This window comes from Cyprinodon tularosa, unplaced genomic scaffold (assembly GCF_016077235.1).
Source record: "Cyprinodon tularosa strain WSP-4 unplaced genomic scaffold, ASM1607723v1 ctg88, whole genome shotgun sequence".
Lineage (NCBI taxonomy): Eukaryota > Metazoa > Chordata > Actinopteri > Cyprinodontiformes > Cyprinodontidae > Cyprinodon > Cyprinodon tularosa.
Window position 1 is genome coordinate 214,593 of NW_024039651.1, and position 1,153,433 is coordinate 1,368,025.

General features: G+C 39.0%; 15 protein-coding genes, 2 long non-coding RNA genes and 1 other non-coding gene across 42 annotated transcripts in view; 8 read left to right on the forward strand and 10 right to left on the reverse strand.

Moving 5' to 3' along the window:
• The first annotated feature begins 6,670 nt into the window (after positions 1–6,670).
• On the forward strand, positions 6,671–24,752 carry LOC119775596. The gene is made up of 3 exons (XR_005279674.1): positions 6,671–6,782; positions 23,892–23,970; positions 24,548–24,752. It is a non-coding gene; the product is annotated as an uncharacterized LOC119775596 (long non-coding RNA).
• Positions 24,753–66,342: 41,590 nt separating this feature from the next.
• On the reverse strand, positions 66,343–130,307 carry LOC119775578. Its single transcript, XR_005279671.1, has 3 exons — positions 129,880–130,307; positions 105,516–105,674; positions 66,343–69,583 (listed from the first exon to the last, which is right to left on the reverse strand). It is a non-coding gene; the product is annotated as an uncharacterized LOC119775578 (long non-coding RNA).
• Positions 130,308–135,903: 5,596 nt separating this feature from the next.
• On the forward strand, positions 135,904–148,775 carry tbx1 (T-box transcription factor 1). 2 transcript variants are annotated; one of them, XM_038273603.1, is made up of 9 exons: positions 135,904–135,970; positions 136,076–136,204; positions 141,552–141,897; positions 143,533–143,634; positions 144,245–144,416; positions 145,061–145,216; positions 146,267–146,334; positions 146,923–147,023; positions 147,723–148,775. In XM_038273603.1, exons 1-9 carry the CDS (start codon positions 135,919–135,921, stop codon positions 148,100–148,102), a joined length of 1,506 nt encoding a protein of 501 aa, XP_038129531.1. In that variant the 5' UTR covers positions 135,904–135,918; the 3' UTR covers positions 148,103–148,775. The 2 variants fall into 2 exon arrangements, with proteins under 2 accessions (XP_038129531.1, XP_038129532.1); XM_038273604.1 differs by lacking the exons at positions 135,904–135,970; positions 136,076–136,204 and adding an exon at positions 139,887–140,473.
• A 12,637-nt stretch (positions 148,776–161,412) lies between these two features.
• gnb1l (guanine nucleotide binding protein (G protein), beta polypeptide 1-like) lies at positions 161,413–197,787 on the reverse strand. The gene is made up of 7 exons (XM_038273632.1): positions 197,697–197,787; positions 187,959–188,130; positions 187,533–187,658; positions 185,779–185,941; positions 181,344–181,436; positions 172,170–172,385; positions 161,413–162,688 (listed from the first exon to the last, which is right to left on the reverse strand). The coding sequence occupies exons 2-7, from the start codon at positions 188,066–188,068 to the stop codon at positions 162,392–162,394; spliced, it is 1,005 nt and encodes a 334-aa protein (XP_038129560.1). The 5' UTR covers positions 188,069–188,130; positions 197,697–197,787; the 3' UTR covers positions 161,413–162,391.
• A 20,608-nt stretch (positions 197,788–218,395) lies between these two features.
• txnrd2.2 (thioredoxin reductase 2, tandem duplicate 2) lies at positions 218,396–253,223 on the reverse strand. Its single transcript, XM_038273606.1, has 17 exons — positions 253,111–253,223; positions 252,026–252,091; positions 251,892–251,948; positions 251,659–251,803; positions 251,101–251,175; positions 249,820–249,898; positions 247,478–247,540; positions 247,295–247,365; positions 240,941–240,960; positions 238,994–239,085; positions 238,735–238,909; positions 228,907–229,043; positions 224,936–225,031; positions 224,449–224,541; positions 221,087–221,158; positions 220,381–220,478; positions 218,396–218,792 (listed from the first exon to the last, which is right to left on the reverse strand). The coding sequence occupies exons 1-17, from the start codon at positions 253,184–253,186 to the stop codon at positions 218,669–218,671; spliced, it is 1,539 nt and encodes a 512-aa protein (XP_038129534.1). The 5' UTR covers positions 253,187–253,223; the 3' UTR covers positions 218,396–218,668.
• A 3,725-nt stretch (positions 253,224–256,948) lies between these two features.
• On the reverse strand, positions 256,949–643,587 carry arvcfb (ARVCF delta catenin family member b). 8 transcript variants are annotated; one of them, XM_038273620.1, is made up of 21 exons: positions 643,275–643,587; positions 565,006–565,066; positions 485,753–485,830; positions 477,662–477,708; positions 475,836–476,056; positions 392,788–392,946; positions 379,752–380,392; positions 365,338–365,843; positions 344,996–345,179; positions 330,875–330,992; positions 330,598–330,769; positions 319,407–319,424; positions 317,977–318,048; positions 276,196–276,323; positions 274,406–274,556; positions 274,114–274,306; positions 272,051–272,162; positions 270,436–270,523; positions 264,232–264,323; positions 261,853–261,965; positions 256,949–257,445 (listed from the first exon to the last, which is right to left on the reverse strand). In XM_038273620.1, the coding sequence occupies exons 5-20, from the start codon at positions 476,025–476,027 to the stop codon at positions 261,864–261,866; spliced, it is 2,928 nt and encodes a 975-aa protein (XP_038129548.1). In that variant the 5' UTR covers positions 476,028–476,056; positions 477,662–477,708; positions 485,753–485,830; positions 565,006–565,066; positions 643,275–643,587; the 3' UTR covers positions 256,949–257,445; positions 261,853–261,863. The 8 variants fall into 8 exon arrangements, with proteins under 8 accessions (XP_038129548.1, XP_038129549.1, XP_038129551.1 ...); XM_038273621.1 differs by lacking the exon at positions 319,407–319,424 and having other exon boundaries at positions 643,275–643,586; XM_038273623.1 differs by lacking the exon at positions 261,853–261,965 and having other exon boundaries at positions 643,275–643,586.
• Positions 643,588–646,298: 2,711 nt separating this feature from the next.
• tango2 (transport and golgi organization 2 homolog (Drosophila)) lies at positions 646,299–674,239 on the forward strand. Of its 2 annotated transcripts, none has more exons than XM_038273629.1 (9): positions 646,299–646,475; positions 647,256–647,378; positions 657,680–657,768; positions 661,001–661,120; positions 662,240–662,357; positions 668,154–668,221; positions 668,446–668,599; positions 670,315–670,419; positions 673,754–674,239. In XM_038273629.1, exons 2-9 carry the CDS (start codon positions 647,323–647,325, stop codon positions 673,872–673,874), a joined length of 831 nt encoding a protein of 276 aa, XP_038129557.1. In that variant the 5' UTR covers positions 646,299–646,475; positions 647,256–647,322; the 3' UTR covers positions 673,875–674,239. The 2 variants fall into 2 exon arrangements, with proteins under 2 accessions (XP_038129557.1, XP_038129558.1); XM_038273630.1 differs by having other exon boundaries at positions 646,300–646,475; positions 668,449–668,599.
• A 2,322-nt stretch (positions 674,240–676,561) lies between these two features.
• Positions 676,562–692,378, forward strand: dgcr8 (DGCR8 microprocessor complex subunit). The gene is made up of 14 exons (XM_038273592.1): positions 676,562–676,683; positions 677,504–678,447; positions 680,309–680,480; positions 683,358–683,500; positions 684,523–684,817; positions 684,900–685,097; positions 685,185–685,286; positions 686,604–686,702; positions 688,840–688,922; positions 689,053–689,153; positions 689,312–689,418; positions 689,507–689,634; positions 689,776–689,889; positions 692,036–692,378. The coding sequence occupies exons 2-14, from the start codon at positions 677,752–677,754 to the stop codon at positions 692,117–692,119; spliced, it is 2,322 nt and encodes a 773-aa protein (XP_038129520.1). The 5' UTR covers positions 676,562–676,683; positions 677,504–677,751; the 3' UTR covers positions 692,120–692,378.
• A 1,144-nt stretch (positions 692,379–693,522) lies between these two features.
• trmt2a (tRNA methyltransferase 2 homolog A) lies at positions 693,523–704,334 on the reverse strand. Its single transcript, XM_038273593.1, has 12 exons — positions 704,221–704,334; positions 703,210–703,816; positions 702,963–703,071; positions 701,202–701,383; positions 701,002–701,116; positions 700,810–700,925; positions 700,614–700,725; positions 695,263–695,385; positions 695,035–695,110; positions 694,836–694,952; positions 694,668–694,764; positions 693,523–693,833 (listed from the first exon to the last, which is right to left on the reverse strand). The coding sequence occupies exons 2-12, from the start codon at positions 703,800–703,802 to the stop codon at positions 693,686–693,688; spliced, it is 1,788 nt and encodes a 595-aa protein (XP_038129521.1). The 5' UTR covers positions 703,803–703,816; positions 704,221–704,334; the 3' UTR covers positions 693,523–693,685.
• Positions 704,335–706,865: 2,531 nt separating this feature from the next.
• On the forward strand, positions 706,866–712,780 carry ranbp1 (RAN binding protein 1). Its single transcript, XM_038273608.1, has 6 exons — positions 706,866–707,019; positions 708,867–709,000; positions 709,260–709,417; positions 710,884–711,012; positions 711,108–711,176; positions 711,578–712,780. Exons 1-6 carry the CDS (start codon positions 707,005–707,007, stop codon positions 711,727–711,729), a joined length of 657 nt encoding a protein of 218 aa, XP_038129536.1. The 5' UTR covers positions 706,866–707,004; the 3' UTR covers positions 711,730–712,780.
• Positions 711,313–711,442, forward strand: LOC119775597. The gene has a single exon (XR_005279675.1). It is a non-coding gene; the product is annotated as a small nucleolar RNA SNORA77 (small nucleolar RNA).
• Positions 712,781–717,509: 4,729 nt separating the features above from the next.
• zdhhc8b (zinc finger DHHC-type palmitoyltransferase 8b) lies at positions 717,510–807,489 on the reverse strand. 4 transcript variants are annotated; one of them, XM_038273601.1, is made up of 11 exons: positions 807,173–807,489; positions 734,507–734,628; positions 730,938–731,095; positions 727,180–727,352; positions 726,996–727,098; positions 726,705–726,796; positions 725,866–725,956; positions 722,346–722,466; positions 720,628–720,734; positions 719,481–720,547; positions 717,510–718,439 (listed from the first exon to the last, which is right to left on the reverse strand). In XM_038273601.1, the coding sequence occupies exons 1-11, from the start codon at positions 807,274–807,276 to the stop codon at positions 718,328–718,330; spliced, it is 2,250 nt and encodes a 749-aa protein (XP_038129529.1). In that variant the 5' UTR covers positions 807,277–807,489; the 3' UTR covers positions 717,510–718,327. The 4 variants fall into 4 exon arrangements, with proteins under 4 accessions (XP_038129529.1, XP_038129530.1, XP_038129527.1 ...); XM_038273602.1 differs by having other exon boundaries at positions 722,361–722,466; positions 807,173–807,488; XM_038273599.1 differs by having other exon boundaries at positions 725,824–725,956; positions 807,173–807,488.
• A 2,509-nt stretch (positions 807,490–809,998) lies between these two features.
• On the forward strand, positions 809,999–817,357 carry pgam5 (PGAM family member 5, serine/threonine protein phosphatase, mitochondrial). 2 transcript variants are annotated; one of them, XM_038273633.1, is made up of 6 exons: positions 809,999–810,494; positions 813,066–813,241; positions 813,326–813,451; positions 813,530–813,618; positions 815,599–815,732; positions 816,868–817,357. In XM_038273633.1, exons 1-6 carry the CDS (start codon positions 810,265–810,267, stop codon positions 817,016–817,018), a joined length of 906 nt encoding a protein of 301 aa, XP_038129561.1. In that variant the 5' UTR covers positions 809,999–810,264; the 3' UTR covers positions 817,019–817,357. The 2 variants fall into 2 exon arrangements, with proteins under 2 accessions (XP_038129561.1, XP_038129562.1); XM_038273634.1 differs by having other exon boundaries at positions 810,000–810,494; positions 815,602–815,732.
• A 3,281-nt stretch (positions 817,358–820,638) lies between these two features.
• ankle2 (ankyrin repeat and LEM domain containing 2) lies at positions 820,639–843,794 on the reverse strand. 3 transcript variants are annotated; one of them, XM_038273597.1, is made up of 13 exons: positions 843,702–843,794; positions 834,764–835,234; positions 832,814–833,008; positions 832,457–832,644; positions 828,958–829,146; positions 828,750–828,872; positions 828,415–828,478; positions 826,576–826,751; positions 826,386–826,492; positions 824,403–824,593; positions 823,068–823,878; positions 822,713–822,844; positions 820,639–820,891 (listed from the first exon to the last, which is right to left on the reverse strand). In XM_038273597.1, exons 2-13 carry the CDS (start codon positions 835,221–835,223, stop codon positions 820,684–820,686), a joined length of 2,844 nt encoding a protein of 947 aa, XP_038129525.1. In that variant the 5' UTR covers positions 835,224–835,234; positions 843,702–843,794; the 3' UTR covers positions 820,639–820,683. The 3 variants fall into 3 exon arrangements, with proteins under 3 accessions (XP_038129525.1, XP_038129526.1, XP_038129524.1); XM_038273598.1 differs by lacking the exon at positions 843,702–843,794 and adding an exon at positions 837,197–837,348 and having other exon boundaries at positions 832,457–832,641; XM_038273596.1 differs by lacking the exon at positions 843,702–843,794 and adding an exon at positions 837,197–837,348.
• Positions 843,795–843,870: 76 nt separating this feature from the next.
• golga3 (golgin A3) lies at positions 843,871–870,902 on the reverse strand. The gene is made up of 23 exons (XM_038273605.1): positions 870,612–870,902; positions 865,944–866,210; positions 863,355–863,467; positions 861,623–862,344; positions 861,410–861,518; positions 857,554–857,860; positions 857,272–857,474; positions 857,064–857,201; positions 856,815–856,976; positions 856,364–856,732; positions 856,211–856,288; positions 854,970–855,233; positions 854,782–854,876; positions 854,315–854,531; positions 853,952–854,095; positions 851,970–852,167; positions 851,768–851,884; positions 849,076–849,215; positions 848,855–848,987; positions 848,507–848,629; positions 848,155–848,319; positions 847,913–848,079; positions 843,871–845,519 (listed from the first exon to the last, which is right to left on the reverse strand). The coding sequence occupies exons 1-23, from the start codon at positions 870,730–870,732 to the stop codon at positions 845,330–845,332; spliced, it is 4,542 nt and encodes a 1,513-aa protein (XP_038129533.1). The 5' UTR covers positions 870,733–870,902; the 3' UTR covers positions 843,871–845,329.
• A 13,805-nt stretch (positions 870,903–884,707) lies between these two features.
• On the forward strand, positions 884,708–944,850 carry si:dkey-112e17.1. 2 transcript variants are annotated; one of them, XM_038273635.1, is made up of 7 exons: positions 884,708–884,897; positions 912,666–913,627; positions 926,694–926,745; positions 931,380–931,497; positions 933,008–933,150; positions 943,760–943,993; positions 944,078–944,850. In XM_038273635.1, exons 1-7 carry the CDS (start codon positions 884,826–884,828, stop codon positions 944,702–944,704), a joined length of 2,208 nt encoding a protein of 735 aa, XP_038129563.1. In that variant the 5' UTR covers positions 884,708–884,825; the 3' UTR covers positions 944,705–944,850. The 2 variants fall into 2 exon arrangements, with proteins under 2 accessions (XP_038129563.1, XP_038129564.1); XM_038273636.1 differs by having other exon boundaries at positions 943,763–943,993.
• Positions 944,851–948,081: 3,231 nt separating this feature from the next.
• Positions 948,082–965,736, reverse strand: chfr (checkpoint with forkhead and ring finger domains, E3 ubiquitin protein ligase). Its single transcript, XM_038273585.1, has 18 exons — positions 965,606–965,736; positions 964,793–964,913; positions 961,161–961,260; positions 960,487–960,596; positions 960,340–960,399; positions 960,070–960,252; positions 958,686–958,760; positions 958,393–958,552; positions 958,133–958,287; positions 957,853–958,015; positions 956,241–956,446; positions 955,004–955,123; positions 954,759–954,842; positions 950,742–950,812; positions 950,470–950,557; positions 948,720–948,827; positions 948,571–948,643; positions 948,082–948,363 (listed from the first exon to the last, which is right to left on the reverse strand). The coding sequence occupies exons 2-18, from the start codon at positions 964,896–964,898 to the stop codon at positions 948,321–948,323; spliced, it is 1,905 nt and encodes a 634-aa protein (XP_038129513.1). The 5' UTR covers positions 964,899–964,913; positions 965,606–965,736; the 3' UTR covers positions 948,082–948,320.
• A 32,723-nt stretch (positions 965,737–998,459) lies between these two features.
• The window catches only part of fbrsl1 (fibrosin-like 1), a 458,506-nt gene continuing 303,532 nt past the window's right edge, over positions 998,460–1,153,433 (reverse strand). The window contains exons 5-20 of one of the 9 annotated variants that reach the window (XM_038273612.1): positions 1,150,132–1,150,161; positions 1,129,370–1,129,399; positions 1,052,799–1,052,847; positions 1,024,498–1,024,909; positions 1,020,894–1,021,153; positions 1,017,206–1,017,435; positions 1,014,472–1,014,522; positions 1,014,181–1,014,276; positions 1,010,729–1,010,800; positions 1,010,191–1,010,220; positions 1,009,825–1,009,896; positions 1,008,173–1,008,305; positions 1,005,231–1,005,314; positions 1,004,298–1,004,381; positions 1,003,245–1,003,497; positions 998,460–1,000,936 (exon numbers count right to left, since the gene is read on the reverse strand). In XM_038273612.1, the coding sequence (XP_038129540.1) occupies positions 999,640–1,000,936; positions 1,003,245–1,003,497; positions 1,004,298–1,004,381; positions 1,005,231–1,005,314; positions 1,008,173–1,008,305; positions 1,009,825–1,009,896; positions 1,010,191–1,010,220; positions 1,010,729–1,010,800; positions 1,014,181–1,014,276; positions 1,014,472–1,014,522; positions 1,017,206–1,017,435; positions 1,020,894–1,021,153; positions 1,024,498–1,024,909; positions 1,052,799–1,052,847; positions 1,129,370–1,129,399; positions 1,150,132–1,150,161 (3,183 nt within the window). In that variant the 3' untranslated portion in view covers positions 998,460–999,639. Of the gene's footprint in view, positions 1,000,937–1,003,244; positions 1,003,498–1,004,297; positions 1,004,382–1,005,230; positions 1,005,315–1,008,172; positions 1,008,306–1,009,824; positions 1,009,897–1,010,190; positions 1,010,221–1,010,728; positions 1,010,801–1,014,180; positions 1,014,277–1,014,471; positions 1,014,523–1,017,184; positions 1,017,436–1,017,612; positions 1,017,774–1,020,893; positions 1,021,154–1,024,497; positions 1,024,910–1,052,798; positions 1,052,848–1,129,369; positions 1,129,400–1,150,131; positions 1,150,162–1,153,433 lie in introns of all 9 variants that reach the window. The other 8 variants (XM_038273611.1, XM_038273610.1, XM_038273617.1 and 5 more) reach the window with 8 other exon arrangements.

Genomic DNA, 1,153,433 nt, shown 5'->3' on the forward strand with positions numbered 1-1,153,433 from the left:
TTTTGTATGTCCACTTCTATCTCCTTGACCCTCAGTCTAGAAGTTCCTTTCTATTAAAAGGGGCTTTTTTCCTCTCCACTGTCACTGTATGCATGCTCGGTGTGAGGAATTGCTGCAAAGCAGAGGTCTCCAACCCTGGTCAAGACCCACTGTCTACCAGCATGTGTTAGGTGCTCCCCTACCTACACACACGTGACTTAAAACAAGTGAGTGATTAAGAGACCTCTTCAGCCTTTGGAGGATGCTGACAAGTTAATGTGATCATTTGGTGCCAGAGGCACATCTAGAACTTGCAGGACAGTGGGCTCTGAGGACCAGGGCTGAAGGCCTCTGTCAGTCTCAATGAGTTGTGATGTGATAAATATGTCATTAAACGAATTCAAAAATTTTAAAGGTTTAAAAATTTTACTGACACAGTGAAAATAGATGTATTTGATATTTCCTCCTCAGTTCATCTCTACCGGACAGATGTAGATTAGATTTATCTGCTGCTGTAAAGATCAAGCAAGGCTTACAGATGCAGCAGACACATCATTGATCTGTTTAGTTTAACAATGTTTGGTGGAAATCACAGAGATATGAAACAAGTAAGGTTTTACTGCACATACAGTTGTGCTTGAAAATGTACATACCCCCCATGAAAGAAAATAATACATTTACACTAGAAATTCAAATAACCTAAAACTGGAAAAAGTAATAATAAAGATAAAAATTTGCTAAACTAAAAACATTGCAAATGAGCATCTAATATTTTCCAGTCATATAGAAGTGGGACACAGTTTTTGTAGTTCTTACAATGGTAGACTCGTTTCTATAGAGAAGGTGCAAAGCATGATTTGAAAACAGCTTTTAATTTTTTTCTCATGTTGTGTGATTTTTAAATTAGCTTGTTGATAATTCCGGACATTTAAATACCAAGTAAGGCCAAAAAGGGGAAGGAAATTCTTCATAGCCCAGTAGAATGAATGCAGCTTGTGCATAAAATACTAAAACCATTTTATTTGATTCTGTCATATGTAAAAGTTATTAGATATATTTATTTTTCTAAACAAGCTTTCATAAATGAATATGCTCTTTAAAATTGTGTATTATTTTTGTAATTTTATTTTAATCTATTTTTAAGGCAGACTGCATGTGAGACTCTGAATATTATCAGATTGAGATACAAAAAAAAAAAAAAAAAAGACATCCCACCTTCCCAATTACCTGTCCGTCCTCACCTTTGGCATCTCTGGGCATGGAAATAGGGCTGTTTTTTTGACCATGAATCAGACCTTCAGAGCCTCTCCATCTAAATGACTTCCTCAGGTCAGAGGTCAATGTCCCATCACTCACTAAGCCGTGCCTGATTAGCTGGTTGGGTCAAAGTCCCAGGATGGTTATTTACTTAGAGGAATCTTCACGCACGATTTTCTTCAAGCAAGATTTCCTGTTTTCCATATTGAACTTGGTGAACATGTTATTCTACATGACAATAGATTTGTTAGTTTCTGCATTGTTAATTGTTAATCATTTTGTTGCTTCAAGTTTATTAGTAAAACTAACAAAAAAAAAAGCTTTATTTCTTTTGTTTAATTTTCTGTGTTGTTAAAAAGACCTTTGCGTTTTATTTAAAGCTGGCCCGATAATTATTCTAACCTTGGTTTTATTTCTCCAACATGACACACCATCCTGTTTTCGCAACCCCACCCTTTCCTAGCAATCTCTGACTATTATTCTCCCTTGAATCGCTGCTGACTCGAGCCGCGGCCTGCTGCTCAGGCTGCGGCTGAGTTTGACTGCGATCTAAAAGACTGTCGATGACACATTTGTGTCAGGAAGCAGCTTTGGTCACCGAATACTCTTTAGAAACACAAAAGAATTGCAGAAGGCAATATTTACATCAACAGCAACGTTTAGGGCAACAACAATGCAGCCCCCACGCTGGAGTGGGTGTCAACAAAGCAACGCCTCACCAAGTCTAATTTTCAAATTAATTTGCCCCCACAGACTCGGCCTATAGAGCTCAATGGGGAGGAAGAAAGAACGAGTAATTGTGTTTTGTTTTATACTTTTATCAGCTTCACAAACATGGTGGCACAAACAAAGTATCCTTTCTGTGCCGTTTCCTTCCACTCTGATTGGACTAATTTGGACCTGTTGACAGCGAATCCCATCCGTGCAGGAACAAGCCAATCAAATCTCAGCGTCTGTCATCCCTGGCACAAGGAGCTTCCAGCCCCCCTCCTTCATAAAGGCCTTTGTCTCTGTGACCTAACTGACCTGGAGCATTTTTTAATATGGAAAGTCTGATTAAGTCTCTCAAAACAGGACGCGAGGCATTCTGCTCTAGAGCTTTTGGTTCAAAGGATGAAAGCTGTTCTTTATGACATTACAAGCTTTCTAAATGCAGTCATCAGCAAGCAAGCACGCAGTATAAAGATACTATGAGCAAAAAAAATAAAACAAAAAAGAACCAGGGTTTTCCAGAATATATCATTAAAAAAGTCACCAAAATTATATTTTTCTTTTGTTGCTTTAATTCGGTTGAAAAGTTAAAGACTGATAAGGCATCTGCATATAGACATCTTGTGCATTTTTTCAAAAGTTGTAAGAATTGTTCAAATAGGTTAACAAAGCCGTTGCACAAACAAAGTTATTAAGATATTTATCCAAGGTAATAAAGGAAGTCAGCATTTGTGATCAGCCTTTGATAGAGAATGAAAAGGTTCACATCCTGTTGCTTATTTAAACTATTATTTGAAAGAAGACACCTTTAGTTTGAACTGCTTTTGGGTACAAACAGGAAACAGCCACAGTGTGACAGAAAAGATTAGATGAATTATTTGAACTGTGAGGATTTTATGATTTGTAAACAAGAACTGGCTTCTTCTTTCCTACTCAAAATGCCAAAATTGTCTATCCTGTCTTGTGAGCTGGAACTCATATGAATTCTCCATGTGTTATGTTTGATGTGCGAACATTAAAGAAACAGACTTATCTCAAGATGATATTTTCACAGTTTGACCTTTTTAGAATTGATTTTAGTTACAAAATTGGAAAAAGAGAAGAAACATTGTATTAAAATAAACAGATTGAAGTAAACAAAACCATTCAACATGTTCTGATCTAAAAGAAAATAAGTGTCTCAAATCAGTACAGCAAACTATAAGATATAAAGTTCATTGATCTACTGGCCACATTATTGTGATCAACGGCACTTAGTTCAGCCAACCATTTATAAAGTTTTATGTCAAACTTTTTCAAATCAGTCTTTCTTACAGACATTTCTTATTGTTTTTTATTTGCTTTCATTTTGCTCTACTAAAAAAACATGAGAACATACTGAGTTCTGTAGTGCATCAAGTCAATTAAGAGAAAAACAAACCAGTGGACATAAAGTCATGGACTGTTGACATATTTGAATAGACCAGTTTCAACAGGAGTAATTAAATGCCCATTCATGGAGCATTGGCAGTAAGTAGGGATACATTTTTGAAGTATTTTTAAAATTGAGGTCTAGTCCGGTGGTCAGCTATAGTTACTTGGCTCTTATATATGGAGATAACATGTCCTTGGGTTTATGGAAAAGTAGTGTAATTCTCTAATTGGTGGAAACTAATCACCAAGTAGGATGTTTGATTTTTTTTTTTTTTTAGTTAACTAATATTAACTAACATGTGGAGTTAATGTGGTTGAGCCTGCTCCCAGTATCACTCCACTGAATCAGATGAATATCATCAGTCTCCTATTACTTACTTCATTGAGGATAGTATTCTACGCTGTCCAGTTTTCATAGTTTTAAAATGATCCCAGTGGGTAAAATATCATTGGAAATAATGTGGCCAATTGGTACCATGCAGAGATGAAGTCTTGCTGGTGCTATGAAGAAACAAAAAAATAATAATAATAATTATTGGCTCATAGGTTATTCTCACACCCTGCATTTATTATAAAAGATTAGATTTTTTCGGATGCAGACCACTATAACATGTATAACATCTGACTTACGCTTTAGTATTTTAGATTTAGAGGCTTTAGATTCCCTTTTTTAATTATTCAAGAATTAAATACACATTAAATTAAATATTCAGGACTGACTAATTTGAATTGAAAATGCACAGATAATCTTTATCTTCAGAATATTTAATTTTTATTCATATTTTCAATATATTTTTATTGCAGTATTTTCACCTTTTCTATCAATTATTTAGAAAATTAGCAATTAATGTCCTATCACTATTTTTATACATCCTTTACAGCTCTGGATAGAATAGCCTTTAGTGGCAATTTTACAATGAAACTTACCTTTTATAAGTTAGTCTTAGTCTTTTTTAGCTAATCTGTAACTCATGCCGGTGACACACCTACAGAGATGTTTGTTAAAAGAAATGTAATGAGACCAAGCTAATTAGCTAGCTGGACAGTATGCATGACTTTCATACAGGAGTCTGGGGATCAAATTTGGCTTGGGCCCTCTATTGACTACCATGCCACAATATGTATATATAAAAAATATATATATCATTTATTTTTTGTCTTGATAATAAGGGCTGATAATACATATACTGTACATAGAACCTCGAAAATTACTTTATAAAGCCATGAAAACTGAGCAGAGCACCATTCATACTTTCACACCTGATATCCTGTATGTCTGACTAGTTTCTAGCATTTCCACATCTTTACAGAGCAATACTAAATAAAAAATGAAATCATTTAAACCCTCAATGTTTCAATTTCAATTAAATTAAATTCAGTTTATTTATATAGCGCCAATGACAACACATCATCTCAAGGCACTTTACAGTTCACCAGATCACACAGTCAAATTGATTTAAAGTTGTGATTGCATCGACTTGTTGACTCCAATGCAATCCCTCACACTGAGCATGCTTGTAGCGACGGTGGAGAGGAAAAACTCCCTTTTAACAGGAAGAAACCTCCAGCAGAACCAAGCTCAGTGTGAGCGGCCATATGCCGAGGCCGACTGGGGTTCAAGGAGACAGAAGCAGAGATGCAAAAAGCAACTTAAAAAGGCGGCCCCGTCCAGGAAACACACAGCCAGACAGACGAGCTCTGAGCCAATGTCAGAGGATGAACAGAGTACATACAGCCAGTCACTGTTAGAGAAACAGGACTACACTGGAAAAACAGGCCGAATCTACAACTTCTCCAACACAGGGACTGCCAATATTCTTGATGGTAAAATAATTTTTTATTATGGTTTCTATTGTCTTAAAACCAACTTATTTATCACTTTTCTGAAACTACAACCAAACAACAGTTTGTTCCTTTCCAGTAGATGTTTTTTTTTTCTTTTTAAAATGTTGAAGGGGGCTCTGTTGTTTATAAATTTTTTTTTTTTTTTTGCATGATTTAGGTTACAACTCAGGCTTTGACCTTATGCAATCACAAATTTATAACTTAAGAACTTTGAACATTTTAGCACCAGCCTTCTAATCCAACTTCAGTGCAAGCAGCTTGTTTATATCTATAAACTAGAATTTTCACACAATAAACAAGGTCATAAAAACACTTTTTGGAAAATAAAATAATAAAAAAAAATGTAAAGGAAAATGAGATGGCCATAGAAAACACCCAAAAGTTTGTTAGCAATTGTCTAAGCAGGGAAGCCTACAGTGTAAAGTTTCCTGTGGAGGTAAACTGGACTTTGCTAAAGTAGATGTGAACAGGTAGAGAGATGCATCCTAATTACTTTCCAGTTTTCTTTCCTCTGCTTTAAAGATTTTTTTCGTGTCAAGAGACAACGGCACCTTTGCTCTGGCAGTAAGCCGAGACAAATGACCAGTAAAAGACTGAGACCACAGCAGCTGGCAGAAAGACTCTTGACTCCATTCAGAGTCTCCCAGAGCAACTCATCCTTCAGCACCATTATGACCCACTAATATATAGGCCAGCACCTGTCTTTGGTGGGCCAGGACTCCCCTCTTCCCATCACCTTCGTCTTCTGGAGGGGTGGAGAAGCCTGGTGATCCCCATCCATCCTAAATGCTAAGCAGACCGACGAGAAAAGGCAGTTGTGATGAGAGAGAACGAGAAGAGTATGCACCCGTAACCTCTTTGTGCTTTTAACCACCGCCTTTCTTGTATTCCACGGTCATGTCCACACAATAGAGTCCTAACAGCAGCTGTCAGCAGACAACACTACGGTAACGCTACGGGGGCTGGATCATGTTAGCTCTGTGTTTGTGCAACACTGAAAGCCTGCTAGCTACGGTTAAAGAGTGTTTTGTGTTGTTTTCTAAAGAGGTGTGTGGCACCTTTCAGCTTCATGTTTACAGACACCAAACGCCACTGAAAGAGAGAGCATCTGATAACTGGAGGAACGGGAAGGCTAAACATGCTTTTTATTTTCTTTAAAATGGTATATAAGATGTCCGGTAGAGGGCTCCACTTTGCTTGATCGATATAGTGAGGTGTTGACATGTCATTTTGCTCTGGCAGAACAGAGATAGCGAGGCTGAGAATGGAGACGCTGAGAGACGGCAGCAGGTGAATTGTCCTGACAGCAGATACAGTGTATCAACGTGCTGCTTTTAAGTGTGCGGTTTGGATTCAGTGTGTCCCTACATGTAGAGCTCTGTTTGGCAACAGCCTGTGAAAGCGATACTTGTCGCCATCCGCATTGTGTATTTGCCTATGTGTTTATGAGTTATAACCATGTACACAGAGCCACGAGCCAGCTGCAGACTTTATTTGTTTGATACATGTAATTAATTCACAAAGGACCATAAGAGCTTTAGACTCAGAGTACAAAGGAGTTGGGCTGCTGTAACAAGGTTAGGTTGAATCGGCTGATGATTTTGTTTGTTGGGAACCAATATTTAGGCAGGTGTCTCAGCTGAAAGGGATCAACAATGCATACACACATGAGGGCAAAGCATCCTCAGCCAAGGGCTTAGGACTTCATTTATTATGGCTCACTTAAGCATTCAGACCTTTTCAAGTTTTTTTCTTAAGTTAGAATCACGATCCTTAAAAATTGTTTGTCTTTTCCATGTGATAGACACAAAATAGTGCATAATTTTGTATATGCAATAATCTTTTTAAAGAAAATAAAATTTGGCACACAGTTGTATTTTGTCTCTTTTCCTCTGACTCCTATGTATAAAATCTACTGTTATAATTATTTTCAGAGGCCATCTTAGTACATTTCTGGTGCATTCTTTAAGAACATTAGCAAACAAACAACATAAGAACAGAACAGCAGATAAGGGGGAAAGTTAAGGAGAAGTTTTTGACACGGTTAGGTTAAAAATATGTCAACCTTCAAACAAATTTCCTGCACTAATATATCCTTACCATGAAAATGGAAGTGGTATTGAACAGTGTAATCCACTATTGCTCACCTAAACTGACATGCTTGGTGTAAAGAAGTTTAGTCAGAAAAGCAGACAAGAGGTCGATGGGAACTTAGGAGGCACTACAGAGGTCTACAATTCAGATGTAATAATCTGTCAACATTAAAACTATTAGTACTGTTAAGCAAAAACACAGGCTTTGTGGAAGAGTGACAAGATAAGGGTAATTTTTAAGGCAAGGTCAGAAAAACATCTGGTTGCTGTTGTGACCACAAGCCATGTAGAGAAAACAACATACAAAAATGAAGTTGTAAAAGTTATCTCTGCAGAGCACTTTTTGACCTACTTTTAGACCCTATGTGGCAAATCTTACAGATGGAGGGAAATCAACAGTACCCATTATACTAACACGTTTTTTCTTTTTTTTTCTTTTCATATGGACTGTGATGCTAAAGTCAGCCTTATCCCATTACAGGCTGTAGAAGACTGACTGAGAGAGTGCTCATTTTTCAAAAGGATGATGACCCAAACATACATGGGAGCTAGTGTTTCAAACTGATGTATTGCATATTCGTATGCTAGACTGACTCAAAGTCCAGACCTAAAGATACCGCAAAAGAAAAACACTTATTTTATGGCAAAGCTTAAAAAATTATGTTTAATCCATAAAGATGTGCATGTGCTGATCAATAAAAACCACAAGAAACTGTTCAGATTTTACTTTTCAGAAAATATCACATTACATTATTTTTTGTTTATATACATAACATATTATTTCTATACATCCTTGGTTATAAAACTCTATAGCAGACTAATAAAAAGGGGCTTGAAATGCAGATAATGTTTTGTAGCTCACTGACCATTAGATGACAGTAATGCATAGCTGAGCTGTTGCATCCACTTTCATGGCCACTGATTTTCTTCCTTCTCAAAAATGACAAACTTTTTTGGATAAAAACTTGTTTTAAAAAGCAAAAAAGGGTCTGTATAATCTAGCTGGGTTCCCAGATGGTAAGCTGGTCAGAGTCTGACTTGCTGTAAAGCAGAACATAAGGAAATATGCTTGAGAAGAGTTTTTTTCTGGCCCTAATAAGATATTAAGAAGCGTTTGAGTGCATCAGTCCAAACAAGCAACCCAAGGATTGATAGTAGTTATCTCTAAAAAATAATCTCTATGTTTGTATGCCCAGTTTCTGCAAATATTTGTATTTTCTGGGAGATGCATTGCTTGAAAAAGGACCTTTAGAAAACCAGAGGTTTTTCCACTTTGTCTATAGATTGGCTGTCAGCAGCGGATCACATGTCAAATTCCAAAATGGGGCAACCCACAGACAAACAAACAAGTGAGTGAGCAGTGACACATCTTACAGAGTGAATAACTGAGGTAGCTGACTGCTGGAGCTTTAATGTGGTCTAGCTTTTATCTGTGAGACAACACAGGACAACTTTAGAGGACCTCGGGTTAGGAGAGCACACACTACATCAAACTAGTCTTATCTACAGGCTTCACCCACTATACATTTGTTTTACCTCAGCCTCACGAGATCCTCCCTCCAGTGAAATAAGAATTCCTTCTCACTTTTATTGAGACTGCTGATAGTGTAGAGGTAAAACTGATGCATATTTAATTTAAGTAGCTTAACTTTTTCCTTTGAACTTTTTAAGACAAGTTCTTTGAAATTAAAATCCACAAAAGGGGGGCACACAATTTTGTCAACCAAAGACTGACCCAGGGAAAAAAACTTTGGCAACTACTGTGTAAGAATAACAAAGACAGAACACTCTAAGAATGTAAAACAAGAAAAAAAAAAATTTTTACTGGTTAAGCCAATTTTGGTTAGATTAACCAGGATACTTCTCATAAACTGACCAAGCCAAGAACAATTCCAATGATGTGTATATAAAGCATGCAAATCTTGTAAGTAATATCAAATTCCAAGAAGTTTATGTGGTAACAGATGCGTCAGATGCAGTAGATTGCCCTGCAATCATAGGAATGGTGGTTCAAACCCTGTTTTTTGGTTTTCAATGTTGCTACACTAATTAACTGATAATTTGACCAAAGTTACCAATTTGTGTTGGTTTGCCCTTTTACCAATATAGTCTAAAAACACTATTAAATTAGATTGGTTGGCCATAGCCCTGCGATGGACTGGCAACCTGTCCAGGGTGTACTCCGCCTCTCGCCCATTGACAGCTGGAGATAGGCACCAGCACCCTTCATGACCCCACTTGGGATTAAGCATGTAAAAAAATTGATGGATGGATGGATGGTTGGTCATATGACTGCCAACCAGATTGATAAAATTCACCCAATTTTATGACTATATTGATCAATCTGTTTTAGCGAGTTTAAAGTGACTTTTAAACACTCCTGGTGTTCAGGCGTTCAGAAGTTCCATTAGTCAGGAGGTGAAATCTATACCTGAAAGCAACTTTGAATCATATGTTTGTAACTCTATCCAAACTTTAAAAACAAAGTGAGGAACATAGTCAAAGAATATCCTGAGAAAATTTCTATTGAGTCTGAAAATACGTATAATAGGGAGATGGTTTATTTCATAAGATGAAGGAAGTTTCTTTAGGAGTACAAAAGGACAAGCCTTTAAATAATTGTTAGTATACTGTTGTTACTGGACTTACTTCGAGTCAGACATGGCAGGCTTGAACCTAGTAACATCTTTGTTGAAAGTGGGCCATCAAACTAAAAGACCAACCAAAAGCCTACCCTTTGGTGTGCTAGAATACTTGTGCCATGTGGGCTTAACTTATAAGTCATGAGCAAACATAGATGTTTATGAAACTATGGTTCAGTGGACCCGTACCAGGGTCTATTTCAGACCATTGGACAAATTGAACCAGGGGCTTCATTTTAAAAGGTAAAGTACACAAAATATGGGCCTAATACTGATATACCTCATGTTCAATGTAAAAGTTGTGACCTAAAAAAAAAATTTGACTGGAAAATGTGAGGTTCTCTGATCCATGCATATGATTGTTTTGGACACAGGAAATTATAACAACACACAGGGTGAAATGGGGAACTGGAGACACACATCTCCTTGGTTCCTGCAACACATTTAATTTCATTCCACAGAAAACTTGAATCAAAGATCAAATATATCGCAAGCATTTAAAACTGCAGTGTTATTTATGCTACTGGTGCTACTGAGCTGTATGTTAACACAAGGACCTTCCAATAAATAAATAAGGCATATATGCTAATTTTTTTAGTTTTTTTTTAAAATGACATATTCAAAATTTTCTGATGATTACCGGGGTATATGCGCCACCGATTAACACAGATGTTATGATAAGGTGTGACGCATTCACATTAATTGCTGTAAATGGTTTAAATATGTTGCAATATACTTGTGTCTAAGACTTTGCAATGAATGCTTTAGCATTGCTGGCAATGCCTGGCAAATGGCGGAATTTTAAGGGATCAAAATGATTTTGTGGCTCATATTGAAACTTACCAATGTTAAGACTTCCAAGAGCATTTATATTGGATCTGTTTGCTGAACTGGGTCCAGTATTGGAGAGACAGCTTTACCAGAAACAGATCAGCCCTATACGGCTGAACAGTTGAAAACCACCCTGGATTCCCTAACAACCAGTTTTTGTTTTTTTTATCAGCACAAATACCACTAGTGTTAATATGAGCAGTCCATATATTAAAAAGGTAAAAATTTGCAGCTCACAGCAATTCATTGTATTTGTCATGTCAGTACTTTGGCTGTCTAACAACATTTTTTCAACTCCCTACGTCACTCTTCAACGCATCAAGTTCTGCCTCAATACAATTGCTTTTCTTTGTTCTTTTCTCAGAGGCTGCTGTTGCTAACATTAAATAATATTGGTCATCAGGCTAATTCAAATACACATTAACATTCATTAAAGATATTGTGGAGGATTTTCTCAAAATTTTTAAAAGACATCTTCACTAAAAAAAAAGAGCCTGCACAGAAATATCCTTGGTCTGAAAGAGCCCTTTTCTCCTCGTGCACAGTCTGTTTAAAAGTTGCTGTTCTCATTGCTCATACAAACTTACTGTGCAGAAACGTCCTCCCTAACCCCTAAATCCCTCACTCACTATATAGAGCTGGGACTTTATAGTGAACTCAGTTAACTTACCGTTTGGGCAGATGATCACATCCCTGTTGGTCCGCTGTGCAGTGCCTGCGCCATCTTTGTTATTAGTAGCTGCTGTTGGGTAGTGGCAACCTATGGCGACAGCGGGGTCCGCTGTGACAGCAAACCCCATTATGCTTTGATCGGGGAGTTCTCTGCGCAAAGCATTCTGGGATATATCTGCCTCTTCTGAGTCCTTCCTTTTCTTCTCATACACTTCGTAGATACTTTTTCTCTGATGACCTTCGGCTGATCCGTCTCCGAAGCGAGCCATTCAGCTTCGAACTACTCCACCATGAAGCCCAATCAGCGTCCTGCTCTCTCTTTATATCCCAGCCGCTATCCTGCAATCGCAATGTCGGATTTCGATTCAGACGACAATTAACCCACCTCCATCCCCTTCCCCGCCATCGCAGCTGAATCGTCCTCCATGAAATGACTTCACCTCAACCTCATCAGAGAGTATTAATCCCAGTTGTCACCATCCCCTGTCTCACCGTATTGGTCCGGCAGAAGACCACCATGTTCAGCCCGGTTCTGCCAGAGGTTTCTTCCCAAGGGGGAGTTTTTCCTCTCCACTGTCGCTTCATGCTTGCTCATCATGGACAGTTCCCGAGTCTCTGAGTGAAGCCTGGCGTCAGCTCCCTCAGTCTTCTAGTCCCACAATTCTGCTCAGCAGATCACCTTGTCAACCAGCTCCGATTAAACCACCACCAGTTTCAGGCCGGGGGGAACATCCCTATTCTCACTCATCTACTCATGCATGTTAAAGCATAATTCAGCACGAATGTTCCTGCCGAGGTCTGAGCGCCAAAGACTATACTTTCTATCAATAAATTCTTCTAATTATCTTTTCTCTCTGTGTGAGTTTTTCAGATTGAACTAAGGTGAGATCTATACCCCTTGAGAGATAAGAGGGATGGAGATTTGAAATAGTTGAGCTACAGTGAACTCCTATCAGTGGAGTTAGTTACAGACCCCATGAATTTCTGACATTTTAGGCTTTACTAAAGAAATCTGAATTTCTTTAGTCAAATGACAATGGCCACCCCAGAGGCATACTGAGAGAACGTATGAAAGCGTACAACAAACTAGATGACCTGCAATTGCTTTACCCTGCAACTATCTGATCATCAGGTGCAATAACTTAGACCGCTGTGTGATCTCCATCAATTAAGCCACGCCCCTCAACTGAGATGAAATGGTTGCCAAGCGATTTGATTTATGCAGGAAAAACCCCTTCGCACACTGTTTAAAAAAAATGCATCTCCCCACAGACGCACAGATATACACAAACACATAGTACATCAACTGTTTGCATTACAAGCATATTTTTTTTTACCCAAATCCTAATCTAAAGGGGATTTATAAAATACCTCTAAACCGACTCCCTGGCATTAAAAATGGGGGTCAAACAAATTAGGCCACAAGGCCTTTTAGTCCTCAGAAGGTTAGTAAAGATACCAAAAACGGTCCTAAGTAGGTAACATAAACAAGCAAACACACACACGCTGCACGCCCATTCTCGTCTTGCTCTATTGCAGTGAGGACAATATTTGACTCCTATTCATTTATTTTGATTTTTAGCATTCTAAACCAAACTGTTAAAAAAATAACTAGTAAGGATTCGAAAAAATGTCTTTACTTTACAAAAACTGTCCTCAATGGAATGGAGAAATTGTAAAAATGATCCTCACTCTGATGCTGACACAGGGGCACCCTTAGTCCCCATTTAAACTGCTAGCTAATTTTTTCACTTTGCAGTTACATCCAAACTTATTTGATCAAGAACTCATTTAAATAGAACTTGTGTACCTGCTTGAAGTAGGTGAAAATACCACAAAAAGGGACAGATTATGTCTTTTTATAGTAACTTTAAGAAAAGGTGAGAAACAAAGACATTTACGTTGATCTTTCTTCCAAAGGCTGCAGAAACAGGAACCCCAGTGATCTAAAGCAGAAGCAATTTTTACAAAACAATGAATAAATTATACATTGCCAAATTTTCCAAGGAGTGGCTATTTTATAAACATTCTAACAAAACGCTGATCCTGGATAACAAATGAACCCTGAAAACATTAAGAAATCATTAAATATGCTGTTTCACGGGAATGATAATGAAGAAAAAGGCTGGACTCTGGTTACTAACATTTGGCACATTTAGAAAAATATAATTTGCAGCTTATTTGCAGCTGGGTCATACAAATAAGCACTTAAAAAATCATACATTGTGATTTCTGGGATTGTTTTCTTTAGATTATGTCTCTCACAGTGGACATGCACCTACGATGACAACTTCGGACCCCTCCATGATTTCTAGGTGGGAGAACTTGTAAAATAGCAGGGTCTTCAAAATATCATTTTCCTCACTCTGTGCACTGAGGTTATATACTGGGACACTGTTATAAAGCACACCGACAGGTCCTGCTCTGAATGACACAAAAGTAAAATAAAGCTTTGAGATGGCCTAGTCAAAGACTAGACCTTATTCTAGCCAACTATGTGACTATATTGATACAATTCCTCAGGGAGGTGCATTTAATTGCCTTCATTTGGAAAGACTATTGTTTTAAAGTCATAATTACAAAACTACCTTTTCTTTACACAGGTAAGCTTTTTGCTAGTAAAACAGCAGTGTAGGATGCCGACGTTCGTCATACACCAGATGATGATGCTCCAGCTCTGTCTGTCTTTGTGTCCTTGAGGAAAATACACTTTACAAAAACTGCCTACTGATCATGATCAGAGACAAGTGGTACCCGCATAAGGCAGAGTTGCTTCTATCAGCATCCCTCATGGCAGCTGTGGGCCCAATTAGCCTCCCATGATCAGCCATTCATAAATATGGTGTAAAGTGCCTTGGAGTCCCTTAACTTGATAAAGTGTTTACCATATAACTCAGTTTGTTGTAACATTTAAACATAAATCTTTTAAAAATTTTGCAAAGTTTTAACAGTTGGAGGTAAAGAGCTTTTCTGTTCTCCGTGTTTCTGTACAGAAAACAGCAGTAGTAATTAAAATTCAAAAAGATTGTTTTGAGGGGTCTCTGGAAATTTTATAAGCAATGCTCAAACAGCAGCTCTGATACAGATCGAAGTTAGGGACACTTCAGCAATTCCTCTCTGTTTCCTTCAATTGTTTCTACAGGACCCTCTTGTCTGCCATATTGTACCTGACCAGTTCAACAGCTCAGGTCTAAATTGGTAATGCAATTTCCTGTTTAAAAGTTCAAACTTCTCCAGAATCACATTTTAACATCTTTTAATTCAATTCAGGCCTCCTTTTGATAAAAAAAAAAAAACTGCCTCCATGTTAGCAATGCTAGACTGAACTAAATGTTTTATTTTTCATGTTTATGATGATAAAACAGCAGATCTGGCCCATAATCAGAAAAAAAAAAAAAACACTACTACTTTTGTCAGAAGATGCAACTTGGAGGAGAGGTTAAAAGCCAGATGGCGGTCAGGAACTGGAGGGAAGTAAACCGAGTCAACTCCTGATCAGCTGTTAAATTCCTGAACACCAGTTATTTACTTTTGTTTTTCTTGTTTTGTATTCACACACACAAATCTAGACCTGGAAAATACTAAAAACTATTTTAACACCATATTCTTTTAGTGAATTCTGATTTTTATAATTTTCTAGAAACTGAAGATTCAATAACATCTTCAAATGAAACATGATTCTCTTTCTAAACTATGTTGCTTTAAATCTGGAATCACTAAGATCAAATTGGCGGGTGAAAATCCCTGCACAGCCTCTAGATGTCAGTATAGGCTCCTTCCCTCCTCACCACAAACAACCCAACCACACTAATCCCTGTAGGTAATGTTAGCAGTAAACCAGAAAAATATTTTGAGTTTCCTCTCTCCTGAACTTATTTATATTTTTTGCCAATGCACAATGTGTATCCCATTAGGAGAAAAGTATCACAAAATAAACTGAATCATTAACAGAGGTTTATGTTTCTGATAAGTATTCTATGTAAAAATAATATCTGTCATCAATATAGGTCTGCCGTACTGTGCAGCCAGTTGTGACGATCCTAATGTGTGAGTTGGAATGGCTATTTTGCTGTTCTTTAATAAAGTACTGAACTGTAGGCTATTTCATATCTGTATTCAATACTTAAATTTTTTTTTATCTCCTGCTGATGAGCAATACAAGAGGACCACGAACAATCATTTTAATTCTATCTAAATTGGATCCACATAAATTAAAATCAGGCTAAACTTAATGTTATGGATGTGTTGATATAAAAAATTATTATTCTTTATTCCTGTTTCCTAACCTCCAGTGTTTTTTTCTATATTTACTTTACTACTCTACTTCCTGCCTGACAGAATACCCTGGCGTCCCTTAGATATAAGTTGTTCGCTGTCTTCACTTATATCTAATCTCAAAGCTCATTTCTTAATATTCTATCTTTTCTTCCTCACTAACCTTGGGTGATTTGAAAGGCACCTTTAGATATATTATACTGTCATTATTTTTAGTGTTGCACCGATACCAGTATCGGACAGGGCCCTGATCCAGCGCTAAAACAGTGGTATTGTTATCAGCGAGTACCTACAAATAGGGCACTGATTTAAGAGCCAGAAGTTTATTCAACTTTTGTCACCCATTCCAGGAAGCAGGAAAAAGTTCTACTGAATTCACTTTGTATTCGTCTTTTTCCTGCTTCACAAAGGTAGTCAGCAGCTTGAAAAAGCCATGATGGCAATTATTTTACATCCAAGTAGTATGCAGTTCTTCATATAAACACACACACATCAATTTCAAACAGATGGTATCAGTATGGTACTGGTATCGGCCAATACTGCACAGCCAGGTATCGGGTATCAGTATCGGGGCCAAAAAATGGCATCGGCCGGCACTAATTATTTTATTCATTCTTACCGTATAAAAGTTAGTATGAATTTTATTTTATTTTTTCATGTTCTAAGTAGGAGTCCCTTACCAACAGGATATTTCTGTGCAGGGTGAAGGCTACCGTTCTTATTATGGTTACTGTCCTATGATGGAATTTATATTATGTTATCTAACAATAAATGTATATAAAGTTTATGCTTGATAAATAATACTGTCCAAATGTTGTTATATAATATATTCAGCTTTTTTCACTAAAACACTTGCTTAATTTTCTTTCTCAATTTTTGCCTGAATGCTTGAAGCTTTTTATCCTATGTTAGCAGAAAAAAAAGGAAAAAAGTCCAGATCTGAGTAATTTAAACGTGGACATAGTCCAAAAAAACTTCATAATAGCAAAGTAAAAAGGTTCAGAACATCAGGAGCTTATTACTGCAGTAAAATAACAAAATATATAATCAATAAAAGCCACATTTTACATGCTACATTATTAAAGTGCTTGCAGTGTAAAGTGCTGTCATTAGTCTGTCTGACCAGAAAAACACCATATAAAATTAGTCTTTTTTTTTTACATTTATTTCCCATTTATTTTATTCCTAAAGGAATGTCTGTTGTCCAGGTTTCTGTTTCTAATGATATATCTGCCCAAAGGATCCCAATGAAAATCCTATATCTCACTACTACCGAGGGGTTTTAATGGGCAGTTTGCTGAAGTGCCATGCTAAAATTCCCATATTGACTCAATGGTTCGATACGACCTGTGTTCTGTTTTGTCACCAGAGTTGAATCAGTAGGCCAAAGAAAACCCCCCAAAAATGCAGACTCTGAAGCTTGTTTTATACTCAGGAATAGGAAGGATGACAAACTTAATTCTTGTTCTCAAGGTAGCAAGAACAAATTATTTCCAGGTATTTATACTTCATGAGAAGCTCAGTAGCCAAACCTAATAAAAAATATCTTCCACTTTAGCTTTTGATATCCCTGCAAATGAAGACATTACGGTAACATGAAGGCAACAGAGCCGTTTTTCATATGTTAAGGAGGAGCAGCAGAGTTCAGTGCTTTCCGTCTAGATTTTGTGTCAAAAACAAATAGCAAGAAGTTTCTAGACAGGGCTGCAAGAACAAAATTATATCATTTTTTTCTTGTGAATGTGAGAAAAACTCTTTTCTTGTGGAGGATGTAACATGCTTTAGAGAAAAGCCAAAGTGACAAACATCCTGTATTTATCGAAGGCACTCCACTTTAACATAAAGAGATGCCCCACTTCCCTTTTTGCAGGCTTATGTTAGCCAAAGAGCAGTTTTCTTTGGCATGGTCATGATTCTTGCCCAAAACCTTAAGTTAAGTGCACAAACAGTATTAAGGCCCATGTCAAAACAGCTCACAGCCTCACAGTTCACACTACACCCTACAAGGCTGTTCACCGGGTTATTCAAAGTGGCAGCACTCAGAGCCTCTCTCTCTCACTTTGACAGCCGTGAATGGTGGCGTGTGGAGGGCTGGTGCTTGGTTAATGTTAGGAAACATGGTTCAGTTTGTTGTTAACATTGGCAGCTGGGGCCTAGTCCTTGAGGGCAGTGTTCCTTTGAGAGAGCAACTTTGCACATGTTGCTGCCAACCCGTTATTGAGTTAGCCCAGTGTACTGGCCAGGAGGAGCAATGGCTTTTGGTTTTACAGTATCTGGTTAAACTGTTTACTCAGACAGTTCATGGTTAAGTCTCCCAGTGAGAATGACAAAACAGTTACTTCCCACATCCTTAAGTGAGGCACAGATGCCAATGGCTAACAAAAGAAAAATATAATCAACATTGTTTTTGGTGCCCTAGGTTGTTGAATGCCAGTCTCGTGTGTTTACACCAAACTACAGTGTGTTTGCTGAGAAAAAATACCCCTCCAGACAGAACCTAGGAGCCAGTGAAAGAAAGAGTTGAGTGTTGTTTGTGTGTGTGTGTGTGTTTGTTTTTTTTAACTAGTAACCTTACACTTTATGGGCATAATAGGAAATTTAGCACGGTTATAAGTTATTGGGAAGAATCTGATCTGTCAACAGCAAAACAGTTAAGCAAATGAGATCATGCAGGTACAAATGAGACAAAAAAAGTAAAAAAAAAAAAAATAGTCTGTACAGCAATGGAAAAACCAAACTTACAAAACCCAAGGTGCAGCCAGTATACTCAAATTCACTAAAGATGTTCAAGAGGAAAAGAAAATAGGAGTTCTTTTAAATAATAGATACAAAAAGTGTATTGTAACTGAATGGATAAAAAAAAAAACGTATTGAATAGGTACAGACTGATGCTGATGAAGATAGCCTGTCTGTCTCCATAGCAATTAGATAAGAGGTATTTTCTGAAGTGCTTGTGCAGTAGGTGAGTGTGTGCAGTTGAATCCCTGTAAACAAACTTCAAAGGATCTGGCAGTAAGGACGAAATAATCAGAAGCTGAAAAGTCTAACTGAAACCCTGATTATCATGGCTAAGATGAAAATAATTAAACCAAATATTCCAATATGTCCAAAACATTCATCCATCTTTTTTCACCCAGAACATGTCAGCAGTCCATCTGTTAACAAACTACCGCGCACTAGAGTACAGTGTCGCCATCACTGGCAGCTCCTGGTAAAGATTACTTCAAGGAAACCAGAGAAGAACAGTGACTTTACAATACTATCCTAGCAAATCTTATTGTTAAATTCAAACATATAATCTGGATGTAGTATTATATGTAGTATATGATGGAGGATGTAGTATATGCAGAATTGTAATTGTTTTTAACAGCATCTTCAGTAGAAAATCTACTGTTAATTGAATAACCCCCTTTAGTCAACAATACAGCACTTAGTCTATTCCCACTATGTTAAATAAAGGCTGGAGCATCAAGAGAAGCGTATTTTCAGCTCTCCATACTGGTTTTCAGTAGGTATTACGGAACAGCGAGCCAAGAAACAAGGTTTATTTAAAGATAATGTTCAAATACTTTTGTTTTAAAGTGATTTCTAGGGGTGCCAAAAGAAAGGGCTTTTACCAAAACTATTAATTTAACTAAAAATAACCATTTCTTGGTGAAACTCAAACCCAAAGTCATTACATTATTTCAAGATATTTAACAGATCTTTATAGGCGTTAAATACTTTTCCTGTTTTTATTAATTTAGGGGCTTGCACAGTTTGCATAATACATAAATGACACACCTAAAAGGCCTTCATTATGTTACACACATTAATGAAAGCATGACGAAAGATAATTTAAATGCATTTATGACAGTTTAATTGAAATTATATACTTTCTATATTGCAACTTGTGTTTTGAGACAAAACTCATTAAAAAGTATGACTATTTAATTTGCTGTAATTCAACAAGAATCAGGCCAATACTGTGAGATCTGTGTGGCTCAGGAATATCCAGAGGTTTTATCTGTGAGGATCCTGTGTGTTTGACATTTGACCTGCTTGGCTGCTTGTAATGTTGCTAAACAAGGTGTTGACACCTCACCCACGAGTGGATCGACTTTGCTGAATGACTTAACGCGGAAACAAAGGTTAACACGACAAATAAGTTTCAGCCTGACAGTAGCAAAAGTAAAGCAAAAAAAAAAAAAACAGAACTAATAACACTCTGCTGAGAAAGAGACAAATTGTCTTCACAAGCTAAATAAACAGAAGATTAATCTGTGTTCTTATGAAAGCTGAAAAAGTCAGTCATGGATGAAATCAAGGCTTTTGAGAGGTAGTTGCTCAAGATGAGGGACTGATATGGAGAACTGGAGAAGCTGCCTGAAATATGAAGCTTCTGTTGGAGAGAAAACAATAAAGATTTGGGGATTATGTTTGTAGTTACTTTGTGAGCTCTTGTCCACAGGTCGAGTGGATTGAAGGTTAAAAAAACAGCATTTATTGTCAGCTGAATTCAGATGTAAGGTTTCTAATTATTTTTTATCCTGTGTAAGAGTTACAGCAGGTGTTGGGGAGTCGGGCGGCTCCGGTTCAGCAGCAGGCTTGTCTTATCAAACAAAGCGTGATGTTGTGCAGCAAGTGTTGAGTCTGCCTCCAAACACTGAGATGGTCCAGACACCTATAAACTGAAAAAAGGGACAAACTGTTAGCTGTCTGTACGCCTCGGTGTTAGAAACCAGCCTCCTGTGAAGCAGCCGTCTCAGTTACTGAATGTTACTTTTCAGAGACGCAACACGGCTATACATGACGTGTGGTTATGCAGAGAGTTTAAAAAAGCATTCCTATTACATATGCCTTTTTTTTTTTGTCCCTTTACTACCACAAAACTAAAATACACTTTGGTTATATGATCAATGAAAAAAAGTGTGTTGTGATGTGAAAAGGAAGTCAAATTAAACATGATTTTCAAAATGTTTTGTTGTTCAAAATAAAGGTTTGGCAATAATTAATGTTATAACCAAAGCAGTTAGTTCACAAAAAAAAAAAAAAAAACTGGGTGTGAGGTGAGGCATAGAGGGAACTAAACAATCTTTGTGTTGCTTGGCAGATGTGACTAATAGTAAAAAAAAAACAATTACTGTGATAGATAAGTGCTTTTACTTTCCATCATTAGCATTATTCTAACTATTATAAATATCATTATAGACCCTTAACTCAGTTCATATTTGAATTCCAATTTATGCTAATTTTTATATAGGTATTTATGTTATTATGCTAAAAAGCTCTACATTTACAGATTAAAATATATGGAGGAGTTAAAATGCTAATTATTATCTTTAAAGATAGGGATATTAAGAGTTGCATGTTTAATTGTTGGTGAAGATTCTCAGTCATCCAGGTCATTGTCATTCCAAAAAAAGTTAAAAAACAATCCACTTTATCCAAGTTTGAAGATGTTTCACTTCGCATCCAGGAAGCTTTTTCAATTAAAAATGTCAGAAATAACGTTGAGTTTGAGGCTTTATAGAGTTGTTTATACAGTGCTTTAATTGCTTATTAAAGCATAAGAGGATTGATTGGGTGTGATTTTCATGGTAGTATATCAGGTATTTGGAGTGGAGCCACCCACAGAGTTTTTAGACCTCGCTGGATGATTGGGAGAATGAGGAGAAAGTTAAACTTAAGGCTTCATTAATTAGGAACCTACCATCTTGTATTTTGTGTTTTGTATGTGCAATTTGACCAGAAAAAGGAAATTAAGCTGAAAATAAGCCAACATCTCAAAATACCCACAAATCATTCACACTGACTTAAAAAAATATTATTTGTAAGTGTCTTCCAGATTATGATCAGATATGCTGCTATTGGGTGTTATTTCATGTCTCTTATTTTTTTTATTTTCTCCACTCCAGATTGTAACTTATCTTTAATTAAATATGAAATAAAATCAGTTAAACTAAACCAATGGTTTAAATAGCTGAAGATGCAGGCCTACATATATATATATATATATATATATATATATATATATATATATATATATATATATATATATATATATATATATATATATATATATATATATATATATATATATATATATATATATATATATATATATTTTTTCAAATGTGGCCATAGCTCAAAAAAAACTTTCAAGGTCCATCAGAAAGGCTATTTCTAAAGGGTATATTTAAATTTAAAGAAAATGCAAAACAAATTTATTTTACAATGATTTACAACTTACTTAAAAAGATAAACTAACAACTCAGAAGTAAATAAATTCTAAAATAATACAGTGGTTTAAACAGCTGGTCAGACACACGTATTGTGGAGGGACCGGTGAATAATCAGTGGGAAAAACAAAGACTGAGTCCTAAAGGAGGACGGATGTAAATGTCAATAAAGTTCCCAGCTATAGTTGGTAAATGTGCACATCTAAGCAAACAGACAGAGCTTAAACAGACTGGTGCTTGTTGAGCAACTCACAGCAAACATTTGTTCTCTGTCTTGTTCTCCAAGACTATCATTTAGAAGCTTAGCGGAAGCAAGAAGCTCATTAAAATCTGGATTCCTCCAGAGAGGAGGAGCTCAAATATCCCTCAGTACACTGCGCCCTGCTGAACACTCTGTACTTCCCATCTGGTGTGTGTAATTTCTGTAATAAGCATTTGAATGGCGCTGTGAGGGAAGGATTTTTCAGGTGTAGATCTGATGGAGGCCCGGGTTAAAGCAGATGGCAGGAGGAGCAGCAGCAGCCATGGACATGCGTCTTCATTGTCAGAGAGCTGTACAGTTTCTATTACAGCTCATTCTGGGAACATTTGATGTGATGGAATACATGACAGCTGAGACAAACCAGTGAGCAGAGTACTTGTTTCTTGTTTCGGTATCAGGTTACATATTCCTTTGTCGTACTGAATGTAGTATTGGTTCACTGTCCTGTGAAAACCCACTAGAGAAAACTTCAATAGGTCACGACATTTTATGAACCAGTTTTTCCTGAGTGTTCATGACTTTCCATGTACGCCTCATCTCCTACATATAACCCCCTCACTTTTTTTTCTTCTTTTTCTCTAACCACGTGGTAATAATTTACTTCAAAGTTCTGCTACCATAAAAAGGGCATAATTCATTCTAATGTGTTGATTTTCTCTCTATGCCTGTTTTAGGAATTTACAAGGATGTTTGGTCAATACCCTCTCCATTTTGTCCAAGACATGACAAGCATCACAGTTGATTGATCCCCTTGTACAGATGGAGACAAAAGCCAGATGTGTGTGTACGTGGCTTTTCTACTCTTTATAAAAAGTGTTGTAGTGTGTTTCTAAATTGACCATGAAAGAGAGAAATCTGATGACAGCAAAATTAAACTAAACTTCATGGAGTTAAGGATTGCACTTGAACTGGAAATATTGAATAAACTCAAAGCTATGGAGGTCGGCAATGATGGGTTTTCTGATATTTCTTTGTTGTGGTCTGTTGAAGAATTGAATTAGAATACCACAGTCGGGTAAGTAATTGGTCAAATGGGATCAATACTATCCGGGGGGGTTAGACATTTACCAAAATATATAGTATAGACTAGTAGAGTTGGGAATGACGGCATTGCATAATTACAGCTTTAGTGATTGCATTATTTTATTTCATTGAAAAAGAAATCTAAGCAATTACTTCTCACATATTGGTAACAATGTTATGGTATTTGAAATCTGATCCTGTGTGTTATTACAACTCAATAAATTTTAGTTACCTTTCATTAGAACACTCTAGCTGCTGAGGGAGAGATTTTTTATTGCAGGAGTGAGCAGGGAGCTGAGATAGAGGCATTTGTAGGGATGAGGAGCTGCTATGTGGATGGTTCTTCAGCATGCTTTGAATACAGACTGAGGAGAGACGATGGCACAAATCTGCTGATTCAATTATGGTGTCTCTAAAGAGAGGAGCTCCCTAAAGTCAAAGGCTTAAATTTTCTGTAATTTTCTCATTATGTCTGGGAGCGAGGACTTTAAATAAGTTGGTTAGAAACATCTCTAATCTAAAGAAGATCCTCATGTCACCTCAAAACTTCATATTGTTATAGACTTCCTGTCATGATTAGTGGACTCATTTTTTTCTTGATGCTTAAACTTTGAAAACTTTAAAAAATTTGAATATAAAAGCAAGGATTTTTTTGTTTCCTTGGCAGAAAACTGAGGGATGAGAAGTAAGAAAAGACTGAAATTAGAGGAAGGGAGAATGACAGACTAAGAGGCTCACAGAAAAAGGTCAGTAAACGTGTAACAGCTCAATAAATGGTGAAGATTATAAAAATGATATTAGCACAAGTGATGAAGATTGGAAGATTTCAGAGTCAGAAAGACAATGAGTAGAGGTTATGCAGCGGAGACAGACAGAATTAGGTAATCCAGCCATTCCAACAGGAGGAGCTTGGGCTGCATGAAGCTGAAGCCCCCATGTGAAAACATTTGGATAATTGACTAAATGGTTATTGCTTCTTTAGGGCAGGTTTATACAGTGATGTATGGTAATTTGTGCTACTTTTTTTGTATAAATATTAAAGATAATTTTTTAGTTCATCCTGCGGTCATCCAGAACCAGTGTCAGGAAGGGGCAGCAGCTGGCCCCTGTCTGCGCTGGAGGTAAGAAAGGATGATGAACAGTCCTTCTAGGGTTAAATCAAAGCTTTTGTTTTAAAGCCACCTGAAAACCTTTTAAGAGCATTATTCATTTCATCCTTTATCAGTGTTATTTCTTCTATAACCAATTTTGAATGAAAAAAAAATCTTTGACAAAGATCTTCTCATACTCATACTTGTCATCTGCCGCTTCATCTGGGACCAGATCGCAGGGGCAACAGTCTCAGCAGAGACTTCTCCTCCAGCTCCTTTTGGAGAAGCCCGAGGCGCTCCAGGCCAGCAGAGGGACCCTCCAACTTGTTCATGGTCTATAAAGACCTTGATGATCGAAAAGTGAAATAGCTTGTAAAGCAACAACAAGATCCTCATTCGACCTACATAAGTTTACAGAATCATTAGTGGTACATTTCCCAGGTAAGGATGGTCAAAAAGTGCACAGTATTTTCAGTCATTGCACAGCTACAGCTTAAACTATACAATAAAACCACTGGCTTTAAAAGTTCACAGCTCACAATGCACATTCTTACACTGTACAGCCCGACGATTTGACGCGATCTACTTGTTCACACTGCAGTCCCAAAAACCACACATCAGACTGGTTTAAGAAGACCAGTCTGGGTCTGTGGACAGTCTCCACTCAAAATTCAACCCAGTCCAGCTTGCCTACTGATGGAACCGTTCCACTTAGGATGCCATCTCCTCTGCTCTTCACCTGAGCCTAGCATACACCTATGTTCGGATGCTGTTGCTGGACTTCAGTTCAGCTTTGAACGCCATCATCCCACAGCACCTGATAGGCAAACTGAAACAGCTGGGCTTAAATTCACCCCTCTGTAATTGAATGCTAGACTTCCTCACAAACAGAGCTCAGTCATTCCGGGTCAGACAGAACACATCTGATGCCATCACCCTAAGCACAGGCTCCCCTCAGGGCTGCGTCCTGAGCCCTCTGGTGTTCACTCAGATGACCCAGGACTGCGTCCTCTGGTGTTCACTCAGATGACCCAGGACTGCGTCCCCAGGTTCACCACCAATCACATCGTGAAGTTTGCAGAAGACACCATGGTGGTGGGCCTCATCAGAGACGACAACGACCAGGACTACAGAAAGGAGGTGGAGGAGCTGGTGGGCTGGTGCAGTGATAACAGCCTCATTCTAACATGGAGAGGATGAAGGAGATGTATGTCAACTGAACGAAGAACCGGCCTAACAATGCTCCACTGCTCATCAACATCTGAGCTGTAGAGGTGGTCAGCAGCACCAAATTCCTGGGGGTGCACATCACAGACACCCTCACCTGGACTGTTAACACCACCTCACTGGTCAAAAGGGCACAGTAGTGCTTGTACTTCCTGAGCAGGATGAGGACAGCCCACCTGCCCCCACCCATCCTCAAGACTTTCTACAGATACACCATAGAGAGCATTCTGACCAGCTGTATCACTGTGTGGTGTGGAGGCTGCCGTGCATGACTGGGAGAAGGTGAGAAGAGTGGGGAGATCAGTAAAGAAGATCATCGGGGCTCCTCTTCCCTCTATTAAAGACATTTCATCACAGCTTCTTCCCCATTGCCATGCAAACTAAATCATGCCACAGATTCTGCATCATACTGATTACTGATAACACCAAACCAAAATGTTGCACATTTGCACCATATATATTAATGCTCTGAACATCCATATCAATGGGTTTTTGCACCATGTTTTTTTCTCCCAAACTGTTTGACATGTTTGGTTTTCTCCAAACCTTACGGTTCCTGATCGGGAGGTGGTCGTGAGCTGAACAGCCCTCGTTACTCTCAATAACTACCTGAAGGGTTTTTTTGAGGAGGCAAAAACTTGGCCCGATCAAAAAATTCTCGCACAACTGGAGAATTGGCCCCTCTAAAGGGCAAAAATTATAGAGTGTATGCCCGGCTTAAATCATTTTGAATGAACTCTTATATCCTTTCAAATTTGAAGTTGTTTGAAGATATTTTTATCAGTTGGTCCCTCAAGCTGTTAGCTTTAGCATTCAGTCAACAAATGTTCTAAATAAAGATGCTTAAAGTGTTATCGATGCAGGTAAACACTCAGCCATGCACCCATGGTCCAAGTAGTCACTGTGCCTGGGTCAGTACCCCTGCAATGTCTCTCTTCACCCGGACAAACCAGGACAGGTGGTGAACTCTCCAACACGAAAATGAAACCACTTTTTAGGAAAGTCAAGTCATGCCTCATCATCATACATAATTCATTCTTATTGTTGCATGAAGCCCCGTTGCCTGACAACCAAATATTAGACGTTTGATTTTATTATTTTTTGAGTCCTCTGCACCTCATTCTCTCCACTCACACATTTACATAGATAATGGTAGACTTATTCACTGTGAGACATGGGATGTGTCCTGTTGATCATTACGACTTTGAAAAGTAATTCTAATCTTTTTATTGGACAAATTATTCTCTCTACTCCTTTAAAGTTCCTGTGCTTCTGTCTTCAAAATCATTTACTTGCTCTCCTTCTCTCGCTCCAATGATCACAAAGGGTGGCCCAGCCGACCTCACTGGCTGACTGACATCTCTGAGAGATGTGGCTAACCAACAGAAGTGATGGACTGCAGCCAGCGGGTAATAGATGCAGAATCTGGTCTCTTTGCATCTCGGCAAGAGAGGGATGAGCTGAAAGGGGGATATGACAAGATGAGAGGAAATGAGCTTGATGAAAAAGTTTCTTGGTCTATAAATAGTGGGAAGCCGCCCCTCTGTCAACGCTTCAAAAACAGCAAGCCTGTCTTAGTGACAGAGACAAATATCGGAGGTAGACCTTAGTATCCCAGATTCTATCCATCAGGACTCAGAATGAAGCTGAGATGGGGGCGGGTCTGCTGATGGCTCGGCAAAATCAAAGGCAGTAAAGCTGAAACTCTATTCTGTGGAGAAGACCGCAAGCCGCCTTCCACTTGTGACAACAGCTCCTGTTTACTCAGCGGCACACACAGGTGGAGAGCTACATGAGAAGAGCTCCTCTTCTTTTGCTCAGCCTCTCTTTCTCCGCCAATCAGTGCAGCGCACTCAGAATGAATGCTCACATATAAACACACAGACACAAACATAAAGCTGCACTGAATGTGGAAATGCTCCCACTTATTCACTGCTGAGGTAACAAATGAACTGAAGTGAGATCACAAAGGAAGAGGGTAAGCCTGTGAGTGTTGCATGGTTTTTAAGAAGGAGTTAAAACTGGAAAAAAGTTGAATAGAGCCGGGGCAAACAGGAGAAAAAAAACTGTTGTTGGTAGTTAATTTTACCATTTTAGTTGTTAAGCAGAACAAATCTTTGCAAATAAGACGGATAAATGATTCCTCCTATATAAAGAAACAGATTTGCATGCTGATGACATGACATAATGACCCTCTAACTGACCCTGCCTCTGGATGTAAAGGATTTCCAAAGAAGCACCATCATAGGAGGAGCCTTTGATTCATCACAGCAAGGATCCCTATGGCAAGGTACAGATGATCAGGTAGAGATATCAGATGATCTCATCTGGAAAAGAAGGCTACAGTGGTTGAGAAACATTTTCAGATTCACACCCTTAACATAAGCTTTTTTTGAACATCTGCCACCTGAACCCTCTTCATGAGTATTATTGTTAATAAGGAATAAGGATAGTCTTCCTTAAACCATAAACATGGAAAAATCTACTCCCCTTAAGCTGTAAAAAGCTGTTTTTATAGTAGCATGCCATGACATGCTTTGACATGTAGTCCTTTAGGAAAATGGTTTTATTCCATCTGATGATAATTGAGTAAAGTTTTGTTCCTTATAATAATTTCATATATTTATAATATATTGTATATATATTTATATATATATTTATAATATATACTTATAATATATTTGTTCCTTATAATAATTTCTTCTTAATCATCTTGGGTTAGAGACATCCTCCTCCAATCAATAAATATATATATATACACTATATTGCCAAAAGTATTTGCTCACCTGCCTTGACTCACATATGAGCTTAAGTGACATCCCGTTCCTAATCCATAGGGTTCAATATGACGTCGGTCCACCCTTTGCAGCTAGAACAGCTTCAACTCTTCTGGGAAGGCTGTCCACAAGGTTTAGGAGTGTGTTTATGGGAATTTTTGACCATTCTTCCAGAAGCGCATTTGTGAGGTCGCACACTGATGTTGGACGAGAAGGCCTGGCTCTCAGTCTCCGCTCTAATTCATCCCAAAGGTGTTCTATCGGGTTGAGGTCAGGACTCTGTGCAGGCCAGTCAAGTTCATCCACACCAGACTCTGTCATCCATGTCTTTATGGACCTTGCTTTGTGCACTGGTGCACAGTCATGTTGGAAGAGGAAGGGGCCAGCTCCAAACTGTTCCCACAAAGTTGGGAGCATGGAATTGTCCAAAATGTCTTGGTATGCTGAAGCATTCAGAGTTCCTTTCACTGGAACTAAGGGGCCAAGCCCAGCTCCTGAAAAACAACCCCACACCATAATCCCCCCTCCACCAAACTTTACACTTGGCACAATGCAGTCAGACAAGTACCGTTCTCCTGGCAACCGCCAAACCCAGACCCGTCCATCAGATTGCCAGATGGAGAAGCGCGATTCGTCACTCCAGAGAACGCGTCTCCACTGCTCTAGAGTCCAGTGGCGGCGTGCTTTACACCACCGCATCCGACGCTTTGCATTGCACTTGGTGATGTATGGCTTGGATGCAGCTGCTCGACCATGGAAACCCATTCCATGAAGCTCTCTGCGCACTGTTCTTGAGCTAATCTGAAGGCCACATGAAGTTTGGAGGTCTGTAGTGATTGACTCTGCAGAAAGTTGGCGACCTCTTCGCACTATGCGCGTCAGCATCCGCTGACCCCGCTCCGTCAGTTTACGTGGCCTACCACTTCGTGGCTGAGTTGCTGTCGTTCCCAAACACTTCCATTTTCTTATAATACAGCTGACAGTTGACTGTGGAATATTTAGGAGCGAGGAAATTTCACGACTGGATTTGTTGCACAGGTGGCATCCTATCACAGTTCCACGCTGGAATTCACTGAGCTCCTGAGAGCGACCCATTCTTTCACAAATGTTTGTAAAAACAGTCTGCATGCCTAGGTGCTTGAATTTATACACCTGTGGCCATGGAAGTGATTGGAACACCTGATTCCAATAATTTGGATGGGTGAGCAAATACTTTTGGCAATATAGTGTATATATATATATATATATATATATATATATATATATATATATATATATATATATATATATATATTTAGTCAAAAAACAACATGTCCCTTCATGTCTTTAAATTCCGAGTATAACAATCATAAAAGTTTCTCCAGAACAAAGTAATTGGATAACATAGACAGCCAGACTTTTAAATGGGATCTGGCAAAAATGTTTAGCTACTCTGCATTGTGCCTTTGAAGGGTAACAGATTATACTTTACTGCTTTATTAGCATTCAGGGAAGAATATTCCAAAGATCAATATATTTATTTTTATGACACGGATGTAGTCCACCATCTGTAATATGTGGAGTAACATTCAAAAGGTCATGCTAAGCACTGTCCATATCTAAATGTTCCAAAAGCAGATGTTGGGGACATTGGAAAAATGTTTTTCATTAATGCTCAAGTGACATATGTTGTAATTAACCTTTGAAAAAGTTTCAATTTGGTATTACTGGATGTGTCTGGACATCTAGGCTGTCGTTCCTCTACAGATACTGTATGTTACATTTCAAATCTTGCCAGTTTTTGTTTACAGAGAAAACTTTAGTGTCATCACTGATATTACTGTGAAACATAGAAAGTCTTGTTTATCACTATATGCTCTTATGCAGGGGTCCCACAAAAACAACCTTGCCACAGATTGGAGACCCCATGAAAATAAATATAATGATTTCAATCTAAATATATATTTCAATATAGTTTTTAACAGAAAGTTGAATTGTTTATTGATAATTGTGTAATTTAATTATATATTTACTGCAAGATTTCAATCAATATTGCTAAAATTTACATTAAAATTTTACTTTCTTACTGGCCACTATCAGCATTCCAAGTATTAACGTAACCTTTTTATCCAAATCTGGTATATTTCCTCGAAAAATATTTTATATGAAATGTAATTACATATGTAAAAAATAGTGGTGGGCCGTTATCGGTGTTAATGCGTTGCTTTAACACCAGACTCTATGTCGCCATTAATCAATTCTCACAGTGGGGTTGGGAGCTGGGTCTATACTAATGATGACTTTCACCTTGATATTTTAGCATGGATGTATAAATATCTGGGAGCAAGAATGAACCAGTCTTCCAACCTGTGTAGGCGTACGGTGCATTTACCACATCGAAGGTGATGTGCTGACATGGATGCAGCTATAATCACAGCTCTATCAGCCAAGCTAAAACCAATGTCCTCTCTCAGCGTTGCTGATGGGCTGGAGCTGATTCTCTAGGCAGCCACAAGTGACCCATCTTACAAACTACCTGCCAGGCAAACTATCATCAGGAGAATCCATGACCAGCACGCCGTGTGGAAGTTGATAGGACACAATATTTTTTTGCAGCAAAAAAACAGTTACAATTTAGCAAAAAAAAGTATATATAACTTTGTCGAAATCTTAAGTAAGAAGATGAAATTACATGTGATTTTGTAAACATAAAAAAGTTAATATTTTCTTTTTTTCTGGAGGTAGCAAACGCATATCATGAATGCCTTTGGCAGAATTCAAATGAGTGATTTTAATCTAGAGTAATCTACATTAATTCCAAGATTTCGGTGAGATTAATCTAGATAAAAAACAAAATAATCTATGCCCACCACTATTTAAAAGATACTGCAGTGTTATATGAATGTCTTTCCAAAACTGTTTGATTATTGAACAGCCCCACATACTATGTTTTTTCAGAATGCAGATGGCTGGTTTAGTGTATTAAAAAAATATATAAACAGGTCAAATGTTTTAAAGAAGCTGGAGAGATAGCTTTAAAGTATACAGGTTTAAATCTTTGTCCATTATTCTTTGAGAAAAACATTTAGTAAAATTAAGAGCAGCTCTGACCATCAGGTCAACAGTGAACCTTCCATGTGTGTCACCCCATTCCTTTTAAAGCTGATCTTTTTTGTTGTTGTTTACTGAGCAAAAGTATATCCACAGTATAATATTGCCACATTTACTCAGAATTGTATTGATTAATGTTTTCCAACAGAAGACAATGGTGGATGTTAGATCAAAATTTTAAGAGAAATGTTACAGGAAGAAAAAAACCTTCTCCAACCAGAGCTGTGGATCTCATACTTGGCCCGTTTAAAAATGGACAGACCTGAGGTCTAGTTCTACGCGTTATTAATCTGGGACTCGTCCGACCGAATCTGTCCAGACTTTCCAAACTGATTGAGCAATGTGTCTGCCAATATGGACTGTTTGTTCCTTTATAGCAAAGAACAAAAAAATATTTTTGTAAGAATTTTTTTGTAACATAAAATAAAATACTTTTTGGACGTTTTCTCTCAAAAAAAAAACACATCAGTGCAGAAAAAAAAAGCGGATCCGCGGACGGACGTAAAACTGGGAAAAACAGTGCATCATCACTTGTTCATGTCTCTAACTATGTTGTTTGCTGTTTTATATCTTAGGGTTAGGGTCAGGGTTAGGGCTAATTGTAATTTATATTCAAGATTCGTAAATGGTGCGTCAGATGCGCATACGACAAAAAAACCGTCCAAAACGTACGAAATTACGGTGCATAACTTTTCGTACGATTTCATATGAACTCATAATGAGAATAGGTTGAATAGCCCTCTTATTATATAGTTAGAAACAAAACTGTGTTAAACTGAAACGTAAAACCTTGTTTTTCTAGTTAAAAAAATGTGAAAAAGGTTTTTATGAAGCAACTGTTATTTCATGTCTTTATCTAGTAACAGAAACATACTGCATTCAAACAGGATTTCAGATGAAGGCAACAGAATAAACATGCTGTAATTTGAGGCCTCATTTCCTTTGCCGGCTTTAGGTGGCCTGCTTACTGCTGCAAACATGATAATGGAGGTCTGTTCTGAATGGAGGAGTATTTGGATGCATTGATGGAGGGATGTTGTTGCTGAAGGAAGATGAAGTCAGAGGGAAGTAGATCCATCTATTAGTGGGTATAATGAGAGGGAGCAGCTGCATGCCACTGCGTCAGACAGCACGCAGATGTGAAGGAATCAAGAGTTGAAGAGGATTATCTGAGTCTCTCTGACCTGACATACTTCCCATGTTTTTGGGCTCCCTGTAGCTTAACTCTCAGTGCCGCCAGGGTAAGAGATGGAGACCATACTATCAGCTCACCTGAGAAAATGTCTGTATATCTAGTACATGTCAGAACCACATTTGGCTTGGATAAACTATGGTTGACCTGGAAGGGCACAGCATGCCAAACTCTGATCTCAGCACCAAACCCACTGCCAAAGGCCTGCAGGATCAGCAGTTTCATGAGCTGTGTAATTTTTTTGGATTCAGGGTTTTTTTAGGGGGTGTAAGGCAGATTATATTATTTCTTCCATTCTAGAAAGCTAACAGAAACACAATGAGCACCACTCTGCCATATTTGAACTAGTTCAACAAACAAGATTCCAGAACAGAATATAGAAATATAAATCCTTAAAAAAATATATTTTAAAAGTTTTCTGTTTCAACATAAACATCTTATTCAGGCAGTTGAAACATGAAACAATAACATTGCTAGTTTAGAGTATAGAAAAATAACAAAACTAACAATAAAGAGTATATGAATGATATGAGTCTTAGTACAATTGTAGAGTATGATATTTAACATCTCTTTTTGTCTTTTTTAAGCATTTTTCCTCCATCGACATGGCTAGACCTTAGTCCACATCTCCCCTACTTCAAAATCCTTCTCCACCCATTATTTCATCAATCACCCTTTTATTTAACTGGCAAGTCATACCACAGAAAAAACCTAAGAATGCTGCAGTCCTCAGATCACCATCCCAGCTGTGACGAACAGGGATTATGGCACCATGGCATACTGTGCTGCTTAAAAAATCTTTTTGCAGTTTTTATGAAGAATCCTGAAGCAAGAGCTTCATTAATAGAGGAGAGTAACAATAACCCTAGATATCTTTTTAACATAGCTGCCAAATTCCCCCAGAGCCATGGCTCTGTTGAACCGTCCATCCCCCTGCTATTAGCAGAAAGGATTTTATGAGATTCTTTAGAAATAAGATTGCTTCTATCAAAAATAAGATAATTAGCATCCCTCTAACTATGATTGATCTATCTCTGAAAGGTGAGAGATGAGTGCCCACTTCCACACAAACTCCACTTTACATGGTCATAAGGCCATGCCTGTGTTTCATTCACCAGTACTGGAAAATTAAAAAACATCTTATAATGTAAGATACTATAACAGCTTAGTTGGTTTCTTACTTCTCAAGTTAAAAATGAAAATGGTTAGAATCATTCAGGCCTAGAGCTAGGAATCCCCAGGCCAATGACACTACTGACAGATTCTTAGTAAAACACTACATAGCCATGCAGTATTGTACAGGTTCAATGAATTTGCTCTGGTGATAAAGGCTTCTGCCATCATCAACTATAATTATAGATAGAGTTGAGCCTGCTTTTCAGTGCTTAGTCCTGTTTTTCTCCTATACATAGCTATGGGTTCAGCTTTTACGGTGACTGACTGTATGTGCTCTCATCATCTACTTTGACATGAAATATGGCTCAGAGCTACAGTAATTTGCTTCATTGTTACTTTTTTAGAAAGAGCCACCAATGGAGCTAGTTCAACATTACCTTTTCTAAAGGAGAAAGTATTTATAGATCAGTGCTTCTATTTTCCTTTTGTATGTCTGCTTCTGTCTCCTTGAAACCCTTTTAAGCCTTGGAAAAAGGCCACTTACATTAACCCTGGTTCTGCAGGAGATTTCTTCCTGATAATTCAATTCAATTTATTTATATAGTGCCAATTCACGACATATGTCATCTCAAGACACTTTACAGACACAATGCAGTCAGACTAGTTTTAAGTTTCTGTAAAGGAAAACCAGCTGATTGTATTGAATCATGGATTTGTAAGACATGCTCCTCCTGGGTGAGCTTGCGGCAATGATTTTCACTTGCATTTTGTTGTTGACTCTTCAGTAATCCATCACACCAAGTATGCATGACCCAGTATTAGAGCAGAAAAAAATCATTCTAACAGGAAGAAACCTCGAGTAGAACCAGGCTCAGTGTTAGCGGCCATCTGCCAATCCAGACTGGGGTTCACAGAGACAGAAGCAGTCATACAGAGGGAAGCACATGACTGTCATCTAGCTCCGCAGGTGGCCCTGTCCATGAAAGACACAACTGCTTCAAGCCAGCTCCCTTATCAGAAGATGAAAAAGAGCACATACAGTTGGTCAGAGAAACAGGGCTACACTGAAAAAACAGGCTAAGCTCCAACATCTATAAACAAGGGTGTTAATGGCAGAAGCACAGCTGATTTTTCAGTCTAGGACGGTGTCAAAGCCAAACATGAACAGACCAGATGAAGCTACTTTGACAAGAAAAAGCAGAGAAAGAATACAGTTTCAGGTGAATTTTTTTAATTATGAAAAAGAGGTTTTTCTTTTCTACTGTCGCTGCATACATCATCCAGCAGGAGCAAACCCTTCAAAGACAATGACTTGATGCAGTGCCTTGATGATGTGTTGTGAATTGGCAAAGTATAAACTAAATCGAACTGGAACAAATTGGATTTAATTGAGGAAGAGCACTATGTCAGATCATGTTAATATATGACTATTCACAATAAAATGTAAATATTTTTTTAAGATAAGAAATGGCTTTAGGCAAGATGGTTGTCACAAAGCTCTGAACTTTGAACAACAGACTCCAACTCCACATTCCAACAAACTATGTGGGAGATGCTTGGAAAGATACCAAAAAGGTGTCACACAGTAAACTTAGTCTAAAATGCCATGTTTCCAAATAATATTATAAGATAAAATATTAGACAACAAAAAACCATATCACTTTTCATACTGTTTTTGTAGATCCCTTTTTACCCGGTCCAAATCTGATGGAGGTATTGTTTTTGAGACACAGGAGGGAAAATGGGTAAATATTAAAAGCATTTATTCCAGACATGTTTAACAAATCATTAATACAAGCAGAAATTGCAGAGGGAAATCTCACCTTCTACTAGGGCATTACGTCTTTGGCCATTTCATGGGGAGAACCCCACTGAAAAAGGCGGTGAGCTTCTGTACACTTTCCCTTTTTATTTTAAAGTCAGCCTCTCAAAGCCCCCAGTCAGCATCTAAGCCTTCTCACGCAGCCTACAGCACATCCATTTAAGATGATGCTGGAGCCACTCTGGCTTATGTCAGCATAAGAATGTCCATTTTAGCTGACCCAAACAGAAGAGTTGACAGATATAGAAATGGACAAATGTAACAGTTATTTACAACAGAAAATAAGATAAAAATAAATTAATCTTCAACAATACACTATATATAAATAACAGCTTTCACCTGATGATGACATTATTTTTAATTGGTTTTAATGTACTATCTCTTCTTAGATGACTTATGAGCATTGGGGCAAAAACCATCCTGATCACTACCTCTTTAAATGTCAGCATCACAGATTTGCAAATAACTAAAACCTAAAATAATCCCTTTTCAGCTCACCCAACTGTTGCTTTGTGATTTTAAGATTACGCTAATAAAACTGCACAGAACTTAGATTGTGATGATTATACTAGAGCAAATCACTGTTCCAACAATGAAGTAGCTCAGAAAATGATATGTAAACACACTTCTGCAAGACCTGATTTATGCTCCTCAGGTAGAATCCTTTTACAGGTTATGGTGACGACACACATTTCTCACACATAGTGAAGGCAGCTAGAGTCTTTCTGGAGGTGTTGACACATGCAGGCATTTCAGTTGATTGTTTGGCTGACAGTCGTTGGGAAGTTGAGCCTTGTTCCTTGTGTTATTACAGGCCCTTGCAGGGTTTCTTTCCTTTAGACGATGACATCGAGCTTAGTCACTCAAGTGCTTCTGCTTTGTAATTCTTATTCTCTTGTTGCTCTCCAACAGATCTATACGTTTTTCATAGAGATGAAACTCTTATAGTCATCAAGAAAAAACCCTGATACAGACAAGACAGTTCTGTTTTTTTATTGTCTACATTAGATTCTTTCTTCTACCTATATTTGGGATTAACAGTCCACATAAGATCTTCAAAGAGCATTAAGGTTTTTTTCCTTTTTCTTTATTCCCATAGAATTTTTTTTAAAGTTTAGGCTTTGAGGTATATATTCAAAACCACTCATGAATGAGAAAGCATCTGATCCGCTTGCTTTTTTTGTCAAGAAAATTACTCAGGTGCACTGTTGCTGCAAGTGTGAGCTATACAGTTGCATGGCAACATTACAATGCACAACGACACAAGCCAGAAACACAAGCTGATGTTGGAGAAATCCACAGAGTTCTATTTGGGTCACTGAATACTTCTGTGTTTACCCTCAGCCTACGGAGGGATTGACGCGTCGATCCCCACCCCCTTTCTGGGAGTTTTTTCCACTGTGACATGTGCGAAGGGGGGAAACTTAAGTCTCGACACATCTTCCAAACAGGAATTTTCACTTCTCTTCCTTTTAATCCCGTAACCCCCATCATCTTAAAAAACACATCTTCGTGTGTGAGAACGTGTGTGAGTGTGTGTGACAGGTCTAATACCTCTCCAAACAGAAAATCAGTACAGCCTACTGCTGAGTTTAGGCAGCCAACAATGAAGAACAGGCAGCCAGCCAACCAGCACGAGGCTCAGCGATGACTCGACAGGCTTATTTGTGACCTCTGAGGTGAATCACACAAAGACTACTGAATGTTTGCAGAGTGGAAACAGGAATGCATTTCCATTGCTGCTTTGGCCCATAACAAATGTTAAAGCTTCTTAAAAGACTATTTTACAATCAATCAAACTCACTTCAATAGTCTGTCACCTAGAACATCATGGTTACCTTTTCTTGAGGATAGTTTGACTCCCAAGATAGGATTCCTAGATTCTGGTGACATCACACAAGCCATAAGGCAATTCAAGGCAGCTTATTTATATAGCATAAAATCACAAAAAAATTCATCTCAAGGTACCCCTACAGAAACAACTCAATCAAATCATGCAGTCGGATTGGTTAAAAGTTTTCTTTAAAAGAAAACCCAGCTTATTGCCTCAAATCACTGATTTTGCAGGATTTGCTCCTCCTGGATGAGTGACAGTGGATATTTGCATGCATTTTTTAGTGACTCTTTAGTATCCCTCACACTGAGCATGCAAAGGAACATAAAGTTACAGGTTAAACTAACACTGTAGAAAAAGAGAATAGAGATGAAAATACAGAAATAATAAAGGAGAGTGATTAAAAAAGTGTTCGCTATGTCCTCCAGGAGCCTAACCGTAAAGCAACATGCAGCAATAGCTCAGAATAAACTACACCAATCTAACTATAAGCTTTATCAAATTGAAAAGTTTTGTGCCTATTCTTAAAAATAGACAGGTTGTTTGCCTCATGGAGTTAGAGAGAAGATTGCAGAAGCATTCTTTTTCAGCACATGTAAATTTGAAAAAAAAGCCTTCTGTAATAGAACTGGATGGATCACAGGGAACTTGTTGGACATGTTGGCAGTATATATGGAGGCCATGCGTGCCACAGAAGGATTGCACAAGTCCATGGTGTATCCCACAAATTCTGCCCCGGTAGGACAGGACGGATCCCCTTTTCCCTGTTTTCCAGTAGAGAAAATTGGATCAATTGCATTGAGAGACCAGCTGACCAGATCCATTGTTTGAATTCAGGTGATATGAAGAGAGGGCTCAGAAAAGACAAAACACAGCAAAGCAGGGACAGAGCAGAGAGTTGCAGGAGCAGCAGGAAATGTTACCGCCTCCTTCAAGAGTCAGAACAGAATAGAGGCAGACGTAGAGAAATTTTAATGTTTAGGCACATGCAAATGACTTGATTGCTGTATTCAGTGATTCACTCAACAGATATCTAATTGCTGAACCATTCTAGTATAGAGGCTGCTAATAAAAATCTTTTTCTTACCAAGAGAATTGTTAGACTAATCACTGACACTGAAAACTGTTGTAAACAACCTTCATAAGGTGTATGCATTGTAATTATTATCCAGGTTATTTGTAAAGTGTATTTATAGAAAATGTGGACTGATACTGCAATGAATATCAAAGTAATACAAGTAGGACTTTCTGCAGATAGCATTGCAAAAGTAGCAGCAATCATGGCATCAGACCGTGCAAGTTTACAGGTTGGAAGAGCATACAGAATAAGTACACTTCACAGCCACTCTTAAAAGACTATGCAAGGTGGCAGAGAGGAACTGATTTCTTACATCCCACAAACTGTCAAAAGTTCCCTCATAAAAATAAGTACTGTACTGTACGTTAGGAATGAGAGCAACACCAAAGAGGGGTCATCGATGGCCGCTTTTTAGCAGCAAAGGCCTTTGAATTAAATCACCATGTGGGACTTTAAAAACATGTTACCCACCTGTTGCAGGAAGTGGAAATTACAGAGCATTTTGAAGAACAGCTTAACGGTTGTGCAAAATGAATGGCTAGTGACAGAAAGACACCCTGTACACTCAAATATGCAGTCAAACATTATTTCAAACTGCACAGTCATCTGAAACACACTTACAAGCTATTGAGGAATTTATTAACAAAAATTGTTCAATTTGACCTCAAAGCTGGAAGGTTTGGATTTATCCAACCATAAAAATGGTCTAACCTCTAGTTTTAAAGGCTTACATCATTTTTTTACTCAGAATAAAAGGCTCATTGTTAATTCCCTTTTTTAATTACTCTATGGGCAACTATCACAGTAAAAATAAACATAACTTAATAATCTATCCGCCAAAAATACAAAAAAGGAAAAGAGAGCAACGAAGATAGGCTTTTATTTTATTTTTTTTGTATAATCTTTATGAAAGGAGCTCGTCTGCCTGGCTGTGTGTTTCCTGGACGGGGCCGCCTTTTACAGCTGCTTTTTGTATCTCTGCTTCTGTCTCCTTGAACCCCAGTCGGCCTCGGCAGATGGCCGCTCACACTGAGCCTGGTTCTGCTGGAGGTTTCTTCCTGTTAAAAGGGAGTTTTTCCTCTCCACTGTCGCTACAAGCATGCTTAGTGTGGGGGATTGTATTTGAGTCAATGAGTCAATGCAATCAACTGGTTTTCCTTAGATAGAAAACTTTGTATCAATTTGACTGTATGATCTGGTTGAACTGTAAAGTGCCTTGAGATGACATGTGTTGTGAATTTGGCGCTATATAAATAAACTGAATTGAATTGAATTGAATTGAAAGTTGAAAAAATAACAAATTTCCAGAGGAACTGAACAAAATGTTTTAGCATGTTAAATTTACTTTTCAGACCTTCCATTTAAATGTTTAAATCTGTCACTCTACCTCTGACTCCAGTGAGACTGACAATGTTCCAACATATCTGGTGTTGGCATAAAAATAGCGCCGCTATATAAGCACAATAAGCAGTCATGTTCCCACAAAAAAAGATTAAACATCAAGACAAAAAAATGCAGATCTTTTAGCTGTTTGGACCTTTCTACAAGGATCAACCAATTAAAATGTTAGGAAACAACTTAACAGCTTTCACATCAGAAACAACATCGCCCACAGTGCCTCAGAGGCACTAGCTGCAGAGAGAAATCCCAACCTGCCATTACAAAGGAGATTACATGAAGCCTCTGATTCTTTAAAGCAGGGTGGAGAGGCTTTCATGCAAGGCTTCTTAAAAAATCAAGCTATGCTGTCAGATGGGCTTAGGAGTTAGTTTATACACCTACAAGAACATGCCTGCATTTGTACCCAAGTCTATTTGGAAGGCCAGAGCCTAAACCAACGGTGCAAAGACACGGGTTTTCACTCAGACTTTGGTGTCAACATGACTCCAAATGAACTCCTGTTGTCTTTGGGGATAACAGCACTCTCATGCTGAGGGATCAGTCGGTAAAGACTTTTTGATCATCCAAGTGTTAAACACTATTTATGCAAACAAGTCAAATGGCAAAGGAAACTGTACAGCTCAAATCCAGGTGCATTTATCAGCAGGAGGAAAACTGCCAACCGTGCCATACAAACAGAGGAAGAGAGCATGTAAAGACAGAACTGTGGTGAGCATGAAAACACGGTAAACTGCAGTGTCTCAGCTAAAACGTCTCTCTCTCTCTCTCTCTCTCTCTCTCTCTCTCTCTCTCTCTCTCTCTCTCTCTCTCTCTCTCTCTCTCTCTCCTTCTCTTTTGAATAATTGCTATTTTGTCTTCACTATGACTGCTGTTGTGTGTTTGTAGAGTATTTCAAACAATTTCCCCTAGGGTAAATATGTTCTTGGCTAAGGGGAGGATTGTTGAAGCCTACTGTAAGAAAAAAACACTTAACAGAAAAGCAGCAAAAATCTAACTTTTTTTTTTTAACCACTAAAAAAAGTTTGAATTTCCATTAAAATGTCATCAAGTCATTTTAATTTCTGTGTTGTACATTGGAATAAATATATACATATTCTGGAAATGTAAAGACATCTACCTTTTTAAAAAAGTAACGTAATGGACACAACAAATGTGGGACCAATGATTTTGGTCAGATTAAATCTAAATGTAATTTCTTTGCCTACATTCCTTCACAAAGATCACTGAGACAGTCTGGTTAATGCTAGCGTCCTAAAATACATATAGTTATATCACATAGTTTCCTCTACTGTAAAATATGTTGTTTTTTTTATTCTTTGACATTTATAATGTCAAACAATTAAATTACATTTATTTATTATTATCAAATGTAATTTTAATTATTTATTTCCATTAAATTCAGTTTATTTATATGTGCTAATTCACATGTAATTTCAAGGCACTTTACAGAGACAATTCAACCACATCATACAGTCAGATGGGTGCAAAGTTTTCCATCTAAGGAAAACCAGCTGATTGACTCGAAGGCAATCCCTGACACAAAAGCCCCATTTACACTACCCTTGAAAAACCGATCCAGGCCGAGACCGGTCCGAGCTTGGATCGGTAACCAGGCCAAGCTCAGTTTTGACGACCGTTCACACGTCACACTTATCTCGGTTATCTCGACTCCTTGACTCCTCGCCTCCTAGTGACGATGTGAGGTATTACTGCTAGGATTGAAGGAGGGACTCAAGCAGCTGGTGGCGGTAATGCACCAAACGCTGTTTGTCAACCGCCGTAAAACCCAAGAAGAAGAAGACAAAGGAGGAGGGAATCAAGCAAATCAAAATGGCGGCGCCCGTCACATTCAGAAAGTTATGCTTGATTATTATTGCTGTACTTCCGTGTTTGCGGTGGGTCAGGCGAAGACGGCAACCTTGCGTGGATGTACTTGAGAAAGTCGGCTTTTGGGAAGCCGACTTTCTGGAATGGAGTGTGAATCGGCATGTTCAGCCAGTCGGCGATGACGCGTTCTGCTCATGCGCTCTTGTTATCAGAGAACCGAGCCAGGAAAAAACCGAGCCGAACCCACCTCGGGAACTGGTCTGCAGTTAGCGCGGTCCGGTTATGTCTATCTCGGTTCAGTTCAGGTTGTTTCCGTTCACACACGACAAGTTATCTCAGTTACTGAGCTCGGACCGGTCTCGGCTCAGTTTTTTAAGGGTAGTGTAAACGGGGTATAAGCATGCTTGTAGCGACAGTGAAGAGCAAAACTCCCTGTTAACAGGAAGAAACCTCCAGCAGAACCAGGCTCAGTGTGAGTGACCATCTGCAGAGGTCGACTGGGGTTCAAGGAGACAGAAGCAGACATACAGAAAGAAGCAGGGATACAAAAGGCAACTGTCAATGAGCTCCAAAGGCAGCCCGGTCCAGGAAACACACGGCAAGGCAGATGACTTCAGAGCCAGTTCCCATGTCAAAGGATGAAAGGGAGCACATACAGTTAGACACAATAAGAGAAACAGTTCCAACGAAGGTGTTGATGGCATCAGCACAGCTGATATTTCTCTCCAGGATGGTGTCACAGCCAAACAGGAATAGACCAGATGAAGCTATGATAATGAAAAAAAGCATAGTCTAAAGTTAAAGGCTGAATAAACAAACACATGGGAGAATAGATATAGAAAGAAGCAGAATGTTGAAAAGGAGTCCCTAAGTCCTCCAGCAGTCTAAGCCTATAGCAGCATAACTATAGAGATAGCTCAGGATAACCTGAGCCACTCTAACTATGAGCTTTATCGAAAAGGAGGACCAGCGGACCCTGTGACCTCACCGCTGTCACTCTGCCTCAGGCATCTGCGCTTAGAATGTAGCTCACCACCATGAATGACTAACTGTAGTGAGAACCTTTTACTACACGCTAGTGTTAGATGAATTCAACCTTTTTAAGTGTCGAATCACAACTATTAGTGTTTTTTTTTTTTTTACTCTTTCACAGAGTCAATTGTTTAATTCTCTTAAAGGTTATTTTATTGTGCGGCCAATTTCTCGAGGACACTAATGACAGAGAGAAAGAGCTAGGGTTTGAACTAGCTACCAGCTACCATCTGGTTGCAGGGCAAACTCCTGCATCCTACACCACTGTTGGTTCACAGGTTTGATTTCCTGTTAAGGATGAGGAGCATTTGGAAGAAATATATGCCAGAGCTCAAGTAGTTTGTGTTAATGATATACTAAATTCATAATAAATAATTAAAAACTTGATGTTCACACTCGTCTATTAATTTGACTGAGCTTGAGCTAATTTATAAAGGAAAGTCGGTGAATATCTAAGTGATGATAAACTGGTAACATGGATTTAACTTTTTTGATCTGTTTCATACTTATTTCAATAAGAAACAACAGAGGAAACAGGAAATATGCAGGGGAGGCAAGAATTGTAGAGTTCAAAGAGAAGAGGAGGGGTTTTGGATTAGATCTTTCATCAACTAAAGAACCCAAACATGTACTTTAACTGACTGTTGATATGACAGTTGTAAACAACACTAAGAACCAGTTGTGCAAAGTGAAATATGACATAAAGCTAAAGCATTTTAGAGCACAGGATCGTGTAATGTCATACATTTAACAAGAACAGGAAAAGTCAACTTCCACACAATGTCACATTACCCTCCAATCCTCCGAACCAAAGTATGACCTAGCTGATGAATGAGATCAGTAATGGAGAATGTGCTGGAAGCTCTCCTATGTTTAAGTCCCTGTGGCCCAGGTATCGACGTTAGCTCCTACAAAGTGAGTGTACCAATGGGTTATGTCTATTAGAGACTCTATTAGGCTGATACAGGGTTACACAGGAAAAGAGGTGTCTCTGATATGAGGGGCAGCAGTTTGTGACAAGCATTTCTTGAGGTGAATTCCTGGGGCGGACTGTGCATGAAGAGGAACAGGACATGCAGATGGAAGGAATATTGCAAATCAACTAACAGCGGTTTCCACCCGGGAAACATTTTGCTGTAAAATATTACACTAATGTGGGAGGATGGCACATTTTTACAATACTAAGGAATGTGTCTATACAGACATGCGAGTAGTAAAATACTCCTGACTGCCTGCCAGTGTAGTGTAGGAAGACATTTGTGAGGACATACATCAAAAAGGAAAGCCTCAGTTGGATTAATTTCAAATTCTGATTGATTTAAAGGGGTCACAAAGGATCCCTGTACAATGTCTGGTAAAGGGATTTTTTTTATTCACTTAAGAAATTGAAACATAATTATAACCAGAATCAGAAACAAGTACAAACAAGAAATTTAAATTTTTCATGGTTTCATTGCTTCCATCCTAATAAACAGCTCAAACAACAACCAGTGTATATAGAAAGAACACTTAGAGGGTGAACATAAAAATATATATTTTTTTATTTTGTCTTTTCATGATGAATATTGAAAATAAGGATGATCGTAGAATTGTGCTAAGGGATCACATATCTTCTTAATAAACAAAAGAAGGCAGGTAGGTTACAATTTTGCAAAAGTCTTGCTCGTTTTTAACGGATTAACTTTTTGCTCATTGTTCATTTTCTCTCTAAGCAGCCTCGCTTTATTAAACAGTCTCTCCATCTTCTGTATTGTTCCAGAAATCACTCTTCAGTTTTTATTCCCTTCGAGTTCAAACTGACTCAGGTCTGTTATTTTTTATTTGAATGTTACACTTTGGGTTTCCTGGTTCTGCCACCTTTCCTTCCACTTCTGCTTCTTGTCTGCCTGCACTTGCTTTCTCCTATGCTACACAGCTGGCACTCTTTGTGTCCAATGTAATTGTACATATGCTTAAAACTTAGGAAGATGTTGGGTTGCTAATAGTCTGCCTATTCTTAGACTACATCTCATCCATAAGAGTTCTGTGACTATACTATTGTTGTCTGATTTTGTAATTTTTCTAAACTTTTATTAGCTAATATGCAGACAGTAGTTCTCGGTACTTTATCAAACACCATAATTGTAATTTGAAGTATTCTGTTCAAACAGCAAGCATTGGAAAAATACAAAACAAAGCTAAAAACTATTTACTGAATTGTGTCTCTGTTATTATGGTATCTTAGCCTGATAAACCAGACTAAATGTGAGATTAAATGTGTAATTTAGTCTGGCCCCGATGAATGAGACATTGGGAGATTGTTGAACAACCTGTTGTCTTTCAAACCATGTTTGTGCCTATTGGTCAACGCTCTGACCACTGAGCGCAACTGACTGTGACGTAGTAAGAGCGACAGAAAGCTGGTGGGGTAGTGTAAACACGGCAAATACAGCGAATACTGTACGTCCTTAAAAATGAATGAGCGTTGAGCCACTTCCTGCTCAGGTTTCAATGAAAACACCAAGTCTAAGTTATAGTGGGTTTCGTATAAACATTGGAATTTATTTCAGTTAATATGAATTCCCTGAAACCCTTAGCGTATTTAATTATTTAACATAATAACAGTAGGCTTACTCCTAATCGGTAAACACTGACGGTTTTAATGCCACTTTTTATTTGCAGGGAAACCAGAAATGTCAAGAGAATCTTTTGCCATCTGAAAGGTATGTGGAAGAACAAGAACAAGACAAAGACACAATCCAGACTTACAGAGGCAGGTTTTTTTTAACCCACTTATGACTTAATTCTGCTATGCAAACCAACTCAACTCCTGTCTAAATAATTTGATATTAGTAATAATGCTGATTGGACAGTCTGAAGTAAGTCGGTACTCATTAAGACTTTGAATTACACAAATGCCATTTACTGTTATTGCCATTGATAATAAACTTGTAAAAAGCATCAACAGTAAATGAGCCATTATTGCAGTGATCTGTTTATACAATGAACAACTTCAATCAAACCTGTCATTAAATGTGTTGTTTGCTTTAAATACACATGGCTAAAAAATATTTTCTTTATTGGACATTTTTTAGCACTGTGTAGTCCTACAATTTTAGCTCATAACTAAATGTTAAAAAGTTGAAAACATTTAACCTTTCCTGTTGAGAGTTGGTCTCATGTTTTTTTCATTGTTATTTTGAAAGAGCCATAAATTACCTATTTCCATTAATATTTTGCTGTTATTTAAAATCTTCTTATATTATAAAGAGACTGTGATGTCAGTCACTGTCAATAGGTCTAAAAGTTTTTTAAAACAGGCATAAATATCACAAAACCTTTGCTATACTGACAGTGGAATGATTTTTTTTCAGGTATTTGTTCAAATGTCAATGAGATAAACATTAAGAAGTTCCTCCTTTCCTTTATAATGATTTAACATATTTTTGTATAATCATTAGCGTTAAAAAATACATCTTAAAAAATATACTCAAGGTAATCTGAAACTGTTTTAATAAATTGGCTGCATTAATAAGTGATTCAACCAACGATTTCAATGGACTAACTGATGGAATCTTATTTGATAATGTAAAGCCTTTAGTGATGACATAGCTTCCATTTCATTAAACACCCTGAACTGGTAGCTGAGAGTTATTGAGTTATTGAGGTTAGATCTTAATTTCAGGTGTAAAACTTAAAGCTTAAAGGGTGTAAGGGTCAGGTCTAAACACAGACAGTCGTTATCGGAACATATTAAATCAACACCATATTTTACTTAAACTGGCAAAACCAATAACACATTACGTCTAACTAAAATTTTACATTTTAAGAAAAGATAATCCTCAAATGTTGTACATGATGGTTCAAACTATTGTTTTATGAGTGTTTTGTACAAATACAGCATTACATGTTGAACTGCATTAATCAAGCAAAAAATCTTGCAAACATTGTTTTAAGAAGAAACCTGATCCAAGTTTAACTTCATCATTCAGTTTGATTGTTTATTATTCATCAAGTAAATCATAATTCACTGAACAATATTTATTAGTAAATTGCACCGCTGAGTTGACCTTGTTGAATTGTTCTGCGTAATTTATCATTTTCACAGCTGCCCTGGGTAATGGTTTCAATTTAGTAATTAGCTCTAACATTTTGTCACGCCTCTGTTGAATCATAAGTCTCAGCGGAGCCATTTTTCAATTAGGTGATTAGTTACAGCAAACTAAGAAACTATTACCTCCTGTGAAGAAGATCCTCTAATAATTGGGAATATTTATTTAAAATTATTATTAAATTATTTCAAAATTAAGGCTGTCTTAATGAAAACATCCCTCTGGTTATTTTTCCATCCGTCGGGCAGAACAGAAACATACGGCTCCCTCTGCTCTGTTTCTAAATATGGATCATATGTCTGATGTTTGATGGCACCGGTTGAGTGCTGGGTTTGAGATAAAGCACCTGGGCCAAAGATTCAGAAAACGTTTTCAGCAATGTGCAACTGTTTTTTTCAATTTCTAGACTTCCACATACAGCACTGCCAAGATACCAAATAGGGAATAACATAACTCATATGTAGCAATTAAGTTGAGAGCTTCCACATGACCTCAGGGTTCAACCTGGAGTTAATTAGCTTGTACTATTTGAAGGAGAGCTATAAATTTGAATTAAAATAACTGACACAAGGTTATGGTAAAATCAAAATCAATCAAAATCAAGGCACTGAGAAATGCACCATAGTAACAGAGGAAATTAGTTTTATATGATAGAAGTTTAAATCATTTTGAACAAACCTATAGATTCTGATAACCACCAAAACAAAGGGACTATTAAATCCAGAATTAAATGTTTCACACAAGGCTAAAAAAAATAAATATGTAAGGCATAACTTCAAAAAAAAGCTCAGAATTCCTGTTTTTACACCCTCAAGCCAAACTACCTCTGAGTTGTTAAAAGTCTGAAAAAGCCATATCTCTAGATCTTTTATGAGTGTAATTTATTTCCATCACACCTTAGACTAAAGCTGAAAAAAAAAATTTTTTCTTAAGTCATGTCGGGAGCATGATACTTCATCAACCAGACAAGTGAAAACACAGAAGAGTGTGTGTTTCTTCACAATGCCTGGAGCTTTCGGTCTGACCTTGTCCCCTCTCCGTCTCCCTCTCACCTTCTGCCTCCAACTCCTTTGCCCCAGGGCACCAATGGGTGGGCCTTTAGGAAAGATGAGCGAAAGGGGCCCTTGGCATCACCCATACCAGAGGTAGAAAAAACAGCAAACCTAAATAGTGATGGCGGGTCGTAACATTGTTGAGACAGTGCTCGGGTGAGGAGGAATGAGGTAAATATCAATGGCGGTGGTCTCATATAGCCCATTAGTCAACGTCTAGCGCTCCCTGCCTGAGCATCAGCGCAGAGCTGCCCCAGGGTTTGCACCACCAGCACCACTGTCTTCCTCCTGGATTGTACCAATGTGAAAATAAAGCAACTCGAGCTGGGCATAAATCATAAGGAACATTTGTTACCTCGGGTAATTGTGCTTCATCCATCTTAGGGCCCTTTTTTTCCATTTGTCATCCCCTGGAGGCTGCTGGTGTCAGCTTTGCAGGTCTACAAGTAGGTTAAGCTAGATGTGCCTCCCTGGAACCAAACAGCAAACTTCAAGACAGGATCTCCGACTGATAATACAAAGGGATTATATTCTCACACAATAGATATTACAGGTAGCAGTCAGAGTACAGAAACAGGGTTTTCTGCTGATAAACTTGTTACTGACTGATTTAAATCATATCTTAGGCCTATTTTTTAGGAACCAAACACATCTCAAAGCACATATTTGCTTAAAGGTATAGAGGTTGATCTTTCATTTCCTGGTGGATCATCTGAATAAGTGGTCCTCATAAGTGTCAGTCAGTCTGGTGATATGTTTACTTAAGACCGTCCTGCATGCTTTTCCCATTAAGCCGGCCATGCACGATATTTTGCCCTTTTTGGGCCAATTCATCAGCCATGAAAGAATTTTTTGATCGGGCCGACTTTCAGCCTGATTTTGCGTAGTGTAATATACAGGGGGTAACGAGGGGCAATCTGCCTCTCACGACCATCTCCCAGTCAGTATTTTTAAGGTCAGGAGAAAATCAAACGCGTTTGAAATTCGGACACACACTGTGAGAATATTAATTTGAGCTGTGGACTTTTAAACCCTGCGGTTTTTTCATACAGTTTGAGCTGTAGCTGCGTGCAATGATAGAAAACATCACACAGTGTATGCTTTAGCTGTCTTTTTCTGCACATGCGCTCTTTCCGGCGTATACTTGTGGTGAGCTACGGTTTCAGACAGTCATTGAAGCTCACTTTTCTCCCGGCAGTTCTTGAAAATGTCCAAGGGTCGTAAGAGAAAAAGTGTCTACGAAGTGTATGAGAAGAAATGAGAGGCCTCAGAAGAGGCAGATATATCCCAGAATGCGCCGAGAGCTCTCCTGGCAAAGTAAGATGGGATATGTTGTCAGAGCGGGCCGCATCAACATAGATGGTGCAGACACCACGCAGTGGACCAATGGGGAGGTGATCATCTGTCCGAACAGTAAGTTGACTGAGTTCACTATAAAGTCCCCGCTCTATATAGTGATTGAGGGATTTGGGGGTTAGTTCGGAGACATAAAGCTGGTATGAGCGATGAACTTTTAAAAAGAGTGTGCTCAAGGAGAAAGGTGCTCGTTCATACTCTCGCACTCAGATTTTTGTGGAGAGGGCAGGTCTTTTAAAAAATTTGAGAGATCTTCCATAATACCTTTAATATTTCAGACTTAGACTGAGAGAAAAAAACAACTATTACAGTATGACCAAAAACAGCTCACGAGGCTTTGATATCCTTTTGGGATTAATTAATTAAGTATTTTTGAACTGAATAAAATAACTATTTTATTCCATTTATTAGGGTTATTCATGCATCAGATGGGTTTAGTTAAAACATTTTTAAAAACCCCTGATATTTTATGCAATTTCTTTGAAAAAATACTTTTATAGAAGTGTGAAGAGTACATGAATATTAGTTACAACACAGTTCCTTCCACTAAATACAGAACAAAAAATAAATATGGGAAAAGACATTTTCATATTATTTCATATTATTATAGGCAAGATAACATTTAATTTCTAATACTGACAAAACATTGTCAGTTCAGTTCTGCATAACACATTGCCTTTAGGAGCTTAACAAAAATAAGAAACTAACACAGATGATACTTTTTCAAATAATACATGTTCTTCGTCCTAGCTCCTTCCTAACTGCTAGCACTATTTAATTTTGGCGCTTATTATGGTGACCGCAGACACACTACTGCCACAACTTAGAGGTCCCCACTGATTTGAGATATTTGGTTCCAGCCATAGCTTTTAAGCTTGAATACCCCCAGTGGACCAACACTTTTACTCTGATGTGGCTTGTACATCACATTTACATCTGTACAAGAAACAGGGGGTAAAAAGATTCCTGATTGGGACTTGGTCTAGTAACAGCCGAAACTCTAAAGTCCAACTTGCAAGCATACTGATCCTCTTTAGGGTTTGGAATTGATAAGATTTTCACGATTCCCTTATCGATTCTGCGAAAGAATTCGATTCCTTATCGATTCTCTTATCGATTCTGTGAAACAATGAACTTTGTAAGTGCACGGTGACATTTGTCTACTTTTGCCTGGGATATTCTATTTCTGCCTGCGTCGGTGAAAACAGAAGGCAGTGAACGGGAGCTGCCAGACTCTAAACTAGCCATGCTACCCGTCTTGTCAGAGTCATCTAAATCCAATGGAGAAGGCATCCATTTAATTAATGAAATACTGTACAATTTCAGGAAATAACCTCATCTCCCCTTGATTTAAATAAACAAGCGCCACCTTTCTCTCAATTCCTGAACTGCGGAACAACTTCGTAGCATGTTTAATAACCCCAAAGAGAGGTGGGAAATTGGTTTATTTCCAGAAATGCCATATGATATACTAGGAACCACATTAAGCACAGCCAGTGATATAAAACTAGCTACTTACCACCTTCCATGCTGGTCATAACTTTAACATGGCATTTGTTAAAATGTATGCCATGTTCTGTTCTGTCCAGAGGTGTTTCTGCATGTTGGATGTATTTCCTCCCGTATTTTTTTGTTTTGGTTTTCTAGACTTACGCCTGGTCACGTCGTACTTTCTTACTGAATGCTGTGTGCGTAACTTGCGTAAAAAACGTGACGTAAACCATGCTGCCAGGCACTGAGCTCTGGTACTACCTGAAAGCGTTAAGAGTATCGTTTGGTGAGCTGCCAAACAGTGCCATGGAATTGGAACACACGGAACTGGTTCTGAACAGGAACCAGTTTTTGATTCCCATCCCTAATCCTCTTCAACTTAATGCTATGGATTTTTTCGTGTGTGTGTGTGACACATTACCTTCACTAAGAGGAAAGGCTATGTGTCTTTTCTTAGTAATTTCTTTTGCATTTTTTTGTGTAATTTTTATAGTTATGCTGCTATAGGTTTAGACTTTTGGAGGACATAGGGACCCCCATTTCATCATTCTGCTTCATTCTCTCTTTATTCTCCTATTCTGCAGAATCTGTTAGTTCAATCTCTAACGTTATGCTCTCTCTGTTTTTCCTCAAAGTAGCTTTGCCTCGTCTGTTCCTGTTTGGCTGTGACACCATCCTGGAGAGAAACATCAGCTGTGCTGCTTCCATCAACACCCTTGTTTATAGATGCTGGAGATCGGCCTGTTTTCCAGATTGGTCCTGTTTCTCTGACCTTGACTGGCTGGATGTGTTCTCTTCGTCCTCTGGCATGGGAGCTTGCTCGGAGCTCGTCTGCGTGGCTTTGTGTCTCTGCTTCTGTCTCCTTGAACCCCAGTCGGGCTCAGCAGATGGCCGCTCACACTGAGCCTGGTTCTGCTGGAGGTTTCTTCCTGTTAAAAGGGAGTTTTTCCTCTCCACTGTCGCTACAAGCATGCTTAGTGTGAGGGATTGTATTTGAGGCAATGAGTCAATGCAATCAACTGGTTTTCCTTAGATAGAAAACTTTGACTCAATTTGACTGTATGATCTGGTCGAACTGTAAATTGCCTTGAGATGACATGTGTTTGAATTTGGTGCTATATAAATAAACTGAATTGAACTGAATTAAAGAAAGTATATTTAAAGTCATAGGGAAACGGCTGTTCCAACCGTTGCATTTCCAAATCCTCCTGAGTGATTCATGACTTTACACAAGTGAATAAAGGGAATGTGATTGGTCGTTTATCTGGAGGGCGGGATTGTTGTGGCAGAAGTTTCGCAAGTAAGTTTGGTTGTAGCCGTTTTGCCAGATGCATCTTGCTAACCAGTTAGCAACTCAGTGCTTGTAGGTTCCCAATGGGAAATTACATTGGGACCAAATAGCACTAAATTGGTGACTTAGAAATTACATTGTCAAGGAACACTGTGGACAGCGGAAACATGCAAGAGGAGGAGAGTTTTGTGATGGAGGTCGTCAATGTGTCTCCTTTGTCATACATTTTTTATTTAGAGAAGGAAAGCAGGGACCAAGATGGAAGAGGATGCCAGGGCAGCAGAAGCATCGATAGGTGTACAAGCTGACGTATAACTAACTGGCCAGAATGATTTGACCTTTAAATATGACTTCCCTACGACTTTAAGATAATAATGTGGGTCTCTGTGTTGGGTGCTTGTCTCTAACTTTCTCTTACACTTCGTTGCAATCAGGAGGCAGTATTTAGAGGAGCAGATTTCCCAGGACGGATGCCAGTCGGGTAAGTTCCACTCCGAGGTAACTTACCCGCTAGCCCCTCTTAACCTGAAATCTTTGTTGTGTCTTTACCTTCCTTGTCTTCCTCTTTTCCAGTTGTGCTGGAGCTGCTGCAGCTCACCTGCCTGTCCACCCACCCAAGAAAGAGAAGTGAGTCACTGAATCCCGGTTGGCTTCCCACTCACACCGAACGACTCAGTCTACCTCTCTCTGACCTATCACCGCATGAGAAAACTGTAAAAGCCAAACAACCTTTCTTCATACAAAGATTCTTCCTGAAGCCAAATTATTCATTGAGTCTCTTTCCCTAAAACGATCCAGTCAGAGCATCCCTGGTGCGCCCCTTTCTACAATTACCAAACTCTGTGATTCCTCTGAAAATAAAACTCTGAAAAGACTTACCTTTGTCTGACTGTGATTGTGTCTGCTCTAGAGTCAATCCCAGGATCATGTCAAATAATGTATCAGCCGACCTGTCTAGTGAGACAGAGAGACTACCTGATTGCTTGATATCAGATTTTCAGAGTTTTTTTTCCGAAGTCATGTTAAACTTGTAACGTGCAAAGTTATTTTAAGGGAAAACACAACACTGTGGGAGTAAGTATAGGTGTATTGCCAACAATGTTTTCATCAAAGGTTTTGAGGAACCAATTTCATTAATTGCTGTGTAGTTAACTACCCTGGGAAAGAGGTGTTTTATTGTGTGTTGAGGGAGATAGCCAAGCGTTTTTTTTTTCATGCAACTCTGATGGTCATGGCTCAAATATAAAAAAAATGTGTGTGCTATTTAATATGGTTTGAAACTCATTGTTTGTCACCTTAATGTGCTAATTAACTGTTCTGCATGAGTAGGTTACATAATCATGAAGTAGAATGTTGAATGGACAGGTGTGAAGAGAACAGGCAGACACTCCTCAACAAGCCACAGGTAAGGCAACCACCTTTTCCAACACTGTCCTGTATGGGAAGCGCCACTTAAAAATTATAAATAAATAACACATCTTCAATGATAATAATCCTAACAATTAAATTTTTATGAAATCTCTAGATAAGTTACATTTTTGCTTGAAATGTTTGTGCTTTGCCTTCCTGATATTATCTAGTTTTCCTGCCTATAGCTTAGATGCAGCTACACGCTCTTACTAAAGCAACAAAACTAAAAAACAAAATGATGTCTCTGTCTTGAGGGTTCTCATCGCTTGTTCTCGACACAAAACCGTTTTCTTGTAAGGAGCCCAAGGAAATTTGTGCGACTGGTCAGGAATTGGTTGGATGTTGTTAAGTGTATATGATTTTCCTTTTTTGTTTTAGGGACAGGAATTCCTACCTCTCTGAACTGTTAAAAATCGGTTTTAAGGTTTGGCTGGATTTGGAGGTGAGAAAGTACTGCATGTATATTTGTATGATGTCTCCTTTATATAATTCAAAGCATTTTTCTATCCTCTCAATCAATGATTTGGACAGAGATTTGTATTACAGTTTGGTAGCTTAACTTCTTCTAAATTGTGAATATTTTCAGGCAAAACACATTTCTTGGTTCTTACAGAGTATATACCAAGCTTTATTCAGTGAAACCCTGGTTACCAAACAAATTCACCTAAACTTAATTTGATACCTTATTTGATCTAAAAGCAAGTATGATCAGCTCTTTAAGAACTCCTCTCTTCACACATTTGTAACTTGAAATAGTCGCAGAACCATGAAACCTGTTTCAAGCTGTTAGCACCCCGCCCCCTCCATTCAGCCCTGTGACACAAGTCTTTAGATCGCCATTGTTTTAAACACACTCACACATCCACAATGACACCAACTTATATAGCAAACAACACTCCAATAAAAGGCTATCTTGGAGCTGATGATGTCTTGTTGGCGGTTTTTCTTTCTTAATGCTTGAGCGGGTCTGGGCCTAACAGAAAACAGCAGAAAAAGAGGAGAGTAGAAATTAAGAGAGAAAGAGACATGGGATGTAAGGCTAACTGTATCAAAAGTAAATAGCTCAACATGTTTTCATTTTGAATAAACACACAGATGTTAACGAAAGAAATAATTAGCTCACATAAAATAAGAGACACAAAACTATGAAAATGATCACGGACTGGAAAAAGCTTCAAAGTCAACATCCCGACTCCCAGAAGTTCTCCTTTTCTCCTTTGCAATGAAGCCAAATGAGACAGAGCATCACAGTTCAACCTATGAACAACTTACTACTAACATAAACACAACACATATCTTTGGATCCACAGACTTTTTAAAAATCTGTAAAACTTCATAAATATAAAGAATATGAAAACATCAAGGCCTCGTGTGGAATCCAAGTAGTTTATTCGTTTAAATGTGCATAAGCCTCCTTTGATGATGACGTGATAAACTTTGATCACTCTGACTCCAAAATCTTTGCTTTACATCTAAGAGGTAATCTCCTCCCACATTGTCTCATCATAACGTCTTTCTGGGTGACCCGACAGCTGACGTTAAGGTATGTACCCTCTTCTACCCGTGGAGCTCCTTATCAGCCTTTATCTGCACAAGTGAGCTCAGGTATTTAACTCTCACCTCTTCCCATGAGTCTCTCTCAGATATTGTCTTCTCTCTTTGGTTTCAGATGTTTTGGTTTTCATCTATGTGTTAGTGGCCCTGTTTTTGTGTTTTAAACTCTCCTCTACTGACAGTAGAGACAGTATTTGTAAGTCCCTGCCTCTTCCCGTCTTGGTTAGGTTTCGATTTGTTGCTCTTGTCTCCACTGATCTCTTTGTCCTCCCAAGTATCTGGGCTGAATCTGGAAAACACAGAAAACGAGTAAATCATTTATCAATATCATAACCATATTTGTTGGGCCTCCTTCAGCCTCTCCCTCATCAAAACATACTTTTCTTCAAAGCCTCCTTCCAAGACTTGTTTATTGTCATCAGCTTCACATTTCAAATATATTGCATAGTGCATCGCCCCCAATTTAACCAGATATACAAGATCATTTGCAAATGGGTATTATGCATTTGAAATAAGTTAATGCAGTTGCTTTCTTATTTTAAATATAAATCATCTTATTATGAATTTTCATATTTACCTGCTCTAATCAAGGGAAAATATGGAAAAATGCATTTCAATAAAAACAGACCCAGTTATCTTTTCAGTTTTTGCAGTGCAATCATGTTTTTAAACAGAAATTGAGAAAAAAGGAAACTGATTTTGTAAATTGAAATTGAACAACTGCAATCCAGAACTTAAACATTGAAAAAGTTATAAATGAATAAATGTTATTAGAGTATTTCAGATTTTATTTTTTATTAAAAATAATAATATTTTATTTGTACTTTTATTTTCTAACAAATTTCCATTTTTCATTTTTATACAATTTCATATGTTCTTTTTGTATTGGATTATATATACATTTTACATAACAATGTTCCAGTGATAGTCATCTGGGTCAATTCTGTTTAGAGAGAACAGGCTGCACTTCTGTCAATTGAACTATTATACTTTGTGTAATTTCAACTGCATGAATTATTGTGCGATATATCTTTGAGTGAAACAAGAGTAACGTAATTATCCAGGCATCGTGACTTAATGTGATTAGTTCATACTTTTTCATTTATTGATGAAAATAAATATTCTCCTCCTGGTGTAAATGTAAACTGATATGCAAAGAGTTAGCAAATAGAAGCAATAAATGTTTTAATCTAATTCTGCAATGTTTATTTAATTATGTTAATGAAAATGATATGCTATGCATGGGAAATTATAAGATGATTTTTTTTGTTTTTCTTCCATAGAACTGGTAATACTGAAAAGCCATCTGAACGAGCAACCTATCATGGAGCTGCCTGGAGTTTTTAGAGGTTTGGTCTGCTCCTTTGAAGAATGAGATTACTCTAATGCAGGGATGTCAAACTGGTTCCAGAAAGGGCCGTGTGGCTGCAGGTTTTCTTTCCAACCAAGCAATGGCTCACCAGACTCCAGTCATCTCATCAAGTGAGTCCAATCTGAACATGATGGTTTGACATCCCTGCCCTAATGACACACACACAGACACACGCACAAACACACCATGTGTTGACTCCCTTTTACTTCCATTGATTTTCAGTCATTTTCAATCCTTAATATGCCCTAACCCTAAACCTAACCATTGCCACTGCATACATCACCCTAACCCCAACACAACTGACACCTTAGTCCTTAACCTAACCATTAGGAAAATAGCACGAGGACCGGCAAAATGTCCTCACTTTGCAACAACTGGTCCTCAATCCAATGGTGAAATTGGAAAAATGGTCCTCACTCTGAGGGCTAGACAGGTACACCCCCCCACAAACATACTGTACCAGGCCAGTCCAGCTAATACCATAGATGTCTTTATATCTTCAGTTTGTCACTGAAGTTCAATACTTCCCCACCTGCTTGTTTACTTGTTTGACTGCAGGAGTCCTCTTTGGACCCAAAAGGGCATTTGTTGTTTTAATAATGTCAAGATTTTATTAGATTTTATTAGATTTAAAAATTTTACTTTGGTTATGCTTCAAGTTCTATTTCATTGATGATGCTATTTGCAACCTTAATAGTGTATTAAGCTAGTCATGCATTGTCTGGACTGTTCATGCAGGACAAGTTAAGTTTATATTTCATACCAATAAAATGGACAAAGAAGATGGTCACCAATTTTATTTGCTGAGGAATGGTTTGTTGTATTTTGGGCTGCTCAGTGGCGCAGTGGCCTTGCAGCAAGAAGGTTCTGGGTTTGCTTCCCAACCCAGGATCTTTGTGCATGGAGTTTGCATGTTCTCCATGAGCATGCGTGGGTTCTCTCCAGGTACTCTGACTTCCTCCCACAGTCCAAAAACATGACTGTTAGGTTAATTGGCTTCTCTAAATTCTCCTTAGGTGTGAGTGTGTGGGTGAATGGTTGATTGTCCTGTTTGTCTCTCTGTTGCCCTGCGATGGACTGGCGACCAGTACAGGGTGTACCCCGCCTCTCGCCCATTGACAGCTGGAGAAAATTGTTTAAGGAATAAATATTTTAGATTCCCTTTTTATAATCTAAGGTAAACATTTATTCTTACTTTTGTAACTGCATGTGAGTACAATGCAGAATTCAGTACTTTCTTACTTTCACTTAAATAGTGAAATGTGTACTTTTACTTAAGTAAAAAAATTTGTTAATTACTCCACCTACAATTATAAAGCTTGAATATTTTAATTAACAAAAAACAGACAAGGAAAGATTTCCATAGAAAATTTCCTGACAATTTGCATGAAGGAGGAAGATCAGAAGCTAAAAATAGCACAAGACACGTTCAGAGAATATTTTGAACTCTTTCAAGTCACTAACTACTGGGTGGCTGTTGACAAGAGAGGATGCCATTTATCAACAGGTGTGAGGAAGCAAATGAAGATATGAGGACAGATAGCACAGCTTAGCAGCACACCCTTACCAGGGAGAGAAGTGCAGGAACAAGGGAAAGAGGGTGAAAACCCGCAGACAAGGTGTGGGCAAAACCATAGCCTCATTCTTAGGCTGCAAACACCCTTTCACCACTTGAGGTCCATTCCTCCCCCACCCACATGCTTATCTTCCTTGAATCCGAAGGGGGCGGATGCCCTGTGAAACTACACATTGTCAGCTTGAGCATAATTGGGATAAAACATCCAGCTGGTCATGGGTAAGGCTCGGTGGCACACATTGGGTTCTGAAATTAACCGGAACATACAAAGAAAAACACTTTAAACCTCTGTCTGTACCGAATGCAGTTACAGAGCTATATTAGATTAAAAAAGTGGATAAACCATGTGCTAAATGCAAGCACACAAGTTTCCTATTTTTCTAACACTAAAATAAAGGATGATGCAGCGCTACATCTGCGCTGTTAATATTTATCTGTTCATCTGTTTTGTTTTTTGCAATTGAAAAAGGGTGGAGTTCTCTCAGCCATGGAGCAAACATCCTTTTATAATGCATGAGAGACATCAACACAACTTATCATGCATTGGAGATGATTCATGAGGGTTTTTGTTGTGTTAAAAAAACATGATAGTTTCTCTGATGGTTAAAGACAAACATAGGCAACCTAGCATGAAGAACGTTGTATTACAAAGTTGGGATGAATAGGTCTGGTTGGAGAGAAAAGCTTCCTGTTCAGCCTGCCAGATGGGTACATTTGCCTTTGTGAGAGGAGCAAGCTGGGTTCATTACAAACAAGAGGAGCGACAGCCTTATCTGTCCCTAGGGAAACAAGACTATCTCTAATGTTCAGGTAGTGGGGGGGTGGCGTGGGCTCTAGGGTCAGCATCCTGCCTCTAAACCTGGAAGAGGAAACTAATCCTAGGTCTAAAAGGGCCACTGTGTTGAGTGAGACTTCACATCGGGATAGGAAACTCAGTTTGCTCCCCTCTCTGTAATTCCACCATCCTTATTAAGGCCCTGCACCTGGGCTGATCCTTGGGGAACCCCCTCATGGCCACCGCCAACCAGGCCCCTAAATCTGTCCCCAGGTCTTTACGCATTCTCCACTTAACCCTCCTTCCTTCCTTATTTTGGTGCCACTTTGGGTCATGCTCAGGGCCACGGCATTTGGTAAACGTGCTTAGGAAGAGGGCAAAATAGAAATTAGGAGATAAGAGAGAGGCAAAGAAAAGCAACAATATTTTCCTTGTAACTCAAACAATAATTGGTTGTAACCTGAAATGTTGTGGATGACACAGACTTTAGGATCAGTTACCACAAAAACAAAAGCTTCTGGTGGTAATGAAATGCTGCTTCACCTATTTTGTTTTATTTTGTGACAAACAGCCTTTAATTATTACTAATTCCTACTTTCAATACAAAGTATAAATTGTTTTTGCAAAATATTAGAGTTTTTAGTCATATTTTCTACTAGTTACAATTCTGGATCTTTTCAGGGACAGAGGTCTTTGAATATTTGTCTCTCTAATGTTTTTAGAGCATTAAGGTCAGATGACCCAAAAGGCCATTGAGCAGATTTATTTTATTACTGAGGGACCTAGATTTTAAATTAAAGGCTTCTTGTATTTAAAGGTACATATTAACATTATATGCCAATACCATCAACACCAAAATCTAGCGGATTTTGATAAAATAATTCAACTGTGCTAAAATGCCTCTCAGAAAACCAAAAGCAGGATAGGGCTTAAAAGCACTAGCACTATTAGCAAGCACATTTACTCACGTATCTATAAAATTTGCAGCGAAATCCAGTTTTAATTTACTCCAACGGTATTACTGTTTTTCCTAGTGCAACCCGACTTTTATCCCTCTTGGAGTTAAGATCTTCCGGTGCCTTTTTTTACACTTGATCTTAGACTTTTCTCTTTTATTGCAACTATCATGGGAGTTCCAAACGCGGTCCCTCGCCTTCAGCGCTTCAGCTTGTTGACCAACTGTTTCCATGTGCAGTGACTCAATCCTGGTCACATGATATTGTTATGGTAAACATACATAGAAAGGCTATATTTATTAACAAATTGAGCATAATCTTAAAAAAATTAAAGTAAGAATTACTAGGCCAGCAGGACAACGTATTCTCATTATCAGTTCGTATGAAATCGTACGAAAAGTTATGCACAGTATTTCATACGTTTTTGACGTTTTTCCTCGAAAAACATATCAGTGAGCATGCACAGCCAGACAGACGAAAAAAGCAGATCCGCGGACGGATGTAAAACTAGGACGGACAGTGCAATAACTACTTCATGATGTCTCTCACTAGGTTGCTTGCTGTTTTGTATGTTAGGGTTAGGGTTAGGGTCAGAGTTAGGGTTAATTGTATGTTAAATTTTATGTTATTGAATGGTGCGTAAGATGCACATGCACACGGATATCTTGTCTCGAGGCAAGACGTAAAAATACGACGAAAAAAACGTCAAAAACGTACGAAATACTGTGCATAACGTTTCGTACAATTTCATACGAACTAATAATGAGAATACACTGAGCAGGACTACATAATGTGTCATAAAAACATTGTATGAAGCCAGTTTCTGGCGAATACATTAAAAAAATGTTAAATAATGTGAATATGTAGCTGAAAGAGGTTTACTGCATCACATATATCATACCAGAGTTAATGGCTGAGTTGGTTTTTCACATATTTTTTCTTTGTCTTACTTACTTAAACAAACCTTAAACTTTTTTCTCTTTTGTCCAAAGCACTTAAAAGCTCAGCTTTGTAACTTTCAAATGTTTGCATTTATCTATTGTATAAAAAAGTGTCTATAGGAATAGGCTAAAACATCTTGTACTGCGTCAACTAGTGAGTGTATTAGTGAGGTTTTTTTTTAACACATCTTTACCAGATGTTCTAAAAATGTATCTGTTTCTGCATATGAAGATTTTTTTTATGCCTATTTTTCACTCTAAAAGTTAAAACAACTTTTCTCAGAACTGGAGAAGAATCTTCTCAGCAACTTTACTTTCCGACAGTTTTTTTTTTTTTTTTTTCATGATTTGTATCAAATAAACTTCACCATCACAGTGACATCATTTCTGAGCCCTTATATTAATCATTCAGCAGTCAGTACAGACGTGTGCCTCGCTGGAAGTCAAATGGAAACATTCCTACATCTGAGGAACCAAAATTATTGTTGTGGCTTACATGAAAGTGTTGGCTCCACCTGGCCTCTCTGCGGTGGGTTCACACAAGTATTTGTTGAAAGTGTCGTCTTTGAGCCAGCTCCTGTTATTAATTGCTGTTGAGTTTGCACTGATATCTGATACTCATACAACCGCATTTAATGTCTGGATAAAAGCGTCTCCCACGTCTGAGAATCAAATACTTCTGTCGTCCATTGTTATTGTGAGTGTTATAACTCAGAGTTATTTGTGCTATGATCTGAATGTTATTTAAATGACAATTTACCAGGTTTCTTTCTGTAGGCCAATGCCATGTGTCCCTCTAAGAGTCTGTTTACATGGACAACTGTGCCATGCAAGTAACTCTCAGCAGTCAGCCAGACCAGAGGTGGCGTCACAGGGCTCCTCCAGCCACAGCCTCAACTGAATCTGTGTTATTGTTACTAGTAGCATTACCATGCTTAAGCACGACAACATAATTTGTAACAATAAGAGCAAATTAGCAAAGGGCGAAGTGTGTATAACATGTACTTAAACCTTTGGGGCTCTAAGCAGCACCCAAAACACATGTGAGCACACAGTCTCTCTACAGTTTGTCTCCTAAACATGAGCAGGCTCAGATTTCAGCCTTTGTGGTCTCCTAAATATATATCGAAAAACACATCAGGCTGCATGTCAGTTCTGTTTACAGGAAAGTGATTTATGGGTCTTTTGGAAGTAGAGAAGGAACACTGGTATGGTGTGAATAACTTTCAGAAAAAGACAGAGCAGGGGTCACGCTACTGTGACTATTCAATAATCAACAGAACATTAATTAATGAGATTTAATTTGAATACACTAAAGGAAGGGAGCTTCAGCTAAATTATCACATAAAATAACGTATATGTTTTACAGAATTAGCAGCAACATTTAGGATTTTAGTTGTATGCTTGGGCTTTGTATGTGGGACCTCTGCATAGTCCTTGTGCAAATAAATGTCAGCCATAACTGCATGGTAGTAGAGTAAACATAGTTTGCGTGTTGTCAAATAAAGCAGCTATACATTCCTCCACGCTGTCTTCATATGACAGACGCTTTGTGTCAGACTTCATAGGGTGTAACTAGTCCAACTGGTGTTGTAGGGCTCACATTGTTTAGGTGTGTGCATCTGTGCGTGTGTGCATTAGAACGCTAACTGCAGCCTTCCACGTACAATACCATGTGCAGGCAGCCAACCTTCTCACGTCTGTAGTAGTGTGTTCCCAAAACACTGACGTCTTAGAAAAATATTCTGAGATGGAGGCATGGTGGTGCACTGTCACCAGCATGAGGTAGATAAAAAAAAGAGAAAATCTTGCTGCAACTTAACAGATTTACAAGCATGCCTTTTTTTCGAGTTTCCAGAAACAACAACAAAAATCAGCCATGTAGTGGCCATTAAACCTGGTATTTTATTTTTTTTTAACAAGAAAACAAAAAGGTTAGCATTAAAGAAATTAATAAAAAATGATGTACAGTCAAAAATTGAATTGGTTAAAATAAAAATAAAAAATGGCTAGTAGACCCACATGGCCTGATACCTTCAAATACAATCCATTCCAATCACCATGTAATAGTCACTTACTGTACGATATTGTCTGTGCAATTTCTCAATCATCCAGCACATGGCGACAGCAGAATAGGCTGAAAACAATTTTGTGCCATCTGCCAGAACCAAAAGAGACTCCTGGATAGGTGTCACAACGTTTTCAGAAAAACTGAGCAGAATTCTGGATGCCTCCATTTAAGCCTGTGTTGTGATCACCTGCAATATCAGTGAATTCAGTGAGTCTACCTGTATGTATTTTATTTTTAGAATAACCCTTAACTGGTTTGTGAAGACCTCTGAGGTTTGCAAAGAAACATCAGTGGATATACAGCATTATGAACACCAAGAAACACAACAAACAGGTCAGGGAGAAGATCACTGAGAAATTTACCTTATAATAGGCTGAAGTTATAAAACTATATTCCAAGTTCTGAGCATCTCACGGATGACCATTAAATGTATTATTTAAAAATGGTATGAGCATGACACAACAGTAAAACATTGGTTGAGTGTAAATCTGGTGAAAACAGTGTTTTGATCTAGTCTTCAAGAAAAACTGGCAATGACAGAGGCACTGGGATAAGAAATGCAATTAAAAGTTGGCAATGTAGGGGCAAAACAAATATTAAGAATGTATGCTCAAGAGAAACAAAATCTATTCGAAAAAGTAAAAAAAAATCCACTGGACTTTGTTTCCTAGTCCAGGTTTTGACATTTTGCTTCCCATCCAGAAAGCTTTCAATTCCAAATATCCTGACATTTTGAATTGAAAAAACTTCCTGGATGGAAAGCAAAATGTCTTCAAACTTGGAAACAAAGTCCAGTGGATTTTTTTTTTTTTTTTTTTTTTTTGGAATGACTATGACCTGGATGACTGAGAATCTTCACCAGCATATGACACAAAAGCTAAATCCATGGTCTACAAGAAAAGTCAACCATATATTGCCAAAAAAAATGAAGGATGGTCTCTACGACAAGAAAGGTTGGAGGCAGCAAATTACCTTAAACTGGGGATTGCTTTCTACCTTCCATCAAGGCAATGATACAAAAGTATGCATCCAGAACTGCAGTGGAGCTTAGATCAATATTCATACCAGAGTTGGTAAATTTCTCCACTGTGAGATCAATAAAGTCAATCAATCAATCAATAGTCTAGGTGGAGATCTAGTTAAATAGTTGTGGTAAGATTGAAAATGTTCAAAGATGCTTTCCGTCTGATCTGACTTGGTTTAAACTATTTCACAAAGAAGAAAACATAAAGCAATATAGTAGTGCACCAATTTGAAAAACTGGTGAAGATATAAAAATAAATACTTTCTGCGGTCTGTTTGTTTTACTTTTTAAGTATGAACCTTGGAGATCTAAAAAAAATGCACTGACGATGTTTCATAGTTCGATTTAAGAACAAAGAATTTAAAAAACTGTTAAAAATGTATGATTTCCATCTCATTTCATAATCCACTATTTTGTGTTTTTTCTGTCACATAAAGTCCCTGCAAACTTAACTTTTAGCAGAGCTGGAAATAGTGTCATTGTTTTCTGTGGTTTTCACAACGATAAACCAAACTGCTGAAGCCAAAACATCCGTTGCGTGTTTCTTTTCTTCCTTTTCTTATACTTTTGCAAGCTGTAATCAATAAGAGGAGAATTTCGTTTGATCTTTTACAAAAGTAAAAGATCAAAGTTGTATATGTAGATGATCTATTGATCATTTGACGTGGAAAGTAACACACACACAACCCATGAGAAAAGCAGCCCAGGAAAACGTCTGTGATCACTGTAAAAAAAAAAAAACTGAGGAGACCAATCAACTTTGGTTATTTTTGAAAACCTGACTAAAGCTGACACCAGGGAAGCACAAACTTAGCCTGGTAGGATATTCTTCTATCCTGTGGAGCCCAAAATGAAGAAATCGATGCTGCTCTTTCAGATTCATTCATTGCTGGATGTGAAACCTAGAAAGCTACATAAATCATATTCATCTCTTTCTGAGGGACTTTTCTGTGTATTTTTGATTAAACAAACACTGTGAGTCAGTATGTTTCTAGGTAACAGTGATGTCATTGCTGCCATGGGACAAATTTGCATCCATCCATTCTGCTTGGACTGCAGCAAGTTTGATTCCGATAATGAGCTGGACTGGGGTCAAACGGCGAGCAGTACATTATATAAGCCACATGTGCATCCCTGCAGTTACAACCACATGAAACAAAAGGCGTGGGGGGGTTAGAGGAGGAACAGGAACACGAATCCTGTCCAGACACAAGCAGATTCAAACATCCAGAGGAAGGTGGCCCGGTTCAAACACCAAAAACGACCCCCCAAACTTTCCACATAGATGGATGACCCACAGACGCTCAGTGGCATCACACACAAAATAAGACTATACACTGTGCAACGAAAAATAAACCACTCTTATTCCATCTAAGCTTATTGGGTTAGGATTAATGATGCTCATTGCTGTGTATGCATGGAATTTAAACAAAGGAATAGAACTGAAGAGGGGAAAAAGTTCAGTCATGATGCAGTGTGTGTTTTGGCTGAGCAAGAATCTTTTAACATGGAAGGTATAAAGTTGGGACTGTTGTGTTTATTTGTTTCTGCCAAGCCAGTTAGAGAAGCGAACAGAAGTAAGGTGAAACCCGATCAACTGGCACCATGTCGGGCCCATAGCGCTACGGAGCAGCTGGGTTATAGTTGAAAAAACTGACAGACATCCAAAAACATAATGACCCAGGTTACCAAAATATCACAAATAATGGCATGTAAAGTTTAAATATATATTGAGATGTATATTTTTATTCAAACATATATACATTAGCCCGAATATCATCCATAGTGAGTTTGAATGCAGATCCTCAATGAGGGGAGATTAAGTAATTCTAACCAATTGATCCCCTCCTGTTTTGTCCTTCTACACACCCCTAAAACCCTCACCAAAACACATGCATACACACATTTACTCTGGACCAGCAGGGAAATCCCTCTGTGGCCAGACGGTTCTTTTTAACTTGATATGCTTGTGAATCACCCCTAGTGCTGCTATGCTGCTTCACAAATGAACATAGGGCCCACAGCAAGCGCAGCCCATGCCCCGCTATGCTCTCCGATCACACTGGAAAACAGGATCCAGCTGCCTGGGCACCCTGTCATTACAGACAGACCCATACCATCAGTTGACATGACCACAGCTCATACTCAGCCATCAAACCTCCTGCTGGGAACTCAAATCCAGACGTAACCCCATAACCTGCCTCCATTTTCCATCCTATACCAGCTGTAGCAATGTTCACCTCACACCAAAGCAGAGTTCTGAGAATTAATCAATAATAGTTCCCTCAAGTAGTGGACAGATGGGATATGAGATAAGTTAGCTTATATATATATATATATATATATATATATATATATATATATATATATATATATATATATATATATATATATATATATATTTAATTTATACATATAATGTGTTATATTATATATTCTTTATTCTTTTAGTATTGTTTGTTCTATGTTCTTACCTTTCCGGTCTGACCCCATAGATTTGCCAATGGAGGGTGAGTGATTTCAAATTTACTTAGCTTTGTGTACTCACAGTGAATTACTGTATCACTATATACATGACGAAAATAGCCGATATCTTTAGTCTTTTTCCACAACACTGGAGAAAAGAGTAGACACAAAACAAACTTTCAGATGTCTATTTATTTTACTTTCTTGTAAGTGTTTTTATTGCCGAAACACCAGTGACACATGCAGAATTTAACTTTTGGCCAGTGGGAGTCGCAATTGAAACAAGTGAATAGTACCGGTAGACCTGGATAGTAGCCATTTATATTTTCTTCTGAGGTGGCAGTGGTGTCAGATGCAGGAGTTTTCCCTTCAGCGGCGGAGTTGTCGGTTCAAGGCCCGGCTTTCAGTGTTGTGTTGTCTTTGGGCAAGACACTTTACCCAAATTACCTACAGATGGTGGCCAGAGGAGGCGCCTGCCTCGTTCTGTCAGTGAGCCCTTGGCAGCTGTGGCTACAATGTAGCTCGCCACCATCAGTGTGCGAGCAAATGACCAAATGTAGTGTAAAGCGCTTTGTTCAAGCTTCTAAATTTGAAAAACCTCTTTGCAAATAGAGGCCATTTCTCATTTATTACCCGAGTAGCTTTTTTAATTTGAATTTAATTTAATTTACCTTTAAGAGTACAGTAGTTTTAGAGCACTGTATTTTTTTACTTTTACTTGAGCAGTATTATTATATGAGATTAATAGCCTTGAGTAAATTTTCATGCTGCTCTATCAACTGAGTTACTTTACTGAATGAAGAAGAACCTCCTTTTAAACCAAAAATGCACAAAAAACAGAAATAAGTTTTTGTTAAAAGTGATATTCTAGTTTTGACGAAAGCTTTGGGGTTCGGTTCTTTCTTTTTATTTGAGGAAATTGCTTTATATTAAGAAATTGCTTTCGAGAAGTACTTCTTTGTATTTGTTGGGGTGGGAGTGCAGTTATGTCATATATATTTGTTTCTTGAATTTGAATAGAACGTTATGACACTTTTCTGCCTGATGATATATTTTTTAAATTGAGTCAAATCAATCAGTCTTTATACCTGGTATTTTTGTTTTGTTTTACTTGAGTAATTCCTTCGATGGCTACTTATTACTTTTACTTGAGTAAATATATCAAAATTGTGTAACCTCTGGCCAATAGCAATCTCTAGGAGAGAAACAGAACAAACAATGACCAAAGTCAGATCCTTCAGCACATAAGACCTGTAATCTAGCTGACTGTGGCCTAGTTACCGTAAAGTGGCATTTGTGAGAAACTAGTTTAAAGAGCATAAAAATGAAGCCCATGTGGACTTTGTGAGGAAACCACCAAACACTGAAGCCTGACAGGTAAAATAATGTTTTATTCTATGACAAGAAAAATGTTTAATCTGGATAGCCTTTTATTATAACTGGTATGAAAGGGGGATCCAACAATTTTTTTCATTTTTTTTCCCACTGCTATGACAAAAGCTTCAGTTCAGGTTCTATCTGCACAGCGATTTGTCAGACTGTGGTTAGCTATGTGGATATGTAGCATGGAGCATCTGTTTAGACTGAATTTCTTACTTTTTTTTCTTACTTTGAGGAACAACACTTCAAAATATCCATACATATTTAATATACCTTTTCTATCAATAAACATGGATTAAAAAAAACATGGATTGATTTGATCATGAAAATATGTTCTGCTTCTAACATATAGGGCCTGACTCTCACACATAACACATCTCATGACGGTTTGCAAACTTAACTGCAGTCGTAAAGGTGCCAAACATATAATTAAAATCTAGGACTGTTTTGTCTTTGTTTAGATATGATGAATTATGAGGAAGGGAGTGGACTCAAAGTACTGGCAAACTCTGATCTGATAAACTGAACATGGTTTGTTTCTTGGCAAAAGGTTGGCTCTTATGCACGTACAAGTGGTACCTTTAGCAATTGTGCTCGTCCAGATGCAGACAAAGGCAAAACTTACTTGCACAAAGCTGATACCAGCATCAGGGTAGAGTGAAGCCATGTATAATATGCTGAGTGAAAAGAAAACACAGCACATTGGCATCAGGGCTTCCCACTTTCTGAGAAACTGTGACATGAAAACAAAGCAGTAGAAAGCAGGAGCTAAGGGAAGAAATGAGGATAAAGACTGTCTGACCTGTAAAACACAGAATCCACCACACTGAGTTTTCTACGTATCTGTCACTGAGTTATTGTTGTTTTCTCTCAGCTTTTTCTGAGAAGTATTTATACAGTATAGCTCAAATGAAAGCACCAAGAATGACGGTGTTGTTTCAAAGGTAAACAATGTTTGGATGTGTTTCTTCCTTCTTATCATGCTAATCAGAGTTCTGAGTATAGACCCCCGGGCAGCCAACACTTGTTGGATGCAGGTCAGTTTGGCTCTTTCTCTTCATTTCCATCCAAAGTGTTTGTAATTGTTAAATGAACCAAATGGAGATTTGTCTACAGATATCCCCACAGTTCAACTTATTAATATGTCAAGTGTAAACACCTCCATGTCCTGCCTTTTTGACAATGAGCCTATGTGTGTCTGGCTTATTGGATTTTAAAGACCCGCCACTAGCTGTGTTGTAGACACAATAAAGGAATCATCAAACAGACATTGCAGAAGTGGAGCTGCCCCTCCTCCGTCTTCAAAAGCCATTCTACCCATATCAGGTGTTTACAAAAACTGATGTTTAATTAAGTAACTGTGTTTCTGCCTTTCCCCTAACTGTTACCGACATATTGCTAACCTTAAACGGCTCCATAATTAGTTGTAAAAGTAGACTCTAGTAGAGAAATACACACATATATTTTCCATGTAAATACAGTACTGCACTCAAACCTTAGTATCAACAAATGTAAATAATATACACTATTATTACTCACATTAAAAATGGGGGCCCGAACTTAAGGGTCAGACTTTGGTTTCAATAAGGTTTGTCTACACAGGTACAATAAACAAGTGCTTACACACCCTGAAACAGAAATCCGCTATATGGCTTCAAAATCTCACAAATCATGTTAACAAATGTCCCTTTTTGCTATTAGGACTACAAAGAAAGGAGAGCTTTTATTGTGGCTAGAAAGACCCAAGGTGATCCAAGAACATGTGAAAAATATTTGCAGCCATAAAGAAAGGCCAATTGGTATTAATGATGCGGTGGGCAGTAGAGGCCACAGGAAGTGTGCGTTTGTGTGTGTGTGTGAGTGTAAGTTTGAAGTGTGTTTGGTCTGGGTCAGTCAGACACACTTGTTTCCCACTAGGATGGATCTGACCAAGGCCACAGGGCAGGGAGCCCACAGATTCATCAGACTCGTCATCTCCGGGGTGTCCGATATCCCAGGGTGCAGCTGCCAGGCCAGCAGTGGCAACTTTGATGCACTCCAGGTGGGCAAGCAGTCAGCTTCAGATTCTACAAGTTAAAAGGAGAAGGAGAATGGTAAAAATACCCATTAATAACATATATGATCTAAATGTTTGTATGCTTATGGTAAACTTGAAAATGCAATGAAGAAAGTTGTTGAAATTACTCAATGTGTTTACATTAATTCTTTGCAAAAATAAGCATACTGAGCAGTTGTTGAGTTAGGCTTTACTTAAAGAAATGAATTGTGACTTGAACTTTCCCATTAATGAACTGGAGTTGAACCCATTACTTGATTTAATCCAAAATATATAATTTTTGGGGAAAAATTTTTATTTAAAAAGTGAGCATCCTTAATTCATTTAACTTTTTCTGTGTTGTCAAATACAGACCGTCACTCTGTCTCTCTACACTCTACACATATGTGTGTGAGCTCTAGCATGGCACGTCAAATTAACCAGTTTGAAAAATCGTACAAAAATGTTCCTAAGACTGATGCCTTTTGATACATTGTATTAAATTACTCAAAACGATATGAAATGCGACATGCAAAATATGTGAGAAGACAATCACAGCCAGAGTTGGGACTGATTTCAACTTTGTATGACATTTTAAATTGCATAAATAAAAGTACTGTAGGTGAAAGCATTCTTTTGCTATGAAAAAACTGATCTTGGCTCCCTTTTCAGTAAATGTAGAACTGAACTGGTTTAATCCCATGCAAAGATGAATACGGATTTAAAAAAGAAGATATGGTAAATTATTTGAATTAAGCATATAATTCAACTTTGTTGACTTGAAAAGACTTGAAATTTTAATTTTAACAGTAAGGACGTGACTTCAGACTTTTCCTTACTTCATACTTAATTCCAACTTAATCATCTTTACTTGAGACTTGGTTCAGGACTTGAGGATAAAAACTTAAAACTTGCATATATGAAAACATTTTGCTTTAAATGTAATAAGCTAAAACTGAGGCTCATCTGGCCAAATGTTAGCGCTGTACCTTCACAGATTTACTGATTATTCCTAATACAGAGACGTGACATCCCTCTGCCAAGTGTGAGCTACAAATTGCACGGTATCTTCAACGAGTCTTAGCTATTTAATTATGCAAAGCAAAAAAATAACTTGTTTGTTTTATTTTATTGAATTTAAACTAAATTAATTGCTTACAAAAAAAACTGTATTAAAATAAATATAATCCTGCAGTCTAAAGAAATTAATTCAAACACATATGAAACATAATATGAAGTATCAACTTTACCTGGCCAATACTGCTAAAGCATTGGTATTGCATTCAGATTAACATTAGCATAGTAGCTAGTTACTTTTTCTCAGGTACAATTAAGGAACCTTTGCAAAATTTTTACTTTTAGGAACAGTTTTGCTGCCACATATGCTTTGCTTTTAGTTGAGTAATATATTTATCAAATATTGGTTCTTTCACTTGATGAAAATTTGTGGGGGAAATGTATTGTTATTATAGACTACAAGTATTTATGTTATAAGGTTTATGTTGAAAAATATTTGGAATAGTTCTCTTTTTCTGTGTTTCGTCTAGTTTTGCATTACTGAACACATACGTATTTCATAAGTATACAGGTGGGAATATTACAAGACAAGGGATTGATAGTATTTATAATTCAGCTAAGGAAAGTCCAACAATCCAATTCCACCCATGAAATTGGAAGAATAGAAAGATAAACAATTATTTAATACGCACAAGGAAACATGGATGAATCTTACTGTATTTGTGTTTCCTTCAAAAACCCTTGATGTTTTTAAGTGTCGTCAATAGACAAAGCTCTGGTTCTATGAGAATTTAAATGCTGAAAATATTGGTTAAGTTGGAACAAAAATCAAAAGAGACATATGGTTGTTCTGTTTGATTTATGTATTTTTTGTCATTTGCATTTATTATTTTTAATGGGTTTTATTTTTCTGACATAAAAATATATTATATTACTACTACTCGGGAGTGGCAACCATGTATGCAATGAATTGTGTTCCATTATTGTTGCCAGAAAATGAATAGAAATGAAAATAAATGCAATCCAGAGAAGAAGTACTAAAAATATTCTTAATTTAATGTTTTAGTTTTTCAGATTATATTTGTATTGGTCAGAAGTGAATGTTAGGGTTGGGCTTGAAGTGAAGACAATATCATCTGTAATAGAAGAGTGTATTTCGAAAAGAATGTAATTCATAAAACAGTATATATGAAAGAGAGAATTTAGAAAAAGTCTATGAAACTATGAAATTCAGTTATATTTTTTGGTAAAACGTTATTAATTAAAAATAAAGCAGTTTTTTTTTATTATTAATTGAAAGTAATCATTGTATCATGACTTTTTGTAACCAATAAAAATATGTCGTTTTTCTGAAATATATATATCAGAATTTGGTTTTAAGAAGTCTTACAAACATCCATGTTTGCTCCAAGTTTTTCATTTTAAATACATTTTCATATTTCATTAGGTTTTACAGTTTTTTTTTATCTTTACTTTATTTTTATAAAAGCTTAGAGGAAAACATACCTGCTGCTTGTTAGTATGTGGGTAGCAATCTTTCTGAGATTCTTATCATAGATGTGAAAAATAACCCCTTGCAGTGGTTGCTCATAATACATATTTGTCTCTTTAAGAACCAGATGCCTCGTTAAATCCGGAAACATGTGACAAGTTTGATTTAGGGCTGTTTGTAATGAAATAGCAGAAGTTCTTCTTAGCAATCCATCAACACAACCTGAAAGCAGATATTTTTCTAACCTGTTGTGCGTTGTGCAGGTATGAAGTTTAACCTATAAATAAACCACTGCACACACCTTCAAGGCAGCTTACACACTGAAAAGCTTTTCTTTTTTTACTTAATTCTTAAAAAAGATAACTAACATTGGGGTGTCTTTTATACAGATTGATAAAGTATTTACAAAAATAGGAAAAATGCTCAAAAGGTGAAAATAAGGGAACACCTACTAATTTTTATTATATTGTTATAATATGTTGAACGTGCAAACATCTCTTAGCATTGTGCATAGCTAAAAATTGAATGTTATTGTCTTTGGGTAAAAAAAGAACTCAAAAAAGTAAAGCAATTAAAATAACATCATAGATCCAAATAATGGAAAATCCAGTTTAAAAAAAAATCTGTATTCATGAGATAGGGGAATATGTTGAGGACCATATTATATGGCAAAGATCTATATGAGTTATAATAACTATCTTACAGGTCTCTCAGGTTTGGATTTAGAGTCATACACAAATAAAATGGAAAGTCACATTAGAGCGTGATCCTACAGTATATCACTGGAAATCATGTAACACAAGTCAACATGAGGTTTAGTAGAGTAGGTGGCCTCCATGTGCCTGTAGGACCTCCATACAATGCCTGAGTATGCTGCTGGTGGAGGATGTTCTCCAAAGCATCAGTCAACTCAATGTGTTGTACAATGTGTCGTCGGTGGAAGGAACGAGACATCATGTCCTAGTCTATAGCTTTGAAGGCTTTCATAATGCAGGAACTGTTGATTCCCTTTAGCCACATGTGGAGTAGTGTTCTCACAGAGAGGAAGCAAACCAGGGCCAGCTGCAGCAACATATGGTTTCACCAACGAGTTTGAGGAGCTCATCCTAGTACTGGATTGAGGTCAGGGTACATCTGGCTAGTACGCGGAGGGCTCTGTAGTCTTTAATGACCAGGTCTGTCACAAGGGCTTAGTCTCAACCTGCGCTCATCCTTCATAGAGGTTGTCTTTCCCTCCGCCTCTCATTTCCACATGTGTCTTTCCCTTTTGTACCAGTGTAGGTTAAATGGATTCACTATCAGTGTTTCTTGCTAACTGGACAGGTTAATTTCACAGAACTAGGACGGAGTTGGAGTTCCATTGTGTTGTTAAGGTGTTCTTTGTTTTTTGAGCAGTTTATATTTTTATTCGCTTTTATGTAATGGTATTTGTAGAAGTACCTTTCTTCCGTTAAGTTGTTAAAATAGAAAGTCTCTGGTGCTTCCTGTGATGCATCAACTGAAGTGTTTAAGTGAGTCTCTCCTTTACTTGGTCAAATATGGATACTGCTCACACTGAGCCATTGATTTTACTTGAAATTTTGGGTGGGTTTTTTTAGCAAAAATTCCCACTAAAATACTTGATTCAACCTCACCTTTCATCCAAACGCCCTTTTAAGAGCCGTTAATGAAAGCCCATCATTCCTGTGAACACCTCCGCCAGGGCCAATCATCATCTAGGACTGCAGAAGCGGCAGCCCTACTCAATCCAATCTCCACAATCAACCTCGGCTCTATTCCTTTTTTGGCCTCCATTTCATCACCAATACCAAGCCCCAGGAGGGAAACCTATTGTAATTCATCTACTCAATGATAACATCATAATTCTCAATTCTTACATCTTTCATTGGGAGCTTAGCATCAAAGGCAGTTGATTGTTAGCTCATACTTTGTTGCTGGATTAACTTGACCATATTTTTATTAGATAGGGCCAATAGTCTATGGCCAATTCTCCTTATATGTTCTATATATGTTCAATTCATTTTGATTCAGTTTATCTATATAGGGCCAATTCACAGCACATGTCATCTCAAGGCTCTTTACAATTCAACTAGATAATACAGTAAAATTGATTTAAAGTTTTCTGTCTAAGCAAACTAAGCATGCTTGTAGCGACAGTAGAGTGGAAACATTCCCTTTTAACAGGACTCCTCCTGTACAGAGAAATTAGCCGCATGCACTGCTCAGGTGTGATTTTGGCCCATTCTTCCACACAAACATTCTTCAAATCTTGAAGGTTTTGTGGGTCTCTTCCATAAACTCTGATCTTTAGTTCTTTCCGTAGGTTCTCTATTGGATACAAGTAAGGTGACTGGCTGGGCCAATCTAGCAGCTTTATTTTGATTCTCTGAATCAAAGTGAGTTTCCTTAGAATAGAATAGAATAGAATAGAATAGAATAGAATAGAATAGAATAGAATAGAATAGAATAGAATAGAATAGAATAGAATAGAATAGAATAGAAAATCCCTTTATTGTCCCTACAATGAGGAAATTCTACTGTGTACAGCAGCAAAATGATTATAGAAAAAATCGTCTCACAAATATGGCCTTAGAAAAATGTATGACTAACATAATAGTGACTAATTAAGATAAACAATAAAACAATGAAAATACTGTACTGTGAAGTGTTTTAACAATATAAAAACTGTGCACCTGGAGAATAAATAACTAAAATAAAACGATGGACATTTTTATAGTAATGGATATTTAAAAATAGCAGCAACATCAGAGATGTGCAAAATGACAGAAGTATATTATTTAACTGACTAAGATAGAAACTGTCAAATCTGCATGAATGTAACAACTTATTGACGTTGTTTGAAACAGCGGTGGTTATACTGTAGAGTCTTACAGCTACTGGGAGGAAGGATCTGTGATAACGATCCCTGGTCCATTTAGGGTGCAGCAGTCTGTCACTGAAGTCTGTCTTGGCTTTGTTTTTGGGGTCATTGTCTTTGCTGAAATGTCCACCCATGTTTCAACTTCATTGTGGTAGATGGCACGATGAAGTTGTACATTTTTCCATTTATCCTTCCTTCAATTATTTGAAGTTTGCTAGTACCATATGCTGAAAAAACAGCCCCACTCCATGATGTTCCCACCTCCAGACTTCACTGTTGGTACAGTATGGTGTTTTTGTGGTGATGTGCAGTGCCATTTGACCTCCAAACATCGTGTTTTATGGCATCCAAATAGTTCAATTTTGGTCTAATCAGAACAGACAATATTCTCCCAGTATTTCACAGGTTTGTTTAAATATTGTGCAGCAAACTTTAAACAAGCTTCAACACGCTTTTTCTTCAGTAATTGAGTCTTGCATGGTGAGCGGGCATACAGGCCATGACAGTTTGATGCATTACTTATTGTTTGCTTTGAAATAATTGTACCTGCTGATTCCAGGTATTTCTGAAGCTCTCCACAAGTGGTCTTTTGCTCTTGCACAACTCTTCTGATAATTCTTTTCACTCCTCTGTCAGAAATCTTGTGAGGAGAACCTGTTCATGGTCGGTAAAATTGTTCTTCCTAGTGCTCTATGGAACATTCAGAAGTGTGTAAATGCTTCTGTAACCAATGCCATCACTGTAAACAATAAGGTTGCAAAGGTCTTGAGAAAGCTCTTTACTGTTTCACATCATGAGATTTTTCCTGTGTGATACCAGATACACTTTTTTATAGGCCATCATTTGGGACTGAATCAGCTGACATTAATTTGCACTGACAAGGGGCAGGATTGCTTTCTAATTACTGAGATATTTCAGCCTGTGTCTTGGCTTTCCATGACTTTTTGCACCTCCCTTCCTTCATGTGTTCATTACTTTTTCCCTGTGCCAGTCAACATTATTACACATAACTTTCTGGACATCTATGGTTTGACTTTTTGTATGTGTGGATGGCATGGATTGTTACTGATATCTGGTGAGAATATTACGTCAATAGCACCTCTAGAAATATATTCACTGAGAAAAATGGTGATGTGTTCAATACTTATTTTAACTGCTGTCTGTGACACCAAAACAAGTGGTTTATTTCTCATTTGCCTCAACTTTTTCTCTGAAGCTATAAGATGTAATTAAGATGTACTAAAGTGTCCTCTCAAGTTTCAGATATATCAATAAGCTCAAATATAGAGTCTGAGAGTTTCTCAACTTTTGAGAGAGAGAAATAATCTCTTTCTCTATGAACTGAGTCTTCTCTTATCCCAGTTTAAGTTCATGCTCCGACATGGCAAAGGAAGAGCTCTCCACAAGCACTCCCTTCCAATTGTAAAAAAGATTGCATCAAGATCTAATATCATTCTCTGAGATTTTCAGCTACTGTGTTTCTTTGAGATCTGACACAGAAAAATCAAGAGAGCTTTCTCTAAGACCTCTGTCTACTCTACTCACAGTTTCAATATCCGTTTTTGGAAAGCATTAAACACAGCATTGCTAGTTTGACTTCACATTCAAAACGTTATGTTAGTCTGAAATACAGATAGAAGAATTAGATGCTGCTGTAAAACATATATCAGTAGGAAAATCATCTGGTCAAGAAGGTTTGACCTCCAACTTTCATAAGTTTTTCTGGGAAGAATTATTATCAAAAGAATAAATTAAAAGAATGTATTACAATGTTAGTCAATGCCAACTGTAAAACAAGCAGTCATTGCAATATTACCCAAAAGAAAAAAACAAAAGATACTTGTCAATAATCAGAGGCCAATAACTTTATTGAGCGTTGTTTACAAATGATTCACCTTTGTTTTCCCCAGTGAATAGAAAACTGATAAGTGACAGGTTATACAATAATATAACAATAATATTAGGTTGGTTCTTGACTTAATAGACTTTAATCTGTCTATTATGGAATAGAATTCAACTATTATTGTCATTACATTGTCACTAGAACAAAGGAGTGGAATTCACTCCCAGCGGTGGGCTGACACTGTGCGGTGCCCAGGGAGCAGTGTGGGGTTAAGGGTCTTGCTCAGGGACCCAGAGTGGAAGTCCGTGGGAGTGGGGCTTGAACTCAGAACCTCTGGGATCTAAGCACAGTGTCCTAACCACTTAGTCACCAGTCCCCAAAGTGTGGTGTCACTTGAAAGGACATTGAATGAAGACGCTGACATCTTGGACGCTAAGCAAGCACTTTACCATTTGAGCTAAATCCCCCAGTGAGCTAACTTCCCCAAATAAAGGATAAAGATAAATGCTTTGTTTTATATTTATATATAGAGCATCCTTTTATAATTAAATCCTTAGTGTATTTTGCCCTTGGTGAAAGTTTTATAAAAGTGATTATACTGGTCCCCCTGAGGAAAGGTTCTGTTCTTGGGGAGAGGGTTAGGTAAAGACTAAGTTGTGAATAGAGTTCAGGTTAGGTTGAGGGTTAGGTTTGTCTGGGTAATGGTTAGGTTTAAGGGCCTGGGTAGGCCATATCAGTGGGAAATGAATGGAAGTCAGTGGAAAGTCCCAACAAGGATAGTATGACATAACATGTGTATGTGTGTGTGAATGGGTGTGAATTTGTAAATTCCACATTTGCAAGGTTTGATTATACCCTAAATCTCAACTGTGAGTCCTGTGTTGTAATGTTAAAATATCACCTAATTTCTCCTAGGGAATTTTAGGGGAGTCACACAAGAAACATCTGGGACAAAATATAAACTAAAAGAAAGTCATAATATGTCTCATGAGCTATAGAAAAGCAAGCTTTGAGCTGTAATGTTCAACATATTCATTAGTTAAATTTAGAAGAGAAAACAATAGATTTCCATCCATCCATCTTGATTGATGGGAAGAGATCAACTACTCTATCATTTTGAATTAGAAATAAATTAGATCATATTTCTTCCATCCCCACAGGAATAAAAATCAAATTAAAGAGATCTGTGTTGATAATCAAAACTAAAAAAATAACACATTTTAATGTTTATGCATGTGCACATGGCTGCCACTTGAGATCTTGACAAACATTTACCTGCATACCGGTCAGATTGTGAATCTGCATAAACCCCAGCGTTAGATTACAGTTTGATTCCAATCCTGCAGAATCTAGTCAGAATATTCGACTGGCATATTTGCATGACACATTTTTAGTCTGATTGACCATTTATTTTAGTTACTAATGTCCATGTAAACAGTTCTTTAAGCACTGTGTTTCTTTTGGTAAACAAGTGCTGTTGATACCAATTCAGTCAGGCAAATCTGGAGGTAGCCACACTTTTTCCAAAGTACATTTAATAGGCAAATCAACTGAAATATATATATATATATATATATATATATATATATATATAAAACTGTAACTGGAGCGTGTAACAAAAGCAATTTCCCTCTGGGATTATTAAAGTATTTCTGATTCTGATCTGATTCTGAGATGGTAGGGGGCCTATATCCTACAAATGTAACTTTATTTATTAGCTTTTATCTGTCATAATGTTAATCTTTAATCAAACTTCCCTCCAGGAATACCCATCTTAACTAAGTGTCCCTGCACTGTAAACAAAGGTCCAATATGTCAGATCAAAGTGGAATCATGGCAGCGATATGACGCAGAAATATGACTGCAATAGTTTACACTCACAGTTGCCAAAAAAAGTGTCTCTCTTAGTAGTTAATCTACACAGTGACACCATCTGTTCTTTTCCATTTATATAGCGTATTTAGGTCATATATGTATATATATATATATATGTATATATATATATATATGTGTATATATATGTATATATATATATATATATATATATATATATATATATATATATATATATATATATATATATATATATATATATATATATATATATATATATATATATATATATATATATATATATATATATATATATATATATATATATATATATATATATATATATAAGACAACTGTTTTCTTACCCCTGGTGGGGTGGTATGTGTCATCCTTAAGCTCGGGAGTTTAGGTCAGTAGGTTTAGGTCACACTAGGTCAGTGTGACACTAGGTCAGAATATTGGAAACTAATATTATATATATATATATATATATATATATATATATAGTTTCCTTTCTATATGTAAATATAGCATGATATGTTGTAGTAATACAATAGAATATTAAATACTATATTGAATGAAATACTAAATATAAATAAAATATAATATATTATGTAAAAATGATAAAATAAAAATGATAGTAACCGTTGACGTTTTCAAAACATGATGTAAGATCTTTAAACAGCGATAAAAACTGTTGTACCTCTTGAAATTTGGGCAAATTATTTCACAGGACTTAATGCAGAAAGAAAATAATCATATTAAATAAATGTAAAGTATTTAAAATCTTTTAAATACAGTACCAAGGAAAACCAATAAATTGTGAAAAATTGCACGTCTTAATAACAAAATTATGGATGTGTCATTTGATACGGTCCCCTTTCGGATCACATGAAAACAATTGTTATCCCTTTATTACATAAATAACTTATCTAAAAAAGTCAAGCAACTGACAGAGCAAACTAAATATAATGAAAAAGGCATAATCCAGCAGGTACAATTTGTAATCAGTGACCCATTAAGGTAATCCTCAGTGACTTTTTGCACTGTGACAAATATCTTCAGATCCCAGTTGAGCCTTCTGGTAGCTAAAAACAACAGAAGCTAACACTTTTACTGAATGGAGGAAACAAGCTCTGACAAGTCATCATGAAGCAAACACCACTGTGGTGCTAATTCATCAACAGGTCTATTTTGTCTTGCTGCATGGATTTGACACATTGAGTTGTGTGTGGGAGGAAATCCCGAAAATGGGTGTGTGGGGATGGGGGCCTTGTTCGTGTGAAAGGGAGTGGTAGAGACGGGGGAAGAGGTGACGTGGGATCCCGATCTCTCCGGAGTTTAAACAATCCCAACTGTAATGTAAAACCTATGGGACAATGAGGGACTTGATGGTGCTGAGCCTCAGCAGGCCCTAGAAGTCAACCTCACATGATGTCAAACAAACCACAAGGAATTTATTACTAATGTTGGTCAGCTGTAGCAGGGGAAGAAGGGTCAGTTGTTTTCCACCACATAACAAGAGAAATCATTAATTATCTGCCCATCCTAGACAGTTCCCTGCATTCCAACTGAGCTTGTCTCTGAAGCATTCACTTCCATCCTAACTGAATCTTTTCATCTAGTATTTATAAATCCAGTGGTTTGGCAGCTAGGCCATCTCTGACCTGTTCACTGTCAGGCAGCAGTGTAAAGGATTAGAGGTAGAGTGGTTAGAGCAAAGTAGGCACGACAGCAGCATATATGCCATAGTTGGAAATTTTGTCTGAATATTGCATAGCCAAATATTAAGCTGTTAAAAAGATAAACATGCAGTGAGGAAAATAATTATATAACAACCCTGCTATTTTGAAAGTTCTCCCACTTAGTTCTCCCACTTGTCTGAAATTGTCATCATAGGTGCATGTCCACTGTGAGAGACATAATCTAAAAAAAAATATCTATTTGTATGATCCACCTGCAAATAAGTATTTGGACAACTGTCTGTCAGCTAGAATTCTGATTTATTATCCATAGTCCATTTATTATCCTAAATTAGATGCACCTGTTTGAGGTCGTTAGCTGCAGATAGACACCTGTTCACCCCATACAATCAGTAAGAAGCCAACTACAGTACTAACATTACTAACTAATGTTACTACTAACCTAGCCAAACCAAAGAGCTGTCCAAAGACACTAGAGACGAAATTGTACAACTCCACAAGGGCTACAGGGAAATTGCCAAGCAGCTTAGTGAAAAGGGTCCACTGTTGGAGCAATCATTAGAAAAAGGAAGAAGCTAAACATGATTGTCAATCTGCCTGGGGCTCTAGCAAGATCTCACTTCGTGGGGTCTCAATGATCCTAGGAGAGGTGAGAAACTACTACTACTACTACCCAAACTACAGGGGAGGAGCTGGTCAGTGACCTGAAAAGAGCTGCCACCACCATTTGCAAGGTAACTATTGGTAACACACCTAAATGGAAGGTTCCTCTGCTTAAACCAGCACATGTCAAGGCCCGTCTTAAGTTTGCCATTGACCATTTGGATGATCCAGAGCAGTCATGGGAGAGAATCATGTGGTCAGATGAGACTAAGATAGAACATTTTGGTCATAATACCACTAACCGTGTTTGGAGGAAGAAGAATGAAAGGGACCATCGCAGGAACACCATCCCTACTGTGAAGCACAGGGGTGGTAGCATCATGCTTTGGGGGTGTTTTTCTGTACATTGGACAGGGCGATGGCACTGTATTAAACGGCCCTGTATTGCAAGATTTTGGGGAAAAACCTCCTTCCCTCAGTTAGAGCATTTAAGATACAACATGACGATGACCCGAAGCACACAGCCAGGATAACCAAGAAGTGGCTCAGTTAGAAGCATATCAAGGGTCTGCTGTGACCTATCCAGTCTTCAGACCTGAACCCAATAGAGAATCTTTGGATGAAGCTCAAACTCAGTGTTCCTCAGCGACAGCCCAGAAACCTGACTGATCTAGAGAAGATCTGTGAGGAGGAGTGGGCCTAAATCCCTACTGCTGTGTGGGCAAACCTGGTGAAAAACAAAACGAAATGTTTGACCTCTGTAATTGCAAACAAAGGCTATTGTACCAAATATTATTATTGATTTTCTCGGGTGTTTATTTCCAGCTGTATAATTTAAAAAAGTAAAAAAAAGTAAAAAAAAAAATCATACATTGTGATTTCTGTAATTTATTTATTTTATTTATTTTTTTATTATGTCTCTCACTGTCTGGACATGCACCTATAATAAGTTCAGACCCCTCCGTGATCTCTAAGTGGGAGAACTTGAAAAATAGCAGGGTGTTCAAAAATTATTTCCTTCACTTTAGATATCAAAACACAAATAATAAAAGACTCATGCAAGATATAATAAAACAACATAAAATAAGCTCTCTAATGCAAGGTTAAGGGACAGTGTTGAAAGACAAATTTCAGAATAGATTAAAGGTGCATGGTCAGTTAAATTTATATAGGAAAAACGTACTTTGGCTCGTATAGATGCATTTCAGAAGCCTGACTTCATGACCATTGAGTACCGAACGCTTAGTTTAGCCCTGTGGCACTTCTCCTCTGACCAGAATTGATTGTGCTCATTTAAATCCCTGTGAGGTACTACGATACACAGATAACATCAATGTTATTAGATGCAGTCCATATGAAGTCACGGCAAACTTTCACTTTTTTTTTCAACTTGACTGGCTTCTAGATTTTTCCTTTCATGACTTAAACAAATATCTTGTACACAACCTCGCATATACCGGAGAAAGTCTGATGCTTATAAAGTGCAGATGGCGATCGGTATTTCACAGCTGGCTGGGTTATTGACCCAAAAATATTGCATCTGAAAAACAAGAACGTATTTGTATGTAATATGAAGGTAAGTGCTCTGCTGATCTTTATGCATGCCTTATGTAAACAGCTAAAAAATACTATAATTTCTGTAGCAAAATCTTCAGATCTCAAAATCAAATTCAGTTCTTTCATAAGGTGTCTAATTAGTGTAATCTTATTACTCAATTTTCTGGAAAGGTTGTACAACACATTAAATCCAGTGGGCAACAGCCTAAGCAAGCTCTCCTGACTTGTTGTAAGACTCAACTGATATGACATGTACACTGAACAAATGGCTGCTTGCAGTCAGTGTCCAGTCAACCCTTCTGATCACTGACGGTCATCTCTGACGGAGATTATTTTCTTGGGAAAGAGGTAAAAATTTGTGTCAATTTTAAATGCCAAACCTGACTGCACAACATAGGAAGAGCATCTTTTACACAGAGGACCAGAGCAGGTACTCAATATGCCTGCTGCTAGATTCAAACGTTTGTGACATCAGTTACAAGGCATCAATGAAAACTTTTTTAATGGAAGATCATCACATCCTGTTACTATATTATTTTTTGATATTGTGTTGTTTTTTTTTGTTGCTTTACTTTACTGTAGATTCCAATGCTGCAATACTATACAAAATCTCTGAAGTCTAAGTACAAACATCTTTATGGGGGGATGGACAGACGGACGGACGGATGGACTGAGATGGATGGATTGAGTGATTGAGAAATGTATTGCTTGATTGTACTTAACATTGATTCTGTGTCCCTGTTTGAGAACAGGTGAGAACAGAGGTTACTTTCAAAGAAGCAACTAGCGACAACTTACTTTTTCTTCTCTTGTTGGAGACTTTGGTGACAACACATAGGGCACCGGTTGTTTTCAGTGTACGGTATTCAGTGAGCAGTTAGTGTGCAAGCTCCTTCCTTCTCTAAAACACAGGGACTCAGATGCAGCAGCTGCAGCCTGTTTCTACAATCACAGAGAGGAGGGACTCTCCTCTTTTCCCCCACCGAACATGATTTATACATGAAAAAGCTTCCAGTGACCCCCCATAAAACCCCCCCATAAAAACACAGAATGTAAATGTTATATTTATTGTATTGTTTTCTTTAAAACTGTTGCAATGAACTAGAAGAGCACATGGACACGGTTTTAGCGGCCCTTGCAGACATGCACCAAAGGGCTCATGGCAGAGAAAATATATGTTTTTTCATAACTTTTTTTAGTTATTATGTGTATGTATTATATTAGGTATACACTGTGCGATTTTTTTTAGTCATTACACACAGCCACTGCTCACACTGTACGACTAAACTGCAGGGTTTAGTCATACAGTGTGAGTTCACAGTTCACGATGTATGTGCAGCACGATGTCTGATGTGATCTACCTGCTCACACTGTACGACTAAAAAGCTTGTCGGACTCAGCTCCACAGTGAGATGGAGCTGCTCTGACTCGTCTATCCGGAAGCCAAACAAATAGAAGAGGAATATGGAGCTCACTAGAGTTAACTGGCTGCCTTGGCAATTTGTGCAAATTTGTGCTGAAAGCCCTAAAAATAAAAGGAAACAATATATTTGTGAAAAAGACATGGCTGAGCAAACGTGGCTGCTATGGTCTGTCAATTTTACAGGAAGAACTGCATTTCACTCATTGCATCCCTGCCATGCTGCTGTGTTTACAGAAGAATCCTTGTTTATGCATGCGCACTAAGCGATTTGCCCACGACGATCGGGACGATCGGGAAGATCGACCACGATTCTTGATCTCTATATTTTAAAGGAATATAAAGTGATTTATTGTAGACATAAAACGTCTGTCATTCCCCAAACCTATCCACCATCCATTGAGGATACATCCTGTTTGTAAAGCATAGTTGCTATAGCCTACCCAAACAGATATTGATTTTGGTGGTCCTAATCCACTGCCAAGTTAACATAAACATTATCATTCACTACTCAGACACATAGTGAATGTAAACTCATAGTTTACCGGTACTTGTAAAATCAGCTGTACTAATGTGCAACTATCCGGTGTGCCTTTAAGAGAAAACAGAACCACCTGAAGAAATACCGATGCAGTAACAGGCAGACCACACACAAAATGAGGTTCAAACTCAGCTATTTTGCTATGAAATCACATAACCCCAATTTCCCACCCTAATACTATTAAACAGAAAATCCTTGAACTTATATAAAACGATGATCAGATTTTTTTAAGGGTTTGATCATTTCCATCAAAACAGAAGAGAGAAGAGAGCAGGTAGTGCATTTGGCTCCTGTCCAAAAACACTGAGTCACAGATCACAGACAACAGATGGTATGATACTGTAGATCACTTCTTTGTTAACTTTGGCAAAGAACCACAGCGTGCTTCAGTGGAACCCAACCCTCCACACCAAACAACGCCTGCAAGAGTCTGTCATAAACCTGTCAGAAGGCAGAGGAAGGCTAAATAAATTTTATTCGTAAACAAGATACTGTAAGTGTAACTATGTGAAGCTATTTTTTCATCTTCTTGTCTGTGTGGGTGTGGCTGTGGGTGTTTGTGTGGGATATGCACTGTATGTTTGCCGAAGGATAATTTTTTATTCTGCTCCATTATAATATAATAAAAGTTAATCTCTATACCATCAAAAAAAATCTTTGACAAATGAGTCTGGAGAGCTTAGCCAAGTTCTCTGCACAGATGAATTACTCTCACCCCTATGATAAGTTTTACATCATGGAAACACAGAGGCCAACAGCAGCATTTTAGTTGGAGCTTCTTTCTTTACTTGACAGAGGTTTAGAGACAAGATACCTAAACCAAAAAAATAACTACAGCGCTTAAGGTGGACACATTCCACTCCAGACGACAAATAGCCATTACCAGCTAAGTTATCCATCAAACTGATACAGTACACTGTCACTGGCCCTTTCATCCGCTCCAAATGACAGTCATAACTTTGACCTGACAAACCCCGTCAGCTTGAGCAACTTCCCCCATCAATCACAGCCGTCAGAGGCTCAGCACAGCTTTGTCCTGATTAATTACACCTTTGCTGCAAGAAGCTGTCAGTCATCCAGAACGGGCGATGCAGCCGTACTATCAAGTTTGTTGTGAATGAATGCAGGCGTCATGAGTCAAACACCAAATATTTCAATGGGCGTTTTAAGAAAAAGAAAAAAAGTGAGACTACAAAAAACAAAGAAACCATTTGGCCGCCTTAAGGCAAATTACTGAAGGGTCTTCACTGTCCAGGAAGGTAGAAAAAGTGCAGCTACTGTCAAATGATCAGAGGCATGGAATTAGAGTGATGAGTGAATGCAATTTACCCTGAGAGATTAAATCATAATGATGTCAGCGTCTTTTTGTACACATAATACATTTAACTAAACCTGCAAGGGGACCTCACGGGAACTCTGAGCATGCAACCGACTAACAATGTGTTTAAACTGGCAAAGCACACAGTCAACCATGAGCTGCCCTGAAAAAAAAATTCAAAGCTCATAAACTAAACATCCCTGTACCCACAGTACGGTTCTTCTTACTGCGTTCCAAACTCGACGCTTAAATACCGGGGATCTATTTTCTGTCTGTGTACACATATAAAGCTGAAAAGAATGTCCAGACTTTCAGATGTAACTACTGTAATATGACTCGCAGTCCATGTAGTGAAAACTCAAGCATGTACTTATGTACATATTATTATGTTAGCATATTTCTGTGGCAGTATATGAGTAAGTGCATTTTGAGAAAGTTAACACATAATTTGCAGCAGTGTGAACATCATTCTCTAAAGTTAAAACTCCAGACTGTTTGTTTAAAAATTGTTTTGTGTTTCTAGTTATGTGCTAGGGGATAAATAAAACATAAAATCTAAAAATTCTATCAATACCCAAACATCGGCTGATATGAATTATGAGGTATTTTGTGGGTGAAGCTCAATACAAAGAGCACCTTTTCAAAACCCACTTTTTACAAATGTCCAGTAAATACAAAAATTTACTGCAAAGACAAAGAATTAGGCTTGTTAACAAACAAAGTTCTACAAAAAACGAGGCAAAAAATGTGAAGGAGAAACTCTGCAACAGAGAAATACTGCAATAGGAAAACAGAGAGCAGTAAAGCCTCAGCTCACACTGAGCCTGGTTCTGCTGGAGATTTCTTCCTGTTAAAAGGGAGTTTTTCCTCTCCACTGTCACTACAAGCATACTTAGCAGGATTGCCTTTGAGTCAATGCAATCAACTGCTTTAGATAGAAAACTGAATCAATTTGATTGTATAATCTGGTGAATTGCAAAGTACCTTGAGATGACATGTGTTTTGAACTGGCGCTATAGAAATAAACTGAATTGATTTGAATTAAAGTGCAAACGCACTGCAAATAAAAAAAAATGAATAATACAGAAAAAAAATCTAAACACATTCTAAGGAAAATGCTGCAAGTAGGAAGAAGTAAGCAGTATGCTTTCTTGCACCACTGCAGTTAGCATAGGGACCCCCTGATGTACCTCACCACCACTTGGAGCTATACCGTTGCCTAGAATTGTTTCACAGAGTTTAACAATCATAGATCATTTGTTTACTCTGTGAGGCATAATTTGTTAACATGGAACTTTTTTTTTTTTTTTTTTGGTTGCTCTTTTCCAAAAAGCTGTAGTCCCAATTGTACGCGTGTCAATCATGTTTGTCTGCTGAATATTGAGGTCCTCAGACTGGGACTCCTTTCCTTCACTGGATAGAGTTCTTACTGTGGACCCAGTGAAAGGTTAAGGGAAAGGAACTAGGTTTTCATATCGAATATATATCTGAATTGTGCAACAGCAATGATGCGGTGGATCTGGGTAAGGCATTTCATACGTGGGTCTTTGTAGATGGAACTTGCTTAACCCTTTTCATGCAAGCCTTCATAAATAGAGCCTATTAAAGAGTCACAAAGTGGTCACTCCACCTCTGTTTAACCTTGTTTGTCAAATACAAGACCGTAAACTGAACTAAAGTAAAACCTGTAATCGATTTCTGCAGTTATTTAAATCAAGTAGAACTTCACACTGCACTGATGTTTCAACATGAACCATATGCTGATTCTAAATCATCTGTTTAATTTCTCGGAGCCACCGGCAATATTCCACAATGGAAACCACAAAAACCTCCATGGATAGATTGTGTTGGTCCAAGAGCATTGCATCTTATTTTGGCTTTAACATGTAAGCAGACCATAGTGCAGAGAGTTTTCACTAATACAGCAGGTCTTAGGACAAACAGAGGCATTTTGGTGTATGCTCACATACGTTCAAGGGCCATCAGCTCATCAGCATTTGCTAACGTGGAAAAGCTCACAGCACCATCACACCTACTGATCCTTATCTGAGAAAAAGTGATGCAGTCCTATTCTAAGGAGCTTTACTGTGCTCCGCTCCACATGCAAAACCTTTTTAGGGATTGAGTCCTTTGTAATGGGGGAAAGCTCTGCAGCTCATAGAAGCAGCCCTGTCTGGTGTTTTATTACATTGTGTCTCTTCAGTGGCCCAGCATTTCGACAATAGCTTTCCAGCTGAACAGTCCCAGTATTAACAATTCGTCCTTTTTTGATGAGCTCCATGTGCTAAAAAACAAAACCGAGGGGGAAAAAATGGGAGCTTTTGATCAGGGAAATAAAATAATATGTGTATTCTGTCACGCCTCACAGGCTGCGGAGCAGAGCAAAATGTGGTATGCTTGAAGAAAAACAAATAATATGTCCTGGTGCATAGCTGTGTTTGTTTCTGTTGCTGTCATTGGAATCGTTAGGCATGAACAAATGTGCAAATATGAGCTCAGAATATGAATGTGCAGCTAAAAACTGTTGGTAGATGATTTATTTCTTTAATGAAGGTTTGCAGGGAACACTTTGTCTTATCAGGAAGTCGTCCAGCCTGCTGCAGGGACATGTCGTGAGCCAGGATAGGTTTAACTCACAACCCATTTTGTTGCCTGCAGCAATATTCTCAAACTTGGGTGGTCACCAAACTTTTTCATTTCTCTATTTCCACTCGCCTTGTTTCAAACACAACCCAATGACAGACATTAGATTTTCCATCTTGACCTTTTTAAATCAGTATCTGGTTCAAAGAACAACCCCTAACCAAGCCATAGATTTGCTTCTCATACACCTAAAAAGAAGACTGTTAGAGCAGGAGATACCTGCAAGATAAAATACCTCCCATTGCCCCACCCCACCCATATTTTCACAGTTGAGTCAAGTTCTGGGTCGGTGAAGCTGACAGGAGATGACTTCCGTCTTGTCGTCAGACAAACACAGCAACTGAAAAACTTGAAAAACAAGCCAGCCATGTATGGGGCATATGGGTTCATTTTGGATATTTTAAAAACATTCGCGGGCCTGGTTTCATCAGAACACAAAGACTCAGATAAGCCCATATAAGGTTTACCCAAAAGATTTTTTAATGATCTAACTAGTTTTTCCCACTATTCTCCTCAGCCTAAATTCTGTCTTGGGTTATATTGCACTTTTCTTTATCAACCACTATTCAGTCCATTAGAGGAGATAAAGTCATCGTGGTTGCACTGCGTGCATCACCAAAGTTGGTCTCAGTGTAAGAACATCAAATAAGAAAAAGTAAGCTCCCTCCAGCAAACTCCCTTCTCTGTTGTTGTGTATCACATGCCAGTAAGAAAGAAACAGAGGATAGAGTCACCAGCAATGAGAGACAACCCTGGGTTCATGGCATAACGCCCCCCACTGCTTGCCCCTTTCATCTGTAGCCCATTTGTTGGTTTAACTCTGGACCTTCTCAGCAGGTCTGGGGGGGTTAATAGCCAAAGACAATTATGCTTAGAGGAGAAGGGAAAGCTGCCTATCCTTAACAACAGACTTTCCAGCATCAAGCACCACCTACTTCCAATCATGCGTTAGCCCTAAATCCTCCCTGTGCCTCAGAAACAGACAGAGTTAGAACATAGCAGGCAAGAGGTCTAGTCTAGATTTATCTTAGCGCAATAAAAACAATGAATCTCTTAGTAATGTTTCAAAGGAATAAATCCTTTATTTTACTTTAAATAAGTTATTGCAGTATTTACCTTAAAATAGCCAAAGAGATAATAACACACTTGGAGAAAAATACACAGTGCACTGCGTGGGTGGTCCAGTCAGGTTGGATGGATGGAGGAGAGTCCCACCGACAATTAACGTGTTAGCCAGACTTAGTGTGTGATTTATTCATTAGGACATCACTCAATTATGCCACAAGCATATTGATGCAACAGTGTGGGTATGCCCTTAAATTAAGAAAAAAATATGTTTTTTTTTTGGGTGTATTTGATGTATGGGAAGACAAGTGAGGTCGCAAATCAAACTTCTGGTGGGGACAGTAGCAGCTTGTAAGCCGAAGCTTCTCCGCCCCCAACTGAGTTATTAGCACTGGGTACACATAGCAGAAAGCTAAGAACAAATTATGGGAATATTCAACATTTTTAGCCTAAGATTTTATCAAAACTGGATAATTAGAAGAAAACACACAAAATTTCAGTCTTTCATATTTTTAAAGTGTGCCTGTGTTTAGTTGAAAAATATTTATAGTGAACTATCCAGTTTGAATTTACAGTACATTTCGAATGTCATTCAAAAAAAGTAAAAAAAAAAAAACAAAACAAAAAACAATCCAATCAATTCGCAATGTCTTTTTTTTATTATTGAAAAATCTTCCTGGAAGAGAAGCAAAACATCTTCAAACTTCGAAACAAAGTCAGGTATTGTTTTTTTTTTAACATTTTTTTAATCGCTATGACCTGGATGACAGAAAATCTTCACCAGCATACATTTCCAATGATTAAAGTAGCAGAACCCCTGTTCCCTTTGCACCGTGTCTTGCCTTATAATTTCTGGTTGAGCCCAATTTCCTCTTTTGTCCTCAGCAGGACAAAATATGGAGAAATCGCTATGAGGGGACGTTACCAGTCCATCCCAGAAAAAGATGAAATCCTTGGGACAATGGTTTACAAGTCTCACTTTGGTACCATTTTGGTACATCTCATATGGAGGAAAGCAATTAAATATATTCTTTTTTCTAGAACAGTGATATAAGAAAGTTGTGACAATAACCACAATTTATCAGTTTCCTCTAGCATTTAGAATATATCTGTTCAGAGATGACCAGAGGCTTATTTTGATCTGGTCAGTAAATTCGTTATAAGAAATTTGCATGAGCTCTAATTGGTTCTTGCAGACTCATACATTATTTACGAAGTATTGAACTTTGCCAAATGTTCTTTAGAGTCCCTCTATCCAATCTACATACGGTATGCACAACAAGCTGCATCATAGAAAAACAGTTGAGGTTTCATAAAATGCACCTTTTTAATGATCTGTTCTTTGTGAATCACAAAAAATAAATTACAGAAATTGTTAGCATTTATAGAACAATATGTAATAAACACCTACCTACCAAAGACCCAAACTAAAACTGACTTTTGGACTCTCTTAGGCCAAAACCACACCACAGGTCTTATTGCTCAGTTATGATTTTTTATTTTTTTTGTTTTTGGCTGAAATCTGATTTGTTTTTTGGGGGGTAGATTTTGCATGGATATTTTCACTAATATTCATAAGCAACTGCTACCTCCTCTCTTTTAAAGCACTTAAGCAATGGGAGCTAACAGCATCATGACATCATCATTATGATAAGAGAAAACAGAAGAACTACCAACCATGGCCATTTGAAAAGCAGTCAGTGATGCTGATGCTGTCACTATGGATTGTGTTGTGGAAGCACATGTCAATATTTAAAATTCTGATAAAATGTGGCATCACAATTCAGGCTGCTGATACCTGGAAAACTATTAGAGTCACCCAAGTTAGTACCACATATGGAAATTGCTCAAATCTGATTTTTTTGGGTGGTGAAAAGATCATAATTGAACCACATAGACTGGGTGATATGAGTTACATATAGGCAAAAATATTGCATTTGGGTTGAATTTACCTGTATTGTGACCAGTACCTTATTAATTGGCACTAACATGCATGCTTTGGGAGTTAGGAACTAAGCCAAAGTTTCAAGTGGGGAAAAAACACTTTAAAGTGGATGTTCTCATGAGGCTCCTGTTGTTTTCATTTACAAGTCTGGGAGATTTACTATGTTCATATGTTCATTCTGCTTGTAGAGGCCAAGCCAATGCTTTAATCCCCTGAGGGGCTGCACAGCTACCTTGATTGATGAATTAAAGTCTCACTCAACATTGCCAGTTAAATAGGCAATTCATCTGTTTATTACTCGGGTTTCTTCAAAAGTCTATCTAGAAAGCAACATCATTTCAACACAGAGCATTGCGACGTTGTTGCTTCAGCCGTCGAAAACGATTTCCCTCTTAGAAAATCCAACCCAACAAAGGATGTTTTTTACCATAAATAGTGAATGCCACTGATGTGAATATAAGATCATTTTCGTTCCTGCACTGCTAATATCAGATTTTTTATGTTGACTTGATATAAGCTTTACACAAACTCTGAGTAAATGTGGTGCCATGATATGACAGCTAAAACACATCAGCTTTATAAACTAGAACTTATTTTGATCACCTAAAGGAATAGTTAAGAAATGTTTAAGCACACCAAAAGATTGTTTAAAGATTCACAAAATAATTCTCATAAACTGGACCAAATTTTTCAAGTTACGAGAATCCAGCTCTGGATTTCATGCGTAATCAGGCAGACAATATGGATCTATTATTTGTTCACAAACTGTTTAAAATGTGTTATTTCATCTCTAATGTAATGCCAGGTTAAACAGAATAAATGAGGTCATTTTGCCTGACATTTTCTGAACATTTTCTTCATTCAGGTTTTAGCAGCTGCACAGTTTCCACAGTACAACTAAAACAAATATTATTCACAAATGGATCCCCTGTTGCTTTCTTGAAACAGAGACTGAAAAGAAAACCAAACAGCAGTGCAAAAAAGGTCTAGATTTCTGGCTGCAGCATGGGTCAAATGAATGCATAAATCCTGCTTGTGTGTGTGGCCGTAGCACTGGGAGATACCACATCATTCATCATCTTGTTTAAAAAGCTTACAGGGGAGAGGAAAATGGATGGTTGAAGAGATTTTCTACAGACATCATTGGAGGAGAGTGCCAAGTGGGTGGGACTCCTTTAGCTCGCACTGTCCTTTATTGGCGGGGCGTGTAGTCTGCTGTTAAAGGCAGCTGATCTCATGGATTGTACACGGTCAGGTGCAGCAGTCACTCAAAGCTGGGCAAGCTGGCAATCTGCCTCAGAACCCTCACCCGAAGCCACAACAGATACCTGCAATTTGTCATCCCTATAAAGTAACATTCTCTGTCTAAACTGTCATTAGGGGGGGAGTAGTGTTCCGACACTTAACTCCAAATCCGTGTTTCTTACAAAGCATTTTATTATGACCAAACTCCTCCCCCATCCACCCCCATCTCTCCCAATTCATAGCCGGGTGTTTTTTGTTGCAGTTGGCAGCTTTACAAGAAGGTTTTAAAGAAGACATGTAATCTTTCCTGGCAGTGAGGCTTTCATTCTAGTCAAAGTCAACGATGGGCAGGAAAAGCCCAGAGGGGAGTGCATCAATTCTTTGTTCAATGACAGTGTTGGCGGATTTCCAAAGCGGTGCATGCCACAGCAGACCTTAGGCTTAGGAGACAGAGAGACGTGGAAACACTGACTAATAAATCAAGGTCTTAAAATCTACCTCTTTCCATTTATTCATTCTGTCAATCTTTAAGTCTATAATGACTTCAGATGCAAAATCTAAACCAACTAGTTCTATTAATTCTTTTTGTATTCATGCTGTTTCAAAGCAGGTTTTTACGCATCCTTGATTTTCAGCAGAATATACTACCTCGATCATTGAGGGGAAAAAATGAATTAGGAAAATCAATGTTGTTTACTTCTTACAATATGTCATGTCAAGGAAAACCAGCTGATTGCGACTCAGGGACTTTGCAGGATTCCCTCCTTCTTAATAAGGGTCTAGCCACAGTGAGCAGTTCTTTGCATTGTGCTGTCGCCTTCATAGCTATGCCTTGCATTGAGCATGTATGCAGTGTCACAGGAGAGAGAAAAAAATTTTATCTATGAAAAAACCTCCAGCATAACCAAGCTTGCAACCCAGCAATCAAACCCCCTTTAGAGTGTTCCAGATTCCAGTCAGAAGAAAACAGTTGGTTAAATTAAAGATTATTTTACATGTTAATCATCCAGGGATAGGGATAAATCTGGACATAATTTACCTCCAAATTATTCTTAGGTTTGCCAAAAGTTTTAAAGGTGTCAGGCATGCGTCAGCAGTATGGGTGGATGTTGCCACAGACAGCCTGAGGGGGAAAAAAAAAAGAAAAAAGACGCATCAGTCAGTCACCACCTTCTCTGCTTAAAGGAAGCTAAACTGTGTCACACAGGATTGTAGGAGTTTATGATTGTTTGTTATTCTGTTTAAGCAGGCGTTCAGAACAATATCACACTTTGTAAAGGTGTTGAAATAAATTGAAAGTGTTAGCAGAAGGCTTTCTCAAATGAATTATATAGACAATTAAATTCTAATAAGTACGAGCGGCTGACAAACCTGCCATGACTGGGCACATTAAATGAGAATTTTAAAGCTCCAATGATCTGAACATGATCCAGAGTTTCATATTAACATGGGACTAGATTTGGACTAGATTTCCCTATCTGAGGTCACAGGTGAAGTATGTCAAGGTGTATTACTTTTTAATTTTTCAGCTCATGTTTTAAAAAGTGATGCTTTTGACATAATGTTGTCCCTATTAAAGTGGGATACTGTAAATTGATTCTGCTGCTAGAGTTCATAAGGTTCACTTATACTTATGTAACCACAATGAGGGTTCTTGGGGCCTAATGTTCAGCAGGAGGCCCTTTAGACCAGGGGTGCTCATGCCCAGTCCTCAAGAGCTACTATCCTAAAACCTTTTGATGCACCTACTTTTTACACACCTGAATCAAATAAGTGGCTCATTGTTGCCATGCCTCTGCTGGGTTAAATGAAGGGATTGAGCTTTTCAATTCAGTTGTGTTAGAGAAGAGATGCATCTAAAAGTTAGAGGATGGTAGCTCTTGAGGACTGGACTTGAGCACCCCTGCTTTAGATTGTCTCTGTCTCATTTCTAAAACCGCCCTGTATACATTCAGAGAACGTCTGTTAAACATTGAAAGTTCACACTTTTCTAACAAAACAAAAAAAAGAGATATGATGAAAAAAATCAATTTTTTACAACCACAAAGATTTAAATGATCTTACGAATGATTAAATAAAATTGCTGCAAAAACCTTTTTTTTTATGTTGAGTTCAGGCAGCGAGGTCTAAATATAATTCCTGAACATTAAATGTTCGACTCTTAGATGACATTTGGCCAACGCCATCCAGACCTGCCTAAGGAAAACGAAAAAGGAAAAAAAACGAGGACTCTTATCAAGAGGAGAACAGGTGGAAGCAATAAAAAGAGGAGACACAGGTGAATGGGATAAAATCATGAATCAATGCACTGGAAAAACGATCTAGAAATAAGTAAAAATTTCCTAAATTAAGTGTATTTAACCTGGATTTGAATAGGTATAGATAATTTGCCAATGGAATGAGTGTTTTTACTCTTAAAGTAAGATAGTTAGATAATATGCACTTGTAATAAGACAATGGAATTTTATTTTCTTATTTTAAATCTAAATTGTCTTGTTCTATTGGCAAAATGTCTCTTTTATCTCCTCAATTCAAGAACAAATGCACTTATTTTAAGAAAAAATGACTTATCTAGATTTTGATTTTTTCCAGTGTGGATTTCGCTGTAGGAGAAACAATTCACGAGAACATAAGCTAAAACCACCAAGTAACCGAGGGCTTAAGGGAACGGAACCATATGGTGAACCACAAATGGCAAAAATAACTGAATATGGATATAAATATAAAATATAATAAACAATGAAGAAAGTGAAGAAAGACCAAATGAAAAACATAACCTACAGATCTAGACAGTTTGACCAACATTTCTCTCTTTTACGTTCCTTCTCAACACAAGAGACATTTTTGTTCAACATAGTAAACTCAAACCGACGAGGTTGTAAAGTCTAAAGGTGCTGACATTTACAATCGTACTTAAACTAAAGCTCTTCGTGTCAGGGGTGACTGCCTGGGTTTTGTTTGTGAGCAATGATTGCCATATTCCTGGCTAATTGAGATGTTTCTGATGAATGGTGTACGTTTAGCTAAATATTATGAAAGCCCCTCATCCCTATGTGGGTGGGAACTAAGGGGGAGAGGTGGACATTTGTAGAAATATTTTTCTTTATGGAAAAAGTTTATTGCTTTGCCAGGATAACAGACTGATAAAATAACACCTGAGTTTCTTTTACAAAACACTGTAAATTAAAATTGTCTAAAATGGGACATAAAAAAGATAGATTTCTCATTAACATTAGGACAGATTTTTGACTAAGTTGTGTAAATGTTCTGATTCCAACGTTTTAAGCATTTTGTTTGCTTATAGAATTTCAAATATTTTAGAATTTGCCAGATGAGGTTAAAACTCAAGACAAAAGGCAAAAATAAAATCTAATATTTATTTCTTTTAATAATACTTAAGCATTCTATTTCCTAAACCTTTAAAACTGTGTGGCCTTCTGACACATAATAGCCTCTATCCTAACTTCCTCTTGCCGTTTTTCTTTTTTTTTTATGTCTGCAGGAAAAAAACAACTGAAGGAATTTGTGACGTTTTCTACTCCTTTAACGAGATTATAATGCGCCTAAGATTATGAAGCTGGGTACTGTCAAAAAGAAGGTGTGCTCAGTAATTCTGCCTTTGATGAGCAATGTTAATGAAAACACTTTTCAGTCCTCAGATATGATGAATTAAGCAGCTGTGTGCACAGGTGCCATGCAGTTCATTCTTAAGAATTAAAGCATTAGATTGACTTGTTGTTTTAGATGTGGCAGGCTTAAAGAAGTGATGAGTAAATAGAGATTAACGGCTGTTGTTGTAACACCAGGATTAATCCTTTTAAAAAAAAAATCTAAATGAAAATATATCTGGCACATAAATATTTATTACAGCTTCCAGACATTGTACATTTTTACAGTTAGTTTTATGTGATACAAGACAAAGTAATGTGCATTAGCCCTGTCCATCACAGGCTAACACATCGATGAACAATCATGCACCAACAGTCACACCAAAGGGTTAGTTAAGCACTAGTTTACCTAACAGGCATGTTTTTTGGACTTAGGAGGCAGCCAGAGTACCCAGAAAGAGCCCCCTCACGCACAGGGAAAACACAAAAACTTCCAGCAAAATGAGCCCAGGCATTGATTTGAATCCATGACCTTGTTGCTTTAAGGCTGCAGCACTTCTCACAGCTTGTGTTTGTGCCAAAAATGAATGTTCTCAAAAAAAAAACCGAGGAAGGTTGGTGGGGTGTGGTGGTAACAGGTGGTTTGTAAACATCTTAACATGTATAAATGCTTTGAAAAATGATATGCTGTTTACAAAAACATTCACCTGAAAAACATTCCAGGATTAAACAACTAATGTCAAAACAGGATCTAGGAAAAACTCATTCATGTATTTATCTTTGATCAAATTGATTACTGCAAAAATGTCTTCATAGGTTTACCTAAAAGTCCATCAGAAAGCTGCAGCTGATCCAATACACTGCTACCCGTTTTTTCACTAGAACTGAGAAAGTAGAACACATCAGCCCAGTTCTGAACTCCTTACACAGGATCCGTGTAGCTCCGAGAATAGACTATAGACTGTTAATCTATGAATCACTTGCCTTGCCTTGCCTTGCAGTGCCCTGCCTTGCATTGCCTTTCAACCCTAGGTTGTGAGGCAAGGCAAAAAAGGCTATATTTGTCAAGTACCGCACTCTCCAAAAAGTGATCAAAACTCTTCCCTTTATGCTCCAATACATGTCCTACATAATAGGAGGGTCTAAGTTCTATCAGACTGTATATGCAACCTTTTCAAATACAAATAATTTGTTGCTGTTTTAAATGATAAAACAACTTAAGTATTCTCTTAGTGCTCAAAACAAAATCAACAGTGGGTGGATTTATGAATTACAAAGACTGGCCACATGGTGCTACAAACTCCACCACCAGGAACCAAAAATATTTTTCAGATGGCGAATCAATGTTTTCATATTTTTGGAGCTGAGGTATTATTTAGTGATGCAACTGAAATCATACAGAAACATAAAATCCACCCAAACTGAGGCAAAATAAACATCTGAGGCAGAGAATCACATTCCAGCAGAACCCCAAACATTTAACCAGATCTACAATGAATCTGGTTAGACAGAGCTACTATTCTATTCAATTCAGTTTATTTATACAGCACCAATTCACAACACATGTCATCTCAATTCACTTTACAGTTCACCAGATCATCCAGTCAAATTGATTCAAAGTTTTCTATCAAAGGAAAACCAGTTCATTGCATCGACTCATTGACTCAAAGGCAATCCCTCACACTAAGCATGCTTGTAGCGACAGTGGAGAGGAAAAATTCCCTTTTAACAGGGAGAAACCTCCAGCAGAACCAAGCTCAGTGTGAGCGGCCATCTTCAAGGAGACAGAAGCAGAGATACAAAAAGCAGCTGTAAAAGGCCAGGAAACACACAGCCAGGCAGACGAGCTCCGAGCCAGCCTCCATGTCAGAGGTTGAAGAGAGCACATCCAGCCAGTCACTTTCAGAGAAACAGGACTACACTGAAAAACCGATCTCCAACATCTATAAACAAAGGTGTTGATGGCAGCAGCACAGCTGATATTTCTCTCCAAGATGGTGTCCCAGCCAAACAGAAACAGATGAATCGAAGCTACTATGAGAAAAAGCAGGGAGAGCATAATGGGCAGAAATAATTTGATCAGACCACATGTTAAAACAGACCCAGGTAGTAGGTTAAAACTATAGTAAATTTAAGAGGAAAAATGTTTAATTTTATTACAGATATACACTATATTGCCAAAAGTATTTGCTCACCCATCCAAATTATTGGAATCAGGTGTTCCAATCACTTCCATGGCCACAGGTGTATAAATTCAAGCACCTAGGCATGCAGACTGTTTTTACAAACATTTGTGAAAGAATGGGTCGCTCTCAGGAGCTCAGTGAATTCCAGCGTGGAACTGTGATAGGATGCCACCTGTGCAACAAATCCAGTCGTGAAATTTCCTCGCTCCTAAATATTCCACAGTCAACTGTCAGCTGTATTATAAGAAAATGGAAGTGTTTGGGAACGACAGCAACTCAGCCACGAAGTGGTAGGCCACGTAAACTGACGGAGCGGGGTCAGCGGATGCTGACGCGTATAGTGCGAAGAGGTCGCCAACTTTCTGCAGAGTCAATCACTACAGACCTCCAAACTTCATGTGGCCTTCAGATTAGCTCAAGAACAGTGCGCAGAGAGCTTCATGGAATGGGTTTCCATGGTCGAGCAGCTGCATCCAAGCCATACATCACCAAGTGCAATGCAAAGCGTCGGATGCGGTGGTGTAAAGCACGCCGCCACTGGACTCTAGAGCAGTGGAGACGCGTTCTCTGGAGTGACGAATCGCGCTTCTCCATCTGGCAATCTGATGGACGGGTCTGGGTTTGGCGGTTGCCAGGAGAACGGTACTTGTCTGACTGCATTGTGCCAAGTGTAAAGTTTGGTGGAGGGGGGATTATGGTGTGAGGTTGTTTTTCAGGAGCTGGGCTTGGCCCCTTAGTTCCAGTGAAAGGAACTCTGAATGCTTCAGCATACCAAGACATTTTGGACAATTCCATGCTCCCAACTTTGTGGGAACAGTTTGGAGCTGGCCCCTTCCTCTTCCAACATGACTGTGCACCAGTGCACAAAGCAAGGTCCATAAAGACATGGATGACAGAGTCTGGTGTGGATGAACTTGACTGGCCTGCACAGAGTCCTGACCTCAACCCGATAGAACACCTTTGGGATGAATTAGAGCGGAGACTGAGAGCCAGGCCTTCTCGTCCAACATCAGTGTGCGACCTCACAAATGCGCTTCTGGAAGAATGGTCAAAAATTCCCATAAACACACTCCTAAACCTTGTGGACAGCCTTCCCAGAAGAGTTGAAGCTGTTCTAGCTGCAAAGGGTGGACCGACGTCATATTGAACCCTATGGATTAGGAACGGGATGTCACTTAAGCTCATATGTGAGTCAAGGCAGGTGAGCAAATACTTTTGGCAATATAGTGTACCTTCCATTACTCTAACCATTCTGTGAAGCTGAAGCATACCACATTCTTTTAGTTCTGCTTGTGAAATGTTTGCAAAGCAAGTAAATAAAAAAACGCTTTAGCTACTTTTGAATGATCTATCTATCAACAAAATATAAACACACCGATGCTTGTCATCATAACAATTCAAAAGCAAAGGTGGTGTTAATGGTAACAGATGAAAAGACAGGGTGTTGGTTTCTGTTTTTCTGTATCAAATATGACACATTTTTAGTAAGACTTTAATCTTTTTCACATTTGTAGGAGATCTTCAGTCACCCGGCATTGCTGCTTAAATAAAGCTGTAGGTTGTCTGTGGTTTTAAATCTATTCTCGGTCTAACTTCAGAAGGTGCTTGTGGCACTTCTGCAATGGAAAGAGTCATGCAGAGCTGCAAGGGAACAGCAGAGGATGATTGGCAGGGCCCTCTGGCAGGATGGCTGAATAGCTAGGGGCTTTTGGTGTCTGCAGTTGGACAGTAGTGAGACACTGGGGAGAGGTGGAAGCTGTGAGCTAAGTTAAGAGCACGGAGTCCGAAAGAGGGAGAACGAAGCAAAGGGAGTTTGTGGTTCCAGCAATTTGCTCTGGTGCTGCTTCGGGAATCCTGATAAAGACATTCATAAACTTGTTGTTTCCCTCACATACTTCCCAGTTCTTGGCAGGCAGGCCAGCCTCACAGAGGAGGGCTAGAAAAACCCAACAGCTTTTTTAAACAGAAAATCAGTTCAAACTCATTTAAACATGCAGTTGCCAATATTTTGTGCACCCCTCCGCTTTAATCTCTGACCTTTTCCTGGGATCAATTTAGTCATAGTTGATATCACAGCAAGGCTGTAAACCCATAAACACTTTGCATATTCGTCGGTGGAGCAAGCAAAGGTTGGGTGTCGGTAAATTGAGCAAATGTTTGAAAATAAAGTTGAGTCAGAAGTCCTTTAGACAAGAGCAGTGATTCAAACTTCTTTTCTAAGCCTCTAATTTATCATTGTTTGAAGCAGCGCCTTTCTCATCATCAATCTGAGGAAGATTAAACTCCTTAACCGTTACTCTGGTTTTAATCTCAGCATTTCACGTAAACGTTATGTTTAAAGGAAGCATGGCTAAAGATTTGGTTAACCTATAGCTTCCACTGTGGGCTGTCTCTAATTCTATCAAACTACAGCATGCTTTGCTGTGTTAGACCTTTTGTTAACCATGACTTAAATCACATCCACACTGGAAAAAAATCTAAATCTAGATAAGTCCTTTTGTCTTAAAACAAGTGCGTTTTTTGTTGTACTGAGGAGGTAAGTGAGACACTTTGCCAATGGAACAAGACAATTTACATTTAAAATAAGAAAAACACAATTTTATTGTCGTATTTCAAGTATATATTATCTAATTTCCTTATATGAGAGTAAAAATCTTCATTCCATTGGAAAATCTTCTTATTTTTCTGCTCAAACTAAGGGTAAAACCCCTTTATTTAAGACATTTTGACTTAATTCAAGGTTTTTTTTTTTTTTTTTTTTTTTTTTTTTTTTGCAGTGTGGAGTACAGGGCCTTACAAAATAAATAAAACTCCTTTATTTTCATTTTGTCAAATAGCCAACGTTGTTTCAATTCATTAGGATTAAATCTGAAAAACTGTCACCAAGAGGTGCATAATGCTGAAGTGGAAGGGAAATGAAAAAATGACTTTCATTTTTATTTCCTAAAAATAAAATCTGAGAAAATATGCCAAACATCTGTGTTCATCCCTCTCTATACTTTATATATTTTTGTGGTTATTGCTGTAATTCAATGAAAATAAGATTTCTTTAAATGTGACAAACTTTAAATAGACATTTTTCACTTTCTTCTTTGCAAGAGTGCTTAAGCTTAGTTAAGGTCAAGGAAAATCTTATTATAGCTAAGTACTTTATAGCACATTTCCATTAGGTCTAGCAGCACAAAGAGCTTCACATGAACACAAACATTAATGGTTAAAAACCAACCGCTAAAACTAACAAAAACATAACAGCTGTTTAGAATAGTTTCAAAAGGTTTTTAAGCCTCTAACCTTTTTTTTTTTCTTTCAGGATAAACTCTTTATTTAGAGCTATCTTCCCTTTAACGCTGATTAACCCTCATTTTCCTACTAATTGAAACATCCCCACAGCATCATGCTGCCATTATCATGTTTCATGGTGTTTGAATATTTATTACTGTCTCTACTTTAAAAAAAATAATCCTCTATATTTACCGCGTAAACTACATAGAGTATGGGCGATGCAGCTTTGGGTTTTTTTTTTTTATAAAAGGCGTATTTTGGGCTTCCTCTCTGATTACTGCTCTCCTTTTTGGACCTATTATTTAAGTAGACTACCCTGTCTGGTAGAGCAACAATTTTCCTATTCTCTTCCTACTTTTGGTTGAAAAGTGCTCTGTTATTAAAAGCTAGGATAATTGTTTTCTATCCTAATCCTGTTTTCAACTATTTCACAATCCCTCGCTTTTGGCGCTCCTTGGTCTTGGTGATGCTAATGTTCCTTCAAAAATCTCTGAGGTCTTCACAAATAAGAGAAATTGATAAATAACTTACAAGACTAGACTTTCTTCATCTTACAGTATGATTATACATTACTTTGGTCCTTATTAGTTAGCTTCCCAGTAAAATATGCTCACACTTTTACAAGGAACTGTAACCCTGTGAACAACACCAGGGTGATCATTCCTTTCACTGTGTCTCACACCCAGACATTGCAGCTGTCCCCTCTCCCTCTGGGGTCAAAGGGAACATCCCACTGCTTCAGACTAACACCTGTTGGTTCTGTCTTAGTCTGGTCTTCGTAAAGTCAACAAAGAATTCAATAAGTGAGGCTTAGAGCCACGAGGCCCCAGACATAGTAGCAGAAGCACCGGTCAAACCACAGCGGGTTCATAAGATTTTGTGAGGCTGAGAGCTGCGGCGAGGACATGATGCAGAGGGGAAAAATGTAGCAGGAAGTGTGGAAAACAGCTCAGTTTCTTTAGTTTTGGCTCTTTTGGTGTGATGAGTAGCTGCAATCAGTTAAAATAATTGGGAAATAAGGTTCAAAGCGTACAGATTAGATATTTTTCTCAGATTTTCAAAAATCTGGAGCTTAATCTTATAAGGTTTGTACTTTATCAATCAGTTTCCACCCACTTAATTTGCTTGTTTAGTTTTTGCACGAATGTGCATGTCAGCTGTCCATTAGAGGGGAGGAGGTGAACTCCTGCAACACTGAAGCTAAAGGAAAAGTGTCTGAGTTAGATTTAGATTTCGCCCTGTGTCTCCCCCTAGTCAGTGACGGAGCTTTTCTCCCACCAGGGTTCTGCATCACCTCCTTTTTTCTGCCGCTCACTCTCGAACACCCCTCCACTGGCCTTATAATTAACTGCAGTTGTTAATGGGCTCAAGAGGAATTTAGTTTGTAAGCTGATCCTACAATTAGGGCTTGTTGACTTTGCATAAATGTTGGAGGCTGCCCTCCCTGGGGGCGCGGGGCAAAAGAAGAGCGCCTTTGAGGAGCTGCCAGCTTAGACCGGACCTCCTGAGAAGTTGGAGGAGGAAGTAGGGTGTAAAGCACACACAGATGATCTCCTTGCAGCAGCCTTTCCCCTGAACCCTTCGGGTCACTCCGGATATCGGGTCAAACTCAAGAAAGGTAGATAAAGCCTCAATCATCAGCGATTGTCATTAGCAGGGTACGCTTAGTGAAAAGGTGGGAACCTTCTAGGAGCAATTTGCTTACATATTACACCTCTACAGTAGAGTTTTATTTTATTTGTTTTATCTTGAGATTTAAATGACATGCAGGTTTGTGTTTATGTGTGGTTTGTTTTCTTGCTACAGATAAAAAAACAGGATAAGGAGGCAGTGACACCCCCCTCTAAAGTAACTGGTATACATAGTACAACTATGGAAAAAGCTTTGCAGAAAATTTAATTTGTTTCTTTTTGCAGTTCTGTAAACGGTTTTTTTTTTTATTATTCTTTTTTAGTTCCCATTTTCCCCATGGAAATAAACTCGAGCCCTCATCCAGCCATGCTTATTAAGAGCAGTTTAAGTTTTGGATTTGGTCTACATCCAGAAAATTTCAAGGAAAGAATGTGTCTTCTGGTTCACATGTTTATCTTGTTTTTCCATATTTGATGAATCATAAGTCCTTGTACTCTTAAAAATAATGACAATAACACAAATCTAGGTGAGGTATTTTTCTCTTGTATTGAGCAATTTGCCCAAAAAATAGGATGATTTTAATAAAAAATAATTTATTTATTTATATAGCCCCAATTCACAACACATATCATCTCAAGGCTCTTTACAATTTAACCAGATCATACAGTCTAATTGATTCAAAGTTTTCTATCTAAGGAAAACCAGTTGATTGCATCGACTCATTGACTGGAAGGCAATCCCTCACACTAAGCATGCTTGTAGCGACAGTTGAGAGGAAATACTCCCTTTTAACAGGAAGAAACCTCCAGCAGAACCAGACTCAGTGTGAGCGGCCATCTGCTGAGGCCGACTGGGGTTCAAGGAGACAGAAGCAGAGATACAAAAGGCAAGTGTAACCCAGGTCCATGGGCAGACCCGTCCAGGAAACACACAGCCAAGCAGACGGGCTCCGAGCCAGCTCCCATGTCAGAGGATGAGGAGAGCACATCCAGCCAGTCACAGCCAGAGAAACAGGACTACACTGAAAAACAAGCCGATCTCTAACATTTATTAACCAAGGTGTTGATGGCAGCAGCACAGCTGATATTTCTCTCCAGGATGGAGTCACAGCCAAACAGGAACAGACCTGATGAAGGTACTAGACTGCAAAATCTTCCACAAACATTTCTGATTCTGCTTAAAGTGCATCGTAGATCATTTTCAGCCTCGCTGAAACCAAATAGCATCTCTCACATTAAATGACTATTGAGTACCTCTGCTTCTCTCAAAAGAGAAAGTTGAGATTACTCACTAAAAGATGGTAGAACTCCAATGATGTTTCCTGAATAAAGTATGAAATGAAGTGAAAATAAGAACTATTTGATCTCATCAAATCGCTTGCATTAGATCTGTTCTCCCAGTCCAGGATATTTCTTTCAACTGATCATTTTTAGAGTCTCAAAAACACTAATTCCTTTTGCCGTCTATAAAAACAAAATCCTTTTTATGTGCATGGCTTGCATAACCAGAAAATAGGCTGTCCACATTTCTGGGTTTTCAGTTATAATCACACATCAAGCAATTCTTTATAGTGACATTGGTGGTTAAAAAAGAAAGACTGCTTCAGGATCCTGTCCTGCATAATCTGCTCAATTCAAATGGATCAGATATCCTCAGCATCCCAGGAGAGCTGTGTAGAGCATAGCTGAAACACTTAACATTTATAGCACCACTTTATGATGGAGAACAACTGTCAGCTTCAAACTGGGCACAATTTAGTGGAGCCACATGGACTTAAATACGCTAACAAGCAAATCAAGAGTAAAGATGCTAATGTAAGCTCAGTAGTTGTACAGCAAAATGAATTTTAGATAATTATTCAATTCAACTCTGTTTATTTATATCCTGTAGCACCAATTCAAAACACATATCATCTTAAGAAACTTTACAAAGACAATCCAATCAGATCAATTTGACCCTACAGTATTCCTTCATGTGGAGCATGCATGCAGTGACAGTGGAGAGGAAACACTCCCTTTTAAATGGAAGAAATCTCCAGCAGAACAAGGTTCAGCTTTCTGCTGAGGCCTAGAAGCAGATTTACAACTAGTATCTATTTTAAGCCACCTCATCTTGGCTCTATCTGCTTTTCAATCTAGCTGCAACCCACCTCCACATCCTTTATCACCCAAGTCTGCCTTTGACTCCTCTCAGCTCCCTTCCTTCATCTTCCGTTCCACCACATGTGTCCAGGGCCAAGCCATCTCCAAGCATCAGCAGCATATTAAGCTGTCCTGCACACATTCCGGCTGGGACAAAATACTTTATGCTGTGAAAAAAAGGAAAATGTGTCTTGATTGTTATCACCTTTAGTGGAATAGGTTTTACACATTAAAAGTATCTACATAATTTCCACATTTCTTAAAATTACCAAGAACCGTTTAGGAGTAGAAAACCTTGATTGAGGTAGAAATGGTTTCAGTCGTAGTTTCACAGTTATTTCACTGAAATTGTTTGACATGGAGTTGTACTGAATAGTATACATCCTCAAATGAAAGGCTGTATAAGCTTTGTATGCAGCACATAAAAAAGATAGATTTATATTATTTTTTTCAAATGTAACCAAGGCTACAAAACAAGGAAGAGGCTGCTGTAAATTCACCAGCTGAAGATTTATGGTTCCCGGACAGCATTTTCCAATTATATGTTTGTTGTAGCCATTAAGGAAACTTCACAACATATTTGTGGCTTTTCTACGGAAAATAAGCTCTATAACTTCCTGTGTCTTTCTACGGGATGCAACAAGTTACAGCAAGTGGCTAAATGTTTTTCTTCTTCGCCTGTGTTTGTTTCTTCGTAGGGGATTCACCAGGCTGTGCAGCACTTATTGGTTGGTGTTTTATTACTTATGACAATGTCAACTAACCACACATTTACTACTTTTGAAAGATGAAGCAACAAACACTGCAGTGCTCATGCTTGCTTTAGTAGATTCAGAGTCTCATGCTGTGGGCATCAAACAAAAGCAAAAAATAGAGAACACAGACTGTAGTTTAGATTTAAGTAATTGTTAAAACTGGCTGGAATGTATCAGAACAGGAAAACTGAGTTTTACCATAGTTATTTCCTTTTAAAGAAAAAGAAAAAACCTAACAGAGGTTTCTTACTGTTAAAAGGGAGTTTTTCCTCTCCACTGTCGCTACAAGCATGCCTAGTGTGAGGGATTGACTTAGAGTCAATGAGTCGATGCAATCAACTGGTTTTCCTTAGATAGAAAATGTTAAATCAATTTGGCTGTATGATCTGGTTGAATTGAAAAGTGCCTCGAGAGAAAGTGTTGTAATTTGGTGCCATATAAATAAAATTAATTGAATTGAATTAATATGTTTTACGGTTTTATTATTTTTATGTTGTGCAATAATTATACTCAATACCTAATCGGGAGCATTTGTTGTTTGAACCTGGAGAGACTCAGACAGATGGGTGAAAGTTTGTTTGCATGCGTGAGAGAAAAGCTAGGCCAGGAGTTTAATGAAGGGGATTTTGAGGATGATTGGCTTCGGGGAATATGCGGCCCCTGAGATGATTAGCTGGGGCTGAATGAGGGACATCGCAGGTGGTTCAGGTGAAGCTGATAAGAGTCTTCCAGATTGAATTTTCACTCAAGCTTTATTTAAACAAATGATATTCATACTTGTTGTTCTCTGGGCAGGATCAAACTGATAACTCTGCACACACTGAACTCTGCTAATTTGTTTTTGGGTTTTTTTCTATAATCCTCCTGCTGCTGTAAACACCAGAATTTCCCCACTGTGGGACAATAAAATAATTTTCTGTTTTGTTTAAAACTCTTGATTAAACTAGTGGAACTCAACTAAGCTACTACACAAATAAGAAGGAATGGCAAATGTTTTTAAAAAAAAAACATAATCAATACAATGATGCTGTGGACTATGGCTCAACAATATCAAATTATCTGCTTCAATTTCACTTATGATTTTTGTGTTGAGTCTATTTTTGTCAGTGTAGTCCCTTTTTTCTTACTGTGACTAACTGTATGTGATCTCTTTCAGTTCATGGGAACTGTCATGGAGATCGTCTGCCTGGCTGTGTTTCCTGGATGGGGCCGCCTGTGGAGCTGGTTGACAGTTACCTTTTGCACGTTTATTTCCTTCTATATGTCTGCTTCTGCCTCCTTGAACTCCAATCTGCCTTTGCAGACTCACACTCAGCTTCGTTCTGAGTTTCTTTCTGTTAAAAGGGAGCTTTTCCTTTCCACAGTTGCTGTATGCATGCCCAGTTTGAGGGTTTGCTGAAGAGTCAATGAGTACATAAAACTTTGAACCAATCTGACTGTATGATCTGGCAACCTATTCTCATTATGAGTTCGTATGAAATCGTACGAAAAATTATGCACCGTAATTGATACATTTTGGACGTTTTTTTTGTCGTATGCACATGCGCATCTTACGCACCATTCAAGAACATAGAATTTAAAATACAATTAGCCCTAACCCTGACCCTAACCCTTACCCTAAGATATAAAACAGCAAGCAACGTAGTTAGACATGAAGAAGTGATGATTGCACTGTTTTTCCCAGTTTTACGTCCGTCCGCGGATCTGCTTTTTTTGTCTGTCTGCCTGCGCATGCGCACTGATGTGGTTTTTTGAGGAAAAACGTCGAAAATGTACAAAATAGTGTGCATAACTTTTCGTACGATTTCATACGAACTCATGATGAGAATATGTTGGATCTGGTTGAATTGTCTCTGCAAAGTGCCTTGAGATTACATATGTTGTGAATTGGTGCTATATATATGCTGAACTGAATAAAATGAATTGAAATATATATGTCATTTTTAATATATACAAAAAAAGTAGTTTCATTCAGAACTGTAGAAAACTGAGCCCTTTGAAAGCAAACAATGTTTTGCCAAACAGGTCGTGTTTTCATTTGGATAACATTACATTGTTCTTAAGAGGCTCATCAGGTGTTAAGTCTGTTAACAGCAATGATTCACTTTTTCCTCATTTCATAGTCGTAATCACCTCTCCCTGATACTGGTTGTTGTTGCGACTGATTTACGAGCTTGGCTTTGACTGTAAAGGGTTCTTCAGGATTGCTGAGTATCGCAGAACTGTCTTTAAACACTTAAACTGTTCTCAAGACCATAATAAATCAGTCTTTCCTCTTGTTATGTGTGCAACTTTTGGCCTAAACTAAGAAGACACACAGAACAGTTGAGAAGACAAGTTGGTTCTGCCTAAATGTTTAGTTCTTTAAATGTAGTGTTGTTGAATTGTGGCAGCAGCAGGATGCTGGATAAAAGATGATAAATTGTTAGGTTTCATTCTTATTGAATCTCAACATGCACAAATCTCACACTGGTAGTAATTACCTTCTTTTGCCTGTGTTCTTAGTAGATATAGTCAGTAGAGGAAGTACAGACTGCTTTTGTAAATAGAGAAAGACTGTTACTGAGTTTATTTAAAAAGTGTTTTGGTTTATGTGTTTCTCAAATAGGAAATTAACTGAGAAGTCTCCTGTCTTTCAGCCTGATCTTTCAGTTTAGGAGGACCACTTTGTTTACCTTTCTCTGATGATGGTGAAAATCAGTCATAAACATGAGATCACAGGTTTCTAAATTCAAGCCTATCTAAAGGCTCCTAATTTGTATTTTTAAAAACTGAGGGCCTACCCTTCTGAGAACAGACCCATTAAGGATCTTAATGTGTTCTCAAGAAGTAGATAAAATTACAATTTGACTGCAAACATCATACTTTAATACACTTTAAAAAAATTGAAATCTAAGTAAGTCAACTTTTTTTTTAATAGCTGCATTTATCTATTTATTCTTGAATTAAACCGGTAAGTGAGATACCTCACATTGGAATGAGACAATTTACATTTAAAATACTGATTTTTAAGTTTATAATCTATTATCTAATTATCTTATTTTTAGGTTAAAAATACTGATTCAGTTGGCAGATCGTCTTATTTACCTACTCAATTTAAGGATAAACTTAAAGACTTCTTTTAAGAAATGTTAGATTGTTTTTGCATTAAATCATTGTTTCAGATGTTAGAATGGATTATTTTAAATTAAACAATTGTATAATGTTAAGTTTGAGAGACTCTTAACTGGCTTGTTTACAATTTTTCTACACTTAAAAGGGATAGATATTAAATCTAGGGTTTGTTGTGGATTTTAAACTATTTAAATTTTTATACTATTCTACAAAAGGAAAAAAAAACTAAAAAAATTTAGAAAAATACCTGATCCAGGAGCCATACAACACAATTATGGTTACGTTTCCTTTAAGCCTTCTAAATAATTTCCTTTTATTTATGTTTTTTTTACCTTATATAAATCAATAATATCAGCTTGAACATATATGTATTGTGAGCTCAAATAACATTATAAAGATATCTAAACATGCAACATCCCTTAAACAGCTTCCAAAAAAAAAATGAAAATGCAAGAACCTACCGGTATAACATTTCTAAACAAGTCAGACCAGTAGGCTGAAGAATTTAGTCAGCACCTTTACCTTTATTTAATACGACATTCATCTTCCTGATGTTTACATGCACATTGTCACTCTGCTCTGCTGTTTTTTTGCATCTGTAATTTACTTAACATTAACGACGTATGCAAATGCAATAAAGTGAAATTCAACTGAAGGTGCTGATTTCCAGCATATCCCTTCTGACACACAATGAATGACATGTGTGACATTTCAATAGTAACCATTCCCACCAAAAATACACACATTCCCTCCTAACTGCTGTATAATTCTTTACATGTGTAAACATTTACAGTAGTACCCTACACTGAAAGGGTTACATTGTGCTGGAGGAATTTTACATTTCCTAAAATGAGAACCAACAATTTATCTTTGCAGAAACTGTGTATTTTAATGATGTCACATTTACTTCTCTTATTTTATATGACTGATGTTGTGCTGAATGTTGTTCCTCTTAGGAACATCACTAATTGCCTCATATTTCTCTAAGAACATGTCGTCAGGCCTATTTCACTAGTAACACAAACTTATCGCTGAACTAAATGAAAGCCCCTGTCACAGTGATTCCAGCATTTTGGCCACTTCCTTGAATTGCTTTGGGACGTTATGCTCCAACACGTGTTTAGAAGACAGATGAACAGTTAGTCCAGTGGTTATATCATATCTCCCAGAGAGACACATGTTTACAGGACACCAAAGAGCTCTAATGAAGTCATCACCAAGGAAAATGTTGGGATAGGCCCGCAGCAAGTATGTGTATCAGACGCCAAGTGCCTCTGTACAGTGATGAATGGCTGCAGCCACATTTTGCTAATGATCATTTTGGAAAAGCAAATAGATGAATCCAGCATCAATATTTCTTAATTACTTTCGTTTCCTGTGGAATTCTCTGTTGACAAAAATGCTGTGAAACAATCAGTCAGGCAGGCCACAGAAAGAAAGAAACTCTGGGAAGCAGGGAAGTTAACCTCCAAGGATGAATTATATCATTTGCAGTGGATTGTCACTTTTTTTCAGACTGTAAGTGTGTGAGCACACAACTCACAGATGTAAGAAAAGGGTTAAAGCATAAATGTGTGCGGGAGCGAATCTCTTCCAAACACTGCATGCTTGTCATGCTGCCCTTAATGTTCAGAAGAAGAACATTGATAGACTGATGATATTCCTGCATTTTTGTCATGTAAATACTAAGATCTTTAAGGTATTTGACTCAGATTTTATTGGTAGTTATGGACTATCACAAAACAGCTGTGGGTAAGACATATCATGTCACTGCCTGTTTGGCTTATTTGCATGGTGGAATTGCTGCTAAAACAGGTTTTCTCCATTTGATACATTTTCTCTTAACTGGAATGTTGCATCGCAGTACCATCATTGGAAGTCAGTGTTCCGTTGTGTCCAAGGTGATAGGGCTGCGGCCTGCTGCTTGTGGATTCGACTCATTGTTATGACAATACCAAGAAATCTGTTACGTGATATTTTTTGCATGCAAACAGTCGTGAAACATATTTGCTTTTAAACAGATAAATGCAGGAAGTAAAAGTAAAGTAAATAAAAAAGTACTGAGAGAAACAGTCAAAGTAAAAAATATTTTTCAACTTTTGCTGTGAGAAGCAGCCATCGTGAATGTGGAAGTCAGGTTTGGTTATGTTACATTACATACTCCTGACTGTCTGACTCCTAATTATGACTATGTTCAAATTTCCTACTCAGAGCAGCAAATATATTAACATCTGAGTACAAATGTACCACATGATAAGACTTCTCATTTTAATAACACTAATGCGTTTAAACACTTGCTTCATATCATGAATGGGGACCATTTATGTTTGGTTGGGATGAAAGAGATCAGATAAATTCAGTATCTCAATTTCCATTTGTTCCATCCTATTGTTTCTCATTTCCTGGCTCAGATTCCTCCTCTCTCCTCTTTTATGTGGCAGGTGTTTGTATACTCATCTTCCTCCTTTTTCAGTACTGGTACTTACAATAATTGAACTTTTGCAGCCTGTCAGAATTGGAGGTCTGACTCTGTGAAGCCCCTTAGCCAACCTTGAGCCACCAAATGGAGATACCCATAGAACAGCTAAGGCTCAGACTGGTTAGTTGACTATATGTAGCTGACTGTGACACCATCATGGAGAGAAATATTAGCTGTGTTGCTGCCATCAACACCTTTGTTTATAGATGCTGGAGATGTGCCTGTGTTTCCAATGTAGTCCTGTTTCTCTGATTGTGACTGGCTGGATGTGCTTTCTTCATCCTCTGACATGGGAGTTGGGTCGGAGCTCGTCTGCCTGGCTGTGTTTCCTAGATTGGTCCGCCTTTTACAGTTGCTGTTTGTATCTCTGCTTCTGTCTCCTTGAACCCCAGTCGGCCTCAGCAGATGGCCGCTCACACTGAGCCTGGTTCTGCTGGAGGTTTCTTCCTGTTAAAAGGGAGTTTTTCCTCTCCACTGTCGCTACATGCACGTTTAGTGTGAGGGATTGCCTTTGTGTTAATGAGTCAATGCAATTAACTGTTTTTTCTTAGATAGAAAACTTGACTGAAAACAATTTGACTGTATGGTCATGTGAACTGTACCTTGAGATGACTAAATCAATTGAATTGAATTGAATTCGATGTATGAGCCACAGTGCTAGATCCCAGCTTACAGGTCACCACCTAAGTGTTCACATTTGTCACCAGCAAACTCTGGTGTTCTCCACAGTCAGATACGTGGCGTGTAAAACATCAGCCCTCATAGTTCAAATTTTGCCAGGTGTCAGAATGGGCAACATCAAAGCCTATCTAAAACTACAGTTACTGTAGGTTTAGGATGAATAAAGCAAAATTGTCATTCAGGCTGTCACTAAAATTAAAGTTTGCCGAAACTACTGTCTGACTCCATAATTTTCTCCAGTCCCCACCCTAATCTGACCAGTGATGACATGTTTAGCTGCATCCAGTCATTCATCCACTGGTTGCCTAGGTGGGGTCCTAAAAACTATGTGGGGTATAGTGGTTATTGCCAAGCAATTACAAGGACAGCCTGCTCTGTTCAGAGGGACACAGAATCCTTCCCGCTTTTGACTTTTTTTAAAGTAATCACGATCAAATTATTAGTCCTCCACAACAGAACAATAAGGGTCCAGACCAGGAAGCAAAGTTGTTGTTTGACAAATCCTTTCAACTTCTGCTTGGACACTATCCTGACTGTGATGACATATATACACATGTTTAAGCACATTCAAAACCTCATAATTTGATTTATTAGGGGTAAGATCACTGTCCTCAAATACATTGGTGGTTATTGACTTGAACTGTGAAAATTAGATCATTTTGTTTCACAGAAACCTGGCTGCTGCAGAAAGATACTGTGATAATAAATGAGTCAAATTACTTTAAATACGTCAACCACTTTTCTTCAAGAATAACTGAGGATGAGAAGAAAAACCATCTTTTAATCAGATTTTGTGATTGATCCTTAAATCAGGCCACCAATACCAGTGTGCTTTTCCTGTATATTAAACACCTGATTATGTATTTATGTGTTTAACTTTCTCCTAGACTGGGTTAATTAAAGCACATATATCTCTGAAACTCTGTCTTCTATCATCCTACAGATTTTACAGTTGTTTTATAGTTGATCTGGTCAGCTGTGTTTCTCTCACAGAGGAAAAGAGGTAACCACTGTTGTTAACTCCTTACTATTTTACATGAAACTTTTCCATACATATTATTGCTTCCCTTTTTGTGTGTGTATCTTTTCTGTCTTCAAAAAAAAAAACTTTCAGACGACGCAGATGACCGTTCATCCTGAGCCTGGTTGTGCTGAAGATTCCCTCTTTTTAAAGAAGTCCACATCTTCTTGTTGTATCATGTTAAATCAGACTTGATTAAATCCACTGGGTTGGCTTCGATACAAAACTTTTCCACCAATCAAAATAATAAACAAAACTTAACATAATTGTTTTTGATCTCAATGTTATTGACTTTGTATTCTTCTGTATGACTGGATTGATTTCAATATATTTATGGGTATAAATTTTGTGTTTTTTTTAAGAGAAAACATGTTGGGAATTGGCACTTTATCAAATAAATGAACTAAAATTAACTTAAAACTGCTTGTGAGGTAAAATCAGTAGCAGTGTAAATGCACTTGCTCTGTAAAAGGTTAAAAAATTAGAGACCATTGGTAAAAAAAAAAAAAACAACCAGAAACATGAAGTGAACATTGCAGACAGATCAGAGATAAGATTTTGGAAATATGAAAAGGATAAAAGAAAATAACCCAACCTGGACATCATACAGAGAATAAAGTGATTAAACAATTAAAAAAAAAGAGTGTGACATAGCAATAAAAAGCTATTCTCCTAAATTGATGAGACAGGTAGGGTAGCATTAATCAGAAACCCTTTTGAATGCTCAGCTCTTGTTAGATAATCTGTACACAGGAGCATTTTTAGGCAAGTGCTCCACAATTTTAAAAATTTATTAAAGAGTGTCTAGAAGAAAACCATTCTGTTAACAGCAGTGGCGGCTGGTGGAGTTTTCTCCGGAGGGGCCTATAAATTCAAAATAGATGTTTACCAAAAACCAATCAAATATATTCTAAGTTATCACACCAGTATATTTATATAAATGCCAACAACAACAAAAATTATGAAAACACTTCATAAAAACAGAACATAATTTCATGTACAGGTATAATTTTTGTACATAAATCTTGCTCTTCTGAGGCTTTGTAAATGCATAACAGGGTTTTGCATGTTTCAATACGCTGTCACAAGCCTAAAAAAATAATGTACCAGTTTAATAATGGAGAAGCTATTAGTTAGCGTTATATTTTTTTAGTATATAAGAACTATTAATTTTCTGAGAATGTGTTAATTTAAGGGCAATTATGCAAATGAACACACACCTAGAAAAAGTAAAATATATTATATCATTTTCAATGTGAATCCCAGATTGTTCTTCTTGCCTTTTCTAAAAAGTGCTTTAAATCAGTCCTACCTGTCTTTATTCATGCTGGGTTTCAAAAAGGGAGACAGTAGAACAGAAAAAAGCTTTAGCCTCGCTGCATGCAGTTAGCCAAGCCTTGTAGCTGAACCAGGTCCTGGAAAAAGACAGAGTGTACTGTCTCCCTCTGTCTTTAGACTGCTGATTCATTTTGATGTTCAGCTGATCCGGTCCAATCCTCACCTCCAGATTCTCTTGCTAAGTTTGCCTTAAGGGACTTCACTTAATTGAATTTTTCTTGCACCATTTCTCTCTCTGTCACTGTCCAGTCATCTCCAAGTTTGTCAATCATCCGTACTATGATTGTGACAACAGTTCCTGTCAGGTCAGGGTGCTACTCTCCTGTTCCCCAAACTCCCCTATACTTGTGCATTGCAGAGGAGCTACTACACATGTACAACTTTTAATGGCCAAAGATTTTTTTTGCCCCAAGGTGGAAATCCATCACCGATCCAACGATGAACTAAACAGCTTTATTCTTCATTACTCTTTTACTCTTCATTAAAGATTAAATATGTGTCTTGCATATCTAAAAAATATATAAATATATTCAAATTATTTTGAATTTCTAATGTCTTTCTTTTATTTTTATGTCTTAATAAAGGTCATTTGGGTGGGTGGGGTGGCCAGCCACCACAGGCTAACAGTTGGCTATGTGGTCAAAACCTGAGATTCAATAGCAAGACTTTAGGACTATTTGTAAAAACTCTTTTCCATCCAGCTTGGCTTATTTTAATAATTTCTTGAATTAAAATTATGTAAAATCATCTGTTGAGTTGTCTAAAGATGATAAAAAAAACAGACCATTTAAGGTCGTCAGACATTACTGTCTAAACAGGTTGAATCCAAATCTTATACACAATGTTTACGTATTGTTTTTTTTTATCCATAATTATGCATGGTGTTTATTGTTCTATTACATAAATCATTTGATAAAATCTAGAGACAACATGTGAGTTGCAAAGACCTGTCATCTGCTACTTTGAATGTTTAAAGTCACTGTAATAGAAAGGAATCAAATTTCTGTTTCTTTTTTTTTTTGCGTTTTTTTTTTCCCCTTGTGTTTTTCAGAAAGCAAAATCCGATTAGGTTTCTCATTTCTGCTTCTTCCTTCCAAACCCACCCACCACGCTTTCTGTTAACTAGACTCTGCAGAGTGAAAGGCCAGGATTAACCTTGGATTTGAGATACACTCACCAATCCCTCTGTGGGACCCACCCTCATGAGCTCATCTCTATCTAATGAATAGCCCCTGTCACAGGTGAACACACACAGAGACACGCACAACAATAAAGTCCAAAAAGGCACAAACAGAGAAACATCCTCACAATCAAAACATCAGCATGTTAGCTCTTTCTTGCTGTGTGCAAGTTTCTTCAGTCAGATTTGATGGTATTGTTGCTCTGTCAAAGGCAGCTCTTAGAAGCAGGCTGTGGTTTTTAAACCAACAACTTTGACAGGTAGCATGTCTTAACTTACACATACAGAGCATTGCTGGATATTACCGGCATTTTGGCAGCAGATTGTTTTCAATTACTGTAAGGAAAAAGAGTCACAACCACATGGGTGTTTGGAAGGAAAGAACTGAAATTCTGAGTACAAATGTTTGTATGAACGGTGTAGCTCAACCCACAGTTCACCAATCACTTCTAAATCTGTGAAGAGTTAGTCTAAAAATATCTTAAATTAGTCATTTCAAGTCAGATTTAAGTTTTGAGTCAATAAATTTGAAATAAACATTTTTTCATCAAACTCATATGAAACTGAGTCACTCCAGGTCATGATCCAAACTTTTTCCGTTAGTCATTAGGCCTAAATAACTTCAGACATTATTAATAACTTTTTTGCTAAGATGTCTACCTTTAACGACCCCCCAAAAAATAAGCTACGTGATGAATTATATTTTTATTGTTTATTAGTCCAAAAACATGAATGTTAGGTTAATTGGCTTCTCTAGATTCTCCTTAGGTGTGAGTGTGTGTGTGAATGGTTGTATGTCATGTCTGTCTCTGTGTTGCCCTTCGACAGACTGGCGACCTGTCATGGGTGTACCCCGCCTCTCGCCCGTAGACCGCTGGAGATACGCACCAGCACCCCTCGCGACCCCAATTGGGACAAGCGTGTCAGATAATGGATGGATGTTTATTAATAGTTAATTCTTTTTTTAGCAGATATTAAAAAATATATATATGTAGGCCTTGACGTTATAATGAGTATATTGGAGGAATATTAGAAGCTGTTAGTGATGAATTTCTAAATCTGCAGGTTTACTAGTAGTTCCTAGAATTTCTAAAAGTAGAATGGGAAGCAGATGTTTTAGTTATCAGGGTTCTCTCCTGTGGAACCAACTACCAGTTTTAGACCATGAGGCAGGCAGAATTTATTAGATCAATCTCTGACACTCTGTGCTTTTTCTCCTAGCAGCTTCGCCTCGTCTATTCTGTTTTTCTTACTTTGACTAACTGTGTGAGCTTTCTTTCATCCACCGACATGGGAGCTGGCGTGGAGCTCATCTGCCTGGCTGTGTGATTCCTGGACTGTGGAGATGGTTGACAGTTGCCTTTTGTGTCTCTGCTTCTTTCTGTATGTCTGCTTCATCTCCTTGAAGCCCAGTCAGCCTCAGTAGATGGCCGCTCACACTGATCCTGTTTCTGCTGGAGGTTTCTTCCTGTTAAAAGGGAGTTTTTCCTCTCCACTGTCACTACAAGCATACTTAGTGTGAGGGATTGCTGAAGAGTCAATCAGTCGATGCAATCAACTGGTTTTCCTTAGATAGAAAACTTTGAATCAATTTGACTGTATGATCTGGTTGAACTGTGAAGTGTCTTGAAATGAGTGCTATTTAAATAAACAGAATTAAATTAAACTGAATTAATCAAATAAAATGTTTTGGGATTTTTTTTGTATGTTTTTCTTTTTTTTGTCATTGTACTGACTGAGTTATAACCTGCTTATCCCACCTTCATACTCTCCGCTCCTTCATGTATTGGGAAACCACATCCTAAATTTGTTGAACTTCGGAATTAACAGAATAGGAAGTTTTTTTTTTTTTTGTTTTTTGTGATTTCCTCAAACTAATGAGCAGATTATTGTGTGTAAAATAAACTCTAATGTGCATAGTTTGGAAGATAGCACAACAGATGAATTATCATATTTTCTCCGACTATTAGAACAGCATACATAGACGAAATATTGTATCTTAGTGCATGGGGGTAACCCTTATATATTGATTGATATATATGTGAATTGTGAACTACATCATTGGAGGAAGTAACTTTGTATTTGATATCTGATCATTTCCAATCTGTACTCAACAACATCTTTGCTGAATGCAAACATGTTTGCGGTGGTTATAACTCCACCAGCTTTAGTTGACGCCCTGTCGGCTGTTATGGAGGACATATAGAGGAGAGCCATAACTTTATCGTTACTAATGTGGCACCATAAAACTACTGTTAACATTTCTGAGGTGTTTTTGACTGCATCTATCACACACAAAATTTATAGTGGTGTGCCATACTACTTACTTTGGTATACAAGGTAAATAGTAGGGCAAGTATCAACGATATCACAACAAATACTTTTAATATTTTTTGGTAATATGTCATCACACACTACATCCAACAACTACAGGTATTTTCTTGATTTTTCTCAAACTACAAAATTTTTAAATCACCATAAAAATTATGAATAATTCTGTGAAAAGAGACAACCTGTTGCCTTTTTATGAAAGACTGAACCTGAAACTAAACTACTAAAATAAACATGATAGTTTTAATCCAATTTTAATACCAAAAATTGGGTTGTATCGAAATGATCAACATTTTGTATCGATCAGCCCAACACTAACAAAAACTGTAAAATTTATGTGTTTTAGGAAGAATGTGTACATGCTTAATTTGGGATTACCAACATGTTGGTTCCTAGGAGAGTGTAAAAATATATAAACAAAAAAAAAGGAACATTATTTGATTTCTGCTAAAACATATTTTATTTGTGAGGAGAGAAAAAAAAGCCTAAACTAAATTCAAGACTGTGGTGAAATGATGGTATGTTTTTATTAGAATTTTTCAGGGCCACATGAAAAAATACTTTCTTTTTTTTTTCTTTGTAAGCTGTAATTTTATGACATCATGTTCTAGTTTACTCATGTAAATCCAGCCAGATCCCTATTGAAACATTTTTACCAACATGTGTTTTGTGCTAAAACGGATATTTCTCATTTTTTATTCCCTTCCCTCCCAGTCAATGTCTCTCACACACATGCACAGACAAGTGTCTTGTAGAGCTATCTGCTTGAGAGATAGTGCTTATTAGTGTCCTATAAATCTGTTCTAACTCCCAGCGGGGGCCCCACTGCTATAATTTACAACAACACATGCTGAGTTTGCTCAGCCCTCGCTCATTGTGAATGTCTGCTTGTTGGTTACAGCTAATAAAGAATCATCAAGGGACATCACAAATCCAGTTGTGACTAAAGTTTGTGTAGTTAATGCTGACTTAGAGGGTTAAATTCAAGCTGCTCCAGAATTTATGCATACAATTGCCTCCTTGACAGGAGGCAGGAACAAGAGAAAAAAAAAAGGGGAGGTGAAGAGTAACAAGAAGAGGAAATGAGGGGAGATAAGGAGGAGAGAAGGTGGAGAAGAAATAAATCTTGTCTCCTCTGCTCACTGTAGAGCTGCTAAGGTAGAAGCATGACATTTATGTGGAAAGGTATTGGTCGTACCTTTAATGTCGGTCTTTGAGCACAATCCTATTTGTAATATGATAGTTTGAGAGGAATCCTACAGATAAAGAAGAGCAAATTGGTTAGGAAATAAGCCTTTAATCTTGGATGTAAGACTTACTTTCCCTGGTCAAATCCAGCGCTAACAGTGAATGGAGTCTTTGTGGAGGCCGCAGCTATAGAAGCTCATCTGCATTTAGTGATAAACGTTGTTTAAATTGAAAATACAGCTTTTTAAAGTGGTAAGTAAACACAGCAGGAATGATAGATTTACTGCCCCTACCTGGCAGCCAGACAGTTATGTTGCAAGCACACACATACAAATACATATATACACAGCGACCGATTTAACCAACAGGTATGCAAACATACTCCGGGAAAAAAAATCTGACAGGCAAACACGCGTCAGACGGATCATTTCATGCAACATAAATGTAACAAAAACATACATTTCGACTCTCATGCAGCAAACGGGATCACATCACCCTGTGATAAATGTCCTTGCCGTTTCCAGCTGATCTGTCAACATCCTGCTCAAACAATGTTTATTTTTTTCCGTCTAAGTCTGATCAGACCATAGATATGAGGTAGAAGATGAAGAGGGTGTTGGGTAGTGTTGTTTATGCCCACTGCTTCATTTCAGGTTGAGGAATCCTCTCTGTGAACAGACTGGGCAGGCTGTAAGCAACGCCGGGGTGGAGTCCACGCAGACGCTTTTTATGGATCTGAAGGTGATTTGTCACCGTCTGAAGGAGCTGTGAGGTTAGTGGCGTGGCAGTGGAGAGAGGTGGAGCTGGGGGGTGGGGGGCAGGGGCAGCGATTTAAGGCTCTAAATGGGTTTCGGGTCACTGGCATCACACAGTGGACCAGTCACTCAGCTCCAGAACAGGACCAGGTAGGAGGAGTTGGACTATGTGCACTCCGCCTCCTTCACATACTCACAACCAGTCACATGACCTTCTTGTGCTTTGACTAAACTTTCTGAAGCTTAACACCATGCAGGGGGTGTTTGCTTAACGGTGCCTGGTAGCGTTACTGTAGGTTGATAGAAGATGATATTGGAGAGAACACCTTGTATCACTTATATACTAAACCAAATAATGTTCTTTGCTTTCTTCCCTCATCGCTGCTTATATAATGTGGTGTGAATTGATATCTTTAACCCCTTTGCCAGTGCTCCCATGCCCTTGTGTTAAGCGTATTCCCCTGGAGGTGGGAGAAATAACATTGAGCTGCCCTGTTTTCCTCTGAGGCTCGTATCCGAGGGTTGGTTTGGGAAGGAGCCACATATTTTTCTCATGTGGTACCAGCCAGCTGCTGCATTTAGAGCTGATAAATGAGGTGAAGGTAAACACACAGCCTGTGGTTTAAAGGAAAACACAACAAAAACCACGTTTACTTCTGTAAAGAGCATGTTTGTTGGATGGTAAGGTCAGAGTTCAAGTACTATAATCTATAATCATATTGACAGATCAGGTGGTTTAGTTCTGGATATGAAGCATAAGCAGCAGAGGTTTGCTAGAGAATAAACTTTGAAGAAAATTTTGTCTACAGTTATTAATTTAATAACATTATCAAAAAGGAACAATTTTTCTTTCCTCTCAACAATTAAGAAAAAATAAAGAGAATATGGAACTATCCGTTGTTGCAATTTATTTAATAAAATCCTTCAAAAGTGCATCAATTGAATTACAGCAAGACCAGAATTACCGTATTTTCACGACCATAAGGCGCACCGTACTAAAAGGCGCAGTCTCAGTTATGTGTCCCATTCCTGTATTTAACACACACATAAGGCGCACCGGACTATAGGGCTCGTTTTTTATATACCGGTACATGTCCTCTACTACCTTTAAATACCTCTACTGCGTATTTAAAAATACAGCGGGGGCAAAACTGAGTATGATTGTGCTTTATTCATGTATTTATTACAAAGTATTAATCAAACCTGGGAGCTGGCCATGAGACAGACACATCGCAGATGACAGCGCTGTGATCGCTCCTAAATTAACTTAAAATCCTGAAACCTGCCAACAGAATATGTTCGCTTTTATTACCGGTATCCTGGTGCCTGCAGTTTAAATTATTTAGATGAAAAACACCTGCCAGTCACCGCGGTGAACCCGGAGGCTGCCCGGCCTAGAGGCTGCTGATGAAAGGATTTCTACTGTCGGTGCACCGCTGGTATGTGGGGGTCTGAGCGCCTCCGACAGAAATAGTATAGGCACGATGATAATCTGGATGAACTAACTGCAATTATTAAGTTTTCAGGTGGACTTTCTCACTTAAAAACCTATTAAAACTACTTTATTCCCACTGATCACAGCAAATATAGCTGCAAGATTTAGATTATTTAGATGAAAAAACACCTGCCAGCCGCCGCGGTGAAGAGGAGGAGACCGGGCCCAGAGGCTGCTGTTGAATTAAGTTTTCAGGTAGAAAAATAGAGCGGGAGCAAAACTGAGTATGTTTGTGATTTATTCATGTATTTATTACAAAGTATTAATCAAACCCATCAAAGTCATCATCCTCTGTTTCTGAATTAAACAGCTGCGCTAAATCAGACATGCCAATTTCCCCTTCTTCGCTGTCAGAGTCACTTTCCGTGCCGGGCGGCTCCTCAGAAATAATGCCGGCTTTTGCAAAAGCTTGAACAACAGTGCCAGCAGACACGTTAGTCCCAGCTTCAACAATCCATCCGCTAATGGTGGCGTAACTTGCCCGGCGCTGCCTTCCACTTATCGTGAAACTGTGGTCTCCGTCGGTCATCCATCGCGCCCACGCCGCTCGCAGCCTTACTTTGAATGGCCGTTGGCGGCGCGCTCCCGACACGCTGCGCCTGCGGGACCTTTTGCTGCGTCTATACGCTCGTCAACCGTTGACTTTGCATGTACACTCGCTGCTTCTGCTGCACCTGCTGCGTCCGGTTCACAGCGAGCACAGCATTAATTTGTTTCAGCGATGGTGTGGTGATGAGTGGAAAAAAAAACACCTGGTCTCCTTACATTCACCTCCCTCAGCCACTCTTTCATCATCTCTTCAATGAGGTGGTCTCAAAAGTCGCAGTTGCAACACACATAGGGCGCACCGCACCAAAGGGCGCACCGCACATTTTGAGGGAAAAAAAAGACGTTTATGTGCACCTTATAGTCGTGAAAATACGGTAGAAAAGTCTTACAAAGGGACTTTGCAGAACAGATTTTCCATTTATTTAGAAATTCATATATGCACGCCATTCTGAATGAAAAGCAAAAACTACAGTAGTCAGTTAAAATCCAGATTATTCTTTATAGAGATTCATTTAAGAATGCATATCCCTTGATCCATTTCACATTTTAACAAGGCCATTTCATAACCCAACACCTCACTGTTATTGTATCGATATTTTATTTAAAGACAGCAAGTTCAACCTATATTCAGTTTTAGCCAATAGAAATATTTGGAAGTGGTGAAATGCTAGCCTGATAAACCAGACTAAATGTGAGATTAAATGTGTAATTTAGTCTGGCCCCGATGAATGAGACATCGGAAGATTGTTGATGAGAACAACCAGTTGTCATTCAAACCATGTCTGTTCCTATTGGCCAACACTCTGACCAATGAGCGCAACTGACTGTGACAAAGTAAGCCCGACAGGAAGCTGGTGGGGGAGTGTAAACACACAGCCTGTTGGTAAAACGGAAAATACGTCCTTCTTAAAAATGAATGTACGTAGATCCTCTTCCTGCTCACGTTTCAAAGAAAAGTCCAAGGCTAATCCTTCCAAAACTGATTCCAAAGCTGGGTCAAATGAGAACTGTTCAATAGTTGTTGCCATCTTCCTTGTTGTGCTTTCTCCAGCGTTGCACAGCTTTGTCATCACGCCCTCAAAACCCCGCCCACTCTGCATCCAGAAATTCAAAACACATCTCTGCATTGTGATTGGCTCGCCAGTTCTAGGGCCTGGGGCATTGACCACTCGCAGGCAAATAGGATTTTGGCCGCTGGCGGGTGGGGCTAGTTTACTTGGCTAGTGAAATGCTGTTGTTTTCAACCCTGGTCTCTGGGACCCAATTGTCCTTTATGTTTTAGCTATTTGGCAGCTAGAGGACACCTGAATCAAATGACTGCACCACCTGCTTAGGAACCTCAGATTCCTTTTAATCATCCATCGATTTAAAGCAGGTTTGCGGAGGAAAGTTAGCATTTAGCGTTTCCATTAAACATTGAATTGCACAAACTGTCATTAGAAAATAAATTGGATAAATTGAAAAACTTAGCCTTGGTGCCATTCGAACTTACATAGTCCCACCCACAACGTTTGAGGTCAGGAAGTTCGGTCTGGCATTGCTCAGTAGTAGCGCGAGTATGCTCGCACAATATCTGGCGGGCCAATCAAATTGTCAGGGCGGGCTTTATACGATGATGGACAAATGATCAACAGTAACGTAATCAACCACGTCACCAAAGCGCGCTTGGGTGACAACAACAATGGCTGCCGCTGGAGAGTTGAGGTGAGTAGATTCTGCTATTAGGTCTGTTCTAGAAGATATCGACAGCAAATTAATTTTAAGAGAGGAACAGAGAAACGCGATCAAGGCTCATCTTCTTATTCTAGGTGTGCAACTGCAGGCTTTGATTTTTGTTGACAACAACTATGCGTTGCTTAACATACGTCACGCACTCCGTTGCTCTTATTGGTTGTAGGTCTATCCAATTGAGCAAAGAGGCATTTTTTTTCCTGGTTCGTTCGAAACACGCCCCATAATCACAGCTCTATGGAGCAGTATCAGACTCATATTCTGACTAGAATTGAGTAGGACTACGTCAGGCTATGAAAAACTGTGATTTAAAAAAAAATAAAAAATTCCATAAAAAAACTTCATGGTTTTTCGGTGGAATCGAAATTAGTGTATTTCAATCAACTTCTAACTGTTTAATATACAACTTCTACACAACTATATCCCTGACCTGTTAATTTGTTCCTTGTTCTCCGGGACACTGGCTGCCCCCTAATGTTTTCCAACAAACCTCTAACAGCTTTTACTGTGATGAGATTAAATTACAAACCACAAAACTATTTATTTTTTCAAAAAAGAACATATAACTGCACTTTTTGTGTTCCTTGTCATATAGAAGCCCAATTATACAATAAAGTTTGTAGTTGTCACCTGAAGATCATTTGAAAATAGTTTGGTATTTATTTAGAAATTATAATTAGTTTTGCTGGACAGTAGAATCAGCAAGTATCCAGAAAACAGTCAAAAACACTCATTCTCATTATCAATGCAGACAAGTTATGAGAATTGAAATACAAGTTTACAACATAGAGAGAAAAACATGCATGTGCATTTGTCAAGGGAAAACGCATAGTTATGCAGAACCCTTGTTTTAGACGAGTCTGCCAGAGTCCTGATTGGTGTGTGTGTTTCTTTGGGTGGGCTGATTTAAAATGTCCCTAAGGCCTCGTTCAAGGTAGAGAAATGGACGGGGCCCAGAACCCTGTCCTTCTGCTTCCCTCTTGCCCATTCTTTCTGTGGGTCCCAGTGGGTCAACCTTACACTCACATTCAACCGTCAACAACACATCCAGTGTTTCTCACACTGTCCCAAGCTTTTTCTGTCTCTGGTTTGACAGGATCCTACAGTCCCGTCCTCAACAAGCCGCCGCACATTCCAGCACCACTCGGACTTGTTATTGGAGCAAATTTATAGGGCCATTTATTTAACTGGATCTGAATGACATTGGTTCTGGATGAGTTGAGCTGGGGCAAACTACCGGGCCATGTGGGCCAGGGAAAACAGAGCAGGGGATAAATCAGGGAATTAGGGGGAGGTGGGAAACAGACTGAGAGTTGGGGATACAGAGGATGTATCAGGATAGAAGCTGGGGACTAAAATGATCCATGATGAACAGACTGTTGGGCAGAAGACCCTAAATAAATACTAGCAAAATTAAGATTCAAATAGTGAAATCCTGGTGATATAATGTAAAAACCACATGAGCTTCGCTTTCAGTCTGACCATACGCTGTTTTATTAGTGCTTATTGTGGTGTTCAGTTTTCCTGCTCTAGAGATCTGGACAAATGTGGACTAAAACTGCATATTTTCATAATTTACTTCTTATCAAATTTTGGATAAGAAATCAGGTATTCAATCCATCCATCCATCCATCCATCCATCCATCCATCCTCCCTCCCTCCCTCCCTCCCTCCCTCCCTCCCTCCCTCCCTCCCTCCCTCCCTCCCTCCCTCCCTCCCTCCCTCCCTCCCTCCTTCGTTAAAACCTGATCCCTGCAGAAATGTCTGTTTAAAGGGACATTTGATTCCTGCTTGTTAACAGGCAACACTAAACTCTCCTAAAATTATTTTGAAATGCCAAAAAAAAGCATAAATTAAATCAACTGCTGTTTTGTAAACCCTGGGAGGGTCTAGCCTGCCATATAAAACCATTATAATGGCAGACAGTAGCCTTACTGTGGCAGCATGAGGCTACAAATTTGTAGGAACCACATATGTCCGACAGTTAATGACAGTTAATGGGCTTAGGGGCTGTGTTATTTTATTTTTATAGTCTTTACTTTTGCCTCCAAAGGCTTACCATTATTTGTTAAGAGTTTACATGCATCAACCTGTCCTTTCTTTCAGTTTTTTGGCAGCTCCAGAGTATAAACACTGAAAAACCCAACCAGAGGTGGGAATAGGAGCTAGTTTTCAGGTCGATTCGACATGAGCTACTTGGCTCATCTTTAATCATCATATCTCAGAATCAGTAAAAGGATAATTGATCATTTATACATCTTAGAATCCCCTCCAACTGTGTGGAGAAAAACGATAAACTCATGTGGTTGTAAGATGAAACCCCAAAAATGAAGGGTGATTATTGTTTTTGCTTATCAAAACTAGGCATGTTGAGTGTAGGTTATAATATTGAGATTTCATACTACCCAAATCTTCTTTGTACTTTTCTTTAACCAATTTCAATTCAATTCAGCTTATTTATATAGCAGCAATTAATAACACATGTCATCTCAAGGCACTTTACAGCACTTTCATTCAGATCCTTCAGTTGGACTGGTGATCCAATCCAATATGATCTCATCCTATCAATGATTTGCATCTCTCATCCATGTGACATTTTTCCTTATTTTATTTGGAAGTAATAATATAGTAAACACTTCAGAGGAAACTCGAAACCTGTTTATTCAGCCTGCACAAATGCACGCCATCTCACACAGACACACACACACACACACCCCACAGACAGAACACTCAGTGACTGACAGACACGGCTGAGACAAACTACTGTGGGAGTGAGAGGGTGCAAGCAGTGCGCTGCTTAGCTGGGTGAGGGGCAGATCGTTTCTTACCTCATACATAAAAACATGCACAAACACACAAGTTATGCAAAAAACCCACTTTGCATGTTGCTTACTCATTCTCTTGAGACTTTCTGCAAAACTCCTTTTCAGTTATTCCCCAACTGACCTAAAGGGGGTGCTACAATATTTGCTTGTATGTGCATCTTTAAAATCTACAAAATGTTATTGAAATGGGAACGTTTTCCTTTCTTGCAAAATAAAAGCATAAAAACATACAAACAAGAACATATTCTATCTATCTATCTATCTATCTATCTATCTTTCTATCTATCCTAGAGACACAGATAATGTGGAAAGTTGTTGTTACATCTCTGAGAAGCTGCAGGGATTCCTGCTGATTGGCTTCTTCTTCTTCTTCGCTGTATGAGCCACATTCCAGTTTGCTTTTTCTTTTGGCAAAAATCAGGACCCATGAAATGAGGAAATCTTACATATGCTAATAAAACCCATACAACTTCATGATCATTAACCTTTTCCACTCTTTCAACCACCTGAATCAGTGGTTCCCATTGTGGAGGTATAGAGGGCCATAATATTTCACAAAAATATATTTCATAAAATACATAAACATGGAAAATAAACAAGTGTATCATGAAATAAGTAAATGTTATGTGTCTTTAGTTATACTTTTATATTACGAAAATCCATATTACATTAGATGCACACCTAATTAATGAAATGTGCCATTACATAATTAAGAATACATTTAAAAAGATTATGAAATTATTATATGTCATCTAACAATTTGCTTATTTAATTTATTAATTAATTAAGTATTAATTAATAAAATATGCACTTCAATGTATACTGATATTACAGTAGTTATGTGTATTTTTAGATGGTATCTAGTCAGTTGCATTTGTTATGTTAGGCTAAATAGTTTGGGATGCCCGTCTCCAAATTATAGCTGCAGCTGCATCGCAGCTAAAGAAATTTGACTCATTTTGATATATATTGTTTATACTACTTCCACTTCCAAGTTCCACATCTGCACCTACATGACACATAGAGTAAAAGTTTAAGATTTTTTTTATTCATCTAAATGGAATAAAGATAACAATAGTTTTCCTCACCCAATTTAAATATAAAGTTCTTTGAGGATCCATGTTCTTTGATGGATCATTAGGATGTCTAATAAGAAGATATCCTGAGGACCAGGAGGACCTGAGGTCCGTTTGAGGTCTGACCCTGGACCGTCCACCCAGTGAGCCCAACTGAAAGCATTCCTCCACTCTTGGGGGGTTAAGAGAAGAGATGAGAGCAGAATGGATGGAAGAAGAGTTGGATTGCTGTGTTAAAGAGGCAGGACCACCACCCAGAAAGCCTGCCACGCTCTCTGCTCCTCTGAAGACTGCCAGCGTGCTAATTTGTATCAGTAAACAAGCAGCCGACAACTTCAAAGTGTCGACTCTAACGAGGCCTGACTGGGGAATGGATTTGCATGTGTGTTGTTTGCCAGCTTGTATGTCTCTAGAGTTATCTACCAATGTGCATGTTTATTGATTTCTTTATTTCATAAGAATACTTTTGCATGACTTTGAGAATTCAAGAATATTTAGAGCCTTAAGGAAAACAAACCAAAAAAAAAAAAAAAAAAGATAATGATTTATGTGTTCTCTTTCAGGGCAAAAAAATACATATTTTTAGATATGGAAGTAGAAAAATAACTTTGGCCTAAACAACATCCATATCGACTTTCAAAACATAAATCAGCGAAGCTCTTGTGTGTGTATGCTACAAAATCCATCATTGTGAACGTGTGTATACATGTTTCTTTAGATGGGCCACCACCCACGGAGACAAGTCAGGTAAATATTTGGAGGGTGTGGAGGTGAGGGGGTCAGTGAAGTGTCCAGTGTCCAGAGAGAGCTCATGCAATCTTAACATATTCAGCATGGACACCTGATCCCGCTTTGGGCGGCTTCCGAAGCTGAGAAATATCCCAAACAGCGACTGATGACAACATTAAAAAGCCTTCCAACCAAATAGCATAAATGAGGAGGTTTCGCCAGCTTCCATCAGCATATATCTTCACCTAAACACCAGAACTGTTGCATGGATCTGCATGAGGTGCATGTATGAATATTGGGGGAATTGTTGTCATAACTATGTCATGTACAGAGAAAAGCGCGATGATAGAAATTTCTGGGTGTGGTTTTAACAAAATGAACACAGGCTGAGAAGTGAGCACTCAGAACTGAGATGCTTATATTACCGCGAATCACCTGCTTTTAATCAGCTATATCCAACATTCATATGTGGACTTGTTGGTATCTCTGTTCCGCAAAAACAGGATGCAGAGGGCCCTTCCTCATGCTGCAGCGCTCAGATCCTGGGCCCCCACATGCCCACCTTTTGCCCTCCAGTGCCATGTGTTCTTGCAACAGCAAACCACACAGGGGAGCTCCTGCTATATATGAACCCACTCACATTCCCCACAGTTATTGTGCTGCCAGGGATCTACAATAAAACTGAAAGCAGCATTATCATTAAAATTATATGATGCAAACACTATCTCATATCTCATAAAAAATCGTTTTAATAGGTCTAATTATAGTAAAATACACTCTTGCAAAGAGTCGGACTATTTCAAGAAAGTAAAACCCACAAGTAGTGAGCTTATATTTTCTCCTTTTGATTCTGCTACCTACATACAAACTGTAAAGAATATAATTTCTGACTGCAGTTAATTTTCTCAGGTATTTTGTCTGTGGTTAGAAAAAAAACAAGCAAACAAAAAACTGTGATTAAATTACAGTTAGCAAAATACACATTTTGTGAAGTAAAGAAAATAATGAGACCAAAATGATAAAGTGATGCCATGGTTATAAGTAAACATAACTCAGTAAGTAGGAAATGAAGATAGAGTCAGAGATATCCAGCAGGACAGGACATGTTCAAATAAATATCATTACCTCCAAGATAGCTAAATGATGCCAGTCTGCGAGACACACTGTATGACCAGAGGGAGGATTAATGAGCTGAGAAATCAGACCCAAACACCAGGGTGATTTTTTTTCTTCTTCTTCTTCCCATTCGGTGCGCCTCGGCGGTGAGGCCCTCTCTCAGAGCCACATGGGAGGCTGCTTCAACACGTATGATGAGAAAGATTTCTGCCTGTCGGTGCTGCCTCGTTCATCTGTCAGTAGGTCGAACCACATTTTGCGAAGCGGGAGATGATGATAGGAGCCAATGGAATGCCTCTATGCGAGCATTATTATGGCGAACATTTGAAGGGTAAATACACCCCATGAAAGCTAGTAAACAAACGAAACTCATCGATGAAAGTAGAAACTCTCTTGATTTCTGAGGATAAGGTGCTCAAGTTTTATGATTAGTTTGATTTATTCCCAACATATTTTTGCTCTGCTGCTCAGCATCAGGGACTTTATTTCTATGTTTCATCATTTATTCATCCCAATTTCAGACATGGGTAAAATATATTTTCCTACTTGTGTGTTTTTTCTATGCATTTCTCCCAGTGGTGAAATTGTTCCATTTTTTCGAAATTATTTTATTTCTGTTAGCTAGACCATGGTTTAGATAACTGATGCCTCATTATTGACCTGATCAGAGATTTTTCATGTATATAGGTTTCCTTATATTTATGTAGTTGTTGGAAATAAACAATTGATTTCTTGTTTTAGATAAATAAAATGTATTTTGAACAATAAATGAAAATAATTATAATATTTGGAATGTGTTTCATTTTAAAATTCATGTTGAAACAGTTAAAAATACACATTGAAAATAAATTTCATATTTTATAATCAAATAAAATATGTAACATTTTATTTGATTGTTTTCTCATTGTTGTATTCTTATCTAAAATAAAAAATTCTTTCAAATTTTTATTTTCCTTTTTTTAACTGAAAATATAAGGAGCCTTTTTTATTATTTATATTTTTTAGATAATTGGTCAAATTCAAAGACATAAATTACCTTTTAACACAAACCTAAGAATATACATTAAATAACAGATTAATAAAAAAATAAAACATGTTACTAGGATTAAAATTATCAATTGAAGGGAAATTGAACATCAAATTGCTGATTTATGAAAAATAGAATGTGTTAAAAAATGTATTTTAAGTGAGAGAATGTCTTTATTAACCAGAGGTATGTATTCTCTGGACCTTTTTCCTTGCTTCTCAAATGTTCCTCGCCGCCACCAAAGTAGCCTAATGGATGCAGAGGGAGGAAGTGTTTGACATCACGGACACAGCAGTGCTTGTTTTAGAGAAGCTGCCTATGTGGCCTACCCATGGAGGCCACACAGTCCCCTCTTAATGTGACCCAGACCTTTCAGCCCACTCCAGGGGCTTCAGGAACTGTCCGCTCAGCGGGGACGTAGTGTCACTTTAGCCCCCTGGTGAACACAAGTCAACATGCCTTAATCCCCCACCCATCACCTTAAGTTACACTTTTGGGTTCACATTAAGCACACCGCTCAAATCTCCCCCACTCCCTGCCGAGCTTCCAATTTCCAGACTTCAATATGGAGTCCCGTGTTCTTAGGGCTGTGGACCGAGCTGGGACCCGGATGCTGGTTTTTCGTGGCGCAGTGCCGGCCCCTGCCACATGTTCCCTCATCTTTCACTGTCACTGTGCTGCAGAGGAAGAGATCAAAACAAACATGTGGTGGCAGGGAGAGCCTGACATGATGAATCGCTGTAATTAGCATCAGACTGCCGAGTGTTTGCAGCGATTGGCGGAGGCCACTTTTGACACATTCTGTGCGTGACTAGATGACAAGACCCTCAGAGTGAGATGTGTGACCTGACGAACTGAGATACAGCCGATCCCGAGCTGGGCCACAACTGAGTAAAAAATGTGCAGGTCACTTTACACTGAGCTATGCTCAATGTAAACACTTTCTGGAAGGGGAAATTTCTGCGACATGGAAAGAGAGCCAATCATCAGCTGACCTGCAGTCATGCCAAAAGCAAAGAATGATTGGCTCCGTTCAGCATGTTGTTGTCCTGTGTGACTTTGCTGTTCTTCACTGCAGTAAATGACAAGGAAAAGCACAATTTCCCCTTAATGTACAGTACGCCTTTTCAAAAACTGCACTGTAGCTCATCTTTCTATCCTCTCATCTCTGTTTCCAGCCTGGGAGGGGGGGTGCTACTGGCATTCCTGGAGGTCAAATCACAGCACGCCTATGATCCCTTAATTTTACTGTCTAGGGTTGGCGCAGGGGTGACAATGGACGTTATCCACTTCCTGTTCCTGCTGGGAGGTGATCCTGATCCCGCTGCTGTAGAGGAGATTGCAATCAAATCCCTACTAAACGCCTTTAGCTTTTCAAATTTTCAGACAGATGGTGGGACTCATCACCTCACCAGTCCTGGACTTTTCTCTGTCTTGATGCAGGACAAAGGGAGGCTAACTAAAAAACCACTGGAAAGAACAAAGATCAGCATCTCCAAGCTGTGATTTCTGTTAAAGGAAATAAAAACTCAGCTGCATTAAAGAAGGAAAGAAGCAGTCTCTGTGTATGTGTTTTTTTAATGCATGCACTCAAACACCAATGCACTGGTGGATGTGCAGAGTGGACGCATCTGTAATGGTCTTCTGGCAGGAGGCCTTTGGTTCAAGTTCACCAAACCAGCAGAAGCCGGCTGAGGAAGGAAACGGAGAAAGACATGGGATGGGAGATGCTTAGGGAGTGAAGGGCATGACACGGTGGTTGTGGCTGAAGGGAGAGGAGGGGGGGTCACAGCCTATAACCTCCTCTGCCAGAAACAACAAGCAGGCCTTCTCATATTTAAACAAATACCAAGCCTGTAGGGAGCAGCTAAGAAGGAGGCAAGGAGCGAGAGGCAGGCTGGAGGATCTACAGTGAAGCCTATTTAGGACGGGGGGGGGGGGGGTGGCTGAGAAGAGCCAAGCAGGCAGTGACAGATTTATAATGAGCACAGACTCTGCCCTCACATTTAATACCAGGCTCAAGACGTATTAGAGAGACAAAGGCCGCATATCCTTCTCGGAGAGAAGAAAGGCCTTAATTAATTTGGACAGATCACGGAGGCCCCGGGTCCACATCATCAGTTCTTTGTGGCAGGAATGCCAGCTATTTACCAGCACTCCAATAGGGCTGTGGGGGGGAGGAGGGGAGGTGATGACGACCGGGACCGCCGCGCCATAGATAGGAAAAGGATACTTTTCAAAAGCTAAAAGCTTCCCAGTTTTAAAACAAAGACGAGAGGGAAAGAGAAGAAGTGATTTTTGAAAAGGGATCTGAGTCGGAACGCAGACCCCCACCCCACCACCCCCCTATGATGTCCTACGCACATTCCACACTGTTTTCTGCCTTTTTCAGACTCTGCACAACATATCTTCACCGAATCTGACCACAAAGGCTGTATTTATAATTTTCTGGAATATGAACCTATAAATGCGGACGAAAATAATTCTTACATTTATTATTTTCTGAAACCAAACATTAGACTACATTTAATATTATTCTTCAGATAAGATTTCAGGAGTCTCCTCCTGAAAGAATGATGTAGCCATGGAGCATCAGAAAAATATCCCAGGGACTGTGTTGGGAGGCACTGCTGGCAGCTGTCAGGTTTTCACTGATTCTGAGGACGTATGAAGCTCCCAACATAAATAAATAGTAGAACGGACATTTGTAAGAGAGGCACCTTTAAAAGGGGAAGGTCAAAAGTAACACTTTATGTTCCTTTCACCTCAACAATCTTTATAGATTGATTTTTTTTAAATCCAATATGTGGAAATTAAATACATGTTTGCATTTTAACCAACAAAGACACAGTGACCTTGAAAACAAACTGACTAAAGATGAAATATAGCACAGTTTTAAAAATCAAAACAAGAAGATTGGACAAAAAAAAAGACTTATTCTTCGGTTTGTGTGAATAAAATGATCAGCTGACAAGCACTAGATTAATGATGTTGGAAAAAGTTGGACATTTTTCTATATATTGTGGAATATTCAGGGTCCATTTTATTCCCCCCTGCTTCTTTTTACAAAATCCTCTTATTGGCTTTACTGTTGCCACATTCTTCTACCTTCTGTTCACCCAACAAACACCTTTAAGGGGCTGAATTAATTAAGAAAATGCCAAAAAAAAAAAAAAAAAGGAGAAAAGAGCAGCATAGATCCAAAACATCAAACTATTATTTTGAACAAATAAAAGAAAAAAACAATAAAGAAACTATTTCTGGTAATAGATATCCATATCAAGCCCTTTATGGAGTTTCTTTTAAAAAATGCTGACCTGCATTTTGTTTCATGTTACATCTTTTTCCGAATAAAGAATACAACTTTAAAGTTTTCCTTTCTTTCTTTTTTATATGTGGGAATTTTTGTGCCTCTGCATGCGTCTGACACAAGGGAATCATTTTTTTCACCTTTGGACAGCCATTGTGTTCCTGTTCATTGTGTTTTATACTCATGTCCTTTTTTTGATGACCTCCAGAAAGTACAAGAGAACAAGGCTGGACAGGAAAACAACATTTAAATGCCAAGAAGGAAATTAGCTTTTTTTATATACATATATACAAAAAGTAAATACATAAATCTGTCATTTCCAAATTGAAACAAAAAGATTTGTTTTATGTCTAAAGATTAAAAAGGGACTAAAATAATCAGAGGACACAGATGTTTTAGCAGATTATTCTCCATTTTGGTTCAGATAAGTGCACCATCAACTTTTCCAGACTTTGGATTGAGAATCAAGTCGACTTTATGGATCAGTGAAAGGTCACTAGTGATGCAAATCTGCAGACACCTGCAGCACAAGGTGAGCGCAGCATCCCGTCAACCATGACATTAAAATTCATTCAAATGCTCTCTAGATAGCTAGAAAACAAAATAAAAACGAAACTAATAAGATCTTCTATTTTTTTCAACGAAAACAATAATTTTAGAGTAAATTAAGATTATTAAAAGTAAAATATTTATCGATTGGCACTAAAGAAGAACTTATCACTGTAGCATAATATTTTGAGCTGGAAAAACATATTTGTCGTGTCATTTCAGGGAACATGGGGGCTGCTGGTGAGTGTAAAAATGGAGAAGAGAATGAAAGCATTCACAAAATAGGGAGGCCGAGAAAATGAGAGCCGCTGGGCGCCAGGATACCTGCACCTGCTTTTTATCTGATAGGAAACCTTCAAACTGATTCACTATTATAATCATTATTATTATTATTATTATTATTATTGTTATTATTATTATTATTATTATTATTATTATTATTATTATTCGCCAAGAAAAGGAGGTCGGATAAATAATTAGCCGCATGCCCTGAAAATAAAAAAAATAAATGACCATTTTAATTTCAGCTTAAAGTGCAGAGGGGTTTTATTTATCTTGACAACATACATTTTAATTACACATTTATTTACGCACACAAATCAAAGCGCTACCTATTAAGAGTCACATATTTAATCCCTTTTAATGAACTTAAGCATTTTATTATTAACTTATGTATTTAAAGCGTCTTCTAAACTTTTATTTTTATTTTTTTTTTAGAAGATTAACCATTCATCAAGTAGCTTACTGTTTATATATATATATATATTTCTACGTTGTTGTATTTTTTCCGTTCCTTCTATAAATTTCCCAGTGCTGCTTGGTACCTTTTGGAAACTTTCCTCTGCGTAACTGCGCGCGTCTCTCCGCACATTCCCCCAGGCCCCGCAGAGAGACCGGACAGCCCGGGCCCTCTCCTGTCATCGGTCGGCTTCCTCTCCTTCTTGCACCAAGATTTAGACTAATATTTAGACAGGATAGGGTTTTATAAGTGCAGTGCGCCACACAGTCCACGCCACGGGGTAAGAATGTGAAATTGTTGATTTTCTGATTAGCAGGAGAAGCTGTGGCGCGCTAATAATAACTTTACCAGCATCTCTGGAATAGAAAGCGGCTCTTTACAATTAAGCCTGGACACCTGGACATCCTCTGTTAATAACACATCATGGGAGCCGCTGTTTTATTGCAGAGGGAAGAGAGGCGCGCGCTGCGCAAAGGTGACTCAGACCTATCTGTGTTTACCAATAAGAACTAAAAATGGCTGCCAGTGAGCCTTGACGCCAGATCATCTGCGCCAGTTTAATGGATCAGAATTTTTTTAGGTTTGCTTTTGTGCCGTGTTCCTACAACGGGACGCGCAAGACCACACAGGCCTCCCGTTCATGAAGATGCCAGAGATGAACAAAAGACTGCAGGGGAACGAGCAGACCTGCTATCCTGCATGGGGAGACGTAATTATAACCTAAGCGTGTTAGGACCCATGATTTACAGCTACGTTTGTAATAACACTGATTTATCTTGTGGCAAAAGAAGTTATTCGGTGCGTAAAAACTAGAAAATTATTTTTCTCTGTATATATTATTTAAATATCCTTTTTTTCATAGAATAATAATCATTACTATTCCTGTTATTATTATTATAATACAGAATCATTGCCAAACATATGTAAACCTCTATCTAAAAACATTATTTTTGCTTTCTAACTATTGGCTCATTATTGCCTCTCTGCGCAGTTTGATAGAAGAGAAGAAATCTGCAGGAGAAAACTTTAAAAGCTCCTCTATTTTCTAATAAGTAAATCTCCCATAAAGATTCACAGCATCCTTGCTTTTCCTGTAACTCTATTTTTTCTATAACAGTTCACACAGCAAAAAATAGAAACATAAATAGGTCAATGTTTCTTTAAATAAGTGCATTTTGTCTTAAACTGAGGAGGTAAGTGAGACACTTTGCCAATTGAACAAGACAATTGACATTTAAAATAAGAAAAAGTAACAGGATTGTCTTATTACAAGCGCATCTATAATTATCTTATTTTAAGAAAATACTCATCTTATTTACATACTAGAATTAAGGGTAAATAAAGTTGAATGTTTTTAGGCGTATTATTTAAAGCTGGCAGAGCAGCTGTACTGAAAGGTCCCGTATTGAATCCTTCTGTCAGCAAACAGACAAACATTGTATAGTCTGAAGCCTGTCATTGGTGAAAGCTACTCATTTTGTTTTGCTATAAAAGTGGATTTCCTTCAGATATTTTGTATTTTTTGGACGCAATTTACACGTGTTTCTGAAGTTCGGTGTTTAAAATGAAAAACAATCTATGTAAGAATTATAAATGAATCACTGAAAGTGTTTGTTTTTTAGTTTATTCCACAGGAGCCATTAAGCTTCAGGATCATCCATTTGCTTGATGCGCTATTAAAGCTTTTGCATGCGAAAGACTGAAGTTATATTTTCCAGCATATTTAACTATATTAAATGTAAAATCTACTCTTTTTTTTTTTTTTTTTTGCTTACTGTGAGGTTTTTTCTTCTGTGTTGAAAAGAAAAATAACAGCTTATTTTTATGAAACCACAACACATCATTAAAGTGAGAATAAACTTTTGATTTCCTCCTAATTTCCATGTTAACTTACCCTGATGTTCCACTGCCTCAGGAAACCAGCTGGATATATATGCACTCGCTTCAGCATTTATCCAGAACAAGATTTATTTTATTTTTTTAGTGTAAATATTTTCCTCGTCATACAACTGATGGGTTCTCTGTCAGACATCTGAGATGACATTTAACCCAAATATCCAATTTAGTTTCTCTTATCAAAGTAAGAATGCATGTATTATTTTAATTCTAAACTTAGATGTTTGAATAAAATCTGTTCTTATTTGCATTATTTAATACTGTTAAAACATGTTAGTGCATTTATTCTAAAAAAAAAAAAGTTACAATATATTGTACCTTGTTTTTTGTTTGTTTGAGGTGCGTTGTTGCTCTTTTGCTTTTTTTTAGGGACAAAGGAAACATTTACGGAAAGTCAAAACTTTATTTATGGATTTTTCTTTTTTTTCTTTTTTTAATCTGAACTGTGGTTGTTGTTTCCACTTGCGCAGCGCTAAAGGCCATTACCACCCTGATGAGAGACATGAGGGGTGGATTCCTGCATCCCATTTCTGTCCGACTCTGTTTTCTGTCTGTTAGCACCTGGGGGCTTCCGACCCGCCATTGATCTATGATAAACAGACTGCCATCCAATGAGAGAAATACAATCTATCTATCTATCTATCTATCTATCTATCTATCTATCTATCTATCTATCTATCTATCTATCTATCTATCTATCTAGAACTATATATCTATGACTATATATATCTATAACTATCTATCTATCTATATATCTATCTATAACTATATATCTATCTATCTATAACTATATATCTATATATCTATAACTATAGATCTATCTATCTATAAATATATATCTATCTATAACTATCTATCTATATCTATCTAAACTATATAGCCTATCTATCTATATCTATCTATGTAACTATCTATAAATATATATCTATTTATGTATAACTATCTATCTATCTATCTATATAACTATATATCTATCTATAACTATATATCTATCTATCTATAACTATATATCTATATATCTATAACTATAGATCTATCTATCTATAAATATATATCTATCTATATCTATCTATAACTATCTATCTATATCTATCTATCTAAATAGCCTATCTATATCTATCTATGTAACTATCTATAAATATATATCTATTTATGTATATCTATCTATCTATCTATCTATCTATCTAGAACTATATATCTATGACTATATATATCTATAACTATCTATCTATCTATATATCTATCTATAACTATATATCTATCTATCTATAACTATATATCTATATATCTATAACTATAGATCTATCTATCTATAAATATATATCTATCTATAACTATCTATCTATATCTATCTAAACTATATAGCCTATCTATCTATATCTATCTATGTAACTATCTATAAATATATATCTATTTATGTATAACTATCTATCTATCTATCTATATAACTATATATCTATCTATAACTATATATCTATCTATCTATAACTATATATCTATATATCTATAACTATAGATCTATCTATCTATAAATATATATCTATCTATATCTATCTATAACTATCTATCTATATCTATCTATCTAAATAGCCTATCTATATCTATCTATGTAACTATCTATAAATATATATCTATTTATGTATATCTATCTATCTATCTATCTATCTATCTATCTATCTATCTATCTATCTATCTATCTATCTATCTATCTATCTAGATCATGTGTCAGTAGTTTGTTTATGCTCTCTGACTCCCACTGAGCAACATCCTAAACAAACAGTTTTTAAATCCTCCATCCGCTTCATCTCATTATCATTTCTATTCGCTTAGATTGAAGCAACTTCGATCACTTTACTTCATTTTCAGTCACCAACATGTGGCTGAACCCCAATAAGCTGAAGGAAACAGGAGGAGAATCGGCGCATAAGGTCAAGTCCAGCTCAGGCCTGCGGTACTCATGCAGTCTCTCCATCTCCTTCTGTTTAATTGAAGAATATATTGTTCCTTTTTTTTCATGTTAATGTTATTGTTAAAAAAAAGCTTCAATTTAGATATAAGATCAGATTAAACAATCTAAACATTAGACAGTGACGGTTATCATGATAACTGAGATGAGAAAAAAAATTATGTTGTTGAGTTTAAAAAGTTTGCAGTAACTTCCCTAAATATCCAAATTTTGCAAAACCATCAAGAGTTTCTGTTTATATCAATCATCTCAGAACTTTAAAATAATTAAACCTTCGAAATAGAGGAGAGGTGTCATCTGCCATGCGAGGTTTCTTATTTGATTGAAACTCCAACAGCTTCTGACGCTTTTCTGTGCGCAGGTCGACAAAAAATGCGCAAACTACACGAACTAATGTGCGTCAGATCATTTAGTGCAAAAAAATAACTTTTTTTGGGAGCCGGACATTCAGTGACGTTGCAGTTCAATTCAAATGAGTAACATGAACTTTTTGAAATAAAACATTGGTCGCAGAGCGCAGGACGCGTTTTTCCTGCAGTGGTGCAAGGGGAGGCGTGGATCTGTCTCGCTCACTTTTGACATTCTCGTGGCAGTGGTGGAATCTCTTCGTTGCACGACTCAGACAACACCGCCCCATCAAGCAGCCGGAGGAGACGCCAGGACAGATGACTATCTGCGGATGCTCTACATTTTGATCCATTTGGGGAAACAAAAATAAAAAAGAACATTGTATCTGGACTACTCTCGGGGAAGCGCTTCAAGTCCGACTCCCGCACTGCTCAGCGGCCGGTGGCGGAATGTGAGAAACTCCCTTTTAGCGCATGTTCTCCTGCACCGTGCGGAGCCTCCTTCTGCTCTCTGTGGGGCTGGAAAGCAAAGGAAAAAGTGGTGGTTTTTGGTGTTGGAGGAGGAGGAGGGTCGGCTTATAACGACTCGGTCCCTTGCCTATGGACGACTTTGGTCCCCTCTCTCCAAAGGCGAATGCTTTCAGTATTGCCTCTCTGATTTCGGGTGCAGAGCAAGCAGGAAACGCAGCTTTTGACAAACAGGGCACCGGTCTGGACAGCCAGAGTTACTGTAAAATGCACTACAGCACTGTCACCAGGGAAATGGAAGGTAAATGTGTTTGTTCGTGTCCGTATGGGCTGCTGTAGCATGCGCACACCCCAGAAATTGCTTAAACACCTGAAGTGTGCTCATTAGGGCAAACAGAAGCACTTGTTGGCGCGCTGCGTGCATGGACGGAATTATATATAATATTCTTTAAAGAAAGTGTGATCGCTGTTGCATTGATTGCAGCAGAAAAGAAGAGGCAAAAGGTTCCCCAAACTCCTCAGCGTTCAGTCAGCACTAATTCGTAAAAAGAACACGTCGAGAAAGAAGCCAATAGGAGGAGGGTTTCCAGGGGCGCCCCGTGCGTAATGGTAAAAACAGACCATAATAATCCTATCCACCTCAGAGGGGGGTGCAAATCCATCCCACTCGCGTATTTGTCTATAAGCTAGATAGCGACAGCCACCGGCAGCCTGTTTGTTTGTTCATGCAAATCAGTGTTTACCTTGAACACTCTTCTCTGCAGCCCGGATCGTCTTTTGTTTGTTAACGGAGGCAAATGTGGGCGATACCCTTATCCAAAAAGTTCAATAGGTGCCGGAAAGACCATTAAAAGGGGCGCACTTCTCTGTCAATCAGTTTCGTCCCAGTGCGAGGAAAAGGCAGGTTACCTGCAGTTCGCTATCTAAATAGAAATAAGAACCGGTTTTATCGCGAAGGGGAGGCCCTCTGTGCCAGATAAGAGAGGAGACTGCGCTGCGGTGTTTAACACACAGCAGTGGCGCACAGAGCGGTCAGAGCGCAGCGATCTGAAGGAAAACAGCAGCAGCAGCAGCAGCTCAATCCAAGCGCGTATCTGAGAGCATTTCAACTTTTTTCCCCACTTTTTGGGAATCTTTCGTCACTTTTGGGAAGTCTGTTGTTTTTAGATCAGGAAGCCTTTTAGTGAGACTGACCTCTCTTCTCTGGACGCAACTTGGGGACTAATGATCCACTGAGCACCGGGGAAATTATTCCACCCTGCTTCTTGTTTTATTGTTTGTCTTTTATTCGGCTTTTTAAAAAGGCGCTTTTTCTGGGATGATTTCAGCCATATCCAGCCCGTGGCTGACGCAGCTGTCCCATTTTTGCGATGTTGCAGCCTTCACCACGAGCAGCCTGAGCAGCCTCAACACGCCGGGGGGCTACCACCTCTCCCCGTCCCCCGGGGACCCCTACAGCCAACATGAGTCCCACTTCGAGCCCTGTCCGGCCGCCCAGCACAACTACAACTACCCGGGATCCAACCCGGCGCAGAGCCAGGGCCCACAGAGCGACACCGGCACCGCCAACTGCTCCTCGTCGTCCTCCAACTCCACACCGAACAGCAAAAGTATCGTGAAGAAAAACCCTAAGGTGGCCAACATTAGCGTCCAGCTGGAGATGAAGGCTTTATGGGACGAGTTTAATCAGCTGGGGACGGAGATGATCGTTACTAAGGCTGGCAGGTGAGATCTGCGGCAAATCTGGGCCACAAGGAAAAGATCGGACATGTTTTCCTGCAACAAACCAGATCAGGGAGTGAAAAATGTGCAGAGAATGATCTGCAACACAGACAGTAATGCATTATTATTATTATTATTATTAAATGGAAGTAGTAACAATGTAAATATTGCATCACCAAAACATCTTTTTTGTTTGTTTTTTATTTAATTTTTTTTTAAAACAGGACGTGTATTAGCCTACCAGCTCATTTTTACACCATATATATCATATATTTATATATATGTATATATGAATATTCATATATTCATATGAATATATGTTCGTTTTAAATTATTATCTGCCCGATTATGCGTCTTTGATTCGGATTTTTATGACTATCCAAATAGGCATTTTCTTCAAAAGAAAAATTATAATTTCCTTTTCAAAAGTGGTTTTCAGTTTGCTCTATTTTAATTTATTTTTTTTATATAAAGATAGAGTTTTATTTTAAGGAAATTTAAAAAAGGCCCTACAGGTTGATAGAAATGCGTTTTACTCAGCTGCATCCATGAGCTTTAATTTTTTTCACTTGAATTAAAATCTAATTGATAAAGCTATCATCTCTTTATTTTCATTTTCTTCATAAATAGCTGCTTTTAAGTTTTAAATTAAGCCGTCGTTAATATGCTTTTTTATTGTTTTAGTAAATTGGGCATTAAAACTATATGATTAAATAAGCAAAGTAAAGAGGTTTAAAACCTTCTACTGTGAAACCTGTACCGTTTTAAAGGCAGAAAACAGAGGTAATGAGAGGGTGGAAAGCTGCTTCCCTGCAGTCCCCCCTCTCTGCACAGCTTGACAGGAGAAAGGAGATCTGCTGCAGAGCACTTTAAAAGCTCCTTCAGCCTCACCTAGCCACAACACTGATGTTAATTGAGCGTTGATTTTGGGATCCCTTTCACTGACTCCACTGCTGGATTACTCAACTTTCCACTCAGGTTCTTCAGCAATTTTTAGGTCAAAAACAAACCTTAAAGGGTTGAAGGAGACTCAACAAAACCTCCAGCAGGAACACAGCAACTCTTCCAGAAAACCTTATATATTTAAAAAAATATATATAAATATACAAACGCTTCAATTTGATTTTGTTTTAAAATTAAACTGTCCTATTTAGGAGCAAATAAATTAAGATTCAGAATTAACCGAATTAGCGACACTCATCCCTCCAGATTAACTCCCGGATGCGGATCTATTTACATTTGTGCTCAAAACATCTGGGATTCAATAAGAGACACGATAAGAAGTAGAAGAAGATATATTTGAAAAATAATGAGATTCAGAGTCCTACTGTAAAAAAAAAAAATCCCCAATAATCTGCTTTTGGAGAGCCTCCATTACGCACTGAGTGGTTGCAGACTTTTTTTTTTTTTAAATATGGAGCAAAGTCATTCTAGTTTAAATTGGGCCTTTAGCAATATGCCTGCTGGCGCTTATATTTAGGCAAGCTTCATTTTTTATCCCAAGATTTCCCGTAATTTAGTCAACAACAAAATAATCGGATTGTAGGGAAACGGGGCCTTACGTCATATGGTGTGAAGGAAATGCAAACTGAAGCTAAAAATTAAACAGCCATCCTGTGTTTTTTTTTCCCCTCTTAGGAGAATGTTTCCAACATTCCAAGTAAAAATATTTGGGATGGATCCCATGGCAGACTACATGCTCCTGATGGACTTCCTGCCTGTAGATGACAAACGATACAGGTAACCTTTTCTTTTTTATATATATACTATTTCTATTTAAGTGAGCACAACTTTGAAGCATGAAATTGAACCAAACAAGGGGGAAACAATGACAGAAATATGAATGTAAATGTATAAAAAAATATATTTATTGGTTACTTATACTAATAAATACAAATAAAAAATTACCATTATTACTGAGTTCAAATCCAGTGTTTTATAATTGTACACTGCAAAACAAGGAAATCCCAAAAAGTAATTTTTCCTTGAAATAAGTGCGTTTTTTCTTGAATTGAGGAGTTAAGTGAGACACTTTGCCAATGCAATACGACAATTTGCATTTAAAATAAGAAAAAGTAATTGCATTGTCTTATTTAAAGTGCTTGTTATCTAATTTTCTTACTTGAAGAGTAAAAATACCCATTCCATTGGTAGATCATCTGATTTACCTACTCAAATTAAGGCTCAATACACTTAATTTAAGAATTTTTTACTTCTTTCTAGATCGTTTTTGTAGTGTAAAACCTTTTTTCCCTCTTAATAGATATTGTTATTATTTTATATTGGCATGCATAAACCTGCATAATCCATTTTTGCTGATGTTTTTTTTTTTTTTTTATTGCCCTTCCAGGTATGCTTTCCACAGCTCGTCGTGGCTCGTGGCGGGTAAAGCGGATCCTGCCACCCCAGGGAGGGTGCATTACCACCCGGACTCTCCAGCCAAAGGCGCTCAGTGGATGAAGCAGATCGTCTCATTCGATAAACTCAAATTAACAAACAACCTGCTGGATGACAACGGACATGTGAGTACAGCGAAAGGAAAAGCGCTGAAAACGGAGCCGCGCAGAGAAACAAATCGGTGCCATCTGTCCTGCGTCACGGGGCCCGAATAATCAATTCATCTTCACGGTGTTTAAACATAAAGGAAGAGAATTTAGCTCTAACCTATAAAGCATTTTAACTATGATAAACTATTACATCACAAGAGAGAAGTTGAGCCCTCAATAGATGAGACATTTCTGGATAATAAGGACATATTTGTGAACATGGATAAAAATGGAGGATATAACTTCTTTAACTTCCTCTTTTTATTATCTACATTAGTATATATAAAAAAAAGACATTTTAAAAAGAGTGGTGATGAAAACGCAGTAAAATACTCGCATTAATATCAGACTGATGTGGTATCTGGGGTCTATTGCGCAAATGCATTTTCTCATAATTTGGGTGTTAATTTATTTATCAGCTGGCTTTGAAAATATGATTTCTTCTTAAAATAATTTTTTTATGTGTTTTGTTAATCGCGGAGAATTTATTGGCATCCAGGATATTTGTTCCATGCGTTATTTTTGCTCTTTTTTCTATTGATTATTAATTAACGCGATATTACACAATAGCAGGGCTGTATGGAGAATAGAGTGAAATGATTTTTCCCTTTGTCTTGCAGATCATCCTGAACTCCATGCACCGCTACCAGCCCAGGTTCCATGTGGTTTATGTTGATCCCCGCAAAGACAGCGAGAAATACGCGGAGGAAAATTATAAAACGTTTGTTTTTGAGGAGACTCGTTTCACGGCGGTCACAGCCTACCAGAACCACCGGGTAAGGCATGTTTCCGCTGCGCATTGTCTTCACATCTCAGAGCATTAAAGAAAACCTTCATTTAACACGTTTTAAAGTTCAAACAAGCAGCACTAAGCTTGATCATTGGATTTATTAGAGGCGATGGTGTTCGATTATGAATAAATGGATTAAACTAGGTTAAATGTGCGTTTTTAGATCTCGGTTCTTCAGCTCCAAATATTTATTCTGTGTTTTCCCACCTCTGGTTTAGATTCAACCTTTAATCTCTATAGACGCTCATTTCAGCGCGTTTATTCATTTCTCCCAAATATTCTCAGCTAAAAAATAAATAATATTTGAACAGATTATTTTTTTAATAGTTTTTTTTCTTAGTGTAGATAAAACACATCCTTTTAATTCACAGTAAAGTTTAAACAAGTGCTTCCAAGTTTTGTTAATTTATATATTTAGTTAGTTAAATGTTTCTTTGTTTATTTAGAAAAAAGTATGCCAACTTTATGCCGCACTGGAAAAAAATAGAAACCTAAATAAGTAATTGTTTCTTAAAATAAGTGCATTTTGTTTTGAACCGCGGAGGTAAGTGAGACACTTTGCGTATGGAACAAGACAATTGACATTTAAAATAAGAAAAAATAACTCCATTGTCTTATTACAAGCGCATATTATCTAATTATCTTATTTTAAGAGTAAACATACTCATTCTATTAGCAAATCATCTAATTTACATACTAAAATTAAGGGTAAATAAACTTGATTTAAGACATTTTTACTTCTTTCTAGATCATTTTTGCAGTGCAGTTCAGTTTATGGATTTATAGCAGATATCAGTAAAGCTTTGTTTGCAGTTAAGGCTCAAACTTAATACATCATTTCTAATAAAACCTGATGGTACTGATATCACAATGATATTTTATTAATGCAATTATGGAGCTCTTGAAAATAATCAGATAATGATTATATTAATATTAGCCTACCTGTCAAGAATGTTTTTTTTTATGACATTTAAAACCGAGAAGATTGTGTCTTAAGCAATGAGATTAGATTTTTTTGTTTTCTGATACTTTGCAGATCACACAGCTGAAGATAGCCAGTAATCCGTTTGCAAAGGGCTTCAGGGACTGTGACCCAGAGGACTGGTGAGCTTTATTCACACTTAAACATTACAGTCATGTTGACATTATTTTCACATGCTATAAACACTAACGCAGAAAAAAATGGAGTCAAGCAGATCAGAAATAATTTTTTTTACAAATTGGTTTCATTGTTTCGGATAGCATGCAGGGTTGCCACATGGGTGGAGTTCTGTTAGAAGCCCAGTGTTGGACCGTGAATCGCACACTTCAGTGGATATTGTTTAAAAGTCAATCAGCTGTGTTTGTCTGTCACTGACGAACCGCTTGACTCTAAATAGAGGAGTGTTGGAACAAACCCCACCCATGCAGAGTGTGCAGATTCATGAAACATGCACACAGAATTTTTCAAAATGTGTGTTAATAATTTAAATTAAAGGAAATACAACCAAGTATCAGAACTAAAAGCATTTATTTTATGTTAAGCTTCACATTTTACATGATGTTCTATTTTAATTAGTCAAATGTATAATAATTCTCACAAACATGATGAAAGAATAAAAAATTTTTTATTCATCTCCTAAAATGTTACAAATGCTGTGCCTGTGAAAATCATTGTGGGAGTTTGAAGCTGACTCCAGTCTGTTGCTGCAGGCCCAGGAATCACCGGCCAGGCTCTCTGCCAATAATGAGTGCCTTCGCCAGAACCAGAAACCCAATGTCATCTCCCCCTCAGCAGAACGGCACAGAAAAAGGTCTGCAGCTCTTTTTTTTTATTTTTAAATCTTTTGATAGCTATCAAACATCCAGCATAGCCTCAGCGAGCTCTTCTGTGTTTGTAGTTCTGTATTTCTGTCAGCCATTGGTCTTCTTTTCCTTTTCTTCTTTTTTTTTACTTCTTATCCTTGACTGAGGTGCAGTGGTGCGTTTGCTGCATCAGAACATTGTTGGTTTTAAATTAAACATCAGAAATCAGCCAGCCTGTTTCATGCTCTGGCAACACAATAGAAGTGTTTATGCTGCTGCATAACAGGCTTAGAGCACTACAGAAACAGAAAGGAAAATTAGATTTTATTTTGTTGTAATTTGAAGTAATGATGACTGATATAGCTATTAGCTGTCTGGGAACAAACGTAACCTAAGCAGAGCTTTCCATCTTAGCTGTAGAGATGATATTATTAATTTTATTTGCAGGTTTATTTTTAGGTTTTCCTCCATAGATTCAATTTAAGCTGCGAGTCTTCTGTGAAATAAATCAGTGTTTTATTTTTTTAATAGTTCAACATTATTGCACTTTTCCAATTTGTACTATTATATTAGGCTGTTTTATGCTACTGGTAATTGATTAAATATTTGTCTATAGCTTCAGTCCAATCAGTGTTACTGTATCCCTAATTGCTGAGGTGTTCTTCTGTCTAATTTTCTTTAACTCTTCTTTTACCAAACCTTTGCAGAAGATTCCAGACGGGAATATGAAGGAGATCCAAGCGGAACCCCAATTCACGCAGATCCGGCCCACCAGCTGATGTCTCGTGTCCTCAGCCCGGCTCTGCCGGTCCCAGGAGGACTTCACGCCGTCCCGCTAACCAGCGGCCGACCGAGCCCTCCCCACGACCTCCGGCCTGATCCTCACCCCCTGCCCCCGGACACCCTGCACCACCATCCCTACAAATACCCAACTGCTTATGAACACTACTTGGGAGCCAAGACCAGGCCTTCGCCTTACCCTTTACCCAGCATCAGAGGACACACGTACCATCACCACATGAATCCCGCCACAAACATGTACTCAGCAACCAGCGGCCCCTCTAACTATGACTATGGGCCCAGATAATGACTGCTGTCTGTCAAGGATGATGGCGCACGGCACTATGGGAAACCTAGCAGGCAGGGACTCAACGCAGCTCCCTCTGTTAATGGTTTCTGCAACATGTGGGGTTTAATCAGAGGTTAAGACTCCCCTCTGCTGGATAAATCCTGTTATATTTATTTAAAGGAAATGCATCTAAGCGAGGACACCTGTTTGAAAGCCCTCAGATGGCTCCGTTTTGACCTTTGAACTCAAATGGGAACAGCTCCTACTTGAGCGGTGCAGACATTAAGCCATCCGGCTAAAGAAAAAGGAAGAGCCTTTCCTTAACCAGGACAAGACTTTTGATCACAGACTGGAACTGATTTATTTTTTTCTTTATGATGCACTTTTTTGATTTGTGTTGTTTTTATTGCTTTCAAAAAAGCCATACGTTATATATAGTCCCATGAACCTTCTAGGTTAGTAGACGAGATGTTTGCATGTTGAGCTCATCAGAGAGGAGGTCAGAATACATCGAAAATTGTTTTCTGCTTAAGGTAAAAAACAAAAAAAAACAAAAGGAAATTTATGAACATCTTGAGCCGTTCTGAGCTTGCACCATGGCACTGACTTGCAGCAATTCTAAGTAATTAAAAACAAAGCAGAAAGGCTCTTCTGTATCTGTAAAATAAATAATCTCTGTGCAAATCTTCAACTTGTAGTGCTCTCTGCAAAAACGGGGGGTGGGGGGTGCAGATAGCATTGTTCAGTACTGTCTGTCCGGATTTGCCCTCCTGAAAAAGGTGGAGATTTCTGCTGTTGCTACAGTTATTGGCAGTCAAGATTTGAAAGCTGTCTAAACATTACAGAGATTCAAAGGGTGAAATCTGCACCTGGATATAAGGAAGCACACACACACACACATGTTGTGTCACAATATCCTTGTGGGGACCTTCCATTGACTTCCATTCATATCCCACTAATTTATATGGCCTAACCATGACCCTTGCCCTAACCCTAACCATTACCGACACATACCTATCCCTAAACCTAACCTAAACTCAATTCACACATTAGTCCTAAACCTAACCCCCACCCCAAGAAGAGAAACTTTCCTTATGGGGACCAGTTGTTGGTCCCCACAAGTACCTATGAGTCCCCAAAATGTAGCATATTCCTAGGAAATTGTCCCCACCAGGTATTAAAGACATGGCCACACACACACACAAACACACAGAGACTACATTTATTGAAATTAGAGTAGGAAGGAACTAAAATGTTAAAGTAAATCTGGGTTAACCTTTTCCTATTAATATTTTTCAATAAATGCAACAAAAAAACTTTGGAGAAAAAAATCTAAACCTCAAATGCAGAAAAAATAAGTTATTCAAGGGTAAAAGCTATTCTGTAAAGCATTTAGGTAAAATTGATGAAGAAATGAATGAAAATACATTTTGCTTTTTACCTTTATATTACCTGGTAGAAAAAATAAATTCTCTAATAGTGGGCGTTAATTTTTCAACCCCTCCTCCAGAAGATATCATCACTCATCTATAATGCCACACTGGCTGATATTTTGAGAATGTGACCCCTCTGCTTGCCTGTGCAGCCATTTCCAGACATCTCCTATCTGACGTCCTACGAGGAATGCTTTGTTGTCAAGGTTAATCTTACTGGGAGAAAAATTCGACTTTGTGGATTTCTGGCCATCATGATGCACAGGAAAACATTAGACTTCCTAACGATTCATAGCAATATGTAGGCCTTATTTATGTATTATATATTTCTCTTTTCTCTCTGGCTCCCGTGGAGCAGAGAGCATGGGAAGCCGGGGCCTGAGGCCCCTGACCTCTGACTGTTAAATGGCTTGTAAAGGTGTCAGAGGTTAAATAATGTTTCCATTCATTCAAATCACAGCTAATTGGTTTTGTAGTTTTTGTTTGCTTATTTTATTTTAATGACTAAAAATTCAGTGATAAGCATTTTGAAAATATTATTTTTAGATGTTGAAGAAACTTAGATGTAGTGGGTAAATTATTTATTTCAATTTCAAGAATTGTATTTTATTATTATCATTATTATTATTTTATAAATTGTGTAACTTAATTATCCGTTTTAAATTATTATTTAAAATGGCATTTCATTAGAGTCAAAAGTAGCCTTTAAATTTAAATAAGAGGAAATATAAATAAGTTATCGATACTCAGAAGTTGCAGCGTTCCGTTCCTGTGTGTTTCATCTACAATATTTATTTGTTTGGTCGTAAAGCGGCGCCATGGAGACGTGAAGCCGGGCGATAAGCACCGCCAGCCAGCTGCAGGTGTTCAGGATCAGCCTGATTAGATGGAGGCGGGGTGTTAGGTTCAGGGTGAGGAGGACTTCAGGCAGGGGGGGTCAAAAGGCTAAATTCAGGCTAATTACAGGTTTCACGGTACACAGGCCACATCAGCAGGCTGTTTAGTGATAGCCTACTGTTCTAAATAGGGATGAGGAGAACAGTGATCTCACTTTGCTGAAAACTAACCTTCATGAAACTAAGCAGTAATCTTACTGGATTCAACAGGCCTGGGTTCAGCTGCTGTCATACTTTGATTCTTCTCTGAGCTGCTTATGATAAAAAAAAAAAAATAGATGAGAACTATACTTTCATTCAAAAAATCCTTTTTTTGTTTTGTTTTGTTTTTTTTTTGGGAGAGAAAATTAACCATTAATAAAGCTTCAAGGTATGGGGTTAAATGTTTAATCAGTGCCCTATTTATCCCCAAAATATTTGCACTTTTAAAATACTTATAAATGTTCTTCACTTGATATATTCAAAGCTTTAAAGTACATTTATTAGTATGGTGATCCTACAAAAAACATCTCTGCAAAAGTCTGTGTGAGAAGTCTGCAGGCATGTTTGTGTTTTTATGGATGGGGCTTCAAAAAAAAACGGTCCATATATTTTTTTTTTTCCTGTTTTCAGATAGGGACTATACTAATTCATAAAATGAAGCACTACATGACACCAACCATAAACCATGCTGTGAAGGAGAAGTGGGAAAAACAAGGGCTTTTATTTTATAGCCTTTGTTAAAAGCAGCAAAACAACAGATTGGAAGTATTTGAAACATTCTCTAAATGGAAAGACATGATGATCGCTCCTAAAAGATTTCTGGAGAAGTTTGCTATATGAGGATTGCATTTTCTTAACCCACTTACTGCTTAAAAGCAGCTAAAATGTGTCCCACTCACGGCCTGTTGATGCATACAGATGATGATAATGACAGTACTTTGCAAAACTCTAACTCATGGGATTATTCCCGGTAACACTTAACATCCATCATTTATTTCTATTGTACGTGTTTTTTATTCAAATAAACAATCTCCAGCCTCAGCAGAGATCAGGCTTAGATGCTACGCACTAATAGGTCACTGGAGCTTGCTAGTAATAATTAATGTTTAAACATGTTTAATGTTTTTAAACATGTTTAATTTTTTAATTGATAACTGTGTGTATGCTTTTAGAAATTAAAATTGCCCTAAAGCATTAATTTTACAAAAACTTTTTTAAAGACATAAAAACTAGCTTTATAATTTCCAAGTTAGCAATGACTTTAGTTTGTCTCCATCATACAGTTCTAACTCGTCTTAAACATCATTACAGCTGTCTACAACTGATATAGGCCTATATATGGAAGAAATTTGAACAAATCAGCAAGCAGAATGAATCAGGAAATAATTATAGAAATAATTCAGAATTTTTCTACAATTTAACATCAATACCTATATTTCACATTTTCATTTCATACATGCATTTTAAGATATAAACAAATTGGGGTGTAGGAAAACAATTATTTCTGTAAATGTCACAACATTTCATTAGAAAATATTTGAATTGATAAATAAAAATAATATCTTGATATTTCATGAGATGATAATGGTATTAAATCTAAAAAAAACATCAAATGAATCTTAAATGGGAGTGATATTAATAGGCAAACATCCAGTTCATTGGCTTTCTTTTATATAAGACTTTTTATATAACCCCAGCCACTAGTTGGCAGCACAGATCTCCTGAGGTTTTCCAGTTTTACTATTAGAGCCTTTTTATGATAAAAATCACTATATATTGTCTTTAAAGTAAATATTGCAAATATTATAAAAATTGAACTTTGTTCTTTAATATGAAGCAGAGCAGTAATGCTCCAAAGCTCCCTTGTGGAAAGTGTGCCTGCTGGGGAAAATGAAACGAACTGCACACCAACCAAATGTGATCAGTATAGCCCCTCTGGAGTATTTCTGTTATTATATTAGATAACTATTATTATAAAAGCCCAAACATCCATTTAAAATAAATAAAAGCTCATGTTTCCATTTATTTTTAAATAAAAAAGTGCAAAATATTTGGCAGTGAGGTATGGAGGAGGGAGGGAAGATCACTGGACAATCACTTGACACTCCAGGCCTATTGATGGCTTCATGAACTCGCTTTAGCAAAGCATAAAGCTTAGCTGCTGAGGCCTCAGCCATGTTTATGAGTGGTTTTGAAACCAAACCAGCTTCACCAAACTGACTTAACATCAAAAAGACTAATTCAGCAATATGACAACATAAGATATGTCTGTTTCAGATGGGGCCATATTTTCAGCACTAATGTCCTGATAGGGTAGTCTTGTTTTAACATCAAGCATTCAGAGACAGAGATCTAAGATTTTCAAAGCATCATATCATTGATTTGAGCAGAGGCTGCTCGGTGTTGCAGTGGGTAGAACTGCTGCCTTGCATCAAAAAGGTTTCAGACTCAATTCCTGGCCTGGGGTCTTTCTGCATGAAGTTTGCATGTTATCCCTGAGCAAGCGTGGGTTCTCTCTGGGTGCTCCGGGTTCCTCCCACACTCCAAAAATATGACTGTTAAGTTAATTGGCTTCTCTAAAATTCTCCTTAGGTGTGAATGTGTTTTATTGGTTGTTTGTCTCTGTGTTGCCGAGCAATGGACTGGCGACCTGTCCAGGGTGTACCCCGCCTCTTGCCCGTAGACAGCTGGAGATTAGCATCTGCACCCCTTATGACCACGCTTAGGATAAGTGTGACAGAATGGACTAAAGAGCAGGCTTAAGGTGTGTTCATGGCTATTGCAGTACTCTAAAATCTGAAATAAGCAGCATTGATTCTTCCTGTATAATAAAATTTTCTTAAAGACAAAAAAAAATATCTAATTCAACTTGCTCCTGTTTTTAAATATTTTTAATTGAGGTGAACGTTTTCATTTTTTGTATCGTTCCTGCATTTGTAAAGCGTTACTGTTTTTTTTGGTTGTTTTGTTTCTTCAAACAGCTGATCTCTATTGAACATGAGATCCTGCATCTCAATGAGACTATCTGTATTAATAAAGGCGAAATTAAAAATAGATAAAAATATTAAAATTAAAATATGAAACAGACCAAATCCAACAGGGGTGTTTCTTCCCCAAAAAGCTTGGTGTCAAACTACACGTTTACATTTGTGATGGTCTGACAAACAATCCTTTTATTTGCCTCAGATGCCTTCAGAATAACCATTTAGCATGTAATGATGGCATATTTGTTGTTATGAAGACTCTGTAACCCAATATGCCATTAGTTGGTATATGTTGATTTTTAACTCCCGTATGGTCTGGCTCACTGTTTAGTGGTAAAATGACCCATTTAGCCAGAGCCAATAGCAAACGTATATATTTTCTATTTACTCTCCAGGTAAACACAAAGAATCAGTTGCCAGAAATAAAAGCTCTGATCAATCCAAAAAAGGTATTTTTATTACCCATTATGATGCCTTTTGTCATGGGCAGTTCTACAGGGACAACGGGGCCCAGAGCCCCTATAGATCATGTTTTGGCCGATATTATGGCCCCTGTAATGAAGACATAATACTCAAAGAAATTCTAATGATCATATGCGCTGGTAAAGACATGGTTACTGAAAGGTCCTTTGGATCTATTTAATTTTTTTCTTTACAAATCTGGTTCTACTAATTATTTAAAAACAATAAGGTGATAGCTTCAGAGGTTTTGAGATAGGATCCCAGTTTTCATCTGCTAAATGTTTTTTTTATTTTCAAAACAAATTGGTCACATTTTTACAGCTGAATTTATCAGTTTTTCTTGAGTTTTAATTCAGATTGTTTAGAAAACGGTTATTTTAACTTAAATTAAGTCAAAAATTTGTAAAATTCCAGTATTTCTGAATGCATATTGACCTAATAAGACAGAATTTTAATTAAACTTAACTGAGTAGGAGTTTCACTTCATGCAGCTATCTTAATATATTTGAATCTCTTGCCCTGTTTTTTATTTCATACTTTCCTGGCCCCCTGGTACATTGGTCTAGAACCGTCACTGCCTTTTGTTTAAAAAAATAACACAGGTTAGTTCTGTTTTCTTCCAATTCAATTCAATTCAGTTTATTTATATAGTGCCAAATTCACAACACATGTCATCTCAAGGCACTTTACAGTTCAACCAGATCATACAGTCAAATTGATACAAAGTTTTCTATCTAAGGAAAACCAGTTGATTGCATTGACTCATTGACTCAAATACAATCCCCCACACTAAGCATGCTTGTAGCGACAGTGGAGAGGAAAAACTCCCTTTTAACAGGAAGAAACCTCCAGCAGAACCAGGCTCAGTGTGAGCGGCCATCTGCCGAGGCCGACTGGGGTTCAAGGAGACAGAAGCAGAGATACAAAAAGCAGCTGTAAAAGGCGGCCCGTCCAGGAAACACACAGCCAGGCAGACGAGCTCCAAGGCAGCTCCCATGCCAGAGGACGAAGAGAGCACATCCACTCAGTCACGGTCAGAGAAACAGGACCACACTGGAAAACAGGCCGATCTCCAACATCTATTAACAAGGGTGTTGATAGAAGCAGCACAGCTGATGTTTTTTTCCAGGATGACGTCACAGCCAAACAGGAACAGACGAGGCAAAGCTACTCTGAGGAAAAGCAGAGAGAGCAGAAGGTTAGAGATTGAACTAACAGATTCTGCAGAATAGGAGAACAGAGAGAGAATGAAGCAGAATGATGAAATGGGGGTCCCTATGTCCTCCAAAAGTCTAAGCCTATAGCAGCATAACTATAGAGATAGCTCAGGATAACCTGAGCCACCCTAACTATAAGCTTTATCAAAAATGAAAGTTTTAAGCCTTTAAAGTAGACAGGGTGTCTGCCTCACGGACTAAAACTGGTAGTTGGTTCCACAGGAGAGGAGCCTGATAACTAAAAGATCTGCCTCCCATTCTACTTTTAGAAATTCTAGGAACCACTAGTAAACCTGCAGATTGAGAGCGAAGTGCTCTGTTAGGAACATAAGGAACAATCAGATCTCTGATATAAGATGGAGCTTGGCCATTTAAGGCTTTATATGTGAGAAGGAGGATTTTAAATTCTATTCTTGATTTAACAGGAAGCCAATGAAGAGAAGCCAGGATAGGAGAGATATGATCTCTCTTTTTCATTTTCATTAGAACTCTGGCTGCAGCATTTTGGAACAGCTGAAGGCTTTTAACTACAGTTTGTGGACTTCCTGATAGTAAAGAATTACAATAGTCCAGCCTTGAAGTAACAAATGCATGGACTAGTTTCTCAGCATCACCCCTGGACAGGATATTTCTAATTTTTGCAATGTTCCTCAGATGAAAGAAGGAAATTCTAGAAACCTCTTTGATATGGGATTTAAATGACAGGTCCTGATCAAAAATAACACCAAGATTTTTTACTTTATTATCTGAAATCAGTTTAATCCCATCCAAATGAAGTGACTGGCTAATCAGTTTCTTTTTCAGAGACTCTGGTCCAAAGACTATAACTTCTGTTTTGTCTGCATTCAGAAGCAGAAAATTAAGAGTCATCCTTTTTTTTTATGTTTTCCCAAGACATCCCTTTGAAAATCTTTTTAAAGGGGGTTTTTACTTAAATCGGGTTTTATAAAACCAATAAAAGTTTGGGTATAAATCAGCATAACAGGGGGAAATTTAAAATCCCAGGGCGCTAATAATTCTACCAATTGGGAGCAGATAAAGTAAAGAAAATTTGGGCCCCCAAGCACTGATCCCTGTGGTTTTCCCCAAGTAACCCTTTGGGGCGTGTTAAAAGATCTATCTTTAAACTTTAAACAAACTAAAATTTCGATCAGTAGAAAAATTTTAAAACCAGTCAAAGTGCTTTTCCCTTTTAAATTTCCAAAAAATTATATCAAGTCTTTCTAAAAGAATTTTAAAGGGTTTCAACTGTATCAAATGCACCCACAAAGGGATCCAACAGGGGAAAAGAGCACAGTTTAAAAGGGCCCCTTTATCTGAGGCCTTTAGAATATCATTAGGGATTTTCCCCCGGCTTTTTTCAGTGCTAGGGTTGAGTTTCAAAAGGGCCAAAACTAAAACCCCTTCAAAAAGTTCATTAGGGTGGAATGATGGGCAAACTTTTTTTGGGCAACTACTTTTTTCCAAAATTTTTGGGATAAAAAAGGGAAGTTTGGATATGGGGGTTTAAAAAATTGCCCAAAGCCCTCTGGGTCAAAGAGGGGTTTTTTAAACCCAAAGGTTTTAATTACAGCAATTTTTAAAAGCTTTGGGTACATACCCCTTTGAAAACCAAAAGATAGATTAATCACATCCTAAAAGGGAAAGAGGAGATAAAAGGGGAAACCTCCAAAAATAACCGGGGGGTTTGGAAAAACTGGATCTAACATAAAATTTTTGGGGAAGGGGCTTAAAATGAAGACAATAATTTTTGCAATTCAGAGAGTTAAAACGGGAAACAAAGCAACCCAAAACCCCGGGTTTCAGATTCCATGATTTACCTCGGGTCCCAATCGCGGATAAAAGGATGTTTAAATACTTATTTTTAATAAAAATCAATTTTATTTTATAAAGAATCCCATAAAATCATTGCTCCCTAAAGGCGGGGGGGGAATGGCCCGGGTTTAAACCCAGAGCTATGGCTTCGGGGTTATTTTTGGCAACTGAAATTAAAAAAAAAATTTTAAGGATTATTCCTTCTCCCTCTTTTAAAATGAGGAGAAGTTTTGCTGCCTTCCCCTTTAAAAAGGGTCCTCTTATACAGCAAAAACCTTTTTTTCCAGACGGGGAAGGACCCCTCCCCAGGCCTGGGGAGCGATATTTTCTCTTCCATTTTTTCCTACATTTTTGTTTTTCAAAGTACGCAGCTCTGCATTAAACCAAGGAGCAAGCTTTCTATTTTTAACGGTTTTCATTTTCAAAGGAGCTGCGTTGTCTAAGGCAATACGCAGAGAACTAGCAACCCCCTCAACAAAATCATCAACCTGTGAAGGGGAATAAGCTAAGCTTTTGCACTCTGCAGCACTGCTCAGTGACACAGAGCAGAGAGAAAGTGAAGCAGATTCTTTAAAATTTATAACTGCACTATCTGATAAAGATCTACTAAAATTGAACCTTCTTTTGGGGGAGGAGAACTCTGTTAAAGTAATCCTGAAGGTTATTAGAAAGTGGTCAGAGAGGACAGGGTTGTGAGGAAATACTGTTATTTCTTCACATTCTATGCCGTATGTCAGCACAAGATCCAAAGTATGAAGATGAGAATGCGTGGGACTATTCACATTTTGAACAAAGCCAATAGTGTCTAAGATAGCATTAAAGGCTGCTCTAAAGCTATTGCCTTCAATGTCAGCATGGATGTTAAAATCTCCCACTATGATGACCCTGTCAGTATTTAATACCAAATCAGAAAGGAACTCTGAAAACTCATCTAAAAATTCAGAGTAAGGACCTGGTGGACGATACAAAGTTACAAAAAGAAGAGGTTTTCTTGCCTTGAAATTTGGATCAGTGAAATTAAGGGTTAAATGTTCAAAAGAGTTGTAGGAATTAATTGTTTTGGGAGTAATCAGTAAGTCAGACTCGAAGATTGTTGCTACTCCTCCTCCTCGCCCAGAACTTCTGGGGATGTGAAAATTTAAATAGCTTGAAGGAGTTGCCTCATTTATGCTCACATAATCCTCTTGCTGCAGCCAGGTTTCTGTAAGGCAAAACAAGTCAATGTGATTATCACAAAACAAGTCATTAACTAGTAGACTTTTAGAGGAAAGCGATCTTATGTTAAACAGACCGCATTTAATTGTTTTAACTTTTTCCCCAATTGGAGTTATTTTGATTTTAATTAGATTATCATGATTTACTCCTTTGGGAATCTTTGCTAATTTATTAGATTTTGGTCGTGGGCAAGACACTGTCTGGATGGAGTAAAGAGTGGGTAACAGTAGAGAAGCTGCAGAGATGTGTGTTAAACTACAACTCTGCTTCCTGGTCTGCACCCTGGGTGGTCAGGGTTTTGGAGGACTAATAAATGTGGCCAGATTCCTAGAAAGAAGAGCTGCACCATCCAAAGTGGGATGGATGCCGTCTCTCCGAATCAGACCAGGCTTTCCCCAAAAGGATTGCCAATTATTAATGTAGCCCACGTTGTTTTCAGGACACCACCTAGACAACCAGCGATTGAATGACGACATGCGGCTAAACATGTCATCACTGGTCAGATCAGGGAGGGGACCAGAGAAAATTACGGAGTCCGACATTTTTTTGGCAAACTTACACACCGAAGCAACACTAATTTTAGTGACCTCCGATCGGCGTAACCGGGTGTCATTACCACCAGCGTGAATAACAATCTTACTGTATTTAACCTTATCCTTAGCCAGTAGTTTCAGGTAGGATTTGATGTCGCCCGTTCTGGCCCCCGGCAAACATTTGACTATGGTCCCTGGTGTCTCTAATGCCACGTTTCTGACTATGGAGCTGCCAATCACCAGAGTGGGCTTCTCAGTGGGTGTGTCACTGAGTGGGGAAAACCGGTTAGAAACGTGAACGGGTTGGTGGTGACCAGTGGGCAGAGATCCACGACTACGCTTTCTGCGTACAGTTACCCAATCGCCTGGCTGCTCAGGCACTTTTGGAGGACAGCTACGTGGGGGGCCTACTTCAACAGCCTGAAGCCTGGATTCTAACTCTGACACCCTCGCCTCCAAAGCTACAAAAATACTACACTTATTACACATCCCATTATCACTAAAGGAGGCAGAGGAATAACTGAACATCTGACACAGAGAGCAGGAGAGAGGAGAGGAAGAAGGAAGAGTTGAAAAAGAGTCAAGGGAGGGAGAGAGAGAAGCCATAGCAATGCTAAGCTAGCGCTAGCCTAGGCTAGCTACTCCTTGCTATCAGAAATAAAACCGTGTGAAACTGACAAGTGCTCAGTAGAAAAGTGCAGCAGAAGGTGCTATGTTTTAAAGTAGTCAGTTAGAGTTACTTAGATACAGAGATATCACAGAGAAAATAACTTAACTTCAGATGGAGATCCTCTGAACAGCTGCACACTCAGTTGCACACTCAGTTAATCCAAACAGCAGAATGATGACATTCCAGCAATATACTCTATGCAAACTTATAATGTAAACATAACAGGCGGACACCGATCAAGAAATAAGGTTAAGTTATTATTTTTTTATATCACTTGGATTACTATATACCAAAAGCAGTGATTTATGGAATGATGGGACAGAAACACAGGCGCTTACGCAGATAGATCCATGGAACCTACCTGATTATGTCCCATCCCAAAACTAAACTGACCTTTAACCTCAAAGGCCAGAAAAGACACACGTTAGGTGATAAGTGAAGCACAAGCCCCATTGTGCAGAGAGTCCCCCGTCCATTTATTGACTTCCTAAAGGATCCATTATGAGGTGATTTACGAGGTCTACGGCCAGCACCCCAGCAGCAGGCGCTTCTGAGGCCGACGGGTCTCCATTCAGAGCACATCTGCACCATTGGACCAGCATTTGATTTATCAGAGAATGGACGGAAGCTGGCCCACACCATCCCAAGTGTTTGTTCAAAGCCAACATGTATTTAGGAAGCCATCGTGAATGCAAGGTGTCACCACAGGGGTCAGGGACAAAAGGTATAGATGAACTCCTGCTCAGAGCATTGAAACAAGCCACTAAATCTTTGCCCCAAGCCCCCAAAATCTCCAAAAAATCAGGTTTTGTGTTTCAACGATAGTAATTCTGCTGAACAGAATTTTACTAACAACACAACATTTGAAATGTAAAATAAAAAAAAAGAAAAGAAAAAATGCAGCAACTTTGAAATGTGATGTTTTTGTAACAGTAGCAAACCAGCTTATCTGGCAGATGACCTCGTCCTTCCTCTGTTTCCTACTGGTTTCTCACCACTCGGCTCATCTGGTTCTTTGATATCTCAGGCCTTTCCTGTTCAACGCGATGAGCTTCTCCACTCCGGATCATCCCGAGAGACAAAACCATTTATGAAGCAGAACGTCGGCCGTTTGAAGCTCTGGCCTCTGACCTCGTCTCATGGTGGGGTGTTTTAAAATATATGCTCCCATGCTGCTCATTGAATATATTATTTCATGCGGTGCCCTAAATCTGCTCATATTGGACTAGCCTTTATGGAAACCTGACAGATCCCCATTTATTCATCCTGTTTTATTTATTACTAGCAACCAACGTTCATTAGATAACCAGTTTCTAAGTAGATACCATCTATGTTATAACACAACCAAATAATGGGGAAATCCACTAAACCAGCCCTCAGTTATCTTTCTCCTGGTCTTGGTTAACTTAGTCCAGGTCAAGGAGGGATGGGGTGGGTTTGTGGGGGTTGAGCTAAATGCTGCAAGAATAACAACACAGGATTACAAAGCTGCTCAGGTGTGCCATACACCTCAAATTCAGGTCCACTGAAGCAAAGCTTCCGTCTGATAAGTAAACACAATGCCATAGCTGGAGAGCCTGAAGTTAGGCTTTAGCAAACAGGAGGATAAAGAGCTCAACTGCTGCTTAATTAAAACATTTCAGCTGGTCTAACAGCTCGAGACAGCTCAGTGCAGCTTTTAATCAGACCCTTCAGCAGAGAACCCAGAGGTCTGAACAAAGTGGCACTTTGGTCTATTCAAAGCGGAGTACTGATTAAAAAACGAAGGAAAAATGACTGTGGTTGTAGCAGTTCTTTATTCCGTAAAACAAAAATCCAAGAAATGGTGCAGAATATAGTTTTTCCTTTTAAACCCTTAAGGGTTTTAGGGTAAAATATTTGTGTTTTTTATTGATTTTTGTATCTTATATAGAAAATGTAACTCTATCAGCTAATAAAACGTTTTTGACCTTGCAAATCTAAACTATTCTTTGATATGAACCCCAAAAACAAAAATAAATTGGCTTTAGTTCTTTGGCTTTAAAATGAACAACAGAATGTTACACAAATATGTTGAAAAAGGGTTTGCAAAAATAAAAAGGTAAAGTATGAAACAGAAGATGAAAGAGTAACTTAGATTTGGTCATTTACACATGAAATTTTATTTCTTTCAAAAATATGATGAACCTTTTGTTTTGATGCATTAATTTAGATTTTTTTAATGAAATGTTTTAGTCTTTGTTCCGTTTATTACCAAACAGAAAAGAAGAATGATCCAATCCTGATCTCTACATTTCTGACCGGTGCAGCTGCAGCTTTACTAACAGCACTACTCCTTAACATCTGAGTCAGAGAACTGAAATAAGGTTAAAAGAAAATTTCAACAATAACAACAACATGGACAGATATGATTGCAAAAAAGGAAGCCACTCATCATTTTCATTAGGGTGTCAGTAGATCACAGGCCGACCAGCAGCAAATAGCCCAACTAGTTAATCCAGCAAAATAAGAGTATGACGTGACAACATCTTAGAAAACAACCACATTTTATAACTCAAAATATTTAGTAAAGCCATAAAAATGTAAATAATTGTCCAACAATGTAGACATTTTTGTTGCTGAAACATGCCCAAACATGTAAAACTGTTTGAAAAACAAAATAAAGTTTTGTTTTGTAAATTTGAAACCAGTTTCTATAAAATGCAAATCTGATACCTGCCAATAATTACTTGTTTATATACTGCTTTACAATAAGGCTCTTCTTTTAGATGGCTAATAAATAGTTTATAAATATGTTATTAAATAATATGAGAACACTTTACAACTGATAAGTGTTTATTATGCTCTTAACATATAATGCATTCAAAATTTATGTTTTTAAAATGTTTATTTTATTTAGAAGGTGGTAACTTATTTTAAAATGTTAAATATACATAAAACTACATTAAATATATGGCTGAACAGCTTAGGTTCACATTGGTCAGTTTTGTCTGCTCTGCACCCTTAATAAACACTTATGAGTGAGGTATAAAGTATTTAATTAATAACATAAGGGGAGCCTTATTGTAAAGCGGTGAGTCAAACTAGCTCGCTATGAAACAGATGAGATGATGTTTTGATTTCAGTCTGTAGATCCTTGCAGAGCTTTGTCAGCCGTCTCGTTGTAAATGGACCACAGGCTGATGCGCTGGTCCTTGGATCCAGCAGCCAGCAGTCTCTGCCTGGGGTCCTGATGATCAGAGAAGGCCACGCTAAGCACCATGTCTGTGTGGTACTGAAGGACAGCCAGTGGTCGCAGCTTCTTCCAGCCGAATACTCTCACCCGGTGGTCCCAGCCTGCGGATGCCAGCAGCCGGCCATCATCCCTGATGCGGAGCTGAGAAACGCCAGGGTTGACCAGCACCACGCTGTCCTGCAGCTGTAAACCACACAGACAAACGGTTTTTAACAAACTGCTGGTTTATCAGAAGCACTTTCACATATTTTAAGACTAATTCAACAAGTAGTTTCCTTCTGATTTCTGTCTAATAAAATAAAACTAAATAAACCTACGAGTCAAACTGGATGAAATGGCAGAAAGTGTAAAAAAAAAGAACAAAAATAAACAAAGAAAGATAAAAATTAGGTCACTAAATCACTCTCTAGGAAAGTGTGGCCAACAAAAACACGCACAAGGAGATGCTATCAGCTGATACGATGATGGAGGTCCAAGTGTGAGGCTGGATGTCGTAAACTCCCAGGACTCAATCATCGCCAATAAAACATTACGGCACGAGAGCCTCGAGTAAATCTCTGCGAGTCCCATTATTTGCTTAGGAGTTAGCATGGTGGGGGGAGAGTTACCTGTGTAGCAGCAAACAGAAAGGGGGCCTCTAGCTGAAAAACTTGTTTGCAGAGACTCTGCTACTTCGAGCATCTCTGATGAATTACATTCGCACTGAAAGGTCTGGTCAGCAGCTGAAGACTTGATAAATACACCGCTGTAGCGTCTGCCTGCTAAAGATTAGCCATATACCCCCCCTGCAGTGATCTACAATCCCAAGGACTGTATCAATCTCTCTAAAAGGGCAACATTGTGACATATTATAATAAATGGCTCAGATCTCCATCTGAAGGGCTTGCTGCGGCGGGCATTCCTGCAGAGCGAAACGTGCTCTTTCTGCAGCGAGGGGATATCTGCCGGATCACTACATGGGCTGCAAACATCTGGATGTAGGAGAAATCAAACTGGACAGCGTAAAATTGACTTCATGAGTTGTGTCTGGGGAGACTAATGGGCCTTGGATGGGAGGGGATGTTGGGAGAATATATCTGCATGCTTCTGTTCTGGGCAGGAACCATCCGCAAGCTGCATGTGGAAGATATAAGCCAGGTACTCAGAGCCCAGAGTGAATTAAGAGGAATGTTAGTGAGAGAGAGAGAACAGAGAGAGGAATGTCATTGATCAAGAAAATAAAAAAAATAAAAAATAGCTAAGTTCAAAACAGTCAGTGGTTGTGTTTTATTTTTATTTTTAGGTTATAAAGCCATTGCTGATAGTAGTGTTAAACCATGTGACCCCGTTTAGACAGAAAAACCCAGATATCCACAGAAAAGCAGAGAGTTAAAGATTATTTGGTGCTTTGTTGTTACCTAAGGTATGTGGTATGCCTCTACCTCTCCCCATCTGGGGTGCATTAGAGGCCTGATAATGATGGGTTTAAGTGTCTGTTTTTGTTTGTTTTGCTTCCCATAGTTTGTGTCAGGAAAAGGCATTTGTTTCATTTAAGGGTCAACTGCAGGCGGTAAACGGCTAATGATTGCAGTAATGGTCAGTCAGCGAGGCCGGCTCGTTAATTGTTTTTACTTTCTACCCGAGAGAGAGAGAGAGAGCGGAGAGAGAAAAAAACAACGGTACACGGAAGAAAGGTCGTCCTGTGCCATTATTCTAAATGAAAGATGCCCGTGTGCGGCAGCAAACAGCCCTGGGCTGCCGTGTCACTATTCATTGAAGGTTTTCTAGGAGAAACTGTGTTTGAAATAAACGGCTGAGAAAAATCCAAACCTCTGATTCTTCTTTTGTTTTTACAATAAGCAAAGAAACACTTGCTTGATAAAAAAAAGAAGAAAATAATTTAGTGGAAAATCCATGTGGGCTGTTGTTTGCTGATAGTATTAATGTATTAAAAAATGAAATGGTTTATCCAGCATAAGCAAAACTAAGAACAGAAACTCTGAACATTTCTCTATTTTGTTACAGAGAGTAATGTGGAATGAGGTCTAATTAATCCTATGGGCTTTTTCACATTTCATAACAATTAGCTTATATCACAGCTTTTACATTTATCGATACCAAAGGTTAAAGGAATAGTACACCCAAAACATGATTAGCCTTCATTTTCTACTCACCCCCATGCTGAACAACACTCTGGAGTACTTTTTTGATATCTCAAATGCATCTGGAGATCTGGGAGGCTTCTTGCTGTCTGCTGACATTCAAATAATGGAGGTCTATGGTGCCCGAGGCAGAAAGGTCCATAAAAGTCCACAAAAAACGTGTCAATATTCCTCCATACTGCTCGTCCAATGTATTCCAAGTGTCCTGAGTGGGTAGCATCCATAATTTACTTGAAACAAAGTCATTTAGAATGTTTTTAGAGCATAAACAGTAGTGTATAGGATTTCCTAAAAGCGCGTTAACAAGTCTACGGAAACTGCGGCAGACCAAACCAGATGAAAGTGCGCATTCAGCTCGGCAAAGAACTCATGCTCTTCCTCAACACTGAAGTCCTCAGACATTTTTCTTTCGTTGTTTCTTTCTTTGCACAGGTAAACAGCACATTTCTTCTTCTACGCTTGCATTATCGCTAGAGCAGACGCTGAATGCGCACTTTCATCTGGTTTGGTCTGCCGCGGTTTCCGTAGACTCGTGAACGCGCTTTTAGGAAATCCTATACACTACTGTTTATGCTCTAAAAACATTCTAAATGACTTCGTTTCGAGTAAATTATGGACGCTACCCACTCAGGACACTTGGAATACATTGGACGAGCAGTATGGAGGAATATTGACACGTTTTTTGTGGACTTTTATGGACCTTTCTGCCTCGGGCACCATAGACCTCCATTATTTGAATGTCAGCAGACAGCAAGAAGCCTCCCAGATCTCCAGATGCATGTGAGATATCAAAAAAGTACTCCAGAGTGTTGTTCAGCATGGGGGTGAGTAGAAAATGAAGGCTAATCATGTTTTGGGTGTACTATTCCTTAAAGGTGAGATAAATGCCTTAATCTTTTCTGCAGGAGCAGAATCTCAAACTAACAGATGCAAAAAAAATAAAAAATCATCTGAATTGCTTTTCAATAATGACTTCATAATTATTACAATAAATGCAACCAAGGCTTTTTTATTTGATATTTCACACAGCTGATGCAAGCATGTACTGATAGGTCATTTACAGCTTGCTTTCCTGGAGTGGAAATATAACTTCAGTGAAGTTTTTTTTGTTTCTGTTCAAAAAGGGGAAGATGTCCTTTAAGTAAAAGCAGGTGTGTGTTTATCCGCAGAGTAAAGTACTGATTAAATAAACCTTCCAGGAACTCGCCTTAATGTAATAATAACAAATAAAACAATGATTAGAAAGTTTACAACACTTTGACCTGTAGAAAAAGGCTACGTTTAGTAAGAAGGTTATAAAAAACAGCAGAACAATAATTTCTTCTACAAACATAAAAATAATGAGGGGAGATTTAAATCATCTGAATTAAAGTAGTGGTCAAGAAAAGCCTGTATATCTGCTTATCAACAAACCATCTTGGTAATTCCTATGTTTTGGAATCTTTTATTTTTTATTTAATCTCTCGGGAAATCCATTTTAATATAATATTTTATTAGATTTCACAGAGCTTAGTTTTTAGGTAACACAATCAACTGTTTTGTTTTTGAATTAGATCTTCATGTCACCAGATAAAAGCTGCCACTGTGAGTGGTGACAGAATAGAATAGAATAGAATAGATAAGACCTCGCCAAGAGAGCAACCAACAGCTTTTCTAAAAGCTAGACAGACATCAGTCAGAAGTTTTTATTAGTATCTGAATATTCAAATCCAGCTGTTTGTGTCTCTGCTTTTGGTCGTTCCTCTTGGTAACAGTTAAATCTTCGTAGCTCACAGGGTTCTGATTGTTTTATTATCTGTTTATTCACATTAACAAAACCACTGATTGACTCCAGACAGTTTGCTTTTTAGCCAACTATTGATATAAATAAATTTTTTTTTCTATTTTAGCGTCAAAATGTTTTATTTTCTTTGTGATTTGCTACTAGAGCTCAGCACAGCTGATTGACTATTAAAGAAGTTGAGCTGACTTTAAATGCAGCTAATAACCCGATCTAAATCCATCAGAGCGTTTAGTTGTAATGGGGACGTTTTTGTTCTTCCTGCTTGTATCATATCTTACTTTCTCTTTTTTCCTTTTTCTAACACTATAATAACCCATATGATGTGTGTTACAAGATACAGACACGCATGCTGCAGGTCTGTCCAAATGTCAGCTTTCCCCAGATTTCAGGAGGCCAACCACTTTAGCCTAACAGCTGGCTCCACAACACCTTCTATGGGTCTGCGTCTGTTCTGACACCACATCAGGATCCTCTTTTGTCCCATTTCATCTGACTCAGCAAATGTTGAAAGGAAGCCTCCACTCAGGCAGGTTTCAATCAAGGTTCGCTCCACTTTTCTCCCCCGGTCTTGGCACAAGTCTTGTTGTTAACGCTGATCTACTGAAACATCCCGTCATCGCTCACTCACTCGAGCCTAGCGGCCGGGAAGCTTTTTTTCACAGGTATTCCTGACACACCCTATCCCTGAATCCCACACAGCAGAGAGGAGATTACAGCCTTTTGTCACCCTGTCGGTTCTGAGCTCAGCTCTGGCTGACAGGATACAAACGGGTGACCAGAGGAGACGAGAGGAAGCATTGGGAGAGAAGGTCGCTGTTAAGACTCTTTGTTGTGTATGTAACAAAGCAGAAGTAAGGAGGAAGAGATCAGGACAACAATTTCTACTTAGAGAAACTGTCAAGGTGACCTCTGGGTGGGAAGACTTTTACTGTCCCATTAAAAGATGGAGGAGGAGGACTTCCTGTGCAGAACTGTCATCAACTTGAGCTTGCTGTCAGCCATGCTTGATTTACTCTGCAAATCTTGCTGCAGGCAGCAGCTTCTTGCTTTTTCTTTCTCCTGAGCAAACACATCACAGCACTTGTCAATGCAGCCGAGAAATAATGCAAATGCTTTCATAAAAATATATTTTTAGGCTTTTTTTGACTTGTCTAGGGGTTACAAGAGGTCAGAGTCTAACTAGAAGACCTGGTCAAGATGTGTGACAGAGCCTTAAAACAAATGGTGATGGAGGTTTAGTTGCTTTCAATATTTACTGCTGCTCTACACTGATGATTTATTGTAGGTTTTTATTTTTAATTTTAACTAACCTCCTTACTCTAATAGTTTGAGTTTGTTATGCTTTTAAATGATTGCATACAATGTGATAAGTCAGCTTTTTTTTACAGAAACACATGGATCTATAATGAAGAATAAAAAGAAGAGACAGAAATTCCCAATGTCACAGATTTACATAAAGACAAAAACATGAATAAGTCCACATCATACATCTAAATGGCTAGCACTGCTCCATCATGGCATAATTTCACCCTCACATGGAACAGTACGTTTCTGAAGGGTGTCTTTCATGCAATTTTTCCCCTGATGGGCACAGGAGAACAAAAAGCTTCATAAAGCCGATTTATCTTCTGCATTTAGATATGAGCTGGTGGCTATTGGTTGTGGAAAACCAAGACATTAACCTCTCTAGAACGGCATGTTCTTATTCAGTTCAATTCAGTTTATTTATATGGCTCCAATTCACAACATATGTCATCTCAAGGCACTTTACAGTTCAACCAGATCATACAGTCAAATTGATTCAAAGTTTTCTATCTAAAGAAAACCAGCTGATTGCATCGACTCATTGACTCGAAGGCAATCCCTCACACTTAGCATGCTTGTAGCAACAGTGGAGAGGAAAAACTCCCTTTAAACAGGAAGAAACCTCCAGCAGAACCAGCCTCAGTGAGCTTATGGATTTCCCAGTGTTCCTAAGATAGTATTTTACCTCAAATCTTTTGAAATTGCCTTTAAATTAATGTTTAACCACATTCAGGAGAAGAGAAAGCTCATTCAGACCCCTTTTCACACCCATTTTTTTTCACGTGAGGATACACACAAGAATTTGACTTGTCTATATGTGTGTTCATGTGGATGTAGCGTTAGCAACATTAGCAGTTGCCGTGGTTTGTTTAGCATTTTGTCACAGTCTGGTACACTGTGGGGAAAATTGCTAAACAAGCAGCTAAACTTGGTGACTGCCTGCAGGTGAGTGCCTGATAGTTGAATCACTTATTTTGGTTTAGGAAACAGAGATGATGATAGCGAGGTAGGCTAATGTTAGCACCCTTCCAGGCATTACCTAAATCCAAGCAGAGGACCAAAATCGTGCTTTGTGAAGAACAAGCCTGTTCTGGCTTTTCTGGTTTTTACAAAGAGCCTCAAGAGAAAAACCAAACCACTTTCACACCTTAGATTTTTAACAGTTTTAACGTGAAAAAAATCTGATTTGCAGGTGATGAAACCATCAACATTAATGAAATGTGCCTCTGTGTCACATTAAACATTTACAACTGACCCCAAGGAAACAGGACGTTTTATATTCCTAATAAAAGGATTCTTCACATGCTGATAAAATTGAAAGCAAAAGTAAAGCTTAAATAAACACAAAAATATTTTGACCTTTGGCTTTTTTGTTTCTTTCCTCAGAATAAGCCTACAACTGTAAAGAATTAATTGTTCAATTTTTCAATGTGAGTTAAATGGCTTTAACAGTGAGCACCACAAGGATTGTCTGTTTATTAATATACTGCGTATTTTAATCACTCTGACACGTTCCCAACAGCGCATGGTAGAGACGAAACAGGGCTGGAGATGATGCTTCATTACTATGAAACAATCTGAGGCCAGCAGGGTCACACAGCAGATAAAGGCCTCTGGGAGCCATGTGCAACACATTAACCTCCATTCCTCTGCCTATCTGTCTTTATCTGGCCCAGATAAGCTCACTTCATAGACTTTCAGCTTCATTAAATCATAACTGGGCTGTTTTGTGTCAAATTCAGCTTCCCCTGGATTTCACCAACACCATCCATCTGCCCTGCTCGGCGGTTCCACTGTACTCTGAGCCGTAATGTGGGGATAATTTGTGGGAAGTGAGATGCTGTGGCACTTACAGTCTCCTCAGTCTTTATTGCAGCTTCCCACTGTGAACTACTGTTCCCCTTACTGCAGATGTGTTTTTTGTTTGGCTTAGGGGCCTCTAAGGTTTTGATATTTTTATTACCTCTCGCAGGTCGTCCGTCAGAACCTATGGCCCGAACCTGCCACCCGGCAGGACCCCCATCCCGGCCTCCTTAGTCGGGCCACACAAAAATCCTTCTGTGGGAAGCACCGAGGATAGCTGTCTGGACGTCACACTGAGCTGCACTTCGGAGTAATTTAAAAGCCCCAACTGAATCCTTTCCCTCTTCCATGTGCTTTTCCCCTGTCATCCTCATCCTGGATTACACGCTGAATCAATATTTTGTTGCTTCAGCAAAATAAACCCAATAACTGTTCGCCTCCTGTTTATGGTATACTGACTGAAATCCTTCGCGGTGTTTGTGCAGACACATATTCAGGGTGAGAAAACGGAGCTCTGCAAATATTTCTAATTCGAGCGTTCATTTGTAAAAAGCCTCGGAAAGAATAATACGCCTTCGCTGAGCAGGAGTCCACTATATCAGCCTAAGGTTCCTCTTGGCTTTGATTCATGGGGCTTGACTGAAAAATAGAAGCATTCCTATTTGCTCATGAAATCAAGAGAAAATACAGCTTCAAATGAGGCATAAAGTCTCTGAAGCGTGGGCTGTTATGTAAAATGAATTATGGTATGAAAGCTGATGTGATCTCTCTGAGTGTGGCAGGGGCTCTGGAGTATAAACTGGAGCACTGGTAAAATACATGTTTATGAGAGAAACTGTGAGTGCCGCAGCTCAAGTGTTCAAATTGTTTAGTTCCAGCTTTAATACTTTATTATCTCCCAGGAATTATCTAAATCTTCATTTTTATCACTATAAGAAGTATTAAAAATAAATGTTTCATTCCTATAATTACTGTTGTTTTTGGATCTATAAACCAGCTCCATTGTCTTTCAGTGTGTCTGTGGGTGGCTTGACTATGGAGTGACAGACTCAGTCTGGCCCTTGGCCCCTAGCCCTGCCAACACTGTGTAACCAGCAGCTGATTTATGGCCCCTGGAGCCCCGCTGAGCTTCTTCCTCTTTGGCCCCTGATGTTTTCCAAGCAAGTCGGGCGAAAGCCAACACTTTGCTCTCCTCTGGTACCATTTATTCCACTCCATGGGATTCAGACGACCGTTGTGTAACAATCAGTTAGCAGGTAAGGCAGCTCAGCTCTACCCCTTTGAGCCGTCATTGATTATTCATGTTAGGAGCCACAGTGATGTCATATTGTGTGTGTGAGACATTTGCTGTAAAACTTTATCAAACTAATATTTTTAAATATTACTTTACATTTTAACCAGTTAGTGCAGTTAGCACAGGTAGCATTACCACAAAGGCATCCCTAATTCATGACTAAGATTTACAAAAAATAAATACAATAATAACATGTAGAGTCTGGAAGCTCAAAAGAATACAACAACCTTCCTGTTATGTGCTGGAAATGTTGCTCTCTCCAAATCTCTTTCAGCAAAATACAGTTTCATTGCACACATCTCTTATTTCTAAACATTTATTAAAACAAAAACTTGCTAAATTACAATTTTTTTATGAATGCACCGATCCACCACTTATTACTTCTGATCGATACTTGGATTTAGATACCTGCCATTACTTTTCCAATGCCTGAGCTATGTTTGCTTTAATGCTATCATCATTACTGTTGGTTGTTTTAAGGGGCTTTATCAATGTACACATGTATAAAATCCAAAAGGCAACTTGAGTTTAGAATAAAGTCAGAAAAGGAAGTCATAAAAACAGTAAACCGTGTTAACAGGACAAATTCCATCCTTATAAGCAACAAATATCAACTGTAAGGGTTAGAATTAATATTACAATGATATAGTTTCCTCCTGTTTAAGAGACTTTACCAAACTTAAATTCATCATAGAAATAGACTGAATTCATCTCCCCTTATGGATCAGTTCCATATTACCAATACTACATCTAGAATTTTCTTTGATATCTGAACTGATATCAACAACCGATCGGTGCATCTCTAGTTTTCTTCCCAAGGTAACAAAGGACAGAGATCGTCTGTTCTTCCAAACTGGTGGCATTCTGTAAGATATATTCATAGATGTGAAAAAGACTGGATATTTCCTTCAGAATTTTCACATTTGTTGGTCGTTTGTGTTTGCTTCTCTAATTTCGTGACATAATTAGAAACCAGAATAAAAAATTTTGACAACAGGATTCAAATGTCCTAACTTAACTTTTTCACATTTTAAAAGGCAGCAAAGAAATCATTGCAACAGATAACTGAATAGAAGTTATTAATAAATCACTCTTTGGCAAACTGATGCTATTTATTAAAAAAAGTAAATTAAGGTTTTAGGACTAAAAGTTGAAGGTTCAGAAAACTGTGAATGGTCGACAAAATTAAAAATAAGTATCACTGGGAACTGCTTTACTTTAAACAGAAGTGAGAGACAAGGGGACTGGATACTGGAGTGGACATTTTTAGGCTCCCCAGAGTTGTAACCTAAAAACAAACATGTCAGAATCAGCTGGAGAAGCGCTGAGCCCCCTAACCTGTATGTTGTTCTGGCTGTCCACCATCCACGACGAGAGCTTCTTCTCACAGGAGCCTGATACGCCCCTCCGAAGCCTGGGGTCAAAGGTCAGGCACATGACGGGCTCGGGGTGGGCTTTGACACGGCTCAGTTCGGACCTTTGGGTTACGTCCCATAGCAACATTGAACCATCCTCATATCCAGCAAACAGGAGAGGTCCAAGACCTGAATCTGGCTGCAAGGGGGGGGGGGGGTAATAGGAGAGAGGAGGAGGGACAGCAGGGAAGGAAGAATAGCAGCATGAGTTAAGATAGGAGATGAGCACATGGCATTCAGAAATCCACAGAGAGCGCTGCGTGTTGCTGGGAGCTGAGAGGAGCAGAGGTTATCAGGCTGGAAGCTCCAGCTGACACTCCGAGAAGCTGTGGCCTCCATTCATCAGCCTGATGCTCTCTGCGGCGCAACAAGGGTTTTATTCTGCATCAGTATCACCTACTGCTTGCTTTCTTCGTCTATCAATATGCAAATAATTAGCTTTTTTTATTTTTTTTTTTAATATATTAATACATTGAGGTATATTAAGATGAATTTTTGTCTAAAAGTCACAACAACCCCAAAAAGCATTTTAATTCCATATTTACCAGATATGCCTATAATAACTAAGAGATAATAATAACTGAGATAAAAACATCCGAATAATATTTTTTCCCAGTAGATCCATGTCCACTTGTCCAATGTCCTAATTTTTCACTAGGAATTTAGGTCATAAAACAATGTAAACACAGTACATATTAGCAAAAATTATGTTTTCTAAAAATTGATACATCTTTTCATTCATTTTACATACCATTTCTTTCCATTTAATTAATTTAATCAATTCTATAATTGATCTAATATGTCATTATGGAGCTGCTTTATCTATTTCAGGTTTTTTGATTTTAGTATGGGTTTAATGGTATCATATGAGTGTTTTTACTTTGTCGAGTCTTGTTTGCTTTATAAATAAAGCTGGGATGGTATTTATTTCTTTAAACCTCTGAAAAAAAGGTGTCTGCGATTATGTTTCACCAAAAAACAATAACCTGCAAACACAACAACCCCACCATATAACATGACGGTGGCAGCATCATGCTGCGGGGATGCTTTATCTAAAAGTGGATAAGGAATCTGATTGGTTGATGGGAAGGTGGATGGACAGAATACTTAAATACAAAGCAATAAGGACAGGAAAAAAGGATGATTCTGGAGCAGATTTTCACCTTTTAGCTTGAACTATATTTATGCATTAAAATGGTGTCGTCAAAGTTTTTAAGATAAGATTCAGATTCTTATTATAAATAGTTTTCATTTTGCTTCATTCTATGACATAAAATCCCAGTATTGGTCCAGTTATTTGTGGTTCTTGGAACAAGATGTCAACATTTTAAAGGAATATACAAAAATTTAGATACAATATATGCAAAGAAGCAGTATGTAGATAACATGTATTCTTATTGAAAGGGAAATTCTGGTAACATTTCAACATACTAAAGAGTTAGGGCAGACTGGATTGTTTGGGGTTCATAACAGCTGCATTTTCTTCAGATGTCAATTTCTATAAAGAAATATATTAAAAAACATAATGTCTTATTTTCAGTTGAAGGATCACCCCAACAACTACATACCTGGTCGGCAATGGTCTGGACTAAACAAAGATAAGCACTCGATTTAGACTTCAGACCATCTAGGAATAGGCACAGATAATCAGCGTAGTGCCGACTCTACCTTTTGTTTTAAAATAACACCAGACATAAAAAAAAAAAAGCTCAGTGCCATGCAGAAGCCAGGAGGGAAAGAAATTTTTTCCATATGTGCACACAGACCGCGTCAGCCATTTTTCATCCACGTTCAAGTCCTCTCCTCTGTTAACGCTCCATATTTCTCTTCTTCCAGCTTGAAACAAATTATAGACAGAGTCGTGTACTCCTTCCAAACACATCAGCGAGGACGAACACGGAGGGATTATGAAAACAAATAAAAACAAGTGAAAATCAGTGGCCCCCTGCTTGCCGGCAGGGACCAGGCTAAGCGTTCCAGATTGGGGCCCAGCGTTTCACTTAAGCGAAGGACCTCCTTGATTGATGATGTCATGGGTCGGAGGTCGGGGAACCCTGGGTAGACACCTAATTCATTATATCCTCCACAGGCCTTTCTACAAGAGGGCTCTCTGCTGGAGTGGGGCTAGGGCATTGGGTGGAGATTCATCACAGAGGAACAGCTGCAAAGACAGACGACTGGAAACTGCCCAGAGAGAAGGACCAGAGGAGGAAACGCTGCTGTGACCATCAGCCAAGGCTTCATGGTTCATGGCTTCAAACTCCAAAGTTAAACATTCATTTAAACTTTTTTAAAAATGACTAACCTTCTACTGGACTTTTATATAATATCTGTTAACATAAATAACATAACTGCAGAAACTTTTATCTAAATAAGTATTTTTTTCTTAAAATGAGTGAATTTTTTCTTGAATTGAGGAGGCAAGTGAGACACTTTGCCAATGGAACAAAACAATTTACATTTAAAAACAAAAAACAAAAAAACAATTGCATTGTCTTATTTCAAGTGCATATTTTCTAATTATTTTTATTTAAAGAGTAAAATATGCACTCTATTGGCAAATCGTCTTATTTACCTACTTAAATTAAGGTTAAATGCACTTAATTTAAGATTATTTTTTTACTTATTTATATATTGATTTTGCAGTGAATATATGATATGAAAGATATTTTTTATTTGGTAAATCTTCAGTTGCTGATTCAAACGTACTCTGGCGCTTACAAATCTACAAACAACTCATTGTTTTTCTTTCTTTACATTGTTCTAACCAGTCTTTAAATCTATCAGACTATGGGGGCATCTCCTGTCATCCGTTCTCTTCAGGTGACCCCATCAGTCATGTTGACCCTTCTGGTTATGTTATTCTTTTTTCAATACAGTCCTCATCTTAAGCTTTTGAGCAGAGACCTTACGGTTTAGGTTAAAATGTCTTTGTATATGCAACTAATCATTATTTCATCTGTATTTACAGAAACCACCGTGTTTCACTATTGCTATGATGTGAAGCGCTTTGTGGTCCAAATACAACCTTTAAAAATGCGGCCCAGACGTTTAGGTCTGGGTTCTTCAGACCATCATGGATTTTTCCAGAAGATTTCAGGAGACTTTAGCCAGGCTTAGATGTTTTCTTTGAAAGAAAAAGGGTTTCTTTTTTGGAATCCTTAGACCATGGAGAACTCAGGTGAATGATGAGACATATGGAGCACGACCAGCACCTGACTGGAAAACCTGTAGCCTTTTCAGAGTTAGTGTCAGACTCTTGGAAGCCTAACAGTCCAGTTTTCAGTTAGATTTTTGTTTTTACTACTTTAGAAAAACATTTTGCTTCTGTAATTTGTTGGGGCTTTTTGCAATAAGGAGTGAATGCTGTCACGTCATTGTTTATTGATATCTGAAAAAAATTAGAAACACTTTAATCGGATAAAGGTTTTAAGAATAATTAGTTTTCTCAATTATTTTTTCAAAAGAATTTTTTATGTTTAAGTTATTTGATTAGATTTTTTAATGTCATTTTTTCATAAAAATATTGTTTATGTTTATTCTGATTTTTTCTTCAAATTTTATGTACTTTTTTTATTTTAGATTTTGTATTTCCTTTTTTCAAATTAAGAAGAAAATTTTGATAGATTTTATTTTTTTGAATTTTTTTCTTTTTCTTTTGGTTTTTCAGTTGAGCTTTCCGAATTGCATTTTTCTCAAAATTGTGTTTCACAGATCACATACTCTTCAATTCAATTCCAGTACAGATGCAAAAATGTAAAAACTTTTGGTACTAGCAGTTTTTACCACCTACAAAACATTTTATATTCACCTCCAGCTACTTCGAACAGCTGGGGCTGCGATTGGCCGGCTTAGAAGCTGTCTGTCACTACAGAATATTCAAAGGTACGATCATCATGTTGATGAATTGACTGCATGGATGATGTTTTAAAGGTACACTATGCAACCGGTGTTGATTTTCCAGCGAGGCTCCCCCCAGAGGGCGAAAGTAAAAGTGCACTGTCGTAAATATGCTCAGCTGTTTTCCTGGTTTCTCCGTCAAGCCAGGCGCGGTTGTTTTGAGCTTAGCAGACAGGCGAACGCAACGAATCACCATGTCAACTGCGGTAGAGAGCCCTTTTCCTCTTTCTTGCCTGCTCCGACATGGGCTTTCGCTGTTTTCTCGCTGGTTCCGCCATGATAACTGCACAATTATCGCCACTGCGCTAGCAACGAGCATGCCTTTCACTGGGGGTGTGTAGCAGTTCTCGCCGTAAAGCAAGACCGACTCTCGCGATGCACGAGACTTCTGAGCCTGTAGGTGCGGGCCAAGGGCTCCTGCAATTGCAAGTACGGTATTTCCCCTACAGACCACCAGGGCGGCCGAGAAAACCTTTGTTCGACCTGAAATGACTCATTTAATCATCCAAAACGTCATGGAACACATTAATTAACTGAAAAATGTTGCATAGTATGCCTTTAAGATCAACTTTCTCGCTTAAAAATGTCTAAAAACTGCTTTCCCCCCACTAATTATAGACAATAATGCCAAGTCACTCTGGATTGCACCTGCCATTATACATGGAAACCATCTATAGACTCTTTCCTTGATGTGCGTCCAGAGCTTCAGCATCAGATGGTGTGATGTGCCGCGGTAGTGGTGTGGCTAAAGAGAACACACTATACGACCAAAATTGTTCTATCCCTGTTATTTATCATCATGTGTGAGTCTCCTAAGTTTGGACAATTTAAAGATCTTAAAAATCTTTTTCTCTGAGTGAATTGGCCTGGAGAAATAAGCAGTTCTCTCCTTGGAAAGGATTTGCTCCTGGTTCTAACAGGGTCAGACTTGTTATATTAATTACTTTTAAGTCTTTTACAGTCTAAAATTCCCTCTTATTCATCTTAGTTCTGATCACTCGCTTTTTTTTCAGTTCATTAGTAGGGGTGTAAATTGGCAAGAATTTTGCAATTCATATCAAAATATACATTTAACGTTACTATCTATCCAGATATATTCATGTCATGATTTCTATTATTATATAACTCTGGAAAACCTCATAAGATCTTACTGTTGCTCCCATGTGGCTGGTGCAGAGCAGCTAAATAATAGACTCTTGGCCAACTAGTCGCTAGAAGTTTAATAGTTATATAAAAGTAAGACAATGAAATGGATGTTTGCTATAGTTTACTTTTGAGATCAGACATATTTTTGTCCAATATTGTCCACTGAAATATTGCGATACTTGATGGAATCGATTTGTTCTTACACTCGTATTGATTAGATATACAAGCAGTATAATTTGATAAGACTTGTTTAAGTTAAAGGAGTCTTCAAAGTTAAGTCAATAAGTTGCGACTTCACATCTGTCACACTATTGTTTTGCAAACTGAATTAATGCATGATTTCATAATCTGCTTTCCTGAAACACAGAGCTTTACAGCTACATACACTACATTGGGAGTAAATGCTTGAAATGTCTTGTACAGTAAAGGCGATCATCAAACAGTTTATAAATGTATAGGCTTGCCAGTTAATCCTCCCATTTGCTCAGACGCCTAGTGTTGTACCATGTTGTACCGACCTGTCTTCTATGGTGGGTTAGGTGTCGTTTTGTGCTAACCATAATTGAAAAATGTTTCTATAAGATGATCTAAGTAGAGAATAATAGCATTTTTAATTACAAAAAAACTTTCCTGTACTTTTCCTCTCTATATTTTATGCTTCTCAGCTTTTACTTTTAGTTAATGATTAAAGCCACAAACAAAATCAATGTTGAATCTTGATGTTTGAGGTTTAATTACCTAGAAAATAAAAAGCTGGTTGGAGATATATATAAAATGTATAACAAGTTTTATCCTAATAAACATTTTTTTGAAAAGAGGAGGGATCTAAGCAAATTCAAAAACTGAATAGACAAGTTTTTTCATTCCACATCCAATAAGAGTATGTTTACATGAAGGTAATCTCCTTCAGTAGAATGCATGAAGACCAGCAGACTGTTGCTGATGTCCCAGCACAGGCCTCAGGCTTCAACATAAGGAACCAATCGTGTCCTGTGGTCGCCGTCCCATCCTGCCATGATGTGATGGCCATGAGGCAGCTAGGTGATGAGCTCAGAGTGATGGATATGTAAAGGAACATTTCCTTTTTTCCCAGCCAGCCTCTGTGCACACGAGAGGCCTTGCACGTCGTATATCACCAGCGTCCCTGCGGCCAAGCCCAACATCCTCGCACAAGTCAAACCCACATGTGGAGCCACTTTCGATTGTTCTCTTCATCAAAGCCAACTTGATCCTTACTGGTCTGATAATCCACATCAGAGCCGATCAGACAGACATAGAATATTCTAATATTATGGAATTAAATCAATCGAAAACTTTATCTCCTTCCCATTTTGTTGTAATCAAAGACTGACATTTGTTGGGCTTTTATTTAACAGATCAGAACTTAATTAGCTTTAGTGCATAACTCTAAAGTGGACTGGCAATAACGCATGTTTTTTTATCTTTTTAGAACTAAAAAGTCTGAGGCGTAAATATATTTAGCCTCCTGTATTCTGAAACCAGAAAATTTGAGGTAAAATAGTAAAAATTGGAGACCTAAAATGTTTTAGAAATATCAGCTAAAGTGACCCGTTTAATAATCAGGTTTCTGGCCTACATACAAGGCGCTGTGTATAAAATTTAGACATATTGTTTATTTCTTTAGATGTAATATCCTCAGAGTGAAACAAAGTGGTGGCAGTATCATGCTATGGGGATGCTCTTCTACAGTAGATAAATTGTAAAAGGCTTAAGACTGGAGTGGAGGCTCAGAACAACCCTAAGCAAGCAACACACTTTGCTGGAAAGAGGAGACGATTAATAAGCCAATTAGCAAGGAAGTCAGAAATGCAATCATTGAATCAGGCGTGTTGGAGAAGAGACACGTCCTAGTCAAAGTCCAATATAAACTAGGAATCTCTGTATATACTCAGACTCACCTGAAATATTCAGCAGAATAGTAATATATGATAATAGTCTGAGTCATGTGGAAAGCTGTTAAGAAGATCTACTGTGTAAAGAAGCACCTTTCAGGTTTTATATGGCTCACTGAAATCCAAATGTAGTAAGTATTGAATTAGACGGCGAACTTAAAACTCATTATTTTGTAACATTTCTGCTACAGTAACTGAGATTTGTTGAGTCAGTGTTTTTTGTCTACATTTAACCTGGATTATTTGTGTATTAATTAGGCCTAATTTAAAAATACCTGTGTAGATTTGAAAAGTAAGACCCCACAGGCCGACTAGTTAGCAATAGGCTCGGATAGCACTGCAACATCATGAGTGATTTAATTGGGACTGTTTAAATTTTTTGGGTAATAGGTTGTTGAATGTACAATGTTAATGTCGTATGGTTGTGATGAAATAAATTATATGCTAATATTGTATTATTATAATACCCAATGGTGATAAGTGGTGTTTTTAGTATTATACCACTTTAGTTGGTGTGGTTCGGTGCCTAAGAGGACAATCAATACATTTTAGATACGTTTTTTTTTTTTTTTAAGACACCTGAGTGTAGAAAAGATTCACAATTAAATCCTTCTACCCTGTAACCTTTACAAAAAAAAAAAACAGTTAAGTGTACTTAATTTGATGTTTTTATTTTCCTCAAATCAATTAAGTTAAACTTAAAATTTTTTGACACAATAAAATTTTACATTATAAAAAAGAAAAAACAATTATTCGTTTCAGATTCAAAAGTGCTCTATTGATCCCAAAGGGAAATAAAATGCTTTTTTTTAATTGTTATTAGGATTTGGCACCACAAGATAATAATATGTGACAGAAGTCAAGGGGTGTGAAAAATGTCCAGAAAAATGTCCAGCACTAAAATAGGACTTACTCTTTAGGAGACGATGAAGTGAAACAGAACATCTGTATAACTGCACTGCATCACAGAGGTCGTGAAGGCTGACAGTAAATCCTTTGCTCAGTCTGTTGTTTTAGTGGAAAAGAGGACCATCGCTTCTTGCCTATACAGTGGGAACTGAGTGATGATGAGAAGGATGAAGGAGAGAATGGGCGGGGCCTTCCTGGAATGTATGTGAGAGACACAGGTGGCTTCCTCCAGCTTCGTGGGTTGAAGGAAGCAGTGGGCAGCATGTAAACATTTGATGTGGGGAGATTTTTCTTTCTTTTGACTGATAAAATGAGTGAGTTAGGCAGAGAAGGAGGGATTTGTATACAATAATAAATCTATGTTTTGGGCCTTTTCCCGGAGCTCGGACCCTGTGCTTCTCGATAAGCGTAAAGGAGCAGCAGGCCGCTGCTCAGGTGATTTACTATGGCCTGATCCCTTTAAGCTTTGAAGTCACACAGCTGTCTCTGCTGTATTACACTGCTGTTATATAATTTATAAAGCTGTAGTTGATCATTTGGTTTCTTGGCACTCAGCGCGGAGGAAGAATCGGTTCATAAATCAGAAAACAAAAAGTAGGCAGAGTGGTTGAAAGCAAAGCAAAACGAAGAAAGTTTTGGAAACAGACTTGTCTACACGCTCTGGAACAGACTGCCACCTGTTGGGTCTTATTTTAATAGTGGCTGGATTGAAAACGAGCAGGACCGACAGCTTCCCGAGACGTAGTTTCAACATGATGAGCAGGATTTTTATTTCTGTTGTTTGTAAACTTAAAAAGTTCATAAAACGTACACAAAGCAGGCAGTCTCCAACCACAGTCCCAAAACACTGAAACTTTAATTATTAAGCGTGTAAATAATTATAGGGTCATAATAATGAGAGGAAAACAAAACATTTGACAGCATCTACAAAACAGAAAGAGAGCTAACTTTTTGCCCAGATCAGATTGGATATACAGCTGCAGGCTGATATATGGCTGTGAACCCACGGCCTTCCCAAACGCTCTAATTACAGTGTTGGGGCTGGCTGCCAGCTGAGAAACATCGCATGGAAAAATGGCCCGAGACGAGTCGCTGGGCCATAAATCCCCACCATGTCTCCTGTGTGTGCACTTCTGTCGATTTGTCTGTTTCTGCATCTTGTCGTGCGGCGTACAGTAACCGGAAGAAAACAGGAACAGCGTAGCGATGAACGGGTTCAGAAAACTCACCTTCCACAGCTGCAGGCACATGACCATCCCCAGCTTAGTGTCTGGCATCAGTGTGCAGACTGGCTTCTTACTGGGCATCTCAGTGATCTGGATCTGGGGAGACAGATGAGACCTTTCAGTGGGAATTAACCCTAGAATCATTTTGTATTTCTAAAGACGTTAAAATGTACAAAAGACGTCTTTGCCTGATCCAGCCTTATAATCTATAGCCTTTATCTGTACGGGACTTGTTGTCTATTCATATTGCTTAAAGTTGATGTTTTTCACTTTCACTAAGTTAGATCCATAAAATCTGTTGTACTTTATTGGCATAACTGTAAAGTGGAGGGATTATTTGAATTTTCTTTGTGTTGTGAACTTGCGTTTAGCATCCTTGAATAATTTCTACCATCACCTAGAGAAAGACATTCTCTTCATACGTTCTTCATTGCATAATAGCTTTTAGTAGATTGGATAGAGAGCATTAGTAAAGACAGATTTCATACTTTTACTTCAGATCTTTGGTTAGTTTCAGGTCAGGAATTTGACTGGGCCATTCCAAGCTCTCTCTGTAGACCCTGAGTTGTATTCCCTCAGAAGGTTGAACCTTTACACCTGTATTTTTTTCCTCTGGTTTTATTCTGTGTTGCTCTGTATGAATCTCCTCTGATCACATTCAACAACATGATGCTAAAACCACCATGTTGTACCAAGATGGTGTGTCGCTTTCCTACAACTTGTTGCACCTGTTTGGGTTGCCCCTACATGGCTCATGGTGGACTAATTGCGGCTGAACATGAACATTAAAATGCAGTTTTGACTTTACAGTGGTTTCTTTGTTTTGATTTTATTATCAGATTTTTTTTTATATCTTAATTATTCAAATTTCTGTTTTTCAGATTTATAGCTGCATTATTTTCAAATTCTTTTTCACAGATCAGACTCTTCACTTCAAGCCTGATACAAACATTGGTGCTAACATCCATGCAGCCCAATAGAAAGGAAGGGATTTTGTGAAAAGCAGTTAGAAAAAAATGAAATCTGTAAAACTCTAAAAAGGAGATTTAAAAAAAAAAAAAATGAATATACAAAATCTGTAAAAATTTGTTGTAAAAATTAAAACAAAAAAATAAAATAAAATAATTCCTGCAGTATTACATTCTCATTTTCTTTTGATTAGATTTTCTTGTTCTTTTAAATTATCAAAAAACATGTTCTACGCAACAATAATGGAAAATAAATCACTCCATAGCCTATCAAAATGAGAGGGGGTTCGAATTTAAATATATAGCAATTGTTATTTTTACTTGTACATAAAAATAGAATAGAAAAAAGTTTTTGAGTTTTTATGTTAGCTTATTACATAAATCTATTTAAAAAACAAATGGTTATTTAAGTTTGTGGTGTGACAAAATTTGGCAAAGTTTAAGGAGTATTAATACTTTCTTAATGCGCTGTCTTTTTCTTAATTAAGTTCCAATTATTTTTCTATGTTTGTCTTAATGAATCTGTCTTCATGACTGGGTTACGTACTAGGAGGAAGCAGACCTGTGGGTACGATATCTGTTTACAATCTGCCTGCCAAGTCATAACCCGGCTGCCGGCTGTAACCAGAATCATGTCATTAAGTTTTTTTCTTCAGCGGATCAGTCCGCCATCAGCTAGTACAGACTGGCTGCCACGCTGTCTATAATCCATCCCACCAAAGCCAGGCCCTGCGACATGAGCTGTGTTTTCCTGCACACATTGGAACCAACATCTAATAAAACTACAACTAATGGATCCAGTGATGAAGTGCTTGCATTTGTACCCACATTAGGACCAAAACTAACTCTGTTGGCTTCCTCCCGGCTGATGATTGGCATATTCATCCTCATTAGGCTTCACATTAAACAGCCCTTTAAGGGAGTGATCTGTATTTTATCACTAAGCCACATCTGTCCTGTATGTTTACCTCTGCGTGCCTGACAAAGGGAGCTTTTAAGGCTCCTCTGCGCCTCAGGTGATCTCTGTTCCTGTGTGGCATCGAACTGCCCCATAAATAAAACGCCCACGCTATTAATTAATGCTTCTGACACAGCAGTTATCTGCTGGCAGGAATCCTGCTGTGAGCAATAAACAGAAAAACCACCTCAGTAGGAACGTTTTGTCTGTTTTCTTGTCATATATCCAAATACTGACCTGTTTTTTTTGGGCTTTTTTTTTTGGCTAAATCACACCATTGTGCGTGCTCTGTGGCATGAGCCTGTGCATTGTTTCTGAGAAAATTTGTTAATGAGGGTGTTTTACTTGCACATGCATGATAAGCATCTGTCTTGGCCTGTTATGCCTGTGGAATGGGGTGGAGATGCCAAACGACAAAAAAAGGGCCACAGTCCGTTTTGGTCTGCCTTTTATGCCGACATAGGTTTGCCTCTCTGTCTGTGTCTGATGGGACAATGGCATTATTGAGGTGCTGGGAGTCACAGGCGCCCTGGTGCCTGGCTCGCTGGACCGGGGTTAGCGGAGGCACGTTTGACTGGATCAGGTGACCGCTCCGTCCCTTTCAAGTGCGGCTCCTCTGCAAGTGAAGAGCGTAACATGAATCTGGAGGCAATAAAAGATGGCTGAATAGCTGGCTGCCTTCTCCCCAACTAGTCTCACCTCTAAGACACTGGCTCCACACAAAACCATACAAGCTAGTGGGTGTTGTGAATTCACTAGAAAGTGTGATTTCATTCCGAGCGTGGGTAATAGTTCCTTTTCTTCATAGCCAGCAGCCAATGATTTAAAGTATAAACAGCCGCCTAGATTATTTCATCAAGCATCATGGATTTCCTCTTGAAAGGCACAATTCAGCGTACTTCCATCGGCTCACTGAGGCCAATCAGGTGCTTTAGACGTACAGCCTTCAATAAAAGGAAAGCTACCAACCGTGACCCAAACTGACACGTATTTAGTTGATTGGTCCAAATTTAATTCTTCCTCAGCGGTTCAGCAAGGAAAACATTCTGATTATTGTTTGACAGTTTCTGTTCTAAAATATTATGTTTACATTGCCGGCAAGAAGTTGTGGATTTTCTCCAATCCACATATGGTCAAAATGTTATATTTAGGCTGAAATATGTACATGCATTCTCCCCTCCCCCCTAAAAAATACAACTAGACCAAAATCACTTATCAAGCTTCAGAGAAACTACAAACACCTGGTAAAAATCAAAAAGCTTCTTGCATAATTCCATTGATATTTGATTAAACTACTTAAAGGAATTGGTAGAGTTAATTAAAATTGGTTGGTTTCCTGGCAAAGATGAGGCTTTAAATCGTTGTTCAAAGAGTTGATGTCATTAGTGTTATGTAAATCCCTTTATTGTCCTACAATGGGGAAATTCACTCTCTGCATTTTGACCCATCCCCTTGGGGAGCAGTTAGAGGTTAACAGAAAAGAGTTCAGGATGATTACAGCTGCTCCAACACCAGGATTAAGGTGTGCTTGGGAAGAATGTGTCCATAATTCAACAAACAAGCTGTTGATTTGAGGGAACTAAAGAACACTTCCCCTTTTAGTGAAGCAGACCCTAAGCATGATGCTGCCATCACCATGCTTGGTGTAATCATCAATTTTGCTTTAATTCAGGCTTTATTTTTTGTCAATAATAAAAAAAATCTTCAGCATATTATTTTAATGATTTTATTTCCTGATTAAAATCAGGGTCTTGGGAGGAATGGAACAGCATAAAGGTCGGAAACCACTGCAATAGCACATTTAAAACAGAAGGACTAGTCTCGTTTTAAGCGGTGAGATGTAGATGGAGTGACAATTTAGCAAGAAAATGCTCATTTCGGGAAATTATTGCATACATTAATTTTTAATGCAGATGTACAACAGGCCTGGTCTTAATGCTGCATCAATATGGCTTAATAATCAGTAACTGGTAAAAAGACCATTTGGACTGAAAATGTGTCATGTAAATAAGCTAACAGGCATAAAGTGTCCCTCTGATGTTATTCTTCGAGTACAACACTCCTTTCCTATGAATTCAATGGCAATGTGGCTTTTTAAAAAACTGAAAAAAGAAATTCAAATAAAGTTAAAAGATACATTTTCCCCATGGTGCAAAAAATCTAAATACATCCCTAAAATTGTCAGAAGTCATTCCTCTAGGACTTTGTACCTTAAATACATGTACAAATAAAAATATAACTGATTTATGAATAGATAAAACAACAACACCAAATCTTTCTGAAAGTTAATGACTGAACCTACAATAATATGTGCTGTTGGATCATTATTGTGCTAGGCTGTTATTCTAGTTTTCAGGAAATTTCAGTTCATTCACTTATATTTGTGTTGTGATCTGAAGGCTCTATCTTGTTGTAAGTATTAAAAGCTCATCCCAGAATGCCCTGATGGGGAGGCAAGTGAAAAAAAATTGCCTTAAACTTTCAGAAAACCCTTTTTAGGCTGATGTCTTACCTCTTCAGTCTCCTGGCCAGCAAAGGCCAGCAGGTAGTTTGACGGGCTGGTTTCCAGCAGTGAACATTGACAGAATCCAACGCTGCCCGTCCACACAGAGTCCACCGCCTCACTGCGGCCTTCTTTCAGGTCCCACAGGCAGATCTGCATGTCACGTCCCTGACTGCTTAGTCCAACAGAGAGAGGACAAGAAAGAAAGAAGGTTACAACCATGCGGACCCATCCACATATAGTCTGCCTAAATTCTCATCTAAGAGATTCAAGAAGCATGGAATGGTGCCAATAGTAGAGCTTTGCTAAATAAACCCATATCTATCTATCTATCTATCTATCTATCTATCTATCTATCTATCTATCTATCTATCTATCTATCTATCTATCTATAGGAACTAGGTCAGACCCCCTCAAGTACCACAGGAGGTGCCCTCTGGAGGCTTATCAGTGAGCTAGACTGTTGTTCATCACATCTTCTTTTATAGTAGAGATAGACTGATACATCGTCCAGTCGACATTTGCATTTTTTCTTGAAGGCGGCGATATGTGCATAAATAAATGTTTTTTGCTTTGTTTGTTTTTTATTAAGACTGGTGTAACAACTGTTATGGTTTTCTTATATTCATCATGTAAATAATGGATTAAAAAGCAGTATTGGTCAGAAGAATCAGCCTGTCAATAAAATTGCCTTTAGACTGATGTCAAAATAATCGGCTTTAAAAAACATGGATTGATCGATCTTCAATTTATAGACCTGAAAATGACAAATACTAAAAAAAAACTGGAAAACATATTTAGTTCATATGTCAGTATTGGTATCCCCTCTTATGAATCAGTTCCTATAGAGTGTCATAGTGGATATGGAAATTTAGTTAAAAAAAGAAACAGTTAATAAAAGGCTAAAGGTTACCAGTGGGCAACATGTAATTCAGAGACACACTACTGGAAGTATTTAGAGGAAGGAACACAGTTAATTCTGTTTCTAAAAACAAAAATGAGTCTTGGAAAATATAAAAGGAGAACAAAAGCCTGCTGCTGATGACATAAGCGGCTAAACACAACAGTTATTAACGGGAGCTACAGGCTGTTCATCTGTATGAAGCTAACAGACAATTCCTTTTGTTTTTTTGTCATATTAAGATTGTTTGGTTATGATAAGCTTGGAAAAAGCTGAGACTCCTTAATTAATAATGGTTGGTAATGAAATATATTGACGATAACCAGCTGGGAGGGGCTTCAAATATTAATGCACAGCCTGATCATACATGTGATAAAAAAATTTAAAAAAACATTTTTGAATGTGATAAAAGTATTTTCGTTTATGCTCTATATTCCTTCCCACGCTTTTGTAACTGTAAAGGCGTCGGACACATCTTCACCCAGAGCCAAAAGGCCTGTGCCCATTACTATTCCTCCTCGGTTTGTGGAACGGTTGAGTTTTAATGTTGATTTATCTTTTGCTGTCTTAAAACCACTTAACTGACTTGAAGTGGAAAAAAAACGTCTGTTTTCTTTCCCTTAATAGTTGCTGATCAGGCAAAATGCCTCATTAAATGCCACAGGCGGAATTTATCCTTCACTGTGTCAACATTAAAACGATCCTAAGTTTGTCTTTGTTTCCACGTCCTTGTGTTTCTCATAGTTGTTATTACATCAAAAGGCGCCAATAAAACACTATAAAAGGTGAATGCCTGTTTTTGTTGCAGGGCACAGCTGCCCTAATGGTAACGGATCTTTAGAAACCACTAAGAGAGACCCACCTGATGAGAGCATCTCCGGATCGCAGTGTGCTGAGCCACAGGATCGACTGACCACTATGACCCTCTACTACCCGCTCCGCCCTCCTGCTGTTCAGGTTCCAGATGTGAATGGTGCCTTTTGCTGACCTGCAAAAATCATCCAAGAGTCTTTATTTTTGCATTTTTACAAAACCTTGGATGTAAAAGAAACATTAGATCAATTTAATTTCAAAAAGGTTAAACACAATTGATATGTTTCTTTAAGTGAAAAAAAATGACAGCTGTGTTTGATGCAATATTAAATGTATCATTCACCTTCACTGTCATCAGTTTTCTATGGCCTAGAGCAGAAGTCAGCTTTCGCTCAGCAAATGCTGAGATTCCTGAGTTTTACTGAGCTACAGCTACATAGATAACTTATCAGATGTATGTGAAAGAAAGACTCACCCAGAAAACAGCAAGGGGGTTTCCCCTCCAGGACATCTAAAGTGGAGGCTGTTCAGAGGAGCGCTGGCCCCTCTCAGAGTATAAACTGGAGATGGGGCAGGACGGGACATGGGTCAATCAGGAGGTCGGCGTGTGAATGCAAAGAAGCTGAGGACCATCACAGTTATATGAGCTGCAAGATAAAATTACATTTGGTTCCAATAAAAAAATGATACTTTGTGGCTGAAATATGTTTTGTACCAAAAATCTGTATGAGTGTGAAAAAGATATTAAATGATGAGGTTTAGTTTGCTGCCTACTAGGGCCGAACATTTTTGCCAAATATCCAAATTGCGATTATTTTCAACTAATAACTTTCTTGCGATTTTCCTTTGCACTAAGCCATGAGGATGTTCAGTTTTATCACGGCCTTGAAAGTCTGCTTGTCCAGAAACCAGTGCTGCAGGACTTTACTGAAACCTTTGCATGAAAAAAGTAATTACTCCTACTGTAATGATCTATTTGCTAGCTTCAACCCTCTGTTCCCTTCTGTGCAACAGCATACCCACTTTAATTGCATTACTGCCACCTACAGGTCTGGAATGAGAAAATTAGTGCGTTACTCTTCTTAAATGTATTTTGCCTAAAGATCGAAGGCCTCTGCAGTTTGAAAATTGCGTTTATCTAAATTGCGATTATAATGCAGATGCAATTAATTGCACAGCCCTAACGCCCACTAACAGAAGCCCAAATCAACGTTAAATTTAGCTGAATAGTTTCATCAACAAACATCTCTAAAAATCTGGCTGTTGCACAAACTGAACAGAGGCAGTCTGGGTCCCTTTTGCCTTCAAGCTTTTAGTTCAACACAGCGGCGCACTGTCTTCATTTCCTCTTTACTCTGTAGCTACAACCACCAACCCTCCCTGCTCTTTAGTTCCTGTGATAACACCTCTCTTACTCACTGCATAATAAATCAAAACTTGTGACACACTAATTACAGTAAACAGACAGGGATCGGGCTCGCGATCAGCAGCCGTTGTCCCAGAGGCAAAGGTAACATCTCAGACTTTTATGCTGTCCGTCGGCTGAGCAGGTGAGGAAACCAAACCAACCATAGGCATGCAGGGAGGAAACAAGGCCCTTACATGTGACTCCAGCATCTTCACATGCAACAGATTCCTACGGATTCCTGCTTAAATCTAATGTAAAATGAAGGTGTTGCACCAACACCTTCATCTTTACATATTTAACATCTAATTACCCCTCGATAAATTCTGCAACATATCAACAGAGTTAACACAGCTCAGGGAAATTCTGTTGGAGCAAAATTAGAGAGGGATTAATAATCTGAAAATTTCTGCAAGATTCACAAAAACCTTGATCTAGCATTAAGGTGTATACAGCAGCTTAACATCAGGTTATATCCGCTTCCTGGGCTATGGGGGGACTTTTGTTCCATTGTTGTTGAAAAAAAAAAAAAAGAATCCTTTTGTGAATTATTTTTTAAACTTTTAATTGAAAAGGTTAGAGATTGTACACAGATTTATTTTTTTTTTTATATATTTAATCAATTTGTTTTCCCAGACTTTATATTTTTACATATAATATGTTTATTTTTTTATACATATATACATATATATATATATATATATATATATATATATATATATATATATATATATATATATATATATATATATATATATATATATATATATATATATATATGTATAAATCTGTATCTATAATCTGTAAAATTACAGGTTACATTCTGGGGGCGGGCTTTCCTATGGAGGAGTGAAGATGCATTTCTATTGGTCTGCATGAATTTTAGCAACAACATTTTTATTGGTCGAGAACAAACCATTGGGCTTGAAGTAAAGAGACGTTTACTGTCTGTAAAACAGTTTGAAAATAATACATTTTGTAAAACTTTCGCTAAAAAAAATAATTTGAAAATATTACGTTGTAAAAACAACTGTAAAAAACAACAAAGTTTATTTCAAAACCTTTTTTTAATTAAGGTGTTTTTTAAGTTTGATTCCCAGATAGCCATTTTCTTTTAAATTTTAATTTACAAAGTTGAAATTAACATCGTCTTCCACAAAAATGGAACCAAACTCCCTCCATACTGGTCTATCTGTACTCCCCATAACCCCTCACTCCCTGCAATAAGCAGAGACTGAAACTGGAGCCTGAGGCATTCAGAAGCAGCTCATTTCAAGAGGTTAGTGGTTAAATTGTCCATGTAAACCTGAAAAGCAGAGAGACAGAGACCCCTGACCAGCCTGCCTAATTAAGCCTAAAGGATGGCAGTCACAAGGACACAGCCACTTGCTTCAGAAGAACTCCTATAAATAAACAATGCAGACCTTCATTCTTTTTTTTTTATTTTAGAGACCCAAAACAAATATCTGCACAAAAGATATATGATCACATGAGATATTTAAAGTTTCTATTAATTAGGAGAAATTACAACTAACCAAACTAACCAATACAAAAAAAAAACAAAAAAAATGGTATTAATCAGAGGGGGGAAATACTGACCCTCCCCTCAATCTCTTCCTCTTCTCTCTGACTGAAAATATTTACACAATAGTTAGCAGCAGATAATTCTTATTTTATGCTTAATGTTTGATACTTTTAAATCACTGAATTAAAGGTTTCTAGGTGTTTCTGTTTTTTTTAAAGATGGAAATCAGCAGATAAAACTTCAAAGTAAAAGAAAAGAACAGGTTTGAAAAGGTTTGATCTGAGAATACCTTTTATTTATATGTCTATATAAAGAAAACAATAACTGTATAGCTTTGTTTTTTGGTTTTATGAAAGAATAGGTTAAAAAATAAGATGGCGGTTGCTGTAAGCGGTTATTTGTTAAGCCTCTGCTCCTGTGAAAGGTGGAGAAGACTGCATTCCTGGGCATGAGGCTCATCCTGATAACAGGTGGATTAAGCATCCTTCATTGTCCTCCTGCAGAAAGCTCCATGAAGCTCTGAGTCATGGATACAGCAGCCCAAAACTGGCTCCTCTCACCGTCTAAAGACCACAAGCTGCTAAACTTTCCAGCAGCAGTCATATCCAGCTGTCATTCAAAACCAACTTTCCCACAAGTGACGAAGACCAGGTTGACAAAAGCTAAAAGACCAATGGGGTTAAACTGTGTTACGTCTCTTAACTAAGGCTGGGGTGGACATCTCCAATCGTTTTGCAACTTTTAGGTGTTTCAGTACTTAAACAATCTGGAGATAAAAATGAATGAAAATTAGCAGAATGTTAAAATAATTCAGCTTCAGCAGCAGGGAAACAGCTAAAATCTGCTGCAGCTTGTGTGGAAGGAAGCTGCCAACCTCACTGGTCTAAAGAAATGGGAAATGATTAGGTGTGATGCGAATAAGCAGTAAAAAATCTTCAGTTAATAAACAAAAAGTCAATGAGGAAAACTGCAAACTCACAGTGAAACCGGGAGCTCCACTATTTTATTCTTAGGATCATAGCAAATAAGAAAAGAATGTCCTGCAGGTCGATTGACTGGGTAAGAGATTTTAAAAGCATTAGAACATGAATAAATTATGATATTTATGTGTTTATTAAACTCTGTTAACTCAAACTTCTTCTTTGAGGGAATTTTTAGAGAGAAAACAGAAGTTTTTAGTGTTTATGCATTTAAAGAATTAGATTTCTTGTTATTTTTTCTGTATTTCACCTACTGACAACCGATAAAATTCATTAGAAGGAGAGTTGGCACGTTCACATCAGTTGTTTAGTTGATTAGAGAAAAGGTTTATCTTGTGAAAAGAGTTTTAGAAATGCTTAGTTAATTTTCTTTTTCGCTATTATTATGCAGAAATAAATCAGAAAATTAGAAATACAGTTATTTATTCAGAAATAAATAAATATTTTTGATTCTGCATAATAACACCTTAATAAATGAGCCCCTGGGTGCTAAAGCAACTACCTCTCTATGCTTACATGGGTACTTCCTATGTAAGTATGGTGGTAATTAGAAAACCTTGTTTTTCCTGAGGTTCTACTTGTTACATGGAGTTTCAGAACCGCTGCTCTGGAATCAAACCAAAATATAAGTATGTTTGTCACTTTTCCCCCGCAGCAGGCTCCTCCTGGGAGTGCTGCCACTCTGGTCCAGGCGTCAGCCATTTCCAGTCTCTGAAACTGCCCCCAACAATGGCTCCTGTTGTTGTGGCTGCGAGTGAGTCCCCCACAAACCCAAACACAAACATGCAGGCAGCTCAGGAAAAGAGACACAGATACCGTAAACAAACAAACCGCCGCTGAGATGTCACTCAAACCCACTGGTATGGACCCCTAAAGCGTTCCTCACCAACAGACGGAGGCGAGCAAACATCCCAGCCAATGTTTGACAAACTATTTGTAATAAAATCTCAGTGATGTACGTATATGTTCCCCATTCAGCTGTGAAAGACAAGAGTTTTTGTTATGATTTTTTTTTAACAAACGGCCGACCAGATCCTTCCCACATGTACTGCATAGGTCTGCGTCGCCCACTCTGCTTCCTGGACCGGCTCACATGAAAAGTTCTGCGACTCACAGAGAAGATTAATGAAGACGTATAATTAAACAGGAGAGCAGGCTGTAATAAATCAGGCTGACTGGTTAATATAGGGGAGCTGGATACAGGAGCCGGCAAGAAGAAGGCAGTGAGGAGCACCGAGGCTCCAAACAGATAAGACAGCTCGGGGTAATCTGACTCTAAGTCTGTGGATAAAGGCAGTTTGTCTCTTCTTGGGCCGTCTGTCCACACCTAGAAGGTAATTAGGCCTAATTATGAGAGAAAGGTCCGCTTCCCCTTCATGTTATTAAATAAGAGCCAGCCTCATCCGCCAAGGATCTCTCAACACCATCGAGGGGGCTGGCGACCTTCAGATCAAACAGCCACTATCTGTACCCCCTCATGCCCCCAAGACTGCTGCCCCCCCCATCTTCATCCCAGCGTGTGTCAGTAGGCTTGAGAGGTGGATTGGTTATGATATTGTGCATCAAAGTTGTAGAGGTGAGGGAGGGATTCTTGTCCACATTCCTGGCTTCATACAGAGTATCATGTGATCAGTAGCTACCCACCTGAGGTGCATCCTTTGTAAAATTGTGCCATTCATAAATTAGAGCAGAAAAGGGAGGGGTGGGGTGCTCATAGAGTGTAATATAGGAGCTGTATAATACACCTGCTTCATGGGAGCCAAGATGGAGGATCCCAAGAATATGAAGATGAGATGTGAGCAGCAGGATGAAAACCAGATCCAATACATGGATCAGATGCACTAGATTGGCATGGGTTGGTTTGCTAGCTAAAAGCTATGTTAAAACTTGGTGATGCACTGCTTAAAGAAGTTCAACTGAAGCCAGAGAAAGTGCTGGAGTTTCCACTAGGGTGGGCAATAGCAGTTCCTGAGGGCCGCTATCATGCAGGTTTTAGAGGTGTCCTTGGTCCAACACGCCTGAATTATGTAATTAGATAATTAAGAGGACTGCAGAAACTAACTGCACCCTGAGAAGGTAATTAAGCCATTGGATTCAGGTGTGTTTGACCAGGGACAAATCTAAAAGCTTCAGGATAACGGCCCTCAGGAACTAGAATTGCCCACCCCCGCTTCCCACTGGCTGAAAAACCAGTTTATACCCGAAAATAATTTGCTTTTAGTGGCAGTGGGAACAGCTCACTGACGAGCGTCTACCCGGGTCAGTCGACTCAGCAAGCGACCAGCGTTAAAATCACCACAGCTCTTATCGGCATGCTGTGGGAACACCAGGACCGGGCTGACCCGCTAATTTACGTGACACCATTGGCTGATACAACTCTGCTTACATTTAATAAACATAGGGCAGTGCTGGTAAGAGGGATTCAGACAAATAAAAGAGTGATTTTTGATTTATGCCCAATATTGAAGCGTGGTCAGAGCTATGTTATTCCACACCACAAGGCAAGAGGCACAATTAGGAACTAGCTGTGGGTCTAGATAAGGCCGAGGCAGTGAGGAAGTCGGGGCAAGTTTGTGCCACACCAGAGGGACATGAGGGCGAAAAAAACTGGGGATCCAGGTGGAAAAAGGGTCCCAGCGTTCTCGCGCACCTCGCTCTTCTATCTTCACGAGTCATACAAACAAGCTGGTAAGGTACTAAAAAGGAAATACCGATAGTGTAGAACGGGCGTAGATTTGACCAATCATAGTCCTCCTGTCTGTGACACTGTCCTACAATTTAGGAGAGGTGAACCAGAGTGTCTGCGGAAGGGGTGGGGGCACAATTACATTCACTGCAACACACACGCAGAGAAACTGGTTTCTGAATATAAATCAGCCTTTAGACCCGGCTTTTTATGCTAATGGGAGCCAAATGCCAATTTTTAACGTGTCGACCCATGATTGAAAAACACGCGGAAACCCGGTATTTTCAGTGGGAAAGAGGTTTCTGTCTGTGAGGAGCAAAGGATCAGCAATTCCAAATCAATCCATTCCTTCACTCATTTCTCCATATTTTAAAAGCAGCACAGGGTTTGTTTTATCCTAAGATCTTAGATCGTGTTTTACATGTTTATTTTACTACAAAACGCCATAAATCATTACTCTGACCATATACTTTATTCTGACAGTGACAATCAAACCAACTATTCTCTGGTACATATAGGCCAGAATGCCGTCCAAATCACAGCCCAATCTCTGGATCCCATTAGACTTCAAATTTTCATTTATCTATAGTTTATAAATAGGAGCTGCCTTATCTGTAGCTTTCATGCATTTTACTGACTGAACATGATGGCATTTCCCCTTCTGCTGGCTCGTCTGTGGGTGGTGAACTAACCATTAGTCAGCCCTTCTGCCCCGACCCTCCCCCGTCTAATGCAAGTCCTCCTAAGGAGGAAACCGATGTGCAGAGTGGAGAGCAAGCTCCATTATTAAGGTCCAGTTGGAAAAACATCAAGGGAAGTGTCACGCCCTTTATTGTGTCTTGGAGGGGGTATCGAGACTGGACAAACAGCCCGGTGTCAGATAGAGGCTGAAGTCAGACACAAGTGCACCAACACCCACTGTCAGTCACAGATCCAATGAGCGGGAAGAGGTAGCATTGTTCGCATGAATGGCGTGAATGCTAAAGCAGGGGCCACAGCAGATAAGGGCTCAATGCCTTGTGGGTGTCACTGAGGCAGTCGCAGATGGAGAGACGTGTCAGAAAGACCTGATGTAGGAGGTTCTGACTGTGGTCAACAGGTACCAGAAGCCTTATCTGTTTGCATTATCAGCCATTTCCTCCGTGGGGTCATTTACCTGGGCACTCCAGCACAAAAGGACACAAGAGGGTTGACAGCTCAAGTGTCATCGTACATCACCGCACGTTTTGGGTGTGATGGCCTTCTGGATATGTGGGGATTTGGCTGAGAATACAGCAAAGATGTGAAAACAAGGAAATGTTGTTTTTTTTCTGCTGTAATAATGCAAGAAGAGATTAAGAACACAGGTAGATACAGAGAGCGTCAAACATCACACCTCCCACGGCTCCAGCTGTCAGTCATGTTTGGGAGTTATGAGCCAGTTGGTGCACGCTCAACTCAGAACAATGACAAGTTTGTCAAAGTTTAAGTATAAGTACATACTAAATATTTCCCAGCACTCAACCATGACTCTGCTGTCAAATGTGACCACGTGAAAAATGTACAGCACACCCTTCACTATGTCTTGGTATCTTCACTTATAAAATGCTGGATAATAAATGTAGAGAAAACAACACCGAGCCAAAATGTCCTTAGAAAAGCTTAATCTTTTCTTAAAGCATTTTTGAAATACATTCTTTAAGTGGTGAAAAAACAACCACTGTAAGACATTTTTTATATTAAAGTCACCAGTGCCACAATTATTTTAACCCCTTCTATTATTACTTTGTAACAAAAGAATTCAGTTCTGAAATATTTTAACATTCAGAGCAAGAAAGAGGGGGAGTTTTTGACCTTCTCATTAAACTAATGTTGAACTGAATAGACTACCAATTTGGAGAGGTATAACACATAAATGCACCCTAAATGCACCAGGTAGCGTTATCACAAATCCTTCCTCCCAACAGCTCTAAGACTTTATAATCATCACTGTTTATTAACAACCTCAATAAGATGTTCAATTTATGCTGATTTTTGCACAGATCCTGTCTTAGTCAGTTAAATAATATGCTGCTGTCATTGCACCTCTCTGATGCTGCTGCTATTTTTCACATATCCATTACTGTAAAAAAGCTCTTATTGATTTTTTTATTCTCCAGATATAGAGTATTATATTGCAAAAAAGTGTACAGTGTAAGACTCTATATGTTTTATTTTCCCATCTGTTATTTTTATGCACTTTTCAAAGGTGCACATTGTGAGACCAATTCTACTATAACCTTTGCTGTCATAAACACCACAATTTCCCCACTTATATAGAATTTTGGTACACAGTTAGTAAAAAAAAAGCCGTTAAACTTAAAATAATTCCACTTTAAGAGGTTGTTTTGTTATTTAAAAGGGATTAAAGTTTATTTTATTGCATTGTGGTTTACTGCAGTTGACTTTTCTTTTCTTTAGGAGGCTAAATTTGTCTCTATATAAGCATATTTTTACCGATCTGGATATTTTTTTATTTTCAGGTATTAAGAATAATTATCTAATACATTTCTTCAAGGTTTCTGATGCCTTTGAAAGACAACAGGTCAGATGGACTCACCTGAGGCTGTTTATGTTTTGTTTTCCACCATAACCTCCAGGATTGTTTTCTCCCAACAAGCTCAAGTTTATCTAGCTGACTAAAGCACAAGGTTCCAATTAAAGTGCTTTGAGGGAATTGTCTAACAGTCAGCTTTGGATATTTTACCTCTCCTACCATTTCTGTGGCAACATAATTGGGAGTTGTTGTCAAATCTTGTGACCATTGTTTTTAAAAAACAGGCCTTGGTGTCATGTCTTATTTATACCACAGAGAAACAGATGGTCATGCATAACTAACTGAAAGTTTATATCGTGTAAAAAGTAAAGTATTATTATATAAAAACTTAGTTTACATTGGTTTTAAAGGGATTACAATTATTTTGGAAATAAGTATTCTTTTAAGAACAAAAAAACACTAACTTCAAACATTGGAACTTGCTTTTTTTTACTGTGTCTCTAAATAATGGTTGGATTTATCGGAACCTTTCAAGATCAGATGTATTTCAGGTTTTAACAATAATAAATACATTTAAAATCTCCTGGTATCTCGGACACATGTCTCTGATCCATGCAGCCACAAACACAGATGCATCGTGGGTGCAAACAAAGATATCTAAGGACATCCTTTAGGGAACAAAAGTATTTGTTTACTTTAAAAGTATTTGTAAAGATTGTGTTTAAGTTGGCGGAATTCCTACAGATTGAACGTCAGTTTAAATGAGACTCTCTTTATGCTAATTGCTTCTTTCTACGGAGCTAACCCCCCTCAAGGTGTTCAATGACATTTTTCAGTTTGAAGTTCATTTTAGATCTAACCTGCTCAAAAATGTACATCACAATGGTTCTGTGAGAATGATGAGGTTTAAAATCTGAGAAGACCAGACTGAGAGGTTGAACAAAACCTGCTAACATTAGCTAAACACTAGCAACAGTCCACAGCGGCTCTACAAACACCAAGCTGAGAAAAAACACAGCAGGTTTTCTCCACCGGCTTCCACCGTCAGAGCAGAGAGCAAAAACCCACCCCAACCCATCAAATGTTTAGAAAAAGCACTACCAGGTCTCGAGGACTGCGGCCGCTGTCAACAGTTGCCAGGGAAACTCAACTTCAAGGACCCCTCCAGAGGATGAGTTGCCCATGTAAATGCCTGAACAGAATTCCATTCACTACCTCGCTCCCCGTTTCTTTTGTCAGACGAATTCAAAATTAGATATTTGTACGTCTGATTAGAGGTGGGTAAAGTACCCTAAAATTTGCACTTTAGTAAGAGTAGCATTACTTAACCATATTTTAACCCAAGTAAAAGAGAAAATTGGTGATCAAAGGAGCTACTTTAGAAAGGGCAAAACAAAAGTTTACTTTAGTGCTGATTAACATCTGATGTAATCTAAAAAAATATATTATCAAAATATAAAATTTTGTAAGAAAAAAAATCTGTGCTACTAATAAAAAAATATTCAAATAAAATCAATTACAAAATAATAAAACTCAGAATAAACACTGCCATATTTATTAACGTTGATACTTTAGTTACAGTGGGTAATGTATATAGTTTGAAGAGGTAAGGGTGAATACCTACAATTTATTGTGTATCAAAGTTGTTCTCAGTTGCTACAAAAAGAAGAATTATTAAAACTATCTATAGTTTTACATACATTTTATACATAAAACCCAATTTATTAAAGTTTTGTGCCTATTCCTTACACACCAAGGCTTATACTTTGAAAAATTATTCAAAGATGATCTGACAAAACTACAAGTCTGTATATGCTCATCTTAAAAGACATTTCCAAGAAGGCCTGCAGGTTGAACAACAGCAGAAATTGTTGTAAAACTTTTACAGATAATTATCAGTGACATTACTATATCACTAGCTGTTGAGATAGTTGATTATAACATTTAGGGGAGAGAAGTAAATAAGCAAACTGAAACACATTTTATAAAGATATAAAGGCAATGGTGTTTCGATAGACTGTTGAATGCATAAGGATAACAGAAAACTATTTTTTCACAAATTTACAAATACATTTTAGGAATACATATGAGAGTTTTCTTTTAAAAAATCATCTTTGGTAAATGCTGATATGACAACATATCTGATTGTATAGTTTACTAAAAACTTGTTGCAATAAACCCAACAGACTGAAGAGTCATCTATTTCAATCTAATTGTGAAGCAGAGACAGAAAACACTGGGCTCTAATCCACCGAGCACACAGACTTCTTTCATAGGAGGGCTGGGAAAGACCTTTATTTGTCCATTCCGATCATGGAAAAAAGCAACTTTCATGCCCGGCTAGGTCTGAGCTGGAAGATTAGCTGAAACCAGAGTGTTTTAAACCTCTTCTGTGGACTTGGATTAGAGTCAGTCAATCCCCCTGAACCCCACCCCTCCCAAAAAAAAATGAAACAATAAAGAGTGCAGGTGGTTGAACAGGAAAGAGAATAGAAAACAGGGAGTTTGAAAGTGAAAACATCTACAGCAAAGGTCTGAGTAACAGAGAAACATAAAATCAATACACTAATGAGCTGAAAAGGAATAAAAAAAACATGAGCACCCAATGACAAAAGCTGACTTCAAACCAATTAGTGCTAATGCAGTTGCCAGGACAGTAAAACCACTGCAGGAGGTTGAGGAATCATCTGCTGCTCTGCCCAAACAAGACAGCGCCGTTGACATCGTCATCAATTATTCCTGGCATCTCACCTTACCCATAAGTTGGGCCGGTGTGGAGGGATAATGTTGGGGTGCCCTTGAGAGCAGGTGCCTTGGCCTCCCTGTGGGACCAGGAGGGAGCGACAAGGCCGGGCTCTGCGCCGTCTATGGTGTCGTAGGTCCCTGGAATCCCACTCCTGTTCCAGCCGGGGGCAGAAGGGTCACTTTACAGCTCATCACCAAATTAGAAAGGCTGTGGATCGGACTGGGCAGCCGGTGGATCAAGGGGGGATGGAAATAGATGGGAGCTCTAAGGATTCTTCAGTCTGCAGGCATTCTTTCACTAGGATATGGTCTCATGATAGTCTGGGGCTCCTACGTTCAAAAGTAGCAGATGTTGGCAGAATATTTAAAAGCTCACTTAACAAACTCAGTCTGACTCCAGTAACATATGTACTCAAACAGCAGTCAGTGTGAAATTCTGCAGACAGAACAGAAGAAGCAACGTGCAAATATACAGTGAGGGAATAATAGAGTAGTGCTGTTTAAATCTGATGTAATATGTTAAAATGATATAATCACAAAGACAAAATATAGAACTATGTGCAGGTTCTGGTGCTTAGAGTAATAATAAAAAACTTTTAAGGCCTTGGATCTATTTTACAAAAAATGCACATCATATTTTTTGAGGTATTTCTGAACTTGCACATTGCCTACAATATTAATCTAGGAGGAGGATGATTGAGGGAGGGAAAATTTTAGAGTAAATTATTCTGTGCCCGAGTTAAGCTATATTTCCCCTAAAATAAATTCCACCTTCTTTCACTGTAAAGTAGGAAATAAACACATTAAATAGAGACTAAAACTTCAGAGTGACACCTATAGCCAGTGAGGTGTCAGACAGTCAGTAATTGAAGTTATAACCTCTGTGTTCTTAGTGAAAGGAATCAAAGTGGAGAGCAAATGAGCTGGACATTATATGGAGTGAATTTTGTTCCAATATTTCTGCAAGCAAAGAACACATTTAGTAAATGAAAATAATAATAAAAATGAAATCCAGTTATTCCAAATATTTATTTTTTTCCAATTGTAATATTCATATTAAAGAATTCTATTTTATTATTATTTTTTTTACAGATTTTATATTTCAATCCTTTTTTTTTTCAAATGTCTTTTTTTGAACTATGGAAGGAAGCATTTCACAGATCACATTTTTTTCACTTCAAGCCCAATACAAACACTTCTTGATGCACATGTTGTCCAATGCGATGCTGTTGCTAATGTACAGCAGACCAATAGAAATGAGTCTTTCCTCCTTACTCCAGTGGAAAGCCCCGCCCCCAGGAATGCAGAGCCTGTGAGCTATAGAATGTAATTTGAAAAGAATGTAATTCATAAAACTCAATCTAAATTTAAAACAGCAATATTAGTAATCTCTAGTTCCTTATTTGTCTTTAGGATATAAAATTTTAAAACTTTGCTTTGCAAAAGTAGTTATTAACAAAAAATCTTCAGAAACTGACAAAGACTTTATTAGTTTTTGCTGGTTTTTACAATAATTAATACGTCAAATATTTATCGCTGAAGTTTTTCTATTCCATCAATATGCATTGTAACTGATTGGGTATCGAAGTATGGTTGCAATCAATAACTTATTTGTTTACTATGAGGAGTTAAAATCAAGATTTTTTTTTAATCTAAACAATTAATGTTTTTTAATTGTTTCTTAAAACAGTGAAAATATAAAATCTATAATTATTCTATTTTTTCAAAAAATGTTTTTAACAAATTAATCAAAAAGCTAAATCTGAAAAATATGTCAATGTTACACTCAAAATCTTTTTTTATTAAAACGCTAATGAAAGTTTTATTTCTTGTATGCATTTTCTTTTATTCCAATCGACAAAATATGTTCTTTGCAACAATAGAACAAGATTCACTGCATTGATGGATTCAGCATTTTCTTGGCTTTCAGCAGTTGTGCATCTTTCACAGATGCTCTGTTTGTTGTGAATTTCAGGGAAAAGAAACTTGGCCATAAGTTGCACTTTGATTATCTGTGGGCATTTTGCATAGTTTCAGTCTCAGTCATTCAGCTATAAGCTATGAGCTTTTTGAAGACCAGTAGAGCACTATGTTAAGCCTGGTTCTGCCAGAGGTTTCTTCCCAAAGGGGAGTTTTTCTTCTCCACTGTCACTTCATGCTTGCTCATCATGGACTGGTTCTCTCAACCTGTGTTATCCAACTGGACTTCCATCTTCCAGGTCCCTGAGTGAAACTCAGTGTCCAGTATAGTCCAGTGGATCCCCCCATAAAGCTCAGCATTCCATCTCACTAACCAGCAGTCTACAGATTGACCAACTTCATCTATTTCCACTCCACCACCAGTTTCAGGCCTGGGGGAAACAGCCGTATTCTTTGCTCCTGTTCATGCATATGTATCAAAATTAAACGCTATCCTTCCTGCTGAGGTCTGAGCGCCAAAGACAAAGTAATTGTATTAATAAATTTCTTCTAATTGTCTTTTCTCTTACATACATGTAGTAAAATAGGTGAAAGTGCAGCAAACTAGTAAATACATATCTATAACTGCAGCAGAAGAAGATTATGGTGTTTTATTTTGAAAATAGGTATGTTAACTCTGATACCCTAAATAAAAGCAATCTGGTTACACAGAGTCCACCTTTGTGTAATCTTGAAATACTGAAATACAGACGCACAGATCAGGTTGGAGAATCAGGCATTCATTGAAAACAGGTAGAAGAAACTCTCTGCTGAAACAACGTGGTAAGAATTCTGTTTACCACACATGCAGAAGACACAGTTAGCCTAGCTGCAAAGCACAGTGTGTAGAGAAAATTAACCTGAACCCTTCACTAAACCACACTAAACCATGACGGTGGCAGCATCACGCTGTGGGAATACATTCTTTTACAAAAAAAATAAAATAAAAAAAACTTTTTTGCGAAAATTGGTAAATTGATCTCGTCTTTGCTGTGTCCATCAGTCTCTTTTAATATCATAGTTCAGAATGTCTATAAAACAACAGTGATGGAACTATGTCTACTTGAACACAAAACAAACAAAAGAAAAAGAAACTACCACATTCTGAGTTGAGAACATAACTGGAAAACAATAAAAAAAAATCAGAAAAGAGGGGGATGCTGAGCTGTTACACTTTCAGGTGAAACGACTATTAATCCTAGCTCATGTTTTTTCCATTCAATTAGCAGACAAAACCAAACTGTAGGTAAAGGTAGGTGGTGGCAAACCTCCAGGATAGGAGATGAAGGATCTTTACAGTTTTCACTTCCAGAGCAGCCTGTTCATCTCCTGACAGTTCAGAAGTCTGCAGAAAATCCAAGGAGTGCCATGTGCTTCACTGCAGAGATCATTTTCATCTCAACAAACATATGCTTTATTCTTCCTCCTTTAGATAAACCCCCAATACAAAGGCAATAAAAAAGAAAGTTTTGATTTATTGCTGTGGACGAAAATCCAAATACTTTTTAATAAATGCATTTAGCTGTGAGCTGAGTTTCATTCTGCTTTAGGATTTGAAAAGCAGCCTCCTCAATATTGGCAGCTGTTGATAGTTTCATCTCTCCGTCATGGTTAGGTCATTCTTTTAAACTTGTTAATTTTGCTTCTAACCTGATCATTCAGAGTTTTATCGTCTAATTTTTTATGCTACATAATTACCTGTTCCACGAATATTGGGGAAAGACATAACTTTTTGGGTAATAAATAAAAACAGCCGTGGAGGCTTAGAAATTCCCATTGAGATGGCACTGTGCAGTCAAGGAGGGGTGGCTCAGCAGTGGTCTTGGTCCTGTGACTGGCCTCTGTCTCGTGTTCTTGGGCCTTGAAGAATTTGGTTAAGGCTGTTTCAAGATGCTGTATGTTTTTCAAAATATAACATGATTTTCACTACAAAATGAAAAAAATAGAACTAGATAGAACTAAATAGCAACAGAAGTGATAGGAACATAGCTGCATGCTGGCGGGTAAAAAAAACAAAACATATAGTTCTGATGATAGCTAATAATTCCTGCTGCACTTGAATTTAGCCCCAGAATAAATGATGTCATCTGGTCCACCAACAGCTAGCTAGCATAAAAAAACACCTGCAACCAGGCAGAGTAAAAATGTCTGCTGATAAGTCTACTTTTTTTGTGCATCCATCCATCTCCAGCTGTCAATGGACGAGAGGCGGGGTACACATTGAACAGGTCGCCAGTCCATTGCAGGGCACTCTTTTTTCTCTCTTTATTTCTATTATAAATAATAGTAAAAATACATTTTTTGAACTTAAGAAGATAAATTAGTGTCTGTTCTGCATGTGTTAAACAAGTTACCACTTGTCCTGCATGTGTAGTAAAATAAATAAATATAAATAAAATTATTCTAATGATTTTTATGTTTTAAAAAAAAGTGCTTAACAGTAATATTAGTAAGCTCTACTTCCTTATTCTTTAGAAACTGACAAAGACTTTATCACTTTTTGCTGATTTTTAAAAGAATTCATTTGTCAAACCCTTATCGCTGAAGTTTCTCTATTCCATCAATATGCGTTGCATTTAATAGCTTATTTGTTTACTCTGAGGATTCACAACTAAGAACTTGTTCAATTTGAACAATTTATCTTTTTTTTTTTTATTCATTTAGTCATAACTCTAATTTTGTTTTTTATTTTTTTTATTTTCTTTGGGGGGGGGGGGGGTTCTTTGACTCTATCACTGCTCCTAATAACCTAATAAACTTAAATAAAAAGAAACTAAGCTAATAAGCATCCAAAGAGCATTGTAGATTAATATAATCTTAGAAAGCTCACAGTAACATGTACATACACCTTCCATGTTATTCCTCATTTATTGGACCAGAATGCATAAAAGAAAAAAAAGTTAGTATCAGAAAGAGAGAAATGTAGTGTAGATGATGTCCTGTACTTTTATGGAGCGTGGAGGTAGCATCACTGCAGACCCTGCAATCAGTCCGAGTAGAGCTTTAGGTGTAGACGGATGGGTATCCATTAAGGCATGGGGTCTGGGACCATTACTGTGGCTCTACCATACGGAAAATACATTATTTTATTTATTAAGGATCTTTCTGTACGTTTTCATCCAAAATCTCTGTAGAATATCTACAGCACAGAACAACTTTGGCTTTTTAAATGAAATTCATGTTTAGCTTTAACTATGTGCTGTAGGTTTTTAAGGTGGGGTAACTACTGTAAGGTTCTGCATCTTTTATATCACTGTAATGATGGATCACTCAGCCTCCCTTATTCTACAAATGTTTTATCTTGTAAAGGTTAAATGGTTGTATTCTTTTAAATTATGATAGAACAAAACAGCTGTGCGAAATGAAAAGGTTGCAGACCTACCTCTGCATTAGTGTATCTTTGCAGAGGAAGAAGACCAAGTGAGTATGTGCTGGTATCACCAAATGTGATGGTGAGGCTCTGCTGGCTGCTGTTTTTCTTGGGCATCTCTGCAGGTGTTAACAGAGAGAACTCAGGAAGAGCGAGGAGTGACCGGCCTGGCTATCACTTTGAGGAGTTGAGCAAAAAGCCGTTTTAATGCCACTATCAGCAGCACCAAACCCTCCTCCCTTGGAGCAGCGAAGCAGTGAGGAAACCTGTGTCTGACTTAATATTCTTATCAGTACTTTGTGAAACTCCCTTTTAATGATGAGGCTCTATCTCAAGGTCATGTCTCTGAAAACAAGTTGTATGAGCAGAAGTGTTCTGTCTAACATTTATGTTTAGAGAACTGTTGTTTCTGGGTCCAATGCAAATTTTAATTCTCCTTGAACTTTTTAAAATTATTTTTTTGGACCACAAACCTTTATGCTTTATATTTTAGCGGGAATTCATCTGATAAACCAACAAAAATTAGGGCACATTCATATAATTTAGGTGGGAAGGGAAACATTTTTTTTTTTTAAATCTATAAAATTTGGCAAACATTTGTATTTAGCCCCTTACTTTCCGAAATCAGAAAACTGCTTCTGAGATTTAATAATTAAATCTATTCAATAATTTCTTCTCTTAGCAATTATGAAGTGGAGGAGCTTTAAAGACCCACAGTGGGAGGATTTTGAGGAAACATCAGATATCTGGTCGTTATGAAAAAATGTGAAGAAGGAAGTCCTTCTTGAAGGACAGCAACAATAAGTAATTTAGAGACAGAGCAGCCATGCTAAGGACAAGGTTAGCTAATGAAAACTTTTTTATGTCCTATGCCAAAAACCCAGCAAACATCAACCAGAACGTCCAGTTCCCTTAACTCAACCTTTCAAGCTTTATCATGACCTGGATTGATATCGAACACACCAACAGCAAAGCTGCCTTTCGTGGCCAGGAAAGTAAGGTGGTCAGATCTGACAGGAGGAGTTCAGGTATCTTGGGGGTTCTGTTCATTTGGGGGGAAATGGAGCAAGAGATCACTGCACAGATCAGTGCTGCTTTACTGCAGATGCTCCATCTGACCGTTGTGATGAGGAGAGAGCTGAGGGAAAAGGCAAAGCTCTTGATTTACAAGTTGGTCTACCTTCCTACTTTCACCTGTGGTCATGAAATCTGGATCATGTCAGAAGGAACGAGATCCTGGATAAAGGTGCCTGAAAGGATCTTTCTCTCTAGGGTGGTTGGGCCCTTCCTTAGAGAGAGAGTGAGACTCAGAATAGAGTCGCTTTTCCCCCACATTGATTCCAGCTGAGGAGGCTCAGACATCTTTTTCGGATGCCCCCCTGGACGCCTCCCTCGGTTTGAACGAATACTTATAGTACTTATAGTTTCCGATCATCAAAAAACTTTAGTTCTCAGAAGATAGGATTTTTTTAAGTAATTCTGGCTGCTCTTTGGAAGCTTCCCCAATGTTCAATGTTTCCTCAGAGCTAAATCTTTTTGTTGTTGTTTGCATGCTATACTGTACAGGCCATTTACCATTTTACCATATGAACCATTGTTGGTGCAACATCAGTTAAATATTTTTTATGATTTATCCTCTCCTTTATTGCTACTGTTAGTTATTAATCAGCAGTTTAAGACCAATAAATCCTCTTTTTCTTTATGAAAGAGACCAGAACCATGTTTTTTGGCTTAAAAAAATAACTAAGTAACTTTTACATAAACTTATATCTGTTCCTGTAAAGGAGTGATCTGGTCCTCTGGTTGGTCAATTCAGCGGTCTGGTCTCCTGTCCGTCCCCCTTCTGGCTGCCACCCTGGTTCCACCCATTAATGGATAAACTTTCTCAGTGTGGTTTGTTGAAATAAAAACCTCTGAAATAACATTTTAGCCCTTTTCAGGACGATGTGGATTATTTATCATTGTTGATGTGTTTTTTATTTTTTATTTCTCTTGGATAGCTCAATTGATTTAATCTATAGAACACCAATGCAGAATATTTTACAGAGATAATTCAATCAGATCGTCCAGTCAGATTAGTTAAGTTTTCTATCTAAGGAAAGAGATCTACTCAAAGTTTTCTATCTAAAGAAAACCAGTTGATTGCATCGACTCATCTACTCGAATGCAATCCCTCACACTAAGCATACTTGTAGCGACAGTGGAGAGGAAAAACTCCCTTTTAACAGAAAGAAACCTCCAGCAGAACCAGGCTCAGTGTGAGCGGCCATCTGCTGAGGCCGACTGGGGTTCAAGGAGACAGAAGCAGCTCCGAGCCAACTCCCATGTCAGAGGATGGAAACTAACTAACTGTATTGATCTCAGAATGTAGGACCGAGAATTCAAGGCGAGACAGGCAGTGGGAAAGTTCAAAGCGTTTATTAACAAACAGGTGCGCGGGGCTGCTCGTCTGCTGCGTGCGGATCTCTGCAGTGATAGGAGAATACAGGTCAGTGACTGGATATGGAGCTGAATACGACTTGGAGCAAAGTCACTGACCTGATTCAAAGTTGAGACGGTTCGCGGAGCTTTGACCGCAGATGCGGCCGGCGACGCCCCCAGAGTTCCTAGAGAGCGAGCAGCCAACGCCGAGCAGCAACAGAGTCCAGAAGGGAAATCCAAGGCCGAAGTCAGGAGACAGTTCCAGGTTCAGAAGCCGGTAGAATCCAAGAACAGATACGACAAACAGAGCAGACAGGGGCAAGGCAAAAACTCGAGATCCACAGGACAGAAAACTGGTCATAATCAGGAAAACAGACAGACTGAAGATTGCTCGGAAACGTCTCACCAAAACACACGAATAACCTTAATAGTAGAGGAACCAGGTGGAAATAATTGCCGATAATCAGCCGCAGAACCAATTAGACAGGGGAGCATGGAGCAAAGGAAAAAACCAAACCATCAGCGCCAAGATTATGACACTAACAGATTCTGCAGAGTGGGAGAATAGAGACAGAATGAAGCAGAATCAAACACCAGCATCAAGCATCATAAAGTGACTAACGAGAATGATGCAGCAATTTATCACTGATTCGTTTTTTCCATTTCGATCTAAAGTGAGTTGCGTTTTGATCAGCTGATCAGCCTATTTCAGCTTAATAGATATTTTAATATTATCTGTGTGATTCCCTTTTTTTCCAATTGCGTTTAAAATCTCTAAATCTAGATGGAACTAACACTTTTCCTCAAGCTTGAACACAGAGATTAACAGCGGGATTCACAAATCAAATTGTAATCAATGTCTCTCATCAGATATGCACCAAAAACATAAACCCAGTGAGCCGTTTCTACATGCTGCCTCCAGAATAGTGTTTGGTGTTTATGATAGAGGCGGTTCTACTCATAAACCACCCATCGCTTTTATTAGCTAAACAGCAAAGACAGAATCTGTCACACAGCCACCGACAGACGCCACAGCCTGCAGTCCATCTGCATCAAACGCACGTCTGGGTCTCGTCCTGCTGTAAGGATGGTTGTGGACATGACAATCAGCAGGAGTTGTGGTCTGAGCTCAGCTCAGATCCAGATGTGCAGGCTGCAGACCGGGAAGCCGCCATGGCAGTGGAAGGCACTTTGATTTAAGTGATGTGAGTCCAACTGATAACACCAAAGCCCTGAAGCAGACGCAGTCAGAGGGAAACTGTCAGTTTAGTGTTGATGATTTCCCTGCCTTCCTGCTGTCTGGCTAATTCTACCGGAAGCAGAAAGTAGTGTGTTCTTCAGCAGTTTGTTAAACTGATTATCTCCTAAATTGTGCCTCTTCTGACCAGAGTGGACCTTTTCCCCTCTAGACCTCATCTCTGGCTGCTTTATTTTGACTGAGGTTAAATTTGGGAAAAAGTTTAATATTAAAGAATAAAAGAGTATTTAGAATAAATCATAAACAATAAATCTAGTATTCCTAAAGTCAGTAAGAATCAAATGGTGCCTCGCATGAACTGTTTCCACATATTGTCACATCACAAATACTTGCTTGAATGTATTGTTGTCAGGATTTGATACAATAAACCAGCAAAATAGCAAATATCTTTAAACCTCTGAGCTGTAACCAACCCCTCTGCTGTGCTCCTCCGCCACCATGAAGCTGTTTCTGTTCTCCAACAAACCTCTAAACAGTTTGAACTAAAATGTAAATATAAACTTTTTTTTTTACCTTATGTCCTTACATCCAAAGGCAATTGCTTAATGCATTTGATTTAAAATACAAATACAGACCATATTTTTACATTTTTTGTTAATGAAAGCGTAAGAATTATTCATCATATTCCTTCTAGTTCACAGCTGTCATTTTCTGTTCATTTGGAACATAAAGCGTTAATAAAAGGGACATACGTTTGCGGTCTTTAACAGAACTGTCCCAAAGCATGAGCAAAATAAAAGGCTGTTTAGAACAATGAATTTTATCTTTAAAATAGTAACAAAAATACATCATTCATGATAAAACTATGCAGTTTTTATCAGTGATGGAGTCAAGACCGGAACCTCTGAGGCCACGATCAAGACCACGACTAGAGAGTATGAGACCAGAGATACAATTTAAGCATTACACTCATTTTTGGGGACATATTACAGCACAAATAAATTTCAAAAGATCAATGTTCGACTAAAGCTACATCCTACCATAGAAACATCATAATAAACTAATAAGTTATTAAATACAACCACACCTTGATAAGTAATCTCTGAATTTATTGGTTTTCGTCGCATCGTGTTAGAAAAACAAAACCCACAATGATAAGTTTGTTATATGAATTACAAAATACTTTTTAAAAAAAAGTATAACTTAATCCTGTAAGTTTTATTTTCTTATTTAAAATGTACTTTTGTAAAACCAAGTCTGATTTTTTATATAATGGCAACTTATCAGAAGTAGTGATATTAGTGCTGAGAACTAAAATATAACTAATATGCTGACATGCTGCTCTATGTTATCTAGCTCTAACTGCTGGTACTTTAATCAAAGACAGATTACATTATCTATTCTGATGCTACATTCAAGTACAGCAATACTTTTTTTTAAAACATTAGATACCAGCATGAAGCTATGCTGCCATCACTTCTGTTACTTTTTCTTTAAATTCATATTCAGTCTGTTTGCTGGTTTATTTTTTTTTTTTATGAAGTTTGTTTGTGTTCTGTCCTCTTTGGAGAAAAAAGAATAAATTCTGTTGTTTATATAATCCAATTATGTCTGCTTTTGTACAATACATTTTTGTTTTACTTTTTACTAATCAAAGCTACTTTATTAGTTTGTTGTTTTTCTTGCACTGCAGGTTATTTTTTCAAATTGCGGCTACAGTTGGAACCAAGAATATAAACCAGACAACACTTTTGCTATAAATGAATGGCATACTAGTGTATTTTATTACTTTTAATAAATATCAGCTGTGCTGCTGCCTTCAACACCTTTGTTTATAGATGTTAGAGATCGGCATGTTTTTCAGTGTAGTCCTGTTTCTCTGACAGTGACTGGCTGGATGTGCTCTCTTCATCCTCTGACATGGGAGCTGGCCCTGAGCTCGTCTGCCTGGCTGTGTGTTTCCTGGACGGGGCCGCCTTTTACAGCTGCTTTTTGTATCTCTGCTTCTGTCTCCTTGAACCCCAGTCAGCCTCAGCAGATGGCCGCTCACACTGAGCCTGGTTCTGCTGGAGGTTTCGTCCTGGTAAAAGGGAGTTTTTTTCTCTCCACTGTCACCAGAAGCATGTTTAGAGTGAGGAATTGCGTTCGAGTCAATGAGTCGATGCAATCAACTGGTTTTCTTTAGATAGAACACTTTGAATTAATTTGACTGGATGATCTGCTGAACTGTAAAGTGCCTTGAGATGACGTGTTGTGAACTGGTATTATATAAATAAACTGAATTGAATTGAATTCAACATTATTAGCAAGTGTTAATGCTCAAACCAACTTGTCCACCTGTTGCTCATTTCAGGTTCAGTAACAACAACAAATGAATTGAGTAATTTAATCTACATGACGGCTGGTGCAGTGCAGGAAAAGTGTATCGATCCAACAGACAATGACTAAGAGGTTGTTTGAGCCGCACAATTCCTGAGAGTCCAAATAGAGCAAGACCTGACACGTCCTGCTTGGATCCAGACATTAAGAGAATGTGAAAGTGATTTGTTTTTGCATGCAAACAGCTAAGGTTCAAACCGACATGATTTGGCACAAGCAAACATGGCTCCTTTCTTGTTTGCTGTCATCAAACATGAGCTCAGTAAATCTTTGTGCTGCTTCCAGACGTAATAAGTCAGCTTCCTGTGTGGCAGAAGACTTGACTAAATGATTTAGGAGCTGAGATCGTTGATAGGAAGGAATGGTTCTCTACATGGCTTTTACGGGTTTCAACCACAAGCTGTGAGACGATAAAGCAAACATCTTACACACTTACTGATAGCTGTTGGTGTTTTATGTAAGAATAAATGAGCTGGAGCTGTTGTTTGTTGCCATAGAGAGTACAGCTGCATCCCCCTCAGTGAAAATGCTGCACAGCAGCCATGTGTATTGAATTGAGGCCATTCCTGAGGGTATCCTGCTCTTATCAGGGGTCAGATAAGCTCATTTCACAGACCCTCACCTCTACTGGGCTACCAAAAATGACCCCCCCCGCCCCTGACAGAAGCTGGCCTCATTCAGTTTTACTTTGTGGTTTCAGCTACATGTATGGATAGAGGAAGTGGAGTTGATGGGAGTTTCAAAAGGGCAACACTTGTTGCAAAAACAACCATGCTGCTCTGGAAAAGACAACCTTGATATTCCCACCAGGAGAATATAGAAAGCAGATTGTTTTGGGACAACAGATGGGGGGAAAATGCTGTGAGAAAGGAAAAGGCAAGAATCTTAATTTTATGCTCCTGCTTCTCCTGCAAAAACTATCTAAAAATAAGTAGAAATTTCTGACAATAACTGTATTTCCCATTAATCTGAGTGTGTAAATAAAATGATTTGCCAGTAGAATGAGTATTTTTACTCTTAAAATAAGATAATTAGATATAATACACTTGAAATACACTGTCCATGGGTGATATTGAGAAACTAGTCCATGCATTTGTTACTTCAAGGCTGGACTATTGTAATTTGTTACTATCAGGAAGTTCACAAACCGTAGGTAAAAGCCTTCAGCTGATCCAAAATGCTGCAGCCAGAGTTCTGATGAAAATTTAAAAGAGAGATCATATCTCTCCTATCCTGGCTTCTCTTCATTGGCTTCCTGTTAAATCCAGAATAAAATTTTAAATCCTCCTTCTCACGTATAAAGCCTTAAATGGCCAAGCTCCATCTTATATCAGAGATCTGATTGTTCCTTATGTTCCTAACAGAGCACTTCGCTCTCAATCTGCAGGTTTACGAGTGGTTCCTAGAATTTCTAAAAGTAGAATGGGAGGCAGATCTTTTAGTTATCAGGCTCCTCTCCTGTGGAACCAACTACCAGTTTTAGTCCGTGAGGCAGACACCCTGTCTACTTTTAAGGCTAGGCTTAAAACTTTCCTTTTTGATAAAGCTTATAGTTAGGGTGGCTCAAGTTATCCTGAGCTATCCCCATAGTTATGCTGCTATAGGTTTAGACTTCTGGAGGACATATGGCCCCCTATTTCATCATTCTGCTTCATTCTATCTCTTCTCTTACACTCTGCTTAATCAGTTCTGCTTTCTCTGTTTTTTCTCATAGTATCTTCATCTGGTCTGTTCCTGTTTGGCTGTGACACCATCCTGGAGAGAAATATCAGCTGTGCTGCTTCCATCAACACCCTTGTTTATAGATGCTGGAGATCTGCCTGTTTTTCAGTGTAGTCCTGTTTCTCTGAATGTGACTGGATGTGCTCTCTTCATCCTCTGACATGGGAGCTGGCCCGGAGCTCGTCTGCCTGGCTGTGTGTTTCCTGGACGGGGCCGCCTTTTACAGCTGCTTTTTGTATCTCTGCTTCTGTCTCCTTGAACCCCAGTCAGCCTCAGCAGATGGCCGCTCACACTGAGCCTGGTTCTGCTGGAGGTTTCTTTCTGTTAAAAGGGAGTTTTCCTCTCCATTGTCACCACAAGCATGCCTAGTGTGAGGGATTGCATTTGAGACAATGAGTCGATGCAATCAACTGTTTGTTCTTTAGATAGAAAACTTTGAATCAATTTGACTGTATGATCTGGTTGAACTGTAAAGTGCCTTGAGATGACATGTGTTGTGAATTTGGCGCTATAGAAATAAACCAAATTGAATTGTAATAACACACTGCAATTGTTTTTTTCTTATTATAAATTTGAATTGTTTTATTCCTTTGGCAAAGTGCCTCCTCAATTCAAGAGGACTCCACCTAATTTAAGAAAGTGGAGTTAGGTTTCATTTTTTTTTTTTTTTTTACAGTGTCTAGACTGTTGTTAGACTCATTGGTGGTAAAAGAATCAAAACACTTTCATCAAAGAGACCTCTTTGCAAACTACTTGACTGAAATCTGTAGTTAAATCCAACTGACCACTTTTGTTTCCTTTTTTAGACACCAACTTTCCAGATGATCCTTGGTGCTGCTATCACACTCCATCCATGCCCTGCAGGCAGCTCAGGATGACAGGTCCAGGGCCAGAACCAGCCAGAACTGTTCTACTCTCATCTCTCAGTCAGTAATCCTGGCTTTGGTTTTTCCTTTCCTCCATTTTAACACATGTTTACACAAGGTTTGAATCAGTTTCTCCTTTTTCCTGATGCCTTGACTGCGGCGCTGCTCAACCTGCAAGTGTGTTTTAACATGTTAGGAGAGTTCAGCTTTTCCAGCAGGGCTGCTTGAGCTCATGAGCTAAAGTAACAAAGACCCTGTGAATATCTGACTCACAGACAACTGTCAGCGTTCAATGGGCCGGATTAAGACGGAGCATAGAACCGAGCGCACCCTGACATGTTGACATGTTCTACTAAGTGCATTTCAAGCTGGATTTAACCCGTTTGCTCCATTGTGGAGCAACAGAGGAGACACAATTGCCAAATGGGGCCGAGCATTCTTGAGAGAGCGGCTGAACTTTCCTCCCTCTGTCTCCAGCAGGACTGACACCGGCTTCATTCTCAGGGTGAATAAGGCTGCCGTGGATCTCGAGGAGGTTCAGGGGTTTCAGAGAGCTCTCTCCTTAACCAAACAAACACGCTGGAATTTCTGCTATTGTTGGTGCACAGGGCTGAGTGACAGGGCCGCATAGCAGGGCCGCCTGTCAGCAGAGACATCTCGGGGTCAAAGTGTGACCATCTATTTGAGAAGTTGCTATCAAAACTTCTCAGATGAACCGGTGCATCAGCCAAAGTGTAAATGTTCTATGACTATATGTATGATGTCTGCTCCTCAGGATTCAGGTTCCACTCTGTGTAACATAACAAAGCCTGTTTTATTATTTAGTAAATAAACGTATAAGTATATTCTCATTTAAATGTGGCAGAATTCTGCATTTTGGTCATAAAATAGTAGTATTTGAGTAGCTGTTACAAAAAAATCTTACATTTAGTCATCATCTGTGTCAGTTTTCCCCATAACAATTTCCCACCCTTTAGGCACTGAATTATTTATTTATTTATTAATTATTAATTATTTATTTAGACATCATAGATGTATAATTATGTATGTAAGGGCTCCATAAACTTAATTTATATGGAAAATACAGATGTTGTGCTCGTTCATTTTCCTTTTGGTTTGATCCCTAAATATAGTTAAACGTTGAATTGTTTTGACCCTGCTAGCACAGGTGGACATGTCCCCACCAACTTTGGCCTGATTGGGACAGTCCCTACCAATAATTTCAATACATAGGCTTTGGCAATATGTGGGACAAATTTCTAAATTTGATTTTGCTGCTTTTGAAGGAGGATATTCACTAATGTAGCTGAAAGGGAAAACATTCAACACTCAATCCACATTTTTCTTGATGGCTTGATAGATGGATAAATGAAACGGAAATCGAGTAGATACTAGTGAGGCATGATATATTGCTGTTGGCATCGGAATTGGCTGTTACTTCCATTAATGTCTAACGACCTATAAATATCAGTGTATTTTGGTGCTTTTGTGATCTCAACAACAGGAAAGCATTCGATAAATATATGTTTGAGCTCATTTTTTGAAAACACAAACCCTATTAAAAGTGTTTGTGTCGAGTAACTGTAGGTCCATCAGCCCCCACCCTAAGATTGTCCCCACTAACTTTCATCACAAAGTTACACCCTTGCCTGCTAGCATCTGGTCATGGTGTATTTTGGTCCCTGCCTGACCAACCCTAAGAAAATGTTCTATCGCTGCAACTGATCCTGACTCCTTCTAAAGGTGTACTTCCATTTAAATGCACCATTAATATGAGTCTTAGCCACCAGGTAGAGCCCTAGGTGTCATTCCATTAGTCTGTATTTACTGCAGGGACACAGGGGGTCCGATTTATTTATTTTTTAACAAACATGCAGGATCTCTTTTTATCAACAAAAACAAATCATGCATTCTTTTTATTAAAATATATTTTATTTTTAGAGCACTCATGCCACCCATTGATATAATAGCACCCTAGGTAGTGAGCCATTAAAAGCCACCTAAACCCTGCAATTCACTGGCAGAGTTTAAATTGTATTCAGTGGAGTCAATTTAGAGCAAATTTTAAGTGGCTCAGAAAGACTTTTAAGTAGAAATCATAGTCTTAAAATCTTACCCATTCAAACAAATTAGTCTTCCTCAAATGAAAAATGTGTGCAATATTTAACTTTTAACTATATTCTCTTTTTTAACTGTAACTTCCATACACCTTAAAAAAATAAAACAAACATGCAGGACTCTTTTTAATAAACAAATCATACTTTTTTTTTTACATTAAAATACATCTGATTTTAGGAATGAGGAAATAAAGTGGAAGTTCGACATTTACTGTATATTTGACTTCTTGTAATAAAAACCAATAAAAAAAAAGATACAAATTATTTATTGCATGAATAAAACCACATACTCATTAATGTCACCGTATTTTTATTATTGTGTGGAGGTCATGGGTCAAAAACTTACAAAATCACTTTGAATCTTTTTTTTAATTATTATAAGGTGTCTACATTAAAAAGTGCTTGTGTTAATGTATTGTAGTGAAAAAAAAAAGTCAAACAACTCACCTGTTTTAAAAGTGATAAAATAAGTTAGCAATGAGAATTAATTAACAAGTTCACAAGAAAAAAAATAATAATCTAAACTCCTTTTTGAGTGTAGCGGGAAGCAGATTTTTATTTTGGGGAAAGAGAGAAAAAGGTCTGGGATTATAAGCAATTTATTTCAAACCACTCTCTTTCAGATATGTATTTTTGTATTTTTAATACCTTGGCACAGTGAATTTATGCATAAAATATGAATAAACTGACCCTTTTCCATTGCTACAGAATGACAACACAGCTTTACAGTCTGACATTTGTGCAGCTTAAAACTGGTTTGTGCTTAAAAACATCTCATCTTCCCAAAGAAAAATGTCACACAAAAATAAAAAAAGGGAATAATGAAATTGGTAAATACTTGAAGCAGCCGTTAGCCAATGTCAATAAAAATGTCTGTTTAGCATTGAATCTGTGAATGGATAGATTCAAAATTCCTGATTTCTTCTAAAACTTTTTAAAAAGATAAAAACAGTAAGAATAAAAACAACAAAAGTCTTTCTGAAAACAGCTAAAACCCCGACAGCCTGCCCTTTCTGGACTAAGCTAGCTTTAGCGTCAATAGCTTTCAGACATTCGAATGAGATGACTCTCTGCCATTATTGCATTTAAAATATTTCAATGGTTGTTTTACCTTCATTCATTTTAGTTTCTCCACAAATGAACAGTTTACTTGTTGATCAGATCAGTCTTTGAAATAAAAGACAGAGCATTCAATCAATGGCCATAATTTCTTTATTATCAACACAATCACATGTTTTCATTTCACATATAAATAACAAATGAGCAAAAGCTTTATTGTAAAATGACATTGCTCTATTTACATCTCTGACAGTTTGTGGCCAGGTGACATCAGGCGCGCACTCTCCGGTTCTGGTTTTGAGTGCAGGTCATCATTAGCTGGCCAACCTGAAAGTTGAGCCCTGACCCCCACTCGCACACCTCTGCACCGCGGAGCACAACTGAGGCTTAAAGGGCAAATATTTGACCTCCGCATCGATACTAAACAGGAATCCTTCAAGTGAGATATGGCCGTAAACCTAACAGAAATGTCTTTTTGTGCGTGTCAGCAGCCGTACAGAGAGGGAAGAAGCAGAGGGGAAGTGAAGGGGGAAAAAGCAAACAGATATTACAGCTAAACTGATAGTTTCAATGACTTCCCTTACACTGCCTGGGGCCCACCTTGGCGCCCCCTGAAGTGCCTCGTTAAGCACAGGAACATAGACTGAGTAACCCAGGGCACAACTCGGTATTGTGTTGGCTGGTTTGGTTTGCCCCACGGCCCATGCTTCCCCTCCCTCTCTTTTTAACCCCCCCATGGAGGCCCTTGCTGTGCTGTGCTGCAGCACATGAGCCCTCTGTGCTCCAAGTGATAGAGTCAAGCTGTTCCTGCTGAGCGAAGGTCAGGGTCCTTCAGTCAGCACCTCGGCCCTGAACAGAGCACACAGGAATCCCCCTCACTCCCCAGCCGGGGCTGGTACTCAGCTCTCTCTCCTCGGGCCGAGGCCCAAACAAACCTGGTAGCTTTCGTGCTCTCTTTTTTCATCTCTCCATCTCCTGACGGTCTGTCACTCCCCTCATCGGAATCATTAATCAGTCCGGGCAGATTAGACTTCAAATAAAAATAAACTCCAGCCTCCTCACAGGTTCTTCGATTTCTGCTGCTTACCGACAGTCCCCCGCCCCCTCCTTTCCCCATGTCTGCTTAATAAAGCCAAGATGCCTGAAACAGGCAGCAGGTTGAACGGTTGGCAAACTGAGGGGTCCATTAATGCTTTATTGATATAAACAAGTCACCTTATCTTTAAGGGTGATGACTCTTAAGGGCTAACCTGCCATCCATGTAAATATACAGCAGATAACCTTATCAGCCTGGCACCAATAAAGTCAGGCTGCTTTCCAGCTTCTTTTCTGGAGGCACGTATCACTAATAGGGATTAAAGGGATTAAATCTGCAACCTGAATACATTCAGGCTTATATTTTATACAGTGACTACTTCATCCTGTCTCCCATTGTTGGCTGGGAGAGCAGGAGAGAATCGGAGGGCAACAGTGCCGCCTTTGGGTGAGTTGAAGTAGAGCAGCTCTCAGAGGAGCACCATCATTAACAGGAGCTGTCGAACCCCTGGATGTGGAGTTCATACAGCACATATGAGTATATGTTTACCATGCTTATGGATGGAAAAAGGAATATAGGGGGGGAGGAAGGGGTCTGAGCCCCAAAACAAGATGGAGCTCCTGGTCCAGGCCTCTGCAGGCTGACCGATGGGAGCCCTGCTGACTGTGTGTGTCCATGGGAAATGGAGCGGTGTCGCTGCGGCGACGGCCCTGGGGCCATCCATCAGTGTCATGCTGGGGGGGGGGGGGGGGGGGGGGGGGGTGGTATGTGTCACCTCTAAGACTAATGGACAGGAAGTACAGCCAGAGAAACAACAATATTTGCAGAATGTATATTCAGAAGGAAATTTAGACCCATTTCACATTTCTTACTAAATTCTCACCAAAATCCTAAATATGCGTTTTAAACCTGATTGATGAGCTTTTTTAAAATGAAAAAGTTGCTCGTTTGGCTCTTTTCCTACAAAGCACATGTGTTTATACGGGATAAAAACAGTCCTGGTCATTAAATGGTTTTCAGCAAACAAAGATGACCGAAATCAGCCGATTTGAATCGACCCTGAGGGGCAGAAAAAAGTCCCAGTAAATACTGTTAAACTGGGAGATTTAAATGGAGAGATGAAAGCAGAGAGCAGGATGAACCCAGGTCCCCACCTAGAGACCCTGTGTGCTCAGGACGTTCAGAAACCGAGGGGCTTAACCTCAGCAGCCGGTGACTGTTGGGTCCAAACCGGAGCGCTTTGTAATATGGATCCTGACCACCTCCTCAGCACAGGTGGGGTGGATCCCTACCGTCTGCAGCAGGTGGGAATATGTTGCTCCACACCTAAAAAAATCAGACAAAAAACAAGCTGTTATTACTAGTTTTATTGAACAGCAAATTAGATTTATCAAACCTAGAATAAAGTTGACTCCATAAAGGCAAACACTTCCATAAGTATAATCAAAATAATCTGAGACACAAACACATTCGGAAATGTAAAGAAAGGAAGGTTAACGACATTAACGACAGAGCCAAATCCTTTACTGTAAAAAACAAAACAAACACTTGTTTATTTTAAAGATTCACAGCTGATTCACATTATCATTCACTTTTTCTGATTATCACAAATATATCAGGATTAAAATCCCATTCAGGATTAAAATCTTTAAAGTATCACATGAGTAAAAAGAAGCACAAAGAAGAAAACAGAAGATCAACAATGAAATATTCTGTAGAAATCAAACCAAATAACTTAAAACAATCTTCATCTTTCTAAAATAAGATCACGTTTATAATCCCTCAGTATCTTTTAAGTAAATAATAAAACAAACCAAAAGTTTAAACCATCTGTTTCATAGTTATTTTTTCCTTGTTGTCTTTGTAAATACTAAGTATTAAGATTTACATACAACTAATGGCATTCATAAAATTCTGGCTTCCTTATCAGAAAATAAATACATAAAAAAAAAAACGGATTATCTTTTGCATTTGGACTTTTATAACCAACCTCCTTCTGCTAAAAAACAAAGAACAAACTTTCAACACAGTAAATAGTGAAGAAAATTAACCTTTTAAAGCCCGATCCAAGAATAAAGCTAAACAGAAAATTACTTTTTTTTGGTTGGAATTCCTTATTTGGCCTGTTAACAAAATATGTAAAAAGAAAAGAGAAATGCATTTTTGATATTAATAATTTATTACTATGCGATAAGTCAAAATTATTTTTTTTGTAGTATTCTGCCTTCTGTTATCAGGTAAATCTGATTGTGTACAATAGGATTTTGAGCAAAGTTTTTACCATTAAATTATGCAAAAGGTGTCAGACGCAAAACATTTCAGAAACCGTATGTATCAAATATGATACATTTGGCATTACAGGGTTAAAATCTACTTTTTATGATTTCATGTTATTTATTCTTATATTTCCAAATAGATGTAAGATTAATCCAAAAAAACTTTACCTTACAGATAATCTTTCTATTAATACAGATCTTCCTCCAGGTTAATCACATCATGCTAATGTTATTTTAGGCCAGTTTTTCATCAAACCTCTGAAGTCTAACAATGTCTTTAATGTTGTTTCTAAAAAGATCTTATAAATATAAATACATTTCTTATAAATATCTTATAACCCTAAGTTTTTCTCTAAAAAAGCATGTAATCTGCTAATAGAACAATTAAAGATGTTGTTAATAAATAAATGTAACAGTTTAATTCCCAACAGCGATCTCTGTGGGACTTAATACTGAATGCCTCTGAGCTCAGATACATGTCTGATAAACTCTACATTAGTTTTCTGTTTGCTAAGTAACTCCTCAGGCTTTCATTGACAATATCTCTTATCTCATAATCCTGCAACTCCAAAAGTACAGTTAGGATAACTCAGATATTAAATAAAGAAAAAGAGAATCCAGACTTTAGTTCAACTTACTGCAAACTCATAGAGAAACCCTGTATAACCTCCCCGGCATTTGGACCAGTGAAATGTAGACCCAGAATCTTCTGATCACCTCCATTCTCACATATAACCTGAAATAATGAAAAAAAAAAAATCAAAGTATTAAATCAAAGTTATAGATGTTCAGTAGCGATTTTTACTTAAAACAAACGTTTAGCACATATGTCTGCCCCTTGTGTTTTATGTATTTTCCTGACTATTTTTAATATATAGATAGTATAAGTTGAATTTTCCTTTTAACCGGATCTTTACATTGTCATCAGGACAGCCTTTTGCAACACTCAATGACTCAAGATTGTAAAAAGGAAACAAATAAGACATGAAGAAACACTCCTCTGAGGTTTTCTTTATGATTTTGGAGTCGACTGCTGTCATTTTCTGCTCCAGCCCCCCCAAACATCTGTCCCTGAAACATTTGCAGGTGCATCGACGTGCTTTTTGTTTCCAAGAAGCTATGTCTAAAATGTTAAACTAAAAACTTGATGTGGAGGAGGAAGTGACAGCTGACGAATGATGACCAAAATCTGACACCTGATCTGTTTGGACCAAATCCTTTATATATTAATACACAACATTAAATCAGAAGGAAGCAAAATCTGAAAATAGAAACATTTAAAAAAAAATTCATTTTGGAAACAGTCTAAAGATTGTGGATCGTGGTGTCTTCTAATGGGGTTACCTTGATGTAACACTGGCTGGCATCCCGCTCTGCTACTGTGAATTCTAGTGGCTTGTAGAAGGCATGGAAAACCTAGAGACATAAAAAGCACATCGAACAAACAGGAAAAGTAACATTGAAACCATATTCAGTCTGCCAATGATTGCTTCACATTCCCTTCAAAATATGTTGTCGAGCATCAAAGAAAACTGGAGGAGGTTTCTGCAGGAACTTCCACTTGTGCACATTGTGAGCTGTCTTATCACTCTTTGAGGAATTCAATAGAAACTGAAATACTGAAAGTTTAAAACCAAACTGTAACTTTTAAGGGAACCCAAACGGATCAACGTGGAATTAAAGATGGAGAGGATTGTTTTAAGAGTAACCAAGCTGCTAAGCTTCGTTAGCCTCAATTCTTGCCCAAAAACATAAACATCCCAGTACTTCAAACCTCATGGAGATGTTGTGTGTACAGAGTTTTATCCTGCGAGCGAACGTGCCGACACAAGTTGTGAGGGCCGTGCAGCTGTCGGAGCGGGGGTGGGGGTGGGGGGGGTGGGGGGGGCTGCTCCTCCTTCAGATCTCAGCGCGCCTGTCATCGCCCCATACACACCTCAATCAGACCTCCTGCTTTCCTGCCACTCAAAGGCAGGAGTCCCAGCTCGCCAGCTCCATCATTTATCGTCAGCGCTCTGCAGGTGTTGCTAGCATCTGGCACATCGTGCACGCTCACTGGCAGGTAAAATAAAGAGCTACTTGCTGATTCATTGTGCACACTTATGGCGCTGTTTGTATAGCTGTGGTGCACTTAAACAAGCTCGATGAGGATAATAACCTTATGAATAAAACATATGAATAACGTACAAAGAGTCTGCCTGCTTGTAAAGTTAGAAAATATTCTAATAATAGTATAATAATGGTGCTATTTTTTTTTAGGCATTAAAAAAAGAAGTCATCCAGAAACATGTCGATTTATTAAGCGCTGAGCACATGGTTTTATACATAGGTTCATCCTTCACAGGCAGTAAAGTAACTTTGGTTTTTAGGCTTTTTAATCAATTTTTTTTCGCTCAACTTTTCCCAAATTCAACATTTGAATTTGGGAAAAGTTGAGCTCTCTTAAGTGCTTTATTCTTATATTTAAGTGTAAAATAGAACGTTTCCTGGGAATTAATAGCAGATAGTGCCATAGTAGGCAGGGTTAACAAACTAAAATGATTCCAATCCTGGCAGATTTAGGTTTGATCGATGTAAGCTTCGATTTTAAGCTTCGATTTTGGCTGTTTCTAAGGTTTCAGAGTTTCCCAACCAGGTTTAAAGGAGAGCAGAAGAAGAAAGAAGGAATGAAAGGAAAAATACAACAGCTCCTTCTGAATAGGGTAAACCATGAAGGCCTATTAAGCCAAAGAGGAAGCACTCTCTATGATAAATACATATCTGAATAATGTTGACTCCAAAGAAGGAGCTAGAATGTGAAAGCAGGATGCTTCCTAGTTATTATTCAGTTAGCATAGGAACCTTCTGATGTTCCTATCCACCACTAGGAGCTATTGAAACATCCTGACACACCTCACCTCAGAGTTTAACAAACATACTGTTATCATTTTGGGACTTGTAATGTGTGACACGTGCTAATGGAGTCACTTTAATATGTTTTTAGTTTTCAGCTGAGAGCTTCAGCAGTTCGCTAAATTCGTTTCATTTCTGTTTTGTTTTTTTCAGAAGCCTGCAGTCCCAATTTAACCAGCGTATTCATGTGTGTTTTCGTCATATAATGACATCCAAAAAAACTAAAGGCTGTCTGGATTAAGCAGAGCAGCCTGGCGCTCATTTCCTACCATAGATGGTGTTCCTACTGTTGACCCTGAGAAAACTGAAGAGATAGGAGCTAGGAACAGGAAGTAGGAGCCACAATTAGAGGTTTTCATAAGGACCCAAGAAAGAAACAGTAAGAGCAAGGATGGAAGGTAGGGAATAAGGAAGGATTAAACACAAAAATCTGTGTAAAGAACTAAATAAGACATTGGGAAGGAAATGAGAAATTAGACAAGGAAGGTAAGAAGGATAGAAGGTGGGATATAGGTAGGGTCAAAAGGAGAGGAGAAGAAAGGGAGGAAGAACTAAGGGAGTGAGGATGGAAGAAAGGACAAGGAAATAAGGAAGGAATGAAACAAACAGGAAAACCCTGAAAGAAAGGCTGTGTTAAGAAATAAATTCAGTTATAAAAACGCTTAAGAGCAGAAGTTTGGTCAAATGTATGCATACTCCCTCGGATTTACTTGGTTAATGAATTTTTGTCTCTGTAATAAGCTTAATATTTCATTTAATATAAAAAAAATCCAGTGTCCATGTGTTTAATATCACTTCTTGGACACCCAAGTGTTTATGTTTCATTCATCGGACCCAAACTGTCCCTGTTAGCAGCAACGAAGATGGTTAGAACCAATCTAGAAGCTGCTGGGACACTGATGTCAACGTCTACCTGGACTTTTTAAGGAGCAGCCACCTCGGTCATCAGCTGACAACTTTTTAAACACAATGCTGGACATTAAAGGAAACATGCTTAACAGTAGCTGCAAACTGACTGTATGTGTTCAACAATAAACAAAAGCCTCACTATCTTTAACAGTGAAGCTCACATTAGCTTAGCCCATATAAAGTTCCAAATTTAATATTAAATATAAAATACTTAGGAGCATTTTACTGTGGTCTGAACAGATTAATGATTTTTATTAAACTCTTTAAGAAAACAGCGTTTAGGATGGAGATGTTTTGCTGACAATAATAGCAGCAACTGGGAAGAAAACAGCAGAGGAGGGATTTCCTGAAAAGTATCACAGGCGGTTTAGTTTCTTTGACTGGTTCCAACCTCAAAGTGTATAAAGTCGACATGAGCGCAGAGAAACGGGTGCAGAGTAAAATTGTACAAGATGTATATAGTTGAGCCCTCTTCTATTTGGACTTGGGGAGATTTTTAAGCTTAATAAAATATGTTAGAAGCAGATTATTGAATCATTATCAAACCCTGAGAAAAATAACTTTTTAAAATGTCCAAACTGATGCAACATTCATGCCTATGATGAGAATACATCCAAATCATCAAGAGCTTCACTTATCAGTAGTGTAAAATAATTGCCACCATGGCTTTGTTAAGCTGCTGCCTGCCTTTGTAAGGCAGGAAAAAAAAAAAAATACAAAGCGAATCCAGTAGAACTTTTTATTGCCTACCTGGAATGGGTGACAATAGTTGAATAATCGTTTGGCTGGATCGGGGCCCCGCCCGTTACTGGTATCGGTGCAACACTACTTATTAGGTTGTTTTGTCAGAAAGGCCAGTTTAGAGATAAATTTGACCTGAACTGTATCAGAATAAAACATCCTACCTCTATCCCGTCCTTTCCGTGTCGCCTCTCAGCCTCCTCCTCTGATAAACCAACACAGCCGTACTCTAAAGGGGTAAACACGGTCGTAGCCACCTGTCAAACAGACAAGCGCATCTTACAAATTTAGAAAACAGAGAAAATATGATGAATTCATGCGTTTACACATGAAAATCAGCTTTAAGAGAAATTGCTTCTGCACCAACGTCAAAACAAACCTTTAATCTATTTGAGCACAACCACTGGAATAAAACCTTGCTGAAGGATTAGTGTGTATACTATGACTGATGAAGACTGAGCTCACAGACGAAAACGCTGCTACAATATGCTATGAATCATCCTGAGGAGAAGTTAGCTGCTAAATGGAGGGGAGTTTCAGATGAGAGACCAGCTATACATCAGCCTCAGCCATGGGCAGAAACCAGCACACATAAAAAGCCATGAGGTGTAGAGAGATGAAGGCATTTATTACTTTTAGTGTGTTTCTTACTTTGTCATAGTTCATGAGGTCGGTGCTCTGACCGGCCAGCCGGTGGGCAAGGAGCTTTCCCGCCTTAACGGCAGTAGGGGTCAACTCAGGACGACCCTGAAAGAAAAGGAGTTTGAGGTTGAGTTTGCTCCAATATGGCTTTAATATGGGAATTAAAAGTGACAAAAAGTCATAATATAGTCATAAATTTGATGATCGTGATCAAGGTAAACACTTTTATTATCCCAGATCCTGCATTTACACCCAATTTGCATTTGTTTGGTTTGTTGTTACTCATCAGAATTACAGCCACCAGCGTTTTATTCACTCTGCCTTTAACCCATGCAGTGGGCTGCTATGTGCAGTGTAAGGGTTAAGGGTCTTGCTCAGAGACTTAGAGTGAAGGCTGAGGGACTGGGTTTCAAACTCACAACCTCAGGATTCCAATGCCCTAAATTGTAGGCCGCCACTCCCCAAAGCAGGCATTAGCATGAGGGGACGACCCTGAAGGAAAAGGAGGGTCATGACATGTCCTTACGCCTAAGCTCATCCGCCCCAGCTTGGATATGAACCCAGGCTTCCTTTTTGCAGGACGGGTGCCTTATCACTTGAACTAGCCAGCCGGATAGCTGTATGTAACTTTATGAGCTATCGATAAGAACAGAGCATAAGACTGCTGCACCTTTCTAGCCGTGATGTTCTGTTTTCTTGGCCTGGATGCCATTCCGCACTTAGTCAGCCCACAACGTTTGAGGTCGGGAAGTTCGGTCTGGCATTGCTCAATAGTAGCGCGAGTATGCTCGCACAATATCTGGCGGGCCAATCAAATTGTCAGGGCGGGCTTTATACGATGATGGACAGATGATCAACAGTAATGTAATCAACCACGTCACCAAAGCGCGCTTGGGTGACAACAACAATGGCTGCCGCTGGAAAGTTGAGGTGTGTAGATTCTGCTATTATGTCTGTTCTAGAAGATATCAACAGCAAATTAATTTTAAAAGAGGAACAGAGAAACGCGATCAAGGCTCATCTTATTCTAGGCGTGCAACTGCACGCTTTGATTTTTGTTGACAACAACTATGCGTCGTTTAACATACGTCACGCACTCCGTTGCTCTTAGTGGTTGTAGGACTATCCAATTGAGTGCAGAGGCATTTTTTTTCCTGGTCCGTTCGAAACACGCCCCATAATCACAGCTCTATGGAGCAGCATCAGACTCATATTCTGACTAGAATTGAGTAGGACTACGTCAGGCTACTGTTTTCTGTCTTTGCAAGTAAATGTCCACAAAGGCAGTGGAACTGATGATTAGTTTACCTAAGATACTTCGGAGTCTGATCTAAAGGAGGTTTGTGAGTCTTTAAAACAGGTGCAAAAGTGTTTGTTCGTCAGCTTCTTTAAAGACGGCGCAAAGTGATCTGTGTTTGCAATTCAGCAGACAAACTGTGCAAACCTTTTTTTTGTGCAACTGCAGAGCATATTCTAATGAGTAAATTCCTGGGTGGGAGGTTTTCAAATAGAAACATTTACAGCATGCAAAGGGATTTTCCCCAAACTGAAACTCAGCTGCAGCAACAGTTTGTTTGTCTCGTTTAGCACGGTTGAAATTCAGGTGAAAACTTTAACAAATTTGAAGGCATTATTTTAACAAAAGAGAAATTGGTAGAAACCCAGAGGATGGAGAGAGATTCTGTGCACATGTTAACATATTTGACAACAGTGGAATAATAACCATAGAAAACGTTGGAAGACGATCTTGAACCAACATGAAATGATGACTAAAAATGAAATATTAAGGATTGGTCATGAAGTCCTTGGTTTTTTATGACACTCTTTGCTCTCAACTGAGGCCAGAAACCAAACAGTTTGATTTATACTGACATTAATGACACAGAATCAATTAGGTGATTCTGAGGCATTAGACTTATTTATTATTTATTTAGAGTAAATAAAATATTATTGGGTAAATGTAAGCCATATATCCACATCCAAGATGTAAAAATGGATGCAAACACGTCTTCATTTAAAAAAGCTTCGCCTCTGCGTGTTTTTCTCTATTGTTCTGGCTCCTCGCCAGCAGACAAACACATTGCCATGGAGACACACATCCAACTGAGGAGTTGAGGAAACAGTAGGGCTGCAGGCAAGTTTTAAAGACATGACTTCAACTTGTTAAATTACCAACACACATCCTGTTGTAAGCAAACATGGGTCCACGCCTCTGCATGTATGTGGATGTGTGCTCTGGCATTCCAGCGCCTGTTTGCCTGTTTACAAGTCAGACTGAATGCGTCACCATAATACATTTTTTGGTTACCAAAAAAAAAACTTGGCTCCAAAATGATTTGAACAGAATGAAAGTAGACAGACTTTACTTTAAGAGAAAAAAAAAAAAGTCTGTGTTGTGAAAAGCCAAAAGACAGATTGATGAGGAATACTCATCAAAGGGAGCCGTCAATCACATATCCAAGTATGTGTGTGTGCATGCGTGCGTGTGTGTGTGTGTGTGTGTGTGTGTGTGTGTTATGAGACCTGGAAGGCAGGAAGGAAGCTCACAGTTGGTTGTGGTAGAAAAAACAACACTGACATGCAGCAGGTTTAACTTGTAATAACACAGTGCCAGTTCCTGAGATGCACCCTCCTTTTGCAGGATCACATTATTCAGGTTCTGTCGTATCGTCAGCTTCTGCCCGAGTGATGACAAACCCAACTCACCTGGGTTTCAGCTCTTGTTTTTGTTTAATATGGCGCCGGGATGAAGGACAAAGACTTTTCTCTGAGTTTATTTTATCATTTTAAATTGTGTACAATAAAGCTATTTTTCTAAACCAACTTGATTTTGTTCAACAAGGTACTTTAAAGAAGCAGGAAGTTTGCTGCTAGATGGTGGGCTTTTGATTTAAAAGACACCAAAATACAATTGTAGGAAGATTAGCAGGTTTTAAGACAGACTGAACACTAAAATGCATTTAGAACAAATACTGACTGCCTTAAAAATGTTTATTTTTATGCTGTCTCATGTGCAAACTATTGGCAAGTTGCTGCATTTCCTGCTGAAAACAAACCAAAAGCAGAGATTTACCGAGAGGTTTTATGGCTAATGCACATGAAGATTATTTCGAAATTGGCCTGACTGATCCCTGTAAGCTGCAGATTTTTTGAGGCGGGGGCTGATTCTTTAGAAGGATTTTGCTTTCTCTTCCCAATTTACATGGTAAATATGACACTGTAATGACCAAAGCAATGAGTCAAAATAAAAAAATAAAAAGAATCCTTTACAACTTTAACAAATCTTTCTTGTTTTAATATATCAAAGACAATATATTAACAATAGAGAGTAAATAGACGTGGAATCGACCAACACTGATACGTGAAAAAACGGCCAGATTATCGGCCAAACTTTAACCCGAAACATGAAGGTTCAGCCATGCTTGTGGAGGGGGAGAACGTTTATTTTCTCATTTTGTCACAGAAAAGTTATTAATTAGGTCTCATCTGAGCAGATTTAACTTTTCTTCCAGGTTAGCTGTTTCTTCTACATGGCCGGAGGCGCATACCTTTGAATGCTGTTGCCGCTGCTCCATAAAGGGCATGAATAATAGCTGTTATGGCAATAGACTGAGCTGTGGGTTTCTGCAAAGAACACTTATTAGATTTGATCTGTAATATAAAACTACTGAAAATGTTTTTTTTTTAAATGATCAAAGTTTGGTAATAAATACTTGGATACCTCTGTAAATATATAATACAGTATAGGGGAAAAAAACAGTAACTAAAATAAACCTGAAATTATTATTTTGTCTTTAAGAACACAGACATCTGGGCCTCATGTTTAAAGCATGAAAAACCTTCCCAGCTTCCTGGATGGGCGTGGCCATCTGTAGGAACTTGTTGTGTTTTTGTAGTTAAAATTAAAACCAGTAATTATAGAATGATTCTCAGGCGTCGATCGTTATCAGGAGCGTTCCCGCCGTCAGCCCCATACCTACCTCACTGATGTCACCCAAAGCGTAGACGTTTGGCAACGAGGTAGATTCGTCAGGCCCAACCACTATCTTCCCTGTCTGCGTGTTGAGCTCCACGCCCAGCTTGTCGAGGCCAAGGGCTTTGGTTTCAGGTGCTCTTCCTGAGGAGAAACCAATGAAGGGGAACATTTATCAGGAAGGGGAGCAGCAGGAAGCGTGTTAGTGACTCGGAAGCCCCGGTTACATCAGGAACATCTTATCATTAATACAAAGTACATTAAAGATTCAACAAAGATGCTGAATTCTAGGTCAATAAGGATTGTTTATGTGCAACAAGAGAACAACATCTGGCCAGATGAGGAGGGGAGCTGAAGAGGAAGGGGCAGCTGAGGAGCAGCTGTGATGGGAATCCAACAGACCCCATGGGACACCTAGAGGTGCAAATTCTGACACCTTCTGGGCAGATGACTGACTGATGCTGTCGACAGCAGGTCACCATGGCGATGGAGCTTGGACCATATGCTCCACCCTCTAGAACACAGACCCTCACAACCTGCCTGGGCAGCATAATAAACAGCCAGGGCTGAGGAACCCATGTAGATGCTATCGGACAGCAAAAATAACAAACCCCTTAGACCCTTCTTCCTGGCTGGAGCCGAAGAACAACGACACCCCCCCTCCTTCTTAGACCTGGAGGGGGGGCTGCTTCAGGGAACTGTCTAGCTCTCTACAACGTGTGCGGGTGAATGAGACAGAACACACATAGAGAGCAGAGAGGAGAGAGAGGAAGTCCGCCAGTCAGGACCAAATCCCTGAGGCTGAACCTCAAAATATTTTCCTGTCTTGTAAGAACAAAACACAGCAATGAATGGCATCCTTCAACTGCCGAGGTACTATTGAATATGGAGTGACTAAAAGTTATGAAAATGCATTTTTCTGATGCCCTCCATGCTCTGCATGTACGCCTGATGACGACGATGGCTTGAATTAGACCTTTACATTGGCTGGCTAGCTAACAGAGACCTTTTTTTTTAAAATAGTCTTGATTAGGGTTGGACAATTGATTGCATGTGCAATATAATTGCAATAAAAGAATATATACAAACACGAAGACAATTTACAAGTCACAGAGGCACTGTATATTTGGTGATGTTACATTAAACCAGGTGGCAGTAATATGCTGAAATTCAATTTGCCGCCACATAGGAGGGGAGCGAAAGTTGCAGCTAGTGCACAGATCAATTAAATTTTAAATTTCAATTCAGTTTATTTATATAGCGCCAAATTCACAACACATGTCATCTCAAGGCACTTTACAGTTCAACCAGATCATTTCACATCAATGCATGTGAGTAAGAAGTTTGCACTTTTCCAAGCAACAACTAAGTCCTCTGCCAACAGACTTTGGACAAGAGAGCGATCAAGAGCATGAAGATAATGAAACCCAGGAAACAACTGGTATGATTACAGAGAAGAAAAAAAAAAGGAAAAAAAAAATTAGCAAATTTGGTGTTTTGTTTTAGCAAAAATCCACACCCCCCTCCTTCAAAATAAAGCATTTAACATGTGTTCTAACGTCATGTTTCAAATGTCATATTTTAATTTTAAAAATAAGCCCTGAAACAATTTATGGCATTAATCCTAATTGATAAATAATTGAATCTTTCTCACCTAATTTTGCAAACATTTCAATCATTGTCTTGAGACAGAAGATCAGAAGACACATTATATAAAATTTAAAGCTTTAAATCTTGATTTATGGATAAAAAATCCACATATGAACATATACTTTCAACATTTATTGCTATTTGAAATGCATCTAAAATATGCAAGGAAGGCTTGCGTTCTCCTTTCCAAATGTGTGTTGATGTAGAATTTTTATTTACTTAAAATATTTCTGGATTATAGTAATATGTCCACAAAAAAAAGAACAATAGATTAACTTAATCTATAGCTGCATGCCCACCTAAAATATACTAAGATCTTTTCAGTGTTTTCCACTATGGAGGGAAGGCCTCTATCGTTTATTTATATAATGGGCTTAAAGCCCATTATAAGAGGAAGCATCCTTCTCACTGGCACTTTGAATGATTGAATAAATTAACTTTATCTTAAATCCATTAAAATATTACAAATGAAACACATGCAAACATCTACATAAGTATTGACAGATATAATTTACTGCTCATGTCTAAAAAAGGGTGTGAAGAGGTGAAATGTATTCATTCATTCCCTTCACCTTCCATAAGTCCATTATATCAACCAACTTCCAACTTCCATTTAATTTATGAGTAAATACTACTTCTAAATTCCATAGAGTTTTATTTTAACATTGATATACATAAAAAGCTAATTCCTCTTAAAAATATATATTTAAAAGAAACTTTTAATTCTCTGAAAGGACTACTGATTATTTAATCATTATGTGAGGAAAAAATAACTGAAAATGGTAGTAATAACATAATAATAAAGTGATCATATAGCATTTATCAGGCTGTATAGCTGTTGAAAGGATGGTTGTATACATTTTGGTGATTTATTTTGGGTGTGAGATCAAGGCTTTATTAATATTAAGCTGCAACCAAGCTTGAACTTTCACCCCTCCTTTAAAATAGTGATACCACTTGAGCATTACTCATTGAAGTACCAGTAATGCTGCCAGCTCAGCCCTGAGGGACAACAGCAGGCGAGGCGGTTGGCTGGTAACAGACCTGGCATGAGTATTGATGCAGTCACCCAACCGACCAAGTCTGAACAAAGCCTGTTGTGACATTAGGAGGAAGCTAAAGAGCCACAACAAACGTCTACGAGAGCTGGAACCTTATCTGATCGAGCTAACGAACGCCGACAAAAAGGAGAGCAATGTGACGGCAGCTTGTTTTTGTTGGCGTGGAACGGATCGCGCACGCCGCCACAAGTCACCGTGATGCCGTGTTTCATTTCAAGCCAAAAAAGATTTTACCAAGCAAGCTGATAAAGGGCTATGGAGAGAAAAATGTAGCATCTATGGACTTTAATCTGTATCAGGGAAAAGGGAGTAGTCCTTTAATTAAGGAAAAGAAAAGTCTTTGTAGAAAGTTAAGTCGGCTGGAAGAGACGACCTCAGATGGTCCAGTTTTAATGGAGCCAGAACTATTATCACATAAACAAATCAAAACTTTCTTTAGAAATCCCAAATTTCTTGTTCAGCTCTAATAAAAAGGAACAATAATATTTAGTGCAGGAAAAAATAATCACAACATTCTGTAACAGGCTTTTCCCTCCCTCACTAGATAAGAACAAAAATCTATATACTTAAATATTAATTTAAATATCACCAAAAGCATAGAATTAAATCTACTCTAATTATAACCTGGTTTTCAGGGCCTTTTTTATGTTTTTTGTAGTTTCATGTCACAATTATCTTGACTCGGATGCATAGGGGATGGAGTTTTTTTCTATCTTTTTTAAACATAAATGCTGCAATAATGTACGCTTCTCCATCCAAATGTAATCATCCAATTTATGACTGTTCAGTGCATTTTGTGCAAATTGAAACTCATTTTAAACACTTAAAAATAGCTAATGCTGTACCTCCAACTCAACTGTGAGCTCAAACAGATAAGGGATAAAAAAACTGGAGCAGAAATTAATCTCTAAAAAAAGAGAAAAAGAAAATCTGTGGTAAAACAGATGAAATCTGTGATTGGAAAAAATCTGAACATTTGAAAAGTTGAACTCATTTAAATGGAACAAATAATCGTTAAACAATTTTATAAAGATAAAACAAAAATCAGGGGAAGTTGTTTTGACCAACTATATTTAAAGGTAAAGAAAGATCTTGAATGTGGAACCTTAATGTCAAATTGAATAGAAAATATGTAACCTAAAAAATATACATCCGAGTAATCTTAGATAAATCAGAAAATAAATGACTAAATAGGATTTCTTTGGAAGAGAGACAAAGGGTGGTTAAATACCTCCCACTACAGCAATAACAGCAAAGACTGAGAGGTTAAACTCATAAATTGGAAAATATCTACAATACAATAATAATCTAGAAATAAGTGATAAAAACAAACTAGAAAAACAACAACAAAAAAACAAAAAAAACAAATCCAAACACAAAGTTGGTTATCATTCAATAAACCCTTTATACCAAATAGCTTTGACCCAAAATTAAAAATCTGGATAACGAAAAGGTATACATACATTTTTTTTATGTTGTAAGATAATCAAATTGAAAGCTTTAACATATAACAACTTTTTAATAAATAAAGAACATTTCTATAGGTCTCTAAAATAAATACGGTAACTAATATAATCAGGAATTCAACATATATATGATTGAACTAATCATAAGAGCTTATGAATCAAATCTTAACAGAGGAATAACACCTAAAATCTACAAGTTAATTATCAACTTTAATATTAACTTAACATGGTAAGTCAAAGATGACGAGTAGGGACAGATGTGCATATAAACATAGAGGAAAACAAAATCATAGAGTTGAAGATAAATTTTGTTTGAAATTGTTACTTTATAACCCATGTGTCAAAGTAAAACTTTTCATGATACTTGGTCATAGCTGGAGGCCTATGGATCAGAATGTGCATCACTATCATGTATTCTGGGCTTTTCCAATAATAACTGTTTCAGAATGGACTTAGAAGACGGCCAACATTCAATAAAAAAAAATTACATTGACTGATAATTTAGAGAAAATATCTTTTTTAAACATTAGAAAACTGAGAAATGTATGTCAAAAAATATATGCTGGAGGTAAACGATACAATGTACCTGAAAGAAAAGGAATATATAAACAGAAAGGATGCAAACACGGATTCAAAGTCTGTTTTATTCATGTTTTTTAACCCTTCTCCTGGACTCAGACTTTTTTTTATTTGAAAATCCTCTTTTCAAAGGAAAGCTACCATTGTTATTTTTCCACTATGACTGTTCTACATACTAAGAAAGAGACGCAGAATTAAGTGAAAGGAAATTGTACGGCCAAACATGTTAGCGAGATGAAGTAAAGCAGAATTAGTCAGGGATGTTCTAGAAGTGGAGCTTTAGCCCATATCGTTTCATTGTGACTGACTGCATTCTGGACAGAGTCCCAGGAGGCCATTTGAGAAGCTTTAGGAACTTCCACATAAACCTAATCTTTTGAGGAAGTTGCCGCTTGAATGAAAGCAGAGAGGCAAAAACTCTTTAAAAATAAGGAAATGTTTTTAATGACATCCTTTGAAAGAGTAGAGGGCAGCGGGGGAGGAGACTAATAAGTCCACCATCATTACGCAGACAGGAAGCTTAAAATGTTCTGTTTCCTGCCGTGTTTGTGTGGCCACACCTGCACGAGGGAGCGGCCATGAGGTCAGGAAGGAGCAGGGGAAAGGTGGAGGGAGCGCAGCCATTGAGAAGGATGTGGTAGACAGTGCTGATACTGTCCCCTGCTCCCCTCTGGCCTTTAATAACTCCGCAGAGGACCGGGACCCCTGCCTGGCTCCTCCATGGAGGCCACAGCGAAGGGAAGTGGCCTTGTGCTCATAACTCCTGCATGTGCAGATCAAAGGGGCCGCATTGTTGCCGGTTCTCACTGAACCGTATGGGAACCAAACCTCGCCTTTACATACATGTTGCCGTCACAAGGTCTGAGAGTTTCATCGAGACAGAGGAAGCTAGGATGACAAATTCTGTTCAGTCAAAGGGAAGATGTGGAAAGGTAACCTTTACCAGCGTAAATGAAAAATGTTAAATTAACTAAACTTGGTTATCAAACAAGGATATATTCAGCTTAACCGATTGAAAGCAACAATTCTGACTTTTTATAACTAGCTAACCAACTATACCCACCAATGTGCTGCGTTACAGACTGAAGAAGCCTGAATTAACTCGTTCCAGCAACAGTGAGGTGTTTCTAGAACAGATCAGTAGGAACAGAACGGGAAGCTGACCATGTTTGCCAAAATAGTTCAGTTTCTTCCTTCTGATAAAAAGTTAAAGTTGATTGATGATGCTGAATTCAGAAATAATGGAAATATTGAGTTTGGTCACAGTTCTTTTTGTTCTCATTGTGTAAATACCTTAATATTAGTAACTTAGAAGTTTGTCAGATCAAAAGTACCATTTGAATTGACAAACTTTAAAAAGGAATTGATCTTTCTGAATTGAAAAAATTTTTTTTTATTGTCTTCGGATCCTTAATGAGTTTTCATAACCTGCAAATAGAAATCATCAGAATGAACAATGGGCGGTTCTAAACAGTTGCCAAAAGGGGCCAGTGCCCCTGCAGAACAGGCCCTGGCCCATTTATTGAAAACATTTTATGTATTTTCAATTGGTAAGTGAGAGAATTTAGAAATAATATATATGTCACGTAATGCATGATAAAGATAAAACAACAACTCCATTATCATATTTATTAATATAATATTTATTAATATTAAAGGGCATCTTATCTGATTATCCTTTTAGAAGGGCAAAAAATACTCTGCCCTTTATCAAATTATCTAGATCAGTCATTGCAGTTTAATACTAAATCTACTTCTTATGATGACAGTGGCCAACAGAAGAGACCCTGACTGTTTGTCTAATAGAACAATTTAATATTTAGCACTTACAATTTACGCCAACACTGATTTATAATTTACAGTAAGCATTCATTTCTCTGATCACATTTTTTATCTGTTAGATCAAGGTCTGCAACATTGGCTTTGTGGCTCACTAAATATACCAAACAATGAGCTCTTGCCCTGTTTTTGTTTATTCCTGTATGTTTAGTATTATTTTCCTCTGTGCCCCTATGAAAAAAAAAAAAAAAAAAAAAAACACTGACCCCACTGGTAAATTTAGTCTATTCAATTCAGTTTCAATTCAGTTTATTTCTATAGTACCAATTTACAACACATGTCATCTCAAGGCACTTTACAGTCCACCAGATCCTACAGTCAAACTGATTCAAAGTTTTCTATCAAAGGAAAACCAGTTGATTGCATCAACTCATTGACTAATACAATCCCTCACACTAAGCATGCTTGTAGCGACAGTAGAGAGGAAAAACTCCCTTTTAACAGGAAGAACCTCCAGCAGAACCAGACCCAGTGTGAACGGCCATCTGTCGAGGCCGACTGGCAATGAACAGAAATAGGTGTGAAATTAATGTATATAATGTGATTAACTCAGTGAATTTAGTTACAATTCATAAATAAGCATTATTAACTTTTCCAATTTATGATATCAGCTGTGTGAAATAATTGTTGTGAAATAATGATCTACTGCTTATAGTGCAGAGCTGTAACTCGGGATGGGTGGCATAAACGCAACTCATCACTTAAACATGAACTGATCCAGAGAGAAGAGATTGACCGTTCATCTCAACATCAGCCTAACTGATCCCTGATGTGTTCCAAATATTTTTGGCTATATTCTTAGAGTCAATGTTAGTTTTTCTTCCTCTATTTAAGTGATAAAAATGATACAGTGATAACAAATCTTACACAACTCATAATAAAAATTTAAAAAATCAATAATTGAAACAACATATGGACAGTTTATAGCAAATAGAGGGAGCAGCAATACATGTGCTTCACATGTTGTCAATGAGCTGATAATTTGGCTTATGGATGAGCGGAGCGTCCGTTATCAATGTAATTAAAAAAATTCCAATGATGGCCAAAAATGTCAGACAGCCATGTATCGGTCTATCTCTACCGGAGAGCGTGTAATAGTGTTGTGCGAGTCTAAACTCTTCAAGCAGAAACAAATTCAACTGGTAACAGCAGGTCAAAGTTTTACACCATCTATAGACAGAAAGATGTCTAATGACTCCAACAACTGTTGATTTTTTTTTTATATTTCTAGTAGCTGCCACAAAAGAAACATTATTTATGGATCCTGGGAGTATGCGGTTCTGCAGCATTTCACAGAAATCCTTGTGTTTCTCTCTGCTGAAACCCAATGTGGGATGTAGCCACAACCGGGAAGAAGAACCGTCTCAGTAGCCTGTAGAATCGTAGCTCCTTTCACACATACTGAGCAAGGATTCCCATCAACCATCCCTTCCAGCCTGCTATAAAATAAAGCCTTACAGTCAGGTTTTCTCGGAAATGGGTTCAATAAAAAAATAGACCGACTGACAGATGTTCCTTCCATTGTGAATCATTCGGCTGATGGAAAAGAAGAAATAACAGAAAACTAACAGATGAGAGAGGAAGATGGTTGCAGGCACAGCGGGCAATGACAGATGCAAGGCCGGTTTCCGCGGCGCTGGCACGGGCAGGAAGAAGAACAAAGAGGGGAACGCGGTGACCCACGCCTGGGTGCATCCTGCTCCGTCCTGCCCTGCTCCAACCGGGGAGCCGGCAGTAAGTGACCAACACTTCCCCTGCCTATTCCCATCACTCAGGCTTTATTACTTTGTTTTCAGGCTTGATTCAACCAGTACCTGCTAACACAGCAATTTTTTAAAAGGGATGACAAAGAACCTATTGGAAAGGACCACAGAGTCACTCCAATCTTCTATTTCAGAAGTACCTGACAGACTTCTCCACATTTAATGGAGATTTTATTGAACGAAACTGCACAAAGCGAGGTGTATTAATACGGCTGAAGAAAAATGTATGTTTTTCTTATGGTTGTTAGCAGAAATCTGACACCTCTGCATTCGTAATCAGCCCTCTTTAATCCAATACCTATAAATTAAATCTAGATGAACCAACTTTTAATGTTTCTAAAAGCAAACAGACTCACCTTTTTTCCAACTAAGTGGAGAAAAGCTGTTCAGTGAAGGTCTGATTTTCAGAAAAGACCACAATTAATATGAAATGAGAATTTGTGTCTTTATGAAGGAGTCACAGAAAGAAAACTGTCCTGTTTAAAGCTGGTAGAGAAACAGATGAGGCAGCGGGAGCTCAGATCAGGTGATGAAAACCAAATTGTTTGAACTTCAGGGAAACATTTTGTGTGGCCTCAGACTAACAGAATCCCCTAACTGAAACATGGTGGTGGAAGCATCATGCCTTGGGGACGCTTTTCTTCAGCAGGAAGAGCTGAGTGGAAGTGAAGGGCATACGGATGGAGGTGAACAGAGGGAACTCCTGGAAGATGCTAGACTGGGGCAGAACCGCATATTTCTACAGGACAAAAATGCTAAACAGTCAGAGCCACAAAGAAACAGGGGTGAAACAATTAAATGATTATTTATATCATTTGATAATTGAATAATTACAGAGAATAATTGTACATAAACTCTAAAACCTGCCATTTGCAGAAAGAATAACCTTCCTGCAGCAGTAATTAAGAAAAAATATAAACTTTTTCAGTTGAAGATAAAAAATCTTCATGCCTTAATGAGCGTAATGGACTGGATTAATTTAATTAGGAGATATAAAGTTGCGCGTGTCGCCGGCATACATATGCTAAGAGATGATATTGTTTTTAATCTGTGGTCCGAGAATGAACCCCTGAGGAACCCCCCCAATCAATTTGACTCTGCCAAGATGTATAAATTTATTTAAATACGCAATGAAAGTTTTGTTTTTTATATCCCAAATGTTCATTCAGGAAGAATTATTTTACAGAAAGGGTTTCTCTAGATTATTAAAAATAATCTTTATAGATTAATTCATTAGAAAAATAACTGACAGGCGCAGAACTACAAGGATTTGATTAGGAACTTTCCACATACATTATTGGTCTAATCAAAGCCACATCGCAGAGGCCCCCAAAGATCAAATTCTCACGTTAAAAAATTATTATTAACTTTGTCAGTGTTGGGCATAGATTGTCAGGGAACAATTCAGTGTTTTTAATATAAAAACTTAGTTTTCACTTTAAAATAGAAGCCTAACACCAAAAGAAGAAGAACTCACCCACTGCCCATAACACAGAGTCATAGGTGTCTTTGTGCTCCCTGCCGGTCTCTGTGTCCTTCCATGTCACCTGCAGGGCCCCTGAGGAGAGCTTATCCACGCTTTTCGGCAAAGATCTCCAAATAAATTTGGTACCATAAGCCTCCATATAATCTGTTACAAGACCTGCCATTTGCTGTGCAAAAAAAAAACAAAAAACAGTATAAACCAAACAAAAACATCACTTAACATCTTCGGATAGTGTAGACTTGAGACATACCTGATCGAAACCACGAAGGGCGATGCTACGAACCATCACAGTGGCGTCCAGGCCGATGCCTGTTAGGAAGCCGGCACACTCCAGGGCAACATCTGCATTAAGCCAGGCTAAGGATATCAGCAGAGTCTTTGGTTTTGATTTGAAAATAAATGTTTAAAATGATCACATTTAAATATACTGGGAGAAATTAGAACATGTTTGCTTTTGCATAGAAAAGATCAACCAATCAGTTCCAGGAACCCTAATCCCGACCTTAACCTGTTATGTATACAGTTGTAACAAAAGGCACATTTAGGCCTGTTTAAAGTTTGCCAGCAAACATCTAGAACCTCAGAGGGAAGCTCTAAACAAGCGCTGTGGTTAGTTTGGGCCGAGAAGAGGCTCCAGCCAAAAGAGAAGATTCAGAGTTTCTAAACAGAGAGAATCAAAGTCCTAAAAAAAAACCTCTAACTCCACTACAACTATATCAACAGCTGAACAGAGAAAAGTCAACAGCATTAAATTAAATATTGCAATTTAATAAGCTAAGATCAAATTTAAGTTGCTTCAAAGTGCAATTACTTTAAGTTAAGCTGTTTGTTCTACTGTCAGCAATGCTATAAACAAATTAATACAAAAAAACTTAATTTATAAACTAGGGTTGTCACGATACTAAACTTTTCAACTTGATACCGATACTAAGGAAAATATTCAATACTCGATACCATTTTTGATACCACAAGGATAAAAACAAAGACTCCAAAATTCTACAGAAATATTTTCATAAATAAAATACAATAAATAAATACAATAAACAATAAGAACAATATTTTGAGGTTGTATGCTGTGCACAATATTAAGCAAGCTTGATAAAAAACTAGTGTCATTGCTTTGCACACATAGCAATGACACTAGCCAAACTGGTTAAGAAACAAAAATAAAAATAATTCTCAGCAGCTGCACCTCTTACAAAAAAAAAGTCTGAAACTGAAAAGTGCACAGAATTATTCAATCATACAGTGTTCTGAAAGTGCATTTTCCTCTATTCTGCACTTTAGATGAATGACTGCTTAGGTGCCACTGATGGTGGCACTGTATCGATACTTTTAAAAACGAGTATTGTATCCGGATACGTTTCAGTATCGATACTTTTTTGAGTATCGATACTTTTGACAACCCTATTATAAACTCTACCAGCCCAGGAGGCACGTAGGATTCATTCCATTAATGAATCGGCCAACACGCTTGTATCAGCCGATACAATATATACACAAATATACGAAAAAACAAAAACAACCAGCCGACATATTGGGCCATCTCTAGTTTCTATATTACTCATTTTATGTGATTAATATTAGTCTTCATTTAATCTCTACTGCTTATTTTGATCTTCAGTTGGTGAAATAATAATGACACAGAGAACCAAAGTCCTACCATATTTTTTCTCCATGGGGTTGTAACCATGAAACATAGAAATTAATTGAATTTTCTTTGTTCAACTTTTGATATAGCTGTAGTGGGTTCAGAGATTGGCGGGTGCAAAAACATAATCAAAAGAAGGAACCCGCAAAAAAACTCTGGGTGCATTCAGCAGTAATGCATCGTAATCATAAATGTCATGCATTGGTGCTCTACCCATTGGCTATCTATTGTCCATGTTCAATTTGTTACTAAATGTGTTTACCGTATGTTGTCTAAAATTGTTCAGTATTTATCATTTAATCATTTTATCATGTGAATAGAGGCAAAAAAGCACCATTAGCTCTAAGAATCAGCCAAATAACATCAGAAGTATGTATCAGAGCTTAAAAGGATTAATTGGTATCAGCCTTAATAACAATAGATCTATTAGTAGTTAAGATTAATAATTTGTTGTAGTAATCCTTGTATTTATTTTATCTTAATGACACTATGATCAACATTTCTGTTGAAGACTGGCAGCGTTACCCAGGGGCAGAGGAAGGATACAGCTGGCTCCAACCACCAGTCTGAAACACAAAAACAGAGCTATTAGAAAGAACACAAACACAACAAGATACATTTCAGTCCTCCTTGGTGCACTTTAGCCAAATAAAACAACATTAACCCCAACTTGCATCTGTCTTCATCCAAATCCTGGAGTTAGAGAAGTGATGAATTAACAAGGCGTCCTAAACCTAAAGGTGTGAAGGACATGTTAGACAGCCAAACCTACAGGCTGACGTGTGTGGTCTGGGTGAATCACTCCTATAATCCAGCAGAATCATCTGCGGTGCTCAGGAAGCCTAATTTGGAGCATTTTAGCCTGATCCCTGCAGATGACATGTGTCATGTTTAGGGCTTAAATCCTCACATAAGCCTGCTGAGTGAAGTCCGTCACCTGCATGGGTTTTCTCACTTTGCTCTTAAGCACCTAACCAGACTCCCCTTTCCTTTCTGGCCCTGTCCATGTTAACTCCAGCCACTGAAAGCTCTGACCCCGGCTTTCTCCATGTCTGCTTCACTTAGCATGGACTGAGAAGAGGCTCAACAAAAGGACCAGACAAAGAGCTTTGATTTTCTGTCATCGCAGAGAAAAGTCTCACTCAACCAGCTCTTTTTTTAGTTTCTCAGACCAGTACATCTGCAACACTCACCTCTCTGCTAGAATTTATAGTCTATAGAGGGATGTGGAGATATTTATTCAGGAATTCGTTAAAAATCTGTATGTTTGCAGCCAATTAAAGGGAGGCAGTCAGGATAGGATCGTCCAAAAGTGGAGACACTGTAAAACTGTCTGGGTTTGCAGAGTGACTGATTCTCGCTGAAGACGGATGAGTCCCAGCTCTGGTCAACCTTGGGCAGCTTTTCAAACAGCCCCGTCACTGATAAGCTCTGCAATATGAGATTCTAATGTATCCATCAGCAAAGAAGGGCGACATTGTTGCTTTAGCCTGAGGCTAGCCCAAGGTCAAACTGCTTTTTATTCCACTGATGAAACGTTTTTCATTTTTTCCCCTATTTTTGGTGTGAAATTAGCATAGATGGAGTGTAAAACGCAAGGAAACCAAACTAAAACGTGACACAAAGTTTGTTTCCATTTTCTTGTCTTCTTAATCAATGTTTATTGTCAGAAATTATCCATAAAAATATTCGTCCTTGATTGACTGGACAAGGGAAGAAAATAGGATTTAAAAACAAGATATATAAAAATAAATAAACAAAATTATTTTTCTAATTATTGTACGCATTAAACCAACCAATCAAAATATTGTCTAACAGCTGAGTTTAAAATGTAAAATGAGGTCTAGAGAGAAATAGTTTGACACTTTAATGCGGATAAAGCAGGTTTTCAGTTTTGTTCTGGATTTAAAAAGATCTGGAGCAAAAACCTGGTGTGCCTTTTTTTAATGTCCTATTATAGAAAACAACTAGGATCAGTTAATATCTAATTCTGCCATTCAGAATTATTTACTTTAGTTTTTTTCTTTTTCAGAATTTCACATTTTACTTTTTTTCATAGCACTGTGATTTATTTATTTATTTAAAAGGGACAGCAAGTATTAATGAACAGCAGGAGCTGTAAATACACTTGGATTTAGCACAAGGCTAGTTTCCATCCATAGTCCCGTAGGATCGGGGCAGCAGGAAAAACCAGAAACATATGGTACCATATGTAACATTTGTAACAAGAAATATGGCCCAAAGATAAAATGCATGCATGTAACAAGGACAAAAGACACAAAAAAATCAGATATGACACAACAGACAGTGAAAGGGACTGGACTTTGGATATTGAGGTAAAGAATGCTAAATTGCTTTGCTACTAAGGTGTATTGCAGAGGTCATGGATTGGCGGACCGTGGTCCAGATCCGGAGCCAACCTGATTTATAACATTTATAAACCGCATCATGTGCGATGGCAATGTCTAATTTCACTTGTGCCGCTTCTGTTAATATGGTAAAGCCCTCGGAGCAAACCTGTGGAAAGCCAGGTGATGGGAAAGAAGGAGAAGACGAGAAAAAGTGAAGGAAATTGTGGACTGCTGGAAGAAATTAGGTGAACTGGTGACAGAAAAGTGAAATGTTGTGCTTAGAGATGACCCTGCACATTTTGATTATGTTTGACTCAACCTGCTGCTGTGAAGCAGGATTCTCCACCATGAACATAATCAAAAATAAATATTGATCCAGGCTCAAAATCAACACCTTGATATGTGCTTTAGAATGGCTTTGTCTCCAATCAAACCCAGGTTTAAAGCCTTGCAGGGCAGCCTAAACCACACTGCTCTCATTAAGCTATAAAAAAGAAAGGAAAAAAAACACGATCAGTTCAGGTGTTTAATAAAATATGTGGAGCAAGAACTTGTCTATATACCAAACTAAACGATTGTTGTTTTCTACTTAAAAAAAAAAATTCAATTTATAACATGGATGCATAAACACCTCGTTTAATTTCAGTGTTAAATTCTGTTTAAAGTGACAGATTATTATTAAAAATATCTCTGGACCTTTACTGTTATTGATTTTCTTTATTCAGACCCCACTGATTTTTTATTGGTTACCCCTGGTTTATTGTATTAAATGAGGTAGTTACTGCTAAGTGCTTTGTGCCAGATTCTACACTTTAAAGTGTCTAACGTAAACTTTAGTGATTACAAATCTGGTTACCAATTAGCCATTGCTTAAGTTGTTTCTTCAATGAAACAAAGGTGGTGACATAGGTTACCTATGTGAAGTGCCATTCAACACCCCTTGGTTTAAATTTTTGAAGATCCTCTTGTGTTTTTGCTTACATACACGTATCAAAATAAACTTTCAAATAGGATTCATAACTAATAAAGTAAAACAATTGTTGTTTTACTCTGTTTTTATTATAAATAACAGTAATCCCTTCAAAGATGCATAACATTTTTCTTGCTTTTTAAGCCTTTGTTACAATGCTGTTATATTCATCACAATGATAACCGTTTAAATGACCCCATCTACTCTTCTGATGTGCAAAGATGCGTTACATGTAGGCATTTTAAACCAAGCTGGCAGATTCTGAGACATTTGTTGCCTTCTTTAAGAACCGCTAAATATTTTAGGAATAAATATTTTTGAAATATTTATTTTCATCAAACCACATGGTCTACGGTTAGACCACTTCCTCTTGGCACACGCTTTGGGTTTTCTCATGATGATAGAAGCCAATTCTGGACTTCAGCCCCAAGGCTGAATCTGTCACTAAACTGTGAGTGTGTAAGAGCGCTTGAGGGATCATTAGACATCCATCGCTCACCTGTAACCTCCCACACCCACCCTGCCTGCAGAAACAACTCCTTGGACCTCACCTGCGTGGATGATGGTTTGACAGCCCAAAACAGCTTCAGCTTCTCTTCGTGTTTAAGATTCTTTATAGAGGGATGTGCGGCTGAAACCATGCTGAGGCCACCTCTGCCTGCAGGGAGGTAGGGCCCCCCCCCCCCAACCTCCAAACCTTTACATCAAAAGCACTTCCTTTGCTCAAGTGGTATAAAAATGTCTCCCCTCAGGTAAAGCTGGAGGTACAGTGATGCTTAAAGAGTTTTCTATGATTTATAAGTAATACAGTGTCTGTTAAAAGTACCTCTATAGAGTTTTGGCTCATTCTTCTTTACAAAACAACTCAACCTAAGTCAGATAAGATGGAGAGTCTCTGAACAGTGATTTTAATGTCTTCCAATAGTTTCTCAGTAAGATTTAGGAGTGACTTTATCCAGTTACAACCCGTTTGGTTTTAGTTTGCACCTAAATTAGGACATTTCCAAAGAGCATGGTCTATTAAAGCGACATCTTATACCCCACATGGTTTTAAGTTGATGCATTTTAAAAAGTAATGCTCCTATTTTTTTGGTGATAGACATCTCAATACTCAGTTACATAACAAACCATAGCAAGTGATGTTTAAAAAAAGCCTTTCCTTACCAGGAATAATAAATGCTGCTGTCTAGATTCCACTCTTTGGGCTTATATCAGAGCAGCATGTGTGATTTATAACATGTGGTGTTCGTTTTGTGTGAACTGTGAGCTACAGAATAGCCAGATTAACTTTGCAGTTTGTCGTAATATCCAGCTAATATAGAGCTGAAAACAAGCAAGTTTTCTATTTTTAAAGAAAAAAAACTATGTTTTTTATTTCTGACTTCTTGGCTGAATAAAAATGATAGATTACATCCCAACATGGGCATTGCTAGATGGGGACCAACGGGGGCCTTTGTCTCTGTTGAACTAGTCCTTCCCTTCTGCTGAACACAACGTTTAATTATCATTCAGTTTTGTATGATGATTTGCACTGGAACATAAACTTCTTCTTTTTTTTAATCAGTGGATAAAAATTATTTTTTATAGTTTTACTTTATTATAAATTTAGGTCAGCGGCCTGCAAACTGCAGCTCCAGATTTGCAAGTGGCCCACTTATATATTGAATGATTCATTATTGCCCTGTTTAGGTCTTAGTGTGTTTTATTCTTTAGCCCATTAAAAATAATGATAAACTTGGTAAACTTGGTCTAGAACCACCTCTGCACCCCGATGAGGAGATACTCTATGGAAGATACAGTTTGGTGTTATTTTTACAAACAGATTCCTGGAACCAACAACCTTGGAGCATTGTGAAGGCAAATGTTTTCATATATAATTATCATGATAACAGGTGATATCATTTGATTGATATGATATTTTCATTAGGAAAAAAAAAAAAAAAGAAAATACTTCCACAACCCTGGTAGAGGTACGTTTAAATTTAGGGTAACATTAAACATTTAAAAACGTCAATATAGCGTGGTATAGACAGGGTGGATTATTCTATCACATGGAGATGCTCAGATCTGAACCATTTGACAGGTAACCTCGCCTACAAGCTAAATTCTTGCAGTCTGCTTTAATTATACGAGTCAGACTTAAACAGATTGGCCAATCACCTTACGGTTTAAGGCAGGAGGACATGTAGCTGCTAGCGTCACACTTGCAGTACAATCAAGACTTAACAAACAACAACAACAAACAGAGGATAGAGTTGCAGCTAGGATGAAGATCAATGCAAGTGAGTAGGTGATAACTATTCCACACAACAGTGACAAAGGACAAGCTTTCAAGTTCATGAAAAGAAAGAAATCTTGGAGTGAAACTTCTACATGCTTGTGGTTAGAGCATCGAGAGACCTAAATAAAACCACAATCAAATTTTGGGTGGAAAAATAAAAAAAAATCACATCCGTTTTGTCAGAATCCATGATTTCATCTTTAAAAGTAGGACAAAAGTGTAGGATCATAAGTTTCTATTTGCTGTTTTTTCCTTTGTTACCCTCCAAACTGTCGCGTCGATTCGCCCAAATTAGTTCCAAAGGTTCTGCTAAACGTCCCTTCTTCCCTCGAACAGATTCGATGGGATCAGTCCCAGATTAATAACGTGTAGAGCTAAAACTGAGAGCGACACCTCATCAGTCTGACTCATCATCATTTGTCTGCAGCTCAGGCACCATCCAGGCTTGTCCTCCTTTTAGATTAGCGGAATCATCTTTGATGAGCTTTCCAGCCATTGCTCTGGTCAAACATCCCCACAGCATAAGTCTGCCTCCACCGTGTTTAACCAAAGTTGAAATTTTTAATGTGTTGTGCAGCGTTTTGCCTTATGAATATTCTGCATTTAGACCAAATTAATTGTCCTGAAACTCTTCAATAACAACCAGATCTTTATGTCATAAAACAAAACAATGTTATGCTTTTTTTTCCCCTTTATCCTCATGGTTCTTTTAGCTCCATAACAAACCTCTGATTACTTCCTTTAAGTGTTTTTAGGAAAGCCCTTGTCACAGACGGTGCATCGGAATAAATCAATCATTTGCTGCTTCCTTGTCTCCAGGTGCAGACAAATTAGACGTACAAAGAGCATAAATATGAAAATACTCATTTCCTTTTATCTCTCATCACGTTGCAAACAACCTCCGCAGCCCAGGTATACCTCTACCACGAGTCGGCGTGCGTGTGACGTGCCAAGAGGAAACGTCAGGGAAGGCCCAATTAACCGGGTGATGACAGCAGCTAAATGGCTGGATTAAAGGGCTCGTTCTATAAAGGTCAGGATGCACGCTGCTAATCTGAATCATGAGGCGACGACAGGCTGACAGGAAGGCAGAACAACAAACTGCACGTCCCCTGATGAATGATTGTGGCTGTATGATAGTGGGATGTGCAGAGTCAGCGAGCAAAGCGGTGCTGAGGGTAGAAGGTAGGACTCCAAGTCTTAGGGTCGGATGTTCTGTTTTCCACCGTGCTCCAAACGCTCCTTACAGTAAGTCAGAGAGTTTACTGCAACACAAGCATGAAAGAAAGCATGCTCACGTTTTTCCAGGAGAACTCTTGAGCCAGAAAATGTCATCGCTGGTGATGCCGTGCTCCACTGCTCCAGGGATCTGCAGCAATAAATCAGAACAAACCAAACTAATAAACACAACAAAATAAAATATACATATAATATAGAAAAAAATAAAAGAGAGGAGTTTTTTGGTAAAAATCTTTATTTACTTGTGTGGGGTACTTGGGTCGTCCACCTGTGGCGATCACTATGTTCTTGGCGGTCAGGATTGTCTGCAGGAAAGGAGAGGGAAATGTGATGTAATGGCTTTTGTTCATATTCAAAAACAGCAAGGAAATGTGGAATGAAACAGAGTGGTCTCTGCAGAGTTCTCTGTGAAGGTGATGACAGACGCTGTGAAATCAGCCAAACAACGCAGACAAGAGGCAAAGTATCCTAGGAGCTTTGCTTCCAACTTTAAAAGAAATGAAAAATGTCGACCGTTTAGTAAGCTAGACAGGAGCAGTGAGGAATACCGGTCTTTTAGCTCTGCTGTGAAAGATGACAGTTTTTTTAAACGAATATCAGAAATGTAAAATTTACAAAGTATTGGGCCACAGTAATACCTCCTCTCTAATACCGTCCTCATGAAGATGTTTTCTATTTAAACCTTTTAAAAGGAGCCAAGAAAACAGACGACTCTCAGAGCAAAGAATCTGATTCCTCTTAACTTCAGTGCTCAGCTTCAAGGAACAACGAAATGTTAAAAAAAGTCTCCAATAAAAACGGATAACGTTAAATATTGTTTTTTTTTTGTCAATTCAAAAATAAATTGGATTTTAGATTACTGTATCTAGATGCAACTACAGTACAAATCACAGTACAGATCTACAACCTTACATGGTGCTGTTACACTCCTCACCAGTTGGTGACACTGATGCACCTAAAAGTTGTTTGCCAACCACCTTTATCAGTGGAAGAAGATGAAAAAAGAACCATCGAATATCCATCAACAGCTGAGTTTGATTTCAGGGGCTTCATCCTCTAAAGGCCAAATTTGTTGGCCGATTATGTCGTAGCGCAGCGCCGAGGCCTGTAAGGATCGGAAGACTCCTCGTTAGGCGGCCGACAAATGCAGCCTTCTTTTGCCCACTTTAAAGGACAGGTCCGGTGTATCTGACGTAGCCTTGGGTATCCCATGATTCATGCGAGTCCAAGGAGGAAAAAGGGAAATGGTGCCGAACAGATCGTGAATATTGGAAGTGCAGTTTAATATAATACAAGCATATGAATAGTTCCATCTGAAATCAATAAAAATAGTTGTTAAACGGTTATTGAGTCAGATATGTGGCGGGTAATTTGTTTATTGAAATGTTTTTATCTGTCCCTGTGCAAATAATTTTGTCTGACATTCAAGCACAGATTTCAACATATCTGCAGTGTGGGGACAATAATCTGATATTCTTGACAACGATACTGCTACTGAAGCTTCTCAACAATGTTATTAGCACATAAAACATTAGTGAGATGCTTGGCACTCATTCTTTGCCTGCTTTGTGTGTAAAAAAAATCACAGTTGCTAGGCAACAGAGCGTAAAGGAGGTGAAAGCTGGAGAAGGCTGGACCTATTTTCCATTACCAAATCTCTTCCGGCCTCCTTACTTTCACGGATTTCAGAGGTTAAAGCCTTTGAATTTGAACACACCCATTTTATTCCTGCTTTGAAAACATTTCAGCAAAGACATACGTGAAATGTCCTCCTCTTATTATTTAATAGCAGTTGGCAAACAACCTTCAGGAGCATTACTGCCACCACCTGGTAAGGAGTAGAACACCTTCACTGGGATTTGTAAACTTGTTATTTGCACTCATGTTTTTGTAGAACTGTAAATTCTAAACTTGTATTCCCACAGATGAAATATCAAAATAAAAAACACTTCTAAACTTAAAATAAAACTAAACATTAAAAGCTACCAGAAAACAAGAACTAGTCGCTCGATTGGTGTTTCCGTTCCAAAATGGACACAGATTTTAAACAAAAAAAAAATCCTTAGAAGTGAAGCCAGGACTTTAGATGATTTAGTTTAGTATGTGAACGGTGAACTCTATAAAATATTTGCATAGGGTCAAAGTTGGGTTTGTGTTTTACACAAAAAAACAGAGTTGAGTCCAGTGAAAAGTGGTAATATTTATTTAGCATTTGGTATGTGAATACTTAGGATTATTTTTAGGAAATCAGTTTGAGAAAATCTAATAAATCTTCTGTGTTAATAGTTGGCGTCATATGAATCTTTTTTTTTAGATGAATCCAGATCAGGTAATGGCTTACGGAAAATTGCAATTCTTTGTTTTTAGACAAGCTTGATGAATCAAGGTTGTCCAAAACGTTCAAGGAAGGTTTTGATGCAGCATCCAGTGGATTACGTGCTAATAGAAATGATCATGTTCTCAGTGGGAGCTGATGCAGCCTCCAGAATCTGCATTCCTCTGCAGAAATGCTGATCTGTTTAGGTTGGGTCAATACATTTGAACCAAAGTTCTTTTTCAAGACTCTTATTTAAAAACAGCACACCTCCTTTCCTGCTTTGCTTAGACCTCTCACTGTGTGTTCATCCAGCAGGCTGCCTTTGACGTTCAGATATTTCACTTTCCTGCAAAACACAGAACATGTCATAAGTGCTCCATTACACCATGATGGAAAATTCAGACACACAAAAGCCTACCAACAGTGTTTTCCTGAATAATCCCTTTATTTTATCTCATTTTTGTTATGAGAAGAAAAACGATGCACAAGAATCCTCAATCTCATTGGACTGGAGAGGTTATTTCCAGCAGCCACTCTATTAACATGTGGCTTCTGCTGCTGAGCAGTCCTGCAGCTGTGTGTGGAAAGCCTAAAGCAAACCCAAAGAAAACCGAATCACAGTTCCTTGAAAAGCATTGACGCAAATTAACCTGGAGCTCCTAAAGAGTGAAGTGATGTTGGAGGCATGAAAGACATTAGATCCATTGAACAATGCTTGCAAACTGCTGATTCTGAACAATAAAAGCTCCTCTTGACGGTGGATGCTGTGAAGACACCTTAACTCTAACCAGGATTAGTGATGCATTAACAAATAAAATGAAGAAGAATATTGATGAAAGGAGATTTACTAAAGGAAACTGTGTTTTCTACAAGTGAAGGCCGGTCTGTCTTTTCTGGCAAAAACAGGAAGAATGAATACATTTTCATTAGTGTTTTTTTTCTTTTCAGCTCCTGGAATCATCCCCTTGAAACATGTTGAACCGAAGATGTCGACATCCTTATGCAAACCTCAAAAGTCCAGGCCATGAAATAAATTCTCAAAGGAAAACACCTGGAGGCTTCTGTCCCAGCAGTGCCTGTTGGGGAATCACTAATTACCTATATATCATAGAGACAGATATACCTCAATCTGGCAAAATATCCTAGAGCTATATGTTGGATTTCTTTTTGTAAAGCCATTGTCCTTTGGCTTTTTTTAATAATAAAAAAAAAAGATACAAATATAAAATTAAAAAGCTGATCTCATATCTTTCTGAAAAAAAGATCTTCTATCTTACTCTTTTCCTTTCTTGTTTTACAAACATCTTCACCTCTTTCAGGATCTCAGTTGAGATGTTTGATTATTGCAAAGTCAACTCCAGTCCAGTATTAGCAGCAAATTATTATTCTATGGCACTTAAAATGTGTATCCCAATTGAAAATGCAAAAAAAGTAGCCCTTTGAAAAGAAAATTTGATACCTCTAGCAGCTCTAAACAGTTTTGTTCTTAGTTTGGAGGAAATAAACTCCAAAGCTTATATATAAGCCAGAGCCTCTGTGGTCACTTACTTGTCCTGAAGCTGGACCCTGTGGCCCCAGTTTAAAGATCTGACATGGTTCTGAATGGCCTCTGCCATCATCGCCCTGCAAGAAGATCCCAGAGTTATCAACAATAAATGTCACATTTAACAAGTTTCTATGTCAACATCTATTCTAGCCAGTTTCAATTTGTCATGAGGAAAAGAAAATCTTTAGGTAGACTGGCTTTTTTCCTCAACTCACCACTAGATGGTGCTGTTAAATAACAGATAGATAGCTAACAGTTTTACTCTAACACACATGAATAAAATGAATAAACCACCTGATAAAGTGCTCAGAAATATTACAAAACATAACAAAAGTAGTGATTAGTAGGAGAATATGTCTAAAAATGTAGAACAGTGTGTTCTAATGACCCTTTTGGAAAAAAGTCCTATAAAAAAATTAATAATAAAAAAAAAAAAATATATATTTATTTATATATATATATATATATATATATATATATATATATATATATATATATATATATATATATATATATATATATACACAAACACTTTCACTCCATTGATAAACTGTGGTTACCAATCATGGCTGACCGTCTCTGGCATCTGCCAGCCATATTTCTTTGCATCTTTGACTGCTGTACCAAGGAGAGCAGCCTGATGCATGAGTTTTTTGGGAATGCAACCAACATTGACGCACGTTCCACCGAGACCCCACTTGGTTCCTGTTAGAAAGAGCATTAACTGCTTTCAGAGAACATAGATCTATAAAGGCCATATTACAGGGGGGTTATCATCAACACTGTATTTTACCTTTAGCAGACGGTTCCACATAATCTAGAACAGCCACTTTCTGTCCCAGCTGTGCCGCTGTGCAAAATATGAGGGCAGTTAGACAGAAACCTGACAAATAAATAAACAGGAATAAACAGGCAAAGAGAGCTCACCTTCTTTAGAGCAGGCCAGGCCTCCAGAACCACCACCAATGACCACCAAGTCATAGTCATATTTCCCTATAAGATGGATAATTTTACACATTTTCACTATGTCTTTGAAAATGTCTCCAAGCTGCCCCATGTCAGAAAATGAACTAAGGATGGAATATTTTCTAAACTAGCAAATATCGCAATTAATATGAACACTATAGATAAAACGCAAACTTTTGGAATCAAATATATGACAACTAGGGCTGGGTATTTTCGCCAAAGTTGTGAATAGATTCGATTTTGATTCATACAGTCCTAAATCGATTAATTTCGATTCGATCTGTTTTTACAATAATGAAAGTGGTTTCACCGTGGTTCGAAATACTCATGTATTTATTTTTTTCCTGTCACATTAAACACAAAGTGCAATTTTGTAAATCGGACAGTTTAAACTTGAGATGTGAACAAACTGACTTAAAAGTGCAAACTTGTTTGTGAAACGTGAAAAAGTGAAGTCTCACACGAGCAAGCAGACATGACAAAGCAGACATGCATGAGCTGCATTATCTTCAATGTACAAACCATATCTGCAGCGTTGTCTTTAACAACTACAGGGTGTTTGCTTGTCAGCCCCCATATGTTAATATCTTTTAGCGAATACATAATTAAAAATATATACAATTTTGTGTGTAGCACATGAAAAAGGGGGGACATTTCAAACCTTAGATAAGCCTTAGCGATTCTACAGACATTGAGCATGTATAAAAGCTTGGGGAAGAGGGCCTAAATTTCCCATAATAAACACCTAAACATAATTCTGACAACAAAATTATCCCAAACTTCTCGGAGAATAAAGGCAGAGACATAAACTGAATTTCCCAACGTTTCTCCCATTGCAAGGCCAATAAACTCAGGTAATAGAGTTTAAAACGTTTTTATTTTTTCGGAAAGACGAGTTTTTAATAGAATAAAATGATTGCGTAAAGTCAGATGAAGTTACAAAAGCTATCGGAGCCGTTTATCCTGTCTGCCTTTTTAACGTAAACGTTAATTTTGTGTATGAGCTCTACACAGAAACGCTTTAAAACACTAAAAATATCACTAACCTGTAATGTTTCTGGTAAAAACCTGCAAACACTTCAGCCTTCTCCACTTATGTCTCCCTCCGCAGAGGGCCGCCATGATGTTATAGCCAAAGGACCCCTGACCGGAGCAGTCTGTTTACGGAATCGCCTGAGTAAAATTCCTTACTACTAATTCTCCAAACTTTTCTTGAATTTATAGAAGAAAAGTTGCAAATTTTATTGCAATTCCTTTAGACTGTTATTGGTAAAATTAGTTTGATAGTATTATTATAATTTGAATAAACGACATGTAAATGAAAATAATTGTGCTGTTCGTCTTATTCTTTTAAAGTATAACAGGCGTTAAAATGCATTTACCGCCACCTACCAAGCTGGAGTGTGCATATCGATGAAATTCTGGGAAAATTTATGTTTTTACCTCAATACACACATTTACCTAATAAGTACTATTAAAAAACCCTTTGCTTTTAAAGATAACTTATCAAATGACTCCTGATTTTTATGTATTTTCTAATACATTGATTGATTGACTATTGATCACAGTGAAAATAACTAAAAACGAACCTCCTCTTTAGTAAGACCTGTTTTTAAAAAAAATCATATTGTAGTTGCATTCGATTTATTCATACGATATATCTCATATATTTATTAAATATATCTAGCTTTCCAGATGGCTTCCTAATATCTCGAGGTAATGGTTTTATTCTATAAATAATGACCAAAAGTAGAATTCACATGGTTATTTACCAGACTACATTAAAGGAACGCAATCATTAAACGTGTTTTCCTCCAGAAAAGCAGTGCCTCTTTTTTAATTGTTAGTGATAAACAAAAACCAAAAAACTTGCATTCGATTTTTCTTCGAAAATTGAGTACATTTCATTTTTCTGTTTCAAAACAATACTTCCTAAGTTTTGCTTCTAATATGACTGAAGCTGAAAGTGTAACATCTTATTTTATAAAAGGGAAAAGCAGTACAAAAGACAAACTAATTACAGTTTCTATGCCAGCACATTTAGGTGCTATATTTTCAGTACAGGGGCCAAACCAGGGGCCAAGAACAGTACTACAGGGGCCCTGCCCTCTACTGGCCTTTGTATAGAACCGTCCATGACACTAGTGATCAGCTAATGCAGCATTATTTCATACCATTTAATCTATGTAAAGTGGCAAGTTAAAGCATTTTTCTGTCTTAATTTTTTTTACATTTTTGTGATGTTGTAAATGTGACCTTAAATCTTTGATTTCAGGTGATAAACTAACTAGTGCATGTCTGTAAAGCTGCAGGTCTTTAACATGTCTCTACCAGCTTTATACGTCTGGACACAAAATATTTTTATTCTAAGATCAGTTTGAGTGAAGAGCATCTGTGTGAACGTAAATATTTAACTCTTACCACATGTTCTTGTCGCCTTTAGGAATCTAGAATTCAGCAGAGCTACAGGAACACATGAACACCCTTTTTTTTCTATTCTCATTCCCTCCATTTTATACCTTGGTGTTTGTTTATGGTTAAGCCCTTCTTTGTATTTTGTCTCATCTCACCACAGCATCTTCTTCATTCCTGCTGTCACTGTGTCGCCTACATGGCTTCAGACAAACTGCAAACAAGCTTTCTTCTTGTCCCTCTTTAATAAAGGCATGATAAACTTTTCACTCACACAGTTTAACCAATTGCAAAGCTAATCACTTAACCAATGTAGGAAATCACATCTTTATGTTATTTTTTTGTTTATAAACCATAGAGGAAATAAGGGATATGTTCACCCTAGTTAAAAAAAAGACAGATTAGATTGCAGTATAAGCAAATATAAAACGGAGCCAAGCAACCCTTCATTTCCAGGCATGATTTATTGAAAACACACCAAATTTATACTCTACAAACCAGTATTTTTCCAGTATGTTTAACAAGCGTAATATTTGCCTCTGGGTATTAGTAAAATTAACATAATACATTCTGTCACTCCGGCATCGCTTTTGCTCGCTACGAAAGCTCCAACAGCTTTACTTCTAGGAAATCAAATCCATTTGTCATATGCGCTCTAACTCATTAAAAGTTTATAGTACAATGTAATACAAGGCAGCAACCCGCCAACAGTCTAAACTACTTAGGATGGGGGACAGCCAGGGGAGAGGGGCCTGGATGGATGAATGGATGAGCTGGATGGTGGGAGGGGGGGCTGATACAGGGAAGGAAGGGGGAAGATGTGGAATGGATTTATATAAAACACAGTTATCTTTATCTAGCATGGAAAAGATTAAGGCACATGTTAGGTACAAACACATCTGCTACTCAGTTACTGTAGTTTGGCGGTCTGGAATCTGTTGTATCTACACAGGTAGGTCTGTTTGATTCCTGGTGTCTCTGTGGGTCTTACAGCTCTATGTTCTGTAAATGAACAACAGGCCGCACATTCACACAACCCAGAAGCCTTTCATTACTTTAGAAACCACAAGTCCGACTCCCGATCCTTTGGTTGTGGTAGTGCATTCAAGAATGAGACAGTCACCTGGGTCTTCGTCCAATGAGAAGCCCCTGTGTCTGAGGACGCACATAAGGGTCGTTTGGGTTATGAACAGTTGGGAGTTTTTTTTTTTTGTTTGGGTTTTAACATACAGAAACAATTATTTTCATAGTTTGTTTTTTTTACACGTACACCTTTGTAAACACTGTAAAAGATGCAAGCTTTACAAAGTCACATACGTCACAAACAAAAACCAAAATAAAAGCAGACTTGAACGCAGGCACATGCCGTTCGCCTCGACTGACACATGAAATCAGATCGGGTTCGATTCTCCGTAATGGCAACACGATTCTGCATCTCAACCGTAAAAAATATATATATATTTATATATGACCCATCTTTAATTTACACACTGTCCTTTTGTCTCTAGCCTTTAGCAACCCTCTTTCTGCACGAGTGGGTTAAGTAACATCCAAATGACCTCACAAAGAAAAACTGGCACTTGAAAAGAACAGAATAGAGTAGAAAGATCTTCATGCTCACAACTGGATCATCTCCTTGAAGATGCTGCAGACAAGGTGGGGGTGATGGTAATAGAAACACCCAAACGCATGAGGAAGATATATATATGTATAGTTTTCTTCTTCTTTAAATTAAAAGTCTCCTGTTGCTGCCACAAACACGGATCCACCTGCATGATGAAGAACAAAACGGATACATCTTCGTCTCTGTGACCTTTTCCACAAATACAAAATATAAATAGGTGATCGCCGGTTTGGCTCGACGACATTTGACACACGTTTAAATTATGCAAGACGGTTATTTTTCTGGTTTACAAACAACAGTGAGCCTTCATCAGATGAAATGTGCTTTCCAAACAAGGTGATATCGATATACAAGTAAGGAATCAGATTTTTCTTTTTTTTTTTCTTTACTTTGATTTTTTGTGTTTTACTCTAATATATATTTATGGAAAAAAAAATCCAACGTAAATGCTTTTAGACCAACCCCATTTCTTTAACACTTTTTAGAAACACATCATTTATAAACATAATGCCTTAAATCCTCTTTGATACACAACACAGAGGACCAGCGAACAGCCGAAACCTGCACCGCCACACACAACCTGAGAGTTCACACTGAAAGAAAGCCGGCGGCAGTGAGCGAAGCCGACGGCTTCATACGGGCTGAAGCAAACAGAAACTCACTCAGGATTTTGTTCCTCCTGTGATGCTGTGTGAGGATGAAACGTCACTAGCCTCTCCCCAGATTCCTACGTACTGGTTCCATAACCCTGATAACCTGCCGATCACTCCTGAATTAAAAGCAGTGTCGCTTCCTTTTGTGTTCATAAAAAACAGGAACACAGTGAACCCAGATAGATTTTTTTTTTTTTTGCTTTTAAGGATATAACTGTTTACCTCTACAATGCTAGGGCTCTCCTCAGGCTCGGTTCTTTCCTTTCATTTTTCTCCTCCCTCTGTCATTTTCTCTGCTCCTTTTTCATAACAACGTACCAAATTCAAACCCTTCAAACTCCCTTAAGTCCTTTTCCTCATCTCCTTTCCTTTCAGATTCACTTTGCTCTTTCCATTTCTATCAAATATACTCTGAGCAGGAGTCAACACTGTAAAAATTCACATGATATCGAGGAATGTAGATATGAAAGAGTAGGAAGTGTCAGTACTCTAGTTTTTTTTTTTTTTGTCTTTTTTTTCTCCGTTGTAAAACATGACTGCTGCTGGGTTGTTTCTGCTGTGGCCGTATATTTTGTTTTAAATGCTCTTCTCTGTTCAAAGCCCCGCTCCAAAGGTGAGCTCTTGTGAAATGGCAGTGGTGATATGAGGGATCCTCTTGTAGTCGGGGATGTCGCTCTATTGCTGGTTTAAGCCTGAAGCACATGGAGAAAGGAAAACAAATATTAAAAAAAGTTTTAGTGGCTTAAATTAGCATGAAGATTAATATTTTATTCAAAATTTGTAGGTAATTTTAAGGCTGTTTACAAAATAATACATATATACAATGATTAATAATAATGTTTTATGCCAATAACTTTACAATTTTGAGGTGGTGACGTGTTGCACTGGAAAACATCAAAATCTAGATAAATAATTTTTTCTTAAAATAAGTGCATTTGTTCTTGAATTGAGGAGATAAAAGAGACATTTTGTGAATGGAGCAAGAAAATTTAGATTTAAAATAAGAATACACAACTGGATTTTCTTATTTCAAGTGAATATTATCTAATTATCTTATTTTAAGAGTAAAGATACACATTCCACTGGCAAACTATCTCATTTACCTATTCAAATTAAGAGTAAATACACTTAATTTAAGAAATTTGTACTTATTTCTAGATCGTTTTCCCAGTGCATGTATATAAATATAAGAGATTATCTTTTTAAAGGAAATGTGTTAAATGGATACATGGAAACATAATGAATGACATGAGGATCCCTTTTTCCAAAAATATCCTCCACCCAGAATAAAAAGGTGAATTTTGTTAAAGGGTGCTGCCCTGTTAGAATCATTGTTTAATAAACCACTGACTTAAACAGAAGGGGAGAACCAAAACTGACAGATCAGTTTACAGTTTATGCAGCATCTTCAAAAAATTTGCTCTAAGTCAAAAGCCTAACCACTTAATATTATTAAATAAAGTTGTTGTTTTTTTTCTTCAGTGTCTGAGCTAAATAAAAAGACTGAGATTAAAACTACCTACATTCAGCCCCGCAAAAACGATCTAGAAATAAATATTATTACAGGTGTATGAACAAGCAAATAGTAATAGTTAGGGACTGTAAAAATTTGTGTATAAATATACAATTAATATGGAAGCTACAGTACATGCACAGATTATACAGAATATACAGGAATGCTAGGAAAAGGATTATATATGTGTATTAGTGGATTTATAATACAAGATAAATAATGGCAGATAAGATTTACAGATTTAAAGATTATATTCAGATTGTATATAGATTGTGTATGTGTGTGAGGGGTACAGTCCATATGTTATTATTGTATGGGGGGATACAGTCCTTATAGTTGTGTCAGAAGGCGTGTATGTATAAGTGCATTTACCCTTAATTTGAGAAGGTAAATTAGATGATTTCCCAATGGATTGAGTATTTTTACTCTCAAAATAAGATAATTAGATAATATGCACTTGAAATAAGGCTTTTTCCTATTTTAAATGTAAATCTTCTTGTTTCATTGACAAAGTGTCTCACTTACCTCTTCAATTCAAGATAAAATACACTTATTTGAAGAAAAAATTACTTATTTAATTTCACTTGTTTGCAGTGTTTTAATTTGTCAGTATTTTATGGAGTGGATTTTTTTTCATTATTGTTGCAATCAATGAACAAATTTTGTAAATTGAAATTGAAAATAATTAAATAATAACTGTTTTTGAGAGTGACTTAGCCATTTCTCTTAGAATTTTGTTTCATTTTCATAACCTTATAACTTCATAACTTTACATTTCTTTAATAGATTTTATATTTTCAATTAGTTCTACTGCAATTCAAACCCAGTACAAATATGGACTCCTGATCCACACGTTAACTAATAAAAATCTTTCTAACATCAACCCAGACCAATAGAAATGCGTCTTTGCTGCTCACATAATCTATGAAACATAACTAAGAAAGAAGGCCATCCATAAATATCAATTTGAAAAAGAATATTTAGAAGAAAAAAAATGAAAATATAAAAACTGTTAAAAAAAATGATAAAAATAAAATATGAAATCTGTAAAAAAGAAAAAAAGAAAAACAAGATCTGCAGAAAAACTGCAAAGTTACTCCAAAAGCAGTTTTTTATTAAAAAGGTTTTAAAATTTTCATTCCTGGATTGCATTTCTTTTTTTCAACTTCAATTGCAAAATTTAAAAAAAAAGAAAAATCGCTCCATAGAATTTTTACTTCCAATCATCCTGCATCAAATTACCCCAACGTGTGTGAAAACCCAGACAGCAAAAGATGTTTATTCAATGTTGAATGATGGTCAGAAAGGTTGATTTTTGGGTATAGTCGATGATTTATGGTGGGCCAACAATCAAAGGATCATCCAATACCAGCCAATGAAGCAATGTTGAAATAATATTTTGAACTATGTCGCTCTGTGGTCTGGTTCAAACGAATGAAATGCCAAAGTATTGACCAATCATACACTGTCTGCTGCATCATTATTATGTTTGCTGCTGCCTTTTATACAAACAGCTTCAGACTGTCCCCCAGAAACTATTTATTTTTATTATTCCAATCTCTGCTACCGGTATTTGATGGTTAATGGAAACGCAACTAGTGTCTCGGATCAAACGGCAAAAGAAAGATTTCATATTTAACAGAACAAGACAATGTAATCATAGTAATAGTGTATAATTTAGAAAATTAAAAAGGTTAATTTCAGGAATCTTCAAATTAAACTTTTATAAACTATAAGTAAACCTGGAAGTGTATTAAAAGTAAATGAAAGTATACCTGGAGGAATACTTTAAGTATAGCACGGTACAAAGTACACTTCAAGTTGGCCAATTTAGTGACATAAAATATGTTTTAGTAACCATATATTATACTAGCATCAAAGAGCTTGGTGAACGTTGGATATATACTTAGTATGAACTTGAAGTATGTCTAGTTTTGGTGAGAAAGGCTTCAAAGTGGATTGAGTATTTCTGTCAAACTATGTTTAATAAGTCATTTTTTCTTAAAATCAGTGCATTTTTTCTTGAAATAAGGATTGAAGTGAGACATTTTGCCAATGGAACAAGACAATTTACACTTAAAATAAGAAAACATAATTGCATTGTCTTATTTCAAGTGCATATTATCTAATTATCTTATTTTTAGAGTAAAAATACCAATTCCATTGGCAAAGTATCGCATTTACCTACTCAAATTAAGGTTAAATACACTTAATTTAATTTTTTTTTACTTATTTCTAGATTGTTTTTCCAGTGTAGATTCCTGGCCTTCACTGCAAAAACGATCTCAAAATGAGTAAAAATGTCTTAAATTAAATGTATTTACTCTTAATTTGAGCAGGTTAATAAGATGATTTGCCAATGGAATTAGTATTTTTACTCTTAAAATAAGCTATCTAGATATTATGCACTTGAAATAAGACAATGCAATTGTTTTTTTCTTGTTTAAAGTGTAAATTGTCTTGTTCCATTGGCAAAGTGTCTCACTTCAATCCTTATTTCAAGAAAAAATGCACTGATTTTAAGAAAAAATGACTTATTTAGATTTTTTTTTTTTTTGCAGTGTTGTATATTTCCTGTTTGTTTTTCATCAGTCTAGCTGGGAACTTTTCTTCCACATGCCCTTTAAAAGCCGTTACAGTTATTGCTTCAGACGGATGGCAGCTGGAAGCGAAAGATGGCCGAACAGATGCAGGATGGTCCGGATGAAATGAACCTAACTTACCTGCAGTTGTTGTTATTTTTCTAAAGGGTTACTATGTGAGCTACGATGATTAACCCAATGTATGAATATTAGAGAATGTTTTCTCAAAAGATGACTTAGACAAGAGGGCGGGGGTCAGAAAGGCAGGAGCAGAGGACAACAGCAGGGATGAGGAGGAAGAGAGAGAAACATGCTGAGGAGAAAACAATGAGAGAGACAGAGATTAACCCTGATTGGCTGGCGACCTTGAGAAACCCATTCTGCAACACTTTGAATATTTTAGCCGAGAAAAAAATGTGTGAGGAATGCAAATAGGAGGACTTCCTGTGCCGGCCCTTAATGAAAACCGGAGGTTTTCATTAAGGGCCACCTGAGTCCCTGGAGGATCTCTTCAAAAAAAAAAAAAGAATGACTCCCCATTCTATCATTTTGCAAACCCATTCCTTCAAAGGTTGTCGGGCATCAGGGGGGAAGCAGAGAGGAAGGCGTTGGGCGTACATTTGAACGAGGGGGGCGGAGTGGAATTGTAAACAAAGACCAAATTCCTGTCAATGCTCCATGTGTGACACAGAGGAGAAAATCCAACAGCATATTTACAGACTGTATGGTCGCAGGTTTAGAGTTTTACAAAATAACTTCTGCTTTTTAGCTTTTATTTCTTTTATTTTTCTTATTTATTTTATTTTTTTAACCTAATGCATCAAGCAGAAATAGGGTCTGTTTCAGCGGGCCGACCAATCAGGGACAGAAATGTAATGATCTACATGATGCAGTGAGAAGGGGGAGAAAAGGTGATATGATCAACTGGGGAGGATGGAAATGATTCAGGACTCAAAGTTGAGGGTAGCAATTTGGTTTGCTTTTGATTCATTTCAGGAACCTACCATGCATGCACTTAGACCCAGGAGTCAACAGGCTGAGGCTTAACATCACAAGCGTCCACCAGACTGACCGCAGGCCTGTTACTCCTGATATAGTGTTTCCTATTTGTGTCATTCTGTAGCCAAGGGAGGTCGGGTTAGGAACAAACAAAACAAAAAAAGAAAACACAGTAAAACAAAGAGGTCAGTACATTTTACACAAAGGCTTAAAAAACCAGACATGCATTGCATCCATGAATAAAAAAGCAAAAGTTAGATTCCTGGCACAAGGAAGGCTTTGGAAAGAAGTCAGAGATATCAGAAATCAGCAAAACAAAGCATGCAAATCAAAGGAGAGAAGCTGCATTCAAAGCAGGTCACGGATCAGGAGAACATAGAGCTTCACAGTAATCCTCAGAGACCTGCACAGCTGCCCTGGCTTTACGGTAACAGAGTCCTCTTCAGCCAAACCTGAAGGAATTCCTGAGAGGAATCATAAAACTAAAAAAATACCTCCATCATCATAAATAAAAGATTGAATCCCGGCTGGTTATTGTCAATTTGAACAGTAACCTAATTACTGATGAGTCAAGCTAAAGCTCATCTCTGTTCCAACTGTCAAACATGGTGCTGGTCGTATTATGCTACGGGCTGCCGGAGAATTAAGGACAAACAAGGACCAGCTACCTGATAAATGGCTGTTTTCCAGAAGCACAATCGTCCTGTTGACAGAGCAGGTAAAGCTGCTCTAAAAAGCCTGCTTCCTATCATGAAAGCAATCAGCAAAGTTAGTTTTACTAATTCTGATAAAAAAGAGGTTAAAAAAAGGCAGGATTGCCCCAAAAAATCTTTCGTTGTTCTCTGTTGAAAACTTGACAAAGGAAGATTTAATCAGATATTAGATGGACTGTATGAATTCAACATTTTGAATCCTTTCTGTATAATTATAACAGACTGGATTATTAAAAATAAATTCTGATTCTGGCTGCAGTTAAATACCATTCTGAACAGTTCAGATGCATCATTAAAAACCCAAATGAATGATAAAAGCCTCTCTAAATATGCGAAAACCTGGTCTCTGTGCTCTATGTGCTACTAAAAATAGATGAGAGGGATGCCAAATGAAGGACCACTGGGTTCAGATACGCTCTGTTCTCCAAGTTCTGACAGGTTCTTCTCCTTATGTGGACAGGCTGGCCTCACCTTTGGTTCTTTAACAATGATTAGACACCTGAAGTCCAGGTGGGATCCTTGATTATTTACTACAAACTAACTCATCTCTACATTTTTGTTTTTTGCTTTACAACACAAACACATCCGCTCTCCACCCATAGAGACCACACACCACAGATTCACTGACCTTCAAATATCCTAACAAAAACACCATCGCTTCTACAGTAAAATATCCTCCTCACGTGAATACAACACAGCAACTCACAGCAGATATCAGGATTGCTTTTTATTTATGCAGCCATTTTTGTCGGAATAGTTTGTTTTGGTGAAGAAGCTTCCATTTTCTCAGTTTTTACATTAAAGTGAGACGCTGCTGTGCACAATCTGATAAAGAACCCTGATATCATGCAGTGAGGTTTAAACAGATCATGTTTAAAATGAAAACAAGCTGAGAAGGAAGTTAATACTCTCATTCTTTTAGTGCTGCAAGTGTTTTAAGGCTGAACAGAAGATGCTGTGCCATCTTAAGTCTGTTAATCTGAAACATCTCACATTAGTATCAATGAGCAGAAGCCGTCAATAAAGCAATTCATGGCTTTTTTTTTCACCAAACACATTTAACCAACTTCTAATATTACCTTAAAAAGACCTTTAGAAGTAGAAAGATAACCCTCAGTTTATGTAAACACACACTGATGCAGCCAGACTTTTTATTTTCCCACAAGGCCGATCTCATCCATCAACTAGATGAAAACCAAACAGCCAAAAAGTACTTGAAAGTCATCCGACATGTCGGCCATCCTCCGAGGCCATAATCTTCTCACTCTGCTTGACAATAAACAAGCTCTTGCTGCATAATCAGTAGACGACCTCTTGACAGTTCGGCAGCGCGCCCATTTCTGTAACAAGGCTCGTCTCCAGGAAGTGTGTTCGTTGGCGGTTCTTTTAATCAGACACAGATTAATTGCTTTACGCACTCCAAAAGCTTACAGGCAATTAACCGGTGGCTCAAAGATCTGAGGGTGTCCGCAGCGCTGAGCTGTGGGGGCAACATTAACCGAGGACGACAACTTCCAGCCTGTTTAGAGAGTCGATAGAATTAAGAGCTTCTAATGAGGACCACCACAGAAGGAGTGGGGAGGGGAGAGGACAAGGGATGATGTTTCCACATAAAATCAGTTCTGTCTGTGGCCCTTGAACCAGATGAGATCACAGGAGGGTTAGCTTTACCTTCAATGGTTCCCGTTCTGTCAGGTCCGCAGAGCCGTCGTCTGTTTTGTATTTGCAGTCCTTGTCCCTCTGGTCAATGGTGGAGTAACCATCTAATGAGATCAGAGGACTGTGGTCAGCTCATTCCTTTGACTGGGATCAGTGGTTTAAGATTTCCAAGACACAAAGAGAAAGTTTTTCCTTTTACGAGATGGGAATGTTGGGAATGTTTTGGGAACATAAACATGATTACTTAGACTTACAGTTATTAAAGTGTCATTAAATAACTGTCTGGAAACACACAGAATATTAAGGCTTATATATTTTTAACGTTCTATTATTCATGTGAACAATTCAATAAAATATTGTAAAAACAATCCAACTTTTCTAGAGATGCATTGAGAAATCCCCTTTGACTGATTTTCATCCCGATAAATTGTGATCAGTGAACATGTTGTGTTTCTGTGGCACCCTGATCCACTAAAGTTCTTCCAACTGGAGGTTATTAACTAAAGGAAGCTTTAAAAATCTGTTTGTTTTTTTTAATTGGAAGGCATACTTATGAGATCATTTAAAAGAAAGTATAGAAAATTACAAGAACAGTCTGAGAGAGCGGGATCTTCAGTAGATAACAGGAAGGCAGCAAAGCTGCTGTTTTTTCCTCGTTCAATGGAACAAGCAGGATTTGGAAATCTCTGCAACCTTTTTTTAACCCCCAGTTAAGGCAGGGATGCACAATTTCTGAGGAAAACACTCGGAAGCCGTGTTTCACTTTGAACTAACTTGAAAAAATGTTGAAAAAAGAACATTAGGTGCGTTTTTAGTCAACCATGTGATGCAAAGCATCAAATGTTTAGGTTACACTTTGCTCTATTAAACAGGAAGTAGAGTTAGCAAGCCAAGACAGACCACAGCTCAGTTATTGAGCAACGCTTTAATAAATGTTGCCATCCAACAAGTTGTACTTATTTATAGCATTAGTGACGGTATGCACCATTCGGATAGGTAGAAAGAGATTTGATTTTAAAACAGTCATGTACGGTAAATATTCATCTGTCAGAACTATTTCCATCTTATCTTGAACATATTTCCTTCTATTCACAAACCAGCTCATCGGACTGTAAAGAAAAACTTTTTTGTGAAACTTAACAAGTTGATTCAAATGTTGCTGCTTCCATAAAGCTCTTCTAAAAGCTATTCTTCAAAATGGCATTAAAACCGATAATGGAAGCATATTCAGTGACTGATGTTTTGTTTTGCTAGCTGCACTAACTTATTGTTAAAGAACAACTCTTTTCTTTTTTTTTAGAGAAGAAGCTCCAGTTGAGGCTAATTTCTAAACTGTTTTCTTTAATTGACTGAAGTTAGATATCATGAAGACGAGAAAGTCTTACTGCATCCTTTTAGCTCAAAGATGTGTATAGCAGCTGTCTTGAATTTCTTCCAAAATACTTTACTGCATTAATCTGTTGGATTATGACCTACTAGTTCTACTTTGACCAATGTTCTTTGTAGATTAGCAGAAACAAGTAGGAATGTCTTCCCTTTCGCTTCAAGCTACACAGCTAAAAAAAACATTGGTTTAACTATCTGTCCACTGAGATCAGAGTCCTAAACAGGTCAAATTTTCAGGAACCTCAAACTATTTGACCCGATGCAGATCTAATAAAGAGAGATGTCAGATCAAACAATACAGTACTGGAAACTGGAGAGCAATCCGCAGAAAGAAAGCGATTTTTAATATCAGAGGACAACGCAGCTTGGCTTAGGGTTATCTCAGGGTTACTAAAAATTCAAACTTGATATTTTCAAATTTCAATACCATGGGGGGAAAAAAAAGATAAAAATCTTTTCATTAATGTAAAAAACTTACCTTTTATAAGTATAAATAAAATGATTATATGTTAATGTTCCCGAAGGATTATTGTTTTAATGAGTAAATAATCCAGAAATCTAAAATAAACAGTAGCAAAAAAGGCAAACAACATTGAAAAATGTGTGTATCTGGATACACTGTATGAAGGAATAGATTACTTTCAGAGTCAGACTGAGTATGGATATTTTTAATAACTGTGGCTCTTGCTGCACCTGGACTCAGCTGGTCCAGAAGTGTCTCATCATCAGACACTCGTTGCAGGAATTGACACTTTTCAGACACATGCTGCCTGAAAATAAGTTGTGTAATTTTGACTGAAGCTAAAATAGAAAAACCCAGAGCCGCAGAATGGTTTCCAGGGTAATGATGTTTGGGCCCAGATCAGAGAACGGGAAACAGAGCGTGATGAGAGAAACAGCAAACTGCCAACATCCAGGATGGTAATCTGCTGTTGTGCTGTTTAAGTAATTCAGAATTAAAGGATGATTATCTTTCAGTTAGCCTCAAGGATTAGTTACTTACAGTTTCTATTGCTTTTTTGGGGCAGAGCTGTTCTCTAAGACTTTACTGGTTTTCTTTTTGCAGAAAATAAGTTAGCCAACAAAACATGTGAAAATCAAATGATATAATAAAAAAAAAATACTTTTTAAAATACAGATTTCATAAGCGAAGAAGTTCTGATCCAACTCCTTCAATCAAAACATGATCCTGATTGTGGCATATTTTAATATTTTGTGACGCTTATCCCTGGTAGATTAAACGCGTTTAGCGTGACAGAACTTATAGAAAACACGCCAGTTTGAAAGATTCAAAAACATTTGTTTATAGAAATCCAAAGTTTTCCCTAAAAATCAGTGATGTTCAGTATGGCTGTTGCAGAGAGCTTGTTCCAACCGTTACATTTCCGAATTCTCCCGAGTGGTGCCCGACTTCATACGAGTAAATAAAGTGAATGTGATTGGTCGATTATCATGAGGGCGGGATTGTTGTGGCGGAAGTTTGGTTTTGGCCGGTGTCTTGGAAATATCTTGCTAACCAGTTAGCAACTTAGTGCTAGTAGGTTCCCAATGGGAAATTACATTAGGACCAAGCAGCACTAAATTGTTGACCTAGAAACGACACTGTCAAGGAACGCTATGGACAGCAGAAACATGCAAGAGGAGGAGAGTTTTGTGTCAGAGGTTGTGGCAGTGGCGGCTGGTGAAAAATATTTTTGGTGGGGCTGATATAGCCTAGTGTAGGCATCCCCAAACTCGGTCCTGCAGGTTTTAGAGGTTTCCCTGTTTTAGCACAGCTGATTATCATGATTGCAGTAGAGAAGAAGTCAATTAATCAGCTTTCAATTAAAATCAGCTGTGCTGTAGCAAGGAAACCTCTAAAACCTGCAGGACAGCGGCCCTCGAGGACCGAGTTTGGGGATGCTTGGCCTAGTGTATGTCTCCAACTAATCCAGAATAAGAATTCAAATAAACAATTGGAAATGAAATACAATTTAACAGTAATGATTTAATTTACTATATAATAACAGTAACAGTGATGATTTTGGTCATTGTGACGGGGTTCTTTGGCCTCCAAGAATCCAGGCTCAGTCGGGTTACCGGTGTTGGTGATTTATTGTGCTCAAAAACTCAAAACAGGGAGCAAAAGAAACTAAACATATATAAGATACTCTGGGCCTCAGCCTCCCTCCAGTTACCAGCAATGTAACAAAGAAACAGAAAACAGAAATGGCCGCTCTTCCTCCCACAGCCCTCATTAAATAGTTGTAGCCCCTCACCTCAGGCTCTCTTATTTCTGATTTCTTCTCATAAATCAGTTTTGTCCATATATTACCTCCACAAACAATTGATATACAAAAAAAAAAAATGTTTACAACTTAATTCCTTTACACAGATTCATTGACTTATTCAATTACACCAAACTGTTAAACATAAAACAAAAAATAATCTGACAAACATCCGCATTCCAACAACTCTGGCGTTTTAACCGCTTACTGAGCGTTGTCTCGGGTTTGAACCCAGCAAAGACTCCGCCAGACTGAAGATGACAAGTCCCCGTAGCATAAACCCGTACCCCCCCCCCCCCCCCCCCCCCACACACACACACGGCTAACCCCACTGAAATATTAAGTGTGCACCCTCAATACGCCAGCAGGTAACCAGGAACAGCTTGTGTGTTTTAAGTTAAAGAACCGCTACTGGGCTCAGCGCGAGTGTATTGGTCCTCACAAGCACAGTATAACAGGAATGTGTGTGTGGCACGCAACGTTGGTTGTTTTAAGTGACGAGGTGGATTCGTCACAGTCACAATAACCATGACATGAAATTTTCATATCCTACAACATGGATGTTCTTCTGGCAAACTGGTAGATAAATAAGGATCTCACTGAATTTGGTGGAAGCTGCATCTCGCTCGTTACATTCGCCATTGTCCCTCTAATTGTCTGCACCTGCGCATTGGGTGCAGAAGCCTGTTAAAGGGCAGTATTTTCAGAGCCCCAAGACCATAAAATTCTGAGACGCTGATTGGCTTTTAAATTATTAAATTGACCTAGCAATAGTACATGATTGGCAGATTCTATGCACTTGTGGGGCTGTCTGATCACAGCCCCAAGACAGAGACGGTAGATTTTAAAAATAGAAATTTTCTAACTTTTGGGACAATATGGTCTGATAAAGAGTACATTTATATACATGTTTAAGCCAGAATTATTCGAAATTTAAATATGACTTCCCTACGACAATAAATTCTGTTTATCTCGGACTAAACTTTTTATTTATTAGACCACGCATTATAAGCTAGCCTAATTGACTTCCGTAAGCTTTTCTGGTAACTTTGTGTGTTTACCTTCAACTACAACTTTTTGTTTATCATATCACGCATAAATAAAGTAGCCTAGTAGACTTCCTACCACTTATAGCGTCACACATGTGCAAATATGACGTCTTGCGCCTGCGTATTGACTATGGGTATGCTGGTCTGACAGAGTATGCTGACCTGACTTATTTCACTAAGGAGGAAACATATTTTTCTATAGGTTTTTATTTGCTCAAGACGAAACAAAACCTAATGGAAATATGATAAAGTTTTATTAAAGCAGAGAACAAACAGCCTCACAAACTGCTCTGCATTAAACAGCATCAGAGAAGGAGCAATAACTGAGCTTTAGCCCTATGAGTAGAAGATCATGATCAAGCTGTGTGCCTGAACATTGCAGCAGTTAATCGACTCTGATCCACAGAAACTCAATTTGGAACAGCTCACTGCTGAGTGAAGGAGAAAACAACTGATGAAACATAGGGTGTTATTTTACTGACCTACTACATCTGACTCAGTTGTTAACATGTATCAGACTTATAATAAAATGCCCGATGTTAGACTCAGACTGCCTTCTCTGATCATCTGTAGTTTGACTTACAGTAGTAACTTATATCCTATGTTGTTCATTTCCTGTCCATTTAAGATAAATGCACTTTGACTGGTGTAGGTAATAAAATGGTTGACCTTTGTCCAATTTAAGCTAAAAGATCCAATGCTTTATGTTGGAATATTGTGAACACGGATAATATTAAAGCCTCCAACTTTCATAACATCTGGAAGATGTTTTGAAAGCCAATAAAGATGGCGACAGGAAGGACACACCTTTGGAAAGGGTGTGGTTTTGTTTTTGCATTCCTGCCATGTTCATAGTTTTCATAAGTTCATGTTTTTCTGCATATAGCAACACTGAATACTTTCATCATATTTTAAGAAAAAATAACTGAATTTAAGGTAATAAAGAGAAATCAATATTCTAAGTTTAGTTTTACAAGATGATTGAACTTATAAATGTTGTTGAGAATAAACTCACTTTTTTAAAGTGTGTTGGAGATTTTCTATAATTACCAGAAAAGGGGTTCAGTTTTGATATGTAGATTTTTCTTTAGAAGGGGTTATTCCTTGAAGATGTTGAAACCAGCCTGAAACCCAGGAGCACACACATACACACACACACACACACCAACACACACCAACACACACATACACACACCTACGCATCATAGTGAGGACCATGTGTTGACTCCCATTGACTTCCATTGATTTTCTGTCACTTTCAACCCTTTCTATCCTACAACCCTAAAATTAACTCTAAACCTGACCATAACCAATGCATACCTAACTCTAATCCTAACCCTAAACAACTGACACCTTAGCTCTAAACTTAACTATTAGCAAAATAGCATGTGAGGACCAGCAAAATGTCCTCACTTTGCAACAACTGGTCCTCAATTTGATGGTCAAATTGGAAAAAATGGTCCTTACTGTAAGGGCTAGACCGGTACACACACACACACACATTTCTAACTGACCTTGGTTCTTCTCCATCAGCGGCAGGGTGGTGTCGTCATAACCTGGTTTTCCATTCTTGGTGGTTTTAGGGGTGGCCGTCACAGTGGGCTGAGCAAAAAGATAAAGCAAGTAGCATAATATAACCTGGATCTGTTAACTCTGCAGCTCCAATAAAGGGCATTTTATTCAAAGCTGAAAATGCGTTTATACAGATTAAAGCTTCTGGGGACGTAATTCTGATTAGTTTATGAATTCAGGGAAAGTTAACTTTTTTATATATGAATTCAGTCCTATTGAACAACCTCATAGAAACTCACACACAGCCTAATGATCTAGATTACTAAGATCTAGATCAGGTGGTGGCATCAAGGAGAGTTAACACCTTAAATATATTGCTGGCGAACAGCAGTTTGAGACTCAAAGGTCAGAGGCAACCAGAGATGAGAATCTTTCATCAACTCTGATTGGAGATTTTAAGGTATATATTATTTTTGCCCTAAGCTGGATCCTGAAATTAAAGCTCCTAAATAAAAGATTCTTCTGTAATCCACTTCTTTTGTGTTTAATAAAAAATAAAAAAATTCTGATCTTTTAATTCCCTGTTGGACTCACAGCCACATGAATCACAGAACTTCAAGAGAGATCATTTTTTTAGGTCTCACTCTCTTGAACGGAATGAGCCTTGGTGAACCTCAGAATCGGGTCTCAGTACTGAAGCCTGAATAATGCATCACTTGTTTTAAAGCCTGTCACCTAAAATATACCAGCCTACTATGAGTTATTTTTATGATTTTATTCAATCCGGAAAAAAAACAGATCTGAAAGGAGAGAATCATTTTGAAAGTAAAATAAATTTATTGGAGAAACCATATTTTCACACCAACTGATATTATTTAAGAGTGAAAAAAAGTTTTAAGGAAAAAAATAAGAGAAATTGACATTTGGAAAAAGATTTCCTGGGTGGAAAGTTCTCTTAAAAAATGTTTTTACTCTCAAATATTGTTATTTTTATTTTATTTTTTACAATCAGAGTGAAAACATTTTCTTTAAAAAATAGATTTCTCTCTCAACTTTTTTCTTCTCTCTCTCAAAATGTCAAAAAATTCAGGATTTTTCTCTGGATGTGAAAAATGTTTGCCTTTGTTCCTCTTAGCCAGTTTCAACAGAACTGGCAGCTGAGTGGTGATATCGGGTACAAAGGTGGTTACACCTCTGCATGCCCAGACTGCCTCGCTCCACAAGCAGGTGTGTCTTTATAAGCAGCGCCACACCTGGAATGTGAACGAGAGCTTCTGGCTGCAACTGAACCAGAAGGTTGCCATCGGGTTTGTGTTTTGCAACTTATTGCTGTAAAATACACATCAAAACACAAACACAATAGGCTTTTGTTTGTGGTGACAATCTTTACCACAGCTGTCTTCACCATGATTTAACATGTTGGGCAACTTTGTTTGCTTTGCTGTAGCATCATTTGTGGCCTTGTGGTTCCAACCAAAACGATAATAAAACCCACTGAGATTTATAGAGATATTCAAGAGGCTACTGAAGCCCAGCTTAGCCCTGATAAGCTCCATAATGTTTGATTGACCAGATCAAAGCAGGAAGTTTAACTTGTGAAAAAGTAAAGTTTTGTACCTGGAAGTGGCTTTTGTTCCAACCGTCTTTTGCCAAAGCGTTCCTCAGCTCCTTGTAGCTCCAAACCGTCTGCAGTACATGTGATGCCGCCTTTGTTTCACGAGCTGATTGGCTGAGGGGAGAGAAGATGAATGAAAAACGGTGAATAAATGAGGAATTTACAAGAGCAATTAGAGCAAGAAAGCCCAGCTAACCCCCTGACAGTAACAGCTGCTGTGGTGGATCGGCGCGCCGACGATCAATCTCTTTATTCAAAGGCTCTGCCTCCACGCCTGCCTTCAAGCTCCGCTTTTGTTTTTAATTCATAACCAGATGAGTTATGAATTTGCTTTCATTAGTTACCTCTGAGGATCCAGAATTAATTAAGAAGTGGTTTTGTGGGGGGGGGGGGATGATTCCCATCAAAGAAAGCTAACCCATGAGGCTGAGCAGCTATGCAGCCATTTGCTCTGCGGCTGGACGATGTATATTCATGGTAGTTAGCAGCTGTCAGCATAATCAATACACCCCAGCACAATAATAGGTCTTTAAATAAGAGAGCATCATGAGGTGGGTCAGTCCTCCAGTCTTTAAACTTGTAGATTTAGAGCTCCATCAACAGCACTGCCTCAAGCTGGAAAAGCCTTTTAAATAATTTGTGGAGGGCAGAAAAGTCTGCAGGCTCACACTTTTCAGGATTTGAAAGGCAAACTCTTACTAGTAGAGATATATTACACTATTCTCCATGAATACTAATAAAAACCGTATGATGCAACCAGCTCTCAAAGCCTAGCTATAGTAGAATGAAAACAAGGTCTAAAAAAACACACATCTCAGACTGGTGTGTGTGATCTTCTACATCCGACGCAGAGAATTCATGCCTCTTTAATTTTACACATTTGATCACGTTACAGAAAAAGACATTTATGTGAAACTGCTTTATTCTGAAGTGGAAGAAAAATTTATGTTTCTTTCTCCAATCCTCTGTACACCATAGCCTAAAATAAAACCCAATGTAAGCAAACTATCACTCAATCAATCAATCAATCAATCAATCAATCAATCAATCAATCAATCAATCAATCAATCAATCAATCAATCAATCAATCAATCAATCAATCAATAATGTAGATTTAAATATAGTTGAAAACAAACTACAGGATTTTGAACCCAAGATAATAAAGAGTGATTAAATATTTATCTTTAGCTAACAGGGGGAGCTGGAATAAAAGCTTTTAAACTTTTTATTCAATGGTGGATGGTTGGTCCAGAGCTGCATTTGACTGCCTAGAAGGATGAGGGAATTCAGTTTTGGGTTTGTTCATAAAGAAAGGTTTAAGGGCCCATTGGGATTGACGCACGGACATTTTGGGTGGAAAATGAGCTGTACGTCACAGCGTCTGCAGCGTTTAAAGTCTGTGCGGCCTCCTCTAAGAGCTGCTTCCCGAGGAGATACAGTTAAGGAGATAATGTGGCAGTAGCCACCAGGTGGCAGTAGCCAGGAACGTTGTGGAAAAACTTTCTTGGAGTTTTTTCCACAATCATATTATAGTGGTGATATATATTAGCTAAATCACGGGATGTCTCTAAATGTTTACATTTGCGAACCCTTGCTGCTCCTCGCTCGCAATGTTTTCCGCGCGGATCCATCCTCGTGGATTTTCCTAGGTGCAGGAGGAGAGGCGTGGAAGCCCAAAACGATTATTTGGCTGCAGAGAACATGCTGATGTGTCAAGAATAAAACTATTTGTAGCTATGACTTTGATTTGATGTCTTCAAGAAATGCTTGGATGGACTGTATGTCAGAAGAGTTTGGAGACACAGGCAGATAAATTTCTAAATTATCTGCGTAAGGATGGTAAAAAAAAAAACGCTATATAATAATTTATCAAAGAACCAAGTGCAAAGAAAACAAATAGAGGGCTGAGAAAACAACCTTGGGGCACACCGGAGGTTACAGTAAGATACCATTAGAGAACGTTTTATTGGTTAGTTATGACTTTAACCAAACCGAAACACTACTTTGTGTTGATATAACTCCCCAAACTTAGGAAACAGTTGTTCCTTCATCAGATAATCTGCACCTCGTCCTCTTGATGGCGACCAGCTTCTCGATGGCCTGGGCCTGGATGAGGGAGCGAGCGTTTTCCGAGCTGTCCATCACAATCTCGTGAATGGTGTTGAGGATGGCCACCACGGTGTCCTCCTCCAGGTTCTTGGCTGGTCTTTGCTGACCACTTGGCAGGTTGCTGACAAGGTCCCGCATTGCGTAGCTTCCTGTAAGGTGAAGGGTATTTTAGGATACAAAGTCTTTAATTCTTCTATATGATTAAAAATATCTTAAGATATAATGTTCAGTAGTTGAATGCTTCTTACCAATCAGATCCTTGTTGCGTCGATCAATGGAGAGGTTGCGGAGAGCGATGGCCACAGCTCGGACCACCTTGTCAGAGTCGGAACGCAGCAGCTCCACCAGGATGGGGAGACCTTTCTCCTTCCGCACCGTGGCTCGGATGTAGTTGGACCACTGGAAGAAAGCAAACAGACCATGTATGAGAAATTAAATTTTCACTTTCTCTCCCATTTGGTCCTATATGTGAGCACAAACACTCCATCATTCATTCATTAGCGCCTCCTGCTGCTGGGCTCGCTGCACAGCGGGGCTCTGAATGGACATTTGCTTTAATTTGTCTGTATTTTAACATCACTGCATTTTACTTCTTATTTTCTTTCGCATGAAACATCAGCTTTGACATAAAAGGATCTCTCCTCTAAGAGCTGCTTCCCCAGGAGATACAATTAGAGAGAAACTGAGGCGGTCTGAGCCACCAGGTGGCAGTAGTGATCTGTGGAAAACTTGGGAAAAGGAGGGAAATCAGGAAATCTGTGGGGTTAAAAACCTTCTGATATTCTCTTACCGGTCAGCAGGAGATGTTTTGTTCTGCTAATAGATCTAAAAAAAACAGCATCACTGAATCCATAAACAAAAAACAATCATGATCGGAAGCCTCTAAACAAGGGGCTGAAATCAAAGATTAAAAATCCAGAAAAATTTCTGATTAAACAAGATGCTGCTAACGATGAAAGGCAGGTTGCTGCACAGGTGAGAAGAGGCGGCTGTGAGCTGAGTGTACGTAGACCGTCTACTGAGGAACACAGGTGACCGCTGCTGCCTGAGGTGCTTAGAGTAACCTGGCATTGGATGGCCAGCGTTTCCACATAGATAATTTCCTGCAGTCTGGGAGCAGAGCAACCCTCTTAGCAGCTTCACGACTGACTGGAGTGACTGGAGAGTAATGAGTGTGGTGTACAGCTGTTATCTAATTATGTGATTTCAGCAGGGTTAAAGGTTTCACCTTTCCTTCATGTTTTCCCTTTTAACAGACTAATGTTAGAACTAAAAAGGTTTTTATTTCACTATAAGATGTTATGGGTGTTAAGTTGTTTCCACTTTTATTACAAAAACTCCACAAAAATCCAAAGGTGGTTAATTGTCTTTCGTGTTGAAATTTTACTTATTCTGTTTAGATCTTTTTTAGAAATGAACGCACAAAAATCTAAGCAAGTAATTTTTTTTAATGGACAATTGTCCATGGAATGAGATGATTTAAGTTTCAAATAAGAAAAGAAAAAAACTGTTATCCTTTTTTCAGAGCCAAAAGTCAAACTCAATAGGCAGAGGATTTTTATTTCACTGCTCATATTCAAAAAAGATATTTATTTTTTATTTTTGCAATGCATTTCTTTAGTCAGTTACATTAAATCCGAAGCTCACTCAGAAAATATGGAGATATCTTTAAAGTAAAGGAGGAAGAAGGGAAGGAAAGAACCAGACTTTTGCAGACAGTAGGATCCTTGGAGAACGCTTTTTTCTCTGATGAACCAACTTTTGCCTTTCCTTAAAGCCGCTCCACCAGCTGTCCAACAGTCACCTTTACACTAAAAGCACCTTTAGTTTCACACTGAGCTTAACTTTGTTGCTGCTTTCTGAGCCACAGTCTTCCTGCCCTCCGTTAAAGCAGAACAGGATGCCATTTAGTCCTAATTGGTGCTTCCGGCGGTAAAATGCAAGCCACTAAAAGGCCAACGTCAAAGTTTGCAGAAAGTGAGCAATTAAGCAAAAAGTCATTTTCTTCTCTTCATACCCTCCCCAGCCCAGGACTTACAGTCCACTGTCCAGCGCTGAGGTTCTGCAGAGCCCCTGCTGCTGCCTCCAGGGTGTTGTAGTTCTGGCTCTCGGTCAGCAGAGACAGGTAGAGCCTCACCACTTCTGGCTGGTACAGCAACTCGAAGCCTGTAGGGGGACACAGAGAGACGAATCGCTGAGACCTGCTGGCTTGACAGAAGAGGCAGATCTGCTTTGTGGAGGAGCCAGCAAAAGTTTTATGAGAAGTTATCTCAGAGTCCCTCTGCACAACAAGAGGAAAGAAGCTTGGGTTTGCAATGATGCATGACTCTACTGGTAACGATGCAAATGCAACAAATCTGGGAATACATGTTTTGTTTACAATAAAAGTAAAACAAAAACAAATTCAGAACATTTATATGGGGAAAAAAACAACTGAAAACTAAAGATGAGAGCAAGTCTTTTAAAAAGTTGGAGAAAATTTCCACTCAGCAACATAAGAGCATCACCACCAACAACACTCGACTATAACAGAAGAAGACAAGGAGAGATTATCGATCCAACTCAAGGCTGAACCTCGAGTATTGGAGAGGGAGTTTTATCTCACTAACACACAAGACGTGGAGCCACAGCCGATCATTATTCCTCCCTCTGATGGAAACCTAATTACATTTATCAGCTATTAGACAGAGCAGGCTCAGCGAGGGAGGCAGAGGCTTCTAATAAAAACCAAAATCAAATTCATCCATCAAAGGGTTTTTGGTTCTTTAAACAAATAGGCTCATCAGCGTTTCACAAAGATCCAAAGGAACACAGAGCTGTACAATGTTATGTCAGGGACAACTGAACAATGCACGCGTAAACTGTTGAACTCTTTGAAGGAAGCAGAGGCGCAGCGATGAAAGCTTTGCAAAATCCAACCCTCCAAAATCTGTCACACAACTCTGATCTCAGGAATAAAGACCCTCTTTATAAAAGGGGGAATCACACTAAAGAAAGACAAGTTTAAACAGATGTTATTCACTTCAAATGTAATAAAAAAACTTACAGTTTTATAACCCATAAGAGGTAATCAATAAAATACTTTGATCTTACAAAGCTAGTCTGTAAATATGAGGACTGCACTATTATTTTCTCATCATTATTATTAGGATGCACTATTTTCTTTTCATTTATTGATCTACAAAAATCTACAAAGAAATTGTTTAAGTTGCTAAATATACTAGAAATTATATATATATATATATATATATATATATATATATATATATATATATATATATATATATATATATATATATAAAAACGCATGATACCATTTTATATAAATATATATCTAATTCAAATTGAATAGATTCTTATGTTTATATTTTAGTAGAGTTTTGTCTTAAACGGCAAAAATGGTAAGCTTTAGATTGTGTGTTTCGTTACTCAAAGGAACAATTTGATCGCATCTCTAAACTAGATGCTGAAATAATCGATTAATGACAGTTCATCATTTCAGCCCAATTGGAAATAAAAGTGTATCAACTTTCAGTGAAAAAGTCTAGACTCCTAACATCCACCTGATTTTGGGAAATTCTTGCCTATTTTGCAAACCCAAATGGAAATGCAAATAACTTAGGAACTGTAAGCCCATATTACATGTGTTATATCTTGTTTGAAGGCTAACACCTTCTAGTTTCTGAATATATACATGAAAATTTGGTGAGTAAAACACAGCCTAAGCTGCATCAGTTCAAACATGACTCAAAGTTCCTCTTTTTTTTCTCAAAAATAATAGGTCATTTTTGAACAGCAGAAATAAAGACATGCTTGCTTGTTGTGCTTTGTCATGTTTACATTTTGACCTGTTATACCTGTTTAAATTGTGTTAATTGTGCTTTGGTGCTCGCTTTGTCCTTAAAATGAACTAAGTGGTTGAGTTGTGGAGAATCTAAGCTTTCCAACTATGTTAACTCTCTATTGGTGAACATTTTACCGGTGTAATTTTTCATGCATTCTGAGTTATTAGCTGTAAATGCTTTAAAATAGTTTTGGAAGCTAGAACCAGTGATAAAGCAGGTGAAGGGTAAACCATCATCTTCACACCACAGTCACAAAAACATTTCAAACACATTCTAAGATTCATGCTATATCACTACATGTCAATTCCCATGTTTTTTAAGATAATTTAAACACAAATCTAATAGATAAACCTTACAGGATGCATTTTCATTAGTTTAATAAAATACATAAAGTTTATTTTTTGAATTGTATGATTCCTTTCTGCAATTCAAACAATAAACTTTATGTATTTGAAATAAAAACAAATCTAATAAATAAACCTTACAGGATGCATTTTCATTAGTTTAATAAAATACATAAAGTTTATTTTTTGAATTGTATGATTCCTTTCTGCAATTCAAACAATAAACTTTATGTATTTGAAATAAAAACAAATCTAATAAATAAACCTTACAGGATGCATTTTCATTAGTTTAATAAAATACATAAAGTTTATTTTTTGAATTGTATGATTCCTTTCTGCAATTCAAACAATAAACTTTATGTATTTGAAATAAAAACACTCATCAATATCAATTTTGAGTAAATATACTTTATTATTTCTAATTGCATAAACATGACAAGTATGCATTTTGAATAGATACACTTTATCTATATGCAAGATTTATTTAGCATGTTTATGTTAAAGTATGGGGGATTGGTTTTGTAGTAAAATTACATAAATCATAAAATTTGGATGAAATATTTTTGTGAGTTCATGTTGAAGGTTAGCCAAAGTTATAAAACTAGTAGCTTAAGAAATCGTTCAGGTAAATATAGCCGCCTTCTTTTTCTCTAGAATATCTTATTACATATTCATTCTTCCAGCCCTCCAGGCTCAGATGAAATGAAATATCTCTGTGTTCATTCAAGTGTTCAGAGGCCAGATTTTATCTGGAAAACTCCTTTGTTTTTCTGGCCAACATTATATAGTAACCCTGCAGGAGAAATGCACAAACGCTAACCAGGCTTTCAGAACATTTCAGATAATTTCTCTTTATGAACTTTGTTTATAAAAGAAGAGGAGGAGCTTCATGCGAAAAGGAGGAAACGGTAACATAAAGTTAAACCCTTGTCCATCTTGTCCTAAAATCCATCTAAATCTGCACCCATCATTTAGAGACAGTTAAGGCCTGACCTTGCCTCTCATTTTGCCAAATTCATACACACCAACATGGCTGTTAACACTTATGAATTGTGTTTTTCTTCCCTGTGGCGTTTCCCTTCAGGATCTCTCCACCAGAATGTGCGTGTGGGTGGAACTGCCAGATCGGGCGAAACTTACTGAAGGTGCTGTTTAAAAGATGTTGAATTTGCTCTCCAAGAACATCATTAAAAAGCTTTAAGGCAAAAATAAGCACTTTTATTTTAACAGCAGTCATTTTGACCCCAAAAAACTCAAGGTGACACAAACCTTTAGGAGGGAGAAATTCAGCAATAACTCTCGCCAAAGCACAACCTGAAAGATGTCAGAGCCAAGTTTGTACCATGTGCTAAATCACAGGAGAAGGTTTCCCTTAGGGGCAAAGTAAGATAAGAGGGATCCTACAAACCCTCCACTCAGCAACATTCTGCATTTGCCTCATATTTCCAGATGCAAACTCAGCAGACTGGAGCAGTCAGACCTGTTGTAAGACTTCACCTCCTTCACTCTGAAAATAAAATCTACAAAAGCTGCAACTTTTCTCTCAAAACCTTATTTGATCAAAATATTTTTCAAAGTTTATTTCTGGATTGCATTTTATTCATTACCAGTTTCTTTTGTTTGAAATCATAATGGAATAAAATTCCCTCCACATTGTCTGTCAGGTTCTGTCAGGGTCGAAGTTTCACTGCTTCTTCTCCCATTTTCAGCCTATTTTTTGTACATCAGAAAGGCTTTAAAAAAAAAAAGCTTAGAATATCTAGTCTGGTCCAATTGTTTGATTTTAGATCGCACTTATGTGGCATAGCAAACCCCACCGCCAAACAGAGGAATGAAATGAGCAAAGCTGAGCTTTTTCCACTTAATCATCCACCTGTTTCATTTGTTTGGGTCGGAATAAAATGGATAGTGATAGAAAGATTTTAGCATTAGACGAGTATTCCACTCATTAAGCCATACAATATCATTGCCAAAGCTTAAAAAACAAAATCTACATCAGCAGTGAAAGCTTAATGTCAGCAGTCCAGGTCGGTCCTGATTAGCCCTTTGCAGTTTGAATTCATGGCCGCCGCTAACTGTGGTGATGTTGCTGCTGGTTGTCAGTTTGTTGGACAGAATTTCAATCTGGACTCAGAGAGAAGCTGAGAAGCTGTCAGGGAGTCGGGACCTACTGCAGCTCTGAGCCAAACTGACACATAAATAGTTTGCCTCAACATAATCATCATTATCCTTCTATCTGTGTTTATTGGACCAAAAATCTGGTCTGTAATCTGGTCACTAAAATATACCATATATCCAAATATTTGTTTAAAAAGGTAAAAAAAATAATGTTTTTATAATTATCATTAGGAGCCTCACTTATCCTTATTTAGAGGTTCGCTCTATGTGCAACATTTTGTAGTATCTATGTTTAAGACTCTCTTTTTAAGTAAGGAAGTCACTCTTGACTAGTTTTAATGGGACTGACCACTTTTTAGTCTACCTATCAACATTTGGTTAGAAAAGCACCTCTGTTTAATGCTTCTGGAAAACCTGCAGACAACATCGCCACCCACTAACAATGCTAAAGTCAGCATATGCTTTAGATTAGAGATTGACCCCCACAAGTTCTTTAAGGCTGATGTTGAATATTTTGACATCAGTCCAACCGGTCACCGGGATGTGGTCTTGTGGGGTGGATTATTAAAGGCGATATTGCAAATAGAGGGAGCGACAATGCATCATGGCATGGCTGCTGAATAGGCCAATGCATGCAACTATTGCCCAAAAATAGAAGCCTGTTAATTAATAGGTCCTTATGGAGATTTACCAATCCGATACCTGGATCAAACTGACTATTTAGCTGGATCAATATTGTTGTGATATCAGATATCGGAGATCCAATCCAGTGCAGTTTAAACTGAATTATTTCTTTCATTTTACTGCTATTTATTAATAAATAAGCAGCTGTGTTTGTTTGTTACATTTTTATAACACTGTCTATATCAAGATTAAAGCCTTCAATCAAATAGCAAGATATATGGTTCATTCATTCAAGAGTTGAATCGGATATTGGTCGATTCAACGTATTGGTATTGAATTGGATCGGGGGGAAAAACTGTATCGGTGCAGCTCTAATCTCATGATCTTGGCACTGATCGCTGGCTTAATTGGTCATTCCATTCACCTGTCTAACTCTACCCAGTTTCTACTAATAACTGCTCATATGATCCACCTGCTCCTGCCTCTATTTAAGCTGCTTGGTCTCAGCCATCAGGGCCAGATTATTCTTGAGCCTTTGGTGTTAGTTTTCTAGCATTTCTAATAGTGTTCTTATTGTCATATCCTGACCCATTTCTGTGTTCACACCTTTGAGCCCGCCTGCCCCTGTCTGATCTGTTTGCCTGACCTGTCCTTGGATTCTGTTTGCTTCTACTGTGAATTGAACTGTTCTGATCTGATCTCCTGTCAGTTCTGTTTCCTTCAAAGATTCGGTGTCTGGATCTCTCTTGCAACGTCCGCTGCGTCTTGTCAGCCGACCGGCTGATATCATCTTTGTTCTTTGGGCACGGACTGAGCTGTAAAACCAGGTTAGTGACTCACACATTCATAATCATCCTCCATCAGATTATTGTAGTCACTAACATGTGTTTCTTTCCTTTAGAGGTTCCTGCCTAACACACCCTAACCTCTGCCACTAAATAAACACTTTTAAAGTTATCCCACTGTCTGTCTTGCATTGAATACTGGGTCCCTGTGTTCTCAGTCATTACAGAGATACTAAAAAACAAAAACACAATCTTAAAATGAAACAAATATTTCACTTATGGAAGCTTAGGCCTGGACTAAATTATACTGCACTGACTAACTGACTGGTTTCTGAATCGTTTAAACAATAAAACTGCAAAATATAACATTTCTAAGGATTTCAAGAACTGTAGTAAACCTAATGTCCTAATGTAATTAGTTACAGTTTGAAACACATATGGAGGAATCATAATCCGTATGTTGTCATTATACAATTAATAGACTAACAGATCTAAATAAGTATGATGAGGCGGCGGAGGGATGCTGTTTTTACCGAAAGGCTCAGAAAACTGTTTATTCCACACAAAATGACAGGTAACTACCAACCAAAAATAAGCTTTTAGTTGCCATAGAGACTGAAAGTGTGCGATGATGTTGCAGAGTTATAGTGTAAGAGGTAATAACAAGCCTTTTTGCATTTTTGGTGCATGCGGACTGCCTCAAGTCATCTGATTCAACATCTTCAGGGAGCTACAGTATTTCTTAAAATTCTCTCATGTATTCAAATGACTAATCTAAATAAATGTTGTCCCTCTATAGTTTTTATAGTTTGGAGGAACTTGCTCATTTCCATTTGGCCGCGTTAACATCTCACTCCTTTGGCTCTACATCTAACATATGTGCTATGCGGTGATGTTGCACAGGCTGCAGGAGTTTAAATGAAATTTCCCTTATAAAGCAGGAGGTATCCATTTGGATTTGCATGATGTGTCACAGGAGCCACATGGGGACTCAGAGAGCAGAGGAGCAGTTTCACTAAGGCCTGCTGCAACAGCTGTTTCCCTGCATCTCTGCAGGTTTCCTTCTAAACCTGATTGGCTGAAGCTGCTTGTTCTTTGTTTTATGCTGCAAATGACACTGACCACCACCAAACCCCTCCTCCCCCCCAACATGCCCCTAAACCAGTTGGATAAACACCATTACTAGCATGTGAAAAGAATGTAGAAAGAGGATTAGTTGCTTTAGTTTCTGTTATCCAGCTGCTGGGGTCATATATATATATATATATATATATATATATATATATATATATATATATATATATATATATATATATATATATATATATATATATATATATATATATATAGAGTGGGGAAAATAAGTATCTGACCCTTTGCTGATTTTGCAGGTTTGCCCACCTACAAAGAATGCAACAATCTACAAATTTAATCATCTGTACATTCTAACAGTGAGAGACAGAATCCCAAAGAAAATTCCAGAAAACCACATCATATGAATTTATAAAAAATGATAAACTTCTGATGAGAAAAAACAAGTACATGACCCCCTACCAAACAGCAAGTATTCTGGCTCCTACAAGCCAGTTAGTCTTTCTTTAGGACACAGCCCCAATCCCAACCAATTATCTACATCAAATACACCTGCCTCACCTCGTTACCTGTATAAAAGACACCTGTCAGCACCCAAACAACCAGCATCCAACATCACCACCATGGGCAAGACCAAAGAGCTTTCTACAGACTTCAGGGACAAGATTGTTGATCTGCACAAGGCTGGGATGGGCTGCAAGAGAATCGGAAGGCAACTCTGAGAGAAAAGATCAACTGTAGGTGCAGTTATCAGGAAATGGAAGAAGCACCACACCACCGCCAACCTTCCTTGGTCTGGGCCTCCACACAAGATCTGGCCTGGTGGGGTGTCCCTGATCATGCGAATGGCGAGGAATCATCCCAAAACCACAAAGGGGGAACTGATAAATCAACTGAAGGCAGCTGGGACCACAGCTACAAAAGAAACGGTTGGTAACACACTACGCCGTCATGGATTGAAATCCTGCAGTGCACGCAACGTCCCCCTGCTCAAGAAGCGACATGTACAGGCCCGCATGAAGTTTGCCATTCACCACCTGGAAGACTCAGAAGAGGCCTGGAAGAAGGTGATGTGGTCAGATGAGACCAGAATAGAACTTTTTGGCCTCAACTCAACTCGTCGTGTTTGGAGGGCAAAGAACACCGAGTACAACCCAAAGAACACCATCCCCACCGTCAAGCATGGTGGTGGCAACATCATGCTTTGGGGGTGCTTTTCAGCCAAGGGGACGGGGCAACTCCATTGTATTGAGGGGAGGATGGGCGGGGCCATGTATGGTGGAATTCTGCACCAACATCTCCTTCCCTCAGTGAGAGAGTTGAAGATGGGTGGAGGATGGGTGTTTCAGCACCACAACGACCCTAAGCTCACCGCCATGGCAACAAAAGAGTGGCTGAAGAAGGAGCACATCAAGGTTCTGGAGTGGCCTAGCCAGTCTCCACACCTGAATCCAATTGAAAATGTTTGGAGGGAGCTTAAAATTTGAGTTGCCAGGCGACAACCTGGGAACCTGAATGATTTGGAGGCTGTCTGCAGGGAGGAGTGGGCCAATATCCCTGCTGAAATGTGCACAAACCTTGTCACCAACTATAAAAACCGTTTGACATCTGTGCTGGCCAATAATGTTAATAATATATACTTGTTGTTCCTCATCAGATGGTTATCAATTTTTATAAATTCATATGATGTGGTTTTCTGGAATTTTCTTTGGGATTCTCTCTCTTACTGTTAGAATTTACATATGATTAGAATTGTAGATTGTTGCATCCTTTGTAAGTGGGCAAACCTGCAAAATCAGCAAGGGGTCAAATACTTAGGCCCCGTCCACACGAAGTCAAAATGAACACGAAACGCTAATATTTTCCAGAACGTTTGTCGTAAAGACGGAGACATAAAATAAATGTGATCGTCCACACGAATGCATGGAAACGCTGCAAAATGTATGCCAGGCCTGTAAGTGGCGCTTTGGTGCCAAAGCAAAAATAGGCGACGAAATGTGGGGCATGTGCACTAATATTTATACATGGTTGCCCTGCGGGTCAATTTTCGTGGTTCAGTCAAATTCAGGTGCTGAACTATGTCGTCGATATTGCTCTGTTCTTCCTGGAGATATTCCAGAAGAAGAAGATTCTGTTGTAAGCCCGACAGCAGGGTGAGTAGCATGAGCAGCAACCATTCAACACAGTACGGCGCCATTGTTGTTGTGATACTGTGTCGCGCATGCGTGTTTAGAGGCGACGCTATGACGCATGCGTGTAAGAAAAAAAAATGCGGTTAGAGCTTAAAGATGGAAACGCGAAAACAGCGTTTCAAAATCTTCCCACTCTGAAGGCTTAATAAAAAAAAGATCGTTTACAGACCCCCGAAACGCCGACTTCGTATGGATGAGAGGCTGGTTTAGTGAAAAATTTGTGCGTTTAGGCTTCGTGTGGACGGGGCCTTATTTTCCCACTGTAGATCCATTGCCTGTATTTTCCCATTCTAATAGACTGCAGAATATTTCATTACAATTTTGTCAGATAAACAAAATGGAGCTATTAAAACTGGAGAGACTGTATACATGTAAAAAGTATTCCTTCCTGTGTGTACAGCTGCTGATGAGCTCCTCACATTTCTTTAGAAACCATCAGCACACAAATAACATGACAGGAGCGCTTGCAGAAATAAATTAGAAACCCAAGGATGTCCAGAACAAAGCAGAGAGCAGTTAGGGCTAGGGTACCCAGGAACCCCCAGAAATGAGAAACCGGGCAGAGTTATACAGGTGAATGTAATGAGCAATCAAACCATCCCCCAGTTCCAAGATCATCACACTGGGGGATGCTCTTTATGTACATTAAGCAAAAATCCAAACATTTCTTACACATACTGTTTAGCCGTGCCAGATTAAATTTCTGCTACATAAGGGCTATTGCTTTTATTTTTATCTGCATTATCTGCTTTTTCCCAGTAATTTTTGTTTTCAAAAAATGTATAAATGTGCACCTGGAACCAAAAATGATTAAATAATAAAAGCCATTACTGTTTAATAGAAAATGTTAACTGGTCTGTATCTATAAATATTCAATCATAATTAACATTGAAAATCCCAAAACTAACCAAGATATGAGTAGGTGTTAACTTAAGCCTTTATTTCTACAGGCAGGTTTATAACAATAGCAGATTCAGACTTTCAAACTTTCCATCTGTCCAATAATAAGTCAACTCAGCTTAATTAAGTCCGATTGTTGATTTTTTGTTGAAGGCCCTAGTTAGTTCTACTGCCACTTCTACTAATGTTCACAGAAACTAGTCCTTTGATATCTAATATTATATTGTTATCATTATCATCTGTGTTGTATTGTTATGAACACACTACAGTCCTAAAAAAACTGAATTCAGGATCAAATTTATTTCCCTCCATAAACTAATGCATCAGTTAGACTCATTTCAATCAGCGATTCTCTATCGTCTCTTCAAAAGACGACTGTTGTGAATTTAATTACAGACAGATGTTGAGGTCAAGTGTCAGTGATGTAACAGGAGCGACTCCCCTCTGACTCCCCTCAGATCAGATCTGCTCGGGGCCCCGCCCCGTCTTCTGACATCATCATATGGCAACTCCACTCGGACAAACTGTATTGCACCCTTTTCTTAAAGTCATAGCGAAGCAGCCGTTCTAACCGTTGCATTTCTGAATTCTCCCGAGTGGTGCACAACTTTACACGAGTGAATAAAGTTAATGTGATTGGTCGTTTATCAAGGGGGCGGGATTGTTGTGGCGGAAGGTTCGCAAGCTTTTTGGTTGTGGCCGGTTTATCGGATGCATCTTGCTAACCAGTTAGCAACTTAGTGCTAGTAGGTTCCCAATGGGAAATTCCATTGGGACCAAGTAGCACTAAATTGGTGACTTAGAAACGACACTGTCAAGGAACATTATGGACAGCAGAAACATGCAAGAGGAGGAGAGTTTAGTGTCGGAGGTCGTGGATGAGTCTCCTCCATCATCCATTTTTTATTTAGAGAAGGAAAGCGGGGACGAAGATGTTGTGGAAGAGGACGCCAGGGCGGCAGAAGCTTGGTTTGGTGTAGAAGGCTTCCAGCCGTACATGTTTGAGCCCTTGCCTCGCAACGCTGCCAATTCTGTTAGCTCTACGCCTGCCGAAGACACAGACGTCCATCCCCGTGAACACTGGGACGGAACGCAATGGGAAAGGAAAGGATTCTGATTTCAACCGTTGCGTATTTTAGTTGCGACATATGAATCAAGATGCTATGACCGACAGATGACCGTTGATATATGATTGGCTGAATTTAGGTGTTCAGGCTGACGTAGAACTAACTGGCCTGTAGAAGATAACGGAGGAAAAAAACAAACACAGATTTTAGGACAGGATTTTTTTTAAAACAGATATGGCTCAGGTACCAGGAGACAACAAGCCCCAGACCACCATACTGCCACCACCATGCTCTACTGCTGGTCTTTTCTGAACTGCTGCTACTGTTGGTGGACAAACATTCTCTGGGATCATCTAGATGTGCTTCAGAAGGACACAGTCCTGCCTCATGTTCTGTGGTTGTATTTCTAACTGAAAGCCTCCCACATGCAGAACATCTATTACTGACTTTCTATAGATTCTCCAGGTGATGGTGTCTGCTCAGAGATCAGGGCCCAGCATGGAACCATGCAGCAGCTAGAGAAAGGCAGCAGCATCCCCCTGCAGAGCTAGCAGTTAGCAGTTAGCATCAGGAACACGCAGAGATGCTGTGGAGGTTCAGCAACTCGATTAATCTAAAAACCAAAAGCTGCCTTTTTAAACATGATTCTAGACGTAATCTTAAGCTGCAGCAGCTGCAGTCCATCAGCAGTGTTGGGCACGTTACTTTGAAAAAGTAATTAGTTATAGTTACTTCTCCCGAAAAGTAACTGAGTTACTAACTGAGTTACTCCACAATAAAAGTAACTAGTTACTAGTAAAAGTAACTATTGCGTTACTTTTGTGTTTCTCGAGTGGACGACAAAGATTGATTTTATTACAGACTCAAGGTCCAATATACGTTTAAAGAAAAAGATACACTAAGAATATAAAAAGAATAAAAGTACAACAGAGAAGGTGCCTACCCCTTCAGGAGGCAATTATACCAATGTCTCCAAAGCACAGATGAATATTTAACTGCACTATATTTGACATTGGTCATCAGTAAAATAATTCTATTATCAGACTCATTTAGACGACAAATAAATTTATACTAAAGCTTTCTCAAAACAGCCATAAAAGTCCTGACACTAACAGATACAAACAATTCACTGGCACTGGTCCATCTGGGCTTATTTAACAAAAGTCTTAGTGCATCATTATAAGCCACCTTCAACTTATGAAGACTGGCTTTTTTAAAGTTGCACCACAAATGTGCCTTATACAGTGATGTGCAAAAGTTCAGTTTCACTTCGTCAGAACAGAATCCAAAGTTGCGGACAAGGATATTTGCCTGAGCGTATATAATTCGGACCTAACGCCAAATGTCCTCATCATCAGACAGACGGTCTGGCAACACATGACCAAGATATTTGACTTCATTTGAGATGTTCAATAAAATACCAGATAGTTTAAAATTTGGAAATATTATGTTTTTGTCCTCTTTAGTGCGACAGATCATAATGATACATTTTGAAGGATTGAATTTTACATCATGAAGTTCACCATATGCTGAACAGACATTAAGCAGCTTCTGAAGACCAGCTGAACTTGGACTAAAGATTACTAGGTCATCAGCATACATTAAAATTACATCTCCTACCATGCAGCCAGTTCTACACAAGTTTAGCTGCTTAGCGAGGTCAATCATATAGAAATTAAACAGTATAGGGGACAAAATGCTACCTTGTCTGACTCCATTACTAGAGACAAGAACCTGCAGAGAGTTTTGCATTTATTGCAACTCAATGTAAATTACATCAGGGAGGAGCGCTATCTGACGGGCCTATAAACCCCATCAGATAGCGTTCCCCTCTTCTTAACATGGGGGGAACGCTATCTGATGCGGTGTAAATATCAGGCTGCATTACCTCTACTCATGAGTGTGAAGTTTTTTAACAGGGCGTTCAGATCTGGTGAGTGTTATGCTAAAAAGTGCATCCCTGCCGAGATATGCATCCCCAGACGTTTATATATTCCTCTCGTGGGAAAAAAAATTTGGTTATTTTTCAGATTAATTTACAAAAGTACGGGTGTTATGAACAAAGATGTCTGAGGTGCGGCTGATTTAGTTGTTACAGTCTCTTGTTATTGAAGACGGGAGTTTGGAAACTGCAAAGCTTTGTCTTAAGCGGAAAATCAAACGCGCATAACAAAAGCAGAAAAAAAGGCAAAACATGGAGAAAGTTGGGCTTCCTTTGAAGGAAGGAGCATTTAGGAGCAGGAACAGCCAGTTTCCTCTGAGAGGAGATTCTATTTCCAGCCTCTGTCTAAACTGGAGAATTTCACTCATTATTAAATGTTCATTACTTCACCTCTGCTGAGACAGAGCCGTCAAATAAGAGCTATAAACTTTACCCACATATAATATATTGGCTCTAGTTTTATATCGACTTATGCTGTTAAGAATTTCAATCTGAAAAACTTACAGGGAGAGAAAAGACAATCAGAAGAAATTTATTGAGACAATAACTTTAGTCTTTGGCGCTCAGACCTCGGCAGGAAACATAGTGCTGAATTCTGATAGATATGCATGAACAGGAGTAAATAACAGGGCTGTTTCCCCTCCAGGCCTGAAACTGGTGGAGTGGAGATAGATGGAGTTGGTCAGTCTGTAGACTGCTGGTTGGAGAGACGGTCTGCTGAGCTTTATGGGGAGATCCAGTGGACTGCGTGAGCTGATACTAGAGCTTCACTCAGGGACCTGGAAGATGGAAGTCCAGTTGGATAACACAGGATGAGAGAACCTGTCCATGATGAGCAAGCATGAAGCGACGGTGGAGAGGAAAAACTCCCCTTTAGGAAGTTACCTCTGGCAGAACCAGGCTCAACATGGCGGTCTTCTGTTGGACCGGTTAAGATGAGACAGATAATGCAGTGAGAGTCCAGGAGGAATGACGCTCTGACGAAGCTTTAGCTACGATGGTGGAGGAGGGGCTGGAGTGGGGAGAAAACGGGGTCATCTGAATGAAGTCACAGCGCATCCGCCGCCTGCGCACAGGAGCAGACGGCTGTGGATCTGAGGCCTTTTAAGATGAACTTTGTATGCCGATTGGCTCTGGTGGAGGTGTGATTCAAAGCTGATTGGCTGTGTTGAGACGGATGAAAGCGAGTAATCAGTTTATTCAGTTTAACTTTCGCCTAAAATCCATTTGTTGTCTTTTTAACACTGATTGAAATGAGAGAAGTAATGCATTGACAGAGGGAACAAAACTTGGATGTAAATGTATATAACTATTTGATCCTGAATTGGGTTTTTTTTATACTGTAATTTTTTTAATAAAAATAATACAACTAGAATAACGATAATAATAAAATTCTGATAATATATACCAATAGGGGTAGTTTCTGTGAATATTAGTAGTAGTAGTAGCCTACTAACAGGTAGAGCTGGGCATCGATTCAGATTTCTAAATCAGTTAAGGTCAATTTTACTTGATACTGTATAGAAGCCTATATCTACACTGGGATAAATGTCTACAATGTGGAAGGATTATTGATTACTTCCATGCTGGATTAGCAGCATTTTAGTCTTACAGCACATATGTTTCTTTTTAACCCCTTCTTTCCTTTGAATATTTCTATTAAATCTTAATCATAAAACAGCACCATGGTTGTAAGCCTGGGCATTCTGCATACGTCCACATCCCTCCTGCATGCTGAGAGCAAACGATACAAAATATGTGATAGATAAAAAACATTAAACTGTAGCCAGCATCAGTGTTGCTCCTTGCAAGCTCAGCCCCATGAGCCTGTTTCCAACACTTGTATGTTGGTGGGGGAACATCACACACAGCTGTGGCCCTCATTACGCTTCTCCTGCTGAGCTCTGATATACAGCAGCGCACACAAACACAACCAGAACTTAGGCTGTGCCACACAGCCGTAGAGATATGTACGGGTGCAAGCTGGAAAATGTCTCTAAATGATGTGAGGGAGGAGCAGCAGGTTATTTTCAAAGGCTAAAGAATGATGGTAACAATCCTGCAACTGAGGCAACGCTCAATTAGGGCTGTGGTCCAGAAGATGAGGGGCTTGGTTGAGCTCCAGAGCAGGAAAACTGGGTTAGAAACAAAGTTTGCTTGAAGTGATTGAAAGAAGCTTGGTAAGGACCTGCGGAATTAATTGGATTCAGCCGCTCCGCTGTTGGGATTCCAGTGTGACAGACTGGTAAATTACAATGGATGGAGTGATGTGGATTCAGCTATTAATGTATTCATGTAAACACAGGGAGGACTGCTTCTTCACACGTCTTCAGGGGTTTCTGCTTTGCTCGAGTGCATTCAAGCAAAACCAGACACACAACTCTGCAAACATCTCAGTCCACACACAGAAATCCATAAACACAGCCAGCGCTTGGCGAGGCACGTCAAAAAGTGATGTCCGTCGATTCTGTCTGTCTACATCCAGATAGAGCTTTTGTCTTGCATTTACGCCCATACTCCTTTATTTACTGCAGCTGGGAGTTATTCTGGATTTACTGTTTGTTGAATGTTTTTAGCAGAAATTAATTCTGAAACCTGCTGGGCTTAACGGTGTAAATCATCTTCTCCCTCTGACATTGATACCTTTGTCAGCACCTCTCAGCAAGCTTGTAGAATATGGAGTGAATCAGGTTTTATTATTGTTGCATGTTTTGTAAAAGGAAATAAAAAACACAAATCCAGATCCAATCCAGAAATGAAAATTTGAAAAACATCTAAAAGAAACTTTTGATACGTAACTTTTCTCAGAGGTAATTTTATATATTTTGTAATACCTTTTTACAGATGACCTTTTCTTCAAATTGTGTTTTCCAGATAAAATTGTCTTTACATGGGAGGTTTTTCCTCTGGAGTGAGGAGTGAAGATTTTATTGGTCTTCAAGGACCTCAGGAACAATGTTTGTATCGGGCTTGAAGTAAAGAGAAAAGAAGGCAGTACAGTATGTAAACTTCAATTTGAAAATGAGAAATGTTATAAAACAAATTCTTAAACATATTCTGTAACAAGAAATTGGAAGATTAAGTTTGAGGTTTAGTTGATTTTAGTGCCAAAGGCTTTAATAGGGAATGAATTTTGTTCCATTATTTTTGCAAGAAAATGAAAACAAAAATGCAGTCCAGAAGTGAAACTTTGAAAAATGTCGTAACCAAAGTGAGTTTTTTTCTGAGTAGCTTTGCTGTTTATTTAGTGTTTATTCTTTAAAAGACATATTTTTAAAAATCTTTTTTTTTAAATCAGGAGGAAGCTCATAAGAGTTTTTTCTCCACCCAATCTGTCAAAACACATTTTGCGTTGAGAGAGGATAAAAGCCTGAGCGCAGAGGAACCTTCGAGAACGCAGCCATCCATCAGCGAAGGAGATGGATTAAAAACTCCTTCATGATTAGAACAGCATCGCACGCACACGATGAGATCCCAAACTCCCAATGGGCTATATTCTCTCCCGACATTGCAGTTCCTTGTGCTTGTGGGACTTTTTCGTACCATAGTTAATAAACTCATGAGTGAAACTATTTTATTTTTCTTAAAGAAACTAGTTTAATATACTTGCAAATATTTTTGTTTTGCTCTCTGAGGTCACCCCCTACCAGATGATAATTCAATTCAATTTCAATTCAGTTTATTTATATAGCGCCAAATTCACATCACATGTCATCTCAAGTAGGGTTGGGAATTGAAAAGATTTTCACGATTCCGATTCCCTTTTCGATTCTATGAAACGATTCGATTCTTTATCGATTCTTTTTTCGATTCCAATTTGGGGGAAAAAGGAGAACAAACAGTTTGATTATCAGAATCAACTTTGTTTACTTAACTATTGCACAATCTTACAAACTCAACAAGATCAAGATGTCCACAGGAAATGTGAAACTGGAGTAACATCTGTGTTTAAATGAAAAATGAATACAAGAACAAACTTAATAACCAACAATGTCTAATAACAAATGATGGGATAATAACCTATTTTAAATAACAAAAAATACTAATTATAAAACAGTAGTAGGGAAAATTAACAGTTCTTTTGCAGAAAGATGAGCATATCTGCTTTTTCTGGAAGGATACAGGATCTTTCAGGGCTTATGGTGTCTCCAGCCGTGGAGAACACCCTCTCAGATGGGGTGCAGGAAGCCTGCACACAGAGGTAGTTTTCAGCCAGTCCAGATAGCAAGGGCAGCGTATCTTGCTTGTTCCACCACCACAGTGTGGCGCTATCCCTGCAGGGGATGGAGGGCAAGCTTTTATAGAGCTGGATTTCCTGATCTACCCTCTGGGCTAAGGAAAGACTGGGCTTTGATTCAAAAAGTGACCGCAGCTCGCTGTCTTCCTCCTCGAATAGTTATTTCCAAATTGCGTAACTTGCGTAACTTGCGTAACTTACGTAACGTACGTAAAAACGTGACGTAAGTCGTGCTCCCCAGAGCCGGCGCTCTAGGCTCTGGTGCTGCGGGAATCGAAAAAAGAATCGTTCAGCGAGCTGCCAAACGATGCCATGGAATCGGAAAATACGGAACCGGTTCTGAACAGGAACCGGTTTTCGATTCCCATCCCTAATCTCAAGGCACTTTACAGTTCAACCAGATCATACAGTCAAATAACTGTCCCCATGTGGCTGTAATTCACAGCTTTTGGCACAATCAGTTCTCCTCTTTACCAGAGGGGGGCAGCAGAGATACCATCATCTACAACGTCATACTTTGACATTTTAAAGTTAGTATATAAACCACTACACTACAATTAAATATGACTAATACAGAATTCATTCTCTTTCAAATACTTCCTTTATTTTTCTATTTTAAAGCCATAATAGTCTGTCTCTAAAATCATCAAACAGTAACATGTAATTCAAGAAAAACAGATTAACCTATTTGATGTATATATCATATAGAACCATGAATTAAATTAAACAGCACTGATGTGTAAATATGGGCGTAGCTATATTAGGGAGGACCATAACACAATCTGGTCTGTCTTCAGAGGGAAAATATAGATGCTATGCACATTCGTTTTCCTGTTGGTACTTTGTAATCAGTAAAGCTTAACACTCAACCTGCAAATTTTTTTCCCAGCGACCCCTAATTGCACATTGGTTTCTGCCTGGTCATCCCTATGAACATTTTCTGAAACTGCCCCTGGCCCTTAGGGCGGCACTAAAATAATTTTTAGACAAACTTTGCAGAACCACAAAAATAGCACGCAATAATATTAAACAATTATTCCCAGATAACAAGTTTGTAAATTTGCAATAAAAAAAAACATAATTTTAGAATGAGCTCCACTGTAACACATTTTCAGGGAAACCCCAACATGAAAAGCTCATGTTGACCTTTTTGAGAACCTTCTTTCCCAGGTAAAAAAACAAAAACAAAAAATGTGCTTATGGAGGAATGCTGACCACAAGGTCACATTCTCCGCCAGACAAACACCACATAAATAAATGATATCATTCCAAAGAGGAAGCATGAAGTTTCTGGTCTCACGCCACATCTGAAACTCATGCACATTAAACCCCAAAAGCCCTCCTTTATGTTAGAGAACCTTTATGTAGCGCACGCATGCGGCACATGGGACAGTGTTGCAGTGCTAATGAAGACTCTCTGGGCGCAGGAGACACACTGCTGTGATTGGCCAAACATTGGACATCATTAAAAGTACCATGGCTGAGACAAAATAATGCTCTCCACTCTCTTGAGTTTATTTAAAAAAACAAAAAGGTGAGCTGTGAACCTGCATAAACAAAAACAAGTAAATTGGGATGCTTCGCTGTGGCCTTGGTCTTGTCTACTCCGAGTCATTCAGCGTTGGCAAACAATGTTTCTTTGATGTTCTTGTTTACCAGATGGAGGGTGTTAGCAGCCGTGTCCGTTTTGTACTACATAACTCCTTTGAATAATCCAGCGCATGATATATTAGACACAGACTGAATCAGTAAATATGAAACACAGCTGTGGTTTGCTACTGTTACAGGTTTCGGAGAAAATGCAAATGTAACCGCTTCCATATTGGCATACTTTTAAAATAAGGCAGCTATGTCCTTCGAGGAGGGTTCAAAGAGTTTCAGCGAGGGAGGTGACATGAGGTGACACCAGAATATCAGCTGTGGTAATTAGAAACCTGCACAGCACTTGTATGCTAAAGACGCATGTTAATGTCAGCTGTGACTATAATTAGGCCCTGATTAGAGATGCATGTTAATGCCAAGTGTAAAATCTCACTCAAGTACATTTAATTGACTTTCAAATTCCCTTCCATGGCTCCCACTACTGCCATTTCTAGTGGAGAACCACAGTGAAAATTTGCTTTACTGCAACCAAGGGAAAATACTAAGTACTCCCTATCTGGTTCCATAGGATTTTACATTTAAAAGAGCAGCCAGGTGCTGTAAATGTAATGCAATTAATTATTTGTCAATTAGAAACCACGATTACCCCAATAAAAGCAGGAATATTGTCAGTATGCTCATCAGGAGGGAGATACAGTAGATGTTTGGTAACACAATGTTGAGAAGAAAAGGCATCAGCATTGTGTCAAAGGTAAGCTCTGCGTCTACACCTTGAGGCTTTCTCTCTCCGGTTCGTTTTCCTAAAAAGAGATCACTCAAGACAAACGCTTTAAACATATATGTATTAAATAACCATGAGACATGACAACAGATTTTGATAAAAATTGTAATCTTACTCAGATCAGAGAAGCTGCTTAAGGTTACAGAAGGCAGCTGTTTACCAACCGCGCTCACTTCTCAGGAAGTGGCCATGATTAACAGTTAAAGAAGCATTTTATACATCTCCAGGAAGCCACATAATCACATCATTACTGGTGTTGCACCGATACTGATACCAGTATCAGGCGGGGCCCCGATCCAGCACTAAAATGGTGGTATCAGTATCGGCGAGTACCAACAATAGGGCACTGATACCATTTTGAGAGCCAAAAGTTTATCCAACTATTGTCACCCATTCCAGGTAGGCAATAAAAAGTTCTACTGGATTCACTTTGTTTTCGTCTTTTTCCTGCTTCATAAAGGAAGGCAGCAGCTTAACAAAGCCATTATGACAATTGTTTCACATCCAAGTAGTATGTAGTTCTTCATATATAAACTAACATCAATTTCAAACAGATGGTATCGGTCAATACTGCACAGCCAGGTATCGAGTATCGGGGCCAAAAAATGGCATCGGCGCAACACTAATCATCACATCATACACGTTTGCAGATGAGGAGACATCCGTGTCTCCAGCCTTATCAAAATATTACACTTTGTTCTTAGCTGAAGGACACCGCTCTCATTCCATTTCCAAATATTTGCCACGTACAAAATGAAGATTATAACTGTAGGGCTGGGTACCGAACTTCGGTTCTTTTATGGTACCGACCGAAATGCTTCGGTTCTACAGGGTATCGAAACATGCCTCGTCTTTCGGTACCAAGTTTCTGTGATTGGCTGTAACACTTAACGTGATTGCGTCATCCAGGAAAAATACACAGGTGGTCACGCCTACAGCCAGGGTTCATGTGTATCTGTTGTGAACTGGTTGTGAGCGTCGTGGAACCCCTTTAAAATGCCCCTCAGGTCAAAAGTGTGGCTTCACTTTATTAAGACTGATGCCAATAGGGCGCAATGCAATACATCGTGCACGGAAACAATTTAAGAGCAGAAAGTTGCTCGGTGTTTGACTGCAAGAAGACCATAACCATACCCCTCTCAGCAGCCCGTAGGCAGCGCAAAGCCAGAGCGGAGTGAATCATGCTGCTTTCAAACTGGACGCAGCAGGAGCAGCAAAATCACGTCCACTGCTTCCTTTTTTGCTGCTTGTACCAGCTTCTGACGCGCGGCTGAAGCAGCTTTGTTGCTCTGGCCGCGCGGTGCAAAAGTTGTTCTGACGCGCGTTGGGCGGAGCTACTCTATCCTTTATTTGCCTTGCAGCTATATTTGCTGTGATCAGTGGGAATAAAGTAGTTTTATTATGTTTTTAAGTGGGAAAATCCACCTGAAAACTTCATCAGTGCAGTCAGTTCATCCTGCCTTCCAATATTTCTGTGGGAGCCGCTCAGACCCCCACATACCAGCGGTGCGCTTTCAGTAGGATCCCATTCAACAGGCTTGTTTGTCAGACATGGTAATTTTTCTAAAGGAAAACTGCTAAGTAAAAAGGTCCTCACAATGTATCAGTGAATATTAGACACTGAATTTTTTTTTTATGTAAGAGGAAAAATGTAAATGGAAAATCAGAGCTTAAAATAAAACTCAAGATTTGTACTTTTTTATGTTGTGTAATTTTCTTTCTTTTTTCGAATTGATATTATAAAACTGGTATCGAAAAAAGTATCGTTCAGGAACCGGTATCGAAGTAAAGGTATCGGTATTGGTACCGGAACCGAAAATTTTTCAACAATACCCAGCCCTATATAACTTTATATAGCCGGACAGAGGAACTGGCCTAATTAGATAAACTGACACACAACAGACAGCTTATATTAACGTGTAATAAACTCACACATCATCAGTGATAATTATCCCAGCAATTGTTGGGAGATTCATAAAACCAGCAAACCCTGGAAAGGTTTGGAAACCTCTTTTTTTTTTATCATTTTAGTCCATTATTTTACTGTGAGAAAGATTGAGAAAAAAATTATTTAAGGCAGTACCCGATCTAACCAGGTGTATTGGCATCTTAGGAAATTCTCCACAAGAACAGTAAAGGTAAAGACCAGAAATATATATTAACTGCAAACTGAATATGGGAGCATCTGTAGGATGTTATACTGAAAGTATTATGGTATAACATCATATTATAGACAAATTACACCAAAGAACAGAGTCTTGCTATCACAGAGCTAAGCTGAAGAAAAAAACGGTATGTTAGTACAAACTTAGAATGATTACTGTAAAGCAAAGTGGTTGGGGGATGATTTGGGTTTGAGCACCATTTCAGTCATTGGCATGACTCCTCTACAAGTATAAGAATACTACAGTTTGACTGTCAGACAAACACTTCGCTAGGAAAGATTAGGCCCAAAAAGTTAATCATCAACAGAACATTTATCCCAAATTAATTCTACCAAGTCCCTTTCCATCGAAGTCCAGATCTAAAACTAACAGAAATGCTCTGGAGGAACCTTAAGAAATAGGTCACACAAAGAATTGCTATTTGGCACTAAATGTTCCTGTCAAACCAACCCAGCAAATCATTGGATGTTTTTACAGACTCTCTCGTCCTAGACACACATAGGAGCCCTTCTGCACCAGACCTCTGTTATCTCTGCAGCTTCCAAAATCTGCTATAGTGTTTTCAATCATATGCTGCTGGTTGCACTGATTCCTGATTTGATCAAGAATTTACTTGCACAGTTTTTTTAACCCGCTTTGGAAGTGTACATTGCGCAGTTTGTCAATACATTGTGTGTTCCCCATTTTCTCTATTCTTATTACCTGAATGTACATCTTTGTTTATAACTGCACTCTATTTTTTTATATATATTTTTCTCCTAACAAAGGGGTTCTTTTGTCTTATACAGTACAGCTGAACTTTGTTTTTTTCTAATCATTTGTTCTTGTGCCTTTTATATCTACATTTTTTTGCTTCCCTTACACCCAAATCTTTCAACTGTGGGACAATAAAGACATTTCTTATCTTATCTATTTAGTTTTTTAAACGGTTTAATCAACAGTAATGGAAATTTGAATTTTGCTGAGTTTAAATAGGGGACAAGATCAACCAAGGACTATATGAGTATACTGTATGTAAGCATTGGAGAGCTTCTCTAAGGGATATTTTTTTAGGAATAAAGGGGCTGAACAACCTTCAGTCACCCCTTCAGATTCACAGAATTCATTGTATCTCCTAATGGTCAGGAGGCCCTAGACATAGATTGGCATCTCTATGAGCAGCCCCAGCGTAGCATGCATTAGCATACCCACATGGTGGCTGGCATTGCTTCGGATCTCGACAATAAGAGGCAGAAGGTGGCCACTGGCCTCTTTCTTGGACAGCTACCCGTCAGCATTTTGCCAGAAAATGTACTGGCATGACGAGATGACTAAAGGGAAGGGAAAAGATACTCCAAAAGGTACAAAGCGCTGTGCAGCCCCGACCCCTCTGTCACTACCTCCTTCTTTCTCTGCCATTTCGCTGCAGGGGTCTGCTGTTGCCCCACCGTAAGCCTGGAATCCTTACAATTAACATAATGGGACCCTTTAGCAGCAAGCTGTTTTCCGGTAAAAAGGACTTCTTCCTCTTTTCCTGTTCTCCAAAGCCAAAGAAGCCCTGCTGTGGCTTTTTAGTAGAAAGATTCAGGCACCGGTAGCAATGACCTGCTGATGAACTGGCACTGGACTGTCTGAAATATCCAGAAATTTCTTTCACCAAGTCCAAAAAGGGTGCTTTCCTTTTTTCTTTCTTTCTGCATCCTTCTACTTCTGCACACAAATAAATAACCAATGGTTCTGTTACCGCCACACCAAAGTTATGGGTCGTTGTTTTTTAAAATAATTGAAAAATGTGTCATGCAGCTGCCCACCTTCTCAGCAGATCAACAGTAATATTGTTATGGCTGATTCCATTCAGAGTTCCCTCTCCTGATGGGAGTGGGTTGAAGGGCCTGTGGCAGAGGTGCTAGATTAAATTAGAGTGTCTGTTAGGAGGAGAAGTTATAATCCATTTGGATGAAAAGCTTATTTACAACATTTGTCATTCTGTAATATAATAGTAATTCATGACATGTTGACTTGAACAAATCGCTTAAAAATGACACAGATGGGAATTGCTGACATTCAAGGTTCTGATACACAAGTTGCGCTCGGGTTTATAAAACAGCGACTGTTATTTTCAAGAACATACTGTTTCACTGACTGCCCAGTCACAGGAAATGGAGGAGCAGGCGTTTATGCAAACTTTTAAAAGGAAAATAAGATTTGAAAGGACATTTTTGACATTTTCCTAAGCATCAACTCATGTAGAAAAACAGAGTCACTATAATCTACTGAGTTTTTATATTCTAGCCATTTTTACAATTACGGTTAAGCATTTTAAAAAGGTATAAACTAAGGTGACAAATACTAAGGTGGTGACGAAAATTCACCAAAAAAGTAGCAAAGGAATTTAAAGTTTAAGCTTTAAAAACTTATTTCATAACCAATCACACTGCTGCACATTCCTTGGATTTAAACGCTGTGGGAAGACACACCGCCTTAGGTTAATAGCACTCTAGCGTCACGCTGTTGCATACTCTTATGGTGCGTGTCTGTCTGCATGACTGTTGCTACAGCTGAAGAGTCTATCAGCATCTCTTTGAGTGCCTACCTGTCCTTACCCAGGCGAGTCACGTCCTCACCCAGACACAAACCACATTTAAACTCCTGCAGCAACAAGAGGATAGCAAAAAAAAAAATGTAAAGAGAAGAGATAGCAGACAGAGAAGAGAGAGGCAGATCTCACTGAGAAAAACAAAAACAAAAAAAAAACAGTATTGGATGATGTTTCTTTTTTGGCTGCTCACTGGAGAGTAAAGTTTTTAACTTAAACTGTCAAGGAGGAGCCATGGCTTGACAAGACGTTCATAAGAGTTTCAACGTGATATATTTCTCTATATGTATATGGGAAAAAGATACAGGGAGGTGGAAACAGGGAGACAGAGGTTGAGATAGATACAGAAAATGAGAATCAATAAGGAAGAAGGAAAAAAGAATAACAGCAAGCGACTAGAAAGAGGGGGAGAGGGATCTTTTGCTGGCATTAGGAGGAGATGAGGAAAAAAATCTTAGGAATAATGAAAGGAAAGTTGGATAGATAGCAAGAAAAAATTTAGAGGTTGATTTATGAGTCTTGCATGGCTGATGGGCCAGCTGTGTGCTAAATATGCCTAACTCTAAAAGCCCCCCCCCACTCCACTCAGCTAACTTTGTGAGGGTTTCCATCACTTCTTTTTTCCTACCGGGCTGAATAAAAAAAAAAAAAAAACACTTACACTGCAAAAAATGTAAATCTAAATAAGTAATTTTTTCTTAAAATAAGTGCATTTTATCCTGATTTCAGTAGATAAATGAGACACTTTGCCAATGGAACAAGACAATTTACATTTGAAATAAGAAAAAACAATTGCATTGTCTTATTTCAAGTGCAGTTTATCTAGTTATCTTATTTTAAGTGTAAAAATACTCATCCCATTGGCAAACTATCTTATTTACCTGCTCAAATTAAGGGTAAATACACTTGATTTAAGATTTTTTTTACTTGATTTCAGATTGTTTTTGCAGTGTAGGAGGTGGTATCAGTGGAAGTGAGTGGGGCTGATGCGCCATGTGAACAGCAGAGGTGTGAAAAAAATCGATTTGGTGATTTTTGGATGCCCAATATAATATCGATTTTTAAATTCCTAGTATCAACTTATATAAAAATAGATATATAATTTTACCTAAAACAAAAGCGAAAATGTGCTAAACACCAAACGTAATGTAGACATTAGTTTTTAGGCTAAACCTTTTCGGTCAGTTTTCAACAATCTGAAAGTTCTCTTCACTTTTAAAAAAAAATTGTTGTTTGGACGTAAATCATGTAATCTTTGCAACCAATTTTCGCTCGGTGACTACCTCTGCATCACCGCTCTGGTAGATAGCGCTGTGGAACCCTTTTGCTGTGCAGCACAGCACCACATATGTAGGCAGTCGCAGTGGAAGACATGGACTGACTCAAACCCCACAAAACATGGATACCAAAATGAATAAAATGACCAATATCTCCTGACGAACATTTATATACTGCTTTTTTAGTCATACATTTAATTTTTAAAGCTGGGAAAATACCACAATATATAGTGATATTGCAATACCCTGATAATACCGTGGCCCAAGTGTCGCGATATGTATCGTATCACAACACCCATTTAAATACTCACCCCTAGTGACTCACTAGGGGTGAGTTCACCAATTGGCCATAGGGCGCTGAGACAAAGAAACGTTTTTTGATGAGGGCATGCAGAGAAATTAGGTACCTGGTTGTGTGTCTCTGTGTTGTCCTACGATTGACTGGGGACCTGTTGAGCGTCTACCACGCTTCCAACATACAAGAGGATTCTTGAAATGGAACATTAATCTGATGCAAAGATCCTATAAAAATGAACAGGGTGTTTAATTGCTCTAATGTAAGGTAAAAACAACAGATTCTGCTCCATTTGGATAGCTTGAATGCAGGATGCAGGTGACCACCTCTGCCTCTGGGATCAAAGTAGCATTTTGTCCCCCAAATGTAGATCTAACAATTCTTTGTTAGACCTACAGTATTTAATCTCAGTGTTCCCCACCACTAGTTAGAACTAAAGAAGCCTCTTAGATGAGAGGCAAAACATCTTTGAAAAACTTCAAATCCAGTTGCCTAGACTAAACTTTTTCATGCTTGACCATTAACCTGGAGGACTGAGACTCTTCATAGATTTGTATGCAGAACGCCGGATATGAAATATACTTCACTACGGACTAAAGTCGGTTTTGTGTTTTGAGGTCTTTATCATTGTGCTGAAGTCAGAACTTCATCATAAAGCCGTAAATCTGGAGTCTCCAATCATCGGTTCCACTGGATGTGGAAGCATGATGTAAGGTCCGTCTGTGCTGCAGCCTCTTACCTGATTGCAGCAACTCTAGTCGATCAGAGCGGTTCCGCTCAATGTGCTTTTCTGAAGGATCCCCTGCAACAGGCATCTGCCATACCAACTCCGTGCCAATCTGGAGCAGATCGCATTGTTCAGGCAGGAGGTCAGTTCATCATAAGCAAAGTGGATCGGGTCAAGTTTACAAGTAAAAGGATACATGGGCTGACTGTGGATGGAATCACCGTAATTAAAGATTCTATTCACACAGTTAATCCACACCCATAATAGTGATGATGACTGAACTTCATTATTAACATACTGGAGAAATTTACCTCTGCATTTGACCCATCCCTGTAGGGGGCAGTGGGCTGCCATTGTGTGGCACCCGGGGAGCAATGTAGGGTTTTGCACAGGAACCCAGAGTGCAGGCTGTGGGGAACGAACCACGTACTTGCAACCTTCTCAGAGCACAAGCGCACTGCTCTAACCATTAGGTCAACACTCCCCTGGCAAATATAAATAAATATGAGCAGTGAATAAAAAAAAACAACAACTAAAAACTAAATATTTGAACTAACTTACTCACTACAGATCCAAAGGCTGACAAAGATACCACCAGCATGCAAGATGTACTGGATAAAGAAAAAAACTATTGGTTTTTTTATGTATTTAAAGCCTAAAAATACACTACCATGGCATGATGATGCAATCCTGACATGTTCAAAGACCAAGAGTCACTCAACATCTAGTGGAACCTCTGAGTTAAGACCGAAACCTGCGTCTCCCCCCACTTTTTCAGACACACAAACCCTCCTCCTTTAACACAAACCTCAGCTGACAATCAAATAAACCACCAGCCCAGTTCGTAGACTGTTTCAACACAGCTGCACTTAATGTAAATCCTGCATGCTACATGTCTATGTACATCTGTTTTCTTCCAAGTGTGTTTAGAGCTTCTAGAAGAGTTTGTAATTTTTCTTTTGTCGAGGAGGTCGGCTGTAAGAATGCTGACTTTTCATGTGTGTCCGTGAATTATTTGCACACTAAGCCGCCGTCTTTCCAAAAATGTCACTAAGTTTACCCATAGAGAGGAGGCAAAGACAGCTGAGTCGTTATTGTATTTCAGGCTGGTCTTTAATCTAGATATTTATCGCACTGGATCATTTTATACTAAAAATTATAAAAATAAGTTTTAATTATTGATCTTTCTAATGTATTAATGTTAAATTAATTGAGACCAGGAGCTCAGTGCAAACAGAACTGGCCAAATAACTGTGAATAAAAACATATGCTTAGGAGTCTGAATAAGTAAATGTGAGTCAATCAACGTATATAAATTCAAACTTTCTTTAAAGGCTCCAAGTTTACAAAAACAAAATTTACACGTATGAATCTGCAACTTCTCATAGAGACGAGGCAGAGACACCTAAGTCTTTACTGTATTTCAGGCTGTTCTCTTTTGGAAAATGTGGATATTTATCACACTGGATAAAAAATAAACATTGATTGCAATAGATTCATACTTGTATAAATCTACATTTGTGACGTTGTGATTCCTGCTCATATATTCTTTTGATTTGCACTTTAACATTTGGGACTGGTGCTTGTAAATTTGAGAAGCTCCAATGGTCCACTGCAGAGGGGGGGTAGGTCTATATAAAATGTGGCAGACTGCGGCAGACATGCAAGATGGTCAGAAAGTCACTGGCATCTGGGTGATCGATATAAATAAGCTCTAAATAAAATCACACAAGTTAAACATTAATTCCTACACTCAGCAGAAACCTGGAGAAGCTTTTATTTCAAACAAACATGGTTCTGCCAAATATAGATTCAAGGGGAAACAAACACCTAGACTAACTATCATATTTCTTCTAGTTATGATTAACTTTGCTTTGTTTCTAACATACAATACAAATAAAACATGGAATAGTGTTTGTATATAACACAAAACGCTGCCCAAAGTGTAAAACACTTTTTGTAAAGAACAAAAAAAGTAAACCATGCTTTTAGAAATGTAGGAAAGCGTTGGGCATCTCTTATTTCCTTCGTCTTCACGTACACATGGGGATGATGCTCAATTTTCGCTGCATCTCTAAACTCCTGGACAAACAACACCACCTCTATTAGCTACATAATACCACTGTTGTGGTTGATGACACTGAGCTTTGTTTGTGGGTGTGGGAAGGAAAGGCAGCGCCTCGGAAAGTATTTACGTCCGTAAACGAGCTCAATGGCTGTTTGCAAACAGCCACAATATCTCAGATGAATCTGGATTTGTCTGCACTGATAACAGTCCAATAAAAGAGACGGAGGATAAAATGGGTTTGGCCCGCTGACTCAAATGAACCCATCATTGAATCAAATATGTATTAAAAAAAAAACAAAAAAACATTTGCAGTCGCAGCCTGGTAAAATATGCAGGCTTTAAAATTTGGAAAGTAAGAGAATTTTCAGATCTAAATAGATATAAATGAAAATACACAGTTCTTCAAAAACAGAAGAAGACAAACATTGTTAGTCTTTTGTTCTCCCAGTGCAAATTTGTACACATATAGAGCATCATCTTCCTCCTCCGCCGCCATGAATCAGGAGACTAATGGAGCTGTAACGTTTTGAAAATGCTCTGCTTTAGTGCAGAGCCTCTGCACTTTTTTTGTATTTGGAGGCTTAATTCAGATTAGTTATACTTAATGTCCCTATCTTGAGCATTTTGAAACAAAAGATAAATTCCTGGTTTCAGCAAACAGTCATTAAAACACATTTTGAGTTTGAATAAGCCCAGTTTAAGAATTTAGTGATGAAATAAATAGGACTACTATTCCTGCGATGCCATTTTTACTATTGTTGAGTAGGAACAGTTTGCATGTTGTTTGTAGGCAGAAGTGTCAAAAGTATTCATATTGCTTAATTAAAAGGACTGACAGATGTATAAAAACAGACTCTGGTAAAAGTAAAAGTACCGACTGAACTCCTTTACTGAAGTAAAAGTTAAAAAGTACAGGTTCAACATTGCTTAAGAACAATAGTAATTATTTTTTTCTTTGAATGATAAAAAATAACTATTAAAAACTTTATTATTAAAAAACAAGTTTTATGCAAGGAAAATAGGTTCACTATTTACTATATGTCTCTGGTGTGGCATCAGCCATCTTCTATGGAGCAGTGGCTGATCTGTAGCTGAGAGAAAGTGGCTGGATAAGCTGATCAGGAAGGAAGCTCTGTGATTGGATGCCCTCTGACCTCAGTGCAGGAGGTGGGAAACAAAGGGAAAATCAAAACAAAATCAGCTCAATGTCTCCCACCCCATGCATAAAGCTGTTGCTGAACTGGAGAGCTCTTAAAGTGACAGAGTGCTGCATCCTAAATGCACCAGGGGGCGTTATCATAGATTCTTCCTCCCAACAGCTGTAGGACTCTATAACCCCCCACGGTTTCGAACAACCTCAATAAGTTGTTACACTAAAGCTTATTTTGCACACCTGTTGCTGTCATTTTGCCCATCTCTGATGTTGCTGCTATTTTTAAATATCCATTACTGTAAAAATGTCCATAGCTGTATATTGGTTATTTATTCTCCAGCTGCACAGTTTTATATTGTTACAACACTTTACAATACAGTATTTTATTGTTTATCTTTTAACTCTGCACTATTATGTTATTCTTTTACATTTTTCTAAGGTCCACATGTGCTGCTGTAAACACCAGAATTTCCCCATTGTGGGACAATAAAGGGATTTTCTATCCTATATTTAATTTTTCAGTTTGTCAACGCACAGAAGGGAAGAGAAAAGATGGCATGCAGATCCATGAAGAAGATGGAAGCACTTTTGTAAACAACAGTAAAAGTGAGGTTTCATTGGAATAAAATAAAATAAATAAAACTCAGGAGAGAAATGTCTATATGCTAGTGGTTAGTGCAAGGAAACACCAAGGTAAAATCGCAATACTGGTTAAAAAAAACATAGCAATTTTTATAATATTTTAAATTATTTTACCTTAATATAAATATCTTATTTATGATTCTTTATGATCAATAACCTCCTGTACCATTGGTTCCCTTCAGTTATGACATCAAGTATAAAAATACCACACAACACATTAAAGATTTGGCAAACAAAGGTGTAAAGCCAGGATAACTGTGATGACAGTCCACACAGTTACAGTAAGCAGTGGAGGGTGCCAGACAGTCTGCATCCATCTCTACAAATATAGATGCTATGTGTCCGTAGAGCAGAAGAGCCAGGGTGAGAATCATAGTGTGATTGTGTGTCAGCATGTGCCTGTGTAAGCTTATATGCCCATGCAGATGCCTTTTGTCACACTGCTTTGGACCTCTGTGGATCTGGGTCAGGGGATCATGAGGTTTCCATCTTCCTGAGCAGTACCACCTTATTGCAAAATGTGACAGAAACCAACGAAAGAGGAGGTAGAGGACCGAATCAGACTGAAACAACATGGTAAAGCATTCATCTAGGGAAAAAAAGGTAACTTTGCAGGTCAACAGGTTGGCAGCAAGAATGAAGTTAGCAAAGCTGAATGTTGGACTCAGCATTCACTATGTGGGTGTTAGATTCCACAGGAAGGAAAAGTTTGGTGTGACCTGCTCCACTTGGATTTCAGAATCTAAAGTTCTGCTTTTTCTTCAGGAAAAAAACTGAGGCTTGCTGAAGATCCTCAACTCTTGACTATCACTTGAACGATGTTTAACTTTAGTTGGTTTCCATTACAAATGCAGCCAAAACTATATCAATATTCAGCCAATTTTAAAAATGCTAATTTTTGCAATTCTGGTATCTCCATTAAATAAGAAGTACAATTTAAATTGCACCCGAATACGTTTGTTCAAAAGATACCTCTTCAAAAAATTATAGCAGTGGGGGATGTAAGCACATGAGGTACATCCATATTTCAGCAAGACCTCTAGTGTTCATTGCACTCATTGTCGCAAAGTGAATAAAAAAATACTCAGTCTCCTCATCAATCAAAAGATACATCTTCCTCCAATTACTTTATCTTAATCTTCATCTTTTCACAAGGCAGTAGTTCCAGTTGCCTTTCCATTGCAGTTTTGCAAAATATAGGAATTTTGATACGACCGAAAAACCATCCATGGAAGCAAACATCTTTTTACTGGAAAACATTAGTTTATTAAAAACTGTGGTGTTTCCTCACAACTTTATTTTCCTAATTAACATTAGATGTTTTATGGAAATATAGCTACTATCAAATGATTATTTCACCAATCAAACTTCTGGATAACAATCCAACCTAATAAATAGAGGGATGGGCAATCCAGGTTCAGAAAGTAAAAAACCTAAACCTAGGCTGTGTCTGAATGTCCTCCCTAATCAATATATAGGGCACTATATAGTGGTTATGACATTTGAAATGAGTGTCCAAAAGCCTAGTACAACAAAATGTAGCGGACTCGTAATTTCTGACAATGCACCTTGAAAAGTAGTGATCATCTATGGTCACTTGACAGGCAGATATATCCCAGGTTGCTTTGTGAGAGCTCTTCTTGCAAAGTAGTGATCATCTGTGCGAACGGTCAGTTAACTGAGTTCACTATAAAGTCCACTATATGGTTCCCACTCTATATAGTGATTGAGGGATTAGTGCTAACGTTTTTTATTTCAAGCTCCCCAGTGAAGACAGGAATTGTTAAAAACACTGCATGGTTGGAAATGGCTGTTGCCCTGTGACTTTTAGATGGGTCTCTGCTTCAACACACCTGACTCCAATATGAGCTCATTAACTTAGCTCAACAGAGCTTGACTGCATGTCGCTGAAGTGGTTTAGCTGTTTGATTCATGTCTGTATTGCAGACATATCTAAAAGTTGCAGGACACTGGCCGCCTGAGGATATGAGTTTCAGGCCACTGGTTTAAAAATTCTCTGATTAAAAATAAAGCTTCCATCCCTGGCAACACAGTACAGCGAGCCACTATGCTGACATTTAATGAGAGCAACAGCTGCAGAAACGGGGTTTTTAAACACTTTTACCTTTTTATTTGTAGAAAAATAAGTGAGAAACGTGTTGTGAACCCAGTGTCCTTCAGACTCTGTCATCAATACAGACTCCTCCTTGCAGGAAGGCTGAACACATATGCTCCTGCCCAGTCAGCAGACAGAGAGCAACCTTTGGAAGCAGAGGTTGAGTATCATGTTTCACGGGTATTCCCAAATCGTCTGCAAAGCCAAACCGGTCAATGGTCAGAGGGCTTTTCATAGGATAGAAAAAAATGACATAATAAAATGCAGCATCATTGTTGCAGCTGAAGGTGGATCAATGTCTCACTCAGGGAGGACTTTTCCTGTCAGTATATTTGAGAGAAAGCAGAAGTTTTGAGCGCTACAATAATTCAGATAAGTCCACCAGGCAGACAGAACGCAGGTGGGGGAGAGTGGCTACGGCTGGCAACAAGTAGGACAACAGCACACTGTAGAGAAGCCCGCTGGGGAGCAAAGCTAGCAGAGGCTACGGCTGGTCAGAGCTAGCCTCAAGAGGCCAACTATGGGAGATGGAAAGAGAATAGCAGAGGATCAGCTCAGCCTGCCGGGTAGACAGAGCGGCGGAGTGGGAGAGAGTGTCAGCTGGTCAGTGTCTGCACTGGAGGCAGGATGACAAAACAGTCCTTTCTTAAGCTGAATTAAACAGCTTTTGTAACGGCATCTAAAAACCCCAAAGGAGCAATCCCCACTTCATCCCTTTGCAGCAATATCATGTCTCAAAGGAAATGACCTTTCACAATGTATTTAAAACTTTAAAACAAATGCAGCACTAACAAAGTACTTTTTGCTGTACAAACCAGCCGAATTGATCAACAACAATTTTTATTTTTATTTTTTGAAGAAGAAGAAGGTGGGAGGGCGGGTTGACTTTTGATGACCTCTAGAAGTATCTTTAAATTAATTGCTGCACAAACGTAGCACAAAGGTTTGACTTTACTGTTTTTTTTCTTTCCATTTCAAGAAGGCAGAGGTGCCAACTTCCCTCAGGTCTCACCCTGTTTTTCAAGGAGTTTGACAACCAATTAAATTTAGTGGGAATAGCATAATGTTCACCCACAGAGATTCCCATGTTTCCTTAATATAAAATGATCAAACAGAGCAAAGCTGCAGGAGAAGTAAAACCCAATGAGGGTTAAGCTGACATGGATTCTTTTAAAAAAGTTTAGAATTCCTTACATGTTTTTTATGTAAAAGGACCTGTGTGATGCATCCTCTAAAAAACTACATTTCGTTTCTTTGTACTTGTGACAGTGTAATGAAAATAAAGTTGATTCTAAAAGCTCTAGCAGTTAAAAGAGTTCCAGATAAAATTTGCTCTAAAAAGAAAAATACACAACTCACTCTATCATGGATCCTTTGCAATACTTTAGACTGGACAACAGAACAGACCAATGTCTAGTTCAGGCTGCAGGATAACTCAAGCACACAGTCCCCATTGAATTTCAAAGCCCCTTCAGAAAATAGCAGTGTTGATATTTATGTTTGTGAAGGTTGTATATAAAGTGCTGTTCTTTACTCTTGGAGGTTAATGGTTGTTATGGAGATTATGGAGACCCAAAAATGACCCACTCTTGAGTCATTTCTATTTCTCCCCTGGTAAACAGGATGTTATAGTGCCCTCAGAAATTCCTTGACACTTGGAAACTAATGGAAAAAGGGTAAGCATCAGTTTTTCCTCCAGTGAGTATATCTACTAAGATTAATAGCTGGAGGCTCTATTTTTCCCCAGTGCCAGCAGGGGTGTGTCCTGGCTGTAACTAAGAACAACTCCATTTATATAGACTCTTTTTAAACAGCAAACCTTTACAAACATGTTCCACTTTCTTATACCTTTTCCTTCTTTTGTTAAATCCAGTCAACTGTGAATTTTCACTTTTCTTTAGAAACCGACGCTGGAATTCAGATGTAGGAGAAACTGTCAAAGTAAAATTACTCACGGTACAATAGACGCCACCTGCGATTAGGTAATCATAACTTTCCCGAAACAACCTGAGAAAATGACCTGTCAGTATGTACGTCTACGAGGACTCCAGCTTTCCTCCTGTGTTAACGTCAAAGGATTATTATTTTACTTTCACACAGAAGTAAGCACTTGTTTCAAATTCAGTGTGTTTGCTTCGGTTCATTGAGGACCTCCCCCCCAAAACCCCCACCATCCCACACATACACACCCCTGCACACACCGACAAGATGCCAGTGACTTTATATCGTCTGCACCCAGCCATGACAGCACGGTGGTAATATACATGTGTGGAAGAGGCCAGATGAGTGTGGAAAGGTAGAGATGGGTTCTGTGAAGGCAGATGAAGGCTAATTAATCAGAGACATACAGTAGGTAGCGTTCCTTCACTGCAACAGACTAATTTGGTATTCTCTTCACCTCCCTTCAGGCTGGAAGACAACTCAGAGGAATGAAAAATAATCTGTTTAACAGATTTATTTTCCTCCCTGCAAATAAAGGTCCAGTTCTCACACACAAACCTTCACCTTCCTCCATTCGCTCTATGTTTTGGGGAAAAAAAATAAAATTATGTGGTTTTAGTGGAGTGCTAGCACAGTATTTGATAATTTCAGTTACTGCCACAGAAACGGCTCTTTTAACAGCTAATTACTTTGGTTACACTGTTATTCTCATTTTCCCAGACTCTGGTCGAGGCAATGAAAATATCAATCCACTCTCCTCAGACCTCTTTAATTCTTCACTTTATCCGCCTGCAGTCTGTCTCTGCGGAGCAGAAAGTGAGGAAAATTGAAAAATTATTTTTTAATGGTTATTTGAAATGAAAAAGTAAAAACACTGTTTTTTTAAGATTTGTTGAATACTTGAGGTGTTAATATCATTGTGTTATTTAACAACTATTTTAACAAGAGCCTTTTTGCAGTCAAGCTGTTCTAAAAGTACTATTAAAGTACTATTTTTTATATAAAGACTAAATGTTAACAAGTTTTAGTTCATTCACTTATGGATTAATTAAATATCCTGAGGGAATTACTGGCCATTATTGATTACCTTTGTTCTGCAATTGGCCTTTCCAGACTTTATAAATGACTTAAAGTTTCAATCTTCCATACAGGGCTGTTACACATTATTCAAGTTTTTCAGACTTAAAATGTTTTGTGTTTTATTTCAATTTTTGAGGACTTTTCAAACCCTAAACTCAAAACCTCACTTACAGTTGTAATGGATCCACCATTGGTAGACTTTGAGAATTATTTATTTTGAATGTAAATACAATATAGTATAAACGCTGTAGCTGTTCAGTTTGAGTAAATTTAAAGAAAACGTTCCACTGATGTTGCCATGTTATCGATTGGGCAAATGTTTCATGCTAGGTCCTGTAGCACTAGTTCCGTAACGAGTAATGTTAAAAATTTTTATATTCAACTATGTAGGATTTAAATTGATGACATATAAAAATCACCAGGGATAAGGAAGATGAGGAGGACCAAATGGAGGAAGAGGGGAGAGCTGGAAGAAGAAGCTGGTGTTTATGCTGCTAGGTGCTGTTAGATGCTAACCCAGATGGAAAGTGATGCTACAAACACTGCAGCTTCTACCTGAGGTTGTTTACAATTAGGGTTGGGATCAAAACATTTTCTTTGATATAATACAATGATGGCTGTTTCTCAATATGTGTACTTGTGCATTCTCATGTGCTCGTGTACTCGTAAAACATCATCAGCCTCAGCCCTAGTACCCTTCCAATTCACAAGAACAAGAAGACAGAGAACGGACAAAGTCCCCAGATGTTGTTCTCGCCCCTCCCTATTTACAGAGTATGCATCAGAGCAGACCTGTCTGTTCTTGAGATTGAGAGGTATCACAGAATGCACTGCGGTTGCAGCAGCTTTCAGTGGTGCGCTCTCAGAGTATTAAGTTAAAAGTTCTCTTTTCTGTTGCCATTCTGTCCATCACACTTATCCCAAGTGGGGTTGCGAGGGGTGCTGGTGCCTATCTCCAGCTGTCTACGGGCAAGAGGCAGGGTACACCCTAAACAGGTCGCCAGTCCATCGCAGGGCAACACAGAGACAAACAATCATTCACACTCGCACCTAAGGAGAATTTAGAGAAACCAATTAACCGAACAGTCATGTTGTTGGACTGTGGGAGGAAGACGGAGAACCCAGAGAGAACCCACGCCTGCTCGGAGAGAATATGCAAACTTCATGCAAAAAGACCCCGGGCCAGTAATCGTACCTGGTACCTTCCTGGTGCAACTGAACAGCTGCTCTGCTATAAAAGTATGTTTTTAGCCATACATAGCGTCACTATATGGCCTATTTACCAATTTAATACCCAATCTAAAACGAAGTTCAGAGGTTGAGAGGACAGCGGCAACCAGCGGACCCCGGAGGCTAACCATAGCCAGGGCTGCAGCAGCCCTCTCTCTGCATAGCCGTGTGTGAAGTACTGGTGGTTCTGTTGGTGATTTTTTTGTTTTATTTAGCAAAATATTAGTTTAATTTGTGTTTATTTGACTGTGTTAATTATATACTAAATGAAAAAAGTAAGAATTTATTATAGAGACTATTAGTAACAAGAGATAAAATACAGATCCAGATGAGTCGAGCATGTGGTGACGTCACAAGTACGCTTCTGTCCAACTGACCCATATTTATGCTTCGTGCTCTCGTTCTCCCCAAGCCAATACTTTGGTGTTCTTCTCAAGAACATACTTGACAAGGACACAAGTCCATACTCCTATGTAACAAACAACTGAAAGTTGCTTCACTGTCCCTTTAGACAGTCGTTTCATTTTACATTAGCTTCTGCCAATAGTGTTAGCTCTTGCTAACATGCTAAACAATAGTCCACAAGTTGATCACATTTGTTTGGTTCAGCAGATATCTCATGTATAGATATTTTGAGCCAGGGATGCAGAGTAGCATCGTCTAAATTTACAACGGCAAAACAATAAAAAAAGAAACAACCCTGATAATGTGCCTTCCTGTGTTTAAAATGTAAGTCCAGAAAATGAGAATCCAGTAGGCCCTAATCTTGTCATCTTAGACTGAGACAACTTTATCGTCATTTTGTTTACACAGAGTGTATACAAAATGAAATTTTGTATAGAAAAGCTTTCAGACTCTAAATGAACATTTCCATTCCATAAGATGCAGCAGTGATCAAATGTAAGCAGTGTGGGAGAATCTACCCGGCATGCCGGCAACCTCCATGGGTGAAAAATATAACAAAACATTACAATAAATGACGACATATTTAGACAAACATTTTCAAGGTGTCGTGGATCCCTTTAATTGTCCTTCCACAGGATGGACGGATGAAGGAATGGGTGGAATATGTAGATCAGGGCTGCCCAACCAGTCGATCGTGGGCCGAGTTTCAGTCGATCGCGAAAGTTTTACAATGTAGACCTATTTATGTCTATGACAAAAAAAATATATTAAAAAACACTAATCGACACATTGATCACAAGAGGCCAAAGTTTATTTTCATAATAATAAAATCAAAAATAAAAAGTATGCAGGGAACCTTTCTTTATGCGTGCTGATTGATTGATAGGATTGGTAGAAAAACAATTACAAATTTTCTGTACTTATACTATAGTTTTCCTTATTCATCCATCCCTCTAAAATACCTATACCTCACCAGAATGAGCGGGAACAATGTTCTTGATTTAGATAACATGTCAGGAAAGGAGAATGATTAGAAAAGACACCTATGTTAGAAAAGCAGGATGTTTTGATTATCAGTGGTGGTGTCTGTATCTTGTGTTGGTCCTTCCCTTAGCAAACACCTACACATACACCTCCACAAACATCCAGATTAATCACTGCCCACTACCACATCCAGTGTGCTCCATGCACCGACCTCCATCTATCTGACAACAGATCAGGACTGGGATACACATGTAATCTCCCATATCTCCTTCAGCCATCGCCACAAAATAAGAGCTGCTCTCCTATGAAGTCTCCACAGCTGAAGCAGTGATGGCAGAGAAATGAAGAATATACTGTAGGTCCCATGAACCGAACAGAGGCAGGAAAAATGTCAAACAAAACAAACAAGGCTGTGTAGGAAGGTTTCTGCAGTGGTGCAGCGCTGTGCACCTTTGAATAAGCAGCTGAGGGGGGAAAAAAAGAGAAAAATATGCTCTAAAGGTTAATGTGGATTTTGCTGTGGTTATTAAGCCCATGTACTATAGTTGTCGTTATGCATGTTAAGCTAATAAACATCTAACTAAACAGATTTGTTTCTGTCTGCAGGCAAGAAACTGTATGGCTGCTGTCTAATACAAAAGCTGCGTATGACATTTGTGTCATGATCTGGCCTGTTTGCTCTCCCTTAATTAGTAATTCCTTTCACCTGCCCTCTTCCCTCCCTGCCTCATTATAATTAATTCCTCTCACCTGTTTCCTCTGGTTTATATTCAGTTCAGCCTGAGCATTCAGTGCCAGATCATTGCTTGTCTTTCTGTCAGTCTTTCTGTTCAGTTTTTATTTGGTTCATGTCCTGGATCCTGGCAGCCAGTGGAAAGAGGGTTTTAGTGTTTGTCTCGTCTCCTGATCGTCCACTGTTCCTCCCCTGCGGAGTCCTCTGGGTTTTTGGCTCATTATGGGGGGGGGGGTTCAGTTTTTATCTAAGTAAGCCTGGCTCCTGGGTGGAGACCAGTTTAAAGTCTGCTTCAAGTTCCGGTTCCACGTCCTGTCTCGGCTACCCTCTTCCACTGAGCCTGCCTGTCTGCACCTGATCCTGTCTGCTCCTGTTCGTGACCACCTGGTCATGCTTCTGGTCCCAGTCAGACTCTGAACCCTCCTGGAAGCCTGTGGTTGCATGGAAGTCTGGATCCTGCCACCTCTGTCTGTTCCTGTCTGTTCTGGATCCCTGACCAGGATCAGCTTCCACCATCACCTCTGGGACTGCAGCACTGGGACACCTGTGGTCTGGACTGTTAAACCAGGTAAGTGACCAACACAGTTAATCTTCTATTGGTTGATCGTGGTCACTTACCTGTGTTTCCTCCCTAGAGTGTCTGAGATTGGGCGGTGCCCCGCCCCCCCCTGCCTGCAGTGTCCTCGAGCCACAGCTCCGCTTTTGTTTTGTTTTTATTTTAATAAACCTTTTGAACTTTCCTACTGACTGTCTCTCCTGAATACTGGGTCCATCTGTCCTCGGTTCATGACAATTTGGGCCTGAAAAGATAACTGCCTTCACCGTTATCCAAACTCAGGCGGGTGCTGTTTCCATTTTGTCTGACATAAATGTAATGACACTCAACGAGAGCATGTCAGCTTGGCCAATACCCATAAAAACTGTGCCAGTAGACCAAATTGTATTTATTATCCTTAGCGCCCATCTGCTATCCCCCAATATAAGGAGTGATTATAGGGAGAAAATGTGCTTAAATTTTAAAAGCATGACAATTAGAAGTGATGTTGTTTAAAGGAGACCTCTTTGCTGTTTTAATGCAGGTCATTATGAATAAAAAAGATGTGGTTTTGACCTTGGGCTGACGTTAATGCTCCTGATGTTTGAATATCACAGAAGTGTTTCTGAGGAGGAGTTAAACCTCTTGATCTGTAATTTTTCAAATAGAATGGAAAAAAACAACAAAAAATATTTTTTTTAACAGGAATACTGTTTATTTTTGTGTGATCTTAAATATTTTGAGATATAAACTCCCTTGCTGAAAAAATAAAAATAATTTAGCATCTCAAAAGCAAGGGTATGAATTAATTGGGGTGTTTCTGTATCTCCTCACAAAACTTTCAGAGCAGCTTCCGTAGCTTCGCCTCACGTCACTTACAAATAACAGAAAAGCTCACATTTTCCTGCACTGCTGAATGTGCAACAGGCCCAAGCTTTAAAAGTCAGCTGCAGATAATGCTAAATCTGAACAGCATTAAGATAAAATGAACAGAAATCTTAACTTCCCTAGCATGATGGACAGCATTTCTGGAAACCCATAGAGTTGAGAACATTCTCCCATCATTGATGCAGCTCACAATGGAAAACAACACAGTTTTGTTTAGTTTAGTTGAAGTTGATTTTAGTCTTCTAAGAAGCCATCTATTTAGAATACAGGCAAAGTAAGTTGTAGCAACAAAATGTTAAAAACAAACCTAATGATGTTGACTGATCAATCCAGCCTTTAAAATGGACGATTTCAGGGGTTCCTGCTGATTCCGCAGCTTTGTCATCCTGTACTTCTGAGGCTCTTGGTCACTTTACAACAGGCTTGTTTTTGAGTCATACAAATCAGCTACGTACCAAAAATCAAGAGGTTATCGAACAGACAAACAATGACAAGTTTACGGTGGTCAGCATATGAGTGAACTTTAAAACCTAAAAAAAAACAAAAGCAAAAAAACAATCGAGGACTTTGTTTATCAAATCTTTCTGGGCCTTGAACATTTTTTATTGCAGTATTTCAAGGATCCATGTTAACCCTTGACATTTCCTCAAATGAGTGAAGAAACATGTCAGATTTAGCAATCATTACAACTTAAAATATGAATATAATATTATATAGGATATTTATAACGTTTAGAGCGACTGTTACTTCTGTTTTCTTCTTTATATCGTGTTTTAGAGTAGAATTTCTTATCATTTATGAGCTAATTTTTTCTTTTTTCATATCCATTATCTTGTTTCTAGCTCTGAGTGATTTATTTTGGTTATGTTTAATGAAACCTCTGTTGCTCTACCAGTGATTTCACTATCCATGAAGAATATTGCTCCTAATGTCTTTCTTCATCCTCATTAAACAAGTTGCTGACAAAGTAGAGAAACTGGTCTCTTCCAGGAAAGGAAATCTATTAACAAATTAGAAATAACTTAATATTGAAGGCAGAAGTGAGTAGTCATACAATGGAGGGTTGATTTTTTTTATTGTTTTTAGAACCCCACTTGCTTTTGTCTGACAACCGGCCCAGACGCCTGAAAAATTCTGGCTGTGGCTCGGAAACCAGTTGGCCCATAACTCTGCAGGAAAGGCTGAACATGTCAGCCTCATGTGTAAAAAGGTGTTAAAAAATATGAGTAAAAGGTTTGGAAGACTGAATCTGTCGCAGCTAAAAAGCTGCTTAGTTATGTGTGGGTTATCACCAACATATGATCATCAGCCATCCCACTGGGGACACAATACCACAGAGATGACTGAAAAAAATAACAAATAAAAACCTTTCCTCATCCAAAGTTTCCTACACCATTGATCACCTGACCTTCCTCCAGACACTTTATCTGCTCCTTCCTCATCAAATCTCTTCCTCTTTCCTGGGAAAGGACCTACCTTTGGAAGGCTCTGTGCGTTTAGGCAGATCCAATGTGTCGTAGTTTTTGTCATTTTCCCCATTCTTCCTGCCTGCATGAATAAATAAGGAGAGAAGAGGATGTTAGCAGCCTAACCGTGGATTTCTAAATACGCTAACAGACACACAAGTTTTAGAGGCTGGTATCAGTATTATTGAACCATGTGGAGCTGACATGTATTTTGCTAGGATGAATGGACCTTTCAAACACATGAACACATAAACACATGAGAATGAATCGGTAAAGGTCCGAACTAACACCGGGCCAACACTGATGATGACTCACATCCACCTAAATGTTTACATTTATACATGAAGTAGGAAGAGAGGAATGAACTGGATTCTCATGGGGGACAATCCATGACTGTCGAGTTCAGGCTGTAAACATCCAAAATAAACCTAAAGTATGATAACAATCAAGCTATATTATAATCTAATGCTTTTATGTTTTCCTTGTAAACATCGAGAGATCTAGATGGCTTTAGCCATCCCACCTTCTTCTTGAAAACAGAAATCATTTCAGAAAAAAACAAAAAAAAGATGAGATGAGACCTCCTTTTGGGAAATGGTGGACTTAGCAAGGATATATACACTCACCGGCCACTTTATTAGGTACACCTGTCCAACTGCTCGTTAACACTTAATTTCTAAGCAGCCAATCACATGGCGGCAACTCAGTGCATTTAGGCATGTAGACATGGTCAAGACAATCTCCTGCAGTTCAAACCGAGCATCAGTATGAGGAAGAAAGGTGATTTGAGTGACTTTGAACGTGGCATGATTGTTGTTGCCAGAAGGGCTGGTCTCAGGATTTCAGAAACTGCTGATCTACTGGGATTTTCACGCACAACCATCTCTAGGGTTTACAGAGAATGGTCCGAAAAAGAAAAAACATCCAGTGAGCAGCAGTTCTGTGGGCGGAAATGCCTTGTTGATGCCAGAGGTCAGAGGAAAATGGCCAGACTGGTTTGAGCTGATGGAAGGGCAACAGTGACTCTAATAACCACCCGTTACAACCAAGGTGGGCAGAAGGGCATCTCTGAACGCACAGCACGTCGAACTTTGAGGCAGATGGGCTACAGCAGCAGAAGACCACACCGGGTGCCACTCCTTTCAGCTAAGAACAGGAAACTGAGGCTACAATTTGCACAAGCTCATCGAAATTGGACAATAGAAGATTGGAAAAACGTTGCCTGGTCTGATGAGTCTCGATTTCTGCTGCGACATTCGGATGGTAACCTTAGGACGAACACTAAAATGTTCTGCAGACCTTTTCAGGGTTTTCAGGAGAAAGACTATTTCATACTGAACTCACAATGAAGCCGTGGGGGGCAGGAAGAGAAGGAAAGGAGGATGGATGGAGATAAGGTGGAGGAATGAGGAGCTGAAAGAGTGAGGGGAGGGCACTCACCTTGATTAAACCATTCCTCTATAGTTATCCAAGGAAGCAGCAGCAATGCCAAAAAAACACAAAGCAGGGAGAAGAGAGAAACAGGCAGGTGATTAAAAAGATGTGTGTGTGAGTGTAGGAGGTGTGGTGCGACACAAAAATAAGTCTTAATTTCCTGACGTTAAATAAGTGAAGGCTGTAATAAAGCAGGAAAGAAACGGTCCAGAAGTGTGAGGGGTGGGGTCGCAGCAGCAACAGTGAGAATGTTTCTTTATCAAGCAGAGTGGATGGAAAACAGGAAGGAAATCATTTCCCACCTTCAGACCGTGAGGAAGGACAGAACCTCAAGGGTGAAAATAAACAAAAGTGTCATCGAGTGTTAGATTTTAAATGACAGGAAGAGCAGCAATAGGAGTGAATAAATAATCTGTTTAGCTAAAACAGCATGAACTGCTGGATGTGATCTTCACAGATCTGGGTTTTAATCTGGATGGGACACTGGGTCCAGATTTACCCCTGCAAAACTGATCAAAAATAAGACAAATGTTCTTCTTTAAGGGCCGGATCTATCAAAGGTTTGCATGTATAAAAACGTGAGCTATTTCACTGCGCACGCTAAAAAATGTACAAACTGATCTATCAACAGCGTGCTAAAAGGATTTGGTCTTTAAAACGCGCTACAGTCCCCCGGTCTGGCCCGGGGGACTGTTGCCCCCGTCGGGGCGGGGTCTGGGGCGCCGCGGGGGGGTCCTGCGGCGGCCGCGTGCGGTGCTCTTGGGGGGTTCCGTGGTGGCGGACGTGGGCTACTGGCCTGGTGGCTGTGCTGCTGCTGGGTGGGGCTGGGCGCCGGGCATCGGTTCTTTTGTGGTGCTGGCCGGGGTGCTTCTGCTCTGCGGGGCGTCGGGGCGTGCCTCGTCTTCCGGTGCCGGGTTTCGGTGGTTGGCCGTGGTGCTTGCCGTGGTTGCGTCGTCCGGGGGGGGCGTGGGTGGTCGCGCCTGTGGCCGGGGTTCGTGTGTGTCTGTTGTGGGCGGGTTGCGGGCGTCGGGGGTCCCTTTGGAGTGCCCCCGGGTCGGGGTGTGGCTTCGCTCTGTTGGGGCGGGTGCCGGTGACGCGTGGTGCGGTGCATCGTGCGCGGCTTGGGAGTGGAGGGTTGCTCGGTGTTTGGCGGCGGGGGGGGGGACGGGCCGTGGCCGGCGTGGCCGTCCTCCTCTCGGCGGCCTGTGGGCGGTGCGGGGCCGGAGCGGGGTGGGTCGTGCTGCTTTCGCGCCGGGCGCGGCGGGGGGGGGGGGGGTCGCGTCTGCTGCTTTCTTTTTGCTGCTTGTGCCGGCTTCTGGCGGCTGGGGCGGCCTTGCTGCTCTGGCTCTCTGGCGTGCGCCGGGTGGGGCTGCTCTGTCCTTTGCTTTGCCTTGCGGCTGTGTTTGCTGTGGTCGGTGGGGGCGGGGTGGTTTCGTTGTGTTTTTGGGTGGGGGAGTCCGCCTGGGGGCTTGGTTGGTGCCGTCGGTTCGTCCTTGTCGGCCTTCCGGTGTTGTTTCTGTTGGGGCTGCTCGGGCCCCCGCATGCCGGCGGTGCGCTGCCGGGGGGATTCCTGTTCGGCGGGCTTGCCTGTCTCCTGGGAGGGCAGGCATGTTGACTTTTCTGGGGAGGAGCATCTGGGTGGAGGGGTCCTCGTGGTGTGGCGGTGGTTGTTGGGCACTGGCTTGTTTGCGGCCGTTCTTCTCCGGTGAGGGGGAGAATATTATAATTTTTTTGTTTTTGTTTTTGTTTGTTTTTTGTGTGGGAGGGGGTGTGTGGGCGGGGGGATCGGGGCTTGGAGTGGGGCTCGGGATTTGCGCTTAGCTGTGTTGTGTGGCTTTCTTCTTCTTCGGATTGGTGCTGTGGGACCGGTGTTGGGGGGAGTCGTTCGGGGGCCGGGGTCGGGGTGGGGGTGCTGGCGCCGGTGCCGGGGGTTTTTGGGCATTGCCCGGCCCTACTGCGGGGTGGGTCTGGGGTGGCTCCTTGGGCCTGGGATCCCTGGGGCGCATTGCCCTTGGGCGGGGTCCCCGGTGGGGGTTCGGGGGTTCGGGTTCTGTGGGGAGTGCTGCTTGGGTTCTGGGCCGGTGTACGCCTGGCTGTCTGTCCCTGCTGCCACGGCCTCTGGTGTGCCGGGGTGCCTCGGGGCCTGCTGGGCTGGGGGGGGGCATGGACATTAACACCTATGGCAAGTGCTTACCCCCTCACGGGTTTGCACTCTGTAAGTGGGGGAAGGGGAGGGAGGGGGAGTAGGTATGATCTCGGCCTGGATGTCTTCTGTCGCTTGTGTGGTGAGTAGCTTGATTGTTATTGTAGGGGAGGGATTACATCTCCGGAGGGGGGGTGGGGGGTGGTGATAGAGGGAAGGAGATCTTTGAAGGGCTTTGGGTCTGGCTCCCTGTCTTGGTCCTGGTCCGTGCTGCCCCCTGGTGGGGCTTCGTCCGGGGTGGGGGCTCTGCGTGTTGCGCGTTGGCTGGCCGGCTGGGATTGTCCCTTCCCTTATTCATTTATTTATTTATTATTATTATTTTTTTTCTTATCTTCCTTTTATATTTTTTTATTTATTTATTTATTTATTTATTATTTTTTTTTTTTATTATTATTTTTTTTTATTTAATTTATTTATTTATTTATTTTTTTTTAATTTTATTTATTTATCTACTTATTTATTTATTTTTTTTTTTTATTATTATTATTTTTTTGGATGGACAGGACGGGGGGGGGTGGTGGAGTCGGCTCCGTGACCGGCTGGCTGGTGGGTCCTGCTGCCGGTCCCGTGCCCCCGGGCTATGGTGGTGAAACTGGTGGGGCCCCCTTCTCTGGGGGGGCTCTCGGGGAACGGGGGTGCCTATTGGAGTCAGCGGGGGAGCTGGCTCCCTGGGAGTGCAGCAGGCACCCCAGTCCTTTGCTCCCCATCCCCGAAATCCTCCCTCTGCCTGCTCCATCACTCGGCCACACATGTAGGTTTTTGGGGAGGGGGTCGTTACTGGAGGGCCACACCTTCTGATGACGTCCCCCACCCCAATTTTATTTTGCATTTTAGACACTTCCATCTACATCATTTTCACAACACACATCTATGTAGGGCATTTTCGGGGGGGTGGGGGTCAGGGCCACCGGGGGGGGGGCTTATTTTATGGGCCTCACCACGGTCGGCCTCCTCCATCCCCTCTCGCATCTAGACATTGAGGGTTGAGGGTTGTCGAAGGGGGAGGGTGTGCTGGCACCGTCTATCTCCAGGAGGGGGGGTGGAGTGTGCCGGACACCCCCTCTTGGTACTCCCAGTTTTAATTGCATCTGAGAGCAACACGCAACAACACCACATTCGAGCGGGCGCAGTGAGGATCGGGGTCTTCTCACACCCCTGTTCTCCGGCTGCCGCCTGGAGTCTGGGGCCTGGAGGAAGAGCGGGCCACCTGGTCCGTGGTTTTGGCTGGGGCTGGCTGCGGGGCCTAGGTGGCCTGCTGGTGGCGGGGCTGTCACCTCTGCTCTCCCCAAAGAAGGTTGGATGGAGGGGCATGAAGTGCCTGGTTGAAGGTTTTTTTTTTTTTTTTTTTTTTTTTTTTTTTTTTTTTTGTTCTTTTCGGGGGGGGGGGGCGGTTCTGGTTGGGTGGCCGGCGCGGGATGGGTGGGCCCCGGTCCCGGGGGGGGCTCTTGCGGGGGGTGGTCCGGTCCGTGTGCGGGGTGGGGGGCCGGGCTTGAAGCAGGAAAGAGATGGGTTGGTGTGGCGGTGTCGCCGCTCCCCTCCCCTCACATCCGGATTTTAGGTTCACTTATGGGGTCATCCGATAGTCCCGGGACCGACCACCGGTGTCACCGGGTTTTTGGTCCTGGTATTATTGGATGTGAGTGTTATGTGTGAATGTGTGTCTGCGTTGTTATTTTCTTTATTTATTATTATTATTTTATTCAAATTTTTTTTTTTTTTTTTTTTTTTTTTTTTTCTGTGGTACGTGTGGGGGCACTAGGGTGGGAAGGCATGATTGAGATGGTGTGTTTTTTTTTTTTTTTTTTTTTTTTTTTTTTTCTTTCCCAGGTTGGGGTCTCAACCGCACCCTCTCCCAAATACATCTCAAGTCTCCGCTAAGTGCGGAGCCCATTCCCCCCGTCCTGCTCTCCCTCCGCTGGCTGGCGTCGGGGCTCACCGGTGCACTGGTGGAGCTGGGGGTGGATGCCCGGGGGACTGCTGGCTCATTCCTGGCGGCCTCTCCACTGGCCCCGGCCGGCCGGGGCTTTGCTGGGGCTCCTGTCTGGGGGTGGGGTGCCCTTGGGGCCTCGGATCCCTGGGGCCTGGGACTGGATCCGCTTCGGGGTGGGGCTGGGTGTTGTTCGGGGATTTTCGGGGTCGGTGCCGGTGCCTTCGCTACGATGCCGGTTCCTGGGCGGTGTTTCTTTCCTATGCCGGTTCTGTGGTATCGGTTCGGGGAGGGGGGGGAGCTGCGCGGCATGGTGGGGTGCTGGTCTTGGGTCCTGTTTTGGGCTCCGGTTTTTCCGCTCGCACTTCTCCTCTTGCCTATTTATTTTAATTGTAATTATTAATTAATTAATTTATTTACCTATTTATTTGTTATTTTTTTTTTTTTTTTTTTTTTTTTTTTTCTCTTCCTCGGTGGGGGGGAGCGGTTGCGGGCGGGTCGGTGTCTGGTGTCCGCTGTCGCATTGTGGGGGCCCCTTTTTTTTTTTTTTTTTTTTTCTTCTCTTTTTTTCTTTGGGGGGTTTGGCATGTCTGTTTTCTCGGGGGGCAGGCGGGCCTGCTGGGTGGGGGTCCTGCTGGCGGCGCGCCGCTGGTGTGTGGGGGTCCGGGCGGCTCCGGCGGGGGTAGTGTTGGGGGGCCGGTCTGGGCGGGCTGGCTGCGCTGGCTGGGTATTCGGGTGGGTTTTCCCTCCTGGAGGCATGGCGGGGCTGCTCTGTTCCCACTGATCGCGGCGGGTGGGGCTGCGGGGCGGGTGTGGGCCTGGGGTGGCTATGACCGGCGCGTGGTGGGGGGCCGGGGCGGCGGAGCTGCTCTGGCCGCGTGTCGGGGCCTGGTGCGGGCTGCGGGGGGGGGTGGCGGACGTGGCTGGGCTGCTTTGGCATCGTCCGGTGGGGGGGGCGGCGCGGTTCGCTCCGCTCTGGCTTTGTGCTGCCCCTCGGGCTGCTGGGGGGGGTGGTTGCGCCGGCTGCGGTCTGCTCCTCTTGCGGTTTTGCGCCGGGCGGCTTTTCTGCTCTCGGGCTGATTCTGTGCGCGGTGTGTTTCGTTGCGCGCTGTTGGCATCGGTCTTGGTGGGGTGGGGCTGCGCTTTTGGCCGGGGGGGGCGTTTTGGGGGGGGTCCCGCGGCGCTCGTGGCCGGTTCGCGGCGGATGCGCATGGGCCCCGGCCGGGGGCGGGGCCGTCTTAGTGTTTTCCTGGGTGGTGCGGTCGCGGTGGGTGTTGCGGCCGGTCGCCGGGGCTTGGTGCGGGGGGGGCGGGGCGTGTTTCGGTGCTCTGTGGGGCTGGGGCGTTTCGGTCGGCGCCGTGGGGGGGCTGGTGTTCGGCGCCCGGCCCTTACTTCGGGGTGGCCGGCTGCCGGCGGGGCCCGCGGACTCGTCCCCGCGGCTCCCCGGGGCGCCGGCATGGCGGTGGCTGGGGGGCTTCCTCGTGGCTGTCTCTCCTCCTGCCTTGGTGGGGTCTGATTTCCGGGGCTGGCCCCGCCTTGGTGCCTTCGCTTCTGGGGTCCCCTTGGGCGCCTGGGGCTTTGGGTCTCCCGGCGCTGGACTCAGTGCTCTGGGGGGTGTGCCTCTCCGGCTCTCCACAACCACTATTGAGCATTTTTTTCTATGGTTAAAACTTTACATGCACAAGTTCACCCTCACAAACAACTACAGGTGCTAGGCTTCAGGTACTTAGAGATTCACTTCCAAACAGAAACCCCACATTCATATCTTCAGGTAACACAGAGTACATGTCAGACTTAATAATATTACTTTAGTGATAGTTTCAAGGTGTTTGCTTTATTGTATATCTCGTACCATGTTTTTTGGTTGTGCTGTTCTTTTTTCTTTTTTTTTTTTTTTTTCTCCATCTCATTACAGGTGTTGAAGCAGACTGAAAATGTTTTGTCATTGTCTCCTTCCTATCTCCTCTTTCTTTCATCTTTTGTCCTGTTTTTTTCTTTTTCTTTTTCCTTCTTCTTCTTCTGTTTTTCTGCTCTACTTACATTGCAGTGTCCATATGAACTGTAAAACTCCCTGCATAATTATAATAAAGCAATTTATATAAAAAAAAAAAAAAAAAAAAAAAAAAAAAACGCGCTAAATAGCGCCTCTTATCCATTTAGTACTTTTTCTGCAATGAATATGCAATATGGGGCGTTTACACTGCGTCTTGTGGGAGGAGAACATGTAAATATATTAATTTAGCACTCGCAAAGTGATTTATCAAACCTGAAAGCAATTTTGCTAACGGTATCTGACTCTATGTTTAACACGTTTCAAAAGAAGGTGCAAATGGTCTGTATGCGTAATTGCGCACACATGGCAGCGGTTATTGTCGCAAGAATGAGACATCGAAATGAAGCAAGGAGACGCAGAGAACGCATTTTTTCACTCCGTGTGAATATTTTTGGAGTGAACGAGGAAACGATCATCAAAACATATCGTTTATCCTGCATTGCCATTTTGGAGCTGCTGGAGGAACTCCTAATGGATTTGGAGCCAGCCACAAGGAGGACCCACGCAATACCAGATATCACAAAACTCCTTGCAACATTGCACTTTTTTGCATCTGGGTCATTCCAGCATACGGTTGCAGCGAGAGCTGGGATCTCCCAATCTCTTTTAATGCCATGTCGCCCTGACGCCCTACCAGAGAACCCCGACCTCCCCGCTGCGCCTGTGGAGCAACATGGCAATGCTGCTGGGATGCGTACGCGCAGTTATCTCATCCACAGTCACTGCTTGTGAGCCATTTGGTATGTGCATTTTTCTACAGGCCAATACAAAACACCTGTTCTTTTTTTTTTTTTTTTTTTACTGCAGTGAAGTAGAAATTCAGCCACATACCACCTTAGGGAATAAAGGTTGCCAAAGTTTTATATATAGGCTATATATATATATATATATATACATATATATATATATATATATATATATATATATATATATATATATATATATATATATATATATATATATATATATATATATATAAATATATATATATATATATATATTTATTTTTATAGGTTTTTTTCAGAGAACCTGCTGGGAGTTACTAATAGAGGACCGAGACAAGGCAGCTGAAGAATAAGATGATCCCTTGAAAAGCGACAGAGACATTTACATTTATGACTTAATGAGTTTTTAGTCAAACAAATGTGAAAAATGAATCGTCATCATTGAATGTGTATTTGGTCTCCATTACGGAAAACATGTCTCTTTCCACAAAGTCAGCAAACCACCTTAACTGTGAGTTCTCTAAAAGCAGCATATATGTCAATCTAATGTTTAAAAATAACATCTCTGCCTTCTTTTTTTATTCTTTTTAGTGTAAGCTAAAATATCTTACCATCAATCACTGTTTATCAGAGCCTGCTTACATCTGCAGGCTGCAAAAGAATGGTTATACAGAAACTGAAATCAGGCAACGAAACATGTTGCCTTTGAAACACATGCATGCTTTTGAAAATAGGAGAAGCATTTCTTTGGATTTGCTTGCACAGTTTGATTTTTAGATTTCCCACACGATAACGTAAAGGTCTGTGGAGTGAATTTAGTTCCATTATTGTTGCAAAGCAAAGAACATGTTTTGTAAATAAACATTTGGGAGAAATGTAATCTAGAAATGAAACTTTGAAAACGTTTCATACATAAATAAAGATCTTGAGAGAAAAGTTACCAATTTTTTTTTTTTGCACAACTTTAATATTTACATGCTGTTTCAAATTTCTACTTTTGATTGTGTTTCATAAATCTATTTCTTTTTATTTCATTGATCTGAAGAAATGTTGCTGAAAACATCCATGCGGACTGATAATAAAGTTTTGTAAAACACTAAAATTTGGAAAACATAAAATCTGTAAAAACTAAAAAAATTACTAAAATAAGATTCTAAGAAAACAACCGTTTTTTTTGTTTTTTTTCTCAGTTTCAATTCTGGATTGCAGATTTTTCAAATTTTAATTTACATTTTTTTTTTTTCATATTCATTGGTTGCAACCAGCGGCGTAGGAAGCGGGGGGGACGGGGGGGACATGTCCCCCCCAATATAAAAGCCAGGTGGATATGTCCCCCCCAAAAATTGTACCGCAAAATATTAGATTTTGACATTTTTTTAACTAGCGTGCTTTTATTTTGAAGGCGCAGCATAGCGTTACGTCACTGTACTCCCCCTCCCCTCTCTGAACTGCTGAGTGTTTGAGCACTCAGTCAGCAGGGAGGGAAACGGCGACACAGAAATCAGAAACTTGTGAAAGAGGTAAAATAGTCTGTCGGGATGCTGCTATGAATATTGCCCATTTATAACGTTTTGTTTTTAGTTCACTTTCATTTATAGAAACTGAATCTTTTTGGTTTAGTCATCTAAGTCTTGTACGGAAGAGGATTAGGGCCACTGGAAAAAAAAAGTTAACTGATTTTTACATTTTTTTTTTTAGTTTAACATGGGGAAAAAAGTCAGAATTCTGACTTTTCTCAGAATTCTGACTTTTTTCTTCTGACTTTTTTCTCAGAATTCTGACTTTAATCTCAGAATTCTGACTTTTTTCTTCTGACTTTTTTCTCAGAATTCTGACTTTAATCTCAGAATTATGACTTTTTTCTCAGAAATCTGACAGATGATTAATATTTCTAATCAATTTACAGTGTTTTTATTTTTTTTGGGGGGGGTACTTATACAGATACATAAAAACAAGTAGGTCTAACTAAAAAATAACCAGAATATATGTTTAGAGTAAAGATTGACTAGTGTTTACACAAGCACACAATTTCAAATCTGCTGAGCTTGCTGTGCAAGAAAATGTAAAATATACGTATAAAGAAATATAACAGGAAGTACTGCTAAAACATAAACTAAATGTTAAATAATGTAGATATTGGTTTAAAAAATTCTTCAGATTTGGAAATTTGGAAGGAATACATAATTTTGAAATTAATCAACAAATCTGGTAAAAAATAAATAAATAAAAAATAAAAGTTGCACTTTTTTACTTGAGGAATTTGTTGAATAACTTCATAATTATGAGTTTAACTAGTTGGAGGTAATGCTACACTTCTCTGCTTCCTGTCCTGCTCATAAAAGGTAAACATTATAAACCCACCATTCATTTTCTACATTATTTGGAAAACACAACACAAATGTAATATAACAAAAGTATGTTTAAAAACAAACATGTTAGCATCCAGCCATAGCCATGTCTGTTTTAGAGACTAGCTCTCTTGTTTTAATGACCTTCTGCTCCTCCATTAATGAGGGGACCCCTCGGGCACGTAAAAAGTTGCCTAATTCCGTCATTTTCCACCAATGTGTCACTGGCCACCTCAAACAACTCACATCTTTGTCAGTGAAGCTGAGTGCTCCACATCTCTTCCTTCATGGTGACCATCTACATTAAGATCCAAAATTCTGAGATTAAAGTCAGAATTCTGAGAAAAAAAGTCAGAATTCTGACCTTTTTCCCGTATTAAACTGAAATGAAATTTAAAAATCACTTATCACTTTTTTTTTTTTTTTCAGTGGCCCTAATCCTCTTCCGTAGTCTTGGGCTGATCACTCATCCAATATTTAACTGCTAACTTTCTCTAGACATTTGCTACGCTAGCCAAAATGTTTTTGTTTTTTTATATATCTCATTTCAGTACAATGCCACCACCAACTAAAAGGCTGAAACAGCAGTAGGACTTACTCAGATTTTTTTAAAAAGAGAAACGTCAGTGTGAGTAACAGTCACCTAACACAACTTGTGTTGAAATTAGCCCGATCTGGGCGTGCGTTTAACGAGGATTTTTTTATTTTTTGCGTGGTTTTGATTCGCCGAAATTGACAGATGTTATACCTGCCGCGCTCCTGATCGTTAGTTAAAACCACAGGGAGAATTAATTTTAATTCTTAGCAGCGGCGGTCGCATTGGTTGTGCAGCAGTCCACTGCACAACCACTAATTAACCAACTAATTAACTTCTGCACCTTTATTTCCTCAAATAAACTGCTGGCTCCTCTTTTTAGACGATGAACAGATTAACACAACATTGACAACTCTGTAGTTTTCTCTGTTCTGTACTGCAAACTGGAATTAAAGGCGCCATTTCTACCAAAGGTCTTGACAGACTGGCGACCTGTCTAGGGTGTACCCCGCACCAGCACCTCCCGACCCCACTAAGGGACAGGGTGCACAGAAAATGGAAGGATAGATGGATTTCTACCAAAGGTTTAGAATGCGTTTTTGAACCAGATGCTTCAAAGCGCCCTGTCCATAATTCTTCAACACACTGTCAGCTCCCTCTGTCAGTCAACCTATATAAATTCATTTTTGACCATTATTGCAAGTTTGACAAAATAAAACATATCAAACTTTGCACATGTGTGGCTTAGTGAATTGTTTTTAATCAAACTGAAATATTTGATTTTCTAGTGCGTATGCGGACACTAAATATGCTAAGGGTTGAAGCCCTTGAAAGACACCTCCCTTTGCTTAATAAAAGACTCCAGTCATTTTGTTTGGTGATATGCTCACATCTTATGAACAAATGCATTATGTAAATTTTAAATGCATTATTTTTGCAAGACACATTTATAAAGGAATAAAGTAAAAGATTAAATAGCCTTTTTTTTAAGTAGCATACTTAAGATATGTTTCTGTTGAATACGAATCTCAGATTTGCGACATGTGTCCCCCCCAATAGTAAACATATTCCTACGCCCTTGGTTGCAACAATAATGGAGCAAAATTCACTCCATAAAGGGCCTGGTGTGGCTTTAAGTGGACGAGACCTCTGAACTGATGCGACTCCAAGTAGTACTCAGAGTTCAGGGTCAATGTTTGGTTGTTACCTCTCACTTCCTGACCGAGCTAACTTCAATACAGCAACTATTCTTGGACAGCAAGAAGATAGGACTATACCTTAATCATAGCCTGAAGAAAAACGTTTTATCAATAAAAGCAAATGCACGGATTATAGTGGAGAAAAGAAATCAGGAGCAATAACCTGCTCTATATTTCTGTCTTCATTCTTTCCCCCTTGCTTCTCACCTTTGGCCTTCTTCCCTCCAAAGCAGCCAGCGTCATCCTTCTTTTTCCTTTGCGGTCCTGCAGACCCAGGAGCCTGCAGAGCTGAGGGATCCTGGAACCTCTCAGCTCCTGGCACCTCTTTGTGCACGTGATAGGAGAGGTTCCTCATAATGCAAACGCAATTCTCCACAGACTGAGGAGAGAAGAGAGAAACAGCGATGGCATCAGCTGTGACATAAATTCTGGCAAACACCTGCTGCTGTGCTGCACGTGTTACAGAGGCTGGATTATTTTCTACCTTGTTGTCCATGTCTTTCTTCCCTACAGCGGATTGCAGAGCGTGCAGCAGAGCGTCCACCAGTCCATCGCATTCTCTCAGTCTGCGCCGGGCCTCTGCGCCGTCTGAGCTTACGTTTCTGCAGCGAGAAGGTACAAAGAGTCAACATGTGTGCGACAGAGTATTTTAATTGAATTAAATTTCCAGCTCACAACATGTCATCTCAGGGCACACTACAAAAACAGTCTGTTCAATCTAGTCTAGTCCAATACAGAAAGAGTAAAAGTCAACTACATTAATTGCAAACCATCCAGTCACGTTTATGGAGACAATTCTGTTCCATTACTTTGGGAAGCAAAACATCTGGATGTAACTGCTGCATCCTGACCTTGCTGTTTGGCTAGCTCTACAGGTTGATAACTAAAAGAGGAGAACGCCTCAACTCAACTCAAGACAAACTGCACTGCAAAGATGATCTAGAAATAAGTCAACATTTCTTAAATTAAGTGTATTAACCCTTAATTTGAGTAGTTAAATAAGATTACTTCCCAATGCAATTAATATTTTTCATCCTAAAATAAGATAGTTAGATAATATGCATTTGAAATAGGACAATCCAAGTTTTTTTCTTATTTAAAATGTAAATGTCTTATTCCTTTGGCAAAGTATCTCACCTTCTCAAAGAAAAATTGCGCTTATTTTAAGAAATCAACTTTTGCCAGAGTGCACATGAGCGGCGCTGCACTTTGGAACCCTTTAAAGTCATTTATATAGAAATGCTTTGGCTTTTGGACAGTGGCAGCCAGAGAAAGCTAATTACCCAGCGCTATTTGCTAAAATTAAGGTAATGCCTTCTTGAAGTAAACAAGCTACCTTTAGGGTCAGACAGTGAAAGAATTGTACCACAGTGTTACTGAGCTTGACTAAGTAATGTACTGGTCACAACTTATCAGCCAGAGTGTTTCTGAATAGAAGGATTGTGTATTTGATTAGTTGATTAGTGAAATATGAAAGTACCGAAGGCCACTGTACCTGTAGTGGTGCTTTCTGTGTACAGTAGTTCGTACAGTATTTGCACATAATGATTTATAAACTTGACATAAAACACCATATAAAACATAAAAAATGGCGAAAATAATAAATTAAATTCAAGAAATAAGGTGTCTATTGTTGTCTTAGCTATTAAAAAATTGGAAATGCAGTCATCCTGTCACATATATGAATATTGTTCGAAAGTATAGTAAAAATTATAGGTATGAAAGAGCATGGTAAAGGGGAGAAAAACTGTGCAAGGGAGTGAAATATCAGAGTGATCTAAAAATAACTTATGTTAGCTATTAAAGTTGACAAAAGATTGTGAAGCTAATTGGAAATTTTGGTTAAATTCACAAATTTGTTCAAAATGATCTTATAGATCATCAGGGGATCAAGCAGCATCATGTCAACCACATCAAAAGCCGACGACCTGCTGACAATTCAAAAATGTGTTTCTTAATTGGTTCATTTCACAATAACTTTATTTAGTGCTAAAGTCACATATTTTTTAAGGTCTTCATCCTGTCAGAAGTTTATACTTTTCCATGCCAAATGAGGAAAAAAAGCACATTCATGGGTAAAAATGGCCTAATTAAAGGTCAGAAGAAAATTTAATGGAGGACTTGTGGACCAGACAGTCTGTTAAATCTGACAAAAAATTAGCTGTTTTGTAAAGAGCAATATGGAAAATCGATTTAGGGAAGTAAAAAAAGGAATATTATTAATAAAAGTTTGTTTTTTCTGCTAAAAAGTGAAAAGCATCCCTCTTACACATACGATTGGACTGAGTACAGCCGCTTCAGCAGCTGAGCTGGAGCAGTCTCAGTGTGGCTTTCTGAGTGGCTGCGAAAGGCAAGGCTCTAAAGAGGGTTAAAGGATAGACGGGGCTCCTAGTTTCTCACTAGGGACTTCATTTATGATGGCTTTCAACCCACATAATCCCATTAGCTGACCCCAGTTAGTCCTGTGGAAGCAGGCAGCTTTGCAGAGGTAAGCAGAACGTTTCTTCACATTTCTGGTGCTGCGTTTACTGAAGCGTGCATCACATCTAAAACAGCTGCAAATTAGGTGCTGTACGAATTGACACATCTGTTTGCATTTTCTAATGAATTGACAAATGACACCATATGTCTTCAGCACCTCTGTGCAACAATCTTGCAGCCATTTTTTAGACATTCATTCTGCAAAGCAAGGCTGGTCAGTGGAGCCCTGGCAGGCAACACATGGAACTCATCCATCTTCACCATGAAAAACGCTCGCCACCTTCGCTGTAAACGCATCTAAAGGAGCGTCTGATTTATTTGGGGAGTTTGAGGGATGGCACAAACAAGTCTGACTGGCAGCTGTTTGATTTTTAGGAGTTGTTTGGGGGGATGGAGAAATGTGGAAGGTTTGCTGATCTGTTTGTGAAAATAGACAAGTAACCTGGTAAAATTTTGTCCTTTCAGTTTTGACGAGTATATTGATCTTTTCCCATCTATCAAACTTATAATCAAAATACTAAAAATGAGATAAGGCTGCAGCCAGCAAAGTCCAGTCTGAGGCAGACAGAGACTCGCTTTCTGATCACTTTGCATCCATTTCTTTGACATTCAAAAGCTTTTTGATATCACTCCTGAGAATAGTTTTGAGTTACTATGGTAACTGCGGGGGAACCTTTCTACCCATCACAGCTGAATTGAAGATGAAGATTTTAAGTCTATCAGACATTTAGGGGCTTATTTTGTGCACCAACATGAAGAAAATCCTAGTAACATATTTATGTTCACCATTTGCATCATTTTCACAAATGTAAAACACACACACTTTTCTGGGGGTTAAGCTTGTGTAAATTATGACTTTTAAGCTCATATTATACTCTATTTGAACATTGAAATTCATATTCATATATTTTTTTTTTATACAATTAATTATATATTTAATTTCATCATCTTTTTTAGCAACTTTGTGAGTACATAGCAAATATAATGTCACCTTAAGTTGGCCACATTTGTTTATACTGTCTTTGTCCTGAATGGAGAAAAATCATAATTTTTAGTAAACTTTGGCAGGAAGGGGTTAAACAACATATGTTCACTCGCTGGTTAAAATGTTGAATATTGTGAATGACCTCTTAACAAATTTGTCTTGGTGGATTTTTTTTCAACATTTAAAATTTAACATTGAACACTGGTGGAGGAAGATGCAGTTTTGGCTTTGCTCTCCAAACTTAGATACAGACCGCTCTGCAAAACCTTCGCAGAGACAGATCACATGGACATGCAATGCCTCCTGCTCTGCTTGCTCTCTTTGCCATTGAGGCTCTATGCAGGAATAACACATTGGGGAGATATCCACAATGGGAGGCCAAAGATCGGAGTCTTATTACTGCTCAAAGCTAACTGGACCTACAGGCTATTTCAGAACCTGGTTGCTGCAAAACAGACAGTCTGTAACATTCCCTTTGGTTCTATAGATTTGGATCCAGGAGAGCCATGTTTTATTTAATCCCTTGAATTTGCATTGTGAGTTGGTTTGAACACATTTCAATCAAAAGCTTTATTCGTATTCCTTATGTTTGCAGATTTAAATGTTTGACCACGATTTGAGCTTGAATCGCACTTTAATTAGTCTTCCTAGCACAAAGCCAATTAAACTGAGAAAAATCAAAGGTTAGCTGTAAACTCCATAAGATCTAAATAACTTAAAACAACTCTTACAGTTTTGTACAGGTTATTATTTTAGGAGTTTGAGCACAGTTTTGCGAGCAGGCTAATTTGCCCCTGTTAGATAATTATTTCAGTATTTTTTAGTTAGTTTTTTCCTGAATAATGAAGATGTTCTGCTTTTCTATAGTGGATTTTATTCTAACTGTCAAGCCTTAATTAATTAACTGGATATCTCTGTTAAAAAAATGAGCAGGAGCTGAAAAGGATGCCCTTCATTTTAAGATTGGTTGTGATGCTGTGTTTGTTGTTTACTAAAGATAAAATAAAGCTGTGTGAAACATAATGAAAAGCATTTCGTGAAAACTTCTCATTGTAAGTTTGAGCAGTGATGTCATTTGTTCAATTTTGACACACTGAGAGGTTGGCAAACAGAAAACTACATCCTTTTTTTGTTGTTTTCTTTACATGATCTTGATGATACTGTGCTGTGAGATGTAGTGTGGGTGTGAAGGTCACATGGAGCAGCTTGGTCATCAGAGGACAATGGAGCAGCTGGGAGGAACGGATTGCAGCAGGACTGATGGAGATGGATAGAGAAGCGGTTGCCCTCTGCTATCACCCGGCAAGGTTAACAGCAGCAATGCAGGACCATATGTTCACCCTTGGGTTAGGCTTTTACCAAGCGGCTCCCGTTCCGGATTTTACGTATTGATTTTGCTTCTTATCTCGTTATTGCTCAGATAGTGCTCAAGATGGCTGAATGAATAAAGTCCATAACGAGATAAAGTAAAAGTGACATGCATTGTTGTCAGATTTAAAATGCCAGAAGCACAATTTATCAAGAGATCTCAGCATCTAAAGTGTTATTGTGAGCATCTACTCAGAGATTACAGGGGATCGACTGACTGTAATATTTCCATCAGTTCAATTGAAGCAGTTTCTTAACTCTTAGCAGATTTGCTATATGTAAGCTACATTGATTTAATGTGTCCCTTAAACCAACTTCATATTTTTTTTTGTTTTTTAAAGCATGTATTTTCTTATTGATGGTATAAAATAAACATTTTTCGCAATTATGGTTTGTTTCGGACCAAGTCAAACCATTCCTCTGATTTTTATATTGCTGTATGGAAGGAGTCACACAGCACTATCCCTACCCTCACTCACTCCGCCTCTCACTTGGTTACAAAAAATGCAAATTTAGCTGTTAGCAAAATCAATTTGTTTGGAAAAAACAAAACAAAAAACAACAAAAAGATTCATGGTGTAAAAACTATAGGGGTTTCATCATTTCTATAACAGCTGTATTAAACTCACATTTAGAAAATGTACAACCCTCATGTTGGTCCGCACAACAGAGTTTATAGCACTGTTGCCCTGCAACAAGAAAGTTAAGGGATCAAATTCTTTCTGCTTTGAGTTTGAACGTCCTCCCTGTGAATGTTTGGTTTACTTTTTGACTACTCCAAAATTCTCCTACAGCACAAAAACCTGAGCCTTATATTTAATCATCTCCCACTACAAAAATATGCTTCTACAGGTATATGAATGAGGTTACAGACTGTATATATGCAGAAAGTATGACTATTTTTCATGGTTATAATCATGTTTATTGCTCATGTTAATAGTTAATTTAACAGTTCTTACTCTCCATGATTAAATTTTTTCTACTGCTCTCCAAGGTTGTGACCTGGGCTTATTTCTCTTTAATAAAATGCCTGTAAATGTTCTTTATTGAGAGGATTTCATTCTGGCTGTATGAGAAGCTTTGCTCTGTGCCTCCTCTCCCTAACCTCTTTTAGTGCAATACAAATAACCCCTAATCAGCAGTTAGTGGTTAGCTAATCTAAACTTTGCAGCTACCAACACACTGCATAGCCAAAACAAGCTACTTTAACTATTAATGTCTTCTTGCTGTTTGACTCAATAAAGAGTGAAAAAGCAGGTTAATAAAAAAACTTCTACTGTGACCATGATTCTTACTGTAGGTTCTGTGTTTGGATCCTTACCAGTTTCTTTATTTATTTTACTTTTAAGCTGCTTTGCCATTTGGGACCTTCTAAATTAGTCCAATACTTTGTTTTACTTTCAGTTTGTAGTCTTACATTAGTATTTGTTCTTAGCTACCTGTTTTACTCCTACTGTACACACTACACCAATCATTGATCAGTAGAGGAAGGTGTCAGCTAGTTCTGTAAGGAAAAAACAAAAGGTAAAAAACTTTTTTAATTACCAGTTATGCTTAGAATTCCCTGTGATGCTGATGATACTCAGCTATATCTGTCAATAAATCCAGATGAAACTAACCCATTACTGTACATAAATTACAGGCATGTCTTGAAGGCATAAAAACTTGGATGACTCCTAACTTTCTTAACGCATCTGAATGCAGACAAAACAGAAGTTATTGTCTTTGGACCAGAGTCTTTGAGAAAGAAACTGATAAGTCAGTCACTTCAGTTGGCTGGGATTAAACTGATCTGAGATGATAACGTTAAAACAACCTTGGTTTTATTTTTGATCAGGAATTTTCTTTTTAATCCCAAGATAAAAGGTTTCAAGAATTTTTTTTTTCTCTTTTCTTTTCTTCAGAATATTGCAGAAATTAGAAATATCCTGCCCAGGGGTGATGCTGAGAAACTAGTTGACGCATTTGTTACTTCAAGGCTGGAATATTGTAATTCATTACTATTTCTGATAAACCCAGAATATAATTTAAAATCCTCTTTCTCCCTTGTAAAGCCTTAAATAGCCAAACTCTGTGGAGCAATGCGCTCTAAATCTGTAGTTTTACTACTGGTTTCTAGAATTTTTAAAAGTAGAATGAGAGGTAGATCTTTTAGTTATCAAGCTCCTCTCCTGTTTTAGTCCGTGTGGCAGACACCCTGTCTACTACTGTCTACTTTTAAGGCTAGGCTTAAAACTTTCCTTTTTTATAAAGTTTAGTTAGAGTGGTTCAGGTTATGCTGAGCTATCTCTATAGTTATGCTGCTATAGGCTTAGACTGCTGGAGTACATAGGGACCCCTTTTTCCCCTTCTGCTTGATTCTATCTCTAAGCTCTAATTCTGTAGTATTTGTTAGTTCAACCCCTAACGTTGTGTTCTTTCACCTTTCCTAATAGTAGTTTTATCTGGTCCAGTTTAGCTCAGACGCCATTATGGAGGAAAACACCAGCTCGTGTTATAAAAAAAAAATTCATTGCAGTATACTTCTAACTACTGTCCTCCTGGGTCTATGTCCTCTGCTACTTTTCATGTCTAAAGGTATCTTGTTTATGAATGTTTAAATGTTTTCTAACCATCATGCCTCTTTTGAAGAGGCCATTTTTTTTAGTCATCATAAACCAGAACTCTTGACCTTATCCATTTATTTTTATTTTAAAAACAGACTGTTTCAACTCTTTCAAACTGATTTAATGTGGGAATCTGGAGGAATTTTTTTAATAAAAAGGTTGATCTAAAATAAACGTAATACTTTTTCATTAATAGGATATAAAAAAGCTGTTATTTAAAGAGAGCAACTGTCTAAACTAACCTGTGCTCCATCACTCTCCGTATGGGTAAATATATGAATAAATATAATCATTAAATGTCATAGACAACATCTTTCTAGTTGTTATGATCGATATGTTTATAATTTTAGCTGCATTTTATGTTTTCGCTAAAATAAAAAAAGCTAACGTCAAAAATTTCTCTTTTCATTTCTTCTACATGACATTAATACAATGCAATTTGAAAATGGGAAACGTGTCTCGCGACTATGGTTAAGTCGTTGAAGTCATTTTGGGGGAACCAGGTTCTAATCCAGGTTGCCTAAATCAGGACATCTGGTCTAAAGATTTTTCCAGAAATGGTTATCTGGTGTTTTGGGTTTATTCTGAGGGGAGACATTATGCAAACTAAACTGCTGCCTGGAAGAATCCACGGCACTGCAACTAAATTACTCATAATGGGCAGAAAACCTGCTGTCTCACTGGGATCCTTTCCAGAACCACCTTACTACCAATCACTGCACATGCAGACACACTGTTTCCTGTTCTGGTAAGTCCAGACTATAAACACCGTTTATAGGAGCAGATCCTTATCAACGGAGGAGATGATGAAAAAAACTATTCCTGGCTTCACTGAAGAGTAAAGTGGGTCTCTGTTGGCGTCGGTAAACAGATTCTCCCTGGCGTCAGCACTTCTTCCCGGTGCAAAAACCCTGCGTCTAGGCAACAATGACTTAGTTACAGTTGCGATGGAGACACATCCTCGTCAGCAGGGCCAGCTTCTCGGGTCAAAGGAGTGGGGGTGATGGTAAGATTTAGTGATATGTGACAGAAAAGAGCCAATTACAAATCAGATTTGTTAAAATAAATACATTAGAGAGACATTTTAAACATGAAAACACAAAGAAAGGAGATATATGAGATATAGGGAGTAACATCATGAAACACAGCGGCTGGCAGTGCCTCCTTTGAGGGCCTGATGTCAAACAGTGTGACTTCTCACAGCTACATCAGAGAGGTTCCCGTTGCTCCCTTTTGGTTTGCCTCAGTTGATATTCAGAGCTGAAGGTTCAAAGGAACCAAAGATGAAGTTTCCACACTGACTGAAGCAACCAGCCGATGCAACACTTTGTGTATTACTGGTGTTCCTTCTGTGCCTTACTGTCCTGGACATCCAGCATTTAGAGATAGACGAGTTGTGGACTACAGTCTAGACAGGGCTTGGCTGGCCCAGGCAGGGCGGAGGCAGCACAGCCAGCCACACACACACAAACACACACCGTCTTTAACACGTTACTACCGTCTGTTACACTGAGGGGAAGCCAAAAACGCAAATACTGCGAGTGTAGAAGGTAGAAAGAATTAGATACATGGAATGTGGAAGCTATTCTGATGGAGAAACAAGGAACTTTAAAAAGGTGAAAAATAACAAGGAAAAACAGAAAAACATTTTTTTTAATAAACTGATCCAGCTTTTGGTTAAAAGTAAAGGGTGGCATCCTTAGCATAAAATGTAATGTTCTCAGCATAGTTATTTCTAAGAGGAAGCCATGATAAAATGTGTAGCATTATACAGCAAGGGCTCAGGAGCTGGACTCATGTCAAAAGAAGAACAGAAGAATTCAACTTTATTGTCATTACACTGTCACAAGTACAATCAAAGAAATTCACTCTCTGCATTTAACCCTTTCTTTTGGGAAATGGTGGGCTACCATTGTGCGGCACCTAGGGAGCAGTGTGGGGTTAAGGGTCTTGCTCAGGGACCCATAGTGGCAGTCCTTGGTAGTGGGGCTTGAACTCGGAACCTCTGGGATCCAACCACTAGGCCACCACTCCCAAAGAAAATAAATAAATCATTGGGCAAGTTGCAGAAGAACAAAAGCACTGCTCAAGGACCCTCGGTTTTAGATAAAAAGTGGCCCTGCATGTATGCCAGGAAGCATCAGATTTCTTAAAGATGATAAAAAGATCTGTGGCATTAGCAGCACAGCTTAGGGACGCCACATTTACAACACGTAAGCATCGCTACTACAGAAAAAAAAAAAAAAAAACATTTCACTGGACTTTGTTTGCAGAGATGAGGAGGCAGAGATGGGTTCTAGCAGATTTAATCAAAGTCCCAAAGCCAAATATTGAAAACCAAATGTCCAGGAGACCTCATGGAAAACACACATGGGAGCAAAGAAACAATGCAAAAAAGGAACAAGGAACCAGCAATGAGCAACTGCAGAAGTGGTGTATATATGGGGAACAGGACAAAGAATGGGCTAATCAGCAGATATAGAGCATGTGTGGATAGAAGTGACTAGAAGGGAACTTAAAAAATAAATAGAAAACAACTACAATTACACAAATAGAACAAAAAACAGTTACCAAGTAAACAGAATGACATATGTTAAAAATGTAAATTAAAAAAGTCCACAAAGGGCAGGATCATGACAGATGCTAAATAAAAAGGCCCAACCATTAGTCTCCACTCAAATTTATCCAAAGGTGTTGTTTTTGGGCTAAGTTCATTTTTTTTAAATATTTAGATATCATATCATTTCATTTTATTTAAGCTTTTTATTTTCTTTGTGTCACTGTGTGTTTAAATGTGTGTCCCAAAAAGGTTTTGCTACTTTTACCTATTGTGCAAGCAACTTTTATAGATCAGCAAAAACTACCTTTTTTTGGGGTTAAAAATGTAAAACAGGTGGTTGAGTGATAAATGAAATTCAATTTAGTTCATTCCTATAGCACTAATTCACAAATCATGTTATTTCAAGGTACTTTACAGAGAAAAGATGAAGGAAAGCGGAGATACAACATCTTCAGTCTATTTCATCACCTGCAGGGAGAAATGTAAAAAGAACAGCACCACCAATGGATAAAGTATAACAGATACATTAAAGTAGCACCTTGATACCATCACTGAAGTATACTTTGTATAATTTATAATTATACTCCTACAGCAAACCATCCTTAAGACCTTCAGGAACATTAATCTGGAGCAGATGACTTTTTTTAAACACGATACGTGTACTGATAATTTCGATATATATTTCTAACCGCTCCCTCATATGTGCTTCTAAGTTTTGGGGCCGAGTCTATAGACCAAAATTTTTTTCTTCCTCCATTCACATGGTGAAAATGACACAAACACAACAAATAATACACAAGTATTATTTTAAATAAAGAAATTGTTTGTTTTTTTTAACCAATCAAAGGTAACATTAACAATGGATAGCAGATGGAGGGAGTGATCTGAAGGTACGGCTGCTGAATGCACTAATGCTTTACTAAGCAGTCATTGAAAAAACAGAAAGGCAAGCACCTAACTCCGTTAACCTTTAGCCTAATAGCTTTATCTCTCAGCTTTGAGAGAACATCCAGGATAAACGGAGGTTAGAGGTTCGCCACAAGGTTGGTTTTCCTGATGTCACAGACAAAAGGCGCCCAGTGATCCCAGTACAGGCGGCCCAGCATTCGTCACATGCAAACAGTCACATGTCAGGATGGGAGGAACGCTGCATCTGCTGCATCATAAATCAATAAAGCACCTATATAGATCCTACATTTGACCCTGAGTCTGATACACATCACACCTGTCTCACTCTGAAACGTCTTAGTCACAACAAACATTACTAAAGCTCCTCCCCTCCTTGTGGATATAAAACAATCCTCAATTAAATCCAGGACGGTCACTTTAATGTGAGCACATACTGGAAACCGGGAGAAAATTTAACTGGAATAAATCAACCATCTGGCTCCTCAGTTGTGCCGTTGTGCCGTCTGTCTCTCTGCAGCCTTTCTTCTCCTAAAAACTGGTTTTGTCCAGAAGCTTTTAATCTGTCGGAACATTTAAAACATATTACTGGCTTTCGCTCCCTTTCTTTTTTTTTGTAAACAAAGACAATCCCACACTGCATTCTTCTTAGTTATCCTTGAAAAAAAGTCTTGTTTTTAATCTAATTCATTTCTCTTTGCATGAAGAGGGAGACGGTTAGGAAAGGACGATAGCTAATTATTTTCAGTCCTTCAAACAGGAGCCAAATTCTGGTCCAAAAACCAAATATATACAGTAACCAATTAAATACGAACAGAGCTCCACATTTTAATAAGATGCTGCAAACAGCTTGTTCCGTGTTTTTAACTCACTTAATTACTTTTTTTTACTTCGACATGAAGTTTTATGTCTCAAAAAAGGAGAAAAACTTCCTAACAATAAAATTATAACAAAAATTCTTGATCTATAGTGCAGAACAAATGTCTTTATGTTCCTTGATTATGTTAATATGCAGTCACATTGCAAACAAATGCACCTTCAGTCCATTTCATAGGAATGACCAACACAAAGCAAAACAGAACTGTAAACTGTGAGGAAACACAGATGGTTTAAAATGCTCCATGAAGATTCTGCGTTTTGACCCCCATCATCCACTAGAACACAAACTGTTATCAGAACTCTGAGTTAAAGAGCTGACAATATTTACATAAGTTGCAGAGGAGATGGGAAAACAAAACCAACATGTCGGGAAAACACTCGAAGGATGTGGTTTTCCAAACTGGCCTTTGCATGCAGGAAGAATTACTAACACAGAGGAACAAGGAAAAGCAAAAACATTGTTTGAGGAGTTTTTGAGAAACCTAACATAACATTGAATTTCAAACAACAGACTCAGATAAAACCTGGTTCCTCCGGACAGAACACCCAGACCAAAGCTGAGTGGACTTAAATGTTTATCTGCAGTCCAGTAAGGACTGTTTGGACTCCTGAATTGGAAAAATTAAAGAACTACATGAACGCATGGCTCAGCACAGGAAAGCCAGCAGCTCTAGGCAGGAATCTGCTGTATAGTTGGTCTTTAAAAACAAAAGACGCACCTTTGAGGACAAAAATGTCCTAATTTTGGACAGATAGCACAGATGGTTCGAAAGAGGGCTGAAGGAAACCATCTTTGTTAAAAAAGAAGCCCCACCACTGAACATAGGGGGATGATTGTTATTTCAGCTTCCAAGGATCTACAGTTTAGTCATGTGTGTGGAAATACGCATCGTGGTTCAAATCACCAAACATAAAGCCCAGGAGAGCAACAGCTGAGTCTTTGAATTTGCACAGGACTTGAGATGTGCTTAGGAGGACGGAACTCCGTGGTGATTAAAAACATCCAACTACAGGTTGCTCAAGGGAATAACACTCTAAAGCAGTGATTGAAATCCAGTGCAAACCATCCTTCCTAAGAAGTCACAGCAAAACATCTGTCTCATATTTAATCCTATTGTAAATCCAGCTGTTCTGAGGAAGTTTTAAAGGTTTGTTGAAGAATATAAGTGAATACACAAAACAGCAAAGGGATGAGCTCATGAAGAATATTAAAGCTTTATTAAACAAGCATTTCACAAGCAACCTCCCCTAAAGTCATGACAAAACCATCTAAATTGGCTAGGAAGACATCCATCCAGGTAACCATGGAGGATCTCCACAAAACTACAGCTAAGTTAAGAAAATTGGCTGAGATGACAACTATTTCTTTAATTCTGCTCTGCAGTTTATAGAAAAATAGCTAAAGGTTACTGACTTTTAACAATAGAATACCCAGTTAGGAATCTGCTATAGTCCACAACAAACAAGAAAAAGGGTGCTCTGGTTACATTGAGACCAAAACTTAAAGGGGATTGCCATTTTTTTTTTACATTGGGCCCTTGCTTTTTCGTTATTACATCATGTTGTGCTCACCCATATGAGTTTTGTGTCATTTGGAGCCGTTCTGAAGATATTCCGTAACTTCCTCCTATGGGCAACGACTTGAAGGCACAAACTAAACTGTTCATAATTTATCATTTATGGTACGCCAGCATTCATAACATGTAGGCGAATCACTTTCCCCGAGACATCCGCGGGTATGTTTTTTATATTTATATCTTTTAAAAATAAAGCGGCGCGTGAATGACGTCATCCGCGCATGCGGACTGGAGTCGTAACAGGAAGCCCGGGCCACAGGCGGCTACTCTCTACCCCTTCTATTCATTCTAGCTAATCTGAATCGTTCAATTCCATTTCCAGAGCGAGATCATCTGTGGTAGTAGCACTAGACATCTTCCAGGCATGCAATTAAAACTAGCAGCAGTTAAGCGGACAGGATGAATGAATGGTAGCCGGCGGGCATGGATGACGTCATACACGTGCCGCTTTGTTTTTAAAACATATAAATATATAAAATATATAAGCGGATGTCTGGGGGACAGTGATTCACCTACATGTTATGAATGCTGGCGTACTATAAAGAATAAATTATGAACAGTTTAGTTTGTGCCTTCAAGTCGTTGCCCATAGGAAGACGTTACTTGGATATAGCCTAATGGAAAATCTTCAGAACGGCTCCAAATGACACAAAACTCATATGGATGAGTAGAACATGATATAATAACGTAAAATCAAGGGCCCAATGTAAAAAAACGACGTTCCCCTTTAACTTTGTAAATGGCAAGCAAAAGTCTACATGTGGCGGAAAGCTAACCCTAACTGCACAGTGTTCACCGCAATGGGAGGCTGGCAGTGCCATGATGTGGGGAAGTTGTTGACAGTTTAGGGAAGATGGAGGGGATTGAATGAAGGGCTATTCTGGAGGACAACCAGCCCTGACTGAGGCTGAGGTGGTGGCTTACCCTACATCAATAAAAAGATTCAGTCCAGAGCTACAATGGAGATGTTCCTATCAAAACATACAATGTCTAGAAAGATCAAGTTAATGTATAAATCTAAAACTAACTAAGAACCTAATCAACTGTCTGTTACCTCCGGTCAATAAGATGAAATCCCAATTTAGTTCATAGAAGTTTGTAAGTCATTAAACGGTTCAAGGAGTAGGAATAATATGGTTCAGGAATGTTATGAGTAAAATAGCTGGAAACAGGAAGCTGTGAAGTCTGAAACATGCCACAGTGAGCTGATTCTGGGTCCCATGGAGTTTAATGCAAACCTCACCTAAGGCAGCCGGACGTGTTCTTGAAGACGGTAGTCCACTCTGCATCACGTGGCTTCGAGTCCTCGTTGGGTTCATGCTCCCAACCAGAGTGGGGGATGATGACCTCGTTGGTCATGGTCTGCAGCCCATGGTTGATGATCACCATTTTCAGGGGCTCATAGGATGACAGATTCCACAGAGTACCTGAGGGGGAGCCAGAGGGGAACAATAGTAGAGACAAATCAGAGGAGTGCAGGTACTGAACAACAAAGAGCTCTTTTAGAATAAGAATTATCAGAGAGGACACAGATATTCATTCAAAATTTAACAAGATCTGGAAGTAAGGGTGGATGAAGCAACATTTCAAGCATTAAAAGAATAAAAAAGTAGAGAGATGTAAGAAACAAGAAAGATGCTGCAAAAAGACTAGAGAGAAAGGAGGAGTGTGGGAAATTGTATACAGAGAATGAAAATGATGCAACGTAGTGAAAGCTTTCTAACAGAGAAAGACACCCGCTGAGCGGACTCTACAAATAAAATCAAGAACATATTAAAATATGGTTTCGAACCACCAAAAAATAGGGCAGACCATCATAATGTGGAAAACAAAAATCACAAATTTAACCTAAAATTACAATGAGAGACCTTGATGTTAGCTGTTTTTTACTTTCAGAACTCATACATGTTAGCCAGCATTACTACCACAGGAGCTATTGTACCATTTGTTTTGTAGATGCTGTTTCACTAGATTGCTTCCTCACTATGAAAATCAGTCACCTTCCAAACAACCCCTATGGAGCAGCAGAGGCCGCTCAGCTAATCACAGAAAAATAACCTTCAGCTTATTCTGAAAAAACAAAAACAAAACAAAACATCACAAAGGAAGAGAAAGAAACCCACAGAGATTTACAGGAAAGTAGATGGAGTTGGTGTGTGCTGAGCAATCTTTACTAGAGAAGCAGGAAGCTGAGAGAGGGGGGATGATGTGGAAGCAGATTCCTGCAGGTCACAGAAATAAAGCAGCCTTTTTCCCCCCAAAGGGTTCTAACACACACTGAAGCCATGGGACCTCCATTTTGAAATACAATTACAAACAAAGAATAACGTATGGTTCATTTTTTTAAATGGTAAACAAAGCATCTAAGTCAGGGTAACCAGAGTTCTTTGGTGTTGAGGAAAAAAAAATATTTGTAAGGGGATCGGTGGCCTAGTGGTTAGGGCATAGAGCTTGGAATCCTAAGGTTCTGAGTTTGAGCCCCACTCCCACAGACTGCCACTTTGGGCCCTGAGCAAGACCCTTAACCCCCACACTGTTCCCTTTAAATGTAGAGAGTTCATTTTGTTGCTCTGTACTTGTGACAGTGTAGTGACATTAAAAAAAAAGCTGGAAAAAACAAAGGTTTGTAATGTGGAGTGAAGTTTTTATGCTATTTTTAGCATTAGTGAGGTATTTGAAGATCAAGTCAGAACAGAGATGTAAGCATTCTTAACCCTTTAAAGCCCGATCCAAGAATAAAACAAAACAGAAAATTACTTTTTTTTGGTTTAAAGTCCTTAGTTGACCTTTTAACAAAATATGTAAAAAGAAAAAACAGAAATACATTTTTGATATTAATAATTTATTACTATGCGATAAGTCAAGATTATTTTTTGTGTAGTCTTCTGCCCTCTGTTATCAAGTATATCTGATTGTGTACAATAGGATTTTGAGCAAAGTTTTTACCATTTAATTATGCAAAAGGTGTCAGACGCAAAACATTTCAGAAACCGTGTGTATCAAATATGATACATTTGGCATTACAGGGTTAAAAGGAAACAGTATTTTATAACACATACATTTAAATATTGCCAGACAGTGAGAGAGAGCAGGATTTGCAGCTGGTAACAGAAAGGCTCAAGTTCTACAGCCCATTTTATTTATTTGAGCTTTTAACTTATGTTTCATTGACTATCATTATGCCAAACCTTTAGCAAGAAAATGCTGGAAACTGGCCACACAGCTCTATTGTGAACATCTCTATCAATAACTGAATCAAAGTTGTTTCTTCTGCAAACTTTAGACATTTTTTCACCTACAGCAACCTATTATACAAACGGGTTTTAATTAAAGCAGATTTCTTCTTACTGCTAATATTCTTCTACTGTATGTCCTTTGAGTTTAGGTAAGCATTTGGTTTCTACACATTCGGAAACCTATACTGTGTCAGACATTGACTTACAGTAAACCACATTGTTTGCATGAAAAAAACACAGTGCATTCCTGTCTGCTTCTCTCACATCACAGGTTTGCCGCCAGGCCTCTTGCCTCAGAGAAACAACAGCTGGTTTCCTAGTAAAAAGGCTGAACATGGATCCTCATGCATGAACACACGCTGTTATGCTCCATGCATGTAGAAATGCAGCGTTAAAACAGGTAGAGCACATTCACAGACACCCGCAGTGCATGATTCCATTAATCAGCGGGTCATTTGCAGAGCGCTGAAGCTGCCGTACATCCTGGCCACACTCTTTAAAACAGTTCCTGTACATTTTCCAGACGTTCGAGCTCAGACAAGCACACGGAAATAAGAAAGCTGGACCTAAAATAACTTCATTTCTCTCACTTTGGTCATGAAGGACTTCATAATTTATCTAAATAGAACTCTGCATAACAAAAAAAACGCCAATCTAACCTGTACTGTAACTGAGTACCTCTCAATGTACTGAACTTTCATGAACTGATCCACCCTTTTCTAAGGATACTTCTCTATATCTCAGTGCTTGTTGATGAAACGTTGTATTTGTATTAAATAAATAAATAAACAAATATAAAAACGGCATCTATTGCCTGGCAGTCTACATCCAGGGGTAAATATTCCCAAAGCACAACAACCAAAGCTGAAGTAATTTCACCGCTCAAGAACTGTTGGCTTTGTTCACAGTAGATTTCATACCTCTATAATTCAATATTGATCTTTTTTTTTTTTTTACAGCACTTTCCTGGTAGGTTTAATTTTAACATACAGATGTGCTTCCATCAGCGTAATTAAAGCTTCAAATGAAGAAAACACCAGCAATGTGTTCCTTTGTTGGATTTAATGGAACTTGTTCTACATCCTGAATCTATGCATTTGTTTTAATTGTATTTAATAAAAACACAACAAATAAAACGCTTTGTAGAAAATGAAGTTTTATGATAGATCCGGTTATTACTCATATTTTCTGAAGGAGCAACTCTTATTCAATTGTTTCTTGTATTGTTTCTACAAAACAAATACATTTGTTAGTCCCTGAGGTTTTACTTCAGTAATACTTCTACACAGATGCAATCAGAAATACTGTTGCTAGACATTAAGTACCACTGGGCTACTGGGTCCCAATTTCCCAACCTTGATTTTGTTTTTTATTGTTTCATAAAGCCTTTCTGGTGGTATTTAATTGTCAAAGTAATAAGTTTTATAAGCTTCATGTTTTATGTCCTCTTTTCCTGCCAATTGCAAGCGGTTCAAACCAAAGTTTTAAGAAAATATTTTTCCACATAAAGAAATCAAGTCATAAAAAAGTTTGTCATGATTGTATGGATTGTGAGGAATTTGTTTTATTCAGCTCTAAAGACGAGGACCTGAAGTGGATTTAGCAGCACAGCAAACATATGTATGTATCACGGTCGACGCTCCTTCTGAATAGTTCATGATCTTCTTTACATTTAAGAAATCAACTGACAATATGGAAAGAAAATTGAATGTTGTATTTGTCATCCAAGGGGTCAGAGACATGCCAATCTTAACACAACGTGGCTCAAACCATCAGACCTACTTTTAATTTTGGGCATAGTGTCAACATCTGATTAAATCTTCATCAGCGTAGACAGAGAATTTGCATAGAGTCGCATGAGATTGAGAAACTTCAACTTGATGTTTCACAGTAAATCATTTCTAACATATATAATGTTTATTAAATACCATACCAGAGAAACAGGTGGCAAATATATCTATAAAGCAAATCTGTGTGTAAATAACGTTTCTGTTCTCCCAGCAACTTTTGGTCGTGACTGCAGTCCACTACATATTTTAGTTGTCCTTTGTAACACTGCGGTCTGATGTTCTTGATTCCAAATGGTATTGTGCAATATTAAACTCCTGCACCATACCTAGGCACGCTGAACTGCTTACTTTGCAGCAGCATACACGGCTGAGTAAGCAGCAGTCAAGAAAATGCCTTTAAAGCGCCAGACAGTTTCAGTTTAGCTTCTAATTTCAACTTAAACATTCCAGATGGAGGTTTAAAGCTGTGAGACCAAAGCTTTAATACAATAGACTGCTGTGTGTGCATCGCTGCTACTCATCAATGACATAAACACGATCTTGGATGATATTTGAGGCTATACAGATCAGCCAGCTTTCTTTATGAGCTAACTTCAGCTTTTACTTTGAAGTAACCTGCACTATTTTTAAGTTAGTGATGAAAAGCAGAAAAAGAAATCCTCTCTGCCGGCATTAACTCTTAAAGGATTGAAAGCTAAAACAATGCATGAGAGTGTTTAATCAATAATAACTCAGTTGAAGAGATATTATTATCTCCTTATAGTAAAGGAAATCATCGAGGGCAGATCGTTTTCTTTCCTGTACGATGTATCAAAATCCTTCATAAGAGTGTTAAATATTTGGGTATAATCAAAACCTAATGTGAAATGGGGTCATATACTTGCTGTTGTTAAATGTAAACAACTAATCCCCCAACCCAACACACACACACACACACACACACATCTCCCCTGTATATTCAAGGTTTGTAGAGGTTAGGCTAAACATGATGGATTCCTTTACGCAGATGATTTATTGCTTTTTTACTTCCAATCCCCACATTCTCCACTGCTGTATTGTCTGTGCCATTGCTATTTTAAAACGCCTGTTAAATTTTTACAAGGGCACGGCAGGAAAATCCTGGAACATGTAAGGCAGTAAACTGGCTCTAAGACGCCGTAATAGGTCAGTTAATATTGGCATTTTAGATTAAATCAGAGCCATGTATTCTTCCTAACTTTAAGTATTTAATGTGGAATTGGTGGGACTGTAGAGATTTAAGGACTTCTAATGTCTAATACAACATTTATTTATTAGAATGTAATATTTATTAGTATTTATTTAAATATAAATGCTGATTAATAAATGAATATATTTAGGATATTTTTCTGACATGTAATCTTTAGGTTCAAAAACTAACAACTCTGCTTGAGATGACATTAGTTGTGAATTGGTGCTATATAAATAAACTGAATTAAAATTAACCAGGTGATTAGCCCCAATTCAGTGTTCTGGAGATTGAAATACAAATAGTTGGAACTAATTACTGTACAGATTTTTACTTTATTATCTACCTGGATTATCCACCTCTAAAACTGATAATTTTTCTAAAACTTTATAATTATCCTTACCAGCTATTTATCTATTATCTGATTAATTAGGCCTTTAAGAAGAAAACAGGAGGAAATAGTGCAACATAATTCTGCCAGACAAAGTGATAGTAAACAGATCAAACAAGTGAAACAGAATTAATACAATAACCATGAAAAGCAAACAATGCCAAGGGTCTTAAGCTCTTAAAAAAGTTTACAGATTTGAAAAGCAGATTAGTTTTAACAGTGAAATGTGTTCTGAGGAGAACAGATAAAAAAAGGGGAAATATTCAGGTGTCCTGATGCAACTTCGTCATGTCCAATATTGTATCAATACTGGAGCTTTCTAAGTACAGTATATCAGCATAAATCATATATACTTTTACTACTTATTTGTAGGTCTGAATATTAGAAAAGGTTTGATCAATGGTATTTCTCACACAGAGAACAATAATAAACAACAACCAAACTGCAAAAACAATCTAGAAACAAAAAAAAATCTTAAATAAAGTGTATTTACCACTAATTTGAGTAGTTAAATAAGATGGTTTGCCAATGGAACGAGCATTTTTACTTTTATAATATGCACTTGAAATAAGACAATGCAATAGTTTATTTCTTATTTTAAATGAAAATTATCTTTTGGTAAAGTGTCTCAATTACCTCCTCAATAGAATACAAAATGCACTTATTTTAAGAAAAAATTACTTATTTAAATTTACATTTTTTGCCGTTTCTATCAGCAAACTAATATTAATAGAATTTTGGCTCAGTTATAACTTAGTTATAATCAACAATCATGTAACATGGGCTGGTGAGCAGTGGTGCACTGGTCAGAGCAGAACACTGAAGAGGGACATAGGTACCCAGTTTAAACCTCAAATGTTCCTCACAGTTTACCACTGTGAGGAACATCCTTAGCCCAATATTGCCTTGAATATTATTCGAAGATCCAATATGACTCCAATATGAATTCAATAAATTGATCTACAGTAACTCTAGATTCCTGTGAATCCCCTCCAAGAGCCTCCTATCCAAACATTAAGGAAAAAAGAAATTCCTGTTCCTTTCAAACACAGAGACGCAGCATGAAGGTATCAATCAATCAATCAATGAATCTATGATTGTGCTTAGACAGTAGAGAATAAGACTAGCATTTCTTTCACTAGTATCAGTCTTAATAAGAACGTTTACTCCGCAGCCACAGCTGAACGTCTCAGCAGCTTTAGCGAACAACAACGCCATCGTTCATGATGTGTTCACCGCGATGTTCCAGTCTGATTCTCTAGGAACCAACTAGCTCAGCTGCATCATGGCCTTTTTTACCTCTGCACATATGCACAATGACCCACCTCCTTTGTCATGTAAATACACATAAAGGGACTTCATTTACTAACAATAAATAATACAACAGCAGGACACATTCATTTTTCAGATAAACTTTGTGTGCACCCAGAGTGAGTTACTGGTGAATAGAGTGACCATATTTTGATTTCCAAAAGGAGGACGCTTTGGCCAGCCTAGAGACGGATTCAGACAGGCTTCTCAGAGGTTAGTGAACATGCTTTATTATACCTAAATGGTGAATTAAAATACATAAATAAAACCAAATAATGCTCTAAATATCACCTCATCTGTATTAGAAAATACAGCTTCAACAAATTACTTCGTTGCAGCATCCTCTATTTTCCCAGATCTAACAAAGTACTCAGTCAACTTTGCAGAATTCCTCTCACCGCGCACAACTTTTTTATGGTTCTCAGTGTCCATGTGACCTATGAGATCTCCTGCAACTTTATTAGACACTAAAAGATGCGTGCCAGCTTTGCACATGGTGCACACAACTTTTTTTTGCAGTTCATCTGTGAAGCTGCACTTCGTTTCAGCATTTTGTGAGCAATGCTGGTTGCTCTGCTGCCTGGATGTGTGTGTATGGGTGGTCTGCTAGACCCTCCCAGAAGACAGTCCCTCAAGAATTACGTTGGGGAACAAAGTACTGTAGCATTCTGTGCAAAGCACCAGTCAATTTAAGCGTATGATTATAGTCCCAAATAAAACTGTGAAAACCGACTATTTCGTTAATTTATAATCTCCCTCCAGACGCTCCGGACAGAATGTAAAAAGTGGACATGTCCAGGCAAAAGAGGACGTTTGGTCACCCTACTGGTGTATATATTCACCTTTAAGGGACGGCCTCATACAGAAGACAAATTTTGTTCTCATGAAAATACCAATAAAGTTGATTATCCATACCCAAACCCTCTTTCACCTTGAAAATAGCAAGTTAATGGATGTTTTTCAAACAAGGATAGACCCGCTTTTCATTGGTAGAAAAAGCTGAGTCTAACCCCTCCCTGAAAAGCTGCGTAGCATCTGTCCCCTTTGATGATGTCACCAGTGCGACAGAAATAAGGAAAGTGAACAACGGAGAGCAACATGTAAGGGCGCCAATTGTTTTGCACTTTTGTCCCTCTGAATCCCTCTCACAGCACTACGCCACATTTATCGAATGCAAACAGAGTTGTTTTGGCATGTTAGATCAGAGGCGACTAGTGCGGTGTGTTGACGTCCGTACAGTACATTGAGCTCAATGGTGTCATGTGAATTAGAGCAGGCATCCCCAACCTCGGTCCTCGAGGCCCGCTGTCCTGCAGGTTTTAAAGGTTTCCCTGCTTTAGCACAGCTGATTATAATGATTGCAGTAGACCAAAAGCCTGTTAATCAGCTTTCAATGAAAATCAGCTGTGCTGGAGCAAGGAAACCTCTAAAACCTGGCTCTGGTGTTCCCACAGCATGCCGATCAGAGCCGATAGCGATTTTAACGCGGATCGCTTGCCGAGTCATTTAGCCCGCGTAGGCACGCGTCAGCGAGCTCCTCCCACTCCTACCAAAAAAATCTTTTTGGCCAGTGGGAAAGGGGTACAAGTTACCACTAGAAAGCAATGAAGCTGTATGTATCTGCTTCTCTGATAGTATTTTGTATTAGATTTTTTATTTTTAAGAATATTATACTGACATAATTCAGACTAAAACTTTAACAGGCAGCATAAAAACCAAGCTATGAGTGTAATAACACTCAAACATTGATATGAGCAGTGGCACAGTAACAGGCAGCAGAACAATCACACCTGCTGCAGGCCTGACAGCTTGATTATGTGCCTTATTAGCATCGGTTTGTGACAAGCAGCATTCAGAGCTCAGTCAAAACAGAGCTACTGGAATCAACAGGATCTCTACAAGGTCACAAACTGAGTGGAAACTTTCCAGCTCAGATTTTTAGGGGCAGCAATATGATACATATCTTCAACAATAAATCGAGGCTTACCAAGAAAATAATGATCAATTAAGTGCAAGATTGTTTAACAGTATGATGGTTTTCTTGATTATAGACGCAACATGGCTATTTTAGAGAATTTTTATATTTAACTGCTATTTAAAAGCACAGGTCTGGAAACACAATCTATAGAAACAAAATAAGCTGAGCAGTGAAAAGGTACCGGGACCTTTTACTGCCTCAAGATGATGCATATAGTAACACAGCCTTGATGATTCCTTCCACCCTGGTCAGCCCAGAGTCACCTCCAATGTTCCAGCAGCAATACTGCTCCGTCCTCTGGAATCAGTCACCTCTACACTGATCACATAAGCCAAAGGGGAGGGAAAGACTTGTCTTTGCTGTGGCGGCGATCCATCAAGTCTGACAGGCATAGAGCCCGCTGACAGACCGTTATTCAGGATGACAGAACGCAGTGGAAGTGACGATCTCCATCCAACGTGCTGTCGCTGTTTCAGGCCAGTGATTCTGGATGGGGTTTAAGTCAGCTTGCTGTCCTCTGTCAGACTGTGAGAGACGGACGCCGGAGGGGACTGCTGCTTGTCTTCAAGGCAGAGCTGACTTCAGGCAGCATGACTCCCTAAGCACCTGGCATGAGCACACAGCTGTTTAAAGGGACGTTTACATCTCTGCCTAATCCTGAGACTACAATAGATCACAAAATAGGGAAATTAGAATGTTTAGGACCTTGAATTATAATGCAGGTCCGGAATTTATCCCAAATAAAAATAACGGCTGATTACTGGTAAATTTGGATTTATGTACGGAGAACACTTAAAAAAAAAAGGTTGAAAAGAATAAGGGTTAATAATGAGAGGGAAATCTGCATATTTAGAAAGGGAGATTCAGGAATTTGATAAATTTCTGAAAAATACCAAGGATGAAAAAAAAATTTGGGGAATATGTTGCCTATCCAGAAAAAATGGGGAAAGATGGCCTTCCAAAAACAAACTAAAAACCAACATAGTTAACCCTTACATTTCTTTATACGTTAAATTACATAATTTATTTGCATCAATTTTGATACATGAGGCATTTCTCTATAATCTTCTATATATTATTTGTTCACTATATGTGTCTGATTGTGTAAATCAGGGTGTTCAAGGACAAAAATATCCCACGGATGATGCAGAGCTGCCAAAAAACTAATTTATCAAATATATACCTGGCTTTAAAGGGCCAAGAGTCAAAGGGAAAGTACTTCACATCTAATGTTTCAATGTGGAGAGTTATATTTTTTATGCCAATATTTTTAGCATAAAGAAAAAAGAAAAAAAAGAAAAAATTCAATATTTCCCAATTTATTGTTATTCTTCCCCTGATCCTGAAACCTAGCAAGCTGGATTGACAATGTGCAGCTCTCTGCTTTAGTTTTACGCATTATTATTCTGGGACTGTAAATCTGATCAGAAAAAGGAGGGCAGAAACTTTCGACTGATTAGCCGCCTATAAAATTAGTTTTTCAAAATAAAGGTAAAATAAAAAACGGCAGAAGCCATGAGAAACCACAACAACATTGTCCTCTAATCTGTCGCTGTTCCTGTTTCAAATTCAAAATCTAACAAAACAGACGTGATAGCAGCTACATGCACGTCTTCCTGTGCTGCCATGGTTACTTTTGGTCCTGCAGCCTTTGCTTTGCTCATCTAAGCTATATGTCCCGCCTTACATTATAGTACTGCAATGTGATTGGCTGAAACATTTTTGGTTGCTCTTGAACAGAATAAGGTGGATTCTTATGTGTTCATAAAGACACAAATACCTCGAGAATTCAGTTTTTTTTTTTTCATCTATAAAGGACGCACCTTAATGTTTCTGCTGGTTAGCTCATGTTTGTCTGTTTTATTTTTAGTTTGGTTTTAGGATAATCTCACAGTGCAAAAGAGAGAACTAGAACTGCTAATTGGTTAAACTTTTAAAGCTGATACTTGATAGATATGTTTTAAATCTGATGTTGCACAGAAGCAAAAATGCATATTTTAGGAAAATAAAATATAAAAAATGAATCAGTACTGAACTTTTCTAAGTTTGCTTTCTTTATTTTTTTTCCCCACATAAAGTCAGGATCTGTGAAATGGCCCCATTTATAAGACTTCACAAGCAACTTCAATAACTAAGTCAACCCACTTTCAGGGTCTAGAAGTGTCATCCCTTTCTGAATTATTGATTCTGTTTATCTGTTGAGGAACTTTCTGAGGGGTAGAAAGCCAGAACGTTCACACAGTTTTCCTATTAAAACTTAATGAATGAAGCCAAAGTTTGGCTCAAAGCATGAACATGGTTATCTTGTCTGGTTTTCAGTTAAAAGGCCAAAATTCATCACAGAGAGTCTGCCTGTCTTTCACGTACCACCCTGCTTTTTGTCTCTGACTGGAAGCCTGGAAGGACGGTAGTGGACTGGGAACGGGACTAGAGCTGAGGCGGTGGCTAATTAAATTTTCCAGGCACCACTGGCAGACATGTTGCTCTTCAAGCAGAGCTATTAACTTAGTTCTGCCCATTACCGTTCTCCTACTCTCCCTCTGCTGTTCAACCTTTCTGCGATCCATCACAATCGCCACAGCAAAGAAGATGGGGTGAGGGGTTAGACAGAATGCATAAAAAGCCAAACAAGGATGGGGACCTACAGTATACGTGGACTCACTCTATCGATTGTGCACGTAAAAGAGAAAAAAATGAGGATCTATACATGTGTATGGCAGTATGCTGTAAGGAGAGGTGAACTAGTAGAAATAAAGCTTTATAAAATGAAAGGAAGGCTTTAGCAGCGCATATATGCAGAAAGTGAACTCAACAAGATGAAACTTTACCTAAATGGTATCTCTAAAATAATGATCATCTGTTCCCAGTTTGGGGTCTTCATTTAAACCAGTTGGTCTGCTGACTGTGATGTTGACGAAACAAGCAACGCACAATATTCTGTTTAAATGAGCAGAACTCAGTTCCCATCAGAAACCAGGTCGTCTGCGTGTATCGCAGTGAATGCAGATATGCCCCTGCCGCTGCACCTCTCCAAAATTGTAGGTGACCTCAGACAGTGCTGCAGACAGAAGGCTTCTGATTGGTCAAATCTACATCCGCTCTACACTATGCATATTTCCTGTTTGGTACCTTATTGGTTTGTTTTGTTTGTATGACCGCCATTGCTGTCATACAAAGATGGACCAGCTAGAGCGAGGTGCGTGAGAACGCTGGGACAGTTTTTCCATCTGGATCCCTGCTCTTTTTCTCCCTCATGTCCCTCCATTGTCGCACAAACTTACCCCCACTTCCTCACCGCTTCAGCTGTATCTAGACCCACTGCTAGTTTGTGATTGTCCCTCTTGTGTTATAGCGTGTAAGCGCAGACCACGCTTCAAAATTGGGCAAAAACAAAAAAATATCTACGACAAGCTCACTGGGACACTCTGCTGCGGGGAGAATAACCAGCCCTCGAGAAAGTCTTCTTCAAGGAAGCTTTGGCTATTCAATTAATAATTAATTAATGAAAAAAATCTACAGATTTATCAATCTCCAAAATAATCGTTAATTGCAGCCTTAAGCTAAAACTAATTCTTGAGTCAACCATCAAAAACTCTATTGAAGCATTGTTTCTTCATTGGAATTGCTATTAAGGATACGAATGTTTTTTTTTTTTTACTAGTAGCAATGTCTTCAGTAGTATAAGTTGCTAACATAATTTTGACCAGTCAAAACTAGATAGCAGACATCTAAAAAAATCATTCCGATTAGTCAAACCTGCAGCTACAGATATCTGTAACTCAGTTTTGACGAGTAAAATATGAATTTATAGGTAGAATTAGGTTGTATACCACCAATTGATGTCCAGTCTAGCTATTAAATGTTAAAACAGCTTGCCAGCTAGGTTAACTTCATGAAAATCAGTTCATATAACCAAGGTTATTGATTCAGTACAATAAACAAGTACTTTTTTAGGTAAACAAAACATGAAACTGATATTTTTTAAGGCAACTATTTTCAAATATTATTTTAAGTAACGTTTTTCTCTGTCTTTCCCTCCTACAGTGACGTGGAGGACAACAGAGGGACTGCACAGACTGCTGCTTCAGGACGGGGTGTAACAGCTGGAGAAAAAAAGTAAAAGTGGGTCACTGTATTCCTGGCAGTTGTTAGGCAAAAACTCTTTTTCGGTTTACATGTCCCCTTTCATCGTCCAATAGCCCCTCTGTTTCCGTTTTACCTCCTTGTCCTTGTTAGCATAGGTTGGCGGGTTGATTTTATTCTGAAATTTCATCTGGACGTTTTTCTGGCGCCTGGCTTTTTCTGTTCGGTTTGTAAAATTCAGGAGACCAAAATCCTTGTAGAAAGACTTTAAGGTAGATTTCAATGAGTTGGGCTCCTTCACAGCACCTGCACCGCTGTCAGTATAATTTTTGTGTCTTTAATCATGTTTAGTAGCATCTTTATTTGTGTGACTATAATAACCAAAAACAGAGAGTCAGTTCCTTCTCAGCTGTAACTTTAAATGATTTAAATAAGTCCTATGTGATGGCAAATCCAAAACTTTGACCATCTTGTCCTTAAACAAATTGGTTGCCCATTTGTCTTGAAACAAAGTTTTATTTTTTTCCTCAAAAATCCATGTATTTTCAGTGCAACAATCGAATCGCCATGATGGATGTGATTTACACCCCTAGTATCTATCTCTGTGAGTATTTTTCATCTGAGGACATGTTATACTGTGGATAGAGAGACTCTCATTCCAGCTTCAGCCAGCATCTTCACATGGCGCTCTGATATTGTTCTGGGGCTAAATCACAACTTTCACACCAAATCACCTCTGGGTAACGGAGCCCACTAGCTTCCTAAACGCCATGATGACTGCTTGACATTTAAATAAATGATATGAGTGGCGCCTCCAGGCAGTTCCCATGGAGGAACTGGATCTGTGGATAAACACAATTCTCTCTCTGACACTTTCTGCGTCTTAATAACAGAGGCAGGGTAATTAGGGTGTTTGCTTTTAACACGTTTACAGCTGTTTCTACATTTTACTCAAATTTTCTGAATGAAGCAATAAGAAGCTTACAGCAGCTGGACATCGTCCTTAAAGCTTTCCCAGATTCATGCAATGATCCTGGTGTATTTAAAGTTCTCACTAGCTACGTTTACATGTGCAAAATTTCCCCGATCCGATCCAAACCTTGGTTGATCGGAAATTCAAAATCTCCGTTTACATGGACACTAAATGAAATGATCCGATCATGACGTGTGTATACATGTACCAAGCGTTGGATCAGATTAAATCTTTTAAGCATGCGCAGAACTTCCTGCCAAACTTGGCAGTTCTGTCTGCGTCTGGTTTTTGGGAGGCCTGACAAACGATGCGCTCGGAGCGAGCGGAAAGAAAAAAGGAGAGAGGAGGAAAAAAGCGCTTGGCAGCGAAATGTCCGAGAGAAAATGTAGAGAATGAGCGATTGAACCGGCGTGGGAGAGCGAGTGGGCTGTGGAGAGGAAGAAGAGAAAGAGGAGGAGGATACATTCCTGCTTCCTGCAGCTTTAAATGAACTTGAGTGTATAAGTCGGCGTTCCTAGACTCCTCCCGCCATGTTGTTCACAACAAGAGTGAGAGCGACCGGTGGTTTCCTGTTGTTGAGAAGGCGGAAAAACGTCACGCTGACGTCGCACACATGCGCAGTGAAGATTATTTTACTCTTAAGATCCGAATGGGTGTTTACATGGACGCCAATCGGAATGGCGATCGGCAAAAACCACCTCTCTCTTTCGGAATTAAATTTAGATCCGATCGGACCGAATCGGATTAGAATCTTCAGTCTGACATGTTTACATGAAACATTTTTGATCTGATCAGGCCTTCAATCCGATTAGTTGTGTCCATGTAAACGTAGCTACTGTAAGGAAATCAATAACAGACTTCTTTAAAAAGGTGTTTCTCTTGTTATTGCACCAGAACCAGGTCTCATCTAATGAGTATTCCTAAACAATTCATGAATAATTCAATCCACAACAGCGATAGAAACAAAGATGTGAGGACTATGAAAAGTCCATACTCCATATAACTGGACATTTGCTAAGACTTCACCAATAAGGATCAAGTTAGGTAAGATATTTTTTACAAAGTAGACATAAGACCCATATTTTGATGACTGCAAATGTGGTTTACTGTTCATCAAGTCAGTCAGACCAAATTCCTCGGACTCATCGTCTTCTGCTTTACCCGATCGCTGGGGCAGCAGAGACTCCCAAACTACCCTCTGCCGACACACCTCCTCAAGCTCCGCTGGGGAAAGCCCGGTGCTCTCCCAGGCCAGCAAAGAGACATAGTCTCTCCAGTGTGTCCTGGCCTGGGTCGTCCCCTGTAACACCACCTGAGGGAGTCTAACCCACCTCAGCTGACTCGATTCTACTATGTGCCTCTGCTGGATGAATGAGCTCATAACCCTTTCTCTAAGGGAAAGCCCAGTCACGCTGCGGAGAAAGCTCAATTCAGCCGCTTGTATGCAGAAACATTTTCTTTAGTCATGATCCAGATTTCATGACCACAGGTGAAGGAAGGAACATAAACCGGTCTGTAAAATGAGAGCTTTGCCTTTTCACGCTGCTCTTCACTACCACAGATCAGTAGAGCTGTGGCGCATTACAGCAGCAGCTGCAACGATTCGTCTATCCATCAGTGGTGGCTGGCCAATACAGGACACTAGGGCGCTGCCCCATCCGCCCCACTCCACCCACCAAAAAAATATATATGCATATATATATTTTAATTTTACAATTTTAATTTAACATATAAAATATTTTTGAAATATATATCTTTTAGATGAGCAAGATAAATATTTAATTTTTAATGACTAGAAAAGCATCATATTGATTGACAATGATTTTTCTTCGGATTTGTGCCGTATTTCCGGGCTTGGGGGCAAAAATCTTTGCCCATTGATTCACGTTAAAAGTTGTCCATGCGCAGTAGCTCCTCTGCAATACAAAGTGAAATGGCACAAGAACCATCCATTTCCAGGACCTGGTTTAGCAAGGCTTGGCTAACTGCATTAAACAAGGCTTTCCTTGCCTCATTTTTTAAATGTCAGGATCTGACCCAGCATGGATAGAGACAGGCAGGACTGATTTAAAGCAAAAGGCAAAGAAAATTTAACAATCTGGGATTCACATTGAAAATAATATAATATACTGTATTGTACTTTTTCTAGATGTTTGTTAATTTGCATAGTTGCTCTTAAATAAACACATTCTCAGAAAATAAAGTTTATATATATATTAAAAAATATATAAAGCTGACCAATAACTTCTCCATTATTAAACTGGTACATTATTTATTTATTTATTTTTTTAGGTTTGTGACACAATATTGGACCATGCAAAACACAGAAGAAGAACACGCAAGAAACATCCGTTTCCAGGACCTGGTTTAAAGAAGGCTTGGATAACTGCATGTAGTGACGCTAATGCTTTAGTCTGCTTTAGTCTGGACATTCCTTTCAAATGTCAGGATCTGACCCAGCATGGATAAAGACAGGTAGGACTGATTTAAAGCACTTTTTAGAAAAGGCAAAGAAGAATTAACAATCTGGGATTCACATTGAAAATACCATATTATAGTGTACTTTATCTAGATGTTTTTTAATTGACATAGTTGCTCTTAAATAAACACATTCCCAGAAAATAAATATATATTTTTATATATTCAAAAATATAAAGCTGACTAATAATCCATTATTAAACTGGTACATTTTTGTAGGTGTGTGATACAATACTGGACCATGCAAAACACAGATTTGCCTTTGTACAAGAAATTATATTTTTTGTTTTTTTATAACGTTTTTTGTTGTTGGCATTCATATAAATATACTGGTGTGATCAGTTAGTATAAGTTTGATTGTTTTTTGGTATATGTCTGTATATGTACATGTATGCGGCACACATAAAGTCAAGAACAAGGTTTTAAAAAGGTGAAGTTGAATCATTACATATTAAATATGAAAAGCAAACTTTGATTTTTAATTAAGTTGGTTTAAGATCCTTTGACAATAACTATCCTCTGGAAGTACTTTTCTTCCCCACAGGTGACACTGGTCATAAGCAGGAACATTTGGGGAACAGTTTGAGGTAAATACGCCTCAGCTTAAGTGACAGAACAGTGAATGAGTTCGGACATTATCTTAATTTTTTTATCAGCATTTCTCAAATTAACTTTCCTTTTTTGACGTTTCTTTTGAACAATAAAGTCAGCGAGAAAAGCGCCACAAATCTGCCTCATAATCTCGATTTTTACAAAGGAATTTGCCTGAGGCCACAAGCAGCCCGGAGGCTGCTGAAAGAGGAAAATAGAATGACTGTGGAAAGTAAAAGGCTCTAAAAATATAAATGACTTGTCTGCATGTCTGGTGTGTGTGTTGGAAAGTGAAACCACTAGGTTCCTTCCACGTCACCCATTTCCACCAGGAGAAAGCAGAGCTTTGAGTGGTTTAGCATCGGTCTGCGCAGACTTCCACAGCAAACCCCTTAAACACACGGACTAAGAAAAGGAGCCCGTATTTAAAACCCCTGAATTACATTTAATTGTAGAAAAGCCTGGCCAACTCCAGACGAGTGGTTGGGGATGCAAGCTGAGCCTGCATTGTGCGGAGCTCGCTTCCTGCAGGGCTGGAGCACAGGGAATGACCACCTAAAGCAGGAAAAGTAGCAAAGCAGCTACAGAGCGAAAATCACTGTCTGTAGATAATGAATGAAGGGGTGAAAAAAAAAAGAGACTGAGCGTGGGAGGGCTGAATAATGAGCAGGAGGTGGAGGGGAAGAAAAGCCTCCTTCCATCCCGTCCTCCTTGTCTTCTGGTGCAGGGTTATTTTTAGCTTCAACATGGAGCAACACAGCGCTGTAAAGACAATCATTTCTGCAGCTGCGCTGTCATTGCTCACTGCTACATCTCTGTCAAAACAAAAGAGACTCACTTATGCAAACACTTAGGCCCGCAACCGTTCATACAGTGAAGCACTAGGATTGCAAACACTGGCATCAGTGTAAGAAACAGCATGAATGATTTGTTTAAGGTGACAATCACACAGATATTCATATTATAGCATCCAGTTAGTACAGCTGTCAGCTCTGGAAACTTAACGTGAAGACAATGATCCTCCCCCTACACTGTATAGCTAGTGGAAAAAAACCCAAAGCCCTTCTTAGATTGCAGAACGCACACTGGGTTTTCACTTGGCACCTACTTTACAAGGTCTGGGTATCTCACTTTAAAGTGTCTCATTTTTCACACGAGTGCACAGGAAGAAGACAAAAAAAAAAACACTCTTCTCATCTCTTGTGAGATGCCACAGTGTGTGAGTGTGTCATATTAAATCAGCTGGAATAAACTAAACACACACGTATTTCCCAGCTGACTTTTACCACTGCATCACATCTGATTCAAAAGCTTCTCTGGAAGAATTTAAATGATTATAGACTTTTCTGCGGTTATTGATGTGTATGGAGTGAATTTTGTTCCTTTATTGTTTCAAGCAAAGAACATATTTTGTAAATTAAAATTTGAAAAAAGACAACACATAAAAATTTTTGTAGATTGCTATTTGGACTAAAACACATCGAAAAAAGAAACTTTGAAAAAGCTATTAATCAAATAAAGGTTTTGAGAGTAACTTTGCTGTTTTATCTGAATTATTTTTATTTTTTTTTAATTGCTCTTTTTTAAATTGAGTTTTACTCATTACCTTTTTCAAATTCTGTTTTTTAGATCACATAGTTTTCACCTCAGTGGGTGTGCTTTCTTTTGAAGGGAGGAGCAAGGATACATTTCTATTGGTCTGCAATGATGTCAACAATTGTATTTTGCTTAATGTGAAGAGAATATGATCTGTTAAAAGCCATTTGAGAAGAATGCAATTCATAAAACTTAATCTGTAAAAGAAAAAAAGCTGAAAAAATAAGATTTGAAAGAAAATAAAGGACTTAATAATACTACGAAGAACAATATCTAAGAAAAGAGCAAAGTTACTCTTAAAACTATTTTGTGATTATGAAATTTTCTAAATTTATATTTGTGTTGATTATTTTTCAAAGTTTGAAATACAAAATATATTCTCTGGTTGCATAAATAATGGAACAAAATTTACTCCATATATGTCGTCATGTTTTTTTTTTCAAGTGAAAAAAAACACAATCCATCACTCTGCAAACAGTTGAGAAAGATATGGTTTTAGTGATTTAACATGACCTTATTTGTTTCCACGTGTAATCTGAGCTGCAACCCTGTAACATCTTTGTGATCAATAGTGCCTCAGACTCAGTATGTCCTCACAATGGTGAAGCAGGGATCATTTACAGAAAGGTAAGAGCTCCATGATATAAAGACAGACCAATTTGCAGGTTTGCAGGCTAAAAGCATACTTATCTCCTTCAACCAGCTCACTCTGATTCTTACAATTCTAATAAAATCAATCTTGTTTGCTAAATGACCAAAAATTACATGTAGAGGTCCAAACGGACATATATATGTTATAATTGCTGAATATGTAGTTACTTCACAACACATTGTTTCTATAAATAGGAACACATTGCTATAGAGAACATGGAGAATTTTTAAGGTGAAGACTACCCAAGGAAGTAACTATTGCTCAGACATAAGCTTTACAAAGTAAGATAGTGTTAAAGAAGTGAAGAATTAGCCAATTTATTTTGGGTATTCTTTTCTTAAGTCTATATTTAAAGGCATCTTTCAACTATGACCCCTGAGAATTCTTCCAAGGGCTTTTTTTTTTGTGTGTGAATGTTTTCAACTTCTTCAACTAATGAATCTGTCAGTTAACAATGCCTTGGAAATGCCTAAATATAAGATATATGAAAGAGACTTCCCCACCAATGCCTTTGAGCATGACCATTTGTATGGAGGACCAACTCTGCCATATTTAAAAATAAGTGACCATCTAAGACACAACCCCTTCCGTATTTGCATAATGAGGCAGAAATGCAGACACAATTGAAAAAAACGACAGGCAGAAATAAATAGGGTAAAAAAATACAAAGGAAGAATAAAACAGACCAAAATATTATCCATGCACATAAATAAATACATAAAAAAATAAGTAATAAATAAATAAAGTTCAAGATTATAAAGGACAATAATAAATAATAAATAAAGAAGCTAATTAAAAGAGATATATACATTTATGTATCACTGTATAATTTATTTCTACCTACATTTTTTTGTTTATTGTATTTTTGGGGTCTTATTTATTTATTGAGCATTTATTTATTTATTTCTGAGTTGATCCTCCATACAATTCGACAAATGATCACTAGATTTAACGTTACTCATTGCTATTATGGCTGGAAGAAACTAGCGCTACAGGACCTAGCATTGGGGATACAAAACACGGGGATATCACAATATTTTATTCAAATGAATTAAAACTAAACAGTTTACGGTATTTTTTTTTACTGTTTTGTATCTATATTGAAATAAATATTTATCAAGTCTATTGTCACATTGAATGTTGGATCCTCAGGTGGGATTGCTTTTCTTTACCCTTTAACTATAACCTCCTAAAAACACAAAATATGACTCAGAATTAAAGATTTTCTCCCTCTTTTGATACATATGGCTGTAACCAGCTGGCAGTTAAATTTGTTTTATTTGGAAACAGTGATCTTACCGGTGATCAGCTCTCGAACCTCCATGTCATTGGTCTTCCTCAGCAGACGGATAAGGGCTGGAATACCATCACAGTTCTTGATGGCCACTTTGTTCTCATTGTCCTTGCCGTAGGAGATGTTCCGAAGCGCTCCACAGGCTTTGCGGTGAACCTCGGATTTGGGGTGGTCCAAAAGCCCTACCAGAACAGGAATCCCCTTCAGCTGGCGAACATCCTTCTTTATCTTGTCGTTCTCATAGCACAGGTGCTGCAGATAGGCAGCGGCGTTGGACTTCACCGGGTCAATAGGGTGACCCAGCATGGCAATGACCTCGGGGAGATCGGGGTCCCTCCAACGTGGGTCCTTGCGGATGCTGTCGATGGAAGGGGAACGTCTGCCAGCCATTCGGTCCAGACTGGCCATGCTTCCTCTCTCAGGCTGAGCAAGCGGTGCTGAATACATACCATGGATGTAAGGGTGGCGCTCATCAATCAGCTCTTCCTCAATGGGGTCATCTGGGTACCCTCTGCAAGATAAGAGGAGAGAGAAACGGTCAAGACCTATTAGATGAAAGAGGTAAATGGAGGGTGACTTAGATTTTTCTATAAGAAAAGCCAAATGAGGTGAGAATCAGTGACTAATGAGGGGAGAAGGTAGAGGAGAGGACAAGGTGATCTGATGTTCAGATCTGCTGTCATCAAGTTTGTCAGCAGGACTCTGACAGCGGCTCTTTGCAATAAGTGAAATGATTTGCAGCATTCTGCTTCTACTCCCTGTCAGGTAGGAGTAACAAACATGTCAGACTTCAACAAACACAGAGTTAAGGAGAAAGCAACTAGAAGACAGAAGACGATTTCTAACCAACAGAGACACTCAACAAAAAATTATTGTGGTTTGATGTAGAGAGCTGGGAAGTCTTTTTTTTTATCTTTGAAAAAAAGAAATGATATTTCTTCCCGTGAGGGGAATAGAAAAAAGCCAAGCAGTGCCCCTCCCCCAGGGACGACCAAGAGCCCCTACAGTGTCTGCGGGGCTCCCTTTGCTCAAAGCGCCTAACACTACCATGCAGCTGCTGAAATGTTAATGAGCAACACTCTGGGATTTCTCTGCTAGCATTACCCTCATTAGCATTACTGCTATTAGTGTTGGGGACTTAAACACTACTGGCTCTAACAGTTTTTTGTGACCAAATTAAGGAGCAAAGTGGTCCGCCGAGGGAGGGGTTCCCTTCAATGATCTGCCACTTCTAAAGTCTCTTAGAGTCTATTCTCTACGGTTCTTTACTCCAAAGACTCATGAATACTTTATAGGAACATGGGTGAATATGCAGCAACCAGAACACCCCCCCCCCCCCCCCCCCCCCACGACCCAACTTATTTATCCTCATTACGTAATCCAGATGGTCTCCTCCTGCCATATTTTCTGGTGGTTTGTGGCAAGAAATTTCACATGGAGCTCAACATTTAATGAGCTTTAATAATAATGATGTACTTTCACAGCCTCTTCACAACATTTAGAGAAAACTGAGAGGGGATCTCATAATGCCGTCTGCTTTGGCTCTTGTTTATCCTCCCCTTTAATAAAGCCATGCAGTAACATATTGGCTTTTATGGCATTTACTTTACTTTGCGCATCTCGGAGTCACAGAAATCAATACGAGATGAGCTAAAAGATAAACTCCTTCCAGAACAATGTGTCAAAATCCTAAATCCCCTTTGTGCTGGAAGATGAAGAGAGACAGGGTGGCTTATGAAAGTACAGAAGCATAGCCGTTTTTTTTTACTCTGATGTACAATGTTTGAACAGAGTCCAAGTCTCACCAATAACATCCTTTAAAATATTAGCATCCCTGTTTTCTACACTTTTATCACATTGCCTCAAACTACATTGCTATTCTCATTTGACTCAAGCACGTTCTTCAAAAGCTAAATTCTTAACAGCTTGTTGTGCTGTTAATAGATTTTCGCTCAAGAACTTTGTATCCATAAAGCTGACATTATATAGAAACAATACAGATAAGACTATGGGCCTTCAAGTGGCCTGTTTATTGGTGTTTTCTAATTATATTTTGTATTGATTTTTGTTTGCTTTCAATGAATGTTTGAAATATATTAAAAGATAAAAGGACAGAAAAAAATGATCAGAAGGGTTTCTACTGAGACAAAACGTTGAGTTGATGAATATGAACTATTTAAAAAAACAAGTCAGTTAAACAGATAGGATAACACAGTAGGGATGCTCTAAAAAATGTGTGCAAATGCTTAATCTTCTTCCACTTTTGTGGATAAATACATAACTTTGAAGAAAACACCATCAGACATAATCTAAACAGATCAGGGACTCTGAACTCTAATTGTAGGAAGGCTTTATTTCTTGGCTTTGTTGAACAAGATTGCGCCCACAGTGTTGAGGGAGGGACAAATCAAGATTGTGATTACAGATCCTCATCTGGAGAGTTACATGATAGGCTGCATGCAGCGCACTGGAAAATACTGCATGTGTGCGTATGGGCGCTGGTGGTTACTAAATGCATGCATGCATACACAAAGATGTAAACAAGCTCACCACTCAAGCCATCACCCTGATTTCTTTTCCCGCTACAGAATATTGGACATGACAAGGCAAAGGGAGGCAGGAACAACCCGCCGAAGGAAGAGCACGGCTCCCGATTTCAGGATCATTGCCATGTCGCAGACCCGCATATATAAACAGCCACGGCTGTCACTTTAGTATCTCCATTTTTCTCTCATTATGCCCCACACTGGGTTTTTTCTCCCACTTTGACACACAGACACATCCGCACAAAGATAATATGTACAGTTGTGCAGTTCGAGGCTCATTTAGATCTGGGGTCGATGCGGCGGGGCTCTTGGTAAAGCAGGCGTCACGAGGCTGAGTGACGGGAATGTCAGGATTTGCATTTATATTGGCGGCATTGTGTGGACAGGGATGGCTGTATTCAGGCGGATGTGAAAAGGCCCCTCTGCTGCCAAATAAAATACTCAGAGCCTGATTACGGCAGATCACCCTCTCCGTGTTAATCAAGCTGCTTAATGTCCGGCCTATTTGGGCTCATCCAGGCGTTTATTCAGGGATGCATGGCTGCGTTTATTTTTTGTCTATGGATAAGAGTGCATCTATTAAAAGACATTTACACATCCTCGCCTTTCTTTCCTTTCTTGATCTTCTCTCAATGACTTTCATCAGCTGCTGGTTGAAGCCGTATGCTCATCTGCAGACCTATCAAAGGAGATAAACTAAAAAGAACTACACAGTCTGAAGATGTGTGCTCCTCTTACACACACACACCCTCTCTGTTATATATATATATATATATATGACGATACTCTATGGTGAATAAATTCCAAACAGTGAATTATTTTGTGAAGATGAAAAAAAAAACAGTAGAAAGAGTCGTGATATTCCTCAACTCTCCCTCATTTTCATTACTTCAAAGTAAGGTGCCAGGGTTTCATAGAAAATTTAGTGGAAATGTCTGAGAGAAACCTCACATACAGGTGCTGGTCATAAAATTAGAATATCATGAAAAAGTAGATTGATTTCAGTAATTCCATTTAAAAAGTGAAACTTGTATATTATATTCATACATTACATACAAACTCATATATTTCAGATGTTTATTTTGTTTAATTTTGATGATTACAAATGACAACAAATGAAAATCTCAAATTCATCATATCAGAAAATTAGAATATTACTGAAGACCAATAAAAACAAAGGATTTATAGAAATGTTGGCCAACTGAAAAGTATGAACATGAAAAGTATGAGCATGTACAGCACTCAGTATTTAGTTGGGCCTCCTTTGGCCTGTATTACTGCAGCAATGCGGCGTGGCATGGAGTCGATCAGTCTGTGGCACTGCTCAGGTGTTATGATAGCCCAGGTTGCTCTAATAGTGGCTTTTAGCTCTTCTGAATTGTTGGGTCTGGTGTATTGCATCTTCTTCTTCACAATACCCCATAGATTTTCTATGGGGTTAAGGTCAGGAGAGTTTGCTGGCCAATTAAGAACAGGGATACCATGGTCCTTCAACCAGGTACTGGTAGCTTTGGCACTGTGTGCAGGTGCCAAGTCCTGTTGGAAAATGAAATCTGCATCTCCAAAAAGTTGGTCAGCTGCAGGAAGCATGAAGTGCTCTAAAACTTCCTGGTATGTGGCTGCGTTGACCCTGGACCTCAGAAAACACAATGGACCAACACCAGCAGATGACATGGCACCCCAAACCATCACTGACTGTGGAAACTTTACACTGGACTTCAAGCAACGTGGATGAAGTGCCTCTCTTCTTTTCCTCCAGACTCTGGGACCTTGATTTCCAAAGGAAATGCAAAATTTACTTTCATCAGAGAACATGACTTTGGACCACTCACCAGCAGTCCAGTCCTGTTTCTCTTTAGCCCAGGCAAGACGCTTCTGACGCTGTCTGTGGTTCAAGAGTGGCTTGACACAAGGAATGCGACAGCAGAAACCCATGTCTTTCATACGTCTGTGTGTGGTGGTTCTTGAAGCACTCACTCCAGCTGCAGTCCACTCTTTGTGAATCTCCCCCACATTTTTGAATGGGTTTTGTTTCACAATCCTCTCCAGGGTGCGGTTATCTCTCTTGCTTGTACACTTTTTTCGACCACATCTTTTCCTTCCCTTCGCCTCTCTATTAATGTGCTTGGACACTGAGCTCTGTGAACAGCCAGCCTCTTTAGCGATGACCTTTTGTGTCTTGCCCTCCTTGTGCAAGGTGTCGATGGTCGTCTTTTGGACAACTGTCAAGTCAGCAGTCTTCCCCATGATTGTGTAGCCTATAGAACTAGACTGAAAGACCATTTAAAGGCTTTTGCAGGTGGTTTGAGTTAATTAGCTGATTAGAGTGTGGCACCAGGGGCCATCAATTTTGAACCTTTTCACAATATTCTAATTTTCTGATATGATGAATTTGAGATTTTCATTTGTTGTCATTTGTAATCATCAAAATTAAACAAAATAAACATCTGAAATATATGAGTTTGTATGTAATGTATGAATATAATATAAAAGTTTCACTTTTTAAATGGAATTACTGAAATCAATCTACTTTTTCATGATATTCTAATTTTATGACCAGCACCTGTATATCAGACGGGAACTGACTAGAAATATAAAGAAAGCATTATAGAGTGTTCACACCCTTGAAGTAGCAAACTACGGTGTGTTTTGATGGGAGTTTATGCCATAAATCAGCAGTAGAGCATGGTTGTGTTGTGAAGGGGAGCGATGAAGGGCGGTTTTTCAAAATACAAATCTGAAAAGAAAATCAGACATGTCCTCACCTTTTTTCATTTATAGTCAATGAAGACCTCTCCATTCACCAGAGTTTTTGCAGATCCAAAACTAAACAAGGAGAGGCAGCTTTTTACTTTCTATGCTCCTCAACTGAGAAACATTTTCCCTGAAACCTTGAGATGAACAGAAAACATTGGCTCCTTCAAATGGGAACTGAAGATATTTTTGTTTTCTGCAGCATTTCATCAAAGAGTCTCAATAATGAACTGATTGTTCATAAAGTGAATGAAGAATGATATAAACCATAACTAGCCTAGCCTTGATCTGACCCTGCTGGATGGACATCCTGCCTTCATACAGCCTCACATTTATATTTATTTAAGGAATGTAAACAAAATAGACTTACAGTTGATTGTCGATTATTGTTTTTTCCATTCAATTAATTGATAAGATTCGCTTAAAAGAAATTTATTTCATTGTTATAAAGTGACTGCCGTTCACTGGAGCCATTGTTCATTCTTAAGGAGCCTCACTGAACGGAAAGAGGCACGCTAGAGCAGAAAAATGGACCAATCCTGTGTAAGGGTGTAACTCTGTGATGAAAGTTGGTGGACACCCGGTGGGGGCTGATGGACCTACACTAGCTACGTTTACATGCACAAAATTTCCCCGATCCGATCCAAACCTTGGTTGATCGGAAATTCAAAATCTCCGTTTACATGGACACTAAATGAAATGATCCGATCATGACGAGTGTATACATGTACCAAGCGTTGGATCAGATTAAATCTTTTAAGCATGCGCAGAACTTCCTGCCAAACTTGGCAGTTCTGTCTGCGTCTGGTTTTTGAGAGGCCTGACAAACGATGCGCTCGGAGCGAGCGGAAAGAAAAAAGGAGAGAGGAGGAAAAAAGCGCTTGGCAGCGAAATGTACGAGAGAAAATGTAGAGAATGAGCGATTGAACCGGCGTGGGAGAGCGAGTGGGCTGTGGAGAGAGAAAAGAGGAAGAGGAGGAGGATAAATTCCTGCTTCCTGCAGCTTTAAATGAACTTGAGTGTAGAAGTCGGCGTTCCTAGACTCCTCCCGCCATGTTGTTCAAAGCGAGAGCGAGAGCGACCGGTGGTTTCCTGTTGTTGACAAGGCAGAAAAACGTCACGCTGACGTCGCACACATGCGCAGTGAAGATTATTTTACTCTTAAGATCCGAATGGGTGTTTACATGGACGCCAATCGGAATGGCGATCGGCAAAAACCACGTCTCTCATTCGGAATTAAATTTAGATCCGATCGGACCGAATCGGATTAGAATCTTCAGTCTGACATGTTTACATGAAACATTTTTGATCTGATCAGGCCTTCAATCCGATTAGTTGTGTCCATGTAAACGTAGCTAGTTACTAAACCCGAATGCTTTAATTAGGTTTTTGATTTTCTATACTCTAATTATCCCAGAGGGAAATTACTTCTCTGCATTCAACCCATCCCCTTGGGGAGCAGTGAGCTGTCATTGTGAGGCACCCAGGCAGCAGTGTGGGGGTTAAGGGTCTTGTTCAGGGACCCAGAGTGGCAGTCTGTGGAAGTGGGGGATTTAACTCACAACCTCAGTATTCAAAGCCCTATGCCCTAACCAATAGGCCGCCATTTATTTATTGAATGCTTTCCTATTGTTTAGAACACAAGAGAACCACAATACACTGGTATTTATATTTATAGATAGTTTGACAGATGCCTTTAAGTGCATTATTTATACAGGACCCATAAACATTATTTGTATAAAAGAAAATTACAAACAACAGCCAATTCCAATTCTGGCATAGCTATTTCTGAGTCTTGCTGAATTCAAAAGACAAAAATATATATTGCATTTAATTATATCATAGCATATTTTTTTCTTGTAAACTTTCTGGTAAACTTGGAGATATGTTTAATTGCATGTTGCATATCCCAGTAAATCTTTTTCACCTTTAAATGTGCAGCTCTCCTGCTTGAGTCTCGACCGCAAATCAGATATTGTCTCAAAGCAACAGATCCGATGATGTTACCCCAATAGGCGGGACTCGGGTGCAGCGCAAGAGAGGAAAAAAAAACACTGATGGGTGAGGGGAAAGTATTGGAGGAGACAACTATAACATGACAGAAAAAAGCTATGCTAGCATAAGCACCGGATATTGGAAGGACTGTTATGTCTTAACCCACTTCATAGAGTTGAGTTTTAACTTTTTGCTCTGTGAGCAACCACACCCACCTGTTAAAAACACTGCTAACAGCACCGCCTCTCCCACTCTCTACACTAAAAACAGCAATATCACTGGTGGCATCAACTTCCATAAAAAAAGGTGGGTAATAGTCCGACAGTATGTCAGAGCGACATACCCTGTCTGTTAATGATTGTTTTACATCTCTATTCATTGGAAATCAAAAGTGTTTCACATATTTTATTAATCTTTTTTTATTCATTAACCTAATAGGTTCTTTTTTAAATATTTTATAAGTTTAAGTGTAAGAAAACATTTTTCGTTCAGCAAAAAATAATCGGCAATTAATACAGCTGACAAAATAAATAGTTATACAGTAAGATAGTAGAAATGTTTTCATAGCTAGTGTAGTTACAGTGGCTATAATAAGAAAATTTACACTTGTCAATAGTTAGATGAGCTATAAGATCTTAGATTAATTTATTAATTGATGACTTGTTTCCTTAATTATATCCATCAATTTTCACATCATCTCTGAGCAGATTTCCAATCCCTAAAAAAAGCATCCCTACAGAGTAATGCTACCAGCACTGTGTTTCATTGGATTTGTTTCATGGATGATGCTGTGGTTCTTAGAGTTGTAGATCATTAGAGACTCATGTAATGGGAATATATTTGCCAATATTTCTTCTATGCATATATCATGTGACATTTAACATGTTCACAGCCATCTCTGGCCCCGTCCACACGAAGTCAAAACGAACACGAAACGCTAATATTTTCCAGAACGTTTGTCTTAAAGACTGAGACGTAAAATAAATGTAATCGTCCACACGAATGCATGAAAACGCTGCAAAATGTATGCCAGGCCTGTAAGTGGCGCTGTGGTGCCAAAGCAAAAATAGGCGACGAAATGTTGGGCATGCGCACTAATATTTATACATGGTTGCCCTGCGGGTCCATTTCCGTGGTTCAGTCAAATTCAGGTGATGAACTATGTCGTTGATATTGCTCTGTTCTTCTTGGAGATATTCCAGAAGAAGAAGATTCTGTTGTAAGCCCGACAGCAGGGTGAGTAGCATGTAAAAGCGTGTAAAAACAAAAATGCGGTTAGAGCTTAAAGATGGAAACGCGAAAACGGCGTTACAAAATCTTCCCACTCTGAAGGCTTAATAAAAAAAAGATTGTTTACAGACCCCCGAAACGCCGGCTTCGTATGGATGAGAGGCTGGTTTGGTGAAAAATTTGTGTGTTTAGGCCAGGGTTCGGCTTCGTGTGGACGGGGACTCTGTCAGATGTCTTTAATTTGTTTTGTTTTAGTTTACCACTCTCTGCTCTACTCCACTCTGTTAATTAGAGTGAACAGATAACCCTGCCACTCCCCCAATCATCTTTATTCCTCCCAGCTGTTACTGTGCCTATGAATCCCTTCTTCTCTCAGTTATTCCCCACCAGATTGTCTCCTGTTGATGACATTTCAGTGACTGCGTGCTTTGCCTGCCTTCCTGCTTTTCTGTGCCCTCCCTTCAAACTGTGCATCTTTAATGAATGCTTCACTCGGTATTTGCCATATGCTGTGCAGTCATGTTCTTCGGTTTTCAGGTTGTTCTTGTTATTGATGTTTTCTACCAAACCTCTGAGTCCTTTAGGGAAAAAGCTAAATGTCTCCCTTCACAGTAATAAAATTTTTGTTTTTCCAACACACTCCAATAAAGAAAAAAAAAAATAGCTTGTTTCTGTAAGGAGACAAAAAGTGAAAGAGGTCAAGGAGTATGAATGCTTTAGTAAGACATGCAGGTAGACAGGTTCAAGCTAAGCGGATTGTGGAGAAATGAGCCTTTAAAGATGAGCTCCAAGATGGCCCTCAGGTCTGTCACAACTCCAAAGGAGTTATTAATCACACTGGCAGGAAGACACCCACTTTCACAGAGTGGTCCTCATAGACAAAAACTCAGTGTCATAAAGGATGCATCAGGAGTTGGAATGTAAAGGATGCCCTCACATTCCCATATCTATTCACCCAGACATAAGCGGGATAATGATGCTCTTCCACCCCTTTAGCCGGGGAAATGATGCCACTTTTATTCCACACTAAAACAGGCAGTAACAAAAAGGATATTCACCCCTTTAGCTTGACCAGTTTATCAGATTTTAACCAACTTCCTAATGTTTATTATGTTCATGAGGATTGGAAGTGGAAGACCAACACAAAGAGGAACTTTAGGATCTAACAATTGGGGCATGCAATAGCATTCAACCCCTTTACTCTGGTATCCAAAATGAATGTCAATAAAACAAGCCATAATAGTAATTAACAATAAAAAATAAATAACTCAATAACCCTAAAAAGGGTGTGATTTAGCTAAATTTGTTGATCTCTATCTATCTATCTATCTATCTATCTATCTCTCTATCTATCTATCTATCTATCTATCTATATATATATATATATATATATATATATATATACTCGTCGTCGTCGTCGTCTCCCGCTTTATCCGGAACCGGGTCGCGGGGACAGAAGACTAAGCAGAGACTCCCAGACTTCCCTCTCCGCAGACACCTCCTCCAGCTCTGTTGGGGGAAGCCCTAGGCGCTCCCAGGCCAGCCGAGAGACATAGTCTCTCCAGCGTGTCCTGGGCCGTCCCCTGGGCCTCCCCCCGGTGGGACATGCCTGGAACACCTCCCGAGGGAGGCGTCCAGGGGGCATCCGAAGAAGATGTCCGAGCCACCTCAACTCACTCCTCTCGATGTGGAGGAGAACCGGCTCTAAACTGAGCCTCTCCCGAATGACCGAGCTCCTCACCCTATCTCTAAGGGAGAGCCCAGCCACCCGGCGGAGAAAGCTCATTTCAGCCGCTTGTATCCGGGATCTCGTTCTTTCGGTCATGATCCAAATTTCATGACCATAGGTGAGGGTAGGAACGTAGACCGACCGGTAAATTGAGAGCTTTGCCTTTTCGCTCAGCTCTCTCTTCACCAGGACAGACCGGTGCAGCGTCCGCATTATTGCAGCAGCCGCACCGATCCGTCTATCGATCTCCCGCTCCATTCTTCCCTCACTCGTGAACAGGACCCCAAGATACTTGAACTCCTCCACTTGAGGCGGGTTGGAGGGGAGTCCTTGCCTATATATATATATATATATATATATATATATATATATATATATATATATATATATATATATATATATATATATATATATATATACATATACAGTATCTATATATAAACTTCCACTAAAGAGGAATCTAAGAGGAAACTGCTTCTCCGTTTTCATGCAAGGCAAGGCAATTCAGCACAATTCAATACAAAGACAACGCAAAGTGCTTTACATGATTAAAATATAGGAAAGTATAACAGAATCAAAGCAAGTAGGGAAAAAAAGGGCAAGTAAAGTTTAGACTCTTAAAATTAAAGTTATAGAGGATGATCTTCTTTTCCACCTTCTTTTCTTTTATCTAAATAAGTCATCCTCCTAATCCTCAATCATTCTAGTGGTATGTTTACGTAAAGCCGTTCTACATGCTCACCCTGTTAGCTATCTTTTTCTGCGGTTGCGCACTTTCAGTCATATATCTGTGGTGAGCTACGGTTTATGACAGTCATTGAAGCTCATCTTTTTCACCGCAGCTGTTTGAAAGTGGCCAAGGGTTGTGAGAGATAAAGTGTCTACGAAGTGTATGAGATGAAAAGAAAGGCCTCAGAAGAGGCAGATATATCCCATAATGCTTTGCGCAGAGTGCTTTGCTGTCACAGCGGCACGCTGTCGCATTAGGCTTTCGCTTCCCGACCGCGGCGACTAATAAAAAAGATGGTGCAGGCACCGCATGGTGGAAGCAGAGTTACGTGACCAACGGGGAGCAAAAAACAGTGATCATCTGTCCAAACGGTAAGTTAACTGAGTTCACTATAAAGTCCACTATTTAATTCCCGCTCTATATACTGTAGTTATTGAATTATTTAGGGGTTAGGGTGGACGTTTGGACACGGTAAGCTTGTATGAGCTGTGAGAATAACTTTTAAACAGAGTGTGCACGAAGAGAAATGGGCTCGTGCGAGCTCTGAAATACGTTTAACAGGCGTTCCCTCTCCGGAGCGGGTGCAGGGTGGTGCATGTGTTTTTTTTTTTAAAGTGGAGAGGGCAGGTCTTCTAAGAAAATTGCAAAAATCCTGCAGAATATCTTTAAGTACCACTCTTTTTTTCAATTACACAATCAACAAACTTCTGAGTATTGTTGTAACATGAAAAATCATGAAAAAGTTGAGCACTTCGAAATAAAATGTAGATGGCAGTAAAATTATCATAGATAAAAATGAAATGTTTCTATTTGCACGGAAAATTTAGCATTAATGATCTTCAGCTCCTGGGATCACTGAAAACAGCAAAACAAGAGCAGCTCCTGTCAATGAAAGCAGCCATGCCAGCATGTCCCTTACCTTACACAAGAGTTAGGCTCATAAAAACTCTCCACTAAAACATTCCCAGCAGATGTTAAATATAAAAGCAAATGAGGCGAGGAGCATAAATGCTTCATTACAGGCCTGCTGAATGATACACAGATTAGGCCAAAAGATCACTGAGAGGCAACTTTATCCCTGGAGTATAGTGAAATATGAATCCTACTTCAACCCTTTTATGTAGGGAAATTTTGTTTAATGGTTGTTGCACGTTTTGGAAATGGAAAAAAAAAAAAAAACACATTTTCTAAATTGAAATTTGAGGAAAAATGCAAAAAATTTAAAGACTTTTTCATCGACTTTTTTTTCTTTATTTCTGTTTTTTAGATTGAATTACAAAAAACTTATTATTTTTGCCAATTACATTTCACAGATCAAATTATCTCACTTTTACCCTAAAATAAACAATCACTATTGACAAACAACGTCGACACATGAAATGTTGTTGCTAACGTCCATGCAGACGTTGCTCCTCTCTACAAAAGAAAGTCCTTCCAGGGAAGTAAAGATAATGTGATCTGTGAAACACAATTTGAAACGAATATGATTTGCACAACTATCTAAAAAAAAATATTAATAAACATAAATAACATAAAGCTAGCACAAATTTGGAAATGTAAACAACCCTGAAAATAAAATCTGAATTGAGCATTAAGGGCCTGCAGTCTGAATGTAGCCTGTGTAGCACATTTCCATTTAAAGTGCTGCACTCAAAAACAACAGGAAGAGATTGCAGTGGCAGCACAAATAATTAAAGAGAATAAAAATGAATAATTAAAATGATTATATTATTAAAAAAGACTGAATGACAGGAAAAAAAAGGAAAGGAAAACAATATGATAGGAAGCAGTTTAATCCACCTCAGAAACATAAACACACCTAATTTGCAGGAAAAAAATGAATGGATTCTGATTGAACAGATCTATAAAGGATAGAGCAATTATCTCATTAGGACGCCATGCAACATGTGACTGTATTTCACGAAGTAATTGGGGGCGCAGCAGGTCCTAATGCGTTAAAATGCAAAGCTAAAATTAACCATGAAGTCTATGAGTGAAGCCCATCCAGCCATCCTTAACAACAAATCATCACCGCCATCAACATGGCTACTCACAATGGACTCCACTGCGGGGACCAAATGAGCGCATGGCGCCGATGCAGAAAGCCGCTTTAGTACTAAATATCACCATTTTTGTCTGTGCATAATTGAAGGCTTGCATGAAATGATAAGCTGTAATTAGAGCGTGTTAAATCTAAGATTCATTACAGTACTTTGGAGACGCTGGTCCCGTCTTGGAAGAATACTAATCACAGCCTCAGTGTTTAGGCTGATAGTAACGCCTCTGAGGTAGGAAATAAAAAAAACAGCTTATAGAATAGAACTCTAATGATCCGGCTGTGTTTTCAATGCACACTAAATGCAAAGATAAGTTTGGAAATACACTGCTGAAACTAATCATGTGTTTGTGAATGCATGTGAGTGTCTGTCTCCATGTTTCTGAGTGCATATAAATGTATATGTGGCTGTGGTGACACATGTAAGGCAGGCTACAAATTGCCTGTCACAGCAAGCGCCTCTTACCAGGCGGCTGGAGGAGTGACTTGTTTTCTGAAGATGGGATTTTATTGAGTGCGTGTGTAAGCAGAGTCTGAAGTGTGTAATAATAGAGGCTCTGATTAAGGCTTCTGCTCTTTTTAGGCTGATGTTCATCAATGTGGGAGCCTTTAAATCTACTACGTACGCTCAATTAAGAAGCTGGAAACCTTTTCCTACTTTTCCATCTTTGATCAGGATCAAAACAAACACGCATGTTCTCGCCTCGCTCTCTCTCTTCTTTAGAAATGGCATGACGCCAAACATTTTACCCTCAGATTAGTGGAAAAGCGCAGGGTGCTTGAAAACTTCCATCTGCTACAGATCAGTGATCGACACGCCGACTCAGCTTCAATCCCTTGGTTGCAATTTATTTCAGGATGGACGTTTTTCCCCAAAAGCTCTCCTAAGGTTGACAACAAATGGAGTGAAAGCTATTAGCAGAAAAGAGTTGGTTTTTAGGACCTATTGTTGGGGTCTGACAGGCTTTTTCCTCCTGTCCAATATGGTGAGGAGTTGAACTCCTCTCACTAAAGGAAAAAAATAAAGGAGAAGAGTTTGAAGAGTAAATTACAAAAGCCTGGCATCCTCTTCCTCTCCTGTCACGTCTGCAGTCATTCCTGCCTCTTTACCTCTGACACAAACACATGTTTATCGTCCATTTGAAGGAGAAAAAAAGGCATTCCAAGCTGTGTTTGTTTTTTTCCATGCTTCCTTTCCTTGCAAACTGTTCAAGAAGGAGAAACATCTGTTTTCTGTGGTAGTCTTTTTGATGCAAGAGAAATGCATTAAGGCAAGTGATTGACAGGAATTGGCTTTTTATGCAAAAATAATGAAAGCAAATTAGTTTTTTTCAAACAGACTTCGATAAGCTGAGTAGGGAACAGTGGTTTCTTCCTACCTGACCCTGTGCAAGTCACGTAGAGGTTCCCTGTGAGTGCGGCTGCGGTTAGTCCCCGGCAGGGTTCGGCGGCTGGCCGTGGAGTAGTCGGGTTCTAGCTCGTACGGCTCCTCCTCTTCAGGGCCCAAGCTGCGTCGATCATCCTCCAAGCCGTACGGCTCAGGTTGAAATCGCTCTGGTTGGGAGCGGTTTAGATCCACTGTGCTGCTCCCCATAGGCACCTGAGGCTGCGCCACGTGGCCGTAGTCGTCCTTGCGAATAGGCAGAGTGTAGCTGTTCTCCGGACGGTAGCTGTTAGGCATGTAGGGGTAACGCGGCGGCCGGAAGTTGATGCCCCGCGACAGGCTGCCATAGTTGTCTGTCAAATCGGCGCAGCCGTCGTGCAGGCCATAGTGGCGGATGTACTGGCTCTCCGGTGTTTCCCCGTATGAGTCGTTGTAAGAGTTGTTATAGCCACGTGTCAGGGTCGAAGTCGCTTGGGGTGTGATGAAGCGTTCACCTCCATTCTTCATGTATCGTCGGTCGATGGAATCGGTGTAGCTGCTCAAAGGGGATGAGCCTTCAGGTAGGGGTAAGCCATCTGGCCCCAGGGGAACCTGACGCACCGTTCTGGTAGTCACCGTCTTCACCATCTTGGTCACCTGGAGGGTAGGTCAGATACATTTGTCAGATAATCATTCAAATCAAAGGTTTTTGCATCATAAAAAACATTTTTTAGCTTTGGTTGCCTTAAATCAGACAAACTTAAGATGGAATTAAATAAATACATATCTTTTAAAACTAGGTTAGACTTCCTCAGATTGACAACTCATAGAAGATACGAGCTCTAAACAACACTTTTCGTTCAACTATTGTGATACATGTTAAGAGCAGGTGGTACCAGTCTCAGGAGGTAAAAAAATCCTTTGTTTTCTTCATTTTGTTCATATAAAAATCAACATTAAGATGCGTCCCTTCACCCTACACAGCTCAACTACATGCCTTCCAAGTGTTGAGTTCAACTCTGCAGATCAATGCTAATGACCTCATATTGGAGTCAGGAGTGTTGAAACTGAATGACACAGACTATCTTGACTTAGGTTTGATGCCCCTGTTTTACAAAATAGTTTCTGTTTATATTGGAGCTACAAATAAAAATGGTTGGAAGTCATCTCTGGTCAGGCTTTTTACTTTCCGAACCAAGATTATCCAGCCCTGATTAACAATACTTTGAAGATGATTAGTTTTAACAATAATTTATTTGAGAAATATTTATAAAGCTGAAAGCTATAAAAAAACTGAAAGATTATGAAACTGAGACATAAAATCTTTTCTTACTAAGACACATATTTGGTTCATTGAGGCTAAGCAAGAGCAAGACTTCACTGATGAACAGAACACACAGAAGTTGCTCTGTTTTTTTTCCTTTGGAGCTTCAACATCTGTCTGTCACAGAAAAACATTTGTTGTCTAAATCATAAACAAATTTTCAACTAAAATGGTTTATTAGCATTCTAAAGCAAATCAAACTAAGAAACAGCTACTCTGGTAGTGCTAACAACAAGTACTGCATTAACTACTAACTTTTAATTAGAAAGTTCTGGTGTATCCTGTTTTTTTATGAAATGCACAATATGACATAAACTCTGATCCTAATAATAAATGCTCATGACATTATGGTTAAAAAATTACAAATATCTTCTTATCGGGGTTATTATTGCAGGAGCCTTAATCAGAGACCTACAACAAAATTCTGATATTTTCTTTTAAGGCTTCATCTAGTGATGAAATCTATTAATGAATGGTATGAAATGTGCTATGCTGCTAAATAAAACAAGACAATTCAGAGAAAACACCCAGACCTAGAATGTTCTGCTTACGCATTAGGAGCAGGATCACCAGAGTGACTCTCCTGGTGCTTCATGTAACACAGAAATGTTAAAGAGCAAATAGCGCTCCAGCAGACCCTGTTTCCTGTTTGCCCCCTAGAGAGAGGGTCAGCATCATACTGCGTGGCTGGGGGACGGAGACAACCAGACCAGAACACATCCATTTCCAAGTGTGTTTGAGGCTGTGTGAATAGAGAACGACAGGAAGCACACACAAGTCTCGACAATGTAGGCGCTCAGTTTAGTTCTTCTGTGGTCGATTTTTGCCTATTTTAACTGGGGCTATAAATTCATCTTCAGATAATGAGGCTGATAAAATTACATTATAATAAGAAAGTATGCAGGCACGTTGGAGTATATGTTACCCTGGAAAAAGGTGTTTTTAGAGAGGTTAATTTCCCCATGACTGATGCAGACCAACATTGGCTCCAGAAGAGGAAACAAAACCAGCAATAAAATAAAGCTCCCTTCCCATTCCCACTAGAGGTTTAATGTTGATCAACAGCTCAGGGAAATATTAAACTACTTTCTTTCCCGTCGAAAGAGAGATATAATTTCAGTTTTAATCAGCAGGGGGATGAAAAGATATCAGAAAGAGTGAGGAAGAATAAACCTATGCTACACAGGAGGGTGCCAGGAGCAGAAGCACAAACCACAGAGTGGCTGTTTAACACAGTATCCTCATTAACTTCTTGATTACACCCTGACTGAGCCACATAACAAAGCCCATTTCAGGAACATCAAGGTTCATTTCCATGTTCCAAGTAATTACTGTGTAGTTTGTTTGTCGATGCCAGTCTGCCTTGGCTTTGCACGATTAACATTTAGAGCTCATTTGCTGGATTCACCGGTAGCACCTTAAAACAACAATGCTAATTCTGTCTTCATAATTCATCAACCAAAGTTGGCTCTTAAGACATTCACCATGAGCCCTGGTGGTAAATATTGAATATAATTACCCAACAAAACAGAGACTGTTACAAACTTAGTAAAAGCAAGACACATTAAGCATGATAATCAAACAGCAGCGGCTCCATAATGTGTGATTACTTGCAAAACAATGTCATGCCTTGTACAAATGTCTTTAATTTGCTAACATAAATGTGTCTCCTACACATTTACCCACTGTTTTCCAACCATTTCACTTTATTTTTGCACTAAATTCCCATCAAACCTTATGGTCGACTCATGCAGCAGCAGCTCCAGCTGAGTAGACCGATTTATGCCTACTTTATAGTAGATTAGAGTCTTTGTTTATTCAGCAGCGAACCTGACGGATGCAGGGGTAATCTAAGGCAGAGAACAATGTTATACTTTCTTTATTATCTTGATTACCTCACGACTCTCACCTGATGGGACATCCTTTAAAAGCAAAGTATCTGACAGGAAGAATGACAACAGTAGCGCTAAACCAATAAGGGATTGTAAGACGGGAATAATCCATCCCTTTGAGATATGATCGCATACAGTTCAATAACTCAAAATCTATTTATATATATATATATATTTATATATATATATATATATATATATATATATATATATATATATATATATATATATATATATATATAAATCACAATACGACTTATTCAATAGCAGTTTTTATATTAAATATACCTTACAGTCTATAATTACAGGATATGTCACTGACTTGTTCTTTATGTAGTTTTAGGCGTTTTCCTCTTTATAGAAATATTTCTACAATGTTTATTTATTTGGAGTTATTATATTGGAGTTTTATAAACATGGAAAAGTAATTTTTGTATGTTAGTAAAGGATTATGTTTTAGACATTCTTAGCAGTTTTTCTGTAGCGTTTTATTTAATCGACATTGTCCAAAATTAAAGCACCAGTTGTTTCACGGATACAGTCATTCTGAAATAATCTTTAACTTAATCTTAAATAATTTTAAGAAAAAATAAATAAATAATTTGTGCTCATTTAGATCTGTTTTTATAGCCCCTTTTTTCTACATGAGGTTGTCCATGAGAATTTGAATTTGTGATCATGTGGATGTAGTAATAGCAATATTAGCAGTTTGCCATGTTTTTTTTTAACTATAGGCAAAATGCTACAAAACCAGCAACATGTTTGAGATGTATCTCATTTGAAAACTAAGATCTTCTTCTCTCTGAAGATTTCAATTTGAAATTTAAATGCTATGTAACTTCAAACATGACCAATATGTTAAGAAATTCATGCATTTAATGGCATTTGCTTAAGGATGCAACAAAGGTGTCCTAAGTTTTTTTTACAAAGAGTGTAACTTCTCTATTTTGGCTTCATCTTAAAGCGCTTTGTGTTTACATGCACTTTGGGTATATGTTCATCTTTTATCATATTATTATGTCCTGATGCAGGAATACCTTTTAACTACAGGAGAGTGGACTTTCTGTTTTTACACATCTGTCCGGTCCCAAAACAAAAACGCTCCTGAACAGAACCAAAGTAGTAGTAGATGTTAACATTAACCTAAGAAACATATAGTTTGCTGGTTGGCGTCTTTTATTCTATTTTCATTATCACTGACAGAAGCCGGAGGGAGGGGTTTTAAGAAAACTACAGCTTCCCTGCCTCAACATACCCAGCTGGCATGTACTACCACAGCTTTTTAGGCAATCTGCAAAGGCGGCAAGCGGATCCATCACCCATTTTCAAACACCCTTTGATGTGCGCTCAAGTTCACAAGATGTTAAACTGTCACGCAAAGGGAAAGATGAGAGGGGGGGGGGGGGGGGGGGGGGGGGGACGAGGGACCTGGGTTTCAGAGGAGCGGCTGAAATCTGCTGAAGTGGAGTAAACAGAGCTCAAAGAGAATAGCTGAATTGATAGTGAGAGTTATTATCCACACATGTAGCAACTCTACTGATATATATGTGGTTTAAAATGACAGGAAAGGTATATTGGTACCGAATAATGTCTGAAACAATCGCTGGTTTACCAAACTTGTATATATTAATAAATAAATAAATAAATAAATAAAAAGGTGGGGCGGGGGTATGTCTTCTGCTGGGTCTGTGAGGCAGGGCTACCCACTAACAACAACCAGGCACCATAACCAAGTGGTCCCCACTTCCCCCACTTTGGTTACCTGGAGTTGGAGGTTGAATGTGAAACGGTTGCTTTAAGTTTCATCATGCAGCCTGTAGTTTTACCTCCATAACGCCCTCAAACAGTAATGGCGTCTGTGCTCTATTGTGTTGTGATAGGCCCTTAAACTGCTTGTGTTATAGCTTTTGTAACTGCTGACATGATTATGATTATTAAGCATTTTGAGCGGAGCATTTTAACTCACTCCCATTTTACCTGCTCAAGTGTCAGCTACCAAGCCCGATGGGGGCAGTAAAATGATTTTTATTTGTTTAAGTGGTCAACCACAACTCTCATTAGCTCATATCCAGAGGAGAGAGTGAAGGAATGCTGACTTTATTGGCCCAAGTATAAAATGAGTGCTTCATGCAGACTCTCTGCCAGCGGGGAACGGGGGTGGGGGGGGGGGGGGCGCTGGATGGAGGCCAAGGAAAGTATTTCACACTGGAGCAGGAGGATGAAAGTGGATATAATTGACTGTTTACATCCATCCATAGACCCTACTACACATTGTGGGCCAATTGACTCTAAGCTGAATGGGATAAAATGCAAAGAGAATCTGTAGTAAATCTGCTTTAAAAATATATGGCTGAATTTTCACATGAGGAAAACCTGGACATGGAATTGGAAAATTAAAGATCGGTGTAAAACAGCCTAGTGCTCAACGTGGACAACAGGAAAGAGATAATCAATATCAGGTGGTCAGGATCTAAGCACAGAGCTAAGCATCAGCACCCATGCAGCACACACAGGGGAGAGCAATACGCTTCCTGCAGTACAGATCTCTGATCACCTTCCTTGAGAGAAAATAAAACAAAACATAAGCTGGACCATAAAATGGCTCAGCAGGATACATTTTGTAAGGAAACAGACATCAATCCCAACAAGCATCCTCATAATTCTCCACAAAGCTGATGGTCAGTGGGTGTTGATGTGCCGCATCTCATCTTTTTACTCAAGTTGCAATATGGCAGTATGGAAAGGACGACAGAGAAAATATCAAACTTCATGCTCAGAATGATATTGGAGCGTCCCTATCTTATGTCCACGATCTGTTTCAGGGACAGCCTATTGAACAACCCCTGAAACTGCTAATAAACCCTTTCTTAAGGTTTTTTTTTTTTTTTTTTTTTTTTTACCCAAATCCTTCAATAAAACAAATCACCAAAAACAAAAAAGGGTGTTCTTTTTGGTTTGCCATCAGTCAGATTATAAAAATTAATTAGGCTGCATCAGGGGTATTAATTGGCATTAATTTGTTGATTGATTGATTGACTTTATTGATCTCACAGCGGAGAAATTGTCATGATCTTGGCGCTGATGGTTTGGTTTTTTCCTTTGCTCCTTGCTCCCCTGCCTAATTGGTTCTGCGGCTGATTATCGCCGATCATTTTCACCTGGTTCCTCTACTATTTATGTTGTGTGTTTGCCTCCCATCAGCGCCAGGTTATTCGTGTGTTTTTGTGATACGTTCCCTAGCATTCTGCACTCTGCCTGTTTTCCTGATTTTGACCAGTTTTCTGCCCTGAGGATTTCTAGTTTTTGCCTTGCCCCTGTCTGCTCTGTTTGTCCTGTCTGATCTTGGATTCTACCGGCTTCAGAACCTGAAACTGTCTTCTGACTTCGGCCTTGGATTTCCCTTCTGGACTCTGTTGCTGCTCTGCGTCTGCTGCTCGCTCTCTGGGGGCTCTGGGGGCGTGGCCGCCGCAACTGTGGTCAAACCTCCGCGACCGGACTGAACTTTGAATCAGGTCAGTGACTTTGCTCCAAGTCGTATTCAGCTCCACATCCAGTCACTGACCTGTATTCTTCTATCCCTGCAGAGATCTGCCCCGAAGTAGACTAGCAGCCCCGCGCACCTGTTTATTAAATAAACGCTTTGAACTTTCCCACTGCTTGTCTCGCCTTGAATTCTGGGTCCCACTTCCTGAGATCATTACAGAAATGTACTCGTTACATCAGTTCAAATAGTCAAAGGAGAAGAAGAAGGTGTCAAAGAAGGCAAAAGGTGCATGGGATATGTACAGTATATACAGTGCGTCCACATATGACAGCTTTTTTTTATATATAGCAGGATTATTATATAGGGTTATTGCACAGGGTGTTAACATGGGTATTTATATAGATGAATATTTATATGTGTATATATAGTTATTGCACTGGGTTTTAAATATAGAGAAACAGGTTATTGCACAGGGTATCATAATTGCACATTACATTAGCGCTTGATACTATAAATATCACAATAAGTGTGCAACAACAAGATTTATAGCGATATATCATGATACATTAGGGAAAAGCATATATTGTGGCTTTTTTTACAATAAAGCTCTAAAAAACACTCACAAGGTCTTGTGGTTGCTTTACTGTGGCTGCTGCACTGATCTCTATTTATTCAGTGAAATGCTCACAGACCGTTGGTCGTAGTTAGTTGGTAGTACAATCCCTTGTAAGACCAGTTCAGAATGTAAACAATACGTGTGCTATGGCATTGAACAACGACGATGTTCTCATTTTTATGGGGGCTTAAGATTTTAAAACAAAGATAAAGTCATCACTTTGACACACATTTGCTGTTTCATAGCAGCAGTAGATTACTGTAATTTATGTTAAAAAAGAGGCACATCACATTGGATATTTAGTATGAAGTCTATGAGGTCTATAAATCATGAAATATAACATTCATACAAATCCATCGCAACAAAATTAGTGTATTATAATGGAGCATAATAATACTATAGTCGGATATTAAGAATATTACAAACACACACACTTTCTGATGATGTGCCAAAAGTGCTAAATTGATTATGTACATGTAATATACACATATTGGTTACATTGTTATGTAATTACATAACAATACAGGCATTTTTATGGTGCAACTCTGTGAAAGTGGGGAGTACAAAGATGGCAGCAGGTGACTTCAGTTTTTTTGGTCTATCAACAATCCAGTGAATAAATATTTTTGAAGTGTGAGTGTTATAAAATAGTAAGAGAATAAATTACATGTTTGTTTATAAAAATTGTTTACATTTGATTAGATAATTATTGTCTTATGAAATATTGCAATCTTTAACAGAATAGATTTTTTTATGACATCTTTCAGAGGAACAAGAATCTAAACACATCTGAACTGGTCAGCTAAGACTTTTTTTTTGGTTCACATTATTCTAATTAAGAAAAAAGTTAACCACAGCAGCGGCTTTACTAGGCACAAATCAAGATGAAGGGAAAAGCTTTGGCATTTTGTCTTCTGGCAACTAAGTAGGGGAAAATTATCAAGAAAGAGAAGCATGTTACACAAAAGGGTATGGTTTGAGCTTGATCCAAATGATAGAAATGCGCTCAGCTGCGTACAAATAAAAAGGGAGACGAAAACTGAGAGAGGGTAAAAACAACACATGAGAGAGAGACGATTAAATGCAAACAGCCTATTAAAAGTTTATTGTAATTTGTTGGTTTTGGATCCATTTGCCATCAAGTAAATGGTAGCTTCCAGAAGCTCACCCAAGCAAAGTCATTTCAAGAAAACAGCCAACTCTATATTTTAGCATGGTGCCAGGCCCTTTTAAATTGTGTCCTTCCATCCCCTTGGTTCTCACCAAAGCCTTTGATTAGTGTGATTTTGTGCTGCACACACTGGTGTGCATTATTGCTAACAAGTTACTTCCCTCCAGTGCATAAAACATGTGAGTGTGAGAAAGAGTGTGAATGTGGCCAATCCCCCTCACAGTAAACAGACTGGGGGGCAATGGGTCCTCCCTTATGAGGGATTAGAGCTGGCTTTTTAATTACAGCTTCACAGTCCCTGGAGTTAGAGCTCCACGCTGTGCTTTCTACTCATCTGGTGGCACATAGGACTATTTTACTACAACCATGCTGCCATCTGCATTCAGAATGCATAAATGAAAGCCTTCAAAATAAAGAAGTGTGTCTCAAAATGTGGGAAAAGCCTTCTCCTACAACAACGGACTTTGCAGAACGAAGTCAAATCAGAAAATAATCCACATGAAGAAGGAGACCAATAATGTGCAGATGTGCACCTGATGAATGCGTCCAGGGGGCATCCGATGCCACCTCAGCTGACTCCTCTTATTTTAAGGAGAAGCTCTTCTAAAAATAAAGGCCTGAGCTCCTCACTCTATCTTCAAGGATATCATTCTTCCAGTCATGATCCTAATTTCATGACCACAGGTGAGCGTAGGGATATAAATCTGTCACGATCTTGGCACTGATAGCTGGATTTGGCTCTTTTCTCACATCTGCTCAGAACCGCCCAGCACTTATTGTCTCTTATCAGATCCACCAATTCCTGCTTCTATTTAAGCTGCCTGTTCCCAGCCATTGGTGTCAGATTATTCAAGCTTTGTGTGTCATGAGTTTCATAGTCACTAACCTTAGTTTCCACCTCTACAGAGGATCCAGTTAATCTTCCCCAACTGTTGAGCCATAGTGTGCAGAGAAGTTAATAAAAGTTTGTTGTGATTATACTCTGGCCTGTCTGCTTGAATTCTGGGTTTTCTGAGAAAATCGTCCCGTTAATTGAGAGCTTTGGCTTTTGGATCAACTTTCTGTTCACCAAAACAACCTGAAGCAGCGTCCAGCTTATGGCAGCAGCTGCATCGATCCACCAACTTCCTGCTCAATTCTTCTCTGTTTTGCAAACAAGATCCAAAAAAAGTTTAATCTCTTTCACTAAAGACACAAACACTCCTTCAACGTGAACTCAGGCTTGGAGGTGCTCATCCTCTGCAATACATGCTGTAGGTCTTGGCTGGAGAAAGCCAATAGAGCCATGTCTTTTGCATAAAGCAGAGACAAAATCCACTGGTCTCTGAAACCCTTGGCTGCGACTGACATTCCAGACCAGGCATCCCCAAACTCGGTCCTCGAGGCCCCCTGTCCTGCAGGTTTTAGAGGTTTCTCTGCTTCAGCACAGCTGGTTATAATGATTGCAGTAGACCAAAAGCCTGTTAATCAGCTTTCAATTAAAATCAGCTGTGCTGGAGCAAGGAAACCTCTGAAACCTGCAGGAGAGGGGGCCTTGAGGACCGAGTTTGGGGATGCCTGTTCTAGACTATTAAGAATAGAACCAGCAAAGGAAGACAGTACTGCTGACATCCAATATTTACCGTAAACAGGTCCAACTTAAGGCCAACATAGATCGTGGACTCAGGCTTTTATTTTTAAGTAAAAAAGGAAGTGGTTCTTGATGTGTTGCAATTTGTGCTATTCACAAACAGAGTCAACTCATGAACACACTGTGTTGGCAAACAACACTGAAAAACAGAAAATTAGGCTTTTATTTTTTAAAGGCGGCAGCTTTCTGACAGCCGTGACAGAGTGAAAGAAAACATAAACGATATGTGGACACCCTGAGAATAACAGGGGTTTAGTGCATAACTCATTAACAGGGGACTCGACCCTTGATGCAACCATTCTGCGCTCCAGTCCCGACCCCTGTGTCTCTCTTAAGATAATTTTAAGATAATAAAAGTGTTTGCTCTAACACTGAATGCCTACTGTATCACTCTGTAGACAAATCACTCCCCATATGATATTGCTCTGATGAACTGGTGGCCAAGATGAAATTGTTCTAGTTGTTCAGGGTATACCAGTTTACACATGATGTTTGATTTGGGAGGCTGTCATGATCTTGGCACTGATGCCTGGTCTGATAACTCATTTCACATACCTGCTTACTGTAGCTCCGCCCAGTTCTCATTACCCACTTATCTGATCCACCTACATTAGCTTCTAGTTAACCAGCCTTCAGACCAGCCATCAGTGCCAAATTATTTCCATCCTTTTCTGTATTCTGTTGTCAATAAAGCGTTCTGAGAAATCTGTTTTTTCCAGCTCAAATTACTGGATCCTTCTGTTCTGAGCTCTGACATAATAATCTAGCCAAAACATGGATTCATCTGCAGACAAACAGATGCACTCAGGCGTTAATTTACCTGAACCACTCTGGTTTGAGGCTTTATGTTACTGGGTAAAGTATGCATTTTTGTGTTTATGCCAAATGTTTGTTGTAATGCATTGACCAGCAACAGTCCTGACTCCTGCTACATGTTGTACGTACAAACAGGCTGGCAACATGCGTGAGTGAAATCATACGCCAAATGTCAGGAGCTGTCCGGATTCTGTTACTGTTACTGTTCTGTTACTAATATTCAAGTTATTACTAAACTTAAAAGCCAGCTTTTTGAAAAAGTCATTTTCAACTGTTAACTTTATCTGTTAAAGCTACATTCCTTGCATCACTGCAACCTGCTGGTGATATTAGGTTTATGTTTTTCACCATATCTGGGCTAAGAGTGAAAACAGCTGACTAGGTAATTCACTCAGACTCTTCTTTGACTCGGGAATTTGGTCCGAGTAAATTACCAGGACTTATATGTTTCCCAATCAGATATATGGGACCACAGTTTTTTAATCTTTCTAATAAGAACTTGGTGGTGTGCGGAAGGAAGAGTTGGAGATGAATACGGTTTGTGGTCTTAGTTGCGGCTGGAAACTCTGAATTGGGTTGAAAAGAATCCATAAGAGCCACCTAGTGTCCACCACATAAAATTCAGTGAAAACAGCACAGCACGCTTTCAGCTATTAAGTGATCCAGATCCACCTCCTTTTCAATTTAGTTTAAAGGTAACCCATGGTCCTGATGAGTTGAAACCACCCTACAGTCAGCCTTGACCTGCGAACCTCTGGCATTAATGCCTCCTTCCCTGTGTCTTTATGTCAGCAAACAGCCGACTTCATAGCTATTGCTGGTTGTAACATTAGGCCATTTTGTCTTATTATCCTTCCAGTTTAATAACGTAGCAGGATGTGGTATTGATAAACTACCTTCTTTTATGAGCAATAAATAAGAATATGCCCATTTTATAGCCATTGATATCTAATGTAACAAAACTTTGAACTTTTCAACCGGAAATAAGCAACAGACTTAGTTTGGTGGTGGAAGTAAACCGGACATTCATGTAAATGTCTATAGATCTTTGATACTTCTTCTTCATATTCTTGGTTGGTTTTTATAAAGAGAATTTGTCCAAAAAAAAAGTATTTTTCTTGCAGTAATTAATGCAGAAGTTTAAGCACGGACATGACCTTGCCAATAATAATTTTGTTTTCTATTTTTATAAATAGATACATGCTGTATAAACACCTGTTTGTTTGCCACATTTCACAACATATTTTAAAACAGGAACACATTCGGTTAATGAGGGTGTAATTTATTGACACCTCTTGAAGTGGTGTGCAGACTGTTAACACATTAGTCAGCATGTGTTACAGATTATGCGGGACAACTTGAACTTGTTTTCAGTACTTGTGTATTTGACATATCTCTGATGTTTTATTGAAAAAAAAAAAAAAACGATACATTTTAAATTAAATTTAAATCTACTGACCTCAAAATCCTCTATTTAAAGTTATAACCATCGTCAATAAACGATGCTGCATTTCTGACCCAAAGGTTTTTCAAGCTAAGAGGAATAAAACATACAAGAGATAGTATTACTGAGGATGGATTACGTTGGGGGGTGAAAGCAGCAAGCTGTGATTTAAAACATGGTCAATTGTGTTAGCTTTAAAATATGCAGGCTGTGCTGTGTGCGGCTGCTGGGGTGTGTATGGGCAAACATTTGTGGCATGGTTGACAAAAGCCGCGTCGGTATGTGAGACTACACTCACCTTCACATTGGTTGACATATCCTTTCAGAAGAACAACAAAACACAGTAGAGGACAAGTAAATAAAGGAGGTTCTGAGAAGCACACAACTCTGAGAATGACAAAAAAAACTGACTGTTTATAATGAAACATAATCATAAGAAATAAAGCAGGGGGAGGCAGCCCCTTCGGGCGGCAGGATTATGGGATTTAGACTCCCAAATAATGAAAATATGGGATTGCAAGCAGAGTATTTGAGAACTTCCATTCTGACACTTTGAATTAATCTGGCGAAAAGCAACATCAACTGCTGCAAAAGCCTTTTTTTACTTTTTCGAGGCATTTTTTTTGGTTTCCAATTTGAATTTTATTGAACACCATACCACCTCTGAGATGTTACCTTAGTCTCAGTGCGCCGCGTGGTTCCATCATCAGAGGTGACCACCGAGACGTGGGAGGTGGGGGTGCCGGGGTCCTCCTCTATGGTGACCGTTTCCTCCACCACCTCCTGCGGCTCCTGCATCATGGCCAGGGGTGTGGCGTTACTGGGGCTCTGCTCCTGGACACAGAGCGGAAAGAGGAGATACATTTCAGCAATCAGGACTCAACAAGCTGATTTCCCTAATCGCTGTCGCACAGCGTGGGGGAAAAAACAACTTCCAGGTAATTGTCTGTTAGACATACAGTAAAATGACTCTCTAGCTGTGCTGCCAAGCAATAAACGACATTAAAAAGCAGCAGAGAAAAGCAGAGTTTGCAGAAGCACAGTGATAAAAAAGTGTTGTTTTAAAAACAACACTTTTGATAAAAAAGTTTGTGAAAAATAATGAGAAATAAGGTTTTACGGCACTGAAAACATCAGATAAATGACAAGTGTTGTGATAACGAAATAGGAAAAAATGACTGTATGCAAAACAAAAAAAACAGCTGAAATGATAACAACTTTGCCTTTTTGCTGTCAGTAGAAAATGCATTATTATTTAAAATATGTACTTTAACAAGGCAATGATGATTATTTGCAAAGGTGATCTGAGCTGATTGCATGTGTAATCTGCCAAACTGAATATAAAGTTATAAGGATTTTAAAGAAGTTTTTTTTTTCAAACACAAAATTCCAACTAATAAAAAAAAAGCTAAAGGAATTGCAGTTTTAATAAACCAATTTGTTTAAATTCTGAGATGTACTGTGAAACACTGATGGGAAACAAGTGATTTTCAGCACGAATACGTATCCTTCAGAGTCAGTTCTTCAAGTCCAAGAGAGAAGAATTCAAACAACAGCCTACCAGGTCACTACGTTAAACACTGTATGGAGTTTAAGCTGATACTGCGAGAATAAGGAAACATTAGGCGTTGGTGTCAGTGAAATGATTTGAATAAAACCAGAGAAAGAGCAGATTAAAAGAAGCTATTTACTTAGGAGGTATTTTCAGTGATGTTTGAAACACGTGCTGCACTTTAAGACGGCGAGAGAGAGCAGGACTTCCATCAGCAAAGGTTGAAAGGAACAAAGTTGCTGTGCGTTATCCATCTGAGCTTATAACGTCTGAATGTCATAGAACATGCACTGCAAACAATCTAGAAATAAGTAAAAATTTCTTAAATTGAGTGTATTCACTCTTAATTTGAGCAGGTAAATAAGATAGTTTGCCAATGGAATGAGTAATTTTACTCTTAAAATAAGATAATTAGATAATATGCACTTGAAATAAGACAATGCAATTGTGTTTTCTTATTTTAAGTGTAAATTATCTTGTTCCATTGGCAAAATGTCTCTTTTACCTCCTCTATTAAAAAACAAATGCACTTATTTTAAGAAAAAATGACTTATCTAGATTCAGATTTTTTGCAGTGTGAAAGGTTTACTGCATATATATATACACACATATATATATATATATATATAAATATATATATATATATAAAAATTTTTTACAAAATGTGACAAAACAGCAAAGTTGCTCTTATAATCCTTTTTTGATTAAAATCTTTTCCAAATTTTCAGTTGATTAAAAAAAATAAAATTATATAAAAAAATATATTTTGTTTTTATACTTTCAACTTTTTTAAACTTTGCTTTCAGTTTTTTTTTTTTTTTTTTTTTACTACGATTTTGCACAGGCTGCTCGGTAGTGAAGCGGGTACCACTGCTGCCTTGCAGTAAGAAGGTTCCGGGTTCAATTCCCTGCCTAGGGTCTTTCTCCCTGAGCATGTGTGGGTTCTCCCTGCGTACTCCAGCTTCTTCCTACAGTCCAAAAACATGACTGTTAGGTTAATTGGCCTTAGGGGTGATTGTGTATGTGAATGGTTATTTGTCTCTGTGTTGCCCTGTGATGGACTGGTGACCTGTCCAGGGTTGACCTGCCTCTCAACTGACAGCTGGAGATAGGCACCAGCACCCCTCGTGACCCTGCTTGGGATAGGCGTGACGGATGGATGGATATTTTTGCACCAAAAACAGCATCAGAGTATTTGGCCATGAAAAATAAAGAGGCGTTCTTTCTTACCAAAATATAACAATGCTTTTTAATGTAAAAAATCCAAAATTGCACTTTTTTGTTTATGGTGATCATAACCACATATCCAGCTTCAGTTTAATTACTGTAAATGTAACCAGAAAGCTAAAAATGTATCCTTTTTTTCATCTTCTTTGAAAGGAACTAAAATACTCTCCATGTATTTAAACAACTCATTAAATAAACTTAGACAATCAGCCACACAATCTGTGAAAGGTGACTGTTTTAATCTGATTACCTAATAGTAAAATTACTACAATAATGGTTTGTGACTTAAACATATAAAGAAAGGAGAAAACAAAACAGAATTCACCTTAATAGAAACAAAGCAGTTTACAACTTCCAACCCATTCCTAGCTGAAAGCTTTGAAAACTGGAAGTCATATTTGATCCATATTTAACTGGGAGGCCATGGATAAAAAAAAAAAGGAGACATCTCCATGGATAACCAATGAGAGTAAGTAAGTACTGATTTAAAAATTTCCCCTGACTCTATAATAAAAAGAAAATAAATAAAAAATAGAAAATTCCTCATGAAATTTTGGAGGTGCCTGTCACTTGGTTTGTAGTTGACACCAAAGGTTTCATGGGGTTAGTTAGGTTTAGCTCACATCAGGTAAGAGCGTAAAACCTGGTGAAGATTTATTTCGACATACCTGCTGACATCTGCCGTTGCCACACCTGGTGACTTGCTTGACCACCCCTGATGCCGACTGGAATTGTTGGAGCTTTTGGTGACTATCGTCACCAGGTAAACTGAACCGCTAATGCAAGTACTGTCCAAATGTTCTTCAGGCATTTTTGGATAGTTCAGTAGATGTCAGCAGCTTATATATGTATGTTTCCAGTTTAGTGAAGTGTGCTCTGTAGTCCAAAAAATATGTTGCATTATAAATCTGGGTTTTTTCCTTAAACTTTTTGGTGCTTGAACAATAATTTTCGAAAAACCATAGCAGGTATGAATATACCGTCTTATATTTTAAGAAGATGAAGGACTTATCTACATACAGAGCTTTAAACTGTTGTTGTAGGTGCATGTATGACCCTGCAGCAAAGCCTCCAAAATATGGTATATTTATGTCTTTATATCTTCCCCCCACTTTCATTCCTATGATATTCTTGGGGCATGGTTTTAGTGAATTACATTGCTATGGTAACATGAAATGGGAATAAAAGTGATAGCAACCAACCAAGACAAATGTTTTAATACCTATATTGTGTGGGTGTGTCCTACGTTATGGGCTGCATTAATGTTGATTATATAACAATAAATTAAGAGTCCATCTTCTCAGGAGAATAATAATAGCTGCCTCAAAGTGAATGCCATGTTTCCAGCTGCATTTTCAACTGGCAGGAAAAAAAGAACAACAACAATAGCAGTCAGTGTTTGGACATGCAATGCCCCGGCAATGGGCTTCTAGAGTACAAGAGCGGGACAAAATTACAGCTTTCATGATGAAGAAGGGAAGGAAGGCATTTGAGGCAATCGCACATAATCAAAACAGTACAGAGTCAAGAGAGCAGCAGGAAGTCACGAGTAATGGGAAAGGAGGAGAGGATGAAGGTGGAGACAAACTGAGTAGAGTCACTGTGAACTTTTTCTGATGACCAAGGAAAAAGCGAACAGGGAGTTTGTGTTTTTTAGACCATAATGCTGAAACTGACTCAAAGGAATTTGCTTTTAAAGGATGTCTGTCGCACAGATGTTATGCATCCAGCTAACGTTTCCATCCAGAATAAATAAAGCAAAAGTTTACACCAGCATCACCATTGCAAGCAAAATTGTTTAACTTTAAGCCACTAGGGGCACTAGACCTCTAACTTCCAGACTGCATTGACTGTTGCTGAAGCAGATTGAGAATTTATTGAGTTTCAGGCAAAAACAGAGACACATTCACCTCCTAGAATAAACCCTCCATCAGAGATGATCAAATAAATATCAGATCTGTTTTGTTTCCTACAGTATGAACAACTTCTAGCTTGGTTAGCTTAGGGTGCTGGAAAGCGACTTACAGAAATTGAGGGTTTAGGAGATGCACTGCAATATGATCTAAATCTAAGTAAGTCAATTTTTCTTAAAATAAGTGCATTTTTTCTTGAATTTCCTTTTGCAGATAAGAGAATCACTTTGCCAATGGAATAAGACATTTTACATTTAATACAAGAAAAAAATACTGCAGTCTCATACAGTATTTCAAGTGCATAATAATTATCTTATTTTAATAATAAAAATGCTCATTCAATTGGCAGATAATCTAATTTTCCTACTCAAATTAAGGGTAAATACACTTATTTTAAGACATTTTCACTCATTTTCAGAGTTTTTTTGCAGTGGGTGATCTGAAATAGATGGAAGGGACAAAAAATTATATCATGAAATAATTAGAAGTAAATCTTAGTTTAATCTAATACATAATTTAAATATACAAAATATCATTAAATGTTAAAATTCACAATTAAGTGTTTAAATATTCCATTGAATAATTGAAGATACATTTAAAATGATGATTTAAATGGCATTTTTAAAATGTATTTATTTAAAAATGAATATGATTACTCCTTTGGTATATATATATTTTCTGTCGAAAACCTAAAGAATTTCTTGAACATTCACTTTTCTCCCTTTTCATTTAGTCCAAATCACAACGTATCAGTGCTCAAATAAAATCCTCCTTATTTTAAAATTCCCCTCACATGCAATAAGGATAAAAACACTGATCCAATTAGAGGCTTTTTTTCATTCAGCCAGCTACAAAAAGTTGAGCTGATGGAGGGAGATCAAAACGAAACGAGTTTGAGCGTTTTTCCTATCTGTGTTCTGTCCAAACTCTTCAGGTAACAGATTTTTCGAGAAAGAACTGCTTGTTTTCTCTACGTCTTTGAAGACACTAATAAGTGAACAGCTCTCCATTGATTGGGAAGCTTTTTCAGGCATCAAAGCCCTAAAAGTCCTCCTTGATCTCCAGTGTTTCCCTCTGATTAGTCTAAAGTTTGCACTTTTTAAGTTGAGGATCTCTTTGCCTAATTCCAGGGTTCTCTTGCTTCAATCCCCCAGATGGGAAAAAGACCTGGGCTGATGTTTGGGCGTGAATATCGCCCTGTGAAGAGCAAAAAGATGGACACATTGCACCTGCTCCACTAAATCTGGTAACTTAAGAGGCAATTAGATCTCAGTTCACTCGTTAGACCTAAAAAAGGTTCCAATGAGAGTTTTTCCCAGTCATTAGCACCAGTAATGGGACTAATGACAGTATAGGCTATCTTGCTCCACTGAAAGAGGCACGCTTATTTAAATAGTCAATACGAAGCTGAGGAAAAGGTTTTTCTTTTTCTTTTACAGCTGACCTCAGGCTAACCAGAACTGCTCTACAGAGAGAGACCTCCAGAGAGAGAAAAGGTCAGAGCTGATTAGTTCCCTGCAATCAGCATGCCTGTTATGCTCATTCTACATGAGAATTACCCTCCTGATTGTGTGCTGGAACAAAAAAAAACTTATTTAGGGATTTATAAACTGCAAAATGGCGAAAAGAAAGATCATTCAACTTTGTAAATGTTTCTTTAGGCACAGAAATAAACGAATTAAAGAAAGGTCAGGCGGGAAATATACACACAGCTTTTCTGCATCTATTGTAACTTATTGGCATCTCCATGAAAATGTGCACCGACAGTAATCAGGGAGAAACAACGGCTCTAGGATGGACATCAGAGACAAACATCATGTCGATGTAACAGAGAAGCTGTAGTTTAATCCGCAGATTGCTGCTCCATACTAAATATTAACTGCACAGGATTGTTTAAGACATTATTTATGTGGCTTTTTTATCATGTAAATGCAAAAAAAGGAAGATTCTCAGTTTGTTGGCATGTTAATAAAAGGCCAGCATGGAACCAAGTTTAAATCAGGGCCAACTGGTCAAGCATTTAAACAACTGGAAATGAAGGGAATTACAGCTGTTTTCATCCTTTTGAAAAAATGTTCAGAGTCTTCGGGAAATAAAAATAAACTAAGATTTAGAGGACAGCGACTTCTTTAGGTATTTACAATCAAGGGATTAATATAAACACAAGTTATACCACCAAATACAGCCTCTTACAATACACTAGGAGGTTGTACCTCAAAAGAAGTGAACTTCAGAACTTAAGATTAAAGTTAGTGATAATTATTGATTCTGAATGTGTGGAATACAGCAAAGTATAACAAATTCACAATAATGGAAGGCGTTTTGCTGAAAAATTACTCTTTATAATGCCTGAAATTTAAAGCAAACCAATCCCAATGTTGCACCCTTAAAAAGAACTAAAAAAAACACATAGATTTTCCCTTTTGTGCAACTTTATTAAACTAAATCCACAGTTCAAGCATTCAGCATATATAGTTTTTTTTCCCTTTTTTTTAACATACACCCAGATCATGAACTTTCTTCTTCCCATCATGCATCCTGTCCTCTTAAAGGGGTATTTTCATTACAGAAATGTATGAAATACAAATAAAAAATAAAAGAAAGTTGTTTGAGCACATATTTTGTCATAAACCAAATTAAGTTTACTAAATCAATAATAAATCAAATAAACACTTGCCCAATATGATAATTTTAACTAATTTTAACTTTTTTTTTTACGTTCTACACTATTCTATTTCTAGGGCTCTACACCAACACCTCAAGGATGTTGGAGTGAAAGTGTAGAAGTAAACGGCAGTCATTTAAACATCTTCTGAATCTGCACAGAAACAACTGGACATAACAAAAAAAAAAAGATGGTGGAAGTCAGACCCACCGAATCAAGATGATTGAATCAGGACCATGGAAGACATTTCACTAATTGGAAAAACAAAAAGGAAACTCAGATTAAAAAGGCATGAGTTTGATGAATATTTGGGAAATGTACACTTTTCCAAAGTGTCACACTGGAGACTATAAATACAGCTGAATGAATAATAAAGATATGTCTAAATGTATCCATGTAAATTACTGCGGTGCTACCTATCAGTCTTACCGGTAAAAAGACTTAAAGATAAAAAGGCAAGCATGGAACCATAGACAGTGATGTTCCTAATTCATTGAAAATTACCTAAATCAAACTTTGTTTATAAATGTTGTGGGGAATCTTACAGTAGTTTTTCTCAAAATCATTGTGAACCTAAAACTGATCACCCTCTGCTTTCCTCAGCTGAGTGCAAAGTTAGAGCTGTGGTTTTAAAGGATTTATGGTGCTTTAGAGGAAGACACTCTGGGTTTACTCTTCATAATCAATAAGTGTGCCTCTTGTTAATTAATTAGTTACATCCCTATGACTTCTGGGGCCTTTTTATGGGCTAATTGTGCAAACCCAGAGGAGGTGTAATCCACAAAGGTGGATCATACATTGGTTTAAGGTAAATTATTCCAGGAAAAGCCATGAATATGAAGAACTGGAGGTTCCTGACAAACTGCTTTCTTCAGCCAAGCTTAACGAGTGGATTTTGTTGCATTATTGTTGCAAGCAGAGACCCGAAACAATAAAAAAAAAAAAAAAATTCTTAAATTCTAATTTAAAAATAAGGGAATTCAAAAATGATATTTTGAAAATAATTTTAATTAGAACAACTTTTAATAGTAACTTTGCTGTTTGCAAATATTTTTTTTTCACTTTTCTTCATATTCATTTTTAAAATTTTATAAAAAAAAACTTTTTTACTAATATTTAATGTCGTTTACTAATAAAGTAATATATTTGTCCTATGTTTTTAGTTTAATTTTTCAGACTAGGAATTGCATTATTTTCTAATTGTATTTAAAAGATCATGTTCTCTTTATTTTAAGCACTCATATTTGACGCACGCAGCGACCAATAAAAATTCTGTTGCTAATGTCCATGCAGGCTAACAGTAAAGACAAAATCTCGCATCAGAAGAGAAGAGAATGAAATCTGTGAAACGCAATTTGAATACAATGCAATTTGTAAAACTCAGTCTGAAAAACTGAAATTAAAAAAATATATATAAAATCTTCAAATAAATTTGAAAAATAAAAGAAAAAAAATAAAGATTCTTGTTTTTAACTAAACCTGAGAAAACAGTAAAGTTACTTTCAAAATCTTTTTTATTTTACTTGCATTGCATTTCCTTCCAAATTGAATTTACAAAATGTGATTCTTTTTTTTATTTCCATAATAAATGTTCTTTGCTTGCAAAAATAAGGAAATACTTAAAGCTGCATCTCTCGTTCATTTCCCCTCCCCCTTGTCTCCATGGGCACTAGGTGAGAGACTGGAGTCGAACCTGACATTACAGCCCCTAAATAAATGATTAAAAGGCGTCTGGCTGTGGGCTAGTACCGCTTTTTACCAGTCACAGGGGAAAACGGGGCTGATTGTGAGTCAAGGAGACTCAAGAAAGCAGTCAAGGGCAGAGGAGACGGAGCACAGTGAGTTAATGGTGGATTTCTGAGAAAGGAATGATAAAGTGGAATAAAGGGTATAGAGGGAGGCGTTTAATAAAGGAAGGGGAGAAGGTTTCACGCCCATGCAAATTTTTGGGAAAAAAAAAAAAATTCTATGCAAAAGGAAACTTCTAACAAAAATTCCATTTTAAATCAGCTGCATCATGACTCAAACACCATCGATTGGTTACTGAGGAATCATTTTTTTCCCATCTTAAATTAATGGTAAACATAAGGACTGTATTTGGCAACTCAACCTACAGCCTTCTTGGTTCGAAGACTAACATCAATTATGGAGAATTAGAATAACCAGGTAGTAACCTCAGTTATGTTAGTATGGTGCATCTGACGTTTGCTCTGTTGATTTTTTAGACAGATTCATAGTTTATAGATCTTCTTCTGAGGATCTTCAGGAATTTAACTTAAAAAGAATCAGTCAGAGCATAATACCAAAAAGTACAATGCGTGTTATATATGCAGTACCGAAGTACACACAGTTATCATTACATGAACTGGAAATTACTCCCAAACTGGTATCAAGACAAGATGGAAGCTGGTCAGAGAGGTTTCAAAAAGGTCGACATAAAAAAAAAACATCTAGATCTGTCTAAAATAGAGTTAAAGCACTGCTGCATTTTTCAACGGGGATGGCTGGAAAACGATAGTCAGAATATGAGTCTGATACTGCTCCATAGAGCTGTGATTATGGGGCGTGTTTCGAACGAACCAGGGAAAAAAATGCCTCTGCACTCAATTGGATAGACCTACAACCAATAAGAGCAACGGAGTGCTATGTTAAGCGACGCATAGTTGTTGTCAACAAAAATCAAAGCGTGCAGTTGCACCCCTAGAATAAGAAGATGAGCCTTGATCGCGTTTCTCTGTTCCTCTTTTAAAATTAATTTGCTGTCGATATCTTCTAGAACAGACCTAATAGCAGAATCTACACACCTCAACTCTCCAGCGGCAGCCATTGTTGTTGTCACCCAAGCGCGCTTTGGTGACGTGGTTTATTACATTACTGTTGATCATCTGTCCATCATCGTATAAAGCCCGCCCTGACAATTTGATTGGCCCGCCAGATATTGCATACTCGCGCTACTATTGAGCAATGCCAGACCGAACTTCCCGACCTCAAACTGTGTGGGCGGGACTAAGTTCGGAATGGCACCAAGGCTAGGAAAAGGATATATATTAATTAAATATATACCAGATGAATAATGAGCAGAGGAAAAGAAGAAGGCAAAATTCTTAATTTACTCTTTCACTTTAGGAAATAATAAAAACCTTGCTCTGATTTTATGTTTCAGGTAAATGAAAGAGCCTTGAAAATTCTTCCTAAAAGATTATACAGGATAAGAACAGGTGAAAAAAAGAAAAGTGTTAAGCAAAGACGAGATAAAATACATTATTGTACAAAAAGGTAGGAAGAGATTCAATGTTAAAGCATTGTACAATATAAGGGTATGATTTGGAAAATTTGAAATAGACTTAGAGCAATTTCATAAACCATGAAGACTTACAGATTAACATTTATGTGCATGTTTGTCGAAGTCCAAAGAGATCGGACTATATAATCAAAGACAGACTATCCTGAACCATGTGTACGTCCTCATAGTATAAATAACCTCGAGAAAAGATTCCTCCAAAGACGCGACCCTTGACAAGAGACTCAGAGAATTCTCCTAATACAATAGATAATGAACAGGTATTCAGCTTAGCCAAAGTAGCTCATCCTTAGACCCTTTCAGTGCAGAAAAGGGAAAAAATGAGGACAACCAGGAATACAAAGGCAGCAGATTAAGTGATACAGTGGTGTCAATTAGCACCAACCAGCTATCGGGTATCAGTCCACCCCCATTCATCATCTGTGTTCAATAAGCTGCTCAATGTTGTCTGAGAATAGAGACAGAGAGAGAAAAGCGAGCGATAGAAGGCAGATAAGGAGCTTCTCTGAGGAAGAGTCAAAGAAAAACTTCCGTTGGACTTTGGAGAAGGAGCCATAATTGCAGGACGGGTCAGAAAGTACGAACAGTAAGAGGGGGGCAGTTTTAATTACCTGACTTTTTTTTTTTACATTTCTTTTCAAAGACCTTTGCTGTTAGTCTATTGCAGGGGTAACCAATTAAAAAATCAGTGGGGTCCGAATAAAGAAAATCATCAACCAGTAAAGGTCCGGAGACATTTTTAATTATTATCTATTACTTTAAACAGAATGTAACACTGAAACAAAACTTGTTATACATTGAATTTTTTTTTTATAAAAAAAAACTATTTAAAAATCTAGAAATTTTTTCCATTTTAAAATCTAAAGTGTTTTTTTTTTAAGTAAAGAACAACAATCTTTCAGTTTGGTATATAGACAAATTTCTTGATTCACATATTTTATAAAACACCTGAACTGACCATTTCTTTTTTCTGATTTAATGAGAGCAGTGGGCTTTATGCTGCCCTGCAAGGCTTTAAACCTGGGTTTGATTGGACACAAAGCCATTCTCAAGCACATATCAAGGTGCTCATTTTGAGCCTGGATCAATATTTATTTTTGATTCTGTTCATGATGGGGAATCAGAATCAGTAGGTTGAGCCAAACATACTCAAAATGTGCAGGGTCCTCTTTGAGCACAATGTTGCACTTTTTTGTCACCAATTCACCGCAGTTCTTCCAACGTTCCACACTTTCTTTCACTTTTTCTCATCGTCTTCTCCTTCTTTCCCATCGCCCAGCTTGCCACAGGTTTGCCTGCTGTGTCTAAAAGTGGCAGCAGCAGCAACCCAGACTGACAGCAGCTCATTGGCTAATTTGCATCACGTGTAGCCTGGTCCTGGATGCTCAGACGGCTTTACCATGTTAACAGGAGAAGAGGCACAAGAGAAGTTAGACACTGCCGTTGGACAACATGTTATAATTTATAAATGCTTTAAATCAGGTTGGGTCCGGATTAGCCAGCAGGTCCGCTACTTGTCTCTTAAATTACATGGTCCGATAATCCGTGACCTCTGCTCTATTGGCTTGATCTTGATCAATAAGGATCAAGGTTTTAATAATGTAAAGGATATTCATAGGTTTATCAAAAAATAGTCAAGTTTGCAATGAATGGCATTTTAAACAAAAATTTGTCTTTCATGGCAGAATGTGTTCACTGAGCTAGTACATAAAAAACATTGTTTTATCAGTTTAAGAGTTAAAATATAATATCCAATTGTTATGGTTTTCCCCTTTGCGACTTCGAGTTTCATTTATCTAAGTAATTTTTTTTTTTGTTGACCTTTCGTTTATTTTCGATTTTGTGTTATATTTAAGCAGCCTTTATTTACTCTCTGCTGCCCCCATGTGCCTGTCTCCTTTCCTCTAGCTCCCTTCTAGCCACTTCCATCCACGCCCGCTCCATATCAGTTGATTACCGCAGTCTTTGCTCTGTCTCTTATATACACTCCCCCTGTGCAGTTCTAGATCGCTGGTTCTTGTTGTTATTTGGCTCCCCATCTGTGTTTCCTCCAGGCGTCCCCTGGTTTTTTTGGGTTTGATTCCTGTATTTTGTTTCTATTACAGTTTACTTAATTAAAACTACAAGAACTTATCTCTGCCTCCCTCATCTCTGCATTTGGGTCCTCAACCAACCTCCACCGCCACGTTGACACAAATAATTTCCCTGTGAGGGTCACAGAACACTTGTTACCTAGTGTACCAGGGAAGAAAATCTACATGTTAGCTGTGTTTTAATATGAATATACTGCTAAATTTTACAGAAACATTTGATAAGAATCAACTTTTTTTTTTCAAACGCAGTTCTTGGAAGTAATGTAATCACAATAATCATCTACTGAGTGAAAAATGCCAAGAGCTAGAAAAATTCAATTTGTCCAATAAGTTTTAAAAATAGACATTTTATATTCTAATTTCAAGGGCCACAACAAACTCCTGACCCAGGCACAACCCAGGAAAACGACAGCTGGGTCTTTGAGTTGTTTCTGACTTGGACTGTGCTCAGGAGGGTTGACCTCCATGTTGCACTGAACCACTAATAAGGACCAAGTGTTAAATGTAGCTCTACTTTATACTTAACAGCAGTACAATAAACACCTTTGTCAAGTTTTGTCTGCACTCTACTATACCAGCCGCCTTCGCCTCCAGCTACTGCTAGCTATCTGCCAAGCCGCTAATGGCTAAGAAATAAACACTTAGCTGGATGGTGTTGTTTGTCTGCGTTCAGTGTTTAATGGATCATCGTATCTATACGACTACAAGCATTGTATGCAAGAGTATACTATACAGTATACAGGTTTGATTACACTCAGAGAAGCAACAACACAATGATGTATGCATCATTACAGCACAACTTTACAATGAGAGTCTCATCCAGGTATGAAGAGCTCTGAACTTGAAATAGCATAAAGCTAATTAAAAGCTCTCACTGCCTCCTCTCTGCTCATAAAACACAACAATGTGAATGCTGGATCCATTATGTGTTCTGGTGGCAGGCTGTAATTCATCCCTGATAGATATTATTTAACGTAGAGGGCATTCTAAATGTGACTAAATGATGTAAAATATACACAATTACTACCAATATCAATTAAAATGGTTACATTGAGGAAGAAGGTAAGCTGATAACTGAATTTCTATATCACCATTTTTACACATGTATTTGAATGAGACAAAAGGGGTTTGAGACAAGGCGAACTTTATGTCCTAAAAAATGGCTACATATTTCAATTATACTGGAAAGACGAAACCACATTGTCAAAGCTAGTTAGAATAAGGTTGAAATGCCTCAGTGATTTTCTTTAAAATATATTTTCTATGTAGAAAAGTTAGGTTAAATGATGCTAATAGTTAATAGTGAGGGACGGATGGAGCGTGAGATTGATAGATGGATTGGTGCAGCCATGTGGTCGCTGTATAAGACTGTCGTGGTGAAGAGGGAGCTGAGTCGGGGGGTGAAGCTCTCGATTTGCCGATCGATCTACGTTCCCACCCTCACCTATGGTGATGACATCTGGGTAATGACCCAAAGGAAAAGATCGTGAATACAAGCAGCCGAAATTAGTTTTCTTCACAGGGTGGCTAGGCACACCCTAGGAGATCGGGCGAGGAGCTCAGTTATCCAGGAGAAGCTCCAAGTAGAGTCGTTGCTCCTCCACGTCGAAAGTAGCCAGCTGAGGTGGCTCGGGCATCTGTTTCGGATGCCTCCTGGTGGGATTCCTCAGGAGGTGTTCCAGGTATTTCCCATTGGAAGGAGGCCTGGTGGAAGGCCCAGGACACGCTGGAGGGACTTTGTCTCTGCGCTGGCCTGGTGTTGCCTCGGGGTCCCCCCAGAGAAGCTAGAAAGGTGTGCGTGGATCGAGTAGTCTGAGCATCTTTGCTTAGACTCCTGCCTCCACGATCCGGCCCGGGATAAGTGGAAGAAAATGGATGGATGGTAAAAAAAATTGTAATACATTTCTGTTGTTTGTAACAACCACCTCTTAAAAGGGGAGATCTAATGCTTTTAAATTCTTTTTTACAGTTCACTCATTAAATCAAGATCTTTATAAAGTGGAGCTGCAATGCTTTGGTCTGCCCTCCTTAAAGCTTTCCACTGCATCCCGTTTAGTCATCTTTATAGTTTGAGGAAGAGATACGATGATTATTATTATTATAGCAGTGGGAAAACTGAGGAACAGTGGAAGGAATTGTGTGTGTTTATTTACAATTTTACTCAACCATATGCTTGACATTGGACTATAAATAATTTTCTGCCAGAAACAAAAATTGTGGATCTGCAAAATCTGTAGGCTGGAAATCTATGACCTTGTTTATAAAATGCTGTGAGGGAACAGATCGAAAAGTGAAATGGAGAATAGAGGAAAGTGAGAGATAAAAAAATATATATATAAGCCAAACAGAATAAAAGATATTCACCCAGAGTAAACTCGAATGTTCTGCACTCAAAGAGACTCCAAGCACCCAAAAAACATATGTAAAGGATAAAAAAGTTGATTTTATATGTTATGCCACTATTAATCAATCATTTTTGGTTTCATAAAACCAAGTAGAAGATCTGTCATTTTATTAAGACTTGGAGATCTTTCTCTCTGTTTCAGCTTATTTAATATCCAATTACCAATAAAACATTTTAAACTATCTTTTTTCATATCCTCATTTTAAATACAGTATAAACAATTGTGTGATTTGTTAAAGCAACAAAGGGCCCCTGCAGAAAAGATAGAGATTGACTCCTTGTCCTTGAAAAGCCCAGAGGTGTTTTCATGGACCTTTAGTCTGAAGCCGCTTAGTCAGAAAAATTACAGGCAGTGGATATTTGCATTTTCAGCACTTAAAAATGAATGTGAAATGGGATCACAAGGTCGCTTTTAAAATATGCACTATGATGATTACAATCAACCAGAAAAACACTTTCTGCATCACAAATTAAATTTAAGAAAATTAAAGTGAAGTCTAAAAAAATGTCTGCCAAATACTTCAGTTTATGGGATACAACAAAATAAGGTTGGTCAGGGAAAAAAAAAAAAAAAATAAAAGTTTTATTTCTTAAAGCAGAGATACTGAGTTCAGTGCCCAGTCTTCCACAGTATATAGTCCATAGAAACAGGGACCCATGTTTCCAATTGCAAACTACAGCAGACGTTTCCCACTCACTCCCACACGAAAGCAAAAATTAGATCTGTACGTCTCAGTCTGAACACAGCAGGAGGGGGACTCGGGTTCTTCAGTTTCAGACGGTACAATCTGTCAGATCACCACCTGGTCAAACCATTCTGGTGTGATCAGAGTCATCTTCCTGTCCAAATGCGCTCACATACAACGTGCTCAGCCTTAGTCTGACCCCTCTGCAGAAACTAACAGGATTTCTCTCCGGAGCCACGCCAACAATCATTACATGCCTCTTACAAAATGTATTCTTAAGTAAGGATCGCCCTGCAAACATTGGGAGGTGCAATTTCCCAGCAGCCCCTTCTGTTACAACCACCTGCCCTAGCAGCAGTTCTCGGCAGCAGAGAATAACGTGATTAAGCTCCAGCGAGAATGAAAGAGACGAGGCAGAGCGTGAGAATGCAGTGCACCGGGGTGAAAAAGCAAACGTGAACCGTGGCCACATGATCCACAGACTCAACACAGAGCTCATTTGTGGGATGGAGCAGGGGAAGAAAGGACGCCAAGAAAGAGGAAGGGGATGATAATAGATGGCAGGCAGCCAAAACAGTGTGCTCTCCAAGGGTGAAAGAGGAGGAGTGGGCTGCGTGCAGATAAATCCAAGGTCAATGCCAGGTCCAGTCTCAGTTACAACCAGAGCAAAGGTTCCCCATAACAGTTCCAACTATAGCTGGCACAGTGTTTACGTACCAAGTACCAGGTGTCAGTCATTTGCCCCTAAACCATTTCTACCTTTGTAGTCTTAAAATCTGCCAAACAACTATGTTAGTCAGAATTCTGACAAAAGGGCACATGCGTAATAAAGACAAGCAGCTTTATTTAAAACACACGCATGTACATTTTATCCATGGAAATTCTTTACAACGAGGCCTCCAATATATATCACACACGACTGCATGCTCCTCTGCACTGGTGGGCTGCTTTTTATTCATCTGTAGATTTGTTCCTCCTTGCTTTTTGATCCCTTTCTGTAGGTTTATTTCTGATGTTGTCACTTTGAGGGAGGAAACTGCCTGTGATTGACTATGTTTGAGATGATCCTGCCCCTTCAGAGAGTATTTTTTCCTTCCTGGCTGCTAGTAAAGTTAGCAGAGCATCTTTAGGTTAATGTGATGCATTAGTTGCCTCAGAGTATTATATCTGCATGCAGGGCCGGCGATTGCTACAGGCGAGTTAGGCAATTGCCTAGGGCGACAAATGTGTTGGGGGCGCCCTCTAGCGTCGCCCTTAGGCTTACTTCCCATTAATCATAGAATTAGAAAAAAAAAGCGAATTAAACCGGTTATGAAGCGTCCGTCAGTTTGACTTAACATTACGTATATATAAATAGCAAAATATGAACAAATAAATATACCACCGTTTTTTTATTTATTTTTTCACATTTAAGAGAAAAACGGAAAGGATTCTGATCACTTTCCAAGCGCCCTCCAACCCGGAAGTCGTGACGTCAATCACTGCAGCATGTCCACCAATGTTTTGGAATGAAATTGTAAGCAAACGTACTTGCTTAACTTTGCTCGCGGTCGGGCCCGTCTTAATCATCCACTCAGAGTATCACTGGTAAGCGCACACAGACTTTGTAGCTTGTCCGGTCAGTTAAAAATATTAATTGTGAAATCCGTGTTGTAATCGGAAGCATACAAGCTAGTTAGCTTGAAAAGTAAATAAAGTTTCAGACGTGCTGCGTGATGATGTGTTCAGATTGGCTCAGTAAAACGACAATTAGGTTATCATGATGCGTTCAAGTGTAACGTAAAGAAAACGGGAAATTTTGTTTTTGGCGAGAAACATGAGTAATACAGTTGTATATTGCTCTATATATAATTAAACTACTGATGCCAACATTTATTAAAAATTACATTTAATTTAAAATACAATTATTTATTTGTTAAATATTTTCCTACTCACTAAAAACATGATGAAAAGTGACAGTAGACAATACATTAACCAACAATTGTGAAAATATATTCTAGTTAGTTTTATGTCATTTCGAAGTGGCCTATTACATTAGCCATGTTTATTGAAGGCTAGAAACGTTTTTGTTATGCTCACTTGTTAAGCAATAGAAGCAATACCAGTTCTGTAAAAAAAATTGTTGCATCGTCTTTCCACCAAATAACAGAAAAGTATCGATAGTGGTATCGATAAAGACTCGGATCGATAAGGAGTATCGATAAAGGTATCGATATCAATAAATATTAACGATCCCCATCCCTAATCTTGACATCATTTTTTCTCAGTATATATATGCAGCAGAATTATGTGCTATATTATTAGCTTGAGAATGGGTAGAAGATACTAATATAAATAAAATATTTTGTAGTGATTATCTGCATTGAGTATTCAAAAGGGATGTACAAATAATCATCAAAATATATGAAGTTATGGCTGTTCATCATAGAATATGTGAACAACAAAAAAAACAACAACTTCAAACTTTTAATTTTGTAATGGTATTCATAAAAGCACTTTTGTTTGTAGAGGGTTAATCCTTTCTTTAATCACTAATCAATGTCAGAAATCAGGGTAAATATACCTGATATATTTTATTTAGAGGAAAATTTTGTTTATCTCATTTCTATTTATGTTCAAATGATTTAATTGAACTGGAACAGAAAATTTAATTTAATGATTATAAATTACTTTTTTATGTAGTCCTTGGTTGAAGAATTTCTTAAATTTATTATTTTTTATTGTCATTTGGTAATTTCTGAAATTGATTTATTTAATATTTGTTTAATGTGTGTTAAATTTGTTAATTGTCTGAAATAAATTCATTCATTGATTCAATCCAGTTTTTTAGTTATACTTTACCTAAGTGTCCTTACAGATGGTTAAAAGTGTTTTTGCACAGTCCTAACTTTGAGTGTGTAATAAATTATTTAAAATAATAAAAAAGAAAAGGTACTGAAATCTATTCTGGTATTTGTCTATGCATCACTCCATGCTAAGTTACAGTTTTTTTCTGAATGCTTAAACACAACCTTGATTCTTATAGCACAATTTCTAAAACTATTAATACTTATAGCAAATCCACTCACTGAGTTCACAAAACTAAAAGAACAAACACTGCTTTGCACTCAATTTGCAATTGAAACAAACACACTTTGCACAACTGTAGGCACAATTCACCGCACAGCACTCTTTGTGGAACTGTAAACACAACTCAATGAAGCACTAAACAGATGCTGAAAACAGTACTGGTATTTCGCACGGCAAAAGTGAGGGGGGGGGGCGCAAAACTCAATCTCGCCTAGGGCAACCAAAGGGCTAGAACCGGCCCTGTCTGCATGCATAAAATATTTAAAATGCACATGGAGGGTAGTTTACATCCATGTGCATTCAATAAAAGTGCTTATATGAGTATTTAACATTTATTTGCCTTTTAGCAAAATTCTGACTTCATCAACAACTGTTCTTAATGAATGTTTGTCTAATCATACTCAGCAGCGGAAGCTTCATACCCGCTTTAACAGCTGAAAACTTCGAGTCCTGTGTTAGGAAATGTGGCTGTTAGCGCTGGAACTATTGGGTCAATTATTTACTGACATACGAGGGGCGTTCAATAAGTAGTGCCCCTGACACACTTCCAGATATTTGATCCAGCTGAAATTTAGTATGTGACGTTATCTAAATCTCTACAGATTAAGTAGCAAATTACAGCTCTGAACTAATTGTGGTTTCTGACTTACAGGTGTTTGAACTAAGTAAAGTCTGAAATGGAGCCTGTTGAGGGTCGAGCAGTGATCCGGTTTTTCTATTGGAAAAGACTCAAACCGCGGGAGACTTTTGATGGAATTAAAGTAACTTATGGTGATGATGCCCATTATATGACCTTGCAAAATGTTTTACAAGGTTATATTATGGGACATTATCACTATAAAGTACTTTCATTTGATCAAAAGTGTCCTGTTGTGTTCGTCCTTTGAAATGCAAAAACACAGACTCGACTTAGTTTAAACACCAGTAAATCAGAAACCGAAAATTAGTGCAGAGCTGTAATTTGTTATTTAATCTAGAGATTGAAAATATTTCACATGCAAAATTTCAGCTCGATCAAACATCTGGAAGTAGGCCAGGGGCATTACTTATTGAATGCCCCTTGTACTTCTCAGTTTAGGAATTGAACTCAAAAACATGAAATTTGCTAAAAGAACAATTCAAATAAATTATAAATTATAACTATACTGAACTAATTGAATATTATTATATATTATTATTGAATATTGATGAAAAACCCTCTTTGTCTGTAAATATAATCTCTTCAGAAATGTAGAAGTTGCATTACTGACATTCTTTTTTTTCAGGTTTTAGCAATTTACAATGTGTTTAAAATTTGCGGAAAAATAAAGTTTGTCATTTAGGCATGTTAGTAAACTATCGTATGATGTTTGAGATTGATTGATTTCTAAATATAAAATGATAAATGAATCAATAGATATGTTTATTACTAATAGATTTGTAATTGTCTGTAGGATCTGATAGAATTGCCGCTGTCAAGTGTTTTTAGATGATGTGTGCTGTGAAATGCTGCTTTATAAATAAAACTAAATTGAACTGAATTAACTTCTGTACTTTTTTATCAGGGCAAGTAATTCTCAGCTGATAAGTAGTCCCAATTATATTCCATAGGATTCTCAAAAATGTATGGTAAAACTGCATCACATGGGTATGAGTGGGCATGATTCAATTATACAAAAAGCAAAGTGAAAAAGAAATTACAAGAAAGGATGATGTCCTGATGATGCTAGCAGCTTAATCTCTCCTCTGATGACTGATCTGCAGCCAAATCTGCGCTTCCATTCTCATGTCTTTCACGCTTGGTCTCTTGGTTTCAGACCCTTCCATTATTTCCCCTCGCCCTGTGAATGGTTTTTCTACCTCTTTCCCGAAATCCCCCCTCACCCTCCCCACCGTTGCCTATGTGTCACCCTCTGCTGATGTGCCCTTTTGTTCCTTTTTGCACCAGCGCCTAGATACAGGACAAAACTTAGCCATGTCCTGACAGACTCAGACATGATTGCTTCTCGACAGGGCATCGCCAAGTGCATTTTCCCACTCGGAGTGGGCTATCTAGTGTCAAGCTGAATCCCCGTGGAACCCATGGCAACATTCAACACCAACCTTAATCTCTGGAAAGACTGATATTCCCATGCAAATTGGCCAGGAGATGTTTTGAAACCTTGGGTAATTTCTAACATATGCCCCCAATTACTCACCATACACACAAGTCCTCTCGCACACATGGAGCCACATACCACATATGTTTTCCTCGTAATATACGGCCAGGAATCAGTTTGGGAGTCAAAGATCCAGAGATTCACTTTAACCACGGAGTTTAAAGGCAGCAGTCAGCAAATTGGAGCAATGGGTGAAGAAATAAGTTGTGCAGGTTTTTCAGCAAGTGGCCAACGAGACAAAGAAAAGAAGGCGCATAATGAATGAAAACAAAGAGGGAGAAATCACTGGAGCTCGGCGAGCGAACTAAATCAGGGGTCAGCGCCCACAGTCAAGGTTTGATTGTTTGGAAAGCGAGTGCGGCCATAGGGAGCGGGTAAAAGAAGAATTCGGCGGCTAGGACGAAAACCGGGGGCAGCCTGGAGCAGTCGGCGAGTGGTGGGTGGAGTGCGGGTAAAGGGGTGGGCTGGCTGTGATGGTTTAACTCTGGGTTCCCACAGGGTAGCTTGTTTGCGGCGCCCCTCCTCTTAGCCTCTGGATCCCTGTCAGCATGATTTTGTCAGAAGACTGGTGAGTGATGGGGGTGGGGGTGAGACGGGCTCTGCCAGAAGCTAAGTACATGTCAGGTCTGCAGGAGATGTAGAGAGCTGGAAAGAGGACATATGCTTCACTTCCTCTCAGACTACGAATGGAACGTTTATTGTCCCCTTGACACCCTTTTATTCTGCGAATCCAGCCCTCTGGGTCTCTCATTTAGCGAATATTTACCCCCCTTCCATTCCAACATTGCAGACCTAATTTCTGGGTCTGTTGAGTAGAAAGCAGAAAAGCTTGTTGCAGATTTTATTGGCATAACATACTTTTTTTCTCTCCATATAAGCTTTAAGTTTTGGGCTGTGGTGGAGTAATCTGTTGCTTCTTTAGTGCCAGAATATTTGAGTACTAAAACAACCTAACATAAAAACACTGTATTCTAAAACTGTATCACATTGAGTCCTGTACTTTCAGAAGCAACGGGTGCCAGAAAAACCTTCTGGTGAAGTCACTTGAATGCATCTTCATTATTAGGATATTCTGGAGCTAAAGCAACTCACGTTGACGTGAAGACTTGATATTCTGCTGAAGAAGCTCTGAAACCCTACAGCTTTGGAACCTCTACGTATAGATAGTACCCTGTAGAGCTAACGCAGTCCATCACTATAACTGCAACCGCTCTTCAAACATGCCATCGGTCAGATGAGATTAAAGCTTCTGCCGTGATATTTTTACGGCTTCATGCCAACCGGCCGGTAAAAAATAAGGCTCATTTTGCGAGCCACAGCCGCTGCCTGAAAGCTGCAAGAACTTTCCTTTGGAGAAATCCCAGCTGATTTACGGCTAACCTTCGGTGGGTCAGGCGATAAGGTGAGCCTGGATGTATATGTGTCTTATAAAGGAGCCATTGTGTAGCAAGATAAATCTATCTGAGGAGGGGGGGGTCTGAGCTACAGCCCGCTGACTTTTATTTATTATTTATTTTTTGTCAGATAAAGGAAATGTGATATTTCATCAGTTTTCCTCTGCTCTCCTCTAAAGGCTTTACAGAGCACAAAATAGGTAAACATGTTGGTGTGAGATGGTAAATGGTGGAATGGACTGCTTTGGACCCATTGGGAAACACAGTTCTAAAACGGATCGCAAAAAAATGTCTTCTCACACTCAGGGCAATTCATCTCTATATAACAATACATCACTGTAGCATTTGCTTTACTTTTACTTTTACTAGTACTAATAACATTGACTATGTGGAGCTGTACTCCTTCTACAGTAGCAGCCAATCAGAATGGCGTTTCCCAGTCAAAAGCCACCCGAACGGCAGCCCACTTCCCTGCAACTCCCAGCAAAATCCCCTCCAACTTACAAGCTCTGGTCCTTCTCCTGGGCATGCATATCTTTTTACTCTGATTCCACCCTTTCACTGAATTACAGGGTCTGACCAGGAGATGACACTTCTCGTTAGATCTTAATGTCCACAAATCATGACAGAAAGAATACTTTAGTACAAAGATTGATGACTAAAAATGAATCGTAGGGGACCAGCCAAGGCCCCAACAAGGATAGTGGGGAAATCTTTAATGGCTACTACTGTATTTTCCTGTCACTTTGCTGCAAATGCAACAAAGATCCCAGATGAGGAACATACTAAAGACTGTGCTTTCCGCCTATAGTTATCTAGTTTCCTTAATTTGAAAAGTATGATTTTTTTCTAAAATAGCCAAAGTTCAGTAATATTGGATGAAGACCATCTATGAATGTCACTTTCATTGAATTTTCAACTGGATAATAGTCTGGACAATAACTGGGTTGATCAGGTAAATAAACTTTACCAGTCCTCGATTGGTTCTCGTGACACGACATGACAGAAAAATTCAGATTTTTCAACCAGAGCAACTGTCACTGGGCATCGCAGGTGTTACATTGCTGTAATCACCATAATTGCACCTCCCGCATTGCTAGAAGCACATCCTTCGCATTAGTTTGCATAAAATTTATATAAGATGGAGTTTAGATTTTCTTGCTCTGCTCCCTGGGTCCCACTCATTGCAAATATATCATCTGCTTTCTCTCCTGCTAAAGGGGGAACCTCCTTCTCAAGTCTGTTGTATGCTTTAACATGTTTTCTTCCACTTTATTACTTAGCCATTGTCATCTTTTTTCAGGGTGATGTGAAATGTGGCTTCACTGTTATATCTGATGGTTTTAAAACACACACCATCCTCTTCTAATGATCTGAATCTGGGTAGAAGGGGCAGCAGTCTAAGCAGAGACAATCAGATTTCTCTGGACCAGATCCTCTAGGTGTTCCAGGGCCAGCCAGGAGTCAAAGTCCCTCCACCGTGTCTTGGGTCGTCTCCTGGGCCTGTTACTGGTGTGATGTGGCCACAACACCGCCTGAGGAAGGTGTCCAGAACAGATGTTCGAGCCACTTCAGCTGGCTCTTTATGATATTGAGGAGAAGCGGCTCCCTATGCCAGACATGAAATCTCAACAACATCCAAAGACCTGAGGTACTCAGGACGGACCTCAATCCATCGCAAAAGCCTTTATACCGCAAGGTTTTTGGGTAGGAAACTCGAAAGAGGAATTCCCAATGTTTTTTCCCCAACAGCTAACAATCTAAAGCAAATTCTCCCAAATGAGCTTTAGATCTCTTGAAACACTCAGAGATTAAAGTTTCTGGCGTTTGTCCCTTCATATGGACATGTATTTCGGAGTTTCAGATGATGGGTTACACGTCTCTCTGTGAGCGGCACAAAACAGGATATTTTTTAACAACTTATTTTAGCTTTAGACTGCCTGCTGTGTTCTCTGGACTTTGACATTATTGGAGTTCTGGGGGCTACACAGACGAAATACATGAAAGAAATACAGATCCTTTACAAGAGTGGTTTGGAGTCTAACTGCCACAGCATTCTTCATATATGCAGATGACACTATACTGTTACATACCCTAAGTCAGCAGGCTGGATAGATTCTGTGTCACTATCAGTCTGAGGAGTTAAGAGCCAGAGCTAATTATGAAATACACATTAAATCTTACATCCATTGATCAACCAGATTATTTGACAGGATGCACTTCTCATCACTCTGAAACAAAACTAGAGCTCTCTCTCATCACACTTTTTAAAAATCTACTCAAAGAGAATTTTTTTATGATGAGAAAAAAAGCTGATAGAGACAATAGCATGTCCACTACAATAAAAAAATCTACTGTCACCACCATTAAAATGAAAAAGACAAAAAAAGAAAAATAAAGATCGATTAACTAAAGTACAGTAAAATCTATAATATACTGTAAAACATTAAAAAAATTATGTTCTGTTTTCTTTTTTCATCAAAAACTGACAAAATTGGAGAAAGAATCATTAAAAAGCTCCAGAAAAGGCTGCCTGGTGTCGTGCAGGTTTGAAGTTGCATGTCCCCATGTAAGCTTGAGCGAGCACAAGTGTCTTTTAAGCTAACTTTCAAAGTACAAGTCGTTGATGAATATTTAAAACTAGCCAGACATCTGAAATGTTGTTTTAGTAAGTAAGCCTGTTTCTGAATGCTAAATCAGCCTACAGTACATCCTCAGAATTAGGATGTTGTGAAAGGATGTTAGAGGTGGCATCTTTGAAGATGGGGCTAATTCACAACAAGTGTGAATTTTGATGGTGAAGTTTGTTGGATAAACAGAAAAACGCTCCAGAGAACATGAAGTGTGAACGCTTTGTAAGGCTTGATCCAAGCTGAGCAGGAAGCTACACTGTGATGGGTTATTTCAACCTTTTTTCATATGTTTGTGAAGTAACTTTAACCTCTCTAACAGAGTCCCTAAAAAAGACAGCAGAGCTCCCAAAGGTGCTGGGTATGAAGAAAGGTGCCTTTTTTAAACAATAAAGTGTTAGCGCTTCTTGAATTTTCTGTCTGTGTCATGCACTATTCATGCTCGGTGTCTGAGTTGTGACGCTCCGCAGGTGGCTGGGAGGAAAGAGGGGGGGATGCAGATGAAATATGGATTATCTCCTCTCAGTGTCTGGCTAAGCCCCACTTCGCTGGCATGGCTGATTTTTTACTGTGGCTCCCCTCCCACAAAGCCAGCCAGCTGCAGGCCTAGCATCTGGCTGCTCTACCCCCACCCAGCCTTTAATCAACCAAGCACACACACAATAGCATCTCTATATCTTCTCCCCTTGATGAACAACCCGCTCCCCTCACTCATCTGTATTATCTACCATCATTTTGGATATTTTTTCCTCACAACAGGAAATGCTGACTTCTGAAGATTTAAAAATCCAGTAAACAGGATCTTCACCCCAAACAGCTATCAGTAGGAGGGGGGGTGATGACAGGCCACAGGCTTCAAAACGTCCTAATAAGCAGTAGGTCAGGGTGCTTTGGATGGCAGACATAATCCAAAGCTTGACGAAATGGCTCCCAACAGGAAGGAAATTTCAGCCCAACCCTTTAAATTCCTCTGGGACATCAGCGGGAGCTGCTCCTAATTCAAAACAGAAAACTAAACCTCTCTGCTTAATTATCTACTAATTCCCTAAGGTGGGTTTAGTGGGAGAAAAACGATGTGAAATGAAACCTCAGCTGTTAAAAGTATAGTGGAGGATGTTCTTTTTCCAGGTGGATCATCAAAATAAGTGGTCCTCCTAATTGTCGATCATTCTGGTGATATGTTTACATGAGGCCGTCCTACGTGCTCGTTTCCAGGTAGCTATCTTACCTGTGGTGAATCTGACACAGTAGAAAAGCTGCAAATCTTCTTTTGGAAAGTAGGCTTATATGAGTGATGCAAACAGCAACTTTTAAACAGGACGTGCACGAGGAGAAATGGGCTGATGCATGCTTTTATACACGTTTAATCAACGTTCCCTCTCGGCAGCGGATACAGGTTTGTGCATGTGCTTTTTTTTTGTTGTTTTTTTGAGTCTTTTCAAAAATTAGCGAAAATACTCCACTATACCTTTAAGTTAAAATACAAGTATTCATAGATAGCATATATTTACAAAAACAAATAACTGTCTTATGTTTAGCCAATTTTTATTATGACATATACACAGCATATCAGGACTCATGGGGGTCAGCATCATCTGGTTAGAACCAATGGGTTAACTAGGGATAAACAGAGTGACCCGCTTTGTTTTTGTCATTTTGTACTCTGTCAAACATGTCAATTGGTCGAAAAACTCTCCAGTGAATGATTTCTGCTTTTGCCTAAAATATTTGAGGATATAAGGTGTCCTACCTAGAATGTTCTTAATCTTCACATTGGCTCTGTTCTGATCGCAGCTTCAATGGATAGTTCTGACGCTAAGTGACACATCATAAAGTCTCGCCCCCAGCGCTGTGATTGGTCGGAGTCAACAGTGGTTGGGCCAGACTATATTTTTATCTATATTTTTGTCCACTTCCCCCAATGATAACCAGCGGTCACAGTTATATTAAGAGTCAGAGGCAGAAAAAGTGTATGAACCTTTGCATCAAATACTTCTACAGCAATATGGGGATGTTTCGTCAACAAGTGTAAAACTATATTCATGGTTAAATGACAATCAAGGTGCATCTGGATCATGGCTAAGAATGAGAGTTTCACCACATGGCATCCTCTGTTTTTAAAGGAAATTGAAAGGTTTTTATAGTATTAGCACCAACAAAACATCTACTGCAATACTAGACTTGATTTAGATGGCATATCATTCATTCCTGTCTTGAGTCACGTCCCAAACCAGAGCTATTTTAATGTGACTTTGATCCACAAGGTTAGGGATCATATCTATAGAAAGTGGTGAGAACTATTTCAGAAGTTTTTTTTTCTGTCAGTTCAGTCAATGATGATGGTCTGTGTAATTCCCACAGGATATTGGCAAGTTGAGGCCATGACAGCACAGGTCTGTAAAGTTCCTTAACACCAAAGCAGCTCTGTCATCTTTTTCCTGACCTTTCTTATTACATAAGGTACAAATTCGTGTTAAAACACAAAAGGCTATTCACCCTCTGTTCAGATAAAGTTGGAACATCAAATTATCCCAAATTTCTTAACATGCTTAACAGTTAACAGTTCCTTTCGATGGTCCCCAAAAATAGCCCCACACTTCAAAACACTCTGATCCAGACTTTCTAATCTCAGCCCGGAACAGTAAGGTATTTGCAGTTTTTCTGACAACTGCGAATCCCAGAAATCTATAAGATAAATACTATTGTTGCGCCAATGCCATTTTTTGGCCCCGATACCTGGCGGTGCAGTATAGGCCAGTAGCTGAATAAACTTTTGGCTCTCAAAATGGTCTATTGTTACCCATTCCAGGTAGGCAATAAAGAGTTCTACTGGATTCACTTTGCATTGGTCTTTTTCTTACTTCACAAAAGTAGGCAGCAGCTTGACAAAGCCATGATGGCAATTATTTTACATCTAAGTAGTATGCTGTTCTTCATATATACACACACACATAAATTTCAAACAGATGGTATCGGTATGGTATCGATATCGGCCAATATTGCACTGCCAGGTATCGGGTATAAGGGCCAAAAAATGGCATTGGCGCAACACTAATAAATACAAAGAAGAAGAATTTTCTCCTTTGAAAACACATATCTGCTGCTTTTCATTGCTGGGGATGGGTGTTTTAAACCACTGAACTCAATGCTTTGCATTGAACTCGGTGAAGTTAAGCCTGAATAAAGCTAATTGGCAGCTCTCTTTGAAAGTTTTTCAACTGATCTGAAAATCTCATCAAGTTTGCAGATCTCTTACAAGTGATTCTGCAGGAATTTGGTGACCTCTCCCCACTTTTAAGGCATCACATTTTAAGTATCAAGATATAATTCACTGAGCTGAAAGTGACACATTCCTTCACAGAGTGGATGATTTTGAATTGATAAGAATACTTTAATTTAATTACCTGGTGAGGTGTAAACAGTACTGGAAATGAGGGGGGATGACGTCTCCCTTCTTAAAAAAATCTTAAAAATCATCCCCCTTCTTAAATGACCATCCCCCCATAGTATCCCCTGTGACATTTTATTACTGAATGTGTAAAATTTCTACTACATACTGTATTAACAGTAATGGCAATAACATTGCCCTTTCAACGTTCAACGGGCTGTGGGCTTACGAGTAGCCTGAGCATAATAATTAAAATCAAACAAGTGGCCTACCATGAATATAAAGCTGATCCCAATGGGAAATTTGTTGTTTGCATTTGTCAGTTCAGGCACAGACTGCAGTTCTACTGTGAGGTGCCTTGTTCAAGGTCAATGACCGGCGTACCTGACCTGTAACAACCATACTATGCATATTCCTTTAGGTTAATACAGTAAATCCTCTAATATAGGACGGGGCCTTTATTTCACTCAGGTACATCTTGCTCAAGGTCATTAGTGGAAGGAGGCCAGAATTAGAGGCAGGCATCTATTTCTATTTGATCAAAACAGACTACCAGTGGAATTAATAAAAACAAGATTTTGTGTCTCCTTGAACCTATAAAATACTAGATTCATTTATTGAAAAAGTACAGTTACCATAATGGTATACAGAACATTATTCAGATAATTTCACCTAATATTTATGATTTTTGAGCTGTGGGAGGAAGCCAGAGTACCTGGGGAGAACTCACAAATACCTTAGAGAATGTGTTGGCATTACAAGTATTAGCCCTGAAGCCTACCAATCTGCTTTATATGGAAGGGTGGAAAGAAGAAATGCTTTGTTGGAAAATAAAATTAATTTCTGGTTACATGTAAAACATCATAGTACTGGGAACTCAGTGTAACATGGTAGTGGCATCATGCTGTGGGAATAGTTTTACGAGTGAGAAACAAATTTTAAAGGGACATGAATGCTTTTGTTTTGAAGGAACGTAAGCAATTAAGGAATTAATCCAAAGATAAATTAAAGTTAAAATTTCGTTGTTAAATGAGGAGCCGGTCAACACTTTTTTTGAGTAGATCTTTTGATGACTTAGCATTTTCTATCGCATCAGCAGTTATGCTGAATCAGGCAACCTAACAGTGACTCTACAACAGCTAGCTGAATGTTACCTTAATCACTTTTTGTCATTCTCCCAAAGACCCCTACAAGACCCCTAATGATTCATCTAGTTCCCCAACTTTCAATCCATCCTACCCTGTATCTCAATAAAGAGGGGACATGGATTGTCTAAAAGCAATGAAACAAAGAACCACCATCATTAGACATTTGCTTCCTGGAACCCAAGGTTCATATAAACCCTGGAGACGAGCCACAGCGCCTCCATGTCTGTCGCCCAGATTATCAGTAACACTGAGTTTGTGTGTTTCTGTCTCTGTTAGACAGAGGATGCCTGGTGTATGCCAGCCATCTGATTAGCCACAATTTAGATGCTGTGCGCCCAGTCCAAATCAACTTAGTCTCTTCTACCTATCTTAATTGAGTAAAACAAAGGTCTCAGCATCTGTGACAGGGAGACGTTTAGCAAACTTTTAGAAATCTGAAACATGGATATAGTTTGAAAGGTAAGCTATTACATTTGCAATCCTAACAGCACTAGAATTTAAAAAAGCAATGATAATAAATCAACAATCTTTGTCGATTTATGGTAATAAAGGCAAAGTAAGAGCAAACCACACAGAGCACAGACAGGAAGGAAAAAAGGGAGCTTGTCACCTTCCTGCCGTCTGACCACTGAGAAATCCAACCTATTCATACTGTGTTGCTATCATATGATTACATCAGCGTTTACATACTGGATGATTCAAGAAAAACAATGTCTAAAACTGTGACTAGAAAAGTCCATTTCAGATTTAGTCTACTTTAGTCTTGGGTGAATAACCAAAAAAAGAAAGAATTCAAAATGTTATGTTCAGGGAGAAGCCACAGAAAGAACCAGACTTATCTACTTACGAGCCAATTATCTCTTACCCACCATTTAATGCTCTTAAACAGTCAAATGGGTGGAGAGTGTGTACATTTCTCTTGCTTACAAGAAAGGGACATTTGTTTCCAGTTGTTCAGTGGCATTCATTAAGTAGGAAAAGCAGCCCACCTTGATCTGAAATTAACAGATCTTTATTCACATAGAAGTACAGTGTGTCAAACTGACCAACTCTCACCATGAAACTGAAATAAAATATGTTTGTATAATTAGGTTAGTTTTACACAATAATTTCCTTTCTATTTTTGTGTGGATATGTGCTTTTTTCACCCAGTGTGTTGTTTTTGGCTGGGAGCTGTTAACAGAGTCCACTCTCAAGAACATACTTGCTTTTGTTCGGCACGACGTTCTCATGCGATCTACCTACTCACACTGGACGACTAAAAACCACGTCGGACTAGCTCTGTGGTGAGATGGAGCTGCTCTGACTCATCTATCTGGAAGCCAAACAAAAAGAAGGGGAATATCAAGCTCAGTGAAACGTGCTGCCTTGGCAATTTGTACAATTTTGTGCTGAAAGCCCCCCCAAAAAAAGGCAACGACGTATTTGGAAAAAAGACATGGCTGAGCAAACGTGGCTACTACAGTCTGTTTGTGTGAGAAATTTCTCTTAAACCCACCTGATACTGAAGTGACTGACAGGACCGTATTTATACTGCAACAGATGCCAGATTTCAGACAGTGGTACTAACTATGTTAAAAGCTGTGTATAGTTCATTAGACGGTTGGTAAAAAATTGACTCATATAATGTGTTTCAAACCACAATAAAGATCTTAAAAGAACGACGTACTTGAGTATTTTATGTTTTACACTACAACTTTTAATTATGGGTAACCCAGAGCGTAGATTAAAACCGTAATCGGTAAGTACAATGTGTTAGCGACGATAGATACCAAAAAGAGGTACTTAAGCAGATTCCAGAAAAGAAAAATCAAAAAAGAGCTGCTGGAAGAACAGAAAAACATCCCAAAATAAACACGTTCTTTCAAACAACCGAAGACGGAGAGGTAGACGTTGCTGCAACAGTGAGTATATATTGCGACCAGGAGATGAATGGAGAGAGCGTGGTTGAGGAGGGGGGCTGTGAAGCTCAAACTAGCCCGATAGCTTGTTGTACTAACATGTGGTGGTGCACTGTCACCAATGGTTCCATTCAAGGTGCGCAGTCACTTTTTTTCTGTGTGTGATTGGTGATCATATACTACTGAGAATTGCATAATTGTATCTTCTTGGCCGATTTATGGAACTGTCGCTGTATCCTGAACCTTTATCACGTGTTGTACTTTATATGGGGCCCACCCAGATAATGTTGCTATGACCTATTGTTGTGTCGTTACACCCTTGCATCAAATTATTGAACAATGACATTTTCCTGATAGAAAAACTATTACAACTGTGGGCTAATAATAACACGTCAAATGTGAACGTATTTAACTTTTCTGTAATTACAAGTTATGGTATTTTCCTAAGGGTAATCAGTCTGAACCATGTCTAGTGAACATCAGGCTTAAAATAGAGCCTGAACAGTTTGGGGAAGTGACTGTTGTCTACATCCATAACCCAGTGGATTTGCTGTGCCAAACACTTAGCCCTCCTATAAGAGGGCCACGTTTAATAAGCATCCTGAAGAGAGGTTTAACACGACCTCACCGCCTGGGAGGTTACCGCAGCTGCTACCTTTACACCAGCTGGCGGGAGCTGCTCAGGGCACGTGTGTAAATGTCTCGAGCGAGCAGAGGCCAGCCCTACAGCCCACACAGACAGACTGGGGTCCGACTCAAGGGTGTGAGTTAGGAGCTCTGTCTCAAGGCTTAAAATAGAGCAGTGGGCGTGAGGTGAGTCCAGCCAGGCCCAAAGTCGTGGAGAGGTTTCTTGTCAAAAAAAGACAGCTAATGGGCTTGTATGGCGCCAGATTTGCCAGAGTTGATTGCTGTTAAAACAAGCTTTGAAGAAATATATTTAATGCAACTAGGAAACCCACTGCAGGCTTAGGAATTTACAAAATAATCTAATAAAGCCAGAGATATGAAATTTACATTTAAGGATTGTTAGAGGCTCCTTGAAGCAATGCAACACAGCTCCCACTGCAGGTTTTTACAGACGCAGGCTCCTTAGGCTGCCTTGTAAAATCATGACACAGTGGAATAATTAGCAGAGAAAGACACGAGTTTCAACTGTTATTAAAAGAAAACTTTTATAAGCTGTGGTCACAAAGGAGCGTCCATCATATGCGAACGGCTGTTCATTGTTTAATGTAGGCCTAAATAGATTGTCTTTAACATTCATGCTCTGTGACTTAGGATATTTTCCCAGCAGCAGTCAAACAGTGAGGCGGTGGTGTCTTTCCTGGAACATAGTTGGGCATTGAAGCACATCGCAACAGAGGCAAAAACACACACATACACACACAACTATTAAAAAACTTTTAGTTTCCAGTTTAGAAAGAAACATTACTGGACGGGGGACAGCCTCCTCCAATAATCCTCCGTGACAAAGCGTTGTATGAAGAGAGCTTTGGCAGAAAAAAAAAGCAGGCACACAATGGAAAGCAAATCTTTCACTGGGAGAAAATAACCACAAGGCGTTTTTTTTCTATCCTTTTTTGTCAGCTTTTACATTGCCAGAAAAGGGATAGATATGCAGGTTTTTTTTTTTCAGAAGGTCTTCGTCAGCTTTTCACAGCGGATTGCAGAGGTTACAAAAGCACAGTGTAGGAAAGTGAATGGGAGAGCTGGACCAACACCAACAGTATTAACAATAATACTAGCTAATATCCCGTCCTTTTGTGGCGCTAGCATTGTCCTCCTCCTTCCTGCCGCAGCAGGAATGTGGGCCTTCGTACACAGAGGTGGTCCGTCAGTCGCACACCGTGAGGTGTATGCAGACCGGTGTTCACAAGGTGGAGACAACACGTCACGTTAGTGTGGGACGGGCATAGGAGAAAACCTTTTTATCATTACAGTGCTTTGCATAACTATTTACACTCTTTAAACTTGTTTCTCTGGTTTCTTGTGTTTGAGGAATTCAGTGATTTCAAAAGTGCACACATTTGTTACTTAAGTAGAAGTATAGATACTGCAGTTAAAAACACTCTAGTAAAAGTATCAACTTGATCTCTTTACTCAAGTAAAAGGGAAAAAGTATGTTCTCCAAAAACTACTTAAAGTATAAAAGTATAAAGGAACCTTTAAAAACACAGCCAGATGCCACTATATGAAATGAAAGCTCTATCTGAGATAGGGCCAAGTTGGTCTCTTGTTGGTCTCCGTCTCCATCTCCCGATACGCATTATAGCATGGCATAGACAATTCACGTTTGCAGTTTGAAGAACATCTGCTTGCTTCTGTTTATTTCCTTTAGCGTCAGCATAAATTTGATGAATAGCTAACCGAGTGTTTGCGTTATATTCAATTAAATTCAGTTTATTTATATAGTGCCAAATTAACAACACATGTCAACTCAAGGCACTTTACAGTCAACCAGATTATACAGTGAAATTGATCCAAACTTTTCTATCTAAGGAAAACCAATCCCTCACACTGAGCATGCTTGTAGCGACAGTGGAGAGGAAAAACTCCCCTTTAACAGGAAGAAACCTCCAGCAGAACCAGGCTCAGTGTGAGCGGCCATCTGCTGAGGCCGACTGGGGTTCAAGGAGACAGAAGCAGAGACACAAAAAGCAGCTGCAAAAGGCGGCCCCGTCCAGGAAACACACAGCAAGGCAGACGAGCTCTGAGCCAACTCCCATGTCAGAGACTCATCCAATTACACTACTTTTCACTAGATGTGGATGGAGCCAATCATCTGCATTGGATGGCCCACATGACGTGAAATAAATATTTATAAACATTAAACCGAAGCCAAGAGTAACGAGTAACGTTTGTTTTAAAAATGTAAGGAATAGAAAGTACAGATACTTGTTGGAAAATGTAATGAGCAGAAGTCAGAAGTAGGAAGAAAAATTAGTAATGGAGTAAAGTATAGATACCTAAAAAGTTTACTTAAGAACAGTAACAAAATAATTGTACTTCGTTACTTAACACCTCTGGTGGGATTGAATGAAACAGGTCAGCATAAAGTAAAGGAGAAAGGAACAATGTTCTCAGCTCCAATTTAATTTCTTCAGACATCTGGAGCTCAAACTTATTACGAATGACTAGTGGACATCTCTGACAGGGTTACCATTATATGTAATTGATGGTAGCAAAAATAAAAGAGGCCACACCTTCAGAATGAATATGTTAAACATAAATTTAAATTACTTTAAATATCATGAAATGTTGAAATTTACTTTATTTTGAAAGGAGGAAAATTAGAGGACAGACCAGTGTTGCCAGGTTAGCAAATGTGCTGCTATACTTGGTAAATACTCTCCAAAATGATTGTTTTTGACAAGGTCAGTGACCTTATATGAAAGAAGTGATGGTTCTGCAATTACTTTTTAGCAGCAGCCAGAGCTAACGTGGGTCATCCCTGTTTTCCTAAGAGCTGCCAAACAAAGCCAATGCCAATTTAAAAAAAATATTTTTTTTGGCTTGATTCCAAAATTGATTTTTCTTCCTCTATTTACATGATAATAATGACGCACTGATGCCAAATATTACACAAGTTTCAATTTGAAGAATAGAAAGAATCTAAAAGAAAACAAAAACAAATAAAACTTAAAAGGGAAAGCAAATGGATGAAGTTGAAATATATTCGCTTCAGTTTTGTCAACTGAACGCACTGATGAATCAGAGAACGCGTGCACCAATGCAGATGCAAAAAGAAAACGCTACTGTCCGCCAAAAATGTCAGCTTACCGACAGAGCCCCTAGTGTTAGATAGAAAGCATTTTGCATGTCGGTTAAAGAGTTCCCCACCATCTTCCACATGTTGCCCCCTGCAACTTTTATTTAGACGAATGGAATTAGGACCTCTTATGCATTTTTTTTAGCAATTTTTCTTCTTTTAAATTTTCCACAAAGGCCAGATTGGTGGAGCTAACAGCTATTAGCCATTTGTCCCACAAATTTATAACATTTTGAATTATTTAGAATTACAAATATTCTATTTAGACAATTAGTCCAACTAGAAAAAATAACTCAAAATGTGTTTCGGAGCTCTCCAACCAGAGACTAGATGTTTTCCCCATCGGTCATAGCACATTTTTATCTAACCACTACAATGCTGCGATCAACTGCTTGCTGGAATGGCCGTCATGGTGAACATTTTATATGAACTCTATTGTTGTCTGTCCCAGTGGGGCCTCAGCAAATGGTCAGCTGAGGGGGGTCGGGGGGCAGGAATCCACAGACCAAAGCCCATTAGTCCACAGGCCTCAGGGAGGAGCAAGGCAATATCTCAAATGATGAAAACATCTTTCTCTTTTTTTTCTTGGTCTGGAGGTAAATCGGTGAACAAAGTCCAAACACAGAGGATATCTGAGGACGTCGGCTAAACCTGTGGAATGTTTCAAACTGGGAACAGCCTGTTCCAGATTATCACTGAATGAAGGGTGCAGGGAGAAAAATCACGCAACTGGCCTAAAACTATTTCTACAGTCTGCTTGAAAATCCAAGCTTAAAACATATCTGCAGAAAGTATTTCTTCCTCTTCTGATGCCCACACAAATAACAACATCTCCCAGTGAGAGTAACGCCGTGTCACAGAAACTGTGGGTTCTAACTTCTACAACAGAAGATGTGTCTGTTTGTTTGTTGTGAAGCAAAACCTGCTATTTTTCCCCCAAAACAACAAAAACGCAGCGAAAAAACAAACAAAAAACAGCAGATACGATGAACATGTGGAACTTGAAACTGATAATTAATGTGGTTTATTCTCATTTGAATCTCCTTTCACTGACTGGGCATGATGCCATCAGTCAGTCTGGGAAGCAGACGGCTGTGAATCACCAGAAGCCGTTTAGCGAGTCTGTACCGGACCTCCCTGAACAACAGCTCAGCCACTGGGCTGCCTCTGTGATCACAGGAATATAACTATTGGATCTGACACAAAACTGCTTTACTTGACTCGGGACAGTGAGGCAGACAACATGTGGATTTCCAGCAAAGCATGCAAGTTTCAGGAGACACTGATTTTGGACAATGCAACAGATGTCAATTTCACATAGCACAGCGAAGGGAAAGACCAAGTGGAGAGAAGGCTGATATTTTCTCAGGCAAAATAAAACAAAGAACAAGGCCTTAAGTTTTCTAGCATGGTGCAGAGATCAGGCGGCAGTTCTGTGGAATTCCAACGTCCAAAGTGCTCACGTCTCCTTCTGTTACAGGGTTTACCTTCAGACCAGGAGTTTATTCCTGCTGGACTAAAATAACGACTAAAGCACAGAAAAAGTCCAATACTCCTTACACTGTTTGATTTGAGGGATGCACTATTCAAAGCAAGGTGGTCAAACTTTGACCTACTGACACTGATTTTAACAATTCGGATTTCCATTAAAGAACTATTATTAACTGATTTCAAAACACTGTTTCCTGGCATTTGTTCTATATCTGTTTTTCCCATTAATGCTCTCTGTATCAACAATGTACATATCAAGCAAATTTATTTGAAAATGATAATCAGCGATAACGTGTCAACAGCATCATTTATCTAGTTAACAGCCATCTTTTCAGAACCAATGCGTGTAACTTTGCTATGGGTGGCCCTCTATAACATGATTCAATGCACAGTACGATCATGTCCTCCATTTTGGTATATATGCATGTGCTAAGGGTGAACCGATATTTATGATTATTTACTAATTGAAATAATAATAATCATCAGCTAATCGAATTGTTACCTAGAATAACGACCCAAACTCTCAAAGACCCAAATTGCCAAGAATAACTTACCAACAGCAGTCCTTAAGCCAAAACTCTACAACTATTAACATTTATTAAAAAAAATAAAAATTTGCCATCAAAGATTAAATAAATAAATATTTATATCAAATAAATATATATGATGCAACATGTATATGTACAGATATTTTTTACACTTTTTGTTATTTGGAATTCTTTTTAAACTTTGTTTTCTTTAGTTTTAATGTTTGCCTTCTTAGGGTAACATTTTAACAAGTGACATTTTTACCGAACATATGCTCTCTTAAGTCCCTGTGATGGTAATCTAAGAGTTTATGAGTTATTGAGTGGTCTGTCATCTCCCCTTCTAGCCCTGATCGGAAAACCACGCTTTGTGTCCCGTCGACCCACAGCTCTGTTTTCGCTCTCAAAGTAACACAAAAAGCTTAAAGTGCAATTTTCAAAAGGTCCTGAAGGGGTAATGCTACTATTGGTGCTGCTTTAATGTAACAATGTGCTTATTTCTTTTCTCTTAGAATAGAATAGAATTTTAAATCCTCCTTCTCACATATAAAGCCTTAAATAACCAAGCTCCATCTTATACCAGAGATTTGATCCTTCCTTATGTTCCTAACAGAGCACTTCTCTCTCAATCTGCAGGTTTACTAGTGGTTCCTAGAATTTCTAAAAGTAGAATGGGAGGCAGATCTTCTAGTTATCAGGCTCCTCTCCTGTGGAACCAACTACCAGTTTTAGTCCGTGATGCAGACACCTTGCCGGATTTTAAGGGTAAGCTTAAAACTTTTCTTTTAGATAAAGTTTATAGTTACAGTGGCTCAGGTTATCATGAGCTATCTCTATAGTTATGCTGCTATAGGTTTAGACTTCTGCTTCATTATATCTCTATTGTCCCATTCTGCAGTATTTGTTAGTTCACCCTCTATGTTATATCTGCATTCTTGTCACTGTAGCTTCATCTGATCTGTTCCTGTTTGGCTGTGAAACCATCCTAGATAGAGATATCAACACCTTTGATTATAGATAATATAATCTATTTTTCAGTGCTTAGTTTCTCTCTAAGAAATAGCAATGTGCTCAGCCACCTATGGAGCTAGTGTGCCATTACCTTTTCTAACATAGATGGTATTTCTGTATTCTTCTTCTGTATTTCTCTTTCTTGTCGAACCCCAAGTCGGCCTTGGCACACGGCAGCTAGCACTGAGCCTGGTTCTGCTATTTTCTTAAGTTAGTTAAGTTAAGTGTCTTAAGTTAAAAGGGAACTTTTTCTCTACACAGTCGCTGCATGCATGCTCAGTTTGAGGGATTGCTGAAGAGACGGGATTGCGTAGTCTAGGATCAGATGATGTGATTGAAATGTCTGTAAAGTGCCTGGAGTTTACCTGTGCTGTGAATCATCACTATATAAATAAACTAAAATAAATTGACTTGGAAAAACGGAGCAGCAAGGTTTGAGGAAGGTAGAAGAAGACAGACAAAAAGGTGGATCACTGCTGTTTCAGTTGACAAAATCACCTCTGCAGACATGTAGGACAATCAACAATGATTCATCCCTTGGACTATCTCAATGAATGCTGATCTTTCTTGTTTAGTCCACAACAACTCCAGTAAAAAGAAATGACCTCACCTAAGGCAAAGCTCTGAAGCATTACAGGAAAGGCTTCCCCAAGTTTGACATCTCTCCAGGGCCTTTCACCAGAAAGACGTAGAAACATTGGCGGATTAAGGTACTTTGCTGAAGTGAAAACTGCATCCGTAACAGCTTCAACAACAACAAAAATCCAGTTTTCTCAAGAGTATAATTCAAACAGATCCCCTGCTCCTCCAGTCTATTTCGGTTGTCATATTTCATCAAATTTGTTACAATTCAAGCACAAGAGCAGCACAGTGGCACCCACAAACATATTCCCAACAGACATTACCATAAAATCATAATCACTCCTAGTTTCACAGCAGACACTCTGAGAGAGGCTTAAAAGAGAGACGTCATGTCTTCGGGCCACAGCCTCCTGCGCGCCGACAGGCCTCGACTGAACCCTTCTTTTTTGTTGCGTCATCAAGGCAGTTTGGATTGTCGAAGACGAAGATATTAAGAGGGAGAAAATGCAGCACTGACTGATTGGAACTCCAGCAGCTCTATTAGCGAGCCACGTTCCAGAGGCATGAAACAATTAAGGCAGCTCTGTCTGCCAGGGAGGACAGAAAGATCCACGAGCAGCCAAACACTCATCAGTCAGCACCGCCAAGCTGTAACCAGCAGCCAAAAGTGAGAAAGAAAATCGTCAGTTTGAGAAAGATTCTGAAGATTGCTCAACCGGCTTATGGTGGATCCAACCCAAAAATATTGATCTGATTCCACTGAAAGGATGGTTGCGTCTCAGCAAAACAAGACTCCCTTGTGCCAGGAGACAACACTGCGAAAACCTGACATAAAGTATAGATGGATATAGAACTTCCTGCTCAACTCATAAGGGAACCAGTTCTTATTTACACTTCTATCCTACAGCTTTTTGAGCCACTTTATATTCATGTGGGACAAAAATGTGTGCAGTAACAGTCCTAAAAAAGAGAGAAATATCAGCACTACAGAATAGTGGGTGACCCACTTCACTAGCTCGTTGCACAGTGCTGCAGTGCTGCAAAGTTCATCAATGCTGCCAAATATATACATACTATTTTATACATCAGCAGGCACTGTGCACAAACAGGAGATGCTCGGTTGTAAACATCACAAAAACGAAACAGGATTCACTCATCATCCTGCAGATATCAGCTTTTCCCTGGGGAGGTAAGTCAGTCGATGCAGACTCCGCAACCTAAAAGCATTCAGAGCGTGCTCCAGTCTGACTTTTCAATAAACTTCTGAGGGACCGTGTGCAGCGAATTGGGATCCGGATATCTGCAACATGAAGGGGCACACAAGCGGTGAGACTAAAAACCGATTCGAAGCAGAGATGACTCCACTACACGCACAGCTGTGATGGAGGAGAGGAAGAAGAGTTTTGGCCTAGAGGGGGAGTTAATAAGGTTTGTTGGAGAGGAACAAAACAGGAGGCTTGATTGCCACAGAGACCGGAGCGCAGAACAGCAGCTTGTGGCCTTGGTGCTGGAGGCTTGGAGCGCAAAGAGACACGGAGCCAGCCTTGCTGCTGTACGCCTGTGAATAATGTGTGAAGGCCTGTCATTTCAGATCGGCCTCTGTGCACGTTCCCAGTGTGATTACCACACAGCAGCATGGGAGAGGGACACAATACCCTTCCCTCTGAAAGCAGCCCCGGAGATTTATTATCCAACTCACACGACTGATGTAATGACCCTGTTTCAGACAGGAAGGTGTGAATAATTTAAGACTTAGAAGCTATCGTTCTTTTTCAAATAGAGGACCCCTTCTTGTTTGCATCTGGTTCACTATTAAAACTGCAGCAGTTCCAAAAATAGATCAATTGACATACATTGCTTTGGGAAAGGGAGATTTAACACTGTACTCAAGCTTTGTATATTATTGGGTTTATTATGATCAATTCAGGCTTATCCCAAGTTAAAAGTGTCCTCAAATCATTTTACACTAACTAAAACTGATGGGTGTGAGAAAAAGTTGACTTCAAAAACTCCAAACCCCATCTGTCAGTACCTCTAAGTAAAAAAAAACAAAACAAAAAAAACACAGAGGCAACCCTGGAGGAGCTGCAGAGATATGCAGCTCGGTGACAACAGGACCAATACTACTACAGCAATAAAACAGGGTCAATATGGAAGAGTGGCAACAACAAAAAAAACTGTCCTGTTCACAGTTTTGTTTGGTACAATTAGACCCAATTTGGTTGAAAAATAACATAGGAGGGCATCACAAACACATCATTCCTTTGGTGGTGGCAGTATTATACTGCGAGATGGCAGGGAGAGAAAAGCTGAACACCTGTTAAAGGCTGGAAAACACTCCACAATACATCCAAAGCATCAAAGGAATGGTTTAAGCCAGAGCGTTTGTCATATTGGCCCAGTTCCAGTTCAGCCCTACATCCAACTAGTAAAAGGAAGCAACAAGGTTAGAAAATAAACATCTCTTTAACCATTTTGGGTTTAAACAATTCTGTCTCTGAATACCATACCTGAAAAAGGTCGTTCTGCAAAAGGTGGTAGAACAAAGCTACACATGATTTGTAAGCAAAGCATCAAAAAAACATGTTAAAATGTTATCCTAATTAAAATCAGATTTAAAGCATGGGTTGGGGTGTGGTTACCCAAGGTAACCCACAACATTAGTGTAATTCAGGTTTGCATCACTCTCCCCAAACACTGCATCAGGAAAGCTTTTTTACTACATTTGATAATTTAGTTTTCTCGACACATGGCCGCTAAAATTTGGCTTTTGGCTGATTTGACAAACTGGACAACCCTAACATTAAGAGTGCATCACAGCAAACCTTTTTAATTATCGCTTGTCCCACAAACTGCTGAACCACCCTTTTTGGCTACTTCTTTGTGGTTTCTGCAGTCGTTAAATCAGGCAGCAGATAACACATCTCAAACACTAATTTCGGTAAAAGATTCAGACAGACTGCTTAGAAGAACCCAGAATGGGAGGTTTAAAACAAACTATGATCTCTCTGAGACAAGTGCTGTGAGGAATGGAGTCCCCCCAAAGCCTGGGCTTGGGCCATTGCTTTTCTCTCTAAATGCTGTTTGTCCTTCTTTTATATTATTTTAATGGAACCTTCCATCTTTATGCTGATGGCTTGCAGCTTTACATGCCTTTAACCACTGGTAACTAGGTTGTCTTTTGGAGAATGTATCTCCTTATCCATAATTAGGGGCTGATCAGAGAAAGGGCAGCTCTTACAGTAGACATCTCCCCGATGACCTGTGCATCATCTGTAAGTGACAACAGTTAAAATTAGCCACAGCTTTTCGTTATCGTTGAAGAGCTGAGGAGTGGTACATGGAAAACAGCAGAGGTGACTAAAGGCTTTGGAGCTGGATTTTTTTTTTGCTCTTAAGATCCACATCTCACAATGTGAGTCTGGAATGTTGCCGCATGTGACCCTAAAACCACCCCTGAACCACCAGTACAAGCTCCGCCCATGCCGGAAACACCCAGGCTGTAGCTGGCCACTCCTTTACACAGAGTCAGATTTAACGGAGAACAGCCTGAGAGTGGTTTTGATTGGATGGGGCCTTTCTTAACTGTACCAAAATACGATGGAAAGAATTTGGTAACTCGAGGAGGTCTGTGTCAACAGTCCCTATTTGTTTAACTCTAAGACTTTGCCGGGTTTATAGCATGCTTTTCCACATAACTCGAGTTCAGGGAGGTACAAAAGAAAAGAAGAAATGAAAAAAGAAACGTGCTTTATTACAGCTGCACACCAATAATGTTTAACTGAGCTCCCTCCTTTAAATCTCTGAGGATCTAGGAAAGAAGCCTAGTAACCTAAAAATAAGGCAACATGGTATGAAATATCTGTCTTGTTCAGTTAAGAAAACACGGACCATGATGGACCTGGATATGTTTCAGCAACAACACATTTCAACCTTAAATCTCCACAGATGTCTCTTTTTTTCAGTTATCAAAGTCTACAAAGACACGCCAACAGAACTCCAAGGCTAGAGTTTTTTTTTTTTTTTTTTTTTAACTGCTGTCTTTTTTGACACATACACCACATAAAATGATGGGAAACCATGTACTAGAGTGATTCAAAGGCTAACAGAGTCTCACCATCTGGCCATTCTGAAAGTAACCAGTTGAAATCTAATTGAAAAAGTGAATTAATATTAAAGCAACTGCACAACTGGCTCGAATGTTCCTGTTTGACTATGGTGCTATCCTGGAGAGGGGTGACAGTGACCATCAACACCTTTGTTTGTAGATGTTCAAGATAGGCCTGTTTTCCAGTGTAGTCCTGTTTCTCTGACTGTGACTGGCTGGATGTGCTCTCTTCATCCTCTGACATGGGAGCTGACTCGGAGCTTGTCTGCCTGGCTGTGTGTTTCCTGGACTTGGCCGCCTTTTACAGCTGCCTTTTGTATCTCTGTTTCTGTCTCCTTGAACCCCAGTCGGCCTCAGCAGATGGACGCTCACACTGAGCCTGGTTCTGCTGGAGGTTTCTTCCTGTTAAAAGGGAGTTTTTCCTCTCCCTGCGCTTGTAGCGACAGTGGAGAGGAAAAACTGTAAAGTGAACTGTAAAGTGCCTTGAGATAACATGTTTTTATATATATATATATATATATATATATATATATATATATATATATATATATATATATATATATATATATATATATATATATATATATATATATGTATATATATATATACCGTATATATATATTAGGGATGGGACGATTTATGAAAACCGTCAGAATCGTTCGGTTCGACTGTCTCGGTTTGGTTCGCGTGTGTTTCGTTCGGTTCATGCGCTGCTCCTTTTTCTCATAGAGGAAGTGATTACACTCCAGAGCAGAAGGTGGCGGTACTGCGACCAAAGCCAACCTCCAGTAGTAAACAAGAAGAAGAAGAAGCGAAGCAGCTTAGCTGGGTGTAGCAGGGAAAAAAATCAGTTGTTGTGGAGAATTGTGTCGGACTGGCGAGTGGGAAAGAACTGGGGTTGGAAGACGCGCCAGCAGCACTTTATAGGTCTGCTGTATGGGAGCGCTTTGCATTTAGAGTGACCTACGATGACAGCGGAAAGAAAGTTGTGGATAAAAGTGCAACACGTTTTGTTTATGCTAACAGCAACATGTCATGCTAACCCCGAAATGGCTCATACTCCGCCAGCAACCCCCGCTCCGCCCCGCTGCGCTCCAGACCGGCTGCTCAAAGCAAAGCCTACAGCCCCCACTGTGGCTTCGTCTGCTCCCCTCTGAGTTCCTTGGAGATGGTAGAGAGCATGTAACCTGACAACAGCCAGATGCATGTCTCGCTAGGTGGAGCGAGACATGAGCGAGACATGCATCTGGCTGTTGTCAGGTTAGAGTGCATGCGCGAGATGATTAAATTCAAAGCAGCAAAACATACGGAAATGATCCAGGTTTTCCGCGGATCATTTAAAATAATTACAATCCATTATTTTTGGGGGGATTTTTTCATTAATTTCATAATTTTTTATGGAATTTCGGTGTAACAATCAACATGTATCGAATCGAACCGAAAACCGTGACCAGAAACCGTGAATCGAACCGAACCGTGGATTTTGTGAACCATTCCACCCCTAATATATATACATATATATATATATATATATATATATATATATATATATATATATATATATATATATATATATATATATATATATATATATATATATATATATATATACATATAAATAAATGAATTGCACTGAATAACAAAGATCTTTTCTCTTAAATGAAATGTAATCCACTAAAGTATTAAGTGAACACAAAACATTGCCACTGCAGTTGGGGGAATGTAACTGCTTTGATTTGCTGCCTATGTTGAGCCTGCATACCCTGGGGTCTGATTTCCCCAATCAAATGAGGGATTATCATGGCAGAAAGAAAGTGTGTTGTTCCTGTTCCACCTGCACATGAATCCTTCCACAGCCTCTTTAACTTCTCCATCTTTCCACTGCCTCCTCCTCAAAAGAACAAAGAAAAAAAAAAAAGGAAAAACAAACATTATGTTCTATTACTAAACTAAAAGCTTGCTTGGCGGGAGCAACAGGATGCTGGCAGCTCATGAAGTTGTGCCCCAGCCTGAGGTTGTATGGCATCCAATCCAGCGCAGCGAGTGTTAAGCGCGGCACCTTCCACGGACGGCTGGCACCTGTCCCTCCGTATCCGCAGACCAGGTTGGCACAGATCCGCTTTGCAGAGCGCTCCACTTCACAGCCCATTACTCATACCAAACAAATTCAATACGAGGGGTGGGGGTACCATGGTATTTTTGTGAAGCCCCGGCAGCTAGCGCAGACCGTGCATGCAGAAGAGGTTCATTAGACAGCTCAATAAAGGATTGTGGAATGTGCAAGGAAGCAGATCACTCCATCGTTCAGCAGTAGCTCCTCTGAGAGTCGCCTCAGCAAATATCTGGAGATTATGGGGAGATGTGTGACGATGCCTTGCCCATAGTATTGACGGCATACGACAGATTAACGATTATCAGGATGCATAATTTGGAAGAAAAAAATCTACAACAAAAGAGAACTGTTCAAACGTCGAGCATTTATGTTTTGTTTCTGAGTTGTTGTTTTTTTGAGGTTTTGTTTCTGGTTTGGCTGAACTCCCGCTACAGGTCAGCATAATGTTTGTGTGTCAGCAGAGTTTTGGCTGGAGCTGTGGCTGCTACGTGGGGAGGAGGGGGAGTGGTGGTTGCTAAAGCTGTTCAGCTTACAGCGGTTTGGACTTTCCCTCCATCCCTCTCTTCTATTCTCCCTGTGGGCCACAGAAAGTTCCAGCAGGATCCATGAGTTTCAGAGCAGCATTCTAATGAAGTACTGGACCACGTCAGTTGGTCAGTAACAGACGATTCTCACTTCAGACACCCAGCAGGGACTTGGACTGAACTCCGAGGAACCGTGACCAACAGTTAAATGCACCCTGTTGTCTCATATTCTGGTTCTCATGGTATCCTGCTAAATATAGTATGGAAACAATTCAAACTCGGTTCCAAATGTAATTAATTCCCTTTTTTGCTGCATTTTCAGACATTTATTTTATTCTGTAAACTACATGTTTATTTTCTTGAATTTTTTTCTTTCACCTGCAGGGCATTGTCAATGCTGGATGACTGAAGAGTGCATGCATTTTGTTTTTAAAGGATGCTAAGTAAATTCTACAAATGAACCTGAAATGCCAACATGAAAAAAATGATGGGGTATATAATGAGCTTTACAGTAGGGTGAGGGACCACAATACCTAGCATATTCTCCAATTTGAAGTAAGCCATTGAAGCATGATTATAATGAAGCCTTTAATACTTGTCTCTCCAACAAGGAAACAGGTGTTGCTTTTTGCTTGTTAGCCGGTTAATGATGGAGTACTCACTATTCTGTTTAATTAGCTAGAGCAGTAGGTTATCAACAAACCTTACCTACACAAAAGATGATAACAATTTTCAACACGGCAATCTATACAGGGCTCTACACAGGGATGGAGAATGAGTTCCATCTGTGCTACTGAATATCTAATATTCACATAAAATCAAAGAGTACCATGTTTTAGTACCTAAATGCAGCACTCTTACATAAAGGAAAAAGAAATGAATGGTGTGATGACATCAGAACACACTGCTAAAGCCAACTTAGCTATATATCTAATGGAAAGTGCTCGAGAGAAGGGGATCCACTTTTTGAAATGGGATGAAAAATGATGGCTGCAATAGTGGGCACATTGGCCTAGTGCAGAGGTAACCAATAAAAAATCAGCAGGGTCTGAATAAAGAAAATCATCAACCAGTAAAGGTCTGGGGATATTTTTAATTATAATCTGTTACATTAAACAGAATTTAACACTGAAATAAAATGAGAGGTTTATACATCCATGTTGTACATTGATTTTCTAAATAAATATATATATATATATATGAAAAAAGACATTTTTCCATTTTAAAATCTTAAGTAGAGGTTAAACGTTCAGTTTGGTATATAAACTATTTCCTGATTCACATATAAAAAAAACACCTGAACTGACCGTTTGTTTTTTTTCTTTTTAAGGCTTAATAAGGGAAGTGGGCTTTGACCAGCAAGGCTTTAAACCCGGGTTTGAATGAGACATTCTCAAGTACAAATCGAGCTGATTCATGAGCCTGGATCAATATTTATTTTTTATTATGTTCATGGTGAAGAATCTGAATCAGTACGTTTCCAAACATACTCAAAATGTGCAGGGTCATCTTTGAGCACACCATTTCACTTTTCTGTCACCAGTGCACTGCAGTTCTTCCAGCAGTCCACACTTTCTACCACTTTTTCTCGCTTCACTTCTTCTCCTTCTTTCCCTTCTTTCACAGGTTTGCCTGCTGTGTCTAAAAGTAGCTATCAGCAGCAGCCCAGACTGAAACAGCTTATTGGCTAATTTGTATTACGTGTAGCCTGATGCCGGATGCTCCGGAGGGCTTTACCGTACAAACAGGAGAAGCGGCGCAAGTGAAATTAGACACTGCCTTCAGACAACATGCGGTAATTTATAAATGTTTTAAATCAGCAGCTTGGTCTGGATCCGGACCGCAGTCCGCTAATTCGTGACCTCTGGCCTAGTGGGTCAGAGCAGTTCGCTTGTGCTCTGAGAAGGTTGCAAGTACCCGGATCGATCCCCACAGCCTGCACTCTTGGTCTCTGAGCAAGCCCCTTAACCCCACACTGCTCCCCGGGCGCCACACAATGGCAGCCCACTGCTCCACAAGGGGATGGGTTAAATGCAGAGCTAAATTTCTCCAATGTGAGATCAATAAAGTTCTATTATTATTATATTTGTGACGTAAAGTGCAAGGCGAGCGGTGAGAATACTTTTAATCAGAGGAAGCGCAATGGTTTTACTCAATGCGGAAAAGTGCACAATTTACACCAACCTCAGATCCAGGTCAAAAACTCCTGCATTTGAAAGCATTAGCAGCTACTCATCTGCAGCAAGCAGCAGTATCATCATCTTTATCTGCTTCTTTGTCAACAATGTAAGAAAATGTCAAACTTTCTTTTTTAGGTGCAGCCCGCCCAGTTGTTAGGTGCACTCAAATCTAACAATGTGGGTTAAAGATTCACTTTTGCTTTTGAGAATTACATTGACGTACAATGAAGTCAACATAAAGGTCTTTATTCGAAGCAGAAATATTTATGAATATTAGTCTAAAGCAGATATCTGATTTTTCTGAGCTTATTCCCTCTGTCAGCCAAAATGCACTACTTTGCAATTAAAGGAGAAGTTCGGTTTTTTACACTTTAAGCCCATTTTCTGTAGTGTCCAGGATGAAATCGAATGATCGACACCAAAAGTTTGACAATTGCTCCTGTCTCTGCTTTTTGGCTCATGCAGAATCCCCCCCTGGCTGCTTTAGAATGGCTTGCATAGAGCATGTCCGATAATGTCCTTAAAACAACGATAAACGTTCTTTTTTTAAAATATGCTACTCACCGGGTCGTCAGCGCTGTTCAATGACGTTCCAAAAAAAGTTTCGTAAAGAAAAAACGTTCCTGTAGTGTTTTATTTAGCATTTTGTAAATCCCATTGAGTTCTGTAGGAATAGTCAATATTCCGCTGCCACCGGAAACGGAAATGGGGCCTGTTTACACAGTTGTAGTCTTTTCGCTTCACTCTGTGTACTCCGACGTCGAGGTGCTAACGTCTCTGTTAAACACTTTAAAAAACTCTGAAAATGGAATACGAAAGGTGGATTCTTGATTCTCGAGGTCGGAGTACACAGAGTGAAGCGAAAAGACTACAACTGTGTAAACAGGCCCCATTTCCGTTTCCGGTGGCAGGGGAATATTGACTATTCCAACAGAACTCAATGGGATTTACAAAATGCTAAATAAAACACTACAGGAACGTTTTTTTCTTCACGAAACTTTTTTTGGAACGTCATTGAACAGCGCTGACGACCCGGTGAGTAGCATATTTTAAAAAAAGAACGTTTAAGGTTGTTTTAAGGACATTATCGGACATGCTCTATGCAAGCCATTCTAAAGCAGCCAGGGGGTGATTCTAAATGAGCCAAAAAGCAGAGACAGGAGCAATTGTCAAACTTTTGGTGTCGATCATTCGATTTCATCCTGGACATTACAGAAAATGGGCTTAAAGTGTAAAAAACCGAACTTCTCCTTTAAAGGGAAAATTGAAATTGTATTCTTCTATGCCAATGAATAATGGCTTGATTAATAAATATTTAAATAATCATTATTTGCAGCCCTACAATATACAGAGCTGGACCTTCTGTGCGTCTAATTAGCAGTAAGTCAGATGCTGGGATCTGATTTGTAGCTCAAAGCAACTTTTACTTAAAGGTTATTGGCTGTAAGGTGAATTGCAAGTTAGATCTTTATATTGGAAACATCAGGTTTTAATATACAAAATGCTTCTTCTTTTATCCTGCCCATCATCTCATCAGATTGAGTTGTTTGACTTGAAATAATCTATTAAAGGTGGTTTTACTATATGATAAAGGGTGAATTATGCCAGTTTCTTAAACGGACATAGGACAGCTCCTCTGGCTCGGATGGATCCCTACTGAAGAGCTGTTGGAAGGAATCAATAATCCCAAAAGGCAGCATGAGACAGATGGTACAAGGATGCAGGATCAATGGTTTCCCTGCTATCCTGCTTGCCTCCAGACCGACCCAGTAACAGGAAGTGGGTTAATACCACAAAAGAAAGTTCTAGACTAAACATGGAAGAGTTTGAACCACCTCCGGCCTCCCCACACCCCCCCCATCCGACCAATAAAGTGCAGATGTTACAAAATGGGGTCTAAACAGAGAAAGGGAGAAGTATAGAGGCATTTGTTCTTGCATTTCTGTTTAAAGAAAGGTTTATGAATACCCTGACCTTCCCCCTCAGGGCCCCTCGGAAAGGCTCTCAGCTGCAGGACATAATGGGTGGAGCCTTTATGAATGAGCATTAGGACGGCCCCAGAATCCATCAGCTCCCTTATTAAAGATCCTGAATCGCAGCAGCATTCTCAGTGAGAGGCTAAGGATGAAAAGGAAGGGGAGGCTCCACCTTACCATTTAAACTCAAATAACAAATGGTATCCATCATGGTAAATATATAGAAATATAAATAAATAAAATAAATATTAGACTTAGACTTCTTTATTTGTCATTTTGTATGCACAGAGTGCATACAGAACGAAATTGCGAAATATATAGAATAACCTGAATGTTCATTTATTTCAACTAGATGAATGCAACTCAGAATTTTTTTATTGTTTAATTTTGTTTTTCACAGCTCTCATGGCATTTCCATTCCTTAAAGTGCAGCAGTGTTCAAATGTAAACAGTGTGGGAGAAAAAAACATGGTGCAAAAACTATCACCATTGCATCAATTACCACCTCAAAGTGAGCTAAACCCTGATGAGTTCAACCTTGCAAGCTTTCTGCTCCTCCTCTACCACTGTGACAGAGAAAAAGTGTCTTTCTTATCTGTCCAATCGGAAACACGTCTGCCCCTGCTGACTTCCAGTACCAGAGATAGGAAGCTGTTTATTGGACATAGTTGGGGGGACCTGGACTCATGTCCTTCCCTAAACTGTACTGCAGCCTCTGCATCCCACTGACAACAGATGAAATTAGTCAAAGATCACAGTGTTGTTCCTCTGGAGGCTCCAGAATGTGTGTGTGTGTGTGTGTGTGTGTGTGTGTGTGTGTGTGTGTGTGTGTGTGTGTGTGTGTGTGTGTGTATAAGTGTTTTGATATGAGTTTTGTCCAACGTCTTATCTACAGATTCCTGTAAAGGATTTGCTATAATTGCAAACTGTGAGGCATAAAAAAGATGACAACACAGTCAAAAAATGAGCATAAATTATCTACTGTACACATCCCACCAGAAATGTACAATCTACAAGCAAAACTTTAGCAGGCAGCACAAAAGAGAAACTCATCATCTCATTAATGCACCTCTTGACTCTCCCCAGCAATCCCTCCAAATGTTGCCATGTAAAGGCATCCAGCTCCTGCCTTCCAATTTACTGCCATTCACCTATTTTCTAATTCAATCAGCACAATGATGAAAAGCTGAGAGGGCATTACGGTTCTTGCCAGTGCAACGGTCATACTGTCAGCTAGCCAAATGGGCTAGGACAAACAGGATCAGAGCCAAGACAGAGGGCACAATGGAGCTATGTGCTTCCAACAGCTAATAGGTATAACACGGGTCAGAGGCAAATCCCTGAAACCCGAGGGCATGGCCATCTGATACACACCAAGGTATAAAGAGGCGTACTTGGAAGACGGACCGTAATCGGTACATAGAGTTAAGCCTATTAGGTTGAATGATGACTGTGTCATTTGGCATGAGTGTGGTGCATTTTATTTGTGTGTTGGCAGTAGGGAACCCTGGAATTGAGATACAAGAAATAAACTTATCATGCCAGGAAGTCAAAGCTGAAACAGTTTGTGGAAAGACATTTGGAACATGTACAAAAATAAATAGATCAAGAACAGAAATGTATTAACAGATGAACACTTTTCAAGTTGTGGCGTTCACACTACTAAGGACTTCTGATTTCTAGATTTAAAAAAAATCCCATAGCAAGTGAGTCCTGTTAAAAGGGAGTTTTTCCTCTCCACTGTCGCTACAAGCATGCTTAGTGTGGGGGATTGTATTTGAGTCAATGAGTCAATGCAATCAACTGGTTTTCCTTAGATAGAAAACTTTGTATCAATTTGACTGTATGATCTGGTTGAACTGTAAAGTGCCTTGAGATGACATGTGTTGTGAATTTGGCGCTATATAAATAAACTGAATTGAAATTGAATTGAATTGGTATCAAAATGTCAAAAATCTTTCTTGACTAAATCTGTCCTGCTCTAAGCTGGAATGAGCCCCTAATGTAAAGGTGAGTACCTAAGCCTAAAAGCCATATTGTTTGTTATTTTAAAGTAAGAATAGAAAAAGTTCCTAAGTGGGTAAAATGTGTAACGCATTGTCACCGGTGTCCAGTCTCCAGTCGTTAGTCTTCCCCCCTCTCTCTCAACTCCTTGCCCTGATGATTTACTGTTAAATAAAGGCCGATAGTGCCAAAAATATGTTAACGCAAATCCTCTGCATGGTAGAATTGAGTTACTCCATACAAAAAAGTGACTAAGACATAAATAAATAAATGAATTAATAATATAACTAGCATCTGGTCGGTATTATCATATCAGCACTAAATCTAATGGGTTTTCTGACTGTTTTAAAATGGACACATCTAGTCCAAATCAGGTGTAACTAAAACACCAGAGGAATCCTGTAGATTAAGAAAGGCTAATCAAACCTGGACTGAGCTATTTCTCAGTGATTAAAGGGGCGTTGAAACAGTTAGAGAAAACAAACAGATAACAAAATCTTGTAAAATGATCCTCCTGTTAGCCTAATGTAAAAATACTCCAAACTAGACAATCAACCGCATTTGCAATATAATCTCAACTTCTGAAAAAAAAAAAAAAAAAAAAAGGAAATTTCCTAATTGCTGAGGCTATTAAGTTTTGGTCATGGAACATTTACCAGGAGTAAGGGTAAGTGAATGTCCGCCCTAACATCTAACCCCTCAATAACTATATGGAGTAGAGACCATATAGTGGACTTTATATTGAACTTAACTTAACCGACCATTTAGACAGATGATCACTACTTTTCACTTCCCATTGGTCATGTGACTCTGGCTCCCAGCACAGTACCTGCCCCGTCTCTCGCTCCCAAAACAAATCCCATGATGAATTGCGAGGAGAGGTCTTTGCAAAGCATTTTGGGATATATTTACTCATCTAGTGACCATTGTTGCACACTGCATTTCAAGATAAATTGTGAGAAATTTTGAGTCTACTATTTCTTCATCCACTGGATATTCAAACAGTCATATAAAATTGCATAAACCCTATATAGTCCTCTATGTAAGGGTTAGGGCAGATGGTCAGGGACAGCCTAAGACATTATTTTCTCATATCAGCCCTATAGATGGCAGTGGTACGTTTAAAGTGGTTTTGATGCCATGAAGAGCTTCGTTTGCTACCTGGAAATACTCCCTTTGTCAATCGACATGGACTCTGGACCTGATGGTAAAATGTTGGATCCCATCATGTACATCCTTGTTGTTAGCACAGAGTAACATAGAAAGAAAATCGTGGTTTAAACTTTGATCCAAAAAAGATAGCATGATTTCGATTTTTTGGCAAATATAGCCCCCGCCCCTTCTGAAGACACTCTGGTGCACCTCTCCAAATTTGTATGTGAACGCAGACAGACTCTACACAAAGCGTATTTCCTGTTTGGTACCTTGCCAGCTTGTTTTTTTTTTTTTTTGCTTGTTTTCCGCCATTGTGGAAAACGACTCGTGAAGATGGCCCAGCTAGAAGAGCGAGGTGCGCAAGAACGCTGGGACCCTTTTTCCACCTGGATCCCCGCTCTTTTTCACCCTCATGTCCCTCCGTTGTCGCAAAAAATGCCCCTTGCAATTTTCCACATCCTCACTGCCTCGGCCGTATCTAGACCCACAGCTAGTTCATGATTGTCCGTCTTGCGATGTGGCGTGGAATAACATAACTCAGACCAAGATTCAAAATTAGGCATAAATCAAAAATGTCTGCATCATACCCGCGACAAGCTCACTGGGACACACTGCTGCGGGAGTATAACCAGCCCTTTAGAACCAAGAAAGTTGTCATGGCAAATGTTTATGTATACAATTATAGAAATAAAACCATGGAGCTAATGTGGGGGGTTTCGAATGAAAGACTGTTGTTTTGTGAACCTTTGCAGGTGGTGGATGGTCTGCATGGTGGATACAGTTACACGTCAATCCAAGGTATGGGAAACAAGGGAAGCATGAACAGACTGGAAGATGGAGCCACCATCTGGTACCACCGGGTGTCACTGGGCTTCCAGCACCATATGATCAAACGTTCTCCAAACACTCTTCGCTTCAAAGCGTCACAGCGATCAAGACTCCTGCAGACCCCCATTACCCACCCAACCCCCAGTGCATTAGTGGACTCTCTGCAGCTATTGAGCCCTCATATGATTCCGGTCATTGACATCATTCATGTATGACCTTCTGTTCCTAGGACAATGGCAGTCCTCATGCTCTACATGTCTTCAAATATTGATTTGGGCATCATCTTCCTTAGTCACATAAAAGAAGATCGAGGAAAAGACAGGCGGGGACCTTAGAGCTGTCATTAAAAAAAACACCCCCGCAGAAAGACGTGTGACAGCTTTTTAATTTCAATAAGAAATCAAAAAGTGACGGAGAGCAGGGAGGTGGGGGGCTCAGTGGCTGCATCTGAAACCTCTGCTTGCTGTCAGGAATCTGGCAGTACCCCGCCGCCTGTAGACAGGGCCCCCTTTAGTCTTTGGGTGAATCACAGATGAATTATTTTGTTATTCAGACGGCTCCTTTCGAGCTTGCAGAGAGAAAAAAGTAAGTCAGGTTTTTTGCGAGCCTTGGCAAGATGACGACTGCTGGATTATTCATAATGTCCCCCCCCCCCCTTCACGACAGACAAATCTGTTCTTCTATTTTTCATAAACCTGAGAAGCTCCAGCTTCTGCAGCTGAATTCAGAGGATTCAGGCCCTACCCTCAAATAAAGGACACCGCTTTATTTTTAACAGCCTGGTGTTCAGGCTCCCCCTCTTATTGTGGGCTATCCAGTAATCTGCAGCAGACTAAAACTAATTTACTGTAAGCTCCAAAGCAGCATTAGGACAAGGTCAAGGCAGAACGGTATTTGTTTCATTTCCCTAGCTGTCAATATCACTCTGATGATAACGACTGATTTAAAGGCTGGAAATCTTGGGGTGGGGGTGAAGGGAGGGACGACACAGAGCTTCACTGCTATAAACGGACCGCTGGAGGAATTTCAAATGAGCTCAGCTCCATATTCTCCAAGGAGAACGACAACCAAAACAACCACGTGGAAACTGTCTGGGAAGCATTTTGGTGCATTAAAGGGATTTTTAGAAATATTAAAACAACCTGAACTATTTGCCCCTTTGTAAATATAAACATCAATGCGTTTTATAGGAATTTTAGGTGATAGTCCAAAACAAAGCAGTACAACACTGCTTACTATGAGAGAAACCACACATTAGAGAGAAACCACAAATTGTCTCCATAATAAAGGCAAGTTTTGTTTGCATATTTGGCTATTTTTAAATGTATAGATTATTTGAAGATTTAAAGAATAAAATCTCAGATTAACTTAAAACATTGTCATATTTCATAATCTACTTAGCATTTATTTGCATAGATAAATAGCAGCTATGATACTGTTGAGAAAGCATTTTCAATGCTGAGATTGAAAAAGGTGAGTTTTTCATGTACATGTTATTTTTTACAACGATTTTGAGCATCCAACATTTTCCAGGGTTTCGATATAGAGTTTTAAATTGTATTATCATGAGAACCCTACAAATAAATGTCTGCAAACTGTGGGAAGTTGTTTTTATGCTGACGCAGTAAAGAAAATTTGTTGCCAAAAAACTCATCTTAAGAGGTAACCTAATTAATACATAGAGTCCACCTGCATGTGGTTTAACCTCAGTGTAAATGCTGCTGTTCTGTGAAGGACGAAAAGGTTTCATAGACAGAGAAACAAAAAAAAAACAGGATCACGAAGAACAGGAAACACACCAGAATGCTGAATGAGTTGCATCTTTCTGACAAGTTCCAACTTAATTTTCTCTGCTCTTATTAAGAAAATAACTATTTTAAAAGTTGTGATTAAACGTAAAAATACAGCAATATTTTCTATAATCCTGTTTTTTTTGTAAGAGCATGGGGTCAATATCAGCATCAGTCAAATACTGAAATATCAATATTGTATTAAAAATGAAAAAGGAAATACCTACTTTCCCCAATTCCACTTCATTATGGAAAGGGACAAGACAAAAATAAAGAAATTACATGTAGGGAACAGAGGCGGTATGACGTGTTCAGATCACAGCCTTCCCACAATGAAGCATGTTGGTGGCAGCATCATCATGTGGGAAGATCAGGCGACAGATCCACAAGACAACTGGAAACTTTTACCTTTTAGGAGGAAAATTACCTTTAAATTACATTAAAAGCATAAAGCAATGAAGGAATGAGCCTGTGGATAAAAGATCTAAACCCAATCAGGAATTTGGGATTAATTCACTATAAAATCCCAGTTATGCTGCTAAAAACTAACATCATGGTGAGCAGTGTATTCTCATTATGAGTTCGTATGAAATCGTATGAAAAGTTATGCACCGTAATTTTGTACGTTTTGTACGTTTTTTTTCGTCGTATGCGCATGCGCATCTGACGCACCATTCACGAATATAGAATATAAATTACAATTAGCCCTAACCCTGACCCTAACCCTAACCCTAAGATATAAAACAGCAAGCAACGTAGTTAGAGACATGAATAAGTGATGATTACACTGTTTTTCCCAGTTTTACGTCCGTCCGCGGATCTGCTTTTTTTTCTGTCTGCCAGTACATGCGTACTGATGTGGTTTTTTGAGGAAAAACGTCCAAAACGTACGAAATAGTGTGCATAACTTTTCGTACGATTTCATACGAACTGATAATGAGAATATGTTGTGGTGAGGTATGTTGCTTTTGTTTTGATTTTTCCCCATTTTGATTCTATTAGTCAAGATATCAATATTCAATGTTGTAGTTTAGGAGAACAGTAGTACCTACTTTATATATTAGTAGGCTATATATTATATGGTGGAGTACTGGCCTACTGGGTTAGAGCTTGTGCTCTGAGAAGGTTGCAGTTAACCGGTTCGATCCCTACAGCCTGCACTCTTGGTCTCTGAGCAAGACCCTTAACCCCACACTGCTCCCCAGGCGCCAAACAATGGCAGCCCACTGCTCCCCCAGGGGATGGGTTAAAATGCAGAGACCTAATTTCCCCATTGTGGGACAATAAAGGGATTTACATATTAATGGTTAATTTATAGCTGTTACTGTTTAAGGGGTTCTGAATATTTGCAATACCAGAGTAACAATCCCTTAGTCCCCAAAGTAGAATTCAACATCATCTTTTTGGTCATAAATACCACTAAACATGCAGATATAATGCTGTCCATCACTGATTCATGGATGCTGGAGGTAAAATAAGACATTCATACTCTATCTGTATAACATGTGTATTTTTTTTTAACTTGGTCAACTAGATTCTGTTGGTTGATTCAACAAAACTGCACTACAATAACTAGAATTTTGTTCCTTTAATGTTAAAGAAGAGGAAAGGTTAAAGGAGTGTAAATGCTTTTCCAAGCCACCGTCACTGTTACCTGAACACACAGTGACTGGAGCTCTGGTGCAGCTGAAGAATGTACATTGGAGTTAAAAGGTCACGGCACAAAGTTGCCCTGGGCTGAAGCATGAAAACCATTCAAGTCTTTGCAGGGAGGGGGGTGGTCATGGACACAAGAGGACCTGACCTGTCAGACCCAGCCTAAGAGAAAACAGTCTCAGCTTACTGACATGCTGAGTCTGGGTTGTACCAGGCAGCTTTTCCCATACCTGCCCTTCATCTGCCCACACTTACGGCCACATTCAAGTCCAGCCATCAAACTTATCAAAGAACAAAGGTTTCCTCCGGCCCCTTAGGTAACACCTCACCACAGAGGCATCTGTTAAAGAGGCATTATCAGAGCAAAGCTGACAGAATGTTACACAGGAGCTCAAAACTCCACCCCTCTCACCACACATCACAACTTGACCTTATTCAATCACAGTTCCTCTTCCTCCCTGCTTCTTCTATGTTTTATTCCAGAGTCTACTTTGCTTTTTTTTAAGCATCTAAGCCCTGCCAAGCTTGGCGGCAAAAGAAAACAGAAGAGTGAGATGGTGTAGGCAGACTGTGGATGCTCTTCAAACAGAGGAAACATCATGCCCTGGTACCCACACACCCACACGGTAACAAACTCACTGTGGCAAGAGGGGGGGGATGCACATTCCTGTGGTATCTGTGCAAGAGAAAGACAAAAAGAGTGCAGTGCCATGCATCTCACACATTTGGCACAACTGTCCATGGGTAATAAATCCCGAGCTGGGCTTATTCAGAGCCAGATCAGGGAGAAACGACATGCCCCATCATTCTGAAAGTGTCAGTGACACATCTGAACCTTGTGAAGGTGTCAGGACGCCCATAAGTCACTGCACTCTCTCACTCTGCACGTAAACATGTGTTATTGGGATGACTATTTAAAGAGTCCTTCAAGTAAACACAGTTTATTAAACAGACACCAATTCACACTGATGCGTAACAGATGAACGCGCGGCCCCTGGATGTGTGCAAATACTACCCATGCATGCGCTCCTGCAGGGCATGCACCAAATTCATCCTGATCTGTGGTGTGTGAGGGGATGATATATAAATATGCAGAGATATAAAGGTGATAAAACCCTGTTTTAGTTTCAACAATCAGTAGGAGAGAAGGTCTAGTCTGTGAGGCTGGACTGAGAGCGCAGCAGCACTAACCTGTTTCACTTCAGCGGGCATGGTCCAAAATCCCCCCGTTCGCTTTTTTCTTCTTTATTTAAAAAGATGGAAATCTATGTTCAGAAAAGAATAGTAGATCAAATCCTCCCGATGGAGGGTTGTTTATAACAGATACGGTCCTCCTTTCCAAAAAGTTCTCCTCTCCCTCCTCTCTTCTCACGTTTTTCTTGTTTATTTACGCAGAGTTTTCCCTCTGTGAGCGCAGAGGCAGCAGCTCAGACGCAGCCAGCCATCCTCTGTCAGATGCGTCAAGCTCATCACGGTTAGTTACACATGCACAGGAAGTGAGGCCGAGCTTTTTCAAAATAAATGTACTACCCTGGCTGATGAACGAAAAACTGTATGTAGGCGATGAGTAGAAACTGCAAAAACTGATCTAAATATAAAAAAGGTGTCTTAAAATAGTGGATGTGCCTCTAATTTTATTTGGTAGAGAACAGAATCTTCTAATCGAATGAGACTTTTTGCTCCTTAATTAAGATAATTAGATATTATGTACTTGAATAGATAATGCACTACAAACATTTTGGGAAAATGTCCAATAAGAAATGGAAATTTGACAGTTGACTCTTTGTTATTTTTGTTGGAAGTGTTCCCTGACCACCTGCTTACAGCAGAACAATGTTATATATTTCATATACATTGCAAGAAAAAATAAACTACTAATAGAATGAAGACTGACCCTCATACGATCTCTCAGTGGATACAGAAACCAAAACATGTTTACATGATGGAATATATGACTGCCTTCCTTAAAGTACATGTATTTATGAGAAGATGGACCCCAGTTACTGAATATCTTGCTTAGGACAAATACTATAAAAAGGTATAATTATTATCATTACTATCATTGTTATTATTATTATCATTATGGCTTTTTCTACATCTAAAATATCGTCTTCTAGAGTACAGACCCAGATAAGATGTGCTATATCCTTTACAGTAATGCTGGTTTCTGACAGTTTAGACCTAATTATTATTCTTATTTTTTTTTTCTGTTTGTTTGTTTGTTGTTTTTTTTTCTCTGTCTCCCCTGTTACTCTTTGTGATACTATTTGCCTGTGAATCTGGCCTTAAGGCAATAAAATTAAAAAAAGAAATAGATAATGAAATTTTTTTCTTATAACATTAGAAAATTACACTACTTACTTGAGAAATTTACTATAATCTTTGCAGTTTACAATAGTGTAAAGATGTCTATAAATAAATAATCAAAACAACTTTTTAACACCAGCTTCATAAACCTTTTGAAACTACAATAGCAGCAGATCAGGTCTTTGGCTTTATTTTCTGTTGTCTTATGATACAAAAAATAGATAAAATAAAATGTTTATCAATGCCTCTAAAATGAATTCTGTGTATAAAGATTCAGGATATTTTAAAGAATTTGAACATTACTTTATATCATCAATTACAATATGTCCTAAATGGTTATAGCATGCAGGTATTTCAACCAGCATTTTCTTGTTAAAAACATTAGGATGTCTTAGCTAAAAGTTCTTCAATAATGCAAAGATATCCAAAAATGTCTGTAACCTTACTTTTACTTTTTAATTAAACTTGCCCTTATTTATATAGAAAGCTTAACTATATATAAAACTGCTTAATCCAAAGTCCCCGAAAACGTAAAGTTAGGATGTGAAAAAGCTTATTCTATAATATATTTAGCTTAATAGATTATGGTTAATTTTTGTTTTGTTTTTAGTGGTAATTGAATGACAAAACAAGCTCTTATTGTGTAAAAATACATAAAAAAATTATGTTCTGATTGATCATTCTGTATGATAGATAAATAATTGTTTGTAATAAAAATCTGTAGACATTTAAGTAACTTCCTGCTTGTCTTTGCTGTGTCTTTTAGGCAGCATTAATAAATACAAACTGGTACTTTTGCATAAATCTGCAGCTTATAGGATGCAAACCATTCAAATTATTTCTTGAACCTGTGCTTTTATTTTGAAAGAACAATTCCTGTCTCTCCAGTGTAATTGATGCTGAAGCTGCTCTTAAAGAAAGGGGACTTGTCATTTGACAGAAATGTTTTATTCATGTGTGGATTGATTAAAAAAAGGAGGACATAGTCACAAACTGTCCTTTTATAGAAAACAGGAGCTTGAGCAAAGATTAGAGAATTGATCCAAGTTAGTTAGATAGTTAGAGAAGATAAACCTTCAGGGTTGATCAAGCTGGAGGATGATTGGGATTTCCAGACAAGACAAGAGCTGGGAATGTAGCAGCTTTCTCTGATTGGGTAAATGTCTTTCCCTCTATCTCTGGCATCAAGTAGGGTGGGACCAGCTCCCTCTTTGCTTTCCAGTTGCCTCTGTCTGTCAGACCAGCAACCCCTCCCCCTTGTTGGCACAGACAGAGAGAGAGGAGAAAAAAGAAGAGGGGGAAGGACTGAGTCTCGCACACAAAACAAAAGTTGCCCCTATTGAAGTTGAGGCATCCCATGGGCTACTCTGCAGATTTTTACACCCTGCACACACACACAGCTCCCTTTCTCAAACCTCTTTGAGACGCTCTTCTCGCTGCACTTGATACAAGGGAGGGGTTAGATGTACGTGAAAGAATTCACATTCAAATAACTGTGCTTGTGACCGAGACCGGGCAGGAATGTTAATCTAATAATGCCGATGGAAGCTTAACTAAAGACAACTCTGAGGGGACGGTTGAAAAGACAGGAGAGCCAGGCAAAAGGATGACTGGACTAAGTGGAGAACAGAGAAAGGAGGAATGGCAAACGGTTGAGCTTTCTTTCTTCCTTTTTTTGTCCAGCACCATGGCAGTGCTGTTTTAGGTCTCAGGATGTTACTGCTTCATTTCTTCCTAATGAAAGCCCCGGCTCACTATGCACCATTACATTTAGATCTCTTTACTTTCAACAACAGCACCAAGGATTTAAACTAAGGTTACAACAGAAGAGTGGTTTAACAAAGCAGCCCTCATACTCTCCATTAAGGTCCCTTCTTTTATGTGATTTTCAGCATAACATTCCATTTGAGCCACTTAAACACAGAGGGAATTTCATAACGCTGTTTAAAAATCCATTAAGTGCCCTGGGAAATACTCAGGAGGACAGATACGAAAAGCCACATCAGTCTGTGGTTTCACCATAAATGTATACATGTGTTTCATCTGACTGTCTAAATGCTGCCTTAGTTTCAAATCTCTAAAACTGTGCCACATGCACACCTGTGGATTTTTGCCCACTTATTTTCTCTTGTTTCATGCTGGGTACTGGTTTAAAAGATCCTTTACTGGATTGAGGTGTGTGCTTTTCCATTCATCCATCCATCCATCCATCCATCCATCCATCCATCCACCTGTCCTTCAATGCATCAATCCATCCATCCATCCATCCATCCATCCACCTGTCCTTCAATGCATCAATCCATCCATCCATCCATCCATCCACCTGTCCTTCAATGCATCAATCCATCCATCCATCCATCCATCCATCCATCCACCTGTCCTTCAATGCATCAATCCATCCATCCATCCATCCATCCATCCATCAATCTTTCAATGCATCAATCCATCCATCCATCCACCTGTCCTTCAATGCATCAATCCATCCATCCATCCATCCATCCATCAATCTTTCAATGCATCAATCCATCCATCCATCCACCTGTCCTTCAATGCATCCATCCATCCATCCATCCATCCACCTGTCCTTCAATGCATCCCTCCATCCATCCATCCACCTGTCCTTCAATCCATCCATCCATCCATCCACCTGTCCTTCAATGCATCCATCCATCCATCCATCCACCTGTCCTTCAATGCATCCATCCACCCATCCACCTGTCCTTCAATGCATCCATCCATCCATCCACCTGTCCTTCAATGCCTCCATCCATCCACCCATCCATCCATCCATCCACCTGTCCTTCAATGCATCCATCCACCCATCCACCTGTCCTTCAATGCATCCATCCATCCATCCGCCTGTCCTTCAATGCATCCATCCATCCATCCATCCATCCACCTGTCCTTCAATGCATCCAACATCCATCCTGCAATGCATCCATCCATTCATCCATCAATACATTCATGCATCAATGCATCCATCCATTAATTCATTTATTCATTCATTCATTCATTCAACATCCATCCTTCAATGCATTCATGCATCAAAACATCTATCCATTCATCCATCTATCCATCCCTCCATCCACCTTTCCATCCATCCATCCATCCATCCATCTATCCATCCATCCATTCATTCATTCATTCATTCATTCGTTCAACCATCCATCCTTCAATGCATTCATTCATCAAGGCATACAGGCTTGGAGCTTGGAATCATGAGGTTGTGAGTTTGAAACCCACTTCCACAGACTACCCATCTGGCTCTCTGAGCAAGACAATTAACTTCCAATTAGTCCCCAGACAGTAAATTTCCCCAATGTGAGATCAATAAAGTTAAATAATTGTTTTATTATCATTCATACATCCACCCATCCATCCAAAAAAGATCAAACTGTAAAAGATCAAAGTAAAGAAGGTGGCGGGTCCAGATGGCATCAGCTCTAGGCTCCTTAGGTGTTGTGTAGATCAGCTGTGAGGCATTGTGGGACTAATGCTTAACATAAATCTGAAAGGGGATAGGTACCACAGCTGTGGAAGACCCTCCTGTTTCCCTTAGACCACACACCTGAAACACCTCATCAGCTATAGGCGGGGAGCACTAACCTTTCATCTGTCCTCAACCATCTGCAGTCTTTCTACCAGCGTAGAATCAGATTGGATGATGCCGTCACCGAACTCCCAACTCTGCTAGTCTTTACAGAAAGAGTGAGAGCAAACTCTTCCTGCTTAAAGAGGCTGAGAGAATCAAACAAAATCTTTAGCAGCAACCGTAGAACTCCAGAAATAATTTCTTTGGTTCTGTGACGGCATTAGCCATCTTTTATGGGGTGGTATATTGGATTAGCAACTATCAGCAGCTCAGAGGAAGTGGTTGGATAAACCCTTTAGGAAGGCCAGGTTTGTCTTTGGGTATCAGTTGGTGGGATATTGGGAAAATATTACACCAATGTTGGAAAATGTCTCCTATCCCATGTCTCCAGTGAAAGACTCTAGCACCCAAGATGCAAAAAAGTAGCTTCCATGCAGATCCTTCCTTCCTCCCTGCTGCTGTTAAGATTTTATTGTCTTTACTGATCCCGCCAGGTGCATTAGAGGTTTAACCATACAGCACTGACTGCATTAGTTCTTAATTTGACCAAGATTTGTTTGCACTGTTTCTAATCCACCATGTGTTTGGGAAGTGTCCATTAGTTGTGTTGTTTACATGAGATGTGTTTTCAATGTCTCTTTAAGGTAGCTGATACCACCAGGTAATAATTTGTGGCTTAAAATAAAAGATAATGCAGATATTTTTTAGAAGAATGACATTTAATAACAATCTTCCTGCTCCATTAGGTGCATATGAGAACAGACAGCAGGTCAATAACAGCTTGATTCATCATATAGTGACTAAAGTTTCAAGGTTACAGAACATTTACAGTCAGCAGGAGGATGTTTTTGAATCCACAGGGTTTCTAACAAATTAATCCAAACAGCTATAATTATTTATGGAGGACTCTTATGTCTAGGACTAAAAGATTAACATATCACTCCTGTGTTTTAATACCTCATTATTCATTTGATAACCTCTATTCTTTTTGCGAGTGTGGGCTTAAATGAAAGGCTCGGTTGGTCTTGGATGAGATCAAAGCTGTTTCTCCTCCAAGAGGTCTTTGTCAACAGTCTGAGTTCTCTCTCTGAGTGAAGAAGGAAAATAAGACACAGAGAAGCATATATTTAATCTCTGGAGCACTGCTTGAAGTGGGATGAATCCCCAACTCTTTCTACACTAGGTACAACTTTGAGGAACAATATAAAAAATGCATCATGTAGCACAGTGTACCCTAAAATCTGAGTCCCTTTCTTCATATAGGCAGCATGCATATCGACACTTACAGTCACCTTCAAAGTATCTATGAGACAAGAACCTCCTAATAGTCAGTTTGGTTAGATGGAGATCGCAATTAATTTCCACTGGAAAAAAAATATGGAGTACCATTTATTTAGCAAAACGCTAGGTAAGTTTTTCTATAAAGAAATTCTAATAACAATAAATTGTTGAATAAATTGATCTCACTTTAGAGAAATGTAACTCTGCATTTAACCCTTGGGGAGCAGTGGGCTGCCATCGTCGGGCACCCGGGGAGCAATCAGGGTTAAGGGTCTTGCTCAGAGACCCAGAGTGGCAGTCTGTGGGAGTGGGTTTTGAACTCACAACCTCAGAATTCCAAGCTCTACTTACTTACTCCTAATATCCAAGTACATTTTACTTGTATCTGTTAAGTTGAGAACTTATTTCCATTTTTTAATACTATGTAGTAAGATGAACTGAACTCATTCAATGGATGTAAATTTATAAATTTATACTAAGTAACACATTAAATATGAAGTTAAATTTTGAAGTAAAGACATTTACAGTAAATTTTATATAAAAATCGAGGTAATATTTACCTCAGTTGGTAAATCAGGGGCTGGACCATCCAGCAGCAGCTCTGGCTTTGTGACAAGGCTCATTGCTCAACTGTGAAAAACCTGCCCCATGTTCAACTCTATCCATCTTTTCTTTCTTGCCAGTTCGTGTGATATTCCCCAAGCTTCGTCAGATTAGAAGGAGAGAATCAGTGAATGGCCATTTTTTTATGCTTTGCTACAGATTCTAAGCTAGATTGAGGCTCTGTAGAGGAACTGGTTTAATCTAACACAAGATAATGTTTCTAACCAGGCTAGCGGTGTCGAAACGTAAGACATTAACAACCAAGATCCCAAAGTTAAAATGCAGTCTAGGGCCACAATTTTTTTTCTGTAATTAGAAAACAATGATTTCATATTAAAATATTTTATTCTACACATTGGGTTGGAAATTAAACATACAGGTGCTGGTCATAAAATTAGAATATCATGAAAAAGTAGATTGATTTCAGTAATTCCATTTAAAAAGTGAAACTTGTATATTATATTCATACATTACATACAAACTCATATATTTCAGATGTTTATTTTGTTTAATTTTGATGATTACAAATGACAACAAATGATAATCTCAAATTCATCATATCAGAAAATTAGAATATTGTGAAAAGGTTCAAAATTGATGGCCCCTGGTGCCACACTCTAATCAGCTAATTAACTCAAACCACCTGCAAAAGCCTTTAAATGGTCTTTCAGTCTAGTTCTATAGGCTACACAATCATGGGGAAGACTGCTGACTTGACAGTTGTCCAAAAGACGACCATCGACACCTTGCACAAGGAGGGCAAGACACAAAAGGTCATCGCTAAAGAGGCTGGCTGTTCACAGAGCTCAGTGTCCAAGCACATTAATAGAGAGGCGAAGGGAAGGAAAAGATGTGGTCGAAAAAAGTGTACAAGCAAGAGAGATAACCGCACCCTGGAGAGGATTGTGAAACAAAACCCCTTCAAAAATGTGGGGGAGATTCACAAAGAGTGGACTGCAGCTGGAGTGAGTGCTTCAAGAACCACCACACACAGACGTATGAAAGACATGGGTTTCTGCTGTCGCATTCCTTGTGTCAAGCCACTCTTGAACCACAGACAGCGTCAGAAGCGTCTTGCCTGGGCTAAAGAGAAACAGGACTGGACTGCTGGTGAGTGGTCCAAAGTCATGTTCTCTGATGAAAGTAAATTTTGCATTTCCTTTGGAAATCAAGGTCCCAGAGTCTGGAGGAAAAGAAGAGAGGCACTTCATCCACGTTGCTTGAAGTCCAGTGTAAAGTTTCCACAGTCAGTGATGGTTTGGGGTGCCATGTCATCTGCTGGTGTTGGTCCATTGTGTTTTCTGAGGTCCAGGGTCAACGCAGCCACATACCAGGAAGTTTTAGAGCACTTCATGCTTCCTGCAGCTGACCAACTTTTTGGAGATGCAGATTTCATTTTCCAACAGGACTTGGCACCTGCACACAGTGCCAAAGCTACCAGTACCTGGTTGAAGGACCATGGTATCCCTGTTCTTAATTGGCCAGCAAACTCTCCTGACCTTAACCCCATAGAAAATCTATGGGGTATTGTGAAGAAGAAGATGCAATACACCAGACCCAACAATTCAGAAGAGCTAAAAGCCACTATTAGAGCAACCTGGGCTATCATAACACCTGAGCAGTGCCACAGACTGATCGACTCCATGCTACGCCGCATTGCTGCAGTAATACAGGCCAAAGGAGGCCCAACTAAATACTGAGTGCTGTACATGCTCATACTTTTCATGTTCATACTTTTCAGTTGGCCAACATTTCTATAAATCCTTTGTTTTTCTTGGTCTTCAGTAATATTCTAATTTTCTGATATGATGAATTTGAGATTTTCATTTGTTGTCATTTGTAATCATCAAAATTAAACAAAATAAACATCTGAAATATATGAGTTTGTATGTAATGTATGAATATAATATACAAGTTTCACTTTTTAAATGGAATTACTGAAATCAATCTACTTTTTCATGATATTCTAATTTTATGACCAGCACCTGTATGTTGTCATTGTTGCAAAAAGAGAGATATTGGCAGAAAGCCAAAGAATGGAGAGAGATTCTGTGTGTGTTTAAACATATTTGGACAGTCAGAAATAAAAGTATTAGAAATAAAAAAACATCTAGCGCAGCTCAGAGGAGCATTGGTGCTGCCTTGGAGCAAGAAGGTTCTGGGTTCGGTTCTTGGCCCAAGGGCTTTCTGCACGGAGTTTGCATGTTCTGCCTGAGCATGCGTGGGTTCTCTCCGGGTACTCCGGCTTCCTCCCAGAGTCCAAAAAAATGACTGTTAGGTTAATTTGCTTTCTCTAAATTCTCCTATGTGCGTGAATGGTTGTATGTCCTGTTTGTCTCTGTGTTGCCCTGCGATGGACTGGCGACCTGTCCAGGGTGGACCCTGCCTCTCGCCCATTGACAGCTGGAGATAGGCACCTGCACCCCCTGCGACCCCACTTGGGATTAAGCGTGTTAGAATATGGATGGATTGATGGATAAAAAACATCAATACAAATTATTGCAATTATTTTTTTACGACATTTTGCATATTATCTTCCAGTTTTCTACTGATCAGCATATCTTCTGCATATTCATGATGGTAAATAGGCTAAATGGGCGCCACCTGCTACTTAGCTCATGATGGTTAGTAGATCAGCTTTGCAACATGTTTGCACATGTTTTTCTACACACAAACCGTTGCAAGATCAGGCCCTTAAATTTGTTTCTCCTGTTGGAAGATGAACATCCGCTTAGTTTTTAGCTCAATCTTTCCTCCTCCCAACACTGGCCAGCTGTTGCGCCAAGGTTGCTCTCACTGTCAGAATCTGTTTCCTCTGAATCAGGAGCAGGCACTCAGCTGCAGAGATTCCCCTTAAAGCAATGTTGATTATTTAAACAAAAGCATAAATGTGATGAAATAATCACACAGCTTTTATGTTAATGTTACACACTTCTGATGCACAGTTTCTCTTCATTTTTTTTTAATACATGGTACAATATATACCTAGCTTCCTTTAGATGGGTCTTCTGGCTGCTACTCTTCATATTGCTTTATGATGGACTTTATCTACAAGATAGATTACTGTCAAAGACTGATGAATGTAGTGCAAACCTGCATATTTTTACTTGTAAAAAAGGTTCTAAATCATGTCCCTTTTCCCTCTACTTTTCATCACACCTCATTTCATCAGTGGCTTTTTATCTAGTTTCTTTGGTGCAAAAATTAGTTAGCAATGCCCTGTGCTGACTCAGATACTCTGAGTGCGACAAACAACACAGACCTACAATACAGTCTACCAAAAAAGTTCCCCTGAACATGACTTAGGTTTGTGGCTGTGATAGGACATGGATGCCCTTTAATTGGACAGAACTTGCACCTTTCATAATTAACCTGATCTACTCTCCATCAATTAGCAACAAAGTAGAAAGGGGAAAAAAAAAATAAAGTGAACTATTTCAAGTTTTGCCATCTAACATTTAGACGTGGAGAAACAGAAAGGTGTAGGAATGTTCTAGGAGCTGCAATAAAAGCCTCAGCAGTCTACTCCACGCTGTCGAGATGTACGGTTTGAAACAGATGGTAGAAAGGTTAATGTTCAGCAACAAGGCACGAGCTGACAGCCAGACACCTCCAGTGAAGCTACATCTGTTAACATCACGTTTCCAGCTTCCGTTAATGATGGCAGATGTGCAGAGGAGCGGAGAGGAAAGTTTGAAGAAAAAGGAGATGTGCAGTGGAAAAAAATTACTTGATGTTGTAACCACAAAGAAATGCCATAGATAGTCTAATCAGTCATGAGGAAAGTCTATTGCATTTTAATTTTAAAATAATGATCTTTGTCAGGAAGGCTCCTCTTAGGGAAATTATTCTTGCTATTAAAGTTTAGCTATGAGGTGAACAAGTTAACAAAATATCCAAGCAAATACAAAGGAGGTTTTGATAGGAAAAACAAAAAGACAATACTGGCCTTGCTGCTCCGTCTTCTCTGAAACAATCACTGCACTGTGTTCAGGGCAGAAGACAAGAATTATTTACAACTGCAAGAGCCTCCGGAGGAAGATTATCTTCTCTGACAGACTGCTGTTTATTCAAACAACGACACAGTCAGAAAGAAATCGTTCATCTAATGACTTTTACCATCATGTTTTATTTTACACTCGAAGAATTGCTTGTCAGCAATGCAGAGTATTGCGGCCTTATTTATGATGGGCCTTTGTTTTCCAACAAGGCAATTTTAGCCTAATTTAGAGAGATAAAACTCTGTTTAAAAGCCATCACTTCACATCAGAGGGGCTCCATTTTCAGCCTTTATGCTGCAAAAATGTATTTGCACTTTAAGATTTGTCCTATCCCAAGAACTGGATTTGATTCTTCTTTGATTCTCCTTTTGCACAAATACAAAATGAGGAGCTCATCATACATTATGGGATGCATTTATTTATTCTAAACACCTTTCTCAGTAATGGAGTTTCTGTAATCTTGATCACTGATTTCAACTTTTGTCATTTTGAGGGTGAAAACAACCACAGAAATTTAATAATCTGTGACTGGCTACTTTTCAGGAAATCACTCTTCTACTGTTTTCCTCTTGGTTAGTAACTTCAGGAAGCATGTCACTACCCGATCGGTCCAGGAAGCACGATCCGTACCATCAGCTCATTTACGCAACCTGATATACATCCAGGTCGCCCTCAATTTTAATTATTAAAAATGACCTAAATTATGTTTTTCCCTCCCTAAAAATAGTAAGCGTACTAAACTATAGTGAGTTAAAGGTTAATAATGTATCTCCTGAAAAAATAAATGCATATGAATCTTATTTGCTTTATCACTTTTTTTCTTTTGCCAGAAATGAGCTCTTACAGTACTTCCACTTTTTCGCCTTTGGATTTTAACAAAAAGTCTTTTTGAGTTTTATTTTTTCCTTTCGTGTTAACCATATAGTATATATTGCATAACCTAAAGAAAGAGACAACAACAAAAAAGATAAACTTGGTAAACATTATATTCTGCCGGTCTTTTCTAAGCATGTCCGATGATGACATGACAAATTTTTAGAGATGCAGTGTAGTATTATTCATTAATTTAAGGATAGAAATTAGTACTTTTAGTACCATAATTACATTAATTATGGCTTGCACATGCGCAAAAGAGCCAATGGTACGGATAGTGCTTCAGGGATGGATAATGACCATCAGCTCAGTTGCACATGCGTAACCAGAATATAATCCTGCTTGCAACTGATAAAAATAGATGTTTTATGTCTATAACTAGTTATAAAAAGACTACTAAGCCACATTGTGTAAAAGATTAACAAAAACTTTGCTGTGAGAATAAATACGTTTAGATCATTTCTGTAATATTATTCGTCTTTTACAGATTTGTTCTGGAAAATGCTATTCCCATCCCTGCCCTCCATCAGGCAGTGTATTGATTGGCTTCAGATGATCAACTAATCTGAATTTAATTTTACCTGTGTTGTATGTATCTCTTCGTCTAATAAACAACACAACAAAAAAATTGTGATGGCCAGTAACACTGTTAGGAGTAGCCAAAAACATGTCAATTAGAAGCAAAATAATAAAGTTGCTTGAGTGTGTCAGTGCGTTATAAATGCATATATGAAAAGATTTCAGGTCGGAAAAGTTAGAAGAAGTTGAGCAGTATAAGTTTTATTTTGGACAATTTAAATTGATATTTGTGTAAATGGCAGTAATGCTAAATATGGCTAGTAAATAATCTATTAAACACAGATAGTTCCATGGCAAGAATACATAATCCAAGACAAACTAACAGGTCACTTTATCCACTTTAAATTCATAAAAACAAAAAGCAAGATTAAAGATTTAATTAATACTAAAGATTTCTTTACAATTTGACTGCCTCACTGACAACTGCTGCATTAGTCATATTGGTATTATAGAATTTAATGATCATTTATTCCTGAATAGTAATGGACTTTAAATTTTGAATGTAAGTATTAGTTGTGTTTAGAAGGAGCAGTTTGATAAACAATTTAACTGATCTGTTCGTCGCAGCTTCTTTATTCTTCATGGCAATGACTTGGAATGTAGTTTGATATTTGAAAAAAAAAAGCTTTGATGTAGTTAAGTTACTTTTGCCTTTTTGTAGCTTAGCTTGATAAAATTATCTGATGGGTAGCTTCAGTGTATTAAAGCTTCATCTAATGTAAACTAAGTTCTAGCTTAACTCACTAAATGTTCTTAGTAGCAACATAGTGCAATCACCTTAAGTCAGGCAGATCTGAGCATGTTGACATCATACAAGCAACATAAAGGACAGAATTCAATCTTATCCCTTTTCTCAGAAAAGTCATTATTATTATTATCATTATTATTATTATTATTATTATTTGAAACAATGTAGTTTGGGCTGCTCAGTGGCGCAGTGGGTAGCACTGCTGCCTTGCAGTAAGAAGGTTCCGGGTTGGATTCCTGGCCCGTGGTCTTTCTGCGTGGATTCTACATGTTCTCCCTGAGCATGCGTGGGTTCTCTCCAGGTACTCTGGCTTCCTCCCACAGTCCAAAAACATGACTATTAGGTTAGGTGGCTTCTCTAAATTCTCCTTAGGTGTGAGTGTGAATGATTATTTGTCCTGTTTGTCTCTGGGTTTCCCTGCGATGGACTGGCGACCAGTCCAGTGTGTACCCCGCCTCTCGCCATAGGCGGCTGGACATAAGCACCAGCACCCCTCGCAACCCCAGCTTTGATAAAACCATGACAATAAAATTCATGGATGGATGGAGGGAGGGACAATGTAGTTTAGCTGCTTTAATAATCACAGTAATGAAATGAGTACTTTCAGTACCATAATTAAATTATTTAATAGGGACCTGGATGGATTTCTGGATAGACATTTGCAAATGAGGGGATGGTACATATCAGGTAGCGGCACGTTTTTCTCTTCAAGAGTTGAATTCTGACTTCATATCAAAATTTAGCTTTATGCACATATAACATTAAGTCAAGTTGTTTAATCTCTATGATTCAATGGGTTCAAGTTTGAGATTGTAATAAAAAAAAAAAAACTAAAACTTTCAGATAATTAGTATTTCTAAATAAATCCTGCAGGTCTTTGTTTTCCTGAATCATTCCAAGTGAAGTGTCTTATTTCTTTTCTTATTGTTCTTTTAAAATACAAAAATCTGTTCACCTAAATGATCTGGCTATAGCTAAACATATCTCCTCGATAAAACACCAACGGTTACAAATGTCCAGACTCTGCGGTCTCCAGTCTATTTAAGGGCTGTTTAGATGTACGGCCAACATCATCTCAAGAATAAACCATGCCTCATGAGGTCGGACCCCAGGGTGCAAAGCTAAAAGGTGCTTTGGACTCAGTGTCCCTTGTGTGCAGGGAAACAAACTGCAGACCCCTACTACTTCAAAAAACACTTCTGCTGTTAAAAGTACACAAGCTGATAATATCCTTCACACACACAAGTGGAGACGTGATCATTTACACGGACCAGAAAATCCCAAAAGGTTTCTTTCTGTTTCCATTAAATAGAGTCAAGAATCTAAAGGAATTCCACAGAGATGATCGAAGTGAGAGTTAGTTTACTTCTGCTGAATTCATTCAGCTCCTGGATTTGGATGGAGGGTCTACTGGGGGTTTCTGCCCTTTGGTCCTCTGTCGAATGTTCCTTAATGAAGAATCTGGCCACAGGCTTCAAAACAAACATCCACCTGTATTATCTAATTTGAACTTCCCCTGAGATTACACAAGAGTTTGAATTTACCAGGAACTTAGATTTAAGGTAGTATTTGACCTATACTGAATCTGTCTCTTTTTTGTTTCCTCAGTATCTAAAGAAATAGTTTAAGCTGTGAAACATATGATGTCCAGGTTTAGTGATGAAAAACAGCCTAAAACAAGCCACCTCTATGTTTCTCATTTTTTCTGTTTACAAGCATGTTAGTAATGAAGTAAAAATGTCGCAAAGGTATGTCAAACTTATGGGAATTATTAATTAAAGGCTTTGAAGAGCGACTTAACCACAACAATAATTTTGTAAGACTGTTTTCAATTGACATTTTTTCATATAGCTATCCTGCTGGACACTAGGCAGGGTCAGGTCACATTCCTCAGGTGCCACCGGGGTCTTGTGAGGGAGAAGGACTTTATTTTTAACAGATGGGCTGATGTTTAGTCTGCGTTTATAACAGCTAAACCCAGCTATCTGTTTACACTAGCAGGGCCTTCCTCCAAAGCAACAACTCTAGCTTGAGGCGGGCCTTTTTAGATGCTTAGCAGATTTGATCATTTAGTTTTAGGCTAAGTGAGGTTTCAATGATTTCTGTAAACGGTTTGAAGGGGAACCAGGATCGTCACTAGGTCCAGTACCAGACATTAGCAGTCTTCCAGTCAGGACATTACAGAGACAGTGTTCAATGAAATAAGAGTGTTGATCAGTCCATTTTATTTGAGCTCCTGGAACACTGGGTGAGCCTTTTTGGTGCAGAACTGGACTCATTTAAATCCCACTAGAAGGACGGGGGATATTTTTGTGTCAGTAGATGAATTTACATAAGAGACCAAAAAAATTTCTGTTTAGTTTATTTATATAGCGCCAATTCACAACACAAGTAATCTCAAGGCTCTTTGCAGTTCACCAGTTCATCCAGTCAAATTGATTGAAAGTTTTTTATCTAAGGAAAACCAGTTGATTGCATCGACTAATTGACTCAAAGGCAATCCCTCACACTAAGCATGCTTGTAGCGACAGTGGAGAGGAAAAACTCCCTTTTTACAGAAAGAAACCTCCAGCAGAACCAGGCTCAGTGTGAGCAGCCATCTGCCGAGGCCGACTGGGGTTCAAGGAGACAGAAGCAGAGATACAAATGTCAACTTTAAAAGGCGGCCCCGTCCAGGAAACACACAGAAAGGTAAATCAAATGTGACTTGCCCAAAAGTCAATCCTCCTCACTGCTATGGTGACTCAAAAAGCTAGTAAGAGAGCCTCAGTTGATCCTGAATGGTGCTACCCATGTCCTCACTAAAACTAAGAAAGTGGAACACATTAGCCCAATGCTCAGATCGTTACACTGGCTCCTCGTATCTCAGAGAATAGCTTTTTAAATGCTTCTGTTAGTCTATAACTGTATGACTTAGCTCCAAAATACATTACAGAATTGTTGCAAACTTGGTCTTGGTTTTAAGCAGTTGAGCCTAAAACTCAATATGAAATATGTGGATGGTCCTATCCAAATAGTTCTACCTGTGTGGTTTATTTTTCGCCAAACTAATGGGGATAAGATATTTAAAGATTTAGAATCTGAGAATAACTCAATTTAATGAAATGAAAACATACTTTAAAAATTTTGGGACATTATATGCGTTTTAGTGCTGTGTATAAGTATACGGCTCCATATTTTGTTCAGTTTAAAACTCGTTATGTCAGAGGAAACAGGGAGGAATCAACCCTCAGCAATGAAACATTTAAAAGGATCAATCAGATTACTGCAAAACAGTGTTGATTAATACAGTTAATATCTGTAAATTCAATAAAGAAAATACCTTTTTCAAGTAAAAAAAATGTTCATTGCCTTATTGTGGAGCCTTAAAGAACAATTTAATAAAATGAGCTGAGGTCAGAATTGGGTTCACCAACAGACTAATAGATAAACCACATTAAAATAAAGCTCTTTTTTTCATCACTCTTTAAAGACCAGCATGAAACTTAAGATGTTTAAGATATTTTAGTAGATTAAAATAGATCAGATTTCAAACAGTGGTGAGAAGTATTTGGATATAACCAAAGGCATTAAACGGCTTGTTTAACAAGTGTTGATGTAGGAATATTGGAACAAAATAAACGTTTTAAGATGTGTTCTTAACAATGAGATTAGGAGGGTTTACAGCAGGCAAAAAAGTCTGTAATGGTACAGCGATGGAGAAGACAAGGGATGACATATAATGGGAGGGGGTGAACCAAAGCTCATTGTTAGGCAGGTGATTTACGACGTTGCAGGGGCTCCAACACCCTGGCATTGGAAGGATAGATCTGTCACTATAGCACCAGAAGCCTTTTGTATTCATTGTTCCCAAACAGGACTTTAGGGGGAACCGGGCGAGTTGTATAGATGAAAGTGGGTGGAGCGAGGCTGGAGCGATTGCTTGTTCCCATTGCAGGGCCAAGGCTTGTACATCTTCAGCATAGATCAAAGGGCGTACTATTCCCCCTTAGTTGAGCTCAAAACTTCCCCTAATGTTGCACTAAGTGCTTCTATAACTAACCCATTAAATAATCTCAGCCATCACCTACATTTTATGATGCAGCAACAAATTATCCATCGTTTCCTTCTATATGAACCTTTAGATGGTATCTCTGTATGTGTTAGGCAGCAGCCACAGGCAGATAGATAAGGGTTCTAGTAGATGTGGAATGAGGTCACCTAGCTTCAAACAGACAGGGCTTTATGAGTGCTGTCCAAACACAGTCACCACTCAACAACTGACCTTTCAAAGCCTTGATCATAAAGCGCCTTCTGGCTAAAATCAATTAATAGAGGCAGAATCATATTAAAGAAAAAAAAGGGTGCGATCTAAGTGTGTGAGCGATCGCATCATGGAGATGTCCATAGATTTTGTTTCTAAAGCACATTGTTCCATGTCACTGAATCTATTCAAATAGTTCCTTCAGACAAGCTAATGGACTCTCAGACAGCTTTGTCCTGATGATCCTTCCTGAACGCTGAAGAATAAACAGTGATTGTCTTCCTCTGTTTGCATTCATACAGTGTTATGTCAAAGTGAATGAGAACTAGAAACTGGAGCAGGAAACTAATAACACTCTTTGTTAAAGAAAAATCATCCAAAAATGATTAATTCCTTATAAAAGAATGAAAACCCAGACTCAACATCAGACGGCAAGCAATAATCTTCACTTGACATGCTGTGAAAAATAGCCAGCTTTCCTTTTCCACTAAATACAGGACAGGTAGGCCTACTTCTATTTCTAAATATGGAACGAGTCCGTTTTTCAAGGGAAGGTTGGCAACTATAATTGCGGATTACAGTGAGGTGCATTCTATAATCCGGAAAATACGTTAATTGGATTTTCAAACAAATAAATAAATAAAAAAATCTTAAAAAATTTATTTTCCATTAACTCAATACTTTGTAGAAGTTTATTTTACCACAATCACAGCTTCAACTCTTCTGCTATATGTTTCTACCTGCTTTGCCCATTGAGAGATATCTTCAAAAATAGCTAAAGCAAAGTGAGAATGGATGGAGGGCTTTCTGAACATAAACAGTAAAGTTTTTCCACTGATCCTTCACTGAATTCAGGTCTAATCTTAACAAAATGGGAATGTTCTGATCCATACCAATAAACAGAAGCTTTAAATGTATGTTTAAGGTTGTTGTCCACCTGGGAGGGAACATATTTTGGAAAATCTGAAAGGATTTATTTCAGGATTGCCCTGTATTTAGGTAAAAGTTGTCCCCCGCTTTGACACTTGCTAGTAAAATATCTTAATACACTGAAATGATGCTGAATAATTGAACATATACATATATAAAGCTGTATAATGATGTTTTTATACACATTCAACTCCATAATTTGCACATATACTTGCTTTACACAATAAAAACGCAGCATTCTGCATACCCTGATGTATGCGATCCAGCCTTCCAGCAGACACTCAGCACAACCTTTGAAGGCAGGGGTAGAGTGTCCAGGGTCAAAAGACTGGAAAAAAAACCAAATGATGATCAGTTTTTTTCTAGACCCAAAAAGTTCGGGGGAAAAAAGGTTTTGGTATTTTCATGAATTAACCAATGGTACACTGCTTGCTCTAAACACATTTTTTTTTTTTACTTTTTAAAAGCTAGATTTTGCATTTTGTTTAAAACTTCAATTTACAAGTTTTTTTTTCTTCAAATTTCTATTTACAATGCTTCCTCTGTACAGGCAACAATAATGGATCAACATTCATTCCATACATCACTTTCCTTCCTTCTTTCCATCAGTCTGTCACACTAACCCCTCTGAAATATCGCAGCACATTTTTTGCTGTTGCCATGGAGAAATGTAAAAAAACATAGCGCTGGGAATGCTATATACTTTTACTCTCTCTGTAACAGCATGGGTGCATCTCAGGAACATTTCCTTAATCATAAGTAGAGCTGTTTATTGCGCTGCTTTAAAACAAACCAGTGAGAGTAGAGGAAAATAAAAAGGAAGCTGTGCTATTTTCCATCCTGTGTGTAACAATATGTTTAAAGCGGCCATCTACATGAGCTAAAGATAATTGGGCTGCTGTTTATTTGTCGCACGCTCAGCCGCCTGTGTTAATGAGCTGATAATAACGATAAAGGCAGATAAAAGAGTTAGCTGCCCAGCGATGTTTAGGCCTTGTCCTTTTAGAGCTCAGTGCCCTGTAGGGGAGTACTATCTAGATCAGTGCCTTATCATGCTCATTAGTTGTCTACTTTCATCTCATTTTACTAATCAGACTTACTTCGGTCTTTTTCCTCCATGACCCCAGCTTTAAGTAATGTCAGAGCTCATTGAGTCTGGCACTGGGGTTGTGAATCTAAACCCTCCGTTAGCGATCCATGGTCGGCTTTAATCCATCACTCCGCCTCAGGATTGTGAGAGCTGAGCAAGGGGAAGGCAGAGATGAAGAGAAACAACCTGATGCATTTTTCATACATGTGAGTGGAACAGGGTTTCACCTTCCAGCCTTCCTCCTAACTTCCAAATTGGTTTTTGATTTTGTTTCATTTCTGATGACTGCATTTCAGAAGGATGGAAAAATGAGCTTCACTGTGGCTTCGGTTGACGTCTCAATTTGCAGCCTACCAAGGTTTGGAGATTTTTGTCAGCAGACTGGTGTAAGGAGGGAAATGATAAATTAATCGACCACCATGTTTCATTAAGAACTTAATGAGAAGTGGTTCTAAATTTGGTTTACTTTGGTTAATATAAAATATTTGTGTTCATATATGCACATTAGCATTTTGATTATACTAGCATCTAGCATTAGTAGCCTGCCTTAACCGTGCTTTACCTTCTATTCACACTGGGTCCATCCAAATTCATCAAATCACAGTATTTAAAAAGTTTAATAGTGAAAGTAAATCAGCGGCCATCCGGATAGCATCAGTGCTATCCAAATAGTGCAGGCTGTAAGGAAGGACATAGGAAAAGGAAGCAGGATGTTCCTAGCTGGTGACTAGGAACATGTGTAGGTTGGTGTATATTCAGTGGGCATAGCACACCTAACGTTTAATAAAGACATTTTTTTTCTTTTATTTCTGCTGTGTGACACATGCAAATCGTTACTCACTTTGTAACTTAAATTTTTTGTGGCTCTTTATCTGAAAGCTACAGCCCTAAAAATGAGAACCATCATCTATTGATCTCATAATGACGTCCAGTAAGGCTGGATCAAAACTCGATTCAAAGGTGGATTTGACCATTTTTGTTGGAAGCACAGAACATGTTTTCTAAATGGAAATTTAAAATAGAAAACAACACATTTTGTAAACGAAATTTATCACCAAAAGAAAGATTTTGAAATTAACATTATACACTATATTGCCAAAAGTATTTGCTCACCCATCCAAATTATTGGAATCAGGTGTTCCAATCACTTCCATGGCCACAGGTGTATAAATTCAAGCACCTAGGCATGCAGACTGTTTTTACAAACATTTGTGAAAGAATGGGTCGCTCTCAGGAGCTCAGTGAATTCCAGCGTGGAACTGTGATAGGATGCCACCTGTGCAACAAATCCAGTCGTGAAATTTCCTCGCTCCTAAATATTCCACAGTCAACTGTCAGCTGTATTATAAGAAAATGGAAGTGTTTGGGAACGACAGCAACTCAGCCACGAAGTGGTAGGCCACGTAAACTGACGGAGCGGGGTCAGCGGATGCTGACGCGCATAGTGCGAAGAGGTCGCCAACTTTCTGCAGAGTCAATCACTACAGACCTCCAAACTTCATGTGGCCTTCAGATTAGCTCAAGAACAGTGCGCAGAGAGCTTCATGGAATGGGTTTCCATGGTCGAGCAGCTGCATCCAAGCCATACATCACCAAGTGCAATGCAAAGCGTCGGATGCGGTGGTGTAAAGCACGCCGCCACTGGACTCTAGAGCAGTGGAGACGCGTTCTCTGGAGTGACGAATCGCGCTTCTCCATCTGGCAATCTGATGGACGGGTCTGGGTTTGGCGGTTGCCAGGAGAACGGTACTTGTCTGACTGCATTGTGCCAAGTGTAAAGTTTGGTGGAGGGGGGATTATGGTGTGGGGTTGTTTTTCAGGAGCTGGGCTTGGCCCCTTAGTTCCAGTGAAAGGAACTCTGAATGCTTCAGCATACCAAGACATTTTGGACAATTCCATGCTCCCAACTTTGTGGGAACAGTTTGGAGCTGGCCCCTTCCTCTTCCAACATGACTGTGCACCAGTGCACAAAGCAAGGTCCATAAAGACATGGATGACAGAGTCTGGTGTGGATGAACTTGACTGGCCTGCACAGAGTCCTGACCTCAACCCGATAGAACACCTTTGGGATGAATTAGAGCGGAGACTGAGAGCCAGGCCTTCTCGTCCAACATCAGTGTGCGACCTCACAAATGCGCTTCTGGAAGAATGGTCAAAAATTCCCATAAACACACTCCTAAACCTTGTGGACAGCCTTCCCAGAAGAGTTGAAGCTGTTCTAGCTGCAAAGGGTGGACCGACGTCATATTGAACCCTATGGATTAGGAACGGGATGTCACTTAAGCTCATATGTGAGTCAAGGCAGGTGAGCAAATACTTTTGGCAATATAGTGTATATTTCTATTTTTCATGCTATTTTTTCTTTTTTGCATTTTCTTTTAACAATCTTATATTTTAGAATAAAAAAATTATCTCTTTTTTTCAGATTTAGCTTTATGAAATTCATTCTTTTCAAATTGTGTTTCACAAACTGCATTCTCTTCACTTTACTTCAATACAAACGGTTGTACATTTACCTATTAAGATGTTGCTTCCAAGGTCAGTAAAGACAAATAACAATGCACATTCGTACCTTACACTAGAGGAAAGGCTACCCCTTAGAAATAAGAGAATGTGGTTAGCAAAATTTAACTTGAAAAGAATGTGATTAATGAAACTTTATCTGAAATAAAAGAATTGGAAAAATCTAATTTGAAACCTGAAAAATAAAAATAAAAAATTTAAAAAAAGTAAAACTTACGATATAAAGTCTTAAAAAAAAACAGAAAAAGAAATAGAATTGAAAAAAACAAACATTTGAAAAAAATTGTATTTGGAAAATAAAATGAGAAAACTGCTAAGTTACTCTCAAAACCTATTTTTATTAAGAAGTTTTTCAGAGTTTCATTTATGATTTTTTTTTCTAAATTACCACTTAAAAACATGTTGCATGCTTCCACCAATAACTGTGTTCTTAGAGCTGACCCAGCAAAAGGTGAAGGGAAAGTAGGTAAGAGTTTACACTAATCCAGACAGCCTCCACTCTTATTTTGAAATGCACATGATCAACTTTACTTTTCCGGTGTCTGATTTCCTCTCACGCTGCTCTGTTTTTAGAAATGTATGTATAAGTTCCCCTGTGTATTTCCAACAGATGTGGGAATTAATCCATCAACTAGAATGGCTTCTAATTGCAACAGAGATAAACTTATGGATGACAGAATCTGTTTGATTGAAGCTTTACCCTTTTCTATTGTCTTTGCTTATATAAACTACATGATCATGGAGAAATCCTCAAATAGCTGCTTTCTCCCATGTATTGTAATGCTTTATTAGAAGTTATTAAAATGACTTGGACATTTTGGCTGAGATTCTTTACACTATGTTTGCAAGAACCCTTTTATTTTCATATAGTCCAGAGATGTAGCTGTTGGACTAACGAAAACAAAATTATACACAGACACTGAATACTGCAGCCTTACAATCTAAACAATATATTAAAGGGAGCTGCATATAATTTTAGTACTAACAGTATAATCATTACAGGGCTTCTACTTTATCAGAATCTCGATTCAGTTTAAGCACATGAGCTGACAACATCCTAAATCATGTGAACAAAAACTAATATCTGTGCTCTTATGACTACTTAGCTAATAACTAGAAGAGTTAGTTTCCTCTGTTGTATTTCGATTCTGCAAACAATAAAATCAGGATGCAAACAAAACTCAGTAATTAGTTTATTCTTACATTTAAAGCAAAGTTGGAAGGAAATTCAACCATGCTTTAAATGAAGGCAGAGGAAAAGCTGATAGTGAAGATGACAGCTGAACTGCATCTTGGCCGGGTGCAAAAATAAACACCCACACAAACACACACCCTCAGTCCTACACAAAAAAACCAACAGCTAATAGAAAATACCAAAGCATCTATATGTCTCTAAAAGGTAATCAAGCTGATCAAAGTAACTAGTTACAGCCCAGCTTTGCAATAATAATAATTGAACTCTATTTATCCAAATTTTCCTCTGCATTTAATCCATCCCCTTGGGGAGCAGTGGGCTGCCACCGTTGGGCGCCCTGGGAGCAATTGGGGGTTAAGGGTCTTGCTCAAAGACCCAGAGTGGGCATCACAACCTCAGGATTCCAAGCTCTATGCTCTAACCACTGAGCTGCCTCTTGGGATCTGGTAACTGTTTTGTATAATTCTCCTAATAAATGATCGACGACCCATTTTTCAGTTTGGTGGAATCAACTAGATTTATATTTGATATGACCTTGAATTTCAGAGGGTCAATGACACAGTAGGTTGCTAAAGGTTTAGGTTGATGAAACCCCTCGAAAATATAATTAGCTTACTGAAACATAGAAGTTTGGAATCCATTCTTTGCCTGCTTTGTGAGGCAATTGTTATAGTTGCTAGGCGACAGAGGTAAGGCGGTGAAGCCAGAGAAGGCTGGACCTGTTTGAATCAATAGCCAAACTCTTCTGGCTTCCTTCCAAGGACCAAGTCCAGATAGACCAGGTCCTTGGAGGACGCAGCCTCTGTAATGGAACGCACCCCTGGACTCTGGATCCATTAATGTTTCTATTCTTGCATTAAGAACCAACATTGGCGCCCTCTAATATAGGGTTGCAACATAACAACATTGAAACAAGCTATTTCTAAGCAGAGTAATCCATTAATCAGATGGAACAAATTTGAATCTAAGAAGCCATTTTTTAAAAAGCAAACTATATGTTCACATCCCTTGTATTGCTATGTTACTTAATTCTTTTCCTCTTCACACTAGTTAGATTTTTTTATAGACACGGATTTATTTTTAAGCAGATCTCTAATTTATCTTAGTTTAGCTTCTTTCATATCTGGTTTCATTTGTTAGATCTTTTAAGCGGTTTTGCTTTGGTAATCTTATCGGTTTTTTTTTCTTTTTCTGTGTAATCAGTCCAATCGCATTCAGGTGCTGATTTTATTGTTTTATTATGGATACTAATTATCCTAATCAGTTCACCTGTGATGAGCCTTTCTTTTGCTCTTGTTTGTTCTGTTTCTGTTTCCATCTCTAGTTCCTTTTTAAAGCTCATCTCATGCTGTTTTGCTATGGTAAGTCTTAACCATGTAATGCCAAATGTATCATATTTGATGCATACAGTTTCTGAAATGTTTTGCATCTGACACCTTTTGCATAATTTAATGGTAAAAACTTTGCTCAAAATCCTATTGTACACAATCAGATTTACCTGAAAACAGAGGGCAGAAGACTACACAAAAAACAATCTTGACTTATCGCATAGTAATAAATTATTAATATCAAAAATGTGTTTCTGTTTTTTCTTTTTACATATTTTGTTAAATGGCCAAATAAGGACTTTAAACCAAAGAAAAGTAATTTTCTGTTTTGTTTTATTCTTGGATCGGGCTTTAAAGGGTTAAAAACCACATCCTTTTGTTAGCTTTATTACTTTATAAAATTATTTCCTACTCACCATTGAACCTCCTTCTGCCCGTCTGCATATGGGTCTATCCAAGATCAACAGTTTCTGAAGGCTGGGTCCTATATGTCATATTTTCACATCAAAATGATGAACTCTTGTTAAAGTTGGGATTTTTTAAAGTTTTATATGAAAATAAAGCAAAGCAATGGCTACAAATATATTTTAATATCTAAGCTTTAATTAAGCTTACTATGAAGTTGTAAGGAGGAATTGCTTTTAAGCAATTCCTCTTTTGCTAAATGTTTAACATGCAGGTCTGAATATTTTTTTCTTCTCCTGTAAAGCAAAATAAGATAAACAAACCCTGGTTTGAACTATACAGCCTAAACGATTTTCCATGAGCCAGCAGACGACTACATCCACCTACAAGAACCTCCACTCAGCTCCTGCAACCAGCGGGCGAGAGGAGATAAGACGGGATGGCAGAAGGTGGCGCAGATTGGGGAGGTGAAAACAGACAAAATGAGAGGTTGAATCTCATCAGCTCCCTTTTAGAGATGAGTCACCAGAAAGAGGATTAATTTACAACACCCAGGACAGTGGGTTCAGACAATGGGAACAAGTGTCCCAAATCACTGGGAAATTAAACAGAGATTACACAATCCCTGCAATCATGAAAAAGTGATGACCGTGAGCAAACAGGGTGATGAAATGAGCTTGCTCAGATGGAAGAAGGGGGGAGGTGAGGCGCTGCACAGAGGGAGCTGCATGATAGCACGAGATTCCGGTTGTAAAAGTCAACCACAGGGGGGAACGTTGGCCGGCAGACCAGCGTGCTTTACCTGCATCACCACTTGTTGCCATGCTAGGGGTTGGCTGGTGGCGGGGTTGGGTGGCAGATTGGCACGCTCGAGCTGCAGGTTGACGTTGCGGCGCTCCTCCTCCAAGGCTCGGGTAAGCTGCTCGAAACGCTCCTCCTGCTCCTTCACCGAGGCCAGGATGCTGGCAGCAGAGCAAACGTCATAGTCCTCCATGTGCAGAGTCAGCTAAGGCTTGGACAGAGCTTCCATTTTAGGAAAAGAGAGGAGAGAAAGGAGCAGGGAGGGGTATCAGGTCATTATAGACACCCAGGCCCATCAGGCTGGATGAGTGGCATGAAGTGGAAGGTATCAAATATGATATTTACAGGTCAGGAGGAGGCAGTGATGAATCATTTAGCATCATTGACATGACACAAAAAAAGCAAGCAATTCTAAAGTTTGGATCATCAAAGATATTTGGTCAAAATTACAGAATGTTTTATGAACTAAAGTTATTTCTTAAAGTCACAGGGAAGCAGCCGTTCCAACCATTGCAGTTCCGAATTCTCCCGAGTGGTGCACGACTTTACACAATGAATAAAGTGAATGTGATTGGTCGTTTATCAAGGGAGAGGGATATTTGTGGCGGAAGGTTTGCAAGTTTGGTTGTGGCCGGTTTCTCAGAAGCATCTTGCTAACCAGTTAGCAACTTAGTGCTAGTAGGTTCCCAATGTGAAATTCCATTGGGACCAAGTAGCACTAAATTGGTGACTTAGAAACGACACTGTCAAGGAACGCTATGGACAGCGGAAACATGCAAGAAGAGGAGAGTTTTGTGTCGGAGGTCGTGGATGAGTCTCCTCCGTCATACATTTTTCAATTAGAGGGGGAAAGTGGGGACGAAGATGTTGTGAAAGAGGGCGGCAGAAGCTTGATTTGGTGTAGAAGGCTTACAGCCCTACATGTTTCAGCCCTTGCCTCGCAACCCTGCCAGTTCTGCTAGCTCTACGCCTGCTGAAGACACAGACATATGAATCAAGATGCTATGACTGAAAAGATTTGATTGACACATGGCCGTTGATATATGATTGGCCGAATTTAGGTGTACAAGCTGACGCATAACTTACTGGCCTGAATAAGATAACGGAGAAAAATAAAACACAGATTTTAAGACAGGTTTTTTGACATTTAAATATGATTTCCCTACGACTTTAAGTCTTGCTGTAGTTTTAGAGCCAAACCCATGGAGACACACGCTCAGGTTTCCTGCTCAACGGGGGACAATACGCAGCAAAGCCTCTAATACTCAAGGCCAACATGGGAAATAAGGATGCACAGCTGGGTGCTGATTTTGTGCATCAGAAGTTTCATCATTAGTAAGACATTCCAATAAACTCCTGATGAACTCCTACACAGATTTTAGAAAATAGAAGTGCTTCTAATGGAGAAGAACATCTCAAAACAGGACAGAACAGAATGAAATAGCACAATGCAGACTCAGGAAAAACCAATATTCTTGTTTTTGGAATGAAAAACGGGAGGAAAGACATTATGTCAGAGCTCCAATGAACATTCACAGCTAATGTGGAGGAGTAGCGCTGTCATTGGTTACAGTCATGCAAAGAGGCCTTAGGCTTTTTAAAACACAAGAAGCATTACAGGCCAAACATCCAGCACATGCAAGATTCCTGCAGCAATCTGCAACAATCATCCACCCCTATCACACACACACACACACGCTGATATCCATTACTGATGGAGGCATGATATCTAGGGGCTGACAGCACGATAACAAAGGAGGCTGGAAATACAAATCCACAACAGTATGGACTAAGGAGATAAGCGGGTGTTAGGAAACAATCAGTCACCTCAATTCTAATGATCACAGCAATGAAGCAAAGCCAAGAACGGAGAGCTGGTAGAAAAGGAGGGAAAGAAAGAACAGGGGGAGACAAGAGAGAAAAGGGAAGACATTTTAAAAAGATTGAAACAAACCATATCCAACAGCACGTCTCTAACCGTCTTCTATTTGACGATGTTGTAAACCAACAAAAAGGTGATAGCGTACTTTAGCAAAGCAAAGACCTGCATACTTCTTTGATTATAAAGATGAAGGCATATTTGGAGGCAGCTCTAAAAAAAAACATGTAAGAAAGACTTTAAATAAATGAATCCGTTCTGGCAGCAACATCGTCTCACGCTGAAAAAGTTTAGAAAAATCCAACCTTTAGTACAATTTATGGATCCCAGTAGTCTATTTGAAAAAAAAAAAAAAAGAAAGGGGATGGTTGATTTTTTTTTTTTTTTTTTTTCGGAAGCATACATAGCGAAATTAATATACTAATTAACCTAAAGCAAAAATCATGGTATGGTTGTTACATGGCACCTTACAGTAGAACTGCAGTCTGTCGCTGCACTGACATGGCTATCACTGGGCTACATAGTTAGTTACAAATTTCCCACTGGGATCAGCTTCATAGTCATGGTGGGTCGCTTCTTTGATTTTATTTATATTACTCAGGCTTCTTGTAAGACTACAAATGTTGAAAGGGCAATAGTATTGCCATTACTGTTTCCCCTGGGGACAAATATGGAATTACAGTAGCCACTAATGTAGACAGCAACCCCAGATTGTCTCACATCAAACACTGTCTGCAGGGAGATCAGATGGTTGCTTTTGGTTGTTAGTGTTAATATGCATTTCCTTCATAAGTCTTTGACTGACTAGTGGACTTAAACTGAAAGTAGGATGTCTTTTGATTTGACAGCAGTATGATCCAAAGCATATATGGCTATGTCAACATAGGTTAATCAGAAACCAAATCAGCATCCTTTAAAAGCCATCAGAGTCTATTATTCATATCGAATACCTGTTTGGTAAGCTAAGACAAAAGTAATACAATAAGTCTGAATACTCTGGAACAACGAGAGAGGCTCTGTTCTCCCTATGACCTCATTTTGTGCTATAGGAGAGGACTAAGGATTTATTCTGAAGGTTTACTCCTATAACAAAAAGGGCAAACTTGATAGTGCATGTAAAGCCGATCTACTAACAGGTGTTAACATGGTTTTTGTCTCTGAGGTAGCCAGAGAACCGCAGATGTATAAAATATGCTGTGTTTCCCTTCATCAACATATAAAACATATGCAGATCATCCAAATTAGCAAAATTCTGGGAGGAGAATATTCAGATGTAACTACTTACCACAATGCAAATAATTTAACCTGAAAAATAATGTGGGGAACTTTCTTAATCTAAAATAAAGATATTTAAAAAAATCATCTGTTCATGTTGGCCAGAGGGCATCGGTGAAATGAAAAAAATGATAGAGAAAGAAAATATTTAGCCTGTCAGGAAGTAAAATAATAGAGGCAAATACAAATAGCAATGCTATTTTTGATGGAAACTCATTACAGCACTGCTAACTGACAACACATCCATTTCCATGTCCTTTAGACAGGTTTTGTCTTCTGTTCAGTTACATTTTCATTTTTTTATACATTTTTTTATGTATCTAAGTGATATCACTCTCAGGAATAGAAGTTATAACCTGAATGGATTTGTTTTTATGAAATACAAATACCAGAGGCTACTGTACGCTGGTGTGTTTGTGCCTCCAGTACGTTGATAAATTTTACTTCAAGGAGAGAAGGTCCTTTCTCTTCTTCCGTTTTTAAATTAAGCAGGACAATTTTCTGGACAAGCATGGTGAGAGTCATAAGCACAAACAAATTCCTAATTTAAACAGGGCACACTGCACCACTTTTACACCTATTATTAATTGTGTACACTACTTTAGTAGATCACCCACAACAAATCCACTAAATCCATGTATGATTTTATATTTGCACATGCTGTTTAGTGCTTTAGTTTCCCCATAAAGTTTCTATTTTAAAGCCAAAGGGAGACATCCTTATTAGTGAAAGAATGCAATGTAATGTATTTATTGATTTAAAGGTATAGTGGACGATGGGTGGATCATCTAAATAAGTGGTCCTCCTCATTGTCAATCATTCTGGAGATGTTTATGTAAGGCCATCCTTACGTGGTCATCCCGATTTTCACTTACCAGTGGTGAGTCTGACATGGCTGGAGGATATCATTTGAAACTGGAGTAAATTAGACACTCAAATAAGTGCTTTCAGAAGTTGAGGGGCCCATTTTTAAAATAATTTCAGACCCTTTAAAGGTTTGGCCCTTGGATATAGCTCAGCCAAAGTTTCGCATTTGTTACACACTCTGAAGTTTTCATCTAACAGTGATTTTAAAATATATTATAACTGGCATATATATTATAGCTGGCAATGACATGGAAGAGATTATTTTGCACACTGTTCGATTTCTTTTCTTCTTTCTTTCTTTCTTTCTTTCTTTCTTTCTTTCTTTCTTTCTTTCTTTATTTTTGTTCTGTTTTTTCCTGTTATTTAATACATTTCATCTGTGCATGGTGTGATTGATATGTACTGTATCCATCTCATGTCCCTGTAGTGACTATTCAGGACTGCACATTTTAATCTGAAAAACAAAAAGAAATACAATTAGAAGAGTTTTAGTGATACATTTACTTTAGTGTTTGACGCTCAGAACTCAGCAGGAAACATTAGGGTTAAATTATTTTGCTGTGATATGCATGAACAGGAGTAGGAGTAGGGATGTTTCCACCCAGGACTGAAACTGGCGGTGGAGTGGAGATGGATGAGTTGGTCAGATCATGACCGCAGTATGAAGAGATCCAGTGAACTGCATGAGCTGGTACTAGAGCTTTACTCTGGGACCTGGAAGATGAGAATTCAGTTTGGATAACACAGGTTGTATGAACCTGTCCATGATGAGCAAGCATGGAGCGACAGTGGAAAGGAAAAACTGCCCTTTGGGAAGAAACCTCTGGCAGAACCAGGCTCAACATGACAGCCTTCTGCCGGACCGGTTGGGATAAGAGAGGGAAGGCAGCAAGAGTCCGGGAAGAATGGCCCTCTGATGAAGCTTGGCTATGATGGTGGAGAAGGTGATGGAGGTGGGTGAATCGGGTCATCTAAGTCAAAGTCCGACATGGTGCAACCGCTGCTAAAGCTTGGGTAGCAGACTGAGATGTGGATTTGGTGACCTTTTAAGATGAGCGCAGGATGCTGATTGGCTTTCATGGAGGTCTGGTTCAGAACTGATTGGCTGTGGTGGAGGCGGGCATGGGTAAATAATCGTTTATTCAGTTGAACTTCCGCCTAGGCTCCATTTCTTATAATGTGAAAATAATAATAAAAAAATATTTAAAAAGGGTTTTGATTATAAAGCATTAGTACAAAATTATACATGATTTATATTATAAATATGATTTATATTATAAATTATACGAAGTTTCATAAATATCTTTGTATTCCTTGAATCATATCCCTGTTGCCCATGATTGACCTAAAGTAAGGGTTCAAAATACTTTCCTTACCTAAAACCTTAACTTATTGTATTGCAGTTACCTAAATTAAATTAAATTCACTTAAAATAGAAAAACCTAATCCAGCCTCCCCTTTTACCTCCCTTCTTATCACATGAATGGTTTTCTAGTTAGGATTTTAGGAATCAAACAGAGCAAAAACTCTAGAGCCTTTTGTCCTTTTCTTTGATGAATGAATCCTTTTACAAAGAATCCAGCATTAAAAAGATTTAGCAGCAAAGATGACATTATGTGACGCAGCACATCGAATCAAAGCAGGCAAACTGACCGTGTCACTAAGAGAAAGATAGCGAACTGGTAGCTTGGCTCAGCTGGGAGCATCAATGAAGAAGAAACGATATGAATCTTAAACAGGTCAGACTGTTGAAACAGAGTCCACAATATGTCCGTCTAATTCTGTGCGCACATGACAAGTAGTCATTCTTTACTATAGGACCTGCTGAGCACAAAGCCCTTATTCCCTTTGAAGCACACAAGCTCTCTTTGATGTTTGTTGCATGCTTATCATTTATTTATCTTATCTGCCTCTTCCATTCGGAGTGGTGTGTGCCAAGGAGACTGTGCTCCGTAAAAATTCCACATCCATTTGAATGATAGAGGAGGCTGCTTCTTAGGCTCTATACCTTTAAAGTTTCTGTCCATCTACGGAGTGAATTTTCTTCCATTCCTTTTGCAAGCAAAGGACTTGTTTTGGAAATAGAAGTTTGCACAAAAACAAAAACAAATTTTCTAAGCATTGAAATTCAAAATATAAAATTCAAAATCTTTAAAAAACATTTTGATAAAAAAAAAATAAGGTTTTAACAGTACTGTTGCTGTTTCCTCTGATATTTTCTTTTTGTTTTCCAGATGTATTCTTTATTTAAATCTGATTTTTATATTTTCAATCTGCACCTGAAGAGTGAATGTTTGTATTGGCTTAAAGGGAAGAGTCTTGATTTGTAAAATGCAACTTTAAAAGATTGTTATTCACAAAAGACAAACAGAAAAAAAGCAAAAAAGATTATAAATTAATAAAAAAAGATTAAACAATAAAATATGAAAAATAAAGAAGAACAAGAAAAAATAGAATAACATCTGAGAAAAAAAGCAAAGTTATTCAGTTTTTTTCATCTTTAATTGTTTCTCAAAGTTTTATTTCATTGCATTTCCTTTTTTTCAGAATTCTATTTACAAAACATGTTATTTACTTGCAAAAATAATGGAACAAATTCACTCCATATCCATCTGACCAAACCATCCTGGTCCGCTGCATTGGCAGCAAGCAGCTGGCATCACGGCTTCAAAATGGAAACATTGCTTTAAAAGGGAGAGCGTATGAAAATAACACTCTTGCCTTTATTGAAAGTTATCCAGCACTTAAGATAAGTGACATCAGCAGAGTTTCCAAAAGCAATGCTGATTGGACACACTTGAACACAGGCTCTAATGATTCGCACCCCTTGGGGGTTGGAGGGGCAACAGAGCCATTGCTTCCTGAGTCATTGGGGGAATAACATGGCAGGCATGTCAGCTACGCCCCACAGCTTATCATTAAACACCTCCTTCTGGCCTTGCTTAAAATAGCCCAGAATGCAAGAGAAGGAGTATCTGAAGAATTCCCCTCAGCTCAACAGATGTTTGCTATAGCCTCAGTCAAAGGGGATAAAAACAAAACAGAGGTCAGCACGTTTAACCCCGGTCACCTTTATATATCCTGCTGTTACTGCTAATTTTATGAGACAGAAACAAATCATAGCTGAACTCTTAAACCAACTTTGTCATCTTTAAACACCACAAAGTTCATTTGTAAGGAGGAGGGATAATTAAAAGCAAAGAGAAAAAGGCGAAAATTACTTATTAATACCAAAAAAAAACTAATGAGTTGGATTTCAGCACCTTATGGCAAAAACATCTCTAATTAAAATAAAAACTAAAAAAGGTTAACTCATTAATTCATGTGCGGTTGCTGCTTTATTTCTGTTGCAAGACTTTTTTCCTGAGCGGTAAACACATCTCAGCATTAATGCACGGCTCTAAATTTAGGCCAGCAGTAAAAATAAAAACCAACCACATATTGTAAAGTGGAGCAGCAGATACTGGGAAAAAAAAGGGGGCAATAACTCGCTATCCATCAGTTTTATGAAACACGCTGACAACCAAGTACACAAAAATCACACGACTCGGCTGAAAAGTGTGTTTTTGTTTCATGATATGACAAAAAGTTCATGAGAACATTGTGGACAGCAGCAGGCTGATGGATCAAGTTGAACGTTGGACTGTGGAAAAAAGGACCTTAGGAGACTGAGATTTTATCAAACTAAAAGTATTCACACCTCTTGATATTTTAAAGCTTTTGTCACATTATATCCCCAACCTCCTGTGTACTATTTTGGCTAATTTAAATCTGAAGTTTTTCTCGCATTTGTATTCAAACATTTTTATTACATAGCCCAGGGGTCACCAACCTTTTTAAGAGTCATAGGAAGGGCTACCAATACTGACCTATGAACTGGAGGAGTCAGCATTCACCTAAACTTCATAAATAATAAACATATTTCAATAGTTTCTTTTCATTTCTAATTTGCTTTTAGATATTGTCATTTATTAATTCCTAAATGCTTAAATGTTTTAATGATTGATATGATAAAATGCTCTATAAATCATAAAAATAATATGTAAAACTCAACACTGGTGGGTTTTTCTGTTTTCAGAAGATGTTGAGGGCCCCCATGTGGTCCTTGAGGGCCCCATTTTCCCCCAAGTTGGTGACCCCTGATAAATACACACTATACCCTGTGTTGGTTTAGGAAAATAAAACCTTATTAAAATACAAAGTCTGAATCTGTGATGTAACAAAATATGGCAAAATGGCTCACTTTTCAGAAATGTGTTAACAATACAAACAATTATTTGCAATTTGAATTCATTAGATGTAAAAAGAACTAAATACTTTTAGAGACTAAGTGATGAAGGTCTCATACGCCAATGGGGGTAATTTCACCTTATCATCATCCATTTGCTCACACAGGCTAAATTAATATATGTGATCATTATCAGCAACTGAGCTCATATTTGGAAATATCAGATATTAACATTAAACCTAAAGAAGGAGTTCTTCTATTTCATTGCTGTTCATTTTAGTAACAGATTAACTGCTACACTGACTATCTGGACGACTCTTGCTGATTGTCATTAGATGTGTCAGTTGCTATTCCTTCTCATGCACAATAAAATACTCATAATTTTGTTTTGCTTTAATGAATTTCAAATGTGAAGCAATTATCTTGTAGAAAAGGAACATTTCACTTAAAAACACTACTAGTTTAATTCAAATAATAAATCATGGAACTGCCGGGATGTAAAATAGTTTTAAGAATCTTACAACTGCTTTTTTTTTTGTTGAATGATTCCGTCAGATTGCTGTGGTGAAGATGGATCTAGTATAATGATTATCTGGTATTATTAGTAGGATACCATCATTAACACAACACTGGAAAGAAGAAATGCATTTTTTCTGGAATCAAAAATATTTTTTAGGACAAGAGTAGCATGAAATAATTCTTAAAATAAGCAGCAATGCCCAAATGGGTGATTGTGGAGAGATGCCAGAATAAACACAGCTTAGTGAGGTGCATGGCTTTTATAGCGCTTCTTTTTCATAGCTGGAGGTAAAGGAATGCAGCTGCTGTTTAACACCCATATTTCATACAATTCTTTTTGTCTGAACTGCCTTACTGAGTCCAGGATAAAACGAAGGAAAATACACAAAAACACATGAAAATGCAGTGAAAAATACGAATAAATCCAAAATTGTTTCTTTATTTTTAAATGAGAAAATAGTTAAAAACAGACAGGTGGATATTGAGCTAGACTTTTTTTAAATAACGCTATGTTAATCTTGCATTATTAAATTTATGGCTGAATTTCAAGAGACACACATAAATAAAGCCGTAAGGAAATCATACTATGCACGGGAAAAAAAACATCAGTCAGTATTTGAACTACTGCTCATGCCATCTGTCTAACTTCATAATAAAGCCTTCAAAGCAGAGTCGTCCACAAAAGAACAACTGTCTCCACAGCGCAGAATAGATCTGAATTGCAATTAAGTTTCTCAAGTTGTAAGTAACTACAGGTGAAAAACTTCAAACATTCAATTATGCAGGCAGATCTGTGGTTATATATCTTGGACCAGAACAAATGCCCTCTGCCATTCTGCTCTGAAACACACAGCGAACTAAAAATCACTTTTACCCACACCTGATTCAGAAGGGTGAATAATTCAAATTAGAGCACCTTCCCTTGAGGAAATAATACTCTTAATGTAGTGAAAAAAGAAAGAATCCTACTAGGTACTTTAGCAAGAAGGAAAAGCTCTCCTACAGTGAGATAAAGAAAAAAAAGTCTTTGAGAAAAAGAAATAAAAAAGAGGAAAAGGAAGCAAAAAAAGGAAATGTAATTACCTCAGTGATGAAGTGAACAATGTGATTAAAGGAGGCAGGAGGTGTAAAGAAGGAAGAATGGCTTTACCTTTGATGTGAGTCCCCTCAGACCACAACCAGGCTGAGGACAGCTGTAGCTCTGCTGGAGTCAAGATGTTTGCTCAGTCTGCAGATTAGAAAAAAAACATGGAAAACTGCGTCAAACTTTTCAGCCAGACCACTGAAAGGCTATTCTTAATATATATAGAGAAAAATATATGGTAGGACTCCCTCCAAGTTAACACCTTTGTTTTAAACTCGAAACACTGTCAATAATATCTGCTTGATAATTAAATCAACACAGAGTAGCTCCTGACCAAAGTATTATAATAATTTACAGTGGGCCCTTGAATTTACGTTATTACATCATGTTCTACTCACCCATATAAGTTTTGTGTTATTTGGAGCTGTTCTGAAGATATTCTGTTAGGTTATATCCAAGTTACGTCTTCCTATGGGTAAAATACTTGAAGACACAAACTAAAGTGTTCATAATTTATTCTTTATGGTATGCCAGCATTCCTAACACAGGCGAATCACTGTCCCCCATACATACATCCGCGCTTATATTTTTTATATTTATATGTTTTAAAAACAAAGCGGCGCATGTATGACTTCATCGTCAACGGAATATCTTCAGAACGGCTCCAAATGACACAAAACTTATATAGGTGAGTAGAACATGATGTAATAACGTAAAATCAAGGGCCCAATGTAAAATAAAACGAAATTCCCCTTTAAGATATACAGTATAACAAACACAATTCAGGAACAAAATATTGATTCATTAATTGACTTTATTGATCTCAGAGTGGAGAAATGTACTCATTACATCAGCTCAAATGGTCAAAGGAGAAGAAGAAAGAAAAAGGTGCAAATAAATATATAGAGTATATACAGTGCGTCCACATATGATTTTTTTTATAGTAGGATTATACGGCAAATTACAAATTACCCAATGTTGTCTTGACTTATTCATAGCTCCCGTAATAATTGAGTCTAAGCTTTCCAATAATCTCCAACTAGTGAAAATCAAATAAGAACTGAATAAGATATGAGGATTTAAATGTTGGGGCTCTCTATGATGCTTTAGGGGAAATCAGCCCTTGATGAGTCTTTAGAATCACCCTGGAAGCAAGCAGGGTGGTACCAAAGATGTTGATTTAAACACATTTGCATACCCTACAGGCAAAACTTGTCTGCTAAGGCTTCATATTCAAAGGTAATTTACAACAACTAATTACATTATTATCGTCACATCTGCGCATTTCACAAACATCTGTCAGATGTCCGACAAAATTAAAGCAGACTTTAGCAGTGATATACACTTATAAAAAAACTAAATGAAAAACCAAAACTTGACTTTAGAAAACTGGAAATTGTCAAGTTTGTTTTATCTCTGCATGTTCTTTTTTCATTATGACAGCATTTTGGTCTGAAATGAACATGTTGGTTAAATTGTTCAAGGTATGGTAGGTAGGGGAGGATGCTCTTTGTCCATGTGGATAGTCAAAATAAGTGGTTCTCCTAATTGTCAGTCGTTCTTGTGATATGTTTCAGTGCATGCACACTTTCAGGTGTATATGTGTGGTGAGACGGTCATTGAAGCTTACCATTCTCAGTGCGGTTCTTTGAAAATAGCCGCGGGTCATAAGAGAAAAAGTGTCTATGAAGTGTATGAGAAGAAGAGAAAGGCCTCAGAAGAGCGAAACAAGACCAGGATGTTTTAGGGAAATAATTTCACGTGATGGCGAACAATGAAAGCACACGTCGGTCTTCCCACTGATTCCTCGTTTGAGAAGTTTGTACTCGACAAGTAAAGTTGGGCATGCCATTTGGAGAAATCGATTTCACATCTCTGCTAGTAAAACAAGGAGAAATGGGCTCGTGCACACTGTCGCATGCGTTTAATAGGTGTTCCCTCTCGGGAGCGGGTACAGGGTTGTGCATGTGCATTTGGAGAGGGCGGTTCTTTTCAGACATTGATCATTCAAAAAGAGGGATGATATGTTGAAAGACAGCAATTGAAAATGTGTTAATAAAGGCTTTGGTTTTGTTCTAACAGCTTTATTCTAACAGCACTTATAGGAAGAGTCCTGGTTCTGTGTTACACATGTTGCATTGTATTTATCATACTTTAGTTGTTCTCTCATTTAAATCCTTCTTTAAATCTGACGTCTTGGTTACCGTTCCTCCATGATAGGTAAAGTACAGTTTTCTTGTGTGGTAGTATAGGCACAATGACCATCATGTATTATTGTTGTTTTCCAGGTGGGGGAACAACAGAACATTTATCCTCATAGGCCTGCAAATGTCTATCCCAAATCTTAATCTGAAAATATCTCACAGGTGTTTTTGCAGTGAATCAATTTTGAATCAATTTGACTTTATGATTTGGTTGTATTGTGCCTTGAGATGACATGTGTTGTGAATTGGTGGTATATAAATGGACTGCATTGAAGTGAAGTCTCCTCCGGCTGGTGTGAGTACCTTTTTAAAGTCATGTAAACATCACAACTGTGAACCTTTATCTCCTGCACTTTTCCTCAGTCATCCCAAGTTCCACAGTACAGAAAATATTTAATCTCAGAGAATTTTTTATTATTTTTTTTTACCAGTTTTTCACGTTGCAAGTAGGCCAGAAGCTGTAAACTGTGGAGGTCGGTCAAGTGGTGAGGAAGTCCACATACTGGTAGAAAGTGCTGGTATGCTAAGGAGTAAAACTTAGAAGAGATTGTTTCACCCAATCCTTTCTGCCTAAGCAAGTGGCCAAGAGCTCACCCTAAGGCACTGAGGATATTGGCCAAAATAAGCCACTACACCACAGATGCAGAAAGGTTAGATTTTACTCAAGAAAAGGCAAAGATAAACACAACTTTGAAAAAGTTTTTCAAATGTTCAAGTTGCAGATTTTACAATAAAATGAAAATCACTTATTGATCAGAATTTGATGTCTTTTTAACATTGCGGTCTAATTTTTTGTTGTCATGCAAACTGCACACATTGACAGTAGGTGTCAATATTCAGACTATTAGGTGTACATCAGAAAGAGGGAACAGGAATTAAAAAATTGGCAGGAGAAGATAAACCAGAGTTGTTTTTATTGAAACATGAGGAGAGAGCTGCTACCAACATTTCTCACCCAGGTACTACAAGGATGCAAACTACTAAATGCTTGAGTAAACTATATGTTCTTGATTCAAATGTTGGGAACTGAAAATAGTCTAAATATGAACATTGGACATTGGTAAGGCCAAGTTGGAGTACACAATAACTATTTGAAGGTCTTTAAGTGTAACACCCAATGTGAATAAATAGCCATGCTTCTTGGCAGAATTTTGAAAACGAAAAAGTTTTCAGTGCCAAGACACTCTGTGGGGGCAGGGTTAATTGTGAGGATGATAATGGGTGTGGGTTTGATTTTTTATTTTGCTAATAAACTCTTTACTTGGCTGTATACATGTCCAATGCATTGATTTGACAATTTGCCACCCATTCTTTATAGTCCTGCTTTTGGCACCCTGTTCATGCTTAACAATTCTACAGTATCTGATTTTAAAAGGGAGTTTTTCCTCTCCACTGTTGCTACAAGCATGCTTAGTGTGAGGGATTGTATTTGAGTCAATGAGTCGATGCATCAACTGGTTTTCCTTAGATAGAAAACTTTGAATCAATTTGACTGTATGATCTGGTGAACTGTACAGTGTCTTGATATGACTTGTGTTGTGAATTGGCACTATATAAATAAACTGAATTGAATTGAATTAAATCAGTACTGGTTCTGCTCCATCGTTAGAGTATAACTAAAGTTGATTTGGAGTGGGTTACATTTGAAATAGCATGTTCAATGTTGCATTCAATGCTTTGAATGGAACAAATCATAGAACAGACAAAAAAACTAACATCGTTTTTGTTTTAACTGATCTTGCTTATCTCAGTAAACATCTGGCTGAAAGTTGACATCGATGGAAAAGCTTTGAAAACAAAGTACTAAGACTTTTCTGGACTTTTAATATTGTAGAAAGCTACTGTGCTGTGAGCTTTTATACTGATGTCCACTAAGTAATAATATTCATCACTTCCTCAAACTAAACTGACTGCTGAACACTGAAGGTAAAATACATGCTGCTCAAAAATCTGAATCCTCCTTTCTATCGCACTTTATGTATTCCTAGAATAAAGCTGAGTCATTATTGTGTCCTTAGAGTAGAAAGTCTTTTGATTAAAGAATGGCATGAACCTAAAATAAAGGAAACTTTATTACCGCATTCTATGTAAGTCAGGGAAACATCATACCAATGATAATGATGTTAGAACACCTTTTTAATTCAATTATAACCTAAATACTCTCAGTAGCACCTTTCTAGAGACAAGAAGATTATGAGCATTTCGTCACCAAATAGAAGTTTCTCAGGCAGATATCTAGACAAAGCTTAACTGTTGAAACAAAGCTTTTTTTTTTGTTCTGACCTCCAAATTTCCACTAAAAAACTTGAGAAAAACAAACACAAGGAAAGATTAAGGACCAATTATGTTTGATGCCATGGGGTGAATCCCTCTGTCATCCAATCAGACCTGTCCACAGGCTCTACTCTCTTTGATGGCTGATAAAGCACAGGGCCTGTTGGACTGACCGCCCCATGAAGATGAGACTAATGACGGCTTCAAACACTCCCGTTTCAACACTTCCTTGCAGCTTAACATTAATTCATATTTCACTTTTGATGCAACAAACGGACTACTTGAAATTTGCTTCACTTATCTAGAAATGCTTCAAGCTTGAAAACTGAGTTCACCAGCAGTTCACCTCACGCTGATGATGTAAACAGAAATCTTTAGGTTGCTTCTCAGCAGTAATACCACCACCAGCCCTGTTACCAGTGGCACCCTATCAGAACTAAGCTGGACCACCTTACGCCCCCAGAAAACTGCATTGATTCTTTCAGCATTTCTAGGTTGCATTATTCTATTGAATGTAGGTATTAAATGGGTATACTGAGGCACTATGAAAAATGTATATGATCAGCAACAACATTCAGCTGAGCTGTGGCGTTCGTGAAGCTAAATTGAACTAAAATAAAAACCATCTCCCACATCTTTACCAAATCTTTGTCAAATTTGCATTTCTGAAATGTGTAATTTGCGTTCAACAATACAGGAACAACATTTATTCGATATATTTGCAGAAGAAGGTGTTTGAGTAATACCTTCTTTCAGCCTTTTATTCAATGTCCTCTTTTTTTGTATCTACAAAATTCCCCTTAACCTGATATCCTCTGTTATTCAATGTGAGTGAAAATCCCAAAATATTGTCCCTCTAAACACGACAAACATGCCACTTTTAAAGTCTATTACAGCTGGGTTTGTAACTGACATACTGAGCAATGCTTTCCTGCCAAGAGTTACACAGATTTTAAAAACATGAAGGTTTCGCAATCAATCAAATAGTTACTTTAGGAAACAGAAAAGAAAAACATCAAACAGGCAACACTATAATATACACTCACCAGTCACTTTATCAGGTACACCTGTCCAACTGCTCGTTAACACTTAATTTCTAAGCAGCCAAACACATGGCGGCACCTCAGTGCATTTAAGCATGTAGACATGGTCAAGACAATCTCCTGCAGTTCAAACCGAGCATCAGTATGAGGAAGAAAGGTGATTTGAGTGACTTTGAACGTGGCATGATTGTTGGTGCCAGAAGGGCTTTTCTGAGTATTTCAGAAACTGCTGATCTACTGGGATTTTCACGCACAACCATCTCTAGGGTTTTAGAGATGAAAAGAAAAAACATCCAGTGAGCGGCAGTTCTGTGGGCGGAAATGCCCTGTTGATGCCAGAGGTCAGAGGAGAATGGCCAGACTGGTTCGAGCTGATAGAAGGGCAACAGTGACTCAAATAACCACCCGTTAACCAAGGTGGGCAGAAGAGCATCTCTGAACGCACAGTACGTCGAACTTTGAGGCAGATGGGCTACAGCAGCAGAAGACCACACTGGGTGCCACTCCTTTCAGCTAAGAACAGGAAACTGAGCCTACAATTTGCACAAGCTCATCGAAATTGGACAATAGAAGATTGGAAAAACGTTGCCTGGTCTGATGAGTCTCGATTTCTGCTGCGACATTCGGATGGTAGGGTCAGAATTTGGCGTCTACAACATGAAAGCATGGATCCATCCTGCCTTGTATCAACGGTTCAGGCTGGTGGTGGGCCCCTTGGTACCAATTGAGCATCGTTGCAACGCCACAGCCTACCTGAGTATTGTTGCTGACCATGTCCATCCCTTTATGACCACAATGTACCCAACTTCTGATGGCTACTTTCAGCAGGATAATGTGCCATGTCATAAAGCTGGAATCATCTCAGACTGGTTTCTTGAACATGACAATGAGTTCACTGTACTCAAATGGCCTCCAGTCACCAGATCTCAATCCAATAGAGCATTTTTGGGATGTGGTGGAACGGGAGATTCGCATCATGGATGTGCAGCCAACAAATCTGCGGCAACTGTGTGACGCCATCATGTCAATATGGACCAAACTCCCTGAGGAATGCTTCCAGCACTTTGTTGCAGCTTCCAGCTCACTGTTGTACCTGACAAGTTTTTTTTTTTTTTTCTTTTCGTTATTTAGGGTTGCCATATGTGTCTGAGATGAGCTGGATGCAGATCGCCACTGATTATCCACCAAATCCATCTTTCATACAATGCTTGGATTGTTTGCGAGATCGGATCCATTTAACATGGATGCACTTGAAGTGAAGATCAGAGCAGGAACTTCCACCTTGAAGTACATTTAGGAAAATAGGCTACAGGCTTATAAATGCACTGAAATATCGCATGTCTGTCTGCTCATCAAACTATGTTTTAATCATAAAGGCTCACATAAATGGCTGTTTTAAAGATATTTTTCAGCCAAAACTTGGTGTGTCTTTTGAACTTGTACACATCATTAAGTGTCTGAAATTATAGTAGCAGGATTTTATCCTTTACCAAGACGGCAAAAGGTAGTGTTGACTTCAAATTCAGTCTAAAGAACATGGCAGCTTCAGCCGATGAAGCTAGCATTAGCGTGGTTATTGAGCAAGTTTTATCAGAATTACAGAGTATTTCTTCACTGAAAGAAGAGCAAAACACTGCTCTGGAGGCTTTTCTCAGAGGAAAAGATGTTTCTGCTCTTCTCCCGACTGGTTTCGGCAAGAGTTTGATCTATCAATTGGCTTGTGCCTGGCTTGTGGTTGTGTTTTCGTCGTCGCTCTGTTAGTACGTCATATGCTTCGTTGATCTGATTGGTTTATTTGGCCCGTCTATCACCAACATAGGCCAATCAGCTAACCAGTATTTTCGGCCCTTCCCAAAATTACTTCAACGGAAGGTTTCCAGATGGATATGCAGAACAAATCCATCTAGCAGAGTCAGGTTAGTGTTTTGCCACCTGTGCTTTAATAAATGTCTGAGCCGTCCGAGCAGACCAACGCGTTACGCTGCGGAGTATGACTATAACTAGGCCTAAGGCCCCTTCCTGATGTCCAGTTTGATCTTTACCATATCCAGTTGCAGCCCTGTGATTGGTTGATTTGCTTCTTTGTATTACTGATCACCCAGACTGGTATATCATAAACCGGTTGCTCTCTGGGAGAGCAGGTGCTCCATAGCACTCTTCAAATCCTGTCAGTCTTACTTAAAATAAATGAATGAAATATTGTTTTCAGCAGTTTTAATAGCAAAAATTTTTTTTCTTTAAATCTGCAATACTAACTCCTTTACAGAGGTTCCAATAAAGCACACTAACTTTATGAAATCTAAATCTCTAAATAATTTACCTAAAAAAGCTTTAGTGTCCTTAATCTGACCCAATAATGAAAGAAAAAAGGTGAGAGCTTTACCTATGTCTGAGCCGTATCTGTGATTATTTCTTCTTTTCTTCAGGGATCTCTTGCTTTGTCTACTCACACATCGAAGGTGAAGCTAAAACTGGCTCTATTTGTCATCTGCATGTCTCTCTCTCCCTGCGGAGGCCTCACATTGCTCCCTGAATGGAGATTATGTTGACCTACAATCACAGCTCACAATCTTACTCTGATTAGTTCCTGCTTAATTTCTATTTAAAGTGATGCAATGGTTTTGTAATTGTCAGGTCAGCAATACAACAAGCAGGTTTGGGAATGAGAAGATTGATGGGCAGCGATGATAAATGACTAAACGATGCGCCTGCTGGCCTCACTTAATGCTGCTTAACCTCCCACCTGATCCCGAGGAGCGAACCGGAGGTTAATATCGGGGAAATAGTGATTACTTGTGCAGCGGAGGGTTTTGTGCTGCTAAAGAGGTGCTGGAAAAGGCCAATGATGACACACCGCTGATATTGCTTAAGCCCTTTAGGTCAAATGCCACAAAGATCTGTTACAAGATAGTTTTAGGGCTCTGCATTTGGCATAGTATGGGGTCATAAATTTACAGAAAATCTCAGGAGCATATCTTCTTCCTATTACTCCCCTACAATCAGAATTAGTTGGTCTTTGCACCCATGTGACTCTCACCACGGCTGCTAAATCCTTCTCTGCAGTCTGACAGTAATAAGTGCAGAACCCTCATGCAATATTTGTGCTCCATATCAGCACCTGATATCTCACCTGCTGTGTATTATGCAGACAATTGCATATTTTATCCCATTTCGACCCACACTGTTAGAAGAGGACCCCAGTGAAATTTTGTGATTAATAATAAATGTAGAGCAAGGCTTCGCTAGCAAGCAGCGGAACTGACTGAGTGAAGAGCTGAGTGTCTGGGGAACGCGGCGCTGATCAAGGTCTAGTCTCAGCCATCAGCGCCTCTTTGTACTTAGGGAGGAAAGAAATGCCCTTATTTATACAGGTTTCTTATGGGTAGCTGATAGTTAAAAGCAAATTATTAGCATATTTTAAGGTCAGAAAACCCTTGAGAGTTTAAGATCTAAATAAATCACAACATTTTTGAAAACTTAAAAAAAGAGCATTTCCATAAATGGAAGCTGTTTGGAAACCCTGAGGATAACTACTTATCTTGGTAAAAAAAAAAAAAAAGAAAGTTTCAAATGGGAATGAAATGAATGGATGTGATGCCATGTGGTAAGACAAAAAAAGACAGAGTGAGTGCTCTCCATGAAGATCCTCTACACAGGAAAGCTCAGTGAGCTTTTTGAAAGAAAACAGTTAGTGAGGACTGGATCTCCTCACACTCTGAAAGCGACTTCTCTGTTAAAAACACTTTCTGGATGCAAAAGACATAACACATCTAAAGAATCCAAAATCTTTGTTTAAATGGAAATAACAACCCAAAGCTTCGGGGGGAAGACACAACCGGTTCTCCTTACTCAACCTTACATAGTGTAATTAGTTAGCTGGGCCATTAAGGTCTGTCCCTATGAGTTAAAGAACACAAAGTTTATCAGGTTCAAATGGGGACCTTTCGACCAAAGTTTCCCCTGTATGACGAAGTATTAGGGCCAGGCTAGAGATTTTTTATTATTTATTATGAGAATAAAGTCATAATATTACGAGAATAAAGTTGTAACATTACGAGAATAAAGTTGTAACATTACGAGAATAAAGTTGTAACATTACGAGAATAAAGTCATAATATATTCAGAATAAAGTTGTAACATCACGAGAATAAAGATGTAACATTACGAGAATAAAGTTGTAACATTACGAGAATAAATTTGTAACATTACGAGAATAAAGATGTAACATTACGAGAATAAAGTTGTAACATTACGAGATAAAGATGTCACATTACGAGAATAAAGTTGTAACATTACGAGAATAAAGATGTAACATTACGAGAATAAAGTTGTAACATTACGAGAATAAAGATGTAATATTACAAGAAAAATGTTGTAATATTACAAGAATAAAGTTGTGACCTTAATAGAATAAAGTTGTAAAATTACTAGAAAAAGTTGTAATATTACGAGAGTTAAGTCATAATATTGCGAGAATAAAGTCGTAACATTACAAGAATAAAGTTGGAACATTACGAGAATAAAGATGTAACATTACAAGAATAAATTTGTAACATTACGAGAATAAACTTGTAACATTACGAGAATAAAGATGTAATATTACGAGAATAAAGATGTAACATTACGAGAATAAAGTTGTAACATTACGAGAATAAAGATGTAACATTATGAGAACAACATCGTAACATTACGAGAACAAAGTTGTAACATTACGAGAGTAAAGATGTAACATTACGAGAATAAAGTTGTAACATTACGAGAATAAAGATGTAACATTACGAGAATAAAGTTGTAACATTACGAGAATAACGATGTAATATTACAAGAAAAACGTTGTAATATTACAAGAATAAAGTCGTGACCTTACTAGAATAAAGTTGTAAAATTACTAGAAAAAGTTGTAATATTACGAGAACAAAGTCATAATATTGCGAGAATAAAGTCGTAACATTACAAGAATAAAGTTGTAACATTACGAGAATAAAGATGTAAAATTACGAGAATAAAGTTGTAACATTACGAGAATAAAGATGTAATATTACAAGAAAAACGTTGTAATATTACAAGAATAAAGTCGTGACCTTACTAGAATAAAGTTGTAAAATTACTAGAAAAAGTTGTAATATTACGAGAATAAAGTCATAATATTGCGAGAATAAAGTCGTAACATTACAAGAATAAAGTTGTAACATTACGAGAATAAAGATGTAACATTACGAGAATAAATTTGTAACATTACGAGAATAAACTTGTAACATTACGAGAATAAAGATGTAACATTACGAGAATAAAGTTGTAACATTACGAGAATAAAGATGTAACATTATGAGAATAACATCGTAACATTACGAGAACAAAGTTGTAACATTACGAGAGTAAAGATGTAACATTACGAGAATAAAGTTGTAACATTACGAGAATAAAGATGTAACATTACGAGAATAAAGTTGTAACATTACGAGAATAAAGATGTAATATTACGAGAAAAACGTTGTAATATTACGAGAATAAAGGTGTGACCTTACAAGAATAAAGTTGTAAAATTACTAGAAAAAGTTTTAATATTACGAGAATAAAGTCATAATATTGCAAGAATCAAGTCGTAACATTACAAGAATAAAGTCGTAACATTACGAGAATAAAGTCGTAACATTACAAGAAAAAAGTTGTAATATTACAAGAATAAAGTTGTAATATTATCAGACTAAAGTCATAACATTACAAGAATAAAGTTGCAATTTACTAGAATGAAGTCATCATACAACACCCCGTTTCAGAAAGAAAGTTTCGAGCTCTGACCAGCAGAGGACGGCCCGCCAGCTCCACCAATCATCAAACTGAGTCCATTTGGACAAACTGCCCAATTTGATGCTGGTTTGCTAAATGATTTTGTCAAACCAGAGCCAAAGTATAACTTCACATAATGCTCAACATTCCTCATTTTAGGGAAGAAAGTGCTTCTTGTCTGTCATAAAATACAACTTGCTTCTCGAAATTTTATCACAACTTTATTCTCGTAATTTTATTACTTTATTCTCATTATGGTACGACTTTATTCTTGGAATTTTATGACTTTATTCTTGCAATGTTACGACTTTAATCTTGAAATAGAAGAAAACAAAATCTCTAGCTTGGCTCTAATACTCCGTCGTATCCCTGAGATCTGTTACGATCTGTTACGAACATTATAATTTTTCTCTAAACAGTTGTATTCAGAATAATCAGCTACAGCATCAACAAATAGCCCCCCCCCCCGTATATCATCTGTAATGCCTACTTACCAGTAGAAGAAAACTTTCATCACCACAAGCGTGTTCAACAGTAATATAGCGAATGTCATTAATCAAGTGGAAAAAAAACTATTTGGTGAAAAGGCTAGTTGAATATTGAGTAAAGGATCGTCTCATCTTATTTTTTTATTTAAAAGATATTTTATCAAACAAACATAAAATTGTTGAAAAATTCTGATATTTTACTCAAATCTTACTCAACTATATTAATTACTGTATGTTTACTTGATCTCCAATTGGCTCAGCTGATAAAAAAGCATCACTAAAAGATCTGGGTTAATGCAACATTTCTTATTTTAAAAGTACATGTAGGAAAGAATACTTTGGGTTATTTTTAGGTAAAACATTTCAGTTTAAAATAAAAATGGGTAAAGTTTCATATATCAATGTGGTGTTAGATGGGATTCATTTTTGAATCTTTTCATGGAATCTCATTTGGAAACAAGATAAATGATTGTATATAGATAAATATAATAAATCATTCATGATAAGTACATTCTATTTCTATTATTACTGCCTTAAAATTGGTTTGACTGTGTTTCCTTTACTTCATGAAAAAAAAATATTCAAATTGATACAGCATATGTTTTATTAGCTGATAAAAAAATAAGGTTTGCACAGCTAATAATAGCTAAAGTACACTTCTGTCAGGTCCAGAGGGGCACATAATAGCACTTTCATTCATCACTTTGTAAGAAATAAAGATAAAGCTATTTATGATTTGGCCTTCAACAGCAGAAAGAAGCACTTCTCTACACTAAAAGATTCAATTTGAATCCTTGGTGCATACTTGTCTATAATATAAGCCTTTGAATGGAGTTTCTTCCAAATATTGCACTCAAACAATATTTGTAATTTATCTAAAATACACCTGGTGCTTTCCTGCAGCAGATGTGCGACACCTCGTTCTGAGAGAATCCCAAAACAGCTCAGCGTTTTGAGGTAATTGTTCAGCTGAAAGCAGAGACACACTGTGCTACTGATGCTTAGTTTGCAGACTGGGTTCGTTAGGTGCGGCTCCACTAACCTAGAATCCAAAAAAAGCTTTATAACAGATCACAGTTGTTGGTCCAGGTAGAATAGTTCAGTTTTTATCATCATCAACTGGATGCACAGCCTCTCTGAATACTCAAACATCACAGAGAAGAGAAAAGCTGATATCCCTTTTAATTTTTGGAGCAGGAATAAATTGTTCTCCCTAATCGGAACTCTTTGCCCCTGGAGATGTTAATGAAAAGCAAGTGATTGAAAAAAAAAAAGCCCTGGCACGGAGAGAAAGACTCCCTGCCAAGACGAAGTGAGCTCTGTGAGAAGTTTGAAGGGTAAAAGGAGAGAAGGAGGAGAAATTGATTGGCTTGTTTGTATTTTGGGCTGCGCTCACTATAAGGCTTTCTCATAGGCTGTAGGGAGCTACTTCCAAAGGTACATTTGTTACAGATTCATTATGGAGAAACTTAAATTTACCCGCTGCCTTTACCTGACCACATGTCAGCTGTAATAAAATCAAAACGGGGGATCATCCGGCTTAGTGTGCACACGGACTATTATTGGCCTATAATATCCGACCTTGGTATTGCAGTGGATAGCAGATTTACTATAAAACACAGCTGAGCTTCGTGTTCCTGTTCTTTTCACCAAATCAACCCTACACTTCCTAAAAAAGGTTTAATCAGCTCAATAGAAATAAATCAAATTAAATCTGTAAAACTATAACAAGCCCTAAACTTGCTTAGGAAAACATACGTAGAAATAAATAAGATAAATTGATATTAAACTTTGTAGACTTTTAGAGGTCACAGAAAGAAAAAACAGCATTCTTTTGAAGGCTACTGCTATGTCTAATGTCAAAATGTCTAAATGCCCTTCCTGAAAATTTTTTGGCCTAAGTGGAGGAAATAAGAAGCTGTATGCAATTCTGAATGTATAAAAGATTTTTTTTTTTTTTTTTTTCTTTGGCTGATTACATTGATTGATAAACTTCTTATTTATCATTCTATGTAAGTAAGTAAGTGAGTAATGTTTATTTACATAGCACCTTTCACAGACATAGAGGTCACAAAGTGCTTCACAAAATTACAATACAAATAAAAATACATTTACACTGACAAAAGACATGGTCATAAAACAGCCCTCAATCTACTTCGGGAGTCTTCAACATTTTCCAGGCTAAGGACCCCCAAACTGATGTCAAGCTGGAGCAGGGACCCCCTAATTATATGTATTGTATAAAATTATGTTATATCAAACTAGTCCTATAGTCACTCTATTACATATGGAGTAATTTCTCCCTGGGATTATTAAAGTATTTCTGATTCTGATTCCTGGTTGACGGAACAGGTGTTGTGAATGAAATGGTGCCCAGCTTGAAAGAGCTCCTGTGTGTCGCTGAATGTGTGCATTGATGATTGAAAGTCATCTTCTGCCTCCATTTATCTGTTTATTACAGTGTATTGAATTTGTGTTAATGTGGATTTAAAGACATTTCAATTAGTGGAAAAAATTGCAGGGCGGAATATAAAAAAAGTTTAATCAAACAAAACTTTCATGGCCCCCATGCAGTACCTCGGTGGATCCCCTAGGGGTTGCGGACCCCCTTTTGAAGACCTCCGATCAACTTTAATTAAAATGCTTTCTTAAACAAATAGGTTTTCAGTTCGCTCTTTAAAACATCAACAGAATCAAGTAAGTGCAAGGAAAGCGAGAGATTATTCCAAAGCGCCGGAGCGACCACCTAAAAGAAGCGATCTCCCCTGGTTTTGTAACGAGGATGAGGGACCATGAGCAGATTGAGGTACTGAGACCTCAGCCTCATAGAGGGGGTATAAGGTAAGTTTAAGACTAATTTTGTCCTACATTGTAAAAACAAGTCAGCTCCACTAAAAAAAAAAATAATAATAATAATTCTTATGGAAAACATCTTCATTGTTTTTTTTGTCTTGAGTTGAAAAATTACAAAAAATGAACTTTAAATCTGTTATTTGAGGAAAGTTGCTTGAAATTAAAATGTCTGCTCTGTTTGTTCAGATTTCATTTACTTTTTAAAAAGGAATTCTGTATTTTTTTCTAAGACCTGATAAGTTTGTAGCTATGGACCTGTTTTTCCTGAGAACTGATGATGTCCTAAAATGTACACCATAAAGACGTCTGTTCTTTTATTCACTGCTATTATCCATTTAGGAAATAACAAATCTCTTATGATTTTCAAGCAGGTAATTTCCCTCATGAAAATGAAGAATAAGCTGGTATTCACTATTCATGGTTTACATGTAAGAAAAAAGAAACAATCCCATTTCTGTTTACTCATGCATCTATTCACAACTAAAGTCGTCTAAAACGATGTCATTGGAAAATGCAAGGCTGTTAATGAGAAAATGCTGATAAAAAGCTTCAGTTTATAATCATTTGTTAAAGTAGGATGTATATAATACTAAGACAGGTTTGTTAAAGTGATGCATGACCTACTGACTGGTACGCATAAATTAAAGGTCACTGTGATGCCTCTGTCTGTCTGCATTTATTGTATTTCTTTTGCAACAAGCCACAGTTCATTACACAATAATAAATGCTTTGTTTATGCCGATTACTGCGTAATTAAGAAGGACATTTTCTTAGCGCTAGCGAGCGGATAAAAACTCCTGGGGGGTACAGCTGATTAACCATCCACAATGCTAACATCTAATTGCAGCTAAGTGGTGAAAAACAACACCAAGGCACAGCCATTCATACCACATTGAAAGTGAACGAGATACGTCTGTGTGAGGAGTGTTGGCTGGATATTGAAGGTCATTAGAAGCACCATTTCCTACTAAAGATGTAGGTGGCATAGTTAACCTCTGTGCCAAGAGGAAGAAAACACAACAAGCTGAAAATCATAGCATCCTGCCTCAAAGTAGTAAAACAACTAAAACGTTCATCTTTAATAAGCTTATTGCCTGCAGCCTGTGGCTGGAATGCTGGAATATGCAACAAGTTCAAAAGGAGTATGTGCTTTCAAAGTAAAAGTTACTTCCAAATACATGTCTGAAAAGTGCGGCATGTACCATTGTTTTCAACTAATTAGCTTTCAACAGTTGCCTAATTAGTAATTAGAGTCATTCTGATCCATGCGTTTATTTTTAGTCGAATTGATTACTGCAACGGTGTTTTCACAAGTCTGCCTAAAAAGTGGATCAGACAGCTGCAGCTGATCCAGAACGCTGCTGCCCGTGTCCTCACTAAGACTAAGAAAGTAGAGCACATCACCCCAGTTCTAAAGTCCTTACACTGGCTCCCTGTATCTCAGAGAATATACTTTAAAATACTTCTGTTAGTTTATAAATCTCTGAATGGCTTAGCACCTAAATACATCACAGACTTGCTATCAGTGTATCAACCCTCCAGACCACTCAGGTCTTCTGGCTCCAGCCTGCTCTGCATACCTAGAACCAGAACTAAACATGGAGAAGCAGCATTTAGTTCCTATGCTCCACTTATCTGGAACAAACTTCCAGAAAACTGTAAAAGTGCGGAAAGCCTGAGTTCCTTTAAATCAAGACTAAAAACACATTTGTTTTTTTACGATTGCCTTCGACTGTTTTAATTAAACAGTTCAACTAAAACATATTTTCTTTAGTCCAACTGTTTTTAATATTCTTTTTTGTTTCTGAATTTTTTATTTTTTTTCCTACTTGCTTTAATTCTGTTTAATCTTCCTGTATTTTAATCATGTAAAGCACTTTGCATTGTCTTTGTACTGAATTGTTCTATACAAATAAATTTGCCTTCCCTTGCCTTGCCTTCTGTATGTCATTTAACCTTATTATACATCCAGCTGTTCTATGAGGGCATCAGATGTTTGTTGGAGAACAAACAGCATCATGAATACCAGAAACACAGCAAACAGGTTAAGAAGAAAGATGTGAAGAGGTTTAAGCCATGAAGACAAACTGGAAAAGTATCCTTCAGATAAAAATGATGAAGAAATTAAACTGGCTTTTAATGCTTTGGCAGGCAATATGGGAAACAGATGATAAACAGTGGCAGCTGGCTGAAGAACCAACCTGAGGAGCTGAGGGAAAGTGACTAATAAACACCCGAAGAATCATGAGCAGGATTCTCAAGCACATATCAAGGTGCATATGCTGATGAAGATTCTGTCATCTAGGTCATAGTCATTCTGTAAAAGTTAAAAATAAATCCACTGGACTTGGTTTCCAAGATTTGAAGACGTTTCGCCACCTCTCCAGGAAGCTTTCTCAATTCAAATGTCTGGATCCGCAGTGAGTTCGAGTCTATATATAGACAAGGCCTTGTATTGCTTGGAAACATGCAAATTGAGCCGATGAGTGGGTCGTTTGGTTCCATTGTTAGCCTGTAATATCTGAAACCTGTCTATGATTATGAAGGTCGGTTATAAAGGAGGGATTGTCGTTAAAGGGGAGGATTGTCTCCTGTAATACCTGACACCTGTCTGTGATTGTTAAGAGTCGGTCGTTAAGGAGGTTTTTTTTTTCACCCATTTGGAGCAGCGAGGTGCTTTGTTCCTCTTAACCTTCTTTATTTTTTTGAACTTTTACGGAATCAAGGTGCATATTCGTGAGCCTGGATCGATATTTATTTCTGATGATGTTCATGATGGAGAATCCCAGACTGACACAGCTCATTGGCTAACTTGCATCATGTGCAGCCTGGACCTGGACGCGCTGGAGGGCTTTAACATGTAAAAAGGAGAAACGGCGCAAGTAAAATTAGACACATAAATTAACGCACAACATGCAGTAATTTATAAATGTTTTAAATTAGGTTTGGTCCGGATTAGCCAGCAGGAGGGTCCGTGACCTCTGGTTTACAGATTAGTTTTGGAAAGTTGCCAACATCCAATATTTATAATAATTATGAGGAGTGTTGGCCTAGTGGTTAGAGCAGTGTGCAAGTACCTGGTTCAACCTCCACAGATTGCCACTCTGGGTCCTTAAGCAAGACCATTAACCCCACAGTACTCGCCGGGTGCCACACAATGGCAGCCCACTGCTCCAAAAGGGGATGGGTTAAAATAGTACATATTTTTATGTTTTATTTCTTATTTCTATATTTCTTATTTTTATTTTGTTTTTCATTGTGTGCGATACATGTACACTTGCACCTTAATCCTTATTTATTTTGATATACTGTATATACCTGGATATACTGTATATATATATTGTTTATTGTTTATTCTTAATGCACCTTTTTCCTCCTTGTTTGCACCTTCTTTGACTCCTATGCCAATATATGACAAGTGAATTTCTCTGCTGTGAGATCAATAAAGCTCATCTAATCTAATCTAATCTAAATGCAGAGAGTTCATTTCATTGCTTTGTACTTTTGACAATGTAATGATAATAGTGTTGAATTGTATTCTAATATTTTTACTTTGACCAACATATTTGCAAGACTAGTAATGCCAGAGGAGAGGCATGCTAGAGCAGAAAGATGATTCTATCAAGCATCCTTTCAGGATTATTTACAATGTTTAATTGCGACGAGGATCCAGAGTGAATTTTATGCACTTCTGTTTTTGAATATTAACACTGGATAAACTACTTGTTATCACCTTAATAGTCCCATTTGCAGCATAGTAGAGTAGCATCAACTTCTCTAATAGTGAACAGATCATTATGCAAAACTTTTTTTACATGATACAGTAGTACATGATAATTTCTAGCAATAAGGCTAGAGGCCTTCTTTATGCTAATGCACTTCAGAAAGCAAAGTTTTAACTTTTCTCTGAGAGAATCCCGAACCTGATGCTAAAAGCACCAAGTCTCTCCCAGGACCGACTGATGGATTAAACTAAAAACAGAGAACTGTATCACAGTTGGTGTCCACTTTATTGAAACGAAGTATCCTGACAGCTTGCCAGAGCGACATCCCCTGTCTTTTAGAGAGCTTAACTGAAATCAGAAGTGTTTCACATATATTTTTAATATTAAATCAATATCTCACTCAAAAATGTTCCTGTTTTGTTATATCTGGGCGCTAACAACTGTGCCATAGAAGCACACCCCATAAACTATGTTTTTTTTTTTATTCAGTATAAATAAAAATATTTAGCCTTTTATGTTGTCATGTTGTTAGTTGATCGATAAGATCAATCATATTCTGATTAATTAATTTATTGACCATTTATTTGACCAATTGCATACAAACATTGAGAACCCACTCCATTATTATCCGCACTAAAATGGTTTGAAGCAGGCCAAAAAAACTGTATTTTAAGCTTGATAAACTTATTAGGATAAAATAAAATCCTACAATCCCAAAACACTGTATACTTTCTACTAAAATGTACATCTGTTAAACATTTTATCTCAATAAAGCTTCAATCAGGTTGTAGGCAGGTAAAAACAGATCATGTGTCCGTTCTCAATGTTGACGTGCTGGCTGAAGAGCTACAGTCTGGCTGAGGGAGGAGGATGGATGAGGGGAACACACATTGTCTCTGAGAGGGGCAGTTTTAATCCATCATTTACAAGAATTCATCACCGTCCTGCTCTGCTCCTTCACTACTGATAAACAAGTCCCACAAAAAGACCTGTGTCCTTTCAGCTTAATGGTGAATCCTGGAATCAGTTGGATCTAAATGTTGCACATACACAACCTTAAACTACAGCTATAGATCAACACGAGCATGCAGTGCAGAGTTTAACTGACCAGTTCCTGCAGTCGGTGCCAGCTGGGCACCGACAGGCTGCTCAGCGGTGCCAAAAATGTTACAGCTACAATTTAACATCAGATGTCAAGGCTCTGTGCACAGGCTCCAAAAGAGAGACAAATCTGTGTTTACTAAAGTGAATCAAAACAGTTACTGGAAAAGAAGAAATACTTTTGGATGAGGGAGCTAATAATAAGTACAAAAAGTCGTCTGTCCTCAGACTTTGTCATAAAAAAGCTGAATGTATAGACAAAAATTAGCTACGTAATGATTTTTTAATCCATAATTGTTGTGCATTGTGGCTGATCTTCACTAGAACAAGACAAAACACTGGATCTAACACTGTTTGATCAACATCAGGTGACAAACCTGCATTATTAAAGAGAGCTGGGGATCCAGTAGCAAAGAGAAACCAAAAAATGGCAAAACAGAGAGAATCCCCCCTAATTCCATCTGCCAACAACCTGTGACTTTGATGGGAAAGACATGTGACGCCCTGTCGAAAAACTTCAGCAAAAAGTCTTCCTTAATTTAACTATTGACGGGAAATACAAGCTGAGATGACAATAAATGTGCCAGAAAGAGGCAAAATGTCTTTCTGGGAAATTGTCAGGAAGACAGATCAAACATATTCTACTGTACTCTGGCATTATCCTGAGCGCTGTAGTTTATCTGATGGGTGTTTTCGCTGCTGCTGTGAAAATCAATCCAGATTCAAAGAAGTAGCCGAAGCCCCAAAGCACAAGTTCATCTTATTTAGAAAAGCTTCCAAGTATCAGACTTTGTGATTGAATATTATTACAGGTACTGAAGGAAAAAAGCTAAGCTCCTCCATGGAGAGATAAAGGCAGGCAGGGGGAAAAACAAAGACAAAAGTCCATAGGACCGAAGCTCCCGGTGTGGATTTGAGAAGCTGTAAACCATTTTCTCTTCTAATTTCGAAGTAATGTCCTCTTAATCTGAGTAAAGCCTGGAAGAAACCCCCAGCACTGAGTGATTAAACACGGCTTCGACTGCAGGAATTGGCTAGCAGTTGGCTGGATGTTGAGATGCAATTAATATCTCAGAGAGTGGAAGTGCACTATGGCTTCACAGTGAGAAAACACCCACATACATACAAATGATTGAAACCATTTCCCAGTGTTCCCAAAGAGGCAAACCTCTGCACGTAGTGATGGTTCTGAGACAGCGGGAATGTGTGGGGATGCGGCATCCATACCTGTCACGTTTTGGATTTGAAAATGAGGAACATTTTACGGCATCCACATCCAACTACCCCAGTCAGGCTTTATTTTAATATAATTTAAGACATTTGCACAATAAGTTGATCCGATTTGGAATTACAATGATAGCGACAGTTCCATTTGGAGAGGCAGATCTATTCTTTTTATAATTTTATCAGGGGCAGAACTACATACCTTCTGAGGGGTATGTTGTTTTTCTGTCTGTTCTTTACACATCTTGCTAATGTTTTCAATGTAATAAATATTGAAGGATCACCTGGTATAAAATGACTGTTCCTACTCTTCCACCTGGTATTAGACCAACCTGTTGTTTTTCCCTGTTTATCACTCTTCATCCCTCCTTTGTCTCCTCCATCTCTGGAACCTGAACGACATGAACTTTGCTAAATATAGTTGTCTGAATATATTCTGGTCAGTACCAGAATGATGCCATCAAGCAGACTAAACAGATTCAAATATATGTTATGAAATGCAATTTGATCCACCGTGGAAATAACTTCACACATTTCAGACAGGCTTGCATGTTTTAGGTTACATATATAACAGCCGTACTACATAAGGAAACAAATCTAAAGCAGCAAAAAAGATTAAATTCAAATTATAATTTTGATGGATTGGACCCTGCATCTAATTAGACTTATCTGATTCATCACATCAGAATTAGAGTGAGCACATTTTGAATTGTAAAAAAAAAAAAAGAACACTTTGCTCTGACTTCATATACGTTAATCATACTAAAATTGTACCCTACAAGTTTTTGAATATATTTCAAACTTTTAGGGGCTGCTCAGTGGAGCAGTGGTTAGCACTGCTATTGCTGCTGTTAGCACATTCCTGGTGGGGGTCTTTCTCCGCACCAGCACCCCTTGCGACCTCAAGTGGGATTAAGCGTGTCAGAAAATGGTTGGATTTCCAATTTTTATCAGTTTTTTTGCATTTAATGGCTCTATACTTAATATTTCAAGCTATTATTTCAACAATGTATTTTATTGATGATTCAATTATTATAATCATGGCAGGATTGGTCCTTTATAACAGCCACAGGAGTGTATGGCAAGCTAAATAGAAAAGTATTGGGGTTTTTATTCTGAAAGATAAGTGATGGTATTGTGTACCATTGCATATCGGCCCCCTTAAAGCACTCATCTGGACCACTATACATGTTCGGATCAGTGATGAGTCTGAAATAAAGCATCTGTGTTTCTTTAAACTTTCCGTATATTTTTCTGCTGTTTTGTTCCTTTTTTTGTTTTGCTCAAAAATACATTTTTTCAAACAGACGGACAATTAAAAATCTGACTGTGGCTACGTATAAAAGCTAACGACAGACAGGCAAACATGAATGATTACCTGTTGAACCTCGTGGAGCATTTAGCGACTAAGCAGCCAAATATTTCCCCAAGGAATTATTGTAAACCAGAGAAAGAGTCCAAGGAGAGAGAAATCGTTATCTCTATTATTATAATCCATTTCTCAGTTTATCATGGAGGCTAAACTTTGTTGACTGCTGTGGGTAAAGACTGACACATTATGAAAGAAAAGGAGAAGATCGAAGTCTAGCCCAGAACTTAACAGACATTTTGATTTTTATTCAAAGCCTGCACAAAGAGCAGCTGCAGGATTCAGATAGGCCTGCTAGAAGTTTGAACAACACACATTATCGTTCATCACGTAAATGACTTCTGCTCCTCTGAACCTCCTACAGCTCTTGTAAAGGATCATTTAGATCAGCTAATGCCTCCTTTGGTCGATGGATCTCTGTTCTAGTATTATCCCCTCTCTGCATATCTTTGTCCCTCCTCCTTTGGAGTTAGTACAGCTGCACCTCATCTGCTCCTACTGATGGAACAGCTAAAGTTTTTCCAATCCAAACTTTATAAAACACTGTGATCTATGATGTTAATAAAAGAAAATTGCACTTTCTGAAAATAAATGATTGATTCTGATGCTTACATGTTGCCACTTAAGTGTGTTATTTCAGCAAAGGTGTCTTTAGATGTGAAAATAAAATCGATCAGGTATCATAACGAACAGATTTAATGATGCAGCCGCTGTCTTCTTGGTTTAATGCGATCGTTTGTTAAGCGGCCCTGCGACACCAGGAGAATGGTGCTCTGATGAGCTGGCCTGAGCCCTGCTGCAGCCGGCCTGCTTGGCCACTGATAACAGAGCCCAGAGCTGAAAGGAGAGAATCCCATTACAAATAGCGACATTAGGTCTGTCAGGTTGTGCAGCTGAAGCGGTACATCTCCATTGACCCTGCACTGCCACAGCTCCCCCTGTGGGGTCAGAGCGCTGCCCCCTTCTGGGATAAAATGAACCTCAGCACTTCTAAAGGGGAACATAGGCTGGAAGTATTCCAACGAACACAAGCACAAGCAGACATACTAAATACAAATATATTCACTGTGTCACACTGCAAGGTTACATTCCTTAAATTGCACAAATTGATACACGCGCACAATTATGTCCTCAAGGTCATTTTTTGACACAATTAGCAAAGCTCCAATTTTATTAAAGGAATCGTTTAGCAGTAAGACATGATGTTCTGTTACAAGCATACAAGCAGTTTACATTTCGCCTACAGAAGTTAATTGAATATGGCGTTTTTATCTAATATATGAATCCAGATTATCAGGTTTCTAGAGGCTAAAGCTCATGGCTAATCTGAGAGGGAGCAAAACAAAAGTGAACTTTGATCATTTAAAAACATCTTTCCTTCTGAAAAGGTAAAGCATTTTTACATTTTCCATGAGCAGTTATTTATGATAACTAGTTTACACAGAGAAATGTCAAAAAGAGGCAGTAAACAACCTGTTAAACACACTGAGAGTAGAGCTTGCTTTCCCCGTCAGAGTAACTATCCGATATAAAAATGAATTATTGAGGAAAAATAAAAAAATAAAAACTACACTCCTTTTTTGTGGCACCGGTGGCTTTTATTTTTAAAGTGTTCAGACAAGAAGTGGTTTGAAGAAAAAGTGAGAAGAAGTGTCAACCCAGTATGGCTGCTTTGAAGAATTAGTCCTCTATGCATGGGTCGCACTTCCCCTCTCCCCCTCCACCACTGCTGTGGCCCCTTGATGGCATTTCAAAAGTTTCATCTGTCCTTCATTTGTCTATAAGTAAGTTATTCTGACTTAAAATGCTTGACAACATCCATTTAAGCGTGTGCTTTGCAAAGGAAAATAATGGATAGTGCACTGCATTACAGATCTTATTTGTCCTGAAAGTACATTTACTATTTTTTAAGTTATACCAACATAATGAAGCAAGGATTAAAGTCTAGAGCAGCAGCACTTAAATATTAAATAAGATAATATTCTGGAAGTCTGGAAAGAAAGGACAGAAAGTATTTAGATTTGTTATAGAAACTATTCCAGAGTTGGTCTTATTATTGGAACTAGTTTTCAAAATATTGATTGTTAAAATCATGAAGTAGGCTATTCAATTTGATTAAAAAGAGTTACATATTAAATAATATTCAACACTGATTTATCAGACCTCAAATACCATAGCAGCAGACAGAGTTCTAATTAAAATTTAAAACAGAGATCCTATTTCTCCTCTTTTAGCTTATCTTCATTGGCTTTCTGTGAAGTAAAATTTAAAATCCACCTTCTCACATACAAAGCCCTAAATAACCAGACTCCATCTTACATCAGAAATCTTATTGTTCTTTATGTTCCTAACAGAGCACTTAGCTCTCAGTATGCAGGTTTACTAGTGGTTACTAGAATTTCTAACAGTAGAATGGGAGGCAGAGCTTTTAAGACATGGCTAAAAACTTTCCTTTTTAATTAATCTAATATAGCGGCTCAGGTTATCCTGAGCTATCTCTATAGTTATGCTGCTGTAGGATAAGACTGCTGGAGGACATAGGGACCCCTTTTCTTCACTCTACTTCATTCTATCTCCATTCTCCAATTCTGTAGTATTTGTTAGTTCCAACCCTAACTGTATTTTCTTTCTAATTTTTCTCTCCATAGTAGCTTCATCTGACCTGGTGCTCTTCTTGGCTGTAAGAAAAGAGAGAAACATCAGCTGGGCTGCTGCCATCAACATCTTTGATTATAGACGATGGAGTTGGGCTTCTTTATCAGTGCTTTGTCCTTCTAGACATAGCTATGGGCTGGGCTTTTATTTACTAACTGTATGTGCTCTCTTTCATCCTTTTTGACATGGAAACTGTGTCAGAGGTTATCTGTTTAACTGATTTTTTTCCTAGTGAGAGGTACCAATGGAGCTAGTTTACTGGTACCTTTTTTAACATAGAAAGTATTTATAGTTAAGTGCTTCTATGTTTCTTTTGTATGTCTGCTTCTGATTCCTTGATCCTCAGTCAGGCTCAGCAGTGGACTGCTCACACTGGGCCTGGATCTGCTGGAGCTTTTTTTTTCCCATTTAAGGGAGCTTTTTCTCTCGACTGTCGCTGCATGCATGCTTGGTGTGAAGGATTGCTGTAGACGACCGAATGCAAGCGAACATCTACTGTCACTACATGCTCATCCAGAAGGACTGAACCCTGTAAAGTCAATGGCTCGCTGAGGTCAGCTGGTTTTCCTTAGCTGGAAAACTTTTAACCAATCTGACTGTATGAGCCGATTGAATCAACCCTTTAGAACGCCCTGAGATGATGTGTTTTGAATTGGCCTTATACTGAACTGAATTAAAAACACCAACTGAATGAAGAGTAATACTTATGATATTCCAGCTACGTTGACTTTATCCAATCATCTTATATTTTCTTAACTGTAGCCCATATTTTAGACTAAAAAATAAAAAGATGCACAATTACCTACTCCAAGTGATTGGAGTAAAAGCCTGACTTGCTGAGAAGAACATAATTTCTCAAAGGTTCATAAAGACTTTTAATAAACCAAAAGAAAGGAAGATAACAGATGCCTGTTTTTATAGATATCTGATGTCAGACTTGGCTGCATGCATTTTACCTATTCTCTATCATACAGAGTCCATATTTCAGTAATATTACATTAGTAACACAACACAGCTTCTAATAGAACTGACAGGGGGCAGGTATAAGCCAATGCCTCATCTGCCTTCTTTTTCTCTTTACCTTTCAAGCAGTCCTCCAGTCAACTTTAATGATATTTTCATCACCCTTGACAAAAAGTCATTAAAGCTTCCTTGTGTGACAGGGGATCTAAAAAAAAAAAAAAGATACTCAAGTGAAAAAAGAAGCACCATCTGCACATGGTGGGGGCGGTAAACGACTGAGAACTGGTCCAGTAAACTCAGCCAAGACGATGGAGCAAAATGAATGATAAGAGTTTCATTCCAACATGTAGTTATCTCAGCTTACAGTTGTCGTCAAAGTGTGTGCATCTACAAAGAGATATGCTATGAATTATATCTGCACGGGAGTTGGGCCAAAAAAAAGGTCTATGCTTTCCAAAAAGAACTAGGCCTAGGCGGAAGGTCTTCTGAAGAAACTCATTGTTTTTTCATACATCCACCTGCATCACAGCCAATCAGCTTTGAACCACCCCTCCTCGAAAGCCAATCGGTAGCCAAAGCTAAAATCAAAAAAGTCTCCGATCCACACTGTCCGCTCCTGTACACAGGCGGTGTATGCGCTGTGACTTCATTCAGACGACCCCATTTAAACCCACCTCCAGCCCCTCCTCCACCATCGTAGCTAACACTTCATCAGAGTGTCATTTCTCCAAGACTCTTACTGCGTTCCCTGTCTCATCTTAACCGACCCGGCAGAAGAACACCATGTTGAGGCTGGTTCCGCCAGAAGTTTCTTCCCATTTTTCCCAACAGGGAGTTTTTCCTCTCCACTGTCACTTCATACTTGCTCATAATGGACAGGTTCTCTCAGACTGTGTTATCCAACTGGACTTCCATCTTCCAGGTCCCTGAGTGAAGCTCTAGTATCAGCTCACGCAGTCCACTTTATCTCCCCATAAAGCTAAGCAGACCGCCTCACTAACCAGCAGTCTACAGACTGACTAACTTGATCTATCTCCACTCCACCACCAGTTTCAGCCTTATTCCTGTTCATGCATATCTATCACCTATGTTTCCTGCTGAGGTCTGAGCGCCAAAGACAAAGTAATTTTATCAATAAATTTCTCCTAATTACAACAAAACCAAATAATAATAGAAAGAACTCACCGCTACATTATGTTCTGTGGAAAAATAAAATGGTTGTAATTGCTTTAAGAACAACTTTCCTTGTATTTTTCATGCTTGATTTGATGCAATCATAACACCCCATGTGTTAATCTATAGGTGTGCATGAAAGGTATGGCTTCAACAAGATGCTTTTATTTGCTTGCAAAGCCACCGTCTCCTGCACCGGCAATGAGAAAGATGTAACCCTTAGGAACTGCAGGGGGAGGTGGAGTAGAAGGAAATGAGGCATTGATTGAACTGGTGCTTGTCCACCTTACAGTAATTCATAAAAAAGACTAACCTGCCACATGTTTATGGAACACTGGTCTCTCTGACAGTAAGAAATGCTGGAGTACATCCCAGTGATAGCAGTAAAATATACTTAAAATAAAGGCAAAACAAGGAAACCTGCATTAAAATAGAGCTAAAGCTGCTGCTCCCTAACTTTTCATGTAAGGTGAAGAAATAATAGGATTTTCTGGTGCACCAAATCCTGTTTAAACTTTGAAATACAGTATGTGTTTGATTTGCATCTGCTCCAGTCATGATCTTGCTTCGTTATATATTTCATTTCTTTATAATTTCTGTCTTTTATATTCTCTTTGTGTTTCCTCCTTTACATCCCGTTTCCTTTTATTTCTCATGCTGAATCCTCCTAACTGTTCCGCTGCATCAGGATAAAGAACATCACTTTAACTTTGATGACTCTGTGATGTTTATTTATTTATTTATTTAGTTTCCTAATTTTCGACAACAAACAATGACAGTGACATTTCCAGAGTAAGAATTCTTACATTGATTTTTATGCCTGTTAAATACAGTCACAACACTTTTAGCTGCAACTGTGGTGGAAACCTCTCAACTTTAGTTGGCAATAATGATTATGAAGTTATTAAAAACTGTATTTTTTATTTATCTTTTGTAATGGGAAATTGTGGTAGCGTCGACAAATCAAATCAAGTACTATTATTCAAATAAATGGATACTTTGTTACTTTTTACCATGGTTTAAACAAACTAACCTATAAAACACTACTTGTTATTTAAAGCTAAACCTTGACAAAAGCTATTTCACTGCCATCTGTATGAAAATAATACATCTTTTTTTAAGTGTCAGCTCAATGAATCAGAATGAATAACAGAAAATGCAAATAGAAATTTGCAGTCAAAGGAATTCAACATTAACATATGGGGATCTAAAACATTAAACAGAGATTTTTTTTTTTTTTTTTTTTTTTTTTTTTTTTTTTTTTTTTACAGTGTCCTGTCTGGCAAGGTGGCAATACGAATAATTGTCTTGATGCCAAAAGGAGCCCAACAGATTTTACTTTCACAAGTGTAGCGGTATGGCAATTGCCATACTGCTCCACTTGTTTCATGTATATAAATTGCTTTATTATAATTATGCAGGGAGTTTTACAGTTCATATGGACACTGCAATGTAAGTAGAGCAGAAAAACAGAAGAAGAAGAAGGAAAAAGAAAAAGAAAAAAACAGGACAAAAGATGAAACAGGAGATAGGAAGGAGACAATGACAAAACATTTTTAGTCTGCTTCAACACCTGTAATGAGATGGAAAAAAAAAAAAAAAAAAAAGAACAGCACAACCAAAAAACATGGTACGAGATATACAATAAAGCAAACACCTTGAAACTATCGCTAACGTAATATTATTAAGTCTGACATGTACTCTGTGTTACCTGTGATTTTTTTTTCTCCAGACCGGGTTATTTAACCATATTCTAAAACTGCATAATCCTTTCGTAAAAACATAAATAATTTATTCTTTTTTATTCAGGTGCTTTCTTAGGTTTAACCCTTTAAAGCCTGATCCAAGAATAAAACAAAACAGAAAATAACTTTTTTTTGGTTTGAAGTCCTTATTTGCCATTTTAACAAAATATGTAAAAAGAAAAGACAGAAATACATTTTTGATATTAATAATTTATTACTATGCGATAAGTCAAGATTATTTTTTGTGCAGTCTTCTACTGGCTGTTATCAGGTATATCTGATTGTGTACAATAGGATTTTGAGCAAAGTTTTTCCCATTTAATTATGCAAAAGGTGTCAGATGCAAAACATTTCAGAAACCATATGTATCAAATACGATACATTTGGCATTATAGGGTTAAAGAATTGGTCTAACCTTAGTTGTGATGAACAACCTTAGCTAACATTTTAATCACTGGCAGACTTTGTGCATACTATGAGTAACTCTTGCATGTTACTAGATTCATCATCAAGTATTCCTATACCTAATATATCATGATAAGTGAGTTCATTTCCCACACTGCCATGGAATCATCAGACGAATTTACCTTTTAGCTTTACAAAAACATAAAATGTGAACTCTAGCTGAGAGCCTTGCACAGTTTCTTCTCCCACCGCACACCTGTGAGTGAGGTGAAGAAAGCAGGTGAACCACAGCAGGTCATTGCAACCGGCTGCTCTGAAGTGTGCCAGCTATGGAGCCTTGTGAGCCCTGTGAAAACTGTTTTGTTTAATTACTCTTTTAGCGGCGAGAACAGTGGCGGCTGGCCAATAGAGGGTGCTATTGAAATTAAATTATAATATTTATAGTTTATAATTAATATTTATAAAAATATATATATAATTTTGAAATATATTAATATATTTTTTTGGATTTGAAAGATAAATCTTGAACCTTTAAAGTGTCATTTCATGTTCCATTGGATTAGTGATGTATTTCTCCCCTAGGGCACAAAAATATTTGCCCATTGACTCTCATTAAAAGCTCCTCCTCTGCAATACAGAAGTATAGGAGAGCTTTAGGCGTAGGTCTGGTGTGCCTTGAGGTGACAGGAACTGTCGTCGCAGTTGTTGTTGTGCGGGTGATTGACAGGCCAGGGTATGGGAGGGAGGCAAACTTACCAAGAGAAGCTGGAGGTGAAATTGTTTGAACCTGATCAGCCAAACATCAAAATGAATCAGCAGTACAGGACCTGGTTTAGCTACAAGGCTTGGCTACCTGCATGCAGCAAGGCTAGTGCTTTATTCTGCTATTTGACTTCCTGCCTCCTTTTTCAAACATCAGGATCTGACCCAGCATTGATAAAGACAGGTTGGATTGATTTAAAGCCCTTTTTAGAAACAGCAAAGAAGAATGAATAATCTGGGATTCACATGGAAAATACCATAATACAGTGTACTTTTCTAGGTATTTGTTAATTTGCATAGTTTCTCTTAAATAAACACATTCTCAGAAAATAAAAAGTTTTTATATATTAAAAACATACAAACTGACTTATAGCTTCTCCATTATTAAACCTTCACAAAGCCTGAGTAGGGAAAGGTTTAAGTTAAAAAATTAAACCTGTACATGATATTATATTTTGTTTTTTATTAAGTGTTTTTATAATGTTTTTTTGTTGTTGGCATTCATATAAATATACTGGTGTGATAACTTAGTATACTGTACGTTTAATTGGTTTTTGGTATATGCCTAAATTTTATTTATAGCCAGCCCTGAAAAAAAACAGCCATGCAGTGAGATACAACACGTCGTACGGAGTCAAAAAAATTTAGTTTGGCTAAATCTTCTTTTACTGACATCTTTTGCATTCAAGACTACAACAGATACCAACATATTATGGATTTTTTTGGATATGAAAATTCCACAACTCCAAGACGCCACACTGGGAAAAATCTAAATCTATATAACTCATTTTTTTTCTTAAATTAGGTGAAATTGTTCTTGAATTGAACAGACCTCTTGCCAATGGAGCAAGACAATTTACATTTAAATAAGAAAACACATTTGCATTGTCTTATTTTAAGTACATTTTATCTAAATATCTTATTTTAAGAGTAAAAATACTCATTACATTAATAAATCATCTCATTTACCTACTCAAATTAAGGGTTAATACACTTGATTTAAGAATTGTTTACTTTTTTCTAGTTTGCTTTGCAGTGCATGTAGGCTATACAAGTGCTGTCTGTGCAAAGTCAACCTCGAGTCTACATACAGACCATCACTGGCAGATGCCCATGCGTGCTGTGGGGGGGTGTCCAGTTGGAGCATATAAAGCCTACTGTATGGTTAGAATTTAGACTGAAAGCCCATAATTTGAACCCTCTGTTAGACATACTAACTGATTACTTAACGTCACTGCTGTTGCCAATCTTTCCTGCAAATGAAAATGTTATAATGTGCACTGTATTAATTCATGTATTTTTTGGGAGATATGCATTTAAAGCAAATGGGAGAAAAGAAACCAGCAGTTGGGCAGTCATTAAAATAAATGCTTAGTCAGATCTTGTTTATTAATTGTCAATACTTTTTGAAGTCTTTTTATACTTTTTAATAGTCCAATATATCAGCCATAAAGTTACTTTATGGCTGATGAATTCTTCTTATGCATAGTTTACAAAAGGATTCTTTAATGTAACTATTGGGTCTTCCTGTAATAATTTGTGTAATCTACATTGTGTTTAGGAAATGTGACATTTATCCTTACGTGTCCAAAAAGATCCACAATATCAGCTTTGGTGGTGATCAAATTTTATCTGTAGTAGTCTTAAATGCATATGATGGTGATATAAGAGGATCATTTACCCAAGGTAAGGAGCACTTAGTCTGAAACTAAAGAACAGAAACATAAAAACTCCATTAAGCCTGTTTTGTTTCCTTCTCCTGTGTTCTTACACACTGCATAGGTTGATTAGCAAAGATAAGATTATTTATCCTGCAAATGTCAATGAAATGTTGTCACCAGATGGAAGATTGCATGACATTTTACTCATAACAAAAAAGACAGTTTCAATCACAGCAGCTGAATCATATCTATGATGGCAAAGATAGAGTTCAAAAACAGATTTCAAAATGGATATGGACTTTGATCTCTGTATTAGATTCAGACTAATTAGAACAAAGATAGAGCAGATATGCTTCACGCTTTCAAAAACAAGCACGCCACAGGCTTTGAAATACACTATATTGCCAAAAGTATTTGCTCACCCATCCAAATTATTGGAATCAGGTGTTCCAATCACTTCCATGGCCACAGGTGTATAAATTCAAGCACCTAGGCATGCAGACTGTTTTTACAAACATTTGTGAAAGAATGGGTCGCTCTCAGGAGCTCAGTGAATTCCAGCGTGGAACTGTGATAGGATGCCACCTGTGCAACAAATCCAGTCGTGAAATTTCCTCGCTCCTAAATATTCCACAGTCAACTGTCAGCTGTATTATAAGAAAATGGAAGTGTTTGGGAACGACAGCAACTCAGCCACGAAGTGGTAGGCCACGTAAACTGACGGAGCGGGGTCAGCGGATGCTGACGCGCATAGTGCGAAGAGGTCGCCAACTTTCTGCAGAGTCAATCACTACAGACCTCCAAACTTCATGTGGCCTTCAGATTAGCTCAAGAACAGTGCGCAGAGAGCTTCATGGAATGGGTTTCCATGGTCGAGCAGCTGCATCCAAGCCATACATCACCAAGTGCAATGCAAAGCGTCGGATGCGGTGGTGTAAAGCACGCCGCCACTGGACTCTAGAGCAGTGGAGACGCGTTCTCTGGAGTGACGAATCGCGCTTCTCCATCTGGCAATCTGATGGACGGGTCTGGGTTTGGCGGTTGCCAGGAGAACGGTACTTGTCTGACTGCATTGTGCCAAGTGTAAAGTTTGTTGGAGGGGGGATTATGGTGTGGGGTTGTTTTTCAGGAGCTGGGCTTGGCCCCTTAGTTCCAGTGAAAGGAACTCTGAATGCTTCAGCATACCAAGACATTTTGGACAATTCCATGCTCCCAACTTTGTGGGAACAGTTTGGAGCTGGCCCCTTCCTCTTCCAACATGACTGTGCACCAGTGCACAAAGCAAGGTCCATAAAGACATGGATGACAGAGTCTGGTGTGGATGAACTTGACTGGCCTGCACAGAGTCCTGACCTGAACCCGATAGAACACCTTTGGGATGAATTAGAGCGGAGACTGAGAGCCAGGCCTTCTCGTCCAACATCAGTGTGCGACCTCACAAATGCGCTTCTGGAAGAATGGTCAAAAATTCCCATAAACACACTCCTAAACCTTGTGGACAGCCTTCCCAGAAGAGTTGAAGCTGTTCTAGCTGCAAAGGGTGGACCGACGTCATATTGAACCCTATGGATTAGGAACGGGATGTCACTTAAGCTCATATGTGAGTCAAGGCAGGTGAGCAAATACTTTTGGCAATATAGTGTATGTGATTATATTTCCTCGCATCAGTAAAGAGGCAATTTTTATGCAATCAATTGTGCACAGATGCCCAGCAGGGTAGAAGAAGTCAAAGAAGTAGTTTGGGAAGGGCAATTAAATTCAAGGAAAAAAGGCAAACAAGAACATGAACAAATGATCTGTATTGAGTGTTACTATTGAAGCTAAAGCCCACAGCTAGAATGATTGCTACACAGAGGCACTTCAACTGATGTAAAAAGCAGCAGCAGTGAGGTTTCACGGGAATAAGACAGAAATTAGGCTCCTATCTTTACTGGGAAGAAGCTCCATCATGTTTGCTCAGACAGCAGGGCTCATTCACAGCACTTTGATCAAAGGACTGATGGTTAAAACTGTAACAGTCTTGTCAGGCCACATGATTCCCAAATGTGAGTTGATATAAACAAAGAACTTCTAATTAGCGTTAAGATAACAGAGGATATGCAAAGTGACAGAGGTTGAACTTCGTCTTCAACGCCTCGGCATCAGTCATGCAGGGATATATCTGGCATTCAGAAGTCTGAGTTATGCAGGCGCTTGATTTCCACACGGGGATCTTATTTTGGGGCATCCTCCCGGGCACAGTGAGGAGTGCGATGGATGACTACAGCGGATCAGATTACACCTATTGATGTGCAGTCTGGTTTGCATGGGTTTCCTCTCTCTGTGGGAGAAGGGAAGTTAATTCCTGCAGCATAGAATCTCAGAAGATGGTTAAAGTGCAACTCACTCCAATTTAAAAGACAAAGCCCCACCTCTCAGAGAACGTTTGAAAAATGCCACCAAAGTGGTTGGTACAAGACGCCATGAAGAGACTGACCTAAGAGTAAGGATGACGCTTTATACTGAATGGTTTCATTATCAATTAAAAACAATTCTAACCTTCAAATATTGATGCCTAGTCTGCGGACTGGATGAAGAAGACCAACTTCTTCTTCCAGAAGAATCTGCATTTTCTCTTCCTCCTTGCTGGATAAAGAATATGTTTGGTGCTCTTTTCTTAAGAGCGTAAGAATAACAAGTTTGTCCCCTTCTCGCTGCCACAATGAAAAATGGCAACGCAACATGACGTATTTCATTGGGTGCATAACCACCTATATATTTACAAACAATTCCCAACAAGTTGAACTGCTTCAATTAAAGAGGCATTTGAGCAAGACTGTATGTATTTGCACAGATGTGTAAGAAAGAAATGGAGATATGATCGCCAGCATTGTCAGTGTTGCAGCATTTACCGGCACCCAAGGCTGTAACAACTCATTCTTTTTTGATGTGGTTTTTATAAAACGTTGACAGAAATTGTATTTAAAAAAGCAATACTTTTTTTTTGCTAATAAAAAGCCAGATGTGTTAAAAACTGATCCTTTAGTTACATTTGGGATCTTTTTCCGAAACCCGCCAACTAAACAACCGAGTACCAAATCTCCTCGTTCCCTATTTCCAGGTGTAGTTAATGTGTTGTGCTGCTAGTAGCCTAGCACTGAACCACAGTCAGAATCAGGTCAGTAAAATGATTTAAGTCCAAAGTGCTATAAGAACCTGCAGCATTATACACTGGATATTCCTAATTGTTTAGTAATGACATGGGACGTTATGATAATAAAATTTATAGATTGTACATACTGGTTTTAAACACAGCCATGTGAATATTTGTAGTATCACTTATAAAAAAGTTGAATGTTCATCGAATCAAAATTGGTTGAAGTTCAGACTTTTTCATGCAGATAGAACTCTGGTGCGCTAGCTCATTTAAAACTTTTATGACCGTTCATCTTAAAAGAATCAGAACTGAGAATTGAATATAGGCAAGACAAGGCAAGGCAAATTTATTTGTATAGCACAATTCAGTACAAAGACAATGCAAAGTGCTTTACATGATCAAAATACAGGAAGTGAAAACAGAATCAAAGCAAGTAGGGAAAAATAAAAAATAAATAAATAAAATTAAATAAAAAATGCAGAAACAAAAAATAATATTAAAAACAGTTGGACTAAAGAAAATAAAAAATTTGAACTAATGATGTTTTAGTTGAACTGTTTAACTAGAAAAGTCGAAGGCAATCCTATAAACAAAGACTTCCCTGTTGCCACCTCCAGTTTACACCAATAGGTAATAGTAGTGTAAGGTAGGGGAGCAGACAGGACCAAACATAATATGCATTTTTTTAAAACTTGGTCAGGGAGTAGCTGCATAATTTGCAGCACACAAAGTATGCAGCAGGATGTGTTCAGCAAGTGTGTAAATCTTTTATCACACAGGCAGCAGAGCTCACAGTGCTATGTAAGTTTCAACCTTGGCAGCCTCAAATGTAGCTCTGCCTTTGTTTGTAGTCGAGCCTTTGATTGCCTTATGGAGCGTAGGCAGCTGATAAACTGCTTGCATCTTTCCCCCTCTGTCTTGGCCCATCTGGATCCAGGCAATGCCATGGCAGCGGCCCTTCCTCCATGTCCCCTTTGGCTCAGCAAATCACCTCCGGCCAAATACTGACAAATTTTAGAAGAGGCCAGTGAATCCGTCTGCACCAACAGCTCTTTTGGCAGGTCACCAATAACCCACTTAGATTTTTCTTTTGCTAGAACTCTTCTTGTTGGCAAAACACTGACACTTTTTGGTAGATGCTGAAGAGTTTGTGAGTCAGGCTAGCCTTTTTGATTGACCCGTTGTGCACTGATCCTGTTGGGTTGAGTTTGTTTCATAATGTTTTGAGAAATACTGTACATTCTTGTAAGAGCATCATATCAGATTAAATCATAAGAATTTCTTATTTTTAGCCCTGATAAGGAATGACCATTAACTATAGTAAATTGATTCTTAGATCATTTGTCCCTATTATTTCATAACTTGTTATCTATCAGAAAAAACTCCACTCATTGTTACTCTTCTCAATGAACCGAAGCAGCTTTTTTGTGTTGCTGATGCTGCATTAGAACAAATGTATACGTTGAAACAGAAAAAGTGCAGTCCTACAGTAGCTCAATGTTACATAACATAGTTTGGTTTGGGTTTTCACTGGGTCTGCTTTTCTATCAAAGAACCACAAAAAGAGAAAAATGTGTCACTTTATGAGGCTGCACAGTGGTGCAGTGAGTAGCACTGCTGCCTTGCAGGAAGAAGGTTCTCCCTGAGCATGTGAGGGTTCTCTCCAGGTACCCCGACTTCCTCCCAAAAACATGACTGTTAGGTTAATTGGCTTCTCTAAATTCTCCTTAGGTGTGAGCGTGTGTGTGTGTGAATGGTTGTTTGTCCTGCTTGTCTCTTTGTTGCCCTGCAATTGACTGGCAACTTGTCCAGGGTGTACCCCTCCTCTCGCCCATTGACAGCTGGAGATAGGCACCAGCACCCCTTGCGACCCCAGCAGGGATAAGCGTGACAAAAAACGGATGTCACATTATGAATACAAAAGATTAGGATAAAAAATACAAATAACCTGAGTGAATAAACAATCTTTTTTGGGAAGAACTTTTCCAGACAAACGCAAATACTATATATATATTAAAAAAATTTATTGCACGATAGAAAATAGGAAATCACAATTTTTATCCAAGCAGGTATGTTTTTGGGTGACAAGGAGCCATAAACAGTGACAAGACTTTTAGTGGCCAAAAAATTAAAGCTGGAAAACACAACAGTCAATATCTTTCATTGCAAATGTTTTCTATATTGCTTTTATGACCAATTGTTCCATCCATCCATCCATCCATCCATCCATCCATCCATCCATCCATCCATCCATCCATCCAAGTAAAGGTGCCTCCAACTCACAGTAAAATACTATTTAATAGTCCCTCATTGGCTCCTTGGTTTGCATTAAAAATATTTTTTTTTATATGCACATACAGCCATCTTGCTGTTAAATGAGAAAGGAGATTGTGCCATTCAATAAGAGGCTACGAAGGAGTACTGAGTTGTGTCGGATTGTTTAATGGATTTGATTTGGCTGCCATGTGGTAATGGAGGGATTATACAATCATTCAGGAGCTGTGAGAGTAGAGCTAAGGAGAATTCTGATCAGTTTATGGATGTTACATTGAAAGGATGAGTGTAGAAATGGCTGTCAAAAAAAAGCTTAGAGGAATAAATGTACAGAAATGAATCTACACTTTGAATTAATGTTTATTCAGATTCAGTAAGATGAGAGTAGCTCGATCAGCATTCAGGAGTGAATAAAAATGGCAATATTTCATTGCATTAGAAAAAACAACTTCTAGGCAAAATACGTATCACTGCCAGAATTATATGAGTAGCCTTCTTTTGGATGGGGTTCAGTCTTCTCATATTACTCAATGAATAATTGAGAAATGTAAACAACCCAGACAGGACGGCTCCAGAGCTTGGACCCATTGTTACTATTTGTTCTGCCAATAATTTGCTAATCTCCAAACTGATTCATCTATGGTAATGATGCTGTGGCCAAGAGGTGAAACACACTGCAAATGCATACTGTAAGCATGCAACAAACACTAAAAGTACTGCAAACACAAATCAGATCAAGACAAAAAAACTAATGAAAAAGAATCTGAGACAGTTAAGGCATAACTGGAATTTTCAGAGAGATTAGGTCAGGCATCCCCAAAATGGCTCCAGGTTTTAGAGGTTTCTCTGCTTTAGCACAGCTGATTATGGTGATTGCAGTTTAGCAAAAGCCTGTTAATCAACACCGACTTTGGGGAGGCCTGGATTAGGAGTTTAAAAATGGTTCATAGATAGACTTCTCTCTTCTTTCTTTGCTATTTTCTTTGCTAAGGGTCTGGTGCATAGACATTAATCTACACTTATGTATAGAACCTGGACCAATATAAGTTGGTGATTGTTTCATTAATGTATTTGCAGCATGTTTGTATCCCTATGCCACTATTGAATCAAAATACTGCTGGTAGGGTTGTCACGATACTAAACTTTTCAACTCGATACCCAGTGTTGTGCCTGAACGCGTTCATTGAACGAAAGTTCATGAACTCGTTCATATTTTGGGCGAACGTGAACTGAACGTACAGCATTATTGCCTGATGAACGTTATTGTGAACTCGTTCATTCTGGTGTCTGTGAACGGCACGCTCTCTCAGTTCAACTCCGTTCAATAGGTTGCCAGATTTCTATAAAGCCCTCCAGGCGAAACCCCAGCTAAATCACACCGTAAACAAGCCTTAATATGTAGCGGGAAAAACACCCAATCTGGCAACAGCAGCTAACAGCGTCGTAGCCTACAGCCGCGTGCGTCATCAAAACAAAATGCAGCGTGGAAGCCACAGCAGCATGGAGGCGACTTAAAACAGGTTTATGACCAGGTGGTCGGTGAGGATGATGGCAACAACTTTGCCCGCCGGCTTTCAGTAAAAAAATCCGCACTTCAGTAACCTTAAATTCCTACCTCAGCCTGGTCCCTCAGTTTGTGTTAGTAAAATCTTCTTGAGCTGAGGTCTTCAACAGGGGATCCGCGACCCCTAGAGGGTCTACGGAGGTACTGCATGAGGGTCTGCATGGTTAGTTGATATTTTTATATTCCCCCCTGCATTTTTTTCCCCACTAATTGAAATGTCTTTAAATACTCATTAACATGAAATCAACACACTGTAGTAAACAGATAAATGGAGGCAGAAGATGTCTTTCAGTCATCAATGCTCACATTCAGCGACACACAGGAGCTCTTTCAAGCTGGGCACCGTTTCCTTCACAACACCTGTCCCATCAACCAGGAATCAGAATCAGAAAAACTTTAATAATCCCAGGGAGAAATTAATTTCTTTACATTACTCCATCTGTAATAGAGTGACTATAGGACACAATTTCATACAATATATATAGTTAGGGGGTCCCCGCTCCATCTCGCCATCAGTTTGGGGGTCCTTGGTCTGGAAAACATAGAAGACCCCTGTTCTTGATGGTTTTACTATCCATGTAACTTGTTTGTTAAACCTGCCTGGTATAATTTTCCAGGATTCCAGTATTCCTTTTTAGTATGTATTGAAATGGAATTTCAAATGGAAAAAATTATTAAAATAAAAAAAAAACATTTGCACCTTAAAGGCTACTTTCCTATTTTTCTTTTAATAATTACTCATAAAAAAGATCATTCAAGCAGCACATTTTTCCTGATGTTTTTGAGAATATACTGTAGGGGTGAAAGCTGCAGCTGCTACTAGTGTGAAGTGAATGGACAGCAACAAAGCATTAAAGCAACAATGGGGAAATGCTGTCCCCTCAATGCTAATGTAAACCCTGGTTGGATAAGGATTCAAAACTGGATATGAAGATGAAATCTGACGCACAGTTTCAGTGTTACAACTGATAAAATAATTGCTGTCTGTGGTTCTACAGTAGGCTATGGTGTAATTGAGCAATATATGAAAAAAAAAAAAAAAAGAACTATGAACTAGTTCGTTTTTTGGAATTGTGAACTATGAACTGAACTAGTTCATTTTAAAATGTGTGAACTGAACTTTGAACTAGTTCACGTAGAAAGAGAACTTTCCCAACACTGTCGATACCGATACAAAGGAAAATATTCGATACTCTATACCATTTTCGATACAAGAATAAAAACTTCAAATTTTAACAGAAAAATTTTGATTAATAATTAAAATACAATAAATAAATACAATAAACAATAAGAACAATATTTTGAGGTTGTATGCTGTGCACAGTATTAAGCAAGCTTGATAAAAAAAACTTACAAAATTAAAATTAAGTGTTCCTTCCTTGACGATGCTTTGCACACATAACAATGACACTAGCCAAACCAGTTAAGAAACAAAAATAATTCTCAGCAGCTGCACCTGTTACAAAAAAAGTCTGAAACTGAAAAGTGCACAGAATTATTCAGTCACACAGTGTTCAGAAAGTGCAATTTCCTCTATTCTGCACTTTAGATGAATGACTGTTTAGGTGCCACTGGTGGTAGCACTGTATTGATACTTTTGAAAATGAGTATTGTATCCGGATACAAAGTTTCAGTATCGATACTTTTTTGAGTATCAATACTTTTGACAACCCTACTTGCTGGGTTATTCACCGGTAACCACTCTTTAGAAGCAGTTTAGTCTGCCTCTTACATTTAAAAATTGCCTCAATTAATTCTGTCATCAATATAACAAGATGTTGATGTGAATCTCAGCTCCACCACAGGTTATCAGTTAAGTTAATTTGTAAGCCATTGCAGCACAAATATTAGAGGAAGAATTAAATCTCAGCAGAACCTATTCATCAGAGGATGGGTACAATGGGGCCATAAAGGCATGGACACTGGGCCGGATTTATCAAGATCCAATTTTGCGTGCAGTAATTTGCGCTCGCAAACTGGAATTTTGCGCGAGGGGCTGAACCATGGTTTGCGGGTGATTTAACAAGAGCGATTGCGTAACTGGTGGCAGGTGCAAAACTGTTGGAGACGCCCTATTTAAATGATGGTTTTGCACGTTTGGTGGTTTGCGGCATGGCGAGTTTGGACAGCAGAAAGCGCAAAAGGAAATTCGACCCCATGGAAATGGAGGTGTTGGTGGATGAAGCCAACAAACATTTAAGTGAGCTACAGCAAAGAAGTGTGACTGTCACACAGAGGAACGCCATATGTGAACAAATCTGTAATAAAGTAAACGCTGTTGGTGAAACCTTGCGAACAGTGGATGAAGTAAAAAGAAGATACCAGGATATTAGAAGGCGAACCAAAGAAAAACTGGCATATAACAAAACATCTGCGAACAAAACAGGAGGGGGCACAGTAGATGAGATGCCTCTGACCAGCATTGAGGAACAAGTACAGCTGACGCTCTGTGAGGAGCAAATCACTGGAATTGCAGCTCCAAAATGGCAATGCTGGATAAACGATATGTTTTGATGATCGTTTCCTCGTTCATTCCAAAAATATTCACACGGAGTGAAAAAATGCGTTCTCTGCGTCTCCTTGCTTCATTTCGATGTCTCCTTCTTGCGGCAATAACCGCTGCCATGTGTGCGCAATTACACATACAGACCATTTGCACCTTCTTTTGAAACGTGTTAAATATAGAGTCAGATACCGTTAGCAAAATTGCTTTCAGGTTTGATAAATCACTTTGCGAGTGCTAAATTAATATATTTACATGTTCTCCTCCCACAAGACGCACTTTTGCGTGTAAACGCCCCATATTGCATATTCATTGCAGAAAAAGTACTAAATGGATAAGAGGCGCTATTTAGCGCGTTTTAAAGACCAAATCCTTTTAGCACGCTGTTGATAGATCAGTTTGTACATTTTTTAGCGTGCGCAGTGAAATAGCTCACGTTTTTATACACGCAAACCTTTGATAGATCCGGCCCATAGTCAACAAAAACACTTAAATAGTTTAGCATGTTTGAACAACTCTTATGGGGTTCAAAGGGACCCAATCACCACCAACCTCCATTGCCATGAAGGGAAGTATTCCACGTCAGATTCTTACTTTTGCCAAATGTTGCACTGGAGATTGAGAATTACGGGACTGAATGGCACTATTTCAATTCTTGTTGTCCAGGTCTAGTGAGCCTGTGTTAATTGTAACCTCTGCTTTCCATTCATCGCAGATAGGATGTAATCAGTGTGTTGTTCTACTGCTGTAGCCAATTTGCTTCTCAGTTTAATGTGCTGTGGATTCAGATATGGTATTCAGCTTACCTTGGTTTTAATGAGTGGTTATTTATGTCACTATGGTCATTTTATCATCGTAAACCAGCCAGTCTACGCCACATTTAAATTCACTTAATCCCCCTTCTTTTCATTCTGCTGCTCAGTTTGAACTTTTGCAAGACAAAAAAGTCTAAATGCAATGAGGTGATGCTTTGTCATTGGCTGATTTGTTGGTTTTTTTTTTGTTTAAATTGGGCTTCACATGGACCAGGGTGACATATTTTGTTCTAACTTATGTTTTAAAATGTTAAGCGTCAATAAAAACTAAGGCATTCTAGTAGAAAAATCAAAAAGATTTACCTAGAAAAGTCAGCAGAAAGTGTAAATCTTTTTTTTTTCTATTGCAAGACTATCTGTTTTGATCGCATTATTACTAAACAACTTAACTCCTGCTTTAGATTTGCAGATTTTACGCTAAATTGGCAATACTACACAAAGGAGATATAACCTTGCACCTTTAACATTAAATGAGGGTAAAAACAGATTAATTCATTCAGTACACAAATAAAGACACCATCATGTTTTTGGTCTGAATTATAGAAATGTATCTTGATATGCCAATGACACACAGAGGACTTACAGTAGTGCACTATGCTAATGGACAACAGGCTATTTGTTTCAGTTTAACCTGAAAATAGTCTGGTTTAAAGCAATAGTGAACATTTGATTGGACAAAATCCTTAATGGTAACTGCATGTTATCAACCTTCATATTTTAGGCTTCATGTCTTCCCCAGATTGTGTATTCTAGTTCTCACAAACAATTCAATTCATATCCATAATGTGCCGTAGGTTATAATTACAGTGACATTTTTAGTGCTGGACTCAAAAAAAGAAAAAAACAACAGAAATTATTTTCATGCACATTTTCTGCAATAATATAACATGTAACATGGAGTTTTTCTCCATCCTTTTTATAAAACTGAATAAAAAATGAACTTGAATTGCTTCCTTTAGAGAAGCATCTGGGCTAGATTGTATGTATGTGCACAGACGTGTAAGAAAGAAATGGAGATATCATCGCCAGCTTTGTCTGTGTTGCAGCATTTACCGGCACCCAAGGCGGTAAGTGGTCATTTACAGGGAGGGAAGCAGGTTAATGAAAAATTATTGATTTTCCCCCTGCATCCCTAGAGATGAAGGAAAGTAACACTAACACTTCCGAACATTATCTGTCTCTTCTTTTAACAGTCTGACTGTTTGGTCGCATCACTGGGTCCATAGGGATGGCTGAAAAAGAGGCGGATCTGTTTGAGCAGTTATAGTGGTAGTGGTGTTCAAGTTGAGAAGAAAAGGAGGATAATACACACTAGGAGGGACACAGGGAGCAGTCAACCTTGGCCTGACTCTGCTTCCTGCATGCAGAGAAAAGGAAGCTATTGTTTCTGTGTTACAATGTCATACCACTGCACACGGATTATCATTCACAGTATTTCAATACCTGGAATCAGCTGGACTGATTTTTTAAAAACTGCTGGAAAACTCGAAAATACATCCCTTCTCCAAACAGTGAACGCACCTTGCACAAGTCTGACCCAATAATGCCTACAGCGACTGTTATGAATCAGACAAAGAACCCTATAAGTCCGCCAGACACAGTGTTTAAAACGTGTAAGCAGAACACATTTGTGGCAGGCTTGAAAATGCAGATGATAGCTGGATAAGCTGGTGTAAAGTTAAACAGGCTAGTGACAGGTAGAGACAGTCCAAGTGGTGATTGGAATGAAAAGCCAATGAGAAGCCAGTGATGGCACCGGGAACACAGGAAGGCAGGTAATACCCATAGGCACTGAGAAGTAAGATCCTGCAGGCGATGAGACAATCTGGTAGAGACTGACTGTGAGTGGCGAGTATTATTTTTAAGACTAGGGTTGAAATAATCCTTTTTGACAAAGCTTATAGCTAGAGCAGCTCAGATTATCCTGAGCTATCTCCATAGTTATGCTTATATAGGCTTAGACTGCTGAAGGATGTAGGGACCACTTTTAGTCATTCTGCTTCATTTCATCTCTATTATCTCATAATATTCTCTCTGCTTTCCCAATCATAGAAGCTTCATCTGATCTGGTCCTGTGTTTGGTTGTGACATCATCCTGGAGAAATATCAGGTGGGCTGCTGCCATCAACACCTTTTGTATATAGATGTTGGAGTGTCGTCCTGCTTCATTTAGTGTGAATAACTCTAAGTGCTCCCTTTCATCCTTTGGCATAGGAGCTGGCTTGGTGCTCCTCAGCTTGGATGTGTCTTTCTGGACTGGGCCGCCTGTGGAGCTATTTATTTTTTCTATCCCTGCTTCTTTCTATATGTCTGCTTCTATCTCCATGATCCCAATCATCCTCAACAGATGGCCACTCACACTGAGCGTAGATCTGCTAAAGGTTTCTTTTTGCTAAGAGGAAGTTTTCCTCTCCACTGTCACTACAAGGGATTGCTTTTGAGTCAATGAGTTTATGCAATCAGTCGGTTTTCCTTAGATAGAAAACGTTGAACCAACTTGACTGTATGATCTGGTTGAATTGTCTCTGTAAAATGTCTTGATATGACTTATGTTTTAAATTTGCATTATATAAATAAATCTAATTAAATCAAATGATTAATATGTAGGTTAAAAGGTTAACAGAGAGACGAGTGTATCTTCTCTCTCTAATTATCGGAAGCAGAGAAGAGTGAGGCAGGCAGCCAGCCAGCTCAAAAATAATCAAAGTAGAGGCATGTTGCATGATAGCAACAGTTTTCAAGTTACAGAGAGAAAAATGTAACATTATGTAGCATTTTGTGTTTTAGTGAGGTGCCTAAAATTAAGCCAGTTTCAATGAAAGTTAATATGTTGAGACACTTACTCACAGGCTAATTTCTAATTTAGCCTTAAAGATGCTAAATTACCTGTAAATCACAAAGCAAACTCTTGACCACACAAAGTAGTAACATTACCTTTCAACATGTGCAGTCGAATTCTATTATGAGCCAAAGAACATTTAACAAAATAAATAAATATCAAATATGCAATGACTGAGCTTTTAGAAGAGTATGGAAATATAGCCCTAATAACATATTTATGGTGATCCTGCAAAAAGAGTATTTGGATGCCAAACAAATTCATACAGTTATTTACAAAGGAGGAAAAGAGTACCTAAAAAACAATCCAACTGCAAACACAAAAACAGCTGGACCATGTTGCTGCTCAGTGGAGCGATATCCATTTTTGAAAACAGTTGTAAACTGAAAACACAGCAGGTTCAAGCAAAAGGAACTTTAAAAATATAACCTTGGTAAAATATCTAAAAATGTGAACCCTGAAAAATATGGAGCATCAGCATGCACCAATGAAATAACAATACAAAATAGGTTTTCTATCTGAGATGCCTTTAGAATATCAAAGTGAAGAAGGGTGCATAAGATACATGCTTAAGTGGGTTAGAAAGATATACACAATTCAATGAAATATATGGAAATTCAGATGTCACCCAACACATTTATAAAGTCTCAGGTAATTATATGAGGGCAGCTGGATTCCCAATGTTCCTTGGGTTACTGGGTACAGATGGGGTTAATGTTATGGGAAAGGTCCAATATCATTTCATCAGATCACAGTTTCATTAATTATCAAACTCTCAAAGAAGAGTGTTAGACTAATATGTGGAGAATTTTTCAGTTCATTCCATCTTTTTTCTTTTTATTTTTTAACTGTTCTTATGTTTGTCAGGATTCTTTTCAGCCATTGATGTTCTAGTTTACACAAAAGAGTAAACAAATAGCTATAAAAAAAAAAAAGCCCAAAGCAAACAAGCGTAGCAGTACTCCTTCATGCTTCGGCGTAATGGCAGACCGCTAGCCAAACAGCGTATGAGTTATGCTTGGAGCCTACATAAATAACATCATTGCGGCACTTACGCAAAATGTTTGATTGACAAACAAGAAGCCAATCCACTTTCGACAGTAGGCAAATGTAGTAAATTAGCAAATGTTTTGTAGGTGTCACTACCCAAACTGTCCCGGTTGGGGTAGTGACCCATTCAGCACATGCATGAACAGATACTGTATACGTACGGTATATATATATATATATATATATATATATATATATATATATATATATATATATATATATATATATATCCGGGTTTCCATAAATAATGTAATTATGTTTCTAAGATCACTTATTTCTATCCTTAACTCATTAAAGAATGCTGATACACATATTTTAAAAAAAAAAGCTTTCTGACTTTTCTGATACAATTTTGATGGTTTTTACATTTTCTCCGTTAAACTACTTCTCTGATGTCATCATCGTACATGCTCAGAGCAGCCCTGCAATATGATTGAACCACGTTTATCTGCATTTTATTGGTTTCCTTGTTTAGATTACGTACCATTTACCATAATGTTGTTAGGAATCCAGTTTGTGCGGGTTGTGTTTTTGTTTGTTTTCCCTCGTTTTTCCCTTGTTTTACCATTGGAAATCTAAGTGGCAGTCAGCTCCTCCGTCTCTCAAGGAAACACCCCAACCTGGGTAAACCCTGTCCATCCTCCAACAAGCAAGTTAACTACTGGAACAACCCACACCGACTGGATTCAGAGAAAGACACCTTTACAAGAAACGTGAGTCCAGTTGCCTTTATTTCCTTTTGCAAATCAAAGCTCAAATTTCTTACTGAGCCGGAACTAACCACAGGAACTTCCCCTTCACTTTTCAGTCCCGGTTCGCCAGTGTTCAGAGCAGCACTGGACCTACCTATACCAGCTCTCAATAAACCTGTTAAACCTTGCCTTGGTCTCTCTGTTTGGTTTTCTGCATGTGGGTCAGATATTGGATAAACTCATGACAAATGTTAAATCAAAAAGACTAGATTTATGTTGAAATCCAAAGCTGAAAAAGTTAGCTCCCGGAAGTAGCGTAGGATCCCATTTCCAGTGCAGATCAGGCATAGACGATTGGTAAAACAGAAAAGATTTTCTCAGGAAATATATTATTAACCTTTAACATATATTTTAGTATGTTTACTATTTTTGGGGAGGGAAAAACTAATTTCATTTTGACAAAGCAAAAGTAAGGGAGACCCGGATGTATATCTGGATGCGCATGCGGAATTGAGCTGATGGCACACACGCAGAATGGATGTGCTTTCGGGGTGGATCAGGTATTGACAGTAGGCATCACCATGGCCAGAGTTTATGGATTTCTATTTTTTTTTTGGGATGAGGCAACCATAAGTGCAAGAATGCCATCCATCAATTAAGTCATTTTGGATGAATCTTGACAGTTAATGTCTGAGAAAAATCCTCTTTAACACTTACTATTGGTGGAATTGTTTCCCTTTATAGTTAATGCCTCCGTAGCTTTTTATGTACAACTTTCCAAATATTACCATGTCAGCTTTTTTAGAAAAAAGTCAGAGAGACATTTATTTGGCTTCTTAGTATGCATATAGCAGGGCTGACAGAGATAACAGAAATAAATGACTGATACCAAGTCATCCTCCACCTCCCCTCCATATGTGGTCTCTCTTACGGCAGAGGTCCTCCTGTGCGCCCATTCTGGGAATCAGTGAAGGGAGAAATCGTCATCCATTGGCAATCAGATCAAATCATCCCCCTGTCTGAAAACCTGCACTTCTAAGCTTTATTCCCCTACACTGCAGGTTTTGAGAAATAAAACAGACAGTTAGGTGGTAAATGTTTACGTCTGTTAACCATATGCTGCTCATCTGAGAACCTTCACCCACTAACTGAATTATTGCAGCTGCTTTTTAGAAAGCTGTGATTGGTACCAGCAGGTTCCAAGACGCTTAAAGACGCTTAAATAAGCATCAGTGGTAAATCACATTCAGTCTGATGAACGCCTACAGTAAAAACATGCCAAGTTCTACATGGCTGTTATGATGTCATCATTTAAGCTCAAAATCTCCACCACAGAGCAATAATTCTAGAGTCAGTGAATAAGATTACCTTTAAGTTACTGTCTCATTATTAATATTGGGTCTGAACCTATCCTTACAACAAAACCATGGCAGACTTTCAAAATAAGACATAAGATATACTGCAAAATAAAAGCTTTTAATTAATTAAACATTAGGGACGGAAATATACCAGCTGTAGAAAATTTAATACCGTGGTCTTTTCATAACAAAACTATTTGAAATAAAAAAATAAATATGATATATAATATAATATTATTAAAGGCAAAAAAAGAATTCAAAGGCAAAAGAACAATCCATGCAGGATTGGAGTATTTATATTGATGCCTATAAATCCTGATGTTTTAACACTAGTCTGTGGTGTTAACTCTTGATACTCTACACTAGTGTTAGATAAATTCATAAGTGTTGAATTTAAACTATGCTTACCAGATTTCAGTGTACTTTCAATTCTGACAGTGTTAAAGGAGAGGTCATATTCAGAATTCAAACTTCTGAAAGTACTTTTAATTTGAAATTATTACATACTGTAAGTGTTTTCAATTAGGAGTAATTTCATTTGAATGTGCTTTACTGGAGGCATCCATGTTTTTCAAAGAAGACTACTGCCATCTTCTGGTTTGTGACATCACGATGCAGTATCGGCTGTTGAGCAAGTCCCAGTGCTGTATCTGGTGTTTGTCACAACGCGCTATTATCCAAGTCATCTTGAAAACATTCTTCTTCCAAATGTTGGCTACATATTACATGTACTTTCTCTTGCCAGAAGTTTAATGGCAAAACCTCCCTCTTCAAGTTGGCAATCCAACAACAATCCGTCTGTGGAGGATCATGAAGCGGAAAGGTGAAATAACAGATTTTTACTTTACTTTAATACTTTAATTCGATGTATTACAACATCCAACTGCCATGCACGTGGCCATTGTAAGTTTAACTATAGCTCTCAAGAATTCCAATGGAAAGGTCCTCTCAAAATCTTAAGTAATTGTTGTTGTTTGCAGATGTGTCTAGTAGTTCCCATTGATTTTGCTTGTAAAGCGGGGAGAATGGCGCTAGACTTACCGCACCGTGACGTCACTGCCAGAAGATGTCCGGAGAGAGGTGTTACTATTTTTGGGCAAAAATGACCCAGACTCAGTGATTGCGACGAAAATGATTGTTTTTATTTTTTTTACTGATTAACGCTAAATTCATTACATCACTGCAAACTTAACAGTTTTAGGTATAATTAATGACCCATTGATTATTCCTTTCTGACCGAACTTCTCCTTTAACTGTTTGACACTTAAGTGATATTTTAACTCAATCTACTGTGGTCCACTACAAAAACTTTAAACATGTTGAATTTAACTCCCTAGGAATTGAATTCACGATTCCAAATTTGCTGTGCAGCCATCATAATTAATTACACTACCTTTGTACAGCGGGGCAGAGCGAACATGTAAAGTCTAAAATGGATTTGATTCTCGCTGCCATGCATTAATGCTAATAGCTGCCACTCCACGGAGCAGCTTCAATGTTTAAACATTTCTATTATTATTAAATATCTTAAGATTTTCCCTTGGAGGATAGACAGTACAATGAAAAAATGACATGCATGTTTTCTCTCCAATCTGTTAATTCTCAATGTTTAGGCTCCAACTGAAAGACACACTCAGCTACACCACAGGGGGACATATATTTATAATAAATAAGATTTTTATATAAATAAACATTTCTATGTTTTCTTTGACACTGAATTGGACCCGAAATGACTGTTTAACTCAAATATTTTTTTTTTTAATGCAGATGGGTGTGACACTAATTAAGGTTAAAAAGATTGACTGAAAACAAGCTATTTTAAGATGATATCAGGATATGTTAGTGCCATGAAGCAAGATCAGATTTCAGTGAGAGCTCCATGACCACTAACATGGGTGGGTCCAAAGAGATTGAAATTATGATAACTACTCTAAAAAACTTGGAAACCTATGTTTAAATGTAGAGGTTTGAAAAAAAAACAACCTCACATTCTGTATTTAACTAAAATTACAGATACCGATGTTAAAAAAAAGTTTGAGGTGGGAACTTATGCTTGGTGAGAAAAGAAAGAAGTCTTCCAGCTTTAAAGACTCAGATGTAATCAGTAATATTAACAGTCAAAACATCAGTGGAAGCATTATTGATTGATGGATAAGATTTTACATTGATTATTCAATTCTATTCAGTGTATTTATAGCGCCAAATCAACACATATCACGGCACTTTACAGAGACAATTCAACCAGATCACACAGTGAGATTATGGAGAAGGGTAAGAAAAAACCAACCAAATTACACTATATTGCCAAAAGTATTTGCTCACCCATCCAAATTATTGGAATCAGGTGTTCCAATCACTTCCATGGCCACAGGTGTATAAATTCAAGCACCTAGGCATGCAGACTGTTTTTACAAACATTTGTGAAAGAATGGGTCGCTCTCAGGAGCTCAGTGAATTCCAGCGTGGAACTGTGATAGGATGCCACCTGTGCAACAAATCCAGTCGTGAAATTTCCTCGCTCCTAAATATTCCACAGTCAACTGTCAGCTGTATTATAAGAAAATGGAAGTGTTTGGGAACGACAGCAACTCAGCCACGAAGTGGTAGGCCACGTAAACTGACGGAGCGGGGTCAGCGGATGCTGAAGCGCATAGTGCGAAGAGGTCGCCAACTTTCTGCAGAGTCAATCACTACAGACCTCCAAACTTCATGTGGCCTTCAGATTAGCTCAAGAACAGTGCGCAGAGAGCTTCATGGAATGGGTTTCCATGGTCGAGCAGCTGCATCCAAGCCATACATCACCAAGTGCAATGCAAAGCGTCGGATGCGGTGGTGTAAAGCACGCCGCCACTGGACTCTAGAGCAGTGGAGACGCGTTCTCTGGAGTGACGAATCGCGCTTCTCCATCTGGCAATCTGATGGACGGGTCTGGGTTTGGCGGTTGCCAGGAGAACGGTACTTGTCTGACTGCATTGTGCCAAGTGTAAAGTTTGGTGGAGGGGGGATTATGGTGTGGGGTTGTTTTTCAGGAGCTGGGCTTGGCCCCTTAGTTCCAGTGAAAGGAACTCTGAATGCTTCAGCATACCAAGACATTTTGGACAATTCCATGCTCCCAACTTTGTGGGAACAGTTTGGAGCTGGCCCCTTCCTCTTCCAACATGACTGTGCACCAGTGCACAAAGCAAGGTCCATAAAGACATGGATGACAGAGTCTGGTGTGGATGAACTTGACTGGCCTGCACAGAGTCCTGACCTCAACCCGATAGAACACCTTTGGGATGAATTAGAGCGGAGACTGAGAGCCAGGCCTTCTCGTCCAACATCAGTGTGCGACCTCACAAATGCGCTTCTGGAAGAATGGTAAAAAATTCCCATAAACACACTCCTGAACCTTGTGGACAGCCTTCCCAGAAGAGTTGAAGCTGTTCTAGCTGCAAAGGGTGGACCGACGTCATATTGAACCCTATGGATTAGGAACGGGATGTCACTTAAGCTCATATGTGAGTCAAGGCAGGTGAGCAAATACTTTTGGCAATATAGTGTATATTAAAATATAAACAGGTTCATATTTATGCATCTTGCGGTCGGCTTTTGGAGGGACCTTGCTCAGACAGGCCTGGGTATGCTTTTGGTTGTAGACTAAAATTTATACAGTTGATAATAAGACATTTTGAGACCTCTTCATATTGATAGCAGACAAATTAGCTGCTAAGCTATTCCTTAAAAAAAAAACTCAAACAGCTTTTAAATCTGCTCATTCTAACTTCAGGTCTACTATTAAAACTTCCCTCCATGTGTTATGATTTCTTATTCAATCCACAGCTGGCAATTTGGATATTGTTATTTGACAAACAGGATTCTGCTTTTTTATCTGATAAATTTAGTATAAATCTTTTCTTGTCCGTTGTTTGTTATTTGGGTCCAGTATCATGTTTTCTTGTTAATTTTGTCAGCTGAAATACACCTTTGAAATAATATTATATATTTTGATTTTTTTGCTGTCAATCAGATATTAGAGTAAACAGACGTTATTGCAATTTTGCACTTCTGTTAATTTGAGGCATGCAGCTAATTCCAATATGGAGAGACTCACAGAGCGAAAATCTGCAATTAGTAAAGTTTTATTCAATTCAATTTATTTATACAGGTAACACAGATAGACTGATCATAATTTTCTATCTAAGGAAAACCAGCTGATTATATGGCCCTGTGACTCGCTGCATTCCCTTACAACAAGTATGCATGCAGCGACAGTAGAAAGGAAAACTCCCTTTCACGCGAACAAACTTCCAGCAGAACCAGGCTCAGTGTGAGCGGCTGATGGCATTGACATAAATCGGTCTCCGCCAAGTGACGTCAATTGTTTACCTCGGGCGCGGTACACTACGCCTTTTCCACCTAAAACGCCGTCTTAGCAACAAATGTCACGTGACTGGCGGAGACCGATTGACATAAATTGAATGAGTTATTTGGCGCTCAGGCCCTGGCAGGAGACTCTGTTGCTGTGAATAAACATTCGCTTAGGAGTAACCTAGGAAAATAGTTTCAGTAATCTTTCCCCAGATTCCTGTCAACTATATAGTTAATTATTAAATTTAATTCAATTAAATTTACCCTATAAAAGCTAAACGCATTTAGATGGCATTTTCTAAATTTATAATCCAATTATGCACATTACTCATTCTTATCTCATTTCCTTAATTGCCCAGTGAAACTAAAAAGCTTTAAACACAAGATCAGAATAAATATCATGTTTCATGTTTTTGATCAGTTTTTTTTTTCATTCCAAAATATGAGTTAGAAAAGACTTTTAAGAAGCCTGTATTCATTTATTTACTTTTTCGTTTAACCAAACTTTTCAGACAATTTACTTGACTTTATCAGCCAAACTCTAAGAGGTTTTTCAATAAATCCTGGCTCCTACATGGATCATGCTTAGTTCACACTCCCAACAACTAAATAAGATGTTTTATTGCAGCCTGTTTACCAGAGGGATATGTTTAAACCATTTGTGGTATAAATAAACCATCTTGGCTGCATTTAGACTGGAATTTGTATGAAGCTAATTAGCTTCACCTGTACATAAGGGGTCAATAAATATCATTCCAAGCTGATTAAATTAAATACAGGTTGGAACTGGAGGATATGAACGTTTATGCAGAGCTGCCTTGCATAACACAACATTTTTGTATTCTAGACACAAACACACACACGGCAAGGAGCAGGTTAATATTAAATAGGCACTTCATTATAGGTGTTATGTGGGAGGAGATGTTACTTGTCAGAGGTCTGAGAAGAGGTTTTCTGGAGCTGCTGTTTAATCTGCCATCACCTCCTTTAAACAGTGTGCGCCGAGCTTCATGCCAAGGCTGCATCCTTGAATGCTTGACTCTAATAGGATGGAGCGATCAAGAAAAGAAACGCAGAGGGAGAAGACAAGGGACGGGTAGAGAAATTATTCAAATCACTGTTAGATTTGTAGCCCCAAAAAGGATCCTCATTAGCATAACTTCAAAACCTTGGAGCTCCAGTCTTAATAATACACACGCTTTGAGTCTTCCTGTGAATCACCTCCCGCTCTTTACTGTTTCTCTTTTTTTTTTATGAGGCCACTGGGTGTGGAGTTGTGTGGGAGAAAGCCAGGGAGAGACAATCACCAACTTCCTCCCGTCAGTCTCCCCGGCTGAGACAGTGGGACATCCCAATCTTTGGTTTGTTTTGAACACAGCCTTGTGCCTTATCTGAGAGGAAGGCAAGTCATCCCAATTAACATTCCAGTGCTGTGGTTGTACAGAACTGCAGGCTTAACTGCTCACATCCCTCACATTTATAAAGAATGCAGTGACATATTTATAAATACACTGCTGTGAATGTATACTTTAATTACATATATATATATATATGCTATATATGTATATAGGTATGTATGCATTAAGTAAGTACAAGTATGCAGTACTTACATCTTCAGAAATTAGACCAACATGAAGGAAACCATGAAAACAGGATAGAAGTACATTATTTCTGGTTTTAAAAGTACTTTTTGGTAAAAACCTTTTCAGCCACTAAAGACATATCACCACTTTGACATTTACTGCCCATTCTCAGTGTGGCTATATTTTTATTTTTTCATAAACTTCCCAGCCCTCCAACATTGAATTTGTTAGATAACTATACTTTATACTTTTTTGTTTGATAAAGCCTGCAGCAGCCTCTTTCCTCTCTACTTTAAGGAACAGGAGCTGGCTCCTCCTTATGTATCACTTTGCAGTTGAATAAAATTCTGCAGTCTATGGAAGACAGCTGAAAAACGCATCAGTGCTGTAAATAATCCAACACAGCACGCGGCCCGTGCGTAAAGTATAGCTGCAAATAAATGCAAATCTAACATTCTAGTCCATCAGCAGAGGCTCAAATTGCAAAAACAAAATGATTGTGTTTAGTTGATTTCCTCGCTCCATGCTGTGCTGTTCTCTTCAGGATGGTCATTATATATAAAAGTGAATTCTTTACAATGAATATTACGCACATTTGTATCATACATCTGCTGTCATAATATTAAAAATCATTGCTATAATTATTATTATTATTATTATTTTGGTGGGCTTTACGCAGCTCTTTAGCAAGCTGTAAAGTACTTCCTCTGGCTGATATTTGATACCAGCATTCTAATGAAGAGAGGCTCTGTTCAGCACAAGAGTGTACTGCTGCTGGAATGGGACCATGCGTAATTGTGCAGTGGGGGCGTGTCGTTGGTCTGACGGATTTTTGGTATGTCATAATAAGGCTTGGCCCCTAATTATCCATTAATCTGAGCAAAAAGGGTGTTTGAATGTAAGGGAATATAAAATTCCAGTCCACAAATAAGCAAATGCAAAGGAAACAGAAAAAAGAAACTAAGAGTCATGGAACTAATTTGTATTACTTAGATACTCATTCCTTTTAAAGAGCAAAAAAGAAAAAGAAAAAAAACCTTGTTAACAACAACATTTACAGTAATAAAAGAATTAAGTTCAGGAGACAGTTCAGATCATCCAGCCAAAGATTTGAAATTTAAAGCTGGTATGAATGGAGAAATGTTAAAAAGCCATGAAGCAACTTGTTATGCTGTCCAAGCTGGATACAATGAAATATTGATAGTAACCTGTCAAACGGAACTTTTGTATAGAACTTTTTTTTTTTTTTTTTTTACACCCTGGGTTGGATGGTCTCTTGCAGCAGAAGATCTGTGTTGCAGTCAGAGTCCTGACAGAGACATCAGTCAGAATGCATTAGAATACAAAATCTTTTTTCTAAAAAGGTCTTTAAAAGGGACAACTTTTGAAATAAACACTGCAAAAAAAAAATCTAAAAAATACAGAATAATATCTCACCAAAAGTAATATCTAATATAATATCTAATTTATTATGAGTCATACAGGGTGAAGGAAAATGCTAGAAACAAAGACCAAAGCAGCCTTAAAACAAATCTGGTCTAAATATCAAGACTCTTCTAGGCATTTCATCCAAAAAATATTTTGTAAAACTTTAGGTCATTGTCGTGTTTGAGTAAGACTCATTAGCAGTTCCAAAACCTTTAGCCAATAATATGAATTATAGCAACATTTAATTTCCATTTGGCTTTAAGTGTTTTTTTAATTCAATTGAATTTAGTTGTTTTAAATGAAGAGAAGCATAGATATCATCTTAAGAATAATTATTTTCATTGGGAAAAAGGTAAGTAAGGGTGTTCCCTAATGATCTTCCTAATATAAATATAGTGACATGGGATCCTGTTGAAGGGGTCTCATCGTGTACCATAACTTAACGCGGAGGTCTTCAACAGGGGGTCCGCGACCCCTAGGGGGTCCACAGAGGTACTGCATGGGGGTCAAGAAAGTTTTTTTTGATTAGACTTTTTTTTTTATATTCCCCCCTTCAATGAAATTGTTCTGCTAATCAAAATGTCTTAAATCCACATTAAGATGAATTCAACACACTGTAGTAAACAGATAAATGGAGTCAGAGGATGTCTTTCAGTCATCAATGCTCACATTCAGCGACACACAGGAGCTCTTTCAAGCTGGGCACCGTTATAAATCTCTTTCACCACTGCTTCACAATGTTTATCGAATGTAAACCGAGTTGTTTCTGCTTGCTAGATTAGATGCAACTGCGCCAGAGTGTTGACGTCTGTACGTTACTCTCAATCGTAGCACCTAAATTAGCGTGTTGACCCGGGTCTGATGTTCCCACTGTATGCCAATCAAAGCTGAGCTGTTTTAACCCAGGTCACTTGTTTGACACGGGCCAACATGGGTCATTGTATTTCTGCAGGTAGCAGGACTCTGTCTACTGGCAGTCAGACGTCTACAGAGTAAAAATGAATGGTGAAAGCACTGTCCCATGTGGTGCTCCTATGCTGCTGACTACTTGATTAGACAGTTGACCCTTAAATCTAACAAACTTTGGTCTGTTTGTCAGATATTTATTCTTTCATCTTGCCGATTGTTGATGCCTCCACCTAAGTCTTCTGAAGTTTCTAACATAGTAAGTCGGGCTGAATGTTCTAAATGCACTAAAGAAATCAAATAAAATGATCCTCACAGTGCTGTCGGCCTTGTCTAAATGAGCGTTTATTGAGGCAGGTGTATGATAGCTAACCTGACTCCGCCAGATGGATTTGCTCCGCATATCCATCTGGAAACCTTCCGTTGAAGTAATTTTGGGAAGGGGCGAAAATACTGGTTAGCTGATTGGCCTATGTTGGTGATAGACGGGCCAAATAAACCAATCATATGACGCATATGACGTACTAACAGAGCGACGACGAAGAGGAGCCAATTGATAGATTAAACACTTATCGAAACCAGTCGGGAGAAGAGCAAAAACATCTTTTCCTCTGAGAAAAGCCTCCAGAGCAGTGTTTTGCTCTTTTTTCAGTGAAGAAATACTCTGTAATTGCGATAAAACTTGCTCGATAGCCACGCTAACGCTAGTTTCATCAGCTTAAGCCGCCATGTTCTTTAGACTGAACTAACCCTTCTCGTTGCGTCACACCTCAACCCGCCAAAAAGCCAACGCTAATTGGATGATCGTTTGGTGAACTGCTCCAAATTTTCTTTAACGGAGAGTAGCCAGACTGATCTGCGAGTGAAACCTTGAAAGCTTGCGAGATCAGGATGGTCTCATGAGGCTATATGATAGCATCAACTTCAACTCAAAGGTGATAAGCAAACTGCAGGGGTCCCTATAGCTGCTTGCTTGCTTGCTGAACCAACATAAGTCCTTCTAAGACCTTCATGATGTGGGATGTCAGGGCAACAGGCCTAACGTCACTGAGGACTGTTGGATGAGTCTTTTTTGGCACTGGAACAAGGCAGGAGGTCTTCCACATCACTGGAACTGCCTCCTGGGTCAGGCTAAGATTGAGGAGGGGCTATCCCACTGAGCTGCTCTGCACAGGCCTTCAGGACAGCTGAAACCATCCGACCCAGATGACTTGTTACGATTCAGTCTCTCCAGTTGCCTCTTAACTTAACTTCTAGTAACAGACAGGTAGAAGGTGGACATGTGGCACAATCTTCTGATGCGGCTCATAATAAACTCATAAGAACAGGAGAGTCAACGGCAGAGGAGGGCAGGATGTCCATGTGACTGTGGGCAAGAGAGAATGATGCTGAGCATTTTCTTGAACTGAAGATGCTGAAGAATGTATTCAGTTCATTGGTTCTGTCCAGACTTCCATCTTTCTGATCCTCCCCCTGCTTCAAGCCTCTGGTCTTCTTCTCTGATATTGTTCTGCTGGAGGTTGTTTTCCAGCGTCTTCCTGTATGCGTCCTAACTTTCTCTTAGCAAGCAAGAGGCATCTGATATATATATATATATATATATATATATATATATATATATATATATATATATATATATATATATATATATATATATATATATATATATATATATATATATATATATATACATATATATATCATATATATATATATATATATATAGGCTGAACTTGTACATGGAAACGGAAAAGCTCAGTGATTTATCAGTGATTTTCTGATAATAGACTGACTTAAAAAAAAAAACATGTCTAAGCCTTCTATTTGCAGCAAGATCTATTGTTTAAGATAACTATACCTGAAGCCAAAGGATAGAAACTACAGTGGAAGAAAAGGGTGTTTATGTGATGCTGGAAAAGGATAGAAAATGAGTGCAGGGGCAGATTTTAGTCCATTTTGATACTAGGCCTTTTTTGTGATGCAAATTGTTAAAAGTATTGATGTTTATGTACAACTCTAAGAAATGTTTTGTTTGAAAATATAAAATTATAGAACAAAAGAACTGCATACATAAAAAAAATAGCTCAAAGGAGATCAGCCTTATTTTCTTTTTAATACAAATCTCCTGTTTTTGTTATGACAGTTTTCCAGAGACAAAGATTGTTTGTTAATTATGGGGCACACATTACCCTAACACAAACATAGGGCTGCTGATGAGTCCATTCACTACAGACACCAAAGCTGTGAGTGCATGGTAGACGCTATTCAACGTTTGAGGGACTATAGCGCATTAATAGACCTCTTATTTTACTTATGATGAGTGTACGTTAATTTCCCTCAAAAGACAGTAATTTTATATCTCTATTAGGATAATCCTACATTTCTCACATGGCGGGAGCTAAAACTGCAGAAGCTACCAAACTGATGGAGGCATTAGTAAGTACTGCCTAAAGATGGTCATGGCATACATTTGTCTGCTAATCGCTAGAGGTGAAACAAGTCTTTTTTCAGGCTCCAATAGGACTTAGTAAATAGCATCATGACAGCTTCTTATCTTACACTTTTAACATGAACATCTGATTTTGGCCCCTTAAAGCATTTTTGATCAGAGGAATTGCCCATTAAAAAACAGCTGCTTAAACATTTACAGTAGCTCCATTTTTCTTTTGTTTTTATAACACATATACAACATATACTGTGTAAAATGCACAAATTCTGTTCTTAACATGTGGTTAACATAGTAAAAACAACTTGTGAACCTATATCCTCTACCTTTGTTTCCCATTCAATCATCGAGCTGCTTAGTTAGAGCTTCCAAATACAAAAGTGAAAACAGTTTTAGGGTTCATAAACCTGTTTCAAGATGGTAAACCTGACAGCTTCATTCTCAGGTAATGTAAGCAGAGTCTGGATTCACATACAAACTAATACAAACAGGGGAGTTACCTACTCCAGATGAAATGACCCATGACTGAACGACATTGGATGCATTTAATTCCTAACAGCATGGATTAATTTGTAGGCATACATTTGTAGGTAAATAAAAACAAAAAGAGAATTTACTCCGAAGAACATTTTGAATCCATCCAACCATGTTCTGTTAAATCCTTTAGAGTTGGAATGCGGCCGGTGCCTATTAGGCTACGTTCACACTGCAGGCCTTAATGCTCAATTCCGATTTTTTTGTGAAATCTGATTTTTTTGCGTGTCCGTTCACACTTCCAAGTATATGCGACTTGTATGTGATCTACTGTGTGAACTGAAAGCGTTCAACCGAAGTGTCCCGCATGCCCACACGCTTGCTACATGTGACGTCATCGCGTCCTCAGTGTTTGCGGAAGTAAACATGACTCGTAATACCGCAGCGTATATTGCGTTCTTTAAGTTCTTCTCCAACAGGAGCAGGCACATTACGAACGAAATCTTTTTAAGAAGATCAAAAAGAAAGACCCTCCCCCGGTTCCGGTAAGACCCTTCGAGTTTGGTCTGAAGCGAGCGATCTTTCCAAATATGAATTAAGTCAGCAACCTCACTTTCTCTCCATTGACTGCTCTCTGTGTTATCTTCCGCCATGGTTGTTAGTTTTTCCCGCCTCCGCTTAGTAGGACGCAGATTAGTAACGTTTAGTAACATTTGTCAAGTATCAATGACGTGTAGGTCAGATGAATGCGACCTGGCCGTACAGACACAGGTCGCATTTGAAAAGATCAGATACGTATCGGATTCAGGACCACATATCCAAGTGGCCTTGGTCGCATTTGAAAAAATCCGATCTGTGTGGTTCAGACTGTCATAAAAAGATCAGATACAGGTCACATATGGGCAAAAAAATCGGAATTGGGTCACTTCAGGCTGCAGTGTGAACGTAGCCTTAGAGACTGACATTTTTTCGGGAATCCCACGGGAATCAGTATTAGAAATGATCACATGATTGGGACAGTACAGGATTAAACTTTAACAGGAGCAGACGGGAGCGGGAGCAAACCAATAGTAACTAAAAAAAACTAGGATCGATGCCAAAAAATAAAATAAAATAGAAAGGAAAAAAAATCCAGTACTGGCGCCGCCATTTTGTAGTTTTTTTCCTTGAAGCCTACACTATAGTCAAAAAAACTACACGACCCAAAAACCAACAGTGCTTCCGCTCTGAGTTTTTCACCCACGCTCAAACAACAATGGAGGGACCAACAGTTACTACAGTTAGAAACAGGAACTTAACTGACCCTTCATAGAAATTCAGATTCAATGTATTGGCAGAAATCTTATTGAAGACAACAAGAATGGAAGTGGTGCGGGAGCGGGAGTCATTCTGAATGGGAGCGGGATGGGAGTGGGAGTAATTTCACCAGGAGTGGGACGGGACAGGATTTAGATTTCTACTCTGGCCAGGGATCAGGACGGGACACAATTTTTTTCTGTGGGAGTGGGACGGGACAGGAGTGAAAATCCACTCCTGTGTCAGTCTCTAGTGCCTATCTGTTGCAGTCTATGGGTGAAAGACGGGGAGCATCCTGGACAGGTAACCAGTCCATTTGAATGGCAACGCAGAGACAAACCACCATGCACTCTCCCACTTACAGACAATTTAGAGACACAAATTGACCTAAAATATTTTTGGACTGTGGGAGGAAGCTGAAGCATCTGCAGAGAACCCCCACACACATAAGAACATCATGGAAATGCCATGCAGAATGACTGTAGGCCAGGAAACAAACAGGACCCTCTTTCTGCAAGACAACTGTGCTAAAAACTGTGCCATCGCGCAAACAAACAAAACTTGGTAAGTGTGGAATGTGCATGAACAGGCATTACAGCCACATATACATCCCTTTTGGTCTGAAAGCTGCATCACTCAGTTTGGATCCAGGCCTTCTTCTGGTAAATGCCAATAGCAGAGGGTGGATCACAGGAACACAAGTCTCACTGTGATTTTAAAGAAGGCAGCAATCCCTCATCCAATTCATTAGTCTTCTATTGTCAACTTGTACAGAAGAGAAATATAGTGCCTCCAAACAGTTAATGTCACAATGTGGCAAGAAGACTAGGCAAGCAGTAATCAGAGGAAGTGCCTAGAATGGGACTGGTCTCCATTTACTAAACATCACTGAAATTGTTAATCTCCAACAATGTAATCCTTTTAAGAAAAAGGCATTTCACTTCTACAGTGCCAAAAAACACAAGGGTTACTATACATTTCAGGCTTCTTTGTGCAGGGCATGTGTTAGAATATGACAGAAATTAGATAAAAGATCCACTTTTGTCATATAACAGGGTTCTGACAATGATATGTGTCTATTTTTTTTGCTCATTATTTTAGTTCTTGGTTTTCTGTCTTTCTAGTTTAACTGACTCTGAACAATAACTGCTTTAATATTATTCAGCTAGATTGAAGTTTCTGTGACTGTTAATGTCAAAGTAAAACATGGACAAGACAGCCGAGAGGCAATCAGCCAATAGCTTCTCCTTACTGTAGCGGGAAAAGAACAAAGCAATCCCATTAACAAAGAAGCATTTCCAATTTCCCTGCTTTGGAACTTAAACAGACAAGGCTTTGGTCAATGTTCTCATACATCAATTTTGTCATTTTCGTTCAAACGGGAGAAATGAAAACTGGCATATTAAAGCAGAATTAGGGTCTCTGAAGGGCTGCCGCTGTGATGGGGAATTCATTCAAAGTGACGGCTGTGCAGTCAAAAAGGTCAAAGACTAGAATAATAAGTCCAACAGAATGTGGAAAAAGTGACTGACAAAAGTATTCATACCCCTTGAACTTCTCCGAATTTATCCAAGGTAATGTCACTTCAAGGTTACTTATATACATACACATATATATATCTATATAGATAGATAGATAGATGATAGATAGATAGATAGATAGATAGATAGATAGATAGATAGATAGATAGATAGATAGATAGATAGATAGATAGATAGATAGATAGATAGATAGATAGATAGATAGATAGATAGATAGATAGATAGATAGATAGATAGATAGATAGATAGATAGATAGATAGATAGATAGATAGATAGATAGATAGATAGATAGATAGATAGATAGATAGATAGATAGATAGATAGATAGATAGATAGATAGATAGATAGATAGATAGATAGATAGATAGATAGATAGATAGATAGATAGATATATATAGATATCTTTATTTTATTGATATGGACTACGTTTGCCCATGCAAGGACAAAATCTAGCCTTGAACTTTTGGATTATGAGTCTTGTTTGTTTATTTCAGTTCCTTTGTTCTATCTTGATTTTTTATGTATTTTGTGTTTTATGGGATTTCTTTTTCATCAGTGCACAATTATAGTATCCTCCAGTTGTTTCCCGCATCATCTCATGAACTTACCTGTATTGAACCGAGTAATCACAGCTCCCAGAATAAGTATTGCATGATTCAGTTTCTCCATTGTCAGACCCACTATTCTTCTCTGACCATGCCACATTTTCTGTTTTCTTCCTGAGTTCTGTAGGTTTATGGTTTCATTTAAAATAAAAGCACCTTTAAGCTGCATACTTGTTCTAATCTGCACATCGGTTCCTCTTTGCATTCACAAAACATGACAGAAAAATCCAGCCACCGAGGAATAGAAAGGATCAACCTAAATACAAAATAGCAAGTGACTTATTGGACATGTGGCTCCATTGTTTGCAATCTGAAAACTTAATCTCAATCAATGAAAGCAACATTTCAAATTCTCTCTTCAGCAGGGAAAAGACTGTTTTCAGATTTTTACTGCAGGGATGGAGCAGGGGAGCTTAGATAGGGGCATACGTGATGAGGACTGGCTCCAATAAAGGGGATGGGTACTCAACATGTGTTGATTTCTGCTCACAAAGAGACAACAGAGAGGGCTGTAGATAGAGTGATAGCAATACTAAACAGAAAGCTTTTTAGTCCAAGACTTCCTGATATCTTCCTGTGATTTTCTTATTATGTTCAGGAACAAAGACTTTAACTACCATAAGTTACAGGAAGCTCGATGTCAGATTAAACCTCATATAATATTACCATTACCATCAATACCTACTACAGGCTGGCTGCCTGTTTGTTTGTTTTTTTGGGAACATTAAACTTAATAATCTTACTTACTTATGAGTTCCATCTTGCACAACAAAATGGTGTAGATCAGCATACAGTGTTTTCAGATAATCATTTTCATTAAGCTACAATTTAATACAGTAATTATTAAATAGATTCATTAATATTAAACATTTTATATTTTATAATAGAAATTCAAGTTGTATTTAAAATTTAGATAACAGGAAAGTCATCCAAATTTAGATCATATAAGGTTTTTGCATAGTCACTTTGCAAAGTTACTTTGATTGTGTGCTACAAACCGGGTTATTTTTTGGGAAAAGAAACCAGCTATTTTAAGCAATTATGAATAACTATGTTTACATGTGCAAATTTCCTAATTTTGCTTGAAATGTGCTTGGATTGGGATTAACATCCACGTAAGTAAGTCCGATCTGACCCAATCTCAATAACAAGGGGCGACAGTGCCGTTGGATGTAGGAGTTTGCCCTGAAATCGAAGGGTTGACAGTTCAAGCCCCGACTCCGACTTTCATTGTCGTTGTGTCCTTGGGCAAGACACTTCACCTGCATTGTCTACTGATGGTGGTCAGAGGGCCCGGTGGCGCCAGTGTACGGCAGCCTCGCTTCTGTCAGTGAGCCCCAGGGCAGCTGTGGCTACAATGTAGCTTGCCACCATCCGTGTGTGAGTGTGTGCGTGAATGGGTGAATGAATGTAGTGTAAAGCGCTTTGGTCAAGTCTCCTAACTTGAATAAAGGCGCTATATAAGTACATGCAAAAAAAAAAAAAAACATGATCGGAATCATTGTTTGGATTGGCACTGATCAGATTATAGATCGGCATTAACCTTCCCTTTCAGCTGAATCCGATCACTTTATTCTGGTTGGTGTGTTTGCATGACTGATCTTTAATCAAATCAGCTGTTTATTCTGGTTACTTGTGAACATACCTGATGATCCAATCAAACCACCATGATTTTTCTTTCCTATATGTGGCTTTATGGAAATACAAAAACTAAGACTTTATGAGATTCTCTTCATGCAAATACTCTTCAATACTAGTCAGACCTGTGTAGAGTGTAACTTTTAGCTGTTTTGATGCAAATTTTTCCAGCTTGAGCTGTGGATATCTGCAGCTCCTCCACAGTTACCACAGTCCTTTGTCTTCTTCTGTAATTAACGCTTTCCTCACTCATCGTGTCAGGCTGTCAGACAAGATACATTTTATTATTAGGTGACTTAAATAAATATTCACCTCACATTTTAAAGATTACTTTCTTTTCAACAATCTACTACTTTGTGTTAGTCTGCAAAGTGGTACATCTCTGTTTGATTAGAAACTATCCTGCAGGATCTTTTTCTGCTCTCTGTGGTAGAAATGAACTTCAGGGCAAAAAAGACACAAGAAATTTGATGGCAGCACTTGGTTGAGCTTCTTGTTGAACCCAACGAAGTAAACTTGAATGTTTATAGATTGACAATATTCTGCAGTGATCATGTGCCATTATAATGAAAAAAGCAAACTAAAGGAACCAAAGCATGCAGCAGTCTGCAGGATCTGTCAATAAAAAAGCAAAATGGTTTAGCGTTTGGTGGTAATGCACTGAGCAGCAACAAACCCTCCCTGCTGCTCCATCAATGTGTGAGGCCGTTCTTATACAGGCAGGGGTAAGGCGTGAAGGACGTCTAGCCGCACACACCGAGCAGGAGATCCCTGGATTAGTCACGCTCACAGAATCTCTGCCGATGCTACCCCTCTGCTGCAACAACACCATGCATCCAAATACGGTCTCTAAACACCACAGCAAGGGCATAATTGAACTCCCCACAGTGGAAGCAGGCAGGGAGCTCTGTGCTAGCAGCTAATTATTTTTGTGATAAACACAGCAATCAGCGTGTGTGAAGCATATAAGTAATGTTTGAAAGCATGGCAGGGTACAAAAATGTGTTTTTGCTTTTGGGTTTTATTCAACTTTAAAGAGGAATTTTAGATGTTTTAACACAGCAAAAACTTGAATGAAATATTCTTTGTTTGAAATAACTAATTTTTCCACATATAGATGCTTCATTTTTATATTGGATGTCAGCCTGGGGTCAAGACTGGTTGAAAGCCTGCATTGCCGCTTTTGGTTGAAATTGGTTGGATATGGTTGGATTGAACTGTGCGTGTAAGATGTTCAAAGCTTAGGATAAACACCTTAACCCAAAATGATTCATACCCCTGGCAGATTTAAGTTAAAAGTAATGTTATAACTCTATCAACAGGGCCCAGGCAGAGTGCTCGTGTCAATCTGATAGAGAATCTGTAAAGGAATTCACAGATGGGGGTTTCCAACCTCAAACAATTGGAACTCATCACCCAAGATTATTAACCAGAATTACAGGCGAAAACATGTCTAGCTACAATAGAAAGGGTTGGTTGCTATAAAGATATTTTATCTGATAAGTGACATTGGTAAATTATCTAAGACATCCTAACTTCTAATAAAAAATTTTGTTAAGTATCGATTTAACCTGCTAAGACAAAAACTGAAATGCAAACATAGACTTGAAATGACCATCATGGAGATTTGATGATTAAAAGAGAAAACTCAAAAAACAGTTAGATAAAGAACAGATAGTGAGGCAGTCATGGGATTAGGAACAGCTGTGGAATTACACAAATAGACAATCTAAGGGAAATAATTACCACAAACGCAGCAGAATTATGTAGATGCAAAAGAACTACAAGACAAGAGGAATGCCCTTCCCACTGATCTAAAAAAATAAATGCAAATATGTTAATAACATTGTAAGGCAGTAATAAAATTATAAAAAAGACACAAAGGCTATGATTGCAAAAGATTTAAAACGATAATAAAGAAATCCACTGAAGTCCTCAACTTAAATGAAAAACAAAACCAAAACACCGAACCACCATAGTGCTTCTTTAGTTTGGTAAAAAATGAATTTAAAATCTAAATCTGATTTATTCTAGGTTAAAGGTAGAGAGAATGACCTATTATTTGCAGGTGGATCATCTAAATAATTGGTCCTCCTAATTGTCAGTCATTCTGGTGGTATGTTTACGTAAGGCCATCCTACATGCTTACCCCGTTACCTATCTTTTTCTGTGCATGCACACTTTCAGGCGTAAATCTGTGGTGAGCTACGGTGTCATTGAAGCTCACCTTTCTCACTGCTTTGAAAATGGCCGAGGGTCATAAGAGAGAAAGTGTCAACGAAGTAAATGAGAAGAACAGAAAGGCCTCAGAAGAGCCAGATTTATCCCAGAATGCTTTGCGCAGAGAGCTGTCCTCGCAAAGCATTATGGGATTTTACTGTCCAAGCGGTCAGTTAACTGAGTTTGCTATTATTGCCATTATTTGGTCCCTGCTATATGTGGACACAGTAAGCTTGTATGAGCTATGAGAGCAGCACATTTTAAACAGTGTGCACAAGGAGAAACGGGCTTGTGCATGTTCTCACGTGGACATTTTTTTTAAAGTGGGGAGGGTGACTCATTTAAAAAGTCCTCCACAATACCTTTAAGCTTCTTTGTTATAACCCAGTCCTGCTTTAAAATTCTCTACATCCCTTGGTCTTCATGAGGGGGTTTGTACAGAAGAGGACTCTTAAAAAAACCTCTGAGAAATCAAAGATGCCCAAGCAAGATCTAATTGCATTTTGCTGCCAAAGTTTTTCTGTTTCTCACTAAAAGGCATAAAGAAAATTTATTCTGATCACAGTTTAACTTTAATTGGCAATACAGTTGAACAAGCTAAGGTGAGCTTTACACCGACCACAGTTAAGACAGACTTTACAAATATAATATTTTACACTGACCCCTTTTAGATGCTTTCCAACAGACGAAATGTTGAAAAATAGATTCTGTGTGAAACACCATGGTCATAAATATGTTAATGACTCCAGTCTTTCCATTTGTAAATTGAGATATGAAGATTTTGAAAGGGTTTATCATTACAATATTTAATTTCTTAAAATGATATCACATTCGGCTGAGGACTAAAGCTAAAAAAAAAAACACATTTTGTTAATTCTGGTGTCTAATTGGGGTTGGTAGAGTATAAAAAGCTCCTGTCCCTTGGTTTAAATGAACTTGAATGTATGAAATTATAAAAAGTAGCTTCTAGGTTTTTTTGGCATTAAATAAGCAAAAATGAACAGTAAACAGTATTTGTCTAATTTCAGAAGCAAATGAATGATGTAATAAGAAACAATCCCTCAGGCTTAATGAATGGCATGTTATTTGGGCTACAAATTCACTCCTTGAAAGTATTTCCTCTGAAAAGGAAACCAAACAGGCCAAGAAATGTACGTAGTTAATATACATTAGTATGCTTCATGATAAACACTGATCAATACTGTTCTGGCTTCTCCATAAACTAGTAAGGTGATAACACAATCTCTGCACATTCAGAACCACTGGGGGAGCATTCTCTTAGGTTTACATCACAAACATTGATTTTATGAGTCAAAATGCAGTTGTTTAAAAAGACTTTCAAAATAAAGTTTCAGCAGTTTTTAACATTGAACAGATTTGATATCAAAGTTATCCTGATTAAATAATTCTTATTTCGATTATGAAGGAAAAAAAGCTATCCAAACCATCTTTGTGAAAAAGTAATCCTCCCCCGCCAGCTAACAACTGTGTCATCTATAGCATCCAATATCAACCAGCTAACAACTGAATTGAGACTTTTCTGACTTTATAAAAAATATCTGTGCAGTATTGTGTAAAACGTGAATAATTGATCCTACAATTATAGGATTATAGGATTATTGGACAATTATAATTTTATAGGATTTTGAACCCTTCATTTTGTTTATTTTGCACCATTAGGAGACTGATCTGCTGATCTGCTTTGGTTCACTCTAGTGTTGGGTAACAGAAGAGGAAGATTTTCCATCAGGATTTTTTGGTGGAGAGAAGAATTTATATCTCCATCAGTTATAGAAAGTTCTGCAGGTCCTGACGTGGCAAAGCAATCCCCCAAACATCACATCACCTCCACCATATTCTTTTCTTTTCTTTTTTTTATCATAAACCTGCGATAACCCTGCATTAGTTCTAACAAGAAATAACAGCTGTAGTAACAGCCAAAAACTCAAATTTTAACTTTATTACACAAATTTTGTGAAGTCTTGGGATCATAAGAGGGTTTTTAGCCAATGTAAGGTAACGCCTCTTATTTGTTTGGGTCACCAGTGTAATTGTTGAAGCATTATTTCTTAATTGTGCAACTTAGACGTAAACAAGTGTTGTATAAGCAGAGTCTATACAAAAGTATATACTGGGCATTCAATTGTAGGAGAAAAGAAAACCAGTTTAATGTCATGGTGCAAAAGGCATTGATATGAAAGGTTCAATACAGTGCACAATAAATAAATATGGGGTAAAATCTAGTAGAACATTGGGTTCTATTTAAAGGGATTATGAAAAAAATCAGCCGCTAAGGTATGGTAGTCTATTTAGAAAAAGTTATTGCTCCAAGTTTGAAACTTGAGTTTCTGGGAGCTGTTAATGTGTCTCAGGAGTAATTTTGTCTGTGCCTTAAAACTAACTCTTTTATTTCATTTGCTGTTCAGTTATTTTTTGATAGCACCATATGATTGTTTGCTTTCTTTTGTTGTTTTGTTTTTCATCTGTTAGGCTACTTTTTATTGTCTAACAGGCTCTTTTTTTTTTTGTTTTTTGTTTTTTTTTTAACAGTGTCCTGTCTGGCAAGGTGGCAATAAGAATAATTATCTTGATGCCAAAAGGAGCCCAACAGATTTTACTTTCACAAGTGTAGCGGTATCGCAATTGCCATACTGCTCCACTTGTTTCATGTATATAAATTGCTTTATTATAATTATGCAGGGAGTTTTACAGTTCAATGTAAGTAGAGCAGAAAAACAGAAGAAGAAGAAGGAAAAAGAAAAAGAAAAAAACAGGACAAAAGATGAAAGAAAGAGGAGATAGGAAGGAGACAATGACAAAACATTTTCAGTCTGCTTCAACACCTGTAATGAGATGGAGAAAGAAAAAAAAAAAAAAAGAAAAGAAAAAAGAACAGCACAACCAAAAAACATGGTACGAGATATACAATAAAGCAAACACCTTGAAACTATCGCTAAAGTAATATTATTTAGTCTGACATGTACTCTGTGTTACCTGAAGATATGAATGTGGGGTTTCTGTTTGGAAGTGAATCTCTAAGTACCTGAAGCCTAGCACCTGTAGTTGTTTGTGAGGGTGAACTTGTGCATGTAAAGTTTTAACCATAGAAAAAAATGCTCAATAGTGGTTGTGGAGAGCCGGAGAGGCACACCCCCCAGAGCACTGAGTCCAGCGCCGGGAGACCCAAAGCCCCAGGCGCCCAAGGGGACCCCAGAAGCGAAGGCACCAAGGCGGGGCCAGCCCCGGAAACCAGACCCCACCAAGGCAGGAGGAGAGACAGCCACGAAGAAGCCCCCCAGCCACCGCCATGCCGGCGCCCCGGGGAGCCGCGGGGACGAGTCCGCGGGCCCCGCCGGCAGCCGGCCACCCTGAAGTAGGGCCGGGCACCGAACACCAGCCCCCCCACAGCGCCGACCGAAACGCCCCAGCCCCACAGAGCACCGAAACACGCCCCGCCCCCCCCGCACCAAGCCCCGGCGACCGGCCGCAACACCCACCGCGACCGCACCACCCAGGAAAACACTCAGGCGGCCCCGCCCCCGGCCGGGGCCCACGCGCATCCGCCGCGAACCGGCCACGAGCGCCGCGGGACCCCCCCAAAACGCCCCCCCCGGCCAAAAGCGCAGCCCCACCCCACCAAGACCGATGCCAACAGTGCGCAACGAAACACACCGCGCACAGAATCAGCCCGAGAGCAGAAAAGCCGCCCGGCGCAAAACCGCAAGAAGAGCAGACCGCAGCCGGCGCAACCACCCCCTCCAGCAGCCCGAGGGGCAGCACAAAGCCAGAGCGGAGCGAACCGCGCCGCCCCCCCCACCGGACGAAGCCAAAGCAGCCCAGCCACGTCCGCCGCCCACCCCGCAGCCCGCACCAGGCCCTGACACGCCGCCAGAGCAGCTCCGCCGCCCCGGCCCCCCCACCACGCGCCGGCCATAGCCACTCCAGGCCCCCACCCGCCCCGCAGCCCCACCCGCCGCGATCAGCGGGAACAGAGCAGCCCCGCCATGCCTCCAGGAGGGAAAACCCACCCGAATACCCAGCCAGCGCAGCCAGCCCGCCCAGACCGGCCCCCCAACACTACCTCCGCCGGAGCCGCCCGGACCCCCACACACCAGCGGCGCGCCGCCAGCAGGACCCCCACCCAGCAGGCCCGCCCGCCCCCAGAGAAAACAGACATGCCAAACCCCCCAAAGAAAAAAAAAAAAAAAAAAAAAAGGAGCCCCCACAATGCGACAGCGGACACCAGACACCGACCCGCCCGCAACCGCTCCCCCCCACCGAGGAAGAGAAAAAAAAAAAAAAAAAAAAAAAAAAACATAAATAAATAGGTAAATAAATAAATTAATTAATAATTACAATTAAAATAAATAGGCAAGAGGAGAAGTGCGAGCGGAAAAACCGGAGCCCAAAACAGGACCCAAGACCCGCACCCCACCATGCCGCGCAGCTCCCCCCCCCCGAACCGATACCACAGAACCGGAAGGCACCGGCACCGACCCCGAAAATCCCCGAACAACACCCAGCCCCACCCCGAAGCGGATCCAGTCCCAGGCCCCAGGGATCCGAGGCCCCAAGGGCACCCCATCCCCAGACAGGAGCCCCAGCAAAGCCCCGGCCGGCCGGGGCCAGCGGAGAGGCCGCCAGGAATGAGCCAGCAGTCCCCCGGGTATCCACCCCCAGCTCCACCAGTGCACCGGTGAGCCCCGACGCCAGCCAGCGGAGGGAGAGCAGGACGGGGGGAATGGGCTCCGCACTTAGCGGAGACTTGAGATGTATTTGGGAGAGGGTGCGGTTGAGACCCCAACCTGGAAAAAAAAAAAAAAAACACACCATCTCAATCATGCCTTCCCTCCCTAGTGCCCCCACTCGTACCACAGAAAAAAAAAAAAAAAAATTGAATAAAATAATAATAATAATAAATAAAGAAAATAACAACGCGGACACACATTCACACATAACACTCACATCCAATAATACCAGGACCAAAAACCCGGTGACACCGGTGGTCGGTCCCGGGACTATCGGATGACCCCATAAGTGAACCTAAAATCCGGATGTGAGGGGAGGGGAGCGGCGACACCGCCACACCAACCCATCTCTTTCCTGCTTCAAGCCCGGCCCCCCACCCCGCACACGGACCGTACCACCCCCAGCAAGAGCCCCCCCCGGGACCGGGGCCCACCCATCCCGCGCCGGCCACCCAACCAGAACCGCCCCCCCCCCCCCCCCCCCCCCCCGAAAAGAAAGAGAAAAAAAAAAAAAACTTCAACCAGGCACTTCATGCCTCTCCATCCAACCTTCTTTGGGGAGAGCAGAGGTGACAGCCCCGCCACCAGCAGGCCACCTAGGCCCCGCAGCCAGCCCCAGCCAAAACCACGGACCAGGTGGCCCGCTCTTCCTCCAGGCCCCAGACTCCAGGCGGCAGCCGGAGAACAGGGGTGTGAGAAGACCCCGATCCTCACTGCGCCCGCTCGAATGCGGTGTTGTTGCGTGTTGCTCTCAGATGCAATTAAAACTGGGAGTACCAAGAGGGGGTGTCCGGCACACTCCACCCCCCCTCCAGGAGATAGACGGTGCCAGCACACCCCCCCCCCCTTCGACAACCCTCAACCCTCAATGTCTAGATGCGAGAGGGGATGGAGGAGGCCGACCGTGGTGAGGCCCATAAAATAAGCCCCCCCCCCCGGTGGCCCTCACCCCCACCCCCCGAAAATGCCCTACATAGATGTGTGTTGTGAAAATGATGTAGATGGAAGTGTCTAAAATGCAAAATAAAATTGGGGTGGGGGACGTCATCAGAAGGTGTGGCCCTCCAGTAACCCTCCCCAAAAACCTACATGTGTGGCCGAGTGATGGAGCAGGCAGAGGGAGGATTTCGGGGATGGGGAGCAAAGGACTGGGGTGCTTGCTGCACTCCCAGGGAGCCAGCTCCCCCACTGACTCCAATAGGCACCCCCGTTCCCCGAGAGCCCCCCCAGATAAGGGGGCCCCACCAGTTTCACCACCACAGCCCGGGGGCACGGGACCGGCAGCAGGACCCACCAGCCAGCCGGGCACGGAGCCGACACCACCACCCCCCCCCCGTCCTGTCCATCCAAAAAAATAATAATAATAATAAAAAATAAATAAATAAGTAGATAAATAAAAAAAAATAAAATAAAATAAAAAAAATAAATAAATAAATAAATAAATTAAATTAAAAGAAAAAATAATAAAAAAATAAAAAATAAAAAATAAAAAAATAAAAAAAAATAAAAAAATATAAAAGGAAGATAAGAAAAAAATAATAATAATAAATAAATAAATGAATAAGGGGAGGGACAACCCCAGCCGGCCAGCCAACGCGCAACACGCAGAGCCCCCACCCCGGACGAAGCCCCACCAGGGGGCAGCACGGACCAGGACCAAGACAGGGAGCCAGACCCAAAGCCCTTCAAAGATCTTCTTCCCTCTATCACCACCCCCCACCCCCCCTCCGGAGATGTAATCCCTCCCCTACAATAACAATCAAGCTACTCACCACACAAGCGACAGAAGACATCCAGGCCGAGATCATACCTACTCCCCCTCCCTCCCCTTCCCCCACTTACAGAGTGCAAACCCGTGAGGGGGTAAGCACTTGCCATAGGTGTTAATGTCCATGCCCCCCCCCAGCCCAGCAGGCCCCGAGGCACCCCGGCACACCAGAGGCCGTGGCAGCAGGGACAGACAGCCGGGCGTACACCGGCCCAGAAACCAAGCAGCACTCCCCACAGAACCCGAACCCCCGAACCCCCACCGGGGATCCCGCCCAAGGGCAATGCGCCCCAGGGATCCCAGACCCAAGGAGCCACCCCAGACCCACCCCGCAGTAGGGCCGGGCAATGCCCAAAAACCCCCGGCACCGGCGCCAGCACCCCCACCCCGACCCTGGCCCCCGAACGACTCCCCCCCAACACCGGTCCCACAGCACCAATCCGAAGAAGAAGAAAGCCACACAACACAGCTAAGCGCAAATCCCGAGCCCCACTCCAAGCCCCGATCCCCCCCCCCCCACACCCCCACCCACACAAAAAAAAAAAAAAAAAAAAAAAAAAAAAAAATTATAATATAGGCTCTTTTTAAGTGATAAATAAAGTCAGGTTATAGTTGGTGGAACCAGAATCATAGTTTATGACAATTATTCACAGGAGAGCACATTTAACTTTATATATAGAAATTGCTTTTTCACTTAATGGTTGGCTGTTCGTTTTTTAAGTTCAGTTCAGAACATGTGAATTTTTATCCCGGAGCTCAGACCTTGAGAGGTCAGTTTAGTCCTCACACTGTATGTTCACACAGTGACCGTCAGCCATAATTGGCCCCTTGCCAGTTGATTAAAAGGCATTCTCCGACTATTAAAAGGGCTTTCCTAAGAGGGTTTCTGGAGAATTAATTAAACCAATGACATTTTAGAGCTAAGGATTTAAGAACAAGCCGACCTTGATATTAGAGGGAATGGAAAACAGTTCTGTCCCTATATTGATGCACTTGACCCCTGCTGCCCTGCATTTAAAGCTGTATTTCAAATTGAACCTTATGTACATTAAGCAGGAATTCTGAGCAGGAAAAGCCTAATGTAAAAATGTAGAGGCGATTCTCTTAAATGTAAAATGAGACAAAGACAGTTTAAAAAATCTGCTGTTCAAAATCTCATCTGTTTGAAATAAAGACATTATGATCCTGTCGTGAACCGGTCACCAGTGAAACAGATTGTTATGTTTCTGCTTGTATAATTAAGTATAAAACAAGAGAGGTGATGCATAATAGAGATTTGGATGATGTTTTTATATTGAAAACATATCATCACATGCTCAGTTTCTTAAGGACTGTTTTGAATATAAAAAATGCTGCTTATTGCATCCAAAGTGTCATAAATGTCCTCTTTGAATATTAATGTGATATTCAGCTCGCTGGAAAGAGTCTCTGGAGTGAATGTTTACACCTTACACAGATGTGTATATTCCGAGTGGAAATTAGACATGCAGAAAAGACGTCTACAGCTTTTTTATGCCGTGCAGCTTTTTCCCCACCACCTCCAGGGGGTGTGACTAGCAGAGACCCAAGCTTATAACACAACGCTACTCGAGGGAATGAATCTTACGCGTAAATTCAATCTGGGAAACTCTTATCAGCTGCACCTGAACCACTTGCAATGTCCCCTTCTCATCTCCGGCCAATCAACTTGGGGGCCGCACCTCCAACACCAATCATTTTTCAAGATTCCTTTTATTTAGCTCCTGCCCTAGCTTCTCTCTCCTGGATGCAAGTGAAGTTTCACCCACCTCCAGCCCATCTCCTCCCTCATTCTCAGATTATTATTATGTTACTCACCCTCTGGCTTATTCCACCACCAGGGAAGGACCACTCTAAGCCTTTTCTAGCTTAGTCATCCAAGCGAATGGATGAGTTGGGATTCTGCTGAGGCCCCTGCAAGTGGCCCCTCCTACTGAGCCTGGTTCTGCTGAAGGTTTCGTCCTGTTATAAGGGAGTTTTACTTCTCCACTGTCACTACAAGCATGCTTAGTGTGAGGGATTGCCTTCAAGTCAGTGATGCAATCAATGCAATCAACTGGTTTTCCTTAGATAGAAAACTTTGAATCAATGTGACTGTATGGTCTGGCTTGCATCTATAAAGTGCCTTGAGATTACATGTGTTGTGAACGGGTGCTGGGTCTTCCAACATGTCAATGACCCAAAGTACACAGCCAGGATAACCAAGGAATGGCTTAGTAAGAAGCAGATCAAGGTTCTGGCACGGCTTAGCCAGTCTCCAGACCTAAACCCAATAGATAATCTTTTTAGGGAGCTCAAACTCTGTGTTTCTCAGTAACAGCCCAGAAAACTGAACAATCTAGAGAAGATCTCTGTTGAGCAGTGGGCCAAAATCCCTCCTGCTGTGTGTGCAAACCTGGTGAAAAACTACAGGAAACGTTTCACCTCTGTAATTGTAAACAAAGGCTACTGTACCAAAAATTAACATTGCAGTTGTATCATACAAATTAATAGTTAAAAAATCATATATTCTCCTTACTGGATTTTTTTTTACATTATGTTTCTCACAGTGGACATGCACCTACTGTCAGGGTTATGTTGAGGTTTGAGGACCCAAATGCAGAGGCAGGGAGGCAGAGGTGAGTTTCTTGTAGATTTAATGAGTGATCACAGGTATCGGTATCGGCCATTGAGGCCAGAAAAAAGAGTGAATCAAAAATACAAGGCAAAAATCTAGAAATAATTAAACATTTCTTAAATTAAGTGTATTTACCCTTAATTTTAGCAGGTAAATAAGATGATTTGCCAATGGAATAATTATCTCTACTCTTAAAATAAAATAATTTGATAATATGCACTACAAATAAGACAATGCATTGTTTTTTTTTTCTTATTTTAAATGTAAATTGTCTTATTCCATTGGCAAAGTGTCTCACCTACCAACTCAATTCAAGAAATAATGCCCTTATTTCAAGCAGAAATAACTAATTTCGATTTCCTTTTTTTGCAGTGTGCAGATTGTTGCTAGCGTAACTTGGCTGTAAATGTTTTGCTCTAACTGACCAATCAGAGGACAGAAAATGCTGATTTTTGGTTGGGCCCTCTAGCTGGCCAAGGTGGGCAAATGTGAAATCTGATTGTTTGAAGAAAACGTTCCTCACGAATATTGATCAGACAGCACTGCTGATTCTAAAGGGGAAGATTTGACTAACATAGCAATGCACAGAGGTTGAAAGGGACTGATGGGACAAAAAAATAACAACCACATAAATGTAATGGAAGCAGCACAGCCAAGAGAAACGCTACAAAATTAAGAAAATTGATTTTTAATAAATACAGTTGGAAAGAAGAAAATTAGAGTTTAGTTTTTGAATGTAGGTTAGTGCTTCTGATTGATTCTAGGCCAGAGGTGAAGACCTTAAAGGCCCTCACAGCCTACCAATACTTTCACTTACAGACAGTCCCCTCTCTGTGCCTCTGTTCTGATTTGCATATATACTAAGAAGGTTTTTTGTGTATCTTTGCTAGAAGAAGTTAGAATTACCGTAGGACTGATCAGGTATCGTTCAAATGCGGCGCTCTTTTCATTAAGCTCTAGTCCGAATTGAGTATCTAAACATTTAACACAAGAAGAAGCCTCAAAATAGCACAAACTGGACTTTTAGGATGGATGGAAAGTCAGAGGTGCCACAAACTCAATTATATAAATAGGTAATATTCAAATTTGGAAAAATAAAATTTCAATGTCAGATTAGTGAAACTATAACTGTAATAAATGAAGAATATTTTAATCATATACCTGTATTTGGACTATTCGCCACTTTGAATGACATATTTTGCTTTATGGCCATATTATGAAGACATCAGGGTTTTTTCTATTTCTCATTACAAATAAAAGTAATTCTTATTACATGAAGTTCAGTCATAATACTTAAGGTTTGTGATGTGATCCACAACTGACTTATTTTGTGCTTTTAAAAGGAAAGCAAACATTTATTTAAAATACAAATTTTTAGGCACGACTTGAAAAAAAAATTATATTATTTAAATTTTATATTATATGTTAATAAACAACAGAAGAGAAGACTACTTTAGTAAATAGTATAAAATAGAGAACATGAAATTTAAGCTATGGTTGTTTAATACATTGTAGTTTTTATGGAAATGTGGATCTTTAAATTAATTTGAGAAGGACATTTCTCATACTTTATTGTGAGATGAAAAGTGGGGCTCTGAACGGTCTCAATTAAGTCTCGGCCCCTGCAGGACTTGCCTTGTCTTAGTTTGACTTGGTCTCAGGCCAGGAGGTCTTGACTACAGCCCCATTTCAATGTGCACTAAAACCGGCCAAGAGGAGGTTAACTCTGGCTTTACAAAGTTTGCAAATCTTTAAATCTTCCATTTATTTAAGGTTTTAAAGCTTACATCTGATAAGATGTAAATCCTATTGGAGGTGACAGGATGCAGTTCAGCTGATCTACTGCTTTCCAAGGAAATTCCAACACATTAGTTCAGTTCCATTTAACAAAAAGTACGAGCCTAAAACTTGTTTCAAAGTTTGTAAGTACCTTTTCTTGGTGCCAAACCGCGGCAATGATTTGTTTTAACTGCCAGCGAAAAGATTAACCTGAATGGAAAAGGAATAACAGCCCCCTTGTTAGTCAGAACCTGGTTAATCAGTGCCTAAAGAGAAAAGGTGGTTTATTTTGCTGGGCTTTTTTTCTTCCTTCCTTTTCTTTAACATCCATAAATAGGTGCAACCTCAGCCTAAGTCTCCTTGGTAACCAGCATGAGAGTCAGGTAGAAAGACTTTCCTGAACAATACTTTAATCACTCCCAGACCTTCTTAAAGCAAGAACACTGGTACTAAAGACAGTGCCGAAATACAAAAGATGTAAGTATAGGAAGTGTTCAAGGCATGCAAATACAGAAATGCAAAATAATACTTACTTAATATTTATCATATTCATAGTATCATCAGCTGCAATCGAAGAATTAGGTTCCCCTTCCTGTCTGAAAAGGCCATTTAAATGACCTGACACATTTATTAGCAGTCCTTATAAAGATGTGTGAAAAGGTTTAAAATAAGCTGGTTGGCATAGAGACTTGGTGACCCCAAGAGGCCACTGTGCTACAGTTCTACAGCATGAAGACATTTCCAACCCCAGTACCACCCTCCACTGTGCTTCCAGTTGTTTTAAACCTTTTTACTGTTGCCCTGCAAGTAGATATAATCACATTTAGGCCACATTTTCTTTCCATTTTTTGACATATGAAGGGTAATCTGTTGGACCTAAATGTTTCTATAGTTCTATAACGAATGATCAAAAGAGAGTATTTTTATATCATATATATGTGCCTCAAAGAAACTACAAGATAAAGTATATTCATTGTTTTAAAAATGTATTTTTATAGAAGAGATGTACTCAAAATAATGATGGATATTATATATATACTTTTCACACATCTTTAATCGGAATACCAGTAATTATAAACGGTGCTGCAAGGCATAATAAAAAAGAACCAAATTCACCAAAAACCTCTGCTTAAGCTGATCAATAAATAAGGCATGTTTTAATTCAGCATCCAGAATGAAACGTAAGCAGCTTCTTGTTAAAATACACAAAGACACACAGATGATTCAGCATCTATTGTAAGACTAACATCTGACACATTCTGGTCAGAGGCTAAATTAAAGTGTAGAGAGCTAAAAGCAAAAAGGAAGCAAGACACAAACAGTGTTTCTGTTAAACATATTGAACGCCTCACAGCCAGGGAGGTCAGACACTCTGATAGTGTAATTAAGGTCTTTTCCAGTGTACGACCTGTCTTCCCTCTTTTATTTATTTATAGATGGTCTGCACACACACACACACACACACACACACACACACACACACACACACACACACACACACACACACACACACACACACACACACACACTTGTACATACTGCATTCATCCTGTTTTTACACTTTAGTTGCTGTTTTTACTTTTATACTGTGGGTGATGGAAAACTGTACTCCTTGTTTGCGACATAAAAGGATTAACTTGAACTTTTCAGCAAATATCCTTTAAGACTTTTGACACCAGATCAATTTACAAAGAGTTTTTCTATTAACTGCAGTACAAAAGAATATCATCAAGGGAAGTGTTATATCTTTCCCAACTATAATCATATCAACTCTAGTTGTTTTTCCAATTTCAGATTTCTATATAAATGCAGTGCAAAAATCATGGGGTTTTTGTTATTTTTTACTATTCTATATTGTTGTTTGATTCTTTTCTTTTTTTTTTTTTTTACAAATACCTTAGACCATTTTTCAAGAGGTGTACCAACATTTAAAATTTACCTTTTAAACTTGTTTTTCTCTGGAATTCTAGTTAGGCTTTTTTTCTCATTATATTTATTATAACAGCAGGGTCTTTTTTTCAGATCATAGCTATAAAACAGTCAACATTTTCCTCCAGTCTGACCTGACAGAGACCAATGTGAAGCTAAAGGAAGCTAACTAAAAACATTTCTCTCTGATAAATGCCTTCCTTTTTCAGTGTTTTTTTACCAGCTAAACCACATACTGCCACTAACAAGCCTTTTGTCATAGAAAAGCTTAATCAAAACCTCACAGGTTTGACAAAAGAATGTCGCTACCTTTGGTTGATGAGAATGACCCATACAAAGCTCCGAGCGATGTCACAATCAGCTGCTGTTCCTGCAAAAATCAAAAACATCCTCATTAAAATTGACTTTTATTGAGATAAAATAAAAGAAGGAAGAATAACTAAGACTAAATGAACAAGATATGCCCTTTATAATCCACAATAACCTAACAAGAAAACCTGCACACTGCAAAAACAATCCAGAAATAAGTAAAAAATGGCTTAAATTAAGTATATTTAGCCTTAATTTGAGCAGGTAAATAAGATGATTTGCCAATGGAATGAGTATTTTCACTCTTAAAATAAGATAGTTAGATAATATTTACTTGAAATAAGACGATAAAATAGTTTTTTCTTATTTTAAAAGGAAATTGTCTTGTTCCATTGGCAAAGTGTCTTACTTACCTCCTCAAATCAAGAAAAAACACACTTATTTTAAGAAAAAATAACTTATTGAGATTTATATTTTTTGCAGTGCACACATCTGTTTAAACAGTTAGCAGAGCAAGTAGACCAGCGAGAGAAAAGATGAGGATTTTTGCCAGTGGAACATAAACACAAACCGATTTTTCACGACATGTGCACCCAAACTGGTCAAACCCTGCAGTTCCTGAGTGGATTGTGTGTGAAGGATCAGAATTTTATTCAAAACATTTAGGAATATTTAATCTAGCTTTTGAACATCAGTTTTAGTCATTATTATTATTAAGCTTAGCTGCTTGGTTATATCTGCATGTCTACACTGTCAAACAAAACAAACCTACTTTCAAATGTCCCAAGAGGCACATTATTAAAAAATGAATGCAGCATCTAGCAGCCTCCTTTAGCATTAGGCTGGTTAATATTTCATGTTGTTTTAGAGGTTGGGTTCTTGAGATAAAACAGATATGAGAAGCTGGAGTTCAGTAATCCTACGCTGTGTAATCTGGATGGGTTTTGTCTCTTTTGTTGATTAAGGAAAAGTTTGGGAAGCTCAAGATTCCCTAAGCTTTTTAGGAAACAAAGCTGTTAGAATTAGGGGAAGTTTCCAAGGCTGGAGTTGTAATGAGAATCCCTCATCAACACAAAAGCTTTGAGTTAAGTGTAGGAACTGTGACTTTATGACTGAATTTAGGTCTATAAAAACTCTTCTATTAGCTGATCTCTCATACACAGCCTCTAAAGAGACAGAGAAGTGAGAAAACAGCTGCTCAGAGAGGCTTTTAAAGAGACTATGATCAATTAAAAAGCTATTTGCTCCTCCGATCAGCAGCTCAGCGACCTCCCATCCCTCCCCCTACAATGTGAATGGGTATCTGAGGTGTTTTCCAGCCCCACCTGCTCCTCCATACCCAGGAGTCAGACCCACATCCTCACATACATCCTCTACTTCAGGGGTTCCCAAAGTGGCAGACAGCCGGGGTCATTGTGATGCGATCCCTCAAGTGTGGAGGGCAAAATATATAATAAAATGCATAAATGTCAATGCCCAATAAAATGAATAAATGTACTATGATACAGCTATGGTATATGTAACATTTATTTATTTATCTAATACATGATTCAAACATCCAAAGGGTACCATTAAATTGTAAACTGCCCAATTTAATATTTAAATGTTCAATTAATAAATCAAAATTACATTTAACAATGAATTGAATAATTAAATGTGAAAATTATGAAAATTATTCATCATTTTCCCATTACATGCATAAAAATAATCAATTAAATAATATATTGTAAATTTAAGTTAGACAGTTTTTTATTTTAGTTTAAGATTTACAGCATAAATGGCCCATTAAATAATTACACAAACATTACAAAAACGTTTTTAAAAAATGACTGTGAATCTTCACCAGCATACATATACAAAAATAATAAATTAATGGTAATTTAAAAGAATAAATCAATTCAGTTAAAATTGAATGCAGTTTCTTTAGGTGTAGATAACTATAAAGTGAGGCAATTATGTTCTTTATGGGGTCGCCAGTCTGTGATATTGTTATTTTTGGGGTCAGGGGGTGAAGTATTTGCTCTACTCCCTAGCCTCATTCACAGTCCGATGGGCAACTGAAAAGCAGCCAAGCAGAAAGATCCTAGGACGCCCCTCTGATCAAAGAGAAAAGCTACACCTTATTTTAACAAAACCCACAAAGCTAGAGTTAAAGTCAGACCTGCTGGAACAGAAACCTGGCTGGGTGTGGATGTTCATCCGTTTTCCCTGTGAAGGGAACCTTTCTAAACCCTTCCAGCTTAGAAAACAGCTCCCACATTTTGGTTTCCCTGTTTTAACACTGAATAAAATCACATTAGAACATGTGAATTCTTAAATAATCTTGAAACACCTCTACTAAACTTAACAGCAGGTTTGTGGAAAAACAATAAATTCAAAAGTTACATTTTCTTTAAGCTTATAGAAACTACTTGTCAGGAAAATCCTTCTGACTAGTAAGAAAAAAAATCTGAATATAAATCTGCCCTGGATGGGGTTTTACATGAGAAAAGTAGCACAGAGATCCATTCCAAGATTTAAAGCAGATTGTCTTAAAGTTCTAGTATTTTAAAGAATGATCAGGTCTTTTTCTGTATTCTATTCTAATAATGTGGATCTACGCAGTGCACCTGATCTTCTCCCCTGGTTTCAGGTCATCCATTACTGTAACAATGTCCATAAAGGCTAGGTAAAAAAATCGATTTAATCGATTTTTTTGGGGGGATTTTGGATCGATCTCTAGGGAATGAAATTGATCAGTTTTACAGTGACACGCATGACGTTCACATTCAAATGAGCAGGAAAGATGCACTTAAGATTACGTCAAGCCAGACAGCTGCAAATATAGCAAATCGGTTGACTGAAGACATTAAAGGAAAATTCCGGTTTTTAACACTTTTAGCCCATTTTCTGTAGTGTCCAGGGTGAAATCGAATGATCGACACCAAAATTGACCATTGAGTTCTGTTGGAATAGTCAATATCCCTCCGCCACCGGAAACGGAAATGGGGCCTGTTTACGCTTAGTTGTAGTCTTTTCGCAAGGCCCAAGTGTTTCTGCTCCACTCTGTGTACTGCGACGTCGAGGTGCTAACGTCTCTGTTAAACACTTTAAAAAACTCTGAAAATGGAATACGAAAGGTGGATTCTTGAGGAGGACATATTGGACTTTGAGTTTGACGGTAGAGGATACCGTCGCCAACTAGTGGTCTGGAGTGTGCAACGCTTCAGATTGGAACGGGAAGCGGAAGTTTATAAGCGGTTGTGATGTATCGGAAAAAATTGTTCTGGGATTTACAAAATGCTAAATAAAACAAGACAGGAACGGTTTTTCTTCACAAAACTTTTTTTGGAACGTCATTGAACAGCGCTGACGACCAAGTGAGTAGCATATTTTTAAAAAAGAACGTTTAAGGTTGTTTTAAGGACATTATCGGACATGCACTATGGAAGCCATTCTGAAGCAGCCAGGGGGGGATTCTGCATGAGCCAAATAGCAGAGACAGGACCAATCGTCAAAATTTTGGTGTCGATCATTCGATTTCATCCTGGACACTACAGAAAATGGGCTAAAAGTGTTAAAAACTGGAATTTTCCTTTAACAAATGGGGGCTGACCAGCAAACACCCTGTAGTTGTTACAGACAACGCTGCACAAATGGTTTGTGCAGTGAAGATAATGCAGCTCATGCATGTCTCCTGTGTCCCCGCTGTATCACTTCTGCATGCTCGGGTGAGGCTTCACTTTTTCACTTTTTAAAAATAAGTTTGAATTTTTGAGACAGTTTTGTTCACATCTCAACTTTAAACTGTCTCATTTACAAGTTTGCACTTTGTATTTAATATGACAGGAAAAAATTAAATACATAAGTATTTTGAAACACAGTTGAACCACTTTCATTATTGTAAAAACAGATTGAATCGAAATTAATCGATTTAGAACTGTATGAATCAAACTCGAATAGATTCAGGACTTTGGCGAAAATACCCAGCCCTAAGGTCCATAGCTGTTTATTGATTACTTATTCTCCAGATACACAGTATTTATATTGTATCAACACTTTTCTAAGGTCCACATTGTGTGACCACTTTTGCAATAAACTTTTGCTGCTGCTGTAACACCAAAATATACCCACTCGTGGGACACTAAACTGATTTTCTATTTCTATCAAAGACAACCTGAGTTCATATAAATAAAGGTTTGCAAATCATAAGTTTATATAAAATCTGGCAAATAAAAGTAAAAGCCACATCACTGATTTAAAAAACATTTCCCCCTAAAACTTTATTAAAACCTCTATGTCACTTATGTCAAAGTCAAGGCCCACAGGTAGGATCATAGAGCAGCACAGCAATGCATTTTCAGTTTATAATGCATGTGTTTTCATTTATGCATTTATCTTAATAAGTTTATTAATATAATAAAAGTGTATTAATAATATTGATATTAATTTTTTTTAAAACAATGTGTTAGGTCCTGGTTCAATGGGCTATGTTCATTTCAGTATGTTTTAATAAACATTTAACCAGTCTGGCCCTCGGCTTGTAGCAAATTAGCTTTTTTGGCCCTCAGTGTATTTGACTTTGACATCCCTGGTCTAGATATTAACAACTCGTGTCTGAGATAAATAGTGATAATTCAATTCAATTCAATTCAGTTTATTTATATAGCGCCAAATTCACAACACATGTCATCTCAAGGCACTTTACAGTTCCACCAGATCATACAGTCAAATTGATACAAAGTTTTCTATCTAAGGAAAACCAGTTGATTGCATTGACTCATTGACTCAAATACAATCCCCCACACTAAGCATGCTTGTAGCGACAGTGGAGAGGAAAAACTCCCTTTTAACAGGAAGAAACCTCCAGCAGAACCAGGCTCAGTGTGAGCGGCCATCTGCCGAGGCCGACTGGGGTTCAAGGAGACAGAAGCAGAGATACAAAAAGCAGCTGTAAAAGGCGGCCCCGTCCAGGAAACACACAGCAAGGCAGACGAGCTCCAAGGCAGCTCCCATGCCAGAGGACGAAGAGAGCACATCCGCTCAGTCACGGTCAGAGAAACAGGACCACACTGTAAAACAGGCCGATCTCCAACATCTATAAACAAGGGTGTTTATAGAAGCAGCGCAGCTGATGTTTCTTTCCAGGATGACGTCACAGCCAAACAGGAACAGACTGATAAGAGTATTTTAAATCAGTGTGGACCTATTTCGTGTCAAATTTTATCAGTTTGAGGGTTGAACCAGCCTGAGAAAGCAAACTGCCTGTGATCGGCTACTTGGAAAGGATATCCCCCCTCTTAAGATGGCGCTATTTTCTTTCTAGCTGAAACTAATAACATAAGCAAAGCATCTATAGACTAATCGCTGAGGATAGAGTACAATTAATTTTTTTTATAAACTTTAAAGGGTGCAAACTATATAAATATTTATTTTTGGTTACACCAACAGAAAAGAATTAGATTGAGGTTGATGGAGCAGTTGATTAGGTTGATGGTGCTAAAACATGGCTTCTTCTTGACGTTACTCAGAGTCAAGCAAATTTAATATGAGGCATAACGAGGGTGAACATCTGTCAAACTTTTGGTTTTCATGCCGACTTGAAGAAGCAAAGGTGCTCAGAAGTCAGGCAGAGGTTTCCACTTTCCTGCTGGACAAATAAGTTAAATGTTTGCTAATGTTAGCAACCGACTGGCAAAAGGTACAAATGAGGATTGGAACAGGAGCAGGTGAGCTCCAGTCCGCCACATACTGGCTGGGAGTTGTTACACTGTATCTACACCAGGTAGGGAGGACAGAAAATTAGACTTGGAGCTTTTGGATCTTTTTTTTTACCCAGCTGATCCTTTTAAACTTGCATCTACAATCTAAAGTAAATATATTAAAATCATTGCATTTCATGTAGAATTGAGCCATTATCGAAAAGTTTTAGTGAACACTGACCTAACATGGTTTATCAGAGGCATCAATTACGCACTGATGGAGGAGGTCAAGCAAAATTAAGACACCTACAACATAACGCTAAACATTCAATCCTTTAGTAGTACTACAGCAGTTTGTTTAACTTAATTACTAAATAACTCTGCAGATGAGTTTATTTGTTCTTAAAAAAAGCATTTCACTCGATGCATTAATAAAACTACTTCAATTGACTGTCCTTTTTACCTTTTTCTGTAGCAGAAGGATTCTCTGTAGACTTCAGATCCAGTTGTCAAATTATGAAAGCTTTTATATTATTTAACCTTTTGACCTCTGTCTCCAGAGGGATTTTAAGACATGAATTATTAATTTTTTCTTTTATTCTCATCCTAATTACAGTTTGACTGCTGGATTTGTTGAAAAGAAAAGTTATATTCTTCTTACACAAGCTCCTTTTATATTTATATGTTTAGGTTTAAAATGCCGACTGCAAAGGTGAAAAGTTCATAAGGTTCAGTTTCCCCAGTTTCCCCAGCTCCAGAGCCCAGTGGAGGGCCAGTTTCCCCAGCTCCAGAGCCCAGTAGAGGGCCAGTTTCCCCAGCTCCAGAGCCCAATAGAGGGCCAGTTTCCCCAGCTCCAGAGCCCAGTAGAGGGCCAGTTTCCCCAGCTCCAGAGCCCAGTAGAGGGCCAGTTTCCCCAGCTCCAGAGACTCCTGAGCCCATTAGCGGGCCGTTTAGCCTAGCGCCAGAGACTCCTGAGCCCATTAGCGGGCCGTTTAGCCTAGCGCCAGAGACTCCTGAGCCCATTAGCGGGCCGTTTAGCCTAGCGCCAGAGACTCCTGAGCCCATTAGCGGGCCGTTTAGCCTAGCGCCAGAGACTCCTGAGCCCATTAGCGGGCCGTTAAGCCTAGCGCCAGAGACTCCTGAGCCCATTAGCGGGCCGTTTAGCCTAGCGCCAGAGACTCCTGAGCCCATTAGCGGGCCGTTAAGCCTAGCGCCAGAGACTCCTGAGCCCATTAGCGGGCCGTTTAGCCTAGCGCCAGAGACTCCTGAGCCCATTAGCGGGCCGTTTAGCCTAGCGCCTGAGACCCCTGAGCCAGCCCTGAGCCGTCTTGAGTCAGCTCTGTGCCTTTTAGAAACCCCTGAGTCAGCTCTGTACCGTTTAGAGACCCCTGAGTTAGCTCTGTGCCGTCCAAAGACCCCTGAGCAGAACTTAAAGGAGGTGTCTGAATTCGAGGTATGTGGCTTTACGCCTCCTAGGACCTCTCTGCAGGCGCCCCAAGCCGCCCAGAGCCCTCTGCGGGCACTTCAAGCCACTTCAGAGACTGAACCTTTGCGGCCATGGGTGGTTTCCCCCATGCTGGATGTGGAGCCACAGTCGTTGGTCTCCCCTGTTCCTGAGGGTGAGCCGCAATCGGCGGGCTCCCCTGTTCCTGAGGGTGAGCCGCAATCGGCGGGCTCCCCTGTTCCTGAGGGTGAGCCGCAATCGGCGGGCTCCCCTGTTCCTGAGGTGGAGCGGCAATCGGCGGGCTCCCCTGTTCCTGAGGTGGAGCGGCAATCGGCGGGCTCCCCTGTTCCTGAGGTGGAGCGGCAATCGGCGGGCTCCCCTGTTCCTGAGGTGGAGCGGCAATCGGCGGGCTCCCCTGTTCCTGAGGTGGAGCGGCAATCGGCGGGCTCCCCTGCTCCTGACCCGGGGCCGCAGTCGGCGGGCTCCCCTGCTCCTGACCCGGGGCCGCAGTCGGCGGGCCCCTCTGCTCCTGACCCGGGGCCGCAGTCGGCGGGCCCCTCTGCTCCTGACCCGGGGCCGCAGTCGGCGGGCCCCTCTGCTCCTGACCCGGGGCCGCAGTCGGCGGGCCCCTCTGCTCCTGACCCGGGGCCGCAGTCGGCGGGCCCCTCTGCTCCTGACCCGGGGCCGCAGTCGGCGGCCACCTCTGTTCCTGTTCCTGAGCCGCAGTCGGCGGCCACCTCTGTTCCTGTTCCTGAGCCGCAGTCGGCGGCCACCTCTGTTCCTGTTCCTGAGCCGCAGTCGGCAGCCACCTCTGTTCCTGTTCCTGAGCCGCAGTCGGCAGCCACCTCTGTTCCTGTTCCTGAGCCGCAGTCGGCGGCCACCTCTGTTCCTGTTCCTGAGCCGCAGTCGGCAGCCACCTCTGTTCCTGTTCCTGAGCCGCAGTCGGCGGCCACCTCTGTTCCTGTTGCTGAGCCGCAGTCGGCGGCAACCTCTGAGGCTGTTCCTGAGCCGCAGTCGGCGGCCACCTCTGAGGCTGTTCCTGAGCCGCAGTCGGCGATCCCTCCTGCTCCGGTTCCAGAGCCGCAGTCGGCGATCCCTCCTGCTCCGGTTCCAGAGCCGCAGTCGGCGATCCCTCCTGCTCCGGTTCCAGGGCCACAGTCGGCGATCCCTCCTGCTCCGGTTCCAGGGCCGCAGTCGGCGATCCCTCCTGCTCCGGTTCCAGGGCCGCAGTCCACGTTCCCCTCTAAGACTGTTGCTAAGCTACTGAAATGGAGATGTCGTCCTCCAGTGGTCCCCCTTCGTCGCCTGACCCACGGCCGGCCACCTGAACGTCTGCCGTGCCCCCGGTCCCGTGGCCGGTCACCAAGGACTCTGCCTCGCCTCCGGCCCCGCGGCCGCCCTCCAGAGACTCTGCCTCGCCTCCGGCCCCGCGGCCGCCCTCCAGAGACTCTGCCTCGTCTCCGGCCCTGCGGCCGGCCTTTCAGAGACTTTCGATTGTCCTCGCCCACTCTGGATGGGTTGCGTTTTGTTTCTTGGACTGTTTTTGGCTTCTTGCCCTCCTTCCTGGTTCCCCCTCCGCCCACCCTGGGTTGTTTTTTGTTTTTTGGACGTTAAAGGGGCGTCTGGAATCCGCCCTTAAGTGGGGGGCTCTGTAATGATCTTGGTTCTGTTGTTTTTCTTTAAGTTTTCTGTTTCAAGTTTAACCAGGTTTTTCATTGTTTTCTAGCTTTTTTTGGTGTGTCTGGATTCATTTAAGTTGCTTAGGTTTTTCTGTCTGTCCTCTGCTACCTCCTTGTGTTCTTTTCCCTTGGCTTCCTCATCAGCTCTAATCACACCTGCTCCCTATCAGCTCATTAGCTCTACCTTTGTTCAGTCAGCCATAAATACACTCCCTCTGCAGTCCCTCTTTGCTGGTTCCTCGTCTTACCTTTCCTCACCCTGGCTCCTTGTCGGTTTTTACCTGATGTCTCCATGGTTCTGGTTAGTGTTTGATTTTTATGTTGGATTTTTGGATTCCTGTTTTTGTTTAACATCTTTTAAGTTGGATTTTTGGATACCTGTTTTTGTTGCCTGATCTTGTAATAAACCCTCCAAGAATTCACCTCTGCCTCCCAGCTTCTGCGTTTGGGTCCAATCTAAACCTTTTAACCAAATCCTGACACAATTGAAATCAAATATAATATATATATAATAAAACTCTCATAACTTTCTTTTATTAAAAAATGTTTTATAGTTGCATTTCTGGATGCATTTTTTTTTTTTTTTTTCAAATTTCCATTAGCATTTGCTTGCAACAATAATGGAACACAATTTCACTCCATATAACGCCAGCAATATCCGAAATGATAGTTGCAAAACACAGCATTAAACAAAAGGTACAAGGGGCGTTCAATAAATAATGTATAATTAATCTCTGCCCGACACTCATCAGGATCCATTTCAGACTTGACTCAGTTCAAACACCTGTACATCAGAAACCACTATTACTTCAGAGCTGTAATTTGCTACTTAATCTATAGAATTATAAATAATTGCACATGCAAAATTTCAGCTAGATCAAACAACTGGAAGTGGGTCAGGGGCATTACTTATTGAACGCCCCGCTTAGGTGGGGTTGTAGAAACTCGAGGACAGCAATTATATCGTTGAATACTTTTTAACTGCAGCCAAACACATTAAAAACAGCTACAAAGTTTTTCACTGCATCAATTAGTAATTCTAGTGCCGAGCCAGATGTTTTTCTTTTAGGACAAAGAATACAAACTGTATCTGAATACATATATTTAGGAGTTGTCTTTGATTCTAGGTTGTCATTCTAATCAAAAACAAAACAGGTCTGCAATACAGATAAATATAACCTCAGTAATTTTCGACAGATTTTCACTTAGGCTGCAATAATGTAAATGCTACAACTCCATAACATCTGCAGACTCTCGATAAACAAACTTGAAATGCTGGATAAGAAACCAATCATTTGTCATCACTGTCCAGTATGGCAAAAACACAGATTACTGAGCTTTAGATAATATTATGTAATATTCAAATATACCGGTATGTCTTATCTATGAAATAATTAATGGTTTATCTTCCCGCTCCCCTTCACCAGTCTGTCTCAATCCAAACATCCGATCACAGCGGAACCAGAGGAGCAGTGGGGGGAGATTTTATCCTTAGGAAAAAGTTTATCTGAATACACTTTAGGAAAAGTGGATTCAGACAAACTGCCTTTACGGTTCGAGCAGCAGCTGATGGGATTCTCACCCTCACATTCATCCTAAACCTCAACACATACATCACAGCTAAGATTCAGTTAAAGAAATAAGAGCTGTCATCACTAACTGACAACAACAGCCTCTTTTGCTGCCATCTTGCTTTATGTTTGTGTACAAGTTCATGTCTTTTTTCTAATGATTTTTTGATCTTTTGTGTTTTTTTAAATTCTCCTTTCAGCTGAATGAATCTATTGTCATGATGTGATGTGAAAATGTAATTTTACTGCTAGTCTTTTAGGGTGACTTTTAGCCTCTGTCTATAAGCACAGCAGGTGGAGAAAAGCCTTCTGGCTAACTCGGGCATATTGACAGACATGTTTATTAATATGCACTGTCCCTGCGATGAATAAATACATTAAATTACATTAAATATTAATACAACCCTACCCATACTGCTCGTTTGTGGCACTGAAACGGTGCAAAAAACATTTCAACAGTAAATAACACAAAATAATGTCTCTTTCTTCATGTTCATGCATGTATAAAAAACCATGTCCAAGTTCAATAGATTAGGTTTTATCTTGCAGCAGAGGTGTGCTCCGTACAAATATGTGTCAACTATTAAGATCATTTTTTGCTGTTTGTGTAATAAGATCTAATGGTTTAAAATCAAAAGTACCATTCATTAGTACAAACAAAAAAAAATAATTTAATTATAGATTAGTTGATTCCAGAAAAACATTGCTACCCAGATCCATCTGATCTCCTCAAGTTCCACCACATTCTTACTTTATTTAATAAATCTGACCTCAATCATGTAAATAAAAAAGGTGAACTGGTCTTGAAAAGCAGCAGAGTATTTCCTGATCTAAATGATCTAACTGAAACCATTCCATCTAAGGAGGGAATTCCAGCAATGACAGCCATTATTTGATAATAGATAAACAGTCTAATAAAAATGACTACAGTGGGTTATGAGTGGTACCTAGAAAGTTAGAAAGGCTCCCTTCCCATCGCAGGTTCAAATAACTTTTGTGTGAGGTCATGTCACCTTTATCTTACTCCTGTTGATAACCATTTGCCTTCACTGACCTGTGTGAGAAAACAATGATAATGTCATCACACACAGCAGGCTTTGGCCCATAGTTGGGTCTATAGTTTTCAGTGTCCTAAGAAAGCCATTTATTGTGTCAGTGGCAGCTTAAAGGGAAACATACTAATAAAAAGCAACTGAATTTATTCTGGCATTTTACTGAGCTATGGCTGCTAGCTCACCATAGAGGTCTAATTTGTTGCAGACAATCAGCCAAGATTGGAGGGCTAAAGATGTCAACAACTTCAGAAACCAAGTTCATTCAGAACTCAAGGATGTTGAGGATAACTTTGAATGATTTGCCAGCACCAATCCTCTCTATTTCTAAGGCAAGTGGCCCATTGAAAATGCAGAGTGGTCTATTCAGCAACAAAAATCCTTTCTCCAGGATTTCAAACAAACTTCTCTCATCATCCAAAAGGCTCCTATAGCAGCTTTTCAATCTTTCCTAAATAGAGGATCCGCTCCATATATTGATGTGATTAAACATCTTGCTGTCCCTCCACTGAGTGCTGCTGTCTGTCTTCCTATCACTTCCCAGTAACGCTGAGGAAAACTTCTAACTGAGGCTAATGGAAAGTGATGTCAAAGTTGCATCAAATCCTCTAAAGTGGCTCAAATAAAATCTGATTTGAGCATAACGAGGGGAACAGAACCCTGAACGACGTCAGAAGCACTTCTGACTTCAATTACCTCACTTAAGGCAGTTTTTATGATTCAAACAGCGTAAGATAAGCTTGTTTATAAAACACGGTTAAAGTGAATCTATTGAATTACTGAAAGAAGTAAAAAGTATTTCAAGTTTTAAGACAGCTAAATGAAATAGATATCCCCCACACATCATTAATGTAATGTTTCAGTTTGTAGAAACCAAACTTTGGATGTTTTGGAAATTTGCCCGGACCAAGATAGTAAGGAGCCTGGACCAAACTGACAAAGGATGACGTTTTTAAAAGATTTATTTGAAGGTTATTGAGCTGGTGTTGAAGTTTTCCAGCTTAGCTCTGGTGACTCTAGTGGTTCTGGAACACAAAAACAGGGATGTGTGTCCTTACTGGGTGAAAGAAAGGAAGAAAAAATGGTATTGCCAGGACTGATGCTGCCTTCAGATGATATCGTAATTATGGTAAATACCATGAACACCCACTCACGTTCTAATTTCCACTGGAAAGCTGGAACAATCTTATGATACCCGAGTTGCCCATATGATGTAAACTTTGACCTTCAACCTGCAGAGAGCAGAGAAACTACTGCAGATTACTACATTGGTAAAGGTTCTCGCTGGTGTTTTGTATTTTAAACAGCGCTGCAACATACTTTTTTTTTTTTTTACAATATCACCATATAAACTTGTGTTGTTTTTAAAACAACAATTGAAGTTTGATTTTATCTGAATTTATCAGGCACTCCTTGGGATAGCAGCCAGGGATAGCAGGATAGCAGCGAGTAGAGTACTGTTTGAACTAGGGCTGAAATAATGAATCGGATTAATCATAATTAATCGGTTATTTAAATAATCGTCAACTAATTTATCGATTGAATAATTGTTAACTGGAGTATAGAGACTGTAACAAAAATGTAAACATTTTGCATTTAAAAAAAACTTTTTGTCTCTCAATGTGCTCTATCCAGATCTCCTCAAATGGAAAAGTTTGAGTTTCACCTGGTTTCCTTTCATAAAAAGACTTCTTCAAGGAATCTTTGGCTGTCCGATTATTAATCGATTAATTGAAAAAAAATATCGACAGATAATTAGATTTGCAAAATAATCGTCAGTTGCAGCCCTAGTGTGAACTGTGTTCTGATCTAGACAATTCATCTGTAGTGTGCGCCAGTGAGCACATGATTTACCAGAACCAGGACATGACCCAATAACTGTCTTGCACAAGTGTCAGGTCAGGATAATCTGTGGATCAACCATGTTCCTCTTCTCTGCCACAAATAAAGCACTTGAACAAAATGTTAGCTGAATTATTGGTTCCTTAAACCAGACATTTTATTAAAAAGCTGCCTCTGATTGGCAAGCAAAATGTGGAACTTTTTGAAAGAGTGGCTTGAAAATATGTACCCTTACAGCAACAGTCAAACATGGTGATGGTGGTATGATGCTTTGTGTCTGCTTTGGTTCTTCAAAACCTGCTCCCTTCACTCCACTAATTCAAACCTTCTTCAGATTCCCAGAACCAGAGTCAGAACAACGGGAGATAGAGCATATTGTGCTGCTGCCCCACATCTGTGGAATGTCATGACACCTTGAGGGCACCTCAATCTACTGAGTGTTTCAAAAAAGGCAGTAAAAAATGTCTTTTTAGCAAAGCTTTTGGTCCCCTTTAGATGTTTTTCTCTCTTCTAAAAACATTTTTTTCATGCTTTTCCCTTTTTTTCTCTAGTACTTTGAGGAAATGGAAAGTGCAGTATAAATTAAATGTATTATTATTAATAATATTATTATTGTTATTATTATTAGTAGTAGTAGTATTAAAAACCCAACTCACAGAATCATTCATTCTGTTCTCTCCTTGAAAACCATGAAAAGGGATCATAAGCTCAAGCACACTTGCTGAATGAAACCTCTGAAAGATGAAAGGAAAGCTGTTCATCCATCTATGATTCTGTAAAGGGTATGGATGTTTCACAGTGATCAATCATAATTTACAAACAAAATAACTGACAAGAACTAAAAAAAGAACCAGCTCTGCCCTACTTTGCTTCTTCTTCTTGCTTTGTAAACTTCTCAAAGTTACAAAACTGCTTATACAGACCTTTCTGGCATCAGTGCAACCCTGTACACATATACATCTGAGCCTGGAGACCATCCAAGGGTGGTAAACACCCATGCAGAAGCAGCAGCGCCACATATATTTGTATTCAGCTCAGAGGCTTCTATAGCTGAAGCGGCAAGCATTGGCCAAACCCTCATATAAAGGTAAACGAAAACACATTGTACCAAATCATATCAGCTGTGCTGCAGCAGGTATGAAAATTGCCAAAAGTAGCTTCTAAAATGAAATACTATTTTTTAAGTTGCATTTTCCTTGGTCTTTGTGGCAGAGCACCGGGAGGGAGCTGCATAGCACAATAACAAAGAGAAGAGTGACTGTGTGTGTAGTTTAAGGATGTCAAAAAGAAAAAAAGATGAAAACTTCCTCAGGTTACTTAAAGGTGGCTATGAAGGTTTGGGCTGTCAGCAACCTTTGTGGCATTTCTTTAGTGTCAGCCATTAAAGGGCGCAGAAAGCTCTTTTACTATTACACCATTTCCTAAAATATGTGGCTCTTCCATGAATAATGAGGCTCATCATTAAGACCCCCACACTAAGAGCATCTCTCAGACCTACAGGGACTGCTGAAGATGTGGGAATAGCCTTTAAATAATGTCACTGTTTATTGTAAAATGATCATTTGACATAAAAATACATTTATTCCGAATCCTCAAGAAGTAATATTTTTTTATTTTTCTCTAAAAATCTCTAGTAATATTATTTAAAAAACTTTAATAATGTTAGGAATCCATTTTGTGTGGGTTGTTTTTGTGTTTGTCTCTCCCTCCACCACCAGCTGGTGCTCTGTCCTCGTTGGTCCTCCTGCACACCTGCGGCACATTGGTTCATCACTGAGGAGTATTTGAGCAGTTGACTGTCACTTCCTCAACGCCAGAGTGTTTGCCAGTTTTGGGTACTCTGGCCAAGCTGAGATTAGCTAAGTCTAACCTGAGCCTTTGTTTCACTGAGTTTAACGTTGCTTTTTTGTCTTTGCCTTTCGGCAGGAAGCCTTCCTGCAAACTGGATGTTTGGTCTTCTCCCCCTGGAAGGATCGTTTGTGTTCTCACTGAGCAGGGGAAAAACCTCCACACGACCTGTTCAAGTTCCCACGGAAATCCAAGTGGCAGTCCGCTCAAATGCTCCTCAGGGTCCAACCAAAACCAACCTGTCCGCCCTCCAACGAGTTCCCCTTCCTTTGGATAAACCCACTTCTTCTGGATTCAAGGAAAAGAAAGAAACCCCCTCCAACGTGAGTCCCGTTTCCACTGGCCCCTGAACTAATCGCTGTGACTCCCCTTCTCACTTTTAGTTCCAGTTCACCAGCTCTCTAAGTTCCAGATTCCACTCCCTGTGGTTAACCTCAATGAACCTGTTAAACTTTCCCCTGGTTCTCTGAGTGGTTTTCTGCATGTGGGTCAGATCTCTTAAAAGCATCATGACAAATAACCAGCATAAAACAAATGTAATTAAGGCCCTTTATTTAGCCTTTACTTCGGAGCAACTACAGGTTTGTGTGCATAAAAAGAATAAAAAATGAATTGCATAACAGAGGCTGACCTATTAACTTCTTGCTCAGAATTATTTAATCTGTTACAGGGATCCACAATAAGTTGTAACAATTGAAGTAATTTGAAAAATATTTGTTTTTAATGTAAATATGTCCCAGTAGAAATTACTGTAAGCTTTTTAGTTCTAATAAATGTTGATAAAATACTGTCAAGTCTGATTAACCCCTAGAACCCTACGGACCCACCGGTGGGTCCAGCTGCTACGTGACCTCGTAATTTTAACAAACCCCGAGTATTGATGTAAAAAACACATTTGGCACAGTTTGGTGACATTTTTGGATAAATGTGCCAAAATGGCCTCTCCGCCTAAGAAATTTCTCACTAATACCATTCTAAAATAAATATGATTCATCTGATTGATACCAAATTTGGTATATTTTTACACAACATTTAGATTTAAAAGTCTGTACTACTTTTTTGTGCTATAAATAATATTTTGGTAGTGTTTTGCAATGTTTATTTCAAAGAAAATTTTGGCGAGGTTCAAAAAATGCAAAATATTTTGTATTTTGTCCCTAATATTTCAGGCAGGGTCAAAGCTACAATGGTGCTGACACCAGAAAACCATTCTATGACATCTTACCTTTACAGACGTACCAAAAGTTTCTTCTTAAATCTAATAGCTGTGAGGCTATAAGTGATTTACTTTTGTGTGTTTTTGTCAGGCAGAAATTTATTTATACCCCCTTAGGGTGTAAGAGGTTAATGCTACTATGCATTCTGGGTAAGGTGCTGTAGTTCTAGCTCTGTCCACCCAAAACTCCAGAGAGTGATGTTAAACTTTTCCAGAAATCACAAGAGGTGATGATGATGAGGAGGACAAAAATGGAGCAATGGGGTTCCATTTTAAATTAAAAAAGCTTGTCTCATCTGCTCTCCTTCACTATAGCTCACAGCCATATCTAAACCCCTACTGGATTTCATGATGCAAATGTAAACAAAAGTTCAGATTTTTTCAAATTTCTTTGCAGGCGAGGCGGTGATCAAATGTCACCAAACTCGCCAAAATTTGCTACCGTCGCCTCAGTTTGGAGCAAAATTTTCTGCTTGGCGGAGGTCTGCGCTCTCTGAGTGCTTTTCTGGTTTTATCTTTCTTTTGTATTTGGTTGCATTTGTCAACAAACAGAGCATTTCTTTATTTTATTGCCTCAGTATGATAATAATTGACAAAATAAGGCCAAATAATTGTATAAAAATACTTTACCAGCAACAAAATCTAACTAATTCCCTGACTTAAATTCAAGGACAGATTGTGCATATAATATGGTCGCTATATTCTGTAAATTTTCTTGGTAAAAGCAAGATGTTATCCTCAAAAGAAGGTTGTACAAAGAGACAAACTGACAGCTAGCAAAATGGCAAGGAAAAAAATTACCTCCATGAGATGTCTTTACCTACAGAATATAAACCTTAAAATTCTAGGTTACATTTTTCGGGTGGGGGGGTGGGGGGGTGGGGGGGGGGGGGGGGGGGGTTGGAGTGGGACGTATTTCATTGCAAATGACACATCGCTTGCCTTCCCCTTTTTGCTGTGGCTTTCAGCTGCACACACTCAATCTAATTTTAACAGCAACTTGAGGCTGAAATGACAAAATCAAACATTTCTAAAAACAATGCATGAACAGGTAAAGCTGTGACAAGCAATGAACAAAGACTAAAGATGTGATGAGGAATAAAGAGGCAGAGAGTGTTTGAAAATGCTCAGAGGGATTTAGGTAGGAACATTTCCTGGTTTTGCCTCAGGTTTTGGCAGACTGCCACTGAAGCTATCGAACTGCCCCAGGTCAGATGCAGCATGGGACTTTTCTAACACTATACAATGAGTTTGCAAAAATGCAACTAAACACAGTTTAATTTTAATCAATGCTTTGCACATGTTGAATTCCCAAAGCAAATGTAAAGTTTTTATCCTGTGAAAAAGTCTCCATCAAAAGGCGCTATGCTGTATATGCATACTTGCTGATTACCAGAAATCTTTGGTGCATGACAATTGAAAGGCACTGATTGACTGCCTGGATAAAAACGAAATCCCTTTGGAGGATGTCTTGAGATGGCTTTGACTGGTTCCTCCATTGCTTCTTGTTTTAATGCAGACATTCACCACATAATATTAAAGGTGTCCTTTCTGAGCTTATATAGAATAACAGCACTGTGTGCGATTAGCAAAAATAAACAGATGTGGCCCCATCTGCTGGCAGTACTGTGGAACAAACAGGAAGACAGATGGGGACCATGGAGGCAGCTACTTAACAAAGCCCTATACCCTATACTGCCACACTACAATGGCAGTCCTAGACCAATTTTAGCACAGGGGGTTGGGTGGCGCCAATGGTTTGTTTTTTTAAAGTGGAACAGAACAAAATATTTAAACCCCAAAACACGGCAAAAGTTCACCATTTAATATATTGCGTTTTCCAAAGTGCCTCTTGCAGATTTGGAGCTGCAGGTTGCAGACCTCTGATGTAGCTAGATGACAACAGTGATCCTATCTTAAGACTAGACTTTGGACTAAGAGGACCTTGATGTTAAAAGCATTGTTAAAATACTAGTGTAAAAATAAATAAATGTAGTCCCAGGAGCCAATTAATTAACATTTCTTTGCAAGCGTCATAAGAGGAAAATAATTTTGTATAATTTTCCCTTTTTTCAGTTTTCCCTTTGGGGAAACCAAAGTTCCCTTCGGGCATAATAAGGTGTAATTAAATTGAATTGATTTGAACTGAATAACGTCTTCAGCTAAGGGGCAATATTAAGGACCAGGATCAGTTCCACAGTGGAACTGGTCCCTGTTGGCCCCTGTCTACAACCATACATTCCTCACTTTAAAGCAACAGCCTGGGTGCAGTGGGAAAAAAAAACTGTTTTAATTAAGGAGACTGATCCAAAATAAAATCTTGTTCCTAGCAGGCACAGTTACGCACTGTAGAGAAAAAGAACTGCATCAAATAAGGATCCATCAACTCTGCAGCCACACCTCTGCAGCTTTAGCTTCCTCTTCAATAAACACTAATGTTCATACTGTATTTTCAGTCTTAACCCCCTGGATTAAAAAATATTTTCGTGTTTGTTTTTGTTTTGTTTTTAAACTAGATATTTTACTTTTCCTCATTGTTTTCACATAGTTGCTTTGAGGTGCTAACAGTGCTTAGCCAGGGTTAACTAAATCTTTCTATCATAGAATTTAACCAAAACCCAAAACAGCAAATGTTATGGCATGTTTATTAACAAGCAAAACTAAACATTAAGATCCACCAGAGATAATTAAATCAATAAAAGGATAAAGGCAAGGGCATTATACCATGGAGGGATTTCCTGATTATTTTATGATGCCACAGACTGTAGAGTTTATAAAAAGGGACTGATAACATTTGTTTTTCAGGTTTTATAAAAATATACTTTTCCAACTTTGGCTTTCATTATTTTAATATTTACTTGTAAATTTTGTGGCACTTTAAGATTTTTGCATGTGAAGTGCACTATTTATAAAGTAGGTTATAATTACATCAAACAACATGCCTTGAAACATCATCTTTCTTTAACAGTCACTTCAAGACTCTCAAAGAGTCCATAGCACAGGCAAAACACTCATTAAATTAGGGTGGTTCACACCACTTTTGCACCTTTTATTTATTGAAGATGTAATCTTAGTAAATTACACAAAATATATACACTGATTTTATGTGCAAAGTTTAGTTTGTACAGTAATTCTAAAACTCCCTATTTGGAATGTTATATAATTTGCTAAATGTTGATTATTACCTGAAAACGTTATTAAACCAACTGCATCTGGTTTATTGGAGGAAATACATGCCTGAAATATGCCGGACATTCAGCCTTAATTATTGCAATTGGACACCACTTATCTTAGTGATTAGATGCACAGCTGCAGTGGCTTAGTAGCAGGTCCAGACATTTTGAAAGGGCAAACCCTTCAACTGAACAATGAAAGACGCTCATGTTTCAGAACTGGATTACAGTGTTTGAAAGTTCATCTTGAAAGGTAAAAAATTGAAGTGGGAACAAACAAAATTTGTGTGAATCAGGGATTGTGTCCATCCCATGGAGATAATATTGTGTGGAGATGTGAAGAACTGTCTGAATGTATCAGCCCTTTGATGGCCTGACAGAGCGTACTGGATCTATGAATGAATGAGAGGCACAAGGTAAAGATGCCTGGATATGCACATCGTATCAGACACAGCACTATGACAATCATTACAGAACTCTACTAGAAAAAAGAAACCTTGATTGACCGCATTCAGTGTCTACAAACTTCTAACCTTTGTGTTAAACCTCCCATGAAAGAATGTTGCTTTGCAGCACTAATAGTAGTGCTGAGATTCAGAAAGGTCACCGCTGCCACCTGCTCCCCTTCAGTTTGATCTAACCCTCACAGCTATTGTCAAGAAACAAATTTATACAACAGGGAGTTCAGTGGAACCAACATGAGACTCCAAGCTGTGTTTTCTACTCTTCTACAACCAACAGTATTAATGCAAATTACTGTCTGATTAAAAGCATATTTGCTGTAATTAGAAAGTATGTTTGTAAAGACAAGTGTTTTTGTGCCTGTATACTTAAGATCTGTTTATAGCACATTTTGATAAGAGTACAAAAATGATAAAACTCTGGATTGTAAGGAAAAATATAGCCTTTTAACACTACATATTATAAAATAGTGTGGCATGCATTTAAATTTACCACCTTTATGGATCACAATCATGGATCAATACTTGTCAGTTTCACCTCAACATGGTGGACTTTGATTTTATGGAGGGCTGTGCTGGAGTGAAGGTACAGCTATGAACAGTCATTCTAGGCCTAATGAAAACTGCTTTTTTAAAAGCCAACTACAAAACTCTTAAGACCATTCCCTACTTCATAGTTGATATTTTTTCTATCTTCTATTTTGATTAAAAAACCTTGTCTCCACTGCTCTCCTTCATCCTATGTCACAGCCACATATAGTCCATGATTGGTTTCAGAGGATGAAAATATAAATAAAAGCTCAGATTTGTTTTTTAAAGCAGGTGATGGGCCATTGTAATTTTGGAGTAGAAGTAGTGATATAACGTTTATAGAGACTTCTTATATATAGAGACTTCTAAAACATATTAGGCATTTAATGCATTTTTAAGTGTGGCATAAAGACGTCAACATTTGACAGAGAATCATAAACACTTTAATTTGTAGTTGACCTCAAGCCAAACAGGTGTTGTGTATTAATCTGCACTAATCATAAGATAAAATAAAGTTAATGTTTTATAAGTTTAAAGTTGTTTTCCCAAATACTGTTATAAGAGCAATTCAAGGCCAAAAAGGAAAAGAAAAAAACAGAGCAATGAATGGAGCCATTCAAGGCCAGAGAGGAGAAAAGCAGAGCAGTGAGTATGTGTAACTGTTGCACCTGGCCCCAATAGGAGTGAAGTCTGCAGGACAACGCAGGGTTGAGGCCCCTTAGTGATAAGAAAGCACACTCAATAAAAATGAAATATTTGACATCTCAAGGTTGCCCAGCTCAGCAAAATTTGGCCATACAAAAAGAGTTGTTATTTTCAAGGCACACGGAGCGGTAATGGTCCCAGAAAGGGTGATGCTTTGACTAAGACACGAGGGGGGAGCAGTAGGCCAGACTGACATGGCTTGAAGCAAGGGAAAGATGTGTTCTGACATGTTTGTGACTAAACCGTCATAAGTTTCTGATTTGAATACACCAGATGTTTTCATGGCCTGAGAGATTGCTCTCACAAGAATGAGATGTGTCTATGAATGTCACCGTGTTTTGCAGATAAATATCAATGTGACCTTTACCAAAGACTGAAATATGTTCTGAAGGGGGTTTTCCACCGATAAGAAATGTATAAAAGGGAGCTGTGTTCACCATTTGTTCAGCTTCGGCTCACCGGTGACCAGCTCAGTGTGAATGTGTTGTGTTTAGCAATAAACACACTGGACCCGGACTCAGCTGCCCCTGCCTGAATTTTTTGATCTTGGTTTGAGTCTTTTTCTGCTTTTTTAGAACTTTGAATTTTTATAAAATTTAGCTTCAATTTTAAGTCGTCAAGAAGAGAATTATAGACGACACAGGGGACACAAAAAGGGGAGAAAGATCACTGGTTGATTTGACTTTGTAAGGAAAAATGTCTTGCCTGCAAAACTGTACAAAAAATTCTTTGAGGTTTCAATAGAATAGAGACTGCGAATGCGGGTTAACTTTGCAGGTTTTTTGTTTTGCAAATTGTTGAGGGTGGGGTTCTAAGGTATAGAATCTATTATCAGCAAAGATTGTCTTTACTGTAAAAGAAAGGTATCAGATCTCTCTGAGAGGTTGATGAAAAATAAAAATTAGAGCTGAAATGGAGGCTAAACAGATGTTTAAATTTCTTTACATATGAGAAACAAAGAAAATATTCATAAAACAGACCCAACCTAACAGTTTCACATAACTGTTGTTGTTTAATGTGCTGATTTGTTAAGAGCTCCTTTGAAAGTCACAAATGATATCTTCATAGCCTCAGATAATAGACTTGCATCTGTACTTGTCCTGTTAGATCTCAGAGCTGCATTTGATACAGACAATTATAATATTCTTTTGCAAAGGCTTGTGTATTTTGTAGGAATTAAAGGAACAGCACTAGGCTGGTTTAATTCTTGTGTATCTGACAGATTTCAGTTTGTTCATTTTAATGATAAATAGTTTTCATGCTCCAGGGTTACCTGTGGAGTACCACAGGGAACAGAGCTAGGGCCAATTCTCTTTATTATATATATGCTCCAAATTGGTAGAATTACTGGACAGAATTATATTAATCTCCACTGTTATGCTGATGATATTCAGCTTTACCTGTCTATAAATCCAGATGAAGCTAACCCATTATATACAGATTAGATTAGATTAGATTAGATGAGCTTTATTGATCTCACAGTGGAGAAAATCACTGGTCACATATTAGCATAGTAACTAAAGGTGCATTAAGAATAAACAAGCAAGCACTGCATATGCAGGCATGCAAACATAAAAACCTGGATGACTCTTAACTTTCTACTTCTAAATTCAGACAAAACAGAAGTTATGATCTCAGATAATAAATTCAAAACTTATGTTATTTTTCATCAGGACCTGTCATTTAAATCCCATATCAAAGAGGTTTCTAGAATTTGCTTCTTTCATAGACGGAATATAGCAGAAATGACAAATATCTTTTCCAGGGATCATGCAGAGAAACCAGTCCATGCATTGGTTACTTCAAGGCTGGACTATTGTCATTCTTTACTATCATGAAGTCCTATATATATTAATATACACTCACCGGCCACTTTATTAGGTACACCTGTCCAACTGCTCGTTAACACTTAATTTCTAAGCAGCCAATCACATGGCGGCAACTCAGTGCATTTAGGCATGTAGACATGGTCAAGACAATCTCCTGCAGTTCAAACCGAGCATCAGTATGGGGAAGAAAGGTGATTTGAGTGACTTTGAACGTGGCATGATTGTTGGTGCCACAAGGGCTGGTCTGAGTATTTCAGAAACTGCTGATCTACTGGGATATTCACGCACAACCATCTCTAGGGTTTACAGAGAATGGTCCGAAAAAGAAAAAACATCCAGTGAGCGGCAGTTCTTTGGGCGGAAATGCCTTGTTGATGCCAGAGGTCAGAGGAGAATGGCCAGACTGGTTCGAGCTGATAGAAGGGCAACAGTGACTCAAATAATCACCTGTTACAACCAAGGTGGGTAGAAGTGCATCTCTGAACGCACAGTATGTCGAACTTTGAGGCAGATGGGCTACAGCAGCAGAAGACCACACCGGGTGCCACTCCTTTCAGCTAAGAACAGGAAACTGAGGCTACAATTTGCACAAGCTCATCGAAATTGGACAATAGAAGATTGGAAAAGCGTTGCCTGGTCTGATGAGTCTTGATTTCTGCTGCGACATTCGGATGGTAGGGTCAGAATTTGGCGTCTACAACATGAAAGCATGGATCCATCCTGCCTTGTATCAACGGTTCAGGCTGGTGGTGGTGGTGTCATGGTGTGGGGAATATTTTCTTGGCACTCTTTTGGCCCCTTGGTACCAATTGAACATCATTGCAGCGCCACAGCCTACCTGAGTATTGTTGCTGACCATGTCCATCCCTTTATGACCACAATGTACCCAACTTCTGATGGCTACTTTCAGCAGGATAATGCGCCATGTCATAAAGCTGGAATCATCTCAGACTGGTTTCTTGAACATGACAATGAGTTCACTGTACTCAAATAGCCTCCACAGTCCCCAGATCTCAATCCAATAGAGCATCTTTGGGATGTGGTGGAACGGGAGATTCGCATCATGGATGTGCAGCCGACAAATCTGCGGCAACTGTGTGATGCCATCATGTCAATATGGACCAAACTCCCTGAGGAATGCTTCCAGCACCTTGTTGAATCTATGCCACTAAGAATTGAGGCAGTTCTGAAGGCAAAAGGGGGTCCAACCCGTTACTAGCATGGTGTACCTAATAAAGTGGCCGGTGAGTGTATATAAATATAAATATCCATCTATATAAATACCCATGTAAACACCCTGTGCAATAACCATGTATAATAATCCTGCTATTAAAAGCTTTCATATGTGGATGCACTGTATATTCTGTATATATCCCATGCACCTTTTTCTTCCTTCGATACCTTCTTCTTCTCCTTTGACTATATGAGCAGAGGTAGTGAGTAAATTTCTCGACTGTGAGATCAATAAAGTCAATCAATCAATAATCTGTAGTTAAAAGCCTTCAACTGATCCAAAATGCTGCAGCCAGGGTTCTGATGAAAATTAAAAAGAGAGACAATATCTCTCCTATACTAGTTTCTCTTCATTGGCTTCCTGTTAAATCCAGAGCAGAATTAAAAATCCTCCTTCTCACATATAAAGCCTTAAATGGCCAAGCTCCATCTTATGTTCCAAACAGAGCACTTTACTCTCGATCTGCAGGTTTACTAGTGGTTCCTAGAATTTCTAAAAGTAGAATGGGAGGCAGATCTTTTAGTTATCAGGCTCCTCTCCTGTGGAACCAAGTACCAGTTTTAGTCCGTGAGGCAGACACCCTGTCTACTTTCAAGGCTAGGTAAAACTTTCCTTTTTGATAAAGCTTATAGTTAGAGTGGCTCAGGTTATCCCAAACTATCTCTATAGTTATTCTGCTATAGAATTAGACTGCTGGAGGACAGAGGGACACCGTTTTTGTTATTCTGCTTCAATCTATCTCTATTCTCCCATTCTGCCGTATTTGTAGATGTTTAAGTTTGGCCTGTTTTTCAGTGTGGTCCGGTTCCAGGCTGTGTGTTTCCTGGGCGGGGCCACCCCTGGAGCTAATTGCTAGTTACCTTTTGCATACCTGCTTCTTTTTCTATGTCTGCTTCTGTCTCCTCTAACCCATGACAGCCTTGGTAGATGGCCGCCCACACTGAGGCTGGTTCTGCTGGAGCTTTTTTCCTGTTAAAAGGGAGTTTTTCTTCTCCACTGTCGCTACAAGCACGCTTTAAGGGATTGCTTTTGTGTCAATGTGATCAGCTGGTTTTCCTTAGATAGAAAACTGAACAAATCTGACTGTATGATATGGATGAATTGTCTCTGTAAAGTGCCTTGAGATGAAATTTGTTGTGAATTGTTGTTATATATATAAACTAAACTGAATTGAAAATGAACATCTTAATAACTAAAATGACCTTGGTTAAGCTTTTCGGATGTATTAATCAGTGTAACTAACTTTACAAAAAACTTAAAAACAGCCTAATGGTGTTCACTGCTCCAACAAGTTCATTGCAATCACCTTAAGGAAAAGGAAACAGTTACTTCTACCTTAACAAAACATCGTGCATACAGTTCATTGATTGGATTAAAAGCATTTTCAAATTTAAGTCACCATTTTTAGAATCCGTGGTGATTTACTGCAGCTTTTGCTCATTCACAAGAATGAATGGAAACAGCAAACAATGTGGGTTTACAAAATGTTGACTTATGGGCATGATAAAAAATATCAAATCCATATTTTTTTTTTTGTCATATAGAAACTTAAAATTCTCAAATTTCCTTCATTCCAAAATTGCATATATCTTTGTGTAGCTTTTTAAAACCCTTAAACACTTAATAAACTCTTATAAAATATATAGAGATCTGAGTAAATAAATCATGGCAGCGCTTGGCGCCTTGTTTACATTTGATCACTGCTGCACCTTAAGAAATACAAATTTCATGAAAATTTAAAGATTTTACGCTCTATGTATATGTGCATACAAAATGATAATTAAAGTTTTCTAAGTCTAAGTAAGTCTAAGGAAATATGGGAAAGTGAAATACTTCAAAGCATAAACACAACACATAATCTGCTAATATAACAATGGCGCTTTGCTTTTTATCTCTTACAGATTTGCATTTTATTAGTCAATTTTATGCTTTATAACAACAGGCCTGTCAGGCAGAACAGAGAATAGCAGAGATTCAGAGTCTCTATTGGGTTCAGCTGGACGGGGGACAAAATGAAGCTGATTAATTTATAATACAATGTAAATTAGGGGGTTATGGAAAGCTCAATCGTTTTTTTTTTTTGCATGAATTATGAGCCACAGAATTAAATAGTCAGAGGAGAACCTAACAATGGGGAGTCTGGGTCAGGGCCAGGATCCATTAGAGCTGGAACTTCAGTCTTAATGTGATATTGTTTGGTTTATTAAAGTCATGCTAAGAGTCTGATGTTGGCTAGTCTTTCTTACAACATCAAGTATGCAAATCACTGATATGAGATGCTAATGAATTTATAAACTACAATTGTAAAAAAAAATTATAATTTTTGAAAGATAATCGTAAAAAAAAAAACCTGGGTAACAGCAACTGCTTTCTGGTAGCTACAGAGGAACATTTCTGCTCCTTAAGAAGTTTTTTAATTGCTGATGGCAGGACATCGATAGAAACCATTTGTCATATCCTACTGTGAGCAGAATCAGCTTAAAAGAAGATTTAACATCCACAGCTCTGCAAATGCTTTATCGTAAAGTATGAATACTCTTAGTCCCAGGTACTTTGTAGAATGTTGAGTTGAAATGTTTTGTTTTTTGTTTTGTTTTTTTTTTACTTTAAAATGGCCAATTTTCCATCATTCCTATATTTGCTTTGTCAACCATACAATCTAACCAATCCAAACAACATCTTAAGGCAACATGCTAACCAACTGCAGATAGAGAGACAGGTCACGGAGGTGGCGATGGTCACCATAGCTACTGCAACTTTTTTCAAAAGTGCAAATGAAGCCAATGAGAGTCAGCAAGAAGCTGCATGATTATTTCTGATAGAAAACAAATATTTGAAGACAGCTATGGACAGAACATTCATGCTTCAGGGGTTAGCTACAAGGGAGCAGAACCAAGCACTCACCACCCTGAAAAAATGGAATGCCAATCTTTTAATGTGTTCTCTATCATTCCAACATGTTGCTCAGAAACATATCTTCCTATTTAAAATTTGATAGTGGTGAAAAAAAAATGTTATGTCTATTGTTATTAAAAGACACACTGCATAACTTGGTACTAACTGCAATAAGCCTTCCCTAAGTAATGAGAATGAATTGTTTTAGCAATCTAATATAAAAGTGTTGTTTGTCACTATAGCATTGGGGGGGATGGCTGAATAACTTCCACCCTTACAGATGCAGAGATCAGTTAATGGAACAAGGCTCTGACCTGGCGGCTGCCTCTCCAGCCCTGTCAACCGTAGCAAAAGATCAGCAAGGGGCTGCAGAGAAGTCTAGGAGCTGTCAGGTTAGAAAGAGAGAGCATGCACAAGAGTTCACAGGTTTGTTTATCATGTTTTGTCTCTAACAAGTAACACTGCAAACTGGGAGTAAAGCACCATATTACATTATTGCACCAGTTATGGCAACAACTGCTCCACTACACTGGAATGCAGATAATCAGGCTGCCAGAAAACATTAAACACATTGCAGAAATACTCTCAACGGTGCCAAGAGACAACACAACCATAATAATGAATCACCGACTCATTCAAACATTGGCTCATTTGTTCAGTCGCCTACCCACGCAAAGAGATAAGTCACTCGCTTACTCATCAAACTGTTCATTCATAAGCTTGCTCTGTCTTACCATTGCCTAAAGTTTAATTCAACCGATTCAATCCACAGACACACAATGGAAGATGCACAAAATATGTTCAGAATGTGTAGACTCATGGAGGCCTGTTCTACGTGATGTGTAGATTAGCTGCACTTTAGCCTTATTTACAGACTGTATGAATACGCCTGCAATTCAAAATCCTTACAAGCAAAGTTCGCTTTACTTCGAATCTTTGCTTCTTTTGTGATAATTAATAAATACTCTCCAGTGGTGTATTTTTTCCCAGTGAAAATTTTACACTAACGGCAAAACACAGCTGATCAATGAAGGATGAATTTGACAAAAACAGTAAAAAATACCAAATCTACTTCAATCATCAGCAAACACTGTGGCACACGGTGGGTTTCTCACAGATTTTAACATGACTTTGTGCTACAGTTTGTTCCGGATGAGCTTCTACATTCCTCTTGAATGATGGAAATCCTGCACTGCAAGCAGGCCTACATCCAAAGGGGGAAAAAAAAATGTATGTCTCTTTTAATGGGATTTCCACTGCCACTACCACCTGGTTATCTTAACCAGCCTTGCAGCCAGAATGGCCGGTCAGTCAATCACGACAGTCTATATAGATGATGTTTTTGTACCTTCTTGCTTGAAAACATCTTAAAACGTTTTTTTGTTTTAAATAAAGGATGGGCAATGACCAACTGAACGATATTATGGCTGCAGTTAGCTAGAGATTATAAATAATATCACAGACAAGAAACTAGAAACACCAGCCTGAAGAACCAGGGCTCTTCTGCTTTAACACCACTAGACAGAAGAACTTTTGAAATGTACTTCTTGCATAAAAACATCTTAAATGTTATTAAGTAACAAATCAAACATATAAAAAAATTTGCAGACTTAACTTTGGCTACTCCTGCCACTCGGTGAACAAAGCACTGTAGCTGTACAAAGCCCACCCCTCAAAGGGGAGAGCTAGAAAACACTGGGTCTGTCATAGGCTCAAAGTAAAGCCCTGTGAAAGTAAATTTGCACAGCTATATGTGTATAGAAACACCCAGGCTTGTGAATGGCAGTGGAAAAGGGGCAATGATTCCAAACACAACACTTGGGCAACAAAGGAGTGGCTCCGTAAAAATAATTTCAAGGTCCTGGTGCAGCCTATCTAGTTTATAGACCTCAACCCCATTGAAAATGTATAAAGGGAGTGGAAACTCCATGTTGACTAGCAACATTGCCTAGCAACAACCGGAAAAAAAAACATCATTGCTCTAGCCTCTCAAAACTCACCGGGTTGCCGGCGACCCGTTTTAAAGCATTTACATCTAACGACTCAGAATGCATGAAAATTACACTGGCAAAATATTTACCAATATATACATGTTAGACATCGGTGGAAGCTTAGATTCTCCACAATTCATCCAGTTCACTTTATGGATACAGAGAGCACCAAAGCACAATAAACATATAGCAGCATGTCAAAATGTAAACATGACAAAGCAGCCACAACAAGCAAGCATGTCTTTATTACTAATGTTCAAAAAAGATCTATTATTTTCGAGTATAAAAAAACAACTTTGAGTTTGAACTAATGCAGCTTGGGCTGTGTTTTACTCACCCAATGTATACATTCAGAAATTAGAAGGTGTTAGTTTTAAAACAATGTATCACACATGTAATTTGGGCTTACAGCTCCTAAGTTATTTGCTTTTCCATTTGAGTATGCAAAACAGGCGAGAATTTCCCAAAATGAAGTGGATGCTAAGAGGCTAGAGGAGATCTGCATAGAGGAATGGTCCAAAATACCAGCTAGTGTGAGCAAACCTGTTGAGGACTTAAAGGAAATGAGTTTGCTTGCAATTGCCAACAAAGCTTATGCTACAAAGTATTGATTTGAACTTTTGTTATCGACCAAATATTTATTTTTCACCATAATTTACAAACTAATCCTTTAAGAATCCTAAAATGTGATCTTGTGGATTTTTTTCTAATTTTGCTTCTCATATTTGAAGTTAACCTATGATTCAACTTACAGACCTCTTTCATCTTTCTAAGTAGGAGAACTTGCCTGATCAGTGATTAAATGCTCTTTGCCTCACTGTACCTGGTGGATTGAACAGATTGTCTTTCTAGCTGGCTGTATTTTTAATGTAGTTAACAGGAAATATTGCTGGAACTTTCAAAATGATTTATTGGGAAAAACTTGGTCATTTTGAAATGACCAACAGTCACACAGACAAACTTTGACCTTAACTTTGCAATATAAATATTAATTTTATTCAATACCTGAGATTATATCAACTCTTTTAGTCATGTCTATAAATTTTGTCAGTGAAAACCTCATGAGCAAAAAGGACTTTGATGCAAAGCCAATTTCAATCAGCGAGAGCCCCGACAGGTTCTCCTTTCATCGCCTCTTATAATGATACTCAAACGATCGCTGTAATATAAAGTTTCAGAGGTAATTATCTGCTGAGGATCCTCCTTCTAGTTTTTTTATTTTTCCTCAAGGACAGTCGGGAAGAGGGCTGTGACTGTTTTCACATCAGTGTAATATCTAGACTGGAACAATGAAAATAAACAAATTGGACATAAGGGAGCTCTTTCCTTAAACGACAATGTACAAAACAGTCCCAGTATGGCCCACAGAGGAAGATTCAAGAAAAATATAGGAACATTCAAAATAATCATCTTATATTTGTGTCCATTTATCATTATATACTCTATGTGGAATAGTGGTTAAAGGTTTATAAGTTTCATCCTTCCGAATCCAAAGAAGCAGGAAAAAAAAATAAAAAGCTTTTTTGAACAGCTTTGAGTATACATCATTGTTCTGTTATACATCAGAAAGGTATTGCTTAATGTAAGCCTGAACAGTCTCCCAGCCAGAATCCTAAACATGATAGCCACATTCCATTACAGAGCGTACTGGCCTGCCATACATTATTCACATCTGTATCATATTCTTTTTCTCTTACAGCCATGAAAGGGCCTGCTAGAAACTCAATAATGATAATGCATCCTAGCAGGAACCCCGTGCCTTAAGCACATCTAAGACCTTATTAAAAGAGGTCAAACCAGGTAAGCTATGAGAACAAACTCTGTTTTTTTTTTGTTTTTTTTACAATTTTCCATTTTATGTCAATTTGACTCTCATAAAACACAGGAAGTAATTGACATTTTAATCAAACCCCCATCCAGCTGCTTAACTAAAGCGGCTAAGGCATCACATTAAAACCATCCACTGAATAACAGTTCAATCCCATTTTCAACACTTCCATCTTTTTAATGAACTCCAAACTTTGTTATAAAAAATGACATTTTAATCTGGGTTACATTATATCTGTTGCCAGAATCCTACATGCTCAGACATGCTCATGGGGGTCAATTTAAATAATTTCCAATCTGAGCAGTTAACTTGTGCAGCTTTATCAGAATCAGCTAACTTTCATGATTATCAAGAATTCACCTTTTGATTTAGTCTAATTGCTGTTGGCATTAATGATCCATCAGTAAAGATTTACTTAACTATTTGTAATAATTTGACTTAGAGAGCTGATCTAGGAATAGAAATGATCTTTCCAGCGGAGAAAAGAAAACTTGACATCTGGGTCTGAAATTCTGCTTTCTTCCCGCAAAGTGCTTTAAGGTGTGCCTTTTATTTTTTCAATTCATACGTCTTACTGTTACATTTGTAACTGCTTAAAAAGTTAATACGTTTTTTCTGTGCAGATACAAATCACTCAGCCTATCTGGGAAGAGGAGCAGCTTCCTGCCAGAGGACAGTTCAAAACACAAGGGTCCTAGGCAATGAAAGGTGACCTTTTTATGGGAGTTTGACCCCAGTAAGTCTCTCCTTTGCAGCAATCTATTATTTGCAGTAAAACACAATTAATCTTTCAGCCAGCAGCACAGATTATCTAGACCAGGGATGTCAAAGTCAAATACACTGAGGGCCAAAAAAACAAATTTGCTACAAGCCGAGGGCCGGACTGGTTAAATGTTTATTAAAACATATTGAAATTAACATAGCCTATTGAACCAAGAGCTAAACCATTGTTGTTTTTTTAACAAAATATATCAATGTTATTAATAAACTTTTATTATATTATTAAACTTATTAAGATAAATACATAAATTTAAGTGCATGCATTATAAATCGAAAATGCATTACTGTGCCCCCTCTGATCGTACTGATCACTGCTTTCAAATAGTAAAATAAGAAAAAAATCGAATCAGTTGTATTCGCTGGCTCTTATTTGCATTTTTCCCTGAGTCCATTCAGCTGAAAAATATGAATAAATAAAATAAAATACAAAACTCTATGACACAGAGACAAAACAACACTTCCTTCAAAGAGAAATCACGTTTTGTACAAAGAAATGTAAAAATGTTGTGATGAATCACGGCAGCGGACCCAGAATTCAGCCAGAGGTTCTTTAGAAAGGGAATTTATTAAACAAAAGGCACAGCAATACCAAAAAGGAAATAAGAATCAAAAAGACTACAGACTACAGGTGTCAACAGAGGCTGATTGAAGCCAAAATAAAAGGAGCCTGGATGGAGGGAGGAGGAGCTGATCCTGCAGGTAAGAGACAGACATGCTGCTGAGCGAGGGGCAGGTGTGATCGTATCAGAGCTGTATCTGGATGAACCAAAGTGGTCTCTTTTTTTAGAGCTTTTAGGGCTTATCCAAAAAATGATGGTCTCCACAAGTCGATTCAAAGGTTTTTTATAAGGAACATTTTAGCATAACCCCATGATGTTAAGTTTCACCTGTGCTTTTACTGTAAAATGCCTACAGACAGCTTGACCTTCACAGGAAATGACAATGGGTTGCCAGGGGTAACAGCATGTGAAAAGCAGAAAGTCTGGAAGGCTGGTGATTATCTAAATATCTAACAATCATTTAACCACTATATAAGATAAAAATGCCCATTTTTATATTCATTGCAAGCACAGGAATGACATGGAATTTTATGCCATAACTTTATATCAGGAAACGAATGCAGCAATAACGTCTGCTGGGATGGAGACATCATCGGCCATAATTGAAAATGATTCTAAAAACCAAATCTGCACAAACCATAGTTTTACCTGTGCAAATAAAGTAGCACTGAAATAGTTAGGCTGAATAATTTTGATTCAATTAAATCTTAATAGACAGATAGTAGACCTCTGAATGACCTAAAAAAGAATCTTTAATATCCCTGAAACAACAGCAGCTTACTGTATGTTTTTTTTTCTTCAAATAACTATTTTAAATGCACCAACCTACTATAAAGAAGCAATAACCACTTAGTCTATTTGCTGAGTTTTTTTCACATCAATAGGGTGTCAGTTTCACGCAGCTGAAGCTCCTCCTATTTGATGATGCATTCCATGATGTAAACACTACTCATCTGAAATGCAGAGCGATAAACTACCTGCGGAGCTTGTGGAAATCACTGCATTCAATGCCTGCTGTGTGAACGCACAAAAACTGATTTGACAAACCACCTTCAAGAGGCAAATACTTTGAATTAAAGTAACATTCTAGAGAGATGATTGAGCATAACACTGTATTTTGGGACCCACTGTCCCCAAATACTATCACCATCTCCTATTGTGCCTGTTGCCTTTACTTTCTTCCAAAAAGAATTATGTTCTTCATGGGTTTTTTACTGAACCTTTACATGTTTAGGTCCCAAACCGATAACCACTTCTAGATATGTAAGAACCTATGAATGTCAGTTCCTGCTGTATTTCAAAACTGATGACCTCTGCTTCTTACTTAAACCCTCCAGATGGCTGATGTGCCAGAAAAATCTAGAGCATTAATAATGGTCCAATGATTTGCCGCCTGTTAGCCTGGCTGATCTTACATAACTTAGTGTGGGAAACAAACCAAGACAAAGACTTAAAAGGAAGAACTGTGTAAAGTCAAATACACATGACATGCATTAATCATGCACTTGAACCTGTTGAGTTTCCAGATGTCCTTAGTGGGTGCAGCGGGGCTTTTGTTTGTCAGTGTGTGCAGGACCAGGTGGATAAAACAGATCGGAGGGGAAGTAGAGTAAACGTTCAGTCAATATTGTTATGGTTCAATAATGGGTGCGTTAAATCCCTGAGGGTCACTCATTCTGGACCTTGCATTAAACTGTTAAGGCATCTCAATTAAGCAGATAACATGACAGGCAGCTGTGGCATAACTGTTGAGCCTAAATGAAAAGGCAAATCAGGAGCTGCTACTGGTTTTTATTAAACCTTCTCCTTAAGTCAAATGTAGCATATATAGGTAATTGCAGATAAGTAATTAGAAGGTCTAAGGTCAGCTCTGAGAGAATGTTGAATGTATGCTTAATGAGACTCCACACGGTATTTAAGTGCAAGATTGTGTAATATGTTAAAAGGAGAAAATATTTAATTGTACACAATACGGTCAGACAGTCAGTGCTATTCTGTGTGGGTTCCAGTATCCAGTTCATATAGCCCCACAAGGCTGTATAATTGTCCCAAAGGTTTGGTTGTGAAAAATAGTGTTGCGCCGATGCCATTTTTTGGCCCCGATACCGATACCCGATACCTGGCTGTGCAGTATCGGCCGATACCGATACCATAATAATGTAAAATAATTGCCATCATGGTTTTGTCAAGCTGCTGCCTACCTTTGTGAAGCAAGAAAAAATCTAATACAAAGTGAATCCAGTAGAACTTTTTATTGCCTACCAGGAGTCGGTGATAATAGTTGAATAAACTTTTGGATCTCAAAATGGTATCGTGCCCTATTTGTTGGTACTCGCCGATACCGATACCACCATTTTAGGGCAGTATCGGGGCCCCGTTGATACTGGTATCGGTATCGGTGCAACACTAGTGAAAAGTGATCAATGATATTGCAATGTTGGTATATGGAGGAGTGTGGATTGGGGGAAGCAAGCTTAAGCGTCTGCTTCCACACTGATGGAAGTTACAGGTAGCTTCTTTCGAGCTAAGACATGATGCCTACTTCTAGCTCGCCACCCAATGAATGGGAAACTATGAACCTGGTTAGTTCTGTTTTTAGAGCATTTCACAAGGCTCAAACATACATTGACTTTTCAATGGTAGGGGCATCTAAAATCTGCAGAAGCTCCATACAGTCACCAGCTCCACACTAACTACAACACAACAGTGTGCAGCCATACTTATTAACTCTCATTGAAAGTCTCGTGGGAAAACATCGCTGCAAGTTTCGCAATGTTTCAGACTAAGTGCATGTATGGAGAGAAGAAAAAATTGGAGGGAGGGGAGCCTAAAACAGCTTGGTTACACAAACCTTTGCTTTGAAGCCGCACAACATAACATGTAACTATGATTGGAAAAGGAAATACAGTAAAAATACAAATGGCTTATTTCCAACCTTGTGGTATTTTTAATATTTTAGCCATATTCCAGACAGTTTATATGTTCTGCAAGCCTAAAAGCTTTTAAAACCACTGAAAATATCAGAAAATATCAGAACTTTCCTTTATAACAAGCAAAACTGAGGAAGATATATTTATACTATAGCAAATACTTGGTTAACACTTAATAAAAATGCAGTATAATTTAAATAAATAGCCTTAGATCCATGACATGCAGCTTTTAGACGCATCAAAACAAGAAAGCCATTTCATTTAAAGTCATTTATCATAATCTATTCATTATATAAACTAATATCAGTCATGAAAAATGAAAGGAATCATTTCCAAAAGGAAATTGAGTGTAATAGTGAAACTTCACAACAGAAGCATAAAGCAGAGTACAGGCGTCTGGTGATGTTATAAAATATGGGAGCAAATTAGGCAGAGACAGACGAATCATAATCTCACACCCACTCTCCCAGATAATAGAAGAAACTCAACACCCATTTGATTAGAAGATTAATATAATTCCTCCAACATTAATGTGTTTACATCTGAGACAGGGCCTTAAAAGTTACTAAATTTTAAAATGACTACGACGAGTGACAGTTTAGCTCTTACATATTTTGATTTCAACTCTGGACTGGCGACCTGTCCACCCCGCCTCTCGCTCATAGACAGCTGGAGATAGGAGATGGATGGATGGATGGATGGATGGATGGATGGATGGATGGATGGATGGATGGATGGATGGATGGATGGATGGATGGATGGATGGATGGATGGATGGATGGATGGATGGATGGATGGATGGATGGATGGATGGAATTCAACTCTGAAAGAAATGTATCCTTTCCTCACTTACCAATATAAATACCTATGTAAACACCCTGTGCAATAATGATCCTACTATAAAAAACGCACTAGACGCACTGCATATACTGCATATATCCCATGCACCTTTTTCCTCCTTTATTCTTCTTCTTTGACTATTTGAGCTGATGTAACAAGTAAATTTCTCCACTGTGAGATCAATAAAGTCAATCAATCAACAACTGCAAAGTCTTATACTAGTTTTGGTTAGATGGAAGTTTAGAGCAGAAGAAAAAACATAAGAAAGCAAAACAGAAATCTATGTCTATAGCATTGAAGTATGATAAGCTGCGGCTGCTCTGTCCAAGAAGTTGAAACTTTCTAACATTCTTTATCAAAGAATGCAGATAACATTAAAGAGACCAAGTATACACACTAGAGATGAAATCAGCTGATGTCAATCAGGGTCCAATATGTCCATCCATCACCTGTGACCCTGTTAGTTTTTCAGTCTTGGGTTGCTCCACTTCCAGTCACTCTGAGTGGAAATTTCAACACACACACACCTTCTCTGCCAAAGCTTTTAATCCAAATAATCTCTGCCAAGGATTTCCTATCACTCTGCTCTATATTATCTAACCTGCACACAGGAGATACAAGACAAAATATTTTTAAAGATAATCATAAAATACCTAACTTCTGCGAGAAAGCCATGCTCTAAACAAACCCCTGCTTAAAACCTCCAGTGTGAAGGAAATGTATGATGGTGAGTAAAATGTTCAGTAGAAGCATTCCTGGAAATTTGAGGGCAGCAGCGTGAAAGAAAAGGAAGAAATGAAAAGAACCGAGCTTGTCTCTACAGAAAAGGCGAGAAAAACCTTGCACCGTCTTAAGAAGAAAATCCTTGTGAAGCGAGATTTCATCTCCGCACGATAGTGAGCAATTTTAAATGTGATCAGCGGCAGTGTGCTGGAAGCTCCTCTAAGGAATGACAGCAGAGCTGCGGTGACATAGAAAAGTAGAAAGGTGAAGGACAGATAAGGCAGGGAAGAGACAAAAGAAAAAGAAGACCAATAAAAAAAGCGATGCTGGAGGTTCGGACCTCGTCTTTAATCAAATCAATATTTCTAACCAAAAGCATCAGTTGTATCAGTTTAGTGTTGCACATAAAAACTGACTGCAGAGCGAAAATAGAGGAAGGGCTAATTACTGGTATCATTCTATGTGGAAATCACCAGAACTTAAACTAAATTATCACTTCTGCCATTTCAATGATTTGCCACATCCTTTATACTGCTTTTTTCCACATTTTGCAACATCCCAAAAAGTTCAAATAATCTTTGTAGAATCTACAACTTTGAAAATCCGAAAACTTTGTAGCACCAAGTAATGAGGAATAATGAATTCAGGGGCAAGTTTTTAAAGATTTTGAACTAAAAGTCATCCAAGTATTCCATGCATTAGTAATATGCTCTTTTCAGTCAGTATTTTGAAAAAAACACCAATAGCAGCTGCTGCAAGTCTACGGAAAACGACCGGTACACAACTAGATTTTTGCCTTTTTTTTCTGAATCAGCTCAAGCTGAGTCAGAATAAATGTAAAGTAGGAATGCAAGTTATTGATTAATCAATGAATCAAAAGTTGATTGAACTTATATATCAACTCGATAAGCTGGAATTGTCTTAGAAGTTTGAGTTTTCACTTCTATCAAAGGGAACTTTCCATAACATGAAGGGCTTAATATTTTTGTTAGGAGGATTTGTGCATTGTATTTTGACTATTTATTGCGTATTAGATACTAATAGAATGAATGAATGAATTAGAACAAAATGAATGTGTTCTTACACCTTGTTAAACTTACTTATAAGATATAAAAAAAAAACCCAGAAACCTATTAGATTTCTAAACGAAGATAAATATGTGAAACACTCAGGATTTCCAATGTCCAGAGATGTAAAACCATCATGGGTATGTCTCTCTGACATACTGTCAGACTATCTGTTACTTTGTTGCAATGAGACAGTAACTTTGATATAGTTCTGTTTTTAGTGTCATGTTACAAATCTGGGGCGAAGACGCTCTGCTGTCATCAGGGCTTTTGAACAGGAGGTTCTGGTTGCTCTCAGAGGAATGCTAAAAGTCGACTCGATGAAGTCCATTAAAATCACAAAATCCTCCCCAGTCTACCATGCTTGTTGCTGCCATGTCTTTTTCTATTGTGTTGGGATTTTTTTGCATAACATTTCCTTTTTTAGTTTTTAATGTTCTTTTATGTTTCTGCATTTTCTTTCCTACTTGCTTTGATTCTGTTTTATTTTCCTATATTTTAATCATGTAAAGCACTTTGCATTGTCTTTGTACTGAATTGTGCTATACAAATAAATTTGCCTTGCCTTGCCTTGCCTTGCTTTTAAAGCAGACATTATGTTTTTTTTCTTCATTGGAATACATTTTAAGCGAATAAACTTAAAGGCATATCGTGTAATTTCTAGCCACTAAGGGAGCTAGACCTGTAAGTGCCCATATTTTGCTTCTACTAAACATCAAAAATAATAACTTAGATATATGACTTTGTACCAGGAGAAAAGTGTTAACTTACTAGTCTAATAATAAAATTGGGAAAACAGAATCTGTTTTACATCCGGCTTCTTTTTTCAGCCTGTGCGAACGAACAAACTCCTTTCCAAGATTGACACCCGTTTTCTAACATAACATGATCCCTTTCATATTTGCCCTTTTTAGCTCACTCGGAAGGTTTAAACTTTTTCCTTGCCTCAGCCATGACTGTCACAGTCTTGGTTTTGTTATGTTTATTTAGAGTATTCGGTTTTACTTTGCTCCTTGTTTTAGTGTTTAATTATTATTTTGTTGTTTTCTTGTTAGTTCCTGTCTTCCAGGTTTTCCATTTGTTGTCCTCTGCTGCCCTCTGGTGTCCTCTATCCCTAGCTCTGTTTTCTGCTCTGTCCTCACCTGTTTCCAATCCTCTGGTTAGCCCTCTCGTTGTCTCTGTCCCCTTTAAAAGCCCTCCCTCTTCAGTTCCTGTTTGCTGGATCCTCGTCTAACGTCTGTCTGCTTACCTCGTCTCTCCCTGGCTCCTAGAGTTTGGTTTCCCCTGATGTCTCCTTGGTTCTGGTTTGTTTGTTATTTTTGTTGGATTTTTTGATTCCTGCCTCTGTACCTGTGAACCTCATTAAACCCACCTAAATTCACCTCTGCCTACTTGCCTCTGCTTTTGGGTCCTCAATCCAACACCAAATCGTGACAATGACCAGTAGTGGAGCAGAAGGAAAAATAGTAGAGCAGAAGCCTTAGCTCCATGACTATATAAGAGCCTGTGGCCGTAAAGCAATATGTTCTTCCAGGTCACATGACCTGGCCAACGATGGCCCGTCATCTCCCAGCTTACATACGCAGTATTTCAAGAGCTCCGCTCGTGGCATTGATAGTGTCAAGCCTGTATATTGGCCTGAGAAATCATTTAAATTACTCGTATGCATCAACTCTTTAGGTCACAAAGGTCGCGGTGTGCCTTTAACCAAAAGTGATTTATAAGCTAGTTACTTGTTCTAGTCCCTCATATAGAGTATCTTCCCATCAACTCTGAGCAGCTTCTCTCTCCCTGCTTAAGGAAAGTATTCCAGCAGCATGATTCTCACACCACCGTGTTTTAAACTGTTGATGATTCAGTTTTCAGGGTGAAGTAATGCACAGGATTTATACACTTCCTCCTTTTCACTTCAGGCCTGGGTAGGTTTATCGTTCTGCCGAAATCATCTATTGTTAGATGATGAATTATAAAGTGATTGATGAGCTGCTAAAAGCTTTGAACTTTACTTTATAACCTAATCCTGCTCTAAATGTCACATTTTCCTTCCTGATCTTTCTGGGGGTTTATTGATAGAATCACTTCTGACACACTTCATAAAAACTTGAATGTAAACCAACTTAAATAAATAAAAGAACATTTATTTTTACTATGTTACCTCTGAAACCAGCTGGTTAGGTACATATTTCACCTATTAGTACAAAACTCTAATAGTTGTAATAAATGTTCATGGGGTTTGAATACTTTTGCAATAAATGTCTAAGTCATGATTTCTGCTAGATAATACAAACATAGGACAAGACAGTGCTTGGATGATTATACACTGTCTGTAGTTTTAGGTTGAATATAATCCATTGTTGCTTAATGCTTTAGGACGAGAACAGATTTTTAACCTTTTTCAGAGCGATGGGAACTTGTGGGATGATTTTCCTTAACCTCTTACACCCTCAGGGGGTATAAATAAATTTCTGCCTGACAAAAACACACAAAGGTAAATCACTTATAGCCTCACAGCTATTAGATTTAAGAAGAAACTTTTGGTACCTCTGTAAAGGTAAGATGTCATAGAATGGTTTTCTGGTGTCAGCACCATTGTAGCTTTGACCCTGCCTGAAATATTAGGGACAAAATACAAAATATTTTGCATTTTGAACCTCGCCAACATTTTCTTTGAAATAAACATTGCAAAACACTACCAAAATATTATTTATAGCACAAAAAAGTAGTACAGACTTTTAAATCTAAATTTTGTGTAAAAATATACCAAATTTGGACTCAATCAGATGAATCATATTTATTTTAGAATGGTATTAGTGAGAAATTTCTTAGGCGGAGAGGCCATTTTGGCACATTTATCCAAAAATGTCACCAAACTGTGCCAAATGTGTTTTTTACATCAATACTGGGGGTTTGTTAAAATTACGAGGTCACGTAGCAGCTGGACCCACCGGTGGGTCCGTAGGGTTCTAGGGGTTAAGGCCTGCTTGTCAGAGAGTTCCCCTTTTTCCCCTCCAGATACGATGGACCTTTAGGAGTTCAATGACTGTCAAAGCATTCATGTTTTCTTGCTATGCTTCAAGCTGTTTTTATATAGTTGGGTTCCACCATGCATAAGAATCAGCAATGCATTTAAGCTGACAGACTAACTGTGAGCTGTGCCATAAGGAGTTTGAACAGTCTGAGTGGTCTCAGGGGAATGGCCACAGTGGGTCCATATGCAGATCTGAAGACGGCTCAACCTGGCCACTTGCTTTGCACTTTCATGCACTTTTTAGCGATGTCCACTCCAGCAGTGCAGATCGGCCACTTTTTCCCACCAAACTGAGTGCAGCAATTGAAACGAGACATGAGAGAAAATGACACAGTCGCTGAGAGTCGTTATGGTCCTCGCCTCCGGCTGGGAGGAGGGAGGGATTTAGCTGACACCATGCGCTTTCTTCACCTTCCACGGCTGCGGTGTGAACCGCATTTCTACTCTCTGGAATTTCTGATGGGTGCTATACCTTAGAAATCACCGTGGAGGAGCTTACGTGACCTCAATATTTGCAGACAGGCCTCATGGATGGCTACTGGATGAACAGAACAGAAATAAGCTGGTTTTGAGCAACAGGATTGGTCAACAGTGGTCTAAACTTTCCAGATATTGGCACCTTATTTCCATCTTTCACATCAAATTAAAAAGTCTATTGTACATAGTAATAATAATTAATCATTTTCACATTAAGCCTTTCTGGCCTTTGTAAGAAAATAAGAAACAGAGGCAAAAGCTCAGACGTAATTTAAATTTTTTTATTTTTTTGCAACATTTTACAAAAAATATTTTTAGGTAGTGAGTGTAAGAAATCATATAAAATGAGCATCGTCATCACAAGGCTTCTGAGGGATGAGAAAAAGATTTATGACTGGATTCAAAAGGATAACAAACTGGCATATCTGCCAAGTACAAAAGTAACTCATAAATGGAACATAAGCTTTGATGCCTTGAGAGGCAATTTATTAAATACATGCACTGCAAAAATGATCTAAAAATAAGTCAACATTTCCTAAATTAAGTCTATTTAACCTTAATTTGAGTAAGTAAATAACATGATTTGCTAATGGAATGAGTATTTTAACTGTTAAAGTAAGATAATTAGATAATATGCACTTAAAATAAGACAAGGCAACTTATTTCTTATTTTGAATGTATATTTTCTTGTTCCATTGGCAAAGTGTCTCAATTACCTCTGCAACTGAAGAACAAAATCACTTATTTTAAGAACAAAATGACTCATTTAGATTTAGCAGCGTGCATGGGTAGATGTTATCTTATTGCATGGAATGTGTCTGTTCTCCTCTTGCATGCTTTGCATGCTGTACTCTGCTTCCCTGGGCGGTGAAAAGGATATTTAAGTTTAAAATAACGGCCAGTCCAAATGGAGACTATGAATGACAAGGTGTAAAATGTTGACTTTACAGCATTATGGTTCTTTTTTTGGGCTTCAGTTCACCTTTAAGAAAAGAAGCATTGACCGAGGGGAGCTGCAGCACCTTTAAAGGAACAGAAACCGAATTAAGTTCAAATTCATTTTCCAGGCTTGTTTTCAGATGAAACAGATAAAAAAGAGTGATCCCTGATGCCGAGAACTGTTGAGAAGGAACAAGATACCAGATTGGGATGGCTTTTGCACTGATGTCCTCATTTTTATATAAGAAAAAAAATGATAAGAGCAAAATGGTGACAATGCACTTTTTCATCCCCTGTTCCTTAAATTATAAAGCAGGCATAGAATGAGCCTTGCCTTTGAAATATGATTACACTGCAGATGCAATGAGCAAAATTATCTGATTGGAGGAATGAAAAAAAAAGATCTCAGCAAACTGAAAGTCTTTAACTTTTTTAATCTTTAATATCAGTCTATAAAACTCTTTCGACTAATTCCGATACTCCTCCCTTTAAGCTAAATCCAACCCTCTGTGTTTCTGTCTTTAACTATCAGGCTTTACTAAAGTCAGCATTGTGAGTTTAATATATGGACTGTAATCTAATTTTCAGCAAAAGTAAAACCAAGAACATTTTAGTCAAGTCCAGGAATTTATATAAAGTTACCTAGATGAAGCATTGGTCTCTTGTCAGATAAAAGTTGCACACATTCAGTACCACAGCAGTGTTAAACCCTCAATGGGGCTGAAGCACAAAATCATAACTGATTACGGCATCCTCTGTAAAGTGGGAGGAAACACAAAGCTGAAAAGGAGGACTTGGAGCTTTTCATATACTCTGATATTAAAACAGAACTGCTTTCTGATTTTAATAATGTTTCTGTCATAACAGTGGAAATAGGACAAATGGCTGCCCTTTTGTGAATCCCGTCTCACAATATTGCTTCCCTCTGCGTTTGTGTTAATTTGCCTTATCAAGCCCAATTTCAATGTCGCACAGCAGAAGGAAAATCAAAGTAAAAGCCGAGTCTCAGAAAAAGAAAAATGAAAGGATTTACTTGTTGGTCTTTAAAAGAAGAGAGAATTGATCCTTTATTTGCCACTTATGGCTTTTAAACAAAGGATTCTATTCTCTTTCCTTAATACATCCAGAGTGATAGAAAAAAGTTATTTATTTTGAATGTTCCCTTGATTGAGGAGACAGCTGTCATATAAGCATGCAGGGAGGGGCTTAGAGACCATAGGAGGGGAAATTATTATAACTCTGAACTTCTATGCCTTTATTTTAAATAATAATACATTCTAATTAAGACAGTCATTTCCTTAAGCTGATAGCCTTTATGTATCCACTTATGTATGCATTGCAGGAAGTTGAATTATTTCTTTTTCACTACAAGGACAATGTTCAGTTGATTTTATTTGATTACTTAACCTATTTTTTGTATAAACGTCACAGAAATAAAACTGAAAAAACTAACTTGTATGACTAAGATCATTATACCATTTGTTTAAAACTTTCAGAGGGACTGAAAACAGATAAAATACAGGATGAATATGATTATGAATAACACAATGCTTCCACATATATATCTTTAAATGACTGTAACTTTATACTCACACTCCATATTCTGTTGTATATACTCTATTTCTGTAGTCATCATTTTGCAATCATATACATCTATACAACAATTATGCAGGTTTCTGGCCCATCACTAATTACTAATCTTTAAAAACCCTGACATGCTGATTCAGATTTTAACCAATATCAATGTAATTTTTTTTATAACTGACACCTTCAGTTGCTGTAAGGCTATCTTCAATATCTCAATCTAATCTTAGTAGAAAACATTAAACAACCCATTTTAATAAAAATGTGCTTAACAGCCCATTAGGCTCAAACAATGTTTTGTTTTTAATTAAAATGTTTTTCAAACTTTCTTTTTATTGAATGCATTTTTTATTATAATTCCTGCAACAACAATAGAACAAAATTCACGCCAAACTACATACTAGACTTCAGCTTTCTCTCAACTTTCCTCTCTATATTCTCTTGTCTGTTTCTCTGATTAAAGCTTTTTTTGCCAGAGCTTTCTGTTTAGATGAGCAGCCATGTTTTGTTAGGTTTGCAGTTTTGTTATGTACTTCCTGATGTCGGATTCTTCTTTAAAACCTGGATATTGTTTTGTAATCCAGCAGTAGTTTAGTATTACCCAAAACTCTCTCCTAGACTGATCTGGCTGCTGTTATTCTGTCTTCATTATTTGTTCTAATAAACAAGAGTTTATCATACCAGCATTAAAGATTAACAAAGAGAGAATATATTTACTAAAAAGGAATGCTGACTGGATGCATCTAGTTGCTCTGGATTTAATTTAGAAGCATCCAAGTAACAGGGATTACAAAATTTGTTTCATACATTTCTGAGTTTTGAGAGTAAAAAGTTATTATCCATTTCACAATTATCTGCTTCAATCGCGTGCATGTTTTTCTTTTCTTTTCTTTTTTTTTTTTTTAATTAAAGAGGCCTTGAGTTTCTCATTAATAAAAATTTGAAAGAGGCGAGTGTGGCCTGAAGTACTGGAACCGAGCCTGAAAAGACAGAGACAGCAGCAGACGCTTAAAGGAATAGTACACCCAAAACATGATTAGCCTTCATTTTCTACTCACCCCCATGCTGAACAACACTCTGGAGTACTTTTTTAATATCTCAAATGCATCTGGAGATCTGGGAGGCTTCTTGCTGTCTGCTGACATTCAAATAATGGAGGTCTATTGTGCCCGAGACAGAAAGGTCCATAAAAGTCCACAAAAACGTGTCAATATTCCTCCATGCTGCTCGTCCAATGTATTTCAAGTGTCCTGAGTGGGTAGCATCCAGAATTTACTCGAAACGAAGTCATTTAGAATGTTTTTAGAGCATAAACAGTAGTGTATAGTATTTCCTAAAAGCGCGTTCACGAGTCTACGGAAACCGCGGCAGACCAAACCAGCGCATTCAGCTCGGCAAAGAACTCATGCTCTTCCTCAACACTGAAGTCCTCAGACATTTTTCTTTCGTTGTTTCTTTCTTTGCACAGGTAAACAGCACATTTCTTCTTCTACGCTTGCATTATCAGCAGAGCAGACGCTGAATGCGCACTTTCATCTGGTTTGGTCTGCCGGCTTCCGTAGCGTCCTGAACGCGCTGGCGCGCGCTTTCAGGAAATACTATACACTACTGTTTATGCTCTAAAAACATTCTAAATGACTTCGTTTCGAGTAAATTCTGGATGCTACCCACTCAGGACACTTGGAATACATTGGACGAGCAGTATGGAGGAATATTGACACGTTTTTGTGGACTTTCATGGACCTTTCTGTCTCGGGCACCGTAGACCTCCATTATTTGAATGTCAGCAGACAGCAAGAAGCCTCCCAGATCTCCAGATGCATTTGAGATATCAAAAAAGTACTCCAGAGTGTTGTTCAGCATGGGGGTGAGTAGAAAATGAAGGCTAATCATGTTTTGGGTGTACTATTCCTTTAAACTCTTACCTCCAGCGGAAGCATGAGGTAGTGGTGATTACACATGTAAACCCACGCGATAAACTCCACAGCATCACTATCTGGCACATAAACAGAACCGGGCTGCATGGTAAAACGGCTTGCATACAAAGCATCAAAGCCAGCAGGCATTTGAAACATCAATAATGCTTGTAGCAATTCAGACCGTGTTCAGAAAGGCTAGATCTGTAGTCCAAAAATTTGATGCAGTCTGCAGGACTGAGGAGAAAGCAAAGGAAACATTTGAAGTGAGGAACAAAAATCAGACCACGCTGAAAGGAAAGTGCAGCAGTGGAGATATTTTGCGATGAACTGGCCGGCTGCTCAATCGACAAGCAATCTTCCCCTGAAATCACAGTCACTTCGCTCATGTTAAACTTGGAATTAAAAGCCGCAGGAGGCCTATTTCAGGACCCAATTGTAAAAATAAAAATAAAAAAATAATACACACGTGAAAGACCTTCTGTATTAACTTAATGGCTGCACACAGTGAATAATCTAAAAGCCATCCTCCAAATTTCCTCTTACCGTTACCAGGGTTACAGAAGCCCTCAGATTTTTACATGCGCTGCTTTAGTTCCCATTGTGTGCCACCAAAGCATTAAACTCCAACAATGTCTAACAGGAAACGGGTGAACAGTGGTGTAATTTGGTTGAGGATTGAAAAATGCCAGCTTCGTATTCATGTTCATGCCCTACTTTATGCACAGGGAAAATCTGTATTGCCTTCAGCGAAGAACCTGGATGAAAGGGAGACCAAAAATGAGGAGAGGAGACTGGAACTGTTGCTCTCCTGTTAACAGGTCTGCAGGCTTTCCCTGTACTACAAGGTGAAGCTCAGGTCATCTGCACTTATTCATTTAACGGGGCATCACACTATTAATTGCAAATGTGAGATGACAAGAATTCTCCAGGGATTTCAGAGGCTGCAGTGCATCTCAGAGAGAGACCAGATTTCAGTTATTGCATCAGGATTCAGTGGTAACATCTGCCCAGTTACATGTGAAGGCTGAGCTCTGGGTTGGAGAAAAAGTAACAACGAAAACACTTTCCTAAATCATTAAGCTAGAAAAAAAAACAATGTATTCTATGTATTTATACAACTGACAGATTGAGTTCTTTTCATTCAACCAATAAGTTTTGTGATTAAAAATGACAGCAGTAATTCTCAAAAGACAAAAAGACAACATTGAAGGAGGGGACATCATATTTTTGTTTTTATGATGTTTGAAGTTCCAAATATTTGATACTATTTTTAATAATCGATGGGAAAGCCTTTTATATTTTTTTTAAACATCAAGCATCATGCATTTTTACGATGGAGTAGTAGGGCAAGGCTAGATATTTTTTTTCTTCTTCTATTTCAAGAATAAATTCGCAACATTACGAGAATAAAGTCGTAAAATAATGAGAATAAAGTCGCAAAATTAACCGAATAGTCGTAAAATTACAAGAATATTGTCGTAATATTACGAGATAAAGCACAACGAGAATAGTAATAAAATTACAAGAATAAAGTCGTAATTTACGAGATAAAGCACAACGAGAATAGTAATAAAATTACAAAAATAAAGTCATAATATTAGGAGAATAAAGTCCAAAAATTACGAGAAACTCTTACAAGAAGCACTTCCTTCCCTAAAATGAGGAATGTTTAGTATTATTTGAAGTTAAACTTTGGCTCTGATTTGACAAATAAGGAAATCATTTATTACACCAGCATTAAACTGGGCAGTTTGTCAAAGTGGACTCAGGTTGTTGTCTGGTGGTGCTGGTCTGCCATCATATTATCATAGCTCGATTATTTTTTTCATTCCACTGGAATTTTTTTGGAATCAGGTCCTAATCTTTAGCTCCCTCCACAGAGGACTTTGGCTGGGCCACTGCAAAATTACACATTTTATTTGACATATTAAATAATAGCAAACCAGGATACAAAGCTGAAATAAAATATTTCAGACACGTAAAAAATACTTACTCTCAAATGTTATTCATATGTTAACAAAACCCCCAAACAGAGAAAAATCAGATTAGAATTCAAATTTTACTGTTTTGAAATCCAATTTCAAAAATGGCCAAAATTACAAAAGCTACAAATGCAACTTGTAATTCAAGAAAATCTACAGTTTTTTTAATAGATGGTGTAGCTGAGCTGAAGGGGGCTTTAAAGGTACATAGTCTTTTTACATGCCTAATCCAAAAAGACAAAAATCCAGTTTATTTGAATAATAATAATAATATAAATCTATATAATCCAATTGTCTGTCCTGATAGTGTTTTTAAAGACCTTTTTGAGCCTAAATAAAACTCAATCACCAGGAGCTGACATAAAAAGACACAGCACCATCTGCTGGCAGTACTGTGGAACTACCAGAAAGCCGGAAGGTGGCCTCTAACGCAGCTGCTACATACTAACAAAGGCTGATTTATACTTTGAAACCAGGTCCTCTGAGTAGGTGTCGCAGTGAACAAAATGCTGCCCCCTCCGCACACTCTGCTGCACCTCTCCTAAATTGTAAGTGACCCCAGACAGTGCCGCATACAAGAGGCCAACTTGTTTTGTTTTTATGACCGAAATTGCGGAAAACAACTTGTGAAGTTTGACCAGCTAGAAGAGCAAGGTGTCGAGAACGCTGGTACCCTTTTTCCACTTGTATCCCCGCTCTATTTAGCCGTCATGTCACTCCGTTGTCGGCCATATCTAGACACACAGTGTGTAGCACAGACCACGCTTCAAATTTGAGCATAAATCAAAAATGTCTGCGTCAAGCTCACTGCGACACACTGCTGCCGGAGTATAACCAGCCCTTAAGTCATGACTGGGTTGCCAAACGTCGCTTGATTGGAATCGTTCCGTATTTAAAAATAAAAGTACCTGTCCCGTATTCAGTGGAAAAGGAACGCACTGTGTCCTGTATTAATGTGAGAGTAAAAAAATAGTCAGTAAAAAGCCAATGGAAAATGAAAAACAAGGGCACATTAGATACAACACTTCCGGTGTGATTTAAGGACGGCCGGGCCTCGCACACTAAAATTAGGCCCGGCAGATTGCCAGACCGAGCCTGGATCACTTACACGTCTTCGTTAATTTTAACTTCAGCTTCAGATATTTTGTTGAATTAGTTGTTCAGAGGACAAGCTACGCTAATGTCCCCCATTTTACATTTTTGACATAAGAGATGATTAGCTACAAAAATTGTGCCTCTATTCTCTTCATTAATCAGTGCAGAAAACAAAAGAGTTTCACATGAGCCAAAAGGCTCAAAGTAACAAAAATTTGAGTATTTCCTTAAGCTTTCTGAGCTTTAAAGAGGTGGAATGTTGCTTCTGCCATGAACTGAACACTGTTGATTCTAAAGGAGTCTGTACATAGACTGACATGTAAAGGATCCCTCGCAGACAGTGGAATTTAGCTAGCGTGGAACACAGACATGGATCAAAGAGTCTTGTAGTGGAAAGAGGAAGAAGCCTTTGTGCCCTCACCAGCCGTGAGGGAGGGGGAGCTTTAAGGCGCCATAGGCTAGAACCCAAAAGAGCGGATTATGAAGAAACAGGAAGAAAGAGGATATAAGGGGAGGAGAGGGGTGGCTTTCGTTACAGAACTGGACCATGTTGAAGGCCTGGCTGCAGTGATGATTTCATGTCAATCCATCACACATGACATGGGCCATTGCCTTTCGACATGCGTACAGCTGCTCTCTGTGTGCATCTTTTAGCGAATGCCTTCATGACAGAAGGATGCAATGCTGCTCTGAATGTTCATATTATGTCAAAACAGCCGAACGCCGATTGCAGACCCAGCGGGAGCAGCTACACCACGGACCCTCTGAGAAGATGGCAAGGCGTTCGGTAGCAGAGGCGAACTGCACTCCCTGCTGTCAGTCACAAATTATTTCTGTAGTATCATTCTGAATCAGCGCTGCTTACGCTGGGGCCACTCAGAACAGACAAAAAACTAAACATTAACATCCAAGGTTTTCTTCGAATATGAGATTATTTGAGGCAATTACAAGATGGAGCCGTTGTTGCCAAGAAAATTTTCGGGCAGACACAGCCTTAAGCTTTTCTCTGCAGAAAGCAGTTGGCAGCACAGTAATGTGGGGCAGTTAACTTAATCTACAACATCCCGAAAACAAACTTTAATCATAGCAAGGCAATAAAAGACAAACAAATTGTACAGAGAATAAATTTTTTAATGTTCCTGATCCGTATGAGAGAAATCAATCTGAAATTGGCTTTGCTTGAACACTTGTTTTGCCTTCAAAAAACGTTAACATGTGGTTACGAAAAACAAATTTCAAAGTGTTTCTTACTGGATCTCTGCACTTTTAATATTTTAGACTAAGGAACATCAGGAGGGTTCGTTAGAACAGAGCAGAGTAAATGTAGGAGCTTGATTAGCTGAATGTGCTACGACATCTTCAATTAATATAATCCTCCACAGTCCAAAGGTGGTGAGGCTTCACAACCTTTCTCCTCTTTTTAATCTCTTGACTTGGAAGAGATTAGAAAACATAAGAAACATTTGAATAAAGCTGTGGGAAAAAAATCTTACTGGAGAAGCAAGAAAAAGCTTTGGAAAAAAAATATATATATACTGCTATAATATATCTTTAATGTCCTGATACACTTTCAAGGGTGACTTGGAGAGGAAATTAAAACAGAACATTCAATGAGCTATAAAATGAAAAATGGTGGGTTGATCCTTCTAAGGTTGAGAGTCAGGAGATCATATTTCTACAATAAAATAATAACCCCCATTATAAAACAGGTGGAAACTGTTGGATGCATGTGCCTCTGTATCCTTGTCCTGCTGCTGCCATTTACTGACGATAGTTATTAGTATCTCTTCTTAGCACTGATGACCCTGAACATGGAGGCAGTTATCAGGGTGTTTATTGACTGATTTCTACAGATTAACGTCGGAAAAATAAAGAGATGGGCTTCAGAGGGAGTTGAACTAATCTGCAGACTGTTGTCATTTCTGACAAGTTGCAGGCATAATAATTACAGGTTCCTGGTGATAGTAATTGATGATAGGCTGACCTTTGAACTCCATGTGGGCCAGAGGATGTTTTTTTTTCTGTATGTGTTTGCTTTGTTAGTCTGTTCTCACTTTTAACATTGTCTGCTGGTTTGGTGTTTTAACTGTTAGGAGACAGAAATAGATTTTTTTAAATCAAAATATCAATTTTTGTTCAAAATTTGCAAGAATTAATTTATGGAACATATCTCTTTGCATAAGAGTCCAGCTCTATTCTGAAAGGTAAACTTCTTAAAGTCATAAGGAAGTCATATTTAAGTTTTAAGTCATTCTGGTATCCCAAGCTATCTCTATAGTTATGCTGCTATACTGTAGGTTTAGACCTCTGGAGGACATAGGGACCCCAATTTCAATCAGTCTGCTTCATTCTATCTCTATTCTCCTACTCTGCAGAATCTGTTAGTTCAAACTCTAACGTTATGCTCTCTCTGCTTTTTCTCATAGTAGTTTTGCCTCGTCTGTTCCTGTTTGGCTGTGACACCATCCTGGAGAGAAACATCAGCTGTGCTGCTGCAATCAACACCTTTGTGTATAAATCTTGGAGATCTGCCTGTTTTTCCATTGTAGTCCTGTTTCTCTGACCGTGACTGGCTGGATGTGCTCTCTTCATCCTCTGACATGGGAGCTGGGTTGGAGCTTGTCTGCCTGGCTGTGTGTTTCCTGGACAGGGCTGCCTTTTACAGCTGCTTTTTGTATCTCTGCTTCTGTCTCCTTGAACCCCAGTCGGCCTCGACAGATGGCCGCTCACACTGAGCCTGGTTCTGCTGGAGGTTTCTTCCTGTTAAAAGGGAGTTTTTCCTCTCCACTGTCGCTACAAGCATGCTTAGTGTGAGTGATTGTATTTGAGTCAATGAGTCAATGCAATTAACTGGTTTTCCTTAGATATAAAACTTTGAATCAATTTGACTGTATGATCTGGTTGAACTGTAAAGTGCCTTGAGATAACTTGTGTTGTGAATTGGCGCTATATAAATAAACTGAATTGAAGTGAATTGAATTGGTATAAACATGTATATAAATGTACTCTTTATCAGACTATATTGTCCAAAAATGTAGTAAATGTCTTTTCATCATTTTATGCAGGCCAGTTAGTTATACGTCAGCTTGTACACCTAAATTTGGCCAATCATACATCAACGGTCATCTGCCAATCAATTTTTTTCGGTCATAGCATCTTGATTCATATGTCGCAGCTAAAATACGCAACGATTGAAATAAGAATAATTTCCTTTCCCATTCAGTTCAGTCCCAGTGTTCACAGGGATGGACGTCTGTGTCTTCAGCAGGCGTAGAGCTAACAGAACTGGCAGCGTTGCGAGGCAAGGGCTCAAACATGTACGGCTGTAAGCCTTCTACACCAAACCAAGCTTCTGCCGCCCTGGCGTCCTCTTCCACAACATCTTCGGAGGAGACTCATCCAAGACCTCCGACACAAAACTCTCCTCCTCTTGCATTTTTCCGCTGTCCATAGCGTTTCTTGACAGTGTTGTTTCTATGTCACCAATTTAGTGCTATATTGGTTCCAATGTAATTTCCCATTGGGAACCTACTAGAACTAAGTTGCTAAATGGTTAGCAAGATGCTTCCAGGAAACCGGCCACAACCAAACTTGCTTGCAAACCTTCCGCCACAACAATCCCCCTTGATAAACAACCAACCACATTCACTTTATTCACTCATGTAAAGTCGGGCACCACTCGAGAGAATTCAGAAATGCAACGGTTCCCTATGACATTAATAATGAATTCCCTCTGGATGGTGACATGTCTTTCCAGAGTTTAGAACAAGTAGATAAAAAAAGTGTTTTGCTCCGGTAGTTTTAAATTTCCTTAATGATCTCTAATGACTTGATGCACCTGGATATGTCTTTCTGCCTGAGGTATGCCTACATGATATGGGGTCGGGGCTTGTTTTTTTTTTTTTTAACAATTGCTCCTCTGGGATCATAAAAAGAAACTGAGTTGAAGTGAATTATTATATATAGTATTTTCTATTACTATTACCCTTGTTACTATGGAAATAATTTTCTTCAAATTTTTTATTGCAAATTATTGCAAGCAAAGAGCATGTTTTCTTAATAGAAATAAAAAAAAAAACACCTTTTGTCACCAAGCAAGACAATCTCTGGTACAATCCTCTCAGTCTGGATTCCATAAAGGACACCTTTCCCTGGAGAAGTGAGTCTGCAACCTTTTTCTCCAATTCTAAACCTAAGATTCTAATTTCCCACTGAGCTTGAACTAACAGCAGTGTCTTCCCCTCACCTTTCAGTCCCTGTTGAGCAGTGCTCAGAGCAGCACTGGATTCATCACATTTTTCACAAAAAAAAAAAAAAAACAGTTTAAACTTTTCCCTGGTCTCTCTGTTAGGTCTTCTGCATCTTGGGGTCAGACTTTAAATAAAATCATGACAGTTTTCTATTTCTTGCAGATTTGTTATTTTCAAACGTCTTTTTTCAAAAACATTCTTAGCAAATTTTAAATGTAGATTTTGTTTTTTAATCGGATTTCTGTTTTCCAAACTGTATTTTACATACAGCCTCACACTCTTAACATTTGGAGTCAGGCATTCTTCTGGGCCGATGAGCAAAAACGCTTTTCTATTGTTTTGATTAATTTGCACGTGAAGATAAACTGTTGAATAGCATGTCATGTGTTTACTGCTTAGAGTTGCTATTTTGGACACTTATGATAACCCCTATCTTGGCATCTGATGTTCAGGCTGGCTCATTGCTTTCTGCAGGTTTACAAAGCTTCCAAATACCTCCTACAGGTTGTCCAACCCTGACAAACAGCTTCATAATTTGATGAGCATCCAGAAACCTCCCTGCTAAAGACTTTAATAAAATCATCCAAACCCTGTAGTCACACTGGTTCAGTGAAGCTGAAGTGTTTTAACTCTACATAACTAATAAATCAACTTTTCATTCCCTCCAGAGACCTCTACATCACTCTCCATTGTGAATACGTTGGAATGAGCTGGGTCCCTGGGGAAGAAGACATTGTCCTTTGAAAAAGGAAAAACTTAGGAATCACTCTCTGGGATTGGAGTCTGATCCCCTAACTCCCTCTGGGAATCCTTTCTTCCTGTCCCCACAGAGACCTGCCGCAGCCTGCTTCCTCTATGATGTTAGAGCAAGCAGCGACTCAGAGGAAGCACAGGCCAATTTGTCTGCAAATTAAAGATCACTCATTTATTCATAAATCCATGTCATTGACAATATTATCTACTGGTCATGTGTGGAGATACATACAAGGAGGCAAAACCTGGAGAGAGTTACAGCCAAACCCAGGCTTTCAGTTGGAAAGCGGCTTTAATAAAGCTGCTTTTGAAGCCTGGTTTGGAAAACCCATGTTATTCTAAACCTAGTTAACCTGCTAACAATTGACCTTTTTTTCATTTGACCGAAAAGCCAGGCTGGCAAGCTAATTGGCCACTGTCCTCTGTTACTATATGTCTGATGATGACATTAAGCTGGGTGAGCCTTAATGATGTCGACGATGCAACGGAAATCAGGGAAGTAAATAATGGAGAGCAACATGGACAGAAGCCATGTTGGGGGTTTTTAAACAGGTTTTTCGGCCAGTGTGAAAGAGATACAACTATATTCTTAGCACAACCACAGTTCCTTTTTTTTTTCTACTTGCCACCAAAATACGTTCACCTTGGCTGGGACATCGGTTTCCAGATCGGAGTCAAATCGAGTGAGCATTGCTGTTCATGTATCCTCGTACAAATGCCGCACGAGTGCTGATGTCCAAGGGTGTAAATTTGGATTCAGCCTGATGGATGTGTATGGGTAGGTATGTATTTATTTGTTTACATGTATGTATTTAGATGTAGTATAGATAGATAGATAGATAGATAGATAGATAGATAGATAGATAGATAGATAGATAGATAGATAGATAGATAGATAGATAGATAGATAGATAGATAGATAGATAGATAGATAGATAGATAGATAGATAGATAGATAGATAGATAGATAGATAGATAGATAGATAGATAGATAGATAGATAGATAGATAGATAGATAGATAGATAGATAGATAGATAGATAGATAGATAGATAGATAGATAGATAGATAGATATTGGGGAAAAAAAACATTTTAAAAGGAAGGTTACTCTACTTTAAGCTAATTTAAATGAACTTCGAGTCTTTCTTTTGGGTGGAGGGTTCTGTTTCTACTTATGTTCAGGTGAATTTAGTTAGTTTGGAAATTGGTGTTTGGTTTGGTTGATGTTAACTAGACTTTTTGTGTGTATTTGGATTATTCATTTATTGTTGTTTGTCAGATTTTCTCTGAAATTGTCTGAAATAAATTCCTATTCATTCATTCATTCATTCAATCATTCATCCTTAGATCAAAATGGAATGAAATTAATGCTGTTTTTTAATATCACTACATCAGGAGAAATAATAGAGGCCTGTTAATATAAGCCCGTTTATAGGCTTTTCCAATTACCTTGCAGTACATTTTAAAACTGAAAAAAATAGTAATAAGCCATCTAAACTCTAAAATCCGTATAAACACTAAATTTTTGTTTGAAAAATTCCAGTTATCTTCAATTCTAGGATGGATTTTCACACAAGTTGAGACTGTTAATTCTCTTATTATCCTCTTTATCTAATGCAAAGGAAACAGTCTCAAGCAAAGAGATTAAATCTCTCCATGTTTCTCCCTATAGTGCTTCATCCTTCTCTCTCTCCAATGGACAAATGTAAAGCTCAGAGTGGAGCTGCAAAATAATCACCCTTCACCTACTCAGCATTAAGAACAAGCCTACAGCCCCCCCATGGAGAAGAAGAATGGAAGAACAGGCTGCAGGACAGACACTAAAACCGAGCTTGTCATTTTACACAAGCATGGACATGCAAACCTGCATTACATATAAATTCACATCATTTCATCCAATAAAGCTGCTTCCATGGTGATCTTTGGTTGTAAATACAGAAACCTTGGCAGAAGCAACAGGCACCAATGTAGCCCCCACTTCCCAAAGGGACGGGGACAGGGCCATGCTGGAACCAAGGTTCTGAAGTGGGGCAACTACCAGAATAAGAGGATTACAGTGTTTAAGGCATATAAGATGAAGAAGGGGAGTTTGCACTGATACCATAGCAACAACTGAGGAAAGGCATTTGAATTTATTCAGCACAGTTTTTAAAGTAGAGAAGGACAAAGACAGTCACTGCTTCTCTAGAACCAGCAGCAGTTAGATCTATTCTGTTAAGTCTGAATTATTCTGTAAATCATGTGACATTATTACCCAAATCTCTGTTTGCAGCACAAGTTTTTCAGCCCCTAAAGATGCTATATATCCAGAGCAGCTCTGCCCTCTGTGCTGCAAAGAGCTGCAGCAGAGATAATTATTTGGACAAAAATCACTATGCTGGACACAGAACAGACAACGAGCTTCATGTTTCAGGCATTTCTAACAGACCAGCCAAGGACATAAACTTTAATTGTGCATTAAAGACTCAAAACTCAAACGGATTGTCTTCCAGTCAGCAGAGCCTCTCATAATGAAATGGTACACTTCATTATCACGGTCTGGTAATCTCTTGCCAAGAACATTTTGCAGTAGGAGGCAGGAAAAGCAGCATGCATCCACCAATCGCTCTGTCCCAGCTGGGCAAAGCTCCTGGCTTCCACAGTCCACAGAGGACCTCTGCAGCACAAGTCCTGCACATCAAAAACCCTCCCACACATAAAGCCTGGCATTGATGAATAAGCTGGCATCTCCTTCAACACATTCATGTTGTGACAGTGCGCCTCTTTACTCAGTGCCAGCTCTTAAGTAGGGGAGAAAAACATCTTCCTGTCTTTATTTGACAGCCTCTTCATGAGGCCGTCTCACATGACCCCAACATAAAATAGGAGCCATGATGCTGCTTGGCCACAACATGGAAATCAACAGAAATCATGTGAGCTGGATTTTAATATAAATCTGATCAAACTTTACTTTCCTTTCACGGATCTTGTTTTGTTTTCATCTTCAAAGGTCCAGTAACACTTTATTTAGATCAGGAGAGGCTGTCCTAAACACTGAAAAAAGAAATGTGAATATTGTGAAGAAAATTGATCACAGATCCTTCCTCCCAGCAGCTGTAAAACTTTATAACCATCACTGTTCCCAACAACCTTAATAAGTTGTTACAAAGACGTTGTGATTCAATAATATATGGGGAGAGGCGGCCTAGTGGTTAGGGCATAGAGCTTGGAAACCTAAGGTTGTGAGTTCAAAACTCACTCCCACAGACTGCCAATTCTGGGTGTCTGAGCAAAACCCTTAACTCCTGGGGTGCCCCACGATGCCAGTCCACTGCTTTCCTGGACCTAGGGTATGGCTTAAATTTGGAGAGTTTTTTTTTTAATGCTTTGTACTTGGGAGAGTTTAATTACAATAAAAATATTGGTCATTTATTCTCCAGGTGGACAGTTTTTATATTGCTAAAACAATTTACAGTGCATTTTTCTTTTTTTATTATCTTTTTGCTGCTTTAAACACCAGAATTTGCCCATTGTGGGACAATAAAGGGATTTTCTATTCTATTCTATTCTAAGTCCAATATTTCTGAACAACCATTTCAGACGGTAAAGCAGATCTTTATTTCCATAATGTGACAGTATTTTATGTAATTTTGATGATAACTGCTTACAGACAATAAAAAAATAATAAGTTGGGAACTAAGGGTTTCAGTCCCGTATCTTGAGCCTCTGAATGAGCTTCAATGGACCGTAGAGGTCATTACCCACAAACCTATTGTAGGCTACACCTGGGCCCCTTAAGGAGCAAAGACAGCAAGAGAGGCGTCTCAGCTGGGTTAAAAAAGAAAAAATGCTTTCTGGTTAATGTAATATCAGCATTTTCATTTGGTAATCACAGTCCCAAAGTCCAGATGAAGAGTGGGGAGGAATGTATCTGTGTCTCTGGACGTGCATTTTAAAATTTAAAGTAGGGATGATTTGGAAGGTTCCATGTCATCTGCTGGTTCGGATCCGCTCTCTAAAATCTACAGTCAATGCAGGAATTTATGGAGCACTTCATGCAAGCAGAAGGAGGTACCAAAGGTACCAAAATCTGCTTCCAGGGACCGTATGCTGCACTGGATTGGACATAAAATGAACCTACCATGTACCCCGCAAATAATCTAAGGATAAATGTTAAAAGGAATAAGACCGAACAATGCAAATGATTGCTTTACTGTGTTCATTTTTGTAGGCCTTAAATATTAAAATGACAAGAAATAGACATGAAATATTTTACTCTGTAATTGAATCGTTTAATCCATTTAACGTTTTGGTTAAACTTGTTTTGAGATATTTGAATTATTTTAAGCTATAATGCCACATGCATCCGTCCATTTCCTACTTACCTAAATACCACAGGGTTGCAGGAGGGGTGGGACTTTCAACCGAAAGCAAACAGCTGACATCAAAAAGCAAATAATCTGCTGTTAACCTATCAGGAACACTTTGAAAGCTGGAGTACTTGGGAAGATCTCATGCATAAAAACAGGAAACGTTTATTCAGGAAGGCCACTGGTTGGGATTCAAACTCAGAAACAAATGGCTTTAAGTGGTGGTGTTTGAACCCCTTTAGTGGTCTTTAAATGGAAGAAGAGTGAACTGCTTCTGCTTGAAATCACATGTTTAGTTCATCAGTAAGTCAGAGCTTTACACACAATCAGCATCGTCATGTACAGAATATTAATTTAGGGCCTTTAATGGCATATTTATTAAATTTTTACCTAATACAGTAAGAATAGAATTACAATATCTCAAACATGAACATTGTACGTTTCACAAAAAAAGTTACAGGGACAGCACCCTTCTTGCATAATTTAATCCAGATGTTGGACCTTTGTGCCTAACAGAAACTATCTGTCTTTTTTTAAACTGGTTGGTTTTAAGGCGGCGTGATGTGCTGCGTGATGTGCTGCTATGAACTTAAAGCTTAATACACTAAAACTCAGGGCTTTGATTTTCACCCATAATCCCTTTGCTGCATGTCTATGACCCCGTCACTCCGTCCAGTTCCTTTCCTAAAAACAGAGGTGGATAAAGTATTACACAAATTGTACTTCGGTAAAAGTAAAAAGTAGCCATCTTGAAAATTACTCAAATAAGAATAAAGAAAATATTTGATAAAAAAAGAGGCTACTTAAAGAGCTGAGTAATTACTGGATCATAACGTCTGATTTGTGCCGTAAGCACAAAATAAATTTTTGATCCAAAGGAATCTTGTTCTAATGAATTAAATGATTAATCATGTAATCTTTAGGGATGGTTTAGTCATGCAGACGTTTTGCCCACCTTCTGCTATTTTAAAGACTAAAATACATTTTAAAAAGTACAAATAAATAACATTATGATAAAATAACAACTTCCTGCAGAGGAAAGAAAAGAAACGTTTCCAGATCCAAGTGCCAAATCCTTCCAGGGAGAATTGTGCATATAGGACAGGGTAAAAAAACTTCTTCTGACAAGATCTTCTGTTTACTGTATATTTACAGCAACTAGAAAAGCTCAAGTTACAGTGAACAGAGCAAACAAAGGTATTACTCGAGTAGCAATACTTTGCAATAATATTACTCATGTAAAAGGAAAAGTTACTGTTCAGTCAAACTTCTCCTAAAAGGTCATTTTTTCTAAATATAAGTACATGTAAGAGGATAAATTACTGCCCAATAAACGGTATTAATTAAAGGATACTAGCACCAGAAAATACAGGTATCATTGGCTTGGTGTAGCCCTGTTTAATACTTTTTTTAAATATTCGGTTTTAAAGTGTAAATGGGACCAAGGGTCTTTTTTTTTAAACAACTAATTGCACTGGTTTCGTACAAGTGAAATCATCAAAATGAAATCATCCTTCTTTGTTATCCTTCACGCTTTGATTAAATCACCAGTGTCCCCAGCAGTCAAGCAGACCTTCAGCATGACATCCACCAACACCATAAAGGTCTTGGGTTCATCTTGTCTCCTTTAAACATCCTTCATGTCCTTGCAGCCAAAAAGCTTCATCTTTTTTCTCAGATGTTGATAAACTTTACCCCATAAGGGATTTGGATAGTCCATGTAAGGAGCTTCCAATCAGTATCAGACACATTTTATGGCCATATACCATTAAATAAGATAAACTTAGAATTACAGGACCAAAAATAATCATTGTGGTGTATGGTTCTTAAAAAAAAAAAAAAAGAATCAAAAGGTGCACAGATTGAAAAGAAATACATTAGATAAGCGACAGTCTGAAATTTGATTGACAGATGACTGTTGATATATGATTGGCCAGATTTAGGTGTACAAGCTGACGTATAACTGGCCAGCATAAAATAATGGAAAAAAACACAGATTTTAAGACAGGATTTTTTTTTTTTTTTTTTTTTTTTTTATTGTCTAAATTTTGCGACAATGCCGTGTGATAAAGAGTACATTTATATAAATGTTTAAGCCAGAATGATTTTACATTTAAATATGACTTCCCTACGACTTTAAAGGTAATTTCTTGTCTTCTGCCTTCTCAGCCCATAGTGGGATGGAATTACTGCTAAATTATAGCAGAAACCAGTTTGTATTTGGCTTGTTTTTAGTTCGTAGATTATTTTTGAACATCCTTTTTTTCAACAACTGGAAACAGAAGACAGAACTTGGACACAGCTGGATGCTCCAGCCGGACAGCGATTTCAAACAGTTTTTACCAAATATTAGTGGGGCTTTATGGATATAACTCTGTACTGTGACAAGTACTTTCCAAAATTAAGTATTGGTAAACCAAATTCTTTTCTTATAAAAAACATTGTAAAATTAAATGTTTTTTTTTTTATCATTCCACCCTAGAAAGAGTGTTTCAGATGTAATTAGATCTGCCTACATCAGTAAATCTGACATAATCAGGGACATCGGAGGAGAGTTTTCCTAAAACAACCTGAACTGAAGATACGGTTTTGAATGTCATCCAGGTGTATTTTCATAAAGAGGAAAAGAGCCTAATCCCCTCTGAAGAATCAACCTGGGACTCTTCAGGTTTGGTGAAAATAGATCTGCTCTCTTGTGCTCATGTCATCCAGAACGATGAGTAAAAACAGGCATAAACAACGGTTGAATGTGCTGACAAGGAAGCCTGTTTACTTTCTTTATATGAAGACAAAAGCACTATTGCTGCTTCCTATTTTTATCATGTTTTCTATGCAACATTGTACCAAAGGCTTTCCTCTGACACACCTGCATAGAAATATTTTTCACACGCAAGTCTTACACCTCATTAAAAATAAAAAAAACAACAGACGGTTGTAACATTTCAAAATATTCTGTAAAACTGATCTAATTTCAGCCTAATTTCTCAGATGTTTGTGCCATGATTTTTTTCTTGCTAATACCATCTGAAATGACTGAAGCTCTCTGTCACCGTTTCTCCCCTAAATTACACCTGCTGTGAACATTCGGGGGAAATGAACGGCACAGCAGGAGAGCAAACATCAACGAGGTGAAGAGAAAGACCTGAGTCTCTAATGAGGTTCTGAATCTGCACTTATTAAGTCCAACCTGTAAGGATTTATTTGCCATTTATTTCAGTCAATGCTGGCCTGTGTGTATCTTTGTGTTACTGTAAAATACTTAATTTAATTATAAATATTCATTCTTCGTTCGTTCTCAGTCATCCAGGTCATAGTCATTCCGTAAAAATTCAAAAAATATCCACTGGACTTGATCTTGAAAACCAAGTCCAGTGGATATTTTTTGAATTTTTACGGAAAGAGTTATAATATAGTACTTTTAGCCTATTTACTAGACTTCTTTTCATCTCCACTCCTTCAGAAAGCAGATTGTATTATTACCTCAGACTGACTCACTGTTAGTCCTTCATAGAAAAGTGTAAAAAAAAAAAAAAAAAGACAAAAAAATTGTTCTTTTGTGGGAAAGGGGTTTGAATCGGGCGATGGAGACAAACATGTCTAATGAGGAGTGCTGGGCTACTCGGTACCCGGTTTGAACCAAACCTTCAGAAATGTTTGACTGAATTTTAATCATCGGCTCTTCGTGTTCCTCTAGCATCATTTCTGAATGTTATTTCAGGAGTGTTTGTGGATTATTTTTTATTGAAATTTTTATTTATTTTTTCTGTCTTAGCATTTTTAGAGTTGAGGCAAGGGCCTTCCAGAAACTGAATGTTAGCCTTTGTTATCCATTTTTTTAGTCAGTTTTTTTAGTTTATCGTTTCATCATGTTTTAACAACTTTTTATTAATTTCTAATAAGAGTATACAAAAACACGTTGACACGTGCTACACCATTTGCACAATAAAGAGCAGGCAAACCATGTTGCATACACACATACAAAACTAAATAAAATAAGTAATTAATTTAAATTAAATAAAATTAAAATTTCAAGGAGTACATACATAAAACAATAACAATGATTAAAATTACCAAATAATAGTACAGAAATAAAATGAATAAATAAAACTATTACACTCAATAGCCTTGCAAATAAATATAATCTACCGTTGCTAGAGAAAGTCCATTGAGGGTGTCCACACTTCATCAGATACTTGCGCTTTACCTCTGACTACATAGTTTAATTTTCTAATGAGACACATTGGCATTTCTCTGATGCAAGATTTTACAAAGGGTATTTAAGTCTCTCTCCAAGCTACTGCAATCATCCTCCAGGAGGCCAAAGTTAATCTTATGCTACGTTCACACCGGACGCAGCAGGCGCAGCAGAAGCAGCTAGTTTACATGCAAAGTCAATGGTTGACGAGCGTCAAGGCGCAGCAAAAGGCCCGCAGCGCATTTTGAGCAGCAGGCGCAGCCCGTCTGAGCAGCTGAAGCAGCGCGTCGGGAGCGTTTAAGCATCTGACACGTGTGACGCGCTGCAAACGCGCCACTGCTCGAGATGGAAAAATTTTACTTTTGCTGCTCAATGCGCCACATCAACCAATCAGAGAAGCTGATCTGGGAGCTGGCAGAGAGAGAGACACATCGCTGATGATACAGATCCCTATGATCCCTCCTCTGAAACAGTTTATTAACGCCTAAATTAACTTAAAATGCAGAAATCTGCCGGCAGAATATGTTCACTTTTATTATCCTGGTGCCTGCAGATCGGATTATTTAGATGAAAAACACCTACCAGCCACCACGGTGAACCGCGAGGAAGCGACCCGGCCAGAGGCTGCTGTTGAATGGGATTCCTACTGACAGCGCACCGCTGGTATGTGGGGCTCTGAGCGGCTCTGACAGAAATGGTAATCTGGATGAACTGACTGCACTGATTAAGTTTTCAGGTGGATTTTCTCACTTAAAAACATATTAAAACTACTTTATTCCCACTGATCACAGCAAATATAGCTGCAAGGCAGAGAAAAGATTGTGAAGCTCCGCCCAACGCGCGTCAGACCCACTTTTGCACCGCGCAGCCAGAGCAGCAAAGCTTCTTCAGCCGCGCGTCAGAACTAACTGGTACAAGCAGCAAAAATGAAGCAGCAGACGCAATTTTGCTGCTCTTGCTGCGTCCAGTGTGAACATAGCATAACACTTAGAGTTCACATAAAAGCAACCCGGGTACACTCCTAAAATACAGTTTTGCTATGCAAGGTACCTGAGTACCTATGATTATATTCAAAGTGCAGACTACCCTTTTCCAAAAATCCAATAACTCAGGACATTCCCATACACAATGGATGAAGCATTTTACTCACATATCTGGAACCTCAGGTGACCATTTATTCAGTTTCTCAGGGGTTATATATGTCCTCATTAACCACTTGTGTTGCAGCAATTTCATTCGAGTATTAATGGTTTTTGATTGAGTTTTTAAACAAGCCGACATCCGCTCAGCTTCTCCAATTTCTTTCTTATGTTTCATCATGTTTTTGACTTAACTTGATCTTGAACAATTCTGTCTTTAATACTGTATTTGATTGTGAATTTCACCAGCACAACTGCTACTAAAACAGGTCCTACACTGTGTTCTTAGATCTCTAGCCAAAGCTAAAGAGCTCAATCTTTGCCCACGTCTGAAGTACAGTGAAAAAGAATTCAGCTGATCAATTGTGAAACACGATTTTAAGTGTAAAGATGTTCATTTTGGATTGAGCGCTCCTTCCAGGTCACGTAAAAGCAAAGATGCTTCGCTGGGTCTCGCGTCTCTGATATTTTGCTTAAAAGCCAGGCTGTATCAAAACAACTGGTTTAAATTACTTCCACCCATGCTGCCAATGAGAGTAGTAAAATGTCCAGTGGAAAAATGTCCAGCTGGTCCTATTTCTGAAGCATGATCATTCTAAAAATGCAGGTACTGTACTTTCTCTGCAACTTACGGCACCAAAAGTAATAGGTTATATGCATATACTCCTCTAGAGCCTCTGGATATTGTTTCACATAGACTAAATCTTCATAAAGTGAAGAACATCATGGACAACAGAGAGAAACCTCTTCAGAGGACTTTTAAACACAACAGACCGTCTTTATTAAGAGAATTCTCCAGATCTGGTGCAGGACAAACCGATACAGAAGATTCTTCCTGACTACAGCTATTAACACCTACAACTATTGGTTAAAAACATAACTTATGAATTACTACAGAATTTAATTTACCTTTGGGACTAATAAAATATATTTAATTGAATTTAATATATTTCAGTATGCATGTAATATAATAACGCTTATAATTGTGTATATTACTAATCCACAACTAATTAACGACTTTCTAATAGATAAAAAAATATATGAGGATGACATTTATATCTATTATAAGGAACCTCCTATCTTAAATTTAAAGGAATCCACAACTACTGAACATGTTGGCCTAAATATGATTAACCTAAAAACTGGTCATTTGTAATATGTAAAAATTAGCAATTATTTTTGCCATTGTCATTATTATATATTATTATATTATGTTACTTTGTTAAATTATTCACCCATGGAGCCATTCTTTTCACCTGCACAATGTGTGCTGGGTTGATAATACGGTTAGGACCTACTGGACTGGAACCTAGCGAGTGAACACTGCCTTTTATTGGTGTAAATGATGCAAAGTTTTCATGAGGCATTATGCATGAGACATATGTTGTAACAAACAAGAGAAATTGGCTTATGATCCACTTTTTACCATATTAGCTAGAGCTAACACCATTAGCAGAGGCTAAAGTGAAATCCAAATCAAAGTGGAGGATAATAAATGTTTAAAGTGACAGTGAAGCATTGTCACACCTCATTCTAATCTGGGATATATCTGCTTGTCTAGGGACCATGGATGATCACTACTTTTCAAGGTGCATTGTGGGAAATTTCGATTCCCAAAATTGTATCCACTAGAAGTTTGGACACTAAATCTAAAATGGCATAATCACTATATAGTGATTAGAGCACATATTCGGACACAGCCACAGGCTACTTCATTTACCCAGAGTTCATTGCAGTGTAAACAACATGGCAATGTCATTTACAATTTTTATTAAGATTTATCATTATTATTATCTACAGTATTTCTACTATATTGTATTAACATAGAAAATAAATGTCTGTTGTTAGAGCTAATCATTGATCCCTTCAACATGTAAAAATTAAAGAATAAATACATTTCTTGCACCGTACCTGAGAAAAAAACTCTGAGATATGGCATTTCAATTAATGTTATATTGAACATCCATCCATCCATCTTCTGTCACGCTAATCCCAAGTGAGGTCTCAGGGGGTGCTGGTACCTATCTCCAGCTGTCTACGGGCGAGAGGCAGGATACACCCTTGATAGGTCGCCAGTCCATCGCAGGGCAACACAACCATTCACGCACACACTCACACCTAAGGAGAATTTAGAGAAACCAATTAACCTAACATTCATGTTTTTGGACTGTGGGAGGAAGCCGGAGTACCCGGAGAGAACCCATGCATGCTCAGGAACATGCAGAAAGACCCAGAGCCAGGAATAGAACCCAGAATCCTCTTGCTGTGGCAGAGCTGCCCACTGCTCCACTGAGCAGCCTTATATTGAACATATAAAACTTAATAGTTTCATATAAATTTGTAAATGCTATGGAGCCAAATTTAGGACAAAGAGTGATTCAGCTTAACTGCTCTGATCATTAGGGATGTCCTGAGCTGATAATTATATTGGATATTGGTCTGATATAAGCAAGAAAAAAAATATATAGCATTTTACTGGAAGACATCTAAAATCTCAAATATTTTCATGCTGATAGAAAAACTCTGCTTTAGTTACAAAATTCTGTAAATCATTGATTAATATAACATAAGTCAGTTGTTTTCAGACCTGTTGTTGTTGACTTTTGTTACCTGTAATATTACTTGATCAAGTCTTTTCTAACATTCTACAGTATGAGTAATAAAAGCCGTGTTAAAAATCTTATCGAGTCATCATCAGTATTGTGCAGTTCTCAAAGCTGCATATCTCTATTGTATCACAAAGGAAAAAGTTGTATAGGGACACCCCTACTGATCATAAATATCTTTTTTTCTGTGGAGTAGAGATTTCAACGTGTTTTTCCCCTGTCCAAATCCAGCTTTAGGTCTTTAATGACTAAATCCTGAGCCCTGAATGCAAAGTCAGTAGAGGTGGCCTCTTACATAGCTGAAATCCAAAGGACACAGCAAACTTTTGACAGGTTGTGAGTTTGATTCCAACTTCCCCCACCATGTATAATAATGCATACAGTGTGAGCATCTCTAAGTATTGTTGGATGAACGAGAGTCTTAATAGAAGCACTTTATGTGGTCAGACTCGAAAACTGTGACACAAGTTCAGCTCATCTATTTTACCACTTTGGTTTTTACATGTACCATTAAAGATCTCAATATCTTTAAACAGAAGCCACCTGCTCTTCAACCGATAGCAGAGATTTCAAAATCAAAAGCAGATTTAACGACAGTTAAAACCTGTAGAGCGAAAAAAAACTTCAAAATTAAGTAAATAAGTAAAGACCAATCAGCAAAAAAAAAAATACCTAAAATTAAAAATTCTCTTGATGGGATTTGGAGACATGGACCTTAGGAAAACGGAGAGTGGAGCATCTCTGCCTATGCAACTGAGAATTATTAAAAAATAAAGTCTTCCCCAGTAAATTAGCTCTGTTTCTGTTCTTTGAAGCAATTGATGATTAAAGCAGACAAGATGTATGTATCAGCCAGACGCTTTATGCTGCACTCCAGCAGGAAACCATTTGATGATGTGCCAACATCATTTCACACTTTTAAGCTTCAGTGCAGAAATCAAACAGGAACAAAGTAACTATTTATCCAAAAGAAAGAAAGGTAGCAGCCACTTAAAGAAACTGAACAGTTCAGATTTCTAATGAAAATAATCCAAAAGTTAGAAAACCGAAAGACACAAAGAGAGCAGATGCTAGAAAGTGAAAGAAGCCTAAAACTGTTTATGGAAGAGGAAAAGCTTAGTGAAAAATCTGTGATAGACTTGCTCTGGTATTCCTCCATGTGCTATACAGCTGTTATAAAGCTGACCAAAGGAGGACAGAGTGATGGAATAGAATTGGTGCAAAACAGAAAGTCTGCAGGCACTGATGAAAGATAACCTGCACATCTTACGTCTTCTTATTTCTATTCAATGCAAGTTCTTTTGACAAAGCTAAAAATTGGGTGTTAAAAATTCAGAGTCATCCTATTTACTGTAAATAGAGTGTTTACAACTATATTGGGTGTATATCTGCTCAAGTGTTGGAGTTAATAATCAGTGTAAAGTTTGACAGGCGTGCAGTGTCACTCTATTTAATGTTTTACCCGCCAGTCTCTGAGGTCTTCTGGATCTAAGTACATAAAATTAACTAAGAAAAGTTGACACTTGGTATAGAGTTAATTTTACACTAATTTGAATTAGCACCAAATTTTCAATTCAATTCAGTTTATTTATATAGCGCCAATTCACAACACATGTCATCTCAAAGCACTATACAGTTCTCCATATCATCCAGTCAAATTGATTCAAAGTTTTCTACCTAAGGAAAATCAGTTGATTGCATCGACTCATTGACTCGAAGGCAATCCCTCACACTAAGCATGCTTGTAGCGACAGTGGAGAGGAAAAACTCCCTTTTAACAGGAAGAAACCTCCAGCAGAACCAGGCTCAGTGTGAGCGGCCATCTACCGAGGCCGACTGGGGTTCAAGGAGACAGAACCAGAGATACAAAAAGCAGCTGTAAAAGGCGGCCCATCCAGGAAACACACAGCCAGGCAGACGAGCTCCGAGCCAACTCCCATGTCAGAGGTTGAAGAGAGCACAATCAGCCAGTCACGGTCAGAGAAACAGAACTACACCAAATGTTTTCTGAAACAAAGTTCTATTCAATTCTGTAGGTGTTAAAGTAACATTTTGTTTTTTTACTGTGCGTGCAATCTGCACAAATAGTACACAATTAATGTGCCTTTGCTGGAACATTCCCTAAAGCAAAGTGTCTCTGAGTAATAAATCCATCGGAAACATAATCGTCTTTAAAAGGAAGAGTGAAATATTTAGTCATGTGAGAAGGAGTGTTGCTTTTTCCTGTTCTTCATACTGTGCTTCAGCAGGGCACCCTGAACTGAGCCGTGCTCCTGCATTTACAGTGCCCAGGGCAGCTCCAGTGATTACAATTAAGCGGCTCTTATCCCTGGACATAATCAAGGCACACCAGAGCGTAGAGGGAGGGGCTAATCCTTCAGTGACACAGAGACCCAAAGCCTGGGAGCAGAGCTGGGAGGTACTGCATACTACAGCAAATATGGAGAGCTAACGGGACAAGTAGACATACAGACACACAAGTGGATGTTTACAAGCTTCAAAGCTAGCAGCAAGCTGATAAATAACAATTTATCATCCAGTCAAGGACAATATTAAAAATAAAACACATCTCTGCATCTTACTGTGAGTGTGTGTGTGTGCAGAATTAACTGAGATGTAAGCTTTTGTTTTAATCTAGGAAGAGAGAGAGCAGCTAGGAAGGTTGGCAGAGTTTGGAAATATTCAGGACAGGAATTCAATCAGTGGTATCTGTTAATACAGAGCCCTGACACTGCAGAGGTGTGGGGAGTGGATTATCAGCGAGTCAGCATAAAATAAAGCTACAGCTGCTTGTTGCTCTAATAACAACGCAGACGGAGATCCCAACAACCGGGCATTGGAAGGATGCTGAGGAAATCTGATTTAAAACCAATATCTAAACAAGCATCACTGTGTGTGATGGAGGGAGGGTGTCTGCTCTGACCCTGCAATTTAAGGACACAACCACTCAATGAGGAAAAAAAGTAATCCCTCTGAGAATATGACTCACAATAGCAGCAACAGTAGAGCCTAAAAGTGATGCCACTGGTAATAACAAAGATGTGTTGGAATTGAGGCGGAGTTTTTATAGTCCTTGGGGGAATATTTATCATTTATGGTTTGCATCCCAACTTCCAGCGTATGGAAATGTGAAAAAAAATATATATTATTTTGATTCAGAGCGTGACCACATCCTTTCCTTAGTAAATTGTCACCTCTAATATGAGATAAATAAATATTTTCAATTCAGTTTTTTAAAGCATCAGGACCTGCATTGTTAGTTTTTGCAAAGTCGTATTAATATCTTATAATTCTAATTTCTTGTTAACGCCACATTGTGTTACGTTTCATTAAAAGAATGTAAAGAAATTAGGAAAGGAGACAGAATTATAAGAAAAACAGGAGAACATAAGCCAAACAGGTAATGTAAGGAACTGATGAGGGAATGGAAACTAGCTCAAATCTGCTGGGGAGGTGATGAGGAGAGAAAAAGGAGGTAAGAAGTAAAAACATAAAGCAACACACAAAGAAGCACGAGAAATAAGTAAAATAAAAAACTAAAAAAGGAATCCACATCACAGAACCTGATGGATTTAATTTAATTTTAATTGGGGAGTGTTGGCCTACTGGTTAAGCCGGGCATACTGTGCAATCTTTTCAATGATTGCATGCAGCTACAGCTCACATTGTACGGCGAAATCGTAGGGTTTGGTCATACAGTGTGAGTTCACAGCTTATGATGCATCTTCTCACATTGTGCAGCACGACGCTCTGATGCGATCTACCTGCTCACACTGTACGTCTAAAAACCACATCGGAATCAGCTCCGCAGTAAGACTGCTACTCGGACTCATCTATCCGGAAGCCAAACCAGTACAAGAGGAATATGAAGCTCACTAGAGTGAAATGCGCTGCCTTGGCAATTTGTGCAATTTTGTGCCCTGAAAGCCCCAAGAAGAAAAGCCATCAACCTTTTTCGACAAAGACATGGCTCAGCAAACCTGGCTACTACGGTCTGTCAATTTTACAGAAAGAACTTAATTTCACTTGTACCCCTGCCATGCTTCTGTGTTTACATCTGACAGGAAGAAGAAGAAGAAGAATCCTTGTATGTCCACTGAGCAATTTGCCCACGACATTCGGAAGAAAACATGTTTGATTCTCTTCCGATCTCACGATTCCTGATGGAGGTGATCGTGAGAGGCTGATCGCCCCTTGTTACCCCCCGTACACTACACGACGCACAACGCACAATTAGGCTGAAATTCTCGCCTGACTGGAAAGTCGCTCCGAAAAGGGAAAAAAATCGTACAGTGTACAAGTGCAGTGTACTTGTGCTCTGAGAGAGTTTCAAGTACCCGTAGCCTCCACTTTGGGTTCCTGAGCAAAACCCTTAACACCCACACTGCTCTCCAGGAGCCACACAATGGCAGCCCACTGCTCCCCAAGGGGATGGGTTAAATGCAGAGGTACATTTCTCCAATGTGAGATCATTAAAGTTAAATTTAAAAAAAAAAGAAACTCTATTCACCCTTAATTTGAGTAGGTAAATAATATTATTTGCCATTGGAATGGGTATTTTTTTCCTCTTAAAATAAAATAATTATATAATATGCACTTGAAATAAGACAATGCAATTGCTTTTTCTTATTTCAAATGTAAATTATCTTACTCCTTTGGCAAAGTGTTTCTATCACCTCATCAATTTAAGAAGAAAATGTACTTATTTTAATAAAAATTACTTATATTGATTTCAATATTTTGCAGCATGAGGAGCATCTTTTACCACTTAAAAAGCATTTTTGTTTATCTCTCCCTTTCAATCAGTAAAACAAGGTTAGTTTTTAGAGTTACACTTTCGGAAGAACTGAATATTTATAGAACGCAGTTATTTTCATGCCTGTACATCTGCACAGGGAGGCAGAGTCGTTTAAAATGGGTCACATGGGAACTTTTTCACAGATCCAAGAGCCTCACTGTTGTTTTCAGTTTGCACAGAAAAGAAAAGAGGATCGCTGATAAGTTGTGTTATTGCACACAAGGATCTCTGTTATATATTTAAACACAGAAAAGTTCCCTAAAAACCCCAACTGTTGAAACCAGTCATAGCAGGCTTCATCTATGCTCCTTTAGCATTTTAAATGAAAGATAGATCAAAACTGTGACCAGCTGATATTTTGGGGCAATATAAGTGTGTTTTTTCTTGTACCAGTAGAATAGAGCTTTATTGATCTCACAACAGAGAAATTCACTGGTGACATTGGCTCTTATAAACAAAAAGAAGATGCATGAAATATATACAGTGCATCTGGATATATACAGTGGATGGTAACAAATAAAGAAGGAGAGATTTAGGCTGACTTATATATACAGTATTTTATGTACAGTATTCCAAAAAAAGTTAAAAACAACCACTGGATTGAAGACGTTTCACTTCCCATCCAGGAGGCTTTTTCAATTCAAAATGTCAGGAATAACGTTGAATTTGAGGTTTTATACAGTAGCCCATCAAAACTGTGTTCTTGTTTTGAAAACATGCAAATCGGAACAGACGAACCCAAAGTTATCTGAATGCACCAAATGAAACAAAAAAGGACAAAGCTCTCTGTTAATTTATTTCTAGTTTTATTAAGCATCTTTTCTTCAGCAGCTGCTTTATGTGCACCCAAAATAAAAACATACCAACTTCTAATTAAACCAGTAAAACATTAGTTCAACAGCTTGATTTTACAGAGTCAGGAGATAATTTAATGAACATGGTTTTGTGATCACTATCTAGAAAGAAACAGGAGTTATGGGCTTTGTACGATGGCTGATGCCGAGCAGGTGCCAAGTCAACAGAGTAGAATCAGGGTCAGTAGCTGAGGGGCTGCAGAGTGGAAAGAGCGCAGAGTTTGGAGGTGAATGTTAATCACTTCAGGAGCAGAAGGCAGAGCCCTGCAGGTGCTTCCTCCACAAAGAGCCATTGACTCTGGGCTGCGCTGGATTTACCCCAACCGCTCTCTATTACACACTGTTTTAGTCAGCTCACAGCCACCGGAACACACTTCTAATGCACAATCCATCACAGCCAAGGGACTTCTGAAACACAATCACTTCAGCTTCCACATTCTCAAGCCTGCAGACGTTCCTGTCAGACAAAGTTTGATTGTTTTGTTTAATAAATGCTCTACGTGAATCAGATTGCACCTTGTTTCAACACATATTTCCTACACTTTTCAAAGCAACTACATTGCACTGCAGTTGCCCCTTAATTATTATTTACAGTTGGATATAAAGAACAACGCTGACAATACGACTAAACTGATATAATCATAGGCTTATAAAAGAAATGTTGTTTTCAGTTCTTTTTTCAGTAAACTATATTTAGGAGCCACATTGTTGGTCATCCATGTCCAAACCCAAGAGATAACTTCTTATACTCCTGAAGAATCCCTATATAGATATATGGCAGTATAACTCTCTGAATAGAAACTTCAAAAAAGTTCTCCTTTAATTGGTAAGTCAAATACCGAAATCAGGGCTTTCAATTATTTTGAGTTCAATAATTATTTTGATCAAATGTATGATGTTCTGATGCATAACGGGGATGTAAAGTTCCTTCTATTTCTGTCGGATTAAAAAAGGACAACTTCTAGTGATTAACCTCCCTTTTACAAAAAGAAAACACAAGTGTTTAAAATTTGGAAGTCAAGCTACAATGAAACTGAGAATTGGTGTGGGCAACTGAAAGCCTGACAGGTGCGTCTTTATTTGGCAATTCAGAAAAAGAGGAACGAAGGAAAGAAAAAAGTCTGATGTGATGAACAGAATGAACAGGACTTATTCACAGGTTAGTGTCCAGAGCCTCGAGGCGCTACCAGGAAAAGTGAAGGACGCCATAGGAGGGCAACAACCCATTAGGAGGACCTGTCTTTTTGCACCCTGCAAAATGACCTGCAGCAGGCCACAAATGTGCATGCGTCTGCACAAAGGGTTAGAAACTGACTCCATGTGGATAGTATGAGGGCCCGACATCCACAGATGGGGGTTGGGCTCACAGCCCACCACTGTACAGGATGCTTGACATGTGCCAGAGAAAAACAGGACTGGTAAATTAGCGCTGGCGCCCCGTGCTGCTCGCAGATTAAAGCAGGCTCACACTGGGCATATGTGACAGAGTCTGGAGACATCTTGGAGAGCGATCTACTGCCTGCAACATCTTCAGCATGACCAGTTTGGTAGTGGGTCAGTAATGGTCTGGGGTGGCATATCAAGAGCTGCACAGCCCTCCATGTGCTTAAAAGAGGCAGCATGGCTGCCATTATGTACTGAGATGAGATCCTCAGACCAATGGTGAGACCATATGCTGGTGTGGTTGGGCCTGAGTTCCTCCTAATGCAGAACGATGCTAGATCTCATGTGGCAGAACTGTGTCAGCAGTTCCTCCAAGATGAATGCATTGAAGCTATGGACTTGCCCACCAGTTCCACAGACCTGAATCTGTTTGAGCACAACTGGGACATTAGAGCCCTATTTACACGACCCTCTGAAAACAGTACCGAGCTTTGCTCCTTAAGGCTGTGTACACACCACTCTAGCACAGTTCTTCGCCTCCTAGTGATGATCTACGGTTCTACTGCTCTCTAGAGGTAAACAAGCAAATCAACATGGCGGCACCTGAATCGGCACCTGAATCAGGCGAAGAAGGCAGCTTTTGGTGAATTAACTTGACAGAGTCGGTTTATGGGAAGTAGATACAACAAACGATAGTCGAATCAGGGCTTACAGACACAGGAAGCAGCGACAGGAGTTGAGGTTCATCACACTACTAAGAAGAATCATCACTGGAAATCATTGGCACAGTAGGGAATCTAGTGTTTTTATGAATGTCTAAAATTTCATGATTACGGAGGCTGACATAAGGAGATGACGCCGTCTGCTCGTGCGCTCTTTGTTATCAGAGAACTGCACCAGAACTGAACAGCGCCGAGCCCTACTGATGAACTAGTACCATGTTAGCACGGTTTGGTTGTGTTTGGCGCGGCCCGGTTCAGGTCTGCATGCCATTTACACTTAACAGTTATCTCGGTTGCCGTGCTCGGACCAATCACTGCACGATCATGTTGCAAATTGGCTTCTCTAAATTCTCCTATGTGCGTGAATGGTTGTTTGTCCTGTTTGTCTCTGTGTTGCCCTGCGATAGATTGGTGACCTGTCCAGGGTGTACCCCGTCTCTCGCCCATAGACAGCTGGAGATAGGCACCAGCACCACTCGCGACCCCGCTTAGGGTAAGCTTTTAAAAAAATTGATGGACTTTGTATGATTTTGTTTTCAGCTCATTCAACTTTGTACAATTCAAGGGGAATATTTCATTGATTTAGATCTAGGATGTGTTATTTATTTGTTATTTTGTTGAGCTGTGTGTTTCTTCAGCACACAAGATACAAGCACACAAATGCTTGTATCTATTTTAACATCAGTATTCATGTCTACTCCTCCTCTTTACTGGAGCTTTGCTCACTTTTAAACACTCATAGATTCTGGTCATGTCCAGAAACTGCTCTGCAAATATTTTATGCTCTGAATGAGTCGCCCCCTGACTGCAAATGATCCAAAAATGTATCTGATTAAAATGTAAATGTGCCAACGTAGACTTTAATTTCAGTAGACCAATTAACAAATAAGAGATCAATAATTTTTAAGGCATGAGTCTATACATATTGGGTAAAAGCCAGCAGCCAGAGGAAATTAGATATTTGTAGAAAAAAAGAATACTGTTTAAATACAACCAAAGGCCCTGGTTTACAAAACAAATCTTTACCAATAGCCAAAGGAATTAAACATTGGTTGCTGATGGTGTAAAAAATAAGCCATAGGGTCCTGAGTTGTTCTGAATTGTGCTCTTAAAGCTGCAAAGTCTATCACAATAATGATATCACAAATCAGCAGTACAATACTTCTAGGCTATAATGTAACAGGTTTCAAAACTGCATCCTTGATTATTACCGGGTTCCACACCTGACAGCAGATAATGATGCCAAACATCACTGGGTTAAAAACATAAAGATGAATGAAAAAGATAGAAGTTAGGAAATATGGTTCATTGCAACTAATATGGGTATGGAAATTATTACCCAAAATACTGGACAGCATGATTTATGCAGTTTGTTATATCAGAAAGTACAATTTCAGTAATCTGGATGTATTTCCCAGCTTACTGAAATTGTATATATATATATATATATATATATATATATATATATATATATATATATATATATATATATATATATATATATATATATATATATTTATATATTTATATATATATTTATATATAATATATACAATTATTATTGAATAACAAATAAATATTACATTATTCTAATACATTTATGGAAAGATAATTTCAGATAAACAATCTATCTCTCTGTCTCTCTCTCTCTCTCTATATATATATATACATATATATATATATATATATATATATATATATATATATGTATATATGTATATATATACATATATATACATATATATATATACATACGTATATACATATATATATATATATATATATATATATATATATATATATATATATATATATATATATATATATATATATACATATATATGTATACAGGGGCGTTGCTAGGCACAAAGCTTTACTGGGGCACTGGCCCCCTAGTGCATATGCCCCTCCTTCCATACATAAATACAGACAAGCACACTGCCCAACCCTGATACATTCCTACCAAAATTACCAGTTGAGATATTAATGAGTATAAGAGCATATTTGTTTTAACAAACATGAACATTTTCAACATTGCAGCTATAAAAAATAAGACATCAACAACTTTGACAAATAAAAAGTTTCCTTATACACATTCTGACGTAATCATTAATTCCTAGGTTTTAGAGTTTTAGTTCGGGGGAAATTTTAACTCATCCTGAGCTAAGTTTACTTTTATTTTTTGAGCATTAAAGTGTACCTCCTATTTATCATTTTTGCAAAGCGGTCAATCACTTGTGACTCAGCTTAGAAAGTTCTTCCTTTTCAACTGATAAAATAGCAAGATGATGGAGCCTATCTTGTCCCATTGTGCTCCTCAGCCAAGTGTGGATCCTTCTCAACACACTGAATGACCTTTCACACCTCCAGCTGTAGACTGGGATGGTGAGGAGATCTGGATGATCTGCGTTAGTGTGGGGAACATGGTGTTATCGAGCAAGTTGAAAACACACTGCATATCCTTGATGACAAGGCTTTCTTTTTTAACCAGGAAAAGCTTTCAAACCATTTTGAATTAAATGAACGTTTGTTTTACTCCAAATTTGTCCTGGGGATGGTGGGACAACTTCACTTGTGTAGGACCATCATGCTTTCCCCCTAAGTCACTAATGTCCCCTTCTTGTTTGTGGACGCTGGTTGTTGCATCCTCATCTCCTTCATGGTCCTGTCTCTCCTGTCCTTCACCTGCCTCTTGCCTGTCAGTCACGCCTCCTCCTCCCTTTCCTACTCCAGCACCTTCATTCTCATTCTCTACAGCAAACATAAAAAAAAACGCAAATCTATAATTATGTAAATATCTATCATATTGCTTATAACGTCCCTAATGTAACTGCTTAGCTTAAATCACTAATTCATCTCGGGCTCTTACCTCCCTCTCTCATCTTGTTTTACTGCTTCCCTGTCTCTGCTTCGTGTGAGGAATTTCCTGATATCCATCTACAAACCAATGCAGTCATTTCCAGTTAGTAGCCTATAAATAAATCATGTGGTTTCACTGGGAAAATAATAAAACTGACAGGTAAGAAACGTTACCAGAACTAAAAATGCGTCGCGGCCGCACAGTGTCCCATCCAACTCAGCTGAGAGCAGCGTGTTAATTTACCTGCAGTTCATGCAGTGACATGCGCTGACGTGGGGGCGCTAATTCATCCTCAATTTGGAGTTACCAACACACTTGCTGCGCATTTGAGTAGAAATATACGTCTCCTCCCGTTGGAATCATCTAAATTGATGCATTAAAAAAATGTAATACTGTTGCAAATATTCATGAGATTTATACTGGGGCACAGCTCATTTATACTGGGGCACGTGCCCCAGTAAATGGGGTCTGGCGACGCCGATGTATGTATATATATACATATATACATATATGTATATATATATATATATATACATACATACATACATACATACATACATACATACTAGGACTGAATCATACTTTCATATTAAATAACTTGTTTTGTTTTGTGGAAATTAGTTGTTTCTTCTGGAGATTTTCCTGTGTGCATCAGTTGATTAATTGAAGTTATTAGATTAAATCACTTATAGGCTACATTTGTGGGAAGAAATGTCCAAATACGAATGAACGCATCACACCATCAGCAGATACTGAATGTGAACCCAGGTTTCAGAGTAGATGCTACTACATCTTCCTATAGCCTCCATGTAGCTGAGCAGCACAGATCAAACTTCAATGGGAACCTCTTAGCTGCTGCTTGTTTTGAAGCCTTCCCTTCCATCCGCTGTTTACTACGACTTAAAAACGCTAACTCCACCCGTCCAACTGAACCCGCCTTTTCTCCTGATAAGGTAATTACAGGAGGAAAACCGGAAGCCTCTCCATGGTAACTCCGTCACTAAGGGTTGGGGGTAAACAATGGACTAGTAGAGGGATGACTGACAGCTCGCTGCGGCGGCTTCTTCTTCCAACTCACTGCATCTATTAGCGAAATACCTCCAGAAAACTCAAACACACAGCTATATATATATGTGTGTGTGTGTGTGTGCATATATATATATATGTATATTTATATATAAACAGGTTTTCGTGTGTCTATTTTGCGCAGTTATCGTCACCATTTAAGTGTCATTTGAAGTAGAGCATGTAAACAAAGCTCAAAGCCAGCAGCTTCCTGCCACCTCTTCCTAAAACTAATTCCTCCGCAGTTCCTTTCAGGTGTCCTGCCGCTACCTGAGCACCCTGCTACATGCTGGCTATTTATTATCATCAGCATTTGTCACACCACCTCCCAGCAAAGATAAAAGCATTACAAGCAGCAGCAGAGAGAATAGAGGCTGTATTGCAGCTGTACCTCAGCTTCTCCTGCTCATCGTTGTCCTCGAAGGCGAAGTGACTGTGCTCCTGTCTGAGGAGCGGAACAGACCCACACAAATACCCAGATTTTATTCATGCAACTTGGCTGCTGTAGAAAATACTCTCTTCTTCTTTTCTTCTTTTCTCTCACAACATCCAGAATCTCCTTTTTTTTCCTGCCAGCTCTGTGTAGATCTTCAGTCCAGTGCCATATATAAAAAAAAAACTAAAGTAACTCAGCTGGTTAAAAAGTTTATTTTTTTATTATTATTATAATATGTAAATTATTAAAAGCGACGTTGGGTTGAATGAGAAGCAGAGCAGGCTTTATCCTCTCATCAACAGAAGTGCTGGATGCTGTCGGTCAGGGCGCGTGTCTCCGCCCCACAGCCGCTCGTGCGGTATTGGAGGAAATTTCTTACCACAAATGGATGCGTGATATCATCTAATAACTTCAATTACTCAACTGATGCACACAGAAAAACTATACAAAAAGATTTGTTTAAATAAAGCTACTAAATTCCATATAAACAACACATGTTATTTAATATAGGAGTCATTCATTTCTTTGATGTATATGTATGTATGTATATGTATGTCTATATCTATAAGTCTATATCCATCTATCTATCCATCTATCTATCTATCTATCTATCTATCTATCTATCTATCTATCTATCTATCTATCTATCCTATAATATATTTTTATTATTATTATTATTATTATTATTATTATGGAATAAATAGATAAATATTACATTATTATTATAGTAAATTAATGAAAAGACAATATCAGATAAACAATCTTATATATATATATATATAAAAAAAAAAAAAACTGTTTTCCCACCCCTCGTGGGGTGGTATGTGTCATCCTCAAGCTCGGGTCCTCTACCAGAGGCCTGGGAGTTTGAGGGTTCTGCGCAGTATCTTAGCTGTTCCTAGGACTGCGCTCTTCTGGACAGAGACCTCTGATGTTTTACCTGGAATCTGCTGTACCCAGATTTTATATATATATATATATATATATATATATATATATATATATATATATATATATATATATATATATATATATATATATATATATATATATATATATATATATATATATATATATATATATATATATATATATATATATATATATATATATATATATATATACATATATATATATATATATATATATACATATATATATATATATATATATATATATATATATATATATATATATATATATATATATGTATATATATATGTATAGACATATATGTACATAGATATAAAATATATAGATATGTACGTAATCTAAAACAATATGTGGCAGTTCTAGACTAAATTTACCAGGCTATGGAACAAAAATGATAATAAACACAATAGAAAAAAGTATAAGAGTATACTAAAGGTGATAATATGTTACTTTAATTTAAATAAATTGCAGAGGTATATTATGAAACTGTTCAAAGTGATAAATGAATTACACACTGAGAATTTGTCATTTCGACTAGGATCTAAGCAAAAAATGTTTCAGTTATTTTGAACTTCACACACCGAGCAGATTCTGTTAGATTGTTAATCTTTGAGATGATTGGACTCATAATAAAACCAACAATCTGCAAATCCTGTGAGACAATTGCACTTACTTCTTTAAATCATGATATTTATCTTTAAATCAAGGTTTAAAAAAAAACTTGGATTCAAAATGAATAGAAAATGAGATGATCTGCCAAAGGAAGTTGCATTTTTGCCCTTAAAATAAGATCACTACACTATCCATTTCAACCTATTTATGGATTTTTTTTCTATCTTGAAATGTAAATCATCTTATTCCATTGGTAAGTAATGCACCTACCTCCTGAAATCAAGGGCAAAAACACTTCTTTTAGGAAAGATTGACTTAGATTTGTTTGTAGTGTATGCTTTCAGAGCAGGGGCCAGGTGCAGTTCCCCGGAGCCCTGGCCCCTTTAGGCCCCTTTTATAACCACCATAAAATAAAAAGATTAAATTAAACGCTTGGTATATTTTCCTGTAGAGAAAAGTTAAGGGCCTTCCTTCCACCTCTTGCTGCTTTTATTTTTTACACTATCATTTTTTTTAATCATCAGCTGTGTATTAAGATTTTTTTATTAAATAAATAATGAGTTAGCATAATCTTTTTAAATTTTTAATTGATTGTTTTTTTTGTTTCGTTTTTTTGTTTTGCTCACAGTATTTTTCACAGTAAAATTCTTACTTCTGTGTTTTTAGGTAGACAATTTTAAGATCTGTCCAGGGACAAAAATAGCCTTTTGCCTAATTCTGGTGCATTTGCAGGAATGCTTAATAGATAAATAAATAAATATATTAAATAAATAAATAAATAAATAAATAAATAAATAAATAAATAAATAAATAAATAAATAAATAAATAAATAAATAAATAAATCTAAACCTCTGGTTTTGGTTTTAGCGGCTGACCTGACACTCACAATATGGCGGACCTTCTGGCGTACGGTTTTTAATTGGTAAACTGGATCTCTCCCGTAACCACCAGCCGGCGTCTAATTTAGGTTTTGGAGAGGAGATCAAAACTTGCTTTTTCGCCTTTCTCCAGAGTGGACCTTTTAAAATAATTGATTTACTGTTGATCATTAAATAAAAGAAAACAAAAAATAAAACACAGAGATTATAAATTTATTCTGCATGGGATTAATAGTGTTAAGCGAACTAAATGTTTTTAGTTTATACAAGACACAACACACTGAGGTAAATTTCTACTTTTTTTCGAATTCGTATTTTTTGTGTCAATATTAGTCACAGTTGATGCTCGAAAAACATTCTTCACTGAGCATTGCTGTGCTCTGGAGGATAAACCCCTCCCTCACCGGCGTGTAACTTGCGTCGTTGAAGCGTAAATGGTGCAGAGCTCTGAATCATTTCCAATCTCTTAAACATGCGCTCGTTTTTGTTCTCGAGAGAGAACAGAAAGGCGGGGTTAATCCGACAAACACCCCTTGCTAAGGGTTTAACACAGACTCCACCGAAAAAAACAAATCGAGGCGACTGTTTGGAAGCGCCTCCTTTTAGATGTCAACAAGGAATGTGCATGGATCCTGAATGGTAGCTCTTAGCAGCAGTTGGTGCTAAAGACGATCGGAAAACAGCTTGTAGAAGAAATAACCTGGATCTGTCCTTTAGTGCAACGGTGGTCAGGTAGGCAGCTGAACTCCTCTGGGTGTGTCTCCCTTTAGCTTGTTATCAAGCTAACGTTAGCTAGTTATTAAACGGCGACTAAACCTGGTTATATCTAGCAAGTTATGTTGAAAGCAGCCTTTTATTACCGCCTAATGGCGACATTATGCTAGTTAATTCTAAAGGGCAACTCAGGCAAATTAAATCCACTAGAGTAACTCAGTTCGACCTTCTTTATATATCCTGAACAATAAAGTTTATACATAATGAAGCATCAATCCTTTTAGCTTGGCAACTACAGTGCCTTGCTTAATTATTTATTACTTTAACTCACTTTTAGCTTTAAAAAAAACACACAAAGTGTATGTTTTTAGGGCTTGGAAAGTAACAAGTATCTTTAAAAAAAAAAAAAAAAAAGCTAAAAAAGTTTAATTTAATTTGTCCATTAGCCCCTTTTCTCAGATACCCTTAAATAAACTGAGTGGACCTGCCTTAGATCTCTATATCTCAGCATAAGGAGGGTTGTTAAACTACATCAGAGAGCATTTAGCATCCTTAAGACCATCAATCAACACAAACAGGTCAGAGCTAAAGCTATAAAAGCAGATATGAGTATTTAAGGAATATCTAAAGCATTAAATATCCTACAGACCACATTTTGATCCCTCATTTTAAAATGACAAGAATACTCCCAACATGTTTATCTCACCTCTTTAATTCACTTTCCTTTATTGAGAACAACACCCTGTTAACATTGTGCTTTTTTTGACAACTTATTAATCCTCTTCTTTTTTACCCCAGATATACCCTTTAACCCAAGACAGATGTGGATTGATTGATACGTCTGTCGTCAAGTCTCACAATATCCATGTGTATAATCTTCCTGAAGTTTGATCCTCGGCCTGCATCCAAAAATGCCTACAGGTAAGGCAGGAAGTAAAATAAAATCCCCAATGGTTTAATGTAAAAATGGCCAAATAGAAATGTGCTGTTAACCAGAGGAGGCTGGGCCTCCTTCTTAGTTACCCTGGAATGACTAAACCAATTCATTATGTGCCCACAAATCATGTTTAACTATTAATACGCTTTTAAGATGCTTCAAAGTAAGGCTTCATGTCTGATCAATGCAGGATATATCAGCCAGCAAGCTATAGAAGCTGAGTAACTGAAGGGTTTGTTTATATTTGTTATTGTGTAATAATATTCCAATAGTATATCATTTATTTATTGGGAGGAGCTTCTACTGATCCTGGCAGGAAGTTTAGTCCTGTAACTTTTCAAAATAGGAAATCCAACCGGTTACCTTTTTTTCCCCCACATGAAGTCGATTTCAGCTCTAAAATAATTCAGCTCTGAGAATGGCCAGAGTGAAGCAGACAGTAGACGTTATAGATTTCAGGGGAAATCAGCAGAATTACAGTCGAGGGTGATGCGTCAGAAATCATCATTCTCATTTTTTAAGTCGTAGGGAAACCGTATTTAAATGTCAAATCATTCTGGCTTAAACATGTATAGAAAAGTACTCTTTATCAGACGATATTGTCCCAAAATTTAGCAAATTTATATTACAAAAAATAAATTCTGTCTTAGAATCTGTGGGTTTTATGCAGGCCAGTTAGTTCTACGTCAGCCTGAACACCTAAATTCGGCCAATCATATATAAACGGTCATCTTTCAATCAAATGTTTTCTTGATTCATATATTGCAGGTAATATATGCAACAGTTGAAATAAGAATTATTCAGTTTACCATTGAGTTCCGTCACAGTGTTCGCAGGGATGGACGTCTGTGTCTTCGGGAGGCGTAGAGCTAACAGGACTGGCAGCGTTGTGAGGCAAGGGCTCAAGCATGTACAGCTGTAAACCTTCACCAAACCAAGCTTCTGCCGCCCTGGTGTCCTCTTCCACAACAACTCCATTCCCACTTTCCTCCTCTAAATAAAACTGATGACGGAGGAGACTCATCCATGACCTCCAAGAAAAAAACTCTCCTCCTCTTGCATGTTTCCTCTGTCCATAGCGTTCCTTGACAGTGTCGTTTCTAAGTAACCAATTTAGTGCTACTTGGTCCCAATGGAATTTCCCATTGGGAACCTACTAGCACTAAGTTGCTAACTGGTTAGCAAGATGCTTCCGACAATCCGGCCACAACAAAACTTTCTTGCAAACATTCTGCCACAACAATCCCGCCCCCTTGATAAACAACCAATCACATTCAATTTATTAACTTGTGTAAAGTCGTGCACCACTCGGGAGAATTCGAAAATGCAACAGTTGGAACGGCCGCTTCCCTACGACTTTAAAGTTGCAACCTAGATACAACTGAGAAGGAGACATAGATAGACACATTTGTACAGAACAGCAGATGAAGAAACTGCATTCATATTCTGTTTGTTATAACTCTACGGGTTTCTGGACGTAGTCAGAAATGTAAAAAGTTTAGGAAGGACATCTGAATTTGAACACCATTAAGGGATTAGTGTTACTCTCTTTAGATTTATCAGCATCTATCTGCTGTTTTTCTTTAAGCAGAACGTAACACAGAGATCAGACATCGCTGCACAGGCCAGCAGCACAACTCAAGGACAAGAAAGTAGAAAAAGATGGAAAGAATTGAAAGTAATGCCTCAGCTAGCTTGCTCTTGGTTGGAGAAAAGATGTCTGGATGGTGGGCAAAGACAGGAAATATATCTTCCTTAAAAACTGTTTTCTTTTTTAAGATAAGAGATATTTTAATCCCATTTTTTCCTAGCCTCTCTGTTGAGTCTGTCAGAAACACAATAGCTGGAGCACGGCTGCTTAAACAGGAAAAGGTAAATAGAAGCCGACTTGCTCGAGGACGCTGTTCCTTCCAGAAATAATGAGAAAGGAAGTTGCTGCCAGCAGTATATCTGTGCCAGGGGTGAGACTCAACAGAGATGGAGCCAACAGGCATTGTGACACAAAACAAGCAGAAGGTTCCAGAGTGAGAATCAGCACAATCCCTAAAGGCAGGCAAAAAAAAAAAAAAAAAACAGCAAATGACCTGATAGCTTGGTAATCCGAACAGTAACTGGTCGTATACTGTAGTCTGGGCTGATCCAGCAACGACCTAATTCTGAAGTGAAGGCACTTTATTTTATTTAGCAGTTGGTGTTTTTTTTGTCTTTATTCATTCATGATTAAAGGAGGCATTTAAAATACAGCCTGGAAGAGATTTTAGTTGCCTGCATCTCTACATACAATGCCAGAAGCATTGTATGTAGAGATGCAACGTACCGGTAATGAAAATCTGGGCTGATACTGATATTGATATTTCCATTATCAATGGAATTATTGATTCCATTTTGAAGGTGGACTTTCTCACTTCAAAATAGATTCAAACTACTTTTTACCCACTGATCACAGCAAATATAGCTGCCATTGTTATAGGCAAAGAAAGGATAGGTTAGCTCCGCCCAACGCGCATCAGACCCACTTTTCCACCGCGCAGCTGGAGCAGCAAAGATGCCTTAGAACTACACTTGTAAAAGCATGTAAAAGAATTGGAGTGAAACTTTAGATTTTGTAGTCTTTTCGCTTCACTCTGTGTACTCCGACGTCGAGGTGCTAACGTCTCTGTTAAACACTTTAAAAAACTGAAAATGGAATACGAAAGGTGGATTCTTGATTCTCGACGTTGGAGTACACAGAGTGAAGCGAAAAGACTACAACTGTGTAAACAGGCCCCATTTCCGTTTCCGGTGGCAGGGGAATATTGACTATTCCAACAGAACTCAATGGGATTTACAAAATGCTAAATAAAACACTACAGGAACGTTTTTTCTTTACGAAACTTTTTTTGGAACGTCATTGAACAGCGCTGACGACCCGGTGAGTAGCATATTTTAAAAAAAGAACGTTTAAGGTTGTTTTAAGGACATTATCGGACATGCACTATGGAAGCCATTCTGAAGCAGCCAGGGGGGGATTCTAAATGAGCCAAATAGCAGAGACAGGAGCAATTGTCAAAATTTTGGTGTCGATCATTCGATTTCATCCTGGACACTACAGAAAATGGGCTAAAAGTGTTAAAAACCGGAATTCTCCTTTAATACTCCAAAGAAACCATGATTGATGAGGGTTTTACCAAGCAGGTAGTGGATAGAGCTGCTTTAAGTTCTCCCTGCTCCCTTCTGGGAAGAGACCCGGAAGCATCCGATGCAGGTCCTGCAGATTCCAGAACAGTTTCCTCCCCACTCACTGCTGAATGCTGTATGAAATGGGGTTAAAAAAGAAAAAGCGCTGAATTTGGAACCTGTAAATCATATAACAGTCTTATGTTTACATTTGATCACTGCTGCACTTTATAAACGGAAATGTTTTGAGAGCTGTACTGAACTAATTTTCTTTTTTATAGACTCTGTGTTTACATGACAATGAAGTCTGCCTTAGTCTAAAGTCTAAGATGAATTAGAGGTGTAAGCCAGGACTTCCTGTCCAACATCAGTGTCTGACCTCACAAGTCCTTTTTCTTGGAGAAAGTCACAAGAAAGTTCTCTAAACACACAAAACTAGAGGGATTTGCAGCTATTCATAGCTGCACAGATTGGGTCGACCCAAAATGAAACGGTTTGGATTGAGAGAAGAACGAGGAGCAAACTCTTTTAGGAGTACAATGTATATTCTTGGCTTTTATTTGTTTGGGATTTGATCATGTGTTTTCAATTAAAGTTTCAGATGAGATAATTATAAAATTCTAATTATTAAAATATAATATAGCCCAACTAAAGAAAGTAAAATAAGTGGCTCCTTTCAGTAGGAGGGCTACAAGCAGTCAGTGTGGGCTATGGTGCAGTACGGAGACCTTGCTTAGCGTATTACCCTCAGAGGGAGATGGTGAACGCTCTGCCTGGATAAAGTACCCCCCCCCACGTCCCTGCCTGAGGAGAGGACGGCAGAGGTGGGCTGTGACTACTAGCTGGGACCTGGGGAAAGGTGAAATGCATGTCCTCACATATTTAGGTTTAGTCTATATATAGGAGATTATTTGCAGGAAGGACTTTTTGTCTTTGCAGATTGCAGAAAAATAAAGAATAATCAGCATTTTTAAAAACTAATTTGCAGGTTTATTAGGTTCAACTATTAAACCCTCACAGTACAACATGAGTAAAAATGTTTCTGCAGGAGTTAAATGGTTTCATAATCAGCTTAAATGACTCAGTTATTACCCACACGCTGTTATTTCTTTATCTGGAAATCCCATTTCTGCTCTGTATTGTTTTCCCCCTGATTTGGCAAGTTATCTCCACAAAACTTATTCCCCAAACAGCCAAGCAGCTCTCGGAGGTGATCGTGACTTTCTCCCCGACACAGTAGAGTTATGCTGCATGTTCCGAATCCAAGGAAAATATAAGTAAGCGTTAAACCAGCCAGAAAAAAGAAAACAGTAGCTTCCTCTCATACAGCTTTTGTAATAGCCCTGTTTAAACAGCTCTCCTTTCTTTTGAGGCGCATTTTGAACTGATGATATAATTAGGATGGTTTTCAGTTTGGTGGTTTTAGGCACAAATACTTCAATTGTTTCCAGTTTATGGAAATCGGCCTGATGAACGAGCAAACTCTACATCAAATCTTTGTTATTTATTCAACAAAAACTACCCTAAAAGCAAGAAACATTAAATATTCTTTCACTGCCTGCAAGTTAGAAAGAATCAGTCCTACCCTGGTAGATTCAGTAATCTGTGGTCCTTTATTGGGTTGTCTTTTTTCAAATATATTACATAATAGGGTTTCATCATAGTTACTTTCTATGCTTGAACCTTTTCCATCCTTGGCTGCTTTTTAGACAAACTGCATTTAAAAGTACTACAATACTGATAGACAGTCTGATAGGGATGCGAGTCATCGATTAATGACTTAATCTGAAGTTGGTTCATCTTACTTATTTGATCAAATACTCAAATAAGTGGCTGTTTTTTCTAAATAGAAAACATTTTCCCTGGTTTCAAGCTGATCTTTCAATAACACAAAGAGCTAAATGTTTTTTGGTTTTTTTTTCCCAATATACTGAATTAAAAATATATTATGGGGCTGCTTAGTGAGGCAGTGGGTAGCACAAGAAGGTTCTGGGTTCAGTTCCCGGCCCGGGGTTTTTCTGCATGGAGTTTGCATGTTCTCCCTGAGCAGGCGTGGGTTCTCTCTGGGTACTCCGGCTTCCTCCCACAGTCCAAAAACATGACTGTTGGGTTAATTGGCCTCTATAAAGTCCCCTTAGGTGTGAGGGTGTGTGTGAACAGTTGTTTGTCCGGTTTGTCTCTGTGTTGCCCTGCGATGGACTGGCGACCTCTCCAGGGTGTACCCCGCCTCTCACCCGTAGACAGCTGGAGATAGGCACCGGCACCCCTCGCGACCCCACTTGGGATTAGGCGTGTCAGAAAATGGGTGGATGGAAAAATATATTGCATCATTATATTATGAGGATGTATTGCATGATCTGTATTAAATGCTGACTAGATTAACTGAAACATGATTTCTTATACTTTATTAATCATATTTATAAGATATAAAAAACTGAAACCTATTATATTACAGAGTTTAAAAAAAAAGTTGAAACACTTCTGATTTCCAATAAACAGAGACAGGCTGGTGAAGATTCTCAGTCATTCAGGTCATAGTCATTCCAAAAAAAGAAAATTAAAAACAATCCACTGGAATTTTTTCCCAAGATTGAAGACGTTTCTCTTCCCATCCAGGAAGCTTTTTCAATTCAAAATGTCAGGAATAGCGTTGAGGTTTTATACAGTAGCCCATCAAAACCTTGTTTTTGTTTAAAACATGCAAATTGAAACGGACGAAGGGGTCCACCCCTTGGCAATGGGGCTCGTTTGGCTTCTTTTGTTTGCATGAAATGCCCCATAAGTTTCTGAAAGTGGGTCGTTATAGAGAATTGTTGGCCTGGCTGATTAGGCAAGGACTTCTGCCTTTGAGTCAATGGGTTGATGCAATCAACTGGTTTTCCTTAGATAGAAAACTTTGAATCAATCTGACTGTATGATCTGGTGAACTGGAAAGTGCCTTGAGATGACATGTGTTGTGAATTGGCGCTATAGAAATAAACTGAATTGAATTGGATTTTTGAATAAATATCTTCCAAAGATATTTTCGGTAAACAGAAGGCTTTTACTAAACCTTCACCCTACTAGCACCTCCCAGTTCTTCATTTTGAAATGCATCCAGATCTCCAGGGCTATGTTCAGTGTGCTCAGATGACTCATTTGTAATAATGCCTTTCTGAGTTTAAAGTAAAGAAAATAAATTCTGGGCTATCAGGAAAACTCAATGCATCTGCAGTATAAATAAGTTCACCAGACTGGCTCTCCTCTTGTAAAAACTGCGAGGGATGTCTCACAAAACCTCTGTTTGCTGAACAGAAAAGAATAAACGTTAGCTGAATTCCAGCTTTGTTTTGATCCTCCTCTGTTTCCCATCACGCTGCAACCGGATACAGCTGGCTGCCTGACACTGTGAATAGAGATGCTTCCATGGGATCTACCCCTTAGGAACCAGGAGCAGATGCTCTACCCTATGTAGCTTCATTAGTGTTTGCTTTGTTTCCAGTAGCAGTGGTGGCTCACATGGTGTGGTTGCGAGAGGCTGTCATTAGCCTTTGATGAACCCCTATTACCATAGTTTGGTCTTTTTTTTTCAGCTACTATCCTTTAGGATTTATCAGCGGACCTCAGGTTAGCTCAGGCATAACATTCAGCTTGTGTTTAGTTTCTTAAATATGGAGTAAGATGACCGTCTATAAAGATATATGCACAGAATATTTGAATTTTTTAAATGTAAGTCAATAAGTAGCAATGGATTTAAGGTTTGTATTTGATCCTTTTTTTTTTCCAGCTCGTACAAACATAGATATGACATCAGATGTTTCATCTGCGGGAATAAAAGCTTATTAGGTTTGAAAGTTAAAACTTTACAACAATACAAATACCAATTTACATATACAGATCTACAACCCTCAATAAGGCTGTTACACTCCTTACCAGTTGTTGGTGGTTAATAGGGCTGTGTTATCGATATTGATTAAAGATAGATTGAGGTTTTCCCCCGATGTATACCAGCTATGCTGTAATTTAAGCCGATATGCTCAAGTTTCATGACTGTACCGGCCACTAAAATGTTTTTAAAACACGTATCTCCTTTTTTTGCATACAGGCGTGAGAGAAGCGCTTTAAAAAGTGAATCCTGTGCTATTCAGATTTTTTTCATTGACTTGGACTCATCCTGAGTGTTTGCAGGTGAACATGTCAGCAAACAGAGAGCAACCTTTAAATCTATCACTGCTGAGAGTGATAGATTGCCTATTCTTAGCCAATCAAAAATAGACAGAGGTGTCAAGTAACAAAGTACAAATACTTCTTTACCTCATTTATGTAGCAATTCTGTCTATCTATACTTTATTGGAGTCATTTTTTGGGACAACTTTTTACTTCTACTCCTTGGATTTTTTTTTTTCTTTTGCAGCTATCTCTACTTTCTACTCCTGACATTTTCAAAATAAAGTCATTAGTTTTGTTTCATTTAAGCTCATGTTCGTTTTTGCCTGTTGGTTAAGAAAAAAAAAATAAAAAAACCATCAAAATAATTTGTTTTATTCAGACAATTAGGGCCTGAACCGTAAATCCTTCCATTTCAGGGAAAACTCCTACATCCTACACCACTGTCGCACCAAATTGTTTTCACCACATACCAAAATTTATATTTTCCCGATGATGCAAATTTAGATTTAAAACTGTTACCATTAGTTATAAAATTAAGAAAATTAAGTCTTAAGGAAATTATCATCCAGAATTGTAGAAAAATGTTCCTGTCAAAGGCTAGTGCAGTAAAGCATCTTCATTAACATTTTCCTGCATTATTTTTAGTTTTATACTTTAAGTAGTTATAAAAATGGTACTTTTACATGAGTAAAAAAACTGAAGTTAAAACAATAGGATTTCTACTTCTACTTTAGTAATAAAAATTAATATGTTTAACAGCTCTGAAAATAGAAAATCACATCAGTACAGAAAAAAGAAAAAGTAAAAAAAAAAAACAGGTATTCTTTTTTGTGGTAAAGGCTCTTGGATGTTTGCTATTTTAGAAACTCATTGAATAAATACCATGGTGTGGTAACATCTGTTTGTTGCTGGACTCAATGATCCTGCTCCATAGATGCCCTAAAAGGTTTAGCCTCACTGGAAGTGACATAATTTGGAGCGTCATCCAATCAGGGCTCTACTTTCTCCGTGCTTACCTCAACAGACCGAGACTGAAACTTTAACAGACAGATTAATGCTGCTCAATAGCGGAGGGGAAATCGCGTCTGAGAGCGGAATAAACAGCCGATTAATACTCATGAAATCAGGCGCATTTTAGGGCATATTTAATGCAGTTTGATGACTACACTTATGAAGTCTGACAATGCATATTTTACCCAAAAATGTAATTAAAGTTACAGGGGAGGATGTTGTGCTTTTATTCCCCAAGAAAATTAGAAAGTAGATGGGATTACCTGTTAGAATTGACTAAAAGCTCTAACTTAATTGCTTTAGTTACATGTATTTGAAAGAATTCATGAATACATGAAAAAATGTCCACACTGTTTACATTTGATCACTGCTGCACTTTATGGAATTGAAATGTTCATTTACTGTTTACAAAACCATTTTTAGTACAGCTTTTCAGACACTCTGTGTATACAAAACAACAATAAAAGTTGCCTAAGCCTAACTCTCTATGGAAGTCTAAGTCTTAATTGTAAAGCGAATCACTTTATCTGTGATTTTCACTTAAAACAATAATTTCTGAACATGGGATTTATTTATTTCTTTTTATATATTTATTTATTTTCCAACTTTTATTGTCATTACACTGTCACAAGTGCAGAACAACGAAATGAACCCTCTACATTTAACCCATCCCTGTGGGGAGCTGTGGGGTGCCACTGTGCGGCAACCGGGGAGCGGTGTGGCGTTTAAGGGTCTTTTGCTCAGGGACAAAGAGTGGCAGTCTGATTTATTCTGCAATATTCTCATATTTCTCTTAAAAAGCTTTTATGCAGATTTAACAGTAATGCTGGTTAAAGTACATCCACTGTGGGGGGGCATGCTAGTAGTGCGTAAAGGCTGGAGCTGCATATTCAATCGTTTCTGACATAAACATAATGGCCTCATTACTCACTGCGTGTGTCTGAATGATAACAAAGGTCAAAGTTCAGCGCTGTGCTTAACCTGCTTGCACACTCTGCCAATCCCATTCAACAAGATTTATTGCAAACCCGTTCACACGTCCGTTCAGACTGTTCACATCACCATTCATCCATTTATATCTGTGCTGCAGTCATGGTGTGTTTGTAAAGTCCAACAAAAAATAAAAGGACTCTTCAGTAGTGGTTATTTACTCCACAAGATCTTTAAATAATCAATAGAAACATTCATTTTGGCATACATTTTAGATCCCTTTCCTATCTAAATGTGATGTTTCTCTGTTACAATCATATCTCTTTGTCTAATACGTGTTTGACATATAAATTTAGCCCAACAAATTAGAAAACTGAAGTTTAATTGATAATTCCTTTGTCTTAACAATGAATCTTGAAAATTTGTTTATTTCACCTCAAGTTCATTTTTGCAGGCAATCTGGGTGAAAGGAAAACATGTCATGTGATATTTTGCAACCAGTTGCAATCTCATATCTCCCCCTTAGAGACTGAACTTTTCCCTCTAACCCCATTAAACTTTGCGGGGGTCGCCTCAGGCGTGCTCTCTGTGCGACAGTGACCAACACAATCATAATGGCTGACTTGTGACAGATGCTGGTCGAGGAATGGGATGCCTTCCAAAGCCAGTGGTCAGCGTGGTGAGGCGGTGCAAAGCTCATGTGGCGGTTTCTAAACGCTCACTAAAGAGCCCGCTGTTTGTTAAGGCATTAAATTATTTCACTGCTAATGTCTTTGATTAATCCAATCCAGAAAGCTACAGCTAACACAGGTCAACGGCAGAATGAGATACATTTTCTCATACATGTGACAGAATTTTAAAGGAAATCAACAGTTTTTTTTCTTTTTGGTTTTCAACAAAATTAGATGAATTTTCATATGATGATTAAATTTAATTATGTAAATATGGAAAATTTTAGTTTGACTTGATATATAAACTTAATTAAGTTTGACCAAATCTGTTAAAATAACTCCCCTGGCTTCTCTATTCCTCTCCTCAGGCTGATTTTGGCTGCAAACAGAGATGAGTTTTACAACAGACCGTCCAAAGCTGCAGACTTCTGGGGGACCAACAATGAAATCCTCAGCGGTAAGTCGGTGCAGTCCAGTCGGTGCAGTCCAGTCGGTGCAGTCCAGTCGGTGCAGTGCAGTCGGTGCATTACAGTCGGTGCATTACAGTCGCTGCTGTCCAGTCGGTGCATTACAGTCGGTGCATTACAGTCGGTGCATTACAGTTGCTGCATTACAGTCGCTGCAGTCCAGTCGGTGCATTGCAGTCGCTGCTGTCCAGTCGGTGCATTGCAGTCGCTGCTGTCCAGTCGGTGCAGTGCATTCGGTGCCTTACAGTCGGTGCAGTGCAGTCGGTTCAGTGCAGTCGGTGCATTACAGTCGGTGCAGTGCAGTCGGTTCAGTGCAGTCGGTGCATTACAGTCGGTGCATTAAAGTCGGTGCAGTCCAGTCGGTGCAGTGCAGTCGGTGCATTACAGTTGTTGCAGTGCAGTCGGTGCATTACCGTTGGTGCAGTACAATCGGTTCAGTACAGTCGGTGCAGTGCAGTCGCTGCTGTCCAGTTGGTGCAGTGCATTCGGTGCCTTACAGTCGGTGCAGTGCAGTCGGTTCAGTGCAGTCGGTGCATTACAGTCGGTGCAGTGCAGTCGGTTCAGTGCAGTCGCTGCTGTCCAGTCGGTGCAGTGCATTCGGTGCCTTACAGTCGGTGCAGTGCAGTCGGTTCAGTGCAGTCGGTGCATTACAGTCGGTGCAGTGCAGTCGGTTCAGTGCAGTCGGTGCATTACAGTCGGTGCATTAAAGTCGGTGCAGTCCAGTCGGTGCAGTGCAGTCGGTGCATTACAGTCGTTGCAGTGCAGTCGGTACATTACCGTTGGTGCAGTACAATCGGTGCAGTACAGTCGGTGCAGTGCAGTCGGTGCATTACAGTCGGTGCATTAAAGTCGGTGCAGTCCAGTCGGTGCAGTGCAGTCGGTGCATTACAGTTGTTGCAGTGCAGTCGGTGCATTACCGTTGGTGCAGTACAATCGGTGCAGTACAGTCGGTGCAATGCAGTCGGTGCATTACAGTTGTTGCAGTGCAGTCGGTGCATTACCGTTGGTGCAGTACAATCGGTGCAGTGCAGTCGGTGCAGTGCAGTCGGTGCATTACAGGTGCTCCAGTGCAGTCGGTGCAGTGCAGTCGGTGCATTACAGTTGTTCCAGTGCAGTCGGTGCATTACCGTTGGTGCAGTGCAGTCGGTGCATTGCAGTTGCTCCAGTACTGTCGGTGCATTGCAGTTGCTCCAGTGCAGTCGGTGCATTACAGGTGCTCCAGTGCAGTCGGTGCATTACAGTCGCTGCAGTCCAGTCGGTGCAGTGCAGTCGGTGCATTAAAGTTGTTCCAGTGCAGTCGGTGCATTACCGTCGGTGCATTACCGTTGGTGCAGTGCAGTCGGTGCATTACAGTTGCTCCAGTGCAGTCGGTGCATTGCAGTTGCTCCAGTGCAGTAAGTGCATTGCAGTTGCTCCAGTGCAGTCGGTGCATTACAGGTGCGCCAGTGCAGTTGCTCCAGTGCAGTCGGTGCATTACAGGTGCGCCAGTGCAGTTGCTCCAGTGCAGTCGGTGCATTACAGTCGGTGCAGTGCAGTCGGTGCATTACAGTCGGTGCAGTGCAGTCGGTGCATTACAGTCGGTGCAGTGCAGTCGGTGCAGTCCAGTCAGTGCATTAAAGTCGGTGCAGTCCAGTCGGTGCAGTACAGCTGAATCTTGCAGGATTTTGATCGCCATGTTGTAGCCTTTTATCACTGACCAACTTTACATTCCTTACTAATTGGCTTCCAATAATCAAGGCAGAGTTTGTCCTTAACTTTTCTCTGTAGTTTTCTTCCAATTGCCACCCACATTAACTTAAACTGTATTCAATTTACAGGTCTCTGGTGCACTTTTCAGACAAATAGAGAAAATCAATAATTTTCAGATTATTTTTTTTATTATTGTATTTTATTTCTTTTTTCCTCCTGCATAAGAAGGAAACACAGACATAACCTCGTTGTTCATCAATCTCCTCTCGCCGCTTTGATAGAGGGGTCAGGACTCCACCAGCGGCTCCGTAATTGATGCCTGTTTTTATGCGATGTGACAGGAATAAATGGCCCTGCCTTATCTGTAGGGTTGGCGCAAGGGTGGGGGGGACACCCAGGAGGAGACAGACCATGAAGGGAAATAAGTAATAGCTCCCAGGGGGATCTGTGCAGCTATTTACCCCCCAGAGGACTGGGACCATTTAGCTCTCGGTGGAGAGGAGCTGTCTTAATTGATCAACAGGAAGGCTGCAGACAGACTCACCTTTAATAGGACAAAGTGGAGAAGAGGAATCCAGAAAGATAGAAGCTAATTGATTGGTGGGCTGACTGTGTTTCATTCAAGGGGACATATTTCCTCAATATACTTGTGTTATTACTTGTCTACTTTTTATTAATTGGTCTGTACTACACATACAAACATACAGTATTTAAGGCCAAATTAAGATTATTTTCAAACTTTGTTTAAAGCTAAACAAGCTTCACTTGTTTAAAGTTTTTAATTTTATTAAAATGAAACCAAAAATGTATGATTTGGTTTTAATAAAAAAGTGTCTACTAAAGCAGGGATGCACAAATTGCAGGTTTCTGACCAATTACATTACCAACTTTTTTCATAGGTTTATATTCTGGCTGAAACAATTAATTGGATTAATCTTGATTAATCAATTATCGAAATAATTGTAAATGAATTTAGTAATTGATTTATAGTTAACTTGAGTGTAGAGACTCTAAAACGTGTCTTAAGCTGACAGCGTGACCCATTTAGAGCAGCAATTATAACAAAAATGTAAAACAAGATATAAAAACATGTAGCATTTAAGAAAAAATGATTTTTCGTCTGACGATATGCTCTATCCAGAACTTAGACATAAAAAGATTTACGTTTCACCTGGTTTAATTTAGCAAAAAATCTTCTTTAATTAACCTTTTGCTGTCTGAATATTATTCAATTAATCGAGAAAAATATTCAACAGATTAATCTATTTGTAAACCAATCGTTAGTTTATTTAGTCAAAAAAGGGATTAAACTTGGCCACTGGCCACTGGCTGCACCAATGTTTAGACTTAGACAACTTTATTCTTACCCCCCAGAGGACTGGGACCTAATTTTCTGATTTTTTTCTTCCACTTTTAGTTTGTGTTTTTCCGTGTTGATCAGATCTTAATGATGGACAGTATGTGAGATATGATTAATATGAAATCCTCGTTAGGATACTGCAGATTAAATATTCTACTACTCTCTCCCACCAGGTCTGGACCAAGAGTATGGGAAAGAAGGAGGATCGTGGCTGGGAATCAGTAAATGGGGAAAGCTGGCGGCCATCACAAACTACATGGAAGGACATCCGAACCCTAATGCACAAGGAAGAGGTTAGCCTGTCTTAGCAGAGTCACTACATCTACTGAGTTCATATCAGCTGCTGTGCCGCAAAGCTCCTATTAAACAGCATGTGTCATTTAGAGGCTCTACGGACATCATCAGATGTCCCAACAGGAATTCTTTGGGCCCTGAAACCAATCCGATACACTTAAGATTGAACTTTAGCTTATGCCAACTTCCAGTCTAACACTAGAATAAAATACTGATGCATATATGCTAGGAGCTCACTAGCATGTGGCATCAAACAGAACATTTAGTCAGTGGTTATTTTTTATTGTCGAGTAGTTATGTGATGCGCTAAGCAAATGTTAGCATGCTTACTCTAAAAATATTAAATATCAAAACTGTATGACCAGTATTTCAGGTGCTGTTTCTCAGACTGTTGGGGAGTTGCAATTAAAGTACTGTGTTTCAGTTATTTACAGTGAAAGAAATGATAATATATACAATAGAATGTATACATTACCATTCAAAAATTATTTTTTTCAAATTATTATGATTAGAAAGTGAAAAAGCTTTCCTTTACTGCAAAAACAATCTAGAAATAAGTCAACGTTTCTTAAATTAAGTGTATTAACCCTTCATTTGAGTAGGTAAATAAGATGATTTGCCGATGGAATCAGTATTTTTACTTGTGAAATAAGATGATTAGCTAATATGCACTTGGAATCTTATTTTAAATGTAAATTTCTTTATTCCATTGGAAAAGTGTCTACCTTACCTCCTCAATTCCTGAACAAATGCACTTATTATAAGAAAAAAGGACTTATTTCGATTTTCTTCGGTGTTCCTTTCTTCATTTTCACTGCTTTTTCTTTTAAAAACCATCAAAAGCGCCATATTAATCCAAAAAATGTGAAAGCTTTTTATATACATGAAGGAATGACTTTAAATAGTTCAATTCTATTTCAATTTAATTCAGTTTATTTACATGGCGCCAGTTCACAACATACGTCATCTCAAGGCACTTTACAGTCCACCAAATCATACAGTCAAATTGATTTAAATTTTTCTATCTGAGGAAAACAATATATATATATATATATTGCCATTTATTGGCTGTGGTAGTCTGGAATGAAATGATTATTTCCTTTGCTTTTACCTTTCAGGGTTTCTCGTATCTAACTACCTTATGGATAAGGATGTGGACAGCTACTCCTACCTGAAGAAGGTGTCTGCAGAAGGCCACATGTACAACGGCTTCAACCTCATTACAGCTGAGTTCAAGTGAGGGAAACGTTTCCTTCCTCTCCTCTGATACAGGCCAGCAGGCTCTATGTTTAAGGATGTTTATAGCTGCAAAAGGATTAATTATCTTTTTCTATGTATCGTTATTAGAGATCAACCATTACAGATTGTTTTGACATCAGTCTAACCAACCCCAGACATGTGCTGCAGATGTTTTGGGGATGATTCTTGACAAAATGATTAAAAAATGCTAAATAAGTCACAGTTTAGTAAAAAAAAAAAAAAAAAAAAATTAATGATACATTTAATTAAAAATGAACAAAGGTTGGCAAACGCATGTGCTTTGAATTGGATGCAGGTATCATACCATATTGATACCGAAAACAAATCTAGTATCAACCAAAAATATAGGCCTGTTGATGTATTCAGCGCTCTCTAATTGTCATAGGATGGAATATATCTCTATGGTCATAAAAATATTAGGACTGCTTTTTTTTCTTCTATCAATAATGACTGATCCTTTTGGCCCGATTCATTCATGCATTTGATCCATTAGTGCGTTCAGCAGGCAGACCTTGAGATCAGGCAATCTTTTGATTTGTTGATGTGTCTTTTTGTTCAAATTGAGGCTTGAGTTACATTTATTGTTCTCAGTTTTATTATGTAAATTCAAATAATTAAAAGTTTGTTCAGTGAACGCTAAGCTAGCACAGCAGGAAGTCCCTGTGGTCAACTGAGATGGAAAAGAGTATCACTACCTGCCAGGGAAAGGCTGGGCGCTGGGTTCAAATGCACCACAATAGCTTCCTGAAGGGTAAGAAAGGAAAGAGAGGGAGGATTCAGTGAGGAGTTTGGTGTCAGGAGGTGTGCTTCCTGCTAACATGGCCTGTAGCCTGGATATCAACTGATATAGTTGTTTTTTGCAGCTTGTTAATTCATTTCATTTTAATTCTTTTATGAACACATCTCCAGTTCCACCCAGCGGATCTGTGGACGGATGCTAATTTTCCTTACACCTTATGTAATAGAACCTGTGCAGAAATTACTCGTACTGAGAACATTTAGAAAAGAAAAACAAAGAACTGCTGCTTATCCTTAGGTTTAGCTGCTCCCGCTTGTTTTGCTGTCCTTTTATGTAAAAAAAAAAAAAAAAAATCTGTTCTGACCCTGACAGCTGCCTTTCCTGCAGAAAGAGAAGGAAACCTTCATCTTTTAAATAAGCACCAACATTAGCGAATTATGTCTTTCCTGCTGCAGAGCCCTGCAGCGCTGGAGAAATAGGATGTTTATTCCCCTAATCAATAAGGCGTCACATGGAAAGACAATGCCTCTACGTTATATTAGCATTTACAGGATTTCTTAGTATTTTTCTGGATCTGCTTGATTTAAAATGCAGCAACAGTTTGAGTTCTTTTGAAATGGAACTTTCTGGGCATTTTGGTTTAAAGGCTTTCTACCTAATATGGAAAGATGTCGATTTATTGTTTGCATAAAGTTTGAATTTCCTCTTAAAATCACTTAAAATCAGAATTTCTATCCATGTTGGATTATATCCGTGGCAACATTCAAGAAGCTAAAACCATAAATATTCTAATGGCAGTCTTCAATATTTTAATCCTCCATATTGTTCACCATTTTTTCTGACTGATAACTTTCTATTTTTATTTCCATTTTAACTGATAATTGCTGCAGAGTAAAAATTATATCTTCCTCCGCTGTTTAGGTGCTGAGAAATTATTCCCTTTATCTTCTTCCAGGTTGAGAGCGGCTGGTTTAGACTTTTAATGTTAGAGATTAGCTGAACCTTATTGCCTAAAAGCATTTCTTTTACTTGTTGGCAGAAACTTGCTTCAGCTGAAATAGAAACATCTTTGTGCTGCAAATAAAACACATTCCAGAGTATTGGATTGGATGAACTCTATGAATGTTAGAGGAAGCTCTTCGATTATTGTTTTAGGATCCTTTTCTTCTTTTAAAGAGCTTTATAGCATTGAAAATTCCTTTTTGAAAGCACAAAGCACTGCCTCTTCATAGAAACTATTCGTTGATCGCTGCATATTTCTAAATTCTCTTATAGATTTTTTAAATGAAACAAAATTAAAGCTGAAGTCTGTAAGTTTTTAAAAATCACTTTTTTGTCATATTGGCTAAAACTGTCCCTATGCCCAGACAGCAGTACATGTGATATGTAACCTGTGAAAAAAACTGCTTCAATTGGTACCGCCTACTGCCTGTATTTCAATCTGGAAAGAATAATTCGGGACGAGTCAAAACAACCAATCACAGCCAGAGGAGCGTCTGATGGAGTGTCAATCACAGCTCACACACGCTGAATCCCGCCTCCCCCCTTCTGGTCACATGCGGTAGCCGCGCAGATGCTGTGAGAGGGGTGGAGCTTGGAGGTGGGGCATGAGTGAAGCAGAGAGGGTGGGGGAGTGGAGTGAAACCTGTTTTTCTTCAAATTTTCAGTCGAAGCCTGCTCTCTCCTCAATGTTACAGACTGCAGCTTTAACACATTAAATTCACTCTGATTTCAAAGAAGAGAATTTAAAAGATCATATAATAAAAACTTAAAAGTCTTTGAAGTCATTGTTTCATGCAGGAAACTCAATGTTGGGCAATAATCTATCTACTCAACTTTCTCAAAAAGATTTTTTATCCACTGTATGATTCCGTATTCATATTGATGAAGCACCAAATGACACCAGCAGAAGCGATGAAGCTTTGCAGAAATGCGACAGGCAAGCATCACATTTCATAGAGATGTGACCTTGTGATTTTACGGTGCATTAAAAGGTCCTGAGAACAACTTCTGATGGCTTTAGAAACAAAAAATGAGAAGAATCGGTGAATTATAGCAGTGGACCAAGTAAATGTGGAGCTTTGCAGAAGTCTTCTATCTGTTGTTAGCATTTTATGTAATATTCAAACATGGATTAGGCTGTAACTATGAAGTTGAAGTGCATCTTTTTTATTTTTATAGAAAAAAACCTGAAGATTTGCATGCATGGGACTCTTAACTGCAGTACTTGCTGTGAGCCTCTTGGTCAGACGTGTAGAGAGAAAGTCAGATTGGATGGATAGCATCTTTGTTTATATTTTTAAAGTTTAGTCACAAAGTTGTTATTGTTTTTTTCTGGCTGGACTTCAATCGTGTCAGTCTAACTAAGAATAACATTTAATCTAATCTCTGTTGCTCGATGTTCAAGGTCATTGTTCTGTAGCCATCAATTTACTCATCAACCGGGTCTAGATTCCCCGACCCTCGGCATTATAATACCAACACCCCGGCTTTTACAGCTCGTCTGTATTTGTAGATGTAGTCGATGATTCTTCAGAGAGCTTTTTGACCTTGCCTAAAAGCCTGACCATCATTGTCTGTGCCGAGAGCCCGTCCACGCCTCTCCAGGCAACTGCACCACAGCTGGCGATTGGCAAATTGCTCTACAGCCTCAACATAGAGGGCTCTTCATTAGAGCAGCTCCAGGCCAGAATACCGATTACCTCGCTGCCTGAGGTCTCAGAAAAAGGGACTTTTTTTTTCTCACTCGTCCCTCTTCGCTGTCTCTCTGTGCCCAGTAGCCCTGATCCCCTGCTTCTCCCTCATCTCTGCTCAAATCAACCCAAAGCCCTGCTGATAAGGCCCTCGATATTCCAGCCACTTATACATAGCAGAAATGACCTCTCTCTCCATAAATCCTTCAGCTGCTTCCTCCTCTGTCAATTTGACTCACAGCACAGACATGAGGGTCTTTAGTTCAGGTCAAAATACAGAGAACAAAGCTACAATCTCCTCCTTTTTGCATGTTTGCTGTTGATTTTAAGTAGTTTATTTTTTGCCTGGTCGCATCAGTGTGTGCTATCGCTCGTGTCGACCCCCGTCTACCGCTGCTGTGTTCACCGTCACCATAGGAACACGGACAGTGTTGTTTATTTATGATGTTTAGCCGGCTCTGGGTACAAGAAACAATATTAAGGACGGGAGATTGCTGTTGTCAGAAGGATTTTGTAATGTCAGTTGGCGGCTATGAGATTTGCTCTGTCTGTCTGCTGTTTTCTTCTCTGACACATTTCTCTGCCTTTAGAACATGCTCCCCTCAGAAGTGTTCGATTTGCTTTTGTCAGGCTATGCTGCTGTATTTACCTCGGTGCAATGTGCTTTTGCTGATATTGAAGCTCATGGCTGGATGCTGGTCATTTTTTTTCTTTTTCAAATTCTGTTTTTTATAGTTTTGCAGGTTTTCTATCAAACTTTTTTTATGTTAAAAAGTAACAGGAGTTGTTGCACCTGTTATATGTCAAGTTGTACATGAAAACCATTTGTTCCTGTTGATGAATTAAAGTAATCACCTGTAGATTTCTGTGAGGAGACTGTTTCTATGCAGTTTTCTCATTGTTCATCACAGCAACAAATGGCTACTCGTGACCAGAACTGTCATCTGAGCGGCTAAAGCTGCACCACCACTCTGATGAATGCATCTAATGAAATCCAGCAGTTCTGAGCAGATTAATCAATTATTAAAATAATCATTAACTAATTTAGTTATCAATTAATCATTAACTGGAGTAAAGAGACTTTAAAACATGCCGTTAGCTGACAGGTCAACCCGCTCAGAGCAGTAATTATATATAAAAATTGTAAAACAAATAATCAAACATTTTGTATTTAAGAAAAAAAAAAGTTTCCATCCATCAAAATGCTCCATCCAGAACGCCTTAAATGGAAAAAAAAATGTTTTCATCTGGTTTATTCATCACAAATCTTTAAGGAACCTTTGGCTATCTAATAATCATTTCATTGAAATAAATTTTGACAGATTAAGTGTGCAAAATCGATTAATCTAATCAAAACCGTTAGTTGCAGCCCTACATCTAGGGCTAAAACATCCATCCATCCATTTTCCATCACGCTTTATCCCTGCTCAGGTCACAAGGGGTGCTGGTGCCTGTCTCCAGCTGTCAATGGGCGAGAGGCGGGGTACACCCTGGACAGGTCGCTAGTCTGTCGGAAGGCAACACAGAGACAAACAAACACACTCACACATTCGCATCTAAGGAGAATTCAGAGAATATAATTAACCTAACAGTCATGTTTTTAAGCTGTGGGAGGAAGCCGGAGTACCCGGAGAGAACCCACACATGCTCAGAGAGAACATGCAAACTCCATGCAGAAAGAATGGAACCAATAACCTTCTTGCTGCAAGGTAACAGTGCTACCTACTGCTCCACTGAGCAACCCAGGGCTGAAACAATTAATCGGATTATTGTTATTAACAATTATTGATATAACCATCAACTAAAATGGCCTGTGAATCAAATGTACACACACACTCGTGGAACAGTGCTGGCATTAGATGTTGAAGCAGTGTTGCACCGTGTTTCAGACTGACTGACTGATGCCACAGCTACGGCTGCCATGAAACCACATCAAAAAGTTCTCCGGCCTTCTAGTTCAAAGGGATCTGGTCATAAATTATGATTCTCCCTGCTGTACTAAATCTGTGACAGGTGCCCTTGATGTAGGGAAGATTTTTCTAAATGAATTCATTCACTGCGACAAACCAGTCCAAAAGATGCTCCACTGTGGCTAAATGCTGTTGTGCCTCTTTGAAACCTGCCATTAGTTCACCCCCAACATTTATAATCCTACCGTACTCTTATCCTCTACTTCTTCTTTGTCATACAAGCGTATTGATTCCAGTTTTATAACTTGTAGTGCAACATCATGTTGGTTTTATCATCGCCGTCCTTTCAGCAGACACCTACTGCATTACCTCCACCTAGACGTTGATACGTCTACTTGTCTAATTTTCTGTTATACTGTGTCCCATCTAGAGCCAAACAAGACATGGTGTGTTACTATGGCAACAAAGGCAGCTCTGAACCCATCCGTCTGAATCCAGGTCTGTGTTTTTTTGTTGTTTTTTTTATTACGGTTGCTGTAGAAACCATTCATTTCCAGTCCACCTCTGCTCCTGGCCTCTGGCCCGTTCATGTTTGCCTTGACATTTCTGTTGGTGTCGCTCTCACTTTGGGTTATTTGTTGAAGCACATGACAAAAGGACTCCAGAGGACTATTGGTTGACACGGTGTGGATTTTTTTTGTGTCGTGCTTGTTTCTCCTTAGCAGGGATCTATGGCTTAAGTAATTCGCTCTTGGATACCCCGTGGAAGAAGCTGCTGAAAGGCAAGCAGCACTTCACCAGCATCGTCAGCGACCAGTCCCTGTCCTGCGACGGACTCGTCCAAGAGCTGCTCAACGTGCTTAATAATGAGGAGCTGTGGGTGACCAACACACAACAAACGCACAGCATGAAAAACACTGAAAAAAGTTTAAAACGTTGTTTTGTTTTTTTTTTTAAAGGAAAAGTCCAGTCAGCAGGGAATGATCAAAGGATCATTATCTGTACCTAACACTAATATGTTTGCGGTGATTTAATGAATTTAGCGGTGATCGGTAAAAAAATAAAACAAATTTTCATCGGATTCACCGAGTCTGGGAGCGGCCATTTTTGCCCAAATAAAGTAACACCTCACTCCTGACATCTTCTGGCAGTGATGTCACGGTGTGGTAAGCCTAGCGCCATTCTCCCCGCTTCGCAATCAAAATCAATGGGAACTACTAAACACATCTGCAATCAACAACAATTATTTAAGATTTCCAGAGGACTTCACCATTAAAAAGTGCGAAAGACGGTGTTGTCAAAAGTACACATATTTGTTACTTAAGTAGAAGTATAGATACGGCAGTTTAAAAACACTCTGGTAAAAGTTGAAGTATCAACTTGACCTCTTTACTCAAGTAAAAGTGAAAAAGTATGTTCTCCAAAAACTACTTAAAGTATAAAGTAACCTTTAACAAAAACAGCCAGATGCCACTATATGAACTGAAAGCTCAATTTTTCAACTATTTTGAAAAATTCTTTGAGATAGGGCCAATGATGATGGAGGTCTTGTTGGTCTCCGATGATCTTTTTCTGAATCCGACATTCTAGCATGGCATAGACAATTCACATTAGCAGTTTAAAGAACACCTGTTTGCTTCTGATGATTTCCTTTAGCTAACCAATGAGTGTTTGCATTATATGACTCATCCAATTACACTAGTTTTCACTAGATGTGGATGGCGCCAATGATCTGCATTGGATGGCGCACATGACGTGAAATAAATACTTATAAACATTAAACCGAAGCCAAGAGTAACAAGTAAGGTTTGTTTTAAAAATGTAAGGAATAGAAAGTAAAGATACTTGTGTGAAAATATAATGAGTAGAAGTAAGAAGTAGGAAGAAAAATAAGTAATGGAGTTAAGTATAGATACCTAAAAAGTGTACTTAAGTACAGTAACAAAGTATTTGTACTTTGTTTCTTGACACCTCTGGCGAGAGCTATAGTTAAACTGACAATGCCCACGTGCATGGCAGTTGGATGTTGTAATACATCGGGTAAAAGTAAAAAAAAAAATTCTTATTTCATCTTTCCGATTCCTGATGCTCCATGGACGGATTCGTTGTTGGATTGCCAACTTGAAGAGGGAGGATTTGCCATGGAACGCCAGAGAAAACACATGTAATATGTAGCCAACATTTCAAAGAAGAATGTTTTCAAGATGACTTGGATAATAGCGCGTTATGACAAACACCAGATACAGCATCGGGACTTGCTCAACAGCCGATACCGCACTGTGACATCACAAACCGGTAGTTGGCAGTAGTATTCTTTGACAAACATGGATGTCTCCAGTAAAGCACATTCAAATGAAAATTACTCTTAATTAAAAACACTTATCATTCATTGAACAGTATGTAATAAATACTTTCAGAAGTTTGAATTCTGAATATGACCGGACTTTTCCTTTAATTGTCAAACGTTTGAAGCATTACGTTTTTTTGTTTGTCTTTTTTGTAGTATGTAGAACAATTATCAAGTGAAGGTAAAAAAAACAAATAATCCTTCACTTAGAGTTTTTTTTCTGTTTGGTCATTTTGCTTCATAGAAACACACCTGATCCAATTCAAGAGAAGCAGGGTGACGGTTACAGCCAGTCCATGATCCAGGCTCTGTCGGCCGTATGTGTCCGCTCTCCTCATTATGGCACAAGGTCAGTGTCTCCTCCCTTTGACAAATCTCTCTATTTTTCCTCCTACTTTTTTTCCAACCCTGCTATGATGGGACTGACTGCAGGATCTCTTGTTCCCTGCAGTGAGTCTCTGGAGCAGGAGTGTCCAGACTATAACCCATTTATAGGGGATGTTTTGCGGTCCATGCATTCAGTTCAGGAACATTACAAAACTGACTGATCTATAAATTTCTAAGCAGCATTTCTTCCCCATATGCTGTAATTTTCCTTGATGTTGCTTATAACTCTTGATTAAAAACTTCAGAAATCCTGTTACTTTCTTTTAAACAGGCAAAGGTGTATATTTATATTTCAGATCAACAGGTACTAGAGGGTTCTTTCTCACGTTATAATATTCCACGTTATGTTTTTCAGCTTTTTTATTGTCATTACACTGTCACAAGCACAGAACAACGAAATGAACTCTCTGCATCTTAACCCATCCACTTGGGGAGCAGTGGGCTGCCATTCTGTAGCGCCCGGGGAGCAGTGTGGGGTTAAGGGTTTTGCTCCCAGAGTGGCAGTCTTTGGGAGTGGGGCTTGAACTCAAAACTTCTTGATTCCAAGCTCTATGCCCTACCCACTAGGCCACTCTCAGCTGCCGTTACTAATCAACATTAAAAAATGTAAAATTGAAAAAATATATATAATTTAAAAACATTTTAATACAGTTTTTATTTGAAATTTCTTCACACAAAGCAAAAAGGATTGAAAAAGTGGTTTTAGGTCAGAAGCCAGAGTGTTCATACACCTCGGAATTCAGTGACAGAAAAAAAGTGATGTATAAATGTGAGTGGAAGGTAAATTATTCGTTTTTTTAAAGTGTGTTTTTATTATTTTTTTAAAGAACATTGCAACATTCAATTTTCAATTTGCTTCAATTGCAGAAGTTGTTATAAAGACAATATTTCATAAGAACTGGAGCAACTCAGTAAGCACACAGACGGTTCATTGAACCATTGCTTGTTAGGATTATTTTAGTGATGATTTGACATTAAATCTCAAAATCTAAGACAAATAAATAATGCAGTTCCTTGAGTTTGTTAACCCTAAATCAAGCTGTTTTATAAAGGTTTACATGGGGATAAACAATGTAAAAAAGGAACATAGCACCTGTGTCAGGGAGAGTGTTTAGGAAAGGTTTAAAGGAATAGTACACCCAAAACATGATTAGCCTTCATTTTCTACTCACCCCCATGCTGAACAACACTCTGGAGTACTTTTTTGATATCTCAAATGCATCTGGAGATCTGGGAGGCTTCTTGCTGTCTGCTGACATTCAAATGGAGGTCCATAGCGCCCGAGACAGAAAGGTCCATAAAAGTCCACAAAAAACGTGTCAGTTTTCCTCCATACTGCTCGTCCAATGTATTCCAAGTGTCCTGAGTGGGTAGCGTCCAGAATTTACTCGAAACGAAGTCATTTAGAATGTTTTTAGAGCATAAACAGTAGTGTATAGCAGCGGTCCACAACCACCGGGTCATTTGGTACCGGGCCGCACAGAAGAAAAAAAAAAAAAAATTATTTTTTTTATTTTGAAAAATATAATAAATTGCGGTATTCTCTCCCAGTTACATCAGTCGGTGCATCTGTGCCTCTTGACACAGGTTAATTCAGTTCAAGACTCATCCTATCTATAACATCCTATCTTTGTGAAGCAGGATTTTCTCCGGTTACAGCGACCAAAACAAAGCTACGCAGCAGACTGGACATCAGGAGCACACTTTGTGTGTCATTGTCTCCGATTACGCCTAGATGGGACCGGCTTATTGTTTTATTTTTATTTTGTTTGTATTTGATTTTATGCCAGTCGTATCATTTTACTTTATAGTATGTACCCCCCCCGCCCGGCCGGTAAGCGCGCGGGGGGTTGGGGATTGGGTAAATAGGATCAAGTAAAAACAGGTCCGCCGTGCCGCACCCCCCCCACCCCCCACCCCCCGCCGGTCCGTGAAAATATTGTCTGTCATGTAGCGGTCCGTGGTGCAAAAAAGGTTGGGGACCGCTGGTGTATAGGATTTCCTACAAACGCGCGCCTGCGAGTTCATGAGTCTACGGAAACTGCGGCAGACCAAACCAGACGAAAGTGCGCATTCAGCGTCTGCTCTGCCGATAATGCAAGCGTAGAAGAAGAAATGTGCTGTTTACCTGTGCAAAGAAAGAAACAATGAAAGAAAAATGTCTGAGGACTTCATTGTTGAGGAAGAGCATGAGTTCTTTGCCGAGCTGAATGCGCACTTTCGTCTGGTTTGGTCTGCCGCGGTTTCCGTAGCGTCGTGAACTCGGATGCACGCGCTTGTAGGAAATCCTATACACTACTGTTTATGCTCTAAAAACATTCTAAATGACTTCGTTTCAAGTAAATTATGGACGCTACCCACTCAGGACACTTGGAATACATTGGACGAGCAGTATGGAGGAATGTTGACACGTTTTTTGTGGACTTTTATGGACCTTTCTTCCTCGGGCGCCATAGACCTCCATTATTTGAATGTCAGCAGACAGTAAGAAGCCTCCCAGATCTCCAGATGCATTTTACATATCAAAAAAGTACTCCAGAGTGTTGTTCAGCATGGGGGTGAGTAGAAAATGAAGGCTAATCAATTTTTGGGTGTACTATTCCTTTAAAGCAGGGTTGGATCATAAAGCATTATGCTAAACTTTATTGGTCTCTCTTTACTAATCTGACACTCATGGAGTAGCTAGAAAAACAAATCTATAAGAAGTCCTGTTGGCACTTAGAAAATAGTGGAAATCTATCCTGCTTTTTTAACGTTTTACTGTATATAGTCCAATTTTATTTTCTTTACTTTCCCCTCCACTTTGTACGGAAGAGGATTAGGGCCACAAAAAAAAAAGTTAACTGATTTTTAAATTTTATTTCAGTTTAACATGGGGATAAAGTCAGAATTCTGAGAAAACAGTCAGAATTCTAAAATTAAAGTCAGAATTCTGAGGAAAAAAGTCAGAGTTCTGGGAAAAAAGTCAGAATTTGGAGAAAAAAGTTAGAATTCTGACTTTTTTTATTGTTAAAATTCAGTCAGAATTCTGAGAAAAAAGTCAGAATTCTGAGATTAAAGTCAGAATTCTTAATTTTTTCCCCATACTAAACTGAAATAAAATTTAAAAATCAGTTAACTTTTTTTTTTTTCCCAGTGGCCCTAATTCTCTTCCGTAACTTTGTGCTCCTGACATGAAAACATATAGAAATAAATTTAGTTGTGTTTTTATTCCTTTAATAAACAATTTCTGTACGGTGTGATCCCTGCCTGATCATTATTGGGTGACGTAATTTGTCTTTCTTCTTCTTTTCCAGGACCAACACAATAATCCTGATAGATGCAGAGGGGAACGTCACCTTCACAGAGCGCACAATGATCGACTTTGACACAAGCAAATGGAGCACCAATTCCTTTCGGTTCAACCTCCAGGCATGAAGACGAGTTAGAGGAGACCAACTCTGTGCCTTTCTGCAACAGCTTTTCCTCCGTCGGCCAATCGACTGCAGCTGCTCTTCCCAGAAAGACTGGCCTGTAGCTGCAAACATGAACTACCTGTCATCAATTTAATTTAAAATGCTTCTTTAAAAACAGCTGTAATAATCTAGAGAGAAAATGCCAAAGGACAATAACATTTTTATGAATAAAATTGTTTTATCTACATGTCACAGAACACACTTGTTTGGATGCGGGAATGTCTAACCTGCTGTTTTCTGGTTATCATAAAATCTTCATGAAAACATTGAATCTGTTTGGAGTCAGATTTTCTAACCTTAAATAAAACAACAATTCTTTCAGTTTTAGGACTAAATGTTAAAAGTGTTGTTTATTGATGCATTTATTACATTAGATTAGATTACATTAGCGTATTCAAGCCATCTTAGGGAATCCAAAAACAAAAGATTTTGAATGCAAGTTGTTTCAGGTGATAATCGTTTGCCATCCTCTGTTGTTTATGGGTGAATTTCCAACTATTTGACAAGTTAAACGCTTCATCCAAACACTCAAGCTACCGAATGGTTGAAAATTTTTTCATTCAAATTAGTTTCACTAATTGTGGAGTCATTTCTAAATTCCAAATGATAAAATGTGATTTTTAAGAAGTTGGTATCTCGCATCAAAGGACCCACTTTAGTTTATTTCTTCAGCATAAAAAGTGTTTTACAGGCTATCAAAGCAACAGGGATAATTCCACTCAAACCGAACCCATCAGAGTTTATCTCCACTGTTTATGGGAAATCTTTGAAACTAAGTGATTTATTTTCTCCATGCTGATTTGAAATTTAGATAAAGAAGGTGACTCTCACTTTAACTAAAATCTTTTTTATTTTTTTAATTTAAAACAATTTTGGTTCAGGAGCAATGATGATAAAAAAAAACATCTCAGAAGTATGAGAGCAGAAATTAGTGGCAGAAGTTTGAATTTATAGTGAGTTTTCTCTGATTCCCACATAAACTCACATTTTTATAGTAACTGAACTTTATTGATCTCGCACTGGAGAAACTCACCTCTGCATTTAACTCATCCCCTTTGGGAGCAGTGGGCTGCCATTGTGTGGCGCCTGGTGAACAGTGTGGGGTTACGGTTTTTGCTCAGAGACCCAGACTGCAGGCTGTGGGGATTGAACTGGGTAATTGCAACCTTCTCATAGCTGCTCTAACTACAAGGCCAACAATCCTGCATCATTTGACCAGATGTTTTAGTCAGCATTCTGACATGTCTGGCTTACTATCCTGTCATAATCATCTTGGTTTTATCTGGTTGAGTTGTTTTTATCTCACCACAGGCAGGACCTAAGAACACATTTCATAAATTTCCAATATGGCTGACACAATGGGGCTTTGAGGATGTCATTTACTCAACATAATGGTCCCTTAAAACCTGCTTATATGTGATCCATTGGACATTCAACTGTTTTAAGGTTTTTTTTTTTTCTTTACAGTGTCCTATGTGGCAATACGGAAATAAGAATAATTGTCTTGATGCCAAAAAGAGTCCAACAGAGTGGAGCAGCATGGCTATCACCATAGTGTTCCGCTTTATGTATGCATGCAAATAACTTTATTATGATTATGCAGGGAGTATTGCAAATTATAAAGACATTGCAATGTCAGTAGTATATGGAAGGAAAAACAAGAAAAAGGAGAAAAGATGAAGGAAATGCATAGTCTTTTCTACTACCTGTGGTATTGTTGCGTTGCAGCGTTGTCGAAAAGAGTGCTATCTACAAAATTATTGAATGCCTACTTAATTCTAAAGGTTGATTACACAATTGTTCCAATGAGACATTTATTTAATCAATAACTGGTTTAATAGTTGATAGGTTCATATTAAGTAAAAATATATTACTTTTATAGTTGTTTTTTTAATGAAGTTTAGTGTCAGTAAAGCAGTTTAAACCTGTTTAATATACCCTACCATTTCTGACATTAAATGTTGTCAAAGATCCTACCAGATGCATGTTGATAGCTATAAAAAGCATGTGTTCAAAGATGCTAAGGAATCTTTTTCCACATGAAGTCAGGGTTTAACTGTATGCTCCAGCCTTTGTGTGGATTAAGAGAAAGTCCACAGTATATTCAAACTTATGCACCCAATATTTGCTTTTAGAAATAGCTGAAGGTGTGAGATCCATCATCTTTCCTCCCTGGAGACAGAACTTTTTTAATGCATCATTATAAACCCAAAGTAATAAGACAGTTTACTTTATATTTATGTATTGTTTATCTTTTTTTTCTGTTATCCAAGCTCTTTAAGTGAAAAATAACACGTTTCACGTATGCAATATACCTAATTTTAAAACAGCATCCCAACAGCGACATCTGCTGGTCAAATTAACAAACTAATAGTTATTTTTGGCACGATGAAGTACGTTATAGAAATTTTGTTTTGTGTGTGGTGGATTTTCAATAAAAAAATAAATAAAGCTTAAATATTTTTTCGTTTGCTCTGGTGTTTTAAACTGTTCGCATCCGTTTTGGAGGATACTCTATTCAATAGAGTTTATTGAATGGATGAATCTTACGTCACTCAGCATGGGGAACGCAGCCATTGGTCTGTTGACCAATCAATCACCATGGAAAACGCCGGTTCTTGAGGGCGGGATTTGTGAAAGCTCCACCTGTGCCGTGGTTTCCTTTCAAGATGGCGTTGCTGCCGCGGGAGCAGTGTGGCTGCTGCTGGGAAATAAAATCATTTTAAAGGGTGGTGGAATCCTAAGAAGAGAAACGTTTGTCACACTTATTAGTGAGTAGATCACCAGCGTTTTCTCAAGCTTTTTAATCGTTCGCAAAGTGTCTTTTCAAACGTCAGTGTTAGCTTGTTAGCCGCTTAGCAATGACGCTAGCATTACAGTGTAGGCCTAACGAGCAGCTACAGACTGAAAGGATGCTCACTTAATAATTTTAAACTAAAGAGAGTTTTATTTTTAAAAAAATTACAATTATTATCAAACTACGGAAGAGGATTAGGGCCACGGGAAAAAAAGTTAACAGATTTTTAAATATTTCAGTTTAATATGGGAAACAAATCGGAATTCTGACTTTAATCTCAGAATTCTCACTTTAATCTCATTATTCTGACATCAATCTCACAATTCTGACATCAATCTCACAATTCTGACTTAAATCTCTGAATGTTGGATCTTAATTTAGATGAGCACCATGTAGGAAGAGATGTGGGAACTCTCAGCTTCACTGACGAAGATGTGTTTTTTTGGGAGGGCCAGCAACACATTGGAGGAAAATGATGGAATTAGGAGACCTTTTACGTGCCCGAGGGGTCCCTGGTGATGCTATTTCATTAATAGAGGAGCAGAAGGTGATTAAAACAAGAGAGCTAGTTTTGTCTCTAAAACAGAGATGGCTACGGCTTGATGCTAACATGTTTGTTAGCTGTCAGAATTCTGAGATTAAAGTCAGACTTATTTTTTTCAGTGACCCAAATCCTCTTCCGTATCAAACCGACAAATCATGCTTTAGCAGATTACGCATATAATGGAATGAATGTCTAAATGCATTTAAACCTGACATATACTCTGTGGTCATTTTCCCCTTTTATCTCTTAGATGTCCGCATTGGAGCATGGTCAGCGCCGCTGTTCCAAAATAAGCTGAATGCATTGTGATTTCCAATAATTGAGACAGTGATTCTGACAGCTGTCTGCATTAATGAAAAGAGCAATGTAGTCAGCTTAGCATATTCTCATCTGGTACGCGGTCTAAACAGGGAGGATCTTCTGCTTTTTGGGAATCTGCAAAGATTATATGAATTGTCAGTTTTCTATAAGGTTTAGGTATATTTTTTTGCAAGCAACATGGATATAGATGAAGTTCTCCCCCCTCTTCCTCTGGAGCCACCTGATGATTTTGATCTAGACCAGAGCAGAGCACCTCCACCACCTCCCCTGCAAACGTCCAGTGACGCAGAGGTAATGGACGTTAGCTCTGGTGGTGATGGACACACGCACACCCCAGGGGATGGGGAAGCAACACAGGAGCTTATCAGCAAGGGCTCCCTTATTTTCTCTACACACCACACCAATGAAGCTAGTCCCAACCCAACGTGCCCCAGAACAGCCCGCCATGCTCCTCAGGTCACCAAGTTCCTGCCAGACCTGAAGCAGCTTAGAGATGTTAAGATCAGAGTGAGCTTCACTGAGAGCAGCAGCAGCACTAGCAGTAACAGTAGCAAAGAGAGGAAGGTGTTATATACAGGTGAGGGCCAAGAGACAGGAAGTGATGATTGTTTAACTCATCTCAATGGTGAAATGCAAGACATGGAAAGTTTGTTAGAGGTTGCTGAGAGTAGCAGCGGAGCTGGGAACGCAGCAGGCAGCAAGTCGGAGGAGAGTGCTGTAGACCTGGAAAATAAGGTAGAGTTTGCCGTTTTGGATGAGTTGGAGGACTACTACGACATCCTGGTGGGTGATGGGGAGCAGGGCGGCTTTAAATCCGACGCCATAGTTCAGCGGGAGCCGGTGGACGACGAGGCTGCTGTCTACGGGTATGAGGTACGTCTGAGCTCATGTTTTGCATCTTGCCTGCTCATTTTGAGATTGTGTTGTCAGGTTTGTGCAGAGTCCAACCTTCATTCCCGTGTTTCAATTTTACTTTGACCTTTTAAAATGGCTGTATATAATTAAAAAAAAGATAAAAGTTCTTTTCACAATGGCAAACAGAGCCTTACAAAAATGATTGGCTCCTGTACCACCTTTCTAAAATGTTTTATATTGAGATTTAATTTGCTTGAGAGACACAAACTGCAGCAAAAAGGAAGTGGCCAACCCGGGTTCGAATCCGACCTGTGGCTCTCCCCTTCTCTCATACGCCCTTTCCTGTCAGCCTACTATCATAAAAAAGCCACTAGTTAGGGCTGCAACAACAAATCGATAAAAATCGACTTTTAAAAGCGTTAGCAACGAATTTCATCATCGATTAGTTGTGTCGCGCGATTAATGCGTCATCCGCCGCCGTCGTCATCACATCCACTTAACTGAAACGGGGGAAGAAAAAAAATACGGCAGCGCTGCAGATGCAGTGTTGCCAACTCAGCGAGTTTGTCGCTATATTTAGCGACTTTTCAGACCCCTCCAGCGACTATTTTTCAAAAAAGCAACTAGCGACAAATATGGCGACTTTTTACGGTGTCACTGTCGGCTTTTGGAGACTCTTACGTGAAAGCATGTATCGTTCCTCCAGCGGCAGCTGCTGCCGTGGGGCGCCTCCCCCAACCCTGTACAGACTGCAAACGAAGCGCGCATGCGCCGGGATTGACGGCGCAAATTGATCACAATAATTAAAATACCCTGCGCTTTGTAAAGTGAAAAAAAGTCGTAACATGCAACTTTTGTAAAAACAAATGAACATGGCACGGAAGCACCACTGTTATGATGCAGCACCTGAAAAGGAAACACATTGATCAGCTGATCAGCAAGATGAGTAACCATGTTTGTTTGGTTTTAAAGTGGGGAAACGTTACGTTAGTTTCTCAGGTAGCTCATCTGATGCTTTCCTTACCGTGTTAGTAGGTTACAGACAGTGATAAGGTTGGCTACTTATTTTACTTTTAATTTCATTTGAATTAGCTTAAGCAGCGTTTATATTTTCTTTATAAATAAATTAACTTGCAAATTATGAGGGCAAGGCTTTTAAAGTTTAAATCTTCTGGCAGAGATAAAGTAAAGAAGATCCTGCAATTTATGGAAGTAAAGCAGAATAAAATCCAGCAAGATCAGTAATATGTCAATTAATTATATGCTACATTCCCATGTAAATATCTGTCTTTGGAGGATGTGTTTTTTAGCACCCCTAGTTCTCTCATTTTTATTCCAAATACAATTTATAATTTGAATCACATGGCTATTTTTATCTCTATGGTTAAGTATTTTCTCAAGTAGCAACTTTAACTGCTATATTTTCTGTCTTAAAAGGCAGAACTCTTCTAGTCTAAAAAAAACTCATTTGTTGAAATGGGGGGGCCTATTGTTTGAACCCCTTAGGGGCTTTTAAAAACAAAAATGCATGTCTTTTTTTGCGCTTTATGAAACAAAGTACCCTATATTTTGTGGATGTACAGCTACATTTCTCATGTAAGTTTGTGTAGTTTTAACACAAACATTTATTTTTCATATTGCACCAGGACAGTTAATGAGCAACCTGTACTTGTGTGCTTGTTTTGGAGAAACAAAAAATCTCAAAATGGTAGACCATGTGGTGTAAATGCTTCAGTAATGTTTTCTTTATGTTATATTTTCCTTCCTCATTTGGAACGGATGAACATCCCTTTATATCGGCTGGTGGTTTGATCTGTTTGGTTGTGTCTCTGTACGTGAGCTGTTGCTGTTGGCCCAGCCTAACCACTTACTGTTCCAGGAGGGCTTCGACAACGACGTGGATGCTCTTCTGGAGGAGGGCATGCCAGTCCCCAAAAAGATGCGCCTAGCAGACGACAAATACGCTGCCGGCGACAGCGATCACCAGTCCGACGGAGACGGTGAAGGGGGCGTTCAGCCGATGGTGACCAAAATAAAGACTGTCCTGAAGAGTGAGTGGTGGGATGCTAATTGTTTGGTGCCGTCTATTTCTGATTGGTTAACTGTGGCTTATGGATGTGGCTTATCATAGTAAAGATCTGTGAAAAAGGTTGGATTTATGTGAAGGAAGATTGATTTAGTGCTTATATGGTCATCATTTATATTTTGCCTTGATATTATTGGATTACTGATAATTATTCTCTATTGATTTAATCCAAAACAGCTTTTTGTTTACATGGTAGTTTTATTCCATCTTACTAAATCTTTTTAAATCTTCTTTTTGTTGTTGTTGTTTTTTTTTTTACGATGTTGCTGCATTAACATCGGGGTAAATTTTAAGGTATTTTAAGCTTTGCTGATGATGCATATAAATGTGTGTCTGTAGGGATGTCCTGCTAAGTTTTGACCCCTGTATTGCAGTTTTGAGTGTTGACCATTAGTGATATTAATGCGATACATCAGCATGACTCTTTATGAAAAGAGAATGTTTCATATTTTACAGAGCTGGGCTCCTTAACCCTGGTCCTCTATGGTTTAGGCTTTCTCACACCCGACCTAAATAAATAGGTGATTAGCCGCCCCTGAAATTCAATTCCTTTCAGTTTATTTATGTAGCACAAATTCACAACACATGTCATCTCAAGGCACTTTATAGTTCACCAGATCTTACAGTCAAATTGATTCAAAGTTTTCTATCTAAGGAAAACCAGTTCATTGCATCGACTCATTGACGCGAAGGGAATCCCTCACACTAAGCATGCTTGTAAGCTGCTGTATATCCACTGGGCCAGGGTTTCCGCGGGTCTTTAAAAATCATTAAATTATAATTTTTTTAATTAAGGCCTGAATTTCATAACTATGATATTAATATCACAATGTTGTTGTTTTTTTAATCATTGCTAATTACCTTATCAAGGCTGCACTCGAATGAAATATTCTAGATGGGTTGTTTAAAACGAAAGTCTAGCTGGCATTAACATTCATTAAATGAGATTATTTTGGCATTTAAAATGCTTTATTTAGAAAAAAATGTTTATAAAAACTATTAAATGAGAGATATATATATATATATATATATATATATATATATATATATATATATATATATATATATATATATATATATATATATATGCGCTCAAAACTGCTTCCGGTTGATCGTAAAGCCGTATGTTCGGAAAAGAAGCTCGAGGCGGAGAAAAAGCTGTAAAATGGGGAAAATGCTAATTTCAACCAAATTGGCTGGAAATCGAGGAATTGCAGCCTGTCGACGGTAAAGATGAAGAAGGAATTTGCCGTGCATATATGAGAGTCATGGGTACTTGTTGATCACATTAAAATAATTTTTAAGAGCATTAAAAAAGCATTAAAATAGTGTTGCTCATTCCTGTATACACTCTTTAAAAATTCACTGAAATTTGACCAACCAAGGAGATATTTGTATTAAACAAATCAACATTCTGGCTGAAAAACGTATGCAGTTTACTTTTGGTCATAGAAAGTTAAATATTAATTTATAATCAGTTTTATAATCAGTTTTTGCCGCCATCATCTGCTATTGCCGCCTGAGCTTAAATAATCTGCGTTGAACTGCAGTGAATCATGGGAAACAGGGATGTTTGTAGGTAGCAATATAGCTTTGCTAAACTAAAACCTATGTCCCGGTTGGTCAAGATTTCACTGAATTAGGGCTCAAACAACTAATTAGATTAATCAATTATTGTAATCATCGGCAACTAATTTAGTTAAGCATTTTGCATTTAAGATAAAGATCTTTTTCATCTGTCAATATGCTCTATCCAGAACTCCTCAAGTAGAAAAGTTTTAGTTTTACCAGTTTGAGGCCCCGTCCACACGAAGACGAATCCTGGCCTAAACGCACAAATTTTTCACCAAACCAGCCTCTCATCCACACGAAGCCGGCGTTTCGGGGGTCTGTAAACGATCTTTTTTTTATTCAGCCTTCAGAGTGGGAAGATTTAGAAACGCAGTTTTCGCGTTTCCATCTTTACGCTCTAACCGCATATTTTTTTTTACAGGCATGCGTCATAGCGTCGCCTCTAAACACGCATGCGCGACACATCACAACAACAATGGCGCCGTTGCTGCTAATGCTACTCACCCTGCTGTCGGGCTTACAACAGAATCTTCTTCTTCTGGACGACATAGTTCAGCACCTGAATTTGACTTAACCACGAAAATGGACCCGCAGGGCAACCATGTATAAATATTAGTGCGCATGCCCAACATTTCGTCGCTTATTTTTGCTTTGGCACCACAGCGCCACTTACAGGCCTGGCATACATTTTGCAGCTTTTTCATGCATTCGTGTGGACGATCACATTTATTTTACGTCTCCGTCTTTACGGCAAACGTTTTGGAAAATATCAGCGTTTTGTGTTCGTTTTGACTTCGTGTGGACGGGGCCTTAAATTTGTAAAAAGTCTTCTTTAAGGAACCTTTTCATATCCGATTATTAATCCATTAGTCAGAAAAATTATCGACAGATGAATCCTTTTGCGAAACACACTGAATCTAAAAAAAGGCTCCTAGCTTTCCTGAAACCTATGGCCTGAGAATTTCCTAACCTGCACACCGTACTCTGCTGCCCCTGATGACGGCTGAGAATTGAAAGCTATAATTTAATAAAGCAGTGCTCGAGCAGAGGCGCATCTAAAACATGGAGTGCAGTGGATCCTGGGGAACAGGGTTGAACACCCGTTTCTTGCGTTTTTTTCCATGAGCTGCTTTTTAATAAGTGATGTATTATTTTCTATCAGTTTTACTCATTTTAAATGTCTTCAGCACAGGATCTGCTCCTTGCCGCCTGTAATGCAGGAACAGAGATGCTCTAACCGAGATGCCTGCCTTTCCTTTTCCTCTGGCAGGTCGAGGCCGTCCACCAACGGAGCCTCTTCCCGATGGCTGGATCATGACATTCCATAATTCAGGCATTCCAGTCTACCTGCACAGAGAGACCAGAGTGGTCACCTGGTCCAGACCATACTTCCTTGGAACGGGCAGCATCAGGGTGAGAAGCCACGAGGGTCACTTTGGAGACACAGTGATAATTAGAACGGCTTGTATGTATGTATTTATGGACAGTAGGTTCGTGGCGATTAGTGGCTACTACAGCGGGGATTAAAGTATTCCGGTTCATAGATTGCCCGTTGGTAAAAAAAAATAACCCGAAAATAAATGGACTGTAAATAAATTAAAAAGGCAATTGAAATCCCTCTTGCGTTAGTCAGCCAATGGTAGCAAAGGGGCGCTCTGAAACTAACAGTATTGAGCCTGATTTATTCTCAGAAACAAGGTTGTGTACGTTTGTGTCACAGTGAACGCAAACAGGCCCCCGCTCCTTCCGCAGACACTCTAGTGCACCTCTCCAAAATTGTAGGTGACCGCAGACAGGAGGCGTCTGATTGGTCATATCTAGATCCGCTTTACACTATACGCATTTCCTGTTTGGTACCTTACCGGCTTGTTTTGTTTGTATGACCGCCATTGTGGAAAACGACTCGTGAAGATGGACCAGCTAGGACAGCGAGGTGCACGAGAACGCTGGGACCCTTTTCCCACCTGGATCCCCGCTCTTTTTCGCCCTCATGTCCCTCTGTTGTCGGACAAACTTGCCCCCACTTTCTCACCGCCTCGGCTGTATCTAGACCCACAGCTAGTTCATGATTGTCCCTCTTGCGTTGTAGCGTGGAATAACATAGCGCAGACCACACTTCAATATTGGGCATAAATCAAAAATATCTGCGACAAGCTCAATGCAACACACTGCTGCAGAAGTGCGGAAGCCAAAAAGAAGAAGGGGGCGGGTTCTGTTCTTGCGGTCGCGCACACTGCACGTTTGTCGGGAGCTACGGCAACATTTGATGTACCGATGTCAATAACTGACCGTGTATTGTGTGAAAGATAAGCGGTTGTGTTTTCTAGATATAGATACACTTTTCCCATCTCCTGAATGTTCACTTGAAATAGGTAATTTTCCATCCTGGAGACAAAAGGATCTAGGGTACTGAAATCTCTGCGTTTCTCCTGCAGAAACACGACCCGCCTACCAGCAGCATCCCCTGCTTACACTACAAAAAGATGAAGGACCAGGAGGAGAGGGATCTGAATGGAGAGGTAACGTCTAACGTGGAGGAGCCTCCGGTGAAGGCTGCTGACGGGGAGAAAGCAGAGGAGCAGGAGGAACACCCGTCATCCACCGTGGAGGAAGGAGAGAGTGTGGAAGATGGCGTCGTGCAGAATAAAGAGGCGCAGGCGTGCGACACCGCCCAGGGAGCCTTAGGGCAGGTCAAGGCCAAGGTGGAGGTGTGCAAAGATGAGTCCATAGGTGAGGACTTTGAGTCTGCTGATGGCTTTTTTCATTTCGGTATAAATTTGGATTCAATTGATTGAATCTTATTTCCCTGCAGAACTTGAAGAATTCCGTCTTTACCTGGAAAAATGCTTCGACTTTGAACAAGTCACCGTTAAGAAGTTTCGCACCTGGGCCGAGCGCAGACAGTTCAACAGAGACATGAAGAGGAAGCAGGCAGAATCGGAGAGGCCCATCCTTCCTGCCAACCAGAAACTCATCACACTGTCGGTCCAGGACGCTCCCACTAAGAAAGGTGAGACTTATGGAAACGCCACACAGACCCGGAATCATTTCCCCGTCAGAAGGAAGCTGATAGCTCATGATGTTTTTATTTATGCAGAGTTTGTCATCAACCCGAATGGGAAGTCTGAAGTTTGCATCTTGCATGAATATATGCAGCGGGTCCTGAAGGTTCGGCCTGTTTACAACTTCTTTGATTGTGGTAAGTGGCTGTTTAGTTTCTCCATTAGTTAAACGGCCTGATGCTGCAGTAACATGGATGCTTCGTTCTGTAGCTGAAGATAACGTGTAACTCTAATGTGTTTTCCATTCATTTGTACATTTATTTTTACTTTTCTACAGTCACTTGCAGAAGTATTAATACATCAAACTGAGCATATTGTCTCAATACAAATAAAAGCTATTTTATTTTGAGATTATGGGATGGAATAACACAAGGTAGGGAATATATGTGAAAGGAGATGCTTGCTTATTGCTCCCTAAAGCATTTTGCATATGGATGTGAAAAATCACTGAAACGTTTGCGGCAGAGATGAGCTGAATTACTTTGCTGTGTACTGGAGGCTCATCGGGATAAACTACAAAACAGTTCCTGGTCATTTCTCAATTCACAAAAACGCGAGTACGTACTCATGTCCTCGCCAAGTACGTTCTTGAGAAGATTACAGGAAAGTCTGGACTTTGTGAGAACGGGAGCATAAAAATTAGTTAATTGGAACAGAAGCGTACTCGTGACGTCGCCACAGGCTCTGCTCGTCTAGAGCTGCATTTCATCTCCTGTTATTAATAGTCTCTAGATAATGATAAATTATAACTTTTTTCATTTATTGGGGGAATAATAATTAACACAGTCAGATAAATACAATTCAAATAAACATTTTTGCTAAATAAGACAAAAAAAATCGCCATCAGAGCCAGCGGTACTTCACACACGGCTATGCAGAGAGAGGGCTGCTGCAGACGGGCTGCCGTTAGCCTCAGAGGTCCGCTGGTTGCCGCGGTCCTCAACTTTCTTTTATTACATATTAAATCGGTAAAAGGACCATATAGTGACGCTTTAAAGTATAAAATCTTCGCCTCAAATGATCTTAAAATGTACTTTTATTGAACAACAGCAACATTTAACTTAATACTCTGAGCTCTGCGAGCGCTAACCTGGAAGCTGCGGCTGGCGCCGCAGTGCATGCTGGGACAGCTGTCAATCTCAAAAACGTACAAGTCTGCTCTGATGCATGCTGGGTAAATGGGGAGGGGCAAGAACAACATCCCGGGACTTCGTCTGTTGTTGGTCTGCTGTTCTTGTGAATTGGAACGGTACTAGGGCTGAGGCTGACGCACATGAGAACGCACAAGTACGCATATTGCGAGACGGCCTCTGATTTATTTCGAGGCTAAAGCTAAAAGCCGTTCACCTACACACCAGGGAAATAGTCAGCTCTCTTTCTACTTTTGGTTTATTCTATTTAATTTTTTTATCTTTGTAAATCCTCACAGCAGACCGTCTTCTTGTGCTCCACAGAGAACTCAAGCGAACCCTTTGGTGCTTCAGTCATCATAGACGGAGTCACTTACGGCACAGGAACTGCAAGCAGTAAAAAACTGGCCAAAAACAAAGCTGGTAATTTTTCATTCACACTTTCCTGTTCCTTCGGTTATCTTCAGATCAGTGTGTCTGCTTTTAGTTAACAGGATTCCTAATAGGGCTGAAAAATTAAATGCATTAGTTCAAATCGTGCAGATGCTGAGTTTTGCGCTGATTACATTTAAGGAGAGTAGGACACCAAATAGGTTAGGGTTGTAGCTTTGCAGCACACAGCAGGAGATGGAAGGATAGCAGCTGGATCCAGACATGAAGCTGGAGGTGAGAACATGTTCATGCAGGGTTGGAGTCCTTCAATAATTCATGTGCTTTTGGCCGTGCTGCAGAAACTCAAAAAGAAAAAAATCGAAATTAAGTTTTTTGGCAAATCAACACTGTCCTACACAGCTTTGGATTATTATGGAGGTCCAGATAAGGAGGGCAGATGGTGTGGGGAAAATATAAGATTTTCACACCTTTTAACTTTTAAATGTAAAACCTAATAGATGCGAGGATAAATTGATTCATATTAAAATGATACTTATGCTACGTTCAAACCACACATCAAAAAAGCTTCTCCTGCTTTATTTTAATGCATGTTCACATTAAGATCCGACACATCTCAAGTGCATCTTTGATGCTCCTGAAGCTTTTCCAGTAAAGTGTGTCCAGATGCGTCTGATGCTGCTGTGTTCAGTGGTAGAGAGCGCCTTTGCTTTATTTGCTCTTATAATTGGTTAAAAAATAGTTTTAATATATTTTTAAGGTAGAAAGTCCACCTGAAAAAGTAATCTGTGCAGTCGGTTCGTCAAGATTCAGATCCTGCCTTCAAATATTTATTAGCTGTCGGAGCCAGGCAGACCCCTGTGTACCGGGATTGCGCTTTCATTGAGAATCCCCAGCAGCAGCTGCCTCTGGCCAGTCACCAGAATGAGATGTTAGCAGTTCTCCCGTACGTAATCCAAACTGCAGGCACCAGAATAATAAAAGTGGAAATTTTTTGCAAGCAAGTTTTGACGCAAGTTAATTTAGGCGTTAATAAACAGTTTCAGAGGAGTGATCATAAAGATCTGCATCAGCAGCGCTGTGTCTGCCTCCCTGCCAGCTCACAGATCTGTCTCTGATTGGTTGATGTGGAGCGTCGTGCAGCAAAAGTAAAAAATTTTCCAACTTCAGCAGCAGCTGGTTGGGAAGCACGTCAGATGAACAGAAGCTTATGAGGCGCTGCTCAGATGTGTCAAGATGAGCTGCTCCTGCTGCTTGAAACGAGCTGCAGGATCTTCTGATGCTAATTGATGAGTGTCAACCATAGAGTTTGCATGTACACCTTCTGCTTTTGCTGCTTCCATCATGTGTGGTATGAACCTATCATTAATGTTTGACTGGATGCAAACACTTTCCAAATGGGAACAGTTGGCTGCTCTTCTTTAAACAACTTCAAATCAGAGTTAAACTGAGTTTCTAATCCTCAGACTAGATAAACGATGTTTCTTTTTACACAAACCAAGTTTTAGAGATGCTGCTGGTGTGAGTTGATCTATACTAAGGAAAATCAGTTGATTGAATCGACTCATTGACTCAAAGGCAATCCCTCACACTAAGCATGCTTGTAGCGACAGTGGAGAGGAAAAACTCCCTTTTAACAGGAAGAAACCTCCAGCAGAACCAGGCTCAGTGTGAGCGGCCATCTGCCGAGGCCGACTGGGGTTCAAGGAGACAGAAGCAGACATAGAAAAAGCAGCTGTAAAAGGCGGCCCCATCCAGGAAACACACAGCCAGGCAGACGAGCTCCGAGCCAGCTCCCATGTCAGAGGATGAAGAGAGCACATCCAGCCAGTCACAGTCAGAGAAACAGGACTACACTAAAAATTAGGCCAGGCTCCAACATCTAGAAACAAAGGTGTTGATGGAAGCAGCACAGCTGATATTTCTCTCCAGGATGGAGTCACAGCCAAACAGGAACAGACGAGGCGAAGCTGATGCATCTGCTGATGTGGAAAAATTACAAAGAGCTTTGATTTAAAAAGAGAGAAAAAAAAGCAAATGTGATGAAATCCTGTTTAGACCAGGTTTTTCATTTCTTTGATTTCATATTTCCTAGGCATATATGTTGTGGTAAATTGAAGAAGCGAGTTAATGTAGAATGCGCTGACTTATGACCTTCTGTGCACTTCAGCCCGAGCTACACTGGAAATCCTCATCCCTGACTTTGTGAAGCAGACCTCGGAGGAGAAACCCATCGAGGGCGATGAACTAGAGGTACGTTGCTGCACTGATGCCAGAACCTTTAGCCCTTCAATCAGAACTTGTTTCCTAAGAAAACCTTCATCTGAACCTGAATGTCTTTCGAATAGGACTCTAACTGTTGTGCTGTTTTTCTGTCCTGCAGTATTTTAATCATATCAGTATAGAAGACTCCAGAGTGTACGAGTTGACCAACAAGGCTGGTCTACTTTCACCATATCAGATTCTTCATGAGTGCCTTAAAAGGTAAACTAGATGCTAGATCCTTTCATTGCATTTACTCGCTGCAGATTTTATTTAGAATTCTCTTTAGAAATATACAGTATATTGAAAAAGATTATCTTAAATGAGGATTTTACTTTAGCACAACCAGGACTGTGGTCTGAAGGTCTCTTTTGTTTTAGAAACCATGGGATGGGTGACACCAGCATTAAATTTGAGGTGATCCCTGGAAAGAACCAGAAGAGTGAATATGTTATGACATGTGGGAAGCATACAGTGAAAGGCTGGTGTAAGTAGATTCGGTGAGCTCCATCCTAACTTTCTCACCTTGTAGAGGTTTTAAATGAATTATGCTCCCTGGTTTTCTTCACCACCAGGTAAGAACAAGAGGGTCGGCAAACAGCTGGCATCTCAGAAGATCCTACAGATGCTCCACCCCCACGTTAAGAACTGGGGCTCACTGCTGCGCATGTACGGCAGAGAAAGCAACAAGATGGTCAAAAAGGTGAGGCGCCGTCTGGATCGGCTTTAAAAATGTCACGTCTACCTGATGGTGCAGAGCTGCGTTGGTTTAGTTTATTTTTAAAGGAAAACGTGGGTGGAGAGCTGTGTAGCTTCTAGTTCACGTGATAAACATGTTTTTCAGGAGAGTTCAGACAAGAGTGTGATAGAGCTGCAGCAGTTTGCCAAGAAGAACAAACCCAACCTTCACATCCTGAACAAACTGCAGGAGGAAATGAAGAAGCTGGCGGCTCAGAGGGTATGATTCAATGGCTTTATCCACTTCCATTATGGGGCACGTTCTAAAAGATACAGATCTGTATGATTTCCACATTTTAGTGAGGTTTGGAGAGTTACAGTATTTATTCCTAATGTCTGTTTCTGAAAGAAATGCACTAAACCGTTTAAAGACAAAAAGCTCTTGACAAATTAATCAGCATCAAGTTAAAGGTATAGTGGAGTATCATATTTTTCCGGCTGCATCATCAAAATAAGTGGTACTCCTAATTGTCAATCATTCTGTTATGTTTACCTAAGGCCGTCCTACGTGCTCGTCCCCATTTTCACTTCATGGTGGTGCATGGTGTCAAAAGTCCACACTTTTGTTACTTAAGTAGAAGTATAGATACTGCAGTTTAAAAACACAATGGTAAAAGTTGACCTATCAACTTGACTTAAGTAAAATTGAAAAGTATTTGCTCCAAAAACTACTTAAAGTATAAAATTATAAAGTAACCTTTAAAAAAACAGCCAGACGCTACTATATGAATTTAAAACTCACTTTTTCGACTATTTCAAAAAATTCTTTGAGATAGGGCCAAGGATGAGGGATTCTTGTTGGTCTCCGTCTCCTGATACGCTGTGTCCAACCTTTAAGACATTTCAACATCTTTTTCTGAATCCAACATTGTAGCATGGCATGGACAATTCACGTTTGCAGTTTAAAGAACACCTGCTTGCTTCTGATGATTTCCTTTAGCTAACCAATGAGTGTTTGAGTTATTTTAATACATTTTTTAAAAAGCTCAATGGAGCCGCAAGGGGGAGGCTAAAGAGCCGCATGCGGCTCCGGAGCCGTGGGTTGCTGACTTTTGCACTATATGAATTGAGAGCTCAAATTTTCAACTATTTTGAAAAATTCTTTGAGAGAGGGCCAAGGATGAGGGAGGTCTTGTATGTCTCCGATGATCTTTTTCTGAATCCAACATTGTAGCATGGCATAGACAATTCTCGTTTACAGTTTGAAGAACACCTGCTTGCTTCTGATGATTTCCTTTAGCTAACCAATGAGTGTTTGCGTTATATAACTCAACCAATTACACTAGTTTTCACTAGATGTGGATGGAGCCAATGATCTGCATCGGATGGTGCATATGACCTGATTTATAAACATTAAACTGAAGCCAAGTGTAATGAGTAATGTTTGTTTTAAAAATGTAAGGAATAGAAAGTACAGATACTTGTTTGAAAATGTAATGAGTAGAAGTAAGAAGTAGTAAGAAAAATAAGTAATGGAGTAAAGAATAGATACCTAAAAAGTTTACTTAATTACAGTAACGAAGTATTTGTACTTCGTTACTTGACACCTTTGCTGGTGATGAGTCTGACATAGTGGAAAAATTGCAAATCTTCTTTTGGAAAGTAAGGTTGTATGAGCGATGCAAACGGCAACTTTTAAACAGAGCGTGCACGAGGAGAAATGGTGCTGTGCATGCCCTCCCACGCAGTTAATAGGCGTCTTTTCAAAAATCCTCCCCTACACCTTTCATGTTTTTCAGATAAATCTAAAAATAAAGGATCATTTTTAAGGGTTTTCTACTTAGTTTTCAAACCTGTGGTTGTTACAGTGATCCGGCGCAGTTTAGAGGCCCAACTTGGCGCCGACACTTTATTTTAAGCTTGTTTTTATTGTGCAAACAGGAAGAAAATAAGTCAGTTTTCACACTGGGCTTTAAATATTCCACATTTGGTGCCTCGTAGTCCAGTTCTGGTGAGGTTAGGTTTTATAATTAGCAGATTTTCAGGATGTTATCAAAATTAAAAGATCTGAAACATTTCTGTAATACTTTTCTACAAATTTCCTGAAAGCACTTTATTTTCAGTTTGAATGTGAGTTGCAGCAACTTTTGAGAATCAGATTCAATAAATGGTGCATCAAACTAAATCACCTGTATGTGGTTTTTATTGCAATGATAAAAAGTCAGTAGTTTTGACCCTGAATGAACGAGATTTCTAAACTGTAAAAGAGGGGGAAAAAAACTCAAAAACATTTTGAGAAAGAAGGCAGCCTATATCTTACTTTAATTAAATGTATTCTGCTGAGTTTCTCACAGAATTATAAATTCTGTAATTTCCTCAGTTAATCTGTAAGGCTATACTAAATGCAATCCTTATGTTTTTCTCAGGAGGAAACAAGAAACAAACCCAAGATGACCATAATGGAGTCGGCCCAGCCTGGAAGCGAGCCCCTCTGCACTGTCGACGTATAAGTCTGGGGATCGCGGCACCTAAAGCCAGTCACTGCCGAAAACGGTGAATGGCATCATGGTGTCCAAACAAACGCATCACACTGATCAGACCAGTAGAGCTGCTCGCTGCTTCCTTCTGCTACATTTTATAGGTTGAGTGAACAGGTGCCAGAACAGGCCTGAATGCACTTACTGGAGCCTAGAGATTGAAAAAACAGTCTACCTCTCTAGATGCATCCTAAAAAAAAAACAAACAGACTTGATAGAATATGAACCACAATGCATGCTTATTTAACTGTAAAAGGAAACGCAAACATTGGTTTTATTGTCAGTGTTATTTCTGGAAGTCATTTCTTTTTAGTGCTTGAAGTTTTCTGAAGGGACTACTTACTAACGCTTGTATTTATACCATCCGTTTAATCAGAAAGCCAGTCGTTTTCATCATAGTTCAGAAAAATTTGGATGGCAAAGCATTACATTGTACCTTTTTTTTTTTTTTTTTTTTTTTTACTGAAAAGCTGTGGCGTTCGTTTGCATGACGAAGACGTGCGTTAACTGAATATTTGTATGCACTTGTGTGTCTGTGTGGTTCTTTTTCCAGTCATGCTGTCGTTTGGAGAATCAGTGTTTGCAAATCGTTCGGTCGGACGTGATGCATCATGACGACTTTGCGTTTTTTGTTTCTGCCTCCGCCGCTGTAGTAAAACCACTCTGGGGTCGGAGTACTTTTAGGTTAAACATTTCTTGAACTATTTAGCTTTTTGTTTTTCTACACTATATTCATTTTTCCATCTCAGCCCTTAAAAAATACAAAGAGTTCGCGACACGTTGCCTTAGTTAATCCATTTCATGAAGGGCTTAGAATAAAGAGTTTGGACCTAAAAATCCCCCTTCAACAGGAAGTGGAAAGACCAACCCCCGTTTACTTGATGAAGCATTTACTGAGGCAATCGGTACCTTCAAGACCGGCTGAGAATGATTAAAGGAAAGCGCAGAATTTTAGATTTGTCTTAATACTTTATGGGTGTTTTCCATCATTGTTAGAGGAAATCTTTTTAATTCTAAATAATATAAACCCTCTGAAGGCAGCCTTGTAAAAGTTGGAGGAACGTCGTATACCAAAGCTTACATCCAGTCTTATGCATTTTCTAAAAAGGTTCAGCTGTGGCACCGGCTGCAGCAGAAACATACTAACTGCTGTGCTTTTCCACTCTGTTTTAGAAGGCATACGTTAATATTGCTTTGAGAATGTTTCCCTCCATCTCTACATGTCTGTCTCACCGTGGTGTCTGAGAGAAATACTATACTGGTTTTATGTGGAGTTGTATCAATAGATTGTTTAAAAGTTGCTGCCTAGAAACTGTGTTGCAACCTGAACTCTTGACTTCAGTGATATTTGTTATGCAAAATAAAAATGTCTTTACTGTCAATTAGAATTGGTTTTATTCACACAAACAGACAAAACTTAGTACTTCTTTTTACATTTGAAGACTTTGTGAGCATTTAGATACAAGAGGGAAAAATATTATCCTAAAGATAGGAAATGTGGAAATTTAGAAAAAGAAAAGTAAATCAGTCTGGTCGATACTAAGTCTGCTGCTGGGAGTCGTAGTCCACCCGCTCAAAGAGTAGAAGCAGCTCCACGTGCTTCGTCTGTGGAAACAGATCCACTGCCATCGCTCGCACCGGACGGAACGGAGCTCCACGAACTCTGTTAGAGGGAGATCTGCACAGGCTGGGGACGAAAGACGAGACGATTCAAGGAAACATTACTTCTGTTTTTAATCATTCCCTACACACATCGGTCTTAAATAACTAGCAAAAGCTACCCATGGCTTTAATACTTGCTTTGGTTGTATTTTTTTTTAATGGTTAAAATGATTCCCACTGTCCCTAAATTATTATTCAATACATTTGGTGGTTAAATCAATTTAGAATTAAATAAATGTATTTAATAGTGAATCAACATTCACCAGTAATGGACTTTCCAACAGTTAAACTCTAGAGCAGAAGTCTTCAACAGGGGGTCCGCGTAGTTATGGGGGTCACGAAAGTTTTGGTTGATAAGACTTTTTTTTTTATTCCCCCCTGCAATTTTCCACTAATTGAAATGTCTTTAAATCCACATTAAAATGAATTCACTGTAGTAAACAGATAAATGGAGGTAGAAGATGTCTTTCAGTCATCAATGCTCACATTCAGCGACACACAGATTTTTCAAGCTGGGCACCGTTTCATTCACAACACCTGTCCCATCAACCAGGAATCAGAATCAGAAATACTTTAGTAATCTCAGGGAGAAATTACTTTCGTTTTCATGCAATATATATATATATATGAGATTAGGGGGTCCCCACTCCTTCTCTAGAGTATTACTAAATATTTCCATTTAGCCACATTCTTCTTATTAGGGAAGATGCTTTCAGCCAGCTGACTAGAGGTGTACAGCATCAGATGATGGGATTCTATACAGATCATCTTAAAAGTCGTGTAAAGATGTTACCTTTTACTTGTGTGACCTTGCAGTGGTTTAAAGCATCATGTCTAGACATTGGAAATAAAGCCTTACTCGATAAAGTTGGTCATGGCTGCCTTGGCGTTGCAGGCCACATACACCAGCCTCTTCAGATGTTCTGCTCTCCTGATGGCAAGGATGACTTTGGAGTCTGGTTAAGAAAAAGAAAAGCTCTTAGTTTCTCTAGAGGTGGCTGTTAACGGCTTCTGGTTATGTACTCACGGAGGCCGGCTCTGGGTGGATCCACAATAGCTGTAAGGTTGGGCGACACCAGAGCGTTCAGGATGTTGGGGAACACGTCCTCTGCTTTCCCGCAGTGAAACTCAACATTGCTGAGATCTTTAAGGTGTAAAGAAAAAAACTAGTTTGTGTGCGTGTTCATGACACGCCAAGAAAATAGACAGTTTAGTCCGAGTCCTACCATTCAGCTTTGCATTTATTTTGGCGTCTTCCACTGCTTCCTGACAGAGCTCAATCCCAATCACCTTTTTCACTCTCTACAAACAAAACTTCATTAAAAATAACATCTACCATGAAACAAACTTTCACGACAAAACATGTTTGGTCCAGACAGACTTCCGATGATCAAACACTTTTATTCTAAAGATGTGAAAACACCAGATTTGATAACGTAAAAACAGAACGTTACTTTAGCCAGGGAGATCCCGATGGTTCCCGTCCCACAGCAAACATCCAGAACCGTGCTGTCCTGATCCAGCTGGGCCCAGTCCCCCACCGCGGAGTACAGCACCTCTGCAGCTCCTGTGTTCACCTAGGAACAAACGCACAGCACTCAGATGTCTGCATCCGTTCAAGATGGAACAAAGGTCTTCAGAGTGAAACGTATGGTGGAGAGGCTGTGATGCTGAGGGCCTGTTTTATCTTCCAAAGATTATAGGTTGATTGGCTCCTCTATGAGATTTTTTTATTTAAAAAAAAGCAACAGGTCAGTGATTGGTCTCTTAGGAGGATGTTTGCGAAACTAACAGAAATTGTTAGTCATTTGTTTATGATATTCTAATTTTATGACCAGCACCTGTATGAAGCATACTCAGAGTTTGATCGGATCAAAAAAGACGCAAGCACATCCATGGTGGATTTTATTATTGACTTTGAACAGCGTTATTCGCGCATGAAAAAATACAAAATGGAGTTACCCGATGCAGTTCTGGCATTTAAGCTTTTGGATACTTCGTGCTTGGATGTGACAGACAGGCAGTTGGCTTTAACAGCATGCTCAGATGTGACGTTTGCTTCAATGAAATCCGCTTTAAAAAGAATATTTGGTGATAAGAAAAAAAGTGAAACAGCAGAGAGCATCAAGCAGGATTCAGTGTTTGCAACAGAACAACAAAGACAGAAAGGCAGGACTTGGAGGCCCAACTCATGGCAAAAGTCCCCACAACCCGGCACCAACCCATTGGACAGGTATGGAAAACGATCTAAGTGTGCTGTGTGTCAAAGTACCTATCACTGGGCCAAAGATTGTCCACGTAAAGCAGAAAGTATAAAAATCACTGAAGATAACACAGATGTGGAAGAATGCAATATTACTCTGTACACCAAAGAATCACCAACAGATGCTGAAATATTCATGACAGAAAGTTTTGGTTCAGTAATAATAGACACTGCTTGCACTAGAACAGTTTGTGGTAAAGAATGGCTGGATAACTACAGAGCTACACTGCAGCAAAAAGGGGTCAAGACTATGAGAGAAACAGAAATGAAAAGCCACAGGCCATTTAAGTTTGGAGATGGAAAAATAGTGTACTCCATCAAAAAGATAAAGATACCAGCCAAGATTGGCAACACACGATGTAACATCGAAACAGAAGTCGTTCCGGCCAACATCCCACTGCTTTTGAGTAAAACGTCACTAAAGAGAGCAAAAACTGTTCTGGACATGGAAAGAGACAGAGCAATGATGTTTAACCAGCCAGTGCAATTTGACTTCCCCAGCTCTGGACACTACTGTGTGAACATTGTGGATAAAGAAAGTAAAAGTCCTACTCACTCTGATCAATTGTTGGTGGAGGAAGAAATACTGGCTATAACAGATAAAATGAACCCAAGTGAGAAGACCAAAGTTCTGGAGAAACTTCATAAGCAGTTTGGACATGCTTCTGCTGAAAAGCTGAAACGGCTTTTAAACAATTCTGGCAACAAAGACACAGACTGTAACAGCCTCCTGCAAAACATCATAAACCAATGTGAAGTATGTCAGAAATATTGCAAGACCAAACCTAAGCCTGCTGTTGGCCTGCCACTAGCGTCGACATACAATGAGACTGTAGCTGTAGATCTACATGAGCTTGAGCCTGGAGTGTGGTATTTACACATCATTGATCAGTTTACTCGTTTCAGTGCAGGTAGTGTTTTGACCAGCAAAAGGTCTTCTGAGATCGTCAAACATCTTATTCATGACTGGATTAGTGTACATGGACCACCACAAAAGCTATTCAGTGACAATGGTGGTGAGTTTAATAATGAAGAAGTGAGAGACATGGCTGAGAACTTTAACATTGAAGTCAAGACAACACCTGCTTACAGTCCCTGGAGCAATGGGCTGTTGGAACGCCACAATCAAACTCTGACTGAGATTATATTGAAAGTAAAAACAAGTACTGGGTGCGACTGGAGCACCGCCATGGACTGGGCTCTAATGGCAAAGAACTGTATGCAAAGCGTCCATGGATCCAAGCGTCCAGCCCCCATCAACTTGTGTTTGGGCAGAATCCCAACCTACCTTCAGTGTTGATAGATAAAGCCCCAGCTCTGGAAGGGACTACTAAAAGTGAATGGGTGGCCAAGCACATCTCTGCCCTACATGCTGCAAGAAAAGCTTTTACAGAAGCAGAGTATTCAGAGAGAATACGCAGAGCCCTAAAGAAACAGCTGCGACCCACAGATGAACAATATAGACTTGGAGACAAAGTGTTCTACAAACGAGTGGACTGCCCTGAATGGAAAGGACCAGGAGTGGTTATTGGGCAGGATGGTGCAGTGGTGTTTGTTAGACATGGAGGCACCTGTGTCAGAGTGCACCGACTCAGGTTGAGGAAGGTTACTCATGAGAATGAAGAACATCAGATTACTGGTGATGACAACATTCAAGGACAACCTACAATGGACATTAATGAAGAAGAGACAGAAGAAAACCTTGGACATACAAGCACAGAGACACAGCCTGCAGAAATGGACAGAGACGCTGTGGATATGGAAAGACCGCACACGGAAACAGAAAGACAACAGACTGGCAGCATCAACGTAAAGCCTGGTGAGATTGTGACATTCACTAATGCAGAGGGTGTATCACAAACAGCAAAGGTGTTGGGACGAGCTGGTAAAGCAACCGGGAAATACAAGAACTGGTTTAACTTGGAACAACTTGAGCCTACAGAGGGGGCTGGTAACAGTAAATCAGTTGATTTATCACAACTGGAAAACCTTTGTGCTCGGTCTAATGTTGCTAAAATGGATACCCATGACGATATTTTTCTGAGCAAAGATATTTCACTGGATGCAGCAAAAGAGGATGAAATAAAAAGTTGGAAACAAAACCAAGTGTTTGAAGAAGTTGAGGACAAAGGTCAAAAGTGCATTTCCACTCGCTGGGTGTGCACTATGAAAGAAAGTGAAAATGGATTAGAACCAAAGGCAAGGCTTGTTGCACGGGGATTCGAGGAACTACAAGTTTCTGACTTACAAAAGGACTCGCCTACCTGTGCCTCAGAGTCACTGAGACTCCTAGTAGCAGTGATATGTCAGAAACAATGGAAACTTCACTCCATGGACATTAAATCTGCTTTCCTACAAGGAATGGAACTATGCAGAGACATTTTCATCAAACCACCTCCGGAGGCTAATAGCACAGGTGTGCTTTGGAAACTGAGAAAATGTGTGTATGGTCTAGCAGATGCTTCATTGTATTGGTACAACAGAGTAAAGAGCATCATGTTAGAAGCAGGAGGTGTTGTGTCTAAGGTTGATCCTGCAGTTTTCTACTGGCTTGATGAGAGCAAGAATGTTATGGGTGTCCTTGCTTGTCATGTTGATGATTTTATATGGGGAGGATCACAGTTTTTTTCAGAGTCAGTCATACCGAACCTTAGATCACAGTTTAATGTTGGTCATGAAGCTCATGAAACCTTCTCATATGTAGGTGTCAACCTTGTTACTTTGGGTACCAAGGTTAAGATACATCAACAGACATACATCCAAAACCTGCAGCCTATCAACCTCTCACCCTCTAGAGCAGCAGAGTCAGCTTCCCCTCTCACTGAGGAGGAGAGGGAGCAGCTCAGGTCAAAGATAGGCCAACTGTTGTGGGTTGCAAGACAGAGCAGGCCTGATGTCATGTTTGATGCAAGTAATTTGGCATCTAGTCTCAAACAGGCCACAGTACAGACCATATGTGAGGCAAACAGAGTTGTGTGTAAACTCAAAGCCAAGTCAGTTGAACTGAATTTTCAGCATCTTGGCGAAAACAGTAACTTAAAGATAGTTACGTTTACAGATGCATCTTTTGGGAACCTTTCAGATGGAGGTACTCAGGGTGGGCATCTGATTGTCTTGATGGGTGACAATGGTCGATTCTCTCCCATTTCTTGGCAGTCAAAAAGGATTAAGAGGATTGTCAGAAGCACGCTTGCAGGTGAAACACTGGCTATGTCAGAGGGGATTGATAATTCTATTTTTGTCTCCACACTGTTTTCTGAACTGAGTGCTGGTAACACCTCACATTCTTTGCCTATAACATGTGTCACTGATAACTTCTCTCTTGTAGATGCGCTAAAGTCAACCAAGTTTGTTGCTGAGAAAAGGCTACGCCTGGAAATCAGTTCTATTAAAGAACAGATCCAAACTAAGAGAGTTTGTCAGGTTTTGTGGTCAAAAACTAAAGACCAGCTCGCCGACTGCTTGACAAAGAAGGGAGCATCCACAACTTTGTTACTTAAGGCTCTTTATGAAGGCTGTTGGGCCGTATCATAAATGTAGTAAGAAGCTTGTTCAAATTTGTTGTTAAAAAGTGAAGATTGGCTTAGCAGTATTGCTAAATAGCTGTGCTTTGCTATGTGTTGTTTTGATGCATACGTTCTATATTTGATGCATTCAATTCTTTATGTATGTTTTGTTTATTTGTTTTTTTTAAGAAGAGAGTGAGTTTGTTAGTCATTTGTTTATGTTCAATTATCATGCCAGCCCACTAGGGGGCTCTGCAGGATAAGCTATCTCTTCTGGTGTTAGGACGTTGGCTGTATGTTGGTGGTTGAAAGAAAAATAAAGCTCTCCCGAACTCATCCAGAAGTGAAGTTATATTTGGGCTAACAGAAATAACTAAAGCATTTTCTATTCAACCATCTCAAACATGAATGTATCTGATTAACTCCACAGAAAAATCTGGTTCTGATCCTCTGATTTCTCTACCTGCTTCCTGTAAGTTTTGTTTAGCCTCCAGCTAAACTGCAATCCTTTAAATGTAGCGTTAAAGCAGGGGAACTTGGAAACACTGCAGGACAATCCTGCTCCACAGACACATTTCTGTAAAACAATCAAGCACCTCATTCCCACTGCTAAATATGGTGAAGGATCTGTGATGCTGTGGGCCTGTGTCTCTTCCAAGCACTCAATTGAGAGCAAGACATCTACTTATTTGTCAATAATTCTGTCTAATCCAAACTAGGGCTGAAACAATTGATCAGATAAATTGTGATTAATCAATTATTGAAATAATTGTCAACTAATTCAGTAATCGATTAAACTTTAAGTGGATTATACAGATTCTCAAACATGAATTTAGATGACAGAGCAACACTCTTAGAGCAGTAAAACCCAAAAATATGTTTTACATTTAAGATAATTCATTTTCATCTGGTTTTATTCTGTAAAAAAATCTCTTTGCTATCCGATTATCAATTAATGAAAAAAAGTAACAGATTAATCAATTAGCAAAATATGCTGAACTCATATATATTTTTATTCTCCATCGTTCCTGCCTACCTGGAAGAAGGAGTGAGGGGATATCCTGAACTTCAGGCCGAGCAGCTCCTCGTGAATGCAGCTCTCTCCAGCCACGAGCTCACAGGGCAGGTCTTCTAGGTTGGGAGATGTTCTTTAAAAGACAGAAACATTGAGATTAACTCTGCAATCCAGATTAATCTGGAAGCCTGACTTGATGAAAACTGGTTTCATTCACCTCTGACCCTCACGAACAAAGTACAGAGAGGTGATTCCGCTCTCTTTACCGTCCCCTTCAAAGAAATAGGTCTTCATCAAGCTCTTCAAGGTGTTGAGTTGCTCTTCCTCAAGTTTCTATGAGTGAAAACAGAAATCAGGGATTTTAAAACAGCACACCACAGACGATCAATTATAGAAAGCGTTTGATCACCTGTGGGTTGAAGAAGATGATGGCCATAGCTTGTTTGGTCCTGGTGGTGCGGACAGTTAGCTGCTTCCAGTGGCCTTCGTATGTCTCGGGACTGTACACAGAATACGGGGTGGTTCTGTTTCCAAAAGGACAGAAAAATAAACACCAGCTATTTTACATTGCACGGGTTAGAATAAGAGCTAAAGCGAGAGTCAAAGCACCTGATGAACTTCTGAAACTGGTGGACCACCCGCTTCGCCTCGGTGGACACATGGCAGGTCTCCGCTGGTCCCACCACAGCGCAGGAGCCTCCTTTATACTTCCCCAGGCGGAAACCGATGGTCTGATCCTCCCCGTCAGCCCCCACCGAGATGAGGAACTCACACTTGTTTCTGTACTCCGTCTGCCAAGAACCCCACAGTTTTGATTCAATTCAGTTTATTTAAATAGCCCCAATTCACAACACAAGTCACCTCAAGGCACTTCACACTTCTCCAGATCATACAGTCACATTGATTCAAAGTTTTCTATCTAAGGAAAACCAGCTAAGCATGCTTGTAGCTACAACTGCAAGCACTGAGTTCTTTTGAGACCGCCGACTGTTTATTCACTGTACCAACTGTTTACATATACATTTGCAATAACGTACTTTAACTGTAATATAAAATTACCTTCCACTGCACTTTAATCTAGATAGCTTCTGTCCAAACTTTATTTATTCATTTTATAGTAAAACCCATCTGTATATATGCTATTGTACATAATTGTAAAAACCTTTTTCTATAGTAATATCCACCTGTATATAGCAGTTAATGTAGTTCATAACACTAGTTATCTATATATTAAATTCATGATTTATAATGGTATTCATCTCTATACTCATTCAGTAGAAACCCATGCCCTGTATTTATAGAACCATTATTTATCCTTCACTTTCTGCTATTGCACTTCTGGTTAGACCTAAACTGCATTTCGTTGCCTTGTACCTGTACCTGTGTAATGACAAAGTTTAATCTAATCTAATAATGAGCATCAGCTGTACACTCTTTTTGTTTTTTGGACTGGTTACAGTGATTTTAGGTACAATATAGGTATATATATATATATATACACACATGTATTTTTTTGTTTATATATGTATTTAATAATTCAATAAATACATTTCATTATTTATTTAGTATAAAAATATATGTATTTAAAGCATGCATCACAAGTAACATTGGCTTTTTAACATTACATCCTGCCACTTTTTATTTTATTTATTGAATATGTGGCAGTTTGGGCTTTTCATAAGTGCTCCAGTCACCATTGATCCCACTTATAGACATTTGCTTGTGTGACATGTTTAGATTCAAGTATTTTGGTCTAAAACTGCCTGGTCAACCTATAGGATGACTATTTGGTCAACCGAATGGAGGCTGGAGGAACACAAAGCAGTTAAAGCAGTAAGCAGTTGAGGCTGTGCTGTAGGATTGTCTATTTATTCGCCTCCAACGCAGCAACAGCTGCCTGATGCAGCTGTGGACGTGCCCAGTCACGTCAGTCAAATTCAAAATACTTTACAATCCCTCTAAGCGTGCTTGTAGCGACAGTGGAGAGAAAAACGTCCCTTTTAACAGGAAGAAACCTTCACTAGAACCAGGCTCAGTGTGAGCAGCCATCTGCTGAGGCCGACTGGGGTTCAAGGAGACAGAAGCAGAGATCCAGGAAACACAACTGTTTACCAAAATAGGAACGACATATATTACAAGAAACGCCACCAAATCTGGACATTTGATTACTGTGATTAGTCCACCTGCCTCCTGCATATTTAACTCAGAGATTAATAGTGCAGAGACTGAGAATTCATGCAAATCACTCCCTTTGTTTGCTTTTAGCATTGCTATCAGGTTAACAGCCCAAACATCTGCTCTTGTCCCTGCTTTCTAAAAGAATCTATACTTGCAAAGCTTGATTTCTGCTGAACGCAGATAAAAACGTACCTGTGTTGGAGAAGGTCGGATAGTTTCAAGAGGACAACACATTTTGTTTAATTTCGCTTTCTGTGCAAAGATCCATGGCAGTAAGGCCTTGTTGGTGCTGCCAATCTCCCTGAAAACAACAAAAACAAAGTGTTTTGGTTAAACATAAATAAAAGCAAACAGAGTATGAAAGCAGAGGATTGGTGGAACGCCGTCCTTCAGGCAGACACCGAGACTCGGCGTCGCAGCTGTGGATGGGACCACCTACTTGGCCAGTCTTTGCAGAGTTTCCACCACTTCCTGCTCCTTCATCTTCAGCTGCTCCTCATAAGGCACATTCCACAGAGGAGTCACAGCGTTGGCGATCTGCACACTGAGCGGCTCCTCTTCCCTCTCTGGTCTCTTAGACGCCGGTCCTTCTCCCTCCTCTCGACTCCTCTTACCCAGGATGGGGTCCGCTTTGGGTTTGGCCAGCCTGATGCTCAGGACCTGACCCTTCCACTGCATGCCGTGCACCATCTTCATCGCCTTGTCGCGCTCCTCCTCGTTCTTAAAGGTGACGAAGGCAAACCTCTGCTTGCCGAAGAGCTTGATCTTGTGAGGGTTCAAGCAGTGCTTGACCAGGAACTTCTTCAGGTCGTTAAAGCCGATGAACTTGGGCAGATTTCTGATTTCAACTTTGAAGATCTCTGAGGTAAAGAGGTCTTCTTTGATGTAACGGTACTTGTTGGGATCGGAGCTGGCCTCGCTACCTTCAGCTGCAGGATCGGATGTGGGGGCATCAGTGTTGGAGTCTTGGATGAGATCATCAGGGTTTTCCTCCTTGGAGGATGCAGCAGCATCACCTGGAAGATCCGCCATCACCCTGTTGGCTGCTATGATACAAACAAACAAACCACAGTCATTACTTAACATCTTACGTATTTTACTTGTTAAAATATGGTAAACTTTACTGACTTTTTTTTTTGCAAACTAAATATGTTGCTAAGGTTTAGCAGATGGTGGTAATCACACCACCTCCCATGCAATATATAAAAAAACACAAATATTACAGTTTACTTTATCAAAGATTTTAAAAGCTAAGATAAGGATTTATGATCAGAGCTGAAGTGTTTGTAGATATAATTTTATCACCCAGATTATAATGTTAGAGGAAGATAATTACTTTGTTGTTAACAGGAAAGTTTCTGCGAACATTTCAAACTCCACAGCCTCGCTGGAAAATACGTATTTACTCCAAAAATTATTCATTGGATTTATTTTTCCCCACGAGCCTTACCTTTACACGTCTAATAACGCTGATTTTACTTCTGCTTAAACAGTGCAGGGCGTCGCCATGTTGGTCCGACCACGTGCGGCGTCAAGAGGAAGCTTCTTAAAGTGACAGTGTCCCTTTTTTTGCACTCGCGCGCCGTCAAAAAAACATGCGTTCACTTTTCCACACCATGAAAGGACAAATAAAACAAGATGAGTTCAATTAGATTGATTTTTATTTCATTTTATTGTCAGGTACAACTTTATGTACATTTGTTTGGAGATATATATAACAACAAAAATAGCTAGGGTTTGATGTAATTGATAACCTTTCATGTTTTTTTATTTTTATCATAACCATAGGGATAATATACAGTGTCTGGCACAAACGGAGGCAGAGAGGAAAAAAGACATATAAACTTGTTTAATTATTATTTTCAAAATATTTAAGTTTTAATTGTTAGGCCTATTACTTATGATGCTCACATGAACAACAAACTGGACTGGACTCACAACAATGAGGCTTACTAGGCCTACAAGAAGGGTTACAGCAGGGTCCTACTGCTTAGGGGACCTCCTAAAGACCTTCTAGGACTCTGTCAGGGCATCAGCCATCTTCTATGGAGCATAGAAGGTTGCAGGGTGTATATATATATATATATATATATATATATATATATATATATATATATATATATATATATATATATATATATATATATATATATATATATATATATATATATATATATATATATATACATACATATATACTTTGTGTACAGGAACATCTGTGCAGAGTATGGGCTGGGACCCCAAGATCAAAGTTGGAAACACCTCTAAAGATGGTAGAGGAAGACCGAGCCAGGATACTGTGGGACTTCAGATACAGATGGACCGAATGGTAATGGAAAACCAACCGGACATTGTGATGTTGGATAAAAAGCAGAGGAAAGCCGTTGTGGTTTACAAACCAATACCAAGTGACTGCAACATCAGGATAGCTGACTGTATCTACTCAAAGGCAATCCCTCACACTAAGCATACTTGCAGCGGCAGTGGAGAGGAAATACTCCCTTTTAACAGGAAGAAACCTCCAGCAGAACCAGGCTTAGTGTGAGCGGCCATCTGCCAAGGCCGGCTGGGGTTCAAGGAGACAGAAGCAGAGATAAAAAAGGCAACTGTAAATGGCGGCCCCATCCAAAACACACAGCCAGGCAGACAAGCTGTCAGCTCCCATGTCAGAGGATAAAGAGAGAGCATATCAGAGAAACAGGACTACACTGAAAAACAGGCTGACCTCGAACATCTACCCATATATCCTTATACACATTAATATATATATACATATATATATATATATATATATATGTATGTATATATATATGTATGTATATATATATATATGTATATATATATATATATATATATGTATATATATATATATATACAAGTACTATTACAAAAGTTATTGCCGTTGTAGTGTCGCATTGTAGAGTCTGGTGGCGGCAGGGATGAGTTACCTGTGGTAGCGCTCCTTCTTACAAACGGGGTTTAAAGTCTTCCACTAAAGAAGCTGCTCAGCTCCTCTACACTCTGGTGCAGAGGGTGGAAAGTGTTGTCCATTCTGGATGTAAGCTTGGACAGCACCCTCCTCTCAGCCACTTGCTCCACTGAGTCCAGAGTGCAGCCTAGGACAGAAACAGTGTTTCTCACAAGTTTGTTCAGTCTTTTTCTGTCCCGCTCTGCGCTGCCAGGAGCCCAGCAGACAACAGTGAAGAGGAGGGCTGATGCCACCACAGAGTAGAAGGTTTTATGCAGGGGCCTGCTCACTCCTAAGGACCCCAGCCTCATCCGGAGGTGGAGGCGGCTCTGGCACTTCTTATACAGGCCATCAGTGCTATGAGCCCAGTCCAGATTAGTTATAATGTTTAATCTTTTTTAATCTTTTTGCCTTTTCACCCTGGTACTGACACCCTTTTATTTCTCCACTGTGGGACAATAACATTTCTATTCTAATTCTATTTGATTGTATTATTAGCTGATTTTATGAGCCTTTTTGGGGTGGTTTAGCTCAATGCTGTTAACAATGTGTAAGGTGCTCATTACACATTTTTTATATTAATTATTATTATATTAATCTTTATATAAAATATAATTGATATATAAAAAAATTTATATAAAATCAAAAGGTCAGCTGTCTCCTTCCCAAAATAGGGAAACATGACACAGGGACTTGTAATTACTGTAATTAGATGGAAACAGTGGTACGTTTATTATCAGAATTTAATAAATATTCACAGGACCATCAGCACTTAAATTCAACACTAAATAGAGAAAAAAATAAGATTTTCAATTAAAAACCTTTTGGGAAGTAAATCAAAATTCTGCTATAAATCAGTTAGTTAGATTTAAAAAAAAAACACTGGATTATTTAATCGTATTTAAAGTAAGAATATAAGTGTTTGTAAGCATGTGAATATACACACATACTAATTTATATGTATGGATATTGACTAATAGATTGGTATGTATTAATTATTTCCCTCTGACATCATTGATGACCACACTCCAGTCTGGTAGGTGGCGGTAAATGCACCTTAAGTAGGTTGACATCCGCCAATAAAAAATATCAGAAGAAGAAGACGTCTCCTTCCGGATGAAGGTTGACTGAACACGTGAGCATGCGCAGAGAATTCGGCGCGCGAAAGCTGCTCCAGGAAGTGAGAACAACTGAACGCTAACGGCTGCCAGTTTGGGATCTGAAGCTCTCACACAACTTCCACAATCTCTTAACATCTGCTTTATTATGGCAGACCCGAAGGTAAGATCGCACATTCTGGGTTAGTAAATAAATAACCTTTTAATTAAAACCGGAATTTTCTGATTGTAGGTTTATTTTGTGGCTGAAATTTGCCAAAATTAGAAAAAGAAAAGGAAAATCCAACAACAAATCAGTTTTACTCTAATAAATGCGTTAGAGTGGATTTTTACGTCGTGAAACATATCGCGGATTTATTTATATTATTGAAGAATTCTCAAAAAAATCTGTTCGACACATTTTGATTAGTGATTTTCCTCAACACGTCGCTTGGAGTTGAGGTTTACGAGCTCCGACAAGTCCTGTGAAGTGTGCATCAGTTGGCACGTTAGCCTCTTTTAAATATTCTATAGCAAAATATTATTATAGCTACAGTTTACTGCAGTATGAACATCGTTAAATAAATTTCACATTTGCACAAAAACAACGAGCTCAGTAAGGTTATTTATGTTTGTGTGTTATTTATCCTAGTGTGATGCGAGCTGCTGTTATGTTGCTAATGTTAGCTTTAATAGTAGAGCGCTAAAGAGAAACTGTTTTATAGTTGTATTTTTTCATAACTTTATACAGCGGGCACAGTTAGCATACTGTTGGCTTTTTTATATCTTAAATTACCGCATGCCATGCAGTTATTAAGGGTTTAAGCAGCGATAAGTGATGACAGCTAGCTGTTAGCCGCCTGCTAAGATTGAGGCCTTTTCAACAAGCCGGGTAACTTTACGGCAAGTTGACAGAAAATCGCAGTGAAATCGAGGTTTGTTGGCTGGTGTTCAATTAAAATGAGATCTTAGACCAAAAATTCAATAATCACACAATTAGGAACTGTTTATAACGAATTTTTATTCCCTGGGAAAAAAAAAAAAAAAAAAAAAAAAAACATTCTTTGCAAATTTGAGGGGAAAAAAGCAATTGAAACACTGAGAACTCATTCTGTGAAAGTGATAAATAATCAATAGACCGTGTCTTCTATGAACGCAATCAAACCAAAACATTTAGGAATTGCTCAGAAACAAGGATCACATCAAAAATTGCTCTTCATGAATCTATTTCTATAGATATAACTTTTGGAATATTATTGAAAAGCAAAACAATAGAACTCTTTTGTAACCTAATTTTGTGTTTAGCAAAATTCTTTCTTCATAAACAAAGATTGTTGATATCATCCCCAATCTTTAAAGTAAAAAAAAAATAAAAAATCTGAATTCATGTTATATTTGAAATCTCTTAAATGTATCGAATTATACTAATACCTGACTGAAATACTGATGAGTTTGCCCACTGATGTTCATTAATCCTAACAGGAATCCCCTTGTTGCCATTGTAATAATTATTTCATTATTGTCAGCCATTTTCTTTTTTTGTTCCTTATCAATAATGCCTTGTACTTCCATTTTTCAAATCTTCCTCTACTATGCCTTTGACTGTTGTTTTTTGTTTAAATAAAGTTAGTTAAAAAAAAGAGATCTTAATAATCGTCTGCTTCTGATTTCTAAACCCACATAAAAATCCTAATGATTGTTTTAAAACAGCATATTAAACAATTCCTGTTAAATTAACTTTGCATCCTGAGACAAATCATCATTGCTTTCCAGTAAACTATGGGAATGTTTCCCTTAAATTTGGAGCACATACCGTAAAGCAATATTCAGCAGACGGGGGTCAGCAGCAGGCCTGTACAAAAGGCTTTGTTCTCTCTGGCCCAAAACCTATACACATAATCCACTCCATTGAAAACTGGCCTGTTAGTGCCTCACTAAAATCACTGCTTCGGTTTATTCTTTGAAGACCTTGGTTGTTCTAAAGAGTGTCTGTCATTTTCTGGGAAAGCTAATATATATTTTTCTTAAAATGACCAGGAAGAGCATGAAACCACTGGAGAAACTGCAGAGGACTCCAACCATGATCCCCACTTTGAGCCCATCGTCTCTCTTCCTGAGCAGGATGTGAAAACATTAGAAGAGGATGAAGAAGTGCTCTTTAAAATGCAAGTTTTTTTTTTTTTTTTGTCATATTTTAATTGCTTGATGTGGTTTTGCTAGAAAAAGTTACAATTCAGTCTTTTAAGTTTGTGATGGGATATAAAGAATCAATTTTTAATTTAGTATAAGTTGGATAATTGTTTTTAAACGCCCCCAAAAACAGTGAAATGGCCCCTTAAGCCAGGGCAAGCTCAATCACAATATAATTCAACATATATATCAATAAATTGGTATGTTTGTAATAAAGTGCTGTTGTGTATCCAGGCGAGCCAAACTGTATCGTTTTGCATCGGAGAACGATCCTCCAGAATGGAAGGAGAGGGGCACTGGCGACGTGAAGCTCCTGAAACACAAAGAAAAAGGTTCCATCCGCCTCCTGATGAGGAGAGACCGAACTTTGAAGATTTGTGCCAATCATCAGAGTGAGTCGGCTTGGAAAACGTTCTAACTATACTGAGATTTAAAAAAAGCTTTTCTTCCTCCTCCTGTTTTAACAGCTTTAAGTACTTTTCTTGAAAAATACAGGAGTTGCTTCTTTTTTTTAAGCTCTAAGCAGTATAGGTTCATGCTGCTCTGATCCTTCCTTGCAACATTGATGCAAAAACAATTTATTTCATTACTTGCAGTAAAAGAAAAATATAGTTTTAAAGCATTTTCTGATAAATCCCACCAGCAGCCATGCTGCATTTAAAAACATATTACTGGTTACATACAAAGCAATGGAAGATGATGTCATATATGTAAAGGAGTCTGAGATTTTTCTTTAAGGTGTTTCTGATGGAATGTAGCGTACAGCGCTCTCGTATAGTTAAAGGTGGGGTATATGATCCTGGATAAACGGTTCCTGCCAGCTACATTTTTGAAAATACACACCTTCAGCCCACCCCACGAAACCACGCCTCCAAATTACATGAACGCGCCTGCTGTCAGTCGAGAATGTTCGGATGTTCCCGAGAACGAGAACGAAACAGGCCGAGACCTCGCGTATCTTACAAAATGTTTATAAGCATGGATTGGACAGGAATGCAGCGTCAAGGAGGATAATACTTTATAGTGCCATGATAGCAATCAATATTTCAGACGGAGCTAGTAAGCTAGAGAAACATGCTGGGACATTGCATGTAGTCGACATCTTTGACTTTCTCACTAATGTGGTAAATAAGAAGTAACCAAGTATTATCTCAACATATAAGAAAACATAACGTTGTCTTACCTATCGAGTAGAAACAAGGCCACCTTAGCATCCGTCTGTAGTCCCCTGTCTTCTTTCAGTTGACGCCAACGTTGGAAAGCTGTACCGATTACCACTCTCGTCCTGTTTCGTTCTTCTGTTGCTTTTATCCTAGCTGTTGCTTTTTCAAGCACAGTTTTGCCTTTTCTTTTCGAACCCGTTGTTGTCGTCTTTTCTGCCATAGTCAATATTCTCTCTGGCTGTGTGAGATAAAACTGTGGAGTTGGGCTTGATAGCTAGGTAGCTAGCTCTCTAGTAGCATTTGAAGTTCACGGTAGGGTGGAGTTACCTGAAATGACTCCTGCGCCGGCACTTGGGGGGGGGGGGGGGTCACGAGTCTGTGAACGCGCAGGGGGGAGGGGTGGGGAGAGCTCAGAGCTGACGGTTGATGGGCGTGCCAGCAACCAGTAGAAGTAGGGATGATAGTTACTTCTATTGGTTAGCGTTTTCCTCTGACTACGCCCTCTACACTGGACTAAAAGATTTCGTTTTTTTTCCAAACATTCTATCTCAGTTGGCGCAATGGGCTCGTGAGGAGGTTTTCAATCAGTATGGTAAAAACATGCTCCAGAAAACATCACATACCCCACCTTTAAGTGCAGACGTTTTTTGTTAATTTCTTCCTTGCTAACATCTGACCTTCTTTTTAAACGGCAGTCAGTCCCCTGATGGAGCTGAAGCCCAACGCGGGCAGTGACAGAGCATGGGTGTGGAACACACTAGCAGATTACGCCGACGAATGTCCCAAACCAGAACTACTGGCAATACGCTTTCTAAATGCAGAAAGTGAGCATTATTCACACCTATAATCCAATATTACATCAGAAGATGCCCTTTCCTGTTTATTCGACCTAATAACCACTGTTGTTCTTTCTCTACAGATGCTCAGAAGTTTAAGGTGAAGTTTGATGAATGCAAAGAGGAGGTCAAAAAACAAGTAGAGGGATCAGGTACGTTATATATTCTTATTAATGTTTTATTATATTGCCATACTATTTATTAACTTTCTGTACAGAGTAAAGTCAGGGCCCCGGTTTGCTGGATAAGTTTTAGTTTAATTTATTGGATATAATGAGTAATGATGATGCAGACACACTCTGTTCTTTGCTGCTTACTCCAGCCTGGGACTTTTTCTGTCTGCTAAATAAACACGCAGGATGTAACACTGCTAGCTTTCCATAAAGCCAGCGGTGGTCACTTTTTCTGCTACATTTTAGCTTCTTTTAAGTGTATTTGTGCTCAGTTTGGTTTTTAGTGTTTTTCAAGAGGAAGCACATTTGAGATGCTGAACAGGCAGCAGCTCTGATATATAGATGCTCCCGTCTAATGATGGTTTGTCGTTTTGCCACAGGCGACACTGACAGTGCAAACAAGGTGGCAGAGAAGCTGGAGGAGCTCTCGGTAAAAGAGAAGTCATCAGAGGGAAAGAAGGAAGAGGACAAAAAGGAGACCGAGAAGAATGAGGATGAGAAGAAGGAGGTGAAAGCTGCAGAGAAGAATTAAGAATCTATTCTTTGCTGATCTTCAGTTTTTGTTTTTTCAGTTTTTCCTCTTTTTCTACAATAGACTATATTGAACTGAATTTGGACTCTGACATATTAGGTTTTTTTGTTTTAATCTGTTTTGCCTCAAGATCACAAGTCCTTGAAGCCACTGGAGAAAATATCAGACGCAAAGTTTCTAAAAGCCCCTTTCCCACTTTTCTCAGCGGAAGCCCGTAACTTTCCATCCTTACTTGGAAGAGGTCAACATTTCTATTGACTAACTGTGAACGGAGGCTTGTGGTAGCGATCATTCCCACATTGGGGTGTTTTTTGTTGTTGTTTTTTCGTTTTATGATGAAGCAGAGTATTTGGTGGGGGGGGGAGAACATAATGTAGCCTGCTGATCAGCAGCACCAGGTCAGAAACAAGACATCAGGGCGGTGCCTGAGATTCCTGTCCACACTTCCTCTATTTGATCACAAGGTGAAGGCTTCTGTTTGAAGTGATTATCTCTCTGGGTTCCTCCTTTTAGTTTAGCTGTTGGCTGACTTGGAAGAGGAGGAAATCCCTCTGGACAGTTTTGGAGCATCAGAAGAGTCACGATCAGGGTGTCCATTTATGGGTTAATGGCGGATAACATGCACTCAGTTAAGAATCTCATCTTTGCCTTTTATTTAGCGTTTAAAATGAAGTCCAAAGCAAAAACGGTTCATGAATTTGTGCGGCTTGTTTTTCCTCACTCTTGTTTTTGATCAGGAGATTAAAGTTTGTATGTTTTAGTTCATAACATTCCCAGACTTTGAAGCATTTAATGTGTACGTAACAGAGCGCTCCCATCAGGTCTGTGTGCTCACCGCTCTCTTTCCACCCGATAAGTCCCCAACCTGGACTCCAGCGCATCCAAGAGCCAGTGCATCTGTAAATACATGTATATGGATGAAATGCTGCTCTTTGTTTGCACTCGGATCAGAAATGTTTCCTCCAACTTCAAATAAAAGCTGGCAAAGATTACACCTTTGTATCCATGTATAATCTGCATCTCAGTAAATCAAACTGTCTGGAAAATTAAACAATTTCACTGAGTTTGTTTACATTCTTTACATACAAAAAGAGCAATGTTTGAAGCGTCAGTTTTTGATGATCATGACTAGAGGGTATCTGATCAAATGAAATCTTTACATTTTCACTTTCATTGCAGCCTTTTGCTAAAATAATAAATGTTTTATTAATGTTCACTCAGCACCCCATCTTGACAGAAAAAAAAGTAGAAAAACTGAAGTATTCAGACCCTTTGCTCAGTATAAAGTAGAATCCTTTTGAGCTTGTACAGCCTCGAGTCTTCTTGGGAATGAAGTTTCCACCTGGATTCAGGGATCCTCTGCCATTCTTCCTTGCAGATCTTCTCAGTTCCGTCGGGTTGGATGGTGAGCATTGGTGGACGGCCATTTTCACGTCTCTAGAGATCATCAATTGGGTTTAGTTCAGGGCTCTGGCTGGGCCAGTCAAGAAGGGTCACATTTTTGTTCCCAAGACCCTCCTTTATTTTAGCTGTGTGCTTGGGGTCGTTATCTTGCTGGAAGGTGAACCTTCGGCCCAGCCTGATGTCCTGAGCGCACTCTGTACTTGGCTGCATTCAACTTTCCTTCAGTTGCAACCAGTCATCCTGTAGCTATATAACACCCCCATAGCATGATGCTGCCACCACCATGTTTCACTGTTGGGAAGGTGATGAGCAGTGTCTGGATTTCACACATACCACTTAAGTAATACCATTCATCTCCATCGTCTGTTCTGAAGTTTTTTTTTTTTTTAATCGGCCTAAAGTTTCAACTGTTTGACTCAATTGCACTCATCTATGGTCATTATCCAAAATCACCAAAAATAATTTCTAATACCTGGAAAAAGCATTAATTCAATCAGATGCTGTTTTTTTAACCCTTGGGTGGATCCAGTCCATATAAAACTTTTAATGGACAGTAGTCTTATCGTTGCAGCAAAAGGCTGCTAATTTGGACGCACCGCATACATCCTGCAGACGGGTTAAAACAGATAACAGTCATTTTGGACCTGCTGAAATGTTAAATGCCGTCTCCATAACGAGGCGTAGCAGCAGATAAAATGGCTCGCATCTCTCCAGCAACAAGCCGGACTTAAAAACGAAATCTAAAATTTACTTTCATGGTATGACATTTGTCTGGTGGCTTCCTCCATTTAGCCCCCATTTGATTTCCAAACCTTCTTTACAGGCGGATAAGAGTTGATGATGTGATCATTAGAACGAATTCAGTTCAGAGTTGGATGTTTTCTTTCAGGTCCTTCAATATTTTGTCATCAAAGACCAAAAAAAACAGGGACACATATACAGCTATAGTGTATTCTCCATTATACATGCATGTTCAGCATGAGGCTGACTGTCAGCAGTGGGCCCTGCAGTGATATCCATCCTAGGAAAGGAAGATGGGAGTAGTGGCAGTCATTTGAAGGTGAAATGATGGCTGTTTGCATTTGGAGTAAAGTGAAATTAAAAACTATTAAGTTGTATTGGTTCATCTAACCATCAGCTTTGCCTAAAATAGCTCTGTTAACCAAAGCCTAAATACGTTTTTGTTAAGGCAGCTGAGTGAGTAAAGAAACCAGGTTAAACCTCAGTAAACGACCACCACAGCTTCTGGGTTTTATTCTTTGTCATTTATAGAAATTTGAGTTTATCAGACTGAAGGAAAAGGGATCACAAAGTCCAAAGAATAAAAACAAACTCCAGAGTGGCTTTCTTCTCCATCCGGATCACAGATAGCATTTCAGTGGGTTTCTCTGCTAAAAAGGCAACGGTGGCTTTTTTTAGTAACGCAGATAAATCTAACATGTAGCTTGTATCAATTCCTGCCTTTTATTTTATTTTCAATCTATTCTTCACACTTCAACATCATCAAAAAAAAATGTCACCACGCTGTACCAGACAGCCGCTGCTAATACAGGTGCTGGTCATAAAATTAGAATATCATGAAAAAGTAGATTGATTTCAGTAATTCCATTTAAAAAGTGAAACTTGTATATTATATTCATACATTACATACAAACTCATATATTTCAGATGTTTATTTTGTTTAATTTTGATGATTACAAATGACAACAAATGAAAATCTCAAATTCATCATATCAGAAAATTAGAATATTACTGAAGACCAATAAAAACAAAGGATTTATAGAAATGTTGGCCAACTGAAAAGTATGAACATGAAAAGTATGAGCATGTACAGCACTCAGTATTTAGTTGGGCCTCCTTTGGCCTGTATTACTGCAGCAATGCGGCGTGGCATGGAGTCGATCAGTCTGTGGCACTGCTCAGGTGTTATGATAGCCCAGGTTGCTCTAATAGTGGCTTTTAGCTCTTCTGAATTGTTGGGTCTGGTGTATTGCATCTTCTTCTTCACAATACCCCATAGATTTTCTATGGGGTTAAGGTCAGGAGAGTTTGCTGGCCAATTAAGAACAGGGATACCATGGTCCTTCAACCAGGTACTGGTAGCTTTGGCACTGTGTGCAGGTGCCAAGTCCTGTTGGAAAATGAAATCTGCATCTCCAAAAAGTTGGTCAGCTGCAGGAAGCATGAAGTGCTCTAAAACTTCCTGGTATGTGGCTGCGTTGACCCTGGACCTCAGAAAACACAATGGACCAACACCAGCAGATGACATGGCACCCCAAACCATCACTGACTGTGGAAACTTTACACTGGACTTCAAGCAACGTGGATGAAGTGCCTCTCTTGTTTTCCTCCAGACTCTGGGACCTTGATTTCCAAAGGAAATGCAAAATTTACTTTCATCAGAGAACATGACTTTGGACCACTCACCAGCAGTCCAGTCCTGTTTCTCTTTAGCCCAGGCAAGACGCTTCTGACGCTGTCTGTGGTTCAAGAGTGGCTTGACACAAGGAATGCGACAGCAGAAACCCATGTCTTTCATACGTCTGTGTGTGGTGGTTCTTGAAGCACTCACTCCAGCTGCAGTCCACTCTTTGTGAATCTCCCCCACATTTTTTAATGGGTTTTGTTTCACAATCCTCTCCAGGGTGCGGTTATCTCTCTTGCTTGTACACTTTTTTCGACCACATCTTTTCCTTCCCTTCGCCTCTCTATTAATGTGCTTGGACACTGAGCTCTGTGAACAGCCAGCCTCTTTAGCGATGACCTTTTGTGTCTTGCCCTCCTTGTGCAAGGTGTCGATGGTCGTCTTTTGGACAACTGTCAAGTCAGCAGTCTTCCCCATGATTGTGTAGCCTATAGAACTAGACTGAAAGACCATTTAAAGGCTTTTGCAGGTGGTTTGAGTTAATTAGCTGATTAGAGTGTGGCACCAGGGGCCATCAATTTTGAACCTTTTCACAATATTCTAATTTTCTGATATGATGAATTTGAGATTTTCATTTGTTGTCATTTGTAATCATCAAATTTAAACAAAATAAACATCTGAAATATATGAGTTTGTATGTAATGTATGAATATAATATACAAGTTTCACTTTTTAAATGGAATTACTGAAATCAATCTACTTTTTCATGATATTCTAATTTTATGACCAGCACCTGTAGTCTGATTTCCTCCCCTCTCCTTAAACAGAAGTCACATATTTGCTGTTTTTTTTTTTTTTTTGAAGTATGGCCACATTAGTTGAACACAACTCCAGGGAGTGGTAATGAAATGCACATTCTCTGATGTTTGACCATTAGGACCACGCTAGTCATGTGACTTTAACATTATTTTCCACAACACAAATCTAACAGTTAAGAGTTATCATACAATTATTCTTGCACAGCAATGTAAAACAAGCAATATTTAAAATGTAATCATTATCAATGATCTAATCGGATCACTTGGTGAATTCATCAGGATTTTATATTTACAGACATTTAACCGCACCTCTGCAATAGATGTTCAAAAAAAACAAAAGCTTTTGCTGCTGCAAGTCCTTGAGAACACGCTTTCAGCAGAGATAAGTTGTTTTTAACAAAATCACTTGTGATGGAAGCCGTGTATTTTTAATTTTACCCAAAGAGCAAGATTTTAGTCTTCTAAAACATTTTGAGATATAAAACCAGCCAATTTTCTTATAAATCCAATTTGTTTAGCATTGTAGAGCTTCAACAAGCTTCATAGGCCCACAGCATCACATATCCTCCACCATCCTTAAACCCATTCATTAAAATGGTTGTAAGGGATATGTGATTTTGTTAAAAAAAAATATTTTAAATTAAAAAAAAAAAAAGGATCCAGACTGAATTAATGTATTTTATTTAACGACTGAATTAATCAGAAAAAAAAGTATCAGGTTTTGAATTGTCCACTGCTTTTTTTTTAAGGCCTTTTTAAGCATATATAGCAGGGGTAGCTTGATGATTGGGGCTGGCGCTGAACGGTCCAGAATAAACAGCTTTTTTAAGACTACTTTAATCCAGTCCAAAATGTATGCATGTATAAAAATATGTATCAAACATTTTCTTTTTAAATAATTCTGGACCTAAAAAAAATACATTATGAAAAAATAGTGACCGGTTATCTTTGTTAATCTTTCGTTCCTATGATTAGTACAGAAGAGGATTAGGGCCATTGAAAAAGAAAACAAATGTAACTGATTTTTAAATTTTATTTCAGTATAATATGAGAATCAGTAGAATTCTGAGATTAAAGTCAGAATTCTGACTTTTATGTCATATTATACTGAAATAAAAAGTTTTTTCAGTGGCCCCAATCCTCTTCTGTAGATTAAAAGAGACATTTATATACTTTTATTTCCTTTTTTTTGAATGAAACTTGATTCTGGGTTTTTTCTGTCCAAGTCTGGACTCATCTGGAGTCTGAGAGAGACATTGTGATGAGGTATCCTGCACTTATAGAAGACAAACAGAGCAGACCAGCTCTTGCTTTGTAGGTGAGGTGGAAACCACGTCTTTAAACTCCACCCCGGCCTACGGTAAAGGTTAAAAGAAAGGAAGGCGGGAACAAGGTTTAAGCCCTAAATCATCTAGAAAAAAACCCAAAACACATTCATTAGACGTGAATTCATGTCAACTAGCATGTTCAGTTGGTTGCATTCATTCCTGAGAAAAATACTTTTGAACACAGAGTTAGCTTTCCTTGTTTTTAACCTAAAACAACTGAATTTGGAATGCGACAGTCAGACTAGACGAGGATTCCTTCACCTTCTCTTCCCACTCCGGTTGGGTTTTCTACTCCTCCCTCAAAGCCACAGAAAACATTCATCACACCCTGAAAAAACCCCCGCTGCCAACAGTAAAGGAGGACAAAAAGTGAAGCACCATGAGTTCTTTATCCCAGATGTTCACGATGAAGACGTCCCAGCAGCATCACGCCAGTCCAACCGAATCAATGAGTTAGAACTGATGACCAAAGCCTTCACACAGCATTTCTTTTTCTCTTTTTTTTGGTTTTCTCTCCTTCTCTATCAGCACGGATTCATCCTGAATGGTTTTTGGCAGCCTCACGCGATGTTCTCCTCTGACTGGACGATTAAAACACACTAACAACCCCTTGATTGGACAAAAGTGAGGTTTCACCGCAGGAGAGCGGCGTCGGTAAAAGCTGAAGGGTTTGTCCTTGTCGCTCAAACGGATATTTCGTACGTGGTGCCTCCAACTCCTGTCACCTTTTTGACGTTACCGTGTCGACCAGGACTCAGGTGGCAGTCCATCTGCCCGTTAGCTTTCATGGCCTCTCTGAGTGGAAAGAGGAAAAAAAAAAAAAAACTAAACAAAACGAAAAAACAATTCAACACCAAAATCAATTTAAAAAAAGCTCTGGAATACTGAGATATGCAGATGATCTGTTTAGACCTCAGAGAATATGCTGGTGAAGCTTCTCAGTCATCCAAGTCATCCGATGCACTTTTTGTCTTCAAACTGTTTCCAAGTTTGAAGACATTTCGGGTTTTTTTAAGGACCAGAATGTTCCCATTTCTTTCAAAAACCTAAAATGCAGCAATTGAGTTGATCCCTTCCCGCTACCATCGTAACCCCCAACCCAGTACAGGAGAGCAGAAGACCTCGCCTATTCACCCAGACCGACAATTCCCTTTAAAAACACCCCTTTCAGAGACATAGGCAGGTATTGGGCATTACAGGCTAACAAAAGACACCAAACGACCTCCATTCCAAAGGGGTGGACCCTTTAGTCTGTTTCAAGTTCCTTGTTTTCATAAAAGAAACTAGGTTTTGTTGGGCTACTGTATCAAAACCCCAACTCAACGCTTTCCCTGACATTTTGAATTGAAAAAGCTTCCTGGATGGGAAGCGAATTGCTTCAAACTTGGAAACAAAGTCCAGTGGATTGTGCTTTTTTTTTTTACTTTTTTTGGAATGACCTCGGAGAATGAAATCGAACAGCAGCAATGGAGAGTTTATTTCAGCGGGTGTTTGTTAGTGGAGAGAAGAGGAGATGGAGGACAAGTAAGTGAATCGCATGCATGTGAGAAAGACGGGGAGTCATATCTTTTTTATTAAACAGACGGATACCAAACAAAAAAGGTGCTTTCTTTTCCTAGAAGGCAATCATACAACATTAAACAAGAAGACATGTGCAAAGTACAAACCAACAGAACGAATGGATAAATGGAGAGAACAAAACACCATGAACCAGACCTCGGTTAGGTTGAACACAGAGATGAAAAACTGCAGATTGTATGTAGAGTCCAACAGTTCGCATCGAGTCGCTACAAAGCATGCATCCCCAAGGGAGGGGCAGAATGTCAGGAGTCATACCTCTGGCCCCCGAGACGAGGGGAGCCTGTCCTCTCGTGAGCACTGATGTAGGAGAGTTTCTGGTGGGAGTAGGAGGGGGATCGGGGCATTGCTGGGGAGTGGGGGTTATGGGCGGGGGAGCGATAGGAGCCCTCGTGGCCGGGGGCCCTGCCCTGGCTGCTGTTAGAGCTACTGTGATCTGTGTGTAAAGAGGTGGATGAAGTCCTGGGGGCCCGGCCAAGAGTGGAACCAGCGTGGCGCAACACAGGGGTTCTTTGGCCGTAGTTCACCATCCCGACGCCCATCAGGTTCTCCCTGGAGCCTCCGTACGCCGGGGGTGTCGGGCCTCTAGATCCGGGCCCGCGAGGTCCATCGCAGTAGCCGGTGTTTGCAGGCAGGCCATAACCTGCATCGAACACACCAGAGTCCTGGGCATACAAATGGGTCTGGGAGCGTCCACGCAGCATCTGCCGCTTCTCCCTCTCTTCCATCTCTTTCCTCTCCTGGATGGAAGCCATGATGGTCTGGGAGAGGTTATCGTAGCGCACAGGAGACGGCTCTCTGTCCCTCAGGTGGGGGGATTGTCTGCCTATCCCTCTGGGCGGCATCACTGGACTGTAAGTTTGAGCAACCTGTTGTCTGTGGATCTCAGACTCCCGGATGTGGCACATTTTGGTGGGCAGGTAAGGTGAATGGAATCCCACAGACGGCATCCCACGGCGGGCCATGCATTCGCCGGCGCTGGCTGGAGAGATGCTGGGGTTGAGCAAGCTGTCGTAAGACAGACTGCCATTGCGGTTAGAGAGGGTGTGTGGTGAGAAAACGCCCTTGTAAGGCGTGGAAACAACCGTCTGGGGTGGCAGCGCCTGCAGCTGGCCCTTTTCCAGCCGACGGTGACCTTGCTTCAGGCTGAGCGTGCGAGAGTTGACAGGATCCGAGTCTAGCTGGTGAGGCGAGGACTGGAAAGTGCAGTGGAGCGGAGTGTTGGCGTACTCTGGCAGATCGAGGTTCGGCTCAGATCGGTAGTCATGACCTCGTACTCCTTCCTCTAAGATGGCTGAATTCTTTCGGCCATCTGGCATGATGATCTGTAGATTAAAATTGGTGATAAAACCATTAGTAAAGTATTGAGATGGTAGTTTATATAATATTATCCATTTATACTCACCTTGTCTTCAGCGGTGTGGTAGTGGACTTTCGGCATGGTGCCAAAAGATGGCCTGAATCTGTACATAGCTGGAGTAGAAGGGTGGGTCTTTCCAGACAGTGAACTTTCTAAATGAGTAAAACCAAAAAGTCTTTGTGAACTTTTATCCTCTAATGTCGCACAAAAAAAACAAAAACAAAAAAAACCCCGCAAAAGGTAAAAGAAAAAAAGTGTATTCAAATGGTGGACAAATGGTTGATAGTAATACTGGTGTACCTCAGCGTTCTACACTGGGAGCTACCTTGTTTTTCTAAAAATATATCCTGCAAGTTTTTTATTTTATGGTACTTATAGAATATATATTCAGAATGTAGAGCAATGAGGTATAGATTAATGGTCAATCAGAATGCAGATCTGTAGCTCATTCTTGACACTAACTGGTGAAAAATCGGATGTTTGAGCAGCAGGGAAAAGACAACAGCTTACAGGATTATTAATATTCCACTAGATGTACAATTTATTTATAAAACAAATTTAAAATAAGTCACACATGCATGAAGTGTATTTTTTTGTATCTTAAGCACAGAAGGAACCGTACAGCAACAGAGGCCTCAAAAATGATGATCAGTCAAATAGGAGTTATTGTCTGAACAGTTAGACACAAACAGGAATCTGTGCTCCATATTAATACAGAGGTAAGAGAAAAAAGTCAAAAATATACAAGGAAGAATTTTAACTGAAGAAAGGAAAAATGTTTTTTTAAGTTATCTTATTATTAGTATTCTTTGTTTTCTTCCAATTAGCAAAATCCAAACTTGTCCACAGTAGCTGAAGCTAGCAGGATCCCACACAGGAGCACATCCCTGCACACCAACTATTCAAAGGTTTCTACTGATTATTTTGCCCTTCATTGCATTAAACATCTATTCTTTTATCTTGTTTCACACCTTCGAACTGCCAGACTACAAATAGATGTAAAGTCGTAGGGAAGCGGCTGTTCCAAACGCTGCATTTCCGAATTCTCCCGAGTGGTGCACGACTTTACACGCATGAATAAAGTGAATGTGATTGGTCATTTATCAAGGGAGAGGGATTGTTGTGACTGAAAAGATTTGATTGACAGATGACATATATATGATATGACATATATATTGATATATGATTGGCCGAATTTAGGTGTACAAGCTGATGTATAACTTACTGGCCTGCATAAAGTAACGAGAAAAAAAAATTAAATAGAAATTTTCTAACTTTTGGGACAGTATCTTCTGTTAAAGAGTACATTTATATACATGTTTAAGCCAGAATGATTTGACATTTAAATACGACTTCCCTACGACTTTAAATGTGTTAGCAAAGTGAGTTATCTCTTTGGAACAACTGCAGCACCTTAAATCATCACTAGGTGGCAGTGGTGCTCTTTAACCAATCAGAAAGCCTTCCCTCCCTGGCATAATGCAGCATAACTTTGGTTTATCTGGGAGTAAATAAAACTCACCCTGATTTATTCATTGCTGTCACCTCATACTTGGAAGTGAAACTACATTTTTAAAGCAATGATTCTTTCAACTGTCCATGAAAAAAATGCCAAATTATATTTTTTCTTTTTCTTTTTTTTTTCTAAATCTGATGCTGAATCATTGTCCAGAGCTTGTTTCCTCACCACAAATGAAAGCTAAAAAATGAGGGAACTTTTAATCTACAGATGCAAAGTTTTTGGAAAAGAAGATCAGGAGTACCTCTGAGGTTCGTACCTTCGCTGGAGGTCAGCTGGCCTTTCAGCTGGTTGTACCTATCAGCTTTGGGAGGCAGGGGTGGCTGGGTTTCTCTGCCGTCCAGGCCGTCAATGCTGCTTTTTGACTGCAAGGAGGAGAGGGAGCGTTAAAGGCGTCCAGAACATGGAGGAGGGAGGGGAGCTGGTACATTTAACAGAGACCATCTGTTGTCACAAAGGATGCGACTCCCACTGAAAACTGCATGAAACAAGAGCTCAATTGATCGGAATAAATGCATTATTTTCTAATCAGAGGTTCATGAAAGACACAAACGTTTCACGGTTTTGCTGAATCTTACACAAACATTTTACTAACGAATCTTAATGCAAGTGCAAACTGTTAGTCAGGTGTGGGATTCAGTGCTGCTTTGCATCTAGCAGCTAATGGAGGATTAGGCTGTTTGCCAGACAGAGATAAGGAAGCTGTGGAAATCTAGTGTCAGCCTGTTAGTTAGCAGTTTGGCATTTTGGCCGTTTTCACTACCAGTGAACAGGTGTTTAAAATCAGCCCAACTCCCGAGCTAAACAAAAAGGAGTTTCTGCTCTGTACGCTGCCTCGATAAGGTGGCATTCCTTCTTTATTCTATTCATTTTTTTATACTGTGATGTATTTCTTTGGGATTTTATGGGATAGTCCATGTTTTAGGATAGATTTGAAGGTTTTAGTGATAATAATTTGCTGCAAAATAGCTTAAGCTGAGTCAGCCTAGATGCAGAGCATCATACAGTTGCTGAGGAAATACAATTCCAAAGCATGATGCTGCCACTGCCATGCTTCCTGTTAGAGAGGATTTTTTTTTTTTACGTGATATAATCCTCCTCAAATATCCTTTTACAAATATCTGAAAAGTTCTCATTTGGCTTTAGTTCTACTTTTTTTTTTTTTGGCAAACTGAACACAATAGATCAACAAACAATTGATAGTGGACACAATAAAATGTTTTCTTGTCAACAGCTTTTCCATTGAGCGGTAGATTTATGCAGCTCTTCTTTTTTTCAGGTTGTAGATAAGAATTTAAAATACTCAGAAATTTGTGGATGTATCTTTAATTTAAAAAACATTTTGGTGCAAATAATTACTGAAGGGCCTGTAGGTTCAAATAAAACTCAGTTGGAACAAAGAAGCTTCCCCATAAAGAAATAAAGAGGAAAAGCATTCATTTCAAATAGACTTTTTATTTTTTTTCCTTAAAACAAAACTACTTATAATGAAATTATTTATTGGACCATGTTTTCATTTAAAGGGATCCTTTAATTGGTTCTTTATGCATCAGTAAAACAGTAATTTTTAGCCTTTTTTAGTTTAATCAAACGCTGCATCCGGTACAACCTTTCCAGGTATTAAATTCTAAGATTCCTGGTCTTACAATACGGATCCTTTGGTCAATAATTTAATAACATCCTAGCCCTATATATGGCCAGAGGTGTATAAAGTACTCATTAAAAAGAAAAAAGAAAACTAAAAGTAAAAATACCTGAACAGAAAACAGAAAATGACTTTGGTAAAAGCAAAAGTCACAGATGAGAAAAGTACCTCAGGAAATGTCAGAAAATTGTTCACAATGTTTGAAGGAGGAAAAGATAAAAGCGTTTTGTACATAAAAAGTAAAAAACCTTGGAAGGATTTGCTGCTGCAAATCTGGCAGGCTTCTGCTTTGACCATTTTTTTTATCTCTTATCTCTTCTCCTCGGCTTTTTACACTGAAAAGGATGCTGATGTTTGTTGATTTTATTCCAGTCTGTCTCCATTTATTCTCTAATATATTTTCTAAGTAATATATCACTGAATTTAATGGTGTCACTGAATTTAATGGTTTTATATTTGGGTTTTTTGTACATCGCCTTGTTTTCTGTGTTTAAAGTGCTTTATAAATAAAGTTCAACCAAAATGAATTTGAAAAAAAAGCAAGGTAAACTCTTTTCTGTTGGTCTTTTTACTTTGAATTAAAACACTGGAAGTAGAAGTAATTAAAAGCTGCTTTAACTATAAGAAAACATAGAAGTTAGACTGTACAGTTAGAATAACAAAAACATCCTGCAGCATGACATGCATCCATAACAGTGTCTGGGAAAACTAATGCAAGAAGACAATGAAATCCATCCACTCTGTCGTATAGAAAATGAAAGAGTGTTGTGTCAACATTACTTAGAGGCAAAACAAAAGAAGTTTCACTACACTTTACCACCTTTAATGCACAACGGTTTAGCAGTTACTTGGATTTATCCCGAGCTATCTCTATAGTTATGCTGTTATAGGCTTACACTGCTGGAGGACATAGGGACCCCTATTTCATCATTGTGCTTCATTCGATCTCTATTCTCCCACTCTGCAGAATATGTTAGTTCAATCTCTAACATTCTGCTCTCTGCTTCTTCTCATAGTAGCTTGGCCTAGTCTGTTCCTGCCACCATCCTGGAGAGAAATATCAGCTGTGCTGCTGCCATCAACACCTTTGTTTATAGATGTTGGAGATTGGCCTGTTTTTCAGTGTAGTCCTGTTTCTCTGGCTGTGACTGGCTGGATGTGTTCTCTTCATCCTCTGACATGGGGGTTGGTTCGGAGGTCGTCTGCCTGGCTGTGTGTTTCCTGGACGGGGCCGCCATTTACAGTTTCCTTTTGTATCTCTGCTTCTGTCTCCTTGAACCCCAGTCGGCCTCGGCAGATGGCCGCTCACACTGAGCCTGGTTCTGCTGGAGGTTACTTCCTGTTAAAAGGGAGTTTTTCCTCTCCACTGTCACTACAAGCATGCTTAGTGTGAGGGATTGCCTTCGAGCCAATGAGTCGATGCAATCAACAGTTTTTTCTTAGATAGAAAACTTTGGATCAATCTGACTGTATGATCTGGTGAACTGTAAAGTGCCTTGAGATGACATGCGTTGTGAATTGGCGCTATATAGATAAACTGAAATGAATTGAATCAGCTTTTAGGACAATACTTTAAATGAAATATTGCGGTAAAAATAACTTTCTCACCCCTCTGGAGAAATCAAAGACATAAACAGCAGTTTTTAAAGCGGCAAACAATGTGGTGCATCATCGCCGCCAATCAGTGAGGAGTGGTGGAGTGCTTCTCTTGTTCACTTTTCATCCTTTCATGATAAATTCTGTTCATATTTGAATTTGCAGTGAGCAATTATGTTTAGATTTTTAATTTGAAAAGTAAAAGAACGATTTTTATGTCTTTAATTTAGCAAAATAAAAGTCTTGATTTAAAAAAAATAAAAAAGTGCTGAAACAAAGTTAATGTACTTAGTTAGTTAAAAGCTCTGTTTTTGATAGGAAATAAAAGACTTATTGTGTCTGAAAATGGAAAAAACAGCAGGAGCGGAGGAGATGGAAAGCTGTGACTGTGATAACAGAAGGTGTCAATAAATAAATGAAGAGTTATTCATGTGATGGGGTGATGTGAGGGAGACTCTGTGGGTTTTTCCGAGCTGCTCACCTTGGACTTGATAATGGTGCTGTGCATGCCGTTGTCGCTGACCTTGATGGTGATCTGTCTGTCGGAGAGGTCCGGTCTGATGAATGGAGGCTGGATTTTGACGTGGGGTTTCCTCCTGGGGTCCGTCACATACCTGCAGAAAATTGCAACACCACGAAGAACCAGACTCTTCATCATCTTCAGCTTCTCTGAAACGTATTTCTGCATTACATCTTTTTCCTCTCACAAAACAAGTAATTTGATTGCAACAGTAATGGAATAAAATTCCCTCCATATCAGTGTGATTTTTTTGGGGGAGCTTGAATCGATACAGAGGTTAAATTATCTCCTTCCATTATGATAGATTATAAAATCATGATCTGGCAGCCAGATTAAACCCTATCTGAGCTGGCGGTGCATGAAATGCTAACAGTAATGGTTTAGCAGACCATACACATAAGGAGCATATGGCTGTGTTTACCATTTCCAATTCCTCTGTATTTAAATAATATATAATATAAATTCTTATTCAAATAAAGAAAAACCCAATCCAATCCCAGCTGCCTTTGCTTCCATTTAACAGTTTGAGTGAAAGTGTCAGCCATCTGCCTTCCCCCAGGGTGTCGCTGGCGTCTTTTTAAACAGAACTACATGTACAGGATCCCACCACAACCGGCTCAGCCCATGTGCTCATACTGAGTTATCACTGCAGCGATTGGGTGGGGCTGAGTCTGTGCAACAGCATATATACATCATAAGCGTTTAATGAGCCACAGAAGGTGCATGCATCCAGATCTATGTGCAGACACAGGCTGCACACAAGTGTCCGAAATGGAGAGAAAAGTTTGTATTATAAAGACACGCATGCGAATGCACGCACACAGTGTAGTATAGCATGTTACCTGGGTGCCAGGGGACTGCATAAGACATACTCCACGTTGCCACAGCAACCCTTGGTGAATGGATTTACTCCCCCACGAAACTTGCCCGTCACCTGAGGAGCAAAATGCGTCACTTAGCACAGAAACAAGGTCAGTCCACACAGGGATACTTGGACAGGCGATGGAGTAAAGGAGAGGAGAGAAATGCATTATTCTGACTAACCCTTCTTTACAGCTTCTTGTTGGCCATCTTAAAAATATGAACTGTGTGTGGATTATTTTTTATTCCGAATCATTCATCAGCTCCCTCACCTGTTCATTGGTTGTTCGCCCCCGAGCAACAAGCACCATGTGGAAACCAGTGAGACCTAGAACCGGAATGAAGAACAGCCCTGCTATACTCATCACCACCATGCTAGACACACAGGTCAAGGTAAAACATGAAGCACTGCCGGGCATATGCTGGGATTCAGCTTTAGCAGCAGTAAAAGGATACGTGACAGTGGTGTGAAGTCCTCCCAGCTTCTCTCTGTGGTGGAGGACAAAGATGAGCCCAAAGGAGAAAACTCCCACCATGTGAACGCTCAGTGACAGCAAGAAGAGGAAGAAGTAACGGTAGTTCCTCCGACCGATGCAGTTGTTCACCCAGGGGCAGTGATGATCAAAGTCCTGAAGAGGAAAGGGAGACAGCAATGGGTCAGCGTCAATAAAAAATACCACTGTATGAATATAAATGTATGATATAAACAATGGCTGCAGCTTTAGAGGAAAGGACAAAGGTCAAAGTCCAACCAGCAGACCACAGAGCTCCTAACCCACAGAGCGAACAACGGGAAAAAACCAAACACGATGAGAAAGAGTTTGAAAAGCAGTTTTACCAAATAGTGGAATTTATGTAAACATTAATTTAAGACGTTTAAAAAATATTTAATTATTGTGGCTGTAAGTGAAAATAAACTATATTGATGTTTAGGGCTGCATTAAAGTGTGGATTAATTGATTAAATTGGCTTTTCTCACACAGCTGTATGTGAGCGCCCCCTGTTGGAGACATTTTGAATAAAAATGAAATATTGGAACTAGAATTGTATTTAATAAAAATAATATATATATATATATATATATATATATATATATATATATATATATATATATATGCACTACCGTTCAAAAGTTTGGGGTCACATTGAAATGTCCTTATTTTTAAAGTAAAAGCACTGAAGCAATGAAGATAACTTTAAACTACTCTTAACTGTAAAGAAATACACTCTATACATTGCTAATGTGTTAATGGCTATTCTAGCAAACAAGCTACTGCGGGTGCTATTTAATGAAGATGCCAGTTGTGGACCTGTGAGGCGTCTGTTTCTTAAACTAGAGACTCTAATGTACTTATCTTCTTGCTCAGTTGTGCAACGTGGCCTCCCACTTCTTTTTCTACTTTGGTTAGAGCCTGTTCGTGCTGTCCTCTGAAGGGAGTAGTACACACCGTTGTAGGAAATCTTCAATTTCTTAGCAATTTCTCACATGGAATAGCCTTCATTTCTAAGTACAAGAATAGACTGTCGAGTTTCAGATGAAATTTCTCTTTTTCTGGCCATTTTGAGCGTTTAATTGACTCCACAAATGTGATGCTCCAGAATCTCAATCTGCTCAAAGGAAGGTCAGTTTTGTAGCTTCTGTAACGAGCTAAACTGTTTTCAGATGTGTAAACCTGCTTGCACAAGGGTTTTCTAATCATCAATTAGCCTTCTGAGCCAATGAGTAAACACATTGTACCATTAGAACACTGGAGTGATAGTTGCTGGAAATGGGCCTCTATACACCTACGTAGATATTGCACCAAAAACCAGACATTTGCAGCTAGAATAGTCATTTACCACATTAGCAATGTATAGAGTGTATTTCTTTACAGTTAAGACTAGTTTAAAGTTATCTTCATTGAAAAGTACAGTGCTTTTCCTTAAAAAATAAGGACATTTCAATGTGACCCCAAACTTGTACATATATATATATACGGTATATATATATATATATATGGTATATATATATATATATATATGGTATATATATATATATATATATATATATGGTATATATATGGTATATATATATGGTATATATATATATATATATGGTATATATATATGGTATATATATATGGTATATATATGGTATATATATATATATATATGGTATATATATATATATATATGGTATATATATATGGTATATATATATATATATATGGTATATATATATATATATATGGTATATATATATGGTATATATATATATATATATATGGTATATATATATATATATATGGTATATATATATGGTATATATATATATATATGGTATATATATATATATATATATATATATATATATATATGGTATATATATATATATATATATATATATATATATATGGTATATATATATATGGTATATATATATATGGTATATATATATATATATATATATATATATATATATATGGTATATATATATATATATATATATATATATATGGTATATATATATATATATATATATATATATGGTATATATATATATGGTATATATATATATATATATATATATGGTATATATATATATATATATATATATATGGTATATGTATATATATATATATGGTATATGTATATATATATATATGGTATATGTATATATATATATATATATATATATATATATATATACCGTATATTAATATATTTATTTTTTTTTTTATGTATGTGGTGGTCTAATTTGCTATGATTTCCCTTTAGTTTAATCCATTTTGATTAATCTATTTATTCTTTTTATGCTAAGACCTTAGTTTGTTTCTTATCAGCCGTTTCACAAATACACTACATATACAGGCAAAACATATTAAAGTTAACAACTTACTATTTATATTTAGCATCTTTTTATATTTATAATGTTAAAACACTTTACAGTACAACATTTCATTTGTTTATTTTTTTTTTTACTCTTCACTATTATATTATTCTTATACAGTTTTCCCGAGGACCACATTTGTGTGGTCATTTTTTCTATAATCTTTTTGCTGCAGTAAACACCAGATTTTACCCATTGTGGGACAATAAAGGGATTTTTTATTCTGTTTTTTAGTGAATTTGTTTTAAGTGACTACAGACATTATGCTAGTCAGAGCCGAGCAGCGGTGCGTGCCGTTCACAGCAGCGCTCACTGTAAAAACAGACATGTCCTGCTGGGCTTCTGGATGTCAGGTGAGTACCCTGATTTTTTTACAAAAGCTTCTCACTGTTACCTTCTACAGCAATGTTTCTGTCAAAGAAAGGCTCCTACATCTTTTTCCTCCCCCTGATCAGATGTAAACAGAAGCAGACTAGTTGCAGAAGCTGATCTGAAATTGTTTTTCTCTGCTGATCCAGACATTACATTCACAAAATCATGCACACTCATCTAATTAGTTTCCTATAAATTAAAATATTCCAGTTCCTAACCTAATATTTCCCTTCCTTTCTGATCTGATTATTACACTAATTTGCTGCTATTGTGTTACAGTCCTTAATGACTCAGTCTGTCTGTTTTTGTTCATATCACTGTTCAGTGGATATTACTACAATATTCTGTTCACTCAAGTCATTTTCTACAGAAAATTATGATTATTAGTTTAACAACATCATTTTTGGGATTCAAAGTACTGCAATGCACAAGATAATCCATCTAAATAGGTTAAACATGAATATGTGCGGCTGTGGAATTAAAAAGAAACTGATAAAAGCATTCAAACTATAATTAATAAACAGCTTTGTCTTCATAGCAAAATGTTTCTGTAGCAAAATAGGCGGATGTTTTCCATGTTTTTGAGGGGATGCTGGAGAACCACAGGATTAAATGATTAACATCTGCTTTCTCCAGCCGTACGCCGTCACAATGTGAGCAGGTGATCTAGTTTCTGATATAGATGTTAATGTTTGAGGTAGATTAGCATGATCTCAGACCTACTAACTGAATTCTATTGATAGCGTATCGTTGTCATCACTACTGATGACATCACTATGCTGATAAACAGGCCCAGAGCTTCTCTCCACGGCAGTGATTATGCATGTTTGTGCTGTTCTCTGGAGAGGAACCGGTCTCCAAACACAGATCAAATGGAAACCAGAAGATATTTGGATTCCTAGTCCATCCTGGGCCGAGCTCTCAGTATAACCTTGGTACATGTTTAGACGGCATGTGTGCTGAAGTCAGACACCTCCACGCAGTTGTCGCAGACGCTGCAGTGCGAGCATCGAGGCGGCCTGTAGAAGTGGCAGGTGGCACACCACTTCATCCGGACCTGGATGCCTTTGATCTCCACGTTTTTGTAAAGCGGAGCTCGGAAGTCGTCGTCCTTATCCTCGTCTTCGTCAGCTGGGGGACACACACACACACACACAAAGACATTATCAGAGAGCAGAGATTTACATGATGGATCGCGAGGAGAATCATTTTACTTCTTTCATGGCAAATGAAAACACGTAGGGTTTAGATTAATGATTCTCTCTGACAGGGACAACAGGGAAGCGCCTTAAATGAAGCTCGTCCCTGCTGTCAGCTGTCATCAGAGAGAGCAAACACACTGAGAGAAATGAGCATTTCTGTGGATGTGGCCTATTCAGTCTGCTGTGAACATTAAGACACATTAATTGGTATGTTGTGACTCATGTTACAGAACGGATAACTGCTGCGTTTCACTACATGCAAGCTCTGCAGACATTGTTTTCACTGTTTGTCAAATATGAGAATAAAAACATTCCCTTATTTATCCCTTTTATACAAATCTAACCTAACATTGTGACTGGAAGCATTTTTGTTTTCTAGCTGCAGCAGAAAAGAGAGAGTGAGAAAAAAAGTCTTTCATCTGATCAAAGGGTTACATTCAACTGAAGCCTGAACTTGAGAAAATAATTTCACAGAACAATGATAAGTGCTGGGGGAGCTAGGTAGTTAGGGTGGCAGACCAGAGAGAGCGGAACAGAAAAATCAAAAGAAACAAAAGACAGAGCTGAGAAATAAGCAGTTCCATAGAAACTAGAGACTCGCTGAGTTCTATTGGCTCTCCAGTTAAATCAAATAGATTTTAACAGGCGTGATAAACACAGCAGACACTAACAGCACAGGGCATCTTCTACCTCAGCTTCCTTTCTCTACCTTCTGATGGAAATGGATTTTCATTTGATGTACTTTTTAGTTGGTTTTAAAGAATATGCTGTTTGATTTTATTTGATCTTTTATTCAGAACATGTTGATTTGTATTGTCTGATTATTAAATAATTCTTAAACACTATCAAGTTTCATTAGTGGTATGTCTAGATTGGAGGTCTTTAACAGGGGATCCACAGAGGTACTGCATGGGGGTCGCAAAAGTTTTGGTTGATTAGACTTTTTTTTATAATCCCCCCTGCAATGTCTATATATATATATATATATATATATATATATATATATATATATATATATATATATATAAATAAATAAATACACATGAACATGAATTCAACACACTGTAGTAAACAGATAAATGGAGGCAGAAGATGTCTTTCAGTCATCAATGCACACATTCAGTGACACACAGGACCTCTTTCAAGCTGGACAACATTTCATTTACAACACCTGTCCCATCAACCAGGAATCAGAATAAGAAATACTTTAATAATCCCAGCGAGAAATTACTTTCGTTACATTTCTCCATTTGTAATAGAGTGACTATAGGACCAGTTTGATATAACACAATTTCATAAAATGTATAATTAAATATGATAATTAAGGGGTTCCTGCTCCATCCCGCCATCAGTTTGGGGGTCCTTAGCCTGGAAAACGCCTAAGACCCCTGCTCTAGATGAAATGTAGCAAGACATCGCACAAAGACTTAATAATAAAAAAAAGTAAAGAAAAAAGAAACAGGGTAAAAGTTTATCCCTTGATATAATAAGTGAATCATTGATAAAACTGGGAAAAAGTTAAACAATTTCATTTTTAAATCACTGATTAAATAAAACTATAAAAACTAATAATGAAATTGCTCCAATTTATTTATTCATTATAAATGTATATTGTTTTATGCCTTTGGTATAGGGGACATCAAAGGGGCCAAGATCAGTTCTGAAGGAGCATCTGCCCCCGTCGGCCCCCCTGTCTAGAATCACCCATGAGTTTACTGCCAGTTTGGATTTGGTTTATGCTTAAGTGCTGTGAGTGTTTGAGGATTTTAACCAATATCCAGCAATTGATTATCTTTGGAAAAATATTAGTTAACTAATATAACATCAGTTATTCCTACTGCAGCTGAAACAACCAAACAAACTGGGTAACATTTATTTCATTATTAATGCACAAATGTAATCAATGTAATAGCTCAGAATAAACTTATAAACAACATGTGGTTTGGAAGGGGATTTCTGTTGAGCAAAACATGAAATGTTTCTGTGGTATCAGATGTACAAGGAGATATTGGCTAGTTAATCATTTGGGCTGTCTGCTCACATAGTAGACAGCCAGTGTTTTATCTGTAACTGCAGCCTAGACCTAAAAAAAATGTAGAAAAAGATGAATTTATCTGTCAAGAAATCAAAACCTGCAGGGATCAGCAATAGATGGGGGCGTGGAGCCTGGTGCTAAACTTTACCCCACTCAGTCCATGCCAACACTCATTAGTTTGTCCGCTATCTGATTAAGAAGACTAAAACTGCAGGAATAGGAAGAAACATTTAAGTGTTTTTGAAACCAAAAGGTTTTAAACTTTGGTTCCTAACTGGACAATTTAAAGGTACAGTTAAGGATTTCGGTGACTTCTTGAAGAGACCATCGCCACTTAAAAAAAAATGCACATGCACAACCCTGTACCCGCTCCCCAGATGGGTTAAATGTTAAAATGTGCGAGAATATGCACAAGCCCACTTCTGATGCACGCTCTGTTTAAAAGTTGCTGTTTGCATCGCTCATACAAGAGTACTTTCCAAAAAAAGATTTGCAATTTTTTTACTATGTCAGACTCGCAGAGTGAACATGGGGACGAGCACGTAGGATGGCCTTATGTAAACATATCACCAGAATGATTGACAAAGAGAAGGACCACTTACTTACCGGAAAAAGAACCTCCTCCACTATACCTTTAAGGCTTTTAATAAAGGATTATATATAAAAATGCTTTAAAATCATTTAAGATTAAATTTAAATTGTTTTTTTTTTATTAAATTCATCTTCTAACTTCCAAACTAAACACTATTAAATGCAAAAAACAAAAAAAAACAAAAACAAAGCTGTACATCTGATTATTTTGTCCCTTTAAATGAGAAATGTGTGCCTACATTTGAATAATTAATGAGACTTTCTACAAATCCTTTAATTGCAAGTCCTTTTTAAATCAGGGCGAGTTAAAAACATTCTGCTTTCACTCTTTGGTTAAGCTGAACTGTCTTATTTTGTATTAAAAACATATGTGCTAGTGTTTTATTTGGTAAGATTTTATCTATCCTGCCACAGAGATACAACAGGGGCAGAAGAATAACAGCTTCAAGAGAGACACAGATCTTTCACAACCTGCTGATTATTGCCTCTTTGTGAAGAGATAAACCCTCCTCCCCTACATGTTCCTATCATTTCCAAGCACATCCCAGTGAAACATTGTTTCCTATATCGCCCATAGGAGATCCACATTCAACTGAAAGACTGGCAAGAATGAAAAAAGTCATTATTTCTGTCAAAGGCACAGATAATATAGGAGATAATATACATTTGGAAGACAAATTTGGGAGAAAATCCAAGCCGGGTCTGAATACAAACCTCGGGGGTACATCCCAGGGTCCATGAAAGTGGCCATGCTGAAGTTGGCCAAGACGAAGAGGAAAACCAGGCCATTGTAGAGAGGCACAGCGGGGGAGATCACCTTCATCAACCAGGGACACCTGCAACACAAAAAACCCCAAAATGGTTAAACAAGAGGGAGTCTATCACACAGTTTTGGGGCAATCTGATATTCAAACAAAAAAACCTTTAAGCTGTTCCTACCCCAACCTTTATCTGCAGCTACTTCAGCATCTAAATCTGATGAGATATGTATTTTATAAGTCGTCTAATTTACACTCAGCAGAGTAAACTAACCACAAGATTTTGTCAAAAGCACAACTTGTTGCAAAAACTATTAAAACCAACCTGTTAAAAAGGCAAATAATAATTTAGCTTATTCACAGCAAATGGTATTTCAGGGTACGGGGCCCATTTACTATCTAAAGAAATACATGATCCAATCCCATTCTGTTACATACTTTCCATTTAATTCCTAGTTATTATTCTACGATACAGTCAGCTTTGGTTTAATATGTTGAAGATTAAAATCCCTTGAATTACGCTAGATGATACACCGAATTATTGACTTTGCAGCAACTCTCAACCTGAGCAAGAATGACAAATAAATGCATTGAGATTTTAACTTTACAGCAATCTTTATTAACAAACCGACTATTATGCAATTATCTTTTTTTAACATGCCAACTCCAAACCTCAAAGGTACTTGCAAAAAGCTTTACCATAATTTCACTAACTCTTAAAACTGTTACTTTAGCTCCAAGTTTTATCTCAACCCATAACTCCTCTCCTGTTTCCACAGACCTCATAAGCTGTGTTGAATTATTCAATGATGTGGCTGCAGATAGCAGCTAAAGCAGAATACAGAGAGGTGCTACTAAGGAGAGCTGGTCTCTGCACAGTCAGCCAGCTTTGGTCATCAGCTCATTTCTCTGATACCCATTTGTTTTCCATCTCTCAGTGTTTCTGTATTATCCTAGCTGAGTCAGCCCGCAAAGGCAGTTGCAACACATCTGTTAGAAAACTGGTAATAACCTCAAGGAAAGGGAAGCGAATTAAAGGAGCTCCATGTACAGATATGGACCAGTAAAGATGAGGAGCAGTAGTTTGCAGGATAGATTTAAATGGAACAGCAGCACGTTGACCTCATATTATACCAGATTTAATCCACCATTTATCCAATTAAAAGAAAAACTAAATCAAGAGTGACCCACCAAACTGCACATCTGTGAATGACTGTGTGTGTTTCTTAAAGTGAGTATAATTTACCACCAATGCAGTCTAGAGTTTGTCCATCTGCTGGGACATTTTAACTAGAACTTAAGGGGGAAAAACGGACAACTTTCAGGTATATTGCTCATTCCATGCATCTGCTATGCATAAACTAGAACATTTAATTGAATGGTCTTCAGAACTGAATTGGGCAAATGATAGGAGACTTCAGTTGAACTCTGGGAAAAATTAGACTGGATCAGATCTAAAATATCTTGACATAAAAAGAGTTTAGGTTTAGTTTCTTTAAAGTGAAGCCAAAGACAACTATACAAAGCAACATATAATAATAATTACAACACAACCATCCATTTTTACATCAGGACTAAACTGTAATGTAGGTAGGATCGGGAGAAAAAATAAAGAAATAAATGAAAATATTAAAAAAAAATGACCATAAAGATGTTAGATTCAAAACATGAGTCACTTAGAGCAACCTACTCATAAATATGTCCTTAAAGTATATTTCTACAGTGTAATTAATGTGAAGTACATTTCTTTTTATAAAGTTACATTTCGCCTTGAAATAAACTTATCCTTCCACCATTTCAATTATTCCAAAGAACTGACAAAAACTATCTGACTCCATGACTGGCATCCTCTAAAAGTCTGGACACAGATTCCATGGCTCATTTTATGATGGATATCGTATTCACTTTGACAAGAAACAACATTTAACTGGAATCTCTGTGGATCTGCCTTCACTCAGCAGTTCTGGGCGGTAATCACAGCTTTGGCAACAAGCAGGCCTGGTACAAATCCTTTAAAGCATCTTCACAGAAATGCAATAGCAAGCAGTCCCAACTTCTCACAAAAACACCGTATTTACCTTTCAAAGCTTGTGCATTTTTACCCAGAGTGGAAAGCTGCTGAGCCAGATAGGTGGCTGCAAAAAGTGGACTTCATGGAAACACTTCATTCGCCCTGAAGTTAACAATGTGGGAGGAAAAGTCTAATTAAGGACAAACACTCCCTGGTTAATAGTGTGGGAGTAACAAGTAAACACAGAGAGCTTATAAACAATGTTTACTAGTCTGTGTTACTGCCTGATAATTAATCTGGGGCTAGAAAACCAATCAGCTTGTCTGAAAAATGTGGACAAAGTTATTTATTTGGTGCAGCCTGCTGCCAAAAGTGCAGTAATGTAATGAATTACCGTAGAGTGAGTTTTAATTCCTGAGGCGGGCCAAAATGGAAGGTTGGATTCTTTATGATACTAAAAAGGCCTGCACGCAGAAAACGGAAAGCTATGCAAAAAAAGCAACGTTTCTAACCAACACACAGATGATAGACATCAAAGGAAGTCACAATGGAGGTAAGAAGACAGCGACCTACAGCTGAAGGAGGAGCTGGAATTTCCTTTTTATCATCTGAGGGATAAAAAGCAGAAAAACAAATTTACAGACAACGATAAAGAGTTAACCACTGTGCACCCCAATTCAAATACGACCTCATCTGTGCAACCAAATCTGATTTTAATAAATATTTCTACACTTAAAAACATAAGGGTTTATTTTTTAAGAGAGACTGACAGAAATCTTGTTCTCTTGTCGAGAATGGATAAAGTTTTATTTTATTTTTTTCAAACCAGAAAAATTCTGTATTTTCCTAGAGCCACAAGTCCCTTTCCTACTAAAGACCTGATCACTTTGTGTGTTTAATTAAAATTCACATTTAAAAATTTTGTTCTAAAATCATTTTAGCAACTATAGTTTTATCCGCATTATTTTTAGTTTGAAGTAAGGATTGAAATAGATTCTACAAAAAAGAGCAATCAATGAGACTGTTTTATTTTCAGAAAAAGAAAAAAATATCATTAAGCATGCCACTTTACTACATCAGTACGTGCTCTAATCATTTGAACATATGAGTCAAAGATGACCAGTTGTCATGGTTACTGTGGCAGCAATCAGACATTTAGAAAGTAGTCATTTATTGTAAACTTTTATTGTGAGAGAATCTTAAAGTGTTGAACAATGACTTCAATTAAGATGAGGATAAATAAAATATATCCATGTTAGAATCCAACAAAGGCAGGAGGAAGCAATATGGCTTTTTTATCGAGACCAATAAGAAATGGGAAAGTTAGAGAGACTTGATGATATAACCAGCTGATGATAACTAACATTAATCTGATAGTAGCCTCATGATCAATCATTAAAGCTCAATAAATAATCAACAATCCTTCATGTCTTGGTTAAGAGGATCTCAAAAAGCAGTTTTACTTTTCACATGGACCCTGTATGTTTATTTATTTTATTTTATATATTTATCAGTTTGCTCTGATGGAAAAGCCGAGTCAATCCAGAGATCTTTTTCATCCAGATACAGACATACCCCACAACTCATTGACAGATTGAAATAAGAGCAAATATTACACGGTATTAGAAATGTTTGTGCACAGGGTGGGTCAGAACCCTTAAAATGGATGCTGTAGGACTGCTCAGACACTTTCATATTGATTCTTTTTTTTTTTTTCTACTGTAAAAAAAAAAGAAAAAAATGAATTCAAAGAATTTAATTTAGTCTTGTGGAAGCAAACAGAAGACTTACCCTCCTGAAACCTTGTTGCTCAAGGTTGGAAGCATACATTTTCAAACATCCAATCATCATCGTGGCGATCGCCAGCAACCAACTATTGGGACACATCGAGCCTGTGAGCTCCTGGATTCTGAACCATCCTCTGTTTATCAAAATCTAATACAAGAATCTACTGCTGTTCAGCTCAGATGGCTGTGACGGCCAATCAGAATGCTTGCTCAGAGAATGTGTTCACATCAAAGCCACAAACTGAGCAGAGAAAGGACCAACCAAAGCAGAGGGTGTATGGATGAGTGCTTAACTACTATTATTATCATTAACGATAAAAGGATTTTTGGGATTGCGCTGCAGTTAAAGCAGGTTTACAGTGTAAACATCATCAGTCCTTGACAGCAGGTGCACTGCATTTTTCCCTGCCGTAATGCAGATGATTGTTAATTTCAATTCAATTTCAATTCAATTCAGTTTATTTCTAATTCACATTATATGTCATCTCCAGGCACTTTACAGTTCACCAGATCATAAAATCAAATTTATCCAAACTTTTCTATCTAAGGAAAACCAGTTGATTGCATCGACTTATTGACTTGAATGCAATCCCTCACACTAAGCATGCTTGTAGCGACAGTGGAGAGGAAAAACTCCCTTTGAACAGGAAGAAACCTTCAGCAGAACCAGGCTCAGTGAGCGGCCATCTGCTGAGGCCGACTGGGGTTCAAGGAGACAGAAGCAGAGACACAAAAAGCAGCTGTAAAAGGCGGCCCTGTCCAGGAAACACACAGCCAGGCAGGCGAGCTCAGAGCCAGCTCCCAGGTCAGAGGATTATGAGAGCACATCCAGTTAGTCACAGTCAGAGAAACAGGGCACTGGAAAAACAGGCCGATCTCCAACATCTATAAACAAATGTGTTGATGGCAGCAGCACGGCTGATATTTCTCTCCAGGATGGAGTCACAGCCAAACAGGAACAGACGAGGCAAAGCTACTAAAGAAAAAGCAGCGAGATCATAGCGTTAGAGACTGAAGTTACAGATTTTGCAGAGTGGGAGAATAGAGATAGAATGAAGCGGAATGATGAAAAAGGGGTTCCTATGTCCTCCAGCAGTCTAAGCCTATAGCAGCATAACTATAGAGATGGCTCAGGATAACCTCAGCCACTAGAACTATAAGCTTTATCAAAAGCCTACCCTTAAAAGTAAACAGGGTGTCTGCCTCATGGACTAAAACTGGTAGTTGGTTCCACAGGAGAGGAGCCTGATAACTTAAAGATCTGCCTCCCATTCTACTTTTAGAAATTCTAGGAACCACTAGTAAACCTGCAGATTGAGAGCGAAGTGCTCTGTTAGGAACATAAGGAACAATCAGATCTCTGATATAGGATGGAGCTTGGCCATTTAAGGCTTTATACTGTATGTGAGAAGGAGGATTTTAAATTCTATTCTGGATTTAACAGGAAGCCAATGAAGAGAAGCCAGGATAGGAGAGATATGATCTCTCTTTTTAATTTTAATCAGAACTCTAGCTGCAGCAATCCATGGAAAACATCTAAAACACACAGGACAGCCATTCAAAAGTACACATTTCTGGTGCTTTCCTCTATATTCATGTTCTTTTTCTATTAAATGTATTTAATGATCAATACCTGGAGATATTTGAAACAGATTTATTTATTATTTATTTCATTACTCCACTATACACAATAACCCAGTCATGTGCAATAATAGCAACTTAAGACTGAGCAGCATTGTAAATACTGTTGATTGAATTTACTGAGATCCTCATCTTATTTTATTCATACCGGTATATCTTATTTTCAGATTTTATTTTATTTTTTCAGATTTTAAACTGTTTATAGAGGAGGGTTGTCATTTTTCTTATTTAATTCTGTCTTATTATCTTATATGATACACGTTATATGTATCTTATATGCTCTATTACACTTAAAATCTTATTTTTCTCTCTTCTGTAAGCAGGCACACTGCAAGAAAAAAAAATCCTGCAAGGGATTAAAAAAATAATTCTGATTTATCGAACATTTAAGTGATTCCTGGATCAAATTAAAAAGTTTTTACCTTGGGGCGACTCTGATTTAGTAAATAGATTAGTTATTTACCAGGATATGTGCATCGGTGTATGAATGTGGTCACAGTTTTAATCACTTGAAGTGGTCAGTAGGACTCAAAACTTGCTTTATTAATTCAGTCCAATAAAAATACTGACTGGAAAGCAGAATCAGAATATCAGCCATGATGAATCCCAGTCAGAGGCATAAGAATTAGATTTTTATCTCACCCGCCAACTAAATATAACAATACCAGGCAGCCTAATTACAGCCCTCTTCTATCTGGAAGTTGGTTTTCTACCAGAAGACTTTAGCTACTTTTATTATAGGCGAGTTTAAAAACGGTCAAAGAAAATATAGAGGTGTCAAAAGTAATGAAAAAGAAGGTTTTATAGAAACTCGTCTAACATCCAAAAAGTAAAGTTCTGGTAATTTCTCTACTTCTTTTTGCACTTTAGCTGTTTTTGGTCACTTTGTGTCAAAATTTTCCAATAACAAAAAAACTGTAAGCCAGATGCCTTCAACTCAAGATCCCATTTGAGATTTTCTATTGAAATAGCAAATAAGGAAAGCGACATGAAGCTGTCTCTGACACACAGGTTTACCGCTTATATAATAAACTAAAGTAGCTAATTTTAGAAAGTCATCATAATTTTCCAGGTCCGATCAGTGAATCTCTGCAAACAGCTTTCAGAGACAAAATGACTGAAAAAGGGGACTTAATGCAAACAAACAACCACCCGACTCCAGCAGAAACGCTGCTTCTGATCTTTGGAACGAAAGCCCCAACAATACAAAATTTACACGAACCAGAAAAACGAATCATCATCTAAATCACTAAAGCAGACGCTTTAAAATAAAGCCCAAAATCACACCGGTGACATCATTTTATAGACATGACCAAAAGGATTTATGAGTTAAACATATGTTTCAGCAATCTTTTTGCTTTGATTAACTTCTTTACAAAGCCTTCGTTAAGTTTTTTTCCCCTGTTAGCTTCCAGTCTTTTGATGCACTGATATAATATTTAGCAAAAGGAAAAACTATTGATGAGAACAGCCCAAAATGTGCTCAACCAAATGTTCTTAGTAAGCTTTACTGTATTTAATATACTCTTTCTAAAAAATTTTAACAATCTGAAACTTCTACACATAGAAAAACAAAGTTAAATTGTTTCCTTTAGGACCATTAAAGCTGTGAATAGCACCTTGTATAAAGGTTAGAACCGAAGTTTCATCTGATCGGCACCTGTAACACCAAGCAACGCTGCAGGGCCACTGGGAACAATTACAGTAATGTATTCAGCTCATGGTGGGAAAGCCATCCTATTGATTAGCTGATTAAGTCAGAACCAAGCAGGACTCACATTGGAGGCCTGTTCTCACACAGATCGCCTGCTGAGACTCGCTGATCCAGAACCTGTTGCAAGGTCAGATCTGTTTCACCCGTCAGAGAGATTTTAATAATGATGAGGCTCTTTACCATAAGAAGAAATATTTTTCCCATCTATATCAGGATCCTTAATTTAAAAGATTTCCTCCTATGCTGAGCTCTGACGCTTCTTCGCACCTCCTCAAAATCATCCCGATCCTTCAATTAGGATTCAGAAATGTCAGCATTATTTACTTCCAGCTACCTCGGGACGTGCCGCTCTCCTAACGCCCAGGATCCCAGCTCACCAGAATAAGTATTTCTCTTGCAACGTCACAGCAGCACAGACACTGTTGCTGGAGGAGAAAGAGGTGATGTTCTCCGATGGTGTGGAGAAAAAACGGTTTCAGGAAGGTCAGCGGAGAATCAGACCTTCACAGATTGAAAAGACTGGATGAAATTCAGCTCCACAGGCCTGCAGTCATCCATAAAGGATGAGTTTTTCATCTGGCAGAGCAGAATCATCATAGCGAGCTATTAGCATTGAAAATGTAACCAGATAAAATATGATCTTGGATTTATGTTTCTAAATCTGCAATAAAATGGTAGAAAAGGTAAATAATGCCCTTTTAGATACATTGCAAACATCTTATGTAAATAAAGCTAAAATTCAGAGTCAAAGAGGAGATTTACTGACACTCATTACTGTGTTTAAAGGATTTTTTTCTGGTTGGTATGAAGACACAGATACACATTAGACAACTTAAGTGATTTTAAAAAACTAGCGATAGGTGCAAAGCTTTTAGTTAGTTGCTACTTTGTCCTCTTCAGTTCTTTAAGAAAGCTCAAAAAACATTATTTAAAATTATTTAAATGTCTCTCAACAGGTTGCACCTCAATTATGAACCTTTTGGAGCCATAAAAAAAAGCCTTCTGTTCCTCCGGTAAATGACCATTTATATGAAGGTAATTTTGAATCATAAGCATTCATGCATTGTAACTGATTTTAAAGTTGCAGAGAGAAAGGAAATGGAGGTTAATAATTTTAGACAATTTTAGTGAAGCTGTAACTTTGTAAAGCTGAATTTCTGACTCAGCAGCAGATCTGTGGAGTTAGTTTGAATGATTTGTAGTAGTGTTAAAGAAAATAAAGAAAAAGATTGTAATACAAGTGTGTGAAATTGTTTTGTAACATTTGTTTTTAAATCAACTTGAGATAATTTCAGAACGCAGATGATTTTTTTTATATGTGAATCACATATTTGTATATTAGAGCTTAACAATTTAAAGAGTAGTAATTTTTTTTTATGAATTTGAAATAAAGAAAAAGAAATTCGGATAGATTGATTCGTGACTCACAGTTTGTGAACTTTTACTCAACAATTTGATGAGATGTAACTTTTCTTTGGATTTGTAAACTTGAAAAAAAATATTTTTAATGAAAAAACTTCTATTTGATTTATCTCTTCAAACTCAGTTACTTTACACAAACACTTATGATTCAAAACTACCTTCATACATTTGTCTTAGAGGAATTGGTAAACTGTCCTCCAAAACTGAATTTAATCAGAGCTGCCGGGACATGCAACATGTCAGAGTTTCAAAGGTCAGATCCAGCAATTAGCCTTAATGTTGAACTTAGGGCTGCAGCGAGTGATTAATTCAATAATTAACTCAATTAAGGCCTGAACACATTCGACAAAATTTAGTCTCCAACCAGAAATTAGTGTCAGGTTGTGGGACACCGGGACAGAGGGGAAAAGTGCAGCACAGTCCTCCACAAATCAGGATGCCTGTTCAGGGAGTGGGAGCTTCTAAGCTGCAAGTGGGATGGAGAGAATAAAAATACAATGATGTAATCTGACCTTTAATGGAATAATTGGTCAATTCTGCAGATATACTGTTACTTATTTCATAAGTAATGAAATTCAAATAATTCTATTGGTTTTTTGCACATGAAAACCCAAGCTTTTTAAAACAGTTGTAGGTATCCCATAACACAATGATCTCAAATTAAAATCTAAACTTCTTTAGGAAAATATAAAGCAGGCTTTCATTTTTTGTACTTTTTTTTTCTTCTTGAATAGCTCTAAACTCGACCACATTGATAAAGTTTTACATCAAACCAACCATTTTAAACCAGCTCTATCTTTTCTCATAGTAACGGGGCCTCTTATTAAAGAGCTTTTCCCTCTACATCAGTAGGGGCATATATGGGGCTTGCTTCATTTCAGGTCCGGAAATTGGAAAAAAAATCTGCAGTGAATCCAAACCGGTGTATTTTATTCTCGATTTCTAAATTAATTTAAGTTGGATGGCTAAACAGTTAGTGAAAAATGATTAAAATACATTAATAAAAACCTGAAATTATTAAGACAGCATTCCTCATGATGAGTGAAAGTGGCATTTCTGTTTTCTGAATATGAGGGTCTTACTGGACAAAAAAGCAGCCGTTGTGTTTGCTTTGATGAATCTATTGAATTTATTTATAGTATTATTCTTAGGATTGCTAAAATTCTAGCACAGATCGGTTAATTAAAAACAAACATTAGAAACAGAAAAACTTAGACAACTTTTATTGTTTCATTTCAAATTTAATTTTGTATAGTTTTCATGACATTTTCATTTCTTAAATTGGATAAAGAAATCAGTCAATTCTGCAGTTACTCCAGGGAACAAAAAGCGATTCATTCTTGGTTTACTGAGCAGTGGCCTTAGAAGGTTGCTTCTCATGCAATGAAGATGAAACCTGAGAAGCTGCAGGGCGCACTCATCTTCATCTGCATTTCTGCTCAGTGCTCAGCATCATTTGCATTTTAATAATTGCATAAGGAGGCCACATGAAAAGCAATGAAATACTTTGCCCCCAAAGTCAGTCCTCACATATATTTACATATTTATCAACCTACTGCTCAGTCAAGAATAGATATTTCCAGGTTCCACCAAATCAGCTTGGGCACTACCTTTAAAAAACAAAATGCTGTATGACATTTGCTGCAAATTCAATTAGCAGTTTTTTGTTTACCACAGGAAATAAATATGCTAAACTTTATTGGAAAAATAGACAGCCACAATTAGTGTTCTATTAACTCTTATTAAATAACCACCTTCAGAACGACAGGTCACATACTATTGGTGCTTTTTGCCAACATGCTCCGGACCGTTTCGCCTCCCTGAACATTTGAACCAAACCCATCAGTTTGTCGTGTGCTTTCTAATATCGTGATGTTTACTAACGCTGGTTGGATCAGTTCCTTTCGGCAAACCTGAAGGACTGGCTTAGAGGTAAGAGGTAAAATAAGGACAACAATGCCTATTAACTTAATAAATCTCAGTTTTAAAATGTAAAGTTTAATTTGCACACAGGTAACTGCAGCAAATGTCAATTTGACTTTTTTTGCTAAATTAAAGTATATGATAAAGTATAAATATAAACAAGGGCTTGGTTGCTGTGGCACCTAGATGTGAGGAGCTTAAGGAGATCGAACAGCTTGTGTATTTGTGCTACATTTCAAGCCTCCAGTAAGCATCCTAAAGTGACACATTTGACAAGTATTGGAGAAATAAGGAAAGGCAACATAAAATTTAAGTCAGATTTGTTCATATTCTAGTAAAATGTATTCTGATTTTTTACTTATGGATATTAATCCTGCAATGTTATTAAACCATTTACGTTAGTGGAAATGCTAACAAACAAGTAATTAAATATTTTACAGGCATAGAGTTATAGGAATCTCTACTGCAGCACAAGCTTCAACAAACATTTTATTGTGAATGTGTTAATTTGAATAAAAAGTCATGTCTGAAAGGTGTTCGATCTGAATTTCTCATTTCTTCCAGAGCAGGACATATAGCACACCACACACATCATGAAAAACAAGTTGTTTTTCTTGCAGTTTGTGGGCATAATATCTTAAATTAAAAGGACACTAATGAAAATTGCTCCTGTAAGCTCTTACTCTTTTATTAAGGCTTGTAACTTGCAATGATCCTGGGTTTTGTGGCCTCCGCGTGCACATCTGACGTTGCTCACAGCTAATGTAGTTGCACTCTGGGGGCTTGTATGTATTCTCAGGCATACAGTATGAAACATTAGAGGGAATGTTGGTTAGCAATGATGTTTTATTTATCAAACTGTGCATTGTGAGGCAAATGTGATCTGTGAACATATAAAAATGCAACTCGCAAAAATCAAGTTGAAAAAGTGAAGTTTGAAAAAAAAAAAAAAGCTTCGTAAACAAAGAAATCCCCAAAAATTTGAGAAAAAAAAGACGTTAGACGTTTTTCAAAGTCTTATTTCTGGATTGAACTTTTTTCAAATTTCCATTTACAAAACATGTTCTCTGCTAGCCTCAAATAATGAAACAAAATTCACTCCATACAACCACAGCTGCATCTGCTTCTTCAAATTCCTTATTTTAATTCCTGGTGGATTTTAACTGGTTTATTTTGTATCCTGCAACATAAAAGCTGTATGTATATATATATATATATATATATATATATATATATATATATATATATATATATATATATATATATATATATATATATATATATATATATATATATTTTTTTTTTTTTTGTTTCCATAAAGAAAGATCCATCATATGTTACTGTTGTATCATTTTATGTTAGTACAGTATAAAGTAAAATCTGTTAAGAATTTTCAATGATAGTCAGTATTTAAGTGTGGATGTTAGAAGTGGGTTGCTCAGTGGCTCAGCAAGAAGGTTCCGGGTTCGATTCCCGGGGTCTTTCTGCATGGAGTTTGCATGTTCTCCCTGAGCAGGCGTGGGTTCTCTCCGGGTACTCCGGCTTCCTCCCACAGTTCAAAAGCATGACAGATGGGTTAATTGGTTTCTCTAAATCGTCCTCAGGTGTGAGTGTGGGATTGTTTGTCCTGTTTGTCTCTGTGTTGCCCTGCGATGGACCTTTCCAGGGTGTACCCCGCCTCCCGTAGACAGCCCCGTTTGTGATAAGGGTTGACAGAAAATGGATGGATGGATGTTAGAAGTACTATATGCAGGTCAAACAATCATAGATCCGTCTTCTCTGATACCTGAGCAAATAAAACTCAGTAAAGTAATGAAGGGAAATTCAAATGACTGTTTGAGTTAAATGAAAATGTAATGTATTGTCCCACAATGAAGAAATTCACTCTCTGCATTTAACCCATCCCCTTGGGGAGCAGTGGGCTGCCATTGTGTGGCGCCCTGGGAGCAGTGTGGGGTTAAGGGTTTTGCTCAGAAACACAGAGTGGAGGCTGTGGGGATGGAACTAGGTACTTGCAGCCCTCTTAGAGCACAAGCGCACTGCTCTTACCTCTAGGCCAACACTCCCATACACATGATGCTTTATGTTCTATTCAGCATTTGATTAACAATGCCTGGGACCTGTTCTGATGCCGAGTGTATCCTTGCGCCATCTGGGTGTAAAAGTGGAATAAATAAATAAAAAATCTAGATCATTTGGAACAAACAGATGGTTCTAACTGATCAAAGTGTTTATTTTTATGTGAGAAGAAAGACTTGGCAATTTGGCTCTCACATTTCTATTTGTCTTACAAAGGGAATGTGTGTCTAATCTCTCCTTCTCTCATCCTCTTACTAACAGGTTTAAACTCCAGGATTAACAGAAATCCACAGGATTTGTCAATCTTTGCATTTATGTCTCTAATAAGGACTTTACGAGATACGTCTCTGACAGAGGGGCACAACAAATCACCACCGTCTGCTCGCATAATCCAATAAAATAAATGTCAATTACTTTTCCTAATGAAAGACGGAGAGACATTTGTCAGCAAGGAGTCACAGGAAACACCATCAGCCGCCGTGTGTTGTGTAAGGCCGGGTCAGAACTCCCTGAAGGGGGCAGGACATGTGTGCTGGCTTCTCTTCATCCACCCCGTGGGAAAGTGAAAAGTACTACAGTACCATGGGTGAGCTGGAATAAATGAGGCTTACAGAGCTAAAAACAGACTCTGGCTTAACAAGACAAGTGTAGTAAATATCTGTGGGTAAACGGGCTGAAGCAGAGCCAGCACAACTGTTGTCCCAGTGTGTGCATGTGTTAGAATCAAGGTTTGGTAATCTGATATAAATATGTACACAAAGCACTATGTGGACATTGGGTGTAACCACTGAGGTGCGGATAGGGGGTGGATTTGGCCAAGATGACACCCCCAATTCTGCTCAGCTAGTACAGTTGGCTTTCTCTGTCACATTCCTCACTGGTCTTATTCTAGGCTCCGAGCTCCGCATATGCTGCAACTCACAAGGAGGCAACCAAGTGTTTTATTTTGATCTGCAGCCTGGTTTCAGGTAGCAGGGTGCTGGATGCTAGCTACATGCATGAGTTAAATACAGACGAGGCAGCGGGGAACAATGCATGGTGCTAAACTTAAAAACAGCTTGGAAAAGTCACATGGAAAACGGCTGGACTGTGATTCTGCAATTAAACTAGAAATTGGTTGAGAGGAAGTCGTTTTCCTGAAATATGATTGGCCTTGAGCTTTTTTTTTTTTTTTTTTTGATTGGCCTTGAGCTTTTTAAGCTCAAATGACAGAATTTCAGTATCAATTCAGCTAATCTATTTTCATTAAATCATTACAAACGTCCTCCAATACCTCACAAAAAATAAATATTTCACTGTGGCTGCTAAGCTTAAAGAGTTGGGAGTTTTTATGGACCACTATATTTCTCTGCATTTTAAACTTTCATAATATCATAGCAAGGCATGTGAGAAAGATTTAATTAAACAAAGATAAATCACCAGAAATGCAAAGTGCTGTTTTACATTGTATTTCTTTATCATATCAATTCCTAAGTTATTTAAGTAAGGCAGTCATATTGTATTTTCAGGCTGCAGTAAGTTGTACAAAAAACTAACTATTAAACCCTCACCATTGGACAATATTTCGATTAAATCCAGTTTATTTATTGAGCTCTAATTCGTGTCACATTTCATCCTAGGGCTCTTTCCACAGACAATTCAATCTGATCATCCAGTCAGATTGGTTAAAAGTTTCTATCAAAGGAAAAAAAGATGACTGAATCCAGTCATTAACTTTACATTGTGTTGTTGACTGTGAAGCAACCCCTCACACCAAGCATGCATGCAGCGACAGGGGGGAGGAAAAACTAATTTTTAACAGGAAGAAACCTCCAGCAGAACCAGGCTCAGTTCTCAGTTCTCGACCGTCCGTCTGCCGAGGCCGACTGGGGTTCAAGGAGACAGAAGCAGAAATGCAAAAGGAAAACAGAAGTACTGATCTATAGATATTTTCTATGTTAGAAAAGGTCATGTTAAACTCTCTCTGTCTAGAAAAAGTGAAAATGAAGCAGATGAGCTCTGAGCCATTTTTAATGTAAAAGGAATAAAATAGAGCACATACAGTTAGTCACAGTTAAAGCTGATCCCAAGGAGAGAAACAAGAATAAGAGCTAAAATAGGTATCATCTATAAACTAAGGTGTTGATGGCAGCAGCTCAGCGGATATTTCCCTCCAGGATGATGTCACAGACAACGGGACCAATTAACCAGGAGTAATCAATCAAATTAAATAAAATAAAACAAACACAAACAACAAAGTCCAAATCCTGTCAGTAGTAGCACTTGTGTTGTATGCTTAGCACTCAGCTGTTAGAATAACCCTCATCTCAACCTGACACTAGAAATATATAACAACACAATCTGATCAATGCATTTCTACTTACAATCATGCAGCTGGCAACGATGACTTAACTATGAACCATCTTCCAGCTGCAAAAGCAGTTCCAAGAAAAATCAAAGAGCACATAAGTGGAACTGAGCTGAAACCCGAGGAGGTTTTCCAAAATTACAGCAGACGCTACAGAGACACACGGGCTGAGGAATAAATAGAGAACCAAAGACACATGGAGACTGAAGGCAGAGTCAGATCAACCCAACGCACTCAGAGTTTAAAGAACCAAGCGGAGAAGCTGTTGACCTAAATAGTCGTGTGCTGAATGACCTTTCACTTTCTACAACTGACCGCCCCCCCACACCACCATACAGCCACCATATGCAGCAGAACGATGACTATTAAAGCAAGCAATCTGTAAAACCCATCTAAAAGCTGCTCCATCTGCACCACTGAGGTCAGTCCAATTCTGCTTTTACTTGTTGAAGGAAACTGAGATTGAATTTAGAGAGGTGGAGAAAAAAATGAGACAAACAGCCGCTGTAATCTACAGCACATGCAATAGGAATGATTAAAAAAAAAACTAAAACGCCCCAGAACCAGACCAGAACCAGGATTTCATGCTTATGTTGGTCAGAATTTAAACAACAGCTTTCTTTTACTGCATATATCATAAAACAATGCTTGAGATGAAAACTTTGAAGGTTTGGGCCTATCATAAAACCTTTGAGGGATAAATTTGCAGATGCTGATGAGCATAGGAAGACGATTAGTTCCTATGCTCCACTTATCTGGAACAAACTTCCAGAAAACTGTAAAAGTGTGGAAAGCCAGAGTTCCTTTAAATCAAGACTAAAAACACATTTGTTTAGGATTGCCTTCGACTGTTCTAGTTAAAAAGTTCAACTGAAACATCATTAGTTCATTTTTTTTTCTTTAGTCCAACTACTTTTAATGTTCTTTCATGTTTCTGCATCTTTTTTATCAATTATTTTTTATTTTACTTGCTCTGATTGTGTTTTATTTTCCTATATTTTAATCATGTAAAGCACTTTGCATTGTCTTTGTACTGAATTGTGCTATACAAATAAATTTGCCTTGTCTTGTAGCTAAGAAGAGCCGAAGAGGAGAGAAAATGTGTGCAATACGTCGTCAAATTGCTTATTTGCAGAAAGTATTGGCAGCAAAAAAGGCAACTCATGCACATTTTATTAGTGGCCAAAGTTAACGCAGAACTGTCATCAGTCCAGAGAAATTAGAAACTGATTAAACCAGATGCAAAAACACATTTTATCAGTTTATAAAAACAACAACATTGCACCCCTAACCTTTAAGCTATGCAGCACAGCGCTACCAACAGCATGACTCATATTGATGATAATGTAATTCACATTCAGTAAATTGACCAAGCTAAATCGACAACATAGCCGGTGTAAAGCCTCAGCAAAATGAGCCGGGATGTTAATACCGGCTTATTGGCCGACGTTCTTCTGCCCCTGCAGAGCCCATCAGCCTAATAAGCTGTTAATCAGTTTAATGGGCACAAACTCAGGCAAGGCCTGAAACGGAGGATGGCAGAGATGGATGACACCAGACTCAAGGTTGGTAATGGGAAAAAGAGAGGCTAACAAGTACTCTTCCCATGTCATTGCTGATGCTTTCGTTTATAAAAGGAGCACCAGGACATAGAGAAAACTATCCTCAGTGCTGACAAGAATATAAACAGATAATCCTGGCAGCATCCTGCAAAGGAAAGGCAGGAGTCAAACACTCATTGCACTTCTGAAGGTGGTTCCATGTCCCACCCTGACACCCAGAGCATAGGACCGCCTTTCACCTTCGATAAGGTGTTTATTTTAAATTTAATTTATGTGCATGGTAAGGCAGGGACAGCACCATGACGTCACTTCTGGTGCAAGGTCCCACAATCATTGCAGCGAGATTAAACCTAGCTTTATGCTAATCTTCTATTTATGCTTTAAAAGCCAAGTTTCCTATTTTATTTCTGCTAGTCACGCATACTTTACTCCTTCTCTTCAGCGCTGTTGTCGTTCAGTTCAATAAAATTAAGGACCAATTGTTTGCAAAGTCCCACATGAGTCTGCAGTGTTACTATAAAACATCCAGGGATGTGGTCACATATAGAGAGCCTCTCCCACACATTCAAATAATGACATGCAAGTCATGCAAGCCTCACTGGACAACATGTACAAAAAGGAGGTCCCTCCACAGACGAGTCCAGCTTCACACATTTCTACAGCCGCATGTCACAGTCTATTAAACACATAACTCGTTTCCTACACTCTAGGAATATTCTGCCTAGATGTCTTTTATTGGTGTTGGGTTTTTCTCCTGGGTTCAGATGCTTTTGCAAAACTCCCTCCCTGGTGTGTCTGATGAATGCAATGCCTTGAGCAGCATATAAGGCCTCCTCTGCTCCAACTATTTTATCACTTGGCTGCAGAAGCGGGTAGAGAAGTCACTAATCACACTCAAGTAAAAGTAAATTTGCTTCTCAATAATTCAACTAAATTAGCAGTAAAACATCAAAACTTAAGTAAGAGTAAAACGTATTTAAACAACTGTTTAAATCTAATCGTCTACTTTATTTGTTTTGGGGATTTAACAGTTGGATAGATGGTGAAAAAAAATTATTTAGTAAATAATGGAATAAAAAGATGGGAGGAAAATGAAATGTACCCTTTTCCTAAAGTATAAAGCTTTAAAAGAACCAATATCTCTAGCAGTTGCAGTAAACAATATGCATCCAAAAGGTCTCATTCTCAAATGGAAGAAAATGGTGTGGTGAAGTTAAACTTTTTTTTTTTGAAGATGTACAATTTTATTTTTCAAGAAGAGTTTTAAAAAAAAGCAGCTCAAATTTTATCTCATGAAAACATGGATATAAAAAAAAGATGGAGCTCGTAAAAATCAAAACACTCCTCTTTATAAAGAAAACTTTATCAGGCAAGAGCAATATAAGGTTTCTCCTCAGCACAAGGGGCTCTTTGTTCAGTGAGCCCACAGTATTTTCAAAGTGTGTGTTTTTAAAGCCTACAATGGAGCGTATGTGTTCCATATGAAGTGAACCACTCCTTCCATATCTGCAGGGAGGTTTCTGTGGTGTGGTACCGGGCGCCGTAATAGCCCTACATCCACTGCTGCTTACATGCCTGGATGCATTATGACAGAGCAGGCCTGGAGCCAGACCTGCTCTCCAAATAACGGCTGTCCAGATGTGTTTCCCTGTGGATCTTGATCTCATGCCTAATATCAAAACAACAAGGATTTTCTGGGTCTAATTCATTTAGAGAGTATTATTTGTCATATAAGCTTCACAATATTTTTTAAAACTATATATGACTATTAAGTAATTTTTTTTGAAGAACGTTTTTATGTTTATGAGGATAAATCAGACAGTTGTAATAGCGAGGCATAACAATGGAAACAAAAGGTTCAATGCAGGTTAAAATTCAAATAAAAATAAACAGATTTCTACAGTCTTAAAGGAAACTTTTATAGACAGTTAAATAAAAAACAGTTAATCTAACTGATATACTCCAGTTTCTTTATATTTTTGTGAAATTCTTTGTGAATGCTTAAAGAATCAGTAAAGACGAAAATTGTAAGCAAGGGGATGGATGGATGGATGGATGGATGGATGGATGGATGGATGGATGGATGGATGGATGGATGGATGGATGGATGGATGGATGGATGGATGTTTGCAGCAAACCAGCTGAAGTCCTTTAGACAGAGATCTTTTTATTACTTTTATTAAGAGATGCGCAAGTCATCACCTTCAAACAGAGCAGGAGGAAAGTGGGCGGGGCCTACAGTTCAAGCCTAACTGTTCTCCACGCTCATGGTTCAAAACTGCAGAATCAGGTAGATGGATGGATGGATGGATGGATGGATGGATGGATGGATGGATGGATGGATGGATGGATGGAAAAAATAAAAGCATTTCTTTTTCCATAAATGGCATTTTTAAAATGTCTTTTAATCCATTCTATTTAGATGTGAATCTGCACCAACAATTACTTCCTGGCCTCTAAATCAAGCACAGGATAAAGACAAAGGTTCAATCCATTTACCTTGAATTTAAGCTCCTACCTCCTGTTCTAACTCCTACTAATGTACCTTTTGAGGGGGGCAACAGTAAGAACACTATCCAGGGTAGGAAAGGACCTGAATTTGGACGTCTTACAGACATCATTATGCAACAAAATGAATGTGAAAGACACTGGTAAAAATGGAACTACCACCTTCCATAAAAGCTATATAGTGATGTTAAAGCTCTCCATATGCTAGAAAGGCATTTTAAAATGCCTTTCTACTATGCTAGTTGAATTGGCATTGGTGAGCATAGTGCTTTCTCTTTCTAGCTCCTTCCTAGCTTCCAGCACTATTTTAGCAGCCTTTATGTGGACCAATTTGAGGTATTCAGATTGCACCAACATCTGCTATAGACAGGTTGACAGGACTTCTAATAAGATGGGTTTATTAAAATCATGACCGTCTGAATCTGCAGCTTCTTAACCATTGCTGCTGCCCTGTGGTTCTACTGTGGAAAAGCTATGCTTTTTGTTCTGTCTGTGAAAGAAAGCAAGAATGACTCTGGTCCTTCTGACCACTTTGTTCAGCCTTTTCCTGCCTTTCTTAGAGCTTCCACTGCCTCAGCAGAGGAAAACACAAAAGGCTTCTGACCCTTTAATGAAGTCAGAAAAAGGTTCTGTGGCATCATCCTGCTTACACACAAAGAGCCCACACACAAACACACACAATACTCTCACTCTTCCCAACCTATTAGACTTTTACCTCTTTCTTAATTTGCTGTTGATGTAAACATCAAGGAGCAAAATGTTGAAAACTAATTTCTTTAGGGATTCATCATCTCCTTCCTAATGTCCATGTTTGGGCTATTAGGGTAGCAACACTCACAAATACAGGCACCAATTCCCCTCTTCTAGTTTGGTCTGTGGTCAAAGAGAGACTGTGAGCTGGTGTTGGTCAGTGGGCGGGGCTAATAATGGGCTAACGATGATTCTGCTAAGTCCTGTAGCAGCTCCCAACTCACTACAACACAGAAAACTCTCTTCTGAGCTTATTAGATACATTTCAGACTAAATTAGACATAAAGAGGCTGGAGTTGCTCACCTAATGTGCTGTACTTAAACCATGGTGTCTTTTTGAAGTTAATAATAGTGACTATAGAGTACACAACTGGATGTAGTTGTCTCTTGTTTCTGATTGAGAAGAAGCCAATCAGACGTCATGGTTTCAAATGAAGCGTCTCTAGCCCCGCCCACCGAGTTTGATGAGTGAAAAGTTTAAAAGACTTCATGTTTGCCACTCAGACCCGAAGAAATAATGATGTACAGTTTGAAATATGGAAAGGTTACCCTAACTTTTATAAACAAACAAAAAAAAAAAAACTTATTTCATTTCACAATTAAAAGGTATATTTAATTACTTTATGGAACATACAATTACCTTATTTTACATTTTATCATTTAAAGGTAGGATTAATTATGTAATGAAACATTTAATTATATGTGTATTTAGTCCAATTTACATTTAATTATTTTATAGTATATTTATTAAATTTAAAAGTTTATTTATATGGCGCCAATTCACAACACATGTCATCTCAAGGCACTTTACAGTTCACCAGATCATCCAGCCAAATTTATTCAAAGTTTTCTATCAAAGGAAAACCAGTTGATTGCATCGACTCATCGACTCAAATGCAATCTCTCACACTAAGCATGCTTGTAGTGACAGTGGAGAGGAAAAACCCCCTTTGAACAGAAAGAAACCTCCAGCAGAACCAGGCTCAGTGTGAGCGGCCATCTGCTGAGGCCGACTGGGGTTCAAGGAGACAGAAGCAGAGATACAAACGGAAACACACAGCCAGGCAGACGAGCTCCGATCCAGTTCCCATGTCAGAGGATGAAGAGAGCACATCCAGCCACTCACAGTCAGAGAAACAGGACTACACTGAAAAACAGGCCGATCTCCAAGATCTATAAACAAAGGTGTTGATGGCAGCAGCACAGCTGATATTCCTCTCCAGGATAGACATTAATGGTTCATTCAATTATTTAATGTGTAAAATAAATTGTACATTTAGTTATTAATGGGACATTTAATGGTTATTTCATGTTATATTTACATTTATATGTATCTGTTCCATGAAACATTTTTTCACCTTTACACCTTCTTAATTCACATCTGTCCAGAGATTTTATTTTAGCTATAGGACTCACCAACAAGAACCAATTGTTGATATGAACTAGAAATAAAAATGTCTTTCCTGATTTGATGAGAATAATAACAGGAAAGGTGAGCAATCAGAACCCAAACCCAAATGAGAGGCTAGTGATGGCTGAAGATTTTAGGCTTAGCCAGTTTAAAGTCACTTCTCTCCATTGAAATAAAATTACCAAAACAATTTGAGCGGCTCCTTGTTTCTAATAGAGGAAACCCTGTTGTGTAACTCCTCACTACCACACAGGAAACTCTTGTAAAGCCGTGCATACGGCTGTCAGTTGGAGAGGTGCTTAACGGCACGGGCAGCAGATGATTTTCATCTCTGGTTCCTTCCAGCTGAGCCGTGCTGGTTGGATTGCTCTGAAAGCCCAAAGAAAGTTGAAAAACGCAGCCCTCACAGCTCTCAGCAGATGTTGAAGCATTTAGTGCTGCAGGTAGATGACTGCATCCTCCACACTGCTGACTGAATGGTCTGTGAACTGGTGTGAGTCAGTGCTCTGCTTGCCAATGTTCTGGGGTAGCAGCTCGGCATGATCTTCTGTTATCCTCATCAGGTTAAAGGTTAAGGCTATTTATGATGTGTAATCTATTATGTAGAGAACATCATACTTTCCCATTCAGATGATTAAGGTCTTTAAAAACAAGTAGTTTATAGCTATATTAAAAACATTTGAAGCAAATGTGTGATTTTTGCTGCTTTATCATCCTGTTTTGCTCAACTAATGAGCACCAAACACATCCAGATGGCATCCAGTGTGAACTGGCTAGAATGAACTAATACGGTTTATTTATTTTTTTTACTTTGGGGAGATTTAGAAGAATGTAGCCTATTGGTGGTTTATTAATCTCAAATTAAAAGTAGAGAAATAAAAGCATAAAATATGGTTCAAGCGGGCTACTCAGGTTATTAATTTAAGGAGCTATAATGGTCAGAAGGTTCACTAAGCAATGAGCATTAGGTGCTTTAAGAATAAAACTACACTTTAAATGGGCCTGATGTGAGTCAATTTTATAAAATTGAATCCCACGTTTAGCACAGTCCTATGATGTGTTCAGCCTAGAGGGAACATTTTAGAACAAAATGTTCTTTGCTTTGAATTCAAACCGCCTCCCCCTCCCTTCGTCCGCTGCTCGCTTGTTTCTCTTCATCCATCATGAGTCCCGGAGAAGAGGCAGGTGCTTTCACTGAACCTCCCTAAAGATCGCCAATTCCACCCATTCTTCCTCCTCCTTTATTTCTGTCTGTCTGCACACTCCCCACACGCACAGCTCTCTCCAACAGGAGGAACTCATCTGCGCTTGCTTCACATCTGGGGGAATCTTAATTGTGTATTGTCAAACAGGGATTTGTCTTTTTTTCATCCAGCGAGGGAGGGTAGTTAAATCAGCCGGAGGCATGAAAGTACGCACACAGAAAGACACGCAAAATGAGCTAAATGCATGGATATAACAGAATCATGTGCTTTGAACTGTAAACCTTTACTATAGTTCAGCTAAAAAAGAAGGAAAGGTGTGGTTGGAATCCTCTGAGATGAACTATACTAACATTGATATCATAATTCCTGCATTTCTACTGGAAAGCTGCATGGACTGGAATTTGATGTGTAAAAAAAAAAAAAAATGGTGGTTCTTCTGCAGGACATGTGCAGAAAAAAAAGCGGCTTGCTGAGTCTACAATCAGCAACCCGCATCCATGACACGTCTGCAAAGGCCGGCCTTCTTCGTCCTGCATGCTGCGCAGAGAACAAAGAGTCCCATTGATTTAACGGGCAGCAACAAGACAACAATGATTCCTTTTAGTAAGAAGTGGCTGGCAGCACTGGGCCAGAATCCTATCTGTGTTCTCAGAGAAGTTGGAAACAAAGAAAGGAACAGAAAGTGGGTGGGGAGGTTCAGTAACCTCTACTGACCCGCTTTCTGCACAAACTCTGAACGTTATAGAGCAACTCATACATGACTGGGGATATAAAGTGCAGCTTTTTTTAAACTATGTTAGTTCCTTACCCAGGGCATCAACAAGTGCCAGTTTACACACCGCTGCCCATTGAGCTTTGCTAGCTGGCAAACAGCTTGCTATAAAACACCAGTGAATAGAGGCCACTGACATTAAACCCCATCCAGGCCCCTACAACCAAAATAAGCTTCTGCAGACTGGGTAGAGCTTATATATTCACCAGTATGAGGCGACTCAATGAAATAATAGAGAAGGATGGCTGTAACTTGGAAAAATAACAAGCATTTATAGTTATCCGTGCCAATTATCGGTTGGTCAACATAAAGATGTAGTTTAATATAAGAAGATATCTAAACAGCATTGGTAACAATTGTGCTGCAGCCTTTTTACATGCTTCCCTGAACTCAGGTCACCATCAACAGCAACATAAGTTACAGAACCACGCAGATGATGCACAGCTTTTCGGGATTCAATTCAAGTGCTGGATAAATACAAAAAATATATATATATATGTCAAACTGTTTTAAAACTGAGTCACAAAAACACTGAAGCACAGGAGGAGTGCTTAAAAATTAGCACACAGCTTCAGTTAATACTAGTGCAACGATACTGAAACCAGTATCAGGCGGGGCCCCGATCCAGCACTAAAATGTTGGTATCGGTGAGTAGTACCCACGAATAGGGCACTGATAACATTTTGAAAGTCCTCCACTATTGCCTGTGTGCTGTAGCGTAACATTGTTTTTAGACAATAAAATGGGCATTTGAAAAAGTGCAGGGGGCATGTCCCCACATCCTCCTCCAAAATTACGTCTATGTATGTACTAGTGTTGCACCGATACCAGTATTAGGAGGGGCCTTGATCCAGCACTAAAATGTTGGTATCGGTATCGGTGAGTACCAACAAATAGGGCACAGATACCATTTTGAGAGCCAGAAGTTTATTCAACTATTGTCACCCATTCTAGGAAGGCAATAAAAAGTTCTACTGGAATCACTTTGTATTAGTCTTTTTCCTGTTTCACAAAGGTAGGCAGCAGCTTGACAAAGCCATGATGTTAATTATTTTACATCTAAGTAGTATGCAGTCCTTCATATATACACACACACATCAATTTCAAGCAAATGGTATCGGTATGGCTCATTGTGACAGAAACAAAGTCGACCTTCTAGCATCTGAAGGACATCTCCAGGTTTAAAGTACTAATGTCTGAGCAGGACCTTGAAAAAGCTAAGTGGTAGAATCAATTACTGTCTTCACTCGTCTGCATTAAAAGTTCACCTTTTAAGATTTATTGAAATCAAGATAGATAGATTACGAAGTGCAACCATGTTATTATTGCTCTGATTTTAAGTAGGATCTTCTTAAAATATTATTAAAGGAACTAGAGGCAGGGTGAGGAAATGAGACAAGACTGGTGTTCTGTCAGTTTTTATCTAACTTAAATGAATTCTTGCCTAATGAACATATTTAAGGGTTTAGCAGCTCTTTAAATGATTATGTTGTCATCACCAAAGCTCCAGCTTCAATGAGGTAAAACAAGTCAAATCGACAAAAAATAGATTTAAAAAAAATAATTGAGGATGTGTTAGAAATATTTCTCTAGGATTTTGGTCTGTATTGACCATCCAATGCAGGGGTGCTCAAGTTCAGTCCTCAAGAGCTACTATCCTGCAACTATTTGATGTAACCTTTTTTAACACACCTGAATCAAATGAGTGGCTCGTTACCACGCCTCTGCTGAGCTAAAGGAGGGGATTTAGGCTTTAGATTCAGGCGTGCTAGAGAAGAGATTCATCTAAAAGTTACAGGATGGTAGCTCTTGAGGACTGGACTTGAGCACCCCTGATCCAATGTGTTCTATGATTTTAAACGTATGCTGTTCTTACAGAACGCGCTGGCCTACATCGTCGTTCACATTACGCCATCACGCATGGCTGTAGTAAACAGGTAGTAGAGGCTGCAATCCAGCACTGACCACAGATCAGTAATGGAGGAAAGTTTTACTGAATGTGCTGCGATCGCTGATTTATTCACACGTTGCTGTGAAGTCACCAGCCGCCATATTGGTACTCCCTAGTTAGACCTGTCGGAATGTAAACAATACGTCAGCTACGGCATAGAACAACAATTATGTTCTCATTTCTATGGGTGCTTAAGACTTTTAAAACTAAGATAAAGTCATCACTTTGACACACACTTGCTGTTTCATACCATCTGTAGATTACCGTAATTTATGTTAAAAAAAGAGGCCCATCACATTGGATATTCAGTATTAAGTCTAGAAATCATGTAATATAACATTTTATACAAATCTCACATCAAAATTAGTATGTTAATGGGGCATAATAATACTGTAGTAAGATTTTAAGAATATTACAAGCACACACACTTTCTGATGATGTGCCAAACGTGTTCAATTGACGGTGTAATATACAAGTATTGATTACCTTATGTTAATTACATCACAGGCATTTTAATGAAGGTGACTTCAATTTTTTCAGCCTATCAGAAAATCCGGTGAATAAATAGAGATCAGTGGCTGCAAACAGGGAAGTTGCCCTTGTCAGTTAGTATTGGGAATGCTGCTTTCAGCCATGTCTACATACATAATAGGAACATAAGGGGAAGATGACAACAACAGGAACAGCCGATCAGTCATGTGAGTAAAAGTTCACCATGTCAGAGCTGATTCGAAATAAGTGTTTCCATCTATTCCATTAATTCTTAAGAGAAAGTTTGCATTTTTGCCGTTTTCTTCAGGTTTTTCTGATACTTCAACATGCAGATTAGAAAAAGCCGATTAAGATGCACCTAGAATCAACTCTTGCTTAGTGTGTCGATCTAAAAACCAGAAAATAAAGGACTATTTGGACTGATCTCAAATGTTAGATGGACAATTTCAGTGTCAGTTACGTTTTCAGTTGAACTTTCATTTCATTTTCATATCAATCATTTGAATTACTAATTTTTATTCTCTTTAATGATTCATTTACAGCACTTGTTAATGAAATGTTCAATAAAAATAAACTCACCTGCATTCGGTACGTCTGATAGTGTTTAGGAGAACAGATGGTACTAGAAAGTTTTACCATTATTAGGGAAAAGAAATGTTAAACGGATCTTTTATGTGAGCCTTTGCTTGATGAGTGTTAGTTTATAGCGATGTTAGTCTCTATGCAAATATTAAGCTTATAAATTGACTGTTGACCGACACTGGATGCAAACAGAAAGCTGGCCCCTGTGGGACACTGTTATAATTTATAGTGTCTGAGGTCTTTACAGGCTCAGCAGAGGATGTTGTGGGTATTGTATACGAAGAGGCAGCTTTTACTTCCCGTATTACAGGGATTCCTGTGGATGGCTCTCCCTGGGTGCTCCGGTCTCACCATCTGCTCCGCCTGCACTGGAGAGTTTATTACGGTGCTGACAGCCCTGCCATCGTGCCCCCCTAATGAAATTTTGAAGCAATATGTGCGTCCTGATCCGCTTACTGGGGTTGTTGAGATCTTTCTCTGGAGCTGCTCCTCTGGGCTTTTACGGTAAAAACACATTCAGGGGAAAAGTGTGGGATTTAATAACTGCATTGTGATTTCAAAACATTTAGCTCTGCGAGGCCCAGCGAACCTAGCAGGAAATGGCAGTCGTGTAATATTATGCTAAAACAAACACAGCCTGCATCTCTCTGCATCTCTAGCTCGCAGCTTAGATGAGCTGCATGTTTCTCTGGGTGAGGCTGACACTAATGAGGGCAAGTGATAATAGCCGTTTACTATGAGTACAGATTGGGCCATTTAGCTCAACTGGCTCAGTTTTTTGCTTTATGGACTTGGAAAAAAAAGAACTCTGTCTAAAAATACACATGCTGACCTAATTATAGGTGGAGTAGAGTCATCTGTGATTTAGTTTGTTTGAAGTCAGCCAAAAAGAAGAAAAAAGGGAGAAAAAAAACAATCCTAATGAGCTGGCTGGGTGGGACTGGGAGATCTTGGGAAAACAATTAGAGCTGGATTTAAAAAGACACTAGACAACAGAAGTTGTTTTAAAAAGCACGGCGATTTTTAAGCAGAGATTTGCTAAATTTAGCAGAACACCATGATATCTATGTGAAAGCAAAGAGTGTGTCATCACAGAGTCGGAGTGTTTAAAACCAAATGGTTAGATGGCTATGAGTCCACTTTATGTGAATCTACATACTTCCTTTGGACTGATAGCCTGATATGGAGTGTAATTTGCTCCATTATTGTTGCAAGCAAAGAAAATGCTTTGTAAAATGAAATATAAACAAAAAAGAAATTATCCATGAATGAAACATTTTAATAAAAAAAAAAAATGTTTTCTTTGCCGTTTTCTTATGTTTTTTAAATAATGTTTTCTTTTCTTTTTTATTTCAGGGGGATTTTTTGGAACATTTAATATTTTCACATTATATTTTTTTATATATATATATAAATATCTACAAAATTAATAAATAAATAAAAATACATAAACAAAAAGTTTGAAAATTAAAAAGGAGAAAATAGAAAATGAATCTGGGAAAAAAACATAGAAAATAGTAAGGTTACTCTCCAAACCTGCTTTCATTTAAACGTATTTCAAAGTTTTATTTCTGGAGATATATAAAATTCTCCCCGTAGATGTAGTGTCCGGCTGAATGACAGAGTGTTTTTCTAATCACGTTTGAATGCAAAACTTTTAGAGCAGTTTTTAGGGGGAATTCCCAGGTCTAGTGGATCCACTATATCATAATGAGAAGATTCCTCTCAAGCTCACAAATTTACCCCAAATTATTTAAACATTCCTGCTTGTTTCAAACATCCATAGCGTCATGATCGTGTACAACTGAAAGAGGTTAACAATGAGCAGCAATTATAATAGGATTTCTACAGCCCAGAGAAAGAAAATCCTCCCCCAGTATGATTCAGCCACTACCGTGTTTCATTTTGGAAATGTTTTCATATTTTCACAACACACTGTGTTCTGCATACTTCCTACAAAGGTTTTTTTTTTTCACCTTTAAATATGCACATTTTGTAAGTCTATCAGTTATGGGGTATGCATATTTTTTTCATAGCTCTTTAATTTACTCTCCAACACTGGAGGAAAAAGGGACTCTTCCTCCAACCTTTGCAGACATTCACACCAGTAGCAGTCTGGTGGCAAGCCATGATAGCATGATTCAAACCTACCCACAACCTCAAATTAGAGCACCACAGCTCAGCTGCACACCCAGGCACCCGTCGGGTCACAGAGCAGGATTAGGAAACATCCATAGTGAACCAAAATAGAGCTCTGCTTTGTACTAATCCAAAATGAACAGGTGCTTCTATTAAAAGAACCAAATCCTCTCCAATCCACCCAGCGGTGTCTCAGCACTCTGCTTCTCCTATCACTCTTTACGGTCTATTTTTCTACTATACATTCTTTCCTTTTCCCTTTTTTCTTGACTGGGGAGGAAACAGAAAATCAGCCCAGAATGAGCTGTGGAAATGTACATAAGGAAAAGCACTTAAGAATGTAAAGCTTTCGCCACCTTTACTCCTGGGAGGATGTTGAGCACTGAGCATGGCGTTTCCAAACACAATGGTGAAGTGGTGCTGGTCATTCAGCAGATTTCTTCTCTGCTGGCTAAAACAGTAACATCCACACCTAAAAACCACAAAAATGCAGATTTTGACCCCTAAGTTGGTATTTTCTTGCAATGTTCTCCTAACTTTTGCTCGATTCCTCTTCTTTTATTACCATTATACAAAAGCTGAGTATAGATTAAATATTTGACTTGAAATAGCAAAGAATCTAACCCTAAATATACACTAATGCTTGGATAAAACCACATGGGGAAACAGTCCTTCAAATATAATGATATGTAAACAGCCCTAAACAACCACCTGCTGCAATTACACCCTCAAGTCTTTTAGAATATGTTAACCAGCTGTGTCTTCTACAGAGATATGTTATCTTTTCATCTTTAAAGCTTGAAATATTGTTTAAAAATTTGATAATATTTTTTACTTCTCAACAGCTTCTCACCTGAAGTGTGTGCTGCGTTCTTCTGCCGCTATGGAGTGAATTTTGTTCCATTATTGATGCAAGTAAAAAAAAAGGTTTTATAATTGGAACAAAAATGTAATCCATAAATGTAAGTTTGAGAAACGTCTCAATTATTTTTTTATATTCCTTTTCTATTCATTTTTATACATAATTTTTTTTTCCAATCTGAAAGTGAAGTTTATGAAAGTTTATGATCTTGCTCTTCTTCATGGAGACCGGTAGAAAAAACATTTTCGCCCCTTATTCCAGAAGAAAACCTGATTAGAAGTGAAGAGAATTTGAAAAGAAAGCAGTTCATGAAACTCAATCAGGAAAAAAAAATGCATTTTAAAACTAAAAAATTTTAAAAATGAAGAAGAAAAAAGAAAAATCTGCTTAAAAAATTTCTTTCTTTTTTTTTTTTTTGATGGCATATATTTCAAATTTCTTTTTACAAAATATGTTATGCTTCCAACAATAAACAAACAAAATGTACTTAATCTTATCCCTACGATGGTAATTTGTTTCCTCTGATATTCTCCAACAAACCTCTGAGGCTTTAAAAGAACAGCAGGATTAAATTAAGATTAAATTACACAAAGGGAGGTCTTAACCACAAATTAGGGACGCCTGCAGTCATGTTCTTTTATATGACTGCCTTTCATTTCAACTTCAGTTTTGGGTATCAAACTAATAAAACACAACCTACTGTTTTCAAGCCCTGCATGATAATCTTCCCCACACTTAATCATTTACTGCTTCTGTGATCCACTACAAAAGCAAAGGATTAATTAAACTAAAAAAAGAAGATTTAAAGCAGACTTTGTCGTGTAAACTCAGACTCAAACTTTGACACATGATTAGTTTCTGACTGTTGGGGCAGCAAAGATAAGAGTCTGTGTTTTCAGACAGAAGCCAAACTGTTGAAGCAGAGGAAGGGAAGGAGATTGGGAGGGAGGCGAGCGGAGGGTGTGAGGAGGTGTTGCTTCACACTTTCCTGGGTTTCCTCCAACTCTGAGGCTTATTTAATCAGCTGGATGGCCCTGGAGACAAAACAACACTCAGAAAGTGACAGGCCAGCATGGTGAAAATCTGGGTTGGACAGCAGACTGATCGATCACACCCTCCTGGTGCAAAAGTGAACGTGGCACAACTGGAGCATAATTAACCAAACCTCAGGGTTTTGCAGATTAAACTTTCCCCCCAAACTGTCTCAGTTTTAAATCCCACCAAGACTCCTCTATAGAGCCACCAGGACATGTTTGGGGGATGGTGAATTGGGTCCAGTCTTAAAAAAGGGTAGAAATAATAATTTCTTTACAGACGAGGTTTTTGTTGCAGCTGTCTAAGTCTTTTACAATCGAAGAAGTGTAACATGGTCGTCGGGCCCCGGGGCCAGTCTTTGGTACCGGCTATTCACACAAGCACAATCACAACCTTTCTAAATATGAATTCGGTGCAGCCAGAGCAGTCTCTGCTTTTATTGTGAACACAATGTGACATCCACGGGCCGCGTGGGTTCAGTAGCAAACAAAAGGAAGTAAAAGGCCGGGGGTGTCGGCGAGCGGGACAGCGCTCCTTACTTTCTATAAACCGGGTCGGATGAGTTCAGCGTAAGAAAAGAGATCTGTTACATCTGTTACGCTCTTATGTCTCTCCATTAGAAATTATATTTTCTTCTACAATTAAAACAAAACATGTTCACATCAACATTTTCTCCAGGGTTTAATTCAATTTATATCATATATTTTTTCATTTTACAGAAAAAAACCAAAAAAAAAAATTAAAAGTACAATGGTTGCCTAAAATTAAATGCTTAGCAAATGAACATATTTAAGGGTTTAGCAGTTCTTTAAATGATTATGTTGTCATCACCAAAGATCCAGGTTCAATGAGGTAAAACTAGTCAAACCGACTGGTGCAAAAAAATGAATTTAAAAATCCTAATTTGAGGAAGGGTTAGAAATCTTTCTTTAGGATTTTAGTCTGTATTGACATTATAGCATCTAACAGAAGCTGCAGATCTATCAGCTGAAGATCTATCAGCTGAGTCTCCCGTTCCTCTACATCCCAAAGCTGCTCAGTCAGACTGAGAGCTGCTGACCGCTGAGGCCACGGAGTACAGAGAGCTCATTGTCATGTAAAAACAAAAAAAAAAATAACAATTTGGGTAGATTTGGGTTTTGTGACATGGTTCTGCTGGAAGCAGCCAATCAGATGATGGACCCACTGTGGTCATAAAGGCAGAGGTGTCAAGTAACGAAATACAAATACTTTGTTTCTATTCTTAAGTACACTTTTAAGGTATATATACTTTACTCCATTACTTATTTTTCTTCCTACTTCTGACTTCTACTCATTACATTTTCACAAAAGTATCTGTATTTTCTATTCCTTACATTTTTTTTTTTAAAACAAACATTACTCTTGGTTTCGGTTTAATGTTTATAAATATATATTTCACGTCATGAGCGCCATCCAATGCAGATCATTGGCTCCACCCACATCTAGTGAAAACTAGTGTAATTGGATGAGTCATATAACGCAAACACTCATTGGTTAGCTAAAGGAAGTCCTCAGAAGCAAGCAGGTGTTCTTTAAACTGCAAACGTGAATTGTCTATGCCATGCTTCAATGTCGGATTCAGAAAAAATTGAAATGTCTGTAAGGTCGGACACAGGCGAGAGCGTATCAGGAGACGGAGACCAACAAGACCTCCCTCATCCTTGGCCCTATCTCAGAGAATTTTTCCAAATAGTCGAAAAATTTGGCTTTCAATTCATATAGCCGCATCTGGCAGTTTTTTTTAAAGGTTACTTTATACTTTTATACTTTAAGTAGTTTTTGGAGCACATACTTTTTCACTTTGACTTGAGTAAAGAGGTCAAGTTGATACTTCAACGTTTACCAGAGTGTTTTTAAACTACAGTATCTATACTTCTACTGAAGTAACAAATGTGTGAACTTTCATCACTGCATAAAGGGATGGAAATGGACAGCAACAATATTCAGGACAGTGGTGTGGTTCATAGAAACGAAAGTATCTCCCTGTCACAGGCTGGACTCTAGGTAGAGCAGGTCTGATCCATGCTTTCATAACCATACAGTCTTTATTTATTCATTTATTCATTCCTTTCAGCATTTTTAACTTCAGATTTATGGCAGCAAACCGCTGATTAGAAGGAAACTGAAGAGCAGAAGGGTAAAAGTTGGTACATCCTGGGAAATTAGTCAATTGCAGAGGAGAACAGACACCTGGGTGACCACAACGGAAGGCAGATCTTCTCATCAAAGAACCAGTTCAAAAAGAAAATGAAAATAATGAAATGATTCACTGATGCAAAGGGCGTCTTCTCTGGGCTCTTAACTATCTGAAGAGTGTTAATAATGTTTTTTTTTTTTAGATACTAAATTCAGCTTTACGAAGCTCATCTTATTCACAATTTTTAATGAAAAACAAGTTTTCTAATGTAAAAAAAAAAGTATAGCAGCAGACATAAGAGTTTCAGTCGTGTTGAGGGTAAAATTGTTCATAGTTCTATTAAAAAGCAGAAAGAATACCTGTAAAAATGTGTAAAGCTTTAAAGGACCATCTAAGGGGTGTCCAATCCAATGGGTGTCATGACAACCACTACTATGGGTGGCATAAAATGGTGTAACATCTGGACAAAGCCAAGGAATTACCAAGGGAGAACATTGTTCCTCTGTAAACAGTCATTTTTTTAAACAAAATTTAAAATTCAGGGGAAAAGAAATGATGAATAAAGCTTTTACTTTATGTTGATAAAGTTACTGCTGGATGAGTAGATGCTTAATAACTTGAGACGAAATTGATATTCTAGCTGCTATGAGCTCACTGGGTTCAGGTGATACTCTAGTTACCACAGCTGTAAAACTAGACAGATTCAGGGCATTTCTGGATTTTGTCTGCTTTTTGATTCCACTTTTCATGGTTTAAACTATTTTTGTAGAAGAACTATGAAGGAGAGTAAAGGCTAAAGCAGCACTTTAGCCTTTCCTCTCCTAGCCAATGTGTCCGCCCAACATTTGAAATGCCTCCGACGCCACCGGCCTCACCTAAAGACAAAAAACATCCCATGGAGGCTGAAGATTCTCTCTTAGATTGAAAAATCTGCTTCTCATCAGCGGGACTAAGCGGCCTGCTGGAGGAAAACCATTTAACCCACCCTCTGAGTTCCAGTAATGAATCTCAGTCACACTGAGCCCAGAAACCATCCACTGACAGAAAGAAACAAAGCCAAAGCACTGACCTCGCTGGCTTTAAGTTCTAGGTGGGATATGAAAGAATGGAAACTTTGTCTTTTGCTATCAGAGGGTGTGGTGGGATTTTAGCCACCAAAGTAAGGACAGAAAGAGGGGATTCACACAGAGACATACATTTTCGTACTGTTGTTGCACTAAATTAAGTTAGTTAATTACAAAACTGAGCAAATGTTGCACTTTTAGGAGAAGTCAGGGGGTAGAACAGGTTCAAATTAAATCCAGTCCATAGTAGGATCAATATGAATCCTCAAAAGATGCAAGGCAACTTCTCTCTCCTTGATTTATTTAGATTTTTTTCACTTTAAAGTCAAATCATAAGCATAAAATGTTTTTTTTGTTTTTTCACTCGCTATACTATTCTTGACATTTTTTTAAGTTCAGAATTATTTCCCCACTGGTGACTAGAGCTGCAAAGGATGATAATTCTGGTAGAACGGAGGTCAACAACTGGTCCGCGACTCCTAGGGGTCAACGGGCGTAATGCATGCGGGTCACGAAAGTTTTGGTTAATTAGAATTTTTTATATATCCCTCCAGCAATGTCTTCAAATCCACATTAATATGAATTCAACACACTGTAGTAAACAGATAAATGGAGGCAGAAGATGTCTTTCAGTCATCAATGCAAACATTCAGCAACACACAGGAGATCTTTCTAGCTGGGCACCGTTTCATTCACAACACCTGTCCCATCAACCAGGAATCAGAATCAGGAATACTATAATACTACCAGGGAGAAATTACTTTCGTTACATTACTCCATATGTAATAGAGTGACTAAAGCACCAGTTTGATATAACATAATTTCATACAATATACACTATATTGCCAAAAGTATTTGCTCACCTGCCTTGACTCACATATGAGCTTAAGTGACATCCCGTTCCTAATCCATAGGGTTCAATATGACGTCGGTCCACCCTTTGCAGCTAGAACAGCTTCAACTCTTCTGGGAAGGCTGTCCACAAGGTTTAGGAGTGTGTTTATGGGAATTTTTGACCATTCTTCCAGAAGCGCATTTGTGAGGTCGCACACTGATGTTGGACGAGAAGGCCTGGCTCTCAGTCTCCGCTCTAATTCATCCCAAAGGTGTTCTATCGGGTTGAGGTCAGGACTCTGTGCAGGCCAGTCAAGTTCATCCACACCAGACTCTGTCATCCATGTCTTTATGGACCTTGCTTTGTGCACTGGTGCACAGTCATGTTGGAAGAGGAAGGGGCCAGCTCCAAACTGTTCCCACAAAGTTGGGAGCATGGAATTGTCCAAAATGTCTTGGTATGCTGAAGCATTCAGAGTTCCTTTCACTGGAACTAAGGGGCCAAGCCCAGCTCCTGAAAAACAACCCCACACCATAATCCCCCCTCCACCAAACTTTACACTTGGCACAATGCAGTCAGACAAGTACCGTTCTCCTGGCAACCGCCAAACCCAGACCCGTCCATCAGATTGCCAGATGGAGAAGCGCGATTCGTCACTCCAGAGAACGCGTCTCCACTGCTCTAGAGTCCAGTGGCGGCGTGCTTTACACCACCGCATCCGACGCTTTGCATTGCACTTGGTGATGTATGGCTTGGATGCAGCTGCTCGACCATGGAAACCCATTCCATGAAGCTCTCTGCGCACTGTTCTTGAGCTAATCTGAAGGCCACATGAAGTTTGGAGGTCTGTAGTGATTGACTCTGCAGAAAGTTGGCGACCTCTTCGCACTATGCGCTTCAGCATCCGCTGACCCCGCTCCGTCAGTTTACGTGGCCTACCACTTCGTGGCTGAGTTGCTGTCGTTCCCAAACACTTCCATTTTCTTATAATACAGCTGACAGTTGACTGTGGAATATTTAGGAGCGAGGAAATTTCACGACTGGATTTGTTGCACAGGTGGCATCCTATCACAGTTCCACGCTGGAATTCACTGAGCTCCTGAGAGCGACCCATTCTTTCACAAATGTTTGTAAAAACAGTCTGCATGCCTAGGTGCTTGAATTTATACACCTGTGGCCATGGAAGTGATTGGAACACCTGATTCCAATAATTTGGATGGGTGAGCAAATACTTTTGGCAATATAGTGTATATAAAATTAGGGGGTACCCGCTCCACCTCACAATCAGTTCGGGGGTCCTTGGCCTGGAAAACATTGAACCTCTGTGGTAGAACATTAATCTGCCAACATTTCTCCACAGCAATTATAATCCATCAGTTTTCTGTTGCCTCACCTTGTGTTCTCTTGCTTTGCTTTGCCTGCATTTGGCTTTCTAGATTATACTGGGCTTATAACTTCCTGTAGTTCATCACAGCTACAGAAATAATGGAAGAGCAACTTCACCAGCTGCTGGTCATTCTCTGCACGTCCCTTAGAGCCATCACTGTGTGGTTTAGTCAATGCACAAATAGGACAGATCCAGACAACAACAAATAACCAGGTGTGTCGAGGGAATGACAGGGCTGACCTTCCCTCCATTCCAGGACTTCCAGGTATTTCCACATATTTTAACTTGCCTTCAGATTGTTAGATATCTTCTCCTGAATCACAGCTTCAAGTTTCTACTCTCAAAAGATCTAAACACAGAGACCTCAGCTGGGTTTCCTCCATCTTTTTTATCAACATCTGTCAGGTTGCGTTTGATTTCAGCCACCTGGATGAGGTCACAGTGTAATTATTAGAGTAAATTTCATAACGCTTGTGTTAAAATCTTTCTATACATTTCTTTTTCCTTAACACAACTATAAATTATTGGATCCATCTGCATAAATCTGCTGCTGCGAGACACAAATCCATTTTTACCTGTTAGACCTTTGCTTACACTTTAGATAAAAATGTCTAAAATGACAACACTCCCTTTTAATTTCTCTGTGCAATTTCAAATTCAGAGTTATAGGGCATGAATACGTATGCTGCATGGTGCGGTAATTGCACATGTTTCTGTTTACATGCTGCTGTGATCAAGAGAGGCGGGAGATATAGCAAACAATATCATCTTCTTGGTCCTTATAAAAAAGAAAAATCGTATTTCTGTAAGTTTATCTACAAAGAAAAAAACGTGAAAAAAGTGAAGTACACATGGCTCCTCTACACTGAATTTAGTATTTAATGAACAATTCTTTAGTCAAAGGCTTCAGACATCTGAGACTCAGCTGATGAGCATTAATCAACACTCTGACCGGCCCCTTTTGCATCAACATGGACGTAAGTTTGGCCTTTTATAAACTTTCTAACCATATAATGAGCCAGACGCACACAGCTTTGCCCATCAGGCCTCTGACTGAAAAGCCTTTTTGTTGTGATTACAGCATCTAGCCCGACACCATCAGTAAAACTCATGACACACTATTGAGGGGCAAAGTAACCCCAATGAAATGATGAGCACAGCAGCATCCCGTGGTAGACATGAGTGTGGAGGGATTATGCAGTCAGGAAGCTCAGCATTTACTGACACAATCATGATCATCGAGAGAAAAGAGCAGAAGAAAAATTAAATGGATCAAGCTCCACTTCCTGTGGATGTTTTTCATAAACCAGCCTTGATAGATAAAACATGTAGAAAGAAATCCTTTCTAGTAGACAAGGTTTCGAAGTTCAGGCAAAAGGAGACACCAGTGAAGGCGAGTTACACAAAGTGAACAGGAGATAAGACCTTGCTTTCTGAGCAAAGATCTTCTCCACATCGCAGCTTTTACTACATAACTGCACAACTTTCCATCTTCCTGTCACTTTCCAAAAGGATGCCGAGTAGGCCTACTCCTCGTCTTTTTATCTCAGAATGAGAATCAGCTCGTTGCTGGCAGCACAGTTAAAAAATAAAAATAATAAAAATCACACCGACCAAAGGCTGGAAAAGTCCCCCTCCAGACAGAGAGTACAGGAATTTAGTTCATTTTAAACAGAAAAGTGCAGGATAAATCCTGCCTTATGCATGAAGGATATAGGTTTAAAGGAATAGTACACCCAAAACATGATTAGCCTTCATTTTCTACTCACCCCCATGCTGAACAACACTCTGGAGTACTTTTTTGATATCTCAAATGCATCTGGAGATCTGGGAGGCTTCTTGCTGTCTGCTGACATTCAAATAATGGAGGTCTACGGTGCCCGAGACAGAAAGGTCCATAAAAGTCCACAAAAAACGTGTCAATATTCCTCCATACTACTCGTCCAATGTATTCCAAGTGTCCTGAGTGGGTAGCATCCAGAATTTACTCGAAACAAAGTCATTTAGAATGTTTTTAGAGCATAAACAGTAGTGTATAGGATTTCCTAAAAGCACGTGCCTGCACGTTCCTGACGCTACGGAAACCGCGGCAGACCAAACCAGATGAAAGTGCGCATTCAGCTCGGCAAAGAACTCATGCTCTTCCTCAACACTGAAGTCCTCAGACATTTTTCTTTCGTTGTTTCTTTCTTTGCACAGGTAAACAGCACATTTCTTCTTCTACGCTTGCATTATCGGCAGAGCAGACGCTGAATGCGCACTTTCATCTGGTTTGGTCTGCCGGCTTCCGTAGCGTCGTGAACTATTAATCATGTGAGCAGAGGTGAAAAGTGCAGGATAAAACCTGCCTTATGCATGAATGATATCTGTTTAATCTACACAAACAAAATATCCTATTAATTCCTCATAGTATCATCAATGTGGTTGGATGGAAATGTTGGACCTTCATGAAAAAACAGGAAGGTCAACGCTACACAACACTTTATACATAAAACCCCCAGGGTGATACACGGTGGGGAGAGTATTATGGTGTGGGGAAACCTCTTTTTTTCAGCTGTAGCAAATCGTTGATCTGCACTTATACATATTTATGATTATCACTGCATTTAAGTCAGTGTAGAATTAAAGAATAAACAATAAGATGTAACCCACCGCGACCCTGACAAGGACTAAGCGGGAGAAGATGGACGGATGGATTGATAATAAGACGTAACTTTATTTTCAAATTCACAGGCCTATAGTAAACAAATTATCAATTTATTCTTTGTTATTAGAAGAATGTTGTTATTGTTTACATGTCTAGCATCCGTCGGAGCTTAGAAAAAATTGTTTGAAACATATTTAAGATTTTTTTTTTTGTAAATTGATATCAACCTAAATAAAGTGGTAAAAAAGGGGCTTATACGTTTAATTTTATGGATTTGACTTGAATGAATGCAGGGAAGTCATTATACAGTGAATTTTGCATCGTCATCCCCAAACAAAACTGAAGATAACAAGGAATGGTTTTAAAACTGATGATTTAAAGCCTCTAATGGCTACAGGAGTGTAGTCGCAGGTTCAGCTGCCATTAGGAGAGCAGCCAACCAGAGCTGCCATGGAGAGTTTGAGTCAAAGCATATCCAATAGCTGGACAAATCGAAATATGGAACAGAATTTGATTTGAAATCGGTTGCATTTTTTTTCATGAAATATATCCAACATACAAGTCGCGAGAAGCCTAATCTTAATACGTTTTGTTTAACCTATCAACGTGCAAACGTGTTTGTAGGCTCAGAGCAGATCTTCAAAGAAATGCAAAGTGATTTATGTTTACAACTCAGCGGACAGTGCACAAAGCTTTATTACAGTGTATGCCTTAATCACTATTGAGATCACAAGTAGAAATACATTCATATGTGTGGATTTGGATGTTTTCATGTTAAAAGAACATATAATTCATATTTTCACATGTGAAAACGTACAAAATCACGTGATACATGTTTCCCTTGTGCTTCCCTCATATGATACACATATGCATTAAATGGGAATCACATGTGAAAACGTTTGTATCTCGAGTGCTATTCACATAAAACTACACTTACATCCGCTTTCACATGCGACTCGCATTTGTTACACATGTAAACCTCATATTTACCACATCTTAATTTTACACGTGTTCATAAACATGAATTTCACATGAGAAAATCTCACGTGAAAATTCATGTTTTTTTCTCTCTAAAGGTAGCCATACTAAAAGCAACAGACGGGTGTGTCTTTTGCTCCAAACTGATTTCTTTGTACCTTATTTCTTATGATCTTCACATCCTATTTGGGACTCGCATTGCTCTCTCTATGCAGTAGATATGTGTTTCATGAAACGCATATACATCAAACCTACACCTCTACATGCAGATCAAGGTAAAAGCAACCGTTAGTCGGTGCCGCCTCCAGCCTGCTCCCTGGGTCTGGGGAATGAATGAAGGCTCTATTGGGCCCGGATGTTCCGTTGCTTCAGCCCACAGTGGAAAATATGACAGCCAGCGGCAGGTAGGTTGAAAGGGCCTTCTGACACAGCAGAAGGATGTGCTACACATCCAACATTGCAGTGGGGGGTTGTGTGTTTGCTTATTAACTCAAAGCTACGCAATCAGGGTACTTTAAAGCATAGAAGTACAGCTAAACATACTTTATAATTACATTACAAAAAATGAAATTGCAAAGAAAAAGACATGGAGAATAAACTGTTTATTTTTTCTATGAACGTTTAATCAGAGCTACAGTAGTTATGTGGCTGAAAAAAATTGAATAATCATTTTATGATCTATCCTTCTGTGTTAAACACAACGCTCATTTAAAATATCTGAACTAATGCAAAATAATGTCTACGAAATGTTTCCGGAACAGACATTTTTATTGTAAAGAATGATTTTAGTGGAACCCTGTTCTACCAGAAAAACTACACCCTTTATAGAGCTTGAGGGTAGCATAACTTGTTAACTTCCTCCAAAGCAACAAGACTCCTGTAAATGTTTAAAGTTGCTATAAAAATAAAATACTTTCTGCTCAGGTAAAAGATTTTTTTTTTCCACGTTTGGAAGCTCTGGGCAGTTTTTAGACAAGCATGTCTTACTCTCTAATCAATCTTTTTTCTTTTTGAGCCATTGCCTCCGGCTGTCTAATTAATTGAGGCCCAGTATCTATTCTCATTTAGTTTTGTGTTTGATCTCCAACACATACGCCAAGAAATGTTCGCAACAATTCAGCCGCTTACTCTTTTATCTTCTTAAAATACAATGGCTGAAAAAAAAAATTTCTCTCTGGTTCAATTAAAGTTGGAAAAGCCTGAGAAGCATCTCGCAGGCAAACTTGTATTTTACAGCACATCTTCTAAAATACCCAAAAATAAACAGTGTACTGTTTTAAAACTCGCTATACTACTCTTGATGTTTTTTTTTGTTCCGATTTTTCCCCCCCGCTGGTGACTAGAGCTGCAAATGAAGATAATTCTGATAAAACATTAACCTACTAACATTTTTCCACAGCCATTTTAATCCACCTATGTTTTCTGTTGGCTCACCTTGTGTTCTCATGCTTTCCTTTGTCTGCATTCGGCTTTCTAGTTGATACTGAGCTCAAAATTTCCTGTAGTTCATTACAGTTATAGAAATAGTGGAAGAGCTACTTCACCAGCTGCTGGTCATCCTCTGCACATCCCATAGAGCCCTCACTATGTGGTTTAGTCAATGCACAAACAGTTCAGGTCCAGACAACAACAAACAACCAGGTGAGTCGAGGGCAGACATGGGCAATGTGGAGTCAACAAGTCATCTCCATGTCATGTACCGGTATTTGTTCTACCCAGCCAATTAACCAGGTGAGTCCAATCTTCACCGTGAATTAACCTGTGCAGATTGGACTCACCTGGTTAATTGGCTGTGTAGATTAAATACATGACATGGAGATGACTTGTTGACTCCACATTGCCCATGTCTGGTCGAGGGAATGACAGGGCTGACCTTCCCTTCATTCCAAGACTTCCAGGTATTTCTACTGATTTTAACTTGCCTTTAAATGTTTAATATCTTCTCCTGAATCGTAGCGCCATGCTTCTAATCTTAAAAGATCCTGACCACAGAGACCTCAGCTGGCTTTCCTCCATCTTCCTTATCAACATCTGTCAGGTTGCGTTTGATTTCAGGACCCATATAAGGTTAGCCTTGTGAGACCATCCTGATCTCGCAAGCTTTCAAGGTTTCACTCGCAGATCAGTCTGGCTACTCTCCGTTCAAGAAAATTTGGAGCAGCTCACCAAACGAACGTCCAATCAGCGTTGGCGTTGGCGAGAAGCGCGACAGTTCAGTCTAAAAAACATGGCGGCTTCAGCCGATGAAACAATCGTTAGCGTGGCTATCGAGCAAGTTTTATCGGAATTACAGAATATTTCTTCACTGAAAGAAGAGCAAAACACTGCTCTGGAGGCTTTTCTCAGAGGAAAAGATGTTTTTGCTCTTCTCCCGACTGGTTTCGGCAAGAGTTTGATCTATCAATTGGCTTGTGCCTGGCTTGTGGTTGTGTTTTCGTCGTCGCTCTATTAGTACGCCATATGCTTCGTTGATCTGATGGGTTTATTTGGCCCGTCTATCACCAACATAAGCCAATCAGCTAACCAGTATTTTCGCCCCTTCCCAAAATTACTTCAACGGAAGGTTTCCAGATGGATATGCGGAGCAAATCCATCTGGCGGAGTCAGGTTAATATAAGGCAGGGTGACCAAACGTCCTCTTTTGCCAGGACATGTCCAGTTTTTACATTCTGTCCGGCACATCCGGAGGAGGATTATAAATTCATGAAAATGTCAAATTTTCACAGTTTTTTATGGAACCATAATAATAAGATTAAATTCACAGGTGCTTTGCACAGAATACTACAGTACATTGATGCTCGACATATTCTCGAGGGACTGTCTTGTGGGAGGGTCTAGCGAGACCGTGTGCAAAGCCGACACACAATTTTTAATCTCTTATAAAGATAATGGAGATCTCAAAGCTCACATGGACACTGAAAACCATAAAAAGCTGTGAGAGGTGAGAGTTATTCTGCAAAGTTGACTGAGTACTTTGTTAGATGTGGTAAAATAGAGGATGCTGCAATGAAGTAATTTGTTGAAGCTATATTTTCTAATACAGAAGTGGCCATATTTAGAACATTATTTTACTTTTGTAAACTGGAAGAGAGCTATTATTTTGTTACTGGTAGTTACAGATTTAATTTGACTATTTTTGTACCATTTAGGTATAATAAAGCATGCTCATTAATGTCTGAGAAGCCTGTCTGAATCGGTCTTGAGGCTGGGCAAAGTGTCCTCCTTTTTGGAAATCAAAATATGGTCACACTAAGATCGAGGGGGTGGGGTGTGGGAGATTTATCATTAGGCAATACTAGATAGTTACCAAGGGCCCCGAGTTCCTGGGGGCCCCATAAAACTCTGTTTACATGTATAGTTAATAGAACTATTCCTTATTTGTGCACATTATGTTTATTATATGTTTTTGATAAAAATCCTTTCACTAAAATGCCATCAGACCAATTATAATATTAAGTGTGACTCAACCCCCCCCCCCCCCCCCCCCCCCCCCCTTCAGTGTCCACCATATTGGATCAGTCCATTTGCTGCACATGTTCAGAAAGGTCCAAAAAGACAGCAGCAAACCATTTGAAAAAAAGGTGCAAAGAGTAGTGTTACGAACTCAGCTTTTTTGTCGCTATTTTTAGCGACTTTTCAGACCCCTCTAGCTCTTTAAAAAAAGCGCATTGTGCCAAATCTAATGACTTTTTTCCACTACTGGAGACTTTGGCAATAACATATAAAAGCAGCTAAATCTGCTTTCCAGAGCGAGTAGATTGGTAACCATGCCTCCTGCTGTCCTTTATCTTTTCTGCTGTCATGATTCATGCAGCTATTATTTCATCCAAATGAAAAATGGAGAACAGATAAGCAGATCATGGCTTGTCTACAGTGAAAAGAAGGACTGGGTTATTTACTTTTGCCGTCGCCTTTTTGGAAACACAGGAAGGAGCAATCAGCTAAGTGAGCTTAATGCTTGGAAAAGAAATCCTTCATTCCTTTTGAAACAGCATGAAAATTCAGCCGAGTACAAAACATAGAGAGGAAAACAACAAGAAAAGGGACAAGAAGAGAGGGACAAAACATAGAACAATTAATGTATGTCTATTCCTTAAAAATTTCTGTATCTGTATAACGGGTCTGTTTTATGTGTTGTCTTCTCAATTCAGAGGGCCCCCTTCCTGTCTTTGCCTAGGGCCCCAAATTTCCTAAATCTGCCCCTGCTTAAGATGGAGTAACAGTGTAATTAGTACAGTAAATTTCTACGCATCAAACCCCTCTCGCCACCAGAAACTCTCACCACAGAAAATTTTATTACCAAACTAATACATCTGCACAACGTTGTATTTACTGCTTACTTCATGGCGACATCAGATTTGATAGAAGGAGGTGAATCCAGCGGCTTGCAGGCGATTTTCATTAGCTGAGGCTATTCCTCCAAAGCTGTCGAAGATCAGGACAACCTCCAGGGCCTTGACCTCATCAGCGATGCTGCAGCCAATATTAAATCTACTTGACATTTCAGAATAGCTGACACTGTTAATCTAGCTATACGATCAAAGAAATTATCTTTATTACTTAAAAGCCACAGTTTAAAAAAAGTCCCATTCTGCAGGGATATTAATCTGAATGGTGGGGATTTCATGGCAGCAGAAAAAAAACATTTTCTAGTACTAATAAAATAATTACTGCAAATAGCTTGATAAGGACTTCAGAGTGCAGATAGAAGTGGGTTTCTGGAAAATGTTATTGGGAATAATTGCTCTAAAACAGCCAGGCTTTTTGAAAAGCTTGTTTTGTCCTTTTTTTATCCTCAACCTACATTCTGTGGTTCCTCTACCTACACATTCAAGCATTAGGGACAAAGAAACAGTGACAGTTTTACAAAAATGTCCCTCTTCTATCAGTGAAAAAAAAAAGCTTTTAGAGGTAATCTGTAAGAGGTCAAGTACATGTTTTCATAGCACCGTATATAGGCTCAGCACTGCTTTAAAGCCTCCCTCATACCGTCAAAAGGGTCGAGTTGTACATTTATGTTAACCACTCTTTTCTAAAGGAATTATTCCAGCCAGAAATTACTATAACCTTTTCTTTCTTTGCTTTTTGATGGGGAGACATAACTGTAACAACACCATTCTTATCTATTGTGTCAGTTTAAAGCCTGAAACCTTGGAGATTGCTGATTATTGCCACTTTTTGAACCCCATCTTCTACAGATATATCCATTTTTATTCCTTGAGCCATGCCCAAGTCCAGCAAAGCAAACTGCTTTTCAGGAATAATGGAGGAAGCAGCATGGCAGGCTTCAGATCTCATGCCCACCGTCTCCCACTACTAATCCAACATTAAAGTGACCCATCAGACTGATGCTCTGGACAAAGAATAACCAGATAAATCTCCTTGTGCTCCTGGTATGTTTGACAAGATTATAGTCCAGCTGCAGTTGTGTGCAGAGCACAGACAGAGCTCTTTAATATTTGCTGTAAAATATTTACGGGCCCGGTTTACAGTCAAAGGGTAGGGCTTTGTTTGCTCAGACGACTTATTATCTAATATTTGCTGAGGAATGTGTTATTCATAGATATTTAGTTGCTTCATTTCATGGGAAAGATAAAGACCCAATTTGATAAGAAACAATACTGTAAATCTGATAAATTAAACTATTTCAATAAATGTTTTATACCACATAAAAGGAATGACTGCAGACTGTAGAGTTAAAAATGGCAGAAAGCTCTGTTTAATATCCAAAGTTCAATCTTGATGTTTACTGCACAGAACATAATATATCGGGTTGTTACGGGCACACTACACTGAATCTTCATTATCTTATCCTTTGTTTTTTTTTAAACAATAAAACTCGGGTAAATAACCATGACATTTATAAGCATTGGTAGGTATAGAGAACTTAACAACTTGAGCAAAAGCCAGGAAGCAACAGTTTTTTAAAATTCTATTTTTATTTCCAATTATAGTGGAATGAAAGTTAAGTAGCTATTCATATACTATGAACTTGACCTTTATGCTACACAAATGTCAAACTAATAACCTGATTACAATTCATCAAACCTCATGTTGCTATATGCAGACACTCTGTCTGCACTGATGAAGGTTTACAAACCTTGGCATGCTAAATAATAAGAGCTGCTTACACTGCACAGCCTTTAACTATTTCGTGGCAGTCGTGGGTGAGCGGTTAGGGTGTCAGACTTGGATCCCAAAGGTTGGTGGGGGGAGTAATTAACCAGCGCTCTCCCCCATCCTCCTCCATGACTGAGGTACCCTGAGCATGGTACCGTCCCGCCACACTGCTCCCTTGGGGCGCCATTGAGGGCTGCCCCCTTGCACGGGTGAGGCATAAATGCAATTTCATGGTGTGCAGTGTTCACTTGTGTGTGCTGTGTCACAATGACAATGGGAGTGGGAGGAGTTTCCCAAAGGGCTTTCACAATATATTTTTCACAACCAGAGGAACTTGTACAACGAAAAAAAGAGTTTACCATTCAACCCAAAAGGGTTAGGCAATAATTATGCAGAGATGGGGCATCTGAAGTCAACAAGTCATTTGTATGTCATGCATTTGATCCTCCCAGCCACTGAACCAGGTGAATCCAATCTGCACAGGTTAAACCAGATTGGACTCACCTGGTTCAGTGGCTGGCCAGAACAAAGGCTATGTTCACACTGCAGGCATTGATGCTCAATTTTTTGGTGAAATCCTATGTGATCTCCTTCACATAGGAGATCACATAGGAGATCACCCAGCTTGCTCTTTTTTACGGAAGTAAACATGTGTGAACTCCATATTTATTTGTATTTTGCTTAATTTTAACTTAATTTAACTTAATACTTTTTTGCCCTGTAAGCTGCTGGTAACCTTAATTTCCAGAGGGAGTCTTCCCAAGGGATCAATAAAGTACTGTCTAAGTCTAAGTTAGTGCCAGTGAACATCTAGCGGTCTTTTCCAACCATAAAAAACTCATTCTTTTCTATATGTTTAAACATAAATACTGCTCCCTGCATCATCATCAATCATGGTTGTTGTTTTTCTTGCCGCTTCTGCGCAGCAAGACGCATAATAGTGACGTTTGTCGGGTATTAATGACGTTCAGGTCGGATGAATCTGACCTGGCCGTTCAGACACAGGTTGCATTTGAAAAGATCAGATTCGTATCGGATTCAGGACCACATAGTCAAGTGGCCTGGGTCGGATTGGAAAAAATCGGATCTGTTTTGCTCAGACAGCCATGAAAAGATCAGATCCAGGTCGCATATGGGCAAAAAAAATCGGATTTAGGTCACTTCAGGCTGCAGTGTGAACAAAGCCTTATATATGCCTTGGAGATGACTTGATGACACCAGAAACCCATCTCTGTAATTAGGGATATGGGATTACATGAAAAAAATAAACCATCTAGTTCTTTCTGTAAATTTAACACCCTTTTTGCCAGTACATCCAAAACCAAAACCGCGGCAGCTCTTCCATTGACATCTTCTTTTTTGAAGTCTTTGCCGTGTAAGCAGTGGTCGGCAGGGGCAGTAAGGGCAGTTTCTCTTTCGCTGGTGGCATTGCTCCGCCATGACTTCCACGCGCGTCCTCCTGACTGCAGCAGCCTGGCGCAGCGGCAGGTTCAGCGGTGAGAGGGAGGGGGCGGGATTCAGCGTGTGTGAGCTGTGATTGACACTCCATCAGACGCTCCTCTGGCTGTGATTGGTTGTTTTGACTCGTCCCGAAATATTCTTTCCAGATTGCAATACAGGCAGTAGGCGGGACCAATTGAAGCAGTTTTTTTCACAGGTTACATATCACATGTACTGCTGTCTGGGCATAGGGACAGTTTTAGCCAATATGACAAAAAAGTGATTTTTAAAAACTTAGACTTCAGCTTTAACATTTAATCAGTTATTAAATTAGTTGACAATTTTTTCAATATTCAATTAATTACGATTATTCTGATTAATTATTTTAACCCTACTGTGAAATTATTTGCAGTCCCTCAAAAGCTTTATTATGTAATAATTATATAGGTTATGATGTTTGTGATTTGGATAACTGTATTTCTCCGTAAACATCTTAGATGTGCGAGATCCCAAATAAAGTATTTCTCTTTAACCCCTATCTGCTTGACAACAAGGTATAAGTGGAGCTCCATGGAGCCCAAACTTAAAAGCTGACGCTAACTTTAGGCCAGGCTTTATTTTGCACTGCACTCTCCCTATGCTGTCATAGGTAAAGTTTCCATTGCTCCTGGAGCCAGCAACCATGCTACATTTATATTCCATGTAATGAACGCACTTTGGATAAAAGCAGAACATTACAACACCATGGAGTTTACACCCAGCCTATTTACAGTATTAACGGTCATCTCAGCAAATGTGGTTTAGATAAAAACATCCATTTGATTACAGATACATAATATAGAGCAGCAGGGGGGAAAATGAAGGTGTGATTATGTGAAACTAAAAGGAGGGATTATTAGTCAGGGAAAAGCAGGAACTGCCAATGCTGTCACCTTGCCATGAAATCACACCTCCTAATAGCCACAACAGGTCACTCGCTCCAGAACAAAAAGTGAAAAAGGAAAAAAAAAAATCTAAATCTGTGGTTTAGCATGCTGCCATCTTTCCCTGTGTTGTTTGTGCAAAGCCTGTTTAGTCTTTTCATGCTGCCAGGTCCCACTGTGAGAGACATTTACCTCCCCCTTTTGTGTTTAAACATCTATATTGGGAACTCAGCAAAAATTGAACATTGAGTTTTGTTTCTTCTGACTGCTGATTTGCTTTTGAGCTCACCTCTGCCCTAAAGGGTCACTTGGAAAAATATTGCCATACAAAGAGCATGTCACCCCTTCTGGCCTGCTGACCCTTCACTAATGATTGGCTGCAGAAAACCTGGGCCTGCATGAAGCAACAAGCAGGTGTTAGGATCCAGTAACATGTAATGGACTGATAGCCTGCAGATTTAAAGCACAAGCCTCATTAAAATCATATAGCTTCTTAGGGCGCATTAACACTACTATGGCTTCTATAAAACTGTAACAGTGATAATTATTCACACAAGTAGATCAATACAGCTTAAAATCTTAGCTCTCTAATTATTCTAACTTTAACTGATTCATTGCTTCGTCTCACAGGGAAAGTTACGTCCCATTTGCTCCTAATATGAATAATTACGGAAAAACAGTGAGGCTTAAATTCTTTCCGTTTAATCTTTCATCTCTGCCCGATCTGTACCAGAAACGGGATCTTACGCTACTTCCGGGAGCTAACTTATTGGGCTTAGGATTTAAACATAAATCTAATCTTTTGGAGTTTTATGTTTTCCTTTTGTGTTAATATTATGGTATATAGTGCATAATCTAAAGAAAGAAACGACTTAAATGCAGATAAACATGATTTAATTATATTTTGCCGGACTACTCTAAACATGTCTGATGGTGACGTCAGAAAAACAGTTTAATGGAGAAAATGTAAGAAGCATCAAATTGTCTCAAAAAAGTTATAAAACATTTTGTTTAAACATATCTATTAGCATTCATTAGTGCAGGGGTCTTCAACGTTTTCCAGGCCAAAGACCCCCAAACTGATGGCGAAATAGAGCGGGGCCCCCTAATTATATTTGTATATATTGTATATTGTATGAGATTGTGTTATATCAAACTGGTCCTATAGTCACTCTATTACAAATGGAGTCATGTAATGAAAGTAATTTCTCCCTGGGATTATTAAAGTATTTCTGATTCCTCATTGATGGGACAGGTGTTGTGAATGAAACGGTGCCCCCATAAAAAAAACACCCTCCCTGCCCTGGCCCCACTCTGGCTCTCTTGCTACATTTCATCTAGAGCAGGGGTCTTTAACGTTTTCCAGGCTAAGGACCCCGAAAACTGATGGCGGGATGGAGCAGGGACGCCCTAATTATCATATTTAATTATATATTTTATGAAATTGTGTTATATCAAACTGGTCCTATATTCACTCTATTAATGTAACAAAAGAAATTTCTCCCTGGGATTATTAAAGTATTTCTGATTCTGATTTCTGATATCTTCTGCCTCCATTGTTTACTACAGTGTGTTGAATTCATGTTAAAGTGTATTTAAAAACATTTAATTTGTGGAAAAAATTGCAGGGGGAATATAAAAAAAAAAGTCTAAACAACCAAAACTTTCACAATCCCCTAGTAGTACCTTAGTGGACCCCCTAGGGGTCACGGACCCCCTGTTGAAGTCCTCCGCTCTAGTTAGATAAGGATAGAAATAAGTAATTTTACAACCATAATGACATTATTTATGGACACCCGGATGTATATCTGGTTGCACATGAGCAAATGAGCAGATGGAACAGATCGTGCTTCCGGGACGGATCTGGTAGTGACAACAGGTCCACATAGTAGAGAATCTACAGGCACATACAGGTGCTGGTCATAAAATTAGAATATCATGAAAAAGTAGATTGATTTCAGTAATTCCATTTAAAAAGTGAAACTTGTATATTATATTCATACATTACATACAAACTCATATATTTCAGATGTTTATTTTGTTTAATTTTGATGATTACAAATGACAACAAATGAAAATCTCAAATTCATCATATCAGAAAATTAGAATATTGTGAAAAGGTTCAAAATTGATGGCCCCTGGTGCCACACTCTAATCAGCTAATTAACTCAAACCACCTGCAAAAGCCTTTAAATGGTCTTTCAGTCTAGTTCTATAGGCTACACAATCATGGGGAAGACTGCTGACTTGACAGTTGTCCAAAAGACGACCATCGACACCTTGCACAAGGAGGGCAAGACACAAAAGGTCATCGCTAAAGAGGCTGGCTGTTCACAGAGCTCAGTGTCCAAGCACATTAATAGAGAGGCGAAGGGAAGGAAAAGATGTGGTCGAAAAAAGTGTACAAGCAAGAGAGATAACCGCACCCTGGAGAGGATTGTGAAACAAAACCCCTTCAAAAATGTGGGGGAGACAGCGTCAGAAGCGTCTAAAGAGAAACAGGACTGGACTGCTGGTGAGTGGTCCAAAGTCATGTTCTCTGATGAAAGTAAATTTTGCATTTCCTTTGGAAATCAAGGTCCCAGAGTCTGGAGGAAAAGAAGAGAGGCACTTCATCCACGTTGCTTGAAGTCCAGTGTAAAGTTTCCACAGTCAGTGATGGTTTGGGGTGCCATGTCATCTGCTGGTGTTGGTCCATTGTGTTTTCTGAGGTCCAGGGTCAACGCAGCCACATACCAGGAAGTTTTAGAGCACTTCATGCTTCCTGCAGCTGACCAACTTTTTGGAGATGCAGATTTCATTTTCCAACAGGACTTGGCACCTGCACACAGTGCCAAAGCTACCAGTACCTGGTTGAAGGACCATGGTATCCCTGTTCTTAATTGGCCAGCAAACTCTCCTGACCTTAACCCCATAGAAAATCTATGGGGTATTGTGAAGAAGAAGATGCAATACACCAGACCCAACAATTCAGAAGAGCTAAAAGCCACTATTAGAGCAACCTGGGCTATCATAACACCTGAGCAGTGCCACAGACTGATCGACTCCATGCCACGCCGCATTGCTGCAGTAATACAGGCCAAAGGAGGCCCAACTAAATACTGAGTGCTGTACATGCTCATACTTTTCATGTTCATACTTTTCAGTTGGCCAACATTTCTATAAATCCTTGTTTTTATTGGTCTTCAGTAATATTCTAATTTTCTGATATGATGAATTTGAGATTTTCATTTGTTGTCATTTGTAATCATCAAAATTAAACAAAATAAACATCTGAAATATATGAGTTTGTATGTAATGTATGAATATAATATACAAGTTTCACTTTTTAAATGGAATTACTGAAATCAATCTACTTTTTCATGATATTCTAATTTTATGACCAGCACCTGTAAAAGGTGGCCACGAGTGCAGAAAAGGAGCATGGACCCATGTTTGTGATGTATTTAGGGCCTCATGGTGTTGAAGCAGCATGCATTAACCGTTAATAATGCACATGGAGAGCAGTTTACATCCATGTGTTCTAAATAAAAATGCTCGTATGAGTATTTAATACACTTGTGCACTCCTGGCAATTCAAACAAAACATACTTGGCAAGACTCCATTTAGGCTAATCCGAGCTTTAGAATTAAACAAAAGGAGAGGAAATCCGCCAAAAGAAGTTTAAATTTATTTTATTTCAAGATTTAATCTACATTTAGGAAATGGAGAGCTTGCTTAATTTTGTTTTATTAAATACACAATCTGAAAAATGTTGTCAGGGATGAAAACACATCAGGGCTGGTTTGGAGGTGCTGTATTCTACTCATGTAAAGTGGGGGACAAAATGTAACAACAAGCCTCGTTCCACTATTCATAGCTCAGGACCCGTCAGCTGTCCATGTTTTTCCTGACAAAATCAGCTTAAATATGATAATGAGCGTATGTGTGTATAAATGTATGAGGGTGGCACTGGGAAAGGCTTAGGAGCATGCGGCAAAGGATGGCCAAACATGAATGTTTAATTCACAGATGGAGACATGTGCATGGCTTGTTTGGCAGCTTGTTAGCATGTAGGTGGCAATTATGCAAACATATGCCCTTTTCGAACCGCGAAGTGCTGACATCATGGACAGTATTACAGCATGGATGAATTTACTAGGTGCCCAGAGACAGATGCATGTGGGTGTCTGGAACAGAGTGTAATAACCTAGGCGGTAGCCTCTGACGGGGCCCTGATCCCGACCTGTTAGCCAAAGTATGATGATGGGAACATGCAACCAAGTCACTGGCAGAACCTGAAGCTTAAGTGTTAGAGAAAAATGAACAAGACTTGGATATTATTCAAACAGTGATGTCAAAAATGTCTTTGGTAAATGGACATCTGAAAAAAAAAAAAACCAACCCAGAAATGAAACTGTGCAAAACTTCTTAATCAAAAAAGGGGTTTTAAGAGTAGCTGTTTTCTAGGATTTTTTTTTAATTATTCATTCTTCTTTGTTTTCAAATTTGACTTCAAAATGGCACAGTTTGTAGCTCAGCGGCCTTGTAGCAAAAATGTTCTGGTTTCAATTCCCAGTCTTGGGCTTTTCTGCATGGAGTTTACATGTTCTGTGTATAAATGGGTTTATTCCGGGTACTCTTGCTTCCTCAGTCATAAAACATGACCATTAGGTTAATAGGCATCTCTGAATTGTTCTTTAGAGTGAGCTTGAGTATGATTACATGTCTCCATGTTGCCCTACAATGGACTAGCAGCCTGTCCAGGGTGTGCCCTGCCTTTCACCCATACACTGCGTGAGATTGGCCCCCGCCCACAGCAACCCTGACAGATCTATTTAATTACTTTACATAACATATATTTATTAATATTAGTTTTCCATTTTTTAAACAGTTTTAATCTTTAATTTTTCAATTTCTCCTCTTAAGTTTGAGTCTTATGAATTGCAATATTGTCTTTACATTGCATTTTACAAATCACATTCTCTTCACCTAAAACCCAACAAAATCTGTGCCGAACAATAGAAATGTATCTTTACTCCTCCAGAGGAAAGCCTGCCCTCTAAAGTGAGGAGAATATAATCTATAAAACACAGTTTGAAAAGAATGAAATTAGTAAAACTCAATATGAAAAACGGAAATTTGAAAAACTGAAATTGGAAAAAATATTGTTTTTGAATAACATTGGAAAATATTGAATGTAAAAATTACTTGAGAAAATAAAATATGAATAAATATAAAAATAAGAAAGAAACATTTCCCCATAAAACCTTCTTTTGATTAAGAAGTTTTTCAAAGTTTCATTTTTTTGATTACTTTTTTTTTTTTTTCAGATTTCCACTTACAAAACAAATTCATTACTGCAACAATAGTAAGAGAAAAATAATTAACTACATCTAATTTGACGAGCAGCTTCTGCCTCGAGCCAACGCTCATTACTGGTGATTGGTTTCAGTTAATCATGACTCAGCAGAAAACTGTGTTTGAACAATTTGGCAAACTTAGTTGGAAACTGAAAGTGAAGCTTCTCAAAGCATTGCTTGACATTAACTGCAGTTCAGTCCAATCAGAGGTCTCTGTAAATCTCTCCTAAAATCGAAGAAATAACATTTTTAAAAATGTAGAGTTGAGAAAATTGAATGGATGAGGGTTATTTTCACATTTCTCCCAATTTAACCAGCCTTAAAAAAAGTTAAAAACAACTCTTTTTTTTACATTGCCTGTGTCATCAAGGCTTATTATAGATTGTGTCTCTGTTTTGTAGAGCTCCACTGGGCTCAGAACCCATTAAAGGCACATCAGTGAGCCACATTGTCTCTCTAAATGACGTGTTCATTTATTCTCAGTCACTTAGTTTCAGTCAATAAGACCTACACAATCCTAATGCTGCAAAGTTAGCTTTTTGCCATTGAATATGGTCCACGACTAATGCACCGGTGACTCTGTTTGAGCCAAAGATAGCCATAGTTGTTGGTTTGGGCATTTATAAAATAATATTTCGGCAGGAAAATGGATTCATGTTAGTTGTGTTATTTACATTCAGAGATACATTAAAAGATGAACCAACAGAAACCATAAAATTTATAGAAATCTATTTATAGAAAAGCCATGTGATAAGCTATAGCAGAAAGCTTCTCCATCTTTTTACTCCTAATTTTTTAAAACTAAAATCAAATTCCTTATCTGAAAAAATAAAAAAAAGTAAAAAAGGGGGCTGTCTGCCCCAAACGAATTTTCCTTCCATGTCGGGGGGGGGGGGCTAACTTTAGAAGAAAAAAAAATGTTAGTCCCAGGGTTATGGTAAGCATTAAAAATAATTATAAACATTACAATAAAAACACAAAAGGTTGCTTTCTCTGTCCTTTCAACATCTACTGGATCTGTAAATATTGGAATCATTCCACCAGGGAAAGCAGGATTAATAACAGATTAAAGGTTATAGTTTGTAACACATTGTGGTCACCTAAGGGTTTAAAATGTGACCTACAATGTTTTTGATCTGATGAGTAAACCTGCATTGTGTGATGTTATTAATTACTCAAGGCAGAAACACTGGAAAGACATCATTTTAAAGTTACTACTCATCGAGAAATGAGCTAAAATTGGCATTAGCAGGGAAATGATCACCGGTCTCCAACTGGTAGATTTCTAGATCCGTTTGTCGCTTGGATCAAAATGAACCATCTGCAAACACAGAAGCTGACTAAATTAATTTTCCCTTGTTTGGGGCAACAAAATGATCCCAGTCTGATAAACAGAAATTAACTCAACACACCCATCTGCTTGGGTCAGAACTGACCCAGCCCGCAGCAGAAGATCAACGTGTGCGAGCACACATGCAGTAGTGGCTTCACCAGGACCACTTGTGTCGAACAGGTGTCATCTACAGAAGTGCAGGGAGACCTAAGCCTTAGCCCCATCTGTTTCAGTCATGTACCCCCGCTGACACATCACAGCCACAGATTTACGAAGTCAGCTGATGAGCAGGGGGCGATTAAACATCAAGTAATGGGCATTTACTCATTTCTGCTGAGAATACCAACTCCTTGTAGGGTCTAGATTTAGATGATTCGACAAAGAATTATATTGAGATGCTGTTTCTAATAATTTTTCTTATTCTGGTTTCTTTCACACAATTTCTGCATATGTTGTGCCATTTCGATCATTCAACTTTTATAATATTCAGCTCATTGGGTACATTCAGGCTGGATCGCCTTGTACTTATACCTCATACTTTTTAAAGTTTTTTTTTTGTCCTCCTTAAGAAATGAATAACTTATGTTATTTTACACTTTATCTACTTCAGCACACATAGCTATAAAACACCATTTCTTACTACTTCATGTCATTTCGGCCATGTTTCTGTCGATCCTTTCAGCTTGCTTCTGCTACTTTTCAGGAAAGAAGTTTTTGTTTTCTGCCATTTGATGCAACTTTAGCCATTTTTGCTTAAATTTCTTTTTTATCCTGCAAATTTTCAGCATTCAATGAAAAGGCTCCTCAGATTCTGCATTTTGGACAAGGATTGTAGTCTCAAAACTCCAACAAATATTCGTAAATGTATGCAAACACCTAACACCTCGCTGCAGTAACATTTGTATTAACAGACAGCAGCTCCCAAGACTCTTACTGCTAATTTATTATTCATTTCTCAGCCCAAGTAAACGTTTAGAAGAACAAAGCAAGGGCAAGTTAAAATAAGCAATAACCGCTGATGCCGATTGACAACTACCTGCCTGATGGTCTTGTTCCCCATTTCAATGAAAGATTGCTTTGCTCCAGTTACAGGGGGAGTTAAAAATAGGCTTCGCTCAGTCACCACTTAGCCTGGAAACCAGGAGAACAGATTGTAAATGAGCAAACTGAAGTAGTTGAATGGCAGCCATTGTAGCTGGCTCTCATGCTGAATGCCAAGCAGTAGCAGAGCAGAAAACGCTTACTGTGCACTGAGGGTCCGCACGCAGGGCAGATAGGTACAAGGGCTTTCCTGTTGCTCTTTACGACCGTACGCTTGAACCAAAGAGGACTTGTCAGCGTCTATTTTGGTGTTTTAAAGATGAACAGTGATAAAAACCGGCTTTAGGGACAAGCTGAGAGTGAAGAGGTTCTTCTTGGTGACAAATAGCGTGATAAATGGCCTTCAAAGGCAAATGCATGCCGCTTAAACTACTCTGGGCACTAAAATATTCAACTGTGCAAATAGAAATCTATATATGCTTGAAAATATATCTAAATCTAAATAACATAATTTTTTCTTAAAATAAGTGCCTTTCTTCTGGAATTGAGGAGGTAAGGGAACAATGGAACAAGACAATTTGTATTTAGAATAAGAAAAAAAACAATTGCATTGTCTTATTTCAAGTGAATATTATCTAATTATCTTATTTATAGAGTAAAAATGCTCACTCCATTGAAAAATCATCTTATTTACCTGCTCAAATTAATGGTAAGTACACTTAATCAACAAATGTTGACTTATTTCTAGATCATTTTTGCAGTGTAACTGTTACTATTTTACATTTAGTGAATATAAGATATATATAAGGCATATCTTTTTTTTTTTAAACAGTGTAGTCTGTAGAATATACTTAATGGAGGTCCTGCTTTGTGCCGAACGCATTAGAGGGAAGATCAATATGGTTGCTCATTCTGTTTGCGCTTCATTAAGCTGCAGCACTCGGCATCAACTTAACATGGCTCCTATAAGGGTGCTGGAAGGCCCCTAACCCTTCGCTGCAGTCAGAGGTATTGTCAGATGAAGCCACCAGCCTGCTTCGTCGCAGTGCGCTGCCTCTGGGACGAGCCGGCATGAATAAGTGTTGATCCACTGAATAAACACACTGACTATGATATCCTGCCATGTAACTAACTCTAGTGGGTTTTTATTCCAGGTTTTTAAGTCTTTGTCATCTCAAAGTTTATTTATATATTGCATTTACAACAACCCCAGCTGAACAAAGTGCTTTAAACAATCACGTCACAGGTTAATAAAGGATAAAACAATAAATAAGACCAAGTTACAAAAACGTTATTTAAACAATAATCAAATTTGCAAAAGCAAACCAAAAATAAAGACCATACAAATAAAAACCTGAATCAATTAGATAGTTATTGTATCAAAACTAGAAAAGAGTTCTTATCTATAAAAACAATAGGTTTTTTCTCAGGTTTAAATAAAAGTATTTAGTTAATGTGGGCATATTAATACAGCCATACAATAAAAAGGTAGGATCTCAAAAAGTTAAAATCATGATAAGATTTAAAAACCCACAGATGACCTGGTTAATTACACAGCTAACACAGGGTGAAGGTATAGAGACGGTTCATTTACTTCATGAAATGAAAACAGTTGCAGACAACTTTCTTTAATCAGAGGCTTCTTTACATTCTTTGTCATACAGACCTCTACAGAAACCCATTCAGAGACTTGATCCTATAAATTAAACTTAAGAATGCAACACAAACACATATTGATTTAGAGTTTTAAATGCTTTAAATGGTCACGAATCCATTCCTATAACCTGCCGACTTTTAAGGCTAGGCTTAAAACTTTCTTTTTTGATAAAGCTTATAGATAGACTGGCTCAGGCTATCCTGAGCTATTTCCATAGTTATGCTGCTATAGGCTTAAGCCACTGCGATTTTTTTTTCCAGTAGTGCGAGAATTTTCCAATCGGGACGGTTTTCAGACTAATTGTGCGTTATGTGGTGTACAGGGGGTAACAACGGGCGATCAGCCTCTCACGACCATCTCCCATTCAGGAATCGTGAGGTCAGGGTCAGCGATTTGCAAATCGCTCAGTGCGAAAACAAATTCTTCTTTTTCTTCTTCCTTTCAGATATAAACACAGTAGCATGGCGGGATGCAAGTAAAATGGAGTTTTTTCTGTAAAATTGACAGACCGCAGTAGCCACGTTTGCTCAGCCATGTCTTTGTCCAAATACGTCGTCGTCTGTTCTTTCTAGGGCTTTCAGCAAAAAATTGCACAAATTGCCAAGTCAGCGCATTTCACTCTAGTGAGCTTCATATTCTTCTTTATCTCATTTAGCTTCCGGATAGATGAATCAGAGTTGCGCCATCCCACTGCGGAGCTGAATCTGACGTGGTTTTTAGACGTACAGTGTGAGCAGGTAGATCGCATCAGTGCGTCGGGCTGCACATACATCATAAGCTGTGAACTCACACTGGGTTTCGTAGTACAGTGTGAGCTGTAGCTGCGTGCAATGATTGAAAATAAAAAATAAAAAAAATCGTAGTGTATGCCCGGCTTTAGACTGCTGAGGACATAGGTCAGCAGATGGCCGCTCACACTGAACCTGGTTCTGTTGGAGGTTTCTTTCTGTTAAAGGGAGTTTTTTCTCTCCACTGTCGCTACAAGTATGCTTAGTGTGAGGGATTGCCTTCGGGTCAATGATGCAATCAACTGGTTTTCCTTAGATAGAAAACTTGACTCAATTTGATTTTATGATCTAGCGATTTGTGAAGGGCCTTGAGATGACGTGTTGTGAATTGGCGCTATATAAATTAACTGAATTGAATTGACTTAAAACCTAAGTGAAAAAAACTTTGCTCGCAATTTCACATAATAATTAAAAAGACCCTACTTAGTTTAAGACTGGAATCAGAAAATTATTACATACAAGGTGATAGCCTGCTTATACAAATACTTCAATGATAGAGGAATGTTTTACAGCAACTACAGCAGTAGAATCAGACTAATGTACAGAAAATCATAATTCTCCCTAAGATCGTGTTTTCCTCACAGGTTCCTTTCTGCTAATCTCTCTTGTGTTTTTTTTTTTTATCCAGCTGTCACCTCATCTCAACCTTTGACCACAACAAAGCAAAGGCTCCCCAGCCAGCTGTTGTCACGCCTCCAGAGAGAAAGGACCTCTCATTAAGACGCCGCCTCAAGACAAAACAACCAGGACAGCCAGAGATGAGCCGTCTCTTTTCCAGGTTTCAGGAGGAAACTTGGCATCCCAGCTATATAGGTGGGGGGGTTGCACAAAAGTAATGTGGAAAGAAACAAAAGTGTGATGGCATCTGGCAAAGAATGTTCTCAGGTTGTGTTTCACACAGGAAGATAATTGGAGGAACCCCACCTCTCGTATCCACTTCCTATGTTTATAATAATTAGTGTTTTTTGTTAATTACAAAAAATGTGTTATCATGTGTTTTTACAGTTTCTTTCATTGGTTGAGTAGTTACTGGCCTTTAATTGGTTTGATCATTAACGTACATTTTTATTGTCTGTAACTCCTTTTACCCCACTGTTGATTTAATCTCTTATTTCATTGCATAGGTTTATTACATTTTTTTGTTCATGCAATTCTTATTGGTGCAACCTAGATTTCTTCATATGTGCAAATGAACAGCTGAAATGAAACTACCTGCAGTCTACAAGCTGTTCGATTTTTATAGCTTTTCATCAGAATATTTTCTATTTCTTTCTATTTCACCTGCAGCTCTTTAGCTGAATGGGAAAAGCTGTTCTATGCATTATGTGAGAAAGCTCACCAGAGAAGACCTGATATGAGTTAATAACATTCTGCACACACTATCATGTCATATCTGTCTGGCTTATAGAAACTAAACATCAACGCCTGTCAGAAATAAGCTCACATTGTGCATGGTGAGGCTGCGTACCACAGGACGTCCTTTAATCTACTGCTGAAAGAAGACAAAGTTCATTTCCATGCTTTCCAGCATGCTTGGAGGTGTGACACACATGAACGAGCATCGCCAGCCTGAATGCTAATGTTGCACTTGTCACTGAGAAGGCGATGATTTGTAGCGTCCTGGTGCTGCTCTTCGCCATTAAAGTTTTTACGCAGGTCAAGACAGTCAGAGAGGAGATACTGAGGAGGAGCAAATAAAGCTGCACACGCGGGCATCTAACACAGCTCGAGGTGGAGAAAGAGGTGCAAGAACAGAGTGCAAACTTAATTAAAGATTGTAGCAGGTGCAAAGCTCGATAAGACTCCAAGATATCAATGAGACTATTTGATATTCTGCTCGATATTCAGAGATGTTAAAGGTAAGAGCGCTACTGGGGATAATTCAAAGGCCTACATTAGTTCCGCTGCATTATTAAAAATTATGAGAGCAAACTGAAAGTGAGCCCTTTCTGTTCTCAATGAAGATCACTTCACCTTCATAAAAAACTCAACACCTCTACATTGAGGCCCCGATGTCACGTTAATCTATGTGACGTATCTAACATAAAGCAGCAGGTATAGGTCTAGGGTCGGGGCTACAGCCCCAGAGGAAGGATCATATCAGTATTAACAACAGTTAACAAATTAAAGGAGGAGTTAGTGTTTGGATAAAAGCATAATAGCTTCACATCAGTTTACGGTAATATGGATTTTAGTAGCTATTCACACATTTCAGAAAAGCATATGGTGGAACATGAAACATCCGCAGACAACAACACAATCTGCTTTTTGCTAATGTTTTCACCAAAAGGCTTTATGCTTCTGACCATATTAGGTGTAAGAAGGACACTGGTCGGAATAAGGTCTCTGACTGTGAACCTAATTTGGAGTAAAGTGGCTCTCAGCACGGGACCAAATGGTTTGTTTGAGGTTTGAGTTCTCATTTGAGCTGTTGATAGAAAGAATTTGACCAAAAATGTGAAGACAGAGAGCTGTAAGCCTGCTTTAACATGGGCCACTTCAGTAAGGCAGATCCCTGCAAGAAAAGAGGAAATCTGTCATAGAAGATATTCATCCAGAAATAGAATGAATAGAATAGAATAGAATAGAATTAATGCACAGATTCAGCTTTAGCCACCAGTTTAACTAAATGAATCCGGCTACAAAAGATGGTACAATGACAGTTACCTACAGCTGGACAACATTACTACAAATTAGCACTGATGGGAAAAAATAAATAAAACAAAATTTCATCAGTTTTTAGAGGAAGCAGGTCCTTAAAAATGTATGATGATGATAATAAACTCTCCACCGGCTGCTGAAGACCAGCAGTGAGACTGAACAACCACTAAGGACACTGAAGGGCTCCTCCAACTCCAAAGATCATCCAAAGAAAAGGTCAACTCAAATTTTCTAACTATGTACATAACTGAAATCTTTGAGGTTTTTTTGTTTGATTGAGAGATGAATCAAAGGTCTTCAGGGCTTAAATCAATCTTATGTCTGGTGGAGATGGAATGATGCATAATCTTTTCGCTTCACTCTGTGTACTCCGAAGTCGAGAATCAAGAATCCACCTTTCGTATTCCATTTTCAGAGTTTTTTAAAGTGTTTAACAGAGACGTTAGCACCTCGACGTCGGAGTACACAGAGTGAAGCGAAAAGACTACAACTGTGTAAACAGGCCCAATTTCCGTTTCCGGTGGCAGGGGAATATTGACTATTCCAACAGAACTCAATGGGATTTACAAAATGCTAAATAAAACACTACAGGAACGTTTTTTCTTTACAAAACTTTTTTTGGAACGCCATTGAACAGCGCTGACGACCCGGTGAGTAGCATATTTAAAAAAAAGAACGTTTAAGGTTGTTTTAAGGACATTATCGGACATGCACTATGGAAGACATTCTGAAGCAGCCAGGGGTGGATTCTAAATGAGCCAAAAAGCAGAGACAGGACCAATTGTCAAAATTTTGGTGTTGATCATTCGATTTCATCCTGGACACTACAGAAAATCGGCTAAAAGTGTTAAAAACCGGAATTCTCCTTTAAAACCAAACAGAACAGATTTGAATCATGGAGATTTTTCCTTTGTGTTCCAAAATAATCTGATTAAACAACATATCCAGTTGTATTATTGAAAATAAAGCTATTCTTCAAACGCTTAAAGCAACAGACGATGACAGAGTTTCATCGGGTATTATTGAGGATTTATAAATAAATTTTCTTCCACCTCAGCAAAAAATTGGCTTTCCAAATATAAACACATTGACCGACACAGCATAACAGTACATCACTGAACTTATTAGCACTTAAAGTATGTTTGAAGGATGTTTTTTTTTATTAAACACATTAAATGTAAAGGTTTATAGTTGTTAAAATCCATTCCAATTAGATTAAAGGTCCCAGTGGTAAAGTGGGAAGTGCTGTACATATCTATGTAAAAAAAAAAGAAAAAAAAGAAAAATCCCCTTCCGAGTGTCATTAAAAGCAGCTGTTTAACAATCAGCAGCAGTTGTACCATAATTACCAAGCTATGAATTTGACTCCTGGTATTTTTAGCACCTGTCTTCATCATTCCTCAATACGTTTCGATCCTAAACTAATTGTGGGATGTCAAGCAGGTGTCTATTTTAGATCAAATGGATTCATGTTGAACATATGTTTGTTCTGGAGCTGTTTGGAGAGATGTGCTAAAATAGTATTTAACAGAGGCTGAAGGGTAAGGTCATCTCTAAATGGTGAGGTATAGAGGGAACGTGCTATATAAGACTGATGGGTTCAAAGCTTAAATTGATGGGACGTCACTTTATGCACAAAAATGTTTCATGAATATAGCAGAGGTATATCAGCTCATAAAATAGCTATATCCACTATTCGGCTAAAGGTGAAAACAGGCTAAACTACACAGATTTTACTTTCTAATCTGCAAGTAAATCAGTGATAATATATAAATCTTACATTCTATGTTTTACATCAGCTGGAATCAAGTCATTAACAAGTTATGGCATGCAAGGTTATAACAACTGGCTGTTCTGTGCTGCTAGTAGGTGTACAGTGGTTTAGAGATACAGCGTATAGAATGAGCCACAAAAGATTTCAGTCCTCCAGGGATTTCCCACTTGGAGCTTAAATGGATTGGTTAAGAGTTTGCATCATTTTATCTCAAGAACAAATTTAAAGATACGTTTTTTCCCATCTTGAAGCAAACAGCAAATGGGAAAAATAACAGAAAACTTCAAAATACATTTATTTTAACCTCCCCATTGGGGTATTTTTAATCCCGATGATATTAAAAATGGCATGATTATCGAATGCTTTTCTGGTATCTAATATATATTTGCATGCCAATTTTTTTTATTATTATTATTTGCTCTTATATATAGAAATTTCTCATTTCACTTCTATTTTCGACAGATTCACCTTGGAAAATAACTCATCCAAAATAGAGTTTTTAATGTCTTAAAATAGATCCAAAGCAAAGGAGGAGAATGCAAGGCACCGTTTTGTTTTAACTTAACAGCTGTCATGATTGCGTGTGTGGTGGTGTGTGTGTGTGTGTCAGAGTGTAAAAATAACCTTTAAAAAGAGTTATAAGACAGAGCCATGGATTTAGGTCTGCAACACAAACTGGAAAATATATTGTCTGAATTCAGCAATTGAAAAAGACTAAATGCAAAAGGGGACAACAATAGCTGTAAGGCGAATTTCTCCAAGAAAGGAGTTGGTAATATCAAATTTCTTGTAGAAAACTAGAAAAAAATGCTTTGAACCACTCATCCTGCGATATCATGTTTATTTAAGACCCTTATGGCCACTCATTTAAATACACAATAACTGGAGACTGGTCAGAGTTTTTGCTTCCTTTCTTTATTCTCTGGTTTTACTGGAAGCTTATGAAGAATTAACATGGCATGCATCTTTCTTAGTCCTCCTAGTCTCCTTAAAGTGCTGCAGGTGCTTTTGTGGCTCCCTCCCCAAACCAAAGCACTGACAGTTGTTGGAGTCCTCGTGCAGCAATCCCTCCCAGCTGCAGCTGGAAAATACATCTCTACCTAGCCTGAAAGGAGATGTGGTTCTTCTAACAATAAGATGCAATACATCTCCTGTATTATCTTTTTTTTTTTTTTCTGTAAGCATAGAAACAGTTGAGCAGCCTCATTTAAGAGCAGTTTGCACCAACAGAAAAGGGAACAACCACACAGACAAACTAAACCAATGTCCATAACTGACACACGTCAGATATTTAATGACAGATTTCTAACATAAAAGACCAATCAATTATACATTTTCACAGCAGTAAATACAGCAAAATGTAGTGTATTGATAAAATTATATGTTTTTACCAAACATTTTAATACAGTATAGATCTAGAGCCACCTATTTGACTTTTAAAATGAATTTGACATGAATTCGGTCAGCTGAAATCAAATATATACCTTTAAAAATGTGTCTTTAAAACAGATGCATGCACTGAACACCACTCCACAGATGGACCATCTCTGTTTAGGCTGGCATCTCTCCAAACTTTTGTCAAAATGGAACAGAAACAAGGAAAATCCTACGTTTCACAGATGGACACAACTATCCCCTTTGTAAACAAGCAAAGCCTGCATCCCTTCAGCCTGCTTGATTCCTTGGAAAGCCACTCTGGCTGAGTGTGTTCAGACTCATAGCTCGGTTTCTGCACATTGCCAGTCGCAGTTTCCCTCTGGCAGAACAGCATGTGAAACAGGGTGGAGACACCCAAGGAGGGAGAAGCTGGAGGTCTAAATTAATCCCACATGTTCCCCAGGAGGAGACTTCATAGACAGCCAGGGCTCGCCTGGCCAGAGGGAGGGTGGCGGAGCGCAGCAAAACTCTGAGAGCACTTTGCTGCACTTTCCCGCACTTTTCGCCCACACACTGCTGTGCACTCGACCCACATGGATCTATTTAGCTCAACTATGGCATCACAAGGCACTATTTCTTTTTTTGGCAAGCACTGGAGACACGGATATATTAACCACTTTGGGGAACAAAAAAAAATGGACTTTAAGCAAAGGGACAGCCAGAACCTGCGGTGACAAAGAGGATCACTGTAAACGCTCTTTGATCACCTGTACAAAGCCAGCACATGTCCGCCATGCTTTCACAGTCGGTTGAATTTCTCCAAAAAACACAATTTACAGCTTGGTAGAAAGACAAAGTCGTTTGAAAAGTTTGGATCTCCCTTGAATAAACTGGAAAAATCCAGCTAAGCACATAAATTAGATTCTTAATCATCCGCAGCTTTAGATTAAGATGCTTTTGATTTATTTCCCTTTCCCTGCATCACGACAATCACCAAAAAAAAGATCTCACCCTGTTAACGTTTGAAAAATTCCTGTGAAGCTCACTTGAGGAAAATGTTACACATCATGAGCCATGCTTGCTGATGATTAAAACCAATTTTCTTTGGAACAAATCAGGATTACAAGCAAACAGCCTTATAGCGTCCAAAGAATTACGCAACACGTGTGTTTAGCGCAGGGAGCCGACAGAGGGCCTGCGCAGGATCAATCAGCGTTATCTTAAGCTCGTTGTGAAGCGTTGACAGGTAGACTGAGGAGGAATGAGATTAAATGAGCTGCCCTTTTCTACTCTGGGTCTGTTTTCATCATTAATACTGACAGTCACACGATTTTCACTGCCTGGATGTTCTCCTCAGACACACACATAAGCGTGGTGGGGCTCAAAGGTTTGATTTTTTCCTGGTCAACACACACATCCCCACCCACACACACCAAATATTTAAAAGAATGCTGTGGGACGGCATTGGAACCATCAACCAGGACAGATTCTAACTTTATGTTGAGGCAACACAACAACTGGACATGCCTTAACCCAGGGGTTCCCATGGTAGGGGTCGGGACCCCCCCCAGGGGGTCGCGAGACACCTAGAAGGGGGTCAGGAAATGTTTTTACAATCCTGATGTGATCCCTAAGATACACGCACAGCATGATTGTATAAAATATACATTGCATACATAAATGTGAATTTACCATGAAATAAATAAAAGTACAGCAGAACTAGATGTAACATGATGAATCATGAAACATACCATCACAATTAAATAATCAAATGCTCCATTATGCAATTAAATGTGTTTATAATGATGAATCAATTATCGTTAAAACAGATTTGGTTAAAATTAGTATATTTACTGCATATGTGTTTTTAAGGGGTCAAAATTCTGCTGTATTGGTATATCTGTTTGGGGACTCCTGCCTTAGCCTGCCAGACCCGGGTGACCTATAGCAGATCATGGAGGAAAGGACTTCTGGGTAATTAATTTAGATGCTGAATCCAACTTAATTTATTTCCATTCTGTTCAATTATAAAGAGCCAATTTACAACACATGCCATCCTAAAGCCCTTAGAAAGAAACTGAAAATAAAATCAAACCATTTGGGTGATAGAAAATAACCCTTTTCAGTAATATTAATCAAAATTCAATCCTATTTTTATGAAACAGGTTTTGAAAATCATCTTTAAAGACCCGAACTTGATCTTAGGTTTGCTAATCACCAGGGTCACGAATCCTCGCCTTCCTCCAACAGGAAGGGAGTTTTTATGTAAAGCAGGCATCCCCAAACTCGGTCCTCAAGGCCCCCTGTCCTGCAGGTTTTAGAGGTTTCTCTGCTTCAGCACAGCTGGGTATAATAATTGCAGTAGACCAAAGGCCTGTTAATCAGCTTTCAATTAAAATCAGTTTTAATTGAAACCCAAACTTAATGATTTCATTTTTTTTTTTAACATCTCTGATGTCGATGCTATTTTTCACATATCCATTACTGTAAAAATGTCCACAGCTGTTATTGAGCATTTATATTGTAAAAACACTGTACAGTGCAAAACTATTTGTTTCATTTTCCTATCTGTACACTTTTATAAGTGTGACCACGTCTAATTTAACCTTTGGTGATATAAACGCCACAATTTCCCCATTGTGGGACAATAAAGGGAATATTCTATTCTAAACACTTTTAATGACTTTACTGTCCTTTATCTCTGTATCATGAAGGACAGCCAGCCCTGAGGATCCGATTTCAGAACCATTATTAAATGCATCGTTTTTCATGATCACTAAAGAAAAGATTTCGGGTGTATGTAAACTTTTGACCAGCGCTGGAACAACGCAGCCGCAGCAGAAAGTAAAGCTGCAGAAGGAGGAACATCCGTCAACTTGACTAAAATTGCAGGATAGAAATGTGCCTTGTGGTAAACCACAGGCCACAATTAGAATGAAAATGGACAATAACCCACTGCACAGACTGAGGATCTACTATTAAAAGCCATCAGGAGTGTAATATTAAACCTTTAAGGTTGGTTACACTCACTGCCTTGGTGAATTAAGACCTATGTCTTCAGTTATCACGGCCCGGCCCCCAGTGACACAGCTCTGCTGCCAACCTGCAGCCACTCACTCCCTGCTGCTGACGAACGAGGACCTGCAGAGGATATTACAACCTTATCTAATCTGTCAAAGCTACAACCTGCTGCCGCTGGTATTAATAAACTACATCAGGTATCTGAACAAATCTGCAAACTGCACTGCATGGATGTTATGAATGATCCCAAAGGGATATTTGGGCTCCGGTTTCCCATCTGCCTAACATCTTTTGGCCTTGTGATGATTATCTGAATTTTATCATGGGTAAAGGATGAGCAGAGGATAAATCTTTCTCAGTTAAGAGGCTGAGACTTTAAGTACTTGATGACTTAATGATCCTTTGGGGAAAACTTCACAAACATGACCTGTAGGGATAGGATGAAGCTGAAAACTGATCTATTACTTTCATTATTGGATGCTTTGAGGGGATTTCTCTCCTCTCTTGGTCTTAAAATACACCAACCTGTTTTGTTTTTATTTTTCTGTCTGATTCATCAGCTTAAATCATTAAAGGTTTAGTGGACGACCTTCTTTCAGCTTCTAGTTATCTACCGTTTTTTTTTTTCCCCCACATGCTAATCTTTGTGACGTGCTCGCCTAACGCCAAGGTGCGGCAGCGCCAACGCTCTCCCTTTGAAAATCCCTGAAAGCTGCAAGAAGTAGCCTGAGCTGTCTTGTAAGGATAAAGAAGAGGAGGAAGATTTCAGAAGAAGGAAGACGGTAGAAGATCATAAAGTATCTTGCAGGTGAAGTCTGGGACCAGATCTCTGAAGGTCTTTGGAAAAGAAATCTGACCCATTTCTATCATTGCTGGGTCTGAGCATCACATCAGCTTTGGCCCACAGCATAAATCAAATTGCATAAAACATTGATTCCCTCATCATGGGACACCTTTAATCCGCCTAAGGAGCAGGCAGCATCTTTAGTTGCATGTTTATCTAAACAAAATAAACCCAAAGTAGTTTCCGATCATGTGAGCAGTATTCAAAGCAGTCTCGGGTTGTCCAGCTGGACTCAAAACATGATCACTGAGAGCAGCAATTCATTTAACTGCAGACAAAGTCAACGCGTCTTAAAGAAACAATGTCTCAGGGGACGGACTGCAGAGCGGCTATAATTACAGGCTTGTAGCCCCATGGCAAGAAGACGGCAGAGGAGGATTAGGATCAATGAACAAACATGACCAACATTACATTTTCCAATTATTGATACACTCCAGAAACATCTACCCTGTAGTCAGAAGAAACACTTTGAGTAAAGAAAGAAAAAAAAAACTTTATTCCAAACAAATCTTTTCTCCTTTTACAAAGAAAATGCGCCGGAAATACCTTTCAAAACTCTACAAGAACCCCAGATTGGGAGACAAACGCCAAACAACAGGCTGAGATGGATCTGAATGATGTCTGATTTGCTGCCTCCGCAGTGAAAAGAAGGAAACAGCTGTGGAAGCTGAAGATTAGATTCCTGTCAGGCCTGTTCTCATGTGCAGCTCGGCTCTGCTGCAGCCTCCATTGCTCACCTCTGCACAGCAAAAAAAATAAAAAACAAAAACGCACTGAACACCAGGCCTGTCCAGATGATCTACTGATTGTTTCCACACACCCCTTGTGAACCGTATAACGTGTACCGTGAGGCTTGACAGCACCGGCCGAGCTGGCAGTTTGGTTTCCTGGATAATTTATCCATGTGACATATGGTCCAAAGGCAGCGATTAAGCCTTGGTGAAGAATCGCTAAGAGGTTTAGAGAAAAAAAGACTCATTCACTGCAGGAATGATGATATGGAGTGAATTTAAACACACACTGGATCTCTGTACAGGTGCTGATAAAGCTTGTAGTGTTTGTTGTGAGCAGGCTGTGCTAATATGCTCTCATCCTCTGTTTACCATTTGACACCTATTATCCAGCCGGTAAATCTGGGCTTCCATCTACTTGCAGAGCCTCCTAAAAGTATTCATATTAACCTGTAGGGATTTTTTTTTATTTTGTGGAAGATTAAAAAAAAGAGAAAGCAAAACAAAGCATTATATATGGAGTGATTTTTGTTCCATTATTGTTGGAAACAAAGGATCCTTTTCGTAAATGGAATTTTTTATATTAAAAAAAAGTATTTATAAATTTGCTGTTTTCTCAGATACAATTTTTTTCAGATTTTTTTTGTTGTTGAAAGTTTTACATTTAAATTTTTCATACAATTTTATGTTTTTCAGACTGAGCTTTACAAATTCATCTCAAATTACATTTTTACACTTTTTCACTTCTGGGGGGCGGGTTTTTCCTCTCGGGTGAGGAGCCAAGAAGCCATTTAAATATTCTGCAGGGACATTAGCAACATTTTCATTGATCAAGAACATTGGTTTGAAGAAACATGTGACCTGTAAACCGCAATTTGAAAAGAATGTAGTTCATATAACTTAATCTGAGAAAAATACATAAAAAATAAATACAACTGAAAAATAATTGTGTTAAGGTTTTTAAAAGTCTAATTTCTAAATGTATAAAACATCCAAGAAGTTGACGCTTTTCTTTGTTCTTTTATGCAGAAAAATAGAATTCAAAACAAAGACATTTTTGTGTCAACTCAAAACACTGCCCTATGGGTAAAGCATGGTGATGGCAGCCTTATGCTGCGGGATGCCTATTAAATTGACCTAAATTACAAAAGCATCACTGCCAACTAAACTCACCAACCCTACGGTGAATAATAAAAATAGAAATGATCTCTACTGCCCCTCTGTTTGCCATGTGACATGCAGCGCTCCAACTTTTGCACTCGATGTGCGTTATTTTGGTCCAGAGATTTTAGATAAAGACATGCTTCTACTCTCAACCTTGCAGCACTTTCTGATGCTGCTAGAACTGAGCAATAATAGACCTTGTGAGGCTTAATAGAACCTCCTGACTGCCTGTTACCAGAAGCACAGGGCCTTTTACACAGAAATAAGGGAGCAAATTAGTGAAGTTTTAATCCTAAACCTTCAACCATCTGGTCTAGGGTGCATCTTTAAAATAAAGGAACCAAACCAAATAATAATGAGTTTGTGAAAGGCAAATGCTTGCAAATATTCCTTACCAGTGTGACTCTATGGCTGATTAAACCAAAAAGCACTCCTTCTTACTGGAGACCTGTAAAACAAGCCATTTGTGTATGCAAAGCCACAAGCAGCACACCAAGGAGTGCAGGGATTTTTAAAGAGACAATCCTACCTAGAAGTCAAACACAAGTACAACACATTTCCTTCAGTCTCATCCATTAAACTGAGTTGTAACAGAGAAGCACCCTGGGAGCAGCAGAGAATTGCTCCTGCATTACCTGAACATGCTGTACAGCAGCTACCCAGAAACAGAAACAGCAGCTTTATTTCTCTTGCATATAGATCTAAGGTAGACCTTCATTGGAGAACAATTTTCCGCCCCCCCCCCCTGGGGTACACAGCGCATATAAAATAGACCAGGTTTTGGATTTCACTGCAATTCAGACTCTCTGCTGTCAGCTTGGTGCAGCCTTCACATCACTGACCTCCTGGTTGCTCATGTGGAAGAGTTTGCAGCAAAGCTCTAAGTGGGGTCTTTAAATGACCTGTTAGGATAAACTTATTTTTCTTTTTTTTTAAACCAGAAGAACCCTTATTTACAATGTAAAAGATGCTTCGAATAATCAATGGCCGCCCAGAGCTGCCTTCCATCATAAGTGGAAGAGGCCTGAGTTTTTTTTACAACATATCTGCCATTTGGTGCACAATGCATGCACTGTATGAAAAAATGCATCCTGCAGAGTTGAGAAAATTTGAACTATTATGTAGTTGTCAATCAAAGTAGATTTGAATTTAAGTTGCTGCTGAGTAAATTATTACTGCGGCTGCAGAGAACTACAACACCTCTGGTTTAATGATGCACAAACAATAAGAGGTCCTACGGCCCAGAGCCCTGCAGGGGTCTGATTTTCAGAACTGTATCCGCCCGCATCCATAGAGTTCAGAACCAAGACCGGACCTGTTACCAGCAATTATCCCCATTGTAAACCCGGCCGTAAATAATAAAGTGCGACCCGACCCATGATCACATGATCAGGCATATATAATAACAAAGAACATTGCCTCATGCTCACATTCAGTGAGCACATGTAAATAAATACTGTTATCTGGATATTCTTCAATATGAGAAATATAATGAGGAATATAAATAAGTTTCATTCATGCTGTAACTCTACTTATGTTTATTTTTACCCGCACCCGTGAAATAATATGGGTTTTTTCTACCTGTAGATGTACATTTTATACAGGTACCTGAACCTGTGCAGGACTCTACTACAGCACCAACTTTCTCCTACTTTTCACATGAGCAGCATTCAAACGCTCATGTTGAGTCTGTACTCCATTGATTGGTCTAGCTGTGGATGGACATCCTACTTCTGAATCCAGAGATAATAAACTAAGCTGTAGGCAGGCATGGACTGGTAATCTGTGATACCTGGCAAATGCCCGGTGGGCCGGTCCTAATTTCAGCGTGCGAGGGCCGGCCCTCCTTAAACCATACCGGCCCCAACAATTATTCTCCATCTACCTGTGACAGTAAACAACTCAAGGAGCTCAAGAAGTAATACAATGATAACTACCTAGATAATGCATGCAGGATATATAGCCCTTCCTTGTAATGGACATCCCTGTGACGGTTGGCATATGGTGTAACTTTCTATTTCTTCAAACTGTAAAATCCTTGCAACAAACTAAAACGCTCTCTTTAAACCAAACAATGATGTTCCTCTTATATTTGGCTAATTTATGTTTGAATATTTTTCAAAAACATGTTGTGGTGCATGATGGTTAACGGCTAACGTTTCCTGTTTTACATGCATTGTTGACGAGCACATTGACCTAGCCTCACATTGAATGTTTACACACCGCTGAGCTTTCATGGATTCATTCTAGACGACATGTCTGATTTTCTCCCGACCATCGTGGGCAAATTGCTTAGTGCGCAAACAAGGATTCTTCTTCTTCCTCTCAGATGTAAACACAGAAGCATGGCGGGGGTACGAGTGAAATTGAGTTCTTTCTGTTAAATTGAAAGACCATAGTAGCCACGTTTGCTCAGCCATGACTTCGTCACATTTTCTTTTTTGGGCTTTCCATACAAAATTGCACAAATTGCCAAGGCAGTGGGTTTCACTCTAGTGAGCTTCATATTCCTCTTGTATTTGTTTGGCTTCTGGATAGACGAGTCAGAGCAGCTCCATCTCACTGCGGAGCTGATTCCGACGTGGTTTTTTAGTCGTACAGTGTGAGCAGATAGATCGCATGAGAGCGTCGTGCTGCACATACATCGTGAGCTGTGAACTCACACTGTCGAAACCCTGCGGTTTCATCATACAGTGACTACAGAGTGAGCTTTACCTGCATGCACAGTGTATGCCTGGCTTTAGTGGGCCGGTGTAGATGGAAAAATGCAGAAAACCGTTCCCAGTCTGAGCCTGGCTGTAGGGAGCAGAGAGAGGGGGCCCAGGTCGCCCAGGTCAGCTTTAATGAATGGAACGCCTCTACAGGCACATATCATTCTCCTAACTTTGATCCTTAGAAAAACATCTCATCTCATCAAACATCCATCAAGGACACTGCAGCGACCTTAATTATACCAGATGAGCAGAAAGTTTCCCTCTTTGATAAATAATGCACCATAGCTGCAGACCTGCTGTCCACCGGGGGATATTCTCCCACTCCTCCCACAGCAGTGGACCAAACCTGCAGCCACCGCGGCCCCACTCGTGAATGGGCGCACAATCCAGACACGCACAGGTCGAGTACATGAAGCGTTTCAAACTTACGTGAAAACGAAAAATAAAGTGGTGGCTCCCACCAGGAGCGTGGCAGCGGTGGACACCGGGATGTATTTGGTGGCTTTAAATCTCTTTCCAGCGCTGTGGGGCATTCTGTATTCTCCACATTCCTCTGTTATTTATTCCGGTCGGAGGCGCGGATGTAGAAAAGGAGCGTCCTGCGTGGAGTGGGTGGCTATGCGGGCCGTTTTCCTTGGCTCTGAGTGGGGAAAACGCGCTCCTTCTCTGCTGTGGGTGAAGCCGCATCGGTCCACGACGTTCATAGGCAGGAATCCACGGAGAAATCCCACCCTTCCAATCCTGCCAACTGTGAGGTCACAGAACCGCTCGGAAAGGTGGAGCTTCGCTCTAAAAGCATCAGAAAATGATGAGAGAGAAGAACCGTGATTTTCACTGATAATTTGCCTCCCACCGGCAATTAGTATTGCTATTTAATCTACTGGAGGGTTTATAATATGTTCATTCACACCAAACTCCACAAAGATTTTAGGACATTCGTTATTTCTTAGTTATTTTTCAGTTTGCATAAACTTTTAAAGGCCAATCAGCGTTTGCGCTTCCGTCTGTTAAATATCTTATTTATAGTGGGTACGCTCCATTTGTAATCCGGCGAGACGACCGGTACCCCAGGTGGAGCGATCAGCTGGGCAGGAATCAGAATAACTGGGATGTGTTTGATTTCATTGATTTACACTGAACATTGCATAGTTTTTGCTGTGGTGATGCAAAATGAAAATAAATCGTAATAAATAAATGAAATAAAAAATAACATATAAAAAAAATAAAAACAATAAGAAATAATTGCATTTTTTGTTTTATTTATTCTTTTTCTTCAGAACATATTTGAATTTCACTTACAAAACAGGCATTTATAGGATAAATGTATTGATTTGTGTTCGTTTTTTATATCATAAACTAGTAAAGCTCATTGTTCAACACAACCGAGTTAAGATTCTTTATGTATGCCATTAATTTACATAATTTTAAGTTAAGACATTCTTTTTTTTTTTTTTTTTACATACTGTTAACCTTCCTTGTTCCTTTGTTCAGGGATAATTACACACAAGATATGCTTTGGTAAAAATAAAAAAATAAAAATTTGTATTTTCCAAAAATGAGCTCAAACATATCTCTATTGAATGCTTTCCTATTGTTGAGAACACAAGATAACTATATTACACTAATATTTATATTTCTAGATAGTTAGAGAGATGTCTTTTAGTGCATTACATATACGTATAGGGCCCAAAAACATTAATGTATAAAAAAAATAATGAATAGCAGCCAATTCCAATGCAAAAATCTATATATCATGCAACCATAGAAGTACAATTTCAATTCCATCCATCCAGGAAAATATGGATTTGCTTCATTTTAAACATAGCATAGCATATTTTTTTCTTGTAAAGTTGGAGATATATTTTATTTTATGTTGCATATCCCAGTAAATTGTTTTCCCCTTTAAATCTCAGCTCTCCCTACTTCTCCCTGTGCTGTTTTAAAAGATTTACGAACCTTTTTACTAACATAAGGATGCCAGAAAATAAAAATTTCAAAATACGTAGAAGCTCTGGAGTCAGATTTTTTTAACCTGTAACTGGGAGTGCTGGTCCTCTGAGAAGTCAAGCTTTTTTAACTAGTAAAGAAGAACAAATTATGTTTTCTCAATTTTCCTGCATTATAATACTAACTGGTATAAACTTAAATTTATTGCCATTTTTTAGCTGAAAGAGGTCTGTATGTCAAACAAACTCTGGATGTGCTCTCTTCATCCTCTGACATGGGAGTTGGCTCGGAGCTCGTCTGCCGATCACACTGAGCCTGGTTCTGCTGGAGGTTTCTTCCTGTTATAAGGGAGTTTTTCCTCTCCACTGTCGCTACAAGCATGCTTAGTGTGAGGGATTGCCTTCGAGTCAATGAGTCGACACAATCAGCTGGTTTTCCTTAGACAGAAAACTTTGAATCAATTTGACTGTATGATCTGGTGAACTGTAAAGTGCCTTCAGATGACATGTGTTAACTTAATTTTTAAACAACCCATTTCCTAAGTTTTACTAGTAGCTGAACCCAACCCCTGTTACCTTTGGCTAAAGTAAATAGGCAGAAAGAGGGGAAAAAAGTGGAAATTATTGGTGGGGACATGTCCACACCAGTCCTTCACAAAGTTACTCCTGAGAGAGAGTGTTTATTATTTAGTGATTTAATCTGAAAGTCTCAACTGTCGCCTTGGTTCAATTTACAGCCCAAACAGAATCCATTGGTTTTGCACATTTCTATTAGTAACCTAAATTTTGAGCATATTCTACAGCTAGAAAAATGCATTTGCTGATCCCTCACCATACAAAACAAAAGTGCAATAAAAATCCACAAAACAACACAAACTCCCTGAAATTTAACCCATGTTTCCCGGCCATGCAGAAATGTGAAGATTAAAGGTTCTGAACTGAGGTGATAAGAGATAAAAATAAATCATTGACAGTTATTGAACATGTACGTTTCAGACAATAATAATTTCAGATCTTACAGGTTGCCTTTGACCTTTGACCTTGTTTCATAGTTAGAAACACACCTCCTGAGGAAATAACTCCTCCTCCGTTTCCTCACCTCTACCCGGTTTGTCAGCAAACCTTATTTTCATGTGTCGTATCAAGTGATTGTGATGGGATAATAATATTTTTTATTTAGAGGAAACAGTAGAATAAAACTTTAATTGCTGCTTTCATTATTCTCTGTCAAGTTGCTCTAACATCTGATATTTGCATTAGAGCGCCCTCTAGTGGAAAAGCGCAAAGGCTCCAGAAAAATAGCGGAAACAAACCTGAATTGACCCACACCGGCCACCGTACTGTTTGTAGGCGCCTCTCTTTATTAGCTTCTCTTCACATTCAAATACTTTTTCAAATCAGATAACCTTGTGTTTTATATCAGTGAGACAGCGAATGCTTTTATTGACACCGCTGGAGTTTATGCGAACAGCTAAACGCCTCTTAGCTGTAGAAACGCGGAGCATAAATAGCGTCGTGTCCTATTTAGAGCTCAGCTAATTAGCGCATCTCTTTCGGCCTGATCGGCTCCGCAGGATGTCGTACAGGAGAACTTTGAAACTTATTTGCGGCTTCGCCGGGGGATCTGCTGCGCTCGTGTTCGCGGCTGCTGCCGCTGATTCCCGCGGCTACTTCGGGGAGAACCGTGGGAGCGGAGCGAGCCGGTGGTCCGGTTTGGCCGTCCTTTACGCAGCGCAGCCAGGCTGGAGCCCTGGCAGCCACACGCCAACCCCGACCGGACCAGGCTGGGACTCCAACTGGGACAAGTAGGTTCATTTACACATTATCGAACATTTTTCAGCAATGGCGTACATATCCATAAGCAGCTATATGGCAAGCCTTTTTAACATAAATTAGGTTTCGGTTTCGTCTGACATCCATAATTACGTTCCAGATGTCTTAAAATACATTTTGACTAGACAAAACCACATTTTGACTTTCAAGAATCGTAATTTAAGATATCTGTATTTACATTCTGATTAGGAAGAATAATAATTCAAGATATCTTAAATTACATTTTGCCTAGTTAAAATTCCTTTCAAGATAGCTCAAATTACGACACCGGATTTGTCACTGAAAGCATCACACGCTGATTTAACTTTTCCTCCTTTGGATTAAACTGACAGTAAGCAATTTTTTTAGGAATGATCCTCCTGGAAGCCCATTAAAAAGCATTTTGACTAGTCAGAATGTCAATTTAAGATATCTTTAATGGAAAAGCTGAATAGTTCAAGATATCTTTAAATTTGTTTTGTCTAGTCATTATTTGCTTTTAAGATATCTATAATTGAGTTTTCACTAGTCAAAACTGCATATCTCCTTTCCTAAAATACATTTAAGATATCATGAATTATGGTGGCATTTGAGATATCTTTAATTAGAAAAATAACTAGTCAAAACTAAAATCAAGATATCTTGAAATTACTTTATCACTAGTCGTAACTGAATCGTAGATATCTGAAATGTGTATTTCAGTTAGTCTGTAATTCATTGTAGATATCTTAAATTGACGTCTCCATACAAGTTAATGGTAAATCTGCCGTCATTTCGACTAGTCAAAATATAATTAGAGATATCTTAAATCGCTAAAAAGTCTAGTCATAAAACAATTTGAGATATCTTGAACGTAAAGGTGGTACAACCGAATTTATGTTAAAACGGCTTGCCATAGCCAGAAGTTGCTTATCACCGACACCTGGTTGGCCCCGTACACAATTTTAGACCAGGACGTCTCTTTGTAGACGTAAAGGTGTGAAAAAAATCCTTTTAAACCCACCTGATACCGTAATGACTGACTGCAGCGGACTGTATTTATACCCCAACGCATGGCAGATTTCTACATGACGGTGAGCCGGCAATATACAGTGGTACTTTTAATTATTATGTTAATAGTAATTAAATAGTATAGTATAGTTCATTAGACGGTTGGTAAAAAATACACTCTTATAATATGTTTCAAACCGCAATAAAGATCTTAACAGAACAATGTATTTGGGTATTTTATTTTTTATGCTACAGCTTGGAATTATGGGTAATCCAGAGCGTAGATAAGCGTAGATAAGCATCTCCCTGAAGTTATTTTTTGGAACTATTTTTCCGGGTGTGATGTGTGATCAAATACTACTTAGAATTGCATAATTGTATCTTCTAGGCTGATGTATGGAACTTTATGGGGCCCAGCCAGATAATGTTGCTCATGGGCCTGTTGTTGTGTGGTTACGCCACTGTCTTTCAGTATAATGTGTGAAATGTGACTGGATTTCAGCTAAAGTCTAATGGCTGCTCTGGTGATTTGGGAATTTGGCCCCTAAAGAGCCCTCGGAGGACTGAAAATGAAATTGAAACTGATATATAAATCAGTAAACTTTATATACTTCTTTCTCTTTTTATAGTAATACTGGGTAAAGATGACACAGTTTCAATCTAGCAAAGCTTTTACACAAAGATATCAGATTAGGATCACTTAACATGAGCTAATAGGCTTTATTCAAATTTGCATAAAACATTCAAACATTTGAGTATAAATTCCAATTTTACATGTTTGTTAATCTCTTTTTTAATTAAGTAGAATAACCCTGTGATTATAATAGATTGATATTAGATTATCAGTCAGGGTCTTTGTTGGGGTTGCCAGCCAGCATTCAGCTGCTTTACAATAGTTTGTTGTTTAACATAATGAAAATAAATAAAATAAATTTAACTTTATTGATCTCACAATGGAGAACTGCATTTAACCCATCCCCTTGGGGAGCAGTGGGCGGCCATTGTGCAGCGACACGGGGAGCAATCAGGGGCTAAGGGTCTTGCTCAGAGACTCAGAGTGGCAGTCTGTGGGAGTGGGTTTCAAACTCATAACCTCAGGATTCCAAGCTCTATGCCCCAACCATTAGGCAGCAACCCCAGAGTTACTCATAAGACGGCGTTATTGATCCCAAGTAGGGGGATTTTCCTTGTCTCAGCAGAAACGTCTGAAATATCTATCAGGCATTTGGTCAGTCTGACCTTTTCAGTCGATAAATACTGATTTCCTGCTATACGGGATCAGAGACGTTACAACACTGGGTCAGTTTGGACCATACCACTAGAACCTCAACCCTGGTGAAATGATTCAGGAATGAGGTTAGTGTGGCTGTTAATCCTGTGGACGGATTGTCGACGACACATAAGTCAATTTAAAGGCCAGCAGTTTAAGCCGAGTCTAGTCTAGGGATTTGTCGGGTCGCATCAGGAGATTTTCCTTGAAGTGCATTTCAATCGTTCTTAGGTCAACTATGTTGTTTTTTTCTTTTGCCCTTTAAGTTGAGCTTTAACTAATCTTAAAATCATGGTTTTACCAGGAGAGACCCATCTGTGCTGTCCAACGGAAGGAGGAAGAAGGAGAGCGTGACTGAAGACCCCAGCTCAGAGCAGGACAACAGCAAGCCCAAAGCAACGCGCCACATCCTGCTCATCAGGCATTCCCAGTACAACCTGAGCGGAAACGGCGACACGGAGCGGATCCTCACACCTTTAGGTCTGAACCCAACCTGCTGCTTTGATTGAAGACCGCTTTTCCACTCAGATGTTTTCACATGCGTCTCCTCTGTTCGTTCGTCAGGCCGGGAGCAGGCGGAGTTAACGGGTCAGAGGCTAGCGGCGTTGGGTTTGAAATACGACGTTCTGATCCACTCTAGCATGACCAGGGCTACTGAGACCGCACATATCATCAGCAAACACATCCCAGGTAGTTAAGAGGATGAAACCTTGAAATACACACGACTGTGTTTGGGTTTTTTCACCCCAAAGCGTTTCTCCAACGTAGGTGTGGAGCTGGTGAGCTGTGACCTGCTGAGAGAGGGGGCCCCTATAGAACCGGTTCCACCAGTCACCCACTGGAAGCCCGACGCTGTGGTGAGTGAACCAGCTCTGACTCCAGCCATTGATCAGTCTTTTTTTTTGCCTGTTCATCCTTGTTGAGCTCCCTGTTTGTGAGCAGCTATCATGTAGATCAATACATTGGTGCACCGCTGCAGGAATGAGGTAACGTCTAAAAGGTTAATGATGAGGAGTCTGGGTGTTTCAACGCCTCCATGCCTAAAAAAAAAAACTATCTGAACCAGATTTTTCTGTATTAGAGGGAACAAGCTACGCAATCTGCTGGGTAAAAGCATTCCCCCAGCATAATGCTGCCACCACCGTGTTTACCGGTCTCATTTTCCCTGATTAAAGCTCGTTTAGGTGGACCACCGTATCTTGGGGCTCCATCCACAACCTGAGGCTAAGAATATAGTTTAATAATCTGAAGTTGGTTCTTAATCCAGGACCTCAGGGCCCACTGTCCTTCATATTTTAGATGTATCTACTCAAGCATGTCCTCTTTGACGGCCCTCAAATGCTGCAAAAGCCCGTTAATTACTTTTTAATTCAGGTCAGGTGTGTGGAGGGAGGGAAATACCTAAAACATGAAGGACAGCGGGCCCCGAGGTCCAGGATTAAGAAACCCTGGTTTAGACTTCAAAAAGTCTTTGTCACTGGTGTGTATTTTATCATTATTTTCTTTTTTTTTTGGTTCTGCTGCATGTAAATGAAAACTAATTTAAAAATCAATGGACCACAGTTAGCTGCTGGTTAGCGCTGGACTGTTTATTTATATAAAACCAGTGAAATGCATAGGGGGGTGGGCTTCGTTAGCGCAGTGGTTAGCACACATAAGCCATGTACGGAGGCTTTAGTCCTCGATGTGGCCGACGCAGGTTCGAATCCTTTGCCATACGTCTCTCTCCCTCTCTCGTCCCCCCTTCCTTTCAGCCCACTGTCCAAAAAACAGCCACTATTGCCGTAAAAACCTCAAAAAAAGAAATGTATACAGAGGCATACACGGCGAAATATTTTCAATCGTTACATGGAGCTACAGCTCACACTGTACGACCAAACCACAGGGTTCAAAAGCTCACAGCTCACGATGCATATTCTCACAGTGTGCGGCCGAACGTTCTGATGCTGTACACACTGTACGTCTAAAAACCAAATCGGACTAATCTCTGCAGTGAGACGGCGCTACTCGAACTCGTCTATCGGGAAGCCAAACGAGTAGAAGAGGAATATGAAGCTCACTAGAGTGAGCTTGGTAATTTCTGCAATTTTGTGCTGAAAGCCCTAAAAAGAAAAGGCGAAATGGCTGAGCAAACTTAGCTACTACGGAGGAAGAAGAACCCTTGCGTGGCATGCTGTAGGGGTGGGTATAAAGTCACGATTCCATTCGAATGACGATTCACACGCCACGTTGCGATTCTATAACGCTGCATCATGATACTTGAAATATTGCAATGCATCGCGATCCATTGCAATATTTGCACTGAACATCGTTAGAAAGAAATCCAGCCATTACCAGTGGCTGACTGGCTGTGTGTGATCTGGATAGTGTCTTCAATTGATACATAACTGAAAGCAACGATTATTTTTCACACCCTTAGCGTGCCCACTGAGCGATTTTCCCACGATCACCTTACTGCCTTACTTACTTCCAGACTGAATTTCAACCATCTTTGATTCCTGATAGTGATGTGGTCGTGAGATGCTGATCACCCTTCTTTACCCCCTGAGCAATCATTCTGAAAGTCGGTCTGATCGAAAAAAAATTGTTGCGCGACTGGAGAGTCGGCCAGAAAAGGGCAAAAAATTTGAGCGGTCGTCAACATTGTTTAGCTTTCTGGATATTAAAACCTTATTACCATAAAAGCCCAGCTGTAATTGGTTCCTCTTTGAAATGAATCCCTTCATACATTCCTGGCAGCGCACAGCAGCACCATGTATCGATTTAGCCCCGAATGAGGGCTTCAGTCTGCACCTTATGTGTCAAAGGTAGCTCTCAACCTCTCTACCGTCCTCCAGCAGTACCACGAAGACGGAGCTCGCATTGAGGCAGCCTTCCGCCGCTACATCCACCGGGCTGACCCCAAGCAGAAAGAGGACAGCTATGAGATCATCGTGTGTCATGCCAATGTCATCCGTTATTTTGTCTGCAGGTTTGTGGTGGCGGCGGCTCAACTCAAACCACTGTTTGGTTTTGCTGCTTTTTTTTTTGTCAATTTCATACATTTGTCTCATGCTTTCAAAGGTTTAATCATTATAAAAACGAAAAAATCTAATTTGAATCAGATTATTTTAGAATCAAAATAAACGGAGAGCTTTTACCAACCTGTGCTGAGGGAAGAAGACTAATACTCAAAGTTGGATAGTTTAAAGATTGGTCCTTTAGATATTCACCTGAACTTTAAGACCATATAAAGGCAATTTGCCAATTTTCTCAAACTCTTGCGTCTTTTTAATGATTGCACTGAGTTCGCACCAGAACTGAATTTGGGTTCCAATATTCCTGTTTCAGGATTTGTTGCTACAGTGTGGCTGCCTGCAGAGGTCTGCCCCCTGCTGGTCCAGCAGTATAAAAAAGATAATGCTGTAAATATACTTTGTCGCTGTATTAGGGTCTTTTCAGACCCCTCCAGGGACTTAAAAATAAACAAAAAAACAAGCATGTTTTTCCTGTCTTGCTGGAGACTTTCCTCTAAAACACAGGGACTCAGACGCAGCAGCATGTGTCTGCAATTCAGTGAGCGACTCTCCTCTTGTTTCTCCGTTCGACATGAGTCACAGATCCCTCCTGAATTAAAATGTAAATATTATATTTAACACATTTTCCTGTTAAAGCTTTTGCAGTGAAATAGAACAGGGTGGGGCCGTGGTTTCAGCAGCTATATCAGTCATCCCCTCCAGAATTTAGAGCAGAGAAAACCTAATTTTCTATGCTTTAGTTTTTAATCATTCAAATTCAGATGAGTGATTAATAAAACATTTTTGTGTGGTGTGACCAACTCAGAACACATCTACTGTAAAAATCCGAAATTAGATTTTTTACAGATGTTAATGAGAGAATCCTGCATGTTTTCTATCAGTTTACGTCAGGAGAAATCAGCTTTCTGGCATCAATCTGGTTCATATGTTTTTCTTCCATATCCCAGTCGAATGAGACCCGTTGATCAGCCCTCAGACGTTTACTTCAAACAATAATAACACTGATAAATGCTATATTGTGAATTAACGTATCTAAAAGCTGCAGCTGTACATTTCCCTTCTTATTCAGCCGTCTCTCTTCCCAATCAGGGCGCTGCAGTTCCCCCCTGAGGGCTGGCTGCGTATGGGCTTACACAACGGCAGCATCACCTGGCTCACCATCCGGCCCAGTGGCAGGGTGGCCCTCAGGACTCTGGGAGACGCAGGATTTATGCCTCCAGACAAACTAACACGGACCTAAAGGCTCAGAGTAAAGCAGATTTTTTTTTTTTTTTATGAAAATATGGGTTTCAGGGTTAAAACTTTTTTTTTTCCTCAAGTGTCTTGAAAAATCAACTTTTTATGAATTATTTTCTAAATCAAGCATCAAATGCCATCGCCAAGAGTATTAACAGCTGCATTGCAACTTCTGCTGAATGTAATTCATGAATTTTACACAAGTGACTCATTTTTGAACCAAAATAAAGAAAATAAGGTCTATTTATCTGGCTAGCTGCCCATGCATTTCATGTTAGCTTTAGCTATTTTGATAAAGGTGAGACATGTTTAATGTATTGTGGTAAATAAATTATTTCAAGCAGCTCTGTTTTGTCTCGTTTTCCTGGCCAGAAACGAAATATCCATCCATCGCCTTCCACTTTGACTGCCGTGACCCACTATCGGACTCCTATCGGGCCAATAAAGCCCGATAGGAGTGCTTCAGCTTGACAGCTACCCGCACTGCTGTTGTCCACGAGGGTTGCCGCCACGACACGCACCAACTAGCTACTACAACAATAGAGGCATGGATTTCCTTGCCAGAAATGAAATATTCCCCGGAAAACAAAGTCTCATCACACAACAGCGGGAAGGGTGGGAGTGAAGATTTATTGATTAGATAAAAGCAAATTAAGTTTATACATACAGAAAAAAGAAATCACCATGAAAAAAAACTTCAAAAAAGTACAAGAAGCATGTTGAAATCTTTTAGGTGCGTTTTTTGCAAAGTTCCACATTCATTAAGATTCAGAGACAAGAATAAGAGCACGAGAGTGACGATACAATCTTCTCAGTGACGTGGATTGTGCTCTTTGATAACGGCTAGAAAAATACATTCAGAACAGGTTTCTCTCAGCTAGGCTAAGGTGTCAATTCAGAAATTAAAGATATTTTTTTCCTTTCCTCATCCAAATAAACTGACTCAGCTGGTTCTGAAAAACAGTCACACAAGTCCACTGTAAGCAGAAGACTCTTGGAAAACAAATTGGCTAAGTGCACAATATGGCGGCCACTAACTTCCGGTCACAGAATGTGATGCATGGGACTTCCTGTTGGTTCACGGTCCTGCCAGTCAACCTGGAATGTTGTCAGAGAAAGCTATCAAGCAGAGAGAAAATTAATTTGTTCGGTGTATACAAAAAGAGATTGGCCTATCAATGGGTTGGAGGATCATCACTACACTGTTGTGCACCGAAATGTACTTGTTCTTCACAGTACAATTCATGTATCTTATGCTACATTTACACCAAACCGATTTCAGCAGCAGCAAAGATTCTGCTGCTTCATTTTTGATGCTCATGAAGCGCATCCTGTCAAGTTGTACAAATGTGTCATATGCTTGTGCTCCTCCTGTGTTCAATGGCAGAAAGTGGCTTTGCTATATTTGTTGTGATAAGGCGGTAAAAAATAGTTTTAATATATTTTTATGCAAGAAAGTCTACGTCAAATCATTTTTACAGTCAGTTAATCAAGATTATGATCCTGCCTTCAAATATTATTTCGTTGTCGGAGACACTCAGACCGCCGTATATGGGTGGGCCGCCGTCATTGAGAATCCCCAGCAGCGGCTGCCTCAGGCCGGATCGCTTTTTGGGGGGTTTCCGCTTCTGTTCATGGCGGCTGGAAGAAGAAGTTCGCCATTTCATGTACTTGGCACAAACTGCAGTCACCAGAATATTAAAAGCGAACACATTCTGCGGGCAGGTTTCAACATTTTAGGTTAATTTAGCCATTAATAAAGTTTTAGCGAAGGGATCATTGCAATCTGCATCAGCAGCATTGTGTCCGTCTCCCTGCCAGTTCCCAGATCAGCTTCTCTGATTGGTTGATGTGTTGTGCTGAGCAGCAAAAGTTACAATTTTCCAACTTCAGCAGCTGCTGCTTATGAAGTGTGTCACGCGCCTCTGATGCTCAGCTTCAGCTGCATCAAGATGTATTGCTCCTGCTGCAGGACCTTTAGATGTGCCCTGATGTGGGGCAACCCCGACCACGATTGTGTTTCAGAGGCAACTGGGGTAATGGCGAACGAGTTACGAAAAGAAAGTCCATGCAGAGACAACTTGAGTTGGCTAGGAGTCAAATAGAGTGGCTGAAACTCACAATGCGTTTCTGTCTGGAGCGCTCTGCCAGCTCAGATGACCAAATTCGACACTATAACAATAAGTTTGTTTTATATTCTGTATTTAGCTATAATAACATTTGATGTAGAATGCAAGGTTAAGTGAGCGTTTCAACCAAAATAATGCAAAAAAATTATGTACATTTTGTTTTTTTTGCGCTCACAGGTGAGTTGCTGGGTTCTTCGCAGGTGTGCGATTCACTAAAATTCTTGCACATTTTTTATGTGGTGGGATGTTAAAGCCCGAATCAAGCGAAGAATGTCCTTTATAGACATTTTAGGCAGGTCCTGAAGACAACAAGTGTGAAACTGCGCCATTGTTTTCAGACGGCTCAGAACGGCACCGGAAGTGAACAAAATCACACCTAGGAATGAGGAAGTACATTTATGTTGCCTGGTGCAACAAGCCAATTGGTTAAATAAAACTCTTAACAAAAATTCCAAGGAGTCGTGGAGGTGACGTGTTGTGAATTTTGCTATATAAATTGACTGAATTGAAGGAGTCCAAACTGTTTCTGCATCGTTAGAGATAGAAATACTAGGAATCAGCTAATATGTTGCACCTCTCATGTAATAAGGCAGATTCTGCTTATTTGACATGTTGGGGTTACTTCTGGAGTCATGCTGCCTTCTAGTGATTACAAAAAGAACATCATTCTGGTTTAATATGATTTCAGGTTTAAGAACAAGGCAATTCTAATTAAACTTGACTAATGGAGGTTTCTTTACACATGGAAGGAGATGCTTGTGACTTGCAAACAGAATCAGAAAAGAGGCAAAGGAAATGGCACTGTTTAAGGCGGCCCTTAATGGGACAAAGAAGACATCCAGGAACTACGGGAAAAGATGACAAATAAAAGCCGTCATCTGAGTACAGATGGTCATTAGAAATATGGAAGATCTCAGTTTATTTTCCTTTTATCCCAACATACATTTGATGTATGAGCTAAAGTTTGTCTAAACCAACAGAAGGGGGGGGGGGGTCCATCACTTCAGAAAATTAAGGCGATTCCTGAACTGAGGAACAAAACAGGAAATGGCAGTTTTTAAACACCATTAATAAAAACTTTTATTTTTGTGCTACTGACCAACATACAAAAAAATATTTAAAATATTAACAATTTACTTGTTTTAGTATATCCCACATCTTTTCAGTGAGAGAATCCTGCAGAGGATTCAGCTTTATGGTTTTAGTGACCGGCTAAACTTTGGGATGTGTGGCTTGGGTTTGCGAGAATTTCAAATAAAAAAAGTTGACTCCAGGGATGGTCAAGGTGTTTCACAGTCGTCACAAACACTTTTCCATGAATTCAACATAACCCACACCCATACAGTACAATAACAAATGTTTTTTGTGTGTTTTTTTTACAGTCCTATGTGGAGAGATCTGCCGTTTTACACAGAATCAAACAGGAGTAGAAATCTTCCAGACATTTGTGCATATTTCTGTCAGGTTTGGGGTTTTTGAGCTCTGCTTTTGGGGAACTGTGTTTGTGGAGGAGAGGAAGCGATTCACATGAGAGGTCAGTTTAGAATAACGGCTCGCTCAGGTGCTTGAAGCGGAGGCGCTGAATGTAGCTAATGTTGGCGGGGCTGTACCGGCTAGGGCTATAGTCTGGTGAGGCAGCAGGGCGGACAGGACTGAAGCGACCAGTGGGAGACATCAAGCCGCTGTTGGGGGACATGGAGGTCTGAGGCTGCATCCTGAGGCAGGGTTTCACTGCAGGGCTTGGCCAGCTAAAAAAAAAAAAAAAAAAAAACACAACATAGGTTACATGTTTCTGCATTAATCAGCCATTAAAGCTACAGTGTGTAATTTTCAGCGACATCTAACGTTCAGACTGCAGACCGCAGCAACATGAACATCTCCCCCCCACCGCTTCTCCCCCCCCCCAAAAGTACCGCGAGCGTTACGGGACAAAATGTCTTCCACGACATCCGCATCACCTACCTTCTCAAGTGATGAGGTTTGTTTACATAGATAATTTTAATACTGCCATCTATTGTTCAGTACCGTCTCAGTTCATCTCTCTCAACTTGCCGTAGTTACTTTCGAGCGTAATGGGAGATCTCACAATGGCTAGTTTGTTGGCTCTGCGCTGCCGTAGCGCAAAGATGTCTGCCTCCATGGCTGCGAGACCCGCTCCTACGTAATTATAAATAACGAATTCTAAGGCAACGCAAATATTAAGGTGAAGAGGCTGAGCTCGTAGATGATGATAAATAACATAGTTATGTATAATATATTACATTTCTGACTGTATATCCCTGTAAATATTACACACTGTAGCTTTAAAAAGGCAACAATAACCAGACCTTTATTAGACAAATACAGAGCTTGGCAAAGGTATGTTGCAAACACAAAAATCAGCATTTTTGGGAGATTGATGTGACAAACCGAAACCAAAAGTTGTAAAGAGGTGGAAAGAACACTTAACCAAAATGTACTGCATTTTATTATTGTTATAAATCTAAATCTATCAAAATAAGAGAGCTAAATAAAATACAATGCTAAACAAATGCCTTCAATGGAATTAGCAAGCAGAGTCCATAATCCTATAAATGAACGTAAACCGAGCTGAACAGTGGAGGCCTCAGAGCAGGAGTCTGCATCCTGTGGCTCTTTGGCCCCTTTAGTGTGGCCCCAACAAAACTGGGAAAGAAACTATTTCATTTATCAAGACAATAAGAAAGATTCTCTTATAGATTTTCTGTACCGATATGGCATGAAAACAGAACAGCAGCAGGCCTTTAAAAGTAATGTAATGTTTTTTATACATTAAGATGGGGCTAAATATTATAATTTACTCATATTTAAGGTGGCTCACTCTGCCTTCCTCATCCTACAACACAAAAGTTTGTGTTTTTGTAAATGTTAAATTTTCTCTTAAATATTGACATTTTCAAAGGCTTTCAAATATCAAGAAATCTTTATTGTGGCTTTTGAAAAATCGTATTTTGTAGCCATGATGGCAAAGTGTCTGAATTGAAAAGGTTGCAGAACCCTGCCTTAGAGGATCGTCACACAATTTTAGTGAACAAACAGCAGAACACGTTCGTCAAAAGCATCCAAACTTAAACGCTGTATTTGGATACAAAACTAATTTAGCACAATATTCATACTAAATACAAGTGTTTGTATATTTTTGCTTTTGTTCATTTTAGATTTCTAGATTATTTGCAAATTAGAAGACTAATATCACAAACTAAAACATATTGTGTTATACTTGGAGTATTTGTATACTTATTTAACTAAAAAACCTCTCATTCTGAAAAAGGTGAGTTTTCATGCCTTTAATTTTTTGCCGTTTTTATTCCCATGGTAACAAGTATTGAATATCTTCCAGAGTAAAGTTTTAGGATCGTGAGAACTGGTTTAAAGCAGTTTGATATAAACCATCCCCAAAGAGACGTTCAACCCAGAAATGGAGACGAAGGGAACAAATGAAAGGATTATAATCTGGTCTGTAGCCTAACATAATGATCGGAAATCATCAGCGACTAAAAGTTCAAAACGATTCCTCGTGTTAAAACATAAATGCCAGCTGACCCACTGACCTCTGCATGTCCGAAGGAGAGTACGACTTCATTGTGCACTTCCACTTGTGTACACTGGGATACTTCTGTGGATCGATATCGGCGTCCTGCAGCGCAGACAGGACCTCGCTGTCCAGTTTAGTGGGGGAATCCCTGTTGAAACACGCTACCTTAGTATCAAAAACCTCATTCACCGTCGTTTACTATCCGGCCTGGAAGGAAAACTGGATCAGCAACCTTTGGATCACGCTCGACTTAAGACTCAGAAAAAAATATTCTCATCCTTAAAGTATTAATATGGGTTATATAATTTGGACTTTGACCTGTTTCTTTTGATGTCAATGTTTCAAACTGTACAGAAACCAGTGTGACTCACCCCTCTATGAAAAGTCCTCTTCTATAGTGCGGAGGCGTCCTGGGTAAGAACTCTTGGGAGTTATCCAGAGACTTATAAGAGGAGCCAGAGGAGCCAGAGCTGCTCAGGTCCCTGCCTCCATGGTCCCATGACTTGGATCTTGCACAGAAGTTGCGCACCCCTGGCAGTGACCCTCTAGTCCTCCCCATCGAATCCGGACTCTCCTCTGCCGTAACGTATTCGTCTGAGCTGCTGCTCCTCTCCTCTGGATCTCGGCCATCCTGGCGCAGCGACAGGCGGTTCAGCCCTGAGCTGAGGTCTGAGGCCGAGACGGAGCTGCACGATTTCCGGACGTCCTGTCGATTCTTCCCGCTGCTCCTCCTCTCCCGGGAGCCCGTCAGACCGTCTGTGGGCTCGTGGAGCGACATGCGCTCAAACTCCACCATCAGGTTGGAGATGGGCGACAGCGCGCTGCAGGAGGAGGACGGCGAGCTGCGCGGGGAAACCCTGTCTCCGTTGTGAGTCCTTTCCCTCAAGGAGGAGCACACTTTGTTTTTGCAGACGACTCCAGGTGACAGGAGGCCATCGCTGCAGCAGCACAGAAGGTCCTGCTCCGCGGCGTTCTCGATCAGGTCCGCCCCGCGGTGGTGCAGAGCGATGTGCAACTCTCGTCCGCCTACAGCTCCCTTGAGGGCGTCTTTGGATGCGGCAGAGGAGGCGATACTGGACAGTGCTGCGTTCTGACGGTTCTTCATCTCCTCCAGGCTGATGTCGTCTCCTTCATCTAGGAAGGCGCCGACTGAAACTGAGTTGCAGAATTTTTTGGGCTTACCTGGGACCACAAAAAACCAAAAACAGAATAATCAAAGGAGTTTATCCCACATGCTGTGTTAAATACTCAGAACTAGTTACATTTACTCAATTACAGTTGCTTAAGTAGCTTTTTAAAGTACAATTTTTAGACTTCTCTAATGAAAGGATTTTTTTTTAAATGCAGCACAGATGTAAAAAAAACAGTCTTTTTTGTGCTCAAGCTTCATAGTTTTAATTCTATTTTCTTTTTGCTGGTCTTTGTCGTTTTGAACATTCCCTCTGTAAGTAATTATCCTCATTCTAACCTAAATAACACTGCAAACCTGGTTTGTATGTTTTCTAACAAATATCTATAAAATACATTTAATTTATATATAATTACTGTGTTTTATGTTTATTTCCTTTTTTATTAACATTCTCAGAAATACCAGAATTTGCATTTTAACTTTATATATTGTATGGCTTAAGTAGCCTTTTTACTAAACACTGTTTTACTCTTCAGTAATTTCTTGAGTCATCCACGCGCCTCTGTAGAGGATTTACCTGGTGACGGTGTTTTGAACCTATTGCTGGTCCCATTTGGTCCGGCCCCTTCATGAGCTCTGTGACTCAGATCCCTCTTGCTCAGGTGCTCCTCCAGCTTACGGAGCCCCTCAGGGGAGGACAGGTCCACAAAACAGTCCAGGAAGCCCCAGTACTCGGCCCAGGGATGGCCCATCTCATGAGCCAGGTCTCTGAATTAAATAATGCATCTGTTAGACTCAGCCTCCCATCCGTTCATTGCCAGGGTACATGTTGCAAAATAAGAAAATTCAGACTTTTAACAGCTCAATAAATCACCTTCAGTGGTAAATGTTTTTACTTTGGACATTTAACTCTTAAAACAAACCCCCACCACAGCCTGACTGCCAAAAATAAGAGTCCCATGATGATACTATCTGCAGATTCTTCCCTCATCAGGCAAAACCCGATGACCATTAACACACTGCTGTAAGTAGCAGATTATTTCATCAGTTACTGGGTGGGGGATAAAAGGCAGACAGTGAAACTTTTCTCCATTTCCAGTTAGAAATGAGGAAAATGGGTGAGAATGAAGGATTTAAGAGTTTGTGCTGTCTGATCCAAATGAATTAAAAGGGAAAATTCAATTCCAAGAAAAAGCAATAGTTGTTCTAGGTAGAAAAGGTGTCGGAGAAAACACTACGTCCTTGCTGGTCATAATTTTATGCCTAAACAGTGAAGCTCAGGCTTTTAGCTACTAACTTGTACGGGCGTACATTTTACGCCATTGACTGAAAAAAAGTATACACTGTTTTTGGGGGATGTACGACCTTGGTACGCCCTAATCTTCCCCTGAAAACTTTACTGAAATATTACAAATTTCACAAGCGGCAGCAGCTGGAGTTGGAAAAATTGAACTTTTGCTGCTCAACACGCCACATCAACCAATGAGAGAAGCTGATCTGGGAGCCGACAGGGAGAGAGACACTGCACTGCTGATGCAGAGCACTATGATCTCTGCTCTGAAACTAAATGAACTTAAAATGTAACAATCTGCTGGCTTAATATGTTCGTTTTTACAATTCTGCCTGCAGTTCATAACACATACCTGAAAAACGCTAACATCTAGTTTTAGTTTTTTTTTTTTTTTTTTTTTTTTACTTTTATTGTCACAAGTACAGAGCAACGAATTTCACAACAATGACACGTCTGCAAGTTATCACGGTCACGGAGATGGATCTGGAGTTGCTAAACATTGAGGAGGAACAGGTTCAGTTAATGGAGTTGGCAAAAAGACAAAGAAGGACACGTAGGTTGTCCATTGTAGTTGTTCCTCGGTTTTTAAAAATGCCGCGCCCGCCAGCATCGAATCGAGAAGGACGACCACACAGACGGCCGAAAAGGCATACCAAGGACCAATCACAGCTGCTTTTTGTCTGCGCACTTCCGCTTGAGGTCTGTGCGGCATTGCGACCATACAACGTGTAGTCATGATTTTTTTGAGGTGCGGGGCGGCTGTTGAAGAACCTCTGCGTGAGGCGCGTGGTCGCGCACAGAGACAGGCGGTTGTGGGTTGCAGAGGCTATGCGTCAGAAGCATAAATTGGCCTTGATGTGCAAATGCTTTTTAGATGGCGTTCGGTGTGAACATAGCTTTACACTTTCTGATTGTTTAAATTAACCTATGAAATAATGTGCCTAAAAATGATCTCATGTCTTCCTTATGAAATTTCTACCATTAGTTGAGCATATACACTTCCCATAATCACGACAAAAAGTTATCTTCATTCCACCTCAAAATGCAGGAAATGGCGTTTGAGTCTAAATTTCAACATTTTCCAGGGGAGGATACCCAGACCCCCCCCTACACTGCACAAAGCCTAAAGATATGATACACCAAAGTCTTCACCCTATGAAACATTCCAAGCTTAAAAGCCTGGTGAAGCTCTTTAATTAAAAAAAAACTGGTCCAATACTTTTTAGATTTGCAACATTAAAGCCCAAAACAGAAAAGTTCAAGACGTACCTGCCCACCCTCTCAGCCCCTCTATCTGGGTCGGATTTAAAAATGTGGTGAAAAAGTTCTGCTCGGTCTCTCGGTGGCGTTTTCCAGGATCGTCGAAAGTCATCCGCCTGCAGCACATAAATAATATGTTACAGTTAGCAACAGGTTTAACCCTTTATGTCAAAGAAACAAGGCCGAGGGGGATACTTGCTTTAGAAGGGCTAAGTGGGCCAGCAAAGGCCGTGACGGTCATCCACGGATCCGTGGGGCTTCTTGTGTGTCTCTCGATCATCGAAAGGCTGTGTGACGAATCTGGTGACCAGGGAGCGCCAATGATGGGCTGAGAGGTGTTGTCGGCCGCCCGCAGTAAAGGGACAAAGCAGCGGTCTGGGAAACAATACAACCAAGCTTTAGACATTTAAGAGGGAGTCACTTCATATAGGAAAAGCATTAATACAGGATTTTCTATAAGCTTCTAACCCTGTCTGGTTACTCTAACATTTTTTTTAATTCCCTCTAATATTTTTTAAAGCCCTTAGTGACTCTGAGATCAGCTGTTTTTTAGCCTGGTTCCACAGGGGAGAGTGATGCCATGTAGACCAGGGCTTCTAAAACACAGAGATGATTTTCACATTGAGCATCAAGCCTTTTGAAACCGTGCCGAGATTGGTCTGAGCTCGGTAAATGGTACAAACTTAACCAGACGGTGCCAGACAGCACCGAACCGCACTAACATGGTACTAGTTCATCAGTCGGGCTCGGCGTCGTTCAGTTCTGGTGCGAATCTCTGATAACAAAGAGCGCAAAATTCAGGCTGGTTTATACTCAGAAACCAGGTCAACTGCATGTGTGTTACAGTGAACGCAAATGTTCCATAGACACTCTGGTGCACCTCTCCAAAATTGTAGGTGACCGTAGACAGGAGGTAGCTGATTGGTCAAATCTACATCCGCTCTACACTATGCGCATTTCCTGTTTCATACCTTAACGGCTTGTTTTGTTTGTATGACCGCCATTGTGGAAAACGACTCGGGAAGATGGACCAGCTAGAGAAAGCTGGGACTGTTTTTCCACCTGGATCTCCGCTCTTGTTCGCCCTCATGTCCCTCCGTTGTCGGACAAACTTGCCCCCACTTCCTCACCGCCCCGGCCGTATCTAGACCCACAGCTGGTTCGTGATTGTCCCTCTTGCGTTGTGGCATGGAATATAACATAGCGCAGACCACATTTCAATATTGGGCATAAATCAAAAAATATATGCGACAAGCTCACTGCAACACACTGCTGCAGGAGGATAACCAGCCCTTTCCTGAGTGTTACTGGCACCGCCATGTTGGTTTGCTTGTTTACCTCTAGAGAGCAGTAGTACCGTAGATTGTCACAAGGAGGTGAGGAACCATGCTAAACGGTCGAAAGAAACCAAGCTCGGCACGGATCGCTTTTCAGAGGGTAGTGCACTGGAAAAACAATCTAGAAATAAGTAAAAAAATCTTAAATTAAGTGTATTTACCCTTAATTTGAGTAGGTAAATATAAATTTGCCAATGGAATGAGTATTTTTACTCTTAAAAATAGATAATTAGATAATATGCACTTGAAATAAGACAATTCAGTTGTGTTTTCTTATTTCAAAAGGTCTCTTTTATTTCCTCAATTCAAGAACAAATGTAATTATTTTAAGAAAAAATTACTTATTTAGATTTAGATTTTTTTTTCCAGTGTCTAAATGGGGCTTCAGTGAGAAATCATCCCTGAGGCACATTAATGGATGAAATAAAAGCATCATGAGGTACCAATATATCACAATTTAGAAACAAAATTTTATTCATGAGTCAAATATAACAGCAAATCTACAATTAAATTATTATATGTAAAATTAAGTAATAAAAAAGAAATTTTAACTGAATGATTTTAATATAAATACATCCCTATATTTTTCTGTAAATGTAATAATTATCTGTATTTTCAGGGTGTCGCCAGCCCGTGGCACTGTTTTTTTGGACTGATGTAAGTTTATTAGTTGAATATAAACAGCTGTGGATCCTCCTTACCTTCCAGGTAGTCACTTATTCTCTGTTTCACATCTGCGGTTTTATTTTTCCTGCTACAAATTAGCTGCGGAACAAAGAAGAACGACAAATGAATAAAGCCAAGTCCACACATGCCACTGTTGCTCCAAACATTTGCTCGGCTAAATTTAGCTCACATTGTTTAGTCAGTGACTGCTGCCAACAGGTTTTAAAAAAGGTCAAACCCTCTGCAGCTACTCCGAGCACATTTTTCTAGTCGGCTGACAGACGGCTCCCATATAGACGTACCATAACCTCCCAGTAAATGTGAACTGGGGTTTTTAACCAGATGGGGGGTGGGGAGTTTGGTTGCTTACGTCAGACGGCTTCAGGCCTTCCCTGTTCTTGCAGTTCTTATCGGTATCGGGGTGCGAGCACAGGACATTGACCACATCTGGACATCCGAACTTACAGGCAAAGTGGAGCGGCGTTTCGAAGCTCTGCAACCGTTAGGGAAACAGAAACACCATGAGGTCTGCATGTCTGTCTGGAAATAAAACGCTGTTAATGGGTAACAGAACTGACAGCCTTATCGGGAGTGTTGAGGTAAAGATCTACAATATAGCGGATTCGCTTCTGCAGCATGGCTTCCTGGTCATCTGGGTACATGAGGCGCATGAACTCTGGGTTTTCCAAGGTGTCCAGCAATAGCTGAGCGATCCCTGCCTGGTTCTCCTTGGCCGCCACATGCATGACGTTGTACCGGCAGCCCTCCTGAAGACACAAAGCATAAGACACAAAACGATCAATAGTCCCTTTATTTTATTATTTATTCGTATTCAAGCATCAAAAACCAACATTCCCAGATGGAGTTACAGATTACATGCCACAGACACCACCAGTCCAGCTGTTTTTAATGCTGTCCCTGCTGGAGGCTGGCATTGACAATGGAAAAGATGTTTGTGTATAAACACATGACCCGGTTCCAGCTCAGACCGGGTCGCCCTATTAATAGAAGAGACGCTCTAGAGTCGGCGGAACTGTGTCTTTTAAAGAACGATTAAGTTCAGTACCAGGAGTGTCCAAAGCGGTCCATAAGAAAAACCGGAAGCCCTTTTAAATTAATTTTCTTACAATACTGAACATTAAATGTACTCCAAAACATTTCACTGGAAAAACTATTTTGCATTTTTAAGTAAACCTCTACACATGTTCTCTGGTTGTCATGATTCCACTTGTTCACGTCTCCATCCACCAACAGACGCATTTATACAGATAATGTATTACAAATAAGCTCATTTTTTTTTACAGATTTGATGACTTGTAAAAGGTTTCATTTAGGGGTGTCACACTAGATGGCTCACATCCCTGTATGTTGGTCAAATTTAAACCCAAAGTATAGAGACTGTAAAACATGCCTTTAACCGAACAAGCAAACCTCCCAAAGGACCTATTGTACCAGAAGAAGCCACCAAAGGACAGCTCTGTCTATAGTTTGTGTAAAATCTTCTTTAAGGAACCTTTCACCATCAAATGCTTAATCAATTTATCGAAAAACAAATCAACAGATTACTCCATTAGGCAAAAACAGTCGTTAGTTGCAGGCCTAAAACTTAAAATTAAAAACAAAATGTCAGACTGACTTCTAACACTGCCAAACTAAAACTAAAGACCCATTACCAGGCTCCTCTGTGCTTCAGGTGTGTAATAAAGCACAGATTTGTCAACTCAACACACATGTAAGTAAAACAGAGTTGGATTTCCCTGCACCTCTCTGCCAACTACCTGCTTTATTTTTCACGCCTCTAAAAAAAGGCTTCATTCTAGCTTCCTAGGTTATCCCAGGACCTGGTTATCTGCATCACACATCTAGGAAACGTGTAACTATGCTGCCAGTTCTGCGAGGAAAAACATGGCGCCAGCTGCTACTGTTGAGGATTCACCAAAATAAACCTCTAGAGTGGTCGTACGATTATCACTGTAGGTACCAGATCTGCTCTGGTCCTGCGCATGCCAGTGACGATACGCTACATGGTCGGCTGAACGTTGTGGTTGCCCAGACAATTATAAGATCATGCAGTGCCAGTGTGCCGAGTCGGGATCATCTGTAACGTTAGCGCATATAATGTCTGATGAAGTTTTACCTGATCACTAACAAAGCTGAAAAAATCTGTTTATGCTGAACAAAGTAACTGTTAGACCATTGCATAGAGCTGGGTAGCGCTGTAGCTAGCTATGCTCAGTAGCTAACAGGTTCGCCTCTTTTAGCTCAGTCAGTTATCCATATTAAGCTACACTACTTTTGAATTCATATCGACAACAACCGTTAGTTTTCTAGTAGATTAACTGCTTTATTTGTCTAAAATCTCAACGAAAGTCATTTTTTAAAATGTCCCATTTTTCCTCCACTGCCATCAGATCTCAATAAAAAGAATTAAAAAAATGGGACGTTTGTGTCACCTTGGTAAATGGCAGAGCTCTGTCTGTCTTAGAACGCAGTATTTTCCTTCAAGACTGGCAATTATTGTTTTGTAGTTTCAGCTACTTTAGATCGCCAATGAAATGTAAAATAATAGCAAATATAGGTCATATTATGTTAAAACTCCAAAAGAGATTCAATCCCTACGAAACGGGTGAATACAGTATGTCAGAGTGGAGTTGCCATATGTTGACGTCATAAGAAGGGGCGGAGCCCTGAGCAGATGTGGTACTTACGCCATCAACAGAGAGAGAAAAACTCCTGGAAAATAACTACTCTCTCGCTCTTTGACAGAAGAGGTTTATAAACCTTGTGTGGTATTGTAAGCAGACGCTCTGTGCCGCACACCAACCTCCTGAAGAGGGCCAGAATATTAGGTACAGGGGAGAAACGCTGCAAATGCAGAGCACAGGTCTATCAAGCATAACCTAGCATTGTGTGCCGCTCCAAGGAGGGAGAAAGCCTGAACTCCAACTAATCCCCTTCATAAACAATAAAGGCACTTACTTGTGCATGTGCTCAAGAAAAGTATGACAACAAACCTGCAGGATAAGTATTAAAACCAAAGGTTCTGATGAAAGCAGCCTCTAGACCGAGCATTAAGTGACCTCGACCTGTCAGTACGTTACGACAAACCTGTCAGATAAAAGCTACATAAGGATAATGGGACATTTCCACAAGAAGCTCAATTCTGATCTAACTATTAACCACAGCTCTGTTACTCAGATTTAATTAAACCAATGTTGGAAACTTGCAAAAGATGTTCCAATTTCAAGTCATAGGGAAGTCGTATTTAAATGTCAAATCATTCTGGCTTAAACATGTATATAAATCTACTCTTTTTTTTTTTAATCCTGTCTTAAAATCTATGGGGGTTTTTTTCCCGTGTTTTTATGCAGGCCAGTTAATTATGCATCAGCTTGTAAACCTAAATTCGGCCAATCATATATCAACGGTCATCTGTCAATCAAATTTTTTCAGCCATAGAAACTTGATTCATATGTCGCAGCTAATATACGCCATGGTTGAAATATAAAATAAGAATAATTTTCTTTTACAACCCAGTGTTCACGGGGATGGACGTCTGTGTCTTCGGCAGGCGTAGAGCTAACAGAACTGGGAGCGTTGTGAGGCAAGGGCTCAAACATGTACGGCTGTAAGCCTTCTACACCAAACCAAGCTTCTGCCGACCTGGCGTCTTCTTCCACAACATCTTCGTCCCCGCTTTCCTCCTCTGAATAAAAAATGTGTGACGGAGGAAACTCATCAACGACCTCTGACACAAAACTCCCCTCTTCATGTTTACACTGTCCATAGCGTTCCTTGACAGTATAATTTCTAAGTCACCAATTTAGTGCTACTTAGTCCCAATGGAATTTCCATTGGGAACCTACTAGCACTAATTTGCTAACTGGTTAGCAAGATGCTTCCGAGTAACCAGCCAAAATCAAATTGCTTGCCAACCTTCTGCCACAACAACCCCACCCCCTTGATAAATGACCAATCACATTTGAAACCAATGGAACAGCTGTTTCCCTACGACTTTAACTCTGTGTTGCCCAACATGAGTAGCCCATCACCCCAGCAACACATTCATATCCATACCTGGACAACGGTGGGATTATCCCCTGAACCAATAAGGTAGCGCGGGTTGTTCCAGACGAGCTCGCTGAAGGCCTGCTCGTCCCCTTTCTCCACAGCTTTCCGTAGCTTGGCAGTCAGATCCTGACTTCTTGGGCTCTTATAATTGTTGGCCCGCTCCCTGTTAATGGTGTCCACCTCCTGGATTTCTGCTGAGACAAGAAACCAAAACCAGTGTTTGATCAAATGTTTTATTCAATAATGCCTCCATTTCATCACCACTTCACTTATTTATAAACATACAAAACAACGATGCTGTTAAGCTGAAAGACCAGGTTTTAGAGAAAACACACACACTGATCACAATGCGCTCCACCCCACCTTTCCCAGCGAGCAGTCCAGGTTTGATCGGGGAGATGCAGAGAGTGGATTTGCTTGGAGATGGACAATAGTCAAAGAGTCCCTTAGAAAACTTCTCTGCATCTTCTCGGTTGGTAAACGCTTTGAAACGCGCTCCCTTCATCGTCTTAACAGCTTGAAGTGCGTCTTTCTTATCCGTGTAAACATGTGGTCCCTCTGCAACAAACACACAGACACAAAGTTACCCAACTCTGTTCTCTGATAGCTACTTTACTTGCGGTTCAGAAGTCCGTCTGTTTCCAGGTGTTCTCCAGAATCAGTGCCTTGAAAAAGTCACCTTAAAGCCACAGATTTCAATGTGTTTTTATCAGACATCATAAGGCATACGTTTAGTAGAGGGAAATAAAAATGTTGTTTTTAAAACAAATAATCTTAAGTGTTTTAACTTTAGCTTCTGTCCAGAAGCATCAAAAACACAGCCTTTGTTAAAATGTATGCCATGTTGTATGCGCATGTGTTTCTGCATGCTGGATGTATTTCCTCCCATGGACGTAATTGCCACTTTGCAATGATTAAAAGCGCCTTGTTGCCATCTTTTTCTTCCCTAAAACGAAGCCAAACTTTCGATCGTTTTACCCAATGGGGTGCCATTTTTTTGTTTTGCTTTTCTAGACATACGCCTGGTCAAGTCGTACTTGCTTACTGAATGCCGTGTGCGTAACCTGCGTAAAAAACATGATGTAAGTCATGCTGCCCAGCGCTAGGCTCTGGTGCTGCCTGGAACCCTTAAGAGAATCATTAAGCGAGCTGCCATACGGTGCCATGGAATCGGAACACATGGAACGGGTTCTGAACAGGAACAGTTTTTTTATTTCCATCCCTATATGTGAGAACAAGAGGAAGGAGTAAAATCTCCCAAGTGGTGTTTTTAATTGAATCATTTACCAATATTCTCACCAAAGCAAGACTTTCTAATAAGGTGCAGCCATAGACACAGCAAACTGATGGAGGAATGTTTACTTTTCAAATCGGACCAGAAATTAAACCCTTTTGGCTCCATGCTGACAGTAATCTGTGCGGGGGAACTAATGTCACACATCCTGAACTAACATCACTTCACCACCAGGATGAAACAGCATCCAGCTGGGATTGTTCTTTTCACCAGAGGCGGGAAGCTGGTCAGAGTAAATATGAAGATGGATGCAGTGAAATAAAGTTCAATCAGGAGTCTGTGTATTTAACTGATGTTTAGAGATGGAGCCAATCAGTGAGATTGTGTTTCCTGATGTGTGAAACTAAAAGGGATTTTTCATTTACACAATTTCAAAACATACCTGCAGCAAAATTTATAGTAATAAGAATTTACTGAAAGGGGGGTGATTAGATTTATCTTAAATATTAATTTCATCCACTTCACAGTTATGAGCAACTTTGTGTTGGTCTAATAAATGAAATCCAAACAATAAGAGAAATAAACTTGAGATTGCAATGTGACAAAATATGGAAAATATCTGCCAATGAGAGAGTTGCTGGTGGACACAGAAGGCCACAAAGGTTAGCAGAGCCCAATGTCGTAAACAGCTTCACACTTCTGTCCTCGGAACATTTCTGAACCCATCTGTGCTGTGTGATTGGTGCTCCAGGAAGAGCAGCTTTAATAGAGGTCCATCTTGACCAAAAAATAAATAAATCAATATACTCAAAAAACAAACATTCCCTTTAGTTGGGGAAATGTTGACAGCTCAGAGTCTTTGGTAAACAACTAGAATAAACTTTAGTAGGACTTTAGACCCTGGTTAGTAAAAATGTGTTTTCTAAAAGTAGAGCAAACAGTAAAATATCTAATTTGGGATTTTTTTCTTTATATCAAGAAGATATTTTTCCCAAGCGAAAAATGCATCAATTATCGACCAAAGGATAACTATTTAGAAATTTTGAATGACCCGGTGGGATAATTTTTAACAGTCTTACCACTTCGAACCAAGACATCCTCCCACAGGGGACAGACTCCATAAAATGAAGTAGGAGAGACTTGTGCTGGCTTTGAAGGCGTTTCTGTCGTCGAGTCCCCCGAGCTTTTAAAGTTGGACTTTCCTGAGATCTCCTCTTCCTCTGGAGGGTTCAGACCCACGCCGTAGCCAAAGTCTAAATCTTCACCGTTTTTTAGCGAGGAACTGCAGCTGGCTCCAGCGGTCTCAAGCGAAGCAGCCGAGGTGCTTCCTGCCTCCGTGCCGTCTGTGACCTGCGATGAAGAGCTGCTGTCCGTTTCAGAACCAGCTCCCGCCTGTGCAGCCAGAACACGAGCTAACTTCCTTTCATAGGTAGCCCGGGTGGTAGGCGTGATGGGGCCGCACTTCAGGTCCGCTCTCCCAAACTCCTCAGACAGCTCGGCAGGACTCAGACCCCTCAGCCTACTCAGAACCGCCTCCATGCTTCAGCTCCCTGCAACACAACATACAGCTAAGCAGTTAACAGGTTTCTTTAATAAATATTGTAAAAAAAAAAAAAGGGATTTAAAAGGTTAAGAGATGTACCAGTCAGTCATGCCTTACCTGCTGATAACAACTTTAACCAGTCAAATTTGTCTAACAGGTGCAATATTATCCACATGTACAAGCCTTGTGTGATATTTAGATAACAGTTAAATAAAATTGCATTAAAGTTGGTTAATGCGATAATTAACAGAAACATTATACGGTATTGTAATACTTCTTCCTTTTAAGTAGTTTACTTGCGGACTACCAAACACATTAGCGATGCAGAATCTGCCAATTTCACATTCGGATCAAACGATTGACGAAACACCAAGATGCGAAACCATTTTAAATATTCCTTTCTGTTCTAACATATATCTCACATAACAAGCTATATCATAAATTAATTCAATTGTAAGGTCCTATTGTCATTTTGCACATCTCAGATGTTGCTGCTATTTTCAAATATCCGTTACTGTAAAAATGTCCATAGCTGTATATTGGTTATTTATTCTCCAGGTGCACAGTTTTTATTTTGTGAAAACACTTTACAGAAGAGTATTTTATTGTTTATCTCTTAACTTCACCATTATGTTATTTTTATACATTTTTCTAAAGGTCCATATTTGTATTGTTAGGATAATTATCATTGAAGATGTGTGAGTTTATTACACCTTGGCATTGGCTGCCTGTTGCGTGTCAGAACTGATGTTTTCCATAATAGTTAATCTGAATAGGACAGTTCCTCTGTCTGGATACACAGTTATAATCTTCATTCTGTGTGTGGCAAAGATTTGGAAATGAATGAGAGCAATGTCCTTCAGCTAAGAACAAAGTGTAATATTTTGATAAGGCTGGAGCCATGGATGTCTAATCATCTGCTAACGTGTATGACGTAAAATATGAAGCTATGGCAGACTGGAGATGTATAAAATACCTTTTTAACTGTTAATCGGGGCCACTTCCTGAGAGGTGAGCCCGGAGGAGAGCAGCTGCCTTCTGCAAACTCTAAACAATTTCTCTGATTTCTATCAGAATCTGTTGTCATGTCTCATGGTTATTTCATACATATAAGTTATGAAATGTTATTTAAAGAGTTTGTCCCGAGTGATCTCTTTTCTGGGAGAAGAACTGGAGAGATAGAGCTTTAAGGTGCATACACAGATCTTTAACAATGTCAACATTTCTTCTGTAATTTATTGCTGCTGTAAACACCAGAATTTCCCCATTGTGAGACAATTAGGGGGGTTTTCCATTTCTGTTTGATTATGCATAAAGACTTTTCAAATTTGTGCATCTTTAAAGGTGCATCACATTTAGGAAGAAAATGCAAACTAATATATAACAGAGGTGTCTTTATCTCTAGCTTTTATACAGTCTCTATATAGAGTAGAGAGTATATTTTAAAATTTTGTCACATTTCACCACATTGATCAAAAATAAATGCAAGATATACAATACTCAACAGAAAAAAAAAACATTTTCCAATCTTATTATGGACAAAAAAAGAAGTTTTAACAAACTGACATTAAAAATGACCAAAACACGTACAGAAATGATAAACGTTTCACTTCAAGCTTAATTTTAGGGGAAAGGCGACAGTAATGTTGGGCTAGCCTCAGCTGACTAGCCTGCTAAGCAGCAGCAGCATTGAGAAGCCGGGAAGTGAGCATTTAAAAGCTACACACGACTCCCAGCAACCCGGTCTGCGCTGATCAGCGCGACCACTGCTGAATAAAGGGACAGTTTAACCCTCAGAGCGAGCTGGACACATGCAGTCCACACCGCTCTGTTCTTCCGCACGCTGTCACGCCCAAACATGTCATCCGAGATGGGTTTCGGACCGCACCGCCAGATAGGTGGTACTGATGCTGATTAATATCAGGGTTTGAACGGTGGCATCTATCGGGGACAGCGTTGCTTTACTCACCGAGGAGCATCTCGCTCCGCAGACTCAGAGCAGAGAGGGAGCGTTTAGTTTTCCACTGATAAACTTAGACACAAAGCTCAAGACGGTCTGGAATAGTCTCATTGTTTGCAACATGTCCTGCGCATGCGCACTTTGAAAAGGGAGGGCGCGCGATGCATTTATGGCCTGTAGGAAAACTTCCAACGCAAGGCTCAAAGGAGACGTACGGAGCAGGATTAGGGCCACTGAAAAAACAAAAAAAGTTAACAGATTTTTAAAATTTGTTTCAGTAGAATATGAGAAAAAAGTCAGAATTCTAAGATTAAAGTCAGAATTCCGACTTTTTTCCCATATTAAACTGAAATAATATTAAAAAATCAGTTAATATTTTTTTCCCAGTGGCCCCAATCCTCTTCTGTAGCGACAATTAAAAAAACGATTAAAAAAGAAAATAAACACACCTCTTCTTGGACATTCTAACCAGATTAGGCCTGATAGACTGATCAATATTAATCTTTACTGTGTTTCAATTATTCCAATACTTTTGTTGTGCTCTTTTCTAAGACTAAGGGACAAGTTACCATTTTTGATCACATGCATACCCCTTACAAATGGAGTCCCCCCCCCCCCGGGCTGGATATAGATCTAGCACAAGATCTATATCCAGCCATTCATCAAAGATACTGCTACATGGCTGTACATCTTGACCAATTAGATGAGCCCTTGAATAATATATTACGTACTGTAAATTAAATTGGGGGAAAAGGTTAACAAGTCAAGAAAGAAGGTAAAAAGCTACCGTATTTTCACGACTATAAGGCGCACCGTACTAAAAGGCGCAGTCTCAGTTATGTGTGCCATTACTGTATTTAACACACACATAAGGCGCACCGGACTATAGGGCACGTTTTTTTATATACCGGTACATGTCCTCTACTACCTTTAAATACCTCTACTGTGTATTTAAAAATAGAGCGGGAGCAAAACTGTGTATGACTGTGCTTTATTCATGTATTTATTACAAAGTATTAATCAAACCTGGGAGCTGGCCGTGAGACAGACACAATCGCTGATGACAGAGCGCTGTGGTCACTCCTAAATTAACTTAAAATCCTGAAACCTGCGATGGAATATGTTCGCTTTTATTACCGGTATCCTGCTGCCTGCAGTTTAAATTATTTAGATGAAAAACACCTGCCAGCCACCGCGGTGAACCCGGAGGCGACCCAGCCCAGAGGCTGCTGTTGAAGGGATTTCTACTGTCGGTGCACCGCTGGTATGTGGGGGTCTGAGCGCCTCCGACAGAAATAGTATAGGCAGGATGATAATCTGGATGAACTGACTACAATTATGAAGTTTTCAGGTGGACTTTCTCACTTAAAAACATATTAAAACTACTTTGTTCCCACTGATCACATCAAATATAGCTGCAAGATTTAGATTATTTAGATTAAAAACACCTCCCAGCCACCGCGGTGAACCCGGAGGAGACCCGGCCCAGAGGCTGCTGTTGAATTAAGTTTTCAGGTAGAAAAATAGAGCGGGAGCAAAACTGAGTATGATTGTGCTTTATTCATGTATTTATTACAAAGTATTAATCAAACCCATCGAAGTCATCATCCTCTGTTTCTGAATTAAACAGCTGGGCTAAATCAGACATGCCAATTTCCCCTTCTTCGCTGTCAGAGTCACTTTCCGTGCAGCGCGGCTCCTCAGAAATAATGCCGGCTTTTGCGAAAGCTTGAACAACAGAGCAAGCAGACACGTTAGTCCAAGCATCTACAATCCATCCGCAAACGGTGGCGTTAACTGCCCGGCGCTGCCTTCCACTTATCCTGAAACTGTGGTCTCCATCGGTCATCCATCGCTCCCACGCCGCTCGCAGCCTTACTTTGAACGGCCGGTTCACACCGATGTCGAGCGGTTGAAGTTCCTTTGTCAGACCTCCCGGATAACAGCAAACACAGCGTTTATTTTTTTTCACCATGTTTTTCACATCGGCTGTGAGATGGGCACGCATGGAGTCACAGATTAACAGAGATGGCGATGCGTGGAAAAAAACACCTGGTCTCCTCACATACACCTGCCTCAGCCACGCTTTCATCATCTCCTCATCCATCCAGCCCTTTTTATTTGCCTTAATATCATATGTCATCAGAGCGATGTGTCTGTCTCGCTGTCAGCTCCCAGATCAGCTTCTCTGATTGGTTGATGCGGCGCTTCCAGCAGCAAAACTTCAATTTTTCCATCTCGAGCAGCAGCAGCGCGTTGGCTGTGTGTCAGATGCTTAAACGCTCCCGACGCGCTGCGCCTGCTGCTCAAAACGCGCTGCTGGACCTTTTGCTGCGCCTATACGCGCGTCAACCATTGACTTTGCATGTAAACTCGCTGCTTCTGCTGCGCCCGGTTCACACCGATGTTGAGCAGTTGAATAACAGCAAGCACAGTGTTAATTTATTTCACCATGTTTTTCTCATCAGCTGTGAGATGGGCACGCATGGAGTCACAGAATAACAGCAATAGTGATGAGTGGAAAAAACCCACCTGGTCTCATTACATTCACCTCCCTCAGCCACTCTTTCATCATCTCCTCAATGAGGTGGTCTCAAAAGTCCGCAGTTACAACACACATAGGGCGCACCGCACATTTTGAGGGGAAAAAAAGACGTTTATGTGCGCCTTATAGTCGTGAAAATACGGTAATTGAAAAGTTATAAATTTAGTAAGTAAATAATAACCTAGGTAAATGTCAGTGTCAGAATCAGCATTAAAGACTAAGGTTATGTTGTACCAAAGACATTTTTTTTCCTTTCACTGTGAGTGTTTCATAAATTTCTTATAGAAGCACTTTTGTTATTTTTCCTAATTTTAATTTTCTTGTAATTATATTGACATTAATTTTTGCCATCAAAATATTCATAATATTCTATATTTTTTAAATGTTACAAAGGCAACAAGGTATAGTCTTGGATTCCAATAACACTATTGGCTTGAAATTTAGATTTTCAAAGTATTTCACTGAGTTCCCTATAAAGGATTAAATCCTTTTTGATTGCCACTTTTACCTGTTTCTAAAACCACTTTTCCAGCATGTTTACTTCTTGTTGCCCAGTATATCTCACTCACTAGCAGGGGTAAATGTGCTCATAATGTGATGAATAAATAGAGCATGATTGTCTTCTTGGTTTACAAAATGTTACAACAGCTGGGTAATATTTCCATCTTTCTAAGTTAATCAGTAACCTGCTGAATTATAACCTGCTTCTGCCATACTTTCCATGCAGAGGTGTTTTGTGTGTGTGTATATTCAGAACATACGTCCAAATAAAATCTAGATCCAATGTACAATGGTGTTCTTTTTTCTTATTTTTGGTAAATCAAAAAAACAAAAACACTAAACCCACCCTCTCCATGTAGCAACACATGTCCACTGTAGTAGTACTATATTAAGCATTAACCATATATTTGAAAGGTCAGAATTAACCCTTTACAGGGAACGCAGTAAAAAACTTTGAATTTCAAGCCGATAGTGTTATTGGAATCCACGACTATATCTTATTAACTTTGTAACATTCAAAAGATATGGATATTTTGATGGCAAAAATTAATGTCAACGTAATAACAAGAAATGCCAACATGCTCGAATATATTAAGAATAATAAAAAAAGTGCTTCTATTAGAAATTCATGAGAAACAGTTAGAGTTAAAGAAACATTTTTTTTTTTGGGTACAACATAATCTTAAACGCTCCCGACGCACTGCTCCTGCTGCTCAAAATGTGCTGCGGGACCTTTTGCTGTGCCTTGACGAGCGTCAACCATTGATTTTGCACGTAAACTCGCTGCTTCCGCTGTGCCTGCTGCGTCCGGTGTGAATGCAGCATTAGAGGCATTAATGCTGATACTGGCACTTACATTTTTTAGTTTAGAAACCTAAATATAATTTTTAACTAGGCTTATTAACTTTTTACCTTTTTTTCTTTAATTGAACCCCCCCCACTTCATTTACAGAAGGTAATATATCATTCAAGGGCTCATCTAATTGGTCAAGATGTAAAGCCATGTAGCAGTATCTTTGCTGAATGGCTGGATATAGATCTTGTCCTTCTAGATGTCACTGAGGGATGGGAGGGGGATTCCATTTGGGTATGCAAGGGATCAAAAACAGTAACTTTCCCCATAAAAGGTTAAGAACAGTGGAAAATGTTTTTTTCAAATAACAAACTTTGATTATACGAATCAATCTCCAGAAATTAACATGGGAATTGATTTAGAGTTGCAAAAATGTATACTTTTTAACACCTATTTCAGTGCTCTGTGGACTGAAGGCTACCTGCCCATTGATGGTGGAGGGACATCCATTTAGCCTCCCTGTCTGGTCTTCATCTATGCACTTATTTAGGCTTAGATGTCTTCTCTTGTCGCTTCTCGCTGTATTTAATTGTTGTTTAATGTGAATATATCACTATAATCGATGTGCTGCATAATTACACTGTCATGTAATTAATTCTAAACACGTGAGTTAACATTAACACCAGCTATCTAATTTAGGAAAGAACCTATTCTAATTCTGGAGGATCGGAACTTTGAATTAATTAATCAATCAATACCCAGCTCCACAATGGAAGATGGTGGTGTGACCTGATGTGTGAACATTTTGTTTCCAACTTGTGGAGAAAAGTATCCACTATCCAGGGAAGACACAGTGCTCAGAGGCAGTGCAGGACTTTGATCAATCATTTGGTCGTCATTACTGGGCATATGTTGAACGGATTTCTACACACTTAAATGGAGACAGCAATACCTGCTGGATGTGGCCCCCATCAACAGGATAAAATGCCCTGCTACAAAAACTAGGACGGATGATGACTTTAGTTAATCTAGTTTGGCCTTCAAATCTTCAAGATCTCAGTCCAGCATCTGTCGAATGCACAGGAAATTATTGGTAGACACGTCTCCACCAATAATTTCCGCTTTTCCCCCCTTTCCGCTTATTTACTTTAGCCAAAGGTAACAGGTTGGGTGCAGCCATCTGTGTTCAGAGCGTTGAGTCCGTTTATTTTTTTGAGTTTTTATTTTTCCTCTCTCCTGCTGCTCCCGTGTCCCGCCTCTCGGTGTAACATCATCTGATCTGTCGCTTTAGACATCTGATCTGCGTTCGCATTTCACTGCGTACAAAGTAGCTACATAGTTGGAGGAGGAGAGACACACAGCAGCACTCAGTGAATTTAACCAGCAGCTACTTTGATGTTTAAGTAAAAGTAAGGAGACGGGTTGGTTAAAAAAATTTAGAGATCATACCACTGAAAAATCTGTTTGACATGCACAGCTTTTTCAGGTAAAAATGGCAACAGATTGTAAGTTTATACAAGTTAGTATTATAATGCAAGAAGTTTGATAAATCAAAGTTTGTTCTTCTTTACCAGTTAAAAAAAGCTTGGCTTCTCAGAGGACTACGACTCCCAGTCACAGCTTAAAAACATGTTTCCTTATTGTATAGATAAAATCAGACTTCAGAGCTTCTACAGATCTTGAAATGTTTCTGGCATCATTATATTAGTTAAGAGATTGATAAATCTTCTTAAACAGAGCACAGAGAGAAGTAGGGACAGCTGCAGATTTAAAGGGGAAACAGATTTACTGGGATATGCAACATGCAATAATATATATATATATATGTCTACCAGAAAAAAAAAAAACATACTATGCAGCATATCCATATTTTTCTGGATGGGTGGAATTGAAATTGTACTTCTAGGGATGCAAAATATATATAGATTATGGCATCGGAATAGGAATTTATGTTTTTGGGCTCTATATAAGTAATGCACAAAAAGACATGTCTCTAACTATAAATATTAGTGTTATATAGGTCTTTTGTGTCCTCAAAAATAGGAAAGCATTCAATAAACATATGTTTGAGCTCATTTTTTTAAAATACAAAAACCGAATGAAAGCGTTTGGATGGAGTATGTGTAGGTCCATCACCAATTTTCATCACAAAGTTACACCCTTGGTCGAATGGGGAAATGATCGGAACACCACACCCAAACAGATGCTGCACCAATACGTGTCAGGGCCGTTTTTAAGAACCAGTAAACCATGAGGAAGATGGAAAAGATGTCGCTGAATTTACTTAATTTCCTCGCGGCGTGAAAGCAGCACCGCCCGGTGAAAAGCAAGACCCGCTGGAGACTCATACGGGATTTATACGGGAAACAGATAAATACGACAAAATTATAAAATGACTGATATGGATTTGTGCTAACAAATACATATCAGGTATTGGAAATTACTAAATTGTTAAGGTGATTCAAATTAAAAGTGAGATTACAGTGATTTAATACAATCTACGGTTTGTCCAGCGCTATTAGCTACCTAGCATGACAAGCTAGTTGTTACACCCCACTGACGATTGAGATGCCATTTTTTCCATGACATTACACTAAACATGCTTGAAAACATCTACGCAGATAAAACCGAATACTTTGCTGCCTGAAAATATATTTTAAGTGAAGCAAACCAACCTCCAACTCCTCCTCTCTCCCCGGCTGCTAATACTAGGCGTCTTCTCACCGCGACGGTTTCAAACTGCTGAGCATCAGGACCCGCTGTCGTCCAATATACTGCCTGAACAAAATTACGGCTTTCCGTGTAAATATAAAGTCAAAACACAGAGCCAGGACCACACGGGAGTGTAAATAGTGCAACTTTCTTTATCATGAATGCAATGACATTTTCCAGCCAATGTTTAATCAAGAATAATTCCAGTCTTTGGGAAAATTAAACAAATCAAACAGCAAGGGTATAGTCCGAGTATGTCTGCTGTTAATGCCTAAAATAGGTCGGTGATATTTTTGTCCCTTTATACTTTACAGGAATACAGTGGCATAGACACAAGAAATAATAGTTAAGGAACACAAGGGCTGCAGCACAACTGCATGCAGAAAGAAACAATTACAACCCTACAATACAATCCCATTTGATTTGTCACTGGAACTCTTATGCATTGATGTGTTTAATTTTTTTGCTCCATCAATCTAATAATAAAAAAAACAAGGCATATATTACTCTGAAAAACCAGTGCACCTTCCCATAACCCTTTGAGTTGACCGACATCAATTGGAGGATCTATATTTTTCTCTGTAAATATAAGTACCAAATGTAACAATCAAAATAAACAAGCAATTGCACCTATTTTTTCTTTTAGACGTAACACTTTTTACAGGTTGCTTAAAACAGGTCAGTTTTGATTATTTAGTGTGCAAAGTCATTTCATGTGTTTTACTTACAATAAACAGTTCTTCAATAAGGATTAGTTTACCTATACAATATCATATCAGCTTGCACACACCCTGACCAAGAAAAACACTCATTCAGAAAAAAAAAAGTCCTATACAGGATTTCAAACATTGCTTAAGGCTTTTTTTGCATACAAATTACTGCAGTCCATGTTAGACAAACATAGCTGAGAAACGTTTTCACACGTTGGAAATTAAGGATATGATTACCTGAAAAACACTGCATTTTAACAAGAGGCAATCAAAAAATATCTGAGCGCAACTGTACATGACTTCCAACTTTACGAACAGGAGTGATACAGTTTCATTACAAACCATTGATGCAAATTAGTTTCATAACTATAGATGGGCAACATCACAAGTAAACAGGCACAAGTAAATGGAAGAACAGGTTGTAGTTTCTGTCACCTAAAACACTTTTTAAAAGGATGATTTCATCATTAAGCAGCATCAATACAACCAATTTTACAAGGAGGGGAACAAATTAGATTCTAGTGAAGAAAACTGCTAATTTGGGAGCAGAAAAAGGTTAACCTCAACCCCAACTGAAAACCATTAGAAAAAAAATAAAGATGGGGGGTCCTCATAAGGAAACTTTATTCGAATCATTCTAATTTATCAAGTTTTAATAAATAAATGTGTCAAAAGCATAACAAATTTAAACCACAGAAACAAACAAACAAACAAAAAAAGCATAAAGCTATGGTATAGAAAGTATTACTTTGCAAAAGCACTTGTGTGCTGACGGGAGGAATGCCAAATGTTGGCAGCAATTATTAAGAGAAAGGGAGCTAGGGGCTCCAAAGTGCCTTTGTGGATAATTTGCCCCACTTCCTCTAAGAAAAGTTCTTTAGTTATGATTGCTGCTGTTCTGCTTCGTTATTATTTTCCACAACACATTTTGCTGCGCTCGGAGAGTTGGAGATATCGTTTTGAAGTCCCAGTTGAGCCAGTCCCTCCTCTGCGTTTGTCCAGGAATTCATTGATTCATGTACAGTCACTGTGTGTTCCTCCATCTGCTTCTGGAGGCTGTCCATCTCCTCCCTAATGGCAAAAAGAAAAAAAACTATTATTTTAATACCAAAATACCATCTAAGAAAAGGTTTTAAAGACTCTCACAAAAAGAAACATCATATTTCATCACTTTTACAACTAAAATTAGTGTATTTTATGTGATGAAACATCATAAAATAGAACCACAGCATGGGTATGGTGTCAGGGTTTTAACAAAAGTAACCCACAAGTGTGTATTATGTTCCAAGACCGCATCGAAGTCACCCATTTTACACAACATGTGTATTATGAACATCCCACAAGCACAATTCAGTCTTCATGAGCTTCGCTTAGCTGCATGAAGCTGACACCTCACCCATGTGAAAAAAACTTTGAAAATGGGTTGAATAGTGAGGGCTCTATCTGTGCAGGTTTGTTACCTTAAAATTATTATAAAAAGATAATTTTTCAGGTCATCCAGAGGTCACATCCCCCACTAAGCTCTAAACTGAAGCACAGAGGTCTACTTTTTTAGTGCCACTTTACTGCAGATTTGTGCTGCTTCTGTATTTCAATAAAAAAAAAAAAAAAAAAAAAAAAAAAAAAACTGGTGAAGTATTGCAACACCCCTTAATCAATATTTTATAGCATAACCTTTTGCTGAAATCCCTCAGTCACTATATAGTAAGCTCAGTTAACTGACCATTCGGACAGATGATCAGTACCTTTCACTCCCTGTTGGTCACGTGACTCCGCCTCCCCCGTACGACGCCTGCATCATCTTTGTTATTTGTCCCCAATGTCAGGTAGTGACAGGGGCCACTTTGACAACAAATCCCAGAATGCTTTGCGAGGAGACATCTCGGCTAAAAGCATTCTGCGATATATCTGCCCGTTTAGTGATCATGGATGATTCTCACTACCGGATCCGTCCCAGAAGCACGATCCGTCCTGTGCTTGCGCCATCAGCTCAATTGCGCATCCAGATATACACCCGGGTCACCCTCGATTTTATTTTCTTAAAAAGGACTAAATGATGCTTTCCCCTCCCCAAAAATAGTAAGTGTACTAAAATATAATGTGTTAAAGGTTAATAATGTATTTCCTGAGAAAACAAATGCCTTAAAATCCTTTATGCTTTATCACTTGTTTCTGCCCGATATGCTCCGGAAATGGGATCCTACGCTACTCCTGGTGGCTAAGAAACAAAATGCAGATAAACATGGTTTAATCACATTTTGCTAGACTGCTCTGAGCGTGTCTGATGATGACGTCAGAGAAGCAGTTAAACGACGAAAATCTAAAAAGCATCAAGATTTTCTCACAAAAGTCATAAAACATTTTTTAAAGATGTGTATTAGCATTCTTTTGTGAGTTAAGGATAGAAATAAGTAATTTTAGTACCATAATTATATTATTTATGGCCACCCGGATGTATATCTGTTCGCGCATCCGCAGGATGGATCGTGCTTCGGGGACGGATCAGGTAGTTACAATGATCACTACTTTTCATGGTGCATTGTGGGAAATGTTGGGTCCACTGCTTTTTTATCTAGACTTTCGGACACTCATTTAAAATGGCTTAATCACTATATAGTGCCCAATCAGATTCAGGTCTAGGGAATCGGAGGGCCAGTCCATAGCTTCAATGCCTTCATCTTGCAGGAATTGCTGACTCTAGCCTCATGAAGTCTAGCAATCTCCTGCATTAGGAGGAACCTAGGACCAACCGCACCAGCATATGGCTTCACAAGGGTCTGCAGATCTCATCTCAGTACCTTATAGCAGTCATGCTACCTCTGGCAAGCACATGAGGGCTGCGCGGCCCTCAAAAGAAATGCCACACCATTACTGACCCACTGCCAAACCGGTCAAACTGAAGGATGTTGCAGGCAGTAGATCAATCTCTACAGTGTCTTCAGACTCTGTCATGTCCGTCTCAAGTGCTCAGTTTGAACTTGTTTTCATCTGTGAAGAGCACAGGGCACCAGCAGCAAATTAGCCCACCTGGTGTGTTCCCTTTAATTTTTGCAAAGTATATCTAACTATTTTAGTCTCTAGCTGCTATGCAGCCAGAGCCCTAATTAAATAATTTAGTTCAAAGTAATTTCATGTGGAGTTGAAATCCAGTTCTCCTTTAACTGAGAATCTGTGACAATAATTAAACGGTTGTTGTCCTGCTGGATATTGAAGCTCCTCCCTGCACATCTGCAGCTTCTATCTTCATCCTTCTATTACCTCTAAGCAGTTTCTCTGTCCCTGCTAGGAAAAACATCCTCTGATCATGATGCTGTCATCATCACGGTAATGCGCCATTTTATTTCTACGACCACATGGAAACATCCTAACACATTCTACACAAGTTTGGAGTTGTAAAGCTGCACTAAGGTCAAGGGGAACGAGCGTTACATGGGACGTAGTCTTAGAGATAAGAATGAGCTTACTTGAGTTGTCGTAGACAGTTGTGCAGGTTGTTAAGAGGTTCCTTGTTAACAGAGGTTGACGGTTTCAGTAATTCATCTAGCAGGGAGGCAGGCACCGGGCAGTCTGGGATCTTAACTGGGGTTACTGGGTTCGATGGGTTCCCTTCACTCTTCATCTCCATGCGCTGCTGCTCGGACATCATCACAGGGTCATTCTCAGTCATTTCTGACACGGAATTATATGAAAACCACTTGCGCTTTACCTTCCGGAGACGACTCTGTTTGAGGTCCTGTTTGAGCTGCTGGTTCTGCAGCAGGACGGTCTTCATACTGTTTCTCAGCTCCCCCACTTTGGCCTGAAGCATGAACTTGTCCTTTCTGGTGCTGCTCAGCTCTTCCTGCACGGTGTCCAGCTCCACCTTGATGTTCTGATGCAGAAACATCCACTTAAACTTTAAACAACCTCACAAATTGAAAAGTGAAAAAACAGCAGAAAAATTTTGTGTTCCTGACCAAAATAAGAAATTAATTTTTTTCAGTCACTCCAAAATGCATTTAAGCTAAATATTATGCAGCAAACTATTGTGAATATCACAGAAAAAAGTGAAATCTTACCTGCAGGGCAATCTGCAAGTTGTCCAGCTCTCTGTGGTGGCACTGTTCCATCATCTCTAGCTGCTGCTTCTGTGCCTCTATCTCCCTCTGCCTCTGCTCCACCTCCCACTTCAAGTCCTCAACCTGAATCAGCAGAAAATGTGAGACATTCATGCAACTCAGAGATATTTGATCTACAACAAGAGATGAGTTAGAGAAAATCTGAGTCAGTTGTTATAAAACTGAAAGGTTGTGCAACCAAATAATGGTGTCAAATGCAGAATCAGAAAAGTTAGCTTTACTGTAAAACAATTTGAGGATTAAAGTGCTTTAGTTTTTTTTTTAAATATAGATGGGGACGGTTTATACCTCCTGGTTGGTGAGGGGTTGCTTGGCTAGTTCCTCATCAAGTTGTTTTCGTAGGATCTGGAGCTGAGAATGAGCCTCAGCAAGTTCCTGCTGGAACCTGGAAACATCCTGAGCGTGCTGCTCACCCTGAGCCCTGCAGGGTGCGACACATTCAATAATAAATCAGAACTGAACTGTACAGAACCCTAATGAAGTCATCAGTCAGAGCAAAATGCACATACTGTAACTTCAGAGCTTCGCTCTGCAGAGCTTTAACCAGGTCCTCTTTAGCCTGCAGGTCTTTCTTAATCTCGGACAGCTCCAGCATGGCTGCCCTGTAGTGCCGTCTATTATGGGCTGCCTCCGCCTTTGCTGCTGCCACCTAAGGGAGAAAAAGAGAATAGTTTGATAAGTTCTAAAAACTCTAAAGCATTGCAGGATGCTAAGTAACATAAATGTCTCATAAAAATTAACTCCTTTTAAATGACCCTAGAGATTCTTAAAGGACCAGAAAATGACCTTTTGTCTGGATTCTTTAGAGCAATAAAGCTGAAGAGTAGAGTGGGGCTGATACTCTTATGTAAAAAGGCTAGCAGTATAACTGGGTTTATTTGTTTAATTTAGATGTTTAGCTAAGTCCAAGTCATCCAACTGTTTGTATTTGTGGCATCTGACCCAAATAAAATATAAATACCATCAATTTTCCTGCATATTTCTGCACAATTTATCATGACAATATATTGTTTAAATATAAGACTGAAGTTATTGCAAAGTCAAAGTGATCATGACTGTTTGTGAATGTTTAGGTTTTTTCCCTTATTCACAATCTCACAGCTGCACTGTGAGCTGCAGCACGCAGTAAGGTGTGGTTATTAAGGGCAACAAATGTTCATCCTAGAGGTCAAAGCTGTTATTAGAAGGCAGAGTTTGCATTAGTGGTTCTTCAGATGTAATATGAACCAAATACTAAACCCAGTATGTCCCTTGTGATCGTTGTATCCTTCCCAATGCCACTACGCCATGGCAATTTGATATTGTGAAAATTACTTCCTAAATCTATATTATTTTCAAATTAAATTTAGCTTTAAGTATATGTTTACTAAACAAAGAAAACATTTTGACACTTGAAATTTGAAAAATTGCAAACCCAGAAAGGAAAGTTTGAAAAACGTTTTTTAAGTTTTTCGGAGAAACTTTGCAGTTTTTTCTCAGATTTTTAATTTCAATATATATATTTATTAAATTCCTTACATTTTTTTTATTTTCAGATTTAATATTTTAGATTTTTCTTTATTCATTTCAAATCTCTTCTTTTCAGCTCCAGGCTTATGAATTACATTGTTTTCAAGTTGCTTTTTAAAGATCATATTTTCTTCATTTCAAGTCCTACACAAACGTTCACTCATGACAAACTCAATTGCTCTGTTTGAGTTTGCTGACGGCGTCCAGCCCACCTGGACTGGGTCCTTTGGAGGCTGTGAAAATTAGGAGGCCGGAAGAGTTTAGGCTGTAGATTTGAACAGGTCCAGCCTTCTCCAGCTGACACCGCCCCTCACTCGCCACAAGCTGTCGCCTAGCAACCGTTACAGATGACTCTCAAAACAGGCAAAGATTGGATGCCTGACTTCTCACTACTGTTCTGTGTGCCAAGTTCATTTTTGAGGAGCTTCAGCAGCAGTACGATCGTCACGAATATCATATTTATATCCCCACACTGCACAGATATTAGAATCGGTGCTTAAATTTCAGCTAAACCCATTTGGACAGGGACAGATAAAACCTTTCAATAAACGTAATATCACCCATGGCATATCTGACTCAAAAACAATTTAAAATAACTATTTTCATTCATTTCAGATGGAACTATTCACATACTTGTATTAAAATAAACTGCTCTTACAATATTCACCACTGTTTCTCAGCATTTCCCTTTTTCCTCTGAGCACAGAGCAGCGGGCTTGCTTGGACTCGCAATGAATCATGGGATATCTAAGGCTATGGAATACACAGCGGGCCTGTGCTTTAAAACAGGCAAAAATAAGGCTACAATTGTCTGCATACAAAGGAGAGTCTTTGAATCCAAAGAGGCCACGGGCGCCGCACCATGACATGATCAGCCGACAAATCTGGCCTTCAGAGGACACAGCCACTGGATTCGAAAATAACAAATGACCATTAAAAATGTTGTTGCTAATGTCCATGCAGACAAATGGAAATGTGTCTTTGCTCATAACTCCCCAGGGAAGCTACCAGAGGTCAGGAAAAAGTGATTTGGAAATTACAAATTGAAAAAAAAAAAATTGCAGTCAAAAAAATCGGAATTATTTTCAATCTGAAAAAAAAAGAAATTTGAAGAAAATATTTAATCTTTAAAAAAAAAATGCATAAAAATAAAGGAAAAAGAAACAAAATCTGAGAAAACAGCCAAGTTATTCTCAAAAATCTTTTCTTGATCAAAAGGCTTTTAAAAATTTCATTTCTGAACGGCTTGTTTTTTAAATTTCTATTCACCAAACTTTCTTGCAACAAAAACTGAAACCAGAGGAAACAACATCAAGTTTTGAAAAATGTAACATGTAACATGATTGGTAAAAAATAAATAAATAAATAAATAAAAGGATGGAAACCAAAGATTATACATTTCTTTGCTAAATTTTGAGAATGCTGCTCTTCTCTATTCCACCCACTTTCACTTATGCTCTAAGAAGTCTTCTTTTTAAAAAGCTTTGTCAGACTTTAACAAATAATTTGGAAACACCATGTTGAACCTCCAAGGGAACATTTATTTGCCCGTGATTCAAAAGTTGACATCCTTACCCAGCCCCATCGGACACGCCTGGATTCCCACAGTGAACTAAAGGAGTTTCCTCACTGTTTTATCCAACCACACCTGTTGAAGGTCTATTTTTAGCTGCTAGCATCAAACCAACATACCTGCTCCTTCAAGTCTTTTACTTTGGTTTTCTCTTTCTCCAAAGCATGCTGTAAAGTTTCAACCAACTGCTTCATTTGTTGGTCCTCCTCTTCTTTCCTCTTGAGGACAGCTTGGACCTGTGTGGAACGATGAAACAACGTTCCTTTAGAAAAATTTCTAACATTCATTTTCTTTATCGAGATTCAGATGTTATTTGTCCACCTGCAAGTTTAGCTGAACAAGATCTGCCTCCCTCTTGGCTAAGGCAGACTCCAAGATGTTGGCGTGGTCCCGCAGTGCATTATGGGACTGGGATAAACCAGCAAGCTTTCCTTTTTCATGCTCCAGCTCCAATGCTAACTTCTTGTTAGCATCTTCTAACTTCCGGATCCGCTTCTTGAAGCAGCGCGACTCCTGGAGCTGTGAAAACAACCGGAAACATCAAGTCTCACCCACATATTCCACATCCTCCGTCACCGCTCCGCTCCGCTCACGTACATGATTGCGCAGCACTTGCGCAATCATGTTAATCAATGAGAACTGTTTCACATCCACGTACGTTTTCTCCATCCGTCACCATCAAAATACGGAGGGAGCCAAGGTATTTTTGCTCCACTCTTGTCCGGCCAGGTCAAGAGCCGCAATTGCAATCGCACCAAACAGGAAAAAGAATGCCGAGAAGATCCGGGTTGTCAAATTAAAATATGTCAACAACAGACCGGTAACTACAAATTAGATCATAATTCCTATATATTCCCAAAAACTAAGGCCGTTTAATTAGGCTAAATCATTGGAAGCAAACTATTAGTATTTCAAAATACCAGGAAGCACATTTCTCATCTCAATCAAAATATAAAATTTATACCGAGATGCTCAAAAGTTTCATTAAATCAGTCACAACTAGGGGTGTAAATAATAATCGTTTTGTATCGATGCATCGATCCAACAGCCGACGATCCGATGCATCAATACGTCCGCAAGAGAAACGATTCATGTTTTTTTTTTTCCTCCGGTCTATTTTTATCCATTTGCTCCTGGGCGTAATTCTCCCTCCCGTGCTGCGGTGGCGCTAAACCTATTTTGCCCTCCTACCTCGCTTCCTGGTTATACTCTGACAGCAGTGTGTTGCAGTGAGCTTGACACAGACATTTTTAAATTATGCTCAATATTGAAGCCTGGTCTGTGCTACACGATGTGGGACTAGATACGGCCGAGGCGGTGAGGAAGTGGGGGCGAGTTTAGTCCGACGACGGAGGGACATGAGGGCCAAAAAGAGCGGAGATCCAGGTGGAAAAAGGCTCCCAGCGTTCTCGCGCACCTCGCTCTTCTAGCGGGTCAAACTTCACGAGTTGTTTTCCGCAATTTCGGTGATAAAAACAAAACAAGCCGACCTCCGGTCTGCGGCACTGTTTGCGGTCAGCTACAATTTAACAAAACGGAGCATCTGTGGAGGGGGCGGGGACATCTGGAGCCAAGGTATTGCATTGCACTCATTGCACTGATTTTGTGCAGTTTTTGCAGTTTTTTAAAGCAACTTTTCTACTTCTGTAATTTTCTGTTGTTTCTCAGAAAAAGCGTAAGGATATTACAGCTTTCATTGATTTATTTCAAATTTGAAACATTGTCTAGCCTGTAAGGTGTAAAAAAAGAAAAAAAAAAATCGAATCGTATCGTGGTGTATTCTTGAGTATCGAAAATAATCGAATCGTTGGGCCAGGAAATCGATACTGAATCGAATCGCCATGATGGGTGTGATTTACACCCCTGGTCACAACAGCTTCCAAAAGCGCATCTGACAACTTCAAAAGAAACTTCTTATCCAAGGCATGGATGAAGAGATTCTGAGTTTGAAATACAGAACAAACCAATTATGTGTGATCCTAATTATTACAAAGACCCACAACAAAAAGAAAATGTTTGTGCAGAAACGTACGTGTGTGACTGATGCCAATAGTGAGTTTAAATTACGTCATATTAGATAAAGCGTTCAGTTCTGCATGTTTTTCTCCTATGAATTAAATAATAATATCGCGCACTCTCTCCTTGAGCTCCAGGGAAGTCCGAGCGGAGCAGAACGGGAGGCTGTAGGCTTTACTTTGCGCAGGTGTTCTCGATTAGTGCGAGGCGGTTATGGAGAATATGGGATTTCAGTGTCAGAGAAAATCTAGTCCGCTGATCATTAAAGCTGAGGTGTGTTGGTTCACCTCATCCTCCAGCTCCATAACCTTCTCCTGATAATCCTCCAGCTCGGTGGAGGTGAGCGTGATCACCTCCTGTAGCTCCTTCTCCAACATGGTCTTGCTCTTGGTCACATTCTGCAGCTCGGCTTGCAGAGCATCAATCTTTTCCTGAAGAAAAGATAAAAGAGAAAGATGCTTCAACAGTTTGCTAACCTTATTCACGTCCCAGAAACAATTCAGGGATTGAAGTTTCAGCTGTTAGCAGAACCCATGTAGCCACTACAGAATGGTTTTATTATGAGACACCACCACCAATGTTAGCATTTAAGGTAGGGAGTCTGGTTACATGTTGAAGAACATTAAGGATCCATAGTCTACAGACATTACCTGTAAGGCCTGACTGTTTCCTCCATCTGATACCTGGGCCCTGAGTTTCAGCAGCTCTGCCTCTGCCGTCTCCTTCTCAGTCAGAGCCTCTTGGAGCCTTCTGCTCAAAATGCCGACAGCATTCTCGTAGGCTTTATGTTTGGCTTTCATTTCCTTCTGAGCGCTGGTCAGATCTGTTCCCAGCCTCTTCATGCGGACCTTCTGCTCTGAGATGGCCCTGTTCCGATGCACATGAGAAATTAATCAGATGGCTTTGCTGCCAGAATTATGCTTCTATGAAAATATATTGTTTTGTTTTAAATGCAAACGATACAGCCTGGAATGTGGATGTTTCTGCATATATTGTCTTTTAATCCTATAAGAGCCATTCTGTATTTGTGTCGCTAAATAAAGCTCTGAGGTATATATAGATGATTTCTGTGGGAATATTTTTAACTCCTGAAATCTCCAAGCAGCACATGACTCACTTTTTGGCTTCAGCCTCCATTTGCTCCACCTGTTTTCTCAGGCTCTCGTTCTCTTGAGTCACTGCAGTGAGCTGGCTTTGATCAAACTGTATAGACTGAGCAAAGGCGGGACACATAATATTCTCCTTAATACCAAAGTACTCCCAATAAAACACAAATTTACTGAAAAACGGGATAAATGATAGTACCTGAATTTGGGTTTCAAGCTGATCCCTCTCTGTCTGGATGGCCTGCAGGTGGGCCTCCATGCTGTTCATCTGCTCTTGCACTCTTGCTACCTCCTTCTGCAATCGGGCCTGCTCCAGTTCGGCCTTCTGCTTCTCTCCCTGGATGCTCAGCAGCTCCTGCTTCAGGTCCTTCACTTCAGCCAGCAGACGTTTCTTGGTGGATTTGAGCTCACTGATGAGCTGGTCCTTGGAGATGGCATCCCGACGGTACGCTTCCACCATCACCTGTGAAAAAGAGCATTTTTTTTGTCTGATTAAAGGTTTAGACAGAACAAAAACACAATGTGTTTGTGTCTCTCCTTAGTGGAAACCACTGCTGTTTGAATCCTACCACCTGTTTGAACTGGGGTACATTTTAAACTGTATTTGGACGTAAAACTGAATGAAACCAAACATTTTTTTTTTCCACTGCCTGAAATTAGATGGAAAAAAAGAATTTTTCTCCCCACCTAATTAAACATAATCATTTAATAGAGAAACAAAAAACCAAATTCTCCATTTCTGGGAAAAAAAATGTATGAAATCAGGACTTTTTTTTTAGGAAAAACCTAAATTAAGCGGTAATTCCCTGTTAGACCACAGTACTATGGGGAATTCTGTAAGTCTCTTTCTGTGAAAATCTTAATTATAAGGCAGACTTTCAAACCGGATCACAAAAAAATACATAAACAAAAAATAAGTCCAGGACTCCAGCCTACATGTCAGTTATAGAACAATTAAAAAATAACCAATAACAAATCATAGAAGCGTCTGTAAAATTCAAAGTGTGTAGTTCACTTCACAAATATTGGTGTGGAAAAACGTTCTCCTGTGTGGGAAAACTTTGGAAAAAAATAAATAAATAAAAGAAAAAAAACGTTCCATCCCACTGAAGTTTCACAGCAGCAAACTAGTTTAAAATGGTTCATCTAAACCGTGAGGGTTGAGGCTTTGACAAAAGCAGATTGATTTTTTTGTTGCCCTGTCAATCAAGCCCCCTCCCCTCCATGTGACGGCTTGTCAGAGCAACAAAGCAACCGTTGCTACATTCATGCAGACATGTCAACAGGCACTTCAGGCATTCATCGGAGAAGATGACTGGCATTTGGCTTTTCAATACATCCTCCTACAACATCATCAGCATCAGCCGTTTGGGAAATTTATGAGAAGTAAATGAGATTTTAAGAGACAATCTATGCGATGAAGGATAAAGGATGCGTTACCTTCTGCTGCTGGAACTGCTCCTTTAGTTTCTGAGCTTGCTTCTTCAGGGAATTATTTTCTTGTTGTAGAGTTTCCACCTAGAAATGTTGGAACATTTCTGAATAAAATGAACATTTTGAAACATTGTTAAATCCATCAGTGCTGTCTTTTACCTGGTTTGCTTTGACCTGGACTTCTTGCCTGAGCTGGTCCAGTATATCAGAGGCCACCAGAACTTCCTCTCCCAGCCGCTCGGCTCCTTCATCCAGCTGGCTCTTATCGGCCTTGGCTGCCTGCAGCGCGACCTCCAGGACTATTTTTTCATTCTGGAGGAACTGAATGGTGTCATCCTTAGCAGTGCTCTCTGTCTGCAGCTCAGCCAGCTGGGCCTCCAGCTCCTGGTACCTGGCTTCCAGCTGGTTGATGGACTGCTCTTTGGTTTGTAGGTTCTCCTGAGTCGTCGTCAGCTGGCGCATCAACTCCAGATGTTCTTTCTGAAGTGACTGCAGCTGCAAGTCCTTTTGGCAAAGTGTCAACTTAACCTAACAGAAACATGTCAGATATAGTTTAGAAGAGGGCAGTCTCAGGAGAAAAACAGGCTTCCCAGCAGTTTGAAATGACTACCTGCTCAAGTTCCCTCTCCAGGGTTGTGGCTGTGTTAGCGAGTTTAATCAGGTGCTCTCGTTCTTCCTCTAACTCCTCCAGTTTGTGCTGAAGATCATCTTCCACCATGGTTTTTGCATCCTGGATCTGCTTGTAAGCGGCTTCCTGGGTCAGCATGTCTGCCTGCATCAGACAGGGAATTCAAACAGTTCAAATCCGGCACCAGATAAGGTTTTATTAGCTTTTAAAGGAGATGACTGGAGGATCTACCTCAATGCTTTGCAGCTGCACAGCGATGCGCTCCTTCTCTTTAATGGAACGGTGTTGAGTCTCAGTCAGTTGATGGGAAAGTGTCACATTCTCCAGCTTCAAATGCTCCATGACGCCATACTGATTCATCTGTCCGGCCTTTGAAGGACAGAATGATGTCAGAGGGGGGGCGGCAAGGTGCAGCTTGTTTGATGCCACTGAATCTTACCTGCATGTTCGCCATTTCACTTTGCAGTCGCACTCTTGCCTCCTGGGCCAGGGATAGTTGCTGCTGGTACCACTGTCTGACCTGCTGCAAGGAGTCGATCTCAGCCTGCGAGGTCTTTAGTCGGCTCTGCAGGGTGTTGCGCTCCAGCTGGACCTGCTGAAGCTGACCCTGAAGGCCTGCCATCTGCTGACGCAAGTCATGAACTGCAATAAAAACATAAACCTATAAATAACAAAGTTCCCAAACATGCCTCTCCCTTCAGCCCCCCTTCAGGTTGATCACCTGTGCTGTCCCTTGAAGCCATAGTGTTTTGCAGCTCCTGGACCTTCACCATCAGCCTGTTATATTGGTCTTCAGACACTTTCAGGTCATTGCTCAGAGAAGTCAAACTGGCGTTCTTGCTCTCCAAGCTGCCCTGGAGCTCCACCATGGCCTTCTCTAGCTGGCTGCAGTTCTGTCGCAGTGTGCCGACTTCTGTAGTGAGAGCACTTTGCTTCTCCTGGCTCATTTGAGCCTCTTCCTTTTTAACTTGCAGCTGAGCGTTCACTGTAGCCAGCTGGGCCTGAAGCTCCGTCTTCTCTTTGAGAGCCTGGAGGTAAAAGAGTGAAGTTAGAGCAAGCATGCCAAATCTTCCTTGTATTTCCAGACTAGAAAATACTTAATGGGTGGCATCCATCTTTATTTGACACATCCAAGTATACGCTCAGCTTGTGATCCGCCACTTTGTACAATATGCATTTACTGATTATTTTAAAAAGTATAACCTGCAACTGCATTCAGATGACGTTACTTTTACTGTGAGCTTAAGTTGGAAACTTCAATATTCTTAGTCAGTTAATCTACTAAAAAAAAGCACAATCAGCCAGTGGCGGCTGGCCAGTAGAGGGCGTTAGGGTGCCGCCCCATCCACCCAGTGACCCTGATTAAGACATAAAATAAATTTTTTTTTTAAAAGTATGTTTTTCTCATAATTTAATTTTAAATTCAAATTTAAAATATTTCGAAATTTGATATATACTGTTTAGATGTGCAAGATAAATATTTGATCTTTGATGACAAGTAAAGCCTCATTTAATTTTTCGTGGGATTAGTGATGTATTTCCACCTTAGGGCGCAAGAATGTTTACTCTCGTTAAAAGTTGTAGATGCGCAGTAGCTCCTCTGCAATACAAGATGGCCCGGGGTGCAGCTAAGCAGCGACCTCAGGTGACAGGAAGTGTATTTGCTCACCACCTCCCGTCACAGCATAGACGTGATTGACAGGTTGAGTCGCGGAAGTCAGAGACACATTGGAAAGAGAGAAATAGCACAAGAAACGTCCTTTTCCAGGACCTGGTTTAGCTACAAGGGTTGGCTAACTGCATGCAGCGAGGCTAACACTTTATTCTGCTTTCCCTGCCTCCTTTTTCAAACATCAAGATCTGACCTAGCATGGATAAAGACAGAAAGGACTGATTTAAAAAAAACGTTTTAGAAAAGGCGAAGAAGAATTAACAATCTGGGATTCACATGGAAAATAATATCATATTCTTTTATAGTACACTATATGATATTATTTATAGTGTACTTTTTCAAGATGTTCTAGATGTTTGTTAATTTGCATAGTTGCACTTAAATTAACAAATTCTCAGAAAATAAAAATATAAAGCTGACTAATAGCTTCTCCATTATTAAACTGGTACATTATTTTTTCAGGTTCGTGAAACTATATTGGTACATGTAATTCACAGATTTGCCTTCATAAAGCCTAAGAAGAGCAAGATTTATGTAAATAAAGTAAACCTGTGGAATTAATTATGTTTTGTTTTTATGAAGTGTTTTTACAATGTTTTTTGATTTTTTTTATGAATGCCAACAAGGCATAAATTTACTGCTGTGATAACTTGGTAAAAGTTTGATTGGTTTTTGGTATATGTCTATTTTGAATTTATAGCCAATCAGCTTGTCCTGAGCACAGCTCCATCATCAGGCTTCTGGATGTTTTAATTAGAGAGAAAAAGGTAAACAAATAATTTTTACAATAAGTGAAACATCAGAAACCTTACTTAGATAAAGAACCTGTGTTTTTTTTGTGAGATATACAGACATTTTTAGTTCTTTCAGATCGCTAGAAAATAAAAGCTAGACCTGTTTACTTAACAGGAAGGCTGACGAAACATCAAAGTTAATTTATAATATTAAGAAATATACTTCATTAATTCAAACATTGGGAAATTAAATTGTATTTTATTTATTTATTTAGATTTAACTTCTGTCCCATACAGTATGGAGGGTTAAAGGGGACAGAATTGAAAAAATATATGATAAAATAATTTATGTAAACTTAACATCAAATAAATATAGAATGAAATGAATAAATCTATTAAATTACCCATGGAATAATCAAATTATGACTTTTTTTAAACTAACTTAATTCAAAATCTACATTAATATATAGAATATAAACTGTCAATTTGACCAAGGAAACTCAATAGGCGGGATTAAGACGGCTCCTATAGAAATCCTCACATCTAATTGGCTGGAACAGGAACTAAAATTTACTTAGAGTCAGAGGGTAATGTCTTTGGAGTATTTTTACTTCTAAAACAAGATAATTATATAATATGCACTGGAAATAAGACAAAGCATTTATTTTTCTTATTTAAATGTAAATTGTTTTGTTCCATATGCAAAGTATCCCAATTACCTCCTCAATTCAAGAAAAAATGCACTTAATTTAAGTAAAAATTACTCATTTACATTTTTATTTTTTACAGTGCTGATAAGTTTGTTTTTAATTTCATATTATTTTAATTTATTGTACCTCTTTATTATTTTCTGTTTATTATGAAGTTTTTAGGTTCTTGTTTTTAATCAATACTCACCTTTGGTAACATTAGTGTTAAGGCAACATGTGTTTTGCTGTAAACTCTTGTTCAAATGGCCTGAAAGCAAATCTAAGTTATTTTGCTTTGGGGTGTTGAACCAACCATTGTGTAGAGGCATTCGGTATAAAGTAGGGCCCAGACTTTAACGCGAACATTTAGATTAATTAATTAATTAGAAAAATTTTAACACCTTAAAAAAAGGAAACAATTAATTGGATAAAACCCAGTGGGAACCTTTGTACTCGTCGTTTCTTTTACACCCGTAAATCTGACACACAGCAGGATCCCAGCTGTTGGTCCTCAGGGGATATTAAAGCTTAAACATCATCATGGTTCCAACCGAATACCAGTTCTGAATAGAGGAGTATTTACCAAATACCTTAAATCAGTATAGACATCTACGCTACGGCTGAAGTGCATTCGTGGTCGCCATAAGAAATGTTACATATCCTAACAGTGCTTGAAAATTACTAATACTGTACGCCTGTTGCTATATATATTTTTGTGCTATAGCTATATGGGAGAATTATCCTGCCATAATGCAAGAGCACATAATTTCAATTTGAGAAAAGAATTTCATCTTCTTGCACTCAAAACTTATAATGCTCACACTCAAAACATGCGCTCTCTCTCAAATATTTTCTCTTCTCTCTCAAATCTTTGTTTCTTCTCTCAGATTTAATGCTTCTTGGACAGATATTTTCTCCTCTCGCTTGACTCCTTCTCTTCGCGCACAAACCGCGCTCTGCTCGAGTCTCAGATACGCTCGCAACATAACAAACCACTAATTGTTTAAAATTACTTAATTCAGAATTTTTTGGGTTATCCATAAGTACTGAACTTTGCTGAATCGAGCCACAAAACTACTGTAAATAGCAGTTTTATTCCTGGGCTGTTAACACTTCTATAGATGTAATTTTTAACAAATATTGTATAAAATATAAGGGCTTTAAAAAAAAAAAAAGCTAAAATATTGTACAATTTAACTAATCTGATGGTTGAATAACCTAAAAAGTTGGATTAAAAACAATACAAATATGTAACGTTGCAGTTATAGAATTCTATATTCAATGTTAAGGAGGAAAAAGGGTTTTTGAATTTTTTGAATTTCTATTAAAATGTGATTAATTTCAATTAACTCATTACTAATTAACTTGATTGAAATTTTTCATCAGGAGCCACCACTGGTATGAATGTAAACAGAATTTTATAGTATTCAGTAGAACTATTGATTTAAAGAATAAATACATGTTGTGCCATTTTCATATTACCTGACTGGCCTCAGATGACAAGGACTCCAGCTGCCCCTCAAGCCTCATTTTCTCTTTGAGCACCTGAAGCATTTCATCGTGACCCATCACTGAACTCTCCAAGGAAACACTGAATCAAAGACATTTTAGCAAGAGTTAAAAAAAAATGAACCGCATAGGTGCCAGCTTTGTTGATAAGGGCAGCATTAATAATCCTTTAGTAATGAATATCACCTGCTGGAGAAGCTGTCTCTCCGGCTGCGAGGCTCTGCTGTCCCTTCTCTCTCCTGCTCCATCTCCAGCAGATGCTGCTCATCGCTCGCTGCCTGCAGCACCTCCTGTAAGGAGGGGAACTGTCCCATGGCCTCCGGGGCGATCTCCCTGCCCTCCACTGTGTACGGCCCTTGTTGCCTGTCCACAGCAGCGGAGAGCATGCCGTAGGTTCCCCTCGTGGAGACGCTGCTGTAGGAAGAGCTGTCGCTTTCGTTTCCATCGTTCCCTGGCTTGGCTCCTGCTTCACTCCCATCAATCTCTGACAAACTGTCATTAAGCTGAAGGGAAGAACTCGCTTTAATGTCCGTCTCACAGGTGCTGCTCTCTGACATGGTGCTGACTTCAGACAGTATGGACACTGAGCTGACGGAGGACCGAAGAGAGCCCTGGCTGACATCTGCTGAGGTTATCCCCCCACCAGAACCTCCTCCTCCATCGCTCTCAGAAGACTTGTAGTCTGCCAAAGAGTGAATTTTACTGGGACGTGAGGATCTGGATTTCTTCTCCTTGGAAGGAGGAATTCCCAGACTTCCCAGTTTGGGGCCTCGTGGAACACTGGTCCTGAGGAAAGAATACTCCTTGGTCATGGCAACGGTGTTAGCTCGAGGCAGCCCCTCCGGATGGAGCATCAGTTCGGGATCTAGCGTACTGGAAGGCCTGCTTTTAGTAGACGAGCGGTGAGCCTGGACAACAGAGAAAATCAGAAAAACAATCACACCTCCCACCAATAGATACAACCCTTAATCTTAACATTAAACGTGAAAAAACGGAATCTAAATCCTATATTTTAATTAAGCTACAGCTTCTTATAAAATGATCAACATTTCATAATGGCACAGCTTTTAACATGTTGGGATTTTATGTCATATCTAAACTAATCCTGTAGCATGTAACTGACAGGGAACAAAAGTGGTAAAAGTCAGAAATGCATTGCAGCCAACGACTTGCAGAAGTCCCCTAATTAACATGTATAGTCTTGCTGAGTGCGATTTTAATCCCAGCATAAATCCAGCTGTTCTATAAAGAACTGGATAAAAGTAAACAGATCAGGGAAAAGACACAAACAGGCTGGGAAACAATATTCCAAAGCTTCAACATCTCATGTAGCCCCTTTCAAGCCACCGTCTAACAATGAAACGTTTATTACAGCAGTAAACCTACCAAGATATGATCAATCACCTAAACTGATAAAGACGTGAAAGTAGAGGATCAGGGCTGTAAAATAGCAGCAAAGATCCAGTTTAGAAAAGAGATTTTTCTTTCCAAACATACAGCAGAGCAACAATAGGAGGGTTTAGATCACAGTTATTTTGTAGGATGCCCAGAGGAAAGTCTAGATCTAATCTGTGGTAAGATGTAAACATTTATAAATAATCTCTGTGCTATCTGACAGAGGCTTCACTAACAGAAGAGACTGTGATTACTTCAGGATTTAGATGTGCAACACAGATAGAGGCCCTGCAAACAGAGCTGTTAACTCGTTTATCATCTTTTTCATAATAATGTGAAATTTGTTTTTAAAAATCAGTAATGGAATATGTCAAATTGAACTTTTTTATTCTGATTATAAATAAAACATTTTAAATATATGTCCAGTAATATTTCTATAAACACTTGGCGGAAGGGGTTTACTCTAATGGCAAATAGAGATCCCATTAAAAGAAGAGCCACAGCAGTGACAGTATTCACTCACCCTCTCCTTTTGTCTCTGAACTCTATACTGTTTGAGTTGTTCCTCCAGACGGCGACGAGCCTCCAGGCGAATCTTTTCCTCGTTCTCCATCTCCAGCAATGGTTTCTGATTGGCTGCAGTGAGAGAAAGGAAACCGGACTGATTCCTGGTTCTGAGGTTACAGCAGAGTTTGTTTGAGAAAAGCAAAGTTTAGAAACTCCTGTGTTAATTTTGTGAATATTGGTTATATACATACATGGACAAAGCTTCTGGGAATCAATGTCTGGAATACCAGATTGGGGACTTTAAAAACAAAGAATATAGGAGCCACACAACATCCAGGGTTTCTACACATTGCAAATTTCCAGACATGACGAGACAAGGAATTCCATAAAAATCATTATTTTTGTTGGTTTTTAAAGCTACAGTGTGTAATTTTTAGCGACATCTAACGTCCAGACTGCAGCAACATGAACACCCCCCCCCCCCCAACAGTACGGCGAGCGTTACGGGACAAAATGTCTTCAACGACGTCCGCATCACCTACCTTCTCAAGTGATGAGGTTTGTTTACATAGATAATTTTGATACTGCCATCTATTGTTCAGTACCGTCTCAGTTCATCTCTCTCAACTGGCCGTAGTTACTTTCGAGGGTAATGGGCGATCTCGCAATCGCTAGTTTGTTGGCTCTGCGCTGCCGTAGCGCAAAGATGTCTGCCTCCATGGCTGCGAGACCCGCTCCTATGTAATTATAAATAACGAATTCTAAGGCAACGCAAATATTAAGGTTAAGAGGCTGAGCTCGTAGATGATGATAAATAACATAGTTATGTATAATATATTACATTTCTGACTGTATATCCCTGTAATTATTACACGCTGTACCTTTAAGTAAAAGTATGTGATGCAAACTGAATAAACATAAGCTAGAGCTAACGAGGTAGTTCATCATTACTCTTAAGGGTTTCTTATTAGCTGATGGTCTTAAAGGGGCCTGGTTAAGTATTTAAAAAGAAAAACATAAATAGGAAATAAAAATCCACCTAAAACCAAACCATCATCTTTAATTTAAGTAGTACCGTTTGTCCTGATAACATCTACTTAGTCCCTTTTGAGCCTGAAGTAATTTTTTGCACCAGATGTGACCAGTACACTGACACCAACTACTGGCAGTACTAACTCAAGCTTCTTTCAAATTGCAAGCTGCCAAGGCTTTAGCTCCTGCATCAGTAAAACTAGTGAAGGACAATTGATTGCATTTGCAATATAATCACAATTTAACAAAACTAAACAGTTGCTTTTTTTTTTATCTCTGCTTCTGTCTCATTGAACCCCATTTGGCCTCGGCAGATGGCCGCTCACACTGACCCTGGTTCTGCTGGAGGTTTCGTCCTGTTAAAAGGGAGTTTTTCCTCTCCACTGTCGCTACAAGCATGCTTAGTGTGAGGGATTGCCTTTGAGTCAATGAGTCGATGCAATCAGCTAGTTTTCCTTAGATAGAAAACTTTGAATTAAATGGACTGTATGATTTGGTGAACTGTAAAGTGCCTTGAGATGACATATTGTGAACTGGCGCTATATAAATAAACTGAACTGAATTGAATTAAAATTTCAAAAGTCACTTCATTTTGGTCATATTATACTTAATAAGAGTGATTAGCTGAGATGGGGCTACAAAGTGGCACAGAGGGTAGCACACTTGCCCTGCAGCAAGAAGCTTCTTGGGATCTTTCTGCATGGAGTTTGCATGTTCTCCCTGTGCATGTGTGGGTTCTCTCCGGGTACTCCGGCTTCCTCCCACAGTCGAAAAATATGACGATCATTTAGTCTCTAAATTGTCCTTAGGTGTGCATGGTTGTGTGTCTTTTTGTTGCCCTGCGACAGACTGGCGCCCTGTCCAGGGTGTACCCCGCCTCCCGCCCGAAGACTGCCGGAGATGCGGCACCTGCCACATCGCGACCCCAACAAGGACTAAGGGGGAGAAGATGAATGGATGTCAGTAGCTAAGTTTATCCCTTTAGCTGGCAGTAATATGCTCAAGGTGGGTTTGCAACTACAATTGTTCAAAACATTAGAAATTATCTTTTTTAATTCTAAATTTTAAAGCCAAGTTAGGTTCATGGTGCAAAGTAAAACTCTGCTTTTTATGAATGGGAAATAAAAGCTCTGTGTTTGTAAGAACTAAAAAAAAAAAAAAAAAAAAGCTGAGACTATATAAAGTCTGGAAATTCATATCACAAATTGTACAGTGATTAAGTGATAAGTAGATTCATGCTGTTATTTCCCATTAGAAGTTATAGACTGAGCCGCTTCATGCTTACCCATATTACAAACAACAGCAACATCACCAAAGAGGAGTTAACGTAACACAGGGATTAGTTCCAAAACAGTCATTAGCCCAAACAGCGTTCCAAACGAAGCACCCACACCAGAAACTGATCAAGCAACCAACTGTAGATTTAAAACGTAGAAAGACAGCAGACTTATTGATTTAACAGAGTCCAAAATGGATCAACGAAACCCAGAGCATTCCAAAGAAAAACAAGGGAGTAAAACAGGAATATAAGGGTTGGGGGCATTCACTCCATATAGATATGTTTATTGCTTACACAGTTCAGTCTCCTGCATAGGCATACTGAGTTTGAGGGACTGCAAAGCATCACCCGTGTGAACCGTGACCTCAGAACTAGACCCTTCAGCCATCTCTACCATCTTTGGTGGATAAGCAGCCACACCTGCGGAGGACTCTTGGCTCTGCAAGTTGATGGGAGAGCTGCTGCTCTGTGGAGGAGATCCGTTTGGAAGGGTGCCTCGTGCAGCACCAAAGCCATCTGTTGGTCCATTTCCATTTGGCATCACATCTGAGGTGAGAGGACCTGAAATAGATGAGGAGAAAAATCTTGCTTTAAGTGTTTTTCAATTATAAGGAAAGACGTTTCTCTTGTAATGAACCTGCTAAGGAGAATCACGACTACGTTTTTTATTCAAATTGTCCTCACAGATCAGAACCTACACTTTTACTTAGCTCTAAAGGATCCAGTTTGTCATCTTCCATTTACCAGCCATGTTATAGTATCCGACTTAAAAAAAAAACATCCCTGATTTCTGGTGAAAAGGGTATTTTTGTCCTTTTTTTGATGTTTTCTACTACATCTCATCACTTACTTTTCGATTGTCTGTAGCTTCTAGCTAGAACAGAATCCTCTTACGCTGCAGAGTCCTTCAATATATGTGATTGTGATAGTGATATGTAAATACACTGGTCAAAAAATTAAACAACACAATATAAATTCAACTTAATAAAATTTCCGTGAAATCAAACTGTGCACTTAGGAAGCAAAACTGACTGACAATTAATTTCCAATGCTGTTGTGGAAATGGAATAGAAATGATTGGCAATTAGAAAGACCAACCCAATAAAGGAGTGGTTCTGCAGGTGGGGACCACAGGCCACTTCCTGGTACTGTGCTTTCAGGCTGATGTTTTGGTCACTTTTGAATCTTGGTGGTGCCTTCACACTCGCAGAAGCCTGAAACAACTCTACAACCTGCACAGATGGCTCAGGTAGTCAATGCTGTGTCTGTCAGTGTAGTGTCCAGAGGTTGGAGGCGTAACGACGAGACAGATCAGTACACTAGGAGGTGTGGGGGAGGCCAACAAACCTGCAGACCACTACCTCCAACTTTGTGCAAGTAGGAATAGAAGGAGAACTGCCAGAGCCCTAAAAAATGACCTACATGTGTCTGCACAAACTGTTAGAAAACGACTCCATGAGGATGGTATGAGGGCCCGAAATCCACAAATGGGGGTTGTGCTCACAGCCCAACACTGTGCAGGATGCTTAGCATTTGCCAGAGAACAACAGGATTGGCAAATTCACCGCTGGCGCCCTGAGCTAATTACAGATGAAAGCAGGTTCACACTGAGCACATGAGACAGACGTGACAGAGTCTGGAGACCAATGGAGAGCGATTTAACTGCCTGCAACATCCTTCAGCATGACCGGTTTGGTAGTGGGTCAATAATGGTGTGAGGTGGCACAGCCCTTTATGTGCTCAAAAGTGGTAGCATCATGTAGATAAGTAGATAACATCCTGTCACAATCCATCCACCAACATCACATTGCATCACAGACTGCCCAGGAGTTGACATATGCTTGAATCCAGGTCTGGAAGGAGGTCCCTTAAGTGACCAGCCACTACCTCATCAGGACCATCCCAGGCATTATAGGGAGGTCATACAGGGACATGGAAGTCACACACAATACTGAGCCTAAATTTGACCTGTTGTAAGGACATTACATCAAAGTTGGATCAGAGTGTAGTGGGCTTTTCTACTTTAATTTGTATGTGACTCCAAATCCAGGCCTCCATTGGTTAATACGTTTGATTTCCATTTATGTTTTTTGTGTGATTTTTCAGCACATTAATCTTTGTAAAGAACAAAGTATTCAATGAGAGTATTTCATCCATTCAAATCTAGGATGTCTTATTTGAGTGTTCCCTGTACTTTTTTGAGCAGTGATATTTGAGCCCCTAAAGGTATTTCTTTTTTAATCAGTGAACATTTATCCAATCTCACTCTCCTGGGCTTCATTTCTGGGGGATCCACAAGATTCTTATTGGTAATATGGGACCATGATGATATTTTGTTTTGAAGACAAACATAGAAATGAAAAACACTTGTAAAGATTAAATAAAAAGAGCGTCCTTAGAGGACCAAAACTAATGTTTGTCTTTTAACATATCTTAAGAAAAAGCCTAAAATATGAACCAAAGCAGATGAATGGGATCATCCTGATAAACTGGCTCTACAACTTTATCAACAATGACTGAAACATACTGTTAAGATTACTAAAGCCTCCCTGTGGCTGCATTGCTTCTGAGCAACTGTGTTTCAAGAGCCTAATTTGCTCCTTCAGGCAATAAATGGTTACATCATAAATAAACTCTTGCTTATGCATGACTGACGCTTTTAATTGTTAGGACTTTTTTAAGGGTTAAGCTATTTGAACCACTCCTTTATTTAAAAGGGTTGATTCAGGAATGCAAAGTCACAACTGACTGTTAAAAATAATACATTGATTAATATCTCATTAATGGAGGTTGGAATCCAGAGGAAGGACTGCTGTGTGATTAATAATACAATAAAACATGTCCAGAATGCATCAATTGTTTCCTATTGTAGTTCAAATGACATGAGTTTTGCTGGATATTCAGGCAGTCAGATGGAGCCTCATTGCAGCGACTGTTGAGCTGACAGAAAGATTCTAGAAGACCAGATAGAGAGCTATAGAGTACGGTTGATTTCAAAGAGTGTGTTGGCTCAGATAATGACTGGATGCCTTATTGATACACCCAGGGCAGGTCAACCATAAGACAGGTTTATGTTTTTGCCAAGAAAAGTATTTTAAACAAGAAATAATAATAATAAGTAATAAAAAAGCCCAAAAATATATAGTGCATAGTTTAGTTCAACGTTTTCCAGGCCAAGGACCCCTGAACTGATGGCAAGATGGAGCGGGGACCCTCTAATTATATATATTGTATTATTTTGTTATATCAAACTAGTCCTATAGTCACTCTATTACAGATGGAGTCATATAAAGTAATTTCACCCTGGGATTATTAAAGTATTTCTGGTTCTGATTCCTGGTTGATGGGACAGGTGGTGTGAATGAAACGGTGTCCAGCTTGAAAGAGCTCCTTGTGTTGCTGAATGTGTGCATTGATGAATGAAAGAAATCTTCTGCCTCCATTGATCTGTTTACTACAGTGTGTTGAATTCATGTTAATGTGGATTTAAAGACATTTCAATTAGCGGAAAAAATTGCAGGGGGTAATATAAAAAATAAACTTTCGCAACCCGCATGCAGCACCTCCGTGGACCCCCTGTTGAAGACCTCCAATATAGTGGATCAAGCAGAATGTCATCCTCCCAATTTAAAGATATAATGGAGGATTTGTCGCAAATTTTTGAAACTGAAAAAATTTGTAATTTAAAAACCAAGAAAACAGCAAAGTTACTTTAAAAACCTTTATTTTAAATTACGTTTTTCAAAGTTTCTTTTCTGGATTACATCTTTTTTCCGATTTCTATTTATAAAACCTGTCATTTACTTGCAACAATATTGAAAATAAAAATAAAATTTTATAATTCCTTAGTTAATGAAGGTCTTGTTGTTTTAGTTTGTATTTTGCATAAAACCAAACTTAAGGTATAGTGGAGGATTTTCCCAAGTTTTATTAAAGACCCACCCTCTCCACTTAAAAAAAAAAAAAAACAGATGCACAACCCTGTATCGGAAAGGGAACATCTATTATAAGCGTGCGAGAGTGTGCACAAGCCCATTTCTCCTGATGCACGCTCTGTTTAAAAGTTGCTGTTTGCATCGCTCATGTTTTTTTCCAAAAGAAGATTTGCTATTTTTTCACTATGTCAGACTCACCACCTGTAGTGAAAATGGGGATGAGCATGTAGGACGGCCTTATGTAAACATATAACCAGAATGATTGACAATTAGGAGGACCACTTATTTTGATGATCCACCTGGAAATAGAACATCCTCCACTATATCTTTAATGTTCATTGTGATCTATGCCTAATAGCAAAACACTTCATTCAGAAATGAAAGTCATCCCACAGGCCCTTTATCATTTTACTCAAATTAATCATAAAACTTTAAGTTTTTAGTTGGGTGGTTTCAGCTGTTAATTTAATCAAAATAAACGCAAAAGTCTCAGACAAACAGCTCATCCTGTGCAAAGCTGTTAAACCAACTGTTTAACAGAAGCTGCTTTTTTAAATTAATTCTGCCCTAAATTATCTCTTATTCATCCAAAGCTTAAAGAAAAAATCATTTTCTTTCTAATCTTGTTTTGTGTAGAACATTAACATAGCTGCCCTCTCTTTTGATGATGACTAACAAGACTTCTGTTCAGCTATTTAGCATGTTAGTTCAAAGAACTGTATGGAGCAACAAATGCTCAGCCTTGGCAGCAATCATCCAAACAGCTCATGCATGCTAGAAAACCAGCTTTGGAGAAAGAAACTAGCAGCAACAAGCCTAAAGAAAAGGATCTGCAGAACAAATCGCAGTTAAAACTAAACAAGGTAAACCTGATAGGGTGAGGAGGAGTCCCATGCAGATCCAGATTTAAAAGACCAGTAACCTTCCTCCTGTCACTAACAAGGCACTGAGGGGTTGCTTTTTGCACATAATATTCATTCAAAGCATCACAATAAAAAAAGCCTTACCCAATCTGTACAGCACTCACCATTTTGAATATCCTTTGTTATTTGGAAGTTCTCCAGCCCTTTTTTTAAAGCCTTACATTCCACAATGGAATCCTCCTCCTTTTTGCATCCTATAACTTGCTCTTCTTGATTTTCCTCCATCTCAACAACCTCCAATGATTGGCTACAGTCCAGTGAGAGGAGTAACAGTCACAGTACTGCTGGTGCTTTATTGCAAAGAAAGTCTTATTTAAACCATCGCCTGGGGACAGAGACTACCCAGGAACATGTCTGTGCCAGGAAGGACTTCAATCCTGTCACTGCAGAGAGAAAATAATGAAAATCAATAGACCAGTCATCATGCAGCGTCTTACCAGCAATACTTTGCTGTCATCTCCGGTGTTACATAACAACACAGCCGACTTTAAGGATAAACTAGTGGCTACTGTTAAAAAAATTAATTAGAGTGTGTACCCTTAAAATAATCTTAGATTTGAAGTAGGGCTGTGTCAAATACTTATTTAAATCAATAACTTAAACTTATAGTTTTACACCAAAATGTGATTTTATTTTTAAAAACCTTTTTTATTTCTGACATTTTCAAACAAATTGTACAAATGTGATCCCCCAAATTCCTAAGTATGAGTCTGGAAACCCAGCAGGAGTCATAGTGATGCAAGGAAAGCTCGATGTATTTATGTATTCTGTCAGCCAGATATCCAAGTAATTAAATCTTTGTAGAAACCTTTAGATTCATGTTTGGCTGATTCTTGCTTTGTCTGCATGTGTTCATGTGCAGAAGTAAAATGTAGACAACCGAATTAGTTTCACTTTTCATATCAATCACAATAAACATAGTAGCTGATGCTAAAATCTGAATAAATAAGAAAAGCAAGACAAACTCACAATAAACACAATGAAAAACCATGCTTGATGGAAGTGATACAGACTATAACTGTTTAATTAAAATAATCTATATTACTATTAAGTTGCTTTTGTGGGAATGGAGTCAAGTTTTAATTTTTCGGTCTAGTTAAATCTCTTCATATTTAACATCCACAAACAGAGAGATTAAAATTGGATTATATGCCTTATTGTCCCATAGTGGGGAAATTCAGGTGTGTCAGCAGCAAATTAAAAAGTACAAATACTTTGTTACTATTCTCAAGTACACTTTTTAGGTATCTATTCTTTACTCCATTACTTATTTTTCTTCCTACTTCTTACTTCTACTCATTACATTTTCACTCAAGTATCTGTACTTTCTATTCCTTACATTTTTAAAACAAACATTACTCATTACACTTGGCTTCAGTTTAATGTTTATAAATATTTATTTCACGTCATGTGCGCCATCCAATGCGGATCATTGGCGCCATCTACATCTAGTGAAAACTAGTGTAATTGGATGAGTCGTATAACGCAAACACTCATTGGTTAGCTAAAGGAAATCAACAGAAGCAAGCAGGTGTTCTTCAAACTGTAAACGTGAATTGTCAATGCCATGCTACAATGTTGGATCCAGAAAAAGATGTTGAAATGTCTGAAAGGTTGGATACATGTGAGAGCGAATTGGGAGATGGAGACAGAGACCAACAAGAATCCCTCATCTGCCCTATCTCAAAGAATTTTTCAAAACAGTCGAAAAATTGAGCTTTAAATTCATATAGTGGCATCTGGCTGTTCTTTTTTAAAGGTTACTTTATACTTTTATACTTTAAGTAGTTTTTGGAGCACATACCTCTTCACTTTTACTTGAGTAAAGAGGTCAAGTTGATACTTCAACTTTTACCAGAGCGTTTTTAAACTGCAGTATCTATACTTCTACTTAAGTAACAAATGTGTGTATGTTTGACACCACTGAGTTTTACACAAGTTACCACAAAATACTAAAGGTAACACGACTAAAATATCAAGACTATTTTTCAGTTTGTTTTCCCTCTATGCATATATTTCAAACTGCTACGTGCACATTTTGGTTTACCTTTTATAAGAGGGTATAATAAATGCTGAGAAATATTATAGGCACAAATGAGCAAATATGAAATCAATATGCTTCAGATTCCTGCAGGTCATTTTGTCATCTAGATTAATCAAAACTTAATTTTTTTCCTTTGATTAAAGCTGTTTGTGGCAACCCCAATTTCAATTAGGAAACACATTACTGAAGAGCAGCTGCGACAAAAAACAAAAACAAGCAAACATGTTATTATTCTCAACAGCCCCGTGTGTTATTCAAGCTCTATTCAGAATGGTAAAATGGTTAAATTCAAATCTTTCGGGAAATTGGCTCCAGTGTTTATGGCTGCAGCAAGACGTCAGCGCACAGACAACCAGACATTGTGTTATTGTGTATTTGTGTATTTAGCAAATATTCCACTTTTACTGTTTGTTTGTTTTTTAAAGCAAGAGATAGGATGTGGTAGATTGTGCAACAATATCCTCCAAAACTCATTTGTGTTTCAAAGCATTTAGACAACCAATCACTTTAATAACCTTTGACTTGGAAAAAAAAATATCAGTCCCACAGCTGACAGGTTATTCTCTTCAATTCGGGTACATCTATTTTAGGCAGCACGATTAAAACCGGAAACTGATACAATAAATATAAAGATTTTATCAATATTAGTTAACATGATGTTAACATTCACTGGTCAGAGGCAGGTGACAGATCAGGCACTGTTTAGCTAAGCTAGTTAGCATGCTAAAAAATACACATCGGTGTGTATGCAAAGGGAAGCTAACGTTGCTAACTTCCTAGCTAATATGAACGACACCACTGCAAATGTCTGTTTTTAAATATTGTAATTAATTTAACCGATTACCCAACGTCATAAAAGTATATCACTACGCCCAGGTACAAATGATAAGATGACATAGTCCGTAAATAATATAATAATAAAACTCACCGTTTCGGTCAGCTTCGCCTTTTACTACGTGGCTGTTTAGTTTCCGTTCCTATATTCGTCCGACGAGAAACAGACAACTGCAGTGTAAAGCGGTGGAAGAAAAGGACCTTGCAAGAATAAAAATATTCTGAAGTTATCGTTAAAATGCAAAATGATATATTTATAATAATAACACGAATCATTAAATTGCGAAGACTGTGTTTGTGAGGCGTCGTGTGGTAGAGGGACATAGAATTAAAGAGAAGTAGATTCGGAGTTGGCTTTGACACGATACGTCAGCGCCTCCTCCATGTTGTGTTTGGCAAACGCGCGTTGTCAATCGATACTACGTTGTTTGGAGATTGTTAAAAAAACCCAGAAAATAACAAAATGAATAAAAGGATGGTTTTTAATTCAGATTTCATCTGATATAATATTTATTCATTGTAGGGCAAAAAAATATATTTGAGACAAAAGTTAATGCCTAATCAAAATAGGACTCACATTTCCGTGAGAAAATTACAATTTTTTGTATAAATAAGCATAATACCGTTCTTACATTGGTACAACAACCAAACCCCTAATTCAAGTGCCATTTTAGCACACGTGTAATTGTATCGCGTTTGTTAAGGTTTAATGTTGGGCCTATTTATAGAATAATGATGGATAATAGAACAGTACAAATAAAATATTTGAAGAGGTCATATTACCTTATACTGAAGAGGAAATACTCAAGGAAGGGGAGTTTCAAGCAAAAAATATAAATTTACAAAATAAAAGGGTGTAGCAAGATAAATCGTATGGAGTCCAGTCTTTGAAAACTAATTCAATTGAATATTTGTGGAAGAACACTAAAGTTCTGGAGAAATGCAGAGAGGTTTCTAAATGCTGTCTGAACATATTGAGCTGGACTCTACTACCTTTTAATTTATTTGTTCAATTTATTCATTTTTTATTGTCATTACAATGTCACAAGAAACCAGGGGCTTCTGTGTACTAGACATGCACTTTGACCAACTAAGCCACAAAGCCCTAAAGTTCAGCGTCACATCTCTGTTGTTGTTGTTCTCAGACACAGTGGTTATATAACTAAAATTACTGCAGAAATGAATAGGAAATCTAAACTTGAATAATATTTCTGATTTTACAGTCATCGTTTGAAAAAAACAAACAAAAATAAATTCAGACATTGAAATTATTTTGTAACAAAAATAGAAAAGCCCTGTCCTGCAAATGCCTCATAGTATCAAAATAGAGAATAGAGTCGAAAAACCTCAACTAAAACCTTTGGTTTAAGAGAAAAGAACAACAACAAAAAACACCTTTTAGTTCCTCATCAGAAATGCCACTCACAACATGGCAGCAACATTGCTGCGAAGGGCGGACAGTTATGCAGCATCTATCTTTATACATCTATGACAAAATGCTTCACTCCTGTGTTTAACAGCTGATCCCTGCATTCCAGCTGTGAAACTCACATGTGAGAGATGTTACACTGCCTGTGTCAAACTGCCTATAGTTCATTGAGTGCATGAAGTCTATTTAGGGGTAATATTATATCATCCGAGGGCTTCATGTAATAAGATTAAACTGGATTCTACTTTGAGGATTTAAGTTAAGCTACATTCAGCCTTATGCTTAATCATATCACATACACAGTAAACTTACTGTGAACTAATATTGATTTAAACTCCCCTGTTTGTTCTTTGATCCACATGAATAATTGTGCAGCAAATGTATTTATCATTAACTTATAGTTTTATCAAAAAATAGTGCAAAATTATTATGAAGAGAGGGGCAATTACACCTGGTTTAATGGCTGAAAATGTAAAAAGTGTGTAAAAACTTTTTCATCAATTGTAGCTGCAGTGTAGATATATAATCTTTTGCTTATTCTTCTTTGCAGAACAGCCTAAAATTAGTCAGTAGGGAAGACAATGTCAGCATCAGTTTAGAGATCAGCTGTTACAGGTATTTTGATGTCAAAATAATAGAGGGGGCATTTTGAAGCCTATGTTGCTTTTTGTCCTTGATAAAACGATAAAAAAAGACACAATGATAACAACTGTTATATAAGTCTCAGTCTGAACAAAAAAGAAAAATGTCTAAACTAAACTTTAACAATAGATATCAAATGGAGGGATATATGTGTGTGCTTTACTTGATGGTGCACATATGCAGAAATACATAAATAATAAATGCTAATATTAGTTGGACGATGTATCGGTGTGTCTCTCCTTCAGCTTTCAAACCCTCTCACAAATTCTGAATTTGAGTTGATATAAAATTTATCTGGGCCATTCTTTCAAATAAATATGTTTAAATGCATTTAGTTGCTGTTTTGGCTGTAGCTCAAACAGCGCTTTTCCCCTGGTTCCACTTGGCCTGGTTGGGGTCATTATAAATGACCCCTCACACCCCCACAATGGGCTGTTCTCCCTGCTGCCCTCTGGGAAGAGGCTTCGCAGCATTCAATGCAGGTCCAGCAGATTCTGAAACAACTTCTTCCCCTCTGCCATCAGACTGCTGTATGTTGAAAAAAAGACAAAAAGAAAAAAAGAAAAAAAAAGAAAAAAAAAGCTGAATGTTGAAAGAACTGTAAATCATATCACAGCCTCTGCATTAAAATAAATGACAGGATAACTTTTTGGATTACATTTTGAGGGTTACTTTTGTGACCTTCTAAGCAAATGTGAATTATTAGATGATGGTGTACAGTTTCTAATTTGAAAACTGGTTCTTTTTGTGATGTCTATTTTTGTGGTCACAGCTGGATGTTGAAGAAAAATGAAAAAAAAAAAAAAAAACAGGGGAAAAAAAAGCTGAATGTTGAAAGAACTGTGAATCAAATCACACTCTCTACATCAAACTGACAATATCAATGTGTTTTTTTTGCACCATGTGTTGTTTTTTCTCCCAGTGTTTGATCACTGCTGCACTTTAAGAATTGGAAATTTCATGAGAGCTGTACAAACCAAAATTTCATTTTGTATACACTGTATACAAAATGATAATAAAGTTTGTCTAAGTCTACTCTCCACTTTCCCAGTTAGAAATATTTCCATTGCAGCTCTTTTGGACCTGCTCTGGAGTAGGTATTATCAGAAATGAATATCAACTATTTAAAAAAGTACCGGTACAGAATGAAAAATTTTAAAATTGGTGGTGCGGAGTAGAGCCAGGCCAACCTTCACCCCAGCTGATAAATCTTCTGGGGCCTCTAAGAAGCTTTCATGCAGGACTACTTCATTACTTCCATTCATTTTTCTATCAACTCTGATGAACTTCAGTATCCTCCATATCATTAAAATCTAAACAACCCTGTGTTATATTGTAGCAATGAAGTTTTAATGCAGGCCAAAAAGTTTCATTTCTTCCTCCTGACCAGGGCACAGTTTATATCTCTGTATAGGCTTTCTTTTGCAAATGTTTGCATGGATTTCTAAGGGTGGGATGCTGTCTAGGTATTGACTGGGCACCCTTTATGCATCTATCATGGTTTAATTATCAATGTGAGACATTTATCTGCATGCCTTGCATCCCTCCTTGCTGAATTACTGCAAATAAAGCCTTCTAGGGCAACAAAATCTATAAGAAGTGTACTTATTTTGGGTTTTCTCCCAAAAAAGACACATTTTTAGAGAAAGTTGAGATATACAATAATCTCTTTAATGATCTGATAATGGTTATTGATTGCATTCAGAGTAGGAGTAGAACTGGAAATTAAACAAGAGCTCAAGAAGTATGTAAAAATGGTTGGAATACCACACTCAGGTCTCTAAAGATTAGTTCCATAAATTGGATCAAAAAAGTTTTTCATAATAATAGATTTGTTTTATATTTTATCATAATAAAAGTACAAATATGAATTATTAAACCAAGAAAAATTCAGTTAAAGGTACATGAACACAACAAATATTAGCAGTTCAGGTTTCTTTGTCGCCATCTAGTGGTAATATTAAGAACGACCTAAATGGAAAGTCTTCAGGCCACTTCTCACTGTACTTTAATCCCTTTGATTTTTATAACACATATATATTTAAGTATTAAATTATATTTAAGTAAATGACAGGATAATTCCTTGGATTAAATTTTGCGGGTTACAATTGTGATTTTCTAAGCAAAGATGGATTATTAAATGATGATTTAAAAGGTTCTTTTTGCAAACTGGTTTTTAAGCTTGTGATGTCTATTGTTTGTGGACACAATCCATAATGTCTCCCTACAAGTAGCGTATGAATTTAGTCCCCTATTACTAAATTGTTTTCTTCCATTTTTTATATGGATGATAAGGATCTGTCAGCTGAAGTTCATATTTAATATCTACATGATCAATCAGCAGAGAGAGGTTGTTTTTTATAAGTGCTGTTTACAGAATATTCACTGTAAGAAAATATTGCTTTATATCTTGTTGGATGATGCTGAGGTTAATGTCTATTAGATTAGTTTTTAACCTTATAACTTGGTGCCAAATTAAAGAGCTTTTTCAGTGATCTGTAGCGAGGGTAGATTAGCATATTAAAGTAATTTGCTAATTACTACGGTAAACTACGGTAACTGTAAATGAAGTCTTGACCCTGGACAAGCTGCAATGCACATAACATGTTTTTTTGTTTGTTTTTTTTCCCTTAGGAAGGGAAGAATTGATGACAAGATATGGATATCTTTTCCACAGGAATATATTTTTCTAAGCAGAATTTGCTCAGAGACAACTTCTTAGAGATTTAGATTCATGTCATTAGGCGTTAGCTTATTAAGTGCCTTTGTAGAGACAAAACTGTCAGAAACTTAAAACAAATGAATGATTAAAAAAATGAAATGGAGTACCTTGATAGACTATTAAAATACCCACAAAAAACAAAAACAAAAAAGTGGATAAAACCCCGGCAGAAAGCCTGACTGAATGAGAGGTTGTTGTTTTTTTTAGCTTCTGTTTAAAACAGTCCAAATACGGTAGTAAACTAAATGCAGACTGAACAACGAAATTAAAAATGAGTATATCTTGCAATATAAAATAAACTATCTAGGACCTGGTAGTTTAATGCCAGTGTGAACATTAAAATTGAAGCCAGAGTACAGTCTGTGATATACTGGCAATGTGGATTTGTCTGCAGCCCTTTGAATGCCTCAGAGGTGTGAAAGGGAAGAATTATCTAAACATGCAAACAGAGCATTGCAATTCTAACTGCAGTGACACAAACAGAAAGATATATTTTCTTATCTTGGTGAACTTTTAATGATTGATTATAGTGAAGGAGCAATGCTGGAGAGATACCATGGAGTAAATGTGTCCAGATCAGGGATATCACCATAAGGGGGAAAACCTCAGATCATTTTTAGATTTCAAGTCCATCAGCATTTTTACAATTTGACCAAATGTGTTGCAATCATCATCGGAAATTAACACAGCATGGTTAGATGGGGGATAATTGATAGAGTCTCAAACTATACTCTAAGGTTTTTCCTGCTAAAAAGCAACATTCACCTTTAGAATACTATAAAATAGCAACTACTAAGAATATGGCTGGCTATCTTTAGCCTATCCATTTACTTGGTTGATTAATAAAAAATAAAAGAACTTTTATCTCTGGACTAATACAACTTTAGTAAATACATCTCTGCTGCTCTTCATATATATATTTTTTAAAATAGCGATCTGACTCATACCCCATGTGTCGCCTTGTAGAGTATTTGTCTGTAGAATATGTTAGAACACACTAGATTAATTCACAATAAAATATTATCTAAATAAAATTTTAATACCGTTAATTGTCCTACTGGGAATTTAACTGTATCAGCAGCAATGTAAAAGGCAAGTTAGATACACACAAATATTAAAATGCATTACAACATTTCTTATTTTATCCTCCCATGATGTGTAACCATAACAACCATGGCATTTTTTTATTTTACAATTAGGAGCAGCTCATTAAAAATTCTAAAGCTGGAATAATACTTAATAATACTGCAAATACCAGCTGAACTAAAACAATAAATAAATAAATAAATAAATAAATAAATAAATAAATAAATAAATAAATAAATAAATAAATAAAAACCAGGAGGATTCAAAGGATGCAGAGCAGAGAGAGGAGCAAAAATTAAATTCAATCTCTTCCATTAATAATTGTGGGCAAAGTGAGATCTTTAGGTAACTCATTAGAGGAAATCAAGCCCATACCAGCATATTGGTTTTTGGCTTTTTGGCCATATGAGCAGACAGAGATTTAAAAAAGCTGTAAATTTAAAAAAGCGGTAAATGATTTCACAAAGAAAAATTCTTTATAGAACGAAGAACATTATGGAAAACTGTGAGCATGCTCTTCATTCAAGGGCTTATCCAGATCTGGTACAAGACAGACCGCTACAGAAGATTCTCCCTGCCAACATTTAAAATAACTTTTTGAAAATAAAAACATAAACATAAATAAAGCATGTGTTACTACAAAATGTAATTTCCCTTTTGGATTAATAACGGATTTTAGAATACATTTGGTCAACTCTATGGAAGAGGATTAGGGCCAAAGAAAATAATAATAAAAAAGTTAACAATTTTTTATATTTCAGTTTACAGTTTTTCTGGATTGTTTACACACATTTCTGAAAACATGCCTCGTATTCTCAGAACTCTTCACACAAATCCAACAAACACACACACAATGGGCAAAACCCTTCAAATCTCCTGCAAAATGAAACTTTACATTCAAAACAGTTTTATCTCTTCACAAAAGGCCATTTTGTGTTCAGATGACACACACAAACTATCATATGAACAGACAATTAAAAAAAGCATTTAAACACTGATGTGCTCAGTGTAAAACACCATTCTCCATTCATCATAATGACTTTTTGTTCAGTGTTACACTTACTACAGACATTAAATACATAAGTGCGTAGTAAAATACTTATAGTAATTATACTAATAGAATATTGTTTTTATACTCAGAACACACAAATATACTGTAACAAACATGTTTTATTTTTGCCACAAAACAATGTACACAGTGTACATCCCAACCGACACAAAGTTGCACATACAGTGCAGAAGATTTTACTGTATACAGTTACAGTAATAATAAAAAAAACAAAACAAAATAAACTATGCTGCATCCTCTCTTCTGTTTCGGTCTGGCCACAGCACCTCATCTACATCACAAGCAATGTTTTCCCTGGCCAAGCAGCGGGGGAAATATCGCCTAGCATGGCGAATCCAGCCATGAAAAGCATCAACTGCTATATCTCCACATGCGTCTTCCATAGCTTGGAAAAGGGGTATACGCGTTTCTGAATTTAGGTCGTACACTTTCCATCTCCAGGCAGAAAAAAATTCCTCAATAGGATTGAGGAATGGAGAATATGGAGGGAGATAAACAACTGAAAAGCGTGGGGGGTCAGTGAACCAGAGCAGCCCGGTGGAAGCTTACGTTGTCCCAAATGACAACGTACCTGAGCTGCTCTGGGCCGTCTATCTGATCTGGTGGAATGAGTGTGTTGTGTAGGGTGTCCAGGAATGTGATCAGATGGGCTGTGTTGTAGGGGCCAAGGGTAGCATGGTGATGGATGATGCCATGGTGGGTCATCGCTGCACACATTGTGATGTTCCCTCCGTGCTGGCCAGGGACTTCAACAATGGCACGCTGGCCGATTATATTCCTTCCCCTCCTTCGTCTTTTTGTGAGGTTGAATCCAACCTCATCAATGAAGAAGAACTGGTGCTCCACTGCATCCACCTCCAGCTCAAGGACTCTCTGAAACACACATGACAATATCAGAAGTAGACATGGAGCGGTCACTATTGTGAAGCACAATCATTATGATTACAATATAATAGAAAGAAATATGTATGATTTATACAATGTTGACAGTATGCATCAAGGGTGGGAATGTATAGGACGTACTTGCACATAGTTATATCGCAATTCTTTGACTCTTTCTGAATTGCGCTCAAATGGCACCCTGTAGACCTGCTTCATCCTCAGTTTATTTCTTTGCAAGACACGGTCCAGCGTTGATAAACTTACCCTATCAAAATTTTGAAATATCGCATTGTTTTCTATTGTTTTTCTTTATATTTGTCGTAAGGTAATGGAGTTATTTTCAAGAACCATGTTCATGATCTCTGTTTCCTGTTCAGGAGACAGAAGACGGCCCCGTCCACCTCTTGTTGGTAATCTTTCAGTTCTGCAATACAAAGAGTGCAATACTGTAAATACTGTGTAGGAATACATTTCCCAAATACTCGAAACACAATGTCCTACAGAACAGTCCACAGGTAATACTGTACTACTGTACAGGTGCTGGTCATAAAATTAGAATATCATGAAAAAGTAGATTGATTTCAGTAATTCCATTTAAAAAGTGAAACTTGTATATTATATTCATACATTACATACAAACTCATATATTTCAGATGTTTATTTTGTTTAATTTTGATGATTACAAATGACAACAAATGAAAATCTCAAATTCATCATATCAGAAAATTAGAATATTGTGAAAAGGTTCAAAATTGATGGCCCCTGGTGCCACACTCTAATCAGCTAATTAACTCAAACCACCTGCAAAAGCCTTTAAATGGTCTTTCAGTCTAGTTCTATAGGCTACACAATCATGGGGAAGACTGCTGACTTGACAGTTGTCCAAAAGACGACCATCGACACCTTGCACAAGGAGGGCAAGACACAAAAGGTCATCGCTAAAGAGGCTGGCTGTTCACAGAGCTCAGTGTCCAAGCACATTAATAGAGAGGCGAAGGGAAGGAAAAGATGTGGTCGAAAAAAGTGTACAAGCAAGAGAGATAACCGCACCCTGGAGAGGATTGTGAAACAAAACCCCTTCAAAAATGTGGGGGAGATTCACAAAGAGTGGACTGCAGCTGGAGTGAGTGCTTCAAGAACCACCACACACAGACGTATGAAAGACATGGGTTTCTGCTGTCGCATTCCTTGTGTCAAGCCACTCTTGAACCACAGACAGCGTCAGAAGCGTCTTGCCTGGGCTAAAGAGAAACAGGACTGGACTGCTGGTGAGTGGTCCAAAGTCATGTTCTCTGATGAAAGTAAATTTTGCATTTCCTTTGGAAATCAAGGTCCCAGAGTCTGGAGGAAAAGAAGAGAGGCACTTCATCCACGTTGCTTGAAGTCCAGTGTAAAGTTTCCACAGTCAGTGATGGTTTGGGGTGCCATGTCATCTGCTGGTGTTGGTCCATTGTGTTTTCTGAGGTCCAGGGTCAACGCAGCCACATACCAGGAAGTTTTAGAGCACTTCATGCTTCCTGCAGCTGACCAACTTTTTGGAGATGCAGATTTCATTTTCCAACAGGACTTGGCACCTGCACACAGTGCCAAAGCTACCAGTACCTGGTTGAAGGACCATGGTATCCCTGTTCTTAATTGGCCAGCAAACTCTCCTGACCTTAACCCCATAGAAAATCTATGGGGTATTGTGAAGAAGAAGATGCAATACACCAGACCCAACAATTCAGAAGAGCTAAAAGCCACTATTAGAGCAACCTGGGCTATCATAACACCTGAGCAGTGCCACAGACTGATCGACTCCATGCCACGCCGCATTGCTGCAGTAATACAGGCCAAAGGAGGCCCAACTAAATACTGAGTGCTGTACATGCTCATACTTTTCATGTTCATACTTTTCAGTTGGCCAACATTTCTATAAATCCTTTGTTTTTATTGGTCTTCAGTAATATTCTAATTTTCTGATATGATGAATTTGAGATTTTCATTTGTAATCATCAAAATTAAACAAAATAAACATCTGAAATATATGAGTTTGTATGTAATGTATGAATATAATATACAAGTTTCACTTTTTAAATGGAATTACTGAAATCAATCTACTTTTTCATGATATTCTAATTTTATGACCAGCACCTGTACTCATTGAGTACTGTATTGATATGCAGTACTGCAGTTTTGTAGTGAGAGTAGACATGGTCAACCAAAGTGGCTCGGAACTCATCAGAAATGATTGTCCTTGGCCTTCCTCGTCCTCGTCCTCCCCATCGTCCTCCTCTTACTCTCACTCCTCTGGCTCTGGCTCTGGCTCTGCCTCTGTTTACAACATTGGCCTCCATTGCTCCAAAACAGAAGAGCTCACCTGTTGCCCTTTTATGCTAAAGCTCTGATTGCTGAGTGGAAACATGTGTGTTAGGTGTTTGCCCATGTGAGGAGTCAGTGTGCATAGTAGGGAAATTAACTTTAGAGTTTTGAATAACAGTGTGTTCCTTGTGAAAACAAAAGATTTTCTTTATGACAATTGTGTGTAGAGTTTTGGAAAAAGTGTGTTTTAGAACTGCAATTTGAGTGTAAAGCAGGAATTGTGCTTGTAGTTTAGCAGAATTGGTTCAGGGGGTTGGTGCATGAGTTACATTTTGTGGTCATTGTGTTTCAAGTACCAATATTTGTGTGTAAACAATCAAGAAAAACTGTAATATGGGAAAAACATATTTTTTTCTTTTTTTCCAGAATTCAGACTTTAATCTCAGAATTCTGACTTTTTTTTCTGAGAATGCTGACTTTAATCTCAGAATTTTGGATCTTAATCTTAAAGGGCACCATGAGGAAAGAGATGTGGGAGCTCTCAGCTTCACTAACAAAGATGAGTTGTTTGGGAGGGCCAGAAACACTTTGGAGGAAAATGATGGAATTAGGCAACTTTTTACGTGCCTGAGGGGTCCCCTGTGATGCTATTAAATTAATGGAAGAGCAGAAGGTGATTAAAACAAGAGAGCTAGTTTAGTCTCTAGACGTGGCTTGATGTTAACATGTTTGTTAGCTGTCAAAATTCAGTCAGAATTATGAGAAAAAAGTAAGAATTATGAGATGAAAGTCGGAATTCCAAGAAAAAAGGTCAGAATTCTGAGATTAAAGTCAGAATTCTGGGATAAAAGTCAGTATTCTGAGAAACATGCCAGAATTTTAAGATTAATGTCAGAATTCTGAGATTAAAGTCATAATTCTGAGAAGAAAGTCAGAATTCTGAGATAAAACACTTTTTTTGAGACAAGACAATTTTGAGATTAAAGTCAGAATATTAAACTGAAATAATGATTAACAATCAGTTAACTTTTTTTTTCTTTCCAGGAGCCCTAATCCTGTTCCGTAGAACTCAATTTTTCACCTTTATTTGATTTCTTGAGTTATCAGGATGTTATGAATGAATAAAATGAGCCATTGAGTAGTACAGTGGGGCAGGCGAGGGGTGTGTTGTTTTCCAATAAATGTGTGCAGAGAGAGAGGCAGGGAGCGATGGAAGCGCGCTCCCGATGCTTCAGGTGATTGAGAGGGAAGCAGAGGATCTGCTGCTCAGGGTGCGACGCGTCGGAAAAACCAAAACAACTGGAGGAAAATGACTCGTTTCACGTGGCTTGGGGCGCTGACAGCATGTCTGCTCCTGGCTGTGGGATGTGTTGCACAGAAAGTAAGTCAACATTTGTCTGCTGCTGCATTAAAACATGTCATTCAGAACTTTACTCCAGCGTGTCCTTCTCATGCGTGGATACACTCAAACCACCAAATCCATCCGTGGACCGTGGTAATCAGCTGTTGATTGCTTTAGAGTTTGCATTTATTGCCTCTTTACGAGTCAGTGAGTTATATTTAAAAAACAATAACCTGAGCTGGAGGGATAAATATGATGCATGATGGACCTATTGCGTCAGCTGCATGTTCATTTTAGGGGCGCTCCTGTTTGTTTCCACATGCAGTTTGCACGATTGCAAATAAAGCTTCTAAAATGTGTGGCCTTTTCCCAGTGATTTCTATTTAGCAGCATTATTTTGATCCGAATAACGATGCAGCTCACCTCGTGTTGCCTCCTGGCTTTCCTCTGAAATGTGGAGTTTTGCTGGTTGTTGAACATGAACACGCAAGTCCCTGTTTGACAGTTTAAAGAAAAATTATCCCGGTCACATTGGGGGACTTGTTTACTCCTCGATTTAAGATCGTTTACTCTACTAAATTAGTTCCTATTCATACAATGTTTTTCTTGTTTTTAAATCGAACTTTCAGGCTCATGATCTGCAGCAGAAGGGGTTGTTTTAATGGCACAGGCGTGTTTGGATGATCCTGAACAGCACAGGGTTGGAGAATGGCATGCAGAGTCCAAACTGCAGAAATGAAAACCACAATGGGAGCATGTTCACCGCATGTTCTAGCCTTTTAGTAAGTCATCAGAAGATTTGGCTCTGTTGCAGACTTGTTAGTTTAGTTGAACATGCTCTGGCTTTTTCATCCTGTGAGGTCAGCCTGATTGGGGATTAAATGCAGTGCTGCAAAGACATGGTGTCACCCAAGCGTTTGGCTGCAGAAGCATGTCAGAAAGAATGGCTGATTGGGACAGAGCTTCTTCCAGAGACTTAATGATGTTTAAACAGGAGAATGATTAGACTTTCAACGTGCCTTACAAAAGGTAATCGATCTGCTAAACACTTTGAGGTGTCATAAGGGATATAGGGTAATATACCAACAGAAATGACAGCATAACTGGAGTTTAAGGCACATTGTTGGTTTTTAAAACATTTCGTGAGTCTTCTACTGGTTTTCTTCCAGGAATGCTTCAACTTTGCAGTTTCCTGTTTTTTTTGTTTTTTTTTATTAATCTAATAAAATAAAACATGTATTCTGTTTTATTTAACTAGAGAATATTTAACTTGTTTCCTATCTGGCTTGTGGAAATCTTTGTGCAGAATTATTCAGTTTATTTTGCAAAACTTGCTTTCTCTCATCGTTCTGACGTAAAGACATGATTTATTGAGTGGCCAACTGTAAGTTGTTCTGTCCATTTATTCTGCTACCTAAGCAGTTGATCACTGCAGCTCCTCCAGAGTCACTGTAGCCTTTTAGCTGTTTCTCCTTTTTATGTTCTCCATCCTTTACCTGTCAGTTTAGGAAGACAGCTGTGTTTTCATAGGTTTTCTGGTTGTGCTGTTCCATTTTTAGATGTGCAAAGATTGGGATGGTATTTTCTATGCTGATGGGTTATTTGGTTAATTTTTTATTCTATTTTTTGTTATGTGATTTGAACTATTCTATGATTTTCTCCCTGACCTTTTTGTCCTGTTCTATCATCTTCTTGATGCTGTTTGTTCCCTAATGTACATCATTAAAGGCCTCCACAGAACAGCTGGCTATTTAGATGAACTGGCACTTAGCACCATTTATTAATTGAATGGCTTCTAACGGTTGGTTGCTCTTGATTTAGGGGCGTCAGGTTAAAAGAGCGACACAACACAAAGTAATCTTTATATTATATTAGAAACAATTTTATAGACTTTTCAGTTTGAAAGTATTTTGTTCCATTAATGGAGCAAAGAAAAAAATAAAAACATTCTGTAAATTGAAATTTGGGGGGAAAAAAATGCATTTCAGAATTTTTCAATTCAGTTTATATATTTATTGCGCCAATTCACAACACATGTCTTCTAAAGGCACTTTACAGAGACAAAGCAGTCAGGATGGTTAACATTTTTTATCAAAGAAAACCAGTTGATTGTATTCAGTCATTGACTTGCAGGACATCTTCCTGGATGAGCTTGCTGTGAGGATTTCTGCTCTGATTTAGTTGTTGATGCATCAGCAATCCCACGCACTGAACATGCATGCAGTAACAGTGGGGAGGAAAACTCCCTTTTAACAGGAAGAAACCTCCAGCAAAACCAAGCTCAGTGCGAGCGGCCATCTGCCGAGGCCGACTGGGGTTCAACGAGACAGAAACAGAGATACAGAAAGAAGCATAGATACAAAAGGCAAATGTCAACCAGCTCCCATCCAGGAAACAAACAGCCAGGCTGACGAGCTCCGAGCCAGCTCCCATGTCAAAGGATGAAGAGAGCACATCCAGTTAGTCACCGTCAGAGAAACAGGACTACACTGAAAAATAGGTCGGTCTCCAACATCTATAAACAAAGGTGTTGATTGCAGCAGCACAGCTGATATTTCTTTCCAGGTTGGTGTCACAGACAAACAGGAAGAGACCAGATGAAGCTACTATGATGAGAAAAAGCAGAGAGAACAAAAAATGAGGTTGAACTAACAAACAATGCAGGAATAGAGAATAGAGATCGAATTATGAAATCCCCCAGCAGCCTTAACATAACTATTTCAGATCAGATATGAGAAAGGTACAGCCACAATAGGGCCAAGGAGAAACGTCTGTCTGGACTGAAATTCTCCCCCACTGGATCAGGCTGCTGATACTTTACCTCCACCTTCCTCTCTACTCACCCAGAGACTAAGCAAACATCACTCTGTTTTTCACTATAAGCTTCATCAAAAAGGAAGGTTTTAACCCTAGCTTTAAATGTAGACAGTATGTCTGCCTCATGGACTAACACTGGTCGCTGGTAGACTGACAACTAAAAGATCTGCCTCCCATTCTACTTAAGAAATTCTAGGAACTACTAACCTGCAGATCACTGCTATAAGATGGAGCTTGGCCATTTAAGGCTTTACATATGAGAAGGAGGATTTTAAAATCTATTCTTGATTCAACAGGAAGTCAATGAAGAGAAGCCAGGATAGGAGAGATATGATCTCTCTTTTTAATTTTCATCAGAACTCTGGCTGCAGCAGTTTGGATCAGCTCAAGGCTTTTAAGTACAGTTTGAGGACTTCCTCATCCTAAAGAATTAAAATAGCCTAGCCTTGAAGTAACAAATGCATGGACTAGTTTCTCAGCATCATCCCTGAAAAAGATATTTCTAATTTTTGCAATGTTCTGCAGATGAAAGAAGGTTTTACATTTTTCCTGCTTTTATATTTTTTTAAATGTTATTTATCTACTTCACACTTCCTCATACAAACCCTGAAGGAAAAGCTCAAAATGCTTTTTTCCCCCGCTGGGAATCCCTTTCTGTACTTATAGAGAAAGCAGTGAAGCCTTTTCAACAGATTTTAAACTTGCTCAGTTGCCTCGATACTTACTTTTCTTTATAGATGACTGAACCTTGTGTGGTCAGTGGCTAATGCCAGCATTTAAGAAACTTTACTTTGACATAGATACTTGAGGTTGTCCTGACCAGTTGTAGCTTTCATCCATCATCCTCTTTGGCATATGAAACATGTCGGCTCAAGAGCACAGTTCTTAGATCTAGAGTACAATGGCCGTCGGTATATTATATTGTCCGAATGTACAGCTTTGGTTCCTCTGCATAGGGGTCACACTATCTGCAATTATCTGCCTGAGGGGCCACAGTAAATGATGGCTTTGTCCTCTGCTCGCCTTTTGTATGAAGTTGATTTTTGGAACAGTATAAATAAGCTTGGAATTTATTCTATCCCCCTGAGAGAAACGGAGGCGTCCAAGTCTGTCTGTCCACAATTCAGCTCTTTGGTGGCAGGAGAGTGAATTTGATCTTTGTTTAGCGCCCCGCTCTGTGTTTCAGAAGGTTTCATTTGAGATGGAATGAGGGGGGGGCATTCATTACTAATTGAAGCGAGTTGTGGGAGAAGTGAACCGTGGACTCGCTTATTCTTCTGCAGAATTACAGGATATAAGACAAAATGTCCACATAGTCTATCAAGAGATAAACTTGTCACCAAGTGGCAATGGACTGAAGTGGGAATTGGACAAATGGCTGACCCCAAACCAAAAAAATAGAAAAAATAAATATATATGCATGTTTTGTTAAAGTGTAACTAAACCTTATGTTAAAGAATATCCTAGACAAAGTTTTAAAAAATCAGGAGAAACTGAGGGGTATGACAAAGTGTGGGGATGAGCGGAGGTTGTGGTCAGGATAAAGGAAAGTGGCATCAAATTTGATAAGACTTAGGGCCAATTTATGCTTCTGACGCATAGCCTCTGCAACCGTCAAATCTGTGTCTGTGCGCGACCACGCACACATTCTGCAACCGTCGTTGCGTACCTAAAATAATAAAAAAAGAGGGAAAAAAAATAATCCTGACTATGTATTTGACGGTCACAAACCCGCGCTGACCTCAAGCGGAAGTGTGCAGACAAAAAGCAGCTGTGATTGGTCTTTGGTATTCCTTTCCGGCTGTCTGCGTGGTTCTTCTTTCTCGAGTCGGGGCCAGGTCGCACCATTTTTAAAAACCGAGGAACAACTACAATGGACAACTACGCCGAAAGATTTATCGGTCTTTTTGCCAACTCCATTAACAGAACCTGTTCGTCTTCGATGTCTAGCAACTCTAGATCCATCTCTGTGACCGTGATATCTTGCATTGTTGTTTTGGAAGATAAACACTCTCGCCGCCGAAGTTCTCGCGAGTTCTCGAATAGGCTCCCCCTTTCTCTTTGGTGGGAAACTGCTGTGCGTCCCTAGAAATTCCAGACTGACGGTGCAAAAGCATTCCAGCAAAAGTGGTTCGCGACCAGACCCAAGTGACATTTGCTGTGTGCGGTTACAAGTACTGTATGGTACGTTCCATTAGTTCTTCAACGTCAGAATGCCACATTAAACACTGTTTTTTTTATGTGTGTGTGTTTTTCTTTTATTTTTAAATCATTATTATGGTTGTAGAAGTGGCCATAGTAGCTTTGTACAAACAATGGAGGATGCAACCACCCACAAGCCAGGAAATCTAAAGCGGTCACCACTAGGGAGGTAAATTGGCAAGAATTGTTTGATACGATACGTGGAGTTTATATCTGTTTTCTGTTTACATTGGTGACTTGTTTTCGTTTCCCACCTATACTCTTTAAATTCCTAGAAGCATTAGGAATTTTTTACAAGAATATTTTAGGATCATTTTTGAGGTTAGACATTTATGTATGATGCCTCTGCTATAATATATCCCAGATGTGTGCTATTAGGTTAGTGTTAGGCCTCAAGATGGCCTGCCTAGTTACTGAACCTCAACCTCGCCCCTCTTTGTCCTCAGGGACCTTTCTTTGTAAACCTGTCATGTTGAAACCGGAAGACGTGAATTCAAAAGCTTTTCCCAAAAAAGGGGAGCTTGAATCAGCTGTATGGTCGAAACATTAAGCATTCAGTCTACTGGGACTGATTTACCTCTTTTAGTGGCATTGGGAACAGCTCACTGAGTGTCTTTCCGGGTCAAACAACTTGGCAAGCGACCCGTGTTAAAATTGCCTCAGCGCTGATCGTCGTGCTGTGGGAACACCAGACCCAGTTGACTCACTAATTCACGTGAAACCATTGAACACAACATAAGGATATCAACACACTGCACCAGTCGCTTTTGATCTAACAATCTGAGATGTTTGCTTCCGATAAACATGGCGCAGCGCTGGTGTGAGGGATCCAGAGGGAAAAAGAGCGATTTCTGTCGCTCTGGTGACATCATCAACGCTAACCCCACACACACGCAGCTGCAGGGGACAGAGGCCACACACAGCTTGCCAGCGAGGGGTTAGGCCCAGCTTTTTTTGCCAGTAGGAAAGGGGCCAAATGCTGATTGTCAGCGGGTCAACCCATGTTTGAAAACCCGGGTTAAGGCGCAATTTTCATTGTGAAAGAGGCTATTTACTCAAACCAGTCCCACACACTGTCTGCCCAAGGCTTTACATGTGTCGCAGCACCGTCAAGAAAGAGAAACTCATCTGGGAACTGCCAAACCCAGATCTGCGAGACAGATAGGCATGATTCATCACCCCAGTGAACATGTCTTAACTGCTTTGGAGTCTGTTTTGTTAAATTATCGCAACTTGATGGCGTTTTGTATTTGGTCTCTGGGTTCTACACTTAGTTGTTTCTCTACTTTGTAGTATCTCTGTGTATATTTACCATAACAAAACCAAGGGCAGGATATTACGCCTAAACCCAAGGAGTAATCAAGGAACTTTCAGTGCCAGTGGGAAAAGAAAGGAAGAGCAGAAAGAAATATTTGATGCCAATAGGGGTAAAATACGGGTATTCAATTTCAATTCAATTCAGTTTATTTATATAGCGCCAAATTCACAACACATGTCATCTCAAGGCACTTTACAGTTCAACCAGATCATACAGTCAAATTGATACAAAGTTTTCTATCTAAGGAAAACCAGTTGATTGCATCGACTCATTGACTCAAATACAATCCCCCACACTAAGCATGCTTGTAGCGACAGTGGAGAGGAAAAACTCCCTTTTAACAGGAAGAAACCTCCAGCAGAACCAGGCTCAGTGTGAGCGGCCATCTGCCGAGGCCGACTGGGGTTCAAGGAGACGGAAGCAGAGATACAAAAAGCAGCTGTAAAAGGCGGCCCCGTCCAGGAAACACACAGCCAGGCAGACGAGCTCCAAGGCAGCTCCCATGCCAGAGGAAGAAGAGAGCACATCCACTCAGTCACGGTCAGAGAAACAGGACCACACTGGAAAACAGGCCGATCTCCAACATCTATAAACAAGGGTGTTGATAGAAGCAGCACAGCTGATGTTTCTTTCCAGGATGACGTCACAGCCAAACAGGAACAGACGAGGCAAAGCTACTCTGAGGAAAAGCAGAGAGAGCAGAAGGTTAGAGATTGAACTAACAGATTCTGCAGAATAGGAGAACAGAGAGAGAATGAAGCAGAATGATGAAATGGGGGTCCCTATGTCCTCCAAAAGTCTAAGCCTATAGCAGCATAACTATAGAGATAGCTCAGGATAACCTGAGCCACCCTAACTATAAGCTTTATCAAAAAGGAAAGTTTTAAGCCTAGCCTTAAAAGTAGACAGGGTGTCTGCCTCACGGACTAAAATTGGTAGTTGGTTCCACAGGAGAGGAGCCTGATAACTAAAAGATCTGCCTCCCATTCTACTTTTAGAAATTCTAGGAACCATTAGTAAACCTGCAGATTGAGAGCGAAGTGCTCTGTTAGGAACATAAGGAACAATCAGATCTCTGATATAAGATGGAGCTTGGCCATTTAAGGCTTTATATGTGAGAAGGAGGATTTTAAATTCTATTCTTGATTTAACAGGAAGCCAATGAAGAGAAGCCAGGATAGGCGAGATATGATCTCTCTTTTTAATTTTCATTAGAACTCTGGCTGCAGCATTTTGGATCAGCTGAAGGCTTTTAACTACAGTTTGTGGACTTCCTGATAGTAAAGAATTACAATAGTCCAGCCTTGAAGTAACAAATGCATGGACTAGTTTCTCAGCATCACCCCTGGACAGTATATTTCAAATTTTTGTAATGTTCCTCAGATGAAAGAAGGAAATTCTAGAAACCTCTTTGATGTGGGATTTAAATGACAGGTCCTGATCAAAAATAACACCAAGATTTTTTACTTTATTATCTGAAATCAGTTTAATCCCATCCAAATGAAGTGACTGGCTAATCAGTTTCTTTTTCAGAGACTCTGGTCCAAAGACTATAACTTCTGTTTTGTCTGCATTCAGGAGCAGAAAGTTAAGAGTCATCCAGGTTTTTATGTCTTCAAGACATGCCTGTAATCTATGTAATGGGTTAGCTTCATCTGGATTTATAGACAGATATAGCTGGGTATCATCAGCGTAACAGTGGAAATTAATCCCATGCTGTCTAATAATTCTACCAATTGGGAGCATGTATAAAGTAAAGAGAATTGGTCCTAGCACTGATCCCTGTGGTACTCCACAGGTAACCTTTGAGCGTGTTGAAGATCTATCATTAACATGAACAAACTGAATTCGATCAGATAGATAAGATTTAAACCAGTCTAGTGCTGTTCCTTTAATTCCAACAAAATATTCAAGTCTTTCTAAAAGAATATTATGGTCAACTGTATCAAATGCAGCACTAAGATCCAACAGGACGAGCACAGATACAAGTCCATTATCTGAGGCCATGAGAATATCATTAGTGACTTTCACCAGAGCTGTTTCAGTGCTATGATGAGCTCTAAAGCCAGACTGAAACTCTTCAAAAAGTTCATTATGGTGGAAGTGATCGCAAACTTGTTTGGCAACTACTTTCTCAAGAATTTTAGATAAGAAAGGATGATTGGATATAGGTCTATAATTGACCAAGTCATCTGGGTCAAGAGACGGTTTCTTAAGCAGAGGTTTAATTACAGCAACCTTAAAAGCTTTAGGTACATATCCCTGTAACAGAGATAGATTAATCACATCTAAAATGGAGGAGGAGATCAAAGGGAATACCTCCTTAAATAACCTGGTTGGAACTGGATCTAACATACAAGTTGAAGGCTTAGATGAAGACAATAATTTTGCTAATTCAGAGAGTTCAACTGGATCAAAGCAGTCTAAACCCGGTTCAGATTCCATGACTACCTCAGGTACAATCGCGGATAGAGGAGTGCTTATGATCTTATTTTTAATAAGATCAATCTTATTTATAAAGAATCCCATAAAATCATTGCTGCTAAGAGCAGGTGGAATGGACGGTTCAACAGAGCTATGGCTCTGGGTGAACAAAACGGGTAGTGCTTAGAATACAAAATGATTGTTGGTGATTACTAGAATGGAGATGCAAGTATGCAGAAGACTACAGAAGTATTCAATGTTTAATTAGCAAGTTGATTGGTGCTTGAGTACTGTTGACCGATGGCGCTCAACAATGTTGGTCTGCTTATCACATCTGGTGCAAAAATTCTTCTGATTCTCAAAAAGGGCTAGGTAAACACTATCAGGACATATGCTTAATATATATTATATTATTCAATTTGAAGGTGTGTGTGTTTGTATGTGTGTGTGTGTGTATATATATATATATATATATATATATATATATATATATATATATATATATATATATATATATATTAGGGTTGTCAAAATTAACGCAAGATGATTAATTTCTGGAATTAACGCAATATTTTTTTATTGCCCTGTTTTACCTACAATTTAATTGTCCGACTTGAGCGAGATGGAGGAATCAGAAGAACCCGTTGGCCCGCTGGATGGACAGTTCGAGTACACAAAAAACAAAGATGTGACAATAAATAAACTTGTTGTGGTTTGCTCACACTGCAAGAAGGACTTTTCGTTTCACCGAAGCTCCTGGAGCCTTTAATATCATCTTAATGCCAAGCATTCATTTGTTGGGGCTTCAACTTCAGGTGTTAAGACTGGCATGCATCAGACCACCCTCACCGAACGCAGGGCATTAAGTAAGTCTACATCTGAAAAGTTGACAGACAAAATTGCCAGATGGATAGCCAAGGACTGTAGAACGATTAATATTGTCGAGGCCTCGCAGAAGTTTTGAAAGTGGCAACTTTAGATGTATTCTACATGTTTTAAACGCAAAACGTTCTATTCACCCATCCTGTATTTGCTAAAAAAAAAAAAAGCAATGGCTAAGTTGCCAAAATAGTTGAGAATTAAATTCTTTATTTGGATTTGTCATTAATAAAAACTAAATATAATGCCCATTTTGCTTATCTTTCTGTTTTGAAAACAGTACACAGAAAATGTGTATTTTTCAATAATATTTAGGCTAGTGATTAATAGAAATTAATTCAAGATACCTTGTGATTAATTAGATAAAAAATTTTAATCGTTTGACAGCCCTAATATATGTATATAAAATATATTTTTTTTGAGAAAGTAAATACCTAATCCCCTTTAACTTGAGCTGAAAGCCACATTTAGTTTATAGATCTGTAGCTACTGACCCCACAGAACGGTGACCTCTCCAAATTTTGTGCCTCTACATCTGTTGAACGGACTATAATTTTACATGGCGTATCACTCTGCGGCTCAGTTTCTGCTTTTCCTTATTGCTTCCAGTTTATTATTAAAGCCCTCAACATGCTTATACAAGAATTAATGGTAACAGCTAAAATGTTCAAATAAAGTCCCGTAATATGCATATAACAAAATGCCTTTCTAAACAATTAAAATGTATAACTCAAGTCTTAAAATAGAATTTTTTGCTTATGATGGAGGAGCAGTTTATTAAGCGTTAGGCTAAGCATATTAGGTCCTTGCATCTATCTGACTTATAATAACTGGGCTTATAACAGACATTATGTTTCCAACCAACATATGCAGGCAAAGCAAACAGAGTTTCTGATTTGGTTTCGAAAGTCAAAACCTTGCTTTGAACATTGTATAGTTTAATTATTTTGTTTCTGCTGCTTTCTGTTGAGCTCTGCTGGCACAATTGGGAAACATAGGGACAGGCAGACAGGGATTGGCTCCAGTCTCTATTTTGTAATGAAAAGTATTGCAACTGTTATGGAATCTAATATCAAGAGTTCAAAAAAGCCGGGAAAGATTGGATTAGGACATCACTAGTAATTACAGAAATTCCCCCAGAGGCCCCCTATTTATTTTCCTTTGTTTGGACTAGCCTATGGTATCATGTGCGTGGCGAGAACATGTAATAAAACATTTCCGTTCACAACATCAGAGGTTTAAATGATGCATCAACTTTCTGAAAGCCCTATCTTTAACTGCTAAGAAGTGGGTGGTCATGCTGTATGAGAAATTCTATGATTTCCTGTGTTATGACTTTACTGTTTCATCACTGATGCCAGTAAAAGATAGCAAAAGGTTTGCCGCTGGCTGTGTGCTCTCACTAGGCATGTTCAGCCAGGTGAGAGCTGTTGGGTGCCGGATTAGGTTTGTTGTCCCAATCTTACAAATTACAGGCTATTTTCTTAACTTACTGGGAAATACTTGGATGGGCTGTTCAAAGAATGGGTTGCTTTTACCAGTATTAGTAAATGCAGAAACGTGATTTGTCAGATTCTGGTTAGAGCAGTGAAGCTGCAAATGGACTGGTTCCAGTCACCAGCTGAGTGTTCAGAGCGTTTTGAACCAGCAGACGACCATGCAAACCTTGATTTTAGCTGTAGTGTCCATAGTGCTGTCAGTCCTGGAGAAAAGAGCCCTTCAGCCCGAGCATTTATCTCTATTACATAGTGGTTAATACGAGTAAATTTCCAATTCTGGATTAACATATCAGCCCATGCAGCTGTTAACATATAAGGCAACTCGTTGACAATGACTCATAGCTATCAGTTATGATGAGATTGAAAGTATTTTTTAAGTGAATGAATAAACACATTGTGACAGGTGGCTCGACCTGGGTTTAGCTATTTAGCGACAATGTGCCAGAGAATATTCAACTTGTGTAACAAGATTCAACATGTTCCCTGGATGAGATGAATAAATTAAAAGCAGACATTGAAGTAAAAAAAAAGCATTTTGGTATCTACTGTCAGAGTAATATCAGACAAAAAAGCATAGCTGGATATAAGAGAAAACACAAAACTCGTCTGTGAGTGAACAGGGCCTTGCACGTCTGAAATCTATCAAATCTACCTCACTACAACCACAAATAAAATCCAGTCAAACCAACTGCTTTCAGAAGTTGAAAAATTAACAAATAGTCAGAAAAAGTAGACATTAGCAGGCTTTATATAACATTGGTAGCGTACTATTAAATGAATTTCAGAACCGCAATTGGCCTCAGGGGTCGACTGTTTTGTAAACACAAACTGGGCACAGATAAAATTACATCATTCTGTTTCATTTATTTTAGTTTAATTTCACTTTCACTTTGTGCATCAAACTCAATGTTTGAGTACATTGGAAATGTGCTATTTAAATAAACTGGACTTAGAAAAGTCTAGTTTATAGAACAATATTACAAAAATACTTCACTCAATCCATTATCAACTGGAAACCTATGAGGAAATCAAGTCCATAAAAATTAAAGAAATCAGGGCTAGGAGAGAGGTAATCGGACAAAAATCCAATAGGCTCATTTTGATTCATGAGGAGCTGCGGAGATCTAGATCTCAGGTGGGTGAATCTGTTCGCAAAACAACTGCTAAAGTACTCGAAATACCTCGCCTCAGTAGAGTGGCAAAAAGAGAACTACCTCTCTAGATCTAAAGAGAAGGATGGAGAGATGGATATCTCTGGTCTAAAATAGGGCAGATGCATTTAGATGACAAAATAATTATAATGAAACATGGTGGTGGCAACGTCATGCTGTGGGTATTCTCTTCTTTCGCAGGGAAATGGAAGCGAGTCAGAATTCATGCTAAACCCAACACCACTTTTGCGTTGGTTTATCTACGTGATGAAATCAGTCATTGGTGTTTTTTAACTGGTAGATGCTATGTTGTAAAGAATAATAAAATATTTTAAAAAAACTATATATATATATATATATATATATATATATATATACATTCCACTGTTGCCGACAGTGGCATTGGATGAAGGAGTTTGCCCTGCAACCGGAGGGTTGTATGTTCAAGCTCTGGCTATCAGTGTCCTTGGGCAAGACACTTCACCCGTATTGACTAGTGATGGTAGTTGGAGGGAATGGTGGCATGTAGAACGTTTCAGATATTTTGCCACATTTCAGGCTTCCAACATGGATACAAAATTGCAAACAAGGGGGACTCAATCATGAGGTGCAACAAAGTTTATTGGATATACTTAACTTTTTTAACAAATAAACGGAAAAACTGGGTGTGCGAAACGATTCAGCCAGTTAATACCTTGTAGCTCCACCTTTTGCTGTGATTACAGCATTACAGTCCTTATGGTATGTCTGTATCAGTTTTGTACATTAAGAGACCGAAATCTTTGCCCATTCTTCCTTGTAAAACTGTTCGAGCTCAGTGAGGTTGGATGGAGAGCGTTTGTGAGCAACAGTTTTCAGTTCTTTCCTCTGATTCCCACAGATTCTGGGGTCTGGATTTTGACTTGGCCATTCTGACACTTGGATATGTCTATATGTGAACCATTCGATTGTAGATTTTGCTTTATGTTTTGGATCATTGTCGTGTTGGAAGATAAGTCTCCACCCCAGTCTCAGGTCTTTTGCAGACTCCAACAGCTTTTCTTCCAGAATGCTTCTGTTTTTGGCTCCATCCATCTTCCCATCAACTTTAACCATCTTCCCTGTCCCTGCTGAAGAAAAGCAGGCCCAAACCATGATGCTGCCACCACCATGTTTGACAGTTGGGATGGGTTGTTCAGGGTGATGAGCTGTCCTGCTCATGAGCAGCTTCTTCCACATGTTTGCTGTGTCTCCTAGGTGACTTTTGGCAAAATTTAAATGGGACTTTTTATGGAAATCTTTAAGGAATGGCTTTCTTACATAAGGGCCAGATTTGTGCAGTATATGACCGATTGTTGTCCCATGGACAGAGTCTCCCACCTCTGCTATGAATCTCTGCAGCTCATCCAGAGGGAACATGGGCCTTTTGGCTGCATCTCTGATCATCTCAGACTCCTCTTTGCTTAAGATGGAAATTTAGAGGGAATTTAGAGTGGTCTGATACTCCTTCCTTTTCAATATTATCACTTGGGCGGCATTCATTTCGATGTTTAAAGCTTGAGAAATCTTTTTGTATTGAAATCTGGGTTTAAACTTTTCCACAAGATTCGGACCTGCCTGGTGGGCTCCTTGTTCTGCATGATGCTCTCTGCATAATAAACAGATCTTTGAGACTATCAGAGAACAGGTGCATTGATATGGAAACTTGATTAGACACAAGTGGATTCTGTTTATCATCATCAATCATTTAGGTTAACATCATTCAGAGATCATCACTGAACTTCTGAGGAGAATTTGCTGCACTGAAAGTATTTTGCATGCCCCACTCTTCAGTTTTTTATTTGTTAAAGTTTAAAATATCCAACGAATTTAGTTATTCTTCATGATTGTATCCTACTTGTTGATTTTTCACAAAAAATAAAAATTTTATATCTTTATTTGGGGCTGCAACTGATTTTTTTTGATAATTGATTAATTTGTCGATTATTTTCTTTTCTTTTTTTTTTGATAGCGAAAGGAAAGAATTTGTACAGAATCAAACCAGGTGAAACTAAAACTTTTTGACTTGTGAAGATCCTGATAGAGAATATTGACAGGAGAAAAAGTTTTTTTTATTTTTTATTTTTTTTATCTTGAATGCAAAATGTTTCTATATTTTAAAAAAAGGTTGGTATAGTAACTCTAAGTGTGTTGCGCTGTTAGCTAAAGGCATGTTTTAGAGTCTCTGTTGTCCAGTTAACGATTCATCAATTATTAATTAGTTTCCGAATATTTTAATAATCGAATATTCACGATCAATCCAATCAATTGTTTCAACCATATCTTTGTTTGAAGCCTGAAATATTGCAAAAGGTTGAAATATTAAAAGTTGTAAATGCGCAGTTCTAGATACTGCTAATATACTGAGAAGAACCCTCAAGCTCCCGGGGTTCTGGTAGAGGACCTGCGCTTGAGACGAAGAAGCCACTACCCCGCCCAGGAGTACGAGGGGTGGTGGAGAGATCATATATGCTTCTATTACAAAAAAATTGTAGGCGTGAGGCCCCCTGGTATTCCAATTCCTTGTATAATTTCCACAGATAATATGCAACAACTCTGCCTGTAATTATAGTAAAAGACATTCATTTATTATTAAACCAAATTTAATTATTTCTTAAACTGTTTTTTTTTGTTTTTTTTGTCGACTGTGGAAAGGAGGTCAGGATTCACCACAGATTCGTCTAACAACCACAGCTGCAGAAGCATTTTATTTTTTATTTTTATGAGAAAATATGTTAATGGCTTTCAAACCACAAACATGGAAGAGAAGCTTGTTCTCTCACCCACTCAGCCACATATCTGGGCAAGTTTTATCACCACAGCAATGACCAGTTCCAGCGTTGCACAAGCCTGCATCAATCAGCGTCCAGTAATAATTGAACACGACTGTTTGTTGAGAAGCTTTTTATTTATTTTTTTTATTCAAGTACCGGTAGGTCTTTCCAAAGTTAGTGATCGAAGGAAAAGAGAAGAAAACGTTCTCAGCTGGTTCTCTCTGTGGTCGGGGATAAATGATGCTTCCACAGCTGCTGTTAGCAAACCTACAGTAAAGGGGATTTGCATCGAATGACCCCAATGGGAGAGAAACAGAAACGGGGAGAGAGTTTGATAAAACCTAGAGCTGTTCAGCAAAAATCTATTCACAGCTGTGCAGTAAAACCCTCAGGGAGTACATCTCCTACTCGACTATCAAAAAAATTAAGAAAGAAAAGCTGCTTTTTAATGTTAAAGTCATAACCCTTTATCTTAAATCCATCGAATCCCTGCTTATAACAAAGACACCTCAACAGTAGATCAGTTCTTCCTCATAAGTCATGAGAGAACAGTTTTCCTTTGCTCAATTTCTTAATATTTTGCTTAAGACAGTAATTTAAAAATAATTCATAAAGTCTTGTTTCTTTGGATAGCCACAGAAATTCTTGTACATTTGTTGAACTCCAAGAAAATATATCCAGTCAGAATCTTGATGGATTCTCATAACTACATATTGCTGATGAAGGTTCTCAGTCATCCAGGTCATAGTCATTCCGTAAAAATTCAAAAAATATCCACTGGACTTGGTTTTCAAGATTTGAAGACGTTTCGCCACCTCTCCAGGAAGCTTTCTCAATTCAAATGTCTGGATCCGCAGTGAGTTTGAGTCTTATATAGACAACGCCTTGTATCGCTTGGAAACATGCATTGAATGGGTCGTTAGTTCCATCGTTAGCCTGTAATATCTGAACCTGTCTATGATTCTAGGGGTCGGTCGTTAAAGGGGGGATTGCCATTAAGGGGGGGGGATTGTCTCCTGTAATACCTGAAACCTGTCTATGATTGTTAAGGGTTGGTCGTTAAGGAGGTATTGTTCACCGGCTGGAGCGGGTAGGTCCCTCGTTCCTCTGTGATGGGGTGGGGGGTTTGGTGATATCTGGAAGGGATCATGTCTATGATTGAATTGTATGTTTTTGGAAGCTGGAATCTGAGTCCACCACCTCTGTTTAAAATTGGTTTTTCTCTCTTAACATAGATGGCTTCCTTCACGCCCCTCTCAAACCACCTATTTTCTTTATCCAGAATATGGACATTCTGGTCCTCAAAAGAATGTCCTTTGTCCACAAGGTGTAGGTGTACTGCGGAGTCTTGTCCAGAGGCGGCCGCTCTTCTGTGTTGGGCCATGCGTCTGTGGAGAGGTTGTTTTGTTTCGCCAATATAAAGATCAGAGCATTCCTCGCTGCACTGAACAGCATATACCACTCCGCTCATATTCGGTCTGGGGGTTTTATCTTTAGGATGCACTAGCCTCTGTTTAAGGGTTTGGTTTGGCTTGAAATGTACTGGGATCTTGTGTTTGGAGTAGGGCTGCAACTAACGATTATTTTAAAAATCGATGAATCGGCCGATAATTTTTTTCGATTAATCGATGAATCGGACAAAAAATGTTTTTTATATTAACCTCTTTATTCCAAAATAAACATTTTAGACAGAACAAAAAAGCACACAAGTACAGGTTGCTCATTAACTGTACTGGTGCAATATGAAAAATAAATGTTTGTGTAAAAACTACGCAAACTTACATGAGAAATGTAGCTGTACATCCACAAAATATAGGCTACTTTGTTTCATAAAGCGCAAAAAGAGACAGGTATTTTTGTTTTTAAAGCCCCTAAGGGGTTCAAACAATAGGTCCCCCCATTTTAACAAATGAGTTTCTTTTAGACTAGAAGAGTTCTGCCTTTTAAGACAGGAAAGTATAGCAGTTAAAGTTGCTGCTTGAGAAAATACTTAACCATAGAGATAAAAATAGCCCTGTGATTCAAATTATAAATTGTATTTGGAATAAAAATAAGAGAACTAGGGGTGCTAAAAAGCACATCCTCCAAAGACAGATATTTACATGGGGATGTGGCAGATAATTAATTGACATATTACTGATCTTGCTGGATTTTGTTCTGCTTTACTTCCATAAATTGCAGGATCTTCTTTTCTTTATCTTTGCCAGAAGATTTAAACTTTAAAAGCCTTGCCCTCATAATTTGCAAGTTAATTTATTTATAAAGAAAATATAAACGCTGCTTAAACAAATTTAAATGAAATTAAAAGTAAAAAAAAAATAAAAAAAATAAGTAGCCAACCTTATCACTGTCTGTAACCTACTAACACGGTAAGGAAAGCATCAGATGAGCTACCTGAGAAACTAACGTTACGTTTCCCCTCTTTAAAATGAAACAAACATGGTTACTCATCCTGCTGATCCGCTCTCTTCACTGCCATTGAAGGCTCCAACGTGTTTTCTTTTCAGGTGCTGCGTCATAACAGTGGTGCTTCCGTGCCATGTTCATTTGTTTTTACAAAAGTTGCATGTTACGACTTTTTTCACTTTACAAAGCGCAGGGTATTTTAATTATTGTGATCAATTTGCGCCGTCAATCCCGGCGCATGCGCGCTTCATTTGCAGTCTGGATGCTGAGGGTAAACTCCTCACTAAAATCCTGCGGCTCTGACTGCCGCGCTGAGAGGGATTCCTGTGGGAGGGGGAGAAAGGCGTTGGGATGGGGGAGGCGCCCCACGGCAGGCAAAAGCCGCCAGTGACACCGTAAAAAGTCGCCAGATTTGTCGCTAGTCGCTTTTTTGAAAAATAGTCGCTGGAGGGGTCTGAAAAGTCGCTGAGTTGGCAACACTGCAACTGCGGCGCTGACTCGCTCCGCCATATTTTTTTTTCTTCCCCCGAATAACGGCGGCGGCGGATGACGCATTAATCGCGCGACACAACTAATCGATGATTAAATTCGTTGCCAACGCTTTTAAAAGTCGATTTTTATCGATTTTATCGATTCGTTGTTGCAGCCCTAGTTTGGAGAAAATCCTCTTGAGCTTTTCAGACACTCCAGCAACATAAGGGATTGTGATGTTTTTGCGTTTAATTTTCCCATCGCTGTCTTCTGTTGCGTGTCTTTTGGATTTACTTGCTGATTTGATAAAAGCCCAGTTTGGATATCCACAGTTTCGGAGAGCATCTTTGATGTGTTTCTGTTCTTTTTGCTTCCCATCTGTTTTAGAAGGGACATGTTCTGCCCGGTGTTGTAAGGTTCTGATGACTGAGAGTTTGTGTTCCAGTGGGTGGTGTGAGTCAAAAAGAAGATACTGGTCTGTGTGAGTAGGTTTCCTATACACTTCAATGTTTAGGCTTCCATCTCCTTCCATGCTCACCAGGCAGTCCAGAAAGGGTAGTTTGTTGTCCTTGGCATCCTCTCTGGTGAATTTGATGTTACGGTCAACAGAGTTGATGTGTTTGGTGAAAGCTTCCACTTCCTCTAGTTGGATTTTGACGAAAGTGTCATCCACGTATCTAAACCAGTGGCTTGGTGGTATTCCATTGAAAGTGTCTAAAAATCTCTTTTCCATTTTCTCCAAACACAAGATCCCAGTACATTTCAAGCCAAACCAAACCCTTAAACAGAGGCTAGTGCATCCTAAAGATAAAACCCCCAGACCGAATATGAGCGGAGTGGTATATGCTGTTCAGTGCAGCGAGGAATGCTCTGATCTTTATATTGGCGAAACAAAACAACCTCTCCACAGACGCATGGCCCAACACAGAAGAGCGGCCGCCTCTGGACAAGACTCCGCAGTACACCTACACCTTGTGGACAAAGGACATTCTTTTGAGGACCAGAATGTCCATATTCTGGATAAAGAAAATAGGTGGTTTGAGAGGGGCGTGAAGGAAGCCATCTATGTTAAGAGAGAAAAACCAATTTTAAACAGAGGTGGTGGACTCAGATTCCAGCTTCCAAAAACATACAATTCAATCATAGACATGATCCCTTCCAGATATCACCAAACCCCCCACCCCATCACAGAGGAACGAGGGACCTACCCGCTCCAGCCGGTGAACAATACCTCCTTAACGACCAACCCTTAACAATCATAGACAGGTTTCAGGTATTACAGGAGACAATCCCCCCCCCTTAATGGCAATCCCCCCTTTAACGACCGACCCCTAGAATCATAGACAGGTTCAGATATTACAGGCTAACGATGGAACTAACGACCCATTCATCGGTTTCCAAGCGATGCAAGGCGTTGTCTATATAAGACTCAAACTCACTGCGGATCCAGACATTTGAATTGAGAAAGCTTCCTGGAGAGGTGGCGAAACGTCTTCAAATCTTGAAAACCAAGTCCAGTGGATATTTTTTGAATTTTTACGGAATAACTACATATTCTTTTCAAAGCAACTTTTTTTCTTTTTTTTTGCCTTTTTTAAAATTAGTTAATTAGTGGAGCAGAAGAACTAAAAGCTGCTTCTCTGAGTTAAAGAGTAAATGAGCCCAAAAAGAGGTCGGGGCGGTTGATACACTGACAGCAAGTCTGTAATTTATTGTGACGCTAAGCTATTTAGGGATTTATTGACTAACAGAAGTAGCTAAAAGTCAGTTTTCTGAGATTTGGATAGCCTTTGGAAGGGCTTTAGAAATGGTGCGGTGTGATGCACTTTCTTAGTTTTGGTGAGGTCGTGGGCAGCAGCAAACTTTGTTACAGGTTTTATTTCCCTCTAAAGATTCAGGTATGAGTCCATCACTATAACCAAATTCAGGGCCTGATCAATTGTTTCTCACTAAGGTGACTGAAGCTGTGTGCTAACTTTTAATGATCTCTCTTTTCGTCCTAAAATTATGACTTCAGTTTTTTTTTAATTCAGCTAAAGAAAATATTGGCCCATCCATGCATTGATTTCTTATATGCAGTTACCCAGCACTGGAATGGATACAGTCACCTTGTGACTTAGTTAGAGAGCACATGTAGATGTTGAATAGGAGGGGCCCTAAGATGGACCCTTGTGGAACGCCACATTATATTTGTGTGGTCTCAGATCTAAAGTTACTCACTGACACAAAAAAAAGACCTTTTCCCTCAAGATTTAAACCAGCCTTTGTAGTGTGTTTCCAGGCGCTCTGATAAAATGGACTAATCAACAGTGTCAAATGCTGCACTAAGGTCCAATATTACCAGCTCTGGTGTTATTTCACAGCCTGCATTTATATGAATGCCATTAAACACCTTGACAATAGCAGCCTCTGCAGTGTTGCGAGTATGGAAGCCTGACTGGAAGACGTTAAAGCAGCTGGTCTTAATTAAAAAAGGTGTTCAACTGCTAAAACAGCTTTTTTAAGATTATTCCTGCTGATTAAGTGGATGTTCACGATAGGCCTGTAGTTCTGCATGAGCAGCTTGTCCAAGGTACTTTTTTCTCCCAACAGTAGTTTGGTAGTGTTTTATATTTTTTTGGACCTGGGGGAAAAACACCTGAAAAAAGAGACATGTTTATTATTTGAGTTAAATCAGATGTTATGGCAGGCATATCTTTTCTTTTTTTCTTAACGTAAGCTGTAGGTTAAAAACATCAGGATACCAAGTTGTTTGGTTTGATGGCTCAACTTCAGCTCGAAATCAAATTTGATTAAAATAAAGAAAAACTAATTAACAAGTTGTAATTGTTGCCATATTTATACAGTTTCTTTAATATAAGGCTTATTCTGCTGGGCTGCATAAGGATAACATCCATGATTGTAATGCCTCCCGTGTAGATTGCAGCTACTGAAGCGAAAGCCTGTGAGGCGGTGTCACTCTTCTCCTCTAGTAAACAGGACTGCTGAGGATTCCTGCCCCCTTTGAGGGGCCTGCCTGCCTGTTTGTCAGCCAGTTTTCAGAGTGTTTGTGCATGAAGGCTGGGGAGAGAGAGACTGTGTGTGTGCTAACTGTAATTCAGCTGAAGACGGCTCATGTTGCAGAGTTTTCACAGGAACATCATCAGCCTGGGTGGTTTGAACAAAAAAAGAAGCCCTGTTGCAGCAAACAGGTCAGGCTAATGTCCCCAGCTGTAAGGTACAGTTTATTATAATAAAACCTTCAGGACTGAAAATGTAAGGTTACTAGTGTTACTTCTGTCACACTAGGGTTCAAGGATTTAGTAAACAATCTTGTTTAGTCATATGAAAACTCAAATGTTAAATGGATTTTAATTATTAAAGCCTAAACCATTAAATAATCTTAAAACTTTTTTAAAAAACTAGAATCTTCATTGAACGTTCCTACAAGTTACTCATAGGAGTTTTGGACTTTTTTTCATTTTTTAACATAAACAATAGCCTTTTCATTGCAATTTATTCTCTATTTTCTGTTTACTATTTGTCTGAATAAATACCCAAACCATGCACTGATGAAGTGGAGCTCTCTAAAACTCGTATATATAATATGTAGGGTTGTAGATGTGGTTCTCCTTTTGCAGTTAAAGTCCAGCCACCTGCCTGGATCATTGTAAAAATATAAAAAAAACATATTTATTTTTCTTTTTAACAGTGTCCTGTCTGACGATGTGGCAATAAGAATAATTGTCTTGATGCCAAAAAGAGCCCATTAAATTTTACTTTCACAAGTGGATATAAATTGCTTTTTTATAATTATGCAGGGAGCTTTACAGATTATATGGACACTGCAGTGTAGCTATAACAGAAAAGGAAAAAAAGAAAGAAAAAAAAAGAAAAGAGAAATGATAAAAGAAAGAGGAGATAAAAGGGGAGAAAATCATATTTTTACTTTGTATTCTATCTGTAAAAACTTAGGATACAAGATATTAAGCTTACCTCAATATTATGCATCACTTTGTGTTGGTAGTTTGCATTAAATGAAAATATAAAATGAAAAAAAATCGTCTTTTTTTGGATCTAATATGACAAACTGCTAAAGGGGTTAAATGTGTCTGAATTACCATCACCGTCTTTGGACGTGATGTGAATCCATAATGACAGAAGGAAGCCATTTTTTTGGGGGATGGTTCCCAGCCATAACTGCAGCTTTTTCCAATGTTCTTGAACGAGACATTTCAGACACCCGTGTTCTTGGTTGAACTTGAAGCACCTGCTATGAGCCCAGCTGGGACACAGTGACTAGCTTGTCCCTTACATAAAGTGTCAGCTTGCACCTTATTAGCATCACTTCATTAAAATATGATCCAGCCTCCCCATTTGTGGAGTGGCTCACTAAAACAGCACTGCGGCCTCATTGTTTTGCCATGAGAAAAGGCATCCTGGAATAATTAGCGGCTTTGCCAGTGGAATGGCCTGTGATGTAACAGAACTGAGATGTTTGACATTATTAGAATGCCCCATTTCTATTCGCCACTGTGGCACTTCAGAGTCCTTTCATGTGTATTCTAGCATGTACATCCTACAGAGCAGTGGACCACCCAGCACCCTCATCCTGGGAGAAATGTGATGGTCTCATCCTTCATCTTTCCACCACTACCCTCTTCAAGCTGTTCAATATTTGCAGCCTCTTCTTGTCCTCTACCATCTTCATTTATATTGGTTAAACAAAAGTTGGCTATTTGTTTTTAGAAAAGCAACAGTTTGTACTTCTTTCCCACCATAATAATGCAAAGTGGTTTCCCTCATTGCGCAACTCTGCTGCAAACACGGCAAACCCCTAAATCAGCTTACCGTCTCCAACCTCAGCATGAACGGCATTTGGCTCGTTCAAATGTAATTCATGCTGTATCACGTTAATTTCCCGTCCGTTGGCAGGCTGAGTGAAGCACTGCAGGAACTAATGTAATTACTTCTTAGTGTCAATTCTAAAGGAATAGCACTAAAAGTGGAATGCCTAGCCTGGCAAAAATACATTCACCTCTTTTTCGGAGTCAGCAAATATAAGACTCATGTGCAAGAGACAACTGATTGTCTATGACAACAGTGCTACTGTTTGTAAATGTAATTAGCAAAATATGCAAGGGAAATAAGCTGGTGAAATTGCTGTATAGCTGGTCAGCCACATATTTTTTTTCCCCCATTGCAACTGTAAGGAATCCAGTTGTAGCTGATAAACATGTCTGATGCTTTACCAGGACCTGCATTCTCCATAGCTTATAAATTGGCTGGAGTCAGTAGTTCAGAATATGTTTCTTTGCAAAAAGATCCACACGTAGCTTGTATTTTATCTTCACTGTAGAGCAAAATGATCATTAGTCTGTTTGGCTTGGCAGACCAGCCATTAAGGAATCTGTCTAAACCTGGTTGCCTCACCCCTACTTTCAAAGCTGCTTCTCTGTCTGCTAGCAGGAAGCAGCCTGCAAGTTCTCAGAGTGAGTCAAATATGAGTCTGACGTGGAGTTCATCTTTTGAAAGTGCTTTCCTAATGTCTGTGTGCAAATGAGGAGATACATTTTTCAGTTTCTATGGCTGTTAAGCTAATTAAAAGTTAATGTATCAACCTAATTTCAGTGTAATTTTGACAACCGGCTTTTGTGCTGAAATGTGCTGGACAGAGCCCTAGTGGAGGGAGCCCAGATGTCAGTCGAAGGTACTGTACCATCATGATGAAAAATGTAGTGTAGAGTGTAGAGGACTGAATTTTAGAGTAGTAAGGATAATTTTGAGTGTAGCAGCCCGCTATGCAGAAACACGCTGGTGAGAAACTAGCTATAATTTCAGTGAATTTCAATTTTGGAAAATGTAGGTAAAGAAAGGAAAGGATTAAGCCTTTGAACCTCTCACAGCCGGGCTCAGCAAGTAAGTTTATAAGTTTTATTTAAAAAAAGATAGGGTTACATCATGAATTTGGGCCTTTTTTTAAACTTGATCCTTTAATCAATAATTACTTAGATGAATTTATAAGAAATACCTATATAATGCAGCATTTTTTTTTTATCCATATCTCACTCCCCTACCATAAAAGTTCTGGGTTTAGGTTATATCTCAAGTATTGATTTTATCCATTCAAAATGTTGTAGTTTAAAGCATAGGTATGTGTTTTAGTTGGCCATGAGTGTTTAAAGATTTAAATCTCTGAGGTTTGTCACCACATTTTGATATCTGTAAAAAATCTAGAGTCTTTCTATCATTTCACTTGAGCATTATGTACTGATTAGTGTTGTTCTGTCTCTATGCATAGTACTTTTGTATATGCCTTTATTTTGAGAAAATTGGGAACATTAGTGCTTTGCGTGGTGCTGCAGTAGAGAAGGGTCCACATGTAGGCCACACAGAGGTTTCCTTCTTGCAGCTGTCTTTCCTATGCTTTTCTCTGCCCGTTTTCTGTCTTGATACTGTCAGTAAAGGTCAAACATTAAAAAGGCAACAGCTGAAAGAGTTTAAATAGGTTTGCAAAGGTCTGTAAGGTAGGGGTACTTCATTAAATTACAATAGATTTTTAGTGGATCTCATGAAATGTTCCGATCTACTCGATTTTATGGAGGGTTGTTTTTCTTCATTTTGGAAACGGTATTGTCTTTCCGTTAGAAATAAACTGTCTGAGCCCTTTCAATCAGTCCACACATAGCATTCTGACTGTATCATCATGAACTTGAAATTTTAACTTGAACTGAGGTCCTTTAGTGTTTTTGTGTATTCCTTTTATGAGGTTTGACCTCAGCGTGAGCTTTCTGCAATGACTCCCTCTAGTATAACTGGCAGCTGTCTCGAATATTTTCTACTTCAGCTTGGGGGGGCGGTGGGTTTTTAACTGAAACATGATGATCTCTGAAAAGTTTGGCAATGCATTTAAAGAGCCTTAGAGATTATATAAGTACAAGACAACTTCTCTAATATTACTGCTGATGTTATTCCTTCTTGGCATTGGCTTTACATACGCGAGTGCTCCAGAGCCGCAAAAGTCCAAAATATATGCTTTTATAAAATTGTTAACACGCGTATCAGTTAACTGCGACTATTTGCTGAGTAGCGCCTGGCCGGGGTTCTGCATTCTGTTTAGTTTATGGTCTTAACAGATGAGCGTAAGGTGCATTTATATAAGGACTCAGATCAACAGTATTACTTATTTTTCCACTTATCCATCAGGGGATGAATTTGGATAAATGCTGGAGGAAGAAAAAAAAAAGCATCCGTGCTAAAACTGAAGCGAACCTGACATTTTAGTGGAACTACACAGCTATCTTGTCTATTTTTCTTCCTGTCTCGAGCACAATCATTGCTGGCGGGTGTCTAGTTTGTTACCTGTCTGGGTGGGGGGGTGTCTACTTGTCTGGGGCTTTCCCACAGTTGAGAGGTGAGCCGAAAGCCTCATAAACACACAGGCCCCCTACAAAGGTCTGGTCTTCAGTTCCATGGACCAATAAAAATCAGCCTATGCTTAGGGCTAGGGTCCCTCTTAAATCCTCATACACCTGGGAAGAATTACAGCCAGAAAGTTTGAAGAAATGCACCCGGAGGTCACAAAGGCCAGCCGCACAGACAACATACGTTCTCTGACACGAAGACAGGGTTGACTAGTTCCATGCCTGGATGGTTTCTGTGAGGGAGTTGGTATAATTATGGCTTTTATATTATATTTATGATCAGTGTTCTAGTAACTAGTTACAGTTTTTAGGTCATTCATCCAAACAGTAACTTGGGTACTTTCTTGAATACTTAAACCAAACAATAAAGGTACCCTTTTATTAAATTTTTAAATTAAAATTATTAACAAATGCATTTATGTCATCAGAACGTAAAGGTATAACGGAGGATGTTCTTTTTCTAGGTGGACCATCAAAAAATAGTGGTCCTCATAATTGTCAATCATTCTAGTGATAAGTTTATGTAAGGCTGTCCCACGTGCTTGTTTTACTTGCACTGTAACATGCAATTAAAAAAGAAATTAAACTTTGAATATGTTTTTAAATTTGTTCTCAGTTTGAATATGTTTTTTGAGAACACATTCAAAGTTTAATTTCTGGATTCTATTTTTTTTTTTTCAGATTAACTTTTACAAACTGTATTTTTCTGAATTTATTTAAAATGTTTTGGAATAAAAAAAACTGCTTGAAAAAACACATAATTACAGAAGCCATAAATCTCCATTAATTACTGTTTTGATCCAGAACAACTTGGCTGAAATTGATCAACTGATCCAGTAATGGCAGTGGGGGACTGGGAAGAATAATATTATTTTTTAAATGTTATTATTTTTACCCTAATTTACAGCCAGATATATTTCTTTTTATCCTTTTCCCCTTCACCTATTAACTAAAGGAAATAATCCGCAAGAACTAACAAACTGGTTCTCTCTCCCAAAGGTCAAAACACAAACTCTCTAACTTGATAATTGAAGTGATTTTATTGTCTAATGGTAGATTTTAGATTCAAAGTTTTTTGTCAATAGTAATTGGGTATGAATGTGCTTTCTAAAAGCCTTTCTTTCTGAACTTGACAAACACGCTAACTTGGACCTCATCCACACAGACAAGTTTCGGTTATTAGGTTTATTGTTAAGGTATTTTGTCTTTTAGACAATAATAACTTCATCTCCATATCAAACCCCCTTGCACCTCTTTTGCGTCATGGTTTTGTCTTCACTTCACGTGAGCCGTCTATGCATGTCCAGTGTTTTTGTCAGCTGTTTTGGTATGATTCTGTGGTGTTACAGCTCCCTCAAGGACCCACTACAGCAACTATGTCTTCAGTGGTGCTGTGTGCACTTATACGGATGTTTATAAAATAGATACAGTGTTCGTCTTCGTGTGGACAAGGCTTATATAAAATTTAACCATTCCCTATCTGGGAAGTGTTTTTGAGTTTTTCAAGGCAGGTTTTCAAAGCATTAAAGTCATAGGGAAGTCATATTTCGATGTCAAATCATTCTCTTAAACATGTATATAAATGTACTCTTTATCAGATTATGTTGTCCCAAAATTTAGAAAATTTCTATTAAAAAAGAAAATCCTATCTTAAAATCAGTGGGGGGGTTTTCTCGTTATCTTATGCAGGCCAGTTAGTTATACGTCAGCTTGTACACATTAATTCGGCCAATCATACATCAACAATCATCTGTCAATCAAATTTTTTCAGTCCTAGCATCTTGATTCAAATGTTGCAGCTAATATATGCAACAGTTGAAATAAGAATAATTTCCTTTCCCATTGAGTTCCATCCCAGTGTTCACGGGGATGGACGTCTTTGTCTTCGGCAGGCGTAGAGCTAACAGAACTGGCAGCATTGCGAGGCAAAGGCTCAAGCATGTACGGCTGTAAGCCCTCTGCACCAAACCAAGCTTCTTCCGCACTGGCGTCCTCCTCTGAATTGTACAATGTATGATGGAGGAGACTCATTCATGACCTCCGACACAAAACTCTTCTGCTCTTGCATGTTTCCGCTGTCCATAGCGTTCCTTGACAGTGTTGTTTCTAAGTCGCCAATTTAGTGCTTCTTGGTCCCAATGGAATTTCCCATTGAGAACCTACTAGCACTGAGTTGTTAACTGGTTAGCAAGATGCTTCAAAGAAACTGCCCACAATCCAACTTGCTTGAGAATCTTCCGCCACAACAACGCCACCTCCTTGATAAACAACGAATCACATTTACTATATTCACTAGTGTGAAGTCGTGCACCACTCGGGAGATTTCGGAAATGCAACGGTTGGAACAGCCGCTTCCCTACGACTTTAAGTGAACATGTGTTGTACTTCTAAGTGAAAGCAGAATTGGATTGGCGTGAGACTGACTTCTATTTATTTTTTCTGCAGGTGTACTTTGACTGTGGTGCCAAGGTGGATGTATTGGATGTCCAGGGTCTCATTCTGTCTCCTGGTTTCCCCTACAACTACTCGTCTGGGACTCATTGTGTTTGGCAGTTTGTTGTTCCTGTTGATTACCAGCTTGTTTTGGAAATATTTGACTTCGACGTGTTTGAAAGCCATGACTCTGAAGCTCAGTACTCTGCTTTCTCTAACTTTGAAGAGGAAGCCGAGGAAACGACTACCAGTTTACCAGCTGATGAAAGCTTGTCGCAAGATGCAAGGCCTACACATCAAAGTGCAAGAGATATCTCAAAAACTCAACGTTCTTTCCAAGATGGCGTCCTCAGTCAAGTTGTGGTCCAGGAGCAGTCTACAAAAATGGAGATTGCAGAAGTCTCAAGTTCTGCTAAAAGGTCTGCAGATCCATCCTCTAGTCAGACCTCATCACCCCCTACTTCCCTTCTTCTCCTCCCTGGTGCTATAGCTTCTGCAGACAAGGTCACCAACTCCGTCTTTGTCCCCTCTTTAAATGGAGATTTTCGTACTGATTCGAATCAAAACACAGTTATGGAAGAGACCACCTTTGGTTCACCACCCTTCACTGATACTCCTGCTGTGAGCCCTGAAACTCAACAATCCATACTTGACGCCTGTCCCCATGACGTCCTTTACATCTCGGACCTCATCACCTTTTCCTCTAGGTTCTGTGGGTCCAACCGGCCTCCCAGCAGCCAGCTGGTTTTTGGCTCAAGCCATGAGATGGTGGAGGTCATCATGGAGCTCATCACCACCACCCACTGGGGACGTGGATTTGCTCTTCTCTTCCACTACCACAACCTGACTGAGCTGGGAGGTAATCAGCGAGCCATGTCCCCGTCAGACAGAAAGGTGGACTCCCTCCTCGCTGCTGTGAGCGGAGCTGCCTTCTTCACTCTGATACTTATGAGTGTTCTCTGCATCATTTTCAGGTAACGGAAAAAACAAAATTATTTAGAAAAGTAACAATAAACTAGATCCATAGGTGTCTCTGTTTAGGAAAGAAGCAGTTCAGCAGATGAGCAACTAGCCAGTTTTCCTGACAAAAAGGAAAGAAGAGAACACATACAGTTAGTCAGAGGCCCAACTCTATCATCTGTATTTGGAGGTATTGATGTCAGCAGCCCATCTTATGTCTCTTTCCAGAATGGTGTCCTTACCAACAGTACCAGACAAGATGAAGCTACTATGATTGGGAAAAGCAAAGAGAACATAAGTTAAGGGCTGAACTAAGAAATGCGTCACAATGGGAGAGTAGAAAAAGAATGACGCAGAATGATGAAAAGGGCTCTCTATGTCCTCCAGCAAAGTCTATAGCAGCAAAGCTATTAAGGTAGCTCAGGATAACCTGATCTACATACTATAAGCTTCATCAAAAAGAAAGATTTTAAGACTAGCCATAAATACGGTGGCCCAGAAGTGCAAACTGCAACTACAAATCTAAAAGCGCAACTACATTAAGGAAATCGCAACTACATAAAGCAAAGCGCAACTACATTAAGAAAAACAAAACTACATAAAGCAAAGTGCAGCTACATTAAGAAAAACAAAACTACATAAAGCAAAGCGCAACTACATTAAGGAAAACACAATTACATTAACCTACCGGAAAAGGTAGTTACCAGTGGGAAACATGAGACATCGCTGATTGGACGACGGCGCCGTTTGACCCTTGAGCCGGAAGTTGTGTCGTCTGAACAGTCCAGCTTCTTTTAAGTGTGTCTTCAGTGTACGCAAACTAACTGAAATTTCGTGATTAGTCTTAAGCATATCCAGTATCACCTCGTACGTATGTCCTGATTCAAAATATTTCTGGATAACGGCAGCTATGTTTGGGGCGCCGACAATATCTATGTTTTCAAAAGCCGCAGCAGGCAGAATGACTTCCGGTTCAAGGGTCACACGGCGCCGTCGTCCAATCAGCGATGTCTCATGTTTCCCACTGGTACCTACCTTTTTTTTTCAACATGACATCTGGGCAAGATTTTCAGCATTTATTAGAAGTTAGTAACGTTAGAATTAATTAACATAAATTACCACATACATTCCCTGGAGAGTAAAGTAGTTAATCATAACTGAGATTTCCAAAATGCTGCAACCTTTCACAGATGCAGACTGAGACCAAGAGCTCAAACTAATCCTGTTTTTGATTCCTCTGTTTTATATGTGAAAGATTTGAATACACGACAAACATAACTAATTGCACAAAATGGCTAAAGACCCTCCAAACTCTAGCTTTCTGTGGAAGTCTGCTTAACAGTCAAAAATGCATTTTCCTGGGTAAAAAAAGTTTTTCAAGCTATTTAGTGGTATTTATTATGATACAGAGTGATGATTGAATGAAAAAATCCATTGCAGCCTTTACATTGTGTGGCTGCATATTACAGCAGTCAACCCCCAACAAATACAAGCACTTCTCTTAAAAAAAGCAAACGAGAACAACCCCCAGGAATAAAACAACTACCATATTTAGGACCTTATTAGCATCAATTAGAACGGTTTCATGGCTAACAAATACATATAGCTGCATTTAATCATCTTTTTAAAAATATTCTTATCATTGATGTCTCATTCACTGTTTTTCCATGTTTGAATTGAACATTAGTGAAAATATGGGAAAAATAGCAATCCCATCAAAACTTTTTTGTTCTTGAGGCTGTAGTTTTACTGAATAATTATATATGATATCAAGACAGTCCACCTCTAATCACATAGCAAAATAAAAAAGTATTTTTTTTTTAGCTGAAAATCAATCCTTTGTTCTTTTTCGGTCTGTTACTCTTAGTAAGCTGAAGGAGGCAGTTCAGTGTAAAGATTATAAGGGCAAAAATAAAGTGAACTTAATTAAACATCTTACCTGGGTAAGGTCTAAAATGAAAAGGACTCTTGTTCAGTGATCCAAAGTCCTCTCTTGAGATGAAATTTAATTTTACATTTCGTTTGGAAATCAGGAGGAAGACTGGGGATCAACAGAATTACAGTATCTGGATTTTTTTTTTTTTTGCACTGTAAGTGAGGATATGAGATAGTCCACTGTGTTTTCTGAAGTCAATGCAGGATTCCACCAGGAAATTTACTGCATACTTCCTTTTGCTGATATTATTAATTTTCCTGCAGGACTTGATGCCTGCATGCTGCCAAGGTTACCTAAATTGGTTCAGTGACCATGGAGTTAGTGTGCCTGAATGGTTAGAAAAATTCTCCTGACCGGAAACCAAAAGAGAATGTATGGGGTATTGTCAATGTGTTGAGGGACACATACCTAACACTTTTTATTATTCTTCATCATAGTTCATATTTTCTGTTTTTTTCAGAGCACTGAATTTGGGGTTTTTACACAGAAGATGATTAGGGCCATTGAAAACAAACTAACTAAAAAAGGCCAAATAATAGCCATTAAATTCTAACTTGAATTCAGAATTATTTAGATTAAATATTTTTGTTTTAGTATTTTTTTTTTTATTGACCATAATCATCTCCCCTATTATAATTATCTGTAACCCATCATCAACAGCATTAAAAAAACTAAGTGATTGAAATAGTTCATTCCATTTAATGACTTTGAGCTTTAATTTCTAAAATGGGCAACAAAAGAATTAACTTGTAGTTAATATTGTAGTATTTTGGGATTTGCCTCGGGGTAGTTGATAAGGTTATGTACTGTGATTTCTAATACAAATATGTCACACACCCTTATTGTTTGGATGGTTCCTGGTGATTTTGTCATTTTATATTCCTTGTTAAATTAAAAATTTAAGCAAATATAGTTGTTTCATCTAATGTCATTTATTTTCATTTCGGATTTTTCACCTGTAATGTAATGTTTTTATTTTCCTACAATCTTATAGTGTAGCAAGTCAGCTTTTTTTCCCCCAAACATATATTTTCACAGAAGGAGTCAAAACACAGATCTACAAACACAAATAGCAGTAAAAGTTGGTTGAGACTTCAGTTGACATGGCACAATTAGTTTGTGCTCTGAAGTTGTAAATTAAAGTCCAAAAATTCAAATAGATCGCCGCCTGCAGTCTAAATTTCTACATAGAAATTGGAAGTTCAAGACCAAGATGGCGGCGCGAGTACATCGCAAGGCTGACGGTCTTATTTATCATGCTATTGCACTTCTGGTTAGACCTAAACTGCATTTCGTTGCCTTGTACCTTTGCAATGACAATAAAGTTGAATCTAATCTAATCTAAGTTCCTCTAAACAGATGCAACTTTAAAATCCAACATGGTTACCCCACATTTATGAAAGTGTTGAACTGTTAACCAACTCCTCCAATGGCTTTTAACCCAGTAAACCTCTGCCTACTACCACTACTATTGTCTTTGAGTAAATATGTTCCTCTTCTGCAAATGCAGACCATGCAAACATTTTTGCAGACTCTTAAAGCCCATATTATCACTACAACCAACTGCATCTTCTGCTGTTTTTTCACCTTATGGGTAAAGCACTCTCAACATTGATCTGACGTCGTTCTCAGGTCAAGGGTCAGACTCATGCAGTATTTTATCAAGAGAAATATTCATAGGATCTCAACTACTGCATCTGTCACCTCTACAGGTTGGCTGGTCTGGCAGAAAATGCACAAACCCACGCCTGTATCGTCACATCTCTGTTATGTTGACTCAGCTGGGCGCCTTAGTGACTGATGTGGCTCCTCTTTGGTGATAAGTTGGCTTTAAATGCAACGGTGTGGCTTCCTTGATGTTGATTCGTTCTCACCAAACACCGAAAGGGCATTCAAGGTGCAGCACCTGGCATCAATTCCAGCGCACAAAACCAGAAAGGCAGCATGAAAGTAATGGGCGTAGTAACAGAGTGAATAGGGGACACCCGGGAGAGGTAGAGTCCGGTGTGAGTTTGGTAGCAGCCCCATTGAAAGGCTATTAAAAGGTGTAATTTACATTCCCAGCCCCAAATAGACGAGGCTAATCTTTAACAAATGTAATACTATCTGTTCCGAAGAGCTGTTTGTTGAAACCCATTATTTCAGATGGGTATGAACTTCTGCAAGATTGAGATTTGTACCTATATTATTATTTTACTCAAAGAATTTGAGCACCTCAGAATCAAAAGTCCCTTTGCCAGCACAGTAACTCTACAGCTTTTTGCTATTAAGGCCAGTAAAATAAGAAACAGGTTTTCCATGAAATCACAAATGTGTATAGCAACAACAAAAACAGCCAATCGTGAGAACATGTGTTCATCTGCAGCTCCAAACTCAAGCTCAGTAGCTGCTTTCTATCCCCCCTGATGTTCCCTATTAATTTACGAGTTCACCGAAACGACTGGCAGCAGGCCAAGCAAGTCAGACCCAGTCATGCATGTTTTAAGACGCGCAAAGTTCACCTTCAAAGGTTCCTCTTTTTGTTAAAAAAAAAAAAAACAACAACAAAAAACAGGCACAAGTGGATGAGCAGGGGTTGCCCTCCGTTGACTGACAGGTAATGAATTCACTCAGCTGTAATATTCATTTCTAATAAGAGCCAGTTCCTGTGTGTTTTAACACTTCACTGGTTCACATAGACCTCAAAACATTGAGAAAAATGTCAGAATAGAACGTCATAAACATGTTGGTTTAATAAGTTAAATGATAAAAAGATCGGTAGCAGTAGTCACAGGTTTCTCTTTACCTTCTGTAACAGGTAAAAACTCAAATATACTGTATTGAGATTCTATATAATAGAAGATCTCAACATTTGTTAAGGAGAAGGAATGGATGCTGGATATTTTTAAAAGTTTTCTACCAAAAAATTAAAATTTCAGTCTACTTTACATAGAATATACTGCCTTTACTAGGCACCAAATGTAACTGTGTGTAACCAATACTTAGTATAAACCTGATTGTCTTGTGTGCTTCCAAGAAGACAATTTGAGGAGAAAGTTGGGAAAAGCATTACAGCAGACTTAAGTAATGGAATAACATTTGAACATCACATAGCTCCGTTTAATCCATTCCTGGAAAAAAAAAAAAAAGAGCATGGCACAACTGAGAGACCTAACAAGAAATTATGGACAGCCTAAGCTGACAGGCCCAGCATGGAGAGATTTAATTAGTAAAGCATGCAAGAGGCCTCCGTTTAATCTAGAGATCCACAGTTGGAAGAAGCAAAACATTATCAGGAAAGTTATTTTTCTTAAACTCCACATATTTGCCTTTTTTATTGCAAGAAGAAAGCAAAAACCACCACAAGTCATGTAGGGGACAAAGCAAAGTTTAGAGTGTTCTTTGAAGAGATGAATAATTTAGTAATTTAAATTTTTGGCCTAAATTCAAAAAGACTGAGATTACAGGAAGATGGAAGGAGAAAAATGAGGAAAAAATTGCACATTAAATAAGTTTTAAGTTTATAAAATAAATGCATGCAACTACTCTCATTCACATTTCAAAAGTTACATCTGTGCAGATTCAACAACATGAGTCCCCCAATATATCACAAGCATATGTTCATCCTCCTTCTCTGCGTTCTCTTGCTTTTCTTGCGCCTATAGATTAGCTCCTACTCGTGTGTGGATCTGTTTCTGTACGATCATGTCAACTTTTGTCATTTTAAGAGAAGAACAAGCCAGAGAAAATAAACCACCTGTGATTGTCTGCTTTTCAAGAAATCCTGGCTCTTCAAACACTGTTTTCTTCCTGGTTGTGGCTATTAGCAGTTGCAAAGCATCCTCAGCCTAATAACTATTTTTCTGACTTCACATGAAAAAGCCATCTTTGTCTTTAGCTGACAACTTTTTAAAAACGCAATGCTCGACATAAAAGAGAAAACAAAAGCTTAATGGTTCATAATCTGATTAGAAATTTGAATATCTGCTTTCATACAGAAGTGTTTATTTAATCACCACTTCACCTCAACAGTGAAGCTAACATTAGCTTAGCTCATAAGAATTTTAAAAATGTAAGTTTTTAGAGCTACTGCTCTCAGAACACATTCATGACTGTGTTAATTCAAATCAGTTTATTTATATAGCGCCAATTCACAACACATGCCATCTCAAGGCACTTTACAGTTAACCAGATCATACAGTCAAATTGATTCAAAATTTCTATCTAAGGAAAACCAGTTGATTACATCGACTCATTGACTGGAAGGCAATCCCTCACACTAAGCATGCTTGTAGCGACAGTGGAGAGGAAAAACTCCCTTTCAACAGGAAGAAACCTCCAGCAGAACCAGCTCAGTGTTGGCTGCCGAGGCCAACTGGGGTTCAAGGAGACATAAGCAGAGATACGTTGTAAATGTTAAGCAGAATTATTTAATAATGACTTCAATTAACCAGTTTTTAACTCTTTAAAACAACAGCATTTATCCTGAAGAGGGTCGGCCATATTAAGTCCCATCTGTAACCAATTATATATATGCGAGAGAGTGGCTTATAAGGCCATCCATTATAAATGGTTATAAAGTTCTGCATATTTGTCGCACACATTCACTGAGTAAAGAAATATCATAGCTGAAAACTCCCCAAAATGTGGGGCCTATTTAGTTATGTCTTTGGTCTAATAGAGAAACCTTGACTTTTTTATCATAAACTAGAAAAACACTCGGAGAGCACACACCTGCGCCAAGTATCAAATTTAGCCCCAAATTGTGATTTGCACCTATAGTTAAAACTCAGTCATGATCTGGATCATTACCAAATTTAAATTGTTTTTTTGCATGACGCAGACCTCTGGTTGAGGAAAAAAAAAAAAAAGTTTGATCCTGCTAACAGACAAACAGACTTCGAAATATTTTATTTAGTCATTTTGTACATACAAGTGTATACAAAAAGATAAAGGTTAGCAGCAGTGATAAAAACGCTGATAAAAAACACTGTGGTGGGAAAAAAAAGTGATATAAACATACGACTGTGTAGTTACAGTTCCAACATTCAGGTTTTTTTTTTTTTTTGTTTTTTTTATAACCCATTTTATTATATTTAGCAGTGTAATGGCAATGGGTAAGAAGCTGTTCTGGAATCTCCTGGACCTGCATCCAATGCTTCAAAGTCCTTTTGATCAGTGAGGTAGTGTTTACATTCCAGGTGAGGGTGTCTGTGATGTGCACACCTAGGAATTTTGTGCTGCTGACCACCTCTACAGCTGAGCTGTTGATGACCAGTGGAGCGTGGTTAGGCTGGTTCTTCCTTCATTTTTTCCACGTTCAGGATCAGGCTGTTATCTCTGCACCACCAGCTGCTCCACCTCCTCTCTGTAGTCCTGGTGTTGTCGTCTCTGATGTGGCCCACCACCGTGGTGTCGTCTGAAAACCTCACGATGTGATTGGTGGTGAACCTGGGGACGCAGTCATGTGTCATCAGGGTGAACAGCAGGGGGCTCAGGACGCAGCCCCTGAGGGGGAGCCTGTGCTTAGGATAATGACATCAGAGGTGTTCTGTCCAACCCAGACTGACTGAGGTCTTTTGGTGAGGAAGTCTAGGAGCCAATTTTGAAGGGTTGTATTAAAGCCCAGCTGTTTCAGTTTTCCCATCAGTTGCTGTGGGATGATGGTGTTGAAAGCTGAACTGAAGTCCAGGAACAATATCCACATGTGGGTGTTCTTCTCAGGGTGTGCCAGGCTCAGGTGGAGAGTAGCAAAGATGGCGTCCTCAGTGGAGCGGTTTTGTCAGTAGGCAAACTGGAACGGGTCGAATGTTGGCGGCAGACTGGAGACGATGTGTTCTTTAACCAGCCTTTCGAAGCACTTCATCATGATTGGAGTCAGTGTGACAGGCTGGTAATCATTTAGCAAGGTTCCTGAGGCTTCTTTTGGACCGGAATAACGGTGGACTTGAAGCATGCTGGCACTACGGATCGGTCCAGCGAGGTGTTAAAGATGTCTGTGAGGACTCCAGCCAGCGGATCTGCACACTCTTTATACATTACACCCGCCCAGGTTTGGGTATGTTATCAGGCCCTGGGGCCTTCCTCGGGTTGACTTTCCTCAGAGTTCTCCTCACTTCAGCTACGTCCAGGTTTAGTGTCTGGTACACTGTTGATTTTTCAGGTTTTCTTGCAAAGCTTGTAGAAGACTGTAATTTTTATCATAGGTACTCTTAGACTGTGAGTGATGGAATCTTAAACAAAAATCCAGAAAAATACAATGTATGATTTTTAAATAGTTAATTTCCATTTTATTGTTTGAAATAAGTATTTGATACACCAGAACAATGAAACTTAATATTTGGAACAGAAACCTTTGTTTACAATTAGAGATCAGACGTTTCCTGTAGTTCTAGACCAGATTTGCACACACTGCAGCAGGGATTTTGGCCCACTCCTCCATACAGATCTCCTCCAGAGCCTTCAGGTTTCGGGGCTGTCGCTGGGCCACACGGAGTTTAAGCTCCCTCCAAAGATTTTCTATTGGATTCAGGTCTGGAGACTGGCTAGGCCACTCCAGGACCTTAAGATGTTTCCTACGAAGCCACTCTTTAGTTGCCCTGGCTGTGTGTTTTGGGTTGTTATCATTCTGGAAGACCCAGCCACGACCCATCTTAAGTGCTCTTACTGAGGGAAGGAGGTTGTTGGCCAAAATCTCACGATACATGACCCCATCCATCCTTCCCACAATATGGTGCAGTCGTCCTGTCCCCTTTGCAGAAAAGCATCCCCAAAGAATGATGTTTCCACCGCCATGCTTCACGGTTGGGATGGTGTTCTTGGGGTTGTACTCATCATTCTTCTTCCTCCAAACATGACGAGTGGAGTTAAAACCAAAAAGTTCTATTTTTGTCTCATCAGACCACATGACCTTCTCCCATTCCTCCTCTGGATCATTCAGATGGTCATTTGCAAACATCAGACGGACTTTGACATGCGTTGGCTTGAGGAAGGGCACCTTGCGTGCACTGCAGGATTTTAATCCTTGACGGCGTAGAGTGTTACTGATTGTTTTCTTTGAGACTGTGGTCCCAGCTCTATTCAGGTCATTGACCAGGTCCTGCAGTGTAGTTCTGGGCTCATTCCTCACCTTCCTCAAGATCAATGATGCTCCACGAGGTGAGATCTTGCATGGCGCCCCAGACCGAGAGAGATTTTCCGTTATTTTGTATTTCTTCCATTTTCTAATAATTTCACCAACTGTTATTGCCTTCTCACCAAGCTGCTTGCCTATTGTCCTGTAGCCCATCCCAGCCTTGTGCAGGTCTACAATTTTATTCCTGATGTCCTTACACAGCTCTCTGGTCTTGGGCATTGTGGAGATGCTGGAGTGTGATTGATTGAGTGTGTGGACAGGTGTCTTTTATACAGGTAACGAGTTCAAACAGGTGCAGTTAATACAGGTAATGAGTGGAGAACAGGAGGGCTTCTTAAAGAAGAACTAACATGTCTGTGAGAGCCAAAATTCTTACTGGTTGATAGATGATCAAATACTTTTTTCACACAATAAAATGGAAATTAATAATTTAAAAATCATACATTGTATTTTTCTTGATTTTTGTTTTAGATTCCATCACTCACTGTTGAAGAGTACCTATGATAAAAATTAGTCTTCTACAAGCTTTGCAAGTGGGAAAACCTGAAAAATCAACAGTGTATCAAATACTTGTTCTCCCCACTGTATGTAGGAAGTCAGCATTTGCTGCATCTACCAGGGGATGTGTTGTAGTCTGTGATCATCCGAATGCCTTCCCACATCCTCCTGGTGTGGAGAAGATCCTGGATCTTCTGGCTGTGGTTCTGCTTCGCTGATCTGATGGCATGGTTTCAGTTGGCACGCTCTGTTTTCAATGTCTCTTTATCACTGGACTTGAAAGCTGAGATCTTGATTGCTGAACCTCTCCATTTATCCAGGGTGGTTGGTTGGCCCGGGTGGTGATGTTCTTTTTGATTCTGATGTCCTCAATGCATTTGTTGATGTAGGCTGACACAGTCATGGCATACTCATCATTATTTAATAAGTTGTCATAGGTTGCTGCAGCCTTGTGCTTTTGTCTTTCGTAAAATACCTTCAGATAGTCCAATGGTGAGGCTGTCATGGTAACTGTTGCCAACCTCTCGTTTAGAGGGGAACTGCTTAATAGGTCAAATATCCCTATCTCACAGTGTTGGAGAATCTTTAAAAAAATCCAGTATTCATATTACGATCCGGATCATCACCAAAATTGTATGGATTGTTCGTTGACATGAGGGACACCTGATAAAATGCCTGTACACAGACAGACACACACAAACTAAAAAGATCACTTCCAAAGTGGAGGTAATTATTACAGAGTAAGAAAGGTTAAACTAAACAGCACATATTATTTTACCTGCTGATGCAGCAGAATTAGTGCCTTTTTGATGGTTTGCTTCTTCTAGATAATCTTAAACTAGTGTTGTACCATTGCATCAGTCGCTGCAGAGCTTGGACTGCTGCCATGGTAACAGCAGCTTCCTGTTGCGGTAGTGCGAGGAAAGTAGGGATGGAAAGATTTTTTAAAACCGTCCGAACCGTTCGGTTCGACTGTCTCGGTTCGGTTCGCGTGTGTTGCGTTCGGTTCATGCGCGGCTCCATTTTCTCATAGGCGAAGCGTGTACACTCCAGAGCAGACCGTGGCGGTACTGCGACCAAAGCCAACCACCAGTAGTAAACAAGAAGAAGAAGAAGAAGCGAAGCAGCGTAGCCGGGTGCAGCAGAAAAAAATCAGTTGTTGTGGAGAATTGTGTCGGAATGGCGAGTGGGAAAGAACTGGGGTTGGAAGACGCGCCAGCAGCACTTTATAGCTCTGCTGTATGGGACCACTTTGCATTTAGAGTGACCTACGATGACGGCGGAAAGAAAGTTGTGGATAAAAGTGCAACAGTGTGCAAGCATTGTGCAACACGGTTTGTTTATGCTAACAGCAACACGACCAACATGTCAGGCTAACCCCGAAATCCCTCATACTCCGTCAATGCTCCGCTCCGCTCCAGACCGCCTGCACAAAGCAAAGCCTACAGTCTCCACTGTGGCTCCCGTCCGCTCCGCTCTGAGTTCCTCGGAGATCGTAGAGGGCATGCGCGAGATGATTAAATTCATAGCAGCAAAACATGCGGAAATGATCCATGGTTTCCGCGGATCATTAAAAATAATTCATTAATTTTTGTCTATTTTTTTTTTATTAATTTTTATGGGATTTCGGGGTAACAATAAACATATACCGAACCGAACCGAAAACCGTGACCACAAAACCGTGAACCGAATCGAACCGTGGATTTTGTGATTTTGTGAACTGTTCCACCCCTAGAGGAAAGGCTATCTCTAAAGCAGAGGATATAGTTGTACCCTTTAGCTCAAAGAGAAGGACTCAGCTCAGCTTTGACAATGCTTCAAAGTATAGTGAGTAGGGGGAGGGAGTAGCCACTGATTGGGAACGACCAATTGCCTCAAGAGGTGGGATTTCCTGAAAAGTAGCCAATCACAGGTCGTTTGCTTTCTCTGCTTGGTTTCACCCTCAAAGTGACAAAAGTTGAAATGAGAGCGCAGAAATGGGTCGCACACAAGTAGGAGAGAATTTACAGGTGCATAAAAACAAGCGCAGAGAAGGAACATGGAGTCATTCTTGGGTGCAATTCTTGCCATAATTAAGTAACATAAGTGGAAGTAGTTTATCTTACAGCAGGATTAGGATGGTTTGAAAGGAAATGTATCCATTTTCCTGTATAGGAATGATCTATTCAAGCCCAGATCCAATGGAGAAATCTGGGCTGTCAGTGAGAGGTGGCACTCTGCAGTGCTGGGGCCCCCCAGGGCACCGTTCTGTCTCCGTTTATCTTCACCCTCTACACCTCAGACTTCACCTCCAACATGGACAGCTGCCATCTTCAGAAGTTCTCAGATGACTAGGCCATTGTAGGCTGTTTCTGAGGAGAACGAGCTGTAGTATCGATCTGGTGTGAGAAGGTCCACCTGTGTCTTAACACCAGTAAGACTTAGGGGATGGTGATAGACTCCAGAAGACCGTCAGGACATAGAAACTGTGGAGAGTTTCATATACCTGGGAGTTCACCTCAATGATAATCTGGACTGGTCTTATAACACTGATAGCTTGTATAAGAAGGTTCAGAGCTGCCCCCAGCTCCTGAGGAGGCTGAGGTCCTTAGGAGTGAGCAGGTCCCTGCTTAAAACCTTCTATGACTCTGGACTCAGTGGAGGAAGTGGCTGAGAGGAGGGTGCTGTCCAAGCTTACATCCATCATGGACAACACCTTTCACCCTCTGCACCAGAGTGTAGAAGAGTTGAGCTTTTAATGAAAGACATTTACACTGCTTTTTGACTATTGAGCCAATATAATGAGTAAATTTCTCCACTGTAAGATCAATAAATCAATCAGTCGAAACTGTTGTAAACTGGAGTCCATCTAATTTTACAAGGCTTATTCTTTCCTGCTGAGAATAGTCGTAAATAAATGCTGTACATAGTAATGATGTGCAGGCAGGCCTTTTAGATTTTCACATGAAAATAATTTTAAAAACCATGTATCATTTTTCTCCCATTTTCCAATTATGCACCACTTAGTGTCGGTCTGTCACACAAAATCCCAATAAACACATTAAAACCTGTGGTTGTAACTGTCAAAATAAGCCAATGTTAGAATAATGCTGACTCTCCTCCGTTTATAGAAATATAGTCTGGTTAGAACTTGTTATCACATATAAAGTCTAAAATTCTACCAGGAAAAATGTAATAACAGCTCAGGATCAGCCAATGTAAGAGGGGCTGGAGAACCGCTAGAACATTTGTGCGAAACCAAGAGTGCGGTGCATCTTGCTTCATCATTCAATGACACAACAGACCAGCTACTGAGTGAGATAGCCACAGGTATGTGGGAGTTATAATACTGAAAGCTAATGAAGGTGATTACAGTGCCAGAAAAAGCTCTAATTTCAGCACAGCTAGATGGGACTGTATCCATTTTTACATTTCTGGTCAAATTGTGAACATCGGAGTGGTTTTTCTTCCAGCAGCAGCTTCATTAAAATGCTTTCTCACAGATCTGTCTTTAATTAGCACTTGAACTGATTTGGTTATTCATCTTTTCCAGACCCAAACTGTGTCCAAAAAGAGCCAGTTCCTCCACCTCCGGCAACTCTGAGGTATAGAAACAACTTCAGTTTAACACAAAGAGAAATGTTTTTTCTTCTTTTTTTTTTAATCCCTCACAATGTCCTTTATGCTAAATATGATCCTTTTACAAAATTTGGGCTGAAGATACACAAAGAATAGAATAAACAGTTAGTTTTCCTTAGTTGAACTGCGTGGAAAACATAACCAGACTGTTAAATCCATAAAATTGGAGTCAGGGGCTCCATATTAAGTGCTGATTATAAGAGACTCCATAGGGAGTGAGAGGCGGACCTTGTCCTGTTTAAATCTCTGACATCAAGGCGCCTGTTGTTTTCCTTTTCCATAGCAGTGCGTGTAGTGAAAGAATTTGTGGGATGCCTATGAGTCTGGCAGGGCATTTGAAAAGATTTTGAGATTACTTGCTATTGACAAGTCTATTTCTCCTTATAAGCTAATTTTTTCCTGTGCGGTTTTCAAGTCTTGTTTATCTAAAGTCTGTGTTTATAAAGGGGATCATATGTTGGTTTGAAGATATCCAATTTTCCTAGATCATCCCTGTTTGTTTTTACCACATGAGACTTCTCCCCTACCTGCACCCTTGTCTCTGCTTTCTTATTCACTGGTCAGACATTCCTCTAAAACGGAGGTTTATCTGGGATCACTGAACATTTTTTTTTAAATATTTCACTACTGCCTACACTGCTGCTTTCTGTAGATCTAACTCATGCACTCCCCACTGAGCTGAACCAACTCGGGTTCACTCCAGGTCACAGATTTACAACAAAGGCTGTTTGGTAATATTTGTAAGGCCAGCTTTAAAGCCTTATTATCTTTACCTGTTTTCTTTAAGTGACAATTATACTTAGATTTGTTTCGCTGTTCAACTTTTAAGGTCAAAGGAGAATACAACAAACCAATTAAAATATATAAAATAACTACATAAAACGTGTATTCTTTTTATGTTCTACCGTATTTAAAGTTAAATATTATAATTTTATGGAGTGAATTTTGTTTCATTATTGTTGCAAAGAACAGCTTTTGAAACAAAAATACTATTCAGAAACTGAGCTTTGTAGAACTTTTTATTTAAAAAAGGATTTGATAGCAACTTTGCAGATTTTATATTTTTTTCTGATTACTGTATTTTATTTTATATTTTTTCATAGTTGTTTTTTGATTTTCTCTTGTTCAGATTAAATTTTATGAATTGCATTCTTTTCAAATTGTGTTTTACAATTTAAAAAGAAGGGCTTTCCTTTAGAGTAAGGAGCCAAGATGCATTACTATTGGTCTAATGGATGTTGGCAACAGCATTTCTATTTATCAATGTGGGCTTAAAGTGAAGAGAATTTGATTGTTAAAACACAACTTGAAAAGAACCCAATTATGTGGTGCGGTAGTGGTGCAGGGGTTAAGTGTGCAACCCATGTGCAGAGACTTTGGTCCTCTAATGCAGCCCTCGCAGGTTTGAGTCCTGGCCTGTTGACCTTTGCTTCACGTCTTCCCCCACTCTCTAATCCTATTTCCTGTCTGCTTACATAGAAAAATAAAACTGATAAAATAAAGCCCACTAGAGACTATCAAATCAGAAAAGAGCGGGATTTGTAAGAAGCTTAAAGGTGTTGTGGTGGATTTTAGCGAATTTTTCAAAAGATCCGCCCTCTCCAATTCTAAAAAAGTGTACGTGCGAGAGCATGCACAAGCCCATTTCTCCTCGTAAACGGCCTGTTTAAAATGTGCTGTTCTCATAGCTCATATAAGCTTATTTTGACCACATACAGCAGGGACGTTATAGTAAACTCAGTTAACTGACCATTCGGACAGATGATCACTGCTTTTTGCTCCGTTGGTCACGTAACTTCTCCTCCACTGCGCGGTGCCTTTTTTATGAGTCGCCGCTGTCGGGTAGCTACCATGATGCTTTGCAAGGAGAGCTCTCCCAATGATCTCTATTTATTCACTGGAATGTTGATTGCCTGAAAAAGTGAAGCCGGCGTCAGTCATGCTGGTACTCCCCACTCCCATGGAGACGGGCAGTAAAAAATCCCTACATGTGTAGCATCTGGCTGCAAAAACAAGCAGTTGCTGGCGTTGGGAAGTCGTTCCACATCATTCCACAGTCGTTTCACAGTCAGTGGATGTACTAACCAAGGAAATCCATATATAGGCTGATGTATCGTATAGTATAGAATGTAGCGTAACATTAGTCTGGCTATCTCAGACTGATTTAAAGACATTGACTGAGTTATCCATTGACAATGTGTCTGACGTTAGAGAATAGTAAGTAAATAGAAAGTAATTAATTGTGAAATGTAAATGTAGCAACTCTTTATTGAGTGGATGATATCGCATTCCTGTAGTGTTTGTTGTATATCTCATTTTAAAAAGTTATGTAAATAAATAAATATATATATATATATATATATATATATATATATATATATATATATATATATATATATATATATATATATATATATATATATATTTTTTTTTTTTTTTTTTTTTTTTTTTTGCATGTTATATTGAGGGGAAAAATTTTACCTATATACTTATATACCTATATATAAAATATAAAAAGTTTCATTTCTTAGTTTCCTTTTTTTTCTCTAGATTTCCATTTACAAAACATGTTTTTTGCAATAATACTGGGAAAAAAACTCCCTCTGTAGTCTTCCGGATCATAATCTAAATTCTGACAAATTATCTAAAATAATTAAGCTTAGCCATGCAAGACGACGAGGTTAATTCCAAATGATGTTAAATCATTCTGAGGACCATAGAAAAGCTGTTTATTTACAATCTCTACTACAGAACAGTCAACTGTGATCTCAGATCAGACGAGTCAACTCACTGAATTTAGAGCCCAGCGTGGAATCGCTGTCAGGCTGGCGGGCGTTGACTGCTGGAGTCAAATTAAACTAAACCAAGACTAAAGGCAAATTTATACTTCTGACGCATAGCCTCTGCTACTGTCAAATCTGTCTCTGTGCGCAACCATGCCCCCCGCGCAGAGGTTCTGCAACCGTCGTCGCACACCTAAAAAAAATCCTGACTATGCATTGGACGGTCACAAACCCGTGCAGACCTCAAACGGAAGTGCGCAGACTAAAAACAGCTGTGATTGGTCCTTGGTATGCCTTTCCGGCTGTCTGTGCACTCATCCTTCTCGATTCGGTGCCGGGGCGTGCCACACCCAGGAGTAATAACAACAATGGATAACCACGAAGAAAGTTTAATCGAGGAGGTTCGGAAGTACAACAACTTGTACGATGCCTCAGACGTGTTGTTTTGGAAAATAAACACTCCCGCTGGCACAGCCGGAGAAGTTCTCGAATAGGCTCCCCCTAGCGCTTTGGCGGGAAACTGCTATGTTTCCCTAGAAATTCCAGACTGACGTTGCAGAAGCATACCAGAAAAACTGGTTCACAACCAGATGCAAGCGACATTTGATGTATAATCCGCCCTTAAGAAGATCCTTAAGACACTGAGGGAGGAGAGACCCAGACCAAAACAATGACAGATAGTTTTCAAGACTGTTGCTAAACTCATAACAAAGTAGTTGCTGCTTGAATAATCTGTGACATTTTATCAGCAAGTTAATGCATAACAGAGCTTTTGATTGATAGAAGTGTAAGAGTTGCATTAATTGAAACTTTTAACTAATCAATCCCGGTGAGATAATGGAGCAGCCATCTGTGATGAATTCCAATAGGTTGTTGAAGAATAGAAATAATCTGGCAGTGTGTATCTATATGTAGTAGTCTGTAATTCTTCAACAATACGACAAGTAGCTGGTGTCTGGCTGTGAATTAGTTTCCTGCAATGTCAAAACAGCTGAGGGGTGCTCTACGGACGACTAAATATGTTTACAATAAAGAGCATGAATTATTTTGAGACTGCTGAAGTCATTTAAAGTGGTCTTTGACTTAAGGAAACAACTCGTAATGTGACGTTGCCCATGTTTAATTTGGTTATTGCAAGCTGCTACTACATTCTTTATTTTGCCAATGAATATGGTGCACTGCAGAACTGTTAATCATTGCTGCTTTTGTCAAGCTGTCTTTAGCATCTTTTTTAGCTCAGTATAGTTATTACTACTTCTGGCATTCGCTTGTGTAAACGTCAGATATAAATGTGGAGTCAATCCATAAATGGTTAGATGCTGAATACTCAGAGGACAGTTGCTTTATTTTATCCTTCTAAGATTTACTGTTATGTTTTGAAATTAACTAAATTTCCTTTATTGTGTAATTGCTCCTTTCCTTAAATCCCAAAACTGTCTCAAAGATGGCTATGAATTGATGTTCCGTTGATGCATCCTTTTTTGAATTAAAGGCAAAGGAGCAAAATAAACAGCGACCAGCAAAGGTGATTCGTTATAGTATCCACACCGAAGAGTGTTATGATGAGTGTTTCCTGCTAGCTGTAATGTATGGCATGTTCAAAATAAAAATAAATCTTATTTTTCGTGTTTCCAACTGGACAGCCACTGGTCAGGGCAGGTCAGGTTAAAATTGCCAGGTTATTTATTGCACAGACTACCCATTATTTTATTTTTTTTGTGAAGGAACAAAAAAAAAAAAAGAAAACACACATTACTGAAGTGGCTTTTGGAATTAAAATGAAAAATGTCTAATAATCTGTGTGAATTGTGTTTTAGATTGCAGAGGGAGCCCAGAGCACAGCTGCAGAGTTCAGTGAGCTTCAGCTGATGGCTGAGAATCAGGCTGTTCTACAGACGCCTATGGAGACGGACGACAGCAGCCAGCCACATGCAGGTCGGGAGGTGACACACTAATACAGATGCATGTGTTCCCACATTATGGAATCCTTAATGCCTGAGCAACTACACACCGTTTGGTTTATTTAATTTTCCAGCAAGGTGAGGGACCTTTAAAAGCAGGCTATCGTGGGTGTCAATTGAGGTTTATGAAAATCCCTTTATTGATTGGGAAATTCATTCTGTGCATTTAACCCATCCCTTGGGGAGCAGTGGGCTGCCATTGTGTTGCTCCCAGGGAGCAGTGTGGGGGTTAAGGGTTTTGCTCAGGAGCCCAGAGTGGCGCCTGTGGGGATCGAACCGGGTACTTGCAACCGCACTGCTCTAACCATTAGGCCAACATGCTCCATTTATCCACACCACCATGTGATAGCTGGAATATTTTAAGGAATGATAATAATACCATCAGGCATATAAATCCTTCATTTGGTAATTTCTTTAAGCAGAAAGCCGAAGATCAGTGCACTCATTCAGAAGTGGAGATGTAATTCTTTGAAAAATGTGTCAGGGTGGATCAGAAGATGTTCCAGAATAGCCGTGTGGGAATAGATTATCTGCTTCAAATATGTCCTCATTCTCTGGTTGATTTTTTTTCACCTAACTTACTTAACTTCACATGAACTCCACCTGAACACCTGCCAATATGTCCTGATACTTGAAATGAATGTAGCTGCAAAATCTCCAGTAAATAGTAACCAGCTGTTTAAAAACAATGAATAAAATACCTGCTGTGCCACAGGTTAAGCATCAAAATGCTTCTAAAGAGAAAGAGTCACTTAACCATTTATTGATTTATATGTAAATGTTTGTAAAGGAAAATGAGAAAAGATTTAAGTGTTAATCCACGACTCCATGTTTCCTGTGATGAATACGAGTTCCATAAACCACTTTCTATATTAGGAAACAAATCTGAAAATGTCACAGATATAAAACGTTAAAAGAAAGTGAAAAATAAAAGACATGTACGAGGCATGCCTGTTTCTCTAGCTAGAACAGTGAGTAAAATTTTAAGCTAGGCTAATGCCAGAGCTATTATATTTAATATAACTCAATATTTCTACTCAAAATATATCTTTTGTTCTTGTTTATTTTTTGCAGATAAAACTTACATAAAAATAAAACTGCTTTTAAAAAAATAAGCTCATAACTTTTATTATTTTATCATTAAATGTGTCGATTACTAGTTGCCTATTTTTCTGTTAGCACAGCTTGTAAAGCGTGTTGCGAGGGACTCCCGCCAACGCAGTTCCGCCTCTACTATTATAGCTATTGTTAAAATCATGACTTTTTATAGAAATCTAAGACTTGCTAGTTTAATATAATAATGTTTATAGCTTAGAATACAGTTTAGTGAACTTTGTTTATGAAAATGAGCTTTGTTTAATGGTCAAATCACAGGTGGAGGAACCATAACGCAGGCAGAACTGACTCAGGTTGAGGTTCTTGTGGCATTTAAGCCCCTGCTATGGTGTCTAATGTTTTTTTTTTTTCTTTTTGTTTTTCTGTAGTCACTGCTGACGGTGATGGATCCCAGAATGTAGAAGCCGATCTTTCCTGCAGCGGTTTGACTGAACTTGATCTTGGTGCGGATGAAGTTTTCATTGCATCATCAGCTGGCAGCCCAAACCGGCTACCTTTTTATCCTCAGGCTGTAAGAACCTCTCTGATGCAACTTCACCTGTAATAGCAATAACCAGGGTACTTGGCAAAACAATTCAATTCACACGTGAGAAAATAAATATGCATGACTTAAACATTTTTTAATTAATAAAAAAATATATCCAAATATAGCATAATTCAGTATTCAGCTTAAAGGTTTCATTAGAAGTAATTTAGCATGTTATGGTCAGCTTTTCCTATGGAGTTATATTTCTGCCAAAATTGCAAATATGCAATGAATACTCATAAAAGATGTTTTATTTAAAATGTTAGATACATAAGTATATGCTCCTTCGCTGCATTTGTGGTTTGCTTTTTATGCTCCTGTAACTTCTCTTCTAGTCACATTTATATCTCTTTCTGGAGAAAGTAATACCACCTGTGATTGGCTAATTTCAGGAAAGCAAACCACAGATGCAGAGAGAAAGCATGCACTTATGGGTGTGACCTTTTGGGGGGCCTCATGGTTCTGATTCCACATGGGTAAAAATTTCAAAATGTCAGGGACCAAGCAGTCAGGCAAAGGACAAAGGCGTAGAAAAAATGTCATCCATTTATTCTTCCAAAGTGCTAACAAACAAAAAATTGAAAATTCTGGAAAGAAATGGGCCCAAAAGAAGATATCAACTAAGACAAAGGATAACAAACCAGAACTGACCTCTCACAATGAACATGGGGTGTTTAAAAACATAGACTAGCCTACAAACAACAAGGAGGGGAGGGAGAAAACTTCAGACAAACAATAAATAAAGCTGGGCAACTAAGTCAAAACTACAAATAACTACAACAGAAAATGAAAGTAAGACATTCAAACACCAAAATGTATTTTAGAACAGCAGACCTTTGAGGGTTTGACAGATTCTCCAGAGTCAAGTCCCCCATTGTCAGCTGCTTGTTGGTTTCCTTGTGTTCCACCATATTTGCTCCCCCAGCTAGTTCTTTCAACCTCAGCAAAAGAAAAACAGTTAGTGATCTTGAAAAACTTTTCATAGGGTGTTTACTAAATGTGTTCACCCATATTAGCAAACATCCTACAATAAATATGCTGTGTGAAACAAACATTAAAATGCTGACTCTGAAATAGTTAAAGCAACCTCCACAGGTTGTAGTTTACATGCATGTTTTAAATGTAACTGCTTGCATATTTATTACACTACTATAAGTATCTGTTTTTTAACCCTTGCTGAATGAGAGACACAGCATGATACTGCCAGCACCATGTTTCATAGTAGGAATGTTATGTTAAGGGCAACATGCAGTGTTGTTTTTTCTCCCTTTTTCAGGTGGACTCACCTCTAATGGTATTTGCACTTTTGATATTTTTATTATAGGGTTCTAATCTGATGTGATGTAAATGAATTGAGAGGATTTGAATAGATTTGCAAGTCACTGTAGTTAGAAGATGGCATGCTCTTTAAAAGGTTCTCGGTGTACTGTAGGCCAATAGAAAGCATTCTAGGTAATGACAATGAACTTTATGTGTTTTAGTCAAGAGCAAAAAACAGATTTGATCCCAGTGTAGGAAGCATACTGTACTCTTATTTTTTTAACCCTTGATCCCTTTGCCTCTTGTGACACCAGCCCGTTAGCATTGGTTCTTCAATGTGAAATGATGAGAATAGTGCTGAACACTATCTGCTAAAAAGGGGCGTGTTAACCTGAGATGGCATTGCTGTGAATTCCTCACGGTGCTGCCTCAGTTTGCACACTGGTTTAAAGTTTTCTATCTTATTGTATCTTTAATGCTGTTAGGCTGAGAAAAAGTTTACATAATCCCAGCAGGACACACTCAGTCCCTGTTTCTTACCAGTATGTAGAGAAGATCCAAGAACTTCTGAACATCAGAGGCGTCAAAGCACTCACCTTTTTGAATTTCCCCGTAATGTTAAGAAAAACCCGCTATGACTGTACTGCTGAACACAAGGTACAGTATATAAACTATGAGGATATGAATGGGAAATGGGAATAATTAAAAGAGAGGAGGAGCTCCCCCCCTTTCTATTGTGCTCTTTTGGCATAAAACAACTCTGGCAGCTTTTTGAAGGACTGGCAGGCTTTTCTGCAGCCTCGGCTAATGGAGTATTATCTCCAGAGCCAGATTCCCAGCTCAAAGCGTGTGTGTATGTTGCTGTGTTGTGCCGCTGCACGCTTTGACACACAGTGTGTGGTCTGTCTGTGTGTGTCCTCAATACAAGCAACCATGTAAATAATGTTCGGTAAACGGTGGTACATCATTTAGCAGAAGCAATGCTGCAAAACGATCAGTTCATCTACATTTAGTTTACATGTTGATCCAAACTGGATCATTTTGAGTACTCCTGCGGCAAAGCTGACATTTTCTGCTCTCGGTAGTTTGTTACTCACAGTCTAACCATCGTCAGAATGTTCAACAGATTCTATTAATCTGTGCACCGCCCGCCCCGAATTTTCTCCAGCTCAGTCTCTGATTGACTGCAGTAGCTGATCTCTAGCCTCGTGTCAAATGTAAAAGTTGCCATTGTGTTTGCAGGGCTTTACTGAGGAAAAGAAAATTTTAAATAAAGCCCCGGTTAATTCTAGTCTAGACAAAGCTAGCTGCTTCAGACTCCGTGGGAAGGATTATTTCTCTCTGATGGCCGAAAACTCCTAAAACCTCCTTCCTGTTCTGATCAACAGCAGCTGACTGATCAAAAAATGATAAAGTGACCTTTGCACCTTTTCATCTGTTCACTGGATTCTAGTTCCTCCAGGAAAACCATACACTGTAATGTATCACAAATAGATGCTGCAGCCTCTTTAGATTCCTGGGTTTTTAAATCTCAGGACATTATAAGATGATCTATAAGACGAATTCTACACATTCCACTTCATCATTGTTTATTTAAAAAAGCAGGAAGCAAAAATGGGTCCACCTTTTTTAGCAATTTAAAACACTTTCTTTTATCTTGATATGTGTATCATAGTTTTCACATCTCTTTATGCTGTTAGATTTTAAGTTGGTCAGTCTGGATTGTTTCTTGATTCTTTTCATTTTCACATATTCTGTTTTTCCCTTTCTCTTTGATTTTATATTTTCTTAAAAAAAAAAAACACAATAGGCTTTTAAAGTTCTGAGCTTTTATTTTTAGTTGAGCAATTAATAATTAGATTTTTTTATTTTATTTATTTTTGTTGCATGCAGTGGTCGGTACATCCTAAATTGGGCTTCATCCCATTGACTTTGATTATCTTTCTGTCTAGCATTAGGACACAGGTGTCAAAGTGGTTCCAGAAAGGGCCGTGTGGCTGCAGGTTTTCTTTCCAACCAAACAACAATAGCACACCAGATTCCATTCATATCATCAAGTCATCATGTTCAGATTGGACTCCCTTGATGAGATGACGAGTCTGGTGTGCTACTGCTTGGTTGGAAAGAAAACCTGCAGCCACACGGCCCTCTCTGGAACCAGTTTGACACCCCTGCATTAGGAGAATATGTGACAGAGTTCTTTGGTCACCAGTAAAGTACTCAGGAAATGCATAGATCACGAGGATTACAGGATTTTTTCAGAGCAAATTGATGTTTAAAATTCCCTTCAGAACTTTTTTACGATTCTTCCCAGAATGTTATGCCTGTGTGATCCCCCATTTTACCACAGACCCTCCATCATTTATCACTATCTGTAAGAACCTACATGGATTGGCTGAAGGGGAAGTGAAGGTATCTTTATGTTTGCAGAAAGTGTTAAGTATTTTGCTTTTAAATGGTTGGTTAATTGCTATCCAATTCAATTCAATGTATTTATATAGCGCCATTTCACAACGCAAGTCATCTCAAAGCACTTTACAGTTAAACCAGATCTTACAGTCAAATTGATTCAAAGTTTTCTATCTAGGGAAAACAAGTTGATTGCATTGACTTATTGACTTGAATGCAATCCCTCACACTAAGCATGCTTGTAGCGACAGTGGAGAGGAAAAACTCCCTTTTTACAGGAAGAAACCTCCAGCAGAACCAGGCTCAGTGTGAGCGGCCATCTGCCGAGGCCGACTGGGGTTCAAGGAGACCGAAGCAGAGATACAAAAGGCAACTATAGAAGGCAGCCCCGTCCAGGAAACTCACAGCCAGGCAGACGAGCTCCGAGCCAGCTCCCATGTCAGAGGATGAAGAGAGCACATCCAGGCAGTCACAGCCAGAGAAACAGGACTACACTGGAAAACAGGCCGATCCTCAGCATCTATCCACCAGTGATCAGCCCAGGTCTCAAAGGTCTTACTGTATAGTGATGTTGAAAACTCAACATTCCCTCTAATAAATATAGCCATTGACGTTTTATTCGCTTTAATAGTTTCTGATTTAGATTCCATGCTTTCAGTGTGTTTGATACACATACTACCTAATTTAGTTATATCAGGGTTTGCAGGCTAAGAATAGAAACCGACTTGCTTTGTACAATACCGAAGGAGTTTTAAATTTTATTAAGTCCTCGATTTTCATTATGGGAGATTTTAAGAAAAGTGCATGGACAGTGATATAAAAACCGTAGGGCATTCGTCATAATGCTTTCATTTGATCTCATTTCCATTCAGGCAATCAAGTCAAAGTAGATGACAAAAATGGAGACTTTATCAGTGCTCTCATGCTCTCAATATTCAGCTTTCTGCAACAGAAAATGTTCCTCAGCAGAATCACAATGACTTAAACTATACATTTGTGGAACAACTGACATAGCTTTAAAAAATATCTAATATTTCTGAGTAGCTAAACAGAGGTCCTGTCTTTAAACTGGTAGTAAATATTTGGAAAGAATAAGGTGATTGTAAGGAGGCCTTGTAGCCTCTTGGTTGTAATGCTGTGTTTAAATCTGGGCAGTTGCTATGTTCAAAATGTTTCCCTCATAATCACTTCTCTTTTAAATTATCTTTGGATCTTTTTATTAGCAATATGGGCTGTTGCCATGTGTGTTCCCAATAGAAAACCTTGACACTTATCCTATCTGAAGGATGAAACAGCCTCAGTACCGTATCCTGGTGCTGAAAGTTTATCTCACTCTCTCACTGCCTGAATAAACTTTGGCCACATTTCCACATATATGACATAGATGAACAGCTTAAATGGCTTCTTATAGTGCTGTGCTTGCTTTATTTCAAACAACATTTGACTCAATGACCATCTTCTTCACTGACGAGTGTTTTAAGTCAGAGTGACCTGGTAGGGCGGGGGTGGTCAGTTCACAGATTGAAAGGGGATTAGATGTTTGGGTGTCCACTGAAAGGTCTGTTAGTAATGATCTGGTTGGTGAGTTTTAGTCAGTTAAAGTATACTAAAGTAAATTTTTTCCCGATATTTAAGGAAAGTCTATTTTTATCTTTGTTTTATAGATTTTGATTCCTCTCTGTTCAGTAAGTAAAGACTGCATGGATGTAAAACTTAAATTGTATTGGAATAATATTAGAAAGACATTTGTAGATCAGTCATAAAAGTGCTACTGTATTTTATCTAACAGTTTCTCTATAATTGGTGTGTTTTTAATTTTTTGTATGTTTTTAAATCAAAATCTTTGCTGGGAGGACCCCCTGATCCGTATGTGCCTAAAGCCTGTGCAATGTAAGGAACACGACTGTTTCTGGGTTAGCAGTTAGGTTTAGGATTAAAGTTTGAGTTGAGTTTAGGTTAAGGTTAGGGTGCACTAGCACTGGTTAGGTTTAGAGTTACTGCTAGGGTTAGGACACAGAACAGGTTGAAAAAGACTGAAAATCAATGGAAGTCAAGAGGATTTTAACACATGATGCTCCCTGCATATGCAGCAAGATGAAAAAGTGTGTTTGTAGTGTATTTGTTGCCTGGTGGGTGAAAAGGACCATTTCCTAAGAATGTCTAGCTACTTTGTGGGGACCAGTAACCAGTCCCCATGAGCAGCCTCGAAATGGGTTCGGCCCTGGTATTTTTCCATCTACACCAAATTTCGCCCAATTTGATCCAAAGTCTATTGATCTCTTAGGCCATAGATATAAAGAAAAACATTTTTACCCATAGACGGCCATCCTAACCTGCCAGATTGGGAAACATCCCAACCTGGCAACAATGCACGTAAGACAGGAAATGTTCGCCTTTAGATGAAAAACCCCATCATGCACCGCAACATATTTTTGCTAAATATTCAAACATAAATTCGCCAAATATAAGAGGAACATCGTAGTTTGGTTTAAAGAAAGCATTTTGGTATTATAAAATTTTGTTTGTTGCAAGGATTTTACAGTTTGAATAGGAGTTTACAGTTTGAAGAAATAGAAAATTACTCCATATGCCAACCGTCACAAGGATGTGCATGGACATGGACAGGGCTATAAATACTGCATGCATCATTGAGGTATTTATCATTGTATTACTTCTTGAGCCCCTTGAGTTATTTACTCTCACAGGTAGGAGCCTCAGACAGAGAGTAAGTTGGAGTCGGAATGATTAAAGAAGGGCCGGTCCTCGCAAACTGAAATTAGGACCGGCCCACCGGGCAATTGCCTGCTATCACAGATTACCAGTCCGAGCCTGCCCATAAAAAAAGTTTTCTTTTAGGGTCGGAGGCTGTACTTAGGACTGAGGTGTGAATTGGTAGTGGTTATGGGTCAGATCATAGAAACGAATGGAAGTCAGTGGATTTTGGCATATTTACTAACCTTCTGAGGACCAACAGACCTTGTAGGGATAAAAGACTCAAATCAAAATCAAATCAAATTTTATGTATATAGTGCTTTACAACAACAACAGGAAGACCAAAGTGCTTTACAGAAAGAAAAACACAGCAAAAAAAAAAAGAAATTAATTCATAAGCATAAAACAATGTGTCTGAAGTATTAAAAGCCAGTTTAAATAAACAAGTCTTTAATCTGGACTTTAAAAGGTGCAGATCAGTGAGAACCTGCAGACCGAGGGGCAGGTTGTTTCACAGTTTAGGTGCGGTAACCACTAAGGAACGATCGTCCCATTGTTTATACCAGAACCTAGGGACGTCCAGAACCATCTGATCAGCAGACCGGAAGACTGGTCCTAATATATGGACCATTTTCTCTGACAATATTTAATGAAGAATCAAGGACCTCTCCCAAATGACTGACGGTGTTCTTAAAAAAAACGAGATGTAGCAATGGTTCTTTTGCACCCTAAACACTATCATCCCTGGTTGTTACTTAACCAGAGATGCGTGCTTAATTTGCTGAAAGTCTATCTGCTCGGTGCAGGTCAGTGACCTTGTCGCTGCAGTTGAGTGCTTAAGAATAAAGCCACCTCTGAAACGAAAGCTATTTATGTTGTGTGTTCAACCATATTTCAAATTTGTTTGTTTACAATCTTTGGGCCACTCTTGTCTTTTAACCTCTGTGCACCTATCTTTTCTTCTGCTTTCATAAATCCAAGCAGATAAAGATTTCTAAATGTGGGGAAAAAAAGCCACATTGGCTTAATTCTGAGAGTCAGAGGGAGAGAATAACAGCTATCCTTTACTTTGAATAACCAAAAACCCAATGAATAATAACAGCAATTTACAATGAAGCAAAAGAATTAGTGTAACTTCTTTATAACCAATGATGTTTAAACCACACATTTAAGATATTTTAATGAAAATCTCCATCACAGCTGGAAGTTTTAAAGCTAATTCTGCTTTAGCTCCATTTATCCTTCCATTAACTCTGATCAGCTTCTCTTCCTCGGTTGAAGAAAAGCCTCCCCATAGCATGATGCTGCCGCCTCCCTGTTTTAATATGGGGATGGTTTTATTGAGGAGAATGTGCTCTAGTCCTCAGTCCAGGTTTGACTAATCTGTTGACTAAATCTTAAAATAAGGTCATTTTTTTATCCTATTTTGGCTTTTTTAATCTTGGATTGCATGACTAATGGTTCGTAAGAGGTTTTCCTGTAAGCTGTGGATCTCTTGCCTTTTTCTCTGTGAAGGTCTGAGAAAACATCAGTGAACAGTTATATTTCTTTCTGTTTATATCTGTCCTGTTTTTCAATATAGGACTGAGAATTGATGTCCCACTGCTGAATAATAGCTAGTGATGGGTTGATGAGGCGTCATGAAACGTTTCGACACATTACCAAACTGTATTGATACTGTGTCGATACTGTGTCACTGAATACTGACACCTGGTGGACATTAAAAATCCCTACAGGCAACCTAGTTGACAGAGTTAACTGACACTGATTTGATGACCTATTATATACAATAATATGATGCAATTCATTGTATGATGCATTGTATTATTATTAAAACATATTTGATATTTTAGACACAGTCAATGAATAATGAGAACCTGCATCATAATGTAATAATCTCTAAGTAAACATGTAGTAAATGAAGATGGTTGTTCACTGGTATTTTTTTTTTTACAATTTTTTATTCAAAAAAATAAGTTGTTGCAACGTTTTGAAATTCAGTCTGTTGCGCTTTTTTGATATTAGTTCTCCAGCTGTGGAAAACACCCGCTCACACGGCACAGATGAAGCTGGAGTGCACAAAAATTTTAAGGCCAGGCGGAAGAGGTTTGGATAAACCGTCCTTTGGTTTTTCCAATATACAAGAGGATCCTGGGACCTCGCAATATTGCCCTCTGCCATGTATCTCTGCACCTCAAGGATGGCATCAGCTGTGGCACGTTTGGTCTGCCTCCCCACTTCGAGATCAAAATGTTCCCAAAGGTCATCTTAAAAAAAAAAAAAAAAAAAGTATTTTAGTACATGATTTACAAACAACAAAGAAATGATGCTCAATATCATGCCTGAAGTGGGGGCAGACAGCTGTTGTGAAGATGTTCCCGGCTGGGGCTCATTTGAGCTTCCAACTATTGAGGCACATTCTGTCCGCAGCCTGCTGTACTTCCATTTTCACCCGTTCCCGTTCCTCCTCGTACTTTTTGGCCAACAGTTGTTTGATGGTCTGAAAACCACACCAAGTCAAACCAGAAGAAAATCAATATATTTAAAATAAAATTGATGAATAAACTACCACTTTAGATAATTTCCACACAAACCTTTCTGGTTGGCAAAACATATGAGGGCTCAAGGAGCTGAACCAGCTCCCTGAAGCCTTCATTCTCCACAACAGCGAGGGGCTGGCAGTCCTTTACAATGAAATTAAGCACAGCCTCATCAAGCATCTGCTTCCTGGAAGCTTGATGGTTAAAAATGAGAAAGTGTAAATTATTCAGAATTATCAATAAAACAAAGTCAGTAAGTTGTAAAATACCTGAGTTCATCATGGTTGTGTCATAGATTTCACTCTCATGCTTGGCCCTGTAATGCCTCAGCATTGAGGAGGTGCTGTTATTTAAATATGCAAGCTCTGTTGAGCAATTGCGACATTTAACCTGTAGAAAATAACACGAACAGTAAACTAAAGGTCACTTTGAAATGAATTTCTACTCAGAAAATCAAGTGGAAACTCTGAGAGGAACAGGATGAAACAAGGAAATTAAAACAAATACCTTATTTTCCGAAATGACATCAAAGTGGTCCCACACGGCAGAAGCCTTTCTTTTTGCTTGAGGAAGCTCCATAATTTTTTATTAATTTTATATTCGCAAAACACGCAAGATTGTTTTGGCAGATGCGCTTCCTTATAAAGGCTTGTCAATCAGTTCGAAACATCGGTCACGTGACCGATACAGGAACTGTTTCGGTCACGTGACTTTTCCGTAGCGATACACACGTCGACACAGGTTTCGCTCTATGAGACCGACACATGCGCCGCCGCATCGGTGTTGCCCGACCCATCACTAATAATAGCCCCACAGATTAGCATTTACTTGTAAATTATCATGGCCGTTACCATAAGGTTCCACATGTTAATTGTGTATGAAACATTCTTAGAAGTGGCATTTAGAGGGTATCATATGCAATTGACATGAAGGTGGAAAGGGAGCGGGGAGAAGAATTAAGGGGAGTGAAGGAATAAAAGAGGAAAATACAGAATAACAGAAGTCTACTTCCACCTATAAAAATCAAGGAAGAAAAGGGGGGGGGGGACCCCACACCAATCTAAACAAGGGAGCATTCTACAGACCTGCAGTACATTCATTAAAAAGCAAAACCTATGAAAGCTGAAGCTTAGAATTAAGATAATTTTTTATCCGTGACCAAACACTTGTAGCATGAGTGTGGTTGTGCTGTAAAGCTTCCTTTAGCAAGACGATATGCTCAATAGCAGGCGTGAGGGGCCCCAGACCCACCCTACAAAGACCCCAGGGCTGACAGAGAGGAAGTTTTTACCTTAACAAGATGTTAAAGTAAAAACTTCCATCCCACAAAGGTTCTTTATTTTGTGTTGATTCAATGAAAAATCAAAAAAATCATAAAATCAAATAAATTAGATAATTCTTCGTAGTTGCAATATGGGAACATATGTGAAAGACTACATGGCTCGTACCTAAAGTCATGTAAAGTGAAGATCCAAACTTTAAATATTGAAATTAAATAGGAACAATTTTCTCCTAGCACTTTTACATATAAATATTTTATTTTTCAGGAAGAGTAAGTATAACATTTAAAAAATTAAAGCAGATACATAGACATAGTTTCTTGCTGATATTCACCTTTAATTCCTATAGTTTGTTTTCACATAAAGTCTCCTAATGATTCATGTCATTCTTAGCAGCGAGAGAGGTTTCTACGACACAGTGACACCGGCCCCAGCCCTTCATGCGACTGGCCCTCAGTAGATGCTAACACCTCACCCACTGGTGGAAGATCTGTTAAAGGAGGCAGCTGCTCAAGGCCGAGAGCATGGAGTGTACGCACCTTCCAGGACTTCCTCCCTCCGCTGCCGCAGCTTCACAAAAAGTGGTGCAGTTGGAACTCCACCAGTCCCTTTACCAAGCTGGTGGACGTCAGTACTTGAACCTTTGCTGTGACTGATAATCTGGTAGTTCAGTTGAATACTTTAAGTCAGCTATCCTTTATCTTATTTCAGGCCCCATCCAGTTTGGTCCCTGATTGCAGAGGAGGCGACAGCAGGAAGGTGCTCTCTGATGCTCACCTGGAGGCTCAGGCAGACACCAGTATCATCTCTGACTCCTCCATCAGCAACGCTTCCTATCCCCTCACACAGCCCGCACAAAGGCAGCGCCGCCTCAACTCCACCAGCAACCTGCGTCGCTCCAGATTCACAGGAGCTTGTTTCGGCCTTCTCTCCGAGACAAAAGATCCGCTGAAGGGAAGCGGCATCCCCCCAGGCTGCCCCTCAGATCCCAGCCCTGGCTCCTCTTCATGTCACATTGAGAGCAGGGCGGCTGGAAAAAGGCAGGATTTTCCAGGTGAGGATGAGCACATCAGCGTGCCAGTGTTCGCCATCACTGAGGAAGAGGACAGGCAGCCACTGGTCTCAGCTCAACACCTGGAGCAGGCCTTTGTCCCGCCTGTGCAGAACGGACTGGTCAGAGCCAAATATGAGAATAACAGGCCTCCTGCAGGGAGCATCAGCCCCAAGAGGGTCAGGCCAGAGTGGAGGCCATGGGGGAGTCAGGTATCAGGAGGGGCTTTTACTGAGACGGATTCACTTCATAACAGCCAGCCCTGTTCTGTGACGAACCACATGTGACAAGGTGCCAATGAGCAGAGACTGAGCCGACCAGATCTGAATTTCTGAACATTAGTGGCACTGCACAAATATATCCATAAACAACTCAACGTTTACAAATGCATCATACCCCATAGTCTCCTGTTGGTCAGTTTTGTTGTTTTTTCTCCAAGGCAAAGAAAAAACTACCAAGGCAAGGACTTTTTACAAGCAGGAACAACATTCCTTTATAACCTTTAGCTACTATATTTCAGCTGCTGCAATTTATCTGTTGATTTACGCTGTGGAGGGAAGCACATTTCTGTCTCCATGTGTTTGTTTCTGATCAACTTAATGATTATAGAGTTGCTTTTATCCACAAGTATTATGTAGGACATAGCCAATCCCTTTATATCACTACTGTATCAGTTTATGTATACTCCTAAGATTTATTCTGGATTATGAAAGGGAAATTAAAATACCATATTAAGTACGAATAGTGACCAATATGTAGAGCAGACACTAGCTCTTAAAAAGGAGTTGTTTATATATAAATAAAAGTTTAATAAACATGCTGCCGTTAACATGTTCTTAATTGGGCAAAAATACAACTTCTCTGGGATGTTCTCTCAAGACTCCTTTGAAAACCCATCTCAGGTGACTACCTCATGAATTTTGAGGAAACGCCAAGCTGTATGAAGGCAAAGGATGGCTCTTCCCATTTATTCGCTTTATCTCTACGTTAATTTGGATGTTTCTCTCAAAAATAAAGAAAACCAATACAAGGGAAAGTGTCAAACTTCTGACCAGTAGTTCTAAGATGTTTGGTGTAATATGGCAAAGTTAAAAAAAACAAGAGTGAAAATAAAGTCACAAGGAATCCATTAAACAGCCCTGCATGTTTCAAATGTCTCCTCCAAAGTAAGTGATTGGATTACAACCAAAAGGTAATTTGAATCAGGTTGAATCAGTAAAAATGATTTACAATCATAGGGTTGACCGTAAAATAGAACCTTTTATAATGAAGGAAAAATAAAAGAAACCAACCCAGACTTTCCTAGATTTACACATTTTAATATATTTAAATGAAAACAGCATACAATTCAAATTTTTTTTGTTGTACTGCCAATACAACAGAACAGAAAACATTCCTTAAAGCCCCACGCCTAATCTCTGCATATTTCTAACAATCTAGGATTGAACTATTAGTTGATTATAATCGTCATTCATTCTTAAAATAGTGCACTGCATACAAGTGTTACTTTTGTAAAGATTTACATCTACCTAATGAAAAACGCATGTGTAACTTCTTTTTTCCCCCTATCTAAATCTGACTCTAACATCGTTCATTTCTGTGTGATGTGATGAGGTAGAATAAATTCTGCTGATTAACTCCTGAGCAGCTCTGTTCACACTTATTTTAAAGAAAAGGGGATTAAAACCATTGCCTTGAAATACAACGTAAAAAACAACCCACCAGGCCACAAACAAAAATCAAAGCGCTCCAGGAAAGCGGCTAATTCCAATTCCTGGTTGGAGCCGCTTGATACTGCTGCTAGCTTAGAGATCTCCTGTAGCAAATTAAAAGTGGTCTGAGTGGAGGGGGGGGTGGATCGGGCCTGAGCTGCTGAAGAATGCCCATAGACTCAGCATGGATTTAACAAAAATTAACTCTGTATATATATATATATATATATATATATATATATATATATATATATACACACACACATAAATCGGGCTAATAGAAGGTGCCTTTATAACAAAACATTTTCTTCTTCTAGATTTATGCTTGCCTTAAAGAAAGAAAACAAAGGCAAAAACAGTCACATCTATAAAAAAAAAAATGTAATCATCTCAATTTGTGCTGAAATTACTTCCAATAAATTTCAGGAAATTGATCTTTTAATGATTATAAGATTTTTTATTTTGATTATAGGCACAACATGTCTCAGGGTGTCTGATTATGTTTTAGACTCAAGAGTGCGAAACATTTGAATCTATTTTTATGTACAACTAAAGTACAACTATGTTAGTGTAAAAGATAATTCCCATTGAAAACTGACAGAAACTTTTCTAAAGTCAGCTTTAAATATGTTCTACCGTACTTCTTTACGTCCATCACACTAATGACCCATGACAGGGTCAAAGAGGAAGCTCAGATATTATTCATTTTGATATAAAAAGGACTCCTTTTAAACTAGGGAAACTATGACAGCCTTACAAGGATCTTAGTGCATTTATCCATCTTTGCATTCTGAAAGAAATTGTGAACCACTAAATGGCAGATCTGTAGTTTGAAAATAAAACAGCAGCATCGTGTACCTGAGGAGCGATAATAAAAGTTCGATAAGCCGATCAGAGACCCGATAACTAAGCCTCCTGCTGCGTCTCTATAGGCTTCATACTTTAACAGTTTCAGGATTGTGGAGCTAAAAGACTAGCAGCTGCTTTGAGTTTACTTTGTTTTACCTGAAATCCAGAGGAAAGCTGTGCGTTTCATTATAGATTAACACCTTTAAGATTTCCACTCTGCTCTATATTACATCATCAGTTTGAGATGAATATTCTATTAATCTCACCAACCTAAGTGACTAGCAACACAATGATCCCTAAAAAAACATGAAATCCTTAAAAAAATAAAAATAAACCTCTTTCCTAACATGTAAGGCCTTTTTGATGAGTCCCCTGCTTCTTTGATTGATTGAATTGTCATTCATTTCAGTAATTCAGTTCCAACATACTATACTTTTTCCTTCCACTCAACTTTTCGTGTGAGCATACTGCCACCATCTTTTTCAGTGATGACTGCTTTCTATGCAGACCGTCTGTGACCTCTTAGTTGATAGTAACGGGGCATTAAATTACTATTTATTGTCATTCAATATTTTCTTATTTTGTTTTTCTAGCTTTTTGAGTAACCCTCAACTTGTCAAATTTGGTGTTTTCGTTAGTCACAAACAGTATTTATACAAATAAACACTTTAAATATTTAACCAAATGACAGATTTATGAATGACTTTCACTTCTTGAACTGAATTAATGAAATAAATGAACTTGTCCAATAATAAAAGAAGTTTAAACGCAGCGAGTTACGGAAAGCCTTAAATATTCAATTGAGCGAATTCTTTCCTAGAATAATCCTCTCATTAAAAAAGAAAAGAGCACATCGATATGACTTTTTTTTTTTAGCTTTTTAGAGGGAGACTGCACACATGCATACATGGCTGTATTCCATACAGAAGCAGACTGGCTAGCATGCTCCTAAAAAAGAAAGTTTTTTTTTGTTACAAAGGATGATGGCGACATTAAAAAGGACATTTACCACCTAAATCAATTATTACTTTAACAAAGTTGATTATTCTGAGCAACACTACAAACCAGTAACTTAAAGGATCAACAGTTTGTCCAACATGCTCTTTATAGCTCATTATCTAGGCTGTGCATAGATTCTGTTCTCCTGAGGTCTGGGAGAACGTGGTCGTCATTGGAAACGGACACTGATTGTTAATATGTGCATTATGGTAATTGCATAAGGCAGCTGTCTACAACAGACAGAGGATAGCAAATATCATTTGTATTACGATCGTGTTTCACAAGTGCATGATTTATATACATTTGAGACAGTTTGGGAGAAGAACCAACACATGCAGCTCCTTCAGCTCTTGAAACGTGTCTGTTCACAAATATGGTTGAATTTCCTAAAGTTAGAAAAGAAAGAATTAGCTTTTTATGCAAACGGGCAAGAAAAAAATCTCACACAGAGCCTCAAGGGGAAGAGGCTGTTTATACAAGGTCTCCCTCTAGTGGTAAAACATATATAAACAGTTTATAACTAATCTAAAGATAAGACATAAAGAGGTGAAACTTCTAGTTTTTTTTTTTCTTCATTATGTGAAAGAACTTACACTGCATGATGCGCCTTGACCTGTGTGCGACAGTTGCGCCCCCAGTAACAGTCAGGACGAGACGTGACAGAAGCTGAGGATAAATAAACGCTATTGTAACAAAAGATGGATAAGATTGTAAAGAAACAGCTGCAGTGAATTCTCCTGACCTGGCAGTTCGGATCGAGGGATACTCTGGCGGTACTTGTAGGCCAGCTCTTTGAAGGAATGCAGACCGCAGCAGGAGCAGACGATTGTGTTTGCAGAGATGCGGCAATCTGAAAGAGATCCGGCCTCGTCAACAAGAGAACCGCCACGTGTTCCGCCCCAGCAAAACATTTGCTTTAAAAAGCCTTCGTTACTTTTCACATTTAGTCGCTTTACATAAACTATTTTATTGGGATTTTAAGTGACAAACCAACATGTTAAATATAGAGTTAGTATAAAGCAGCGCTTATTTCAAATCAGGGAGAAAAAGAAAAATGAGATTTTTATCAACTGTCCAAAAGTCACAGATTTGGAGATCTAGAAAGTGGATTCTTATGGTTCCCCATAAAAAAAAAAACCTTTAGATCATCAGAGTAGATGGAGAAAATAAAGTTTTTGTCGCAAATCTTAGCTGAACCAAACTCTGGACCTTAACAAGGTTATTTTAACACATACATATTCTTCGATTTAATGCATTGCATTGCTCAACGGGCGAATGTTTAGGATCCTCAAGTGTTAAAATTTCTGCTGAATTTAACAGGTTTTAACTTGTTAAACCATTTTATTGTAGCTCCATCCATCTCAGCTTCAAGTCCAACGTCTTCATCACTGCTGAAGAAGAGCATCCCCCCACACCATGATGCTGCCACCGCCGTGTTTTGTCTTGGCCTGGTCAGAGATGGAGCGTTTACTCCAGACATAGCGTTGAGCCAGGCGTAGACTGCCATATTTTCAATGGTTGCACGCAGCTACAGTTCAAACTGTACGAACGCTACGAAATCGCAGAGTTTAAAAATTCACAGCTCACAATGTATGTTTTCACACTTCTCTGATGTGATCTACCTGCTCACACCCTTCGTCCAAAAACCACGTCTGACTCAGCGCCAAGAAATGGCGCTGGTCGGACTCATCAATCTGGAAGAAGAAGAACTCCCTTGTTTGCGCATGCGCAGTGCAAGAGGTTCTGGTAAATTGGTTCGTAGACGCTTGTAGCTCTGCTTTAACAAGAATTTGCCCAAAAACTCCTTACGACGGCCGATTATATTTCAATCATGTTTGATTTTCTCCTGACCGCACGATTCCTGATCGGGAGAGGGTAGTGAGAGGCTGATTGCCCCTCGTTACCCCCTGTGCACTACATGACGCACAACGAGGCTGAAACTCGGCCTGAAAAATTCTCGCACGACTGGAAAATCGGCCCAAAAAGGAAAAAAAAAAAAAACGTATAGTGTATGCCCGGCTTTAGGCAAGCAGACCAAAACCTTCCCATTGTAATCTTACCTGACAATTTTTACTAAATGTTACATTTAGTAAAAAGCAAGAGAACGGATTTCAGCATCACTCTGAAACAATCAAATCTTGACAAGTTGTCTCCTTCAAACTAATCCATAACAGGACTGAGGTTTCTCTCTGTCTTTACACTGCTTGATCTCTAACCAACAGAAAATCTGGATTTATTCTGGGATTGAACACATGAGGACTCTTTTTACAAATTATGTGACTTCTGACTGATTTCAGTTTAGGATTGAAGGAGGCATGGAATACTTTTTAAAATTTTATATTTTCCCCCCCATTTCACAAATGTTCAATACCTTGTGCTGATCTATCAGAAAACATTGCAGTTAGAGGCTCGGATGGGACGACCGCAGAGCATTGTGGATGTTTAAAAGGTTTGGTGTGAAAGTGGTTAGAGTATTTCCTCTGGGATCTCACCTGTCAGCAGATACTTTCCCTCCTGTAAGCTTTGCAAAGACTCCTGGAGGAGATCTTTCCATGTCTTCCCTTTAGCAGAAAGGTAGTTCTAATGGAAATGGGAAAACAAATAAAAAAATAAAATAATGTGCAGATATGAGCTTCTATTCTGCTATTGTTTCTCATAAAGATTAGCATTTGAAAATTATGTTTTATTTTCCACACTAATTAAATAAATTCTAAATTTCAGCCAATTCACATGGCATGAACAGAAACGATAAGGAGTTACCTACCCGTAGAACCTCCGATTCATAGTTATTGCTGTTCAGCACACCGTCCAGACATTTGTCAGTCAGATTAAGCTCTGGAAAAATTTAAGTGATGTTTCATTGATCAAGAAACAGCAAAGAATGAGAAAATATCCTGAGATAAATGGTGAAAACCTGGGCAGCAATGATGTGAGACTGTAAAGTTTTTGCATTAATTTGGTGGCAAGCAGAGACAACATATTTCTAATTCATTTAATGTGTAGATAAGCTGCTGGACCAAAGACACTGAAAAAGGCAACAGTAGATTTAATTCTCCAATAAATGTTGGCATTATATAACGACTGAGTGAATCTACAATTGAGGCATTAATAGCTGTAAAGAAAGACAAATTACCAATGGAAAAATATGATTTATGCTGATAACAGGAAAAAAAAGTCCATTGTCTTATTTTAAATACATAATATCTAAATATCTTATTTTCAGAGTAAAATCATAATTTCCTTAGCGGATTTTCTTACCTGCACAAATAAAGGGTCAGTATAATTATTTCTAGAAATTTTAATTTGGAGATTATCACCTGGGTGGGTCCCCCCATGCTGGTGGTTGCCATTGTCCAAACTTTAATAACAGCCCAGTCAGCATGATTTATAACATTTCCAGGACATGTGCTTTTGGATATCTGGGTCTCACATCTCCTCTATCAGATTGGGCCCCCTAAAGGGTGAGTTACAGGCAAAGAAATGATAGCTCCGCCTAACACGCATCAGACCTACTTTTTGACAGCATAGCTAGAGCAGCAAAGATGCTTCAGCCGTGCATCAGAACTAAACTTGTACAAGCATAAAAAATGAAGCAGCACGCAAGTTTTTGCTGCTCTTACTGCTTGCTGTGTGAACGTAGCATAAGGGACACCTGCTGCTCTGGTTCTCTGTTTTCTGTCCCTGTCATCTCATACAGGTGTGGAATCAGACTTCTAGAAGTTACTAATTATATTTTGTTTTGTCCATTTTGCTTTTTTGTTTCATTTTCTCTTTTTCTCTCTCCCCTTAGTTTTTATCCCCCTTCTTTCTCACCTCCATTGTATATGATTTTACTACCTAAATAATTTTAAATAAAGTTGCCATAAGCAGACCATCTCGGTCATAATGGCTTGTGAAAGTAAATCTGTTGGGCTACCAGCTAGCTAAACAGACAAAACAGGCAAAACAGGACACACACAAAAATAAATAAAATTTTATTTTTTAGATGAAGTTTTTAAGTGTAATACTAAACTAATGTTTTAAGATTGTATGCGCTGACAGAAAACACCAAAGGTGAATCATCAGTTCGACCAATTTCATATTTTCACTTAACAATAGTTTAGAAATTAGTCTGATTTAAGCTCTAGTTGCAGTAAGACAGGATAACAGCTTTCATCTGTTAGATCAAGCGTCAGTAACCCCGTCTTCAGGCTCACGTCACTTTAAAAAACAATGAGCTCTTCCATTATCAATGCTCTAGACCAGAAGATACCAAGTAAAAATCAGCGGGGTCCAAATAAAGAAGATCATCAACCAGTAAAGGTCCGGAGACATTTTTAATTATATTCTGTTACTTTAAACAGAATTTAACACTGTAATAAAATTACGTTTTTATGCCTCCATGTTATACATTGAATGTTTAGATAAAAAAAAAAAAGTAAAATTTTTCCATTTTAAAATCTAAAGTGCTTTTGAAGTAAAGAACATCGACCAGTTCACTATATAGACAATTATCTGATTCACAGATTCTATAAAACACCTGAACTGGCTGTTTTTTTTCCTGGTTTAATGAGAGCAGTGGGCTTTATGCTGTCCTGCAAGGCTTTAAACCTGGGTTTTAAAGGTACACTATGCAACCAGTGTTGATTTTCCAGCGAGGCTCCCCCCAGAGGGCGAAAGTAAAAGTGCACTGTCGTAAATATGCTCAGCTGTTCTCCTGGTTTCTCCGTCAAGCCAGGCGCGGTTGTTTTGAGCTTAGCAGCGAATGACTAATGCTGCGTTCACACTGGACGTAGTTGGCGCGACAGAAGCAGCGAGTTTACATGCAAAGTCAATGGTTGACACGCGTCAAGGCGCAGCAAAAGGTCCCGCGGCGCGTTTTGAGCACCAGGCGCAGCACGTCTGAGCAGCTGAAGCAGCGCGTCGGGTGCGCAGGGAGAGAGACACAGCGCTGATGATCAATCCTCCTAAACAGTTTATTGACGCCTAAATTAACTTAAAATGCAGAAATCTGCCGGCAGAATATGCAGTTTGGATTATTTAGATGAAAAACACCTACCAGCTGCCGCGGTGAACCGCTGCTGATGAAGGGATCCATACTGTCGGCGCATCCCTGGTATGTGGGGGTCTGAGCGGCTCCGACAGAAAAAATATTGAAGGCAGGATAATAATCTGAATGAACTGACTGCACTGATTACGTTTTCAGGTGTATTTTCTCACTTAAACACATATTAAAACTACTTTATTCCCACTGATCACAGCAAATATAGCTGCAAGGCAGAGAAAGGATAGTGAAGCTCCGCCCAATGCGCCTCAGACACACTTTTGCACCGGGCAGCCAGAGCAGCAAAGCTGCTTCAGCCGCGCGTTAGAACTAACTGGTACAAGCAGCAAAAATGAAGCAGCAGACGCGATTTTGCTGCTTTTGCTGCGTGAACGTAGCATAACTGCACAAACATTGCCACTGTGCTAGCAACGAGAATGCTTTTAACTGGGGGCGTGTAGCAGTTCTCGCCGTAAAGCAAGACTGACTCTCACGAGACTTCTGAGCCTGTGGGTGCGGGTCGGTGCTCCTGCAGTTGCAAGTGCAGTATTTCCCCCACAGACCACCAGGGCGGCCGAGAATACCTTTGTTCAACCTGAAATGACTCATTTAATCATCCATAACGTTATGGAACACATTAATTAACTGAAAAATGTTGCATAGTGTGCCTTTAATGGAATCCTGGTTCACAGCAGCAGGTTGAGCCAAACATACTCAAAATGTGCAGGGCCATCTTTGAAGACATCATTTCACTTTTCTGTCACCAGTTCACCGCAGTTCTTCCAGCAGTCCATGCTTTCTCAGCTTTCTTTTTCTCATCTTCTCCTTCTTTCCCATCGCCCTGCTTGCCACAGGTTTGCCTGCTGTGTCTAAAAGTAGCAGCAGCAGCAACCCAGACTGACAGCAGCTCATTGGAAAATTTGCATAACGTGTAGCCTGGTCCAGGATGCTCCCGAAGGCGTTACCATATTAACAGGAGAAGTGGCGCAAGTGAATTTAGACAGTGCCGTCGGAAAACATGCTGTACTTTATAAATATTTTAAATCAGGCTGGGTCTGGATAAGCCAGCAGGTGGGTCCGGACCCGGACCGCTAATCTCTGACCTCTGCTCTAAATTTTCAATATATGTATAAGACCAAGTGCAAATTAAGACAAGCTTTTATTGTTTCCCAGGTATTGTTTCAGTTGTTCACTGAAAAAAGGGTGGAAAAAATACTCTATTTCTGTCTAACTGCACTGCAGTGGGAGCTCGAGAAAAATGTATCTCAGCAGCGACGCTTTAGGTGCTTTAGGTGAGTTTTTACTGACAGGCATGCCATATATGTGGATGTTTAATAGTTAAACTGGGCCTTCACACAGTAACTTTATATCCTCATAGTATTAAACTATCCTATAGATTTGAATTCATTTTTGAGCATGAGTTTTTAGCCCATACTTTACATTTCTGTTGCCCGTTTGTGCCAACAGGAGCAATAATGACTCATGAAAACTCATGAAGAAAACAGGAGTCAGATCATCAGAAGTAAAAGCTCGTTCTATTCAATACGTTCCCAGTGCGGATAACTAAACTCATCAGGAAGGAGAAAAAATGTCCAAACGCTAAAGCTAAACATTAGCGGTGAGGGCCTGCCTACGCCTCAACAGGTAAGTCAGGTGGAGAAGCATCTATTAAAGCTTCTTTATCTCTGTGATTAGTTTCATGTAACAGAAGTAGAAATGAGAGCTTTAAAGTAATCCAGAAATGGACATTATACAAACCACTGAATGGAGCCAAGCAGCCATGACAGCCGATCCTCTGGCAGCCCCAGTACATATGACAGAACGGCCGCTGGCACAGCATACCTGACAACACACGAGGCCTCTTAAACATACTGAGCTTCTACTATAATTATTAATACCTCAAAAAAGTGATATGAGTGTGTAATAATAATTCAACATCCCCTGTGTCGTTAAAATGCACAACTACACATCATTGGGGGGGAACAGGTGAAAGGACAGCTCACATTGTTGCGTGACGACCTGCTGCTGGTTGTTTAGCTCGGCCCGTCTGTCCGGCATCGGCTGAAGGCAGCAGGTACAGATGAGGTGGCAGCCCTGAGGGGGGCAGCAGTAATCCTGTGGCGCTGCGGGGTAAAGGGAAGCGGAGAGGAATCAGACACCTAATACACAGCTGATAAATAGAAAAAACTTTGGTCTTTACTAAAAGTCGTAGGGAAGCGGCTGATACAACCGTTGCAGTTCCAAATTCTCCTGAGTGGTGCCCGACTTTACACGAGTGAATAAAGTGAATGTGATTGGGCGTTTATCAGGAGCAATATCAGGATTGCTGTGGCGGGAGGTTCGCAAGCAAGTTTGGTTGTGGCCGGTTTCTTGAAAGCATCTTGCTAACCAGTTAGCAACTCAGTGCTAGTAGGTTCCCAATGGGAAATTCCATTGGGACCAAGTAGCACTAAATTGGTGACTTGGAAACGACACTGTCAAGGAACGCTATGGACAGCAGAAACATGCAAGAGCAGGAGAGTTTAGTGTCGGAGGTCGTGGAGGAGTCTCCTCTGTCATACATTTTTTATTTAGAGGAGGAAAACGGGGAGGAAGATGTTGTGGAAGAGGACGGCAGAAGCTTGGTTTGGTGTAGAAGGCTTCCAGCCGTACATGTTTGAGCCCTTGCCTCACAACGCTGCCAGTTCTGTTAGCTCTACGCCTGCCGAAGACAGACGTCCATCCTTGTGACGGAACTCAATGGGAAAGGAAATGAATCTTATTTCAACTGTTGCGTATATTAGCTGCGACATATGAATCAAGATGCTATGACTGAAAATAATTTGACTGACAGATAACCTGAGCATATGATTGGCCAAATTTAGATGCACAAGCTGACATATAACTAACTGGCCTGCATTAGATAAATAAAAAAAAAAAAATCCTGTCTTAAAATCTTATTTTTTTTTTCAACATAAATTTTCAAAATTTTGGAACAATATCGTCTGATAAAGAGTACATTTATATACATGTTTAAGCCAGAATAATTTTTGATCATTTAAATATGAATTCCCTGTGACTTTAAATAAACATGGTATGCAAGACAATTTGGAAAAGGAGATAAACACATTTAGCAACTAATTCAATAATATCAGTCACAATATTTTAGCTTCATCAGTAATAATGATTGAATTTCTGCTTTAAATAAGTGATTAGACAGATTTCAGTTTCCATGCAGCCCTAAGTCAAGTCTGCACTCACCATGAGCTGAGAGCGGATCAGAGGACGTGGAGGGCTGCTCCCCTGCTGGCTTTGCCGCCCCATCTTCACACGCAGGTTTGGGTGGAGGCAGTACAGTTGGCAGAGTTGAAAGACCAGTGAACCAAAAGTTTGAACCCGAAGCAAACAGAACTTGGCCCATATCCCTCATGTGGCCCGGGCACTGCCGGCACAACACGAGAGGCTGACTGCAGACAAAAAGCACAAAATGAAAAACATCAGAGCTGATAACCACCGGGACCAGCAAGGGTTACAAAAACCAGGCATCTGTGGTGCTGAAAAATTTGTAGCTTTCTTTATACACTATATTGCCAAAAGTATTTGCTCACCTGCCTTGACTCACATATGAGCTTAAGTGACATCCCGTTCCTAATCCATAGGGTTCAATATGACGTCGGTCCACCCTTTGCAGCTAGAACAGCTTCAACTCTTCTGGGAAGGCTGTCCACAAGGTTTAGGAGTGTGTTTATGGGAATTTTTGACCATTCTTCCAGAAGCGCATTTGTGAGGTCGCACACTGATGTTGGACGAGAAGGCCTGGCTCTCAGTCTCCGCTCTAATTCATCCCAAAGGTGTTCTATCGGGTTGAGGTCAGGACTCTGTGCAGGCCAGTCAAGTTCATCCACACCAGACTCTGTCATCCATGTCTTTATGGACCTTGCTTTGTGCACTGGTGCACAGTCATGTTGGAAGAGGAAGGGGCCAGCTCCAAACTGTTCCCACAAAGTTGGGAGCATGGAATTGTCCAAAATGTCTTGGTATGCTGAAGCATTCAGAGTTCCTTTCACTGGAACTAAGGGGCCAAGCCCAGCTCCTGAAAAACAACCCCACACCATAATCCCCCCTCCACCAAACTTTACACTTGGCACAATGCAGTCAGACAAGTACCGTTCTCCTGGCAACCGCCAAACCCAGACCCGTCCATCAGATTGCCAGATGGAGAAGCGCGATTCGTCACTCCAGAGAACGCGTCTCCACTGCTCTAGAGTCCAGTGGCGGCGTGCTTTACACCACCGCATCCGACGCTTTGCATTGCACTTGGTGATGTATGGCTTGGATGCAGCTGCTCGCCCATGGAAACCCATTCCATGAAGCTCTCTGCGCACTGTTCTTGAGCTACATGAAGTTTGGAGGTCTGTAGTGATTGACTCTGCAGAAAGTTGGCGACCTCTTCGCACTATGCGCGTCAGCATCCGCTGACCCCGCTCCGTCAGTTTACGTGGCCTACCACTTCGTGGCTGAGTTGCTGTCGTTCCCAAACACTTCCATTTTCTTATAATACAGCTGACAGTTGACTGTGGAATATTTAGGAGCGAGGAAATTTCACGACTGGATTTGTTGCACAGGTGGCATCCTATCACAGTTCCACGCTGGAATTCACTGAGCTCCTGAGAGCGACCCATTCTTTCACAAATGTTTGTAAAAACAGTCTGCATGCCTAGGTGCTTGAATTTATACACCTGTGGCCATGGAAGTGATTGGAACACCTGATTCCAATAATTTGGATGGGTGAGCAAATACTTTTGGCAATATAGTGTATATCATATTGTTATATTCCTATGTTGCACCTTTTTGGTTTGATGACTTGATTTACCTAATGTCTGAAGAGTCGCTGTCATTGTCAGAGAGTTCAAAGAGGTAATCTGAACTGCCCTCCTCATCAGAGAAGGAACGTTCAACTTTAGGTTGCAACATGTCCTGAGTTATTTTGTTCCGGCTGTCCATGCTCTTCAGGTCCTCCTCACTGCGACACTTCTCTGTGGGACAGAAACAGGGACGCTTCGGTTTAAACCAAAGGACTCTGTGAAAGCTGACTTAGAAGCATTTCGATCTCTGAGGGATCGTGTCTCCATCATGTGTGCTTGTGAGCAAACCTGGATGCTGGATGAGGTAGGCCTCCACCAGATTGTTTAGGATGTGGTTTTTACAAATCCTCTCCACGGGGCAGCGGCAGGTGGGACACAGCGAGGAGCGTTCCATCCAACCAGAGTAGCAGGCGGCACAGAAAGCATGCATACAAGGCTGCAAGCTGGAGGCCCAAAAGGAGAAATGCAACATTCACACGTATGCACAGACATGTAGAACAAGAAAAAACATTCAAGCATCAATCCTGGATCTACTCCTAACTTCCCACCTGATGCAGTCATGCAGTAGGTCCTGGCAAATAACACATGTCAGGGACTCCTCCATTTTGTCCGTTTTCGTCTCTTCCACATGCGGTTTGGACAGAAGGCCTCCCTCAGCGGCTCCTGCAGTCTCTGTACTGCTTCCTGTACCCAGATCTGAGCCTGGACCTGGAAATAGAACAATTCTGTTCGTCATTATTCACTGAGTCTGACATTGACTTTAAAGATAAGGATAAAATGAAAAAGACGATCCGGAACTAACACAGGCTAAAATAAAATAAGTTGGAGCTCAAACACAAACCATCTGTTCTTCTCCTTTTGCATTCTGGCTCCAGGTAGTCTGTGTGCTTTTGTACGGCAGAGGCTGCATCCTTGTCTTCACCCGATGAGGTGGAGGGACAAAAAAACACTCATTAGAAGCACAAATTTCAAGTTTTATGTTGTGATATTATGTGATAAAACAGTGACTGATGTGAAGTGGCAGCATTATGATGTGGGGAGGATTTTGTTTTTCCAGCTGGAACAAGAATGTTTGTCATGAGTTAAAAGGATGATAGAACAAGCTAAACTTTAGGGGGGAAATGAAAATTTGAGCTTTTAATTGCATCAGTTTATAGAAATATTTAGGGTTGAAAAAATTCATTGTGATTAATTGATTATTGAAATAATCATCAACTAATTTATTAATCAATTAATCGTTAACCGGCGTATAGAGCCTTTAAAACATGCTTTTAGCTGACAGAGCAGCCCACTTTGAGCAGTGATTATACCAAGATTGTAGAAAAACTATATATACATTTTGCATTTAAGATTAAAAAAACCTTTTCGTCTGTCAACATGCTCCATCTAGAACTCAGTTGAAAAATTTTTTGTTTCACCTGGTTTAATTTCAGACAAAAAAGTCTTCTATAAGGAACCTTTGGCTATCAGATTGTTCGTCAAATAAAAAAAAAAAAAATCAACAGATTAATCGATTTGCAAAAAAAACAACTTAGTTGCAGCCCTAGAAATATAATTAATTAATAATTAATATTACAAATCCCTGCGAAGAACACAATATTTATTTGCAGCAGTAGTCTAAGTATGCTGCACTTTGTCAGTAGTTTATGCAGCCGGTTGGATGGAGAAAACACGTCACCCAGACTGCCGTCCCAACGATTCTAGCGTTAAAAGAGTAGAATGATCAAGAAACATGTGGATTTATCACCAGATATATCATCATCACACTTACTTTCAACAAGATGTAAAAATAGAAAATTGATACATTTTTGTAAAGCACTTTACCTGCGATGTGCAGGAAGACTAGAACAGGGTTTATGCAGAAATTAACAAATCTAATTCAATGCTTTTTAATGCCCTTAGAAATAATTTTAACACCATCAACAATGGTCAATTTCTAGCTTTTTCTGCGCCTCAAGTTTTTTTTCTGAAGCTTCTCAGAAGCAGCTCCGTTCAAACACGCCGAACCAGTTATATCTGATTAAATAATTTTTATAAACTTTTTTTTTTTCAAATAAAGCATTTTAAATGCCACAATAATCACATTTGATGAACTTTAATGCCAATTAAGGCCTTAATTTAAAAAATAATAAATCAATGACTTTTAATGATTTTTAATGACCCACGGAAACCCTGTAGAATCTAGCAGAGCAATGCACGGTTTAAACTAACTAAAGAAAACGTACCAAAAGCTGAAGGGGGGCCAACCAATGAGGGGTTCTCAATGCAGTAGTGGGATGCTGAGGTTGAAGGCTGAGGTTCCTCCTGAGATGGATCCAGAGGAGCTTTTGTGAGCATTACAGGTTCCACAGAGAGGGACATCTCTGACGTCAGAACAGGAGAGACACTGTAGGCTGGTCTCTCTATGTCTGGAGTGGGTTAGAAGATTAACATATAAAAGAGTAACAGCACATGATGTGATTAATGAGCCGTTTCTAGGTTATCTAAATACTCACTGTGACTGTCCTCTGGGAGAGCTTCCTCCATGGTTAAAGAGTGGTAAACGTAGGCAATGTCTACAGAGGGACAAAACCTGATCAGCGTCTTTCACATCAACATTTTTATATCAATAAATCAGCATCGGGTTACTCTGAAGTTCTTACTGTGTTCTGGTTCACTCTTCCTGTACACAAAGTAGATGACATCACCATTCTGCAGAACGTCAGTCTGCTTCTTCACCACTTTGGACGAGTTGATCACTGTGCCGTTAGTGCTGCACAAAGATTCCAACATATAGACACAAATATTTTCTTTCATTTAGAAAGCAAAATGTGGATTCAAATAAAAAGGACACATCACATTTATTATTTTCACTTTACTTAGGCAAATAAGGGCGACAGAGTTTAGGAAAAGTTCTGAGTTATTTCAATTGTTGACTGTTAATTGCCAATATTGGGCTCTACTGGTATAATTATGGAGTGAATTTTATTCCATTATTAAAAAAAGCCAAAAAATAAAACCAATAAAAACATTTACTGAAATTGAAATTTGAAAAAAAAACAAAACAAAACAACACTGTGTTAAGATGAAACTTTGAGAAACTATATATATATATATATATATATATATATATATATATATATATATATATATATATACACACACACACACACCAGTATATATATATACATACATACATACACACACACACACACACACACACACACACCCACACACACATATATATATCTATAAAATGAGTTCCAGAGTTGTATTTATGTGTATATTATGTTCATAATAAACAAATGAAGCAAGATGAATACTTCAGGTACCGTACCTGGTGTCTTCAAGCCAAACCCGCCCTGAGTGTTCATCTTTCACTATCTTGCAGTGTTCCCCTGAGACAAGTTTATTGGCTGGAAACGACAGATAGCACCCTGGAAAACATATAAACAAGAGCTTCACTAGTTTCATGTAAGACTATTTACTTTGAATAAACAACAAAACAAAAATGTTAAAATATTCACTTTGTTCTGCCTCTAGATTTCATTTTACCATTAAACAATAATTGATACTATAAGCGTTATAGAAACTAAGGACGGAGTAGGGCTGTAAATCACTCCCATCATGGCAATTTGATTCAGTATAAATTTCCTGACCCAACGATTCGATTATTTTTGATACTCAAGAACACACCACGATACGATACAATTCGATTAATTGGTTAATTCTTTTTTTTACCTTACAGGCTAGACAATATTTCAAGTTTGAAATAAATCAAGGAAAGCTGTAATATCGTTATGCCTTTTATTTGAGAAACAAAAGCAAATAACAGAAGTAGGAAGCGAGGTAGGAGGGCAAAATAGGTTTAGCTCCACCGCAGCACGGGAGTCAGAATTACATCCAGGAGCAAATGGATAAAAATAGACTGGAGGAAGAAAAAAAAAAAAATGAATCGAAAAACTTGAGTAGGCCTGTCATGATAACAAATATTGCTAAACGATTGTCTCAAAAATTATTGCGATAAACGATAATATTGTTTGAAGACCTTTTTACACTGATTTAATGGAAATGACGTAATAATGCATGCGATTTCCTGACAAAGATAAACACACTATTTTCAACAGAACACTTAACACTGGAACTGGTTAACAAAATAAAATCAAATGGACTCTCAGTCTCTGTTAACTAAGAATACACTTGAATAAAAACTAAATACAAGATAAAACCACGATGGAAATAAAAACTACATTCAACCAAAAGATTACATATAATGAAATCTGTATATCATTAGATTTTAAGACAGATAGGCAAAACTGCCATTTTATTAAAAAGTTAAGCCTTTTCTTCCAGCGTCATCAATAGAAAGAGAAAAACACAGGCAGAGACGATATAGCCGATATATTAAATGACGTGGATAGTTTTTATTTATCGTGCGATTAATTGATTTATTGATTATCACGACAGGCCTACTCTTGAGGACATTTCGATGCATCGGATCATCGGCTGTTGGATCGATGCATCCATACAAAACGATCATTATTTACACCCCTAGGACCGATGCAGGTTTTTTAATGCTGATTACTTTGACTTCAGTCCAACCAATCCAAGATACAGGTGCTGGTCATAAAATTAGAATATCATGAAAAAGTAGATTGATTTCAGTAATTCCATTTAAAAAGTGAAACTTGTATATTATATTCATACATTACATACAAACTCATATATTTCAGATGTTTATTTTGTTTAATTTTGATGATTACAAATGACAACAAATGAAAATCTCAAATTCATCATATCAGAAAATTAGAATATTACTGAAGACCAATAAAAACAAAGGATTTATAGAAATGTTGGCCAACTGAAAAGTATGAACATGAAAAGTATGAGCATGTACAGCACTCAGTATTTAGTTGGGCCTCCTTTGGCCTGTATTACTGCAGCAATGCGGCGTGGCATGGAGTCGATCAGTCTGTGGCACTGCTCAGGTGTTATGATAGCCCAGGTTGCTCTAATAGTGGCTTTTAGCTCTTCTGAATTGTTGGGTCTGGTGTATTGCATCTTCTTCTTCACAATACCCCATAGATTTTCTATGGGGTTAAGGTCAGGAGAGTTTGCTGGCCAATTAAGAACAGGGATACCATGGTCCTTCAACCAGGTACTGGTAGCTTTGGCACTGTGTGCAGGTGCCAAGTCCTGTTGGAAAATGAAATCTGCATCTCCAAAAAGTTGGTCAGCTGCAGGAAGCATGAAGTGCTCTAAAACTTCCTGGTATGTGGCTGCGTTGACCCTGGACCTCAGAAAACACAATGGACCAACACCAGCAGATGACATGGCACCCCAAACCATCACTGACTGTGGAAACTTTACACTGGACTTCAAGCAACGTGGATGAAGTGCCTCTCTTCTTTTCCTCCAGACTCTGGGACTTTGATTTCCAAAGGAAATGCGAAATTTACTTTCATCAGAGAACATGACTTTGGACCACTCACCAGCAGTCCAGTCCTGTTTCTCTTTAGCCCAGGCAAGACGCTTCTGACGCTGTCTGTGGTTCAAGAGTGGCTTGACACAAGGAATGCGACAGCAGAAACCCATGTCTTTCATACGTCTGTGTGTGGTGGTTCTTGAAGCACTCACTCCAGCTGCAGTCCACTCTTTGTGAATCTCCCCCACATTTTTGAAGGGGTTTTGTTTCACAATCCTCTCCAGGGTGCGGTTATCTCTCTTGCTTGTACACTTTTTTCGACCACATCTTTTCCTTCCCTTCGCCTCTCTATTAATGTGCTTGGACACTGAGCTCTGTGAACAGCCAGCCTCTTTAGCGATGACCTTTTGTGTCTTGCCCTTCTTGTGCAAGGTGTCGATGGTCGTCTTTTGGACAACTGTCAAGTCAGCAGTCTTCCCCATGATTGTGTAGCCTATAGAACTAGACTGAAAGACCATTTAAAGGCTTTTGCAGGTGGTTTGAGTTAATTAGCTGATTAGAGTGTGGCACCAGGGGCCATCAATTTTGAACCTTTTCACAATATTCTAATTTTCTGATATGATGAATTTGAGATTTTCATTTGTTGTCATTTGTAATCATCAAAATTAAACAAAATAAACATCTGAAATATATGAGTTTGTATGTAATGTATGAATATAATATACAAGTTTCACTTTTTAAATGGAATTACTGAAATCAATCTACTTTTTCATGATATTCTAATTTTATGACCAGCACCTGTATGTGCTGCAATTTTTTTAAGCTAATATTGCTCTTTATCCCTCCATTTTCAGGTTCGAATAGACACAGAAATATATTATAAGATAAGTCTTGATTCAAACAATAGAGAAATGATAGTAGAAATAGCGGCATGATCGGCATGGCTGCTGAATGCACCAATGAATCAGCAAAGGCATGCATTTATCTGTCTATACATGAAATATAAGAAATGCTAACACCAGCCCATACTGCTGATGTATCCATCCAACCTTGCACCTAAAATTAAGCTACCATGATGCGTTTGAATCTAATCACCCAGACAGAGACAGTGAGTAATTTACTAAGCTGTGCAAACCCCAATGGCTTTGCATTGTAAAAAAAAAAAAAAAAAAAAAAAAGTAGATTCCCATAAACTCTTAACAACAAAGCACACACAGGGGGATGTATAGCCCTAACCACCTCTAAAGCAAAACCCATACAAAAAAACCTCTACTTAATATTCTGCACGCATGTTGTCAATAGGAATCTTTTGTTCTCATCACAAGGGGCTGTCTAAGTTTGGGGCACTAAAGGAGGCTTTGTGTTTTCAAGGGGGAGGTTATAAAGGCTCCAGACATTGGCAGAAACATCTGATGTCTCCCCTTAAAAGGATTTTTTTATTAGTAAGATCATTTTAAAAACTGGGATAAACACTCAGTAAGTCCCAGCATAAGATAGAAATAAAATATTTTTTTGGTGTGTATTTGTTTGAAACCTTTTCCTACCTTTTTTTCTGCCGACTGTGCATTCCTTAGTGAAAAGCAGAATAGTTTCACTTGAGTCCACTTTGACGAGCTTCCCCCATGGCCGAGCATTGCTGTAATTGTCCATGTCCACAATGGCTGTCTGTGGGAAATGATCAGAGAACAAGTTTAAACATGCAGCTGATTTACTATCATTTATGTGTCTAATTGTTTCAATGGGAGCTTAGCAAAAAATAAAACAGAAAGCAAAAATAAAATAGGTCCATCAAACTGGGATCAGGTACTAAATACTGAGTATATCTCTGCTTTCTAAGTCATTCTCTCCTGAACAAAACCTGCTGGTTATTTTAGTCAAATTTAGACTAGTAAACTGTTTTCTTTAGTAAAAACAAAACAAAGTGGCCAGTTAAAAAAAAAAACAAAAAACTAAACAAACTCCAGGGTTGGTGCTATGCAAACATAAGAGTCCTCAAACAAGAATGATCCAATGCTTACCTGAAACACAAATAAAAACAAGATGGTTAAGGTCCTATTATTTTGAGAGAAAGCTAAAAGGTAAACATGTCTGAGATTAGCTTAACATTTTATTAGCGCTTGTTTTCTTTGTAACAAACTGAAATAAAGTCATAATTGCCGCAGCTGTCTAATACCATCCCTTTAAAGTTTGAAAAGCGCAGTTAATGAAACCCTCTCAAGTCTTTAATGATAAACACAAAGCCAACTGCTGACTGCTAGCGTTAGCATCCGTGTTCGGGTTAAAACCAGATCGGAACAGTCCTCTCAGACAAATAACTCGATACCGTGGCACATTACATCTCACTGTTTTTATTTTACCTTTAACCGCTTAGAGTGTTCTCCCAGCAGCTGAGCATTAAACAAGTTATCCTCCTCATTATCCGACTAGCTGGAAAACAAGGAGCACTTCCGGGCACCATGAACAGCCGTCAGCTGTAGGAGGAGGGGCGCGCGCGAGACGGCTAAAAGTAAAGTACGGCAAGCTATTGTTTGATTTAAACAAGAAACTCGCAACATAAGATGTAGTATCTATAATTTTAAATGTAGTGGTAACACAATTGTACAGATTAAAATATGTCCTCTGTTTGCCATCATTCATTAAAGATAACAGCAATTTTTGCCCTTACTTGTCAAAATACCAGACTTTAAATGAAAATTGGCTTCTTACTCATTGGGGTGTCACTGCAACATAATAAATAAATAAATAAATAAATAAATAAATAAATAACATATTATTTCACATAAGAATTATCCTAATTTTTATGATATATTATATTTAGGTTATCCCCAAATCCTCTTCATGTTTTTGGCTTTTAATCTAAAATCAACAACAAACCAGCAACCATTTCTCACATCATCCTTTTAAGGAGAGGTATTATATTCACATTTTCTATTTATTTGTAGTGATCCACAAAATTGCTACAAATAAACTTAAAACCATAGAATAGAATAGAATATATTGGAGGATGTTCTTTTTCTAGGTGGATCATCTAAATAAATGGCCCTCCTAATTGTCAATCATTCTGGTGGTATCTTTACGTAAGACCGTCCTACATGCTCGTCCCCATTTTAACTTACAGGTGGTGAGTCTGACATAGTAGAAAAATTGCAAATCTTCTTTTGGAAAGTAGGCTTGTATGAGCGATAAAAACAGAAACTTTTAAACAGAGCGTGCACGAGGAGAAATGGGCTTGTGAATGCTCCTGCACGTGTTTAATAGGCTTTCCCTCTAAGGAGCGAATACAGGGTTGTTTGCGAAAATCCTCCACAATACTTTTAAAATATCTATAATTCTATTGTTAATATTAATGATTCTTATCTTACTCAGTGAAAAGAAAAACATAAATTTTTAAAAATAAATGTAATTTCAGATGGACATCTTAGTTATTCTTGGGTTATACTCCTAAAAAATCCCAGGTATGCTAAAAACTGTCCATCAGAGCAAGTATCTCTGGTGTCCTTAGTGCTTCAATGAATCATGTTAACCAAATCTTACATACAAACCAAATGCTATAACAAAGTCTCCACAGAATATAAGTTTAAAAGGCCACTTAGCTAGAACAAAACTGCAAATAATCAATACCTGACGGGGTGCACTGTATGTTTCTGGTAACTGGTGAGGCGAAAAACCTGTCTTTAAAACTGAAGAAAATTGTTGCAAAGGTGTTTTTTTCCTTACTGCTACTCAGTTAAAGGTCATTTCAACTTTGTGAAATACAGTATCACTTAAACATTGCTTCTCTAATGCTAGAAAAGCCATTGTTTAGTAATGTTTTGCTGTGGAGCGTTAACAGCTGCAGTCATTAAACAGGGGCTAGGGACAAAAAAAACCCTGATCATTAAAACCTGGAATGTTTGTTTTTCTTTCTGATTATCAATAACCTTATACGGTCACATTATTTTCAGATTTCCAATACATAATGTCAACCCTGCAAGTCCTCTATCCATTTTCTCATTTGCTGGGTTGTCAGGCTGCTACTTTCACGTTAAAATGATACGTTTTATTACTAACTTTTTTTGCAGTTGTAATTGTTTTTCAGATTTGCTCACCATTCAAGTGTACATTGGCTGAAACTACACTCTGCAACTGATTCTGAACCCTCGCTGCTGCACGTCTGTCCTTATGCACACAAACTGAGCAGGGCTGAACAACTCACTGCATCCTTTTGGACATTATTGACACGTTTTACAGCATCAGTTAGCATCTAGACAATTCTGTCTTCTTCCTGTAATTCAAAGAGTATAAAACGAATGTGAACGAAGTGAAATTGTGTTTATTACTACTATCATCAAACAGTTTAACTTCCAACATGATCTTCTTAGTGACTCTACACTGCAAAAATGACCTAGAAATAAGTAGAAATCTTTAAATTAAGTGTGTTTATCCTTAATTTGAGTAGGTAAATAAGATGATATGTAAATGGAATTCGATTTTTTACTCTTAAAACAGGAAAAATAGATAATATGCACTTGAAATAAGACAATACAATTATTTTTTTCTTATTTTAAAAGTAAATTGTTTTGTTCCATTGTCAAAGTGTCTCACTTAAGTCCTCAATTCAAGAAAAAAATGCACTTATTTTAAGAAAAAAAATTACATATTTAGATCTACTTTTTTTGCAGTTTAAAACAATATAACTTAATGTCCTTCTTGTCATTGCAGCAAATGCAAATAGGAAGGATTTCCTACTGGTGAAATCTACATTTAGATAGATTCTAGAAGACAAAATCTTCTCTTACTTGTTTGCACTAGCTGACAGTGTTGAGGTCAAAAGGCTTCCTGTACTTGGTTGCAGGCTGGAGCCTGGCAGTTGAGCCCAACAGCAACGCTACCTCAGTTCAGGAAAATACGCCCCGAATTGTAAAATAATTGTCAAAAAGTAGATGGTGTAACAGGAACTTATTTGCTGTTTTAGGAAATCTTGTAATCTATCTCTTCTGTTTAGCTGTAACTTTTCTTTTAATGTAATAAATGACATGCCAGCTCAGACTTCGCCCGGCCAAACAAGATCTGCATCAGGTGTTGGGGAACCAGAGCACCTTGATGTCTAATGGGCTACTGGAACAAACATATATATGTGCTTCATATTACCAATTAACACACAAAGAGATAATATTTGAGCTGATTTTGTATGACTGCTCTAAAATTCCTTCAAATGGGTCCTGAAAATCTCAACTAAACTAATCTGTAAAATATATAGTCATAAATTTTGATAAATATTTAATAAAAAAAAAAGATGAATTAGGCAGGTTTTAAGCTCCAACCACAACGAGAGTCATATGGTTTTCTTTTCTCAAATGGGCCAGGTTTGCAAAGTTAGAGATGTTGGCAGGACGAAGCTCCTTCATAAAGTCCAGCAGCTCCCTTTCAGGGCTGCTTCTGTCATCCATCATCTGGTTAATGATTACATCCAGGTGCAGCCAAATTTCAGGCCTGTCTTCCTCTAGGTACATCGGGGAATTCCTGAAAAACCTCAGGTGCTGCAAGGTAGATTGTGAAAAATATGCAGTCATGAAGATGAAAAGCAGAGACATGCTGTCCACTTCCATCACACATTACAGCGAACTAATATTGGCTCCAACACAGTCTCTGTCTTGATTCAGCTAAGGTCACCCAAAGCACAGAGGGCAACAGAGGTTCTACTGGCAGGAAAATAGCATCTTCATCATATTATTCTTTATTCCAAGGGAAATCACAGTTGTACATATGAGCATCTTGAGGTTCATCTGTCAGAGTCTCTATGGATTACAGCTCATCAGTGCAGCTGGAGATCTCATTCTTTAGTATCTGTGTTCCTCCATTCCCAAACTACATCTCTAATCTGCTAAATAAAACAATTCCAGATGCAAAAAAAAATAAAGATCCGTCTTCTCTTGGATGAAGCAATTCTGTAATTCTTTGCAAAGGTTTTACAGCATGCAGCTATTAAACACATTGATTGGTAACAGCCTGAAACTCCTGATGTAAAGCAGAAATTGTCATTCTCTAAATACTTAAATTTAAAAGGAGAAATGTCATATTATCAGACCAGAATTATTGATTGCACATTTTTCTTCACCAAGTTAAACTTACTTTTGACTGGTCTTTGAAAACAGTGCCTTGTAAACACTTTTAGAGCCCTTTAAAATGTTTCCCATTGCAATTGTCTTTTTTCAACAGCACAATGTAGGGGGGGAAAAAAAGGATTCATTGTCTTTTGGAGATGTTTTACAAGTAAAAACATCTGAATTCAGTGCCATGTAGACACACCATTTGCCCTGTTTATGGCTGCAAACAACTTTGTACATCTACAAACTGAGGAAAATATTGTTCTGTACAAATTACAAAAGTTTAGTCAGAGTGGTTTGGATATCAATATTAAGACCTCTTTTAGGTTCGAACTTCGACTTAGCCCATTCTAATCAATCCAGGTGATGTACTCTAGCTCTGGAAAAGATTAGACTTAGACTTAAACAACTTTTATTATCTTGTTGTATCCACCGAGTGTATACGGAATCAAATTTCCTGTTGGATTAATTGTACAAGTTATTCTACTTTAATCATATTATACTTATACATTCATATTTACACATTTGCATATTCCTGTATACTTGTATTACACAAAGTGTTGAAATGTTTCACTTGCTGTCTTTCTAATGCTTGTTATTAGTGTGTGCAGGAAGCAAGGTCAGGAGAATGGAGGATTGCACGTACTGGCACCGGATGAGGAGTGAAGCACTCCTTATCTCATGATATTGTATGATGTGATGCAGAACTTCTGGTACCGACTGGGTTTCAACCCCTCCCTTTAGCAGTCGGAACCAACATTGTAGCCAGGGCGTTTCCTTTAATAAAGGCTTGTGAGGGCAGAGCTGTTTCAGAGTGGTTTGGAGAATTGTAACTGAACAGTCTCTGATCACTCTCCTTGCAAGTAAATCATACTAAAATTCTCTGTGTCTTTATTTTACAGGTTACTGCATAAAATGTTTGGTGTTTAAACCTAACATTAATTGGTCCTTCGAGCCGGATTGCAAGATACCCGACGACCCCCAGCAGGTGAGTGAGATCCAGATAAGCCTGCGGCCGCAGCAAAGAGACCCTTTACGGGACTGGTCTCTCCCTTACAGGCTGGGGTCCGACGGTTGAAGCATTTCGAGGACGCAGAGAATTGTGAGTAGTTTTTCTTTTAATAAGGAGTGAGTGAATTATTGGAAGAAAAATATATAAAAATATAAAAAATTTATAAAAATATAATAATATAAAAAAAAAAAAAGATAGAAGTGAAGGGCGTGGGGTCACGAGATTCCCCTTTTGAAGTCCTCTCAGCGTGGGGTCACGAGATTCGCCTTTTGTACTAAAACCCTGACAATTCTAGACTCTATCAGGTAAAACAGAAATTTTAAAACAGTTAAAGTCCGCGGGAGGGCAGGCTCCCCTAGTTTGTAAGGGAAGGCTCCCTGAGTTGTAAACTAGTTAAATTCTGCATAGGATAGCGGCGTCCTCTGTGTTTAAAATAAAGTAAAAGTTAACTGCGCAGTGTGTATGTGAGTGTGTGTGTGTGTGAAAGGAAATATAGATATCACTAGATATCTGTATTTCATACCAAAAAGACAAGGGTTAAATGGTGAGCTTTTGTGGATGTTTGTAGACAAGAAAACTCCACCTGTAAAGGTTGAAGTGAGTTTTACCACAAAAAGTAGTTGATCACCATCTTGTCTGAAGCCCCAGTGTTTAGAACACGACAGGTGTTGAAAACCCACTGGGCCCAAATTTAGTTCAAAATGGGAAAAGGGCAAAGTAAAGAAAAACAGAAATTATTAGAGAAACTCCAGTGCAAAGATTGGAAAGCAGTCGAAAATGATGACCCATTAGCGGTAGAGCCATTGTGTCACTGGATAAAAAACTACGGTTTTAATGGCAAATTGAGCACCACAAACATAAAAGATTTGCAACAAAAAATAAAAACAAAAAGCAAAAATAAAGACACTTTGATGGCAAAAGAAGGTTACATGCAAACCATGGTCTGGATGAAATTGGCAGGTCAGAGAGAAGAGGGAGAGCGCAGAGCTAAGAGAGAGAGGGGGGAGAGACAAAGAAAAGAGAAAGAAGAGGAAGATAGGGAAAGTGAAGAAAGAAAAAAGCAAAAGGAAAGATCAGTTATGTTTCATAGAAAGGAGGATGATGAGTACGCAGGGCCTTATTCTAACCTGATACATCAAATACACAATCTCCCATCTATGGGAGATGTTGTTGCTGCAGCCGATCCCTCAGCTCCCCCGCCCACGGGGGATCCTCCACGATATACTCCCCCACAGCATTTACTCCCTCCAGAAGGATCATTGAACACAGCCCCTCCTCAAGCAGCTTCTCCACAAGCTGATACCTCCCAGGGATATATTACTAGGTCCAAAGGTTCTGTAGGGGATTGGTCAAAAACTTTAGCGACAACATTTAATGACATTCTGTCTCCACGGGCACCCCGAGTGATGCCTGTGAACCTGGAAGGTGAAGGAGCAGTCCTCACGCTTCCTTTAATAGAATTACCAAACCCCTTAGCAGGCCAGGTTGAGGGGAATGCCCAACAACCAGCCACAGTAATGGTATACAGAACCTGGACACAGGAAGATGTTAGAAAAGCAGTAGAAGGAATTCCCCCTCCAAAGGAGGATGTGGAAGAATGCATAATTCAAATGGAGAATCTGAGAAGATCTTACCATTTGAATGGTGCGGAGGTTCAGCAAGTCTGGATGTGCCAATTAGGATCAGAATGGCACCATGTTAAAGGGGATTTTGTGCCAACTACAAACCAAGAACCCCTTATCCCTTTGCAACCAGACTCCCGAGACTTAAAAACAGCTGTAGAGCATCTGATTAATCGTGTCAGGGCCAGGTATCAGAAGAAAGCAAATTACACAGAAATAGGGAGATGCACACAGAAGCGGGACGAGCCTTTTGATGAATACAGGGTAAGGATGGAAAAGATATTTAGAGCACATAGTGGACTGCTCTTTGATGACAATGATGAGGGGCCATTTAAACAGCAGCTGAAGAATGCACTACACGCAGGGTCATTACCAGAAATCAAAGGATGGGTTGAGCGCCACTACATAAACATGAGTGGTGGAACGCTCCAAACCTATATAAATCACGCCCTGCATGCAGAGAAAGTCATAAAAAGTAAAAAGAATCACAATAAAGAATCCACTGTGTTTTATCAGGAGGAAGAGGACACTGTGTTTTATCAGCAGTCCAGAGGTAGGGGCCGAGGCAGAGGCCGAGGCCGTGGAAGGGGAAGAGGTTTTGGATCACGCTCAACTGATAATTCCACAGCGTGTTGGTCATGTGGGAAAGAAGGCCACATGGCTAGACATTGTCGAAGCAACCCACACAATGCAGGAAGCTCAGAATGACTAGATAAGCAGCCATTCTCTATTAAAGAAATGGAGGATGAAAATATGGATGTCTTAAACCTAGAAGATTTGTTTTTTAAAAGAAAAATATAGACCAGAAATAGTTCTGATGGTCCAGGGCACTCCTGTTAAATTTTGTGTGATACCTGCAGAATCACAATAAAAGAACCCATACCCTTGCACATACCCATCGTAAAGATGATTTACCTGTAGGTCCATATTCAGCATTATTACAGCAAGCACAAGCAGCTTTACAGCAAGACCCAAATGAACTTGGTGCTGCTGCTGCTTCTGCTTCAGCCCCAGTCTTGCCAGCTCCTAAAGTTGAGAATCTACCGGCTTATTCTCCTACGCCCAGCACCTCCACAAGGGTTACCCGTTCTGGGGGACCTGTGGGGGCTTGGTCAAAAGATATGGGGGGAGGCTTAATCTCCCCACAGCCAGCCCCTGAACCCAAACCCGAAACTGAGGTGTTTCCTTTAATTGAGCTGCCCAATCCTTTGGCGGGTCAGGGGCCAGCTGAAAATCCATTTTTTCCTGTCATGATGGTCTATAGGCAGGGGCGGATTTGGGAAATTTGGGGCCCTGGGCATGGACGGGAAGGGGGCCCCCTGACAAGAAAACCTATAAAACAGACCCATTCTACAGATAGAGAAATGTTAATAGAATAGACATTCATTATTTGTTCTAGGTTTAGTCCCTCTCTTCTTGTCCCTTTTTCCTCTCTATTTTATCAGCCTTCTGATGGCATTTTAGCAAAAGCATTTTTATCAAAAACATAATTAATATGCACAAATAAGGATTAGTTGTATTAACTATACATGTGAATAGCACCCCAACAGTTTTCCTGTGTGACAGTGGTGCATGCAGAACAACTGTTAAACAACAAATTGCAGGTGCTGGCCAAGGACCTGAGACTGTCATAGTCCGATCAGCTCAAGGTCATTTAAAGGCTGTGCAGGAGATCCAGCATGTGTGGTTGAGAGACCCTGAAGGACTCTCCTGCCGGCTGTCTGTACTGACTTTACCTGAATGTCCAGTTAACCTCTTAGGCAGGGATGCTCTAGCCATGCTTTGCTTAGATAGAGGCTGGGCATCCCACATTACCATTACACTCTGGACTTTCCCAACAAACCTCCTTTAAACATCGGAGAAGCGCTGCTTCAGGAGGGAAGACAGTCTGTTAGAATTGTACAGCAGTCCATGGACCCGAATGACCTACATATTACCATGTGGTACGAAGACTCTCCAGGTCCTGATAAAGACTATAAAAAACTTAATTGGATAAATAATAAATAAAAAAAAATTAAAAAAAAGGGGCGCTGCAATGAAGGATGGCACCCGAGGGCGTAGGTTTGATTTGAATTTTGGAAGGGACACTATTGGTCTGGTGTCATTGGTGCTATGCATTATGCATGCCTTTCTTTTTTTTTATGCTTGATATGAGCATCAGTACTGATGAGAGGAATTCATTGTTTAAAGAGAAAAGGAGCATTTTGCTACATTAATAAACATTTTTAAGCACTACACTAACTAGAAGCTGTTTATCAATGTTGGAGTATCACCGGCTCTGATGAATGTGGAATTAGAACTGTTTTCCACTTTGTAAATGATTTTAATTGAACAACTGAGACAGACGGTAAATACAGTACTTTCTTCTGAATATATAGAATCGTGCAGAGTTAAACCCCACTCTTATATTTTTACCTACTATGCTTCATTAAAAATAATAACTTCACTATGAAAGTTGAACATCTGGGCTGTAGTTACTCTGTGTTGCCCATCTCATGTATTTTATCTGTGGCTGAAAACATGAATCATATTAATTGATTATTTGCATATTCGTAAACAAATTTAGTGATTCATCATTAAATGGAGTATAGAGACTCTAACACATAATATACATGTAAAATCTGGCTTTCCCCGACAGAGTAACCCACTTGGATCAGTAATCATACCAAAACTGTAAAATAAATTTATAAACATTTTGCAAATACGATTATAAAATGTTTTTGTCTGTCAATACTTTCCGTCCGGAGCTCTTCAGGAGGAGATGTTTTGGTTTCACCTGGTTTAATGTCATTAGTAATCTTCTTTACAGAACTTTTGGCTAACCAATTAATCGAAAGAATTAACGATAGACTGATCGATTTACGAAATAATTGTTAGTTGCTGTCCTAATTTTATCGTAACATTGCATTAAACATAACATTTCTTATTAAATACATGTGAAGTGGGGATGACATTCAACGAAACAAACATGTTAATCAGCCAAACTATCTTAAAATCCATGATGGCACCTATATGTGACCAGAACATAAACCAATCCTTCCAAATAAAAAAAAAATTCTTTGAATGAGCTGCTATATTGAGTCATGATTTTACTCATGTCTCAACCGGGGGGATTGTAGGATTGATTGAGCATTGAGCATCATTATATAGCATATGGATTTATATTCTATGCAAAAAACTTTTGTAAAGCATGTCTAATATGTGCTAAATTTAAGACCTAAAAAAGGTGGTTTCCCTAAACCTATTTATCCTTTCAATTCTGTTTGGTTATAATAGATTTGTTTTCTAAATGGATTGCAAGAAAGTGATAGTTAGATCAGATGAGTAATAAGTAAAATCACCTTCTTAATTATTCTCTGGACCCTTACCATACTGCTTAGCACTCTAGTAACTCTACTGTGGTACCTGTTATAGAATACACATTTGGTCTCCTTCACCGACCTTCAGAGGAAGTCCATCGTACAAAGGGGGTTGTATTTTTTAGCATACAACCATCTCAAACTGGTGAAGGTTCAACAACTCTGCCGAGAGGTCATAGGAAGTAGACCATTGTGTAAAAAGATTACCCATAGAACACTTTTTGAAGTTTGAACCTAGAGGATGTTGCGATTATTCATATTAGTTTTGTTTTTAGCTCTCACTCAGGGCAAGGATTCTTGTTGACCTCATGATCCAGCTATTTCTAAAAGGGACGTCTATCTCTGCTATAACTCTACTAGAGTAATCAGTTTGGTGACTATTCCTTTTCAAACATTCTCGCAAAGATTTAAACATGACCCGGGAAATTGGCACGGTTATGATTTCTACCTATTTCCTCGCGTAGTTCAAAGAACTCATAATGGTTGGGGAGACATATTTAGAACCACTGGACAGTGGAAAAAGGGATCCTTTGGATGGACACCTTTAGCTAAGAAATGGATGAGTAGAATATCAGGGTTCACTGTTAACCATGCCTCCAAAGTTTTCACTATGACAATAAACTCCACAGCAGAACCCCTTGAGAAGGAAGGCTGTTCTTCCTCATTTCTATGTGCACGGTCTAGTGGAACCGATCCATGTTGGCCTTTGTATTTGTGCCCCGTAAATATTACACAAGAAGGAGATGAGATACAAGGGATTCTTACTTCTGCCCAAGGTGAACAGATAAAAATTCAAAATATTAATGGTCCGCTTAAAACAGATGAATTGTTTCAAGTCATCACTGGAATCTCTGGGCAAACAAACAACTGGCTTTTAATGGCAGAACAAGCAGCTAAAACAGTGTCTAATGATTGTCTTGTGTGTATGGGAGCCAGACCGCTGTTACGTGTGGTTCCTGCCACCATAACTCCTCAATGTCTTCTAAATATAATGAATTATACGGTCCCATCTGATAATTGCACCTATTGGGATAATATCTATCCCCTGACCACAACTGAGAAAAAGAAACCGATCTTTTTGAAAAAAGTAGCTGTGGCAAATTTCACCTGTGTAAACAGGACCGGAGCGGGCCCGAAACTAGGCACACTAAATGAAACACAATGTGCAAGTATTTTACTGGTATCCACCTTTTTTAAACCTCAATCCCGCAGCGACATCTGGTGGTGGTGTGGAGATGACAAATTGTTTGACAAACTTCCATGTAACACCACTGGATTATGTGCTGCTGTCACCTTGATTTTACCTGTTTCTGTTACATTACTCACAACGGATGAATTGTTAATGACTGCAAACAGCATTTTACCTCATACAGAGCATACTAGAAGGAGGAGGGCATCTGAAAATGCATGGAGTGGAGATGACCCTACTTATATTGATAGCATTGGTGTACCCAGAGGTGTTCCTGATGAGTATAAACTAGCCAATCAAGTTTCTGCAGGATTTGAATCTTTCTTATGCTGGTGGTGTACTATAAATAAAAATGTAGACAGAATCAACTACATCCATTATAACGTCCAGAGGCTGGGAAATAAAACAGAACAAGGCTTCTCTGCTGTCCATGAACAATTGTCAGCTACCTCTCTGATGGCTTTCCAGAACCGTATTGCTGTTGACATGTTGTTAGCTGAAAAAGGTGGTGTGTGCTCTATTTTTGGAGATCAGTGTTGCACCTTTATTCCCAACAACACCGCTGCAGATGGCAGCCTCACAAAGGCCCTTGAAGGCCTTCGCTGTCTTAACAGCAAAATGAAAGACCATTCTGGAGTTGACACAAAAATGTGGGATGGATTTGGAGACATTTTTGGTAAATACAAACAATTGGTGCTTTCTATTTTAATGTCTATAGCTGTATTTGCCGCCATCTTGACCTTATGTGGATGTTGTTGTATTCCATGTATTAGAGCGCTGCTAAATAGACTGATTACCACAGCAATACAACCCATGAAAGCAGAAATGTATGCCCTCATGCCCACTGAAAAATACCCATCTGATGATGAAGATAGCGCAGAGGATGAAATCTCTTTGCATTTTCCTGACTTTTATCCTAATTCCAATGATATTACCAGTAACCCACCAGTTTAAAGTACCTCTGAGTGTACCCTTTACAGCTAAAACATGATTTCATAGTTGAAAATCTGAAAAGAAGTGACTACTGAATGATAAAATAAATAGCTTAAAGTGAATAAACAGGGGGGAAATGTTGGATTAATTGTACAAGTTATTCTACTTTAATCATATTATACTTATACATTCATATTTACACATTTGCATATTCCTGTATACTTGTATTACACAAAGTGTTGAAATGTTTCACTTGCTGTCTTTCTAATGCTTGTTATTAGTGTGTGCAGGAAGCAAGGTCAGGAGAATGGAGGATTGCACGTACTGGCACCGGATGAGGAGTGAAGCACTCCTTATCTCATGATATTGTATGATGTGATGCAGAACTTCTGGTACCGACTGGGTTTCAACCCCTCCCTTTAGCAGTCGGAACCAACATTGTAGCCAGGGCGTTTCCTTTAATAAAGGCTTGTGAGGGCAGAGCTGTTTCAGAGTGGTTTGGAGAATTGTAACTGAACAGTCTCTGATCACTCTCCTTGCAAGTAAATCATACTAAAATTCTCTGTGTCTTTATTTTTACAGGTTACTGCATAAAATGTTTGGTGTTTAAACCTAACATTTCCATTCCTTAAAGTGCAGCAGTGATCCCCGGCTTTTCTCCCATGCGCTCAAATCGCATTGTCTTTTCCGCTTGGACGTGATGCTGTTCAGAATATCATGAGCTGCTCCGCTGGTTGCGCGACGGAGGTCAAAAATGAAATCGCATTTTTGCTCAGGCTACTCGTAAGCGCACAGCCTGCCAAATGTTGAAAGGGCAATACTATTGCCATTACTGTTGATATTTAATAGAAATTTACACATTAAGTGATAAAAGTGTCCCAGGGATGATATGGGGGGGATGGTCACTTAAGAGGGGATGATATTTAAGATTTTTTAAGAAGGGGGATGCTATCCCCCCTCATCCCACCTCAACTCGATTACTGGGTGTTCTTCTCCTCCAAGTGTGCTAGGCCCTGGTATAGAGCAGAGGAGATGGCGTCCTCAGAGGAGCAGTTTTGTCGGTGTGCAAACTGGAACCGGTTGAATGTTGGGGGGAGGCTGGAGACGATGTGTTCTTTAACCAGCCTTTCGAAGCACTTCATCATGATAGGTGTCAGTGCAACAGCCCGGTAGTCATTTAGTGAGGTGATCTGAGGCTTCTTTGGAACCAAAATGATGGTGGCAGACTTAAAGCATGCTAGCACGAAACCCTGCGGTTTCGTTGTACAGCATGAGTTCACAGCTCCCGATGCATGTTCTCAAACTGTGCAACCCAACACTCTGGTGCGACCTACCTGCTCCCACTATACGTCTAAAAACCGTGTCGGACTAATCTATGCAGTGAGATGGTGCTACTCGGACTCATCTATCTGAAAACCAAATGAGTTGAAGAGGAATATGAAGCTCACGAGAGTGAAATGCACGGCGTTGGCAATTTGGTGTGCTGAAAGCCCTAAAAAGAAAAAGGCGTATCTGGACAAAGACATGGCTGAGCAAACGTGGCTACTATGGTCTGTCAATTTTACAGAAATAACTTTGTTTCACTCGCACCACCGCCATGCTTTTGTGTTTTCATCTGAGAGGATGTTTGCACATGCCCACTGAGCGATTTGCCCACAACGGCCAACTGAATTTAAAACATGTTTGATTTTCTCCCAACCTTACAATTCCTGATCGGGAGGTGGTCATGAGAGGCTGACCAACCCTTGTTAACCCCTGTACACTACACGATGCACCATCAGGCATAAAGTCGTCAGCCCAAATTAAAAATTCTCGCATGACTGGAAAGTCGGACCAAAAGGGGCAAATTATCTAACAGCGTATGCCCGGGTTTAGGAAAACATCATTAGTTACATCTACCAGGTGGGAGGATGTGTTGTACGTACTCTGTGATCGCCTGTATGTCTTGCTCAGGCTCATTGTTTGGCCCGGTTGGTGATGTTTTTTGTGATGCTGATGTCTTGTATGCATTTGTTGATGTAGGCTGACAGTCATGGAATACTCATATATATTTATTTTGTTGTAATACGTTGCTACAGCTTTGAACGTGTTCCAGTCAGAGCATTCAAAATAGCCCTGGAGTTTCTCCATGGCCTCCTCAGACCACACTCTGACCTCCTTAACTGTAGTTTAGCCCAGATTAGCTGGGACCTGTATGCAGGAATTAGCATGACAGCCTGTTTCGCCAGTGAACACAGACTCTTCTCTGGAGGGGTTGGCTAAGTAACGTGCCTTCAACTGAAGACCAATATATCTTGTCTAACAGACCCGGAGGTCACAGGGCAAAGGGTACGCAACACCAAGGGGGTTTTGCTTGCATACATCATTTAACATTTTATATCCACCTACTTGCATCTTTACTTGTCTTGTTAGAATAGAATAGAATATCCCTTTTTTCTTCCACAGTGTGGAAATTGTTAGATCTCACTGCTATCAACTGGTTTTCCTTAGATAGAAAACTTTGAATCAATTTGATTGTATGATCTAGTGAACTCTAAAGTGCCTTGAGATGACATGTGTTGTGAAATGGCGCTGTAAAATAAACTGAATTTAAACTGAATTAATTACCATTCATCTCATCCACCTGCTACCTCTGTTTTATATACGGTTCTGCCTAGCTGTCTGGGCCAGATCATTAGTTATTCATGTTTGTTTTAGTTTGATTTTTAGTTAAGTCTGTTGTCCATGTCCTGACTCTGGAGGACCAGTGTGTGGTGAGGGTATTAGTGTTTGTCCTTTGTTTCCCCTGTTTGTGTCCCAGCTCTTCTCCACAGAGCCCTCTTGGTTTTGCCTCAGTGCAATGGGGAGAGCCAGTTTTAAGTCCTACAATCCTGGTTCTTGGATTGAGCCAGATTAAAGTTCTGCAGTTCTCCTTGTACTTACTATCAACCAATGGGCCCACCTGTATCCATCTGAGCGTGTCTGTCTGAGCTCGCTGCTGGACTCATGGAACTCTGAACTTGCCTGGGCACCCTGTGGATTCCTTGAACCCCGGAACAGCCAGTCCACAGTGGTTGAGAGAAAGAAACAAAGAAAAGAAATGGTACCAGGAGAACTGCAGGACTTTAAACTAGCTCCATCCAGGAGCCAGGATAACAGGACTTAAAACTGGCTCTCCCCGCGCACCCAAACCGAGCTGGCTCCGAGGAGAAGAGCCAGGACCCGAGCTCCCCCCGCATGCAGAGCCAAAACTGAGAGGGCCGGGCAGAGAAGAGCCGGGACACAATCAGGAAAAACAAGACAAACAGACTTAACTAAAAATCTAACTAAAACAAACCCTAATAACTAATCATCTGGCCCCAATTGCTGAGCTGAACCGAATATAAAGCAGCGGGAGCAGGTGAATAAGATAATTGGCAATCAGAGAGTAATTAGTGATTAATAAAGTGAGCAATTAGATCAGCTACCAGGGCTGTGATTAGTTCACCTGATGCTTCAGGGTTACTTGTGGAGTACCACAGGGATCAGTGCTAGCGCCAATTCTCTTTAATACATACATGTTCCTAATTTGTGGAATTATTAGACAACATGGGAGTAATTTCCACTGTTATGCAGATGATATTAAGCTAGGGCTGCTCAGTGGTGCACTGGGTTGCACTGCTGCCTTGCAACAAAAAGATTCTGGGTTTGATTCCCCCCCCCGGGGTCCTTCTGCATGGAGTATGCATATTCTCCCTGAGCATGCGTGGGTTATCTCCGGGTACTCTGGCTTTCTGTTAGGTTAATTGGCTTCTCTGCAGCCCCCTTAGGTGTCAGTGTGTGTGTGAATGGTTGTTTGTCCTGTTTGTCTCTGTGTTGCTCTGCAAAGGACTGGTGACCTGTCCAGGGTGTACCCCGCCGCTCGCCCAATGACTGCTGGCACCAGCACCCCTCGCAACCCCACTCGGAATAAGGGTGTTAGAAAAAGGATGGATGGATACAAAGCTATATTTGTTTACAAATCCAGGAGAAACTAACCCATTACATAGGCTACAGGCATCTTGAAGACATAAAACCTGGATGACCCTAAACTTTCTGCCTCTGAATGTAGACAAAGCAGAAGTTGGACCAGAGTCTGTGAAAAATAAACTGATTCATCAGTCACTTCTTTTGGATTGGATTAAAAAGTCTTTGGTGTTATTTTTGTTTAGGACCTCTAATTTAAATCCCATATCCTGAAGTCCTGAAACTGTAGTGCTACTGTTTGGAAAGTTTTACTAAATGAAATTTCATTTGTTATACAATCTGTGTATACAAAAGGACTATAAAAGTTTTCCAAGTCTAAGTCTAAAAGCCTTCAGCTGATCCAAAATGCTGCAGCCAGAGTTCTGATGAAAAATAAAAAGAGAGATCATATCCCTTCTATCATAGCTTCTCTTCATTTGCTTCTCAATAAATCCAGAATATAATTTAAAATCCTCCTTCTTACATATAAAAATTTAAATGGCCAAGCTCCATCTTATATCAGAGATCATTGTTTCTTATGTTCCTAACACTTCACTCTCAATCTGCAGGTTTATTAGTTGTTCCTAGAATTTCTAAAAGTAGAATGGGAGGCAGATCTTTTAGTTATCAGGCTCCTTCCCTGTGGAACCAACTACCAGTTTTAGTCCGTGATGCAGACACCCTGTCTACTTTTAAGGCTAGGCTTAAAACTTTCCTTTTTAATAAAGCTTATATTTGGCTCAGGTTTTCCTGCAAGTACATCCCGCTGCAGCCTGCGGGAAGGCGGGGCTTGACATTTATCTATCCTCAAACCCTATCACAAAAAAATGTCATAAAACGTAATGTACATTACATTGAGGACACATTTATCTATCCAATAATTATCATACACTTATCCCTATAGTAGTGTCGTTAGGGCTGGTGCAGTGGATTCCGGACAGATTCCCAGTCCATCGCAGATTAAGAAAAAATCTATCCATCAAATTTCTGACCCGCTTAATCCCTCATGGGGTCGCGGGGGTTGCTCGTGCCTATCTCCAGCATTGATTAAGAAAAGCAGTGCTGAAGTTCAAATAATAATATAATATGAGTAGACCCCGCATTGGCTGTCGCGGCGCAGGAATTACGGCCGCCATATTGGGGCTACTCAAACCAACTGATTCAAGCTGAACACACTAATGATGCCTCAGCACTGTGCAGCGTATTTTTGTTTAAATTTACGGACTATTGACGTCAGGGCTCGAGGGATAACTTTTCACAATTAAGATGAAAACATATCTTTACATATATCTTTATATATCTTCTTATATGTCTACGTGCTTCCCTGCCCTGGTACGTCAGCATTTCCAATATGGCTGTCCTTGATGATTCCCGCAGGCTGCAGCGGGATGCTTCTCTTCTCCTGAGCTATCTCTGTACTTATGCTGCTATAGGCTTAGACTGCTGGAGGAGATAGAAACCACATCATTCTGCTTCATTCTATCTCTATTCTCCAATTCTGCAATGCTTTCTAGTTCAACCCTAAGCTGACCTTCTCTCTGCTTTTTCTCACCATAGCAACTTTATCTGGTCTGTTCCTGTTTGGCTGTCATTGCAACCCACAGAAATATATCAGCAGGTCATGCCATTAACACCATAGATTATAGATAATAGAGTTGGGCCTTCTTCCAGCTTTTAGTTCTGTTTTTCTCCTAAACATAGCTATGGGCTCAACTTTTATTGTGACTAACTGTGAACTGTCCTGGAGCTTGTAGTTTCTTTCCCAGAGAGATCCACCTATGTAGGTAGTTTCCTATTACTTTTGCTAACATATAAAGTATTAATAGATCAGAGCTTCTATGTCTGTTTTATTTATCTGCTTCTGTCTCCTTGGACCCTTGAAAAAGGGAGTTTTGGTTAAAGACACTGCTGAAGAGTCAATGTTTTTTCTTAGATAGAAAACTTTGAGCCAACCTGACTGTATGATCTGGTTGAATTTTCTCTGTAAAGTGCCTTTAGATTACATGTTTTGAATTGGCTCTATATAAATAAACTGAATGTTGTTGTTTTTTAAGCAGCCCCAGTGAACCAGAATGTCTTGCTGATTGCAGATGGAGGATCTTCTGCAGAGTTTTCACACCTAATCATTTGTGCATTTGCATCTGTTCTACCCTCATTATCTTCCAGTGTCTGGAAAATAAGTCACTGTTCATTCGTGCCAAAATAAATGAGACGTTTCACACTCCCTCATAAATCTTGCATGCTAAAGTCAAAACCAGTGTGCAGCTACGTTTTTTCTAGTCACAGAGAAAACAATGCTTCTCACTTATTCTGGGCTTGTTAAGGGGCCCCTGTTATCTTTGATATTAGTGAGTCTTACAAAATGAATGCAGGATTACAGCTGCTGTTTAAGCTTTCTGTTTAGAAAAACAGAAAACAGCATTCTTTCATGGTTTAAAGGTTTTTTTTCTGCAAAAACTCAAAACATATTTTGCACAGACTGCTGATGGATTTTCAAGAGTCAAAAATGTGAATTCCATCTTCAAACTAAAGGAACAAAAATAATTAATTGATGCAGATGATGTCAATGCATCAAAGGATTTGGATCAGTTTAATGTGATTATAATATTTGAATACAAATGAAAGGAAGATTTTCAAAGGAGAACAATACGTTCTGTCAGTTTTATAAAAATATTGCTTACCGCCGGTGTATCATTTTGCATGTTTGCCCTGAGTAGCTTTAATCTGAAAAGTATTTCAGCTGGTGAAGATTCTCATTCATCCAGGTCATAGTCATTCCAAAAAAGTAAAAAAAATAAAAAAAAAAGCACTGGACATTGTTTCCAAGTTTGAATGAAGACGTTTTGCTTCCCATCCAGGAAGCTTTATCTTTTCCCCTAAGGAACTCTTCTACCCTGTGTCCTTTAATAGTAGATTTCCGTCTTAAGCTGTTGGGAATGAGTCTTTGCTGTCTACATCTTAAATTGAAACAAAGATGGTTCCTATAATCTGCACCTATAAGCAGTTTCTCATACTCACGCATTATTCCCATATTGATCTCCCAAAATGGAGATCAATATGCTGGTGGAGATTCTCTGTCATTCATGTCATAATCATTCTGAAAAAAGTTAGAAAACAAACCATTGGACTTTGTTTCCAACTTTGAAGACATTTTTCGTTCCCATCTAGGGAGCTTCCTGGATGGGAAGTGAACCGTCTTCAAACTTGGAAACAAATTCCAGTGGTTTGTTTTTAGATTTTTTTGGAATAGTATTTAAGCTGCTACCTATTACCCAATGATATTATTTTGGGGTTTCAACGTGCATAAATGTTAGTCCCTGAACCAACCATATATTATTAGCATGCAAGATTATGTAGGACAAAAACAAAACCGCAGTAATAGCTGTTATCAATTACTGCTTTTACAATTTGGTTTAAAAGTGTTCATAAGGTGTCTAGTGGGGTTGTCAAAAGTATCGATACTCAAAAAAGTATCGATACTGAGATGTTGTATCCGGATACAATACTCATTTTCAAAAGTATCGATACAGTGCTACCACCAGTGGCACCTAAACAGTCATTCATCTAAAGTGCAGAATAGAGGAAAATGCACTTTCTGAACACTGTGTGATTGAATAATTCTGTGCACTTTTCAGTTTCACACTTTTTTTGTAACAGGTGCAGCTGCTGAGAATTATTTTTGTTTCTTAACCAGTTTGGCTAGTGTCATTGCAAAGCATAGCCAAGTAAGGAAAACTTAATTTTAATTTTGTGAGTTTTTTACCAAGCTTGCTTAATATTGTGCACAGCAAACAACCTCAAAATATTCTTCTTATTGTTTATTGTATTTATTTATTGTATTTTTATTATTAATGAAAATATTTCCGTTGAATTTTGGAGTCTTTGTTTTTATCCTTGTGGTATTGAAAATGGTATCGAGTATCGAATATTTTCCTTAGTATTGGTATTGAGTTGAAAAGTTTAGTATCGTGACAACCCTAGTGTCTAGATAAATTTTTTTTTTTTTTTTTACAGTGTCCTGTCTGGCAATTTGGCAATAAAAATAATTGTCTTGATGCAAAAAAGAGAACCCAAATGATTTTTCTTTCACAAGTGGAGCAGTAGGCCTATTGCCATAGTGTTCCACTTGATTCATGCAAATAAATAGCTTTATCATAATTCATGCAGGAAGTATTATAGATTCTATGGACACTGCAATGTAAGTAGAACAGGAAAGGAAAAACGGAAAAAAAGGAGAAAAGATTAAAGAAAGAGGAGATAAAAGGGAGACAACAAAGCATCTTCAGTCTGCTTCATCACCTGCAAAGAGATGTAAAAAGAACAGAACAATCACTGAAGTATAAGTAGTATTATTTAATCTGACATGTATACTGTAGAAGCTGAAGGTCAGAATATGGGCTTTCTGTATGGAAGTGAATTTCTAAGTACCTGGAGCCAAGCGCCTGTTGTTGTTGTTTAAGGGAGCGCACTTGTGCATGTAAAGTTGATCCAAAGGAAAAAATGCTCAATAGTGGTTGTGAAGGGCTAAAGACGTGCTCCTCCAGATCACTGAGGTGAGCGCCGGGGGACCCAAAGCCCCAGATGCCCAAAGGTACCCCAAGAGCAAAGTCACCCATTACAGTACTTAATTTTTAAATTTACGTGCAACTAAAGTGTGCACAATGCATACGGTTATAAATCAGCAAACTCAAACCTGAATGTGTTCTGTAAAAGCTTCTCTAGTGAGTTTTAACATTTACAGTGACCTACAAGGAGCTATAACACAAATCTTATTTGATAACATGCAACAGCTTTTGGTGGAGGAAGTGCGCTGGTTTTAGGGTGGCATTTGTCTCACAGTAAATGGACGACAATTACATACCGCTAAATAATTGAAAGTATTTCTACGGAAGAAAGGTCGCTCCTATATATTGCCATAGAACCTCATATCTCTTTTAGTTAAATATGCGCCGCATATAAAGGATACAATCTTCTTTATTATCTTTATACATGGGTTTAATCTCAAAGTCATTCATTTTTTAGACCCACAATTATTAAATGTGTATAACCGGTGTCTACGTACGCAGAACAAGAAATCTATTGGAATCTAGTTAGGTTTCATGCTGAGAATAATAAAAAAAACACAAAGGATTTTTCAGTAAAATTACAAGAAGGCCAATTTTTCTTCATACCTAGCAGACCAACGTGTTTCTATAATAGAAATAGCAAACGAGTATTTAATGCAGCCCTAATGTCAGCAAAGCCCTATCTACTCCCTGGCAGTGCATTAATAATGTTCAGTGTGCAGGCTTTCCAGCAAAGAGGCCTCCACTCACTAATAGCTTCATTTCTCATTCTAAGATGTCTGCATGAAGCTGCTTCATACATACACTCCCACAGTCACACACACAAAGAGGCATCCGTGCAATTTGTATTTTAGTCACAATTATTAGCCTCGATGGTATTCGGTGAAACCTCCACAGAACCTCTGATAAGGTCACAGCAGCTAAGTGAATGCAGCTCATTGAGAGCCACGCCTCCGCCCACGTCAATCAGCATTTCCTAATTGGATCACAGATTACTGGTGGCAGCTGTATAAAACATCAAACGAGTGATTAAATGAAATAATGAGAAAATAAACCTTAATGTTGCCAAGTGGGAATGAAAGCAAGACGAGGAGCGTGATTCTGCTGTGTTCACTGAAATTATCTCTCGGCGGCTCCAGCTAATTGCTGGAGGATGTCCTCTTAACTGAGTGTGAAAAGCTGTGTCTAATTACTGCAACATTAATCAGGCATTAGCATGTTATCACAAGGTTAACTTATCTGAAGGGGGCCCAGAAGCAGCTGGAGGTGCCATTCATCCATGGTGCACTGGGCCAACTGGGCCACCAGGGGTAGCCCTTATTCTTCCAATGAATCACAACTCTCCATCCCCCCTCCTACCCTGCACAGCTGAAATCAGAGGCAACCATGTTGGACTGCACAGAGTGAGCACTCAAGACCTGAGATTGCTCACTGTGGGATGGGAATGTCCGCAATCAATACCCAGCTATTTCCTGCTCAGCCTGGAGCTGACATGGGTACATTTATGCTGAGGAGGATTTAGATTTTTAAGGATGTAATCCATTAACATCCGAGTTTGCACAGTTCTTGCATAAACAGAAAGATCTTTACCAAACACTGCATGAGAAATTACATGGACGCAGAGGATCTGCTAAATCAATGTCAAACAATTGTGGGCTTGGTGGAGCGGCTGAGTGGAAAGTAATGAAGATTGACTGGCTGGCGATTGCATTCCAGATTACCCCTAAAGCCAAATGTGAACGCAGACAAAACAGCAGCAGACATGTCAGGTTGTTGGAAAATATGAAACATGAACAGTTTGACACAGTAGTTTTGGTTGGAAATTGCTTTTAAATTGTCTAAACACCAGTTTTTAAATCTAGGGTCATGGTTCTCAGACTGTGGTATGTGGACCAGCAGTTGTACCGGTACTTGCGATTTTCAAAATACATACATTCTTACCGTATAAAATGCCCATCTCGGTGAGCTTATGATGGGAAACTTCAATGCTTCTATTATATATTAAAAAAACAAAACAAAATGCAAACAGTTTTTAGCAAATTAAAGCCACAGGTCTAAACATGATGCAGATCTATCTGACCAATTTCTTTTTAACCAAGACATTGATAAAGAAGCAAGGACCAAAACAAACTGTTGCACAGTTATTTAATTGCACACCCAATTAAATATTGTTCTAAAACAATAAACATTAAATTATTTAAAAATTAAATTATTTAGACTTCTTTTCTTCTTTGTTTGCAATCTATCAACAGTGGCAAATAATCAAATTATAAGTCTACAACAATCATCAATATTTATTCAATTTTGGGTTAAGCTCTGCACTCAGCCATTGAAAAAATGCTGTTTTTGTGCTTTGTGAAGTCAGTTCTTAGTGGATTTGGAATCAAACCGATGCTAATCAATAAAGTGTAATGGCTCAGAAACTAGGACCCAGAATTCAGGCAAGGCAGGCTGTCGATTACTTAAAAAGTGTTTATTCAAATAATGACGGATCAATTTTGCAGTAGCAGTGGCTGCAGCGGCTAGGGTGTCTGAGGCTGGTTTGACGCAGAGGCTGCTAGAGATTTCCAGACGCAGAAGCCTAGAAGGTTGCAGAGGTGGCAAGAGATCAGATCTCAGCTGATGAAAGAAGGTAGGATAATCCACAGGGCGAAGTCAAGAGGCAGATCCAGGTTCAGGTCACAGAAGAAACCAACAGGAGTCTGAAGACAGGCAGGCAAACAGATAGGACTGGGGCAGGCGGGCTTAAAGGTCCAAATACAGAAACGGATAAGGATCAGGCAATCAGAACACTATAGTAGAGAACTCTCAACACCAAAGGCTCACGATTAATCTGGCACCAATGGCTTGGTAACAGGCAGCTTAAAGGAATAGTACACCCAAAACATGATTAGCCTTCCTTTTCTACTCACCCCCATGCTGAACAACACTCTGGAGTACTTTTTTGATATCTCAAATGCATCTGGAGATCTGGGAGGCTTCTTGCTGTCTGCTGACATTCAAATAATGGAGGTCTATGGTGCCCGAGGCAGAAAGATCCATAAAAGTCCACAAAAAACGTGTCAATATTCCTCCATACTGCTCGTCCAATGTATTCCAAGTGTCCTGAGTGGGTAGCGTCCATAATTTACTCGAAACGAAGTCATTTAGAATGTTTTTAGAGCATAAACAGTAGTGTAGACCAAACCAGACGAAAGTGTGCATTCAGCTCGGCAAAGAACTCATGCTCTTCCTCAACAATGAAGTCCTCAGACATTTTTCTTTCGTCGTTTCTTTCTTTGCACAGGTAAACAGCACATTTCTTCTTCTACGCTTGCATTATCGGCAGAGCAGACGCTGAATGCGCACTTTCGTCTGGTTTGGTCTGCCGCGGTTTCCGTAGACTCGTGAACGCGCTTTTAGAAAATCCTATAAACTACTGTTTATGCTCTAAAAACATTCTAAATGACTTCGTTTCGAGTAAATTATGGACGCTACCCACTCAGGACACTTGGAATACATTGGACGAGCAGTATGGAGGAATATTGACACGTTTTTTGTGGACTTTTATGGACCTTTCTGCCTCGGTCACCATAGACCTCCATTATTTGAATGTCAGCAGACAGCAAGAAGCCTCCCAGATCTCCAGATGCATTTGAGATATCAAAAAAGTACTCCAGAGTGTTGTTCAGCATGGGGGTGAGTAGAAAATGAAGGCTAATCATGTTTTGGGTGTACTATTCCTTTAAGTAGGAAACTGGAACAGATGGATCTGAGTAATAAGGAACAGGGCAGAGGTAGACAGGTGAATGAAATGAGCAATCAAGCCAGCCATCAGTGCCAAAATCATGACATAAAGTCTCTCTTTATGTCCAACTTGGAGATTTAAAGTCCAAAAACTCTGGCATTTGAATCTGCTTGATATTTATTTCATTTCAAGTCACTTTATTTATGTAGTGTCAATTCATTACAGATGTCATCTCAAGGAAATTTACAGGGACTATTCCATCAGATCATCCAGACAGATTTATTAATTGATGGATTATTTCTATCAAAGAAAAACCACATGATTGATTCCAGTCACTACCTTTACATCCAGCTTAAAAAACAAAAACAAAACACATATCATTATGCTGCCACCACCATATTTATCTGTGTGTACTGTGTTCCTCTGGTGGTGTCTCTGTGACAACCAAATATATAAAAAAAAAAAACTGACCAAAATGTTTTGGCTGATTTACAATTAGTATTAAAAAATACATTCTGGGTGGGTCCCATGAAAGGAAAACAAAAACATGAGTCCTTTAAAAAGCTTTGCTTTGTTTCAAAGGTGGATCCCCTGGTGCAGTGTTGAGGTTGGTCCTGCTGCATATTCCGGGTTCACACTTCACGTGGCAGGATGTGTTTGATACTGTTATCATGCCATCGTTCAAGATGTTTACATAATTTAATTCCATTTAATCCACACAATCTATTTTTTATTTACTCAGGTTAACTATACTATTATCTGCCATCGTGGTTATGCTTTGAACACCTCTAATTTCCACATGTGTTACTCAGTAACAGGGTTTAGGGTTAATAAATATAGATAATTCTGCAGCCAACTTGCTTGATATAATAGCACAAACATTTGTGCACAGTTCTGAGTCACTACATGGCAAAATTTCAACATGTGCATGGATTAAAGGTCATTTGTGGCAGCAGATTGGTCCTGTGCCCTGACTTAATTAATAGCAGCTTCATAGTAGTCTCATCTGGATTCCAGCGGGGCAGAGAAGCCATACCTCCAGCAGCCCTGCCAAAGGCGCTCATTTGTCAGAGAAGCATGGAGATCACAGGCTGAAGATTCTCCCTCATCTCCCAGACTGTCAAGCTCTTCGCTTGCAAATCAGAGACAAAAGATTAGTAGCAGGAGCAGAAGAGCAATTCTGTAAGGAGACAGTCCACTGTTCAAATCCCCCCCCCCACATGAGTGTGCCCTTTGTAAATGCCTATTAGCCTGGGTGAGCGAGATTACAAGCAAATAAAATTACGTGGTATTTGATTTCATAATACCCCCAGAATTGTAATTACAGCACAGTGGCACGTTTCATTTAAAAACCATTCGTCGGCAACAAAGAATCAGGAATGGCAATGAGCAGGTTGTGCATCCAGTGACTGAGTGCACATTATCAGCCATGTTTCACCAGAAGTCACAATAATGAGGGAAGAATGGGGAAGATTATAAGAGCGTAATCAGGTGAGAGAGTGGGATTTAATGATATGGGACATAAGGCGTTATTGTCATCCATCAGTCTTTCAGTGCTGAATTCGGAGAATGTGGTAAAAAGAAATATTCCCCTGCAACTTGGAAACCAACTTACATGTTTTGTGTTTTTTTTTTTTCTTTCTTGTTGTTGGTCTGGTTCTCACAAGGAAACACTGGGGTTTAATCACCCTGTCGCCGCAGAGCTTCAACACATCTGCCTGCAGGGTTTCACCGGAGGTACGACAGTTTATTGCGAGGGGAATGTGGGCATATGCTGTCTGGCTTAAACCAACAAACAGAAGGGGAAGAGATAAGAGACATTCTTGAGTGGCACAGAAAAGAGACAGGAGAAAGAGCCAGCATGATAGCAAACGCTTGTTATTCTGATGTGTTAAATAGCTGGCCTTCAACACCCCAATCAATTGCTGAGTGAGCCACTGTGTAGCCAAGGGGCTGGGTGAGATAGCCAGATGGCTCAGCCAATGGAGCTTTGCCTCATTCTTTTCAGCAACATGGACACACACACCTTGGACATGATCCACCAACTATGGGAACCTGACATTTCTGCTACACTGATAGGTTGAAGTAGTTGTAACAGATAAGGATTTATGGTAAACTATAGCTGAATAACAGCAAGTCATCAGCAAAGTATTCAACATCATGGTTAGCTATGAGCAATAAACGTTTTGTCACGTATCACCTAGCTTATCTGATAAAAAGGTAACACCAAACAATAACACCAAACAGCAAAGAGTCAAGGTTTTATTGGGACCATTGGCTAGAGTTAATACCAGTTGAAGGAACAAACTGGAATGCCAGAAAGCAGTGCACGCTATATCTGTAGGACGAGGAAAGCATTTGGTTTGGGCTCCTGGACCTCTAAAGGCCTGCACTGACTAATCTGACAACAATCCGCTCTACAAGCTCCACTGCAAGTGGAAGAACAAGCTCCTTGAACAAGCTGTGACATTAACGAACACAGCAAGATAAGATAATGCTTGTTATCTTGGTGTATGGAACCCCTGCCTTGATTGGAGATAAGAGGCTTTTCAAAGTGTGTTTGCTGCCAGACAAATTTCTAAAGAAACATGGGAGGTGAGGGCAATGCCAGGGCTGGAATGGTGGGAAGGTCTGTTGGAGCTGATGTAATGAGGAATATGATAAATCTCCACTACAGAAACCATTATATCTCTCGTATCTTTTTTTTTATTTGGGATGATGTTAGTAAAATAAACGCAATTTAACTAGATCCCAGTCCACACAGCTAGCTGTGATACAAGAAGAGATTCAGAAACACAATTTTCAGCTCTGATTGGTGCCTGGTCAGTTGGTAATTTAATAAAAAAGAGATCTGATCTGCTTTTGTCAGATTTTAATAGCTAAAAGCTAGAAGTATGCATTAATAAAACCTGTGTTTGGTCTCCGTTTGATCTCTATACATGATAAAGAACTACTTTAAAGGTAAGCTATTACTATTATATTAGTATTCACAATGCAATCAGAGAAAGAACAGACATGTGGGAGGTTATTTAAAAAGGAAATTTTTAGTTTCTATCAATACATCAATGCATGTCTGCAGCCCTTTGAGGCTGTAGGAGAGCAAGACTTTTGGCAGATAACAAGAAGGCTGAGCTTAGTCTGTCATTAAACATGCTGAATTAGGAAATGCTGATAGCCACCAGATATCATAAAGCTTTGCCAGCAATTTAAATTCTCTATTATAAATAGACAGAAGGAGTTTGTTTTGTAATGTTTGCCATGAAAGCCACTTATATAAAACATGAAAAAAAGGGTAGAATGCCTGTCTGACACACACTATGTTGCAGCTGCTTGTTAAATTATATTATATTATTTCATATTAGTAGAATTGAAGACATCTGGTGGCTTGAGAAATTTATTATTTTCAATACCTATAAAAATGTACCTAACTTTGGATTCTTGCTCTCACTGCCCTTTTTTGCAGCATGGCTACAGCAGTTTAATGTTCAAACTAAGGAGAATCATTCTTTCTTTCAGTGGAAAGTCTCTAAGACACTTCTCTTGAGGCTTTCCAGGCCATCCAAGTCACCACTGATCACACAACGTCTGCAATGTGGTTAGTTAGTCACACTTCAAACAAAAAAATGGGCCGCTGCTTCACACACCATCATTTTGATTAATTATCTGGCCTGTCAGATTCCATTTAAATTTGAAAGTTTGCAGATAGAGGAACTAAAAGCGATTTGTTTAGACAGACTGTGTAACGAAGTATTTCCAGTCTGCAACGTAAATGTGTGTTTTAACACTTAAGTCTGTTAAGATGAAGTTAGACTTCCCAAATTATGAATGCTGGACATAGATTTCTCCAATTCCGGGAGCAGGAAAGAGTTTAATACAGTAAGGCAGGGTGTTTTATTTCAGAATGTGCTAATAAATTAACGAATGTAAATTCTATAATTTCTAATTATACAGGGAATGTTCACCAATAGATGCCAGAAATTAGGTGTGCCAGTGTCAAACTATGTAAATGCTTGTGCCACAAGAAGGTATGGCATACAACTGAATTCTAATTTTGCGGCTTGGGAAAACTTCCGTCTTTCCCAGGTGCCAACGGCTCTGAGGCGATCCCATTGATGAGCCAGGAATGCTCTGCTGAGCGACTCATGGAGGAAAAGGGAAAAAAATGGTCACGGGGAGATGCATATTCAAATAAACTTCACTCTTGGCCTGCGCACACAAGCCATGTTGTCACCAGCTGGCAGTGGTTCTCACCGCCCCTTCAAATGCTGAGCCACTTTTGATTAACGTCTCTTCAGTTAATCATGCGCGTTGGCTGTGCCAAATTGGACAAGATGCATATGGCTTAGATTTCCCCTCAGAATCTCTCTTATTTTAAACAAGACCAAAGCTTTGGAGTCTCATTTTACCCCACATACCAATTTCCTTAAGTCTGCTTTTGTCTGGTGTCCATACATAGAACTCGGAGGGTGGTGAGGTGGCACACCGCCATCCTGTGAGTCCTTGAATGAGAAGCGTATCACTGCCAGATGAACCCAGCTGCATAAATGTTATTCATTTTTTACGGCTGGTGTACATAATATGGCCAGTGTGGGATATTGTGAGGCTCCAGTAAAGGCTGGAAAAATCCTCAAAATTGAATCAAAGTGGAAAATCTATTTTTCACCAGACCTCCTCCTTTTCTATCTGTCTTATGCTCCTCTCCTTCCTGTCTCCTTTGCCTTGAGTTTCCTCTACTACGAGCGTTTCTCCTCGCCGAGCCACGTTCACAGCAGTGTGGGTACAGCTGGAATATTTGTCAAAGGTCCAGAGGTGCAAAGACATTAGACAGCACTTTGTCACCAGGGTCTGGAATTCACACCATTAAGCCATGTCCAAGTCAGCTCCTTAACCAATGACTGTTCTGGCTTCTGTCAGCTGCAGCTCACTTGACACAGAGCGCTAAAAAAAGATGGCAACATGAAGGATGTGTGCAGCTAGCCTTTTTAGGTGCTCAAAACAACACCCACTCTTACAAAGAGGAGCTGTGACAGTGATCAACTGCCAAAGCCCTTGACTTGGTGCTCTCTCACCAAATTCACTCTGTTCATATATAGCATAGTGGTGCAGAATGGCCGTCCTCAGGGTCCGCTAACCCCCCTGCAGAGAGATACTCACCTCCCAAATCACCGGGCTCGGCAAAGACCCCAGCAATCCAAATGTGATCATGGCCGGGGCCTCCCCGCCTCATTAGCAATTTCCATTTCCAGACAGCTTTCAAATGAGAACTAATGCATTAAGTCTAGCTTGGGGAGGGAAGTCAAGGGAGCCGCTAACATAGTGGCTCAGACAGGCTTTCATACATGTTTTATCAGTCTGGGGAGAGAGAAAAGAAGCTTGGATGGAACCATTCATTTCTTGCCCATCCTATTAGCTTGGCAGTGTGTTATTAGCTGCCATTGTGCTCCATAGAAGTCCCTCTAGCCTGTTCCACTGCTCGGCGAATCCAGGGCGAGCTCCGTGCCAGGCGCTTTTTGGAGCTATTTGAGACCATGAAAATTCAATCCCAAACCCTCAGCATTGAGGTTTCTCTCAGATAAATGAAAAGGATTACTAGAACAATAAAACAATGTCGTACCTCAAATTCCGCTGTATCCTATTAATTGGGATCATTGAAAAAAAAAAAAAAATGTCCAAAAGGAGCATTTTTTCTTTTTTTGTAAAAAGAAATCCTGTTATAGCAACAATTAAGATACATTGTAAATTATGAACGGATAAAATTAGAAAATCACATGAAACGCGAGTAAGTAAAAATAAAAAAATTTGAAGAAGGAAACGAGCCCAATAGATGAAAAATGACTGAAAAAGAAAGTAAAAACTGCAGACGCTCTGGTAATCCACCTTCAGTCAGATGTGTTAGGCAAGGTGTCAATTGTTTCCCATCTGATGATAGACTGTGTGCTGAAATAAATTGACCTTGCCAGACGATGAGTGAAATTGATGGAGCTTTTCATCTCTGGAGGGCCAGTTCTCACACAGCGATAAAACAGCTGAAACACTGACTGATGGAGTGTTTGGAATACCGGAGCTGGATTTTCTTTAAAGATTTATTACGGAAAAATCTTTACATCTTGACAAGAAAACAGTTTTATATAATGCCATGCTAAAGTTTTTTTTCTTTTTGCCTCTTGGACACATTTAAATAATAAAAAAAATCCTATATTTCAAGGTATTTCATTTTAAATGTAAGATGAAGAAAATAAGTTGCCTATATCAAGTTCCAGCATATTGATATGTGGCTGTTTTTGTAACAGCAGTGATGAGTAAAAACTTCTACCCATCTTCCCTTGAGAAAATCTTTTCCACATGATGATGCTGCCACCACCATGCTTCACCTCAGGAATGCTAATCTCTGAATGATGCTTGGTGTTAAAATGCCCAAAACACATAACTTTATTTTTTTGCATGCAGACTAAAAAGTTGAATTATATTTTAATATGACCCTTTTTTTAATTTCCAACACAAATACTGACTTTTCCTGCCTCTGTAGCATAAAAGTCGAAGTTTTACATCACTAATAGTTGTCAAGCCAATAGATTTTTCTAAATCTCTGCAGCTCCTCCAGATTAAATGAGTGATAATCCCACTGATATTCTTATTAAAGCTTCCATTTGTTTAGCCTGGAGAGTTCAGGTGGATCATCATCATCTGTTCCTACAGCTCTTTATAACCTATACCTGCATTTTAATTATTTAATAACTGTCAACTCAGACTCAAATCACATAACAGGGTTTGACATTTTTTTAACTCTACTTGTGGGGGGTTTTCACTGTGTTTTATACCCATAGCTAAAGCACAACATGGTGCTCAAGATGCTAACGTTGTAGGAAACAGTGTTGGGGTAGAAAAGAGAAAGACGGAAATCAAACTATAATAATTTTAGTCATGTTCCAACATAATGCAGATCTAACTTATTGTGTTGTGATCGACACTGACTACAGAGACAATTGATCACATTTATACATTTTCCATCACGCTTAATCCCTGCTGGGCTCAGGAGGGGTGCTGGTTCCTTTCTCCAGCTGTCTATGAACGGGGGCGGGGTACACCCTGGACAGGTCGCCAATCCCTCGCAGGGCAACACAGAGACGTACAGGACAAACAACGATTCACGCACACACTCACACCTAAGCCAATTAACCTAACAGTTATGTTTTTGAACTTTGGGAGGAAGCTGAAATAACTGGAGCGAACCAATGCATGCTCAGGGAGAACATGCAGAAAGTACCCGGGCTGGGATTCAAACCCATATCCCTCTTGCTGCATGGCAGCAGTTCTACCCACTGCACCACCATGCAGAACACTGGAATTATATTTTCTAAGGTCATCTGCAATTACCTGAGTTCTACTTAAACTACAGATGAGTAGATATTCCAAATCAAATCAGTTAGGATACTGATGTGTCAAGCGAGTCCTTTCTTCAGGTTGATATGATCCTGAAATGTTTTTTTTTTCAAATTTGTTAAATGTTTCTAATAATTTCTAATAATTTGAATCAATGATATTATTATTAATATCATTATACCCGACACTGAGTAAAATTCTCTTTTAGCAGTAATCATCCCATCTGGACTGACCGAACCTTCCAACATTTAAGGACCAAGGATTCCCTTCTCTGACTTCAGAGGAAGATAATATTCATAAACTTCAGAGAATACACTTTGATTTGTGTTCCCCTGGTATAAAACCACAACAACCTCCAATAATGTTTGTGGCCTGGGGTATGAACACTTTTGCAAGGCTCTGTCCGTGTTGTTTTCTGTATTCCAGGGTCTGAGAGCACTTGGTGCTAAAGTGAGGCTGGCCGCTGACAGATGCTACCTCATGAGGAATATATGGTTCAATTACCTGGAGTCTAAATTGAAAGTGATAGTGATTTAAGCCTTCCCAATACACCAGCCACATTCTGGCAAACAGTCTTTTCAAGGAGCTATTTAAAAAAAAAAAAACCCTGCTGGAGTGTGAGACACAGGAGCGCCATTGATTTTCAATAAGATCCCCTAATGACCTGGCCATGGTTTGATCCACGCTGTCATTATGGGCTGCTGCCATGGGACAGAAATGCGAGGCGCACGGCACAGAGCAGAGAGATGAGTAGTCGAAGCGTTATCAGGATGAATTGGCCATCTCTAGACAGGCGGCGAGCGCAGGCCTCGTCAATAACAGGACGGGGGCACCTCAGGACTCCCCCAGCGGCCCACTCCAGAGAGCCTTCTGGCCTCATTAGAAAAGCAGATGAGTGGTGTGCATGAGGAGAGGAGCTTCTTCTCTGCCATCCGATAGCCTCCCAACTAAGCGTTGCTCCCCTTAATGAGTCCAGACCGCAGGTCAATATGCCGCTGGGCTGCCAGTCAATACCGGTTACCTGCAACACAAACACTGAAAACCCGCTTTCATACAAAATCAATGTTCTATTAGTCCACCCTGTATTGCTTTGGCCCAATCCCATTGATTCCCTCTGAAGAGCTCTGGAGCTCATGTATGACAGATCATGGACAAATGATCTGATGGCCGGGGCACCTCGGCTGGCCCAGCTCGGCTGTCTTTATGATTTCAGAGTAATAGCTCCCCATAAAATGAGAAAACAATGAATTCTGAAAAACTGAGGCAGAAGTGTTATTGGCAAAGCTATCAATCACATCTAAAATATCGCTCAGTAAGTTTAACGCGTAGACAGATTTACTACTTGTTTACAACAAGATGAAAGATAGGCCGGAAGTGATTGACATTAGGTCCAAACTTTATTCCTTACATTTTAAACCATTAATGTTCATTTTTTCTTTTTTTTGTTTCCACGCCTAAAACTCTACTGTTTTTTGTATACAAGAATCTAAGAAAAACAACTGCACAACACCACAAGGTTGACAGATAAAGTCCCGTAGATGACCACCGAAACAGCGTCCTTATTTTCTGCACAGACCTGGTCCGTTTTCAGACTTGGAAGTCTTTTTAATCATCCCGATGATTTCATTGGTACATATAAACAATGTGCTAAATCAAAAGTTTCTCTCATCTTCTCCAGTATTGTCAGCTTGTTCCAGTAGATTTCTTCTGTTAGGGTGTGTGTGCTGCTTTGCATAGATTGCAGACGATCCATCCAGGCTTCCGTACAACACCCTCCCCGCATAATTCCAATCCATTTCGCCGGTTGTTTGACACCATTTTGGACAGGCAGGTGACTCCGTGTTATTTCATTTAATTTCATTTTTCTAAAAATGGTTAAAAAGACTAATAAATTTACAATGCAATCTTGCAGCAAAGGATATCAACAGGTTATTTACATCAGTTATTTTTTTTTTTACAGAGACTGAACAAACAGTATATATAGAATCACACACACATATGTGCGTGTGAATGTATTTATCTGCATATCTCAAAGGCATACCAAATTAACAAATTAAGTCGATAATGTAGCAATGTACATCATTGAGGATATCCAGGTACTATGAGGTTAAATTACTGATGGTTGAATCATAAGTCAAGTCTTTACATCATCAGAAAGGATATGTCTCACAATAGACTGGGATAAATATTGTAAAAGGCAGGACGAATGCACAAAATACATAAAATTCATAGAAATCATATCTATACATGGAACAAGGGTAGGAAATGTACAAACTTCTCTAGGACCTTTCCTTTCAGCACAAAGCAGAAATAAGGTATTGGATTAATATATTAATAATTATCAAATATTTAAGTCGGAAAACAAACTCACACGTATCTGTGTTTTCTTTTACCGACGTCATTGAACATCCAGTCTACTAAAAAATAGCCATGGCATGTGCTTGGTTAGCCTTATGCACCTTTACTTTGTACAATCATACCCTTTCCCTTAGGGGGGGTTGGCGCTTCTTGTTATTTCCCACTCAAGAGAAGTGAAGTTCCTGAGTTTCCGGAAGCTACCGAGCCTCGACTTCTTTGGGGTTGCGAGATGGGGAATAGTCCCTCGGGTCCTGGGTGGTGAGGGGGGTAGTCCTCCTGGGCGAGGCGGACCTGGCGCTGCCAGCCGGCACAAGAGGCGGGGGTGCACTTAGTGAGGCGGTAGGCGGTGTTCTGTTTAGGGGGCCGTTGTGTCCTGTAGACGGGCTGAGTCTGGGGTATGGCATGCCACCTAAGTGGGACATAAAGGGGGGCATGTGGGGGAGGTGCCCCTCCATTGGGGACTGGTGCAGCTGATGGAGGCGTGCTCTGTCCAGCTCCTCCCTCAAGTGGTGGCGTTCTCGCTCCTCTGCCTGTTGTCGCATCCTCTCGTGCTCCCTGCGAACCTCCAACAGATGCTCATGGTGAGAGTAGTCGTGAGCCTCCCTCTCGCGGTAGGCGCGCTCCTGCTCGTAAACGCTGGGGAAGCGGTGTCCCTGCTCGGCCCTGAGCTGGAAGTCCATGCGCCGCTGCAGGTCCAGGCTGCGGTAGGCCTCTCTGAGCGGGTCCCATGGGAACGCCGTGTGTGGCAGGCGCTCTCGTCCTGCCAGTGGACTCACTCCCATGAAGGGAGCCATGCGAGCTCTGTCCAGTACGTTGAGGCTGCCCATTTGAGGCATGGCGCTCATGGAGAGAGGAAGAGAGTGCGACATAGGGACGCCATGCAGGCCTGGTGCTGGGATATCACTTCCGCGGGGGGAAGGAAGATGAGGTTGCTGCGACAGAGGTGGGTGGTGGTGGTGAGGGTTTCCTGGTTGGCTGACAGGTGACGGGAGGACCTGGGCTGCCGGTTGGGGCGCTGGCTCTGAACTTACCACCATGACCTCCTGCTCTTCCTTCCTCTCCTCCTTAATCTTCATGTCATTTTTCACTTTGTGGAGGAGCTCGGCAGACGTGGGCTCCTTCCTCTCACTGTCCTTGATTGCAGACGGAAGTCCACCGGCCATCTTCATGCTCTGCTCATTGATCATGGCCTTGGAGTAAGGAGAAGGAGAGCGCTGAGGGGCTTTGATGGAGTCCTCGGAGGCCCGTCTCTCCAGCATCTCCTTCCCTGGTGAGCGGCTCTCCTTTACCTTTACATCCCCCAGAGAAGACTCCCTCTGTCGTTCTAGTAGTTCTTTCTCTGCCTCACGGACCCGGTCTACGCTGCCACTGTGATGCCGACCTGAGTCGCTGGAGTTCTGGCTGTTGGAGCGGATCAGGCTGCTGATCTGGTAGCTGACTGGCGCTGAGGCAGGTGAAGACCGATTTGAGTGGCGGTTTCGATCCACAGAATCCCTGTAATGGAACAGTTTTGGTATATTAGTACACCGTTACATACAAACCTTTTCTACTAAAAAAAAAAAAAAACAGAAAAGCCAATCAGCTTCTTACTCAAAATCTATTTTCATTATTTGAACCCACACCCAGAACTGTCAGGATTTCTTCTTCAAAGGTTGTCTCACAGTTATTTGCATTATGTGCCAGTCAAATAAAGGAAGGAACTATGGATCACTTCCTATGAACACAACGAAAGCTTAACCTCTTAACAGCCACCTCATTTTGGGCACTACACCCCCCCCCAATGTATTAAATCCAAGCTTTAAACACTTCCACAGTTGCAGGTGTAAAAGATCCAGCACCTACTGCTTCAAGGGGAGTGTTGGCCTAGTGGTTAGTAGTGTTGCACTGATACCCATACCAGTATGGGGCAGAGCAGCACTAAAATGTTGGTATCGTATCGGCGAGTACCAACAATAGGGCACCGATACCATTTTGAGAGCCAAAAGTTTATTCAACTATTGTCATCCTTTCCAGGTAGGCAATAAAAAGTTCTACTGGATTCACTTCATATTAGTCTTTTTCCAAAGCCATGGTGACAATTATTTTACATCCAAGTAGTATGCAGTTCTTCACATATTCACACACACATCAATTTCAAACAGATGGTATCGGTATGGGCCAATACTGCCAGGTATCGGGGCCAAAAAATGGAATCGGTGCAACACTAGTGGTTAAAGCAGTGTGCTTGTGCTCTGAGAAGGTTGCAAGTACCTGGTTTGATCCCCACAGCCTGCACTCTGGGTCCCTGAGCAAGACCCTTATCCCCACACTGCTCCCCAGGCACCACACAATGGCGGCCCACTGCTCCCCCAGGGGATTGGTTAAATGCAGAGTTCATTTTGTTGCTCTGTACTTGTGACAGTGTAATAACAATAAAAGCTGTTAGAAAATCCTGAGAATATTAAATATACTTCTCCATTAATTACGTTTTATCCCAACCATTTTATAATCCTATAAGGTGTAAATTCCAATATTTCATTAATTCTCCCTCAGAAGTCAAATGAGTTGTGGCAGAGATCGGTTTTGTCAAGATAAAGGTAATTAGCCTTAATGTAAGCCACAAGACCCGATAATGAAGCAACCTATCAGACAGACACCATCTTTGTTACTGATATCACTGAGGTAGAAGACCCCACTGGAACTGAAATTTTCTTAGGGTTCATTCTTCATTCTTTTTGACACTGGCGATTTCCAGACGGGTCCAGTGCTGTAACTCAGTTTACCTTTTATCTGCAAAACTGTTTGAAAATTGTTTCATATAAGAGGTGTTGTTTGAGGTGAAAGACTCATTACTCCAGGTAAAAACTGGAAATAACCTCCAAACACTTAAGGGGGCAGTGGCCTTCCTTACAAAGTGTTCTTTCCATCCAATCTGGAAGTGAAAGATCCCTTCTCAGAATTACAACGGATGGGCAGAACAGCACAGCAGTGGTTGCATTGGTGAGGCAGGAGATTCCTTTTAAATATCTCCAGTGTTTTTTCTTATGAGTGGAAGTTACAGGTGGGATTTCAGTGGTTGAAAGTCTGCAGGGCTCTGATCCGACCCCCAAGGTTTTGCAGTCTTTGGAAATTCTGGTTTTGAGCCTAAGTCTTGGAGGGCAAACATTGAAAAACTACCTTCTTGAAAATAAGAAGGTAGTTTGTGCGACAATGGAGGGACATCGGTGCGAGAAGGAGGGTGGATTCAGCCTTCTAGCTGGTCCATCTTCACGAGTCGTTTTCCACAATGGCGGTCATCCAAACAAAACAAGCCAGTAAGGTATCAAACAGGAAATATTCATAGTGTAAAGCGGATGTAGATTTGACCAATCAGAGGCCTTCTGTCTGCGGTCATCCTCAATTTTGGAGAGGTGCACCAGAGCGTCTGCAGTAGGGGCACATTTGCATTAATTGCGACACACGCAGACGACCTGGTTTCTGAGCATAAATTAGCCTTAAGGCCTCCGTACATGGGTCGTGTGCGCTAACCACTATGCCACCCAAGCACGGTGTTGAATTATTTCACTCTATATGTGGTGACATCATTGAAGCAGTCTCATTTAGGAGTCCCTATACTGTGGAGCTACAATTTAACTTGTGCTCTAGTCTGCATGGAAATATGGGAGCTTCATTATTACCAGATTGCTTATAGAGGCATCAAGCAGAACTTTAAATGATTCCATAGAGTTAAACTTAAATTAGTTCAACTGCAAATGTTTGTAGAAGTATCTGGAATCTGAATGTTAAAGTTTCTGAGGGTATTAAAAACATGCCTTCCTCTCACCTGTCCTTATCCTTCTCTTCTTTGCCGATGGATGAGTCTCTTTTCTCTCGGTCCCTCTCTCGCTCTCTGTCCCGCTCTCGGTCATGGCTGTTAGCCGAGCTACTTCGCTCAGCCTCTCCAGCTTTGGGCCACTGTGGAGGGGTGGGGAAAGATGGCGGTGTGCGACGAAGCCTGTTCCAGGTGTCATGGTGGGGGCTGCCAAAAGTGGGCAGTCCTCCTGGCCCTTCTTTGGAACCAAACACACTATTGGACCCTGAAAGGAAGAAGAAAAGAGAAAGACATGGGACTCCGTCAGTTAATTGGGCACAAAAACCTTCTTGAGGACACATAAGATGAGAAAGACTGGACAACAAAAGCTGCTTTTGTCTTTTGTCTCTGGAGGTTCCCTCCCCGAAGCTGTTTGGAAGAGTTAGAGGTTAATGGCTCCCCACAACACAGGCTTTACTTGGGCTCTTAAAGGCCTTCACCCCCCCTCCTCCTCCATTTTTTCTGCAGCGGATGAACAGAGGAGACTCATTTGCCCTCTGGAGAAGAGAGTTGTGAAAAGCAAAGGGAGACCTTAGCATTCCACAGCATGTCTATTCCACATCCATTTTCACAACAGGGTGACTGATTTGGCACACAGAAACAGGAGGGATCATGAAGAACAGAGAAAAGCATGGACAGAAGGATGCAAAGGGAGAAAAGAGAAAACCCTCCATGGAGATGCAAAAGGGGCTTGTCAAATAATTAATAGATGAATTGCCACCAAACAGCAAATCTAAGAGCGCCTGCTGGCAGCAGCGCAGTCACATTAAAGCCAGGCGGTTGGAAACATCACTGATGGATGGAGTGGAGGCAGGGAGGAGCTCTTCTGTGTTCTACTGGTTTGTCGGGCCTCACAGGGCCAGGGTTCGCTTTGACACAGAAACTAGAGCTATGTGTCTTCTGCCTCCCCTCCTTGCTCTCCCTTCTGTCTAACGCTTCCCTGCTCTATTCTGCTTCTGGCCACAGGGGGCCCGATTGAGAAGAGGAGGGGCCAGTGGTGGAGGAGAGAGGGGGGGCAGCGCTTACCAAGCGAGGGGTTGCCTAATCCTCCGAAGGCACTGGTTGAAAGGTTGCCGAGGCCGCCAAAGGAACTGGAGCGACTGAAAGGATCTGCAAAATGCCAAACAGGGATTAGCAAAAGGGGGAGCTGGTTAGCAGTACTCACCCCAACACCAACCCGTTTCACTCAGCTTTTCTCTTACAAGTGAGCTTTTTTTTTTTTTTGGTTTTTTTTAGCGCTGCCATCCTAACCCCCTGCCTGGTAATCGTACAGTAGCCAGGACCCTGGATTTATTGCCTCTAAGCGGAGCTGGCTGGGGCAAGAGAAACATTTCTCTCTGAAGAAGGATTTAGTTTGGACTTTTTAGAGCAAAGTTGGAAATGGTCTAATGCTGGACATGGAAATTAATGCAGCTTAAATGAAGCTAATTAAACTGGAAATTTGATGACCGTTTGACTTCAGTTGAGTATAGTTTCATTCTACCAGGATAACTTATATTTATTTGTTGATTTTCTTAACATCTTAGAATATTTTAATTTTTTTTCTTAAACTCAAAACATGAGTTTAATCTCCACACATACATTTGGAACTATGGCAGTAGTTCATTTAAATCAATTCAATATATATGTTTTCAATTCAATCCCAATTAGTTCCAAAAAGCTGTCATGTCCTCTCTGTGTTATGTTCTTGTTTATATGTCCAGGTGGAGTTGTTAGAGATGATACTGTTAAATCCATCACCGTAAACTGCACATCTGCTCGACTAATCCAGCTGCTAGAAGTCAGCAGAACTTCTGAACTACACTTGAAAATGACCCTGAAATCAAAATGATAAACATCTTGGATTTAAATGACTCCCTGGTTATAAACACCAGTCAAAAACTGGGAGAATGAACAGAGAAAGCATGGAGAGAAAGAGGAGATACACGTATAAACATCTGTCAAAATGCTGTTACTTACACTTACCTGCCAAATGGCCTGGAGGCAGGAAGCCACTGGGATGGGGGGCGGGGCCATACGGAGAGGGTGCTGGGTGTGCAGAGCCTATCAAAGCAAATAGACGGATATACCGATTAATATTAATTGTATTTTCTATTAAACTTTAAGAAAATCTCACCTTGAATAATCTGAAGCATAAATATAGTTGTTTTGAAATCGACTATATGAAAGATGGAGTTTTTACATGCAGTCAAGTTTAGGGTATTCAAAGAGGGATCAAATTACTTAAAATAACCGTAATGTCAAAAAAATCGTAGCATTTCTTTCTAATACTTGTTCTCATCATTACTTCAACTAAAAAAATAAATAAAACAGCTTCCAGATATCCTCCTATGTGAAACAAGCACCAACAACACAATATGCATAGCTATCAATGTAAAATGCAAATACACTGATAATTTTAAAATGTCTTATTAAATGGCAATGTTTACATGTTCACTTTAAGTGATACACTGCCTTCTACCCTGATTGATTAGCTCAGGTTATCCTGAACTATCTCTATAGTTGTGCTGCTATATGCTTAGGGTGCTGGAGGACATAAGCACCACTTTTCCTCACTCCGCTTCATTCTCCCTCTATTCTCCAATTCTTCAGTATTTGTTAGTAGCTTCATTTGGTCTGGTCATGTTTGGCTGTAGCACCATTCGGGACGAAACCAATCAGCTGGGTTGCTGCTACCAATATCTTCAATTATTGATAACAGAATTGGGTCTGCTTTTCAATTTTCAGTCATGTATCTCTCCTAAACATCTGCTTTCTTTTATAGCCTTTGGCATGATAACCAGCTCAGAGCTCATCTTCTTAACTGTTTCTTTCCGATACAGAGCAAGTAGCTAGTTTACCATTATCTTTTCTATCATTTAAAGCTTTTATGTATCAATGCTTCAATGTTCTTTTTTTATGTCTGATTGTGTCTCCTTTAATCCCCAGTTGTCCTGAGCAGAGGGCTGCTCACATCGAGCCTGGTTCTGCGGGAGGTTTCTTCCTGTTAATTTCCACTGTTGCTGCATGTAAGGGGTATGCTAGATAAGTTCTACTTCTTCATACCCCTTTTCAGACAATTTACTATAAGAAATAATCAATGACAGACATTAGGGTAAATATAATGCTTGTTAAGGGTAAACATTGTTTAGTACATTTCTATTTATGTTCAAATTATTTAAATCGAATAGGAACAAGAAATTTTAATTAATATTTACCATCATTTTTTATGTGATAGACATTTGTTAGTATTTCTGAAATTGATTTAATCATTGTTATTATTTGATCATTTCTGAAATTGGAATTGTTCTATTTATTATTATTTGTTCTTTTGATTCATTTATATTATTTGTTAATTTGATTTATTTTTATTTTTTTTTTACTAATATTATTGTCTGTCTATTCATATTCATTCATTCATGCATGCTCTGTGTGAGGGATTGCTGCAGAGTCAGTGACACAATGCAAGCAAATATCTACTGTCCCTACATGCTCATCCAGGAGAAGAGGATCCTGCAAACACTTGGTTTTCCTTAGATAGAAAACTTTTATTAAATCTGACTGTATGATCTGATTTAATTACCTTGTAAGGTACCCCACGATAACATGTGTTGTGATTTGACACTATATAAATAAATTGAATAGAATTTTCCAGTGAATATACTCCCTGGCTTTTTTGAAAATTATTACCCAATACAAACATCATACAACATTTTTTTTGATATAGGAATTGTTTTAAGGCAGCACCAATATCTTGGAGAATTTCAGACTAACCTTTAGGAACGTCTACTCTGACGATTTCAGTGGAGATGAAAACCAAGGCTTAAGCTCAGAGGGGATCGAGCGTTTTCTGTTGCAGCTCCAAAACTTTGGAATGGATTGCCGCTGTAAATTAGACAGGCCACCTCTCTGTCTTATTTTAAAACTCTTCTTAAAACCCACCTCTTTTCCTTGGCTTTTGACACCATGTAGAGTGTTGATTTTATGTATACACGTGTTGATTTTATGTATACACATGCATATTTTTATCCTGTGCGGGCAGAGCTTTTATTTTTTTATTTCATTTACTTTTATTTATTTTATCTTTTTCTGCAGCACTTTGAAAACCTTGTGTTTATTGAAATCGTGCTATATAAATAAAGTGGATTGGATACCGACTATAGGGATGAAAATCTCTTGACTAAAACTATATGATGCTTAAACCTTTTTTTCACAGAAGCTCATTTCAAATCTCCTGACATCACCTTTTAAACGCACCAACATTGTGAATCAATGTCAGAAAATAACTGTGAATACAAGCATCACAAACATGCTGAATAACACTCCAGGCTTCCTAAGTTATTGGCTAATGAAAACCATTAACATGCCATTCATAATTTCCTTTTATTACACAAGTTACACATCTCTTCTAGAATCTATAGCCGTTAAGGAAGGTCAGTTTCTGAATCTGCAACTAAATGGCTTCTTTTCAAAAAATGTTACTGTTATCCACCATATCCCATGAATTGTTAATGAAAGCACCAATTATATGAGTCTCGCTGACAAACCGCTGCATAATTACCAGTGAAAGGCCCTTCGTCTTTCTGACCCCCCCCCCCCCCCCCCCCCCCCCCCCCCCGAACGCAGGGCGAATCAGTCAATTACCCAACTGAGGGTCATGCATATTCATATACAAATCTGATTCCTTTACTGGCAAAACATTTGCTGCAAAAGCCCTACAATTAACTGAACAATACACAGGAGAGAAGAAAATCCCACTCTGTTTCCTCTGTGCAGTTTTTTTTAATGAATTTAGAAGTTCTTATTTGCATAAAGGCAAACACTAGACAGGAAAGCTGCAGTAATGAAACCAATTCATGAGTTTTTTTCTCTTCTTTCCTTAAATAAGGTTTAGGTTTCTAGGATGAGTGCTCGGTGCTGACCTGTCGAGGGGAACAGGGGCCGTGCTAGGTCATGAGGATACGGGAACCCTGGGAAGACTCCTGGGGCCGGAGGTCGGCTGAACAGGTCCAGCTTCCCATTCATGTCCAGTTTGTGTGGGTCGAGCTGCATTTGCTGAAATTCAAAGAGCCAGAAACAATGACGCTCAGACAAAGAATAGCTTCAAGCATTTTCCGGCGACACAGTAAACAGCATTAGTTTTCAGCTGCAATAACAGAGAGAAAGAGATCTGTTGAAGCCTCAAACACAAACAACGGCTACATGTCTCCACTTCTGGGCAGCTCTGTCACAACATCTATGTAAGCTGATTAGAAACACTAAATCCTTGATGACAAGGGTCCATGGCCCAAGAAGGACTGACACCATATGTCCAATAGCATTAGCAGAGAATCCCCATGGGCAGAACAGACTATCCTTCCCTTTCATGAAGAATTTCCACATTGACTACCCCAACTATTTGATTTATAGCAAGCAAATGTATGTATTAAACATTAGATTTTAAAGGATTCACATTTAATTTCTAAAGTATTTTCTTTTTTGTGCGTGCAGCATTTTTTTAGGCTTAGGCCAAACTCTGTTTGTATTGTCTTTATGCTTTAAAGTTGTTCTAATGAAATTAATGCATTGACTGGACATCTATCTCTCTACTAAAAATCTAATCTCACTTTCCACTGTTGCTATGGACTGACAGCTGGCAGAAACAGAGATGTTTAAAAATATTTCCAGTTGCAAAACAATACAAAAACTTAAGAAATACTCAGTCATAGTATGGATATTAAGGGAGTTATTTCACAAATCTTAACCTTCTGTTTGTAAACTACTGTACATGTACCTTGTCTGTTTAACAGCTAGCAGTAGGGGTGGCTATCTGAGCAGATAGCCTGACTAATTAACCAGCAAATATAAGACTGTAATAAGCAATTAAAAAACAATTGTGTTCAATAAATAAAAATGGTTTATTCTTTATAAATGTTACACTTTACTATTAATTTATTACTGTTTTATTAACTTAAATGTGACACAATTTACACATTTTAATAGGAATCATAATCCATTTATTTTCTAATATGATTTAGCTCCTGTAGTTAACCCTTTAAAGCCTGATCCAAGAATAAAACAAAACAGAAAATTACTTTTTTTTGTTTTGAATTCCTTATTTGCCCTTTTAACAAAATATGTAAAAAGAAAAAACAGAAATACATTTTTGATATTAATAATTTATTACTATGCGATAAGTCAAGATTATTTTTTGTGTAGTCTTCTACTGGCTTCTACAGGTATATCTGATTGTGTACAATAGGATTTTGAGCAAAGTTCTTACCATTAAATTATGCAAAAGGTGTCAGATGCAAAACATTTCAGAAACCGTATGTATCAAATACGATACATTTGGCATTATAGGGTTAATTTTGGTTCACATCTTTCTGCTCCAATCCAGTGAGTTTTTTGCATTTTTACTCCTCGTATAGCAGCTCTGCCAAGTCTTTTCAAATCAGCAGCATGTTTGTTGATGATTTAACAATAGCACAGTAGGCTGTGATCTTTAGTTGGTGATTATTTAACAATCACTATTACGCGTCTGGTTTGACATGCAATAAATTTCCTGGAAGACAGAATAGTCCATCTCACGCACCTTCATTTTCTGCTGGTGGTGGTAGATCTGCCATGCAATCTGGACATGTACTGCACACCACTTGCCAGGTTTCTAAAAGATTTAAAGAGAAACTACAGTCAGCCTCCTGGCTTTTTTATTTAACGAGCTAAAAATGAATTCTGGCATTAGAAATTTCTGGCCAGACAACAAAGCGGAAATCTGAAATTTTAACCAGCCAACCAATTTGGAAATATGGATCCCCTGACTTGAACCCAGTACAGACCTTATTTTAACCACAATCCTCCAAAGCCCAGAATCTGCTCGACTGGGACTTCTAAATGAGACTTTGTGGCCTGGCCAGAGAAACAATATTTTAGAGAGAAATGCACCAAGGTATTCACTTACCCTAACAGATGTCCTGAATGGATCACTCATCTGTATGGACAACAGAGGATCATTTATAACAGCAATTCAGACAAATGTCAAACTTTTAAATATAAAAACATGTTTTTAGATAGAATTTGAATTCTAAGACATGGATTGATCTGCCTTTCTTTCTTTTTTTTATTCTGTCTGTGTAAACATAGTTAATAGCTTTTTACTGTGACTAACTTTCTTTTAAAGAGGAGTTTTCCCTTCGACTGTCACTAGCTGCAAGCTCAGTATGAGGGATTGCTGCAAAACAACACAATATCTGTCCGCTGTCTTTACTTCCTCCTCTAACAGTGAATAATTGGATGCAATCTACTGGTTTTCCTTAGGATATTTTAACCAATCCATCTGGATGATTTGATTGGATTGACTCTGTAAACCGCCTAGAGACGACACGTGTTGCGATTTGGCACTAGATAAATAAACTGAATTGAATTGAACGGATGAATGTCTTATGTGTGGAGCTTTTACCAGAAGCAGCATGATGGAGATGCTATCGGCTTATGCTTACCCGCGGATCCTTCTGCAGAAGTGTGTGAGGAACGGCTCCAGGACGGGCCGCTACGTCAATGGGATTAGAAGCCTGACGGAGACGACAGGAAAGATACTTGGTGAAATGAGACAGAACTAGAGTCTAAGAACAAGGTTTTAACATCTTTATAAAGTTTGGTTGTGATTTCTGCGTTTCGTTATGTGAATTCCTACATTTTTGTTTATATCAGGAAGTGTACCATTTTTTTGTTTAACTTCTTACTCTGCATGTTAATACTTAATGATATAGTGAGTGATCTCCTCTCTGGTGTTTTTTCACCGCTTCTGCTTTTTTCTTGTAGGTATATTTCAGATTTTTTGGGGGTTGCTTGGGTATTCTTGATTTTTAAAGTCAAGCATTTTTTAGTTTGACTCGATATGCAAGGACAAATTGCAGAAAATTACTGCTCCATGTAGATGACCCAAAGTTAGCTTTGAGTCATCGTTAAGCACTGCTGAAGCATCTGAAAATAAAGTTAGATGAAACACAGATGCAACAAGTGCTATGTGAAGATAACTGTATTTTATAAGAGAGTATATGAGCTGCTCATCCAGGCTACGAAAACTGAAAAACAAAAATTGATGGCTGTTGGTCTTTCTGACCTTTTCCTACATCTGCTGCTAATATAAATACCTAATGCTGGCTTTAGTTAAGTAATTTATGTGTTTTTTCTTGTCTTTGCTAGACTTAAATCTTTGACCTCCGTTCTTCTATCCTTCATTGGTCCATGTAAAGCATCTTCTCAAACAAAAAATCTCCTTTTTCCAGAAAGACTTGGCCATGCATCAGAAATGTAAATTTTTTCCAATGCTTTACATAATGTAAATAAGGCACTATTTTACTCACATCCTTACTTGGGAAAGTTCATGTGAGGATTCAATGACTTTGGCACAAGTTGTGACAATTAAATTCTTAAAAAAAAACAAAAAAACGCTTTCTGATCCTCTATCTTTTTTTTTTCCTGGATAAATATCAGACCTTACTCAGTAACACTAAAACTCTCTAATCCGTAATTACTGCTACCATATAGCTGATGTTGATGTAAACCAAGAAAGCCTAAGCTCATCTCCAGGAATACTTAGCAGGGGCTTTGCTTAAGAGCCTTCCTAGGAGCATCTGGAGCGATCTTCGACAGAAGGGTCTCTTAGAGCCGGAGCCCACTGGGAATAGAGCCAGCAGATTTAGACCAGCTTTGATTGGTGTCTTACTGCAGGTCACAGCCTTTGAGTGCATGTCTGACAGACTCCCTCACTTTGGGCTGTCCTTTCTTTGCGTAGGGCTGAATTTTAATGTTGGTTCATGTTTAGTCGGATACATTTTCTCTAATAAAGGATTTACATTTAACTAAATCAAAACATTACTCTGGTTCTCCAGTATATAAGCCAATGCTTTAAGCTTCACATCCATAATTAAAACTGTTATTTTTTTTAGACACAAACAAAGTAGTTGTTAAATTGCCCTGTGTTCTAACAGAGAGGATTAAAATAGATGTTTTACTGGCCTGGTTAACAACAAAAGAACACATTACTTTTAATAGCAGGGAATTTGGTTGTTAGTTCTAAAAGAAATGTTGACAAATACAGTGTGAATGATTTCTTAGAAATGTGAGAAAAATGCAACTAGCTGCTGAAAACTCTAAATCTGATTTAAAGTTCCCACTAAGCTCTAAACTGGAAGACTATTTTACAGTTTTAAATAAAACGGGACTTCATTTGATCGTACATAACTTTTACTGATAAATGTTAGAGAGGATTTTACCTGAACTGGATTCATTTAATAGAAAAAACACAATTTAAAATGTCTAGTTAATATCTAGTTTGTGAACACACACAACAAAAGCAACAAAAAACATTTCCATTCTTTTAATCCTTCCATTTCTAACAGGGTTCTTGCCCGCATATGTCAGTGAAGCGGGGTTCTATACGATTGCTATGCAATTCAGCTAACTATGCTAATTTTCTTATAAGCGCATCAGCCCTTTGACTTACATCTGGGCTCCCCTCCCTCAGGGTTCTGTCCAGCACATTTCAGCACTAACGCTTGCTACACTCAAAGTTGTCGAAATCATACAGAATTTAGATCAACTTTTAATAAGTGCAATGTCCTTATTTGGACATAGATGTTAGAAAAGTGCTGAACAAATGTGGAATCTGCGCTCTGCAGACTCCATCATCAACTCATCCTGAGCGCTTGGATGCAGGTGGAGACTTGCACAGAGAGATCAGGGCTCTCTGAGTCAATGTGACTAGCCCAATTTACACTAACCTCTTGGAACCGCGTCGAGAGCGTTCAGAGTCACAGAGATAACTGTTAAGTATAAACGGAAAGCAACTGAACACAACCGAACTGCACTAAATCTAGAACCAGTTCATCAGCAGGACTCAGTACGGTTCAGTTGTGGCTCATTTCTCTGATAACAAAGAGCGCATGAGCAGACCGTGTCATCTCCCATTTACAGTCAGATGACTTATTTCATACCTTCTTCCTGCGTGTCTGGCTTTGTAATTCACAAATCTCTTCACCTGTTCAAAACATGAACTTCCTCTTAGCTTATTAATAATGAATGGCATCAAAAGAGCGTGGTGTGAGCTGGGATGATGCAGAGACTGAGGCTCTCATTGAAATTTGGGTAGAGGATGCTCTCCAGGCACATAAGTTCCTGAATGCTGTGGGCGCCGCCATTTTTGTTTGCTTAATTCCCCTATGAGAGCTGTAGGAGGCGAGGAACTGTGCTAGTGCGATGTGTAAATAGTTGTAAGGAAACAAGCTCAGCACGGTTAACTGATCAAAGCTCGGTCCGAACTCTGAGGTAGTGTAAATGGGGCAATAGTTTGCTATGCTCAGAAAAGAAATCCTGGATAGAACCCTGAAACTAAAATAAAAAAACGCAGCATATGAACTTGTCAGATCTCAACAGCAAAACTCTTCACTTATAACAGACTGAACAGCTTCTATTTCATGAAAGAATTAATTCTATTCATGGACAAATTAAAGCAGATTTTGTATATTTCAAACATGTATCTCAATCCTATTAATTAGAACCTAATATTGGCCTTTTCTGAGAAGCTAAATGTAGCTTTAGACCTGTATAATGTGTGAAAGATGACTTTCTTTATCCACCTGCAGTTATTTTCAGAGCTATAAGAGTGTAGTTTGTTCCGTTTTGCTGTCGAAAAACAAACAAAAAAACTGTATCCTTATCAGCCAGCAGCTGGTTTATCTTCAATAATGATGACTGTCTGTGTTTTATCCAATAAGTATTATTTCATAGGCCAGTCAACACAAATATTACTTCATACATTATGAATCGCTGATTCTAGCTAATGAGATTTCCTTAAAAGTTTCTAATTTTGGATGTGTGTGTCTTTGTGCACATGCTTCCTTCTTTTCTCAGCCTGTTAGCAGCTCGTAGGTGGGGATATGGGTCTGACCTTAGGCTGGAAGGCTCCCTGCAGCGAGCTGAAGGGTCCTGAGTGTGGGAGCAGCGGGGGCATGCCTGGCATGGTTGGGGGGTAGGAGGGGAAGAACTGAGGAGAACAGAAGAGGAAGGGAAACAAAGATATGTCAAAAAAAAACATTAAATCATAGAGGACTGAAGCATGAGCAGGCATAAAGCCAAGGCCACAATAAACGCCCTCACAGGCAACATTCAAATATGCCAAATATTTGATTTGCCAAAATGCAAAGCGCATATTTACACGAGAATGAGAGAAGGAACTCACGTTTGAATGTCTGATGAACGGATTGTCCAGTTTGGGGGTGTATTTGTCGAACTGTTGGAGAAAAGAAAAGAAAAAATCAGCAAACCCAACGGCTCATACAGAAATCTTTTACAAGACGACAGATACAGTGAAAAACAGGCACTGTCAGGTAGATCTTTCATAAAACTGGTCATAAGCCCTGAGGTAAAGCAGCTGGCCTGCACTGGTCATGGGTTTCTTTAAACAGAGCGACTGAGCATGAAGGTAATAATACAGCCCCTTCAGAGGACGGATGGGAAGAAAACTTCCACATGATTTTCCAATTAAAAACACAGACATCGGGTGTGGCAGCCTGTCGTAAGGTAAAAATCATGTCAAAACTACGCACCAGTGACAAAGACAGAAAGGCTTTTTCCAGCGTTAGGAAAAGCACATCTCAAATTAAATTTGGTTAAAAAGCAGGTCTGTTCACAGCATCATGAACGGATTATATGAGCAGCTAGGGTCTCATTTGACTGAAGCTAAATGGAGCCATTTGCTTTGGTTAGGAGTCAATTTAGGACAGATCAGCATGTAACTGACAACGATCACAGAAGACGTGAAGTGAAGAAACCTTTCAGCTAGAATTTGCCTCATAAAAAAGAAATCTGTGGTTATACTGGGAAAATGTTTCCAATCATTTCCTGAACACACGTGAAGCTGAGGGAAGACATGAATGAGAACATTGTGGGCATGTTTATACCCTGACACTGCTCTTCTATTTCAAATGCTGCTCATTACAGGGAAGAGTAACTTCACTGCCTTCAATAAACATAAAAACCATTTGCAGGAACTTTTTTTTAGAGTGTTTTTGTTGGCATATGGTTGCATAAAAAAACAGTGAAATTGATAAGATAAAGCTGCTCAGCTGCTTCCAATCTTGGGTCAGGAGTCCATCGGTGTCACATCTGCACCTAGAGTCGTACCAGTGGGAACTATAGTTGTGTCTGTAGGGGTCGACTGAGGGGAAAATCCCATCCAGCTTATTAAACAGCTACTCTGCATTTCTGAGGGTGCAGCTTGTTTAATGTTTGACACTGAGAAGAAGGCCGGACGCTTTATGGCCTTGTAAAAAGAGAAAAAAAAAGGAAAACACAAAGTCTGGTCTTTATAATTTATGGTAGCTGTCACAGATTTATGGCAAACATCTTTGCCTAATTAAACCTTTATACTTCCATCTGATAACAATTCGGGATACTCCTTGTTCAAAGGCATGGCAGGGGGAAAGGCATGGTCAGTCTCTGCTACCATTTGGCAAGCCAGCTGCTCAAGGGCGTCAAGCAATAAACAAACCTACAGTGTTCATAATATCATATATTACCAGCATTAGGCTGCAAAGTTTAATTTAAAAACATAAAAAAATTAAGAGAAAGAGCAAAAAGAGGAAATTCAATTTATGCTTTTCACAGAAAAAAAAAAAAAACAGCATCATCATCATCATCAATCTTCTTTCTCCAAGAAAATAAAACATTATTTCTCAGTAAAGTTAGAAAAAAGCAACAGCAGGTGACAAATAACGTAATTTCCATTTGAAATAAGACAAAAGAGGGATGGGAAAAAGAGCTTTAGGAAATATATATATATACATATAAAAAGCTGGAATTAGTGAAATTGCTGCTTTCATCTTCAAAGGATCGACTGTGAACTGTACATAATTCCAAACATGTCAGGAATGAACAGCAGACCAGATAACAAAATGTGTGTTGGCTCAAAAACCTGCAGCATGCCTTCAGTAGTTATCCCAGTCTGCAGCGTAAACACCAGCACTTTGATTTCTAATGTACAGGATGGGAATAATCTTTGTAAGAGGCCTTAATGGGACCACAGGCTCTTAATCAGAAGGTCATGGAGTGATGGATTACATCTATTAAACTAATGCCGAAAAGCTACAAACAGGGACCCATCTGAGAAAGCCTGCCGGAGATCGGTGTGCATTGGAGATGATGAATGAATCGTTATAATCTGAGAGCTGCCAGAGTTGTAACCCGCCGGCCCCCACCTCTCTCTGAATTGATGGCAGTGGAGGCAAGGAAGCAATTAGAAAAGTTATCAAAACAGTTTCGCAGTGATGTCATCAACCTTTATCTGCAATGAAGTCATCAGAATGAGAGAGAAGCTTTGAATTGCAATCTAAAGACAAACACACATACATTAGGTAAAAAAAAAAAGAAAGAAAAGCACCCTGCATGGATGTGTGTAGTCTGCAGGAAGGCCTCCGCGCACACACACACACACACACAGATGTTTAACGGGGCCTTTGTTGCTCTTTGTGAAAACTTCCATATGCGAGCGATTGAGGAAAAAACAAAAAAAGCCTTTAGGCGAATCTGCTGTTTGATCATGTGCCAAATCTAAGAGTAAGTTGTGGGGGAAGATGAGTATTTAAATGAAATTATTCTCTGAGTCATCATGGTTGTTGGGGTGTGCCCAAAGTTGGATAAAGTTGCTCAGGACTGTTTTGTTGGGGCTTTAACAACCAAACCATGTAAGAAAGAGGGATAAATAAAGGGGATGCTCCAGGAGGATATTTTAAAGAAACAGTTTGTAGTTTATAAAGCTTTTGGAGATAAACTGTAGATTTAATTTGAGGAAAAACACATAAAAAAGAAAAGGAGCGCACTAAATAGGAAGATTGGAGGGGTGACAGGTGAGTCGGTGGGAAGTAACGGGAGCTTTTCTTGTTACTTATCCTCACATTTCTGGCTTGGGTACGCACCATGGGGGGTGCGGTGGGCGGGGTGAGGATGGCGGCCGGGGGCAGACTGGCGGGGAAGGGCGTGAAGGTGTGCTGATGGGTGTGTTGGTGCTGGTGCATGTGCTGGTGTTGGTGAAACTCGGCCCTCAGGAGCGACACGGGGGCCAGCGGCGAAGCGGACGGCCCCCGGCCCCGCTCCGAACTCTGAACCAGGAAGCGGTTGTTCAGCTCCTGCCTCAGGAGGTCATGCTCTGTAAGAAAGGAGAGCGAGGAAAACCAAAAAAAAAAAAAAAAGGAAAGAAAGAAAAATAAAATAAAAAGGAAAGAAAAAAAAGGACGGGGGAGGGGAAGGAAAGGGGGACACAAGAAAAAAAAGGCACGAGCGCCCAGTCAGTCTCCACAACAAGGGTAAGAAAGAGAATAGTCACCTGGCATTCTCTGTTTCTCCAGCTCATGCTGTGAGGGTTTTCTACGTGGGGACTCATTGGTGGTGGTAAGAGAGTTGCCTGTGACAATGTGCCAATCAGAATCCCCGAATGAGGCTGGCAATACATGATTGGTTGGTTGAATGATATCAACAGGCTGGTATCTAAAGACAAGAAAGAACCGAGAGTCATCCCAGCAGAAAACACACACTTTTGGCCTCTATGAGATCATAAAAGCACAAATGGCATCTTTCTTTTAACTGCAAAAGTATTCAACCCCCTCATATGTTATTTTTTTTTTTTTTCACATTTTGTCACATTAAAACCTTTTACTGGAATATTATGTCAGTAATAGAATATTTATGAAGTGGAAACAAAGGGATTTATTTATTTTTATAAAAACAAATAATACAAATCAGTGGTGTTCGTTCTTTTCTCCGGTTCCCCTCAATAAAGCTGCACTATAAAGGTCCCAGAGGCTCATTTAATCAGGAAAAGCAGCCATTTAGGTCTGGATGTGAAATATAAGTCATCTACTCTACAAAGCTGGCTAGAATGAAACCAATTTTAAAAGAAACCTGGGATAAATTTGCAGTTTGCCATACAAGAAGAATGATGAAGAAGCTGTTTTGGTCAATTGACACCAACATTAAATCTTAAAGTAAACATGAAAACCACAACGTGTGGCGATGTTCTGTCAGATCGGCAGATTTGCATTCATCCCTTTAGTTTTGTACGGAAAATACCATTCAAACTACCTAAACGGGAGTGTATACCTTTAGTCATGTACAATAATAAAAACAAATTGAATTTCAGATCACCATATGCTTAAAAAAACACCAAAAAGTAAGTAAATAGTTTTTTTGTGCATGACTAAAGGGACACACGACCGTTGAGGTAGTTCAAATGTATTTTTCGTACAAAACTAAAGAGATAAACGGGAATAAACTAAAGGGATAAATGGGTTTTGACTATGGTTATGCTAATCTGACAGATAAAAACGCTGCACATCAAAATGCTCCCATTTGGAAACATGGTGGTGGCAGCATCATGCTGTTCTCCACAGAGAAGCTAGAAACGCACACCAAAATTATTATTATTTTTTTTAGATTTCCTCTTTAAACCACTGTGTTCGATTTCCTTCCACTTTAAAATTCTACATTAAAATCTGAGGTGGTACTGTGACAAAAAGTGAAAAACTTCAAAGGGTGTGAATACTTTTGCATGGTATCTTTCTTTTTTTCGGAGACACCCATCATCACTGGAGACACTATTTCCTTTGTCACATATTTAAGCCTCATTTGCCTGTTTAGGAGTTTTTCTTTGAAAGGATTGAGTGTTTGGAGGCTTCAAATCAAGCAGCTCTGTTAGGAATCTGAGTCTGATCCATATTTTACATTAAAGCTGAGGTTTCAAAGGTCTCCAGCTGGGATGGCTGTCCAGTTCTGAGCTAACATTTGATAATAACTTTATAAAGTTCTCCAACAGTAACCTTTTGAAACTTCTTTAAATGCAAAAAGGCCCATAAATGCTAATAAAATGCATGTTTTATTCCCCAAAAAGGATTCCTGTTTATCCTGGAATCTCAGAGGTTATTATGTGGGATCTTTACTGTTTAGCAGTAAAGATAGCGGCTAACATTTAGGATACATAACTAAACGCATTACTATCTACTAGAGTTTCTGTGTTTTACTAACTTTAAAATATCACTTTCAAAATATATTCATAAAATGTTTATTTTCCTATTCATCCTGTGAGGACTGTGGGAAACCAATTAAAAGTACTGAAAGCCATGTTTTCATCACAAGGTAAACCAAAACCAGAGTATGCTCCCGATAAATACCAGAGGCCATGAGTGGGGCCTTGTACGCTGAAGAAATAGCCTCTTTGTATAAACTCAGTGATGGAGAGATAAACAGTAGGTTTAGGTACATTTAGCTACTTTAAAACATCCACAGAAATAATTTCTGAAGAAAAAATTAAATAAACAAGCACTTACCTGAGAAGTCCATAAAACTTTAGTTTAGTTTGTTTTCAGCCAAATAAAACATACCTATTCATTGTCGTCGGAAGCCGTATAGCATGTGCAGACATGCTGGTCTTCCATATGTGTTTTCTTACTGTTATTACTGTCATACAGGCAGATTAACACAAATATGTCTTTATTTAATAGTGGCTACTAAAGAACTGCAACTTTCACACAGTAAAAGTAACATTAGGACAGAATATAAACACGGCCCTGCAAAATGATTAACTAGGGCTGCAACTAACAATTAATTTTAGAATATATTAATCTGTTTGATTATTTTTTTTTCGATTAATTGATTAATAATCAGATAGAAAAAGGTTCCTTAAAGAAACTTTTTACAAAATTAAACCAGGTGAACTTAAAACTTTTCCACTGAGGAGTTCTGGATAGAGTATATTAACAAACAAAATTTTATCTTAAAAGAAAAATGTTTATATATATATATATATATACATTTTTTTTTTTTTTTTACAATTTTGGTATAATTACTGCTCGAAGTTGGTCACTCTGTCAGCTAAAAGTATGTTTAAGAGTCTCTATACACCAATTAACCATTAATCGATTAATAAATTAGTTGAAGATTATTTCAATGATCCATTAATCTGATTAATTCATCATTCCTAAACAGAACTTAAACTCTTTTTGTTATTCAATCACAAACCTCAGTGTATTTCTTATGATTTTATGTGATAGATTAACACATAGGGGAATGGAAATTATGTTTAAGATTACAACAGAAAATATTAAAAGTACTCAGGCCGTCTTAATGAAAATATTGTTATTTTTTTTCAGTTCCAGCTGCAGGTAATTTGGATTATCCTTTAACAAGGTTAGGATATCTAGAAATGGGATGAATGGCATCACTGAAATCAAGCCATTGGTGTTCTGGTTTTATGATTAGAGTCGTTTTCCTTCTAGTAGGAGAGAAACTCTAAAGCTCTTTAATATGTTTTAGTTTGTGATCCATTCATTTTCCCATGCCACTACTTAGCTACCCAATATCTTGATGCTGCTGATATTTATCCTTTCTCTAAGTTATTTTCTAATCTTGTTTTGTACAATTACTAACAAAATATATTTTAATATGTGGTTGTAACATGATTGTTACTATTATAAATAGTTTTTATATGAATAAATAAGTTAAATGAAAGTATCTGTCAATCTAGGATTTTGCTGCAATCATATAATTTTTATCAAAACATCTAAGAAGAAAGCTGTGGAGCTTCCATCAGGCATAGGGGGTGAGAATCTTTACCTGGGTAGGGGGTGCCAGCAGGGTGTCCAGGCACCACTAAACTGTTGGTTGGTAAGGTTGGCGGTGGCGGTAGAGTAGCTGGGGTTGCAAACATGGCCGAATGGCGATGTGCTGGACTCCGTAGGGAGGAATAGTGCGAGGTAGATAGGTTTGCTATGGACAGAGGCAAGGCAGGCGCTGAGGATGGGAGTCCACTGAGGTGGTGGTGAGGGGATGGGGGCAAGTGCTGCTTGGCCAGACCCACTGGACTGCTGCGGTGGCTACACATTTATCAGGAGAAAAAAATAGTTTTTGATTGAGAAAATGATTGTTTACAACAATAATCCATCAGAATGCATTCTTTCTATAAGCAGCATAGAAGTTTCCATTTTGTTAAAATCATTTGATCTATGGAGAAAATTCTGTTTGATTATTATTGCAGACAAAGAAGTTCCATCCATTCATTTTCTGTCACGCTTATCCCTGCTGGGGGCACGAGGGCTGCTGGTGCCCATCATCAGCTGTCAATGGGTTAGAGACGGAGTCCAACCTAGACAGTCTATTGCAGGGCAACACGGAGACAAACAGGACTAACAACCATTCACACACACTCACATCTAGCCAATTAACCTAACAGTCATGTTTTTGCAATGTGGGAGGAAACCGGAGTACCCGGAGAGAACCCACTTATGCTCAGGGAGAACATGTAGAAAAGGTCCGGGCGCCAGGAATCAAATCCTGAACCTTCTAGCTGCAAGGCAGCAGTGCTACCCACTGTTACACTGAGAAGCCCTATGTTTTGATATAAAAAAATTAGAAATAAAATGCCATTCTGAAACAACTTCTTAATAAAAAAAAAGGGTTCAAGAGTATATTTGCTGTTTTCTAAAATTTAATTTCTTCCCATTTTTTCTTTTTTTTTGAGTTTTTGCGGCATTAGTGGCTCGTTTTTCTAACAGTAGAAAAAAAACATGCGGCAAAGGACCACAGGCTGGATTCAAACCGAGGTCAGTCAAGTCAAGGACTAAGGCCTCTGTACACGCGCTAAACACTGTGCCACCTGCAAACCCTCCAGTTTTGTTGGATTTTTTTTCAAAGTATTTTTCTTTCTTTTTGTCTTTCTCAATTTGAGTTGTATCAATTATATATATTTTTAAAATTGTGTTTAACAGATCCCTCTATCTTCCCTTGTTGGGGCGGGTGGGCTTTCCTTCGAAATTGCTCCTCTTTCAGACGCATTCTATCGGCCTGCATGGACGTTAGCAACATTTCTACTGGATTAGAGCGAGTGTTTGAGGTTGTTAACTGTAAAACACAGGTTCTAATTCGTAAAGCACAATTACATTTTTGATTAAGTTTACCAAAGCCTCATTTATAAATCATATTCTTTGCTCACAACAATAATGGAACAAAATTCGCTCCATAGTTTTCCAGAACATCGGATGTTTTTTGAGCCAAAGCTGAGGCTGTGTTCTGAGTGGAGATGGTGCAATAGGTTAGTAATATCTCTAGCATGCTCTCTGCAGTTCAACTCAATAAAAAAACAGCCAAACTGACAGCTGGTTCTGTCATCTGTTGAGGCTTAAAGGAAAGCATGAGGAGAATCTGTAGACTGTAGAGTTCAGAGGTGCATGTTGGATGAATTTCTATTAGTTCAAACAAACTAATTTGGTCGCAAACACTTTTAGGATCGAGATGTACCGTATTTTCACGACTATAAGGCGCACTTAAACGTCTTTTTTTTCCCTCAAAATGTGCGGTGCGCCCTATGGTGCGGTGCGCCCTATGTGTGTTGTAACTGCGACTTTTGAGACCACCTCATTGAGGAGATGATGAAAGAGTGGCTGAATGTAAGGAGACCAGGTGTTTTTTTTTTCCACCCCTCACCATCGCTGTTAATATGTAACTCCATGCGTGCCCATCTCACAGCTGATGTGAAAAACATGGGGAAACAAATTAACGCTGCGCTCCCTGTTAAACCGCTCGACATCGGTGTGAACCGGACCCAGCAGGTGCAGCAGAAGCAGCGAGTTTACATGCAAAGTCAATGGTTGACGCGCGTATAGGTGCAGCAAAAGGTCCCGCAGCACGTTTTGGTGCAGCACGTCGGGAGCGTTTAAGCATCTGAAGCGCCGCCAACGCGCTGCTGCTGCTCGAGATGGAAAAATTGAAGTTTTGCTGCTGGACGCGCCGCATCAACCAATCAGAGAAGCAGATCTGGGAGCTGACAGCGAGACAGACACAGCGCTCTGATGACATATGATATTAAATGAAAAAGGCTGGGTGGATGCGTGGCTGAGGCAGGTGTATCTGAGAAGACTAGGTGGTTTTTTCCACGCATCACCATTGCTGCGTGCCCATCTCACAGCCGATGTGAAAAAAAGGTGAATCAAATGAACGCTGTGCTCGCCGTTATCCCGGGGGTTCAAAGTAAGGCTGCGAGCGGCGTGGCAGCGATGGATGACAGACGGAGACCACAGTTTCAGGATAAGTGGAAGGCAGCGCCGGGCAAGTTACGCCACAGTTTGCGGATGGATTGTAGATGCTTGGACTAACGTGTCTGCTGGCTCTGTTGTTCAAGCTTTTGCAAAAGCCGGCATCATTTCTGAGGAGCTGCGCTGCACGGAAAGTGACTGACAGCGAAGAAGGGGAAATTGGCATGTCTGATTTAGCGCAGCTGTTTTATTCAGAAACAGAGGATGATGACTTTGATGGGTTTGATTAATACTTTGTAATAAATACATGAATAAAGCACAATCATACTCAGTTTTGCTCCCGCTCTATTTTTCTCCCTGAAAACTTAATTCAACAGCAGCCTCTGGGCGGGTCTCCTCCTCTTCAGCGCGGTGGCTGGCAGGTGTTTTTTCATCTAAATAATCTAAATCTTGCAGCTATATTTGCTGTGATCAGTGTGAATAAAGTAGTTTTAATATGTTTTTAAGTGAGAAAGTCCACCTGAAAACTTCATAATTGCAGTCAGTTCATCCAGATTATCTATTTCTGTCGGAGGCGCTCAGACCCCCACATACCAGCGGTGCACCGACAGTAAATCCCTTCAACAGCAGCCTCACAGCGGCTGCTGGCAGGTGTTTTTCATCTAAATAATTTAAACTGCAGGCACCAGGATACCGGCAATAAAAGCGAACATATTCCGTCGGCAGGTTTCAGGATTTTAAGTTAATTTAGGAGTGATCACAGCGCTGTGTCATCTGTGATGTGTCTGTCTCACGGCCAGCTGCCAGGTTTGATTAATACTTTGTAATAAATACATGAATAAAGCACAGTCATACTCAGTTTTGCCCCCGCTGTATTTTTAAATACGCAGTAGAGGTATTTAAAGGTAGTAGAGGACATGTACCGGTATATAAAAAACGCGCCCTATAGTCCGGTGCGCCTTATGTGTGTGTTAAATACAGTAATGGCACACATAACTGAGAGTGCGCCTTTTAGTCCGGTGCGCCTTATGGTCGTGAAAATACGGTAGTCTGCAACATCTTTACCAGTGAATAACAATATATAGCAGCTAAATATATCCCAGCTGCCGTTTACATCTAATACAGCATTTATTTCATTACTCCTTATCCTCAGTCCTAATTTTAACAGTTGGACCAGAGCTTCCAGTTACCTGATGTCGTGGAGGCTGTTGTACTGCAGAGGGTGATGCACCTGATGGCTGATCAATGGCCGTGTGTGGTGCTGAAGAACATGGGGGTCCTGGTGTGAGTGCAGGTGGGGAGGGTGAGGATGGGGTAGGGGCGGTGCCTTCAGTAGGGGCGGGGTTGGGACAGGGGCAGGAGGTTTCTGCTCCTTCTTAACACTGAGAGGGGGTGGGCTGGGAAGGCGTGACCCACGGGGCTCAGGGGGGGCTGCCGCCGCTGCGAGCGCAGGGGAGCCCGTCGGTGCCGAAGCCGGGGTGGGGCTAGGCACGGGCGGTGCGAAGGGCACCACAGTGTTGCTCTGCTCCTGGCTGCGCTGGAGTCCCGAGACTTTGGCCGAGCTACAAGTCTTAGACACGGAGCTCTCATTCACTGGCACACCTGAGAAAATAAAAAAATGCAACATTAACATTCAAATTCTACTCGACTGGTTTGAATTATTTTATGATGATTCACAAAATGGATCAAAATAAAAATACAAGCAGATAACATGTAAAATCAGAGTAATGATGCCATTATTTAAGCAGCAGTAACACAGTTAAACAACTGGTTTATACTCAGAAACCAGGTCGTCTGCGTGTGTGTCGCAGTTAACGTAAGTGTTTGCCCCGCCCCTTCCGCAGACACTCTGCTGCACCTCTCCAAAATTGTAGGTGACCGCAGACAGGAGGCCTCTGATTGGTCAAATCTACATCCGCTCTACATTATGCGTATTTCCTGTTTGGTACCTTACTGGCTTTTTTGATTGTATGACCGCCATTGTGGAAAACGACTGGTGAAGATGGATCAGCTAGAAGAGCGAGGTGCGTGAGAACGCTGGGACCCTTTTCCCACCTGGATCCCACCTCTTTTTCACCCTCATGTCCCTCCGTTGTCGCACAAACATGCCCCTACTTCCTCACTACCTCGGCCGTATCTAGACCAACAGTTAGTTCCTGATTGTCCCTCTTGCGTTGTGGCGTGGACTAACATAGCGGAGAACACGCTTCAATATCGGGCATAAATTAAAAATATCTGCTGCAGGAGTAGATTAGGTTCAGCTCAGCTGTTTTATTTCTTGTTAACCCAAATGGCAAGTCAGCCAATCCAACATCAGTAACTAAATCTGCTTTATTAAAAATAATTGGGGAGGGGGTTGGAGGGTGGTTAGGCATCTTTAATGTTTGTTAGGGCCAAACAGGTTGACCATAATCATCCCTAGAGTAAAGCATATCAGTGGGCTTCAGTTATGAGGATGAAAAAACACAGACGTCAGATGGAAGTGGGCAGACGGATTCAAAGTGACAGAAAGGCGACGTGTTTAAATAACTCCTATGTGTTTGCTAATAGTGCTGCTGGTGTTAGCAGTGCTCTATCCTCCGAGCTGCTGGTTTTCCTCGAGGCGTTACTGCAGGGTCAGGACTTATTTATTAACTGCATCAATGGCCACCATTGGCTTTCTGCTAATTCAGCAGTATTGGCTGTAGATGGCGCCACGTCTGTTTATGTCAGCTCATCAATCCAATGCTTGGTTCTTTTTAGGCTAAAAAGGACTTTAAAACAATATCAGGAGGAATGCTTCAGGTACATTACTTTATTCTATCATAGTCATTAGAAGTGCAGAAGTATTTATTTTGTTTGTTTTGCAAAGCTAAAAAAATACCTCCCTTTCCTCCTCCGGTGTCCTCTCTGCAAGGTTCCCCTTGTTTCCTCTCCCTAGGTTCTATTAAGTGTTTAATCGGGTCATTTTCATGCTTGAGTATAATCAGATGATCCAATTTCTTCTCGTGATCGAGTCAGTATGAATAAATCACAGCTAATTAAAGTTAAATGTCAGCACCCATTCAGGGCTTTGCTGAGCACACAATCTGGCATGAAATAATTATGTTTCAATTGTGCTGTACAGAGAGATGGTGGCCTCGCCGTCACTGAGTCACTTCATCATGGGGCTGTTCATTCGGCTGATCCCTGGTACCCCACAGCCAACCTCTGAACCTGACCAAACTGTCTTTCAACATGTTTTTTGCACCCTTTCTTCCTAAACCTAAAGCAATTATTAAGTGCTTATGGTGAAGGAAATTGCCAAACAGAAATGCAGCATCCAGATGTATTCCAAACAGTCTTGCAGAACTAAATGGATGTGTTTAAAAGACAAAAACTAAAGAAGAGCAGCAAATTGGCAAATGTCTGCTTCTCTAACATTTAAATGAAGAGCAGAATGGACCTCAAGGAGTTCCAGGAAACAGTAATTTTACCACTTATGCTCTTGAGCAAATCAAAGCTGCGACTGGTTGAATTCATGCTAAGCACGGGGAGATCACATGAAGCAAACCATCAAAGACAGAAGGTATTCACATATGCGCACAGACAATGGAAAAAAACCCTGACGAGAACAGAACTAAAGCTACAGTAAGATGCTGTTTTAGTCAAAGGCTTACTCATGTTTCAATTACAAAAAGCTTCATGGCATTCTTGGAGGTTTAAAGAAAAAAAGAGAAAGAACAAAAAAGGCATGAGCTGCTGTCAGGCTGGACATAGAGCAGACTAATGGAATACCCAGTCCCCATTAACAGCCTGCTTAATCTTTCAAGGATCCTAACACCCATAAAAAGACCAATAAAAAGGCAAGGCAGAGCTTTTATTTTTTTTTTATTTGTTGAGTCCCCCCCCCCCTGCTTCCTCCCTGCATTTATGAGTGAACTGGGACCAACTAAGATGTCACAAATTTCAAATGAATCCCTGGGCCATGGGTGTATAACCCTCTCAATTTATAGAGGTTTGGGACTTGGATTAATCCATCATCCTGTTTTTTCTTTTGCTGCAAGCAAAAAAAAAAGCAGAATGCAAAAGAAAGACCCAAGGCAAAGACAGAGAGACAAGCATCGACACAGAAACCACAAATATCCAGTCGAAATGTCGCCGCCGGCTGATGTTGCCTTGGCAACCATTTCTCTCAGACACAATGCGAGGCGAATGATCCTGAAAAACGTCTCAGCACAACCACCAGGAGATGGAAGGGGGCTTCTCATATTAATGCTGCAGCGCCAGGGCCACAGCCAGCGCCAGGTTATCTTAATGATGATGCTAATGGGCTCTAATGGAGGCTGGGAGGTAACAGCGCAGACCCCTCATTAAAATAACTGCAAAAGCTCCAGCACTCACACATGGACATATGAATAGCACAAAAGATGGACACCAATGTTTCCACTGCTGGCGTATGCAGACACAAACAAATTAGGCCCAGACGTCTTCATTTTAGTGAAGCGCATCAGGAAAATGAAAAAAGACCCAATGTGCCAGAGAAAGCAAAACATTACATTATTCCCGATTGTTTATGTGCTTCAGAACCAATGATAGGCTCTACGGGGTTTCTATTGTCTAGGCATAAATACATGCGATTACTAGATATGCCTTTTAAAAGTCTGAAAGGAAAGGCCTTCATAGAACGGTGGATATTTAATAAAGACAATCAAAATAGCCATGGTGTTTCATGTTTCCAGCAGCAATGTATTGTGTATAAACTTGCATACCCCCTCCTGTTTCTTTAAAATGACAGAATTTAATCCATTTTCAATTTGTTTGACAACTGGCAGGTCAAGAACAAAGCAAAAAAAAAATTAATCAGATTTTTTTTTCACATTAGTAAAACAAATCAAATGTAATGATGCCAGTTTGTGCTGATGGATTGTTTACCTTTAAACCAGTGACACACATAGGGATGTAAAATAGTATTTAACATGCTCCTTTTGCAATTTATTACAAAAACTGGAGAGAAATAAATTGTCATGATGGTAAAAGCGTTAACAATACAAGCCGTAGTCATTAATAGCATGTAAAAAATAAACATGTGTCCTGTTTCCCAATAGAACTAGAGTGGGTGTGGTGTTGTTCAAAGCGAAAGATGAATTAAGACTAGCTTAAAACAAGAAGCTAAACATAATAATCAGAAATCTTATGAAAATGGTAAGGGTCAAACTTTACTTAGTAATACTAATCAATAAAAGCTCAGATATAGATTTTTATGCCTAAATTAAAGGTTTAATGTATTTTAGAACCACAAATCCCAGATAATGTTTTGGTTGTAAGACATTCTTGCATCAACAGCTGTCTTTTAAACTGTTTCACTTCTATTATGAAACATAAAAAAGTGGCATTAATGTCCTGTTTAATAGATTAAATATAATATCTCATAATTTAGTTTATAATTAAACAGATTTTCAGTTAAAACTTTAAGTTGAAGGTGTTATCTATTGAAAACGACTTCATAGAATTTAAAAATGAGTATATAAAATATTTTGTTAATTAATTCATTGTTTTATTCAGAAAGATCTAATATTTCTGAAAAAAAATATTTTTTTTTCTTGTTACATTCATTTTTGAAGGAAAACTATAACCCAAAAACATCAGGAGCTTTTTGTAATAAGTAAAAAGAGGTGAAACTGGCCCCAAAAAATGTCTGATCTTTGTTTCCTGTCACACGGTTCAGTCATTTCAGCATTGTCTCGTTTTTCTTTTTGTGAGTATATAAAACAAGCCTCGCCTGCTGAGCAAAACAGTAGGCTATCCACAGGAAGTCCTGTGTAACAAATGGCTAATGAGTGACTGTATAAAACAAAAAAAGGGGGTAAAATGATGTTGTGAAACCCTGCCTGCAAACCTGAGCAGATGGTGTTAGTGAGTCAGGGAGGCTGGAGGGCAGCCCAGTGGTAGGGAGTGGATCCCCTCTCCTGTTAGCTGGGTTAGGACACTGGGGGAGGGACAGGGACATCCCCAAGGGGGTGTTGGCAGGTCCACTCACCAGATGACATGTCATCCCTGTATTGATTTTTTTTTTAATGTCATTGTACCCATGGCTCTGCACTCTTTGGGGAAAATCAGCTTTACGCTAGGAGCACGTGCCGCGGTCCACAGCGAGGGGCCGGGGGTGGCAGACAGACGACAAGCTGAGCGGATTTGTTGGTTATGACTGATGTGTCCAGAGAGAAATCTGGGATGAAGACAGTGTCGCTACACAGCTGTTCTCACCTTCACTATCCTTCACTTTTGACCCTGTTTGTCCCAGTGGAACATCTGGAGAGCTAGCACTGATCTGATCCTAGAAGACCTTTGCACCAGATGGTCCAGCTATAAATGGTAAAAAGATTGGTCAGCTGTAATTTCCCGAAACAAAAGAAGCAAAAAGAAACCTAAGATTGATCACAAGATAAGATAAACTGTTGATCTAAGATTTTCATTCACAAATAATTTCTAAAACAGGCCTAGCTAACAAACAAACCCAACAGCATCACGAATGAGACAGCTGCTTGTGAGGATGTTGGAGCTAAAACCCTCGGTAACCTAATACTGTGCATGCAAATCACCGTGTTACATAAATTACCTGCTCACTGCTACCAGCGGCCAGTACACACAACTACCAGGAAAACAGAACCTGTATGCAAAGAGCCTTTTAAGATTAGATAGGAGGATATGCAAATGGCCTCTCTGACAGGGGGATGCTGTGGTATCAAATAAGCTTAGGGTGGCTGGGTGCTCTCATTTCCTAGGCAAACACTGCGGTTCACTCCCTTCATGGCTTTGCCAAAGCATAAACAGTTGGTGCGCTGACAAATGACATGAACTTAGATATTCAAATAAAGCAACACATCTGTGGAAAGATTTCGGAGGATGTAGAAGGTATGTGGGATTGCAGCTGCCTTGATCTGTCTCTCGCCTGTTTTTGGTGACAAAAGATTCTCCGGCTCTTCGCGGTTGAGCTCGCAATGATTTCGTTTTTTTTTCTTCTTAGTACTTCTCTAGACAGGCAGCCGGTACCGAGCCAAGGCTTAGCTCACCAATGAGCGACTGTGGAAGATGGCTAGAGCAGATACTGGCAGCAGGCAGGAAACCACAGGCTTGCCAATCAACACTCCATAGCCATGAGGTATTCAGTCATAAAAAAATGCAGGGGTCATTTCAGCAAAAAATGATTTAGCATGAGAGCAACAGAAGGGCTGAGCCGCGTTGAATCATTGTGCCAATAATAAAATCATAGGAGATATTCGCCATGGCCTGCTTCCCCTCGCACTATGTAATCTGCTTCTAGCATCTCCAAGCTGGTAAAGAGGGGAGCCAAGGCGATGTTTTTGCAAATCACTCAGAGATGTTAATGGGGGAGTGGGCAAAGCGAAAGCTGGCCAAGACAGCTGAAGAGTGGGGACAGCTGGCACGTTTCAATTATTCCTCTCCGTCTCTGTGCTTCAGCTCACAAAGGAGTTGATGGCACATGAATGAGGATGGGTGTTAAGCTGTAACACGTTTACAGTAGAAGCTCAGGCATAAATCAAGAACCTAATGTTTGTTTCAGAGAGCTGGCAGCTCAAGCTGTGGGATGAATAAGTTTTTTTGCTGTGCATATTGGATCCTAGCTCGAACCCTAGCCATATGGTGCAAGACACACATGCCAGTCACTTATCGTGGCGCATATGCTATTGTTGTAGACAGGAGGCCACTTGCAGGGAGCATGGCTTTAAACTGGGGAGCGAATGCTCCAGCTTTAAAGCTTCACTAAAACGGAGTCAGGTGTTATGTGTAAAGGATGAGGAGGGTTGAAGTTATCTACTGTTATAACCAGTTTCGCAAAAACACACTCAGGAGCTCAATATAATTTCTTACCACTGGGAGACTTTGAGCAGGTTGAGCCGGGCTGCATCCTTTACAGAACAAAGCAATGAGGACCTGCTGCTTTAAATAAGAAAGACAGTGATGAGGCATCAAACTCTGACACGTCTCACCTTTCAGAAAAGCAAATGCCATAAGTTTATTTTAACGCCTAAAGGCTGGTTTATACTCAGAAACCAGGTCGTCTACGTTTGTGTCGCAGTGAACGCAAACACACACTCTGATGCACCTCTCCAAAATTGTACAGTAGGTGATCTCAGACAGGAGGCCTCTGATTGGTCAAATCTACATCCGCTCTACACTATGCGTACTTCCTGTTTGGTACCTTACAGGCTTGTTTTGTTTGTATGAACGCCATTGTGGACCAGCTAGAAGATTGAGGTGTACAAGAACGCTGGGACCCTTTTTCCACCTGGATCCCTGCTCTTTTTGGCCCTCATGTCCCTCCGTATTCGCACAAACTTGCTCCCACTTCCTCACCGCCTCTGCCGTATCTAGACCCACAGCTAGTTCAGTCCCTCTTGCGTTGTGGCGTGGAATAACATAGCACAGACTACGCTTTAATATTGGGAATAAATCTAAAATATCTGTGACAAGCTCACTGCGACACACTGCTGCGGGGAGGATAAGCAGCCCTTAAGACTTTATATCAACCCTAATTCTTCTGCAATGACAGCTTTGTTTATGGAGGCTCACACATGGGACAGGCTGGTTTCACTGGTGACTAATGAATCAGCAAAAGCAGCTTAGAAAGGGGCTTGTTTTTATGACTTTTTGAATCCTTTTATGTTGCATAAGATCCAGTAGGGCATCCCAACCTGCAGTTAAACCACCCTTAACCCCTGGCAATAATGTGTTGCAGACTAACAAGAAGCCTGGAAACATACACGTCCTTCCTGGAGTGTCTGTTAACCCCCCCCACCCCCGTTAAGCTGTCTGCTGTGTAGCTGTGGGACAGCCGTCAGTCTCAGGTTCTTACGACCGCAGCTGGGTCGTCTGAGGTCAGTGCTACTGGGTTCCACCAAATAAAAGGGTGGACATCTTGGGACTTACTAGAGAAAAGCTCAAGTCTAATGGGTCTTCTGACACAGCCCACCCTGCCAGCCTGGAATTTGACCCCTTTCACTGCCAGTGACCCCTTACCAGAACCCGTGACCCTTTTTACGTGGAGGTCACTGTGGATAGAAGGTAAACATGAAGGAAAACAGAGAGGAGAGGTAGGGGGGGGTTTGGAGGTGATTTTTTTCCATATAAAAGAAGATCCTCCAGGAGTTATCTGTGAAATGCTGCAGGCACTCGCCTTATCATTTCATTAATTACCTTGACACGCCTGCCTGATGGACTTGAACGCCGCAGCAGCAGCTGTCTCGATTGATTACAGCAGTGGACGTGGTGCTATAATTATCGAGGTGACTGGAGACACCGCCTGCCACTTCTAATAAAGGATTTAACTCCTGCTTCCCACATCAGCGCCGAGCGGTGGGAGGACAGCGGCAGCCTCCCTGCGTCTCCCATACCTTTAAGACCTTTTCAGCATCTCTCCATGGGCTGCTGTGAGGCTCAGTGTGGGCTGTAGCTGTTGAGCAGCGTGTCAGCTTTACTTAAGCTTGCAGAACGCCTCAACAGTATCAGCTTGGTGCCCCACAGGAAAGCATCCTCCATTAGCCCAGCAGCTGGCTCACGATCCAAAGAGAGTAAGAAAAGGAGATAGAAATAAAAGAAAAGGGAGGGAGGGGGGGTTAGGGAAACACAAAGATGGGGGTGCTTTCACCGGGAAGCTTCAAGTCTAAGCAGAGATGTTGGGCGTGAGCGTTCAACAAAGCAAGCAGAGAAACAGCTTTCCACCCTCATTTCATGTATAAACACGCAGGAAGCCCACATGCCTCCAAGTGGATATATTATCTTTCAGTGCCGTACTGATTACTTCTCAATGGGATGGAAATGGTTGGGTGAAAATCCTTCAACAAATCTTAAGTGGCGTGGCAGTGGGCTGAAAGAGCCTGTGTGTTTTTCTATTCCTCCTCCTCCTCCATCTCAATTTTAACTATCCGAGCTCAAAGCGAAGCAACAATTGGAGGCTGACAGCTCCCAACCCTTCACCATACCTCATTGACTGTTTTGACATTTGCAGCCGTCAAAGCTAAGTGCAATGAAAGGGGGTGGACTAACATCTCCAGCAACATATCGCGTTTCTTCAAGTGTTTTGCACGGACCGAAGTGTCCTCTGAGCTCTACTCACCTTTGTCACGAAATAAAAGAAATGAACTCGGCTGTGGTTTGGGTACAGGTGGCAAAAATCTCACTATAAATGTGTATCAGAGAGCTACATCACCCATCGACTGCTACGTTTCTTTATCCTGCTTGGTTATTTTTTTCTGTTATTATAAGCCAAGGCTACTGGTCTTTGCTCTGCTGATAGAACATGTTGTCAACTTTTAAATATTTCAGTTATCCATCAATGTAGTGAGCCTTTAATTGTACATTAGATCACTCCCCCGGCCTTTCAGACTGTGTACACCATCTGAATAAAAGCACATAATCAGTTACAGTTGGATAAAGCCAGGCCAGCATTATTTATAAAGCACTTTAGAAACAGCAAGCCCGGGCTAAACTGTTGAGTATAAAGGATAACAAATGAAGAAATACAGAAATAAAACAAATGAAAAGAGAATAAAAAAAAAGGTAATTGTAAAATAAATGTATTAGTGTAGCAAAGCCAGAATATGGAGGTTGTTAGAGCTGCTTCTGCCTCTTTCTTGAATTTGGGAGCTAGAAAATCAAAAGCCCAGTCGTCCTAAGCCTCTGATGTTTTCTTCATCTACGGAGTAAATTTTGTCCTTTTACTGGTGCAAGCAAGGAACATCTTTTGGAAATGGAAATTAGAAATGAATGCAACCCAGAAATAAAACGGAAAACACTTCGGAATAAAAAAAAAAAAGGTTTTTCTTTGTTTATTTTTTCACAGATATTATTTTTCCAAATAATTTTACATATTTTATTTTATTTTTTTTTCTCACATTTACCATTAAACATGTTATTAGTTAGAATACATCTTTTTCAGATTAAGATTAAATTAAATTAATTTGAAATGCCATTCTAAAGATCACATAATTCTCATTTCTGGGGGCGGGCTTCCCTCTGGAAGGAGGAGCAAAGATGCATTTCTATTGGCCTGCATGGATGTAAGCGTGATCTATGAAATACAATTTGAAAATATTGCAATTCATAAAAATTGATCTGAATAAAATACATTTTCTGATCAGAAATACATAAAAAAAATCATCAAAAACATCTGTAAAAAATAAAAAGAAAGAGAAAGTTTGAATGAAGAGAAATTAAAATAAAAAGCAGGGAAAAAAATGAAATTTTTTTTTATAGTGTTTTTTTTGTATTTAATTTACAAAACATGTTCATTCAAAAATACTGGAACAAATTTCTCTCCATAATTCCAAAAAGGAAATGCCACTTTAAAAGCAGCAGCAATCCTTGCCTACTAATACTAAGGACTATTAGTAATAACGTCCAACAGGTTCCCCCGCTGGTGTGATAAAGACACAGACTACTTTTTAAAAGTCTTTTTTTGACAGAATGCTGTATTGTTTAACCAGCTCTCTCAGATGAACAAAGCTGCATTCAGAACAACTCTGCTGCGATCCAGTGTAAAAATCACTGTCCATTTTAAAACCAAAGTGCCACAAGAAACAGCAGCACTTTGAGTTCCTCCGTACAACCGTTCAATCTTTATATGATGCAAACACTTAATGGCTTCCACCCACATCCCACTGTGTAAGGAGACCAGTAGAAAACATTTGTCCAGTATGCACCTAATAATGCAATCAGCAGCACTTCTATAGGAGGATCCTGCTGCACAGCCATTTCTGGGCAATAATAAGGATTCTAGCAGCTCTTGAAGACAGCTGCCATTTTCCATTCAAACAACAAAGGAGCTGAACTAAAACCTTTGTTTTTCCAAAAGCAGTTAGCACTTTGCTCACCAGAGAGGGAAGTTTTTAACAAACGTTGCTGAAGTCTGTGTTTTCTTTTTCTTATTTTGGGAAGGTTGGATGAGCGGTGTTGAAAATCATCATGACAAGGCTGATGACACACTAAGAGGCCTGCGTTGGAGCAGTTTGAAAGTGCTCTCTAACCAAACTAAAACAAATAAATAAATGCAAGAATGCTTTTGAAAGCAGTCCCTTCCCTCTGCTGCAGAAAGGGGGACAACTAGAGGGTGTATCAGGTTTGCAAACATGTGCTGTCCTTCCTTGCACCTCATTCATCATCCTAAATGAGAGAGAAAGAGAGAGTGAGAGAGAGAGAGGGGATGAATAAAAGAGAGCAGATAAAGTGACCTGGATATGGGCAGGGAGGATGCAGAGGAATTAAGTCGGAGAGGAAAAAGGCAGAGTGTTTGCTAAAGATTTGTGTTAAAACAACAGAACCTGACCTGTATGGCTGCTGCTAACTTAATCCCAACCCTGTCTGCTCCTACCACACCCTCCCACCCATGCAGGAGTATTTTAGGATAATATGATATATTCTTAGCTGAGGCACATTAACAAGCAGCCTTCCTGACTGCAGGATGAGCAGATTTCACTACGACGTTCCAACAGAAGAGAAGATTTGTTTGGAGAGAGAAAACAGCTTGACGGTTTGGGGAAACGTGTAAATGTGAGGTGGTGGTGGTGGTGGGGGGGATAAAATGGACTCTATAATGAGACAAAATTCTAGCAAGATGAAACAGACTAAACCAGGAAAAATAGTAAACAACAGAGCCCTGAAAAAAGTGACAAACACACTTTCTCTCTGAACACCTTAGACTTCAAATGGTGATAACAAAACAAAAGTAGTTAAAGGGTTGGAAATCAGACAAATGGAGGCGTTAGACTGTTTCCACTAAGAGTCAGACTCTGAGGCATGCAGAGCTCTGCAGGCTTTCCTGGAAGCTTCCTCCTGCTTTTTAGCAATCCTCTCTAACATTACAGCGAGCGGCTAGGAGATAAGTGTTGGGAGTGTCACACTTGAGAGATGGTTTTAAGCATCATACGCTACCAAGACCCAGATGGTTCCTCTTGCCTGAAAAGCCTGTCCACTCTTTCCAACCTTCACAGACACCTGCTACCAGGACTGGGTGCTGCTGCACCTATCCAGCACACTAATACAGCGTGCTGCAGCTCATAAGATCCTCCAAGCACTATAGCACTTGCCTTGGACATAAAAGCAGATGGGTCAATAAATGTATCATTAGTGAAAGCAAAACAATCCCATAATCATATTGTTTTGCTGCAAAATAATGGTAACCCCTCCTTCTTTTCACAGTGGTGTGATAAAAAGTACATATTAAAGTGGCTACTAAGGTACTGGTATCTGTTGGCTCATAATACTTGATTTAATTGTTTATATCACACCAATTATACAAATGTCAGCTATTATCTGTTATTATTGACCCTCACTGGAAAACGATATCAAAATAAGTAAAAAAATGTCTTAAATTAAGTGTATTTGCCCATAATTTGAATAGGTAAATGAGATAGTTTGCCAATGGAATGAGTATTTTTAGTCTTAAAATAAGATATATAGATAAAATGCACTTAAAATAAGACAAGGCATTTTTTTTCTTATTTTAAATGTAAATTGTCTTGCTCCATTGGCAAAATGTCTCCTTAACCTCCTCAATCCAAGAACAAATGCACTTATTTTAAAGAAAAAAATGGCTTATCTAGATTTCCATTTTTTCCAGTTCTTTATTATAATCCCACTAACATATAATCCATAACCTAAATTTCCTGTATAATCTGTATATAGCTTCTATATTTCTTTATTTTATAGCCTCACAATTACTCTCTGTTTATATTTACATTTTATAGTCAATACATACATAGTCTCTGTGCACATATAAATAAATATTTATATCCTGTATAGCACTCCTGGATAGATGCAAAAATTTCGTTGCTTTGTACTTGTGACATTGTAATGACAATAAAGTTGAATTTTAGTCTATTCTACAATGATGTTATCAGATAGAGCTATGTACAAATGGTTTTTGAAAGTAAAAGAAATATTAATAAATACACATGATTACAAAATAACAAATCTGAGCAGAAGAAACACTTCAAAATTAAATGTTTCGACAAAAACTTAAATTTTCTGTCTCCTCCAGACAGAAAATGTATTCAAGTAAGAGTAGCAGTACTATCACAGGAAAATTGCTTAAGTAAAAGTAAAACTACTCCAAAAAGTAACTTTTTTGATAAGTTTACTTAAGTAAATGTAACCGTTTAAATCTGACTGCTCATTAAAATAATGCCGTCCTTAGCAATGTCTTTAAATCAATTTGAATATAAATACTTTCAGGTCAGATTTACATAAAACAGAGTTCCTCAATTTTGAATTGGTGCACATTTAAATACTAAATCTTGTATGCTCACATATAAGATGGCATTTGCTCATGAATTTCTACCTGATGGAACTTAAATCTGTCAAAACAAGCTGTTGTGAACAAAAGGACCATTTCAACAGAGCGTTTAAGAAATCCTACCCTGGCTGAGACAGTTGTTTGAGCTCTGAACACTTTTTTTCATTGGGTTGTGTGATATTGGAACAATCTCTTTCCAAAGCAAACAGCAGTGAAATCCCAGCCCTGCTGCTCACCTCTCAACACTGCGCCTCTAACCTAGCAGCAATGACGGCAGGAGCCAGTGCTCTGTTGAAAGAGGTATTACAGTCAGTCAAAGGCCATTTGGGGCCCCAGCAACAGGGCCCAGGGCAGGGAATTTGCTGGTAGCCAAAAACAACAGCCAAACAGATGACCGCCTCAATATTGGAAAAGACCACGGAGCGCATGTTGTGTTCTCTAACCACCACTGATGCCGCCAAATTGCAGGCCTCTGTGTCTGGATGAATTATTGCCTTTGTTTCAAACACTGGAAGGATTAATGTTGCTCATCCAGGTGAAAAACTTAACCAAATACAAACCCATGCTTAGCAGCGTGTGTCGGGTTACGTCTTTCACCATGTGGTCACATGAGATCATACTAATAGCCAGTCCCTGCAGCAAAAAACTGTTTAAAGCCAGTCATCTGTTAAACCTTTGGAATTTGGTGGGACTGTTGGAACTGGACCATTTAAGGTTACTGTTTTGATAGTATATGGAGAACACTTCCTTATAGATAAATCTGTTTTATTTGAAATTTTTTTTACAAAGTTTGCATCCTTTCCTCTGAAAATGCTTTGGCACGTTCTTCTGATGGCTGAACGTCCTTGTCTGTCGTGGAATTCAAAGTATTTCGTACCCATTCTGTTCCTGGCGACGTCTTTTCAGTCCTATAAGCCTCTCTAAACTGCTTCCCGAAATGTCCAATCCATTACAAGCATGTTTGTAATATCCATCTAGGCTGACGACTGTCCCCTAGCCAGCTTTCGTCCATTATCCAAGCGCTACGTTTGGCTACAATCACCTACCATCTGGCTTTGTCAATGAGTGTTGCAGCTTCATCTGCAAACAACATTGGCTGTGAACCTCTCGACATAAATGAGCTTAAAAAGCACAGAGCAAGGAGCTGGGATCTTCAAATAAATGCAGGGCGGGGAAGAAAAACAGTCTTGCTGGCAGACAGACTAAAGCTGGGAATAAAAGATTAAAAGCGTGAAAACCTGCAAGTGATCACAGGCGTCACGCTTTACATTTCAGGCCTGACAGTGGTGATAAGATGCCGTTGTGTATTCTCATAAGTAAACAATGAAAAAGCCTTCCGCAATGTAGCTGGATGTGTTTTCATTGGAGGAGGAAGAGGATTAAGATTAGACAGAAGATGTGGTGAGAGCTGCTGTTCTCCCGTGTTATCCTTTATTTACCCCCCCACCGAAAAAAAAAGAAAAACACGGACCCAGATTTATTCAATCAGGTTCCTGTTTTGCATTGAGATGATAATAGAAGTTGTTTTATGAAATACAGCAGCTGCTAATGCTTGAGGGGTTAAAAAGCTCTATAGATATAGATGATTTCAGGATTAAACCTATTGCCATAGAGAAGGCAGACCCAATCGTTATTTTGTCTTTCCATATGCACTCCCATCCCATCTTTCTGTAAAGATCAACTGAACGTATGAAAACAGGCTCTAATATCAGAGTGGAGCCCCAGATTTTTCAATAATCAACAGTGAAATAAATCAGTAAGTTGATCTGCAAAAAGTTGGAACAACTCAAAGTGATGTAAACAGAATCTTCGTCAGCGCAGACAGAACATATGCAGTCCTCGGCATGAGAAAAAGCTATCTTTATGCTGGGAAACTGCTAACCTGACTCTGCCAGATGGATTTGCTCCGCATATCCATCTGGAGACCTTCCGTTGAAGTAATTTTGGGAAGGGGCGAAAATACTGGTTAGCTGATTGGCCTATGTTGGTGATAGACGGGCCAAATAAACCAATCAGATCAACGAAGCAAATGACGTACTAACAGAGCGACGACGAAGAGGAGCCAATTGATAGATCAAACTCCCAGTCGGGAGAAGAGCAAAAACATCCTTTCCTCTGAGAAAAGCCTCCAGAGCAGTGTTTTGCTCTTCTTTCAGTGAAGAAATACTCTGTAATTCCGATAAAACTTGCTCGATAGCCACGCTAATGCTAGTTTCATCGGCTGAAGCCACCATGTTCTTTAGACTGAACTGTCGCGCTTCTCGTTGCGTCACACCTCAACCCGCCTCAAAGCCAACGCTGATTGGACGTTCGTTTGGTTAACGGCTCCAAATTTTCTTTAACGGAGAGTAGCCAGACTGATCTGCGAGTGAAATCTTGAAAGCTCGCGAGATCAGGATGGTCTCACAAGGCTAGGAAACTGCTGCCATATTTTCAGATATGAGCACAAATTAATATGGAGTCTAAGAAATACAAAGCTAAAACCACCGACGTGTTAAAACAACCAGGGAAGCCAAGTGTTCAAACTGTTAATCTACCGCGTTGAAAGGGTGAAGCAGCACCAATACTTGCAGTACCTAAACGACATCTCCTTCTACAGCTCTGAAAACATTTGTGTGATAAAAGTATGTGGAACAAACATGGAACATTTAAGGTGCAGTTTTAGGTTCTCCATCCAGATTGCAAACAAGAAACTTATTGTGCAAATGTAAAGTTTGGTAACAAAAAAATAGTACCGTATTTTCACGACCATAAGGCGCACCGGACTAAAAGGCGCACTCTCAGTTATGTGTCCCATTTCTGTATTTAACACACACATAAGGCGCACCGGACTATAGGGCGCGTTTTTTATATACAGGTACAAGTCCTCTACTACCTTTAAATACCTCTACTGCGTATTTAAAAATACAGCGGGGGCAAAACTGAGTATGACTGTGCTTTATTCATGTATTTATTACAAAGTATTAATCAAACCTGGCAGCTGGCCGTGAGACAGACACAATCGCAGATGACACAGCGCTGTGGTCACTCCTAAATTAACTTAAAATCCTGAAACCTGCTGACGGAATATGTTCGCTTTTATTGCCGGTATCCTGGTGCCTGCAGCTAAAATTATTTAGATGAAAAACACCTGCCAGCAGCCGCGGTGAACCCCAGGCTGCCCAGCCTACAGGCTGCTGATGAAGAGATTTCTGCTGTCAGCGCACCGCTGGTATGTGGGGGTCTGAGCGCCTCCGACAGAAATAGATAATCTGGATGAACTGACTGCAATTATTACGTTTTCAGGTGGACTTTCTCACTTAAAAACATATTAAAACTACTTTATTCCCACTGATCACAGCAAATATAGCTGCAAGATTTAGATTATTTAGATGAAAAACACCTGCAAGCAGCCGCGGTGAACGAAAGGATTTCTCCTGTCGGTGCACCGCTGGTATGTGGGGGTCTGAGCGCCTCCGACAGAAATAGATAATCTGGATGAACTGACTGCAATTATTAAGTTTTCAGGTGGACTTTCTCACTTAAAAACATATTAAAACTACTTTATTCCCACTGATCACAGCAAATATAGCTGCAAGATTTAGATTATTTAGATGAAAAAACACCTGCCAGCCACCGCGATGAAGAGGAGGAGACGCGCCGGGGATGCTGTTGAATTAAGTTTTCAGGGAGAAAAATACAGCGGGAGCAAAACTGAGTATGATTGTGCTTTATTCATGTATTTATTACAAAGTATTAATGAAAACCCATCAAAGTCATCATCCTCTGTTTCTGAATAAAACAGCTGCGCTAAATCAGACATGCCAGTTTCCCCTTCTTCGCTGTCAGTCACTTTCCGTGCAGCGCGGCTCCTCAGAAATAATGCCGGCTTTTGCGAAAGCTTGAACAACAGAGCCAGCAGACACGTTAGTCCAAGCATCTACAATCCATCCGCAAACTGTGGCGTAATCTGCCCGGCGCTGCCTTCTTATCCTGAAACTGTGGTCTCCGTCTGTCATCCATCGCTCCCACGCCGCTCGCAGCCTTACTTCGAACGGCTGCTTCACACCGATGTCGAGCGGTTGAAGCTCCTTTGTCAGACCCCCGGGATAACGGCGAGCACAGCTTTCATTTGATTCACCTTTTTTTCACATCGGCTGTGAGATGGGCACGCAGCGATGGTGATGCGTGGAAAAAAACACCTAGTCTTCTCACATACACCTGCCTCAGCCACGCATCCATCCAGCCTTTTCCATTTGCGTTAATATCATATGTCATCAGAGCGCTGTCTGTCTCGCTGGCAGCTCCCAGATCAGCTTCTCTGATTGGTTGTTGCGGCGCGTCCAGCAGCAAAACTTCAATTTTTCCATCTCGAGCAGCAGAAGCGCGGCGCTTCAGATGCTTAAACGCTCCCGATGTGCTGCACCAAAACGCGCTGCAGGACCTTTTGCTGCACCTATATGCGCGTCAACCATTGACTTTGCATGTAAACTCGCTGCTTCTGCTGCACCTGCTGGGTCCGGTTCACACCGATGTCGAGCAGCGTTAATTTGTTTCCCCATGTTTTTCACATCAGCTGTGAGATGGGCACGCATGGAGTTACATATTAACAGCGATGGTGAGGGGTGGAAAAAAAACACCTGGTCTCCTTACATTCAGCCACTCTTTCATCATCTCCTCAATGAGGTGGTCTCAAAAGTCGCAGTTACAACACACATAGGGCGCACCGCACCATAGGGCGCACCGCACATTTTGAGGAAAAAAAAAGACGTTTAAGTGCGCCTTATAGTCGTGAAAATACGGTAGTTCTTACTAACAAAGTCTCCCTTTGCAAAGCAAATGTGTTCAGTATAGCACTGTACTTAGATTTCAGGTCTGCTGCCATAATGCTGAACAGGACAAAATAAGTAAATACATAAATAAGGTGCAGTTTTAAAAATGTATTTGAACAGTAATATTTAATAAGCAGGTAAAAATATGACCTGATTTTTTGAGAGAACCTCTGTAAATATATCCTCTCGACTCTATCTGTTCTAAATGTCCCTCATAGCCTAATTGATTGTGTAATTGCTCTCTCTTCATGTCTAAAGCTGAATCCATACTCAGTCAATGATTACAAAGCCACACACTGAACCCTTAACATACAGCCTTCAACGTGACTCCCATTTTCTGTCACTCTAGCTGCTTGCCACCCATCGGCTCACAGAAACTGATGACAAGAACGGACGGGGCTGACTGACAGGAGTCAAGCGTCCTGACCCGTAATGATGAACAAGCGCATGAGAGAAGAGAGAAACCCATTGATCATCAAACAGGGCTTTGGTTTCAACAATGAAACTCAATCAGCAGTGACCAAATGTTCAAAAGGCAGAGTAAGTTAATATTTGATGCACCCTAGGCTCTTTGCACATACCAAGCATGTTTCTAATGGACATAATAATGCACTAAAGGAGCCATAGAGTGCACGGGGGAATAGTGTGAAATATCAGCAATGACTTTACAAGGCGGATAATTGCAGTGCACTGAAAAAGCTGAAGAGTCTTTGAAAACAGGCAGCTTGTAAAAAGCCTTGACATAATTTAGTGAATCTTATCAAACGAACACAGTTCTTCGTGTCGAGGCCTCAGACCGTCTTCAACCCTTTAACTGTGTGCCACTCTGGATAAATACTACAAGACAAGATTGTTTTAATTTTAAAAGCTATAAATATTGAAGAAGAGTAAAATAATTTATTGAACAACAGAATGTGATAAGATCGAGGAGAATTTACGCGAGCTGGAGCAATTTGTCTCCCTTTTTCTTCTCCTTTGTTGCGTGTGTTGAACGACGGGCATACGCAGTAAAAGGTGGGAGTCCTGTAATTGCTTTTTCTGTCCCTGAAGCAGACCTTGCTGCTTTAAATCAAAAAAAGGCAATCTCTGTCAGTAATGCCTCAATTAATAATTAAACACGTGTCTTATCTCAGCTGAGCCCCCCCCTCATTTCTTTTTGCCTCCCTACGAGATGGCTGCCCAAACAGCATTAGCACTATCAATATATGGAGCTTAGTGTTTGCCATTTTGTTTGAAAACAAATATCTGAGCTCATAAGCAGTTTAAGGGAGGTGAACAGCAATATCCTTAAGATTGATGAAGAAAAAGTTATGTTTTTCCCCAAATCCCCCCTGAATATTTAGCTAACCCTTCCCTTTACCCTCTGTACTCTGCAACAATTTCTCATCCTTTTAATTATTTTATTTTATTGATGAAAACTTAATGATCAAAAGTTGTTTTTTAAATATATTTTTGACTGTCCTAATGGTTAAAGAGACAATCATTTCATCCTAATTTAGAAAAAATAAAACTGTATTTTCTACAGACAAATGTTCCATCTTCAATAACAAATGATTATTGATTCAAAGATGTTATCTTATAGCATTTTTACTCTTTATAAAACATCCTAGATCTGCATCGTTTGACAGTTTTTTAACTTGTTAAAACTGACCTAACTATGCTAACCTTTTAAAAATGCAAAATAATGATAGCAATACTAAACTTGTGTTTGCTTAAACCCTGATTTACAACTATTCTCCTGCAAACACTGCAGTATTGCCTTAGCCGTGATATAAATAACTTTTTAAACTAAAAAAACTAAAGAAAAATATTTTGTATTGCTCTGAAACAAAGTTCATTCAAATATCTGATTTGGCTAAAACCGGTTTAACATTAGAGACCCTAGATTAGCTTCAAATATCTGACGGATTGCATATTTGATCATAAAAGGCAAAAATTATTTCCTAAACAGGTTGACATAAAATATTGGTAAGTATTTAATATGAGTTAAGTTAAAGTTTAACAACTTCATTTTCTCAAATATGTCTAAAATGAAAATTTAAAAATGAGTGAAATTAGTCCAATCAAAATTTGCTTTAAGTATTATGTTTTTTTGTAGATCATAACCAAAATGTTATAAACAGCTTTGATGATCTAAATCTTTCACAACCACTTTTCCATTTAACATTAACTCAAATGTGACTTTCTTTTTATTTCACACCTCTGACGGCCCTCTTTAAATCCAGTACTTGCTAATCAGGCTGAATGAAGCCCTCATGTTTCTCCAGTCTTAGTTCTAATCTCCAGTTACTGAGTTTTGCGTAAACGCCAGCCACACTCTCCAGCTTCCACCACTCGATCCCATTGAACCGCGTGGAAAAGCTGATTAGTTGGTCAGAGGGTCAGTTCACATCTATTATTTAATAGGGGAAAAGCTACGAACAGCGGCGCTGGCCACCGAGGTTAGTGATACATTAGCCTGACCTGGCCGGCGGAGAGCTGCTCAGCGAATACAAACCTGCTCTCCCATCTACCGCGTTATGTCAGAGCTGCTCTCAATCCCCTTACCTCTGACCTTACCTCACCCCGTACCATCACCCTCCCTTCTTTATTCACTATCAGCAGCTGATACAGTGATTTATCTTAACGTGGGTTTCCACAGCAAACACGACCCTGTACTACTGACCAGCTTGAGTCATAGAAGAGGAGACCGCAGTCTCTTTATTGACATGCAGCAAACAGCAGCAGTGGAACAAAGGCCACTCAGAGCCCATTGAGAGAAAAGGCCTACAGACAGGGTGGTTGATTAGTGATTCGATGCAGAGACCCTAGACTGTGTAGCACATAATAAGAGCTTAGTGAGCAAACCATGAACCGATGGGGGATGGAAGTACAGTGGAGTTGAGCTGAGAATAGAGGAGTAGTTTTAGCATAAAGAATTAATTTCCTAGAAAATCAGTAGTACATTTGTGTAAAAAAGGGCCCCTAATAAAAACACAAAACATATATGGGCTGGTAGTAAATCCTTAAGCTATAGAGCTGGTAATGTGTTTACATATAAACAAGAGTTAGGGGATTAGCCCTAAATCCGCCGCCGTGCTAAATGGTTTTATGCACCCCCTCCCCCCCTCGTTTGTTTACTTCGATGTCAATTAGGCAAATTTGTTCGACATCCCCAAATGAGCAACAGATCCTGACTGAGTGAACTTTCCAGTCCTGTTTAAAAGCTACGATTTCCCCCAATGCCGCGGTAACCTCAGCTTCACCTCTTATTTGGCCTCGCAGAAACATTAACAGCGTCGGACGGTGGCAGATGTGTGCGCTTTCTTTCCTCTCCTCCGACTCCGCACGCTCTCCTCTTTCTTTGTTCCACTGGTCTAATCCAGTATGTGTGGGCCGGTAAGTTTAATGGAAACAATTTATTAAGTCCGGCTTAAAATGCCATCTGCAGCTAAGCCTCCCAAAGCCACTAAGCTCCTAGTTTCGCCCTGGAGCTTGCTGTGTTCACGCTTACTGTAATGCTCTGTTTAAAATGAGCACAACGGGTCAAAATTAATCAGGATTACAAGGGCACAAATCCACTTCAGAAATGGGTTTTCTACCAATCTTACCCCCACTATCCCAAGATGCCTTAGGATTTCTGGTGGAAAGCAGACTGCATAGGTTTACCATCAGGCAGGGCGATGGATGCTCAGAGAGAGATGGTTCAAGATCCATCCGCGAAACATTCAACATAATCAGATCCTAAAGAGTTCCTCTCAGATATTTCTAGCTGTTTCTGCTCAGAAAGCCCCGGCATTGTGAAATGTCATGTAAAGTGTTTATGTGTGCTCTGTCGAGGAGCCCTGTTGGTGTTCGGCAGCTACTTTTAGCTTCTTATTTGCCTTCCAGCGAGTGACGGCGTTAAACTCCGACCTTTGATTCAATAACAGCAGCTTGGAGCGAAGCACAAGTCTTTGCAGCATTTTTACTTAAACATGCCATCCTCCTGTAAAATCAATAATCTGCAGGAGGTTTAAGACAGGAAATAAACAAAAACCAATGCCTGTTAGATAATACTTGCCCTCTGATGCACCTTCCTGCATAATAACCACCAACACACACACACTCAACCGAACTTGGACTTGCTCTGGCGTAAAAGAGCCAATGGAGAAATACACACTAAGTACAGAACCCCCCCTGATACTATCAGCTTGTGCTTTTATCAGTCCTACTGGGCTGTATGAATAACAGGTTAGCTGCAGACTAGCGGTGTAGCGTAGTGTAGCGTTTGGCCAAAATAGCATTTTTTTTTCCTTGATAAGGATGGCTGCCTCCTAAACTGGTGGATTTACCCCCTAGGGGCGACACACTGTAATTGCAGTAGGCATTGCCGAAATTGATTTTTTTAAATGTATTTATATATTGACAGCTGTTGAAATCTTTTACAGAAATCTTTTTCATTGCAACTGCTCTTTAAAAGTGGTAGTTTTGTGACGTAAAGCCGATTGCAGTTTATTTTATAGCAATATTTAATCCCTTGCTCTCCACTTTTCTTTACTGAAAAGGTTTTCGTAGAGTTAGAGACAGAGGGCCGCAAAAACCTTCTGCACAAAAAGTCTTGGTGCATTGTTATTGTTTTCCTTACCATTATTGTCAATTGCATTATATAAATAACATGTTAGAGGGTGTTGGCTAACAGTGACACTTATGTCTCTTTTATTAACAATAATAATAATTAGCATGCTTTTTATTGTTAACTAGTGGGTTACATTACTTGCAGAACTGAATTGTTTCTTTCCTTTTTGTAAGTTGTCAATTTAAAGAACGTTATGTCCTGTTAGAAATATATGCCTATTTTAAGCAGTTTTAATCTACAAGACAATGCGCTTTTAGCGTATTTAGAGATTGATGTAAAAACATTAACGTTCAAATCCCCCAAAAAACACTGACTGGTTCTTTGTTATACTGCTAATAAATGCAATGGAAAAAAATAACACAAGTTAGTCTTTTTTTTCTTCAGAAAGTGTTTTTTCCTTGATTTGAGCAGGTATGTAAGACAATTTGCCAATCAAATAAGATGATTCACATTTAAAATAGGAAAAAAAGTATATTACTTAATTTCTAATGCATAACATCTGATAAGGGGAATACTTGTAGATCAGTTCTTTGCAGTGTGATGACATTTTAACCCACCTTTTTGCTTGACGACTGCTGGATATAAGATCCAGACGCCTGTGACCCTGACAGACGATCAGCAGAAGACGGTTAGCTGGACGGACGTTTTTATTAAAGGGTGCCATTAAAATCGCATACCAGACTATGTAAACATATGGAGAAATTTGGCTTTACATCAACTACTTGTAGATATAGCTGCACAAAACATCAAAAACAAAAAATATACTAAAGTGGAAAAAAAAAATTGTGGGCAGTAGAGAGTTATACAGTTGTTATAGTTGATGGGAGGAAGAGGTTTGCGAACAAAGATAGCGTTTTTTTAGGAATAACAGTTGTCCTAATGGAGGCGATGGAGTTGCCAAACAAGCTTTATTTTGTACTCCTACTTTATAAAGAACAAACGTTCTGCAGCGTTTGTTTGCCTCTTCCACGCTATTGTTCTTGATAATAGCAAGTTACCAGCTGAAATGAAACGAGCCAAGATGAAAACTAGTGCACGGCATTATTAAGCGGTTATGTATTAAATGTTTGTGTAGAGCATGTGAGTCTACCAGACAGCAGCTCCACAGGCCTGATGATTAAAGGAAAGAAGTCTTTCCAGCAGTCCCCCAGGAGCCCGAGTGAAGCTGGTAATGGGACCCACTGTAGATGCAGTGCTGTTTGACAGCAAACCAGAGGAAAACAGCCTGTGGGCTTCTCTGTATAACACACAATGTCCACACACAGAAAAACCAGTCTAGCCTAAAAACAAACAGCGTCCCGGGATCAGTTACAGCTCCAGAAAATAAGACCGGAATGTGAGATTAGAACCAGCAGGAACATCACAATTACATTGTTATATCTCCTTTAATGCTCTTCGTCACAAAGATTTTTATTATTATTTTTCTGTCTAACCCTATATAACTCCCAATTCTAACCTGGATCCCTTTCCCTTCACCCTATCTAAAAATAGGTAAAGACTTATCAAAATAAGTGTCTTTGCTCTTAATTTGAGCCGGTATATTAAGTAAAGGATTTTTTTTTCTTTTTCTAAACATAAATAATCATTATTCAGTTGGGCAAATTGTCTTATAAAATACACTTATTGCTAGTAAAAAACAACTTAAGGATAGAGATTTTTTTTTTGCACTGCACCTAAATAGGATCTGGTTGATCTGTGTGATAATCAGGAGGGACTTTGATTGGATTACACAGATCTAACACCAGCCCTTTAATCCTATGACCTGTGTATACAGCTTCATCTCTACACTTGGGTGGTAGAGGGGTCCTTCACTGAGTATTAGAGACACTGTGGTAGAGCATGTGATGCCTGTCAGGTTACATCCAGCCATACTTTGAACAAGCACACATGATGTAAATGTAAATCCCTTTATTGTCCCAAAATGGGGAAATTTGTTCTCTTCATTTAACCCATCCCCCTGGGCTGCCATATACCCCATTTACACTACCCTTGAAAAAACGCGCTGAGACCGGTCCGAGCTCAGTAACTGAGATAACTTATCGTGTGTAAATGGAAAGCAAACTGAACTGAACCGAGCTAGACACAACCGGACCGCGCTAACTGCAGACCAGTTCCAGAGGTGGGCTCGGCTCGGTTTTCCCCTGGCTCGGTTCTCTAATAACAAGAGCGCATGAGCAGAACATGTCAACTCCGTTCGGCTGCACATCCCGATTCACACTCCATTCCAGTAGTTGGAGGTAATGCCCCTCCGGAAGTTGCTTGCCAACCAACACAAAACAGAAGAAGAACAACTATAAACAACAATCGAAATCTTCTCCACGCAACATTTTAAATAATGGCTTTTGCTGCATCAACATCTTGATTTCCTCCTTTAATACTGGCAGTAATACCGCATATCGTCACTAGGAGGCGAGATAGCGCGATGTGTAAATGGTCGTCAGAACCGTTTACACATCACACTATCTGGTTAACTGATCCGAGCTTGGACCGGTCTCGGCATGGATCGATTTTTCAATGATAGTGTAAATGGGGTAATTGAGTGGCGCCCGGGAACAGTGTGGGGTTAAGTTTTTTTTTGCTCAGGAACCCAGAGTGGAGGTTATAGGGGTCGAACCGGGTACTCCCAACCTTGTCAGAGCACAAGCGCATTGCTCTAACCACTTGGCCAACACATTTATAAGTTTAATAAAAGAAGGTGTTTAGCATACACAGATATTACAGGCTAACAATGGAACCAAACAACCCAATCGTCAGTTTCAATTTGCATGTTTCCAAGCAATACAAGGCCTTGTCTATACAAAGACTCAAACTCACTGCAGATCCAGACATTTGAATTGAGAAAGCTTCCTGGAGAGGTGGCGAAACGTCTTCAAACCTTGGAAACCAAGTCCAGTGGACTATTTTTTTTAAACTTAGTGGATATAAACCATTTTACCAAGGCTGGTTTCTCTCCCGCTTTGCTTTTATCATTTTCTACTGAACAAGGGATGTCAGGTTAATATGGTACATCCCATTTCGTACTAGGAAGTTGGAATTTCTGAACTTGAAGTAGGAAAGTTCAGAGTCAAAAAGTCAGAACACCATATCCATACCTGACCTCCACATTCAAGATGGCTGCTACTCACATTAACAGTAATACCTTTGACTATGGCATTTCTTTACTATATACACAACATTAAGACAGTTTTTCATGCTATGTCAGTAATTACTAGAATAGATAGATGGTAGATTAATAGATGTTGGAGATCGGCCTGTTTTCCAGTGTGGTCCTGTTTCTCTGACCGTGACTGAGTGGATGTGCTCTCTTCGTCCTCTGGCATGGGAGCTGCCTTGGAGCTCGTCTGCCTGGCTGTGTGTTTCCTGGACGGGGCCGCCTTTTACAGCTGCTTTTTGTATCTCTGCTTCTGTCTCCTTGAACCCCAGTCGGCCTCGGCAGATGGCCGCTCACACTGAGCCTGGTTCTGCTGGAGGTTTCTTCCTGTTAAAAGGGAGTTTTTCCTCTCCACTGTCGCTACAAGCATGCTTAGTGTGGGGGATTGTATTTGAGTCAATGAGTCAATGCAATCAACTGGTTTTCCTTAGATAGAAAACTTTGTATCAATTTGACTGTATGATCTGGTTGAACTGTAAAGTGCCTTGAGATGACATGTGTTGTGAATTTGGCGCTATATAAATAAACTGAATTGAATTGAATTACAATATTTGTTTAAATGTTTAAACTATATCAGCAAAAACCCAAACAGATGTCGGTTTCTTCATCGTTATGAAATTAGCAGCGACTGTAGTGGCCATATATGAAACATAGAGGACAGTATGAGCTCAGGAATTAGCTGTACGTCACTCTGACTTCCCTGGTCCGAGGTAAATCGAAAGCAGCATTAGACAAAACCACTGACGCCCTCAAAAAGGTTTAAAGTAATTTAACTTTCAGAGAAAATACTCTGATTTCATGCAAAGGTTACACTTCGAGTGTGGCGGTATCAATATCTTGAGGTATTTAATTGTAAAACAACATTTGTAAAATGGAAAAATGTTATTAAAACAAAGGGAAATTTGAAGCTGATCAAACTAAACTTCAATTGATCATGTTGCATTGGACTTTTACTTCTTTCAGCTCTTCTTCTGCAGCTATTACTGCTGTTCCTGTGTATCATTTTCTCAACAGCAGCTCCTTGTGTTTAGTAAAGCGACTGCAGCAACAGTCGGCCCACCATGATGATACTACAATTATCTCCATTGCATGAATAGTTTGTAGTTGACTAATCCCTTTAAATGTTTTTGTTGAGAGAATGAAAGCATTACGACACCCAGATCTGTCAAAACCAGAATATGTTGGCGTGAGACTGCAAAAACAACAAAAAAAGATTTATGGGTCAGAGATAGAGCAAGAACATATAGAAGAGGAGCCTGTGGTGTATGAAGATCAAAGATAATGGTTTTCCTTTCTATGAACTGCATGTCTATCATGGATCCGGCCTTTGTGTCAGCTAAACCTCTGCAGAAACTAACCTCTTAAAGCCCAGACTTGCAGCTTTACAGTGAACCCGAACAGCAGTGATGGTGGAAACAAAATATGTTTGCCTGAATATAATGAAAATTATGTGATTCAGGCCGAGGGAAGGAGACAAAAACTCTGCCGCTGTGCTTTATGCACATTCTTTGGATCAGGTTTTCAGCCAGAAACCTTGCTGCCTGTGGTTTTTCCCTCCTTAAAACACTGAACCAATTTCTAACAAAATCAAGATGTTTTGTATTGATTCTGTGATGCTGGGAAACATTAACCTGTTTTTAATCCTTATCTATCAATCTGTTGCTTAGATCACTTTGTTCTGGTTTTTCTCTGATGTTTTGTGTCTGTTTGCCACAGTAATCTAAGAAACCAAGATGGTTTAGGTGGATTAGAAATATACATACAGTCCAATCGTACTATAAACTAGCAAAAAACCATTACGCATTCCCCTGAATTAAAAGAAACCAAATAAAAAAAAAACATGTCTGGTTAGATTTGTATGATGAAACCAAGGTGATCCATTTGTGGGGTCCGCCTGTTAACCCCCTTCTCATTTGGCCAGAGTTTACAGTGAGTAGATGCATCTCAGCTTGTGGTAATGGGCGTCCTTCCTGCTTCTCCAGCAGAGGAGACGTGGTCTACATGCTGCTGTCTGTCATGAGTAAGCTGATTGAGTAGCTAAACCCCTTTTCCCCTGTATTGAGCTGCTAAGCCTCCCTGCATGTATCAAATATTCAGGTGCAACCATCAGTCTGCAGTCTGGCCTCACAGTGCCCAAAACGTGCCAGAAAAACCTGCCCATGCACGTCACGTAACACACACAAATGCTGAAAATCACGTGGGATCCTGAGAGGTCATGGCGAAACAAAAGGAAAGGCCTATTAATTCCCATATGTGAATGTATGCAGAGTTTGTGTTGTCTGGGGGCTGACAAAGCTCCTTTTTCTGTCTTTCCTTTGGCATCAATTATGATCCAGGCCTGCTGTCAGAGAGCTTGTAATGCCTGAGGGGAAGTTCCCATTTGTGGGAGCATGTGGCAGGGAGGCTCTAAATCCTCTCTAATGAACCAATATGTAGGAGGGCTAAGCCTTTGGCGGGGTCGTCCAAGAAACACTGCCGTGCACCCGGGAAGAACAAAAAAAACGCAGGCATGTGTAGTCACCAGACCTTGTTTATGTCTGGCGACATTTAAATCCGAATGGGAGCTGCAGGATTAGAGCAAGAGAGAACCGGACTTATTTGAAAAACCCAGATGTTGTTCTGTTAATGAATAAAGCAGAGAAAACACATGAGCCTCTTACCTTTGGGTGTGGTAGGAGAAAAGAGCGTCTCTGATCCTACATCAGACACCTGGAGGGAAACAAAGGCAGAAATTCAGCTGATTAGAATCGAGAATGAACTATAATTAAGAGCAAGATACACATTTCTAACGTCTCTTTGCTAAAACAAAATTAAAGTTAAGCCATTTAATCTGAGGTATTTATCTGTAAATAAACACAACCCCAGGCACACTGCCTGGAGGTAGAGTTCAGCTTTAACTCATAACGTTATCCAATCAATCAGCAGCCACCAATCAACAAGGGAGAGGAGCTCCTTTTACGCCTGACTTTCCCTGATGAGGTAACATTAGGTGGCAGTGTTGGGCCACCTGAAACCCCTCACAAGAAATGCTGTCAATGACATAGGAAGGCAGTCGGTTGGCAATGCAGCATCAGATGACAAAGAGTTGGGAAAAAACATGTTGCTGCTTAGAAATGGCAGCGTGCACGGACAGTTTTTGACCAATAAATGCTTTGCAATTCACTTGCTCTCATTTTGAGCATCTAATCCCCATTTCATCAGAGGATCTTTCCCAGGTGACGATGATTAAAGCTAATAAATCAGCTATTAAAGTATATATATATTTTTTTTTATAGATATCTTTATTAATTTTTGGTTTCATATCAATAACAAAACAAAGAACAGAACAAAAGCTCAGCAGTGCAGTCCAAAGGAAACCAAAAAAAATAAAAAATAAAAAAGGGGGCGTGCATACTTCCATCATGATATAGTCCACATCTAAACATTTATGAATGCCTGTGACAGAATAGTAGACAGGTTTCCTTTAGCATAATCCAAAAAGGGCTTTCATATGCGTACAAAAATGTAAGTCTTAGAGGGATATGTTCCAAAAAAAGATTAAAGTATATTACAATCTAACATCTGACTACAAAAAAAAAGCTAATCACAGATATATGGTTGGTTTGGTTTTGTTGAATCACTACAAAGTACAGAGAACAGATGGAAGATGGCATTAAAGCTCACCAAGTGAACTTTTTTTCTGAAGCTATACTTTCTGCTTTCATCTAAGAAGTGCAGACTTGTAAAAATCTGAACATATGTTCCGCCCAAAGGGCCCCGAGTGTCCTTAACCGCCACGCTCGTACTTCATGCCGCACAAAGGGAGCATATGCAAAGAATGAACAGCAAATCTGAGTGACTACAAGGGAGACATAGAGAGAACGCGGATGATTCTGTAAACACAGATGGCTGTCCTTGGCATCCCTGTTAGTTCTTCACAAGTGTTTTGAGGAAATCCTCTTCTTTCCAAGACCTTCAGATTCCTACTTTATTGCTTCTATGCTCAGTGCTGGTCGTCTCTTTTCTCCAAAACCATAACTGACCTGAAGTAGAGTCCGTTCTCTTATGAACTTGCTTTATTAACAGGCCATGAAAGCAGCGATATGAAAGCTCAGGGGAAGAAACATGGAGGATCTGAGGAGTTGGATAAAAAATAAAATGTTTCTGTCAAACTCTGCAGTCTCTATTAAACCAGGAAACTTTAGGAGTTAATTTGTTGAGGCTTAAGATAATTTGCTAACATTAGCAGACAGAGAATTTAAATCTGAATACTTAATGACTTCTGCACAAAACAAGACTCTTTAACAGAATGTTTTGTTTAGAGCTGTGGAAGGGACAGATTCATGTCGAATGAGATTTGTTTTTGATAAAGAACTATATAGTGAAAGAATTAGCAGCTGGTGTGATTCTGGAGGTAACTTTAACTGGTGCTAATGTGCAGTAAATCTTCAGAGCTCCTGCAATTTCTTTTCATTTTCAACCCTAGATACTATTTTCTATGTATATTTCCAGACTGACACTTAAAAATATGAAAACAGTACAATTTCTGCAACTGGAAAGGAACTAAACACCTCTTTAGTCTCCATAGGTGGAACATCGAGGTGGAACGGAGATATTTTCAGCTTCCTCTAACAGCAGATAAAGTGATAGCTTATAGAAGAGACACAGGGTGTTATGTATTGCCTTCTTTCATTCTCCCCGAAAGCAGAGCGCCTGGCTCAAACACAAACTCTTTGTTCGCTTTGGATGACATTAAACGCTCCAGTACCAACCCTCAGCAAAGCAACAACACAACCTCAGCCTTGAATCGACACCCCGCAGGCTCTGAAAGAAAAATATGGGCTCAGAGTGAAATGAAGCTTGTCAAATGGACATGGAAGGTGGCTGAGGGTCGTGCTCAGAGTGGCACGGGGGTCAGGAAAGCAGGAGAAACAAAACAGGGTAGGTGAGGCTATAACTCTGTGTAACAGCTAAAACAGTTGTTATGACCAAAGTGGTTATCCAGAGGGGGAGACAGACATAACAAGTTCCTGAGAACAGAAAAGCTGTGTTCAACATTTGTCATAATAATCTAGATCTCCTCCTTCCCATTTTGGCATGAAGGAGAAAAGCTCTTTTATATTTTAACCGTATCCCACGTAACAACAACCAATATTTAGAGCTTAATGCCGTGTTGTGCACCTGCCAAGTCTGTATGAGTCAGTCACATAATCCACAATTACAAGGCTGGCTTGCAAAAGGCGATGCTTTAAAAAAGGCATGTCGCAGCAGAGCTCCGTTTCTGCAGGCTGTTGTTTTTTTGCAGCTTTCTGCCTGCTGCTGGTCAAGCTGACATTTTTTCTGTGGGCCGTGCTGCCGGCAGACTGAGCTGCCTGCGGTTGTGGTGTGAGGAGGTCATGTATAACAAATTCTTCACACTCTCTTTGTTGAGGCAACCCTGACTTCCATTAACAACATGGAGAAAGATGAGACAGACAGGAAATACTCATGAGGAGAAACAGAAAGACAAGCAAAGGCCACGTTTTTTTCAAAGGAAAGAGGAATATTTTTTTTTAACCGTTAAACAAAACCGAGGGGGAAATTTAAGCCACATTGCCTGGAAGCCAAAAGCCCTTGGAGCGGGTCCGCAGGAAGCTTGACCTTTGCGAGGGCCGTCTGCTATTTGAGCCCGGGGCTTCAGGGGCCTGGGCTCCTCTCTGGAGGGCCGTCAGCTGGCCTCAGCTTTCCTTCTCTATTCTATTCATTAGCTATGCTTTATGATTCAGCTTCCTCTGAGCCACACATGAGCTCCCTGAGGAGAGAGCCTGCTGGATAGAGGGAGAAATACAGAGCGAGGCTCGAGGAAGGGGGGAAGAAGAAAGAAGGAGGTCATGGGGGCCCAGCCAGAGCTCAGTTCCTAGCAGCTGTGAAATCCTCCCGTTTCCTCGGCAGGCGTAAAAAAGAACATGGGGGGGGGCAAAGAAAAAGAAGTTAAGGAGGGAGCTTGGCCAGTAAAACCCATTTTTACAGTCTTAAATCCCTAAAGCGCCACATGCCGGACGATAATTCCTAGATTTAGGGAATGCCAAATTACAAATTACACCGCTGTTTGTTTTAAAAAGTCCGAACTTCCCTGAACACAGATATTCACTCCATAAATCTCCAGATGGTAGCACGGCCGCAGAGGGAGAGCGGGGAGGCTGAAAGCGGCGTGGCAATGCGCAGAGGAGAAGCTGAAAAGTCTTCATGTCCAGATAGCTTTTATTTAACACCATCAGCTTATTAACATGGTCAATCTTAAACATGCCTAATAGCATTCTTTTAATGTTAAAAATGCCTCCATGCTTCATTTTTACACAAAAGGCTACCGGAGAAAAAAAAGGAGGGAGGGCGGTGTAATCAGCTGAATGACCTTGAGGCATAAAATTTATGAAAAGCATTGATCAGTTAAGGATGCGATTTCACTCAGACACGAAGGTCAGCAATTACCGAGACTCAATTAACCTCATTTAGCAAAGACTGCTGAGAGACCAGTTTCTTCCTCCGTTGCCCGGCACACGTCTGCCCCTCCCTGCTTAATATCAAATGATCCCCAGGCTTTCACTCTACCTTTGATCTGGGAGCTGTATTTCATGCCCTGCAATCCATGTAGCAAAGCAAATTATCTTTTAGCATAAAAAAAAAAATCCCAGCAGTCAAAGATTAGGTCAAACCAGACTAAAATACAGACAAATTCCTGCAACAGAAGAACAGACATGCCTTTCTACGCTCTAATTTCCAGTTCTATCACTACAGCTGTTTGGTAAAAACAAAGGGACCCCTTGTATGGCTTTGTTTGGGGCTCGTGTCGTTTAAGACTATAATTACGATTTAATTCTGAGTCATTTGACACATGTTACATATTGGAAAGAAAGCAGATATACATGTCTGAAGGTTTTTTTAGGTAAATTTTAAAGTTTTCATACCATTCTTTCCCCGAAGAGGAAAACCCTCCCAAAAGCATGATACTGCCTTTAACGTATCTCACTATGCAGTTTATGTGGTATACATTTTCTGTCGCACATCAAAATTTTAGATGCAGGCCCAACAATAAAAAGACTAAGGTATTTGCTTCTGTGTTTTCTACTCCTAGCTCCTTTGCTAAAATGCCCCAGAAGAAGCAAAATTGTGGCGTTCATGACCTATGGCTCTGCAAACTCTGCAAGAACATAGATATTAGTGCAAATTAGCTGGAAAGGACAGAGTTTGGTCAGTCCAGGACATTTGAAGAAGTAGAAGAAGCTGAAGTGCAATAAAAAAAAAAAGAAAATGCAACAACAAAACATATCTGCCTTCCTGCCTTAACAAAACCAACTTCAAAATTTCGACCAATAATATCTTAGTTATAAGATGTAGAAAAAAACACATTCCTCCTGAATTATGTTTCTAGACCGTGGTACAGTAACAGAGTAATTTGATTCAGAAAGTACCTCTTTTCCATTGAACTCTTTTATAACCCATCTCCTGTATTCTTTGGACCTCTTGGTGCAGTTTGCTCAATCATTTCCTAGATCATAGAAGAGCTAAATTCATACAGAAATTGCAATACACCCAAAACGACTCTATTTACAAATAATGTGACCCCCAAAAGCAGTTAGCGTTCCTTGCAGTTGACCATCCCACTGCAGCGGACCTCTTCAGAAGGCTTCAGAGTTCCGTGCTGCAGGACTTCCTACCGAATCCAAATACCTAGGATGTGGTTAGTTGAGCGTGAGGCAGCTTGGTCTGCTTTTCTTAAAACCCCTGGCTTTGTTATGACACTACATATTCAATGTGCTGCTGCAACATCCACTCCTCCTCCACCGCAGCAGTGTTCCAGGCTTCTGCGCCTGGCACGCAAAGCAGCCCACCACAGGTTTCAGCTCTGGAGTCTTCAAAGAGGTGCTTTTAAGGTGTCTGTGCGGAGCATCTCTTGGCTTAGATAGAAGTTTTTACAAACTGATTTTTAAAAACTGAAACACAATATAAAGTGACGCAATTACCACTATGGTTCTAGGTGGCTGTATGGGATGCCAGGAATGGTGAAATCTGTGCTTTTTGGGTTTTGCATGATGTTTTTAAATGGAAAACAAACCATTATGCAATCCAAATGTCCTAAGAAAACAAAGTATATAAAAATCACCTGCCAATTTTGCTCTCTAACATGTCAAACAAGACGCTCTATTATCTTTTGCTTTAGCACTTAATATCAATTAGTGTTGTGCCGATGCCATTTTTGGCCCCGATACCAATACCTGGCTGTGCAGTATTGCGCGATACCGATACCATCTGTTTGAAATTGATGTTTGTGTGTATATATATGAAGAACTGGATACTACTTGGATGTAAAATAATTGCCATCATGGCTTTGTTAAGCTGCTGCCTACCTTGGTGAAGCAGGAAAAAGACTAATACAAAGTGAATCCAGTTGAACTTCTTATTGCCTACCTGGTTCTGCTGGAGGTTTCTTCCTGTTAAAAGGGAATTTTTTTCTCTCCACTGTCGCTACAAGCATGCTTAGTGTGAGGGATCGCATTTGAGTCAATGAGTCGATGCAATCAGCTGGTTTTCCTTAGATAGAAAACTTTGAATCAATTTGACTGTATGATCTGGTTGAACTGTAAAGTGCCTTGAGATGACGTGTTGTTAATTGGCGCTATATAAATAAACTGAATTGAATTGAATGGGTGACAATAGTTGAATAAACTTTTGGCTCCCAAAAATGGTATCTGTGCCCTATTTTTGGTACTTTCCGATATCGATACCACGATTTTAGTGCTGGATCGGGGCCCCGCCTGATACTGGTATTGGTGCGACACTAATGTCAATACTTGATAAATTAAACCATTGAGTATTATTTGAGTGTGAGGGGGTTGTAGAGGCTGAACTGGACTTCATGATGGTCTATCACATGGTTCACGTAGGTGATAAGAACTGGGGAAACAATTAGGTGCTGCACAGCTGATGACAGAAGATTTCAAAACCAGTTTATAGTCCCAAACAGTAGAGCATACATGAACAAGCAGCACATTGTTCTACCTGCTTCAACATTAAGCTAATCAAAGACGCTTCATGGGGCTTTATACACAACAACGTTTGTATTTCTATAGTGGTGCCATCACATGGCAGAAAAAAAAAGATTTAGCAGAAAGCAGGGGGAAGAAAATGAGAGTGAAAATGAAAGAAGCCAAGTGAGCCATGGGGCACATTTCCTGGCATGGACAATCAAGCACTCAATTATCCAGGTTGAACCTGTCTGTCCAAGCCTGTACTTACTAACACACAAACCCCCTCACGCATGTGTGTACACACACTTTAACCTACACGGTGTTAATTTGCCTCCCTGCCTGGTGTTTCATCACTGTCAGCTTCCTCCTTCAATGCCCTCTCCTCCAATTTCCATCCAGTGTCTCTGGGAGCCCCCTATCCCCTCCCAGCTCACAGTGGTCCTGGAACACCAGGTCAGCAAACATAGTCACCTCTGTGTTAACCATGATTGAGCTTTAGCTAGCTCTAATTCCCTTTCTAAATCATAAATGTGATCATTTAAAAAAAAAAAGTAAACTGCAGCATGAACATCAATCAGGAGTACTCCACTCAGCATCCTCAACATTTTCTCTCCAGACATCTGCTAAAGCTACTTTAGCAATAAATGCTGCATTAGCCATGCACAGTGGGACTACAGCTCCCAGGCTACAACAGGAGACACCAAATTAATTATCTTCCCAGCATTTGTCCTCACACCGTTCCAGAAACTTAATGACCTCCCGAGCGGTCGTTTATTATAAGCCGCAGCGGTGTTACGCTTTCCATGGGAACCAGACTTCATCTACCTTGCTTTCAATTCCCACCCTCCGTTTTCTCCTCATACTCTGCCGCTGGCTTGTCAGAACAGGTGTGAGGCAGTAATAATGCAAAAACCCCACCAAGAGGGACGAGATATATGGAGACGAGAGAGATAGCATCCCACGCAACTGTCAACCGATGGATACTCGCCTCGACTGGAGCATCATTAAGATGATAATGAATTCCATGGTGACCAAGTAGAATGAAGTGGTCTCCCCCTTGCATGCTTGCAAAACACACACAAACTACTTTGTACTTCGCCCCAAGTGCCATTTTTTATAAGCATGTATAAACGCCTGCTTGTGTACGGCAGAGCACCAGGGCTGGAAACTCCTGCCCCCGCTCGCCCTAGCAACAGACGGAAGGAAATGAATACCGATGGAAGCGCACAGGGCCATGAGCTTTGTGTAAAATATTACCCTCGATCTCACTCCTCCCTGCCTCCCTCCCTGGCTGTGAGGCAGTTGCTAGCTCTTATCATCGCTGGCTGTCAGGTTCATATACAAATTAGCAGTCTATCAGGGGAATGCAGGAGCCTGTTTCGTCGTGAGGGAGAAGGGCAGAGGCACGCACTGCATTAAGGCCTCTCACCGCCGCAGACAGAGAAAGTCACAAATCAACGGCGCAGCAGGCCCGCAGCCAGCACTAACCAGATAAGGAGAAATGAAGGAAAAGGGACGAGACATATTTCACTAGAGGGGATTCAGATCTGCTCGAACTCCTGCAGAGGGCCGAGTGTGAAATATAGGGATGGGGCGCGGGACTTTCAACCCAACAGATCCGACAAAAGCGAAACGAATAATACATATGGAATAAAATGTACAGGAATTCCATTCGCCAAAGTGCCTTTATTCGATTAACAACTACAAATTGGAGGGAATTAGCGCTATCACATCACCGCTATCTCCTCCTAAGTGAACATGTGGATGTTAATACCAGAGGAGACAAAACATCTGGTGAGGGCTCTCATTAGGTGGCATAATGCAATGAGGCACAGCCTAAATTGCAGCAATAAAAGCCAACAGACAAATCATCTCAACCACCAATCCATTTAACTCAATTAACGAAACACTAGATTTGGAGCTTGGTGGTTTAAAAGCTTGCAAGGCTCCAGAGGAGTAGGAAGTCCTGCACGGACAAATGGAAGACAAGGAAACAAAAGCAGGAATTCAACTGGATCTTTTCAGTGAAGCAGTGAGAGTGCAAGGGGGGGTGGTCTCCCTTTCTTTCTAATGTCAAACTGTATGCCAGCAGTGATAAGAGGCTGGGGGTAATCTCTGTGTGCTATCAGGAGGCAGCTCGTCATTACACCGTGGCCCTGATAGAAATCGGAGCACCGCTGCCGGCCTCCTCTGGCTCTCTAGGCTTCACGCCATCAGAGATGGCAGATAGCCCTTTAAGACACGGCTCACCGCTTCCTGATTGGTTGGTCAGGAGCCACAACTAAAGAAACGTCCCTTTGGGCTGCCATGAAAAGGTATGATAGGGAAGGTAGGACAAAAAAAAAAAAGCTCACTCTCCACATATCTAGATCATCGCTTTATCGTACAGCCTTTCCACCATTGTCCATGTGGGTGGTGGGAAATAATGATTAAAAAAAAGCTTTTGTGAATATTATTGTCGGAGAAGCAGAATAAAAGACAGGCAGCTTATTTCAAAAACAGCTTTCCCCAGAGCTCCCACAAAGCAGCAGCTCCGATGCCGAGGAGAGGATCCTGGAGGAGATAATAATAATATTCCTAGTCAGAGCCTTTGCTGCATTTGAGCCGCCTTGTAACAGAGAGATACACATCATTCTGACTGGCCCGCTGTGACATAATCACCCTGCAGAGAGCTGCAGGCAAGCTTGGTAGGCAAACCACCTCTCACTGCAGCTTGTTAAGAGAAAGGTGGCTTTAAGCACTGCTCAATAAAAACTCCCATTGAACTTGTTTTTTTTTTCCCATTTCATCTCAACATTGTCTAGGTGAGTCATCACCCACCCCGGGCTACAAATCTTGCATTCCTCCTTTTCTTCTTTTCTCTCAAGATTACACTTTGCTTTTTACTCGGATGAATGTGCTAAGAGGGAAAAACAAACTCGGCAGGATTTTAAATAATGCAGTGATAAAAAATCTGTGACCCTTTCCCTTGCCTCAACCCACACACGGTGAGTTTGTTCTGCAGGGAGAGACAGCTCACAAAGAGAAGAAAAGCCGGAGCTGGCACTAACACGTAAATTTGCGGTAGGCATTGGCTTGCTTCTCTGGGCGCGGACACCTTTAATGAGAGGAAAAAATGCGCAGCGAGAGGCAGCCTTCACCCATACTGTGCCAGTGATTTTTGAGTAAAATGAATCACCTCCCCTCTAACACAAATAAATATTGTTCTAATACCAATGGGAGCTAGATCCTGACTCTAGGCAAGGAAAACCATCGTGGATCCGAGCTGTAGCAGCCTCCATATCCCCACACGTATTTTGCATCCCACAGATTCCAAGTCTGCACATGAAGCACCCACTACATATCTATGACCCCGAGGATTTTTCTTTTTTCTTTTGTTTCATAAATGTAAAACTCTCAAATGATGCTGGAGGCTTGACGATGAACGGCCAAGAAAATAGGGCCTTACAAATGTTCATTCTCTTTTCCTGGATTACCAGCACCAACGTTATTGTCATAGAATTTTAAACATTTGCTTTTGTATTCATTGGAGAACTGGTGAAGCTAAATAAAGAATTCCAGGGGACTTGTTTAAATAAAGAGTTACCGTGTGTTAGAATGGTAAAATCAAAGTCCAGACCTAAATCCTATTAAGAATCTGTAGCAAGTTTCACTTAAGTCTGATTGAGTTTTGTCTATGTCCCAAGAAGATAGATCTGACCACAAGATCTGCTAGACATATATAGTGTATCTATTCACTAAATTACACACTTTTAAATTTGTAATTGGTAAAAAAAATCTTTATAGCTTTTATTTTCCTTCCATTTCACAATGAAGCACAACTTTTAGTTAGTTTGAAACCCGTACATTGAACTTGTAACATGACAAAGTATTAAAAAAAAAGGTGCAGGGATAAAAATACTTTTGCGAGGAACTGTAAATCTAGATTTTGTCTTATATCACCTTATGAAGCCGACAAGGCTCCTAGGATCAAGGCTACTAGTTCTACTGAGGCATTAAACAGTTGGGTAGGAGCAAGGTGGCAAGTGGTGGATGGAAACCTGGAAACAGGGTAGAGCCCACTGGCACCTGTTGCCAAACATCCTGTTGCTCTCACACCTCCATCCCACTTCAAGGCAAACATAGCATGCACTATATAAAGGTGTTTGTGGCTTCTGAAGCCCCCGGGCCACAGTGGAAAAGGATGTGGCACGTTAAGTGGAATTTACTTTTGATGCGGACATCAAGCCTCAGGTTTCTAGCAGCTGCAACCCAAGCTTCCACCCGAGGGGCCTTACTGCAGGGTTAGCCAGGACACCAAATACCATTGCAGTCACCTTTACACATGACTTTTCTGCACAGCTGTCATCATAAAAGCAGAAATGTGCTATAGGTGATGGCGGTATTAGTGTGTGTGTTGGGTATGGGAGGGGGGGGTTGAGGGTTTTACTCTTTCTGCAGACACATATTTTATCATTAGACCCATAAAGCTGCTGCTGCTGACCTTTTTGTCTGGTAACCCAGCACTCTCTGATGCTACTAATGCTCTCAGGGTTACTTGGGGGCTGCAGAAGCACAAGGCGGAATGCAGATCTTAAAACTTCACTGCTCCTTGGTCCTTCATGTGCAACATAAATACAAGTAGTTAAACTTTATTATGAGAAAGTGCGACAATAAATAATCAAAAGCGTCACTGACATCACAAATGTATAACCTAGTCTAGGAAGGTGGGAGTGTATTAATAATCTGTGATGACATATCAGTGAGACACATCAGGAGTTTTGCTTCACAAGGGAAGAGATGATGGAGGTGGAGGAGGAGGAAAGCTAAAAATGGGCCATATATATTAGGCTAGTAGAGGCTAGGCATCTCTGCTGTCATGAGAAATACCTTATGGTTTTAGACTTAGAGAGTATAATCAATTTAGGAAAAAAACAAGTGATCTAACCTCAACAATGGACATGCTTTTGAACGTTTTTAAGTCCAGCAGTGACTACTTACTGGACCAGTATGCACCTAAAAGATATCTGAAAAAGTATGGATAGCATTTGTAGTCAGACCCACAGTCAATATTTTGTAGTCACCTTTAACCCTTAAAATTAGGATTTATTCTGTACACTTGTATACCTGACCTGTCAGTTTAGATGGAAAACCTTATGATCACAGGCTGGAAATTGGGCTATATGTTTTTTTTCCCCTTTGAGATGAGAACTTTTCTCTGTAACATTCTCTGTCATGTTTTTGGTGTTTTACTTGTTCTTTATGATGCTCTTTGTTCAGTACTTTACTGAAATTGAATCAAACACAGTTGGACTAATAGCTTCGTGAACAAATTAGTGGAATTACATTTATTTTAGCTAGCAGTGGGAAGGAAGCATCTTCTGTAGTGGTCTGACTTGAACAGGACTTGGAGAAGCCAATGACCGAATGCTCTCAGACACTCACTCGGTGTTTGACAGTATTCATCCTGACCTTTCCAGCCGTCTCTAAATCTCTGTGTGCTTGTGTGGCCAGAGAGCCAGCCAGAATCAAGCTGGAGTCGTTCCTGCAGCCATGTTTCAGTAAAAAACATAATACTGCATTCCCGATATTCTTCCTGGCTAGGTGTTTAAGTTCTCCCTTTTTAGCTCTTTTTAAAGATTTTCTTAAAGATCTCAAATTGCCCATCAGAATTTCTAACTCCTCTCTCTTCTCCTTGCACCTTCTCTGCTTCCTTGGCACCTCCTTTTCAGCTCAGCTGGTACTTACAGTAGTATAAATATTATTTCGACTTTAGAGATTTTAAAGAGATGTTCCCTAGGTGTTTAAAAAAAGAACTTAATATCACTTCTATGGACAAACATCATAATAAATGGTTGAGGAGGAAAATACAGTAATGCAGACAAAAATCCTTCTAATCACACAGCATTCAACACCATCGGCAAAAAAGGATTAAATAAAGAAACTCTGAGTAACAGTTCTCTTAGAGCTAATTAGACATGCAAAGGCACTAAGCAGTGTGATTACAATTAGAACAGAAATGATGGTGATGTATATTGTGCAAAATCATAATAAAAAACCCAAATTAAAATACATTGAATGTATTTGTAATGGGACAATGTATCGTATAAATGTCTTTAGACTAAAATATGAATGAAATAAGTCAAACTAAATGTCTGAAAGGCCAATGTTTGAAATATTTAGGTCTAAGAAGAAACGACAGCAGGTAACGAATGTTCCAATTTCTTTTTTTGGCTCAGAAAATTGAATTTGCAGAACTGAGTCACCTGTATAATGCATTCATTTCTCTTTAACAACATTAACACCAGTGAGGCTACTGAAGCATGTGTGCATATGCACTAGATTGATTTAACCGTGTATTGGAAAAGTATAGGTTTACTAGCTAATTATGAGTGCAGGATTGTCGAAGTAAACAGGTTTGCTGTCTATAACATCAACGTGATAATTATCCTGGTAAATTACATACTAAATGCTGCGATGTCAGTGTTTTTCTAAAGGAACGCGCCCCCATCACCGATTTGTCTGATCTGTGCTAGCGATCGCTGTAATTAGGTGTTTCAGTTAAAAACCAGCCTGTTTGTCTAAAGTCATTCTACGGCGAGTTCTGTTTCTGTACTTATTTCATCATATGCTCATCCAGACCCACCCGGCATGACCCAGATGGCTACCGCAAGTATTTGAATAAGAGATATGCAAACAGATGAAGTGAAGGGAGCAGCTTGTGTGCTCAAGCAGCCTTCTCTCACATCTGCCAGAATCCTTGGATTAGTTAGTCCAGACTCTGGAGCCTTTACACTACATTCATTCAGCAGCAGGAGGGAAATGTATGTTTGCCATTCATATCTGTCACTAGCAAAGATGCATATGACTGAACTGAGGAGGCCAATGCAAACATAGTGGTAACCGGGAAAAAAAGTGGAGGTGAAGATAAAAAAATGGTCAGAGTTAAGTTGATCTAGTGTGCTAAATCTCGGAGATTCCTCATTAATTTCTTATATCTGTAAAATAATAAACTTGATGAGAAGCATTCTATAAGCAGTTAAAAGTTGACTAGATTGGTCAAGTAAAATGTTGGATTATTTCAGTCTATATACAAAAAAATTAATCTAAATAAGTAATTTTTTCTTAAAATAACTGAATTCTTTCTTGAATTAAGGAGAAAAGTGAGACACTGCCAAATGAACAAGACAATTTACATTTAAAATAAGAATCATTGTCTTATTTCAAGTGCATATTATCTAATTTTCTTATTTTAAGAGTAAAAATACAAATTTTATTTGCAAATCTTATGTACCTACTTAAATTAAGGGTAAATGCACTTAATTTAAGACTTTTTTAACTTACTCATATATTATTTTCTTCAGTGTACCAGTGTTAGTACAATTATTTTCATTCCATTTTAAATTTTAAATACAGTTTCAAGATTGCAAAAAATGTTCATCGTCTTGCTTCAAATATACATTAAATTATATGCAAGCAAAACTGAAGGAGTTGCTTGAGTTTTCTTTAGCCGTTAACAGTGTTGATTAATCCAGCTATGCCCCTCCTGCACCTGTTACTGACCACTGCTTTTCATACGGTGCTCATGTGGTTTTACCTTTTAGAAAAAAAAAATACAAAACACTATTCTGAAAATCTGATCCAAAAAAAAAAAAGATGTCCAGTCCTTGTGCGTAACATACAGGAGCACTACCTATTTCTCTTATGTGGGTAATGCTGTTTTAAATGTAAAGTTGGTAAGTTATGTCAAACTATCAACTAATTTCCCCATTGTGGGACAATTAAGGGATTTTCTATTCTTCTATACTTATCTTATCAGTTTGTTGTACTTGTGCTTTCATATCTGCAATGATTAATACATAAAAATCACGCTATATTGTCATGCTGAGGAGATAGATGATAGATGAATACAGCAGCGGGAATAATTGTTGTTAAAAGGAGGAATTAAATCATGTGGACATAGGTTCCCCAATACACAAGTTGTGCAAACTGTTGCTTTTTTGTATCTCTGCTTCTGTCTCCTTGAACCCCAGTCAGCCTCAGCAGATGGCCGCTCACACTTAACCATGGTTCTGCTGGCGGTTTCTTCCTGTTAAAAGGGAGTTTTTCCTCTCCACTGTCGCTACAAGCATGCTTAGTGTGAGGGATTGCATTCGAGTCAATGAGTCGATGTAATCAACTGGTTTTCCTTAGATAGAAAACTGAATCAATTTGACTGTAAGATCTGCTGAACTGTAAAGTGCCTTGAGATGACACGTTTTGTATATTAGCACTATATAAATAAACTGACTTGCATTGAATTCTACAGCCAGAGCAGGATCTACAAAGACTGGTCAAGTCAAAGACAATTTTATAGGACTTACTGCTATATTTGTTATGAGCACTGCTTTATTTTGTCGAGTTTCTACATAAACATGCTCAGGTGCTCTGCAGCAGCACCATGTCACAGTATCCCACCCTGCAACATGTAACTGAAGACTCCTGTAGGCTTCCGGAAAACTAAGATGCTTCCTCTGACTGGAGCACAGATCCGTGGCTGACAGGAGCCTGGTGGGATGCCAGTGTTGGGAGGAAATATTTTTATCCCTTGCTTCTGCACCCACAGATCAATAGCACATATACAAGCAGAAAAGCAGAAACAGATCTGCTGAGGGGAAGGTTCATACATGATCAAATGTTTTGACAGCTCCTATTTTCTAATAGATACTCAACACACCCATGCTGCTAGATTGAAAACAGTAAAAAAAAAAAAAAAAAAAAAAAAAAAAAATTGGTTGGGATATTTCACCTTGGATATCTGGGAGATTTAGTTTTAAAAATGTTGAACCCAGAAATTATAAAAGTAGAATATGTGGGAGTATCTGTAGGCTCACAGTGTGCAGTGATTGACGGGTGAGTGGAAACTACTGAAACAGCTGGAGCCGACTTTAACTGCCTTTCTGACAGCTACACTTGTTGTGTCAACCCCTGGCCTCCCCCTGTCACCAACAGGTGGCCTGTCCCTCACAGCAAAGTCATTTGCTTCGCACAGCAGTAGCCGTGCATAGTCTCAGGCAAGCCAGATTCAGGTTTCTAGTGTTACAGCTCAGGCCTAGAAGACGCAGAGGCAGAATGCAGAGCAAGAGGGAGGGAGGGAAGGGAAATACTCCTCCAATCAAATAAGTGCCACTGTAAGCACAAGTGACAAGTCTTGTTTGGGGTTGTCCCTGCTCAGGGCCTGGAAGGCCAGCACTGTCTCATCTCCTCAGCTATGTCTGCGAGCGAGCTGAGGGGGAGAGAGGAGGGAGAAAAGCCTGATTGGTGCCATAGCCAAGGGTGAGGGCAGGCCAATTATATTTCCTATTCCCCAGGAACAAGCAAGACCCCTGTGGTAGAGAAAAGCCTCTGCCACCTCTCCTCACCTCTGAAGACACTTCACATAGATAAATAAATGACAGCTCCACCGGGGCTTCGCCTAGCCTCCCCCGACTGCGCCTGCCTGTCCGCTTTCCTTCACCAGGCATTACAGCAGATAGACATTTTTCACATGATTATCGTTGCTTTGTCACTGCTGCCTCATTCACTAGGCGAGTCCTGGCTGATGATGTTGGCAGAGGACCTAAGGAGATTGGGAGGGAATGTCTCCTGTCAAAGTCAGCATAGCCTGGCATTGCAGAAATTTAACAAGTTCCCTGGGCTCTCTCCATTCACTGTCTGTCAGAGCTAGGGGCCACAGCAGGGCCCTCTGACATGACACTGACACTTGATAGACAAGAGGAAACACAACTAGGATCCACCCTTATAAGTATAATAACACCTTCTATAGCTTATGATGAAAAATATTTCCACGCATCTTCATTTTACAACCACAGATTATATTTGTGGTAGATGAAGACAGAGTGAAAAACAGTACATGTTTTAAACATATTTAACAAATAAAAAATCCCAAAAGTATGGCAAACCTTTCTAAACTGCCCCCTCCATCTTGATACTCCTAAATGTAAACAAACATGACTATTTGTTTTCAGAAGTCACCTGATTAGTAATAAAACCACCTTATTATAACTGCAGCTCACCAAATAAGTCCTCTCTTTATAAAGGATGGTTTTGGAGAAAATTTGTGACATGAAAAGGTTTATTTTTTGATTTTTTATCTCCCAAAGAACTAGTGAAGCTTCCATCTGAAGGCAGACGAACAGCAATAAACACACAGATCCTGGACAGCAATGGATTAGGGCTGAAACAATCGTATTAATTGTGATTAATCTATTACTGAAATAATTTTCAACTAATTTAGCAATCGATTAATCGTTAAATGGAGTATAGGGACTCTCAAACATACCTTTAGCTGACAGAGCAACCCAATTAGAGCAAAAATTATACAAAGATTGTAAAAAACTACATGAAAATTTTGCATTTAGGATTAAGAAAACTTTTTCGTCTAGCAATATGCTCTATCCAGAACTCAGAGTTTCACCTGGTTCCATTTCATTAAAAATCTTCTTTTAGTTATCTTAACTATTCCATTATTAATCAATTAATTGAAAAAATAATCAACAGATTAATGGATTTGAAAAATAATCGTTAGTTGCAGCCATACAATGGATCCATTGAGATCAAAGCATATTTATCTGAAACAAAGACCCAGTCAAAGTCTGCACCTTTAAAGCCTATGTTCACAGACTCCATCCAAGCAGATCAAACATGAGTTATTTTGTCTAAAGCAGGGATCTGAAACCTTCCCAATGCAAAAGGCCATTCCTTCCCTCAGTCCAACTTTATAAAACATTTCAAGAGCTGATCTAGATTAAAGCATTGAGGAATATTAAAGCTACTGGAATAAAAAAGTCAGGGTTTAGACTTTTTATTTTAAGGATTATGTTTTCTTTCAGGCTGCTCAGTGGGGCAGTGGGTAGCACTGCTGCCTTGCAGCAAGACGATTCTGGGTTCGATTCCTGATCTTTCTGCATGTTTGCATATTCTCCCTGAGCATGTGTCTCTCTCTGGGTACTCTGGTTTCCTCCCAAAGTCCAAAAACATGACTGGTTAGGTTAATTGGCTTCTCTAAATTCTCCGTGTGTGTTTGAATGTTTGTTTGTCTCTGTGTTGCCCTACAATGGACTGGTGACCTGTCCCAGGTGTACCCTGCCTCTTGCCCATTGACAGCTGGAGATAGGCACCAGCAACCCTCGTGACCCCGCATGGAAAAGCGTGTCAGAAAATGGATGGATGTTTTTTTTATTTTTAGTAACCCTAATCATCTTCAGTAATATAGACCTTTCAAACAGACAAGATATTTACTTATAAATATCTACCTTTAATTTCTGTTTTCATTTTTATTAAAGCCCGATTAGAAAAAACAAGACAATTTTAGATGGAAACAATTAGGAAATAGATACATTCTCTTCTGTTGGATGTTACTTTAACAAATGAAACTGAAAACCTACTAAAAGCTATATCTGTATTTAAAAACATTACTAAGCTCTTTATCATTCGTAGCTACTTAAGAAGTTGTTTGAAGCCATTGAATATGTTCAAAAGAGCCAGTTGAGATTTCGGGGTCACAGATTGCAGGATTCTGGTCTAAAACCTCAAGGTGTTAGAAGCTGGCAGAGGTTTGAATGAAAGCAAAGTATTGGCTGTGAATAACCGAATGGCACTCTATTCAGATGTTCGTTTACTAAAAAAACTTTTGATTAACAATTCTGCACTGCTTTGTTTTGGGATACCGTGCAAAGTCCTAATAAAACCCAAAACAATGTGAAATGATGCATAAATACTTCCAAAGTACTCAATGTGTATTTTTTTTCTGCTGTTGAAAAATCCGCTCATTTCAACATAAAACCCCACATCTCAATATGTTTGTATTTATTTGTGTAAAAGCCAGGAAGAGGCCCACAGACCGGCTTAAACTGAGCGTGTAGAAGCATTTTCTTCTTCTTTTTTTTTTGGGAGGGGGGGGTTCCCCCACGCTTTCACCACTCCCTGATCCTTAAACCGAAAACCACATGTTGCGGATCAGTAGAGATAAAATACAAGGCAAATAAAAGTGGAGGATGGAATGGTACACATTAACTGTAATCAAACAGAAACAAAACGAAGCCCAGGATGATTTAATTACTTCTCACATATAATTTGGTTTTATGGGGCAAAAAAGGCTCAACAAAGGAGGAGAGATGAAAAGGAACTCAAATTACATGGAAAGAAAGTGCAGAGACTTTGTACACACACACTTCATCCATTCAGCACAGCTGTAGACAGGGCCGATGACTTGTCTTAAAAACTTACCGTAAACAGCCCATGGGAACAGACTGCAGCCCTGTCTGATCCAAGTTGTTCAACATGGCTGAGACCAAATAAAAAGAGCTGGGAAAAGGAGAACTAGTTGTTTCTTTAAAGACAACAGCCTCTTTTTGGCTTTCCTTCTGAAAGTAAAAGTTCAGCGATGTCTCCCACATCCATCCATCCAGTAGGACTCCCTCTAACAGTCCGATTTAAATAATCTGCCATGCCGTCCTGCCAGAGAAGCGGAGAAAAGCATAATGTTTGGCCACTAGAGAGATCTTGGATGGGGCCTGAGCGAGGTGCTCTATGAATCCACTTCATCTCCGTCTTCTGTTTGCAGAGTCTCTCTCGACTTGCTGGTGTTTCCACAGTGCTAAATTGCACAGCTGTTCCACAATCTGTGGCAATTTTAATTACCCAAATGTGAGCGGCAGCTCGTCAGTTCCTCGCTAACGAAGAGGCTTGCTTTTCAGCGAGAGGGTGCCGTATGTTTGGTATGTAGGCCCATTTCCACCTAACACTCCCCAGGCTGTGCTTGGACCACCCGACACATCCGCATCTTGACAAAGACGCATCTAATTAAAACTCCCGACTCGAATCTGCTTACTAAGGGAAAAAAAAAAAAAAAAAAAAAGAAACAAGGCCTGGATTAGAAGACGAGGAGAGCAGTGAAGTGGAATGGAGGGGGGGGGGATTTAATACACTGCAAGTGAAAGGGCTTAAAAAGAAATATGAGAAGTCTCTATGGTAAGATCTGGGGTAAAGCTGGAAGGAAATACTGTGTGAATGTGATCCGATCAGTCAGCGTTTGTCAGTCTGATCCCTGAGCAATTCCAAAACCCCCAGGCAGAGACAGACAAGAATGTTGTTTTGAGGATAGAGTCTTTTTAGCACTCCTGGTTGCTCCGTCTTTCACATGTACATCAATTCTTGACTACTAGCACACACAGAGAGAAAGCTTAAACCAAAACCAACCCCAAAATATGAAGAACAATTCTGTTTATGGTGTTTTTTTTAATGCACATAGATAAGTTTAATGCATAACGATTGTATCCTTTCTGCAAAGAATTTCAACAAAAGATGCACCCTTATTTTGTTTTTTGTTTTTGGATTGGTGAACTGTCACTTATTTTTCTGTTTTCTAAATAGCAGTAAAAAAAAAAGAAAAATCAGTTAAATTTAGAGATGCACAATATTAGGAAAACATAACATTGAGTAACTGTTGAAAACTGAGATGATCATACTTTCCTATGAGTCTTTTTCCTGTCAGTCACCCCAAACCCATCCCCCAATCTCCCTGTGCTTTAGGATCTTGACAGTTCAAATGTTTACCAGGTAAAGTTCAGCAAATTCAAAACATTATAGTACTGAAAATAATTATTTTAATGCACAGCGCCTGAGATACAACCGCCTACCTACATCTAAGCAGTCCTTTGCAGTTATATTGCAGGGAATAATATCATTGTAATGAATATATTTGGATATATTATCCTGCTCTTTACTGAACAAAGTAAAAAAAGTAAACAATTGCATAAATACTTAGACATTCCTAACTGGATGATACGTCGATAGGCCGATATTTAGGTGCATTCAGCAGCCGTGGCTTGAGATCACATAAGGCACATTAATTCCCAAATGTAATATCTATTTGTTAATATTTTCTTTCATTAGTTATTAAATGCTTTTTATTTTCCCTTTAAAATGTGTAACATTTATCATTATTGTGTCATTTTTCACATCAGTTTAAGACGTGCCAACTGATCAGAGCAGAAACCGAGCATCAGCTGAACCAATGGTACATCGTTAAGGCCAACTGCATCATATTTGGACCATGCGGCGCTTCCCTCTGTGTTGTTCGTCCAATGCTTAAATCAGAGTTGTTGGGAAGTCCCTTCATGAGTCATTTTTGCGGATGTGTCCCACCCACCTCCAGGTAAACTTGAGCACGGCGGCCTAAAGCAGTGCTGTGACAAGACATAATGAATGCATGAAGCTTAGTGTCACAGGGGCTCGTACGGTGCAAAAACGATGGGGCAATTAGGCCAACACAACACCTCGGGATAGCGTGATGAAGGACTCCTGGGCTCGTCTTCTCCGCCTCTATTCCTCTATCATTTAGGGCTGAGCAGCCACATCTGGCTAATGGCACGCCTGGGGTTTCTGCTCAAACATTGTGCCATGCCGCGCACATTTAATTACGCCTCATAAAGGTAACAAAAGATGCGGGCCGCTCTTGGGGAAGCACTGTTGAAGGAAATCGGTACGGGGGGGAAAAGGGCGAGACGGAGAGGTGGAAAATGTGCTGCTGCCAGAATTACAGGTTGATCCAGGGTGGTGGCTTCAAAAGAGGCGGATTTATTCAAGTGTTTTCTTCTCTCCTTTAACAGAGGCAGGAGATGCTCAGCAGCTCTAAAGCAAAGAAATTCAGTTTTTCTGCCTTTACTCTGGAAATCGTGTCCCGCTATCAAAGAATAAATTGTGGAAAGAGGAGAAAAAGGTTTTCTCTGTCAGATAGACGACAATAACAACATGTGAGGGTACCGTCCTCCATTTCAACCCTGCCCCTCAGGCACCGCATTGCCAGTCAAACCATGCAAAAAGCTCAGCACGACCAACCTAGAGCCTCAAACACATATAACCCACTGAGTGGCTGGCTGAGTGACCCAAGCCTTCAGCAGTCCTGGAGGAATACAAAAGACCTTGGATGACTGCTTTGTGCTGTAGCTGCACACAGCTGACATTTTGAGCTGAGAGGAAAGCAAATTAAAAAAGGGAGAGAGGGAGAGGGAAAAAAAATAACGCAAGCAACATTTTAAGCCCCAGGTCCCTCAGCAAGCAGATGCCCACATTTAGGAAATAGCATCAGAGAGGAAGAGATGGGGGACAAAGAGCTTGGGCTCATTGTCGAAGCAGTCAATTGTGTGGCAGTTTGAAAGCCGGCTAACGCCACAGGAAAGGTCACCGGTCACTTCCATTTGGACCTGCACATAAATCCCCCGCTGTCTGACGGAAGTCACACCAGTAGCTTTAAAATAAAACACAGCAATACAATAATGGATTTTCTCTAGCCGGCTCTGCTACGGCCCTTCACAGCCACTGGCTTTGCATAGCACCCGAAGTTTATTTATAACCTAAACCTTAAAAACAGAGAAGGATCTGTAATGTGCACTAAAACAAAATAAAAAACAAGCCTGTGAATCGCCTCTCCCAAGAGAAGTCCTGCTCTGCTTCTGGTGCAGGGAAGGTGTTTTATGGTGGGTCTCTTGTCAGGATAAAGATGTAGATCTAAGTGCAGCAGGGAGGAGCATAAATTCTCTATCTTCCACCCACAGGTGCCGCGGTTCAGGGAGTGTCCTTGAAGTACACAGGCTGTGCATCAACTGTTATGATTTCCTATGGCCCACACACACCTGAATGAGAGAAATCCCTCGCTAGGAGCACATTTTCTTAAAATTAGCTGCCTGCTACGCACACTTTTATAAAAATTTGTTTAATTAGGCACAAAAAACTATTAAAAATAACCTTTTATCAGTTGGCATAATGAACTGAACTTGAATGAATAGAATTTGAATTTGCCTCATTGAAACTGGTTTCATTATAAACCTCTGTGTAAAAACGTGTCCCATAAACTGTCGAAGAATCATTTTTCCAGGGAACTGGCCTTCTATAAAAACAGAATTACTAGAACAATAAGTCTTTGGTGCTCTGCTAAAAGCGTGATGCAAAGTATGCAAAAGGTTGGTCAAATTTGTTTTCTTTTAAGGGTTGATGTTTGTCACTAGAAAATCACTTGGTTTGGATGCAGAAAGCAGCTGAAACAAACCTGGCTTCTATTCTGTAGGTGAGGAAGAAACGGCACACAGATAAGAAGGATCTGTATATGTATACTACAAGTACTGCTGGCATTCACTTGCCTGGAGGAGTGGAACATTTTCTTCAAATCTGGAGCACAAGCAGCCTTCTATATTTCTTGGAGTATCTCAGAGGACGGCTTAAGTCTCACTGCATAAGCCAATTTGGATAAACTCCATATCTCAGACAGATTCCAGTTGGGACTTAAAACACTTTGAGTACAAGCTCCACCCTAAGCGTCGTTTTAAACACACATCTAACTGAAGTCCACCCCCTTTTTTTTTATTAGCAGGACTTTATACTGTATTAGAAATCAGGCCCACACCAACTGGCAGAATAAAACTTCCATACGTTCTGAATTTTCCGCGGCTTGTCGTCACGGCAGAAAGCAGCGTCGCATCCAAATGTTGGGACAATTTTCTCCAACGTTACTCGCCATCATTTTTCACCTCTGAGCTCATGCACGCATCCAGAATAAATCTCCATTTCTTCTTCTATCGCCTATCCAGGCTTCAGGGGGCACAAGGCATTAGTCTCATGATGCGGGGTTTGTCATGTCTTCCCCAGCTGTGATCTGCCTGAACTCTTACATTACAAATAGCTGGAGGATTTTTCACCCTCTTATCACATTTGCCAAGCAGGCCCTGTCTCTTATCGGCTTTCCGCTACAGATAAATGGGCTTTTGAAGATAGGAATAAGAGAGGTTTTTGCAAGCTAATTCCAGAGGCCCATCTGAGGCAGATTGCAGATAGGTGCCAGGGAGCAGAAAATAGATTCATATTTTTCATACCAAGGTGGTAGACGCCTCACATTAAGAAGCAATTGGTTTTGCAAAGTCATTGCCTCTCCATCCCAAAGACAACGATAACTTCATTATTGTTTCCTTTCCTTTAAATACTCTTTTCCAGAAGCCCAAACAGGAAGCAATATATGTACAGCAGCCTTTCTGAATTTCACAGATCAAACCAGAGGGACTGCAGGATTTCAAACTGCATCTTGATGTTAAACATTAAGATGGTGATAAAAGTTACAGTTACCTTAATTTCTATCCCTGTTTTCTTATTTTGCATCCAGGCAATCCTCTGCTGTTAGATTATTGCACACATCATCATCGCAGTGACTGTTTAGATCAGATATATTGCGCAATTCCAGAAAATATGTTTGTTTTTTTGTTTCAATCTATTGTGCAAAAAGGGATAATTTTTTATTACATTAAATTTACTTTAGTTGCTTTTAAATAAAATAATCCTTTCCTAGATTTTTCTCCTAGTATATACATTTATGTGTGTGTGTTTTTTTTTTTTTTTATTGTTTCAAAGGTCAAAAGACTTTTTTTATTTCCTGGAAAAATGCACAACAGAAGCTGAATTAGTCAGAATTGGTGTCGCTGGGAAAATGTCAGCCCATTTTAATAGGACAAAAAGACGATTGATGCTGCTCCTTCTTTTTTTTTTTTTTTGGATATTGTTTGACTTTTCAATTGCTTATCCTGAGTATTGTCCCTATTTCAGGTTTACTTTTCGCATGCTGTATTATGTTTTACTATATCTTATTTTTTTTTTCGACAGGATCTCTAAATTTTTTTATTTTATCTTAATAAACCCTAAATAAAGGACAAAATAACTACATCACTTAGCGAATATAAATAGCATTTCATTTCCTGCAGACATAATTGAGAAAATATCAAGAATTAGATCTAACGAGAAAGAGATGATTTAGAAGTTAGTAACATAACTATTCAGCAGACATTTAAAAATCCCTCAGTGGTGCATCAATGTGTTGTTTTTGATGTGCTTAATAAATAAAGCTGTAATTCAATTCATTATGCAAAAGTGTTTCAGTGAAATTTCACAAGCATTAGAAATCTGAAGGTTATTTTCCACTTTGGAACAGAGGAGCTTAACACCACTGAACAAAACCTGCATGTGTCTCTGTGGACTGTGGAGAACAAAGTGGGCTAAAACACTACAAGCTCACAACTATAAGCCCATTTAGGATTGCTCTAATAAATGTTTTGGTTTGTTAAACATCCTGAAAAAAAATAAAACAATAAAGTAGCTGTCTTGAGGGTGATCTTAGAGTGTTAGCATGGTGTCATGAGGAGCCAACGTGAGGCTGACCTTGGTGGTTTCTATTCAATCAGTGGATGAGGGGGAAGAGAAGCCTGGTTAAAGAGCTCCTCCCGTGGTTGGATCAGACACGGGACACACGCACATTGCGCGTCCCGCCTGATGGATGGAGGTCTGCGTGACTGCATCGTGCTGCAACCACATCTACCATAAACAGGAGCAGATAGAAGCAGCGCAACTAGATCTGCATTAAATCAGCCTATTGTTCGGCTTCTTTTGGAGTAGAAACCTGCAGCGCGCGCAGATATTTGGAGCATTTATGCTGCATTACCTCTATTAAACAACTGCTGATTAAAAAGAGTGTTCATTGTTGATAATAAATCAATAAATCTATTAAAAACTGGCCGAAGTTTAAAACTTATATTTATGATTTTAGTGCAGCAGGCGGGGAGGAAAATGCGCCTCTAACCGACATTGCAGACTATAACAGAGCAGATCCATTAAAAGGCTATTATTTAAACATTGCAGTCATTTCATATTTGCAGAAATGCGTGAAATAATTATCATAAGTCATAAAGTTATATAAAAAAACATAATAAAATATCCAAACAATGCCGTCTTACCGATTCCAAATGCGCAGCGATCGGTGGATATCCAAATCAGCCAGGCTGAAGAAAATACCACATTCATAAATAGGAATATTAAGGTTAAATCCAAGTTGGGGATAGAAGATAAAAAATAAAAAAAAGGATTGTTCAAAGGTTATAGGCGATGTGAATTCTCAGAGCGCTGAATAACCTGCTGGATCAAACAAAAAAACAACATCCGTTTATGAAAAAAAACGCCTCAGTTTGTTTTTTATGTCTTTCTTTTTTTATTGCGCTCTGTCTTTAAAAGTCCAGCTCTCAGGACGGTTATTGTAACCTCCTTTAAGCAGAGCGGAGCGGCTTTTAGCCCAGCCAGCCGCGCTCATGTGGCTCCGAGCCGTCGGGAGGATAGTCCACAGTAGATTCCACAAAGTCTCGCTCGATTTTAAACAGCGAACACGAACGAATAAAGATCCAAGAGCCGAAGCGGGGCTGCGCCGTGCGTCTGGGAAGCCTGCGGACGGTTATCCATAAGATACTGGCGCACGGAGAGTAAAGACAGCGGGGCTGGAAAAACGCAGTGCGCTCTGCTGCGCTCCGACCTGCTCTCTGCGCGCAGAACAAGAAGGCAGTGCGGCTCTGCGCGTCAGGCAGCCTGTGCGTGTGCGTGTGTGTGTGTGGCAGCAGCTGTTGAAAATGAGGACAGGAGGAGACCAGAGCAATCAATGTACGAGAGCTTGATCTGATTTGTTAACACTATTGCCAATAATGGACAGGAGAAGCTTTTTACCTGCTCCTTTTAATCCATTTAAACACTTTCCTCCTAATAGTTCCTCCTGTTCTACTGACTGAGATGCAGACTTTTGCTTTCCTGGAGGCTCTGCAGCTCACAATATCCTCCTCACATGGATTATTTATTCGGGTATCTGCGAATATGTTTCTTGTCCACATAAAGATGTGCATACATGCACTCTGAATAAAACATAAACCCAAACGTGTTGAATGTTTGATGATACACATGCATCTGCCAGTGAAGCAGTAGGTCTTCTTTGCCTTACGAAACAATTCACAGCTTATTTTATTCACATTTTATGATAATTTGACCAAAATCTGCACTGTGTTACATATAGATAATAAAGATAAACTACATGAGGGGGAAAAAACACCAATTAGTTGCTTTCAGAATTGTTTTGGTGCGTTTTATCCAGTCCGCTTTGCTATGATACATCTAAATTAAACCTAGAGCAACTCATTGCCCTTAGAAGTCTGCTAGTTAGTCAGCAGAATACCACTTCTTGTTATTAACGCTCAGTATCAAGACAGCATCATGGAGACTAAAACAATATAGCAGAGAGGTCAGGAAGTTTTAAGTATTGTCAGTTTTTTGTCAGTTTTCACCATCTAATGCACCGTTTAGTCCATCTGCTAAACCGAGCTGAGAATCAATGGCAGGACTTAAAGCCTGATGTTCAAAGATGCTCTCCATTCAATCGGACATAATAGAGTTGAATGCCAGTAAGTTTTGTGCAAAGATGGAAGAGAAATCTGCCCCCAAAATATTACTGAGTCAGTTAATTTATTAACTGGTTGCTTTATCAGTTCAGTTGAGGCCAGCAAGCCTGCAGGTTGGGAAAGTTGCCACTTTCTGCCCAGAACTAGCTGATGAACCCCTCCCCAGCAGCAGTTCTGATGTATGCAATGGGTTTGGGAATCTTGACACATCACTTCCTCATTTCTGCAGTATTCCAGTGGATGAGTCAAAGCCACAGCGCTGGTTGACGAATGACTTAGCCACAGCTCCGTTTATGCACAGCAAGGATATTGACTAATCAACAGTGCAAGTGGATCTCTTCCTCACTCACTTTCTCTAGAAGTCAGTTGCCCAGAGCAATAACTGATGCGACGCCAACTACAAGATGGCTCCGACCTACATGGAAATGCAAGCCAATGATATTTTTAAAGGCTACAAAATGATGAATAATGTTCTCTGATCAGCAAACAAGGCAAAGACAACAGGCAAGTTTTTGTTCCCACATCAAATCAGTAAAGTTGCTTCAAGCCAACAACAGAAAACAGGGGAGGGCCATTTCTCTTAAGGACAAACTGATACCACTGATTGGTCAGTTGCTCAGTTCTTGATGCCGTCACCCATTTTTGAACAAATGGTTTAAATTAAACTATTCTAGGGATTCAGTACACTGAAAGGAACTGGGCTCAATACTATTGCTTGCTACACCTTTAAGATTTTTATTTGTAAAACCAGTAGGAAAGCACGCATGATTTTCCCCACATCTTACAGTTATCTTCAACCTTTTGTAATATAAAGTCACAGCTGTTTTTACGAAATCTATAAGGTAGGGCTTATTTAAAACATACTTCATAAATTTGGTCACTAAATGGATAAAGCTGTTTCTGCTTTTAATGCTTTTTCCTTCTTGTAGAGTGGGGGGTTTCTTTTTATTCCCCCTTTTGACCCATTCAGTCTATAACAATTCCCCAAACTCTGTAGCCGCCGGGAGTATGGATTGGCATCAGTGTGTAGAGTCTTCTATGTGCTTCCTTTGTAAAGTGAAGATGTTCACCTTCTAATGTACCTTAGAGAGAAACGCCTCTCAGGCTAAAGAGGAGGAGGATGAAGCTTTGACATCTCCAACAAAGTTACCCCTGGGGTTATCCTGTTCGCTCTTATGACCTACCTAACTTAGCCATGATTGAAGTCGGGTTGAAAGAGGCCTACGTCTGCAAAATGCCAAGAAAAAAAAAAAAGGAGAAATCCAAAGTAACACAACTTCTCCCTAAAGACTAAAGCTGAGTGTTTACTGCAAACCAACGTATACCACTGAGAAAAAGTCAGGGATGAGGGTTAGATCCTCTGAATCGGAGTTCTTCACAAGAAAAAGGTGAATTGCTCCATTTGGGTTCTTTACTTAAGCAGAACACTTCAAGTATCATGGTATTTTGTTTATATGTGATGGAGCAGGAGATGAATGGAGTGATTGGGAGCTTGTATGCATTCAAAGCCGTATTCTGTCATGAGAGAAAGACGACGATGATCAACTTTAGAGGAAGGGTGAGGAACTCTGAAATGAACTTCTCCGCTTCAAAGGCTGTCCTTTAGGTGATAATGGGAGAATGGACCCAGAATACTGCTGCATGGATCATGTAGTCACTCTGGTCCAAGAATGCTGGAGTTTGGTTAGAATGAGTTGGATTTCTGAGTTCCCTTTGTCGTGCCAAGGTAGTTATCCCTGCGAAAATTGGTATCCCCTCATTGGGAGCGCATGAGGAGTAGGAAGACCTGACCGAGTTTCTTTCCCCCTCAACTTCAACATACTGAAAGGTGTTATGTTTATGAAAGATGAGCTTTTCTGTTTTATTCTTCCCTTCACATGTTATAGCAGAATATCGCCAGTGATACTGATAAAAAAAAACAGAAAACACGGCCGTTTGCTTCAAAACTGGTCGCTGACAGCAGTGTCAGTGTATTCTCATTATGAGTTTGTATGAAATCGTACGAAAAGTCATGCACCGTAATTTCGTACGTTTTGGATGTTTTTTTCGTGGTATTTCGTCGTATTTTTATGTCTTGCCTCGAGACAAGATATCCTTGCGCATGCGCATCTTTCGCACCATTCAATAACATAGAATTTAACATACAATTAACCCTAACCCTGACCCTAACCCTAAGATACAAAACAGCAAGAAACGTAGTTAGAGACATGAAGAAGTAATTATTGCACTGTTTTTCCCAGTTTCACGTCCGTCCGCGGATCTGCTTTTTTCGTCTGTCTGCCTGCGCATGCACACTGATCTGTTTTTTGGAGGAAAAACGTCCAAAACGTACGAAATGCTGTGCATAACTTTTCGTACGATTTCATACGAACTGATAATGAGAATATGTTGGCAGTGTTCACTCCTTTCTCTTAAAGTCAACAGCTCCTTGTTCATTTCAACAAGGAGCTGTTGTCTAAAGGTTCTCATCACATTGAAAACTGTTGTCAACCATATACTTGTTATAACAATTAAATAGAAAAAGGAGTGTACGTGTAATAATTAAAGGCTATATCCAGTAGGAAAAGTACTTTTTCCTATGTGAAACTAAGTACTTAAATCTATATTTGTGTTTTATATTAATTTACAGTTTCTCTATGTTGTACTATCCTTAATAAACAGTCTTTGTTTTGAAATCAGGCATTTTATTTCATCCCATATTGCCAGAATTGGTATCCCCATCAACTCTACACATCCAGTAAGGAATATACACATTCTTAAAGGTATATTATGCAACCAGCGTTGATTTTCCAGCGAGGCTCCCCCCAGAGGGCGAAAGTAAAAGTGCACTGTCGTAAATATGCTCAGCTGTTCTCCTGGATTCTCCGTCAAGCCAGGCGGGGTTGTTTTGAGCTTAGCAGACAGGTGAACGCAACGAATCACCATGTCTACTGCGGTAAATGACTATTTTGTTCCAATTTTCGAGTTTGAAAATTCTCGCTGGTTCCGCCATGATAACTGCACAAATATCTCCACTGCGCTAGCAAAGAGCATGCCTTTCCCTGGGGGCGTGTAGCAGTTCTCGCCGTAAAGCAAGACCGACTCTCGTGATGCACGAGACTTCTGAGCCTGTGGGTGCGGGCTGAGGGCTCCTGCAATTGCAAGTACGGTATTTCCCCTACAGACCACCAGGGCGGCCGAGAATACCTTTGTTCGACCTGAAATGACTCATTTAATCATCCAAAACGTTATGGAACACATTAATTAACTGAAAAATGTTGCATAGTATGCCTTTAAGATTATGATTAGACACTAGGCTTGAACTTCATCCACCATAGTGTTTGCTAGATTTTATTGGGCTGTCTGTCCCTACTATAATCTGTTCCCCCTTGTAACTTTATAAAACCAAGGTCTATCACCTCCAAAGTTTCAGGAGTTATATGTCATGATAAAACATGTTTATTAGCCAAAAAGGAAAAAGCTGGGACCCTTTGTGTCCAATTTAGACAGGGGGGGACAAATTAAAGCAGGGACAGACACCATTGGCATGACACCTTTCTAGACCTGTTATATCTGCACATGATATTGGATGAATGGAAGGAAATCGACAATAAATGAACAGATAAGAGTAAGAAGAAAAAAAAAATGTAAGGGGTAAGAAACAAAAAAACAGGACAAGAAAAACTCTATAAATGATAAAATTTTGACGATATTTAAGGTAAAACAGATGATCAGCGAGGGTCTAATTTATTAGCTTTCCCTGTGACACTGACTGATATGTTGATGGTAACCTGAAGAACATCCATCACTTCCACCTCATGACAGAATAGCTGTGCAAACACCACTAAATTGTCTTGGCATCATTTCTACAATGCAGCAGAAGAAATGCAGACGGTGTTTCTTGAATAGCAGGGTCTTAAAAAAGTAGAGGGAATTAAAGCACATTGTGGTTCCTAAAGCAGAGGTAGAGATGTGATTAGTCTGTACTAACAGCAAAACCACAGAAAGTTTTACCACTGCATTTACTCTCAGACAAAAAGCCTAGTTGTATTTTCTGACCTTCAGCTCTTTGACAAACAGCTTTCAGCTTCAAGTCCATTCAGCTGTGGACCACTAATGCTACCAGCCTCAGCCAGAAGCACAGTTAATCTCAGGTAAGCCTCCACTGACTGAGTGGATCTGCAGGCCTGGTTCAAATAGCTACCTTGTGGAAATAGCAATACCTCTCTCCTCAACAGCCTCCTAAAATAGGTGCATGTTCTAAAGGCTTTTCTGTACAGAAGGAAGGCGGTGATGACAGTCGGGATTAATTCGGACCAAAAGAAACTAATTTAGTTTAAAGCATTTAAGCAAATATTTTTAAGAGAATAATATTGAAAATGAACATTTATTTATTTTTTATTTGGCTGACAGCTAAAATAGAAAAAAAATGTATGTTAATTCCTGCAGATCTCTGTGTAAGAACATCAGCAAAACAACTGAAGGCTGCTAACAAAAGGAAAGACTGATAATCTTGGACCTAAAATAATTTGTTCCTGCTTGCCGGAATCCCTGTACTTTCAGATTGCACTTATTACTACTCAGACTACTATGAGTAAGAATGGCAAAGACGCACAACATACCCAGTCATGTTTTATTCCTTTTTATTCCTACAGCTGTATATTGTAATATCTGTCTGGAGAGTGCCTTCCTGAAACCATGATTTATTCATTACGGGGGCTCGAGTAGCATAGACCAATGATGTGAGAATGAGCACCTATATTCAATGACTCCCATCTTTCAATATGGACAGGCTTTCTAGGTCATCCATTTGGAGCATCAGAACACTCCAGACCATGAGTGCTTCTACTGAGGGCCGAGGCCAGAGAAGTTTAGACGCTCTGTAGGACTCTCAGAAGAACTTAACGGTGGTAGGGTCCCCGAGCAATACAGCACTAACTGAATAACATCCGTTACTGCTCTGAAACTGCATGGAGAATTACAACTTTGTACTGTATGGAGGGAATTTTGTTCCATTATTGTTGCAAGCAAAGAAAAGGTTTTGTAAATGTTAATTTAAAACAGAAAACTTGGTAAATTGATATAAATGTCATGCTCTTGGCACTGATGACTGGCTTAATAGTTCATTTCATTCACTAGCCTAGCTCTGCCCAATTTCTAATCACTGTTTATCTTAAGCTGCTTGCTCCCAGTAATCAGTGCCAGATTATTCAAGTGTTTGGTGAGAGTTCTCTGGCGTACCTGTTGTTGTTCTGATTGCCTGATCCTGACCAGTTCTGCGTTCGGACCTTTGAGCCTTCCTGTTCCTGCTTCAGATTTAATTTCCTGATCTGTCTTTGGACTCCTGTTGGTTTCTGCTTATGGACTGACCCTGGATCTGTCTTCAGACCATAACTTTTCCCTCTGCACCTCTTTGGATCTCTCATCTTCTGGTCTAGACTTCTTTTAACCTCTTCAACACTGGCTTGAGCTCCGTCTTCTGGATACTCCGGCCTTCCTTTGCCTGTTGGGGTCTGGGATTTTAAACGTTTAAACTAAATCTAACCAAATTTAAATTCCCGTACACACGTTTTTTAATACTGAAATAAGTTATTTTAAATCAATATTGACTAATATAGCTTTAGCTATAGAGGCTCCTTCTCTCAACATCCCGGAAACTTGAGTCTTGTCTGGCTGTTTCTTCTTCCAAGAAATAATAATATAATCAAAGCTGATTTTCTTTTTTAAAAGTTAAATAAACATGTTTTTGTTGGTCGGGACACTGCTGTTAAAATTCAATGTGGGATTAATTCTCTCTTGCGCATGTGTGTGCATGTATATTGGAACAATGTGTGCCGATCGGATAGCGTATGCTGTTCTGACAGAACACCAGCTGGATTCTACTCCTTCTTCTGGACACAGACTGGACTCTGAAACCAGGTTAGTGACTCACACGCTCGTAATCACCCTCCGACAGATTTTCGTGGTCACTAACCTGAGTTTTTTCCCTACAGAGATCACGATCTTTGATGCCTTGGTTGCTGAGTTACAAACCGATGTACGTCAATAAATCTTTTTGTGAAACACACTGATCTGTCTAATGCGAATTCTGGGTCCTCAGTTTTGAGACGTGACGATAAAAATGCATTCAAGAGACGAAAATAAAAAAAAAAATTTGAGAAGAGCTTTGATGTTTTTTCAGATTTAGTTTTATCTTTTTTTCTCATTCTTATTTTTCATATCTAGTTTTTTAATGTCTAAAAAAAAAACAAATATTTTATATTTGTACTGTACCATATTTCTTGTTTCAAATTTTATTTGCAAATGTTATCTTTTATTCTAAAATGTCTTATTTTTTACTTGAGATTTAAAAATTGCTATCTTTTTAAATAAGGTTTTACTAATCACATTCTCTTCACATCAACCCCAATACATGCTTGCTGTTGATACACAAGTTGATCAATAAAATGTCCATTCAGATCAATAGAAATGCATCTTTGCCTCTCACTCCAAGGGGGAAGATATTGTGATTTGTAAAATGCTTTTTAAAAATAGAAAAAATTTGTAATACTCAATTTTATAAAACGGAAAAAAATTGAATATAAATTCTGTAAGACATTTTTAAAACCAAAAATTTGTTTTTAATATAAACTCTGTGTAAAAAAAGATTAAAAAAAAGAAAAAACAGAATTATCAAATCTATTTTTTTTAAAAAGTCAATTATTACAAAAATAAAATAAAGAAGAACAAGAGGTGTTCTTGGCTTGCAGAGATAATGTTATAAAATTTACTTCATAACCTTGAAAATATGTTTATTTTTTGAGTCGTATTGACATGCTGGGTAAGTTTTGCTTCTAAAGCAGCAGTCTTGGATATTTTCATAAAAACCAGGTTGTAAAATGTTCAAGTTGTGTGTTCAACATGAAACGTTGTCCAGATTGATCAAGGCGATGTAGAACAAAAAAGCGTCCTCCACCAGGCAGATTAAAAATGAATTTTCTCTGGGACTTAAAAGGCTGTGCTGTTAGGGCGGAGAGAGATGAGAGCTGCTTGCCCTGCCAGTTTGCCTTAGGAGCCCCTGAAGCAGCTAGTCCCAGCTGATCCATCCATCAGCCTTCAAGCCCATGGAGGTGAGTGACTGTTTGAAGGCTCTGCCAGCTACCTTATCCTGAGGCTTAACAATCCAATATTGGTTGTTGCCGAAGATAATTACTCTCCATTGATGGCAGAACACCCAGGGCAAGCTGCATCCATTTGCATCGCCCAACACCACAGATCGATCAAGGGGGGGAAAGCAGTTGGGAGCTGATAACAGCATTCGTTAGAGCAGCATTTCTGGGAGCGATGTTATGCTCTCACTGGATTTCCATTCTCCTCAAGCACCTCCCTCTCAGAGCCCTCCCTGTTCTTTCACTGAACAAGGTAAAGAATGACTCTCTCTCCAAGATAGAATCAGCAAAGAAATATTCGGCTTTATTCTCTGTTCAAAGCATGCACATGTCACCTTGACATTCTTTAATATATCCATAGGTCTGGAAGAAGAAGGCATGGAAGCTGGATCAGGGAATAAATGATTAACCATTAATGGACATAATAGCCCCATATCAAATTGTCTGTAAAACTAATGGAACTAATAACATCTCTTTCCAAGTATTTTCTAACTAAAACAGAAGGTTTAATCTTGTGGTGTATTTTAGTTTAATTGTCTCTACCTTAGCATAATTCAAATTTCTCCTTAGATGTGATATTAGTAAGCAAATTATGGCCTCTTAGCAACAAGCTGAAATAGAATCCTCTGTGTTCCTGTAATGCTTCATTCTGAGCTGACTGCAAGGAAACTTGCTCCAGAGTTATTGAGCAAACATACACCGGCTCTAAATTATGCGTGAATATTATATATATTGGTTGTAATCACAACTATCTCACTTCAGACTTACTGCTTGGGATGTGAAACGTAAAATTAAAAACAAGTGGTGTTATTTTCCCCTTGTAATAAAATTTCCATTCTCCCTAACAAGATAAAAGTGAATTGTGCTCTGACTCGGAGAGTGGGAAAGACGTTTGGGGATGAATTTTTCATGCACATTGATAATTTAATACACACTGGCACCAGTTTATTAACATTCCATGACTTCTCTTCCTCTGAAAATACTCTGTACAAGATGGAGTCCTTTGGAGGAAACAATTGATATTTTCTTATCAGCTGGCCAGGACTTATTAGAGTTAATGTAATACTAAAAATGAGGATGTCTGCTATCTCATCTAGTATCAAAGAAAAAGCATGAATATTTAAATGTTTAGAGAGTCTGCCCATGTTCTTGTCTTGCCATCTCGGGTGGATGTCGCTGTTCCTCTGTTTGCCCTCGTTGTGTCCTTTTACTCTGGGTTGCCTTTAGATATCTAGGCCTCTGGTCTGCTCTGTGTCAGCCCAGGGCTTATTGGGGTGAGTCTGAGGTACCTCACTCCTGCTGTTGAACATATCTTCCTGTTGAAGGAGTCTTATAAACCTTATATGCATAAACATTCATCAATGCTTTCATCATTAACTGTAAGTCAATTGATGTATGGGAAACTTCAGATTGAAGTCTAATAGTAGTTGCATATCAACAGTGATGTGGCGACCATGTAAAAAAATGGGATTGCAGTTAAAAATCGAAACTGAGCAACTGATATATAAAAAAATACTAAAAGTTTGTATTATCAGTCATAAGTATAAACATACAGTTAGAGGAAGAACAAGGATGTTGGTATTTGTTTAACAGGAAATGTAGGTGCTGGTCGTTTAAATTATTTTCTCTATTAACCTTTTGCAGTTTTACCAAAACTGGGCGGACAATCGCAGTGTAAGAGGCTAGACTTTACAATGTTTGACTCTCAATGCCACAATTACCCATAATGCAGCAGGGCTTTTCTGCTAGCATAACAACAAGCTGGTGTTGCTATGAAAAATAAGAACGTACTAGAGATAATACCTTATATCCTCAGATTTTTTAGGCAAAGCCAGCAGACTTGTTCGCTGGAGAGTTTCTTTGATGGCTTAACATATTTCATGGACTACAAAATCCCAAAACCAGAGCTGGTTGCTTGGTCTTACTGCGTCACAACCATTCTTATCTGATTGGTTGTAACTTCATTAGGTCGACCATGTTAGTCCCACCTTATAAATTGTACAAGCTCATTACCACACTTATACGCAGTGTGTACGTCGTATCAGTCTCACTGACCAGGCTACTAATCAGAAGTAACAATAAGTCAGAATAGTGAAACATTTTATAATGTAACTGACATAGTTTCAAAACAATTTCTCTTTCAGTAAATTATTGAGACATTACATTTGTTCCAAATGTTAGGAATTCTATAAAACCAATAAAGAAATATATTAAATAATGCCAAATGTTAATAAAAAATTGAGTACAATTGAGCATCGGTGAGTAAATATATTATAATATGCGCAAATATCCCACCGAAGCGAAAAACAACTGCAAACATACCATTGTCTCCAGTGATCTACCCAGTGGAGTAGCTTAAAGGTGCATACTCAAGGTTAAATACACCAAAAGTCATTCCTGATGATATTCTGGTTGTCCTTTTTGAGCCTAAATAAAATTTCAGCACCAGGTGTGTTGAGCAGACTTAAACATATGTGTAGCCATCTGCTGGCAGTACCATGAAACTACCAGAAAGTTAGATGACGACAACGGGCAATATACACAACTCCACTACTTCCTGAACTTAAAGCAGCTCTTTTTGTTTACTGTCTTTTTCTAGAGGATGAGTTGATTAGTCCAGGTGTGCCTGACCTGAGTAACCATGGCCAGAAGCACCTGGAGGCACCCACTGAGGCAGTTAATTATAAGATTATGACAGTAATAAAATGCCTCACAGTATAGTGACAGCTTGGCATGGACAAAGACCAACCAATATCAATTAAACCCTAACTGATCTTCAGCAAATCTAAGTTGTAGACAGTCCTCCATACACATCCTGTCCTAACAAACACAAACAAGAAGAAAGTATCAAGGCAACAACCAATAAATTAACATAGACATAGACTCTAGAGATAAAGAATAGCATCACCATCTCTAATATTAGTACGAATCAGGATGTTTACTCACACCTCCATCAACTTAGCAGCCACGCCTGAACGCCTCAGCAGCTTTAGATTCTGCTTCAGTAAACCCCAAAGGTATGATCTTCTTTACCAGCTTTTATTCAAAGTTGGAGGAAACATTTCTGATCCGAGTGCAAACAAAGATCACTCAGATCATCCATATACATGTATTTACAGATGCACTGGCTCTTGGATGCACTGGAGCCCAGGTTCAAGACTTATTGGGTAAAAATAGTGAGCAGTGAGCATGCAGACCTGATGGGGCACTCTGTTACAGACACGTTAAATGCTTCAAAGTCTGGGAATGTTATGAACTAAAACTTACAAACTTTAATCTCCTGATCAGGAACAAGAGTGAGGAAAAACAAATCCATGAACCGTTTTTGATTTGGACTTCATTTTTAACGCTAAATAAAAGGCAAAGATGAGATTCTTAACAGCACTTTTCCAGTCTTATCTCTCTTTGATGAAACATTTTTTTTTTTGTGTGTTTTCTGACAATGGATCATAAACTTTTCTTTATCAGTTTCACTTTGGTGGGAGGTGCTAACTGGCTTAGCAACGGGACACTACCTCCTTGTTTACCTCCTGCATACATGCAAATTATTGTCTTCTTTGTTTTTGTAAATATTAACAAAAGGCATATGAAACTGGGCAAAAAACAAAGAATAAACCATAAAAATAATAAATAATACACCTGCAGGACACAATAAACTTAAAGAAAATGTATCCAATCTGAGTGAGATGCTGCAGTATAAAAAAAAATAGACTTGACTTTGCACCTTTAAAACTAACTGGACTTGAAAATAAAATGAAAATAACTACATGTTGAGTTACTGAGGAAAGTATACGAATGCATGGAAGAAAAAATGAATTAAAACTATTACTATGTGAGTAATGACTCTCAGTGTGGGATAAGACAGCTTCTGCAACAACACAGTTTTAAAGCAAGTGAGACGTTCAAGGCCAATGACGGCTCACAGCAGACGACCTGAAAATGAGGCATTTGTATTTCCAACGCTCTGTTTGGAGACAGGAGACACGAGAAAAAAATATTTCTCACTCTGAGGAACACAAAGTTGCCATGAGAGACTGGAAAGAGATTAAATATAGGGTTACCAGAGCACAGACCTAATCCATTCAGAGACAAATGCAAGGTCTCTGAAGCACATTTGTTGTATGGCCTGCGGTTTAACAACTAGCAGTATAACTCCATTTCTCATCATTATCTCCCTGCACTATAGCACTGCAGAGATAGGGTCGGGCGAGGAAATAGAGTGAGTAGGTGCAAGAGGAAGCACAAATCGGAGAGTTGACTGTAATCACAACAGACACACAGAGGACGTTGTTCGTGGTTTCAGCAGATTGCAGCTTCCACTTTCTCATTCTATTTGTCAAATAATCAACTTAAAAAAACAAAGACTGAAGATGATTGTGTGTGATGCTGCAGAGTTTTGCACAGGGATCATCACCATGGTCACCATATGCTGTCTAAATTTGATGGAGGATTGAACTTGGACACAAGTCTCGCAGTGGTAAGTCAGATATGGAAATCCACCAGCATTCATGAATGATACAAGGCTTGATCTTTAGCCCACATGTCAAAGGATTTGTCAGGGTGGATGAGGCAGATGCTTTGACAGATTTAAGGGAGCCGGGGGGAGGGTCTCTTCGGCATCCCACTGCGCTGCGCGCAAACTCTCCAGTGTTACAGAAGTGTATAATAAGTCCCCTTGAGGAAAAGTGTTAAGGAAAAAAAGAACCACCAAGCTTCAAAAAGGACAAAAACAACAAAGTCTGATTGCATTCAAGCCCTTATTAACATATCCTTTCTCCGGCAGAGGATGCCACTGGTTTTAATTCAGTAAGACACAGCTGCTGAGGCCCTGCAGTTCCTATTATGACTTTATGATTCAATCAATTATGGCTCTAAAACTATGGCTTAATTAACTGCACGCACAGGCGGCTGCTTTTCACAGGAGCCGTTCAGCATAACGGGCAAAACAAAATGGCTGCCACCTTTTCTCATGCTGAACACAGGGTAAGATGGTGGCGGATAAATTAAGCATCGTCTGTGAAGTTTTATTGATTTGCCTCATGATGCACATTGGAGTGGGAACGTTGTGCTTTTCATTTTTCTAGATTCTTCCGAAAATAGAAAAGAAATTCTGTGAATGACTCTGCCCTTTACCCAACGTTGGACCAAAGAAGCGGCGCTCTAATGAAAAGGCTTAAATAAAACGGTAGCAAGGGTTACAAGATGCTGCTTTCAGCTAGTAACAGATCCTGCAGATTGTTGCCCTAATAACTGCTTTAAAGGAATTCCTCATGATTGAATGTGCAAACGCTTCTCATTGCAGCACAGACAGCACTAAATGTAGCAGACTAACTTAATATTAACTCATGTCAAAGCAGAAATAAAAAGCATCCATTCAATTGGAAATCGTCAAAAAAAATCCCCCTGCGTAACGCAAATCAACAGCAAGTAATTAGTTTAAATTAAATTAGGAGTATTACATTCTCCAAAATAAAATTTCCAACAGTATTCTTAATGCAATTATGGACTAAGAGGCCAGATGTTTACACTCCTTACTGAACTGGTGACATTTCTTCCTGGTGTTCCAAAGGGTCAATTGAAAAAGAAAAAGTCATGGTAAACAAACCACGAGTTACCTAATTGCTGTCAGGTGACGGATCGAAACAGAGTCAAGCTACCTCAGACTAAAAAAGAGCGCATAAAATAAAAAAAGTCAACAACCAAGTCATGCATTTCTCTTATTGTCATGTTTGCTCCCTCATCAAATCAGTGCTGTACTCCTACATGGCATTTTGTGCACAAAGACCCACTTTAGGGTTACAACGTAGAATGCTAGCTAATGACAAATTAATGATGAAGAGAACAACAAAATTAGAGAAATTAGATATCAGCCGCTTATAGCACACTGACAGAAAATTGCTTTTATTTAATCACATCTCATTACATAAAGTACGGTTTAACTCTAACTTTGGCAATGCCTCATATTTCTGTCCAGTTCCTATGTGAGAACATTTTACTGCCTTTCTGGCTTTAAAACTTGCGTCTGTGTGGAAAAAATCAGCTGTAAGTGAATTAAATTGTTGATACCATTCACATTATAGTCATATATCAAAAAAGCTAATTCTCTCTGAACTAATGACCTCCGAATCCAAGGTTAAGGTTTTTTTCACCTGGATGTCTTAACCTACAAAGAACACTTGAAACTATTGTTTTCGCAGCGGTTGTTGCTGAAAGGAATTTTCTTTTCCCTGAAGACTTTTATGACCCTCCTCCCTTGCAATTTTTTAAAATTTCTTTTTGTTAGGATGGCTGTGAAACTGAACCCTTTTGTAAGTAATATGGATTAGGCACTTAGCTCTAAGGGAGCTCAGCCATTATTCCAGAAAAGCCTCTTTGCCTCACAGCTCGCTCAGTCAGCTGGCCGCAGGCCTGCCACGACTTCTAACCCGGTCTTCCCTTGGGACTTACCCCACATGGCCACTTCTACCATTCCCATGAGGAAACTGGCCCAGGCCGGCTCAGGCCAGAGCCCCGTGGGGATGAGAGTGGGGTTAACAAAAGACTAGTGCAAGGGCAAGGGTCTTCCTTGCTAATTACACCAATACAGCTTTGGAGACAAAAACTAAGAGCCTCTGACACCATATTGTGGTGGTCTTTTGTCCCTTTGTGCTTTTTATAGGCCCACTATCTATCCAAATCACAATTTCCTGCTTGCATGAGATCTAGTAATAATTTACTGGATGTCAACAGTTTCAATTTATTTGATTATTAATTACATAATAAGTGTGTGAAAGGGATGCATTTGTGACAAGGTAAACAGATGACAGTGCGCTTCAAGTTTTTTTTTTTTTTTTTTTTAGAATTTCTAACTATTAACATCTCATGAGTGATCATCACTATATTTCTGTCAGCATAGTGGACCGAGCAAAACATTTTTCATTTGCACGTGTCTTTACCTTTTGGAGATTATGATCTGTACCTTGAAACTGTTTTATTTCTGTTTGAGAATATTACTCTGAAGTAAGGAAATAAGTTGTTTTTGAAAATAGGTAAAAATATCTTCATATCAATTTGAGCAGTTAAATAAGATGATTTGCCAATGCCGAGTAGTTTTGGCCTTAGAATAAGACAATTAAAGAACTAAATATGCACTTGAAATGAGATAAGTTGTTTATTTCCTACTTTAAAATTGAATCACATTACTCTATTGAAAATGGTCTTACTTGTATGCTAAAAAAAAGCAAATTACACGCATTTCAAGAAAATGTGACTTACTTAGATTTCATTCTTTGCAGAGCTGAGAGTATAGATTTAGACTCAACTTTATTTATCCCTTGGGATTAGTCCTTCAAGGAAATTCTGGTTCCAGGAGCTTATATAGAGTACAAGAGTTAAAGCAAGATGCCATAAAAGATAAAGATAAAACAGACAATATAAAAAGAGTGTATATAGTACAAAAAGCATAAAAAAAGAAAAAAAGTTGTAATGTCCTGGAAGATGTTTACCTTAGATATAAAAAGGAAGACTACACAGTAGTTGACTTGGAGTATTATAGGTACCCAGTAGAAAAAAGAAATAACTGATAATTGTGACAATTGTCTGAGTGTCTATAGGTTAGCTGCTAAGAAAAACTAAAGTTAGCCTTTCCTTTGGACCCTTTCTCTTTCCTAGAATTTGTCAATATTCAATTTTATCCATCAATAATACAATTAATAATTCCTTGAACAAAACTAGTCACGTAAAAAAAAAATAATTTAAGGTCAGGTCAACATACGCTTCAAAAAACATCCATTAAATGCTTTTTTTGTACATGACTAAAGGAATATAAGCGCACTGAGGTAGTTTAAAGTGCATTTTTCATACAAAAAAAGGGATAAACTAAAGGGATAAACAGGAATAAACCTAAGGTATAAAAAGGTATTGACTATGGGTATGCTCATCTGACAGAACACCGGCACTGGGTCCTTCTGCATGGAGTTTGCATGTTCTCCCTGTGCATGCATGGGTTCTCTTTGGGAACTCCAGTCCAAAAACATGACTGCTAGGTTACTTGGCCTATCTACATTGTCCTTAGGTGTGAGTGTGTGTGTGAATGGTTGTGTGTGTCTCTCTGGTGCCCTGCTACAGACTGGCGATCTGTCCAGGGTGTGCCCCGCCTCTCGCCCAAAGACTGCCATAGATAGGCACCGGCCCCACCACGACGCTGACAAGGATTAAACAGGAGAAAATGGACTAATGGATTATCATCTAATGATATCTTGTGTATTCTTGGTAGCTGCTATGTCCCTGATGAAATCTGTCTTTCATTAGGAGACTTACACAGGCACTGAGTAAACAAAAAAAGCAGAGTGACGCTCAGACGTGCTTGGAAAAAGGGACACTCCAAAAATCTCAAAAATAGAACTGATTAGGAAGCATTTGGACAGTATGAGACAGCATTGACGCATATTAGCTGGAAACATTCTTTCCTTTAAGTTAAAGCTTTTTTCTCTTATTTTACTTAATGTCTTCTCAATCAGAATGTCTCATGGTTCCTCGTGAGTCCTTTATTAAAATCACATTAAAGAAAATGTACTTATTACCATCTGTTAATGTTCACAGGGTTAAACTTTTTCACGTCACATAAAACTCTGTCCCCCTAAAAATAACTTTTAAAGCCATAAATAGGTTGCCTATAAAGAAACCAGGTCCGACACTGGAAAGCGAGGAAAAGGATTGTGGACTGGAGAAGAAAAGAAAAAAACAAACCCAACATTAAACCACTCAGTTTCCCTTTTAATCGAAAACAGAGTGATGGCAGCTGACTGGGCTCCATTGTAAAGGCAAACAAGCATTAACTGCCATGTTCTAAAGGCAACAACAGAGGGTTTTTATTTAATGTCTTAAAGCTTTAATTGGCGGCTCTGTTATTTCCTCTTCCAGAGACCGACGGTAACAGTAAACCCAGTGTCAAGGAAGGAGGGCCTCACTGGCTGTGGCAACCAAGTAACTAGCCGCCCTCATTGGGCCTCTACATCTGTGATCTTTACCAATTGAGCTCAAGAGGCTACACTCCCCTGGCCCCAAGCTGCCAACAAGGCAAGTTTCTCAACAAGGCCTAATCTGCCTGGAAGGGTCCTGTCAACCGCTCGGCCTCGGGGTCACATATGGAAGTGACTAGTGCTGGTCTAAGTCAACTGGGAATATCCATAAATCTCAAGGCTGCTTCCTTAAGCTAATAATGGGGGGAGAGCCACATCTCTCTGTAAGCTGTCTGTCTGGAAATATCATGGAGCAGACACTGCACTCTAGTCAGAAAGAAATACACTTCTTAGGTAACAGTTATTGCAAAATATTCTTGAAATTTCCTTTTTGGATGTGTAGAGGAAAGAGTTGCAGTGAATGCAGTCATCCAGAAGTCAAACAATAGATGTCACTTCATCTTCTCAACTTCTCAAGGGCGCTGACTATTGAATTTTGAGTATACCAACCGTCTCTCTCTTTTTCTTTCCTTTTCTGTGTTTCTGCTCAGAGGGTGGGATCCAGTAGAGTGTGGGGCCAGTAAATTTGATACTCTCCTTGAGGAGAACAAGCGCTCCTTTATGTGAACAGTTTACAGCTCCATATGTATTTTCAATTCAGATTTATTTAGTGAGTGGCTCAGTAAGACCCCTGAGGGATCCATAAGCCTTACTGCTCCATCTCCACCTCTCTTGCGAGATTTACACCCAACAACAACAAAAAAACAAAACCCCTGTTTTTTTTCCCCAAAGGAGTGCAGCTGTGATTCAGAGCAGATTCTATCGGGCCTCTACATGCAAAAAAACTGAGATACAGAAAGAAACCAAGTTTACCATTTCTGGGTTTAACAAAAACAGAAAGGATAATGTGAGGATAATCTTAGAGTGCTTGGACATGTCAAGGAAACATGTTTTTTTAAGTGGAATTTATTCCTTTCCCAATAAAAAGACCCATTAAGGTCGACAATAAATACTGACTACTTAGCCAAGACTAACATAGAGCATGATCTGGTCTTTACACACTCATACCCCTTCGTTCTTCTGGCATTGTCCTGTCTAAAATGTTGAAGGATGTGGGGAAGTTGGATCTAGACAAAGGCCTCTCCCGGCTGGTCCCATTAGCTAGAGAGAGTGATGTCCGGAGCATTGGAGCATGTCGTGTGCTCTTGGGTCAGGCCTGTTTTATTAATGAGCCAATCGAAAGAGTAGAGGCAGAGGGCCAGTCACCGCTGACTGCAGGACGCACCATGGGCGGCCAGCCTAGCGAGTAAGAGTGGCTGGGAGTCAGAGGACCAATCCCTGAAGGGGCCTCAGCCACTAATGTAGTCCCTAGCGATGCCCAACGGAGGCATATTTGACAAATGGACTCCTTTAGTGGAGCTCTGCTGAGGATATCTGGGCTCTGTTGTTGGCTCATGGCTGGTTTACCTGCCCACCGCCATGCTCGCTTCTTCATTTGAACCACCTCCCCTGAGGTCAGGCAGCAACTGTTAATGAGGCCATGTACAGATAAATGGATGAGCCAGGCTTTTCAGAGACACACGAGTGTGCAGCCATACATAGAGACACTGAGCCTGACCGGGATACGAAGTGCTGGCAGCCTGATCTGGTTTTGTGCACCTGGAGCCACTTCTGTAAAGCTGCTGATGGATTATACTGGAAATCTGGCTCGTGGTATCTCTAGAATACATAATAGTAGATGTGCAACAAGAAATGAAATGGTTTCTCAGGTTTCTCAGCTTAATGGGACCATCTTTGAACTGAAATGAAGACGTCTTACTAACGGAAGAGAACTTAAGCATTTCATTTTAAGTTGAGGTTATTTTTTTTTAGCTAAATCAAGTAAGAACAGTTTTAGGAAAGAAGCTACCTAGTAAGCCCTGGACCTTTTTTGTTATAGTTTTACATTTTTCATCTCTCTGATAACATGAAAGCTGAACACAGTGCTGCACATTAGGACATTTATCACCAAACAGGCTAGATCCGGAAACATTGGATGCCATTTGGAAAGCTCGGGGCTGGGAATTAGTGTTGCACCGATACCGATACCAGTATCGTACGGGGCCCCGATACTGCCCTAAAATGGTGGTATCGGTATCGGCGAGTACCAACAAATAGGGCACCGATACCATTTTGAGAGCCAAGGGTTTATTCAACTATTGTCACCCACTCCTGGTAGTTCTGAGAGTTCTGAGAGAAAGTTCTACTGGTTTCACTTTGTATTAGATTTTTTCCTGCTTCACAAAGGTAGGCAGCAGCTTGACAAAGCCATGATGGCAATTATTTTACAATATTATGGTATCGGTATCGGCCGATACCGCACAGCCAGGTATCGGGTATTGGTATCGGGGCCAAAAAATGGCATCGGCGCAACACTACTGGGAATACTAATGTTCACTGTTAGCAATGCTAACCATTAATACCAGATGCAAAAGGAAGTTATTAATGTCTGAAGTTCACAAAGTACAGCTTTACATTAACCCAGCCCTGTCATCCACTGTAGTACATAGTCTTTGTCTGAAATATAAAGAAATGACAACCATGCACGTCATGAAGACTAGAAAAAAAAAAAAAGCTCAAACCCTGATTATCAAAAGACATGAAGCTTATGCGTGAATTCAATCTGGAAAAATCTTATCAACTTCACCTGAACCACCTGTGATGTCCCTTGTTCAGCTCTAGCCAATCAACTCGTGGGCGGCACCTCCGACGTCAATCATCTTTCAACCTTTATTTATTTATTTATCCATCTTAGTCCAACACCAGTATCTGGGCCGCGGGGGAAGACTACTTTTATACTTTTATAGCTTACTTATCCAAGCAAATGTTGATTCACAGCAGCAAAGTATTCTGCAGGGGCTCGAGTGCCAAATAACTTATTTAACTTATGTCTTTATCTGCTTCTGTCTCTTCAAACCCCAGTTTGCCTCAGCAGATGGCCGCTCACGCTGAGCCTGGTACTCCTGGAGGTTTCTTCCTGTTAAAAGGGAGTGTTCCTCTCCACTGTCGCTACATGCATGCTCAATGTGAGGGATTGTAGCGAGTCAATGAATCCTCCCAATCAGCTGCTTTTCCTTAGATAGAAATATTTTGAAGAATATGATTTTGTTACCTGTATAAATAACTGCAATATTTTTCTAATTTCAGCTATTCTCTGTGTGAGTCTCTCCAGGTTGAAATTTTGGAATCTGCTTAAACTCGTATTGCCAATTATTTTTAGCAAAAACTGAAGATATGAAAACAAACTAATAAAATCTTATTAGTGAATATCCATTAAAAATAACCTTAATTTGTGTTCCAGTAATATACCAGGGGTCATTATTTAACTGCTTGATCATTATACATGGAAAAAACAAGAACAAAGCCATACTGGGTGGTGTTTTAGAGGAAGATTTATTTTGTAATGTTATTTGGTTAGTGGCCTTTATTTTGAAATTTCCCTGACAGGATATGGTGTGGACAGAGATGGGGAAGACATTGCAGTAAAGGTACATGGCTTGGGATTAAAACTCTGAAAGGCCTACTTTAGCTCTGCTCTACTGCATCCCCACCCCCCTCCCCCCTTAGCCAGCTTTTTGTAATGTTGACACGATATTGACCTCTGAAGTATATATGACATTTTAATCAGAGAGAATGTGACTTCTTTTGCATATAACTTTCAGCTTTAATATCAGTTTTTCTTTCTAAAATATTATTTGTTTTGTGATAATTTCTTTTCCATTGTGATAACTGATGCTAAAGAAGGAGACCAGCATTAAAACATATCAGAATATGAGTGTAAATAGGAAGTTGAGTGCATTTATGTTTTCTTTGCATGGTGCAGGATTGTGACAAATTCCAGAGCAAGTCTCTAGCGAGTCCCACTGCTTTGGTGTCAGCACTGAGCGGCTGTCTAAGCGTGATGGAGCCGAGAAACGCTGAGCACCGAGCTCTCCCTTGGGATACACGCCGAACAAGATGTCGCCTGTCAAGCGGGGAGCATTTGAAAATAAATAACATCAATGATGATTTCAGTTTACTTGTCACGAGCGTGTGCGCTTTGAGAAGTGATGCCATCATGCTGGCTGGGATGCAATCCCCCTGCCCCCCCCCCCCCCCTCTACTCCCCACCTCCTTCTGAGATGTGCCTCAGCTGCTAGATGCACTCCATTTCCTATTCAGATTCAACATCAATCTGTTGGAGGCTCCAGATATCAGTTGTAACAGACTGCTGGGTGAGAACATGTGCAGTGATCATTTATTACCAGCTCAAGAAAAAAAACAATACCGCGTTACTCAGTGGGATATATTTGAACATATCTGCTCTAAAAGGCCAAAGAAGTAATTTATAAGTAACTTTGATAAATCTGAAGCATGTTTGTTACACAAGGGCTTTATTACCAACAAAATATAAGCTGAATTATGCATAATAATTCAATGCAACAGATTCAAACACAACCTCTGCTCTGCCTTAAAGTATCAGACCACTATAGTCTCAGCGCACTGGTCCAAGCTATTCAATAACGTGATCCATTAAACCAATTACAGATCCACCAATGGTGTGTTTGAGATGATGTAAGAATAGCATTTAAATTACCTAGCCTTTCTAGCCTTTCTGACAAGATTTGTAAATATCCATATAATATCTATTTATATTGGAAGCAGAGGTGATCAATAAATGATGGGTTCAAAATTTTTAAAAGCCTTATGCTTCTTTTATTAGTGATTGGTATCAGATGCAATGGTGCTTTCTGTATGCTCTAGAGCTGAGGTTGCTAAACATTTCAGCAGATTAAAATACATAGTACTTTATATATTATCTATCTATCTATCTATCTATCTATCTATCTATCTATCTATCTATCTATCTATCTATCTATCTATCTATCTATCTATCTATCTATCTATCTATCTATCTATCTATCTATCTATCTATCTATCTATCTATCTATACTTTCCACTCTATATCTGTTTAGACATATAAAGTGAACTTATTATATTAACATATTCATTTTTATATACAAATATTTGTGCAAAATGACATTAAATTATTAAGTTCACTATTTTTTAAGTATTTGTAATAAATCAACACAACACCAAATGATCTAACAGGGCATTTTAAAGTTTATTAGTATACTTAAAATACTTATTTCAATATTACCTCTTATGTCATATTTATTTCTTCTATGTAACATTTGTGTATTTTATGATAAAACTCTATACTGTAGGGATCATCATAATGACTGTGACAACAATCTAATGACCCCCCTGAGTGTTGTGCGACCCCCGGGGAGGATGTTCTGAAGATCCATCCATGAACCATGGCAATATTTGGCTTACAGCACGAAATGTACTTATCGTCTAAATGTATTATTATCAGGTTTGCTTTTTTCATAGTCCATGAGGCAGACACAATGCCAACTTTTTAGATTAGGTTTAAAACTTTCATTTTTGATTAAGCCTACTGTTAGAGAGGCTTAGGTTATCCTACGTAGGCTAGCTCTATAGTTATGCTGCTATAGCCTTAGACTGCTGGAGGACATAGGGAACACTTTTCATAATTTTGCTTAATTCTGTCTCTATTCTTCAATTCTGCAGTACTTGTTTTTTAATTCCCTCTTAGACAAAGTGATTGGCTCAGCTTTTACTGTGACTACCTGTATATGCTCTTGTTCATCCCTTTAGGCATGAAAATGGCCTCAGAGCTCATATACTTAACTGTTACCCTCGTAGACAGAGTCATGTATGGGCTTTGTTCAACTGGAAGACTCTTTTTGTTACAGGGGAGTTTTTTTACTCTCCACAGCAAGTATGCTAGGTGTGAGGGATTGCTGACAAGCAAATATGTGTTATTGCCACTTGTTCACGCAGGAAGAGAGAATCCTGAAAAGTCAATGACTGGATGCAATCAGCTGGTTTTCCTTAGAAAACTTTTAACCAATTTAACTCAATGATCTTATGCATTGGTCTCTGTAAAGTGTCTTAAAATGACACCTAAATTGGAGCCTATATAACTAAACTAAATGACAAACACCTCACTAGGAATGAAAATAGCCATCATTGAGCCTTTTTCACTCAAAAAACCCATCAACGCAGAAGATTGTTGTCGGCATACCCTTGGAGTGACGCATTCATCAAATTTTGTATATTTTTCATCAAATCATGTTATTCTTAATTAAACTGTATTTGTTAAGGCATCTCTAATTCAGAGATCTCTAATTCAAGATCAACAAGCTTTGATTGAACTTCACTTTGTCCAACAACTAAGAGTAAAAAAAAAAAGGTGAGAACATACATGAAGGTAGCCAAATATGCATGTGTGCATGTGTGTGCGGGCTTATATACCAGTGTACTCACTTGCCCTCAGCACATTGGAATGAAGCCCAGCAGGGGAGCTTGACGGTTTAGAGTCTCAAAAAAGACCAAAGAGCACTTGCAACACAAAGAGTTTCATCTCAGTTCCTTAAGGAGAACCATCTGTTTTAAAGCAATCTTTTTTTTTTTTTTTTTACTCTCTCACTTTGCAACTTCACAGTCGATCGTAGGTCAGGAGCAGAAAAAACAAAATGTGCACTGTGCACATCTGTCTGTCTGCCATTCCTCCAGCCAAAGATTACATATCAAAATATTCCTCTGGCAGAACAGCGAAAAAGAAGTCAAGAGAAAAGCAATCTTCAAGGTATTTGAGCCAGATCTTACTCCCTAAGAAAGGGACCATAAATTGTTTGCAGTGTCTTCATCTCTTGAAGGCTCATCACAAGTGGATTAGGATGGTGAGGAGGGAAGATGTTGAAGAAAAAAAAGGAGCTTAAATCAGATCTGGGAGCAGTGGGCTGAATGATGAGGAGTTTAAGCATCTGGATCAAATGGTGGGCTAAAGACTGACATTATGTGCTTGTTCTTACTTTATTGTTGATTTTTACCTCGCACGACTACTTTAGTAATGCACAAATATATGGGGGTCAGACATATTGATGTTCACAACTTGACATGCACCACAGGGGAATAAGGACCAGCCGTACTGCAGTCAGCAGCTGCTGTATGTCAGTCTTTCCTCTTCCTACAACCCTTTTGTCGTCTTCCTTAGCTGTTCTTCACAAAGTGAATCAGCCTCTTCCTGTGCTCCTCAGAGCCACGGCCTTTATGTCTTCATGTTTTGGCCCTCACTCAGCAAATACATTATCTGCCTTTGATTTCAGGCTTGTCTGGGGTCAGCTGATCACAGTTTAAAGGTTCCTAATCAGGGAGAGGAAGGAAGGATTAATCAAATCGGGATGCCGGTCTCCAACTTTCCAGCCCCGCAACCACCCCCTGCCTTTAGCAGTAATTAATAACTACACTGCAAAAAATGTAAACCTTAATAAGTAATTTTTTCTTAAAATAAGTGCATTTTTACTTGGATTGAGAGAGTAAGTGAAACACTTTGCCAATGGAACAAGACAATTTACATTTAAAATAAGAAAAAACAGCTGCATTGTCTTGTTTCAATTGCATTTTTATCTTATTATCTTATTTTAAGTGTAAAAATACTCATACCATTGGCAAATCATCTTAATTATCTACTCAAATTATGGTTAAATTCACTTAATTTAAGAAATCTTCACATATTTCTAGATTGTTTTTGCAGTGTAGACATGATCTAAAAAGGAGAAGATATCAAAAAGGATCAAAAGTTTCTTAGAAATCCATACACCTCCACCCACACACAAACTTATGCAAAATTAAGACTTGCTATTTTGTTTTTGGCTGATTTAACCTTTTAAAAAAAGAGTTGTATTTAAAAGAGAGAGCGGGGGAGGGAATATAGCAAAGGTTCAAGGGTCGGGGCTCAAAGCCAGGATGCAACACTCTGTACCTCTGCAGCAGCGCTGCACCCAAGGAGTGCCATTATTTCTACTGTGCAAAATGGGCTATATCTATGGAGAGAAGACAGTCCAACAGTGGTCATAAAAATAGCTTATATTTGTTTTTGTGGATTGATTTGTTGCACTGAAACAAAACGTCAAATTACATATTAGTATTTTAAAAGTTTTCGGTCCAGATGCAATAAAATGCTTGTGCACATTTTTACTAAAAATGCAATTTAGATGTAAATATGTGGCTTAAAAAAGCCACAGCTGAATAAAAAGTTTCTTTTTCCTCTGGTCCATCCTGGTAGACTTTAAGCCCGCACACAGACTCTGCAGCGTAACTCACCTTGTCGTTTGTGGACTGCCTCTGCCTTTTATTTGTGCCTTGTCAGATGGAGTCATGTTAAAAGTGGGGGTCAGGAAGAAGGGTTAATGAAGGACATTAACCTCTATCAGTCTCAACAACACCCAGGCCCATGGCCTTTATATATGAATCAGACCCCTCCACCCTAATTAGAGGGCAAAGCTTTGGTGTTGGCTCTTCAAACCCGCCTGCTTCTAATCAATCCACCTTCCACACCTTCCTACCAACTCCGACGATTGGCAGAAACCTGCCTACCTCCCTCAATTGTTCGATTTTAGTTTTTTTTGTTATTGTTTAATGTTTTCGACCATAAGCATATTTTAATATTACATCCAAACAGCCTCATTTTTATACACACATAAAAAAATACTGAATTAAATATATATATAACATATTTAGCAAAATAATTTAAAAAATCTACAAATAAAACAAAATAACGAAGGTATTATGAAAAAATTATAGCTCTCTTAACCTACTACATCTATTACCATACAAATTGGCCAGTTTTCGAAATATTAATATAAAGTAAGATTATTCAAAAGAAAAGTTCATTAACATAACTGAATTAATTGGGTAATTATAGAATTAAGTTAAAAGGATTTCCAGCAGTACAGTATTTTTCAAATCCTTAGAACTTAAAAAAAAAAAAAAAAATCAAAAAAGCCAAACTAAACCAAAAAAATTGATTTTTTTTATAAAGAAAATCACCTTTTTAAAACTGTTCATGAAAGAAATTAGGCGAAAACATTTTAAGGGAAATTAAGTAAGGATATCTGACTTCAAAACATCCAAACAACCTGGACAGCAGTCATCAAGAAGAAGTCCTCAGAGTCTCATAATCCAACCAGTTGTTGGATTAATTGAGCCCCCACTGCAATATTGAGGTCTCACACTTAATTTGGAAATCTGTCCTCCTACATTACCACAGAGGTCATGAACGTGAAGGTAGTCCATTCTTAAAATTCCCTCGATAGTCTCTCATTTCCCTCCCTCTCTTCCCTTTAAAGTACAATACAACAAATAGTCACAGCAGGTGTTGTGAATTAACTAGAATAAGCAAGAAGGGAGGAGCTAATCTGTTATTCATGAGAGAACAGCCGACTGAAATGCTCCCTGACAGTCCTATTAATGATCTTTAGTGGCGCTCTGGCCATTCCATCCCGTACCAGTCTCCTTCCACTGCTCCCATCTTGCAAACGTCCCTCTCTTTGTGAATCCCCCGTTCTGGCTTTCATCTCCTAATGTGGCAGGAGTGAAGCAAGTAGGGGGAGTGGGATGGGAGATGTAGGCTGTAATTTGTGCAGAGGATTTAGACATTACAGGGAAAAAGGGGGCTCTCCCGGGACCAGGCAGTTGATCAGCCTTGGCCCCAGAGGAGAGAGCCAGACAAATAACAAATGACAGCTCTGTGATTAAATCAAATCTTCTACTTTAAGTGTTGAAATATCTGCCTGTCACTAACAATCTAGAGATTGTTCAGGCTCCCTCCTCCCCTTGTTAGGAGTCAAGCCCTTCGTCTAGGAGCAGATTCCCATCAAGCTCCTATCCCCTCTTCACGTAGCCAACCCCTCCCACGGCTCCCCATCCCTAAAACACATCAATCAAACAGCTCCCTCTGGACACCCTCCCACCTCCTTCCTCCGTACTCTCAGCTAGCCATCTACTCTCAGGAGAGCCTATCAACAGACACAACAGACACATGCACACAAACACGCCGGTAGCCTAAATGAAAAAAAAAAAATGTTCACAAGGAATCATTAAGCACATTTTGGAAAATGTTGGGAAAAATCAGAATATAGTTTAATCCAACGTTAGCTTCTGGCAATACTGAGAACCCTGGAACAGGAAGTGCAACAGCAGCATGTTATTGTGATTCATAATGGTTAATGCAAATAATGTGGAAATATTGAGGTGAAAATGCACTGCAAAAGAATACATATGCAGCAAATACAAATGATTGCAAACATAAAAATGTTGCAAAAGAGAAGCACTGCTTTCGCAGAAAACAGAAAGGAGCAAAGTGTCAATTTCCTGCAAACACATGATTGATGCTACAGTGACACACAAAGTAAAATGCAAACCTGCTGGTTGCCTCAAACAGAATGCGACTGAATTTCCTCTTATTGAGGTAAATCTAATGGAAATCATTAGTGGGCAAATGTACGATTGAGACTATATATTCAAAGTTCAATGCAAAAATACTTTACTAATCCCAAAGTGTAAATCAGTCTATAGACTTCTCAGCATTTGTTTATTTGAGGAGAAACACAATAATTTCAAATTCTTATTCTTAAATTCTAATTATTATCTTTCATAAGCAGAATGTCCATAGTTCAAATGCATAAATAAAAGCCTGGAAATTAATTTCAGATTCATGCTAACAATAAATCAAAGCAAACTTCATTATTTCATTAACTATTCTGGAAAATCTGTAGTTAAAGTTTTGTTGATTCAATTAATTTCAAAAATCCTTTAATAATCCCAAAGGGAAATTAAGTTACCCAAGTTCAGCATGATGTTTTGGTGCTTAACCTTTGGAATATGTCATAACAGTGTCCAAAAAGGCATTAAAACCCTGCATGATGCGCTGCTCTCTGAGGGATGTCTGTAGCCTTTTCACACAACATTAACATCTTGACACCTTGTGGCCATAAATGCTTACTAAACCCCAGAGAGCGGCACGCTGGGAGTGGAACTCGGTTCCTATAAGAGGAGGGATCTGTTCTTAATCTATCAGCAGGTTTTATATCCTACCGGCCTTAATTGAGATGGCATTAATCTCAGTTGTGGGTCCATATAGCCTGCAAGCCAAGGCAAACGCCCCGTCATACCACACATTTATAAGAGCCATAAATGGCTGCTGTGATAAGGAACAAGAAGAATCTGACCAGAGAAATAAGCTGACCTTATAAAAAACGTCAAGCGGCTGAGCTGTTGCGCGCCGTTAGGTTGGCTGTTGATATCTAACAGTGACATGATTTAAAGCTAAATTAGTATTCATCACACTAGTCACAAGCCATTAATCTAATATCCCCAACATGAAATGATATGCAAATTGCATCCCATTGTCATGCTACACCGCACGTCAGTCTTTGAAAATCACCACCGCCACGCCGGACCTACCTTACCTAAAGGATCTATAAACCCTTTGCTCATCTGTGAATATGGCTTAAATTAGTTCCACACAAATAATTATAATAAAAAAAGGAATGTAAAAATAAATCAGACTAAAGTAGATACCGCGCTATTCTCGCAAACAATGAGCATAGGTTGGTAACTCAGATCTGCCAATTTTCAGCATTTTCAGTTCTCAGTTACTTAGCTTTTCTGATTCATAAATGCATCATACATAATCGTCATCAGGTTGGGTTTGATGGCACTCGTCGGTGTGAGAGTTGTTACTTTGGAGAGGAATTTAGCAAACTGTAACATCAGTGAGGATTTTGAAAAGATAGAAGAAACAGAGACGTGAGATTCTGATTGGAGGGAAGTATGCTGTCCGTTTATCTTATAACACAGAGAAATATCCCATCAGGTGTTGGTCATTTTTCTCCTTTATAATACCATTTGCTGCTTTTGCAGTAATGGTCACTTCATAAATGTTATTTTTGCAGAGGAGCTGTTGGCTGTAGGTGCTTAATTCATACCCTAATGTTGTAGTGCTCCAGTTCGGTCTTCATCTCAAGACAATATTTTTAGGTTCTTGGTCTCGACAACATTTTTATTCAGTGTTATCATGGTCTCAGACAGGGCGGTCTAGTGCTACCTGAGATAACTTTAACAAATCCTATTTTTACTTAAATATAACAATGTGATCAGAGTCCCCAGATCTGTTACCAGAATGATTTTAAACAGCTGTGCCATCGACAGAGTGATCAGCTGATAGCTGATCTATAAAAAATAGCTATATTATCTTGAAACAAGAGGGAATGCTCCTCTGTTTCAGCACCTTTGATTTATCTCTGCATATTTTGCAGTAATTATAGAGCAGCAGCGCATTCTGCTCTGAGGTGAAGCTACTTTCTAGTTGGATATTAAAACTCTACGGTGTCGGCAGAATTTAGCTCACGGTTGATCTGTTGAGTGACATTGATTTTGAAGAGAACCACGGAAAATAGAGAGAAACAGCTCTATAAAGTGAGCTGCTTGAACATCCAATGTTTAACCTTAAAGGTCTTTATTAAGCATCCTAACCTGCTTGTGAACAGATGGAAATATCATCAGGGTATGCATGGAACTGCTGTCTCATCACGACAGGAGGTCTATGCTTCATTCAAGGGTGTCTTGTAAAGAAAGAAACTTTAAAGTCCTTGAAAATATAAACACTATTTCTGAACGTGTTTATTTATAATTGTCTGTTTTAAATTGTTCATCATATTTTTTTTGTGCACTTAACTGACAAGCTAAAATTAATTTATCAAGTTTTGAGACATTATACTTTCAAGTGCAGATAAATATAATTAATTCTGCATTTTTTTAACTTTGAAAGCACATGACACTGAAACGTAACTAGTGAATAATCCAGCTTTTGTTGTTAAATTATAAAAAAGAAAAAAAAAGTCCTTCAAAAATCATTTGCAATACCAAATTGAAAGGTTAACATCCAAAAAAGCTTTGAAACTATGCAAAAATCGAGATGACGTTCAGAGTGATCAAGATGACAGTCAATCAATGTTAAACAACATTTCATTTTTTTGCACATTATATAGCTAGAACCTAAAGAACACCAGAGGATAATTAGTTCCTTTGGTGAGGTCGGCTTTGGCATGCTTTGAGCTGCATCAGGGAATATGCTTATGACAGACGTTAGAAACAGGAGCCACAGCAGAAGTCCAAGGAGAGCAATTAGTACAAATGAAGTGGATGAGCTGTTAGCCGGTTTTTATTAGCCTCAGTGATCAGTTCAGAGGCCTTTAGCCTCCTATTATCAAAAACAACCCAACCCAAACCGACTGATGCCGTTTGTGTTGTTGGGCGACTTAATATAAAAAGAAAAGCATATATGAAATGACTTTTTATCATTAGTGAAGACCTCAATTTATGCAATGTCGTCTATTCATCCTCATATTGATTTTCTGTGGCAGCTCCCAGGCGATGGGATGATCTTCCTTTGGGTATAAGACAGGCCTCTTCACTCGCTGTTTTTAAGCCTCTTCTTAAGAGCCATCTTTTTTCTTTGGCTTTTTGCACAATCTGAGAGGTTTCGCTTTGTTTTATTGTGTCTGTATATTAAATTGTTTTTTATATTTGATCTTTTCTATTTTATAATTGCATTGTGTACCAGCTTTGGTACTGTCTGTGCTTCATACATAAAGTATATACTATTAAATGTACTTTGACTTTATTTCTGTTTACTTTAGGCTCAATTTTAAACTTGCCTTAATGATCAACAAAGCACACATGAGTTCATTAAAATAAATGTTCCATACAATGTTGAATAGCAGCTTTTACCCTTGTTGCTGAACAGTCTCTATCATCTTAGCTGTTGTGGACCTTTGATGATTTCAAAAAAGGGCTAAGCTAATGTATTCAACTGTTCTTTTGGACAAAATGTGTTTGTACCTTCGGTGTTTTCGCAGTAAGCTAAAGAGCAGAGAAGAAATGTGATTTTAACATTAGATTCAACAGTTTCAGGCTAATTATTTTGACGTACATACTCTGCCTAAATCTTTTTCTCATAACACAGAGAGCTAAAGATGGTATTATGTATCTTTCTTATGTTTCAATGCCAAACAAAGTTATGTGGTTTTAAGAGAATAACAACCTAGACAGGCCATGATCAAATTTGATGAGTTTAAACCAAGACTTATGCATAAAAAAAACAATAATTGCATGAAGGTTGCAACTTATTCCATGTGTGACATAAGATCCACTGCTTAGGAATCCAGTTCTGATCAAATGAATTACAATAACGTTCAAATGTACGACATGCAGCAGCTCTTTCTACAATAATACAGATTCACAGGGCCTTTAATATTTTGACGGAGGTCCAACTTACTTTGATGAATTACTTCAGGTGTTTTATTTGACCTTTGTGTGGAACTACTGGACCGTATGCAGAGCTTTGATTAAAGGACTTTGGAATGATAACAAAAAAACATAACTGAAACAGCAAGGGGAAAAGCAAAGTTGTATGTCACTTGAACTACCAGAGTCAAAGAAAGCTCATGAATGAGGAGTGCAGGACATCAGGACACCAATGAGGACAATGTTTGGCTACCTGAGCAAACTCTCTGTTAAAGTTATTGTCCTGTTAAATAACAGTTCTGATGATTCGATGCAACATCTAAAGTCTTCTTCCACAACTACAGGCACCCAATAGATAACCTATATGGGTAAGGAGTTCTCCTGTTTCTTATTCCAGCTCCTCTTTCCCCATTCCCTTAAGCCTTTCTCCCACATGTCCTGCACTTCAAACACATGCGAATTCTCAGAGATCCTTTTTTCCAATTCCATACTAGGATCCATGTTAAGGTAGAGAGAGAGCGGAGGTAGAGGTGTGAGGCTGGTACTGGGCTGAAAGGCAAAGATGGGGAATATGAAGAAGCCAGGAGCTTTGAGAATCAGAAAGCATCACAGCTATCAGATGAAAAGTAGGAGGAAGTCTATTCCGGTTCAGACAGCATAGCCTCATAGCCGCCACACTTTTCTGTACTGAAGGGATTTATGTCTCCTGGTCTAAAAACCGTGGTGACACAGAGGAGCGCCAACGTAGAAGCCTTTCACAGATGGGAGGCAGCAGGTTTCAGGTGACAAAAGTCAAACAAGCAAATCAGGTTGACATGAAGCAAAGGGTGAGAGTGTTGAAGCAAAGAGTACAGGTGCTGTGATTTGGAGCCAGATTAAGAGTCTCAAATGTACTATATTAAGAAGGAAAGGAATAATATAAATAAAAATTTTTACCAGTGTAATTATTATTTCAATAATTCATGCAAAACCTTATGACAAAACCTGCTTCGTCAAACATAATGGAAGAAACATTTATAGCTGTGATATATGCAAACATTTCAGTGGGATCATAAGATTCTTACTGACAAAAACAAAACAGTTATTTATGCTGCTAACTGTTAACGCAAATGATTGAAAAAAGACAAAAGTATTTAGCCTCATGATTATTTGCTTCCTACATGCAGTATTTATGAGACATTTCAATGAATTATAACTGCTTTCCTGGAAAAGAGGCGGTGCTTATTAAAGTCCTCTCCTATTTCTGTCATTTAACTTGGTTTCAAACCGGTTTGTCCTCAAGGCCCCTGCTACTGAAACTTACACTGATGGCATCACAGGATACTGAATTAGGGAAGTCAGATGGATTTAATCTGATTTAGAGAAATGTTATTAAAATATTCGAGGAATAACATTGTCCAAAAATAAACACAAGACCCTTTTTACACATCGGCTGAAACTTAGAGGTAAAATGAAAAACATTCCCAGCTTGTTCCTCCCATGTCAGACACATTAAAGCAGAAATTAAATCATATCAATCTTTGTTATCTAATGTTGAATCCACAGTACATCAACTTCCACCTTTTTATGTATGGTAGTTCTGATATAAAGCAGGAAGGTACAGTATATCATGACAAGCCTGAACAGGTGATATCTGAAATGTGATGTTTGGTGGTAGTGGTGAGTGTTTTAGATAGGATTCCACTATCTTTAGCGTCTTCAGACCATGCGGTGCTGCTTTTATCCTGCCAATTGAACAAAACAGGGAAAACAAGGCAATCTTTCAAAGGACAGATACTTTATTAGGGGTTTAGGTGAACCATGATAAATTTAACAAGCAGAGGTCTTCCAGATATAAAAGTACTGAGAAAAAAATTTATAGAGGCACATTTGGACGAGGGCCACATCAAACAGCTTGGCCAGCTGAGCAACATCGCAGCGGGATGCCTAATAAGCCTAGCACAATTTTTCACCCCATATTTTATCAATAAAAAAGCAGTTTAAACAGCCTCCAGACCTGAACCACAGCCGCTGCACTGCATGCCATCTGGAGCCCTCTTTCATTTTATAATCCAACTGTCATTAAAATGCTTTTTGGCAGTTTACAGCTCGTTCCCCATGTGCAGATGTGGAAGCGATCTTTAGACAGCGCCTTCTGATCAAAGTGTTTGCTGTTGTCAGGCAGAAACCTCAGCGCTCTTCGGCTACCTTCCGGTTCCATCAGTATGTCAGGCCTCCTTTTGCATGTTCATTTTACAACTTATTCAATTATCAGGGAAAGCACCTGTAGAGAGGTCAGAGTAAAAAAAAAGGTCCATACTAAAGAACCACCATCCAGGATCACACAGCAAAGATCAATGTCCTGGGGGAGGACTGGGAGAATACACCAGGGAAAGGCCATGCAGTGACTCATCAGCAAATTAAACAATAGACAGGTATCAAGATGACTAAATAATGCTTGACTGAAAGACAACACAGATACAATAATCATGGCAGCATGGGATAAGCAGTCAGCACTAGAACAGTAGTGATGGGGTCTACCACATTATTCAAGACCGAAGATGGAGACTGAAACATTTCCCTTGAGTCCATCAAGAACATAAGGTCCTGGCAGCTGACTACTCAAAGAACCCTTAACCAAGCTCGGACTGGTAATCTCTGATACCGGGCATTTGCCGCTGGGCCGGTCCAAATTTCAGTGTGAGGGCCGGCCCTCCTTAAATCATACAGCCCTAACACTTATTCTCCGGTTGAAGCACCTACCTGTGACAGAAAATAACTCAAAGAGCTCAAGAAGTAATACAATGTGAACTACCTAAATGATGCATGCACTATATATAGCCCTTCCTTGTCACGCAAATCCTTGTGACGGTTGGCATATTGTGTAATTTTCTATTTCTTCAAACTGTAAAATCCTTGCAACAAACTAAATTACAATAAAACTAAAATGCTTTTTAAACCAAACTACGATGTTCCTCTTATATTTGGCGAATTTATGTTTGAATATTTTTTAAAAGTATGTTGCAGTGCATGATGGGTTTTTGCATCTAACGGCTAACGTTTCCCGTCTTATGTCCCAATCTGGCAGTTTAGGATGGCTGTCTATAGGTAAAAAACTTTTTTCTTTAGATTTATGGCCTATGGAGATCAATAGACTTTGGTTCAAATTGGGCAAGATTTTGCATATCCAGGCGGTTTATGAAAATTGATTGGACTGGTAAACGTGAGTTAGTAACATCTGGCAACCCTGCTGATGTGGTGTCCGTGTTAATAACCAAAGCCAGTAAAACCACATTATTCAAGTCTTGGCGATGGTTGTCGCGTGATGCTTGAAGATAGATCGGTTAATCAACAACGTGTATTCGTATTGTCTTTCATATTTTTTTATAGATGTAGATGGAAAAATGCCGGGCCGAAAATCGTTCGAGTCCGAGCCTGCCTTAACCCAAGTGGTTAGAAAACCGTACAGGAAGTTCTGTGACATCCCGCCGCTGGAAGTCACTACCAACAGCCAACAGTGGGAAGTAGCATGTAAATTGATCTAGATGATAACTATCTAACTAGACATTCTGGTTTTGGAAAAGCAGAAACAAACTAAGAGGTCATCAACAAAGAAATGAGGAGTATCAGCAAAATGAAGGAAACAAGAGAGTCTCAAGAATGTCAAGTGCCCCAAACATAAATGCAAAATCTCAGCACACCTAAAGGCACAGGAACATAGGAAACTGCTTTCAGAGTGCAGTTAATTGGTTAATTGTTACTGCAATCTGAAAGGTTAAACTTATTGTAGTTGGAGCTCTCTAATGCCCCAAACAGAAATAGAAAACCATGAAAATTCTGCAATGGTCCTTATTGTCATTGGGACACTTTGGGATTTAACCCCAAACTAGAAGTGTGGTTTTGACAGGTTTTAACAAAAACCTCTAAGATCCATTGCCAGAGGATGGCCTTGCATGGAAAACACATCCAAACCCTGAAGCTCACAGGGCCAGGGTACAGTACCCAACGTACCCAAGTAAAAACATAAATGTTGTTTGGGTAGATCACAAAGTAAATAAATAAAAACCAATTAAAACATTAATTTGATATCCACTGTGCACCTGAATAATTCTTAAAACTTATCATAACGTTACATACTTTGCAGTGTACACCACAAAGTGTACAGATTTGCAGAAGGTGACCAAAGGAAACTTGAGAAGAAAGTGGTGTCCAAAATGAGGTCAAGATGAACTATGTAACACAAACATTATAATTTACATCATCACAAAGGTTACCACAGTGTCTCATTATTTGCATTTCCACCCCATTGTGAGACACAGTAATACACCTAGAGTTGCACGCTGTTCAGTGACATACAGTCTCCCCAACGATACGATGTAGTGCACATGGCGTTAGTACTCTGACTGGGTGTTGATTGAAGCACTGCTAAAGCCAGTGAGGCATGTTGCCTTTGCTTGGCAGCCGTCCCGGTGTGAGAACTAGGGCCATATTCCGCCTGTCTGCGCCATGTGTTCGCTCTCCTCAAAGCGCAGCGGCTGGTGCCACTCAACCACCAACTTCCCACCTCCCCCCGCCATTCTTCCCACCCACTGGCATCTCTGTGGGCACCCCAAGTCCTAGCAGCTCTGCACTAATGAAGTCAAATTAATTTAATGGATGCCCATGTTGCCTGCATCTGAGGTGCTTGGCATGGGAACAATTTCAACGCTCAGTTTTCAGGCTCAGAGCCTCATACATATCCAAGAGTTGGTATTCCTGCTCAATGTGTCGGGCTGAAAGTGACAAGCATATCATCCCTGGTTGCAGCACTGTGCTTTGGTTGAATCAGAAATGGTCTTCAGTGTTCACAGAAATTACAGCAGGAATGTTTCACAGTTCACTTATTAGTGAGGCCAGGTGTTCTCAGCTAATTAAAGTTAAAACCAAGCGAGAAAAGCGCAAATAAGTGGCAAAGTACATGAGTGACAGCCATCATTAACATTTACCACATTCTGCTTCTTACCTTAAAAAATCCCTGTTAATTTTAATGGTGTATACAATAATTATTTTTCTCCAGTAATCCCCTGAAGCCCTAGTGCTTTTCCCCCAAGCTGGTGCAGATCAAAGCAAGCTGGCTTTTCACATCAGGCTATGCCGTGGCTACTTTAATTGAAGGCAGCTGGACTGTGTGTGTTTGGGGCCAAAGCTCAGTGTACTCTCCAGGGTTCTCAGCTTTCCTCTTTCCATACACTTTTGCCCACAGAAAAAATTCCTCCAGAGCCCATGTGATGTTAAGATCAGCAGGATTTGAGGTTTGACAGTCACCACAGGCATCTGGGTGTTTAGACTGACTTGGAGATCCTCAAGTGGTCAGAAAACAAAAATGGTCTCAATAGGTGGGAGATAGACCCACTGCTTACATCCTTCATGATCAATTGTCAATGATAATTTTCTAAAAGCTGAAATAGTCTCACTAAATGTTAAAAATAAACATTTGGCATCCAGAGATAGAGTCCAGGGCTTCAAATAGGGCCTTTGACTTTAAAGCAAATGTATGAAGACAATTAGATTTGTAAAATTGGCAGGTACACTAGCCTGCTGACAGATCTCCTTTTAACAAACGTTTATTGAGACTCCTTAACCATTCTTCTGACCAAAGGGGAAGCAGCACTTCTTCAGAGAAAAATGATCCATGATGGCACAGGTTCCAAAACCAAACAGGAGAGTTCTATATTTGTCCTTGATTACATATGCCATTTGCCGTGGAGGAAAAGCAAGTCTTCTAGCATTAAGAAGCCTTCACCAGATGAGCCAAGGCAGTGACAGACGTTGAGTTTTAGTATGCCAAATCCAAATGCATGAAAAGTCTGTCTTGAATTTCTTTCCAGAAGAAATGTGTAAGTAATTACAGTCCTGCCATGTTTATTGAATAAAAACTCACTTAGGCATTGTGTTTATGCATGATCAGAAACGTTCAAATCTTACATCTACACACAATTAAAAAAAAACTCTGTGGCTTTTCATATTACCGCAGAACATCTGCACTCAATATGGAATTGATTTTGCTTGCATTACTCACATGGAAAAATGTATATAAGGCTTTGATTGTTATCCAAACAGAGGCCACTTAAAAAAAAAGAGAGAATGTTGTCCCATGTTGGCTTTTAGAGCACTGGACAGGCATGTAGGAAGGGTCTCGTCAGTTTAAACTTCATGTTAAACAATGCAATACGATACCTGATGTCTTAACATGTAGAAAAATCTCCCTGCACAACTTTAAACTACCAACTATGCACTCAAGAACATATTCTAGTTGTATGTTTTTAATGTTGCAGCAGAAATCAAGACTCCAGTTTTTAATGAACCCATTCTAGGAAGCGTGTCTGAATTGTAGCTGAAAGCTTAACAGTGGCTGTAATGACTGGTCATTCATGCTGCAGTTGCTTTTCGATATCCACAAATTAGTTTGTCTGTCTCTATGACTTCTTACTAGGATTGGTAATGTTTCTTTAAAAGTAACTAGCTATGTTTACTAGTTACTTCTCCAGAAAAGTTAGTAACTCAGTTACTAGACAATCAAATTAACTAGTTACAAACCAAGGTAACTTTGCAATAGCTTTTTATAATTTAAAATGTCAAAGAATTTTCATTTGATCTGGACTTTAAATTAATCCAGAGGTTCAATCATGAAATTTGCAAAAGATTTAACAGGATTTACGCAGTTAAAGAAAAAAGTGAATTATTCAGAAAATAAAGAGCGACAGGTGGGCAGCCTGCTGTCAGTCGGTGATGAGATGATGTGGGGAGCTTCTTTGGATCAGAGATGCATCTAACTCAAAAATACAAACAATGAGGAAATCACAGAAACATTTAGCCTTTGACTTCAAATAATGAGTTTATTTAGGAACGCTGTAATTGAGTCAATGTCTCTGCGCCATCGTCTTGGTGGCATGTGGAACGCCCGCCCACTTTGCTGCTTCTCAGCCAATCAGTATCACCGATGCACTTCCCTGATGTAGAAATATTTCCCCAGAGGCGGCATAGATAGTGCGCTTATGAAAAGTCCCTTTGATGGATCGAGTTCTAGTAACATGCTGCGTTAGATTGCAAGTAACACAATACAGTTACTATTATGTAACACGTTGTTCTGCCTATGACATCAGAAGGGACATTTTATGTAAAAAAAACTCACAACTTTTTCTTAGAATTTGGGAGTGATTCTGTTGCTGACATGGTTCACTAGGTTGCTTTTTTTACATTAACAAGAAACTGCATGGGGATACATATTAAAGTGATTTTAGATTTCATTTTTTAGTCCGTTTTTCCTCCTGATATTTAAATTTAGTTCAATGATGGATGTTGTTTTCTTCAAATGTGCCCTATTATGCATGCATGTGTTAATGCTAAATGTAAAACAATATATTTACTTCAATAAATGCAAAATTATATATTTAAAAAGCAATGCATATAAATATATTTGTAAAACCAGTTGGGTAAAATGTAGTTTTGGTCTAGAAATGGTGTAAAAATTCCCAGCTTGTCTTGTTTGATATGGCGTACCATGATTTCTCTACTGCTGTATCATTGAACTAAAGAGATCTCTAGCAGAAAATTGTTCAATCGAGTGTCACGGTCAGCCAATGCTGAAGACTTTTATGACAGAAGCAGGGCTTTCAAGTGGGAAACTGGTGTTTGAAGAAAAAAATCTCTGAAAACAGATCTACCTGGTGCAGAAAACAAAAAACAAAAACATGCACACCAAAACCTGCTGCTCATCCAGGCGACAATAACTCCCTCAATAGCAATGATCACAAGCAGTTACACATGGCTGAGTGGCGAAATAATGTTCTCAAAGAGCTGGTAGAGTACTGGTGTTTGGAAGAAAGTGCAGGAAAGCTTGTCTTAGTATTTCAAAAGAACAAAAGGAAGTTCTAATAACACTCTCAACCCCCCCAACAAACAGCTTCCCAGAGCAACAGCAGTAAGTGAAAGAAGATTACAGTGTTGAAGCCATGTTGTGTTTTCACACTCCCTTTGTTCTGAGTGGCGAGCGTGGTTCTGTTTCAAAACCCCTCCATTTTTTTTTCCGGTGCCAACATCATATCTAACCTTTACAAGAGAATCTGGACCAGGGTACAGGATGCCACATCAATGACGCCGCAGCCATGTTGACTGTCCCTGCATTGGCGTATGACATGCATTGCTACTGACAAGCTGTCTTTGCTGATGTTAGTTGACTTTGTCTGCTGGCAAGCCCTGCAGAAGCCCAGAGTATTTCTCTGTCATCACGCCTACCCTTCCCAGCATTCACTGGGATGGCTCTTCCCCTCTAAGCATGGCAGTAGACTCACTTGCCTCCAAGCTTGTTCACAAACACACGCTGCAAACACATCTTTCACACATCTTCCTCCTCATCATCACATGCCTGTATGTTCAATTTACATTTCTTAAACAAATAGTTCGGGATGCACACATTAGCATGAATAATTGTTGTTTTATGTGACAAAGTAGCTTGTAATTGTAAAAAGGAAGGAACATGATATACCCTTTTTATATTTTAAACTGTTAATAGGTGCGGAAATCCAAGAAACAAAGCAGAAAGGTTGCAGAGATGTTAACACAAGATTAGGTTACAGGATTTCACATAGCAATGCTCCATCCATCATCTCAAGGAGCAAAAAGAACTGTAAAACCAAGAATTTACTCTACTTTAAGTGACACAACGGGAAAAGAGAGGATGTAGGCTCTGGAGGAGATGGATATATCTACAGCTGAAGTTGGGAAGTCTGTTAAAGTCGGGCATACATTGTACGATTTTTTGCCCTTTTCAGGCCAATTCTGCAGTCATGAGAGAATTTTTCGATCACGGCGTAGTGTACAGGGGGTAACGAAGGGCAATAAGTCTCTCACGACCACCTCCCGATCAGGAATTATGAGGCTGGGAGAATATCAAAACAAGTTTGAAATTCAGTCGGCCTTCGTAAGGTGGCCGTGAGGCAAATTGCTCAGTGGACAAACAAGGATTCTTCTTCTTCCTCTCAGACGAAAACACAAAAGCATGCAAGTGAAATAGCATTCTTTCTGTAAAATTGACAGATCGCAGTAGCCACTTTTACTCAGCCATGTCTTTGTCCAAATATGTCGTCGCTTTTTCTTTTTAGGGCTTCCAGCAAACAAAATTGCAGACCCAGGTTTTAGCTTTCAAAAACCTAAAATGCAGCAGTTGAGTTAATCCTTTCCAGCTATCATCGCAGCCCCAGCACCTGTGCAGAAGAGCGAAGGACCTTGTCTATTCAGCCAGGCCAACAATTCCTTTTAACAACCCCTCTTTCAGACAATTAGACGGGTATGGGGCATTGCAGGCTAACAAAAGAAGCCAAACGACCCCAATTCTAAGAGGTGAACCCCTTTGTCTGTTTCAATTTGCATGTTTTCAAACAAAAACAAGGTTTTGTTGGGCTACTGTATAAAACCTCAAACTCAGCGCTATTCCTGACATTTTGAATTGAAAAAGCTTCCTGGATGGGAAGCGAAACGTCTTCAAATTGGAAACAATGTCCAGTGGATTGTAACAGTGTGAACTTTTAAACCCTGCATTTTCGCCACACATTGTGAGCTGTAGCTGCATGTGACGATTGAAAATATCGCAGTGTATGCCCGGCTTAACAGGATAGACGTATTGTGCACTCCATAAATCGGAACTTTATGGAAGAGAGAAGTAACTATCCCAGTAACGCTTAAGGTATTAGGAAACAACTTTATTTGATAACCAACTAGTTCTAACTTGTGGCTTTTAGTGATATTAGTTGTTTCTTAGTAATTCAAGCAGATCTGGATTATATCTGTCACCAGATCTGTCATGCTCTTCATGCGCCTTACACTGTTGGGGAAGTTTTGTCAGAAACTTTTGGAATTCTGCTTTTAATGAAAAGGACAAAATGACCAAAATACCAAAATTAGAGGGAAAATCCTTCATCTGCTGTGTTAAATGATGTTTTCTCCTTCATATGGAAGGATGTAACCAAGGAGGAGCAAAAGCAGGAGAAGGGAAGAGAGGAGAAGAGAGAGACAAAGACAAGAAGAGAAAAATGACATCTCCATATTAAGGCCTGCGTTGCCAGTGTCAGTTCTAATTTCACAGCGCCTGTGGGGAGCTGAATGCAACCAGTCAGCTCTGGTCTCATCTCGTTCCTCCTCCATTTTGAATCAGGCCAGATGAATCCCAAGCTGGGGGGGAAAGGAATATTACTGGCAAATTGGTTTTAGATTAAAGATGGTGGCGAGGCATTCTGCTTTCTCAGCTCTTTCCCAGGTGCACTTAATATAATTTCATTAAAGAGATGAGGAAGGATCATCACTTGTGTTGAAACATCAGGACGATCTCTTTTCACCATCAGTAATGTTAAGGTTGCCAGGTGGGTGGCCTGTTTATTATAGAATATGATGTGACCAGGAGGCTATGCTGGATTAACCCAGCAACAGAGGTTCTAGGTGGGTTTCTAGGAGGGAAAACTAATTTATTGTAAACAAATCTTGCCTTTAAAGAGAGCTACATGGAGAGAGAGAATGTCTTTAAAAGTAAAGAGGAGAAGAAGCAAAGATCTGTATTATTTTCATCATAACTGCATCATAACACTTTACCTATTATTTATATGAGACTTCTATAATGAAACTCAGATGGACGATTCAGTTCTTGTGTAGTTGGAAACATCTTAACATTTCTTCTGTCTCTCAGACCATGAGGGAGCTCTTAATATTCTTACTGAGTTGACGCAGCCTTCAGAGGTTAAATTAAGGGTCCCTCTGAGGTTAAACCACTGTGAACATTTCAATTTTGTCAACATATTTGCAAAAACACACTAAAACTATTCTGAACTATTTTACTTCTTTCCCCTCACTCTCAAAGCATCTATAAAGTGTTTTATGAAAAAAGGGAAATATAAAGATAATTTTTTAGGCTGTAGTGGCCTTGATTCTGTTATTTATTTATTATTCACGCCACAGCAGCACCCAGAACGGAAATATTAAAAAGGAATCAGCCCATATTTCTGCAATGAGTATGTGGGAAGTGTTGTCCCTTTCCTTTCGTTTACCCTAACCAAAATGTAGTATGACCTTACCCGGTCGGAAACATCTTAGGGTTTCTCCTGGGTCTCTATGGGAGACCCACGATGACCCTGTAGGTAAAACTACTTTGACGCTATCATGTAAATTAGGCAGAGGAACTGTTGACAGAAATCAGTGCTGGGGCTTTTTCAAGGTTAAAACACTCAAGTTTACTTTAGTTTATGTAATATAGGCACATCTCAACAAGGGATTCGTACTGTCTCATGTGATATTAGTAGGAAAATGTGTCACCACTTAGGTGCTGTGTTTGATTATGTAGGTGTGGGTGTCCATAAGTTCTCTACAGTAAGTGCAGCAACATCTAGTCACCCAAAGTGCTGAATGTCCCATTTATAATTTATCCTCCTATTAAAGAAAACCTGTGTCAGACATAGTGTCTTTATAAACTAGCCACTGTGTTTTCACTCTAACTGCTTCCTTTTGGCTCTGACAAACTTCCTCTAACGTCTAACAGGAGCAGGGAGCAGCCTCCATAAATGACTAGATCAGGGCTACAGCATTAAAGAACCATAGAAATGATGAGATGATGGGTCTCAAAGAGTCTTTTAGAGACGGACAGTAAATGGGACTAAATGGAATTAGCCAACCAGGGTGTTCTTTGCTATGGTGATGGTGATACTGCAGTGGTTCTGCCATTTTATACACAGACAGGCATATAATAGAATTTTGGATCAGCTGAAATAACTGAAGGCAGTGGAGAAGCCAGGTCCAGACAGATAAATGGACCTCATAAGGATAGGATGACATTCCTTAAGAGTTATCCTATATCCTCGACTGAGAGAAGATAAGAAGGAGAAGGTATTTCACAACTCTCAAATAAAAGCTGATGTTTTTTTTTTTTTATTGCAAACAGTAAGAAATTTGGATGGTCTCTTTCTACATTTGGAAAACAGAAGCATAGATAAAGAAAGTTCATGGAAGTATGATCTAATAAATTCATCTGCTGCTTATCATTAGTGTAAAGCAGAATAGCAGACACAGAGCTATTTCCATTCGTATTCCTCATCTAGCTAAAGCCATTGAAATAAAGTATATCCTGTATTATCTAACACAAAAAAGGGCACATTTTGTTGATCTTCAACTCCATGATGGGATCATACACTGTTAGATATATAAACAAAATTTAGACACTATCAGAACTATGTTTTTGATCCTGATATCCCTTTAGGAAAAAGCTTTTTTAAAAATAGGATCTAATACTTTATCAAGGTAAATGCTCTGTCATAAAATAATAAATAATATTTCATTGGCGTTAAACAATTAAGCAGTCTCTTCCCTCTTTTTTCCAGATAATACACATATTTTGTCTCAAACACAAGCTTGTTCAAAGTAAGAATACCATCCTCTGACAATGTGTTACTTAAAATGTGCTTATAATAAACCAAAGAAGTCCAACTAAAGTCTTAAAGAATTCACCTTTTTCAACGGCTGTGACTAATGTTAGCATGACTGGATTTTTTTAATATAAATGATCATTTGTCTGGTAACATTTTGAAGTAGCTCTTTTCAAACAGATATAGAAGAATAAAAAAATACAGAAAAAAAATCTTTGGTTCAATAAACTTAGTATTTAGCTTTAAACATCATAAAATGTAATGGCTGCTATTTCAGCTGCTCTCTGATAACCCTAGAGCCATTAGACCAGACTCAGGCCCATTAGAGCTACAAAATATTTTATAAAAAGATCACAGGTTTAATGATAACATACACTAACAGTGCTAACAGCGACTCAGGGGTTTTCTTCAAACAGTGTGAAGAACAAACTCAAACAAAAAAGAAACAACAGAGCAACTAACCAGTAAACTACATCATCCCAAATGCATTGTTATACCAATATGGGTATTATCTTAAGACAGATTAATTCACTTTTTCGTTTCACATGTCATTAACAACCTTTCCTTTCTTATGAAAGACTCAAAACATTGCTTACTCATTACAGGATGAGTAAGCAATAAGTGGGACGTTTAAATTATTTTTCTTAATGTTTTGACCTGGGGGCAAACTGAACGAAAAAGTGTTTTAACAAACAGTGAGAGTTTAAACAGCATAGATACTGACACTTGAATGCATCGTATATGTTCACCCTTTGGTAGATCAGATTACAGAGTTTCTTTAAAGAATATGACTTAAAGGTATAGAGGACAATCCTTTATTTTCGGGTGGATCATCTAAATAAGTGGTCCTCCTAATTGTCAATCATTCTGGTTATATGTTTACGTAAGGCCGTCCTACGAGCTCGTCCAGGTAGCCATCTTTTTCCGCACATGCGCACCTTCAGGCGAGTATGCATCGTGATCTACGGTTTCAGACAGTCATTGAAGCTCACCTTTCTCACCACGGTTCTTTGGTAACGGCCGAGGGTCAAAAGAGAAAAATTGTCTACGAAGTGTATGAGAAGAAAAGAGAGGCCTCAGAAGAGGCAGATATATCCCAGAATGCTTTGCATAGAGAGTTCTCTTCGCAAAGTATTATGGGATTTGCTGTCACAGCGGCCCGCTGTCGCAATAGAATGTCGCTAGCCTACAGCGGCGACTAGTAACAAAGATGGCGCAGGCACCGGAAGTGGAGGAGGTTGACATGACCGACGGGGCAAAAAGCAGTGATCATCTGTCCAAACAGTCAATTAATTTGCTATAAAGTCCAATATATGGTCCCTGCTCTTTATAGTGATTAAGAGATTTAGGGGTTAGGGCGGACGTTCGGAAACACTAAGCTTGTATGAGCTATGAGAACAACAACTTTTAAACAGAGAGTGCACTAGGGGAAATGAGCATGTGCATGCTCTCGCTGTACAGGGTTGTGCATGTGCATTTTTTTTTAAGTGGAGAGGGCAGGTCTTTTTAAAAAGATTCACAAGAATTCTCCACAATAACTTTAAATCTAGAGTAAGTGTTCATTCATTCAAGACTTATACCATGGGTAGAAAAGCCATGCTGGAGGAAGTGACTACAGATGTCTAATTCATGCAGGAAACACATCGTTGCAAGTTTTGTGAAGAGTAGCTTGATACCTGCAAGTTTCTCAACAGGCAGCCATTCAGAATGTCTTTGCTGTAGCAACCTGTGGCACAAATACACTGTAACTGATTGCACCCCAGAGGAACACCTGGAAGCCAAATTTTAATGAAGTTAATCCGTGAAATCCTGACAATGTGGGTGTTCAAGTGGCTGCTAATCTGATATGAAAGGAGTCTTTTCTTTTTCATCGGTTAGATATGGAAGAGCTGACACCTGCTTCAGTAAAAGGTTGCAGAAAATGATCACTGTCAAGATATCTCCCAAGAAGGCAATTACAAATGACAGTGTTTGTCTTTCTCCTTATGAAAGCAAATTTCTGTCTTTGCTTTTTTTGAACCTGAATTTGGTGATGGGTTGTCAAATTATCTTTTGCTCATCCTCATTTGCTCAGTAATTTGATATGGTTGCTTCACAGTTCTCATCACCCTGATTAGCTGGAGGTGTGTTTCCGAGGAATAGAAAGGTCATCCCTGCTATGGTTGTTATCTAAATTTTTTATTCTGGTGAGTGCCAGAGTTCCTCCATAATTTCATAGTTTCCGGACATTAATTTCCAGAGCTTGTAATCATCTAAATCTATTTTGAAAAAAATGTTAAAGCTCACCAAAGACAAATGTGGCAAAGATGGCTAGGTGGATGAAACAAAGCATGGATGGACAGAATATGACATTTCCCCCATAATTATACAGAGCCTGTATTCGCTCTTCTCTGCCATGGACCAAACTTCAAATTAATTATGAACCCTTTATTCTCAATGCCTCTACGTGCACCCCCAATATTTTGGCTATTTTCACTAAAGAAAGGCCCAGTTTCTCGTGTAAATGCAAATATGGAGAATGAAAGTGGGAGACTGATATATATATGGTTTTTATATTTTATGTTCTTTGACAATCATACAAGTTTTGTATCACAAATGAAGCACTCTTATTACCTAAGCACTCTCATTATCTAAGTTTCTGTTTCCTTGAGAGCATGATATAATTTCTTTTTGTACTCACGAGCTCTCTGTGCCATGCTCAGACCATGCTGACCATGATGTAATTTGTTTTTGGTTTCGGCTGTCCACGAGCCCTGGGTGGGTTCGGGCCCGAAACATATTTTGGTTTCTGTAATCATGCGCTCCAGGCGTGAGAGGGAGCGATCACTTTTCCTGATTGGGTGAGAGATTTTCCTTTGAAGTTTGGCATAAATGACGGATGGCAGTTGGCACTGGAAGGGTCTGCTAGGGTTGCATATGGACGCCTAGCTGCGCGGGTTGCTGCCCTGCCGGGATCGACCGGCCCTCCGATCCTTGTGTCACGTAGGGGAAAATATAAATTGTATTGAGACAATATAGTTTGTATTCAGCACCCTGCCTTGATTGATGTGCTTGCTTTGCTGTTTTCTGTGGCGGAATAAAACATCACATTTTAATTCTAGCAGAAAGAGTTTGTGTGTTCTGTGTGTCATCTTTATTGCCGACTCATCCCGATCCTGCCTAAATTTCATAATACAGAGACAGATTGTATAACCAGGGAGAGTACTTGTTTATCTTCCAGTGTTGCCACTGATCCTAGTTGCAAGTAACTCTGAACTTTGACTAGGCCATTCTAAACCTCTCTGCTGTAGCCTTGGCTCTATGGTGAAAAGGTTGCCTCCATGGATGGTAGCTTCCTCTGGTTTTTCATATCACAAAGCCTCTAACTGGTTTATTTAGATGGATCATTCTTTTTAAGGTTCTTTTACCAGCTTTTACCAGGTATGAGGCTGCTACCACTATAGCCGGGCATAAACTGTCCAATTTTTATCCCTTTTCAGGCCGATTTTCCATTTGTGCAAGAATTTTTTTCGATCGGGCCAACTTTCAGCATTAATGTGCATCATGTATTGTATAGGGAGTAACGAGGGGCGATTAGTACTCTCATGACCACTTCCTGATCAGGAATCATGAGGTCAGGAGAAAATCAGACATGTTTGAAATTCAGTCGGCCGTTGTAAGGTGGTCATGGCCAAATCGCTCAGTGGGCATGCACAAACAAGGATTCTTTTTCTTCCTCTCAAATGAAAACAAAGAAGCATGGCGGGTTGCAGGTGAAATGGAGTTCTTTCTATAAAATTGACAGACAGTAGTAGCCACGTTTGCTCAGCCATGTATTTGACCAAATACGTCGTCACCTTTTCTTTTCAGGCCTTTCAGCAGAAAATTGCTCAAATTGGCAAGGCAGCGCATTTCACTCTACTGAGCTTCATATTCCTCTTCTACTACTTGGCTTCCAGATAGACGAGTCCCACTGCAGAGTCCGACGTGGTTTTTAGACGTACAGAGTGAGCAGGTTAATTGCATCAGAGCATCGGGTCACACAGTGCGAGAAACATACATTGTGAGCTGTGAACTTTTAAACCCTTTGTTTTTATCGTACAGTGTGAGCTGTAGCTGCATGCAGCAATTGAAAATATCGCACAGTGTATGCCCGGCTTATGTTTCCCACTTGGCATGGTGTGTTAAGAGTCTGGTGTGGTCTTAGTTTTCAACCAAATACTGAATATAGATGAAAATAATATAGTTCTGATCAGTGTATTCTCATTATCAGTTCGTACGAAATCGTACGAAAAGTTATGCACCGTAATTTCGTACGTTTTGGATGTTTTTTTCATAGTATTTCGTCGTATTTTTACGTCTTGCCTCGAGACAAGATATCCTTGCGCATGCGCATCTTACGCACCATTCAATAACATAGAATTTAACATACAATTAACCCTAACCCTGACCCTAACCCTAAGATACAAAACAGCAAGCAACCTAGTGACAGACATCAAGAAGTGATTATTGCACTGTTTTTCCCAGTTTTACGTCCGTCCGCGGATCTGCTTTTTTCGTCTGTCTGGCTGTGCATGCGCACTGATCTGTTTTTTCGAGGAAAAACGTCCAAAACGTACGAAATACTGTGCATAACTTTTCGTAGGATTTTATACGAACTGATAATGAGAATATATTGTTCTGATTCATCGCACATGTTTGTCTGTGTCCCCCAAATGAACTGTGGTAAACGGGACTCCTTGTTGTGTTTTTTCAGCAATTTCTCCTACTTTACTTTACAATGACTGATTGAACATTGCACTATGAGATTTTCAAAATTTTCTGCTATGTTCTTGGTTCTGAATGAAACTGTTTACCCTCATACAGATTTACTAATTAGGTGTCTTCAGAAAACAATTGATTTGAACTATTAAGGGCTATCAGAGTAAATGGTACTGAATATTAATGTATTTAAAGGTACATTTGTATATTTGTGGAGGTTTTTGTTACACTTCTAAATTACTGCATTACTTTGTGTCAGTCTCATAAAATCCTACATACAAATTCAAATTTGACAAAATCTGAAGATTTTTAGCACTTTTAGTAATGTTGCCAGTCTGATCATCCAGAAAATCTATCTGAGTGGTAAAGGCAACAATTAGATAAAAGCTTCAGCCTAAGTACAACATTACAATTGGTACAAGCTTTTCTTCCTATAAGTCACAGCAAAAACAAAAGACCCCATCCCAAAAAGAAAAATAAATAATCAAGACTCCTCAAACACAGCTTGTTTCTCTACCTCAGAATCATATTCCTCAATCTGACACAGGGTTTACTATGAAAACTAAACCGTGTATTGGGAACACTCCAGTTTTACCCCCTGCACCCATGTCAAGGAGCGGTATGGAAACTGACAAGCTAGTTATATATTTTCCTTGACGCATCAACAAGCGAGTGCCTTTCGCTCATTTTCGCTTCAGTAAAGAGATAAAAGCCTATTGACTTGCCAGGCAACAGTTAATGCAAATTATGCCTGCTATCATTGTATTATTTATAAGGAGAGTTGCAGACGTTTCCACAGAACTGAACGCTATGCTTACAGAAGATTAGGCATGCTATCTTTTTCATTTACCAGAGGGTAATTGCTAAACTGTGCAAGAATTAGGATTTGTAAAATTCCCCAAAGGTGTTTCATCTTGTAAACAGGTGGTTGCTATCAGCCAAGTGCTTTTAAGTCAGCGACAAACCGACACAGCTCTGGTAAGGAATTATCAAAGGGTTAACTTTCTCGCTGCAGGAAAAAATTTTTTTTTCTTCTTTATACATAACTCAGAAATGTTAAAGTTAAATAATAAATGCTCAAACTTGAGACGGATTTGTCGGCGCCGCTGGTTAATATATCTAACAGCTTTTAATTAAAAACTTTTTCTACAAAATACTGAAGAGTTCAACCTTAACCTTGACTATGTTTATTCAGTGGAGAGAAAATCTACTGTAGAGAATTATTTAGGTTTGACAAAATCACCATTTCTGTAATTAATAGTGACCCTGCAGTAAAACTTTATCTAACCCCTCCGAGCCAGGCTTCTCCTATCACCCGCTTGACTGGACACCTTTGCACAGTCTCTCTGTAGAGTCTCTCACGACCTTTTTCAACATTTTTTTAAATAAAGCATTTTAAATGCCACAATTAACACATTTCATGAATTTTAATGCCAAATAAGGCCTTAATTTAAACAATAATAATTTAATGACTTTTAATGATTTTTAATCACCTGTGGAAACCCTGTATTAAGCATACAAAAAGTAAATTAGCTAAATTAGTTAAAGCAATTTCTAAGCTGTTTCTCAATTTACAAGAATGCGACTTCGGACTCGTGTTTTTGCCAAGTATGTTCTTGACAAAAACACAGGCGAGTATGGACTCGTGGGGGAATAATGATTAATACAGTCAGATAAACACAAATCAAATGAACATTTTGCAAAATAAAACAAAGACGAGAGGGCTGCTGCAGACGGGCTTAGTTTAGCCCTGACTGCAGTTAGCCTCGGAGCTCCTCTGGTTGCCATGGTCCTCTAAAAATCTGAACTTTTCTTTAAATTACGCACTTAATTAGTAAATGGGCCATATAGTGACACTTAGAAGTATAATGTTCTCGCCTCAAACCATCTTAAAACATAACACTTTTAACTTGATACTCTGAGCTTTGTTAGCACTCAAATGGAAGCTGCTGCTGCCGCAGTGCATGCTGGGACAGCTGTCAATCCCAAGAACGGACAAGTCTGCTCTGATGCATGCTGGGTAAAGACGGAGTGGCGAAAACAACCTCCAGGGACTTTGTTATTCTTGTGAAATGGATCAGATTTAGGGCTGAGGCTGATGATGTTTCACGAGCACATGAGAACGTACACATATTGAGAAATGGCTCTAAATATATATATTTTCAAAGGACAAACTGAAGATGCCATCACTGCCAACAACATTCTCTTTGTGTCTAAGCAATAAATGTCAAGCAAAAAGTTTAATAGAGATTTAATGATGTGGCTAATGATAATACGGTGCTTTAAGGAATGTACAAATGACAAAAAATAAAGTGTTTTAGTCAACAACATGAAATCTTTTCATTTTAAGATTTGTTTCACTTCTTTATTTATTCCCCCGCTCCCCCTGCAACATGAAAAAAGTATTTGACAAAGGCTGGAGCTCTTTGTGGTTCTTTTTCTCACCCAACAACACCTTCAGACTACCTCCTCTCTCTAGACGGGAGCTTTAATTTTGTTATTCACAACTCCCAGTCACTTCATGTGGTGTGTGAATAAACACAGGAAAAGCAGCCTTACCTTGTCGTCAATGTCACTTTCGCTGTCACACTGTAACAGAAAACAGACAAACAAGGGGAATGTTAGGAATTATTCATTCGGCTCCCCCACGAAGCATAATCATTGCAGATGTTATTTTTGTGTGCCACCTTTTATTCACTGTCAGCTCTCAGAGCAAACAGTGCAAGATGAAGACAGAAAGAAGAGTGTGCAAGTCAAAGAGACTCCCCCCCCCCCCGCTCTAGTCTTCCAAACAGACAGAAAACCCTTCTGGTGTTTTTGTTATAAATTCAATGCTGCAAGTTTGCAAAAGATGTTCTATTATGAAAAAAAAAACTGTTCAGTATTTCAACATTCAGCTGCAGCACCTCATTTAGCCCTTTAAGTGTGTTTCAAAAATTGGACGATAGTATCTCAAGGACGCAGGTTCTTTGAATTCTCCAGCACGCCGCCTATTAAGTGTGGTATTCCAAATCTGCCTTGTGACAAGCCCGTCTTTAATTTCTATGTCAGACCTTTACAAGGATAAACGAACTGAAAAACAAGAAAGGAAGCTTTTCTTTTCCTGATATGTGTGTTGTCTGCTGTGGCAGAAGGCCAAATCACTCTATTCACTGAAGACCTGAAGTGGTTTGTCTTTAATGGAGAAAAAATCTCATGTCATTTCGCCTTTAGAGAATGTATGGATAAGGCTCAGATGTCTTGAGAGGACAAAGGGAAATCTAAGACAGTGTTGCAGAAAAGCAGATAATGAGAATACTGATTTTCATCACAGTTATTTTCACAGACCGGAATTACTCATTTCAGTGAATAGGAGCATAAAATAACTCACACCAACACTATAAGTAACACCTAAGTCTAAAGAAGGGTGTGAATTAAGGTAACCTTAACAACAATAAATGCTAACTGCAATGTGCTAAATATTTTAATCCAGTATTTCTATTTCTATTAGTCGGAATTCTGCCAAAAGTAATAAACACTGAAATGAGCAGGTTTATCTAAAACGCATGCATAAACTAATCTATATGTGTATGTTTGATCGTAGGGTGGGTGCTCTCTAGACCAGCGCTCCCCAACCTTTTTTGCACCACGGACCGCTATATGTCAGACAATATTTTCACGGACCGGCTGGGGTGGGGGGATACGATTAAGTAAAATGATACGACTGGCATAAAATCAAATACAAACAGCATAAAAATAAAACAACAACCCGGTCCCATCTAGTCGTAATCGGAGACAATGACACACAAAGTGTGCTCCTGATATCCAGTCTGCTGCGTAGCTTTGTTTTGGTCGCTGTAACCAGAGAAAATCCCGCTTCACAAAGATAGGATGTTATAGATAGGATGAGTCTTGAACTGAATTAACCTGTGTCAAGAGGCACAGATGCACCGACTGATGTAATTGAGAGAGAATACCGCAATTTTTTATATTTTTCAAAATAAATCATCACTCAGACTCTTATATATATATATACTTTTTTCTGTGCGGCCCGGTACCAAATGACCGACGGACCGGTACTGGTCCGCGGCCCGGTGGTTGGGGACCGCTGCTCTAGATTCTCTACTGCCTCCTTCTCTCCCTTCTGTCAACTATTGTAACTTTGAGGGCGTAACCAAACCCCGCCTGTGATTGGCTCCTTCTAAGGAAATCCCGCCTCTTGAGACAGTACTGTTTGTTCACTAGTTGCGGCTGTCACTACCAGATCCATACCGGTAGATCATCTGTGCAATCGGAAATACATCTGGGTCGCCCTGGATTGAACTTTATGAAAATTTATTTATTCTCTCACTAATTATAATAAGCTACTGAATTTATTTTCTAAAAGAATAGATTAATCCATTCTGTTTTATCACTCGTCTGTGGCGGTTCTGTCCCAGACATAGCATCCCACTTTACTTCTGGCAGTTAACTTTCTTGGCTTTGGATTTTTACATGAATGTAGTCATTTTGAGTTTTATGTTTGCCATGCATCGTACTTTTATGTTATATAGTTTAGAATCTAAAGAAAGACAACGAAAATGCAGATAAATGTCATTTTGTCGGGCAGCTCTGAGCATGTCCAATAATGACATCAGATAAGCAATTTCCATTAAAAATAAATTACATTTATTTATATGGCGCCAATTCACAACACATGTCATCTCAATGCACTTTACAGTTCAACCAGATGATACAGTTAGATTGGTTAAAAGTTTTCTATCTAAGGAAAACCAGCTGATTGTATCGACTCATTGACTCAAAGGCAATCCCTCACACTAAGCCTGCTGTTAGCGACAGTGGAGAGGAAAAACTCAGTTTTAACAGGAAGAAACCTCCAGCAGATCCAGGCACAGTGTGAGCGGCCATCTGCCAAGGCTGACTGGGGTCCAGGAGCAATTTAACTGGACATAAAACATATCTGCTTCTCTCAGACAAAGTCTTTAAATTATTTTTATAAGATGTAGTTTAGCCTTTTATGGTAGTTTTACAAGTAGGTATTTTCAGTACTTTAGTTATATTATTTATCTGAACCTTGTTGAATGTCTGCTTGCACAAATTATGCAGATCGCGTAGTGACATCAGCTAGTAACATTAGCAAAGCATCTTCAGAATAATCAGAAACAAACAGGGACGGTCAAACCGTAGAACAGTCCCACTGGAGCTCCATAAAGGGTCAGAACAGCTGAAGTGTAAATCTGTCTCCAATCTGTCAATTAAAACTCTGCAACAACGTCTTTAAGTGAAGCCTTTTTGTTTTGTTTGACTCCCTGTCAGAGCTGAAGACAAAAAGGAAGGACCCGGGTGAATGGAGACACAGCAGCCCTTTGTTGAGCGTGGTGGGTCCAAATATACAATTAGGTAACGAGAGTAATCAGAGCAAGGACTCAGTGGCCAGCATCTTTCAGCACGAGATAATGAGAGCATGTATGTGTGGGGAACCATGCAAGGAGGCTTCCTCCTACTGTTCTTAAAGCAGCAGGAGTCCACGCTGCTGGAAGGATTCAATAAGAAACCAACAATGCTACTCAGCCTCTTGGAAAGATTGTAGGGCTACTGACTGAAGCATTATCACTCAGAAAAGGCCAGGGCTCTCTTTTAATACACACAATTTTTAAGTTCTTCTAATATCAGTTGCTGTTTTGTTAACATATAACCAGAGTTACCACAGAATAGGTTTAATATATAATATATTTCAACAGACATGTTGAATGTTGGCTATGGCGACTTACTATCTTTAAAATCCCCTCTTAAAAAAACGTGTTCTTGTTTGCTTGGAGTTTTTTGAAGCTTTTTCTCCAACTTAATAAAACCAATAAGAACCAATTGCAGATTTATGTTTTGAGTGGAATTATGCCTATTTGTGTATAAAAAAATAACACATAGAGACAAATAAATAACAATCTAAATTGGGACCAATCTAGTTTTATACACAAAACGGCATTATCTCTAGCCTAGTAAACTAGCCCCACCCGCCAGCGGCCAAAATCCTTTTTGCCGTCTAGCCTCGATCAATGCCCCAGGCCCTAAATCTGGCAGGCCAATCGCAACGCAGAGATGTTTTTTGAACGTCTAGATGCAAAGGGGGCGGGTTTTGAGGGCGTGACAACAAAGCTGCACGACACAGTAGCATGCACTGCGACAGCAGCAGCTTTCAATGGAGCGCTACATTGAAAGTTAAAAGTTCTCTTTCTGTTACTGTTGTTCAATAAAATACATTTTAAGATCATTTTAGGCGAGAATATTATAGTTTAAAGCGTCACTATATGGTCTATTTACCAATTTAATGCGTAATAAAAAAACAATTTCCGAAGTTGAGAGGTCCACGGCAACCAGCGGAGCTCCGAGGCTAACGCCAGCCAGGGCTAACGGCAGCCAGGGCTAACCGCAGCGCCTCTGCAGTGGCCTTCTCTCGGCATAGTCGCATGTGAAGGACCGCTGGCTCTGATGGTTATTTTTGACTCAGCTTTGGAATCAGTTTTGGACGGATTAGACTTGGGTTTTTCGTTTAAATGGAACTGTAACTACGTCACAGTCAGTTGCACTCATTGGTCAGAGCGTTGGCCAATAGGCACAGGCAGTGGTTTGAAAGACAACGGATTGTTCTCATCAACAATCTTCCGATGTCTCATTCATTGGGGCCAGACTAAATTACACCTTTAATCTCCCATTTAGTCTGGTTTACCAGGCTACATAATCTCCATTTATTCTTGATATATAGATAAAGAAAATGTAGCAGTGTTAAAAGGAGAATGGATCAAATCTCATACAACACTTTATCCTCAGGAAATCAGCTGAAATGTATTCTTGGCATGCAGCTAAAAGGATGGCTTCCATCTCACAGCGGTTATGGGCTCCACTCTATTACAAAGGAGGGGTATAAACCATAGGTGATGGAGATGAACAACTGGCTCTGTCTATTCCCCAGGTACACGCTTTTCCTTGTTGTTACAGCAGTGGCCATGACACTAGAGATGAGGCCTCGTAAGGCTGGAACGGGCGAGGAGGAAAAATAATATCAAAAGAGCACAGCGTGGTGCTTATCCTTTTACAAGAAGCATGCACTGAGCAGAGCGTAGAGGGGAATACTAGCCCAGACAGAGACAGAGACGCAGCACAGCACAGCGGGGGGACAGAAAGGCAGGTGGAACGCCGGAGCTAAACACTAAAAACAGGCAGGGGAGGGATGCTACAGAGATGAAGGGATGTGTGGATGGATGTAATGTTCCAGCAATTTTGTCAGTTCTGTGGGTGATTGCTCTGTTGGGCTATTTCACTTAGTCGAGTCAAAGCTTGGAGAACAACGAAAGCACAGAATTGTGACGGTAGATGCAGAGACTAAGCAGTCATTTACTGTATATGGCGTCTTTAAGTGTTTACTTTGGGAAGGCTATTGTCAGAAGGGTTTTACAGAAAAAAATAAGCATTTGAAAATGCTGAAACCACTACAAGGGGGAGTTATTTAAAATCCCAAACATTTCCCATTCACCATGTCTGACTAAAACTAAGGCTCCTGTGGTTTGGGGAACAAACTAACAATCTATTCCAAACCATCACCACCATCCTCACATATCTGACAAACAAACTAAAACAACTGTAGCCCCAGTGACAAACCTGAATGAATAACATTTAACAAGAATGCAAAATACGCTTATCATTTAGATTAAGAATGCATCTACACTGTAGTTGTTTTCTGGGTAATCTTTTAAAAATCAGTGAAATACATTCACTATCACTAATATTTACATAAATCGTATTCTGTCAAGTTACAGAGGCTAATAACCCATCTTCTGGGCAAATTCTGGCAGGATATTTGACCACTCTTCTCATAGAAACAGTGTAGTGTGTCTCAGATTGCTTGCTTCCTATTTCAAACCTGTTTATTTTAGAATTAACCAGAATTGTTTTGAAGATATATTTAGTCCAGGTATTCAGTAAGGTTAATGTCAGCTGGTGTTATCCATTTCAAAGCCGGTTCTAATGTATGTTTGGGATCATTCTCTTGTTTGTCCATCATGCTGTATGCACGTTTTAAAAATCTGTTGAAAAGGGGTAAAGTAGAAAAGAAAAATCCCTCCTACAATATTCAGATCAATTTTTATGATAGATATATACCATGGGCCAAACAACATAAAGCCAGAAGAGAAGTGCTGCTTTTGGTCTTTGAAGCACTAACTGGTCCTGGGATGATTAAAAAATCTGAGTTGCTTTTTGATATGAACTATGCAGACACCTCAGGTCTTCAGAAACCTGCCTACTCAGTGTCTCCATGACCAGAGCTACACAAGGCCAACATTTGGTTTCTATCCTCCTCAGATTTAGAAAACCCCCTGAAAACCTGAGGTATACGGAAACATGTTGGCTACTTTAGATCAGGACCAAAAACTTTGTTATTCACAGAGGATTTTCATTGGTTAATCTGATAAATACACTTATTTATATCTATCTGTTCACCTCTGTTCTTTCATGAAATGCTTTTATGTTTAAACCTCCCTCTGAATTTTCTTCTAAAGCACTTGGATGGCCTTGTGTATAAGCAGTGCTGTAAGAATGAGGCTGCCTTGCCTTACCATTACTATGCTTTATAATTGCTGTTTTCATCTTTAAAAGAATCACATTCATTTCTTCAAACATTATTCTAGTAATTTCTCTAAAAGCCATGTGCCTTGTCCATATAAGCTGCATTCTTCAGCTGCATCAAGGAGTCGATCCCTTCGGCCATGCCTTCTGAAGGTGCATTCATGCTGCACTTGTTTTTAGCAATAGGAACAACATATTTACACATTTATCCCCTTGTATAGGTACAAGGCGGTGCACTAGGTCCATTTTTAGCACCGCAACAAGCACGATTTTGGCCATTCTAGTGAAACAAGAGTGACATCACACCTGCGATGTGAAATGATGACCGCTGATGTCTAAAATCTGAACTACTGTGTCTGACATTACAGTGGACAGAGACAACTTGTCGTGTGCCTTAAATGTATAATTGGTGTATAATTATGATGTTGTGTGCAAGATATTCTTTGGACCATAGGCACACTGGATTATAAGGCAGAGTGGAAAATGTTGAGCTGTCAATCATCTCTATGTCATGCCGCATTTCACAAATAAAGGCAGAATTGAGAATTAAGGCCTGCAGTGCGAAAGCAGCCTTAATGTCATATTTTGTACAGCCATGTCACTGAACCAGGTAAGTCCAATCTGGACAGTCAATTGGATTGTGCAGATTGGACTCACCAGTTTCAGTGACTTGGCCGTACAAAACATGACATAAAGGCTGTGTTCGCACTGCAGGCTTTAATTCTCCATTCTGCCTTTATATGTGAAATCCGATGGTTTTGCGCGGTCATTCCCAGCTCCAAATATATGTGACTTGTATGTGATCTCCCATGTGAACTGCATTAATACAGTGGGGGACCCAGTGACGTCGCAAGCAAGAAGGCTCTAGGTTTACAGAAGGAATCATGGATGGTATTGGTGGAGTGCAACTAGTGTTCTTTAATTACTTTTAAGCACAGAGCCAGCATATTAAAAACTCAATGTTTTCAAGAAGATGAAAAAGAAAGTCTGCTCTCCATGATTGTTATTCTTCCTGTTTCTGCATTGCACAAAGCAGAATACCGACCATTGCTCAGTATTAATGATGTATGGGTAGGATGTATGCGGCACAGCCTTTCAAATACAGGTCGCATTGAAAACAATCTGATACGTATCCGATAAAGGATCACATAGCGTGTGTCCTGAGTCCCATTTAAAAAAATCGGATTTGTGTTGGTCAGACTGTCAGGAGAAGATCAGATAAAGGTCGCAAATGGTAAAAAAAATGAGATTTGTATCACTTCAGGCTGCTGTGTAAAAGTATAGATGACTTGATGTAGTTTACCAAACTCGCAGTAAAATATTTTGACTGCATAGACCGCATTGTACAACACAAGATCAGTAAGCATAACGTGAATGAAACCATGCATAAGGCACTCCGAAATTATAAAGTGTAGTATCATCTTTTTGAAAAAATAAAATACTTTTAATTGTCTTATAATGCAGATTTTTTTTTTCACCCAATGGGCTCTATGCACTATTCCACTACTTCCTGAATTGAAGGCAGCTCTTTTGTTTCCTGTCTTTTTAAACTGAATAAATGGATTAATGTAGGCGTGCCTGACCTTAGTAACCATGGTGTTTGGAAATGCAGAAATATAGCAAGACTTTTACTTTTAGGTAAGGTTACCTGGAGCACAACATCCTCCAAGTGAATCACACCAAACAGACCCTCCTCCGCTTTACCACAAATAAACTGTTTTCTTTCCATCTTGCAGTTGTTTTGGTCTGGCTTTTCTGCAAATGCTTCTGGAAGCATTCCTTTGGTTCCCAGCTGAGCGCATCACAGCACTTCTAATGTAAATCAGGACTTGTGTGAACTCAGTGAAGTCCGAATGGGAGTAAAGACACAAGTAGCGTAACTCCGAGTTATGAGAGGAACCGCTAAGCAAATGATTGTTCCTTCAATCCACCCAGTTTACTGCCTACTCTGCATGCCCTCCTATCCTCAGCAGGCACATCACTACACATAGAATACACAACCTGGCTCGCGCAAGGCCATAACCTGAGCTGTCCCTACTGATGATCCTCTAGACCACCCTTCAAGAAAGGCAGGGGTTAGATAGGAGGCAAAAAAAAAAAATCTAAAGAATTGCTGCCAGCATGCTGGGGAAAAAAACAATAAACACATTTATTCCCCAAGCACATTAAAATGACAGGGCAAATCAATCACACAGTTCCACTTGTCACTGTCAGAGGACACAATGACATGGTCAGCCATGATACGGCCTCAGAGACACAGAGAGGAACCAAAGAGGAACTTGCCCGGTTAAGTAAATACAGACAGGGCATCAACAACTGTCACCCTGACTACTGACCGCAACCCTTTACTTGCTGTAGGAAATGCAAAAAGAAAAAAGAGGAGCTGACACAGGTTCTGGCACTCCTTTCTCACTTTGATTGTTCTAAAAACTAACTAAAAACAAAGGGAAATAAAAAAGATTATATGAAAAATGAGTTTAAAGTTAGAATTTGAGATGAAACCCTAGCTGCCTTAAGTTTTAAGGTGCTGTATTTGAACCAGTACTATTAAAAGGAGGAAGTTAATGATTATGTCTAATGTTGACACAGGGAAATTAATTTATTTTCAGCAGCTGCTTACTCTGTCCTCTATTCAAGTGAATAAAGTGACATCTTAACGATGAAAAAATGCTCAGCATCCTAGAGTGAGAGCACTAAGGCTACTTTAACACAGAAGCCTGATGTGCTCATATGTGTGCTGTAGCCGCATTTCTTTTTCCAATGCAACCCAGGCTACTTGGCTATGTGGCCTGGGTCGCATTCATCCGAACTGACGCAATAATAATCAATGAAGGTCAAAATTCTGCGTCTTGCTATGCAGAAGAAGAAAAACAGCAACCATGGCGGACGATAATGTGGAGGGCAGTCTTGTGTTGTTGATGCACTGGCTGAGGTTGGGAAAGAAATTAAAGATTGCAAGATGCGCACCAGCACTTCCGTCCATGTCTACTTCCGTAAACACGGAGCACGCTTGCTTGTGACGTCATAGCGTCCTCTACTGCGCAAGCAGGAGTGAATGCAATTCAAAAAGGATATCAAGTACTGGTAGTATTTATCAAAAAATGGGAACAACCACACAAAAGAATTGGATTTCAGAAAAAAAAAATCAGAATCAATCATTAAGGCTAGCAGTGTGAAGGAAGCCTGAGACGGGGTAATGGTTGATTTAGAAAGTCAAGGACCAAAGAAGTGGCAGATACTGGTCAAGCAACAACATGTTTCTATGTCAATTTCCCTTCTGAAGATGTTGGGATAAGGTGTGGGTCCAGGATCTGTGGTTATTCGAATAGCGAGTGAATCATAACAGGGTAAGAGAACAAAGGCTTTCAAGCCTGAAATATTAGCGGGATGTCAGGAAATTATAATTGTCTGGTACAAAGTTGATATTTTCTTTTGACCTACAGAGTCCTGCAAAATTATCTATAAATATATATTGTTTCTCATTGTTAACATGAAAGCACATTTAAGTATATTACATGATACACCATCAGAAAAAGAGCTTTCAAAGTTTAGCATGAAGATAACACAGAAATGTAGGGCATGAATTTGCATTTGTCTTCTTTTTAAAAATAAATGAGATCAGTCAGATTAGATGAGGAGGATCTGAAAATCAAAATTTTCACTCTGATTTTGGTCTAAACTTTGACTATTTGAATTATATGGCTAACAAAAACAAATGTAGCTCTGGGTATTGTTTTGGGGTATTTTTCCTGCTATAAGCTCAAACTCCCTCCTAGATTCAAATCGTCTGCAGACTCCAACAGCTTTTCTTCCAGGCTCTAATTGCTTTGCAGTTCAGGTGAGAAACTGAGTTTCAGAGCTTCCCAAACAGAGATTAAAGGTATAGTGGAGGATTTTCACAAAATTCTGGGGAAAAAAATGCACATGCACAACCCTGGACCCGCTCCCGAAAGGGAACGACTATTCCGTGCACTACTGTGCATGCTCCTGTTTGCATCACTCATACAAGCTTATTCTCTAAAAGAAGATTAGCATTTTTTTCACTATGTCAGACTCAGTGAAAATGGGGATGAGCACATAGGAATGCCTTACGTAAACATGTCACCAGGATGATTGACATTTAGGAGGACCACTTATTTAGATGATCCACCCAGAAAAAGAAAATCCTCCACTATACCTTTAAGGTACACAGAGGCTGCCTCTCTTACTGAGTCTCACTGATTATTTGATTAACTTAATTTATTTTGGACTATTAATAATAAGGGCTTAAATAAAAACTAATGTCAATTTTTTTTTTTTTTCATTTGACGGGTGTTATTAATTTTGCAGGCCAATCTATGCATTTATTCCAATTTTTTTTTTTTGGGTGATTTCTTCAGCTTTGAGATGAGAAGTGCAGTAAAACAGTTTAAAAAAAGAAACAAAATAAAAAAAGCATTTTTGAAAACAGAATTTTTTCATTATGCATGCACCTTTGACTGAAATGCATTTCAGTGAAATAAAAAATGACAAAATCTATCCAGCAAATGCTCATGACCCAATGGCTGCATGTCAACGAACCACCAGGCAGAGTGATGTGGTCATAGGATCAAATATATACAGCCATTTGACACTTGACCTCCCCGACGGGCTGAATGGGAAGTCAGCCGATTACTCAGGGTCAACCTGGGAGTCCCGGATTAGGAAAGTATTGATCGCAGAGGAGATGCGGGGTCCACAGGGAATGAACTTGGAAGGAAAAGCTCTGCCGGGCAGAAAAGATATCGACCAGGAAGCCTAGACGAGCTTTAACGGAAAACCATATTTGAGCTTGGGACCTTGGACTTGGCTGTGCAAACAGAGGCGGCTTCAGCAAAAACCTCTTTTTCACAGAAGCCTATTGAGAGAAGACAGAGAGCGAATGAGAGTGGAGGAGGATTGAAGTAGACAAGTTCAGGGCTCGTTGCATTAGACAGGCACAGCAGCAGCCTCTGGTCTAGAGCTGACACACTTAAGGGAAGAGTCGGCAGGGGTCATGTAAATCAAGACAGGGTGAGGAGAGATATAGTCCTGACCTGGGGCCAAACTAAACAGGCTTTAACATTACCCAGAGTCCATGTAAACAGCAGAGACCTGGCACTGCTTCACTTCACTTCCATGCAAAGTATTCAGAGAGGTCCTGGAGGAAGAGGGGGGGGTGCAGGGCTGCAGGATTTGGACAGATTGATGGTGATAGCAGTGTGGCCTTGAAGAGCAATCCTGCTTCTTCACTAAATTAAACGGCCGGCTTGTCCTCTCCAAATCCCTCAAACCTTTGCTTTCAGGAAAACCCGTAGGGAGTGACAGAACTGGTGGAGCGGCTAGTGTGATGCTTGGAGTAGTTCGGTGAGGAAAAAACAGACAGTAATGGCAGATGTATGAGCAAACGGGGAGCATTTATTCCGTTTGGAGAGAAAAGACTGCCAGAAACCTGAAGGGACGGGGAATACACAACTGTGCTATGAATATTTCTAAGGAAGAAAAATGGGCAAAAGGATGAGAAAGACTGAAAGTAATAAGAAATCAACTTTTTTTTTTCACTCTTATAAGCTGCCCCACCTCCTCTGGTCTCTGCTGTTTGTGAGAATGCAGCTGGTTTGCTATCTCACCTTCAGTGGTTAGTGAACACCGCGTACACAATGCTGAGCACCGCTCTGTGTTTTGGACATGGCCCCAGGCTCGGCGCTGCTGAGCTGCAGTGGGAGACACTGGGCATTGGAAATTTAAGTCAGAGCCTAGGAGAAATTAGGTGAGGAGGCAAGGAAATGGGATGTTGACTTGAACTGGCCCCGGGGGCAGCTGAGAGTCTCCCTGTGCAGCTCCGCTGGCTGCCTGACAGTTTGATGGAGCGAGTGGAGGCTTCCCTGCGGCCCGGGCCGCCGTCTCCAACACTGATGTAGCTCAGTGAGGAACAGATTGAGCCTCCAGGCGTTGCTCTGTTCTCTTTCTCTCCCTCTCTCTCTCTGTCTCACTCCATGCTGCTACCGCTAACTCTCTCCCCACTAATCTAGTCGAGCGAACTCAGAGACATGTAAACACACCACATATGCATATATGTGCTAAATATTTTAGCACAAAATAAACATAAATTCAGACCATCTACATGTATGCTAACGGTTACGGTGGGTCCGTCTCTTCATTCTGACAGTATTGTGATGAGCACTACAGATGCTGTTGACTGAACTCTGGCCAAGGCACAGAGGGGAGGAGGAGTAGAGGGAGGTTTGATGGAGGAAGAGGCAGAACGAGTCGAGTCAGGGGGGCTGGCAGGCCGCAGTCATAATGAAAAGAATCTGGCGGTAGCCCACTGTGTGCTGGTCATGAGAAGCTTGTGCTGCCGGGGGGGGCTCTACCGCTAATTTCAGGGGGCAGCCAAGTGTTTCACGCTAGACTTGTCATCAGGCCAGAGGGGGCATTCATATGGGGTGACAGCAATTCCAAGAGTGGGTAGAGAGTTTAGGGAGGGGGGAACAGGGAGGGGGAAAGCTTTGGATCCTTCGTCCCTCCCCTCTTCCTCCTCTTCACTCTTTGCTATGATCAAACGTTTTTACAGACAGGGTGAAGAATAACAAATGAGTGTCCTGTGGCAATGGCTAGAGCTGGGATCAACTAATCTCTGAGCTCTGCTCTCTCCTTCGGCGGCCATTAGTGTCGAAGTTTGTCCTGATCTCCTAGCTTCAGGTTTTTGTAAATTTCTGACCAGTTATTATGAATATTAACTTAATATTTTCTTTACAACACTGTGTCGTCTTAGGGAATGTTCAGCCTTCATTCTTTTGGCTCTCTCACTATTTTGCAGCCTTTTAAATTTCTTACGACACCTTTTATCCTTACTCTAATTAACAAGTAACATCGAGTCTTCTTCCAGGAATAAATTTATACACAACAAAAGCAGATGTTTCAGAGGTTTTCAGCACTCAGTTAATCGCCAGGACAGACCAGCCTTTTCAATCAAGACTTTATAGGAGCCATACATTCCTCATTTTTTGACTTTAAACATAAATGTAAATCCCTTTATTGTCCCACTATGGGGAAATGTGTTCTCTGCATTTTGACCCATCCTCTTAGGGAGCAGTAGGCTGCCATTGTGTGGCGTCCGGAGAGCAGTGTGGAATTTAAATTTAATAATTTTTAGTAGAAAGAGAATTAAAATATTGCTCATACGAGCTTGTGTGGATGCAGCGTTAACTGCATTAGTAGTTTTGCCATGGTTTGTTTACCATATCCTGGTTTCTAACACAATAATTCTAGTTTGCCAAGCCAGCAGGTGAGCGTCTGATTGCTAGAATCACCCCTTTTGGTGGAAAGGACAAAGTGGTGATAGCGAGGAAGGCTAATGTTAGCATCTGTCCTGGATTGATCACAATACAGGAGCAAAACTGAATTTTTGCAGATCTCATTCTAATAGTTTTTTTTTTTTTTGGTTTGTAGAGCTAGCCCACAAGAAAAAACAAATTTACACTCTGGATTTTCTGACTGGTTTTATTGGAGCCCAGCACCAAGAATGACGTTTTAACTAAAAAATGTCTGACTTTTGGATGATGGCCTCTTTAAAAGCCATTAAAATCTACAGCAAATACTGAGCCAAGAAGCTACTCCTGTTACACTGTGCCAGTTCTATAAGCTCCAGTTCTAATGATTTTCTTATATATTGTTCCACTTTTTCTTTTAGTTTTATTCCATTAATTTTATTTTATTAACTTGTTCTATTCTATTCTATTCTAACATTAATGTTTGGTTACTGAAAGCAAACAAACAAAACAAACAGTGGGTTTAGGAAGCTGTTATATGAGATGTCTGTTTCCCTGCATGCTATCTCAGGCATGCAAAGTATCATTTAAGATTACAGTGAATAGATGTACTTATAAAGACTAAACAAACGCTGTTAGGTTAATCATTATTTCCTGGATGAAGTAAAACTGCAGAGTACTAAGGAGGGTGAGGATACCCGGGATGTATTGGAGCTTCCAAAGCCTTAATGCTAGCAGCTGGTGGGGCTCAGCCTCCAGTACGGAGAACCAAACGAGCAAGAGATGTGCAGATGTGTGAGAGAGAGGGAGTCTGAACTAATAGCTTGGTGGCTAGGTGGAAGGATGTGGGAAAGGCTGCAAGGTTGGGAAACTCTCTGTCACATAAAGGAGAATACAGGAAAAGGCAAGGCAGAGCGATTTAGAGAGGACGGGAGGGGGAAAACGGAGGCAGGCACATTGCACACTTCAGGCTGTGAATAATTTAAAGGAGCACCGGGGAGACGAGACGAAGATGAACACAAAACACTGGCAGCGTTTGACCCAGAGCTTTAGCAACATCAGTGCAAATCACACAGAGAGAGCGCGTTCTCTTTTGCTCTACCTCTTCCTCCCTCCTTCTATCTATTCTCCCTCTTATGCTCTTCATCTGCCTCCCTCTGTGTCAGAGAGGAAACAGCTGTACGCTGCTCTTGTTCTACCTCACATTCTATGAAACTCAACAGAAAGGCTGACAACTCTTTTTTCATAACAGCTTTTCTCCCTCTTTGCCGGGGGCATGCACATTGCTTTGCAAAAGTATTTTTACCCCTTGAACTTTTCCATGTTTTGCCACTTTTCAACCACAAACCTGTGTTATATTGGGATGTTATGTGATTGAATGATTCCCCATCCAACGGTGAGAGGAGTAAGAAATAACCGTGAACAGCTATAAGGAGCTGCGGTATCTCTGGTTCAGTTGTGGGGTCCCACCCTTTATGTGGCTGTTTGTATGATCCACAAGCAGGGGACAGATCACAAGATGGAGTTTGATGCTCTGCTAAAACAGGATTGGCCTGCAGGAAAATAGCTAGCAGTAGAAAAATAAGCACATCATTTGAACCAAAAAATGTGGCGGTGGTAGGATTACAGTATGCTGTGGGGCTGCTTTAGTTCAGGAAAACTGGAGACAGTTGATTTGAAGATGGTTGGAGTTGTACGCTGGAGAGGATTGTCAAGTTATCCAGGTCATAGTAATTTAAAATAAAATTTAAAAAAACAATCCACTGGACTCTGTTTCCAAGTTTGAAGATGTTACGATTCCCATCCATGAAACTTTTTTAATGCAAAATATCAGAAATACCGTTGTTTTTGTGGATTTATAGAGTGGAGCAAAAACAAAGCATTGTTTTGGGGTAGCAAACATACGTATGCTGAGCAATGCAATATGCTACATAAACGTAGCATATTGAACCGGACAAACGGCTCTGCCCCTTTCAGAGACATAGACAGGTATTGCAGGCTAACAAAGAACCCAACGATTGCTCATTCCCAAGGGTTCGTCCGGTTCCATTTGCTATTTTTGACATTTTGAATTAAAGAAGCTTCATGGATGGGAAGCGAAACGTCTTCAAACTTGGAAACAAAGTCCAGTGGATTGTTTTTTTTTTTTTACTTTTTTAGGATTGATGGAGTTAGATAATTAGTTAGATGCTCTAAATTTCGGGAAGTGACTGACATGAAAAGTAGAGCCAAGGTCACTACTGAATGACTTAAAGCAAAGCATCTTCGCCCAGTTCAAACCCAGACCTGAATTCACCTGATGTTTTATGTGCAAGGCTTAATAACTACAATATTTATAAAGAATCTCCAAATTGTTGGTTAAATGTAAGGAATATTCCCCTTGTTCTTTTAAATAAACTACTTATTGGCGCTGAATTGCATAAAACACAAATAAATTACATTCAATGCTGCAGGTTCCAGAAGATGTTTTATGTTTTGGCTGTAAGAAAGCAGCAGCTCTGCAGACAGCAGCTGTAAATAAAAGCTGCCAAAGGTTAAACAGAGCCTGTTCACGCCACCTTTATCAAGCCGTCATGAATCACCTAACCTGCCGAAGAGCGGACCCGTGTGCACGGTTAAAGGTCTGCTGGACATCTGTGCAGGGAGTGGCAGTTGGGCGGACGGAGGGCGGTCTGAGCAACCCAACAGGGAGGGGCAATTTATTACTGCAATTAGGGAACCGTGGGAATAAAGAGGCAAAGACAGTGTGCAAATTATAACTGATATCGGCGATTATTAAATATACTCAATAGGGAGAAATACGGACTTGTTATAAAAACAGAAATGCTACATAAACTGGGTTAGATTTGATCTTTTTATTCTATCCTTTCCCTTTCTCCAGCTCTCCTACCCTCACTGTCTGCTGCTCAGTCAGTGTGGATGATATTAATGGGACATCCCTTGTTTGTAAATGTGCCAAGTAGTGAGCACCACTGCAGGCTGTCTATTATAGCAGGCCTCTGGGGCAGCTATTCCATATGGTTTCACATATGGCACTCAGCAGCATCAATTAATGTTGTTATAATGCTGATTTTTATGAGCCAGGGCTTAACGTCTTTCCCTGTTATTCTACCCATCTTACTCCTCCTTTGTGCCCCCCCCCCCCCCCCCCCCCATATGATCTTTGATTCTTTTTCCATGTTTCCTAAAATGTTCAATCATTGAAAAGTTTGGTCTGTTCTGAAGGCTTCACCCAGTTTTGCCAATTGCTTTCCTTAATACTCAAATTGTCAGAATTTTCCTATCCAAGTTAAACTGAAAATGATTAAAGGCTGAATATTTGCTCAGCCATATGTATTAAAATCTAGTACAAAGGGATTATGGAAGAATGCATATTTGCATCTGATACCATTTTCTGCAGTAACAGCAATTCGCCCAGGTCACATTAGGCCATAGCGTGTTACATTAGGCCTGTATTTATGCACAAAGCAATAAGCAGATGGATCTGAGAGGAGAATCTGAGGGGCCCTTTTGTTCCCTGGTGCCTTTGGTGGTGGATCTGACAGGACTGGGAACAAGAGCACAGCAAAGAGCCCCGCTTAAAAAGCTCCCAGACACACCATCCTTGTCAGCGGTGCCACAATTAGAGACGAGATCACTGGCGCTTCCCAGCGAGAAGCATCTCACCACCGTTTCTCAATGGAACGCTTTCGTTTGACGAACACCCTCAAAGCTGGGGGTTTTAAAACATTTCGGATGGCTAATCACTCTCAGGATGAAAGGCTCCGGCGTGTTCGTTTGTGTCAGCGTGGGGAGCTTCCCTTGCCGTTTCGCTTTCTCTGATTCTGATTGTGTTTTTTTTTTTTTGTTCCTTTTTTTTTTTGCAGCGACGCAGGCGAGCTTGAAGGCAGCACTGTTTGAAGGTGTAGTCAGACCCGAGCGCAGGCCTGATGCTTTGTAGTGATATTTCCAGCAGCACAATCTCATTACTTTTTGACGTGGGAGACGCGTGCAGGGGCGGCTTGTCATTTCATGCTGTCAAAAGTTCTACGTGGAAACAGAAGCAGCAGTGAAAACTTCAATGACCTGCATAGGTCTGGCTCATCAAGGATGAATATATTAAACCAAATATCACAGATAAAGCCCAATGAACCAAATCATCAGAGATGTTTGTGAGCATTATGTCTGCTCCATAGAGTTTTGAAGGTTTCTAGTCCCTCATCAGGGATACTGTGATTACCTTTTTTTCCCCGCTGTTTCAAGTGTTCTACTACTGTACATGCCCAGTTGGGCAAATGAAAAAAAACAAAAAATGATAGTATCCTCATTCACCTTTCAAAAATGATGAGAGCTCCTGCATAGTTTCACATGAGAGAATCTCTGGCAGTCCCCCCCTTAGGAAGGAGCCTGGGGTGCGTCCCATGACGTTGATTTCACGCGGACTCCTTTCAATGCAGAGAGAGAAATTAGCTCTGTGTGAGATGCTGCATGGCACTGACTAAAGCGGCTGGTTACCATGCAAACCCCAGCCTGTTGCTGGGGCGACTGTCCTAAAGTGCTTCCTGGGTAATTTTCGAGGTCACTGGTTTGTGCACGCCTATGTGCTGCAGATGGGCCCACCCTCATTCAGCACCCAGCAGGAGCTCTTTCATTAGGTCCAGTGAATGGCCTTATTCATCCCCTTCGCCCCGATTGGTCACAGTGAGTCTGTGCAGAGGGCCCAGGACAAACTTTTCTCCCTGATCTTCCACACACCACCCACCTTAGTCATGCTTTACTTTTGTTCATGGGCATGTGGTGGCTGAAACTCCAGGGACTCCTCTTTGGTAACAAAAAATGGTTTTCAACCATTTTAATAAAAAAACTTAAAAAAACGAGCAAATTGAAGACAGTTACAGCTTATTAAGGTAAAATCTCTACCCTTGATCCCTTGTATGCTAATGACAGGTTATCTGAATAGCTAATGAAACTAAGCTCTATAAGCAGCACACGTACCAAGATATACAGCTATGTTTTCGGGGGCCAATTTAGCCTGCGGGAGTAAACCCTGTAAAACCTAAACCATGACATAATTGTCTAAGAACGTAAATGCTTTAAAACTAGAGTTGACATTGAACATTCTGATAAATGTAAAAAAATATATATATCCATTTGGAGTAAGTTAAATCAGATAAGTTCTAAGTTGTATCATTTGTGATACATTAGTATTAGTACATATCCATGCACGATTTTATTAATCTTCTGGTTGCTTCATGCATCTGTCAGCTTTTTAATGAACAAAAATGTCAGTGATGATGTAGATGTTTAAAAAAAACTCCTGTATCAAAAATGATACTCTGTGTTAGACTTGATGATACACTTGATGTGGGGAAGGGACCCAGTCTGGTTGTGTCATATGACACTCAGCGCAGCAGAAGGCAAGGCAAGGCAAGGCAAATTTATTTGTAAAGCACAATTCAGTACAAAGACAATGCAAAGTGCTTTACGTGATTAAAATACAGGAAGATAAAACAGAATCAAAGCAAGTAGGAAAAAATAAAGAATAAATTAGATAAAATAAAAAATGCAGAAACAAAAAAGAATTTTAAAAACAGTTGGACTAAAGAAAATATGTTTGAGTTTAACTGTTTAAGTAGAACAGTTGAAGGCAATCCTAAACAAATGTGTTTTTAGTCTTGATTTAAAGGAACTCAGGCTTTCCGCACTTTTACAGTTTTCTAGACGTTTGTTCCAGATGAGTGGAGCCTAAGAACTAAATGCTGCTTCTCCATGTTTAGTTCTGGTTCTAGGTATGGAGAGCGGGCTGGATCCAGAAGACCTGAGCAAGAGTGTTTAGCTTAGCTTAAACGCTACTTATGTTTCATGTTTTAGATGAACTGAAGCTTTCATTGTTAAGTTGTATCAGGGCAGAATGTTGAGGCTGACCTGCAAAAAACAGCAGTGTCTGTCACTGTCAAGGACAGTAGGAGCTTCTGCAACATCAACAAACTAAGTGTTCAATCTGTGTTTTCAAGCATAAACATGGAGGTCGATTTTATTAGCTTTGATGAAAACAAAATAAAGAAATAATCATTTAGTGATGTGTATTCTTAAATGGCTTCAAAATCATAACCTGTTCTGATTTTATGAATCACATAACAGGTAGAGAAAGTTGGCATGAACTGGTTCAATTAAGATCTTTTAAAACCTATAATTAAAAATCCTCAAATACTGTTTCTTTATTTTTTGTGACCAGCTGAGCCCTACCCGGGTTTGTGTTTGCATCATGGAGTAAACTATGGAGTAATGCTTGTGTGTGCACACTGCAGGTCAGCTGGCTGAAAAAAGGTAATTTAAGTTTATCTTTACTCATGACAAAGACAAATTCTGAGGTATCTGAGTATTTTAACTCACAAATAAAAATTATCAATTGATTAGGGCATTCAGCAGCCAAGCCTTGAGATCATGTGAGGCACCTGCATTGTCACTCTGTACATTTGCTTTTTATTATCAATATGAAGTCTTTCATTCAGGGATAAATGTTTCTGTTTGTGTAAATCAACATTTTTGAAATATGTGTTATCATGATAAACATGTAATTGGAGGAAGAGAAAGGAAATACAGTATAAAAATTTGGCCCAAAAAAATTAAGAGCACTTATGCGGGCTTGGTTAGACTACTGTTAAAATAATCACCCTTAAAAACCTGTATCGACTGATTTTTTGTGTACAGGCTGTATTTTTATATATAGATATATATAGAGAGAGAGAGAGAAAGAGAGAAAACAGAAGCAAATATTCATTTGTGCAGTAAAATTTCAAAGCCAAAGAAAATATTAAGTGTCAAAAATGAAACAAAAAAAAAACACTTAACTGTATTAAAAACATTACTATTAATGCCATAACATCTACAGCAATTTAATCTCAATATGTAGCAATAGCAACAGATGTTTGCTTTAAATCCAAATGATAGGTATACATTTTTATTTCTTGCCTAAACACCAGAAAGCTCTGGCATATTTGTTAAAAGTTTTCCTAATGTAAAAATCCCATGCTGACAAAACCAAAGTGAAATTTCTGTCTCTGTCTTCCTAATATGAGCCTAAGAACCGTTCTAAGAAAAAAAACAATCAAGCAGCAACATGCAATCCCTGCTTCTGCTCAGTCCACTGAGTTGCTTCACTAGCTGCAGTTCATAGAAATTCTAGAGGTTTCTCTACAGCCTGCCTCTCCTTGGCACTCAATAGGTCTCAGGTCTAGCCTGGTGAGAAGTGACTAATTGTCTTAAGTTATTAGTGTGCTGGGAATGAGCCTCACTTCAGTCAGTGACAGGGTGCACAATAATTTTGTTTTTTTCCCGTCCTCCTATCCCCCCTCCCCTCTCCCTCTCCATCTTGCTGCTGATTTTGCCCCCGTGCTTCTCAAGCTACTGAGCTGTAAAATTGACTGGACAGCAGGCAGTATACAGAATGAGACCTGGCATCGTGGACACACTAACCTTGTGGAGGGCCACTGCTGCTGGCTGCACCTAAAGAGATGGAGACAGAATGTCAGCCATATTAGACTGAGAAAGGTTCAATGAGGAAGAAACCAAGAGCAAAGGGAGACAGACACTGAGAGACATATTGTTTCTTCATAACAAAACAATATGGCAGCTTGGCAAAGCACATCTAAATCAATATGAGGTGGACATACACTGTTACACAGAGATATAAGGATAGGCCACAGAAAGAAAAGGTGGAAGCATTAGAATAAACCTAAGCTACTGTATTATAGTCAGTATGTTGATGCTGTCAGCCTTTGCTTATAGATTCATCAAAGTAAGACTCAACATCTAAGTTATTTCTTTATATTTTCAAAATGAAACACCAAACATATTGAAAAGCAACATAGCACACTTCACAAAGGGGTCAAGTTTCTGAACTTTATAAGAATATTTATGTTTTGGAAGACTTTTTACTTTTACTTAAATTTAAACAAAATATATCTGTATTTTCTATTTCTATACATGTTGAAAATGACATAACAGAATAAAACAGTAAGGAAAACAGAATAACAGTAATAAAACAGAAGGAAAATCAAGGCTGCAGAGAAATAATCTGTCCAGTTGGAGCTCAGTTTGTTCATAGAAAAACACTGATAGAGACAGATATGAAGACAGGAGGCTGGAAACCATTGCGGATGATGGATCGGATTCTGGCAGGCAGTACATTTTCCATCTATTTTCCTTTTGTTATATATTCAAATGTTCATACTGTTCATGTTTCAAGTTGTATTTCAACCTTAACACTATTTGCAACTGTACTGCTGGGAATACCAGAGCTGTGAAGGTTTTCAGCTGCTTATGCAGGACGTCTCATCAGCTTAATCTACATTATCCTGTGTGAAATTTCAATTTTAATTCAGAACAAGATTGAGTTAGTATTCCGCAAAAGTTTAAGAAAAAAAAAATTGAATTGAGAAGGTTTCCTGGAGGGGAAGCGAAACGTTTTCAAACCTTGGAAACCAAGTCCAGTGGATTGTTTTTTTCTTCTTAAACTTTTACGGAATGACTATGACCTGGATGACTGAGAATCTTCATCAACATGGAGTTAGTATCTTGCAACCAGTACAATGAGCAAAAGAGCAAAATTGACCTTTTTACTATAAACTCAAATATTGAAAATAATTAAATATATTGAGTAGTTAAAACTCATCTGCTAAATCAAATGTGTTGAGTTAATTTAACATATTCTTCTGTTCGCTTGATTAGTCTGACACCAGTGGCTAACTTGGGTAGCAATGGTTGTAGCCAGGGGTAAAACACCAGGGCATCGTCCGACTGTCTGCCCTAACCACTATATAGGGTAGGGGTGGGTATTGCCAAAGAAGTCACGATTCGATTCAAATCACGATTCACATGCCACGATGCGATTCTATCGCGATGCATCTCGATACTTGAAATATTGCGATACATCACGATATTTTCACTGAACACTGTAAGAAAAAAATACAGCAACTTAATTCATACATAGCTTTATTTATTGAAACAACTATCGAAGGTATTGCCATGAAGACAATTACTGGACACAAATATTACTATTACTGGAGTGGACAGACTGACAAAAGTGCTTAGGATTTATGAAACTTAAAATAACAGTGCCGTTTACATGGCCTCAGTGGTCCTATATACCAATGAAATGGAAAAATTTCCCCTTTTGAAAATTACATGCGTTATATCAATTTCGTTTTTACATTCTTTGTTTTTAAAGCCAAAATGCATCCAAACATCTGACTTGGAATGTGATGGAGCTGGGAAAATTTTCTCAGTCTCCATGTTTTGTTTATTAATGACTTGTCGCAGTATCCGCAGCGACATCTACTGGACTGAAATTTGTATTCCACTTGCTTTTGGCGGATGTGTGCCACCCAATCATGTATTTTATTTATTCCCCTTTGTTAATTAAGAATCGATACTTGGCATCAAGAATCGATGCAGTAGATCACAAAAATTAGAATCGCGATGAATTGTCATGACGATTATTTTGCACACCCCTAATATAGGGCACTATAGAGTGAATACGGCATTTTAGATGAGTGTTTGAACGTCTAGTGAATGGAAAAGTAGTGGACTCGAAATTTCCCACAATGCACCTTGAAAAGTAGTGATCATTCATTGTCACTACACGAACAGATATATCTCAGAATGCTTTGCATTTGCTGTAACAGTGGCGCACGTCACCATAGGCTGTCGCTACCCGACAGCAGCGGCAAATAACAAAAATGGTGCAGGCACCACATGGTGACGGCAGAATTACGTGATCAACGGGGACTGAAAAGTAGTGATCATCTGTCCAAACAGTCAGTTAACTAAGTGCATTATAAAGTCCCTGCTCTATTTAGTGATTTAGGGATTTAGGGGTTAAGGCGGACACAGCCCATGAGTGAATATGGATGAATATATATATATTTAAAAAGAGTTAACACTCCAGATCTATGTGATTTAATAATCATTATGCTAGTAAATGCTAGTAGATTGGCTTTTTACAACAATATATTAATAGCTAACCTGGCTTAAAGATACAACTTAACCACCTTTGCTGCTAAGGTTCATAAAGCACCGAGTATAACTGATAAATTTTAGATAAGTGTTAAGTATTAAACATTTTAGTATATGAAACTTAGAAGGTTTAAGTTCAGTTTACGGAATAAAACAACAAAATGAAATGTTTCTATGCATATTAGCTTAAAAAGAAAATGTAAGTACAAGTACTTAAATAGATTTTTACATTCAACTTAGCAGTATACGTATAATAAGAAATGGTTTAAAGCTTCCTCAAATCATTGAGCTTAACTTACTTATCAGGTTTTAGTGTATAGAACTGATATTTTTAAGAACAGTGTTTATGATTTATTTTGTATTTTTTAAGGTAAAAATTTTATTTGTATTTAAGTACAAGGTAAAATATTTACTTTTTCACTTCTACTTCAGTAGATAAGTTCAATCAGTAGTTTTACCTTTACCCGAACCTTGTTTAACACAGGTCTACATTAGTGAGTACATGAATACTTTTGACACCTCTGACACTTCAGCAGATAACAGGAAGACTAAACATACAACAGCCTGATTCAACATCTGTTGACAGAAAATGTTGGAAGGTTTTTAATTTAATGTAACAGTCTTCATTCTCCGGAGCACACGTATTAAAGCTGCGGTTTACCTTTAGCGATGCTAACCATGCTAGTTCATAGTGTAGGTTGGGAAAGATTAAAATGTCTTAGTGATGGTTTCGTACAGTGACCTTATAGCGACTGCTCTCT

Excerpts from the sequence above, each read along its gene's own strand:
- dgcr8 (XM_038273592.1), top strand. The coding sequence starts at position 677,752 with ATGGATATAGATGAAGTTCTCCCCCCTCTTCCTCTGGAGCCACCTGAT. Across the intron at positions 688,923-689,052 it reads TCGAGGGCGATGAACTAGAG|TATTTTAATCATATCAGTAT; the intron begins GTACGTTGCTGC and ends TCTGTCCTGCAG. Across the intron at positions 689,154-689,311 it reads CTTCATGAGTGCCTTAAAAG|AAACCATGGGATGGGTGACA; the intron begins GTAAACTAGATG and ends CTTTTGTTTTAG.
- arvcfb (XM_038273620.1), bottom strand. The coding sequence starts at position 476,027 with ATGGAGGACTATGACGTTTGCTCTGCTGCCAGCATCCTGGCCTCGGTG. Across the intron at positions 274,307-274,405 it reads ACGCAACAAGGATCTGATTG|GAAGCTACGCAATGCGGGAC; the intron begins GTAAGAAGCATT and ends TTCACCTTACAG. Across the intron at positions 270,524-272,050 it reads GGAACAAAAGCCACTTCCAG|CCCACTGTGACGGCCACCCC; the intron begins GTACAAAACTTT and ends CTTTTTGCTCAG.
- txnrd2.2 (XM_038273606.1), bottom strand. The coding sequence starts at position 253,186 with ATGGCGGCCCTCTGCGGAGGGAGACATAAGTGGAGAAGGCTGAAGTGT. Across the intron at positions 224,542-224,935 it reads ACCTCATGAACTATGACAAA|GTGGCTACGACCGTGTTTAC; the intron begins GTAAGAAACACA and ends TCTGTTTGACAG. Across the intron at positions 220,479-221,086 it reads CCAGCCAGTGTTACATCAAG|GTTATATGTGAGAATGGAGG; the intron begins GTAACCCCATTA and ends TCATTATTTCAG.
- chfr (XM_038273585.1), bottom strand. The coding sequence starts at position 964,898 with ATGGACAATTACAGCAATGCTCGGCCATGGGGGAAGCTCGTCAAAGTG. Across the intron at positions 958,761-960,069 it reads TGGCCCCCCTTCAGCTTTTG|ACAAGGATGCAGCCTCTGCC; the intron begins GTACGTTTTCTT and ends CATCGGGTGAAG. Across the intron at positions 956,447-957,852 it reads AGCGACTCTTCAGACATTAG|TCAGCCTCTCGTGTTGTGCC; the intron begins GTAAATCAAGTC and ends TTTTGTCTGCAG.
- tbx1 (XM_038273603.1), top strand. The coding sequence starts at position 135,919 with ATGGGAGCCGCTGTTTTATTGCAGAGGGAAGAGAGGCGCGCGCTGCGC. Across the intron at positions 136,205-141,551 it reads GCTATCCTGCATGGGGAGAC|CCTTCACCACGAGCAGCCTG; the intron begins GTAATTATAACC and ends GCGATGTTGCAG. Across the intron at positions 147,024-147,722 it reads GCAGAACGGCACAGAAAAAG|AAGATTCCAGACGGGAATAT; the intron begins GTCTGCAGCTCT and ends AAACCTTTGCAG.
- tango2 (XM_038273629.1), top strand. The coding sequence starts at position 647,323 with ATGTGTATAATCTTCCTGAAGTTTGATCCTCGGCCTGCATCCAAAAAT. Across the intron at positions 647,379-657,679 it reads GCATCCAAAAATGCCTACAG|GCTGATTTTGGCTGCAAACA; the intron begins GTAAGGCAGGAA and ends TCCTCTCCTCAG. Across the intron at positions 662,358-668,153 it reads CTCATTACAGCTGAGTTCAA|AGCCAAACAAGACATGGTGT; the intron begins GTGAGGGAAACG and ends TGTCCCATCTAG.
- ranbp1 (XM_038273608.1), top strand. Across the intron at positions 709,418-710,883 it reads GATTTGTGCCAATCATCAGA|TCAGTCCCCTGATGGAGCTG; the intron begins GTGAGTCGGCTT and ends TTTAAACGGCAG. Across the intron at positions 711,013-711,107 it reads ACGCTTTCTAAATGCAGAAA|ATGCTCAGAAGTTTAAGGTG; the intron begins GTGAGCATTATT and ends CTTTCTCTACAG.
- gnb1l (XM_038273632.1), bottom strand. The coding sequence starts at position 188,068 with ATGTCCCGTCCTGCCCCATCTCCAGTTTATACTCTGAGAGGGGCCAGC. Across the intron at positions 185,942-187,532 it reads TCCGGAGATGCTCTCATCAG|TCAGGGACGTGACATGCAGA; the intron begins GTGGGTCTCTCT and ends TGGACTAAGCAG. Across the intron at positions 172,386-181,343 it reads TGTGCCTGCAGCTGTGGAAG|CCAGATTCAGGTCTTGGACC; the intron begins GTGAGTTTTCTG and ends CCCCCCTTGCAG.
- pgam5 (XM_038273633.1), top strand. The coding sequence starts at position 810,265 with ATGTCGTACAGGAGAACTTTGAAACTTATTTGCGGCTTCGCCGGGGGA. Across the intron at positions 810,495-813,065 it reads TGGGACTCCAACTGGGACAA|GAGAGACCCATCTGTGCTGT; the intron begins GTAGGTTCATTT and ends TGGTTTTACCAG. Across the intron at positions 815,733-816,867 it reads ATCCGTTATTTTGTCTGCAG|GGCGCTGCAGTTCCCCCCTG; the intron begins GTTTGTGGTGGC and ends CTTCCCAATCAG.
- zdhhc8b (XM_038273599.1), bottom strand. The coding sequence starts at position 807,276 with ATGCCCCACAGCGCTGGAAAGAGATTTAAAGCCACCAAATACATCCCG. Across the intron at positions 726,797-726,995 it reads GGCGAACAACCAATGAACAG|GTGACGGGCAAGTTTCGTGG; the intron begins GTGAGGGAGCTG and ends TTTGCTCCTCAG. Across the intron at positions 718,440-719,480 it reads CCTCGTCTCGGGGGCCAGAG|AGAGGCCATGAAAGCTAACG; the intron begins GTATGACTCCTG and ends CTTTCCACTCAG.
- ankle2 (XM_038273597.1), bottom strand. The coding sequence starts at position 835,223 with ATGGAGGCGGTTCTGAGTAGGCTGAGGGGTCTGAGTCCTGCCGAGCTG. Across the intron at positions 828,479-828,749 it reads AAGGCCTGAAGCCGTCTGAC|CTAATTTGTAGCAGGAAAAA; the intron begins GTAAGCAACCAA and ends TTTGTTCCGCAG. Across the intron at positions 826,752-828,414 it reads AATAAGTGACTACCTGGAAG|ACCGCTGCTTTGTCCCTTTA; the intron begins GTAAGGAGGATC and ends ATTGTTTCCCAG.
- trmt2a (XM_038273593.1), bottom strand. The coding sequence starts at position 703,802 with ATGGCGGATCTTCCAGGTGATGCTGCTGCATCCTCCAAGGAGGAAAAC. Across the intron at positions 695,111-695,262 it reads TCGGGATCTCCCTGGCTAAA|AGAGTGAAAAAGGTGATTGG; the intron begins GTAACGTTCTGT and ends TTTTGTTTGTAG. Across the intron at positions 693,834-694,667 it reads GCCATGACCAACTTTATCGA|CCTGTGCAGATCTCCCTCTA; the intron begins GTAAGGCTTTAT and ends TTTCGTCCCCAG.
- golga3 (XM_038273605.1), bottom strand. The coding sequence starts at position 870,732 with ATGGAGGAAAATCAAGAAGAGCAAGTTATAGGATGCAAAAAGGAGGAG. Across the intron at positions 866,211-870,611 it reads AACAAAGGATATTCAAAATG|GTCCTCTCACCTCAGATGTG; the intron begins GTGAGTGCTGTA and ends CATCTATTTCAG. Across the intron at positions 856,289-856,363 it reads TCCAGGTCAAAGCAAACCAG|GTGGAAACTCTACAACAAGA; the intron begins GTAAAAGACAGC and ends CAACATTTCTAG.
- si:dkey-112e17.1 (XM_038273635.1), top strand. The coding sequence starts at position 884,826 with ATGACTCGTTTCACGTGGCTTGGGGCGCTGACAGCATGTCTGCTCCTG. Across the intron at positions 931,498-933,007 it reads CAGCAGCCAGCCACATGCAG|TCACTGCTGACGGTGATGGA; the intron begins GTCGGGAGGTGA and ends GTTTTTCTGTAG. Across the intron at positions 933,151-943,759 it reads TACCTTTTTATCCTCAGGCT|CAGCGAGAGAGGTTTCTACG; the intron begins GTAAGAACCTCT and ends TGTCATTCTTAG.